Source organism: Penicillium angulare (genome assembly GCF_028827245.1).
Source record: "Penicillium angulare strain IBT 27051 chromosome Unknown utg000004l_segment0_segment0, whole genome shotgun sequence".
Classification (NCBI taxonomy): domain Eukaryota; kingdom Fungi; phylum Ascomycota; class Eurotiomycetes; order Eurotiales; family Aspergillaceae; genus Penicillium; species Penicillium angulare.
The window spans coordinates 7,509,879-8,423,009 of NW_026623163.1; the positions used below are offsets into that span (position 1 = coordinate 7,509,879).

At 46.9% G+C, this 913,131-nt stretch overlaps 355 protein-coding genes across 355 annotated transcripts; 177 read left to right on the plus strand and 178 right to left on the minus strand.

The window, feature by feature from the left end:
• Positions 1-5,939: 5,939 nt before the first annotated feature.
• N7478_006710 (C2H2-type zinc finger protein) lies at positions 5,940-6,782 on the plus strand (the record flags this gene model as incomplete). The annotated part of the gene is made up of 1 exon (XM_056922924.1): positions 5,940-6,782. One exon carries the CDS (start codon positions 5,940-5,942, stop codon positions 6,780-6,782), a length of 843 nt encoding a protein of 280 aa, XP_056780961.1.
• A 1,959-nt stretch (positions 6,783-8,741) lies between these two features.
• N7478_006711 (uncharacterized protein) lies at positions 8,742-10,779 on the plus strand (the record flags this gene model as incomplete). Its single annotated transcript, XM_056922925.1, has 2 exons — positions 8,742-9,054; positions 9,215-10,779. The coding sequence occupies 2 exons, from the start codon at positions 8,742-8,744 to the stop codon at positions 10,777-10,779; spliced, it is 1,878 nt and encodes a 625-aa protein (XP_056780962.1).
• Positions 10,780-11,728: 949 nt separating this feature from the next.
• On the plus strand, positions 11,729-13,233 carry N7478_006712 (adenosylhomocysteinase; the record flags this gene model as incomplete). Its single annotated transcript, XM_056922926.1, has 3 exons — positions 11,729-11,767; positions 11,840-11,972; positions 12,059-13,233. 3 exons carry the CDS (start codon positions 11,729-11,731, stop codon positions 13,231-13,233), a joined length of 1,347 nt encoding a protein of 448 aa, XP_056780963.1.
• A 2,159-nt stretch (positions 13,234-15,392) lies between these two features.
• On the minus strand, positions 15,393-16,462 carry N7478_006713 (carbon-nitrogen hydrolase family protein; the record flags this gene model as incomplete). The annotated part of the gene is made up of 2 exons (XM_056922927.1): positions 15,393-15,709; positions 15,772-16,462. 2 exons carry the CDS (start codon positions 16,460-16,462, stop codon positions 15,393-15,395), a joined length of 1,008 nt encoding a protein of 335 aa, XP_056780964.1.
• A 597-nt stretch (positions 16,463-17,059) lies between these two features.
• N7478_006714 (Tm-1-like ATP-binding domain-containing protein) lies at positions 17,060-18,358 on the plus strand (the record flags this gene model as incomplete). Its single annotated transcript, XM_056922928.1, has 1 exon — positions 17,060-18,358. The coding sequence occupies one exon, from the start codon at positions 17,060-17,062 to the stop codon at positions 18,356-18,358; it is 1,299 nt and encodes a 432-aa protein (XP_056780965.1).
• Positions 18,359-18,800: 442 nt separating this feature from the next.
• On the minus strand, positions 18,801-20,754 carry N7478_006715 (uncharacterized protein; the record flags this gene model as incomplete). The annotated part of the gene is made up of 6 exons (XM_056922929.1): positions 18,801-18,845; positions 18,897-19,325; positions 19,347-19,676; positions 19,729-20,126; positions 20,247-20,370; positions 20,635-20,754. 6 exons carry the CDS (start codon positions 20,752-20,754, stop codon positions 18,801-18,803), a joined length of 1,446 nt encoding a protein of 481 aa, XP_056780966.1.
• A 1,653-nt stretch (positions 20,755-22,407) lies between these two features.
• Positions 22,408-23,005, plus strand: N7478_006716 (uncharacterized protein; the record flags this gene model as incomplete). The annotated part of the gene is made up of 2 exons (XM_056922930.1): positions 22,408-22,517; positions 22,579-23,005. The coding sequence occupies 2 exons, from the start codon at positions 22,408-22,410 to the stop codon at positions 23,003-23,005; spliced, it is 537 nt and encodes a 178-aa protein (XP_056780967.1).
• Positions 23,006-24,832: 1,827 nt separating this feature from the next.
• Positions 24,833-25,262, plus strand: N7478_006717 (uncharacterized protein; the record flags this gene model as incomplete). Its single annotated transcript, XM_056922931.1, has 2 exons — positions 24,833-24,936; positions 25,010-25,262. The coding sequence occupies 2 exons, from the start codon at positions 24,833-24,835 to the stop codon at positions 25,260-25,262; spliced, it is 357 nt and encodes a 118-aa protein (XP_056780968.1).
• Positions 25,263-25,592: 330 nt separating this feature from the next.
• On the minus strand, positions 25,593-29,802 carry N7478_006718 (putative nuclear pore complex subunit Nup133; the record flags this gene model as incomplete). The annotated part of the gene is made up of 3 exons (XM_056922932.1): positions 25,593-25,903; positions 25,960-29,410; positions 29,521-29,802. 3 exons carry the CDS (start codon positions 29,800-29,802, stop codon positions 25,593-25,595), a joined length of 4,044 nt encoding a protein of 1,347 aa, XP_056780969.1.
• Positions 29,803-30,582: 780 nt separating this feature from the next.
• On the plus strand, positions 30,583-31,593 carry N7478_006719 (ACP S-malonyltransferase; the record flags this gene model as incomplete). Its single annotated transcript, XM_056922933.1, has 1 exon — positions 30,583-31,593. One exon carries the CDS (start codon positions 30,583-30,585, stop codon positions 31,591-31,593), a length of 1,011 nt encoding a protein of 336 aa, XP_056780970.1.
• Positions 31,594-31,986: 393 nt separating this feature from the next.
• N7478_006720 (uncharacterized protein) lies at positions 31,987-32,623 on the minus strand (the record flags this gene model as incomplete). Its single annotated transcript, XM_056922934.1, has 3 exons — positions 31,987-32,166; positions 32,219-32,509; positions 32,579-32,623. The coding sequence occupies 3 exons, from the start codon at positions 32,621-32,623 to the stop codon at positions 31,987-31,989; spliced, it is 516 nt and encodes a 171-aa protein (XP_056780971.1).
• A 457-nt stretch (positions 32,624-33,080) lies between these two features.
• N7478_006721 (NuoB/complex I 20 kDa subunit family protein) lies at positions 33,081-33,936 on the plus strand (the record flags this gene model as incomplete). The annotated part of the gene is made up of 4 exons (XM_056922935.1): positions 33,081-33,120; positions 33,179-33,368; positions 33,435-33,790; positions 33,842-33,936. 4 exons carry the CDS (start codon positions 33,081-33,083, stop codon positions 33,934-33,936), a joined length of 681 nt encoding a protein of 226 aa, XP_056780972.1.
• Positions 33,937-34,451: 515 nt separating this feature from the next.
• N7478_006722 (oxidoreductase, short-chain dehydrogenase/reductase family) lies at positions 34,452-35,579 on the minus strand (the record flags this gene model as incomplete). The annotated part of the gene is made up of 4 exons (XM_056922936.1): positions 34,452-34,639; positions 34,692-34,936; positions 35,004-35,442; positions 35,516-35,579. The coding sequence occupies 4 exons, from the start codon at positions 35,577-35,579 to the stop codon at positions 34,452-34,454; spliced, it is 936 nt and encodes a 311-aa protein (XP_056780973.1).
• A 2,189-nt stretch (positions 35,580-37,768) lies between these two features.
• Positions 37,769-38,084, plus strand: N7478_006723 (uncharacterized protein; the record flags this gene model as incomplete). The annotated part of the gene is made up of 2 exons (XM_056922937.1): positions 37,769-37,877; positions 37,975-38,084. The coding sequence occupies 2 exons, from the start codon at positions 37,769-37,771 to the stop codon at positions 38,082-38,084; spliced, it is 219 nt and encodes a 72-aa protein (XP_056780974.1).
• A 672-nt stretch (positions 38,085-38,756) lies between these two features.
• Positions 38,757-40,892, plus strand: N7478_006724 (rRNA-processing protein MPP10; the record flags this gene model as incomplete). Its single annotated transcript, XM_056922938.1, has 1 exon — positions 38,757-40,892. The coding sequence occupies one exon, from the start codon at positions 38,757-38,759 to the stop codon at positions 40,890-40,892; it is 2,136 nt and encodes a 711-aa protein (XP_056780975.1).
• A 292-nt stretch (positions 40,893-41,184) lies between these two features.
• Positions 41,185-42,002, minus strand: N7478_006725 (protein N-lysine methyltransferase family protein; the record flags this gene model as incomplete). The annotated part of the gene is made up of 2 exons (XM_056922939.1): positions 41,185-41,650; positions 41,755-42,002. The coding sequence occupies 2 exons, from the start codon at positions 42,000-42,002 to the stop codon at positions 41,185-41,187; spliced, it is 714 nt and encodes a 237-aa protein (XP_056780976.1).
• Positions 42,003-42,925: 923 nt separating this feature from the next.
• N7478_006726 (DUF1761 domain-containing protein) lies at positions 42,926-43,552 on the plus strand (the record flags this gene model as incomplete). Its single annotated transcript, XM_056922940.1, has 3 exons — positions 42,926-42,941; positions 43,038-43,342; positions 43,418-43,552. 3 exons carry the CDS (start codon positions 42,926-42,928, stop codon positions 43,550-43,552), a joined length of 456 nt encoding a protein of 151 aa, XP_056780977.1.
• Positions 43,553-44,572: 1,020 nt separating this feature from the next.
• Positions 44,573-45,289, minus strand: N7478_006727 (uncharacterized protein; the record flags this gene model as incomplete). Its single annotated transcript, XM_056922941.1, has 3 exons — positions 44,573-44,597; positions 44,668-45,176; positions 45,230-45,289. The coding sequence occupies 3 exons, from the start codon at positions 45,287-45,289 to the stop codon at positions 44,573-44,575; spliced, it is 594 nt and encodes a 197-aa protein (XP_056780978.1).
• Positions 45,290-45,796: 507 nt separating this feature from the next.
• Positions 45,797-46,553, minus strand: N7478_006728 (thioredoxin peroxidase DOT5; the record flags this gene model as incomplete). The annotated part of the gene is made up of 2 exons (XM_056922942.1): positions 45,797-46,149; positions 46,253-46,553. 2 exons carry the CDS (start codon positions 46,551-46,553, stop codon positions 45,797-45,799), a joined length of 654 nt encoding a protein of 217 aa, XP_056780979.1.
• Positions 46,554-47,357: 804 nt separating this feature from the next.
• N7478_006729 (putative mitochondrial protein sorting (Msf1)) lies at positions 47,358-47,989 on the plus strand (the record flags this gene model as incomplete). Its single annotated transcript, XM_056922943.1, has 2 exons — positions 47,358-47,510; positions 47,576-47,989. The coding sequence occupies 2 exons, from the start codon at positions 47,358-47,360 to the stop codon at positions 47,987-47,989; spliced, it is 567 nt and encodes a 188-aa protein (XP_056780980.1).
• Positions 47,990-48,522: 533 nt separating this feature from the next.
• Positions 48,523-49,567, minus strand: N7478_006730 (uncharacterized protein; the record flags this gene model as incomplete). Its single annotated transcript, XM_056922944.1, has 2 exons — positions 48,523-49,282; positions 49,365-49,567. The coding sequence occupies 2 exons, from the start codon at positions 49,565-49,567 to the stop codon at positions 48,523-48,525; spliced, it is 963 nt and encodes a 320-aa protein (XP_056780981.1).
• A 351-nt stretch (positions 49,568-49,918) lies between these two features.
• On the plus strand, positions 49,919-51,387 carry N7478_006731 (ethanolamine-phosphate cytidylyltransferase; the record flags this gene model as incomplete). The annotated part of the gene is made up of 3 exons (XM_056922945.1): positions 49,919-50,039; positions 50,110-50,227; positions 50,295-51,387. 3 exons carry the CDS (start codon positions 49,919-49,921, stop codon positions 51,385-51,387), a joined length of 1,332 nt encoding a protein of 443 aa, XP_056780982.1.
• Positions 51,388-51,858: 471 nt separating this feature from the next.
• N7478_006732 (monothiol glutaredoxin GRX5) lies at positions 51,859-52,516 on the minus strand (the record flags this gene model as incomplete). Its single annotated transcript, XM_056922946.1, has 3 exons — positions 51,859-52,013; positions 52,076-52,367; positions 52,493-52,516. The coding sequence occupies 3 exons, from the start codon at positions 52,514-52,516 to the stop codon at positions 51,859-51,861; spliced, it is 471 nt and encodes a 156-aa protein (XP_056780983.1).
• Positions 52,517-53,161: 645 nt separating this feature from the next.
• Positions 53,162-53,512, plus strand: N7478_006733 (putative flavoprotein; the record flags this gene model as incomplete). Its single annotated transcript, XM_056922947.1, has 1 exon — positions 53,162-53,512. One exon carries the CDS (start codon positions 53,162-53,164, stop codon positions 53,510-53,512), a length of 351 nt encoding a protein of 116 aa, XP_056780984.1.
• An 18-nt stretch (positions 53,513-53,530) lies between these two features.
• On the minus strand, positions 53,531-54,766 carry N7478_006734 (putative para-hydroxybenzoate-polyprenyltransferase Coq2; the record flags this gene model as incomplete). Its single annotated transcript, XM_056922948.1, has 1 exon — positions 53,531-54,766. The coding sequence occupies one exon, from the start codon at positions 54,764-54,766 to the stop codon at positions 53,531-53,533; it is 1,236 nt and encodes a 411-aa protein (XP_056780985.1).
• Positions 54,767-55,446: 680 nt separating this feature from the next.
• N7478_006735 (putative JmjC domain protein) lies at positions 55,447-57,777 on the plus strand (the record flags this gene model as incomplete). The annotated part of the gene is made up of 2 exons (XM_056922949.1): positions 55,447-55,702; positions 55,763-57,777. 2 exons carry the CDS (start codon positions 55,447-55,449, stop codon positions 57,775-57,777), a joined length of 2,271 nt encoding a protein of 756 aa, XP_056780986.1.
• Positions 57,778-57,998: 221 nt separating this feature from the next.
• On the minus strand, positions 57,999-58,685 carry N7478_006736 (uncharacterized protein; the record flags this gene model as incomplete). Its single annotated transcript, XM_056922950.1, has 3 exons — positions 57,999-58,114; positions 58,158-58,476; positions 58,545-58,685. The coding sequence occupies 3 exons, from the start codon at positions 58,683-58,685 to the stop codon at positions 57,999-58,001; spliced, it is 576 nt and encodes a 191-aa protein (XP_056780987.1).
• A 193-nt stretch (positions 58,686-58,878) lies between these two features.
• N7478_006737 (cytochrome c oxidase assembly factor 1 family protein) lies at positions 58,879-59,504 on the plus strand (the record flags this gene model as incomplete). The annotated part of the gene is made up of 2 exons (XM_056922951.1): positions 58,879-59,340; positions 59,415-59,504. 2 exons carry the CDS (start codon positions 58,879-58,881, stop codon positions 59,502-59,504), a joined length of 552 nt encoding a protein of 183 aa, XP_056780988.1.
• Positions 59,505-59,788: 284 nt separating this feature from the next.
• Positions 59,789-60,760, minus strand: N7478_006738 (mitochondrial 54S ribosomal protein uL3m; the record flags this gene model as incomplete). The annotated part of the gene is made up of 2 exons (XM_056922952.1): positions 59,789-59,910; positions 59,971-60,760. The coding sequence occupies 2 exons, from the start codon at positions 60,758-60,760 to the stop codon at positions 59,789-59,791; spliced, it is 912 nt and encodes a 303-aa protein (XP_056780989.1).
• An 802-nt stretch (positions 60,761-61,562) lies between these two features.
• N7478_006739 (uncharacterized protein) lies at positions 61,563-62,369 on the plus strand (the record flags this gene model as incomplete). The annotated part of the gene is made up of 2 exons (XM_056922953.1): positions 61,563-62,133; positions 62,215-62,369. The coding sequence occupies 2 exons, from the start codon at positions 61,563-61,565 to the stop codon at positions 62,367-62,369; spliced, it is 726 nt and encodes a 241-aa protein (XP_056780990.1).
• Positions 62,370-62,867: 498 nt separating this feature from the next.
• On the minus strand, positions 62,868-66,768 carry phoC (uncharacterized protein; the record flags this gene model as incomplete). Its single annotated transcript, XM_056922954.1, has 7 exons — positions 62,868-63,083; positions 63,168-63,337; positions 63,410-65,858; positions 65,919-65,969; positions 66,030-66,158; positions 66,257-66,341; positions 66,680-66,768. 7 exons carry the CDS (start codon positions 66,766-66,768, stop codon positions 62,868-62,870), a joined length of 3,189 nt encoding a protein of 1,062 aa, XP_056780991.1.
• Positions 66,769-68,056: 1,288 nt separating this feature from the next.
• N7478_006741 (uncharacterized protein) lies at positions 68,057-69,319 on the minus strand (the record flags this gene model as incomplete). Its single annotated transcript, XM_056922955.1, has 1 exon — positions 68,057-69,319. One exon carries the CDS (start codon positions 69,317-69,319, stop codon positions 68,057-68,059), a length of 1,263 nt encoding a protein of 420 aa, XP_056780992.1.
• A 2,156-nt stretch (positions 69,320-71,475) lies between these two features.
• N7478_006742 (uncharacterized protein) lies at positions 71,476-73,752 on the minus strand (the record flags this gene model as incomplete). Its single annotated transcript, XM_056922956.1, has 3 exons — positions 71,476-71,719; positions 71,801-73,441; positions 73,523-73,752. 3 exons carry the CDS (start codon positions 73,750-73,752, stop codon positions 71,476-71,478), a joined length of 2,115 nt encoding a protein of 704 aa, XP_056780993.1.
• A 1,833-nt stretch (positions 73,753-75,585) lies between these two features.
• Positions 75,586-76,362, minus strand: N7478_006743 (uncharacterized protein; the record flags this gene model as incomplete). The annotated part of the gene is made up of 1 exon (XM_056922957.1): positions 75,586-76,362. One exon carries the CDS (start codon positions 76,360-76,362, stop codon positions 75,586-75,588), a length of 777 nt encoding a protein of 258 aa, XP_056780994.1.
• An 81-nt stretch (positions 76,363-76,443) lies between these two features.
• On the minus strand, positions 76,444-77,139 carry N7478_006744 (uncharacterized protein; the record flags this gene model as incomplete). Its single annotated transcript, XM_056922958.1, has 3 exons — positions 76,444-76,449; positions 76,474-76,863; positions 77,026-77,139. 3 exons carry the CDS (start codon positions 77,137-77,139, stop codon positions 76,444-76,446), a joined length of 510 nt encoding a protein of 169 aa, XP_056780995.1.
• Positions 77,140-79,624: 2,485 nt separating this feature from the next.
• N7478_006745 (MFS transporter) lies at positions 79,625-81,541 on the plus strand (the record flags this gene model as incomplete). The annotated part of the gene is made up of 3 exons (XM_056922959.1): positions 79,625-81,156; positions 81,231-81,309; positions 81,368-81,541. The coding sequence occupies 3 exons, from the start codon at positions 79,625-79,627 to the stop codon at positions 81,539-81,541; spliced, it is 1,785 nt and encodes a 594-aa protein (XP_056780996.1).
• A 2,665-nt stretch (positions 81,542-84,206) lies between these two features.
• On the minus strand, positions 84,207-84,623 carry N7478_006746 (uncharacterized protein; the record flags this gene model as incomplete). Its single annotated transcript, XM_056922960.1, has 1 exon — positions 84,207-84,623. One exon carries the CDS (start codon positions 84,621-84,623, stop codon positions 84,207-84,209), a length of 417 nt encoding a protein of 138 aa, XP_056780997.1.
• Positions 84,624-85,224: 601 nt separating this feature from the next.
• N7478_006747 (uncharacterized protein) lies at positions 85,225-85,800 on the minus strand (the record flags this gene model as incomplete). The annotated part of the gene is made up of 1 exon (XM_056922961.1): positions 85,225-85,800. The coding sequence occupies one exon, from the start codon at positions 85,798-85,800 to the stop codon at positions 85,225-85,227; it is 576 nt and encodes a 191-aa protein (XP_056780998.1).
• Positions 85,801-86,137: 337 nt separating this feature from the next.
• On the minus strand, positions 86,138-86,698 carry N7478_006748 (uncharacterized protein; the record flags this gene model as incomplete). The annotated part of the gene is made up of 1 exon (XM_056922962.1): positions 86,138-86,698. The coding sequence occupies one exon, from the start codon at positions 86,696-86,698 to the stop codon at positions 86,138-86,140; it is 561 nt and encodes a 186-aa protein (XP_056780999.1).
• Positions 86,699-88,224: 1,526 nt separating this feature from the next.
• On the minus strand, positions 88,225-91,404 carry N7478_006749 (uncharacterized protein; the record flags this gene model as incomplete). The annotated part of the gene is made up of 2 exons (XM_056922963.1): positions 88,225-91,326; positions 91,387-91,404. 2 exons carry the CDS (start codon positions 91,402-91,404, stop codon positions 88,225-88,227), a joined length of 3,120 nt encoding a protein of 1,039 aa, XP_056781000.1.
• A 2,803-nt stretch (positions 91,405-94,207) lies between these two features.
• On the minus strand, positions 94,208-95,341 carry N7478_006750 (alpha/beta hydrolase; the record flags this gene model as incomplete). The annotated part of the gene is made up of 1 exon (XM_056922964.1): positions 94,208-95,341. One exon carries the CDS (start codon positions 95,339-95,341, stop codon positions 94,208-94,210), a length of 1,134 nt encoding a protein of 377 aa, XP_056781001.1.
• Positions 95,342-95,927: 586 nt separating this feature from the next.
• N7478_006751 (putative AAA family ATPase GCN20) lies at positions 95,928-98,597 on the plus strand (the record flags this gene model as incomplete). Its single annotated transcript, XM_056922965.1, has 8 exons — positions 95,928-95,990; positions 96,048-96,773; positions 96,850-96,930; positions 96,982-97,285; positions 97,345-97,518; positions 97,571-97,657; positions 97,715-98,183; positions 98,246-98,597. 8 exons carry the CDS (start codon positions 95,928-95,930, stop codon positions 98,595-98,597), a joined length of 2,256 nt encoding a protein of 751 aa, XP_056781002.1.
• A 520-nt stretch (positions 98,598-99,117) lies between these two features.
• On the plus strand, positions 99,118-100,856 carry N7478_006752 (putative MFS myo-inositol transporter; the record flags this gene model as incomplete). Its single annotated transcript, XM_056922966.1, has 3 exons — positions 99,118-99,299; positions 99,368-99,664; positions 99,731-100,856. 3 exons carry the CDS (start codon positions 99,118-99,120, stop codon positions 100,854-100,856), a joined length of 1,605 nt encoding a protein of 534 aa, XP_056781003.1.
• A 181-nt stretch (positions 100,857-101,037) lies between these two features.
• Positions 101,038-102,810, plus strand: N7478_006753 (uncharacterized protein; the record flags this gene model as incomplete). Its single annotated transcript, XM_056922967.1, has 5 exons — positions 101,038-101,337; positions 101,409-101,825; positions 101,893-102,196; positions 102,258-102,352; positions 102,418-102,810. The coding sequence occupies 5 exons, from the start codon at positions 101,038-101,040 to the stop codon at positions 102,808-102,810; spliced, it is 1,509 nt and encodes a 502-aa protein (XP_056781004.1).
• Positions 102,811-103,606: 796 nt separating this feature from the next.
• Positions 103,607-104,914, minus strand: sec13 (GTPase-activating protein SEC13; the record flags this gene model as incomplete). The annotated part of the gene is made up of 6 exons (XM_056922968.1): positions 103,607-103,931; positions 104,009-104,418; positions 104,487-104,517; positions 104,588-104,703; positions 104,805-104,849; positions 104,912-104,914. The coding sequence occupies 6 exons, from the start codon at positions 104,912-104,914 to the stop codon at positions 103,607-103,609; spliced, it is 930 nt and encodes a 309-aa protein (XP_056781005.1).
• Positions 104,915-105,258: 344 nt separating this feature from the next.
• pex20 lies at positions 105,259-106,234 on the plus strand (the record flags this gene model as incomplete). Its single annotated transcript, XM_056922969.1, has 2 exons — positions 105,259-105,372; positions 105,428-106,234. The coding sequence occupies 2 exons, from the start codon at positions 105,259-105,261 to the stop codon at positions 106,232-106,234; spliced, it is 921 nt and encodes a 306-aa protein (XP_056781006.1).
• A 1,206-nt stretch (positions 106,235-107,440) lies between these two features.
• On the minus strand, positions 107,441-109,437 carry N7478_006756 (putative RSC complex subunit Sfh1; the record flags this gene model as incomplete). Its single annotated transcript, XM_056922970.1, has 4 exons — positions 107,441-107,545; positions 107,609-107,693; positions 107,757-108,938; positions 109,097-109,437. The coding sequence occupies 4 exons, from the start codon at positions 109,435-109,437 to the stop codon at positions 107,441-107,443; spliced, it is 1,713 nt and encodes a 570-aa protein (XP_056781007.1).
• Positions 109,438-110,114: 677 nt separating this feature from the next.
• Positions 110,115-112,294, minus strand: N7478_006757 (putative general stress response protein Whi2; the record flags this gene model as incomplete). The annotated part of the gene is made up of 7 exons (XM_056922971.1): positions 110,115-110,135; positions 110,190-110,454; positions 110,510-110,859; positions 110,918-111,053; positions 111,110-111,146; positions 111,231-111,724; positions 112,290-112,294. The coding sequence occupies 7 exons, from the start codon at positions 112,292-112,294 to the stop codon at positions 110,115-110,117; spliced, it is 1,308 nt and encodes a 435-aa protein (XP_056781008.1).
• A 275-nt stretch (positions 112,295-112,569) lies between these two features.
• N7478_006758 (dipeptidyl-peptidase III) lies at positions 112,570-114,818 on the minus strand (the record flags this gene model as incomplete). The annotated part of the gene is made up of 3 exons (XM_056922972.1): positions 112,570-113,685; positions 113,742-114,621; positions 114,691-114,818. 3 exons carry the CDS (start codon positions 114,816-114,818, stop codon positions 112,570-112,572), a joined length of 2,124 nt encoding a protein of 707 aa, XP_056781009.1.
• A 525-nt stretch (positions 114,819-115,343) lies between these two features.
• Positions 115,344-118,102, minus strand: N7478_006759 (putative protein kinase Scy1; the record flags this gene model as incomplete). Its single annotated transcript, XM_056922973.1, has 2 exons — positions 115,344-116,602; positions 116,659-118,102. The coding sequence occupies 2 exons, from the start codon at positions 118,100-118,102 to the stop codon at positions 115,344-115,346; spliced, it is 2,703 nt and encodes a 900-aa protein (XP_056781010.1).
• A 732-nt stretch (positions 118,103-118,834) lies between these two features.
• Positions 118,835-120,260, plus strand: N7478_006760 (branched-chain amino acid aminotransferase, cytosolic; the record flags this gene model as incomplete). Its single annotated transcript, XM_056922974.1, has 4 exons — positions 118,835-119,069; positions 119,131-119,428; positions 119,485-120,183; positions 120,248-120,260. 4 exons carry the CDS (start codon positions 118,835-118,837, stop codon positions 120,258-120,260), a joined length of 1,245 nt encoding a protein of 414 aa, XP_056781011.1.
• Positions 120,261-121,264: 1,004 nt separating this feature from the next.
• On the plus strand, positions 121,265-123,193 carry N7478_006761 (sugar porter family MFS transporter; the record flags this gene model as incomplete). Its single annotated transcript, XM_056922975.1, has 6 exons — positions 121,265-121,628; positions 121,687-122,166; positions 122,235-122,359; positions 122,421-122,586; positions 122,647-122,753; positions 122,816-123,193. The coding sequence occupies 6 exons, from the start codon at positions 121,265-121,267 to the stop codon at positions 123,191-123,193; spliced, it is 1,620 nt and encodes a 539-aa protein (XP_056781012.1).
• Positions 123,194-128,548: 5,355 nt separating this feature from the next.
• On the plus strand, positions 128,549-129,602 carry N7478_006762 (bZIP transcription factor; the record flags this gene model as incomplete). The annotated part of the gene is made up of 3 exons (XM_056922976.1): positions 128,549-128,714; positions 128,821-129,377; positions 129,450-129,602. 3 exons carry the CDS (start codon positions 128,549-128,551, stop codon positions 129,600-129,602), a joined length of 876 nt encoding a protein of 291 aa, XP_056781013.1.
• Positions 129,603-136,176: 6,574 nt separating this feature from the next.
• On the minus strand, positions 136,177-137,292 carry N7478_006763 (casein kinase II subunit beta; the record flags this gene model as incomplete). The annotated part of the gene is made up of 1 exon (XM_056922977.1): positions 136,177-137,292. The coding sequence occupies one exon, from the start codon at positions 137,290-137,292 to the stop codon at positions 136,177-136,179; it is 1,116 nt and encodes a 371-aa protein (XP_056781014.1).
• Positions 137,293-138,221: 929 nt separating this feature from the next.
• Positions 138,222-140,931, minus strand: N7478_006764 (transcription factor domain-containing protein; the record flags this gene model as incomplete). The annotated part of the gene is made up of 4 exons (XM_056922978.1): positions 138,222-139,187; positions 139,249-139,500; positions 139,563-140,292; positions 140,774-140,931. The coding sequence occupies 4 exons, from the start codon at positions 140,929-140,931 to the stop codon at positions 138,222-138,224; spliced, it is 2,106 nt and encodes a 701-aa protein (XP_056781015.1).
• A 1,036-nt stretch (positions 140,932-141,967) lies between these two features.
• On the plus strand, positions 141,968-142,633 carry N7478_006765 (uncharacterized protein; the record flags this gene model as incomplete). Its single annotated transcript, XM_056922979.1, has 2 exons — positions 141,968-141,977; positions 142,317-142,633. 2 exons carry the CDS (start codon positions 141,968-141,970, stop codon positions 142,631-142,633), a joined length of 327 nt encoding a protein of 108 aa, XP_056781016.1.
• A 1,482-nt stretch (positions 142,634-144,115) lies between these two features.
• On the minus strand, positions 144,116-145,808 carry N7478_006766 (flavin-containing monooxygenase; the record flags this gene model as incomplete). Its single annotated transcript, XM_056922980.1, has 2 exons — positions 144,116-145,473; positions 145,652-145,808. 2 exons carry the CDS (start codon positions 145,806-145,808, stop codon positions 144,116-144,118), a joined length of 1,515 nt encoding a protein of 504 aa, XP_056781017.1.
• Positions 145,809-146,584: 776 nt separating this feature from the next.
• Positions 146,585-148,527, plus strand: N7478_006767 (putative JmjC domain protein; the record flags this gene model as incomplete). Its single annotated transcript, XM_056922981.1, has 2 exons — positions 146,585-147,562; positions 147,841-148,527. The coding sequence occupies 2 exons, from the start codon at positions 146,585-146,587 to the stop codon at positions 148,525-148,527; spliced, it is 1,665 nt and encodes a 554-aa protein (XP_056781018.1).
• A 256-nt stretch (positions 148,528-148,783) lies between these two features.
• On the minus strand, positions 148,784-149,032 carry N7478_006768 (uncharacterized protein; the record flags this gene model as incomplete). The annotated part of the gene is made up of 1 exon (XM_056922982.1): positions 148,784-149,032. One exon carries the CDS (start codon positions 149,030-149,032, stop codon positions 148,784-148,786), a length of 249 nt encoding a protein of 82 aa, XP_056781019.1.
• Positions 149,033-149,400: 368 nt separating this feature from the next.
• Positions 149,401-150,263, plus strand: N7478_006769 (uncharacterized protein; the record flags this gene model as incomplete). The annotated part of the gene is made up of 2 exons (XM_056922983.1): positions 149,401-149,835; positions 149,916-150,263. 2 exons carry the CDS (start codon positions 149,401-149,403, stop codon positions 150,261-150,263), a joined length of 783 nt encoding a protein of 260 aa, XP_056781020.1.
• A 546-nt stretch (positions 150,264-150,809) lies between these two features.
• On the plus strand, positions 150,810-151,378 carry N7478_006770 (putative progesterone binding protein; the record flags this gene model as incomplete). The annotated part of the gene is made up of 3 exons (XM_056922984.1): positions 150,810-150,918; positions 150,996-151,091; positions 151,200-151,378. The coding sequence occupies 3 exons, from the start codon at positions 150,810-150,812 to the stop codon at positions 151,376-151,378; spliced, it is 384 nt and encodes a 127-aa protein (XP_056781021.1).
• A 312-nt stretch (positions 151,379-151,690) lies between these two features.
• Positions 151,691-153,838, minus strand: N7478_006771 (mRNA-binding ribosome biosynthesis protein NOP4; the record flags this gene model as incomplete). Its single annotated transcript, XM_056922985.1, has 1 exon — positions 151,691-153,838. One exon carries the CDS (start codon positions 153,836-153,838, stop codon positions 151,691-151,693), a length of 2,148 nt encoding a protein of 715 aa, XP_056781022.1.
• A 270-nt stretch (positions 153,839-154,108) lies between these two features.
• Positions 154,109-155,116, plus strand: N7478_006772 (DNA repair protein RAD10; the record flags this gene model as incomplete). Its single annotated transcript, XM_056922986.1, has 1 exon — positions 154,109-155,116. The coding sequence occupies one exon, from the start codon at positions 154,109-154,111 to the stop codon at positions 155,114-155,116; it is 1,008 nt and encodes a 335-aa protein (XP_056781023.1).
• Positions 155,117-155,512: 396 nt separating this feature from the next.
• Positions 155,513-157,668, plus strand: N7478_006773 (uncharacterized protein; the record flags this gene model as incomplete). The annotated part of the gene is made up of 7 exons (XM_056922987.1): positions 155,513-155,621; positions 155,677-155,918; positions 155,976-156,086; positions 156,148-156,292; positions 156,366-156,520; positions 156,574-156,731; positions 156,795-157,668. The coding sequence occupies 7 exons, from the start codon at positions 155,513-155,515 to the stop codon at positions 157,666-157,668; spliced, it is 1,794 nt and encodes a 597-aa protein (XP_056781024.1).
• Positions 157,669-157,991: 323 nt separating this feature from the next.
• Positions 157,992-160,234, minus strand: N7478_006774 (fungal specific transcription factor domain-containing protein; the record flags this gene model as incomplete). Its single annotated transcript, XM_056922988.1, has 2 exons — positions 157,992-160,012; positions 160,180-160,234. The coding sequence occupies 2 exons, from the start codon at positions 160,232-160,234 to the stop codon at positions 157,992-157,994; spliced, it is 2,076 nt and encodes a 691-aa protein (XP_056781025.1).
• Positions 160,235-160,954: 720 nt separating this feature from the next.
• N7478_006775 (nuclear transport factor 2 family protein) lies at positions 160,955-161,440 on the plus strand (the record flags this gene model as incomplete). The annotated part of the gene is made up of 1 exon (XM_056922989.1): positions 160,955-161,440. The coding sequence occupies one exon, from the start codon at positions 160,955-160,957 to the stop codon at positions 161,438-161,440; it is 486 nt and encodes a 161-aa protein (XP_056781026.1).
• Positions 161,441-162,017: 577 nt separating this feature from the next.
• N7478_006776 (esterase/lipase family protein) lies at positions 162,018-163,382 on the plus strand (the record flags this gene model as incomplete). Its single annotated transcript, XM_056922990.1, has 1 exon — positions 162,018-163,382. One exon carries the CDS (start codon positions 162,018-162,020, stop codon positions 163,380-163,382), a length of 1,365 nt encoding a protein of 454 aa, XP_056781027.1.
• Positions 163,383-164,383: 1,001 nt separating this feature from the next.
• Positions 164,384-166,055, minus strand: N7478_006777 (uncharacterized protein; the record flags this gene model as incomplete). Its single annotated transcript, XM_056922991.1, has 4 exons — positions 164,384-165,010; positions 165,075-165,362; positions 165,428-165,738; positions 165,932-166,055. 4 exons carry the CDS (start codon positions 166,053-166,055, stop codon positions 164,384-164,386), a joined length of 1,350 nt encoding a protein of 449 aa, XP_056781028.1.
• A 577-nt stretch (positions 166,056-166,632) lies between these two features.
• N7478_006778 (uncharacterized protein) lies at positions 166,633-167,836 on the minus strand (the record flags this gene model as incomplete). Its single annotated transcript, XM_056922992.1, has 2 exons — positions 166,633-167,752; positions 167,808-167,836. The coding sequence occupies 2 exons, from the start codon at positions 167,834-167,836 to the stop codon at positions 166,633-166,635; spliced, it is 1,149 nt and encodes a 382-aa protein (XP_056781029.1).
• A 416-nt stretch (positions 167,837-168,252) lies between these two features.
• Positions 168,253-169,174, minus strand: N7478_006779 (uncharacterized protein; the record flags this gene model as incomplete). Its single annotated transcript, XM_056922993.1, has 3 exons — positions 168,253-168,606; positions 168,688-168,929; positions 168,988-169,174. 3 exons carry the CDS (start codon positions 169,172-169,174, stop codon positions 168,253-168,255), a joined length of 783 nt encoding a protein of 260 aa, XP_056781030.1.
• A 1,272-nt stretch (positions 169,175-170,446) lies between these two features.
• N7478_006780 (4F5 domain protein) lies at positions 170,447-170,794 on the plus strand (the record flags this gene model as incomplete). The annotated part of the gene is made up of 3 exons (XM_056922994.1): positions 170,447-170,509; positions 170,574-170,658; positions 170,748-170,794. The coding sequence occupies 3 exons, from the start codon at positions 170,447-170,449 to the stop codon at positions 170,792-170,794; spliced, it is 195 nt and encodes a 64-aa protein (XP_056781031.1).
• A 434-nt stretch (positions 170,795-171,228) lies between these two features.
• On the minus strand, positions 171,229-172,299 carry N7478_006781 (uncharacterized protein; the record flags this gene model as incomplete). Its single annotated transcript, XM_056922995.1, has 1 exon — positions 171,229-172,299. The coding sequence occupies one exon, from the start codon at positions 172,297-172,299 to the stop codon at positions 171,229-171,231; it is 1,071 nt and encodes a 356-aa protein (XP_056781032.1).
• Positions 172,300-172,696: 397 nt separating this feature from the next.
• Positions 172,697-173,472, plus strand: N7478_006782 (guided entry of tail-anchored proteins factor 1; the record flags this gene model as incomplete). Its single annotated transcript, XM_056922996.1, has 3 exons — positions 172,697-172,783; positions 172,872-173,058; positions 173,141-173,472. The coding sequence occupies 3 exons, from the start codon at positions 172,697-172,699 to the stop codon at positions 173,470-173,472; spliced, it is 606 nt and encodes a 201-aa protein (XP_056781033.1).
• A 1,223-nt stretch (positions 173,473-174,695) lies between these two features.
• N7478_006783 (RNA-binding protein) lies at positions 174,696-176,142 on the minus strand (the record flags this gene model as incomplete). The annotated part of the gene is made up of 3 exons (XM_056922997.1): positions 174,696-175,362; positions 175,422-176,037; positions 176,109-176,142. The coding sequence occupies 3 exons, from the start codon at positions 176,140-176,142 to the stop codon at positions 174,696-174,698; spliced, it is 1,317 nt and encodes a 438-aa protein (XP_056781034.1).
• A 165-nt stretch (positions 176,143-176,307) lies between these two features.
• On the plus strand, positions 176,308-177,001 carry N7478_006784 (uncharacterized protein; the record flags this gene model as incomplete). The annotated part of the gene is made up of 4 exons (XM_056922998.1): positions 176,308-176,406; positions 176,468-176,653; positions 176,710-176,833; positions 176,901-177,001. The coding sequence occupies 4 exons, from the start codon at positions 176,308-176,310 to the stop codon at positions 176,999-177,001; spliced, it is 510 nt and encodes a 169-aa protein (XP_056781035.1).
• A 689-nt stretch (positions 177,002-177,690) lies between these two features.
• Positions 177,691-178,191, minus strand: N7478_006785 (uncharacterized protein; the record flags this gene model as incomplete). Its single annotated transcript, XM_056922999.1, has 2 exons — positions 177,691-178,005; positions 178,057-178,191. 2 exons carry the CDS (start codon positions 178,189-178,191, stop codon positions 177,691-177,693), a joined length of 450 nt encoding a protein of 149 aa, XP_056781036.1.
• A 1,347-nt stretch (positions 178,192-179,538) lies between these two features.
• On the plus strand, positions 179,539-180,669 carry N7478_006786 (DUF3431 domain-containing protein; the record flags this gene model as incomplete). The annotated part of the gene is made up of 1 exon (XM_056923000.1): positions 179,539-180,669. The coding sequence occupies one exon, from the start codon at positions 179,539-179,541 to the stop codon at positions 180,667-180,669; it is 1,131 nt and encodes a 376-aa protein (XP_056781037.1).
• Positions 180,670-180,883: 214 nt separating this feature from the next.
• Positions 180,884-182,344, minus strand: N7478_006787 (putative sterol carrier protein; the record flags this gene model as incomplete). Its single annotated transcript, XM_056923001.1, has 2 exons — positions 180,884-181,766; positions 181,851-182,344. 2 exons carry the CDS (start codon positions 182,342-182,344, stop codon positions 180,884-180,886), a joined length of 1,377 nt encoding a protein of 458 aa, XP_056781038.1.
• A 2,399-nt stretch (positions 182,345-184,743) lies between these two features.
• On the plus strand, positions 184,744-186,090 carry N7478_006788 (putative mitochondrial carrier protein; the record flags this gene model as incomplete). The annotated part of the gene is made up of 6 exons (XM_056923002.1): positions 184,744-184,857; positions 184,978-185,012; positions 185,082-185,155; positions 185,215-185,433; positions 185,487-185,833; positions 185,887-186,090. 6 exons carry the CDS (start codon positions 184,744-184,746, stop codon positions 186,088-186,090), a joined length of 993 nt encoding a protein of 330 aa, XP_056781039.1.
• A 617-nt stretch (positions 186,091-186,707) lies between these two features.
• On the plus strand, positions 186,708-189,727 carry N7478_006789 (putative pH signal transduction protein PalA; the record flags this gene model as incomplete). Its single annotated transcript, XM_056923003.1, has 7 exons — positions 186,708-186,715; positions 186,789-187,026; positions 187,096-187,150; positions 187,250-188,144; positions 188,221-188,795; positions 188,864-189,266; positions 189,322-189,727. 7 exons carry the CDS (start codon positions 186,708-186,710, stop codon positions 189,725-189,727), a joined length of 2,580 nt encoding a protein of 859 aa, XP_056781040.1.
• Positions 189,728-190,432: 705 nt separating this feature from the next.
• N7478_006790 (uncharacterized protein) lies at positions 190,433-191,353 on the plus strand (the record flags this gene model as incomplete). The annotated part of the gene is made up of 1 exon (XM_056923004.1): positions 190,433-191,353. One exon carries the CDS (start codon positions 190,433-190,435, stop codon positions 191,351-191,353), a length of 921 nt encoding a protein of 306 aa, XP_056781041.1.
• A 2,436-nt stretch (positions 191,354-193,789) lies between these two features.
• Positions 193,790-196,091, plus strand: N7478_006791 (transient receptor potential ion channel family protein; the record flags this gene model as incomplete). Its single annotated transcript, XM_056923005.1, has 2 exons — positions 193,790-194,168; positions 194,362-196,091. The coding sequence occupies 2 exons, from the start codon at positions 193,790-193,792 to the stop codon at positions 196,089-196,091; spliced, it is 2,109 nt and encodes a 702-aa protein (XP_056781042.1).
• Positions 196,092-196,850: 759 nt separating this feature from the next.
• On the minus strand, positions 196,851-198,140 carry N7478_006792 (TRAM1-like protein; the record flags this gene model as incomplete). The annotated part of the gene is made up of 2 exons (XM_056923006.1): positions 196,851-197,213; positions 197,280-198,140. The coding sequence occupies 2 exons, from the start codon at positions 198,138-198,140 to the stop codon at positions 196,851-196,853; spliced, it is 1,224 nt and encodes a 407-aa protein (XP_056781043.1).
• Positions 198,141-199,235: 1,095 nt separating this feature from the next.
• On the minus strand, positions 199,236-199,541 carry N7478_006793 (uncharacterized protein; the record flags this gene model as incomplete). The annotated part of the gene is made up of 1 exon (XM_056923007.1): positions 199,236-199,541. The coding sequence occupies one exon, from the start codon at positions 199,539-199,541 to the stop codon at positions 199,236-199,238; it is 306 nt and encodes a 101-aa protein (XP_056781044.1).
• A 1,858-nt stretch (positions 199,542-201,399) lies between these two features.
• Positions 201,400-205,324, plus strand: N7478_006794 (uncharacterized protein; the record flags this gene model as incomplete). The annotated part of the gene is made up of 4 exons (XM_056923008.1): positions 201,400-202,858; positions 203,049-203,473; positions 203,515-203,626; positions 203,670-205,324. The coding sequence occupies 4 exons, from the start codon at positions 201,400-201,402 to the stop codon at positions 205,322-205,324; spliced, it is 3,651 nt and encodes a 1,216-aa protein (XP_056781045.1).
• A 452-nt stretch (positions 205,325-205,776) lies between these two features.
• N7478_006795 (Zn(II)2Cys6 transcription factor domain-containing protein) lies at positions 205,777-206,494 on the minus strand (the record flags this gene model as incomplete). The annotated part of the gene is made up of 2 exons (XM_056923009.1): positions 205,777-206,000; positions 206,155-206,494. 2 exons carry the CDS (start codon positions 206,492-206,494, stop codon positions 205,777-205,779), a joined length of 564 nt encoding a protein of 187 aa, XP_056781046.1.
• A 1,136-nt stretch (positions 206,495-207,630) lies between these two features.
• Positions 207,631-209,235, plus strand: N7478_006796 (uncharacterized protein; the record flags this gene model as incomplete). The annotated part of the gene is made up of 1 exon (XM_056923010.1): positions 207,631-209,235. One exon carries the CDS (start codon positions 207,631-207,633, stop codon positions 209,233-209,235), a length of 1,605 nt encoding a protein of 534 aa, XP_056781047.1.
• Positions 209,236-209,623: 388 nt separating this feature from the next.
• Positions 209,624-211,284, minus strand: N7478_006797 (uncharacterized protein; the record flags this gene model as incomplete). The annotated part of the gene is made up of 3 exons (XM_056923011.1): positions 209,624-210,635; positions 210,695-211,063; positions 211,160-211,284. The coding sequence occupies 3 exons, from the start codon at positions 211,282-211,284 to the stop codon at positions 209,624-209,626; spliced, it is 1,506 nt and encodes a 501-aa protein (XP_056781048.1).
• A 1,089-nt stretch (positions 211,285-212,373) lies between these two features.
• N7478_006798 (peroxisomal copper amine oxidase) lies at positions 212,374-214,571 on the plus strand (the record flags this gene model as incomplete). Its single annotated transcript, XM_056923012.1, has 2 exons — positions 212,374-212,488; positions 212,578-214,571. 2 exons carry the CDS (start codon positions 212,374-212,376, stop codon positions 214,569-214,571), a joined length of 2,109 nt encoding a protein of 702 aa, XP_056781049.1.
• A 1,349-nt stretch (positions 214,572-215,920) lies between these two features.
• Positions 215,921-218,903, minus strand: N7478_006799 (transcription factor domain-containing protein; the record flags this gene model as incomplete). The annotated part of the gene is made up of 5 exons (XM_056923013.1): positions 215,921-216,656; positions 216,728-217,775; positions 217,836-218,014; positions 218,073-218,582; positions 218,782-218,903. The coding sequence occupies 5 exons, from the start codon at positions 218,901-218,903 to the stop codon at positions 215,921-215,923; spliced, it is 2,595 nt and encodes an 864-aa protein (XP_056781050.1).
• A 1,368-nt stretch (positions 218,904-220,271) lies between these two features.
• Positions 220,272-222,440, minus strand: N7478_006800 (type I 3-dehydroquinate dehydratase; the record flags this gene model as incomplete). Its single annotated transcript, XM_056923014.1, has 1 exon — positions 220,272-222,440. One exon carries the CDS (start codon positions 222,438-222,440, stop codon positions 220,272-220,274), a length of 2,169 nt encoding a protein of 722 aa, XP_056781051.1.
• Positions 222,441-224,750: 2,310 nt separating this feature from the next.
• N7478_006801 (dDENN domain protein) lies at positions 224,751-228,322 on the minus strand (the record flags this gene model as incomplete). The annotated part of the gene is made up of 4 exons (XM_056923015.1): positions 224,751-224,893; positions 224,956-225,210; positions 225,270-227,585; positions 227,674-228,322. The coding sequence occupies 4 exons, from the start codon at positions 228,320-228,322 to the stop codon at positions 224,751-224,753; spliced, it is 3,363 nt and encodes a 1,120-aa protein (XP_056781052.1).
• A 3,783-nt stretch (positions 228,323-232,105) lies between these two features.
• Positions 232,106-233,388, minus strand: N7478_006802 (trafficking protein particle complex subunit 13; the record flags this gene model as incomplete). The annotated part of the gene is made up of 5 exons (XM_056923016.1): positions 232,106-232,393; positions 232,480-232,998; positions 233,057-233,180; positions 233,243-233,249; positions 233,319-233,388. 5 exons carry the CDS (start codon positions 233,386-233,388, stop codon positions 232,106-232,108), a joined length of 1,008 nt encoding a protein of 335 aa, XP_056781053.1.
• Positions 233,389-234,213: 825 nt separating this feature from the next.
• N7478_006803 (RING finger protein) lies at positions 234,214-235,608 on the plus strand (the record flags this gene model as incomplete). Its single annotated transcript, XM_056923017.1, has 6 exons — positions 234,214-234,309; positions 234,373-234,713; positions 234,766-234,947; positions 235,036-235,097; positions 235,177-235,418; positions 235,476-235,608. 6 exons carry the CDS (start codon positions 234,214-234,216, stop codon positions 235,606-235,608), a joined length of 1,056 nt encoding a protein of 351 aa, XP_056781054.1.
• Positions 235,609-236,162: 554 nt separating this feature from the next.
• Positions 236,163-237,641, minus strand: N7478_006804 (CENP-N/CHL4 family protein; the record flags this gene model as incomplete). Its single annotated transcript, XM_056923018.1, has 1 exon — positions 236,163-237,641. One exon carries the CDS (start codon positions 237,639-237,641, stop codon positions 236,163-236,165), a length of 1,479 nt encoding a protein of 492 aa, XP_056781055.1.
• A 586-nt stretch (positions 237,642-238,227) lies between these two features.
• On the minus strand, positions 238,228-238,554 carry N7478_006805 (uncharacterized protein; the record flags this gene model as incomplete). The annotated part of the gene is made up of 1 exon (XM_056923019.1): positions 238,228-238,554. One exon carries the CDS (start codon positions 238,552-238,554, stop codon positions 238,228-238,230), a length of 327 nt encoding a protein of 108 aa, XP_056781056.1.
• Positions 238,555-239,178: 624 nt separating this feature from the next.
• On the minus strand, positions 239,179-239,458 carry N7478_006806 (uncharacterized protein; the record flags this gene model as incomplete). The annotated part of the gene is made up of 2 exons (XM_056923020.1): positions 239,179-239,317; positions 239,394-239,458. The coding sequence occupies 2 exons, from the start codon at positions 239,456-239,458 to the stop codon at positions 239,179-239,181; spliced, it is 204 nt and encodes a 67-aa protein (XP_056781057.1).
• A 3,101-nt stretch (positions 239,459-242,559) lies between these two features.
• On the plus strand, positions 242,560-244,025 carry N7478_006807 (putative bZIP transcription factor (MetR); the record flags this gene model as incomplete). The annotated part of the gene is made up of 2 exons (XM_056923021.1): positions 242,560-242,845; positions 243,412-244,025. The coding sequence occupies 2 exons, from the start codon at positions 242,560-242,562 to the stop codon at positions 244,023-244,025; spliced, it is 900 nt and encodes a 299-aa protein (XP_056781058.1).
• An 830-nt stretch (positions 244,026-244,855) lies between these two features.
• On the plus strand, positions 244,856-245,122 carry N7478_006808 (uncharacterized protein; the record flags this gene model as incomplete). The annotated part of the gene is made up of 1 exon (XM_056923022.1): positions 244,856-245,122. One exon carries the CDS (start codon positions 244,856-244,858, stop codon positions 245,120-245,122), a length of 267 nt encoding a protein of 88 aa, XP_056781059.1.
• A 271-nt stretch (positions 245,123-245,393) lies between these two features.
• N7478_006809 (FAD-binding oxidoreductase) lies at positions 245,394-246,930 on the plus strand (the record flags this gene model as incomplete). Its single annotated transcript, XM_056923023.1, has 2 exons — positions 245,394-245,697; positions 245,771-246,930. 2 exons carry the CDS (start codon positions 245,394-245,396, stop codon positions 246,928-246,930), a joined length of 1,464 nt encoding a protein of 487 aa, XP_056781060.1.
• A 344-nt stretch (positions 246,931-247,274) lies between these two features.
• On the minus strand, positions 247,275-248,387 carry N7478_006810 (uncharacterized protein; the record flags this gene model as incomplete). The annotated part of the gene is made up of 2 exons (XM_056923024.1): positions 247,275-248,189; positions 248,268-248,387. 2 exons carry the CDS (start codon positions 248,385-248,387, stop codon positions 247,275-247,277), a joined length of 1,035 nt encoding a protein of 344 aa, XP_056781061.1.
• A 3,790-nt stretch (positions 248,388-252,177) lies between these two features.
• N7478_006811 (uncharacterized protein) lies at positions 252,178-253,630 on the plus strand (the record flags this gene model as incomplete). Its single annotated transcript, XM_056923025.1, has 2 exons — positions 252,178-252,309; positions 252,371-253,630. 2 exons carry the CDS (start codon positions 252,178-252,180, stop codon positions 253,628-253,630), a joined length of 1,392 nt encoding a protein of 463 aa, XP_056781062.1.
• A 1,543-nt stretch (positions 253,631-255,173) lies between these two features.
• N7478_006812 (uncharacterized protein) lies at positions 255,174-255,548 on the plus strand (the record flags this gene model as incomplete). The annotated part of the gene is made up of 3 exons (XM_056923026.1): positions 255,174-255,205; positions 255,291-255,380; positions 255,455-255,548. 3 exons carry the CDS (start codon positions 255,174-255,176, stop codon positions 255,546-255,548), a joined length of 216 nt encoding a protein of 71 aa, XP_056781063.1.
• A 2,668-nt stretch (positions 255,549-258,216) lies between these two features.
• N7478_006813 (nucleobase cation symporter-1 family protein) lies at positions 258,217-259,827 on the minus strand (the record flags this gene model as incomplete). The annotated part of the gene is made up of 1 exon (XM_056923027.1): positions 258,217-259,827. One exon carries the CDS (start codon positions 259,825-259,827, stop codon positions 258,217-258,219), a length of 1,611 nt encoding a protein of 536 aa, XP_056781064.1.
• A 619-nt stretch (positions 259,828-260,446) lies between these two features.
• N7478_006814 (nucleoside deaminase) lies at positions 260,447-260,980 on the plus strand (the record flags this gene model as incomplete). The annotated part of the gene is made up of 1 exon (XM_056923028.1): positions 260,447-260,980. The coding sequence occupies one exon, from the start codon at positions 260,447-260,449 to the stop codon at positions 260,978-260,980; it is 534 nt and encodes a 177-aa protein (XP_056781065.1).
• A 598-nt stretch (positions 260,981-261,578) lies between these two features.
• Positions 261,579-262,631, plus strand: N7478_006815 (adenosine deaminase; the record flags this gene model as incomplete). The annotated part of the gene is made up of 1 exon (XM_056923029.1): positions 261,579-262,631. One exon carries the CDS (start codon positions 261,579-261,581, stop codon positions 262,629-262,631), a length of 1,053 nt encoding a protein of 350 aa, XP_056781066.1.
• Positions 262,632-264,515: 1,884 nt separating this feature from the next.
• N7478_006816 (uncharacterized protein) lies at positions 264,516-265,868 on the minus strand (the record flags this gene model as incomplete). Its single annotated transcript, XM_056923030.1, has 5 exons — positions 264,516-264,865; positions 264,927-264,994; positions 265,064-265,181; positions 265,238-265,613; positions 265,695-265,868. 5 exons carry the CDS (start codon positions 265,866-265,868, stop codon positions 264,516-264,518), a joined length of 1,086 nt encoding a protein of 361 aa, XP_056781067.1.
• Positions 265,869-266,856: 988 nt separating this feature from the next.
• N7478_006817 (cytochrome P450) lies at positions 266,857-268,670 on the plus strand (the record flags this gene model as incomplete). The annotated part of the gene is made up of 5 exons (XM_056923031.1): positions 266,857-267,165; positions 267,325-267,508; positions 267,561-267,679; positions 267,737-268,507; positions 268,569-268,670. The coding sequence occupies 5 exons, from the start codon at positions 266,857-266,859 to the stop codon at positions 268,668-268,670; spliced, it is 1,485 nt and encodes a 494-aa protein (XP_056781068.1).
• Positions 268,671-269,107: 437 nt separating this feature from the next.
• N7478_006818 (uncharacterized protein) lies at positions 269,108-270,492 on the minus strand (the record flags this gene model as incomplete). The annotated part of the gene is made up of 2 exons (XM_056923032.1): positions 269,108-270,393; positions 270,459-270,492. 2 exons carry the CDS (start codon positions 270,490-270,492, stop codon positions 269,108-269,110), a joined length of 1,320 nt encoding a protein of 439 aa, XP_056781069.1.
• Positions 270,493-270,921: 429 nt separating this feature from the next.
• On the plus strand, positions 270,922-273,838 carry N7478_006819 (putative DNA mismatch repair protein (Mlh3); the record flags this gene model as incomplete). The annotated part of the gene is made up of 2 exons (XM_056923033.1): positions 270,922-271,168; positions 271,227-273,838. The coding sequence occupies 2 exons, from the start codon at positions 270,922-270,924 to the stop codon at positions 273,836-273,838; spliced, it is 2,859 nt and encodes a 952-aa protein (XP_056781070.1).
• A 1,734-nt stretch (positions 273,839-275,572) lies between these two features.
• N7478_006820 (uncharacterized protein) lies at positions 275,573-275,851 on the minus strand (the record flags this gene model as incomplete). Its single annotated transcript, XM_056923034.1, has 1 exon — positions 275,573-275,851. The coding sequence occupies one exon, from the start codon at positions 275,849-275,851 to the stop codon at positions 275,573-275,575; it is 279 nt and encodes a 92-aa protein (XP_056781071.1).
• A 1,429-nt stretch (positions 275,852-277,280) lies between these two features.
• On the plus strand, positions 277,281-278,354 carry N7478_006821 (uncharacterized protein; the record flags this gene model as incomplete). Its single annotated transcript, XM_056923035.1, has 3 exons — positions 277,281-277,582; positions 277,637-277,892; positions 277,968-278,354. 3 exons carry the CDS (start codon positions 277,281-277,283, stop codon positions 278,352-278,354), a joined length of 945 nt encoding a protein of 314 aa, XP_056781072.1.
• Positions 278,355-279,691: 1,337 nt separating this feature from the next.
• N7478_006822 (guanine nucleotide exchange factor) lies at positions 279,692-283,273 on the minus strand (the record flags this gene model as incomplete). The annotated part of the gene is made up of 2 exons (XM_056923036.1): positions 279,692-282,661; positions 282,722-283,273. 2 exons carry the CDS (start codon positions 283,271-283,273, stop codon positions 279,692-279,694), a joined length of 3,522 nt encoding a protein of 1,173 aa, XP_056781073.1.
• A 41-nt stretch (positions 283,274-283,314) lies between these two features.
• Positions 283,315-283,539, plus strand: N7478_006823 (uncharacterized protein; the record flags this gene model as incomplete). The annotated part of the gene is made up of 1 exon (XM_056923037.1): positions 283,315-283,539. The coding sequence occupies one exon, from the start codon at positions 283,315-283,317 to the stop codon at positions 283,537-283,539; it is 225 nt and encodes a 74-aa protein (XP_056781074.1).
• Positions 283,540-294,727: 11,188 nt separating this feature from the next.
• nut1 (putative RNA polymerase II mediator complex subunit Nut1) lies at positions 294,728-297,926 on the minus strand (the record flags this gene model as incomplete). The annotated part of the gene is made up of 3 exons (XM_056923038.1): positions 294,728-295,848; positions 295,909-296,440; positions 296,499-297,926. 3 exons carry the CDS (start codon positions 297,924-297,926, stop codon positions 294,728-294,730), a joined length of 3,081 nt encoding a protein of 1,026 aa, XP_056781075.1.
• A 529-nt stretch (positions 297,927-298,455) lies between these two features.
• Positions 298,456-298,931, plus strand: N7478_006825 (EthD domain-containing protein; the record flags this gene model as incomplete). Its single annotated transcript, XM_056923039.1, has 2 exons — positions 298,456-298,614; positions 298,668-298,931. 2 exons carry the CDS (start codon positions 298,456-298,458, stop codon positions 298,929-298,931), a joined length of 423 nt encoding a protein of 140 aa, XP_056781076.1.
• Positions 298,932-299,279: 348 nt separating this feature from the next.
• On the plus strand, positions 299,280-300,306 carry N7478_006826 (NmrA-like family protein; the record flags this gene model as incomplete). Its single annotated transcript, XM_056923040.1, has 2 exons — positions 299,280-299,327; positions 299,392-300,306. 2 exons carry the CDS (start codon positions 299,280-299,282, stop codon positions 300,304-300,306), a joined length of 963 nt encoding a protein of 320 aa, XP_056781077.1.
• A 363-nt stretch (positions 300,307-300,669) lies between these two features.
• On the minus strand, positions 300,670-302,347 carry N7478_006827 (glutamate dehydrogenase; the record flags this gene model as incomplete). Its single annotated transcript, XM_056923041.1, has 3 exons — positions 300,670-301,875; positions 301,940-302,070; positions 302,296-302,347. The coding sequence occupies 3 exons, from the start codon at positions 302,345-302,347 to the stop codon at positions 300,670-300,672; spliced, it is 1,389 nt and encodes a 462-aa protein (XP_056781078.1).
• Positions 302,348-309,927: 7,580 nt separating this feature from the next.
• Positions 309,928-310,587, plus strand: N7478_006828 (uncharacterized protein; the record flags this gene model as incomplete). Its single annotated transcript, XM_056923042.1, has 1 exon — positions 309,928-310,587. The coding sequence occupies one exon, from the start codon at positions 309,928-309,930 to the stop codon at positions 310,585-310,587; it is 660 nt and encodes a 219-aa protein (XP_056781079.1).
• A 2,618-nt stretch (positions 310,588-313,205) lies between these two features.
• On the minus strand, positions 313,206-314,847 carry N7478_006829 (uncharacterized protein; the record flags this gene model as incomplete). Its single annotated transcript, XM_056923043.1, has 2 exons — positions 313,206-314,787; positions 314,810-314,847. The coding sequence occupies 2 exons, from the start codon at positions 314,845-314,847 to the stop codon at positions 313,206-313,208; spliced, it is 1,620 nt and encodes a 539-aa protein (XP_056781080.1).
• Positions 314,848-314,979: 132 nt separating this feature from the next.
• N7478_006830 (ankyrin repeat domain-containing protein) lies at positions 314,980-316,194 on the minus strand (the record flags this gene model as incomplete). The annotated part of the gene is made up of 2 exons (XM_056923044.1): positions 314,980-315,912; positions 316,000-316,194. The coding sequence occupies 2 exons, from the start codon at positions 316,192-316,194 to the stop codon at positions 314,980-314,982; spliced, it is 1,128 nt and encodes a 375-aa protein (XP_056781081.1).
• A 1,145-nt stretch (positions 316,195-317,339) lies between these two features.
• On the plus strand, positions 317,340-317,732 carry N7478_006831 (uncharacterized protein; the record flags this gene model as incomplete). The annotated part of the gene is made up of 1 exon (XM_056923045.1): positions 317,340-317,732. The coding sequence occupies one exon, from the start codon at positions 317,340-317,342 to the stop codon at positions 317,730-317,732; it is 393 nt and encodes a 130-aa protein (XP_056781082.1).
• Positions 317,733-318,138: 406 nt separating this feature from the next.
• On the minus strand, positions 318,139-321,147 carry N7478_006832 (putative MFS monosaccharide transporter; the record flags this gene model as incomplete). Its single annotated transcript, XM_056923046.1, has 4 exons — positions 318,139-320,102; positions 320,169-320,637; positions 320,714-320,845; positions 320,905-321,147. 4 exons carry the CDS (start codon positions 321,145-321,147, stop codon positions 318,139-318,141), a joined length of 2,808 nt encoding a protein of 935 aa, XP_056781083.1.
• Positions 321,148-323,272: 2,125 nt separating this feature from the next.
• Positions 323,273-325,263, plus strand: N7478_006833 (sphingomyelin phosphodiesterase; the record flags this gene model as incomplete). The annotated part of the gene is made up of 3 exons (XM_056923047.1): positions 323,273-323,407; positions 323,476-323,562; positions 323,653-325,263. 3 exons carry the CDS (start codon positions 323,273-323,275, stop codon positions 325,261-325,263), a joined length of 1,833 nt encoding a protein of 610 aa, XP_056781084.1.
• Positions 325,264-325,491: 228 nt separating this feature from the next.
• On the minus strand, positions 325,492-327,197 carry N7478_006834 (pepsin-like aspartic protease; the record flags this gene model as incomplete). Its single annotated transcript, XM_056923048.1, has 3 exons — positions 325,492-326,495; positions 326,585-326,906; positions 327,024-327,197. The coding sequence occupies 3 exons, from the start codon at positions 327,195-327,197 to the stop codon at positions 325,492-325,494; spliced, it is 1,500 nt and encodes a 499-aa protein (XP_056781085.1).
• A 1,037-nt stretch (positions 327,198-328,234) lies between these two features.
• Positions 328,235-328,447, plus strand: N7478_006835 (uncharacterized protein; the record flags this gene model as incomplete). The annotated part of the gene is made up of 1 exon (XM_056923049.1): positions 328,235-328,447. The coding sequence occupies one exon, from the start codon at positions 328,235-328,237 to the stop codon at positions 328,445-328,447; it is 213 nt and encodes a 70-aa protein (XP_056781086.1).
• A 2,366-nt stretch (positions 328,448-330,813) lies between these two features.
• N7478_006836 (LysM peptidoglycan-binding domain-containing protein) lies at positions 330,814-332,191 on the minus strand (the record flags this gene model as incomplete). The annotated part of the gene is made up of 2 exons (XM_056923050.1): positions 330,814-332,061; positions 332,174-332,191. 2 exons carry the CDS (start codon positions 332,189-332,191, stop codon positions 330,814-330,816), a joined length of 1,266 nt encoding a protein of 421 aa, XP_056781087.1.
• Positions 332,192-334,251: 2,060 nt separating this feature from the next.
• N7478_006837 (class I SAM-dependent methyltransferase) lies at positions 334,252-335,357 on the minus strand (the record flags this gene model as incomplete). Its single annotated transcript, XM_056923051.1, has 5 exons — positions 334,252-334,531; positions 334,600-334,732; positions 334,812-335,059; positions 335,120-335,242; positions 335,293-335,357. The coding sequence occupies 5 exons, from the start codon at positions 335,355-335,357 to the stop codon at positions 334,252-334,254; spliced, it is 849 nt and encodes a 282-aa protein (XP_056781088.1).
• Positions 335,358-338,185: 2,828 nt separating this feature from the next.
• On the minus strand, positions 338,186-339,019 carry N7478_006838 (RlpA-like double-psi beta-barrel domain-containing protein; the record flags this gene model as incomplete). The annotated part of the gene is made up of 1 exon (XM_056923052.1): positions 338,186-339,019. The coding sequence occupies one exon, from the start codon at positions 339,017-339,019 to the stop codon at positions 338,186-338,188; it is 834 nt and encodes a 277-aa protein (XP_056781089.1).
• Positions 339,020-341,720: 2,701 nt separating this feature from the next.
• Positions 341,721-344,510, minus strand: N7478_006839 (ribonucleotide-diphosphate reductase subunit RNR1; the record flags this gene model as incomplete). The annotated part of the gene is made up of 3 exons (XM_056923053.1): positions 341,721-344,141; positions 344,204-344,361; positions 344,492-344,510. The coding sequence occupies 3 exons, from the start codon at positions 344,508-344,510 to the stop codon at positions 341,721-341,723; spliced, it is 2,598 nt and encodes an 865-aa protein (XP_056781090.1).
• Positions 344,511-345,770: 1,260 nt separating this feature from the next.
• Positions 345,771-346,433, minus strand: N7478_006840 (putative GPI anchored cell wall protein; the record flags this gene model as incomplete). The annotated part of the gene is made up of 3 exons (XM_056923054.1): positions 345,771-346,039; positions 346,144-346,283; positions 346,339-346,433. The coding sequence occupies 3 exons, from the start codon at positions 346,431-346,433 to the stop codon at positions 345,771-345,773; spliced, it is 504 nt and encodes a 167-aa protein (XP_056781091.1).
• A 1,106-nt stretch (positions 346,434-347,539) lies between these two features.
• N7478_006841 (kinase-related protein) lies at positions 347,540-348,398 on the minus strand (the record flags this gene model as incomplete). Its single annotated transcript, XM_056923055.1, has 2 exons — positions 347,540-348,213; positions 348,359-348,398. 2 exons carry the CDS (start codon positions 348,396-348,398, stop codon positions 347,540-347,542), a joined length of 714 nt encoding a protein of 237 aa, XP_056781092.1.
• A 930-nt stretch (positions 348,399-349,328) lies between these two features.
• Positions 349,329-350,635, minus strand: N7478_006842 (uncharacterized protein; the record flags this gene model as incomplete). The annotated part of the gene is made up of 2 exons (XM_056923056.1): positions 349,329-350,550; positions 350,625-350,635. 2 exons carry the CDS (start codon positions 350,633-350,635, stop codon positions 349,329-349,331), a joined length of 1,233 nt encoding a protein of 410 aa, XP_056781093.1.
• Positions 350,636-350,975: 340 nt separating this feature from the next.
• On the plus strand, positions 350,976-352,220 carry N7478_006843 (dihydrofolate synthase; the record flags this gene model as incomplete). Its single annotated transcript, XM_056923057.1, has 1 exon — positions 350,976-352,220. One exon carries the CDS (start codon positions 350,976-350,978, stop codon positions 352,218-352,220), a length of 1,245 nt encoding a protein of 414 aa, XP_056781094.1.
• Positions 352,221-352,949: 729 nt separating this feature from the next.
• N7478_006844 (serine/threonine-protein kinase) lies at positions 352,950-357,303 on the plus strand (the record flags this gene model as incomplete). Its single annotated transcript, XM_056923058.1, has 8 exons — positions 352,950-353,012; positions 353,063-353,189; positions 353,236-353,351; positions 353,411-353,440; positions 353,496-353,560; positions 353,622-354,054; positions 354,108-355,769; positions 355,828-357,303. 8 exons carry the CDS (start codon positions 352,950-352,952, stop codon positions 357,301-357,303), a joined length of 3,972 nt encoding a protein of 1,323 aa, XP_056781095.1.
• Positions 357,304-357,922: 619 nt separating this feature from the next.
• Positions 357,923-359,905, plus strand: N7478_006845 (ABC1 kinase family protein; the record flags this gene model as incomplete). Its single annotated transcript, XM_056923059.1, has 3 exons — positions 357,923-358,350; positions 358,426-359,030; positions 359,088-359,905. The coding sequence occupies 3 exons, from the start codon at positions 357,923-357,925 to the stop codon at positions 359,903-359,905; spliced, it is 1,851 nt and encodes a 616-aa protein (XP_056781096.1).
• Positions 359,906-361,097: 1,192 nt separating this feature from the next.
• N7478_006846 (iron-sulfur cluster assembly scaffold protein) lies at positions 361,098-361,779 on the minus strand (the record flags this gene model as incomplete). Its single annotated transcript, XM_056923060.1, has 2 exons — positions 361,098-361,267; positions 361,335-361,779. The coding sequence occupies 2 exons, from the start codon at positions 361,777-361,779 to the stop codon at positions 361,098-361,100; spliced, it is 615 nt and encodes a 204-aa protein (XP_056781097.1).
• Positions 361,780-363,385: 1,606 nt separating this feature from the next.
• N7478_006847 (uncharacterized protein) lies at positions 363,386-368,125 on the plus strand (the record flags this gene model as incomplete). The annotated part of the gene is made up of 1 exon (XM_056923061.1): positions 363,386-368,125. One exon carries the CDS (start codon positions 363,386-363,388, stop codon positions 368,123-368,125), a length of 4,740 nt encoding a protein of 1,579 aa, XP_056781098.1.
• Positions 368,126-368,925: 800 nt separating this feature from the next.
• Positions 368,926-370,590, minus strand: N7478_006848 (nucleoside phosphorylase domain-containing protein; the record flags this gene model as incomplete). The annotated part of the gene is made up of 1 exon (XM_056923062.1): positions 368,926-370,590. The coding sequence occupies one exon, from the start codon at positions 370,588-370,590 to the stop codon at positions 368,926-368,928; it is 1,665 nt and encodes a 554-aa protein (XP_056781099.1).
• A 699-nt stretch (positions 370,591-371,289) lies between these two features.
• Positions 371,290-371,664, plus strand: N7478_006849 (uncharacterized protein; the record flags this gene model as incomplete). The annotated part of the gene is made up of 2 exons (XM_056923063.1): positions 371,290-371,340; positions 371,449-371,664. The coding sequence occupies 2 exons, from the start codon at positions 371,290-371,292 to the stop codon at positions 371,662-371,664; spliced, it is 267 nt and encodes an 88-aa protein (XP_056781100.1).
• A 1,427-nt stretch (positions 371,665-373,091) lies between these two features.
• N7478_006850 (uncharacterized protein) lies at positions 373,092-374,405 on the minus strand (the record flags this gene model as incomplete). The annotated part of the gene is made up of 2 exons (XM_056923064.1): positions 373,092-373,885; positions 373,928-374,405. 2 exons carry the CDS (start codon positions 374,403-374,405, stop codon positions 373,092-373,094), a joined length of 1,272 nt encoding a protein of 423 aa, XP_056781101.1.
• Positions 374,406-375,098: 693 nt separating this feature from the next.
• Positions 375,099-375,891, plus strand: N7478_006851 (ubiquinol--cytochrome-c reductase subunit 7; the record flags this gene model as incomplete). The annotated part of the gene is made up of 4 exons (XM_056923065.1): positions 375,099-375,214; positions 375,424-375,532; positions 375,599-375,652; positions 375,802-375,891. The coding sequence occupies 4 exons, from the start codon at positions 375,099-375,101 to the stop codon at positions 375,889-375,891; spliced, it is 369 nt and encodes a 122-aa protein (XP_056781102.1).
• Positions 375,892-376,390: 499 nt separating this feature from the next.
• Positions 376,391-377,637, minus strand: alkA (DNA-3-methyladenine glycosylase II; the record flags this gene model as incomplete). The annotated part of the gene is made up of 2 exons (XM_056923066.1): positions 376,391-376,454; positions 376,697-377,637. The coding sequence occupies 2 exons, from the start codon at positions 377,635-377,637 to the stop codon at positions 376,391-376,393; spliced, it is 1,005 nt and encodes a 334-aa protein (XP_056781103.1).
• A 498-nt stretch (positions 377,638-378,135) lies between these two features.
• N7478_006853 (MFS transporter) lies at positions 378,136-379,924 on the minus strand (the record flags this gene model as incomplete). The annotated part of the gene is made up of 3 exons (XM_056923067.1): positions 378,136-378,433; positions 378,498-378,939; positions 379,000-379,924. The coding sequence occupies 3 exons, from the start codon at positions 379,922-379,924 to the stop codon at positions 378,136-378,138; spliced, it is 1,665 nt and encodes a 554-aa protein (XP_056781104.1).
• Positions 379,925-386,608: 6,684 nt separating this feature from the next.
• Positions 386,609-387,988, plus strand: ecm33 (GPI-anchored protein Ecm33; the record flags this gene model as incomplete). The annotated part of the gene is made up of 3 exons (XM_056923068.1): positions 386,609-386,675; positions 386,789-387,614; positions 387,688-387,988. The coding sequence occupies 3 exons, from the start codon at positions 386,609-386,611 to the stop codon at positions 387,986-387,988; spliced, it is 1,194 nt and encodes a 397-aa protein (XP_056781105.1).
• A 981-nt stretch (positions 387,989-388,969) lies between these two features.
• Positions 388,970-389,292, minus strand: N7478_006855 (uncharacterized protein; the record flags this gene model as incomplete). Its single annotated transcript, XM_056923069.1, has 2 exons — positions 388,970-389,025; positions 389,127-389,292. The coding sequence occupies 2 exons, from the start codon at positions 389,290-389,292 to the stop codon at positions 388,970-388,972; spliced, it is 222 nt and encodes a 73-aa protein (XP_056781106.1).
• A 127-nt stretch (positions 389,293-389,419) lies between these two features.
• Positions 389,420-390,390, minus strand: N7478_006856 (uncharacterized protein; the record flags this gene model as incomplete). Its single annotated transcript, XM_056923070.1, has 2 exons — positions 389,420-390,290; positions 390,344-390,390. The coding sequence occupies 2 exons, from the start codon at positions 390,388-390,390 to the stop codon at positions 389,420-389,422; spliced, it is 918 nt and encodes a 305-aa protein (XP_056781107.1).
• An 8,005-nt stretch (positions 390,391-398,395) lies between these two features.
• N7478_006857 (putative HLH DNA binding domain protein) lies at positions 398,396-399,645 on the plus strand (the record flags this gene model as incomplete). Its single annotated transcript, XM_056923071.1, has 2 exons — positions 398,396-398,454; positions 398,514-399,645. The coding sequence occupies 2 exons, from the start codon at positions 398,396-398,398 to the stop codon at positions 399,643-399,645; spliced, it is 1,191 nt and encodes a 396-aa protein (XP_056781108.1).
• A 1,987-nt stretch (positions 399,646-401,632) lies between these two features.
• N7478_006858 (cytochrome P450) lies at positions 401,633-403,362 on the plus strand (the record flags this gene model as incomplete). The annotated part of the gene is made up of 3 exons (XM_056923072.1): positions 401,633-401,840; positions 401,899-402,220; positions 402,549-403,362. 3 exons carry the CDS (start codon positions 401,633-401,635, stop codon positions 403,360-403,362), a joined length of 1,344 nt encoding a protein of 447 aa, XP_056781109.1.
• Positions 403,363-404,572: 1,210 nt separating this feature from the next.
• N7478_006859 (ANP1/MMN9/VAN1 family protein) lies at positions 404,573-406,049 on the plus strand (the record flags this gene model as incomplete). Its single annotated transcript, XM_056923073.1, has 5 exons — positions 404,573-404,745; positions 404,814-405,445; positions 405,509-405,556; positions 405,613-405,828; positions 405,883-406,049. The coding sequence occupies 5 exons, from the start codon at positions 404,573-404,575 to the stop codon at positions 406,047-406,049; spliced, it is 1,236 nt and encodes a 411-aa protein (XP_056781110.1).
• A 797-nt stretch (positions 406,050-406,846) lies between these two features.
• On the minus strand, positions 406,847-408,859 carry N7478_006860 (5'-methylthioadenosine/S-adenosylhomocysteine nucleosidase; the record flags this gene model as incomplete). Its single annotated transcript, XM_056923074.1, has 1 exon — positions 406,847-408,859. The coding sequence occupies one exon, from the start codon at positions 408,857-408,859 to the stop codon at positions 406,847-406,849; it is 2,013 nt and encodes a 670-aa protein (XP_056781111.1).
• Positions 408,860-410,486: 1,627 nt separating this feature from the next.
• Positions 410,487-411,212, minus strand: N7478_006861 (uncharacterized protein; the record flags this gene model as incomplete). The annotated part of the gene is made up of 1 exon (XM_056923075.1): positions 410,487-411,212. One exon carries the CDS (start codon positions 411,210-411,212, stop codon positions 410,487-410,489), a length of 726 nt encoding a protein of 241 aa, XP_056781112.1.
• Positions 411,213-411,890: 678 nt separating this feature from the next.
• Positions 411,891-412,487, minus strand: N7478_006862 (uncharacterized protein; the record flags this gene model as incomplete). The annotated part of the gene is made up of 4 exons (XM_056923076.1): positions 411,891-411,920; positions 411,986-412,149; positions 412,285-412,340; positions 412,402-412,487. The coding sequence occupies 4 exons, from the start codon at positions 412,485-412,487 to the stop codon at positions 411,891-411,893; spliced, it is 336 nt and encodes a 111-aa protein (XP_056781113.1).
• Positions 412,488-414,456: 1,969 nt separating this feature from the next.
• Positions 414,457-416,285, plus strand: N7478_006863 (uncharacterized protein; the record flags this gene model as incomplete). Its single annotated transcript, XM_056923077.1, has 5 exons — positions 414,457-414,643; positions 414,711-415,148; positions 415,213-415,970; positions 416,033-416,125; positions 416,187-416,285. The coding sequence occupies 5 exons, from the start codon at positions 414,457-414,459 to the stop codon at positions 416,283-416,285; spliced, it is 1,575 nt and encodes a 524-aa protein (XP_056781114.1).
• A 171-nt stretch (positions 416,286-416,456) lies between these two features.
• On the minus strand, positions 416,457-417,179 carry N7478_006864 (uncharacterized protein; the record flags this gene model as incomplete). The annotated part of the gene is made up of 1 exon (XM_056923078.1): positions 416,457-417,179. One exon carries the CDS (start codon positions 417,177-417,179, stop codon positions 416,457-416,459), a length of 723 nt encoding a protein of 240 aa, XP_056781115.1.
• An 844-nt stretch (positions 417,180-418,023) lies between these two features.
• On the minus strand, positions 418,024-418,742 carry N7478_006865 (E2 SUMO-conjugating protein UBC9; the record flags this gene model as incomplete). The annotated part of the gene is made up of 3 exons (XM_056923079.1): positions 418,024-418,277; positions 418,469-418,629; positions 418,708-418,742. The coding sequence occupies 3 exons, from the start codon at positions 418,740-418,742 to the stop codon at positions 418,024-418,026; spliced, it is 450 nt and encodes a 149-aa protein (XP_056781116.1).
• A 782-nt stretch (positions 418,743-419,524) lies between these two features.
• Positions 419,525-421,876, plus strand: N7478_006866 (asparagine synthetase B; the record flags this gene model as incomplete). Its single annotated transcript, XM_056923080.1, has 9 exons — positions 419,525-419,550; positions 419,670-419,720; positions 419,799-419,824; positions 419,905-419,931; positions 420,005-420,040; positions 420,116-420,264; positions 420,341-421,599; positions 421,668-421,772; positions 421,831-421,876. The coding sequence occupies 9 exons, from the start codon at positions 419,525-419,527 to the stop codon at positions 421,874-421,876; spliced, it is 1,725 nt and encodes a 574-aa protein (XP_056781117.1).
• Positions 421,877-422,460: 584 nt separating this feature from the next.
• On the plus strand, positions 422,461-422,907 carry N7478_006867 (uncharacterized protein; the record flags this gene model as incomplete). Its single annotated transcript, XM_056923081.1, has 1 exon — positions 422,461-422,907. One exon carries the CDS (start codon positions 422,461-422,463, stop codon positions 422,905-422,907), a length of 447 nt encoding a protein of 148 aa, XP_056781118.1.
• A 408-nt stretch (positions 422,908-423,315) lies between these two features.
• Positions 423,316-423,957, minus strand: N7478_006868 (uncharacterized protein; the record flags this gene model as incomplete). The annotated part of the gene is made up of 3 exons (XM_056923082.1): positions 423,316-423,367; positions 423,483-423,703; positions 423,781-423,957. 3 exons carry the CDS (start codon positions 423,955-423,957, stop codon positions 423,316-423,318), a joined length of 450 nt encoding a protein of 149 aa, XP_056781119.1.
• A 677-nt stretch (positions 423,958-424,634) lies between these two features.
• On the minus strand, positions 424,635-425,597 carry N7478_006869 (RTA1 domain-containing protein; the record flags this gene model as incomplete). Its single annotated transcript, XM_056923083.1, has 3 exons — positions 424,635-425,077; positions 425,140-425,388; positions 425,447-425,597. 3 exons carry the CDS (start codon positions 425,595-425,597, stop codon positions 424,635-424,637), a joined length of 843 nt encoding a protein of 280 aa, XP_056781120.1.
• A 1,494-nt stretch (positions 425,598-427,091) lies between these two features.
• N7478_006870 (glycosyltransferase) lies at positions 427,092-428,176 on the plus strand (the record flags this gene model as incomplete). The annotated part of the gene is made up of 4 exons (XM_056923084.1): positions 427,092-427,477; positions 427,506-427,660; positions 427,718-427,856; positions 427,945-428,176. 4 exons carry the CDS (start codon positions 427,092-427,094, stop codon positions 428,174-428,176), a joined length of 912 nt encoding a protein of 303 aa, XP_056781121.1.
• Positions 428,177-429,131: 955 nt separating this feature from the next.
• Positions 429,132-430,461, plus strand: N7478_006871 (porin; the record flags this gene model as incomplete). The annotated part of the gene is made up of 6 exons (XM_056923085.1): positions 429,132-429,179; positions 429,252-429,285; positions 429,343-429,431; positions 429,534-429,564; positions 429,736-430,238; positions 430,312-430,461. The coding sequence occupies 6 exons, from the start codon at positions 429,132-429,134 to the stop codon at positions 430,459-430,461; spliced, it is 855 nt and encodes a 284-aa protein (XP_056781122.1).
• Positions 430,462-430,889: 428 nt separating this feature from the next.
• On the minus strand, positions 430,890-431,601 carry N7478_006872 (uncharacterized protein; the record flags this gene model as incomplete). The annotated part of the gene is given in 2 exon segments (XM_056923086.1): positions 430,890-431,187; positions 431,201-431,601. The coding sequence occupies 2 exon segments, from the start codon at positions 431,599-431,601 to the stop codon at positions 430,890-430,892; spliced, it is 699 nt and encodes a 232-aa protein (XP_056781123.1).
• A 69-nt stretch (positions 431,602-431,670) lies between these two features.
• N7478_006873 (uncharacterized protein) lies at positions 431,671-431,970 on the minus strand (the record flags this gene model as incomplete). The annotated part of the gene is made up of 1 exon (XM_056923087.1): positions 431,671-431,970. The coding sequence occupies one exon, from the start codon at positions 431,968-431,970 to the stop codon at positions 431,671-431,673; it is 300 nt and encodes a 99-aa protein (XP_056781124.1).
• Positions 431,971-435,341: 3,371 nt separating this feature from the next.
• On the plus strand, positions 435,342-437,071 carry N7478_006874 (methionine aminopeptidase 2; the record flags this gene model as incomplete). Its single annotated transcript, XM_056923088.1, has 7 exons — positions 435,342-435,381; positions 435,435-435,560; positions 435,671-436,266; positions 436,322-436,585; positions 436,646-436,807; positions 436,868-436,954; positions 437,015-437,071. 7 exons carry the CDS (start codon positions 435,342-435,344, stop codon positions 437,069-437,071), a joined length of 1,332 nt encoding a protein of 443 aa, XP_056781125.1.
• Positions 437,072-437,365: 294 nt separating this feature from the next.
• N7478_006875 (sphingolipid delta(4)-desaturase family protein) lies at positions 437,366-438,878 on the plus strand (the record flags this gene model as incomplete). Its single annotated transcript, XM_056923089.1, has 3 exons — positions 437,366-437,563; positions 437,717-437,995; positions 438,075-438,878. 3 exons carry the CDS (start codon positions 437,366-437,368, stop codon positions 438,876-438,878), a joined length of 1,281 nt encoding a protein of 426 aa, XP_056781126.1.
• A 792-nt stretch (positions 438,879-439,670) lies between these two features.
• On the minus strand, positions 439,671-440,902 carry N7478_006876 (uncharacterized protein; the record flags this gene model as incomplete). Its single annotated transcript, XM_056923090.1, has 7 exons — positions 439,671-440,099; positions 440,155-440,241; positions 440,297-440,412; positions 440,472-440,530; positions 440,606-440,628; positions 440,712-440,782; positions 440,863-440,902. The coding sequence occupies 7 exons, from the start codon at positions 440,900-440,902 to the stop codon at positions 439,671-439,673; spliced, it is 825 nt and encodes a 274-aa protein (XP_056781127.1).
• A 1,212-nt stretch (positions 440,903-442,114) lies between these two features.
• N7478_006877 (UBA and UBX domain-containing protein) lies at positions 442,115-443,153 on the plus strand (the record flags this gene model as incomplete). Its single annotated transcript, XM_056923091.1, has 3 exons — positions 442,115-442,196; positions 442,253-442,596; positions 442,650-443,153. The coding sequence occupies 3 exons, from the start codon at positions 442,115-442,117 to the stop codon at positions 443,151-443,153; spliced, it is 930 nt and encodes a 309-aa protein (XP_056781128.1).
• Positions 443,154-443,720: 567 nt separating this feature from the next.
• On the plus strand, positions 443,721-445,753 carry N7478_006878 (RAD52 DNA repair protein RADC; the record flags this gene model as incomplete). Its single annotated transcript, XM_056923092.1, has 5 exons — positions 443,721-444,053; positions 444,126-444,212; positions 444,264-444,443; positions 444,501-444,681; positions 444,732-445,753. The coding sequence occupies 5 exons, from the start codon at positions 443,721-443,723 to the stop codon at positions 445,751-445,753; spliced, it is 1,803 nt and encodes a 600-aa protein (XP_056781129.1).
• Positions 445,754-446,812: 1,059 nt separating this feature from the next.
• Positions 446,813-448,930, minus strand: N7478_006879 (trypsin-like serine peptidase; the record flags this gene model as incomplete). The annotated part of the gene is made up of 3 exons (XM_056923093.1): positions 446,813-448,065; positions 448,159-448,692; positions 448,756-448,930. 3 exons carry the CDS (start codon positions 448,928-448,930, stop codon positions 446,813-446,815), a joined length of 1,962 nt encoding a protein of 653 aa, XP_056781130.1.
• A 9,310-nt stretch (positions 448,931-458,240) lies between these two features.
• Positions 458,241-458,543, plus strand: N7478_006880 (uncharacterized protein; the record flags this gene model as incomplete). Its single annotated transcript, XM_056923094.1, has 2 exons — positions 458,241-458,387; positions 458,415-458,543. The coding sequence occupies 2 exons, from the start codon at positions 458,241-458,243 to the stop codon at positions 458,541-458,543; spliced, it is 276 nt and encodes a 91-aa protein (XP_056781131.1).
• Positions 458,544-464,890: 6,347 nt separating this feature from the next.
• N7478_006881 (uncharacterized protein) lies at positions 464,891-465,457 on the minus strand (the record flags this gene model as incomplete). The annotated part of the gene is made up of 1 exon (XM_056923095.1): positions 464,891-465,457. One exon carries the CDS (start codon positions 465,455-465,457, stop codon positions 464,891-464,893), a length of 567 nt encoding a protein of 188 aa, XP_056781132.1.
• A 3,962-nt stretch (positions 465,458-469,419) lies between these two features.
• On the plus strand, positions 469,420-469,752 carry N7478_006882 (uncharacterized protein; the record flags this gene model as incomplete). Its single annotated transcript, XM_056923096.1, has 1 exon — positions 469,420-469,752. One exon carries the CDS (start codon positions 469,420-469,422, stop codon positions 469,750-469,752), a length of 333 nt encoding a protein of 110 aa, XP_056781133.1.
• A 764-nt stretch (positions 469,753-470,516) lies between these two features.
• N7478_006883 (uncharacterized protein) lies at positions 470,517-471,878 on the minus strand (the record flags this gene model as incomplete). The annotated part of the gene is made up of 1 exon (XM_056923097.1): positions 470,517-471,878. The coding sequence occupies one exon, from the start codon at positions 471,876-471,878 to the stop codon at positions 470,517-470,519; it is 1,362 nt and encodes a 453-aa protein (XP_056781134.1).
• Positions 471,879-472,865: 987 nt separating this feature from the next.
• N7478_006884 (uncharacterized protein) lies at positions 472,866-473,204 on the minus strand (the record flags this gene model as incomplete). Its single annotated transcript, XM_056923098.1, has 2 exons — positions 472,866-473,117; positions 473,157-473,204. The coding sequence occupies 2 exons, from the start codon at positions 473,202-473,204 to the stop codon at positions 472,866-472,868; spliced, it is 300 nt and encodes a 99-aa protein (XP_056781135.1).
• Positions 473,205-473,875: 671 nt separating this feature from the next.
• Positions 473,876-475,910, minus strand: N7478_006885 (putative amino acid transporter; the record flags this gene model as incomplete). Its single annotated transcript, XM_056923099.1, has 6 exons — positions 473,876-473,898; positions 473,987-474,345; positions 474,399-474,603; positions 474,658-474,669; positions 474,724-474,883; positions 474,942-475,910. 6 exons carry the CDS (start codon positions 475,908-475,910, stop codon positions 473,876-473,878), a joined length of 1,728 nt encoding a protein of 575 aa, XP_056781136.1.
• A 698-nt stretch (positions 475,911-476,608) lies between these two features.
• Positions 476,609-478,149, plus strand: N7478_006886 (uncharacterized protein; the record flags this gene model as incomplete). Its single annotated transcript, XM_056923100.1, has 3 exons — positions 476,609-476,881; positions 476,943-477,527; positions 477,577-478,149. 3 exons carry the CDS (start codon positions 476,609-476,611, stop codon positions 478,147-478,149), a joined length of 1,431 nt encoding a protein of 476 aa, XP_056781137.1.
• Positions 478,150-480,366: 2,217 nt separating this feature from the next.
• Positions 480,367-481,259, plus strand: N7478_006887 (SAP domain-containing protein; the record flags this gene model as incomplete). Its single annotated transcript, XM_056923101.1, has 3 exons — positions 480,367-480,588; positions 480,646-480,734; positions 480,815-481,259. 3 exons carry the CDS (start codon positions 480,367-480,369, stop codon positions 481,257-481,259), a joined length of 756 nt encoding a protein of 251 aa, XP_056781138.1.
• Positions 481,260-482,665: 1,406 nt separating this feature from the next.
• N7478_006888 (uncharacterized protein) lies at positions 482,666-482,925 on the minus strand (the record flags this gene model as incomplete). The annotated part of the gene is made up of 2 exons (XM_056923102.1): positions 482,666-482,750; positions 482,819-482,925. The coding sequence occupies 2 exons, from the start codon at positions 482,923-482,925 to the stop codon at positions 482,666-482,668; spliced, it is 192 nt and encodes a 63-aa protein (XP_056781139.1).
• Positions 482,926-482,934: 9 nt separating this feature from the next.
• On the minus strand, positions 482,935-483,415 carry N7478_006889 (FAD-dependent oxidoreductase; the record flags this gene model as incomplete). Its single annotated transcript, XM_056923103.1, has 2 exons — positions 482,935-483,256; positions 483,309-483,415. 2 exons carry the CDS (start codon positions 483,413-483,415, stop codon positions 482,935-482,937), a joined length of 429 nt encoding a protein of 142 aa, XP_056781140.1.
• A 586-nt stretch (positions 483,416-484,001) lies between these two features.
• N7478_006890 (uncharacterized protein) lies at positions 484,002-488,333 on the minus strand (the record flags this gene model as incomplete). The annotated part of the gene is made up of 1 exon (XM_056923104.1): positions 484,002-488,333. The coding sequence occupies one exon, from the start codon at positions 488,331-488,333 to the stop codon at positions 484,002-484,004; it is 4,332 nt and encodes a 1,443-aa protein (XP_056781141.1).
• Positions 488,334-489,040: 707 nt separating this feature from the next.
• N7478_006891 (uncharacterized protein) lies at positions 489,041-490,573 on the plus strand (the record flags this gene model as incomplete). The annotated part of the gene is made up of 5 exons (XM_056923105.1): positions 489,041-489,229; positions 489,338-489,541; positions 489,602-490,103; positions 490,151-490,293; positions 490,352-490,573. The coding sequence occupies 5 exons, from the start codon at positions 489,041-489,043 to the stop codon at positions 490,571-490,573; spliced, it is 1,260 nt and encodes a 419-aa protein (XP_056781142.1).
• Positions 490,574-491,433: 860 nt separating this feature from the next.
• On the minus strand, positions 491,434-492,444 carry N7478_006892 (4-hydroxybenzoate octaprenyltransferase; the record flags this gene model as incomplete). The annotated part of the gene is made up of 1 exon (XM_056923106.1): positions 491,434-492,444. One exon carries the CDS (start codon positions 492,442-492,444, stop codon positions 491,434-491,436), a length of 1,011 nt encoding a protein of 336 aa, XP_056781143.1.
• Positions 492,445-492,648: 204 nt separating this feature from the next.
• N7478_006893 (uncharacterized protein) lies at positions 492,649-492,897 on the plus strand (the record flags this gene model as incomplete). The annotated part of the gene is made up of 2 exons (XM_056923107.1): positions 492,649-492,661; positions 492,722-492,897. The coding sequence occupies 2 exons, from the start codon at positions 492,649-492,651 to the stop codon at positions 492,895-492,897; spliced, it is 189 nt and encodes a 62-aa protein (XP_056781144.1).
• A 699-nt stretch (positions 492,898-493,596) lies between these two features.
• Positions 493,597-494,968, minus strand: N7478_006894 (O-methyltransferase B; the record flags this gene model as incomplete). The annotated part of the gene is made up of 5 exons (XM_056923108.1): positions 493,597-493,925; positions 493,981-494,420; positions 494,470-494,593; positions 494,650-494,776; positions 494,828-494,968. 5 exons carry the CDS (start codon positions 494,966-494,968, stop codon positions 493,597-493,599), a joined length of 1,161 nt encoding a protein of 386 aa, XP_056781145.1.
• Positions 494,969-496,112: 1,144 nt separating this feature from the next.
• On the plus strand, positions 496,113-497,422 carry N7478_006895 (uncharacterized protein; the record flags this gene model as incomplete). Its single annotated transcript, XM_056923109.1, has 5 exons — positions 496,113-496,280; positions 496,343-496,718; positions 496,780-496,897; positions 496,962-497,029; positions 497,088-497,422. The coding sequence occupies 5 exons, from the start codon at positions 496,113-496,115 to the stop codon at positions 497,420-497,422; spliced, it is 1,065 nt and encodes a 354-aa protein (XP_056781146.1).
• Positions 497,423-497,796: 374 nt separating this feature from the next.
• Positions 497,797-499,448, minus strand: N7478_006896 (uncharacterized protein; the record flags this gene model as incomplete). The annotated part of the gene is made up of 2 exons (XM_056923110.1): positions 497,797-498,056; positions 498,224-499,448. 2 exons carry the CDS (start codon positions 499,446-499,448, stop codon positions 497,797-497,799), a joined length of 1,485 nt encoding a protein of 494 aa, XP_056781147.1.
• Positions 499,449-501,796: 2,348 nt separating this feature from the next.
• On the plus strand, positions 501,797-503,095 carry N7478_006897 (uncharacterized protein; the record flags this gene model as incomplete). Its single annotated transcript, XM_056923111.1, has 1 exon — positions 501,797-503,095. One exon carries the CDS (start codon positions 501,797-501,799, stop codon positions 503,093-503,095), a length of 1,299 nt encoding a protein of 432 aa, XP_056781148.1.
• A 296-nt stretch (positions 503,096-503,391) lies between these two features.
• Positions 503,392-503,712, minus strand: N7478_006898 (uncharacterized protein; the record flags this gene model as incomplete). The annotated part of the gene is made up of 1 exon (XM_056923112.1): positions 503,392-503,712. The coding sequence occupies one exon, from the start codon at positions 503,710-503,712 to the stop codon at positions 503,392-503,394; it is 321 nt and encodes a 106-aa protein (XP_056781149.1).
• Positions 503,713-504,331: 619 nt separating this feature from the next.
• N7478_006899 (uncharacterized protein) lies at positions 504,332-504,895 on the minus strand (the record flags this gene model as incomplete). The annotated part of the gene is made up of 3 exons (XM_056923113.1): positions 504,332-504,432; positions 504,504-504,607; positions 504,813-504,895. 3 exons carry the CDS (start codon positions 504,893-504,895, stop codon positions 504,332-504,334), a joined length of 288 nt encoding a protein of 95 aa, XP_056781150.1.
• Positions 504,896-505,668: 773 nt separating this feature from the next.
• N7478_006900 (nucleotide triphosphate diphosphatase NUDT15) lies at positions 505,669-506,285 on the plus strand (the record flags this gene model as incomplete). The annotated part of the gene is made up of 3 exons (XM_056923114.1): positions 505,669-505,756; positions 505,819-506,024; positions 506,088-506,285. The coding sequence occupies 3 exons, from the start codon at positions 505,669-505,671 to the stop codon at positions 506,283-506,285; spliced, it is 492 nt and encodes a 163-aa protein (XP_056781151.1).
• Positions 506,286-507,307: 1,022 nt separating this feature from the next.
• Positions 507,308-508,750, plus strand: N7478_006901 (pepsin-like aspartic protease; the record flags this gene model as incomplete). Its single annotated transcript, XM_056923115.1, has 1 exon — positions 507,308-508,750. The coding sequence occupies one exon, from the start codon at positions 507,308-507,310 to the stop codon at positions 508,748-508,750; it is 1,443 nt and encodes a 480-aa protein (XP_056781152.1).
• Positions 508,751-509,209: 459 nt separating this feature from the next.
• On the minus strand, positions 509,210-510,653 carry N7478_006902 (uncharacterized protein; the record flags this gene model as incomplete). Its single annotated transcript, XM_056923116.1, has 4 exons — positions 509,210-509,259; positions 509,321-510,372; positions 510,430-510,481; positions 510,539-510,653. 4 exons carry the CDS (start codon positions 510,651-510,653, stop codon positions 509,210-509,212), a joined length of 1,269 nt encoding a protein of 422 aa, XP_056781153.1.
• A 1,584-nt stretch (positions 510,654-512,237) lies between these two features.
• Positions 512,238-513,869, plus strand: N7478_006903 (putative acyl-CoA thioester hydrolase; the record flags this gene model as incomplete). Its single annotated transcript, XM_056923117.1, has 5 exons — positions 512,238-512,543; positions 512,602-512,666; positions 512,723-513,019; positions 513,080-513,261; positions 513,319-513,869. The coding sequence occupies 5 exons, from the start codon at positions 512,238-512,240 to the stop codon at positions 513,867-513,869; spliced, it is 1,401 nt and encodes a 466-aa protein (XP_056781154.1).
• Positions 513,870-514,110: 241 nt separating this feature from the next.
• N7478_006904 (uncharacterized protein) lies at positions 514,111-514,520 on the minus strand (the record flags this gene model as incomplete). Its single annotated transcript, XM_056923118.1, has 2 exons — positions 514,111-514,373; positions 514,427-514,520. 2 exons carry the CDS (start codon positions 514,518-514,520, stop codon positions 514,111-514,113), a joined length of 357 nt encoding a protein of 118 aa, XP_056781155.1.
• A 1,080-nt stretch (positions 514,521-515,600) lies between these two features.
• znfA (putative C2H2 finger domain protein) lies at positions 515,601-517,815 on the minus strand (the record flags this gene model as incomplete). Its single annotated transcript, XM_056923119.1, has 3 exons — positions 515,601-516,123; positions 516,184-517,326; positions 517,433-517,815. 3 exons carry the CDS (start codon positions 517,813-517,815, stop codon positions 515,601-515,603), a joined length of 2,049 nt encoding a protein of 682 aa, XP_056781156.1.
• A 4,008-nt stretch (positions 517,816-521,823) lies between these two features.
• N7478_006906 (uncharacterized protein) lies at positions 521,824-522,100 on the minus strand (the record flags this gene model as incomplete). The annotated part of the gene is made up of 2 exons (XM_056923120.1): positions 521,824-521,893; positions 521,961-522,100. 2 exons carry the CDS (start codon positions 522,098-522,100, stop codon positions 521,824-521,826), a joined length of 210 nt encoding a protein of 69 aa, XP_056781157.1.
• Positions 522,101-522,946: 846 nt separating this feature from the next.
• dspC (dual specificity phosphatase YVH1) lies at positions 522,947-524,383 on the plus strand (the record flags this gene model as incomplete). Its single annotated transcript, XM_056923121.1, has 4 exons — positions 522,947-522,990; positions 523,103-523,321; positions 523,517-523,879; positions 523,954-524,383. The coding sequence occupies 4 exons, from the start codon at positions 522,947-522,949 to the stop codon at positions 524,381-524,383; spliced, it is 1,056 nt and encodes a 351-aa protein (XP_056781158.1).
• A 4,042-nt stretch (positions 524,384-528,425) lies between these two features.
• N7478_006908 (AAA-ATPase Vps4-associated 1 family protein) lies at positions 528,426-529,209 on the minus strand (the record flags this gene model as incomplete). The annotated part of the gene is made up of 3 exons (XM_056923122.1): positions 528,426-528,449; positions 528,631-528,891; positions 528,994-529,209. 3 exons carry the CDS (start codon positions 529,207-529,209, stop codon positions 528,426-528,428), a joined length of 501 nt encoding a protein of 166 aa, XP_056781159.1.
• Positions 529,210-529,538: 329 nt separating this feature from the next.
• Positions 529,539-531,641, minus strand: N7478_006909 (nucleoporin NDC1; the record flags this gene model as incomplete). Its single annotated transcript, XM_056923123.1, has 3 exons — positions 529,539-531,117; positions 531,168-531,435; positions 531,509-531,641. 3 exons carry the CDS (start codon positions 531,639-531,641, stop codon positions 529,539-529,541), a joined length of 1,980 nt encoding a protein of 659 aa, XP_056781160.1.
• A 474-nt stretch (positions 531,642-532,115) lies between these two features.
• Positions 532,116-532,985, plus strand: N7478_006910 (SNAP receptor PEP12; the record flags this gene model as incomplete). Its single annotated transcript, XM_056923124.1, has 2 exons — positions 532,116-532,412; positions 532,470-532,985. The coding sequence occupies 2 exons, from the start codon at positions 532,116-532,118 to the stop codon at positions 532,983-532,985; spliced, it is 813 nt and encodes a 270-aa protein (XP_056781161.1).
• A 350-nt stretch (positions 532,986-533,335) lies between these two features.
• N7478_006911 (cytochrome c1 heme lyase CYT2) lies at positions 533,336-534,208 on the minus strand (the record flags this gene model as incomplete). Its single annotated transcript, XM_056923125.1, has 1 exon — positions 533,336-534,208. The coding sequence occupies one exon, from the start codon at positions 534,206-534,208 to the stop codon at positions 533,336-533,338; it is 873 nt and encodes a 290-aa protein (XP_056781162.1).
• A 238-nt stretch (positions 534,209-534,446) lies between these two features.
• Positions 534,447-535,734, plus strand: mvd1 (diphosphomevalonate decarboxylase MVD1; the record flags this gene model as incomplete). The annotated part of the gene is made up of 2 exons (XM_056923126.1): positions 534,447-534,517; positions 534,591-535,734. 2 exons carry the CDS (start codon positions 534,447-534,449, stop codon positions 535,732-535,734), a joined length of 1,215 nt encoding a protein of 404 aa, XP_056781163.1.
• Positions 535,735-536,759: 1,025 nt separating this feature from the next.
• On the minus strand, positions 536,760-537,364 carry N7478_006913 (anthrone oxygenase family protein; the record flags this gene model as incomplete). Its single annotated transcript, XM_056923127.1, has 2 exons — positions 536,760-537,208; positions 537,295-537,364. 2 exons carry the CDS (start codon positions 537,362-537,364, stop codon positions 536,760-536,762), a joined length of 519 nt encoding a protein of 172 aa, XP_056781164.1.
• Positions 537,365-537,806: 442 nt separating this feature from the next.
• N7478_006914 (cytochrome b5 reductase family protein) lies at positions 537,807-538,797 on the plus strand (the record flags this gene model as incomplete). The annotated part of the gene is made up of 3 exons (XM_056923128.1): positions 537,807-538,062; positions 538,121-538,198; positions 538,250-538,797. 3 exons carry the CDS (start codon positions 537,807-537,809, stop codon positions 538,795-538,797), a joined length of 882 nt encoding a protein of 293 aa, XP_056781165.1.
• Positions 538,798-539,510: 713 nt separating this feature from the next.
• Positions 539,511-541,841, minus strand: N7478_006915 (S53 family peptidase; the record flags this gene model as incomplete). The annotated part of the gene is made up of 7 exons (XM_056923129.1): positions 539,511-539,583; positions 539,644-539,786; positions 539,841-540,563; positions 540,610-540,727; positions 540,782-541,252; positions 541,312-541,575; positions 541,630-541,841. 7 exons carry the CDS (start codon positions 541,839-541,841, stop codon positions 539,511-539,513), a joined length of 2,004 nt encoding a protein of 667 aa, XP_056781166.1.
• A 900-nt stretch (positions 541,842-542,741) lies between these two features.
• On the minus strand, positions 542,742-546,939 carry N7478_006916 (Elongator subunit IKI3; the record flags this gene model as incomplete). The annotated part of the gene is made up of 5 exons (XM_056923130.1): positions 542,742-544,428; positions 544,484-544,826; positions 544,890-545,043; positions 545,098-545,750; positions 545,802-546,939. 5 exons carry the CDS (start codon positions 546,937-546,939, stop codon positions 542,742-542,744), a joined length of 3,975 nt encoding a protein of 1,324 aa, XP_056781167.1.
• Positions 546,940-547,404: 465 nt separating this feature from the next.
• Positions 547,405-547,753, minus strand: N7478_006917 (cytochrome c oxidase VIIc family protein; the record flags this gene model as incomplete). The annotated part of the gene is made up of 3 exons (XM_056923131.1): positions 547,405-547,430; positions 547,491-547,523; positions 547,582-547,753. 3 exons carry the CDS (start codon positions 547,751-547,753, stop codon positions 547,405-547,407), a joined length of 231 nt encoding a protein of 76 aa, XP_056781168.1.
• Positions 547,754-548,477: 724 nt separating this feature from the next.
• On the plus strand, positions 548,478-549,740 carry N7478_006918 (uncharacterized protein; the record flags this gene model as incomplete). Its single annotated transcript, XM_056923132.1, has 5 exons — positions 548,478-548,744; positions 548,804-548,981; positions 549,043-549,215; positions 549,287-549,386; positions 549,439-549,740. 5 exons carry the CDS (start codon positions 548,478-548,480, stop codon positions 549,738-549,740), a joined length of 1,020 nt encoding a protein of 339 aa, XP_056781169.1.
• A 563-nt stretch (positions 549,741-550,303) lies between these two features.
• On the plus strand, positions 550,304-553,633 carry N7478_006919 (ATP-dependent RNA helicase MTR4; the record flags this gene model as incomplete). The annotated part of the gene is made up of 2 exons (XM_056923133.1): positions 550,304-553,383; positions 553,453-553,633. The coding sequence occupies 2 exons, from the start codon at positions 550,304-550,306 to the stop codon at positions 553,631-553,633; spliced, it is 3,261 nt and encodes a 1,086-aa protein (XP_056781170.1).
• Positions 553,634-554,283: 650 nt separating this feature from the next.
• On the plus strand, positions 554,284-555,304 carry N7478_006920 (cut8/STS1 family protein; the record flags this gene model as incomplete). The annotated part of the gene is made up of 2 exons (XM_056923134.1): positions 554,284-554,359; positions 554,442-555,304. 2 exons carry the CDS (start codon positions 554,284-554,286, stop codon positions 555,302-555,304), a joined length of 939 nt encoding a protein of 312 aa, XP_056781171.1.
• A 1,087-nt stretch (positions 555,305-556,391) lies between these two features.
• Positions 556,392-557,764, minus strand: N7478_006921 (DUF3984 domain-containing protein; the record flags this gene model as incomplete). Its single annotated transcript, XM_056923135.1, has 2 exons — positions 556,392-557,699; positions 557,759-557,764. 2 exons carry the CDS (start codon positions 557,762-557,764, stop codon positions 556,392-556,394), a joined length of 1,314 nt encoding a protein of 437 aa, XP_056781172.1.
• Positions 557,765-558,450: 686 nt separating this feature from the next.
• On the minus strand, positions 558,451-559,799 carry N7478_006922 (uncharacterized protein; the record flags this gene model as incomplete). The annotated part of the gene is made up of 2 exons (XM_056923136.1): positions 558,451-558,761; positions 558,827-559,799. 2 exons carry the CDS (start codon positions 559,797-559,799, stop codon positions 558,451-558,453), a joined length of 1,284 nt encoding a protein of 427 aa, XP_056781173.1.
• Positions 559,800-560,781: 982 nt separating this feature from the next.
• On the minus strand, positions 560,782-561,915 carry argB (ornithine carbamoyltransferase; the record flags this gene model as incomplete). Its single annotated transcript, XM_056923137.1, has 1 exon — positions 560,782-561,915. One exon carries the CDS (start codon positions 561,913-561,915, stop codon positions 560,782-560,784), a length of 1,134 nt encoding a protein of 377 aa, XP_056781174.1.
• An 884-nt stretch (positions 561,916-562,799) lies between these two features.
• Positions 562,800-565,975, plus strand: N7478_006924 (uncharacterized protein; the record flags this gene model as incomplete). The annotated part of the gene is made up of 4 exons (XM_056923138.1): positions 562,800-564,939; positions 565,011-565,328; positions 565,387-565,565; positions 565,634-565,975. The coding sequence occupies 4 exons, from the start codon at positions 562,800-562,802 to the stop codon at positions 565,973-565,975; spliced, it is 2,979 nt and encodes a 992-aa protein (XP_056781175.1).
• A 421-nt stretch (positions 565,976-566,396) lies between these two features.
• On the minus strand, positions 566,397-567,417 carry N7478_006925 (acetolactate synthase regulatory subunit; the record flags this gene model as incomplete). Its single annotated transcript, XM_056923139.1, has 2 exons — positions 566,397-566,574; positions 566,633-567,417. The coding sequence occupies 2 exons, from the start codon at positions 567,415-567,417 to the stop codon at positions 566,397-566,399; spliced, it is 963 nt and encodes a 320-aa protein (XP_056781176.1).
• Positions 567,418-567,872: 455 nt separating this feature from the next.
• N7478_006926 (KH domain-containing protein) lies at positions 567,873-569,998 on the plus strand (the record flags this gene model as incomplete). The annotated part of the gene is made up of 9 exons (XM_056923140.1): positions 567,873-568,083; positions 568,163-568,242; positions 568,299-568,448; positions 568,658-568,679; positions 568,743-568,795; positions 568,852-569,019; positions 569,076-569,284; positions 569,338-569,905; positions 569,975-569,998. 9 exons carry the CDS (start codon positions 567,873-567,875, stop codon positions 569,996-569,998), a joined length of 1,485 nt encoding a protein of 494 aa, XP_056781177.1.
• Positions 569,999-570,539: 541 nt separating this feature from the next.
• On the minus strand, positions 570,540-572,266 carry N7478_006927 (putative RecQ family helicase RecQ; the record flags this gene model as incomplete). The annotated part of the gene is made up of 4 exons (XM_056923141.1): positions 570,540-571,856; positions 571,916-571,950; positions 572,011-572,129; positions 572,184-572,266. 4 exons carry the CDS (start codon positions 572,264-572,266, stop codon positions 570,540-570,542), a joined length of 1,554 nt encoding a protein of 517 aa, XP_056781178.1.
• Positions 572,267-572,799: 533 nt separating this feature from the next.
• N7478_006928 (pentatricopeptide repeat protein) lies at positions 572,800-575,265 on the minus strand (the record flags this gene model as incomplete). The annotated part of the gene is made up of 1 exon (XM_056923142.1): positions 572,800-575,265. The coding sequence occupies one exon, from the start codon at positions 575,263-575,265 to the stop codon at positions 572,800-572,802; it is 2,466 nt and encodes an 821-aa protein (XP_056781179.1).
• Positions 575,266-575,672: 407 nt separating this feature from the next.
• Positions 575,673-576,525, plus strand: rsm25 (mitochondrial 37S ribosomal protein mS23; the record flags this gene model as incomplete). The annotated part of the gene is made up of 2 exons (XM_056923143.1): positions 575,673-576,103; positions 576,171-576,525. The coding sequence occupies 2 exons, from the start codon at positions 575,673-575,675 to the stop codon at positions 576,523-576,525; spliced, it is 786 nt and encodes a 261-aa protein (XP_056781180.1).
• Positions 576,526-577,494: 969 nt separating this feature from the next.
• Positions 577,495-580,726, plus strand: N7478_006930 (uncharacterized protein; the record flags this gene model as incomplete). Its single annotated transcript, XM_056923144.1, has 4 exons — positions 577,495-577,916; positions 578,021-578,132; positions 578,194-578,546; positions 578,620-580,726. 4 exons carry the CDS (start codon positions 577,495-577,497, stop codon positions 580,724-580,726), a joined length of 2,994 nt encoding a protein of 997 aa, XP_056781181.1.
• A 1,930-nt stretch (positions 580,727-582,656) lies between these two features.
• Positions 582,657-584,377, minus strand: cp9 (putative serine carboxypeptidase; the record flags this gene model as incomplete). The annotated part of the gene is made up of 2 exons (XM_056923145.1): positions 582,657-584,017; positions 584,140-584,377. 2 exons carry the CDS (start codon positions 584,375-584,377, stop codon positions 582,657-582,659), a joined length of 1,599 nt encoding a protein of 532 aa, XP_056781182.1.
• Positions 584,378-586,160: 1,783 nt separating this feature from the next.
• On the plus strand, positions 586,161-588,184 carry N7478_006932 (TCP11 family protein; the record flags this gene model as incomplete). The annotated part of the gene is made up of 2 exons (XM_056923146.1): positions 586,161-587,063; positions 587,147-588,184. The coding sequence occupies 2 exons, from the start codon at positions 586,161-586,163 to the stop codon at positions 588,182-588,184; spliced, it is 1,941 nt and encodes a 646-aa protein (XP_056781183.1).
• A 1,415-nt stretch (positions 588,185-589,599) lies between these two features.
• On the plus strand, positions 589,600-592,356 carry N7478_006933 (uncharacterized protein; the record flags this gene model as incomplete). Its single annotated transcript, XM_056923147.1, has 3 exons — positions 589,600-589,716; positions 589,778-590,279; positions 590,333-592,356. The coding sequence occupies 3 exons, from the start codon at positions 589,600-589,602 to the stop codon at positions 592,354-592,356; spliced, it is 2,643 nt and encodes an 880-aa protein (XP_056781184.1).
• A 730-nt stretch (positions 592,357-593,086) lies between these two features.
• Positions 593,087-593,494, plus strand: N7478_006934 (uncharacterized protein; the record flags this gene model as incomplete). Its single annotated transcript, XM_056923148.1, has 1 exon — positions 593,087-593,494. One exon carries the CDS (start codon positions 593,087-593,089, stop codon positions 593,492-593,494), a length of 408 nt encoding a protein of 135 aa, XP_056781185.1.
• A 408-nt stretch (positions 593,495-593,902) lies between these two features.
• Positions 593,903-594,669, plus strand: N7478_006935 (uncharacterized protein; the record flags this gene model as incomplete). The annotated part of the gene is made up of 2 exons (XM_056923149.1): positions 593,903-594,434; positions 594,515-594,669. 2 exons carry the CDS (start codon positions 593,903-593,905, stop codon positions 594,667-594,669), a joined length of 687 nt encoding a protein of 228 aa, XP_056781186.1.
• Positions 594,670-597,427: 2,758 nt separating this feature from the next.
• Positions 597,428-598,225, plus strand: N7478_006936 (uncharacterized protein; the record flags this gene model as incomplete). Its single annotated transcript, XM_056923150.1, has 1 exon — positions 597,428-598,225. The coding sequence occupies one exon, from the start codon at positions 597,428-597,430 to the stop codon at positions 598,223-598,225; it is 798 nt and encodes a 265-aa protein (XP_056781187.1).
• A 1,046-nt stretch (positions 598,226-599,271) lies between these two features.
• On the plus strand, positions 599,272-600,372 carry N7478_006937 (uncharacterized protein; the record flags this gene model as incomplete). Its single annotated transcript, XM_056923151.1, has 1 exon — positions 599,272-600,372. The coding sequence occupies one exon, from the start codon at positions 599,272-599,274 to the stop codon at positions 600,370-600,372; it is 1,101 nt and encodes a 366-aa protein (XP_056781188.1).
• Positions 600,373-601,358: 986 nt separating this feature from the next.
• N7478_006938 (uncharacterized protein) lies at positions 601,359-602,533 on the minus strand (the record flags this gene model as incomplete). The annotated part of the gene is made up of 3 exons (XM_056923152.1): positions 601,359-601,727; positions 601,809-602,012; positions 602,084-602,533. 3 exons carry the CDS (start codon positions 602,531-602,533, stop codon positions 601,359-601,361), a joined length of 1,023 nt encoding a protein of 340 aa, XP_056781189.1.
• A 3,034-nt stretch (positions 602,534-605,567) lies between these two features.
• On the plus strand, positions 605,568-607,402 carry N7478_006939 (uncharacterized protein; the record flags this gene model as incomplete). The annotated part of the gene is made up of 5 exons (XM_056923153.1): positions 605,568-605,995; positions 606,073-606,183; positions 606,255-606,546; positions 606,621-606,704; positions 606,818-607,402. 5 exons carry the CDS (start codon positions 605,568-605,570, stop codon positions 607,400-607,402), a joined length of 1,500 nt encoding a protein of 499 aa, XP_056781190.1.
• Positions 607,403-607,884: 482 nt separating this feature from the next.
• N7478_006940 (fungal specific transcription factor domain-containing protein) lies at positions 607,885-609,778 on the plus strand (the record flags this gene model as incomplete). Its single annotated transcript, XM_056923154.1, has 4 exons — positions 607,885-607,910; positions 608,025-608,353; positions 608,415-609,319; positions 609,374-609,778. The coding sequence occupies 4 exons, from the start codon at positions 607,885-607,887 to the stop codon at positions 609,776-609,778; spliced, it is 1,665 nt and encodes a 554-aa protein (XP_056781191.1).
• A 175-nt stretch (positions 609,779-609,953) lies between these two features.
• N7478_006941 (3-oxo-5-alpha-steroid 4-dehydrogenase family protein) lies at positions 609,954-610,814 on the minus strand (the record flags this gene model as incomplete). The annotated part of the gene is made up of 1 exon (XM_056923155.1): positions 609,954-610,814. The coding sequence occupies one exon, from the start codon at positions 610,812-610,814 to the stop codon at positions 609,954-609,956; it is 861 nt and encodes a 286-aa protein (XP_056781192.1).
• A 691-nt stretch (positions 610,815-611,505) lies between these two features.
• Positions 611,506-615,028, minus strand: N7478_006942 (ubiquitin-ubiquitin ligase UFD2; the record flags this gene model as incomplete). The annotated part of the gene is made up of 6 exons (XM_056923156.1): positions 611,506-611,597; positions 611,659-611,808; positions 611,869-613,912; positions 613,970-614,180; positions 614,249-614,913; positions 614,999-615,028. The coding sequence occupies 6 exons, from the start codon at positions 615,026-615,028 to the stop codon at positions 611,506-611,508; spliced, it is 3,192 nt and encodes a 1,063-aa protein (XP_056781193.1).
• Positions 615,029-615,740: 712 nt separating this feature from the next.
• Positions 615,741-616,938, minus strand: N7478_006943 (J domain-containing protein; the record flags this gene model as incomplete). Its single annotated transcript, XM_056923157.1, has 3 exons — positions 615,741-616,276; positions 616,346-616,609; positions 616,668-616,938. 3 exons carry the CDS (start codon positions 616,936-616,938, stop codon positions 615,741-615,743), a joined length of 1,071 nt encoding a protein of 356 aa, XP_056781194.1.
• Positions 616,939-617,384: 446 nt separating this feature from the next.
• N7478_006944 (uncharacterized protein) lies at positions 617,385-617,885 on the plus strand (the record flags this gene model as incomplete). Its single annotated transcript, XM_056923158.1, has 2 exons — positions 617,385-617,451; positions 617,554-617,885. The coding sequence occupies 2 exons, from the start codon at positions 617,385-617,387 to the stop codon at positions 617,883-617,885; spliced, it is 399 nt and encodes a 132-aa protein (XP_056781195.1).
• A 278-nt stretch (positions 617,886-618,163) lies between these two features.
• On the plus strand, positions 618,164-619,387 carry N7478_006945 (uncharacterized protein; the record flags this gene model as incomplete). The annotated part of the gene is made up of 1 exon (XM_056923159.1): positions 618,164-619,387. One exon carries the CDS (start codon positions 618,164-618,166, stop codon positions 619,385-619,387), a length of 1,224 nt encoding a protein of 407 aa, XP_056781196.1.
• A 548-nt stretch (positions 619,388-619,935) lies between these two features.
• N7478_006946 (uncharacterized protein) lies at positions 619,936-620,271 on the minus strand (the record flags this gene model as incomplete). The annotated part of the gene is made up of 1 exon (XM_056923160.1): positions 619,936-620,271. One exon carries the CDS (start codon positions 620,269-620,271, stop codon positions 619,936-619,938), a length of 336 nt encoding a protein of 111 aa, XP_056781197.1.
• Positions 620,272-621,199: 928 nt separating this feature from the next.
• On the plus strand, positions 621,200-622,906 carry N7478_006947 (metallophosphoesterase family protein; the record flags this gene model as incomplete). Its single annotated transcript, XM_056923161.1, has 4 exons — positions 621,200-621,596; positions 621,657-622,147; positions 622,200-622,480; positions 622,534-622,906. 4 exons carry the CDS (start codon positions 621,200-621,202, stop codon positions 622,904-622,906), a joined length of 1,542 nt encoding a protein of 513 aa, XP_056781198.1.
• Positions 622,907-624,189: 1,283 nt separating this feature from the next.
• Positions 624,190-626,816, minus strand: N7478_006948 (5-methyltetrahydropteroyltriglutamate--homocysteine S-methyltransferase; the record flags this gene model as incomplete). Its single annotated transcript, XM_056923162.1, has 6 exons — positions 624,190-624,959; positions 625,024-625,044; positions 625,116-626,004; positions 626,061-626,351; positions 626,409-626,739; positions 626,806-626,816. 6 exons carry the CDS (start codon positions 626,814-626,816, stop codon positions 624,190-624,192), a joined length of 2,313 nt encoding a protein of 770 aa, XP_056781199.1.
• A 1,319-nt stretch (positions 626,817-628,135) lies between these two features.
• Positions 628,136-628,441, plus strand: N7478_006949 (uncharacterized protein; the record flags this gene model as incomplete). Its single annotated transcript, XM_056923163.1, has 1 exon — positions 628,136-628,441. One exon carries the CDS (start codon positions 628,136-628,138, stop codon positions 628,439-628,441), a length of 306 nt encoding a protein of 101 aa, XP_056781200.1.
• A 1,222-nt stretch (positions 628,442-629,663) lies between these two features.
• N7478_006950 (uncharacterized protein) lies at positions 629,664-631,733 on the plus strand (the record flags this gene model as incomplete). The annotated part of the gene is made up of 1 exon (XM_056923164.1): positions 629,664-631,733. The coding sequence occupies one exon, from the start codon at positions 629,664-629,666 to the stop codon at positions 631,731-631,733; it is 2,070 nt and encodes a 689-aa protein (XP_056781201.1).
• A 329-nt stretch (positions 631,734-632,062) lies between these two features.
• Positions 632,063-633,928, minus strand: N7478_006951 (SANT/Myb-like DNA-binding domain-containing protein; the record flags this gene model as incomplete). The annotated part of the gene is made up of 3 exons (XM_056923165.1): positions 632,063-633,599; positions 633,661-633,778; positions 633,832-633,928. 3 exons carry the CDS (start codon positions 633,926-633,928, stop codon positions 632,063-632,065), a joined length of 1,752 nt encoding a protein of 583 aa, XP_056781202.1.
• Positions 633,929-634,204: 276 nt separating this feature from the next.
• Positions 634,205-635,091, plus strand: N7478_006952 (p24 family protein; the record flags this gene model as incomplete). Its single annotated transcript, XM_056923166.1, has 3 exons — positions 634,205-634,361; positions 634,462-634,841; positions 634,942-635,091. 3 exons carry the CDS (start codon positions 634,205-634,207, stop codon positions 635,089-635,091), a joined length of 687 nt encoding a protein of 228 aa, XP_056781203.1.
• A 916-nt stretch (positions 635,092-636,007) lies between these two features.
• Positions 636,008-638,890, minus strand: N7478_006953 (ATP-binding response regulator; the record flags this gene model as incomplete). Its single annotated transcript, XM_056923167.1, has 1 exon — positions 636,008-638,890. One exon carries the CDS (start codon positions 638,888-638,890, stop codon positions 636,008-636,010), a length of 2,883 nt encoding a protein of 960 aa, XP_056781204.1.
• A 2,874-nt stretch (positions 638,891-641,764) lies between these two features.
• N7478_006954 (uncharacterized protein) lies at positions 641,765-643,579 on the minus strand (the record flags this gene model as incomplete). The annotated part of the gene is made up of 1 exon (XM_056923168.1): positions 641,765-643,579. The coding sequence occupies one exon, from the start codon at positions 643,577-643,579 to the stop codon at positions 641,765-641,767; it is 1,815 nt and encodes a 604-aa protein (XP_056781205.1).
• Positions 643,580-645,447: 1,868 nt separating this feature from the next.
• N7478_006955 (uncharacterized protein) lies at positions 645,448-645,880 on the plus strand (the record flags this gene model as incomplete). The annotated part of the gene is made up of 2 exons (XM_056923169.1): positions 645,448-645,741; positions 645,839-645,880. 2 exons carry the CDS (start codon positions 645,448-645,450, stop codon positions 645,878-645,880), a joined length of 336 nt encoding a protein of 111 aa, XP_056781206.1.
• A 753-nt stretch (positions 645,881-646,633) lies between these two features.
• N7478_006956 (uncharacterized protein) lies at positions 646,634-648,145 on the plus strand (the record flags this gene model as incomplete). The annotated part of the gene is made up of 1 exon (XM_056923170.1): positions 646,634-648,145. The coding sequence occupies one exon, from the start codon at positions 646,634-646,636 to the stop codon at positions 648,143-648,145; it is 1,512 nt and encodes a 503-aa protein (XP_056781207.1).
• A 600-nt stretch (positions 648,146-648,745) lies between these two features.
• On the plus strand, positions 648,746-650,199 carry N7478_006957 (epoxide hydrolase; the record flags this gene model as incomplete). Its single annotated transcript, XM_056923171.1, has 4 exons — positions 648,746-649,067; positions 649,123-649,247; positions 649,320-649,392; positions 649,451-650,199. 4 exons carry the CDS (start codon positions 648,746-648,748, stop codon positions 650,197-650,199), a joined length of 1,269 nt encoding a protein of 422 aa, XP_056781208.1.
• A 326-nt stretch (positions 650,200-650,525) lies between these two features.
• pup3 (proteasome core particle subunit beta 3) lies at positions 650,526-651,339 on the minus strand (the record flags this gene model as incomplete). The annotated part of the gene is made up of 4 exons (XM_056923172.1): positions 650,526-650,669; positions 650,730-651,184; positions 651,243-651,261; positions 651,337-651,339. 4 exons carry the CDS (start codon positions 651,337-651,339, stop codon positions 650,526-650,528), a joined length of 621 nt encoding a protein of 206 aa, XP_056781209.1.
• Positions 651,340-651,730: 391 nt separating this feature from the next.
• On the plus strand, positions 651,731-653,286 carry N7478_006959 (putative UBX domain protein; the record flags this gene model as incomplete). The annotated part of the gene is made up of 2 exons (XM_056923173.1): positions 651,731-651,867; positions 651,927-653,286. The coding sequence occupies 2 exons, from the start codon at positions 651,731-651,733 to the stop codon at positions 653,284-653,286; spliced, it is 1,497 nt and encodes a 498-aa protein (XP_056781210.1).
• A 641-nt stretch (positions 653,287-653,927) lies between these two features.
• On the minus strand, positions 653,928-654,915 carry N7478_006960 (60S ribosomal protein eL36; the record flags this gene model as incomplete). The annotated part of the gene is made up of 3 exons (XM_056923174.1): positions 653,928-654,011; positions 654,306-654,491; positions 654,868-654,915. The coding sequence occupies 3 exons, from the start codon at positions 654,913-654,915 to the stop codon at positions 653,928-653,930; spliced, it is 318 nt and encodes a 105-aa protein (XP_056781211.1).
• A 388-nt stretch (positions 654,916-655,303) lies between these two features.
• N7478_006961 (MDM20/NAA25 family protein) lies at positions 655,304-658,351 on the minus strand (the record flags this gene model as incomplete). Its single annotated transcript, XM_056923175.1, has 7 exons — positions 655,304-656,053; positions 656,112-656,224; positions 656,290-657,043; positions 657,101-657,380; positions 657,434-657,774; positions 657,859-658,035; positions 658,103-658,351. The coding sequence occupies 7 exons, from the start codon at positions 658,349-658,351 to the stop codon at positions 655,304-655,306; spliced, it is 2,664 nt and encodes an 887-aa protein (XP_056781212.1).
• Positions 658,352-658,393: 42 nt separating this feature from the next.
• N7478_006962 (uncharacterized protein) lies at positions 658,394-658,612 on the minus strand (the record flags this gene model as incomplete). Its single annotated transcript, XM_056923176.1, has 1 exon — positions 658,394-658,612. One exon carries the CDS (start codon positions 658,610-658,612, stop codon positions 658,394-658,396), a length of 219 nt encoding a protein of 72 aa, XP_056781213.1.
• Positions 658,613-659,535: 923 nt separating this feature from the next.
• N7478_006963 (Cytochrome c oxidase-assembly factor cox23) lies at positions 659,536-660,307 on the minus strand (the record flags this gene model as incomplete). The annotated part of the gene is made up of 4 exons (XM_056923177.1): positions 659,536-659,571; positions 659,694-659,721; positions 659,875-659,970; positions 660,237-660,307. The coding sequence occupies 4 exons, from the start codon at positions 660,305-660,307 to the stop codon at positions 659,536-659,538; spliced, it is 231 nt and encodes a 76-aa protein (XP_056781214.1).
• A 2,094-nt stretch (positions 660,308-662,401) lies between these two features.
• N7478_006964 (uncharacterized protein) lies at positions 662,402-664,089 on the plus strand (the record flags this gene model as incomplete). Its single annotated transcript, XM_056923178.1, has 4 exons — positions 662,402-662,440; positions 662,498-662,617; positions 662,673-662,765; positions 662,842-664,089. The coding sequence occupies 4 exons, from the start codon at positions 662,402-662,404 to the stop codon at positions 664,087-664,089; spliced, it is 1,500 nt and encodes a 499-aa protein (XP_056781215.1).
• Positions 664,090-664,766: 677 nt separating this feature from the next.
• On the plus strand, positions 664,767-666,831 carry N7478_006965 (S9 family peptidase; the record flags this gene model as incomplete). The annotated part of the gene is made up of 3 exons (XM_056923179.1): positions 664,767-664,865; positions 664,915-665,681; positions 665,733-666,831. The coding sequence occupies 3 exons, from the start codon at positions 664,767-664,769 to the stop codon at positions 666,829-666,831; spliced, it is 1,965 nt and encodes a 654-aa protein (XP_056781216.1).
• A 1,135-nt stretch (positions 666,832-667,966) lies between these two features.
• On the plus strand, positions 667,967-670,021 carry N7478_006966 (ankyrin repeat domain-containing protein; the record flags this gene model as incomplete). The annotated part of the gene is made up of 1 exon (XM_056923180.1): positions 667,967-670,021. One exon carries the CDS (start codon positions 667,967-667,969, stop codon positions 670,019-670,021), a length of 2,055 nt encoding a protein of 684 aa, XP_056781217.1.
• Positions 670,022-670,602: 581 nt separating this feature from the next.
• On the minus strand, positions 670,603-672,527 carry N7478_006967 (ribosomal RNA-processing protein RRP9; the record flags this gene model as incomplete). Its single annotated transcript, XM_056923181.1, has 3 exons — positions 670,603-671,475; positions 671,530-672,114; positions 672,171-672,527. The coding sequence occupies 3 exons, from the start codon at positions 672,525-672,527 to the stop codon at positions 670,603-670,605; spliced, it is 1,815 nt and encodes a 604-aa protein (XP_056781218.1).
• A 406-nt stretch (positions 672,528-672,933) lies between these two features.
• Positions 672,934-673,673, plus strand: pre1 (proteasome core particle subunit beta 4; the record flags this gene model as incomplete). Its single annotated transcript, XM_056923182.1, has 4 exons — positions 672,934-673,030; positions 673,092-673,341; positions 673,416-673,539; positions 673,596-673,673. The coding sequence occupies 4 exons, from the start codon at positions 672,934-672,936 to the stop codon at positions 673,671-673,673; spliced, it is 549 nt and encodes a 182-aa protein (XP_056781219.1).
• A 347-nt stretch (positions 673,674-674,020) lies between these two features.
• N7478_006969 (ubiquitin carboxyl-terminal hydrolase family protein) lies at positions 674,021-675,889 on the plus strand (the record flags this gene model as incomplete). The annotated part of the gene is made up of 1 exon (XM_056923183.1): positions 674,021-675,889. The coding sequence occupies one exon, from the start codon at positions 674,021-674,023 to the stop codon at positions 675,887-675,889; it is 1,869 nt and encodes a 622-aa protein (XP_056781220.1).
• Positions 675,890-676,367: 478 nt separating this feature from the next.
• On the minus strand, positions 676,368-679,042 carry N7478_006970 (uncharacterized protein; the record flags this gene model as incomplete). The annotated part of the gene is made up of 3 exons (XM_056923184.1): positions 676,368-678,318; positions 678,374-678,618; positions 678,674-679,042. 3 exons carry the CDS (start codon positions 679,040-679,042, stop codon positions 676,368-676,370), a joined length of 2,565 nt encoding a protein of 854 aa, XP_056781221.1.
• A 1,048-nt stretch (positions 679,043-680,090) lies between these two features.
• Positions 680,091-683,106, plus strand: N7478_006971 (U3 snoRNA-associated protein UTP13; the record flags this gene model as incomplete). The annotated part of the gene is made up of 3 exons (XM_056923185.1): positions 680,091-680,264; positions 680,324-680,351; positions 680,405-683,106. 3 exons carry the CDS (start codon positions 680,091-680,093, stop codon positions 683,104-683,106), a joined length of 2,904 nt encoding a protein of 967 aa, XP_056781222.1.
• A 276-nt stretch (positions 683,107-683,382) lies between these two features.
• On the minus strand, positions 683,383-684,960 carry spp2 (spliceosome ATPase-activating subunit SPP2; the record flags this gene model as incomplete). The annotated part of the gene is made up of 1 exon (XM_056923186.1): positions 683,383-684,960. The coding sequence occupies one exon, from the start codon at positions 684,958-684,960 to the stop codon at positions 683,383-683,385; it is 1,578 nt and encodes a 525-aa protein (XP_056781223.1).
• A 3,498-nt stretch (positions 684,961-688,458) lies between these two features.
• Positions 688,459-692,900, minus strand: eaf1 (MYB and HSA domain protein; the record flags this gene model as incomplete). Its single annotated transcript, XM_056923187.1, has 3 exons — positions 688,459-692,533; positions 692,647-692,778; positions 692,857-692,900. The coding sequence occupies 3 exons, from the start codon at positions 692,898-692,900 to the stop codon at positions 688,459-688,461; spliced, it is 4,251 nt and encodes a 1,416-aa protein (XP_056781224.1).
• Positions 692,901-696,902: 4,002 nt separating this feature from the next.
• On the plus strand, positions 696,903-698,393 carry N7478_006974 (putative 60S ribosome biogenesis protein Mak11; the record flags this gene model as incomplete). Its single annotated transcript, XM_056923188.1, has 1 exon — positions 696,903-698,393. One exon carries the CDS (start codon positions 696,903-696,905, stop codon positions 698,391-698,393), a length of 1,491 nt encoding a protein of 496 aa, XP_056781225.1.
• An 848-nt stretch (positions 698,394-699,241) lies between these two features.
• N7478_006975 (translation initiation factor eIF2 subunit gamma) lies at positions 699,242-701,089 on the plus strand (the record flags this gene model as incomplete). The annotated part of the gene is made up of 6 exons (XM_056923189.1): positions 699,242-699,796; positions 699,861-699,869; positions 699,922-700,248; positions 700,313-700,785; positions 700,856-700,990; positions 701,059-701,089. 6 exons carry the CDS (start codon positions 699,242-699,244, stop codon positions 701,087-701,089), a joined length of 1,530 nt encoding a protein of 509 aa, XP_056781226.1.
• A 782-nt stretch (positions 701,090-701,871) lies between these two features.
• Positions 701,872-703,431, minus strand: zpr1 (zinc finger-containing protein ZPR1; the record flags this gene model as incomplete). Its single annotated transcript, XM_056923190.1, has 4 exons — positions 701,872-702,260; positions 702,319-702,495; positions 702,553-703,243; positions 703,312-703,431. The coding sequence occupies 4 exons, from the start codon at positions 703,429-703,431 to the stop codon at positions 701,872-701,874; spliced, it is 1,377 nt and encodes a 458-aa protein (XP_056781227.1).
• Positions 703,432-704,465: 1,034 nt separating this feature from the next.
• Positions 704,466-706,051, plus strand: N7478_006977 (zinc metalloprotease; the record flags this gene model as incomplete). The annotated part of the gene is made up of 4 exons (XM_056923191.1): positions 704,466-704,480; positions 704,576-704,758; positions 704,823-705,762; positions 705,819-706,051. 4 exons carry the CDS (start codon positions 704,466-704,468, stop codon positions 706,049-706,051), a joined length of 1,371 nt encoding a protein of 456 aa, XP_056781228.1.
• Positions 706,052-706,431: 380 nt separating this feature from the next.
• Positions 706,432-706,938, minus strand: N7478_006978 (uncharacterized protein; the record flags this gene model as incomplete). Its single annotated transcript, XM_056923192.1, has 1 exon — positions 706,432-706,938. One exon carries the CDS (start codon positions 706,936-706,938, stop codon positions 706,432-706,434), a length of 507 nt encoding a protein of 168 aa, XP_056781229.1.
• Positions 706,939-707,714: 776 nt separating this feature from the next.
• N7478_006979 (mitochondrial 54S ribosomal protein bL34m) lies at positions 707,715-707,996 on the plus strand (the record flags this gene model as incomplete). Its single annotated transcript, XM_056923193.1, has 1 exon — positions 707,715-707,996. One exon carries the CDS (start codon positions 707,715-707,717, stop codon positions 707,994-707,996), a length of 282 nt encoding a protein of 93 aa, XP_056781230.1.
• A 415-nt stretch (positions 707,997-708,411) lies between these two features.
• On the minus strand, positions 708,412-711,702 carry N7478_006980 (putative zinc metalloprotease; the record flags this gene model as incomplete). The annotated part of the gene is made up of 3 exons (XM_056923194.1): positions 708,412-708,603; positions 708,692-710,769; positions 710,826-711,702. The coding sequence occupies 3 exons, from the start codon at positions 711,700-711,702 to the stop codon at positions 708,412-708,414; spliced, it is 3,147 nt and encodes a 1,048-aa protein (XP_056781231.1).
• Positions 711,703-712,596: 894 nt separating this feature from the next.
• Positions 712,597-717,244, plus strand: N7478_006981 (uncharacterized protein; the record flags this gene model as incomplete). Its single annotated transcript, XM_056923195.1, has 6 exons — positions 712,597-712,755; positions 712,821-714,334; positions 714,393-715,203; positions 715,503-715,507; positions 715,566-715,828; positions 715,902-717,244. The coding sequence occupies 6 exons, from the start codon at positions 712,597-712,599 to the stop codon at positions 717,242-717,244; spliced, it is 4,095 nt and encodes a 1,364-aa protein (XP_056781232.1).
• Positions 717,245-717,631: 387 nt separating this feature from the next.
• Positions 717,632-718,277, minus strand: N7478_006982 (mitochondrial 37S ribosomal protein uS13m; the record flags this gene model as incomplete). The annotated part of the gene is made up of 3 exons (XM_056923196.1): positions 717,632-717,676; positions 717,830-718,096; positions 718,275-718,277. 3 exons carry the CDS (start codon positions 718,275-718,277, stop codon positions 717,632-717,634), a joined length of 315 nt encoding a protein of 104 aa, XP_056781233.1.
• A 339-nt stretch (positions 718,278-718,616) lies between these two features.
• N7478_006983 (uncharacterized protein) lies at positions 718,617-719,502 on the plus strand (the record flags this gene model as incomplete). Its single annotated transcript, XM_056923197.1, has 5 exons — positions 718,617-718,730; positions 718,788-718,865; positions 718,931-718,947; positions 719,014-719,198; positions 719,255-719,502. The coding sequence occupies 5 exons, from the start codon at positions 718,617-718,619 to the stop codon at positions 719,500-719,502; spliced, it is 642 nt and encodes a 213-aa protein (XP_056781234.1).
• A 1,237-nt stretch (positions 719,503-720,739) lies between these two features.
• Positions 720,740-722,847, plus strand: N7478_006984 (DEAD/DEAH box helicase; the record flags this gene model as incomplete). Its single annotated transcript, XM_056923198.1, has 2 exons — positions 720,740-720,915; positions 720,978-722,847. 2 exons carry the CDS (start codon positions 720,740-720,742, stop codon positions 722,845-722,847), a joined length of 2,046 nt encoding a protein of 681 aa, XP_056781235.1.
• A 1,839-nt stretch (positions 722,848-724,686) lies between these two features.
• N7478_006985 (uncharacterized protein) lies at positions 724,687-727,067 on the plus strand (the record flags this gene model as incomplete). Its single annotated transcript, XM_056923199.1, has 4 exons — positions 724,687-725,119; positions 725,193-725,729; positions 725,789-725,842; positions 725,914-727,067. The coding sequence occupies 4 exons, from the start codon at positions 724,687-724,689 to the stop codon at positions 727,065-727,067; spliced, it is 2,178 nt and encodes a 725-aa protein (XP_056781236.1).
• Positions 727,068-728,848: 1,781 nt separating this feature from the next.
• Positions 728,849-730,049, plus strand: N7478_006986 (INSIG family protein; the record flags this gene model as incomplete). The annotated part of the gene is made up of 2 exons (XM_056923200.1): positions 728,849-729,589; positions 729,681-730,049. 2 exons carry the CDS (start codon positions 728,849-728,851, stop codon positions 730,047-730,049), a joined length of 1,110 nt encoding a protein of 369 aa, XP_056781237.1.
• Positions 730,050-730,943: 894 nt separating this feature from the next.
• On the plus strand, positions 730,944-732,970 carry N7478_006987 (phosphoribosylaminoimidazolecarboxamide formyltransferase/IMP cyclohydrolase; the record flags this gene model as incomplete). Its single annotated transcript, XM_056923201.1, has 4 exons — positions 730,944-730,959; positions 731,049-731,175; positions 731,250-732,741; positions 732,815-732,970. The coding sequence occupies 4 exons, from the start codon at positions 730,944-730,946 to the stop codon at positions 732,968-732,970; spliced, it is 1,791 nt and encodes a 596-aa protein (XP_056781238.1).
• Positions 732,971-733,132: 162 nt separating this feature from the next.
• Positions 733,133-733,620, minus strand: N7478_006988 (uncharacterized protein; the record flags this gene model as incomplete). The annotated part of the gene is made up of 3 exons (XM_056923202.1): positions 733,133-733,303; positions 733,401-733,548; positions 733,613-733,620. 3 exons carry the CDS (start codon positions 733,618-733,620, stop codon positions 733,133-733,135), a joined length of 327 nt encoding a protein of 108 aa, XP_056781239.1.
• Positions 733,621-733,711: 91 nt separating this feature from the next.
• On the minus strand, positions 733,712-734,098 carry N7478_006989 (uncharacterized protein; the record flags this gene model as incomplete). Its single annotated transcript, XM_056923203.1, has 1 exon — positions 733,712-734,098. One exon carries the CDS (start codon positions 734,096-734,098, stop codon positions 733,712-733,714), a length of 387 nt encoding a protein of 128 aa, XP_056781240.1.
• Positions 734,099-735,630: 1,532 nt separating this feature from the next.
• N7478_006990 (uncharacterized protein) lies at positions 735,631-736,833 on the minus strand (the record flags this gene model as incomplete). Its single annotated transcript, XM_056923204.1, has 1 exon — positions 735,631-736,833. The coding sequence occupies one exon, from the start codon at positions 736,831-736,833 to the stop codon at positions 735,631-735,633; it is 1,203 nt and encodes a 400-aa protein (XP_056781241.1).
• A 553-nt stretch (positions 736,834-737,386) lies between these two features.
• N7478_006991 (Phospho-2-dehydro-3-deoxyheptonate aldolase) lies at positions 737,387-737,936 on the minus strand (the record flags this gene model as incomplete). The annotated part of the gene is made up of 2 exons (XM_056923205.1): positions 737,387-737,673; positions 737,696-737,936. The coding sequence occupies 2 exons, from the start codon at positions 737,934-737,936 to the stop codon at positions 737,387-737,389; spliced, it is 528 nt and encodes a 175-aa protein (XP_056781242.1).
• Positions 737,937-739,564: 1,628 nt separating this feature from the next.
• N7478_006992 (FAD-dependent oxidoreductase) lies at positions 739,565-740,937 on the plus strand (the record flags this gene model as incomplete). Its single annotated transcript, XM_056923206.1, has 2 exons — positions 739,565-740,110; positions 740,182-740,937. 2 exons carry the CDS (start codon positions 739,565-739,567, stop codon positions 740,935-740,937), a joined length of 1,302 nt encoding a protein of 433 aa, XP_056781243.1.
• A 373-nt stretch (positions 740,938-741,310) lies between these two features.
• N7478_006993 (uncharacterized protein) lies at positions 741,311-742,102 on the plus strand (the record flags this gene model as incomplete). The annotated part of the gene is made up of 1 exon (XM_056923207.1): positions 741,311-742,102. The coding sequence occupies one exon, from the start codon at positions 741,311-741,313 to the stop codon at positions 742,100-742,102; it is 792 nt and encodes a 263-aa protein (XP_056781244.1).
• A 6,024-nt stretch (positions 742,103-748,126) lies between these two features.
• Positions 748,127-748,936, plus strand: N7478_006994 (uncharacterized protein; the record flags this gene model as incomplete). Its single annotated transcript, XM_056923208.1, has 1 exon — positions 748,127-748,936. The coding sequence occupies one exon, from the start codon at positions 748,127-748,129 to the stop codon at positions 748,934-748,936; it is 810 nt and encodes a 269-aa protein (XP_056781245.1).
• Positions 748,937-752,279: 3,343 nt separating this feature from the next.
• N7478_006995 (uncharacterized protein) lies at positions 752,280-752,758 on the minus strand (the record flags this gene model as incomplete). Its single annotated transcript, XM_056923209.1, has 2 exons — positions 752,280-752,530; positions 752,584-752,758. 2 exons carry the CDS (start codon positions 752,756-752,758, stop codon positions 752,280-752,282), a joined length of 426 nt encoding a protein of 141 aa, XP_056781246.1.
• Positions 752,759-754,510: 1,752 nt separating this feature from the next.
• Positions 754,511-756,276, plus strand: N7478_006996 (universal stress protein; the record flags this gene model as incomplete). The annotated part of the gene is made up of 3 exons (XM_056923210.1): positions 754,511-754,851; positions 755,023-755,413; positions 755,479-756,276. The coding sequence occupies 3 exons, from the start codon at positions 754,511-754,513 to the stop codon at positions 756,274-756,276; spliced, it is 1,530 nt and encodes a 509-aa protein (XP_056781247.1).
• A 1,194-nt stretch (positions 756,277-757,470) lies between these two features.
• N7478_006997 (putative eukaryotic translation initiation factor subunit eIF-4F) lies at positions 757,471-762,482 on the minus strand (the record flags this gene model as incomplete). The annotated part of the gene is made up of 5 exons (XM_056923211.1): positions 757,471-757,618; positions 757,695-758,083; positions 758,152-758,235; positions 758,309-761,539; positions 761,838-762,482. The coding sequence occupies 5 exons, from the start codon at positions 762,480-762,482 to the stop codon at positions 757,471-757,473; spliced, it is 4,497 nt and encodes a 1,498-aa protein (XP_056781248.1).
• Positions 762,483-764,130: 1,648 nt separating this feature from the next.
• Positions 764,131-765,209, minus strand: N7478_006998 (HVA22/TB2/DP1 family protein; the record flags this gene model as incomplete). The annotated part of the gene is made up of 4 exons (XM_056923212.1): positions 764,131-764,688; positions 764,711-764,903; positions 764,960-765,109; positions 765,181-765,209. The coding sequence occupies 4 exons, from the start codon at positions 765,207-765,209 to the stop codon at positions 764,131-764,133; spliced, it is 930 nt and encodes a 309-aa protein (XP_056781249.1).
• A 725-nt stretch (positions 765,210-765,934) lies between these two features.
• On the plus strand, positions 765,935-766,955 carry N7478_006999 (NRDE family protein; the record flags this gene model as incomplete). Its single annotated transcript, XM_056923213.1, has 2 exons — positions 765,935-766,000; positions 766,056-766,955. 2 exons carry the CDS (start codon positions 765,935-765,937, stop codon positions 766,953-766,955), a joined length of 966 nt encoding a protein of 321 aa, XP_056781250.1.
• Positions 766,956-768,120: 1,165 nt separating this feature from the next.
• egl3 (putative extracellular endoglucanase/cellulase) lies at positions 768,121-769,870 on the plus strand (the record flags this gene model as incomplete). Its single annotated transcript, XM_056923214.1, has 5 exons — positions 768,121-768,250; positions 768,309-768,517; positions 768,583-768,647; positions 768,712-768,809; positions 768,867-769,870. The coding sequence occupies 5 exons, from the start codon at positions 768,121-768,123 to the stop codon at positions 769,868-769,870; spliced, it is 1,506 nt and encodes a 501-aa protein (XP_056781251.1).
• A 1,292-nt stretch (positions 769,871-771,162) lies between these two features.
• N7478_007001 (GNAT family N-acetyltransferase) lies at positions 771,163-771,696 on the minus strand (the record flags this gene model as incomplete). The annotated part of the gene is made up of 1 exon (XM_056923215.1): positions 771,163-771,696. One exon carries the CDS (start codon positions 771,694-771,696, stop codon positions 771,163-771,165), a length of 534 nt encoding a protein of 177 aa, XP_056781252.1.
• Positions 771,697-773,108: 1,412 nt separating this feature from the next.
• On the plus strand, positions 773,109-773,813 carry N7478_007002 (ribonuclease H-like domain-containing protein; the record flags this gene model as incomplete). Its single annotated transcript, XM_056923216.1, has 1 exon — positions 773,109-773,813. The coding sequence occupies one exon, from the start codon at positions 773,109-773,111 to the stop codon at positions 773,811-773,813; it is 705 nt and encodes a 234-aa protein (XP_056781253.1).
• Positions 773,814-774,307: 494 nt separating this feature from the next.
• N7478_007003 (endo-1,4-beta-xylanase) lies at positions 774,308-775,801 on the plus strand (the record flags this gene model as incomplete). Its single annotated transcript, XM_056923217.1, has 3 exons — positions 774,308-774,349; positions 774,544-775,174; positions 775,230-775,801. 3 exons carry the CDS (start codon positions 774,308-774,310, stop codon positions 775,799-775,801), a joined length of 1,245 nt encoding a protein of 414 aa, XP_056781254.1.
• Positions 775,802-776,101: 300 nt separating this feature from the next.
• Positions 776,102-777,733, minus strand: N7478_007004 (cytochrome P450; the record flags this gene model as incomplete). The annotated part of the gene is made up of 2 exons (XM_056923218.1): positions 776,102-777,259; positions 777,329-777,733. The coding sequence occupies 2 exons, from the start codon at positions 777,731-777,733 to the stop codon at positions 776,102-776,104; spliced, it is 1,563 nt and encodes a 520-aa protein (XP_056781255.1).
• Positions 777,734-778,676: 943 nt separating this feature from the next.
• N7478_007005 (bZIP transcription factor) lies at positions 778,677-780,268 on the plus strand (the record flags this gene model as incomplete). Its single annotated transcript, XM_056923219.1, has 3 exons — positions 778,677-779,033; positions 779,105-779,404; positions 779,462-780,268. The coding sequence occupies 3 exons, from the start codon at positions 778,677-778,679 to the stop codon at positions 780,266-780,268; spliced, it is 1,464 nt and encodes a 487-aa protein (XP_056781256.1).
• Positions 780,269-780,670: 402 nt separating this feature from the next.
• Positions 780,671-781,057, minus strand: N7478_007006 (uncharacterized protein; the record flags this gene model as incomplete). Its single annotated transcript, XM_056923220.1, has 3 exons — positions 780,671-780,716; positions 780,772-780,830; positions 780,911-781,057. The coding sequence occupies 3 exons, from the start codon at positions 781,055-781,057 to the stop codon at positions 780,671-780,673; spliced, it is 252 nt and encodes an 83-aa protein (XP_056781257.1).
• A 579-nt stretch (positions 781,058-781,636) lies between these two features.
• N7478_007007 (alpha-hydroxy acid oxidase) lies at positions 781,637-783,157 on the minus strand (the record flags this gene model as incomplete). The annotated part of the gene is made up of 6 exons (XM_056923221.1): positions 781,637-781,712; positions 781,788-781,852; positions 781,932-782,185; positions 782,370-782,522; positions 782,587-782,916; positions 783,064-783,157. 6 exons carry the CDS (start codon positions 783,155-783,157, stop codon positions 781,637-781,639), a joined length of 972 nt encoding a protein of 323 aa, XP_056781258.1.
• A 482-nt stretch (positions 783,158-783,639) lies between these two features.
• N7478_007008 (uncharacterized protein) lies at positions 783,640-784,779 on the plus strand (the record flags this gene model as incomplete). The annotated part of the gene is made up of 4 exons (XM_056923222.1): positions 783,640-783,805; positions 783,871-783,942; positions 783,996-784,450; positions 784,513-784,779. 4 exons carry the CDS (start codon positions 783,640-783,642, stop codon positions 784,777-784,779), a joined length of 960 nt encoding a protein of 319 aa, XP_056781259.1.
• Positions 784,780-785,025: 246 nt separating this feature from the next.
• On the plus strand, positions 785,026-787,372 carry N7478_007009 (Zn(II)2Cys6 transcription factor; the record flags this gene model as incomplete). Its single annotated transcript, XM_056923223.1, has 3 exons — positions 785,026-785,254; positions 785,318-786,261; positions 786,317-787,372. The coding sequence occupies 3 exons, from the start codon at positions 785,026-785,028 to the stop codon at positions 787,370-787,372; spliced, it is 2,229 nt and encodes a 742-aa protein (XP_056781260.1).
• A 387-nt stretch (positions 787,373-787,759) lies between these two features.
• N7478_007010 (dihydrodipicolinate synthase family protein) lies at positions 787,760-788,650 on the minus strand (the record flags this gene model as incomplete). The annotated part of the gene is made up of 1 exon (XM_056923224.1): positions 787,760-788,650. The coding sequence occupies one exon, from the start codon at positions 788,648-788,650 to the stop codon at positions 787,760-787,762; it is 891 nt and encodes a 296-aa protein (XP_056781261.1).
• A 717-nt stretch (positions 788,651-789,367) lies between these two features.
• On the minus strand, positions 789,368-790,994 carry N7478_007011 (uncharacterized protein; the record flags this gene model as incomplete). Its single annotated transcript, XM_056923225.1, is given in 3 exon segments — positions 789,368-790,661; positions 790,715-790,742; positions 790,754-790,994. 3 exon segments carry the CDS (start codon positions 790,992-790,994, stop codon positions 789,368-789,370), a joined length of 1,563 nt encoding a protein of 520 aa, XP_056781262.1.
• Positions 790,995-791,295: 301 nt separating this feature from the next.
• N7478_007012 (ankyrin repeat and protein kinase domain-containing protein) lies at positions 791,296-794,709 on the plus strand (the record flags this gene model as incomplete). Its single annotated transcript, XM_056923226.1, has 1 exon — positions 791,296-794,709. One exon carries the CDS (start codon positions 791,296-791,298, stop codon positions 794,707-794,709), a length of 3,414 nt encoding a protein of 1,137 aa, XP_056781263.1.
• A 2,477-nt stretch (positions 794,710-797,186) lies between these two features.
• N7478_007013 (uncharacterized protein) lies at positions 797,187-797,624 on the plus strand (the record flags this gene model as incomplete). The annotated part of the gene is made up of 1 exon (XM_056923227.1): positions 797,187-797,624. One exon carries the CDS (start codon positions 797,187-797,189, stop codon positions 797,622-797,624), a length of 438 nt encoding a protein of 145 aa, XP_056781264.1.
• Positions 797,625-799,875: 2,251 nt separating this feature from the next.
• Positions 799,876-803,310, plus strand: N7478_007014 (uncharacterized protein; the record flags this gene model as incomplete). The annotated part of the gene is made up of 4 exons (XM_056923228.1): positions 799,876-800,199; positions 800,265-800,526; positions 800,600-800,754; positions 800,845-803,310. The coding sequence occupies 4 exons, from the start codon at positions 799,876-799,878 to the stop codon at positions 803,308-803,310; spliced, it is 3,207 nt and encodes a 1,068-aa protein (XP_056781265.1).
• A 1,230-nt stretch (positions 803,311-804,540) lies between these two features.
• Positions 804,541-804,832, minus strand: N7478_007015 (uncharacterized protein; the record flags this gene model as incomplete). Its single annotated transcript, XM_056923229.1, has 2 exons — positions 804,541-804,746; positions 804,781-804,832. The coding sequence occupies 2 exons, from the start codon at positions 804,830-804,832 to the stop codon at positions 804,541-804,543; spliced, it is 258 nt and encodes an 85-aa protein (XP_056781266.1).
• A 943-nt stretch (positions 804,833-805,775) lies between these two features.
• Positions 805,776-806,283, minus strand: N7478_007016 (uncharacterized protein; the record flags this gene model as incomplete). The annotated part of the gene is made up of 2 exons (XM_056923230.1): positions 805,776-806,010; positions 806,063-806,283. 2 exons carry the CDS (start codon positions 806,281-806,283, stop codon positions 805,776-805,778), a joined length of 456 nt encoding a protein of 151 aa, XP_056781267.1.
• Positions 806,284-807,121: 838 nt separating this feature from the next.
• N7478_007017 (glycoside hydrolase family 16 protein) lies at positions 807,122-808,213 on the minus strand (the record flags this gene model as incomplete). The annotated part of the gene is made up of 2 exons (XM_056923231.1): positions 807,122-807,778; positions 807,842-808,213. 2 exons carry the CDS (start codon positions 808,211-808,213, stop codon positions 807,122-807,124), a joined length of 1,029 nt encoding a protein of 342 aa, XP_056781268.1.
• Positions 808,214-811,526: 3,313 nt separating this feature from the next.
• Positions 811,527-813,638, plus strand: N7478_007018 (uncharacterized protein; the record flags this gene model as incomplete). The annotated part of the gene is made up of 1 exon (XM_056923232.1): positions 811,527-813,638. One exon carries the CDS (start codon positions 811,527-811,529, stop codon positions 813,636-813,638), a length of 2,112 nt encoding a protein of 703 aa, XP_056781269.1.
• Positions 813,639-814,999: 1,361 nt separating this feature from the next.
• On the plus strand, positions 815,000-817,524 carry N7478_007019 (beta-glucosidase; the record flags this gene model as incomplete). The annotated part of the gene is made up of 2 exons (XM_056923233.1): positions 815,000-815,177; positions 815,243-817,524. The coding sequence occupies 2 exons, from the start codon at positions 815,000-815,002 to the stop codon at positions 817,522-817,524; spliced, it is 2,460 nt and encodes an 819-aa protein (XP_056781270.1).
• A 511-nt stretch (positions 817,525-818,035) lies between these two features.
• On the minus strand, positions 818,036-818,617 carry N7478_007020 (uncharacterized protein; the record flags this gene model as incomplete). Its single annotated transcript, XM_056923234.1, has 1 exon — positions 818,036-818,617. One exon carries the CDS (start codon positions 818,615-818,617, stop codon positions 818,036-818,038), a length of 582 nt encoding a protein of 193 aa, XP_056781271.1.
• A 2,053-nt stretch (positions 818,618-820,670) lies between these two features.
• On the plus strand, positions 820,671-821,008 carry N7478_007021 (uncharacterized protein; the record flags this gene model as incomplete). Its single annotated transcript, XM_056923235.1, has 2 exons — positions 820,671-820,892; positions 820,952-821,008. 2 exons carry the CDS (start codon positions 820,671-820,673, stop codon positions 821,006-821,008), a joined length of 279 nt encoding a protein of 92 aa, XP_056781272.1.
• A 533-nt stretch (positions 821,009-821,541) lies between these two features.
• On the minus strand, positions 821,542-822,330 carry N7478_007022 (uncharacterized protein; the record flags this gene model as incomplete). Its single annotated transcript, XM_056923236.1, has 2 exons — positions 821,542-822,043; positions 822,068-822,330. 2 exons carry the CDS (start codon positions 822,328-822,330, stop codon positions 821,542-821,544), a joined length of 765 nt encoding a protein of 254 aa, XP_056781273.1.
• A 1,229-nt stretch (positions 822,331-823,559) lies between these two features.
• N7478_007023 (uncharacterized protein) lies at positions 823,560-823,793 on the plus strand (the record flags this gene model as incomplete). Its single annotated transcript, XM_056923237.1, has 1 exon — positions 823,560-823,793. The coding sequence occupies one exon, from the start codon at positions 823,560-823,562 to the stop codon at positions 823,791-823,793; it is 234 nt and encodes a 77-aa protein (XP_056781274.1).
• Positions 823,794-825,681: 1,888 nt separating this feature from the next.
• N7478_007024 (uncharacterized protein) lies at positions 825,682-827,341 on the plus strand (the record flags this gene model as incomplete). Its single annotated transcript, XM_056923238.1, has 3 exons — positions 825,682-825,806; positions 825,863-826,062; positions 826,158-827,341. The coding sequence occupies 3 exons, from the start codon at positions 825,682-825,684 to the stop codon at positions 827,339-827,341; spliced, it is 1,509 nt and encodes a 502-aa protein (XP_056781275.1).
• Positions 827,342-829,106: 1,765 nt separating this feature from the next.
• Positions 829,107-830,100, plus strand: N7478_007025 (uncharacterized protein; the record flags this gene model as incomplete). Its single annotated transcript, XM_056923239.1, has 5 exons — positions 829,107-829,212; positions 829,266-829,444; positions 829,546-829,743; positions 829,811-829,954; positions 830,017-830,100. The coding sequence occupies 5 exons, from the start codon at positions 829,107-829,109 to the stop codon at positions 830,098-830,100; spliced, it is 711 nt and encodes a 236-aa protein (XP_056781276.1).
• A 959-nt stretch (positions 830,101-831,059) lies between these two features.
• Positions 831,060-831,305, plus strand: N7478_007026 (uncharacterized protein; the record flags this gene model as incomplete). Its single annotated transcript, XM_056923240.1, has 1 exon — positions 831,060-831,305. The coding sequence occupies one exon, from the start codon at positions 831,060-831,062 to the stop codon at positions 831,303-831,305; it is 246 nt and encodes an 81-aa protein (XP_056781277.1).
• A 350-nt stretch (positions 831,306-831,655) lies between these two features.
• On the minus strand, positions 831,656-833,973 carry N7478_007027 (biotin--[acetyl-CoA-carboxylase] ligase BPL1; the record flags this gene model as incomplete). The annotated part of the gene is made up of 4 exons (XM_056923241.1): positions 831,656-832,164; positions 832,226-832,497; positions 832,584-833,150; positions 833,204-833,973. The coding sequence occupies 4 exons, from the start codon at positions 833,971-833,973 to the stop codon at positions 831,656-831,658; spliced, it is 2,118 nt and encodes a 705-aa protein (XP_056781278.1).
• A 163-nt stretch (positions 833,974-834,136) lies between these two features.
• N7478_007028 (uncharacterized protein) lies at positions 834,137-834,635 on the plus strand (the record flags this gene model as incomplete). The annotated part of the gene is made up of 4 exons (XM_056923242.1): positions 834,137-834,198; positions 834,264-834,295; positions 834,350-834,414; positions 834,567-834,635. The coding sequence occupies 4 exons, from the start codon at positions 834,137-834,139 to the stop codon at positions 834,633-834,635; spliced, it is 228 nt and encodes a 75-aa protein (XP_056781279.1).
• Positions 834,636-834,867: 232 nt separating this feature from the next.
• On the plus strand, positions 834,868-835,769 carry N7478_007029 (putative mitochondrial genome maintenance protein Mgm101; the record flags this gene model as incomplete). Its single annotated transcript, XM_056923243.1, has 2 exons — positions 834,868-835,424; positions 835,502-835,769. The coding sequence occupies 2 exons, from the start codon at positions 834,868-834,870 to the stop codon at positions 835,767-835,769; spliced, it is 825 nt and encodes a 274-aa protein (XP_056781280.1).
• Positions 835,770-836,311: 542 nt separating this feature from the next.
• Positions 836,312-839,346, minus strand: N7478_007030 (serine/threonine protein kinase; the record flags this gene model as incomplete). The annotated part of the gene is made up of 2 exons (XM_056923244.1): positions 836,312-838,621; positions 838,699-839,346. 2 exons carry the CDS (start codon positions 839,344-839,346, stop codon positions 836,312-836,314), a joined length of 2,958 nt encoding a protein of 985 aa, XP_056781281.1.
• A 1,216-nt stretch (positions 839,347-840,562) lies between these two features.
• On the minus strand, positions 840,563-841,813 carry N7478_007031 (phytanoyl-CoA dioxygenase family protein; the record flags this gene model as incomplete). Its single annotated transcript, XM_056923245.1, has 1 exon — positions 840,563-841,813. One exon carries the CDS (start codon positions 841,811-841,813, stop codon positions 840,563-840,565), a length of 1,251 nt encoding a protein of 416 aa, XP_056781282.1.
• Positions 841,814-842,646: 833 nt separating this feature from the next.
• Positions 842,647-844,746, minus strand: N7478_007032 (uncharacterized protein; the record flags this gene model as incomplete). Its single annotated transcript, XM_056923246.1, has 4 exons — positions 842,647-843,485; positions 843,578-844,154; positions 844,279-844,588; positions 844,682-844,746. 4 exons carry the CDS (start codon positions 844,744-844,746, stop codon positions 842,647-842,649), a joined length of 1,791 nt encoding a protein of 596 aa, XP_056781283.1.
• Positions 844,747-846,648: 1,902 nt separating this feature from the next.
• Positions 846,649-848,586, plus strand: N7478_007033 (RING-H2 finger protein; the record flags this gene model as incomplete). The annotated part of the gene is made up of 4 exons (XM_056923247.1): positions 846,649-846,846; positions 846,952-847,351; positions 847,494-848,043; positions 848,112-848,586. The coding sequence occupies 4 exons, from the start codon at positions 846,649-846,651 to the stop codon at positions 848,584-848,586; spliced, it is 1,623 nt and encodes a 540-aa protein (XP_056781284.1).
• Positions 848,587-850,958: 2,372 nt separating this feature from the next.
• N7478_007034 (aspartate aminotransferase) lies at positions 850,959-852,571 on the plus strand (the record flags this gene model as incomplete). The annotated part of the gene is made up of 4 exons (XM_056923248.1): positions 850,959-851,138; positions 851,235-851,366; positions 851,473-852,312; positions 852,476-852,571. The coding sequence occupies 4 exons, from the start codon at positions 850,959-850,961 to the stop codon at positions 852,569-852,571; spliced, it is 1,248 nt and encodes a 415-aa protein (XP_056781285.1).
• Positions 852,572-853,027: 456 nt separating this feature from the next.
• On the minus strand, positions 853,028-854,304 carry N7478_007035 (uncharacterized protein; the record flags this gene model as incomplete). Its single annotated transcript, XM_056923249.1, has 3 exons — positions 853,028-853,268; positions 853,358-854,118; positions 854,194-854,304. The coding sequence occupies 3 exons, from the start codon at positions 854,302-854,304 to the stop codon at positions 853,028-853,030; spliced, it is 1,113 nt and encodes a 370-aa protein (XP_056781286.1).
• A 1,737-nt stretch (positions 854,305-856,041) lies between these two features.
• Positions 856,042-856,491, minus strand: N7478_007036 (uncharacterized protein; the record flags this gene model as incomplete). The annotated part of the gene is made up of 1 exon (XM_056923250.1): positions 856,042-856,491. One exon carries the CDS (start codon positions 856,489-856,491, stop codon positions 856,042-856,044), a length of 450 nt encoding a protein of 149 aa, XP_056781287.1.
• Positions 856,492-856,990: 499 nt separating this feature from the next.
• Positions 856,991-857,584, minus strand: N7478_007037 (GFA family protein; the record flags this gene model as incomplete). Its single annotated transcript, XM_056923251.1, has 2 exons — positions 856,991-857,401; positions 857,462-857,584. 2 exons carry the CDS (start codon positions 857,582-857,584, stop codon positions 856,991-856,993), a joined length of 534 nt encoding a protein of 177 aa, XP_056781288.1.
• Positions 857,585-857,965: 381 nt separating this feature from the next.
• N7478_007038 (uncharacterized protein) lies at positions 857,966-859,297 on the minus strand (the record flags this gene model as incomplete). The annotated part of the gene is made up of 1 exon (XM_056923252.1): positions 857,966-859,297. The coding sequence occupies one exon, from the start codon at positions 859,295-859,297 to the stop codon at positions 857,966-857,968; it is 1,332 nt and encodes a 443-aa protein (XP_056781289.1).
• A 902-nt stretch (positions 859,298-860,199) lies between these two features.
• Positions 860,200-861,103, plus strand: N7478_007039 (uncharacterized protein; the record flags this gene model as incomplete). The annotated part of the gene is made up of 3 exons (XM_056923253.1): positions 860,200-860,447; positions 860,549-860,673; positions 860,778-861,103. 3 exons carry the CDS (start codon positions 860,200-860,202, stop codon positions 861,101-861,103), a joined length of 699 nt encoding a protein of 232 aa, XP_056781290.1.
• A 115-nt stretch (positions 861,104-861,218) lies between these two features.
• Positions 861,219-862,144, minus strand: N7478_007040 (uncharacterized protein; the record flags this gene model as incomplete). The annotated part of the gene is made up of 2 exons (XM_056923254.1): positions 861,219-861,833; positions 861,932-862,144. The coding sequence occupies 2 exons, from the start codon at positions 862,142-862,144 to the stop codon at positions 861,219-861,221; spliced, it is 828 nt and encodes a 275-aa protein (XP_056781291.1).
• A 2,322-nt stretch (positions 862,145-864,466) lies between these two features.
• On the plus strand, positions 864,467-864,826 carry N7478_007041 (uncharacterized protein; the record flags this gene model as incomplete). The annotated part of the gene is made up of 1 exon (XM_056923255.1): positions 864,467-864,826. One exon carries the CDS (start codon positions 864,467-864,469, stop codon positions 864,824-864,826), a length of 360 nt encoding a protein of 119 aa, XP_056781292.1.
• Positions 864,827-865,241: 415 nt separating this feature from the next.
• N7478_007042 (copper chaperone CCS1) lies at positions 865,242-866,209 on the minus strand (the record flags this gene model as incomplete). The annotated part of the gene is made up of 4 exons (XM_056923256.1): positions 865,242-865,765; positions 865,848-865,982; positions 866,062-866,134; positions 866,192-866,209. The coding sequence occupies 4 exons, from the start codon at positions 866,207-866,209 to the stop codon at positions 865,242-865,244; spliced, it is 750 nt and encodes a 249-aa protein (XP_056781293.1).
• Positions 866,210-866,557: 348 nt separating this feature from the next.
• On the plus strand, positions 866,558-868,043 carry N7478_007043 (CDC2/CDK family serine/threonine-protein kinase; the record flags this gene model as incomplete). The annotated part of the gene is made up of 2 exons (XM_056923257.1): positions 866,558-867,117; positions 867,182-868,043. 2 exons carry the CDS (start codon positions 866,558-866,560, stop codon positions 868,041-868,043), a joined length of 1,422 nt encoding a protein of 473 aa, XP_056781294.1.
• A 347-nt stretch (positions 868,044-868,390) lies between these two features.
• Positions 868,391-870,476, minus strand: N7478_007044 (uncharacterized protein; the record flags this gene model as incomplete). Its single annotated transcript, XM_056923258.1, has 2 exons — positions 868,391-868,930; positions 868,992-870,476. 2 exons carry the CDS (start codon positions 870,474-870,476, stop codon positions 868,391-868,393), a joined length of 2,025 nt encoding a protein of 674 aa, XP_056781295.1.
• Positions 870,477-871,370: 894 nt separating this feature from the next.
• N7478_007045 (uncharacterized protein) lies at positions 871,371-872,471 on the plus strand (the record flags this gene model as incomplete). The annotated part of the gene is made up of 4 exons (XM_056923259.1): positions 871,371-871,431; positions 871,508-871,656; positions 871,741-872,139; positions 872,205-872,471. The coding sequence occupies 4 exons, from the start codon at positions 871,371-871,373 to the stop codon at positions 872,469-872,471; spliced, it is 876 nt and encodes a 291-aa protein (XP_056781296.1).
• An 880-nt stretch (positions 872,472-873,351) lies between these two features.
• On the plus strand, positions 873,352-875,051 carry N7478_007046 (S-adenosyl-L-methionine-dependent methyltransferase MidA; the record flags this gene model as incomplete). The annotated part of the gene is made up of 4 exons (XM_056923260.1): positions 873,352-873,498; positions 873,561-873,827; positions 873,883-874,084; positions 874,159-875,051. 4 exons carry the CDS (start codon positions 873,352-873,354, stop codon positions 875,049-875,051), a joined length of 1,509 nt encoding a protein of 502 aa, XP_056781297.1.
• Positions 875,052-875,424: 373 nt separating this feature from the next.
• N7478_007047 (phosphatase YCH1) lies at positions 875,425-875,903 on the minus strand (the record flags this gene model as incomplete). Its single annotated transcript, XM_056923261.1, has 2 exons — positions 875,425-875,735; positions 875,789-875,903. The coding sequence occupies 2 exons, from the start codon at positions 875,901-875,903 to the stop codon at positions 875,425-875,427; spliced, it is 426 nt and encodes a 141-aa protein (XP_056781298.1).
• A 309-nt stretch (positions 875,904-876,212) lies between these two features.
• Positions 876,213-876,851, plus strand: N7478_007048 (mitochondrial 37S ribosomal protein bS21m; the record flags this gene model as incomplete). Its single annotated transcript, XM_056923262.1, has 1 exon — positions 876,213-876,851. One exon carries the CDS (start codon positions 876,213-876,215, stop codon positions 876,849-876,851), a length of 639 nt encoding a protein of 212 aa, XP_056781299.1.
• Positions 876,852-877,231: 380 nt separating this feature from the next.
• Positions 877,232-878,539, minus strand: N7478_007049 (uncharacterized protein; the record flags this gene model as incomplete). Its single annotated transcript, XM_056923263.1, has 3 exons — positions 877,232-878,218; positions 878,288-878,300; positions 878,376-878,539. 3 exons carry the CDS (start codon positions 878,537-878,539, stop codon positions 877,232-877,234), a joined length of 1,164 nt encoding a protein of 387 aa, XP_056781300.1.
• Positions 878,540-878,897: 358 nt separating this feature from the next.
• N7478_007050 (glucose-6-phosphate isomerase) lies at positions 878,898-880,636 on the minus strand (the record flags this gene model as incomplete). The annotated part of the gene is made up of 2 exons (XM_056923264.1): positions 878,898-880,059; positions 880,137-880,636. 2 exons carry the CDS (start codon positions 880,634-880,636, stop codon positions 878,898-878,900), a joined length of 1,662 nt encoding a protein of 553 aa, XP_056781301.1.
• Positions 880,637-881,731: 1,095 nt separating this feature from the next.
• Positions 881,732-882,040, minus strand: N7478_007051 (uncharacterized protein; the record flags this gene model as incomplete). The annotated part of the gene is made up of 2 exons (XM_056923265.1): positions 881,732-881,880; positions 881,986-882,040. The coding sequence occupies 2 exons, from the start codon at positions 882,038-882,040 to the stop codon at positions 881,732-881,734; spliced, it is 204 nt and encodes a 67-aa protein (XP_056781302.1).
• An 899-nt stretch (positions 882,041-882,939) lies between these two features.
• Positions 882,940-885,540, plus strand: N7478_007052 (uncharacterized protein; the record flags this gene model as incomplete). The annotated part of the gene is made up of 5 exons (XM_056923266.1): positions 882,940-882,958; positions 883,048-883,119; positions 883,173-883,786; positions 883,866-885,377; positions 885,448-885,540. The coding sequence occupies 5 exons, from the start codon at positions 882,940-882,942 to the stop codon at positions 885,538-885,540; spliced, it is 2,310 nt and encodes a 769-aa protein (XP_056781303.1).
• A 625-nt stretch (positions 885,541-886,165) lies between these two features.
• Positions 886,166-887,698, plus strand: N7478_007053 (L-fuconate dehydratase; the record flags this gene model as incomplete). Its single annotated transcript, XM_056923267.1, has 4 exons — positions 886,166-886,210; positions 886,272-886,376; positions 886,434-887,039; positions 887,096-887,698. The coding sequence occupies 4 exons, from the start codon at positions 886,166-886,168 to the stop codon at positions 887,696-887,698; spliced, it is 1,359 nt and encodes a 452-aa protein (XP_056781304.1).
• A 370-nt stretch (positions 887,699-888,068) lies between these two features.
• Positions 888,069-889,025, minus strand: tim21 (the record flags this gene model as incomplete). Its single annotated transcript, XM_056923268.1, has 4 exons — positions 888,069-888,254; positions 888,308-888,362; positions 888,416-888,600; positions 888,675-889,025. 4 exons carry the CDS (start codon positions 889,023-889,025, stop codon positions 888,069-888,071), a joined length of 777 nt encoding a protein of 258 aa, XP_056781305.1.
• Positions 889,026-889,428: 403 nt separating this feature from the next.
• On the plus strand, positions 889,429-891,221 carry N7478_007055 (ADP-ribosylation factor GTPase-activating protein; the record flags this gene model as incomplete). The annotated part of the gene is made up of 6 exons (XM_056923269.1): positions 889,429-889,494; positions 889,578-889,713; positions 889,792-889,975; positions 890,047-890,753; positions 890,813-891,130; positions 891,193-891,221. 6 exons carry the CDS (start codon positions 889,429-889,431, stop codon positions 891,219-891,221), a joined length of 1,440 nt encoding a protein of 479 aa, XP_056781306.1.
• A 1,793-nt stretch (positions 891,222-893,014) lies between these two features.
• N7478_007056 (folic acid synthesis protein) lies at positions 893,015-894,361 on the minus strand (the record flags this gene model as incomplete). Its single annotated transcript, XM_056923270.1, has 3 exons — positions 893,015-893,996; positions 894,053-894,261; positions 894,317-894,361. The coding sequence occupies 3 exons, from the start codon at positions 894,359-894,361 to the stop codon at positions 893,015-893,017; spliced, it is 1,236 nt and encodes a 411-aa protein (XP_056781307.1).
• A 1,047-nt stretch (positions 894,362-895,408) lies between these two features.
• Positions 895,409-896,725, plus strand: N7478_007057 (NAD(P)H-dependent flavin oxidoreductase; the record flags this gene model as incomplete). The annotated part of the gene is made up of 4 exons (XM_056923271.1): positions 895,409-895,421; positions 895,545-895,806; positions 895,874-896,375; positions 896,435-896,725. The coding sequence occupies 4 exons, from the start codon at positions 895,409-895,411 to the stop codon at positions 896,723-896,725; spliced, it is 1,068 nt and encodes a 355-aa protein (XP_056781308.1).
• A 1,318-nt stretch (positions 896,726-898,043) lies between these two features.
• Positions 898,044-898,725, plus strand: N7478_007058 (uncharacterized protein; the record flags this gene model as incomplete). The annotated part of the gene is made up of 3 exons (XM_056923272.1): positions 898,044-898,166; positions 898,195-898,519; positions 898,571-898,725. 3 exons carry the CDS (start codon positions 898,044-898,046, stop codon positions 898,723-898,725), a joined length of 603 nt encoding a protein of 200 aa, XP_056781309.1.
• A 316-nt stretch (positions 898,726-899,041) lies between these two features.
• Positions 899,042-899,230, minus strand: N7478_007059 (uncharacterized protein; the record flags this gene model as incomplete). The annotated part of the gene is made up of 1 exon (XM_056923273.1): positions 899,042-899,230. The coding sequence occupies one exon, from the start codon at positions 899,228-899,230 to the stop codon at positions 899,042-899,044; it is 189 nt and encodes a 62-aa protein (XP_056781310.1).
• A 2,079-nt stretch (positions 899,231-901,309) lies between these two features.
• N7478_007060 (uncharacterized protein) lies at positions 901,310-901,575 on the plus strand (the record flags this gene model as incomplete). The annotated part of the gene is made up of 2 exons (XM_056923274.1): positions 901,310-901,471; positions 901,549-901,575. 2 exons carry the CDS (start codon positions 901,310-901,312, stop codon positions 901,573-901,575), a joined length of 189 nt encoding a protein of 62 aa, XP_056781311.1.
• A 1,927-nt stretch (positions 901,576-903,502) lies between these two features.
• On the plus strand, positions 903,503-905,196 carry N7478_007061 (cytosine permease; the record flags this gene model as incomplete). Its single annotated transcript, XM_056923275.1, has 3 exons — positions 903,503-903,748; positions 903,804-904,020; positions 904,097-905,196. The coding sequence occupies 3 exons, from the start codon at positions 903,503-903,505 to the stop codon at positions 905,194-905,196; spliced, it is 1,563 nt and encodes a 520-aa protein (XP_056781312.1).
• A 2,532-nt stretch (positions 905,197-907,728) lies between these two features.
• Positions 907,729-908,124, minus strand: N7478_007062 (uncharacterized protein; the record flags this gene model as incomplete). Its single annotated transcript, XM_056923276.1, has 1 exon — positions 907,729-908,124. One exon carries the CDS (start codon positions 908,122-908,124, stop codon positions 907,729-907,731), a length of 396 nt encoding a protein of 131 aa, XP_056781313.1.
• A 1,158-nt stretch (positions 908,125-909,282) lies between these two features.
• N7478_007063 (uncharacterized protein) lies at positions 909,283-909,591 on the plus strand (the record flags this gene model as incomplete). The annotated part of the gene is made up of 1 exon (XM_056923277.1): positions 909,283-909,591. The coding sequence occupies one exon, from the start codon at positions 909,283-909,285 to the stop codon at positions 909,589-909,591; it is 309 nt and encodes a 102-aa protein (XP_056781314.1).
• A 1,045-nt stretch (positions 909,592-910,636) lies between these two features.
• tif35 (translation initiation factor eIF3 core subunit g) lies at positions 910,637-911,767 on the plus strand (the record flags this gene model as incomplete). The annotated part of the gene is made up of 4 exons (XM_056923278.1): positions 910,637-910,653; positions 910,719-911,343; positions 911,445-911,616; positions 911,715-911,767. 4 exons carry the CDS (start codon positions 910,637-910,639, stop codon positions 911,765-911,767), a joined length of 867 nt encoding a protein of 288 aa, XP_056781315.1.
• Between the last annotated feature and the right edge of the window lie 1,364 nt (positions 911,768-913,131).

Below are 913,131 nucleotides of genomic sequence, written 5' to 3' on the forward strand. Positions count from 1 at the left end.
ACTGTTGATTGCTAGTGTTTCTTACTGGTTACTAGATATGGAATAATGCTATGCACAGTGGGTTGGTGGATTAAAGGCCTTGCATAATAAAAAATATTTGCGTTGACATGGATGGTTGCAGATTAATAGTTGAGGGGTCATGCTACGACGGAGAGTCCGTTGAGTACACCGAGCATGTAATAGCATCCATGTATATGGCGAACTCTAATTTTAGACAGCAAAGATCAATATACAAGGAAGGAAACCCCGTTAAATTAAAGACACTATTCGTATACATGAATAACATCTCTAGAATCAGAAACCATTACGAACTCCAAGTTCTCACAAACCCCTCGCTTCAATGAATAGGGAAAGGTAAAGTACGTACAACCCGATCCACAGATTAATACAGTACAAGCAGCTAGTATAGAAAAAACAGATCTTAGAAGTTCGCCCCAAAATATTAATTAATTTATCTCCACATCTATGGCGTTGTATTGTGGCTTGACCACTCGCTGCACAGTACCAAGCCCCCTGCATATGCAATTCGTTGGAAGTTTCAAAAAGACCGGATTGCGTTATTTGACAATATGGTTAGAAATCAAAGTACCCTGCATGAGGGCTTTGACAAGGCGTTTGAAATCCGGAGAACATATTCGTTCATGTTTCATGGATGTGTTGCGCGAGTGGAATTTTGTATTTTTTTTAACGATTTATTAAACTATTTGATGGGTCGTACGTGGACAGGACCCCGTGTGATGGGGTTTGTCGATCTGAGCCCAAGCGAGAAGGAACCGAGGATCAGGGATGGAGACGTTGCTCAGTCAGCGGAGAATTGGTCGTACCCGCCCGGAGATAAGTATGGTTTACGTCCTTGATTGGAGATGACACAGGGGTTCGGGTGCGTTGATACCCGGCATAATCTTGAATCTGGATCGTATCGGGTACGATATGCATTTCGAAGGTTGTGTTATGGTCACTGGCCTCAATATGAGTACAATGGTATACATAATTAAGGATTTTGAGTACAAAATTAGAGATAAAAATAGAATAGAAATAGTGAACAGATAAAATCCTAGTTTTAGGAGGGAATAGAAATAGTAATAGTAATCTCGTATCTCAATCAACTCCTGGGGATACTTGTTAGTCCGAGTCAGTAGTCCATCGCACCATGTAAAAGCTTTGGCCACATAGTGCATCTTGTATGTGCAGTATGATGCCGGAATAACGTTTGGGATCGGCTGGATAAAGACACGGCAGTCTTTGTGCCGGATCGTCCATGGAGTCCGAATAAAGTGCCGATGGTGGCTAGAACGAATGGGCATCAACAGTTCATGGGGCAGCAGTCTGTTTATGGAGTTCTGGAAGCCAGGCAGCAGCCGTGAAGAATGAAGATGGGGCTGTGGCTGTGGCTGTGTGTGGGCAAAGCAGGGCAATTATCGTGGAGGCCTAGAGACTAAGGACTGAAAAGTGGGAGAACGAGCTTTAGCGAAGCGGAGAGCTTCTTGGCCACGTGTTTTTTTGTACCCAGATAAGCTATTGTTTATTTATTTGTTTGTGGCTTGTAGTATTCGTATGCTTGGGGCATTTCATTTCATTATTTTATTTTATCTGAGATTTGAACTGTATTACGGAGTTTTTGTGCAAATTCTACGTACCAAGAGATCGATTTCATTCATTTGGGAGAATTGTTTTTCTCCGGTCAATAAGATCGATAAAATCAATAATTATCTTAGCGATGATAGGGTGTGGCAAACTGATGTCAAAAGTAATTTGGGGTCCAATTCCTGCCAGAGCTTCTTTGGACAGCACCCTGAACCCACATCATTAAATTACACAAGCCACCTCGATCCTGCGGATGGCGTAAATGGTGCAGTAAAAGGCCGCGTGGGCAGGCATGACCAGTCCACGGATGTAAATTAACAACTCCATAACACTAGTCATCATGAGGAAAAGTTGGGAGAGATGGGGACCAGTTGACGCCAAGCTAAGCTCGACCTGGTATAGAGGGAGGGGACTGGCCACGAGTCCCTGCATAAAGAGGCATGACAAAAGAAGTAGTAATCACGAGATGGGAAAGTTAAAAATAAATAAACAAGATAAAATAAAATAATTCACAATTCATGAATAGAGAGTAAATAATAGGAACAAAAGAGCAGATTCTAAATGGAGAAATGCAGAAATGTATGGAGAACGGCGTGTAAGCAGCGTAGCTCGGAGAAAAAAAATCCCCACAAAAACGCAAATGAAAATTCACGAAAGCGATTCTAAGGGGTTCAAGAGCGAAAAAAATTAAGGGTCCGCTTCTCATGACGGAACCACACTAAAAGTCAAAAAGTCAAAAAGTCAAAAAATAAATAAGTTTTCTGAAGTCCCTGAAGTCAAACCTGTGGCGTAATTTCCCAAGGCTGGAGAACGTACGAATCATGGCCATGATGCGAGCACTAGTCCGACTAGTCAGGATAAGCACAGAAGCATCATGGCTGTATCGGGGCTAGGTCAGCCCAGCGGGAGGTAGATACACGTAGACTGCATACGTACACCCCAACATCTATGCCGAACAAATCATCGCTCGGCTAGTTACGCCCAATACCCTCAATAACTCACGAGTCGAGAGTCAAGAATTGAAAGCAATGGCCTTTCCAGTCCTTGAACCCCTTCTTCCCCTTTCTGATGCGTGTCCGCCCGCACTAGATGCTTCTTCCAGGGTCGAGATCGGGAGATGTAGAAGCTTGGCTGATCGGCACACTATCTGTGGCTTGTGCCACTGGGGGGCCGGGAGGCGTAATCGGCCTTAATACTGATTGAGTTGGCTCGTAACAGAATACTATTTGCAGGTGATGGTGAAAGTGGTGTAAGAAAGAGAAAGAAAGACCCATAAAGGGCCCATACTAGTAATATTTGAATCATATCTCCATCTGACAGTGGTGCTTTAGGTTAGCTTCCTACTAGGGACTAGTATTCATGACTGTCATTTTTTAACCATTTATTCTCCAACCATGGACGAATAGTACATCCACGGATGTAATATATACCCGGGTTTCCTCCCTATGATCGTCGAATAGTATGAACGGGCCTTAACAACAAGATTAAGAAAGTGATTTCTGCCGCTCATACGTCGCTGACTTACGTATGTTGGGCGGAGAGTCCGCGCGCATCAAGCATGAATTATTCGGGGCGGGGCGGCAGACGCGTACGAGTACGAAAGTAGCACGGGCCAAAAGTGGCTCCCCCAGAGGCCAGGATCTGTAATATACATACTGTACATACAGCCGCTTTGTGTTCCGTACTCTTTAGATTGAAGGCTACGCAAGTGGGTGATTAGAAAACGAACCTCCACTGGTTTAGCCTAATCGCACGCATTACGTGGATTACGGATATATCTACCAGAATGGTTCTAGTGTGTTAAGCGAAAAGGAGTTTCGATCATTACGGCCATACATACACTGACTGATTTAGAACGGATACGGATAAAGGAACGGATAGCTGATAACAGCAGCATTGACGATCAAGCCAAGCTGAGAAAAATTCCAAGGCACAGTGGCAGTTAGATGTGGGTATCTAAAGAGCTCAAAGGGGTAACAGGGTTTTTCTTCCCACCTTAGTAAAGGGTTAAAATAAAATAAAATAAACCTTGGCATCTCCCCAGCCCTGCAGAGTACCGAAGGGAGGAAGAAAAAGAAAAAGAAAAAAACCATTACAATGGGCGATAGGGCTGCGCAAGCGCCCATTCCTTGGAGAAAGACCCTCTCCACCGCCTAGGACTCGGAACCGGAGCTTAGTACCAAAAGGGGATAAGTGACAAGCGCAACATCATCACTTACGTATGTCCCCAGACTCAAGCGGCTCGCCCCCAATTACGTTCGCAGTTGTTCCTGAATGGATTCAGAGGGTAAGCGAGAAAGTATTATTGATTGATATGAGGAAATTAAAAAGAGAAAGAACAACTTTCATACCTCATTATCGTGAGAGAAAGATAATCAAGAAAACGAAAAGGAAATTAAAAGTCCGAAAAAAAAAGTCAAAAGTCGAACAAAAGTCTGGTTAAAGTATAGTCCGACCCAAACTAAAATGGCTCAGGTTCAGGGACGGAGTCCCTGCGCCGATTATCATTCCCAGGGTCCATGGAACAGAAGGGGGGAAATCCTGTGTTGGCGACTCCATTGTTCGTTTTCTTGTCTCATTTCCTTCCCATGATTACTGTTTTGCCCGTAGTTCACCCGACACGCCCATTTCCTTTACAGTCCAGTGGAGAACAAGGTCGCTTGGACCAACCGAAGCCCTAGTCGTATTGGCAATCTAGACGGCGGAATGTGTCAGCTAGTACAGCGGAAGGTGGTGTCAGAGTACGTAGAGAACGAGATATAAAACAAAATAGTACATACATAAGTAAATAAATACAAGCTAAAAAGAAAAGAAAAGACGATCACGGCCTGCTAGATCTTGCTGACGAGTCCATCCCCGCCAGGGTCGTGATGGGGCGGGCCGGAAGAAACGGAGACCAGAAAACGGGTCTGCACAGAAACCGTAGTGGCCCCTGGTCTTAGGGGTCTTGTACGTGTCGATAGTGGATAATTTGGGTCTTGTTTTTATTTTCCTATTTTCCTATTTTCTTATTTTCCCATTTTCTTGCTCGGTATTCTATTTTCCACCTTTGATTTTATTTGATTTATTTGGTTTTTTCGCTGTTTCGCTTTTTTCCACCCCATCTAACCAATCCGCCTCGGTCTTTTGATCCGCAACGGTCAGTACGAATCTCTCTTGCTGGTATTGTCAATACGATGGAGCTGGAGAGCCTCGCCGAACAGACCCTGGAAGCTTGGCTTTCTCTCTGAGTGGCATATTTAGTATGTTTAGTTCCTGAAATGGGCCATGCTTGTTTGAAAAAAAAATATTCATTAAAAAAAGACTAAATTCCGAGTTTACTTGCCACCGTCTTCTTTCCTTTCCCTTTCCTTCATCTTCAAATCTTGTCGTCTTTCCTGATTTTCTTGAACTGCATGCTTCTTCCTCTTCGTTGCTCTCGGCCTTATCTTCTCTCCCCGATCTTTCGCACCGTCATTAAAGCCCCGAGCACCAACCTCCTAGCTCACCACTAACCAACCGGGCCTTGATATCATTCCAAATTATTTGCTACTTCTGATAAGACGCCGACTGATTTCTTTGGAACACGTTGGTTTTATTGTTAGCTTTCTGTTTCTTTTATTGTGATTTTTATTTTCCCACCACTCTGGTCAATTATCCCAGTCCGGTTTGCAACTGCCGTTGAGGATTTGTGTTCCCTACATCGACGTTTGAAGGTGTTGAAAACATAGAAGAAGAAGCAGGAGAAAGAAAACAAATCCCCCCCCCCCAAGTCTTCTTTATCTTCCAAATTATAAATTACTCCTTTCGGAAGTTTTGGAGGGATACTTCGATCCAGAAACTCCCGATCTATTGACGTTGGTTTCCCCTTTGCGACAACCCCAACCATCACCAGAAGGAAGAACCTTCGCTATCTGCGGACTGTCTGCAACGCACTGCAATTTCGCTTCGTCCCAACTTTGAACTCCCATTTTCGCCTTTTTGATTAGCTTGTTTGACCGATCAAACTACTTTATCATTCAGACCCGGAGGAAAGCTTTGAGTCTTTCGGGATTCTGACCATCTCCGAAGGCCAAAGGTGCCTACTACGAGGGCCTAATGTTGTCGACGTGTTACACGACACAAAGGCCAAACATCTTTCGAGAACCACCGGTGCGTTTGCAGTGTCTTTTTTTAGGGGGTGGAACGGGTCAAGGCACAGAGAGCCCCTCTCATCTCTTCTCTCTACCCTACCACATTCTTCCCCTCTACCTTGTCCTCCGTTGAATCAGCACGAGATTCAAGATTCAAGACCCCGGCCCTCATGGGGAAAACCGAGAACCACAAATACTGACTGGTATCTCATCGTTTAGTATAGCTTTCCAGCCCCGGTGACCATGTATCGGGGCAAAGAGGAGATGTCTGGCAGCAGGGCGAACATTGTGTCCATCCTCAACAATGACAACAATCCATCATTTGCTGTCCGGTCCAACTCCAACAAAACTAGTGGGAATTCTTTTGATTCCTCAAAATCCGAGCAGCAACATCTCCCACCCGTCAGCGACCTGCAGTATTCACGTCCCTTTGCTTCTTCCGAGTCCCCCACTGCATCACCCCGAGGGCTTGGACATCTTTTCGACCCCGTGAGCGAAGTAGCGCAGCCCACTTCACCAAATTCTTCTGAGGGTTCCGCTTATGAATACCTACTAAGCCAACCTTCATCAATCGGCTACCACCCGTACGCGCGGCAGGACCTGCGACGGGACCCATATCAATATTCATCACGGGGCCCCGCTCCACCTCGAACACCACCAGAGATTCATTCCTCCACCCCATCAGAGAAACAATCATCTTCCCAGTCTAGTGGTAGTACTCGCGGCACGGGGAGAAAGAACAAGTACCCATGCCCATACGCAGCGAGTCATGGCTGCTCAGCTACCTTCACTACATCAGGCCACGCAGCTCGACATGGTAAAAAGCACACAGGCGAGAAGAGTGTGCATTGTCCCATTTGCAACAAGGCATTTACCCGCAAAGACAACATGAAACAACATATCCGTACCCATCGCACACACTCCGACGACATGCGCTCTACTACCTCTGAACCAGACTCCGAGACTCGATGGGCCTTAACCCGACCCGACTCTGGCTATGCGACTACTTCTCACCATCGTACCATCAGTCAAACTACCGATGCCTCCATGCCTCCGCCCAGTGGTGGACCGCGTCCACCATCATGACTCATGAGATTAAAAATAAAGAGTAAAAGGCAGGAACAACAGCCTTATAACTCTTATATACTTCGTCATGTCCAACATATCCGCCCTATCTTGATCTCATGACGACACCGGAAGGACAAAAGCGAACCATCAATTACCCCTCCCGCCTATACTGCAGCGCAGTGTAAATACCATTTTCATCATTTTTTATCTGTTCTTTTGTAGCGCATTTCCGACCAGGAGTTGGTTCGGTTCATCGTTATGACTAATCATCCGAAATTACAAAGTCAAGCGAACGAATTTCTATTTCATGATCTCTTTACACATTCATGATTAGTCTCTTCAAAGCCCAAGAGCTTGCCTAAAGAAAGGAAGAGACAGAGACAAAGACACAAAAACATGACTTTTGCCCGAAGTCAGGTCTAATTGAACAAACCCTTTCTTCTTCTACCATTCTCGCCACCTTCTTCCTTGTCATTATTGTCTCTTTCTTTTTTCTAGGTCGTCGCATTTTTTTTTTCTGTTTTCCATGCTGTATATCCCATGTATCATTGCATTTGTTTTCAAATTGTGTGAAGGAGAGCGAGATCAGGCTGAAAGGTTGATATATTGAACTATCTCATCTTCCGAATCCAATCTCTGTGTGTGTGGAAGTTAGGGCCCACGAATCGAGACGTCCGTCTGTATAGTATTGAACAAGGATTCACCATGAATGGAATGACCAAGTGTGCAACCCAGTTCGGCCACACGATACATAAGTTTGTGCATCGCAAAAACCCCAAGTTCAAAAACCTAGTAGCATCACATCACGTAAAACAAGTCCACCAATTCCTGCTCTTGGAAAAAGCGCGGGGCTATCCGAGGCTTGATCCGTGGAACGCTACTTGACAAGCATCATCACATAACAACACACACCTATCAACCTTCATTGTCATTGTTAACTAGATCAAACCCATTACTTAAAATATACCTACCACCCACTAAAAAAAAAAGAAAGCAAAATCTCAAAGGATCAGCGGTCAAATGGGTAAGCGCTGAACCCTGATTTTTGCTTAGGGTGGATACAAAGACATAGTTCTAGAAAGCACGGGGGGAGTACTGCTAGGGAAGGCTTAGCCACTGTCTAGGGCGGATGGATATTAAATTGGCTGCAAGATGACGTCGAGTGCCACGAGTCTGGCAATTTTAGACCTGTCATGGCCGTGACAGGTTGAGAATTCTCCACGACAGCATTCGCTGATTTGATGGTTTAATATATCCCTGCAATGGGCAGATTTCTAGCTCATGGTGATTTCCAGGTAAATGGACCGGATCGACGTCATTAAGGCGCCATGAGTTGGAAATGCGACCGAGCACTGCATTTCTGAGCCCTAGAGTTACTTATATTAAAGAATGGAGGGTGGGAAACTTTGTTTGATTCGAGTTTGAAATTGTTCTTTCTTCTACTTCGTGCTTTGTTTCTTTTCATTTCTTTTTTTTGTACACGCATGTATACCGTGACTGTGATTCCAGTATTTGATTGCATCAATTGACGATATACACCCAGACCAAGAAATCGGCATGAATACATAAAGGGGAAAAACGAAGAGAAGGAAAAGAAAACAAGATCAATTATGATCTACTAGGGTTATACAAGGAAACTCCCACTCACATCTAATCGCAGCCTCTATCTAGTCCTCTCTGTTATCTCTGTTCTGTCTCTCTGTCTCTCTGTCCTCAGCCACGCCAAGTCTCCCAGCCTCACTCAATTTGATCCCAGCTACAACTCATAACGTCACACCACCTCATTTTGCCCCGCTGATCCCAAATCGAAACCCCAAACTTCCAAAATCCAAAAAATCAATTTCATTCCTTTCCTTCCTTTGACCATCGTCCCCGAAACGGTAGCAAGTTTCACTTTTCGACTATTGTGTTTTCAATTTAATTTTCATAACATCTACCCCACCCCCACCTTGGACCCAAGGGTTTCCGCGGTGAACCATGGCATACTACGAGCGCCGCTCTTATGCCCCGCGCGACCGCCGCCAGGGTCAGGGGCACGAGGTGGAATACTACGAGGATCCTCGCTATCGCTATGAAAGAGACATGTACCCCGTTGACTCGGTCGAGGAAATCCCGCGGGATTTCCCGCCCGGCGAGCGATATGTCTATGAACGTGGTTATGATTCGAGGCGACCGAGGCGCCCTGCTTATGAGGGGATGCGCCGCTCTTCATCGGTTAGTGGTCATGATCCATACTATGATGGGTATTATCGCTCCTCGCGACCTCGACGTTCTCGTCCCGATGATCGCAGTAAGTTCTTTCTTTTACCTTTTACCTTTCATCTTGATTTTATTTTCATCAATCAGAATCTTGAAATAAGCGCTTTCTATTCCGGATTTAGCGGATTTGATTCGTTGTTCCGGTTATTTGTTGATTTCACGGCGAACTTCTTATTAATTATTACATTTAGGTGCACCTCGTCGCTCCAAATATGATTCTCCATCTCCCAGCCCATCGCCAGTCCGACACAGACGCCGCAAGTCATTAAGTGAACATGGCTCATCTCGCTACAGCAGCGACCGTGGTCGAGGCCGCGGCTCATCCCGTCACCGTCGCCGCTCTTCTTCATCCCGATCTCGATCCCGCAGCCGCGATCGCGGCGGCAAAAAACGTGAACGCAGCGAACAACGTATCGCTCAAGCTGCCCGTGCCGCGTTAACAGCCGGTGCTGTCGAAGCATTCCGCTCCCGCAAAGATCCAGGCGAATGGACCGGCGCCAAGGGCAAGCGAGTTCTCACAGCTGCCGTCACTGCCGCCGGAACAGATGGGCTTGTTGATCGTGATCCCAATAAGCATAGCAAGCGTCATGTAGTTGAATCCACGCTAGCAGGTCTGGCAGCCAACCACTTCATGAACGGTAGCCGATCTCGATCTCAGAGCAGAAACGGTCGTGGTCGTAAGTCTAGCAGTGGTGGTGGTATCAAAGACCTTGCTGCGTCGGGTGCACTCGCGGCGGCGGGTAAAGAGATCTATGATCGCATTTCGAGGTCTCGATCTCGCCCTGGTGCACGGGGACGAGATGATTCCCGTGATCGGGATAGCGATGATGATCGGCGTGGAACAAAGAAGCGCAGCAAGAGCGTCTCCGAATATCTCAGTAAGGGGATGGCTGCGCTGGGCATTGGTGCCGAAGGAGAAAAATCATCAAGAGATTCACGCGAGCGAGGTGACCGGGGTGACAGGCGACGTTCACCTCGGGATCGAGACTCACGATATGACAACCACTCCGATTCATATTCCGACTCCGACGGATACAGCGATTCCCACCGAGGCAGCAGCAGCAGAGACATGAAACCAAGCCGAGACAGCCGAGACGGCAGAGACAGAAACAGAGACAGAGAGCGAGGCTCGAGAGATGTAGGTCGATACCGTTCACTGAACGGAAGGAATCCCAATCCCCAATCCCCCTATATGAATAGAAGATCAGTCAGCAGCGTACCGCGCGATGACCCAAGATCCAAAAATGGCAACCAAAGCCATTCCAGCTCGGAGAGTGATTCTGACCTCGGCGATAGTTCTGATGAAAAGGAGAAGCACAAGAAGATGAGGCGTGAAATGCTGATAACCGGTGGCTTGGCTACGGTTGCTACGATCCATGCAGCACATAATGTGCATGGCGGCATTGAGAAGCGAAAGAAGCGACAGGAACTGTTGAAGGAAGGTGAGATTACAACGGAAGAGGCGCATAAGCGCAAGATCAAGGCCAATACTTTGGATGCGGTTAGTGTTGGGTTGGCGGCGCTGGGAATTAAGGGTGCCTATGGGGAGTGGAAGGAGGTGAATGAGAAGCGTAAGGAACATCAGCATTTCCAGAAGGAATGTGAAGAGCGAGCGAGAAAGAGGATGTTGAAGAGATCGCGCAGTCAGGGTCCTTCGCCGAGACATCGGTGGCCTGATGAGATTGAGTATGCGCCCTCTAGGAATGAGTCTTTTGCGCATGGTGCTACGAGTCGACCGGCACAGATCTCGTATTAGTGTTGTTTCTCCATGGTTGATGTTAATCTCCCTCCTATCTTACGGCCTACCTTGTGTTATTTCCTTGTCTTCGCTGTTTGGATATGAAGGGAGGAATGACATGACTTTTATGATTTGATGATGAGACAGACGGATTCATGATGAAATTGTTTTCGTCGGAGGATACTTTTTTCCCGATTGTTTTTGTTGATTTTTTTCTGATCTATTTGTTATTTATGATGTATCCCAAAATAATGCCTGTTGAAATCAATTCTACCCTGATTTCCAGTAGGCGTGTTGTGCTCTACTTATACAGAGTGTCGGGTTGTTTTACAAAGCCTCATAACTACGACTTAAAGTTCCCGTCATGTCAAGATTAGGGCAATTGATCATCCTTAGTCCGTCGGGCGTTCAACAGCTCGTATTCAATGTTTTTCATGGAACCCGTGGGTATTCCAAGGTCAAGTTTGTACTCTACTATGTAGTAGTAATCACCACACACTATTTCTTTCCCATTCTACAGAACATCTACATAAAAATCCACCAACCCCCCTCCATCTCCAAGGTACTCTAAACTCCATAAAACTGCCAGCTGTTTATCGGCAGGTTTCAAGTCCGCCGGCTACCGAAAACTGACTAAGTCAATCAACCCCACCATTAGCTTCAAAGTGGGCTGACCGATAAAAAGCGTCCGAGGTATAGGGTACTTCTACCACCATACAAATTACTATGTAACTCTAAGTACCAGAACAACAGGCACTGGACCCACCCGAGAAGTTTTCCCCTCCCTCTTGGATCTGCAGTCCCCTCCTTTTCTTCTCTTCGCTTTTTTCTCTTTGCTTCTTTCTTCCATCCCCCTATTAATTCCTGTTAGTTCCCCCCGTTTCTTACTTTCTTTTCTTCTTTTTCTCTTCAATTCTAACTGATCTTTCTTCAGTTTCTTTTCTCCTAATTTCTCTCTTCACACAAAATGGCTGCCCCCGCCCAGAAGTTCAAGGTCGCTGACATCGTACGTCTTTCTTCCCATTCCGACTGTCGTCGATTTCAATTCCGTTCAATACCTAACGACTTTTATTCTTAGTCCCTGGCCGCCTTCGGTCGCCGGGAGATCGAGCTCTCCGAGATTGAGATGCCCGGTCTCATGGCCATCCGTGAGAAGTACGGTGCTGACCAGCCTCTTGCCGGTGCCCGTATTGCCGGTTGTCTCCACATGAGTATGTTTTGACATTTTATCCGTTCCTGAATTAAAGCAGGAGAAAAAGAATGAAAGAAAGAAATGGAGTCTAACATTGCCTTATAGCCATCCAGACCGCGGTCCTCATCGAGACCCTCACTCACCTCGGTGCTGAGGTTACCTGGACTTCCTGCAACATCTTCTCCACCCAGGACCACGCCGCTGCCGCTATTGCTGCCGCCGGTGTCCCCGTCTTCGCCTGGAAGGGTGAGACCGAGGAGGAGTACGAGTGGTGTCTCGAGCAGCAGCTCCACGCCTTCAAGGATGGCAAGAAGCTTAACCTCATCCTCGATGACGGTGGTGACCTGACCTCCCTCGTTCACAAGAAGTTCCCCGAGATGCTCGATGACTGCTTCGGTGTCTCCGAGGAGACCACCACCGGTGTTCACCACCTGTACCGCATGCTGAAGGAGGGTGCCCTTAAGGTCCCTGCCATCAACGTCAACGACTGTGTCACCAAGTCCAAGTTCGACAACCTGTACGGTTGCCGTGAGTCCCTCATCGACGGTATCAAGCGTGCCACTGATGTCATGATTGCCGGTAAGATCGGTGTCGTTGCCGGTTACGGTGATGTCGGTAAGGGTTGTGCCCAGGCCCTGCACTCCATGGGTGCTCGCGTTCTCGTCACTGAGATCGACCCCATCAACGCTCTCCAGGCTGCTGTCCAGGGTTACGAGGTCGTCACCATGGACGAGGCTGCCAAGATCGGTCAGATCTTCGTTACCACCACCGGTTGCCGTGACATCCTGGTTGGCCGTCACTTCGAGGCCATGCGCAACGACGCCATCGTTTGCAACATCGGTCACTTCGACATTGAGATTGACGTTGCCTGGTTGAAGGCCAACTCTCAGTCCGTCCAGAACATCAAGCCCCAGGTTGACCGTTTCCTCCTGAACGGCAAGCACATCATTCTCCTTGCTGAGGGTCGTCTTGTCAACCTTGGCTGTGCTACTGGTCACTCCTCCTTCGTCATGTCCTGCTCTTTCTCCAACCAGGTCCTTGCCCAGATTGCTCTGTTCAGGGCTGAGGACGCCGCTTTCGGCAAGAAGTACATTGAGTTCGGTGCCAGCGGCAAGAAGGCCGTCGGTGTCTACGTTCTCCCCAAGCAGCTGGACGAGCAGGTCGCTCGCTGCCACTTGGACCACGTCAATGCCAAGCTCACCGAGCTTACCACCGTCCAGGCCGATTACCTCGGTCTCCCCCTTGCCGGTCCCTACAAGGCCGACATCTACCGCTACTAAGCGAAAAAACGCAACCACCAAACCCTTTCCGGGATTCCTCCGTCTTTACCTTTCTTTTTTCTAAACTAAGGCCAGAGGAATCAGAAACGGAAAGGAATTTTTCCCAATTGCGTCCGACATTTTCATTGAATTTTTTCTTTAATTCTTCTTGAGAAATAGACTTTCAACATGATTCGACGATGTTACGATTGGCATTCGGGGTTCTTTATCAACTTTGAACTCAAAAGTGGTTGTCCTTCAACGGCATAAAAAGTGGTTTCCACAAATCCTGGGGGGTGTGTCTTTTATCTTTTTAACTGGCGTGGATTGACCGGGATGGTCTTGCATTCAACACTGCGTACGGATGGGCTTTTATTCTTGATACCTGAAATGTGAAACTAGCTACAGGCTAGGGCACACTATTTGAAATGAAATATAATTATATTGTGTGCAAATAAATCTTTTCCTTCGACGTAGTAATACTGCTTGCCTAGGTCTGTCCTATTTGAGTTCGTATTAGGGAATGGCCATGATGCTTCACGCTCAATTCCTTCAAAAGTGATATTAGCCAGTTATTTACATGCGTTCGGGAGTCCTACCGAGAGCGGTACAAGCTTAGGGAGCGGGCAGTTGTTACCGTGTGTTATATGATCCCTGTTTCTTCCTTGTTCCTCGTTAGATAGCCTAGTTAGAATATTAGAGACTTCCCCATATTTCTTATTTCTCCGTAACAAACCGCATACGACTTCTCATCCTCCGAGTCCGACATCTTCAGTGGTATAAGGCCAAATCCACTTTATAAGCCTAATTACACTGGCACCGACACTGGCATCCACATACCACACCCGTACATTATATGCACTAACAACTCTAAAACCTTAACACCTGCCAGATACTACGCATTACATCCTCCCACTAGAGGAGAACGAATATCTAAAAGTTGTAGCCAAATTCCCAGACATGGGCTACGGCCAACAAGCTCTGAATAATTTACACGCGTGGAATCCACAGGTAGATCGCAATTGTCAGAATTTGCAGGTTGGACAGCAGTACCGTGTGGGCATTGTGTTTCTGGGTGTTATTTGTCGTCGTGACCGAGATCGTCGGTATTAGGATTTGATATATGTACCAGTGTAAGCGGCGGATTATTGTATCGGCCGCTGACTTGGTAGTTTCGTTTGAGTTCAAACTGAAATTCAAATTCAAGCACTAGTCTTCAAATTCATGCATATTTGCGTTTCAGAGATAGTAAATTTGATGTTTGCATGGTTTTAGTCTTGGGACTCGAAGACCTGTTCGATTTTCATCTGCTAGTTCTCTTATATTAAAACCGAGTTGCTTCAGATTGGTTTATTGTATTAAAATGTTATTATGAACATCTTAGTGGGATTTGCATTGCTAGGAGCCCCTTGCTTGATTTTCAGATCAGATCAGATGAGCGGTACGACACATATTCCCCGCATGGGCAGGGCTAGTTTGCATCATGATGTCATTCAATGGGGTCCGATTTGTGTTACTCTGACATGATTGATCGCCGCATACTTTCTATAAAATGCTTGTATCTCAGTATAACCCCTCCTCCAGTCATAATACGAAGTTCGTGACGAAATAAATGCTATAGCTCAAAGGAAGCATGATACCCGCCGCAAGAGTGACGATTCCCAAATGCATTGAGAAGGCAGCCCGTTGCACCAGAAATTTCCCAAGAGATAAGTACTCCTCCATAGTTGTAGGCAAATTGTGATGTCGGGTTACTCTTAGCTTTTACAAGCCTTAGCATTCTACTGAACACAGCACCATGTGCTAAAGGTATAGTCAAGAAGATGAAATAAATAATTATAGGCTGTTTAAAAGAATAAGACATATTTCTCGAACTATAAACAGAAGTTGAAGTGGTTTGAACGCCTTTGCTGGTGGATTTCGATTTATCAAGTATGAAGGCGGATCCCCACTTCACGACGTCTCAAAACATGTTGCTGGATCACCGCGCAACAATTCGAACGACAATATTATGCAGTTAGTTCATGATTTGGATTATCTAACCTTGGAAATAACGAATAATCTCGTATGGTTGATTTTACTCAAGTAATAAACTGTAGTAACATAGGACAAGTAAAGATTCTAATAAAAGCTCAAAGTCCAGTCACAAGTCTAGGTGCCGAATTAAAGCGAGCGTACTTTCATTCTTCAACATCGCGGCTTTCTGTAAAGTTAACATGGTTCTTTCTCGATCTATTGACCTTCAATTCAAACACATCCAATCGTTGATATTCTCCAACAACATCGTGATATTGCTTTCCCTCAATACAGCGACTCAATTCAAGGTCGGCATATATAATCCCCTCCTCGTTCTGTAAGAACTCTGTTGGTCGTTGCTCTCCAATCTCTTCGTCGATTCTAAAACTTGGCGATGGGGCACCACTTGAATCCAAAAACATGCTCACTCCCTTAGACGATGTCAACAATGCATTACGAATGACATCTGGTGTACTAGAGCCTGAAACAATAGTCTCCACAGCTTCAGAATCCAGTAGAGCGCTACACATCACACCAAAATACTTTGCTTCGAAACAGTGTGCTGCCGCACGGACACGATTCGCAAGAACATTATCATAGATCGGCGCAGCCTTTGCTGCATTTCCATCATCATTAGATGGCGGTGGAAGACGTGTAGGCCAGATAGGCGGCCAAGAAGAAATATGATTTTTTCTTCTCTCTGCGCAATAAGTGAGAACCGCGCTAAGGGATTCGTATTCTCGCCACAGATCAAACCATCAATACGACCATATGGCGTATCAGCCACACGGAGACCATACCCATCTCCAGGACTCCAAATTAACTTCTCGAAGAACGTCGGCATAAGCTTTCGGTGATGAACCAAGATTTCTCCCGTATGGCCGATTATCAGGTTCAAGTTATAAAGGCAAGCATGATTTGAATTAGCCTTTTCAGATATACCAATACTAATTACGGAATTGGTGTCGCAGGCAATATCGCGAAGGGCCTGGACTTCCTTGCCATCTGCGTATATGGATTGCTGGACCATTCGCCGGAATAGATCGTGGTTCTCGGTGGGTGGTCTTAGTGCGCTCCAAATTGGAAATGCTGAAATATAGGTCTCTGGGAGGACTATGAGGTTTGCTGAGTTTTTGGCTGCTGTTTGGACGAAGGAGGTTGCTTTGTCGACTGTTTTTCGTGCAGAGAGGAAATGAGGGGAAACGTGGCAAGCGGCCACACGGGTCAGGGCCATTTCTTGTAAAGAGTAAGTTTATATGTGAGATATTGTATTGGAGGCTTTTGTGAAGGAAAATTAACAATTATTTACTCTTGGTATAGTAATCAATTTCCCCTTATTGAGGGCTGAACCTCGAAGTTCAATTATCCTACGTCGGGGCCGTGATGCGTGTTAGGTGTGGAGCCAATATACTTGGTTCTGCCAATAGGATTTCATTATTCTCACTATCTTCAGCTTGGGTGGTCCGCCCAATAGAAATGACCTCTCTTTGCCTTCTGTATCCGCCCTTGGCTACGCCTTTGGCCATATCTGTTGCGTCTGTATAAGCAACAATGGATTGCTCAACTAATTTCGTGTGTAGCGCAGCTTTCGAAGTCTTATATGGCATACAAGGCATTGTTCATACCGATACATTTGGACCTGCAGACGGAGTTGATAAGTTAATATGACGTACAAGCTTGCCCCTCACCAAAGCATGCACCACATCGGGCATCGAATCGCACGGCCCCTCTTACCATACCACCATTCCAACTGCCATAATAAATGGCCCTTAACAGCGACAGCATCACTCAATCAATTGTCAATTATCAATACTAACTACTCATATTCACTATGTCATCTCAAACCAACCCCACAATCCTCCTCCTAGGAACATGCGATACCAAAATCGCCGAACTTCTCTATACAAAATCAAGCATAGAGGATCAAAAAGTCACTGTCCTCCTAATGGACATAGGCCGGGTTCAATCTTCAGATCCCAATATAATGATAACCCAAGAGACGATCCTACAACATGCCCCTTCACAGAAGGTCGACATGAGCTCTCTCCCCCGAGATGAGTACATCAATTTCCTCACTCAGCCAGCTATTGATACCGTTCAATTCCTGGTCAAATCAGGAAATATCCACGGTATTCTAGGTATAGGTGGCTCATGCGGCACGGCTCTCGCAACGGCCATCATGCAGAGTATGCCGCTTGGCTTTCCAAAGTTAATGGTCTCCACCATGGCGTCGGGAGATATATCGCCGTACATTGGTTCAACGGACATCGCAATGATGTATTCTGTCGTCGATATTGCTGGTCGAAACAGCGTGTTGGACATGGTGCTTCGTAACGCTGCGGGAGCCGTCGTGGGAATCAGCCGAGGATATCTCGAGCGGTTACAGGAAAAGAAAGAACCTATAAGATCCGCTCCCAAGGTTCGCGTTGGAATCAGTATGTTTGGGGTAACGACACCAGGCGTGACAAAGGCCAGGGAGCATCTTGAGGAGTTCTTCGGGAAACAAGGATGCGAGATATATGTCTTTCATGCGACGGGGTCTGGAGGACGAGCGATGGAGCGACTTATTGAAGAGGTTCAGTTGGATGCTGTGCTTGATATGACGACCACCGAAATTGCGGATGAGGTTGTGGGTGGAGTTCTAAGTGCTGGTGATAAAAGGCTCTGTGCCGCGACTTCGAAGGACATTCCGAGAGTCGTCAGCGTTGGAGCATGTGATATGGTGAATTTTGGGCCTTTTGAGACTGTTCCTGAAACTTGGAGGGGACGCATGCTTCATCGACATAATCCTACTGTGACTGTCATGAGGACTACAGCGGAAGAGTGTAAGAAAATTGCCAAAGTAATTGCGAAAAACCTTCGGGGGGTGGGTGACAATACAGAAGGGCAAAGATCAATCGCGAAAACAAAGGTGTTTCTTCCAGTCGGTGGGCTGAGTATGCTCGACGTTCCTGGTCAGCTATTTTGGAACCCCGATGCGGACGAAGTTCTGTTTTCAACCCTTGAGAAAGAACTGGAAGGAAGTGGGATTGAAGTTATTCGAGACGAGCGTGATGTTAACGATCCGGGATTCGCAAAGCGGTTAGCTGATGAGCTGTGTTCTTTGATTCTCACAGAGAGGAAGTACTAGAAGTTCTTTTACCTTTGTTTATAAAGGAGTTCATTTGCATTGTCTGTCGACATTCAAAAAACGAAAATGGCTCCATATAACAGCCTGCATTCCTTGTTATTCTATATCATCTCAAAATTTAAGGAAGTGGATCTCTAAACTGAACATAGTAAGATCAAAGAGGGATACTATCGTAAAAAAAAGAAAATGTAGAAGTACAATCGCCACTGCATGCGAACCGATTCGGCGACCTTGTGTTGTTGAAGTAAAAAGAATACATATAGGGTTCTAAATTACATGGTGGAGCCCAGGGAGACGGGGGTCTTTTATGAAGAAAGACACTGGGTTATTTTTGTTAAAGTCCAGCTCTGTTGATTCAGTTCTCCACCTTGAAAACAACGAAAATGGAAAGCACCTTATTGGCTTGGATCAAAACTCTTCATAGAAACGGTTATAGAAACGTTCAAAGAACTGTTTCTAGAACAGGGCCTTGGTATATATGACGTGCCTGTAGAAAGTAATATATAATTGCCAGGAAAATTGTCCCCACAGTTCCTACCACACTGTAGTTCATCTCCGATACTTCAGGGTGCATTGTGCTTGGCCAAAAGCTGAAGAAGATGACAATAAGGCTGTAAATGACAGCATAGCCATTGACCAAAATCCCCCAGATTCCAGGGATACGGAATGGGCCCCACACTAGCTTTGCTCCGGGGATATTGATTGCCATATCATCGTTTTCGTTGGATAGGGAAATATCACCTCTGCAACGACGGTATAACAGTAGAGATCCAACTAGTAAGTAGGAAAGGTAGAGAGCGGACACAGCCATAGAGACGACATCATTTAAGGCCACCGCAGAGCCAATGTTGATGAGTGCCAATAAGAACGAAATCGTCATCGTAAGGTAGATGGCATAATGAGGTAGGCTTTGGGAGGAGACCTTTTCGATGTCAGAATGGAACCTCGGAATCGAGACTAAGGAGAACTTGGAGAGATAAAAACATACTTGGCTCCATAAGCGCCATCCCGGGACCCCCTTGTCCCGAGCAAAAGACCAGAACTGACGAGACGTCGCTGCTAGCATACCCACCCCCGAGGCCACTGCAATGATCAAGATAATCGAGCACATTCCCACTGTCCCTGAAACAGAGCCAGTGCCTTGATAAAAGATTTCGATGAAAGGGTAACCCGTTTTTGTTGACAAGACTTGCTCAAGGCTTCCCATACAGAAAAGTGCGGCAATTAACATCGCGAACCCAAGGATTCCATTTATGACAACGGATAAGAGTATGGCGTGTGGAATTGCAGTAGCGGCATTACCTACTTCCTCAGCCATCTATAACATATTATCAGTATCTTTTTAATGTAACTTGAATGTTGATACATACGTGGACTGCAGCATCGCCACCAGCGAAAGAAAACACACAACCAGTCATCCCCACAAACCAGGAAAGACTATCCGTGGCAAACTCTCCACCATTCGTAAACTCGGTGAACACTTCGTTTGTGCTCTTGTGGTTTGACATATAGACCAAGGGAATCAAAATTCCAAAGAATCCAAGGATGTGAACCACCAAGATGAGACTTTCTGCGCGTGGGAGAAATTTACCTCCAATCATGTTTGCCCCGAATGCAACGAGAAGAGAGCACCACACGATCATTGTCCCGTGCCATGCCTTAGGATCATAGTTTTCCCAAGCGAGAATAACAACACCTTGGATCTCTGTTCCGCACATATAACTTGCTGAAGCGAATGCTGCTTGCCAGCCAATTGTAGTAAGCCACCCTATTCAAGTTCTGGATATTAGTATGTGGCAAATTATAAATGATCACATTGCATGAGTTCATGTTACCGGTGATATAGCTAAGAAATCTCATCCAATTGAGTGGAGCAAGCATAGCACACCAGTGGTATTGACCACCTGATGTAGGTGCCCTGGGACGATGGTAAGTTTTACATTCTCGAGAACAGCAGAGGACAACGAACATGGATGATAGCTCCGATAAGACAATGAAACAGCATGCAGTGCCTGTCCAAGCAAAGATATAGGCGTACACAGCTCCAGCTGAGCCGCCACTATATTTGTTAACTTCGTATGCTCCAAGACTCGGAGTTCACGTAGAGACAAACTTCGTTAGAGGTTCCGTGAATGTACTTAGTAAACCTTCCCATGTAGCAAGAATAGTACAGCTGAATCCAAGAAGAGAGAGGATCCCAAAATTTCTCTAGATATTCAATGATTTAGTCTTGGAAATTTCTCATCGAAACACCGCACAATGTCTGCACGACTCACCTTTAGCACAGGCTTTTTGCCAAGTCGTTGAAGTTGCAAATCATCACGGTCGCTCTTGGACATATCATCCACCTCTCGACTGCTTTGAATTGTTTGATCTTTCATCTCGTAGGACGCCATTTTCAATTGCAAATGAGTGACTTAAAGTCCAGGGACTAATGTTGAAAGCAAGGGAAAACTTGGATATTTCAAGTTTCCAGAAAAAAGAAAAAAAGAAAAAAAGGAGCGAGAACAAAATCACAGACACAGATAGATATTCCCCTCTAAATGCAGGGTCTATGCTTGAATTAGGATCAACGTGGTAAAACTCAACCCCCTGTTCGTTCAGCTTATACATCAACTGTGAGTCTGTGACAGTCAGATAGCGCGCTTCTATGGACGGACAGGCCGCCAGTGCACGGTCCACAAAGCACAATTACCGACGATCATGGAGGATTGCCCCTGCGCCCGAGCAGTATAGGCCAATCATCCGGGCACCAAGCATCGCCAGTGGGGCCAACATCACACAAGGTTGGAGGCGGGGCTTCCAAGTGGTGGGGATGTCATCGCGATACAAAGCTAGAAAATTGGGCATTCGGCCACGCACATGTGGTTTCTTTATCGCCGTTTGTTCTATTGTGAAAGAAGGTTTATCTAGCATTTTCAGGCACAGAGTCACGCCTGATAATTATATATGATTGGTTCATGTAAACTGACCTATTATCGCCAATAAGAGCGAGAAATGGAAATCACAGCTGAGACTGCGATATCGGGCTTGGAACAACTCGATGTATGTTTGGTGGATTCTTAGGTCTTGTTGTCTGTCTTAATTTTGTTTATCTTTTTCTAGCGTGATAAGAGGATTAATCCATAGAAGCTAAGGAGATACGTGTAAATTAGATTTATCCAAGACTTGGACACAGGTCCGCCCTCGGGCCTTGTGGCGGGGTGAAAAATTGCCCGTGAACTCTGATATACATAAGGAGGGTCCATCATGTCAAGCACCTGGGAGATTTTCTGGGATTTCTTGTTTCACTTACGGCGGCTGAAACTAAATTTTGCTATATTTTTCGCTATACGCGCCATGAATACACGGTTCAGCGGGGACACCAAAGACCCGGCAGTCAATGTGACTAACTGGGTCTTATTGAGTACAGTTATATTGGGTGTTTTTGCTCGGCTTGGAACAAAGTTCCGATTATTTAAAAAATTTACAACAGATGATCTTTACATAATTGCATCACTGGTATGACATTTGAAAATATCTATACCCTGAGATCGATGCTAATGAAACCTTCAAATTCTATAGGTGTTTTGCGCGATCCAAAGTGCCTGTGTCTCTATGGCTGTAAGCTTTGGATATGGATATCATCTAAAAGAAGTACCGAGTGATAGATTTAATTCTGTCATGAAAGTAAGTTAATCATACATCTTTAATCAGGAACGCCAAGTCTAACCACGCGTCTGAGCAATTCAGTACCTCTACGCAAGCACAATACTATACATCGCGAGCCTTTGCTTCTCGAAGTTATCTTTGGTTGAGTTCATTCGAAGGCTCAATCCGTCGAAAACCGACCGCTTCCTCGCTTTGGCAGTAGAGATCATAACTGGTATCTGGGCTGTTGTGAGTATTTGTGGAAGTGCATTCCAATGTTCACTGCCGAGCCCTTGGAACTTTTGGATTGGAAAATGCTTCGACATGGTATGGTTAAATCTCACTGCATCTGTTTTTATTGGTGCTAATGCCTTTTCCATGTCCAGGCTGCATGGCACTATTTTGTCTGTATTTCGAATATGGTCACCGATTTTTTTATCCTCGCCCAAGGCTTTCTGTTGTTATACCGTGTCCAAGCGGCAGTTAAAAAACGACTACTTATAGCCAGTCTCTTTTTACCACGATTTCTGTATGATAGGCTCATCCATTCTTTGTACTTGACTTCGGCTAACAGCTCATCTTCTTTCTAGTGTCATTGGTGCAGTCCTTGCTGAACTCATCCTCACACATAAGACAGCCGGCACAACCGACCCTACCTATGCCTACTGCAATGTGACAATATTACAGGAAGTTGCCCAATGTCTGAGCATTATCACGGCCTGTTGGGGACAGCTCAAACCATTTCTCTCCTGGTTGAAATCCAGTGGTCTACGAATTCAAGACCTTGAATACACGTCTTATGCGTTTGGGAGGTCAAACATCCAGTCGCAGACACAGTCAAGGTCTAGATTGACCAGAAATGATACCGTTGAGCATTCGTTCCCATTCAATAAAAAGAATCAAATTCTCGTTACCCAGAACTGGGAAGTCGATAGCCAATCCAGTCAAGCGGATATCATCCAGGAGCCTCGAACATGGGCCGAGAGTACGAGTGCTAGACAGAGTCCTGTCAACTAATGATACATACTTTACTTCCTTACATGTCGATCTAATTTCTGGTTTTTTTTTTCAGTTTTCCAATAGATCCCTAATCACCCTGACCCTCTTTTCCAACCGGCAAAGAGGGAGAATCGAATTGAACATTTGAATTATTTGATCAAGTATCTTTGGGTGCTGTTTCATTGGACATTGAAATAAATTTGATTCATTTTCATTGGTTTTTCTTTGTTTAATTTCATTTCCTGAAAAGTTCTTCTCGCTACCGGAGAACCCCGAGTAGATACTATTAGATCACTGATAAATATCTACATAAGAGCATTTCGAACCCATCCAATAAGAAGTTTTCCTCCTTTCTTTCATCACCCAGCTTCTCTGGATATCATTATCCTCTTACTTCATCATGCCCCTTGAAAACTATTTTGGAGTCGAAGGGTTTCTATGGACTCTTAGAGCTTTCCTCCAACTTTATCTAGTTTATTTGCAAAATATGCTCCTTGTCGTGATTCTAGTTATTGCTATTCTCGTTCTAGTTCTCTCCGCTCTCCTAAATGGTTGCATTTACTCTTGTGCCTTCTTACAACGGTATATATGAATTATGCCCTCAGAATCCCATTCAGTCATACGTCTTGCTATTTCAACACTGGTATTAGCTACATACTGCGCCGGCTACTTGAGCTCTGGGAATTTCAATCCCCCGGTTTTCATTGGTGGTATTACCTATCTCACTTCACATTACCAGCACATGTAACACTGCGACGCAGAGCTCGAGGTCAGTGGATAGTCTTATCAGAGGAAGGAGATGGATGATTTAATTAATTTTTTTTGGAAATCAGGGTGCTCGGTTGGATTGAACTAGGTATCTATCTTTTCACTGCAGTATATACTCAGTCTGTTCGGCCGCTAATAAACCAAGTCGGCTATAGAGAGTAGTCATAACTCACAGTAGATCTCCTCTACTCATCAAAACACTACATAGATGCAGCAACTGTCTATCTGAATCAATCTGTGTCCGAAAGGAGAATGATCCAAAAACCTGGATACTACTACATATATCTTTGACAAGGTTATGAAATGAATCATATTCTTGTAGACAGTAGTGGTGTAAGCCATGTCACTCAATGAGAGAACCTTTACTTATATCTATATATATTTGTATTTGCCCTTTCAGACCAAGTTACAGAGGAAATTCCGAAATACTTGCTTTTTACCCGTAGTATAGTCTATAGCCTATTGTAAACCGAATTCGTGACTAATACTTCAATAGGAGCCAACATGGTGAAATAGTATAGGTATGTCGGAATTCCCTGCGGAAGAAGAAATACTGGCGCATGCACATTCTACTATCACACAAATCATGTAAATATTCATCCTTTCGGGCACGTTTTTATCTGCTAGAGACATGCGTATACAAATGCATGGAAGAGAGGAGGAAGCCCATAGCAGAGAATGAGGTCTTTTATATAGTAAGAGACCCGGTCATGCGGCATCACATGACCCATCAGGACACCTATATAGGCGTCTCTGATATTATCCTGAATATGCTATCTCGCCTCCTTAACAGTTTCCGAGCTCCATGATGCATTAAGGTTGGTGGGGCCGGGCTTAGTACAACCCCCGCATTTCCGCCTGGGTATGAGGTCACGAGTCACGCGAAGCCAACCAAACACTACTTGTACCCTGCCACCTGGAAACTCTCCCCCTTTCATCTCCCCCTCATCTACTAAATATCATCAAACCTGAAAAGAAAGCCAGTAAGTCATTCCGAATCAAATGAAGATCTAAACTCACCATTCAGTGACTCGTTCCCACAAACTCAATGACAGAGAGCACCAAGCTGCCGATGGCATGATCGCCCCCCGTGATAACTTGCCACGCTTCTTTGGAAAGTCCGGTCCCACTGACGCAGACCCTCGCAAGACCAAAAAGGATGGCGGTGGTAAGGGCAATTGGTAAGTTATACTCGTTGTGTATATCATGGGATGCTGTGGGATATAGATTGACAGATCTATGCTACCTATATAGGGGTCGTGATGGCGATGAATCCCAAGACTACGGTTATACTTTCAACAATGCCCGACGTCGCTCGAACAGCAGCACTCAAGGTTTGACTGATTTTAGAACCAAGTTTGAGACTGTCGACCCTGAGCCTGTCTTTGAGGAAGGGGTGCATGGTGCTTCTGAGGACGCGATGGATGAAGCTGCCATGACCAAAGTTGAGTCTACTAGCAGCAGCAGCCACGACAGCGAGACTGATCAGGGAGGTGTCAAGCTTTAAGTGAACTCAACATTATGATTTTATTGTGACTTTAGATCTATTCACGATTGTATTACGAAACTGTGTGATGAAATAGGGATGGATATGTGCCTGTCAAGATTGAGTTTGGATGATTGTACATCCTTTATTTAGGTAGCCAATACATCCCAGAACAAAGGAATGATACTTTCAAATTACAGAATGGTTCCAATAAGAAAGACAATTATTGAATTCAGTTGGTTCTTACATAATACATGGGTTTCATATCATAATACTCCAAGGGATAACCGCCCAACTCCTTTCAGTACTTCCCTGGTCCTTGACCTCTTGACATATGGCACTAAAGTTGACTCATACCCATGTCAATCGTACCTTTGAGTCCAATGACATATCAATAGAGCCTTGATTATCGGGTTGAGCAGTGTTCTTGGCAGATGTCTGAGACTCAATGGTCGACAACAGATTTTGGAACCAGAAGTCAAGCTTCCCTGCCTCGATGTAATCACGCAGCAAATCATCCTCGCGTTTCAAATCAACGGCGACTCGCGCCCTTTGTTCAGGGCGGAAGCGTGAGACCAGAATGTCTGACTCTGACTCTGCCATCAAACTCTCTGTGGGGGATAGGGGTTTGTAGATAGATGGGGAAACTGTTTCAGCATGCTCTAAAGGGGGCGTCAGAGAGGTAACGAACAAATAAAAAAGGGTGTGGGTTACTTACCTGTTAGACAGGTTGTCAGGGTGGTATAGAGAGCAGTTGAATCAGCAGCACTATCGACATCCCCATTTGATTTTTCAGCTGCTTTCCCGCGCGCTTTCCAATCGTCCTTAATCATGCACCGTCGCCAAATCAGTTTTCGTAAGGCTGAAAGGTATGACTGATCTTGCTGGGCATATTGACTATGGTCTAAAACCCGGAGGGCGTGATAGAACTCCCGTTCGCGGAGCTCATTGTCAATCTCATCAGAGACCGGCACCGAGCCCATCAGTGTCAGTAAATCAATTAATCCATCGACACCAACAATTTTTCCACCAATCAGGGCGGAGAAAGTTTCGCCCAGTATCTCATGCAACGAAGGGCGATCTCCGCGAAGCTGGCTTCCAAAGTAATCCAGTACCAGCTCAGTTTCAGCCTTTTGATCAATCGCACCTTCCAACACTGGCTGAACATACACCTGGAGAAGCTCCTGTACTGCATCGACCTCGCTGTAGCTATCTAAACGTTTGACGTTATCTTGCAACGCACTCCCGTTTCCCAGAGCTGGCTGGTTCTCGCTTGAAGCCAGTAGACCCAGCTTTGCTAGTGAGACCTGGACACGATGGCACCAAAGCTGTTTCTCACTATCAATGGCCAGATTCTCCAGGCAGACTGCTGCAGTCTCGTAGTCATCCTCGCCATTGACATCATTGATCCAACTGAGCTTAGAGTATGCTGGGTTGGTTCGTAGGAAGCGAGTAACAGAGGATTGGTATTTTCGCATAGAGAGTAAGGCCCCTGGATGTCCCATCGAGATTTGTCGTGAAAAGTAGGCATCCGCCCATGAATCACCAAATTTTTCGAAATATTGAGAGATTCGGTGTGCAACATCGGCTTCAGTTTCCACTGTAGCTGAGTCTCCTGAAGTATTCTGAGATGATCCATTCTTCACCTGGTCTTGTAGTTCAATTATGAGTTCGACCAAAGCACCCATATCCCGGAATCGCTCCGCGAGACTCAATGCGTCTTGTAGATGGCCGATTCCTGCCAATTTGAATAGTTGCCATTTGCGTTCCTTCATGTGCGACTGCTCAATAGAAACACCTTCGTCTACCAGTTTGGGGTCATTCTGAGAAGCAAGCCAGCGAGTTCGCTCTTGATGCATTTGACCAAGAACTCGAAGGTGACGGGCACTGTTAATGGCGATTTTTTTTAGAGTTTGGCCATCAGGCGCATCCGCGCTCGACGACTGTTGAATCCAAGCCCGACAACTATCTAGTTCCCAGTCAAGGAGGTGGCCTGTCTCAGCATAACCCACTGCTCTAGACGTCCAGAACTCAGGAAGATCCTCATATCCGTCGGCGACAACACCGTCTTCCAGGAAATCATCTCCAAGACCGTAGGACGCGGCATGCCTGTCGCGAAATTGGTAGGCCGTCTCCATGATCGCAAGCAGAAGTTCGCTTGCCTGGAGTATCTGTTCGGATAGCTTCCGCGCCTGCTTAGAAGAGTTTCCACGACGAGGCTTAATTGCGTTCTTGATCCAAGGAATAATATGTTCCATCTGATAGGAGTCGCGGAGGAACCAAGTGCGTTGATGATCTGCTGGGTCTTGCTGATTGGTTGAGCGAGTCTTGAACTTGTCGTTCATAGACTCAATGACGTGACTGATGAAGTGGCCATCCTCTCCCGATTGAAACTTCTGGTCCAATGTACACATGGCTCTCTGAGCAGCAAGCTTCTCTGCTCCCCATAATAACTCCCACTTCGCAGGACGACTCAAGGGATAGCCCTTTTTTCCCAATAAGAGGGCAAGGTCGTCCAGTGCTTTCGCTCTCAATCTCAAGTTTTCTTCAATTGATATTGATGTGTTGGGAATAAATCTTGATTCTGAACGGAGAAGATCACTGCAGATTTCAAGGGAGGCTTGTTCGATTTCAGCAGCAGCAAAGTCCAAGCCACCTTCACCAATCAAGTCTAACGGATTCTTTGCCATGGTTCCGAAAAAGATTGCCTGTTCGAGCTTGTGCTTTGCACTCAGCTGACCCTCATCCACCTCAATTTCCGCTGGGTAGTGAGGTGCCACATTCACGCGAACGACGCCAAAATTTCGAATCATAAGCACGCAAGAATCGCAGTCCTCCCCATCAGACACATCTTCTACGCCGTATCCAAGGACTTCGTATTCTTTGCCAGTGCGAAGATGGATGGAGTCCTGGAATGACAACGGCAGTTCATTTGAACTTGAGAGGAGCTGTGAAGTTGGAGTTTCCTCCACTGTACTTGTGAGTGATAAGATGACGAGGGATTGTTTGATGAGGATGAATGCAGTTTTTTCGGACTTTGGCACAAGGATTCTCGGTTTCGAATCTTCCTGGATCGCTGGAATATTACTGAGATCCACGGGGCGTGTGGACAGTACCTGCGAGCCCTTGCCACTCAAGCTTAATTCAATGACAAAGATCTTTCTAGATTCCAGCCAGGGTGTTGAGCTTGCAACCAGGTATAAACGCCATGATTCATCTGTATCATGGGATTCCGAATCGTCAGAAGAGGGTTGGCTGACATATGCGAAATCCATAATTTTCAAGTCTGGCTCCCCAGTTGGTTTTCCAGGCTCTTGGGCAGCAATGGGAAGCGCGGCGATGATGTCCTCCTTCACATCGAACTTTTTCTTCAATGCATTCCCGTGGTTCCAGTGAGTATCCCAAATCTCCACCAGTCCCGTCGAAGTTGCGATAATCACGTCACGTTGACCCCGTTGGCGCGACTCGCCAGCGCGCACAGCACTAACCTCCTTTCTCCAATAACCTCCTCCCAGCACACTCTTAATACCTCCAAGAAATCCGCCTGCTCCAGAGCTCGAGCCGCTCCTCAAGAAATTCACAAGAACAGAGGGCTTTCCTTGAGAATCTCTGAGGGTGATATGTGCTGTACGTCCGGACGAAAATATTGCCACAGTTCCTGAAGGTTCGCAATTCATAATCTCGGTAGCATACTCACCGGACAAGAGACCCGGTGTGAAGCCCTGAATTCCATTCTGCTTTTGTCGAGATAATCCGAGTGTCGCAGCACTAGACACTGTTTCCCAGTAGATAATCTTTCCTGTCGACGGAATGATCACCAAGAGACCGGGGTATTCACCTGTAGCAGTGGAGAGTAGGATACCAAGTGGCACAGGCCCATGAGGATCTCGACAAGATTCGGGAATTGAGACTGTGAATGTTTGCGAGGGTGGTGGTGCGGAGTTTGGAGCATTGTAAGGCCATACAATTGCATGAGAGTGTGTTAAGGCGAGAGCATAATCTTGGCTAGCTGAAAAGAAACTCTTAAGCGGCTCTGCGTTATGTCGCAATAGGTTAGTTTGATACACCAATTCAATAGTACGACAAATATAAGTCTTACCTGTTGCTAACCCCCGTATTTGGTCAGGCAGTGCCGGAAGTTGATCTGCTGTGTAGTAATCTGTGCTCGACTAGTTTGATCGACAGGAGAATGGTTAGCAGGTAACCCTGATGAATGTTTCGGCGATTCAAAAACAATATCTCGCCAAGAGCATAAATGGGAGAAATAAAGCTTGCTTACCAGAACAATTGCTCCATCAAGATCGCCGCTGGGCTCTTCGGTTGGCTTTACGGCTCGAATCGGGAGGTGTGCATCTTCGCCCGCCTGCTCATTAGGAGTGAGCGATGTAGCCAAATCCACTGTTTCTTGTCCATTCTCATAGTCCAGACTGACAGAGGGCGGTCCTTCTGCCTGTCGCAACACAGAGCGTTGTCTCTTTGCTTTGGGTGGCTTTACCGATTCATCGGAGCTCGTACGCGGGCGTCTGCGAGGGTTTCGTGGGTTTGCCTTAGGTACAAACATCGTGAGATATTTCAGCGCACAATTTACACATTCAATGAAGTGGCCAAAAGCCAGATGAAAGAACGTTGAATGCGCCGAAGTGATGCGTGGAAAACCGAAGGAGCAATAACAAAAGCTAGATGTAGGAAGGCGGTGAGAGAGACCGCGCGCGCAAGTATCTTGTAGCAACTGTGAGGCAAGTTTAACGTTCGACTTCGTCAAGCAATCTCACTTAATTGGATATTTTATATTGTAAAACATTAATTAATTTCACATTAAGCAGTCAATACTTGGTTTTTTTGTCTTTTTCATATTCTTAAATTAAAATATCTTGAATGTTTGGTAGAAAAGCAAAGCAAAGTATCTATTAAAAGCCTCGGGTCCGCTTATCCCGATCCAGTTGGGCTAGGGGAGGAGGCGCGGGATCTCATCTCTCACGTGAACCATCTCCCCCTCCAGACACGCTCAAACAACTACTCCAGGTATCAGCATATTCTAGATTTTGCAAAGTCCACCGAGCAACATGCTCAAAGGCTGTCTCAGCCAGATCATGACGAAGCTCGGGGTTGTTATGTTAGTAGTCTAGCAGAATGGCCTCCCTTGTGACACGACCCATGCATCAGGCCGCCCTGGTGAGGGCTTCCGTGATGCCAATGAGATGGAAACATGCGATTGAGTCTCCCCACCTTAAGCGAGATCTCCATACGGCTTTATTCTTTCCAGGTTTGTCGATTATCTCTTTATTCTGATCTTTAGCTTGGTCTAACTACTTCCATAGGACATGGAGTACAACGAGTTGGCATGGCCAATAGTTGGATGGATCATTTCCCGCGGACGACTTCTAAGCTCTTAGATGAGATGGACTCTATTTTGGGCTACAGTCTCTCCTCCATCATCCGGAATGGCCCTAATTCAAGCCTCAACCAAACACAGAATGCACAGCCCGCGATTATGGCAGTCTCCCTTCTGATCCTCCGCATCTTAGAGCAGGAGTTCGGATTTAATATTGGCTCGCGTGTCGATTACACTTTGGGTCATAGTCTCGGGGAATTCACAGCCTTGGTTGCCTCCAAGCACCTCGAATTTTCCGACGCCCTTCGGTTGGTTCATCGCCGTGCCTTGGTGATGGCTCAGTGCACGCGGCAAGTTGTTCAAGAATCTGGAGATAGCCATGGCATGGTGGCACTCATTTGCGAAGATGATCATATTGAGAGCTTGCTCAGGACTGTCAATGAGTTCCTGGATCCAGAGGCTTTTTACCCTGACGACAACGGCCATCCGCCCTGCCCCCAAGTTAGGGTCGCCAACATCAATTCTCCCAATCAAATTGTTCTTAGTGGCAGTTTAAAAAAGATCCGAGCCCTTCTTGTGCAGCTTCGCCAATTTGGAGGGCATGACCCGCGCGCAGTAAGATTGAAGAGCGACAGTCCATTTCACAGCCCGGTCATGCGCCCCGCTGCTGAAGATATGAAGCTTGCCATGGAAGAGATAAATATCACATTTCCGGGGGCGATTCCATGCATTTCAAATGTGTCAGCACTGCCTTATAAATCAAAGGATGATCTCAAACACCTCTTATCGCGTCAATGCGTTGATACAGTGCATTGGTGGGAAAGTATCCGCTATCTTCACCAGAATCAAGGCATTCAGCGCTGGATTGGTATTGGGCCCGGAAAGGTAGGCCGAAATCTGGTGGGCAAGGAGGTTGGGAGAGTCGATGCCAAAGGAGGTGGCGTGTGGGCCATTTGCAATCCCAAGGAAATGGAGGAAACATTGCTAGCACTGGAGCAGACGGAGCCCAAAGTACAGTGATCTTAGCCTTGAAAAATAGGCATTCCCTTCACATTAAATCTACAAATACCTACATTCATAAGGTACGGGATAAGTAAGTACCTACATCATATTATTCCGCAGAACAATATACAATATGACCTCAAGACAAAACCTTGCATCCTGACCTTCAAGTTGCCAATCTAGCGGGACCAACATGATCCGCCGACATATTCATCTAGAGCGCATGAGATTTATGGTAGCTTTTTAAATCCAAAACCTCCTTCTCGGGGGCCCATTGAAGCAATTCTATGATCTAGTTCGAACGTCTTCGCTAGTTGCGGGGCGGGTCAGAGTTGCGAGCTAAGTAAATGCCACCTGGGCCATCGTATTGACATTGTCTCTAAGCGACGAATATTTCTGGTAGAAATTCCATTACAGAGTCGCCCCGGGCGCCCACGTTTCGCCAATGCGCTTCACATCCGCTATGAATTTCGGGTTGGAAATGGGTTGACAAGCCCCATCCACCGTTCCTAGAGCAGGCGTATGGAGATCTGGAGAGTAGAATGGGTTTTGGAGAAGCTGGATATAAGCCGTTTGTAAAGCCCGGAATGCCTAAACAAAATAATCAGCAGGTGTAGCAAACAGGGTACACACTACAACATACAGTCTTCAAGTCCGCATCTCTAAGGCCGCTGACTGCAGGGCCTGCCAGCCTTGTACTTGTCGTCTCTTCACCGAAAAGATCAACAATCACCAAAAACTTCACTCCTGTAGTTGTGAGCCAACCATAAGCAGCCAGCCTTTCGTCGATAGCCTGGAGGAGCCCAAGGTCCTGATCGATGGAGGTTTGCTTGCGCCGAATCTCAAAAATATCTAAGCAGGAGTTGAGGAGGAAGGAGAATTCAACCGTGGCATCTGAATAGGGAGGAAAGAGAGAAATGTGAAGCGGGTTGTCCTGTTTCAATAAAGCGACATATATTAGCAACAGATTCCGGAGACCCATCGGGAGTAATTCGACACTTACAGCTTTGCCAATTATGCCGATGCAGGCTATTCTTGGACCCGCCATTCTGTAGATTAAATATCCATTCGACACCCCAGGGTTTTATATCTTTGTTATCGAAGATCGCCTTGTAAAGGCGTGGCCTGTTGCTGCTGTAGATTGGAAACGACTCTCTGTACGGGGGGCACCCGCGCATCCAGTCGCCCGCTTTGAGGTCATTGTTGACACCTAAATATTTAGGCTATATTAAGGCATCAATTCCTATCAGCCAATCGTAGTGTAGTCAAATCGCTTTACTATCCATTCACCGCCTTGACAATACTGTAGCAGTCATTTTACCAACAACCAATAATCTGCTCCACAGTCGCTTATGTCAAAATACCAAACCGTACCAATACCCAGTCTTTCCAGGTGTTCGCCCTCTCAAACACGGCAAAAGTCCTCCCTGACAACCTCGACAGTGACTACCGCCACCTTTGAAGCTCCTGGGCCCTGATAACGTCCTCGACTCTGTACAGGCACAATGCTTCCCATGGCGCGACCTGTTATCGCCGGCGCACTGGGTAAGAGATATCTCCCAATCGTCGGAACAATTCGGACAGACACTAACCTCACTACCAGCCCGGCCTCAATTGGCTCTATGCCTTCGCCCACAGTCCATTGCCGCCTTGTCCACCTCAACCGTTAAATCTGCAACTGCTCTTGAGCGTCAAACACCATCAGGGCAATCAATGAGTGCCTCCGGCAAGCTACGCACCGAGGTGCCTCTCGGTAGCCAAGAGAAGAAGGAGGGTGCTATGCAATATGTCTTGTACGCGCGATCTGCCCATGCATGCCCTGTGAACTCATACTAACTTGAATATCTCTTCCTCTCCAGGACTACGCTCGATCAAGTTGCCAACTGGGCTCGTCAAAGCTCTCTGTGGCCCATGACCTTCGGTCTTGCCTGCTGCGCCGTCGAGATGATGCATCTTTCCACCCCCCGCTACGATCAAGATCGTCTGGGAATTATTTTCCGTGCCTCCCCCCGTCAATCCGATGTTATGATTGTTGCCGGTACTTTGACCAACAAGATGGCTCCTGCTCTGCGACAAGTCTACGATCAGATGCCCGATCCCCGCTGGGTCGTCAGCATGGGTAGCTGCGCCAACGGCGGTGGCTACTACCACTACAGTTACTCAGTTGTTCGTGGGTGCGATCGTATCGTACCTGTCGATGTCTACGTTCCCGGATGTGAGTATCTTTCTCGGTTGTCTTCGTCCGGACTTTTCTGACCAGTATTAGGCCCTCCTACCTCCGAGGCTCTTATGTATGGCATCTTCCAGCTGCAGAAGAAGATGAGACATACTCGCATCACTCGCATGTGGTACCGTCGTTAAATTCTTGATTCCTTGTTTTTTTGCTTGAACCATCATGAATGTTGGACTCAAAATCTATTCAACCATCGCGGAGTCTGTGTCTCTTTGTTACTGTGTATATCACTTCAGGTCTCGGGTTGTTTTACCCTCCCAACCCCAGCTTTTCTTTTTTTTTCTTTGTTCGTTCAAAATAACTACCATTCGAAGCATCTACGTGTGTTCTAAATAAAATTGGATCAAAACATGACCCATCATGGTCTAATCTGATATTGAGTAGTACTCTTCCTTGCAGACTAGGACACGCCCAAGGGCTGAGCATGTCGACTGCTCCAAGATTATCCTCCGACGTTCTATCATGCTAGCATCCGTAGCTATACTACACAGTTACACACGAGTCTCTCATTCCGTTGAAGATGAATATTATTTTCTCGAATTTTTATGGCTTCTAATACTTCAGCTTGTTGTCTTTTCCTTCTTTTTCCTCTTTTACTCATTTTGCGCGAGAGCGCGCTAACGTGTTAGGGATTGAAATTCGTTTAACCATTCACCATGATGCCACCGTTAGGATGGAGACACTGTCCAGAAATGTAACTACTGTCCTGGCTTGCTAGGAAGACAAAGCAGGTTCCGACCTCACTGGGTTGTCCAGGGCGACCAATGGGCACAGAATGGAATTGCTCCATTGCAGATGTCTGCATGGTGGATGGAATCAATGGAGTCCAGACTAAGACGCCGTTAGCAATAAGAACTAATTGTCACGAATCGCGGGCACTTACTGGGACCCGGGCAAACACAGTTGACCCGAATTCCCTTCTTGACTTGCTGGTTGGACAGAGCCCTGGTGAATGCAACAATCGCACCCTTGGTAGATGTATAATCCAACAGATCACCACGACCGATATACGGATTTACGGAGGAACAATTGATAATAGTTGATCCCTGCTTCATATGGGGCAAAGAATACTTTGAGAGGTAAAAGAATGAGTGAATATTGGTGTCGAAAGTTTTCTCCCATTGCTCTCTGGGTATAAGTATGTTAGCACCAAGAAGGGGATTCACATAGTAATAGACCCGGGGCTGGACTTTACTCGTCTAGTTCGCTGATATCGCTCAGCATATCTTGGAATGCGGCATTATTGACCAAAATATCCACGCCACCCATCTTTTGAAGAGCCGTGTCAACAATCTTTTTGCAATTCTCCTTCTTACGGATGTCAATTGCCATCAGATGACACTGCTGTCCAGCCTCTTCGACTCTCTTCTTAGTTTCCTGTGCATCGCTTTCTTCCGATGGCAGGTAAACGATTAGACTTGATGCACCTTCCATGGCGAAAAGGATTGCTGTAGCCCGTCCGATGCCCGAGTCTCCGCCAGTAATGATGGCTCTCTTTCCTTCAAGCTTGCCAGCTGCCTTATAAGTCTGATAGCCTCCATCTTCAGTTGGAATATGCGTTGAGCAGGGCTTCGGGTCATCCATATCGGACTGCAATCCTGGCTTTTCCAGGTGCTGGATAGGAATTTTGTGACCTAAAAAACCCCAGTCAGATTCTTCACTCCTTAAATTCTCAGTAATTCACGGTAAGCAGCCTTCTTATCTTACCTGCCTGGAACTGGGACTTCGACCCGCTGGCAGGTCTCTCTGTATACTGAGCGATTGGTGCCATTTTGGCGTTGGAGAAAAACCACAACGGTGGGTTGAACTTGTTACTTTGAAATGATATAATTATGTTATTGATTCATTAGTATGTTATAAACGAGATCGCCTTGCAGTAGACTGCTATTTAAGTCTAGGCTGGAGCCATCTCGCCACTGCGGCGCAACCATGCCTTGGCTTAGCATTCTCATTGAAGAAGAGGCAAGTGAAGAGATTCCTTCATTGAATGCAACAATTGATGCACATGGCCATTGGAGTCCTGTATATCTTGAACCGCACCTATTCGCTTCTAAGGCCTAGAGCTGATTTGAGATCGATCTGACGTCAACTCCACCATTTCATTGAGTCTAATTGGCTAACACTTAGTTCGCCCAACATAGCGGCAACTTGATTTCATTATGATCATACTTCATAGTCATTGTGGCTGTAGGTTTGTATTACAAGGGGAAAGTCGTTGATACTGCGCAGTACTCCCCGTCTGGGGTTGTGCGGTTGTTGGTCCAATTTACCATGGATTGCATGAGGCGCATTGTATCCAGACTTCCTCCTGACTCGTGCCAAAATATTCTTGAATTGGTACCTACGATCAGGATGCTGCGTCTCATGTGACTCTATCTAGTCCGCCGACGTATTAATTCATATGAAAGCAAGATTAAAGCCCTGTTGTTTAAAAGCACGAACTATGAACTTCCAGTTTGAAATCAGTACTACATAAATATAACAGCCAAATGCCATCTCGCAGGTGATAACTTGAGAGAAAAACTGTATTATCTGGAAATCAATCGACTATTTCTGCCAATGAAAAAAAAACTGAACATAAGAAGAAAAATAAATAACAAACTCCGGTAGGGGGAATCGAACCCCCGGCTGCTGTGTGAGAGACAGCGATGTTAGCCACTACACCATACCGGATTTGGATATATGCAGGTCCAAAAGTGGAGTACATAACTGGAACCTTAATTTCAATCCAAAAATTATGCTCGCATAAACCTGTAAATGTCAAGAATGGGCCTTCAACCATACATAGTAGGACGGGCAGACCCTCCATATAGCTCTGCATCAACCGTAGTTTGGACAGTGATATCATGATATCACTTTGCTAAGGATACATTTAATTATAAACCATTTCATTATTTCCACAATATCAGCCAGCAAGGATACCATCTCTTTCTTTGAAACTTTAAGCATGATACAGTGCCCATGTAATGCGCAACTGGCTTATGGGAATAAGACAGACAGTCTCGGGATAATTATCTATTTTTTATGCTCACAGCATGCTGGAACTGCGCCCCGACGAATCTTGTGTCTCTTACTCCATTTTTCACTACCGAGAAACCATTGACTAATAAATCTTATTTATAGCCTTCGTTAAATCTCAACTTGCCCAGGTAACTTTTTGACACCACAAATTGTCAACCTCCTGGAACTACCAGCACAGTATTTCCCCTTGATCTTTCTCACATACTATATACAAAAACTCAGCCCCAGTGGATCTAATAATATGGGGCCCTATACTTGACACCATAGGAAATTCGTTATGCTTCCTGGCGACTACACTTATGATTCTCCATGTATACAATTGGTTCTTCATACTCAGGAAAAAGGAATATATGGCCCCTCCTATGGGCGCTGATATCATGAGTAAGTGAGTTTCTACAGGCTCCTCTGCTGTCTATCTAATACATCCTAGGCTTTGGGGGTTATCGGTACTGCGCTTTATAGTATTGGGGTCACGCATCCGAGTCGCTACGCGAGATCAAGAAACAACATAATTTTCCCTCGGCTTTAATATGCTTTGCTATTTCTTCTGCCAAGATTGGAATGGTAGTGTATATTATTTAAGTACAAGACCGCACCGGCAAGAATATTGGCAAGTGGGTCATGCTTTTTACCGCGGGGCTGAACGTATGCTATCGACAGGTTTTAAATTCATACCCGCATAGCATCTGCTTACTTGAGTCTGTGCAGTTTATCAGTCGTATTATTTTGGTCATAGTAAAAATATCCCATCTCAAAACTCAAAGACGAGGGCACACGGGACTCAAGCTGGCGGATTGGTGGTTTGTCGGCGCTGGAGGTACGTATTCCAATATCAAGATGTTGCACATCAGCTAAGGAATTCGGTCACCATTAGTTTGGAGTGTTGTCACTGATATATTCCTCGCAATATACACTACCTTCATGATTTGGAAATTGAAAATGTGCAAAAAGGACAAAATCGCTATATGCGGCTTGATGGGCCTCGGTATACTTGCCGGCGGCCTGGGAACGGGAAAATTGATTGAGTTTGTTCGCAATGAAAACAGCCGTAAGTCGAGACATCTATCGAATTTTGGTGTATAAAGCTACTTGCCCAAATTTACTAACACGTGACAGACAAGGTAATAACTTTACACGTTTCCGAGGCGTGGATATTGTTAATTGCTTCGTGTGCCCCTTCGTCGCCGTCATTGTTGAGATCTCACGCGGCAGACCGGGACGTGATTTGACTAAGGGAGGATCCGAATTATTTTAAGAGGGCATTTAAAACTTTAGTCGGGAGAACTTCATGCGCCATGGATAAGGGAAATTGTTTGTGGCCTCGGGAAGTACTGGACTTCGGTCCTCAAGTAGACATTCCAATACACTAAGTATTACCCATTAGTAGAAACACCCCACTTGCACTGGCAGTGCTCCTGTGATTTCAAGTTCTACCATTTTGAAGTCAGCTCACATGTATTATCATTATTGAATCTTTCTAGACTCCCCACTCAGATTCGGATATGGACACTTTCAAGTTTAAGTTAGGGTAACATATGTGACAACCTTTATTTCGTTCTATTATATATGTAGCCCTGGAGCCCTGGAGGTACTAAAAGTCAACCTTTCATGTTTCCAAGGTTACTACTAGCAAAACCCTCTACACACATGTACTTGTGATTTAAGGGAGTAAAGGTAGTTTCACTTCGAAATCTGTTGCTTTTATCCTAGAATTTCATAATACAAATAAATTAACTATTCACCCTGTTGTATAGTATATAGCACTCCGTACTTCAATAGGTAAGGTGCAAGTGGGGCCCCTTATCTTATCGGACCCAGACATGATTGGCCGCCGACCCATGCTCCGTGCGACATTTTTTCTTCTTCGATTTTGACTTCTCTGCGAAAGTCATTTACACCAAATTTATTCACTCTATCCTTCACCAACATGGGTAGACGAAAGTCGGGGAACAAGCCCCAAGCGTCAACGACGCCAGCTCTGCCATCAATCTTATCCACCCCCTGGACTTTCCTTCAGCCCACCGACGACCTACACACCCTCATTGCGGACTCCACCAAACAGATCCTCGACCCGCTCGCTGCCTCTGTCATAGAGGAGCAATCCCTTCGTCGCCAAGCCAACAAAAAGCGCAAACGATCCGATGACGACGACGCACTCCCTCCACTTCAACTGAAGAATCTGTATGTGGATGGGTTCACTTCCAACCAAGTCTGGGAACAGGCGACAAGGATTCTCGAAGCCGCTGGGAGTGAGATCGAAAGAGATGTCAACTTGATGATCCAACATGACGAACAACTTTCAAGCGAAGATGATTCAGATTCGCTGGATGCCTCTGATCTCGAGGGTCTGGAGTCTGGAAGTGACGACGATGATATGTCAAACGACGACTTGGAGGACGGAAGCGTTGATGTCGATGGAATGAAAGAACTGGAGGATAGCGAGCTGGATGAAGACGAGCCAGAAGATGTTGAGGCCATGGACGAAGATCTGGACGAAGACATTGAAGATATTGAAGACATTGAAAAAGACGACGACGAGGAAGCATCTCAAGCGTCCGAAGAGGACCCGGGAGTCTACGTTGAAGACCGCTTCGGACTGAACGATGGATTCTTTTCTATCGATGATTTCAATAAACAGACCGAGGCGTGGGAGAGAGAAGACGCCAATGGTAACAATGTCGATGATGACAGTGACGACGATCTTGACTGGCACGCAAACCCATTGTCAGCTGGAGCTGCCAAATCCGACACTAAGAAAGATCGATCCAGCAAGACAAAGGAAACAAAGGAAGAAAGTGATGACATGGAGATCGACGATAGCGAAGAGGAAGGACCAACCTTTGGAGACGCCGATTTATACGGAGACTCTGACTCTGACGAAGGTGCTGCCGACGAAGATGAGGAAGAAGGCCCCGCCTGGCAAGACACAAGTGATATCAAGTACGCCGACTTTTTCGCACCTCCACCACGCAAAGCTTCATCCAAGAACAAATTCCGCCCTCTTCCCAAAACACAAGCCCCAGAGCCCATTGAAGATGACGATGTTGATCGCGCCATGGCTGATGTCCGACGTGATATATTCGACGACGAGTCCGATATTGAAGCGGAAGAAGACGTAGATGAGACTGGCAACGCACAAGGCCCTAAATCATCACATGAAAAAGAGCGAGCCCGCATTGCGGACGAAATCCGTAAACTGGAAAACGCAAATGTCGCGAAGAAGGAATGGATGCTTACCGGAGAGGCGCGTGCAGTCGAAAGACCAATCAACTCCCTCATCGAAGAGGACATGGACTTTGAGAGAATTGGCAAGCCCGTCCCTGTCGTGACAAACGAGACAAGCGAAGATATCGAAGAGCTGATAAAACGCCGTATTCTCGCACAAGAGTTTGATGAAGTCATCCGCCGTCGCCCCGGAGCTGTCGATACCAAGGGCCCCCGAAGCAGCCGATTCGAATTGGAAGATACCAAGCCGCAACAGAGTCTGGCTGAGATGTACGAGGCTGACCATCTCCGCGCTAATGATCCAAACTATGTCGATACCAAAGACAAGAAGTTGGCGCGGGACCACGCTGAGGTCAATAATCTCTGGAAGGAAATTAGTTCTTCACTTGATACTCTCTCTAACTGGCACTACAAGCCTCAAGCGCCACAGGCTAACATCAATGTTGTCACTGATGCGCCAACTATTATGATGGAAGATGCACGCCCCACAGCTGGCAGTGCCGCTGATGGACCATCCGCACTCGCGCCCCAAGAGGTTTATGCTCCTGGTGATGATGGCAAGGTTGCCGGTGAGGTGGTGCGCAAGAGCGGTGCCGCTGTTTCTAAGGAGGAGATGAGTCGTGAAGAGAAGGCTCGCTCCCGACGACAGAGGAAGAAGCAGGGCGCGAACTCTGAGGCTACCGTCAAGAAGGGCAAGGCTGGTGAGAAGCAGCAACTTGTTTCGGATCTGAAGAAGGGTGGTGTCAGGCTTGTCAACAAGGAGGGCAAGGTCACTGATATGGAAGGTGCCAGGGTTGGCGAAGCTACGAAGAACAGCGGAGATTTCTTGAAGCTGTAAGATTCCAAAAAGACATTGTGATATCAACATTATTTGGCCCATGTATAGATTTTAAGGTTCATTTTCTTTTTTTGGGAGGGTAATATCATTGATGCATTATTCATTCTAAAACCATTGCTTTCCCCATTCTATCTAATATCCCCCATAATGTCAAGTTGGAGTTGTAGTCGATTTGCTCATCCTTGGAAATTCCAAAGAGATATGAATAGTCCAGTCATAACATGTCGCTTTTGGAAGACTGAAGACCGAAGACAAGATAATTTCGAGGTAAGTGTCGCATTCGGAAGAAGTTTCAAAGTTTCTTAGAAGATTTGAGTCGGATCTCGAGCAGGAAAATATTTTCTCGATCGTAAGATGGCGCATTGGGATCATCCTTAATCTCTACCATATCGAAGGCTTTCTTCGCCATCTTCATGAATCTCGCATCCGCTCTTCTCCGCTTCTTGTAACAAAAGTAACAGACCGAATTTGGGCCTAGCAGATCTTGAAGTGTAGAAACGAGGAGCGGAAAAGCCGGTTCGAAATAAACACAATCAGCAGCGAGTATAATGTCCGGTTTCGAGGGTATTTGTTTAGGAATTGGTTCTCCCCAGTTCAGTATCGAGGCCGAGACAGCGGTGTCAAGGTCGTTTAATTGGATATTATCTTTCATCAGGTCGAACATAGGTTGTTGATCTGTGATGTAGAGGGGTCCTTTAGTCTTGCAACCGCGAGCGACTGCAAGTCCGACTAGCCCCACGCCAGAACCAAGTTCCACACTTGGGTTTATCATTAGTATGGGAGTCTCATGTTTGAGTGAAAGGAAGAGGGGCAAGAGATAAGAGGAGAAAAAAAAAAGAAAGAATGGAGAGACTGATTTTACATCGATTTGTTAGCCAGATCTTCGGGGTGGCGATCCAGAAGATAGTTGGCTAGAACCATTCCAGCAGGCCATAATTGACCTCCACATCCATTTTTGAGATCTTCTTTGAGCAAAAGCGGTTCTGTCAAACGTCCGTCAAAATCGAGACTCGTTGTCTCTGCAGTTTTGTTGAGTCGTGGCGGAGCTAATGATATGCTCACTCGGAGGCCATCTGAGTCGGATGATTCTGGGCTGACTGACCGGTCCATTGGTTCTGCGTATTGTTTACTTGCCTTGTTTTCGTTCGTAATGAGCCGCGATGGATAGATGAGAAGGTAAATGCGAAATTCGAAATAGGAGACGGTAAATATGAGATTGGAATTGAGGCGAGAAACGATCCACAATCACAATTTTTCCTCTTTGATTTCGTTATCGATGATCACATGATACGTCCCGATGAGGAAACGCGCGTTTCTATTCCAAGATCAAGGATCGTGAAGTTGTGAATGGCAGGATTGATGGAGAAAACTGGAGTGTTTACCCTTGGAAGGGGATGAGTGGAGGGTCATGTTTACAACTCTTTCCCCTCCGATGAGGTAAGAATGAGTGTATGGGCAACCCACACATATATTAAAACATGCCAATTTTGCCCCGATCACATCAACTATCTCCTATCTCATCTTGATTCTCTATGCATAGCAATTTACATTGAAGTAAACATAAATAACCAGAACCCGCCCCACATAGATGTGCAAAAAGCCCAGGACAAGCTTGCGCCCGTGCGCAACCCCTAGAGTCACGTCAAATCAAGTCTCGGCGGCATCCTGCGCGTCTCCCATTTATGATGACTGATCAGCTCTGATGGAGGGTAGATACCATATCCTGATACAACCAGGTCTAGCTAGGAAATAAAGTTGCAGAGATGCATTGAGCTGGATATGCACGCCATCGAAACCCAGATTTCTGCCCGGTTTTCCCTTCTGTGCCCACTTTCCCACTTGGTCTTGGTCCCCGGATTTGCAAATTGATGGGGTTTCTAGCCAAGGACTTGACGTCATGCTTCACTCCCGCATACTACATACCTCTGAATCATGACGACGTCACCGTAGCAAAGAAGTATATAGTATCTTGAACAGCTCCCCCTGTAATTCGTTTTAGTCCATCTTAACCTTTTGTATCTCTATCTCCAATCATGACAACCTTGCACTGTGAGTAATAATCCATCTACTCCATCCAATTCAACCACCATCACCATCACCATCACCATCACCACTAGCACTTCATACTAATACTTAGTTCACCAGACTTGCCTCCCGTGAAGCCATCGGCTATCGCCCTGGGAACGTTCTTCACCCACACTGCCTCCCTGGGCATTCTTGCACCTCTCTTCGGAGACACCTACCACCGCGCCCAGGCCGCCAACTCCAAGGAGGAGTTCATCAAGTCAAAGGAAGCTGCCGGCGCCGCTGCAGCATGGGGTAGTTCCCTGGCCGGCAGTGCCGTCCAGACCTACGGTGTTGCCGCATTGATCAACGCCACTGGCACACTCAGCTACAAGGGTGCCGCCTACCTTGGAACGTTGATCTTCTTCGCTAGCTCTGCTCCTGGTGTATGTGTTCAATCCTCCCTGTGGCGTTCAGACCCATTTGCCCCTCACATTCGATATACTAACAATTTTATACAGGTTGTCTCTCAAGTCTTTGCTGAGAAGAGACCCCTTGACACAGTGGCAGTTGGTGCCGTGTCTCGGGTCTTCGAGACTGTCGGACTCAGCTTGTTCTTGACCTGGTGGGGTACTCGTACCAACCCCTTTGATTAGAATGGATCTACGATAAGTTATGAAGTATTTAGCTAGAGTCGGTACTTTGAGTTCCAAGACTGCAATACAGGGAAGGAAAGCCTGTATATGTTGGACTTGTCTTCCTATTTAATTAGTGTAAATGGAAATCAAATCAGTCAATGTTCTTCTTTTATACCAAGATACTGTAGTACGTCCGGTTTAACATCCTATCCTTATAAAAAATCAGTTGGCAGAATTTTTGTATATAGAATGAATATGTGAAATCTCCAGGGCTCTCTCTTGAAAGTCTGAGATTTCCGGGCTTCCGATTGGTTTTGGCATATCGTCAGAGCTTCTGTAAACCAGGATCTCTGTTCAAGTTCTCAACAACCCATTTTCCTATGCGGTTTTCAACACGTTAATGTACATACTCGTTTACGCATAATAGATTGTACCTGCTCACTGCATGTTATTATATGGAATGTATCGTAATGTAGATTGGAATCTAAAATTGGCCGCCTTTAGTAAAGGATGGGGTTTCTCACTGTATTCCAAGATTGACTATTGGACCGTAGACGAAATATCAATAACTCGAAGGTCCGTGTAAAAATAACTCCCTTCAGACACCTGAATACAAGAGGAACGTCCTCCTTCTCTCAAAGCATAATGTTTGCAGGTTGGATGCTGTGGATATCTTGGGGTATACTGGTTAAAGTTTTTCGGATGATGAAGTCACATCGTCAGAAAACCACATTTCTAAGAGACTGTACTGGGTATGATGTGACATCAATTCAAGGTATCGAAGAGCTAGGTGCCATCTAAGCTGGGTGCCATCTCGTCTGGTATCATATAGTCGTCAATGGCCTGAATTTGGTCTATAAGCGAAGTTAAGAAGCACGCAGCATCCAAACCAGACACAGTCCCACCTGAGAGTGTCCAGATAAATGATCAAGTATTCGAAGAAAAAAGAAACAACTGTGTTTATTTATGACAGAACTACCGGGTTCCTATCTGCAGGATATTGAGGCAACCCAGACCATGGAGAACAAAAGAATCTATTTAAACAAAATTGCGGCAAGGGTACCTATTCAAACAAACAAATTAGTCAAGTCCAACAAAGTATCCACGCAAAAACACAAGACAAAAACACTTACTTTCCATCATAGCTCTGCTCCTCAGTAAGCTCATACTTTGACTGCTCAGCAACAGGAATCGTGTTTAATCCAGCAGGAGTAGGTGGCAAGCCGTTTGCGCCCAGCACACCCTGAATGCTCTTCTTGTCCTGCTCAAAGAGCGCAGCCAATCCACGCTCCTCAGCCTGCTCCTTAACAGAGACTAATTGCTTCGCTCCAGCCTCTCCAAGTTGCAGGACATCATCCTTAGGCGCTTCCTGGCTTCCAACAGTAAGAAGACCCACAGAGTCGGCCTGGGTGAATGTGCTCAGCTGAGGATAGTTTCGGCGCACATCACGCTTCCAGTAAGGGTTGTCGGCGAGGTCACCGGCCGGAACGGTGACGGGGTCATCGTAGGAAAGCGGAGGGAGAGATCCGGGGGTGGGAAGACGGAACTGTGAGTTCAATGGGATACCGGTGGAGCGCTCGGGGTCCACGGCTAGTACGCGGCGGATTCGCTCCCAAATTCCAACGGATTGCACGGTGTATTTCTATCGGATGATTAATTTTGGTTTGTTGGTGGAATTGTTGGTGCTTCTCATACCTTCTGAACTGGGATTACATGTGAAGCGGCCTTGACGGCGGACTGGACGTTGCGAGCCATGATGAAGACTCTGACTTGGACCTGTTAGCGAGACTATTCGGAAGCCAAATCTCACAATTGAGGCGAGGGGGGGAAAGAATATATGGGTCTGATCATCTTACCTTAAGTCTTCAACAGCCGGTAAGTCTGTGTGGAGATTCGCTCTAAATGGGGAGTGGGATCAGAATGCGGCCGGATGGAGGTGCATTGCGTGCCGGATTTATTGTATTTCCGGGCGGTTGATATGGACTGAGCATCTCCCATCCACGCACTATTCGGGCATTACTAATACATAGTCTGGAGTAACATTTAAACATTCTGAACTAAATACATGTATTCACCTGGACATGTTTACGATATTAGAATCAAAACAATAGTAGTTAATATTGGATAATTGAAAAGGTGTGAAGACTTTGAAAATTAGCGTTCGAGGATATTATCCTCTTCCCCTCTCATCCTTATTGTTATGATGAATAGTTAGCTAGCTTCACAGCCGCGATTAAACATACATGCGTCTTCTACAGCCAATTACTTGGCTTCATCAGTACCGTCTTCCTCTGCACCGTCCACCTTAGGAACAGATGCAATCAGCTTCTGAACAGCATCAACAGTAGCATCAGGACCACCAGACTCGCTAAGCAAAACCTTGCCCTTCTTATCAACAGCAAACACACCACGAGTAGTACCCTTAGGAGCCTTCTTAAGTCCCACAGCCGCAATCAAGGTCGCGCTGGGATCACAAAGCAATGGATAAGGCAGCTTCTGCTTAGTTTGAAATGTAGTGTTTGCCTTTGGCGAATCGGCCGAAAGACCATAAATTGTCAGACCAGTGGAGGTAAGATGTTTGTAGTTGTCGCGAAACAAACACGCTTGCTTGGTGCCTGGACGCGTTCAAAAGTTAGGGTTAAGAAGCGGGAACATGGCTGAGAAACGCGCCTCACAGCGGGTGAATCTAGCGGGGGGCAAAAAAAAAAAAGTACGTACAACCAGGAGTTGAGGCCTTGGGGTAGGTAAATAAAACAACACCCGCGGTGCTCTCTTCGACAAGCTTCTTCAAGGTGGTCTTGGTACCATCGTTGGTCTCAATTTCTCCACCGAATCCCTCGAGATCGATGGTTTCATCAACCTTGGGCAGCTTTACTGTTGCTGCTGGTTCTTCGGCATTTTTGGTGACGGTGGCGGCTTCCTTAGGCTCCTTGGTCTCCTTGGGCTTGGGAGCTGATTTAGTTTTCTTCTGCACGACGGGAGGTGGTGCGGGAGCTTTGCGTTTGCGGAGTTCAACCATTTTGAAGCAAATTGATGAAGAGGGGAAAGGGGTGAATAGGAGTGTAAGATTTGGAGGGGGAAAGGTGAAGGAAGAGAAAAGGAAAAGGAAAAGAAAAGGGAAAGGAAAAGGAAAAGGGAAAATAAGAAGAGGGGATATTATAAGCTTGGAGGATTGGGGGTAGTAATAATTATAATTATAGGGGACCTAGCTCATAACAACTGGGGGAAACGATGGAATGTTCAGTGTCTACGGGTACCTACCTCTAGGGCTAGATCCACGGGAATCTCTAAGTAATTCTAAGTATACTTCGTACTTAGCATTGCATGCACTGCAAGCACTGCGGTGAAAGCCTTTCTGAAGTAAGGTTAGCGGAGTTGGGGACACAATGGTGGGAAACTAGAACTAGAACAGATGAAGAAATTAGAAACTCGGAGAGAACTCCAGAGATCATCTAGATTTAGCCTAGACTTTTCTAAGCCTTTGTCTCTTCTTTCAGAGAAGATGTGCACAATTGCACCCTTATATAAGCCAACCGGGCTTCCCCCGAGCCACGGCTCCGGTCGGGCTGTCCTGACCCGTGAATTTCCCCCTCAAAAAACTCGATCTGTCACAGGATCGCCACAGCAGAAAACCCACATCTTCTCCATCTCCGACCCTGACTCACCTAGATTTTCTAGATTGATCTTTTTGCCACCTTCTGTCTTCTCAATAAAACATCTTTCTTTTCCTTTCTTTTTACTTTTAGCCACTTCCTCTTTCTCAACACAATATTTGAGTCCTTCCACAACATCTTACACAGCGACTCGATTGGGGGCGCGAGCTATGAAGGTTTTTTCCTCAACGTGCACCTTTGACTACTCCTGGGATGAGGTGTCCACGGCAAACTGGCGCAAATATTGCCCCTGGAACGATAAGGCGACTCATGTCGTCGGCGTAGACACTGTCTCCCGGACAGTCGACCCAAAGACTGGAATTGTGAGTTGTGTCCGATAAGTTTTGGTCTGAAAGGGAGTGGAGTGCTAATATTTTTCCTTCTAAAGCTACGAACTGAGCGTCTCATCACATGCGACCAGTCCGTCCCAGCATGGCTCCTCTCGCTCTTTGGAGGAAGTACAACATCCCACGTTTACGAAGTCTCTTACGTCGACCCGATCTCTAAGAAAGTGACCATGTGCTCCACCAACCTTACATGGTCTAATGTTCTGAACGTCCGCGAGACTGTCACCTATAGCCAGTCGTCTGCCTCTCCCACATCACACACGGAGTTTACACAAGAAGCCAAGATCACTGCTCTCTGTGGCGGTTGGCAAAAAATTAAGAATAAAGTGGAGGAAGCGAGCGTCGAGAGATTCCGCGAGAATGCCAGCCGTGGCCGAGAAGGATTTGAAACCGTCCTTGAGATGAGCCGACGCGTCTTCGGCGAACAACGAGAACTCGAGAAGGCTTTACTGTGATCCCGTTCTCGCGTTTTATATATGGACTTTCGACCCATATTTCATCCATTCTTTTCGTCTAGCGATTGCATCATTCGGCGTTTAAATTTCCTTGTCTCGTTTTACACGCCATCATCAGCATTTTAAGCACGCGGCGCTTCCCGGAGTTCTTTTCATTGTTGGCCATTTGATCATTTTACAACATCTCGATTTTTCTTGCACCCTCTCATATATGGAGGTCCTTCATGGCGCGTTACGGCCATAAAAAAGTTCTCATGATTGTTTTCAGCGGTTTTAATGTTTTTTGATACACTAGTGATACATTCCGCTCACCCTATCATCAGAACATAGATACACACAAGAGTTTTGAACATAGAATTGAGTACTCTTCTCACTATACTTCTCATTCCATCGTTTCAATATACGCAGCTCAAAAAAGTAGTCCAAATATAATTCATCAAAGACCCCCATAAACGCCTTTCGTAGATCATATACATCATTCTTGCACACACAAGCGCGTGATTGCACGCAATCTTCATGCAGGGTGACAAATCCTACCCCAACAAACCACCGAGTACAACGCGGTTGACGCCAGAGATCTCAGTCTTGACACCATTACGGCTAGCATCCTCAAATTCTCGCACTGCTCCTGCAACCATGATCTTGCGTATCTTGGCATCTGCCTTGGAGAAAGTTTCTCCTAAGGCCACCGTACAGACAGATGGCGAGGATACAAGAGTCGTGATTCGGGTGTAACAGTCAATGAGGACATCGCAAAGAGTGGCGAAGGTTTCAAAGAAGTCCGGCTCAAAGGGTAACGAAGGCGTAACGAGGTATGTATATTCTTCGCCGGGGAGGAGATCGGCGGATTCAGTGAGGGGGAACGAAACGACAGAGGAAGCCGCGTTCGCCGGCGAACTCATATTACCAGCTGCACTTTTCAGATCGGTCGGATCACTCGATTGCATCGGTAGGCCGATCTCGGTGGCCGAGCTAGCCCGTCGTGTCTTGGTGCCTGCATGGGCTGCCCGCTTGAACATCTGAGGGATACGTGCTCGCGCAAGACTAGAGGAGGAGCTGCCATCTGGCGGGTGTACTTGCTGGTATGCTTCGAATTCGAGGAGTAAGGCGTTAAGAGTTCGTAAGTATTCAGATGGTGTGGAATTGATGTCTGTGATCGATGGAAGCGATAGACCTAGCAGTAGGTAATTGACTGCTCTCCTAGAAAGTTTGCGGGATTCGAAATATGGTAGACGACCGATATCTGCTCGGGAGAAATGAACTGTATTGAACCAATAGGCTTTGCCCTCGAGACTATAGTATTTCACCACCATGTCAGTCCTGTGCGGGTAGAACGAACACCCCCCCCCCCGTACATATCGAATTGTGCACTTACGCCTTTCGCAAGTAATCCAGAGTCGCGATTCGTTTTGTAGCCATATCATGAATCTGCTGGTAAATCGCACTTGCGCTCTGTGGCCCGAAGGTCCCCCCACCACTAGTCGCCGGGGGCAAAGCGCTGTGAAGACCATCGGTACCAGCCGCAGATTTCGCGGTGTCCCTTCGCGACAGGGTTGGGGCGAAATTAGATGAGATCATTGCCCCGGCGGTAACGAATGTCTTGAAAGAAAAGAAGGTACCAAAATTCAGAGGTAAGACGGTGACAATAGACGGTGAAGGGTCCCAACGAAAGAGGGTCCAAGGCTCTGTTAGAAGGGTAAGTTAGTTGGAAAGATGAGAAACATGCCGAATCTCAGGAGATCTAGAGTTCCCCACAACGGGCCCCTCTCTGTCCTTTCCCCTCCCTTTTTTTTTGGGAGCATTAAGGCTGCATCTTTTATTTTATTTTTTATTTTTTCCGCGGAATGCTTTCTCTGATTTAATTAATAACATCTGGCCTTTTCTACCATTTTGTCTTTTTCTCTCACAACACCGGATATCTTTTCTTCAATGGCTACTCCAGACGAGCAAGTCCCTCTGCCAGGTCAATGGCCTGTAGATCCTCAAGAAGATATTCCCATTACCGAGGACAACATTTGGGTTGATGGTTGCTTCGACTTCAGCCACCACGGTAAGCAAGGAGACCCCACGAAACAGTGACGGAAAGCGACTAATTATTCTGGATACTTGATCGCAATTAGGCCATGCTGGTGCTATGCTGCAAGCTCGCCAACTCGGCAAAGCTCTATATGTTGGAATCCACTCTGACGAAGCAATCCTGGAGAATAAGGGTCCAACGGTCATGTCCCTGGATGAGCGGTGAGTTTTTCCTGTCCTCCCCTTACTGGCGCTGCCATTTACTGACGTTATTATCTTCAATTGACAGAGTTGCCGCCGTTGATGCCTGTCGCTGGGCTACCCAGAGCGTCCCCCATGCACCCTACGTAACCTACCTACCCTGGGTTTCCCACTACGGCTGCAAATACGTTGTTCACGGCGATGATATCACCTCCGATAGCGACGGAAACGACTGCTACCGATTCGTTAAAGCGGCAGGTCGCTTCAAGGTTGTCAAGCGCACCCCAGGCATTTCCACAACCGATCTGGTTGGTCGCATGCTTCTATGCACAAGAAACCACTTCGTCAAGTCCGTGAGAGGTGCTCTCTCAGGAGAGGATGGAGAGGGAAGCCCTGAAGCGCGCAAGGCAGCGGCGGAAGACCTCGTAGGAAGAATCCGCCAATATGCGACTGATGAGAGCGGTCTTCAGCCAGGCCCTCAGGTCTGGACATGGGCTGGAGCTGGAGCATCAAAGTTCGACCCCGTGGTCAAGGAGCCTGGAAATTTCGAGAAATTGATTGACGGAAAGGGACCCCGACCAGGCCAGCGTATCGTCTACGTCGATGGAGGATTTGACCTCTTCTCATCCGGCCATATCGAATTCCTCCGCAAGGTCATGGAGCTTGAGGAGGCAGAGGGCCAGAAGCGTGGCTGGTACGAGCCTGAACAGAAGGAGAAGCGTCTCAAGGAGTACAACGAAGACTATCCCCCTGCTTACATCGTTGCCGGTATTCACGATGACGATGTGATCAACAACGCGAAGGGACTCAACTACCCTATCATGAACATCTTTGAGCGTGGTCTCTGTGTGCTCCAGTGCCGCTATATTCATGCAACAATCTTCTCGGCACCTTTCACTGGCAGCCGACCCTATCTGGAGGCTCTTCCATTGGGCACTCCTGATGTTGTTTACCATGGGCCTACCACTTTTATGCCGCTGAATTACGATCCCTATGCCGGTCCTAAGGAGATGGGTATCTTCCAAGAGGTCGATAACCATGCTTTCCAGCACGTGAACGCCGGAGAGATTGTTGGTCGTATCTTGAAGAGCCGAGAGGCTTATGAGGCCCGTCAACGGGCTAAGTTGGAGAAGGCCGTTGCCGAAGACCTGGTTAAGGCCCAGGAGGCAGCTTCAGCTTAAGCTGGATTTAATAGACACGACCCGGGGCCCGATGCCCTGTAATTTAACTCAGATCAACTGTATATAGGATATTTCTAAATCAAAAGATCCCAAGAATTTCAACATTCTTATTTTAAGAAAACAATGTTTCTTGATTGGCCATGATGGGAGTATTCAAGCACTTCTACCTACTATGTACAAGTATATCGACTTCAGTATTCCATTTTCTCGACGACTTACCGTCGAAAGAATTCTCCAGCATTTTAGTAGATTCGATATGTACCTCCAAGTTCTCTTTCGAAGTATAAGTGTAACTAAGACCGGAATTTAGAACTACGTTCGAGTGATTCGACTCGAGTTTATTCAACATCAATCGCCACAAGCGTACAACATCAGGCTTAAATATTTAGTAGCATGCGAAGAGGAGTATGGTTAGAATAAAGTTATATTACAATACATTTTGGGAAACGCCCAAGGCCAAGATCATGCCATTTATTGATCAGCCGCGACGAGAACCTCCTTGGTCTCAAGGAGCTTAGCAAGCTCTCCATTCTGATGCATAGACATCAGAATGTCACATCCTCCAACGAACTCCTTATCCAAGTACAACTGGGGAATAGTAGGCCAGTCCGAGTACTCCTTAACGCCTGCACCGGAAACCCAATTAGTACCATCCCAAAAGACCAAGATATAAGAAGACAAAACGAACCTTGACGCAACTCCGCATCCTCCAGAACGTTGAACGCAACGAACTTCTTAGGATCAACACCCTGCAGACCCAGAATCTGAATAGAAGCGCGAGAGAATCCGCATTGAGGAGTCTCGGGAGTACCCTTCATGAAGAGCACGACGGGCGCAGAGCCAACGGCTTTATCGATGGCCGCCTTTGTCTCTGTGGAAAGAAGGCGAGCATGAAGGATGGAAGGGAGAGGGTAAGCCGGGGCGCGAATGGGTCGCAGAGGCAGGCGCAGAGGCGCCGGCCTGGAGATAGGGCGGAGGGCCTGGAATACTAGTGAGTTTCCCGCTTACAGCGATGGGGTGGTTCTAGCGTTGTTATGACCGAACCAAACTCTTTGCCGGAGGTTGAAAAACGGTAGGAACAACTTTAGAAGATGAGGAGACGTACCGAAAAGACTGTCCTTGAGAACATGATGGGTGTTTTGAAGATTTGAGGATTGATCGGAAGAGCGAAGAAGAGCGGGCCTGTTATGCGGTAGGAAACCGGGCCAATTGATATTCGCTATTATCTAATCATTTGCAGCTCTCTCAGAGCCCCACTACGTCAACCCGCTGTGATTACAATAGGGCAATGTGAGTGGCAATCTTCCATTAACATGACTCTTGGTTTACGCGGGATTTGGTTAATATGGACAAACCCAATTTATTTGTACCGTTCGCTGCGCAAGAATGTCGGAATGACGGTAAAATCCATTGTTTGATTGCAGCGTCAGGTTCAGTGGCATCAATCAAACTACCCCAAATTGCCGAGGCCCTTTGCCAGCATCCATCCGTGTCGGTGCGGATTATAGTCACTCAATCTGCCGAAAGATTTTTAAAGGGGCAGAGTGATGAGCAGCCTGTTTTGGAAAGTCTTCGACAGATTAAGGGCGTTGAAGCTATTTACCGAGACGAAGATGAATGGGTCAAACCTTGGATTCGCGGTGATAATATACTGCATATTGAATTGAGGAAGGTAAAAATTAACCCTATCTGTTGAATATAATGACAAATTTCTAATGATTAATAATACAAGTGGGCGCATATGTTGCTGATAGCCCCACTGTCAGCTAATACAATGGCGAAGATGAGTGTGGGTATCGCAGACAATCTTATATTGTCAGTGATACGGGCTTGGGATACAACGGGCCTCGTCGATGGAGATTTCAAGCCAGAGAGACCGCGCATTTTCGTGGCTCCTGCCATGAATAGCGCCATGTGGCATCAACCCGTCACCCGTCAGAATCTGGGCATCCTACGAGACCAGTGGGGTTGGAGTCCAGCCAATCCCGAGGGATGGGTGACTGTACTCCCTCCCATCGAGAAGTCACTGGCATGTGGAGATGTCGGGAGTGGTGGAATGATGGACTGGAGAGACATCGTCCGTCATATCGAAGAGCATTTGAGCCTTTCAAAGAATCAAGCTTGAAGGAACATCTCGTCACCCTCACTTTGTCGGTTCAGAATCAGGCAGTTCAGTGCTTTCGTACAAGCCGAAGTATTGCGCGGAATACTCACCCAGCAGACCCAAGCTGATCCCCCCACCGGTCAGCAAGCATCCGTTCTTAAACCACCACCAGCAATTTGAGACATTCTTGAGCTGAACCTTCCAGATCATAATGCCCAGGGAAGCGATGGCACTGCCACAACTTCCAATGAAGAAGATGGGGCCACAGCCTGCGGCGACTCCGGCAGCTCCAAGGAGACCCACCTGAGTGACGGCTAGGCCTGACAAGACGGCCTTGGTGTTATGTTCATGGCGCAGGGCGATTGATTTAATTCCCGCGGCCACATCATCTTTAATATCCATATGCGCATATATCATATCGTACAGAACTGTCCACGCAATGCAACTTGTATACAAGGCTCCCGCGGCCATGAGAGCATCATGATTGACCATTAGATCTACCCCCAATGCTGGGAAGCCCATCATTGCACCCCATGAGAAGGCAAATCCCAAGACTAGCTGAGGATAATTTGTAACCCGCTTGGCTAGAGGGTAGGCTAGCACAAGGGGTACACTCGGAACCCCATACCAGAGACACTGAATAGGGAATTGTAGTAGTATCCCCAACCCAGCAAAGAATTGTGTGGCTGTAAAGGCCAAAGCCTTGGATGGGGAGATCGCCCCTCGAGCAATTGGACGGAATTTGGTGCGTGCCACATGCGGGTCGAAGTTTCTATCCCACAGGTCGTTAATGGCACATCCTGCACCACGCATGATCAAGGCTCCGGTGAAGAAAAGGCCGACGGTGCCCAGGACTTGCAATGGAGTGGTATCGGTGGCCATGGGAGCAGCGAGGAGTGTGGAGAAAAGGGTTGGGAAGAATAGATAATATGTGCCCGTAGGCTTATCCAGACGGACTAATTCGGCATAGGGAATCCATGAGGAGGGCAACGAAGCAACTAAGCCCGTTTGTGGCGGCGTGTAATGTGTCGCAGGGTTGGGGGTTTTTATATCTAGCGCGACCGATCGTTCTGCTGAGGAGTGAATGTGCGAAGTAGTAGGAATTGGTAGCTTTCGAGCCGAGACAGGCGACGGACGGGGTTTGCGACATAGAGTTGACAATGACTCCAGACGTTCCGGGGTGAAGCGTTGGTCATGATAGCGACGGATTGAACTTCTGCAGCAAGGCAGCTGAGAGCGCTGTGCCAGCAATTGACGAATAGTAGATTGCCGCATTGCTCTCATGCATCGAGGTGCTCTCCAGGCTTGAATTGTTGTATATTTTTATTTTTATTTTGGAGAAAGAACAATTGGGACCCAAGAAAAGAATTGCTGCACGGAACAATATTAGGTTATTAGTAAGTTGGCGTCTGTTGTTACCCCGAATCACGCGCTAGGCTCAAAATAGTATTTCCCCCCATCAATTAAGTCCGGAAGCTGTCAAGCTCTCACATTCAGTTGCTGAATTTCATTTTGTTTCCCAATTCATTTCTTTCCCTTCGAGTTTCTTGATTCACCCCACTACCATCTGCTTATTGTATTTCTTCAGCCGCTAGCTTTTTCACATTTCTCCCCCTTTAGTCCGAAATCTTTTTACCCCGCAGAGCTGTGCAGCTTTCCGTCGCGCGTCTATCAGAAACGCGAAACACACCAAGAAAATTTGGAAGGAGATGTCATGGTATTGAAAAGGAACTGGCGTCACTTGATAGCCGAAGTAGGATCCTCATAATTTCTTGACCGTCCCGTCTTTGCTCAAATTTTGTTGGACTAGGATCGCTGACCAAAATCCTTCGTGCAGCAAAGTGGCTGTTCTGATCTCAAGCATGCAACTCCCTCACCATAACCACTGATTCTGCTTCAACAAACTCGAATAAAACACCTCAAACCCTTCAAGTTGCCTACTGAAAATTGACGCCATGCCGCCAACGCCCGCTCCATTCGTGCCCTTCCCCACTAGCTTTAGTGTTAGTGAGTTGGTGGAAAACAACCCTTCCTTCGAGTTCGCCCCACGGATTTCATGTCAGATGCTTAATTCACAATCCCGAGAAGACTTTGAAAGTCTTATTCGCTTGCAGCTGGCTAATCTCGGGATCCCTATGGTGATCGAGGGCTTTGATGAATACATAGACAAGCAACTTTTCTCCCGTGCCTGGTTGCAAAAAAGTGACCGGAGTAAGTATCTTCTTTCACCAGACACAGGTGGCCTATGAGTCGGGTTTGACTTTTTACTAGGAGAATGTGCACGGGATTTGATCACAGGAAAGGACGTGCCCATGACTGTGGCACATTATGTGAGAAACTTGCCAAAACTCGCTAGGCAATATTTCTCAGCGACACATCACAGCCAACAAAGGCTCTATCTAAAGGACATTGATTGTCCGCCAGAATGGCAAAAATCATTAGAGAATCTCATACCACCGTCACTATTCTACATGAATGAAAAGCCGAAACCATACAACGGCCCAGGATGCCGCTCACTTCATCATGACCCTGAATATCATACCACGAAGGACGGAAAGTTAATTGCCAAATCAGGCGACTTGATGAGTTGCCTTCCCGAAGAGATGCGGGCACAGAATCTCATGTGCTACATTGGCCATGAAGGCACCTACACACCGGCCCACCAAGAGATGTGTGCTAGCCTGGGCCAGAATCTTATGGTGGAAGCATCTACTGGATCGGTAGAGAACGGAGAACGAAGTCATCCAGGCTCGTCCATCTGGTTCATGACTAAAACAAAAGACCGCCAGGCCGTGGCTGAGTATTGGACCTCGGTGCTCGGGCACGATATTGATCTCGAAGACCATTTTGCGCAAATCAATGCCTGGAAGGGTGCTCCATTCAAAACGTACATCGTAGAGCAAAAACCAGGCGATCTTATTCTCGTGCCACCACTTGCAGCCCATCAGGTGTGGAACCGTGGCACAAGGACTGTCAAGGTGGCTTGGAACCGAATTACTGTGGAGACTTTAAAGCTGGCTATGAGTGAAGCGCTTCCCAAAGCACGCATCGTTTGTCGTGACGAACAATACAAGAACAAGGCTATCGTTTACCACGCCCTCGAATACTACTCGGAGTTGCTCAGAGGTCTTCTTACCACTGAGCATCCTGCCACTCGGACACTATGGAGGGATTTCGAAAATTTGTTATCGCTCTACACGGATATCTTAGTATCGGAAAGTGTCTCGCGGTCACACGTTACCGCGCGGAACATCGCTACTATTCCCTTTGAGGGCAACGTTACTTGCTCATACTGCCGTTGCAATATTTTCAATCGATTCCTTACCTGTCCCAATTGTGTGTCGGATGCAGATGATAAATACGATATTTGCATGGACTGTTATGTGTTGGGCCGAAGCTGCCAGTGTATCTCAAAGCTTACCTTTGTACAACAATTCAAATGGGAGCACCTTCGATCACGACATGATCGTTGGCGGCGCCAGGTCATAGATTTGAAGAAGGACGATACAGAAGGCAAGAGCGAATTTCCTGCCTTGCACGTCGCACGCGCTCAGGTCAATCGGAAGCCTATTGCGGAGATCTGCCAAGAGCAGCTGAAAAACCGACCCTGGGTGGACATCCAGAAGCTCACTCCGCCGAGCTCTAAATCTGGATCCATGACACCCAGTGATGACGACAATCCGCAACCAAGAAAGCGACGAAAGTCCAAACAAAGCAAGAAAGCAAACAAGCAACTGGGAACTTGCCACATGTGTCAAAATAAACAACCCGATTGGAAATTGGCAACGTGCTCCCGTTGTCAATCAAATTATTGCTACGCAAGCCTTTTTGCGGCATTTGATGTAACACCAGAAGAAGCCATGGGCGAGACAGCATGGCTTTGTCCACGATGTCACAAGGTTTGCAATTGTACGCCATGCCAACGAGACCCGACCATGAAGCCACACGAGCCGAATCGCATTTCTCTCGAGCTTGACACGATCAAGGTGGCTGATCCTCGAAGTGTCGAGTCGTTGGTGAACATGCGTGTTTCCAACGAGAAATGGCTTCCGAACTTGGGGGCCAAGATTGGAGAACGTCTCAACCAAAGACGTAATGAAGAAGATCAGAGACGTGAGGAGGTGTGGAGAACAAATGGGATCATTACAGGCCCCGAGCTTCAGACTCCGCAAAGAGAAAATGGCTTTCTCGACTGCATTGATCCGTCCCTGTCTCTGGACAACTCTCTTATGGGCCCAGTATCAGAATCAAGTTACCTTGAGCTTTCTGGAGCAACTTTCACCTAGCGAGCTTTTTCCCTGCCTTGCCTTTCATTCCTAAGACATGTATAGCTATGGAAATCACTCTGTTGTCTTGGTCTCTTCTTTCTTTTCTTTTTCCTGTTTTTTTTTCTCACCAAAGGCAACAATTCCCAAGGCCTCGCATGTCTCCATGTTTACAACAGATATCCCAGCTCTATGATAATGACATTAATGAACAATCCATTCTTTCCTATCTATCCATCTACCTATGCACCTTTGTACTCGTACTGTAGGTCTTGTAGCGCTGTAAGATCCACTGAAAGCATAACTTGTCGAGCGAGCATAATTGCCCCAAGCATAGCTGTAGTCATCATGGTAAGCACTCAAGCAGGAAATGGGAAATTTAGACGCATAATATGACCTACCACCAGGTATAAGATAGATCGTTGGCGATGACACAGATGAATCAGTACCCACCAAGAAGTAAAGCGCCAATAATCCACAGATCGTGCCGTTCGCTGGAATCAAAGCGGTGCGAATCAAATCTAGGCGCTCATTCTCAATTGAGAGGGGTTTTTTGCCCTTGATATCTGGACGAAGAGGAACATTTCGCATGGTATAGCCAGTTGCCAGCAGCGAAACAACGCTAATGAGAGAGCAAAAGCGTTCCGAGAAACTGGCCGCACTCCAGAGTGATGGGAAAAAAGCAAGCACCGAGACCAGTGGAATTCCAGTGAAAATCATCTAGAAAAGGTTAGAAACACAATCTTAGACTGGAAGCATGTCTCAAGTCAATATCAGCTTATATTTACATTATACTGTTCGTTGCGTGTATCATTCTGACGCTTGAGCTGCTCAATCACCTGTTCCTGCTCGACCTCATCGAGCCCTTCTCGCTCACTTTCATCTGAATCTTCCGGATAGCGAAACGCTTTACGCAATCTCGCCGCCATAATCCAGAAAAAAAAAGCGTTGGAAGAAAAGAAAAGAAAGGTAGTAAGATGCTAGTTTCTCCGCGCCGTAGCCCGAATAAAGTACAGTATAGCAGCCTAGCGTGACGTCTGATGTTTGTCCTGTTTGATTTCCCTCCGGGAAATTCAACATTCAATCCTCAATCTCTCCAACACCATCAGGTCCAATCCAACAATGTTTGCCGCTCGCCCCCTCACCCGCCGGGCACTGGGACTCCGATCTCCTATTCGAAATGTCGTCTCCCGCCGTACTATGATTCCACCCCCCGGCCCAAATACAGGCCCCATAATGGAACGCCGCGCAGACCGGGAGCTCCCCAACATCAACACCAGCAATAAACGGTGGCTCATGACGTTCCCATTGTTCGCAATTGCAGTCGGCGCAGGGATGTTTGGAATCTTCAACTATCAAAAGTCTTCCTCCAGTATTGTTAGCAGTACGCTTTATGCTTTGCGGACATCACCAGCTGCGCGGGAGATTCTGGGCGATGAGATTTATTTTGCGCAGCAAATTCCTTGGATTAGTGGGGAGATGAACCAATTGCATGGACGGATTGATATCTCTTTCTGGGTTAAGGGGACTAAGACCCAGGGCAAGATGAGGTTTAAGAGTATTCGGCCGGACCGGATGAGTTATGTGAGTGGCATGATTTAGATTCTATACGTTTGTTATAGTTGATGGTAAATATCTTGCTAATTTCTTTTTTATAGTTCCGTACCGAACTGTGGAGTCTGGAGACGGAGGATGGAACTGTCGTGCAATTGCTGGACAAGGATACCGATCCATTCAGACAGGATTGAAGTGCAGAATTGTTGGAGAGAGACCTTTGTACCAATACATAGCCTCGTGCATTTGGAATCGGCGTTAAGGAACATTATATCTCATGGTCAATTGTATGCTGTTCAAATGGGAGGAACTGCAGGCCCTCTCAAAGAGAACGAAAAAAAAAGAAAAAAAGAAAAGGAAATAAGGATATCATTTGATGTATCATATACAGACGCCGCTCAAATAAAGAAGTATTGCGCGAATGGTTTAATAGTACATATTTCTCCCCCACCAACGAATGCAAATCCTGCCCAGGTGCTTAAGCAGTAGCAGCAGCCTCAACCTCAGCCACGGCCTCGGCTTCAGCCTTAACCTCAGGCCAAGGCTTCTTGATAGCATCCTGAATGCGAACACTGCATCCCTTAGGACCACTGATAGAGCCTATACTCGATGATTAGCACATGCAACAATACCAAAGTCAAGAAAAAGGGTAAAACCAACCAGCAACAACAACAATACCAGCCTCAGCATCAACCTGCAAAACCTTCAAATTCTGCACAGTATTCTGCTCATTACCCATATTACCCGCCATCTTCTTCCCAGGATAAACACGCGAACCACCACCCTGACTAGGACCCGCCGATCCCATTGACCGATGCGTCAAAGAAACACCATGACTCCGATCCTGACCATGGAACCCATGTCTCTTCATAACACCCGCAAACCCCTTACCCTTAGTATTAGATCTAGCATCAACAAACTGTCCCAACTGAAACCAGTTTGCTCCAATACTAGATCCAACAGGCGGCAAACCCTCCTCATCCTTGACCCTGAACTCAAAAAGATGCCTCTTAGGCGAAACCCCATTAACCGAGAAATGACCAAGCATAGGCTTCGTAACGTTCTTAGGATGTTTCCAGCCCGCACCAACCTGCACAGCGAAGTATCCGTGCTTCTGTCGAGTCTTGTGCGAGATAACCTCCACGCGATCCAATTGGAGGACGGTACAGGGGATGCGCTTGCCGGATTCAGCATCAAAGATAGCGGTCATGCCCTTTTTCGTGGCAATTGCTCCGCTGCGCAGGGGGAGAGTGTATGCTTTGCGGCGAAGGGCTGCTGTGGAGGTCGATTCGAGGACGGGGAGGCCGGGGCCGATGGAGAAACGACTTGGTTTAGGTGTGGTGAGGGCTTTGATGCCGAATTGACGGGATTGGACGCGAGGAAGGAGTGATTGAGACTCCCATAGTGAGGAGGAGAGCTGGGACAGCCCCCCTGGTAGACGTAGTGGCATTGTGGGTGGTTTGATGGAGACGTAGGGAAGCAGATTGGATCTGCGGAACTTGAAGTTTTTGGCTGGAGGATGACTAAGCGGTTGATAGGAGCCATTTGGAACTTTGAAGTATACTGCGGTCTACATGTTCATGCGTGCATGCATATACTGCAGATGCGAATTGTAATGGGGGTACAGTAGAATCAGGTTGATTTTGTCAATTTACTGCATTGATTTAATGACATCGAGATGGAATAGCACAATCAAGGAAATTGCCGTTTGAGTTTAAGCATATAAGACAGCAGCTCCAAACGAACTATGCAACAAAGCATAGGTATTTTAGTCCTAAACACAAACTAACCAAAATGTTTTTTTGCTAAAAAAGATATAGTTCCTCTGATCTTCCAAATGACAAACTAAAGAAAACACATAGGACCAGAACCCGTTGCTCCCATATACACGCACCTAGGGATACTAAGACCAAAAGCCCGATTACTATCTACTACAAACCCATAAAACCCATAAAATCCATAAGACACAATTACCAACATATCACACTCAAATAAAACAAAATAAAGTAATAAGAACAAATAAAAAACGTCACCGTAGAAGCCCAAAGAACAATCCAAAATGACTCCCTTATACCCGCAACCAATAACATACTTAACTCCGATCATGCACGATCGGACCGGAGCCGCCGAAAAAGCCGGCAGGATCGCCCGATTCGACTTTCCCTAAAAAAAGATCCCGAATAAAAACACCTTCCCTTCTCTTCCCCAACCACAATCACCACTCAGTCAGCTTGAGCAAAGACTCTATAGCAATGGCGCTCCGCCCATCTCTCCTGTCTCGACTCGGGCACTTGAGCATAAACTCATCCCTCCTATCTCAGATGAAAGCTTCGACTTCCACAGCCTCAACCCTTCGCAGCGCGCAAAACTCCCTCACAAAGCGCTCCATAACAACCTCTCCGTTCCAGCGAAGCGGTACCAAGAACCAATTCCAAGTCCCAAGCCGACCATTCGCGCGCTCTCCCTTCTCAAAACAAAACGCAAACCCCGCTCGGCGCTTCAACTCAACCAAAAATAATGGTAGCAGTAACAGTAACAAAACCGGTGGCAACGCAGAAAAAGAAGACGGGTCAATCTCTCAACGACTTCGCAAGTTATCACGGGAATACGGCTGGGCCGCACTAGGAGTGTACCTTGTGCTTTCGGCAGCGGACTTTCCTATTTGTTTTGCTGCGGTGCGATTACTTGGTCCTGAGCGCATAGGACATTACGAGCATGTTGTTGTTCAGTATATGAAGGAGACTTTTAAGTCTGTTTGGCCTGTTAAGGTTAATGAGGATGGGGAGGTGGAGGAATCTTTGCCGAGGAATCTTGAGGAAGCTAGTATGTTTTTTTTCCCTTTCTTTTCTTACCTCGCGCATCCTTTATGCGAAAATGGAATTGATACTAATGTTGTTATTTTAGGCATTTGGACACAGCTTGCATTGGCTTATGCGATTCACAAGAGCGTTTTTATATTTGTTCGAGTTCCGCTCACGGCTGCTGTGACGCCGAAGGTTGTTAAGGTGTTGCGAGGATGGGGCTGGAATATTGGGAAGCGGACGCCTAAGTCTCCTTGATTTCACTAGAAGAGGCTAGGGTTGTTTCTGTAAGCATAGCGAATATTCGCACGGTGTTGGTTTATTTATTTTCTCATTGGGAGAACGTTGTACATTAGCCATTTTAGATCTAATCCGGCGCATGCCCATGTGCGCCACTCCCCACTCAATCTACAAGATATGATACAGCATCTGAGCGAGCCATAGGCCATCTATCCCAACGCCACATCATGAGAACAAAAAGAGAAGAAAGGGGTGAATAGGATAAGAAGTGGGAAAAGAGAAAAAAAAAAAAAAAAAGATTTCGAATTATGACTCGCTGGAAATGATCCGCCGTCCTGATAGCTGGCCAAGTAAATAAGGAAATGAAAGCAAGTCGTGATACATCAGACAATGACAGAAGCTACTCGAATCTCGTGGTCTTCGTCTCAAAAAAGAAAATATCTTGAAAAAGGCAGAGGAGTGATGTGACGGATTTGAAGGGAAATGGACATGAAATGCAGGCAGAGGAGAGGGTTATCACATGTCGACCATGTCGTTGAATCTTAAGACGCCATTAGCTTTCATGGCACCATTCACGCCCTCGGGCATACGGTAAGCCCATTCTGCGACGCCTATAGAGTTGGCTGTGGTTACGGAACCCCTTCGCTCAGGCTCGGTATTCTCATCGGATGTATCAGCCACCAAGACGAGACCAAGCTCTTTGATAGTCTCCACGAGGGCGGGGACAACATTCTTTAGTAGACAATATCGGTCAGTGAAAATGTTCCAAAAAATTATCCAGTGAATCAAACGATGGATAGGGTTGACAAAACATACAAGAAGACTTGAGCGGCAAATCAGGCCCATGAAGTTATTGCTCTGAGCAATACGCGCAGATTCCTTAATCGACATGGAAGCTCTTCCACTGCTGTTCACATGTGGAAGAATATCCACATTGCTAGCCAGATCACGAATCTGGCCAAGATCATTGCAGAGAAGAACAGGGTCTGGAAGAGAAAAGAGGGAGCAAGTTAGTGGTTGAATTTCTCAAATTTTATCCGCGTTGGAGCAAAACTTACAATTGGGTTGTTTCCAGTTCAGAGCGGTGCAAATATTAGGATTATAGGAGGTGAACACCACCGAGCGCATGAAGTCTGGGTTCTTATCACGAGATTCCCGAGCGTGATGGAAAACATCGGTCAAAATGGCATCAGCAAAGGTATTCACATCAGCCAGAGAAGTCATATCAAGGGATTTCTCCTCGGCACTAGATGGATAGATAACCGAGATGTTGACGTTCAGACCGATTGGCAATACATGCAGAACATCTTGGAGTGACAGGAATGACTCCGCAAGAATGCGGTGGGCTTTAGGCATCTCGTAGAGTGCCTGGGCCTCCAAGAATTGTAGAGCCTGGGCTTTATTGGCACCTCGTTCCGCACCAATGGTCTGAAATTGTTTGTGTGTCAATTGGCAGATGGGAATATCGATTCCATGATGGTTGATGAGGAACTGAGGGTAAAGAACAGGGACCCGATCCCGAGTCAATTGCACGAACAATTGGATATAATCGCCCGATAAACTAGAGCCAGTAATTAATCCATTGTGCTCTGAGTCGATAGCGCCGGTCGCCTTCCAGTATGTTGCAAAATGTGTGATCTCCAGTGGGTCTCCGTGGTAAGGTTTGATAACCTGGAAATTGAATCGTAGCTGGCCTATAGCCCGAAGACGAGGATCGAATAGAGGAAGACAACATGTACCCGCGCTAGATCTTTCTGCACGGAAGACCACTGGTAAGGCCACACTCTTCGCGATAACCTTAGATCCAAAAGTAGGGAAGATCTCGAAGTCCACAGCGAAAGTGTCCAAATTATCAACATGGAAGGATATTGTGCGGGAGTCATCTTGAATAGGTAGCATTACTGTGCGAGGAATCAAATCGGAAACCTTCGATGAGATTGTTAGCCGCGCGGCCGGATGTCTGCCAGCTTGGTCGAAGGCGATAGAGTTGACGTTTGATTGGTCAAATAGTAGTTGCACGAAGGCCCTCTTATCGAGGAAATTGTGGCCATATCGTCGCATGGGGATGAAAGGAGGGGGAAGAGAAAGATCAGGAATTCCATCGGCAATCTCCATCTCAGAAGAACTTGCTCGTCGGTCAGATGTGTCCATAAAGCTAGGCTCTTGAAATTTTAATCCGTTCAAGACATCAAGCGGCCGCTGTGGTGGTTGATTATCTATCGGTTGGGCCCAGAGCAGCAGCATGCACTCAAGATGCCCTTCCCAAGCAGCGTAATACATGGCCGAAAGGCCCTTCTCATCTGAAACCTGTGCATCAACACCAATTTCCAAAAGCGTCCGTAGACATGGTACACAGCCCTCACTTGCTGCGTGGAAAAGCGGTGTCCATTGGTATAACTTGTCCCTCTGGTTCAGGTCCACACCATGCTGTCTCAACAATAGGAACAAATCCGGAGATTGTGATGCGCGAGCTACCATATGCTGGGGGTAAAGTCCCTCGGCGTCGGGAAGCACCTTAGCCTTTCGCTCCAAAAGCATCTGCACAATCTCTAATGAACCATGCTGGCAGGCGAGGTTCAGTGGAATGTGGTCTGTATCGGAGGCTGGGTCTATACGTGCATTGCTGATCAAAACCTGCCTGGCACATTCAAGTTGACGCTTCACGATGCTGTGGATCAAGGGAGTGAAGTTGTCATGGTCCATAACATCTACCGTCTGTGGGCCTACCTCTAAAAGCTCCCGCACCATGTCTACGCGGCCGTGCATGCAAGCATAATGAAGAGGTATGCGGCCATAGACATCAGATAAAGAAATATCCACAGATGCCTTGATCCCAGCAGAAAGAACAAAGTCTCGACCGGAAATCGCAGCTTCGTGAAGGCAATTCCGTTCGTTGATATCATCCTCCGCATGAATGTCAACCAATCCACTCTCCAGAAGAAGAGCGATGATCTCGTCAGAACATCCATTGATCGCAGTTAAAAATGTTCGCGTCGCGCGGTCACGGGCATCAGGGAATGATTGCAGCTTGACCAGCCATTCACGCAGAGTCTGTAAATTCCCAGTTGAGGCGGATTGTAAGATCTGAAGATCTAACTCTTCTTCTTCAGTGCCAAATCCAGGGATAGTGGTGCGTTCCGCAGGCCTTGATGAGTCAAACTGCATATTTTCGCCTTCAGCCCAAGCTTCCAACTCTAAGCGGGCTGCCGTTGCTCGATCCGCCAAATCGCGAAGAACCTCCCGGTTGAAACAAGGTTGAACCTCCACTGCACGTTGCAAATAGAGCTCTTTCATGCGAGATTTCGACGTTTTATCCCACTTCTTTAAAATCTTGGACATGGCGGTTTCGTTGATCTCCACAAATTGCTGTAGTTTATTTAAATCACCGTCGAACTGCTGTAGGCCTTCAAATAGTGCCATAAAGTTTGATGGAGCTTTCGAATTTGACGTAGTCCGGGACTGAACGACGCGCTTCTTATCAACTAATGTTTTGAGACGTAAGGAGAACTAGATATAACTTGTGAGTAACCGTTCTTCCTCCTCGTAGCAGCTCTGGGCGATAATTACTTCTGATTCTTTCTGTAGGTAAAAAGCATTGACTTTTTCAATCTCCCGTTCCTGTTCAGCCTTATTAGAATCGCTCACCCCAGTATACTCCAGGACAGATCACCAACTTACCAAGCGGAAGAAGAACACTTCTTTATTCGCCCGGAGCGACGCTTGCGGATCCAAAAGGCCATCTTGGGCGATCTCTTCGGCCGTCCTTTGAGCAGGGATTGTAGGCGTAGCACTTAATTGCTTGATGAGCTATAGAGAAAGAGGCAATTAGCTACAACCGCCGGACCTCGGGGGATAAAAGAAAAGAAAAGAAAAGAAAAGAAAAGGAAAGAAAAAAGTTGTGGTACCTTCTTGAGAGCTTTGTAATTGACAAAGCTAGCCGCATATTCGGGGAGATCAAGCTGCCGGCGCTGGATCTGCTTGCCGAACTTCCTGTAAAATTGTCAGGACCAGAACCAGACACACAATCCTTTCCCTGGTGGATAGACCAAATAAAACAACTCACATCTTCGCGGACTCTCAGCTTGAGAGCTTAGCTCAGTATAGATATCACAGCGTATAGCACAAGGAACCAGGAAAGAGAAACAGGGATGTAGGTGGATAGAAGAGAAAAGAAGAGAGGAAAATAAAAGAAGAGAACAGCGAAGAGGGGGGAGTGCGAGGGCGAGAGCAAGTCCGGACCCTGGGCCTCAAGTCGAGGGGTGGAGGGGCGGGCAACAGCGTAATGAGTGGGGAAGAAGATAGTGAGTGGGACAAGTGTTCAGTGTCACCAGGAGTAGGACAGGGAATGCGACTGCGACAGAGATATCGCGTTTTGGGGGAAGTGGGAGTAGTATATCAAGCAGAGATGCGGGGACATCAAGAGCAGTGAGGCTTGATAGTGTCGATGAAGGGAATGGGTTGAGAGTTTTCTAGCAGGAGAGTCCAGTGGCGAGGCAGTTCATAGACGTGAAGGTGTCAGGTACAGAGAGTAGGCAGATTCGAGGGGCACGAGGATAGGGCCAATCAAGCCGAGTCATGGAAGGCGCGATCCCGCGATTTCCAAAAAGTAGAAGGAGCGAAGTTCACGAGGTTAAAGCTGGTGGGGAGCTTGGACCGCCAATCACCGCGAACAGCGGGCGCACGTTTCGGGTCGACAGGATATGAGTTTGGGGTTGTGGGTACGAGAGGGATACTTATAATTTATATGGTAGCTACATATTAAATATATGTACCTTTCAGGTACATATGTCTTGCGGCTTCATCCCCCCATATTAAGTATAGCTCGAAGTGGCCCAAGATCGACAGCAAATCAATGCGCTTCAATGATTGGATACAGTCCAGATGTCACGACTTGACACGCCTACAGCTCGGGTGATCTATAGCCTTCATGCTGCATATACACTGACTAGGTACTTGGTGGGATGGAGGTCTACCTATGCATGATCTCATAGATATTCCCTTATCATGACACATACCTATTACACACATACTACAAAAAACACTTCCATCAATCAATCAAATGACTCCATTTCTTCGGTTCCGAATAACCTATACTCAAGAAATTGAAAACAGGAACAAATCAAAGAAAAGACACTACAGTTCTCTCACACACCTACTACCCATTCTGAGCAGCAGTGCGAAATGTACATGAGACATGAAGTAACAGGTTCGGCGAAGACGAAGACAAAAACGAAAAAAAGAGAAAAAGAGAAAACAAATGACGGGTATGGTAAGAGACCAGATGCGAAGGATATATCAAACATATTGGACCTGGAGAGAGCAGAAAGTAAAAAAAGAAGAGAGGAAAAAAAAGGGAAAAGGGAAAGTAGTCGGTGGGATGGTCATGTCTCGAAAGGAAATAAGGTCGAAACATACATATCCTCAAGCCAATTATCAGGTAGAGGGTAGGGGAAACAAACAAAAGAGGCAGAGTTACAAGAGTCAATAAACACATGAAGAAAGTTCCATCACACCGGGAAAAACAAGGGCGCCGGGCCAAGATTACAATGGAGCCCCATAGAAGGAATGAATTCGGTGGGTGGTCGAGAGATATGTTTGAAGTAGAACGGAAGATAGACCGAACTTTTTTGTGATATAGTGGAAGTTGTTGGGTTGGGAGGGGATGAATGAGAATGACATGATTCAAGATACGCTTCTATCGTATCTTAGAAATTTTGAGCAATTCCAGCGTTCCCTGATCGAGGGTATACACCTGGGTTCTCAATACGGGTGTTGCGACGAGCTGTCACATCCCGAATCACGGGCTGATACGAATCATCGCCGTATGCACCGTGTCCAGTCATCTCTCCATAGTAAGGGTTTTCCCCATAGTATCCGCCAGATGGGTGAGCAGCAGACATGTGGCTTTCCTCAGACGCTTCTGAGTGGTTCGCAGCAGAGTAAGCGGACGAAGCATTCGATGGTCCACGGTGAATGTCTCCATTACGGTTATTGGCTGAAACAGGAACCGCACCAAGGACACCAACAGGTTCAACGATCTCTCCGGAGTCAGGTCTAACGCCATCGGAGTATTGAACAGTGCCCTCGCTGGGTGTGGCACCGTGGTGGTAACCGCCACTGCCTTCGGACATAGCCATGCCCCCCATTCCGCTGGAGAGGTTGGTGGAGGCCTTGCGGCCCGCTGATGTTGTTCCCCAGCCACGGTAACCAGACGAGGTATCATCCTTAGCTGCGACACTGCCGCCTGCAATACCAGGGAATGTAGGATCGTTGTTGGGATTATAACCATATTCTTCCACTTCCTTGCGACGCTCCTCCTCAGCTGCCTTCTTGGCATTACGCTTACGCCAGAAGAAGATTGCCGCGAGGGCGATCAGAGCCACGGAAACCACTGGCACAACTACTGCAACGGCAATAGTGCCGCTAGCGGATAGACCATGGCTGCCACCTCCACTGCCAGCTGCACCAGTTGAAGTCGATAATCCCGCGCCATCGGGGCTGATTGTAGAAGATGCAGTCGTCACAGCTCCACCGGATGCTGTCGAAGTCATATAGACGACGGTTGTTTGGACGGCCTCAGAAGTAGTCGATGACTCGCTGCTGGTAGAAGATTCACTAGTTGTACTTGTCGGGGTAGTCGAAGTGGTGGAATCGGGCGTACTAGTCGTAGAGGTTGAGCTTGGGGTGGTCGATGTACTGGATTCAGATGAAGTAGATGGGGTCGAAGTAGTTGCTGGTTCTGAACTTGTGCTCGAGGTCGACGAAGTAGTGGAAGAAGATGTTTCACTAGTAGATGTTGGGGTCGCAGAGGTTTCGGCTGGGGTCGCGCTCGTCTCTGTTGCAGCAGCCGTGCTCGCAGCAGCAGAAGCCGCAGTCGCCGCAGAATCAGCGGCAGTAGCAGCATTTGTAACGGCAGCGCTGGCTGCATTGGACCCATCGCCAGCCCTCTTATTGGCGATTGTAGACATATTGACAACGGGGTTTCTTTCTTTGGTTTATATTGGGAGAGTTGTGTTGTTATTTCGTTCGGCGTATGTTGTGCGGGATGCCGACCGGTAAACCGAAGTGCCAAAGACGAAACACAGCCCCAAATGTTCAAATCAAGATTCGTCGTATGGGAATTAAAGAGAGACGGATCCGAATCACCAAATAACGAGCGATGGCGATTCGATCAGGAACGGATTGGAAAGAGGAGGGATCGGAAGTCGAGAATCGAAGCGGAGCGAAACGAAGTCCAGCGGTAGCCTCAGGGGTCGTAGATTCGCTAGTTGGCGTTAAAAGGGGGGAGAAAGATGCAGGATATTGGCGATTAAAAAAATTGGAAAAAAAAAGAGGAATCGAGAGAAGAAAAAAGCGACACAATCAACTCGCCGAATCTAGTCGGGAGCCATGGGAGGATGGGAACAGAGGGAAAATGGGAAAACGGGGCAGTGAACCAAAGACAAAGTTGGAAGAGAGAGTGAGAGAGAGAGAGACTGGAGGGAAGTGGAGACAATGTTACGCTCCCGGCGATGGGTGTCTCCCAATGGTGTATTGACATTCCTAGCGGTATCTATTAATGCACTGCTTGCATCCACCGTATAATGGATTGTTACAATAGGCTTAGGGGCCTCGTGATTATAGTCATAACAGTTAAAGCATCATGATGCAAATGTTGCATATGGTGTATACATGGTGGATATGCATCAATCATAACAATATCCCTAGATCTGCCATGCGACAGTCTATTCACCCTTACGCTGGAATTGGCCAGGCAATACACTTGTGTACGGCCAGGCTCGGTTTCCCGCTTACTCATCCTGTCTAGCCCCCAAAATTAAAATTAAACAATGAAATAACATAGTCAACAGGAGAACAATCAGAATGGAATCATAATCATAAAAATGATAATGATAACCTTGGATTCAGAAACCAGATCGTACCGCAAAAATACACCCATGGATCTTAGCACAAATCAAAATCAAAATCAAAATCAGATCTAAAAACACGCGACATCATGGATTCAGTTGCCACTGGGGAAATTTCCCCTTATTGGAGGATGCGGGTATTTGGCTCAACGGTTTCCAGGTTTTTGCTCACTTTGTTTGGTGCGGTTTCAAGTGGGTTCCAAGGCTCGAATCCGTGTTTTTTTCTTTTTTTTTACTTTTTACTTTTTACTTTTTAGTCTCGGTAAACACACACACACAGACACGAATACACAAGTCGTCATGATTTTACAATAGGGAAATCAGATCAATTCAATTGGTTCTTTTTAGGTAGCGTTGTAACCATACTTCAGATGTTAATACCTATACTTAGTGAAGTACTCCGTATACCTGTACTTATAGTACATAATGTAAGGCCACCAGGCCTCCCATCTCCAATCATACTCGGCTAGATCTCAATCCTGCCAATCCGACCGGTCCGGACCTGGTTGCGTAACGGAAAAAACACTACGGGCGTCACTCTATTGCGATGCAATATGACGTTGCCTATGGTATGGAAAACTGGAGTCAATATAAGTCGTGTCTAGTCCTCTCTAGTCCTTAGGGTGGAGTCTTGAAGCTTGAGATACCCCTGGGCACGCGAGCTGGTGACGACTCGATTGGGTCTAGAAGCATTCCAACGCTTCTAGAACTGGAACTTGACCTTGAACCACCACATATAATATGGAACACTCTGTCCATCCATAAATAATAACCTTGAATCAAGTGAAAACCATGAGTCAACAAATAAAGAACGTGTTCATTCGGATTCGGATTCTGGATGGATCCAGCCGGCCGAAATAGATTGAAATGCATATATACAACATTTGAATCAGACCACCAAATCAGTGTCCAATAAAGAGTAAGAAGGTTAAAAAAAAAATTCAAATGAAACCCAGTTAAGACAATAAAAGAGGTTCCAACCATCATCTATATACGCCGGGTAGATTTCCAGAACATGAGATCAAAACAAATAAAAAAGATGTATCAGCGAGGGAAGGCCAGAGAGAAAGCATGATCATCCTTCGCCGCACAAAGCACCAAGAGATGCCATGAGAAACGCAAGTCATCACAGGTTTTACAGAAGTGAGTCCAAATATATGAAGGAAAAAATAATTGACACCTAAACAGCAAGATCATCAAAGGTCCGCGGCGAGGATCTATCGCTTCATGTCCCAAGCCGGACGCAAACTAGACATCATGTCGTCCTTTGTACCAACCATATCCCCTGGCAGGCGGCTGACCCGATAGTTACCCATGCGGATATTATTCATATGGGTGTTATTGATACCGGTGCGATTGCTGCGGATACTACCCGCATCGCTGCCAGAGTCTTGGTTCTTAAACCGTGGTGGTGGAGCAAAGTCCAGACTGGTGTATGTCCCGGATTTACGCAGAGCATGACTAGAAAGGAAGAATGTCAGTAAATGATTATCTAGGTAAGAGCCTGTATTGTTTCGGCAGGGTGATGGGGTGATAACTTACGCGCTAGGGATGACGGCAAGATCATCGAATGACGACATCAAAGGCGTGTGAGCGCGGATCGCAGGACTGTAAGGTCGAGAGCCGCCAGTAGGCGTCTCAGGACGACCAGATTGTTGATCACGGAAGTTCTTGCCGGGGGCAAACTCCGCCGCCATCAAGAACGAGTCATCCTTCAACATGTGAGGAGTTGGGAGAACTTGAAGTGGTGCAGGGGGAGGCATTGGCCGACGGGGGCCATTGGACGCCGAGGAGAAGGCACGGGGACCTGGACCACCGTAGCCGCTGAACCCAGCGGAGTTGGTCGCCATATGACGGGCAGCTCCTTGGAAGCGGGGAGGAGCTCGAGGAGGAGGCGTCATAGCACGGCGGCCCATGGGCTCAGCAAATGGCATCGGAGGAGGAGCAGCATCGAAGTATTCTCCGGTGGCGGGGTCATAGGCGTAACCACCGCCGCCGCCCTCGTAGAACTCAGGGCCATAATCTTCATAATAGGTAGTTTCACGCTTGCTTTCGTCGAAGTATTCCTTATAGAAAGAACGGATACGGTTGGCGCGCTGCTCGGGGTTGTCTGCTGGGTCCTCGGGGGGCAGAGGGCGAACACCGAGAGTCAATCGGCGGGTGTCGCGGTGGCTATCATATGGCTTTTCTAGAGCTGGAGGCTCCTCTGGTAGTTCTGGTAGCTTTTCTTGGTGATGGTCTGCCTCCTCGGCGTTGTGAACATTCACTTCTGGGATCGTAAACTCGGACTTGCGGTGGTCATCGCCGTAGTCACTTGATGTGATATCGGAAGCTGGAAGAGAGATGCGAGGAAGCTGCATTGTGGAAGTTTGAGCGACCTCAGACTCATGGTGAGATGACACTGCGTTCGGCAGTGGGAAATTGAGATGATCTATGTCATGCAGCTCCGCGTCATTGCTGTGAGAGTGTGATGGAGAATCGAAATGGAGATCCGGTGATGAGCTGAAGTTAAACTGGGGTTCCGGCATTTCAATATGATGTTGCGGCTCTTGAGGCGAAGCAGCTCGTTCGTGGGCAGCAACACCCATAGCCGCGTCGTGCCTTTGCTCATCATGTTCAGAGAAAGAAGTAGAAGGCAACCCAGGAAGAGGCCCGAGATAATCACGGTGTGTCTCTTGTTGAGCAAGAGGATGATGAGTTGGCTCTGGCGCTTCGATAGGGCTGTGGTGACGAGGAGGCGATGAGCGAGACATCCTTGAAGCATTTCGCAGAAGTCCAGAGTTGGGCTCTTCGGATTGACCAAAGCGGGTTGATCCTGCCACACTAGATGCATCATCTCGAGTTCTTGGATATGAGCGGATAGACATATTGTCCTGTGGAATAAATGTCGCCGGGCGGTACTTGTCATCGTCGATTGATCGGGAGATGGAGTGCAAGGAGTCTCGAGAGCCATGAAGACCAGGAGGCACCAGATATGGGTGCACATCAAGAGATAGTCCTTTAGTATGGGTAGGCTCCACCATTTGAGGCATTCCAGGGTGCTGCTTCCGCCGCGTGGTATTCACCGGATCTAAACCGAAATCCAGAGATCTATGCTTATCATCGGCATCCTCACGCATCAATTTCTTTACATGTCTTCGGTGAAGAACAATCAAAATCACAATGGCACACAAAACAGGAACACTATTTAGTGAAGTGTTAGTCCGGGGCAAGGCTTTCTACAATCGACCCATCTCAACGGGTGGGGGGAGAGAATAAGCTTACCCAGCACCGAGTACTACAGGCAAGACCGTCGTTTCCAAATTACTTGTTGATTTTTCACCTGAAGAGCCAGTGGAAGTCGAGTCGGCTCGGGCGATTAGAGACGGAAGGCCGAATTCTGTGGGAGTAGGGACTGGGAGTGGGAAGAGATCGGAAGGGAATGCGTTCCCTTCGACGGGGAACTCGATCACCGGATCGGCATGGCGATGGTGGAGGTGGTGGTGATGAGGCATGTTGAGGAGGGGGTTATCGACAGGCTCCGCTTCCAGCACGTCGGCCAGTCGACACACACGCACACGCGTAGGCGAAATTCGAGACGGTTGATATTCAAGTTGAAGTCATTTAAATTCGCAATGGATGATCGTCGAAAAAGGAGATCTGGATACAAAAAGGGGGTCGTGGGATCGAAAAAAGCCGGCAAAAAATGAAGGTCAAAGAGTGAACAGGACAAATACAGTCCCTAAAATCAAAAGAATGGCGGCCAGCAGCCTCAAGGGAATGTATGAGGGTCAGAGTAACGAGAGATGAGTTGAAGGAGAGAAAAAGGAAAAAGAGGAGAAAGGGCGAGACTGGCTCAGACTGGCTTAGACTGGGCTTGAGGGCTCCAGTGGGCTTGTATCTGCCGTTACGGGGGCTATACAGTCTGCGTACACAGGTACAAGTGGTGGGAGCTAACTCAGGGGGGACGCATAATCTCCGCTTTAATCTTATTCTTGTACCTGCCCAGACTCCCAGAACTCTGTACCTCTGTACCTGTGGGCCTCCGTACTCGTACTGAGAGGTCTGACCTGCTTGGGTTTCTCTGTAATTACACTCGTTTACAGTTCTTCTTTCCCCAGGGTCAGACCATGAACCTGTTCATTTTCCCCTGACAATTAACACGCTATACCCGTGGGCGTCAATCAAGCTATTCCCCAACACAAAATCCAGTACCTGCCCTTGATCCGTACAGATTTCCTCATTACTGCCGAATCCATTTTGCGTTGTTTATTATTGTCTTGCTCTTATCTCGCCTGTCTCAAGAATCGCTCAAGTGCTGCAAGGCTTGCTGTGTGCCCGGGTGGGGTCCATGCGGGTAGTGTCAGGTACCAAACCAATCATAAGCTGGCTGCCCCTGAACTCTCTCTCCACGATTGTCATTGGCCAAACAAAGTCTTGGAGAGAAAACATTGAAATGTATGGAAAGTGGCAGCCCGAGAGAGATTCCTTTTATTTGGGCCTAGTCCAAAGCTGTTAGCTTCAGTCTACTATTCATAGATAACAGCTCCACTATCGACGAATCCACAATGGAGGATTTTATCATTGAATCAGTAGAAAACTATGGAGAAAGAATTGCAAAATTTACCCCTGAGTACTCCGTGCGGAAACTCCGTAGATGAATTGCTCTATGGTAAGCCACAATAAACAAGAAGTGAAAAAAGAAGATGCAAATATATGAGTCGAGGATCCATTTTAATTCCTGCTTTTAACCTGAGACTCTAGGCCTTCCCAGGCTCAAGTTCCCCTCACGCTGAAGCTTGGCAGAGCGCCGACGATCGTTGATCGTTTTCGGATAATCTTCGGAATTGCGCAACCGAGCCATTTTTTTCGATGATCACCGCCAGCGAGGCTGATTGAAGAGCTTTGGTATAGTCGGATATTGCATGATTAAACTGACGACAATAGTATATGTTGATGTGCTTTGTGCAAATCTGATATAATTTACAAATTTTGATAACTTAAACTATGCGAGCGAGTGCAGTGCATTGTATGTGTATATGGTGAACACCCTCAACCTTCAACTTGAACTTCAAGTTGGAAAAGCCACACTCAAACTTGAATCTTCCAAGGTTGGAAATATTCGCTAAATATTAGTCGATATTATTCCAAGGTTGGAATCTATATACAGGTAATATACGCATAAACCTTGCCGCATGATACTATTTGATACAAATATGCACCTAGGTTAGTACTTGACAAACACCTGATCCCTCAGGTTTTCAATCGTGGTACCAGTGTCCAACTTGAATATCCGATTCCCAGATTACACAATATTTTACTTCAAGTTCTTTCCAATATCTACCTACCTAGCCAGTAGAATACGGGCTAGCATTTCGTAGCTTCTCGCCATACATGCAGAGAGAAATGGGCGCCGGAATCCCCATCCCCAACGAGATAAATGCTAGCACACTAAATATGCAAATCCCAATGTTGGGAGCTATCCAATGTTGATGAGTCTGGGCTGTCCAGCCATAAATAAAGAGACCGACCGGGATACAAGTCGTAGTGATAGTGAGTAAGGGTAATCGAAACTCAGGCTTTCCGGTATTGTTCAAGTTACGGGCTTTGAAACGTTGATAGATCCGGTCGTTCAAAAACGCACATTGATATGTACCTAGCATATTCCCTAAACCAAGAGAAATGTAATTCAATCCTCCAATACCCGTCGACTCATTGTAAACATCAGTCCATAGATCCGGAAAAGTTGACATCAAAAGGTAATAAACGCCATAGATATAAGCCATATATAAGGCCAGAGCTTGAATAAGAAGCTGTGTGAAGAGAAGACGGAAGGGCCGCAGAAGAGATATGTGCATCAACTGGATCAACGTCTTGCCCTCTCGTTCCTCTACTGTCCGATACGAAGAATCGCCGGTCGCTGTACGAAGCTTTTTCGCACGCACCTTGAGAATTCGAGGACCGTACGTTTCACGAAGAAAAAACACACCTGCGACTTGTACAATACCAGTCGCAATCGACGTAGCGTAGAAAACCCATCGCCAAGTAGTATACTCAGCAATAAAGCCATCCATAACCGGACCAACAGACGGACCAAGCAACGGCGCCAGACTAAAAAAAGCCATTGCCGTACCACGCTCTTCAGCCCGAAAGCTATCTCCAATAACCCCTCTACCAACGTTTAAAACAGGATGTCAGTTTGTTCATCACAGCTATATATATCCGTTAAAACTTACAACCGTAGGGACACTACCGCCTAGACCAGATAGAAATCGAAAGGCGATAAGTTGCCCTGTCGACTGGGATACACCACAGCCAATATTGAAGGCAAGATAAATCAAGTTGGCCAGCTGCAAGACGATAACTCTGCCGTATGTCTTGGAGAGCGGTCCAATAAATAGCGGGCCGATAGCATAGTCCAGGATAAAGATAAAAACGGTAAGTTGAAGAATGAACTCTTCTTTGATGTTGAATTCGGCTCCGATAGATTCTAGGGCGGACGCTACCATTGTCGAAGACACGGAAGAGATGAAAGTGTACATAGAGACAATCCCCATGGTAATCCACTTTGTCTTCATGGACCAGTTCTTTGGGTTTTCTGGGTCATCAGGTCCATCCCACGTTACCTGTGCAGAGGGGTTGTTAGTCTCCAGTATGAAAAAAACAGTAGGCAGGCAACATGAACATACCAATTTGGGATCCGCCTGAGAAGTATCGGATTCAGCGGTTTCTTAAATATCCTGTGGCCGTTGAGCTGTCTTTTCTGGGTCCAAGTCTTGTCTGTTCACAGAATTTGTTGTTATCTCATTCGCTTTCATATCTTCATGGTTAGAAGCTGAATTCGCCCCATTAAGGCCCTGGGGACCTGTATCGTTAGGTACAGATTGAGCATTTTCACCCATAATCAAGTATTATCTGATCTGTACAGCTAGGCGCACATCGAAGACATGAAAATGATCATAAATGAAAAGGAGAAAGCCTGATATTTATGAGTTATGACAGTCCAATAGAACGGGGATAGGGCTGGAGGAAAACGGAGTTAATGCTTGACTTCCTTTAATTCCGATTCAAAACAGACAAACGAGCACCGAACTCGGGCCACATCAAAAGATCTGCACCCGCACTCTCGATTTATACAGGGATCAACGCATTATTGCGAAATATGTGCGTGTGCTGGTGATAACTGGGTAAAATCGTGGCATCATAATATTGTGGCGGGCCCGGGTCCAAGCATTTCGTTGAAAAAATATAGATACATTACATATATAGTTAGACAAGGCATGGGTATCAACAACTTGAACCCGGATGACAGAGATTATGATGTACTGATTCAAGTTCTCTAGAGCTACAAATAATATGGCTCTAATATTCCAGTAGGAATCCACTCATACTGAGAGAGGATTTAGTCCATATTGAAGCTAAAAAGAAAAACACCGACAAGAGTCCTGTGATGATATCCGACTCGGAGTCATTCAAGTTGTGAGGAACTCCGAGTCCAGACTGAGGGCTAGTAGTATCGGACATATACGTATCCGGAGCGTCGTTATACCATGCATATTCCGCGATAGTAACTACCCTGTCCGGAGAAGCACACTCGGAGTGGAAATTGACTCCGTGTCCTTGACAGAAATAGAGAGTCCATATCCGTAGCGAGAGAGCCTCCTTGTCCATAGCTAGGATGTTTTATACTTGTAGTAAAAAAATAATGTGTGCCTGGGATACATGGTAGGTACCGTCGAATTAGGCTCTCCATCTGATATGTGCCGAAGGTGGGGCCAGCACCAGTCAGCTTCACTTCATAGATAGACTTTGATCTACGCCCGCATACATAGTAGATTTGCGTAATACTACGGCTCTCAATGTTACATAGTAATGAGTTTTATCAGGACAATAACCAAGAATTGGTCAATGGTATCCAGCTACGTCCCGTCTCAGCTTGCAAAGGCCATGCTGAATACGTATGGATCATAACACATAACTAGGTAGCCAATGTTGTACTTTACCTTAATTTCTCCAGAGCAGAGAGATGTCGCATCGACGACACTCTTGTTGGCCAGCAATGCCAGTATTTATAACGACATCGATATGCCATCAATGAGTGTGCACTGGACAGGGTGCTAGTGGGCTATCGCGAGTCAAGGCCTGGTGAAGAAAAATTTCTCTGTTTCACCAGATACTAGAGTTATTTAACAAGAATCTGAAAGGTCTAAATGGTACTGAGTAATTCCGCGGTGTAGATACAAACCATCTCCCTGCTTTACAAGCGGCAGCTGCTGAAAGGGTTGCATTCCAGAGGGAAATCGGGTTTGACGGTGTACCACCTTCATCTGTTTCAAAACAGAACAAGTTAGAACTTACCATAAGAGTGTGCAGATTAATTATAGGCCATGCATGAATGTAGTAGAAAGATCCGGTGTTCGTGGTCTATACGTTGGGTTACCGAATGACCAAAAGTCCTCCCATTTTGATCTCTGCATATATTGTATGATCGGGGAAACAATCGCGGCTATATGCGGAAGCCATTGAGATAATTGATAGTCAATAGATTGACTCCAATCTATGAATTCTAAAAAGAAGAGCAACGGAGAACGCTCCGGGTGTGGTGGTGGTGGTGGTGGTGGTTTTTTTTTTCGTGTTTATCGATCGAAGATAAATATCACGTAAATGCCTTGAATAACCGAGAATGGCCGCCCGCCGAGGGTAACCTTTGTGATAGCTGTGATAAGACTTCATCTCAAGGAAAAAATAAAATGAAATTTGATAAAGAAGTGGATACTCAAAGGAATGACAGCCGAGATTTCGGTACATAGAGTGACATTGAACGATAATGGGTGAATCGAGATGCATAGATCAAAGACAACGTGGCGATACATGGGATCTCTGCTCGCAAGCCGCCGTTGCCGTAAAGACCGAGGGCAACCCCCAAGAGAAGAACATACTTAGAAGAACCCAAACACACAACATCAATTGGATTTTACATTGCTCTTAGGGCGGATATACTGACAGTAAACAGATAGGTCTGTAGGTGCTGGGTAACTCGGGCCGATATCTCGGCGACATGATAGAAAGAATGGCGTCGGAAATCAGTCCGATGGAATCCACATCTTAGTTCCCTTCTGGGATGCTTTTGGTGTCTCCATATTTTGCCGCTGGGAAGCTACCAAGCGTCCAAGTGGTATTGCTAGGCCCATTGTGGTCATGCGAAGGCGAAGAAAAAAGAGAGAGAAAAAATGAAGTAAAAATATAATAATGGTGGCAGGAGATGGACCGGTTTATTCTTGCTAGTACATCAACTTATACAATAATTCTTGTCCTAGTACCTTTCCTACTATCTCGAGACACACCAAGTAATACCTCAAAGAATTTCCGTTGCCGGGCATTGGTATCATGGAGACGCTATCCACAGACCCCGAAAAAGTCGAACACAACCGAAGTCGTGAAGAAAACCCAAGTCTTGGTAGTACCATCTACGAGTCTGATTCTATCACCTCACAAGAACTTTCATCCACATCCTCTCAAGATGCGCAGGAATACATGTCCCGTGTACAGACCGCATACTCCCAATATGAACCTAGCCTCGAACGCCATCCCACAGCACTAAGCAGGATCGCAACACATCGAAGTCAACACACAGCAACAGTGGGAGCATCAACGAAGTCCCGAGAAACATACAAACCTTTACCTGAATTTGGAGCCGGAAAACCATACCCAGAGCAGTTACCAGAAAAGGAAGAGTATGTAGTGGAGTTTGCAGGCCCAAATGATCCCCTTCACCCTCAAAACTGGTCTATGGGCAAGAAGATAGCAACCGCAATGATGCTATCATGGACGACATTCAACGCGACATTTACCAGCAGCATATACTCCACTGCAATCTCAGTTATATCCCCGGAGTTTAAGATTTCTACAGAGGTAGCTACCCTGGGCCTATCATTATACGTGCTTGGATTTGCAACAGGGCCAATTATATGGGCACCACTGTCCGAGCTACATGGTCGACGTCTACCTATATTAATCTCCATGTTCGGTTTCACCATATTTCAATTCGCCGTTGCAACAGCCAAAGACCTTCAGACTATTATGCTATGTCGCTTTTTCGGGGGATTCTTCGGCGCATGTCCGCTTGCCGTTGTGGCGGCTGTTTTCTCGGATATTTTCGACAATCGCATTCGCGGACTTGCAATCACAGTCTTTGCAATGACAGTCTTCACAGGCCCACTATTCGCTTCCACCCTCGGAGGCTTTATTGTACAAAGCCCCCTAGGTTGGCGATGGACCGAATATCTTACCGGGATAACGGGTGCTTCGGCCTTGATTCTCGATATCCTTTTCTTAAACGAGACATACCCACCCGTTGTTCTCGTGAAAAAGGCCGCTGAGCTACGCCGACGCACGAAGAACTGGGGAATCCACGCGAAACAAGAAGAGATAGAGATTGACTTTCGCGAACTTCTACAGAAGAACTTTAGCCGGCCGATCAAGATTCTTTTCACAGAGCCGATTGTCCTATTACTCAGTATATACATGGCCTTTCTATATGGTCTTCTCTACCTCTTCCTCACAGCTTATCCGATCGTCTTTCAAAAGATCCACGGATTTGAGAAAGGTGTCAGCGGACTTCCTTATATAGGATTAATCATCGGCGAGTTCCTTGGTGGACTGTTCATCATCCTCACTCAGCCTTGGTATAACCGGAAGCTCAAGGCTAATAATGACATTCCAATTCCGGAATGGCGCCTACCCCCAGCAATTGTGGGGAGCGTTGCTTTTTCTGGCGGCCTATTCTGGTTCGGGTGGTCTGGATTTAGGGCTGAGACCCACTGGATTGTTCCTACTTTGTCCGGCCTGCTGATAGGCTTCGGGTTGCTGTGCATTTTCTTGCAGGCATTTAACTATATTGTCGATGCTTACCTTCTCTTGTAAGTGGTCTTGTTTTTGATCTTATAGAACTCCATTCCGGACTTCCTGCTAATACTGATTTCTGATTTCTTAGTGCTGCGTCTGCATTGGCTGCTAATAGTATCCTACGATCTACGGCTGGAGCAGTATTCCCTCTCTTTGCTACGTACATGGTATGTAGAAACCTGCGCTCGAATTCGTTGAATTTTGCTGATATAAATATACTATCAGTTCGATTCGCTTGGTGTTAACTGGGCTAGTACATTGCTCGGTTGCGTCGCTGCTTTGTTGATACCTCTTCCAATTTTGTTTTATCTTTATGGACGCAGGATTCGGGCGAAGAGCAAATATTCGACAGACTACGTGACAGCTACAAAGGTCCATGCCCTGGAAGAAGACGAGTAAAGCTGCTATGGCCAACAGTAACAAAGCATTATCTTTTTCTTTAAAAATTATTTGATACCCCTGAAGCCCTAAAGAATGAACCCGAAATACTTGATTTTGCTATCGTCTACTTTGCAAAAACTTGCCAAAGTAATTTCTCAAGTTTTATTAGCCTTTAAAGGATCTTAAAGCTACGATAGGAATGTGAATAATTTTTATTTTATGATGCCATTGCGTAGCTCAATGTACCATTTAGAGAGAAAAAAAAGAGATGAGCTTTGTGTTTAAATAAAGTTCGAGGCTAGCTACTTTACTATTTCGGAGCGTCATATTTTAAGTTCTCGAATAGCGTCTTCCAATGTCGATTACATAGCCATGACTGTTCAAATATGAGAAAATTGACTCATGCAATCCGATGGATCTATCACCCCGACTTCTGTTTCAATGTTTCTTTCTCTTCAAGAGAGAAACAAAGAGAGATAGACACATTCACCAAGGATCATCCACATCATGCAGGTATATAAGTGGGATCTTTGTGTATTATGCCTTTGGGAAGATCCCAGAGAAAGCTTGCAAGACCGTCAGTTTGACACCGCTCCTTTAAAATATCCTAGCCCTGGAGGCAGGACTCCCGTAAATTATAGGTGATTGACATTAATTTCGGACTTGGTCAAAACCTTTCGAGCCTCTAAAATGCCAACATATGTTAATCCAGACAGGCCAGCTTCACCGTATTATCCCTTTCAACTTAACAAGCCCAGGTGGTTAGCTCATGATCTTTGTTGGCAAAGATTGATGAATCATTTTGATACAATGCCCGATTTTGATAAGCTGATGAAGGCACTACTACAGGCATCGGGCCCAGGATATGGACCATTATCAGGTATGTTTCATCCATAGGGGCTTTTCTGTAATGATAGAGCGTTGGACCGTAGTTCAAAAGCTATAGGCTACTCTGAGCCTTCAGAAGACAAAAGATTGAACTGGAGAAATTGGAGGCAAGTTCTGAGGGCCAACGAGGCCCAGGAAACTTTACTAAGGCTTCGAAGATTCGAAGCTCGCTTTGTCCATAATACAAGTTCTAATTCGATCCTTTCTTGTTGCTTCCGGTGGAGCTTCGATTTGAAGTTGTTAACAACATCTCGACTGCCGATTTCTTTTCACTCAGACTTTCATCAAAGGCCATGGCTCCATTATTTGAAAGCCAGCAGTTTTGGAAAACGAGATTTGAAGTTTATGGAGGGCGAGGCTCTCTGAAATTCGTGAAATTCGTGAAAGGATGAATATTATAGACTTTTGTTTTCCTGCACCAGTTATGCTATGAGAAGGAGCTTGGTGAGTGACTTGAGAAGGCAGTGGGTCAACAATGAGATGATCAGAAATCTATACCTAATTACTGGTGCGGCGGGCCTTGTTTCATCATATGACCACATCCATCCAGATCACAACCTATGCTGGATATCCTCGGGTTTCCAAACGAATTACAGATGCTGTGGCTACCCAACACGCAGAAACGCCCTGCGCCATCTCTTTGCATCATCGGAAGACTCGTGTGGTTTATGCTTTAGTCTGAGCCACATGAGACTATCTCACACAATTATTCTGCCTCGCCGAGTTCAGAAAATTGCTGTTTCTGTTCTTGACGAACTTCTGTATACATTTATAACAGGACTGGATTTTATTTACAGATTAGATGAACAGGAAATGCCATTTGGATATCGAATCCCTGGAAAGCGAACCATAGTCGACCTTTGTGGTGGTATTTTAACAGGGCTTGATGTATGGGTTGGAGACTATGGAATTCATGCTATACGGGCGGTTACAACGAAGTCCGATTGTATAAGCTACAACAGGGTAGGCGAACGGAAGCCATTTTCCATATCCCAGCCAAGACTTGTGCACCTAGATGCAAAATCACAACTCATAGCCTTTTCTGGAGACTTTCAGGTGAGTATTTCTTCGAGTCAATTCAAAAATTGTATCGATTCACATCATCAGTGGCACTGACATCAAACAGGATTACAGGATGATGACCCTTGGGCTGGGATCAACTATTTCCACCCCATGTTCCGAGTCACTGTCCAAAACAAAGCAATGTTGATACGGAACGATGAGCGTGGATGGAGAGGTGTATGAGAGAGAGAGAGATAGGAGAGGGATCATGGCTACTATATCCATGTAGTGTAACGTCCGAGTGAAAAGTGATCCCTGATTCGGCGTATGCACCATTCTATTCTGCCCTATACTTTGCTTTGCTTGTTTATGAGGAGCTTGTCTGCGAGGATCCAATCTAAATTGACCCCTTAGTATGTACGGGGGACTATAGCGCGCAGAGAAGAACCCCCATTTTAGCCTATTCAAGTTTTAACTCGGCGGAAAACTACGATACAGGCCGTAGTATGTACAGTAGGTGGTAACACTGAGCACTCCTACAAGCCCTGGATATCGCCAAATTGCGCTTTAAACCCACATTCGTCAAATATCTCTCCAAGATTGAGGTATAACATTTCTTCATTCTTGAATGAGCTTATCAGTATAATCCGCAGTATCTCCAAGAGATATTTCTCTATTTGTCCTTACATTTGATTCATTGTATTTGAACTTGAGAAATAATGCTAGATGGACCCCGTAAAGACGTAAGGAAACTTTTAAAGTAATTAGAATAGTAACGGAATCCACATGATTTTCAGCTTGACAGCTTTTCTTCAAGTTGAACCTGATCAATTTCGACCTTCATTGCCAACAACTTGCTTTCAAGAACTTGAGCACTCTCGTCATCTGATATGCTGTAAGCTCCGTCGTCCAATTCGAAGGCTTCGAGTTCGTTCATTTCGTTTTTCAGTAGAAAAAACTTGGCATACAAGCCAATACCAGCCACACCGAACAGACCGAAGGGAAGTTCTCCCTGCCCCTCACGGACGCTAATCATGGTTTTTATCAAGTGTTCCATTGATGAATTCCACTGCCTTGGTGGTGGGTCATGTGTTCCGTTTCCGTACGGCTTCTTGTTCTCTACGACGATGGCTTTGCATCGTTGTTGTCTGCGGAGAATACCAGCACTAACATTTGCCTGGGCCTTTTCGTTTTCGTAGTCCTCGCGCATATGTAGGAATATTTGACGAGGTGGGAAAAGGATCGTAAGGATACGAAGCCAGAGATTATCAATCGTAATCTCCCGGCATCTGGAGTCTCTACTTATCTCTTCGAGATAATATTGGATTCCGACGTCGCTTACAAACTATTGAATATAGGTATTAGTCTCATATAGTCATGATCCGGAAATTTGGGCAAAGACTTGCCGCCATGATTGTGTGTGATGGGCTTCGAGAATTGATGAGTGAGGTATTTGAGCTTGATAGCATGGATTTCGAAGACAGACGGTGATGGAAAGAAGAAGGAAGTCAGGTCTGCCCACGTGAGGGAACGAAACCTTGGAACCAATGTCCAAGGCAGTCACGTTCACGAATCCAGTCCGTAAATATAAACCCTTACCTAGTACACCACTGTCCATACCGTAAGCTTTACATAGAAAACAAGTGGAAAGACAAATGGAAGAAAAGACAGGTAAATTTCTCTTTTAATTAAAGATACATGACGTAACGGTGAACAAATGGGCCTTCTGGTGTTTCTTTATACTGCGCAGACGTAGAATTCGCATTTATAAAGTAAACAAGGACAAATATGCTTCAAACCAAATCTATTCTCTATGATGAGGAATCCGATTTCTGCGCTTCCAAATCAATCGACCGTGCCGTGAAACTAGTATCTTTCTTCCCTTCGACCGTAGCCGACGACAAGACAATATGACTGTCTACAGACTGTTCCACAGCAGCACTCATTTCGAATTTCTGAGAAGCTACCTGGCCAGACGTACTCCGGGTATACTTTGTGGCGCTCGACAAAGATGACTGTAAAGATGCAAACATTGGCGTATAGTTAAGCCAACGACCCATAGTCTTTTGTGGTTCCGTAGTCTCTGATATTATAGAAAGGTTCGCCCCAACAGTTCTGTTATAGTGAGGCGATGGGACCGTGGCGCTAGGCATTTGAATTGAAACAGCGGGGAAAGTCGCCCCAGCGACTCTGTTATAGTGAGGCGATGGACCGCTAGGTCTTTGGATCGCAACAACAGGACCTCGCTGTCCGAGGGGAATTTGGAACATAGACGTGGCTTTTTTCCAAGGGCTCTTGGTATCAGTACTATATGCTTGGTCATCGTCGTTGTCCTTGCGGATTTCCACGGCATTGCTACCTTTGAAGCTTGGGGCTAGTTTGTCCATGGATGCAGGTCTCATCCAGCGCGGAGCCACATGTCCCAGTACATAGCGATAGAAGCCATGTACAGGAAAAGCCAAAGGAAGCGAGACAACGAATATAAGAACAACGAAGGCGCATAATGGATACCAGACTGCGGATAGCGAGAATTGTGTCATTCCAAATATGCTCTAGTTGTTTTGATTACCGATTAGCTCACAGGCTGGACTATGATGGGAGACATCACAAAATCAAACTTACCGCAACCCAAGATATAGGAAGAAATGCAAAGGCAAGGACATTCAATCTGGCCACAGCCTGACCTTGTGTCATCGTTTCAATATTAAATGCCTAGAGCCTTCATCAGCAATATCCTAGGATACTATCATACACACGGTTATCAAGTACCAGACTAGTCATATTTTCCAATTGCCGCAAAATGACCTGAGAAGTCTCTTCATGATATTGAATATCCTCAAAATGTTCCTGAGCTCTTTCAGCAAGGCCATGATCCTCATTCACCTCACGAAGACGAAGAAAGCGTGCTACAGCACTAGAATGCACCCGTAACTGCTCACTCACAGAGAGTATCTTAGCAGCTTCATCATGAAGTGCTCTTGTCAGCTGGAGTAACGGGGTCGTGCGAGTAACTTCATGAATCTGATGACGATACTGAACAAGATTGCTTTTAGTGGTATTCCAGACTTGATTCCAGTCACCAAAGATATGAAGTAGATCTGCAAACATCCAAAGAGGAGTCTTTTGCAACCGTGTCCATCGAGTCTCATACGCAGCGCTATAGTGAGAGGCTATGAGATCACCGACGACAGAATCAGTGCAGATGATAAATACTTTGGAGTCGCTATGTAAAGGCTTTATTGTTGGTAATTGGCCAATCCAGGTAGCGATTGGGAGAAAGCCCATATGAGTGACTTCAACTTGAGTTTGGGAGTTAGAATCTAGGCGGTAAAAAACTGGGCGGTTTATTAAACAAGAAAAATCTTATAAATGTTACATATGGTTAGTTAGGATTTCTTGGTTGGAAGTAATGTTTATTGGAGAGACGAACCGTCGGAGTGCTTGTAGGAACGTGGTATGACGGAGACACTTTGACCAGTAGATGCATTGCTAACTACTTTTTCGAGGAGTGTATGAGGAAATCCGGGGAAGATGGCGTCAAGAATTTTTGTAACTGGGGCTGCATAGTTGTCAATCTGTATGATGCTGATATCAGGTTAAATCAAAAGATTCCCTAGCAATGGTAACGTTACGAACTTCACGATTGAATCCTTCAAAGCGTCTGAATTATCTATAGTATAATCTATAGTATAATCTATAGAAAACTCATTGACATCTCCATTAAGTCTTTGAGTTGAAAATGTCTTTGGCGTTTGCTGGGGAGCCGCTGTAGATGGTGGAGCTGGCAGGCTACTCCAGATAGTGAAGTCGTAGGCGGGACGCGTCCAGGCTGCCATGGTTTGCCGTGATGTTGAATTTTAATCCAATGTAGAAAACTTGGAGACGTGTTGCTATCAATTTTTGAACATCTCTGGATGTTGACGATTAAATACTGGAAAAAGGAGCCCAGGGCTCAGCCCCCTCAGATGAGGCTCCGCCACATGTGATGAAGCCAAGTACAAGTTACAGATGCCGCTAGGCGCTCAGACACATGTGCAGTGCAGATGTGGTAAACCTGATTTTGATTGGCAGCTCTGATCAGCCATCCAAGCTATATAAAGGTAACCGACCGTAGGATTTTACATTTAGTGATAGGCATTGAAACTACTATAATCAAGCGGTCTTTCTAAAGGAGTAGATTATGAAGAATATATAAATGTTTTTGTTTCTGGGATCGAGCCCAGACAAACAATATGTCTGACATTGGACCTCATTGATTTTCATGGTTAGGTCTTCGTTCACAAAACATCATCACTATGCAGATCATTTCGACCAAAAGCCTCCGTACTTATTACAGCGCAATTATAATATGAGTCGCGCAGGTATGCCATGAAAAGGAAAGGAAAGAAGCGGCGACGCTGAAAATAAAAACAAAAGAAATTGAAATAGTCCTTGGTATGCAAAATGGCGTGGTACCTGCACAATGGCAAAGGAACAAGCGTGTTTGAGCAATGTACAGAAAAGAAAAAAGTTGTACAAAGATGAGAAGGCTTTTGAGGGAAGGGCAGGGTGTTCCTGGATGAGAAGGAAATAGATCATGTACTCAAGGAGTATTGTAGAAGATAGGTAGAAGAGAAGAAGGGAGGGAGAGAAAGCATGATGGAAAGAAGCAGGGAGAGATATCGAGGGAGAGGGGCTCATTAAAATATGGAAACAGCCAAAATAGAAAGGGTATCTTTTTTGTCCAAGTCAGGGCCAGCAACTCCATTGGACTTTAAACGGGTATAAGTAGAGACATCGCGAGGCCCGCACTGGGCCAGTATGGGGACCAACTAATGCATCTCAGCCAATGCAGCTTCAAAGCTTGCAAAATCATCATGAGAAGGCTTTTCAAAGATTTGGCGAAAAGGAGGATCGGCCGGGAATACATCTTGCGGATTTGGGTCGACGCCTTCCGCCTTGCGAATCACTTCCTTTAGGGCACGAGTGACCACTCCCGCACGAACCACAAGATCTCGGAGAGACGAAGTGTCGAACGGAAGCTTTTGAGGGCGAGATGTAGTAGTAGTAATGCGCGGTAAAGTCGAGGGCTCAGGTCGCTCATTAGGTTGTATGAATTCAACCACGGATTCGGACTTGGGCGAATCTTTAGAAAGTCTTCCAAGTGGTGAGGTATAAAGTTGGGTGTTCGATGACAGAGAATTATTATTGCTTGTATTCGACGCCCTGATTGCTGAAGGTGGCTGTAACCCGTTTTGTGGAGGGCTCCCCTGCCATGACGCGGCACTATTCTGCTTCGATGAAGCAGCTAGACCTTCCTCATCCGATTCGTCAAAGCTGAATGTGAGTGAGGACGGAGAGCCAGGAGGTGAATGGTGGTCATCATCATCGTCAATAGTAGCCAGGTTGATGATCCCTTCGGCTTCCTTCCAAAGTTCACTTGATGGTCCACCTAGAATGTCAAGGACGCTTGCTTGGTGCCTCAACCGCTTCAGCTCCTCCACCAGCAATGTAAGCTCCTGAACTTGACCAAATTGACCTCGCAGACTGGCTTGACGCTCCAAAATTGCCTGGGGAACAGCCATACTCTGAGAAGGACCTTCCGACTCGGTTGTCTTTGTGTCTTGGCTCAGAGTTGCCTCTTCCATGTCATCGTCAAAGTCGAAATCACTGTCCCAATCCTCACTCACGCCCTTGCTGCCCAAACCCCAGGTGCCAAACTTACCTGATGTTTGACGGGATTCACTGGTTGCTGGGTCTCGCGCCACGGGCACACTTTGACTTCGAAGGTGAACAGCGGAGGGAACTTTGCGACAGGCCGCTCGGCTTCCCCTGTCGATACCATTTTGTTTACCATGTACAGTTCTTGGACGTGCTTCGGAGTCGGACATGTCTCGGTCATTGCGTGACTGCTCGGACCAGTCGAAGATATTCATCTTTTGGTTCACATTTGATGCTTCAGTTGATGAACCATAACCAATCATGGTGGAAGGAAGGTCTGAACTGGACTGCCCTGGCTGATTCGTTATCGACATGACTGAAGAGTTTTGTATGGACATGGTGTGTTCTTTCCCAGGCAATTCCCCAATCATGCTGAGCGTTTCATCCTCATCCCCAGACAAGGTTGCGGTATCATTAATGTTGACATGAAGAGGGACGGCGGGGAGAAGAGAATCAGGGAACAAGGGCGGGTCTCTTTCCATACGTGACGCAAATGAACCCCGCGGCAGAAGTTGCTCTAGGGTGGTGACTTCCTCGTTCAAGAATCGCGTTCCTGCCCTGTCAAACATCGTCTCTATCCTCAACCCCTTCAATTCGCTTACGTTGGTCTCACGTGTGCGTATTGAGTCCCAGCAATCCGTCATCATATCGGTCTCGTATTCATCGCTTGATGTGAAGACGCGGGTGTCATCGGATCCGATCACAGTGGAGGACGGGTCTGATGCAGCGATCGAATGCCTCTTGGGACGACGACGCAGAGACGAGTAAGTGCCGCTCTTTGGTTGGCAGGAATGTTGCCAAGCTGATACAGCAATGGCATCTGAGGTCAACGGACGATGACGGCGTAAACCAATGTTGTAATCTTGTGATACTGATCGAGGTCCAACTTGATAATTCCCCGCGAAGGGGTTGAGAGACGAGCCGGGTGACGAGAGCTCTTGCGGCCGGCGGAAGATGCTGGGGTCGGTAATATTACGCCGTTGCGGTTGGACAGGCGAGCTTGGGATTGCATTCTCTAGCTTTGAAAGCTCTGATCGAGGAATAGAGAATGTTCTGCCCTTTACGCGTTTGAGAGAGCCACCTCGAGGTCGTCCAAGAACTGGGTTTCCAGACGCTGAGACGGTATTCACAATCATTTTCTTAGGCTCCGCATCATTCATGGAGTAGGAGTGCTTGTGAATTGGTTTCTCTGGTGGGGGTGTTGGAAGAGGGGTGATCCGATCAGCTGCATCGGTCTGGAATGGATTCCGGAATTCGATCGGGGTTTCAGGTTCCGTATGCTTGCAGGTATGGAAAAGAGGTCTATTCATTGCTGTGGTTGCGAGGACCAAGGCCGGAAGGCTGTCCTGATCGGAGGTTATTCGCCGCACACCTGGAAACATGGGAGTCCCAGTAGCGGGTAGTTTTCGAGCAAGCTTGTCTGAAAATCCTTCCGACTTTGGTAGAAAGTAAGGCTTCCAGTCATCTTGGGAATGAAGCTCGAAATCCTCAATTGTCGGAGAATCAAATGAATAACAATCTGAGAACCGGGATTCGAAATCTGTGACAAGTGGGGACTGTAATCGTGCGGAATCTGAGCGCTGATGGCTGGTGGCCGGTCTCCGTAAAGCAGAAGCAGGCGACACAGAAGTATTAACAAAAAGGGGGTGAACATTTGAATGTTGTGATGAAGTCCGCTTGATAAGTTTGTTGGGAGACCTCCGTTGGCTTGCTGGACGGGGGAGAATGGGACTGGCAGATCCATTAAAGGACGGGGTTACCGGGCTATTAGTCGACGGGCTTTCGGTTTGAAAAGATACTATAGAAAGGCGTCGGAGCCAGCCGGTAGAAGGCCTTCGAGAATGCGACTCGGTGGGTTCGTTCTCGGGGATGCGTAGGGGCGGGCTGGTGAGTGTTTGACCGCGACGACGACGTCTGGCTGCGCCGAAGGATAGAGACGCTCTTCTACTCTCCAACCCATTTGATTTCAGACCGCGCGAACTGTCACTTCCATCGGTGTCATTCCCACTCAGGGTCCAACTCGCCCGCGCGGTGTTCGGTCGTATCGATCGCGATGTTTTGGGGCGCACATCGACGGGGGTTGCTTCGCTAAGCTTGGGTAGTGGTTGATCATGGGATAAAGTCTTGCGTCGCAAGATGCTTGGTTTGCTCCGTTCGACGCGGCCAAGCGCGAGACCAGTGGGAGCAATCCCGACAGTGCTCAAGGCACAGAGCTGAACGGGCGATGTTAGTTCCCAGCCACATGAGATTGGGGGCGAACGAGACAACTATACCGTGGATATGTGATCCATCCTCAGAGGCGGCCGAGAACAGTGTCAAGCACCCTCCAGCTTAGCTCCGCAGGGTCGAAAGTCTTTGCGAATGACATCCCATATGGTGTTTGGCGAGCGGAAGTGGGAGCCGGAGGGGGTAGAGTTCACAGCGACGCGCGATTGTCGATCATGGGCCAGGGGGCAACTCAAACCAGAAACGAACGTGGAGGTGAAATATCAAACGTATTAACACCCTACCGTGCCCTTCATAGGGGCGCCTTGACTCAGAGAAAGAAGGGGAGAAAAGTCGATGACGGAGAGGGAGAGGAAGTGGAGTGTGCAATCAACAACAACAACGACTCGGGGATTTACTACGCTAAACTCAGCTGGGGATTGGGCCACGCTAGGAGCAAGTCAATAATATTGTCCGCAGGGGAGGGAAAGAAAGAGAGATCATAATTTAGATTAAATTTGATTTATTAATATCTTGGATCTACGATATAAATGATAAATCTTGTTTTTGGTGATGTGTTTACCCTGTTTATCCTCTTCACCCTCAACTACACTTCTCTTCGTCTTCCAACTTATTTTCCTCATCTCTGACCCAAACACCACCCACCCCCGAACAAGAAAAGACAAAATAAATCGAGAATTGAAAATGACAGAATCTGACGGAAATGAAGATGCGGGCCCCTTGCGGCTCACATTGCAGCTTCTGCTCGTGTCCAGACCGAAACTAACTGGGCTTACAGATACGGAGAAGTCCGCGAGTGGATGCGAGTGGCTGTGGATGACCCAAGGGAAAGCCAGAAGCGGAGACATGAAAGAGGGCAGCAAAGCAGAAACGCAGGACAGAAAAAGCCATGCGATCCAAGAATTCCCCACATCCAGCTCATTACGGCTGGGATCGCGTCTTTAGCTGGCCCCCTCACCTTCCCAGGATCGTTAGTCGCCCGATCGCAAGGGCCCCAGTTCGGCCGATCTGTGTCCACCGGTTGGACGAACGGCTTCCAGGAAAGCCACTGAGGGGAAAAAACAAAATAAAGGCCAACAAAAACAGTAAAACAGGGCTCTGTTCAAACCGGGCGTGCTGAGCGTTTACTTGGTCTGGCGCTGTCACCATCTGAAACAGCCCCTCCCCCAATTCTTCTTTCTCCCCCCCCCCCAGGACACTTGAATATGCCTAGGGCATTCATTCCTGTGGACGTCGTGGGGTAGTTTTACTTATTTTCCAACCCAGAACAACCTGATCCAGTTTCAGGATGATTCTATTTCTTCTCGAAGTCTGACATCCACTCGATCCAATTTGTGTTTCGCTGATCCCTCCTCCATCGTTCCTCGCTTCTATTCCGTGCCGGATCTCCCTTGGAAACAAGCGGGGCCATTATGAAATCTCGGGATAACATGTGGGATCTGGAAAGAGAAGCCTGGCATGGGTGGGAATTCCGATCCATATCGTCATACCCTCCTCCACTTTGTAAATGAAAGGGGAATTTGCCGTGGATCAAACGCGATAGTCGGTTCGGACTGCCGAGTTTTACGGTCGCCAGGCTCAAATGAATGAAGGATGTAGCTATGGAAAAGTCAATTCGAAGTCAATTTTGAGTCTTTCAAAATTCCAAAGAACAGCCAAGCGATGATTAGAATTTTTGTTAATCTATTTTTCCCATTTTATTTTATCTTCTATTATCTATATTTGCTTTGTATCTCCCTGTCCTATAACTTTCCCCCTGAGACAAATTGGCTCCTGCACCTGCGATCGACAACGCACTTAAATGAATCATGAAAACCCCTGTTTGAACCTGCTGGTCAGGATTGACAGCCGGGAAAGTCGATGTGTCTATCGTCCAGGATCCATTGGAAGCTTTGAACTTGGTTGTTAGCTAGATTCTAGGTTTATTGGCTGATAAGCTCCCGATAGCTTTGTTGACGTGTTTTTTCCAAGCCAACGTGATACAGTCACTTGCAGGTGATGGCTTTTCCTTCAAGGGTCCGAGCCAATTGAGCTTTCGATCTGAAATCTGTCAATGCACGTTCGGTTGGTCGACATCATGCAGCCAGGAACCAGGTGGCCCCGGGGATCATTGGTTGTCGTTTGTTTACGTTTTGCTGAAAACAGAATCTCCTCAATAACACTGGGGCACTTTCTTACAACGTCGCTATTATACACCGCCGCTCTCTTTCATCCATTATACTTTCTTCAAATTAAATAATAAATTGATAGAGAGAAAAAAAGAAAGCAGTATAGAAACTTTCCGCTTCAACCATGTACCAATCATGGCGCAATATCCCGTGCCTAAGAATCTGCCCGTCTCTTTACTTGGGACTTAGACCGTCATACTGTCACCTTAGAAACTTTAACTAAATTCTTCGCGTATGTTGTAAACCAGAATGCTTGCAACTTGAAACTTGAACTAATGCGATCGGCGCATCAAGAAATATGATCTCTCTCTTCCAGAGCTAGCAGTGTGATAGTGTGACAAATTGAACATTGTTTCCAGGGCAATGTATGTTCAACCCCAGCAAGATATTGACTTTCGAGCGCCTTCAAGTTCAAAGGAAAGCTGCAGCAATCTATCTTTGGAACCCAATAGCCGTGACGCCGACGTGTGAATTATCACTATCATTTTCCGATAGTTTCATAAGCGGCGGATCGGTTATTTGATATTCTTATTTCTAAAATTAAATATGTGCTGGTTCGATTGAGGATTGATCCGACTCCACAAACCTTCACGCCATATGTCATTCAAATTTTGGCCGCTACCCGAACAGGAAATTCCAGGAAACTTTGAACTCATATATACATTCCAAAGCTCCGATATAAACACAATGGTCAAAACGATCAACGCAGACCAGCGACCTCACTCTCACTGGTGGGTCCTGTCCTCTCAATAAATCTTGTTGCCCGCGCATGACCATCAATAGCAACATCCTCCATTCCAAGGCCCTTTCCCGCCGAAAAGATAGCATGAGGAGCATTAGGAGCTTCGTGCAATTCGACATCGGTACCCTTCTCCTTCATATTTCGCGCAAACTGCATAATATCATCATAAAGGACCTCTGACGTACCGACGTGAACGAAAAGAGGCACACTCAATTTATACTCGCTTCCAAGCGGAGTGAAATAGGGGCTGGTTTCTTCCCAGCCAGGAGGAATATAACTAGTTGCACCCCAATGACCCAAGTCATATCCAATATAATCGACTCTTGCATTTTGGTGCATCTTCGTTTTATTCATACCCTCATCAGTTAAATCAACCCACGGTGAGAGCAAAAGTGCCGAACGAGGTAAAGGCAATGCTTGATTGTCTGTGAGAATGTATCGCAGCATGGCAAGAACGAGATTTCCCCCCGCTGACTCGCCCGCAAGCACAATATGAGATGGATGAATCTTCAACGTTCCCAGCGCATAGGCATACGCGGTAAATGCATCTTGAAGAGCTGCGGGGAAAGTCTTGTCCGCATCTAGGGAGAGTCGATATTGGATTGACAGAACTGGCCATCCGGATAGTTCACTGAAATGGTCAAGGCCCCAGCCGTGTGCGGTATCGTCGCTGGGTCGAGCACCCAAAATTACGAAGGCACTCGGGTGGAAATGAATAACCAACTTTTTGGGGGGTTGGACCGGAGCAGCCGGGTACCAGACAGCACCAGTTGGTACTGGTTTGATGTCTGGGACGGAGTTGAGTATCCCTTTATAGACCGGTGAGTCTGTGTTAGAAAGGGTATTTTGCGGATTAAGGATAATGAATCTGTCTCCATCTGGGCCTGGCTCTAATGACTTGGGGGTGCGATAGCGAATAGCCGTATGATGTCGTATAAACGATCTAGCAGCCTGCACAGAAACCGATGTTTTCCATGACCATGCGGGGTTCTGACGGTTGGACTTAGGTATGAAGTAAAGCCACCATATCACCAGTCGCGTAGGAAGAATGAGGAAGAATAGCGCGTTGCGCAGAGTCGAATAGACGGACATTTTAATATTAGGAGTCGATGAGGAAAGGGCCAGTTCTGGGCCTTTGTATTTGGTAAATACTGGGCAGGATATCAATCAACTGCGATGGAACTTGGGTATTTAGGAGCCTTATATAAAAAAGTCTTTCCTCCACTCGATTGATCTTGCGCTTGCTTAATTTTATTTATTTAGCCTCGGAACCGGAGTATTGCTCAAAAGCCAGACCGAGTAGCTTATTCCTTTAAGGAACGATCTACAACCGTTTCTATTAAAGATTGGACACAAGAAAAATTGATAGGTGAAAAATTGTATGCAAAATATTTGGAGCGGATCCTCCAAGGCTTTACGGAGTAGAAGGTACATAAGGAGCAAAAGTATTCAACCAAAAGTAGTATACTGTGCGATAGAAGCATGGGGGCCAAAAATAGCACTTGATATAGTTGACGGGAGAATAGATAAGGACTGCGATAATATCATGTGACCTTATCGATAACGCACAAAACATGCCACTTCCTCTGCAGCTTTACCCCAGATCTATCGGACCTCGTGAGAGTGGGCAATTTATTCAATCTACTTGGTTCAATCTCAAGACTGGAGAAAGCGCATAATGGAGGCTCAACTACAGGCCCACATACCTGGCCTGGACCACGTCATTTCAGAGTACTCCGTGGTATGTCCCCAGTGTGACACCCTCATTATCTTGAAGGAATGCTAATAGCTTTCATAGGGATACTTGACCCACGCCTCTCATCTCTATGTCGAAGACGCCAATGCCCCATCTCCTCTGGTCGAAGCCGCTGAGACGGTGACGCAACTCCTGATATCAGCTTCCGGAGACTTCTCTCCGCAGAACTGCAATGCGATTGGAAACCTGGTGGAAAAATTTATTACGTCGTTGAGCTCCGCAAATGGCCCCGATGGTGAGCAGCGACAGATGCCCTTTGCAGCAAAGAAGCTGGACCAGACTATCAATGTCGGTTCGCAACGCAACATGTCCTCAACTCTTGGCTTGACCGGTACAAATGTAGACCTTGAGTCTGCCAATGCCCGTAAGGTGGAATCTCGCGTGGACAAGAAGAAGCTGGAGAAGGCTGAGCGCAAGATTCGCGCTAAGCAAGAGAAGAAGCAAATGAAGACAGTTACCTACGAGGCTTCTCGTCTGATCAACCAACCGGACGAGACGATGACGTACGAAGAATTCTTCATGGCTGTTAACCCGCTCCAGCTGGGCTCGGATTCACAGTCAAAGAGCAAGGATGTCAAGCTGGACAGAATCGATATTACGATCGGAGGCCAGCGTATTTTGACCGATGCCGACCTTACCTTGGCCTACGGTCGTCGCTATGGTCTTGTTGGTCAGAACGGTATCGGAAAGTCTACTCTGTTGCGAGCCTTGAGTCGCAGAGAAGTCGCCATTCCTAGCCATATTTCCATTCTTCACGTCGAACAAGAGGTAGGCATTCAATTTCTCCCGCCTAGAAATCGGCAATGGTCGTCTATTTTTGATACTTACCTATTCAATCTCGAAGATTACCGGTGACGATACACCGGCCTTGCAAGCAGTTCTGGATGCCGATGTGTGGCGCAAGCACCTTCTTGGTGAACAAGAAGTAAGTTCCCTCCAAGTTATATGTCGGAGTCTTTGTCTAATGACTGCCTAGAAAATTTCAAAACAACTAGCGGCCATCGAAGAAGAGCGATCGACTTTAGCAGATACATCAAAGGATGCTGCTAGGTTAGATCAAGAACGAGAGGGCCTGGACGTCACCTTGAGTGATATTTACTCCAAACTTAATGAGATGGAATCCGACAAAGCAGAGTCTCGAGCAGCCAGTATCTTGGCTGGTCTTGGTTTCTCACAAGAAAGACAGCAATTTGCCACAAGGACGTTCTCAGGAGGTTGGAGAATGCGTCTTGCTCTCGCCCGAGCCCTGTTCTGCGAGCCCGATCTCTTGCTTCTTGACGGTAGGCTCTTTAGGACAGCAATCAGAGGAGAAATTTATGTTGCTAACGAAATGATACAGAACCGTCGAACATGTTGGATGTTCCGTCCATTACTTTCTTGGCTAATTACCTTTCGGGATACCCTAGTACAGTATTGGTGGTTTCTCACGATCGTGCATTCTTGAATGAAGTTGCTACCGATATTGTCCACCAACACTCTGAGAGATTGGATTACTACAAGGGAGCTAACTTCGGTAAGTTTTACCTACCAGAAATTATAATTGACTTGACTAATGAAACATTTAGAATCTTTCTATGCCACTAAGGAGGAGCGACGCAAGAACGCCAAGCGTGAATATGAGAAACAAATGGCCGAGAGAGCTCACTTGCAAGGTAAGGAAAAAAACTTCTCTTCTTTATACCAGATTATTTACTAACCTATCCAATCAGCTTTCATTGACAAGTTCCGATACAATGCCGCCAAGTCTTCCGAGGCTCAATCGAGAATCAAGAAGCTCGAGCGTATGCCTGTTCTCGAAGCACCCGAGGCCGAATATACTGTGCACTTTCAGTTCCCCGAGGTCGAGAAGTTGTCTCCCCCCATTGTCCAAATGGCGGATGTTTGCTTCGGATACACCCCAGAAAGACCCCTCCTCAAGGATGTCGAGCTTTCTGTCCAACTCGATTCACGTATTGGTATTGTTGGGCCTAATGGTGCTGGTAAAACTACCGTGCTCAAGCTGCTCATTAACCAACTCGCCCCGACGAAGGGTCTCATCTCTGCTCACTCCAGACTGCGCATTGGATTCTTCGCTCAACACCACGTTGATGCTCTCGATATGAACACAAGTGCCGTCAGTTTCATGGCAAAGACATACCCCGGAAAATCTGACGAGGAATACCGAAGACATCTGGGCGCGTAAGTTTAACCCGAACCTCACAATTCTGACACTTTATACTAACATTTCTTTCCCATCATAGTTTTGGTATCACTGGTATGACCGGTCTTCAAAAAATGGAGTTCCTTTCCGGAGGTCAAAAGTCTCGTGTCGCTTTTGCTTGTCTGTCTCTTACCAATCCTCATATTCTTGTTCTTGACGAGCCTTCCAATCACTTGGATATTGAAGGTATGGATGCGCTTTCCTCGGCGCTCCAGCGTTTCGAGGGTGGTGTCGTTATGGTTTCTCACGATGTGACTATGTTGCAAAACGTCTGTACTAGTCTCTGGGTTTGTGACCAGGGTACAGTACACAAGTTCGATGGTGATGTAAAGGCGTACAAGAAGATGATTACTGCACAGGCCGATGCAGCTGGTGTTGTGGCTAAGCACTAGATCTAGATCCCAGTGTGTATAGGAGAACAAAATAATTGAGACTTTGCAGAAAGCCCTCGAGTAATTACATGAACTATGGATATAGTTAACTTTGGTTATTGTGTTAAAGCAGACAAATGGAAAGTCAAATAGTCAATTGTATGCTCTGAAATCGATGCACCCGGCGCTCTTGTGGGACGCTGCAATTAGAATAATGGAAAGACTTTCCCGTTATCTTTCTACATGTGTATGTCTCTGTAGAGCTTACAGTACACTGAGTGCAGATAGCGGTGTGCTAGGCGGTAAAAGCTATACTAGTATATGGCAAGGGCTATCCATACTAATTCAATACTAGTTTCATCACGGAAAATGCTTCCCGAGTTCTCCACAGTCTCCTTATCGCCCTTATCGCATAAGACGACCTCCAGACATTCGCTCTCTCACACTCCTCATCTTCCGCCCCATTTACCTGCCTCTGATGCTCGCAAGTGCTCCGTGGTCCATCTCATCTCGATGAAAAATCCTCGAAGCTCTCCAGAATATGGATTTGAGAGAGGATATAGATCATTCAGGCCCGAGCGAGCCATTGCTTAATACCGTGGACGCCCCCCGAGATGAGCATAACGGAGACAATCCTCCCTTTGCTTCCAGCAAATCCGATGGTTGGTTCATATGGGTTTTGACATTTTCAGCTGGCATAAGCGGCCTCCTTTTTGGCTATGAGTATGCACCTTCTCACCTTATCCCGAGGCAAAGTATCGCGAATGCTAACCTTGTTTAACCATCTATAGCACTGGTGTGATATCATCTACCCTTGTCACCATTGGTACTGATCTCTCCAATCGACCCTTGAACACCCTCGATGAAAGCCTTATAACATCATCCACCAGTTTATTTGCTTTGATAGCGAGTCCATTCACAGGTATATTGGCCGACAAATATGGTCGTCGGAAGGTCATACTTGCTGCAGATATCCTGTTTGCGCTGGGGGCGCTGATTCAGTGCTCTACGAGTCAGATCTGGTGTATGATTCTGGGTCGCAGTGTTGTCGGTCTTGCGGTTGGCAGCGCGAGTGCTGTAACGCCTTTGTAAGAAAGACAATATCCACATGATAGTTACTGAAGGCAGCAGAAAGCTAATCTCTTGTGCTTTAGATATATTGCCGAGGTGGCACCATCGCATGCTAGAGGCCGTCTTGTTACAATCTTGTCGCTCTTGATTACTGGCGGTCAAGTAGTGGCTTACATTGTGGGATGGATATTTTCTCACGTCAATGGTGGCTGGCGTTGGATTGTTGGGCTCGGGGCAGCCCCAGCCTTCTTTCAGTTCGCAATCCTGTTGACTCTATCCGAGTCTCCTCGCTGGCTTGTACAAGCTGGGTATGATCCACAGGCCACGTTGGTTTTGACGCGGATCTATCAAAACTCCCACGACAGAGATGAAGTTGTACAACAAGTATTGCGCGACATTCGAGGGGAAATTACCCAGGAAGCACTAGAAATGGATCAAACGAAAGCTCCAGGCACAAATCCACAATGGCTTCATGATACCTTGGAAAGGTTGCAAGCTCTCTTCCACAATGGAGGTAATAGGAGGGCCCTGATCATTGCAATGATGCTGCAAGGCTTTCAACAGCTATGTGGTTTTAATAGCTTGATGTACTTCTCAGGGATCATTTTTCAATCCCTCTCCTTCTCTTCACCAACACTGACATCTTTATCAATCGCAATGACGAATTTCCTCTTCACCCTTCTTGCATTTATATACATTGATAAGATCGGAAGACGCCGCATTCTACTATATTCAATACCTATAATGATCCTCGCACTATGCTGCTGTTCCCTTTCATTCTCCTCGATGGATATTCCGTGGGGCTCGCAATCACCGCCAGAAAGTCAAAGTGGGACCGACGGCAGAAACGCCCTGTATCCCTTACTGATACTTGCCTGTTTAACGGTATACACGGCAGCGTACGCTTTTGGACTGGGTAATGTGCCATGGCAACAGTCAGAGCTATTTCCATTGAACGTGCGATCTCTAGGATCTGGTCTCGCCACTGCCACCAACTGGGGATCTAATTTCATTGTTGGACTGACTTTCCTCCCTATGATGGAATGGTTGTCACCGACTTGGACTTTTGTCATTTATGCTGGCATATGTGTTGTTGGATGGGGAGCAACATACAAGATATATCCCGAGATGAGTGGCATGGGTCTTGAGGAAGTGAAAGGATTATTGGCCAGTGGCTGGGGTGTGGCGGAAAGCATGCAGCGAAGATAAGATTGGTTTTTCGAACTCACGTCATATAGAAACTATCAGAGCATTCCAATTTCATCTTTTCCCAACATTTCAAATCAAGCACGAATCGGTAAATGATCAAGCACATGCGCGTATGTGAAAAGTCCCGACAAACGGGCTCTTTTCTTCAGTTGCCTTCTTTCACTTTCACCAACCTCTTGCAATGATGAGCATACATCAGTCCTTATCCGACTTGATTATCCAAGCATACGCCAATTCCCAAGAGATCACGAAGAACATGGAGGGGGACGAAGAATATGAATGGCTTTGGCCTCAAAATCCCTCGACTTTCCAAGTGACCACGAAGAATATGGAGGACGACAAAGAAGATGAATCGCTTTGTCCTCAACATCCATCGACTCTCCAAGAGACCACGAAGAATATGGAGGACGACAAGGAGGGAGAAGAGCTTCAAAATCCCTCGACTGCCCAAGAGAGTCCTCTAATCCGTCTCCCGAACGAGGTAAGATGATACTGTCCTAGTATGAGATGAGTACCAGCTGGCTAACGAAAGATCAACCTTGATGAAACCAGATCCTCCAAGAAATTGCCATCATTCTTCAGCATGACATAGATGTGGTTCGGCTTGGATTATCCTGTAAAGAAGCGTATGAAAGGATACTCAGTCCAAATGCACCAATCTGGAAGATTCGATACAAACAAAAGTACGACTTGACACGAAACCGAGATTCAGACGCACTCTTCGTGGAGTACATAACGCGTTCCATCGTTCTTCGTCATAAGCTCGACATCGAGAAAAATAATTTATTTCAGATACAAACATGGATTGAGGAGATCGAGACGATGCTATCAGAGGTTCTGTATACCTCACTGCCAGTGGGAGCTGTATCCAAGACATACGAGCAGATTAGAAAGGCTGTGAAGTCTGTGAATTTCTTGAGCCGGCCTCTGAATGATCATCCTTCAGAAAACTTCTATGCGGTTCATCTGGTAAGTTTTTACTTGGACACGTCTGAAAGAAGGGAGTCGGGTGCTAACTATACTTTCTCATACACAGTGCTTGACTGCTCTCGCTCTTGACCCCGAAGTTTGCACAAGCTGCTACCGTGACGATTACAACATCCAGATCGTATACTCTGTCCCCGAACCGATCTCAGGAAAGCCTTTCATCGATCACGACATACCCTATCTCGCCATATTGTTGGACTTTCGAAACTTCTGGCAGAGACATCTGCTGAATTCCACTGAGGGAACCTTTTACGAATCTTTCTCCCGACTGTCCAAGGATCTCAAACCCAAAGCCCGAAAGACCGATGGTTCTCATCCCATGGATTTGAGCAAGTCTTGGATCGGATATTACTGTCAGTCTCATTATTCAGAACTTAATATGTGGGTGTGCTTTTCCTCTAATATTAGCAACAGCATGTATTCATCCCACCCCATCTGATATCGCAGAGCTTGCACGTCGTCAGTCATGCGCGGACTTGGACTCACACTGGGATCAGGTGGAAATAATGGTAAGGATTTTGGACAGCCATCACTGGAACAATTTCAAGGGGTATTGGATCTAATAGGAATACAGACTCTGGAGATCGAAACTCGGTCACGCGAACCTTTCTGGCCCGACGAATGCAACTCGGTCATTCCTCTAGCTAATTTCCACGGTTGGAGACGCTTGTTCTTCAAAGGTCACCAGAATATACTCGGTGCGACAAGTGATGCAGCTAACCCAATTTTTGGCTTCATTGAACCAATAGAGCTGGCCTTTGGGGGAATCGTTGGATGGATCCGCATTTGCTTCGCTATCTGCGAGAGAGTCGACAAGGGAGAGGATCCAGCCTGGACAAGAAGTTCTTCTGGCTGGGTTCATGGCTATGAAGCAATGATTATCCCTGGTGGACGAATCATGCTGGGCCGATGGGTGGACATGAAGGACGAGAGTGGCAGGGGCCCTTTTATTTTCTGGGACGTCTAATGGCTCGAACATGCATAAGGAAAGTTGCATTACGGTTCGTGCCATTTTGATTCCCGTTTTTGCTTTTTGATCTGTTTTGGTATGTTTTGACCGATTTATTCTCGCATTCTTACTGCATTTTGCATCTTGCATACTCTTGTTGCGAAATCAGTTGAATTCTTTCCACTATTTCAAGGGCATTCATTCATTCATGGTTTTTAAAGGCACTCTAGTCAGCCAATTTAATATTTCGATTTACTTCACAATACAAATTTTATCTGATGCCTACCTATCTATTGAGTATTACTTCTTCCTAGTAAGTAAATTCCGAAATCCGGTCTCCTCTTACAATCCCAGTTGAAGTATGGATCATGATGCCCAAGAACAACGAGGCCTAAATTTTTGTTACTCATGTTAAGTCTAACAACCTTATTCGCCAACATGACTTCTTATTACCATCGGCATCACAAACACCAACTAGAAGATGAAATATGCCACTTCGCAGTGTACAGGGCAAGCCAGGCAGTCCTTAGGGACAGATGAGTTGATTGTGTTAATACCAAGTGGGATATGATTGTTATTATTATATCTTTCTTGCTTTTCGCTTCTTCGCGCGGTATGCGCCAGATAATAAGGACAATGAGAATGAATATCCAAACACAAGACCGCATTTCTCAAGTTCGTGGCACGATTTTTTTTAAGATCATTCATGGTTTTTGCAAGTGGTTTGATCTAGGCAAACGGAAGGATATAGCCATAAAATTCTCAGAACAGTTTATGTAGTCAAGGAAATAGATGTAACGAGGCAAGAAATTAACTACTCTTCAATATCCTTCACTTTTTCCCACTGGCCCTTGAGGTTCTCCTTCCACAAGCTAACCTTGTTATCACCACCGCTAACCGCCAGAATGTTGCCGCTAAGGCTCCAGCTGACACGCCACAAAACGGTATCGAATTCGAGCGTTTGACTGGTCCACTGACCAGGGTTGGATGCATCGGATGTCCAGATGCGAACGGTCTTATCTTGCGAGGCTGAAGCGATGTAGGACTTGGATAGAATGCTAGGAGACCAGGCGACATCACGGACCCAGTCCGAGTGACCCTCCAGGGTTTCGATGAGATTGTAGGTTTTGGACTCGGAGCTAGAAGGATGAAAGTAAGCATAAATCATCGGCTGAGCCTGTCGAGGCCTAAAGAGGAGCGAAGAATGTAGACATACCTGTAGTCCCAGATCTTGACCAGATTGTCACTTCCTCCAGTCACAAATCGCCTCTGCTGGCCAGGTCCTGGGTTGGAGCTAATCAAGCTTCCAGCGAAAGCTGCAGGGGCCCAGCTGATCGAGTTCACGCCCATCCCGTGGGCATGGAAAGTCTGGTGAGTCCAGTTGTTGTCGCGGAATTCAAGAACGCTCACATGGCCGTCTGAGGAGGCACAGGCAAGAAGACATCCGCTCTCGTGAGGAGCCCAAGATACCATGTTCACAGAAGCGGTGTGTAGGGAGAAATCAAAGACCTTGGTCCATGTGCTGCCACCGACGGGAGAAGTGGCATTCTGGGGCTGCTCTCGCCAGATCAGGACCTTGCCGTCGTAGGAGGAGGAAGCTAGGATTGTGCCAAATTTAGGGTGCGCCTGAACAAAACAGCGCTATTAGCTGGATTGCGCAAATAACGGAATAAGGAGTTGTCTAGTATACTCACCCATGCGACACACCATACCGCGCCTTCATGGCTAATCGTATCAAAATACGTAAGCAGTTGCGCTTTTGATATAATTCAAATCACAAAGAGAACAAGCTTACCCTTTGAGAGTCTCGACCAAGCGGTGTGATTCCCCCTCGATCTCAAAGATCTTTATAGTTTTGTCCGAGGAGCAAGTCGCCAACCTGCGACCATAGTAGTCCAGTCCGGCATCGTGCTACAATTCAAACGAAATCGGTGAGTTCAACAATCAAATGTGGTCGATTAAGAGCTTAAAGACGGGCAATTGGCCCCCCTCGTGCTAGACACAGTACGTACAATCATGTCTTCATGCCCCGAATTCGAGATCACCTGGGCGGCCGCCTAATTCACAGGAACGTTAAAAATTGCGTAAGGCGCGGTATTTTGATACAAATGGAGCTCACCATTGTGTCAGAGATTGGGGGAGAAATTAGGGATAAAGCGTCGTTTGGATGTGAGGGAGCTTGCGGATTCGAGGCCACAACAACCTCCTGCTTATCGGTGCTTATCTGAAATCCTGACTCAGCAAGGTCACGTTTAATCTATCTACACGTGCCTCGGTCTGTTCGGCAACCCCGCGCCTTCTCCGTGTCTGCTTTCTCTCCTATTCACCGATTCAAGACCCTTGATATTGATATTTTTTTTTATATATTATTGATTGCGAGCAGTCTCGGGATACCCCCGAGCTACATAAACCCGACGCGTCCATATTTTTGAGACCTATACGGCCATCTCAAATTCCGAAGCCACGATGAGCGATACGCTGTGTGGACCATCCAACGCGCTGCAAAACTTCCAGAAGCATGCATCGGTCGATCGCACCTTACAGCAAGATCGTTTAGCCTCGCGGCAGTCATCTACACAAGTGAGATCGCAATCCCAAGCGCTGATATCTCCCATACTAATCTCACCTGTCTAAGGGATTCCGATCGCAAAGCCCGCGGGACGGTATACTTGACCCGGAGTTCGCCGCATTCGAGGCCAACCTCGCAGGCCCTGCCCTCCCAAATCTCCAGCACCCTGCCCACTTTGGTGGGCCAGTACAGCGACCAGTAAATGCCCACCCGAGCGCGAACTGGGCTTCGGATTTCCAAACCCTTCAAATCTCAGCGCCAGCTCCATCGCAATTACAAGGACCGTCGATCTCACAAGCCCAAGGAGGGTGGCAAAATGAATTTATCGCACACCAACAGCGTTCTCAACAAGGCCCGGCGCATCTTGCACAAAATAACAGTACAGCAAACCGTGCATATCAACCTGCCTTCGCCCCCAGCTACCCAATGTACAATAACAACCTCGACAGCACATTCCAAGCTCCTCAGCAGGCTCACGCGGAGCACGTTGCTCCCACAGAACAATTTGATGAATCCGCTTTTGAGGCGGCATTTGAGCAGGCTCGAGCAGATATGGAGCACCAGGAAGCTCAGATTACACCAAATATTGAAGAACATATGCAAGAGACAAACCCCGTTGAGTCTATCGAGCCGCAAGAAGAAATCAGAATAGGATCCGACACTATCCTTCAAACCGATCAACAAGACCCGCAAAATCGCACTCGAGATGCAGATGCCCTCGCACAAACAGCAGGGGAACTCCTCGACAGCGTTCGTCATGATCAAAACCAGAAATTCCAGCAGAGTAACTTTCTTGCTCTCATGCGCCGAATCCGTGACCGTGAAGTTGAGGTGGAGGGAGATGATTTTCGCGAAGTCAGTAGCAACCCGTGAAAAGTTTCGCTGTCATGCGCGACGAACATGCCGGTATACTTTAATCGATCTATGCTGGCTCTTGTTCCCGCTAACACGATATCCAGACGGCACAATCCCTCCATCCCGGCGGGCGATACTACCCAGGTCAATCTCCCGCTCCTCAGGACTCCACTACCGTACTGGACAGTACTAGTAAGGAGCCTTCCCTTTCTGTCAATGGAATTTAATTCCTTGCCAAAACAGAAAATAAGCATACCAGCATAAAACCTGACCCACACCTTGTTTCGGGCAGATGACATGCCACATATGACCAATTACACCGAAGCAATGGATGAAGAAGAGTCTCCTCGTCTAGGAACCAATCCCTATCATCCTGGGGATAGCAACGCTCTCTACGAAGGCATGATGTATAGCCAGGGCTTAGTTGATCGGCGTATACCGACCTTTTGTTTTCGAGGCGAGCATGAGATGTGGCCCTAGATGGATTGCAAGAATCTGATATATGTTCAGAGCCTTGGAACGAGTTGTTTGACCCACATTGCCCCGTTGAAGTACTCATCGCAATTCTTCCGTTTGGTCATTCCTTTTAATATCTCGCTTGTTGTACATAGATCTACTGGTTAGGCCTTTTCATGGACCTTTCATTGATACCCAGCTGCAATCTTTTTGTTTTGAACTTTCCCAGCCATTTGCATCCGGGGTTTGTTTGATTCTTATATTTAGTTTCAAAGAACCTCAAGAATCTAACGCTGCGCTGCGCTGATATTCTCCAAATCGGTTAGGCTTGACTGCTAGGAAAATTTCCTTCGAACAAATAAATGCTTTTAATCGTCCCAACTGACCTAGAGCTTGGGTCGTATCTATCTCATAATACAATTATGGTATTTAGTCACAGTGTACTCGAAAAGCTGCACTGGCTTGACCTGTCGTAATGTCGATATAGATTTAAGAATGTGATCTCGATACCCTACGGGTGATTATACCCGAAAGTACCATCAACATCCGGGCTATTATCAATCTTCCATAGCTTCTGCTGCATTCAACATTCAAGTTGGATGCTTCTTAATAATCGGATTTGCAATTGAGAAAAGCTTATATTCATATTCATACATTAACTAGGAATAAAAAAGCACCATTGCCGCGCCCACCCATGTACTCTTTCAATAGAGTAGTTAAAAAGTAAAGAGAAACAAAGTACAACTCAATCCCTACATAGCAAAAGATCTAGCCAAAACGACCCACAGGAACATCATGGCGATGAAGATCTTTCGACCATTGAGGTGTAAGTTTGTCTCGCTCATATAAGAAGCCACAATTGTGGCAGAGAGTCTGAGAGAAAAAGAATTTAGAGTCAGATATAGTTAAAAACCATCATGTGCGAATTCGACTTACCCTTGGCCCAATCGGTCCATCCCGAACCGCCCAGACAGCAGTTCCCCATACTTGACAGTTATCGCAGCGCCAATTTTGTCGTTCCCTAAATAGCAAAGAATAATTTGTAAGCAGACATTTCAAAGATTTGTGGAACAGGTCAATTTACCATTCAGAAAGTGTACCACCACCTCCACCATAACCAGCACCCGAGCCAGTATCGGGTGTGCCTCGACCACCAGGAGTACCTCCTCGGCCCAAGGGGCTGAGACTACGGAACCGGCGCTTGCGCTTATTTCGTTCTCCTCTGCCCAGTGGCGCTTCACCCTCGGCATCAAAGTACCCACTGCTTTGTCGGGAGGCGTCTGGGGTGATACCTGCAGTGGAAGAGAAGCGAGCAGTTTCTCGTCGTAGACGTCGAATCTGACGTTCCCGATCTCCTTCTCGTCGCTCGATTTCTTCCTTGGACAAGGTCTCGACCTTAGGATCCCACTCATCACCCAGAGTCTCGGGGTCATATCGCCAACCAGCTTCAGCACCGTTGGCTGCTTGGTTGTCAATCTCGTTTCCGTATCCATTGATGCCACTTACGAGGCCGCCGCTTTCGCAGACCTCTTTCTTTAGCCTCAAAACTGCTTCGTAGATACCGTGCGAAATTGCACTAACCCATTCACCGTTAAGATGAAGATCCGCACAAGTGACCTTTGCAAACTCCTCTGCCATGCCTGGAGGATGGAGCAGTGACCATTCGAATTTATCGGTATAAAGCTTGTTCTGGAGGTTGATGTTGAGAGTGATCAAGCAACGGTACGCATCATCAGGATTCAGTAGGCTGTCATTGACTAGGGCCTCCTTTGTCACGGAGACTTGTGCGGTCCCGTTGACTCGACTATCAGGAGTTGCAATGCTTGTTATAGCAGGTGTCATGGATGTATCTCTTGAAGCCTCGGTTCGGGGAGGTCCACTTAGTGTCTGGTTTTGAGAGCTCGAGAACAAAGGGTGCAACGCTACACCAGCGTACTCCTCTAATTGTTGTCTGATTTGATTACTGATGGTCATTGTCGTTGCTTGGGGGTTGGGAAGGTCCAGATCGCGCACAAAGCCGATCGCAAAGTCTTCTGGGGTAGACAATGCTTCGTGAAGATTCCAAAGGAAAGTGTCCTTAATTCGAAACGGGGGCATTGGTTCAGGTCGCCGGTAAGCAGGGAGTGCTGGATTAATACTTGGGTCCATGACACCTCGAGGGAGAGGGAAGGGTTCGAGGGGTTGGTGTGCGGGTACTTCGACATCGATACGAATCGGAACCAGCGTCAAAGGAAGCTGGGCTTGAATCTGAAGCTGCTCGGCACATCTGTAATAGTACGCATAACTGTCAGTGGGGATGGCAAAAAAATATGGGAGAGTTGCGATCCGTGATGCACAGGAGGAAAGCCTAGAAAAGGCACGTCCCGCATAATCGACAAGGATTCCAAATTGAAGGAGAATAAAGAAGGGCACTGGCAAACTTACGCAGGTCTGAGCATCCGCTTGATCATCCATTCACGAAACACACCCTGGACTTCCACCGGCGCTTTCGTTTCCTTCCCTAGCTTCTCGGACATAGGCATACCCCCCGTAGAAGACTCCTCCCGCCGCAAGCTCCTTAGCCCCGTTGGTCGCCGAGGCCCATCACTCTCTTCGAAATCTTCTTCGTCAAACCCATCTTCCGCGTAGTTGATTGCGGTGGTGCCGCGCTTGGTTGTTCGAGGTGTTGGACCAGTTTGTACGGGATAGACAGGCGTTAGCAGTGCATTTCCATACTGGCGTAGCCGTGGTGGATATGATGTGATATATCCTCGAAGAGGCGACATATTGGCGATCTATTTCAGCAAATCTGCCCCTTCGCGGGGGATTCAATCGCAAGACTTCGCGTCGGCGGATGAGGCCTGGAAGGGCTGATCACGATCGAATCGTGGCAAACCGAGAATTCGGAACAGGGCGGTACTATCAGATCGGATATTATAACATGAAAATGATTTAAGTGCCGTCAGATTCGTCGGCTGTGGAATTGAGATAAAATAATGTAAAGCAACTGGGATTCTTTTGCGCTGTCGCGTTTTCCCCAATCGAGCGAAGCCCATTCCTTGATCACGTGATTCAATTTACCGCCTTCTTATTATGGCATCTACAACAAAGCCTAACTAACTAACTAACTAGTTACCATAGTAAATAATTATTTATCGTCATGGAGAAACACTTCATATTGCAATAAGAAACGATCTGTTGTATATTCATTGTCGGTCTGAAGAAGGGCTGTGTCTTGGGGCATGTCCAACTAATATAGAGAATATACCAGGAGTAGGTGCAAAAAAGACGCCAAACTGCAAATTACGCCAATCCTGCTGTAGAAAAGAAAGAAGAGATAGAAAGTAGGCAGGGGAATAAACAAGAATCCAAAAATGTAGCAAAGGCGACAACAAAGATCCACGTAGGAGCCTAGGAATATCTGGGTATAGGTACAGATGCAGATAACAAGAATTGGGAAGAATCAACGGAGTCCAATGACACTCTGCGATCTCAAATCAGCTTAAAGGCACCTTCTCAAGGAGTGAATCACTCTTACCATTTCTAGGGTCCAGACTCGTCGAATCCAAACTTTCACTTCTCCTTCGACACCTTCAACATCGTCAAGCTCAACACCTTCCCACCAGCATCGTCGGGCGGGTTTCCTCCAGAAGAGCAGAAGTTTTTGGGCCATTCCAACGGCATTGTTGTTTGATAGATCTCCTCGAATGTCGGTGCGGAGCTTGGCCAATGCGAGACTGCAGATTACGGCCTTGTTAGGCTCTGGGGCTCGGTGGCCCCATTGATCTTCTCTATCAAAACCACTGTTTGGGAAAGTTAGTCGAGTTGTGACAGAGAAGTCTACATGAGTTAGCTTACCCAGCAGTCAACATTTCAATCAGATGTTGCTCGGTGGAGCCGACTTCCTCGCTTTTGCGCAAGCCAGAGAAAATGCCATCCTGTTTTAATAATGCTCGACCAGCTGCCCGCTTGACCTCGAGCATTTCTTCATGCCCAATGTCGGGCCGTGGAGGAATTACATAGAAATCAAGATCCTCACGAAGAACAATAATTCCAGCGCGATCTTGAAGCATATCACGAGCGGAGTTTTGCATCACGTCTGGTACGTCTAGTTCCGGAGATGTCGAGCCGGAAGGCAGAGAGGATGGAATTGATTGAGCAACGGATCGGAAGAAATCAAGCATGTATTGAAGTGATGCAGGATCATACTAGAACATGTTAGGCTTTGCGATCTATGCTTATGAAGCAAAAAGAATTGATACTCACATCGACAGGGTAGACATCCCCCTCGTGAAAACCGCCCATGTGGCCGTCTGGCAGAAGACCATTTGGAAAGAGAGAGAGAAGTACGAATTCCGGCAAGGTTAATAGCTCATCGCGGGACAATGTAAAGCGGGTGCCCCTTGAAAACGTGTCAGAAATGCGATATTGCAGTCGAGGGGGAAAGGGCTATCCTACCGGAGATCAAGAGTGATGTGCTCATCTCCTCCGATGTCTATATAGAAGGCGAATATTAGCGCAATGCTCTTTGCTCCTGATCTGCACCCTATTCTTTGTTGCAAACACTATGCGCCCTTACCTCCCAGAGTATTGATTGGTGGCCCTCCAGTCTGTTGGACCTGGGTAATGATGCTCGAAGCACCTCCAGCTGCAGCCATTACGTAGCTAAATGACTCGAGTGGGCTATAGCCTTCAGTATAAGGTGGCGGCGGCTCTCCGTCGTCTGAAATTTTCCCAAGCCCGTCTCCCTTGGAATCCGAGAAACTCGCTTTAGTGTCTGCAACAACGGTTGCCGAAGGAGCTGGTTCGATATGGTCCTCGACGGGCGGCGGCGGCGCAAATACGGAGAGGAAAGCAGGCCCGGACTCGGTAACCTTGGGCCGATTGTCGTCGTCGAAGACGAAGTCGAGGGAGGAGAAAGGTGGCGGGCCTCCGGAGGAGCTAGCAGACGCTTCCGATGGCGAGTGCGGCGGGGGTGCGGTGTAATAGTCGTCCTCCACGAGGGAGTCGATCGAGGTGGGCGTAGGCGCCGTGGTTACTGAGCGTCGAGGGGGTGTTTCTTCCGACACGGTGCTAGTGCAGAGAGATCAGATCCAATCGCAGTGAAGCGGTTGATCTGATGGGCTCCAGACTTGCTACCCCAATGGGTTTGTTTGTATGTCGATCAGGAGGCGGGATGGAAGGATCCACCGAGAATTCCAGCTCACTACTGGGTATGCTTTGGTATGCGAACAAGGAAACGATCCAAATTATTTTAGCCGAATAAAACGGGGGACATGAAGTGTTTTGAGGAGGGGAAAGAGGAGGCGAGAAACGGGGGCGCTTAAGAGATGCACGTTGATCCCAGGCTAGCCTGGCGGTAAGGTAAGTCCACGGGTCGAGCCCGCACGATTTGGCAGTAAGACTTGGTACGTCGCTATTATGATCTCGGATGTATACAGACATGGTCCGTCACAATGCACATCTCTATTGTCATCTCAGCTCGTATATTGAAAAATGAAAGCTTTAAATTTTCAGGATTGAATAATTCCTACCTATACCCGGACAATTACCATCATTCAAAGCTCAATAAGGCAGAGCAATTAAACAGAATTGGCAACAGATAATTAGAAAATGCAAACTTATCTACATGTCAAACCCCATCTGCTAGATAGATCAACTTGAATATACTTGAGTATTGGAACCTAACCCTGTGGAACATGAAAATCGACGAGAAAGATTTAGACTGGCAGAATATGTTAAATACTGGACAATATGAGGACTACAACCTTCTACCATACGAGACTTGGCTTCTCAAGTTCACCTTACCACCTTCAAATTTTCGTATGGAGTTTATGGGACTAGAGAGAATAGAAGAAAATCGATATTTATTGATGAGAACGTAGTCAACATCTGCAGCTTATATTCGCTATTCAGACTCAAACATTACGCTCCACGTAACTTTGGATAATACCCTCCAATGTAGGTTCATACTCCTTGAGGGTCACCTTATCCCCATCCAGAACAGTATTGGCTTGCACAAAGACCTTTCGAGGCACCTTGTTCTTCATAACAACCTCACGCAGCTGTGTTCCCCACCAGCTGTCGACCGACGTGATCTCGTCATACATGGCCTTACCAGCTTGAACATCAGCAGTGCTCTTATAAACATGCAGCTTCTGCAAGTATTTCTCCACGGCAGGTCGTCCGTGGGTCAGAATCTTCGACCGATCCAATTTGATCTCAAGATCTGACAGGTCATCCTTGGTGTATGAGAGCTTGACGAAGTCATCGCCAGCACTGAGGAAAGTGCGCAGAATACTGTACCGGGCCTGCATGTGAGCCTGGCCCCATTTCTTAGTCTTGGGGTCCCAGAACTCTAACGCGACTAGACCTGCACGAGCCATCTGCAGGTACGCGGCAAATAGAACGTCACCAGCCTCGCCAGCCATATCTTGGGTACCATCACCGAATCCAAAGATCTTCAGGATCTCAAAATCGCATCCCAGTGCCATTGCAACACATTCAGCGCGGCATTCTTCATAAGAGCCGGCAATGGCACCGAATACTGAGCTCCAGGTCTGTCCGGGCTTGTACCAGCTTGTTACGGGCTTATTTGTCACCGGGCTGATTGGTGGATTGGAGATATCAAAGTTGTATTTGCCGGGCTCAGTTTCCTGCAGCAGTTTGCCAGTTCCGTGTCCGAGAAGCTCGTGAATACCAACCTGGACTTCAAAGGCGGGATCACGGCATCGACGATAAACTTCTTGGTCTTCTTCGCTGATGAAAGGGATGGGCTCATTGGGCGCCTTCGCGCTAAGAACATTACCAAGTGATACGTTCTTGAAGCCAAGGTTTTGGCGGATATCGTCGTAATTGGGCAAATTGATACCAGCGGGGATTCCTGAACCTGCGAAGCTGAGAACCTCCAGCGAGGTAAAGTCAGGGCTCAAAAATTTGTCCTTTTCGAAATCTGTGCCCCAGGGAAGTTTGGGAATCATGCTCTCGGCACTGTCTACCAGTGCACCAAATGCTCGGGTTCGTTCCATGTTAACCTATTCGTTGTTAGAAAGATAATCCAATCATAAAATAATAACCTATTCAGACATACCAAAGCAATCAGACCTTCCCATTCTCCACGAACACCATGGGGATCACGATAGGTTTCAACAAATCCCAAGTTTGTCTCCAAGACAGGCTTCTGGTCCTTAACCCAAACGCGCTGGCTTTCCTTGAAAGCCTCAATGGAACCCGCACCGAATGAACGAGCATACGCCTCCAGCATCCGCTTTTGGTTGTCGTTCGCTGCGTTAAGCTCTGCTTGCTTAATAGAGTGCGCAATCTTGGCCATTTCCTCTTTATAATCTCCAAACACAAGGTGCAGTGACTTTCCCTTCAAACTTCCTTCAAGGGCAAATGTGCTTTCCTCGCCGAGGTCACGATCTCTCGCCGGAGGATTTGAGACACCAGAAGCAATCAGAAGTTCGAAGTCACCCGATGCTGTCTTGCGAATTCTTGTGTTCTCCAATGCCAGTCCTTTCTTCTCCATCAGGTCACCAATGGCGGTGATCTCATCCTTAGTGATAGTAGGCGAGTCTGGATAATACGTGGTCATATGTCCCTCCACTGGGTATCCAAGATGCATCATGGACTGCTCCTTAGTCTCGTAGAATCCACCGCCGGTACTATTCGCCTTTTGGAAAGCTGCCTTGGTCTCTGAGGTGATAGATGCCAAAGACTCTAGAGCAGAGGCTGGGATACGCGGGATGAATTTGGAGTCACCGAATCCCTTATAGTTTCCGCAGTTGCCCAGGAATTGTGCCGCGTATTCCAGGAAGAATCGGAGATGCTCATCGCTGACTTGAGTCTTTTGGGCCAAGCTATTCCAGTCGCCATCGCAAGCTCGGTGAAGGGAGATAATCAGATCATAGATAGGCTCAGATTCTGGGGAGACTTGACGTAAGGTGACTCGGGTTCCTTCGAATGCCGCTCTATAAAGTTCAAGCTTGAGGTTAATTGAGATCTGTCATTGAAGGGTTGGCGCGTTGGCGGGAACATACTTGCTCATGTAGTGAGCATATCTTCGCAGAGATTCATCCTTGAGGGAATCGAAGTGTGGCTTAATTTCCAGTCTGACTACCGTGGGAGGTGAGTCGGCCAGATAGTGCTGCTTAACGTTTTCATCCATGTTGAGGGCTCGGTAGGTGGGAGAGGATGCGAAATGTCGAGAGTGGAGAAGAAATCGGTGACAACTATGAGTGAGGGGTAGCGGAGGTAAACCGGGGCTCCGGGTAAGCGACCAACGCGGCGCAATGCCACGCAGTAAATACATATGGTGGGTTTTGAAAGGTCGAGGTAGCTATGACATACGGTAAAGGCTTGGTGTACCAATCACGGATAGCTCCACATTTCCACTCAGCTGTATGGGTTTGCACGCAACTTTGGGTCTTGATAAAGTACCCGCTCCCAACTTTAAGCATAGTACATTGTGGATGGTACGAGAGACGTTTAGAATTATGATCTTAAATATAGATATGGAATGATTGAGTCCAAAGTTCATGGCCAGAATAATTTTCGTACATTTTGCATGGTGATCAGCGACGCATTTGTGGGTATTCTAATTACATTGTGATATATTCCATGCAGTTGTGTCATTCTTCACACACTCGGAAAGTAGAATAGAGCAGGGTATAAGCAATCATACTATGAACAACTATATTAAACTCTCATACTTGTCCAGCCCTTTTTTTGGTTGTGGTTGTTGGGGCAGGGACAGAGGTTGAGACTGGATCCGAGTCTGAGCGGGGAATGCTGTTGACATCGTGCTCAGGTTCGACGGAGGAGATCTCATGGCATTGTGCTGATTCATTCCTGCCGGTGGAGGCGGAATAGAGAAAGAAGAGTAATTTGGCGCTGGGGAGTTAACAGCCCGGGGATTAGCTGCCATACTTGAAAGAGATGCCATTGAAGGACTTGGTTGACTCGCTCCTTGGGATTGAGCGCCCCAAGTCGGCGATGTTGGCTGCGATGGCTGCATGGCTGGAAAAGCAGGTGTCGTGAATGACGATTGCCTTGAAGGCTGAAGCGACGGAATTGAGTTCAGCTTTTGATCTGGAGTGATCGAACGGAAGCCAAACTGGCCAGACGAGTTAGCGGACTTCGATGCTGCACCATTGTTTGTAGACCAAGAAAATGCAGCTGACGCGCTGGGTTGTTTTGACGCAGGTGCTTCTGATTCCGCATTTCCCCATAGATCCAAGTCTTTTCCGGGTGAAGGGCCTGCATTCTTTCCAAGCACAAGGCGTTCGAAGGTATCCCTTGCATTGTCTGTGCTCGATGCGGTGAGATCCGTTGCCGATTGAGAGAAACCGCCATTACCATTTTGAAATCCACCTGAATCACCACCAGAAGAAAGTTCCTGTAGTTTTCTGGTTTGTTCCTTTTCGATCTTAGTAGACAGAGTCTTGATCAAGGCCATGAATTCATTGAACTGCTTTAGGTTCAAAAGAGGACCCAGGCTAAAGCTCCAGAGAATAGGAAGCACTTCGAGAGCAACGAAGTCGGCACCTGCAATCTTGCCAACCTCGCGGAACACTTTCAACGCTGCCATCATGACGGACGGTTCTTTAGTTTTGATCGCCTTCAGGGATGGCATAAGCTTCTCTTGAATGGTGTATTTGTCCAATATAGAGGATTTGCTTGGCTTATTTGATTCCACTGTACCAGACAGGTCATCCTCAATAGTGGGTTCGTTGGTAGATCCACCACAGAGCACAGTAAATGCTTCCAAGCTACGAACCTTGATAGCAAGGCTACTAGTCCGACTGAATGTGGTGGCAATTGGAGGAAAGACTTCGTTTTTCACAGTACTGAAATCGAGAACTGGAAGAAACACGGGCAGGCATTTAATAGAGGCATCTACCAACGAATGTGTTGGTGAGTCAAGCCCAAGCCTTATCAGAGGCAGGATGTCTAGAAATTGATAATTAGCGATGTGTTTAGCCTGGTAAGAAAGGTTCTAGACGTACCATCTTTGAATTCCATGCCCGAGCAATTTTCTGCAACAAGCTTCATATTCTCCAGCACAATCATCAGACCGGCATCTTTTTTGGAATCGCGTTCTTGGGATGCCGGCTTGCCTGGCGCTGTTCCAAACACCTCTTTCAAACATGGAATGACTTTTTCAGGAAATGTGCGGCGCCCGTTGGGTATCCGCTGAAGGATGCCAAATACATTTTGCAAAATGAGAGGAAGAAGGTCACGATCCTTCGTTTCATCCAAAAGGGCGCCTAGCAACTTCCTCTCTAAAACAGAGACCGGGAAGTCAGGGAGCACTCGTTGAAGCCCTCGCAAGAATTGTGACTTTTCGTTCGCATTCTTTGTGGGCAGGGATTCCAAGAATCGAATAGTGGATACGAGAACATTATCAAAATACTGAGACTGCTGAAACTCCCGCGCATTCATACGCTGCGCAGGCCTTCGGGTGATCAGTCTAGGCAGCACATGGGATAGCACATCTCGAGGAATAGGGTTCGAGCAAAGGAAGTTGTTGTTTTGGGAGGGGGTTGTAGACGGGGTGCTCAAAAGCTTCTTGTATGTCGACACATTGGCATGTGACTGTATCGGCGAGACATGGGGTGAGTTATATAGGGCAATTATTATTAAGCCCAGTGAGAACAGATCGGCGGATGAGGAAACATTGGAGTCCATGGCAAAGTCGGGCGATGTATAGTCTATATTCAGTTGTACTGAAGGTGGGAGTCTTGGGTCTTGGTAAAGAGCCTCGGACACGGCCAAAGGCGGCAGAGAGGACTTGGCCTCGGACGAGTCTGGGGGTCCAGCAAAGCCCAGGCCGGAGATTTTCCAGTCTGATTTAGCATTGATATAAATGGCGTCTGGATTTAGGTTGCCATGTACCAAGCCTGCAGATTCATGGAGGAACTCGAGGCCTTTCGCAACTTGCAACAGACCCTTTTGAATCTCTAGCTCGTCAATCTCCAGGTCTCGTCTTCTCCGGCTCCCATTGGCCTCCTCCACCATATAACGACTAGAGTGTGAGCCACCCCCCGCCCCGCTTTCTTGGCTACTCTTCTCCGACAGTAGGCCTGACAGCGATGCCGTGAGAGCTTCAGTTGCAAACATCAGGCCGCCACTGCGCGTTTCTTCCACCGGTTCCAATACTTGAAGAATAGATGGGTGTCGCAACCGGGCTAGGCTGCTAGCCTCGCGCTTCAGTCGCTCAATCACATCCTCGTGTACCTTCTTCGCGGAAGAACCCGACCGAGATCCAAATCCACCGGATCGAGGCTCTAGAGTTTTGCGATCAAAGATAAAGACCGAAGCGGCATTTCCGGTTGATTTCTGTTTGGCATCGTGCACTTTCCAGGGGCCGGAGTAGATCGTGGGGTTGGGTGCGATTTGGTAATTGGCAGAGATATTGGAGCTGAACGATTTAAGCGCGGACGAAAACATATTGGGCCTGGCTATGTTAAAAGAAAACCAATGGTAAGGATCGAGACGTTATGCGACGACAAGGCAGTTGTTTGTTTCACAAGACGTTCAATGTGTTCGAGGCGGGCATGACTCGGACAAAACGATTCGAGGTCAATCGGTAGTTGAGGAATGAACAGCCTACTGTTCATCCAAGCACGGATTAGCCTTTTTGTGCTTGGGGTCCAGCGCTTTAGATTGAATTGACACGAACCGATTAACGGAGCGCCTCCACTCTTGATAACATGTAACAATGTTCCTATCGCGCAGGGGTCACGTGGCGGGTAGCTACTTGGTGTTGAACCCTGAGGCATCGGGGTTTCCAAATCAGGTGATTCCCCGCGCTTTGCATCGGAAAGTCGGGAACTGAAGCTTTGAAAAAGGCAGAGAGAAGAATAAAGTGGTGTCTTATCAGCCAATCAGTACACACTTGAGGGCCCCATGTCCTTCCGAAGTCGGCGGGTCTCTCTATGCAATTAGGACGTGATGATTGGCGAGATCGGCCCGTTCCTGACTCATCGAGTAATCGGCCGCTATCATTCTCAGGCGGTGAACATGTTCGATAGCTTTGATTGGGCGGGAACGGAGTTTGTCTAGAGCTCCGAAGGGAATTCCAAAGTTGTTGCGTGCGGAGTCATATTGGTTATTTAAAACCCCCGTTGGAACAACTTCGACCTTCTCCCATACTCCCATCTGGTGATCATATATTTCGCCATGAAGTCCTTTCAACAATTGACTCGCCAAAAGGCCCTATATGGCCTCCCAATGGCCCGCCTCCGCCCGTCTCAAGTCACACCCGCCAGTCGGTTATGGCAGAGGAATTTCAGTGCCACCACATCGGCAGCACAATTGGCTGGCTTGGATGCCTCCAAGCTAACCGTGGCGAAGACAGAGACTCCTAAGGAGCTTATTCCCAACAAGGATCTGGTTTTTGGAAAGACTTTCACCGGTATGAGGCTAGGTATCGTCTGTCGCATGCCGCACAACGGCTAATTCGGATTCCATTTTAGACCATATGCTCTCGATTGAGTGGACTGCCACTGAAGGCTGGCAAACTCCCCGCATCGTCCCCTATCAAAACCTGAGCCTGGACCCTTCTACCTGTGTGTTACATTATGCATTTGAATGTTTCGAGGGAATGAAGGCCTACAAGGATCACACCGGAGGCACCCGCCTTTTCCGTCCTAACAAGAACATGGCTCGTTTGAACAAGTCTTCTGCCCGTATTGCTCTGCCCACATTCGACGGTGAAGAGCTTACAAAGTTGATCGGGGAGTTTGTCAAGCTGGACAACCGATTCATCCCAGAGTCAGTAACAATCCTATAGTACCGATATTATGAATATTTTGCCTAACTATCCACAGTGCCCGTGGTTACTCTCTGTACCTCCGACCCACTATGATCGGTACCCAAAAGACCCTGGGTGTTGGTCCTCCTGGATCCGCCCTCCTGTTCGTTATTGCCAGTCCCGTGGGACCTTACTACCCCACCGGTTTCAAGGCCGTCTCCCTGGAAGCCACCGACTACGCCGTCCGTGCCTGGCCTGGCGGTGTGGGTGACAAGAAGCTCGGTGCCAACTACGCTCCCTGCATTGTTCCCCAGCTCGAGGCTGCTTCCCGTGGCTTCCAGCAAAATCTGTGGCTCTTCGGCGAAGAGGAGTACATCACTGAGGCTGGTACTATGAACCTCTTCGTTGCTATGAAGAACAAGGAAACCGGCCAGAAGGAGCTGATTACCGCTCCTCTTGACGGTACCATTCTGGAGGGTGTCACAAGAGATTCCGTGCTCGAGCTCGCTCGCGAGAGGCTACAGCCCCAAGGCTGGGGTATCTCTGAGCGCAAGGTCCGCATGCCCGAGCTTGTACAGGCTGCCGAGGAAGGCCGCTTGATTGAGGTCTTCGGTGCTGGTACTGCCGCTATTGTCAGCCCCGTGCGATATATCAGTTACCGTGGCAATTTGGTGGACTGCGGCCTCAAGAAGGAAGAGGAGGCTGGTGAAATCACCCTCCAAATGAAGAACTGGATCGAGGCCATTCAGTACGGAGATGAGTCGCACCCATGGAGGTAAGTTAATCTTTCTAATGAAGTGTATGCAGGGGGTGAGATCAAATACTAATAATTTATGCAGTTATGAGATTTAATTATGAACGGATATATAGAGCGAGATCCGGCATCTAGAGATTTTGTCGCGTATATTGGTTGTGGATTTCTTTTCTAGAACAGTTTACCTGTCATGTGCATTTTCGGCATAATTTTTATTTTTTTTGCATCAATGCTTTTTGAAATAACTTGGTTTGGTCCCAATGTTAAGATTCCCTAGGTCCTCTGTGGAGCATCAAACTCGTACTTATCCAACAATAGTAGCTGCATCTATATGATCTGTAGCTATATCATCATATCCCCAGGTATATCATGATAAATTCGTATCCAGATACGGTTCTCTGAATAGAAGACTTTGCCTCAGACATGCAGAACTTCGAGACTTTCAGGCCTCAAACTCCAAACCTTGGGAAGGACAAGGCAGAACACAAACCAGCGTCATTGGACCCGAGTGAGCTGATCCCGGCCTGTCCTGGGACACCCTCCACAAAACCTCGGACACCAAGCTGAACAATACCAACCATTCAACTTCCACCATTTTCACACTCAAGATGATGCAATAATCCACCTGGTATCGGTCCATGTCCGAACGCGGGGGTACGGATCAGCTTAGTCCTGTTATTCCCCGAAAAAACAAGCAATTTGAACGAAGCTTCGATCGACACACGCGGGGAAACCTCAAAAAGGAAACAAAACGGTATGATCTCTTCGGGCTCCACTTCCAAACTCCATTTTCAAGTCGTGTGCACTCGCTCTCATGGCCCGAGAACGACTAAATAAAGTGCTGAGTGGGTGTATATTTACGTCGTGTGTAGTTGATTCCCCCCCACGAATCCACATTCCCCAGGTCCACCCCCACGCATTTCGGCCTCACCATAGATACGGGCCGGCAGCAAGGGAAAACACGGGCACATATAAAGGCATACTCGGTCGCTTTGATGCATAGCCATGCTTTTCTTCCCGAGAAGCCCTTTCGAGAAAACTAGCCTTGTCGGGTAGTGTCAGCCCTATAGCTATTTTGCGCATTTGTTTTCAAGTTGTCAATATGGTCGATAGGACTGGTATTAGTGGCCTTAAGGGGCCACTGCTTGTGGCGGCTATCACTTCAGTATGTTCTTCATCGTTTTTACTCTTTGGATATGATCAGGGTGTCATGTCGGGAGTTGTCATATCGGAATACTGGCTGGATGCAATGGGAAATCCCAGTACAATAATGACGAGCACCATCACGGCTATATACGATATTGGCGCGCTTTTCGGCGCAATTATAGCTGCATTTACAGTGGAGCGACTTGGTCGGAAACGCAGCTTGATGGTTGGCGCAGCTCTTGTTGTTATTGGTTCTGCTTTAATGGGAGGATGTGTCGAAAGAGTTCTTATGATGGTGGGTAGAACTATTACTGGCCTAGGTATGCTCTCTCATCAAACTTACTCCTGCTAGCCACTAATAAACTCTTGATACTCTAGGAATTGGGTTCCTTACCTCGGTTGCACCTGTTTACCAGAGCGAGATATGTCTACCAAGTCAACGAGGATGGCATGTATCTTGCCAGTTAACGATGATGCTTTTTGGGCTAATGCTGGCCTATTGGATCAACTATGCCTTTTATTTTCAGCCTGGGCAGGTCCAGTGGCGATTTCCATTGACATTTCAAGCTCTATTTGCCATTTATGTTTTGATTGTCACGCCCTTCTTACCCGATACTCCACGTTGGCTTATGCTTCATGAGCCCTCTTCTGAAAGAGGAACTATCGTCCTTGCCAAATTGCGCAATAAGCCAGAACATGACCCAGTTGTCCAAAGTGAAAGGTCTGATATTATGACCGCTATCAACATTGAAGCAGAAGAAGAAGGTTCTTGGAAGTCTCTTTTCACGGACGGAGGCTGCGCTGTGAATAAGCGGTTTTTCCTAGCTCTTGGAATTCAGTTCATGCAACAAACCTCCGGTAAGCATTTTGAAAATCCAGATTTGGAATTTCCGTGTTATTTTATTTACTTATAATCCACCCTCTAGGTATCAACATTGTCAGTTACTATGCACCAACCCTATTCAAGGAAAGCCTGGGCATGTCCCAGGAGAGAGCCTTGTTTGTTGGATGCTTTCTCCAGGTCTGGTATATAATAGCATCTTTATTGACAGTATGTCAATCACCTTTTTCTCATACCTCATGGATATTCTTCCAATACTAACAGACAACAGTGGTTCATGATCGACTACATTGGTAGAAGACGACTCTTCATAAGCATGGCCATCGGCATGGGCGTAGTGTTGATTTGTGAGGCCATCACAGTATCAATTGGAACCCAAAAATCCGGAATCGCTGCTGTATTTTTTGTGTTTGCATTTGAAGCCTGCTTCACATGGGGTGAGTACCAGATCTGCTACCCACCTGAAAGGTAGTACCAGCTAACACTATATTCTTCAGGTTGGATGGCTACAGTATGGGTATACCCCGCTGAAATTCTCCCTCTCAAGATTCGATCCAAAGGAGCCGCACTGGCTGCCGCCGCAGACTTCCTGGGTAACTTCTTGGTACGTGTTACTTCATGAACACTATATCATGATATTGAATAATCTAATCCCTATCGCTATAGGTCGTTGAAATCACCCCACCAGCCCTTGAGAACATTGGCTACAAGACCTACATTATTTTCGCAGTGTTCAATCTCGTTGCCGCAGTTATTGTCTATTGCTTCTATCCTGAAACCTCATACCTGAATTTGGAGTCAGTGGATCTTCTTTTCCTGCCGGGTGAAGATATAGACCAGGAGATTGAGTCGAAGCGGAAGTTTTACCACAAAGCAATTCAGTGGTCTGTGGTTCCTAGGGCACGAATCGCTGTCAAAGAGGCTAAAGCGAAGCAAAAAGCTGGTCTTGCTGAAACTATCGGTGATGTCGAACAGACAAAAGCCCATAGTCACTCTGTTGTTAAGGATAATGTGGGGACATACCATGTTGAGCTCCAGGAGTAATTCAGTATCGTCTAATGAAATTGGACTTTGTACATTAACTTCAAGTTGCTTACATGCATACATAACATTGACGACCTTGGAAGAACTTCAAGTTGAAAATGTGAAGCACAGCTTCGAGTTATATATCGTAATAAACTACTACTAGCTACTAGTAGATGACAACCTTTTGAACATTTAAACCCTATCAAAGATGAAGTTTTGCACTAGATATACTACGTAGTATTAGCGAGCTACGAGTGTATTTAAGATGATTGCAGAATTTAATCCAAACAAGCTGCTTCCAACTTGGCTTCATGAGGCACTCACATGAATACTACCACTGTCGGCGCTTGGCACTGGTAGACAAAGACAATATCTGAACCTTCAATCTTGGAAGTGGCGGAAACCTTTTAGATCACGCAAAGGCTAAGCTATACCTAAAATTGAAGCACATATCAATCTAGATCGATCTATTGAGAGTTTTCCGTTTTCAGATGCCCAAATCTATAACCATGTGGTCACGTTCGAATTAGGGTCATTTGCCGGAACCATGCCCTATCTAGATATTCCAATCTGACAGTTTCTCCTCAAACCCATGCATGAACACCGTGCATACATATGCAAGGTCAGATCCACTGACGTATATATTTGCAACTACTATCTTGAAGTTCTATTTCCCGTCCAGGCCCCTCGATTCAAGGAAAAGGCTCGCAGTGGCTGTCCTCGATGCTCAAACAGGCAATACAATCGGCCATGGCGGCTCACCCGTTCAGGGGCCAGCAGCACGACATCTGCTGACCATATATCTTAAAGACCAAACAATGCACAATGACGTGCCCTCTTAGTCAATAAAACTGCCCCCATCTCCAAAAAATGGATACTAGATGCGCCACAAGGATCATGAATCAAGCTTTACCCCTCAGATACCGGGGCATAAGCATTATCAACAAGCTTATAATCGAGACATACTATAAAAGCCGATTTGGACCCATAATGAAATAGGGTCCCCGACTTTCCTTGGCATAATCAACGATATGCACACTTATACATATCCAGGAAAGACTAGTGAAGATATGTGGCTTCTGTATAGGTCCTATTTGGAGGAATTGACCAATCCGGGGACTATGTTCGGTCCTCCCCTGTGCATATCCTTAGTCAGACGAGGACCTAGTACGATCATAGTGCTGACGAACATGCGACACCGCTTCACGCCATGAAATACAGAGGTGAAGCTTGAGGATTGCTCCAACTTGGGAAAGTTTGTCGGTACAACGTCGCCATTATCTCTGGGCGTGATGGGAAAGATTGGGTGCTGAAGTCATTTGTCCCGTCCCGTCCCTCGGGGCATATAGAGAGTTGTACGGCCGATGAGGCTGTTCCGCAAACGAGACAGGATAGGCGAGTTGCAGCACGTGTGGGCCACGTGGAGGGTATTAGAAACAGTAAACCCAAGCCCAAATCTAAATGCAGAATGTAAATCTCCAAATCTAAATTAATAAAAAGATCAACTATAGCCTCTATCTCAATGATGAATAATAAGTAAGGAATAAATCAAATCAAATCAAGGAAAGCCCTTAAGGCCGAAAACATGAGCCAAGACAGCCCTTGTTTCAGCCTGAGTCTGTACACCTGCAAAGTGGCATCTGCAAGTTCTAGAAAGCAGGCAGCGACTAGGATAGATGATCTGCATTAGCGAGGCAGTCAGAATGGCCTTAAATTAGTTTAGTTTTAATTCTAATTCTAAAAAATATGTGGCATTGTACTCTATCCTGCAGATTAATTCCCTCGTGCGGACCGGCAGGTCCAAGGGGCGTTTCTCAGCTGGTGCGACGCAGAGACTCAGTATCCAATAACAGGCATGACGTGTTGCCTGTCAACTTTCGAAGGTCAAACTCAAGGTAGTCGGGATTAAACTTACAGACGCTAGTGGTTTGTGACTCGGACTGTTAAACCATGTTGCTCTCGCAGGTGGTATTGACAGATGATCCTCCGCCCGACGCCGCCTACGCGATGGAATTCATCGGAGATAGACCTTATTCTGGATACGATGCTGTTGTTCGTTGGGCGCCTTGTCCAACGTGCAAGGCTATTGGGCGGTTACCATGCCTGAGTTTTGAAGAGTATGCGAGGAGCTTTTCCCCGATTCAGTTCGTACTCGGTCTATATCGCAGTTGCTGTGTAACTTGGGGGTGGGTTGGGGCAACCAGTATGAAGGGAATGGTTTCGGAGATTGCCGTATAGACATCTACTTTTTCAGTGTATAGAAACTGGCCAGGTGGACCAGATGGTGAATCAATAAAATAATTCAAAGTACAATAAAATAAAATATTGCATTATTATTATCTTTTTGGGGATTTTCACAAGAGACCCGGGGAAAGGGACCGCGATGAAAAAATGGCGTTGTTTTGATTGAGATCCGTGACACAAAAGCACCAAAATAGACCAAAGCCGATGCAATGGAAGGCGAAAAGACTGCAGAGTGCGTGTCATGGAGTGCAGCACACCGCCAGGAACCTTTTTCTAGACGGTTACTAGAAGGGCCGAACTCGAATCCCACCCAAGCATCCGGGACCTAGACGAGCTGTGAGTGGTTCACATCCCTGCTGTCAGAGAGGAGATGTTCCCAGGGATCAAGGTGTGAGGCTTGACAACCGAGCCGCGAAGGGGATGAGGAGCGGTGAAAGGGAAAGACAGTCATGCGCTGTGGCACCGAATGAGAAAGCCTCAGCTCCACCGGGAACGTTCAGTGCTCTGCTTTGTCGGGACCAGCTGCTCAGCCCTACAGTTTGGTAAGTTCAAGCATGGTAGAATTGGGGTAGGTCTATTGCCACGCTCCTTGGAGAGGGTGATGAGTTGAAGCCCTTCATGCATACAGTACACACCTCCTGTACTCTCTTTGCCCAGGTGTGTGTTCCTTCGCCTAGATTGGTCGTAACTACATTGCGCTCCTTGGCTGCCAACACCGGTAGTCCTGACACCCGGATTGGTTGGGGTGATACAGTCCCCGCTGAGCCTCTCGGTGTCCATTGTCTATGGTTGACCCCGCCCTGAGAATTAGTTTCTTCCAACCTAGAGAAGAATGGCCAGCACCTTGGGAAAATGTGCCGCATCCCAGCTAACTTGCAGATTACACCAATCAGGCAAACCCTAACCTACGACGCCCGGCATCCTACGGAGCACTAGATTGTGAAATGGGGAGGGGTTCCCTTTTTGTTTTAACTCTACTCCATACCATTTTGTATTTTTAATTCCATGGCAGTTAAGAACCCGCGAAAAAAAAAAGAAAAAGAAAAAGAAAAACAAAAAGAGAACCACAGCTTCCCAAACAATCCTCTCAGTGATGCACGTTACATTAGCGGGGGATAGGAAATATAGTAATTTGGCGACAAGCCACCAACTTCATCCCAAGACTGTATGGAGGTGGGTACACTAACTTGTGCCCATACGAACGGACCAGCCAAATGATTAGAATTCAAGCTGAGGAATTGTTAAGCGATTACGGAGTTCCCCCGTGAAGGCCCATTCTGGTAGTTTTTTTGGGCCCCCCGAAGTACTAAATTCCGCCCCCTCCTTAGTTCAGGCTAGTAGCCTTGGTAAGTGTCTTGTATGCATCCCCAAGAATGTATTATTGTTCATTAATCAATTATTTATTTATTCATTCTTTTTATTTTTTGTCTATTTTTCCATTTTACAATTTATTTTTGGCCCCCTCTTTTTTTGCACTTTCCCCCGCCCAGAGACTCGGCCTCCGGGTAAAAAACATAGCTCGAGGGTTTGTTTGATCAGCGATCAGCACCACCCTTCGGGTGAGATCTTTATCCCCCTAGTCTGTTGCCAAGACAAAAAAACGACCTACCCAAATGCCAAATCGGTTTGATGTGTATAGGGTAATCGAGCCAGGAGGTTACAAATCTTAAAATAAGATGGTAATCATAGCCAATCGAGCATGAAGAACCAACATGGCAGCAGAGATTCTAAAACGTGGCCCCCTTTCCAACTGCCCATCTCCACGTGAGAAAAAGGAGAAGAAATAGACGAATGAATAAAATAAAATCATAAAAATCATAAAATCAAAGAATGTTAGTGTAACCCCCTCTGAACAACGCACATTTTCCCCGTTTCATCCCCTGGAGTATCGTGTCGCCGCCTGGTCAGAATATCGAATGAGGTTCGAACGTTGTTCCGGTCCAGATGCAATGCCAGTGATATCCTTCTTTTCGGTTTTTGGTTTTTTGTTTGGTTCTATTATTTCCCAGGGTTATTGGGTATTATTTCTTTTCTTTTCTTTTATCGCCCCCCTCTCGGTAGGTGTTTCTCGCACTCATGCATAATACTAGTATGTGAAGCAATCAAATACATTCCACTATGCCGTAGTAAAGAGACCAGGAAGGTGTTCTGCAGGATCTAGAGATTCCTTTGCTTCCTGTAAATCCACCGGAGCCCACATCGGGACCAAGAGAAATAGACGAGTAGTGACCGCGCCATAATGCCAAATGAGGAATTTCTGTGATTTCTAATTATCTATTTTTTCTTATTTTTTTTTTCTACTGTATTAATTTTCTGGGCATCGCTGGGTTCGGCGAGCATGGTACGCGAAAACGTGGCCCAGATTGGTGGGTTGACGTACTTGGGCCAGGACCAGGTCGAGGCTGAACAGCACGGAATCATCCCTGTCTATCCATGCGTATCCATGCGGTGCAAAAGGATTCCATTCCTGTCTGGTATTTTTGGCATTGGGGATTTGAATTTGGGGGAGGGAGGAGGAAGAGGAGCGCTTGCTGAATAGCATGATTATTCTATCATTTCAAATATTCTTGTCATTTATAATTCTAATAATTCTAATAATTATTATTCTACTGTAGAATTAATTGAATTATGCTTCAGGATTTAAGGATTTGTCCCCTTCTTTAAACCCCCCTAAGTCTCTCAAGTGCTTAGTGACATGCACGGAGTGAAAAAACCCCCAAATTTTTAAAATTAAATTAAAATTCATGGAATCTCGTAGTCATCAAATCCTTGTCAATCGCTACCCCCCAAAATAATACACATGGCACTCGAGTCTAATGTGGGCACGGACTGCATGGTTATCGGGACGGAGCACTCGGGGGGGCTTAGCATGTCTGCAAGGCCCAATACGCAGAATTACCCAGCTGATCGACGGGATTAGGAGCCCCATTCTCCGTCCTCCGAGTATATAATTCAATTGGCCCCTCCCCAGGCTTTCGGCCTTATCGCTGTGGATCTAAACCTTTCTTCCTTTCTTCCTTCTCTACTCTATTCATAAGACTTGCCTTGTCTCTATATATTAGTTCCTTGTTCCTTCCTCCAAGTTTCACACTCGTACACTGATTGTTCCATCCCATCCACACTTGAACCATGCATCAATCTACAAGTTACGATGCCCGTTCGGGTTCTCGTTCCTCCAGTCACAGCAATAGCAGCGCCTTCAGTCCCAACGCAAACCCAAATGAAGACTGGACCAAGATCTCTGATCTAGCAGAGCGTCGCCGCATCCAAAATCGTATCGCGCAAAGAAATTATCGTGAGTATACATCTATACACAGCATGGAGTGGGACTCGAAACAAAGAGAGAGAAAACGCAGAATGCAAAGCAAATGCCTCGAACCATCAACTGACACCCCTCACAGGCAAGAAGCTTAAGCGCCGCCTAGAAGATCTAGAAAGACGAGCTGCATCTTCAGCCTCACCAGAACAATCCCATGCAGAGGTCGTCCAACAGCCAAAAGCAACAAACAAAGGCCGCTCCAAGCACCGCGCCTCCAAATCAGTTGACTCCAAACAACAACTCCCCCACCATCATCAACAGGTAGACCGGGCCGGATCTTATGAATTCTACAATGGTGAAGAGCGATCAATGTTCGCCCAACAATGTACTCGCCAATTAACCGCCTCGCCACCCCCGGCCTTCTCTCCATACCCCCAAATGCCCGCATATGAAGCCTACCGCCAGACATACAACCAAGTACCAGTCTACCAAACTATCCCAACAGGATACGGCAACATGTCATTCCCCGAATACAACGACGCAATCCCCTCAGTGGTTCCCATGGTTCCCACAGCAGCAATGGGAGCACCCCGCAAAGCCTACGATGAAGACATCATGAGTCCGTTTAGCATGAGTTATGCCTCGATGGCAGGCATCGATTTATGTCCTCAACCGACACACGCAGAACCCAGTCTTTCGGTACATTTTGCCCGATAATTTAAACGCATTTTTTTCCTACGCCGCGGAAGCTAATCTCTGTGATGAATGCAGATGCCTTCGCTTTCCTACGGGTACCCGGATAGCCAGCGTGGAGTATCGACGTCCCCCGGGGCTTCGATCTTTACGTTTCCGTTAACTCCGGAGTCGACTCCCTGTTCCCCCCGGTCTATGCCAGGGCTGTACGAATATGATCTGCGGTCATAAAGCGCACCGGAGATTATTCTGTGATTATTTTTGGTCTTGGTCTTGTTTTGGGTTTATTTCATTTTTCCTTTGGGTTTTTGGGAGTGTCTCAGAAGGGAATGGGAACGAGGGGGCGGACACGGAACACGCATGGACCGAACTGTAAAGCCTTGCGGACACTACCGTTATGTTGGGTCCAAAAAACCTCATGGTTGATCGAGCGATGATCATTTTTATGGTCCCACTATGATTCTCTGGCTGGATCTGGAATCTCCACTTGTGTCTTTATTTATTTACTGGTTTTTTCTTTTTTGTTTTATTCCCTTTGTTTAATGACCGGAACCTATTTCATTGGGACATGTGTTGACGAGCGAGCATTATCTGAGGCGTTCATATCTATATCTATATCTCTATCTTTATATATTATATTTTTTCACTTCTCTGATATGTGGCATTTATTTCCTCACTCCACTTCTCTATTGTGATTTTATCTTATCTTGTGATGGGTTTGTTTTACTCAATTCTTCTGCTGATACTTTAGGGCTATGGCAAGCTCAGCTATGATAGGCGTATGGTATGGGGAACTTGAAATGGACAGTGCGTTTTCAAATATTCCGAAAGATTAACCATGGAGTCGGGAACATTACACCAAAGCACTCAACGATTACTCCATAAAGCGAAGTGTCTTTCCATCCCGTCGTAGCTCCATTCAATTACCTTTTAATCGGTGATAGCGATTGGCCAGCCTTCCCAGGACACGAAGTCCGTGGCCCCCAAACCTGGAACTTCCACTGTAATTTTACCGTTTTCTATTTTTCAGGCCTCCCAGCTGGAAAAAAGGCGAAAATCAAATAAATGAATCATACGAAGTCCCGAAAGGTCCTTTGCGGCCCCCAGACGCTAAACCCGCATTCGATTCCGCATTTGGAATGTCCGTAGCCTGCCCGTTTACTCTTTTCAGCGGGTCCAACGGTATATGAAACAAGTTACTGCTAGTTCATTTTCCCACTTCGGTCTCCTGAGTGGACCTCCCGATTAGCGTGGTCTATTCTGTTGCTGCGCGTGGTCCATACATGACTTTATTCAGCACGTCACTTCTTCTCGTTGGTATGTAGAACAAACTACTGTACTAGTACCAGTGGAGACAGTGGGTCTTCTGGTTACCAGATACCAGAAACCGATTTGTGATTTCCCCTCTCAAGACCCCGACATGACTCAAGGATCAGAACGGAAGGTAAAAAGGATAAAATCAAATTAATAAAAAAAATAAAAAAAATAAAAATTAAAAACCATGTGGTTCAATCTAACCACTCTGCTGGATTTGTGATCGCTGCAGAAACCCATTGTCTTCCACCACCCCCCCAGACCAGACGCCAATCACATGTAGAGAGCGTTCTGCTGCCTAGTGGCTTTGTAGGGTCTCGGCCACAATGGTCTAAAACCCGAAAGCCGATTTTAAGTAAAATGATGCAATAATGCGAGCTCTCTCATCTCTCCTATTTCCCCGGTTCTGCCAATGTTTATTTTGCCTCTGTAATGAAACAAGGCAGAGTCTATTTAGATAGGAAAATCCGGATACAGCAAGCCTAACTAATATATTAATAAAAAAGCAACTTGAAGCGTTCAACCGTTTACTACATCATAATTATACAATCGACAAAGATCAACGGAGAAAATAAATACCTAAAAAAAAGAACCAAGGAACCAAGAAAACTTTTTTGTTCTTCCCAACCGAGACCGAGCCAAGTTACAAAGTACTGTCTTTACGGATCAACTTGAACAAATTAACACAGCTGCATGTCGCTATCTATTTCCTCCCCGGGAGCCAAGTGCATCCTCCCCCTCTCCCTACACCCCATCTGCTGGGATTGGTGAAGTTCCGGTAGGGCCACCCTTGGCTACCCCGTATACGCGCTGTAGATAGAGCCGCTCCTATTTTAAGATACCAAAAAGAATTGCGTGGGCGTTATGCCGCCTTTCTGTTCGTTACCGACAACTTGGTTCTCACGGGGTCTTTAGGTAGCGCCCAGTGGACAGGGGGGAAGGTTCATAATGGAGAATGGGGAGGAGAGGAGACACTCCGCGAATTGTAGCAAAGACAGCACAAAGACAATCGGGTGGCCCAAGCACCCGGGTTGGGATTGGCATGTAGCTCAGGCTTCGGCCGTATTGCACCGGGCCCAAGGAGGAAAGGCGTGGAAGGGCTGAGGCTAGGCTAAGGTCGTGTCCGTATAGGGGCTGATTCACGTTGTAGCTAAAGGCTTAAAGTGGGCAAGTCAGTGGGGCTTGGACGAGTGTCTTCATTTTCCGTTCGCGGTTAGCGTGCATAGTTTTGATTTTAGGGTCAAGACGGAGGAGATCTTGGCTTGTGTTGTGGAGTTGATCACCACATGTACGGATGCGGCAGGGATGTTTACTACGGCCATGCACAGTTATGGAGTATGGGGTGGGTTTTTAGTAATTCAAAGGAGGATCATGATGAAATAATCCGGAGTGGACTTGCTCAGTTTGTACAAGGTATAGAGTTAGTTAGTACTTAGGTAGGATCAGTTTCTATTAGGTACATTAGTGTGTGAGAGAGTCCGGGGCCAAAAGGTTATAGCAGGCGCAGCAGGCGCAAGGAGTGACCCAGATCCCCTGACTTGAAGAGTATGCAGAAAGGGTAGAATCCATCGGCTAACCTTAATGCAGACCAGAAAAAATAACCAAAGAGAGGGATAAATAAACTCAACTAAGCCTAGATGGATGGAGTTGGGGCCGTTTCTACCGAGATGGCTTGATGCCAGCCTTGCCTATCGGACAACCACCGAGTTTGACATGAGGATGGAATTAAAAAAGAATCCACTAAGGCCAGCGACTATTGGCGATGATCTAATTCGGGTTTAAGACGATCAAGTCCATCAATTACACATGGTTGTGAGAGGAAGTAATATCCCCGCTAACGTGGTAGTTGCAGAACTACAATGTAATTTGCAATATGCATGTATCACATGTACGCGCAAAGACTACATTAGTGTGGATATTAGTGTTAGTGCAGTGGCCTATATAGTTAGCAATTCGCATCCTGAAACATCTTAAACATTCCACTGTCATCATCCCGTCATCATCTCTCTAACAATAGAGCATGTTTAGACTTCAGATCATCATATCCATAGAGTGGGGGGACACAAGCCTCACTTCAGCTTCAAGGTTGTTCAGCCCAGTGCTTAGTACAAAAAATATTGAAAAAATAAAATAAAATTGAAAACCACCATCCAAAGACTCGGGGCCACTAAGTCCCCCGAATCCCCGATTCCCGACTTGCTTCGCCAAATCCACACTAACGCATATATCCTCTAGCGTAGAATTAGCGCTCGAAACCTGGCAAAGCCACGAGGGAATCCGGAGGGGGGCCGAAACGTTGGAAGTATTCCTTCAAATCAGATTAAGCACTGCGTAGGTTTACCGAGTCAATTAAGTTGCCCCACCATTCTGATGATTCATGGGGTCTGATCGGCAATTGTAGTAAAGTTGGCCCCCAATATAGAACGGTCCTCGGGAATGTAGATGGAATGCACCAAAAAAAGCCCCCCCCCCCAGCACACCAGAATGAAGCATTGAAACAAGCATGCCTGTTTCATGGGTCAATGCAGATCATGTTTGGGGGGAAGTCTGCAGAATTGATCAATTTGTCAATATGTTGGAATTTGGCCCCGACTTTTACATCAGAACAGTGGAGTCGGCGGGATCCTCCGCTATGTGCCTTCTTTATCGCGTAAGGATTGAAAAGAATTCATGGATACTCTATGGTGATTTGCATTGTTCTACTTTTTGAGTCTTTTTTTTTAAAAAAAAATGAAAATAATTAAAAATAATTCTTCTTCAGCTTTGACTATGGAGTTTCCAGCTGTGTTTCGAAATAGGGCCGTAAAAAAACCGAGTTTAAGGCGGTTTGACAGACGCTTAGTTCTGAGTCATCAATTAGTATTCTAAACTTATAGTTAACAAAGTTCAACCTTAATCAATCATCGAGACATTTCTATCTTTGGAATCATAACATCTAGTGTATCTATCAAAGTGCCTGGGTAAGGCGTGCTGTACCAACCTAGTACGGGATATTTCAACAACTAGACCCACCGACAATGAATTGCACACCACAGAGGCAAATCCCTGCAATATGTCCATGTGATTTACAATGTTACACTTACGATTGCGATCCCGGGTATTTCCAACTTAACCAATCAGGGAAATGCCCCCAGGGAGTTTATTGAGATAGCACCTTCGCCTACGTAGTCTGGTGACGTGGGTGTTTTGCCTAGTAGTAAATGAGTTGATTTGTCGGGAACATTCCCCAGGCGTCTATGATATGCAAGGAAGGGAACGAAGGCCCTCTATTCGGACTAAAGGGACAAGGGCCAGGGGTCCAGCCACAACATTAGCAAGCCATTAGACATCCGAGCAGACCAATCACGGCACAAGAAATCCACTAGCAAACACGAGTCAGTGACAGGTGGGACAGATGCATAAAGTGCGTCGCGTTTGGAGATCACACCCGTCCCGTCTCGGCTCCAGTCCGTAAGTATATTCGGCCTCTGTGGAAATTGATGGACTTGGATTTGTAAACCTTCTTCAGCTGCACACGTGGATACATAGATACCAACCTACAACGCCTACCTAAGACATACCCCCCCCTCAAATCCAGATCTATATTGAATATATATAATAACTTTATCAATAGTTACTGGTCTATAGCTCTGATAGGCAGATGAATTAGGACCACCACCTACGTCATGACGCATGTGTGGTGAGTCAATAAAGTGCACATGGGCTTTTTACGCGAGCAAAGAGAGGAGGAGATGCAAACAAAGCTGCATAATGAACCTAAACCTGGTACAACATTCCCAGAGTGGCAAGACCTACATACAAATTCCAGACTATCTATAATAACAACCAGAATTATACCCATCGCAGCTACTCCGTAGGTACTATTGATTGAACGAAAACGAAACTCCGGTTCGCTTTGTTTACCTCAACTACCTGCCTAGCTAGGTTCGGTACATTATTTAAAATAGAACCGCAACTACGACGTGGCTAACGCCCTATTCCGTCCAGTAATCGCGTCCCTACGTAGCTCCATGCTACGGTAGCTATGGATATCGCCTTTACGGCCGAGTTGATACCAAACCACAATGTCGGTTAAATAATGCATCGCGCCTTTTTACATTTCTATAGTGATGTACATATACATATCCTTGCCATATGACATGCGCTTGGATCTGGATCTGGCATCGCATTGACCTCGGGTAGGTACGTGGGCGTCGGCTGTTTTGGAATATTGTAGATTGTGATAGAAGAGATTTGTCAAGTTGAAGCCACCATGTATATCGTGCTCCTTTTATTAAATGAGTTGATTCTAGGATGGTTCTAGTTCATTGCCTAATGGGATTTGTAACGAAGGCGATATTGTTGAATCTCTTGACCAATGGTCTTTGCATGGAGAGGTGCATGGGTATACCTTGAAATATATGATATCACATTTTGAGCCATATTAGTCTCTCATATAGTAGATAAGAATCATATGATTCGATAATCTCAAATGTTGTTACGATCTTTCATTTTTGTGCCTTCTGAATACGTGGAGCTGATACTAGAGGAGCGATTTCTTGAAAGCTTCTGAGCTCCAAGCTCATCATTGTAACTCAGGCTGCACATATATATCGGTTGAATATCTTCTTTGTAGTCTAGCCTAGCGTCCCTCTGGTCGGGCGCTATGCGAGAAGTGCTTCGGTAAGACGATACCAACTTGAACATCTACATAATACTACCCAGGTAGACAGCCTGAGAGTGACTAGTAGTACATATGTATATGCTAGATACAGGCAGCATTACCTACTACTACATGTGTAGGTACACATGTACCAGCACTGGCATTCTGTGTACTACTTGTATGCTATAGGCCGCCCACCTAGATCACGATAATTTATACATACTAGTACATACCTATGGGATGGGTAAAGACAACTTGAAGGGAATAAGGCCGTCTATACCGTGACATCCTACTAGGGTGAATCCTGTCAGTAGAGATAGCCTCCGGGGTCTCTTTTAATAGTGAGAGTAGTACCTAGGGATTCTCCAGGTAAACAGCTGGTATCTAGGTACTACATACATTGCTTACAACTTTAAATCAAGATAGAATGTGCTCACATGCCTATAGGATGTGAACTTTGCTTCTAAAAAACTTTGAGGTATAGATAGGTATTGAAAAATCGATGCTTAAATTTGCGCCACGAAATGACCCTGGAAAGACTCGGGAGAATGAAGATGCACAGAGACATATACCAAAAATCATAGTTTAAAAAGCATAGAATATCCCATTCAAAAGAACAATCAGACAAAAGCAAGGAAAGGCCAAGCTCATTGTGTCGTCGTCATCAACTCCCTGCATCTTCGTACTTCCCCGACGGAAAATCATTTAATCTTCGCTGCTTGGAGCGGTACTGAGATCTTGTATCCAGGGTGTAGACTTGATCAAATGGCACTTCGATGCAGGTCGCGTGTTGTTTTGCCTGGCCTAGGGCGACGTTTGCTTTGAGATGAATATGTACTTGTACGTCACTTAAAGCTCCGCTTGTGCGTTTTGACCTGAGGCAGGGTCGCCCAGTCGCCTCCGGCGCATAGGTGCCTTTTTCCGATTTGCAATCGACGCGTCCTGGTTTTGCGTAGGGTTCATTTCTGTGTCTCCATCCTTGTCTCCACCACGAGATTTCTCGGTGCGAGTGTTTGCGTTTCCACCTTCTTGGAGGGCAAGGACTTGTTCGTGCTGCCCAGCCTCGTCAAGTTCGTAGATGTTTTTAGGTTTCAATCGAAGCCACTTCATACGGGGACCCACGCGCGAAGCCTCAGAAACCTTGAATCCATAAATTTTCGGGTCGTAGAGTTTTCCGCGCCCAAGTCCTGGGCAAAAGTTGCTTGTGTGCACCCCGTTGATCTCAAGGGGCTGGTCTTCGGGGGTAGCTGGCTCGTATTCGGAAGTCGTAGCTCGGCTTCCAGACTGTGGAGCGTTTCGTGACATGTTGGAAAGTGAGGAATCTAAGCGTGGTCCTATGTCAAGATCTGGGAAAGTCATGAAGAACAGGCATCCAAATGTTGTTCCAAAGAATGCTCCATCAACGGAATGAAAACGGCTGTTTGGCGGGGTATAGATATCCATGCAGCCAGGGCAGAATAGCTTCACAGTTTCTTGGCCGGGGGTATCAGATCGGCCGACAGGTAGAACCTTGCATCCATTACAATTGACGCGCGGGCATACTCCAAAGTGCTGCATTTCGTACTTTTCGAGCATTTGTTGAATACCGGGTCGCGAAGTAATATAACGCTGGTGGATAAGACCGTACAGAAGTTCCGCAGAGCTCTCGATGACACTCAAATCACTGGCCACGCGCGCGTGTCGGCGATCGCCAGCCCTCCGGTATCCCAATGGTCGGTCATCACCCAGAACATCATCCTCGTCTTCCTCCTCCTCTTCCTCTTCTTCCTCATCTTCATCATCTTCAGGTTCGACATCGAGAATCATCTCCAACGCCTCCTTGTACATGGGCACCTGCGACTGCAGACCCGTCAGGTTGAAGTCATCCTCAATGAAATCCTCCGATACCTCCGCAAAGAATTCATGACCCATAAGTGAGCAGAATGAGGAGATCCATGACTCCGGGGCACCCTCCGACGACGACATATCGAAAGAAGCGGACACGGATGAGGAAAGGGTTGATTCAGACAGTTGACTCAAATCCAGCCTGTCCAGGCCGTCGGCCAACGCCGAACCTGTCTCTCTCGACACGTTGCCGAGATTGTGGGAGGAACACGAAAGAAAGGCGACGACAGCGCAGCAACCCCGTCACTCGAATTTGCGAGGGGGTTGGGTAGAGCAGCCGTGGGCGGGAGGGATCAACGTTTGATATGTGGAGACAGGCGGGAGAGGGGTTCGCTCGAGGGGGATAAAAAAGGTGCAGGGTTCCCTAGTAGTCGAGGGAGTAAAGTCGGCGAATGTGGTAGAGTGGCCTGTCTTCAGATTGAAGACAGTTAGGTGGAGTCTTGGTGGAAATGCCGAAGGTTCATAGCACTGTGCGGGAGGGGAGGTTGTGCGATCCAAGTCAAGAACGTCGTATCTTAGCTGGCCCCACCAAAATCTTATCAGTCCCGAATCAATTCAAAGAAGCAAGGACAATTTTTTAACTATATCACATACCAGGGGAAAGAGATGGTCATCCAGATATCGGGCCACAGCACATAAATGTTTATGACCCACCTGTTTTAAGGTGGTACTTTGTTGAACTGAGATCAAGTCCTGGGAACGTTAGGCTGGGGCGGTGGGAGAAGCCGCTTGTTGCAAAAAGACGCAGATTCTAGCACTGCAATCGTGATGGTTCATATGACCCTATGTAGCACCAGGCAACTTCGACGAGGAGGGGTTAAACGATATGATGAAAGCTCAGTTGAGGTGGGATGTTGAAGTCACGTGCAGGAGTCTAATTCTTCGAGACCGAGGGACATATCTATTCTGCCACCCAGATTTATATGTGTAGTATATACAGTCTACATGTCATTTTTTACCGATATTTTTGTCCTGACTCTTCCTAGATCTAAAATTTCAGGTTCTCTTCATTAAAATAATTCTCGAATGATGCGAGAAAAATCCTCTTCGCCTCCGAGGATTCCAGAGAGTCCTTCGCCAGTATTTTGGATTTCTCCGTCCGCGCCAAATCCATTCATCCCTTCAACTCCATGGCCGGTTGAAACGAAGTTACCAAATGAGCCGACAGCCTCAAACAAGTTTGTCAACTCGTGACTCATTTGAAGACCATTTAGTGGACTGTTACCTAGCTCGTCAACCCCGTTCATTGCCCCATATACACCCAAGTCATCGATTGAATGCCCGGCTAGACCTGCCATAGCTACCGCAGCACTAGAGTGTGGATCGCTGGAATCAGTACCAAATGGACGAGCAAAAACGCCCAGTCTTTCCCCAATCTTTCGAAGACCCTTAATGGTCTTCCACAAGCGCTTCGAAACATAGGACTTGGTGCTAAAGCCGTTGATTAGATCCAAGGCCATATAAAACTCGTCTCGTACTTGGCGATTAAAATCAGAAGGCGTATGGCACACAGCGAGAAATAGTACTGCCAAAGCAGCAACAAGAAAGTAGTTAAAAGTGATTTGCTGGGTGCGGTAGATATCAGACATCTGATTGAGTCGCGTGAGCACTCGAACCGTGTCTTTGGCGATGTCTACCACAGTCTGAGCATGGGCGCGGTCCTCTAAAATGCTTGCCGCTGAGTGAAGGACTGGACGATAGATTAAAATTCGGAGTTGGTTCATTCGCAGGTACAAGAGAACTCTGAGACGCCGCATGCCTCGGCTTGCTGATTCTCCATTTTTAGGAGATTCAACTGGATAGAACTTCAGTTCATCGGGTACCTGCTTGTACCACTGCAGGACTTGATAGTCCAGGTAGCCGATTTCATCTCGTCGAATATCAGTTGTCCCTTCTGAGCCAAGGCCAGAATACCAGATTTTGGAACTGATCCGATTGTATGAAATCATGCAGCGCAGGTATAACAAAGAAGTGTCCTGATAGCCCCAAAAGTTAGTCAAATGAAATCCAGGTCATCAATAGACTAGTGTTCCTTACAGGTTCCGGCAGGGTCGGATCGATATCTTCATCTTGAATCACAAATGGTAACCCGGTGCCAAAACTCCACCGCCGATCCAAGCTGTACACAGTCCAGAAGACTCTAGTAACTTCTTCCCACTGATTTTCGTTCGGGAACAATTTCATTAAAGCATCGCGGCGATGGAGACCCATCTCTAAACACATGCGCGCAGCTAAGCCGATCAGTCGGTAGGCCATGGCGTCGTCGTCGGTATGAAAATGATATGTTGCCTATTATCGACTCAAGGTTAAAGCAGTCCTCATAAGAGACACATAACTTTGTCCAGACTTACCACAATTGCAAAGAGTTGGATATTCTTGATGCCGTGGGGCTCCCATAGTTTAGACTCGATCACGGGCTTGATACTCAAGTATAATCGCTGACCGAGTTCACTCTCCCCACCTCCTTCAACGATCAACGTTGTCGCGAGAATAAGCTTGAGCAGAAGTGAACTGTCGTCATGAAGGCTGTCGGGCCCAGGAAGACCACGCTGGGCAAATCCTGTACGCGTGGCAGCCTCCATGAATGTGTATAGAAGAGTAGCCTGATTGGTTACCATACTGATCTCCACCAGAGGATACATTATGCCAATCTCTTCCTCATAAACTTTGCATAAACGTATAGCCTCATCCCGACTGATTGACCAGATAGGATCTTTGGTTGGGTGGATAGTAGGGACAAGCGGAGGTGGAGAACCAGCGGGTGTGACATGTGCGGTTGTCAAGTCGTCGGGTATTCCATCTTCAACTGGATTAATTCCCATACTCTGAAGGCTTGATTTGGCAACATCAAAGTTGAAAGCTGAGCTTGTTGGACCATGGAAGCGCGGATGCCGGGACCGAGCTTTCGGTATGCCCTGAGGCATTGGGGTGAATACAGGCTGGGAGCCATCTCGAGACAAGTGATCAAAGATAGGTGACTCGAAAGTTGACTTTGATGTGCGCAGTTCATTGAGGTTGGTAAACAGATTGTTAACTTGTTCCTGTAGCGTTGTTATTTGGGAGGTCATCGACCGGAACTCGCTGCAAAGAGTTTAGTATTGGAGGGCATCGGCTTGTCAGTGGACACGGCAACATACTCAGAGTCCTTGAAATTATTATTGCAGCAGTTCGGTGCATATCGACCTTCAGGTCAAGTCAGCAAAAGAATCGGGATCCAAAAGTGAAAGCTAAGCTGCGGACTGCGGACTGCGGAACGCATCACACGCACTCGGCAATCGTCTCGGAGATGAAGGAGTTCATACATTCCAGATTGAGATGTCCGCATCGTTGACACGGCACTTGGCCATTGCATTTAATCTTGCGCCGCTTGCATTCATTACTATAATGAAAGACTTGTCAGCCGATTGCGGGAAACCTATTTTCCATCGCGGAAAGCAAAGGGAAGAAAGACAAAGTGGCATGATGCATCTGTGCTTGTATGCATGCCTCTCGGAACCCCGGAATGAGTTAAATGCCGGGGAAGTGAAGAGTCAGATCATGCAGAAATCAGGCCATTGCATACCAAGCGATTGAGATATAACGATTCCGCTTTGCGCGCGTCTGAGTTCCGTTGCCCTGTTCCGCCTTTCTCTTTGCCGATTCTGGACCCGGAGTAGTCTCCTGATCGCCGGAGCCTGTCTGCGGCGGTGTCCGTTCAATTTGAGGTGACTCTGAAGCCATATCAGGCAGAAACAAAGCCACTGGGGACAAGAACTGAAGGATAATGGTAGCGACAAAGTGCGGAGAAATTCCTCGCGGGGTTTGCCGCTTTCCCCAGATTCGTGGATTACTCATCTCATTTCTCGGCCTCTGGTTGGAACATACCCACTATTATCTACATCGGTCGTGTGGAGATTACAGAACTCTTTCTTTGATGAGAGTTTTAGTTTTATGCAGCCTTGACTGTTATTGTTATTATTAACTAAGGATAGGTTGAGATAAATGATGAAGTCAACTAAGTTACATACGAGGAGGTATAGTAATGGAGTTGGATCGGACTCAAGTCTTATCTACTGTTAAGGTTGACGTCAAAGGGTTAGGCAGGTAAAGAGTGATGATATTGGATAGAGTTCTTCTTGATGAAATCCGTACAGAAACTAATCCTTGGAAGACTACTACTTCCAAGCATCCATACATTTTATATCAACCACGGTTCGTGTGCCTCACTTGAGGGATCCAGGACTGGAACCCTCGGTAATTCATTTGTCCGTTCTTCGATCATTCCTTTGGAATATCAATATACATATATGCCGTAACAATTATTCCCCTTCTTTTCAAAGAGCTGTCCGCAGCTCATGAAAGAGACACATACCGAATAGGCATGTAAAAGACAACGGAAAGATGTGTAAACAAAGGTGCACACAAAGAGTATGAGTCACCCGGAAAACGATATCCATAGGAGGCATTCAAAGGCAAGATGGATGATGTTTGACAGGGAGTGTTTTTTTTTGCTGATAAATAAGATGCGCGCAGCCTTCTTCTTGTTCTCGCACATATTTTTTCAATTCATTAAGGTTTCAGCAACTTTAGCCTTCTTTCAAATGCCTCGTATTATCCGGCCAATCATACAGCTAATACACTATGAATGGTGTATGACTTGCTTGCGGGTGGACGTAAAGGATTTTGATTCTACACAGGGAGAGCCTTTCCAGGTCACCTGTGTTTGGGATGCCGCAGGCGCCCTATCTTGTCAACATTGCGCCGGCGGGAATTCAATATGCTGCCAAGTAGGTGGCCCTAGGAGATATGCTTCAATAGCCTTTCACTAACGAATCGTTGCAGGTTGCGAATGGTATGCAGGGAGATCGCGATGATCTTAACGAAATCATTAACACCGTCCGCGATGTATTCTATGTTCCTCACTCTGGCTCTGAGTATAAGTTGAATTGGGAGGACGATATTTTTCGCAGAGAAGTGGGTGAAGCTGTGGCTCGTTTGGCCAATATGTTCGACTAGGTGGAGAAAGCCCACCGTACCGCGTGGCACCTGACAGGGGCGATCAAAAGACATGCGGTAATCAGTTCTAGGACGAGGTTTCCAACCACATTTCACTAACGTTTCGGTAGGGTGCCTTAGGTCGATACAACGAGTTCCTCGAGCGCCGACGTGCGAGCCAGATCTCTCTTCTTCTCACGGATGGCAGGCTACGCCTACAGGTTATCCGGCAGCTTCGCGTGAGCTTGCTCAGCATTTAGATCTTTGTGACTCTGGTTATGTCGCGTGGTCCGTTGCCAAAAAGGCCTTCATTGGCGAGTTGATTGATGCGTGTGAGACTGCTTGGGTGCCTCCTCTTTTCATAGGGGATATGGGCAATCAGACGGAAGAGGCTAAACGCATTGATTTCATTGTGTGTCTCTTTAAGTCTTTAGACGTATTAATGTGATCACAAGGGTGATTTCAAGAGTAAATGGGTATTCTTCGATGATTTATTTTTATCCATACAGTTAAAGTTTTTAATTTTTCTTCTTCTTTTCCCGGTAGTCTTTAATAGCCAATCTTGCGGCAAACATTTCCGATTCAAGGACCCATTGATTATATTCTGATGGCCAGTTTTTCTATTTGATTAGGAAGTATATTTCTCCTTCGAAAGTTTCTTCATCATTAACTTCTTCAATCTCGTAATCTTCATTATGATTATTCCTTTGGAATATCAACATGCATATATGCCGTAACATCTACTCTATAATAGATTGAGATTCAGATCTGAGCAGCTAATTTTGAGTTGAGGCTTATGTACGCACAAATCACGTTAACTACTTATATACACTAGTTCGGTATGGTGTAGTGACTAACATCGCTCTCTCACATAGCAGCCGGGGGTTCGATTTTCCCTGTCAAGGACATGTCAAATGGGGATCATTCCAAGTAGCAGCCTCTGCAACTAGGGCAAAAGACTTAGAAACTAGATTGAAAGACCTAGTATTTGATCGCGCTTTATATAGTAAGGCTTGATTCGTAACACCCCCTACTGGATCTTCTTTTTTCAAATTTCTTCTCTTATAAAACTTCTGTTTAAGTTTTGTATTTTCAAATATTTATATAATTTTCTCTTCTTAAACTAAACAATACCTTTATCGCTTTCCCTATTTTCTTCTTCTTCTGATTATATTTAGAAGTGAGATATAAGGGCCACTGATCATAAGAGAAGCGCTATCTAGTAGGTGTGCATGTAGTACTTGCTACGTAATTCCATATTCTATCATTTACCCAATTTGGCCTTCTCCTTCTCCTTCTCCTTCTCCTTCTCCTTCGTCTACTCCTGCGCCTACCTCTGTAGCCGTGATATCTTCTTTCAAGACTGGCTAGGTATATAATCGTGTGTGAAGCCAATAATTAACTGGGTTGTTAGGCTCTATATGTTTTATTGTAGTACGGCAATGTATCAAAATTAATAAGATGATAAGAAAGCTCCTATCGATTTGTAGTGACGAAAGCCTGAGTCTAGTGGTTCGTAGCTTAAGATAGACAGTTTCGGTCTTCTTCAGAAGAAGAGAGACTGACTCGAAAACTTTCAAATATTACCATTCTCGATTTTGGACTTTGGTGGTTCAGAGGAACTGAACAGGTGGGCGCTACCCACGTCACAGAGTATATACTAGTGAAACCCTATCTCTGGCTGTGAAGAAAAACTGCACAACTTGAGCCACACGCTCTGGGCTCCTCCTTAGCCAAGCAAATCCACCTAAAATCCCCAGAAGTACAGATAGCCGGGTCAGCTTGCGAGCTCGCCCTGCCACCAATCCTCTCCGAGTCAGCTTTGCCGACCAATCCCGCCACACCGGGAAAGTACACCGATACCAATAATGGAGTTGGGAGTAACTAAACAATGTATCAGTAATAGGTAGAAGGAAGATAAATATTATACTTACGGGTATGTGGATGAGTTCCATCCATTTTCGGTAATATACCAACTTGAACAACCTCCACGTTTGAAGACAGTTTTCTGGAGCTGATCCTGCACTTGCTGTGCCCATGTTCTTTCGGCGTCCTCTTTGATCTCGTACGAGCTGACCTCTCCACTTAAGATATTCTTAATGAACTTCAAGGAATAGTTCACCGCATTCTCCGATGCGAAAATCACACTCGAATGGCCTGTTGCTGTGTTGGGACCATGGACCATGAAGAAGTTGGGACAGTGGTCCATTGCAATTCCAAGATATGCTTGTGCACCTCCCCGTTCATCCCAGATATCCTGTAAACTCTTGTTTTCCCTCCCAAGGACCTTGAGTGGGTGTAGCCATTTATTGGTTTCGAATCCGTTGCCGAGGACAATCACGTCTACGGGAAGATCCCTAGCCTCGCCACCCGAATCGTCTTTGCTAGATTTAAGATAACTTCCAGGTCCTAAAGTAACACTCCTGGAATGCACTCGGGTCAAAGGTTGTGTTGTAAGCTCCACATTTGGTGCATTAAGACTCCGGTACCAAACGCCCTCGACGATGCGACGCTTGCACCCAAGATTGTAATTTGGAGTAAGTATCTCATGATACTCCTCAGGTGCACAGGTGAGCATCCCGTCCAGAAATCGCTTCTGGATCCGCGGTCGCCATTTTCGGCTGTAGTCTGTGTCGGTGAACATGGAGAACCAGTTTCCCTCGGCTCGCCAAAACACGTAGTTGCGAGCAAACCAGCCTAGACCAGGAATATTACGCATCAATTTTGGCATCTTTGTCTCCCAGAAGCGAAGTTGATCGGGGGTTAAAAGATCTGGCTGCACCCAGGGGGCAGTCCGCATAAGTTGGGTGATAGAGCGAACGTTGGCTTCCTTCTTGGCTAATTCCGGGACGACTTGTGCTGCACTGCAGCCCGAGCCAAGGACAATGACATTCTTATCCTTGAAATCAATGTCGCTGTTCCATCGAGCCGTATGTGTGATCTCGCCCTCAAATTCATCAATTCCAGGGATGTCATTTGGCCAAACTCTGGGCTCTACTAGGCCCCCGACACCACTGACAACAACCTTGGCCCGTACCATCTCGTTTTTGATGTATACGTGATGAGAGCCCTCCTTTTCAGCAAGCTCATCACGTTCATGTTGTGCGAGATCCCCAGTACCAGGAACCAAATGAGATAAAATAACTTCCCATTCCTCATCTTCTTCCACCCACCGGATTTGCTTGACGTCGGTGTGGAATTGAATCTTGTCGACAATCTCATACTTCTCACAGACATCTGCGAGGTATTGTGAGATTTCTTGAGCTGGTGGATGTATAGTTGACCAGTCTGCTTTGGGAGCAAAAGAAAAACAGTACAATACTGCGGGGCTAGAGTATAGTCGTGTCAGTTGCAACATGGTCTTTCAATTCGTGATAATAGCCACGTGGGAGTATAGATACCTACATATCGCATGCAGCGCCTGGATATCTGTTTATCCACCAAGTTCCCCCAATACCTGACTGACGATCAAAAATTCGAAATTGATCTGTACCAAGGACCTCTTTCAAACGGCAGCCCATTGCTACCCCTGATTCTCCAGCGCCAACAATGAGCACTGGATAATAGGTATGCGCATCTTTACCATAGCCATGGCGCCTATGGATCTTCGCGAAGGAAGGCATTGTTCCCAAAAGCCAAGGAGTACGAAATTAATTGGATGAGTAGCTGTTATAGAGCTTTCTACGGATTGTGAAATCCGCCGAAGACCGAGGTCGTCAAGTCCTGAGATATAATAAGACGAATTAAGGTATCATTCGCTGTAGATTAGGGGTCACACCAAAATGATTCATGCAGTACAACCACAGAAATGACAGGATCGAACTGCTCAAAAATAACAGAAGGAAAGGAACCACATGTTTTATAACTCAACATGCTTCCAAGGTTTGCAAGGTGGAGTTTATGAAATGTACGCGACCTCGGTAAAAAGTCGTATAACCAAGGGATCGGCCCCGGGGTCTTCAGCAAAAAAGAGGGGGCGATCAAGATCATAGCGTGGTTCTCATAAAGTTTCCACTTGTGAATATTGATACAATCGATAATTAATTTATCCCCGAATAATACACAAAGCATAATCTATGGGCCCATGTACAACTTACTATACACACCATCATTGAACAGGTTTGGTCAGCAAAAGAAGGATCGAACATCCTGCGGATTTAGATCCACTGCCGTTCCTCTAAAATAATGGCAGATACTTTATAGCTGTTTAGCTCGTAGACAAGCACATAGATTGGACGAGAGCTGCAGGGATTGAGAATCCTGTCACACATGCCCGTGCCAGCGCCTGGGAGTGGGTCCCTGCGACCCGATATCCGATATCCACTCGCGACATCATATTCTGTCATCCCTGAACTTTCAAGCCCATTATTTTTCATCTCTACTTCTCCCGGGAGTCTGAATGAAGTTCCAGTCATGGCCAGCTCATATCACCAAGTGGATACACAAATCTCACAATCCTATTCCCCTTAACGCCATCCACAAGAGCTATAGCGCGCGCCCGTTCTCCGTGTCGACAACCTCTCCATACCGAACCCTCGAACCCCTCGAAGATGGCCAAGTCGACACTTTCCGCAAGCAGTGCTTCAATCCCGAACAGCCCGGCTTACTCCCGCGATCCCAATTCCGCGACCTACCCGCGCTGAAGAACTGGTTCGAGAATGACAACTCTCCGACGGTCGCAACTCGCTTGAACGTGAAATATCTGCAGGCCCACGCCGCCGACGCGTTTGTCCCGCTCGAACTCACGGAAAAGGACAGACAAGTCCCCAGTTCCAGCGGTGCAGGATCACCCCCAGACACAACAGACGCTCTGACCTTCCGACAGTTCCATGCGCCGCTCACCCTGTTCTTGGACTGGATGCTCCTTGCAGAAACTACTCCTCAATCGAGCCGACTTTATTTAGCACAATGTCAGCTCGTTGACCTTCCTATAACTCTACGGGAAGACTTTTCAACACCGGATATTGTTTCCAAAGGCGGAAAGGGAGATGTTTACGATACAAATGTATGGATCGGTCACCCGCCTACCTATACACCGCTCCATCGCGATCCCAACCCCAATCTGTTTGTGCAATTGGCAGGAAGAAAGGTGGTAAGGCTCTTGGAACCTTCGAAAGGCCAGGCACTATTTTCCGCTGTGCGAGCAGAACTGGGTAAAAGTGGTGGACGAGAGGCAGCGGCATTTCGAGGTGAAGAGATGATGCAAGGTCGAGAGCGAGCCTTGTTGGATGAGATGGTGTGGGGAGCTCCGGCGTCTAGTGGCTCAACAGGCGAGTGTCATCGCTATGAAGCGCATTTGGAAGCTGGCGACGGATTGTTTATACCCAAGGGCTGGTGGCATAGTATCAAGGGAGTCGGGGAGGGTGTTACTGCCTCGGTAAGTTTGAAGCGTATAGCTTCGAAGACTCGTCACTAACAAATTCGATCAGGTTAATTGGTGGTTTCGATAAATTTTCGCTAACATTTCATAACTCAGTATATGATACTGGCATGTGAACTGTATAGAAATTAAGCTTGTTGCGCATCATATATAAAATACTGGTTGATGTAGGTTCCAAAGATGATCTACTAGATTCCATATCAAGATATTACTGGGTGTTTTGTAACCGAGACTTTAAAAAACACAATCTTATAGCTGAATAAATAGTTGTGAAGGCTGTTGAAATGGTGATGCCCCATAGTAAGCGTTCGCGTAGATCCGCACGTTCCAGAATCATCCTGGCTCCACCCGATTTTCTTTATTTCATGAACTCCACCTCCCGCATCGCAGCCCATTCTCCTACCCTCGCCATGCAGCTCTCGCGCCCTGTCTACCGCGCCGCTCTCCTCCACTTGACATTCAACCCAATTTTCGCCCGTGCTGCTGTCTCAAGCACCAGCGTTCTGAACACCGCTTCGTACATCTCCCAAGCTCATAACGCCAATACCCGACTGCACAGTGTCCTCTTCCCCCAGTGCGCATCTCCCTTCAAACCCCTCGACCAAACTCGTCAAGCACACACAATGTCCTCATCAGACCCTTCAAAAGAGAAACAGGGCTCCACAGAGTCCCAGCCCCAAGACGAGGCCTCTAAACAGCCCTCCGAGCAGCTCTACCTTCCTTCCCGCGAGACCGCAGACCAGTCACACCAGCTGGATCTTAGTGCCGAAGGCGGCTCGACAGTTACGTTGGATCATTTGGGACCGATGGTCGTTAATAAGGATGGGTCGCTCTCGCGGATCTCAAATTGGGAGAATATGGCGGAAATTGAACGCAAGAATACTCTGCGGATATTAGGGAAGCGGAACAAGCAGCGCCTTGAGGCGGTTAAGGCTGCTAGGGCTGCGGAAGAGCAGAAATAATGGAAGCGGTGTTTTAAGTACCGGTGGAGATGTATGTATATATAATTTAAGATCAATCTAGCATGTTGGCATTGCCTGGACATCTACTAAACATTCAAGTTGGCGTAGCGTTTCATTATTGGAATAAATAGCCGGTTAAAGAAATACAACAGTGCACGTAGATAAACTTTGAACGAGTCATGATAATACACCGGACAACGGATAACGGACAAATCAAAGCCCCTTCCTCTCCCCGGGGTGTCTTTGATATTGACGCTTAACCGGCATGCTCGGGGCTCGCTGTAGTGTTGGGTTCAGCTTTGGGTTCTTGACTCGTTACACTGTCAGTTGACGGACGTCGTTCGCCCTCCTTCCCTACCCAGCTTGGTGGAAAGAAGCTATCGTTGTCTTCGAAGTAGAGGTGGTGGATCACTTCGGGATCTGTGGAGTCTCGTCGGGCACCAGAATGTCCAGGAGCATAGCTGTCATGGGAGATGGGCTGTGTAGTGCTTTGAGAAGAAGACATATTCACGAATGTATGATCAGAGATCATGTACCGAAAGATTTCAGGAAGTGTTGTAGTGTTGTAGTGTTGAAAAAGTGGTGTGGTGCTTTAGGCAGATAAAAAAGCGGACTACGTCACCTAAGGATCCTACCAGGCTATGTACAGTATGAAGTGCGAGGCCCTGACCCATTCCCAATCTTGAACTCCACTAGATCATTATACAAAGGCACAGGCGCTAAAACGCCCATGTCTGTCAGGGGTGTAGATGGGGTTAGAAATATCCATACAAGGCTCCCCTCTTCTTAGATAAAAACTCTCCATATCCCCTCTTCATTCCATCTATCACTGTCATTATTATTTCATCGCTTCATTCCGTGCAAAAGGCCATAATGTCAGCCTCTACCGAAAAGAAAAAGCCCGCCTTCGTCCTCGTGCCCGGTGGCTCTCAGAACCCGGCACAATATGGCTACCTTCTCCATCTCATCCAGTCGGCTGGCTACGCAGCTTCTACCGGCATACTCCCCAGCATTGGTGCTCAAGAAGCCGTGACCGCTCAAGATGATGCTGATTACGTCCGTAATAGGCTACTATTGCCTATGCTGGATGTTGGCAATCACGATGTGATTATAATCAGTCATTCATACAGTGGTATGCCCGCGAGCGCAGCTGCTCGAGGCCTTGGTCCGGCTGACCGAGCCGCTGAGGGTAAAAGTACCTCAGTTCTAGGGCAAATCTTTCTTGCATCCATTCTGCCTAAAGGCGGAGATGGTTTGAGTGTCATTGATGGATTTGGGGGCCATATACCTCCTCATATGTACATCGATGTATGTATATTACCCTTATATGACCTTTATCTTTGGGAATATGAAACCTTCGAACTAACCACCGTTTTCGATATCTATAGGAGAAGGAAAATCTTCTTAAATGCGACGATCCAACACCCCATCTCTTCTACGACCTGGAGCCTATACTTGCCGAGGCTGTAACCAAAGGCTCCCTTAGTCAGGGTTTGACTTCATTTTCAAGCCCCTGCCCCGAGGCCAGCTGGCACACTGATGCTTTCCGTGGCCGCGTCGCCTATATATATACGCTTAATGATCATGCTGTTCCCTACGAGGCGCAGGTTGCTATGGTTCAGGCTACTGGAGTAGAGTGGATCACCCGCGAGATAGCTAGTGGTCATAGCGCGCAGCTATCCAACCCCGAGGACCTAACCAAAATTATTTTGGAGTTGGGGCAGCAGTGGGAATAGGTTTTGAGAAGAATGTTTTAATGGAGATAGTTGGGTTGGATTTCGTCTAGCCTATCTAGCGTGCAAGATACGTATATGGAGGATTAAAGAAATTATAGACTCTATTTCATTGTCTATTTGACTTTTGCTTCCATCTCTCAGAGGTAGGAATACTTTCTTATAAATTCAAGGTTGCTTTCTATCGTCAAGCTAAGACAAGACCAAAACTTGAACCAGTTTACATATTCACATGTAACGGAGAAAGCTCTACTATACCTGAATCCGAGTCTTCCAATGAATAAATTGTAGCCTCACCTTCGTAGAGATTGACATTATGACGGCTTAAAGACATTAAGTATCATTATCAAACTTGAGATAATCTATGTAAAAATCGTCCCATATGCTTTATTTGCTGAATCTAAGTTGGACTTAATCTTAATGCCATCTGTGCAATCAGAGTGCCGCCTTCGTAAGCAATCGGTTATGCCCCGAACCCCGCTTGCCCCACGGCCCTTATAATTCCTCGGCTTGCATCTTAATCTTAACAAACCCCCCAACAACCACAAAATGACCGAAGAGGCCGCCCAATCCAAGGGCTTTACTCCCAAGGTTCCAGTCGAGCTGGACCCTCCAAAAGATGACCCAATCTCTCAAGAGGAATTGGCCAAATGCGACGGTAATAAAGCTCCCCACCTACTTCCGAGGTTCGCTATTTCCCGCATGCGCTCCGAAACTCACGCTACATCGTTACAGGTACCGATCCCAATCGCCCAACTTTAGTTGCTATCAAGGGGATCGTTTTCGATGTGTCCCGTAATGCAGCCTACGGGTCTTCTGGTCAATATCGCGGTAAGTATTGGTTCTGAATGCTTCAGTCGCAAAGGGTCCTGCGCGGATGTGGGGTATCCTGTTTGCGTGCGCCGAGGTAGCGGTACTGACATGATTGTGACATTTTAGTTTTCGTTGGCAAGGATTCCTCGCGCGCTCTCGCTAAATCCTCCCTGAAGGCTGAAGATTGTGTACCTGAATGGCATGACTTGGATGACAAGGAGAAGACTGTTTTGGATGAATGGTTCACCTTCTTCAGTAAGCGGTATAACATCGTTGGAAAGGTGGAGGGCGCTACGAACTTCTGAGTAAGGGGGGGATTTTTCTTCAAAAGTTGCTTATGACGATTTCTTTACGAATTGGAAGGAGACAGATACCACTTAGCAGGACTTGTAATAGCCTCACGTTATCAATTGTATGGGATATACCCGAAGTATCGAGGATCGGAATCTTAAACCAATAGTCAATTTCATAAAAATGCTTTTATTTCCAAAATGTTTGGTATCCAACAATGAGACATGAAAAGATAGAGTGCGCCATCGAAGACAGGAATAATATATGGGGCATTTGCCTGCTCTGTACATGATTTAACAAAGAAAGAAAGACATCATCTTCACACTTTAACCCCGGCGACCCTTGCGCTGTGCTCGCTTTTTAGCAATAATGCGGTTGCGCTTCGCAAGCTTGTTCTCCTCCTCTGCCTCCTCAGCGTCGTCCTTGGCTCCAGACTCAGGACGCTTCCTCTTTTCACCCTTCGCCTCATTCTCCTTCTCTTCCTTTTGCTTCAATTTCTCCTCCTTCTCCTTCTCCTTCTTCTCTTGCAATTCCTGGCGGCGCTTAATGACCTGAGCGTTCTCAATGGCGAACTCAACCACCAATCGCTTCTTCTTGTCCTTCTCACCATCTGTTTGAGCGCTGACAGGAATCTCAATAGGGTGACAGTTGAGCCATCGCAGACCCATAAGAGCATGACGATGAGTATAGTACTCGATGAAACCGTAACCACGGCTACGACCACCACCGCCCTTCTCTGGGACCTTGGTACCCTCACGGGTTTCGTAGACAATCATGGCTTGTCGTACAATACCAACTTGCTTTGTCTTTCTCAACTGCTCCAGTTCCTTCATGGTATCGGCGGATCGAAGAACCTCCTCCTTGGACAAGGGTTGACGCAGTTCCTTCTTGACTTCGGTAGCGAATCCAACAACAGCTTCACGAGCAAGCTGCTTCAAGTCCTTTGATGTGATGTGTCGGGGAATGTTACGGATAGAAAGACGGCAAAGACTGAGATGAAGTGCAGGGTTCTTCTTGATGAAACCCTCTCGCTGCTTGTAGCTCTCCTCGCGCAACTTGATCTCCGAAGGAGATAATTTCTTGTACAGGGGAGAATCCTTGGAGATGGTACCCTCCGACAGAAGGTAAAGACGTCTCTTATCCTTGTCACGCACAAGACGGTGTGACACACCTTCTTCCTCCAATCGTGTAGCTTCCCGCTTGTTCACAGCACGGGCAACCTGCAACACACGTCCGTCCAATGTGTATCGTCCAGTTGGGTCCGAGTTTTCGTTTTGCAGGACAGAGTGCTTCATTGCTGGGTTCTTGCGTTCTTTGGGGTCGGGCTGGGGCTCGTGGGTTCGGGGAGCACCGCGTACACAGTTTGCTGCATCTTCCGCCTTCCAGAAACAAACGAATCCAGTTCCACGAGGCCGCTCTGTCTCGTGGTCTACCACAATTCGAGCATATCTTAAATTTCCGAATTGTTTGAAGTGCTCGTAGAGTGCCTCGTCGTCACAAGTGAAGGGCAGGTTGCGCAGGAAAATGGTAGAAGCATTGCGGTCGTCTTCCTTCTCTTCTTCATCGTCATCTCCCATTTCCACATCTTCGTCCTCCAGATCTTCAAGGTCATCCTCATCGTCATCCTCATTGGAGGAATCTTCGTCTCCGGAGGCATCTACGGAAATTTCCTCATCGTTCTTCACATCGGCATCACCAGATTCCTCTTCTTTCTCCTCCTCATCCTCCTCCTTCTTCTCCTCTTCCTGTTTTGTGTTTTCCCATTCTTCCTTCTCGACGGCCCAATCGACAGCCAAAGTTCGACCATCCACTTCCTTGCCGTTCACTGTCGCAAGGGCCTTCTCAGCGTTCTTTTTACCACGGATAACAACGAAACCGAAACCAGCAAGTGTAGTTCCGCGCTTGGGGAGAGTCGCAAACTTGACCTTTCCGAAACTACGGAAAAGGAGGGCCAAGTCACTCGGCTCTTTGATGCTCCAAGGCAGATTTCGTACGATCAATTTCGGAGGCTGGTTCTGCGCTCTTTCATCTTCTCGGTCTTGCTTCGACTTGATAGCAGCAGCGGACGGAATGCTCTTGCCGAGTTTTTCGTCGATTTCACGGTGACGTGCCTGGGCGTAGTCGACTCGAATCTTTTTTCCACCAAAGTCGGATCCGTTCAACTCTTTCAAGGCACTTTCGGCGTCCTCGAGATCGGCGAATGTCACGAAACCAAAACCTTTCGACTTCTTGGTCTGCGGGTCAGTGATAACAGTGGCATGCTTGATCACGTATGATTGGGAGAAGTGTTCAGCCAAGCTCTCAGTAGTGGCCGAGAGAGGTAAAGATCGAACGAAGAGGGTTCGCTTTGGCGCCTTCGGGTCCGCGTTGGCATCGATCTTGGAGACCTTCGGTTTCCTATCGGTAGTTTTCGTATCGGCGACCGGAGAGGAGGCCTCCTCTGAGAGAGGTCGTTCCGTATTTAACTCCGCCATGTTGTGGTTATGGATGAGAGTTGCAGAACTCATCACCTTTTTTTTTTCTGGATTCAAAAATCCGCGGCAGAAAAAATACGGCGGTGAAGGCGGTGAAGCGGTGAGTTCAGATAAGTGGAAAAAAAGAAACGCCCAGAGGGGGATTTGAACACCCGTCTCCATGTGGAGCTAATACTAGACTAGTATTAGCCCTGGCCCCCGATAAGAAGCTCCCATCTTTATCACCTCTACTTATCGAAAAGGCACATGCATCACATCCCAGTTTCCATCATGGATTCTCGATCTGCTTCAGAATCGCGGGCGCAGTCCCAAAATGAGGGTGGTGTCAATTCTAACCCCTCCGACCAAAATGCATCATCTTCGACATCCCAGCAACCCAAGGTTCAGCAACCAAAACCACAAGCACTCCCTCAGCGATCTGGCCCGTCATCGATCCTAGTGTCCACACGACAGAAGGGCAATCCTATTCTGAACCACATCAAACTCCTGCCCTGGGAATATGCAGACATACCCGCCGACTATGTAATTGGAACGACGACATGCGCCCTATTCCTATCATTAAAATACCACCGCCTACATCCTGAGTACATTTATTCACGAGTTCGACTCCTCGCTGGTAAATACCAGCTGCGCATTGTCCTAGTAATGGTCGACATCCCCAATCACGAAGACCCACTCAAAGAACTCTCGAAAACATCCATAATAAACAACCTCACACTATTCCTGTGTTGGTCCGCACCCGAAGCCGCCCACTACCTCGAACTCTTCAAGTCATCCGAATACGCACAGCCCACAGCAATCCGCACTCAACAACCACAATCCTACAAAGATTTACTAGTAGAATTTGTGACAACACCACGAAGTATCAATAAATCAGATACTGCAAGCTTGATATCTACATTTGGAAGTTTACAGAACGCTGTCAATGCACAGCCAGAACAGATCAGTTCTGTTCCTGGGTGGGGCGAGAGGAAAGTCCAACAATGGTGCAATGCTGTCAGGGAAGATTTCAGGGTCCAATCCACTAAGAGGGCTGGTATATCTAAACCTGTGCGGGTGAAAAAACCACTAAAGCCACCAAACCCTATAACTCGGCCGCGGAATGCCGAGATGGACGAAGATGAGGCGATTTTACGCGCCGTTATGGAAGAAAGCCGTATGACAGCAGCTATGGAGGCAGCGGCGAATGAACCTCCTTCTAAGCCTAGTGAGCCGGCTGAGGAGCTGAGTGATGGTATTACGGCTGCTCTAGCGAGATTACGCGATACGGGCGGATAAGTCTTCAAATATTGTATCTATAATAAAACTTATGTGTTCCCTTGGTCTCGCGATTTTTTGAGCTTCAATTGGTAGCATTTTATTCAAAAAAACAACCTCATCTCGTAAATTTTGACTGAGGCTGCACCAAAAGTTCCCATTGAGTAGGGTCTTCCTATCATATTTATACAGACAATAATCTAGTAAATGATCATGGCTGCCATTCCTCCCGCTCCCCCATATTCCCCACCTTTCCCACTTCAAAGGTGGGAAAGCGTGTGTCACGCATGACTACTATCACATAAAGGGCTAAACTTGCAGGACAAGTTACGTGACCTTTAAAAGGCTCCAGCCTTGCCCATAAATGAGCCCCTGAGGGTATCCACCCAACGGTAAAGCCAACTATACACTTCCAATATGTCCCCTCATTTCCAAACAACGCTCTTGCACGAGGAGGCGCCAATTCTTCTTGTTGGCGGGGGAGCATCTGGGCTTCTGCTCGCCTATCTGCTCGCCCAGTTAAACAGTGGGTCACTTCTTTCCCTGATTATGCACTTCATCATCAAACTGACACAAGTAAGTTCGATCCTTGGTGGTGGAACGCTATGCGTCCAGACTAGCAGCACCAAAGGCACATGCGCTTTCTCCTCGATCCCTTGAGATCTGCCGTCAAGCGGGGTTAGACGTGAATGAGATTCGGAAGATTGGTAGTCCTCGCGAAGAGGCGTACTGGGTCAATTTTATTACCAGTCTGTCTGGTAAACATGTTGGTCGTTTGCCCTACGAGCGAATGGATCCGGGGGTTCTAAATGATACACCTGCGGTAGGTTATAAGCTATTTTTTTCTCAATAATGAGTAGATTGCTCATAAACTGGCCAGATGATTCATAATATTGCTCAACCGGCATTTGAGGAGCTGATTGCCAAGAAACTATCGACGAATAAGCTTGTTGAGATTCGTAAGAATCATTCTTTTGTGAGCTTAGAACAGGTAAGCTATGCAATATCAGATCTCATTCCCGATTCATGAAATAATAATCGTTCAACTCCAGGGCGATGGGTTCGTGATGACGACGATCGAGGATCGTGCTACTCAAACGACATACAATGTCACATCACAGCATGTAGTTGCATGCGATGGTGCCAAAAGTGCCGTCCGAAAATACCTTGGTATTGCAAGTGAAGGAGAAGAAACCTGTTAGTGACTACAATTTCACACGGATCATTCATAATACATTAAATGGAGATAGTACTAACGAGAATATTCAAGGCGAAACCATGATGACCATTCACTTCAACGCTGACTTGAAGCCTGTGATAAAGGAGCAAGTTGGAATGCTGCACTGGGTAATGGACCCAATGGTCGCCGGCTTCATCATTGGATATGACTTGTCTGGGAACCAGGTTCTCATATGTAACTTTGATGTGAGTATTTGAATTTTTCAAATGTCAATAAGTACTAATCAGCGTGACCAAAGACTGAGAAACATCCCGTGGAGTCTTGGAACGAAGAACACTGTCGTAGGGTTGTCGACGCAGCCATTGGAATGAAAGTGCCATATGATATACTAAGTTACCGTCCATGGGTTCTCAGTCGGAAGGTAGCTTATTCGTATCGCGAAGGCCAGGTTTTCCTGTAAATCAAGAACTGATCCAATTCCCAGTTCACATGATGGCTAACATGAAACCCTTATTTCAGTTGCGGAGATGCTGCTCACTCCTTCCCACCCACCGGTGGCCTTGGTTTGAATTCTGGACTAGCTGACGCCCATAATTTGGCATACAAGCTTGCAGCAGTTCACCACGGGTGGGGTGGAAGCAGTCTTCTCGATACCTACCAGTTTGACCGGCGCCAAGTTGCACTTGTCAATTCCAATCAAAGTGTCGAGAACGGGAAACAAATCTTTGGGCTACTCAAAGCGCTTGGTACGACAGATCCCGACGTCAATGTTGCAAGGCAGAATCTCTATCATAATATCCAAGACACCGATGCAATGGTTGAGATTAATAGAGGGATCGAGGGTCAGCGCCAACATTTTGATAATCTCGGCCTACACATTGGATACATTTATGGAGACAAGACAATTCCTGCGAATGTCTCGGTGTTTGAGCCTATGTGTGTACCTGGTGCTCGAATCCCGCATACATGGATCAAAGTCTCGTCGGAGCAATTGCAGCTTCCACCAATTGACTCCAGCTATGTACATGAACTATCCCAGGAGGAGGTCTCAAAAAAGAAATACTCTACCTTGGATCTATGCCCTCTCAATACTTTCACTTTGTTTGTCGATGACAGAAATGCATCTATCTTCTCAAATATGGTGAAAGATGCATTAGATCTTGTGACTCGAAATACGCAGTTTGTTTTGCCCCTAAAGACCGTTATACACGGTGTTGATTTCAGGCTTCAACCGGGGGCAGAGGGTGAATCTTGGATGAATCTTATGGGTTTGAAAGATCGGGCAGTGTTAGTCCGTCCAGATCAGCATATTTTGACTTGCGTCGCGCCCCAAGATAAAGCAGATGAGTTGGTGCATGCACTGAAAGAACACCTAGGTTTGCATGCCAATTGAGACGAGATAGATGGCATGATTTGTTAGATGATATGATTTGCTAAATATCGATAGGTAAATTTTTACTATATAGATCGTTTCCTTCTTGGGTAAAATTCAAGCTTGATTATTTTACCTCAATTGCATCTGAATGTGACACTATTTTGATTCTGACGCTGAATCATAATGTAGCCCAGCAGTTATTTTAACCTTAGAAGTAAATACGCGTGTCAACTTGAAAGACCTAGAATTGCTGCTACTTTTGGGAAGTTCAGAATTGAGGCAATCTATCTGATAGTAAGCACAACCGATCTGACGGCTTTTACGGGATTTGAAACCTTGCGTTATATATTAGAAAAGTTAGCATGATTATGCTTTTCGCGTGCAATGATGACCAGTCTTCCAATTATATCACCCATTTGGGCTGAAGTGCCCCATCTCGATGCAACAGTCGTGAGAATAACGTGGAGAGAGTTCATCAACTCTAAAAGATTGGCAGTCATTGATTTAGTTTGATTGATATGGTCTGGATATCCAAACATATCTTCAGGTTCTGAAGTGTCGGTTGACGACGTCTGTCCTGTTCTTGGAATGGTGTGCTTTTTCCAAATATCGATCCAGATATTTTTCTCGGGTATCTCAATCACATTACGATTCAAAATACAGATAATAGCGAGAACCATAGCCGATGCAAATATTGCCGTGGGTACATGTATCATGTAGACCTGACTAAGAGGCAGATGCTCAAGGAGGCGAGTAATCGAAATGGCATGAAGAACTGCCTTGTATGCATCCTTTTTCATGACCCATTGATTCAAATCAATGTCGTCGAGTCGGCTTTTTGCATGAATTCCGCCCAAGACTTGTGGAAGTTGATACCGATTGCACAAACAACGATAAATTAGGATTGAAGGTGCAGTGATTTCGATGAACACGGAGTGCCATCTTAACAAAGTTGGAAGGTCTTGCCCTTCTGATTGAGCTGTTGTTGACGCTATATTTCCTTGGTATAGATTAAGCATTGCTTGGATGATTTGCTCTTGGGAAACAGTGCCAAATACTGGACCTTGAACTTCATGAAGATCAGATACTAGAGACTGCAATCCTTCGATAATGACAAAGGTTGAGAATCGAGAAAGTCGTAAAGGATTGACGCCGTAGTCAATTGCAAAAATGCGCACGAAGGCCTCAGAGACCGGAAGTTGAGACTGTTCTGAGCGGTTTATCTCAACTATCCATTCATCCGCAGTCTCGGCAGAAAATGCAGCGTCTGAGCAGGCTGTGCCGAGACTGTTAATGAGATGACTTGCGCTGGCGGGCGATCCAGATGCCTGCGATATCAATCCATCGAGGATATAGTGACCTAATATCGCTCTGCGTTGAACTTCTGATGCAGCCCATGTTTTCCATAAAATGTCTTTCTCCCTTTCAGGCATATCAATGCGTGGAGGATTTTTGGATAAAACATCTTGCACGGAGTACATCCCCGAGCTTCTAGCCCAGTAGAATCCCAATCCATGAAATACTGACGCAGTAGTACGAAAATCGGGGTTTTTTGATACTAGTGCGTACGTCTGGCCGAGAAGAGCAGTGAGTACTAGCTGGATTCCGTCACAAGAATCCCATGGCCCTTTAATTTCAACCAAAGTTTGCCATGATGTAGCAGCGGTTGTGTGTCCAAGCCGCCAAAGCATCTCGCCTTTTTCAACGGAGTCTTTCTCGCAGACAAAAAGAGACCCCAGGGCAACCATGTTTAACAGGAGAGGCGGTATGGTCTTTTGCGGGGAGAATGTTTGCTTATGTATCACTGGAAAATTCGGCAATATCCGTGTGAAGAATTCCTGTAAACAAGAGTCCAAGAAAGTAGATGTGAATCCAGAGCTGTGTATGTCTGAGTTAAGCCTTTTGGATAGATCATCAACCATTCTATAGATTTGGTTCAGCGCTGTATTTCCCGGAGCTTCGTATGCCTCTGTCTCGAGATCACTATGGGGATATGCAAAGATATCTATTCGTGTTGAGCTGCCAGGTGGGACATCCAGAAGAGGAAGAGGCACAACTGAAGCCCGGTCAATATCTGACATCAGCCATTCGAGGAGATTTCCGGATTCAAGTAATGCATTCGATTCCGCAAAGTTGTGCTGCCTCAAGGGATCAGTTGGCGGAGGGAAAGTAGCTCGCTCAGTTGAGATAGAGGACAATGTGGCTTGCGCAGAGGTTGGATCATTAGAGGAGCCCTCCAAGTTTAGTTGTTGAGCTTCTGATCTGTCATTGCGAGTATGCAATCTGAGATGTCTCCCAAGGACATCTTGACGTCCATAATGTCGGCCGCATTTTGGACATTGGAAAGGTCTTAGATCCGAATCTATTCATCATTTAATACAGCCATCAGAAATTCCGGTATGGGAGCCTCTTACGCGTTCTTTCATGCCTCTTTGGTGATGGTTAGTGGTCTGTGGTATGACGATGTAGAAAGATTCAACATTACCGTGAGGTGTTCCAATTTCGTGTATCTTTTGTTGCATTGTCGACAGATAAATCGCTTAGGCGAAGAAGCGTCTGGCCCACCAGAGGACTGAAGATTCATAATGTCTTATATCAGTATCTGGGGTCTTTCTTTCTGCCTTTGCATGCGGCAACATGAAGGTGGGGAAATGGTGGGGAAATGGGAAGTGGGGGTGGGTTACCCCACGGCATAGCTGGACATGGGTCACCCGCTTGAGGCGCCACATGCCCCTGCACACTGTCATTTCGATATGCCGTACCTCGATAAGCTACTTAAGTGTCACATCTTTGCCATATCTCAAAGCAAGTTATGCTTTAGATGGATACTTTGGTCCATGCAATTTGTGGGCAGCTCTTCTTGTCTTCAGAGTCAGGCTTTGTATCTTCCATATCAGATCCATATTGTTAGTTTTACGGCGGGGGCCACGCAGCCGTGCCCGAAATTAACATAAATGTGGTCCCGATGTGATCGACAAATACATACATATGTGGAGGCCCTACACTGCGAGTTTAACTTACTAATGCCAAGGGTAGTAGGATATTGACGCGTACCTTGTCGCGGCACCAATAAGCTATGTTTCTCAATCCAAAGATTGAATATGGAAGAAGAAGTACAATGGGACAAATTTCGGAAGCAAAAGCGTCTCCACCTCACAGCTTTGTATAAGAGATATCTTTGACTTCTACTTTAGGTACTTTGAAGTATAGTGTTTTGAATCATCTTGAAACTCACATCACCAAAATCGCAAGCACCCTACAAATTCATTTATAAAAGCATATACCGTCACTATCCTGCAAAGAAATGTCTCTCAACCACTTTCTTGACTACGTTAAAGCCTTCAATGCAAGGGATTACAAGCTCCAACACAGTTTCTATCACAAAGATGTTACCCTTACCATTCCCGATCCTGAAATTGGCACTCTCGCCGGCTCGGATGGTATCATGAGCCATTATGCTACGGTACATGCAAATGCGAAAGAGACAGTTGTCCCGATGTTCGTCTTAATGAATGAAAAAAGAATTTTCTTCAGTATGGAGACCTATTTCGATTACACCAAAGCCATCGACAATGCTGTACATAGCCACAAAGTCAACCCTGGAGACGTCATTCGAGTCAAAGTCTGGGCTGTTTATGAGATGCGAGAAGGGAAGATGGCACAGATCACTTGCAGTGCTTTGAGTGATGAACTATTGGGACAGGTCAATGTAGACATTCTGATTAAGGAAAGTTGGGATCGGGCGGATGATAATGTGAAGGCTTACTGGAAGCCTGCATCTTCGCTGTAGGCATATGTTGATCAATCATTTTCACGCTTCGAATTATCAGACCGATTTGAAAGATCAACTAGTCCATATACGGAACTTCGAGAAAATGGATAGACCGATTATTCGTGCATATTCTCTTTTTCAAGGTCATTTGTAACTCACTCTATCGAGGGAAATAGCTGGAAGGCTTTAAAATTTGTATCGCGAATTACACGTAGTGATTTATTCAATTTGAGGAATCGACTTTGCGTTTCGGTGCGGAATGCTGGATCGTAGATATGGCCTTTCGCCCTTCGCACGGAAATTCAAGCTTGCAGGGACACATTCTTCGACCCTAAAATAGATTTGATCATCGGTCGCGTCTAAATTATCACAGAAAGAATATCTGCCATCTCGTTATGTTGATGTACAATTCTCTTGTCCAAACTCAACTGCAATAGCGCGGTTCTCTTGCTGGCACGCGCCCTAATGCGAATTGATACACCGAGAGTCGTTTAATACAGTTGAACCATATAGATCCAGCATCATCAGTCCCAAGGCCAATGCGCCCTCGTTTTTCTGAATTCGAACTATTCCAATAAATGCGCAACGCACCGCGATGATGAACCTCAAAACAATCCTACTGGTCTCCTACCAGATAGTATCAACATTTGGCAGACCAATACCACTCGTCCCTTCACAAAGTCAAGATTCCCCCGAAACTCTCCACAACCTCCAAGACAACGCAGAAGGTCTCCTCTATCTCAGCAAAGGAATCATACAAGAAACATTCTTGCTCGAAACAACACTCACAGGTCTCCGAAATGGGAAATACAAACCAGTATCCACACTCAAAGAAGCAATGGCCTCACTCGCTTCAATGCCAAATGCAAGCGACCACACGACAATAGAGTTAGCAACAGAACTCATAACTCGCGGCCTAGCACCAACAAACATTCTCGATATCATCAACGGTCTTACTGATTCACAAATAAACTCCATATATAACGATAATCCCAGAAATCCCGAACAATTAATATACCCGAAAAGAAACCCCGAAGACGCACCATACGATAAAACAGAAGATGAACTTCGATCAGCAATTCGCATTCCTCATAACTTTCAATACGGGTCAAATGGCAAGCGTCCAGTCCTTCTTGTCCCAGGGACATCCGACCCAACCGGAACAACATACTACTTCAGTTATGAAAAATTACTTGCGGATACGGACTTCGCCGATCCAATCTGGGTAAATATCCCAGACCATTCACTTGGTGATATCCAAGTTGTTTCAGAATATGTCGCATACGCCATAAACTATGTTTCTGCGATCTCGAAAACAAAAATAGGAGTAATATCCTGGTCACAGGGTGGTATCGATGTACAATGGGCACTAAGATACTGGCCCTCAACCCGGGATGCAGTTGAAGATTTTATGCCTATTAGTCCTGACTTTCACGGGACTCTCTTCGAATATGCTTGTGTGTTTCCGAATAGACTTTGCACACCATCTATCAGGCAACAAGGATATGAGTCTAATTTGATTCATGCCTTGAGGAACGAGGATGGTGATTCGGCATATGTACCGACGACAAGTGTTTATTCTGGTGTTGATGAGATTGTTCAGCCTCAGAGTGATCCGAACGCTTCGGGGACTTTGAAAGATGTTCGTAGAGTGGGTGTTACGAATACGCAGATCCAACTTGCCTGTCCTGGGAAGCCGGCTGGGGGGTTCTATACGCACGAGGCTATGTTGGTGAATCCAATTGCTTATGCACTGTTCGTCGATGCTCTTACACATGACGGGCCTGGGGAATTGTCGCGTATTGATCTTGACACGGTTTGTGACCAAATAGTTCCTCTTGGACTTGGGTTAGATGATTTGTTGGGGACAGAGGCAATGGCGGTCATATACGGAATCGTGGACACTTTGTCATATGGGGAGAGCGAACCTCAGGAGCCTCCTCTTAAATATTACGTTTGAGTCTTTCTTTTTGTTATAGTGAGAAATTATAGTCTTATTGATACCCATTTCAAGTCATTCATCGATGTGTGTGCATTGTCTAGTTCATTCTCGGAAATAATTCAAGTTCGTGACAATCTTTTTTAACTGCTGTTATGCTCATACATATGCTATATCATACTCTTCAAGTATTGCTAGCAAATTCTTATCCATTTGATGGACCCCAATCTTATTATTTAAGATGTGAACTGTTCTATCGATGCTACAAAACTCTGCCCACTGTGGCTGTGGATGGACATCATGACATCTCAGGCTATGCAATGGCCCATTTCCCTCAACAGGGACCATAAGCATGTCGGAGGCAAGTGAAACAGGGTCCAACGCTAAAGCTGCAGGATTTTTTATCCCTGGGCTATGAATGGCTATTCAAGCATTGAGCCTTCAGCGAGACGTCATTCGGGCTCCACAGGGAATTGGCCCCAAATATTGGCCAAAGCTGGGAGTTACATAAGTACAGAATCATGAGAATAATCTTGTGCAGTCTAGATACTGAAAGAATCCATTGGGTATTATTGTTCGGATCTCTAGAAACATTGAAAAGCAGAAACAGTAAAACGCAATTTTAAAAGGAACCCCGAGACCTCCAACCAGGTCAATAGCGACATGAGGATGTGAGTTAAAGAGAAGAAAATGCAACAACAAAACACTCTGGGATATAAATGACCTGATCAGGGGTCGTAGAGCTGAACACCAGGACTATCTTTTTAGTAGCCGCTCGCACATAATCATTAGTCGAGCACTTCGTTTCATAAGCAGACCTGCCCTGAATCTCGCTGGATGACCATAACCCAGGGAGGAATACACAAGGCAAGTAGATAATAGAATAGAGAAACGTAACGGGCGTGTGCACTGGCTAACAAGGCTCGATTGTGTCTGTCGAAGTGGACTAGGATAAGCGAGAAGAGAGATGGGAAATAGAGAACAAAGAAAGAAAGAGAAAAAGAAAGGGATCAAGAGTATGCCTATGTGGGCTTCTCGCATCCAATTCGACCCAGAAGAGCTTTCCGATCGCTCTGATCAAAGGGAATACGACCATGGCCTCGAGCGCGCACGGGAACAGCACCATTTGACCGACGGCGATCCAATCCGGGGGCACTTTCATTGACGACAGGGGCAGGAATAGCACCCTCCTTGGCGGCCAGCCGAACATTATCGTTGGATGCAGATTCGTCACTGATCTCGATATCTTCCTCGTCATCGCTGCGAGTGTCCTCTGCATTGCCCTTTGCAACAACGAGATAGGCAACGCGAACAATCATGGTGAACCAGACGATAGACAGTGCTTGTATAGACAAGAGGAAAGAGAGGAAAATCCACTTGATGCTGCGGTTCATGCAGATCGGGTTTTCCAAGCTGCGGAACGGAGCAAACAGATATGCGAATGTGTCGGGGTAGGCATTTGTACTGGTCATCTCACCAGTCGCGCTGGAGTAACACCCATATGGCATTGCGGCGGGAATGTTCTTGTGGATAGACCACCAGAGAACGTTGTACAAGTAGTGCCGAGTGACGACCCAGGTTCCCATGAAAACCGCAAATGCAACATTGCATGCGTTTTCGAACCCTAAATACTTCAGGATCTTGGCCGACTATTGGTCCAATTTTTAGCATGCGCATATTCCACAGATGATCGGGGAAGAATCAACAACATACCGGAAGTAGAAAATCCACAATATCCATCAAGCACAGCACAACGTTCGACACATTGTAGAAACCGTAGGCATATGCGGAGCTCAACAAAGTGCTTGTAATGACATGATGCGTGAGCATTTGATAGTGATCCTTGCGCCTTTCTTCCACGTGGATCACGAAGATCTGCTGCACGAGAAAAGCAAGCTCCACGAGCAAGTACCACTTCATCAAACCCGAAAGCGGGCGTGCAGGCCACTCGCGCCAGAGAGCAGAGAAGTCACCCCAGTAATAGGAGTTCTTCCACAAATACTGCGCAATATAATTGTTAACCTCCTATGTTCTTTTCTTTCTCTCCCTGTAGAATCCAAACATACCAATCCAAGCGCCCAAACAGAGCTGTAGTACATAACCTGCCAGCCCTGCTCAGCAAATCGCACCGATCCCTTTCTCTTCAGTCCCACACTCCGAGCCAGCGGCCGCAGGATCCATTCAATTGCAAAGGCGCGGACGGCCGTCAGAGCGAGCGCAGCGCTAATAACGAAGTACACATCGTCCCAGCCTTGAACGTAATAGTCGCCGGACTGGTTGTAGTACGACAATTGGAAAAACGGTTGGGTATATGGGCGCAACGACGGGTAGAGGTTATGAAGAGCCAGCAACATAGCCAGGATGGTCAAGGAGATACCTAAAGTGCCGTGTCAAGAGTTAGCTAAATGGGATTTCTCGCAATGCCGAGGCTAATGTGACAATGCAGTAGCACAAAGGGGAACTGCAAGAAAGAAAGAAAAGACCCATGGTACGAATTGACCATGAAAACATTGTATTGGGGACACAGGGAGTCGTGGTCCTGTCGGGGGAACAGGATGTTGACTTCGTACCGATTTGGTTGTTGACCACCCATTCCCGGAACGTGGTCTCCTTGGCTGCCCGCGGGCCATTGGGGCTTGAGACGTAGACATTGAGTTCCGCCGACTGTGACGAGGTCGAAATCTCTTTGGTCATGGCGGATGCAGAGCTGACAACCGCAGGAAGGTTGAGGAATTGACAGCAGGAGAAGTCGTGGCTAGTGCAGAAAAGAAACGAGGGTCGCCACTAATTAATCTGAGAAGCGGGATAGGATGGGTCTGGATGCCTCAGCGGATCCGCCGCGCGGTCACTGGTTGGAAGCCAACAAAAATAGGGTCGAGAACTAGTAGGGATTCCTAGTCTTCTCCTGTCTTGGATAATTTTTTTCCTCTTATGTTTTCCTCTCTTGTTTTGTTGTTTTTCTCTGTTTTTGTGTTCTAACGAATGAAAGGCACAAAGAATAAGCTTCTGAGGATTTCTAGAACCCCGAGTTTGTGTGTGGAACAAAAGAATTGAGGGGGAGAAAATGATGAGCTCGTTTCAAGTCTCTTTGAAGCCGATGATCGACGCTCCACACCGCCTCGAATTTGGTGGGATTTGTTGAATCTGTGACGTACAGGAGGATATGAGAGGAGGCAAGGGAAGGAGGGGGGAAAAGGGAGAAATAAAAAAATGTTCTCCTATAGAAATGTCTTGAATTTTATGTTTATTGATCTATACATGTATGTACTAATTAGTCCAAACCTTCCGTCACCCCACGAACAAACTCATTCGCCTGAGTCCCCAGCTGTGCCAAATCCACCCCTCCTTGACCAGCCATTGCTCGAGACATGGCGCGAGCAACTTCTTCTTCTTCCCAGATATTATTCACAACTCTACCAGTTTCGCCCGCGGAGGAATTGTCCTCAATCTGGCGACCCGGATTCTCTGCAGCCACCACCGTTTGCCAGTAGACATCGTCCCGCGATTTCAGCGCTTTGTCCCGCACGACCGCATTTCGAGCCACATTGGCCGCGTGAAGCTTTGTATTAGCACCTTGGGCTGCGGTCAAAGCGGCCGATACCGCCTGGTCGAGCTGGTCAATCGGAGATGGCGGTTTAAAGAAGAATCGGTTGGTGGACGCTAAGTAAATGATCAGGGCACATGCGGTGTCGCAGATTGTAAATGCTAGTGGCCGTATGAGGGCCATGAAGTTGTAGAGACTGCTCGGAGGGACCTGGCCTGCTCGCACAGCGGGAGATGCAGACTGAACCACATCGTAGGAAAAAACGACCCAGAGATCCAGGGCAGTCAATGCCAGACCAGCGAGTGTGAACTTGGTGCGCCAACGGCCGGATTCTTGTCCTCCGAATGGTGCGGATGTAGCGACTCCGAGGATCAACAGATGGACAAGATGTGGGAGGAGTATGTTGGAGGGGAGGTAGTATAAGAAGTAGGTGTTGAGATTATCGTATGAGCAGAATTGGCATGAGGTCAAAGCATCAGGGCCATAGGTGAGGTAGACCTTGCGAGCACCTAGAGAGGTGAGCTTGTCTCGAAGCAGTTCATCGGCGTCCGATAGCAAGTTGCTGGATCGAACCCTCGATAGTCGGTGAAAGATCACATCGGCCGGGGTGTTGAGGCGTGAGCGAGTAAGACTGAAGATGTTTGCTTCGGGTGCGTGAGGGTTGAAAGGCAAGCTTAGGATGAGGAAGAGGACGATGCTTCCAAACAACAGGTTCAGCACTCGATTCGCGGCGATAGGGACAGGGCGCGGTGGAGGGCGAGTTGCGATGGAAACTCGCAGCGCACGGTAAGCGCCAATTACTCGTGGGAGAAGGATTGGACCAAAGAAAATCAGGAGGGATTTGATGCTGTTCACGATTAGATTCGGCGCATGCGGAGTTACGTTGCGGAGAATAAACTTACGTTCCCCAAGAGACCCCGACAACCGCCATGTCTATGAGAACAAAAGGAATGTTTTATCTCATTGATATGACAGGATGGTCAATGAATAGAGGTGAACAATAAAGACGAAGGATACGAAACAAAGAAGTATGTAGTAGAGACCTGAAAGTCATCAACACGTTACCTCAAGTCCAAATGGAAAGCGGTCAATCGCCGCGATCTCTCTACTTGTCCACATCTACCACATCTACCACACCTAACAACTCAACATTATTGAATTCTATAATGTAATTCATTTCATAGGAATACAAAAGAATTGGCTAATCAATACTAAAATTAAATGAAAGGAAGCAAGAAAATTGTTCATATGAAGAATAAAAACGCGCTTAATGTTCGTTTCCAAAGCAAAATCCCCGATAACACCACGCTCCCAGTGCCCTTTTAACGCTGATACAGTGACCCAAGTTTACATATGAGCTGGGTGAAGTGCAGGATCAGGGGCTCGAATTTCTGTTGAACTCCGAGAGTATTTGGACGACTTGTATGATGCCGCGTCATTGCCATTGCCATTGTCGGCACTGAGGTTGTTGGGATTAAGAGGAGAGGAAATCTTCAACGGGAAACGCGATGTTAAGCGCCGAGATGCCCGTTTGAAAGCTGGTTCTCGCGTGTACGTTGGGAGGACAGAATCCTCACGCTTCAAGCTGAGCTGAAATGAGCGACGGCTGCTGGTCCGACTCATTTGTTGCGGAGCGGCTGCCCCAAAAGCACGGATATGACGTGCGCTGATGCCGGCATCTGAATTGGTGAAAATGATCGTCTACACATTGAGAAAGAAAGTTGATCAGCGATGTTCATGTTGATTTGGGAATTTGCAAAGAAAACAAAATGGGAGACTCACAGCTAAGAGGTTGACGAGACTCATTACCATGGCCAGGACGCCAGCTGAAATGACGATCCGCCAGAATGCTAGTCCAAGTTTATCCTGGCTCATTATAGGGGCGTTGAGATTGCCCAGTGTGGATACTCCAAGAATCATCATGATTCCTGCCAGTGTGAAGAAACCTGAATCCTCTCCAAACAAAGGCCAGTTCCGATTAAAATAGCCCCGGAGTATTGGCAGCTCAGAGATGATCAGGAAAACTTTTTGCATTTTCGTTAGCGATGATTCTAAACATGCATAAAGGAAAGCGCAACTTACTGCTAATCAAGGCAACCAGGGCATGTGTAACAGCTTCGAAAAAGAAGAAGCCGTTACTTGTGTTGATTTTGACGAGCATGACCACACAACCGGCGATCAAGTCGAGAAAGACGATGATATTGATTGCGCGAATGACGTTCAGGATCACATAACCTGGACCAGCCAAGGTTTCCCGTAGTTTACCCATCATGATAAAGAGATAAGACACTTGTTTCAATTCGGAGAATTGAAAAAGAGGACTGGGGCCTCGCAGTGGCTTTATAGCAGCGATAAATGGGAGAAGAGGCAGGTGTCAGGCGTAGAAATAGATTAATAAAGAGCAGGAAGGAAGCAACTGGCCAGCAGAAAGCTTGAAGCAACAAAGGAAACAAAGGCGAGATCAACTCGATATCTGGAGAAGAAGAAATTCAGAAGGAAGAAATTTGGTGAAATGAGACGGGCGATGGCCCAAAATATCTACTTCACTGTCTTCTCCCCCTTCGTCATTCACTACAGCCTGAGAGAAGTCCCGGAGCCGCTTGAGCCTAGTTTCCTGACAAAGGGCGTAAAAGGAATGGCGCCTATGGTTAGAAACTGAAACAGATCGGGGTCTGGGAGATGAATCATCGCAGAAGGTAGATATTCTGGGATTTTTCTTCTATTTAGGGTGTCTGGGTGGTTTCATCCCTGCTATTTTCAGCCTTCTTGTAGCCCTTTCCCAGCCATTTAGCGCAGGGAATCTGTACTAGCGGCCTGATTTCCCATGTTGGATGCTAGGAGGCTCCATTCGATTCTGAACTAGTCTGCAGAGATATAGAAGGACTGGCTGGGAGTAGCCTAGTTGTTCAATTGCTGAAACAAGTTCTATAGATCGGGTTTAGATTGGGCGGGTAATGGAGCTGTGGATGGTTTTAGGTTCCAGGGCTTAGTGCCTAGTGCTCCGGTCTATGCGGCCAAGATTCCCTTTCACTTCTCTTCTTCGTTTACTGACTACAGGGTATAGAACTGCATATTTGTGTCCTTGATGCTGGGTATTTTATTTGAAAAGATGAGCTTCTTTTTGTTACAAATATTAGATTAACAGGGTCCAGAAAGTGTACAGATATCGTGCCGCCACGGCAAGTATGAAACGATGCGGTTTATTTACGCGCCCAATCACCCAGGCTCTCCAAGCGCCAGGAGTTGACCTGCAGATTATTTATTGGATACGATTTTGAAAATATGAAATTTCTTTGTTTACTATTCTTCCCGAAATAACACACTAATTCTTGGGTGAACCATTCCCAACTGTAGCCTGTACCAAGTACTAGTAGATGTTCCGAGCCTAAGTAGGTTTGGTCTTAACGCCGGGAACCCAAAGAACCAATAACTTGCGATAGAAAAAAAAATTCTTCCGCTTTCCCTCCGCTTTCTTCCAAGGTTCCCCTTCAATCTTACCTATCTTATTCCTCTCTTTAACAAACTCCGACTCTCATTCATCATGACACGTGGTAACCAGCGTGATTCCGATCGGGCCAAGGCCCAGAAGAAGCTCCAGGGCACGGTTCGATACCCCTCTGATTCCCCCCGCTATCATGATCGTCGATGGTGGCTGACATCTAGTCTAGAAATCAAAGAACAATATGTCTGGCACTGAGTTCCAGAAGCAGAAGGAGGATGCTGCTACTATCATGCGAGAGAAGCAGCGCAAAGGTGCGTCACCTAATTGTTTTGTCTTCCTCTTTTTTTTTCTTATCGCAAGCGCAGAGATCAGCCACGTTTCTAACACTTCCCTGTAACAGCGGATGAGAAAAAGGCTACAGAGGCTGCAGGCGGGAAAAAGAAATGATAAGAACAGCTTCTCTCCTCTCATCCATCTCCTTTAGCTATCCTACCCTCCGATCTTGGCGATTCAATACCCCGTGCGACTTTGGCTTCAACCTCCCATGAAATTTATACATGCCCAAGTCGGCAGCAGCACGAATCATGATTGGAAAGATAACTTTGGGTCTATTGAACGAATATATTGGACGAATATATTGGGCGAATCGACACTGAGGAGATGGTCATACCATACGTCTTTCTATTTCATATGTTTTGCCACTTCATGCCAGCGACTAGCGAGGCGTTTACTTCTAACTCCCAATTTGGCGTTCATAACATACCTTACCCGTTAGCGAGAACTACATACAAGAGATCTGAGCGTCCATTATTCTATTCTTATCCTCTTGTTTTTTGAACATGACACTCCGAAATAGCGGGGTACCCCATCTGCATCCATTGTTATTGCTTCTTTCTATTCATAGCCCAATATGTCTTTGCCCTATCTAGTCGGGCCTGCCACGGCAGAGGTTTCAGGGTGCCCTGGTCTTCTACGAGCGCAGAGGATCCAGATTCACTAATACCAGATGAAAGAAGACGATCAAGGATACTTTCCAAATCAAACTCCCGGACAGTTTGATCCACGAAAGTCCACAGGCTCTCACCTTCCCACCCGATATCTCGGGCGAAGAGAACAACTTTTCGAACGACTTCTGTTTGGATATGTTGCTCTGGAACACGCTCGAGCAAATATACCACGAATATCCAGCCTGATATATCCCTCGGGTGGGCAAGACACCAATCACGCATCGGGTCTATCAAGCACTTAGCCAACCGGATCGCCCAGTCCGAACGCTCTGCAACATCACCCGTTTCAACAAGAAGGGTATAAAGCTTTCGCATATAGCTAAACGCGTAGTAGTTTTTAGGATGTAGTTCCGCAGCACGGAGAACAACAGTGAGCTCTTCCTGTTGCAAGTCCAGAAGATCCTGTACGCTCCAAGGTTGTATCTGGAACATCTGCTTCAGAACCCACAGTCGATGCATCCATAGAGTAGGAGATTTAGTATGCCGGTGTAATGGAGAGCACTGATAGGTCTTCAAGAGCGTCAGCTCAGTTTCTAAAACCTGTCTCGTTGTCGCGATTTGATCGGGGGTATTTGTCTTTGCGCATCGAGTCACTGCAGCCAGCAGCCAGCGTTTACGCCAGTTACATGCGTTCAGATGCTCACAATCGAATAGCAGCATTGTTTCTGTGATGACTCGATTTGACACAGCAGTGCATTGTGCTTCTGTTTGAGAAGAGTCCATGAGGAAGTCATCGTCGGACATTGGTAGAAGACGTTCAATGAAGAGCTTCCGCGCGACCGTATAAGCCAGTACTAGCATTTTCTTTGTGACTCCGACGAACAGGCCATCTTGGAGAAAGGGTGAGCCCAGTGTTGAAGAAATCGTCTCAATCTCAAGGATCTGGTTCCCTCGAGATGAGAAGACGCTGGCGAGCTCCTGGTATGCATTTTCGGGGGTAGTCATGGAGAGTCATGAATGAATAAAATTATAAATAATTTCTCTTGAGTTACCAGATTGGCCTCGAACAGATATCGACGTTAATAAATCAAAGTTGATGTCCAGAATCTCGTTCAAATCGTACACAGGAAGCTGTTGTGTAGAAAGGTAGCCGCATGACAAAGGCGGAGACTCGCGGTGATTTCCACACCCAGTCCGCAAGATCGCCCGGACGTCATCTTACCCTCGACCTACAGAGCCCAGAGTTCAGAAGTCCCGCGATCCTCCAGCTCCTTCTCGAAACCAAGCTCATCGCCGACAAAGCAAGTAGCTTGTACTTCGCCTTTCCTTCCGAATCCCCCGTGGGTCAACACATTCTCCGACTCGCACACGCTGGCTAGGAAGCCAGCCCCTCCCCGCCATCATGTTGTCGCTCGTTTTGATGATTGTGTTCGTGCATATCGCAATTTACCTAGTCAACACAGTCGGCGCATCGACAATCGACCTACTAGTATGTCTTCTCATTATTCTGATTCCTCTCGACTATATGTCCCAATCCAAGCTATGGTCCCAGCTAACCATCCTCCCCGAACGCATAGGTATGGCACCTGTACCTGAAACTGCCTTCTTCCACCTCCAGAAATGCCTGCGAGCAACAGCGCCTTAAGAAGAATGTGGTCGAATTGAAGCGCGAGATGAACAGCACCAGCTCACAAGATGAGTTCGCGAAATGGGCAAAGCTACGCAGACGACACGATAAGGCTTTGGAGGAATTCGAGGCAATGAGTACGTGTCATTTGATTCTTCCAATTCTTATCATTTAACAAAACTAAGACAAGACTAACATAACATGCTTGCTTCTTTTCAGACAAGATTATCTCGACCCAGAAAAGCTCGTTCGACTGGACCGTTAAGACCGCCCGCTGGCTCAGCACCAACGGACTGAAGATGTTCCTACAATTCTGGTACTCCAAGACGCCTGTTTTTGCCCTCCCACACGGCTGGCTCCCTTACTACGTCGAATGGATTCTTTCGTTCCCTCGTGCGCCATTGGGTTCTGTGAGTATTCAAGTATGGAATAATGTGTGTGCGTCGGCTGTCGCTGTTTTTGCTGAAATGCTGGGTGCACTGTTGGTGCAGATTATTGGCCAGAAGGGAAGTGCTGTACCCGCTGAGCAGGAGGCCAAAAAGGCACAATGAGCGAAGAAGTCAAATACAAGAAAGAACTCATGGGCCTTTATGTACTAGATTGGGAGGCTTGGGAGTATGATGGGATGATTATAGCATAGCCATTGCATATCAAACAACTTGAAATAAGACAATCACGGTCGGCTTCAGAACTTATAAGATAGAAAGTGTAATGTAGGAGAAGTGATTTCTTTTTCTAATTGTTTTTTTCATTTTCGCTAATAATAATATTTATATAATTGTTCATCAGATTAGAAGATAATCGTTATCGTCAACGGTCCCTGCCTTAGCTAGGGACTCTCTGTGCTTGACTCTATGATTTTTATATCATCACGCGAACAAATAATGGAAGCTCATGGCTAAAGGCAAAGAGTTCAGAAGTAAAAAGAGAGTCCGACCCCTTCGACAGGGTATCTGTGATAAAAAATCACCGCTTTGCCATAAGCTACAGACTCGAAAAATAAAGAACTCCTCGCCTCAAGAATGAGCCCCATTGAGTTACCCTCTTAAAGAGAGCAATCGCATGACTATCCAAACACGACGAAAAGCAACCCAATACAAGAGAGACCGAGGTCCCCCTTCCCCTCTCCAGCAAAAGACACACACCCCATTGTATCCAGTAACACGCGGGATGAGACCGTTGGATGGCGCACTTAGGCTGGGAGGGAATAGGGCAGTAAGCCGCTATCGAATTGCTTCTATGGCGGCGCGTTTCCGCAATACCTGACTTTACTTTGGAGAACCAAAGCGCAGGGTGTCCGGGGACTTTCTCCCAAAGCGAGAGTGAGAAAGAAGAGAATCTTCTTGTGTGTAAGCTTTGAATGCGATTCTTTGAGCGAGGAGTTGAAGAGAAGAAGGGAGATTGAGAAGAAATTTTGTTGCGTTTTTCTTATCCACTGCGTGTCATGTGATCGGGCTAGGTTGGATTGGGGTTAGCGTAACCTGCTAGTAGCAACCGAGCTTTTGCTTCGGGATACAGGGTAGCGGCTCAAGGACTGAAAGCTCTAGTGTGTGCTTATATCTAAGGGTACCCATTGAATCTTCAAATTTGACATATAACGAAATTGATAATCTATCTCTGGTGAAGTGACTTCATACTACCATGGCACCAATTTAATCACAGTAAAATAATTCGTTAAATATATTTCATTCGATGACAGTAAGGAGATAAGAACATGCACCAAAGGGCTATGTAAGATTGAAAAACAATACAAAACATCAATTTTATACACCGTTTACGCCTTGCTCTTGGTCTTCTTGCCCTTCTTCTTGGCCGCAGGTGACTCTGTTGTCACCTTTTCCTTGGGAGTATCTTGCTCAGTCTTCTTTCCCTTCTTAGCCTTCTTGGGGGTATCTTCTTTGGCAGCAGGAGCCTCAACGGCCTTCACAGGCTCTTCAACTGGGGCCTCAACTGCCTCGGTAGTCTCGGCATCTTCAACAGCCTTAGGGGCCTCCTGGATAGGCACGTCTGCAACAGCCTTGAGCTGGGGCAGGTCAATGGAGTAGCCGAGCTCCTTAAGCTGATCGATCTTAGCCTGTCTCCTCTTCTGCTCCTGCTCAATACGTTTAGACCACTGGTCACGGGTCTTGCCCTTCTCCAGACGCTTCTTCTCAATGCGGTTCCAGGGGGTGCGCTTGAAGCGACGGTTGGCACCCTTCCAGACCTCGGGGTGGAGCTGCTCCTTAGGAACAAACTTGCACTTGAGGATATGGCCGTACATCAGATAGTTATCCATAGTCTCAGCGACAATCTTGGCAACGGTAGTTGAGATGAATTCCACAAAGGCGTAGTGCTTTGAGCTACCGGTGATACGGTTACGGGAGAGACGCAGTTTAGTAATTTCACCGAATTGGGAGAAATAGGCGCGCATCTGGTGCTCGTAGAAACCGTGGGGAATACGTCTGAAGAACAAAATGTTAGAGAATTATTATATCAAGAATGGGCTGGAATGATCACTTACCCAATATAGACAGTGCCAGGCTCTTCTGAAGCACCTTGTTTTTGGTTCTTGGCAATCTTCTTCTGGGCCTTCTTGGTGTCTGGGATCTTGGGAACGGGCTTGTCGGCGTCGAAACCCTCGTCTTCGGAGTCGTCCTCATCACCACTGCTTTCGAAGCCCTTAATGAGAGCGGCAGTGTGGTCATCCAGGATATCAATCTCCTCTTCGGATTCAGATTCTTCACCCTCGACCTTCTCCTCAGACTCTGCAGACTCCTCATCCTCAGACTCAACAGCAACCTCAACCTTCTTAGCCTTGGGTGAAGCCTTGACCTTCTTCTCAGCAGGTGCGCTATCGTCCTTCTTTGTCTTCTTGCTACCAGCCTTGGAGATGCTGGTAGGAACAGGCTCCTCGGTCTCCTCATTATCGATGAAGTCGGCGGCACGCTTGCGAGGCTTAACCTGGCGAGTAGGCTTGCCATTGGCCTTCACAGGCTCAGCCTTGGTCTCCTTAGTCTTCGCAGCAGCATTATCCTTCTTCTTCAGAATTGACTTGGGAGCAGCTTCCTTAGGAGCAGGAGCAGCCTTGACTTCGACCTTTTTAGTCTTTTTGGCGGGCGGGTCGCTGACGGCCGGGGCTGTTTTCTCGAGTTAATAACATTCTCACAACAAATGAATTCAAAACTATTTGAAAAGGCTCAGTACATACCCTTGCGCTTATTTCCCTTCTTGTCAGGGGCCATTTTTGTCTGGTTCTTTTGTGAATTGAATATTGAGACAAGCACGACTCGTTTTTTTGCGCCGAAACTTTTTTTTTCACTGATTTGCCCCGGAAGGCGGTGAGGCTCCACTACCAACGCCTATCACCCGCCTTATCTCAGCACTTCTTTTTGGAGTATTGGGCGGCCATGGGGAAGTCAAAACAAGAGAAGCCACTATCCCACGAGGAAATCTGGGATGACTCTGCTTTGGTGAGATCTTGGGAAGATGCGGTTGAAGAGTATCAAGTACGTGCTTATGACTCCCTTCTATAAATTCACGTGACCAAAACTGACATTGTTGACGCAGCTCTATCATAGCATTCATGCTAAGGGTGAAAATGTCGAAGATGTCCTGAGAGAAGCTGAAGAATCAGGAATTCTCGATAAGGACCCTGAGGCTGTTGGTGATCACGAAGAAGCATATGATGAAGATGTGACCATGGAAGGCGACACCGCGGACTCTAACATACAAGTGACAGACCCCAAAGACTCGGTAGGTTGTGATAAATCATAGCCATGAATTATAGAATGTTACTAACCAGGTGATAGGTCGCTCAATCTATTCCAGAGGATATCCAGCATCCTACTAAGGAAGAGTCAAAACCTGCTGTCGCACAAGGCTCCGAAATTCCGCCTCGTATTATGCCGATGCCAGAGCCTATCATGGCCCAAGGTCAGTTCCCTCGAGCTTCATAGTTTCCCACGCAATAATTTAAGAGGACGAGCTAACAAAGTCGCAGTTCAAGATGAAAATTTGAAGCGACTTATGATGGGCTGGTACTATGCAGGGTACTATACAGGCCTCTACGATGGACAGCAACAGGGCAACCAGTCGAAGTGAGCTATCGACATGAGGTTGTCTATCTATGCAATCAATATGTACTCTTGTCCGGCGGTCGCAACAGACCAATCTGGCTCGCATGAAAGTTGGCAGGCTCAAAGCACATGGCCGAAATCTAATCCCCCCGATTTTCCAAAGTCATCTATTTTGTGTCTGATCTGTTTACCTACCGTAGGGCTTGCTCATGTCCAATATGATACCCAATTCAAACAACTTTACCTTCCCGAGTACGGCTTTCTCCCTCAAATACCGAAACGAAAATCTTCATTCATCCATCCGTTACGCACTCGATGATGTGTAATTGCTGATTCAAGGTGGTCAATAGAAGATTGATTAAACATCCAGTGAACTTGGCTTTCTATGGGCAGTAACTTTTAGACTTAGTGTCTTGGGGTTCATGAGCTCTAGGTCGATGTTCGATGAGGAGGACTCCGCTCATTCTGTCTACAGATACATCAAGGCGACATGAAGCTGATAGTACGAGAACATCGAAACAGAGACATGGATATTGATTTGAAACCCTCCTAGATACATTCCCCGAACCCTGACACGCCGAGCGCCCACTAGCCAGATAAAAGTCCAATAAGAAAACGAACATTTATTAAAATCTTTCGAGCTTGATAGCCACACTCCTCTTCGCATCTCACATCGAGCATTATATATGCTCATAGCGTCGAACGCAAGATTGCTTACAGGCCACTGCCAGTACCGCCAAGGAGACCACCGATGATGGGGATCTTTCCAAGAGAATTAGCCTTGGAACTAGGCTTGGCTGTGTGGGTAGCAGTGGGAGTGACGAAGTTGCCCGAGGTAGGCTTCTTGGTCTTAGTAGCCTTGGGCTTCTTGTCCTCTGGATCGTCCTCACCACCAGCATTCTCCTTAGCCTCGTCATCATCATCACCATCATCACCACCATCCTGAGTGGAAGAGGGAGAAGTCTCAATATCGTTCTTCTGGTTGTTGGTATCTTTGTCATCGAGGCCATTCATCATCTTGGTAGCAGCCTATGTTAATTTAGTATACTCATAGACATCCTCATGAACAACATTGCATACCTGAAGGTTATCGATGGTGTTGTCGAGCCCCATTTTCTCGGTTGGGGTCAAGTCATCGGTCTTGGTGGGCAGCGACAAGGCAAGAGCCGCGAAGACGACGAAGATGGCAAGGAAAGAAAGACTGAAACGAGCCATTGTGAATTGTCTGTATTGATGAAATTATAAAATGAATGGAAGTATTTTCAATGTTCAAACGAATGGAAAGCCGTATGGTTTAGCGGAACGAAATGAATGATTCTTATCCGGGTTGAAAGAAGGAAAAGGTGTGGAATTGAACTCGGCCAAGAGGGAAATTATGTGAGACTTATATTTTGTATCCCTTTGGATAATTCGCGATAGGGCGAGAATGGAGCCCAAAGGGGGTCAAGGTAGTAAAGCGGGCTACGACGACCCATACATTGGTTCGCGTTTTTCTGTGGTATTTCGTTAATGAGAATACTAGCATATTGCTGATTTTCTTATCAGTTTAATTAAAATTTAGCATGCTATGTATGGCTAGAGGATCTCATGTTTCTGTAAATGGATGTTAAGGCCAAAGCATCACAGGTTGTTTATCCCTAGACAGAGACATGATCGACATTGAAACACGCAAGGGAAAGAAATGATCACGTTACAGAGATGGCAGGGGAATAATGAGAAGCCAATAGAAAATTCTCCTTATGAATTATTGTCCAGGGCGCTTCACATTCCAATCTACTCGGTCTGACACTTCGACGTGCAACCCACGGGTATCCTCGCTGACCCTTGATCTACCTCAATTTACCCCTTCCAAAACCCATCGACATATGTATAGCACATTGCTCAATGGATAAATAGCTTGCGTCATGCTATGTGCAAAAGACGAATTTGATCAGATTTGGGTGTCCAAGTCAAGGTTGCTGTATACTACATTTGACTTTGTGGTTCGATGGTTCTGGAAAACCTTATGAAGCCAAACAATGGATCGCCCTCCAAATTGAGGTCTTCTAATCACTCCAAGGCTAAGTTGATACAAACTATCGCACCGAAAAGGACTCCCCTGGGGTGCTTGGTGAAGTTGTACGCTGAGGATGGTAGGAAAAGTGTATGCCTCGGTGTCAAGTGCCACATAAGGGCCGATCGCACCCCTGTGGAGACGTCCCAATGCCAAGATGACTGCCAAGATAACTAACAACAGTTTAATTTCAATGCTATACCAAACTCGAAGACAGATGACGATATGTTCATTTTATTTGTATACATGACAGATTTAATCCATCCACCATCCAAGTTGCCAATGGCTCTTAGCACTGGTATTCAATGCCAATTACTTGGCCTTCGGTTTTAGTAATCGGACTTAATGTGATACCAAGCCTCAGGCCAGAATATGGATCCCCACACGAGAAGCCGTCACACCCGGCCGCGCAATCGGCCTGACAAAGGATCAAAGCAAATAATGCGTCGCAAATTTCATGCTCCAAAGTCCCAGAATAGGTACCTACCCAGGTACCGGGAAGATTCAATATGAGCCGCAAAGCCCAAAGATCCGTAAATCAATTCGTGATCTTCCTTATCGCCTTTCTATTCATTCTATACCTCAATCGGCCCCAATCTCAAGTGAAAACTTTCACATGGACAAAAGTCCGGTATAAGACTACGGCCTCGTCAACACCCGAAACCCACGGCATATGTCCGGGACTCACCAAGTACAATAATCCCGCATTGGTGGTATCACGCGTCGCAGCTGACGGGGACCAGAAATGGCTCGATAAACTAGAGGATCGCTACCATCTCTGTGTTTATAATGTTGGCGCTCCGTTGGATAAGAAATCAAAGTTCCTTCAGGTACCCGCGAACCGCGGTCATGAAGCAATGACCTACCTGACATTTATTATCGACAACTATGCTGAGTTTCCTGCTGCAGGTGCTGTGTTTGTTCATGGCTCTCGCTGGGCATGGCATAATGACGAGCCAGAATATGATAATGCCAAATTACTTGCGACGCTTGATGTGTCGCGTGCTCTGGAGCCGAGGGGTTACTATAATCTCCGCTGTGACTGGAGCAGCAGCACTTGTCCTCGCAGTGTGCCGGCGCAGGGAAGTCTGGAAATGAGAATGCAGTCTACTGTTGAGCCGTGGAGTGCGCGCGCTGCGTCAGATATTGCGTTACCGCGAGCACTGGCGTCTATCTTTGGTGGGGATGAGTTTACGCCGGCTGAGGCGAATGCGCGACTTCAGCTGAGACGATCAGATGCGGTCCGGTCACAGTGTTGTGCGCAGTTTGTTGTGTCGCGTGAGCGTGTGTGGCAGCATTCTCGCGGGGAGTATATTGCTTTGCGGCAGTGGTTGCTTGATGGGATGGGGGGTGAGGGTGATTTTCGGTTTCGGAATGATAAAGCTGCGCCTTCGGATGATCGCGTTGCTGGGCGAATCTTGTCGTACATGTGGCATATTTTATTTGCTGAACCTGATACGGATGGGGAGTTAGAGCTGAGCAAGCTTAACAGGGATGCTTGTCCTAGTGCGGCTGATTGTTACTGTCGACTGTATGGTCGTTGTGATCTTCAATGCTCTAACCCCGGGGCATGTAAAGATCAGTATAAAGTGCCGCCGAATTACAAGCTACCGGATGATTGGGCAGAAACGCATTCATAGGGCTATACGGTCTATTGAGGTACCGCGGCCTTGTATATAGCATATAGCATACAGCTTATAGATTGTATATTGGAGATTACTAGTATGTATTTTTTGATATCTATAGTGCATATGTACAATCGAAATATCGCAACGAAGAAATAAGTTTGGAATGTATCGTTATCATGCTACAAAAAGTATATACAGAGTTTGAAGAGTAACCTAAGTTTTGACTCTAGAAACGGGCAAGGACCTTTTCTTGGACATCGGAAAGAGCAAACTCACTAGTGCGCTTCTTGCTGCTTACCGACTTGGCTTGCTCAGCAGTGAACCCACGAGCTTCTACAGCCGGGTTATAGCCCAATCCGTTGATTTTGCCCACATCCTCCGATGAAACAGCAGCGGCAGTCTTGCCATCAGCACGCTTGTACACAGTGACAACAACAGCACCACCAAGACCAAGGTTATGCTGCAAAGTAGCGACTGTACCGGGCACAAGACGATTATTGGCCCATCCACGCAAGTGCCAAACCAACTCAGCACACTGAGCAATACCAGTAGCGCCGAGAGGATGACCCTTCGAAATAAGACCACCAGAAGGATTGATGACCATCTTACCGCCGTAGGTAATGTCACCACGACGAACCATCTCATGCGCCTTACCAGGCTCAGAAAGCTCAAGCGCATCAATTGTGATCATCTCATTGGCAGAGAAACAATCGTGCAGTTCGCAGACTTTGATATCCTTGGCATTCACGCCAGCCTCGGCGATGGCAGTACGCGCTGCATGTCGTGACATACCGAACCCCATTAGATCAATAGAGCTGCCGCTGAATAGTGTCTCGTTGTCGGTAGCGATGTTTTGGCCGGCGATTAAGATAGCTTGGTCTTTCAGGTGGGGACGAGCATCAAGGAATTCCTGGGAAACGATGACAGCGGCTGCACCGCCGTCTGACGTTGGGCAGCATTGTAGCTTGGTGAGTGGCTCGAAGATCATGGGGGCCTTCATCACTTGCTCAAGGGAGTATTCGTCCTGGAACTGCGAGTAGGGGTTGCGCTTGGAGTGCTCGTGGTTGATGCGGGCGATTTCGGCAAAGTCCTCATTCTTTGCGCCGTACCTAGAAAGAAGAAAACCGCGACCGGTTAGTTTCGTTTTTTTCTTTCTTTTTTAAGATCCAGCGAGGGGTATAGATTCTCCATACTTCTCGATGTATTCTCGACCAGCATTTCCGAACATCTGGGCAGCACCGGGCGCGTTGGTGACTCCCCGTGTCTCGGCCATCATCATCCCAAACCGTTCAGTTGGACCAGTGCGATCGTTATATACGGATTGCAAGCTTCCGGGGTTCATTTTCTCGAATCCAACAACCAAAACACAGTCGGCAGCGCCATGAGAGACCATGGTGCGACCCATAGCCAAACCAGTTGATCCAGTCGAGCAGTTGTTATTCACATTGTAGATAGGGATATTGGTAAGGCCGAACTGGTAGAAAACGCGCTGACCACAGGTGCTATCGCCGTAGACGTAGCATGCAACACCCTGGTCTACATCATCATAGGTAATGTGGGCGTCGAGCATGGCCTTGATACCAGCTTCATAACCCAGCTCATTGTAATCGACTTTGCCACGAGGCTTGATGAACTTGGTCATACCCACGCCCAAGATGTAGGCGGGGCCTGCTTGTTTTTTGCCCATTGTGTTGGAGAAAGAATAGTCCAAAGTTTCAAGGTTGTTTAATGCTAGTGTTTAGCTATGTCGTGGGTAAAATGAAGCTACATATATGTACATGCAGACAAAATGATGTTTATGTCACGGGTTGTTGGGGAAGCTATTTTGCGGGGGGAACTCTGCGACCGAGGTCCCGAGGACCCGAGGAAGCATGATACTGTTGATGAGATTAACCTTGGAACGCTTAGCTTTGGAGGTGTTGCACAAATCTCTTTTGCATAAATTTCCGAAAATTGGGAAGATCTTTGCTTTTTGATTCATATAGGCTATATAAAATTTCGTCAAGAAAGTTGGGCGTAGAGTGTTCGGTATGACAAGACCATGCTACGCCTCTATCACGTGTGATTGAGCAACAGTATGAATAACCCAGATGGAGTATGCTTGACGTGGATCTGCCGATGGGCTACTTTTATGTATGTATAATAGTATGTACAGAGTAGTAGATGATGAATCCAAATCAAGGACATCCCCCATTCTTTGATACGTTGTAAAAATGATCAAGAAATGTTCCATCTTCAACGCCCCCGCACATTCCTGACATCAGGAGAGACACTTTCTTTCAGCAGGTACTAAGTACTTTTTATTACTCTCATGCAGCTAATCACCTCTTGCGCCATTGGCAGGCTTCCTCATCACCCCAGATTATGATCAAACCCCATTTCCCAGATTCTCGTTAGAGCGACCAATCCAGATGCAGCGTTGATGGTACTAAATATACTAAAGAGCAGACAAAACTGGTTACAGAAGTTAGGCCTCTTGATGATCTGCAGACCCCCGCCCAATCAGCGAGTTCCCGTCTTTGTCGAACCAAGTCTGGAATTCGCTTCGAACAAACAAAAAGTGTGTCATTCCAGTCTATTCCCAAGGTTTGGGGTTATCATGATGGCAAATATTCTATGCTCTTTCAATCATTACTAGCACTGGCTTTCGCACGACCGGAAGACTGCACTCCACCCCGGAAAAGGTTGTATAAGGAACCTTGGAACCATGGGACTCTATTCGACCTTATTGCTAGGTGCGATCCTTTGAAACATTCATGTGCGTCTACGGCTTCCATGTTGAGCTAGTTGCGCGATGAGATGGTCCTTTCAGTACCCATCGGATATATTAATTGGCGCTCTATAATACATAGCTTTCCAATTAATGAGGGATTGCGACCGAGGAAAAGACTTTATCCAAGCAGTTTTGGCGTTTCTGTGCCCCACAATGGATCTCATATGATCTTATAGGATCTCGTAATATCTCACAGTGCGGTGTTGAAGATACCCTCAAGGCTTCCCAGATGCAACGAATGGAGATACGATACTTTGAACTCCAACTGGGCACCACAGTGATTTAGAGTCCGTGACTCCCTGCTACAAGCGGGTTGAAACATAAACAGCATACCTCCCAATTGTACTGTACTGTGCGTAGCTAGAATGTTCACGTCACTCGGCCTCGCCCTAAACCGCTTCGAGTAGCAAAAGTCAAGCTCGGTCCACTTTATCTATTTCCCTTTCTCCCTCTTCTTTCCCCTCAATCTGAACTTGGGTTGACAGGGCCGGTCCTTTTGCTTCATGATCCCGCTGGACACTCATGCTGGTAAGTCCAACTTATCAGCTCTTTTGTATCCGCGGTTCGGGGGGCCTGCCCTCGCCTGCAGCAAAGTGGGTCGGGATCAACGCTAATCCCACCCGTCTTCAGCTTCCGCATCACCTTCCAAACCCATTGCGACCGATACATCTTTCCTAAATAAATCATTCACGGCTTGACCTCTTTATACTTCATATTCTTGGATCTCCAGTTCATCGGGAAATATCCCCCAATCCGCCGTCTCCTCCAGACCCCCGCTGCTCTTCCCCGGTCGCCACTATCGCGGGGTGCTTTTCCGATCTTCCATTATCTTCGTCCGTCTTGGGCCTTAACCTCGGGCCACCACTGCTCGATACGATATAGACACCAGATAACCTTGTATATTAGATCCAGTTAGATTACCTTCGATTGTCGCAATCGAGGAAAGGGACAGGATCACAGGGACTTCCAGCCAATGGATAATTGTGGGACGCCAAACGGTTCTCTCGAGTATTGAGGAACCGCTTTGCGTTCCATAGGGTTCCCCAGCCTACCTACTGTCCTTGATTAGTCTCTATAACTCTCAGAGCTTCCTGCATGATCTGAATCTATAGTCATACTTGAATTCTGACTTGGAGAAGCCGATTCTTTCAGCCCAGTGAACACTTGAGCTCACCGGACTTGACAAGCCGATCATTGACCTTCCCTGTGAATAAAACTTTCTCGATGGAACCTTTTCAGTGATGCCGATCCCACTTCGACCTGAACATGCACCCTTTCCTTCTCCAAACTCAACTGCCAATACAACTGCCAACATGTCTTCCCGACGCTCCTGGTTCATGGATGAAGACACCCGAAACAGCCTTTTGAAGAGGTATCAGACACAAGTTGCCTCCGGGGCATCGACCATATGTGCCACCCTATCTTTGGTATGTTGGGTCTCGGTTCTTTTTAATTTTCTCGTCGCGTTTTGATTCTTCATCGTGATTCCCGCAAGGCAACAATCGAATTGAACACTGCATGGTTTCCTCAGAACTAATTGAAGTCAGACTCCCTTGGAGAATGTCAAAACCCGCATGCAAACGTGAGTACCGGTATTTGCGGGAAGTTCCAAACCCCGAAGTATATTGACTGACAATACGGGATCATTCAGACACAACTTCAAAAATGTCGGAGAATGTATGAAATACTTATGGCGTACCGAAGGTCCTCGGGGTTATGTGGCAGGTATGTGGCATGGCATTATCGTGGCTGCTCTAGTATTAAATGTTAATTCGGGCTGTTAGGTGCATTACCACCACTAATCAGCGTTACCGTTGTTCGAGTTGTCAATTTCACTGCCTATAACTGGACCAAGGTCAAGATTTCGGACCAGATGAAGCGTATGACGGGAACTTCACCATTGGAGGAATACTACAAACGAGGCAGCTTGCCGACTTTCAGCCAATTTTTGACATTCTCGCTGGCTGGTGGATTTGCGGGGCTCATTGCTTCGCCATTGGCTTGTATGTTGTCTTCCATTCTTCAATGCATGGGTGTGGCTAACCTTGACATGAAGGTCCCTTTGAGCTAGCAAAGAACGTCGTCCAGACTTCAGTTCTGGTCTCCAACCGTGATCAAGCGGCACCTGGTGCTGCTCATGATTCATCACTGCGACACAAACCTCGCCTGGGTACGATTGGAGCCATTCAACAAATCGTCCGGCGATATGGAGTTCGAGGCCTATACACAGGCTTCCGCCTCCATGTGATGCGTGATACCCTCGGATCGGGCTTTTATTTCAGCATCTATGAGCATGCGAAGCAGCTGGTGGCGTACCAAATGGGTCCACGCCAAAATGGTGATTCGCGTATGGGAGCTCCCCTAGTTGCCGGTGCTGTCTGCAGCACCATTCCTTGGTTTTTGGTAAGTGTTAAGTCGCCAATTTTCCTCACTTCAGAGACTAACAAACCCCATAGACATATCCCCTTGATACTCGAAAGACTCGTGCACAGAGTATTTTACTTGGCAAATCCAAGGAGGTCGGCGAGGCCTCTGTTGCAGCTGCAAAGTCGAGCATGTACAAGGGAATCTCAATCATCCTCCTCCGCACTAGCATCAACAACATGATCTTGCTGAGCCTTTATGAGACGATTATGGCCAAAATCCACAAACTCCCTTGAAGCTCTCACGCAAACCGTCTTTGATCTCTCTCTCTCTCTCTCTCTCTCTCCCCCCCCCCCCTCTCTCTCTCTTCATCATGATAACGTTAATTTGCATTTGCACACGTGCCTATTGTGATATTCTCAAATCACTAGGACCCTCTCAGCTGAGGATGGCCGGCCATTTCTCTTTTCTCGTTCTTGCATTCTGCCTATTCTGGAATGAGCTTCTTCACGTATGTAACATGAATAGGCTAAATCCTCATGATCAGCAAATATGAGAATGATGCTCGAATCTCACTATCCAGTCGCTGTATAGTAGTATGTCAATAGGGGCGGTGAATTGATTGTCATTCATAAGAAGGGTACCATCCATATATGTCGGAAATAGTAGGCCATATGAGAAATGTGGTGGGTTGTGTGAGAAGCTCTGAATCATAAAGGGGGTGAGAGATTAGATGAAACACTTAAGCTGTTATGTACTCAACACCCATGGACCTGAGCATCGAACAATTTGATGCCTCAGGCTTCGGACCCACGTCATCCCCGTTGCCCAGTGGGGTTTTTTGGGCGTCGGAGCAACCTCGTCAACAAACGTTCTTTCTTTTCTACCCCGCGCTGTAAATTACACTCCAACGATGGCATCGTAAGATCTCAACAATTCCATTATACCAAATCAAATCAGGACATCTCTGCTCACTGCCCGTTCGACTCCATAGCAATATCGTACAGCTCCCATTCCGGCGCTCCCACGCCGCCTCGTTGTCGGATGCAATCACGCAGTACATTTCCTCCAAATATGACCAACGACCGGATATGTTCGCAGAAGATCTGCTGAGCATTGATCGCTTACGCTCCGAAGCTGTTAATGTGCAGGAGCCACATTTTAGCGGTGTCATCCGCTTAATAATGTATGCAGCGCAGTTGAAATGGCTCGGCGGGAAGTTTCCAGTTGATGTGCGCGGTCCTCTTACTTCGTCAGATATTGTGTTTGCAGCTAGTGGTTGACAATTTACATCTTAATAGGTGGGTGTTGATTTCGCATGGTATCCGGCGTTCGGTTTCAATACTACAAGACCTGGTATGTACTCGGATAGGCCCTGGAGGCCGACCCGTGAATCAGCGAGAAGTGAGACCCATGAATGATGAAAGGATGTACTAATTGATTTTACTATCGCAGTTTCCCAGAATAACCTCCGTTTTGAACTGGCGAATGTTCTTTTTAACCTAGCGGCCCTGTACTCCCAACTTGCATATTCGGCGAACCGAACAACCGGAGATGGATTGAAACAAGCGTGCAATTACTCTTGCCAGGCGGCCGGTGTCTTGAATCATCTTCGTGTCGATATTCTCCCCGATCTCCGCACATCACCCCCGGAAGATATGGATGACATGACATTGCAGAGCTTGGAGCAGTTGCTACTCGCACAAGGCCAAGAATGTTTCTGGCAGAAAGCCGTGAAAGATGGACTTAAGGATGTCTCTATTGCGAGACTTGCGGCCAAGGTTTCTGATCTCTACGGAGATGCAGGTGACTTAGCCGTCAAGTCTAACGCTATTAGCACGGAATGGATTCATCATATGACCGCTAAAAACCATCATTTTGCTGCTGCTGCCCAGTTCCGCCAGTCTCTCGATTGTCTGGAGAAGCGGAAGTACGGCGAAGAAGTGGCGAGATTACGGGATGCCATCCATTGTGTCAATGAAGGTCTGAAGGAATCGCGATGGATCAACCGCACCGTGCTTGGAGATCTGAATGGACTTAAAAGCCGTGTACAGGAGGATCTGAAGCGGGCCGAAAAGGATAATGATCTTATTTATCTCAGTCCGGTTCCGCCCAAATCCGAACTCAGGTCTATCGATCGGGCGAGCATGGTTGCTGCTAAGGCACCTTCGCAAGTCACAGATGCTATTTCTATGCTGGGAGCTAATGGCCAGCTTGGCCAGCCGCTATTCGCCAAGCTGGTTCCTTATGCTGTGCATATTGCTGCCAGCATATACTCCGATCGCCGAGATCGACTGGTGAACGAAAGTCTTATTGGAGAATTAGAGTCTATGACCGACAAACTAAGGGAGTATGTATTGCCCAGGTCATGTTTTTGTTTCATACTTTCCCTTTTTGAAGAACTGGGGACTAATTTGAATATCTAGCTTATTATCTTCCCTGAACTTACCAGGCTCTCTGCAGGCTATGGAGAAGCCGCTGGGCCTTCCACCAACCCTTGTTTCCCATGCTGAAGAGATGCGCCAGCAAGATGGGTTAAATCGTCTCCGGCGTTCTGTCGAAGATACAGCGAAGGTGAAGGGATATGACAGGGCTATTTACCATGAAGGTTTCGAGCTCTTGGCCGCAGAAAAGGCCGAGGATGATGCTGCTCGTCGTAAGTATGGTACAGACCGGTGGAATCGTGAACTATCGGAGAAGGCTTCAGCCAAAATTTACAATACTTCCAAGGAGATCAACGGCTACTTCACATCTGCACAAAGCAGTGATGAGCTTGTCGATCGGAAGCTTCGAGATTCCGAGTCTGTGTTCCTAGTACTCACAGGAACGAACCGAGACCTAGAGTCTTATGTACCCAGCAGCCGCAGAGCTACCATACCTCCTGAGTTGGAACGAGAATCTATCAAATTGCGAAGCTGTTTGAGTGATGTGAGTCGGATGGAGAGTCGCCGGCGGCGACGGATTCAAGGCTTGAAAGACAAGGCCCGCGCTGATGATATCCGTGAGTATCTGATTCTCTCGCACTGGAAAATTAAAAATATGATTTCAAATTGCTGATCAAGTGAACAGACCCAGCTCTTTTAAATGAGACCGCTCGATTGGAGCGTGAGTTTCCCATGCAGGCTATCCAAGCAAGCCAGTTCGAGGATTTGTTTGAAGAGCATTTGAAGTACTACAACTCGGATCAAGAAATGCTTGCCCAGGAAGACAAGGATCAAGAACAACTCGCGAGACAAGTGCGCGAGACCAACCAAGCTTTTATCCGAGCACAGAAAGGCGATACCTCAACGAAGGAGCGGGAGACCGCCTTGCAGGACCTGGAGAACGGATATCTGAAGTACAAGGAGATTATCTCCAATCTCGAAGTCGGGCGCAAATTCTATAACGACCTAGCTAAAATCGTGAGTCGATTCCGCGACGATGCAAAAGCATTTGTACACCAGCGACGGATGGAGGCCAGTCAATTGGAATCGTAAGTTCTGCATTCCCTCCTTTACAATTAGCATATTATACTGACCCGACACCAGCGACATATCCAATGTCACCGCCATGTCATCTTTGCACATATCACAACCGCATTTGCGCCAACCTGCAGCTCAGCCTACGCACACACATCATACCCCCACATACGCGGCACAACCTCCACCCCAGCCGCCAGTCCAGCCGCCTCCACTGCATGCACCGCGACCTACAGAAACGGCAGCTCCGCTCACCGCACCCCAGCCAGTGCGTGCCGCGGTGCCTCCACCTGCTGGTACCACGCCTGGGATGTGGTCTCCTGATATGGGAATCCGATTCAACTCTGCCGGGGCACCGCCAGGAGCAACTCCAGTTACAGGGGCAGGAATGGCACCGGCACCGGTACCTGGGCCGGCTGGACGAGGAGGCCCAGCAGGAACCTGGGATCCTAGCCAGGGATTGCGGTTCTCCTAGTAGATAGAGTAGTGAAAGAGAGCGAGAGGGGAAGTGAAAGATACGGGGATATTCCCAGCACGAGGGAAATGACGACGATGATGCAATAGCACAAACTATTGCATACATTTGTGGATCTGCATATAAAGATGCTGTACAATAACTTGAAGCAAGGTGAAGCAAAATGCATATAGAAAATAGCGGCGAACGGCCCTTGGGTCGGCATGAGATGTGTCAAATACTAGCATTGGATTGAAGTCCACGGGTAGTGAAAGGCGATGACTACCACAAGTTACTCTTACCTCCAAGGTTCCAATGTCGTAATCTTTATTTATTTAGAAGTAGAATTGCGTTTTCAATGATAATATTAACTTCTGGGGCTCTTTGATTCGATAAAATTGAACATCTTGCGCTTTTAGTATGAAGTCGATCCATTTTATGGAAATATATCATTTTCAATCCATGTCGTACTAGTATTTCCTATTATTCATACCCACCTGGGCACACAATTTGACTGTGACAGAAAACTTGAAATAATATGGTATGTAATTCCTGGGCCTGTGAGTTGCTATATCCGGTTAGCTCCCCATTACCCTGTCTTGACATCTCCACCTTCATACTAAGCCTTGGCAAACAACTTTGCCGCCTTCATCAGTCGTGATTGCCTACTTTACCTGCCTGCCTTCTCATTTCTTTCTCACTTCTCACCCTACCTTCTCATCCGCCATGGACTTCTCGAACGTCCCTCAGTCTTCATCTCCTGAGCTCTCGTCCGTTGAATCCGAATCTGCGGATACTCTTGTGCAACTGGCGAAGGAAACGAAGCAACAGCCGTTCACCACTAATGGGAGCTTACAGAAGACTTTGGAACACCTTCAACGAGCGCTTCAGCAAGATCAAACTTCGGATCAGTACCTCGTTTTCACATCTGTCCCCCCCGCGCAACATTCTAAACTGAGTGATGATCGGTCGCGAACAAGCAAGTACAGCCGATTATCGTACAATGCAGAAACACGAATCTTGATTGCGAAAGTTATGCCAAATCCCGCACACGAACTTGCAATACGATTATTTGATGAGCTGATCTCTTTCGAACTACGTGCGATAAACGTCCGTCGTGAAGTAAAGCCTTTAGGTTCAACTACAGTTACGGTTGGAAATTGGAAAAAGGAGGCTGACTGCTGCTGGGCTCCAGATTTGACAAATCCAAGACGACTGAGTTTTGTGATGGAAGTCGGACTATCGGAGTCCGCGCGACGACTTGCTCTTGATGCACGAGGCTGGCTTGAGACCTATTCCTCATCTGTGAAACTTGTGGTTACGATCGGTATCAAACGCGAAACCCCTGAGATCGTCTTTCACCGGTGGGAACTTATTTCCCGAGAATATGGCGTCCAAACAAGATCATCCCCTCCTCAAGCGCATCGCACTGCATTCCTCAAATTATCTCGAACGAATAATGCAACGATTATTACTGGAGAGTCCTACCTGAATGGCACAATTACGGCAACTACACAGCTAGATCTATCCTTCGACAAGATTGTTAACCGTCCTCCTCATCAACCCTTGGAGAGAGATTTAGTAGTATCCGAGCAAGAGCTGAGAAGTTTTGCCGAGGATATCTGGATTGGGCAGGGTCTCCTTTAAGTCATCTCTCACGGAGTCTCACGGTCCGAAGTCACGGGTGGAAAGGGAGCCGTTTCTGGCGCTAGGGGCTGTCATTTTCGGCGTCTATTTCACAGGTCCTCATATTCTATGTGTAAAATGATTAACCCCCAATAGAGGAATACAGACAACCTTGGAATTAACATCATATATTAACTATATTAACTATATATTAAAGCCGATGACTTCCAAGGTTTGATCATGGCATCCACATCTGTGACAGTTTCACAGCTTCTCCACATGGGCCGAAGAATGTACGTGTAGCTAATTCATCTGGAGGGGTACAGTATAAGGATGAAACACCCCACATTCTTCTATTTAAAGCCGAGCTCAAGTTCAGTTACCATACAGTAACAAAGTAGGTCCAGTAATATCTTCATTGACGTTAAACAGTGGACAGACTGAACGCGATCACCGCTCAGACCATGCGTAATGCGCAAAGTGCCAAGCGCCAATAGAAAAATCAAACTAAACTCAAATTGTTCCCATCAATGATCCGATCATCAAAACAAATCCAAATAACACCGACGGCTGAAAGTGAATGATCAACCATCTACGAGGCTGTGCTGTACATATCCACTGCGTACTCCGTGTTGTCCTTGCCCTTTAATCCTCGTACATACCATGTCAATCACTACCTGCAACATAAGGAAGCGCAGGTTCAAGTTCATTAGTCCAGACCATGCGGATTCCACGGTTCGCCGAGGTTGGCCCCACCGTGACCGTGACCCGGCGCGACCAGGATTTCGTCCTTAAATGCATTACGCACTCGCCCCAGCAAGAGTGGGTGCTTCCGCACGTTCGCCTGACTTACTGCGTTCATGATACAGTAGTTGAGCGAGATGTACGCCATCAATGATGTATACCGCACTTTCATGAATACATGAATACATGAATAATGGACAACTTGAAATCTCTGCGTACATGATACATGGATACTGTAGGTAAAACTAGCGGTAGTATTTATTCATGGGATACATTCTCCTGGAGACATCCATTTGACTGAATTACATACCCAAAAGAGCAAAGAACCAGAACCCTGTGGATCAGATATGGATAATCCATCTAAAATCTAAAATGACATATCGACTGGCACGATACATGTACATATAAAATCTCTCAGCCAACAGCACCGACGTCAGTAATTATCCTCCTACTGTAAGATCCAGCAGTTTCCCTCATCCCCTATTCACTATGGGGACGACGCATCATCGGCGCCACTTTTCGCAGGGTCTTCCCGTCTGAACGACGCGTTGGGCCCAGTTTTCGATCGCCCCTACGTGATAAGGAGCCAGTGAGACGCTTCTGTCTTGAGAAGGGTGGGGCTTAACAATGAAATTAAAATTGGACTGTTCTGTTCCAGCCCAATGGACGGTATTCATTTCATTTCATTTCAGTTTTTTTTGCGTTTCCGGGGCTGGGAGAGTGCACATGTGGGGAGTTGGTTCCCCTTGTTGTCTTACTACTCGCTGCGCTGCAAGGAAGTGATCATACTAGTATTTTATCATTGTATTATGTGCATACTGGATATGTACTCCGTGCTCTACCTAAACTGTATGTTGGGCAGGGTCACGGTGAGCATATAATGTATAATGTAGAGGGTGACAGGGCAGGGCGTATCGATGTATTTTCTGTACTCTGGTGACTTCATGGGGCGAATTCCTTTGGTGGAGTCTGAGTCTACCATTATACTGATGATCCCGGATCATCGGAGATCAACAGGAGGGTAGAATCAGTACTGTGCTTGGGTACATAAAGGAATCCTGGAAAGACTGGAAGGAAAGAGGCTGGATAGAAGCTGGATATCCTGTATACGCAGACTGAAGTCATCGGACATAATTACTTAGGCTAGTCCAGTGCCACTGTAGGATATTATGGCTTCTTCGGCTGTTCTAACACAAGAATAAGAATACAATGTAACAGTGTTAAGCCATGGTACCGCCAGTGTAAAACGGGTGTAATTTCAGTTGGACACAGTCATTTTGGATCCACTTGATCACGCTATTTATACTTTGAATAGGATAATGCAGCGAAACAGAAGCCATATATGTCCAGAGTCATCCACTTTGATCCACCTTTCAAAGGTGGCTGAGTTCTTTTTTTAATTCTCTGTCTCAGTCTTTCTGTTGTAATCCGTATTAAAATTGTAATTGTTATTCATTATTCGTCTGCCTTGGTTTCTGGCCCTTTCGAACCTTTTACCCCTGCTTTTCCTCCCATTGAAATCCTGCTAAGCGCTGTCACAAACTCAACTCTCCCCTGGGGCTTAAGCATGGGGTTCACTTTGACCGTCGACCTTGCACAATAAGACTTTCCATCTCTCTCTCTTTTCATTCTTTTGTTCTTTGATTCCTTCCCACCCCAGTCCACTCGTTAATTTCCCGGATTTCTCAGGGAGAAATCTCCAACCAAAAGATCATGAAGTTCCCCTCCTGGACCGCCGGGCTGGTCGGGGCTGCTCTCTTATCCCCAGTCGTCCACGCGATCGATGTCTTGAAGGCCACATCCTTAACACCATGCTCTGATGATAATGTTGTCGGCGTCAACTTTTTCGAACTCGTCTTTACGCCCGGAAATTCAAGTGCTTTAGTTGAGTTCGAAGGAACAATCGAATACCAGGGTAAAATTAAGATCGAGGTCGAGCTGCTGGTTTACGGTTACAGCGCCATTAAGAAGGAGCTCGACCCATGTACCTTATCCTCAAGTGGATTGGGATTATGTCCCATCGAACAAGCAAAAATGACCATTCCACGAAGTGACATTACCGTTGCTAAATCGTTTCTTAGCGATATTCCCAGTGAGTCTTGTTCCCGCTGTTCCGGCCCATCCGCACCCCCTCCGCAAAGGAAAAAAAAAATGAAGAGAGCAATAGAAAGAGGGGAGAGGGAAAGACGATAAGGAAGAGAAGAATGTGGAGGGGAAAGGAATGGGACATTCTGAATAAAAAAGAGCGCACTCGGTTTTCTAACATGATACGTTCATCTGTATAGGTATTGCGTATACCGTCCCCGATCTCGATGCTATCGTGCAACTCACCTTTAAAAATTACACCTCCGGCGAAACAATTACTTGCATTGAAACGCGAATCTCGAATGATAAAACAGTCGACCAAATCGCTGTCTCATGGATCGTCGCAGTCGTCACGGGGCTGGGCCTCATCACAACAGTGGTTATCTCGATTTTGGGTCATACTCTCGTCGCTACTCACCTCAACTTCCGTACCATGCTGTTCCTAGGATTCATGCAGAGCCAGGCTATCGCGGGTATGGCTGCCGTCGAATTTCCCCCGATTGTCCAATCGTGGACCCAAACATTCCAATGGACCCTGGGTATTTTACACACCTCCGCCTTGCAGTCGATCGCAACATGGTTTCAGCGTGCCACCGGTGGCTCGCCCGCCGATCTCTTGGGCTTGTTGGACGATGAATCAGTTTTTCTGGCGAAGCGATCGGAAACCACCACGGTCGACGGAACAGAACAAACCGTGCGCGGTATCGAGCGTGTTGGATTCAGGGCGGATATCGAATCGTCGAACATTTTTATGACCGGATATCTGTTCTTCTACTTTGTCGCAGTTTTGATCATCCTGGCTATCCTTTTCCTGCGAGCCGTCCTCCCACCTCTCTCCCGCAAGTTCAACAACCCCCGTTTGGCACAGGCTGCCAATGCCACCTCGGAATGGCAGACTTTCATGCGCGGAAGTCTCTACAGAGTTGTGTCGCTGGGATACCCTCAGATGTGTGTGATTTGCATGTGGGAGCTTATTCAGAGAGATTCTCCCGCCGAGATTGTCCTCGCCATTTCCATGTGGTTGATCATGAGTCTTGTCTTGCTTTACGCTGGATTCCGCGTCTTCCAGCGTGCCAAGGCATCTAAGGCTTTGAATGAACACCCAGCCTACACACTTTACTCAGACCCCGTTACTCTCACCAAATGGGGTTTCTTGTATATCAACTACCGCGCTCAGGCATACTACTTCATTATCCCTGTTCTAGCCTCAATTGTCATCAGAGGTATGGTGACTGCCTTCTGCCAAGCCGCTTGGATCCCGCAGTCCATCATTCTTCTGGTTCTCGAAGCCGCCGTCATGGTAATCACCATCGTCGTCCGACCATACATGGACCGAGCTGCCAACGGCTTCGCCATCACCGCGACCGTGCTCAACTTCCTCAACGCACTCTTCATGCTCATCTTCTCTAACGTCTTCAACCAACCACAAATGATGACCAGCATCCTGGGCGTAATCTGGTTCCTCTTCAACGCAGTCTTCACCTTGGCGCTCCTCATCTGGCTCTTCATCGGATTCTACTACGCCTTCACCCTCAAAGAGCCCGATGGAAAATACAAACGCCTCTCCGAGAACCGCGAGTCCTTCCGCATGTCCGGCGTCGAAAACAGAATGACAACCGAGCTTCTTCCTCTCGAGAAGACAGCCCGCGGTGATGGAACAGACAGCCGTCTCGGATCTCGCTGGAACGTCGATGAAACCGGCCATGCCGAGTCAAATCACGATCTCAACATGTCCCTCAGTCACCAGGGATCCCGATATAATCTCGATGACCGATCACCAACTCACACCAATGAAAAGATTGGCGGACTCCCTAGATCGCCTGTCCAAGATGTATTGGAACCTACTCTCCCTTTGATCCCCACCAGTTCAGATAACTCTGGAAGGCGATCGCCTCTCTCGCCGGCTTTTAGCCATCCATCAAGGCGATAATGAACCCGCTTTCCAACGTTCCTTCCTTTTTTTTTTAAGACATTTCTCATATCCACAACACAATTTCATTCTCCTTCTCCTTCTCAGTCACCTTCTCATTCTCACAATTTTCTTTTCATGTGACGTTGTTTACCAACTTTTTGTCCATCACATTTCCCATTTCCTTACCTTGTGTACATTTTTGAGGGGCTGGCGTGGCTTTTGTACATTGCAAACCTGGCGTTTGGTCATACTCGGTTGTTCTTAGTGTGTAAATAATGAACTCACTTTGAAAATGTTTAAAAGATATTCAAGACTCAATCGTGCTCTCTTTCCTAAACTAGAATAGTATTCGAATTCGGTTTCAAATGTACTAAGACATTTGAAGCTAAATCCGACTATAAGTATCTATCTAGCTACCTAGCTCAAGCAGTAAAGCTTTCGTTTCTCAATCAGGTTGAAATTAACTCGGGCATTTCCCCATTATTCATTAAATTAATAGACTTCAATAAACCACTATGATACATGAATGCACGGCCATATCACCAATTAAACGTGGTAGATCATAATCACCAATAATAAACCTCATCCCGTATATGCAAAGAGACCAGAGACCATCAAGAATAATCCGATCATCTGTGAAATCCGAAAGGCCAAACTTGGAATAAATCCAGCTTCCCCATTCACCTCACCCTTTGTAAAATCATGATATCGGAACTTGAAATGGCTTTAACCACTCCAATACCATAATCATGAAAATGCAACATCTACAACTTGCAATCACTCCTTCTCAGTCTCGATCTGCTCCGGCTCCAGCTCCTCCTCAGAGTCATCAGACCGATCATCCTTCTTCTCACCATAAGCCAAGAACTTCCACGAGCTGCGTCCAAGACAATATAACCAGAAGAGATTGAGACCCTGAAGCATAGCCAGGAGCGAGAAAGTGATAATACACGAGATCCAGCACTTATACTGCTGAGTCTCCCAATTAAGTTCATAAGGACCCACGGTCCTGAACTCCGTAAGGATAGAGTACATAACGCGCAGATTGATATAATGGCGTAGATAGACCCAAGCGAAGACATTGATGGTGAGAGCGGGAATAATCAAATCCGAACCGGTATAATGGAAGGATTTCGAGATCTGAATAGTTAACCATAAGCAAAGGTCCCATAGAGAACTCGGACAAAGAGGAAGTAACAAACTCACAGCCAAAAAGAAATCACTAATATCGTGAGTAATATAAATCACAATACCCATATAAGTAAAATGAAACCGATAACTCAACACAATCAACGCAAGCGTAACGATATGATGCCCAACCAGTTCCTTAAAATCCTTCCTCTTCTCCTCCTGTCCCAAAATCATGACAATAGCCTGCTGAGCCCAATAAGCCGCCTCAAAAAGATAATAAAACTTAAACGCAGCCTCATGCGTCCTATGCGGGAACCCCTCATACATAGCAGTTGTATTAAAATACCAAACCGGCGACCTAGACATAACATATACACCCGCCGCACCGGTAACCGCAAAGTAAATAACCGTGTACATCTGTTCCATGAAGCGGGCCTGCTTGCGCTCCGACTTGATGTATGCTTTTGCGAGTGGGAAGAGGAGCTCTTGCATGATGAATTCGCGGGTGAATGTTAGGATTAGGGTGTAGAATGAGACGAAGGCGATGTCCCAGAGTCCCTTGCCATATTGGATGGGGGTTGAGGGGTTTGTTTGTGGTTGTTCGTAGGAGAGGAAGATGAATCGGTGGAGGATGTTGGTCTGGGTTGGGTTAAGGGCGTATATGGACCCGATTGTTAGGATGAGGATCAAGGGGATGAACCACGTATGCGATGTTGCGAAGTTCTTGGGTTGAGGTTGAGGTTGCGATTGCGATCGTGGAGCAGAGCCGGAGCGCTGTATTTTTCCATGTGCATTTGCATTTGCATTTCCGTTTGTCTTCGCAGTTTTATTTCCATTCCCATTGACGTGCCCATTAGTGTATCCATTGCTCTCTTTCTGAGGTTTCACACGTTGACGCGACGCGCCATTAGCGGAGTATGCGGAAGTGGCCATCATTGATTTTCCCCTGAACTTTTTTTAGACTCAACCGAGGTACCTTTTCTGCCCTCCTTCCAAGGTTGCTTGGGTGTGTATCGTATTGTGGAAGTTGTAGGAGATAGGTGTCCAGATGATTTATTTACTTTATTTTCCGCTCACTCCTTTTTCTTCCAAATGTTGAGCTGACACTTTTGGAGTAATGCAGATCCGATTTTTCCCCATTGAGGTTAGATTGAGGGTCGGGAATCACAGATGCCGCGGACTCCGTGTCCGTTATTTAGTTGATCCACATCGGAGGAATACGAATACTTGGCAGGCTTGTTCTGATTATTTGTTAATTTTAATTTTAACTTGGCTATCGAGTCAGGCTCGAGTCTTACAGAGACACGATCGTACGCGTTTCCTTTCCTTTCTTTGCGGGTTGTAGTTATGCATGTGTCTGCATGTGTCTGCATTGCTAGTTCATTCTTTGTTTAATGTGCGTGTTTCATTCAAGGCTTTACATAGAGACTCATTGGAGCCATAGGATATGATAAGAATCTTGAAAATTACTGAATAAGGATTGTGAAGCATGCATACTCTATTACCAGTTGTTTAAGCGTTTCTATGTAAGTTCCAAACTAAAGTGGATAAAAGATTGTACCTGGGAAAGTTCATCTTTTTAGACCAAACAAGATATGATATTACGGCTGATATAACTATTCTCGGATGCACTTTATTTTCCAAGGTATCTCCTATACAGGAGTTTGCCGTTGAAAGTCGCATGGTGGATTTCCGAGATATTCTTCGATGGATGGTTGACGATCACAATGCTGCGCACGATGCTGATGTTCTCTGGCTGAATACCGAGGCCCTTTAAATATCCCCTCTTTTGCTAAGACTTCTTAATACAGAGACCCCCCCCCCCCAAGCTCCGGGCCCGACTATAGTTAGGGTAGTCTATATCACCGGGATGGGGATTACTACTAAAATATTTCCAGAAGTATAATAGAACGGTTTACTTAAGTACTCTTGTATATTTACAGTTTTAAACTCAGTCTTTAACCAAATTATTCTGATTTGATACAGCTCGAAATTGAAAGACGCAAAAAAAGTATCAAATAGAGATTTCAGCTACAAAATATTGCTTTCGAGTGTTGTAACCAAGTTCCACCCTAAACCCTGAATAGACCCGACTGAGAATTTAAAAGATTCTGTACCAGGGCTTCGAATACAGATATCACCTCCAGGGGTGCCAATAGGAATAACCCATTCCTGTCCGTCGCATTCTCTCTGAGAATATACGATCACTCTAGCATTGTCGAGGTAGGTGACACGAACAGAATTAATACCGCTTTGTGTAATACAGCCATCAGTACCGAAGGTACCTGAATCAACTGTAATCAATTCCTCACAATTTGAATCAGCATACAGCTCCATGCTGTAGGAGGAAGCGGTGGTAGTAAAAACGTGCTCCAAGAGCAAGTAGGCGAAGAAGGGTATTCGATCGAACGGAAAACATAATATATATATTTTCGAGCAACGACTGTTGGGATTGGGCTGGTTTTGATATATTATTAAATTGTGATCAACAAAATCGTGGTATATACTCCTCTATACTATATAACAGTGGCATCTGATACAATAGATATTGTTATTGGTTTTTGCAACTTACTTATTATCAGGTATGACAGTACTGAATTGAGAGCGTATTAGAGAAAGAATTGGGCGATGATAGAGCAGTGTCTTTATTTTTGTAGGTTGCAGCAGATCTTATAAGTTTATTCCTTAGTCTATTACCTATCAGCTTTAGCTATAAGCCTTGCATAGCAACTTTGACCCTAGATTGCTCGATCGAGTCAGAAGGAATACCAAGATATTTAGGTCACATAATATTCCAATAGTCCCACAGCTTGAGCTATAAGCCTTACATAACTTAGCATTTAAAGAACCTCATCGGAGAATCGTAATATTAAAACATCATGCTCCATGTATAGAGCGGTGCCAGCATCCAAGACATACTGAGAGTGAGGTCGCAACGGATTTGCTACAGATTTGCGGGGGCAGGTATGCTGGGATAGTGCGAATGTTATAGCGTGGGCTTCGGGACATACCCATTTCAATTATTATTTTACAGATGGTGGGAAGTTTATCTTGGGCAATCAGAAGGGGCATCACTTATTTCTGACAGAGGGTTTAAGGCGGATCGAGTCTTTATTTTTGGACAAAATTCGAGTACTTCATTGGCTTGATCTCAATCTACTTCGATTAAATGTGAGTTTACGTATATTGTATAGTTCATGCAAGCTGATTGATTTTTATTTGTCAATTATGCGAACAAAGGCGGGTGCGAGATGCTCTTTGTGAAATAAAGTGTAGTATGCTTTATTATTATATTCTCGATTATGCAGGTCTGAAATTCAAACCTGGGACTTATCGCTGATGATTTATTTTACATTCTAACGTTTTCCACATTGTATCTTGGTTTATGCTTTTTTGATCCAAGATTTGTATTCACATTAAAATAGGTACTGCAATGCTACTTTGTATTGGTTTGTCAGTAAACAAGAGAGCATTCATTGCCCGTTTCAGTCTAAGAGGGGTAAGTATTGTAACAAAGGTGGTTAAAAGAAAATACATTGATAAGACTCAAGGTTATATCTTTATTACTCCAAGATGTTACTTCTCATCGGTAGGTCTGATCCGAGGCTCCTCCCTTAGCCGTGATAGGTCTCTACAATTTTAACTACACTTCAACTACTCCGAGTCTTACCAGCTTCTACAAAAGCATTACAACGATAAATTCAAGGGAAGATTTATTGAATAAAGGTCATAATAACCCGATCACAGGCGTAGAGTAGAAAAACAATAAATCTTTGATAATTGGAATAAAGAGAACTAGGGTTCCAAAGACGCCGACTGCCTTCTGCAGGACAAAGCCTGTGGCCATGATCCATCTTTTATAATCAAAACAGCCCACCCACCCAGGAACACTTCCATGGTTCTCTTTATGTGAGACGAAGTTTTGCTGCATTTGAAATGCGGCCCTTTCAATCTACATTCTTTCACCTGTGTATTTTTCTCTTTCAAAAATGTGAATGATTCAAACTATAATCCATCGAGTCTACATCATCATTCTATATATAAATGGCTCCATTTCTTATGTAACAAAGGAGCCTCGAGGTTAAAACATCGAAAAAGCCCTCGCGAAATAAGATATCTACAAATCTTTTAAACATTTTTAATTTCAACCTTCGAATTTCTCTACTTTCATTGTACAGAGGTACTGTCCTTCAATATGCCTCCGGCTAAGAAAAAGGCAAAGTTAGATCCCAAAAGGGATGGATTGGCAAGTCCCAAAGGCGGGAAAAAAGGGGGATGGGGAAAAAAAAAGGAGACTGAAGTCAATTATAAAGGTCCTATGGAAATCGACCCCAGAGGACTTGAAGAAGTCTACAAGAATTTTGCTATCGAGGGACATGACAAGAATCTCAGAAAAGCCCAGACAAAACTACGCCACTACGTTCGCGATGTCTACAAAAAGTACGTTACTAGACCGATGAAATTCAGCTCACCAAGAAATCGAGCAAACCTTCGACGATTAGTTGTAGAAAAGCTACGCGAGGCGCCAGATTGGGTCCAGAAAAGATATGACCAAGAGAAGACGATCGAGGGGAAAAATGTCCTGCGTCAAACTCTGTACAGAATTGCTCAGTTCAAACATCAGCACTGGGACCATGAAGATGAGCTTGAAAAAACACCGAGAACCAAACGTTTTGCGTCGGAAGCACCAGAGACACCAACTTCTTTAGATCGAGAATTTTTAGACGACGGGTCAGCACCAGCAGACGACGATGACGTGGAGGAGGAGAGAAATTACAAACCCTCTCATCGGGCGTCTTATAGGTCCCCTTCTGATAGATCGCTATCGCCATCGCCATCGCCATCAGCCGGAACTGGCCGTAACACAAGTGTTACTGACGATGATGAACCTGAAGTTCCACGTAGTCCTGGAAGCGAGTCCACAACAAGCTCTGAGGGTAGTTGTAACACGGGATCGAAAGGGGATTTAACAGACGATTCTGAGCGAGAGTATCCAGAAAAAGACGGTTCAGAAATAGAGGACTCTGAGCGAGAGAATCCAGAAAGAGACGGTTCTGAAACAGATGACGCTGGGCGAGAGGATCCAGAAAACGGTTCTGAAACAGAGGATTATCCGGATAATGGATATGAGAGCGACGATGAGCCCTCAGATGAATCTGAAGACGATAGCCCAAAGAATCGACCGCGTGACAAACGACCAATCTTTGATCATAACCGGCCTTCAATGACCCCAAATGCCGATCTCGACATCATTCGAGCCTCGCACCCACGAAGACCAATTTCAATTAGACTCAATGATCTTCTGCCCGATCCAAATAATCCAGAACATCAAAGTAGTGATGGTGATTGGGTTGATATATCTAAAATAGACCTCAACGCATTCAAACGACGATTGGAAGAAGAGGATGATATGTATTTTCCAGAAGAGGACGAGATCTGGTGTAGCTCTACCGCATTGAAAGACATCAATATTACCAAAATTGAAGACCCACAAGAGCATGAAAGTAGAGTTACCAATATATCTAAGTTCACGGCAATCAAGCGCTCCATTGAGGCGCACTATCATAGTATGCGCGAACAGTTGCCTGAGGCAGACGTATCGGAGCTCCGCCGACCTGATTTGACAATTATTATCCGACAGAAAAATGCCCAAGGTGAGCGAATCTGTTCTTCATGGCACCATTTACCTGGGATCTATGCTGACGAAGTGTCTTGTTTAAGGTGGTTTACCAGATCGATCAAAGCAGCCTCATCTGTCTCCTTCCCCGTCTTCTTGGAATAGTCGTTTCAAACGTTCCCCATCTGGAGAAAGCAGTACTCCGAAAGCAACTTTGACCGAACCAGGACTGCGTAAGCCTCTAACGCTATCGGAAAATGGGAGTTCTGATGAGGAACCTGATCACGAGACCGACCCTGACACCAGCTCCAACGATGGATCAAAGCCCGAACACTCAGGGCTCAAATCAGAGGCAGAGGACTCACAGTCAGAAGATTCACAGCCAGGCTCAGACTCAGATGATCCAAGCTCAGACCCAGAGGTAGAAAAACTCCCGGACATAAGCTCAGTCAGAAGCTCAGACCTAGACTCCGACCTAGACTCAGAGCCAGAGGATCCAAGCCCAAACTCAGAGGTACAAAAAGACTTGGACACAAGCTCTAACACAAGCTCAGCCGGAAGCTCAGACATAAACTCAGAGCCAGGGGATCCAAACTCAGATCTAGACTCAGATCTAGGCTCAGAGCCAGAGGATCTAAACTCAGAACTAGAGGTAGGAAATGACTTGGACACAAGCTCTGACATAAGCTCAAGAAGAAGTTCCGACCTAGGCTCAGAGTTAGAGCCACAGGTAGAAAAAGACTCAGACAAGAGCTCAAGAAGAAGCTCAAGAAGAAGTTCAGACACAAGCTCAAGAAGAAGTTCGGTCAGAAGCCCAGACGGAAGCTCCGATCTAGGCTCAGACTTAGAGTCAGAGGTAGAGGAAGACTCAGACAAGAGCTCAGAACTCAGCGGCGATGAGCATACCCACTCACCGAAAAATAGTCCAATACAAGAACGTAATGGTGAATGGGTAGATGGTAGTAAATCAGAGTCAGAGACAGAGTCAGAGTCAGAACCCTATTGGCAGAAGGGGCTTATTCCAGGACCACAACCAGCGTTAAATAATGAATTGTCTGATATTGAAACAGATGATGGTGACAGAGAGGGTTCCGACGAGGCTAGAACCCCCCAGACGGATAGGTTAGGCAGTATGTCTGATACTGATAATGATAATGACCCTGGTTCTGATAGTAAATCAGAGTATAGTGACGAGGAAGACCACGAGAAAACCGGGCCAGATAATGAGAAAGAGAACAGTCAAGGCACAAAACGAAAACTTTATGGCTCAGAAATCCACGATGCGCTACAAAATCGAGACGGATTACTGTCTGGAGACGAGTATGAGCTCGACACGTCAGTGGACTGGGGCAAAATGGAAGCTTCCCCCAAAGACACTCACCTAGACAAGCGCCGGAGACTACAGAAAAAACAGCTCCATGATATAATTGATAATGAAGCAACTTTTATGCCGACTCTGTTTCAACATGAAAACCCTGAGCCACTCGAAGGACATAATTTTCCTGACTGGACTCGTCCTGAGGGCTTCTCTCCTAATAATACTGCCAATCCAAGCCCAACAAGCGGCAAGCCTGCCAATCTTAGAGCTGTCGATGTGACTCATGTCGGCAAAGTCCAGACACATTTACCTCAAGGACGACTAGATAAGATTCTTCATAGGCATACACTTCGGTCCCGCAGGGATGAAACGACGGAAAAGGAAGAGGAGGGAACAGAGGAGATCAGACAGTTGCAAAAACAGCAAAATTGGGAAGATAAACTGGCATTTGAAATCTTTCAGGAATTGGAAAACTTGTTAAAACATATCGACAGCGTTGAATCAGAGATTAAAGACCACACGCAATCAGATACGGATGAAGCGAGAGACTCGTTAGAAACACTGGAAACAGAGCTCGGTACAATCCAAGACAGCTGGAGGGCAACAGAGAATAAACTATATGAGCAACTGGAGGCTATCCGGCGAACAGATGATCAGATTAGGGAGAAGGGAATGAACCCTGACAAGGACCTCGAGGTAGAGAAGGAAGAAACAGAGGACGAAAGTGAGGACGGTGAAGATGATCAAGATCAAGATACTTCAGACGGCGATACCAAAAGCTCGAAAAGCTCAGACAGCGGCTCATCAGACAGCAGCTCATCAGACGGCAGCTCATCAGACGGCAGCTCATCAGACGGCAGCTCATCAGACGGCAGCTCATCAGACGGCAGCTCATCTAACGACAGCTCATCAGACGACAGCTCATCAGACGACAGCTCATTAGACGACAGATCATCAGACGACAGATCATCAGACGGCGAATCATCAGACGATGATTTTCAGACATCGCTACATAAGCGCCGTCGATCGGAATCTGACAGTGACTCATCAGACGATAAGTCTAAGGCATCTATGTCTAAATGCCGTCGATTGGGATCAGACCATGGCTCATCGGATAGCGGCTCATTAGGTGGCGGCTCGTCAGATGGTGAAACCTCAGATGGCTGCTCATCAGAAGATGAGTAAGGCATCTCCATCTAAGCGTCGTCGATTGGAATCAGACAGTTATTCGGGGCCTTATGTTGTTAGGGGTCCCAGATAGCCCACATCATAGCTTTTCGAACAGCAGCTTATCGGACAGTGAGAGTGAGCTGCCTCAATATAAGAGCCCTTAAATGGAGGATGGCCATTGGAAGTTTATCAGCTAACTCCTCGACGATCCGTATTCCTCATTCGGCCTTCGTTTCAAGGAAAGCGGCCCAAGCAGAAGGGCTTTCACAAAGGCATGGGAGACAGAAGGAATACCTGGGAATTTTGGCTTAGCGTTTATTATCTTGTTCATTTATTTGCAATTTTTCATTTCATAGAGTTACTTTCTACTTTTTGTTTGCTATTGAACAAGATATTTGGGCATTATCTGAATATTATTTGATTTCTTCATAAAACCTTCCTGAGAGTAATACCCCAATAATCGAGATCTAAGCTATGAGAGCTGATCTACTTGAAATGTTGCCTATATATCCCGTATCCAGCGCCTGCACTTCGCTATATAACAGTCTTTCTCCATTTCTCATGTTTTCCGTTGACGCAGGCAGCTCGAAATGTTTGTTAATATCGATATAGTCTTGCGGGTCCTGCCCGGTGGGTACATTAAGGATATTAACTGTTGCTCGTGCAGCAACGTCTTGGTTTAAGGATGAAACTGTATCAAGGTTAGTGAAATCATCCCATCCTCTTCAAATCTTTCGTACATCATGCCAAGAACTTATAGATTTATGGCCATTTACAAGAACACGAAAAAGAATGATACAAACAACATAGAGTGAAAAGAAGCCTGACACTTGATAAATTCGTACCTTGAGTGAAGCTTTTCTCGAGAAGAAGAACCGGCTGGCCTTGTTTATCTCCATCATCCCTTTCCTCGCCCTTGCCTCGAAGATCCCACCTTCGCTTTGAATGGGGTGGTATAGACTCTTTGACTGGTTTCTCGGCGCCATTAAAGCGCCCTCTAGAAGCAATACCGGCACCCCATCGTAGTCTTATTTCGTATCCTTCGCAAGTGATGCCCCGCTTGGAGCATTGCTGACAGGAAGGTCTCATTTCGTCACATTGTATTCGCTTCCGCTTGCATGTCCAACAACCTTTATGAGACCGATGGCGATGACTCAGAGAGTCCTTTCTTTTGTCTGACGGCATGATGATAGATAAGAAGGAAGAAGGAAAAAGCAAAATATGAAGCAAGAAAAGAATTGCACCCCAGGGCCCTCTTTCGAGATCATATATGGTGGTGTCCCTATGGTTGAACGGGCTCTGATTGGCTAGACAATCTACTCACTCGAAATAAAATAGCGCGCTCTAATCCTGTATAGGGAGGTGCTTTCTAGTCTACATAATAAAGATCGAGCATATATTTGGTCCTCAAATTCCCTCGCAATCAGCCCGTATTTTGCTCATGTTGGACACCTTGCCAGGTGCTACTCTACCCCGTTAAACTATATACTCGGTCTCTACGGAAGATCCCGAGCTCGGCACAGGGAAGAAGCGTGTCCGTTTTAGGAAAGTACAACCAGGCGTTATCGGCCACCAGTCGGTCCCACATCGCCCATGATATCGGCTTCGTATCATTTGCTCGGCCCTGTTGTTACCCTTAGTGACATCGGCAAATTGGGTAAATTCAATCTTCAGAAGAAGTCTAGGTCACTACCCGCCTAAACCAACGGGTAGTCCTTCTCATTATATCAATCGCGTGGGGAACTCGCCACCTAACATCCCCCCGACACTGGACCAACGATGCAATGGTGTGTCATAAAATCGGCTCGGAGAGTCACCATGCTCCACGATCCTAAATTTTCCATGCTAGAGATTCAAGCTATACGATGATCGCCATGTCCGAATGATTTCATGTTCGAAAATGTCGCCAACAGGCCGCATCCACCTACCCGACCAGGAAGTTTTGGGCTATGAAGAATTTCTAGTGGAGTTCTGACGACCAGGCATCAGTAGCAGGGTAATATCTCGTTTAATCCCCAGGGCCTCCCAAGGTTTGGTAGCCACAATGTGGGCCAGTCTCGGTGTAAAGCAGGTCTTTCCCCCCTCCAAAGCCCACACAGACCCGATACCCGTGGGGAACCCCAGGAAAAATAAGAAAAAACCCCGGCTGGGGATGGATTTGATAATTTCGGCTCAATCCAATCTCATTCATACAAGGAGTCATATCCATCCGTCTCCTCATCGAAGCCAAGACCATCATACGATTTCAGAGAATGAGCCCACAGTCTGCAGCGTGAGACAATTCGCCCTGAATACTATATAAGAAGAAAATAATTCAAGTTATGGACTTGGAACACACCACTTCGAAGCCTACCGATCAAAACATCCTCGATGCATGCGACTTGGCGGATTTCGGCCATGGACAGGCCCTTGAACGGAAGTTCAACATCTGGAGCATGTTAGCTATGGCTTTCTGTGTTTTAGGAACATGGTCCACTTTTGCTCAAGATCTGTCTGACGGTCTTGTTAATGGAGGCCCAGTCTCGATTCTCTGGGGTCTCGCCTTGGTGACATTCTGCAATACATGTGTGGCATTTTCTCTAGGAGAAATCTGCAGTAGTATGCCTACAGCCTTGGGCCAAGCATATTGGATCTATCGTCTTTGGGATACACCGTTAGGACGCTTTGTGTCCTACATTTGTGCTTGGATTAATGTTTTTGGCTGGTGGACTCTTGCTGCGTCGCAGGTTGCCTTTATGACTAACTTCATGCTGGGCATGAAAGTTATGTTTTACCCGAATTGGACGGGCGCGTCAACCGGCTGGTTAGAATTTGTCGTTTATATGGGCTGTGTTTTCTGCCTAACACTGATTAATGTTCTTGGGTGTCGTCGAGAACAATTCCTTCCTTGGTTAAACAATGTGGTCGGAGTTTGGTTTTTTGCCTTGTTCTTCGTGTTCTCGCTCGCTCTTCTTATTTCCGTGGGAATGAAATCAGAGCTTTCCTACCAGCCTGCTTCATTTGTCTTTGGCAAATGGATCAATCAGACCGGATGGCCTGATGGTGTTGTTTGGTTTATTGGTTTAGTTCAAGCCGCCTATGGATTAACTGCCTTTGATGCTGTGATCCACATGGTCGAGGAAATTCCTGCACCTCGCAAGAATGCACCAAAGGTTATATACTTTGCTGTTCTCTCGGGCGCTGTCAGCGGTTTCATTCTGATGATGGTCTGTCTCTTCTGTATTCAAGAGGTCAACTCCGTCGTCAACTCTGCTAGTGGTTTACCCTTCCTGGACCTCGTCCAACAAACCGTAGGCACAAACGGTGCCGCCGTTCTCATCGCTCTCTTCGTCGCCAACGGCCTCGGACAGAGTGTCAGTATCGTTACCACCGCATCTCGCCTAACCTGGGGCTTTGCTCGTGACGGCGGTCTGCCATTCGGTCGATACCTGTCTCACGTCGATGAATACTGGAAAGCCCCCGTCAGAGCCCTCTGGTTCCAGGGCTGTCTCATTGCCTTGGTCGGAGTACTTTTCCTCTTCGCCGAGACAGTTTTGAACGCTATTCTCAGCGTTAGCACCATTGCCCTTACAATCTCCTACGGGCTGCCCATTAGCACTGTGCTCATGGTTGGTCGCGATAAGCTGCCTCCAGGAGGACAGTTTAATCTTGGAAGGCTGGGTGCGCCAGCCAACTGGGTCAGTATCGTCTACTGCGCCATAACGACTGTGTTCTTCTTCTTTCCCAGCTCGCCCAACCCGTCGGGTGGAGATATGAATTACGCTATCGGAGTATTTGGCGTTATGCTTGTTATTGCCATCTCTTTCTGGTTTATTCAAGGAAGTCGAACCTACTTGAACACAGAAGAGGCATTCACGCATGTGATTCAAGCTCAGGAGACGGTTGCTAATGATGGCCAGTCATCTGCTGCGAGAAAGAAGGATTGATCTGGTTATCATTCCTGGGAATCTTGAAGGTCAACTTCATGATTTGAGAGACTTGCGACGATTCACAGTGGAGGACATGGGAAAGGAACTGTACAAAGAGTTGTTGAGAAATGGTTAACGTTAGACTGGGTTGTTGGAAGACGAAAATTGGCAAGTTATCGATTCATTGTAAATAGACTGGGTGAATAGATAGGTAGTACTGCACATAGAAGGAAATGAGTACATATACACACATACACGTCAAACAATACTGTCTACGATAAAAAAATTCAAAAAATCATCCCAAATCAAAATTTTCATCAAAATCAGAAGCAATCTTTTGGCAAATCATTCAATCTCATTTTATGTACAAAAGCCTTTCAAGGCCAAAAACCCGAAATTTATAACTTTACAACTTGGACTTCATGTTAACATGCACAGCCTTGACACTGGAGTAGGCATCCAATCCAGCCTCTCCCAGTTCCCGACCGATACCACTCTGCTTAACTCCACCGAAAGGAATACGCCAATCACTGTCATTGCTAGAGTTGATCCAGACCATACCGGCCTCAATCCTCTTCGCAACACGGTGAGCACGAGTAAGATTAGTAGTGAAAAGAGCACTACCTAGACCATACTCAGAATCATTGGCCATCTGCACTGCTTCCTCTTCAGTCTTGAAGCGAGCAATAACAGCAAAGGGACCGAAGACCTCTTCCTGATAGATGCGCATCTTAGGAGATACATCAGTGAAAACAGTAGGCTCAATGAAGAAACCCTTGCCATCGCCAACGCCCTTGAATGGCTTACCACCACAGGTAAGGGTAGCCTTCTCAGATTTTCCGACATCAACATAAGACAAGATACGCTCGTATTGTGCCTGAGTCACCTGGGGACCCTGGAAAGTCTCCTCATCAAATGGATCGCCGACCTTAGAAACATTCTTAATCTGGGCTTTGAAAGCTTCAATGAAGCGGTCGTAGATCTTATCGTGGACCAGAATACGGGAGGTAGCAGTACAGATTTGACCCTGGTTGTACATAATACCGATATGAGCCCATTCGACAGCTTGTTCGAGATCAGCGTCATCGAAAACAATGAGAGGGCTCTTTCCGCCTGTCTCAAGTGTAATGTTCTTCAGGTTGACGCTGGCCATCTTCATGATTTGTTTAGCTGTAGCTGTGCTGCCTGTGAAGGCGATCTTGTCCACGTCCATATGGGATGCGAGAGCGGCACCAGCAACGGCACCGTGGCCGTTGACAATGTTCACGACACCAGGAGGGAAGCCGGCTTCCTTGATCAGGTTGGCGAGGAAAAGGATCGAGAGAGGGGTTTGCTCGGCAGGCTTCAGGACCACGGCGTTACCGCAGGCGAGGGCAGGGCCAAGCTTCCAAGCAGCCATGGAGAGGGGGAAGTTCCATCTAGAAAAAAAGAAAATGTCAGTTTATCTTCTTTGCTGCTGCCGTCGTGATTAACTTACGGAATGATCTGACCGCAAACACCCACGGGCTGGCGCACGGTATAGGCGAACTTGTCGGTGGTGGTATCGATAACCTGTCCGAAGATCTTGTCGGCGAAACCACTGTAGTAGCGGATAGTCTCGGCGGTCTCGGTCATATCATCGTTCAGCGATACGAGGTATGGTTTTCCATTATCGCAGGTCTCGATCACGGCCAGAGTCTCCTTGTTGTCTTCGATCAGCTGAGCGAGACGATTCATCATCTTGCCACGGTCGAGACCGGACAAGTCTCGCCAGCTGGGATCATTCAGAGCGGCGCGCGCGGCCTTAACGGCGGTATCGACATCTTTTTCTGTACCGGCGTAAACAGAGGTGATCTCCTTCGCAGTTCTATATACCAGAACAAAAATGTTAGAACTTCAATTGCAATTCCAATCCAGGCATCAATTGGCCTTGGCTTCTCAAAGGAATAGTTCTTGCACGTACGCAGGGTTGATACTGGCAATCTTAGCGCCATCCGACGACTTCACCCACTGGTTGTTAATAAACAGACCTGTAGGCTGAGTCCACTTGCGACCGTTAGGCGCAACACATTGCACATTTAAAGACATGGTGATCAATATTTCACACTGTATCAAACAAGATGAAAGGTTGAGAGCACCAAGTCAAGTACAGCCGATGGAAGCTCTTAAAGTCCAAGTGGAACTAGAGCTACATCACCGGTGTTAGCGTGCATATTGGCATTAACCAGATCTCGGCACGACATGCCCGAAGAAGAAGGCAGACGACATGCGGAATTCTGGAGAAGAAGACCCACACGGCATCTCCAGATGATCTCGGGGTCGGGGGGGGGGGGTTGAACGGTGATTGTTGAGTTCCGGTGTGGAGAAGTATGGACCGATAAGACGCTAGTCCTAATGAGGTAGGTCCACGCAACTAGATGAAAAGGGATTTTGATTGCCACCGATTGTTAATAGAGGTAGCAGGCTTTGAGATACAGTTGAGATAGAATTATTCACGGCGATAGATATTATGAGTGCAGTAGTAAGTTTTTGATAGTATCTTCCTTATTGCATACATGTATTATATACTGGGGTAGCACAAGATGCAAGGTTATCTACAGAGATAAAAGATATGATCGAGATGTTCTGATAACGATAACATCTGCATATTGTAAATGCAGCTTATACGCAGCGATAAACTGATAAGAATGTTACCCCTCCATCAAATTGATCTTCCCCAGAATTAACCATAAGCTTGTCGTCAAAGCCCATTGGCGTATCGGTGAGAGCGTGACCAAGCCTAGGTTCAACCTGCCCTATCAGTGCATCTGTGCATTTTGACACGGGACGCCTGATTGGCCACTCTGCCCGCATCTTTAAAAAACGTTTACGCAAAAGAAATGATTGAAGAAAAATGTCAAACACCAAAGACCAAAGCTCGGACGTTCTCCAGGCTTTGGCCAGAAAAGGCCAACCCATGGTAAAACCCACTTAGTCACGTTGTCGGGAAGAGTCGCGAGCCCCGACTGAACCAGAAGATATCATCCCAGCTGCCTGTTTGGGAATGTCCATGCGGGCTCTATCGATCTGATACAAATTCGGATAACCCACTATATAAGGGCCATGGCCTTGGAGACTTTCTCTTTTTTTTCGTTACAGCTTCATCAAGTTTCTTTTTTTTGTGCTTAATCTTTCACAATGGCGTCTGCCCCTGATACCACGTCCATCCCGGGTTACACCATCTTCCGGGAGGGAGACTATGACAGTGTTGCTGCCGCTGCCATGCTCCCGCAGGGAACTCCCCACCCATTAGGTACGTGTGTTCCTTGCAGATTATCAATTTTCCCTGCATAATCAATGCACGAATTCCTCCCAAAAAATCAAACTAACAATTTACTCTAGATCAGCTGTCCATTAAGGAAATCCCAGAGGCTGCTAAGCTTATCCGCGCATATGCCAGCCCCAAGACTATCAAGTTCAACTGTCTCACATTGCGGGAGCCCCGCAAGGCCGAGTACCAAGCTTTCCGCGCAGGCAAGATCCCTGCCCCCGATCGTCGTGCTTTCGCCATCATCATCGAGCGCGAGACTCAGCAAGTCGCCGAGGTTGTGCTCAACCTGGCCACCGGCAAGGTCGAAGAATGGAAGGAAGTCCACGAGGCCATGCCCACTCTGACTCTGGAGGATCTGGATGTGATGGAGCGCATTGCCCGCAAGGACTCCCGCGTTATCCGCGCTTGCAAGGAACTCGGCATTGACGACATGGACAAGGTCTTCCTCGACGCCTGGGCCATTGGTATCGACGAGCGCTGGGGTTTCGACCGCCGCCTCCAACAAGGTCTAGCCTACTACCGTGCCTCGGAGTTCGACAACCAATACGCCCACCCTCTCGATTTCACCGTGGTAGCTGATACCGAGACCGAGGAGGTTCTCAGCGTTGACATCCGCCTCGTTAACGGTGAGCGCACCGCCGTTCCTCTGAAGGAACACAACTACCTCCCCGAATTCATTGGAGACAAGTACAACCACGACCGCCTCAAGCCCATTGATATCACCCAGCCTCAGGGCGTTTCTTTCAAGGTCCGCGGCAACGAGCTCACATGGGCCAACTTCAAGATGCACATTGGCTTCAACTACCGCGAGGGTATTGTTATTTCCGACGTCCGCACACACGACATGTACGAAGACCGCGAGCGAACTCTCTTCAACCGTATCAGTGTCGTCGAGATGGTCGTTCCCTACGGTTGCCCTGAAGGACCCCACCACAAGAAGCATGCCTTCGACGTCGGCGAGTATGGTTCCGGCCTGATGACCAACTCCCTCAAGCTGGGCTGTGACTGCAAGGGTGAAATCCACTACATGGACGGAGTTATGTCCACATCCAACGGTGAAGCAGCCGTGATCAAGAACGCCATCTGCATTCACGAAGAAGACAACGGTCTCCTCTACAAGCACACCGATTACCGTGATGGAACTGTGATCTCAGCCCGTGATCGCAAGCTCATCGTTTCCCAAATCATCACCGCCGCAAACTACGAGTACGGCTTCTACCACACCTTCACTCTTGACGGAACCTACAAGCTCGAAATGAAACTCACCGGAATGCTCAACACATACTGCTTGCACCCAACTGAGGAAGCCGCCCCATACGGTACCCAGGTTGCTCCCCAGATCACAGCACACAACCACCAACATCTCTTCTCTCTGCGTATTGATCCCGAAATCGACGGCCCCAACAACTCCGTCGTGCAGAACGATGCCGTCTCCGCAGATGCCCCCGTTGGATCTCCCGAGAACCCTTACGGAAACGCCTTCCTGAGCAAGAAGACTCCTCTCCGTACCGCCCTCGCCGGCGCAGCAGACTACTGCTACGAGACAAATCGTACTTGGGACATCATCAACCCCAACAGAATGAACACAATTGCCAAGAAGCCCGTTGGATACAAGATCCTCAACACCTCTTGTCCTCCTCTCCTCGCCAAGCCAGGAAGCACAGTCTACAACCGCGCTGCATTCGCTCGCAAGCCTCTCTGGGTTACTCCCTACAAGGATTACGAGCTGTTCCCTGCTGGTGACTATGTTTGCCAGTCTGATGGACGCGAGAACCACCCTCACAACTCTACAATTCTGGACTGGGCCAAGCGTAACGAGAGCATTGATAACACCGATATTGTCTGCTATCTTCAATTTGGTCTTACGCATTTCCCTCGCACAGAGGATTTCCCTATTATGCCTGCTGAGCCTGTTAGTATTATGCTTCGGGCTTCGAACTTCCATGAGAAGAACCCTGGTCTTTGGGTTCCTCCTTCTGCTGTTTGTGTTGATACACAGTCTAAGAATGCTTTCTCCACTTCCTGCTGTGCGGGTAATGCCCCTGCTAATGGGTCAAGACTGTAAGGGTTGTTCGAGTTCGAGTTTGATGGGATTCTTTTTACGGTGTTTTATTAAAAAGATTCATGGGGTTATGTGATTGTTGAACATATCTTGTAAATAGGAAGCTTTTTTTCGTTTTGTTTTATACTTCAAACCTTGGAATATACATATGCATATACATACTTCACCAACCTTAGTATTTCCGTAGGGATGCTCCATTAAGATTCGAAATACATATACAACTCCATGGGGAAGATGGTTCAGCGGCTGTGTGGTATCTGAAGTCCTGGAGGCCTTGATGGAAATATTCCTTACTGCGTGAATGGATTAAATTTATCACTGATCGGTGCTCTCTCTTGAGTCCGAGAAACAACTCAAGGCTATATAGCTAATCTTTAAGTTAATAGTATACCTATTAGATAAGAAGGATCTTTAATATATTTACATAGTTATCCTTCCCGAAGATATTTAGGGAGGAGAATCATAGCTTATCCCGTTATTTATCTCAGCTGGAGAGTGAAGGTGTGGAACTACTAGGTAGCGGAGATTCCGGATAGTGGACACTTTCGAGTCTCCGATGTGTTCGAACCCGGTGGAGATATATCGTCGCATCACGGGATTTCTGTGGGGGACCACCGTAGTAATCTTGGAAATCCCTAGTCTACGATAGGATATGCTGGTAGTTTCTTCGCTATGCCTAGGTGCTATACTAGTAGAAACTTTGAAATGACGATGATCTATGGCATAGGGTGAAGTAGTCATTTTTATAGAGAATCAAACACTATACTCCTTGACCATTCTCTCTTTCTCATGTCTCATACATCCTCATTTAGGCGGGGAACAGGCTTATTAACCATCTTAAAGACTTCCAATCATGGTGCTCCTTGCGGCTCCTCTGTTCTGCTGATTCATGCTCTCCCTTATGGGCTGCTCCATGGACTCCAGCTTACGACTCCTGGGTCCTACATTAGGTTTCCCGAATTGATCATAACAAATGGAGCGACTCGATATAATCGTTTAGGATGCTAAAGCATTTAAGTAACTGTTAAAAAGATAAGTTAGATATGGCGTTTCCAGAGAATTTATACCGGAATTTTGACTTGATCTCTTAATCATAGAAAGATTGTCCTTATTTTCCTACTCAATTCATTCACTCCACGCATAATATACCTTTTTATCCTTGCATTTCCCATAACGTAGTCATCTGAATGGGGCGCATATCCTGGGAAGAAATCGAACGTTTGTTTGGGTATACAGATCGCTGAACCAATAAATACAAGCCTATATCAAGGCTAGCCAGCTCATATATCAACAAGAAGACCAAACCCGGCAAAAGGTCAAAAAACTAAACTACAGTAGAAAAATAAAAGAATCTAATCATGTCCCATCTCCGTATTCTCTTCCCCGGGTGCATCAACAATATCCGGCTCCGGATCAGCACCACCTGCTAAAAAGAAGTCCAATTCACTAGGTCCACCCTGTGAGTGTTCGTTTTCAGCTAACTGCTCCAGCAAGCTGAGGAATGGATCTTTTTCTAGATTTCCCGTTTCACTACCTCCCGTGTGGGAACCGCTTGTTTGTGACTGGGCACCCGGTGTCAGGGCGGTGGCACCAGTACCGGATGCGCCTGCGCCATTGGTTGCGTTGACAGTATCAAAGGGGAAGGTAGCGTATTGTGGGTTTGATGGCGGTGTTGGGGCGATGCTTAGAGATGAATCGGTTAAGAAGGAGGGGGGTGAGAGGCCGAAAGCTGAGGGGGAGAAGGGGTTTGGAAGAGATAGGTGGTTTGTATCTGTTTGAGCACCGGATGGTGTTGAGGGTAGGTCTGTGGTGCCTTGGACGGGGAAGATGGATGAGAGAGATGGGGACGCATCAGATTGGTTGGGTGTTTGGTGGAACTGGATGGTTGGGGAGAGAGCGGACTGGTGGTTTGGTTTACCAGGTAATGAATGCGAGGCGGATGGATGTCGCTCGAAGTCGGGAGTCTGGGTAGACTGGAAGGGAGGTGGCGTGGGCCTTGTGTTGGAGTAGAAGTTCTGGCTTTGGTAAGATGGGGGCGCCATGGGCCGGTGGTAGTAATGATCTTGACGGTCAACCATGTTTGATGCACTGTTGGCAGGGGTTAGTTTCTGTGGTAGGCAAACAAGCGTCGATGTATCACGAAAGGGGTCATTACTTACCTTGGGTGTATTTCATCGCCTGTATCTAGTAGTCGGACATGTGCCCCATCTACTGTGAGACCAGGATATCTATCCAAAAAGTCCTCGAGATGAAAGACCGGAGAGAACCTCATGGGACTGCTTGCAAGATTGCGAACCAGCTCCGCGTGGGATGTATAAATAGTTTGAAGTAACTCGCGCTGATGCTGTACACCAGCCCAAGCAGTTCGTAGCCAGGTCAATTGATGCATCTCACGGGTCAAAAACTCGGCACTAGATGAGAAGACCTCGCCTTCATGGCCTTTGTAATGTACACCATGAACGTGGACAGTGCCTGCTGTACACACGCAGTAACCTACAAAGGCAGGCCACTCGATAAGTGGAGAATTGCGACCTAACTCGACGAGTTCTGCAATAGCATTCGAGTGTGAGAAGCATAGGTTTGTCGCTTCGATTTGCCATGACTGATGCTGGCCAGTTCCTCTTAATTCAACGAGGTCGATAGGTAGAAACGGACGGTAGATCAGACAATGGACCAGATGATAGATCAATTTGCTGAGCAATAGAGTCGTACTCTCAGGGTGACCAAACAATGCCGCGATGGAAGCAAAGACATCCTGAGTACCCGCGGCCCAGATATCTAATTCTTGTCGAATTTTGGAGAGATTGGAAAGCGCATGCCAGGGGAAATGAGAGTCACCCTTCACTCCACCAGCAGCCAGGTACCGATTTGTGACACCCAGAATTCGCGTAATGTCAATGAGCAATGATGCCGCACTGGGGGATTTCCGACGAGAATCTGCGGAATATTGAATATTTGGTCCAACATGGAACAATTCTCCTTCCATATTGAGACCTGCTGCATGCGGTGACCACGAAGGAAGACGCAAAACAATGGAATGATCTGATATGAGGCATGGGCGGCGGGACCCGCAGGTCATGAAGCGATCCATGAGGTAAACTGACCAAAACAGCCGTCGCCTCATTTCACGCTCAGGAAGCGAAAGGTTGGATTTTGATGGCACCTCTCGGAAAAGGTCCAAAGCGACCACCATTGCTACACAGTTTGCTATATTGTTTTGTTAGCAAAAAGTAAACCGCGCAGAAAAGAGCTAAATTGCAGTCATACCAAATGTCATATACGCTTTCTTCCCTAGTCCATAGGCAAAGAAAGCTTGCGACAGCAGAAGCAGGGTCTGCAGTCCCTCTGCGGTAGGATTGTCGATATCCACCATACGTCGCGCTTGCAAAGCTGCATCTAGACCCATATGTATAGATTGTTCTGGCTGACCGACCGCATAGGTATACCTAAAAGCAAGTTAGTACGTAGACTTCCCACGACAACAAATTCAATGGCACCGCATACCTGAGTGTCATAGCCGATATAGCCATAGACAAGTGTGTGGGTAACTGGTTCAACTGATGACGCTGTCGTACAACCGACTCATCTAAAATAAAATACGGCTTCCCATGCAATCGTGTAAAATAAGCATCCAGGAGCGCTTCCGATAAATGCCCATTTTGCTGCGGCGAAGGCTGAGATAAACCCAGCGCTGAGCCATGGGCGCTCGGTCGCGAAAAGGTGTTATCATTATGTTGAAACCGGGGTGTTGATATCGACGGTCGCGAGTCTGTGGGGTACGTATTGAAAGAAGACGAGGCGGGGTCTATACTGTCGCGACGACCATTTGACTGGGTTATCGGGAGGTCTTCCGATTTTTTATCCGGGGAAGTAGGTGAAATGGGATCCTTTTCATCCTGTAATCTTCTTTCTAGACCATCTACCCTTTTTAAAAGGGCTTCGAGGACATCTGTCTTGGGACCACGTTTTTTGGGGACGGCATCTTCAAATGTTGAAGCGGAGATGATCAGACCACTGTATCGGCGGGGATAGATTTGACAGGGCTCCACGACTCACCATAAACGCAGGCACATTGAAAGACCTTGCAGGCTTCACAACTTGGTCGCAAACGATTACATTTAATCTGATGAGGAAGGGAAATTTTGAATTAGCGCATTGAGAGAGGTAGTGAGGTTGGGGTTGTTGAAAAAGCAAACAAAAGGCCCAAAAAAACACCAGGAATGGCGGGACAAGTACCTTTCGTTTGCGACAGGACTTGCAGTTCATGGCCTCGCGTTGTTCGAGAGTGGCGCGACGAGGAGTGAGGCGATCGATGCTGACCTGGGGACGAGACATGGTCACATTGAGCAAGACATGGACTATGAGGAATGATTATAAAGATAAGGTCCAATCTCTCCCAGATCTGGGGAGCAGGGGGCCTTTGAGGAGAGAAAAGTTGTGGAGAAGGGGAAAATGCGGAGAAAGTGCCACCGGAGTTTTGACTGTTTGCTCACTGCATACACAGTACAGACTACACCAGGACTATGATAGTCAATGCTAGACTGCTTCTCTGCTTCTTATTCTTATCCTTATCCTTATTTTTATTCTTATTCTTCTTCATTAATATCCATTCATTCCCACTATATCCATATTTACCATCCCATCCCATCCCCTCCATCTCTACTATCCCGAGACAGAACCTCGGAGCAGATTACTATTTCCCTCCATTCCCCCGCGCCGTTAGGGTCCTGGGACTCCGAACCGAACCCCAATCATCCCCATGCAGGCTACACCCCTGCACGAGATTCCTACTTTTCATCACGGGAATAAAACCCAAACCAACCTGCATATGTATAATCCCAATGCACAAAGAAAACCCCGCATTTTCTCCTTTCATCATCACCAGCCACTGGAAGCAATCCCTGCAAAAACCACGCAAACTTGGAACTTGGGGGTTTTAATTTTCTCTTTTTCACTTTACTTTAACCCGATCGACAAGCCCTTTACTGTTTTAGAAACGGAAGCTATTCCAAACTTTGTATAGTGTGCATCGTAGCACTCGGTTCTATAGGGACTAGCAGGTTTGGAAATAGCCCAGCCCAATCAGACTAGACCACACTAATCCAGACTAATCCAGACTAATCATCCCCCTCTGTACGGAGTACTGACTTGAACTCTACTGCCGTAGTCTCGGCTATTAGGAGAACAGGTACCCCGTCTTCCCTGTAGATTTGTGCCTTGTTCCTTGTTCCTTGATCGGGGGATTTGATTCTTCAGGGAAACCTTGGTTGTATTACTTGCAGCCAGGATGGAATAAGCCTTTACCCAGCCGAGGGTCTGCACGGGCATTTCTCGGCACTGTTGACCTTGGAAATCAGCCACGTTTGGGATCAAGTGGTTATGTACTTTTTCTGTGCTGGTGGAAATTGTGCCAGTTTCATCGCATTCTGGATTTTGTATTTCCTTGGTTCTCACTGGATCACATCATAATACGATAGGTTCGTGTATATATATATCAAGGAACAGTTAAAATATTGAAATATAATATCATAATGTATGTTTGATACATATCAAGTTCAAGTTCAGTTCCAACCAGAGACTCCCATACTCAAGAAACATGAACCCCAATGCCAGCATCTATCGCATTGCCAGAGCCGACATAAAGAACACGATAAATAGCAAAACAACCATGGAAAACATTTGCCCCCACAGATAGTCTTAATGCTAGAATAAAGGACGCCCAGACGCCATGCGAACAAAGTCAAACGGCACATTCTGCCCAACAAGCAACCGAAGCGTCTCAACCGTAGTCCACGCACTAACATCCTCCGACCCATACGCCATCCACCCAGCACTACTCGCGACTCCTAGGGGATCACCCTTGCGCGGTCCAGTAGTTAAATCCAAATAAACCTTTCCGCGCGTCGAAGGCGGCGAAGACCGACCGTTACTACGATAGTGACGCAGAAGCGGCTGGACCAAGAGAGATTTCTCAGGTGGAAGCGCTGAAACAATCACAAACGGCTGCTCAACCAATTTAACAGATTGAATCGATGTAAATGGTTCCAGGCCCGGAGCAAGGGGTCCAGCAGCCTTAAACCCGACCGTATAAATTGGTCCAACTTCTAAACTGCGCAGGGCAAAGATTGCGGCGGAGGCGTCAGTTTCTGATCCGGCGAGGATAATCGCTGCGCGGCCGCGGTATGCGGAGGGGACATAGTCCCGTGTTAGGGTTGATCGAATGCCTTTCCAGGCGGTGTTTTCGCCGATGAAATGCGCTGTGGCGGTGGCGGTGCCGTTTGGTGTTCCTTCTCTTGATCCGGAGGGGCGGAGGGCGATTGTATCTACGAGACCGATGGCACGGGCTGCGTCGCTTATAGCGGGGATATATGTTGTAGAGCTTGGGATGGGAGGGTTGATTGATGCGCCGCCAAATTGGGGTTGCGTGATGACTGATTCCATGGCACCTTTTGGTCCACGGTCAATAGAGCTGAATGTGTGGGGTAATCCTAGCTCATTGAGACATTTCTCTATGAACATTGAATGTGGCGTTGATCGGAACGAACCGATCGCATATAGATCGCGTTTGGGTAGTTGGCCCATGATGTGGAGTGCTGAGTTGATCTCTGCAGCGGTCAACTGACCTGGAGCTGCGATCATGGGAAGAAGAGGATGTGTGATGGGGGAAAAGACGGTATTGAGTGCACGAGATAATTGGCCCATTTGGCCCATGTTGACGGCAGATAGTAATGGGCCCGGACCACGGCTCTTAACTGTTGAACGGAAATACTCCAGCTCGTAGTTTTCTTCGATGGTAGATACCATGGCGATCATTTTGACAATGTCCGCGTATTTGGTACTCTCAGTGTAGATGCGCTGGGCCTCAGGCGCTATCCACTTCCATGTTCCTGAAAAGTCATGAAAAGCCGACATAATAATACTGTTTCCTTTGGCGTCGGATAGCCGGCGTCGAATATCCTCAGGAAGCCACAGTTCGACATCAACATACTCGACACCCCACCGGATTGCACGTCGCAGGTACTTGTAAAACAAAGCGGGGTCGTCCATTGGGAATTTTCCATTTTCCTTGATACATCTTGTTGTGAATATGATGGGTAACTCCGTATGTTGACGCAGCAGCATTAATTGTCGGCCCACATACTTCAAACTAGGCACTGAGCCAGCCGGCGATCCATCCGATGCAGGCTCAACCAGCAAATCCACACGAATCTCCACTGCATCTGAACCGACCGACAAAATATCCAAATTAGGCAGAGCAGCATGAACATCCGGAAAAGTCGTAGATATGAAATTGGTTCGGGATTTCGTCCGTAGGTCTTCGTGAGGTCTCGTCTGGCCCAAGATAAACGATAAGAAGCGGGTCAAATAGCGTCGCAAAAATGGACTATGAGAGTATAAAAACTCATAATCGCAAGCTTCAGATAATTGATCCTCCGGCGCAGACCCATCCTCCACACAGTGCATATTGATAACCGCAAGACCTGATCGATCGCAACCCTCCAAGCTCCGACCCAATTCTTGCGCCAACACTCCAGCCACGACCGCATTCCCAGCATTTGTAAGTGTCGCCAAGGGCGTTTCTGTTGTCCATGGTTTCCCAAGCACCTCCGCCACCATATGTACTATATGCTCTTGGGTAGGACCGAAGACAACCACAACGGTACGAGTCGGATCGGCAGACGAGGTCGTAAGTCCATTTTTCGAAGCTGAAAATACAGGCGGGGGAGATTCAACGATCGGATCAATATGTCGCATAGAGGAACTTGAAGCATTACTAGCAGCCGCAGAGTCGGGAACCGGTATCGCCGCCGCAGAGACAGCAGTCTCGTCAATCAACGGCGTCGCCATAGGCGGAAGAGCAGAGGGCATCATCGTATAGCCGATCTCAATATTTTCATACTTAATCAAAAAAATCCACCACAAAGCCTGATGGCCGGAAGAGGAAGAAGAGGAAGAAGAGGAAGTAGAAAGGAACCAAGAATAAAAAAAGTCCCAAGCTAGAAGAGATAGAGATGGAGATAGAGTAGTTTTCAAATCAAGAAATCGGAATCGGGGTTCAACCTTCCCCACGCGACGAATTACTCCAACCCCACGTTACGGAGGAGAGAAAAGGGGGGCGCTCGGAAATGAATGGCCCACGGATATCAAAGAGAAAGTGGTATCCGCGTATTCGCGTCGCATAGGCCAAGTGGGTTTTTGAGCCAGGGCTAGGTCTAGGTAGGAGCTGAGGGGGTAGAGTAAAGCGCTGAAAATCGACTGGTGACTGAATCAATTGAAAGGCATTCGGCCGCACAGTAGGTGGGTATAGAGTTTAAGACGGGGAACCATGCGGCAAGAAAGGCCAAGTATCCATGGCGTTGAAACGAGTGCGACATTGGAAGCTGGAAGAAATCGTATCCTCAATGCACGAGAGGATCCATCCGGGGGCGCGGGGGAGAATTGGACGGGGATGCATTTCTCCGCCAATCACAGTGAAGAGAGCCCCTTACTGGGGCAACCTCGGAGAGCTTACCGCTTCAATGTGGGCAAAGAGGATGGTAGAAGGGTGTGAATAGGTTGGAAAATTGATTGATGACTTTTTAGAGAATTAGTTTTTAATATACTCATTCTAATAATTCCATCTAAGGGTCTCTCTTACGGATATGGCCGCTTTAGTCCACCGCCATTCTTGTCTAGCACAACTACCCCAGGTTAATGTAGATCGAAGTACACAATGGAACTCTTCCGTTATGGGTCTTGGCATAACTCTCCAATATGGATGATGGATCCAACATGGCACAGTAACACTCATACAATACTATATGAACCTCGGAATCATATAAAGTCTCTGCAAGCTGATACGGGGAAAATCTCCGATCTAGTGAAAAATCGCATCTAGGCGAGACCAATGAGCAGGCCCGGGTGATCCATTGACTGAATTAGATATAATTGCAGCTCTATGCTGAGTGGCCCATCAACTACGCCCCGAAATTGGACGGCTCCTGATAGGACAAGCACCAGCCTGAGGGCAACAGCGGAGCCAGACTGTGTTCCGTCTTATCTACTACCTACTAATAGTACATAAAGAGAATCTAGCCCTGAACCTCGTATGGCCTGGGCTCGCCACTGGAACCTAAAAGGTGACAGGATAGTAAATCCATAATAGATATCATGATATACACACAGCTTCAAAATATCCTTATATAACTGGAAGTAGGATTGAGTCCATATTCACAGGTCAAATACATCATTAAAGCATCCAAATACAAAGTTTCTATCCTTCCAGCCGTGTAGGATTCCACCCGATGACAATGATCCGAAATGACAAGGGTCGTTGTATCATAACACAATGCTGAGAAGAGAAAGGGAAAAGGAAATAAGAGATAAGAAATAAGAATCAACTAGAAGGTTCGCCGCCCACTGTACGTCAAACATATCATTGGCAAGAAACGAGAGAAAAAATACCAGCCGAATCAAGGGGGTATTGGGTAGTAAAGATCATGACAAAAATAACAAAATCTGCAGGAGCTCTGCCCACTAAATCAAACAATGTATCACGCAATATGAAGAAATCAGCCCATATTCCGCTTTTTGGCTTTGTTCTATCCATCGGGCATCAAGCCGGAGGTAACACTATGTACGAGAAAAAGAAAGCCCAGAGGTGGAGGGGAAGAAGTCATATCGACGAGGCGAGATGACGATGATCCCCATGAATATGTGGAATGGTATCTGCACCATTCCACGAAAGGGGAAAAGGCCTGATGGGAGAGTAAAGAGTAGAAGGGGTGGCATGCGTTATCAGGCCTACCAATTGTGGAAAATCATCAACAGTGGCATCCCAAGTGATGCAGTTGGCCCCGCAAAGGGCATGCATCAGGAGCAATAAAGTAGGAAGACGCGGATAGCAAAGAACTCAAAACGAAATTTGAGAGGATCGGGAGGGGGGAAGTTGCAGCCCAACCAGCGGACTGTCTTTCGGGCTGCATGATTGTTCATCTCAGATGAACATGACCGGCATCATCCAGGGATAGATTATCCGTCAAGACGGAACATGAGCATCGTATCAGCTTTCGGGAGAGTCGATTCCGAGCCTAAGAACAAGCATGGGAGTTTCGAATGGACTGGAGTTGATGAAGGGGTGGCCCACACGGTCACAGCAAGCAGGGAGTATGTCCGGATGATCTCTCGAGAAATTCACACCAATTAGCTTGGCGGAGAGATCGCCAGGCCATTCATAAGCTTAGGTAAAGGCTTTCGGCGGGCAGTGTTTGCTGCCTTTGAAACCCGAGGAGCTCCGTGTATCATGCGGGGTTCTTTCATCAGACTTGTATCCAATTTAGACGGGGCTATATCTTTGTTGTTAGTTGATGCAAGGGATTGAAGCGAAGAACATGTTATCGTATCTTACCTCGGGTGCTAATGCGGCTGTAATCCTGAGAGAGATTCTGCTGACTACGGCTGTTGGGGGCAAAGAATGTCGCGTTCGCAGTCCGCCATAGGTGGTTGGATGTGTCGGACAAGAAATCGGTTGTAGACCGACCAGAAAAGATTGATGTCCGCCCACGATTGCGTTTAGACAGAACAATTTCATCGAAGAGTGCCATCTTAGAGTCCTTGGCCTTGGGGCTTGTTCTCTCACGCTCAGCGATAAATTCATTGAAGCCTGAAGAGGTCAGTGTCAGCTGATGTCAGAGTGAAATTGTGAATCAATCCGGGACTTACCTTGAGTCTGCTGCATGATTGCAATATACTCAGCATGTTCATGTGGAAGGCTCTTCATGAAGGATTCCATGCTAAAAGTGTAATACAACCCAGCCTTCTTCTTCTCCCCAGTCGCGGGCACAAGATGCTTCTTGTATGTATAGAATAAACTGGCAAAACATCTGACAAATGCAGCCCGAATCTGATCTGGGTGGAACGCAGCCTCACACACGAGACAGACCTGAGAGGCACAGCGGTTGTGAATAGTCATCTTACAAGCAGAACATTTGTACATTCCCTCATCGGCTCGCTCGTCGCAGATAGCACAAATAACCTTGTCGTCCATTGGCTGGATCTGGAAAAGATGTCCCTCGACCCAGCAGGTGCCTTCTGAATTGCCGACTGGCTGAATTGATGCCTGTGGGACAATTGTGGATGCAGCAATAGTGGATTGAGCATATACAGATGGCGCATAAGTAGAGCCGGCACCATAGTCCGTGTTCAATGTTGTGACTGACAGGTTTGATGTATGTCCCAGGAATGGTGCACTTGGACGTCGGTTCATACCAAACGACGAGCTTCTCCTAGATGCAGCATCGAAATGTCCAGAGCGTTTTTCTCGCAACGAAGCTTGCAAAGCCATACCCGAATCATTCCGCGATGAAGGCGTAGGAGGAGGCGGAGGGAAATGTCCTGAAGTCGGCGAACTCTCCCTTGGAGATGGCGGAGAGGCCCCAGCTCTGGATCCCGTACTCGTTCCAGGGCGCTCGTGACTCTTTGACGAATAACCTCTGGATGAAGCTTGTTCATGGCGTGCGTGAAGGAAAGCATTAAAGATTGGAGGCTGATAGGAGTTCGGAACCACCGCAGCTGAGCCAAACGCGCTGGAGTTGAGGCCCACATACTTGGCTAGGTTCGTTGCCGGTGCTTTGGAGTTATAAGTAGCCGGTGTCTCAGTTAGGAAGGAATCCCAAGGATACGTCTCAATGGCATACGCAGGTGGCCCAGTCGGAACACCGCAGCGGCTATGATGAGGGGCAGCTAATTGCAAGAGCGACAGCAGCTTTTTGCGCTGGTGACGAGGAAGTGGAGTGGGGCGCAAAGTACTCTCAATCATGTCGTTGTCGAGGTCAACCAAGACGAAGTCGTCGGACGGAAGTTCAACTTTCTCATACCGACGTTCAATTCCAACAATATAGGGACAAGGCGCTTCAATGGCCTGAACCAGGCGAGCAGGGAGGACTGGAATCAATACACCAGCCCATTGTAAGGGGAAAAGAAGATCCACCAAAGCCCTCGTTGCAAGATAAAGCATAGAAGTGTGCGAAGACAAGAAAATTATACGAGATTCCGTGAGAGCGTACTCGAACAAGATGATAATATTTGCAACGGAAAGTGTTCGGAACAATGCGTAAAGGTCGGTGTTGCGAGACCCAGGAAGCTCATTGGATGCTTCTTTCCGGGCGAACAGTCGTAACTCTCTGATCGAAAGTTCGACTTGAGTCTTTGATGAGATAGGGCAGAATGCCTCTGTACAAAGATTCATCACATAACGTTCCAGTGGCTGCCAGACACCCATCCGCGGGGAACTAGGTGGCACACGTTGAACAGCGTTTTCAGTCATTGGCACAACGATACCCTTCAGCCACTCTTTCCAGAAGCTTGTCATTGTGCTCTCCCGGCCCATGACACCGTAGGCTCGAGGGATCCAAAATCCAGTATCACCATCTGTAAGGCCCTCGATCTTCGAAGCCGCGCCATGTCGAACGGGGCGCAGTAGGTCAGTCATGAGACCAATTTTCTCTTCAACTGCGCTGATTTCGTCTTCGAGCTGTTCACGAGATTCAGAGCCCGAGGGCACGTTTGGCAGCTGTGCAAGAAGTTGTGATAGCTTGGCACGCTCGGAGGCCAATCTTTCACCCAGGCTCGCGGCTAGCTCACGCTCCTCGTCCGTCATGTTGTCCTTGCGCCATTCTTCGCAACGTTTCTCTAGTTCATCTGCGGCTTGGGAATTCAGAGGAATCCAAATTATGACACAAATTGCATGAAGTTTGGATCCATTTTCGGTTGTCATAGCAAATCCGTGCCAAGTAGATCGAGGTCGCTCATCGGAGGATACGATATTGATATCATTCGGGAACGCAAACATAGGAACATAGTCTGGGAAGTTTCCACGCTGCTTCAGCTCATCGGACATATCGCGGGTCGGGTATCGATCTAACAGGACGGGTTCGAATCGTCGTTTTAACGGATGCATCGACGGTGAAAATTCGAGCGGTTGTGGTACTGGAATAACAGAGTTATAGTTGCTGAGTCGTCGTGACGTTCGTACCGAAGCTGAAGACATTGACTGTTAGCGTTATCAAACCACGGATGTCGATGATAGCAGGCACCGATAGAACCCTATGAAAACAGATCTACTTACCATGGCGAGCAATTGACGGCTGTCTCTTCATACTATTCATATCCCGGAATGCCATGTGTCGACGAACACTCCCGATACCGGACCTGAGAAGACCCGGCGATCCTTGGGAAGCTGGATCCTCAGAAACAATCTTCTGAGTTCGAACGCGCGATCGCGGACGAGAATTCTGAGTGATAGCGCCGGCGCTCACATTCAAATCTGTCAAGAAAGTATCTCTCTCCGACGCGAACTTAACCAGAGCTTGGTCAAAATCGAAATCGTCGGAGAATAACGCGGAGGCGCGCAGCGGTGACGACGCGCCCTTAACGGTAACACTGCTTCGATTACTACTGGCACCATTGGTCTGGCCCGAATCTCTCGACAGCGTTGACAATCGTTGTTGGGAAGCGCGCCGAGTGGCACTAGCACCCGTGAATAGCGTCGAGGTGGGCCGGGAAGCACCATCCGCGGGTTCCTCCTGTTCAGCATCTGCATCTTCCTGGATAGCATCGGTGAGAGCGGGCCCAGGAGAAGCAGCACCGTTTATCCGATACTCATCACCGAGTCGCCTATAAGTATCCAGAACCTCGGATCCATCTAGACCGGCGATCCAAAAGTAATCGGCCAGAGGAGCACCCTCTAAGGAGCTGGTGGAACTTGAAGAAGGCATCGTAAACTCGTCACAGGTGGTCAATTACCCTGAATGGTCGATGTTCCACCGGAAACCCCTCTCTTGTCACCACATGGACTGCAGAATCTCCAAGTTTTTATCAATCAGGGATAGATAGAGAGATTGGCGGTAGGAAACGTGCGCGCGCGGGGAAAACGACGGAACGGCGGGGGGGGGGACGGCAGAGACCAAGCGAAGTCGGTTATTTTTCTTGCCCACAAGAATTGATTGACCTAGGACAGACTCTTTGCAAGGGTTTTTTTCGATTGAGGGATTTGGTAAACGGGGGGGGGGGGGTAGGGGGGGGGAAAGGAGAAATTCGGGAGGGGCGAGGGGTTTAGTGAGCGAAGATCAAATTTGGGGTGGGTTTTTCGATGTATGGATGTGGTATTATTGGTGACGAAGGTTGACGAAGGGGGTGAAAAACGAGAGATGAATGATAAACGTTGAGGACAAAGTCAGAAAGAATTAGAAAATAGGAAAAAAGAAATAGAAAAATTTAAAATAAAATAAAATAAATAAAAAAGACCAGAAAAGCAAAAATAAAGAAAACAGAAAGAAAAATGGAATCAAAAAAAGCACCGGAAGCACCTGGGCACCTAAGCACTGTACGAATGTGGGGATTCTTACGAGGATTGTAGTATAGCTTGAACTATATACTATATAGTACTTTATTATTCTTTACTCTGGCGAGTCAGATGTCTCAATAGAATCATCCTTCAGTTCCCAGCCTTTTGTCTACTTCTATCAACTCTCTATTTTCTACAGAAGTCAATCCTTCATGAAGTTACATGGCGGATGCTTTGCGTACTGGTAATGCGGTTACTAGTGGGTAAAGGAGCTTTAGTCTCGCGGCACAGACCAAGTCCTTTGTAGCTCCTGCACACGCACGCCCCGAACATGTTTCTCCACTGAGTACGGAGTACATGTGCGGAATGTGCTTACAATTAGAATTGGAGGGGACTTACTGTGGAAACCTCTGGTCTATATCCATATTCAATACCATATCTCATTATGATCATTGTCCCCATTGGCAGATCATACAAGGTCTGATACGGGAGAGCATCCTGCAGACCATTTAAGGAGATTCCACACGGGAGACAACCCAATCCGCGTTGAACAGGCTCTACATTATAATGATAAGCATATTTCAAGGTTTGAATAGAAAATTATAAAAATAAAACAAAAATTAAAATAAAATAATTTCTTCTGATCATCCTCGGTACGGGGTACGGGGTACAAATCCTGAGATTGACAGTGGTTCAAGGTTTGATATCACATATTATCACACAATTAAAATCTGTATAAATGCAACCTCCTCGGTTGTCTCCACCAACAACCATTGATTCAGCTGGCAAGCTGATCGGTTCGGTGGAGCTGAAATCAACTCATATGAACCGTCGCGACTTAATTTCTTTATCAGCCAGCTAGCTACTCGGGCCCCAAAGAACCCGAAACACCCGGGCTGGAGACCCAGTAGGGTTCCATGGTTGAAAAGTTCATCAACGCCCACAAACTCATGCTCAGTTAGGTACTTGCCGAGCGAGATTTGCCATAGCGAACTTAATGCAACCCCTGGAAATCCTTCAACGGCCCAAGCAATTAATAGTATGGGTTTTCTTAGGGCCTCGGGACGTACTTCACATATATTTGGGGGCGAAATTGCTAGCATTTTGTATCGTGTGCTTTTCTTTTTCTGTTTGTTTTTCTACTTTCTATGGCGTGAGACATGGCGTTCTTAGAGTCGCTGATCTTATTGGTGTGGGTTTTACTTATAAAGCCATTATGACATCTTTCAAAGGTTTTATTCTTGCGTTTGCGGAAACTATCCACCGGGCTGCTGTCGCCTATTTTTCAGATTTATTGACTTCGCGGGACAGGGGGTTAGTTCCTAGAGGCAAAAGGGAGACTGGTCGGGGACTCCCGAAGTTAAGAAGTTGCATATCGGTGGCTGTCTTTTTACTGCGAACCCTGGTCTACATGCCGATAGTTCGTCCGGGGATAGTGGTTCCCTATATTCGCATATCGTATAGCCCCATTGTAACACGAGACGTTTCTTATAACCCCAAAGTCCCTTTATACTTCGTTTTATGTCTCTCACTACTTCGCTTCTATCACTCTGCTGGACCTTTTGAGTCAGGAGTCAACCAAGCGGAGGCCTGTGCCTCTGGGGGAGCCGATCCCTACTCAACCCGGTGGGATGTGGAGCACTGAGGGGTGCGAAATTCTCAAAGTGATTACCAGATTACCAGAATTATGCATCTTGAATACATATGCTATACAGACACTGATAACCATGGTAGGATGTAGCTCATACTCTGAGCCCCGTTCTCGTCTGGAGTGTTCCTCGCCTTCCCTTACCTACTCTTTTTCTGTGCTGTCTGTATTTTGTATCTGTACAGCTACACTGCTATGTATGCCGTACATTATGCCCGTCTCCTCTCCGTCTCCCGATTGGCGGTGACTTTTCAAACGCCCACAGCCCCCCGTCACACAGACTGAGGGGCTGCAGGAGAACCTTACGTGGAGGCGTATCGGGTGTCGATGCACCGGTAGCCCTTTTAGACCATCTGCAGGCGACAAAGGCTACGGCAAGGTTATCCCAACCTGCGTCTAGGATACTTAATCTTACATAGAACGTACATGTAAAACAGCGGTGGGCGATGCATCCTTCCAAGATTGCTAATGCCCAAAATACTGTAAAGATCGAGTTCTTTTTGGAAGAGCGGGATATTTGATTTAATTCCCTCCCACGCATGTTCAGCCATGTCTTTGGCTTGCGCAAGACATTGGATATTCAATAATGATAAAAAAAATGGATTGGGCAGAGAAAAAGCATGTATCGATTTCCTATTTTCTATTTTCTCCATGGCTCCATCGCAACATCTAGATTGTTCTTCTTCCCTGTTTTGTGGTCTAGACAAAGTCGGAGCTGAAAATCCCAGCGGGCTAGATCCGTGCCTGGTTTATCAGGTGATGCGCTCTACTGGGTCTAGAACTCGCCATTTTACACTGTGGGATTTAGTCGTCGATTCTGAGGTTCTAAATCCTTGTCTTTGAAACTTCTCATGTATTATGTATCTACTCATATTAATTACACTACTGTATGTATACCCAAGCTGTTCTTTATCTATCCTACGGAATTTTGCAGACCGGGTGTCAGGCATCTTGAAAGGAATCCATCTCCGAGCCTGCTGCTGTCGTGGAACCTTTACTTGCCTAGACAAGCACGAGCTGCATGGCAAAGCCGTCTTCCGATCCCCCCTTCCCATGTTGGTAGCGCTGGGGCGCGGCTCGGTAGATACGACACCCAAGGGGCTGAAGACCCAATGCCTGGTGTTTAGCTGGCCCACTAACCTCGTGCCTCACTACCGAATGCTTACTTGACTATTCTATTTACAGCATTAGTCTAATCCATCAAGCGCAGTTTAGTTGGCTCTACTCCGTGCAATGTATGCCCTATGATAATACAATAATAGATCATCTACGTGGCAAGGCACCATTGGTACATTGCAAGTTGGATACATCAGACCACCTCAAACAAATATGATACCCATCATAGTAATGAAATGAGATGTGAAATCTGGCAGAAATCTCTTTTCGTTCTGACCAATTAGTGTATGTACCTAGTGTTATCATTTCAAGTAATCTCATCCTTCGTCCCTTCTCCCACCAACAGCACGCTTGTGTCCTGCATCCAAAACGGCTATCTGCACGGGGACTCGGCTGGTATAACGTCACACTGCGGGGCAAGCAATTCTATCAGGTTCCCAGTGCTCACCTTTATGTACGTTTCCGGCTCATCAAGTTCCCGGTAGTCAGGAACCCCTTGTCCCCCATGGCGCCTCGCCATTCAATCGACAATTGGCCCAGGGTGGCGCGGCCTTCTTTCCGGAGATCCTTCTGAAGAGCTTCCAGGCCCTCTTGATGCCCATCCTCCTGTTCCACCAAAAATGCAATCTGCAACACGTCGCGCGGATTTAACGTTGGAGATACCGAGGCGCCCTCATCCAAGGCATCCCAATTCAACGATTGAGATTTGAACGGTGGCTTGGGTGCTAATCTAGTTTGCTGTTGAATGCGTCAGCCAAGAATCCTTGGTGTTTGAAATTTGGGCGACCCAGTCGAAACAGTTATGCCCAACGATATTAACGTACCTTGACCACGACAGCGCCATCCCCTACATTTTCCAGTTGTGCTTCCAAGGCAAAACGAAGCAAACGTGTTTTTCCATACGGGCCCAGCGACTTGTTATCCACTTCCAATGGCGGAAGTTCCGATGCCTTCGTCCGAACGCTAAGGCATGGCTGCGCAACAAACTGGTACAGCTTACGGAATGTCCGTACTCGACCACTAGCAGCTTGCGATCCCTGACCAATCCTAGTCTCTGAATAACTGACACTAACGGCAAGAATATGATTTCCCTCTTCTTTCAGGTCATATCGAACGATCTTTTGTAATGATTCACCGATCTTTAGTCCCTCAGTTTGCGCCGAATCGGTCGCTGGATCGAGCTCCAGAGAGGCCACAGATGAGGGTGTTTGCATCTCAGCCACAATGCGGACTGATGTCACAGACCGCCCGGTATCATCTTCGCTCATTTCATTATTTGCGCTAAGTGTGCAGGCGAAGGTTTCGCCCACGTAGACCGATCCAAAGGCCGGGGGAAGTGTAAGCTGTGTCCGGTATCAGCCAAATAATCCTTACATGTATAATTTGTAAGGACCAACCCACAATAGGTGTGATTATAAATTGATCATCGAACTCCGCTGATGAGTGGGCTAACGAGGCTTTGGGAGAGATCTTCGTATTGGCGGCGGGGAGGGGGGATTGGTGGGATAACGAAGGTCGAGAAAGACTGTAATCTGTCAGTATTCTTATTTCTCCTCCTATATCATATGTAGAGTCGAATAAGCACACCGTAGTACTGGATATTGGCAACATTGTTAGTTTCTTGTCCACCTGCGACGTCACTTGCCTGATTAGAGTTACCTACCTTTCAGGGACACTGCGTGGGGCTCCTTTTGAGCATCAGCGCCCGATAGAGCTCGTGGGCGTGCCATCATTGCGATGCTATAAGCTTAAAATCAAATGTTTGAAGCAGGCCCAGCATCCTTAGCGGATCATCTTGATCAACAGGTTGAGCGATTGCATATGCCCGGACTGATAGCGATAACGCTTGACAAACAGTGCAAACACATTATCCCCAAAGTGGGGGGCGTTGGCGCCTTCCAGTATACAATGTGTTGTTTTCTCTGCTCATTTGAGAACTTGAACATCATGGTCAATGAAAGAAAGAAATAAATAAATAAAAGAACCCTTTAAAAAAAACTACCGTCTCAGATAGACTCAGACATCACATTCTCTTGTGGACGCAAAATGATTAGGCCACTTTGTCTCGGAGATCTACCATTGTCTGGGGAAGAAGTGGGAACAAAGCACTTACTCCCTCCTCAACCCCCAGATGTAGTATCACTTTGGATTCTTTGCTTGAACTTATAAATTGGCTTTAAGTACTTAAACTAGCTAGAGTAGTAGGTAGTTTGATAGTTTGATTGTAATTGGTCCTTTCGTCTTGTATTCCTGCCTAGATTAATCTTCTAGGTTGCAACTGTGACCGTTGTTGTGAATATCGTACTAACCAAATTTGGAAATCGGAGCTATCCTTCACTCTAGGTGTTAACCATCTTCAAATTTGCATCGTTCATTCCCTCCAAGTTCTTCAAATTCTTCTCTTTCCTTGCCCAATTGCAAATTGCAATATCTTGAGATACACACTGGCAGGTAAGCACAGATTCCCACTCATTGACTTCTTTTCGGCGACGTCACCGCTGAATCTCAATATCCTTTACTAAAGTATGAAATCAAGCATGTCAGAAAACAGCCAAAGTATGGCTGCACAAGACTCGGAGATGATTCCCTCCGTTCAACTACCAGAGATCAAACCGCAGGCAGCTCGACGGCGCCAACAAGCTCGCAAGGCCAAGGTAAACTTGAAAACCCCAAGTCTCTCTGATACAGCCTCGTGAACCTTGCCAACCCAGTCACAGAATGAGATAAAGGCGAGTCTGCATGCTGGCGTGGCCAAACCTCCAGCTCAGTGCAAGAGGGCAGCTCGAAAAGCTGTCACAAAGACCCCTAGCCCCTCACATGCAGCCTCAACAGGCCTCTTGACTCCCCCACCGAGCAAAAGAAAAGCGACTGTCGAAGCTGACGCTACCGAGGGGGATCAATCAAATGGCGAAGTCGAAACGTCTTCCAAGAAAACCACAGTCCAAGGCACGAAGCAGAAAAAGCTATCATGGACTCCAAAGGAGAATCGTGCAAAACCCTTCATTGAAGTGCCCCCGAAAAAAGTCCTGGACAAACTACGCTTTGCCGACATGGAGAGGTAGTAAAAAGCCTAAATTTGTTCGTATTTGCATTCGCTTACGAGAACCTAGAACGTACGTTGTGGGGTACCAAGCAAAGGGCTTAAAGGAAGGTGAGAATCCAGAGATAACCTTTGACTTTGTCGGTTCCACTGGAAACCTGTACAAGACCGTTATTCGGAAGGTGCCATCGTGCAATTGTCCGGACAAACGGTTCAGACCTCAAAACCCACAATGCAAGCACATAATCTATGGTAAGTACAACAATCCCTATGACTTCTGACTCGTTTTTATTATTATCCAATTATTCTTACCGTGCCTTTTTGTTGATCGCATGTTCAGCTCTTGTTCATACCTTGAAAGCCCCGGCACACCTTCAGTACCAAGCGGCTTTGTTGGCCTCGGTAAGTGACTAGAAAACTGACCCTTTCCGAATTGAACCCTCGAGGTATAACGAACTCATTTCTAATCAATTTGATGCAGGAAATTAATGAAATGTGGCAAGAGTGTTCTCTGAGCCAAGTGAAGTCGACCTCTACAGAGGACAACGACGGCAAGCGGAAGCCAATTGAAGGGGACTGTCCTATCTGCTTCATGGAGTTAAAGACAGGAGAAAATACTGTTTGGTGTCAATCATCCTGTGGTAATAACGTCCACAAGGCCTGCTTTGATCAATGGGCGATTCGAAGCAGATTGACTTCTTCCGGTGTTCGATGTGTTTACTGGTAAGTGTTCGACGGGAAGGTCTCGAGACGACCATGAACTGACTCTAGGCTGTTTAGTCGTGCCGAGTGGGGAAACGAAAACGAAAAGCGCGTTGATGCCCTTCGAAAAAACGCTGTCATAGGGCCAGGTGGATACCGCAATGTCGGGTTCGGGCTCGATCTCCAACGTGGTATGAATACAACCCTGTAATATGCCCCTCTAGTATATTTCAAGTTGTCATCGTCCACTAATATTCATCGGCTCAAAATAGACTATTCGATGTACTCGCGTTCCTCAACTTTCCAACAATAGTCCTGCTCTGGGCGGCAAGTTGATCCTGATCCTGTTATCTAAAGGAGCTGGATTTCACACTTGACAATTAAGAGGGAAGCGAAGTTCCAGGTTGCGCGAAGGGTGAGTCGGCCAAAGAAGAGCAATTTTAATCAGCATGATATCTCTTTTTCTTATTTCGTCGAGGGGTTGGGAGTTATGATAGCGTAATGAGGGAGGGCATCATTGATACTACCAAAGGTTTAATATCCTAGAAGAAGAATGTATTTCTCTTGCCATTTTTCTCTTTCTCTTAGATCTGAGCGAACTAACCTAAAGAGTGCCAAATTATCAATAATAACAATAGATTCCACAACGCCATACAAATCACTACGGGTATCATTTAAAAGCAAGTTCCAATCCAGCCATAATGATGCCAGCAAATCCCAAATGCGCCACAGGCAATATAAATATGAGACAAAAATCAAATCTCCTCAATCATTCTTCTTGATGCGCCGACCCTCGCGAACAACAGCCATGCTCACAGCCTCTTCACCTGTCAACCAGCTGGGCATTCGTTCCGGGTTAATAACGCCCAGCTCAGCGAGCTTGCGAATTCCGCCAATGACATCACTCCCAGAGAAAGTGAGAGATACAGGTGGCATACCTCCAACAAGGCGACTCCCCTCTCCACCACCAGAAGGGCCATCCAAAAGACGAACATCCAGACGATCCAACGGCGCCGGAGTAAGAGATACGGCCGCCGTCCCAAAACGCGAGTCAACAGCCAGACGACGCTTTTTAGACGTCGGTGACAAAGCAGCAGACTCATCCACGCCGGATACCCGTCTCCCAGATTTCCGTGAAGACTTCTCAGCATTCTGTGCGGGGTTCATATTCTCCTTATCGTCGTACTTGACAGGTCTGTGTCCACTACGCATGTGTTCCTGTGCAGAAACAGTATTTGAGGGACGAGGATCCAATGGACTTCCTTCGAGAGCGGAATCGGCAAAAATACTGAAACTGCCATTTGCTGCGGTTGATCGACCAGCACCACGCAGAGCTAATAAGGTTGGGAGGTTTTTCGCCGCCAACGCGGTGGCTTTCAGGGTATACCGCTCATGCGGTCGGGAGAGGGCTTTCGGAACTGCGTCGCGGACTAGTCGCTGCAGACTGCGCGGATCAGTTGCAATGGAGCTTGTTATGGGTGTGGGCGTCTTGGATCCATTCGATGCTGTGACGGAGGTATAAATGAAGGGGCAACTATCAGGGAAAGCAACGTATATGACGCGGGAAGAGTCTGCGAAGATCTCCGGCGTTTGACGAGGAGATTGGTAGGGAGAATCGACGATGAAGATGCGCAGAATGGTGAGAGGTAGAGCTGATGATCGGGCGAGATGGTAATGTGCCTTGACGAGTGGGGAGATTTCACGCTGAAGAGCCTTGACAAAGCTGGCTGCTTGTATGCGCGGTACATTGCTAGACCAGTCTTCCGGTGCTGTCTTGTTACTAGACTTGTTCCGTTTAGGATCGATGCGACCGAGTTCCAGAGCTGTCCAGCGCAAACTTGCTGGATGATCGTCCATGTGGCGGATATCCGCCATCGCAAGTTGTCGCAGTGTGATACCTTGTCGCCAGTCGCCTTCTAAGATCCTCTCGAGAACTTCTCGCTTGCCACCTTTTCGTTCTTGGAAGTCCTCGTATACTTGGCGGACTTCTTCAATGGTATCTGCCGCGGGGTATGGTAATGCTTCTTCATCTTCGTTGTTGTTGTTTTGTTCATGTTGGAGATGTGGTGGGAATGATTGAATGTTTTTTTCATCGAGCCAATCAAGGGCAAGGTCAAGTAATGCTTGCCGGGATAGTTTGCCCAAGGTCTTGATTAGGGAGTGTGCTGTTGATGGAATACGGAGGTTGTTTGGCAGGCTCGCTGTTGTTGGAGCTCGGATTCGAGCTTTCTTAGGACCCGCCATGGCCAGCGAAAATACCAAACAAGCTGGCGATAGAGGGCGCAGTTATATGCCGGATCAAACTAATCGCATAGTGGATTATGAAGAGAATTAGTTTGTTTTCATTGTTTTTCTTCAGTCCGAATTCCACGCGTCTCCACTCGGGGCATCAACAACATCACGTGTAGATAAGATTAGTAGATAAGTCATGTGATCGTATATCTACATAGTACAACTCCAGGATGAATGGATATACAGTCGTTCTCAAAATCGGCTTGACAGATACACTCTTCGTTATTCTTTTCTGCCCCTACCTCCAAGGCCTTAGCGCAGATTAATTATTGAGCAGCCCGCCTCAAATTGGGGAGCGTGGTGAAATACGCCTCGGTCATTACAGTATCCCGAGGCGTAATTTATACTACGCATACAAAAATGTAGAATTCCATGAAACTCCACGGTGGATTTCAATAAATTTGACTTGGATGAATCTGCATACACATACAGTATTTGTGACCCGAAATATCAACTTGAAAGTTCTTCAAACAAAAAGAACCCGAGGTAAGAGAAGCACAATCCCTCTATGTGAACAAAGTGTACACCCCTCCGCTTCCTACCCCTTTGTATAAAGAGCCTCTATCTCCTTGTTGTATTCTTCAACGAGTTCATCCTTGTCGTCAGGAAGCTTCTTGACTGCGTACCATTGCTTGTTGGCCAGAACCAATTCGAGGGCAGTTTCCCTGAATTCGGCTGAATCTGAATCCATGCAGGCTTTAGCAGCCAATGCTTTTGATTCGGCTGCATGTGAATCCTTGTCGGCTTTAGCAGCCAGTTTTTGAATTGTTCCTGTGATACTGCCTTGTGTGATGGTATCACGGCATGAATCGTAGTTGACACTGCGGAGTCGACGGCTGGCTCTGGCAGTGTGAAATAGATACATTCCACGGATCGTACTCCCCCATGACAGAATCCTCGAAAGATCCTGCTGCCGTCAATATCATTGATATAAGGGTACCGTTATCAGTGGGTCAGACCGTGTTGAAAGACACATCTCCAGGCCAGCTGATGTTCTTCCAGATGGAGGTAGAGTTGTCTTTGATATAGGATCGTAGTTCTTGATCGGTAGGATTATAGAGGTATATATGATTCAAGAAGGTCAAAAAATCAAAGATCCAGTCGGCGTGGTCAACGGCATGGAAGATCGCATAATTCAAAGTGGCACTATCAAATGTTTGATGTTGCCCCTCGATATTAGGAAGAGTATATGTTCTATTGGGATACACCAAAAAGGCGGGCTGAATGTAAAAATCCAGGCTCAAGAGATCGGCCTCTCCGCAAGCGCCAGAGGATGCACACATCCAGCCAAACGCCCCCCCCGTATCCGGCATTTAAAGGTCTTAAACTTGTGGAGCCAGTTCGGGAAATATTGTTCTGGTCGGCGACCATGTAAGCGACTACAGTGCTCCCTGCAGTATTGTGATCCACTGCATATCTTTCTAGGCACTGTTTTGCCGTCAGAGTTTCGAAGCTGCCGTTGAACATAGCTTTGTGTATGTCGGATGCATTAGAACCCAACAAAATCCCGAAATGCATCTTCTGAGAGGACATCATTAACTAAGGAGTCATTCTCGGAGTAGTTTTTTGGAACAACGATAACTCCATAGTCTTGTGTGGACATAGAGGTAAAGACGGCCGAGTTGTAACTATAGTATAATATTAATAATACGAATTAGTATAAAGACAAAAATGTTGGGCCAAATAGAGTACATTTCAACTTACATTAAATGGATAGGAGTGCTGGTTAGCAAGAGTAAAACCCAGAGAATCTTTCGTTTCCAATCCATGATCTGAAAGTTTCGAAACGCAGTAGAAGTCCCAACCTCAAGCCATCTTCAACTAGCATGAGCAGCATCAACATCTACCCGTGATGGGGCGCTAAGACACTGCATGGTGAAGTTGCTGCACATCAGCAGTCCCGTACTGAGGATGCTGATTAGAAGGTGGATTACTGTAGATAAATGACTGGATGTTGAACAATCTCCCTGGTAAATAGCCGGAGAAAGTGCATCCAAGTAGGCACAGTCACTGAATCTGGCTTTTCCTTTAGACGCAATAATGCCTGCGGCCATTACTAGGATCAGGTTGATAGCTAGAATGGCAGTGGAACCCTTTGCTCGAAGGAGGATTGCCGTAATCCATTCTTCCTCCCCCTCATTCGAATTCTGACCGAATTTGAGCCAGCTATACTGTTTCTTTACATCTCCCTTGAGGTATGAAAATGCCTGCTGCCACCACCGTGGTGAGATTTCAGTTCCCCGGGTTGGTCCCGTTATTGCCGAACCGTTCTCATGGCATATTAGTGCATCTTGTGGGCGAAGGTATGGGATATTTATTGAGCGGCGAACGCTAGTAGGTGGCTAGTAGGTGCACGGAAGACTTGCAACGACACTCCGTGGCTGAAGGGGAATAGGTTATCAGCATAGTGTAGACCTCGCGATGACCCACATTTTGGACTCTCTTTGGCGCTACGGAAGCGCGCTTCCTGATGAGGTAGTCACAAATACATAGTATGATCGGAGAACATCATCTTTTACAGTAGATTTCGAGAGCAGTTTACCCTCAGACACTTGCGCTTCTTACCGGACGGAGACTTAGATAATATTAGTGTTTTCACGTGCTGTGACGACAGTAATTATTAGTGATCATTAGTTAAGGCCTATACTATCGACTATCGAAAGGATGTTGTCTGTCTACAAACAACAGGACCCTAGTTAAGACAGTAGTTTACCGATAGATTTTATCTATTTGGATACTCCCTAAGGCAAAAATAATACTTATTAGAAGTAATAGCTGGAAAACGATATAAATACCTAGTGAACTAAGAAGCGTTGGAATTAGACCACGAATTGATTTATAGAGATCCACTTTGCGCTTCTATAAGATTCCACCCAAGTCTCGTATATATACTATAATATTATAATTCAGATACGGTACTTCACAAATGCATTTTTCTGCGGCCTTTAATTTAATGAGTCCCGCTAAATGTTTGATGTGTGCTAAGTCCTTGGCGAAAGGGCTAGGAAATAGTGATTAATGTGATGAGGTGCCTATGATCTACTAGAATAGAGAAAAGTGCGAAGAACAACGAATAAAAACGTTGAGGAAAAGGAAAGAAGAGAGAGAGTTATGCTATATATAGGTAGGCGGATGCCACTCTCCAGACCAATCAGATGATTGGTCTGCATCCGAGAGTGGGTCAAATCGCACAAACATGCAAACAGTGCAAACATACCCGTCTCGAGTCTTCCTCCGTGTAGTTATACTACAATTAAGTTTGTTTGTGTCAAGCCAATTTCGAGAACGACTGTATCTATGTGCTCTGTTACATCCTATATGCTCGATTAAAAATCTAAAACGAATAATTGAAGACAAAGAAATTTGAAGCCAGCAAAGAGGATCATTCTGTTTCACCACTAAATTATTTTCCTCTTCATGTTACCTATGTTAAACTCGGATTAAACTTCAGGCGGTGACCTAATGATATTGTCGGAACTCTTTAGCTGTGCTAATTCATTGAGTGACTCCAATGGAAGGATAGTCACTCTTGTAAGACTACAAATTGAGTTCCATGCATAGATGGCTGTGTGGTGGCGCCGTAGCTCCCATTGAAGTGTCTAGGCGAGCGCGGAGGGAATGTTCTGGAGACTTTGAAGATGTTAAATATGCAGCCTTAGTACCATTCTCCGCACGAGGCACCTAGGCACGCAGAGCGGGGGACTCCGCGGCCAAGCTGAATTGTTACAACCCAAATCCTACACTTCAATCGAGGAGTCTACAGTATGGAACAACGTTTTCCACAAACCTGATTAATAATGTTTCGCGATGACATCGGGAGATTCAGGATGACTGCACTGTGACTTCAGCCAACCAAATCCACTTCCTGGTTCACAGTGTAGAGCATGTGGGCTGACAAATGGGCGAGGAACTCTATTCCTGCCTATCACCGGTGCCGGAGCCCGGTTCCCGTACATTTTCTGTTCCCGGCCGTCAGCTCCGTAAAGTTCAATGCCCGATCTGGAGATTTGGTAGCCGCGCTTGTCGCTAGATTTTACAGTCCCTGGCATTATTGTCTAATCGAATGCGATCCAGAAGGTGTAATAGGCATGGGTGAAGACGAGATGTTAAAGCAGTAAGACCGTTATCCTAGTCGTGGAGTAATCTCATCTAGTAATTATCAGTCGGGGTTAGCGATTTTGGGGTTTGGTTCCACGGTGGCACTGTGGAAACAGTGGAGTCGCCTCCGATCTTCGGCGGAGATTTGTGCGATCGTTGCATAGTGTATCACACATTCCCCTATTCGAGGAAGCAGGGGAAATTGAGGACACAACTGGTTTGTCGTAAATCAACGTAGTTGACTCTTGAAATACGAGGTGTAAATGTTAATGAGATCATGAATAGATTCAGGTCTGGAAACATAGAAGCCATGGAACTAGAATACCATGCATCTGGTGTGCGTAGATTCAAGTAATACTTGGGGCGAAGTGCGGCTTAATAATCTTCCCTCGCACCCCTCTTTGCCTTGGACTCCCTCCCCACTTCCCAAACTCAAACTCATAGAAAGGGCAAAAATCCACTTTAGCCCCCCGTTGCCCTCCGCTAGGTCTTGATTCTTCCCACTTTCAACTCTCGACTCATCGCCGTCGACACCAACGCAAAAGTTATTATCGAGATATCAAAGCGCATCCCCCTCGACCGAAAATATATCACCGACCGATACTGGTGAATTCCGAATTCGATCTTTGAGCCGCATCCGGCGCGTTCGAGTCACACTCGCTCCCGACCGGAACTATAGTACGAGTCTTTGTTCAACGGAACAAGACACCCTCCAAACCTACATTTAAAAAGTCGCGATCAATTTCATCGACTCAAAGTCGACGCATACACCATGGCCGGATACAATGGGCGTCGCGCGCCTAACTTTTCTCAATACTTGGATGATCTGAACGCCATTCCATCAGCTTACGATCAAGCTCTCCAGCAGCAGCAGCAGAACGCGTTCAACGGGGATGATGAGCTGGCACTATTCACCAATGCCGAGTTCTTCGATTTTGACAACTTCCCTAGCCTGGATCTGCCGGCCTTCGATTCTTTGGACGATAAAACTACACATGGCGAGGTGTCTGAACAGCCTACACAAAATGATGATATGAAGTTTTTGGACTTCCTTAATGGTAAGTCGGGTGTTACGTTGCGTTTTTCATTGCTTTCTACTGCTTTCTCCTGGTCGGCTCGATTGTGGTTGAACAAAGGACCGGTGAATGGGTATCCATGGTGCATTCATTCTTCGAATATCATGATCACGGATGCTGCCCATTATTGATGTGATCATGGGTCATACATTGGAGCACTCAATACATGCATGACTGAAGCCCACTTCACTGGTTGCTACTGGTCATGCAGGTGGCATGGTTCGTTTCACGAGGACTTGGCCCTATATGGCGCCTTTTCAGCGTGTAATGATCTTATATGCTATGCAGCCGGCAGTTGTTACCCTGCAAACTTTCTCAGGACCCCTGCAGGTCATATGTGCTGTGGCGCTTGATGAAATTTTCGTTCAACCGCGATCTGCGCATGCCAATCCATTTGTATCAGACGCGAGTATTCTCCGCTCTTGCGCCATACCACGTGATCGGAGCGAATCTTAGTCGGTTGGCAGCAGTTTAACCACATCGAGTCACCGAAGATCGGGCAATTGTTTTTATGTGTGTCATTATTCGATGCTAATTTTTTGATACAGATGGAGGCCTTGACAACATCACCGATTTCCAAACCCCTCTGAATGGTGTGAACACACAACAGGCCCACATCCAGAATGCGCCTTTCTCGGCTGTATCTTCCGTTCCCAATGTCCCTGTGGCCCCTCACTCGGCGGCGGCTCCGGCCGTGCCTATGAACGCTCCTCAGAGTGTGGCACCAGCCCAGGTCCCAACTCCGGCTCAAAGCCTCAGCCCCACGACACCTATCACATCTGGCCCTAAGCGCAAGAACACCCAGAAGGTGCCTCAGCCTACCCCCGAGGAGGACGCACGTGGTGTTGCTGATGAGGACAAGCGCCGTCGTAACACAGCTGCCAGTGCTCGTTTCCGTGTGAAGAAGAAGATGCGCGAGGCAGCCTTGGAACACACAGTCAAGGAAACCAATGATAAGAATGACGCTCTTGAGGCTCGTGTCTCCCAGCTCGAGCTAGAGAACCACTGGTTGCGTGGATTGATCATGGAGAAGAACGGCAGCGAAGAGCGCAATGAGGCCTCTGAGAAGGCGATCTCCGACATGTTCAAGACCTTCCTTGCATCACGCGGCGAGACCACAAGTCCTTCCACAGCCAAGCACGGTGTTGGAACCACTGTATAAAGCAGTGAAATTAAAGAAAAAAACATTTAAGAAAACAACAACTCAAAATTCTGCGAAAGGGAACAACAATACGCCCTAGTCTATTCCTAACACTGTTTCGATATTATTGCCTGCTGCCTCATGTGCCACTAGTTTCTTTTGGCATTTATTGTTGAATTTTCCTTCTTGTTTATAATGTTTCCAGCGATGAAATTTATTTTGTCAATTTAGCAGTCAAGGCCATTTTATATAGCCTCTGCAAGTTCTGGGGTAGCAGAAGCCCACGAATGATGATTATTCTTACAGTGCACTTTGCTTCAATAGACATAATTCACCTTACTACTCCACTTTTATAATGGCCTTTTGGTATGAATATGAGCATGTATCTATTCCAAAAAAACTTTAGCCTGAGCTCTCCGAAAGTCTTAGGGTGCTGTTGATTATGCTCATACCATTATAGCCTGAGGTGGTTATTTGAATACAAGGACATACATAATATTTACCATATGTTCAACTTGAACTTGAACTTGAACATGAACATGACAGGGGTTCGGGGAAACAATACCAACAAGGTGCGGGATCACGCGGAACAAAGAAAGGACCTCATCCCAAGTCCGCTGTACTATCCTATTCGCTCAACCTTGTGTCTAACAGAGCTCATTCATAGTTTCAACGACTCGACCGTGAAACAAGGTGGCTTTCCCAAACCGCATTGCCGTTTTATTTGCACATGTTAGTCCTGAAATGCCGTACAGTAGCGTCTGAACGTGCACCTCGGCAGGTCAATCCCACGCGAAGCTATCGTCTAAACTGTTGAGCAATGACCCTTGTAGGCAAGAACCCTGTCAATCATGCCCGAGCGCAATGCGATCGTCGCCCGGACAAATTATCCACACGCTTCGCATGAATCAGAATCCTTAGCTCGAATTCTGGGCGCTGTCACTTACACGATGTGGACACTGCACAGTCAAAAAACACACTACTATGTCTATCAAATTCCTACTCGGTTTGTTGCTGCGAAGAGCTTGGACATGTCTTCAGTGGTATTGACCGGGGCGTTTTGCTTCGAAAAGGAGATCGGCGAGCCCGGATCGCCCTCCATTGTTGCTAGATCCTGAATCATCTCCACAACATGTACCTTTTATTGACCCGTCTGGGGATTTGTGGCTTACGTTCCATTCAACTGTCGGGATCATCTCGCTTCGAGATTTGATGTGCCGTTCATGAGACCCCTGGATCAACCCGAAATAATGGATCTGGACATGATTCTGCCCTACTTAATTCTTGGCTTGGCCCGCAGAAATACCATGGAGCTGAGACGGGCGGTTTACTTGTGAAGTATTGCATTATACATCTACGCGTGATTTTGGCTTGCATATTGCATCAGCCATGGCATCTCTTCGAGCTTTGTTGTGGACTATAAGTGTGGCTTCGGTGGCTGTTGCGAGTTCCGACGACAATCTCAAGTCCTGTTTGCAGTATGCATTGACCGATAGTGGACGAGTTGCGTTTTCTGGTGATTTTCTTTATCAGTCTACGGCTGTCAATGCGTATAATCTGAATATCCCAATCACACCCGCGGCCGTTACTTTCCCAACCTCTTCCCAGCAGGTTTCAGCAATTGTCAAATGTGCCGCCGACGATGGATACCATGTACAGCCTAAGAGTGGTGGACATAGCTATGGGAATTATGGTATGAGGAACATACAGTCCATGAAATTTCAACCCTCAACAAAACCGAAGCTGATTATTCCAAATTATTGCAGGACTTGGCGGAGTTGACGGTGCCGTCGTCGTTGATCTGAAGAACCTAAATCAATTCTCCATGGACAGCACAGACTGGGAAGCGACAATTGGCAGTGGCACACTCCTAGGCGATGTCACGCAGCGTCTCCATGATGCCGGTGGAAGAGCAATGTCGCATGGAACATGTCCACAAGTTGGCTCAGGTGGCCACTTCACAATTGGAGGACTTGGTCCAACCTCACGGCAGTTCGGAGCTGCATTGGACCATATCTTGGAAGTGGAAGTTGTCCTAGCAAATTCCAGCATTGTGCGAGCATCTGATACCCAGAACCAGGATATTTTCTGGGCAATCAAAGGCGCAGCATCCGGCTTCGGTATTGTGACCGAGTACAAGGTTCGCACGGAACCTGAGCCAGGAACTGCAGTGAAATACGAATATAGTTTGAAAGTCGGCACGACCGAGGAGCGGGCTACTCTTTTCAAACAATGGCAAGCCTATGTCTCTGATCCCGATCTCACATGGAAGATGGCATCAACTCTTACCTTAGCTGAGGATAGCCTGATTATCACAGGCACCTTTTTTGGGACAGAGGAAGAATATAAAACTCTGGATATTGGTAGCCAGTTCCCTGGTGCTAATGGCAGTGCGGTTGTTTTCGAAGATTGGCTCGGTCTAGTGGCTGACTGGGCTGAAGAAGCGTTTTTGGAGCTGGGAGGTGGAGTGCCGGCTCATTTCTATTCCAAGTCTAATTCCTGGACGGCTAAGAATCTGATGAGCGAGGCTACTATTGATAAGCTTTTTGAATATATTGACTCAACTGACCAGGGGACATTGATATGGTTCTTGCTTTTCGACTTCCAAGGTGGATATACCAACACTATTGCATCTGATGCTACTTCGTACGCGCACCGTGATGTTCTCATTTGGTTGCAGCTGTACACGATCAATTTGCTTGGTCCTGTTTCTGAAACTGAGATTGATTTCCTGGAAGGTGTCAATAAGATCGTCACGAACTATGAAGTGCCATATGCAGCTTATCCTGGCTATGTGGACCCGCGCATGTCTAATAGTGCTGAGGCATACTGGGGCTCTAATTTGCCGCGACTCCGGCAGATTAAAGAGGAAATTGACCCAGATAATGTTTTCCGCAATCCACAAAGCCCCACGCCTGCCGAGTAACTGGACACCTTACTTCTAGCAGTTGAACATGGCCAGTCAAACTTTTGTACATAGTTTGGGCTGTACATATTGTACATATGATCGGCTGGGCATAGCTCAAGCCTAGTATAATGATGGGATTAATCAAAGGGTAATCAAATTTGAGTCCGTTTACGTTTTATTAAATTATAGTTTATAGTACACATACACACTCAAGATGTCCTGCGCATTGCGTACATATGCACGGATACTATACGTAGTACTTTAAACCAAGGATGCGTCATCCTGTTCGAAATTGAAACTAAGAGGGTATCACTCGGTTAAGATTGCAATATCTTGATCATCCAAAAAATAGAAAGAAAGACTCAAGATTTCCTCGCAACAACCACAAATCCTTTTATGACTCCAGTTCTAGCCCACCAGTCGAAAACTTTCTTCGCAACACGATACTTCCCCATTTTCAATCCAAACGGCGACGCTTCTTCAACTCTTCTCTCCAAAAATTTACCCAGTCCACCAAAAACATGTCGCGAGATATCCTTCATTTCAATTCTGCCAGGTTCATATCCAGCCTTAACCAATAGACCCTTGAGTTCATCCTTCGTCACGATATTCCCAAACGGAGCGCCAAGCGCATAACAAACTATCCGTAGAATAAAGCGCTGAAACCAAGATACATCATCCCCAAGGGCGAGGTCAAAGGCCATATAAGAGGCTTGAAGACTATTGCATGCGAATTGAAGAATGGGCAAACGCGACGGACGGAAATGATAAATAGTATCCAAGGCAAGAAGCCACGTTGTTTGATCCAATAACTCAGAAGTCGCTGTCAACTTTTCAATTGAGTACTGAAGATCTCCAGACCAGCTTGCGGGGTTAGCGGCATCTGCGCAGAATATATCCACTGCTGTGTTTGAGGGAATGTTCCCAGCGCGGCGAGACTCTTGAACTCGTTGTATTGCCATTGATGATTGGGAAGGCTCCAAGGTAATCCCTATGTAGGTAGTTAACAATGAGGAGGAGGCAATTTTAGAAATACTGCCAGTGCCGGTGGGGGAGGAATGCATATTGATCGATGAGGAAATGGCTTGGGAATCCGATCTTGACTCGTTATTTGTAGAGGTGTATTTTTGTAGACTGGCCAAGTAGACTGACTGGTCACCACAGCCACATCCAACATCGAGAAGTCTGATAGACTGTGGGCTGTGTGCTTTCAGTGGACCAGCTTCTAATACTTGGTCGAGCAAAGCTTGGCAAGCCTCGGGAAATGCAGTTGTACACTTCTAACATGTCAGTAAATTTCAAAACAATTCGGGTTGATGCATCGGTAATTCAGATAATAGGTATTCCTGACACACCTTCCAGTAACCCATGTTCATCCACATTGTTTGTGGTGGCAGTTGGATGTTAAGAACCGCATGGTCTAGGCCGTACAGCTCGATGCGGGGCTTTTTGAATAGCCATTTGAAGAATCCCATGGTCTTTGCTGTATCTTTAAAGACTTTCAATTAAGACTGAATGCTACCAAGCACCTCTTCTTTGTATTGGTGATTGTGTTAGAAGAGACGCCCGGTAGATCTAGTTGATGAAGGAAAGGTTCGTTTGTTTATGGTGGCCCCATACAAGCAACGCTAACAGTTGAAACAAACAGAACAAACAGCACCCACGTGAGATTTGTTTACTCGCGTCCACACTCCGTACTCCATTCCCCATTCGAGATTGCCATTCTGACATTCTATGATCACGCTCTTCTACAAAATCAGAATGTGTAAAATATTGCTGTGATATTGTCGGCAAAAGCTCATAGACCATTGCTAACCTTTTGGCTGTATAGTGCCGGTCCTGTATGTGCATCTAATTCGACGGGTGGCTGATTCGAGGTAGGTAATTGCGGGGATTCACCATTCCCAAATAACTCCCGAGGCTCTTTGTTCAATATCCTTGGCTCACTTGGCTCACTTGGCGATCTACCTGGGGTCTCCATCTCAGCCGGTTGGATGTGATCGGGACGAGAGCGCGGACGCGAACGCATGAACCAAAATGCCGCCGCCACAATCAAAGCTACACCTACTACTGTACCGATAAGAATTCCTGCTATAGCTCCTGCACTCAAGCTTGAGCTTTTGCCCGATGTAACCGCCGCAGTTGACGTACTATCGTTCAGACTTGTCGTCGTCGTTGCACGATGAAGCTGGGAGAGAATTGGGCTCTGTTTGAGTTGTAAAGTCGCAAAAGCAGTAATGCCCGCCTCCAATACCACACCACTCAAATTTTGTGTTCACATTCCGACATAGGTTGCAGCAGAATTCTGGCTCGAGCCGCTCGAAGTGAGTATGAGTTCCGTTCAGAGGTGAATACTGATTTCAATAGCAGCCCAAGTAGGAATAACCTGATATGGACTGTGTTGAGACGTCGGGAGGTATAGTGAGTGATCAAGTGAAGGACCGTTAGTTGGCTCGAGGGGTAATTGCGTGCTGTCCACCGTTGGCTTTGAAGTAAAGGGTATCATGATATTCCGAGGTCAAGGTGAATATACAACAGTCTGTGTCTCAATTGTTTTAAAAAGGCATGAAGATGATGATAGTCGTTACTAGGTATCGCTGCGCGTTTGCTATCTGAATGGAGAGGAGCATAGGAGAGGAGATTAGGTAGTATATGAGCACTACAGTATCATTCTCAATCCAAGTGTTTATTTTTGTAAAGAAAAACTAACAACAATTGCGCGCAAGCAACACTAAGTTCTCTGGGGCCCAGCTGAAGGCCGGAGGGGTTGGGACCCTTCTTGGCACTTGGCACCCCGGCGATGTCCTGAGATCGCCAAGATAAGACCTCCAGTAAGTGTTGGTAGTATCATCGAGCCACCAGTTATGTAGCCTGCGGCTTCCCGTGTATTAATGTCGTTGCCTTTTTTTCAATGCCGTTAGGTACAAGTGTTGAATCCGACTCCAGTCTCCTTGGCTTGTCGCCTGAACTGCGAAATAGCTTGATATTATTGTCGATATCCATATATTTGAGTGTTTGATTCTCTGGGGAAGGAGCTACTATATACTGGGTGATCGGTACGAAAGTTGGAAAGTTGGATTAGGTTGTGGGGTAGCTAGTGGTTCGTTCGAGCTTCAAGTTAGTACCTGATGACGGCGGTGGCTCTGACATTCAGAGTGAATAGTGGGGCACCCCTGGCGTTGTAGTGAAATTTAGAGAAGCTGATCGCCGATGTCAGTTCAGTAAACAAGATCTTTGCGAAAGCAGGCGGCTATAGTTCCACTGTTGTCTTGTGTAGCTATATTCACACCCGCTTTTGACTAGTAGCAGTGCTTTAACAGTCATATTGAACATTTTGGTCTGAATTCGAGACTTGAATACAGTTGAATAAGAAGAATCGTTCGATTAGACTCAGACATAGGGTTCCTCTGGCCCCGGGGGCGAAGGTGATGTGCGAACGGCCGCGTGCCTCGTGCCGCCTTCTGGATTCTGGACTGGCCCGAGCTCAAGGATAGATATAACCTTAAGTGCAGAAATCTGGGGCTCAATATTCATGCAGGTAGATTGATGGATTGATTAGTTTTCTGTAGAGTGCTAGTGTGTTGCTGCACTCTCTGTTCCGATGTCACAAGTACCATAATGAGGAACATCCTATCTTGTGATATTTTCTCAACCAAAGTCAACCTGACTATGCCAGTGGCGCCCTTTTGAGCAAAATGAGGATCACATTCCGGGCGATGAGTTGATGGCTGCATTAAATGAGACCTTGGAGGCCGAGCGTGTTCGTTAAAAATGCTTGGAGGCTTTTCCGGTGGTATCTACGGAGTAAGCGGCGTTGATATACCAAATCCGACCTCAAGAGCATCCTCAAAGGGATAGATTGGTGGAAGTCTATAGTTCGGAAAATTTGGTAAAAGTCTTCGTAAGTCGAAAAAAGAAAATTAAGCGAAAGCTTTTTGAACCGGTCATTTCAATAAAATGCTCACAGGGTATGCGGCAAGTAGGCTTCAAAATAAAGAAAATCAAAGAATCAAAGAGGCCCGAACAGATATATGATTTTTGGAGTAGTTGAAGCAGCCCACCATTTCAATTTGTTATGGTTGGGGTTATACATCATTAAAGAGTTAGCTTATGCATAAAAAAGAAGGGTGAGGCACCTGGGCACAATGAAATTTGATTAGTGGGGATAAAGGTCGCGTTTGATTCTTCGCTTTTTCACTCCGTACTCCGGATACGACAATTTCCCCTGAGCTGATGCCAAGTCTTTAGTTTCGTTTTCGAAATCCATTCTTTATATGTAGTCCGCGGGATACGGAATATCGAAGTACGGAGTGCGCTACAACACAGCCTTGAGAAATCGATAGTGGGGTCTAGTTGATTGAATTCGATGTTCGCGCTTATTACTCGTTTGTCACTAGATCAGTTGGCCTCCGTTGGACTGTATAACGCCAAGCCTTTGGTTTGCATACCCGGAATCCTTCGGGATCCATTTCTTATACCACAAAGTACTGGACTCCGCGGTGCACGGAGGGCGGAATTGAGCTGGACTCCAGCCTTGGGGAGTCCGCGGTCTGTTATAGTGCTTACGATTCATGTTTGGCTACAACGCTGCCCTGTCAATCTCCACTTGTTTTTGTTCCTCCAACGCCTGCGGGTATACCTCCATGACCCCTTTAGCGTACGTCATTCTATGATTTCTGCCCCTCGTCATACCTTAAATGTGATAGATCGTCGGGACAACATCCTAGCTGACAGGGGGAATGTTAAGATTCGAAACATTTTGGCCCTGTGCATGACGTAACTAAATGATTAGCACGCTGCGGTCAGTTGGAGACCGGTCGCATCGGTTTCCAAAAGCTGCCCGGGAGTAAATCGACATTTGAATTAGTAAAAGGGGTTGAGAACAGGAAGGAGATCAAGGTCCCTCGCCACGTGATAGTGAACGTGGCAGAAGTTCGTCCCACACTGGAACCTTGGGTATTTTCAAGAAGGGAAGAATTTGCGAGAAGCATGGACCAACTTTGATTGGAGCTTTCAAACCGTAAACAACAAATGAGGTCACATGGGGGCGATAAGTTCGCGATAACCGAGGATTTGGAGGATTTGGTGGGCGTGACTGACTGTGCAGAACCCTTGCAAGATCGCGGGAACATGGGATCTTATTGGCTAGCGGAGCCACCTGCTGTGGGTTTTCTGTTGGGCCTCGCCATTTCTTAAGAGCAAAACACGATCCTCTTTCATTCTCAAATTCATACCAGGTATCAGGGAGGGTAAAGACCACGACCGATGGCACCCAAGGCTTCGGTTGAATCACGCCAGTCGGTCGCCATAGTTGGCACTGGCATGGCTGGTTTGATCACGGCATACATGTTAAGAAATGACTCGCGAGGGAGGTTCGATGTGGAAGCCTTTGAAAAGGTGCGCTGCTTTCTTTTCCCTATTTTTCCCAACGTGCATAAAAATTCTGACACGGTTGCAGCAAAATCACTTGTCGCTTGATTCTGCATCGCTCACCGTCTCCAACAAATCTGGGACAAAACAGCGAGTGGATCTACCCATGCGGGCCTTTGCAAGTGGCTTTTACGATAATTTAAAACGCATGTATGACTATTTCGGTGTTGAGTATGGTTCACAAAGATTTGTATATCCGTTTTCCACGGTATCAGAGTCAGTATGTGAGAAGAAACGCAACATACGCACCCACTATATTCACTCCTCTCACATGCACCAATTCCCCCCACTTAAACCCGAGGGCTGTTCTTGGTTTTCATGGCTCATCGAGGCACTATATCTCGGGATCTGCTACCTCTGGATCGTGGCCTGCTCGACTTTCGTCAAGCCGATAGAGGCCAATGATTCGCGATCTTCAGAAACCTTTCGACAGTATGCGGCGCGAATCCGATTACCTCAGTACTTCCTGAAGCATTATTATTTACCCATTATGTCTGCGGTGACAACATGTCCTCACAATGCGCTGTTGAACTTCCCCGCAGTCGACATTGTTGATTACCAGGCAAAAACTTTCCGAAAGCCGCATTACACTGTAATGGGCGGCGTCAACAAAGTTCAAGATAGACTTTCAAAAGATCTAAAAGTCCACTTTTCATCAGCTGCCACAAGAATTGAAAATGTCGGGACAAGAGTCCGACTGACTTGGAAAAACGACCGGACTGGTGTAATTGAATCGAAACTGTTCGATCATGTCATTATGGCCGTCAGTCCCGATGTTGTTCGCGCAATTTTTCCTCCTCTGCGAAGTGTTTTGGCAATAATACCCACAGAGTCCGTGCCCGCCTATGTGCACCGCGATTTTGATCGCTTACCAGAGTGCAGCAAGGTTGTGGATGGGAAATTTGAATCAAAACCTGGTCTTCCGCCATCCGAACGCATTCATCTCTGCTCCAACTCTTCCTCAACGGAGTTCACACACGAGCATCTTTCTTCGGTTATCATCACGACTTCACCTATTCTTCCTATTGATCCTTCAAAGATAGAGCATAGTGTCTTTTTTACCCGGACTCTGCGAACTCCTATCAGTCGAAAAGTCACAAACGAAATTTTTGATTCCCCGAAGTCTCACAGCGATGCTGTAGATTTAAAGCAATGGCGAAATGGAGATGGCAATGTCTGGCTTGTAGGCAGTTGGTGCTGGGATGGAATGGTCCTGCTCGAAGGATGCATTGCTTCCGCACTGCGGATCGCTGACAAGCTGGATGTTGAGGTTCCATGGGCTTCGTGATAAATCATTAACCTTATTTGTTTAGAGCATTTTGACTTTCGGAACTATTATTATATAATGAATGTATGATACCAAATGATTCCAGCGGTGATCTGAGGGTACGCTTTTGTGATACCGACAAATGACAGTAATGCATATCTGAAAATATCAAGTATTTCTTGCCTAAAATCCAATTCAATGACGACTACGTATGTATCTCGCCTGCTTGACACTTCAGCCTGAGCTCGGTCAAGTATGAGGCAACTTTTGTCTAGTTTAAGTGTAAAACCCAGAAAATGGGTTATCCGGGGGCCCAGAACCGGGATACCATCAATCCAATTTCATGTGTTCCACTTGATGTTATGTGTTAGAGAAGAATAGGTATTCAAGTGCCAAGGCTCCATTCAGGAAATATTCAGAGACCCATCATTGATATTATTTGAGTACGCACAGTGTTGCTATTTATCACCTCCTTTCAATCCTCTCTATCGGCTTTCTGAGGTGACACTGCCGTTAGCACTAGTTACAGTGGGATGACAGCGTTGAAGGTAGCACATGACTCTCGATTTCAACGGTTCAGTTGGCCTTTCTTCAAAAATAGACTATGTGATTGAAACGATTGTTTCTATTCAAGCAAGTCTTACTTTGATTGTAAATACTGAAACCTTGGGATTATATCATACGGCAAACTCGGCAAGAATCAATACCTCATTATTAATTTGCTACCTAATTTCGGCAATTTATTTACCTTAAAAACGTAAAGTTACATGAAGAATAACAAGAAGTGAAACATTTAAGCTTTGTTTGTACCACATCTCAATCGAAAATCAAAAGGTAATAGTCCTTGCAGGTTAGAGTTACATCATACTAGCTAAAGCTCGGGCCTCGACTACGCTTTGAGAGTAACACTAAACCAGAGTCCATAGCACTTGAAAGAGAAGAATGGGGTAGCGAACGATCCCTATACGATTTGATCGGCCAACCCGGCAAATGGCGGACACCTGCAGATATGTCACACAACTAGAGGACAAGATAGGCCATACCAACCTGCGATGCTCGACCGAGGCTTTCATGTGGAAAGCAACTGTGCGATATATGCACCACCTAAGCTCAAAACTTCTCAAAATACTCTGGATATTAAGAAGGCTTTTATTCAATTTGCGTTAAAAAAATCTGGCGTGCCTTCAATATCGTCATCTTTCTGGCATAGTCGAATATGGCCAGGACCAGAATGACTCTTCTTCAGACACTTGGTAGGTTGAAGAGAAAATATATTATTTGATTTTTCTGGTAACATCATGCTCACTTCGATCTAGGAATTGTGATAGCGGGATTAATTTGGTGTGATGCTAAACCTTTCGATGCAACTCCCTCCGTCGTCGCAACCGTAAGGGCGACTCCTTTATCTGTAGCCGACCCTGGCTGGCTATGCGCCCCTTTCTTCCCATGGAAACCAGTAAGCTGAGTTCATGTTGCTATAGGAGATACTCTAGGCTAAAAAGATTCTTCAAGTGCCCAACGAATGAAACATGCTGCAACTTTAACTGTGTGAATCCTACATCTGATGTCAATAACTGTGGAGGCTGCAACGCACCTGTATGTATCCATATTCTACGATCCATTTGACTTTACAGTTATATTTCAACAAGTTCTTTACTTTCACCTCTGACAAAGTTTATAGTGTGCAGGTCAGCAAGTTCCTGGCTGCTGTTCAGGGAACTGCACGGATTTTGGTTCAAGCCTTACAAATTGCGGATCATGCAATAATACGGTAAGATTAACCATGAAGCCACATAGTATAATCAATTACTTCGGACTAATTACCAATTTTTTTTATCTACGAAGTGCAAAGGAACAAATCCTGCTTGCTGTTTTGGAAGTTGTGCAGATCTCGCCACATCACTCAACAAATGCGGCAGTTGCTCTGCCCTACCCGTGAATCATTTCTCTCTCTTCTGAATGTGTTTTAAATCTAATTATCATCTAGTGTTTTGGAACCAAACCTGCATGTTGCAATGGTACATGTCAAGATTTAGCCTTAAGTACTCAACACTGCGGATCATGCAGCACACCACCAGTGAGCTCTAGCATCTAAACCAGACTTGCTTGGGAAGATCTAATAAGTAACCTTTATAGTGCAATGGTACGCTACCAGCCTGCTGCTCTGGAGCTTGTGCAGATCTAAGCGCATCTAGCGCGAATTGTGGTGTCTGTGGTGTGAATGTAAGTCTGCATCCCTCATGGACTTAAAAACCGACTATTAACCTGAGAACCTTTGATAGTGCAGTGGCACGGATCCGGCATGTTGCTCCGGTACATGTGCTGACTTGGATACGAACATTTTTCATTGTGGAGCTTGTAACGGGACACCTTGTTTTGGTGTAATACCTGCGTGTTGCAGTGGAGAATGCACTGATATCGCAACCGACGCTAATCACTGTGGAAATTGCAGTACAACAGTTAGCAGATACCAATCTTCAGTATCCTTCCGAGTAACTAATGAGATATTCTGATAGTGTACCGGGATTCAACCAGCTTGTTGTTTAGGAGGCTGCGTTGACTTGTTCTCTGATCCCAATCATTGTGGGGCTTGTCTTACGACTCCATGTCTTGGAGTCAAACCAGGATGTTGCTCGGGGGCATGTACCGATCTTAGTTCCACCTCTAGTCACTGCGGTACATGCAGCACAGTCGTGAGTTTATCTTTATCTTTATTTTCCCCAACATCGTCGTGAGGTCTCGAACTGATCAAAAGCTCCCTCATTGTTTTCTCAACCACAGTGTCCACCAACGGCTTCCACTTGTTGTTCTGGCAACTGTACTGATACCACTTCAAATGTGAATCATTGTGGTGCTTGTCTTGCTCTGCCTTGTCTCGGCCAAAATCCGGCTTGTTGTAACAGCACCTGTACCGATCTGAGCACCAATGTCAATCAATGTGGATCCTGTACAGCTGCACCATGTACAGGTACACTCCCTGCTTGTTGTAATGGAACATGCGCAGACCTGTTCTCAAGCACTACTCATTGTGGAAACTGCATTTCTTCTCCATGTACTGGAGTCAAGCCCGGCTGCTGCTCTGGTATCTGCACAGATCTGAATAGTGATTTCCTGCACTGTGGATCCTGCACAGCGGCTCCATGCCTAGGTCTCTCACCCGCCTGCTGCAATGGTACTTGTACCGACTTATCTTCCAGTGTCAGCCACTGCGGTGCCTGTAATGCGACAGCTTGTACTGGTGGCAACCCTGCATGCTGCTTAGGAACATGTACCGATTTAAGCTCCGATCCAAATCACTGCGGAGCTTGTCTAGCAATTTCATGTCTTGGAGTCAAGCCAGCTTGCTGCAATGGTACTTGTACAGATCTGGCCAGTAATATAGCTCATTGTGGATCTTGTATGGGACCTGCCTGTACTGGTGCGACACCAGGTTGTTGCAGTGGAAACTGTACAGACCTGAGCACTGATATCAATCACTGTGGCTCTTGTATCGCACTACCATGTCAGGGTCTACAACCTGCATGTTGCAATGGAACATGTACCGACCTTAGCTCTAGCATTCAACACTGTGGATCTTGCAGTACACCCACATGCAATGGCACATTACCGGCTTGTTGTAATGGAGTCTGTGCTGATTTGACAACCAATTTGGCTAATTGTGGACAATGCAATAAATCGGTACGTCTATTTTTTGGAAATCCATTGATTGAGGATTCAATAATTGTCTGAATGATTTGGAACTAACAATTTCTCAGTGCCCTCCCGGCCCAGGAGGAGGCGCTTGCGTCAATGGTATATGTATCAGTTGCCCAGCGGCTACGCCATTCTGTCCATCAGCAGGAATATGCGTAAGTATCCTACACATCCATAATCTCCATATTTTGTATCAGAAGTAACCCATAACAGTGTCCTACTGGAACAAATTGCATATCTGGCGGCCCACTTCCAGGCTGCTGTCTCAGTACAAACACTTGTCCACCTGCTTCGAACCCCAGTGGTGCAAATATATGTGTAAGTAGGATACTGAATCTCAGTTTCCCATCTCTCCCTATATCGTACTTGCTGATAATCCGAAATATAGTGTCCATTACCTTGTAGCTTGATTATAACCAATACAGTTTGTCTGGGCCTCTAGTCCTATGGATCCGACCGCAAGTCATTGCTCCCCCTTCCGAGTCATTTTCGAGAATAGTATTGGGGGTAGTATATCGCAAACTTGAAGCTCTTTCTCTTCAAAGCTTTGCGTGGGGTTTGTTAGTTTCTCCCAGCTGCGCTGCCACTGAATTTGTTGTAGGATTTGTGCTTGTGTCCATTGTATTCCATGATTGTACATCTGGCAGACTGTCTGAGCTAGATCAAAATATATATTTCCAACAGCATAATAGCAAGGGATGCTCTGATAAATTATGGTTAAGCCAATGTATGTTGTCAAATTGTTGGTGGCACCGCGTTTGGAGTGCCAAGTCGTTTGAATCTTGATACGTAGGCTGCGACTGATGGGTGAGGAGGCTGAGTGCCAGGACCCGGGGCCGTGGACTACTAGTAGTACTAGTACATATATGTAGATAAGAACGTGAAGAGGAACACAGCCTGAGTGACTGTTTTAATCATGAGCCTATCTCCTTGCCCTTCCATTCACTATCTAAGACCACAACGCTCTCATCTAGCACAATTTCTTCCAGGTTTTCATCCGGAAGGATGGCCATAGCTATATTTGCATCGACGTATGGGAAGCATATGTTCAGACCAACATAAACCAACCCACTGCCGACAAAACCCAGAAGCCAGCCAAATTCATACGGATGGATCCCAACTCCGATCTCGATGCTTGCATTCACGGAATGCATCAAACCAGGAAGACTTGGAACTGTGCCAATCACAAAAGCTACCAGAGCATGGCAGTTAAATCCATGGAAGTACCGATAAATACCCGTCGGTCGATACAAAGCGACACAGTCGTATTTCCGGTGCTTAACAATCCAATAATCACAAAGCATAATGGCAGCAATGGGCCCAAGAAAGATCGCATAGGCTGACATAAAATTGAGAAAATTGCCAGCGGAGGCAAGAATCTTCCAAGGAACTAGTGCCCAGGCAAACAGAGCACAAATTAGTTGCCTACGTCGAATGTTGATGAACTTCGGTGCAATGGCAGAGAGGTCATTTGCTGCCGCCAACGAATTCGCAGAGATATTAGATCCAAGCGCGGCAAGAGCAAAAGAAAACGCGGCGAAGAATCGACAAGCCCGATTGCTCCAGAGTGATACGAGAACGTTCGGGTCCCACGGAATAGACTCGGTGTTGAATTTGGCCTGTCCAGCGGAGGAAACGGCGATGCCAATGAATGCAATGAAGGTGAAGAATGCCGGGAGCAGGACGACGTATAGCATGTGCCACCGAGGGTTGACGCAAGAATATCGCGAAAAATCCGCTTGGTTGACACTGAGAGTGGCATAATTTCCAATAACCGATGTGAGAGCCGACATCATGGCCCAGGAGTAAGATGATCCAGTGAGTTGACTGCTCTGTGAAAAGATATCACCTGCGTTCGAGGTGCCGACAAAGGCCCAGATGAGCATAGCAATCCATGCAATTGGCACGACAATAGATTTGAAGAGAAATAGCCAGCGAAGCTTATTTGGGTGGAAAAGAAGAAATGGGATCTGAAATAGCCAGAATATGAAGAATCCCACCATCCCCTGCGTCGTTATATCTGCGCTATCCGGGAGCGCATTTGGGATATCCAAGAAGCTTGGCCAGATGGCTCCAATCATGACCACCACGGAATTTCCTCCATTCACAACCTGGGTGGCAAACCAGAAGACGGCGAGAATCAATCTTGAAACGATTGGAATATATGAGCCCCAGAATCCCCAACTTGCGCGTGCAATGACAGGAAATGGAATGTGGTAGATTGCTCCAATGGCTCCGTTCATGGATATGACAATGGACAGGATAAAGAACCCGAGAGCAACCATCCCTAAAGATTCTTTCCAGGAGAGCCCGATGGCGACGATGCTGCTCGCCAATTGCCAATTTGCAACAGAGAAGCAATCGGACACCCAGTAACCAACGAAATTGAGGACTGTCCATTTTCGCATATTTATGGGGACCGGATCGAGATCTTTGTTTGACCATTGTCCATCTCCGCATACGAAACTAGACTCCGTCTGCTCGACCTGCAGCCGGGGCAAGCGAGATGATATAAAACTCTTCATATTCGTAAAACAAGTATGGGCTATGCATGAAGCTAATAATGTTCGCGTTGAATGCGCTGAACTACATCTTATTAGACCTTCAATGTGTTTTCAATATAAGTACTACAATATACTACGTTCAGGAATCCCCATCTGTTTGCAAATGCTTGATAATCTTCGCTGATAAGATAAAGGAACATTACGGTATCAAGATTTAAGGATAAGGGTGAAACAGTCGTGTTAGCCGATATCTGACAAAAAGACCCATGCGAGGTTTCTTCTAGTGGACCAGTAAAGACCACCGCTCCGCTGCATGTGCCGACGGGGAAGAGTATGACATGCGGGGTTCTGCTTATCATCCGACGGCAGCGGCCTGTGCACAATCATCACCCTGCAGAAGCAAACCAATATGGAATGTCACTCCTAGACTAGCTTCAATTATCTTTTCATTCTATGCTGCATCGGCGGATGCCGCCGCTGTTAGTCTTATAGAATACTAACTCAAGTATGTCTAAACTTAATGTTGTAGATAGTTTGCCTGCTACTTGAACGTTTCTCTTCTCACTAGAATATCCAAATGTCCATTGCACCTACACATAATCACGTTTCGATCTTGACTCATAATCTTCTTCATTGGGCCATGGCATCCAATTCCACCGCGGATCTTCTGGCGCTTCTACCCTTGACAGAGCAACAAATTGTTTCTGGAGCAGCCAAATGCCTCGCTCTCCAGAAATCAGGACGAGAAATCCATTCCAAGCGACCATTCGCAGCGCTTTTGCTAGGTCCTGATAACGAGACCGTGTTGATGTCATCCCTCTCGCTCTCACATGTCCGACATGCGGAATGTGAATTGGCTCGCAATGCCGCGGATAATTACGATTGGAACTACTTGTCGAAATGTACCATGGTCTCAACGTGGGAGCCGTGTGCCATGTGTGCCGGGACCATTTACTGGGCTCATATTGGACGGTTGATCTACCTGGCCTCGGAGAAAGCATTGCAAAAGCTCACAGGGAGCGGAAATGTGGAGAATTTGACTCTCGATATGCCCTGCCGGGAAGTCTTTGCGGCTGGGCAAACGGCTGTGGAAGTTTTAGGGCCATTGAAGGCCGAGGGCTGGGAGGGAAAGGTAGTGGATGATGCTGCATTATATTGGTCGAAGCATACCTAGAACAGGGGCGACCATTATTTTTTTAAGCACATCACCACCCATTTATGAAGGAATATACTGGATTTGGAATGCCCCAAGAATTATGCTCATAAATGAAGTCAGATTCCTAGACATATCTTGTCAGGTAATAGGAACCATCAGACTCGCAAATTCCTTATTGTACTTCCCCGCCTAAGTTTGTTTAACGTTTGCCCCATAGTTCGGGGAAATTAGGGTCCCAGCACGCCCCATCAACAAAGGAATTTAGTCAGAGTCAACGATAAGCCGTGAAATGTCATACCAATGCCTAGTTTTGTCATGGCGGGGTTTGCTTGCGCGTATGTACGCTTAGACCGTCCCGCGATGGGGGCTCCATTTGATCTGCGGGCGAGTTAAGAACCGAAAGTCCTCCTCCAAAAGCATTGGCAGTCAGATAAGAGATAGAGGCCCACGGGGAAACTCTGAAGATATGGAAGTATGGAAAAGCTCTTGCTAAGGAGGATCCGTATATGCCGCGGGCTCGGCAATTGTCATCGAGGGAAGAATAAGTAGTGTAGGTATAGAATGTTTCCTATGTCTCCTAGAAAGTGGCGAAGTAATCGAAATCGACATTCAATCTATGTGTCAATCACCACTTCACCCATTCCTTCTCAATCTCCCCAAGTGTGAACACCACATTCATCTCGAGGGTGCTCTGACTCCCGAGCTGGTCTTTTCTCTTGCTAAGAAGAACAATGTTACTCTTCCCGATTTGCCACACTACAAAAGCTCGACCTCGCTGACAGCGAGATATGAACAATTCGACAATCTTGACGACTTTCTCAACATTCACTACGCTAATATGTCGGTCCTGATCACCGGGAATGACTTTTACGAATTGGCGTGGTCCTATATCCTCGCGGCCCATGCTGATGGTGTCCACCATGCGGAAGTGTTCTTCGATCCACAATCGCACACCTCACGGGGTATTCCTGTAGAATCAGTTACCAGAGGCTATAAGCGCGCCCTGGACCGTGCTGAATCCGAGTTGGGGGTGACATTTCATCTCATCATGTGTTTTCTCCGTCACCTGCCGGTAGCATCTGCCGAAACTACCTTTGACTCTGCGAATGAGCTGATCCGTGATGGTTTGATCCACGGAGTCGGATTAGACTCTTCTGAAGTCGGCTTCCCTCCAGAGTTGTTCACGGGGGTATTCCAGAAGGCCAGAGAGGTTGGACTACGGCGTACGGCTCATGGTGGCGAAGAAGGCGACGTTTCCTATATCAAGGGAGCGCTCGACTCTTTACATGCGGAGCGAATTGATCATGGCATTCGCCTGGTTGAAGATGAAGAGCTTTTAAGACAGGTCGCTATAAAAGGCATCTTACTTACTATCTGCCCGCTGTCGAATGTTTACTTGCACACTGCCAAGTCCATCGCTTCTCTACCGCTTCGAAAATTCCTAGATTTCGGGGTCCAATTCTCGTTGAACAGCGATGACCCTGCTTATTTTGGCGGTGGCATCTTGAACAATTACTGCGCCGTACAGGAGGCATTCAACTTCAGCATTGACGAATGGAAGACCATAGCGATCTCAGGGGTGCGTGGAAGTTGGATAAGCGATGAAAGAAAGAGGGTTCTGATAGGGAAAATAGACGACACTGTTAGTAGTTTCAGATCGCTGGCCTAGTTGCCTTGCGTATACATCATAAATTCACAACTCTTTCTTAAGATGAATTCCAAGGTTTCGGATTGGTGGAGCATTATTTAATGTTATTTAGGCGGTCATGAATATTTTTCTGCTGATGAGTTGACAGCGGTGCAAAAGGAATATGGTAAACGCTGGGACATTCGATGCTCGCACAGTCCGGATGGCAAAGGTTGCCAGTATCTAGTCGTAGAACAATGACTCAATCAATTTAGATTAATTCCTCTAATTCCTACAATAGTCCATTTGGTTTTCATTTTCCAATTTTCATTATACCCCCCTCAAGAATTTGCTAGACCGCCAGAAACACCCTGGTATCGCCTTCATCCCCGCCCAATATTAAGAGTGGAGTGGCGTGCAAATTCTCCCCTCCAAAACTTCTGTTTCCTTGTGATCTACCACTTATTTCCCCCTCAATCCACCCCTCCCTATCAGCCTACAATGTCTGTTGTCGGTATTGATCTCGGTGCGCAGAGCACCAAGATTGGTGTTGCCAGAAAAAGGGTATTGATATCGTGAGTGTTTGCCCCGCTTATCGTTGCGGGACTTACTCACTAAGCCGGAGCCTGATCGCCCTCATTAAAGCGGCGGCAGCCCAGACAGGAAAGCTCCACCCGGCGGACAAAATCCTGTGTATATACATACATACTAACCATAACTCGGATTAGTTTCCCCCTCGTATAAATTCACACGGAAGTAAAAAGACCTCATAATCGTTAGGGTGATGCTTGCAAGGGAGGGCCCGCCTACTTTTCTTACTCCAGTAATGCCCAGATTTTGTTCGCCGTCTGTGCTTGGGTTTGTATGGAAGTATCTGTCGACCGCTTCGAGGGCTTCATCCCATTCGAACAGCACCAACTACAATCGCTCGAGTATCTTCCTCGTTCGAAGAGTTCGACTTGAAAAAAAACCAGTAAATAAAAACTTCAAAAGTAAAAAAGAAACTCTCCCTCGGGGAATCGAACCCCGGTCTCCCGCGCTTGACGGTGTTAATGACAAGCGGAAATCATGACCACTAGACCAAGGAAGATAAGACAGCCGAGTTCGACTCGGCCACTTGGGGTGGTTGATGTCACAGTAGCATTTTTTGGATATACAAAGGTATATTTTTATCTTTCACAAATAAGGCATAAGGCCGAATCCAAATAGCAAAGCTATTGCGTTGTAGAGATTCATCAGATGGTTCATGGCTTTTTCTTTGCAGTTGAAAAAAATATCAGAGCCTACAAAGTTTCATGCGCAGCATCGGCCAACAGCCGTAAAGTTTCCATGTAGAAGAAGTCTTAGACAGACTTCTGCAGTTGCCCCCAGATTTGTGGGCAAACGTCCTACTACCACATGGGAATTTAGGCGTGTCTAAATACGCCTTTGCCTTATGTAGACACAATCTGGGCTCTCTCTCATCCAATGGCAGTTTGGCCGAGTGGTCTAAGGCGATTGACTAGAAATCAATTCTCTTCGGAGGCGGCGGTTCAAATCCGCCAGCTGTCGATTTACTTTTTTTTCGTTTTGCAATTTTTCAACCTTTGCCATTATTATTCTTTTTGGCATTTTTCAATCATTCCCGCGTATTCTTGCAGTATGTTACTGGGGGAAAATAAGCATTCATAATTTATGAGGTCTCGAAAATACGACAAACATGGAAGTCCAATTAAATGCCCGAGCATGCACAGCTGGAGATCTTCGAGGGTCTTGAGAAAATCAACTTTCTTATCAGTAATATATATATATATTCATTTTGGTACGTTATCGTTAGGTATAGCATAGGGTCTCCCCCTTATGTTTGCTATCCACCATAGTCGTTGGCTTGAACAAAACTTCCTTTCAGTAAAGAAGACCAGACATGAGAAACCCTGTAAAATATCTTCACGGAGAACGTGTATACGTCACTGAGAGTTCTGTTGTAAGGTTTATACTCTCAGTCCTTTTCGTAGGTGACTGGGGCTGCAGAATGGCTGTTTGACTTTCTTTGTTGTGAAGTCCTGGATGTGCAATGTCGATCTCTACCTTGTGCTCCCCCTGGGAACTGTCAAAGATCTTGTCAAAGATTTTCCCCTTACCAGGCTTCGGTGGATATGAAATCATGTTGTAGTTTTCGTTTGCGGAGGGGCTGGGGAATATCCGCATCAGCAAGGGCTTCAATGCTGGGATTGAAGCTGCGGTTATGGCTAGACCATCTTCAACCCCAGCCCAGTAGAGCAATGGAGCAAGTTCCCCTGTATTAGACGGAATTGTTAGCAATTGAAACATTCATTTCCAGACGTTTCTGCGACTCACAGGTAAAATCTGCTTTAGCCGAAAGGGCCACCAAGTAAATTGTTTTGACAATGGAAGCCGCACCCGCGCTGAAAAAAAAAATTGAGTAGTCAGTTAATGAGATCCTTAGATTAGTTGCTGCTGGGCTTTTCACTTACAAGATACCCAAACTCATAGCAAGTGCTACTCCGATCTTTTCCTTCTTTCTCATTTGAAGATTCCAAACGATTGCCCAGGGAAGAAGGGCGAGAACAAAATCCTGGGCACCAGAGTAGGCTATACCACTGTCAGAAATAAAATAGTAAACAAAGCAGAACAAGCCGGCAACTAACCTCCCACAAACAAAGAATAATCTGTGAAGACATGCGAAGGCCAGCATTTGGATGGTATAGCAGGGTTCCACAAATGTCGAGGGTCTTTGCATTGAAGAAAGACGAAGAACGCGGTTAAGATATTGACAACGTTCATGGTGATAATAACAAACCATAGTAGTACTATCATCCATCTCTTTACTACGATTCGCAAGAGCGTCACCGCAAATGATGTTTTCCCCAGAGCACAGGCCATAATTGCCAAAGCTTCGCCAATATCGCAAAGCAAAGCTACTGCTATAAGATCATCTGGGTTCTCCTCGACGACTAAAAGATGTTTTCCAAGGCCCCGGTTGGTAGCGACTTGGCATACGGCAGCATACGCAATGAGGAGAGCCTAAACAGTGATGTAGATTTATAATTAGTCTTCCATGTACGAGAAAGAAGCATAAAATCTCAGATGAGAGTTTTCACTCACTGTTGCGACGATAATAATAAAATCATCCCATCCAAAAACACGCCTCAAGCAAACTCGCACATAAATACGCATGGTCACGAAAATCAGAGGCACTATCGCCATAACCCACATCACACCCTGCAGGGTAGGGGCCCGGGTCTCCTCCATATTGTGCATCTCTTGGGTGGATCCCATTTTGAACAAGTTCAACTTCTCACAATCACTGTCCTCAAGGTAGTCCCCACAGAATATAAATGGTATTCAAGACAGACATACTGAACTCTCAGGGATCTTGAAACGACTTAAGCATCAAGGTCGAGCTGTCGAATGGCTTCAATAGCCTAACTATTTTAAGAAATATGACAGGAGTCAACTGTGGTTTGGATGGGTCCTTTACCAATCATGGTGGGTCTTCGTATAAACTAGAGCGAATGGTTGTCTGGTTTTGGAAGAGGTGACATCTGATCTATCTCATTTACTCCACGTCGAAATAGTTAAAGTTTCGCGCCTGGAATGAAAACATGAACTTTTGTCAAAACTCAAAATGGTCTCAACTAAAAATCAAAGGCCATTGTTCAATATGCCCATCTTATACCGAAATGGTCCTCGTGTTCGATTTTTCGAGCTCACAATAATGCACTGACAAAGTTCTGCTAGCTGTATCTCATGCAGCCACAATTCTACAAACTTGGAAAGAATCTACCTTAAGCGACGCTACAGATGCCCAGAGGGCTCCGCTGTCAAAATCAGCTTTCACTACTCCACTTAGGGGTGGCTGCATATTAACAGGCCATTCGGCGCTTCGATGATATTATCCACGGGATCCACATCCCGCCCTTCCCCCGTGCCAAAGGACCCATTCCCTCATTATAGGACGGAGGTCACATCCCAAACGCCGGAAAGCAAAAGAATCAAGGTTCCCAGAGGGTCGAAAAAGCCACCCGCATTGACCCCCTGTTCCGTATGATGGGGCATATTATCATGGAGCATTGACTTTTCTCAATGCCTGAGCCCTAACGGTCTAGTCCCTTCAATAATATCTAAAAGCAGGGTTCGAGGACTTTGCTTGTTTACTCCTGAAACATATCCTTAGAACACATAATTTATTCGCCACGAGGCCCGCTCTTGACCACCCATGTACTTTTGTAGTTTCTGACCTGTTCCGACGGTACATGTGCATACAATGTCTGTATTCGCTTCACTTTGTTCGAACCTGTGGGCACAGGGTCTTGCTGCACTTGGACTGTTATGTCTCACAAAATTGGTCTGGGATATTTTTCTATCACCATTGAGGAGCATTCCAGGTCCGTTCTTGGCGAAGGTGACCGATTTCTGGCGTTCCATTCATACCTACCGTGGTCGTGTGGATCTCAAGCACCTGGAGCTGCATCGGAGATATGGCACTGCTGTACAAATTGGTCCGAATTGCGTGAGCATTTCTGATCCAGCGCTGATTCGAATCATTTACTCAACTCGCAATCCATGGAAGAAGGTATTTCTTTAATTCGTTCATTCCATCCCATTGCCCTGTTTTCGATCCACCGCAACATATCGATACTGACACTGTAATGGCCCCTTGAAGAGTGATATGTATAGGCCAAATGACGTGCTCATTGAAGGTCATCGCTTGTCAAATCTCTTTAACTCTCAGGATGAGGATTGGCATAACCAGAATATCAAACCCATTCGTGGCCTCTGGAGTATGACCAAGGTTCTGGAGTACGAGCCACTCATAGACGAGACTATCAGCAAGTTTGTGGATAAACTCTCGTTGAGATTTGTTGACGGTGTGAATGCCAACAAGATCTGCCCAGCAGATGAATGGATCGGATTTTGTAAGAGAGCCTGCTTGAGCTTGCTAAGCGGGAATTTTGCTGACCTGTGTAGTTGCTTGGGATGTCACTGCCAATTTTAGCTTCGGTCGCCACTATGGCTTTATTGACCAGGAAAAGGATGTCGACAACTTGATCACTGATTCAACGGCTGGTTTAATCTATTTCGCACCGGTAGGATTTGATTAATTGGTTTTCAGCAGCGCGAAAAGCTAATTCGTTCATGAACAGGTATCTCAAATCCCTTGGATTGACAATCTTCTCGACAAGAACCCCATCAAGCGGATTGGCCCGAAGCCAACGCTAACCGGAGTTTTGTATGCATTCAAGGTTGTAGCTGAATACCAAGCACAGCTAGCCGACAAAAAGGTCAAGGCCGGCTCAGTCGACCATACTCTAGACAAATATGTCCAACTGAAGGAAGCACATCCCGACATGGTTAATGACCAGCAGATCGTTAACTGGCTGATGTTAAGCATCTTAGCCGGTGGTGACACAAGCTCCGCTACCATGCGCGCAGTCCTGTATTATCTGGCTAAAGTACCTCATGCATCTGCAAAGCTTGCCGCTGAGCTTTCAGCCGCTTCTCTCCCCGTCCCTGCTCCCTGGAAGTCAATCCGAGAGTTACCCTATCTCGATGCTGTGATTACCGAGGCTTTGCGCATCAATCCCGGAATCGCTATGCTGTTCGAACGTGTAGTTCCAGAAGCTGGATTCACTCTCCCAGATGGCCGGTATCTCCCTGCAGGGACCAAAGTTGGCATCAATCCCTTTGTCACGAATCGGGACCACGAGGTATTTGGTAATGACGCAGACGATTTTAATCCCGACCGCTGGCTTCCAGGCGATAACGAGAACACCGAGCAGTTTGAACTTCGTCGGCGACGAATGAAGGATACCGTTGATTTCGTATTTGGTGGAGGTGGTCGCGTCTGCATGGGCCGCTATCTAGCCGTATTGGAAATCAAGAAACTGATCGCTACGCTTTATAGCTTGTTTGATGTAAGCGGTGCCTTCCCCTGGTTATATACTCTCTTCATAACAGCTGATATCCCATATCCAGATTCAATTGGTCGACTCCAAGCATGAATGGAAGTATCGGGATGCTTGGTTTGTGTATCAGTACGATATGCCTATGATCATTCGGCGTCGGGCTGCAGCTTAAAGAGCTTGAATGTAAACAGTCTAAAAAGGGTCGAAGAGAATGCATGCCATGTGAAAAAGTAATTATGATCTGATTCGATCTTTGTGGATACACACCAATCTGAAAATTTATGTACGCCACAAGTTGAAAAGAGAAGAAAAATAAGAACTCATACCGCAGAGAGTATCAGAAGGCCATCCCCAAAACACCAGAGCATAAGAACGCCGCAAAATCTGCCCACAAGTGTTCCTGGTCCAAGGCCCATGCATCGTATCATTAGTGTGAAGTAAACCAGAGTAATAAAAACAAGGAAAAATAAGTAAAAACAGAGAACGAAAATTGAGACGAAGACTTCATATTAGGTCAATTACTTCGCCCACGCTTGCATAACTTCATTGGGGGTCTTTATTGCAGCCCCCTTCAAAATAACTTCAGCCGTAGAATAACCCATTTTGCGTTTATGTTTGGTCTTCGGGCTTTTCTGGAAAACTGAACTCGGGTTTCATCATCGGCTTCTCATCAGTCCGATCCCCTGTCTTTCCATCGTCTTCTTCGTCACCAGTGATTTCGCCCCAGCCAGAGCTTCTACGGCTGACGCGACCAGATGCCATAGCAAGTGGACTACCCACACCGGTAATGCTTGCAGCAGTGCTATCATTGCGACTATGCGACGGCGCAACACTCCGGATGCTAGCTCCATCGCCCGTTGTAGCATTTTGCTTTGCTGTGTAAAAGCTTCCTCGTTCTCCGGTAGCATTGCCTATGGGTGTGACCCCGGAAGAGGAGTAGACGCTGATACGCTCGGCACTAGCAAGTCCCACGATACTAGGACGGCTCAAAACACCCTGGGCATTGAAGGCAGATGTGTTGGACGGCTCGACGACATTGCCGCTCAGCACACTTAATGGCAGGCTCTCGCGACTTCCGCCGAAAATGGAGGACGGTGCAAGAGCACGCACTGATGCATTGGTATCCAGTGAGTTTCTGCGGCGGCGTTTGGATGAACTGGCTAAAGTGAGGATCGATGCGTTATCGTTGAGGGCATTGTTTGCGGTAGCTGAGCTGTATGTCATGGAATGGCTGTGGGGTATGAGGTGCGGGGGTACTGCCGTAGCGGGGGAAGACGCAGTGGTTGGGTATTGGTGTGAAAATTGAACCTGTTGGTTCCCAGAGCTCTGTGTCGAGTGCCCATGGCTGATACCATTCTGTGCGTTCTGTGTAGGATACAATTGTGTTGACGGTGCCGCTGACTGCACAGTTGTCAAGGTAGTGGTCAAGGACCGAACCGAGGTCGCGGGCGACGAGAATGTGCTACCTTCACCTCCTCCATGGGTACTGATACCCCCGCCAACGGTGGCCATTGTTCCTGCCTTGGAGTATGCTGCATCGGAAATCGCGGTGTCTCCATTCGTGGATATTGTAGGTGCGGTTGACTTTGCGCCCGGTTCAGGAGTGGTGTTGTCGTATGCCGAGTACACCAGAGATGGATCGCTCCGTGAGCGAGACTCTCGTCCATTGCGCTCGCTTTCTTCATAAGAGCCACTTGGGTTTGCATGTCGGTTCATCGTCCCAGATAGCGGGTAAGGGTTATTGTTATGATTGTTGTTGCCTTGGCCATTCTTCTTCGCTTTGGCAGCCGCCTGTCGTTTATGGGACCACCGATTCGATCCGGCGTCGGAGGAGCCCTTGAAGCTTGCGAGGCGCTTCATCCAGCTAGAAAATGGGTGGCGGCGACCGTTGCGATCTGATTGTATACGAAGTCATTAATGGGGTGTTTCACAAAGGCCAGATCTTCTCCTGGGTACGTACCATGCGCCCGTGTGGGCCCTTCAGTTGTAGCCATACTGAAATCAAAAAGATGAGTCAAAACAAAACCCTTACCAGGTCTCGTCAACTCGAGAGCAGGAGCAAAGTGTGGGACTTGAAGGAAGCTCGCGCCGAGGCAAACAGAGAACAGTGCGGCAGGACTATTTATCCGCGTAGGTCATGTGCCCCCTTGATGTCACTGTCTGATCTGTAAACTCCTTGCCACTTCAACTTCGATTTTGAACTTCAACTGCTGAACGCAGAATTTATTTTTTCGATTGACCGTCGTGTTCTCTCTTCTGAAATATTCACGAATTAGAGAATTTGGATTGAGCCGAACCCAATGCGACAACTATGACAAACAAAGTGGCAACGTTCTTGCCGTTCTTGGTACCGAAGCATCATTGCAATGGACAGCATATTTTCTTAATCGACTTCGTGTTTTAGGCCCACTGGTGCTTCTACCATGGCTTCTTCAAGAGCAGAAGTTCAACCTCTTCCTTCTGATGTTGCTACTAAGATTAAATCTTCAACCTCAATCACTCATCTAAACGGAGTCATCTTGGAGCTGGCGAAGAATTCTTTAGATGCAGGTGCCAAGGCGATTCACATAACGGTGGATTTCAAGCGTGGTGGTTGTATTGTCGAAGATGATGGCGATGGTATTCCTCCGGCCGAGTTTGAGTCTACTGGAGGCCTTGGCAAGGCACATCGTAAGCATTCTGTATAAGACTTGACTCTATATACAACAACGGCTAACCTCTGTTCCAGACACGTCCAGGTTTCAAAAACCTGGGAAATATGGACATCGTGGGCTTTTCATATGTTCTCTGGGTGCTTTATCCTTGCTTACTGTCACATCTCGACACGTTCAACACCAGGCCACAAACTCCCTTATTGTTCATCATTCAAGGCCAGTGGCACGATTGGTTCCTGCGCCAGAGCACCAAAAGCTTCAACATAGTGAGCATGGCACTTGTGTTACAGTAAACGATCTTTTTGGCAATATGCCAGTCCGTGTCAAGAGTCGAGCTCTTGCGTTCCAAAAACCAGATGAGTTAGATCGCGAGTGGAATCGCCTAAGACACTCGCTCATTTCTCTCGCGTTGGCCAATATTCAACTTCGAAGGTTGGTTGTTTTTGATGAAGGAAAAAACAAAAGAATATTCGTCCGCTCAGACAGCTCCCCGCCTGGTTTGAATCTGAATGTTCCTGGACATGAGGTTGATCTCGATCGAATTGGGTCTATTCTTTCACAATCCGGGATGATCAATTCACGGAGTATGGATTCATGGCATGTTTTATCAGCGAAAATTCCTGACTTTACTATCTCCGCCGCAATGTCAACACTTGCCAGCCCTTCAAAGAAAATACAATTTATATCCCTGGGTCAAGATCCCGTGCTCTCACAGGGAGGATCTAATATTCTCTTCAATGAGATCAATTGTTTAATATCTTCTTCTGACTTTGGATTATCGGGATTCGCATCTCGAAGCACTACTGCTACAAGCCTATCACATGCACTGGAACCCTTTGACGCACCCAGGAGTGCAAGCAGCAAAGCGTGGGCGAAGCCGATAAACAAGTGGCCGATGTTTTATATACGTATCGACACAAGCACCGTCATCCCCATGGATGAAGATACCAAAGAGATGTCTCCGAACTCGGAAAAGTCCCTTCAACGGATAATAGATGTCCTAGAGGCCATGGTTACGGAATTTTTAAAGCAGCAAGATCTGCATCCTCGCATTTCCAGGGGAAAAGGGAGGCCCTTAGAGCGTGACCAACAGGCAACTACCGAACAAAGCCGCTCTAGATCATTCTCTAGGCCACGCAGTGTACGGCCGAGCACGGAAGAGAGCTTTGCGAGTGGTGTCAAGCTTCCTTCATTTCAACGACCTCGAGCAGTTAATTCCAGTCAAAATCTTAATAGTTGGTCCAGAGTGAAGATTGCGAAGGATTTCAATAACCGGGTTTCGCTTAGTCGGAATAATTTGAACACACCAGACGTGGAGGCTCCGTCTTTGGTTAGTCGACAAAATAGCCGGCCTATTTCTGACGAACATGCTACAATCATTTCATCTGAAGTATCTTCAATTCGACCATCTCACAGACTGGAGCAGGAGAGAGAAGTACATCAGGATGAAATTGCCCCCTACCACCAGCAAACGGTCGATGGGATGATCCCTTGGGTTGACCGACTTACTGGAAAGGTTCATATGATCAATTCACGAACTGGTCAAACAGCCAAGCCCCCTAGACCCGATAACTCAAGGCCGAGCGCCGACAGAGGAAAAGAGTCTGATCACAAGGTCTGGGTAGAGAATTTGCTGAAGGTGTGGAACAATCCGACTTTCACGCGCACTGAGCGGCCCCTGCCAAGCTTCGATCTCGAGACAAGCTACTTGGACATTGCAACTTCCGCCGGTAGCGGTTTTCATGATACCAGTGACTTGGCTACTGCTCAGATCACTAAGTTCAAGGGCAAACTTCAGCGCCCAAGCCTAGCAACTGCCACTATCATAGCACAGGTGGATCATAAGTACATTCTTGCCAGACTCAATGCAGAAAACATGCAAGCTATTGACAATCCGGAAACAGTTTTAGTCTTGATTGATCAACACGCAGCAGATGAAAGATGTCGGATTGAGCAGCTATTCAATGAGATGTTTCTTCCAACGGAGTCGGAGTACGAAATCCAAGTACGCACTGTTGAAATCGACCCAACCACCTTCAAAATATCTTCGACGGAAGCTGTACTTTTTCAAAGATACCTGAGCTTTTTTGGAAACTGGGGGATTCAATATGAAGTGAAAGAAAAACCTGGCGCCGAGGGGACTGTTTTGGTTAAGTCTTTACCAGCTCTCATTGCCGAAAGATGTCGACTTGAGCCTGGTCTGGTCGTCGAACTTCTTCGCCGAGAAATTTGGACAAACGAGGAAGACAATAGGAAGTCATCGGGTTCAGCAATGACATCCACTATGAGAAAGCTATACGGTGATGATATTACATCTATGGACGCTGTGAAAGAGGATTCTGCACCCCATTCCTGGGTACAGAAAATGAGTGGCTGTCCCCAGTCCATTTTTGATCTACTCAATTCCCGTGCATGTCGAGGTGCAATTATGTTCAATGACCCATTGAGCATTGATGATTGCAGAGCTTTGGTCTCCCGGCTATCCAAATGTGCATTCCCATTTCAGTGCGCCCATGGGCGACCATCCATGATTCCTATCCTAGATCTTCGACCACAGCCTGACCATAAGTCCGAGGCCTTATACGAAAGCACCCCTGCATTCGATTGCGACGAAACCGAGAACTCGGCGCTGGATTTTAAAGAGGCTTTCCAAGCGCAATATGACAATGAGGCGATTGGGCACTAAGAAACTGGTCAAGGCACATTCCCAAATTTGTATATACAAAAAATAGAACATCAAAGCTATCTCCTGCCAGCGGTCAACGTGCTATCTTCATGTATAGATGAACATTCATTGCTAATCCAATATTTCCATTTCCTGGACTTCAAACCATTGTGCACCTCCAAGGTCAACTTCAAAGTTAGGCATCACTAATTGCTACAATCTTGGCAGGGAGTTGGATTAATCTGATCGTATTAAAGTTGATATATCACAAATCCCCATCCGCGTCCGAGGACCATCCCCTCCTTCAGACTTCGGTAGCAAGAATACCACTTTCAATACCCTTTCTTTCAAGGTATATGGGAATACAATTACAGTCTTTTCAACCCAGGTTTCCAAATTCAGCTTCAGATATTCCAAGATTTACTTTGTAAGACATGATTCTCAGCTAGCCACATAGCCATCATCGAAGGATCAAGCCCACGTGAACCACAACGAACCAGATCGACAATGCAAGACATGACACTACAGAGACCATGCATTACTTGAATTCATTGCAGTCATTCTTATCTGCAGATTCTATAGTCCCAGAATCCGTGCAACATTCGGCGCCCATGGTCCCTCCACACAATAGCCCTGTCGTCGCCACGGAACTTTGAGTTTTTGACTTATCCTCTACATAAATACCTCGTGCAGCCCTTCCGTCTGATGTGGCTTGAAGATTGTCAGAGATAAAAGAGGGGTAATATGCATGAAATATTCTTGAGAGTGTAAACGAGATGCATCACTTACCTAGCCCTCATTTGGAAAATTTGTATAGTTACACATTTCCGGGTGAAACTGACCATGCGGTTACATATTAAAAAAGCCCGGCTTGGTGTAATTGATCAGAAGACAGTCTTGTACACCACAATAATTTGATAAATTAGGGTTCAAAAGCACACACGAACCGATATTAAAGATACAAGCTGAAAAATGACCTATCTTCCGCAGATTAAAGACTTTATTTTGCATTAAAACACCCTAGTAAGTTATCTGCATCAATAAATAAAAGTAAAATAATAATTAATCTCTTCAAAAGTGATGGAAATCTACAAAACTTCTACGAGGACTGAAAACCCCAAGACTAGCTTCATGCAACCCTCCTTATGCATGAGATGACGTGCAGTACGAAGTATCAGAATTGGGATGAAAACAGGTAATCCATCTAATCTAGATCCATTAGTAGATTTATTATTCACGCTGATATTATGCCCGTACCAATTAATGAGTAGTCGGCTCTTGAGCCGCCCAATCTGTCAATGGTTTCATTATCGCCGCGGCGACCCGACTGTTCCTACAATTCACATAACCTTGGCTTGTGAGAAGTTGATTGATTCATTCGCTAACTTGTAATTTATCATTCAAATTTGAACTATTTGGCATTTTTTTGCTGGTTAAATTAGCCCTTGTATGGGGCGAATTTGAAGAGGATACCAATGCGACCGCGGCCATTCTATATTTAGGTCATAATTCGGTCATTGACTTTGCAGCACAAAGCCAGTGGCTATTAAGACGAGTAATTTGTATTTGATATCTCGAACGTAATTCAAGGGTAGGAACCCCTGCTATAACCTAGCTCGGTCCGCCGCCATAGACCCTATTGCTCGGGGTGTTCTGGATTTCTCCAAGCGGCATTCCTAGCAGTCAAATCGAGTTAGATAATGTCACCATTCATATCAGTGTAAATTGAAATGAAAGACTATCAGACTTGATCTCTTACATTACGTAGTCTTGGGCTAGTTTGCCCACTAGGCTCCGACCAGGGCTGCGCTTTGATGCCCATTCCTCGGGGGTAAAAAGATCAAACAGACCGACTTGGCATAGGGTAGGAATAGCCGCTTGAATCGAGGGCTTGATCTCAACTCGTTGCGCCTCGTTTGCTTCATCGTATGTTTTGATGTTCATCAGCAAGGCGCCGACAGTGCCGGTGGGGACTTTTTGGCCGTTTGAAAGTGTGATGACTGGGAGTGCTCCGGCTGCCACCCCGAGGGTCATGACGTTGAGCTGTTGAAGGGTTTTGAATGACATGACTCGAATAAAAAAAGGGCCTGTGGCTTTTTGGATGATCTAACGGCCGTAGTAATTTTCCCGAGTGGTTCGAGATGCTCAGCGACCAAGGCGTTTTTATACTCTACACAAGCGTAAGAGCCTCCGGCCCCACTTCATGCGGGGCCTCGGACACTCCGCGGGCCATCAAGAACCCCATCTACTAGTGCACATGTGGGATTTAACACTCGACATTACAATTCAAGGCTTATGTCGAGTCCTGTCGGCCTTCCAGTGCTTTACTAGACTACTCGTTAACTTCAGAGACAAGTACCTTCCCCCGATGCCTCAACACCTGTAAACCCCGCGTCTCTGCTCCAGTCGCTCTAGCCTATTTTCACTGCCTTGAATTTCTCTCTAGTTTCCTACAAATTACCTGAATTAGCTCAGATACATGCCACTCATCTTACACTATTGTCTCTTTCTATTAGGGTCGACGTTGGAGTTACGATGCCGTCATCATTCTCTCATCAGCAACTACAGGCTGCGAAAATAATCGCAGCGTCCTCTGAATTATTTTCAAGTTATCGATATGATCGTGCACCTGCTTCTCGTCGATTCTACTGTGATATTCGACTGGAAGGTACCAGAAATACTGGCAAGCTCCAGCAATGAAGGATTTGTTGCTACGGCCATATAATTTTGCAGCCGGCCGAAAGTCGAGTCGGCGTCTCTAATTATGATATCGGAGCTCGAACAAATGCACCAGGATGCGCAACCCCAGCGAATTCCTGGGCACTACCCCAACCGATCCAAGTTAAGTCAATACACGGAAATGAGATTTAACCAGAGAGGGAATCGGCGCTGGATTTTGACAGACCGAAAGTCGAGTCGGAGCCTCTATTTTGATATCGGAACTCGAGACCAGATGCCCCAGAATGTTCACCTCGGCGAATTTCTGGGAACTTCCCCAGCCGATCTCAACTAAGTTAGTACAGAGCAGCGAGACTAACCGGAGAGGGTGTCGGCACTTTATTTTTGACAGGCTCGACGACTATAACGTGGTCGGCGCTTCCCGACCCGCCGAGTCTAACCCCATACTACAGCGATTCATGAGAAGTCCCCCGATCCTAAAGGACGCCCGACTCTGAAGAAGGCTGCGGAGCTGCTCGAAGGATGGGGTTATAAAATCCCCTTTCCCCCGTCTCCCCCTCTTTCTCCCTTTTTTTTTCTTTTTCTTTTTTCTTCATCACAAACCAACATGGCCCTGCAACATAAACCCCACGATCCAGCTTTCCCCTGGGGAAAGCAATCGAAACTTCCTATACCACGGTGGCTTAGGCTTTATCGTTCTCGACACGATCTGTTATATGCATTATCTCATGGACTACGCCCCGCTGCCAAAGAATCCACAGGTCTCGAAAGCCTCCTAGCCGAAATGCGAAGAGAAAACAAACTTCACATTGGAGGACTCAACATTCAAGACGGCACTATCATTGACTCCGATAGCAAACAATGGTTCCGACCAAATTACACCGTTGAGTCGATCAATTTTATCGATCCCAATTCTTACGAAAATGCATTCATCAGAGCTTGCAACAAAGTTCAAGCTCGTCGCAAGATGGCTCAATTCAAAAAGGATGAACTACTTGGACATGCACTTGCTCAGGATTTGCAAAGCCGTTCTATTGATATACAAGGAATGACCAAGCCACTCGACACCAAGTTTGAGCATTGTCAGTAAGTAGATTCTATCCATTCTCTGTGCCAACTACAACCTGACTAGCTCTACAGCTTCACCCCACGTTTGCAGTCTCACACAAAATCAATGCTTGGTGATGTTTACGACCGGAGTCAAACTACGAAGCGCCGAGCTTGCCACCGCGTCGTCATTTTGGAAACAAAAGAATACCCTAAAGTCAACTCTCTCACATGGCGCGAGACTCTCTATCTCACTTTGGTCATTCAAGACCAGTACACTGATCAAGGTCTCTACAAGGAAAAGAGCAAAAGAATCCAACGACACGAATTTTTACATCAAGCCGCTCCTGTAAGTCACGGCCTCGGCGATGCTGTATGAAAAAAAAAATGAAAAAAAAAGAAACAGTCGCCAACAAGAACATAGGTTCTCATGATCTCCACCTACAGTGGTGGCCAAGCACGTATCATTGTTGGATACGTTGGCGACAAGATACAATACAACTTCTCCGAAGTTATTCAATTCACCAAGCTCGATTTCTCCTTCCAACTTCCCTATCTTCTTGCTTGGACCAGGCCTCATTGCCTTGGTGACACAACACTCTTGGATCCCGCATTCTTGGATTCTCGAATTACTACTATTGAAGATTCGGAGGAGAGTGATGATTCTGATGTACCGGTTGATGGTGGTCTTACTGTGGAGGAACCTCGATTGCTTCAACCAGAAGTTTTGGTGGATAGCAGTGATTCGGCTTGGGATTGGGATGCCGCTTTTGAAGATGGTTCTTTCGATCCTGACGACATTCTCGTTTGAAACGACAGATCTGGATGCTTGTTCACTGGTGGTTTGAGGGTGGTTGTCCGGAGACTACTCGAACGATAACACACACACCAAAAAGAAAGAAAAAAAAAGAAAAAAAAGGAGGTGCTTACGATGACATGATCACAATGAATTGATTCGGCGCAGCTCGGGGCTTCAGGCAAAAAGAAAAAATAAAAAAGGAAAAAAAGGTGTTGACGTGTTTGGAAGCAACACTGAGGAAAAACTTCCGACCTACAACCACAAACAACAAAAAAATAACCCAAAACAAAGCAAATACAAAAAGACAAAAACGGAAAGAAAAAAAAACCGGAGAAGAAAGAACTGAAGTTGTTGTTTTTTCAATCATCAACGTCAAAAAAAGAAGAAAAAAACTCGAAACCAAGAAAAAACCACACAGGGCTTCAAAAAACAAAAGAAAAAAAAACACACACAAAATCCACAAAATGAAGGACGACTCGAAGCTTGTTCATGATGAACCATGACTCATGAATGGGTGGAGGGAACTCTGGACTTGACACTTCTATCTACATGACTCTCTGGTGGTTTGACTTGGAATCGGGGAAAACAGTTTTCTTTTTTGATTTTTGCCTAGTTGCATGGGCCCTGTGTGCAACACCCTTCGGGGTCCTGGGCATGACTTGCACCTTTTCGTGGTGCTCAGGATAAGTAGCTATGACTCTTCATGGTGAAACCAAGCAAGTCACTGCGCATTATTCCATTGGCATGTTTGGTTTGAAGGGCATCATGTGTTAGAGCTAGAGTTAGACTTCAATACTACATGTTACTGACTACTGACTACTGACTACTGACTACTGACTATTGATTACTGAGATTAAGACTGGATAGAATAGAATGGACTTGAATCAGATAAAAGCTTTGTTGCATTCCAGAGGCAGCTTTTAATAGTGCACTTGTACAGAAGCCGTGAGGCTTAACCTTTCTAAAGGATTAGACAGAAAATAATAAATCCCTTTTCCGGTCCCATTCCCCAGAAAGATAGAAAAAATATATCAAACGAAATAAGGCCCTTGTGGTAACTCCGTTTGCCAACCTGGACCCATTTCCGTCGCCGCTTTTTCTGATGCCAATCCGCGCAGGGATGAATAAAACAAAAAAGACACGAGCGCCGCCCGGATAATAAAAAAGATATTCACAGAACATTGAACAGACTGAAAGGAAAAGATATGCAGTAGCATGGTTGAAATGAGGTCGGGAAAAATGGAATAAAACAACAGTGAATCAAAGCACGCAGAGAAATGATATGGCGCAGGTCATAAGTCATGAATGATAGAGATGGCAGGGAGAGAAGTATGATGTCAAGATAAAGATTAGCCATTGGTCGCGACGGACTTGGGCTTAGAAGGATGTGTCCAGGAGAACAAGTCAAGCTTGTCCTTGGCATTTTCAAGCATAGTAGGAGGGTTGGAGGAAGTGGGCTCGCATGGAGTTGGAGGTGGCACGTTGCTGCGACATTCTCGTGGCTCGAGAACCAGAGACCGACGGTAGAAGGTCTGGGCGGTGGTTTCTCCGTTGGAGCGGACGCGCACAAGCTCATTTTGCATCCAAGTCTGGAGCTCAGGGATCTCAGTGAGGCGGTAGGGGATCTGAAAGCGCTGGAGCTCACTGATGATTCGAGCAGTTTTCATATGCTTGTCAAAGTTGATCACAGCTGTCTCGCCCTCGTCGGTCGGAAGCGACCGGAGAGACTGGTTACCGTGATCCACAAAAGTAAGATCAGTCAGGTAGGTTCCAACAAAAGGCAAACACGGTGGGACGTGGTTCTGCAGACGCTGTCGAAGCACCGCGTAATTACGAGAAACATCGACAATAGTACGAAGATTCTCCAGAGTGGTCTTTGTCTTCTGAGATACGATGTCCCAGGTGCGCTTCAGTCGGGAGATCATTGACAAGTTCAAAGAGCAGATGATGGCCATAAGTGAATCATAGTTGTTCAGCTCCAGGCACTTGTTAGCGATCTTAACCCAGTGCTTGATGGTGACAGCACGCTTCTTGGGCTCTTCGAGGCAGAGGATAGAGTCAGCCACCAAGTGAGCAAGGTCTGTTGACAGAGTTGACATAGCGCGAACGTTGACAGCCAATGAGCCTGACTTCCGAGTCCATTCGGTGTCAAGGAGTTCCTCGGGGAGAATAGAGCAGAAGATGCGCGACTCCTTGATAGTGAGTTGTCGAGCTAGCTCCAACGGGTCAAAGTCCAGAATAGTAATCGAGGACTCGCCATTTTTCCATTGCTTGAGCAAGTTGATTTCTTTCTTGCCAAGGACAGGAGGAGGCAGAGGAGTATCGGGGTGGATGTATTGAGCAACGGACGTGTTGGTCTTGCCCATCGAGGAGACGAGGCGAGGAACAACGGGGCCGTGCACAGCAGAAACCTTTTCAGCTAAGTCGAGAAGACGCTTTCCTGCGGTCGGCAATACGGAAGCCAGGCGGGTCTTGGCGAAGTCCACAATAAACTCCAAGGCGGTGTTGTCTCGGTCATGTCGCCAGTGAGATTCGAGCCAACCCTTGTACACATTGTAAACACGTAAGCGAACTGGACCCGATGCATGCGGGGTATCTCCGATGTACTCGAAACGTTCAGCAAGTGCCTCAGCAAACTCGATAGGTGTGGCAAAGAGGCGGAATGTGAGGTAGAAGGTCGAAACGAACATGGCGTCGGGGGTTGATTGATGAGCTGTGAGCTTCTCAATCAATGCACGAAGGCTGCCACCCATAACTTGACCCTCCTTGTAGACCAGCTCATGAGCATAGGTCTTTTCGAGGATATGAGCCTCAGTTTCCTCATTCTCCTCGGCCAAGGTCGAGTGGCTGACACTCTCCTTGAGGGATGGAACTTGGAAGCTGCTACCAATGTCAGGTGAGGTGGCCCTAGTCGAAGTCTGAGAGACACCGCTCATTTCGGAGTCGCGAGTGTGGCTGTTGTAGGTAAAGCTGCTACCCGTACTTGTGACACCGCGGCCGAAGGATTCACTCACGTCGGACTTGGGTTGACTTTCGAGGTAGCTGCTGTCGTATGAAGAAAAGGAGGACATTTGTTCGAAGCTGGAGGCGGGGGTTGCGGATGTTGAGGTAGAAGAAATGAAAGAAGGATGGGCGGAATTGTTGGAAGAGGCAAGGTGGGATTGAAAAGATGAAGGAGTGGTGGAATCAGTGAGGCCAGGGGTGGAAGGAGAGTAAGTCGAGTTTGGAATTGTGAGTGGTGGGGGAGGAAGTCGCAGTGAGAGCTCTTGCGGTTTCTCCGACTCCGCGGGGGTATCAGGTTGGGAAGTCACAATACCAGGCACGTCGGAGTTGGAGTTGCTTTCTTCCGTTAAGGGCTCAAGCTCAATGTCTCCAATTTGCTCCAGCACCATACGAGCCTTAGCCAGGCAGTTGCCTGCAGCCCGTACACAATCGGTGGCAGCATCTACCAGACGCTTGCCCTGATCAGGCATGAAAACCAAATCATCGTCCTGGCAACTAGCTGGTCGGAAAACATCGCGAGCAGCATGAACCAACTCCGATAATTTTTCACACATTGAGTCACGGGCATCCTCAAGTAAGACACTACGTTGAGTGTCATGCTCACAGACAGCCTCAACTACATCCAACAAAGAGCGACAAGATTGTACTGCTTGCTGAGTAGTTACAACCAATTCGGTGGAGGATCGGGATTGCATATGCAGGCCAATAAAAGATCCAAGTACTCCGAGGAAGGCATCGTATGTGGTTCCCAATCTCTCTGACGCGAGGTTCTGGTTATGCATAGCTGCCGAAGCACACGAATATGATACTCGGTGAGAGACAGAGATACGCTTAGTAGAAACAGATACAGGGCGAGGTGGTTGATCGAGCATCTCGGTGCGCGTCGATGTGCGACTGGCGTTCATTCGACTGCGCGTCATCTGTCGAGACTCGTTCCTTTCGGTGCAAGTCTCGGAAATCGGGGCAGTTTCAGCCTCAGTGAAGGTCTCTGATGATGGTGTGGGTGGCATTTCGTATTGGCTGCTGTTATCGCCAGCAGATTCCAGCTCAGCGATGGTGCGGCTCAATCCAACCTCCTCATTCCATACATCGAGAAAACGAACACCGCGAGTCACGATCTTGAAAGCCTTGAGTAACATATCATCCAATATACCCTCTACCTCATCGTCCGAGGGGATACCATTAGCAACTTCTTGGAAGCGTTTCGCAGACTTTACGAGTGATGAAAGGTCCGATAGCAAAGCTTTACGAATTCTTCGCAGGCCATCATATTTCTTTACAAGCGGGGATTCCCGGGTCAAGCACTCGGACTTCTCCTGTATAGTGAGTTAGATGGCGTACACAGCGGCCATATTTCTTGTTCAACCTGGACTTACCAGAAGGAACCGAACACCAGCAATGGGGCCTCGCATCAAATCCTGATTTCCAAAATCCTTTAACGATGACCCGCATCCTCCTCGAATGATATCCCAAAAATCTGTAAGCGCCTTCAACAGAGGACGCATCGGTAGTTGATCATATGCTTCGCAGTAATTTGTCGGTAGCCAGCCTCGATTTCCAGAATCCAATAAGGTACCGTCGGCCCAGCCATTAGTGTGAACGGAGTGAACCAGGATGATGTCTCCCTGGTCCAAGGGAAGGGTAACGGTCGATGGCGAGACATTGCCGGCCGGATGAAAAGGGTAGAAAGCGCGTAGATAGTTGTGAAAAACCGCCCGAGGAGCTTCGGCGGGGGGTTCGGATTGTTCCATATTTGTTGACTGAGTTCCTTGAGGCGTTAATGGCGGAGTTATTTCAGTCAGGCCGTTATTCGAATAAAAACGACCCGTCGTATAATTGTCGTAGTCCGTTACTGTGGTCGACACAGATAGATTCGGATTCGACTTGGCGATCTTTAATGGTGGGATGTTCGGCTTCATTGGTTCCATATCTTTTCCCACTCTTGATGGTGTATTTTCCGATAGCCGTAATGGTCACTGACCGAGGCGTTCATGCGATGATAGATGCAGTTGACATGCTTCAATGGGTGAGATCTAGCGAGAACAAGTGGCGAGTCGATAACCAGGGAGGCACCGCGGGGAAAGGATTGGATCGCCGGAAGGCTGGGGATGATCCTACAACATTCAATCGTCAATTGAGGGGGGTCACTAGACCAGCTTGGTATGGATTCGAAAATAGTGTGGTAGAACTATAGGGTTCCAAAGGTGTTTGTGTTGGAATGTGCAATTCCAGGGAGGCTTTCGAGGGGAGAATGCTGGGGGGGGGTAGGAGGCAAAAGGGTTCAACAAGGTCTCGGACTTTTTTAGATGCAACACACCCTTTTTTTTAAACAATAACAATCAAGTAATCAAACTATAAACAGAAGCAGACTTCCTGCATAGGAGACCGGAACATTGAAGGACCCAGCCGAAGGGGGAATGACCAGTCGCAATTCAATTTTCTAAGACCCTATGCATACAGCGTAGGGAGAGAGTCAATGCGTGGATAGAGTAATGCACCACCACTATGAAGGGGAGACACAGTAGTCCAGCCTTTTGGAGATCGCAGCAAGGACCAAAGCCGCAAAGCCAGAGGCTTGGAGAAGCAACGGCGGGATGACGAAAGAGTAATAATAAAAAAAGAAAAGCGGGTTATTTTTTTGGATTCTGGGTACTTGATCGCGCACGCAAGGGCGAAGAATAACCAACGGAAGGGATGAATGAATGTTATAATGCCACCGGCGGCAATGAAGTTCAACTTTGGCAAACCTGAACCAAAAGGAGGGTCAAAAGAAGGACTAGGACCGCAAAACGAAAAGAAAAGGGAGGATGGAGGATGGTGCGAGGGAACTACAGGGAATAAGAGCTCCTCTGGAGTTTCTCGAGGACCCAGTTGATTCTTTTCTGGGGCTCGATCGGGACGATCCATGTGGGCTCCACTACGTATTGGCCCCGTATTACTAGCTGATATTGGGCGAGCGTGACGGCGGGATACAGTACAAAAAAGGATTTACAGAATAATACAGAATAATTACTGAATTTAAAGTGTTAATGTTAATTGATTGGCGGCCATATGGGACCTGCCCCATGCACACTCCGTATTTCCGGGAGGCAATAGTCTGTCGTTTTTTTGTTTCTTTTTAACTCTTTCATTTTTATTTAATTATTATTTTACTTTCCTGAAATAAAGAAAATCCTGTAATAACCATAAAAAATAGATAATATTGATTTAATCTAAAAGAAAAAGAATATACATCCACTCCATAAAGAGGGGGGAATGAATACTGGGGCAAGTCCTCTTCCCGCGTTTCTAACACCAGGAAAGAAAAGAAAAAAAAAATTACTAGAAATGTGACTTCTACAGTGCCTAGGTACATGAATAACTATATACTTACAAGGCACACTGATATGTAAGAAAGTAGTGATCATAACGCATAAATCCCACCTTGCATCTCTCAAAGTACCGCTCCAGACCTCTCAAAATCCCTAAATCCCAATAATCCCCCCTCGCCAAACCCACTTTCTGAATTTTGATTCGTTCAGAACCAGAAAACCTCAAAGCCTTCCCGTGCTACCGGACCAATCATACCCAGGGTTGAAAATATTCCATGTTGGTTATGCTGGTTTATGTTGGTTAATAGCGGGCCATGTCTTGAAAATGAAATGCACTGGCCCTGTGCTGCAGCCCGCAGCAAACACGGACTCGATCCATCACTCCCGAGTACCTTGGTGCTCGCCTGTCAACCAGGGATCGACCGCGCAGCGGCCTCCATGACAGCAGTTGAGAAACTCTTTTTTCTATAAGCATATACAACGAACATGAGAAACAGACGATGGAGGTTTTTGAACCTTTAAGTCAATAAAAATGAGTAATTCCAACGTGAAATTGGGAATTCGCCTCGGGTATTTCTTAGTATCGAGATTTTATTTTCATCCCTGTCGTTGTGGCTCAATTGTTGCCACTACAGAGATACATACATCATTACATGTACAATTACTCCGTGTATCTTTCCTGCTTATAATTCATTTTCTTTATTTGCGCATACTTAGTGTCCTCTTTTCTCTCTCTTTCTCTTTGTTCCCCTCTTCCCGCGTGGGGCAGTGGACGATTGCGATGGGAACCAATGTACGCCCAAGGCAGGTTCGCGTTGGCAGCTCTGGGTCGCGGGTCCACCAAACGCGACACCAAATTGGAGCTATCATCACGCGAAGATCAGAACGGTCCCAGGCTAAAGGTTAATGTCACAGTCTATTGCAGTGCCACCCGCCTCGTACATATATAGTATGGTATAGTTAGATGCAACTGCTGGGGGTTACTCTGTATACGAAGTGCATAAGGCGACGGTATTTAGTTTTTGTTTTGACGTGGATCCACTATAGACACCGATCACGGAAGGACGAGAGAGAAAAGAAAACCCATACACATATCCTGCAAGGCTCTAGACTAATTGCAAGGCGGGATTTGGTTTTATGGTGGATTCGAAGTGTACTTTTGTACACAGCCAAGAGGACGGAAGTGCGAGAAAGTCAGAGACAGAACCAAACGCCTCCAGGGCTCGGAATAGCGGATCGAGGTCCCCCGAATGGATCAAAATCAAAATCAAAAATACGACTGGGTCAGCTCTATTCCAGAGCTTGCGAACGGATGGGGAAGTTGTCTGGTCCCAGCTCCCAGACAGATGTCTTTGGAATAGGAAATCAAGGACCTAAAATTGGTACCAACGCCTGAAAAAGAAGACTTGAAAATAGAGAAATTAAATCAAAGAATAAAAATCCAACATTGGAGTAAGCTTGACGACCCATTTTCCAACGGTCTAGACTTGAGGGCAAAGATACCTAGGTCCATCTTGTAACCGAAACTACTAAAAGCGACCGTGACAATACAAACTGTTCTCATTTCTCCCTCAGGCTCCAATGCTTCAAGTTCCCCATAGATACACCTTCGACCTGCATATTATATGGCGATTTCTGCAGTTGCCAGTCCACTTTAAAATTTTCACACGCATCGCGCTCTTCCAAGAATAAACATCCTTCACCAGTCACATGGTGAATGGCCCCCGAATGGCGATGTCAACATGAGGAAAAAATCCTCCGACTCGTCGTGGGGGAACCAATAAGCTATCCCAGCCTTAAGATAATGCAAGCCCCCTCCACACTATCACAATGGTCGCTCGTGGGCAGAGAGATCCTTCCTCTCCTAAGAGTGCGATCTGCGGTCCACAGCTTGAATTGGGAGCAACCTCCGTGCACTGGGGCGGGATTGATCCGTGGAACTGCGTGTGGGATCATGATGTCTTGGGTGCTCGGGCCAGGCGTAACCAATCTTTACCGGCTCGGAGTATAGAAATTCTATGTATATTAATGAATCTATACACTAAATTAGAATAAAAGAACTGTTTAACTCTTGATTTAATCGGGGTTTGCTCTTTATCTGAACTTGTTAACCCCTTAACAAACTCTATCCAAAGCGCGTAACGTGCGCAATGTAGTCGAGGGTAACACAAGGCGGGACCATCCGCGAGTCAATCCGTTCGAGGTCTCAGAATCGTTTGCTGCGTACATGTCTCACGGCGCATTGCCACTCTCTAGTAGCGCTGACGAAGCCAAGTTTGCTCGATCGTCAATATGCATTGCATGCAGTGGACGCGACACACCCCCAATACAGGCAAAAACACACGAGAGTGATGCCCAATCGGTGGGGCGTTGCCTTTTTTATCTCCGCTGTCATGTACGTACCTTTTGGATAGAATCAACTAGACTATGAATTTGCCGTACTACTATGCCAACTATGGAATTACTTTCTCTTCGCGGCAATTCAGAGGGACTATCAATGTGTTTGTCTTCTTGAAACGAGGCCAAGCGCGTTGGGCTTCAGGCATTGCTTGTTACATGCATCAAAACACGGGAGTGATTGTTATTTCGAGGCGTACGCGATGGTCTTGAATTGGGTTTTAATGTATTTCAACTACAGTATTAATGTCTGTTCCTGAATGTGCTCATTTGATGCGAACATTGCATTTGTCCGACCTGACATGGTTAAATCAATCTCCTTGTGCATTGTTGGGAGGGTGAAATAACCCGCGTGATATATGAAGATCTTCATGTCTATCACCGCGTTTTGACCACCATATGCTTTTAAATGTTGTGAAACGGATCTCTCGAGTTTTTAAATGGAATCTTATTGGAGCTAGATGCTTCAGTTCCGCGAACTCGAAACTCGAAATATAGATCCGCATTTTAGGTTCGAAGGTCGCATACAAATCAAAGTGAGTTCACGGGAATTTGAACCCGAGGTTCAACAGAAACGTGACAAATATCATGATACTCCCTATGTTTGGGATATTGGCCAAATCTAGCGACGTCGCCACTGAGTCTCTGCGCACTTGTTACAGTGTTATCAATTCAAAATTTCATGCGTTGTGCATTCAAAGTTGACACGTTCCATGGTGCAACTTCGAAAATATATCGGGTCATTCGGGCCGAGGAGGCTCGTAGTATAATTTACAATACATGCCTCATTAGTATTCTCTAAAGAATGAGATATCTAGGCCCCAAAGGATTAATTTCAAAAGAAAAGGGCTTTCGTGACTAGTGAAGCCACAAATTGAATCATTTGATGAGCAAAGATTGATAGATAACATTGATCCAGGACAATTCAAACTCGCATGCGAACGTGGGAACATTTCACAACGAAGTTAAACCCTCCGTGCTACAATTTGGGAATATTCGTTGCAGATCAACTGATTGCCCTCATTCATATTCTTCAAATATATGTTGTGTAACCTCGTGGCTATTCTGCAGATGAATATGCAGCTCGTGGCGAGGCTGAAGGAAAGTAGCGGTATGTAGACGCAATGCGATCTTAGTCCGGATGGTACCTGCATCTGCACCAAAACCTGGAAAGCATAGTTAAGTCTTGAATACAATCAATCTATTTAGTTGTGTAACTAACTCAGAATTACTGTCCAGTCACCTCTGTTCATATATATCCAAATTCTCTAGTTTGTGGATCTTGTTCCTGGACTGCCCTTGAATCTTTTGCTTCTTTCGATCTCCCCGCCATTTCAGCTAAGCCACATCAGCCAGCCGTTACACGACATCAATCCCCATATATCACCAGCCAGCGGGGTTCAAGAAAAGAAGCCCATGGACCCCAATAGATCTCTGCGTCATATGCGGACGGGACTGAAAGTATTATGAGGCATGATGTCCATCAATTCTCCACATATGCTTACATTGTGATGTCATCGTAGTCAGCACGGTGGACAGTGGTGGGCATTTTTACATTGATTTCATTCTGTAACTGACAATTGAAAACAGCAGTACAATTGAACAACCGAGATACATGAAATGCCCGTGATATTGATATCTTGACTGAAATATTGGACGTTGCATTTAAACATAGGTGGTGCCATGGAACAAAGGTGGATCATTGGGGTAAATGTCAATAGTCGCCAGGTTTGTTTCCACAATCACAACAACCTTTCTGCTAATGCTCTATCAATGCCCTGAATTTCATCAAATACTCCGCGGATTTCCTCATATCAATGAAGTGTGTTCCAGTCCTGGGGAAATGAGCACATCATCGCACCGAACTAGTCAAGCCCAGAGCATTGGTTCTTGGAAAGATAGTTCAGGTAGTATGTACAGCAAAGCGTATATTAACACAACCCAGGTATCGGTATTGAATACATACAGCGTCTTCGAAATACATACCTTTCCCGTTCACCCGCGCGTATACAGAAACGGCATGAGAATACACTCCGAAGTCTGCCAAGGACCCAAGATAGAAGAAAACCAACACAACTCCACTACAAACTCCACCAAAACTTAAGATTGTGTAATCCTGAGCAGTCTAAGCATCCGGGAAGTCATCCGCGAGACGCTTAGAAAATCCGCTAAGAAAGCATCGCCTCCAGCACCAGACTACATTGGTCAGCACGTTCCTAGACAACGGTTCACCCGGTACTTCAGGCGAAGGAATCACGACGCATCAACTCCCCTGTCCCTAATCCATGTCAACGGAGCCACTAGCTCTGAACGATTGAATCAGCGATGTTCCCCACCAGGAACACGGCTACTTTATCCATAATATGGATGCGCCCTCCGTGAGTCTCCGTCGCCAGACCCCGAACCGGGGGCCAAGCCACACAGGACTTTCTTTGTCTGCTCCGTCCAGGATTGGAGAGGTCCAATTTTCATTTTGATGCTCATTTTTTAACTCGCCCTTTTATGGTAATTATACAAATTAATTTAAAAAATGCCTCGGCGGGCCCTTGCCGTCAATTAGGCATATTTTTGCCTGGTGGAACACGGAAGGGCTTCCCCGATCCATGACAAAAAAATGGGGATCTAATGGTGGATTCCTTCGCCTGTCATGGAGCCCCGAAGGTCTTCCTAGGTACATATTGCGATGGAGCATTCGATGTAAGATGCGATCATAAGTCCACCGAATCTGTCACCATATACTCTATGCGGTGTGATGTTCATTGTACATGCATACATCAAAGAATGTTTCTATATACAGCGCTGTACGAAATACTCCGTATGAATAATAATATACCGTACAATGATCAGCATTTCGACCCCGGTCTCGGTGAACTATTGAATAGGAACCGGGATTCCGACCGTTACCACGGGTTTATATAGAACAATAGAGCGATCAATATTGCATAACTGCTCTACATATTATTGCTTGACGATCAATAGTTCCAACGTCCAGATTCTTTTAAATTGCCGAGAGATCCGGCACGCCACAAGACCTGTACAAAGGCAAACTTTTGAGTCCAGAGCACCCAGAACATCTCGGCGATCATCCTGTCGGTTCTAAATGTAAAGGGGCAACTAACTGGTCTAGCAAGGTTCGCATAGAAATTACCCTAGGCATTTTCGCTCACACGTGTTCGAACTGCAATGCGGGACCACAATCCGGTTTCCCTGCAATTTCCCCTGAGTCGTAAGGATATTCGTCCGTGTGGGGGAGACTAAACCATCTCGGCCTATAGGAGGGGACGCTAGGAAGAAACGAGTCTTTCGCCTCGTGGACTAGAACGTTCTCACAGACAAAGAAAAAATTTAGAAGGAATCAAAGTGGCGACAGATAAGCTAGCGAAATCGTACATGCAGGAGTCAAGCTTAATGCTGGAATTTTAGTTATCATATGGAAGATGCGGACGGCTGGGTAGATGACAGCGCTTTTTTTCGAATCCTAATAAACACAAACATCCCCTGGCCATGGCTTACCCCCCACTCTTTCCGCGCCACGGTTCATGGGACGGGATAACATGGGCTTAATAGATGATAGGTCTCGCGTCATTGTTCTTATCATGATACTGAGCACCCTAGCAATTTGACGGGAGGTTAAAAAGAAAGAAAAGAAAACACGAGATCATCGGTCGCATTCACTGGATCGCATGACGTGATAAAGCACTTCATATTCTCATTTAGAAAGATTTCCGAATGATTGCCCAGGGCGCTGGGAAGCAGCTGTTTAATGGGGTGTTCGGTGTGAAGCATGGCATGATCATGATGGTATTGTATTCCCATAGTTTGGTTGTGAACCCCCTGGTGTGGGAGAAGTTAATATACTGTGCCGCTCGAGGGCTCGGCAACGGTCGTCTTCATGGGTGGATAGTGGGTATAATATTCCAAGGTGAACGTACGTAGTACAGTACCAATACGATTTCTTGGTTACTGAGGTTTTGAAAGTGTTTACCAAATTTACATACAAGTTTTTGGAACTTGGGATCTTACAATTGCACTCATAAATCTGGATCGATTTCCCACCATCACCAGCTGACGGGCTTCTCCACGAATCGCGATCTGCTCCTCCACTGTAAAGCACAGATTCGCGGTTCGCGACTCTACGCCCCAGAGATCGGTTACTTGTTCCTAGGTGGGTGGCGAGGTGATCAGCTGTGGCCTGCGTAAGTGGGTGAAATGGGTGGATAAACCTGAACTTTCGGTCCTGCTCCGTTGCCTTACCCCATACAAATGCATGGGTGCAAAGTGCACGAGTCTTCAATCTCTTCAAAACCTTTCAGTTCTCAACTTTCCTTACACCTCAGAGCCACTTCTCGTCAAGAGAATCCGCTTATCAACCCCATCCACTCTTCTTTGTCTTTTTCATTCTAGTTTACCGAACTACGAACCTGTTGTTCGAGCAACCGCTCTTACTCTGGGTCCAAAGTGGATGCGCAATAACATCACTAACCAAGTCCTTTCTGTGGGGCTACTGCATCGACGATCAAGTGGACACTCTCACTCAGCCATCCCAACTCCATTCGCCAGCCAAAAAAGGAGATGGCCGCGGGACTTTTCTTTTTTGCCCCCTATCATGACTGCAGAACGTGTTCCCCCTCCACTTCGACATGTTCATCTTACCTTGGCTGGGATCGGGGACTTCCCTGGCTCGTTCTCACCGGTTAGCATTACCGTGACGAACCCCAAAACCCTGCAGAAGCGTAACGCTCAGCTCTCGTAGACTTCCGTGATATGTGATTTGAAATCTCATCCGATTCCTCTTCAACAGTTGATGCAACTCCAGGCACAAAATTAATTTTCCGGGCCTTTAGTACCGAGAAGGGTTAAGGTCCGGCAGTTCAGCGTCCGGGATTTCTTCCGCGACCCCAACTTACTATACTAATTATTCTTCGGCATCCTCCATGAAAAGGACCATCTTCCCCATAGGGTATGGTATCTCCCGACACCACCCCCTCCAAACCATCTGGATTGTGATACTAAACACGAAAGCGGCCAATCTCCAAGCCAGGAAACCAGTAGCGAGGAGAAAGGTGGTCTGTCAGCAAATCAAAAGATGAGCAGATCTGCACCCGTGTTCCTGCATGGGAAACCAGAACGTGCCCGAGCGCGCCCATGCATTTCTTCACCGACCCCAAAAAGCATGGTTCAGCTCCTGTCAAATCATGCAAAAGACCCTAGCGGGCAGCACAAAAGTTCCCACTTTGTGCGCTTTGTGGCAGAGACTCCAGGCCAGACTCGTCCTTGTGGCTACACGAAGGAATAGTGGACTCCGACCGCATAGAGAAAACAGAAAAAGAAAAAAGCACGCATGATACGGAGTAAATACCCCCATTTTCAGAAAATCAGCGCCCCTCGCGGGAAGATTGAGTTCATTACGGAGAACGTCAGGGGGCGTCTCCATCATTTAGATGATCCAGAGTACCGGTGTCATCTAAATGATGATGTACAATGAAGGCGCTCATGGAAGGTCTAGAAAAAGACATCGGCAGGCGCCGTCTCATTCTAGAGCGAACAGCGCGAACTCTTAATGGAGAAAAATCTAGTTTTTCTTTCCCTTTTCGATAGACGTGGGAAATGAGCAGGAAATATCTTCCAAGTCCAATCGCATTGGTCATGAACTAGATTGCCGTTCACCTTGAATTTCTCCTCGGGCTGGTCATGTCCATGCCTGATCGGGAAGGAGAAATTAGATGTCACTTGGTGCGGCCCGTTTCTTGGATGGGTTTGGTTTCATGGTGACAGGCACGGCAGCTTATGGGCCGCAGCATTGATCTCATGGAGTACTCCGATGGAACACTGCATTAGGAATTGTATATGAAATGCCAAGTGGATTTTACCATCATTCAGGGAATTGGATCCCGATGCTTTGGTCCTTATCCACTTAGACGGAGAGAGAGATATGGCAAACTCAAGATGAACACCAGAACGAGTTAACTCCTGTGGATAGCCTTGAGTTCCTACTAATTAAGACCCATAATAGGGGCGTGCCGCATAGTGTATATTTATTGTTGGTCAATTAAATTGTATAGTTAAATCGAAAAAAGAATGCGATCTAGCCAGAGTGGATATAAGATTTACAATGCCTTAGTTCGATGATGGAAATGGATGTTGAGTGCGAGCGTTTAATAAAAGTGTATTTTTGATCCTTCAGACATTTGACTTGTTCAAGCTAATATGGATAGTATTTGATTGAATGATTGATCAATAACAATTGAGTCTCCTATTTGAAGCGCATTGATTGTCATTATGCTAGTTGAATTGAATTGGATACTAATCTATATGCAATTCCTCGTTCCGGTGGCCTTTGAACTGATACTATAGAGTTTGCTCAAAATTTTCACATTTTCTATTGATATACCATGACGATGCTATTATTGAAATTGACTATATACATTGTTCTCCCAAGGGTTTGGTTGATAGTACCAATTTACTCCCACATAGTATTAAGTTAGTTATTTGGATTAGTGACATTTCCGAAGAATTGACATATCTCAGGGTACCTTGGACTGCCTCAATAAACATAAGTACAGTTACTTGTAACAGAATAATCGATCAAATATCTGATAGATAGAAAAACTTAAAGTTGACGTGTCCAGGTTATCATCCCTTGCATTGATCGCCTCCAACGGTATGCAGATGAACACGCCACAACAAACACGACAAAAGTACCCAGATTCTAGATCAAAAGAATTCCATAATTTGAATGAGAGCAAACAATGCAGGTGAAAGAATAGTATTGTAAGTCCAAATTTAGTGGGGCGCGAAGAAATAACGATTCGTGACGATATCTGTACATACAACCCGGGAGCAAGGGAACGCGTCTCCTCGAAGATTCCTCACGTCGGAGGGTAAACAGATTAATAACCCTGCATCCCATTGGAATGAGCCCTGAGGTATCCCTGTTGAGTGTCTTATCTGTCACTCCGGCTTCAATCAATTGCAATTGACTCTTTCTTTGCTAACGCACAATCGTTCCTACTATATCGATTAGACTGCTCGCTTCATTTAAAAAGGTACGAGATTATATGGCTATATCAAGGGTCACTTAACGAACTACTGACTTCTTAGATCTTTCAAGGCATCACATAGCCGACACGATGAACCTGACTCCCATCCTCGCCGCCCTCTCCATCTCCAGCATCGTGGCTGCTGCGCCCATGTCGAATATAGCCCCTCGGAAGAATATCCTTCCATCGGCGAGTTGGGTTATGGAGAAGATGCTCCCAAACTCTGGAATTCCAAAACTAGTCGGGAAGGTTGATAAAGTGACTGGGATCTGTAAGTTCTATCGCTTAATGAGAAGGCGGCTTGGAGCTATGTGTATCAAGGGCTGACGATGCATACTGCAGGATTGGAATTCATGAACTTATGCTCATGAACTTGAAGTGAATCAACTCGATAGACGAGGACGTAATTTCAAAGTCTTCATGCATAGACTTAATTTGAAGCCTACTACGTGCCCAGTTGTTCAGAGAAGTGTCGTGCCAATATTCAGTATTGATATGCGGGAGTTTTAATAATGATACCTAATGATGATATTCAAGTTATCGCAAGAAACACGCTTGAGTCCAACATTCAAGTTTGAACTTGAATGAATCGAATATATATGTATTTTCACAATGCCATCATGCCTCAAAGAAGTTAGAACATTCCTTCCATATCCAAATCCAAGAATTCGGGGTTCCCAACTGCCATATCTGCAGCATTAAGCACATCGTCAATAGCATCCATTCCGGCAGTCCCAGCATCCAGACCCATGTCCTGCCCCAGATCTTGTCCTACTCCGACATTGCCCTCCATTCCTGCAGCTGCAGCCGCAGCCGCGGCGTTATCAAGCATTTGATTGATATTATCCGAGTCATCGTCTACCATACCAGTACCACCAACCCCACTAGAAGGTTCGAGATCCATACGGTCTTGACCATCAACGCCGAGATCCATGTTTTGAATGATGTTACTGACATCAATATTAGAGACCTGGGATGGAGGAGCCATCAACACGCTAACGCGGCGCCAGAGACGAACAATAATCTCTGCGCGGAGTGAGTCCTTCTCCGAGACCCTAGGAACATTCTCATGCTGAACAGCTAGAGAATCTCTCAAGGTGAGAACCGAGCAACGAGGCGGGGATTCTTTTGTGAGATCCATGGGATGGCAAATACTTTGGTCCACAGCAAAAGACTCTGGCATCGGGGCAGATATAATTGCTGCTGCAATGTCGAGAGCTAAGTCTCCGCTGCCGGCTTCGGTTTGGGACTTTAATTCATCGAGTAAGATATCCAGGACACGCGAAGCGCCAAGAATACGAATCCCCGCTAGAATTTGACGATGAGAGTAGGACTGCGGCGCCATGTTTATATCGGAATTGGTACTCCAAATTACCATTGACTGTAAGGTATTTCGGATGCTCCCTGCCAAGCCACCTGCTGTTTGTGCTGCCCAGCCGTCGAGTTCTGTGCGATGACATGCGCCAACTCGTCGGAATGAGAGGTATGGATCGATCGCGTCTAGGACCGGTTTTATGTCGGAGCGAGACTGGTGCCTTGTTCGTACATCCTTCAGGCGTTCTTCGAGAGGACGAGCGGTTATGCTGAGAACGGTTTGATGAATTGCTTGCGCTTCACCGGAGATGGAATTTGGCTTGACCAAGGAGAGAAGTGTTTTCAAAGGAATTGTGGGTTCGTTCTCTGATTCCCAAATGTGGTTGCCGAGCCAAGTCAGGGCGATCACCAGTGACGGGAGTAAGAAAGGTTCAAGCAGATCTGGAGAAATGTTAGTCGATATTTTGCCTTGAGATTGGAGTGGCTATATCGTGATCTTACATTCAAGTCCCCCCTTTAATGTATCGAAATCCATCTTCTCCGACTCACAAGCCCCAAGACTTTGGTCGAAGAGCGTCGTCACAAGTAGGTAGAATTCCTGCGGGCTGCAAGAAGACATGGTTTCTTCGTTAATACCCTCTGCTATAAATAGAGCTCCAATCCATGCTCCGAGATCCTTATTTTGCTTGTCAGTGAGCTCGTGAAGCTTCTGACTGGAAGTGCCTCGGTCCAACAACTTCAATACGAAGGAATCGTTATTCGAAATCCCTAGGTCAGATGCGCTCAGATCGTAGCGATATTTAAAGGCAAGTACAAGTAATAAAATACTGCCGAATTCGTCGTAGACTGGCTGGTTCTCACTTTGCTCTTCGTCCCACCGCCAGGAGTCGAGGAGCATGCAGAGAGGCTGCAAGACCTGCTTTGTAGTCCGGAAGAGTAAAATTACATCCAAAGTTTGCGGGCGCCGGGAAAGAGCGTTGCAAATATTCTTCAATGCAATTGTTTCCCTCCCATTGCAAAGGTGAAACATAACCTACTGGAGTTAGTAAATAATTATTTGATGAGAATGTTTTCTATTTGACGACACATACCTCAGTTATCGCACCGACGATGGCCCCTGCATCTCCTTTCATGAACTCAATTTCACCAATCAATTGATCTACACGTTCAGGGGTATTGTTGATTTGAGAGATGAGCTCGTCCTTTTGGTACGGACCTCCCACAGGCAAGGTTTGCATCGGGTTTTCTCCCAGGAGTCGCTCGATGCTGGATTCCTGAACCAACCTATGAGATGCACAGGCAAATAGGAAATCCTGTCGAGCATCTGAAAGAATGCTACTGCCTTGCATCGAGAACATCTGGGACAAGGATGGAAACGAATTTGGGTCTAAACGGCTCAGCACTTGTGAGACACACATTTCCATATTAATCGGGACCATAGATGCGGCCGTCATAGCTGCGAAAAATGCAGGAAGCTTGTTGACCAAGAATGAGCGGAAGAGAAACATTGTCCGATTAGACTCATTGCGGTGCAGACCATTGCACAAGACATCGAAGGCAGCTGTGGTTAACTCTATGACAAGAACTTCTTGGTGACCCTCGTATCTGTTTGAGAGGAAGTTGATGAGCATAGAGTCATCGACCAACGGCCGACCCACTAGCATAGAGTTCAAGTAAATATAGAGACCAGCTCTGGTGTTAATGACTGGACCATTCATCACGGATGCTTCAAATTGAAGCGAATTGACGTTCATGCCTTCAATAGAATGATCCAATGTTTTGGAGGATTGTTCGCCATAAAGATTAAATTCTTTCTGGAGTGCATCAAGTCGCTGTCGAAGAGGCAATGAGACATCGACAGAGAGAGGAATATAGGCAGAGAGAGCCTGACCGAGCTTTTGCTTCAATCCCTTCAAAGCACCCCTTTGAGAGTCACTGGAAAGAGTTTCCAGCCCCTTTGTCGTACCCGACAGCGCAGCTAGTAGAATGCCAAGCGACTCAATCAACGAAATGGCATCGGGGGAACTCATCAGGTTTCCTTCTTGTTGTGACATATCTGGATTGTTGTTGTGCCACGAAACAACAGCAAATATCCATTCCACGGTAGCAGAATAAAGCTCAGCGGCTTCATTAACAGTCTGCGGCATAGCCCCAGTGGAGATAGAGAGCATAACATCTTGAATGACTTTGACATCGGTCATCAAAGTAGAAGTTTTGCTCCCGGGTTCATTTTTGTTGCGGATTGACGAATGTTTGAGAAGACTTGTTAATGCTGAAGACGATTTAACTTGTCCCGCCTTACAGAGGCCATCGACATAAACAGGGAGAAGTGGATCCCAATTGATGGATGATGTTCCGCGCGCTTCCAAAAGTAGATCAAGTAGCTCGCTTTCGCTAACATGAGAGCGGACGAGCATCAACTTCGACAATTCTCTGAACTCGTCCACGTCTATGCGATGCGCTAAACATTGGTGAAGGAAGTTCCTCCACTTTTCGGATGGTGCCACGTCCGGCAGCATTATGAGGGCATACACATAACAAGTACCCAATATAGACTATGCAGACGCGTATCTATAGCATCGGATTTATGCCGGGCATTCTTGCATCTGGCAGTGAATCAGGTCAAGATCAAGAACTTGCAAGACCAATGATTGGGCCGAGGGATGGCGTCCGGCTGTTTGGTAGTCACGTGGTACATTCTTTATCAAAAGATCACGTGGATTGAAAATTATCTATGTCCAGTTGGCGGTATCACTTATCGATAGAACTTATCGATAATGTTCTTATGCATCAGCGATATCCCTGTTTTTGTGAATTAAAATAATTGCAAAAGAAACCGACCATGCAAAGTTCTAGGCCTAGGGAGCCTTACAGTCCACATTCAAAATCTGGAATGCCCCTCTTTGGGCTCACGTCATACAAAGTACATAATGGGTTAGGCCGGCCATCAGCTTACCATTTAGCAATCAAGGACATCTCCCCCTCCATAGCAAGCCAAATAATAACTTCTAGTCATAAATTCGTGATAACGACCATCGATATTCCAAAATGACTGAGCTACAAGAAAGTCAACCAGTGAAACTCACAATCACCCATTATCGCAAGCCAGAACACACCCACGAAGCCTTCATCAAATGGATAACTGATGAACATGTCCCGCTCGCTATACCCATCTTCCAAAAGCACGGAGTGATCGAGTACACACTGGTTTGTACCTCTACCAAGAAATTCTATCTTCTCACAAACTAAACCCCACATAGTTCGTTACCCCACCACCTCTCAACGACTCAATGAGAGAGAGCCTTGCCGAGTATCAACCAAATTGGCAAATCGCGGACTTTGACTGCTTCATCGAGTATCAATTCCCCAGCATGGATGCTATTGGTGCGTTCATGACAGATCCTGAGTGGGCGGAAGTATTGAAAGACCAGGTGGACTGGGTTGATATTCCAAAGGCATTAGTATCTTTTGGACATTCTACTTCCTACATATTAAATGGAAGGCCCGTGAATGTGCCAAAATGACGATGAAAATACTATACAAATAGTCTGCATAATTTTTCTCTTTTCTCCACTTAATTCCAATTAGTATTTGAAGGACCCAACTCAAAGTGCTTCAAATCGGTATTTGCGGCCCCCAAACTGCGAAACGTAAGCAAAATGCCGGACACGCTGGAAATTGCCTAGATAAGGGGAACCATAATGTGGAGTGCACAGTTGTTACCAATTATTACACAGCTCTACAAGGATTAGGCGCTTTCCCTAGACAGGCAGGAAACGCGAATCCTGTTCATTGATATAAAATGAGCCTCGAAATCGCTTCATATCCCAGAAATTTCCTCTCATCTAATTATCAACATTCAAATCTCACCAATGATTATGCCTGACACCGTCGTTATCCAGAAAGTCGTCCTAGCAGGCGTAAGTCGTTCAATTCATTAAATCACAACCTGTAAATTGTCGCAGCTAATGAGAAATTGAACAGAAAGGCCGACTTGGCTCTATCGTTCTCGAAGAATTGCTAGAAGCCGGCTTCGATGTTAAAATCCTCACTCGGTCGGCCGCATCCCTCAAAGACGTACCAGAGGGAATAGCAGTGTCAGAAGTAGACTACAGCTCCGTCGGATCTCTTCTACAGGCTATAAACGGCTACGACGCAGTAGTATCAACTGTATCAGGACCAGCTTTATCGCTTCAAAAGCCCCTGATAGATGCATCCATCGCAGCGGGTATCAAACACTTCATCCCAGCAGAGTACGCCGTGAGCACAAAGACGAAGAACGGACCTAAGCTGCGAACCCTACCACCCTATGTGGCAGTCACTGAGATATACAAGTATCTCGAAGGAAGATCCGACAAGCTCCAATGGACAGTCGTTGCGCCCGGCGGATTCCTAGAATACAGCTTTGATTTGCCGTTTATCGTTGATTTCAAAAATCGGAAGATGGACATAATTGATGGAGGGGAGATCGAAACGAGTATCTCCTCGTTCCGAACTACGGCTAAGGCTATTGTGGGGGTCTTCAAGCAGCCTGGGCGGGTAGTCAATCGTTGTGTGCAGGTTCACGATACGGTTATTACGCAGAAGAAGATTTGGGATATCATTATGAAATCTGACCCGAAGCCTGAGACGTGGACCGTTGTTCAGCTTGATAGTGCTTCTCGGTTGGCGGAGGGTCGGGAGAGGATCATGGCCGGGGATTATAGTATGGAGGCCATTAGTTTTATGATGGCGGGTGCGTACTTTAGTCGTGATTATCAGAATTATTTTGCGGAGAATGATAATGACTGGCTTGGGATCGAGATGGCGCCGAAGGAAACACTGGAGGAGTTGGTGAAATTAAAGACGATTGATGGGATTAGTGGCATTGCGAGTGAGCAGATTGTTGATCATGCATGAGGTTCGCAGTGGTTTTATAGTCATTTGTTATTGGAGTCGAGCATTATCTTATCGTTTGTTTATAAAACTATTGTTTGTTTACAAAAGAAATCGAATAGATTTCAGGAGCTCAAAATTACAAATGCAAGTATTACGAGGGAAAGAAAAGGAGTTATTGAACAATTATCGTTCGATTCATTATCATCATGACGTTCCAAAAAGCAGACCAAACCCAGTAGTGATGCTTGAATGGGAATATCATCAAATGCAGAGAAACAGCCAGCGCCTCTACCCAAAAAAAAGTACCCGCTCAACAAAATTTGTAACAAAGAAAATGCGTTAAAGGACAATTTTGGTTTATCTTCAAGAGATAATTGTCAGGATTTACCACCAGTCACCGTGGTCCTTCATGGCCTCAGCGACCTTGGTGAAACCAGCAATGTTGGAGCCAGCAACCAGGGAAGGCAGGGAGCCCTCAGCGGTGGGAACGTACTCCTTAGCGGTGGCAAGACCGTTGTTGAAGCAGTCCTCCATGATGTGCTTGAGGCGGGTGTCCACCTCCTCGGAGGTCCAGGTGACACGGGAAGAGTTCTGGGCCATCTCAAGACCGGAGACAGCGACACCACCAGCGTTGGCGGCCTTACCGGGAGCGTACCAGATAGCAGTGGCACCCTGGTTACCCTCACGGTGAGCCTCGAAGACATCGATAGCCTCCTGGGTAGAACCCATGTTGGAACCCTCAGCAATGAACTTGCAGCCAGAGGCGATCAGGGCCTTAGCCTCCTCGCCGGAAACCTCGTTCTGGGTAGCGGAGGGAAGAGCGACATCGACACGGCCGGTGATGTTGGTCCAGGGACGGGCACCAGCAATGTACTTGAACTTGGAGCTGAAAGCAGCGGTGGAGGCGAGCTCGGAGATCTGCTTACGCTCAACCTTGATGGCAGCGATCTGGTTGATCTCCTCGGGGGTGAAGCTACCCTCCTCACCGCTGAGGATGAGAGCACCCTGGGAGTCGGAGAGGGAGATAACGGAACCGCCGAGCTCGATGACCTTCAGGGCGGCGTACTGGGCGACGTTACCGGAACCAGAGATGGCGACGCGCTTGCCGGCGAAGGACTCCTTGCCGCCGGAGGCGTACTTGATCATGTGGTCGACGTAGTAGACAACACCGTAACCGGTGGCCTCGGGACGGATGAGAGAACCACCCCAGCTCTGGCCCTTACCGGTGAGAACACCGACCCACTCGTTGCGGATCTTCTTGTACTGGCCGAACATGAAACCGACCTCACGACCGGTGACACCAATGTCACCAGCGGGGACGTCAGTGTCCTGACCGATGTGCTTGCAGAGCTCGGTCATGAAGGAAACACAGAAGCGACGGATCTCGTTGTCAGACTTGCCCTTGGGGTCGAAGTCGGAACCACCCTTACCACCACCCATGTTGAGGCCGGTCAGGGCATTCTTGAAGATCTGCTCGAAGCCGAGGAACTTCAGGATGGACAGGTTGACGGAGGGGTGGAAACGGAGACCACCCTTGTAAGGACCAAGAGCGGAGTTGAACTGGACACGGAAACCGCGGTTGATTTGGACCTGAACATTGATTGTCAGCAACAAAGCCAAGAAGAAAAAAACAGTAAAAAAGGGTTGGACATACATTGCCCTTGTCATCCTCCCAGACAACACGGAACTGAACAACGCGCTCAGGGACGGAGACAACCTGCAGAGCCTTGCGGAACTCAGGCTTCTTCTGGAAGAGAGTGGAGTTCTCGAGGGTGGAAGCGAGCTCTGTTTGCGAAGTGGATATGATTAGCTGAGAACTTGCCGAAGGACCACTTGCCGAGAATGCCGAATGGATAAAAGATTAAATCGGACAGAACCCGATCAAAGCTTTTTTTTGGAGGGGAGGAGGGGCATGCATAATTTGCCATTGGAAGACAAAAATCTCAAAAAAAAAAAGAGGGCTGGGCATTCGAAAGAAAGTGTATACGCTGGGAGAAATAAGAAACATACCCTTGTAGGCCTGCTCGAACTCGGGCTCGGAGGGGAGGTTCTGGGCAGTCATTATGGCTGATAAGGACTTTTTGATTTTTATATTCTTCTTCCGGGTATAGGACAAATAATTATTCGCACTTGGGCGATATTCAGATATTAAGTGGAAGAAGAAGAAGAGAGTAGTTGAAAGGATAAAAACGAAGAAGAGGGAATGTACAATTATATAGACCCGATGCGGAAGAGAGGGGGGGGCAGGAGGAGCAAGCCGGAGTCGGACGATAGAATGCGGCCAACGTGGAGTGGGAAGCAAAGACGGGAGTTGATCCTAGCAGTCCATCAACCGCGAAACTACGAGGGATGTTGCACAGAGGCGTGAAAAGGCCGTGTGGACATGGACAAAGCATGAAACCCAATGGTTTCCGTGGGAAGAACGTCCGAAATTCGGGGCCCACATAACAGATTTATCTTATGGTTTAAGGTCACAGAATTGGGGCTTATCAGGGTGGCGGCAGACTACGGCCTACTCTATTAGTGCCATCTCGGATCCACCATTCTTCCACTCTACTCGTTCCGTGTCAAATTCGTGAACCTCTTACTATGCTTCTCTCGGATCGGTCCTCTCCGACCATACAATTCACTATTGAGAACCCGAGTTTTTCCTTGTTTTCCTTCTGAATTTGTACAAAATCTTCAGGATGTGGAGGCTTGGGTCTAATTTATTTTTTCTACATACTGTACACAGTATATCTAGTACTCCCGTGATATTTTCCGGAATGTAACCTAGACACACAGAATAAACCCCTAGGTAGGGATTTAGATGATACAAAAAAATGCGGAGAGCGGGAAATTATAAATATGCATGACGCAGTGATATTCAATGCAGGATCTTCGTCTTTACTGTACATATTGGATTCGAGGATAATTCAGGACTAGGATGGAGGGAGCAATGCACACAGTCCAATTAGAATCCAGATGATTCCGCCACCAACTGCCTTGTTCGGTGTGATTTGCACTGTTTGTCTTGTTTGGCTGTGTTTGTCATGGAGGGGGATTTGCGCACGTGACCTCTGTACTGCAAGCGGCGAATCACATCGCAGATCCCCGACCCTTTTTCCCGGGAACCCCACAGACCTTATCTGTCCAGCCGCGGGTTTTCATGCAATTCTTTTTCATAACCGTTTGACTCACAGTAATCATGCACACTGGTCAATTCTTTATCTTTCTGGATGTTCACACCGGAAAAAAGCAACTACACAAAAGCAATTAAAATGACCACCCCCATCCTTAATATCCACCCCCTCATATTCGGTACATATGATTCCCCAACCTCCCGGGATGTTGGAGGGGTACATATGGAGGGGTAAATGGAGGGGGCTGAGCAGTGGCAACTCCGGACCTGAACAGGCAATGTCTGTGGAAAAGTCCAATAATTGAATATATCGATTGATATTTTACTTTGCACTAAATATTCTATATCATACTACCACTTAATAAAAAACCAAAGTATTGCCTCCCCTGCCATTATTTCCTGTACTATTAAGCCATGCCGCGCTCAGCGACATTATCCGGTCGCCAGTGATAGCCTTCAGAGGAAGCCCGGGGCCAGTCCAAGCTTCTCCGGGGCTTGAGTCGTCAGGCACAGAGAGCCACATCGTGTGATGCCAAGGGCTCAAACTAACCCTATTTGCTGCAGTTGCGCGATCGTTGGTACGGTACCTACTCCCCGGTGAGTGGGTTTGGCACAAGTGTTCTGTGGGACGGCTCATCACAATCCCGGCGGCACCCAATAATTCCTCTTGCCACGGTGGTCCTTCATGTTTGGTTCCATGTGTCCTCCGACAATCGCCTTATAATATTCAATGACTGATCAAACACTGATAATCCAATATTGACTTCTTCCCCTCACTGTCGATCAAGAACCAAAATTGAGGCTGAGCCTCCCTCCACGTCGACGGTCGACATTCCCGAGCCCATCAATTCGCGCCGGAATTTGTAGGTGCCCTCTCGGCCGTGAGAGTTTACCAATGAACGATAATTTCCGTTGGGTGTGTTAGAGCAATCATAGTCACGATCCACCTATACACTTTGTCAGCAATGCACACTCAAACAAGCATCATCAGCTATACCTATATGCACATGCACTATCCTCGCTACTGAATGGAGAAGAGCCGAGAGCGGGGCCTTACAGTACATAGAGTACGAATTACTGCAACGGTCAAGCTGCTGTAGACGAAAGGCGGGGTCCACATGCCTTCAAGTCAGGGACCAGTTCCGATTCAATGCGGAGCAAACTAAGTCTCCAAGTCCGGAGTAGTGTCTTCTTAGTTAAAGACACTAATCCCCTTAATGCGTGCTACTGCATGTGTGTTAATCTTATCAATCTATGAGGTGATTTGTAGTCTCTATGTGTCAAAGTTTCCACTTGGCACGCACTGAGGGACGGTAGTATAAGTACAGGTATCAGTCCTCAGGGTCCTCGGGGTCGGTAGTGCTAGCAACGGCGTACATATGTAGAGTATGAGACGACTTTGAAGTCGATCCGGAGTATCCGGGACTGTGATACTCTCCTGAAAACCCCATTCAAGTTCTTGAAAGAAATTCAACCATCTCCGAGTAATGCCGAATTCTTCCTCTCCAGTTGGATATTCATACTAGGTGGCGAGCAACTCAGTTCTACCATCCTGCTCCGAGTGCACAACACTATTTACATAGAAAAGCAGCACGAAGACTCAAATTTCACACTACAATCCTGATACTTGAGCCCCAAAATAAGTGGCAATTGATCTCGTTTCTCGTATGATGAAGTTAATAGCACAATGACTAGATTTGGCCAACTTGACGATTCATTTGTACCTTGAAAATTCCAGTGCATCTAGAGATAGAAGCGATTTAACGTTATTTCTTTCATACTATTAGTTAAAACAACGATTAGAAATTAGAAAATAGCTATAAATAAGTTCGACGAGGAAAGATTGCTTGATTTGAAAGAACTATCAACCATCACTAAAATCCACCAACAACCATGGTATAACCCTACAGACCGTGGGCGTACCTAGCGCCCGCAGGAGCCCACAGGACTACCCCGGATTCTCAACATGATACAGCCCGTAAGTATCATTCCATGTCCCCCTCAGCTGAATGTTATTTTTAATCGATTGAAGCCACTACACTCATGCTTCTATTTACAAAGTAAATGCTATACTGCCAATCCCACTCAGCCACAGTGGCTGGTGCATACGCTTGAATACAACCTTGGAATCATGCAGGGTATCGGCGGTCTCCGCAACAAGCGTGCATCCCGACCCATCGAAAACTGATAGGAGGGGTATTATTTGACGGGTTTCCCTATCAAGAGAAAAGACGGGGTAAGACGAAAACAGGCGTCATATATTGACACATACTCTTACTCGAGATCTTCGTTTATGCCTTTGCATCTTCCGGCCGAGAGGTGGAGGTAGCCGCATCCAACTCGTTGAGTGTTATTGATGCATATCGATATGTCCTATCTTCCCTATCGGAAATTCTCGTTTCTCGTACTCCGTACAAAGTAAATCAATCGGCCATATTTTTATTTTCGAGCTAATAGTGATTCTATGGGTCGGGAGTGATTTGTTCCTGTTTGGGGCCGTCCGCGGTTCAAAGTTGATAGATCACTTTTGATCCTCACCTGGGGAAGCCTCGGTTAATTCTAGTCGCATTTGGTGGAACTTGGAATTTGGAATTATCCGCATACATATCTAAGGCACGTGTGCAATTTTGTTGTAATATGACTATGGACACCGAATTAAGAGCGACGGCCCGGCATGCATGCAGTAAGGGTATACAACTTGAACTTAATGAAGAAGCGCATGAGCGGTCAACCCCTCAGTGCATTGCTTTTGAAATTACGAATGCACCTCCATTCAAGCTGAAGGAATGTAAAGTCAACCAAGCGCTTGTGATGACTGTAACAGGCATGCATAGACTATCATGTATATGCTCATATCTGACCATATGTTCTCACCGCAAACTTGTTTCAAACCAAGATTGTCGCTCAGACCTTCTTTAATCGCTACATAATAATAAATCCAATGAAATACAATTTGACTAAAGTCAGAAAATCAATACAGACTTTGATATTATGAAACCCAGCCTCGTTCATCAGGTAGCAGTGCAGAAGGAATGGCTATATACTCCAATATGTAGCTTTTTGCTCATGCACGATGACCTCGGGACCATCGCATTTGTAGAACGCCGCCAAGGCCCACATGGTTTACTAGTAGCTATTACTAGGTAGATATATTATTTAGATCACCGATATAAGGGCTCAAAAGCAGTCAAAAATCGACTATTTGAGTAGTATCTGGTCTTTGGTTGATACCCAACAGCGATATTTTAACATGAGATTGATGGCACCGCGTATGGTGCAGGAGCAGGAGCCTGCTCCACGCCCCTGGCGCCAAAGGATCTGCCCCAAACCCCAAATGTCTTCGTGCATATCCTGGGACACGGCCCGCAGAATCTTGCAGAGCAGATGGCCAGCTTAACTCTTTTTTCAAAGATAGAGATTGGAGAGATCAACATGGCTGAAATTTCGTGATTGTTGACATTTCGTTCCATTTTGCCCAATTCCACTTTTTTCATATTTTTTCTCCTTTTTCTTCTCTTTCTTTTTCATTTCTTGTTGAGGTAACCAGGCCGATCGGTGGATACAGTTTCCGCGTGTTGACTAAGTTGGGCATCTCTCCTATTCATTACCCCTGAAACTAAACTGCGATTGAAAAAATGTTCATAGTTAATAAATAATTATATTAATTAATTCAAGTGCGAGTGACACGCGATCGCAAAGCGAGGCCCGACAAATGCCCATAGTGACCTGTCATGGCTGTGAAAGTGGATCTTAGAGCCTCCGCATGTGGCAAATTAGAGGGGAATCCGGAGTCAAGCAGGAACCAGGGGATCGTTAGTTCGAATCCAAGAAGGCAGCGGCAGAAAGGAAGCACAGATAGAGACAATCTTGATAGAAGCAGAAATAAGAAATAATGATATGATGAGGCAACTAACTAGTAAAGCAAATGTTATTGTTGTTCGTAGAAGCCGCACGTCCGTGCCAAAGAGCTGAATATCCATATCCCTGGGTAAAACCTCGGATTTCATGCAGCTGACAGGACCCCGCCACATCTCAATGTCTCCAGAAAAGGGGAAGCTTCCATTCACCCTAAATGTATTAGTTTAGAACCGCTTCCTCCATGACCATCCAATTCGTAATAAATGTGGAACACAGCCGCCCCAGTGATCGTCTCTGTCACTTTCTCATCTTGGAGTCCCTACGATTGGGTCACAGCTTGGGCTCCGCTAAGGGGTAAACCGGGCTCACTGCTCGGTGGGTGGTCCCAGCTCGCGCCTGACTCGCGGCCCTTACGAGATTCACGATCGTGTGCTATGCAGTGACGCCATGTCTAAGATTTCAGCGCGATTGTTTCTCGACATTGGTTAATTTTTTCTCTTCTTATCTGGGAGGGCGCCTAATGATTCGCTGCTAGGAATCTTGCAGGGGATGCCAGGATGCGGCAGGCTTGATTTGACAGAACGTCCCTTTCCACTGGATAGTCAACTTGTGGAGAGATCAATCCTTTAGTTCTTCCATTTCCCGAGCAAGTTGGGTCCAAATGCCGCCACACGCGATCGCAAACCAAACTATCGGTTGTTAGGGGGTCAATCAGCAGCGCCTCCTTCGCCCTTAGCTTCCTTTTTTTCTGACTCGCTCTGTTTCGATGATTCTCTCTTGTGACTTTATCACATTTAATATCAGGGGGTAAAATATGATGAACCTCGTATAGGATCTGCATGTCGTAGATAGTAAGCATCCTTGCCCAGTCAGCATCTGATTCTATAGTAACCGGGTGTTGTTTCGCCAGCTACAAGAGCATATGATGAGATTGATGTGCAGATCAGAGCACATGGTGATCAATATATGGAGTGGGGAGACCGCCATCTGACCAGTCTCCTCTTATGCAGGCAACATTACGTACAATGGCAGTGCACAGGCAAGTGTCCTCGTGGACGCTTAATTCCAATCATGACTAGGCACCTTGCAGCGGCATCCTAGCTCAGGATCTGGATGGCACATCATTGCTCACCGAACAGGTAGGACCCATTTGAAGACAGTTGCCCCCTTTCTCGGGTATCGCTTTGAACTCGGATTTGCACATATGATAATTTGACCGCTGAATTTTGAATTTTGAATGAATTTTTATGAATTATTATTTATTTAAATCTTTTTTTTCGGTCTAGCAAAACAATAAACAAGATATTAGAGGTGCCTGACGGTGTCAACATTCGGGCAGCCAAACGGAGCAAAAAAAGGAGAAACTTGTGGGTAAGATAGTTATTAGAATCGACACCGTCTTGATTTTGTTGGCCAATAAGGTTTGGTAACTGGGGTATGAGATCTCTCTAATATATGCAGAGTTACCCGGCGCAAGGATACAGCCTTTACCTATCTGGAATATTCAGGTACCGAGAGTCTCAAGGGGATTACAAGGGGAGGAAAAATCGAACCTTGGATCCTGGAACCGGTACCGGGAAGAAACTCCCACTTTTAATCGTACCGGATGGCTGGGGGATTGGAGGATTCTTGAGAACCGTCGAGGGAATCAGAAGGGATTCAGACCACTCTTCTGCATATAATTTTCTGTTGCGATAACGCCTCCAGAATCTAAATAAGCCCCAATGACCCCAATTATCCGGAAATAATATGAATAATCCCAACCAGTTAGTTCCCTTGTAATGTGCCCTTGTCTAGATCGATCCCAGTATCCACCCTCGACCCGTGGGCAGTACCTGAGTAAGATCTGAGAATGGAACTTCGTTCCAATGATTGGCTTAGCCGGATAGACCCGTTCTGATGGATCCGATTCAAAACCAAAAATACTCCGTATACATCGAATCCACTCTCCGCACGATTTTCTTCTCTCTCCCACTCGTCCGGTTTTCTATGAACCTTCCAGAATAACTTGGTTTTCTTTGGACCTAATCCATATCTCCTGTTCCTCCTTTCCACCTTCCTATCGTTTTTGGGGTTTTCTTTTTGGTTTCTTCTCATGGTGTATGTCTGTTGTTCTTTTACCTCATAAGCCTGATGTCACTTCAGTCTCCATTACCTTACCCCCTCCTATACAATCCCTATTCTAGTGAAGCTTCTGTCATGAGCTGTCTCTAGCTGTCTTCCTTGATGGTCCTTACTTGACCGATGTCCATGAACAAACCCCAATCTGGTCGAGGACTCGGGGTCTTCAAAGACTTGTTCCGCTCTGCTCCCCCGCCTTCCCCTGCTTCTCCTTCCCCCCGGCGCAGAGTGTCATTACTTGCTCGTCGAGGGAGGGATTTGTTTACAAACAAGTATCATTGCCCTTTATCCATTCCATGGCTATCTACCTATCATATCACTTGTCAATCCTTTGATCCCGCACCTTGGATTGGGGGCTGTTTGCTGAAACAGCCGACTTTTGGGAGCCGAGATCGACCCCACTGGGACCCAATTCCGAGGAGGCGCAGTCATAAATCAATCCCCAGTGACATGAACAAAAGAACGCTAGCTAAAAGCATAACTTCAATAGCAAACCTCCAGTAGAGCCACCCAAACGACCTTCTCATTCTTCACCGTCCCGCATGAACTCGCACACACATTTTGATCCGGCCACCATGATCGGTTTGGCCGGCGCCTCTCCCGGGAGAACAGAAGATAATTTCGACATCTTCGAATGGTACCCACGTTATCAGAGTTGTCAACGATACTTTTTGGATCATGCCCAGCATAGCGTGCCTGTCCAGGCTTTATCTGCCTTCCTTAATATCCGACTACCCTTTCAGCGCCAACTCAACCCTGTCTTGAACTCGAACCCTACATCCGATCCATCAGCAGCACAAGCCGGCCAGAACCCAGCCGGACCTCCCTCCATCTCATTAATTCCTTACATCCGCCGACTGGTTGCGACAGGGATGGACTTCCCGGGAGTACTCCATGGATTTTTTGGAGATGATTGGGGCAATGGGGTTGGACCATTACACGAGCAAGAACGCCGCAACTACCTGTTCGCTGCGAAGAGTGGAGGTTGGGCTTCAGTGAAGAAAGACTACGACATGTCACCATTAGAAACGATCCCATTCCTTCGCCCACTACAAGGACCATTGGACGCCGAGATTGAAGCCGCCGAACGCAGCTGGAGCGAATGGCTTGCGATGGAAGACTGGATGGTTGGACCACGCGCGCCAGATATTCTTCAGGACTCATCGTCTCAAAACTCACGGCCTCGAAGTTCACGAGGCTGATAATACCACCACCTATCCTTGCGCCTCTATGACCTTTCCTCACTTTTTTCCTATTTTAATATCTTCTTTCCTCCTGTTCGAGGTATCGAATCTACAGGGTCAGCGACGAGGCGTTCATCGAGCCCATTGAGCCGTTTCGGTCTTGTCTAGCGATCGTGTGTCTTTATTTCTTTATCTTTTCTCGACCCTCTGAAGCCTCTCGTTTATACGGCGTCCACGGGTCACTACGAAGAAGACTCATGTTGGGATAGAAATTATCGGCACGCCGATACCCATCTTTCCCAGCGTTCAGTGCATTTACAGGGAACTAATCTGGGGCTTGTCATATTGCAAAATTAGACTTGATGGATACACACCGATGTCTCAGTTTTCTCATTTATCATATTCCCAATCCATACAAAAATTTATACCCTATTTACGATGGGATTCTACCTTTGAGCTACAGTCCAAGGTTATCTTCACATGTCCGTGGCCCAAAGCCGATCACAGCAATTGGGCATGTAAAGGGGGGTCGAGCAGGAAAAAAAAAATCAATTGAAAATCAAAATTACGGTGTAAATTGATTTCACCCCTTCGGATCCAGGGAGTCGGGTCCAGGAAAAAGATATACGAGATTCTGATTCTTGTCCCTCGAGTTCACGCCGATGGAGAAGCACCAAATCCGTGGGGGTTTAACGTCATTTCGGCCGGGAGTTGAATTAAGTCGGCGCCGGAGTGGAGGCAATAGAGTGACCTTGCGTGCAAATCAATGCCGATAACTGTGGATTTGACTGGCGGAAAGATGCCTTACACATTAAAGAGGGGAATGGATATCGGTGAACCACAATAATTTTTTTTCTCTCTCGTTATAACCCCACTAGTTTGTCCTTTTCCCGCTGTGGACACCCCAGATCCAATCCTAGGCCCGGCCACAAAGGTTTAACCCTTGGACGGGTTGGACTGAACCCCCTATATGTACTCCATAACTCGGTATATTTCTGAAACATTATAATATTATGTATAGAGCTTTGGCAATTATGCCATTTCATGAGTTTGGGTAGCAATTGAAGCAGTATCTGGTTCACGAATCGAGATTGTACCAAACTTGACGAATCTCTGGAACCGCGTAATCGCACATAACCCTGTATTTCCCCTGGAAAGCAAAAAGAAATAGAAAAAATAACTATTAAATTCAATTCTGCCCAACCGGAAGACAGGCCTAAAATAGACAAGCCAATCCACAAAGAAATCCACGAGAAATCCGGCTTAAAAGAGCAATCATGTCAAAATCAAGTTAAATAGAAAGAGCTAACATACTAGATTCCTATACTAGTCGCAACCAATTGCCCCGGAAGAGCCCCGAGGCCAATTAGAGTGTTCTGGAGTTTTCGAGCAGACACAAGGTTTCACGCTGCTGAAATTCTGGAGTCCGTGCCGCTGTGAAAGTTGTGGCGTTGCTGAAACAAAAGCCTAGCTTGCGCTAAAGCACCCGTGGAGACGGGGACCTCCAATATCATTGGATGCTTATAAGAAAATCTCCGAGATCATCCTTTTTAGTTACGAGCATCAACTATGCCTCCTTTGATGAACTTGTCGCGATTTACAGATCGTCGCGAGGCTCAATGCCGATTTTTGGTTCCAGGGTCCCCCCCCTGGTGTGGTGGAATTGCATTTGGTTTTTTTTTTTTTTTTACATTTGTACCCCTGGCTTGTGCTGCAGTTCTTGTCTGGGTAATGTGGGGGCGTAGGTTACGGTGAATATTTCCGAACAGAATCATTTGTGCATCTCGTTATTTATTGTTTGGCCTGTCAGCATCTGAAACAAGGTCATCATCAAGTTCCAAGACTAGAGTTCAAGCATGCTGTGTTAACCTTGGGTGCATAAATTGGAACCTCCTTGCATATCACCTGATCTATGTAGATCATTATTTGCAGGTCAAATTGCATGGCCGATTACGAGTGCGAGGATTTGCTATTCCCACTGCGTACTAGTATAATCAAACTTCAGAGAAGATGGAGCTCCTTTTTTTTCTACAAGACGTTTACAGTATTTTAATATGGAGTACGGAGGACTCATATTCGAAAATGGGATATCCATCAGTCTCCCACATGCAAGACTGGATATGGGCACCATTTCATTCTCAAGTGGATCACGGGAGACATTGCCCCTTATGAAGAGTAGCCCCGTGGTTGAAATCTTGGTTCGACGTTCCGTCGACTCCATCTAACGCCTGTTCGAGGGATCATCCGCATGCAGAGTTTGGCTCGGAAAATGAACAGAGCCCTAAGTGGATTATTTCAGCTAGGATGGCTTTCAACCGTTTTAGGGCTCAGCTGACCTGCGCCTGGATGACGTGCACGGGGAGTTGTCCTGGGATCGATTTGGTATTTCAATCTGCGACGCTGCGAATTTCAATTGTGTGGTTCGGGTAAACGGGTTCAGATGAAAGTGGACCGATTTCTCAGGTTCCAAAGTTGGTATTTCCTTGAACGTATGTATGTACATAAATTTGTTAATTCATAAGCTGAATAGATCTGAAGAACGCTTTGTCTTTCTTGGGTTTTACAATATGAAGAGTACTCGGAATCCTTGAGACATTTCCGGATAAGGGGAATTGTGGCTCAACAGGCGTCAAGAATCAAAAATCCATCTCCATCCTTGGGAACGCATGATCCAGTGTTGGATTATGCTCCATACCAACTTGAACTTCCCCTGTAGGTATATCATCGTTCGTAACTGTTTGCGATTGATACATCCCAGAAAATAGTAGAGACGTCTCTCGTTTTCTAGATTTCACCGGCTCCCCGAAGACCAAGGCGCCATTGATATATTCCGTCAAAGGGCGTTCTCTACTACTTGAGGGGTGATTTCGCCGGCCATCTATCTCCTGTAGACATCCAGGTTGCTGCCAACAGGACTCATGACCTTTGACGTGCTTACACCTTTCAAACGGATCCCCAGTCAAATTCCAAAAGCGATTGGCCGATATTCGACGGGTTTTGCCTTCGTGTGCCCCACCGGACTTTGCTGACAGTCCTTCTATACTATGCATAGAGGCTGCAAGGAAATCATAACCGCCGGGAATACTGTTACAAGGGGAAGATAGCACAAGCGCTCGAGCACCGACAATTACTTCACCGAGATTTGAGCAGAATAGGCATTTAACTTCGTTCAGAAAAGAGGACCAAGACAGACCATTTCTTTCAAGCTTTTGTTTCTTGAGCTCGGATTGAGGAGAGTCCATCACAATATCCATGAACTCATATCCGTAGATCTGAGCTCCTTTAGGTTTGTGAAGAGACGCCCTGGATAGGTTCACCGAGAAACCCATAATGAGTTCTCGAACCGTTAGAGAGTCTTCTTTTGTGCCCTGTATGATGAGACCACCCGCGTTACTCAAAACATCAAGTGAGGCAGAGACTCCATTCAGAGGCTCCGTGGCTCTAGGAGGAAGGTTTGCTCGGAATTCCTCATTGATGGAGTCACAATACACAAGGAGCATATGATGTAGTACCGCAAGTAATGATACAAGCCACGCTCTCTTTGCGCTAACATCGTAGAGAACAATTTGCTCAGCTGCACTGCTCTGTAAACACTTCAGGTAGTTCCGAGATGGATTATACCGAACAGTGTTGATAGTTCGATCAAACGACATACCTGCCTGACACCCTATCTGTAAGGGGGAGGCAGACTGAGCTACTAGTTGGAGATTGGCACCTTTCCAATGCCATGACGTAGGCTTGTTTTGTGCTCCAGACCAATTCACATGGGGATCGATGTGGTCTGTACCAAGAAGGACCCTTGCTTTGGTGCACCACCCCAAGAGGGCCGTTTTTGACTGAAGATATTCAAGGTCCTGGGTTTTAAGCCAATCGTTCTGGTGCATGACCACAAGATCAGCAACTTGCAGTTGGAAATCATCATCAGATACCTCCAAGTGCCATAATATCATGCCATCATTCGTTTCTTGAATAGGAACTAAGGCAGTTGAGTAACCCATAAGAACTAGGCCGTAACCAACGCTGACTGGATATTCGACCGCTGCTAGTTGAACTAAGGTATTGAAATCCACTTCCAATCCTCGGCATGGCTGTTGGCCGTGATTCTCTGCAACGACTGCTGAGTCAAAAAGTTTTTGCCAACAATTGTGGTCATCCGCGTGCTGAGGAAAGGGTTTGAGCTCGGCCAGATCATATACTGTTCGCGGATGAACTGTACGCCTGTCGGTAATTTTTGAAATACTTATTGAGTCCGGCAATGCTTGTCTGACTGTTAGGCATATCCACTCCAATGCATCAAAAAGCCCTCTATTTATCCCAGTGGTCTGCATTATAAGACGAGAGCCAATAAATTGAAGGTAGAAGTCTCCATTGACTTGTTGTTTAAGTTCGTTAGCATTGCTTCTCTAGGAATCAAGAAATAAGGATGAGCTCACTATAGAACTGATCACGTTCATATTTTAAGGCCCTTCTGATCCCATTCAGCAAACGCAATCCAAGCGACGGGGATACGAAACGATTCAACCAGTCCCACAATGTTGTGAGCTTTATGGTATCATCTTGCCAAATCAAAGCCACGGTACTTGAGAGCCACAATTCTTCTTTCCCTTCTTGAAAATCAACAGAATGCATGTCAGCACCCCAGGATTCTGTGCCAAAAATAATTAGTTCGCTGGTCCCAGAAGATAGCCCAGTCGAATACTCCTCGCCCCAACCAGGTATTTGACTCAATAGATTATCCGAAAAACGCTCAAGAAAGGCATTATATGTTAAAAGGGATTTGGCGGCACTTCTGCTTTTATTTCTGATTGCAGATGATATAGCATTGCCATAGTTCCCGTAAAGAAGTGGAAGGTTAGGATCTGCTCCAGCTTCTAGTAGAAGAGGAACGAGAGTCGTGGCAGTCAAATAACAACAAGCTGCCGCGAGTGCACTCCCAAAAGTACCATTTTTTACCTGGAAATTAGGATTAGCTCCAGCATCTAGCAGGATCTCTGCTGATTTTGTTGTTTCAGAACAGCAGGCCGCAACAAGAGCGGTGCCGTAGTCCCCGTGCAGAACTTGCATGTCGACAGTCGCGCCTGCCTCTAACAAGAGTTCAACGGACTTGTGATTGCCATGGTAGCAAGCCGCAACGAGAACACTACCAAAGTGACCGTGCTCTAGAGGCAGGTTCACATCTGCGCCTGCGTTGAGCAGAAGTTGGATCAATTCCAAATTGTCAACCTCGACAGCCGCAACGAGCGGGTTCAAAGTCTTCCCAATTTGGATATTAGGGTTAATCCCCGAGTTCAGACTTTTCGTGACAGCAGATATATCTTCGTTTATGATAGCTTCACGTAGTTTCTATAGTGAATCGCAATTACTGTTAGAAGATCATGCTTGGATCGGAAAGAGCAATGTGCCCTGGTGAGTATGGGGCATCATATTTACCATGAGAGCTAAGAGTGATCGAGCCCATGACTTCAAGGTGAAACTGGTCTGTCTCCTTCCAGAGCTGACACCAAAAGGTGATTTACCCAGGGCCGCTGTTTCTGCATTTTTTAAAGCGGATGCCTTCGCTGGGTGCCTGGTTCTGTTGATGCGCAGGTCTTTGGAATGGGGTATCTTGGGCTGTGTACGGTCCATGGTATACGAAATAGAATTCCAAGACCGATATAGATAGCTTTGTGGTAATTATGGCTTGTGCTACAAGAAATTGTCTTAAAATGAACCATCATTACTTAGGTGGGAGCGCAGCTCAAGCCTTATAAAGATGCGGGGTTGACCTCAGCCACAACGCGTTCTTCTGTTGAGTCCAAGAGTGTTTTATTACCCGGGTTATGCCACGTCATTCCTGCATGAGAAAGGGGCTAGTTTTAGAATATTATACGGAGTACAGAGAAGAATATGAAGACCATCAGCCAGAGAGCTCGGGGCCTGACTTCTAAAAAATTCACTTATAGCCAGACAAACCACTGGTTGGTACTTAGGTACTAGTAAAGCTGCTACTTTTTACTTTCCATTTCAAGGTTTGCTTAGACACCTCCACTTATGTACCTAGATGCTTAATTAAATCTCAAAAGTTTATCGTCGTAGCCCTACTCAGAACTCCGACAAGTTGGTCAGTGGTAAGAATAACCTTATAGAGAAGAATTTTGTATCTATGCACCACCCTAAAAGTCCCTGCTGGAAGCTGTAAACAGCATCCGGGAATTACGCTATAAAGCTCCGAGACCCTTTTCTCGACCGTTATCCTGATCCAGCTACGGCCGTACCTTTCTTCATCACTAAAGACTATGTGGAATTTGGCTTCTACCTGACAAAAATAACCCCACATTCAATGTTTTCACCTCTACTCTAATCCTGAACTCTAGTTCAGCCGCAAAAGACCCCTTTCCAGGAACAACCGCCCCGCTACGGCCGTAATCTTTCTTCGCCAGCTAATGGCTCTGAGATCGGCATTCAGGAGTATCAAAGTGTATTCTGAGAACATTTTCTATCATATAATAAGGGTCAATTACGAAGTGAAAAACTTAAAATATAAACTTATATCCGAATGGCTTCAGCATATAAAGCATCGCGTTTCCCTCTAGGATCAATATCTTCATCCATTACAGCTAAAGCTCAAGACATCGAGATATCAAGACAACTGGATCCATACCAACTTCTACCTTCGTGAAGAATACAGGTTAGATGTCTCCTAAAAGCCAGTATGAGAGTAACTTATTGATTGCCAAGTATATAGGATCGTTCTCTCAACACTATCCACCACCACCTCAACAACCACCAAAATGACAATCTCTCACTTCGGACTATTGGAAACTCTCACTGCCCTTCTATCCTTCAGCAATGGTGTTCTAGGTGGTGGTTTTATCAGCTGTACCTCCCAGGGCATTCCGTTCTCTAGCGGGCAGTACGCCGGAAACATCCCTGCACATATTGCGCAATTTGACGCTGGTGATGGACGAGGTGATTACTACGGACAGGAGCTCATTGGTGACTGCGTTGAAGAGATCAATCACAGTGATGGAGGGCAAAGTTTTCACTGCGACAATGGTGAATGGATATCTGCTACTTTCTGGATCACACCAGACCAGTGCTTAAATATTGAGGTTGATGATAACCACTACTGGTGCTGTGGAGAGACACCCAATACTGGTGGTGATGCGGGATGTGGTTTCTAAAGGAAGCATAGCTACGGCTCAACGTTTGTGAAGAGGTTGAGCGTTGATTACAATTATTGGGAATCGAAGATTGTTTGGTTCTTTTATGTTTGAAGATATGTGGATTCAAGAGTATTAGTATTAGTAGCCAAGAAGCTAATTTTGATCTCTTTATGTGCCCAGGCGCCGTCGCTCAAATGCTAAATCAAATCTCAAAAGATCTCTTTAAATGTACAGGTATATCATCGTAGCCTCATTTAGAAATCGAAGACAAGGTACTAGATATGTGTCCAAGCAAATCGGCCAATCGTCCAAGAATGCGGGCATAAAATAGCAAAGGGGTATTGATAAAGTGTTGTGTGCATTAGAGAAAAGAAGTGTTCGTGAGTCATGTCAATAGATCATAGCAAGATTGAAAAGAGATTCATCACTCAGGGATTGGGGAATGTCGGTGTTTTGAGGAATCGTGGGAGTATTGAGAATTGACGTGAGAGCTTGAGCTGGACTTGGAAGTGGTGATATTATGAGGCATGGGTGGATGGCATGTTTCCCCTGGAATTTGGAAATCAGGTAGATCATCCGGGTTGGTGACTACACTCCGTCGGCGTGACAAGACACCTCCAACAGAGCGATTCTCCTTCTCGCGTCGCATTTCGATTGGTGCGCGACTGCGGCGGCGATGACGGCGTAGGTATTCGTTCGGTACTGGATCGACTTGCTTCTTTACTGCGGGTACCATATTGAGATACAACGGGAAAATGGAACCAGCGGCAAAGAGAGCGACGATGACGCAGAATGAGTATGGCATGCTGTGTGCTTTGTATGCGGCATACTCTGCGAATGGGAAATAGACGCCACCGCTAATGCCGACCGTGAGCAAAGTGGCAGCTGTCTTGGTATGCCGCGCGGTACCACGGAGAGAAATAGCAAAGATAATGCTGAAAGCGCCACTCTCAAATAGGTAGATCATATTCAAGAAGACGATGGCGGTAGATCCGGTAGTATTCATGCAAAGGACTGAAAAGACAATCATGCCAATGTAGGAAACCATGAGGATCCAGCGCGGCTTCAAGAACCACTGAGCAAAGGCAGCAAGAAAACGACCCACTGCAAACACAGTGTGAGCAATGGTAAGGATATCGAAAGCGTCGAGTGATGAATTGGTATTGACAGCACTGACATAGCGTCCGAGGCTGGTCGCAACGACTTCTTGGCCTGCCACATAGAAGAATTGAGACCAAATTCCCAAGCCAAGAGTTAGCCAGACAACTGGAATACCCATGACCTTGGTCATATTATCCTCGAGACGGCGGTTTGCCAACTCTTCCAGGTCGTCGTCGGAGGCCTCTGGGATGGGCATGTAATAAAAAGCTACTGCGAGAAGCACATCGAACAAAGCAATACCAAGATATGTCCACTGAACGTCCACCAAAGATGCAACGTCTTGGACGTCCTTGAAGAGCACCTTCTTTGCTAGAAGAGGGGACAGAACGCTTCCAACAGCTTGCACACCTTGTGAGATATTCAAGCGAATCTCGGAGTTTTCCAGTGGACCACACAATGCGATGAACGGATTCGCAGCAGTCTCCAGGACGGCGAGACCGAAACCGACGATAAAATTGGAGACCGTAAACGCGGCCGTGGAAGTAAGAACCGCAGAGGGCCAAAATATTAGGCTTCCGCAGGCATAGATGCACAACCCGGTGATAAACGTAGATTTGAATCCCCATATCTTCAAGACCGGACGACCAACAAGTAACGGTCCAACAACATATCCACCAAAATATGCGCCGTGCAATCCAAGAGAATGCCAAGAGTCCAGATTGACGATGGTCTGGAATTGAGTATTCAAAATATCGAGCAAGCCATATGCGAAACCCCACAGGAAGAAAAGAAGCGTGGTGAGCGCAATGGGTGTGATCGATTCTTTATTGTTTAGCTTGAGCATGCTGTGGGGATTCTTCATGTTGACAAAGTCAAAAAAGGTAATGTTTGGATAAGACGAGCCGGTCTGGGTGTGGGATTCTGTATCATTCGGACCTGTTTCAGGATGACCCAGCATGTCCATCAAAGTGATCGGTACATTGGAGTTTCGGCGGTGGGTGGAATTACTCTCCCTCCTCCCTGGGGAGGCTTTGCTTCCATTGCTATCATGTGGACTTGAGTTTGGAGAAGGCATCCCGGAGTCTGGCATGGCAATCGGAGCAGGTAGAGGGATAGTGGCATCTCCGTTCGCGTAACGAATTGTTGTAGGGTCCGATGGGTCGTCGGAATCTTTGATCAACTTTGGCAAGAGGCGAGTGACAAGAGGCTTGAGACTGGGGACACAGGCACAGATAATGGATACATTGACTTCGACCACAGACCACATGAATGAAAGCGATGCATACCCTAGATAGAATTAGCTTGATACCACAGCGGGGATAATATTTGATTGTAATAAATGGGTAATCGTACAGCTGAAGTCTTCAGCCCCAACATTCTGGATGTGAATGGACTTTACAGCTAGTTTGCGAGAGATAGCGGCTTCTTGAAGAAACGCAATTCGAATAACATCAACGATTGCCACGAAAAAACCAAAACTGAATGTAATGACCAAAATGATTTTCTGCTTCTTTGGTAGGCGCATTTGTGTGAGGATCGGCATTGGGAGGAAAAGGATCGCCAAATCGGTAATAATGTTGACGGGGGATGAAGACAGGTATAGCGTGACGATGTCGGTACAATGCGCATAGGATGGAAGGCTGGTGAGTAATGCGGCAGATATTGGTCGACATTGAAACACATTGATCATGGTCAACGCAAAGCCAGCCGCATTGACGACTCCGAGAGTGACGTAGTTTGCCCATCGGTACACCTTTTGATTGCGTGTCAAGGTCAAATAAAAAACAAGGATTGATGTCTTGACAGCCATGAGCGCCGGATTCTAACCAGAAAATAGAAAATCGGATCAGTATATTGTACAACAGCGCGTCGCGAATATTAACTCATGCGAAACTCACGTAGAGAACGGTGAAGACATAATTGGCCTTGTTGAGGGCGGCCTCATTCTCGGGAAGGATGTCGCGTGAGTGTAAACCGAGTCCGTTGCGGGTCGCGTAGAATAATGCGAACGAGAAACCAAAGTCGATGAGCTGGACATTTGAGGTTAGTCTAGACACTTGCGATGGAAAGGGCAAGAGCAGAAAGCCACATGACCGGTGGATGACAGGACGTCCTTGCGCATCCAACCCGGGTCCATGGGCGCTGCAGCTTTCCGATGAGCATATGTGGGCGCCCCGGGGCCACTCACCCATGCTAGCAGTATCAAATAATCGTGTAACGCGACCCTCCTCACCACGAAGATACGTGAGATAAATCGTAGGGCCACGAAAACACTCGCGATCACGAAGAAGGTGATAGAGACGCCGAGTGTAGTGGGTTGGCGACCGGTCATCTTGCACGCGTATGCGGGCCTTGTCAGGCCAGCGCAGTCGCAAAGCTTGAGAATAAGTCAAATCGGAAGATCCACAGATTAATGCATTGTCTTCGAGCTGGTGGTGTTGAGAGAAGGAGGTCGAGCATCGGGATCTGTTAAAGACTGCATTTCATGCCGAATCCGGGGTAAAGGGATATATGTGGCCAAGAGGATAACAGGGATAGGAAGAGAATAAGGGTAAAGGAATCGTTTAAGGAAAAAAGAGAGAGAAGATCGTAAGCAATATTAGGCCCCCACACGGATGAAGAAGGAAAGGGTAAAATTAGAGGAAAATCCCCAGTTGAAAATAAGCGGGGGAAGAGAAAATTGAAGGTGAAGCTGGGTTGATCATGGCTAAAGCCCTGGCGTCATTGGTTCCCGCATTTGGAGGAAAAACCGTTGGTTCCTGTTTACCGCTTTTCTTACTTTACCATCGATACTGGGGTTTTAGAGATTTGAGTGCTCTGAAGCTCTAAATGTCTTACTCTGCACAATGTCATACACTCTCGGATCTGTGCGTTGACCATCCCCTCTCCCCCTTCCCCTTCCGGGCTCCATGAGACTTTCAATATTCCCACATCTCCACTCGCGTGTGCTGGGTCTGGTTCAACCAATAAACCCCTCAATCCTTCAACAGTTGGCGCCACCCATCCGAACGAAAAAAAACTTTGTTTGGGAATTCCCCAACTCATGAGGCCTTATTCCCCTGGGAAGACCCAGTGGGCGGCAAGAGGACTCGTGTCACGACAAAAACTCAGAGTAGAACGCTGGAAGACCCAGTCAAAAATGGAAATTTACTGGCAGATCACTGTTCCTCCGCTGGACCGCCATTTTCGAACCCTAGTCGCGTACTTTGCAGAGCACATTCCCCTACGCGGTGAACTCAGCTGCCAACACATCAACCCTCATACCATTATGCCGAGGTGCATTGCAGAGGTGCTGGTTAAACGAGAATACGATAGCTCGGGATTTATCCGAGATGTTCAGATGGACTTGCGGCCTATCCAAGAGAGATCCAAGAGAGATATTTACATCTCCGAACTATACAGTTGAGCTTCGGTCGCTTGGCCGCGCCTATAAACCTTGTAATAGCTCCCATCGATTATACAGATGGTTCGGACCAATTATCAAGATCCCATTAATCTCCACATTTTTTTATCACTTGCAGTTCCGATGAGCTTGGCGTATTAGCCAAACAGGGATGAAGGGCCGACCGATGACTGATGCTGATCTTATCCATCGCAGTTTCTATGAACTGATCGGTCCTCGGTGATCACAAACACTCTTCATGTCTACGCATGAATATATTATATTATGCAATATTTTGGCCGAATCTCCCAAGAAGTCTCGAAATGTTACAATTTATATGCCTGCGATGCGTCCTTTTCCCTACAATGTTCGCATTTCTCTATTCTCATGACTAAGGATACACGGAAACGGCGAAGAACACCAGATGACGGGTTAAGTATACACAACATTGGCTATGGAATCAGAAATATTGATTTTCTTTTGGTCTAAACTTCGACATGCTATGTTCTTCATGCGACCCGTGCATTATATACCCCTCTCTAACCGTGCAGCGTTGCAGGTTAGTCTCCTTGGCTATCTCGTTCAAGTATCCGGTCGCGAGAACCCCTCTCCGTCGGCCTCGATTAAACTCCGTCCATGAGTTCTACCTAGACAGGTCAAGATCATAAAATCTATCGCCCGACGAGATAACGCTGCAGTTCTCAAGCTTGCTACGAGACATTCGAATGCTCTTTCTCTAAACAATTCTCTTTGCTGAACCATGCTCGCATAGTTAGTGTTAACAACAACTTGAATGGACTGTGTTGAATATCGTTCCAACTCCCATCGATCTGAAGATCGTCATCGCTTAATCCTTAGCTGCAGGAACCAATCCGGTCCTAAGCGAACTGTAGCATTGTCTTTCTAGGCAGATTCACATGCATGTGTTTTGGCCGAATCGAAAGCATATAAATCATACTTTCCTTCAGCTACTACCTCAGAATCGGACCCAACTCATGAACCTCAATTGCTTTTTATCTATCTAATTATAACTCCTCATAGAGCCGAGGACCCTTGACGGTCATCGCTGGACAAAATGAAAGGGCGTATCCTAGTGGCGGCGCTCGTCTATTGGATATCACTTGTTGGTGCTCACACTCAATCTGCAAATAGCTGGATATCCACCATCTGGGATGACTTCAAAGAAGCAGTTGACTGTGCGAGCTGTCAGGTATGCTTGTGGAAGTGATTTAAACTCTGTCTTTCAAGTTCCAATGGCTAAACTCTTCGTATACACAGGCCTTGCTAGGTGGTCTGAAGCTAGTAGCAGATTTTGGCGAGTCTTTCATGGAAGATGTCTTAATTGGAGTCTGTGATATTAGCGGTGTGAGTAGATCTGGGCATCCAATACTGAAATTAAATGACCTTTTCCAGCATCAACACGGATTGTTATTCAGTAACTAACATGATAACCAGGCCGAGGATTCTGATGTTTGTGCTGGCGTTATTGCTAATGAAGGACCCTCTGTCCATTATTCCCTGTCGAATCTGAAAATTGGCTCTCACACTGCCAAAACATTCTGCGCCAGTCTTGTAGGACTATGTGACTATCCAGCAGTCCGGCCATACAATTTGACTTTCCCTTCACCCAAACCACCAACTACTCGACCTCCACCCAGCGGCAAGCCCCCAATTAAAGTTGGCCATTTCAGCGACACACATGTTGATTTATCCTACGAGACTGGATCCAATTATAACTGCACCAAGCCCATCTGCTGCAGATCATACACAGAAGGCGATGCACCAGGAAATACCTCCGCCCCGTGTGGTCCCTGGGGAAATTCCAACTGTGACCCTCCGCACCAACTCCAAGAAAACATGAACGAGGCTATTGCAGACTTAAACCCGGCCTTCTCAATCTACACCGGAGATGTTGTAGCCCATGACGTCTGGCTAGTGGACAAAGACGAAGCCCTACAAGACTTTAACGCGACCTACAGCGCGATGGAGACTCTCGGTCGCGTATACGCCGCACTCGGCAACCACGACGCCGCACCGCTTAATCTCTTTCCATCAAATCAGCTACCCAGTGAGTATAATCCTCAATGGGCATACGATACCCTCGCTTCAGACTGGGTGGGTCTAACAGGTGTACAATCTGTTGAAAGTGCAAACGAGCATGGCTCGTACTCGGCCATCCACCCAAACAGCAACCTACGCGTTATCTCATACAACAGCATCTTCTACTATAAATACAACTTCTTTTCCTACACCGAGCCAATGGAATATGATCCGAATTCTCAGCTAGAATGGCTAATCAACGAGCTCCATGAAGCTGAATCAGCCGGCCAGCGCGCATGGCTGATCTCACATATCCCATCTGGTGATCCGGATCACTTCCACGATCATTCGCATTACTTCGATGAGATTATTCAACGATACGAGGCAACTATCGCAGCTCTCTTCTTTGGTCATACGCATACAGACGAGTTCCAAATCTCGTACTCAAATTATAAAAACCGAAACTGGGACACGGCCACAGCAATGGGCTATGTTGCGCCATCAATGACGCCCACGTCCGGCCCGCCTTCTTTCCGAGTCTACGACATTGATCCCGTCACCTTCGGCGTCCTAGATTTCACACAGTACACCGCTGATATCAGCGACCCACAGAAAAAACCAGAGTGGGTGCCGTATTACTCCGCCAAGAAAGATTATGGATCTCTGCTCAATCCCCCAGTGACTGATGCACATGTTGAACTCACGCCTGCCTTTTGGCACAATGTTACTGTTGCCATGGAAGGGGATGCGAGTGTTTTCCAGGATTACTGGGCAAGACGGACACGCGGGTTCCAGGTACCTGATTGTACTGGGGCCTGTGCTAGTAATGAAATTTGTGCTCTTAGGGGAGCCGATGCACAGTATAATTGTTTTGTGGAGCAGCCTGGGTTCAGCTTTGAGAAGCGGGATGGACGTGAGAATAGTGAGGCACTGTGGAAGAAGAAGTTTCAACCCGAATGTAATCATGCTGGTATGGCGCCGTTGCTAGCAAAGATTGCTTATCGAGCAAGTCTTGAGCGAGAGTAGAAGAACAATCATTGCTGGGGCATGTTGGAAGATATAGTGGCCTCAATCTATGAGATATCTATTTGACATTGAGCTCGAATTTCTCTTCCCAATTATGAAGCTTTTATAAGCCAAAGATAAGTATTAAAACAATCGGATGATCAACCGAAGTTTCCAGGTATATTAAATATAAAAAAATATGCTAAATTATATGCAAAAGTACTCAACCACTATTTATCGACAGAAAAACTACAGAGCCAGCAGCAAGCCAGCGCCCAAAACACCAGACAGTAAATTGTTTGGCATGCTAGTGGCCAAAGCTCCCAAAGCCGAAGAGCTAGTGCTAGTAGCACCACCACTCTCAGCGGACCCAGTGGCCGATCCAGTCGCAGATCCAGTCTCATAACCAGTAGCAGATGCCGGAACAGTCTTAGTCTCAGCTCCAGAAGAGTAAACGGCCGTAGTCTGAACAGCTCCATTACCCGTCGCCGAGCTGACAGCAGAAGCCACCGCAGTAGCACCCGGCACAGCAGCAGTTCCGGTACCAATCTCAACAATATCATCGTCGCCACCATCATAGTTCGTTTGAGCAATTGAGATCTCATTGTTGTCAAGGTCATAGACCACATAGGCGCTACGCAAGAACGAATCACCCAGCAGATTCTCTCCGGGCTCACTGTAGACAAGTCCGAAGATACAGTCGCCCTTGGCGAAATCAGGCTCGGCATAGTTCAAGTAAACAAGTTCGCTCATTGGGACTGAGACTGTGGCACCCGAGAAACTAAAGGTAAGGTTGTAGTCGGCCGAGTGCATATCGCAAGAGATAGAGCCGGCGCCGTATTTCGAATCATAAGTGGCGCCGACTATCTTGTAAATGGGATCCACCAGGGCCTTGGGCAGCATGGTAAGGCTGGTTCCGCTGTCCAGAGTAACAGCCAATGGCAGACCGGTGGTGTAACTCTTCGTCTCGGAGGAGTTTTTCAGAGAAAGCTCGGTCAACGCAACGGTCAGAGAAGTATACTTGCCCTCATTCGGTACGACAGGCAAGGTCTGCAGCTCGCCTTGGTATTTCGCTTTGTTGACACCTCCAAAGAGAATGTTGCCCGTGCCATCGAATTTATTCAACCACAAGCTATAGGCGGCTGACTTGATAGCACCGCTCTTTGCTAGTGCCACCGGGAGATTGTCGTAGTCCTCTCCCAGGGCCGCAGCAGCATCAGTAGATGCCGAGTATCCGATTCCAACAATGCCAACTGCAGATGATCGCCAAATGTATTAGCCCGGTGCAGCTATTTTTGAGATAGAGGAACAGATTCTTTTTCTTTAACAAAAAGAGACTTACCATCATTGTAACTCTGTTCGGCCACTGCAAACTCGAAGTCCTTCACGGTAACTCCTCCAATCTCCAATGTGTCGGTCACGTAAGGACCAGCAGCCAAGAAACCACTGACATATGTAGCGTTCATATCATAGTCCAGCAATTTGAAAGTGGAGGATTTCTTGATATCGAAAGTACCGCCCGATGCACAGAGATCATCATCTCCAGAGCAGTATGTTGAATTAGGAACATTGACCCAGAGATCACTGCTACCGGTGTCGATAGCGACCGAGACATTCTGACCAGGAGTGCCGATGGTGAGATTCACCAAATAATACGTATTAAGCTATCGGAGAAATTAGTAAAACCATTCATCTGAGTCGACTTCCAAGGTTTTTCCCAAGTACAACTTGGTCTCCAACCCAAAGCCTGAAACAACCAAATAGATTCACAAGATACATACATTATTGTATAGCGATGTGCTAACGATATCAGAACTGCGCTTTTGCAGCGCACGAGTCGCTTCACTACGAGCAATCGGCAATCCGAGAACAGCCGGATCGTCACGTCTGTGCAGCGTAATAGCACTAACACACGGCAAAGCCAATGTGAGCGGCAAGATTGAGGCTCCCCACATGACTCAGGTAGACAACTGATACCCACAGATCTCTAAAATTCTCCGTACAGTATACAAGCCAAGATAAAACGGACGGAAAAGTACGCCTCAAGAGCAAAAGAAAAGCGAGCGATAAATAACACCAAACCTCAAAGGCCAGAAAGTAGGGAATGGGGCCTAGGCACCCTTTGTACCCTGTTTCTTATGCACAATCTCGCACAAGCTCGCTACACTACTATGCTTAACTAGCCATACTGATCCAACTGAGACATATTAGGGGCGTTGCGGGAGCCAGTCATCGCACTTTTTTGTTGCTAGTTTGAATGACGGACCCCCAATTTGGGCCCTTTTTCCACGCTAAGCTCGGGGTTCGACGGATGTTGAGGCTCGATGTAGTTTGGTTCCGGATTCTGGGGGCGGTTTTTCCGAGCTAAAGATAAAAGATCAGGAACGGGCTTCCTGTAGCCGAATTCAATTCATGTTATTGGTCCACTGGGTTGCCACATGTGTTTTGGACTGGCCAATTATGGGAAGGTGGTCAAGCGCCTCAAAATTAATACTACATTACCTTGCGAGTGTACCGTAGTCACGCCACTGCACTGGGAAGGAAAACTACAGTAGAAGGAGTTGCGAGTTGCGAGTCGTGAATTTCTGTCACTCTGGTTCCTGATTCTAAATTTGGAACTGGCCAGTGATCAAATTCAGACTGATAAGTTCAATTTATCTGTGAATATCTAAAGTGCAACCATACTGTCATGCGAACAGCGTCCCCACCAAGGCTTCAGGGTTTATTGCAGTCTTCTATCTACTTCTCTCCATGCTGTAAGGCCACCAACGGCATTGACCCCAGGCCTCGTAAGATGGCATGCAAATTTGAACAAATCAAATCAACTGAAATATCAGCCACAAGATATCTTACCAATCGGACATAATTCCCCCATGAAAATAAAAGTGTGTCAGGATATGCATCGGCTACACATCCGACCCACCACACCCATCCCATGTTCGCAAGCGCCCGAGAACAAAGAATCTCAAAATGAAACCTCTAGAAAAACACAATGCATAATACCCGATACAAGAAAAGCTTGTCTCAGCCCTTCAACGTCATCTTCTGCAATGTTGTGATGCAGGACGTGAAAGCGAATAGGATCTTTGGTCTACGCGCCGGCTCGGCCCCCGCGGGGTATCTCCGCGGTATCCCTCGATACCTTACTGGTAGCCTTGCTGAGATGCAGAATGACCGCATGACACACTGCAGAAGAAAAATGTGAAGAGGTAACATTCAGGTGAGATTTACCAAGGGCCTTTATGGGTTTTCTGAGTAAGATGAGAAGAATGACGTTGTTTAGCGCCTGCAAGGATTGTCACGGCGTTTATACTTGCACCGACCGTTATCACATCCAGATGCAGAAGGTTTCTATATCGAGAATATCATCCCACTATACATACTGTTTTGTATATACCATGTTTTGATACACGGTTTTGTCCACGGTCCATTGGTACATCTATACTTCGAAATAATCGGTGGCTCAAGTCAAGGCGTTATGGTCGTCGAGAAGGCCTTGCAGGAGTAAAATATAGAATCAAAGCTCGCCATAGCATGGTGAAAGTTCTCACACATCACAGAGAAATGATATAAAAAGGAATACACACCAGGAACCAAGACTTTCTGCATCGGCGCATAAATAGGGGTATTCCCTTGTCCATCATACCAAGGTATAATAGTACAGTTCCAGGAGACTGAAAATCGAGAGAAAACAAATTTCGATTTCTCAAAGTTTCCACGGCGTAGACGGCCAAAGTACCTATGAGCCTGATCCCACCTCTCAGTCCGAAGAACAGTAATGTATATGATGCATACGGCCCATTTGCCATCTTCTAGGACAAAGGGGCTTTAGCATAGGATTAGGATTCAGCTCAACAAAATGTTCTCCCTGTCTTAGATATGAGATGGAAAGAGATTCCAGATGCAGGAGGTCTGTATGAACGGAGCTGAGAACGGGCTCACATCTCTCGTCTTCAGTGACAGCAAGCCCCTCAATGTAAAGTGAAACGATCTGTTCATGTTTCTCAAGAAAGGTAAGAAAGGCATTGATTGTGACTGGAAAATCGATCAAACAAAGATGCTTGAGGTGGGGCAAGTAGATGTCGTTCGAGATGCTTGTAAAGGTATGTAGCAGCAGTTCACAGGCATAGGAAGTGATGTATAGCCATGGATTTTGGTACGTAATGGATGGTCATAACGGGCACGATCGAAGGCGAGACTTAACTCTCGAAGATTAGTCGTGCACTGCAGTACCTGTGTTAGGCCTGAAAGATCAGATTCCTGGGCATTATGTGGAAGACTCGAATTCCAGATAGGCTTGAAAGAGTTCAGGTCTTTGCAGGAGATATGCATTCCAAGATTTTCAAGTGGTAAGGAAACATCCTTTAAGCTTTTCTCGATCCGTTGAGAGAAGCACTAATTCTCTTTATGGGGATACTACAGCATCGATCTAAGGATCTATTAATTCCACATGCTTTGTACATGGATAATTGTCGTAAAGTCGTAGATCTCGCAATCACGGCAGCTAATACAAGACCAGTCGCATGAGATGTCCACGGAGATCTGTCCCCGTGGGTGGACGACACAATTTTGTCCGGGCTAACTGCCTTACAAAGCTCCAATTTGATCTCATCGAGGCTTGGAAAACGGTCCAGCACATACACCAGAGATTCGATGATGACTTCATCTGATAGGCTTTTCCGCTCGCTCCGTGGAGTTTTTAGCCATTCAATTGTCGGCGCGCCTCCAGGTGGTGTGTGGCATTTGGTCTGTTCGAAGAATTCCGGGTATGTGTCTGCATGGTCCTGGAATCTTAATTGAATTATCAGGCGACGCAGGGCCTTTCGAAAGGCAAGATGTGAAGCTCGTTCTTTAATTGCCTGGAGACTGTTTGTTCTGATATCTAATTTTGTCTTTGATGTGTAGGAAAGGAATTTGGGGCCGAGACAATACTGTGCAGTCTGTTTGGTTATCAGTCGAAGGTTTTTGATATTGTTCAGATCGAGATATTCAATTGTGTCCTCGAATATTTCGGGGGGTATGCGATGCCACTGAGATATGGATTCGTCACCTATCAATCAAATTGGCAATGGACTAGAGAGAGCGGAGGAAGATTTAGCTGCCCCGGGGGCCATACTCAATGGGGCACTGGGGCACTGGGGCCTGGAGCCTTGCTTATTAGCTTGATCCTTGTCGCGCCCCGTTGCTCCATACATAGGGCCCCCTGCACATGTAACCTGCAGTGGATGGTCGGTTTTACAGTACAATTACGAAGGGAATATCTAAATGAATGATCTTTTGTTGTATTTTCTTGTCTGCAGCGCGCAGTGGTATCAAGTGTAAATGAGAAAAAATGGAAAAAAGCTATCGTCAAGTCATGTTGGCTAGCAAACAAGGGCCAAGACCGGCCTGACCCTCGCTGCGAAATAACCAACTGTCTTCTTCAAGACATCTTTTTTAAGAAATGTTCACCCGTCGTAGATCAAGATGGCACAGCCTCAAGTTCAAAAACAAGGGTTGAAAAAAGGTTGAATCAAAAAAATGTAAAAGTGAAGTGAAGTGAAAGTTTGAAAAAAAGAGGAAAACAAAAATCTATGCCTTGACACAATATTTGTATCCTTTCCAGAGATTGGAGCATTTTTCGTCCAAGCCCGAGTTCCAACCTCGGAATTGAGACGCAGTAATACCGTATAGGCTCTCGACCTTCTCGCAGTAGTCACCGTCAACGACGGAGTAGTACTCGGAGCATGATGAGGTAGCGTATGGGTAGGTAGGGACTGACGATGCCGACGCACTAGGCGTGGCGCTGGGGATGGTGGTGCTGGATGCAGCTGGTGTGGGAACCACGGGGCTCGACGTTGTTGTTGGCTGCGCAGGGCTAGGCTCTGGCGTTTGAGTAGGAACGGAGCTAGAGGTGGTTGTTGGCTCAGGGACGGCGCTGGATGTGATCGTTGGCTCGGGGACAGTGCTGGAGACGGGAGTAGACTCGGGTGTAGCGCTGGAGGTAGAGGTCGAGGTAGACGAAGATGCAGAAGAGCTACCAGAGCCACTGCTTGAGCTACCTGTCCAGTTGCTACTCTCCAGGTCACCGACGGTGTTGGTCTCACAGCTGCTAGTACCGGAGGTCCAGCCCAGAAGACGGTTGGCGACATCAGAGACATAGCAGTGAGTGGCGATGCCCTGGCCGAGGTTACCATCGGAGGCGATGGAACCGGAGTTGTAGCAGCGGGCGGCCTTGTAGTAGGAAGTAGCATCGTCGGAACCACCCTCTTGGGCGATGAGCTGCTTGAGACCATCACCATCGGTGGTACCTTCGACACCATCAACGATCATCTGCTTGATTTCGGAGTAGGGACACGGGTTCTGGACAGTGCCGTCGATATTGCAGGAGCCTTTGCCGTTGTGGCTTTGCATGAGACCAGGGTTGTTGACACCGTTATCGGTGGTTTGGACACGGACACATCCGACGGATTCTTGCATAACGATGGAGAGAATGTAGCGAGCGTCAACGCCGCTAGACTCGGCAACTTCGTTGATGGCCTTCTTGAGGTTGGCGTTCTCCTCGTCGGAGTTGTTAGCCACGTCCCATTGAGCGCAGCTGGAGGACATGAGGTCCTCGTTGGCCTCGAAGAGTTCATCGAAGGAGGAGAACCACTCGGAGATGGAAGGCCAGCCATCGGAAACTAAACCATCACCACCGAAAACCGCAGCATAGATACCAATAAGACTAGTACTGCGTTCATTGAGAGAAGGACTGGACTCTGCGCGTGCAGACTTGGTGTAGAGAGAGGATGCTATCGGCGCCCCGGAAATGAGGGGGAGGCTGCCGGCAGCCAAAAGCTAATTGATGAGGCTCGTTAGTATCCTTATCCTTATCGCATCGATCGGGTCTCACAGTGTGGGGGGGGGGAGTATAGTATAAGTGAATACTATACAAAGGAACAATACGTACGAATGGAAGGGTGAACATGTTTGCTGAAAGAGAGTGCCCAGCACGGTTAAAAAAGAGGGAAGAAGAAGACTTGCTTGCTTGATTTTCAGGAGACAGGCATCCCTCGGGGTTATATGTACCCTTGAACAACGGTGGAGAACAAACTACTTCCGCTCTCCGTGTGAGTGTGTAGACTTCGGACGGCTCAGGAACATAATGGAGAGGGACCACATATTGGGCCAATGAAAGGCAACCGGGAACCTTGCGGCGCAGGAGGTGAAACAAACTAAAAGCCCCATTGGGGGGGAACAGGGAGGCCTGTTCATACCCTAGAAAGTAACGATGAACAAACCATCGCTCAAGTTTCAGGTGAGGGATCAATTAAGGCGGGGACACTGACCTTGCATCAATGGCGCCGTTGCTGCCTTTGCTGATTGGTGGTGATCATTGGATCTGCCCTCAGCCTTCAGCTGGGGACTTCGCCAATGATGCTGCGCCTTTCAAGTTTTTGTGTGATTTTTATTTTATTCTATTTTTTCAATTGAAAATTTTCTTTATTCTCTGTATGGCAGTTGTCTCGTATTCACTGTTTCTAGTGTTCCTTGTTTGATCGGATAATTTAAGCTGAAGGTACATTGACCCCTTAGAGATCTATAGACTGCATGTGGTAATAAAAGAAATAGATTAACCCGATGGAATAGATTAAGGGGATGCTCCCTTTTCATTTGCCCTTATTACTTATAATCACTTATACGGGGTATCTCACACGGAGTAACCGATGCTACTAATTAACAGACGAACCCTGTATCCCTAAATCCAACAGGTAGACCCCGAGAGATCATCCTCTCTCCCCCTCTAAGTGGCTTTTCCCTTGGTAGTGGGTCAAGTCCCCTCCCCTCCCAAGCCACCCAAGTGAGACGTGTTGACCATGTGGAATATCTATCTCAGGCTGGGACCCCTGTTAAATCTGCCTAGTGACACAATGTCTGATGGATATGAAAATACTCATCCAAAAAGGAAAACAAAAAATATAATACCATACCATACACATGTATAGACCCTTGGAAGCCTGGCAGTAGATAGACACCCAACAATACCAAACGGAAATCCTTCACTGCGAAGATGACGAGTCTCGCCCTCGGCAATGTAGCATTGAAGTGAAAAACGCCTCAAACCTGTCTCCATGTTGGCTGATCCTTCGGGCTCCGCCGTAGATTGGTCCAATAGCTCGGGACGTATCTCGGAGATCGCGCGCGTATGCGACCCAGTCACAATTTTCAATGGGTTTATACTCCAACTTCCAAGACTTTTCACCTTTCACCGTAAGAAAATCACGTCTTTTTTTCCCTCTGTCTCTCAGGGTCTCCTCTTTCTATCCATTATGACGTGAAAGGTGGCCAAGATGGATAATAATTCTCTCTCCCTTCTCGTGCGTTGGTCCCGGCGTCTAAATGTGGGGCCCATAGGCCCAAGCGAGCAGGCGAACTGCGAGTATCTCCGTTAAACAAACAAAATGGTTCACGTTGGTCTTGGTATGACTGATATAGTTTATGTTCTCTTGTTCGAGGAGTAGACACGTACACATACCTCGTGAATACAACTGTCTTGATAGTCGTCACCTTCCCAGGTGGTACTAGATGATCATGAATCTTGCATATACATCCAAACGACCCACTTGAATAGAATTTACGACATACTTGTGACGCGGAATACGCTGAAGATCAAAGCAATCGTCAAATACCAGTGTTTGTAATCGCATTAAAGTCTGCAAACCATATATAACTACTCTTCAGGGGAAAGAGCCCGCGTTTGCCGCTCAGCCTAGATAGATGCCTGCAGCACATCGTCTCGAAACAAACTAGAACCCTAGAGAATAATCGACTGTGGGTCCAACATTCCACAGTGAGGCATTCATCGAAGCCAAAAACCAACGAGAGAATCTTGCAAAAGTCAATGATCACTTTAGAAAGAGCGTAATTTCGACCGAGTCATTACGGAATGACAATGTCCAGGCAGACATGAGCATAGACGTTGAATATTGAACTTGAAAGTCACTGGTACCAATATTGACTGACAGCGGGTCATAAACCTCAAATTATCTAAAGAGGCTTCCGCGCAACAATAAAAAACCACGGCGTATCCAAAGAAGCTCCCTGCTCACACTCCGCTGCCCACCCTTTCAATTGCTTCCTCAGAGCCTCACGCTTAGTAACAACAGCCTCGTCCGTGCTTTGTGCCAAATTCTCAATGATCTCTGCTAGGCACATAAATGAACACTGATTCCAAATCGGACGATGGAAATCCTCAAAATGAAGTTCCTCCCAGGCAACAGGTTCGTATCCATCGGCCTTCACCATATCGCCATTCAAGGTGATCCACCTTGGTAAGGTTAGCATTCACTTCAGAATGTTGCAAAGTGCTAGACTCCAGAAGATGAGAAAGCTTACTCGGCACTGTCGGGTGGGGTCTTGGTCCACATCGCCGCAGTTGTAGAAGTAAAAGGTGTATCCATTCCCTCGGGAGCGATGGCTTTCACATTGAAGGGAATGGGATCAAGCCACTGAAGGATACCGCCAGGTTCTAATATTTGTTAATTTGAATCTAGCTTTAAGCAAGGAATATTCATGATAGATTGATCATGATATGGAACTGTACGTACTGAGTAACGCTTTCACATTCTGTAGAAGGAGATGGTATTTCTCTTTATTGAGCAGGGTCATCATGAATCGGATGTTGATGATGTCGTACTTCCCGTGATACTCGTCCGGGTATGGCTGAAAAGTGTCATGCTCATAAAGATTGACATTGCTTGGTACCCAACCAGCAAATGGATACTGGTCTCCGGAGATATCGAAGCCATCGACCTGCCAATGAGGTAAGGCACGAGCCAAGGTCAGTGGCCATATGCTGTTTCATGTGAGTTCACTGAGTTCATATACTAGTTCAGCGGTGTCAGATCAAACTCACGCTGTGCCAGTCCCGACGTCTGCGACTCGGTGAGGAGTTGAGACATCAATAAGCTCCTTAGTTGACTTATGCAAGACATCATTCTCGGTGAGCTGGGTAATCAAGTAGTGTTGATAGTTGAGGCTATTGGAGTTTAGTGACATGATCAACGCACGAAGAGCCCAGCTACTTACCGGACACTAGATTGAGCATTTCTGTTGAAAATGTAGTCACGGTCTTTGTAAACGTCCAGAGACATAGTTGAAGATAGTCAAAATTTATTCTTCAATTTGATTTCCAAGTCTACCTGCATTTACGGGAGTGTTGAGTACTAGACCACCCCCCTACTTATAGTAGTATATCCATATACCTTCGCGTTTCCTGCCCTTTTGGGTATAGTCCCTTTTGGGATATATTCCTAAAGTTGCCCGGGCTAGTGTGTGGGGGCTATTCAAGACGAGAGGTAGATATGGAATTGAGTGGGTCAAGAACAATGATTTACACTGTAGACTGTCTATCTCAAGGCTTGGAGAGTTCAAAGAGCACAAGGCTACCATTCAAGGCTTATGTGATCGACACCCAGGTTATCCAATAAGTTACATTGTATCTATGCCAAGGTCTGTCTATTTCCATCAAAGGATCCGGCGTATATCATGGTACCCGAGCACTGGCATTGGATGATATCAATCTTCGGACTTTCCGCTACATTCCAAAATTCCAACCCCCGCACTTAATCAAGCGTGCATCCATTCAGGGCATATTGCGAGGCTACCGTGTTTAAATCCTGGGCCAACTCAGTGCGATTGACTCCGGAGGTAGCAGGACGGTACTTGTGTACTTTGCAAATATTTCATAAATGAGTTCAAACATTGAATTAAAAATTTTCCACTGACAGCACAGCTGGGTCTTTTGGTGCGCCAGTGTAACGCCGAGATATCAATCCCAAGGCCCAAACAGCATCCCGTCATCAAGTGAAGTGCCCAAGAGATATCAAGCCACACGTCGGAAATTACACATGTCCAGAATTTTAGCCTTTGTTACCCATTATTGGGCTTATTACAAAGTGTACTGAGTGCATGGACTCTAGACGGCTGGTCCTGACTGTGATTGGTATCTTACGGTTGACGCCTGAGCGAGACTGTGAAGCCTAACGCTCGGGCTGATAATGAATGCAAGCTAAGAGGAAATGTGACTTTTTGGTTCATATGTCAACATTTAAGCTGCGTAGCAAAAAGCCTGCTGCAATTCGAAAACGACAGCAATACTAGTAGTTAGTGGTATTGTCAAAGACGTGATGTTGTTCAGAAACTAATATCCATTCCCTACTACTAGTACTATATAAACCGCTTTCAAGGCGAATGCAGCTTCAAAGGTTATAGAGTCATCGCCTATGTCGAGCGTACGTAAGATACTATCGTTACTAATGTATTGACTATAATCGTTGGATATTTTATAACGTGCTTATCTTGTTTCTTTTAAGGTTCAAAGGTTTAACTTCATATTGCTTTTATAAAGAACTTGTTAAGTGAGTCTCGATATCGTAATTCCACCCGACAAAAAACTCATCATAATCGTCCATATTTAGCGAGTCTTTAAGCTATACGGAAGACAATATCATAATCTTAGCCGATACTGTTCCCATGATACTACCGTACAGGTCATAAAGTGAGATGAATAACTACGAAGCTTCATTCTTGGATAACTGACACCAGGCGCAGGAATGGCTGTCGAAAACAAAGTCTTGCTAGCACGATCACCAGAGCGAATTAAAGTTCTACGAATAGTCCAAGGACTCTTCTTATACAGGAATACAACAAATACCTAGCATATTTGGGCAGTTTATTATACTAGGACAACGCGTAATATGCAGAAAGCAAGCTTGTTGAATGGATTTCTTGATGATTTACTCCAGAAACCTAGCGATAACATAGTATATTAGAACAAGCATGGGACGCGGAATGAACCGTTCGCTCATAGCTCGAACCAGTGGAGCGATAATTACGCAACTGTGGACCACTGCTAAGGGTACATTTGATGTGGAGGTGGAGTTTGACCGAGTGTGGGCTCGTCTTTAGCTGCATTATGAACTGCCAAATATGTACATAATTTCAACCTGTATACACGAACTGGAGAATTCCTACGGGGAACTCCGTGGAGACCTTCCATTCATAGATCAGAAAGTCAATTTAGTTGCTTTGGTGGCTGTGTCGCATGGGATATTCAGGGGTGATTTCACGAGGCTATGCAAACAGGCATCAACAAAGCGTAGATCAGCTTCGATGGTGGCCGAGCGTTCAAAATAAAGAACTATTATTGGCTCATACCACTTTTGTTTCAGGTACCTGCGTCATTTCCTTTTTATAGCTGCACTAAATCCAAGCTAAGTAGGGAGTGCTTACGAGGATAGTGGGAACTGCCTACTTAATATTGAGATGTCTCAAAGCTAAGACCATAACAAAGAGAGAGAGGTAGGTAAAGAACGAGACTTGATTCAAGCTATTGAAATTCAAACTCAGGAAATCGAATGCGAATCTAGCATACAGTACGTAGATGCCAAACTCCTATTCCTATTTCAGTCATGCAAGCCAGCTTTTCTTTTTTGTTCGTTTCAGACATGATCATCGTAGATATCATCATGACACACTCCGTTTGCAGATTGAATCAGATTCTTTTGAATGGCTGGATACCAAAGAACCAAATGGTGGCAGGCTCAGCATGCAAGGGAGGCAGACAGTTGCAGTTGAGTTCTTTGAAATGGGCCATCACGGTAGTATTGTCACAAGAAAAAGCGAGTCTATCAACATGTAGGTGTAAAGCGGCTCACTGAGCGCACATAAAAAGGGGAACTCATAAAGAATGTAAGAAATGAATATGAAAAGACAAAAAGAGGACCCAGCCTGAAATCACTAAGAACGAATCAATGGAAAAATTGGAGCTGAAACCATCCCGTAATTTCAGATGAGGACGAAGATATAAAAAAAAAAAAAAAAAGATCATCAAGACCGTTGATAAAAAATATGCTTGGTGAACAAAGAATCTACCAGAGATTTCCCATTCGGAATTTTTTTATCGACGCAAGTCGTGAATTTAGTCGATGTACCACTTGGCGTCGTGGATGCGACCGGCAGAAAGAGAGTCGAAGACCTCGAAGAGAGCGCGAGAAAGGTCAATGGAGGTGGAGTCACAGCCCATACACTTGTCAACGACCTTAGCCTTCTGGGTGACACCGCCGTACTCGATGGTCACGGTCTTGCCGCAGTAGGCGTTGTTGTCGGTCATGACTTCATAGGGCAGGGCGAGGACCATCTCAGTCAGACCGTCGTTGGTGGTATCACAGGCGCTGGGGGCGCTGGCAGAGGTAGCAGTGTCGTAAAAGGTCATCTGTCCCGTGCAGGGAGAGCCCTCGTCGCAGGAGCCAGTGTAGCCGGAGCCACCGCTGCTGCCGCTGGAGGAGCTGGAGGTAGCAGCGGGGGCGGCGGCGGAAGTAGAAGTAGTAGGCTCGGCAGTGGTGGTGGGCTCAACGGGCGCGGGGGCAGCTTCGGTAGTCTGAGGAGCCTGGGTAGTTGCAGGAGCAGGGGCGACATATGTGGTGGACGGCTCGGTAGGCTCAGGAGCGGGAGCGGGAGTTGATGTAGTGCTGGTGGTTGAAGAAGAGCTAGTGGTCGCGGGCTGTCGGTGCTCCTCAGGCTTGGGAGCAGTAGTAGACTCTACGGTAGCCTCAGATGAAGTGGTGGTCACTGGGACGACAGTTGCAGTCGCGATGAATTCCTGGGGTTGGACGGTGGTGGTGACATCGACGGTCTTCCAAACGATGTCAGTGACAGTCTCCCAGACGACGGCGCGCTTCTCAATGGGAGCAGAAACGCCAGAAATGGCAAAGAGAGCGCCAACAAGGGCAAGAGTCTTGGTGATGGGAGCCATGATTTCGAGTTGGTTGTGTTTAGGAAGGAATGAAGCTTCAAACAGGGAAGGTTGAAGGTTGGATAAATGATTGGTCACTGCACAGCAGTTCGGCGTCAAGAACACTCAAAAGAACGAGAGGTCGAGACGAAAAGGATGGGAAAAGGATGGGAAGTCGAAAAAGCAAAGGAATGGGCTTGTTCGTTGTGAAGATGGGAGGAAGAAAAGAGAGGAAGAGAGAGAAGGTGGAAGGGGAGATCTAGATGCTTTTAATTAAAAAGAGGGAATCCCGCTTTGTACATGCCCAGTCAACAGTCAGACCCTCGACTCCACTTTTATTTCTTGTTCGAACCCATGGATCTTCCATAAGCCACAATCCATGTATTTCGAGATGAAGATGGTCTTGAAATTAGGGGTTTCATTTCCGTTGACCTATTCACCATTCAGGCCACATTTACGACAGGATACAAAGATTCATATTCTTTGTTGATACCAGGTACCAGCATCGGACGCACCGGATATTCAGGCCTCCAACCTGATTGGATTGGATTGAATTGAGTTGTGCCTACGCAAGCCAGGGGGCAGACGATGATCCATAATGGGTGGCACCGTTCAAATGTTGTCTTCCCCTTTAATTATGGGTCCCAGCGGTTGAAGCTGCCGATCTCATCACACCAATGGGAATATTCCCCACGCTATACACAAGATTTTGATCCCTGCCAATTCCGGTTCCTGAAATCTCTTAAACGGCAACTTACTTGAGATCTGAAAGATTGGGAAACAAAAATTGAGCAACAAACGAGTGGGAAACAACTTCCAACTGTCCAGCTTGCAAACACCCAGCCTCGGCCGCCCAATAGACCCCTGACAGGTCGTATTGGGTATGTGTGCGCTGCGGGTCCCTGCGTCGCATTTCAATTGGCGCACAATGAGACAAGACGATGTTGAACACGCTCAACAGCCTCAGCTGAGTGATCTGACTGGACTATCCATGCTGATGCCCTACGAATTGCATACAAGGAATGTGTACAGCATGAGAGGCCTTTTGTGCCCCCATCAGTGCGCTGGTTTCCCACCCCTGTTCAACCCTCAATCTCCTGTACTCACAGTTATACCCGATATACCTGCCATATAGACAAATATCCATCTGTGACCCCTGTGGGGCTTGAAAAAGAGTGGCTTACGGTGGCGACTCCCACAAAAAGGCGAGACCTTCAAAGAAATATGACAGCATTCAGGTACAAGGTTCACGCTCAGGTACCGGGGCCAGCATCAGGCAATCCGCTCGTCTTCATCTTACAGTACTTCGTAGATTGTATCTGTATCTGTATCTGTATCTGCAGCTGTTGTGACCTCCGACACTGTACCGTCGACCCCGCTCTACAGGCACAATGCTACCAGAAACTTGTACCAGTAATTAAATGGATGTATGAAATATAATCGCTGTCCCGTGTAAACGCTCGCGCCCTGGGACGTCCCACCATGCCAGTAGGTACCAGGTTTCCCAGATCCGTGGCTGACAACATGAAACCAAGCCGATCGCGAAAAAAGATTCTAGACTCAACGGGACCTTCGCTTTCCCGACCAATTAAGGCCAATCGGGAAGGTGAGTGACATCCATTCTTGAATTTTCTGCGCGGCAGCCCCTCTCTCGCTAGACCAGTCGCTGTTGCTCCACTTCGCCGACGATCACCCCAGAATGAGAAGATGCATTATGGCTAGACACTGTACTGTATCTACTCTGTACTCTGTACAATGGGCGAAATTGAATTGGCCTGGACTGGACTAGATGTAGAGTGTAGGTTAGACTTGTCCTTTCGTGAGGTTGAGTGACGTTGCAAGATTGAGGGCATTTGTGTGCGATACAGAGCCTTGTGAAGAGGGGAATGTGGACAGAATATTGTAGGTTACTATGGCAGCTGGGAAAGGTAACGAACGATGTATGAGTACATAGGGGGCTTCAATTATTGATAGGTACCATGCACGATCCACAGATCGGAATGTGAGATCTTGACAAGATGAGGAATGTGTCCATCTCGTGGCGTCGAGATTATCCCGGTTGTTCCGGAGGGGCATCTTCACCCAGATCCAAAATCAAAGGGACACCAGCGCATTAATTGCATCTGCTCAACTCACTGCGCATCAACTTATGAGAACAGGAACTCGACTGGTGGATTCAACTTCACGGATAACCTACTTCATGGGGTAAATCAAAGTCTGGATCGCATCTATCGCATCTATGGTTCGGCTCTTTGGATGAACCCATCGATCCATTCTTTCGCTCTCAGAGTTTGTATCGTGCCAGATATTGGTATCGCCGGATATGGAAATGGAGAACACTGGTTCCAATGGGCACCGGATAGCTAGTATTCGAGTTGTAGAATATGAATACCAGTCCTCGTACTAAGGAACAAGATACAGCTATAGAATGTGATCGGCAAAATCTTACGCGATCGGATTTACGAGGGAAAAGAATTTGTCAAGTAGCGTGAGATGTCATTGAACTAGAAACTAGTAGGAAATGTAAAACAAAATTCTTGATTCGCGCCTGGAAGAAACCCACCAAAAGAAAACAAAGGAAATAATCGAAGCATCAATCTCATAATATAGATACATAAATCACACGGCGTGTGGCATTGCAAAAGCAGATCCAACCAGAACAAAACGGGGGAAATGGCAAAATGGAAAGAAGAAACGTCAAAGTCATCGATAAGGGAAACATTTAACCCTGGCACATGAGGCAGGCCTCCTTGTTCTCGATGCTGCACTGCAGCACTGCGTCGGAGAAGATATCGCCAGAAGACTTCTCACCCTCGGCGGCCTCTCCTTCAGCGGGGGCAGCAGCAGCCTCGGATGCAGCCTCAACGATAGGGACGACATTGGCTGGGGCAACGACGGTAGGCTCGACGACAGTACGGGGACTTTCCTGGACGGGGGCAGCAATAACGGCCTCAGCACCGTTGGCACGGGGTACAGCGGAGTAGGAAGAAGCACCACCACCTCCGACGCGCTTCTTGCTACGAGCGACGTTGGTGTCCTCGACCAACAAGGCCTCCTGGTCGACAGTGAACTGGATAGGCGCCGAGGCGGCCATAGTACGCAGGTAGTACATGCCGGTCTTCAGACCCATCTTCCAGCCAGCGAAGTGCATACTGGTAATCTTACCCATGGTAGGCTCCTTCATGTGGATGTTAAGAGATTGGGACTGATCAATGAAGGCACCACGGTCAGCAGCCATCTGCAAGATGTTACGCTGGGAGATCTCCCAAACAGTCTTGTACAGGGCCTTGATGTCGGCGGGGATGTTAGGGATGTTCTGGACGGAACCACCATCGGCGATGATACGGTTCTTCATGTTGTCGGACCACAGACCAAGATCGACCAGGTCCTTCAGGAGCCAAGGGTTGACAACTTGGAATTCACCAGCCAACACACGACGGGAGTAGATGTTGGAGGTGTAGGGCTCGAAGCACTCGTTGAAGCCGAGAATCTGACTGGTACTGGCAGTGGGCATGGGGGCAACCAGCAGACTGTTGCGCACACCAGTCTCGGCAATCTTGGCCTTGAGTGAAGCCCAATCCCAAAGGTCGGTAGGAGTACGGTCCCACATGTCGTACTGCAGGATACCCTGGGAGACGGGGGAGCCCTCGTAAGTCTCGTAAGTTCCGAGCTGCTTGGCCAGGTCGGAGGAGGCAGTCAGAGCACCGTGGTAGATAGTCTCGAAGATTTGGATGTTCAGCTGTTTGGCCTCGGGAGAGTCGAAAGGCAGACGCAAGGCAAGGAAGGCATCAGCGAGACCGTTGACACCGAGGGCAATGGGACGGTGACGGAAGTTGCTCTTCTTAGCCTCGGGGACAGGGTAGTAGTTGATATCAATAATCTTGTTCAGGTTGCGAACCAGGACCTGGACGACCTCGTGCAGTTTGCCGAAGTCATACTCGCCACGAGCAGCATCGACAAAGGTAGGCAGAGCCAGAGAAGCCAAGTTGCAAACAGCGACCTCATCAGGAGCACTGTACTCGATAATCTCAGTGCACAGGTTGGAGCTGCGAATGGTACCCAGGTTCTTCTGGTTGCTCTTCCTGTTGCAAGCATCCTTGTAGAGCATGAAGGGGTTACCAGTCTCGGTCTGGGCCTCGAGAATAGCATACCACAGCTTCTGGGCCTTGATAGTACGGCGGCCACGGCCCTCCCTCTCGTACTTCTCGAAGAGGGCTTCGAACTCGTCACCGTAGACATCAGCAAGACCGGGGGCCTCGTTGGGGCAGAACAGGGTCCAGTCGGCGTTGGCCTCAACTCGCTTCATGAAAAGATCGGGGGTCCACAGAGCGTAGAACAAGTCACGAGCACGAACCTCCTCCTTACCGTGGTTCTTACGCAGATCCAGGAATTCGAAGACATCGGCGTGCCAGGGCTCAAGGTAGATAGCAAAAGCACCAGGACGCTTGTTACCACCCTGGTCGACATAACGAGCGGTGTTGTTGTACACACGCAGCATGGGAACAATACCGTTGGAAGAGCCGTTGGTTCCGCCAATGTAAGAGTTGGTGGCACGGATGTTGTGAACGTTCAAGCCAATACCACCAGCGGTCTTAGAGATCATGGCACAGGTCTTCAGAGTATCGTAGATACCCTCGATACTGTCCTCCTTCATATCAACGAGGAAACAAGAGGCCAATTGGGGCTGGGGAGTACCAGCGTTGAACAGAGTGGGGGAAGCGTGAGTGAAAAACTTCTGGGACATCAAATGGTAGGTCTCAATGGCCTTCTCAATATCCTCACCGTGAATACCAACAGAAACACGCATGAGCAGGTGCTGAGGACGCTCGGCAACCTTTCCGTTAATGCGGAGCAGGTATGATCGCTCCAGAGTCTTGAAGCCAAAGTAGTTGTAGTTGAAATCACGGTCATAGACGATGGCAGAGTTAAGCTCATCGGCATGCTTTTGAACAATTTCGTTTATGTGTTCGGAAATCATGGGTGCGGCCTTATTGTTCTTGGGGTTGACATAGTGGAAGAGATCTTGGATAACCATAGAGAATTGCTTCTTGGTCTGCTTGTGGAGGTTGGAAACGGCGATACGAGCGGCCAGGATGGCATAGTCGGGATGTGTGACGGTCATGTATGCCGCAGTCTCGGCAGCCTGGTGGATAAGAGGTTAGCAAATTTTGTTCCATAGTCATAGCGAGGGGTAGGATGCAGTACCAAGTTGTCCAGCTCAATAGTGTTCACACCCTGGTAGACACCAGAGATAACTCGTTGGGTGATAGCAGCAGCATCAACGTGCTCTGCGTCAAGGCCGTAACACAGCCTGGAGACACGGGCAGTGATCTTGTCGAACTGCACGCGTTCCTTGCGTCCATCTGTGGCAAACGATGTCAGTTCTGTGTTCACGAGGTGGTGGCAACGCCAGCTGTCAACCTCCTCTGCAATGGAGGAAGCTGCCCCGCGTGTCGAGGGCTAGGAATCTTGGTTAGGAAGAATTGCACGTACCTCTCTTGTAAACGAACATTTTGGCGGGAAAAAGGAGGATGTGGTGGGAAAATAAGAAAGATTAAAACACAGGGGGTATTAATGAAGAGATGAAGGCAATAGGAAGGTATTAGAGATTTGGGGGGCAGGGAGGAGAGTGTATGAGGAGGCTCCAAAGTAGAGGAGGGGATGGGAAGAAAGGAAGATGGATTGGAGGGGTGAGGATATTTGATGTCGCCGGGGCAGACGCGTTTTTTCGCGCTGGCGTGTTTCCTAAGCAGCAGCTTCTGAGTAATTATTGCACCAAGTGGGGCTTGATTGAAAAAGGTTTGGATTGGTAAGCGTTGATACACTGGATTTCTGACCGCAACTTGTAGATATGGAGCTGGAAGCAAGAAAGTGTACTTGAAAAAGGCAGGGGAAACTCTGGATTAAAAGTCTTCTTGAGACCTTTCACTTTAGCCATGCTTGGGCCTTTTTTTTTGGCTGAGATCGACGCTGCATGGCCTGTCTAGTGGGCTGTAGGTTGGGGTATATTTCCCAGCAAGCAGCTCCATGATCCTAGGCTCTCTAAATGGCCATTTTGACTTTATTTAAGGCACTAGCAAATTGCTTGACACGTTCCCTGATAGCCTGCTGTATATATATCTTTTTTATAAGAGACAATCTCTCTAACAACCCTAATAGCAGGTTCAATTGTAGATGGAGTTGTAACTTTCAATGTACCATCTTTACGAAGCTAATCGATTTAGGAAATCCGAACTTTGGATCGTGCAGGTCATGTGACTACGTGTCTGAGCTTGTCCGATGCTCGGAAGGACGTGGCACGCATGGCATCGGTACTGCCTTGACCGAGCGGAGCCTAACATTCCGGGCTCAGACAACTCCGACGTCAATCGCACTTCATCTACTAGAAGGCCCCGCATTGTTGATCAAAAAGTGACGGTTTCGCGCATACAAATACACACCGACCCTTAGTTCTAGCCTCCTTACTGCACTCAACCCAGCAACCCGATGCAGCCATGACTCAATGGCTAAGAAAGGGGTAGAGGGGGGAAAGCCATAATGGGAACACCAAAAAGCAATTGCATTTGCCTTTCTAAAATAACAAGCGGTGTGGACGTTGAAACAAAGTCACATGTACTAGCAAGACATTCAACATGCTCAATATCGCCCTTCCTCGAAACATAAGGTAGATGGAAACAGATTCAACGCAGCATATCCAAACCAATTAACTATCAATACATCCGAAAGAGGTACCTTGCGGAAAGAGATCAAGTCGTATTCTGTTGCTGCTCTCTTACAGAAGCGCGGCAGCTCCGAAGAACAGCGCAGCAACGAAGGTGGTGCCAGAGAGCTGGTGTCCAGTGATGGCACCGGCAGTAGAGGGTGTAGGCGAGGCTGAAGCAGAACCAGAGGCACCGCTGCCAGAGGTAGAGCCGGTGCTGGTGCCGGTGGTAGCGCCGGAGGTACCAGTTGCCTTAGATCCTCCGGTGGCAGTGGCAGTGACGAAGCCAGTACCAGTAGAGGTAGCACTGCTGGTGGTGTTGGAGGATGATGAGGAGTAATCTTTAAATCAAGGTTAGCCTTACACAGTGCTTGGCATATATGCGACGGAGATATCCGATCGCAAAAACTTGGATCTAGTATTTCCCAGTTTCTGATATCCTTACCAAAGTCGTAACCGTAGCTCTTGCAAATGTTGGAGACAAATTTCAGGGAGGACTGCACATTGTCGCACTTCTTCTCAATGGCAGACTGCAGGGAGTCGGAGGCACAGATAGCTGGGACGTTATCGGGGTTGTTTGTGTCGCTGTGAATCATCAGCATTGTGGTCGAAATTACGCGATAGACTAGCTAAATCTTACCCGACAACAGACAGAACACAGGCCGGGGTCACAGTAGCGGAAGCGATGTTGGCGAGGGCCACAAAGGCCAGGGCGAAGGTCGACTTGAACAACATGATGATGAGAAATAATTCACAGATCGGAATGGTAAGCGAGAGTTGGTTGGAAAGATCGCGCAGGTAATCAATTGTAGTGAGTAGTAAGCTTGGGTAGTAAGGACTGTAGTGATCGAAAGAGCGACTGGTTGCGAAAAAAAATGAGTGTAGACAAATAGAGGACAAAGAGTGACGAAGGGGAGATAGCGGACCTCGAAATGGAAGGGACTCAGGGTCAGGGTCCTAAGATGTGGGCAACTTTCGCAGTTTCGTCGTGCCCAATGGGGCAGTTGATTGACATGACCCTGGTGGTATTGTTCTGTAAAGAACCCTGAGGAGAGGGTCTGTTTACTATGGAGCTGCTCCATGAATTAATTTATCAATACCGTATTACTGTTACTAGTGTCTCACTACTTCCCCACGCTCGAGCACCCCGCTATACCTAGATTCGCCTAGCGTCAGGGACAACTGGTGTCGGGCGGCTTCTGTTGTCACATTGATTGTCTACATCATCGGCCGCACGAGGAGGGATCGAATTAATGTTCGATGATCAATTTTACTATACAGCAAGCGAGGAGTATTCCACTCTCAAAAAATTACGGGTTTCCATAGATTAGAATTTTCCAAAGAACAGAGTCGTGTTGTCAATGTCTTACCCGCCGATTCCAAAGGGAGACTAGCCAATGGTTCTGCCAAGTGTGTCTATATCTAATCCGAAAGACTCAACACTCTCGCGATCAATGTTCAGGGCAAGTATCTTTCAAGTTGCATCATATAAGTACAATTAAATGTAAGTCATGGCCTGGGCTATCGTGATTGGTGTAGTATTCAGCCCCGACGCAGATATACCGGTGCTATGCATCACGGTCCCTAATGATAAGTAGGGGCAATGGACTGGTGTACTATATACTACATGTCACAGCCAGCCACTGCAGTGGTAGATTAATTTAACCTTCCAAGTACGACTCGTGCAACAAGACGAGATAATCATAGGCAGGGTATGGTGTAAAATAATTCTGTACTTGAAGTCATGATTTATCATCTATATGCCCTCAAATCTATTGCGCTAACAAAATGCTTTTCCATCATCTCCATCCATCTAAATAACCTATCGCCAACCAAAAAGGCTATGACTTCTCCCAAGTAGGATCATAAATACTCGAAACAAGCTCCTGAAGAGGCAACCGATTCTCCAATATCTCCCTCCCATTAACCAAATCATTCTCCCTCGCCCTTTTATCCGCCTCGGCCTCATCCTTCGCAATACCCGCCTTAACATGTCTCTTCACCAACCTCGTCCTCGCAATCTCGAAATCCACATCCACAAACCATAAATCATCCATCAGACCAGCAGCCAAACTCCACGGCTCCTTATTAAGACTCAAATAATTGCCTTCAAAAAAGATAACCCGACAGGTAGCCGGAATGGCAATATCATCATCAACAGGATCCTTAATAGCATGGTCGAAGCTAGGAGCATAGACTGAAGCTGAATCTGGTGTGAGTGGTTTCCGAAGAGCGTGAACTAGATCAAGGAACTTCTGTGCGTCGAAAGTGAAGGCTGCGCCGCGACGCGCGAAGGCATGGGCTGGATCGGGCATTGCGGAGAGCTGGGCTCGGGTTAGGTGGTAGCCGTCCATTGGGATGGCGGCGGCGATAGGTGGGGAGGAGGGGTTCTCAGATGCGTGGATATTGTTGATGTCTTGGGTCATCATGTTGGCTAGGGCTGTTTTGCCGGAGCCTGGGATGCCGCTGACGGCAATCATTAAGCGGGTGTCATCGGGGGTGGAACAGAACTTGGCTAGAAAAATTCGATTAGTAAATGAGAATATTGAGGATATATGGATGACACGGGGATGTCAGTGCTTGAGGAATAGGCCAAAGGTCCAGGTTGCACTTCCATGATAAGGGGGGATGTCAGATTTGGAGATAGGAAATCCACTTACCCCAGGTCTTCCTGACCAGGTGCTCCACCTGGGGATTCATGATATACAGTATAATGAGAGTATCGATAAGACTGAACAGGGTAGTCGTAGCCTTCTATTCAAGACGGGCTCTTGGGATATGCTTGCTGAGTTAGACTGCTTGGCTCGGCGCAATCTCAGGTTTGGTCGTGTCGCGTGCGAATGTAACGTGGAAGCTTTCTATGGATGAACGCTTTGTAGAATATCCGGAAGATGCAAGGATCGCAAAATGAGCCTGTTCAGTAGCAGCAGAGACTGGTATCTTGTTTATATGTATGGGTTGTGTAGAGTCATTGTCAAGATTTGTTCGTGAATCCCGCGATAATGGATTGGCGGGGCGCCCGTCTATGACTGATCCCGGTGGGGACTGCTGTGCTCCGAAGCGTGGAAACATACGTCACAGATCATTGGCTCGCCATCGTGCCGGTTGGAGTCGACCCTTTGTCTAAAAAGATAACATATAAAAATGAAGAGACCCGGGGCCATCCATGTACGGTAGATCTGATAGTTCACTAGCGCTTTAAGGTGCTGAGCATGACATCATGCACATGGGCAATATGTGAGGGACTGTGCGCTTTTGATTGGATAACAGGAAAATGGTCACCATGAGGGACATGACAAGCGACAAATGCACGATCATCAAGTGGTATTTGCATACATGAGAGGGTTTCGAAAGCCAGAAACAAGAAATCGAATATTTGGGGGAACCTGTGCATCCCAGCCCGAAAAAGAAGATAAGAATTGGCTAAGACAAAATCAGAACACCCTAGAACCATTGGAACAGCATAAGGCCTCTGTCAACGCCCTTAAAAATCGAACCATGTCATAGAAAATAAACACCCCCAAAAAGACAAAGACACCATAGAAACATGAAGAGGGAAACACCATTATCGTAACAAGTAGTATAGTTGTGACATGCATTATGTAGAAAGACGGGGCGCCAATAAATCCATCATTCGGCGCGCTCATGGTTGTTTGTACGGGCGTTGGTGCCAGTGTTCAGGCCACGGCCCAGGTTACGGGAGAGACCAGCGCCCGCCCACCAATCATCGGGGATATCTTGACGGCGAGCAAGACGGTCCAGAATGGCCTGCATTTGCTGGAGGTCTGTTTCGCTCGAAGAATCCGAGAAGGCAAAGGAAATTGTAGGAATAGTAGGTTGGCTGCCCATGGTCGAAGGAAGCCCTGGTGGCCGACGTAGCGCAATAGGCAGACCAGATGGGCCAATGACACGGTGGTAATTGACGGGGGTATCCTCGTCATCCGACGAGCTCAGGTCGCAAGGATTGAGGTGGTCGGGGTAAGGGTCTAATGCCATATGAACAGGGGGTAATGTTTGAGATGAAGTAGCAGAGTATCGACGTAGGCCATTGCGAGAGGCGCCGGTAGTAGTGGGGGCGGTAGTCGACGAAGAGAAAGAGTTATCGTTAGAAGGAAGGCTAGCATCCGGGGTAATAGTAGTGAGCAATGTTTCCCATGCGTCGTTCTCATGGTCTCCATCTGGGCTCACGCTTCGTTGCCGATCACCAAGTCCATCGATGGCAGACGCGCGAGTAGGTCTGTTGACAGATCCGTTACGGAGAACGTTGGGGAATCCAAGTAGAATATCGGACGTCAGATCAGGGATATCGGGGATCCGCAAGCGGGGAGGGGGAGGGAGTGTAGGGTGTCGGATAGACTCCGAGGGAGGGTGAGGTGGAACTGAGGTATGGTACGCGATTGCAGGGGCAAAGTTGGGAGTTAATGAGGGACTATCGACGCGCGCCTCAGGTCGGGATTGAGAGTGAGATTCCGAGCGACTGAGTAGATCAGACAAAGCCATCTCCCGATTCATTCGAGGACGTCGACTCGAAGTGTCTCCCCGGCGAGGTGCTATTGGGCGCGTGGGAGGTCGGCCTAAAGCTTCGCGACGACTGGAGTCTAGATCTAGTCCGTCTTCACTGACTCCCAGGTTCAGCACAGGAGAGCGCACACCCGTTTGGGTCTCACCCAAACCACGCTGGATCTCATCAAGGATCTGTGTATGGAAATAGGATAAGCCACCAGCACCACGTCTGTGGCGCGAGGGACGTCGAATCGAACCCTGGCGCCGAATGGCAGATCGTGCAGCAGCCGTAGCATCTTTTACCGCGGCCGATCTGAGAGCATCTGACTCGGACGGCTCGCGCCACAGTCTGTAATCATCGTCAGTTGACTGGGCGACCGGGCGCATGCGATCAATTTGAATCGCGGGATCATTTCAACTTACGGGATACCCATACTGATGGTGTGATATGTAAATCAAAAAAAAAAACAGAAAAAAGTGGATGCGATAAAAGAAACTTCAAGAAACACAAAGTGACGCGACTCCGGGGGATACAGTAGTTAGTGGGGATGGATGGAGTCTCCGATCGGAAGGGGGAAGATTAGGATTTTTGCCGTGTGGCTGGATTCTGCACGTGACTCTTATCGTTCTGCATTAAGGCGGTGATCTCCGCTTTCCCGTTCGGTCTCCATAATTTGAAGCTGTCGCTGTCGGCGTGCCATTGAAGCCCCGCTCTTTTTATTGCTTGATCATGCTCCTTGACTATATCTGATAAACATACAGATTCTCGCAGGAATGATTGAGTTAGGTCTGAGCCGCGTTTCGCGTCTCCTACAACAAACTCCGTTCAACTGGAAAGCCATCCATATTGCGGGGACAAACGGCAAAGGCTCCATCAGCGCCTATCTTTCCCACCTTCTCTCGTCTGACGGTGTTCGATGCGGTCGCTTTACATCTCCACACTTGATCGATCGCTGGGATTGTATTACAATTGGGGAACGGGTTGTTCAAGAATCTCTCTTTCGCCAAATCGAAGACCAAGTCAAGCTCCGAGACCAGAAGTTGGGGATTGGAGCATCCGAGTTCGAGCTCCTGACGGCAACCGCTTTTGAGATATTCAATCATGAACAAGTCGAAATTGGCGTGGTTGAGGTAGGCATGGGTGGCCGCTTAGACGCCACAAATATACTGAGCAATGTGCTGGTCTCTGTGATCGCCAAGATCGGAATGGATCACCAGGCATTTTTGGGTTCAACACTTGAAGAGATTGCACAAGAAAAGGGCGGGATTATGAAGCCAGGAGTACCTTGCGTGGTTGATAATACCAATGAGGCGGCTGCGTTGAGGACCTTGTCTAGCCAGATTCAAGAGCTTGGTATTGACGCAACATTTGTCTCTCCAGACAAGGTGCAGGAACAATTACCGCCACTCGCACAATTATTTGAAAGATTAGACCTCGAGCCTCATCAAAAAGAGAACATGTGCTGTGCCGTGTCAGCATTGCGTCTCGCTTTACGCACAATTCGCCCAGAAAAAGACGCCTTTTCATTGCTTCCACAACTTGCTAACGTCAAGTGGCCTGGTCGCTTGGAGGATATCAGTATTCAGTCTCTCGTTGGCCGCGAAGAACCTGTCCTTCTTGATGGTGCTCATAATCCCCAATCGGCCGATGTCCTCGGCAAATATGTTGATCGCAAATTGCGATCCCAATCCCAAAATGTGACTTGGGTGGTCGCCGCTTCAAGTGGAAAGGACTTGGCTGGCGTCTTCCGTTCCATCATTCGACCCGGAGATAATATCGCCACAGCTGAATTTGGGCCTGTGGATGGAATGCCTTGGGTTATGCCTACCAATGCAACAGAACTTAAGGGGGCTATCGAATCTATGCCAGATGTTGGTAAAGTGCAGAGTTTTGAAGGCGATCTTACTCCCGCCCTTAAATGGGCCAGCGAGGTGGCTCAAGGTAGTCCCCTTGTTATTGCTGGTAGTCTGTATTTGATTTCTGATGTGCATCGCTTGCTACGAGATGCACAGAAATGATACCCCCAATGTTTGGTTTGAGCGGCTGTATATCCATGGGTCCAGTGCCCACCTTTGTACATGTATAAATAAATAAATCGGAGAATAGAAGAATAGAATAGCTTTGGCCAAAACCATTGACTTGGGTCAAATGATCATGGTTTATTTAATGCAATAATTAACCTAGAGACGTTTGAACAGAGGAGATCATAAATCCAGATCAAAGAGTGGCGTAGGGCTGATCGGCGGGCAGTCAGCACAGCCGCTGCATGATGCGGTGGAGAAAGGAAAGTTCCAAAACAATCACAAACCTGCACCCTTAGGTCTCCGAACGCCTTTGTCTGACCTGATTCGTGTCGCTTGGTCTAACGCAGGCCTGTATTTTGAGATCGGTATCTTGAATACACAGCGGCGCCCCGAAAGTCCTTCTGGCCATAGAGCATCAAGAGAAACTGCCTCACTCCTTGTGATGTTCGCTTGGTGAGACCCTCCTCCCCAACGCCTGCATGCAAAGCACACTCTCCATCCCACGTTACGACTGGTGAATTCTGTTTCGTTCCGATAAATTAACAATCCGAGTTTTTTTCACAGAATCTGATGACATGAACCCTGACCCTGCTGTCCTCGGCACCTGCCTTCTTCCTTGACTTTCACCCCACCCCGTTTACCTGAATCCGAATTCTGAGACCGTCGATCGGATCTTATCAAACCCTCCATATTGAGACCCTACGAACCCTGATCAGCTCTGTGATGGTTTCATGCTTCGGCGAAGGGAATGAGGGGCCGCGCCCCCTCACCCCCTCAGGACGCCCGGTACGCCGATTAAGCCGCGATTGGCCCGAGTCGGCACCAGCCCAACGAAGCGGGACGAGAAACCGAAGGATGAAAAGGTCTTGAAGTCGTCGGCTATGGATGTTGCAGAACTCAAGGATTACGTACGATCCCCTCCTTACAACATTCGCTATACCCCCTCGAGCATCATGGGGCTGAGTAGGTGCTGACGTTGGAGTTATATAGCAATTGGGTGACTGCTTAGGGAGAGGAGCGTTCGGATCTGTTTATCGTGCGCTGAATTGGAATACTGGAGAGACGGTCGCGGTGAAGCAAATTAAGCTCACGGACCTTCCTAAGAGCGAATTGCGTGTTATCATGGTATGCGGTCGCTTGCTGCTCGTCATATTAGAAACTTTTGCTAATACGAGGTGTCTCAGCTGGAAATTGATCTCCTGAAAAACCTCGATGTATGTGTACTCTTGCGCCCATGCGAGGGATTTTTTTTATTGACCATATCTACAGCACGCCAATATTGTCAAGTATCAGGGATTTGTGAAATCCGCTGAAACATTAAATATCATCCTCGAGTACGGCCTTGAACGACAAATGAAGCATTCCCCGAAATTATGAAGCTAACTCCATATTTAGATATTGCGAAAATGGATCCCTACACTCCATCGCCAAGAACTTTGGTCGCTTCCCAGAGAATCTGGTTGGCCTGTACATGTCCCAAGTGCTGCATGGACTTCTGTACCTGCACGAACAAGGTGTCATCCATCGGGATATCAAGGGTGCCAATATTCTTACGACGAAAGAAGGTCTTGTTAAACTGGCAGATTTCGGTGTAGCAAGCAAAACGACTGGCTTGAGCGAGTCGAGTGTGGTCGGAACTCCATATTGGATGGCACCAGAAGTCATTGAGCTGTCGGGTGCGACTACTGCGTCAGATATCTGGAGCTTGGGATGTACAGTAATCGAGCTTCTCGAGGGTAGACCCCCTTACCACAACTTGCAACCCATGCCTGCCCTGTTTCGCATCGTTAATGATGACCACCCTCCACTTCCCCAGGGCGCCTCGCCAGTATGTTGTTTGCTCGGGACTCAATCGCGAGAGAAAAGCTGACAATATCACAGGCCGTTAAAGACTTTTTGATGCAATGCTTCCAGAAAGACCCGAATCTGCGAGTTTCGGCAAAGAAATTACTAAAACACCCTTGGATTATGAATGCCAGGAGAACTGATTCTGTGGTCCCAAAGAAATCCACAGAATATGAAGAAGCCGTGAAGAGTGTACAGGAATGGAACGAGGCTCTACGATCTCCTGGTGCAGGCACTTCGAGGAAGACAAACAAATTCGACCACGGAGCTGGTCCACTTCCTACTCAACGCAATTCCCTTGTGGATACTATGCCCTCTCCAACTTCTTTCAAAGCCACGGACCGATTTCGATCTCCAGAATCTGCGGAGGATGATAATTGGGACAATGATTTCGCGACTGCGATCTCACCTAGCGCATTGCAGCTTCCTCACCTCCGGCCCCATGATAACTTTGGGGGTATGCTCTCTTCTGAACGACTCAAGGCATTTGCATCGCTTGATGGAACAATCTTGAGATCGGATGACAGCTTCGACGAGTTTGAGGACTCGATGCAGGCCCTGGAAAACGATCCTTTGCAGACAATACGACCATATCCTGCTAGAGCCTCAGCAGCCGAGCCATCCAAATCTCAAAGCCCCACTCGACGACAAACGAGCAGGCCTCAAGCATCTGCCATACAAAATGTCCCGGTTCTGACACAGAATCCTGTCCCTCCGATGAGGCGTCGACCGGCTGTCCTCTACAAAGAAAATTCAGTGGAGGACTACACAGATCTCATCATGGCGAATGAAGATGTTCTCGACCGGAAACTAGGACTAATTGAAGAGGATGACGACCCTGCGTCTCCAGTTCGTGAAAATGGATACAACGCATTTGATGACGACCGAAGTGGCCAGCACCCCCAGTTGCGCAAGCAGCTCTCTGTCAAGCGCGACCGGTCGACTATTGAGATACAGAGGTTTGCCGAAAACGAGACTGACGAAGATTTCTCCGATATTCTTGGAGCAAGCCAAGTGGGATTCGACGCCACGGAAAGCGACGATAGTTCGGACCGCAGCACTTTAATGCTTAACTCTAAACTGTCTAACAATTCATGGTTGGGCGATCAAGACGACGATGACGATCCCTTTGCCCAATTAGAAGAAGGCTTTGATGAGATGGACTTAGAAGCCAATATAGCCCGTGACAAATATGCACGTCTACGAAACCAAGTTGAAAGTCTTGTCGGCTCGCTGAAGACTTCCCAAGATGAGGATGTTCTTGCAGATATATCCGAGCAGCTCCTCGCGGTTTTCTACGACCTTCCCGAAACCAAGAATATCATTATCAGCGCACATGGAATGCTGCCAATCCTGGAAATTCTTGACACATCGCGGCGACGAGACATTGTCATTTGTTTGCTTCGAGTTGTAAATGCCATAATCTTCAATGACTACGAGGTTCAAGAGAATCTATGCTTTGTTGGTGGTATTCCTATTGTGAATGAGTTTGCATCAAAGAAATATCCCCGCGAGATCAGACTGGAAGCTGCTGCTTTTGTGCAGCAGATGTATCAAACCTCCACTCTCACACTTCAGATGTTCGTTAGCGCAGGAGGTCTCAATGTTTTGGTTGAGTTCTTAGAAGATGACTATGAGGACGAACGTGATCTTGTTTTGATTGGTGTTAACGGAATTTGGAGTGTCTTCGAATTACAGGTAATTCCAAGTGGACTCTACGAAATGTATTACCAGATGGCTAACAACTCATCCGCAGGGCTCAACTCCGAAGAATGATTTCTGCAGAATCCTGTCCCGCAACTCCGTCCTCGACCCTCTTTCGCTCGTTCTAAGTCGTGTCCTAGACGAGGAGGGTGAATTAGCAGAACTAATTGAGGGCCGCATCGCCAACATCTTCTTCATATTCTCGCAGGCCGAGAATCACGTCAAGGAAATGGTGGCAGAGCGAACAGTGCTTCACAGAGTTCTCAAAGAACTACGAAGAATGTCGCCTATTCATCAGGTCACAATGTTGAAATTCATCAAGAATCTTTCTATGCTTTCAACTACCCTGGACTCCCTCCAAAATTCAAATGCAATCGATGTTCTGACCGATCTACTACGGTCAACCATGAAAAAAGGGCATTTCCGCGAAGTTTCAAACCAAATCCTCAACACCATTTACAATATGTGTCGCTTGAACAAATCACGACAAGAAGACGCAGCTCTCAACGGTATCGTGCCATTGCTTCAGAAGATCGTCAAAACGGAGAGACCATTGAAAGAATTTGCTTTGCCTATCCTTTGCGATATGGCACAGTCAGGTAAGGTTGGCCGTCGAGAGTTGTGGCGTAATAAAGGCCTTGCATTTTACATCTCTTTGCTTGCGGATCCATACTGGCAGGTGACTGCTTTGGATGCTATCTTCACTTGGCTACAGGAAGAGACTGCCAAGGTTGAGGAGCATCTCTTGGACAGCCGTCCAGATAAGACCTCTTTTACAGACGCTATTGTGCGCTGCTTGGCACTTTCCAAGGCCAATGCATTTGAGAACATCCTTGAACCTCTACAGAAGCTTCTTCGACTGAGTCCTCCAGTGGCATCGACATTTGCTCACCCGGATCTCTTCATGAGACTAGGACAGAAGCTCCACCATAACAAGGCTGCAGTGCGACTGAACATATTGCGTATCATATCCAGCATATGCGATTCCAGTGAACAACAAGATGGTTTACTTGCTACCTACGGCTTGTTGGATGCCATTCGCGAGCTGGAGAATGATCCCGCAATTCTCGTTAGAGATATGGCAGGAAAATTAATACGGTCCAATGAAGTAACCGACACGTATAGTGTCGGCAAACGCAGACCAGTCAGTCGCAGGAAAAGCACATCTACATCACCCAACCCATTCTCCAGTTCTACCCCATCTACCCCCCAAACCAACCGCACAAGTCAGTCCAGGGCATTATTTGACGGGCGAGAAACCCCACGGCATCCGCGTAATGCTTTGAGTGGCTCTTCCCTGGCGCTACGACCTGGCAGTCGAGACGGTAATTTATCAGCTCTCAGCTCTGCTGTTAATGGCAGTGCAGCCGCAGCACGGCCTCGCGTGGCGCGCGGCCTGTCTAACCGGTTATCACAGATTGAAATGTTGCACAATGACGATGGCAGTGCGCCCAACTCCCTCAGTCGTCGTCCTTCAATCATTCCACGACGCCGGCGTCCCACAACTGCTGATTCTGAATGGACATAAAATAGGCAGTTAAAGACCTGACTACCTTCTATATCACCACCGATGCTTCTTTTCTTCTGTATCCTGCTTTAACGGCCATGGCGCTCTTGAAATAGACTAGGACCTGGATCACAGGACCATCTATCTGTGTTTTAAATAGCTTCTTCTTTCCCCTGTTGCACTATGGCTAGCGCTGGATGCTACACATAGAGCCCGCATACTTTTCAATCAGACATAATCATTATTATCTAAATGCCAAGAGCACTTCAAATGTTAATTTATGTGTTTATGTATTTATTACTACTCAGGACCGATGCTTCCATGGCGAATGATATTTCGAATGTCTGAAAGGCTCTGCGGCTGATAGTTACTACAGTAAGATTATCCCTACCATTACTGTAGTTCGTTGAAGAATAATATGACGTCAGACGCATATCAGCCTGCAAAATCACGTGAAACGCCCCCACGGCCCGAGATCGGGCGAGAACACCTGAGCCGATTGGCGGCGAAGGCCGCCCCCAAAAATCTCCCTGGTCATACAATTCTAGTTTCTAAGCATGATCGAATCCAAATAAAGTGCGCCGTTCATATTTTCTGTCTGACCTTGCTTTCCTTGCCGTCAGGACTGCGCCTGGTTGGAATGAGGGCCACGTTCTGCTCATCACTGCGGGCCCTGGCCAATCCCGCCCTGGTGGTCCGACAAACACCTAAAGCCTCAATCGTCAATACCTCGTTCGGTCTAGCTCGAAGCGCCGCCTTTCACACTTCATATCCGTCGCGCACAGCCTTTACGAAGCCATGTACTTCACGATTGCCTAAACGGAACATCTTTGCTGCGCCACCATGTCGCAGCTTTGCCACGACAGCGAGGAGTCTGTTGTCCGAGGAGGAAAAACAGGCAGCGCACAAGCTCTCCCGAACCCCCCGTCGGAGAGTATTCAGACTATTCCTTAATCTCGGTATTGGTGCTCTGGCCGTCTGGGTGTGGTGGGATTATCTCGAGCATCCGTACGAAGCTGCCAAACGAAGTGGTCGCGTGGTAGGCACATTAGCAGTCTGCATTAATGAGTGAGTATAGAAACTTATTATCTAGCCGCGCGAATGAAAACCGGATAAAATTGCTAATTTAAAACTTTACTATAGTTATCGTGTTACTCTCAAACAAGAATTCCCCACCCCCGAAGACCGCAATGCCAGCATTCGCGCCTGCCACAAGCGCTGCGCAGAGCGCACCCTTCGTGTACTCGAAAAAAACGGATCGATCTTCATCAAGTTGGGTCAGCATCTCAGCAGCATGGGCTACCTTCTCCCAGTTGAATGGACCACGACCTTCATCCCGCTCCAAGACAAGTGCCCGGTGTCTTCTATCGAGTCGATTCGCAAGATGTTCATTAAGGATACCGGCCAAACAATCGATGAGCTGTTTAGCTCATTCGACCCGGAGCCAATTGGCGCCGCTTCGCTCGCCCAGGTGCATCTCGCTACGCTGAAAGAAACAGGTCAAAAGGTTGCAGTCAAGGTCCAACACCCTGCGCTCGCCGAATGGGTACCACTTGACCTTGGATTAACACGGTTCACTTTCTCAATGCTTAAATGGTTCTTCCCGGAATACGATCTGGAGTGGTTGTCTCGTGAAATGGATCTGTCTCTACCAGTGGAATTGGATTTCCGGATGGAAGCTCAAAACGCGACCGAAGCCAGCGAGTATTTCAAGAAGCACTCCGATGCTCCTTTGGTAATCCCAGAAGGTAAAAGGAGACCACTGCAGTTCATATACAGAACCGAATTCTAACAACATTGTATAGTTATGTGGTCGCAAAGGCGCATCCTTGTAATGGAATGCATCTCCGGCAGCCGACCCGACGACCTCGCATTCCTAGATGCGAATAACATCGACCGCGACGAAGTTTCCGCAGCTTTCGCGCATATCTTTAACGAAATGATCTTTGGCGACGAGGCTCCTCTACACTGTGACCCGCACGGTGGTAACATTGCCATTCGTCCCAACCCCGACCGCCGTCACCCGAACTTCGACATTATCTTATATGACCATGGACTGTATCGTAACATTCCGCGCGAGTTGCGCCGGAACTACGCTAAGCTTTGGCTCGCTGTCATGGATGCCGATGTTCCCCGGATGCGCGAATATGCTTATAAAGTAGCCGGTGTTACAGATGAGCAGTTCCCACTCTTCGCTAGTGCCATCACCGGTCGCGACTATCGTGTTTTGACGAAGAACATTGTTTCTTCTCGCAATGAAGGTGAGAAGAAGCACATGTCTCAAGCTTTAGGCGAGGGTATGCTTCAGCAGCTTGTGGTGTTGTTGGGTCAGGTACCGCGAATCATTCTTCTCATTCTCAAGACGAATGATCTTACCCGCAGCCTTGATGAGAACCTGCACACTCGCCAGGGCCCCATGCGCACATTCCTGATCCTGGCACGCTATGCTACGCGCACTGTCTTCGAGGAGCAGATGGAGAAAATCAAGGAATCTGGTGGTATCTTCCTCAACTTCTTCCGCTATCTTTCGGCTTGGGTTGGATTCTTGCGTGTGGAGGTGAAGCTCTCTGTTTATGAGAGCGTGTTGAGCTTGAAGAGTCGATTTGGTTTGCAATCCGCTTGAAACAGCGGTTAACCAGTACTCATGCATGAATCTTGCTCATAATGTTTTCGTTTAGTAGATATATCCCCATTTCTTTTTGCCGCTTTGTTCCAGACATGGATGTCTGGATCAGACTATTTGTCCATTCAGCAATGGCGTTTCTTTTGTCTCTTCTCTCGCAAATCTCTGGTGAAGAGCATGAAGTGTGCATATTTTTTGTTTTATCTTTCTCCAGTTTCGTTTCTCATTTGTGTTAGTCACTGTTATCCCGCACCTTGGCGATCTGTACAGATAGATTTGTCGATAGAGCAAAAAATAGACAACTGTTTCCTTTATTGAAGAATAGTTCTGACTACTACAGTCACCCCGATAAATAATCCTACTCTTTGATAGAAGCGGTAGAAGCGGTAGTTTTGCATGCGTTCAACATCATATTACACGAAACGTCGTTCTAATGGGTTTTCCAAATATCAGTCTAATTGTCTCTCATAATACCTTTGCTAAGGTAATTCTAGAGGCTTAGATGATATTATACCTAAGCTGGGAGGTGTATACTTAGCATTACTACATATTACAAGGCTTTAATTAAAGCTGATCAGGGTGTGAGTCTGGTATAATAGGGAGATGGTAAAAGTGTAAGATTTCATGTGGTGGGATTGGAGTGATATATGATTCTTTTGTAGTTTTACATGAGCAAAAAAATTGATTCTGCTCTTCTCTTTACAAAGGAGTGGGACTATTTATCGGATTAAATGTAGCACAAAGATAAACGATCGAACCTTACACTACGTATTCAAAGAAAAACAATTCTGGTTTCATGTTTCATTGAAACTATCAAGGCACCGCCGCTTTTGAAGAAGAGAGTATCGATCGAGGATCCCAGATACCAAGGCGCCACCACAGAAAAAAAGAAAAGAAAAAAAAGAAGCAGTCAAACATGCATAGAAGAGAAAAAGGAAAATCTGTACAGCAAACAAATGACGCATTTGTTTGAATATTCTGCCTATCGCCGAGAACATTTCCAGTCTCTCAAAACGATTGCCATTCTTATTTCAGAATCCGAAGATCCATCGATCAAAACGAGTGTTTCGCAACGCTCGCGGGGAATCACATCTCAAAAACGAGTCAAGTCAAATAAGAAAGAAAAGAACGTTGTTGTCATCATAGGTGTATCTCAACCCCGACACAGAATCCGTCCATATTAATAACGATTTTAGATGGCGGCAGCGGGGCTACCGGTAGCAGTCTGCTCAATCTCGACCTTCATGTCGGGAATGGCAGCGCCTGTGCCGGAGAGATCCGTAGACTTGGACTTGGGGTTCTTGGTGTAGTAATCAGAGATGGCGGACTTGATAGCATCCTCAGCAAGCATGGAGCAGTGCACTGAAAACGAGAAAAATGTCAGCAAATTAATTCACACATTCGAATATTCTACTAGGATAAGACATACGCTTAACAGGTGGGAGGCAGAGCTCCTTTGCCACATCAGTGTTCTTAACCAGACCTGCCTCATCAAGGGTCATGCCGCGGACAAGCTCGGTCAGATAGCTAGAGGAGGCAATAGCACTACCACAGCCGAAGGTCTTGAAGACAACGTCATCGATACGGCCGGAGTCTTTGTTCACACGGATCTGAAGTTTCATGACATCGCCGCAAGCGGGGGCACCGACGAGACCAGTGCCAACGTCCTGGTCACCCTTCTTCATGGAGCCAACATTGCGGGGGTTGTTGTAGTGATCGAGGACCTTCTCGTGGTATCCTCTTCGCTGAACGGGAGCAGGAGCCGGGGTACGGCGCTGGAGAGGCTGAATAGACTGCAAGCCTGAGAGGGGTGCAAGGGTACGGGGCGCGACAGAGCCGACGCGGGGGGCGACGGTGACGAGACGCTTGAACATGGTGAAGATTTGGTTGATTTAAGTAAGATTAATTTTTAGGAGATGGGTGATTGTGAAGTGAAGATGAAGTTGGGTAGATGGCGAAACCAGATCTGATACGGAAAAAGAGGAGAGTGATGAATTCATTGCTAAATAATCTGATTCTTATTCAGCAATGCGCTAGGCCTAATGGGGAAAGACATGTTGAGTCCGAACCGCCGGGCATCGGAGCTGACTAAGTATCTCATTACCCCATGAGCTTTCCTTTTTAATCTACGAAAATCTACGACTTCAGACTTTAGTTTCACGACGAAATTATGAGGTGGGTGAGGGGTGGTCCAGTGCTCCAACCTGAATCCACCAAGATGATATCAGTGTTGAGGGGCGACGGTGGCGAGCTTGGCCGAGGAGCCATTAACGTTATCCGCGGTGGACTCTGCAACGAACTTGTTTCCCGAAGGAACATTCCTTGGCCAATGGAATGTAAATGATATCAAATGGTGGATTAGACCACCAAGGCAATGATAGACAGGATAGGCAGGGTGATGGGGTCGACTTGAAATCAGCCTATGATTTCATTTTGTTTCTAATTTCAATTGAGAATGCCCAGGTGCTAATGGTAGTTTTACAATTAGAATATCATAGAACTATAGGAATACGAGCATCGGAGAGCTTTGACCCAATATCTTCCGTCGTCATCCGCGAAATTTCCGAGAAAGCTCGGAGATAACAGCAACTCGGACAAGAGAAAGAAAATCCCGCGGTGTTAGTGCTTAAATCGGTGTCCAAACAAGAACAGCAGAGAATAAAGAGAAACAAAGGGTTAGCAATACCCAAGCATCTAGACCGACCAACCGACATGTTCAAGTTTGCTTGAAAAGGGTCAGTAACTGGTCTGTGTGAGTGCCCCGTTATCGGTTATCGGATACCCTCCCGATCACTGACCGGGATGTCCAAATGGGATTCATGAGGGGCTATAACGGTCCTTGCATATAGTAGAAGTTCAACCTGTGAAACCGTGAATTGTAACGATAGGCCACGATTTCATTGTCTCTTTGGATGGATCCTTATTGAACTCGAAGCGTTGGAGGCGGCTAAGAATAATGAAGTACAAAAATTCAATTTACTATGAAAGTTCAAAATAATTGATTGCATCATGATGTTGATATTGATGCACCTGTTCTCTGTACTCTGACTTTTGAGTATTCCTAATGAGCCTAAGATCAGCCTACAACTGTCACGGCGGAGTGCTATAACCATCATGACATGATTGATTGGGCAGCATGCAGCACAGCCTGCTAGGCCGTAGTGGGGTTAGATTATGCTTGCTGACAGCGGGACTTCAACCCGACTTCCATGAAACAACGAGAGGCTATCCACGGAGCTGCATAGATCTGATATCCTAATAGCTGTCCAGTATACGTTAATGGTATGTTGCTTAACCATGATTAGTGGCAATGATTTCATTTTTCTTTATGGCTTTCTGGCATTCACTAATCCGTTGACCAGCAAAGAAGACCAGCCACTGTGTGAGGGGCGAGGAAGCGATCATATCGTCCAGCCGGAGCCATACAGTCTTGGACTGATTGAAGTTCCAATTGAGCATCGCCAATGTGATCAAGCAAAAATGTCGGGGAGTAATGTTGTTCATATCGACAAATTGAGCCTGCATGACACGACAGCACTAAACGACAATGAACAATCACTGCATTTGTCGGACCTGGAGTCCATATACAAGCTAGGAATGAGCCATCATGAAAATGGAAACATCAAAGCTGCAGAAGATCTTCTATTCCGTGCTGCAGAAGGCTACGAAAAAGCTTGCGGACTCCAAGATACGAAAACTCTTGACGCCCTCGAATACCTTGGTATCACATATCGAAAACTGGTCAAGCTTCAAGAAGCCGAAGTCACACATACACGTGTCGTTGAAGCCCGAACATTACTTGCGGGTCCCGAGCACCAAACAACACTTGTGGCATGGAATAGACTGGCGATGGTATATCGCGCCCAAGGCAGACTTGATGAAGCCGAAAGTGTCTACCAAAGAGTTTGGAAAACACTCGATAAAACCCTAGGACCAGATGATGAAGCAACGCTCAGAGCAGCTGTATCCCTCGGGAATTTGGCCTATGGCAGGAGGAAGTACATTGAAGCAGCAGAAATCTACACATCCACATTGGGTCACTATGAGATCGTTCTCGGAGCTGATCATTCATCTACGCAGCAGGTAGCTAGTAACCTAGCTGCTGTCTTTATTCAACAGGGAAAACATCCAGAAGCCGAGCTTATACTTGTTGCACTTGTGAATAAAATTCGAGAGAGCCAAGGATCGAATAGCGTCCGGCTCTTGCCGCCGCTTCTCAACTTATCTTACGCCTACGGTGGTCAGGAGAAACATGACGAGGCATTGAAAGTCCTGGCATCAGTTCTCGACTCATATGAAGGGGTTTATGGACGGAATCATCCTAAAACATTGGGAATCATGAAGCGACGGGCAGATGCGTTGGCAAAACAAGCCCATCTCACTGAAGCCATTGAGATGATCCAGAAAGGAATATCGCTGTCCTCTGATTCAGAAGAGTCCAAGACCCAATTGATGATCTCTCTAGCAAATATATTCATTCAACAGTCCAAGTTTTCTGAAGCCCGTGAAATCTATCGTCAATTGTCAGAAGAATCTGAAAAGAGCTTTGGCAAGGATCATGACTCAACAATCCGACATCTCATAAGCGAAGCAGAGGTGCTCTTCATGCAGCGGGAGTTTTTGGAAGCCGAGTCAATATTCAAATATGCCACAGAGCGATATACAAAAACGATTGGTGCCGAAGCAGAACAAACTTTGTGGAGTCTGATGGGTCAGTGCCATGCTGCTTGTGGGGCAGGAAAGATCTCCGAAGTTGAATCGTCAATTTGGTTGTTATTTGAAACGTGTGAGGTGCATAAATCTCTTCGAAATGGTCGAGCAATTCTTGTTTTCCAAGACCTGAGCAAACACTGCGTACAAAACAAAAAGTTCAAAGAAGCAGACGCCCTGATGACCAAAGGATACGAAATATGCCAAAAACTTTTTGATCGTGGGCACCCAGTTACAATATTCTACGGATTGAAAGCGGACAAAGTGCGACGACAGCAGAGGCGACATCAACAAGGTCTTCCTGTTGATATCGCAGTAGTACCACAAGGAGGTGATCAGACACCTGACTCCCTAATTGACATGTTCGAATTTGTGGTTTCGCTCACTACAAAGCCTAATGACCCATCGGCGCCACTGCCATCTGGATTAATCGCAAATCTGGCCATGTCATACGGAGAAAAGTGGGTTGAGAGTAAAGACATCTTCTACTTGAATAATGCCATTGACAAGCTTGAGACTGCCATTCTGGTCGGAAAAGAGGACGAACCGGACAGATCTAAATGGCTTGACAGGCTGGGAAAATACTACAAGGCTAGATTTCAGGCAACAAATGGCCTTGATGACCTCCGGAAATCTATAGATGCCACCCAAGCGGCCATTGACCTCCAGAAACAGGCCAATGAGGTCAGTCCCGACGATCTTAGTTATTTAGCAGAGAGTCTGATTGATCTACATGAGCGTGACTCGACGATGGAACCGCTGAATAAGGCAATTGAGCTCGGCCAAACGGTAATATCATCAACGGATTTGAATGATGTGGATCGGGCAAAGTATTTAGGCCGCCTTGGTATGGCGTTCATGTTACGCTATGAAATGAGCGGGATTATTGAAGACCTAAATAATTCATTTGACTTTATTGGGGAAGCGATGAGTATGACGCCCAAGTCTGAATCTCGTTGGAAAAGGTTATGTGCCTCATACGCAGATCTGCTAAGGCATCGATTCAAGCACAACGGGGAAATTCAAGATCTTGAAGAGGCAGTTAATTCCATTGCAACAGCCATCAATGCTGGATCTGAAGAAGACCCCTCGTTACTTGAGTCACTGGCAAGGCAGTTAGGTTATCGATATGATGCCTTGGGCAAGATGGAAGATCTCGATAAGTCCATTGTTGCAGCCGAGAGGGCTGTAGAGCTTTGGGACAAGTCCAGCAAATATTTAGCGGATGGTCTAATGAGATTGGGCTATCTTTTGATGGATCGATTTGAAGCAACAGGTCACCAAGAGGATCTTGACCGTAGCATCGTGTATCTAGCGGAAGCTAGTAAAACACCAAAGACAAACTCAACCGCAGAAGCCAGATGTCTTAGTGGACTAGCCAACGCATTTTGGCTGCGTTGGATGCGCACAAGAGCGTCAGATGATCTCGAAGAAGCTATTAACAAGGAAAGACTTGCTCTCGAGGTTGTTTCAGATAGTGATTTGGGAAAGGTGGATGTCATGAATAATCTTGCCAACATCTTGATTGACAGGTTCAAAGAAACCAAAGATTTGAGCGATATCGAAGAGGCTATTCAATTTATTGAAAAGGTGTTGTCGTCTCGGCCGTCCACTCACATGCATTACCCGGGAAATCTGAACAATCTTGCCAATGCCATTGAAGCAAGATACAAGGAGCAAGCCAATATCGTCGACTTGAATATGGCGATTGAGAAATCAGAAGAAGCGCTCTCTTTAATGCGTGAAGATCACCCAAGCCGTGCTGGATACTCATTCAATCTCGGTGCCAGATACTACGCCCGCTACCAGAAAGAAGATAATAGCCAAGACATGCAGAATGCTATCGATCGATTTTTGGAGGGTTGGAAAGCCCCCAGTGGACGCCCATTTGATAGAGTGCTAGCTGGTTCACAGGCAATCTACAAACTGAGAGATACGGGAAGACTGGAAGAAGCTACCACCATCGCGATGGAAGTCGTCGACTTGCTTCCTCAGGTTACGACAAGATCACTCAACGTCACCGATCAGCAGTACGTTGTTCGCGAGTTTTCTGGGATTGCAGGCAATGCATGTTCTCTCCTCTTGAGCCTGGGGAGATTGAATGATGCATTGGAATATCTCGAGAAAGGAAGAACAGTCATTCTAGACTTGTTGATGAGCAATCGGATGAATCTTGGAGACCTTGAAGCGATATCACCGGAATACGCAGCAAAGTTCCGACAGCTACAAGATCAAATTAATAAAACATTTGACTCTGCAAGGATCGACAGCGTCGGAGCGGAGACGCTGCTTCAAAAGCGTCTCTCATCTGTTTCTCAATTCAATGAATGTGTTGAAGAAATACGGAAACTACCGGGACAGTCTCGATTTCTTCTTGGACCCGAATTGAATGAGATTAGGGCAGGAGCAAAGAATGGGTGTATCGTCATTATGAATATCACAAATCTCCGAAGCGATGCCATAATTATATCCCCTGAGAAGATTGATAGTATCGAGCTTCCTAATCTATCACGTCAACGGGGGTTGGAATGGCTCAACAAAGACCTCACTCGGAAAGCGAAGAACGCAGCAGAGCGCAAAAGAAAAAATGCGGAATACAGGGACCTTCTTCACTGGCTGTGGACTTCAGGCGTGAAGCCCATATTTGATCGAATTGGATTGAAGCCGCAGTCTTTGACGCAGAAGCTGCCCAGGGTATGCTGGATAGCAAGCGGTATTGCAAGCATGCTACCATTTCATGCGGCCTGTGACCAAACAGCCAGTGATACGGAGAACACATTCGAATATGCAATCTCGTCTTATTCGCCCTCAATTAAGACAATGTTTCAAGTTCGCGCAAAGTTGAGCAATGACGCAAAAGTCGCTCAGCCAAGTCTATTAATGGTTGGAATGCCGACAACAAAGGGCCATGCATCACTTCCCGGCGTTGAAGACGAGATAGATGATATCCAAGAAGCAGTTGAGGATTCATTTTCTATTAAAAGCCTCATCCAACCACAGCCTGGACGGGTCTTGTCCGATTTATCATCCCATGATATAGTGCACTTCGCATGCCATGCCGTATCTGACAGTAGAAACCCACTGAATGGCCACTTGTTACTTCAGGCAGAAGAATCTGAACTCCCGGGGACTGCTGAACGCGGCGCGTTGACTGTAGAGTCGATTATGAAAATGGATCTCAAGAGAGCTCGTATCGCGTATCTCTCTGCGTGCTCGACTGCGGAAAATAAAGCAACCAAGCTTCTAGATGAAGCTATTCATCTTGTTAGTGGTTTCCAGGTTGCTGGTTTTGCCCACGTTTTGGGGACTATGTGGCCTGCGCCAGATTTAGTCAGTCATAGTGTTGCGGTGGGCTTTTACGAGAATCTCACGTCACTGTTGTCACCAGCGTCTGCTGCTGACGATGGAAGAGCTGTTGCTGAGGCCTTCCATTCATCGGTTAAAGAAGTTCGATCTGACTTTGAAGAGCAGCCGCTTAGATGGGCTCAGTTTGTTCATTTCGGTGGCTAGAAGTTGAAGTTACTGTTGATCGATATCGATAGCAATATCGAGATAATGAATATCGTCTTACTTATTTGCTTGATTCGCTTTTTACAGCTTCACACCTCATACAACAACATCGTATTACTCGATAACTTCTACATCCTACTTTCTTCCACAAATATTACCCACTGAAGATACGACTCGTCATGTCACCTTCGTCTCCTTCGCCTCACCCCAACACGGCAGTCTAATAATACAGAGCGCGAATCATAGAGAGACCCGCGATGGAGGCAATATTTTGAGCTCGAGGTGCCAAGGTCCCCACACTCACTGTATGCTCTTACTCAATGGGACGAGGAGTTGTCGCATTGCCATCATCCGAGATATGATCAACCGTGGTGAGATTTATCTGGCTGACTTAGACGCAGACTCAAGCGCTGCTGTACACGACCTGAGCCCGTCTCAACACTTCCTGAGGGAGTCGATAATCAACTCAATAATCGAAGCCTTACGGGCTAGATTACGGGAAAGCAGCGATCATCGGGGAAAAATGCATTTCTCCATTGACTTTTCCACTTGTTTTTGCATTTGTCTTTGCATTTGTCTTTCTATCTATGTAGAACTTACAGTATAAGTAGCTGTATATAGCAAATTTTATCTATGGCCAAAGGCTTTCTTCCCCCCGTGATCGTTATTGTCTCCCGTAGCTAGATAGTTGAAATTCAGGAGAGGGCAATGCTGAATCTATAATGAATCACATTTCTTTGGAAACAGCTCTTTGTTCTAGCAACTACCACTGGATATCGCTGGTCCACATTTCAAGCCTGCTAATTTCCAGCAGTGGATGCCTCCGTAACATCATCATCCAACGTAACTTCCAAGTAGTCCTCCGCCTCGTCTGCATCTTCATCGTCATCATCACCACGATCGGTGTAGAGACTTTGCCAGCAATTTCCCTTTTGTAAGCTTGCAGAATCTATGTCTTTCCTGCGGTACCACTTGAATTTAAGCAGGCGATATTGCACCGCATAGACTGCCTCACCGATACAAGACTGAATACTCGAATTATCAGAGTTATCAGCTGTGAGGGTGATATCAATATCACGGTGCCACATGCTTCTGAATCCAACAATCAGATAGATTTTCTCATTTGAGCGACCCATCTGTCTCTCAATCCATTGTCTTGCTTTCCTCTGTTTGCTCATTGCTTCGAACCAATCGCTTGAGTTATTAAGCGTGCAGGAGCTGGATCGATCAACGGTAATCGTATCATCAGTATCCGAAGCATTCTGCCCTTTGCTAGATCCACCCGAGAAGAGTGAAGTGTAGCCCGGGGCATCAAGACGGATGGAGTGTGGAATCGACTGGTGTATGATAGCCAATTGACCGGGCGCGGGCGATTTTGGCAAGGCATGGAAATTTTGTCGTGGAAACAGAGTGTCCGTCGTGAGACTTCCCACAAAGTTCTTCTCGACTGGGAAGACTTGGTTCACAAATCCGGGCGGTAGAGAAGAAGAAGATTGTAGGGTAGATGATGTTTCTGTTGAGGGAGCTATACTTTCGGCTTTCTCAGCGTGGCTCTTGGGGGTGATCCCCAGTAATTCCTTTGCATATGCGGCGGCACCTATGGCAGCAAAAGGTTGCCATTCTTTAGCCTTGAACTCATCGGCATAATCGGAGATTCCTCGAATAGCCAAAACCGGAAAGTAATCAAGATCCATAATTCCGGCAGCTTCCATCTCAAAACAGTAGATATCATGCTGGACAGCCAATTGATCTCGGGTCTTTCCGTGCTTAATGAGACGATTTCCAGATGCGATCGTACCATAATGCAGCTGCGGAGTAGTGGAGGACCTTTGAGGTCTGCTCACAACTGGGGCAGAATCCACAGGAATATCAGGGTCAGTACAAGTGTCATGAAGGATATCGTGATCTGGCCCAGGACATTGAAACTGGGGATACTGAGCGATGGCCTTGTCTAAGATCTCTCCTAGCTGACCCTTGCCCACAAGATATGTTGATCGAAGATTGCTCACAGCTGTTAGAAGACTAGTAGGAGGGTGGTTGAGTGATCCAGTTGGTAAAAAGGTTCCATTCTCCAGAGTCTTTCCGTAGTCGTACGCAACAACACCTCCGAACGAGCCGCTGGGGATACCAATAACGACATCACCAAGGCGAATATCGGGTGACGGCCGTGAGACGGCCGGGACACCACCTCCAATGCCTACCATCAATCCGAATGATAGACTGGGAAAGGTGGTCATCATTTGCTTAGCGACGACGGCAGCAGAAGTGGTACCATAGATACCGGAAGGAAGACAGGCAATGACAACATTATGGGAAGCAACGCTCCCCAGCGCATAGCTATTTGTATCGGTGCGGGGTTGATCGAGGTCAGGGTGAGATTCATCTAACATGCATTTTGCCGCAGCCATTTCAATGGGCAAGGCACATATCCAGCCAATATGGTAGCTGTTGTGGTTGAAGGCCATCTTGACTGAACATGTAATTGGCGATTTTGCAAGGGAGATGGCTGGGGAATTTTATGAATAACTTGCAATCTACAGTCTGAGAGTCAAGAGGCTCAATTCGCTTTTTTCGCTATCTGATTGGTAACAAATGGCCCAATCAGTGCCTGACACTTTACGCTACCCTGAAGCGTCCCTAGAGCCCCACTAGCGCTGACATTGAAGACGTTGAGTCGTGGGGGCGTTATGAGAAACATGGTCTCGTTTGAAGAGCAAATTGACTAGAATGTCAATCAATTTAACGAATTTTCAGCGTTTGAATGACGAAGGCTTGACATGATAATACAGTTCACTTTTCGAGGTTCGGCATGTTGAAAAGAGAGAATGGGGTTCTTGTACAGCCGCCCACAGTCATCAACTCATCGGGCCGGAGCTGATCCAGAACTTTAATTCTTGGCACCACCTTTCATTCTAACTACAACCACCTTCAACGCGTTCATAACAAGAAAATAGACCACTTCGCCTATTCTGTCGCAATTGAATCGAAATTGCAGTCATAATATCACTGTCTCTCTACTCTGTGGGCTGCCTGGACATTGCGAAGTCCATTTCCACAAGCTTGACAATCAGACCATCCCCGCAGGTACGCGGTTGCTACAACTTTGCTAGCTAGAAATCGACCGACCAAGCATTGAGAGCTTGACAGGGCTGGTACACACCTTGATGGCACAGAACAAGGCATCTACCAATAAGACCCTCGGTCGCCCTTCAGGGGTATGTTTTTAACCCAAGGGCAAATCACAAGGCTCTCAACCCACAACTATTCCCGAATATCAAGACTCAAGGTGCTACATTGTTCAGAAGCTAACCAGAGTCTCAAAGTCTTTAAATGCGCCCATCGCAGCGTTTACTATGGCTGTCATATTATTCGGCTACTGCATCAGTTCCATCCGTACAGCCAGACGTGATGCACAGGACAAGACGTTGATCGGGTCTAATTCACAGCAGCGAGCTACACAGGCTGATAAGGACTCGTCATGGGTTCAGCAGGCGCTCCAGGAGAGTCAAGCAGAAAGGAATGGGAAATCGAGTAGATGATCTTGACGTTAAGCTTCAAGTGGTTCAATCCAATGCCAACCTCAAAATATTTATATTAATTTGATACCCGGTGAGTACGTGTGTAAAAATTTCAGGCAAGGAGATTTCGATTACGAAAGCTAATGGGGTTTAATATATTACTAGATTGATCGAAGTTATCAAAAGTATTCAATTGATGGTATGCATTAAGTAAATATTGTAAATGATATCTTCGTCTTCGTGATAGATCAGAATTTTCAGTGTATGAATGATCATTCCCCAGGAGTTCAAGTGTATTAACAACCTGGTTCAACAATTGTAAAGTTCATCATATGAATCGTGAAGAGAAGTTGCCCGTAGAGCTGCAGACGTGCTGTAGGAATAGTCATCAAGCAAGATGATGACAGGACTTATTTCATAAAAGTGCTATCAAATGCGAAGTTCCGGCGCAGATATCCAACAATCAGAATTCCTGCCGAGGGGCTGTCAAGTTTGTTGTACAAGTCCTGCTGATATCTGGTTAGTCAGATTGCGTACGCATAATCCTGGCATCACATTAGACGTGGATATGCATCGCTGAGAATTCAATCATTCAGATCTCGCTGTAGTGTATCGATATGTGTCGATGTAGACATGAGTGAGAGAGGAAAAAGAATGGCTAAGCGAGAAAGAAAATAAAAATATGATCCGGCCCGTAGGCACGTGACATTGGTGCTTGACAGCTCGGAAGAACAACTAATCCGATGGGCGTCTTGACCTACTATACTCACTACAACAGACAAGCCCATTTTAAATAAGATATCGAAATTGCTTATATTAATATGCACAATCATAGATTCCCTTTAGGTTGTGTGATGTGTAGGGCTGTTCAAGATACGATGTCGCAATTTTGAATTATCATTGTCTTACTCTTCTTGATGTTGAGCTATACCTGAGTAAGAAGTGGTGATGTGCTGTTGAATGAAAGGAAATAAATCTGGGTAGTATATACAAATAGACATGCAATAGCCATGCAAATACAATAACAGTAAAATCAATGAAACGATGAGGAAGCGCGCTTCAAAATTTGAGAGAAATCTTGGATGCCGACGTGCAAGCCCCCTGGGCATGTGATCATCGTAGAGGCCGTAGAGGCTTCACGTGCAAAAGACAACCCGCGAGCGAAAAAGGATAAATCACTGCCATCTATTTCCAGAGTCCTAGCCTAGGACTTGCGAGGTATTTTAATAATGCAGGGCAAAAGCCGAGGCGCTGAGAAATCCACCAATTGGAAGTAGTGGTCCAACTTTCATTTCTGTACAGATCGGTTAAGAGGAAGGAGGAGTAGGGGTCGGTGGCGGTAGAAAAGGAGGTATTATGTTCATGTGTGAGAGTGTCGAGGTTCGGGTGTCGAGGTTCGAGGATGGTGGGAGATATGTTCTCTTTTAGATTGTTTCGACGGGTGGCATTCAACAAATCATAATTGATCCGTCGCCCCCATTCGCCCTCCTGATCTCATCCCGGCCCTCTTGTTGAATTTTATGCATGTACTTTCGGAGATACTCATAAGTGAGCATCGTTGTCATTGCAGCAGGGACGGCCCGGATAAGGTTGGTGCCTATCCCAGAATAAAATGCACGCCACCCTTCTTCATGTAAAATGGTCTTGCATGTCTGAATGACGCCATTGTAGCGAGGGCCAAGATACATTCCGTCTGAGGATGATGCTACAGGCCGACCGCGATCATGAGGATGATTCAGGCCACCGCGGAAAGCAATTTCTTCATGTGATGGAGCTGGTGCGTTGCGTTGCTGGGTTTGTAGTCGGGTCCGTAACACCTCGTGAGGGTAGGTGAGCGTGCTTGCGCATACTTTGCTGATGAAGGTAGCGAGGGAGATACCCAGCCAGTGGGAGCTCCCATTATCTGGGTGCTCTCCAATTGAATAGCCAGTGAAAGCCAACTTCAGATGTTCGTAGAGGGGAAATTGAATGGCCACGTGAGTGAGGCCCAAAAGAGCAGGCAACATCCCGGAATAAAATGAACGAATGCCTTCCACTCGATACATTTTCGTCACGGCATCAATTGTCCCTGAGTACTGCCATGGGGCTCTTGCCCCCTCGTGATTCTGTTTGAGGCTTTGTGACATGAGCCTTGTCTTGATGACCCAAATGGGATTTGTAGCAATTGTCGAACAGGCTCCAGCAGTTAGGGAAGCCAATCCACGAGACATCCACCAATTTTCTGTAATGATAGTCAGGATATCTATCTAATTAAATAATGAAATAAGAATAAGAGCTGTCCTACCTGTCTTTTCGAAATAGTAGTCGCGCGTTGTGTCGTAGAGAGCCAGATAGATTGCCCATGTAGGAAGATATCCCATCAACATCGGTCCGAGCCCCTGATACAAGCCACGGATTCCGTCCTCTCGAAATATCACCCTCCCAGTGCCCATCATGCCACGATACAACGCCTTCGTCTCCATTTGAGCTCCGTTTCGTCGCGCAAAGCCACCCTGAGCCTGCAACTTGGTTTTGATGACATCGAGGGGACAAGTCACGATTCCGGAGGCCACACCTGCCGCACCACCACATAGAGGAGCCACCCAGCTATCGGGAATTTTTGTGGATAGAATCTTTAAACAACTCGTGGGACCGGAGTGTGACGGTCCTTTGCCGGAGGGCTTGCCGGGAGCATAAGGAGCAGCGTTATCGTCATGGGGATTCTGCGAGGCCCCAAGGAGGTTCTGGGCAGGGCCAGTGTTGTCCTTGCCGTCGGATTTCATCGTGGAGACGGTTGAGAGACTCTCTCGCACACTTATCTATCCGTCTTGATCACCGAGGGCTCCCGGCCTCGAGCATATCGGTTGCTCGATCCGGAACCCAAAATCCCAACTTTAAAACCGTGGTGGAAAGAAGATGAGAAGATGAGTTGTATGAGGTCCTATATAGCGCTTAAGGTAGGAGGGGGTGGTTCGGGAAAGGAGAGTTTTCTGAAGCCGTTGGTCTCCGAACGGGTTTCTGAATGCGATGCCCTATGATGTCGGAGCACGGACTCGGCCGGGGTGGGGGTTGCAGTTTCGTCCTATCTAGGAAGCTGCCGGGTTCAAGAGATAAAAATTTGAGTCAAGATACCACACCCAACATGCGCGGAGAGCTAGAGAGGGTTGGAAATGTGAGATGAGAGAAACGAGAGGGTAGAATCCAAGATTATGACATGGGGAATTGAGTGGTGCGAGGTGGAGTCACTGATTACCATTCTCCTCCGCTATGGCCTGAGGCACACTGCATATCATACACGTGATGTTCAATCACATGACATTTATTATTGCCTCAGGTGTTAATATTACCTTAATAGGACTAGTTTCTCAAGCTTCCGTTTTGCACAACCTCGCAACATCGGGTCATCTCGTGTTCAGCCGGACCGCCCTTTCTATCTTCCCTCACTCACCAGAGCCTCTGGATAACCGGGAATCAAAATGTCTGCCCCCTCCGTTGCCAACTACATTGTCAAGCGCCCATGGCTCAAGCGCTGGATGACACCCATTGCCAACTGGTACACCGACGCCGCCGGTTACCGACGTCTCGGGTTGAAGTAATTATCGCCCTCCCCCTCCACGCCAATGCCTGTTCACTGCGAATTGCGAACTACTGGGAGCATCATAGCCTCTGCAATGACAAGAATACTCACACTTCTTGGGTGCGATCGTCAATGTCATGTTGTCGCATTCGCTCATGCCTGGCTACCCGGAGATCACTAATCCCGACACTTTTCGTCCATCACAGTTACTAACATATCTCTAGGTTCGACGACCTCATTCCTGAGGAGAGCGAGACCGTCCAGCAGGCGATCAAGCGTCTTCCTCCTAAGGAGGCCTACGACCGTGTCTTCCGTATCCGCCGCGCATTCCAGGTTCGTCCCTGACCCCCCTTCACAAGTCTACGGCCGTCGAAATACTTACAGATATCTCAATTGCAGTGCTCTATCTCCCACACTCTCCTTCCCGCCAACGAGCAGATCAAGCCCAGCGAGGTTAGTTTTCCCCGTCCAAAATTTGTCCTCCCCGCATCCAACCCCATATCGGCCAATCCCGTTGCAAGGATTTGTCACATATGACCCTGAAATCACAATATCCTTCAATGGTCTCATTTGAACATATACTAATTGTATTATCCATCTAGGACGTCGAATACCTAAGCCCCATCATCCGCGAGATCGAGAAGGAGGCTAAGGAGCGTGATGACCTCGACAACCTCGTCGTCCGCAAGTAAGCGTGCTCTTGTGTCGCGATTGGCTACGAAAAACCGGTGCAATTATAAGGGCGATGGGTTCTTTTCAATATTGCGTGTGATAGACATTCAAGGATTTTATTTTGCGATGGATACGGACCAGCCGTAGATGGTGGTGCCTAGATAATCCTCAGGTGTACTGATACTGTACAAATCGATTTTCTTTGTTCTTGGTTAATGCTTGTGCACGCCTTCCAGCCTTTCGCCTACCCCAGTAGTCCACATAGACTTGAGGCCAAGTCGAATCGGTTCCCTCCGATTCCAGCTCCGTACCTGGTGTCTATCCAATTGGTTCATTTCATTGCAATCCCAGCATACTACAGCTGATCAATCGAGACATTCCGAAGTCGATACTCATCAACTGATCATACACTGGCAGTCATAGTCAATGGAGTTTAGCCATACTTCCAAGGTTATTAGTATCTATATACTATATATGGATACATTACATCTTGTACACCCGCGGGGTTCAAATGTTGGTTCACCCTGTAAGAACCGCTATATCAACATTCTCGATGCGCCACATGTACCACATAAACAAGCTCCTGTTTTAATATCAGTGATATAACTCTGGCAGTGAAAAGAAGCAACCATACCTATATGGTGCAAACTTGGCAGCCAACTCCAACATATCTTTTTCCGCCATATACTTGAACTTACCACCACCCTTCCCTTTCAATTTACTTACATCACGACCAATGAATGCCGCACATCCTCGCCTTGGATCTGTCAGCCAAGGTATCCCAAGTGGCATCGAGAATAAGAAAGCAAAGAGTTAAGGACTTACTGTACACCCAAATCTCCAGTTGAAAAAACATCAATGCGCTTCAGAGCAAAGCAAGCAAACATCTCAACAGACCACTTACCCAATCCCCGCACAGCTATAAGCTTCTCAACAAGCTCCTCATCAGTAGCACGAGCAAGCATCTGCGCACTAAGCTCGCCAGCAGCAAACTTCTCCGCTAATCCCTGTATATATTCCGCTTTACGCTGCGACAATCCAGCCGTCCGCAGCGTCGCAATATCACATCGCGCGACTTCCTCAGGTAAAGGGAACTTCGAACGTTCCCCGTCTACCCCAGTATTTTCCAAATTAAAAAGAGTCAAAAACTTGTTCCGGATGGACTTGGCCGCGGCGCCGGAAACCTGTTGTCCGATGATACTGCTTGTCAAGCTGTTGAAGGGATCGACTTTCTCGGCTAGGCCTTCGGGAGAGAATAATGGACACGGGTGCTGCTCGATTACGGATTTGAGACGGGGATCTGTGGCGATCAGATGCGCGAGACCTTGTTCGAGTAATGTTCCTGTTGTAGCGGTGGGACGGGGTAGGCCGGTCTTGGAGGGTGAAGCATCTTGTAGATGGGCTGGATAGGCGACCACCGAGGAACCGTGAGGTGTGAGGAGCGTTACGTTTGTTCGATGCGGGTCGACTGGACGGTCGAGGGGAGGCGGGGTGACAGGTCTGTTGCTTCGGGGATCAGTAGCATGGTTATCGTCTGATTTTTGAGTCGTGTCGTTTGCAGCCGGCGGTTCTGGGGACCAGTAAGAGCTTCCTGAATTTGTAGGTGCTTTGACTGGTGCTTTTTGCACCGCTTTCTTTGTTGTGGGAGGTTTGCGAGGCTTAGTGACCGAGCTGTTCTGTACCCTTGACACTTTGAGCGGGGAGCTCTGGACTGGAGGTTTGAGAGTTGCGATAGAACCCAATCGAGCTGACCGCCTTAATGACATAGTGTAGTTCTTTTCTTGGGGTTTAAAAATATCTGGTTGGGATGATTTTTATGGATGGTATCGAGGAATATGATTAGAAATCCCTAGTTAGTAAAGGTCGCTAGTCCCCCGGATTCCAGGCTGCCACCCTCGGGACCCGCCAAGCCCGTATCGTCTTCAGCTCCAGTCTTGGATCTTCATCTCCACATTAATATAGTACATTACTCAAGTTTATTTACAGATCTTAATTATCTATATGTACCCCATTCAAAGATTAAAAGTATGAATATCTTGCAATGCATTAAAATTGTTTTTTTATGTAATACTAGCTGTTTATATCCCGGGGAAGGTTTAAGAACCATCGCTCTTCCGTAACTTTCTAACCTTATACAGCTGGTCAAGGACTTCAGGAACAATCAAACAAAATTCCACATCAATCCAGTTGTTTCGCCTTGTTCGTGTCAGAAATCTATCCAACCAAAGCCTAGCCAAGAATTCCGACTCCCCACCACTCTATTCTCATGGCTCTGCGACCTCCTTGCTAGCGGGCAGATCGCTCGAGCTGCGCACAACATCCGTCTCATTTTCAGGTTTCATTTCGCTAGAAACGGCAATATCAGCCTGCACACGTATTCTCTCCGCCGCAGCATCCAATTGTCTAGCGGATTCAACAGCATATTGGCAGTGCCGACGAATAGCCGGTCCAAACTTGTAAAAGATCCAGGGAAATGGCAAGCAAGCAACAGCAAGGAAAGCCGATACGGAGGAAGCCCAATGAACACCAAGATTTTCATACATCGGAGTCGTAAACAGCGGGCTATACAGTCACTTGGTCAGCTGCCTATACTTCACAATTCTGCAAAGAAACCATCATAACTTACAATGCTGCACCAAAAAGAGCCCGTATAACAGCGTTGCCTGCCAACGCAGATGCAGCGTAAACGGTATATGCATCGACCAAATAGTTGACAACACTCAAAAATATTGACACGTGAGAAAATCCGAAGAGAACAGTACCTATCTCACATACGATCCAATGAATATGTGGGAAATTAGTCCAAGCAAACCAGAATAGTCCAATTGGCAGAGTGACTGCGCCAACTATAGCTGGAATTAATCGGGCTTCTGGAGGAGGGCGACCAGAAGGAGCTTTGTCGGCAACTTTTTTGAAGCGAGCATCATCAATAGCAGAATAGATACATCCAAATATCTGTCCGATCATCATTCCCAGGAACGACAAGCCTGAGGTTCTTTGTGGCCATTCAAGTGTATCCTCGAAGATGATGGGGAATGCAGCAAATTCCATGTACATAGTTCCATAGACTGTTCACATTTAGTGACTTTCCATGTGATTAAATCAAATAAACAGACCCAGTAACTCACCGATTGCCATATAGATAGATAGTGATAGGACAATTGGCTTGAAGAATACTAAAATCCACGGTCGAACCATAGTCTTAGCAAAGACCTGACCAGCCGTTCTATGGGCGTCACCCGTATCAAGCCGACTTTTGTATACAGCACCTGTCAATTTGCTAAGCGTTGAAGCACGCTTCCGTAGCAAAACAGGCGTGTAAGTCTCAGGAATACAGACAATTCCAACCAAGAACACTACCCCATTGAAGATTGTAATAACGCCCTGTACCCATTTCCAGCCTTTAGATACAGCCAAAAAGTCACAAGTAATCGGACCAAGACTAGGGCCTAGAAACGGAGCCCCAATGAAGGCAATAGTAGCCAAGCCTCTGTTTCGAGCCGAATAAATATCCGAAACCACCCCGCCAGCATTAGAGATTGCTGACGAGCCAAATGCACCTGAGAAGAATCGAAGGACAAGCAGTGTGGCGATATTCGGACTAGCGATCGTTGCGCCGGCAAACAGTGTGGTCAAGCCGTGGGTGATGAGGAAGATAATCTGACGACCGAAGAGTTCGGAAAGAGGTGCCCAAATTGCAGGTCCAATTGCAAAAGCAAGAACAAAGAGCGCCGTGTCTGCAATGACCAGCTCCTCACTTGCTCCGAATTTCTCTTGGATTTGAGGGTTGGCTGCTGAGAGTGCGGATGAGGCGAATGTGATCGATAGGAAGGAGGCAGCTTGGAGCGTTCTAATCGACCACTTTAGCCAGGTTTGCATTTGATGTGGATCTCGAACATCTACAGAGAGCCAGTCAACCAAGTATGGATCTTCTTCAGTCCCAGCTCCCTCCCAATGGTGGTGGAGAACATTGTCGGCGATTGTGTCTTGCGAGAGAACGAGTTGGTATAAAGATAATTGGCTGCTAGGAATGCTTTTTCCGGTCGTTGACATCTTCTTATCTATCTTCCGCCTTTACGTGTCTGTAATCGCGAAGGCTGCTCCAGGGGATTGAGCTAGTAAAAAGGGACTGTCAAACCCAAGAGGGAATGTGTGACGGCGACAAAAGCTCAAATTACCAGGTGATCTATCAATAAAATGAAAATCAAGCCGAAGGGGGGATCAAAATTATAAGTAAATTGCATGTGCAACCTTGGAAGTATACTGCCAATGGGTGACAAATTGACTTGGAAAACTTAGGGGGAACCAATAGTTCCATTATTAATGAATAACAATTGCATGAAAAGAGATTAGAAATAAACTTCAGACAAACTCGGAATGCGTAGAAATCCCTGGTTTTGACTTCTTTTGAAGCTGTAAAAGTTGTATAAATAACGATGCCCTGCATGTTAGGCTATGCCAAGCTTTGAGGTTGAGTGCAGCTCTTGGGAAATAGCCCAATCACAGGGTTGAGGGACAGGCCCACATCCTTGTTCCCGCTAGTATCCGTCCAGCCTGAGCAACTAGGCTTACTTTGGCTGTGATTTCATATCATTGGCAGAGGTGATTTGCTGGACGCGGAAGGAAGAGGAGCGGGAAAGTGCATGCGTCGTATATTGTATGAACAGTGTGGACTTGATGGAATGCAAAACTTACACCACATCCAAAGCTTGATCGAGCCTTCGATTGGCGTTATAAGTGGAGGGCGACTGGCCATGAAGAAAGAGAGTTCCGGGGTTAAACGACGAAGTCGGTTTCCCAACAGAAAATTTAAATTTAATAAATGCTGATCATACATCACTATCTTCTTTCAAGGTAAATGTAGATGCTATTCGCTTTGAGGTAAAGTATTACACGCTTAACGAAAGATAAGACACAATCATGATCTTCTCAAAAACTTTATCCTGTCTTCTATCTCGGAACTCTACTTTAGATAAATAATGAGATGCTTCATCTACTATTAAGCGTATATCGCGGGGTGGTTTAGGATTAGTTATAGCCTACGAACATAACTTTATTTTGGATTATGAAGATACAACACTCACCTTATTTATCGCCTGTCAAATGTCTTTTAACTCAGATGAAAGCATATTATTTTTTGACTCATGAGGGCTCTGATCTTTTTTAGAGTTGATGTGTGTTGAGCAAAGGGGATATACCGTATCACCTATACTTGTGGTCTCTGAAATTATTTTGACAGATTTGATTGCTTATTCGCAAAGGGATTCAAGGTTTATGATAACACAAAATATTATGATGAGAAACAGCGAGGTGCGTAAGGCACTATGCTCAAGAATTAAGCCGATGACTAAATCTTGAAGCAGCTGCTCCAGACTTGCAAGAAGGATTCTATATCAATTGCCAATCAATCGCTAGTTTTTAGACTAAATTGTACATATTGAGAAATCGAATAAGTCCAGTGGCTTATGTGAAGTCAAAAGAGAGTGTATTTTCCATTGAATGAAAGACATTTATTTGATGGCTCAAGCCCGAGCGACATGACGGGTTGACCACGACCCAATCAGCCTCAACACCAAGCGACCGTTATCATTCGGTCTAAATATAACAGACTTTCAACAAAAGATACAGTGTGCTCATTGGCGAAAAGCGACGTGGTATTTTTCAATCCATGGCCAGCCATGTAAAAGTGTATGCGATCAAGTCATACGATTGGACCGAATCTACTCCGCTCCGCATATGTTCCAAGGAAATCCTTTCAAGAACGCATGATTTCGAACCAAATCCAAGGTTTTTTAACTATGAACAGGCACACTCATGAACCGGGTACCAATTAACGTCTCACAATATTATTGTATAATCAAACCTACCTACGTACCGGATTTCCACTCCCAACTCTTGACTTTTCACTTCCGGATTAGTGCTCAGTCCTTGCCGCTTTTTGCTCACTGGGTAAAACTGAGCACGCCTCTGAGCGCCCTGATGAGTGAGCATTACATAAGCACACTGGTCTGCTCACTGAGCATCACCTCATACTCCGGGTTACAGTTGTTCGTAGGCACAATTTTAGTGTCCGTAGGCACGGAATCGGCAAAACATTTCTTCCGGATTCCTGCCTACGCACAACATCCATTCTTTCCCGTAGACACGATTTGTGCTATGCATCTTACTAATTTCATGCATCTTTTCACTATTCTGCCAAGCCACTATGTCTGAAATAGGGGTTTATTTCCCGAGCTGAGCCCCCTTTGAACCCCCTTTGAACCCCCAATATGGGGGTTCAATAAAGACTTTACCTTTAAAAATAATTACTAGAGGAAGAGCCTACCCTAATGTGTCTATATACTTGATAGTAGTTACCCACTTATAATTTCTAGATTATAAAAGTAATCTCCGACTGTAGTATTCTAATCTTATAATGATTTTTACAATTGTAATTAACCCTATCACAAAACTAGTCTCATCAAAGTTATAGATATTGTCTAAATCAATTCCGTTTTCGAGAATAGTTTTTTAAACAAGATTAAACCATTCATAAATGATTTTGGGTCTTCATTTTTCGCATGTTTATAATTATAACGTCTTAAGAACCAAGTAGCGAGTTCAGGGTGTCTTTTCATATAATTATAGACCTATTTTTTACCAACAATCAAGGGTGGTATAGTTCCATAAGCCGTAAGAAGAAGATTTGCAGTTTCACATACAATTAAGGGCCTTAGGGCAGCTCCACATATATCTAAAGAGATAATCCATTTTTGAAGCAAGTCTTCTTTAATTTCAGTCAATTTGTGTGAATTTGCGCGTGTTTCAGCACGGTTTGTGTGGCCTTTCAAGCGTCGGCGTAATGAGGTTTCTGGTATACCAAAACAACGTACAGCTTCGCGAATAGTAGTGATTTCTATATTTTTGATAGCCTGGATAGCTAGTACTATTCTACCCTCTTGTTTGATCGAATTTCGAGAGGATTGCGTGCGAATTGGTGGCATGTTGGGTGGTTGAAGATAGAAGAATAATTAATCAACGCGTTTTCGCGTTATCTGCGCCGCTCGCTTACCGATTACGTTAGATGCCTTTAATCGATCTCTGAGTAATCATTGACAGAACGGTGAGCAGCCAACCACACTCACTGAGCACTCAGTGAGTGCTCAGTGAGTGCTTATTGGACCGCACTGCTGTGTCACGTGATGAAGCTAAGTCGCTCACTGAGCCTCAGCCCGGACTGAGATTTACTCAGGGAGCCTGACTCTGAGCGCCCTCATAAAAGCGGCGGTAGCTAAAATAGGAAAGCCCTACCCGGGAGTGAAAAGATGGTACGTATAGTGACCTAGGTAACATTGGGGGCAGTTTATAATGCCAACAAAGGACCAAAAGGACCCGGCTAGCCATCAGTGATGTCTTAGCGTACAGGCCGCCTGGACAACAAAGGCCAGGTTCCGGCTAGTGCACATGGGCTTGCGTCAGCAGCCAACGGATACCAAATGAACTTGGCACTTGAAACTTTCACCAGTATCAAAAAAAAAGTCCAAGGAACCAAGAAAAAAAAAATAACCAGCATGAAAGTGGGTTTCAAATTCAATGGTCCACGTTTTTGTAAAAACTGATCCGCCAACCAGAGGTGTCGGTTCAGAATCAGGCTAGGGAGATCTCCAACGGGTGTCGTGTACTCCTTATCCAAGTTCGAACCAAGATGCAAAACTGTCGGTGCGACCGAATGAAAACTAAGTTAACGTCCAACGGTGTGTAGTCTACATGATCAATAACTCATTCTAGCTAAAACCGGTATAGTTTTCTACAGTATTCGGAACTTGCCCAACCTCAGAGGAATATGCTCAATTCTAGTATGTCTGTTGGGCTTGTTTCATTCGGTCGCGTGTTGAGAATGTATCCCAGCCTCCCCCTTATTTACGTTCTCACCACTCCGCACGGTAGATGAAATGATCCGCGCAAGTGCCAGACTGCCATTCCTGACGACGGAAAATAGAAACCGATCTGTCAGGTTGCAGGGTGGAATGCGAGGCGAAATGCGCATGATAGCCGACGATAGTTTAAACAGCCAGAGCTGGATCACAAAGAAAGACTAGTCTTGTCGTTAGGGCCGCGCGGTACCCATATTTGTGGCGTTAGGTTTTTGAGAAAGCAGGACTTTTGTCCCCCGGACTGAGTTGAGTTGTTGTTGGTGCTGGGAGGTTCCCAGTCCCGAATCAGGTAATGAACAACAAATAGCTCGATCTGATTGGCGTTCTTGGTAATTTTCGCCGTGCCAATGCGACCGGGGTTAATTCTGTCAAGTAAAAACTCTTCAAGTCGATATCAGAACCGAAGTTCTAGCGATATTAGCGGATCCTTTTTCATGGTTGTCAGAGTGGAGCGATGGCGCCTCCAAGCGGAGGAAGTTGGCTCCGTCCAGCGATCTGAAACACCCGTTACGTGTAATGACAGGCCGGGCCATACTGGAAAAATACCGATGTATTGTGCGTATTATTGGAAATGCGCGATGTGACCATCCTGCTTGATTAACTTCATAGGCTCCCATTTTGATATCACGCCAAGTGGTCTATGGCTGATGACATGCTTGGCAGGGTCTTTTAGAGAGACAGGGCTCCATAAATAATATCACGATGGTTCTTCCAGCTCAATTGGGCTGGGAGACGACTTTCATGAGCTCCATACCTACGATGCAGATCACGAGCCTTGGGAGCTTGAGTCTGGGCGGGCGATCGTCGCAACTACTGTACAGTATTCAATGAAAGGGGAATGGAGTGGACCTGGACTCAATCAATAGTCGTAAACAGATTGATTCGTTTTTCTTCATCTCTTATTTGGTGTACGTATCCAAAACAAAAAACACATTGGACTTCAGTCTCCACGATGAAACGAAACAATCATGTTGTTTCTCCAGCGCACATGCACATGTGTGCCGATGAATGTATCATATCTGCGACCGGGACAACCAGCCCTGGTTGGCTATTACAATGCAGGGTCTCAATCAGTCAAATGGAAAGATCCTTCTTGGCTATTAGTCTTCCCGTAACACAGCGATCCTAATGTCCTTTTTTGCCACGGTATAGAGACATCTGCAATCTGTACAGAGTAAGACGAACTCCTTGTGTTGCTAGGGAGATTGATTGTTGTGCGTCAGGGAAAATCAAATTAATGTGTCGGCTGGTTGTTTTCTCCATGATACAAAACCACATACGATTTGCATGTCAACTCGGATATGTACCTTTTGCTTCAGATAGAAATTCATATTTCGGACCGCAACGAGGATTAACATTAATCGAGGGTAAATCATTCCAGCGTGCCAATCAGAGACTCGCACATGCCGGGGCCATGGATGATAGCGGCAGGGGGGGGTGAGCAGCGGGTCCGTTGATGCTTGACTTTTCTTCTTTTTTTCTTCTTTGTTTTTTATTTTTGAAATTTAGATCGACCATCCAAGCGCAAGATCATTATCATGATTGAGCAGGTAAGCTCCATAGGCGGAGCTATGAAAGTGAGGAAGAAAAATTGGGATTACAATAGATCAGATCAGAGTGTAGAATTGCCAATGATAGCCATAAATCGATTCAGTCTGGTCAATTCAATGTTGATCAGGGGAATTTTCGAGCTTGAGTACAGAGATGACGACAACTTTTGATAGATACGGCTTATGGGGCCATGAAACTTAGCCTCTTAGAGAATCGAGGTAAAATTGCAGTAAATTAAAGGCAGTATTTAATTAATCTATTTACACAACAGCTAGCATTGACTTCAAAGCTCAATCTCGGTTGGGGTTTATTAATCTTATAATGCTATGCTTATGTAGCTAGATACTACCTATACATAAGCATCACATTTTGCCTTCATTATCGCAGGTATTCAAGAGTATACGAATAAGTATACGTATATAGTAATTGCTGCTACATGAACAGAGGCTAGCTCCGAAAAGGTACATACACCAGCACAATAGGCAGGTTAGGTTGTACAACTATTTAATGCAGAGTGGCAATTTCCTGCACGAACGCAAGTCCTGGCCACCCAATGCTGGCATAGTTCTAGAAGTTCACACAACAACATTCCAAGATTGTCAGTCATGGGGTTCGACGGCTAGATCCAGTACATAGTTCATAGTTCCGGGTACTAGTATGTAGAATAAGACTCATTATCTCGCATCTCCTATCCCTAGATAGTGCTTGCAGAACGATGACCCAAAATCCAGCAGCCGATTAGTGTGGGATCCACTGGATGGAGAAAGGGGGCCATGCATGGACAAATGGCAAGTTGACGATGTGTGACGAAAGCAGCACTAAAACAGCGAAAACCCGCCCAAAACGGCGAAATCCGGCTTTTGGGGGATTTTGACTGCATGGAAAAAGCCGGATGCGGTATTGTGTTGTACGCTCCCCCTTGGGTATCTTGTTTTGCGGTACCCGTATTTATACTCTGTATGTGGCCGTACACACGGTCTCCACTCAAGACGCCTCCTTTCCTTCTCCTCCCCAAACTTCTTATTCTTCTTCTCTTTCCCCTCTCTCTCAAACCTGTCCACTCGTTCTTTCTCTCTGTGAAGTCTCTCTCCCCCATTGCCTCTCGTTCGTTCCGAGGCCTTTTTCTTCCACTCGTTCTTCACCTGTTTTATTAATTTGCATCCTTTCTGGTACGTTCTTCATTCTCTTTGAGATTCTGAATTCCCCTGAATTCATTATCCGAACAGCGAGCGCAATTATCTAACACGGTCGCGTCCACAGAGTAATCATCATCATGGTTTTCATCAAGTACATTCTGCCTGCTCTGGCTGCGTCCCAGCTTGCTTTCGCCAGCAGCGACTGTGAGTACACCTTGATTTCGCGTCCTGGAGGAAAATAAGCAAATCGCAAAATGAACAAAAAGAGATAGAAAACATGGGTCTTGGTTACCAATGCTGACTGAATCTTGACATAGGCGGTGACACCACCATCGAGACCCAGACGGATGCCAGCGGCATCTCCAGCTGCACCAGCATTGACGGTGATATCACCATCAAGGAGTCCTACTCCGGCAGCCTGGACCTCGGCAGCATCGAGAAGATTGACGGTACTCTGACCTGTGTCGGCGGTGCCAACGTCACTGGAATCACTGCTGCTTCCCTGGAGACCATCACTGGTAACTTCACCCTGAAGCGCCTGACTACCCTCACCACCCTCTCCTTCGCCAAGCTGAGCTCCGTTGGTGCCATCGACTGGGAGGTTCTTCCCGGTGTTAACTCTCTGGATTTCACTACCGGTATCACCGATGTCGGCGATGTCAACATCATCGACACCCACCTGACCTCCCTGGACGGTATCACCCTGAAGAAGGTCGGCCAGCTCGACATCACCGAGAACTCTTACCTGAAGTCCTGCAACATCAGCAACCTCGAGTATGCCACCGGCCAGATCAACTTCCAGGGTAACTACGACAGCCTTGAGATTGACCTGCCCAACCTGACCAACGGTACCTCCATGACCTTCCGCAACATCAGCAGCATCAACATCCCCAAGCTCAAGACCCTCACTGGTCAGCTTGGTTTCTGGAACACCGACTTCGATGTTCTGTACGCCCCTGACCTGACTGAGACTGGTGACGTTGTCTTCACTGGCAACACCAAGCTCACCAACGTCTCTCTGCCCGCTCTCAAGACCGTCGACGGTGGTATCTCCATCAGCCGCAACGACAAGCTGCAGGAGATCGACTTGCCCAAGCTCTCCACTGTTTCCGGTGCCATTGACCTCACTGGTAACTTCTACATGTAAGTATTCTCACGGCGGAGATGCACCCTTCCCGAAAAGATAGACTAGCATGCTAACATGAATTGTCTCTAGGCTCAAGTTCGGCTCCCTGACCCGTGTCGATGGTGCTTTCAACGTCGAGTCCTCCAACGGTACCTTCTCTTGCAGCGACCTCAAGTCTGAGTACAAGAGCGATGTCCGTGGATCCTGGACTTGCAAGACCAACGACACCAACCCCACCACCTCCAACGGCAAGTCTGGCACTGAGAGCGGCTCCAGCAGCTCTGGCGGCAGCTCCGATTCCACCAGCTCTTCCGCCGCTATGGCCAACGGTCTTGCCGCCCCTGTCGCTGGTATCGCCGCTGTCTTCTACGCTCTTGCTCAGCTCGTCTAAGCTAAGGCTATCTTGTGAGGAGGAAGGAATGTTTTTGGAAAGATTGTAGATGCAAAGTTCCCAAGCAACGGTTTTTTCAACTTGTATTGCTGTTCTTATGATAATAATTCTGTCTTTGTGAGGAAAATTCGCAATATGGATTCTGTCCTCGAAAGACACCCCCCCCCCCCTGTCCCCGTTTCATCGGAAAGGAGTTTACATTTTATTACCCCCTGCCCTGTGCTCGTTTTTTTTTGCTCGGTTTAGTGGAACACAATTTGTGTTCTAATGTATTCGGCTGCATTTCTTAGACCATAACTCCCTTGCTGCATCCCTGTAAAACAGTAAACATAGATGCCACACCCTTCGTATTTGTCTCCTAGGTCATCATCAGAGATGTATGGCCCTTCGCATGTTCAATCTGGTTTCCTCTTCATCCAGTGTACTTATTTCTACTCTTATATTTGTCTATTGCCTGTTTTTCATGCAATACACTATCTCGCCTGTCCTTTTACAGGTGAGATACCGACTCGCATCTTTCCAAGGTTTACCTGCGAATACTTTAAATTATTAACATGTTGCATATTTGGGTATATACCACGAAGTATTCTCTGTCCACGTTCCATGCGCACAGGGTGGATCTATTGGGGTTAAGTACGAAGTAGTACTCTTGATTAAATGAAAATTTGAATGTGGCAACATATTCTAGTATAATGTGAAGGTACCCGTGACGTCAAATCTTTGGCATCGAGAGACTCAACTCAGGGGTTTGGAAAAAACATTTCTAGTATCCAATTTTCCGCCAGTGGATGTCTCAATTCCCAGACCTTCCAGTTTTTTTTCACCCGGAACATGCGCTTTATGGAAAGATATGAGCTCCTTGACACTTTTATCTTAGTGCCAAGGGGTTCAATAGATGTAAGGTTCACTATTTCAGAGATTGGGAGAGTCTCCCCAAAGACTTGCAGGAGGATATCCAAAATCCGAATCCACCAAATCCTGTTATGCATCGTTGATACCACGACCACCCTTTCGGATATTGGCAGGCTTTTCCCCCGCTTAAGTAAAAGCATCAATATCACGTGAAGGGAATTAGTATGTAAATAATGATTAATTGCCGCCTCGAGGATTTCCTCGGAAATTGGAATCTTTTGCCCACCATACTCCAAAAGCAAGTCCATAACTCTGAATGCTTGAGACTTATTCCTGACTGCTGCTTGGTCGACTTCTTCGGGAATTTCGATTCCATCTCCTCGTCGTTGGAAGATGGTTTTCATAGCAGTAATTCCGTGAGGCTCGCTATAACTGGCTAGTGCCATGAGCATTTCAATGTTTGAGACATATTTTCCACTTTGCTCAGCGATGCGCTCTATTGCCTTGCTTTTAGGCAAATTTTCCTGAACGGTTTGACTCCTGCACCTGCCTAAATATATCTGCCATGATCGACGCTATTTAGTTCAGTCTTGACTGTGTTTTGGCATCCGATTCTTGAAAATCGGGTGTCATCTGTATTAGACACAATGAGTCCTCCAGCTCTGTCCTCACTTCGGAGGTGGGTATTTTCCATCGTAGAAGAATATCTTGCGGGTCAGCTGTGTCGTTCTCTTCCGAGGACAGGATACAATTGCTTTTCTTGGGCGTCACGGCAGGTTCACTTACTGCGAAGTGATCATGGCACAATCGGACAATGCTTGGTTGAGACTGCCCCTGCATTAGGCAGATGATATGACCATCTTGAATCAACTCCGCACAAGCTCGAAGAACCCATACAGACTCCCATTTCTCATCATATTGCACTGTCTTGGCCGTTTCACTGAAATCAATTGTAATTATTTGATGCCCATATCTCTCTTTATCATTTGTGACATTGCGGACATTGCCCAGTATCCATCCTTTGCCTTCAATGATAGCAGATTCTATGCCATTCCACGTATTTATAGAGCTTTCTGGGAAGTTATACCTGGCGACATTCTTCAAAATATCATGCCATGGGGTTTCATAGTTTGGTTGCAGGGATGGCGCTCTTGGATCGGTGCTAAGACCGAGCAATGCGTATATCTTATCATATTGTTCTGTAGCCTGGCGATTGCAATATAAACCGATTAATTCTCCTATAGATAGGGAGCCAGCTGAATCAGTTTTGTATTTGGGCCGGAATGGAGTAACATTGATGAGATATGCCACAGAGCCGATTCTGGTTAAAAAGTTCAGTGGAAGTTTCGATTTACCAAAACCTTCACAGAGAGCTTGTCCGCTTATTTGAACAGAGTCACATATGACCCAGACAGATCGTGCAACGCCGACTTCTCGAAGTACCTGTATTCTGTGATTAGTATTTTATATAATCGACCGTTACGTGGTAGAATGTTTTCTTACCCAGATCCGATGAAACTAATCTCGCTGTAGCAGCTTAAGACAAGCATCACGGTATTCTGTAATAGATCCTTCTGTATGTCTTTGATCTTTCTCTGGTTCAGCTAAGGAATAAATCCCCACAAGGGCTTTCTCTCCTTCTTGGCTATTTTCCCCAAGCTAAACATTTACCTGAGTAGCTTGAGCATGTATCGCCCGCATGACCTCGGAAGCGAGATCTGCTTAACCTTCTCGCTCATATCAGATTGATTGATACATATCGCATCAATCCATAGCGTTCTTTCAAGCTGATTGTCTCGGAGGTAGATTAGAGCAGCGTGAAGGTTCTTCGTAAAATTAAATGAACATTCACCCAATGCCATTTCTTCGGGCTTGGCCCTACTTCTCCAACAATAGGAAAGTGCCTCATAGGTATGAGCTCGACCTCCTTCGATAAATCAAAGTCGAATATATCGCATTCGATAGGAGTATATTTGTTTTTGTTTGGCAAAAGACGGACCATGCGAGTGATACTATCATTGGGCTTCCTCGACAGACTCTGGTAAGTGAAAGAAACCATTTTCCGTGAGTTGCTAGGAATCAGAAGATAAAACCTGGAACCTTGGAAGTTGAGATGATGTGGGGTCGGATGGGAAAATGGTTTAGGGTCTTCACTAGCCGTGCCGTAGGACAATAATTCGGACAGCTACCTATGTATTTTGAAGCATTTGAAGGGCCCAGGATCAAATAGCCCCCATGTTTATGCCCATAATACGGATGAATTGACATTCCGTATTTCTTTCCATAAACAGCATCATGATGGGAGAAGACTTATTCGAGGCGGAGACTTTTTACTGTAGACTGTTGTTTTAAGCGTAGAGACTGGCAACGATGCTTTAGATGTTTACGGTTTATGGACGAATTTAAGATAGTAGCACCCGTGAATTGTGTGACATAGTGATAAACTACACATGGAGGTTGAAGTATGGCAGATTCTTTTTCTAAATTTTCCAAATTTTTATTTTAAAAAAACACTTAACTCATTATAATGTATGTACGTACAAAGATGTTGGATAATCCCATTCGACTAAAAAGCCTACCTAGTTAGTAACTTTAGATCATTACTGGATTTATATCAACAAAAGATATGTTTACTACTTGTATATCATCAAGGCCATAGGTATTCAATCAGGGCCTTTGCGCAGCCTTCAGCTTGAAGTTGGGATCGCATGTGCATGATTGAATATCAATGAAAGACAAGAAATCAGGTCCAACTTGGAAAATCTCGTGATTATGAACCTATCAACTGCGAGGGAACTGTAATCCGGTCAACTTCTAAGAATTTGAAGTTTAGTGAAATCATCGATCTGATGGAAATGTATTCCGAGCCGAAAACAAGGAACCAAGCCAGACTAGACAACCAACACTCGAAGCATTGAGCAGTCAAAAACCGAGATATGCACCTTGTTTCAAAATGAGAAAAAGCCCCGAGCCTAGAAGCAAAATTTGACGCAAGATTCTAAGCGAAAGAAGTAAAAAAAAGGTGAAGAACCACACCTCACCGGGGAACCACTCCAATGGATCCCGATCACGATCGCAGATCCAGATCCCATACTACCTTCCCAACCTACGCACAGCTAATCCAAGAAAATCAATTTCAAGCTAAAAGTGATCTCTTGTGCATCATCATGCATCATGCATCCGCGGGAAACCCCCAAAAATGAAAGTAGAGTGAAAAAGTTGGAGTCAGAACTCGACCACCCGAAAATACGTTAACTAAGTAACTCGCTACGAAGACGAAAAGACGAAACGGGCCCTCAACAAACTCAGGAATTTTCTCCCATCCATACAAAGGCATACGATTGCGATCATAGGATCATTGGGGACCGTTAAAGCATTAGGAGCTCCATCAAGTTGCGACGCTAAAGAGATGGGGAAGAGGGGATCGAGGAGGGGCTACCCTAAGCCCGTAATCACGATCATCATCATCGATGGCCATTTAAAAAACGGGAAAAAGAAAGAAAAGAGGAGTGAAGAAAAAGAAAGAAGAGAAAACGAGACGTATATTCTCCGCTTTCTGGACCCCTCCTCACCAGTGTCTCGTTTACGTCCATGTGCGTCTCAAGTTTCGGTGTCATGCAGCAAAACGAACCATAAAGTGGATGTGTCGAATCCACTGCGCTGGGACCTAGGATCATTGTTCCCGTCATCCGATTCGAGGCTCAGATGGGGGTCGTTGATCGAGCTAGGGCGGGTGGTTTGGGCGGGATACCGAGGAACAACGGGAAATGCTCGAACTTTTTTAAAGACAATAGATTGACCTGACGAGATATTTACACACGGAAATGAGGATTAAGCTATTTAATTCGTTGATCTACAACAAAAGACAATTTAATCCAAGATCCAGTAGTGAAATTTCATGGGAATCGACCGTTTTGATTGGGTTCGGTTAGGTGATGCCCCGTAGTGATCTACACTAAGGGTGAGTTTTGGTGGCTGGGGAGAAAGAGAAAAATGGAAGAAAACTTATGACTTAACATTCCGATTGTGAATCTTGATACAAGTTCATGACCAAAGTAGAGGGTGTTTGATCGGGATGTCATCTTATCTTGCATGCTTAGTAGAAACTCAGGGTAAAATCAAGGAACAAAAACACACTTGCTCGACCTGTGGAGCAGCGGGATTCATTTCGCCCGCTAACATGCGTAGTGTGCATGAGAGCGCAGAAAGCATGAATCCCACTTCACCAAAATAAGTACTGATTCTACTCATTTTGCCATCATCCATACCCACGTACGTGGCTTAAGACCGTGGCTGCACAACGAAAAGGGTTCATTTTCATGTAGGTACCAGAGAGGAGGAGTGACAGGTCGGGTGTTTTTTTTATTGTTCCCCGGCGGATTTGGGTTTTTCTAGGCGCGATCTGTCCACATGAATGGAACCCTTCCCGTGTGGTTGACGAGGTCATCATGTATTTTCCAGAGGAGATTAGAGTATCTGATTGCTTGGATGATTGAGCCGAATTTAGGGCCATTGACGTTACCTTTCTGGTGGGATTTATGGGGCCTTTTAGAGAAGGGATTTACCTCCAGCCTTCTTGTTTTTGGCCCGCGGAGAGGAAATAGACTTTCTGGATTTAACTTAGTTCTGCGAAGCCGAATAGGGCCGAATCGATACTCAGTTAGGGGAGAATAAATAGAAACTCAACACTTCTTCAGTGTTTGTTCATATTAAGGGAAAGTGAATCGGGATCTGATCGGGTGGTGGACGAACAGCGGGGTTTGGGGATCTAGATGGGCCATACGGTGGGTAAGAGTAAGACCACGACATCTATGGGTCAAGGATTTGGGGCAAAGTTTTTCTCGCAGTAGTCTGTGAGCTGGCATATAAAGTACGAGGTACGAGAGAAGCCACATGTGGGTTGACGAAAAGGACGATGAAGGCTCCTCTCTCGTGGAGGAAGTATGCATGTTATGAGGAATTGGTGGCAATGAGCTCCCACGCCTTTCGTGCATTATTCGTGCCTCTTACGATCTGTAAGTACAGCCTACAAAGGGGGTCTATTTGCATATCGTGGAAAGGGTACCTGAATGAAGACGCAAGTCGACCCATAGGAGATACGTCCGCCTTGCATTGGAGGCAACTTGATATCCTGGAAATCGGGAATCTCGAGTCCCTGAGCGTATATGAATCGATCGCGACGTGCAGTAGATAGAAAATCAAAAACCTTCATTCACTACCAAGTAAAGTAGGATTGAAGCACCATGCACGGTCTAGGAGAGAGTCTCTCAGGGAAGGGCAAAATGAGAGATGTATCAGATGCGGCAAATTTGAGTTCCAAGGTTCCAAGCAGAGAGCCTAGAGTAGAGACTGATTATGCGTCGCGGCGCGCTACTAGATCTGTATGGTACCTGTGGTCCTTGCAGTTCCCCGAGGCTAATAGTGGCCACTCGGGGAATAAATTGTGTTTTTTTGTCGACTCAGAAAAGTCATTTGCATGCCCCGGATGGGCTCCCTATAGTCTGTGCAACGGTAGTGATATTTCTTTTCTCGGAAGCTCATTTCCAGTACTTTGGTTCAAGAAACCTAGAATATGTCATAAAGTTGAATCATGATGATCCACTCTGGCTGTGATGCTCAAAATATGATCTCTTTACCCTTGCTGCGATTGCTCCAATCGATAATATGTACGGACTACAATTATTTGTGCACATCATCAATCTTAAACGATGTTGATAGTGGCTTGTTAGAATTTGTATTATCCTTCGGAGATGCAATAGTTTTGAGTCTAAGAATGACGAATGATTTCATCTTTCCATGATGGTTCAATAATTAAACTGAGCAAGGAAAAAAGTACCGCTCTCTTTTTATGGCTCATGCAGTTTGGTCCATTATTGGATTAGGACGAGAGTGGAATACGTGGTTGCCACTTCGCTGGGATGAGGAGGCGGATCTGGCTTCCCCTCTCTACGAGACTCTATGAACTCCGCAGCGGGATAATCAACACGTATGTACGGATTGCCGAGTACGTGGTATCCTGGGGTGCAATAGATCCAATAAGTGGGCAAAGAGCAAATCCCGGAGAGGGGAAACGAATGCACAAGTACATCGATCTCAGACTGAAGAAACCGATCGAAATACACGTAATAGTTATCGCCTCCACACCAGAGACTATGCAGCTGGAAAAATTGTCCTGGTGGATTATGGTACAGTAGCTTGCTGTAGCAATCCGTTTACAGTGGCGGATCCGAGGTGAAAAAGGGAATTGATCTTGCAGCAGCGTGGTGAGATGCATGAACCGGTACTTTTGAACGCTCCTTGGCGATCTAGCCCCAGTCCTGAGTGGAGATCAAATGTAGGAGCAGGGTTTGCCCAGAGGAAAGGGAAGCTTTCAGATTGAAAACAATGAATTGCATTGTCCTGCATCTTGAAGTTACTCATTCGAGTATTTGCCTCTCGTTATATTAGGTACAATGCCCCGCCATGTCATCTTCCGACGGTTGAAACTTGACAGGTCACGGGCGGGTCTCAGCCGAGTCACTACTGGATACTATTGGGAATAACTTGGCGTGAGGAGGGTAGCTGAGAGAGGTTATTGAGCTATGATTCGTAGAGAGAAGTGTGGAGGCGAAAACGTAGAACAGGGCTAGTCCTTGCACCTGGAGCCGCAGCGGATGAACCCGTTCAATGCTGTGTAATGTAGATATTCTTGGAAACTGACGCCTTCAGCCACACAAATCGCATCGACCAGGATGCTGATTTTACGGACAAACGACTCATCTATCTGTTCCTGAGATCAGAAACAGGGGAGGCACGAACGAGATCCCAGATCCGGAAACCAGGTTCCAAGTCTTGACCTCTGATCTTTGAACTCAAAACTGACCAACCGATAGGCAGTCTATGCCTGTGTCGGCTTATCCGGAGTACACTTTGTGAACAAAGTACGTCTGCAAGTCACTCAAAATGGCAAGTAGGGAGAGGCAAAGTTCCGACGATCCGTGGATTGAATGAGCTGGAGGAAGTTTCGGAGCAGCAGAGTTTGTCTGATCTCAAATGGTTCGTGCCTGGAAGTCATTCTCATCCAGTCAACATGCAGCCGCTGCTGCGTGCCGTCTGCACAGTCGTGCTAGGCGCAGCCGCGGGACCCTCATCCAGGTTCCGGTGGTATGTAAGTATTGAGTATTGGTTCCAAAGGATGGGTCAAGGTCTAATGTTGTTGAATTTGAGGGGAAAGGGGATGGAGATGGAAGGGACGAAGCATTTACCCAATCTAAATTTCTGGGGTTTGAAACAACCACTGTTTCCTATATGTGCGTTGATCCCCTATTCTTCCATGGAATATTCCACCCTGTAATTAAGAGATCTTTAATTACCCAATCCTTTTTCCAGCAGATCAAATTTGCCAGTGCTCGAGAACGTGGGGACTTAGGGCGTCCCCTAAATGGAGCCTGGGCTGAGGCGGGACCGGAAATATGACAGCTCTAATAAACTAACAGGCCCCGGCCATTGAGTAGACCCACATTAGTGATTTAGCGAACCCAGCAGCACGGGATAAAATCGAAAAGGTCATATATTTCCGTAAATGTTAATGATTCTCAAGAGATCATAAAGGAACGTGCAACTATTAGGGTTGACCCCATCAGGGCATTGTTTTGCGCTCTGACTCGTTGTAGAACTAACGACGCCAACGTCTGTGTGTTCATTTCTCGAATTCCAAATCAAATCCGTGCCTCCTATTCGACGACTGACAGGCAATGCTTCCTGGTCGCTGGGACTTGGTTGACCCAAATCAGTGGTTTTCCTCGAGCGATCTCTTCATTTTGGGGTTGATCTTGGGACCCTACACTTGTGATTCGTTTGCCCTAGCAATTCGACCCCTAATTTACCTACAATAATACTCATGCTCTGTGATGATCTAGATCCTGACGCAGTTTGACTCCCTGATCTATTTAATCTCGGCTACGTAGTATATCAAGACCGTAACACTAAGCAGTAGCCCGTATAGGCGAGAATGATAGTTTATGATTTACCCTTAATTCCATTGTAGGCCTCCTCGCATGTCACACCATTGGACTTTCTATTATCCTTGCTTGATTCGATTTAGTTGAAATTGACTTTACCTAATAGGACTTTCTAGATTTGATCTCCCCAGGGGTTCGATCTGGGGAATGGAATTGCCCCTTGATGTGCCTGGCACGCCCACGGTAGGTTCTCCTGAATATCGATGCAGGAAACCTCGAGGAATTTCACATCCAGCATGTTACAATGGTTGTTTCATGATTCATCCAAAGTGAAGTGGGGGTTTATGTACAAAATCAGATCTAGAATATGCAAGTAAAAGATCCCCGGACTCGATTGGGAAATCTCTTCTTTTTCTGCATTTTCTGCATTTTCTGTATTTTCTTAATATTTTTTATTCTATTAATTTTTTGGAGAGGAGAATTAACTTCACACTTATGTGACCATGCATTGACCATGCATTGGTTTATTTTTCGCCGCATTTAGAAGCAAAAGCTACTAGAGATCTTCCCCTGGCTGCTCTGTAAACAATCACATCCCACATGGACAAGCCGGAGGATTATTTTTTGAAACCAAGAGAGTTAAACCGTTTCCAGGCTAACTATGCACGGGGAAACCTCCAGATAGTGTCATTAATGCCATTAATTGATTACTATTGATGTAAGGGCAACGCCGCACTGCCACTAAAAGCCTTCCCCGTGTCGATCGCGATACCACCAGGCCGGTGACAAATCAAGGGCCATGGATCCTCGCCATGAACCTTTCTCTCGGGGCACGATCGTGTTCCACTGATTCGCCAATCTCATAAATTATTACATGAGCTTTGTCCGTGCATGATGTGACAGATAATCGACGTCTTCGTTCTCTCCTCGATCATTTTGTGACGCTTCTCTCCAAGCGGGTCTGCGGGTGGCCCAGAGCCCACCCGGGAGGCGAGCCTGGCTTCCCCGTCTGACCGTGGGTCTACAGCCGACGCCATGTACTATGCACAGTATCTGTCTGTATGACATCCCAAAGTTCCGCGCTTGGGGTCTTTTGAGGATCGGCCCTGATCGTTGACGGTTCCCCCTCCTTGGGTCTGGAGGTACGAGGCCCGGGCTTCAGGGTTTCGATGTGAGATAGATTCGATCTAGAGCCAAAAGTACTACAATGCCCCCTCTCTCACAATTGTCTTCTACATATAAACCACGCTTCGAACCCCGTATCCCTGGGATTAAATTGTCTCACTCATTGTCTTCGCCTCGTGTGGATCTCGATCCTTTCGCCTTCTTTGTCTATACCTGCCATCTTTTTGTATATCCACACGTTTATTGTGCATATACAACGTTGCCATTGTGTTTTGCAGCCTATCCACCTTCGACCTCATTATCTTCCAACCCCGTGTGAATATCTCGTGTTGCTTTGAAGTACAAACCCAGTGTCCTTGTTCTTCTTGTGTTCTTCAGTATATAAATTATTACGCCATTGACTCGACGACGACACCGACCTTCGCTTCAAGTTCTGCACATATACCAATTATTCACGCCTTATCTATTCAAGTTTACGATATATACCACGATGTATGGACAAATGGGCTCTATGATGACTGACGATATCCCGCGACGCTGTTCGCTTCCGTGAGTGCCTCAAGCTATAGCCTTTATGGAATATCTCTCATACTAATCGACATATTCAGCTCTCTGAAGTCTGCCACCTCCGGCATGACTGACTCTGCTCTGGGCGATGAGCGGCGCCTTCCCCCTCTTCCTCGTGTGGAGCCAGCACCCCGAGGTCCTTTCAATCCCTTCCATGTCAAGGAGGCATACCCTCCCAGCACCCCAGGTGCCCAGGACACCTTCCAGTTCAAATCTCCATGGTCCGGTAGTGATCACCACATCACGGCTCCTCCTTCGCCGGCCAATTCCGCTGAGAGCTCTTGGCAAGAGTCCTTCGCCGCTCAAAAGGCTACAACTGCTGAGTGGCCCAACGATCTCTCCCAGAACGAGATCATGACCTTGATTGCCCCAACAAACAACAACCGCAAGCAGCCTCTGCAGCAACTCTGCGGGCGTAAGCGCAAGGGTAGCGCCGACTCGACTGATCCTGATGACCAGCGTGAGAAGCACCGTATTGCTGAGGGAAACCGTCGCAAGAACCTCAGCCAGTTGCACCGCGAGCTAGACAGCCGCATTCATGACTTCTTCCTCGAGCGCGCTGGCTGGAACCCATCCAAGAGCTTGCCTCAGTCTAAGGAACACATCGTCCAGGGAGCAGTCTACCTCATCGACTTCATGCTGGCTATCATCGTTCACTTGATCCGACAGGAGCAGATGACTCCCCAGCTGTCTGAGAAGCTGCAGCCTCAGGTTCGGTGCATGCAACTGCAGCAACTGGTCACATCACTCCAGCAGCAGAATCAAGCCACCCAACAACAACTTCGTGCCGCCAAAGCAGAGAATGATATGTTGGCTGACCGCAACCGTGCCCTCGAATTCCAGCTCAAGTCCTACGAGCAAATGTTCCGTTCTCCCAAGCCCGAGACCTCTAGCCCGCGCACTCTAATTGATGTTCGCGAACACAAGCGCCAAAAGAAGGGGCTTCCAGGCCTCCGCGTCTTCTGTGACGAGATTGGTGCCACCAACACTGCCCCCGAAACACCCTTATACCGCGACGGCTTGCATAGCTCCACATCTCAAAGTTTTGGCTCCTCCTATCTCACAGCCTCTCCACCTGTCACAGGGCCTTCCTCTCCGGCCTTCACACTGTCACAATCTTCCTCTTTCCACTTTCCGGCTTCTCGCCGGCAATCCTTGATTCCGTCGCCATAAAGAATTGAGCTGACGATGATGATACATGCCTACATTGAACCTGATGTGTTGATGATTTGCCCCTTTCTTTCCCCGCGCCAAATTTCCTCCCCCTTGCAGACAGCGGTCGTACCTCCCCCTTCGCCACTTTTGTGGCTTGGTGATAATTTTGCGTTTTGAATTCCCCGCCGTCCTTCTCGCTGCATTGTGCCCCCTTTAGCGTGTCTGCATTGTAACACTAGTTGAATTTGTCTCTCTGGGAGACGCGAGGCTTTACCTTTTCTTTGCTCGGTGTTTTTATCCCTTCTTCCCTTCGTTTGTTCTTTTGTTTATTTTTTCTTCAACATATAAAAAATGGGCGGATATATTTTGTTTCTTCCAACTTGAAGGTTTCTTTCTTTTGTTCATGTTCAATGGCGCTGTGACGATATGGATATATATGACTGGGTTGGGTGTTTTGATTTTGTTCTTTTCCTTTGTCTATAGTTTTGACTGTCAATGACTACATAAATATTTCAGCAAAAATCTCTGCAACCCCTGAAAATTATCCTAAGATGCCAATCAAGTAGTTGCGCCCATGCCCGTAGAAATCGGCGATATGACGCCAAATGAGTTCGCTTGCAGACAAGCCTGTTTCTGATCAACAGGCGATACATAGCGGCTAAAACCAGATATCTAGTGCTCCACGATAAAGATCAAAAATTCCAGTGTACAAACTAAAGTATCAAATACAGAAGATAAAGGAGCAAAAAGTAAAAATCGCGTTTTAAAAAAGCCGCGCCGGGTTCGACGACGACCTTTCGGAGGGGAACACGTAGAGTAATTCAAAACCGAACGTAATTCCACTATGCAGGCCAGCGGACCTAACACAGCTTCGTCGGCACAATATTTTGTGATACAGCCATAATCAACTGAGCTATAATTCGAGTCATAAGACTAATAATGCCAGAGGTTACAGGACAAAAACTACAGAGCTCTTTGTTCAAGTTCTAACTATTAGTCGGTATTTTTTGTGTAGCTCGTGGACCTATTCCTTACTTCATCACAATTCCAACCTTGGAAGATTTTAGAGTTCCTAAGATTGAACTTAAAGCTATCCAGCAATGAGGAACGCCATCTACATCATGGATATCTGGGGTCACTGGCACCTGGCAGTATCCCTAAATGCGAGTTGGGTAGGTGTATGGGAGTACCCTACAAATCTGAATAAATATGATGATATTCAGCACCAAATGGTCAATATAGTGCGAAAATATTGTCAAAATCAACTATAATCATGTACGGGTGCAGATTGAAGGCAGTAGTCTTGCCCAGGTGCGAGAACCACAGATTCAAGTTTTAAAAGTACCGCCAAATATACAGGCGCAATGTATATCATATATTCAGAACAAGTAATCATATGTTGAACGATCTTTATAAACATTTATCACTGAGTAGAATCGCCCATTAATCGAGAGTTCCCTATTTTTTGCTTACTTAGTTTAGTTGATCCGAATGCGAGAACGGTGCGTGTCGATAAAGTGTTGAATCTCTTCAAAGTCAACACGATATATCGACAATAGAAGAGTAAAGATACATAGTTTGCTGCCATATTTGTTGATCAGAATTCGTATAAAAAGTAGTAGCCACCAGTACTAGTAGGTCCCGGTATAAGCGATGTTAAGGGGAGGTTCGCGCCCTGGATCTAGAGTACGGCTAGTATGTATTATGGACTCTACTGTACCTAGCAGCTATTGGAAGTAATTATTCTGTTGTGATTAGTCACACATATTCACAAGGCTCGCAGTTCCCTGCTGCATTCGACCATGTATTGCTCGTCCTTGGCCCCGACCGGCTCACCGGAATCATGATTAGGTTCAAGTTGATAGCAGGCTCCATGAAACTCTCTTCTTGGTTGGTATTTATATTTCCAACTACCTTTCCCCGCCCTTAGAGATATCCCAGCTAGAATCTAATTGTCTGCACTTCACCCATTGCCCGCGTTCAAAATATTTTGCGCCACGAATTTATGGCGGTTCTTCAGGTCCTCACGACCAGCGTTGCCGTGGCCCTCCTCTGGGTGGTAGTCGAATCAATCCGTCGTCTTTTTTTCCACCCTATATCTCACATTCCGGGTCCCCGCTTGGCCGCTCTGACCTGGTGGTACGAATTCTACTATGATGTCGTTCTTCCGGGCAAGTATATTTTCAAGATCCAAGAACTGCACCTTGAATATGGTATCTTTTCTGTCCTTAAGCTAGCGGGCGCCAGACTACGAAGCTAACAATCATTTAGGACCGATACTCCGTATCACCCCGGACGAAATTCACATCAACGACGTTGGCTTCTTGGACACAGTCTATACTGGATTGAGAGACAAATACGAGTATCCATTGCGGGCCTTGCGAGTTCCTGGAGGAGTAGGGGCCACAGCAGATGCCAAACTCCACAAGTTGCGCCGTGAAGCTCTAGTACCATTCTTCAGCAAACGGAATGTTCTATCTCTACAGCATCTGGTTACAGAAAAGGTCAACCAACTATCTGAGATCGTCGCAAGTCATGCCAAAGAAGAGTCGCAGATCAATCTATCGGATCTCTTTTTCGCATTTTCTAACGAGTAAGCGGCGCTCTATTCTATTACCAAAACCGGGCTAATCGAATCGAAACCAGTGTCGTAACCAATTTTTTGTTCGCTCACAAGACGAACGGCCTAGTAGACGAAAAACAGGCAGGCATATCTCGGAATAACAGCAAACAGCTCCTTTTGGGGGTCCATATCAATAAACATCTCCCCTGGATCCCGGACTTCCTTGAGGCACTTCCAACCTCTGTCAGTAGACCCTTGATGCCACCAGGTCTTATTGATATGTTCAACCTATTTGATATAAGTGTCCATATATCAATCCAAATTTAATATGCTTATCATTTCCTGACATAAAGCACAGAGTTCGCGGAGAAATTTCTGGAATCATGAAAGTGCAGTCATCTGGGACTGATGGAAAAAGCGACCGAAATCCGACAGAAAAAGAAGCTGTCTACGAGTCCGTCTTGCTAAATGAGTCCCTTCCACCCCAGGAAAGAACCTTGACCCGGTTGGAGCAAGAAGGTGCCCTCCTTGCCCTGGCTGGAACCGAATCACCATCCCTATCTCTCAGCATAATTTTCTATCACTTGCTTGCCAACCCGTCAATTCTGGATAGGCTCCGCACCCAGCTGGAAACAGTCCCAGTTGACGCCTCATGGACCCAACTGGAAAAGCTCCCTTACCTTATGGCAGTCATCGAAGAAGGAAACCGTCTTTCATTTGGTGTAACAGCACGTATTGGACGTCGTGCATACGAGGAGCTCATTTTTACTCCGTCATCTTATGCCAATACTCCTGGTACCGGAACACCTAATACTGAGAAATCCTATAAAATCCCGGCGCGTACGCCATTGAGCATCTCCACGCTTAGCGCACATACCGCAGAATCCGTCTTTCCGGATCCATTTACCTTCGACCCTGAACGCTGGCTAGGTGAGAGTGGTCGGGAGCGCAAACGATTCCAAATGGCGTTTACTAAAGGAAGCCGTAAATGCTTGGGGATCGAGCTTTCCAATGCCGAGCTCTGTTTGGTCATTGCGGCTTTGGTTCGCTCATTTGAAATGACCCTTTATGAGACCGATGCCAGAGATGTCTCTTTCGAACACGACTATCAAATCGCGATGCCGAAGATGGGATCTCAAGGTGTCAGGGCAACTGTCAAGTTCAGAGTTTAGAATAGCTTTTAGAGAGGGTTCTCGACAATTTGACTTAATCTGCATTAAAGGCAGATACACTGTGTGACTCTACTATCTAATCCAAAATATAAACTTAGATTGAGAGCCGCCTTTATCGACAAAATGGATCCAAAGTTGTCGAATAGATCATATACAAACTTGACTCAAATCTAACATAAATACCGATTTAGTAGATAAAATATCATTGAAACTTACCACGACAACCCCAGACCCCAGGTATGACCTATAATAGGGTTAGACCGTTAGGAGACCCAGTTATGGCTGAAAATGCGGAGCTCAACAGGTTTTTGCTCCGCATGTCTTAGATGACCCTTGTCTGTTTTCAAGACGAGTGGATCTTGTGACAGGCCTAGTCTATGAACCCTTTACAATTATTATCTTTGATCACCAACGCGGGAATTTTCATCATACAGTAGTGGTATCCCTGTTGTAAGACGCGCGACTAAGGGGCAACGCCACACCCGGGCGAGACCCCGGACGTCAGTGCCACGCAATGAGCAGGGATTTCAGCTTGAAGCATTAAGGGGTTGGAGCTTGCAGATTTGAAGACAATTCATAGTAACAAAGTATTATAGTATTTTCCTGAATTTTCTTACATGGATTTATGACTTGATAGAGGACATTATGGTCTCTTGCTGCTATAAATAAATGCAGGGTCCGCACTGTCACATAAAAATGGGTTTGCCGTTTTTAGGGAAAAAAATAAGTGAAAAAAAATTAAAAAATCATATAAAAACAATCACAGATCTTTAATGGGTGAAATAGGACGGTAGAGATCAATGAACCATTAGAAACTAAAATGCAACCTCAATCAGCTATATTACTGCTTCTATTTAGATTAAAAAAGCCATGTAGATCATATTTCATGAAGCGTGGAGAGAGGCTGAAGTGTCTCGACTGCTAATTTTACCCGCTCCCGCCTGGCAATTCCCCCGACGATCCCGTCCTCCTCATTTTCCTCCTCCCTATCTGTCCACTTCCTCGACAAAACACGCTATATCCAATCCTCCATCTCGCCGAATACTGTGGCCCTGTGCGCGTCCTCTGAGGCCTCACTCGTTTGGTCCGCAAGGGGTTTCCGACGGGCCTACCCAACGATCGAGACCCGGGATCGTCGCCGTTCCGGCTCCTGAAAGCCCAGAATCTCAAATACACACCCAACACCCATCTCCTATTCACCACCCACACGATGTTGATGCCAAAAGGCGGAGTTAATTGGAAGGCTACCCAGGCCCGGCTACCACCATGGAGGGCTGTCCTTGTCCTGTTAACCCGGACTCGGTTTTTGGTCTCCGTGGCCGTGACTGGCCTGGTTATTTTGTTGTGGCGTGGCGTCAGCAGATCTGCCTCTGAGATGCAAAAGTATGCAGCTTTCGCTTCCTTGCTCGGTATCCGTATCGATATTCCCGTACTGACCATGTATGAATTAGTTTCTACTGCTATGGCTCAAACAAGTCGCCGATGGAGATGTCCCTTAACGAGATGGTCGCGTGGAACGCCCACGCCCAGACCCCTGTCCTTTTCAACCACCACGAACCCTACGAAGTCAACAACACCTCTATCGCCGAAGTTGATTTGAACCCAATCTACTCATCCAGCCAGGCCGTTGCTAATCGTGAGCGCGTGCTTATCCTGACCCCTCTCCGTGACGCCGCCCCCTACCTTGCGAAATACTTCGACCTTCTATATAAGTTGACATATCCCCACGAACTGATCGATCTGGCTTTCTTGGTCGGAGACACCAAGGATGACACACTGGCTACTCTCGCATCCGAGCTCGACCGTATCCAGAACCACGCCGACGAAAAAGTTCGTTTCCGCAGCGCGACCGTTGTCCGCAAGGATTTTGGCGCCGATGTTGAAATGAGTGTGGAGGAGCGCCACGGATTTGCTGCTCAGGGTCCTCGCCGAAAGGCCATCGCTCGTGCACGTAACTACCTGTTGTACTCGGCGCTTAAACCAGATCACTCATGGGTTTACTGGCGTGACGTTGACATTTGGGACTGCCCCGAGCGTATTCTGGAGGACTTCATGGCCCATGACAAGGACATTCTTGTTCCAAGTATGTCTAGCTACCTATATACGCACTTACTACAACAATTTGGTGCTAACTAGTAATTTCTAGATATCTGGTTCCATCGCTACCAGGATGGCCATGACATCGAGGGTCGCTGTATGTCAATTTTTGCTCTTGCACCTGCTTTCATTCGCTTTACTAACCTTTCGCAGTCGACTATAACTCTTGGATCGAATCAGACAAGGCCATGCGTTTGAAGAAGAACCTGGACCCGGATACCGTTTTGGCTGAGGGATATAAGGAGTACGATACCGGCCGCACATACCTGGTCAGCATGGGTGACTGGCGGAAGAACAAGGACGAGGAAATTGAGCTCGATGGAATTGGTGGTGTCAACATCCTGGTTAAGGCTGATGTTCACCGATCCGGTATGTATACAATGAAAGGTGGATGATTGTGTTCGTTTCTAACAGTCTCATTAGGCATCAATTTCCCCTCATACGCTTTCGAGAACCAGGCCGAAACCGAAGGCTTTGCTAAGATGGCCAAGCGCGCCGGTTACAAGGTCGTCGGTCTGCCCAACTACGTCGTCTGGCACATCGACACAGACGAGAAGCCCGGCAACCTGGGAGGTCGCAAGGCCTACTAAACTATTATAACCGCCTTTGCATACCCAGGAAGCTAGCCCGGGGCTACAAAGTTGATCTTTGAACCCGGTCCGTCTCCGATTCACCCTCCATTTTTTCTCGACCGCAAGAAGGAGCCCACGGTATTCCGTGGTGTTCAGACACGGTGCCTTCGCATACCCATACTGTCTTTATCTTTCTTTCCTTTTCCTTTTCACATTGGAGGGTTGCTTCGTGACGGAAACCTAATGATTTCCCATAATCCACTTATCTTCGTGTCGCGTTCTAGGGAGTGTATGTGTATTTGTTACCTTGGCGCTACGGTGGAAAACGTTGTTTGGCAGGATTGCAGGTCTATAGAGTTCGCCAGTCCTTCAGACCCTCATACTGAATTTGTCGATGACACTCTCCCCCTTCACGGAGGGGAATGTCTATGGTGATAGACACCTTTTCCCTTCCCCCTTGTTCTCTTTGCGTTTTATTTGGCAACTCAGACAGGGACCGAGAGGACTGTTATTATCATGTCATGCTGTTTGTTTTCTTATAAAGCCTTTTTTTATTGTTGTGCAAATACAGGATTCGTCCAACTTGTTTCATTGTGCATCTCCTCCCCGAATTGACACAGAACATCCCAGAGGCTAGCCCTGGAATCAAGGTAGCGTTATGCTGCACTAGGGTAAACTTGAAGATACCATCGAGCCATACATGCACCGGGGCACCTAGGAACTGTACACGACATTACATCCCTTCGATCTTGTATATATTTTAAATTGCACGACCTCATATTCGAGACTGACGAACTGCTCCACACTTTCCATATCTATCTCATCATCTCCGGAGAATACATGTTTTTGTTCGAATAAAGCGCAGGCTGAACCTGAATCGCCCGATGACTCGGAGTCTCAAGGTTATCAATATTCGAAAGGAAAAGCTTCGTATACGCAGCTGCGACTGCAGCTGCATAATTATGCCATTTATCGGTTTTTTCCGAGTCCGCGTAATCAGAAATGCCGCGAATAACAAGACATTGTCCAGTCGTCATAACACCTGCACTCTCCATTTCGAAACACAATATGTCCAAATCCTTCGCAATATGATCTCGTACGAGCGCGTCCTTGATGACCTGATTTCCTGATGCAATGAGTCCGTAATGGACGCGTGGACCTCGCGGCGCCCAAGGCGCTTCAAAATAACTGCATTTCTCGCATGTGTATACACCCTCTGCGTGCAAGTGGCCACTTTGGATAGATTCGCGGGTCGCCACCTCTTTGGGCCGTTGATATTCTGGTCGTAGTTTCACTATCTCAGCGATATGCATCTCTAAGGAAGTATATCCTATCCTCGGATCTGATCTAATAGAGTTGATTGCGGTTCGCAGAGATCTGGCGGGGAGCTGGATCGTCCCTGTTCGATTGAGAGGTGAGCTTCTTGAAGTCACTTTTCCCATGTCATGTTGAAAGATAGCTGTGCTGACTACCACATCTCCTAGGCGAATGTCATGCTTTGATGAAGGTACACCTCCGCCGATTCCAACCACAAAAATAAATTTCACGGCAGGAAAACTTCTTTGCAAGTCTGATGCGACCTTGGACGCTGCGTTGGTTCCGTATTCGCCTGATGGAAGACACGCAGTGACTACATTGTGACCAGCCATTCGACCGAAGATGTAAGAATTACTATCATTCTCGTCTTTGGGTATGTCTTTTGGATGCAAGTCGTCGAATAGAGCGCGGACTGCCATCATCTCTTGAGGCAAGGCGCATATTATGGCTACCCTGTACTGATAAGACGCAATGACGGAAGAAGAGGCACCAACCATTGGTGCATTCAGTATTGGAATATCAATTATTGAAGTTCTGGTTTGACCGTGGTCGTCGCTATCATACTGGTCGTCGGATGTAGAGGGTACTCCTTGCTCTGGATCTCCAATGTCACCCCATAACCATCCATCATTTTGATTGTAGCCGAAAATAGCAGCCCCAGTAGCCGATAATGAGAATGAACTGCACATAGGGAGTTTTCGCTCTAGATGAGATGGTAATAGGGTATGTGCAAGCTCCGAGTGAACCTGTGGCGTTCTTTCACAAGGACATCTTTCCGTCAAAGACGAGCTCCCAGGATACCATGAAATAGAACCCACGAGCCTTGGAGGTGTTGATTTAGGATTCCCCAAGCGGTCCATCATGTTGATTAGATCCTCCATGCTGGCCGCCATATAATACTTTTTTGAAGGGAGAGTTCCCCAGTACTGGCATATCTCATTTTTCTCAGCGGGTTCGATGATTTCTCCAAACCCACGGCCAAAGAGGAAAACCGCTTGGAGCACCCTCGTGAAGTCAACCCATGTTTTGCCTACCGTTTTGAGCCTTTCCACCTGGGGGTAAATGCAATCATTCGCTGTCCCGGAATTTGTCGCAATGTCTTTGAAATCCCACCCTTCAAGATACTTGCGTGGGGTTGTCTTGATTTTCTCTCCGTTTTGTCCTGTGATCAATGCCTGATAGTCAACCATCTTCTCAAGAATGGCATACAGAATCTCGACACGATCACGTATTCGAAAAAAAATGTCTGTCTCGTTCTCTCTTTCGCAATCTTGGTATAGCTTGATGTTGAGATTCTTAGGATTTATTAGCACCTCGAGTGCGCTAGATCTGCTATGTGGTTTGTGAGACTCTTGAAATTGTTGTGGTTCGAACAGGAAGGCGAATGAAAAATCGTCTGTCTTGTTAGACTCCAAAGAAGCACGGAGAAGGTGTAATAATATACTGGGTACGTTGACCAGCCATCCTCGTTTTGTTTCGACATCCCAAAGAACGACATACTTCTTTAACATGGCACTCAGTCTGACTCGGAGAGTGCCACGGAGAATTTCGTCTGATCGGTCTCTTTTCCCCAGTACTGCATTGTCATCACTTGTGACCACAAAGCCTGCGGATACTGAAGCACCTTTGAAATGACTATTTACGCTGGGTGGTTGCAGCCATGACCGATCAATCGTGTAGCTTGCATCCGCAGTCCCTAGGCTACATTAAAGAATGAACATGTATGAGCCCATAGATCGAATGACTTACCAGCTAAATACCTGATCTTTGAACACCAGCCAAGTATATGACGACTTGTCTCTAGCTTAGAAGGCGTGATATTCCTTGCAACATTGTTAGGGGCGTCTAGATATGTGATCCTTTCTCCATTGTTACTCGTGATCATATGCCAGATGATTAAATTGTCATCGCAATGAGTTGGAAACAACATCACAGAGAACCCTTTAATGAAGAACTGGTTGTCAAAAGTCTCAACACGCTTTGTTCCGACCAAGTTTGCCATGGCATCAAGGCTGATCTCAAGTCCTGGGTAATGACTTGGTCTTCTGGGGATTGAAAAGCCATTGACTATTACCTGGCTCTCGAAAAGTTGATGCCAACACTGACCATCGGATTTCTCCACTCCAGGGTCATTGGAAACGGGGGTAAATCGAAAGTTGAGATCAAAGAAAGTCCGTGATATGCCCCGCTTAATGCTTTCAGATCTTCGAATTAAAACTGATTTGCACATGTCAACACGGTGACCGGGTGATTTAAATGAGCGGAGAGCTGATCCCATCCAAGCCAACTGTTCACCGAGCTCTGCAATCATATATGGAATTCCCGCTACACAGAATACAAATTCCGACCCACTATAACAAGCGCTCAGATTGGTTCCATCAACAAAAGAGCCTAACATCAGGATTAGTTAAGCTAGAAGAAGCAGAGCAATTGTTTCTTACAGGTTTGTCTCTCGAAGAGCTCTTTCAGAGTGCGTTGTACAAGATGCAGAACCTCAACTCCAAAGAATGGCCACGCCTGGCGTACATATTGAGATACCGTAGTGGCCTGAGCATCTGTTTCGGATCCAGTAATAACAAGCGCCTGTTCGAGTGGTCCTTTGAGGCCCCATGAATATTCCTGCTCTCGTAAAAAAGAAGACAGATCCCAATTTAAAGTAAAGTCTGCTTGAATTCTTTCTGCGGATTTTGTCCTGCTTATCTGTCGAGGTCGAGAGAAACGTGACAAAATTGCTTCTCTAATCCCTATGTGAGAACTTTGTACAGGGGCAAGATGAATTTCTTTCCAAATACTCTGAACAAGCCATTCATATGCAGGAAGTTTCGAAACCAATCTCTTATACGAGCCGAGTTCTGGAAAGTTGTTCTCCACGGCTTCATTGTCTTGACCGAGTTCGTCATCTGAATCTGAATCTAGCAAGTCGCTCGGACGATGGGGTTGAATATTCGGATCTTCAAAAATTTCGCTTTGCTGTAACCAGGTCCAGACTAGATCGTCAAGGTCGATGTCTGGATTTTGGTCCCTGGGTGCTCCGGAAAGCAACTTTTTCTCAACGATTTTCGTAATGTGACTGGAATAAGAGCAAACGATCAGTTATGTTCCTGGTACTCAGGTAAATTGACATTGTTTTTTGACTCACTAACGATGCTTTCGAATGAATACCATTAGTTCTCGATGTATCTGTTTTGTATCAGCAGCGCCCACCATGGTCGCGAATATCTTCAGAAGTTTTGGCAAAGCTGCACAGAGACTTCCGATAAGATCTTCGTCTATTTCCTCTGGTAAAGCTCTGCTCAGCAGTTCATCAGCGAATACGACAATATAAGCCTCGCGCCTTTGAGGATGTATGTCAGGACCCGCAGTATAAACAGACTCTGCATCACGATCAGATCGGTCATCAGTTTCATATTGTCGTTCTTTCAAGCGCGCTCTATTTGATGTCTCCGATGCATATTTTTCTTTTGCACCTGTATCATTTAAACGAGATAGGCCAGATATTCGAGTCTTGCTCTCGGCACTTCTGGTTGCTCTCGATGCGTATCCAGAGTCATCGTGGGAGGAGGTCATCCGAGAAGTTGCAGAAGGCAATGGTCTTTCCTCGGGAGCAGAAGTCCTCATATGAGGCTTTGAGTAATCGCGTGCTAGAATCGCATTGATTTCCTCATCTGATTCGTCGGGCAAGTCCCCGCCTCCCGTGGGGTCACATAAGATGCAATTGCCAGCCACGACGATAAATCTATCGTGAGGAGAAGAGCTGCACTCTTTACTTTTGGCTCCGTCATTATCCAAAGAAGTCTTTATAACATGCGCGCTTGGATTTGAGCAACGACTATAGATATAATAGTTTTTGAAATAGTTGCACATTGAGGCGGTGTTTTGGGAAGACACTCCACAGCCGCCTTTTTGTGGCGCTTGAGAAACTATGGAGTATAAGGTCGAAAGCAGTTGAAGAGCATCCTGTAAATAGTTAGGCGAGAAAAGAAATAGGGAACGTATATTTCGGTATCCACCTTTGTATTTTCAACAACATCACAGGTAAACCTTGGAATGTCGAGGAGTTTTGATCGCTAGGCGTAGCGCCGTGCCCAGGTGCGGGGCATACCTACGCGCCATGTTATGACTGGATAATTGTCTATGCATTCCTTCGAGATTTTATTGGGCGAAAAGGTCTCCGCGAATGCCACCGAAAGTTGGGTATGAGCTACCTAACATGGTATGTAGGTTGAAAGATTGCATCGTGTTCATACCCCAATATACGAACAGCCGCCTTCCAAGCCGCTCATGATCATGATAGCCCAAACGATCCAGAGCGTATGAAACAGGTATCCATGTGGAAATAGATAAGCTGGATATTTGAAGGTGCGAATTTGAAATTCTGAAACGGTACCTTTATATGACTGGAAACGAAAGTAGTCTAAAGTAGGGAAGATACAAGCTATGAATCTACATCAACGGACACATGGATGAATTTAATAAATTTCATAAGAAGTTTCATTACTGAGTCCGACTACACTGTAGTTTCCCCCTTGTCTTCTACGTCCTTCAAAGCGACTGACGAATAGCAGACTTGAACTATTTTCGGAGGTATTAGTACACAGAACGAAGAAGGGAGATCATGGACATATGTTTTGACATACTGGGATAATCTGGGCGTTCTCCAGATCCCAAACACCACTCTTAGAGTAGATGTCGTTCTCCAAAATAGTGCGAACCTCAGCCTCATTCTCAGCTAAAACAAGCATCGAGCTACCCTTGAAGGTGGGGACCTCGCCCTCAGCAGGGTGCGCCGCAAGCATTGCACCTAAAAATGGTCAGCACCAATCAAACATACTGATGCCTAACTCTAAATAGGGGAGAAATATCAAGATCGCGCGAGGGATCAAATATCCTCACCCTCCCCTCAATTGAATCGCAGGAAAAACAATACAAAACTTACCACCAAAGGCAAGACGGCCAGAAGCCGCAGCAGTTTTGGCGCCCACAAGATGCTCACTGAAGGTAACACAACCATATCAATTCCTGTTCATTTGGTGGGGCACAGGGGTCAACTTACGGGCGGACTTCGAGGCGCTTTGCCTGAGCACCGGGCTTGTCAGGCAGGATGCAAAGGAACTCTTTCTTAGCAGGTGCGGAAGACATGGTGCGTTTCTGGAAGTGGTGAAATTGACGATTGAACGGGAAAGTGACAGGTTTGCAAAGGGATGAGGATGAGCTCGGAGATATTCTGGGCGAGGTGAGGCGGAACAATTGCCGAGTGTGGGGGGAAGCGGGGGTTGATTGAAGGGCGATGGTGAGACGAGCGTACATATTGCTCCGATAGTGCTCCGGTGACAGATGTATGAAAGGATGGAATTAGGAACCTTGGAAGAGAAGTGTTACGCGTTTGACCAATGATAATTTCGCAGCTACGGTCTCGGGCGGAGAAGGTTAAATTAAGCTGCGATTGGCAGGCGCTTTAACTATGGAGATACAAATGTTGGCGTCGGCTTGATCGGCCTATTTCCGGGTATAGCCGTAGCCGAGCTACGGCCGTATTCCGGATATATGATTAAACTAGAGTTAATCTCTTTACCATCGCCCTACAGAATCACACCTCTATCGGCTTCAATTAAAATCTTGAAAGATGTAATAATACTAAGTATACATCTAGAGCTTAGGTATAATATCATCTAAGCCTTTCGAATTACCTTGGTAAAGTATTACGAGAGACAACTAGACCGATTTTTGGTAAAACTATTGGAAAGACGTGTACATATCAATTGATGTGTAATATGATATTAAACGCGTATTCAAAACTCACCGCTTTTACTACTAGTATGTAGCAAGGACTAGGATTATTTATCGGGGTGACTGTAGTAAGTAAGGGCTGGGTCGTGTTCAGAGCCCGAAGGGTCGTCCGAGTCTGAGGCTCGATTTTCATTCGAGTCGTGGAATAGCGATGGTCAAGGGGAGATGAAGTTGTGCTCGTCCATTCCCACCAATCTTCCTGAAAGTGACGGTAGCTATAGCTCAGTTTGGGCCTTACCGTAATTATACCCATGACTACAGCAAGGAATACCTTTATGCAAATTGCTAAGAAGATATGATAGGAAAGAGAAAGTAGAAGAATTAGAGGATTTGAATGTAATGAACTCACTATGTACCTATTTATACAACTAAAGAGCTTCAAATGTTTCTCCTTCGCCGATTTTAAAGCCTAGTGGCATTCATGTAACTCCCTCTTGAAAAAAATCCTTAAATTCCCTGAACTTTGTTGAGTCCTTGTCCATACAAATCTTGACCTCGCTCTTGGAAATTCTCTCCGCCATAACGATGTTGGTCCAACCTTGGAATTATTTGCCCTTCACGTGGATCATAGCAGGTCCCGAAGTGCGAAAATTGTGGGCTCAACACCGGAGGGTGGGAAGTTTCACTCGCAACCGTATATTTCATTTGGATTTGAACCCTTACAGGTCCTGGCCTCGAGGCTCGATGCGGCGAGTTCCCATGGACCTCAGGATATTGCTGTCAGGCTGACAGGGTCTAGTGCACTCGGTTAGCAGGGGGCTTGCATAAGTTGACGATCAACCTTATCATTAAAGCAACCTGTTGTGTGTCTATCCGGGCATTGTGATCCCTCCTGGTAAAGTGATGATCATGTCCATAGGTTATTATGAACAAAGCCGGAAGGGAAAGGGGAATTTGCCGGCTCTGAAAGTAAGCCCTTCCAATCTCACTATTCACATTGGCCCGGAACTCTACTGGCGACAAACAAACACTCTGCCAGGAAGAAGGTCACTGGTTGTTGAGCCCTTCTGAAGAGAGCCAGTCTCTCACGTATGAAAAATCAAAAGGGGCTGTTGCCCAGGAAACGAAAGTTGTCTTTGTGGGAAAATCATGTATATATAAATATACAGTAATTAAATATTGAGTATGTTAACTTTTTTCTTGTACATGAGATAAAAAATGAATCCTCAAGCGCGAAGGTATAGAACGGCCAATTAAATACCACACTGCCAGAGGGCCTGTGCATTAATTAGTCATTCAAAGCCAATCGCGCCCCGGCTTATCAGAACTCAGAGCAGCTCCACTTGCAACCACTACCAGACACCAAATCACTACTGGCACGATGGCTCCAGAGTCCAACCCCGCGAAAGGCGGAAGAATGATGTCGTTGTATGCAAATCTGCTAGACTCACCAGCCGAACCCACAGCTGGAACTATCTCCCGCGCCCCCGTCGTCTTTAAGCAAAGCTCCGAGAACGATGCGCAAACCGACGAGTCCGCTGCAAAGAAGCAGCAGCAACTCAATGCTGGTACTTGTGAATTTCTTTGAATGATTTACACCGAGTCAAAATTAACTCTCTTACCCCCCACGGACAGCGTCTCTTCGATTTCAACCTACCAAGCGACCGCAGCTTTCAGCTCAAAAACCCAAGCCCAAGCCATCACTACCCAAAGCTACACTACCGCCTGGTACAGGCCAGGCCTCGGCTCCTACTGCGGCTCCAATGAAGAGCACCTTAGCTGACTGGGCTGCTACGGAGGACGATGACTTTGGGAACTACATGGGCGAGAAACGACAACGAGGAGGGAGAAAAAAGCGAAAGAAGAACGACAATAATCGCGAATCACACACGGCTCCGCAGAACTGGGATGACATCTATGATCCCTCGCGACCGAATAACTACGAAGAATACCGCCATAGTGATGAGAAGATTATCGAAGTTCGCGAATGGAAGGATCGCCTGTACGCGCATAAGATGAGACGCTCACCGAGCATAGACTCTGATAGCGATGATTATGACCGGCCCATGAATCGTATGATGCCCTTCGACTTGTCTAGGCCAATTTGCCGAATGCAGATACTGACAGTCATTTCTAGGCCAATTTGCACCACCAAGTAGCTTCGCACCACCGCCAAATCTAAACGCCGTACCACCCCCTCCTCCCGCTCCAGTCTCGGAAGATGCATCTGGAGAAGATGCGTTTACTCGCCGCGCACTCATGAGCCAGCCAAGCAATGCCAATGTAAATATGCATGATCCCGACACATCAATACCACCTCCCCCATCAGACGATATTCCCCCGCCACCACCTTCACGCCCCCTCGACTCCTTCCAGCCTAGCTCTGCCACAATATCCCGCGCACCTGTTCGCTACACCCTCCCACCAGCCCCAGCAGATATACCAGCATCCGAAGCAGAGCTTGAAGAGGTATTTGCCAAAGAACAAGCCGGGGAGGGCGAGGGCGATATGGGGGATGAAACCGGTGAAGATACATCGCGTTCCCTTCGCCCTGGGCAGAAAGGATTTGCGGAGCGTTTACTATCAAAGTACGGTTGGACCAAGGGATCCGGACTTGGTGCTACGGGGTCAGGTATCGCAAAGCCTTTACAGGTTAAAGTTGAGAAACGAAAGAAGCGGCCTGATGCCGAGGGAGGAGGCTTTGTCACTCCTGCTGGGCTAGGCAAGATCATTGGAGGAAAGAGGAAGGGTGCAAATGATACTGGTAAATTTGGACCCATGAGCGAAGTGATTATTCTTCGTGGAATGTTGGATGGTATGGATCTCCAAGCCGAGTTGGAAAACGGCGAGGGTGGGGGTTTAATGCAGGAGATTGGAGAAGAATGCTCTGAGAAGGTATGTCTCAATTCTGCTTTTCAATCTAATGATGGTGCAAGTATGATACTAATAGCTTCTAGTACGGGAGTGTGGAACGAGTTTACATTGCCCGCGATGCGGGCACTCCGATACCTGTCTTTGTCAAATTTACAAGCCCCCTATCTGCTCTCCGAGTGAGTTCCATCTTTTGATCTTATTTATATGCAGACTACTAATGAACGACATGTCATTTAGGCCGTAAACGCTCTTGAAGGACGAGTATTCAATGGAAATACCATCACAGCACGATTCTTTGAAACCGAAAAGTTCGAAGAGGGAATCTACGTTGATTAATGTACTTATGATCACCATTTACTAGGAGAAATTAATGTCATTGCTTGGCCTGCAAGCACAATAAGTTTCATTCGAAGATGCTAAATCATGCAATCTATCAATTCGAAACCCCAAAAACCAGCAAGAGCATCACGTAATTGCTGAAATGCCTCATAATACAAGAGCTATAAATTAAAAGGTAAGCTGCTTAAATAATTCCAGCCCATCAACATCCCAAACCCTTTCAGCCTCTGTCTGCGCCTTCGTTTCCATTTTGGGGACAAAAACAGGAATCCTAGACTGCCATGTTTTCTCCTCGTAGGGATTGGATGCAATGCCCCACTGCGTAGAGACATCATATAAAGAAATATCACAATTCAATGTAGGTGAATCCGGGAAGCCACATTCCTGACTAGACCAGCTCTGGTCTGAATCCAGCTTAGAGTATATAGAAGAACCCCCGGTTGAAAAACACGGAGATGGGAATAGATCATCATCATAATCATCATAACCAGAGATATCCACCTCTTCTTTCATATCCCAGCGGATATCTTTCTCGAAATTACTACTCATTGGAGAATACAGGTGTGTATGATATCCTGGAACTGGCATGGGAGATTTCAACGCGCACAAAACACTGTTTTCCTCACTTAGAGAGCTCTCTTTGTTTAGTTCCTCATCAATGTCAAATAACACTTCAATGCCAATATCTACATCGATGCTTTCGTCTTCGCTTTGTTGCTGTTCGTCAAGACATGTATGGCATGATCCTGAAAGGGGGAGTAGCAATATTAACTGGTAATAGGGGAGACATTCGTATCCTGTTACTGTGGCATGTTCGCATTGAATCATAGATGATTGGAACTCATCGAGGTGTTGGCAGAAGACATAGTACCAGACAATAGAGTGACACATGATGAAGTGAGAAGAGACGTTATGCTATCCAGTAGCTTTTGGGTTGGGTTGTAGTAGTAACGATACCTGACGAGGCTGAGAATCACAGTGGATATAATGTATAGTGATGATTAGAAGGATGCTTGACCATAGGCTGCACGGGCTTTATAAGGTGTTTACCATTGCAAGCTCAATGGGATCTATTTAGAGCCGCAATTGTCTCCTGGTTATTCTTTTCTATAGACTGGGATTTAACAGAGGATCCCCAGCTGAATAGAGACTTTGTTTGATCCTCTTTTTAGTATAGGGGCATTGTTCAAGGGTTATTTTGGTGCATGTTACATTTGAATGGCTTTATGTTCTTGGATATAAGCAAATGATAGGCAAGAAAGATGGGTTTCATAAGTTTTTCATGCGTTTTATACACATAGCACGCTTTGTCCCATTTCAAGTACCTCATCTTTTCTTAGAATAAAGACACTTCATAAAAAACCTTGGCTCTTTTTAAAAGGACAAACCTGCTTCAAAGATCATCCGCGCCCTCCGTTTCTGCGTAGACAAAGAATCCTTGTGTTTGTGTTGGGTGTAACGCATCTTACTTTTGTGATCTACAACAAAACATGATCAAATTGGAATATTGAAATCTGTAAACGCCAATACATTTGATAAGAAACGCCACGCTGGTGATCGGTCGCTGAGTAAAGCAGATATGCTCCCTTTGCCGAACTAGACAATGTTATGCATACGAGTTCTTTTCCACCTCTCCAGGTGCCGGTAAAAAAAAATCGAAAGAAGAAAGAAACAGAAGGGGTCATGAGATAGAATCAACACAAGAAGTGGAGATGCATGTAGCTCTTCCAATGAACTACATTGGCGGGTTCTCCTTGACAACCTGGCGAACCCTTCGCTCATAAGCAGGACGATCCTTTTTGAATAGATTATAGGCATCAGCTTGGGCGGGTGACTCCGGATTGGGCTCGTTCAAAAGGTCCTGAATACCGAGCAGGATCTGACGGATTGTAATAGCTGGGCGCCATGCCTCTTCTTCATTCAAAATCGAAAGGCAAACCGTGCCGGAGGGATAGACATTGGGGTGGAAGAGTGGGGGAGTAAATTTGCCTACAATAGCCATGTGTCAGCTCGGTTGGGGGTCCAAGAGGTCCAAATTATCATGAGAACATGATCTCAAGATAGGTTGGTGGGTGGCTGTGCATACACTTGGGAGGCTTGGTAGGATATTCTGGAAGCACGAAAGAAGGATCGTCAGCATTATTGGCATGGGTGTGCTTGGAATGCACAAAGCCACTTACCATCTGGGAAGATTACATCCAGCTTGTAGACACCTCCTTCCCAGAGGGTGTCCTTCTTCCCGGGCACAGCGCATTGCCACGTCTTAAGATCCAGAGTTCCTTGCGGTGTGCGGATAGGTTTTGCGACAAACCCAAAGGGGTGGTCACGACGCCATTGCTTCCTTTATAACGCAGGGTCATCAGTACCATTCTGCGAGGTGTATTGGCCTAGTGCGGTTTTTCTCGGATTTGTTACATACCGCTCTTCTTGGAGACGATTCAGGCACAGAGTCATTTTTGGTGTTGGGTGATTTTACGAGAACACGAAGAAGGCAGTGCCCTGAGTATGTGGTAGAAGGATGATGATCCGGATTAAGAGAAAATTAAAAGAAAGGGAACCAAGACGGGGAGAAGTCAAACAGGCGAGCAACTCTGAAAGAGCTAGAGGTGAGAGCTGTTTGCGCCGCGCAGATTGACTTCAATGCGATCTGAATCGCCCCGCCAATCAGATTATGTAATCGTACTATAGGCTGATCCTGGCGCATATACATACTTCTCTTGGATTGTTGGTCATGTGTACTTCTAAGCTAAGCATCTATAGACCAATATAATAGACCCATATACGAGTTGTAATGATGTTTGATCCAGGTCAAGCTTTCACCTTGGCAGGAATAGCTATATTGTAATAGAATTATTCATGGCCTCACACTACCATGCCGGGGAACCTGTCTCCACCCGGGTCACGAAAGGCCCTTGCTCAGCGTTTTCCCTGCCAGCGCAACGGCATTTTAATAAGGATACCCAGTGTAGCCTAGACTCTAATGATCGGACTGGATCAGAATATAGATCAACCCCTATAAAGTAAAGAAAATGCCGAGTAATGCTCCGGGTGTTAGTGGACGGTGTTATCTTATCGGTGACTCAACGACTGGCCGACATCGCCCCTCTCCGAGAAACGAAAAAAAATCGCCTTGGCCGCTTGACTCCCCCATATATCTGCGATTAGTCAATCCTCCCCCCCATCTCTCCATCCTTGAAACCAATTGACATTATATTCACACAAGTCATCTGCCTGTCATGTGTGGAATCTTCGCGTGCCACCAGTATGTGCTCAATTGCCTTCCATCCCACTTCCTCCCACTACCCCACTATATTCTTTCTTCCCCGGGAAGACACGCTCCACGATGGTGGGTTGAGTCAATGCTAACCCAGGTCGCAATAGTCACCCCGATGTGCAAAAATTCAAGCCCACGGCCCTGCGCATGGCCAAGGCGTAAGTTTATCTACCTTCTTGAACAATGGTTTCTCAATTGGCGCGAGTTCCTCGAGCTAATGGTAAATTCTTTGACAGTTGCCGTCACCGCGGTCCCGATTGGAGTGAGTCACCACGCAAACTATAGCTCAAAAGGTCATGAATCGTGGGGATATGGAATATTAACATGCGCATTTGTTAACAGGCGGTAACTTCATCGGAGATAACACCAGTGAGTCAATTGCTCCTAGAGCGAACCATGTGGTTGGTTGGTGGTCCCAGTCGCTAATGATGCTGTCTTCTAGTCCTTGCCCACGAGCGTCTGAGTATTGTCGGTGTCGGTATGTCATATCTCCACTGCTGAATATCAATCCATTAAACCCGAAGGACAATCGCTGACGTGGTATACTCCCCAGACTCCGGTGCCCAGCCACTTGTCAACGATGATGAGACCCTCGCTCTTGCCGTCAACGGCGAGATCTACAACCACCGTATCTTGCGCAAGAGCCTGACAACCAAGTACAAGTTCAAGACCCACTCAGATTGCGAGGTCATCATTCCCTTGGTACGTCGTCACGGAAGACAATGGAATACCCCCATTCATATGCAAGTAATATTCGCTGATTACCTCCATTCTTCAGTATATGGAGCATGGCCTTGATGCCCCCAAGCACCTCGATGGCATGTTCTCCTGGGTCCTCTGGGACAAGAAGCAGGACCGTGTTGTTGCCGCCCGTGACCCCATCGGTGTCACCAGCTTCTACCTCGGCCGTTCTTCCACTACCCCCGGCGCTGTCTACTTCGCCTCTGAGCTTAAGTCTCTGCACCCGGTTTGCGACGACATCATTGCTTTCCCTCCCGGCCATGTTTACGATTCCAAGACCGACAAAATGACTCGCTACTTCGAGCCCAAGTGGTGGGACCCCACCAACGTCCCCTCCAACCCTGTCAACTATAAAGAGCTCCGTCACACCCTGGAGAAGGCCGTCCGCAAGCGTCTGATGGCTGAGGTTCCTTACGGTGTTCTGCTCTCTGGTGGTCTCGACTCTAGTCTGGTCGCTTCCATTGCCCAGCGCGAAACTCTGCGCATGCACGAGGCTACCCGCATTGCGATGCAGAATGATGGTGCCTCCACAGAGCTCGTCGGCATTGACGATGAGAATGAGCTGTCAACTGTCACCACCTTCCAACAGCTGCACTCTTTCTCCATTGGCCTGCCCGGTGCCCCCGATACCGAGGCCGCCCTCAGCGTTGCCCGCTACCTGGGTACCAAGCACCACGCTTTCACCTTCACTATTGAGGATGGTTTGGACGCCCTCTCCGACGTTATCTACCACCTCGAGACCTACGATGTCACCACTATCCGTGCCTCTACCCCTATGTACCTGCTTTCTCGCAAGATCAAGGCTATGGGTGTCAAGATGGTTCTCAGTGGTGAGGGTAGTGACGAGATTTTCGGTGGTTACCTTTACTTCCACGCCGCTCCTAACCGCGAGGAGTTCCACAAGGAGACCGTTCGCCGCGTGAAGGACCTGCACTTGGCCGACTGCCTGCGTGCTAACAAGTCTACCTCCGCCTGGGGTCTGGAGGCCCGTGTCCCCTTCCTGGACAAGGAGTTCTTGGCCACCTGTATGGGCTACGACCCCAAGGATAAGATGATCACCGAGGGTCACATTGAGAAGTACATTCTGCGCAAGGCCTTCGACACCACTGATGAGCCTGAGACCGAGCAATACCTGCCCGATAAGATCCTCTGGCGCCAGAAGGAGCAGTTCAGTGACGGTGTTGGATACGGGTGGATTGATGGCCTGAAGGACACCGCCGAGAAGCAAGTTACTGACGAGATGATGAAGAACCCCAAGCCCGAGTGGGGTACTGATATTCCCGATACCAAGGAGGCGTATGTTCCGATCTACCCCGCGCATCATTTTGTAACAATTTACTAACTTGATCTCTTTTCCTTCCTAGCTACTGGTACCGCACAATGTTTGACGAGCACTTCCCCCCTTACTGTGCGGGCACCGTTGAGCGGTGGACCCCGACTTGGTCTAAGCAGAGCGACCCTAGTGGCCGGTAAGTGTTGATTCCCAGGAGAAGTTTCATGGCAGAGAACTAACTTTGACACCTACAGCGCTATTGCCACCCACAACGCCAAGTATACCAACGTGGACGCGTAAAATTGGGTTTCCTTTTTATATCCCAAAAGTCACAATTTCAATGTTTAGTTAGAAATGGATCTATATAGAATTGGATGTAAATAAACTCCAGATCTATTTTCACTTCATCGACAGACCTAACGGCCGGTCTCAACCTGAACTATATTTTTAAGGAGCTTGAAATCCGAAATATGTATCCTGCTAATACCATGAAGTTGAAAGAATCTGTGGCCGAAGATTGAGTCTTCGAATGGGGGCCATGTCCACCGGTAGATTGATAAGGTCCCTGAAACAGGCACTAGGCAACAATAATTGCCTGGTAAACAACTCACAATAGGTATCATCTGACAATGCCAGACAAGTATTCCAGCTCTCAGTTCATCCAACAACCTTCCAACCTGAACTTTCTCTCACTCCATCCCACTGCGTTCCCAAACTGAAGCATAGCCCCGATTCCAGACAGAAGGCAGAAATATTTTGCCCCTCCAAGGTTTGAAAGCTCCCTCCAACTTCCTTCTCCAATTGAGAATCTGAATCCCTTCAAACACCCAAAAATGAAGCTCCCTTCTCATATTTCCTGGATCCTCATCTCAATATTTCTCAACATGAGTTTCGCCACTCTTCTCACTACCACGCGGTACATATCGCCTATTCCCCATAACATCAGAATCGCCAACACAAAGTCTGACATTGTCCAAATCGAGATGGAGACACCCTCAACCGCCTCCGCTGAAAATGGTGGATACTATATGAGAAATAAAGAAGGGGAGGTTGTGGCCGTCGCTTCCGATCGATTATGTTCAGTTCTGGACGATTCCCACGTGTCGCTCAATTTTCATCTGAAACGGGATGGCGAGCACGAAGAGGCCAAGGGAGTTTTGGAGGCTGGAATTGATGCGGATAAGCTTGTTAGGGAGGCGAATGATGATATTCGTGCTGGATCGTGTGTTATGGATCCCGAGAATGGTGAGGATTGTGAAGACGATGAGGACGATGATGAGGAGAATGGTTATCTCATGGATGAGGCGGAGATTGAGCAGCATGAGCTTTAGAGGATACTTGATATTCCTTTAGGGATTGTGAAAAGATCGGTTAATTATGAGCCGTCGTTTGTATGGGATTATTCTTTATTTACCCACACATTTATCCGTACCATTGCATCACTTTTCATGACATGATAAAGAACAGAGATGGATCTTCACAGGTTTGTATCATTTTACAAGACATATCCCTTGATTAGAAATGCCCAATGCCAGTGGCTATTCGAACAATCTATTGCAAAGAAAAGACGGAAACCAAATACTTATTTTACACAAAGGAAACACCATACACTCCATACACTCCAATAATTGAGCCTAGTCATGAATCTTGCAATATTGTGACATAAGCAGCCTACAGAGCCCCAGACTATCATTCTATGATATTAGTACTCTGTGCCATCTCACCCACAGCCTCAGCCTTCATCTCTCCGAGTCCCGGAAGGCTCCCATGAACCTTGAAATAGCGATAGTCCTGTACACATATGAATGATAATAAGCCAACAGTGCCACTGCAAATATTCATTAGCATCAATACCTGTAGTCTATACAATATGGATAATCTCGATTCGAGCTCGGGATAAACTCACCACAATAACAATGAAAGGATGGCGACGATCGCGCCGAGGGCCTTGCTAGCAGTGTTGTGTCCGCCGCCTGCTCCAATGATACTGATAATAAACAATGCAAACCAAAACACAGCGTCAATCATATCAAGAATCATATTGACTTTGAGACTAGCCCATTGCTTAAAGCGTGCCTTACTGGTGGTAAGGGCCTGGTAGCCGAGAAAGACAGCCGCTTTGATGCACTATTCAACATTTGACAGTTAGGATAATTCTGCTAGAGAGCGTTGGCAAACAAGTGAGTATAGAATGGTAATCATACAACTGCAATTCCCCATATGTTAACGCGAGTCACTGGTGTGCCTGGGATTGCCAGCCGTGCGATAATAAGAACAAAGGTTAAAGAGATGAGAGACGCGATAATGATATGTAGGCGACACTTTAAGCGCGAACGGTCGGTGAAGTTGATATAGCTGATGAATTCTTTGCAGTAGTTCATCTTGTCTATTGTGTATAGTTCGAAAGAAAAAACAGAGGAGAATCGAGAAATATCAGATGGTGAGACGGGGTTTTGAGCAGGGTGTGAATGTGAATTATTTCAAGTTGGCAAGCGCCATGGTACTTATACTTCTATCTTTGAAAGTTTTTGCCTCAAACTCGAAATTTGAATATTTAGGCAGATACAAACCAAAATAACTATTCGCCATTGAACTTCCACTTGAGGCGGCGTTGGCCAGCGATATTCATGCCCAGGTGTTGTGATATAGATACTGATAATGGACTTCGTATCCGCTTCCCGTTCAAGTAAAAGTTACTATGGGCTCCTTAGTGGTTACTCATCGATTGGCTCGTATCAGACTTGACCCACCGCTGATCATTTCCTATTAGTTGATGTATATACGAAGTGGATTTTACACGTTGTAAGATTTCAAGATTTTTCTCCTTTTGCTCCGCGTGATTTTTTATTTATTTTCAATTTCAATCTAGGCGCCAGATATGTTTTACTAATTCTAATTGAGAAACATCCTGCCAGCAATGATTGTACAGCGTAAGGACTTATAAGAAATATGATCACATACAACCTTCCTCCAGATAACGCTCCAAATTGCAATACTTCCCCACAAAGAGCGAAAATATTCCACCAAGACAACATCATGATAAAGAGCATAAGGGGCTTTACAAGTTTCTATATCCCGACTCATTCATCATTTCCAAGTCTTCCTCGTAGCTCTGAGGCTTCTTCGAGAGAAGCTTGCTCGGATGAAACATATTGAAAAGAATACAGCACAGAAGCATCAAGGTTGCATCAAAGATGTAAACAAATGCTTCTTTGCTCTGAAGATATCCAGTACTTCCTTGCACGTACTCCGCAACTCGATACGCAGATCGGACCAGAATAAGGGCACTGCCAGTATAGAGAATCATCATGTAGCGCGACCACGGGATTTGAGTCTTCACCATCATATGCATCGGAGAGTTCAGCATGCGGCGATGGAAGATGACGGAAACTACAATGAAGACACTGAAAGAGATGACTTGGACGATGAGACCTCCAATAATCACGTTGTTACCCATGTTCATGCTTGAATCTGATTTTGCAGTCGCAAGAATACCACCGCCTGCAATTGATCAATTAGCTCGTTCCAGGTCCTAGTGTATGTGAGGTTTGTAGATATCATACCGCCACTCTGCATGAAGAAAGAAATAACATCGCCCGCCACGAAGATTTTGGTCAACCAGGATGGTCTAATTGGCGAGTTCGAATCGCCATTTAATAGTCGAATGATACGTCCAAGGACCATATAGATTGAAGCAGCAAAGAGCGATGGTGCTACCAGTAGGAGAAGCTCTTGAATAACGTAGGGCATGGTCGTCCAGTTGGGGCTTTGTTTGGCACTGATGTATCGGGCTATATAGCCAACGAGCTCAACTGTTTGAAGAAACATGGTAAGAATTATTCTATGGAGGGTGCATAACGAGATACATACAGCATCCACCTATAACGAAAGATGTGAAGAACCAACTTCTATTGCAGCCGGTCTGCCAGAGGTGGCCCATTGTGGAAAGGGCAAACATCACCGCAAATGCGACTGCTGCGGTTGTTGAAGGGTCATAATTATAAAGTTCGTATGCCGCCATTGTGGAGTAGTGGTTGAAATCAAGATAGCATACGAAAAATAACGAGAATAAGGGAATCGAAGGAATTGAACAAGCAAGAATCGTGAAAATGGAAACAAAATAAGTGAAAACAATGACAAAGAAAGACTTGGGCGAGAGCAATGGTGCCAGGTTATGTGTCCAATTTCCAACTTAAGTATTTGAGAGTGGGGGATCTTTTGTTTTGATTTAACTGATAATAATGGATCCATTCAGGCAACGAGGAATCTTGCATTAAAGACTAGTTTCAAAAATCATCCACCGAGGAGTTGAGAATCATAGTAATTGGAAGCTAGGCGCATGGCAACGCGTGGGTAAAAGCCGAGAACAGTTTGGTTTCACGCTATACACGGAAAGAATTACGAGTACGAGTACGAAATTAGACTTCACCAACGCCAGACTTTATTGAGCTAGTGGCATTTGAGACACACTATTCCTATAGGATAAGTCCATGTATCCACAATAATAGAGTGTTACTTGGTACGCTACTGATGGTCGCCAGGGGCCCTACTCCATTATCTGCAAGATATATAATTTTGAAAGTAAACTAAGCCTCTCTGTTGTTATTTAGGAACGGTCGTCTCAATATCAACCTCGAATCCAGGGTCGAAAATCCGCCTCCTGGCTATTACTATAATGATACCATTCAAGAAGACAACTATGATTTTCCACTCCGACTGAACATCGCAATTCAAATAGCGGGAAGTCGCGGCGATGTGCAATCATTTATCGCACTGGGAACTGCATTGAAGCGATACGGCCATCGAGTTCGAATTGCGACCCACGATATCTTTGCAAACTTCGTACGTGAACATGGACTAGAGTTCTACCCGATAGGAGGGGACCCAGCCGAGCCCATGGCATATATGGTGAAGAATCCAGGTCCAATACCTCAAATGGAGACATTACGCGGAGGTGAATTAAAGAAGATGCAGGCCATGCTCCATGGCTGTTGGCGTTCATGTATCAAAGATGATCCAGTGACAGATGAACCCTTCGTAGCTGATGAAATCATCGCTAATCCGCCTAGCTTTGTGCACATTCACTGCGCACAGGCATTGGGCATTCCTGTTCATATTATGTTTACCATGCCTTGGAGCAGTACGAAAGCATTCCCGTACCCTCTAGCTAACCTCAGCTCCGCATCTATGAGTCCGCTAACGGCAAATTGGGTTTCATATGGAGTTAAAGAGCGGCTTACATGGCAGGGGTAGGTTGACCCGTTGAAGTATACGATCGGATCACTAACCTCGAAACTCAGATTGGGAGCTGTGATTAATCAATGGTGAGCCTCGATTTATCTAGATCCTGTCCTTAATATGGAGGGCCCTCGCATAGCAGAAGTTCTGAAGGTACCATTTACATATTGCTGGTCTCCGGTGTTAATACCAAAGCCCCAAGATTGGGGGTCGCACATCGGTATATAAACACGAGGGAATCATTAGGTCAAAGCTTGATTAACCATGTTACTGAGATATGTGCGGCTTCTTGTTTCACGATACTCCTACCTACAGTCCACCTGCCAAATTGGAAAAGTTTCTACAATCTGGTGAACCGCCAGTGTACATCGGCTTTGGCAGTATTGTCGTCTCGAATCCAGAAGAGGTGATTCACACAATCATGTCAGCAGTTGCAAAGCTCGGGGTTCGAGCTATTATCTCCAAGGGCTGGAGTAAAATCAGTGGACCACTAAGCTCTCATGTCTACTATATTGAAGACTGTCCACATGAATGGCTTTTCCAACATGTAGCCGCGATTGTTCACCATGGAGGCTCCGGTACTACTGCTTGTGGTCTGTCAAACTGTCGACCCAGGGCAATTGTGCCATTCTTTAGCAAGCAAGTATTATTTTTGACACGAAGGTTTGAATCATCATTGACATAACCACAGTCAACCGTTCTGGGGGAATATGGTTGCGCGAGCTGGGGCAGGACCAAGACCAATTCCATACGCCTCACTCAACATTGAGAACCCAACGACGGCCATCACATATTGCTTTACGGCGGAAGCAAAGGCGGCAGCAGAAGCCATATCTATCAAGATGGGTACGGAGTCCGGGGTCTAGACTGCGGTTGATTCATTCCATCGTCATATTCTTTCAGATCGGATGGCATGCGATTTGATGCGTAGTCAGACGGCGGTATTGAGATTTAAGAAAGGAAAGCGGATTTTGAAACTTTCTGCGCCTGCAGCGCAGATATTGATTGAGCACGGCAAGATTGAGGCGAAACATATGCGATGGTATGCTGAAACTTTCTAAATTTGGAATTCTTCATGGATTTTTATTGCGGCGGTATAATGCCTGACCACAATATCTTGTTTCATACAGCTACGAGTCAAATTCTGTAATTATTGAGAACCGACGCTGGAATCCAGTGACTGGTGTATTCTCTGCGACCATTAGCACCGGACCGCACATGGCTCAATCGACTACTAAAATGTTCACAAAACCATATAAAGAATACGCTCGTGCTAATCCACCCAACTCATCTGAATCTTCAAATTCTCCATCACAAACAGACCTAGCGGTGCAGATCAACAATAGTGAAAACCAGAATTGAATAGTCACTGCCAGTAAAATGGTGGGGGCAACACTGAAAGGCTTTGGAAAGTTCACGGGCAGTTACTTCAGCGGTTGATATTCCTTACGCAGCTGCCGAAGGATTTCGACAATTACCCTAGATGTACGGTGAAAAGCCTAAGGAGTATGGGTCAGTCAAAGACTGGAAGAGTGGCATGATAGTCGGTGGCAGAAACGTTGTGGATGGCATGACCGAAGGTTTCTCGGGAATTATCACACAGCCAATTGAAGGTGCAAAGAAAGACGGAGCTTTGGGGCCGTAAAGGCCTTCGCTACGGGTATAATCGGACTGGCTACCAAGATTCTTTCATGTAAGAACTATGGACCAACCTCTTTGTTTGATGATGATAGTCTAATTTGGTTTTATGCCAGCCGGACTTGGATTGGTGGCTTACCCTTTTCATTAAATCAGCAAGAGCATTGAGATGTTGTTTCAATAGAATGACTATGAAGCCATAATAGCTGCTCGACTTCTTGATGGGTGCAATCAGATCGAAACATTACAGTTGACTCGAGATGAACAGGAGGATTTACAATGCTCATTTGATAAATTTTTGAGGGTGGAGAATGTATAAGGTCAAAAAGGTGGCCTATTATGAGAACACGAAAGTTATGAGAAGACCTGACACTATCGTATATAGTGGCATTTTCACAATATACTATCCACAGGTGTACTATAGTAGATGATGTTGTAGACAAAGTTCACCAGTTTGCTTTGCTTTTCCCAGTCTAACCCGATTAGTGCTGCCTCGGAGCTGAACGTTTATGTAAGCCTCACCGCCGGCGGATTTGCCCGGCAACCGAGCACCAACCAATCAATCACGGGATTGCCTTGCGGCCCGTGGCTCCCCCTTCTCCCAACACATCACAACCCGCCAAACCTCCTTTCTCTTCCCACATCCTTGAGTATTCTTCTCTCGTCACACACATTCACCATGTCTGCCCCCGCTGCTTTCTCTGACATCGCCAAGGCGGCCAATGATGTACGATGCTCTTTGAGGAAAATTTAAAGCCTCTTCCCGCGATATACGGATAGCTGATAGAACCTCCAATAGCTCCTGAACAAGGACTTCTACCACGCCAGCCCGGGTTCGTTCGACTTATTTTCCCTCGGGAAACCACGAAGTGATGCTAATTAGCTTCTAGCCAACCTTGAGGTTAAGTCCAAGGCTCCCAACGGTGTTACCTTCACCGTTAAGGGCAAGTCTGCCCACGAGGGTTCCATCGCTGGCCAGGTGAGTTTTTTTCCATCCCGCTTTCTCTTCCCCGGGGAGAAGCGCGGTATCCCAAAAAACATCATAGTCAATCCAGATTGCTAATATCAACCCAATTTATAGCTCGAGGCCAAGTATGTCGATGCGCCTACTGGTAATAACTACCCCACCCAGCGCAAACCACCCGATCCCGGCGTGCGCGAGGGACGACCGATGACGTTTTATTTCACATCATCGGGCAACCTCGCATCACGTCGGGTGTTCTTTTTTGTTTTAACCAATACTGCCAAGCACACAATCAAGCTAATGATTCGTCCCTGCCCAGGCCTTACCCTCACCCAGGCTTGGACCACCGCCAATGCTCTCGACACCAAGCTCGAGCTGGACAACAACATCGCCAAGGGCCTCAAGGCTGAGATCCTGACCCAGTACCAGCCCGCTAAGCAGTCCAAGGGTGCCAAGCTCAACCTGTACTTCAAGCAGCCCAACCTGCACGCCCGTGCCTTCTTCGACCTGCTGAACGGCCCCACTGCCAACCTTGACGCTGTCCTCGGCCACGAGGGCTTCCTCGTCGGTGCTGAGGGTGGCTACGACGTCAACAAGGCCGCCATCACCAAGTACTCCGCTGCCGTCGGTTACAGCGTTCCCCAGTACTCCGCTGCCATCACCGCCAGCAACAACCTGTCCCTCTTCTCCGCCAGCTACTACCACCGTGTCAACGCTCAGGTTGAGGCCGGTGCCAAGGCTTCCTGGGACTCCAACTCCGGCAACGCCGTCGGTCTTGAGGTCGCCAGCAAGTACCGCCTGGACCCTTCTTCTTTCGCCAAGGTGCGTTTTTATATATAATATCCCCTATGCTAACGTAGAAACACAAGCTCACATCCTTCTTTTTCCCTTTTAGGCCAAGATCAACGACCGTGGTGTTGCCGCTCTGGCTTACAACGTTCTCCTCCGCCCCGGTGTCACTCTCGGCCTGGGTGCCTCTTTCGATACCCAGAACCTGAACCAGGCTGCCCACAAGGTCGGCGCCAGCTTCACCTTCGAGGCTTAAATGTGTTCTATACCTCAATTTACCCGGAAGTAGCCATGCTTCTCTGACAAGTTTGTAATTCCTTCGTCCTCGCGAATCCCGCTCCTGTCGCAATGGAATGGTGGAGGAACTAAGGCTTTATCTACTTTTGGTTTCAATTTTTTAAAACCCCAGATAATCTGTGTTTCTTGGTCTAGCGCTAGGTCACACGTTGTATATCAAATCTAAATTCCCTTTGTTTGATGGATTCTGTGCTATGCCAGTAGAATCGCTTGGGTATTAAAGCTCCACAACCAGTGAAGCTAAGTAAATGCCTCAATGCAGTAAATCCTTCATATCCTATCTGTACCTAGTTATATTCAACCAACGGCCGACACGGGTGACTGGAATACAAGGTCTATAAGCCTAGGCATTGGAACTATCTTGGTAATATACAGTAAGTATTCACACTAGGAGGCAGCAACACCATTCTCCTTCTTCCTCTTGGCCTCGGCGGCATCCAAAGCCCCTGCCGCGCCTCCAGAAGGCATCGAATCCCGCGGCAACCTCGTCACAAGCCCTCCAATACAACAAGCTCCAACCAAAATTCCAAGCACACTCACCAACATTCCCATATCAATATGCCCCCCACTCCTCGCGATAGCCTCCTCATCCCGAACAGCTGCTCTCCTCGCCGCTCTCCTCCTTTCAATTCGCCTCCGATCCTCCGCACTCTGTGTCTTAAAATGCGCCTGCGCATTAAAATGCCTCAATGGATTACGATATATGAATCCCATCGGATCTTCCCGGATCCTCCGCCTTCCCAGTACTCTTTCCACCAAACTCTTCTCCGCTATAGCTATAACCTCCTTCTCTCCCTGTACGTCCCGTTCTCCCGTATCCGCCCTGTTCGTAAAAACTGGGCGGAGGACCTTGGAACGTTCCCCGACGTTTACTTAGGCCGCTGGCGGGTCTTGAGCCTGCGAAGCTTCCATTTCCAGCGCTGTGGCTGCTATGGCTTCCCGATGGGTATGAGGGTTGTTGTGTTCTGTTCAGGCCGTGGTCACGATCATAGGCTGCGCGTTTTTGGGCGTTGCGGAGCGTGTTGTAGGCTGTTGAGATGCGGGTGAATTTGTGGTGCGCCTTTGGGTCTTTACGGTTTCGGTCTGGGTGGTGGCGCATGGAAAGGGTGTAAAATTGTCTTGAATATTATTAGCTTTGTTCTTTTCTAACTTTGAGGTTGGTGTGGGGTTACTTTTTGATTTCCTGAGCTGTTGCGGTGGGAGGGAGCTCAAGTGTCTTGTAGAAGTTTGGTTCTTGAGCTTTAGAGGCATTTGTTGTTGAGAAGTGGAATTTTAATTGTCGAGGATAACGCAGTTGGCAGCGTGAATGTTGGGACTTTTGTGCGAGGTATTGTGGTTGGGGTTGTGGTCGCTTCCATGTCGTATGCGTTGACAGGCATCGCGTGTGGCGTGTGCGGAGAGTTGAGGTGGCCCGGGTAGATTTATTGGGTGGATGTAGAGATAAGGTAGTTATACGAGGAGGGTGCATTGTGAGACGAATGTACAGGTGCTTGTTGGGAATATAGGAGAGGGGTTAAGAATGTGAAAAGGTGTAGGAGGGTCGAAGTGTGGAGAAGCGAGAAGGATGGGAGGTCCGGAGCAAAGTGGCGGCATTGGACGATAAGTGAAGCCGAAAGGGGTGCTGAACTGCTACAAGGTACGTTGCCATATGATGATACAAGAAGAAATATGGGCTATGACTGCTCGAATGAAATTCTATTTCGAAATATCCGTTCTTTCTTTTTGTTGATTTATTTTCTCTAATACAGCTCTGAGCCAAGCCCAGCCCCCAATTACTTGGTCTTGAAACTGCATACCTAGGGGCACGAGATGATCAGATTAGATAACAGGACTGCTACTGTACTGTGCCCCCACAAATTCACCCCTCCTTTCCAAACATCTGTCCAATGAAAGGCAAATTCCATGATTGGATTGCGCACAAGGCTAGGCATGACGCCAGAGAGTGTCTCAACAGTCATTTTGTATCGTGGTCATCTGTGTGACTGTGTCTATGCCGTTGAAGATCTGGAGCTGAATTTCTTTGAATAGGATATTCTTTCTGTTGCACCATTCGTGTAGACATTGGAGGATTGCTCATTCGAAAAAAACCTTGGAGCCCAGTTAGTCCACCGATACCTAATGAACTCTCACTAAAATGATTGACCAAAATATGACCCGCACCACTCTCCAGAAGAAGAGGGGATCTCCATCCTACATTCATCTGAAACGGAACCTCCAGGCCCGTAAAACCCAATAAAAGCATTCAAGTAAGTCATGCGTGTATTCGTGGTTTGCTTCAATCAAGCTTTATGTCAGTTATACATGAGAGTCAAACGATATCTCTTCAAAATAGACCAAATTTTGAAGTAAAGGAGACACTATAGTATCGAAGACACGCTCTTGGAAAGAATTTTCATCAAAGCAGAGAGAACCGTCATCTGACCAGAGCAAGCAGCCACGAACAGCTTTTGCATAACTCGAGCCACTCTCAGATAACGCGGTTTTGATAAGCTTTAAGGCAGTCTCAACTTTTACGACGTCTTTGTCGTCGTTATCTCTACCGAGCAGATGCATAGCATCCATTGACTTTCCAGTGAAAAGCTCCACTAAGGCATACCCAAGTGGTACTAATATGTCATTTCTGAATGTTGCAGGACGCGAAGTAATTCTGTCTTGTGGGTTCGAGACAGCCAAAGACCACGAGAGAATAAAGAAAATCTAGTGAGACCCTATCATGATTATTGACAATGAGATGAATATCAGAACTGTTCCAACGCGGCTTCAACCAACTGCCAAATAGTTGTAATACACCACATGCAAGGCTAGCAGCAATACGGATTCGCTCTCGTCGAGAAAGATGGGACAAGACCTGATGAAGTGATTGTTTTGAGACTGGAGCCTGAAAGCCTTCTACTTTATGAATGGTATATTGAGTTGTCGAATAAGGTTCGCACGATAATATGCCAACGAACTGTCCTGTCCCGGTCTGTCTCTCATTGATAAGAAGAGAGGAGCATAAATCTTCATGACCGGAAACGGGGGCGCCCCGCCAGTTTGCCAAGGTTCAAATTCTAATTCTCCCCATTCCCACGAGCTAGTAGTAGCTCCATTGTTCGAAAACCCCATTCGCAATTTGGACTTCTCGTGTGATGATTGACTATCAACGGCCTTGAGAGGATGTGACTGTAACATGAACTGCACACAATGATCACCTTTGCAGCCACAAATCCAACATGTGCCTTTAACAATTCCCTTGAAAAGTTCCGCAGAATGCTTTCGTGCGGTCTTATATCTTGGCTGCAAATAGTCCCAAGCGCGGGGAGGTGATTGCGTCCGCTCATGATGACTTGGTCGTTCAAATAATGTTTCAGTATCGCATTAGTATCGTCAATCCTTGTTAGTAAATCTTTATAAGCCGTCTCTCTGAGTAGGAATTTCCACCAAACTCTCGCGCCTGATGGAGCGCAAATCTGTTGCGATTTGTCAACGTAAAGCCGAATAATTAATCCAAAGAGCTCTTACTGTCATTTCTGGTATACTAATCCCCAGCTTTGCAGCTGTTTTATTGATCAAATCAAACAGACTAAGAGTGATACCAATAAAAGGCTCATAGCTTCGCCCTAGCCTGTGGCGAAGTCGACTGTGCAAAACCGGTCCTTCCAGCCATTGTCATTTGGGTCGCAGATAAGTTGAGATATTGTTTTTTCATCTAGGTCCACTCCTCGCAGAACCTCTTCCAAGGTACTGAGTAGGATCGCATGCTGTGCCCAAAAAATGGTCGAATAATGAAGCACCTCTCTTCGATAGCGCCTCAGCCACGAAACCTTCTCTATGCCCTGTCCATATGTGTCGATTTGTTTGGCTGCCAGGGGAAGAACGGCGAGAACCAGTCCCACTGTTTCTATTCTGGTGACCATACTAGGGTTAGTCTCAACCCGAGCTGAGGCTCTTGAGTTGCTAACTGCAGATCGCGTTCCCTGCCACGTCTATGTCGATAGCTCCACCTATTAACGATGCCTATTTTCTTGTCACCACCTATAACTATACAGGAGGTTATGAAACCAGACGTGGAATGCAACCTTGGAAGGAGACAGGTTGGTACACCTGGAGCCTTCAAGAAGATATTTGCTGATGAATTCTAGACCTTTCTATATACTCTGGATGGATACATACACTACAGAACAAGAATGAACAGCATGAAAATACTTATTTCACAACCACTTTTAGAGGTATACTATCTAAGAACAGTAGGTATGATTAAAATCTAAATTAGTAAATCTACCTACTTTATCTTCCAAATTGGAATATTGGAACTATAGAATGTACAGGGCAATATTATAAGTATTGTAGTTTTCTACTGGTTTACAATAAGTGAAATGGAGAGCTTTCCCGCTGGACGCTAGTCCCTTGTATGTGACTGTAGTAAGATAATGGTAGTATCTGAATAATATTCCAAATTTCTATTAAGAAGGTCACATAATCAGAGGATATAGAATCATCATGGCGCCTTAGAAGCTATATGCAATTTTTAAGCATTTGAATATTCAGGATTTGGAGCTTTGGTAGCAAGATATAACCTTGAACTTGAAGTAGGATATACTATTACTAGTATCAGATTATTAAAGGCCTTAGCAAGAAACCGAGACTTAAGCTTTTATTTAAACAGACATCTTTATCACGTCATAAATCGCAAACTGTAGTCATGAAAGAAGATCAAACCTTTTCTAGTTGGGGCAGGTTGAGGATCGCCACTTGTATACAAAGCGGCGCTATCTTATCAGCAAAAATCTTTCCCCGACCACCCCGGACCGGGTTCCCCTCTCTTCCTCTCCTCTTCCACCACAAACCTCCATAAATACCATGGCGGCTGAAGCAACGGAGAAGCTACAAGAGCTCAATTGTTGGTACACTCTTTTATCCATCCCTGAATCTGGAAATCTGACAAGTTTGCAGTGAGCGGCCAAAATGGCGCACACGCGGATACCCCCGCAGCTGGTCAGGCCAACGGTGAAGCGGAAGACGACTCTGACGACGATGGAGAAGAGGGAGATGGAGCCCCTGAAGCCGGCGCAGCTGGTGGTAAGTGTTCATTTACTATTGGGATTGGCCACAGATCCCCATTGTCACCCTAGTTTAACCGATATACTCGAAACCATTGCGCGGGGTCGCTAATGACTTTTGTGCCACAGCCGCCAAAAAGAAGAAGAAGCGCAAGTCCAAGAAGAAGAAGAAGGGCGGTGCTAAGGTCCAGAGCGCTCCTCCACGTGTCCCCGTTTCCAATCTCTTCCCCAATGGCCAATACCCCGAAGGTGAGATCGTTGAATACAAGAACGACAACGCCTATCGCACTACCAACGAAGAGAAGCGTTACCTCGATCGCATGAACAACGACTTTCTCCAAGAATACCGCCAAGGTGCCGAGGTCCACCGCCAAGTTCGCCAATATGCCCAGAAGAACATCAGGCCTGGCCAGACTCTGACGGAGATCGCTGAGGGCATTGAGGACTCGGTGCGGGCTCTGACTGGTCACTCGGGCCTTGAGGAGGGTGATAATATCAAGGGTGGCATGGGTTTCCCCTGCGGTTTGAGTATCAATCACTGTGCCGCGCATTACACACCAAATGCTGGAAACAAGATGGTCCTCAACCAGGGTGATGTCATGAAGGTTGACTTCGGTGCTCAGCTCAATGGCCGCATTGTTGACAGCGCTTTCACCATGTCCTTCGACCCCGTATACGACCCACTCCTTGAGGCCGTCAAGGATGCCACCAACACTGGTATCAGGGTTGGTCACATATACTCCGGAAACTCTTTTTATCTGATACTAATGCAGCTTTTAGGAAGCTGGAATTGACGTTCGCATGAGCGATATCGGTGCCGCCATCCAGGAAGCTATGGAAAGTTACGAGGTTGAGCTCAATGGCACCATGTACCCAGTCAAGTGTATCCGTAACCTGAACGGACACAACATTGACCAGCACGTTATCCACGGCGGTAAGAGTGTGCCCATTGTCAAGGGCTCTGACCAAACAAAGATGGAGGAAGGTGAAGTGTTCGCCATTGAAACTTTCGGCAGTACCGGTAAAGGCTACGTTCACGAAGATGTAGGTCTAATTTTTCCATTCTTTCGCATGGCGGAGGACAACAATACTGACTTTGGGTAGATGGAAACCTCTCATTACGCTCTTGCAGGCGACGCACCTAATGTCCCTCTCCGTCTCTCATCCGCTAAGAACCTCCTTGGTGTGATCAAAAAGAACTTTGGAACCCTGCCTTTCTGTCGACGATACCTGGACCGATTGGGTCAGGATAAATATCTGCTCGGTGTATGTATTTGACCGTTTTATGAGAAGTATGAGATATACCCGTAACTGACCGTTGTCTAGTTGAACAACTTGGTGTCATCTGGCATTGTTTCAGATTACCCACCTCTTTGCGACATCAAGGGATCCTACACAGCCCAATATGAACATGTGAGATTTTTCATTCATTTTTCGTTCTCAATTGGAGTTCCGCGACTAACCACATCATAGACCATTCTGCTCCGACCCAACGTCAAGGAGGTCATTAGCCGTGGAGACGACTACTGATTTGATATCATAAACTCAAACAAAACAACCAATTCAAAATAAATCAATCAATCAACGACAATTACACTCAAATCAAACAAAAACAATATCGTAATACCATAAAACAGTAGGATGTGTAATGTCTCAATCCTCAGCAATCTTAGTGTGCAGTGTAGATCACGCCAAGCCCCATACCAATCAATCAGACCATCCACGTCTCCCGTGTCGCCCCACGTGAAAACGAGCCACTTCCGCCTTCTCTCCGTTCGTCTGTTCCTCCATGTAGACACTTCTCGACCTACACAACTTTTCACAATGGCATCGGTCGTTGAAACTACATCGCCTCACCTCCGGGTGTCCGCGGCGAAAGCGTCTGCCACACCCAACTCCGAACCAACCTCCACAAGAATCACACCGCCAGAGGCCTCCGCAGTCGAGGATAAGTTCTTCTGGACCTACACTGAAGAACCACACCGGTCAAGACGACAGGCAATTATCAAGGCCCATCCAGAGGTATGTTTCTCTTCAATTGCATGCCATTGTGCGTTGTGCCTGGTTCCTGGATTTCACGAGATCGGACCACGGTTGAAGCTACATCTCCCTTTCCGGCCAGGCCATTGCACGCCATGTCTTGATATTGGTTATTAACTTCTCCCTTTGGTATAGGTGACCAAACTATGTGGTCCCGAACCCCTGACGAAATATGTTGTCTTCGGCGTTGTGGCTCTCCAAGTCACCTGTGCCTATCTACTCCGCAATACTCCCATACTCAACTGGAAGTTCCTTGCCACAGCCTACTTTATCGGAGCCACCTCAAACCAGAACCTATTCCTTGCCATTCATGAGATCTCTCACAATTTGGCATTCCGCTCCCCACTCGGAAACCGTCTGCTGGCAATCTTCGCCAACCTTCCCATCGGTTTACCCTATAGTGCTGCATTCAGGGTACGTCTCAACCTAGCTTCACGGAATGGACAGATCACCGTAAGAAGGCCAATTGAGCGCTAACATCGATTCTTCACAGCCATACCACCTAACTCACCACAAATCTCTCGGTGTAGCAGGCCTCGACACCGACCTTCCCACCGCAGTCGAGGCCTTCTTCCTCAACTCCCTCCTGGGCAAGACATTCTTCTGCACCTTCCAGATCCTCTTCTACGCCGTCCGCCCTATGTTCATCTACAGTCCTCCATTCACCTCGATTCATCTTCTCAACCTCTTCGTCCAACTATCCTTCGACTTCTTCCTCGTTCGCTTCAGCGGCTCTTTAAACCCATTCTACTACTTTATCGCCTCCTCCTTCCTGGCCGGTTCCCTCCACCCCTGCGCCGGTCACTTCATCGCCGAACACTACTTCTTCTCCAAAGTCAAGACAGGTGGCACAGAGTCTCTAGCGGACTTGAAGACCAAGCCCGCCTCCAAGACCCCGCCTACCCACCCGCTTAACTCAATCGCTCCACCGGAGACGTACTCGTACTATGGTCCCCTCAATATTCTCACCTACAACGTGGGCTTGCACAATGAGCACCATGATTTCCCCGCTATCCCCTGGACCAAGCTCCATAAGTTGCATGATATTGCGGCGGAGTTCTACGAGCCATTGCCCTGCCACCGCAGTTGGGTCTGGGTTATCTGGACCTTTATCTTGGACGAGAATGTTGGACCTTGGTGCCGTGTGAAGCGGGAACAGGGTGGACGCATTGTTGGCGGTGGTGGCTCGGAGAAAAAGAAGTCTACTGGCCGTGGTGGTGAAGGGATTTCAGCTGCGTCGGCGGGTCCGGCAGGTGAAGAAGGTGATGGGTGGAAAGAGAGTGAGATTCAATGTTAAAAAGCATTCCCTCATTTTTATGGGGTTCTTTTCGTTGGTTCCAAATGTTATTATGAGATGGTGTTTGTGATTATGATGGCGTAAATAGAATGCACGGATTGGTGCTTGGCAAGTGTCAAAATAGCTATTTTTAGAAATTTGATATTGAGATATCGCCACCAAGTTCAATCTAGAATCGTTGTATATAGCATACATATATCTAGATACTTATACTATGTACTAGCGCCGAGGAGATGTTACAGGTCAATGCATTTATCTACAATTCAGGCTAGATATTCTTGGATAAATTCTAAGAAACCGCAAACTCAAGACATGGAAACCAATCCCAAATGGTCTCCGGTTGAAGGTATACAGTTTTTTAATATGAGCTGACAGCAAGAACACTCATTGATTTATCTTGCAGCAATTCGATTATCATTTATCACACAAAGAGAATCGAGCCGCTCAGTCCGTTGATCGTAACGTGATATTAGACAAGACAGGAAAAATAAGAGAAGCAAAAGGAGAATGAATGGAACCAGAGCCACGGACTGGAAAGTTTCACAGCTATCCAGAACCGAGATACAAGACAGGGTTGTCAAATAAAAGAAATATGGATAAAGAAAAGGGAAGAAGGGAAGACACAAGAAAAAGGCTGATGCTAGAGTGAAAACAGCGGACTCCTCAAGAGACACTCAAAAAAGGAAAAGGGAGCAAAGAAAGAAGGAGGACAAGGGTCGGACAAAATATGGGAAACTCGGATAAACGGGTCATCGAGTCGTGATTGGATACGTAAACACGACGCAGGCAAGACTAGAAGAAAAAGTAGGCAATCAAGAAACTTAGCAGGCAAAGTCCGGCAACGATCTGAAGAGGCACACCGCCAGCGCTCTGTGCATGTGTTTGCTGCATTGTAGCCGGAGCAGCCTTTGCCTCGCCGCCTGTCTTTCGCTGCCGCAAACCCTGGTCTGCCAGACGGTCCTTCAGTCGTTGGATTTGCGCATTTGCATCGGCCAGCTGGTACTTCAAATCATCGCTCGAGGGAAGTGCGTTGGTAACTGCTGCCTTGGCGGAACTGAACGCAGAGGGCTCGTTGGGAGGCGGAGATGATTCAGACTTGGGCTTTTCGGAAAATTCGGGGGGAGGAATAGGAGATCCTGGCTCGGCAGCGCTCTTCTTGGGGGCGGGAGTCTCGTAAGTTGCGCCGGGAGAGGGATATGATGGAGGATCTTCGCCAATGTACTGAGAAAGGTGTTAAATTAATGCGCAAATCTGACGATATATCGAATAGCCCTACCGGCTCGTGCTTGATGTCGGCATCGGGGGCCAACCAAGTCACTCGGATCTTGCGCTCCACCACAGCAGATTTCGAAGCCTTCTCAAACTGTCATATAGGTTAACAGGCTGAATCCCACCGTTTCTGGGGTTGGACGACAAACAATGGATGTCACATTCGCGAACTCCATGTCCTTGGTAACCGCGACGGATTGAACCAAGAACTTATCTTTACACTTAGCATCGACGGCAGGTTGGTCCTTCAAAGCTTGCAACAGAACTATATCAAGCTAGTTAGCTTGGTTTATTTCCTCTTAACGCCACCAAGGCTACTCGTACCTTGAACTTCAACCTGCTTGCCAGGTTCAATGCGGCCGGAATTTGGACGAACGCAGTAGCTGCATAAACGATTAGAAGGACTGCGCATCGAACTTCAAGAAGAATAGTCGTAAACGAAGGCTTGAGGCACATACTGTTTTGGGGCGGTTGTTTTAACCTATCGCACACAAAACGAGATCCCGTTAGTTTAATCCATGCCTGACAAATGCCCGAGGGGAACGGGAAAACGCGAGCGCATACCTTGAACACTACTGCCTCTTCGTTTGCATTGCGCAGACGCAGGACTTGGCATACCTCGTGGTCGAAAGGACCTGTGTATCATACCGACAAGGTTGAGAATCAGCGCTTGTTGTCCTCTGAAATCCGGTTTGTTTGGGGCTCGGGAACTCACGCTTGAAGGAAAGCTCTGGGGGGTCGATCTCAACGGACATGGCGATGGTGGGGTAAAAAGCGCAGTGGAGGTCAGAGTTTGAGGATGGCAGTAGCTTAGACCGCGAGAAAAAAGGTGCGCCTTTAGTTGTACAATTATGAGGAGGTTATCAAGACAAGGGAGTCGGTGCCTTCAGGAGTTGATGATTGTCTCATTCGGGATACGCTGAGTAATCGGTCAGGTGATGGCTCTTGCATCTAGATCGTGGAACAGCAATTTGGAGATGGGATTTACTCTAGTAGAATATGAATTTATTTGTCTTAAAATCCAAGGGATAATTTTTGAAAGAATATAGAACGATTGATACCCACGACCAATCGCTTTGTTTATTGTGAAGCGCTTGTCTTTGAGGTGGTGGGGTTGCTTGCCCTGATTATTTAGAGTAGAAACTATTGGATCTGATATCCACTCTGTCTTGTTCACTGGGATCATTACACAGTATTCAAATTTATTCTAAACTCATATCCAACAATCTAGATATGCCCAATTGAAATACTTCTCTTGAACGTAGCAAACTTTCATTTTGCGAAAAAATAAAGAGGCACACCGGCTCGTCCTTTCTTCCTCGGTATTCGGTCTACAACGAGCATGTGTTACATGTGCATATCAAACAGACTAATCGCTCGTCTAAAAGCTCATGATCGAGCCTTATCATTACTCAGATGTCTAGTTCGTACTTAAGCCGCATCAAAATGTTCTTCATGCTGTGCTATGAGCTGATAATACTCAAATATAACGCCATTTGTGGATCTATACCTGGCAAAGACTGTGAAACGATACCTTCCTGCCTGGAAAACAAGGCATACAACAGTGATAAGTTTTGATCAGGAGAGCAGCACAGATTGAGCTGTTATAAGCGAGATATTGTGTCTTGTCGCCCATAAGTCTTTCATGTCCTATGGTGCCAATGAAAGAATTCGTTCGCTTCGCTGATACAACGTTGCTCCTTGCTTGTCTAAACAAACAAAGATAGAGCTGGGTCCGGATCTCACCAACTGGAGTGGGGCACTTATCCCTCGCCGCCTTCACGATACGTCACCCGAAAGCTCAAATGCCCCATCCCCCTCACCAATTGCCTGTTCCTATCACCTTCTTGATTCATTATAAAATTTCCAGAACACTTTATCTTAATTACAACGCACCGAAAATATCCACCAATCACAAATATACATATCCTCAACCCTACCGTGCTTGATCGTCAACACCGCCAATCATGGCTTCCGACCTTGATCAGCTCATTGAGATGGGCTTTGACAAAGAGCGGGCTGAGTTAGCTGTTGCCAAGGCTGGTGGATGTAAGCTATGAACAATTTTAGCCTTTCAGTATCGATAAATCTGACGCAGCGGGTAGTGCAAGGAGCACTGGAATGGCTCGAAACAAACCAGGATAAATCGCTAGAAGAGATCAAGGCCGAACATGCGGGAGAAGAAGACGAGGAAGCTCCGGCTTTGAAGCCAGGCGAGGAAGCTCGAAGCTTAGTTTGCAACGACTGTGGCAAGCAATTCCGAAGCCAGGCACAAGCCGAATTCCACGCGTCCAAGTCCCAGCATGTCGACTTCTCCGAGTCGACCGAAGACATCGCTCCGTTGACCGAAGAGCAGAAGAAAGAAAGGCTCAATGATCTGAGGGAGAAGCTCGCAGCAAAGCGAGCGGTGCAATCGGAACAGGATAAGGTGGACCAGAAGAAAAACGAAGTGCGTATTGATGTTCATTCTTACGTTGAACAATTACTTACCCGAATTCCCAGGAAATCCGCAGAAAGAGCAATAAGGAAAACCAGGATGCGAAGGAAGAGCTGGAGCGAAAGCAGCAGGCGAAGGAAACGGCAGCTAAGAAGAAGGAGAAGCAGGATGAGATTGACGCTAAAAAGCGCATCAGGGCTAAAATCGAGGCGGACAAAGAAGAGCGCCGCCGGAAGGCTGAGCTTGAGCGTGCGGCGCGTGCTGGCGTGGCCCCTCCAGCGCCTGCTGCTGCCCCAGCCCCTATCACCTCTGGCCCGGTTGCATCGAAGCCTGCATCCGCATATACTGAGACTCGTCTGCGATTCCAAACAGCCAATGGAAACGTCATGAAAACACTCCCTGTGGAGACTACTTTGTTCGAAGTTGCTGCAGCACTGAAATCAGAGGATGGGATCGAGGTTCAGAGCTTCACACAGAACTTCCCAAGAAAGGTCTTCGGTGCTGAATTCTTTGGGGAAACGCTGAAGGAGCTGGGACTGACCCCAAGTGCCAGTTTAGTTGTTCAATGATCTGGGTCTCACAAGACCCGCTGAGCACCGTTCGGCCCAAATGGCTAGCTGTATGTATGACAGAAGGGGGATGGCATGACTTCTTATATCATACGTAGAATAGTATGCATGAACAAGCGATGACTTTACCATGATATTCACCAATCAAGACGATCACGTGAACAAGCCTCTTTTCTCCAAATATATTCATCCACTACTACATACCGAGAATCGCCCATTGTTAGTTCTATAGAGACACCCGTTCAGTGTTTACCTCTCTACTGGTAGCCAATTCCACACCCACAAGTGATTTAATATACCGCAGTCTAAGCTAATAATTGCTCTTTTACAATTTTAAACTAAAATACTAAATTTTATAATGTAGTAATCAAAAATTAGCGATTCAGTCCTATTAACCAACTCAAGGTATTTAGGTGTTAGGCCGGTGGGTTATCACCACGTGACTTCGTGAGGGTCCGCGTGCAAGTGGAGACGCGCTCGACACGCTTTCATCATACACGCCAAATAACAAACCACAACATCCCTAAATTATGCCAGCGTGAGATTGAATCGGACCTGCGATTACCCATGGATACGATAACTGATCGCATTTCTTCCAGTGTTGGCGACCAGCATCGTGGAGGACCCAGGGCCATTGGGATGCCCAATGGCCCAGCTGCTTCAACGGCAAACCCCTTCGAGGAGCCCCAGCGCCGAATAAACGAGTATACCGCACAGGAAATCGCTACGCTACAGTCTCGACTTGATAAGAAATTGGGACCGGAATATATCTCATCCCGACCGGGTGCTGGAGGAGCGAAAGTACACTATCTCTCAGCAGACAAATGCATTAGTCTTGCGAATGAAGTGTTTGGGTTCAATGGCTGGTCCAGCTCAATCCAAAAAATCGACATCGACTTTGTATGTTGCTATTTGATGCATTTGTGGTGCTAAATGAGGGAATTTTAACATCAAACTAATCATATGATTTAGATTGAAGAAAGCCAAACCACAGGCAAAACCAACCTTGGCTTATCAGTCATAGTTCGCGTGACACTGAGGGATGGCACTTTTCATGAGGTAACATACGCTGTTCTTCTATCATCCAACTCGAGATTCTGACCCATATAGGACATTGGCTACGGTCACATCGAAAATTGCAAAGGAAAGGCGGCAGCATTTGAAAAGGCGAAAAAGGAGGGGACCACCGACGCGCTGAAGCGAACATTAAGGACATTTGGCAATGTTCTCGGCAATTGTGTTTATGATAAGGACTACCTCGCCAAAGTGACTAAAGTGAAGGCCACACCGGTAAGCATTGCTCTTAATTCATGATGTGCTCGCATTTGATGCTCAACGTCTGTCCAGGCAAAATGGGATGTCGATGAACTTCACCGCCATCGTGACCACGCTCCTATTAAGAAAGAACCTATTATTCCAAAACCAACCATAGAAGATGATGACTTACCGCCACGTCGTCCAGCTGAGCTAGCGAGAAGTAGCATCCCACAGAACAACGCTATTCCTGAGGATGGTGGAGAATTCGGAAGTATGTTGAAATCGATATGCAAAAGTGATCCATCTAACAGTTCGATATAGGTGACGTCTTTGATGAGGCTGATTTTGTGGTTTCTGCCTCTGCTGGAAATCCCGATGAAATCGCAATAGAGGAGCCTACACGGCAACAACCGCCAACACCTATGAACCGGCCGATTCCTCCACGAGGACCGCCTACAGGGCGATTTGATCCCAGCGTAGTGACGCCTTCAAAACCAGACAGATGGAATGCAGGGAATCAACCTACACGACAATCATTACCACCAAATGGCCGACCGAATCCAAATGCCATTCCAGACCCCAGACGTCCAATGCCGGGGCCCGGTCAAGTCAATAATATGCCCAATGCTAGAGCCACTGTGCCACCTCAAGCGCGCCCTGGTCCCGATGTGAACATGCAAAATAATAACATGCCGCCTGTTAAGCGAGAGCCTGCTCCTGGCTTTAACCCAGATCAAAACCAAGTACCCGCTGGTTCTCAAACTGTTGGCTTTTTCTCTGCAAGAGTAGCAGACTCTCTCCGCGATAACCCTAATGGCGCTCCTATTCCAGGGTCTCAATTCGATCCGCATGCAGAGAGCCCATCCATTCGCAAGACCGCGGGAGTTGATCATAGCAAAAGTGTCCCTATCAAGAGACCAATGCTTTCAACTGCTTCGCCAGCGGCAAATAACTCACGCGATTATGCCAATCCCGCAACTGACCTCCAACGTAGGGTCGGTGCACCTGGTGCACCTGGTGGTGGTGGAGGAGGAGGAGGAGGAGGAGCAGGAGTGGGTAGCCCATTATCCAGAGGTCCATCAACATCATCATACCGCCCGTTGACCCGTCTAAATATCGATGCTAGAGCCGCACCTAACCCTGCAGCCATTAATCGAGGTAGCGTGCCTCCACAACATAACCCAAACGGCAAGCGTCCACCTTTGAGTGATGTCACCAATGCCACCACATCGCCCGGGCCGAACCCCGTCCCTACTACCACCGGACAAAATGAGCCCAAGCGGCCCCGAGTGTCTGATGTTGCTGTCGAACAACCCCAGCAACCACCCCAACCTGCGGCATAATGAGTCTGACACGAACTATCCCGCAATTCAACAAGTGCACGCATCGTGATACATTTAGCGGATTTTACTATCGTTTTTGATAAGGGATTATCTTTGAGTCTTTTTTTAGGGCGTCATTGCATGTTTACCATGCCGGAAAGGGAAGGTGGTGCTTAGGTGTCTGGAGATCAATTTGAAACTTCGAAGCAGGTCCACGGTCAGCTAGGAATTCATTTGGCCGTGTGGTTCTGATTTGCATCATAAAGGACGACACATCAACTGGTTAAGCTGTAGTTGAAGCTAGATAGAATTTCGGTAATCCAAAGGCAATTCTGTGCATATATTCTACTTTATACTTGTCACTGCTAAATTTATCAGCTTTTTGATCCCCAGGCCTTACTATTCTTCAAGTTCATGTCACTTTTACTTATGCACATAATATGCATGTCGTGTGAGCAGAAGCTAAGATAGTCTTCACTTCTTAAGGAATGAGAGAGCTTATCTATTCAAGTTCTTGCGCGATGCGGTTTAGCGCCACCATCGACAAATGGAATACAAAGATATAATATCAGCCAGAATAGAAAGCTATAGCCTTTTCTAATCATTTGTTATTCCTCCAGATGCCCCCTTACAGGGGCAGGGATAGAGAACCAAAAAAAAATAAAAAAAATAAAAAAAGGCAATGGAGACAGGTATGAACTGGATAAATGAAAGACCCGGAACTTGAATTCAATACAAACACGAACCTTGGAATGAGACAAGGATTTTAATCAAGATTGGAAGTAAACCATAGAGTTTTATATTCTCACAGGTTCCTTCAAGTACGAGCTCAGGGATCCAAACCGTATCAGTATGTCTGTGCCAATCTCCCATAAGATTATCACCACCTTGTATTAGGACCTGGGCCTCTTTTAGAGAGCAGGATTGGGTGCAAATATCAACGTATCCCAATTGGGATCTTTAACCTCATCCGCTGGAAAGTTGGCGGAGACCTCCCCAGCAGGGGCACTATTTTCAACGGAACTCACTTCCACGGCAACACCGGCATCATCAGCCTCATGTAAGTCGGAAAACGACAATTTAACTTTTGTTGTTGACTGGTGGAGAGGAAAGAAAATTTCCGTTTGAAGACCCAGGACCTTTCTTTCCCAAGGCACCTGCCGCGATTGGCAAAAGAGTGCCAATGACCTTTGGCGCAGCCTTGGATACAGCGCTCCCAATGACCTGAACAGTAGACTTGATGTCGCCAAAGAACCCTCCAGGGCCGTACATCGACTCAACTTCAGTGTCAGAAGCTCGGGCGAGGTCAGTCTTGTCCAATTTCATGACCGCACGAAGGGCAGCTTCTGCCATGATGGCTCGTTTGAAGAGCAGCGTAGTAGCTAGGATATCGTTCTTGTCATCATGGGATGTTTGGGATACACTGTTGTCCCCAGAGGGTGCCAGAGCGTTGTCCAAACAATGCAACCCAATCTTGGCGCCTTGGAGACCATATGGTGCTTCTTTTGCAACAGCCTTGTTGAGGAAAGATCCGAGTCCGTCAAAGAAGCCTTCCTCGCCAACGACTGGTCTGGTTGCTTCCATCAAACCATCCACAAATGGAGGCGATCTAAATGATGTATTGACAAAATCTGTTGAATATGGAATTTCTGTAGGAGAACCAAGCTTCACATTATCGCTCTTACGAAGGTAATCTTGACTCACAGCAAGTCGCAGCGCGGAGTCCTTCAGCAAGGGAGTCATCTTGGGAACCAGATTGGTAATATCGGGTGTCAACTTGGAGTAAGCTACTTTCATGTCTTGAAAGAGTTTCTGGGCCACATCCTGATCAGTAATTCTTATCACAGACTGCAGAGTTGCCTCGGCGAGAACAGCCCGCTCTGTTGCATTCTGTGCCACTTGTTGGGGACTTAGGATCACCGGCTCAGAACCAGCAGCAGTGGCATTAGTGACAACAGACAGAGCACTGCCGGCCACGGCAGAGAGAGGTCCGCCGAGAGGTCCAAGAAGCGGAGACGGAAGTGGAAACGTGACTTTTCCAACTTGAGCAACAATACCAACAATAGATTTGAGATCATCAAAGAAAACCTCCTCATTCCCAGGATTGTTATCTGGGTCTGGGACATCAGAAGGGCTTGGATTAACAAAATCCACCCCAGCGACAGACTTGACACTTGGGTAGGAGGTACTGAAGGCTGAAATATAGGTGTTGTAGTCATTTCCAGACTGTCCTCCAATAGGGCTGGCCGAATTCTTGTCTACTCCACCGTAGGAGTGAGCTCCCATGGAAACCTGGGGTGTCTTTTTACGGAGAACCGGAGATCCAGACTGGCCTATACTTGTGTAAGAACTTATGATTACTCACAATTCTCTTTTAAAGTGTGGGCAAAGGGGGAGGGAATGGGCATTAAAAGTCATCGACTTACCCCCAAACGTAGACACACGGTATTGCAACATCTTCAGGGCGTTGTCATTTAGATCGTACCGGGTTTCTTGAAACAGCTCATACATCTGAGCGCCTATCTCATCAATCCCTTCACTATCCTCTAGGTGCATATCACCTGGATATCCAACGACACCAATCATGTCAACTCCCTTCGTCGGCGTGTCTATATATGAGAACAGGCGAAGTTCCCCCGTGAATGGCTTTTCAAGCTGTATGAATGCAACATCACGATGACGGTTGTCACGACTTTCAATCCACTCGCCAGTAGTTACGACCTTCTTAGCAAATCGAGTCTGCACAGAGCGACCTTTCAAAGAATCGCGACCATTATAACCAATATGACACTGCATGACACGTACTCGACCAAAGCCTTGACCGTCATTTCCAAAGTGATCATACACGCACTGTCCAGCGGTCACGAGGAGATCTGGACGGATCAACCAACCGGTACCCATGGAAGCCATTTCACTTCCAGAGGGCATACCCTCGTAAGACATCTCCAGCTTCACGATTGCTAATAATTGAAAGTCAGTCCATGGTACACTGGTTGTTCTTCATGACATTTTATAATACTCACAACGATACTTTCCGCCATCCCTGTAATCATTCTGATCAACCCTGGACCGGAAATCAGGTTCAAAGACCGAATCGAGACTTCCAGCAGGAATTACAATCATGCCCTCGATAGGAGGCACTGTTCCCGTTTCTAGAGTCCAGGTAGCAGCAAGACCGGCATACTGAGAAGCTGCCATCGTATTGAGTCAAGGTGAATTAAGTATCCTTCAATTTGAAATGTTGTAAAGCTTGAAGAAAAGAAGTCTAGAGGTGTTAGTTCCTGAATAGCTTGAACTTTTGAGTCCTGCAATGAGTCCTGATACTAAAGATAGAGCGTTCCTGGCACATGGAACGAATCTTATATATAGTATGCGTTTTCTTTCAGGTCATCCTCTAAGGTGGCTGATACTACTATGCTATCGGCTAAACTATCCGGATTTCCATGGAATGGATACACTGCTCTTTACAGGTGTGATGGCCAAGGTTTACTACAGAAGCAAGGAACATTCGGCTCAGTCGCTTACCTGAAGCTCAGCTTGTCACATACGGCCACGAGTTACGCTATTCCTAGAGTGGCTTCAATGGTAGGAAATCGTTCCAGTGATACCTATTCGTGATTGGAAAGTGGGGCGGGTGTACAGTACGTTCGGAATTCGGCGACTCCGTATGGCTTGCCCCATATCAGCCTTGAAGAAAACCAAGTTGACCGTGCTAGATCTGTAATGAAGCTGCCTGAGAAGAGACAAGAGGGGCGACGGCGCTATTTTTATTTGTGTAAGTGTAAACTGACGTATACGAAGTACAAGAAGAGAAAAAGAGAAAACGAGCCAGCTTGCTGCGTATTTGCGAAATCATAAATAGGACACCCTGAAATTTGAAATATTACTTATCATATTTTAAGTTCAATTATAACGTGCCATGGGACATGAAAAGGCCTCTTAAATAATACAAATGTTCTGTACGGTATGTTGAATGGTGGCGCCGATGCGCTCAGCGCATAGCTTCCGGTTCCTGTACCAGCCATGTCAGATATCAGGGTTGAAGAAAACGCCATGCATACTACATAATTTGCTTTGAAAAATATTTTGGTCATCTCTATTGGGGTGAGCGGAGATGGATAGACTCGAACACTTTTCTTTGAGCATTTTCATCAGCTCGAAGAACAGAAGAGTGTTGATGATCGAGTACATCCTAGAGGATGACATCAAATGCATGAGCACAATACAGGCTATTATTGCCGGTGAAAGTCCAAATATTTTCAAAAACGTGTGTGCTCCATTATGGGGTCTTGATATGCGATGGGTTTCTATCCAAGTTTATCTAGAAGCCGAGTGTCTTCACATGTGGGCCAGCTGACCAACTCCCAGACAGATCGGGCCGTTCTAAGCCTATTATAGCTTCGGCAAGGATTACCAGATGATGTAGAATAGCCGAATGCAGGAACTATACTTCGCACTAGGCTTTGCTCAGCCCAATGTTGAGCACACGACGCGGGCAGCACAATTATCAGCAGCACTTCACGATCAACGACGTCTGGGCCGCGACGGAACGGGAGGATGGGACGGTATGACTTCCGGTCGCTCTAGTAGTGAATAGACCTGGGGTTATAGGGACATGCTAAGCTAAGAACTTGAATTACCATGTATATGTGCAGGCATGTGCGGGATCTGAAAGAAAACCAAGTAAAAGTGCGTAGTTCCAACCAGTTGAATGTGTTGATTTCCACGTGTCGTGCGGGGACTTGGCGGGGATACTGTTTCTAGTCAGCGTTCGGTGCTTTGTGGCAGTGCTAGGAGAGGTCGGTGTCTGAGAGTTTGGTGACGAGCCGGGATAGAATTGTAGAAAGGAAACATATCAAAGGTTGGTATTGATATTAAAGGAATGTGACAATATTATTATGTATGAAGTTATTCGGCTTTCGCGAGTGCAGGTCTTCGCGTAGAAACCTGTTGTGCGGAGACTCGGGATCAGCGAAGTCGGGGGGCGCTAGGCCTTTGAGGCAACCGAGCGTCTTGCCAGAGTTTCCGGTCGTTCTGGACCACGAGAATTATGAAACTTACTTAGAGCTAGATCAATCCACCCATTGTTGACACCCAGGCAAGAGTGGGCAACCGTGGGCCCTTCCAGTTCCTCCGAGACTTCGATAAACACCTGAAAAGGGCAAAGATATTCCATCTTCTGTGGCAGAAAGAAGGAGCATTGCGGTGAAGAGTAGCCCGGAATCATCTAAGCGAATGCCGGCTTATGATCGCCGATGGTAGGTTTCTAGGTAGGAGACACTTGACCATGTGATGACTCCGTTCTCACTTACCAGGCTTAAATGTTGAGTTGGTTTGAGAGGGATATTTCTGGATTGAATAAAGGGAAAGCTGCCGAGAAGGCCAGTCGATCGAAATTGTCAAGAAGCTTCCAAGCTTGAGTGGTTTTTGAAAGTGGGATAATTGCAGGTGGCTTTCGGTCACCTGGGCAACTACTAGTAGTAGTACTACTATATCACGACTTGGGACTAATGAAGAGATGTAAACATATAGACTAGTAGTAAACATGGAGGACTGACCTCGGGAAGCGTGCAGCGAAAGAAAACCTACCTCATTCAACAGTTTGGTCCTATCTATATATTCAAGCTAATCTTTATGTCATTCCTAATAGTCTACTAGTATCTGTCCATACAGTAGAATGAGAAGTAAGAAAACGAGTAGAAAAACAAGTAGAAGGCTATTAGTACTAGTATCTTTTTAAAAATCTTCAAAATACTATATCTTAGAACACTATGTGGTGGAATTCAAGTTCTAACTTGAAGATTAAAGCTCAACCTGACAAAGCTACCTACTACTCAATTTTGCAAGGCTGGAATCTTCAAATATTCGAACATTGAAGTATCGAGTGTCTATGATTGTTACTTCTCTACCGTTGTAATTGTGATTCCCTTATTGTGCGGCGCTAACATGGAGCAAAAGTAAAAAGAAGTGTTGTCTTTTTCGGGGTTCTTCGTCTTCATCTTCTTTTTTAATGATAAACAAACCCCCAAAGAGGACTTATTTGTCAAAATGGATATATCAACTCACCATCTCGAGGCTCTGCATGCGCAACTGGTCCATCCAACGGCGCGAGCCGCGGGCCACGAGTCCGACACAAAGTACATGTATAGAATCTTTTAAGAAGAAACGCACAGAAAATTCCTACAAATTACACATTAAATTTACTGACCATTTTACATGTCACATTGGCTCCAACGTGCAAGTAGGCAGGGCTCGGATTTGCACTGCCTCTTTGCACTTGACACGTACGTTTTTGTCCCGGGGACGAGTGGTCCCTTGACCAGGGTCTGGCCAAGTCCTTTTTTCTCCTCTGGCGGCTGGACAGATAAAGCAAATTATTTTAAATTGGGGCAAGCCGAATGGGACTTTTGCAATAGATCATTTTTAGTACGGTCGGCTACCACGCAGATCAGATCGAGGGACTGTCCCCGGAACCAAGCCCCCGGGCTACATATGAGAGAAAAGAAATTACAGAAGAGAAAAATAGAAAGTAACCTTCCGCTGTGGTGCGTCTTGCTTCTTATTTCTTGTTCTTCTGACGCGTCTCGAATGCACCCAAGATGTGAGAGCATTGCACGGCCGGGGCGGTTTACTGCATGAGTCTTTGATAGATCAAGGGAACTGATACTATGCAATGGCACTATTAATTTTCTAACATTCTTATTATACTGATGAATATATAAGATGACTGTTATCCTCTAATGTCTTGTAGGTGTGCTATTCGATTATTTTTTCTACATACTCGCCATATACTATACAACAAACCTCGGCATGTTTGAGTTCACCGCACATCTTCGTGAAATCAAAAAGTGGCTCTTAAAGACCACCGAAGAAGAGACCAAAAAACAATTACAGCGTCCCTCAAAAGAAAATGAACTTGAAGTGGGTAATTACTACGGCTCAGCATATATACCTGCAGCTCTTATACAAATATTGAATCGCTCCAGCGAGACCTCGTGGTAGATTCTAGTTGCTCGGGTTATGAAGCTACTGGGACAAGCTCGTCCTCCCAGATCAGAAAGCGAAAGGCCTACAGTGTCTATTCTGGTAAGCCCCAACCCAGCTCGCAAGTGCAAAAAAAGGGTGGGAAAAGATACCGGGGCTAAATAAAAAAACAGATTCAGATGCATGAACCTTGGAAGAAAACCGGGATTTAAATACAAGAATCATTAAACAATGTATATCCATGTGTTTGATGTAGTGAGCCGATAACCAAACAAGGTATTAGTTCGAATAAAAGTTTTTGAGGCGCTGGAACCATCCATGATTCTTGGTAGCTACAATACTCCGCACTGGGCTTGCAAATACCTCTATAACAATACTTCAGCCCAAAGAACGGCATCGTACTTTGGGTTGCCTGCTGTTCCGACTTCCCCGAGCCGCTATGAACGCCAGAGAGACAACCTCAGCCTAAAACTCGCATAATCTGAGCGGTCTGGGCACTCGACATATACACCAAAGCCAATCATGATTGCGCGTGGATGGATAAAGATCAGTTCCGGGACCAGTAGCCTATTCGCATCCACGCGTTATACCGGCACTTGACGGGGAGAAAACGTCACAGCCTTCGGGTGTGACAAATTGTAAGAATCGGAGATGGGTAAATTTGAAAATTTCAAGATTTTGAATTTGGAAACTAAGATGAAATATGGGGAAATAGCGGCAAGCTACCGGCAAAGAAATTTCTGGCAAAGGGTGAAGGAGAAAAGAGATACTCATTTATTTCTGAATGAATGGTTTTTTTATGGATTATTAGAATGACGCAACTTCAGTACTTTGGGCCAAAAGCTTGAAATATATTAGTTCGGCATATAATTCGTATATGCATTTAACCAAAAATGTTTGTGCAAAGTCAAATTCTGAGATAAATGGACCCGACTGGATGCAATCAATTTCCTGCTTCCATGGGGATGGAAGATCTTAAGAGGATCCTGATTCGGACTGACGGCAGATAGATCCGATACTTTGTTTACTACCAGACATATCTTTCTCGGCGTGACTAGTCAAATTTTCAACATGGATTATGCCAAGCTAAAAACAAATAAAGAGAAAAAGCAAACCCAGCCACGTCGCTACTACATGTAGTAACCCCTACGTTTTTCGGACTTTCAGCCCTGTATGTTTGTTTTATTTTGCATGGTCATTCAAATGCAGCCGATCTCGAGGTTTCGATCGGACGAATGAGGAGCTAGGGAGTATTCAGGAATCAATCGGGGGGGGGTTGATCTAGTAGGCGAATCGGATGAAAGTAGATACATGCACAAAAAATAGATAAATATAAAATAAAAAAACCTTGGAAACGAGACAATCACCAAGAAGTAGCATGCAAAAGTACCAGTACCTTTGCTCTGAGTGCGACTCGTACTCTTGTATCATATCAGGGAACAATAAGTCAGCAGCCAGGGTTGTCCAACGTTGAGGTGGCAGCTGACATTGCATGCCCTAAGTGAAGCTAAAGTACACCCGAGGGATCAGATGCAAACGATGTCTTTAATCCAATCCCACAGAAGAGTTATTACAGAGAACTGCAACAAAGAGATTGCTGGAATTAAGAATCAAGACTTGGGATTGAACTCGTAGTACTCAAAAGGGGGCTGGAGTGCTTAATCAACTGAGCCATATAGGCAGGGAAACTGCGACACGCAGCTCGGGTTATTTTGTTATTGGGGACACGAGATACAATGGAGATAAAGCAAGGTTAATTCATTGTGATTGGGATTCTTTAGAGAAAAGGAAAGTGAATTTCATTATGAAGATATAATTTAAATAGAGAAATTCATTGATAATGGCACCCGTGAACTTCCATCCGAGTTAGTAAGTAGCATCGTTGTAAGTAGTAGTGTTAGTGTTAGTGTGCTAGTTTTGATACATACTAGTATATGCTTGTATTGCTCACTCGAGATCTGCCTCAAATACACCTGCACCAGTCTCCATGAGATGATTCTGAAATCCGATATTGTCCGATCGGCTCAATTAAAAGATATACCCATTCTGAAATGTATGCCTCTGGATCTGTACGAAAAACATGTTGAGGTTAGTGCGAGGCAAGGATTTTGGCGTCGCGTGTAAGTAACTGCGAGGCACCGCAGACCACTGCGAATAGCTTCAAGTCAGTCCATAGCAACACTACGACATGAAATCAATATTTACAGCCCAGCGCGGCGTCAGTAAATTTGAAGACCCATAAAATAAGATCGATCCACCTCTACCCGATTGAATCGGCTGAGAAAATTGTGGAGTCATATTTTGCCCCACATCGACTCCATCGCGTCTCGATCGTGCAACTTGGGGTGATCTGGGGATGGTCAAATTTTAAAAAAGGGTCCCAAGAGGTGCCAACAGGATGAGTGGCGTAGTGGAAACTACAGCATTCAAGCGAGCCCTGAGCCCATTCACGTGATGGGGAAGCGTCGCACCTGCCTTGTCCGGGAGGGAACGGGAAAAACTGATTTAGTATACCAACGATCAGCAGCGCCTTCCGTAAAACCTTCGGGTTTTGTAGCCTCAGGGTATCCATCCCCTGGGGTGTGTTTTTGCTGGCGGGTGGTCGCGACCACAGGGTGCGGGTATGAGCCCCAGCCGGGAACACAATCTGAACACGAACAGACGGTGTGACTGTGAACTTGAACAGAACTGCAATCCATATATCCCCAGAAATAGAACGCGATGGTCTTTTGAGTTTTTTCACATCATTGACTCAGTATATGCGAGAAGGATATACGTCCGTTTAGCTGGGCGTAGACCCGTCAACCATGCCATTATCCATGCCCAAAAACACGGAAGCAAAGATTCCAGCTTTTAGCATACCGAAGATCAAGAGTCGGTTCCCCGCAAAATCTTTGATTGCGATAGGGCAATGGCCGTTCGAGTCTGACTTCGCAGCGCCTTCAAGAATGAGCGAAATGATATAAATCGGGCATCTCATCCACGGAGGCTCGACTGGTCTTGCATTCCACTCTTTTGATACCCCAATATGACTTTTCAGCTATCAATTCATCGTCCTTCATTCCCAGGGCAGCATTTGTGATCGAATGTCTTCCTTCAACGGTAGTCTCGAAGTATAATCCAGAGGACCGAAGGCGGAAGTTGCGTGGACGAAGAGAGGCTGGTACGACAGGGGGTGGTATTGCGGACCTTTTTCCCGTGGGCGTGGTAAATATTACCAGAAGAAATATGAAGTGCGAGGCTAGAGGGCCATGCGGTCAATTTAGAGTCGCGGCTCGGAACGGATCGTGAAGCTTTGTGTGGGACGGAGCTCCTTCGCACGTGTAACCCAAGGACGAAGTCAACCTCACAGCGGATCCGTACCCCAAATGACCAAGTGGCAGATCCTCTTCTATAGCTGAGGAATATGATCATAATTTTCCGCCTCTTAGAACTGGATGGGAAGAACTTTCTGCCCCGGTAAGATTTACGATTGGAAAGATATGGAATAGGGGTTGAGATGGGGTCTAAAGGGAGCGTGCGCTGTTGGCTTAGCGACAGGGAGATTAAATTATGCCATAGGGCTGCCAGCGCATCAATACTCGGGGTTTCCTTCCTTTCCCCAAAAAACAAAAGTAAAAAAAATAAAAAAATCCGAGTTTGAAAGTCTTGTTTCCCGACCACTGATATTGAGTCTGGAAGACCCACGAATCAAACTTCCAGTACACCTCGACAGATGTACAGGGGCCCCTCTTGGGAACAAACATAATGAAATAAGATTGCTAGTACATGACTCGAACAGCTTTTGTGATTTCTTGGCCCTCGAGCAGAGCCCGGGTGGAGCTCGAGGGTCGGGTTGGAGCTCGAGGGTCGGAAAACTTCAGACATGATCTCTTTTTTATTATTATTTACGGAATGGGGCAGCTAAACCGAAATGAGAAAAGAAACTCCGCTAGTAAGTCTCAAGCCGCCGATCAGGTATGTACCTAGTAGTACGTACCCATGACTGCCAGTGTGGTCAATGATAGCACAGTGACCTCGGATTTAATCATGATACAAGTATATTTTATAATATACGTACTAGGGCAACTTGAATGTGACTACTAATATTGTAGCGCGGCTTAGCTTTGGAACCTGTGTCATGAATAAACTTGAAGATTGCATGCGACTGGTGATAGCAATGACTACTGATAGGTCACAAGAATAACGGACAGACGCGTCCAAGTTGCTGATCCACAAGGACCTTTGAAACAGGCGCCTCCCTGGAGTACATGGGAAAGGTCATCATGATCTGCCGGCCACTGTATCTGTCAAGTGGGGTCATCCCACAGTAGGCAGACACAACCACCAGGAACAGTGGCCCATTTTTAATTATTTGTACCAAAAGTCGTGATAGAACAAAACGAACGAGTAAAAAATTCCAATGATATACTGTGGATCCTTTTGCAAGTGGCAAAAGATAGTGGTAAAATAAAAATAAAATAAATGAATTACAACAAAAGTCAAAGCATGCGAGAAGCAACCAGGCGATCCCAGAAACGGATCCAGACCGACAAACAAGCATTCAACGACATGAGCAGCAGTCCTGGGGACTCCGGAACTGATAAATTCGATGGTGATAGTTCTGATTTAATTGATCGTGCGATTCCAAATACAAATAACTTGAACTCCGAGTCCCCGATTCCACACGTTCGGGGGCTCATCGCAGCTATCCCGCTACGCCATTAATATTATATCATTTATTTTCTTATTCTATTTTATTTATTTATTTATTTATTTTTGAAAAAAATCAAACTAGTATCTTGCGTTCTTTCCACGTGTACTATGCGCTCTACAGCGAACGACAAGAATAATAGGAAGCCATCAACATTCAAAATAGTCTTGATATAAAGTTGAATCTAAAACCACTGGAGGGCCTAGGATATTTACTTTATGTGAATGGTAGGATACGATGCCGCTTTGTCACGGATTTTGAGAGAACATTTGAAGAAAAACAATCATTTAGAGCCAAAAGAAAAACACAAAAGGAAAAAAAGCTAAAGGGGAAGAAGACGGGCGAAGGCGGAGGAAGTAAGGTCAAGACCATAGTAGGATCTATGGTAAGATCGACTGAATATATCCTTTACAAGCTGAAGAATACCCCGTACAACACCGTAAAGGCTGAATCACTCGTTCCGATGAGTCTAAGCCGCGGCAGTGGGTCTTTCGAATGCAACAAAGAGTGGACAGCAAGATTGGTCCAATCGACCGCGTCAGTGCGTCTCTCGCCGGATTTACAGGACAGCGAAGGGGGATCCAGAGTGGGAAAGAGCGAGGCCTGGTGCCAATCTGCGTTTACCTGGCCAACCGGTCGGTATTCTATCGCCTACTCCAAAGTTATGGTAATCGCATAACATGACAGATCTCTGGAAATCTATCATCTCCTCTATTAGCTACTGAATTGTTTTCCTATAAATCTCCTTCCATATCCTCCATAAGATAGCCCAAACAACTCTTCAGATCTAAAAGTTTCTCTTCATCTGGCTTTGCCGGCAACTCTCCACCGATGCTCGAGGCATTCATTCAACTTTATCAAATCCACCTCAAAGTCGGCAATGCCGTCTTTGTGACAGGCATTATCAGTATCATTACTCTAGTCTGGCTGTTGTGGAAGTATCTACGTCCACCAGAAGGCCCAGAGGAAGCCATCCAAGTACGTATAATTAAAGCAATCTCATAGGGTAGTGTGAGTAAGACTGCTGATGCTTTTTATTATCCTTACAAGCCTATTCGTATCCGACCAAAACATCTTGACGAGCGATTATCCTCCCTGAGACGACGTAACGCATTTAAGGCAGAGCTCGACTGATGGCCAAACATGCTGGTACCGAGACTACGAGCAATAAGACAGATTCTCAGCATACAGACCTGCCCCCTGTAGTCTGATGGTACAGTATGAAAACTTAAGAATATACTATGTAGTATGTTGTTAACCATCATTTCATTTCTAGGACACGTCAGTCGTTCATGAAGGTTTGGGTGCTACTCTGTAGCACAGAAACCTCATGCTATAATTTGAAGATGCGCAAAAGTGTAGATTAGTAAACAGAGCAGTCAAAAAAAGTCTTTTCCTCTGTTTTTTTTGTTCCTTTCATTCAATACTGATACTTTGAGTGTTGCTTACCGGTTGCTGCGCATACGAAGTTTGAAGTTGAAGCTCTGTATTAAAAATCCAAAATTATCTGTGTGAAGAAAACGAACCCTGCTCTAGCCTCCCCTGGTTTAGCGTGAGTTTGTCCACAACCCCTTAGCTTTGACCCGTTCAATACTTGAAGCCGGTCTTTGAAGCAGGCGTATCCGTTGGTCTGGGAAGTAGTGTCATCATAGGAGACAAAAAATAGTAATAAAACAATAAAAAGAAAGGGACAGATTCGGAGATCACCCCGAAAGCGGGGCATACTTAATCAGGTCTACTTATTAAACCCAATAATCTTGACTCTACACCATGGGCCGTGTGTAATCTCACGAGTATGAACAAAACAAAAATTACAACGAGAGACTACCAAAAAAGACCTTGAGTACCCATACAGAGAAGCCGACTCGGACTTTTGGCGTCGATTAGCTTGGTCGGTTCGGAAACTCCGACATCTGGAAGTCCGAGGGTTGGACGGATCCACCAATATCAGTCTAACATGGGTAGATACTAGCAAGCCAATCATCTGCAATAGAATCACCCCTGGGGGTGAATACACAATACCGAGAAACTTAAACAAGGAGGGCTGAATCCTTCAGTCCCGACAGCTATCCGACATTTGATCTTACGGTTTATGCCGAGTGTCAGCCTTTGCGTGGAAATAAAAGGGAGGATGATCATTAACATTAATGCTGATGCTCTACTACCAATTTTGGAAAGGATAGCGGCCAACGCCCCAACAAGCAAAGAACTTCGCACAGACTCATGGATTCCACAGATGCAATCGGGAGCAAACAGGACCTGCCCCCCAACTGGGTATCATGGCTTAACATCACGTTTACTATTCCTTACATGTAAAATGAAATTTTCAATAATAGGTCGCATTTTTACCACCACTGAGTATAGGTGCCCTAACGTCGCTCTATAATTTAATCAGTATTGGCTAAAAATACGTCAAATGTTCCTTGGCCAACTTTGGAGGATATCTCGGGCCCCCGGGGTCTCTCTCCTCCTAATCTCTGTGGCCGATGGTGCGGGTTTTTTTTTTTTTTTTTTTTTCATTTATTCATTTCATTTTTGTGTCATATATTTTTATTACGTGTGAAAGATGTAATTTACACCGTTTGAAGATCATAGGTTTGATCTACGAAGATCAATGCAGGCAAGACTGGTGAACAAGTCTCAGCTTTCGGGCTCGGAAGGATGTTTCCATTAGCACTAGATGAATCTTATTGAATGATCTATCCCGTTTTTAGTAAACGGTACAGATAATACGGCCTTGCGGTAGATCAATTTACCTAGGCCGAAGCGGTTTGGTGTGGAGCTCAAATGCGGTAGGTGGTATCAGGATCCAGCAGCTGGGACTAAGAGATGACGGGCCCTCGAGCTGTTGAAATGGCTTTATTTACGGAGTTATGATTGGTCTTGAAATAGATCCAAAGACGGAATAAAATAATAATTTAATCAGGGCTCAAGACCAAGAGATTCGTGAGTCTTGATTTACGCGAGGTTTACATCGGGGTATTTCCGAGACGATCTGGGCTAAGTTCGTCTAATGGAATGGCTAGGGTCCCACGGCGGAAATCCTCCCGCAGCTAAATCTCTCGGGATGTCCAGATACAGACGGAAAGAATGTTTGAGAGGGGAGCAGAGGATGTTGAGTCACAGGCCTGTGGGGTCCACTTTTGGTGAGTGATTGCCGTACTGGGTTTTTGATTCCCGGGGTTTCAGGATCCAGGCGAGGCTGCATCTACTTTGGGCCCACGGGGCCCTTCCAGAATCCGCATTACAATACGGGTGAAGGAACCAATGTGGGGCTTAGCGTCAAGGTGGGCGATCTTTGGGAAGAATAGGCCTGTTCCTGAATCATAGTTGCTTGGCCGGATGTACAACATGTTTGCCCCGAGCAGTTCCTGCTTTCTGCGCGGTAATATAAGGCGAAGGAAAACTTTCGCGGTCCCATCATTAACGGTAACCTCCGAGACTAGTGACCTTTCTGGAGCAATCCATTTTCAGCCACAGGGATCATGTGAAACGGGTTTGCATATGCCGGGGGTGGGGAGCGGAGCCCACGCTGCTTTTGTGCAATAGCGTGCTATCTTGCCCAAGGAAAAAAAAAAAGGTTTTTGCTAAGAAATGTTGAATAAAATAAGATGAGACTAGTGGATATCTGAGATCCTCGCAAAATTCTTGGACGAAGCGAAGAACGAACCTTGGAAATGGTGGATGACGAAAGCAGAATTGGGTGTGGTTTCTGGCCCCTCGGCATGAAGCCTTAATTCATGCAGAGTGATGCAACAATTTAAACTGCCCACAGGGCCAAGCACGAGGCAGATTTTCATATTATCCAAGAGCTAGTGCAGGACTTGAATTAAAATTTAACGAAAGTAATGGATTGATCACATCTTGGGTGTTCTCCAGACGAACTGCTAGAGATTGCTGGTCCGGCGTAAGGCACATAAACGCACTGAGCGGTTTGCAGCTCACCGCGGCTGGGATGTTTCTCAGGGAAGCGCCTGGCTGAAACACTAGTGTCAAGATGTGTTGTCAACTCCCAGCCCCTGGGCTGCACCCTATTGATTTCCGTTCCCCATGACCACCGTGTGGGCATCCGGACATAGCGTATACACCACATACTCGCTGATTATGATTGGCCGTGAAAATTCCGGCACTGTCCAAGTCCACGGCGAACGGATCACTTTCATGGTTCCTATCAATGACCACCCTATCAATGACCACTATATGTCCGGGACTAACCGCTTTTTTTCGGTCTACACTATGTGTACTAGTACTAGTAGGCAATCGCTCCAAAATTGTAATTCCGTACGAGATAGAAGCTCTCCATGCGTGTATTTTTGGTGACACTGCCTATATAACTCTATTTGGTATAGGATTTTGCATGATTGGAAAATCTAAAATGATTAAAATCAACCTCTCTCTTTCCATTTTGAAATTATATGAATAAACAGATCCAACAAAGCTATTTTGTTTTATATGGGCCGTTTTATGAGGATCGGCAGTCCTTTTTACATGCTATCTCTTTCTCATTTCAAACCGTACTTTGTCGTCGATTTGCATTTATGTACCAATCTTCAATTTAATGGCTCTGCTGGTGGATCCGTATTCACGTGTCTACATGCAGCCCCCGAAGGCTCCAGCTCGGTGTCATATCTATGCGGATCTATTTCACCCGGGCAAAATAATAAAAGGAAATAGACAGTGGGAGATTGCATCTCATTTCACATTACGTATGATGCTCGCCCGGAATCTGGATGGCTGTGCATACCGTGGCTGGGCGCTGCAGCTTCGGCCGGTATTTACCCAGGGCAAGAAAATCGAAAACGAACAATAAGTATACAGTCTTACCGGAAGGCGCGACTAATTCCTAGGTATCACGTCATTTAAATTGACTAGGACCAGTGGGAAGCCTCGCTAACATTGACAACGTTGTTCAGAGACTTCGTACATGTCCCAATTTCCATCGTTGCCGTGGATTTATTCTTAGCGACTGCATCAGGGGACATCAGGAAATGTGAACCGGGCTTGAGTTGAAAAATTCCAGCTAGGAAAAGTTTTTACCTGCGTCCATAAGCGACTACGTCTGCATAAATCAGTTGATTGAAGATCTTGGATTTTGAATATCCTCTCTTCTATTTCTAGCCACTCCTTTGCATTCGTTCTCCGTGTTTCTTTGTGCTCATGATGCCCCAGGGGGGTTATGACTTAACGATTTCGGTAAGCCAGGTCTCAATCCCGACATTATCCCTCGGTGCAGTAAGCCTTCATTGAAAAATACTCAAGAACCCCCAAAGCATTAGATATCACCCAGAGCGCAAGGGCATGGCCTTGTCGAATAATAACAATGCTCAACATAATGGTCCAGTTATGAGTCATGTCAAGGAAAGTAGCACAGTGATCTGACAATTTTCTACCGCAGGGACTTCGATGCAAGATAATTACGAATGAGATAACATGTGTAGCACATTTCCTATACTGCATTCAATTTCGCCCGGATCCTCACGATGCCAACCTTCCGCACTTCGTACACCCCCAGTGTATCAACTCCTTCGCTGGACAAACGTGTACCAAAACCAAAGTCTTCTTCATCCCAAAATAGCATATACCGCAATGCCTTCCGCTTCAGCGACCGGTTATACATGACGATCCCGTGGGTTTAGATCACGCCGTATGACCTAGGGTATGAAAGAACCGGACTCAAACAAGCCATTCCGTCACTGCCATACGGTTGGGCCCACAAAGCCTCCTATCCGGATATAGCGAACTCTCACTCGTTACTGGCACAAGAAATGGAAAGGTTCGCGTCGTCTCAGGAAAGGGAAATTATCATCAGGGTGAATTGGGTGAATGCGGATGTGCTCCTAAGGAGGAGAATGAAAACCATTAGTCTTTCCTATCATGCAATACACACGAGTCACTGTGTTTATACCTGGTTGAACTCTTCATCCTCCTCTCCTATATCATCAGATCTTTGATCTTGATGGAAAAGCCAGATGCTCGTGATGGAAATGACAAGAATGGTATTGCCCTCTTGGGGATAGCCTTCGTACAATTGGACAAAATATTCAAACATTCTTGAGATGAATATTTATACAGGAGAATTTAACTTGAAGACATTCAATGGAATATTTAACTGAAGCTGCGAGAATGCAGCTGCGAGAATTAGGTGATATTGCAACTATTTATATTGAAGAAAAATGTAATCCCAAGAGCTAAAAGCAGAATAGACCTAGAAAAAACTTCTCACAAAGGTTCATAATGTCTACGAGTGGATTTGCTTAGTCTGAATCCCTTTCGTGGTGCTCCATGATTTTGTGTTGATGATCCATCATTTTGTTTGATCATCATTTTGTGTTGATCAAGATGATTTTACCTGCGAGTATGATGGATCAGGCATCTAGACCGCTTGGTTTGGATCCTGGAAACTGTGGTTAGAATTTGTTCCGAAATAACAACTTCTACGAAAGTTGAACTCTACGCCGAAATATTCATTGTTAAATCAAATAAATGGCCACTCTCGCCTACTACACGTGTATGACTATTCTTTTTAGATATGATCGGCTTTTTATTACCTACTTTGGACCAAGACTATGACACTTAGAATGGGGGTGCACTATTCCCTTTCCAGCGTGTATCTCTGACTGAATCATAGTTATACGCCAGAATAGGTCAGTCGCTTCCAAGGTTTTGTTGCTGGCGTCTCCCGAGGCCACGCATGAAGTATCACGCCAAGCACCATTTCGATTGTGACCTTCTCACGGCGAGTCTGAGAACAGTAGCGAGTCTATGACCTCTAAATCGGAAGCTCAGGGGGAACGACTAAGTGCAAGAGCGGCAATCGGCCACGTTTAGTGGGAAAGATATAATATCGTATTGGGATAGATCTGGTGCCGAATAGTGTCTGTCTCTGGTCGGAGCCATAATATTCGGTCAATGGTTGATTAGATGTCATATACTACCTGGGACCGCCATGGTCACTCTGAAGTTATGAAAAATATTGAAATTAGAGAAAATCGTCGAAAGGGAAGGGTGGTAAACCGGAAGTAATACATCGCTGTGGACGCGAGGCTAGGGATCACGAGTTTCAAATGTCGACAGAGCCTAAGAGACGTATTTAGATGATTTAGTCAGATGGCTATATAGCATTCGCGTAATTTTTTCGCTCCTCCTTGAGAGGAGATCGACTCTGCTGCGACGTGGCATCGCAGAAATGCTCTCAGCGGAAGCTACGACATTGTGGTCACTTTTGCCTGAACTTTTATGGTCGAAGGCTCTAAACAAGTATCGCGGGACATCTGCAAAATGATGACTTGCTTGCTGGTAGACTTTCTGGCGAATAGAATAGGGTGGGCCTGTCGGGGCATTGGCTCAGCGCTTGAACCCAAAATCTAATCCATTCTTCCCTTTCCTGTCGTTCCTTCTTAGATCTGCGTTCGCATTGCACACGAAAGGCTTCAGCATAGTGGTCGTCCATGACTAAGCAATCTACATGCTCATAGTAGTCTTCACTCTCGAAGTTCGGGGTCGTAGGGCCATTCAAGATTGGCTTCGCCCAGGGGAACAAAGTATTTATCAGAGTGCAGCCTCCCAGAGGTATGAAGACCCTGACCATAGCATATTTCTAAAGTCTCCCGCAGAACATTGCTGTCATCACCGGTGCTATTAAGAACATCGCGTGCGATGTTCCTCAATTCGGCAGTATAATGCGATAGCATTTTCTGCACCAGTGTCCCTGAATTAGCAAGGGATGTGATGTAAGCTAAGATATAGCATTCTGTTGCGTCGCCGATTGTATCTGTGATCCTCACAAGAGCGGCGGCTCTTCTGCTCAAAGAGCTTAATTTCAAAATGCCCTGGCTGCTCGGAGTATGCGTGCCTTCGACCAAAGTCTTGGCCTGTTGTGCGTGTACTGAAGTATCCTTGCAAGATTGTATCAATGTCCGAATGGCCTCCACGAGACCTGGCTGAGCCGAACTTGGACATTCAGAGACTGATCCCGTCAGTCCAAATGCCCTATCAGCAAGGCTCAATCCATCGATGGAATCAATAAGGCTGGTAAACTGTTCAGCCATGCTTTTGGAACAAAGAGCGACCTCAAATGATACCAGACAGTAGGCTACTCCTGTTGGAGTCGGGGGCCAAAAATGTTCGCAGAGGAGGTTGCGGGGTAAAGTAGAAGGGTAAGCTCGTCCAATGTGGATGGGTGAGCTATACTTAGGTTACTCAGACCAAGGCAGAAAGCATCTCCAGCTATCTGTAAATCGAGAGCTCGTGATCGACTTGCGATTATCTTGCAGGGACTAGGGAGCGCCGATTCCATCCTCTAGCAGAAATCCTTTACGTTACGGCAAGAGCTCGTGAAAGCCTTCTACGTCAGCCAGAAACATCACTCATCACGTCTTAGCTTTTGAAACTCCTTGGAACAACCTACCGACAATTCAACTGCGAGGGCGGGAAACGACCAGTGTATTGAGAGATACTCGCATCTCTACTGTCCTAATATATTGATAATTATGGCATAGGAGGTTCTGAAATAGATCTGATATGCCGAACAGCTGCATGTTCTTCTACGTATTCGTGACAGGACGCTGACTAAATTTTATCATCTCGACTCCCTAAGCTGTGGTGTCTTTTGCTATTGTTTATCATAGGAAAACATATTTATTTTTTGCCAGGGGTCAAATAATTAGGCTATCATGCAATGGGTTAGTGCCTATGTGCTTGAGTTGCTATGACGTATTGGCGATTTACTATCCTTGGAGGTGTAACAACGTATAGAAAGGTACCTTGCCAAGACTTTGGTTGTTTTGTATTATACCATTCATCCCTGCCTTGAAACGAACGAAGTGAGAGTAAGGGTATTAATCAACGTGGATGTACGTGTGCGCGAGAACGTCGCAAAAAAAGGTTTACGATTCATATATATCTGTCTTGCCACGCGCTTCTCTGATTTACCCGTTGTGATGACTCCACATTACCCTTTACGTACTGGCTTCTGGTGGCTTTAGAGCTCTAAAGTTATTCCTGTAGATATCTTCAAGTTCTCTATCTATCATTGTATCCTACTCTACAGGTTTTCTGCATCTTTATCGGGAGATTATTTTGCCTATTGCCACATGTACTATTTTCTAGGCGTAGTTTCTCCTCGCTTCCTGCCCAATCCCACATTTACCCCAGCTAATTTTCACGATATAATAGTATTCATACTTTCAAAACACTAACCCAACGGCGTTGTGATGGCTGTGGTCGAAAAGTATATTTATCGTTAGAGATTTACCCTCCAAAATGCCCTGCTTATCGATTGTCTAGCTTTGCACCTATAATTGAAACACACCCTTACCTACACTATCGAGTTCTAATTCCTTTTTCAACAGCAAATCTAAATTATACAAAATATCAAATCGCTGAGGCCGCTATTCCTCAATATATTATTCCCTGTTTGGAATGTACAAATAATTTCCTCGCCTATCCGGGTGTCACCTATTACTTCACCTGCACATCAAGAGATTCGAGAATAGTGTTGTCTCTAATAAACTTTAGTCCTATCTTTTCGTCGGCCTTTAACCTATCTGCCAACTTATTTGAGCCTCTACATAACTCTTATAGAAAGCACTAGAGGACTAGTTCTCTATTATTACAAACCATATCTTCTTACTCGAAATAGTCCCATAATTATTCCTCTATAATCAAGCAGAGTCTGGGGTTTCTAGGCTAAGGATATAAAGCCCGGGCACAGGCTTTGTACACTTTTCCATTAGAAGTAACCGATTCCTACGTTCGACAATCTATAACTCGTTTTAAGGATAATATAGCGATTGCTGCCCGACATACAGTTTGTTCTTCGTACAGAAGACTCATTAATAGTATTGATATTCAGCGACTCTTAGCCAATAATCCCTTACTCTAGCAGTTAGAAGACAGTCTTGATATATGCGGATGGTGGGACAGCTACTAGAATCTATATTCGATATACCACACTGCTCTTCTATACGAGACGATCCTAAAATTCTCGATGAGGAATAAGATCAATATTACACTGTGCCAGCATTACCCTAAGCTTTTGAAAGACCTCACCTTAACAGAAGAATTCCTTATAGCTAAATCACACCCTGTAGGAGTGATTGTGAAGCTATATCCTAGAAGTCGATCATCGGTGGCAAAGTATCATGCATCACATAGTTATTTTATTATTATACCGCAGGATCCCAACCCTCTTCTTCAAATTCTACCTAGCCCAGATCTGAGATTCACTGAACGTATCAAAGTTTTTTAGATAGGACATAGCTCTCCAACTGAGACTGAGCAGCGACCTTTCCTGGTAGTACACAAGATCAGGATACTGGCTGCTCTACATTATCTTTTTCAACACAATACTCTCAACCGAGACGTCACTATTGCTTGTTCTACCGTGGAAAACTGGCCTGACGAGTTTGTTCCGTCAAGTCTACAGCAAGATATTATATGCTTGGATAAGAGTGATATTAATAAACAAGGTGGTTATAGCGTGTACAGCGTCAGTTTGGAAGATCGCAATTGTAAGAACAACCGGCAAGCCGCCGAGTTCGATCCCAGTCATTCTACCGAAAGTTCCATTCCGATCACTACTTCGGTCACTATCAATTTAAATGGGGATCGCCAAAGCCCTAACTTACGTTTGCTCAGTACAATTAAATCCCTTAGAGCTAATCTGTCGTGCTCTACACAACCACAGTCGAATTCAGCTTGTACCAGGGGTAAGGCAATATCATTACAAGATACCGCCCCTCGCCTCCCGTGATTCAATACAGCATTCGAGGACAGGCTTTGCTATTAAACCATTAGCAGGATCCCCATTACTTTATGTCTACATTTCCTACTCTCTTCCCAAACGGAGCCAGGAGTCATCTTGATAAGCGAGGTATTCCTGTGTCGCTCCCTACTTTTGCCAACTGGGCACTATACCATCACAGCCGAAGATAGGTCTGTCTTCCACATTTTATAAGTAATTTCGCTGATATATTCAGAAATTCCCAACACAGGACAGTCATATATCTACAAAACGGAGTGGCACATTGGGGATTTATCTTTAGGAGATGCTGTGGGCTTACTAGTAGGGGACGGTCCCCAATTTCTTGTAAACCGTATTGATTCGTAGAATTCATTAAATTATAGAGAGTCTACTAGTCCTACTCGGGGCTACTGTAAAGCATTGCTACTAATGTAGTAGCTGAATATTCCAAGTCGTGTTTGAAGGACTTCAAATTAGGGAGAAATCGACATATCTCCGGAAAGAATTTCAGGAATAGATCAGTTCTAAATGAACATCAACCAGAGCCTTATAGAATCATTAAGACTAACAGCCGCTTGTTTTTGTTTAATCTGCGTAAATCAGAACGCCGATGAAAGTGCTGTATACTAGAGTATGTACTTTGTAGGGTGCATTGATCCCCAGCCCCCCAGCCCCCCGGCCCCTCTAACCTGGCCCCTCCACCCCGGCCCGATAACCTGACTTCGCTTTCCGTTTTCACTTGCGCTCTCTCTTGTTTATTTGCGCGCTGGACTTTTCACTTGCACGAACCATTTTCACATACTACGTTTAATATCCCGAAGTTATCGTTTTCTTTATCTCCTCGGTCTAATAAGTAGCTATGCCAACTTCGCAGCTGATGGTATTTACCACATTTTACGTACCTGAGACCGCAAGTCTAGAGGACGAATACTGGGGAGATTTCGCACGAAACCTGAAAAATTGTCCCGGGCATTATGTTTCCAAATGGGGCCGAATCGAGGAACATTTAAATTATGTTCTTCTGATCACATGTAATATACCTTCCCTTAACGAGTGACAAAGGTACTAAATTCTCTAGTGTGGACATCCCAAGAGGAATTAAATCAATTCAGAGCCTCATCATCATACGAGACCTACTTGTCAGCATTATGTCGATACTCATCGATTCTACCAGAGGTCTATGAGTTTGATTATAACTTTCCAACCCCGTGGTTGAGGAATCCAAGCTATCGTATCTCTTTTATATGTGCGCACTTCTCAGCTACAATGGGCCTGGAGGAAAGCCACGGGATGCCTAGAGTCAAAGCCCTCGAATCTAAAGACGCTCTTGGGCCTATCGCACGCAGACTTGTGAGGGTTGCACATAGAGGCACCCCTTTAGGACTTTGGGATAAAAGGAAAGCAGACGATGGGGAAAAACCGAAGACGTGTGTGATATTCTACTTCTGGACGAACGCTGAGATGGAGCAGGATTTCAAACAGACGGAGCGGCGTCATGGACAAACAAATTATCAATTAGCCAAGCAAGAGTTGAGGGATGCTGGGGCTGAGAGCTGGGCAGAAGAGCACTGGGTTCCACGAGGGCTTCCGAATATTTGAAGTGAAGGGATAAATCAGTGCTCGCAACCCTAGTGCCCTTTGCAAATGTAGGAATAAATTGAAGAAAGATCGACGCTCAGTGAAAATCCACTGCGAAAGGGGATGCGAATTCTTCTGTTTGAAGACTTATCACATAGCTATTGACTACAATATGAGATGTTCTCCTTATTTGAGAAAACCCCCAAAGACTACTTACATGAAACTTCAAGTTATTCCTAGCGTCTTTATAATGTCAAAAATGACTATCAATACTAGTAGAGCACAGCTACATGACTAGGCAAAGGGACCCCGGAGATACGGGAATAACCACATGAGGATTAGCTTAGCATATGATTAGGGTTCGAGAAAAGCTTCTTTGTGTTGTCTAGCCTGGAAGGCGATAGCGGTCGCCACTGTAGCTCTACAGTGTAGCTATTCCGGAAGCTATTGGGCTTGGGTCTCCAGAAATGCCAGTAGGCTCATTAATTGTGAGATGATTCACGATACAAAGTGGAGGACATGGACATGGCTAATTTTTGCTATTGAAAGATCCACCGCCCCTGCCCATGAAACAATCAATAACCTCTTGGATATTTATCCATTTCATCATATTCCCATATCCATGAATCGTTCCTCCGGGAAATTGACCACGCTAACGAAAGGGATAAAATGGTGAACCGGTCAAGATAAAACAGAACAGCGGATCGAGAATTCGAACAACAATACCGTGAAGGACGGTTAAAATACACTAAACTTTTCAAGCATTGTGATAGAGGCGAGAACTTTCAACGAGGCTGGCTGGGTTTTCGAGACTGGAATGGTTGGTTTCCAAGTACTCGGGGCATGGAGGGACGGAGGTTCTCATCGGTGCCTTGAAAATGTGATGTTGGAGAGTATAATTGGGAAAGGGGAGGGGAGTCCTCACTTGGCTTGATTGGAGTTGTCTTGCTCTCTTTCTGAGTATTATCGGTAGCTTTTTTTGCCCGACCTTGAAATGGTGCGGGGTCAATTGTGTGGGGACCACAGATCCCCGCAAGGACAGTGTTAGCGCTGTCCTGTTTGAGTCCAAGTGTAGGCTGTCGAAGCTCGTAAGACAATGGTAGCTCAGAAAGTTGAGAAGAGCATTCGGAGACGTTTGGTGCGAGCTTTGTTGGAAGGTAGGGCTGCACACCAATCGTCTTTGCTTTATTGAACTGGCGAAAGGCGTTAGGTAGTGCGGGGCGTTGTTGTGCGAAGAACAAGGGAGCAGGGGGTGATTGTGCAAATACCGTGGGAGCGTTGAATAGTTCCATTGGAGGTGGTGGTGCATGAATTGATTCTGCCAGCACATTGTGAAATTGCGTAGGTGCAGCCACGGCAAAAACTTTAGTGGGTCGCTTGGGGGACTTCGGCGCTTTGAGAAAGACATTTTCCTCCGCAGTTTCCTTCTTGAGGGCTTGACGTTGTGCTTGTTTAAGAAACATTGAAGTGATAGTGTTCTGAGGCTTTTCCTTTTTGCTGGGCGTGACCTGTTCGGGGGCATCGACGTACTCTTTCGATTCCTCGGACGTGGGCTCCTTTGAATCCGGGGAAAAGGGCGAATAGGGTTGCTCTCGATATCCTTTGAAGCTGTCTCCAAAGACAGGCTTTGATGGCGTAGCGGGGGCTGCCTTGATTGCTTTGAGAGTGGGTTCCTGGGGAGGCGCAGTGGGGTCATTCGTGGGCTTCGAAGTAACTTCATTCTTCATCGCTTCTTTGGTGGTGGACAGCTCTGGGGAAGATGAGGGCTTTGAGTTATCGTGGAAGTTGTAAAGAACTGCCTCCGGGTGTTTCTGGCACGCGGTTAGATCATTCATAAGTTCCTGAAGAAGTCTTGCAGCGCGTACAAATTTCATGAGCCCATCATCACCTTCCTTCTTCTCAACAGATAAAGCTGCTGGAGTATTTGCTTTTCCCTTGAATTTGAAATCAATAACCCCTCCCCCTGAAGAGTTTGTATTGTCAGTCTCAAAGCAAAAGTCTAGCCCTTTAAGGTCTGCAAGAGCAGGGCTCATAAACTGGGGAGCCTGGGGAATCATTGTTTCACGTGAACCTCCACTGTCAAGGAGAATACCACTCAATTCCTGTGATGCTACTGTACCTTTCTGGGTGTTTTCTTTTACTCTCATCGGTAATGGTAGAGACAGGCAGATGTTGGGCAGCAGTTTCCCGGGTTTTTTGTTTGTCTGTGGAGTTTTGTTTGTCGCTATCAGTGAGGAAATTACTGTTTCACTGGGTACCTTTGTCTGGGCTGAAACGGCTCTGGGTTGAGCCAAGGCCTTCGTAGAGTTGGTGGTGGTTCGAATAGGTTGACTTGGCTTGACACATCTTCCAGTAGGTGGTGTTGGCGTTTCAGGGATTGGCAATGCTTTGCTTTTTGATTGAGACGGACTACTGGTTGCAATCTCTGGACCATGCTTCAAGGACGGCTCTGAAGAGCTCTGCGTCGTAGCCGTGGTCAGTCGATGATGCGCTGCCAAAAAATCATGAGGCGTAGAAATTTTGGGAGGGGTGCTTCTTCTGTGAATTAGTTCAGTATATGAAGCCCAAAGACAAGGGATCTATTGCATACTCAGGACGTGATGATCCTGTGCGCCTCACATTTGGGGTTCTTGTACCTTTAAGAACTCCGTTAGTGATTGCGCCAATTTCTGTCAACAACGTCTAGTCCTTACCGTAACTACCACTGACGCTTCTTCCTCTGCTTCTCCTAGAGCCTCTGCTACCACTTGATGAAACAGAGCCGGCATTGCTTTCTAGTGCTGGGTCCATCCTGCGTGGCATCAAGTTCGGAAGAGATGGAACGCGAACTTTCGGTGCCGCCACAAACCTAAGCATAAGTATTGATCAGTGACGGTTTCAATAAAAGATGGAAGGGTATGACCAACGACGGTGGAGATAATGCGCGTCGAACTCTCTTGCCTATCACCCCCCTTCCCCGGCCCGGGGGCATAGGAGGTAATGGGTGGTTATGTTTGAAAGTAGAGGCTGTATTGCCAAAATTGAATGCCTGTCCTTCATCATGATGAAATGTCAGGTTGAGCTGGGCACGATGACTCTGGCCATGCATCAAACTGTCCAGCTGGGAGTCCGAGTTGGTCGTATCGCCGACAGTCCTATGCAAGCCTAGAAATCAAGTCAGTCAATGTGTCGACTTTAAAAGCCCTTCGTCGATAAGTACTTGTCCATTCACTGAGAATTCTCTTATTCCGCTGTGCCTCCCCATGGGCAGTTGTTCCAGGAATGTTTGACTGTCGAGCGGCCTCGAGATCCTCCATTCGAACGTGTGGGATATTCTTGCGATCGTCTCGAGCTGAAATGTAATCTCGACGGTGTATACCCAAATCAGCCTTTTGAGAGCATTTAGTCTGTGAATTAGGTGATATTGGGCCTGTAAGAATTCGTACCATCTGCATTCTCTTCAAGCGCTCCGCTTGAGCGTCCTTTGAATCCATGTTGACGACTCGGCCCTTGCAGGAATCCAACTGAGAGGAAAAATGGGAAAATAAGATTGAGGATAATGAAAGACACGCGTCGGTATGATTTCAGATAATGGTGTACATAGCAATTAGCGAAGTGTCCAAGTTACCATGAAGCGTGAGCTGTGGGAAAAGGTGTGGGCTGAAAGAGTGGACACGACGAAGAGGGTGAAGAAAGTGAAGAACCCCGCGTGAGTGAAAATAAAAGGTGAGGGTAGCCCAGTTGGTAAACAAACAACGGTAAATTCGAATGTAAATAGTTTAAACTCAGTTGCTGCCTCTAGCCTTTAAGTTACCAGGTACTCTAACTCTCACTCTGACCTTCGGCATTCTAATCAGCCTGTGTAAGCCGGGAAAAATAGGCCACAGTGGCAGACTATTCTTCAAGATTTACTTACTGGTCATTTCTATTGAAAGGTTTACGTGGCCATCTTCAGAGAACATTTGAAGAATCTTTGCACAAACTCATGAGATATGAATATAGATTTATGTACAGAAATGATGTATGTGCAGTGGCAAAAGCAAGGGCCGGAATTACTGCTTATGCCTTTCGGCTTAACTGTCAGCCTAAAAATGCATGGAAGTAGCATTTATCCTCATCTGGTAAGGGTTTAGTAGTAAACAATGCATTTGGACGTGCGGGGTAGCTAAGAATCGCTGCTGCCTTTATCTGGAAGAATTTTAGTAATTGACTTGATAAAATTATACGCGAATAGTTCAGTGAACATGCAACAAAAACATGAATAGGCAAGACGTACGCTGAATACTTTTTGTGACCGCTAAGATACCACTGACGAGCATCACAACAACCCCGAAGGTAAGACAGAGGTAGGCAGGGATCTTTTCCCAGCGAGGAGCACTGCTAAGTTTGAGGTAACAAAGAGGAGGGAATATAAATGCAAGCGCAGCAGCGCTGGTTGCTCCGATCAGTTCAAATACAGTACCGAGATCGCTTGTCAACAATGCCACAGCCATGGATGCAATGACTAGAACGGTGGTGAAGATCAGGTGTCGGTTGGGGTTGAAGGGTTCGTCGGGGAAGTAATATGTGGTCATGACCGATCGGCAGACAAAAGCCTCCAAGGGCAAGGTGGTCAACATGTTCAATCCGAAGCAACTGGGTGATGTTAGCCTAGAGATCATTTTGGTCACCATTGGATCTGGCCTTACAATCGGGCAATGTTAACCATGATGTTGTCTGATGGGAAGTTGTTGAGTACGTTGCCTTGGGTCTTCGACCCAAATGAAAGGAATCCTGCTATGGCCATGGCAAGACACATAACCAACGATACTGTGGTGGAGTAGTGTGTAACGGTGGCAAATCGGTCGAGGGTAGGCCTCTTCAGGGATCCATAGATCAAAAGACTGTTGTGGTCTGGGGCATGTTAATACGGTCATCACCAAAGTTCTGCGGGGCGATTTCACATACGGCAAACAAATGCTAGAATGGATTAGCTAACAGATCTTAACAGAGAAGGCCAAAGGGATCACATACCAAAAGATATCACACCAACTGCTTGGAAGAACCCGGAGTTGACAAACAGATGACTCCTGATTTCTCCTCGTGACTCCGCTGGGACGCGAAAGCCTTGTGTTATAACGGTAACTACAATTATGATCATACTGACCAGCGCTAAAGCGGATGCTTTGGCCAGCTTCGGTTGCGCATTAGCTTCAGGAAAGACACCGTAATAAAAGCGATCATGCACTCACCTTCGCAATATCTCTGTAAAGGGACAGAGGAAAAGAGACGCACACAATGAACAAGACGATCACAGCTTGTCGATCAGTTAACAGCCATAAGAACGGCATTTCGGATAATGATGGGAATATAGCGCCGAACACTTGGGGAATCGTATCGCCGACGATGATACAAAAGGCAATCATGCCACCAAAAGCAAATAGCCATTGTGCGAAGGAGATCGCTATAAGGCCAGTCTTTCCAAAACAGTACTCCATGGTCGCCTGGAACGAGTCTGCACCACTCATTTTCGAATTCACCACGATCAGCCGGATAGTCCAGTCCACCGTGACAGTCAGTACTGTCAAAAGCACAATCCCCATTGTCATTCCCGCTTGACGAAAGGCGTATGGTTGGCCAATGATACCTGCACCGATAATACTATTGGCCATATTCATGAAGGCCATTTTCATTCCGCTTCGGGGACGCGCGTTCTCTAGGTGGTCCTCAGGGAAGAAGTCGTCGGAAGTTGCAAGGGTCACGCTGGGGGCTTCGATATCGGTAAGAAGGGGAACAGTATGCCTTCCATGTCGCGACCCAGACTCCATCCAGTCTTCTAATTCGAAATCAACGTCTTCATCCAGCCACGGCGCATCGTCAGAGCTACCAGCCGGCCGATTCCGATGATCATCATCTTCGTCTGAGGGGCGACTACCGAGTTCCGATTCCTCGTCTAGATCGAAACGAACTCTGTTCAAAGTGCGTGGTGTACGGCGTTGTCCATCGGGCGCTGGCTGGGATATTGAGGATTGGCGGTTTGCTTGCGGTCGTTTGGATCCTTGTGAGTGTCCTTGCGATTCGGACGCCGGATTGGGAGGCCCATGGTGAACGATAAGGTCTTCAGGTTCCTCGTCGGAGAGAGATAGAAGGGATTGAGTATCCTTCTCATGTTGGTCATCATGACCTATGAGACGGGCATTTTCTCCCTCATCCCCGGGCATTGTTATTCCACAATTGATCGAGGAATGAAGATTGGGGTCCACCTTCAAGGCCAGCTTATGCGGCTGCACGTGACGTTTATCGATAAGAGGTCTTTGTCCCTTTCACGTGATAGATAGTACCTGTCATTGGTGATTGTGGAGTTCTCGGTGGAGCGATGTGGAGCGATTGTCACTTTTAAATCCGATCGATGCATGCATGCTAAGGATCAAAATGAATGAGTAATGTTTTCACAAGATCTTCGGATTCTGGAAAGGTGGATATATATTTGCCTAAACCTCGAAAAGCTAATTGCAGTACAGGACCCATGATCGTTCAGATCACCAGTAGATGCCTTTGTTGTACCCAGACAAGATCATGTAAATAGCGAATGAATTAGGTATACTTCACGATATAACGTGGGGGAATCTGATAACGAACAAACTTTTTCTTCTTCCAGGCAACAATGTGGCTAATTTAGGTAATTGGAGTAAATTTGTAAGTCGCAGAGCAAAAGTCATGTGCTTTGCTGCCTGTGAGCTCCTTGTCCCTAGAGGGCTAGAACCATCCAGATCATTTTCTTCCCGCCACAGACACATACTTCTCGGGTTATAGGCATATCTTCAACGCCTCTGAGTAGGTATTTATGCTGAGGAATATCACAATGTCGAGTTCTGGATACGAATCACTTTGACTGGTTTTCAAATTATATACACCCTCAATGGCGTGCACAATTGATCTGGGACAATGCCTTTTACAAGACACGCCATCGCAACTACACCTTTACTTTACAGCAAAAGCCAATCTGGGCCAGTCAGGAGCCTTCACGTGCTCAACAATCCAGTCAACACCACAATGGCCAGATCCCGAGACAACTTGGATCAAAGAGGCCCCAAGCATTGAGCTGCGTTTGTCGGTCCATTTTGGCCTCGAGTTAGAGTTCCTTTCATCACACTTCATTCCGGAATTGGAGAGTCGGTTGTGCAATGCAGATGTATGATTTCTTGCATGGACTCGGTCCAACAAGCCTTAACTCACTGACACCCTCATACCAGGTTTGGCCGGAGCTCGGGTTTACGGTGTCATGCAAAAGCCGCAACACTATCCATACAAATCCCGGCTACCCAGAACAACACTGCGTGACATTGAGTCTGTGCAGACTACGCTCTCCCCTTTTTTCTGACCAAACTAGATCCGTGCCCGTTGCCCTCCAAAATTCACCCGAAATTCCACCCCCACCAGGCGTACCTACCATGATTATGAGTGTCATCGAGATCTCTCTCGAGTATGCCTACTTGTTTCGAGAAACTTACAAGCCTCCTGATCTGAGTATTAGGTCTGACCCCGAAAAAATCCCCCAAATCGCAACATCGCTTTTTACACCGCATCCTGGCCCAGTGACAGATCCCGAATTGAGCCGATGGATGCCTTTGGACACTTTCGCGGAGGATGACTGCCTACATTGGGAAAAGAATACTGCCTATGATCTTGAACCATGTCTTGACTTGATCGACTTCGGCTTACAGAAACTAATCATTTCCCCTGCGCCAAAGATGCCCCGGATTCGAGTACTCGGAGAAGACAGCCTCCAAAGCCTACGCAAGTGGGCACCTGGTATTTTCAACAGAGATTACCGCGGGGTAAGATTAAATATTGACTGGATTAGAGATTTACAGCTGATCAAGACAGACATTGAATCAACGTGCAGCCTCAATTCCCGTCATTGCAGGAGCGGTGGCCACAATGTTCAAAAAAACTTCGCATCCAAGACTGCAGGAGCATATTTCCAGCTTGCAGGAAGATCTAAAGGAATGGGTCGCTAGTAGTCTGTGGCGGAAGGCTCAGGCTCAACTCCCCAAACCAAGGGCCCGAAACAACGGAAGTCGCTTTTTCCCTTCGAACCATTCAATTGATAGCCTGTCGTATACTAACACTTCCTATGAAGCTACCACGAGGTCATGGAACGAGATGGATCTCAGTGGAGAATTTCTTTTTGATGCGAACGAACACTGGGACACAGATATCGGTGATGAAGATGAGGAGTTTGATGAGTTCCCGGAATGTATGCATTCAGAAGGAAAGGAGGGGTCTGATGGACAACTTTTCAGTGATAACACCGAGTCCAGTTTTCAAGATCTGTACGAGTCAACTCAGACAACGCAAGCAACCCAAACAATCTTGGATAGCCTCCACGCATCCCGTGAAGGAATCTCGTCCCCACTTACAGAGGATATGCTATTGAGTGATTGTGGACCGGAATGATGGGAACCACGCCTCCAAAAGATAACCCAAAAATCAGAAAAAAGAATTTGAACTCTTCCATGAATTGATCAGACTGATGGTTATAGGATTTCGACCATACATATACTAAATAGTTTGCACGGAAATATACTAGTATTATGCATAAATCAAAACTTCAATTCATTCGCTTTACTTCATCCTAGTTAAATACAGTTACCTTTAACACTAGACTTAGGCCTCACAGTAGTAAATAAGTGTTGTTGAATATTCTCCATTCGGTCTAAAAGGCTGGTGCTGTTATTGGGCATGTCAGCCACTGGCATGGAGCTAGTATTGTGGGGAAGATCCAGGGAGATCTTGATGGTGGAGCCCGCCACAAAAATGAATTTGGCTTGAACAAGCTTAGTCTAGCAGATCTTGTTACTAAAGCGAGACTCGTGGATATTCATTCTGCATCATTATTGCGAGCGCGATCAATGGGCATTTCTCTACGATCTCTCCGATCGACATTAGGGGGCAGGTATCTAGCATCACTTAAGAATGTTTCTCTACTGCATCTACGAATTGTTTGGAACTTTCCGATCGTTGACACACTTGGTCGGCCCAGGTTTCCAACGATACTCACAACTCCATACTCCAAACTCCAAACATCGCCATAATCTAGAAGAATTTCATCTTTGACCTCCTGCAGCCACGGATATGGACCGACTCCCGCTCCCGTAAAGCTTGGACCATAGTTTATGGCAAAGATAAAGGCCCAGGGGTTTCACAGCATCTCAACCCTGGAAGGCCACGGCCCCTATTAGATGGCGACATAAGATTGCGTCAATATGCAGTGCATGCGGTGATTGTTATCAGAATCCACCCAATTTGCCGTCGCCGGAGAGAAGATTCGGAAATTTTGTTATCTAGGGGGTCAGCAAAGAATCTCACGATGGAGTGAAGAATCCCCGCCAAGCCGACGATGACACCTGCCCAGACCGACCCTTACAGCTAGCTATCTACGCCCCCTGGCCCAACACAGATTCTACCTACAGTATGCAGAAAATAATGCGCCACCATATCGGGGTCTGCTGATCATGTATTTGGGGTGGTTTTGAGATTCCGACGCATCCGCCACAGCCCACCGGGACCGAAGATGGTAATTGTGTTAATTCCGAGGGGCCGTTACAGAAGTAGAAGTAGATACATCATCACGATCGTGATTCCTTTCGCGGTAGATCGAGGCACACGTGTGTCTCACCGCTCCTGGGGAGTCATGGTCATGGGATAGTAGGAATTAGTTGTCTCTCAACACTTCGGGACGGGGCAGATCCTTTTTTTGGATCAATTGTGGGGCGTATGATTCGTTCTTCGAAGTTCTCGAATTGCTTACGCGGTGCGGGTGCAGGGGTGGTGAGGAGTTTCCGGCGGGGAAGAGCCATTGAGCTTACGCTGATTGAGGATCATGGTCCCCCCTTTTCCGGGCTTGCAGTTGGTGGAGGGGGGGGTTAATTAGGAGTTAACCGGGCATCTGGAGGGGGGACGGGAAACGATCCAATAATGGCAGTGGCGGAGAAGGACGAAGTATCCCCGGGGAATTGGGGGCAAAGATCATCACCACAAGTCGACAGAGGGGAATGGCATCATTAGGTACCGCGATGTACCGGGTACATTGAGTCACCTGGCTTTGTGTGGCTTTGTGATGGTGGATACGGGGTAAACTGTAGTACCGGGTACATACCCAGGTGACCGGCGTAGATCTCCGACCAGCATACTGTTGAGTTGTTCGGGTTGTACTGCCATATGTACTCTCCGTCATGAATGAAACCTTCTTTCCCCGCTCGATGAATTCGTTTTTTTCTTCTTCTCATTAATCAAAGAAAAGAAAGATAGCAGGAGATCACTTATCTGTCCTATCAACCCCTGAAGAGTAGAGTACGTCAAGACTCACAATTATTGGAACGTGGATCCTCGAACTATCGATAACGGGTCCAGACCGCCAAGAGAGTGGATTCATAGCTTTCCCCAACGATTTACATCCCGTGAGCAGGTCTACACTGTACACTGTATAAAGCGCTCTTGTTGACCTTCTTCCTGTTCCGCCATTGATTCGATTTCTTTTTCACCCTATTTATCTGACTGCTCCCTCTCCCCTTCCTACTTCTCTCTACTTTTCTCCATTTCCCTCCCACATATACCACCTCAAATCCCATTACCCTCTATACATCTGTATACAATCAGATCATACCATACACAATGGCCGCTCCCCGCTCTACTTCCCTGCGTGCTCTGCGCCAGATTTCTCACCAACATTCCATCACCCCTGCTGCCCGTCGTGGCCTTCACATCACCGGCGTCCATGCAGCTCAACCTGCTAGTTCCGCTGACAAGGCCTCCCTCTACGCTGCTCGCAGCCTCCCAGAGCTGAAGAGCGAATGCCAACAACGTTCTCTCCGTGCTGTTGGCAGCAAGTCCGAGGTATGTGCCACCACCTATCGATACGTCATGGTGAAATAGCTAACCACAGTTTTACAGCTGATCGAGCGTCTCTCCAACCACGATGTCCTTCAATCCCGAGCATTCAGCATTGCCATGCGCCGTATCAACAGCAACGCTTTCTCTGAGTATGTTCAAATCCCCCACCAAACTCGCCCTAAGACAATTCAACATCACAATCGAACCCGGAGCTAACATACACCTTCAGACCCGCATCCCGCCAATTCAACACTTCCCGCTCCTCCAAGGCCGTCGGCGACTCCTCCACCGTTGACCTGGTCTACATGCCATCCATGGCCGACTTCGAAGCGGGTCCCTTCCGCACTTCACCCCAAGTCCCGGTCCTTCCCGATCTAACCTCCCACCATGAAGCTCAATCTTCATCCGCCCCACCCATGAAGCCCCAGATCTACACTGTCGCCGGTGCCGGCGCTGACGTCGCTGCCAGCGCGATGAGTGAGGTCGTCGACAACCACGCTGTGGACCTTGATCCCTTCTCCTTAACCGAGGCTGTAGGTCGCTCAAGAGTTGGCGAGGAACTGCAGCGCAAGACCAATGGCTCGGGCTCCAGTGCCCCGGGTGTTGTTAAAGAGCTGTGGGCCGGATTCCTAGATGACGTCCTCGGCCCGAAACAGGCTGCTGCTCGGAAGTAACTCACGGACACTTTACTCTCCTAACTCGGGAGTAAAAAGATGATGTCTGCTGATTACTTTGAGGTATCTGGTGATGCCATTGCCATTGCCTTCTCTACGAATTTCCTTGGTGCTCCGCTTCAAGTCTAATTTGTTGTCTTACTTATTTTTTCACTTGTATATGAGATGGACCACATTCCCATCTCATTGTTTGAAACTAGCGTTGTGGTGTAATATTGTTTGTCTATGGGGAAGTGCTCTCCTTGGCTTTTTGTCTTTTCATATGAGATCGGGATTATTTCCATACTTTTTTTTCTTGTGAATTGTGCGTGACCTCATCACAAGCCACAGAATCAACTCAATTGGATATATTGATTGATAAATGAGTCATCTAAATCTAAAGTTTTCTCTTAAGTTTTCCCTACAGTAGGTAATCTTAGCCGCAGGTATGGGTCCATTGTTCCGATTTTCGTGTTGCCGAGGTCCAAACACACCCGCCTGATCGACAAACACGACAATCGAGGGTCTACACTTACCCGGGCTGTTTCCGACTACTTTCGACCAATTCTCCTGTTGCCGAGCAATGGTCACAGGGTTTATGGTAATGATCCGATTTCGTCTTGTCGGAGCAGAGATTTACCTCGCATGGGTTTACCCGAGGGTTCCTGGATGCGCTGCGTAGTATAGATAACCTAGTATAGTACCTATCATATCCTCTCAGATATACCCAGCAAGGTAGTAGCACTAGGTACCTTCCTCCTAAATTTAATTTTTATACGAAAAACTGCCTAAAAATACCAAGAACGATACCTTTTCAAACAGAAGCTAATTCTTTAGCATACTAGTATATATAAGCCCTAGTATTCTTATAAACTAACTAAAATCTTCTATAGAAAGGGTTTTAGTCAGACTATTTCTTATCTAACTACTAGTTATTTTTCCTACAGAGGTAGAACTGGTATCTTTTATAGCCTAAGTAAGTTTCTAAAACCTCCCCTCAGAACTTTTTTACTGAAAGTGAAGATCCTTGATATTATCTGTTATTTAAGTGCATCCGACGGATTGACCTATCCAACTTTTGTATGCGCGAACATTCTGCTCGGTATAAACGGAGTTGTGAAAAAAGGTGAAGCTCAATATTTCCCTTTCCAATTTAGTGCTCACCCCTTGCCATTTTTCCCACTGAGTAAAACTGAGCACGCCGATCGAAAGCAGTGCATAAAGCGGATGTTTTCAACGATCTATTCAAACCATATGATCCGAGGCAGACAAAGTTCAATAAGGAGACCCTTTGGTGAGTACCACGAACGTCGAAATTGTCAGGTACCAAGCTGGCAAGGGTTTAGTTCTGGATTGAACCAGATACACTTGGAATAAACATGAGGCATCCAAATCTGAATTAAAAGATTGAAACTTGTAAATCTGGTCTAAATTGCAGATACGGCTTGGCTACTTGCCCATTTCTTCGCTCCCGTATATGTACAATTGTAATCCAAAAACTCAGCTGGGCTCCTATTCATAATAGAGAATCAATTAGTACTTTAACCAGTGACAATATGGTTAGTTCTGGGGCCACATACATAGTAACAGTCTTCTCCCCTTTAATAGTACCGGGCTTGGCAGCTTGTCGACTACCTGCCTGAATAAGGCTGACTCTCTCATAGCGGGACCGGAAAACGTGCTTCATATTCCAAGGTTATTTAGCAAGAGTAATTGGAATCGGGGAAGAATAATTCACCCCGAAGATATCGTTTAGCTGCCCCCGAGATGGAGCCTCTTGGACGTCCTTGAAGAAAGCACCCAAAGCCTCTGCGTCTTCGATACCCTGGTTCGCGCCTTGGCCTTGGGTGGGTAGCATGGGATGGGCAGCATCTCCAATAATAATGACGCGACCCTGGCTCCAGGTTTCTAGGGGATCATATATACTGTCAGGCCTGTACCATGCAAGGTCGAGTTTCAATGATGCGCACCATGTCACGCAGTTGCCAAGTTGCCAAAGGCCGATGTTGGGCGAGTGTCTGAGAATAAACCATTATTGTTTGTGACCACAAAATTGGCAAGCCAACTCACTTGGAAATACTGGTCAGCCAGCTAAGGAACTCTGAAAATGTCTTAAGCAACTTGTCCATACTTCCTTCCGAGACCCATGATTGCCCAAGAGTCGGATTCTCGTCCATTCTCTCTGCTTTTATCAGTGGACTGTCATGACGGGCTGTAGGAAGTGCTTCATACTATCCAGAACCATGGCCGTAACACCGTATACATCACCCTTTCTGCCTGGGCCCATGACGAGTCAACAATCATGAGCAACAATAATCGACGTGAATGAATCCCTAGGGTCGATTCTGCTACAGAATTGGGGTTCCTTTTATTCGAATACTGTGGAGGGTATCTAGATGTGATGATCAGTTTCCTTGCATCTTCAAATGGGCATGGTTATAAGTTCTAACTGTTGTTAATCAAAGGAAGATTGATTGTTATTGTCATCTAGAGGGAAATATGAGGCTATATATACAACGAGAAGAACAAGTTGATTGGAAATCAACTTGATTCTGTATATAGATATTTCGGCATTAATTCCGATGGGACGGCTTGGTTCCTGATCTGCACCAGCCTTATATCACAACATTCCCCCTCAGAATCGTCCTGCTAGCAGGGCGATACTGGAATTGAGCAGAGCAGTCAGGCCTCGGTAAAACCACTCAAAAAACCTTCGTGGGAAAAGAAAGTGGAAAGAGCACCTGCGCTGTCATGCTTGTTGCCTTAGGTTTTGGATACGTCGATTCCCAAAAGACTACAGAACTTGGCAAAGGACGTTGGCCCTAATGGCTTGGTGAGACCATCCGCGGCCTGCTCCTCAGTGGGAACATACTGCAGGTCAATTTCTCCTGCATTCAGCACCGACCGCTGATAATGGAACTTGACATTGAAGTGTTTGGTCCGTTTGTGAAATTCGGGATTGCGGGAGAGCGCAATAGCGGATTGATTGTCAGCCATGATATTAGTGACCGGAGACCGATACAGATTTGTTTCTCCTAGAAAGGTGCGGAGCCACTGTAGATGTAAAATGGCATTGTATTGGCCAATGTATTCGGCATGAGTCGTGGACGTGGCCACTTCCCCCTGACGTTTGGACGACCAGGAAACCGGCGCTCCCGCCAGTTGGAACACGTAGCCAGACGTGGAGTATGCTCCATCCGTGACGACGGAGCCACCGAAGTCGGCGTCAGTGTATCCGATCAATTGACCATTTCGGTAGGTGATACGGTGAGATTGCGTGGCTTTGATGTAGCGAAGCAGTCGCTGAAGTGCGGCCTGGTGATGCGATTGCGGCCGGGATGTGAAGCGACTCAACATTCCGAGCGCAAACGCAATATCCGGTCGCGTGCCAACCATCAAATACATGAGCGAGCCGATAGCAGTTGCATAGCGAGCTTTTGCTTCTTCATCCGGAGGTTCCTCCTCTGGGCGAGTATTCAGGCTTTGCTTAGGATTCATCGGCGTAGACTTCGGCTGACAACTCTCCATGCCAAAGTCGGAGAGCACCTTCTGGATGTACTGATGTTGGTGAATAGACACGGACCCATCAACGTGATAGTCAAACTCGATCCCGAGGAACGAACGAGGGATGCCCAGATCGTTCAATCGGAACTCGGTTTGTAAGGCTCGTTGTACTTGTTCAATTTCGTGCGTATTTGCCGCAGCAACTAGAAAGTCATCGACATAAACGCAAACGACGCAGTCCGCTTTCCAGAAAACACAGTTGTCCGATTGGGCCATAGTGAAGCCCTGAGAAGCCAGGACGCGGTGGACGCATTGGTACCAAATCCGCGGGGCCTGCTTCAGCCCATACAGTGAACGGCGCAGCCGACACACGTACCCTGGTTCTTCAAAGCCTTCGGGCAACTCCATATAGATAGACGAATCGACGTCTCCATGGAGAAATGCGGTAACCGCATCGAATTGGTGGAGTTTCCATCCGCGCAACACGGCGCTGGCGACGATGCAGCGGACCGAGTCCATGCGCGACACAGCCGCAAACGTTTCGTGATAATCGATGCCATGTTTCTGCCGGTAGCCTTTGATGACCAGTCGCGCTTTGCGCGTTCCGTTGGTTTTGGTCTTGAAGACCCATTTGCACCCAATCACATGATCCCCAGCGGGGATGTCCTCCCGCCGAACCTTTTCCCATGTTCCGTGTTCGAGAAGCGACGCATATTCTTTCTGGATGGCGGCCCACCAGATTAGCTGGTCTGGGCCTGACACAGCTTCGCGGAAGGTTGCCGGGTCGGCTTGTCTGGCCGGTGCAGTATTCAATGCGCCTGCCGAGTACACCTTCCCCAGCGATTCCAGGAGACGCCGTGATGGTCTTCGTCTGCGACCATACATCGAATACCCAAGATCCGATGTCAAGTCGGTTTCCTGTTGGCTTGGATTGATCACTGGAGGTGTCTCATCCTCGCGCTCAGATGGCGGCTTCTCTCGTTCATTCGACCGAGGTAATGGCGACGCAGGAGGTGTTGGCAGCTCGCTGGCTGAACTTGGCATTGGTGGAAAGACAGATGATGGAGGAGCGTTGTCCGGGAGGTCGTTGCCTGTTTCCCCCTCGATGAGTGGCGCCACGGGGGTCCTCTCATCGAACTCGACATCACGGGAGAATATTGTCTTTCCTGAGTGGATTTCGTACAGCTTGTACTGGTTGGGTTCACAATAACCTAGCAGTCGGCACTCGGACGACCTCGGTCCGAGTTTGGCTCGATGCTCTTTTGGGATCAACACCCAGGCACGAGAGCCGATCCGGCGTAGATGCAAGAGCGAGGGCGGCTTCCCATAAATCACTTCATACGGTGTCCTTTTTCGCAGAATTGATGCTGGCGCGCGCAGCTTCAGATAGACTACCGTATCTATAAGTTCGACCCACCAGGAAGGAGGAAGGTTTGCATCGGACAGGAGCGTGTTGATCCGCTCCCGGATAGTGCGGTTCGTTCGTTCGGCCAGCCCATTCTGCCCTTTGCAGTATGGCGGCGAGGTGTCAAACTCAACTCCCTGGCGTTCGAGGTGTGTTCCGACCGGCAGATATTCTCTTCCATTGTCGGTAAGAAATCTTCTAATCTGGGCCCCAAATTGTCGGTGCACCCAGGCCTCAAACTGTCGGAACTTCTGCAGCGCTTCATGTTTCCATCTCATGGCATAGGCCCATGAGCCCCGAGAATAATCGTCAGTAAAGGTGATCACGTACCTGCTGCCATCTTTGGCAATCGGCATCTCCATGATGTCCGAGTGGATCAATTCAAAAATTCTCGTTGAATGCAGACGTGGCCGCCTTGCACGGGAGTTCCTCTTCTGATGCTGCTTACCCGACATGCACGCCGGGCAACGCGGCGTTGCCTGCAGTTGCGCCTGCGTCAGCGGTCGGTACGGAGTGCCGGTCTGCCGGAGGACCACCCTCAAGTCGCCCCGGTTCAGATGTCCCATCCGAGCGTGCCATAGCGCTTCGGAGGCCTGGTCCACTCCTTTGCCCGCATCTGCTTCGAGTATCACAGCTTCACCACCGAGTTCAGAGGTTGGCGATGCGCATCCTACGCCACTTGACTCTTCACGGCTGTCGACGTCCATGGCCACCGCCTGCGGTTCCAGGGAATCTGCATGGCCATAGGTCGTCGGCGCCCTCGCCAGTTGGACTCGTTCTCGAGATCTCTTGCTCACATGGCACCGCAGGATCAACAGATCCTCCTCCGCATGGTAGGCGGTCCCCACCGTTCGTCCTCGGCGTTGCACAAAGACGTTCTGCGGGTGCGCTACCACCGAGTAGCGGTCTCTTAGCAACTTCGGCACACTGATCAGGTTCATCCCGACGCGTGGCGCGAAGTATACGTTCTTGAGCACCAGGGGTTGGTTGAACTTCCCCCGGAGCGTGAGCTTCACCGTCCCAATCCCTTCGGCTTCCACTGGATCGCCCGCCGTGTCCAACATCTCGCGATGGGGCCGCAGACTGCTGAAGCAGCTCCGGTCCCAGCAGATGTGGCTGGTGGCAGCCGAGTCCAGGATCCACCGGGGTGACGGTGCGTGGGTATAGAGAGTCGTCACCCTCGCCCTCACAACATTGATCCGCGGTCTCTTGGAAGTCGGCGGGCCCTGCCGTTCTTCCACCTGGCTTGATGGTATACTTCGCAAATTGCTTCTTGGTGAGCCGGAAACACTCCGTTCGGCCTTCAGGGCATGGTCCCTGGACGGCTGTTCTTCTCGCTGTTTCTTCCAGCACTGCGCGACCACATGGCCGCGCTTCTTGCAGTAGTTACACTTTTTGGTATTCTTCTGCACGGTATTGATTGAAGGGCTATTCGATGCGCCAGACGCTCCATGCGGGAGCGTTGCGGCGTCCTTCCGCTGCACCGTCTGTTCTGCATTTGCCAGACGGTTTCCGATCGTGGTCGGGTTGACTGGATCTTTGTCATTTTGGATCGCATCTACAATCAAGATGTATTCTGGTCCGATCTGAGTCAACAGAATCGCAATGTGCGTCCGGTCGCCGATTGATCCGGGGACGATAGCATTCAACCGGTGTACTAACATCCGTACACGATCGACAAACTCGCGTGCACTGCCACAGCGCTCGCCTGTGGTCTCACGCAACTGGGCGAACAGCTCGCAGAACGTGGCGAGTTCCATCCGCCGATACCGTTCTTCAAGTTCATTCCAGAGGTCGCGAGATGTTTCGAGTCCCGCGACATGAATGCTGATGTGGGGGGACAAGTAACGGAAGATAGTATGGTAGGCCTCGGCTTCGCGGCGCGACCATTCACGGTGGCGCTCGAACGCCTGGACCTCCACTTCGAGGCGCGCGTCGATGGCGCGCTGCCTCACCGCCCCGCTGAGGTGGGGCTCCACCAAGGGGTGGATGTCCGCCGTAATAGGTTTGGCGTACTTGAACAGGCAGTCAGGACGCTGGAGGTCGCCCGACACCACGTCCCAGACCTGTCTCGCTTTGAGGTAGGAGGTCATGAGACGTTTCCAGGTAGCGAAGTTGTCGCTTCCTGTCAGAGGCTCGATGGCCGTGACGGCTCGGTCTGGGGAGTCATGGACCAGAGCCGACATGATGATAAGTTGATGAGTTGAAAGCGGGGTAGATATATAATCAAGATGGATAGATAAGATGTTTCTCAGATGAGTAGAGACGGCACCCGAGAGATTGCTCCCGGGCTCATAACCTGTTGTTAATCAAAGGAAGATTGATTGTTATTGTCATCTAGAGGGAAATATGAGGCTATATATACAACGAGAAGAACAAGTTGATTGGAAATCAACTTGATTCTGTATATAGATATTTCGGCATTAATTCCGATGGGACGGCTTGGTTCCTGATCTGCACCAGCCTTATATCACAACACTAACCATGAGATGATAAGCTAGTTTGACAGTCACAAAAGCCTTCAATATAAAGCACTAAGAAACGTACCAGAAGTACCTATCGGCATAGCTGTAGGCTCCTCGTTGTTGAGCGACAGAGCCATGACCCCCGCGGGTTAGCTATATACAAAGCTGGGTGGGCCAAAGATCCCACTACCCCAAAAATTTTCTTACCCACATGGTAGATCCTATCCACATTTCCTGGGGAAAGGGAATCGGATATGTGGAGGTGGAACCAAATTGACAGCGTAATCGAACCTTCCCGATTGGCCCTTTTGCCGAACTTACCAACAGATAAATGCGCATAGGAGGAAAGTGGGCAGGCATCACCAACATTTGAACAGATATTCACGACAATCCTCAATTACAGTCGAGAATTCAACTTCGTCGCAACAATGTCTGGTTCGAACTCAAGTCCGTTTTCTCTCGACAACATCCCCTTTGGGGTTATTTCGACAGCCGATAACCCCGCCCCAAGATGTGCAACCGCACTTGACCACGAGGCGATTGATCTTTGCGCATTGGAAAGCGATGGGTTTTTTGACTCCATTCAAGGATTTGGCAAAGCGTCAATTTTCTCCAAGGTACTTGTAATTCGTTGTTTTTAACCCCCACATATTTCGATATGTTTATTTTCTTTGCCTTTTGTTTTCGATTTTCCGGTTACAGCTTTACTGACTAGGCAAGTGTAGCCTTATTTAAATGATTTTGCGTCCCTTCACATAGAGATTCGTCGAGAAGCACGTCAACACCTACGCGATGGCCTGTTACAGCTCCGAGAAGATAAATCCAAGGCCAATCGATACTTCATTCCGCTGGATCTTATTCGAAACCACTATCCCATGCAAACCGCCAATTTCTCGGATTTCTATTGTTCGCTAGAGCATGCTCAAAATGTGCGTCAATCAATTCCCTCCACGACTATGCCCGACAAGGGCAACTAACAGTCGCCATAGTGCTCTGCAATTTTCAGTCTTTCCGAGTCCCCCAATTGGCGTGTCATTCCGAGCGTTTATAATGGTCGCACATCCAGCTTGACTGTGGAAAGTACTTTGACCCGCCCCCATGGTGTTTTCAAGGCCGAGACCGGAGAATACTCATTCATGCCGACCAAAAAACTGGATATGGAACTCGAGATGGGAGTTTTCATCTCCAAGTCCCTGAAGCCTGGCAAGATCCTCAATATCAAGGATGCCAAAGAACATATTTTTGGATTCGTGATTCTCAATGATTGGTCGGCGCGCGATATTCAAGGATTTGAAATGGCTCCTCTTGGTCCATTCCACAGCAAGGGCTTCGGGACCTCTATATCTCCATGGATCGTTACTATGGATGCTCTTGACTCTGTAAAGAGCTCGGTTATGGTTCAACAGGATCATGCTCCATTGCCCCATTTAACATGGAAAGGGGATGTCCAAGATGCGACTTTTGACATCAATCTCTCCGCCGGTGTGATTCGTGAGATAACACTATTCGCGAGCGAAGATATGGGCTAACAAGAATAGGAAATGGGAAGTCATATGAGCTTACGGACACCAACCTCAATGAGCTTTATTGGACTCCGTATCAACAGCTTACCCACCTTGCAAGTGCAGGCGAAGGCCTGACCACGGGTGATATCTTCGGAACAGGGACCATTTCCAGTGCCGTATGTTAGAGCCCCTATACTCGATTAAGAGCTCGCTGATATGCATTGATAACTCTAGCGTACCAATCAAAAGGGAGAAAAGACTGGTCTGGCATGCCTGGTCGAGCGCTCACTTCCGCATACTGGCCTATCAGCTTTGAATAATGACGGCTTCGTGTGGTTCGAAGATGGCGATGAGATTATTATGGAAGGATGGTGTATCAACAAGGCAACCGGGGCTAAGTTTGGATTTGGGCAATGCCGGTCAACCATTACCCCAGCCGTTCGACTGGATCTCTAACGCTTACTTGGCTAAAACAATGCATTGCGTAAGCTATAGATAGTCTAAATCAACATTTTCATCATCACAGAATATATATTTATACATACTCGTGGCTCTAAAACTAAAACATGGTCTCTATTCAATAAATTCCTATGATGTCCCCTATTCCTTTTGAGCAACAACATCCTCAAATACCCAAACTCATACAAAAGCGAGGGCCTCAACTGCGAAAGTTTCCAACACTCGTTGATTTTGGTATACCTCTGCTCCATATAAGACTTTCCATCACTCGTCCTATCCACCTGCTTCTTCAAAGAGTGAGAGCCCTCTATGTATCTTCCATGACCGGAAATCTGCTGCCACTTGACCACGATCTCATCACCCGAGACAAACTTGAAATAACCCTGACCCAGCAGATGCTGCGTGAGCAACTTCTCATTGCTCAGTAATTGGGGCGATATAAATTCAGCGATGAAATCTTCCGATTTATAGGGTTTTTTCGGGATTGTTTCAGAAACGAGTCGGTAGTCGACTTCGATTTTTGGGCCGTAGATTAGCTGCGGGGACTATCTTGATTCAAATGAATTCAATACTGGGGATGAACCGCCCCATGGAGCCAAAGTCCAAACTGGTTAGTGCTTGAGAGTGGGGCCTTATCTCCGCTATACATTAAACCTTATTGGGAGGGCTATGTTTTATTCCATAGCGCATGTAGTATCTTGAGAACGAGAATTTGAGGACTTTCCAAATTGAATGATGTATTTGAGATTTGAATATAATAAACTCTTCTAATGACTGAAGTCAATTCTATAGATAAATAGATGAGCACTAAGCACCATCCACAATCAAAGCGATCCAACTGTCTTCTTTTGATACTCTTAAGCTAAAAGAGAAACCAAATAATCGGCAGCGAATCCACCCACCTTACTTCCGCCCACAATGTAGAAACCTGTCCGGAACCAATACAGACAACTCTCAGGCTTCGTCAAATCGACAGAGGAGATAATAATAGCCAACGAAATTGCTGTTCCAACACAGCTCACTAGAAAATAAGGCGCCGACATCTCACAAACAACTCCGATAGCAACCAGGAATCCAACCATGACAACACTCAAGCACGAGGCCAAAGTCTTTGTAGAGTCCTTGAACCTAACAGCCATAGACTTAACCCCGGCCTGTACATCATGTTGGACATCCTGATGAGCGTAGATAGTCTCATAAATCACAGTCCACGTGAACTCCGCTCCAAATAGTAATCCTGCAGGCAGAGAAAATGGATCCAGGCCGAGACCGACAGCGGGAAGCATCATAGAAGCTGAGAACGGCAGACCCAGAAAGACAGGAGTGAAATCCATGAAGCGTTTACAGAGTGGGTAAATAGTGTGGGTGACTATCAGGGTAATGGTCCAAGGAAAGCATTGTGGGGGTAGATGTGAGAGGCTCCAGCAGGTAATAGCTAACTGGACAAGGGTGAAGATATGCGCTTGGGTAGTTGAGACGGCACCTCGCGCGATGGGCCGAGTGCGGGTCCGTGGAACCTGACGGTCAAAGTCTTGGTCTACATTGTCGTTCCAGGTGCAAGATGTGCCACGGATGAGGTTGGTGACTAGCCACCAGAATGCGAACTCTTTCAGTAGAGTGGTGGGGGATGTCAAGGGCTTGGATAAACCAGCCCCAGCAGTAAGGCCTGTGAGGGTTGGCATGAAGAAACCAAGGAAGCCTGGGCGGTCAAGTCGCATCAATTGGACATAAGGAACCCATGATGATGGGGCTAGTTTGGCAACGCCTTGGATGGGCATCTCATTAGGGAATGTGCTAGCATCTTGAGGCTTTCCCCCTCCTAGTTTAAGGTTTGTTTTGGTGGTTTGGCGTTGAGTGAGTGTCGACATTTTGGGTGGATTATTAAATTGAAGGATTCAAGAGCTTGGACGATACTTGAAGATGACCGTGCGCTGTGGAGGGAGAGTCTTTATCAAAAGACTCGGAAAACAGGATTTGCAGGATAATGGCTAGTGTCGTGATATCTTCACGAATATTCGATCCATCTTATATACCACTGATAGACACCGTCATGCTCAAGTTTGTACATATCCATGTACCCTCACGGTAAGTACCCCATTGCCGAGTCAAACTGAGGTTTTTTCTTTCCGGCAATTCATGCTCCAGTCAAATGTGAGCTGGGCGCTTACCACCACATGCCAACCGATGTCATATTTGGGGGACAAACTTTAATGGATGAGGCTACTAGCACTTCATCTGGGGCTAAAACTTCGGAAAGAGGGGCTGATGAGGAGGAGACATTCCTGCAACAAACCAACGCAAGACCTGTTGGAAAATTGTAGACGCCTCAAGTGCTCACATGCATGGCTAGAACGGAATATGTCAAATCAGGGTACGTATGCGCACATACATGATGCCATGATGCAAGTGGGAATCCGCCAGGGACACTAGTTTTTACGCCTATGTACGCCGTAATCAATTGGCTAGTCCCACACTGGTTCAAATCAAGTACGTGCAGCAATCCTGTTCTATCCAGTGGCAAATAACTCTAAATTTAATCTACGAGTGGAGATTGCGCTTCCTGCTAAATATATGGGGGCCGAAAAGTGGACTTGAAGGTGCTTCTGTTCAGCAGCGCGCTGTTAGAGTGGGGCTCTGGCCTATAGCCGAGGACTATATTTGCCTTACCTATGCCTGGGTGGGTCTATCATAGTCGTCAAGTTTGGCACTCTTGGGGCCAAACTTTTTGAACCACCCGCGTTGAAAGCAATGTCAGACCTTAGAAATCACGCCAAGGAATAGCTGAATCCTTTGATTACCTGTTCTGCAGGCTCTTTTAAGGGCAAGTGTATCTTATCAATGTTTAATTGGGGGTGACAAGTTTGGTAAGAGTGTTCGGGACTTTTCAGAATCGCTGCCATCCAATTGGGCAGCTGAACTAGTGGTATTCGTTTTTGTGGTAGATTATAGTTCGAATGTTGGATCTCAGCGTGCTTCTCAGGTGGCTTTGCCTCATTTGTTACATGTATTTCTATAGACTCCTAGTTTGTAGTAGATAAGGCTGCGCCAACTTCGATAATACTGTCCTTCAGGCTCGCAGTGTAAGTGTGCACGCCGTTAACCTTCAGCCCCGCACTCTTGACGAGTTGGTCCCACTGCTCATGAGTTCGCTCTCGAGCACCTAGAGCAGCCATCATCAACATGTCTAATTGTGCTTGTTGCCAGTGTACACCAACGTTCGGGAGAACCATGTCGTCAATGAGGATATAGGAGTCTGGTGCCATAGCATCGACAATATTCTTCAAAATCTCCCGACATTTGTGGTCAGGCCAGTCATGGAAGATATTCCGCAGATAGTAGAATTTGGCTCCTGCGAGATGTTCAAGTTAACAGCCATGTGGCGAATTCCAAAAATAGTGTCATACCTTTGATAGGCTGTGGGGTAAAGAAGTCGTATGCAATAGCCCCCACACCAGGGTGTTGTATCGCGTGTTCTGTTGTTTGAGGAAGATCCTGGACAATCACTCGACCTTCAAGCTGGGGATATCTTTCCCTAAAGGCAATTGCCTGTTGGCCTATTCCGCCTCCAATGTCTACAAACAAGGTGCGCTCGGGGCTCAAGCCGGTGGCTCTTTTGAGAACGGGGTACACCTCCAGAAAGATGGGCATACCTTCCCGGTTAGCGTTCATGTGCAAATTGAAGAAATCCCGATTTTTGGGGTGCTGTTGGAGCCACAAGAATGCAGGTAAGTCTGTTTTCATAGACTTTTGAAAGGCTGTTTTGACGTTGTCTTGTACATCGGGATAGTCGTTCTCTTTCATGAAGGTGGGGAATTCTTGGATAGACGGGCCGGCATTGTCGAAGCTGTAGATTCGTTAGTGTTATTCAAGCAGCAGATACAGAATAAACTAACAGATGACCAACACCAGCCTGAAATCCGGGCTGGGAAAATGTTTTTGAGATATTTGATGAAGTGAACAAGTCCTTGTCCACTTCCTGGACTGCGTGGTATGAAGCCAGATAACGAAGAATGCGGCCTAATCTGTTAAAAAAAGACACATCCTAGTTCTGTGTTATTGAGAATCAATCATACCGAGGAACACTGGATTTGCACCAGTCTTCTCACTGATCTGGGCTACAGTGAGGGGTATTTTATTTTCAGATAGCAGCTCGAACAGCTTTAGGTCGATAGCAGTGCGAATGGCAGCAAGCTGCATGTTCTGTTCAAATCATCAGCATATGTCGGGGTTATTCCAACGATGTTTTGATACATAAAATGTAAAGCGCTGGACCGTGTCATCGGGAGACTCGATTGAGGTGCTGAGGGCACTCAATTCATCCAATATATTTTTCCGTGTCTTCTCATCGCCAGACTTGGCCAGTCTTCGGACTTCTTCAATGAGGGCTTCCATTTCTTTGGTTCAAATGTTTGATAGTGAATAGTTCAATTAAGATGTGCAGGGGCAAATGAGAATAGAATAGAGACTGGATGAGAGTATTCTGAGGTTTAAATTGAATATGTACCACCGCGATCGTATCTGATCGCGTGGGATATGTAAGTGCAAGCAATGCCCCCACACATATCGAAAACAAAGAAGCGGCTAATATCATTGCCGGTGCGAGTGATATGAAATCACACTGCCCAGGTGAGTAGCATTTGGAGATTTTCAAGCTCCAAACTTTACAGGATATGCACAAGGAAGTTTCCATAGCATGCCATACACCTGGGTATGGGTAACCCCTCATGGCGCAACCCACGGAGTACGCTAGGCCTCACTTATTCGAAGCCCGGTTTGGCCCCCACCCCCAGCGCGCAAGTGGAGTGACGAGGCGGGCCGCACGTCCATAGTCAGCACTTTCATTTTAACCTAGGTTGGCAATTATTTCTTGATAAGAAGAAATTCGTCATAAGCCGCACGGGATTGAAATGTTTATGCGGAAGAAAGTGCGAGCTTCGCTTACGAATCGCTTATGAAGTCTGAATGCGAGCATAGCAGCCCCATGACCGCCCCCAAATACACGCCCTGGCTCCAGTGGCTACTAACCAGCCATGGGAAGCTGGCAAGGTCAATATCCCGTGCCTGCATGGTGCTAATTTCGGATATATTTGTGTGAAACTCAGACTTAGTGCCCGTGCGAAGTCTGGTGATCTATGAATGGCTGAGCGATCATGTTGCAATGATATCACAACGAAGCGAAGTGCAGAAAGGTGGATAAAATCCTTCTGCCGTAGTCACGGTGCTACCAATTAAATTTGTTCCATGAAGCCCTGGAGGTCACCCTAGCCACCTCAGACACTTTTCTCAGTTAGCCCCAGATATAGGACCCAATACAGCGGGGCCACTGACATCAATGGATGTCTGCCGTTCTGCACAACCGGCAAATATAGGTATCTCATCTTCTCGCTGAACACCGATCATTTGAACTCCCCACTATTCCTGGAGCTTTTTTCACACATCCTTGTTTACATGGCGTAAGGTTTCCCACGCATGCCGCTTGTAAACTGCTCCTTATCCTATACCCAGCCCCCCGGTTAGGGAATTGGTATCATTCAATATGAGTGCTGCTGCACCACCCGGTGGTGACCAAAACCGTGGCCCGGCTCTGGTGGCTATATACTGGACTGAGTCTGCATTTGCCACTATTGCAGTCCTTCTTCGTCTCTATGGCAGGAGACTGATTCGCAATTTTGGCGCTGATGACTACGTTATGGTCTTTGCGCTGGTATGTTTGATAAACAATACCCGCCGAGTCATCGAGGTTTCCCATTTACTCATATCATTTAGGCCTTATTCCTCACACTAGCCGCTTTCGTCACCTATCTTGCTTCTATTGGAGGCTGTCGTCATCTGTACTATCTCTCAACGGCGCAACAACTGCAGGCTGTAAAGTATAACTGGATCACCCAAACCTGGGGAATTGCTGGGTTTGCAGTTGGCAAGAGCTCGGTCGCCTTGCAAATCATACGTATTTTAGGCCCGAACGACCACTGGATAAAATGGACATGCTGGGTTCTCATCGGTTCTACATCGCTCTTCTGCGGGCTGGACTGCCTCTTTGGCTTCGTACAGTGTAATCCTCCCCGCGCACTGTGGGATCCCTCGGTAGCACAAAACTGCTGGGACACAAGTGTACAGGCAGATTTTGCTATATTTATCTCAGGTGGGTCTGGTGCTGTTCAAATGTATAAACTTCTGATCATCGACTTATAATATATTTATAGCCTGGAATGTAATGGCCGACTTAATCCTGGCCGCACTCCCCATCCCCATCATCTGGCGAACGTCTCTCACCCTCAAGCAACGCATTGCCACATGTACTCTCCTTGGCCTTGGTCCAGTGTAAGTATCTCCTCAGCTCGCATTGCCTCCTTCTCAAAGATCAGAGACTAAACCAATCTCACAGAGCCGCAGCCTGTGGCCTTGTCAAAATCCAATTCCTTGCCGGTCTTACGGATCGCTCCGACCTAACCTGTAAGCTGCTCTGCTCTTGTGTCTTGGGGGCTCAAACACTAACATCTCCCCTTGACAGGGCAAACATATAACCTTTATGTCTGGTCTGGCTCCGAACTCTTCGTCATTATAATCTGCGGCTGCATCCCTCCTATGCGTCCTATTTTCACACATTTCTTTGGGCGGGAAAAGACATTGTTCACAGGATACTATGACTCCAACTTCAGTGGCCGTCGCAAGAATAAGCATAATATATTGGGGTCTACTGACCTAGACCAAAGTCAAAATCAGGATGATGATACTGAAGCATTACGCTCTGATATTCAGCAGGGCTTGCCTACCAACCGAAGCTCGAACGATGATGCCATTTATCTCGAAACTCGAACACCCGTGGGTGTTGAACGAAATTTATAACGATTTACTATATTGGGGTTGCACAAAATAAATGCCTCTCTTCCTCATTAATTTACTACACATAATATTGGTAGTATCTATATAATCAAAGAAGTACCCTCAAGGTTTTGTGCTTTATGTTTTACATCATCCTTTCCTTCTCGGGTAATAGTAACTAGGCAGTGTCATAACACAGCCGGTGGGTAACATACCACATAAAATGACAAGAGAGAAGAACTTGAAGCTATGTATTTTTTCTTTCTTTTCAGTTTGTAGATACTAGTAGACTTCAGAGTAAGAAATGGACCGATTTGCAGGATTACCAGTACCAGTAATATAAGTTTGATAGAACGTCATGATCCTTATTTATATAAAATCGAATATTCGAAGTAAGCTCATGATCGTTCTTGTCTTGCTTGGAGTTTTGCTTTCCTCTTATCGCGCCATTCAGTGCCGAATCGGTATTCAGCTAATACTAACGGAGAGGTCACTAAGCAGATAAGACCAAGGATAGTGAACGCCCATCCGGTACCAACTGCTTGGATCATAGGCTCAATGGCCGATGTCCCGGCTGTAGCGAGGAGACAACGCGCCAGGTTCATACTCGCCGTTGCACCGAAGGATTTCTTTTCAAACAGATCCACGACGAGAGTTGCTAAAATAAAAAGAATAATTAGTCCCAGCCCCTAACTTGGAGAGTAATACAGAGTTTTAGAAGCCGTACGCAGCGCAGCATCGGTTGAGCAGTTCGTCACTGCTTATACCAGGATACAGATATAACCAAGGGAATATGCAAAGTGAGGCAGTTCAAGAAAAACTTACAGAATGCAGCAAGAATGCAAGTATCGAATCCACCGACGAAGAATGATAAAGTAATTGGTGCTGCGATGTGGACATGGTATCGAACGGTCCATCCAAATGCAATGGTAGTAGCAATAAAAATAATGATAGGAATTCGAACTGCACGAATGCGAGCATGCTCAATCTTTCTCACTTCTTTTGGGGGTGCCTTGACCCCCTCGGACTCTCTCCGAAGTTGCTTCTGGTAGTCGATATCAAGCATCTTTCCAACCAGCAAGGAACCGCATAAGGATCCAATACCATTTGCAATATAAGTGAGACCAATATGAAGCTCGCTGAGTCCATAGTCACGAGCGTAAATGGTAGATGCAGCGACAATGCTCATTTGCCAAACAGTATAGCAAATGCCAGGGTACAAGATACAGCACATAACATCAAGTTCCTTCATGATAAGGAATGGCCCGATAATATCAATTTTGAACTTCGGCTTCTGCAAAGGGTGGTCCTTTCGCATGCCGGATGGTTCAAGGAAAGGAAGGGGTGGTCGGAGATAACGTGGAAGAAGAACGCTGCCGTCTTCTACATGGGATCGATGGGTTTCGGGGATGAAGAGCAAAATAATAAGTAGCATGGTAGCTGACAATGCAAGTAGAAAAAGGAAGATATTGTGCCACCCGGTATACTGAGCCATAATACCACCTATAACTGGACCGAATGCTGTCCCAAAGCCTGCAAGGGCACTGTATGTACCCATGAAGCCACCCCGTTTGCTGACATGAATAAGATCACTGATCATCCCTGCGCCGAGGGCGCTGGTTGATGCAGAGCCAGTCGATTGTAGCGCTCGTAAAATAAGCACAGCCGTGTAATTATTGCTCAATTTGAGACCAATACATGATCCCACGTAAATTGACAAGATCATCAAATATAATCGTCGCCGGCCTAGACTATCTCCGATAGAGGCCCATATAATTGGAGTGACCGCCTGAAATAGTAGATACGACGTGATAGTGTAGTTGATTGCTGAAACGGAGACATTGAGGTCCTTTGATATTTCAGGTATCGCAGGAACATAAACAGATGAGCTAAGTGGACTTAGGAGACCTGTAATGCTTGCAACGAAGAATATAATGAGGCGTTGCGAGTAGGCAAATCTACTATATGACGCTGCTGGGTCGCCTTCTGCAGGTGAGACAGCGATGATCTCTTTTTCAACGACCGGTTCGGGTTGTTCCGCTACGGGCATGATCTTTTTATCCGCTATGGGATTTGATATCGACATGGTTGGGGTTGGAGAAGGTATCCAAAGGTAAAAAGAGCGGGGAGGGAATAATTGACTTGAAGGAAAGTTATGATTGAAAGTGTGCCACAGAGTGGGCAGTGGAAGTAGCGACAAGTAGATGCATTCAAAATGAGAGGTTAATGTTGAAGAGAAGGAGGGAAGAGGTCCATAGGGACAGTTTCCCAGCAATTAGTGTTCAAAATTAAACTAAAATTGGGAAAATAGACATTCCGCTAAATTTTCCCTCATGAAGAATGCTTTTATTTTACTTCCATTTTTTTCAGACCAGGCATGCATGTCTAGCCTTGCAAGCACAGTAAGTTGCGACTCCTCCGCTAGGGTCATTTAGGTAGTGGGGCGGACGGTCCGAGTCCGTAGATCCCCTTAGCCGACGACTGTAGATCAGTAGATCATTCTAGATCGCGGCTCCCCTACGATAGAAAAACAAAGTGAGAAGCTAAGATGAATGAGGTATGAAGAAACACGAATTTTAACCTCAATTAAACTAGTCGATGCCGAGTTTGCTCCGCGTCGTCATAACAAATACTGTGAGATGGTAGTGATTTGGGGGAAAATCACATCAGCACTGCAGTATGCCGAGGTCCACTTATAATGTATTAGTTCCATCCCTACATGCATGGAGGAAAAATGCACGCGTTTTCCCCGGTTTTACTAGGATATATTCTACTTGGGGAAAGTAGAAGATCTTCTTTATTGTGCGGGGGATAGAGTTACATTGGGTTTGCTTTTTTCCCCTTTGGTGAACCCTCGCCTATCCCAGCCCCTGGATCCCCTTAGTGCTTACTATATCTCGTAAATGTAGTAATTGTGGCGCCATTTGAAATTCGAGTGTCAACTTCATGGTGTTAAAATCTTATTATAAGTAGATAAAATAAGCATAGAGTATGAACCCTTCGGCTAAAATTTCACTTCCTTCAGTTTTGTATATAGATTTTACTTCAAAAATCAGCACATACATGCATGTGATTTTACCCGTGGACCTATTCATGGATCCCACTGTTAGTATGTGCATACCTTGTAGATTTTCATGTAGTTTTAATTACATGAATTACTAGTCAACAAAATGAATTTGGCAGGGCATACTACCGAAGGGTTCGGCACGAGATGTCTCTTCCATTCCTCATGCCACGCGTCTACGCGTACTCTGCGGCTATGAGGAATTTTAAGCTCCTTATGTATTGTAAAACAATGTGTCACGAAATATGCAAGTTTGGCGTAGTCGCAACCAAACGTAAACCACTCAGGCAGCCTACGATTAGGTAGTAGTAGGGAAAATCCGATCATTTGCCAACTCGCCAAGGGAAAAGGATTCCCCCTTGGCCATTGTTCTGGATTTTCTTTGTCATACCCCACAAGCATTGGCCAATAGAGGCACTTAGACACGCAGTCAGTATGAGGTTTCAGATGCGTACATGAATTATTCAATGCTTCTGTTCCCTTCTAACCATTCCTCTGGATTGTATCCCTTGCCTAGCTAAAGATCAATGTGATATACGTTCGTCATTTGAGTCCTTACCACTCAATCATTAACTTCTCCTACGCGATGTACCCACTGACTAAATTTATATATCATCTAAATTGGGAAATGATCATTGTCACACGGTACAGATGGGGTGACGTGGATCCACCGCTATAGACTTTCTTCGCTTCGCTCCGTTGCCCGCCTTCCAAGGCTGACACGGGAAGTCTAAGTTGCAAATGGCAAGTGTGGATATGGAGAGACATTCCGCCTACGAGGCTCTGTAATTGGTGTCTTATTGCGAGTCTTCTGATGGTTACATTGCCTAGCTGGCAAGTCTACTCAGCTTCCAAGGTTCACTGTAGGTTTGAGTTTTGTCCGTTTCGATTTGTGAGGCGCGATGCTCGGCCGGGCGACCTAGTTCAAGTTACTACTACCGACATATAGTAGCATCTAGATGCGGCATATTGTTTATTCTCCAACTAACTGAGTATTTGAGAAACATATTATGCAAGATTCATCATACATGAGATCATCATGCCAAAATGTAAAGGTGTTGAAAATTTACATCGATCTACATTCTGCGGCATGCGAACAACCGTGATGGTATGTGCATGGTGTACGCAACTAAACCCTTTTTTCGCGACGTCAGGAGAGTAAGTCAGGTATCCACATCTCTTGGCGTCTGGTCAATCAGATTAAGTGCATCATGTAGGTTATGAGATCTGGTCAATTGGAACGAGTCGTCAATCCAGGAAAATTGATATAAAATGCGTGTCGTCCTGCCAATGTAGGATCACAACTATAAAGAATTTTCTCTCTCAATCTCACCATGAAGCATATCTTTGATGTCATCATCGTCGGCATGGGCCCTGCTGGCCTTGCCGCTGCCGCTAAACTCGAGGAGTCGGGTCTTGACTTTGCCATTCTCGATTCAGGAAAGCCCGCCTCCAAGCGAGACCGATACGATGCCACAGACGCCACGAGCGGTCACGGCGGTGCTGGACTATTCTCCGACGGAAAATTCTCTTTCTTTCCCTCTGCAACTGAGTTGTGGACACTTGAAGATCAAAAGGCCTTGAAAGAAGCCTATACATGGACCTGTAACAGGCTCGGTGCTGCGGGCCTCGATACACCACCATTCCCTGAAAGCCCAAAGGATTACTCGTACAAAGGTCCTGATGGCTTGAAAGACTTGGACTTCGTCTTGAAGGCATATCCATCCGATTATCTTTCTTTGGAGGCACGGATGAATTTGATCGATGACATGGTTGGCCGTATTCGAGGCCAGATTTTCAATGAGTGTCTCGTTCAGGACGTCCAATACGATTCTAAAGCAGACGAATTCACATTGAAGGTGGCCGATCTTGGCAAAAACAACAGCCGCGCTTTATCTGAACTTTGCGCTCGTCGAATCATCATTACAACAGGTCGCTTCGGACCGCTAGGCAACGGCCTAATGAACCTCACAGAGCACGCCAACTTCCGTCGCCTGGAAGTTGGCTTCCGCATTGAACAATCCAGTGATCGGGCTTTCTTCCGTGATATGAAGCAGCTTGATCCTAAGCTTCGTTTCCAGGAGACCGAAAAGGGCATGGAGTGGCGTACTTTCTGTGTTTGTCGACAGGGAGAAACAGTTCTGACTGAGACAAAGGGTCTGTACACTGTTTCTGGACGTTCGGACTGTCCCCCAACCGGTCGGTCGAATTCTGGATTCAACACATTGATCCTTGACGAAAACACAGCCAAGGACTTAACCTTACCTGCTATCAAGGCTATGATGAAGCCTGATTCTCACTTTGAACTTCCTATGACTGGTCTTCTACAAGAAGATGAGTGTGTCACTGGGCAGTTTGACAAGATCTACGGTCGTGAGCTGCGTCTCGCCATGACCAAAGGATTGTCGCGTCTTGCTAAGAAGTTCCCCGATCTTGGCACGGATGAGAATGCTAAGTTGATCGGTCCTACCTTGGAGGGAGTTGGATGGTACCCTAAAGTATCTGGTCATTTGAAGTTGTTGGATACCCCTGCTTATGTTTCTGGAGATGCTTGTGGTTTGTTCCGTGGTATTGTTGCTGCTATGATTAGTGGACATTATTCTGCCGCTTCTCTTATGGAGGAGATGGTTTGAAATCATGAATGGAGTTAATTTCTTATTGGACAAAAGTCCAAATAAGCTATGCATTGTCAATCTGAACCCAGTTGGGAACATCTTCCTTTCAACAATATGGTAAAGAGATATGGCACATTTATGTAGACAGAATATACTATTCGTCGCGCTGATAAAGCCCTGGAGGTATAAGAGAATTTCGCCTCGCAAAAATTCGGATATCTGTGAGTTGGGATGTATGATGATGGTGATCGTGGACAGACAGCATGGTCAATATTCTATCCTTCATCACGAAGTTTGTGGCCGGGGCGACTGGGCTAGCTGGGGCAGCTCTGGTAAGACTTGGCATAGCCTGAGCGGGCCTTCGGCTTCTTAGCTGCAGCGTGTCGGAGAGGACCGACCGGGTACTCCAGGTAGCACCTAACGTCAGTCGACGCGACGAGGTTCAGGCAGTTCATAGTGGGAATACTCGAGTCGTACAGGTTCATCAGGCAAACTGTCTTGGGCGAGCTAAGCTTGGTTTTCGACTTGCAAGTGGTTTTAGTATGCAGGCCTGCGTAGAAGTTGTAGCCAACGAACGGTGCTGTGGTTATCTTTGGAAATCCGGGGATGAAGATTGAAAGGAAGGAGAAAGCCATCTCCAAAGAACCGTGGTGGCTTGTTCATCTTTCGGATCTCTCTGCAATCCTGGATGTGCTGAACGGTGGAAGTGAACTTGGAGGGGCGCTTGATAGCATCCGTAATGCATTTTACACAGGGAGCGGATGGACCAAAGCGCGATCGTTAGGCACCAGATGAATCGTTCACCTAAGGTTGAACAACAGACATTTACTAAAGTAGATCCCTCCAAGATCTTTGCTGCCACGTGAAAAGATAACCAGGGCTTCTATTTGTTGGGAAGCCACAGAGGAGACATCAGGTGTGAAGGCACTGTTGATGTGAGAGAAAGAGATAGAAATAGAGAAAGAAATTTGAAGAGATGAAGATAGTAGAGGTTTGTTCACCCCGACACCAGAACAGAATCAAACTAAACAAAAACAAAAATAAACTAAAAAATAAAAATGACAAGCCCCCGCCATCCACAGCCGGGTTCCAGCAGGCGGGCTTGATGACAAAAACAATCCACCATCCAGGGAGGACAGCCTGTATGAGAAGATGATGAGGGCGAATCCACCATCCAGTCATACCCGGGGCAGGTGGGAGAAACAGAGGAGATTCAGTACATGCAAAAACCACCAACACAAACACAACACATCCCTATCTCCGAAGGCGGCTGGCAACGAAAGCAGCATCCGCGAGGGCGGTGGCAGCAAGAGGACCAGCCACGCCGAGGGCACCGATACCGACCCCGAGCCGTTCTAAAAACACATATCGATGTTAGTATATATGCCTGCCTAACTTGTGGTTATCTCAAGCCACGTACACTTACCCTTGGGAAAGCTCCCACAGCAAGCACCGAACCCACCGAGCAGCACGGGGAGGTAGAAGTATAAATAGAGGTAGAGACAGAGTTTGAGGTAAGAGCAAAGGTAGCTATAATATAGCAAGGTTGTAAATCGAGAGAAACTTTAAGAGATGCAGATAGAGGTAGAGGTAGAAATAGAGGTAGAAATAGAGGTAGATGTAAGAGGAAAGGGAGCTATAATATAGCAAGGTTGTAAATCGACATATACAACTTGAATTGACTGCCTGGGTAAGGAATACTAGGATCTCTGACTAGGTTGACTATACGTGGTACTAGTTGCTCATGGAATTGGCCATGTGTGAAGCGATCACTTTACAATATTTCACCTCCAAACCCTTCACAGTGCCCTGTTTCATCATCAATAGTCCTGTAAGTAAATATAAATAGATTAAATAATTTTCTATCTTCACGCATGGGGGAAGCCAGGGTATTGGTAAACTCACGTGGATTCAATGGCCAAGCAAAGATGTAAAACATGCATCTCAACACCTGCAGGAGAGTGGCGAAAAATCAGGTTTTCCACGGTCGCTTCGGTTACATTCAAAGATTCAATGGATCTAGAAGCTTGGATATTTTTACTTTGGGAGCTCTAAGCACCTTAAAACACCCCGGAAGTCAATTGAGCACACAAAAGGTTCGGATATACTCCGATTTAAGCTTCAGAACGGCAATGTGAAGCAACACGCATAATATAGTTTCATGTGGCGTATATATAGCAGGGAATTGGAGGAACTTTTTACAACACTGTGTCCCAAGGTTGTTGGTTTAAGGCAATTTCATGTACGTGCATGGCCGGGTAACAATGCAGCCACGACGGCATGGGTCAAATCCTGGAGAGGTACTGAGATGCAAGTCCATATGTAAGTAGTGCTAACCAACAGGCCTTACATCTAAGGCCTAGTTTTGTTTACCAGGATATTGGTGCTTCAGACCAGCATAATGCATGAGTGCCCTGGTGCTGTACAATGTACGATTTACATAGTTGTTCGAGAGCCCCCTAACATAGAACCTTGGGAAGTCACATGGTGTAATCGACCTTCGTATATAAAGCCTTCTCACCCTTTAAATAATTTCATTCCTCTTTCAATCATTCGGACAGAGGAAGAACACGTATCCTCGAACTTCCAATATGAATCCCAGGGTCGGTGTTGGTGTTTTTGTCTTTAATAAGAAGGGTGAAGTCGTTCTTGGCAGGAGAAAGAATAGCCACGGTGCCGGTAAGTTTCCACAGATCTGTGTGATCTTTGTGTCATATGAAGATGGCTAAGCTTTTTTGTAGGTACCTGGGCTTTCCCTGGAGGTCATCTTGAATTCGGCGAATCTTTTGAAGAATGCGCGGCGCGGGAGGTCCTCGAAGAGACCGGTCTGAAGGTTTCGGGCGCTCATTTTCTTACGACGACGAATGATGTCATGGTTGATGATGGAAAACATTATATTACTGTTTTCGTGGGATGTCATGTTTCTGGCAACAATCAAGAACCCCAGGTGAGTGGATGTTTTGTTTTGTTGGATTCTGGGCGTATCCGAGGTCTGACAGATACTTTTTAGTTGCTGGAACCTGAAAAGTGCGATCGGTGGGAATGGGTGACTTGGGATGAGATCCGCTCGTATCTGAGTCCTATCCATGGCGATGGACCAAAGGCACATCGCAAGCTATTTTTGCCGCTTGTGAATCTCGTTAAGCAGCGACCGGGGTTTGATCCGACCTGTGTTCTAACTAGTGAGAAAGAGGGTGGAATCAGCTGATGTTAGGCTGTTTATCTGGTTGGAATGGATTGATTTTTCTCCAAATAAATCAATTTTGAATTTTCAACAACGGACTCAGTATTGGATCCAAGTATAGAACTTGAAGTATGTGCTGGGTGTGGTTGGTTTGAGTGAAGTTGAGGCTGGTCCATGCACTAAATAACCTGGTATGGAGGTGGAGGTGGCTAGGTCCGACGGTAGTGAAAGCACTTCATCATACTTAAATTATACATTCAATTACCTACTATGTATGCTTGTATTATAATAGTCCAGGGTATTGCCAGGTAATAACCCTGTCCCTTAACTATATTGATCCCTGAAGAATAATCTCAAATCAAGTCTAAATCAAGCGTTCAATTGATTCCTTGTTTTTTTAAACGCTACCAAGGATTGCAATCTTACTTACGGACTCGGTATCCGCTTCACGTAGCAGAAAGCTTGGACTAGCGCCCGTCTAGTTACTCTAGCTTCGACTGATAAGGACGATCCTCCCCCTAAACAGGGAACAGGTGGAGCTGTAAATCCCCAAAACTAAACCCAGTCTGGTATAGACAGGCTTGTCAGGGGAGAGAGTTCTCCTCACTGGAGTTAACTGGACTGCTTTTTGGTGCTTGGTGGTTCCCGTAGTTCTTGGGTGGAACCTGTGCGCCACTTCCCCCTCGCAGGTCAAACTTCCCTCCAACCTCCTGTTCAACCTTCTTTTTTTGAACTCTTCTCATCCTTCATTATATCTCCTTTAATTGTCGCTTGTTCTTTCGTTTTTCAGTTGCTTATTATCTTTTCTTCAGCACTTTATCTCGTCAATAGTCAAATCGTGTTTCATCCTGGACCCCTGACCAGTTCCTCCCGAGCATTCGTCGATCACGCCTCCACCACTCCGCATCTTGAAGAAATTCCAGATTGTTACTTATTATCTACGAGATACATGATTGTGGTCAACAATTAAACGCACCACGGCCTGCTTGATCGGTTTCAACAAATGACGACTTCATTCACTTATTATTAGATCCCTTTGCCGGATCATGCGTCTCTCATCATGCCTGGTCGTTACAGGCCTTTCAACAGGCGCGCTTGCTTTCTATCCATGGGAGATCAAGGTGGACTCATCACCAACCGGTACTTCAACCATTGAGGGCCTGCGAAGACGTTTCATGCCCTGGACGCTTCAACCGGAGGATGCGGGAAATAAAATCTCAAACGCCAAGCCACTCACGCTCGACATTAGAAAACTCCCGGTCCGCCGCGATGATACCTACAGCATTGTGGAGGCCAACACCCCGACCCTGCCCAACAGCGCAGCACTTGATCAAAATGGCAATGATTACTCGTATTTCTCCGTCGTTGAAGTTGGGTCGCAGAAGGAACAAATGTGGCTGGTCCTAGATACTGGATCACCAAGCAGCTGGGTGTTCGGTTCATCTTGCACGGATAGCGTTTGCACCAGTCACCACACGTTCGATACGGATAATTCAACCAGCTACATATCGAACAGCTCCACAATCACGGTCGGATATGGAAGTGGTACCATCAAAGGAGACCTGGGTCAGGATACCATGTCCATTGCTGATCTAGACGTGACTTTTACATTTGGACAGGCCACCTCCGCATCCTCGGCCTTTGCGAGCTACCCCCTCGACGGAATTCTAGGTTTGGGTCGCTCAGGAACTGCAGGATGGACTATTCCCTCCTTCATGGATGCTGTCGCAGAGGAGGGCTCCCTTTCGTCGAACATTGTGGGATTCAGCCTATCGCGTGCTGTAGATGACCCGAAGACTGGGGAGGTGAATTTCGGTGGTGTTGACACAACAAAATTCGATGGTAATATCACCTACACTAGTATTAACTCGGATACTTGGTCAATTCCACTCGATGACGCCTACGTGGATGGCACAGCTTGTGGCTTCTCAAGCACCTCCGCTACCATTGACACGGGCACAACCTACATTTTGATCCCACCAGATGATGCCGCTACCCTGTTCGCCATGGTCCCTGGATCCTCCAAGTCGGGCGATAATTACATTATCCCGTGCGACTCTACCGCTACAATTGAATTCGAATTTTCGAATGTTAAGTATTCCATTTCTCCGGAGGATTACATTGGTTCCCAGAGCGGAGACAACTGTGTATCGACCCTTGTGGCCTACCAAGCTTCTGGGGTGGATGGTTGGCTCGTCGGTGATGTGTTCTTGAAGAATGTCTACTCCGTTTTTGACTTCGACAATGATCAAATCGGATTTGGTTCACGGAACAGCACCTCGGTTCCTGGAAATGGAACCTATACGGCCCCGACCACCACTGCTACCACTGCTACCACTGCGAGTCCAGAGTCCACCGCGAGTGGCACAGCAACTTCAGCCTCTGCAGCATCAGCTACCACCTCAGAAATCTCTACAAACTCAGGATCGCGCGTTGCTTTTACCGTCATTCCCTCCTTCGTTGCAATTTTTGCCGCTTTCCTAGTCTAAAAGTGTGCTTCTTTTAACTTCACCCACATTGGACCTCCCGAATTGTCTCATAATCACTCAACCACTCGCCTTCCTCTTCTATCCTTGCATCTCCTTGCATCTCTTTCCCTGTCAACAGCCTCGAAATTCTCCCGGCGTTATCCTGTTTATATCCTGGGTCTTGCGCACATGTTTTACCGGCCTATTTGCTCATATTTACGGATTTTGTTTTTACCCACTGATATCCCCTAGTCGCACATACCATCTCATTCGTTCTTTATCTGGGAGGCTCTTGCACCATTTTTGTACATAGAGCTGCTTCCTATTTTCCTCGTCTGTCGAGACACTGAAAAACAGTCTCAACCGCGACTTTAATTGTCTTTAATGTACTATAGAACCCAAACACAAACAATATAAAGATGGACAATCCCATCATATTCATCACCATGAAACAATCATTTCTCTTCACCTCTTCTCTCATCAGAGTTTTCTCTTCTCAGGAATCAAATTATAAGCCTTCGGTCCCGACTCTGTGAATCAACGTCAGTTCAACACCCAGAATGAAAGCCGCCATCCTAAATAACAACTTACCAAGAATTGACTTCTCAAAATCCTCAATACTATTAAACCCCGCAATGCCCATCAAGATATCCAAATCCGCCAACAAAGACTTCATAACATGTCTCACCCCATCCTCCCCCATAATACTCAACCCCCAGATCCACAAACGACCCACAAACACGAACTTCGCCCCAATAGCCAAAGCCTTAACAACATCACTAGCACCCCTAACCCCAGAATCAAACATAATATAAATCTTCTCTCCAACAGCCTCAACAATCTTCTCCAACGCATCCAAACTCGCAACAGCCCCATCAACCTGCCTCCCAGCATGGTTACTAACCACGATCCCATCCACATCCATCTCAACACACTTCTTCGCATCCTTCACCGACTGAATCCCCTTAATAGCGAAAGGCCTCCCACCCGAAATCCTCTTCCACTCCCTCATTAACCAAGGAATCTTCTCCCAACTCCACGCCCGTCCATGCCAAACGGAATCAATCCACTTACTCGAAGCACGCACAACATCAGTGTCCGGATCGATTCCATCCTCAGCACACCGTTTCCGAAAGACTGGATCCGACAGTCCGAGATCAGCTCCAAATCCACGATAAAATGCATAATTCGAATGCGCAACATCATCATGTCTCCATCCAAGTTGCCATGTATCTGTCGTTAAAATCAATGCATCGAATCCTGACTCCCAAGCACGTGTAATAAGTGACAGCGTCAACTCGTCATCATGGGGCATATACAGTTGATAGAACCGGGGAGATCCTTCTCCGTTTGCGGCTCCGACATCTTCTATCGATGTACTTCCTGCTGTGCTAAGACAGTAGGGCAGGTTAAGTTCGCCAGCTACTTTTGCGACTGCTGATTCGCCGGATGGGTGATAGATCTTGTTTATTCCTATTGGGGCGAAGCCGATTGGAGCCGAGACCTTGTGGTTGAAGATTGTTGTTGTTGTGTCTCGGGTGTTGGTGTCGACTAGTTGGTTTGGGATTATACGGTGTCGGTAGAATGCTTGACGGTTTGCTAGGTGGGTTGTGGACATTCCTGCATTTGAGGAGGCGTAGTACCTGATTTTTGTTAGGAATATTCATCCATTGTAGTATCAAAATGGATCAGGAACGTACCAGCCGCCTTCGCTGAGGCGTTCTTTGGCTCGTTCTTCGAGTTTTGCGGGATCTGGACTTGTTACTTATTATTTCTGAGTGCATCGGCTAAGGCTTAAGGTATGGTTACCTGTATTAAATGGTGCTGTTTTGCCATCATTTGGCTTCCAGAAGTTCTCGCGTTGGTAGAGCCCCCACTGGGGAGTAGTGCGCTCTTTGATATGGGGGTTGGTTGGGTCGCTCATTCTGAATTCGAAATCAAAAAAATATTCTTGAACTTGGTGCAGAATATAATCAGTGTATTTGAATAATTCAATTCGAAATAAGTATTCTACAGTGTCTTCTTTTATAGATCAAGTTCAAGCTGATCTTATCAATGACTTCATCTTGACACACCTCTCGGGCGAGAACCTTGGAAACATAGGCTTAATCGAAACTCAACCAGTCAGTTAAAGAACCATAATTTGACGTATCTGGGGTTGCGATGTAATTTTGAAATCAAGATCAGAAAATGTTTAAATATTCACATCTTGAGGTACTCGGGCTACCTGATGTTCTCTACATCTGTTTTCTTATCGCCCAGGTGCACACTGGCATGTGCCGCCGCTCAAGCAGCGTCACGGTGGTAGTGGTGGGGCTTAAATGTACACGAACCTCAAAGCTACGGTTTCTCGAAAATTAGCGATGGAGAAAGCGAAGATTTCGTGAGAATGATATTTTGAATTTATCATACTGCTATATGCGCCCTAGCTAAATCTTGTGGCTTCGTACAGGCTCAATACTTAGAACAAATAATACATACCGCCGATCTAATCTTCCCGGAATCACAGAGCCCCGAGATCGCGTGAGGTCAGTATGTGGACAACGTGTATCGAGTAATCCTATGCATGTACAAGGTCGCACGAGTATTATTCTGTCGGCCGAGAAGAAGAAGGAACTTGTTATAAATTGTGTTATATCTACTCGTGACAGACCTCCCTCTGCCTGGCTGCCTATGTTTCTTGTTTCTTTCTGCCTCTCTCGAGAGAGACCAACAGGGCTTCGTCGCCATTTAATGATGAATCAACTCCATTATCTGGATCTCGGATATTGAACTATATTTGGCTTTTGGACATAGTGTTGAGGATTGCTGTTTTGTAGACCCGCATGATGGTCCTCAAGCTTCTTTGGTAAGTTGAACGTGGACTATATACAGAGATGTTAGAGGTTCACTTAATATGCAATGATGGACGTTATAATAGTCTTTGAAAATAATAAACAATGCTAATAACAATCATGTGAGGGGAGAACCTCCAGTATGGTTGAATAATCATTGTGAGTAAACTTGAAATTTGGATATAGAACGAAATAACTGCTACGAGTGACTTACTTAGGTAGTTCACCTGGGCGCAAGATCGCTGTCAACAAATAGTCTTGGAGTTAAATATTAGAGCACTACTAATGTGCAAACGCCATAATCAGATGAACCTCAATAATCTCGTTGAGATAAATGATAGAAAGTGTTAAGCCCAAGCTTGAGATAGCTTTAGAACACCATGCCCCACCAGCTCGAGACCCCGAAGGCTCTTTAGAATAGCTGCAGAGTGACTAATAGAATGAACTCTTTAGTGCCAAACGTCCTAGATCGACCGATCTACCATACATGAACTCGGCGTCTCTCGCCGAGCCGGCACTTTGTCAGTCACGAATCCCGAATCTCCCCGGTTTCTTTGCCGGCTGGTAGCCGGGCGCTATACCCGATCTGGCTCGCGACCTGGGCCAACAGCGTCATCGCCGATACTAATACATATTTTCTACTCATTACACTCTCCTTCAAATAATCATAAACCATGTTCAGTCTTGCAGGAAGAAGAAGCGCTCTCGCGCGATCAAAATGTCTCGCTCCTACAGCGCTTCCGGTACGCGCTGTTGCCATCGCACAGCAATCTGCCAACTGCACAAGGGAATTTCACTCAACGCCGACAAATGCCGCGTTTCGACCGACTTGGATGCCAATGCGTGTCAAGACCCCTTGGATTGATGCATTGACTCAGAGCCGTGAGGCTGCTCGCGATTCTCAGGAGGGCAAGGAGGCAGCGCCTATCGTCAAGCCAGATCTGACACCGAAAAAGATGTCCGATAGCCAATATAGTGCTGTATGCTTACGACTTATTTCGAATTTTCGAGTTCAAGTGACTAATTTTCATCGCTCAGATTCTCCCATTGGCGCAAGATAAATGGCTGTTGGACACGTATCTCAATGCCTCTGGGCATATTCGGTATGCTTTTTGTCTGACTTTTATGATGTTTCCTGTCGGTGCTAATGTTGCTTTAGACTTGGGTCGCTTCTGATGGACCTTGACGCATTGGCTGGTGTTATTGCCTACCGTCACACCGGTGATGGAGTCACTACCGTCACTGCTGCTGTGGATCGTATTACAATTGAGAACCCGCTGATGGAGATTGGTGATCTCGAGCTCAGTGGCCAGGTCACCTATGCTACTGGCCGATCCAGTATGGAGATTTCGTGTCAGGTTCTCAAGGTCCGCCCTGAAGGCCAGGAGCCTAGACCTGAAGATGTTCTGATCACCTGTGCCTTCACCATGGTCTCTTTAGATCCTGTAACCAAAAAGTGCGTGCACCTGTCTTATGGTTGAACGTTCATAAATCGCTAATCTTTCTTTTTAAACAGGCCTGCCTCTGTGGCGCCACTAATTATTGAAACCGAAGAAGAGAAGCGTCTTTATCAAAAAGGCGAAGAGAACTCAAAAAACAAGAAGGCTCTCAGAACTCGTAGTCTGCTCGAGAAAGCACCCGATGACGAGGAGAGTAATCTCATCCACTCCATGTGGACAAAAGAGATGTCCTACCTGAGTGCGCAATCAATTCAAACCCAGCAATGAACAATGACAGTAACTTACAAGTTTCTAGATCCCGAGAAACCAGTCATCCGCCCCCAAAATCAAGTCTTCATGAGTGACACCGTTCTCAAATCAGCCATGATCATGCAACCCCAAGATCGCAACAGACACAACTTCATGATCTTCGGTGGTTTCCTCCTAAAGCAATCCTTCGAGCTCGCTTTCTGTTGCGCAGCATCCTTTGCCCACGCAAGACCTAATTTCTTGGCACTCGACCCCAGTACCTTCGAGAACCCCGTCCCAGTAGGAAGTGTACTGTACCTCCGTGCTACAGTAGCTTACACAGAGCCCGAGGAGCGTGAAGGTGACAGCAGCAAGTACACAAAGGTTCAGGTACGCGTTGACACCAAGGTTCGAGATGTCGAGCACGGCACCAAGAAGTCAACCGGCATGTTCAACTATACATTCTTGGTTGAGAAGGATATCAATGTCATGCCTAAGAGCTATGGAGAGTTTATGCTCTGGACTGATGCTCGTCGTCGCGCGCAGAATGCTGCGGCTATTGATCCCGGTCACAAGACGAGTGCTCTGCGTGTAATCAAGGACAGTGTGACGGAGTAGATATTTATTTATTTGTGAGCGTTGATTCACGAAAGCTGAGATATATCCTGGCGCGTTTCGTTCATCCCAAACTCCCTCTCTGTCCCCTTTTCATCACCGGTCTTCTCTTCTGTTGACCCTAACTCAATGGCCATTTTCCGGTCCCCGATAACACATTAATTCCCCATTTTGTGCTTCATATCCCCTTCTCGCCATTTCAGTTATGCTCAGACCATCTAAAATAAGAAAGAGTCAGTCAGCTTCAATCTCCCTCTTCGTCTTGAATAAGACGACACCAGTACCTGTGCCTACACTGCAGACAACGATAAAATATCGTAGTGCCCTCATCCGCATTCCGCAGCTGTGCCTCGAACCAAGTAGCCTTATCATTAGAGCACGCCATTTCCATAACAGGGCGTTCGAGTTGCTTTTGAGTAATAGCTTGAGTCTGGGAGAGGAGCCTGGTACGTAAGCGAGATGGGAAATTAGATGAAGTCGAGACGTTGTTATAGGTGAGGTGCTCATCTAGAAAAAGGTAGATGTTAGAAGAAGCTTGACAGGAAGTGATTCGAGCTCACTCGTCGCGATCTTTCCGCACAAGATACACTCGATCTCTTCTGAGGCTGATATTGATAATATATTGCCACATCCTTTGCAGAATTGGACTGCCATATTTGAGATGTGGATCTGGTTACTGATCTTTTGGATTAATGGTGGAAAGGGATGGTTGGGGAACAAAAGTTTGATTCCCCGCTGGTGAGGTGACAGGGATTGTTAGGCCGTATTTAGATGGTTTGGGGCTCAAGCGCTGGGAGGTGTCTCTGATGAGATTCTAGGTAGAAAAATGCAAGTTCTCAATTGGTGCCTGTTACTGACTTTTGTCAAGTATACTTGATTGTGTTCTTCATGAGGCTCGTCGCATGATTCCGTAGTGATTAGTCGACTTTGCCTGTTTATGACAATCCAGCTAGCAAGACCTCAATTTGCTACTCATGGCTATTATCTGCTTACAGTAAATTCAGCAGGAATTTCAGGCAGAGAACCTCAAATAAAATTATATTGGTGCTGTAAAACGTCACTTGATGAGGTATACGGTAAATATGGAATATGAAGATCTCCACTTAGACCCAATGCCATTCTCCACCTTCAACGGGCAAGAGTAGATCTTCCACGTCTCCAATAGTCCTAGCATGCAGCAAGCCTTATATGTACACATAATTACGATAATAACTAACTTTGAAACCTTCAAAAGGCTGTATGTTTTCCCGGTACATATAACTACGAATTAGAACTACACTTGGAGAGGTTTAAATCCACAGGAACGGTCTAAATTCCGAACGTATATACAAGGGGAATATATGCAAGAGACATGGCTCACCAGAACAAGCAAAACTCCACCGATGACAAAAACGAAAATACTCCGACTCATGGCGAAAAAGTAAAACCACCCAGGTGATGCACCAGTATAGACATAATGGCTGTACCTTAAGCCCCCAGGAAACTCCCACCATCCACCGGGAACAGTCGCCGAAACTAAAACAAAGATCGTATCACGTCGTAATATCCAGTGCCTTCATGAACTTTTGAAGAACTTCACTTTTATATTTGCATATGCGTTTTCGGGAGCTTCGGGTAAACCGAACATAACAGGTATGTGGAAGATGCAAGAAGACGAGCACAAGTATTGAAAAGTGCACTTTTTGTGCAAAGAGAAAGACCGGTGAACCACCAAGAGGCGGGGTAAACTGGTTGTCATTGTTCTGTGAGAACCTCATCGATTGTGTTCGATGTCAAGGAGCCGGAGGGCCCGTGTGAAGGGGCGTGTAAAGTGGGATTCTTATCTCGAGGCTCAGGAGGGATTTCCTCTTTCATGCATGCGTTCTCGAGAATATTTGTCCATTTGCCACTTGCACCGGCATGGCTGTGCTTAAGGTGTTGTCGGAAATGATCTGCGCGGAAGAACTTCTTTGCGTTGTTACACTCGCCGAACTTATGCACGTTTGTCAAGTGCTCGAACCGAGCATCCCAGTCTGGTCGAGGGTAATTTGGGAACTCCTCCCCACAGTAACCGCATGTGTCGTGTGAGGGGCCCGCATTTGTTTGATAAGACGGGGCTACTGAGCCGTGGAAGGCTGCCTGGAAGCTTGGGAGGGCGGCACAAGACCACGAATGGCGTCGAAGATGAAGAGAGTTTTGATGGCGTTCCGCTTCGTTCTTGTTCTTGAAGCGGTTGTTGCAATACTGACAGGAGTATTGCTTCTCCATTTCATGTGCGCTGGATTTGATGTTAGCTGGGGAGAATTCTTTTTTGCAGAAGAAATTGCTTCTGGCTTACCGTAGATCATCCGGGTTGTCGAATTTCTTCGGCTTCTTTGGACAACAATCGCAGATGAACAGTCCGCTCATCTTTGAGGCAGGCTTAGGAATACTCAATACTGGAACTTTGCCTGTGGCATCTGTAGGGGGTGGCTCAAGCGAATTCGAACCAGTCACGACTCTTGGGATTTGTTGAACAAAACCAACAGGGGAACTGGGATTGAGAATCGACTTCTCATGGAAAGTGTCGAGATCTGAGCTGGGAGATAGACCGCCTGGTGATGGACGATCATATGGCGAGAGACTGGTCATGCTGCTACCTCCAATAGAGAGGGCGGATGAGTAGGATTCTGAAGTTCTGATACTCAAAGACGATGCCGCGGACAAAGTCCGCTGGCTTGGCGCATAGGTGCTGTTAACCGTCAAGTTATTTGTGAACGGTTGTCCACTAGTTCTTCGTTGTGACAGATCTCCGTTGCTAGTAGCCACATGCAAAGTATGGCGGTCGTCAGTCATTGGTTCCCGTGGAGGAGACGAAGCTCTCCGCTTCATTCCCTGCCTTGAGCCTTCAGGATAAGGCGGCGTTGGCTCTCGAAGAATAAACTGTCGCGGCGGCATAGGCTCGTCCAGGTACGGCCGGGGTAGCATGGGATCATCCGATCCAAATTCTCCTTCAATATCTGAAAAGACGCCCTGGTCATAACTTCCTCGGTTAGATCGGCTTGGTAAACTGATACTATCCTCTCGAGAGGGAGTTTTTCCGTGGTGGCGTCTTCTGCCCACGTCTCGCATATAGTCGTAGTCCAGGGCTGCAGATGGTGCGTTGCTTTCCACACTTGGACTGCGGCCAGGGCTACGGCCCTCAATGTATTCCCTCCATCCAATGCTTGATCTAGGTGATCTTGGTGATACACCTCCTGACTGAGGGCTATATGCCCATTTCACATCAAGAGTAGAGCCTTCTGATGGGCCAGGCGAGGGTAAGTTGCTAGGCGATCGAGATGGAACTGTAAGTGCTGAAATCGAACCACGAGGATCAGATCCATGACTTATAGAACCTCGAGGTGATAATGAGTTTCCAATTTTGGAAAGTAAATGTTGGTCATATGCATTTGAAGAATCCTTCACGCTCCTTAAAGAGAAATCCCGCTCTCCTTTCAATCTATAGAACGTGTTAGTGCATCTGCTAGTCAATTTGACAGCGAACCCCAAATTGCAGAGATGTGGACATGCAATATGCCGTCGCGTAGTCTGACAATATAACTCACATTGGGCCAGAGGGAGAAGTAACGGACATTGAATTGGGAAATCCGTCGTCTGTCGGAGGCGGAGGTTCAATTTTGATTTGTGCTTCCGGACTGCGAGACAAGGGAAATACACTTTGCCTTCCTTCTATTTCGTCCACCACCATTGGATCACTTCGCGGGGCAGAATCAGGTCGACGATGTCCACCAAATAGACTCGAATTCGGATTTATCGGCGGCAAAGCAGCAGTTGATTTTTCAGAATTGGCATGGAGCCAGCCAACATCATAACCATTTTCCAAGTCCCGGATTCTCGGCGGTGGAGGCAGCGGAGGGGGCGCAGTATGCATTGCGGGTCGAGAGGGTATAGGTCGCGGGCCGTATGATGAGAATGGCAAGTCGGGCATTGTGTGTGGGGTTCGTTCAGGTGGATATCGGTAATCGTGGTCGTTGAAGTCATAAAAGTTCGGTGCAGACGTATGCCTTGGGTCCATTCTAGAACGTATGCAAGAGATGCCTAGCGCGCTCCCATAAATGAACTAAAAGACCGAGGCGGCGAATATTTCGTTTCCCTGCTTCTTTCCTCCTCAAACTTCCTAACCAAGAAGATAGAGAAAAAATAAATAGAATAAGAGATAATAACCTTCGAATCTTTAAGGAGGGAGCAATAAGCGGATCGAATCAAGATCCGGTGTCGCAGCAGTAACCCAATCCAGTTGAGCGCAAACGTCGGTCGTGAAACCAGTTCAGATTCCTATGTGGACTGTTGACTAGCCTCACCCCGCCTCCGATGAGAAAGTCCAGCTTCCAAATGGGTCAGCAAGCGCGAGCGAAGCGAGGCGATTATTCGAAGGTGGCGACGGGGATGTTAGCAGTCGCAAGATACCATGCGGCTGGCTGTGATACTAAGTCGGAGAGTTAGACTAGTGGAACCGAAAAGCAAGACATGACCTGGTAATAGCGCAAAAAGAATAGGGCTGACAGGAAAAGCCTACCTTCGAGACCCTGGTTCAGCGATTCGCCTCATGAGATATATGATACGTTCGCCGCAGTAGTGACACACAGCCCTGTGGAAAAAGCCGTCTGTTTCCCATAGAAACCAATCAATGGCAAGTTGCGGGACTGGTTCCACGCATGCTTTTTTGGATCAATGGGTATTTGGCTTTAATGAAAATGTAAACCGTTTAGAAAACAAGGGAAAGCTGGGCTTTTTTGCTTTCGCTTTTGTTCTTCTTCTGCGGTCACTTGTTTGTACTCAAGGGCAAAAAATCGGGGGAAATAAAATAAAATGAGAAACAAGGCTGAGACCAAGTTCATGCGATTAGATGCCAAAAGAAGAAGAAAAAGAAAAAGAAGGAATTGGGGCGAGTATAAAGGTCGCTTCTAATCCTTGGAGAGACACCCCGCCACTAGCTGAACAATTGGAATTCGGGTTGAACAACAAACTGGCTAAAAGGAGAGTGTATGCAAAGAAAATTCCATGCGACACTAGTGATAGAATGGGAAAGGGAAGAGGAAGTAATGCGCCCCCAGTAGACGGGAAATCGGGCAGTAGAAAAAAGTCGGGGCGATGGCGGTGCAGGATGTAGATGATTGGATCGCACGGTTCGAGGGGGAGAAAAAAGAGTTAAAATCAATTTGGGGACAATAGCGGTGATCTCATCCTCTCCGAGCTGAGCCAAGAGTAGGGTGGAAGGGGGGAAAATGAGGAACTCGAAGAAATAGAGGAGACCAAGCTGGAGATTCTGGAACCTACAAGCCGCAAGAGGCAAATAACGAGGAATCATAGACGAATGAATGGACTTGAATCTTTTGGGTCGGACTTAACCTGCCGGGGGGGTTCTGACGTGTTTAAAGAGGCAAAATGGGGAGTGTCTGGTACATATACCTGTATATGTATGTACTTGGTAAGCCACTTACATACCAGTACCAACGTTATGGAACAACTTGAATCAGCCTTTCGGAAATGGGTGGGGAACGGGGAATGGCATTTGGAATGGGATCATCAGATCTTGATTACACACTGTCCAACCCGCGTGGGAAGGGTGTGATGGCCACGTTGGAATGACATCCTCTAAGCCCTAGACACAAGGCTGGCGCCAAACAAATTAAACTATCTCGTCAGCCTTAGGAGGCACCGAATTTGGGAGTCTCCGGGTTCCTGTAATTTTACTCCGTTCGTCTCGAATCAGATACTGCAACACTGATTATCCGTGGTTCAACCTTCTTGCAAACCTTGGGAACTACCAAGTCTTCCAGAAAATATAGAAGTCTTAGATAGAACACAGCGCCTATAGTGGTCACCGAAGAGGTTCCCATTAAATACAATTTTCTACTCCATACTCCGTACATCCGTGGACCTCCACAGGGTATTAAGGGGGACGAACAAAACCTGGGCATTGAACACGGGAGGCAAAAAAAATTTAAAGAAAAAAGAAAAGAGAAAAAAGAAAAAAGAAAAGAGTACTTCGTCCAAGCAAAAAAGAAAGCAAGAAGCCCGAGCTTTTTCTATACACCTTCCCTATCTATGCGGTGAGGTTGACGCCAGAGTGGGGAGGGTGCCTTGAAATCTCTCGTATACAGGACGCCTCACGTTGATCTGATGCCGCGTGGAAAGTGATTTAATATGTGCGCAATGAAAGACAAATAAATTGTCTTTATAACATTCTGCCACGCACGATATAGTCCTTCTACCGTTTGTATGGTATAGGATGACTGTTGACAACAGCCAAATTAATCAGACATGTACAGTAGCAGCAGATTTCTATGATGGAGTTAAGGACTCAACAAACCATGGTTATGTCAGAGAACCACTCTGCTGACGCTTTACACATTTACTACAATACATAATCGGAGGGCAGCGGCCACGACAACGGAGATCTCCACAAGAGAAGAAACATGATTGGTAAAATCATTGAGAAAATGTTGATGGCCGGTGACAATATGCACCGGAGAGTCTTGGGAAGTCTTGGCAACAGGCTTATATTTGCCGGGATCGCCGTTTGGGAGGATAATAACAGGATCTTTCACCATGACCAGCACTGTCATACCTGATCTAGTATGCAAAATGGATACACAACGAAGCAAGCTAGAATTGACCATTTTTTGGGGGGCAGAGGACGATGCATCAAAGGATTCGGGCTCCGGGCAAGAATCTTTGTCTCCTCCAGGACGACTGGACCAGGAGTCTTCAAAAGCAGAGAGAACATTCTTTTTCGCTGCCCCCACATGAAAGGGACAGACGTGAGTCGTTGTTGCAGATCCACTGATTTCCTAGCGTGACCCACTTAGGGCCCAGTCATGCATGCACTGCCACACTGATGGTCCGCTGTCATTTGGGATCATGAGCAAGGGGAGTTTTTTTGCGCATCCACTAGCTACTGTATCCACACGCACAATTAATATGTCATACTCTTCGATGACTGGGACACTAAAAGTAAGACATTGTTGGACGAGGAGAACCGAACAACACCAGCAACATTCAGTTACTGTAGACTTGACGTGAGCGGTGCTGAGTCATCTTGTGCTCCACACCAGCTCTGGCTGAGCTTAACATCGTCAAAGGTTGGATCTGCTGCTGTTTTTTTCCAAGGATCCAAGGATTATATGTTCGCTAAAAAAGAAAGTATCGGAACATTACCTCGGGTGCAGTCCGCCAATGTTGGAATTTTGTCTCGTCAATATAACACAAAATACATATAATTTGAATTTATAAACCACAATATAATACTGTAAAATACCCCTGAGGAACTACCAATTTTCGAGGTCGCCTTTGTTACCTCGGCCTAGTATAACAGACTAAGTGCTTAGCAATAAATATGGAGACCTTATCATGAATGGAGTCATTAGAACATTGCCCTTTTGCGTAAAAACATAAAAACATTTTAACTCGAACACTATGGAGCACTACGGAACTGCGGAGTCAGGAAAGGCTGAAATATCAGATCGTCCTAAATTGTTAGTTTCGCCAATAAATCCAGAGGTATTTGCTCCAAAACAAGTTTCCCGTACAACCAGGGAGGGTCTTGCGCCGGATCGGGATTGTTGCGGTCTGGCTTGCCGATACTTTGATGCTGTGCAGTGTGTCTTGTGGTCGAACAGTTCCCATCTTCAAAAGTGAAACTAATGTAGTCGGTAATAGGTCCCACAATGATAACTGGATGGTCGCGGTCAATTTGGGTAGATCATAGAGTCGACAGTCAAGCTCCTTGGCCATGTGTGGCTCTGTGCTACGGTTTAGGAAGTGATTGTCGCTCCACTGGCAAACGTCAACAGGGAATTTCCATGTCGTCAGAAAGTTAACTTTCCAGCTCCGTGTGAACTCTACGGGGTGTAGGGCGTGGGTGTGAGCCTAAGCCCTAGAAGGCTGCAGCTTGGTGGCAAATGCGCGTACTTTGCGCCAGGGCGCCTCTTTTTTAGGGAGTATTTTCGCTGTTCTTCGGGGCTTCGGGGAGGCAAAATGATGCGACACCCGCGTCAGCCTCACTATAAAGCGTGTTAGTTCTTTACTCCGTACGTACACCCATTGTGTTGTTCCTGCGCCCGCAGTTACCCGCGGTAAGTCGCATTTTGAACCCACCCCTTGCAGTGCGCAAAGCGAATCGGCTCTTTGAGCATCCGTGTGTAGACTTGAGGTCTTGTTAGGCCCCACCCACGCGGCGTGGACCGCACAGCTGGACTCGGTGGAAGCATTGTGGCATTGTTAGCAGACTGCTTTCCATTGGATGTACCGTTATTTTGCCTGTGGAAATGGGCTGAATGTATTACGACGCCAGGGACGATTATTGTGGCAATCTGTTTGAGGCTGTGGGTTGACCAAGACCAGCTAGATTGACAGATCCTGTCCTTGGGAAGTCGATGCGTGGATTCGCTTGTTCCTGTATGGAGACATTATGGTCGGCTACGGAGCACTTAGTGCGGTCGATGGAAATGAACAGAGCCAATGGAAACCCGTAACCGAGAACCCTCTCTTGTCTCAAGCGGCAGTGCTCGCGGCGTGGACTGGGTCCGGCAAGTCTTATTCAATTCTTTGGGAATGCGGAGTGAGTTGCGGGTGGGTAAATCCAGCTTAATGGGTCAAATCCACATCACCCTCGTGTTAAGGATGTTAGGACCATCAACCAGGATTGGTTAGACGAAAGGGATCGTGCGCATTTCATTTTAATGACCCCGCTCATGGGTAATGAGATTCCCAGAACGGAGTACGTAGAGTACCAAGGATGTGGTCGTGGTTAATCTGAAGATTTATGGTCCTGATCGCGCGGGGGATAATGTTTCCTGTAGAAAAGCGCGTTCTCCATACTCCTTAGATAACAGATAACAGATACGTTAATCAATTTTATGTAGCCTGAGGCATCAATGTCACCTGCCACTACATTACCCTTGCCCTAACGTCCGTTTCGGGTTAACCCGTGAGGCTTAAACCTCGGTCCATCGCGATACGGCGTTGGGAAGAGCAAAACGCCGAGATTTGAATAATCAAAACAGACTGGGCACTTTATTCATTCACAACTGGGCATCGCACAGCCCTTCGCTACCATGGCAGTGAATCGCATCCCCGGTCATAATATCTTCGTTGGAGGGTCAGTTCCCTCTCATTCCCGCTTGATTCGACTAGATTTCTCTTGCCGAGTGGGCCTCCAAAGCGCGTATCTCGATCTAGTTACAGACTGCTGACACCTTCACCGCTTATAGTATATTATCTCTGAAGAACAAAGCTGCTCTCGAAAGGGAAAACATTACTCATGTTCTATCTGTGCTACGTCTCGGTTCTGATGAAATATTCTCATCTTATCAACATCATAAAATTGATGTCGATGATGTCGACTATGAAAATCTCCTGGAGCATTTCCCAGCTGCCATCAAATTCATTCAGTCGGGTCTAGATGGCGGTGGCGGTGTTTTCGTACATTGGTAAGTGATTTTCCTCGACTCTATTTTTGCTATTTTCTCCTAGCTCGTTACGATTGAGTGTTTATTGGCGCGTGCGTCATATTGCTTTTGCTATATTATCTGATCGCCTTTATGTCTCTTGGTTTGCGAACCGCTCCAACGTGTCGAGTTTGCCTATTTGAGAAAGGATAAATAAATGCTAATCAAAATATCTAGTGCGATGGGCAAGTCCCGATCTGCAACAATTTGCATTGCCTATTTGCTCCACCAGCAGCGCGATGAAGCTTCATTTACACCGCATGCCGCACTGGAACTTGTCCGAGAAGGACGACCACTTTGTGAGCCTAATGATGGTTTCATGCAACAGTTAGAACTTTACCATGAGATGGGATGTCCAGACGACGTCACAGAGCACCCAATCTACCAAAGATGGTTATACCGTCGAGAGGTCGAGGAAAGTGTAGCATGTGGCCGTGCCCCAGAAATGGAGTCTGTGCGTTTTGAAGACGATCAACCTTCAATCCAGCAAGCTCAACCAACTCCTGAACGTGAAGTGGAGCTTAAGTGTCGCAAATGCCGGTTCGTATAATCCCCCGAAAGAAGAATTGATTTACCCGTCCGAAGAAGGGAGAGAGAAGCTAATTTCCCAATAGACGAGGAATAGCATCGAGCAAGTACATCATTTCACATGAAGAGGAAAAGCGTGAGAACGCCAAGGCAAGATCCAACGTAGAATGCGCGCACATCTTTTTACATCCTATGAAATGGATGCGCTCAAGCCTGTACCCATCCGCTTCTGATTCGAACCCGAACGCACAATTTACCGGAGATGCACCTTTGTCCGGGCGCTTAGCCTGCCCAAATCCTACTTGTGGAGCTAATATCGGAAAATTTGCATGGCAAGGTATGCAGTGCAGCTGCAATAGCTGGGTCGTGCCCGCCATCGGCCTGGCGAAAGCTCGTGTTGATATCAAACCCCTGGCATCAGGCAACCTCCCCCCGGCCGCACTTGGTATCCGTCTTCCCCCGGCGATGCGGTCTACTGAACCTAATCAGCCCGGTTCAGGGCGTGGAAACCTCTGAAATGATGTTTCGAACATATATGAAGATGTAAATGCACATAAAAATTACGAGTCATGAAGCTGCAAGACGAAATCCGCCCATCTATTTTGATTCTCTACTATTTTTGGCTGTAGTTCTATTCTCCGTATAGTCGGGTTTCCAGGGCTGCATAAGTGCAATGATCAGCAGACCCCACAATGTAACTACCAGATCCGATTGATCCATATGTCAAGCCACTCAAGGTTCTCGTTCTCTATACACCGTTCCTTCAACCTCTTTCTACTCCATTTGCGCGGGCCACTTGCGTCATGGGGAGGCAAAACCTCGCTAGACGGTGTACAACATACAGGGTCTCATATTCAGCCAGCCAGGTGTCTAAACCAGGCTACAAACAAGGAACTCCGTAAGCTTAGATCTCCGCCACAGGTCCGCTTCCAGGATTCTAGAGCTAAAGATCGGGATCTTGTTCTAGCCCTACCTAGTGGCCCGAGGGCTAAATCCTCCGACGAGCCCATCCAGCTGAGACCTACGAATCACCATTTTATTCGCAAGACAGAAGCCACTTAAGACACGCTAGACTATACGCTAGCGGCTCTGCCGTCCCTTCAACAACGAACTAAAAAGCCACGATCATGGTTTCCATGAAAGGATCTGATGGAGTCAACAGGGCTGGCTGGACTCCGTTTTCCGTGGTCCCTTACTCGCCATGCCATATTCTTGCATTTCTACGATGATCAAGAGCTAAAAAATGGTCAGAATACTCCGGATTGCCACCATCCAACCAGCCTATGACTGAGCAATGACCTGGTACAAGCTTGCTGGAAGAAAGTGATACAGAGTCGGCGATGTGTGACAGCCAAGCCTGGCACCAGCCCAATGGCGCCGTAATCCTGAACACCAATTGAGTGCCTAGCCAGACGAGCTTAGGGCTGCATGAAGCATACCTAAAAAAAGCTCGTGGCCAACTGCGCATGTGTTGCTTACCCGGGTGTGATTCTGCTCCTTGCCACGGTGACCGAGACATTCTCACGGGAGCAACACACGTACATAGTCGCGCGTCAAGCGAGACATGACTCGGGGCTGGGGGCACTAAAGCACACCACACCAGGGTGACGCTTGAATAATATCGGCGCGACGCTGCTCGTCAGCTGGGTCCACTTGCTTCCTTTTCCATTTGTACCCCTTCTTTTTTTCCCTTTGTCCCCACGAGACGGTTTGTTCACTCTATCGCCCCACATCCTCAGACAGAGATGCGCGCAATATCGAGGGGTTGCGCTCTCCATGCAGTGATGTTTCATTCTTAAGGGATCAGCATCGTCAGACGCCAATGACGCTGGACCTGACCGAGGCGGTGATGAATTCCCCCTTCTGGGTGGATGAATTGCCAAGGTTGCTGAAGGTGAAGGAGGCTGTGCAATTTGAAGTGGGTCTTCTTCCTGGGCCTCCCTATTGGCCCCACCGACTGCAACGCATGTATTCGTAATACGGGTTTTGAGCCCGTCATTACATACTTGCGCTCTTCAGGTGCTGGGGTTTATGTCTAGAGTCTCTTGCTCTTGAAGAGATCTACTATTAAGATATGTTCTCCAGCAGTTACAACGATATAAAAACACAGATAAGACTACATTTGGAATAACATTTTGAATAAGAAACAGCCAATAAATTACCCAAGTTACCCTCTATCTAACTTTACATTCCATCCGCTCTTCCGGCTTAATCAGGCACTCAATACGGAATCAAAGGCTCCTCCAATGTCCGTTAGGTAGCCTTGAGAATGTCGCCTGTGGCCAACAAGCTACAACATACCCGCCCAACGGGGCTGGCTTATTGGTAGGGACCAGCAGCCTGGTGGGGGTGGGGCAGGGGCAGTGCACCGCCTTGCAAGGGGAGCTCGCAGCTTCCAGTGGAGTCACATTCATATTCGATAAAAAGCATCTCACTCTGATATCATAGTTCCCGATTTGTGCCAACACTACTGGATAGACTTCCGCAGTTCTGGACCCTCCTTTTCCCACTAAGGACTCCAGATCGGCTTGCACCTCGCTCTGACAATTTCAAGCTGACGCTGAGTCGCAGTCTTTACCTTGTTTTGCGGCCATGTGGACGCACCGCGGTAGGCCTACGATGTGACTCCCCAATTCGACGGGATCACAGGGCTATGCATGTCAGTTTTACCGTACAAGCCTTAGGTCAGGGGAGCCTGAAACTGAAGCTGACACGGGCATTTGCTTGGCGGTGAACAGCTTGGTGGTTACTACGAAGTATATACCTTTGTAGGCGCTGCCAAGATATCATCATTACGCGTCTGTTGCTCGATTGAGATAATGAGCTGTTTCATTTGGATCAGACTCATCAAAAGGAATAGGTAGATCATTCTGATAATAAGTTTGACTCTGTGCCGTTTACGTATGCTGGCTAGTAGAACGCTAGACTGATTGTAGTAAATTGGTTCTTACATCGGCTATAAACAAAGTACAAGGAAACCTAGCTTGACTTACGACATCTCGAGGTCTAGATCATCAGCACACAGTATCATAATGCCATAAGGCTATAGTTCGGCCAGAAAGCGGGCTTCCAAGCCGAGACAAACAAAGCTAAGAGGGAGGCATTGCCAGGCTGCCGCTTGTCTTCGATGTCTTGTGACTAGTAATAGATCGCAAGTTGATCAAGGTCCACCTGGGCACCCCAGAATACTATACGCAACCTTTGAATATTGGAACTATATTTGGATGTCATGCATACATTAATCGGCATGACGCAAATGATGAAATGAGTGTTGGCCTGAATAATCGGGACCAATGATGTGTATACAACACATAGTGCATATCGTAGCGTATAGGCCTTATACTAGGGATTGCACGGTAGCCATATCAAGACCTTTACTACACCCACCCCTGTTCAAGTCTGAGGGGCGATTCTCATGTTGAAAGAGCCTTGGAAGTGTAACTTGATTCCTCCAATACAAGGCTTCATATTTATGCAGCAAACCGAGATAGGATTCGACAAGAAAGCCCAACAAGGCGTCCTACACCAACTTCTCCATTCGCAAACTATAACCCCTCCTACTCAACAACCCGATTACCTCCAAGAGGAGGGGGTCGACTCAAAAACGAGTAATAACCCAGGTGATAGCCCTCTAGGGCTGATGGGGGCCAGTTTCTAGAAGAGGGGTTCTCGGGCTTCGCCTCAACGGGAGTGCTCTTCTAGTGCTTATTCTTCCCTCCAATCCACCCGTGCACACGCAGTGCCAGGGTGCCGACGGCACGGAAGTCACGTTTTCTGTTTCCGATCTGCCTGGTAAGGCTTACAGAGACGATCATGCTTCTGGTCGTGTGGTATTGCCTAAGGTAGCTAGGCGTTTTGTTAATCTTGATGGGAGGCCTTGCTTTGAGAATATCTACTATATATTAAGTTACATATGTATGTGCACTAAAAAGGGCAAGAAGTGTGGTAAATCCGAACGGAAAGGCTGTCTAGAATAACGAAAACCATCCTGCAGGATTCAAACCCCCAGAGAGTGACTTGTCACTTGGGCTGTGCATCATCCAATGTGCGTATTTGCGGAACGTGCGTGCTGGGTCTGCGCGATAGTATGGCGTTTCCCGCTCCGAGGCACCCGCTCAAGCTTCATAAGGCATAATTACAAGTATGCCCCGCTGCGAGGGCGTTTACATGACGAGATTTGATGATTAGGTTGGGAGCCTTAGTGGGGGATTGGTGCGATCCATGCGTCATACGGTTTTGTAGATGAGGGGTTCCTTGTAAGGGTGGCATGCATCATTTTGAGATTCGGCCTTGCCGACAAAATGGGACATGGGAGCCTTGAAGTAAACTTTGCTAAGTTGCCCTGGTCCCTCACAAAGAGCAACCCACGGAGTTCTTTGGACATCACGAGAGTAGACTTTCAAACTTTCCACTGCAAGTTGGCTCTTCAAGCTGTGTCGATGACCAACTTGGATGCGTCGGTGACATTTAGAGCTCACGAGTAGGGACAGAGGGGAACAGAGAGGGACTCTTCATTCTCTCTTGGTTTCTTTTGGCCATCTCAATCCCACGTAAGCGATCAATCCGCATTTGATAAAAAGTCCTACGAAAGATATCAGTAGGAGTTCAGGCATGTTTATACAGAAGAAACAAACTTATGCAATTCAAAAATCCGAGGTGAGTCGGCTGTTTTTGTCTCGGTGCCGGCGATTTTTATTGAATCAATCTGGCGAGAAGCGATTAACAGCCATGGCTTTTGTAAATGCCACATTTTAAGATCTTACCTTGTCATCTCTTTCCTTCTCATCAGATTTGGAGTTCGAAGTATCTTTGTCTTTTTCCTTCGAGTCATCCTTCTCCTTATCGTTCTCATCTTTGGCTTTTTCTTTCTTTCGTCGTTGTTTTTCTTCATATTCTTTTTTGACATTTTCGATTTCTTTCGCCATTGCTTCTTCCTTTTGCCGCTTTGCCTCGCCCTCCGTGTCAATTATGGGTGTGCAGAAGTGGCGGTCTTGCAGATGTGCGGGGCACACATAGAAGAAATCCTGAATGGACGGTCAGTAGCTGTGTAAAAAGAAAGCCAATATCGACATTGAAGTAGCATGTAGCTCGTATAAAGGCTACTGCAGGGGTTCTGCAGGCTCTACCTTATTTTCGGGTGTGATCAACACACTGGTGGATGGCTTGTAGCAGATTAGGCATGATTTGGCAGCCGTATCTGCGACTCGGCGAAGGTGATACACGTTGGTCAAGGACATGATCTCAGTAGCGTGGGATGAGCTTCGAGAAACTGGAATCTTCAAATGTTGAGAGATGTTAATCGTGCCGGTGTCGAGGTCAAACTCCGGTTTCGAAGATAACATGTTGCAAATGCAAGTTGTTGAGATAGTCATGTGACTAGGATGAAGCCATGAGTCTACATGGAGGCCGATATTCCGCGGGAAAAGAACAACTTTATAATCCTAATTAAAGAGCGTGGGTAGACTCTAGATTTTGCAACTGGCATACACATTCGTTGAAACTTGGAAAAGAAATAAAGAAAAACAATAACGCCTGACCATGCATTTGTCCACTCGAAGCCAACTACCATAGGAGTACAAAACATAACTTGAGCAACCAGTCTTCATGATGGATGCTTTTAATACACGTGAAAACGTCAAATTCCATCGGACTAGGAGGATTTGAGCATAAGTTACGGCTCTTCCTCCTCATCGGTGCCCGTGGCTTCCTTAGCTAACCTCAGGTCCTTGCCTCCGAGTCCAATATCTCGAAAGTAGGGCTTGAAGGATGACAGCAACTCAATTAAACCACTCTTCAATGTTTCTAAAACGAGGTCCACACCGGGAACTTGGCGAGCCTTTGCTTGTGCATCTGTGTTACTCGAAGGAGGAAAGTTAACATCGGTCCAGTGTGCATCCAGCCCACCCTGGTGGATAAACGCCTCCAGGGAGACGATTGTCTCGGTGAAAAGGCGCACAACAGATGGCACATCAGCTTGGACTTTTCCGTACTGATCTTCTGCCAGACTGGCAATCAAGAGCCGAGTTAAGGAATCCACAGCATCAACAATTGAACTTAGAGAAGAATCAGGTGATCCAAGAACGATGCTCGAGGCACGCTGAGCATAAGATTGGCGGAAAGGGAGACCAATGGGTGATCGAAGGAGCTGGACGAGCATGGGATGGACATTCTCAGGCTTAAATGTGGCAGAAGATCCTCCGGTAAGTAGTTTCAGTTCTTCAGATGATGCTAAAAGCTTCTTTTTACGCTCAGGGCTCAACATAGCCGACGAGGCTTGGTCAAACACCTTGCGGGCGCGAGCTCGTGCTTGAGGCGTCCAGTCTGGCGAGTTTCCATAGGACTTAGCAGTGGAGCTAAAGGCCTCGCCGAACTTCTCCTGGCGAGAACTGGCCTTGGGGGAAGCGGCAAAGACGTTTTCGGTTTTCGGGGCTTCCGTCAATCGAGGGAGAGTATGTAGGGTAGGTTGAAAGGATGCAGCTTGTGCCGATGGTTTGGGGCCAGGGCCAGAGATAGGGGCCTTGCTAGCATCAATCCGTACAGTGATGCCTTTGATGACCTCCGTCAAGCACGTTAGAACCTGGGACCAAGTTGTGCTGTTGTCGCGGTCGATCTCATTGAAGATAGCCTTTCGGCGCTCGGGTAACCGTTGGCTAATAAGACCAAGCTCCCATAGGGCAAATGACTTCACAACTGGCTTTTGAGCCTTCAAACCGTTCAGAAGACTGCCATTGGGATCTTTGGCTTCGCTTGTGAGCGGCTGCCCACGCTTGAGGGGCTCTTTCCCAATGAAAACGGAGAAAAAGAGGTTGGTCGTCTGCCAGCATAAGACAAGCATAGAGCCCGAAAATAAAGAACGTAAAATCAATTGAATAAAGCTCGGGGGCAAGAACGATTCAGGCTGTGAAGCCGAGCGGGGGATAGGCCAAATGAGCTTGGCTAACCACAATGACCAGCTCCAAGCGGTATGGCGAAGGAATAATTGATATATCAATGGGGTAGCACCTGCCACGATGGCCGTTCGTGTGAAATCAGCGAAGATCATTGGCAGAAGCAGGCTTTGGATATGTTTCAAAGTTTGCGGCACGGGATGTGTTCGCTGGTCATTGCCCTTCGGCGAGCGTTTAACAACCGGGACCGGAATACTGTCGTAATCGTAGTAGAGATGGAAGACGGCCTGAACACATGCCAAGATGATGTGATATGTGTGAATGTAGATGGGCCGCTCGTTTAGATGCGAGCGCTCGTGTAGCCTAGATTTTGTCAGTTCGTGCTGAATTTCTGGTCGGGGTATGCCACGCACCTGCCCATTTTCACAAATTCCAATTCGGCGCTAGGAGGAGAAGACCACCTGTAAACCTCAGTAAATAACCAGGCCGAGAAGATGTACCAGCCAAAGGTTTGCGCGATCTGCAGAGGGAAAAGACATCGAAACGTGCTAAGCGAGGATGGTGTAGTTCTTGAACCAAGGTGCATTTGGCCGACGCGAAGAACAAAGACGGAAAGAGAAGATACAAAGATCATGACGGTGCGGATACCGCATGAGCCGATAGGGAACCATGACCAAAAAACTGAACCAATTACAAGTGTCAGGTACAATCAAGTGGAATTGAAAACAAAGCCTTGGGGATTCGATCGACTTACATGATGACTTGTCACCGATTGCAATTGCTATGCCATAGCAGACTAGAAGAGCAAGCGCAGATGCATGAACAAAGCGCCGGTGTAGCGCCGAGGTCAATATGCGCCTATACGGCCGAGGTTGAGCGACCGCCATAATGTGCAAGCTGGCGTCGGATGGGGAAAGTGATGGTGGGACGTGGATGGAACAACACTTATAACATGGTCTGAATAACCATCCCAGAGACTGATGAAGCTGAGGATAAAGGTTTCCAAGCCAGCGGTTAAGCTGGTGGTCAAGACAAACAGTAAGGTGAGCGCGGAGAGCGATAGGATTGAAAGTTGCTGATTTCGGATCATTGAATATTTTGAGGCATCAAAACACATCAGCCACAAAATAGGTCAGGTGATATTGTGGCGTACCAATGCTGTTCCTAGGAACATTGAAAGTGGTCTTGTGGCGGAGAGTCACGCGATAGCAAGCTAACCTCTTATGGCCTAGTACAAGTATGTACGTCATGTGAGGAGTAACCTGCACTCCTCAAGCAACAGGCAGAATAGCCAACCACGCTTCCTCGGTGTGCTTCATCTCGTCTCCAGTCGAAAGTTTCAGCTCTTTAACACCACGGCAATGACTTACCAAGACCTGGACTCGCTGGAGTCGCAACCTACAACGATGCGCCGAGATGAAGATCCGTATTACCGTGATGACCCAGCATTTGACCAACTGGCCAAATCCCTCGGCGAGCAGTTACAACACTTGAGTAGCAAGACCTCTCGTTTAGATGATGATATTGCTCGCCTGGGTACAAAACTGGACGGCCCAAGAGTACACGAACGCATACGCAACGTTCTCCAGGAATCAGTGGTAGAACTCAAGAAAGCTGGAGAAGGGTTTGACAAGATCAATAAATGGGAATATGTCAACGTAAGTCTCAGATCATATTATGGATTATTTCTTGCCTGTTAATATCATTCATTATAGCGCACGCAGCGAATGACTCAGAATAAGCTAGTGACCGAATACAAAAGCCTCCGAGCTCAATTCGACACCCTGAATCGTCGAGGAGAAGAAAAACTCCGCGAAATATCCCAGGCCGCGCAGCGAGACTCAGAGGCCGGTAGACAACCATATGGCGATGCCGAACCCCAATTTCAAGAGCAACAGCTTCTAGAGCCCCAGTTGGCCAACCAGAGCGAGGTGGATTTCCAGGCCTCACTGATCGAACACCGAGAGACAGGAATACAGGCTATTGAGCGAGATACGCTTCATTTGGGAGAGCTCTTCGAGTCATTGGCCGAGATGGTGGCAGGACAAGGCGAAACAATTGACAGCCTAGACCACCGTCTGGAAGAGGTGACTAGTGACACACGAGGCGCCAATACGGAACTGCGAAGTGCCAATCGATACCAAAAAAACGCGCGCAGCAAGGCATGTTGTTTGTTCATCATACTCGCCATAATACTGGCTATAATCGTGCTCGCAGTTGTCCTTGGATAGGAGGTCCTCGATGTTGAGTTTTGCTCGTTACCTGGTTCCCCTTTTATCCCTCATTTCTGCTTGCGCACGATATCCCTCATGCATAATACGATTTTAGCCCCACGGGAGCCACTGCCCTGATACAATGTTTCGTTTGTTTGTTCCTCTGATTTATGGCGTTTCCAGAATTGAGAATATCATTTCCCTCATGCTGTTTGCTTTTTTAATGCAATATTGTACATAGTGTGGTTATACATGAGTTATACATCTGATTCTTTTTGGAACCAGTCCATTCCATAGTCCATTCTCACCTTGTAATATTCGTAAGGAGGATTCGAGTCAGCTTTACTTATTCAAACAGGTGAGTAGGCTCAAAGGCCTACAAATCGATTGAACCGTAGCCTCCAACCTTCATATGTATTCAGCTTGGGCCGAACGTCCAGGTAAAAGCTAAGCTTGCCTGGACTAGCATTTCCAGTCAGACCTGGCTGGCCCGTAGTGCCCGAAGACTTCCCTTGGTAGAAGTCAATTACATACTCAACTTGTTCTCCACCACACCGCTCGACTACCCAGTCGTGTCGATCAAATGGCCGTTGATAGCCAAGCCACCCGTTGACTCGCGCACGAGGGCTCAGAAACTGGGGCTCGACTCCGAGCCCCCGAAAGGAATATAATTTGGGTCCACCACACTTCTGACTTCCAGGATCTGTTGATGGGGCTTTTTGTTCCCAATCTAAGATTTGTTGCCATGCACGCTCGTTAACGGCATTGTGAATAGGGATGATCGAGGCGACTGAGGTTGCGAGTTCAGAGGCGGAGGAAGTAGAGCCAGGTGTATTGCCTTTGCGCATTAAGGCTTCAAAGAATTGCTTTTCAGATGGATAAATCCAGTTTCCCGTGGCCTCATCGCGGCCAGTTTCGGATTCCGCGTTCGAGGGACAACCGTGTGATGCGGCCTGTTCGGATGAGGCATACGCGGACGGGGCTTGCCTTTGGCCTTCAGGGCAGACCCTCCCAGAAGCTGCTTCACCAGCACGGGGTATAGTGCTGACTTCTCGGTCTGTTGACAGTGGTCGTTGCATCTTGGCTGGTGTTTGGCCTTGCTCCAGGGATGACCCAGGTGTTGAAGGATGAGATGAGTTTCCGTGTTGTTGTAACCAGACCTCCCGAGTTTTATGGTCAACAGGGCAACTTGCCGCTGGTGGCTCTGCAGATGCAGAGGGTGTACTTGCACCAGCAGCCATAGTAAATTGTTGGGTTGGTAATTGAAGATATTATGTTATGAGGTGGAATGATTGGAAATGCGATTAATGATCGGCGCAGCAGAAAATCGGCGCGCAATAATTTTGCCCTCACCGCCTCGTGCATACTAAACATCTGCCCAAGTAAATCCCCCGCCTTAAACCCCCCTTTATTTTCTTTGTTTTGCAATCGCAGGGAATTTTGTCCGATTTAATTTATTTGATCTAATACGAGGCTCAAATGGCTGCTCCATCTAACCAGCCCGTTTACCGGGCCACCACCACTGCCCCTGTCAATATTGCTGTCATAAAGTAAGTCAAATTGGGCGAGTCTCAGTTGGCTTCGAAATGTGAAGACATTTGAATTAAATTTCTAACCTTTCAGGTACTGGGGCAAGCGTGACACCACTCTTAACCTTCCAACAAACTCGTCTCTCTCGGTGACTTTGTCGCAACGATCTCTTCGCACCCTGACCACCGCCTCCTGCTCTCCCTCCTACCCCGCTGAGGACACTTTGAACCTGAACGGCAAGCCGCAGGAAATTCAGTCATCCAAGCGCACTCTTGCCTGTCTCTTCAATCTTCGTGCTCTGCGCAAGTCTCTAGAAGATGCCGACTCTTCGCTTCCCAAGCTTTCGACCTTCCATCTCCGAATTGTCTCCGAAAACAACTTCCCCACCGCAGCAGGTCTGGCCAGTTCTGCCGCTGGCTTTGCTGCTCTCGTTCGCGCTGTAGCTGATCTGTATCAGCTACCTCAGTCTCCTCAAGAGCTGAGCCGCATCGCACGCCAGGGCTCAGGCTCTGCTTGCCGGTCCCTTATGGGTGGTTATGTCGCATGGCGCTCAGGTGAACTTGCCGATGGAAGTGACAGCTTGGCCGAGGAGGTTGCTCCTGCATCCCATTGGCCCGAGATGCGAGCTTTGGTTCTTGTCGTCAGCGCTGAAAAGAAGGACGTGCCCAGCACAGAGGGTATGCAGACCACTGTCGCAACATCCGAGCTTTTTGCCCAGAGGGTGTCGTCCGTTGTTCCTGAGCGTATGGCCGCCATTGAGGATGCCATTCGTGTCCGCGATTTCCCCAAGTTTGCTGAAATCACTATGCGTGACTCCAACACTTTCCATGCTACATGTCTGGACTCATGGCCCCCTATCTTTTATATGAACGATGTCTCGCGCGCTGCTGTCCGCCTGGTGCATGATATCAACCGCGCTGTTGGCCGAACCGTTGCTGCTTATACCTACGATGCTGGTCCCAATTCTGTCATCTACTACGAAGAGAAGGACTCGGAACTGGTTGCCGGCACCGTTAAGGCGATCTTGGGCACAAACGTTACCGGTTGGGACGGTCCGTTCTATGAGCCCTTGGCTAATCTCACCGCTCCCGGTGTTGCCTTGGAAAATATTGACACTCGTGTCCTTGACGTCCTTAAGAGTGGCATTAGTCGTGTCATTCTGACTGGTGTTGGAGAGGGACCTATCTCCGTTGAAGACCATCTTGTATCTGAGACCGGCGAGATGGTTAACCAGTAAAAAAACTGGGACGACATTTATGATCCCAGATGCCAGTGGATTTGCTAAACGACTTGGACGATACCCCATTTCCTTCTGCGAAGGAATCCTTACTCCAGTTATTGCAAAAGATGATGCAGGTGGCTTTCGTCGTCTCCTTTAATTTCGGGTTGTCGGATAATTTTAGAACATAGTTTACAACCAATTATCATATTATGGACATTTGCAATCAATCACCGGCTCATATTAATTTGGATAATACCTCACGGAGAGGACGCCATAAACATGACTTCCCATTGAACCGTTTAGAGCTCTCAGCATGTGTCGCAATCATCACATTGTTTGAATCCGTATCCCAAGAAATGGCATTTCTTGATGAAGTTCTGTTGCTGTGCTCCAGCTCTAACACAGCAACCATCAAATCCATATGACGTGGGGTCGTAATGAGCTCCAACCTGTTGACAGGCGTGACAGGACCACAGCGGCCAGCGGGCAATAATCCCCTTGACCCTATATTAATCTGTACCGCCTAATGCACCGCTATCTGTAATGTAGGCTCTACATAGACACATGTGCAGACTTGAAAAACAAGTCGAAAGACCAGTAGAAAGACCAGTAGAAAGATTAATAAAGAAATATCTTTTACAAACATTTTATATTATACTAATTAGCTCGTTTGAAACGAAAAAAATATATTATTGTTAGAGATATACCTCCAGAAAGTAGATTTGAAGCTTAGTCCGTGATATCGAGGGCCTCCAGGGCCGCAGGGATGTTCAACTGTATTACAGGTATCACAAAGTACTAGTTATCTGCCGGTCTAAAATAGGCCCAAACGGGGATTTTCCCCATTACCGCTATGATTACCCGTAAACGCGGGCAATATTTTGATAATATACACTTGTTAGGCTAAGCTTGGGAATTTCCGCCTTCAATTGATAGGTATATATATACATTGACAATTGTATAGCCGTGGCTCTCTTCTTAAATCCTTCACCCTGTAGTCCCATTACTAGTATTTTCTGACTTTTTATTCAAACCCCATCTCAAATGATCGTTGCAACGACTCCACAAACAGCCGCCGCTAGAGGCAATAAACTCCTCCCGAAATTAAGTCGAGTCCACCTCTCAATCAATTCCGATACTTCGGGGTCGGAATCAGACGTCGATCGCGCTTTTTCTATAAGCACATCATTTGTCGGGCCCATAAAGACAAATGTGAATGGGACAATTCCGACTGTCAGAATCGCAGCGGCGATATAAAGCCCACTGCGGCTATAGGCTGCACTTTTGTATAGAGGGGATCCCTGCCGAACAGCCCAGGCGAGGTATATCAAGGAAGAAGCGGTCCCCGCAGCGACAGGAGGGTTTGTTGAGCGGCCTTTCTCAAAGAGGCCTTTCCATTGTTTTGCGAGTAGGTTTGATGATATGTTGTCTTCTTTGTGTGATTGGAGAAGTACAGGTGTGACGATTGTGCTGAGACTAGCTACGTTTCCTGTTAATTGCGATGGGGTTAGCTTGCATATTTGAGATGGGGGATTTTTGCCAATTTGCAGGATTCCTTCTGGAGATTGCACGTACCAGCTAGCCATGCTGCACCCGATATACCCACTATCTGTGCAAGGCGGAAACCGAACATATTTGAGGCCATATTCGAGACTTAAGCGTTTGTTCTTAATTGGTTGGCGGGCTGTAATATTTGAATGATAATGAAGTTTTATAGTAGTTAGAAATACTACAGAAAGAATCGTTGCTTTATAACGAGTTGAGATTTACTTGTGGTTGTTGAATCATAGACCAAGTCGGTGTTCGGAAACCAACGCGACCAAAGGGCACCGACCCAGACCCCGATGCGGCACTGGGCATTAACCTTCGGTCTTTGAGTCGCGCTCTGACTGGTCTGTTGATCGTCGGGTTTAGTCGGCTTTTACCGGGGGTTCGCACTAGTCCGGAAATGGAAACGTATTGGCCCCCATCTATGAACTAATAGAAAAAGTTGTCGCATTCCTATATTAATCGCTGCTCCCTTTTTTCTTTAGACAAGGTTGAAATTTCTCTGATTTTGTTGTATTATATCATACAGTCTATACATCATGGCAGCATCACGACTCACCCTACAAGGACTCCGAGCTAGACCGGCAGTCTTATCCGCATTTGTAGTTGTTGGTGTTGGAGCATACCTTGGCACGCGCTCAGTTTATGCGGAGTCGAATGAGCCTAAGAAGATTTTTGGAGGATTTGGATTTACTACATTGCGATTGAAGAGCTCTGAAGCTGTGAATCACAACACAAAACGATTGGTTTTTGAGTTTCCCGATGAGAACGCAAAGAGTGGACTTTCATTAACATGTACGTTTGCCGAACCTACTGAATGTGACCTCGAGCTTTGTTAACAAGTATATCCCAGCTTCTCTCCTCACAATTTCTCGACCTGGTGGCCGATGGTTACCCGTGTTGAGGCCATACACCCCTATCAGTGCTCTGGGTATGTCACTTGATGATCTATAAGCAAGCATTGAACTAACACCATGCCTAGATCAACCCGGATCCATTGAGTTCATGGTAAAGCAATATCCAAATGGCAAAGCCAGTACACATCTGCATTCCCTTCAACCCGGTGACACCTTAACATTTGCCGCGGCACTGAAAGGGTTCTCATGGGTTCCCAATCAATTTAAACAAGTACACCTTATCGCCGGTGGTGCTGGAATTACACCCATTTATCAGCTTCTTCAGGGCATTTTGAATAATCCGGAAGAAAAAACTAAGGTCAATTTGGTTTTCGGTGTCAACACAGAACAAGATTTACTCCTTAAGGAAGAGCTGGAGCAGTATAAGGAGCGATTCCCCGATCGGTTCAACTATTCATTTGCGGTTAGCAGCTTGACTGAGGACACAAAGTCTTTGCATAAGGGCTATGTTAATGAAGAATTACTCCGTGGTGTTATTTCTCAAACGAGCAAGGATACGAAAGTATTCGTTTGTGGACCGCCAGCTATGGAGAGTTCACTGGTTGGATCAAGGTCAACACCAGGAATTTTAGCTCACCTGGGATTCACAAAGGATCAAATATACCAATTTTGAGGGGATTTTCAGCGTTCTGCTCTTGGCGAAGAATTTGGTGTATACTACGGGGTGAAAATTTGGCGCAAGGAATGTATTTATCTCTTTCCGATTGAGGCGGCAAATTTCAATATCGATTGTTTTTTTTTCGCCAGCGGAGAGGGGAGTCCACAGAATATCTTTGATCCATAAAATTATGATACCCACCTTCATGGCCTTGAATCGTCTAATCGCAATATTGTTGAAAGTTGTTAAACTACTAATTAGTATGTACTTGGATTCCAGAGACATGATACCAACAGACGACTTGACCACCAGTTTCGAACATAGCGTTGATTAAAGTTCATTTAATGAGCCATTAAGCAATTACAACTCTAAATTCAAAATCCTCAAGTCTGTCTTTCATAATGGGTACCGAATCTGCTCAGCTAAGAACATCTGCCACAGACTCGAAGCCGGATACGATCCCGCCCTTTTTTAAACTCATCTATCCCTGGACAATCTAAGTGGGACTACGCCTAATTTGCGGCTCCTGTTAGTTCTGAAATGAAAATATTATTCTCAGAGTTACGTTTTAGAATCAACAGCCTGGAATCCTCTGATAAACCTATAACAATCTTGCATTCAAGTTATCAGCCGTGAAGTATCCCCTATACATAGAATGCTTCTGAGATATATTAAAGTTCAAGTTCGTGAAATGAGTTCCTAGCCTATCCATACTAGTACTAGATCTTTCAAGGCAGGTTGAGGAAAAGCTTCTTCATTTTGGGGAAGTTCGGTGTTCCCAGGCCAGTTGCTGGATCCCATCTGTGAAGGTTTAGCATGCGAGACTTCATCTAAAAGAATATCAGATTGTTGGGTACTTACCCTTCAATGGCTGCAAATCCATTAGTATCACATCCGGCACTTGTTCCGTTGGTGATATCATTGAGAACTTCGGGGAAAGCATAGAGAACTGGGTTAATGAAGCCAACAGTGCCCTTGCCCTTCAAGAGACGCTCTTCGTTGATCTAGTTCAATTGTCAGCTATATTCTATAAGCAGATAACTGAAAACTTGACTTACCAAAGTAAGGACCGAAGCAAACAAAGGTGACGCCAAACTTGCTCCATACCAATGGTAGTTCTCGCCAGCAGTGTACGCACGAAACTGGGCCCCATTGGCCGAGACATCCGGGTAAGCACGACCAATGCGGTTATAAAGTCCCTTGGTAGTATTGACATCGACCTCAAATTCAGAATAGTACGGATAACTTAGCTCAGCCTTCCTGAAGTACTTCTCAATAGTGGCCTTTTGATATGCAGGCTGAGGAAAGTAGTTCGAGAAACCGCCAGAGCTAGAGAAGTTTGTTGCAGTGCCTCCTAGATTTACGTGCATGACGCTCTCCCCATCCTCCACAGTTTGATAATCATAGAGCATGGTACCTCCAACTGAGGTTACGTAGGGGCAGTTTGAGGGATATTGTGGGTTGAAGATCTTGCCTTCTGGGCCTAGACATCCGTTGGCAGCTCCATCATTTGCGAATGAGGCTACACCATAATCGCCAGATGCGAAAAGAATGGAATGACCTTGTAGGCCTAGTTTCATGAACTCATTGCACTGACGCTTGGTGTAGCCAATTGGAAGATCTGCTTCCGATTGGCCATAGGACGCACTGATGACATTTGTGGGTTTGTAGATGCCGCATTGGAGTTTTCCTTTGTAGCCACCAGCAGATGGGTTAGGGTAGACAGGGTCGATGCTTGGGTCGTCACCTGTCTCGCCGTAGGCGGAGTATGTGCAGTAGGACTAATATCATTAGCTATGGTATCAGAGGTGAGAAGATAGAACGTACGCCATCGAGAGCATCGAGGAATGTATTGAAGAGGTTCGTAGTTGCAACCTCCTCTGGCTCATAAATTTGATCATCAACTTGGTACAAAGTCACTGACTGAGGGTAAAGCAGAGCAAATCTTTGAAGAAATTAGTATACATTGTCAAGCAAAGGAAGAAATTTTAATACTCACGCCATGTCAATATCAATATCAGACTCGCCAGTATTTAATGAGCTGGAAGCTGGAACAGAATAGTTCGCTCCATCAATCATAGCTGGGATTGGGTAAGTACCCTGGGGAACCCAAGGGGCATATTCCTTGTAGAATTTGTCAAGATCAGACTTGGCAAAGTAATCACCCTGCTCATAAAGACCAAGAGAATTGCCCTTGACAGCAGTCTTGGAGTCGGGAATCTTGTACATGGCCTTGATGCAAGTAGGAGTCATGTTATATCCACAAGCCTGGAGATCCTCCGGGAGAGATTTAGCTTTAGCAGGAATGGAGTAGTGGTCTTCAGCAGAAGATGCAGCCTTGGAATTAGGCTTAGAATGGGCAATCTGAGAAGCCCTCTTCGCCTTAGTTTGCTTCTTGACAATTGGCGACAACTTAACACCTGGTGTGATATAGTCGATGTGGCCCTGGATATGCTCTGGGACATGGTATCTGTAATGAAATGTTATTAAAATCTCCGCACTAGTCAATATCAATATTGAAAGGCTTACTGGTCGCATCCAATCTTCATACTTGAACTTGATGCATGCTTGTGCTCATAGAACTCGGCCAGAAACAGCCGTTCAGCTTCATGTGCATAAGCATCAAATGCGATCCAGCCCTTGTTGTCAGAGTGGACAACACGAGACGGGTCGATTCCACTTGATTCAAGCCATTGTCGAACAGAATCTACGGCTTCTTTCGATGGTGCAAACATGTCATGCACATCATCCGCAGACCAATACTTCCCATAACGACCAGAGTTCGGATCAGACCTATATTGGATAATGAGCAAAGCACAAATGAAAAAATTCCAGTCAATCACTTACACTTCCATAAGGTAGTCATATCCTTTTTCGAGGTTATTTTGACTCAGACCGATGCGAACGGGCAAAACGGCATCACCCTCGACCCGATCCCCCTTTACCCAGTCATAACCGTGCTTTTCCCGCTTCTCATGCAAGACATGCTTAACGGAAGCAGGAGCAGCCTCAGTTAAAGCCACGATGGCCAAAGCAACAGACAATTGACGTACAAGCATCGTGAAACCGAAAATAGCGCGCCTGCACGAGAAACTACCCCGAAGGAATTAGGGCCCTTCAAATACATAACGAATGTACCAGCACCATTTCCTAGCGATAAACAGACGCCCCCACCTCCCACGAGCGGGATAAACAAATTCAACTGCATTTCATACTCTGATTGGATGAGAGGTGCACGGCCTCTGCATGGGGCTTGAGACAACGCCTCGCCTACGGAAATGAAGCTAAGCATTTGTCAGTGGGTTCGGCAATTACTCAACTAACACGGTTAGATTGCTTGGTTTGGCATGGTGCTATCTTCACCAACCCCCTTCTGGAAAGGATCTGCTCCTTGAAATGGCTTGTTGGGTCAGATTGTTGTTACAGAGCAACGACGCTAATTCGCGTAGTGTAATCTACTGATCCTTTGGGCTTATGCAAGGGCGGAGCTCCGACGGGTGATCCCATCGAGATACCCGGTTTATAGACACGTTCACCCCCCTGTAAATCATCTTCAGGGACCATGTACGGTTATTTAACGCCCAATTAGTTAATTTTCATCGATTATAGTATTCAGTTGTATGTGAAGAAGAATAAGTTTGGGATTTTACGTTTTTGTGAAGAGGTTGAAGTGATGGATCTCAAAGGTCTAATCTGCAACCGAACGCAAAATCCTTGTTTCTCCGCTTCTACTAGCAAGTTCCCGGAATATAGTAACTGTACGGAGTAAATATCCGAAGGGACTTAGTCTTGAGATGGGATGGCACAGAGGATACTGCCAAGATTGGTTTCTTCTACTATCTTCATACCTTAGGTAGACGCGAAGTGGAATTGATTTATTGAGCTTAATAATTCAAGAAATTTTTGTATATTCAATGTTCCATGTACGACATAAAATGCATAACGAATCACCCCACGTACTAAGCAAGCAGGGAAGACTTTTTAATCTCCTTCACAACGGGTGCCTCTTTACGGCCGGCGGCACCTCCGGAGATTGCGGCAATACTCTCTTCAAGCACACGAGCGCCACTACTGACCTGGATCTCTGGCTCATCATCATCCTCATCCTTAACTGGCTCGGCAGCCGGGATTTCAAAAATTTCGTCACGGCAGTCTGCGCACATCTTAAGTACATCCTCCAGAGCCTTCTCAATGGCAGCTGCACGCTCGCGCATGTTACGTCGCAACAGCGCATCCACAAGAACCTCCGCGTCTGGAACAGCGGAATTGACTCGCTCCATAAGTCGCCTAATACTGTTGACCAGATACTCCTCTTCGTAGACGGTACCCTTCTTACCCTTCGCTCGCTTGCGTTCCTCGCGACGACGAGTCTTTGAGGTGTGGCGGGAGGACGAGGTCTTTCCGGTCTTTCCGGTGTACCGAGTAAACATAGTACGTCCAGCAAGAGTGCTTGCTTCTGTAGGAGCCAGTGATACATTGTCGGGAATGTCGACACCACCCTCGCCTCCTGTAGGATCACCTCCAAAGAATGCAAGGGGATCTGCGGCACGAAGTTGGCGCAGTTCGCTGACTCGGGGTACTTGGGCGTTGAGTTGATTTTTGCAGTCGGCAAGAAGATCAGTCATTGAACCCATTGCCTCTGCAAGGCCGGAGTCGACAATTTCTGTAACCAGGTTCTGTTTGCCGTGCAATGCGAGAAGGCGAGCTGCGTCGGCAAATTTCGAACCCCGGCACAAAAGCTGTGCAGCTGTGGGGATATCATGCAAGTGCTCTGCATAAACGGTCGCGGCTGAAACAAAGTCGCGGCCTTCGTCAATCAGAGTCGAGGCGAGAGCATTGATATGCACGTTAAGGTCCTCCTCGGATAGGGAAGCCATCATAGCACAGTATACAGATTCGCGCCACAGATGAGCAAGGTGGTAGCACTTGTACGCCTCATCGTAAATTGCAAGAGATTCGTAAGCAACGGCGGCGTCTTTGTGCTTGGATTCGCCTTGGAGATAGTTGGCGTAGAGATGTAGAATCTCATTTTGCTGCTCGGGGTGATACTTGTAAATTTCGAGGGCCTCCTTGTATAGAACATGCTTAGCCACATAGCCAAGGATTTCTTCATGCGCATTCAAAGTAAAAAGATGACCCAGAGCGTTGGTAAAGCGAGTGAGGTGATTATCGATCTCAAACTGACGGCGAATCTCGGGTAATGTTTGCAGTTGGCGAAGGAATGGAAGGTATTCTCTGGGATCCAGCTGGGCCTGTTGAGCCACAAGAAGAGTGAGTTCAAGGTCGTAGAGTCCCAGTGCATGGGAGTAGAGACGATTGGCATCCGTCAAGAAACACATATGCTCAATGGCATCGTCTGCTTGCTCGGGGGCTTGGGTCCTCAAATGCGCAACAAGTTTCAATCCAGCTTCCAGATCAGGTGGCGATTTACACACATGTGCAGTGATCAAATTTTGCAAATTTGTGTCCAGTCGGTTTTGCAGAACGGTTAAGAATCCATTGCAGATAGTGTTGATCTTGCCTTCTTTACTGGGAGATGCGGAAATCTTAGAAGCAACAGGTGCATCTGGCTGAGCAACCACCGCAGACTCATTCTTGGAAATCTTGAGAGTATCTTTGTACAATGTCTGTGAAACATCATCCTCACTAATAATCGGTTAGACCAGATCGCTTCTTCATGGGACCGGGAGCGGCTACTTACCTCAGGCGAGACAGGAAGTCATCAATATGGTCGACTCTTTTAACTTGCTCAATGAAAAGAAGAATGTTTTCCATAAATTGCTGGGGGGCATAGTCATGAAGAATGTTGTAATCGACCATCTGGCTACGACAGGCCAGGAATGCTGAGCGGTATTTCTTCAGGTCGATGAACGTACGGATACCGGCTAACACTAGCGCTCGGGGATAGATAGTCTCAATGTTACCTCGAGGCGCCTGGAGAACGACGCCGAAAACTGATGGCATCACACACACCAGCTTTGATCCACGCTCAATGCTTCGACATCGCTCATCTGTTTCTGGTGTATCTTCAGGTACTTCCATTTCTGTGGGCGATTTGTGAGTTGAGCAGTCAAGAAAACCGGTACTATTGGAGATTTTGTATATACCTTCTGCATGGTTCAGATGAACAAACTTTAGCAAGTGTTGGGAAGTGGTGAATAGAAGATGTGCTGGGGTCAGCAAGAAAGAAGTACAATTCTTTGCAAGAACCCGCTTGTTAGCGTACAGACCACCGGACCGAGTCATGGTTATTAAGATTCGCTAAGAAGAAGAGTTAGCATGTCATCTTAATCGTTGAGTTGCAGGAAGAAGTACCTCGGTATCTGAGATTGAAACGACACGGGCCCAGTGGGTATCGACACTGGGGCTTTCATCCCAAGGAGAGATGACAGCTTCACCGCTGCCAGCTGTGTCGATACTCGAGTATGTGACAGATCTGGCAGGTTGTTTTGCGTGCGAGAACCACAAAGCTTGGTGCCCAATGCCAGTGAAAATTGACGCTAACTGCTCGGAGTCGGCTGTCTGGTACACGGTGCGAGATTCGCGAGTCTCCAGATTCGTTTGTTCAATATGACTGGCGTTAGGTCCACTGTTCATCAGAACATAGACTTCGTTGTCATTCACGAAGGAAATCTGTCGTGGTCTGCTGTCCGGTGCTTCCGACAAAGGATAGCTAGATTCGAGAATTGGGATGGGTACGGGGCGACTCTTGAGTGACCACAGAAAGATTGAAAGCCTTGAGCTCATCAGCACTGCGATTCGATTACCCAATTTGCTGAACGAGACGTCAATAACATTGGAGTCCACTTTCAACTCGTTATGAGCCATAGGTGGTGGCACACCAGCCAGTCTCAGTGGAGTGAGCTTCAAGTTCTTGCCATCGATAACGGCAACGGCACCAACATCATCGGGTATCACAGTAGAGCCATGATGCATATCAAATACGTAATCCATTTCAAGTATGGTACCTAAGTATTGTTAATTATGCTTCCCAGTCAGGATTTTGAGATAAAACATACCCGATGACCCAGCAACAACTCGCAAAGCCTTCTCCTGGTGCCACTCAAAGGAGAACGGGACTGTGGAATTCGGCTCGACCATGATTGGAATCTCTTGCTTTAAATAGTAGTGATAGTTACCTGTCGTCCAGAGCTGAACGCGGTCTTTGAACCGAACTGCCAGCACAGTGGAATCGATGTTCCATGACAAGAGGATTCGCGACGCCCAGGTTTGACGATCTTCCTCTGTCAAACGAAGAGTAAATTGACCGTGGCGAAGACCGTTTCTTTCAAAAAACACAACATCAATTCTGTCATCCAATCTCTGGATTCCAGCAATGAGGTTTCCGGATGGCCTCCAGCTAAGAGCGGCTTCCAGCCCATCCACTGGCTCACTCACGCTATCCAAAGTACCTTCTCTTGAGTACACTCGTACAACTCGACGGGTACCTTCGTCAACAGTATTCACCGCAACATAAGCTCCATCACCTCGCCAAGTAATTGTTGTGCTATCATCATCGAGGCTGCTTAGCTTGCCCTCGTCGACTTTTTCTGGCACAGTAGGGTCCCGAAGGGCTTTGGCTCTTTTGCCCTGGAACTGTGTCTCCCTTTTACCCCAACCCACAGACACTTGCTGGGAAGCCTGGACATCAGCTTGGGAGAAAGTGATTTCAGCCACATTTTCAAATTCCCGAGTCATGTACAGGAATGTTCGGGCTCTTGTCGTGATAGCCAACAGTTCCTCATCAGGAGACCAGGCGGCGGCTGTAATTCCAACATCAACTGATCCCAGAATTTCGATCTTGTCCTCTCCTGGGAGGGGCTCTTCGCGGACAATGACAATATCACCACCCTCCAGCACTAGGATGGCGGTCAAGTTGTCCGCGAAGTAGTGCAATGAAAGAACTCGATCACATGACAGATCTGGTAAGGGAGATGGTGCATCCCAAGATGCGAGGCATTCGAACTCACTGGATCTCAGTGGATCAGCGGAAACGACCTCTGGGCGCTTTCTTCTGAGCTCGATGACAGGGCTGTGCTCAGATGGGCCAAAGGTGCACACAACAGAATCAGAAGCGGTGTCCCATGCAGTCGCAGTCAATGGCAGTTCACCTAGTATCTTCGTCTCTTGGAGACGCACGTTTTTGAGGTTGCGCATTTTGGATGGCGGGTATCAACTTTTTTTTTTTGGTATCAGGTCCCGACTCTCTACCCCGCCATGGGACTGTCAGATCTCAAGTTTATAAGGCCCGATCAGTAAAAAAAAGAAGATAGGGCCGAAGCTACTGGTCTAAGGTGCTTGATCTGAGCGATCAAAATGTTCAAGGCGGAATTTGTGGTGAGGAGGTTGTGGCTCCGCAACTGATACAAAATCAACGCCGAGCCAAAGATTTTTGATTTTCCACATCCGCTCAGCCAATGACTTCATTCAGATTTCAACGTCGTTCCAGCCACGCACTACAGCTTCTACACAACTACAATTGAGGTAATTCCGTGTGTAATCAAAATTCCAGCTTATTCTCTAACTTTATACAAGATTTCCAGTTCCTTCGATACCAATTTCCGGAACTTCCATCACGATGCTCTCCGCACAGCCGTCACAGAGGAGGTACAGAACAAGACCTTAGCGGGTCTTGTATGTTTGCCAGACTAGTAGATATATCTCATTAGTATTGCGCTGGATTATTGTCGGAACAACTTGAAGCTTACCGGCAATGGCGAAGGGAGAACCGAATCCAGCGACTAGAGAAGACCCTGAGTTAGTCGTGCCGTCTGCGGTCGGGATACCGGGGGTACAAACTCATGAAAGCCCAGTACTTGTAGAAGAAGGACTTGGTGAGAGGGTTGAAGGGGATGTTGGTGCGAGGACCCTCAGCGTAGTGGTAGGGGCTGCCGAACTGGGTACGGGTGGTAGAGAAGCCACGGCGGGCGACGGTGGCCATACGGGCCCGGGCAGCGGAGGAGGCGTACATCTAGAATGTTGTCAATTCGTTGATTCAACGGCAGCTTGATCGTGGGGCACTGGCACCGACCTTGTTTTGCAAAGAGGGGGGAGTGAATGGCACAAGGAGTAGGAAGTGAGCGATCGACTAGACAGGCGGATAAAGTCGCGGAATGGCACGATGGAGTCACATGACCTCCTTTCAAAATCGGTGGATCCCGGCTTAAGCTCAGTCCCGAGTAGCCAATCAGGAGCCATGCTTCAACAATATAAATTCAAATGTTCAAATGTTGATGTTCAAATGTTGAGATGCGCCAGGCAATGTCCATGTATGTAATGCGCCCCTCTTTGCAACTTTACCGAGCTGCCAATAGTAGCTAAGCCTATGTAAGTGATATGTAGGAAGAGCTCTCATGATAATGTCCATCGCATGAACACCCATTCCGAGAGCTGATCCAAGCCGCTTTCGTCAAAATTCCAACCCCATTCTTTGTCGGGTGCAGGGGTATGCAGTAGCCCTTTTCTTCTACCTGTTTGGATATCGTAATTTAAACCAAGTGGTTTCCCTAAACTCCGAAAAAGATGCTCACTAAATATCATGATTCTACGGGCTCAAATCACTGGATACATTTTCCATTAACTCATCCATCACTTCAACCTTCGATGTTCTACTCCTCCGAGTCTTCAAAGCCGTTGCTACCTAAACTACTACTTTCCTCTCAACTCGGGTGGTTATATGGGTAGGTAGTAGAATCATGATGAATTCTAAGTGGGCAATATCTCCTCCGTCCTGGATTCTAGTAACTGGTGCAAACGGTTATATCGGCTCGCATATCGTTGACCAACTGCTTACTCTTGGGCTTCGCGTTCGAGGGACTGTACGAAACGACAAACCATGGTTAGACCACTTTTTCCAGTCGAAATACGGCCCAGGGAAATTCGAGAGCGTCGTTGTGCCAAGGCTAGACGATGACGATGTCCTTCTTCGTATCCTGGATGGAATCAGTGGCGTGATTCATGTGGTAAGCTCATATATAATACGTCTTTCAACCACTGAGTGGGCGGTTCCTCATGGTTATAGGCCTCCGATCTTTCATTCAGACCAGATGCACACGAGGTGATACCTCCAATGGTAACGGCAATGAGAATGCTCCTCCGTGCTTCTTCGAGGACGTCTGTTGAGAGGTTCGTTCTGACATCTTCGTCGAGCGCAGCTCTGCTGCCAAATCCTGGAGTAGAAGGGATAAAGGTGACAGAAGGTACATGCTGGTCTCATACTTACGGAGAGCATAGCTAAATTATCTTCTCTTCCCTTATTAGAGACTTGGAATTACGGAGCAGTCAACGCGGCTTGGGAAATCCACACCCCAGTTGAAAACAAGCACTGGATGGTCTATGCGGCCTCGAAGACAGAAGTTGAACGAGCAGCTTGGAAATGGATGAAGGAGTACAGCCCCTCTTTCGTGCTTAATTCAGTGTTGCCAGATACAAATGTTTGTGTCTATCCATATACATACCACAGGATGGATATAATTTGAATGCTCACTTTACCACATGATTGCAGATCGGCCCAATTCTCCACCAAAATATTGGTGGATCGACGATGAAGATTACGGCAAATTTACTGGAAGGAAATGAAAGTGCGATCAAGAACGTTCCTCCTCGTAAGTTTCCGAACCCCCCCCCCGATAATCAGCTCTTCTAATTTGCTGTCAGAGTGGTTCGTCGATGTCCAAGACAACGCGAAAATGCACGTCATCGCTCTTCTGAGCCCCGAGCTGGAATCTGAGCGCCTATTTGCTTTCAGCTCGCCATTTAACTGGACCCAGGTTACCAACATTTTGCGTAATTTACGCCCCCATGCCCCTGTACCAAGAGTTCCAGAAGGTGAGCAGGAAGATCTCATGGATATCATACCAGCAAAAAGGGCCGAGGAACTTCTCATGTCATTTTATGGTCATGGATGGACAAATTTAGAAACTTCTCTGAAAAGAGGAATTGAGAGTCTTAACAAGTAGTAAGACATGGATATTGATGGATATTGGCTGAGGTACTTTATGAAGAAGTGAAGTCGTGAAACCCCCCACCCAAGCTACACAGCTTCAGTTAATTTACAACGAATCCAGTCTCATATTTGTACCGAGATGAGCCACTTTTGGCTATCAAGAATCCATGATACTATAATAATAGACCCTTGAAGTATTGCCATGAAGAGCTATAGTTGATAGCAGGCGGCGCCGGGGTCGTGGTTGTAGGCGAAAAGACCGGGCAGTTCACAAGACAGCTATTATCTGGTAGATCAGGATAATCGGAAAATCGAGACATTGAAATATACCAGGCATAAAATCTAGATAGGCACTTAGTACGGAGTAGAGGGGTTCGGGGCGGGAGGCTTCACATTATTCAGTAAATAGACCCGCCGAGAATCACGTGCTACGCGGAACAAGATTAGCGCCAGCCACTGGTGATTGATTCTTTTTTATCCGCATCTCACCGCCTTTCGTTTTCTCCAAAAAAAAAAAGCAAGCCCAGACGCTTTTCTTCTGCGCCTCTGGTTTTTTGCACCGAGTAATCACTGGAGATGGATGAGCTCTTCGACGTCTTCGATGCTGAGCCATCAGCGCCAGCACAAAATGCGGCCATTCCGCGGCGCTCTAAGAAGGAAAAGAAAGACAAGAGCAAGAAGCGTCAAGTGAACGGAAATGTCAAGGAAAATGGGTCTCCAACAAATGCGAAGAAGGAGGACAGCCCGGAAGACGAGGTCATGGAGGACTCTAAACCAGCAGATGAGGAACAGCCTGTTACCAAAATCGAGCAGCCAGAGACAAAGCGACAACGCATTGATGAAGCACCAACGCCTCTGGTTGCCGATGCCTTCGAAACTGAACAACAGGTCGAGATAGCCGGCCGCGCTGGACTTCAAGAAATTGTGGACGCCTCGTCATTAGTCGTGTCACATCAAGTTCGCCACGAAGTTTCAGTTCCTCCCGGGTATCCCTATGTGCCAATCTCCCAGCATAAGCCGCCAGCAGACCCCGCCAAAACATATTCTTTTACCCTTGATCCTTTCCAGCAAATTGCCGTTAATTCGATTCAAAGGGATGAGAGTGTCCTGGTTTCGGCGCATACCAGTGCGGGTAAAACAGTTGTCGCAGAATACGCCATTGCGCAAAGTTTGAAACAAAACCAGAGAGTCATCTATACCAGTCCAATCAAAGCCCTATCCAATCAGAAATACCGTGAGTTTGCAGCAGAGTTTGGCGACGTTGGCTTGATGACTGGCGATGTGACCATCAATCCCACCGCATCATGTCTTGTTATGACTACCGAAATTCTTCGGTCTATGCTGTACCGCGGCTCCGAGATCATGCGCGAAGTTCAATGGGTTGTATTTGACGAAATTCATTACATGCGTGACCAAAATCGCGGTGTAGTATGGGAAGAGACACTTATTCTGTTACCTGATAAGGTTCGATACGTTTTCCTGTCTGCAACCATTCCCAATGCCATGCAATTTGCCGAATGGGTCACAAAGATGCATAATCAACCCTGCCACGTTGTCTACACCAATTATCGCCCAACGCCTCTCCAACATTACTTTTTTCCCAACGGCTCCGAAGGCATGCATCTCATTGTAGATGAGAAGGGTGATTTCCGAGAAGACAATTTCGACAAAGCAATGAGTACGATTGCAGACAAGAAGGGCGCTGACTCAAATGACCCGAATGCTAAAATGAAAGGAAAGGGCAAGGATAAGAAAATAAACAAAGGTGGTAACGAGGAGGTCTCTGATATTTACAAAATCGTCAGAATGGTTATGGTGAAGAGCATGAACCCGGTTATTATCTTCAGTTTCAGCAAGCGAGAGTGCGAAGCAGGCGCCCTCCAGCTAAAGAAACTCGCTTTCAACGACGATTCTGAGAAGGAAATGGTGTCTAAGGTTTTCAACAGCGCCATTGAAATGCTCTCACCTGAAGATCGTGGCTTGGAGCAGATCCAAAACATTCTACCTCTTCTTCGAAAAGGTGTCGGTGTTCACCATTCTGGTCTGCTGCCTATCCTCAAAGAGGTTATTGAGATTTTGTTCCAGGAAGGTCTTATCAAGGTTCTGTTTGCCACCGAAACTTTCTCCATCGGTCTTAACATGCCTGCAAAGACTGTGGTCTTTACTAGTGTTCGAAAATTTGACGGCACAAGTCAGCGTTGGATCACTCCTTCCGAATTCATCCAGATGTCTGGTCGAGCTGGTCGAAGAGGTCTCGATGACCGCGGAATTGTTATCATGATGATTGGCGAAGAAATGGACCCAGCAGTTGCCAAGGAGATTGTGCGTGGTGAACAGGACCGACTCAACTCAGCATTCCACTTGGGGTACAACATGATCCTCAATCTGATGCGTGTAGAGGGCATCTCCCCGAACTACATGCTTGAGCAATGTTTTAAGCAATTTCAAAACCAAGGAAATGCTGCAATTTTCGAAGAACAGTTAAAGCAACTGGAAGAGAAGAAGGCAGAAATGGTCATATCTGATGAAGGAACCATTCGTGAATACTACGACATCCGAAAACAATTAGATCAATTTGCTGAAGACGTTCGCTTTGTTATTTCTCATCCTAATCACGCTCGCGCCTATCTTCCGAGCGGTCGATTGGTGCATGTCAAGTTTCAAGATCTGGATTTTGGTTGGGGTGTTGTGGTTAGGGTCTATCCACGAAAGTCTGCCAAGGACTCGAAGTCACCTAAGGACTCTTCAGAGAGGCATTCTGAGCACCAAGAATGGATGCTTGATGTGGTGCTCAATCTTGCTGAGGGACCTCACATTGGAACTAAAACATTCCAAGATCTTCCCACTGGTCTGCAGCCGGCTAAAAAAGGGGAATCAATTCGCACCGTCGTTGTCCCTATGATGTTCACCTGTCTCAATTCTATCTCCCATGTTAGGATTAACTTGCCTAAAGACATTCAACAGCCTTCAACGCGTAATAATGTGAGGAGGTCTATCGATGAGGTCCACAGGCGATTCCCCGATGGTGTTCCTGTCTTTGATCCTATTGAAGACATGGAGATCACCGACGACAGTTTCAAAAAGCTTCTGCGGAAGATTGAGGTTCTGGAGTCTCGACTTGTGGCTAATCCCTTACACAATTCCCCACGACTGGAAGAGCTTTACAGCGAGTATGCCGAAAAGGTGGAGATCGGCAACCAAATAAAAGCGACCAAGAAGAAAAAGAGTGATGCTGAAAATGTCATACAACTTGATGAATTGCATTGTCGCCAGCGTGTGCTTCGTCGTTTGGATTTCATTCAAGGCGATGTCGTCCAGTTGAAAGCTCGTGTTGCTTGTGAGATTAGCACTGGTGACGAGTTGGTCCTTACTCAATTGCTGTTTGACGGTTTCTTCAATGATCTTACGCCTGAACAAGTTGCCGCCCTGATGAGTGTCTTTGTGTTCGAGGAGAAGGTCAAAGAGGCGCCTCCACTGCAAAAGAAGGAGCTAGCCGAACCCCTCAAGAAGATTCAAGAACAGGCTCGGACCGTCGCCAAGATTTCCCAAGAAAGCAAAATCGCTTTGAACGAGGACGAGTATGTACAAAGTTTCCACTGGGAATTGATAGAGGTGATGTACGAATGGGCACATGGCAAGTCTTTTGCAGAAATCTGGTAAGTTCAATCGCCATTCACGTATTATTGATAAACATCTTTTTGAACTATAACTAACCATCTTCACAGTAAAATGACCGATGTCTACGAAGGTAGCTTAATCCGTGTCTTCCGGCGGTTGGAGGAGTGTTTGCGACAGATGGCACAGGCTGCCAAAGTCATGGGCAGTGAGGACCTGGAATCCAAGTTTGAGGCTGCGCTCTCCAAGATTCGTCGTGACATCGTGGCTGCCCAGTCCCTGTACTTGTAGATATGATATCCCCGGGCGGTTCATGTTTCTTTATTTATTGTTCCTCACATACGTGATTTCCTAAAAGAAATGAAAGACCAATTTTTATGGGAGCTGCTTGCTATTTCCATGATATATAGGTGCTAGTTCTAGTTCGATGTACTAGTATTATTGTAGACTGTGCAGTGACTAACTACTTGTAGTATCCCGAGGTCCATATATACATACATTCAAGCTGAGCACGCCTTGACTCTCAATGTGGCTTAGGTCACCCGATAACATGGAATTCGTCATGCTTTGCCAGATGCGATATTATGTCTCGACTTTTTAGCATTTTCTTTGCTGACAAGCTGCACTTTGGTCTTACTATTGTCTTAATCATATTTTACATAATTTTCTTTAAAAATTTTCTAGCTGCAGAAAGCTACTAGACCTCTGCAACGTTGAGAAGTTACCTTGAAACCTGCACAGGAGGACTGCGTTGCCGCCCGCAACGCCTTAATCTTTTCTCCACCGCTTCTCTACCTTCTTTGCACTTCTACTCCCCACCTCACCCTTTTTGGGCACCTTTTTTCCCCAAGGTTCCCCCTTAGTTTCTCACCTTCGTTCAATTTTTTCCATCGTTACCTTTGACTTGCTCGACTTATTTTTGCTGCCATCCGGCTGTCATCATGAACAGTCTGGTGGCCACGCCTCCTGTTCCTCCTCACTTCTACGAAAACGCTCGGCTCTCTCCCTCCCGAATAAGTACGATCCCTCGTCTCTGCTCATGTTTTATGACTTGAGAGGTGTTTTTCAGATATCAACAAAATACTAATTGACTTATCAGTGTCCACCCCCTCTTCTTACACCAGCCGAAAGCGGAAAGCCGATGATGATGGCAACGACCATGATGGACGGATGTCTGCCTCTCCCACCAACTCGCCTGCTTTTACTCCTCGCCAGCTCCCTGCCTTCCGAAATTACAAACGCACCCGCCCGAACGTCTCAGGCAGACCTCTTTCCCTTCCTCGTTTGCTAGAGACCCTGGACACCGATGCCTTACGGTCGGTGGTGCGGACCATGTGTGAGCGCCACCCCCAGCTTGCCGACGAAGTTGCCCAAACCTCTCCCCGACCCAGCGTCTCTAGCACCCTCCAGGTGCTTCGAAACTACCAGGCTACTCTGCAGTCCTCGTTCCCGTTGGGTGGCAGTACAGAATCCGACTACGCATATAACCGAGTTCGACAGCCACTCACCAACCTCCTCGAGGCTCTAAGCGACTTCACCCCTAACTTCCTTCCTCCCAACGAGCCTCAGCCTTCCGTCTCTTTGAGCTATCTGGACGGAGCAACCGATATTATTCACGCCTTGCCTCGTTGGAGCACACCACAGAACAATATCGAGCGGGACTCGGCATACGATGAAATCTGCAAGGCCTGGGTCCTGGTGATCCGAGAAGCAGCTAAGCGTGGAGGAGGTATTCAACTTCAATATGGAGGTTGGGACCAGAAACTGGCCAAGCACAACCAAACCTCGGGAGGAAAACTGCAAGGAGCAATTAATGAACTCGGGTCCAACCTGGGATGGATGAACGGACCAGATTCTCAGATTCATAATAGCCCTGGCGGTAATGATCTTGGTTCCATACGGGACCAGCTTCTTTCCGGCACTTATGGCTTGGGAACTCCAGTCAAAGTTGGACCCTGGTGAAAATGGTGACTCATAAAGATCACGACTATCCAACCCTCGGTCACCAACGATTGAGGACCCTTTTACGCAACGACAACATCGCGCTCATCGAGCTGCAACTCAAAAACATCGCATTGACTCCACCGTGAGCCTCCCCAGCGGTTCGTCCGCTATCAACTACGAACCGCACAATACCACGCATGCCACGATCACGATACCTACTGCATGACCTTTAGAGAATCCCACATGGTCTCAGATTGGCGTTTATACTATGCAAAGGCGAATTACCGACAATTACTGTTTCCCTTATTTTTTTTTTCTTCTTCTTTTTTCTCCGTAAATTTGATTTATTGGACAATGATCTCGTCTCAACCTCGGCTTTTTCTCCAATATCTAATGAACGCACTCACCCGCATTCCTTTACATCCAAACTTTCTTTCATCGTCTTCCCCCACGGGGTATTCCTGTGGCTTGGCTCGATCTTTCTACCCACTTCGTTCTTTTCCTTTGTGCTTTTTCATTGCAATGTCCAATGGCGTGCCTCCCTTCTTGTCTTAAGTTTCTATTTTCCGGCGCTACCTGGAGTCCTGTACACCCGTCTTTGTTCTTTTCCCTCGTGTTCTTCTTTTCTTGTCAATTTTCGTCTCCTGCCAACTTGCTTTTACGCCTCTTCTATCTCAGCATGGCTCTTGCATTTGTTCTGTCCTGCTTCTGTTCCAGGCACAACGTTCAATACGCGGGCGACTATTTTCTTTCCCTTCTTCGTGTTGGCGCCATTCCAATGCTCGTTTTATAGATTAACTGGATACTTTGTCGAAAATATCTTGTGCTATGCGGGCGGAGTGCTCTTCACATACAGCTGGGGTGTTCTTAGAGAACTGTCGTCTACATACATATGTAGCTTATTCGAAATACGAAAATATTTCAACCCGTTAAATATATTCAAAACTCATAATTAAAGAGAAACTCAAACTGGATAATCCGAAACTTGACTTATGACGTGAATTCATGATATTAGAGACTTGTGAACCTTCAAATGATATGCAGGTTTATACGTGTATAAAGAAAGAAAGTAAAGAAAACATAGCAACGCTCTTTTCTCGCTGAATCAAACTAATGCTCGCTTCACAACCCGAAACAACCAGCTCGCATCTTCCCACCCACCCTTTCCACCAGGTTTCTCAAGACCAACAACAGACTCACCATCCGTATAGGAAAGTGAATCAGCATCATCAGATAAAGAATATCGATCTCCTTCAGAATGCAACGACAAGGAATCATGTCTCTCGTCGCCCTGATCTTCCCGAGACACGGGTTCCTCAAAGGTAACCGTCGTAGTGGTAGCAGTAGCACCAATCCTATTCCCAGTCGACAAAGGCACAACAGGTAACTCATCCACCCCGAACAAAGTCCACTCGACCAGCCTATCAATCCATCCTCCAAGCCCAAATCCGCGCTCCCGCGTAAGAAGCTGCAAATCCGCTTCATCAAACTCCTCCTGCGTCTCATCCGAGAAATAATCATACTCCGACTCGCTTTCTTCCTCATCCCATGCACCCTCACCACCGACAGCTAATCCCTCCCGATCCCGCTCCTGTAACGACTCCATCTCAGCACGGATCTTCTCATCCACGAAATCTGGAACCAGTCCCGTTCCACTCCCGCTACTTCGGCCCCGAACTTCGGGTGTCACTACGCCCGTAGCGCTGGGACTGTGGATTCTCCCCGCAGCAGAAGATGATACAGGCGGGATAGTAGTCATTGATAACCCGACACGACTTCCACGACGACTATTAGCGCGGGACCATGCAGGTGTTGAAGCACCGGAACGGGATTTCCGCGATGATGCACCGGATTTAGTGCGCTGGTGGTGTCGGTGATGTGGAGCATTATTGTCTTCGCTTGGTATTTCAGAAACGAGATTTGTCGAGCTCTCACGTTTAGATAGCCAGCTTTGACCTTTTTCTTCGCGGGTGGACGAGGCAAGTGCTATCCCAGCGCGGAGCATCCATTCTGCATCGGATTTAGCTGAGTGGGTGGTTGTTGCTGCGTTGGATCGCTTCTTAGGTCCTGCATGATGAAGTGGGAAGGAAACATGCTGGTTCAATAGATTTGTATCGCTTGCTGGGACCGCGCGAGTTGAGCTCTTGCTTCGGGTGTGGTGACGCGCTCGTGATGTGCTTCGTGAGTGGGAGAGAATAGGTGGTGTGCTCGGGACTGAGATGCTGGAAAGATAGGACGATCGCGTTGGTGTTCTGTTGCCGGCTGCTGAATTTGGTTCGTCAGCGTGGTAGTTGAAATAGTCTGCTTGATCTATATCATCGTCGATGGGGAATCGTGGAGTAAGTGGAGCGAGGGAGATATGGCGGAGGTTGGGGTAGGAGCGGCGCTTTGGAAAGCTGCCTGTGTTGTGGAACTGGGGGGTCCTATTGGTAAGATGAAATCTTTTTTGGGATGGGTCGAGAAGAAACTTACCTCCATTACGGCTTAGACCTTCAGATGGTTGGAATCTTGGGAATTGGTCGATGAGTAGAAGTTGAAGGTTCAACTTGAAGATGCGGAGGCGTTGCACGTGCGGCTGGCATGTGAAAATGACCGTGCACTTTCAATTGACCGAGCATCTAGATGGGGGCCCGGTGGATATGTGAATATAAATAAAAGGCTAATTCATGAATACTCTAGGTTCTTAATCTGGCTGTATGAGTGTTGGGGGGGTTGAAACAACGATTTGGGCTTTAGATTGAGCTGGACTTCAATATGTAGAGCCTAGTCGTGTTCAAATAGCCGAACTATATCCATATCCCGCCCGTCCTGCCAACTTGTATGGATGGCACCACCAAGAAACTCAGATTGAAGATCATATCATGATCGTGATGTAATGTTAAAACAAATGATTCAAATACCCATTTATTAATTGTTGGTCACAGTGGCCAAAAATCTCCTGATATAAACTTGAATCACTTGCGCTCGTTGGCAGCAATCCCCTCCTATAGTACTACTGTAGTCATACCCACAGCAGTGTTGGAAATGCCATGTGCAGATCCATTGGAAGCTCAATGTTTGAGTTTATTTTATCTCCTATGGGTCATTTTATAAGAGAAATATTTGATTTATACACAAAAGGTTATATTATCTACGTTTGAAAAATAATCTTCATCCGTCACTATTCACAGTCGAGAGTCATGAAAGTCCAGGACTTCGGCGCCCTTGATCTTCAGATCTTCCAGCACATTATACTCCATGATCCACTTCATACGTTCTCCAAGAACTTCGGAGTTGAAGTTTTGAGTCATCTGATCCGGCGAGTCTGAGCTAGCCAGCTTTCCCGCTTCAGAGCTGGTCTGTGTGACCTTGTCTGTGCGAGGCTTGCGCAGATTTTGATAGAAAGCGAAGGCCTCTTGCAGATTATCATTCTTCCAGTGACGAAGAATGGTTGCAAGTGCAATACCAGATTCAATAGCCATGCAAGTTCCCTGGCCTATTTCCAAGATATCAGCGGAGTTCTTCAAACAAAATAAAACACAATATACAAGAGAATCATACCTTGGTGGGGAAGAGTCGAGTGAGCGGAATCACCCAGAAGAATGATACCAGCGTCCTTTTGGTTCTTCTTCATCTCGTACCAATGATCCAACGGATCACGGACATATAGTGCCTGCTTCAACATCTTTCCATCGGGCGAGCCCTTGCGCAAACCAGCAATAATATCCTGAACCTGGGGACACCAGTCACGAACATGCTCCTGGAGACTATCAATATCAGAGCGCGACATCCAGCTCTCTGAGTCCCAGGCCTCAAGGGGCTCCGACATAAATCCAATGACAGCCGCACGGTCTGTTTGAGTCTCCTTGTTACCAATAGGCAAGACCAGAACATGGCGTTTCGGACCACGGAAGTTAACAGTCTTTCGAAGGAGCTGAGCAGTCTCCTCCGGCAAGTCCTTATAATCAACAAAGCCGCGGTATACAACCTGGCCAGAGTAATTTGGAGAGTCAGAAAAGCCCATATCACGACGAACATTGGACTTAATGCCATCGCATCCAATAACAATATCAGCATCTGCGGTACTACCATCCTCAAAGTGCAAAGTGTAAGGAGCAGCACTATTGCCTTCATTGCGATCAACAGAGGCAAGATGCTTGCCCAAGTTCAGGCTGGATTGGGGCACACGCTCCTTGAGAGAGTCGAGTAGATGAGCGCGGTGCAGGAGACGAGCTGGCGGATAAGAAAACTCTTCAATGTGGCCCAGATATTCACCGTCCTTGTAGCTGTGATATTCCATGTAGCAAGGGAGCTGTCGGGAAGACTTGGCTGTCATGCTCTCTTGCAGACCGAATGCATCAAGAACGCGGTTGGCGTTGGATGTGATGTTGACGCCGGCGCCGACCTCGCCAAATTGAGGGGCTTGCTCGTAGAGCTGCACATTCTTTAATCCTGCGTAGAGAGAGGCGTTCAGGAAGGACATGCCTCCCAGACCACCGCCGACAATGGCGATTCGCTTGTTTTCGAAACCCATATTGGAGGAGATTATAAATGCTTATAGACAGACTTGGTTCAAAGCTGGATATAAAGTAGAAGAAACACTATAAGACAATGACTATGCAATGATAGAAATATGAATGAAGAGACTTGATGATGCTCAGAGGTGAGTTATATGTAGTTGGAGGGATTCCAAGGATGTCGGCATCTCCCCGCTGTGACGAATCCAGATCCGATCAAGCACTTGGTGGAAGTGGCCTTCGGAGGTGGAGAGAGTGTGGGGTTATGCCATGACTAGCTCTTCCGAGTTTCATTGTAGTTTGGAGGGAGCGGATTTCCCGGTCGATCTTGAGAAATCATTAAACCTTCGGTTCTGAGATGCCGGATGTCAGGGAATATCGTATATGTGTGTCTCTGTACTATACCTTATGCATTGATCGCTGCACAAGAAGAGGCTCAAGTGCCACCGGAGAATTTTTGTATTCAGTTTCCCAATCATGCGCTAATGTCTATTAACTCCAGCATACTAGATGAGATTTATATGCTCTATAGGCAATGATCATTAAAATAGATGCGGAAACCCCACAATTTCCGTTTCAATTTAATATTAACATGAGTTAGAACCTGTTCAACACCTGAAGTTCCTTGATGCGATCGGAAGCCCCGCTATGTAGCCCATACACAAGCTTCCGAAAGCCCCACCATATTTCGGATGGACACTATCTACTAGCATAGAGACCGGATATCGATTTTAAAGATAAGAAATGCCGAGCCTGCCGAACTTTGAACCAATCAGCAGGCTCGTAATTCGCTTACTTTATATAGTTTGCCCTGCAACGGAAGGGACGGCGACAGATGTCTTTGTGGTCATAGATCGTAAGTTTTTTTTAAGCTTCATAGAATAATTACAGTCCGAAGAATGAAAAGTCATAGATCCCGAAAACGTCATTGCTCTTCCGTGACGAACCAAGGAACCATGGGTAATTTTGACCTCCATTTGGTCATCGCATTCCCATTTTTTACTCAACAATCTTGCCCTTCTTCACGACGAAGCCTTCAAGAGCCGAGATAGCAGCCCACAGACGGTTCTCCGCCTCGGGGAAAACAAGGGAGCGCGGGCTGTAGAAGACCTCATCGTCAACTTCCTCAGGGTGTCGGGGCAGGCAGTGCATGAACTTCCAGCCTTCCTTGGCACCTCCACGCTTAGCCAAATCGGCGGTGATTTGGAAACCCTCGAAGGCCTTCATGCGCTTCTTTGATTCCTCCTCCTGGCCCATGGAGACCCAGGTATCAGTAACCAGGATATCGGCATCCTTAACAGCCTCCTCGGGAACATTGGTTTGAGTAAGCTTGCCTGCAGAAGGAACACCCTCACCAGCGGTCTGGATGACCTTGAGCATATCCGAGGGGATCTCGTAGCCCTTGGGAGTAGCAACGGCCACATCGACACCCATCTTAGTAGCGCCAATGGCCAGATCGAAGAGAACGTTGTTTGCGTCACCAACCCAAGCAATCTTAAGACCTTCAAGGCCCAAGCTGGAAAGGCCGTGCGCCTTGGGTGTGAAAGACTCGTAGATAGTTAAGAAGTCGGCGATAATCTGAAGAGGGTGGTACGAATCGCAGAGGGCATTGATCACGGGGACAGTAGAGTGCTTAGCCAGATCGGCAACGTCAGAGTGCTTGGCGACACGTGCGACAATGCAGGAAACCATTGAAGAAATAACAACGGAGGTATCGTATAGTGACTCATTCACGCCGAGCTGAATGTCTTCCTTGCCGAGGAACATGGGGTGTCCGCCCATCTGAACGGCGGCAGCTTCAGTAGAAACACGAGTACGGGTGCTGCGCTTGTTGAACATCATGGCAACGGTTTTGCCGGACAAAGAGCCCAAGAGGCTCTGGGGAATAGCCCCAGACTTGATAGCTTGTTTGTGGGAAGAAGCATTGCGAACCAGAGTTGCGAACTCGGTCGGGGTCAAGTCTGCAATGGAGAGGAGGTGACGAGGAGCGAAGGGAGAGGTAGCAGGAGAAGTTTGTGTCTGGTGGGCAAATCGTCGGAGTCCATTAGCCTGGAATGTTCGCAGGGAAGAGGTAGAGCCGGCCAATACACTTTGGGTGCCATAACGGGCAGCAGCCTTGAGACCGCTAGCCATGATGGGCAATGTTATGAGGGGGATATTATGATGCGAAGGGTATATGCAGATGCAATTGGGAAGAGCGGGAAGAGGGAAATGGCACCCAGGGACTGTGGAGAGAATGGCCAATGACTCAACAGGTCAAAATCCGGAGGCAGATGTGCGCCAGAGTTTGGCCAGTTTTAGACCGGCAGAAACCACACTACCTGTAATACAGTGACAACCTTTAGCCTCGATATCTCAAGATATAAACGTTCTCTAAGGTCTTCTGGAGTTCTCTGTTAGTTGCATTCTTATAATTCTGAAAGAAATTTATTCATTTACAGATGCTACTATTTTAAAAGCTTTGATTTTGATACCCACTTCCAAGACTATCTATCTATCTATCTTTCCACTTGTCTTTCTACAGTGGCGTAACAATCGTCCATGTACAGATCTTACAGTACATGTAGCGGTGTAAAGGCGGTAAAGCTTAAATATGACCAGGATCTTTTCCCGTAGCCAGACTGGGCGGTAAAGGCGGCAGAATAAGCATTTAAAGAGTGGAGTCACGGCAATTGAGTAGAAGCTCAAACTGGATGGGCAATAGGTATAAATGACCGAAATTTCTTGATTTGTTCTGTGATCACAGTATCTTCGGTAGCTCGCGTAGAGGGTTTTCTAGATGCTAAATATACGTAAATTCCCATGACAAGCGGAATTTAGTTAAGACCTGCAGCCTGAATGCCTGTTCTATAAGGCAGCAAAGCGGCATCTTCATCGGATGCTTATCGTCATTCCCGCTATCCACCCTCAGCCGAGTTACATCACTCATCGCCCCAACACCGCACGAGAGGGCTGGACATAAACCATACCTATACCTACATCTACGCCTGAAATCTACTTGAATTTCCTCGGCCAGGATGGCTGACGAGGCAAGTCGGCCTTTGCTGGATGAAGAGGGCAGGTCCTCTTCCGACCTGACCCCAGGTGCTCATCAACAACATCGGTCTTTTGTGCTGTCCTCTGAATCCACACCCCTGCTGCGTCGTGATGATCACTTCACCCTTTCTAGTCGGTCCGAATCCACCCAATCTCAATCTCATACCACGTTTCACGGAACAGAATCAAGACAATCTGTAGCATTTGGGACAGAGGCAAGATCATCTAGATCGGGACAGAGATCTTATAGATCAGGAGAAAGATCTTCTGGGACAGATGGAATAGCTTTTGGGGCAGATGGAATAGTTTCTGAGACAGGAGAAGCGTCAAACAGCACCGAAGAAAGATCCCATGGAATACAAGAACAATCTTTTGGGTCACAAGAGCAGTCCTATGGGTCTCAAGATAGATCATATGGCACGCTAGAAGGAACATACGAGACCGGGGAAACATCGCGTGGAGCAGGAGAAAGATCTTACGAGACAGAAGACAGGCAATCTATATCGCCATCTATTGTGTCTCATGAGGGAGGGTTCTCGAATGCGCCCGTTAAGAAGAGCCGGGTACGATGGCCAACAATAATCTCACTTGCACTATTAACTACTGGGGTCTTGGCTATTCTGGTCTGTGCATTCGCCGCGCCGGCCGTGATGAAAGAGTATGGACAGGGGGCTGCTGTCTTTAAGCCTGGTACACTTTCCATTGACTCGACGACTCCTGATGGGGTTCGTGCCCGAGTTCAAGGTGAATTTGTCATGGATTCGAGCCGCATTCAGAGTGCATCGATTAGAAACATCGGCCGCTTCATGACATGGATCGCAAAAGAGGTCGAGACAGGCGAGTCCGAACTCGAGGTTTACCTACCGGAGTATGGAAACGTGTTGATTGGCAACGCAACGATACCGAACATCAAACTGAACATTCGGAACGGTCATCACAATAAGATTGACGTTTTGACGGACTTGACGGCTGGAGACGTTAAGGGAATTCACGCGATTGCCATGGACTGGGTAGAAGGTAGATTAGATCGTCTTCGAGTAAGGGGAAAGGCAACACTCCACTTGAAGTCGGGCCTGATCGGGCTGGGAACTCAAGTTATAACAGATACAGTCACATTTGAAGGTGGGTACATTCTTCAATTATCAATTATCAGGTTGACTAATTTGGAAGTAGAACAAGACTTTCCACCGTTGCCAGACATCAAGGTTGTTCAACTAAACGTCCACGATGGCGAGAACAGGACCATGGAAGTCGATGCTTCATTAAATGCAATGCTCCACTCGCCGGTTTCCCTGACAATTCCTGCTCTTGGATTCGAAATACTCGTACCCAATTGCTCGCCGGGAGACCCTTATATTTTGGCGGCCAATGCAGAGACGGGTGCAATCAATATAGAGCGCAATGAAGTCACCAATGTGAACTTTACAGGCGTTGTAAAGAGACTTCCTGATGAGCTGGTTACCGCCTGTCCTGGCGAGGAAGCCTCTCCACTGGACTTCTTGGTCTCCAGCTACATCAAAGGACTGGAAACAACACTATATATCCGTGGAGCAGATGCGCCATCATCATCTGAAGCTCCAGACTGGATGGTGGACCTTCTTCGCAGCGTCACCATTCCTCTACCTTTCACTAATACTGCGTTGGACAATCTGGTGAAGAATTTCACTATGTCCGATACGCATTTCTCTCTTCCAAACCCATTCGCTGAACCCGGCAGCCCAGATGCGCAGCCCACTGTTTCTGGGGTCGTGAATGTTCTCATTTCACTTCCAGAGGAAATGAACCTTTCTGTGGAAGTTCCTCGTGTCCGAGCCTTGACAGATGTCTATTACTTGGGCGAACAGCTCGGTAACCTGAACATTGACAAATGGCAAGATGCTAACTCCACTATAGTGGAAGATATAGATGGTGACTCGGCGCTACTTGTAAAATTTGATATTGAGGATGCACCACTACAGGTGACTGATAATGACTTGTTGTCGAAATTGGTCCAAGACATGCTTTTTGGTAGCAAGGCGATTATTTTGCATGTCGCTGCGAATGTAGATGCAAAGGTCTCAACTGGATTGGGCCGATTTGCCATTCGTGGGATCCCTGCAGATGGGGATGTTCCTGTGAACAGTATGTTTTCGTGAATTAGATAGTACAAATTCTACAATGTTTTCGGGTTTTTGTCGTTGACTTTTTAATAGTCCCGTCGGGCAATTCTATTGAGCATTTGAACCCCCAAATTGTCTCTTTAGAAGTAGGCGAGACCAATCAATCCTCGCTCTCTATGTTGACTGTTGTCAACTTTACAAACCCCACGGAATATTCAGCAACTGTTCCATTTGCTGATGCCCGAGTCTTATACAATGGCACAGCTGTCGGCCATGTCGTTGCGCGGAATCTTTCTCTCGTCCCTGGCAATAACACCAATGCTTCCATAGAAGTGTGGTGGAACCCACTAGGAAATGGTGGTTTTAACGGGATAGAAGCTGGAAGAGCCCTCATATCATCCTTCATTTCAGGTAGCTCTCAAACTGGACATCGCGCGTCGAACCCTCATGACCTAACGTGTTTTAATAGGCGACAACACCAGCGTCACAATTGAAACATACAAAGGAAGTATTCCTGCTCTCCCAGAACTTGGAAAAGCATTGTCCTCTATTCAATTTGAGGTCCCACTTCCTAAAATATCAACACCGGATGACGATGACGGTGACAGTAGCGACTCTAGCCACCCGCACTTCATCCAAGATGCAACGGTATAGCCCCGCTATAAAAGCACACGCCTTTGAACATCGTCTTATGCTAATATTTTGATACTCTCAAGGTCCATATCTGGTCTTCAACAGCCGACTTCACCCTCTTCTCCCCATTGACTTCGACTACCATTGGGATTACTTCCATCCACGCGATTGCTTTCTATGATGAAAACAAACCAGTCGGCCGAATCAACTACAACGAAACATTCAACGTATTGCCAGGTCTATCACAGTCGCCGCACCTTCCAGTTGATCTGGTCCTCGGAGGAGGTGCATATGATGCTCTGCGTCGAGCTTTGGGCCAGTCATTGGCGATGGATACGGTGGCCAAGGTCGGAATTAAAGTAGGCGATTATGAGGATCACGTCGTTTACCGGGGCAAAGGAATCGAGGCGAAGGTCAGATTCTAAGATGCTGGCTTATTTCGGGAATTTCGGGTTTTTATTGTACAAAAACAAAACAAAATTATAATAGATATGCATATATGACCGGCGGCATTTTGCTTATTGCCGTGGTCATTGCGGGTTAAATGATTGCTTGCCTTGTCTCAACTGCATAGATAGAGTTCGATATCTTGGATAAGCTTATCAGTAAATTTGACCTAGAATCAGAGTGAACATTTGTTTCAGCAGCACGTATATCTATCTCTAGGTACCAAGTGTATCTATGTCAAAGAGGGAAAGACTCGGTGAAAGATATGATTCGTTTTACATGTTGATAATAAACCTCGAAATAATTAAAGACAGAAGCCAGGGGAAGCTAGCAGTGCACAACGGAGAACCATCATATTGGGTATGTATGTTTTTAGATTGGAAGATGGAAACAATCGATTTAACCGGGAGGCAGGGTGCTGGCGTCGACGACATCGGCGGCGTCCTTCTCGATCTCCTCGCTCTGCTCAGAAAGAGGAGAGCGGGGCAAGGCCATGAGACCGGTACGAGTAGACTCGAGGATACCGAAGGGGCCAACCAGCTTGAGGAAAGAGTCAATACGGCTGGGCTTGGCAGACCTAAACAGAATTCAAATTAGTAAAATGCTAGCAAGCCATAGAAATTCGATTTACTTACACCTCAACAATGCAGTTGTTGTTAGAGATATCCAGAACCTTACCACCGAACTGGTGAGTCAGGCGGGTGATAGCATCCAAGTGCTCGTGCTTGTGGCGGAGAGCCTGGCTGAGAGGCAGGTTGCGAGGGTGGTACTCAACCTCGGAGGAGACTTGGTTCTTGCCTAGTTCTTCACCAGGAGTGATGATCTCACGGTGGTGCTGGAGAAGCTCCTCGAAGAACTCAGGACCCAGGATAGAGACCTTGGCGAGCAGCAACTCACGCTGCACAAGAGCGGAGTCGGTGTAGTCCAGAACAGCCCAGACGGGGACAAGGTCATCAAGCTGGCGACGAGCCTGCTCGACGACACCATTTTGGCCCTGCAGGACAATGGTCATACGGGAGAGATCCTCAACCTCAGTGTTACAGACGACCAGACTGTCAATGTTGAAGCCACGGGCGGCCAGAATTCCAGAGACACGGGACAGAACACCGGGCTCGTTCTGGACCAAGCAGTTCAGGACATGACGCTTAGGGGGGTTGGAAGGAGGCACGGGGGTCTCGTAGAGAATCGACGAGACGGCAGTAGGAGCATCCCACTGGGAAGAAGTCTCATTGACTGGCAAGGGGAGAGGAGAACGACGGTGCAATGCCTTGTAGGCCAGAGCAGACGTCGAGCTGGATGAGGCACGGATGGTGGTGAATCGGGGCAGAGCGGTAGCGGTGCGAGACCGGGCAGCAGCTGCAGTTGAAGAAAGGGTCGACGCTGCTGTCGCAGACAGCGCCAATGGGTGCCTGAAAGCCATCTTAGGAGTTCAGTAACACCAAAGAATAGTACGATGAATCACCTCCAGACTCTCCGGATTCTTTTTGATTTAGTTCCGACCTCGGCCAGTGCTGAGTCATTTTACACTAGTCTTCAATAGTATTAGCCTAATAGCCCTGCACGGTCACATGACCTAGAGCGGCCTAGTCTCGAGGCGCTTTGTATCAGATGCAGACTTGGGAAAATCCAACAAGAAGTGCTAGGGTTCTTCTCTTTTCTTTGTTGGCATTTTCACGGGCCGACCTTTGGAATCTACCTTCAGCCAGGAATTGGGGCTTTCACTTGATCCTTTTTCTTGTTTTGGTTTCACCTCACATTCTATCTCCTTTAAACGATATCACCTTCCCGAGATTGATCTGGACTTTTTTATGGGGGGAGACTTATTCGCATTTCTCACCTCCATCACTTACCGCTAGGCTATTCGCATACTCCACCATGGCCGATGACGACCGCCGCGCCAAGCGCTCCCGCTTTGACCAAACCGAAGCTGAACCCCGTCGTTCACGATTCGATCGTCGTTCGCGATCTCCCTCCGCGAAACAGTCGGAATCCACCCGCACTCGAAGCCCTTTGAGTCGTGAGGCTCGCAGCCCGGCAGAAGATGGACCGTCGAAACCAGCTGTCTCAGATCCAGCAGCAGCCGCAGGTAGGTGGCTCCATACACATTCGTTACTGAGTTCTTTCATCTCTTCAGATCGCTGACAATTTGTTACCATTCTGAACAGCTGCTGCCGCCGCCAAAATCAATGCTCAGCTGCAGGCAAAGAAGGGCATCCAGCATGTTGATGTTCCCCCTATTCGCACGGTAAATACCCTCTCTTGTTCGAATCTACTTGAATAAATTCTCATGTGCCTTCATAGACCGAGAGCCCTGGTATGAAATCCGATGAGGCCGGCGCAGACGGCTCCAGCAAGGACGTTTATGTCACAGATGGAGACTATATCAAGGATGTCGAAATCAATGATTTACGCAACCGCTACACCCTAACCAAGGGTTCTACTCAACAAATGGTAAATTTCTCCTGTTGCCATTCCGCTGATCTTCCAGACTTGTTTCTTTATGGACGAGAAAGACACCTTGGAATATCTCCCCTTGAACCTGCCCCTTTTATCTAAATGTCTCCTGTCTGGTTGGATAAAGCTTACTCAAGACCAACTAAACGCATAGCATCCAAAACTCCCTCTGCTGCATCTGCTAACCTCCACTGCGTGATTTATAGATTAAAGATGAAACCGGCGCTGGTACGCCTCCTTGCCTATTTCTTATTTCTTATTAAAGAGGCATATTGCTCACTTTTCTACAAGATGTCACGACTCGAGGAAGTTATTACCCCGATAAAAATATGTCGACTGCCGCGGTAAGTCATGCTCTTTCAATTCACAGAAATATGAAACTGAATGCTGATCGTTTTAGAACCCACCTCTCTTTCTTCACATCACCAGCACTACAAAGGAGGGTCTTGAGAAAGCCGTCCAAATCATTGATGACCTTATTCAAAAGGAACTCCCAAATCTGGTTGATGAGCGTAGATTCCGCCGTCGAGAGCCTGAGACTCCCGTTGAGCGGGATGAGTACGGCCGTGTAAGTGTCTGCTCTGACCAGAAACAATAATGAAAGACTCAACTAATGTGGTACAGCGCAAATGGCCTGATGAGCGTATTCCAATTGACCTTGAACCTATTCCTGGGTTCAACCTTCGTGCCCAGGTTGTCGGTCAAGGTGGTGCTTACGTCAAACATATCCAGCAGAAGACCCGTTGTCGTGTCCAGATAAAGGGTCGTGGTTCTGGTTTCATTGAATCTAGCACTGGAAGAGAAAGCGACGAAGCCATGTTTTTGCATGTCGCGTAAGTATCAATACTGCACTTTGTGATGAAACAATTTTAACTTACTATAACAGGGGACCGGACGCGAACGATGTCCAGGCTGCTAAGGAGCTTTGCCTCGACCTCCTTGGTAACGTCAAGGAGCAGTATCAGAATTTCAAAGATAACCCACCCCAGCATAACTATGGAGGATATCGCGGTGACCGTGGTGACCGTGGCGACCGCGGTGACCGGTATCACGGTGGTGGTGATCGTGGTGACCGTAGTGGTGGCGGTGGCTATAACCGCCGTAATGACTACCAGCAACAGCAACAGCACCAGCACCATTCTCCTGCTGCGGCTGCTAGTCCCACCACTCCGGGCGCAGCAGGCGCTACCGCAGCTAGCATGGCTGACTACAGTGCTCAGTACGCTCAGCAGTATTACGGAGCTACTGACCCCTACGCTGCTTATGGTGGGTATCAGAATTATGTGGCATACTACCAGTATTACCAGCAAGCTGCTGCCGCCCAGCAGCAGCAACAACAACAGACGGAGGCGGCAGCTCCCCCTCCTCCCCCGCCAGCTAGCGAAGCTCCTCCACCTCCTCCCCCAGGTTCTGGATCACCTCCTCCTCCGCCCGGCGGAGGCAGCTATACTGCGGTATGAAGTCACAACTCTTCACTGGATTGAATAGCGTTTGGGATGAGATAGCTGATTTGATTTACTCAGGTTCCTCCCCCACCTGGTCTTTAGTTCTGGGGCAGGACAAAAAATGCGCCTCTTTGGCAGCTCGAAAAATAAATGGCAAGTTTCGTCTTGATCATTCAAATGTGAAGAAAGGATAAAGCGATTCTTGATTTTTAGTGCAAGTTCTATGGGTTGTGATTTCTATGCTAAATAGCAGTTTCTATCTTTCTCTCCTTCTTGTAATTTGATCGGTGTCTCTTCAGGTTTGTTCAAAAGGCAAGTCCGGCGGCATATACCTCAGTTGAGAGGGCCTGGGAACAGGTTTCCCTCACGAGGTCTTGTTTTATCCTTTTTCATTCCATGAAACCTGAACTGGACATACTCATATTATAGGATCACAGGAAAGATTTTCACTTAATTGTTAATATACACTCATTTCAGATGCCAGTGGGTTATATACATGGATGGCCCCTAAGTGAGTAATAATCAAAAACCATACTATACAGTAAAACCATGCAAGCTTGTTAGGTTCATGCAGGATGCAAAAAGGGCGAAAAAAGGCCTGGACACGATGATCGTCCGGCGTAAATAACATCACTCCTTACTGTTAAACATATCCCTCGTCAATCATATAATCAGATGCATACATCGTCCTTTTGCGCTTTCCCAAAGACACGCGACCCTCTTTGCAAAAATCACAAGCATAGTTGCAAGGCGTAGAACATGGTCCTCCAAAACCATCCATTCTGGCTGCCTGTGAGGAAGGTGGCTGCTGTGAACCCATTTCCTCCAGCTCAAAGTCTCCAAATAGATCCTTAATAAGATCATGTCGGCACCTAGTCACGCTCTCGCAATATCGCACGACCTTCTTAAAGCTATCCATGCGTGCCTCTTGATTCTTCATCAGACTCGCAATAACGTCCTTCGGTCCTCCGCGATTTCGCATATTCTCCGTATCCCGATTCATACGATCGATGATACGATCACGCTCATTCAAATTATAGTAGACAAGAGAGGCAGCTGCGCGCCCGTCTCGACCAGCTCGACCCGATTCTTGAACGAATCCCTCAAAGCTTCGCGGCGGTGTCCAGTGCACTACAAAGCGAACATGAGGGTTATCGATTCCCATACCAAAAGCATTTGTAGCGACGATGATCGAGAACATTGGTCTTGGCTTGTCACCTGTTTGTGGCGCTTGTTTGGGCTCTGTCCACAATGCTTGAATTCGAGTTCGATCCTGTGGCGCAAGACCTGCATGATAAGCTACCGCAGAGATACTCTTGTCTTGCGATAACCGGTATGCAAGCTGCTCAGATACAGTTCGTAGGCCAACATAGACGATTCCCGACATTGGTGGTTGGCGGGCGGCTTCCTGAACGCCGAGACGGGCTTCTCGTCTTTTTTTGATGGTTCTGATGTATGCTAGGAGATTATCGACTTGGGCGCTTTCATCCCCTTCGTAATTTTCGAGATATCTGACCTCGTAGTGAATGTTAGGGCGGGCAGATGGGGTATTGAAGAGTTTGAGGTTTGTTGGATCTAAACCTAGCATGTTAATGATATCTGTGCGAACTCGAGGAGTTGCCGTTGCCGTTAGAGCTGTTATTGGGACTGGTGGGTTGAGAAGACTCTTTTTGAACCATCCTAGCTCTTGGTAGGCTGGACGGAAGTCATGGCCCCATTCACTCATGCAGTGGGCCTCATCGATGGCCACACGAGCAAGTTGTCCTTGACGATGTACGAGTTGAAGATTCCTTCGGAAGCTGTCTGTTTGACACAACTCTGGAGTTACGTACAAAAGACGTGTCCGTGGATGCCCTGAGCGCATATCGTCTAGAATAAGACGTCGCTCTGCTATGGTTGTGTTGGAGTTTATTGTTGAGACTTCCACTCCTATATTTTTGAGAGCATTGACTTGGTCCATCTGTTTCTTATTAGAAAATATTCCATGGCTGGGTTCATATTCAACATTGAATCTCTTACCATTAACGCGAGGAGAGGACAAATCACAACTGTCACTGTAGAAGAAACGTTAACCCTCCGCTACAGAAAGTAGCAACTGGGAAGAAGATCCATACACCCATTGCTAATTACGGCTGGCAACTGAAAGCACAAGCTTTTGCCAAAGGATGTAGATGCTTGGAGGAAGACATCATGACCTTCAACGACTGCCTTGATGACTTCTCGCTGGAGAGGACTAGTGGGGCGTTAGCCTCAAGCTACGTATCTCAAGATGAATTGCATCACTTACCGGAATGATTTTTTGCGAAAGACACGGTGCAGGTAAAATTCCAAATCTGGCCTGCGCCGTGTAAATGATCCTTTATCAGCCATTGGGCAGCATAGCAGAGACTTGGACGTGGATTCTCCTAGCCAAAAAAAGACGTGAAAGTGACCTGTCGATTACACTTGAGCAAGCATTGCGCCGTACGCGTCTTTAGGTGGGAAAGGCCGACGCGAATTCACGTGACGAGGTACGATCCCCTACATCAAGGTGAAAATTGATTGCATTATTTTATAGAAAATATTATTCAATAATCAATTAATTAATCTGCCCAATGTATCTATCGTGAAATCTGAGTTCGATATTGTAACCATGCAGCTAGATATGCACGTCTAACTCATTGTAGCACATTCTTCGTATTCAGTTCTGATCCATCATAAAGCTTCCATGTTGTCGTCTACTCCGTACTGATTAAGCATGTTGGGACACCCGATAGGAGTCTAAAGATACTAGTATCAAAAGCCTACTTAGATGAAGACTGAAGACCTTGTAAAATATATTAATCGCTGAATTGAATCGGTATATAATGGGTAGTAATGTACAAATATAAAATCACAATCGTCCACAGGCTCTCCATCATATCTTACATGCGTCGTGGAGGTCGAGACATTTCTTGGTCAAGCACATCCTTCACAGCAGCTGTATCGCTTTCTTTGCGATTCTCAGAGTTCCACATTGGCTCAAGTTGTGACCAGACTTCCGTGACCGCTCGAGGACCACAGCAGCAGCCAAATGCCCGCAGAATGGCGATGGCCATCTGTCGTCCCACAAAAACGCCATTTTGAAGCCGCTTGGCTGCGTGGTCAATATCCTGGCGGTTGAGAGAACTATCTGGATCATCCATGTCGTACTCGAAGGCATGTTCTTTCGGGTGACTGTCTTCTTCATTGGCGCTATCTTGGGAATCTTGACCCCTCTCGGAGTTTCCAAGTGTTTCAAGGGAGTCGCCGGAAACTGCTGAGCTTTGTCCAGGTGCATTGTGGTGGGCTTCCGTACTCGTTGATGGCAACTGGATATAAAACGAGCTGCGGTCGTCGGATGTTTCTTTGGCAGAGTTCTCAGTTACAGGGTCTTCTTTGTCCAACGGGTTTTCCCAAGTCATATAAGGGTTCTTGAGGTCAAATGCGAAAACTCTGGCCCTCGAGTCACGGACGGCATCTATGAAACCAAGCCAGGTTCTTCGAAGTCTCTCCACCGACCATGCTTTCTTTCGGCGTCCATGAGCAGCAAACCCTTCAAAAAGAAAGAGGTATACTACATGGCGGGGTGGAACCTCAAATGTCCTTTCCATGTCGCGTAAAATGCTCATGAACATGTCAAGGTCACCGGCTTCCCGCGCATAATAACGAAGCAAGATATAGAAAGTCCGCGTGTCGGGTGTCATGGGTAGAGAGTTTTGAAGAGCACTGTGGTCCGCAGGAAAATCTTTTTTGAGTCGCGTGGACATTCTCAATAGACGACCAAGAGTCTTAGTCTCTGCTCGATATGACGAGAAGTCCGTGCGGAGACTAGGCTGGTTTGTAAAACGAGCATTTGATTTCAGAGAGCCTCCGTACCTCGAGGTTTGCACATGCATCATTCGCTTGTACAAATGCTCTGCAGTTTCAACGTCGCCGGCTCGAAGGAAAGATCCTATCAGAGCGTTCAACACAACAGTATCAACGAGCTCCCCTGACTGTGTAAATGCCTCGAAAGTGGCACTGATCCCATCCGAATCTTTCTGTATTCCGTAGTAGAGGATTTTCGATACAAGCCCTTCGCGTCCAAACTGAATACCTCGCTTGTGCATCTCGTCTTCTAGACGGCTGGCAACAACAAATTGACCGGCTTTTATGGCAGTATCAAATAGAGTGGTGAATACAACGTTGTCAGCACGAATTCCAGCGAAATGCTCCATGTGTTGCCAAAGTCCAATAGCTTGAACCAGCCGACGCTTCGAAACTTTTCCATTGTTGCTCTGACCAGCCAAGTGGATTGCAGATGTCCACATAGAGAGCGACATTGGATGGCCTGCTGCAATCATATCATTCACCAATGCGAGATAGCGACGTGAGTCTGACCAGCGTTGATTGGGAGGCATCGCAAGTCGTCTCAAAAGTGTGCCACGCGAACGTTTGGACAAATAAGCGACTCCGGGGGTTGGCATTTGCCTGTATAAATTAAAAAGCTGCTGTGCGCTGAACTGTTTCCGACTAGGCAATGCTTCAACAAGCGCAGCAACCGACGCAATCTCTATTGCATCACGAGTTTCATCTTCATTTCGAACAAACGTTGGTTTGGGCACCAATGCATCGAAAACTTTCTTCCAGTTGTAGTTCCAACCCAAATGTCGCATTAGTAGGCTGGATATAGCTTTTTGTACTCGTTCGTCTCGACGGGGGGACGGTTTCTCTGGCATGTCTGGTTCTGTTGTGTCGTCTTGATTTATCAAATAATGTAAATTTTCTTTCGGAGGGATTATCAATCGAAGGTTGCTCGGTATTGTATCGAAATAATGGTCTTCAGAGAATTGTTGCGTTTTGCTGTCCGGGATTTCTGGTAATCTTGGAAGCATATGGGAACTATCCTCCTCCTCCTCTTTCCCCTCTATATTCGTGAATTCAGCAACGGGCCCCTCCGAGCGAACTTCCTCCACCTGTGCTAAACCGTGACCGAGCCGCGATTGAGGTTGCGACGGGTGGACCGAGAACGCCGAGAACTGCCAGCGCCTCCGACACGGGATTTCATTATGGTTTTTCCTGTCTTTCCTCCTGAACCCCCGGCGATCGATTTCTGATGCCGCCAAAGATATTGTTGACAAGCCTCGGCCTCGTGGTGAATGCTCGTGGCAGAAACCGGCCAGGACAAGCGAGCCAACAAAAACGTCTGCTATTGACGCGACACTAGGGCGAGACCGGCGGGTAGAGAGGGTTCGAATAGAGGGAGGGCGGGACAGAGGGAGTCTCTGATGAGACATTGAATTGGGTTTAGAGACGAGGGGATCATCCAGAGCCGGTTTGTAGGGATCTCGCAGGCTCGGCGAGCTGGGGGACCTAATGGAATGAGGCATGAGATGGCAGACATTGTGGCACCAAATCAGCGCTGCATGTCCCCAGAAAAGGCTTGGTAACCGAACCGAGAATCTAGTGAGACTCCTTCGCGGCCCTTGGAAGCAAAGAAATGTGAATTAGAAAGTGAGAGTTGGATTGAAGTAGAGGAAGGTGTTTTTTTGATGAACGGACCTTCTGGCTTTGCGGCGGAGTCGTGCTGGCCAATCGGCGCGCAGTATTGCCAATCGTATCTTTTTCGACTCCCGCACCGCTCAACCTCTGCTTCTTCACGATCAGAAACGCGCGCCATCCCCTTCAATTGCCCCACGGGCCGGATTACTGATTCTTTAATTTTGTATTTTTTACGCATCGCGTCTACACAGGCATTCTAGGCTGTGTGTAGATATCCCCCGATCACCAGGTCATCATGGGCAAAATCAACCTCACAGCCCTTCGGGTACGACAGACCGCGATCAACCAATTCGCCAGCGGAAAGATCAACAAGCTGCCACAATGGGTCAATGTCGTCGGTGATATTCCTCCTTCAGAAGCTCTTGTTCGCAACCGCCCCCCGCAGCACCAGCTGCTCCGACAGCGGGTGAAGACACTCCCCGGATCCTCGCAGCCGCAGGTCGTGCTCGAGGTCGAAGAAAAACGCCGCAAATCTAAGAAGCCCAGTCGCCTATTTCAGCCCGTCCATGTCAGATATGAGGAGGACGAGCTGCGAACACAATTCTTCAAGGATCATCCTTGGGAACTTGCTCGCCCTCGCGTCCTTGTTGAGAGCACAGGAAAAGACCACGAGAATTACGATTGGAGCCGCCTCCGACAGCCTGGAAAAAGATTAGATGGTGAAAGGTCAGCTTCAGGTCTCATCTAAGCTCGTAGGTTGTGTACAGTAGCTGATTTTCTTTTTTCTATTTAGTGTCGTTCAACGGCAACTCTGGCTCCTGAACAACGTTCCCGACATGACCAAGGAAAGCGCCTACGATGTTGCCCGTCGAGAATTCTATCGACTCCGCCTGCAGGAGGATATTGAGCGACGAGTTGCAGCGGAGGAAGCCGAGGCGACCGGAGCTCAATTCGGACCCAAGTACCTGGACATTGGTATGGAATTGGAGAACAAAGAATACGAGAAATGGAAGGAATGGGCCAAGTTACAGTCACAGATTTTTGGACAACGAGCCGCAGCTCTATCTGGTGCCCCGGAGCTTGCGTCAGAGGGTGACAAGGAGGACACTGCAAGCCTCGATGTTCCAGAGTCTGAGGCTGAACAGTAGATGTTCACCCAGAATTAACCAAAGCCCTTTGCATGTCTGGCATACGTTGCGCGTTGATTCGCTTGTTATATCTAGTCCCTCGATACTCTGCCTCATATGGTCATGTACATTATATTATTCATCTATTCATCCTTCTGTATTATTGAAACCGTTGAAGGAGACAACATGGTTTCCACTCCTCTACATGATAACACAGCAAAGACCGTAGTCCACCGCCCTATCTAAAGAGATATTAATTGAATCTTCAAATACTAATGTTATAAGGGATATTAATTTAGAGAACGTTATCATGTTTCTATTTTCCTGATTTGTACTGATTATTTGTTTCTCGTTTCTAGTTGAACAGTCAAACCGGTGGGCCGTGCCAGATAGGTGAAACACTTACAATTAAGTCGAAGCCGTTAATCCCAAAAGCTCGGGGTTTGGGTGTCACCCAATCACAGCACTTCCGGCCTCTCCAACTTCCCTTCATTCCAGCCTGGACTGCGTTGTCTTCTAAATACCACCGAGCAAAGAGGTTGTACACATACTGTATAGTATACATTTTCCTTCGATTAGCTCCGACTTACTTCCGCGATTACAACATTCTTCCTACCGATCCCCTCCTATCCTGTCGCTGCTGATCCTCTGCCTCGAGCGTTTTACCCGTCCGATCTTCGAGGCACCATTCGTGATACACGGACAGCCTTGCTACTTTCGTCTGGATAATTACAAGTCTTCAACTTTCGTCCCGACCGGAAGACCTACGTACCTTTGATCGCTCGCTCTCCTGTTTTACGTCCTACGCTACCGCGTTGCCCTGAATCGCGCGACAACGTAATCAGATCCACCCATTGGAATCACCTACCCCAATGAGGATGCTTGGACTGAAAGTACTGGTCACCTGCTGGTAGTGGTCGAATACTGGAGGATTTTGGTCTTGGGCGCCCTTTCAAAACCGAGTGCGCATAACCATAGCGCTGACGAGCAATGATGTCCACAATGAATCGCCCCGAAGACACCATTCGCGGTCCCCGGTCATACCCAAGTCCAGCCGAGGATGAAGACAACGAAAAAGGGCCACACGACTCCCTTGTACCGCCACCACTGTCATACAATGAAGGATTCCCAAGTTTCGATGGAGAAGGGTCCAGGCCTGGTACAGCCATGGGCGACACACCTAAGAGTACTGGCAAACGAGGGTCCGGTCCGAAACCATTGACACAAGATGAAACAATCGAGCTTGCCAAGCGTGCTGTCGAGAGTGGGATCCAAGACACAAAACGATCGTTGGCGGGAAGCGAGGCAGTCACTGATGTAGTGAAGCCCAAATTGACGATTGATCTGGGCCATTCACATATCGTTCGCATACCGGAGCCTGTTGTGGATATTATAAAAGATGAAGTGGAACGGTATGTCTGATCTGCGCCCTGGCTCTCTTTGTTGCTCAGGATCTCTTATGATCTCATGCGAGGCGATCAACTAAACCAACACGATGATTGACTCTGCGATATAGGCTCTCTCTTTCGAACAACCACCTGTTTCATATTCCATACCGCTTTGCTGAATGTTCTCATCTCCGATACCTCAATATTCGAGCTAATAATTTCCGTGAATTCCCCAAAGGGGTACGTTTGAAATTGCCCATTTCCCCCAAAGTCAAAAATGTTATTTGCTAATGGTGCCTAGGTGTACAAATTACTCCTGCTAGAAATCCTTGACCTCAGTAGAAATAAAATCAGCATATTGCCTGATGAAATTAGCAGGCTGAAATCATTGCGAGTGCTTTCTGTTATGCAGAACAGACTCGATGAACTTCCTGTCGGTTTATCTGACATGAATAAGCTGCAGATTCTCAAAGTTGCTGGAAATCCTCTGCGATCCCCACTCCGACGTGTCTTGGAGACATCGGAGACAGACATGGCACCATCGGCAATGACAGACAACGAGAAGGAGGTCGCGGTTACTGCAGAATTGAAGAGGTTTCTAAAGACTCGGCAACAAGCAACAACTCCAGAACCTGAGCTTAGTACAGATGCAAGGTAAGGTTACCTCTTATTTCAGGTAACCGCGAAGAACAAAAAAGCTTACCTCTCTTACCTCTCTCCCCATTAGTGAAAGCTCGTCATTTGAAACACCTCGGCCGGCGCCAGTGAAGCGGAAACTGAGCAGTCGCTTTCCCGTCATACCTAGTACTGGCGATAGCTCAGCAGCGTCTTCTCGATCACCGTCTCTTTCCCGAGGGGCAGGAATGCCGGCGGCAACAAAAACTCACTACCGCATGGCTTCCGGTCAACAAAGCGGTAGCTATCAACTGGAAAGCCTTCGACGACCCAGCGCGACACCACTTATCAATGAACGCAACCGAAGCAATAGTGAAGGCATAATCCAAGCATCATTTGCTGCTCGAAGCAAGCGCATGGGAGTAATCACCCGCAAGAACACAGATCTAGGGACACTTGATGAAACTCGGGCCTATCGCAACAGTCATTTACGAGGTCTTAGCCATGGTTCCGTACTTCGACCACGACCAGCGGGGCCGGCTCCAGCCAGTGGCAGTAGTTCATCAAGTCCTAGCAGCCCTCGAGACCGTCGACGACCGCGAGATGGCTGGGTCAATCGAATGTCCAGTCTTCCAGAACACAAGGGGGAAAGAGGCTCAGACGGACCAGTCATCGAGAGCGCCAAGGGGATTTTATTCGCTCTCTTCCAGGTCCATTCTCATATTTCCACCTTAATAAATGTGATCAAGCGTGATGACACCAGACGTCATAGTCTGGAGCTCGTGTTCTACAACGCCTCGACTCATGTTGACCGGCTCAACGAGGCTCTTGAGAATGCAGAGACGTTTCTACCCGACGATCAAGACTCGACGCGGGGAATGAACGAGACCGTGAAACGAGAATGTGAAACATGCATTGCAGCTTACTCGCATGTTGGAACTCAGCTCCGTAACAGTGCTGCAAAGATTGTTTCCAATGCCGACTCACGGTATGTTCGTTCATTGATGCTTATGATGTATGGAAGTTTGGTGGAGCTACGAAATGCTTGCGCTGGGCTCAACGTTTCCCTTCAACCAGCCAAGAAAACCCTTCTGGAGTCCAAGCCAATCATTCCTGAAATACAAAAGGGTCCTTCGGCGCCAGCAGAACGGCCTTTGAGGCCATTGGTCACGCCTACCCGGGAAACAACTGCACCTACCCGGCGATTACGCAGCGACACAACCATTAGACATCCCCAAGTACCCTTGACACTTCCAAATTCGCAAGTCAATGGCTCGCCCGGATTCATCACGCCATCATCATTCAACTACTCACGCAGTAGGTCCAGCAGCCGGACAAATTTGATCAACACATCTGTGCCTACATCTATGGCCACACCTCGCTCTGGCGAGTCATTCCCTCCCATGCCTGTTGGCATCGCTCCTCGAATCAATCCATTGACTGGATTAGATGAAATTGAAGAAGAGCGTATCTTTGAAAGAATCTTCTACCAACTTACTTCTGCGTACAGCGCAGCGCTACAAGCACTACCGTTAGCCCGTCGGCAATTATTACGGTGTCTTGAGGCTGCCGAAAAGTCTCGCGAGTCTGAAGGGATCCAGATGCTATGGAACAACCTCATCCGTCGATGCCAGTCATGCATAGAGGTATCGGAGGCACTTGGCATACGTCTGTCAACGATGAAAGTCAAGGAACCAAACGGTGGACTCCGCAATCAGCGTGAGTTCTGGCAACTATGCAAGGCATTTATGCAATCCTTTGTAGATCTCGTGACAGACATGCGAGAGGTGCGCAGTATGCAACGTCTACCCCAGGATATCGTTATTATCCTTCGCCCTGTCCAAAAAGCTAGCAGGGAAGCTGGCCGCCTGATCGAAGCATCCCCCTGGTCTTTCCTAGCAGACATGGCCAGTAATGCACCAGCAAGTCACCTCTACGGCCCTCCACTACAACCGCCACATATTCAACATCAAACCTCATCATCTACATCCGCAATCGCCTCCCACTCCCTTCCATACCTGACGACTGGCATGTCCCCTCAATCCATTACTGTCCCGAGTACCCCGCTCAGCGCTGCGCTCGGTCCCGCGGCACAGGCTACTGTTCCCTCAACCCCGGCCAGTGCTTACAGCGACAAATTCTTCGAGGGTGATGTGTTTCAACGCGCTGATTCACTCCTGTCAATGCAACAACAAACACCATACTTTCGTCGAGTCTAGCTCGTTCCCATTGCTATGCCCCCCTCATGATGATGATTTGCGCCCGTTACATGCATTGACTACCCGGCATAGACAGAATTCATTGTACAAGTTTTTATCTGTCTTGCCTCGATATTCGTTTTTTTATTTATTTAGCGAAAATGCGATATGGCTTTTATTTTGGGTTGGTGGAGGAAATATTTGATCATATGGCGCGGTTTTAATGCGTGAAATAGTCTATATAGGACAATCATACTCATGAATATTACCGTCCCTTGCGATTTCCTCGGATGCTTCTTCAGATATTATTTGGCCTAATTAGTGCTGACGTTTGTAAGCCCTTCCTTTAGATATAGTAGATATAGAGGTCTGAGGCCTGATCTGCACAGGTGGGAACGTAGTCATCGTGACTCATGGTGGGTCATCGTTGGTATTTTTTGACAGCGTATGAAAATGCCCATTATCCGGGGGACTAAAGAAGCTAACGTACAGTATTTAAACCTAACTGGAACACTCTGCTTCTCAAATCGGCTTTGTTTATTTTCCTTTTTGGAACTATATGCGGTGCCGACCTCACAAGCTACATCATGTAGAAGAAACCACTCACACGAACTTGAAGTAAAATAGATATATGCACAATGTACTACTTTGATCCTTTACAGTTATTTGGGTGAAATTTAGCTAGAAGCCTATATGCTACGTACTACTAGTGGGAAAGACAAGTTGAGAAAATTGCGAGAGGTCCACAAGTTTTGACCGACTTGCCCCCAAGATAGTAGACTCGGATGTCATCCCTAACCAGACACCTGGAGAAATGTATGAGAAATACCTATTCAAGGGAACATTCGAGTAATTACTCACGTATTAAGACTCGTTCAACGGTCAACGAGAGAGACTCGTCGTAAAACTCAAAATGATTATGATGTCTAATGTTCTACGAGTCGCTACATATGGATGTTTGTTTGAGTGGCCTTCTTGGACTTCTAGCAGTACCCCTGCAATAACCATTCTTCTTCTGATCCCTAAAACAAGATAGAAAGAATAATTCATCGAATAAATATATCAAACTCATTCAGAACTTCTTCTCCTTACTCCACGCTTGGTATCGTCATAATACACCCCGGAGTTTAAAACCCCAAAACCAACCAGCCCGGATCTTGACAGTCCACGCTGACCTGGCAAATATTAGTATATAATCAATTGCCCCACATACTATGAGAACGATAATGTTTATTACAGTGTTTATGTTTGTAACCCTGACTCATGGTGAGCAGTGATGAGTAAAGGGGGCCAATTGACAACAAATGACGGTGCGAGGTGTAATACTGAGTAATGGTTACATTGATTGATGCATAATGTGTGTTAATGGGTCATTATTTCTCATGGTGATTCTTTTTGCTAATGTTCTGTTGTTTTGGGTGTGGCTCTTCTTGGCTTCGAGTTGAGTGTTGGATCGATATAGGGGTGGAATAGTACCAGTTTACAGTTACTATCGGATAGCTTATATAGTGCGAATAAGTATACAGTCAATAGAATAGAAAAAGTATCTGCTACAACTCAAGAATGATAGAAGTCAATGACTTCAGAAATTATACATTCAAGTTGGTAAGTGGTGGATCATCCAAACTGAAACTACCTATACAATCAATCCCCTGGCACATGACGAAGACCTTGCTCTGAACCAGACATACTCTGGGATTTACGCTTTCAATGATGTATTGATATTGTCGACATCGTCCGAAGCCTTTTCTCCTTCTAATACAGCTAAATGATTTGTCAATTTGGATCCTTACTAACACCTGAAATGCGAAACGCCATCTAGTCTCCTTTCCATTTTTCAGTATTGTACATGCACATCACCATAATGTCTCTCCGGTCCGGATCCCACCGAAGGATTAAAAAATCTAATAACCTGAACCCTGAACCCGAACCTTGAAAAGATAAAATACCCCTAACCTGTCCTCCCGTCAATCACAACATCCCGTACGAAAGAGAACATATCCTGCGGCTTCGTCGCAAACACGCTATGCCCAGCCCCTTCAAACAGATGATAAGACACCCCCCTCTCCACAGTCCAGATCCCAGTCCTAGCACTACTATTAGTCGAAAGAGTATCATTTTCCATACCAGCAATTGGCGCCGCATCGTCAACATAAAAGGATCTGCTGGGCTTGCTTTGGAACCCCTGTGCACCTCTCCATGTCATATTCTGGATTGAAAGTTGTGTTCCGATATGATTGATCAGCATATCCAGTTCCCCATTATAAATATGAAGAGAGATATTATGCTTCGTGACCAATGAAGGGAGAAGAGAATACTCCGGCGGCTCGACAAAGTCGTTATCCTCGAGTGTGGAGAGAATAGTCCCGTTGCAAGCCGTGTATACTCCACTTTCCCCAACATGTAGAGCAGATTGCACATCCGGTCGACTGAAATAGTCCTCTAATAGCGGGATCGGGTTAACAGTTGAACAGTCGTAAGTTAGATCGTAAATGCTGAAGCATGAAGGACCCGAGCCATTCGCCGAGGACGCATACATATAGTTCTCTGCTGTTGAAAAAGATGCACAGGGACCGTAGCATGTTGAGTTCAAAATAGAATAAAACACCTCTTCCGGAGTAGAAGGCGCTTCATCACAAGTTCCACCCAGAATACCCAGATCAGAATTGTCTCGAGATGAAAGACCTAAGCTTCGCCGCCGACGATAATTGATATACTCCGGATTTCCAGGAATATGTATCTTCCCCTTAGGTGGATAAATATTTGCCTGGTTCAGCACTGTATCAAACCCACAAACCTCATCCGCAGAACTAAACGCCGAAAGAATATCATTCGGAACCCCAAGAAGACTATTCTGTGAATGCATATATGTCCCCATTGCAACGGATGACATTGCCGCAGCATTTCCCCAGGACCCATCACCAAGCGACATTGAGTGAAGCTTGATAGAGAATGAATTTGAATGGTTTCCGGTTCCCTCCATCAATGCATTAGCGAAATAGGGCACGAAGATACCCGCATATGACTCGCCGATTAAATGGACGTTCTTCGATTGGAGATGAGGGAATTTCTCGAAGAATGCATGCAGCCATAATGCAAAGTCTCTTGTCACTTGACTATTGGACCGGACGAGTGAGCTGGCGGTTGAGAAGCCCGTACCGACGGGTTGGTCCACGTAGAGGACATTGCCTAGTTTTGTCCAGGAGTATGGATTTTCGATGAGGCGGGTGGAGTTGTCGGTGAAGGATATTGGACCGTTTCCTGTTGTTAGGCCTATGAGGGAGGAGCAGCCGGGACCGCCATTTAGCCAAACTATGTTTAGTATAGTTGGTTAGTAAGTGTGTTTTCCCCCCCATTTCCCCCCCCCCTTTTTTGTGAGGTGCGGTGGTAGCTGAATCTATTTTTGGAGATAATTAGGGCATAGGTGGACTTACCGATTAATTGATCGTCATATGCAGGATTCTCTGCATTGAAAAGCCAGAAGAAGATCTCGTTGCCCTGTCTTCCCGGAACCGGTAGTCGACCGGCCCAACTAGATGGTAGGGCGGGGCTATCGGGGAGGGAGTGGACCTGAAATTGTGAGGTATCGAAAGGTGAAGAATTGCGGGATAATAGAATGGTTCGAATAGCCCAGAAGATTGAAAAAAAGTAGAAGATCGTCGTCAGCCCCATGGTGGTATCGGTATCGGTATCCGCTTATGTAGTATTGTCGCGATCGCGAATCACGCCGAATAATAAATGAAATGCTGAAAATACTGGGATATCTGAAGCTGGAGATGGAATCCTTGCAACTTCATGATAAAAATATATAGGAAAAAAGAAATAAGATCATGATGGTGAAGGGGAACTCATCCAGTTTCCTGATTTGGGTGTCTATAGAGCTTCCCGGTTGGGGAAAGTCTATAGAGAACCCGATTCGGACGGAGCTGAATAACATGGTTGAGACTGATTAATTAATCCTCGTCATGTCTGATGATGTCTGTTTGAATGTGACCTGATGTTTTTTTTTTTTTTTTTTTCTGATTTTTCCCGTAATACTTCTGTGATTTCTGTGTTCTGTTTGGTGATGAGTATCCAGTCTATGCAGAGTATTGTCCACTCAAGTGCTGCAGAGTCCATAGTAGTTCCCGAGTGGATAAACATGTTGATAGTGAGTGACGATCATTACCGGAAAAGAGATAGACTGTGATGCCTGAATCCCCAGGCACAAACAACTTTAAACCGAACGCGCATCCACCTCAATTAGGTCAATTCGATCTGTTCAATACTATTCAGTGAGATGCTTTTCAACATTACACCAGATCCCGAATGATTGTTAACCTGACCAAGCTGGTCAAGTTACCAGAGTGGTTCCCCGATCAATGCCAATCTCCCAGCGTTCACGTGGCCAGTGCGTCAGGAAAAGTGAGGCGTTGGAAATCCGGCATCCGGAACCCCTTGAACCCTCTCTCCCCTTTCCATAGAGTTTAAAATTATTATGGGTCTTGGATATCTCTTTTTTTTATTCTATTTTCCCCTATCGTCGTTTCTTGTCTCGTCATGCAGAATAGGGGGCATGATCCGATCTGAGGAGTCTTGCTGGGTTCATCCGGGTAGCAGCAGTGGAATGTGATGGTTGCGTCCACCCGAATCCGTCATTGGTTTTCTTGAAAACGTTCGGTGCTCGACTATATCAATGCCAACCCGGTCTCTTGCCCAATTATTGCCTTTTCTTTTTTGGTCTTTTTTGGCTCCTTTGGCTCTTGAACTCTGCAGGTGCTTTTACCACCCTCCCTCCTCTACGTTTCTTGCCCAGTGCTAGTTCTAGCCCCATTGGTTGTTCCGGATCTACTGAAGAAACATCTTCAAACCGTCGATCAGGAACATCGTTCCACATTGTGAATCAACACCTTTTCTTGATTTTCTTTCTTTGCTTTTGGAGACAGGCTCAGATCCTTCGTTTCACCATCTCAGAATTCTCTATCCGCCAATTTATTTTTTTCCAATCAAAAGAAGTCTGGACCACGAGGACCGATCGTCGGCAGATCCAAGCTTCCTCGGTGGCTCCACAGCGAATTGACAGCTCACTTGCATCACTTTGTCGGCAACGCGGATTGGCTGCCTGTCTGAGGCAAACAAAGCGATCAAAACAAGAGGTGAGTGGGAACAAATTAAAATCAGGGGGAAAAAAAAGAAAAGAAAGAAAATAAATCCAGTTGCATAAGGCAGTGGTTGAGAGACAGCCGAGAAAGCTGTTTCCTGATTCCCTTGCAAGTTGGGGGGAGTTCGTGATGGCGCAGGGCGCGTTGCCACAAGGAAAAAGAAAAGAAAAAGAAAAAGTTAAAAAAAAATTGGGAAAAAACTTGAAATGATCAAAATGTTACCTTATCTAACAATTTCATAGGATTTAGGGCAGAGATCGTCTTGTATTTCTTATCACCTTGTTCGGTTCTTTTGTCTTTTTTGACCTTTCCCCATGGATCTTCAGGGGACAAAAGAGGCCCGGACCCAGGAGGAGGGTGCCGACGGTCCATTAGACGCCTATGGAGCTGGGAGCAGTCGCTCAAATGATTATCGCAAGAACGAGAGGCGCGACTCTCATAGCCATGACAAACCGTCCAACGTGCGCCCGCTTCGTCGTCGGCAATCACCCTTCACATACCCGCCAGGAACCCGCCAACCTGCCTCCTCGTCCTCCACAACTTCGCGAAGAGAATCCTCACCATCCCCAGAAGCGACTGCAATTCCAAAGGCCCTAGGGTTAAGTTCTCGAGAGCAGCGAATAATATGCAAAGCGCGTCGGAACCCCCCAGTGACAAAGAAAACACTCAGCGAACTCGATCTGCCCTGTATAATGAGCAACATCAATCTCCGCATGGACGCCAATTTCGATCGTGATCTACATTTCAAACCCGATCTGGAAGGTGAAAAGGGGCATCGCAAACGGAAAGAATCAACCGATTATTGGGATTCAATGGCCACGGAAATTGCGATCTATGCGTATCATGCTGCTAACCCCGGCGATGCAGAGGATCAATCCGGTCAGAGTCCCCAGCGCACATTTGAGCCTCGTCTACCAGCTATGTTTGAGACCCTACAGGAAGTGATTAAAACTCTGGTTCCTGAACGAGATCACCCGAGCGTTATGCAGAATTTGGAGGTGCCCTTGCTCATGCAGCAAATCCGCAAGGGTGTTCTCGATATGGTCGCGCTAGCGACTTGGATGGCGGCTTTACTCAAGACGCACTGTGCTCCGATGCGCGATGAATGGGCAGATCGAATGCTCGAACAAATCACAGAGGGATCTCAATCGCAGCAACCCAAGGAAATCGTCAATGGACTACGGACACTCTTCGGCGTACTAGAGGCAATGAAATTGGTAAGGCGGATCCCCACATGCTCCACAATTATTTTCTTCTTCACCCAAAGAACATTCAAGCTAATTATAACCTTATTTTCTAGGATGTTGCCAATCACCAAATACGGACTTTTCGCGTTCTTCTCATCGAGGATACAGTACCCTTTCTGCAAGAATATTTCGAAGACAAAATCAGCCGCGGGAGTTTCCATGTAGAATCCGCACGTGTATGGTATCTCGGCGCAAAAGATCGCGCTCAACAAGAAGACGAGCAAAAGAGCCCTGTAACAATTTCATCTCCCCAACAAGAGGATATCAGACCCCTCGAGGTTTTCTTCCGCGGAATATCCGATCAGCTTCTTCAATTTACCCCTCCCGCTGAATTCCCTGAAACCTTCCTCTTCGACTCAGATCGACTCTGGCAACTTCGCTCCACGATTCAAAGCCTCATCAACCTCGAAATCGCCTGGTATATCTTCGAATCATACGTATATACCCGAAACCGATACCTCTCCGCCCGCGAAGAAACATACTCTACCTTCCGCTCACGTATCTGGTCCCTAATGGAAGATGGCCAAGACACGGAGAGCCGAGTCATGAATTCGATGGACGAAGAGGACCCCGATTTCCGCGGCAGTGCACGCTGGATACAGAACATGCGCAGTATCGCGCTTGAAATTGCACGCTTTGCCTGCGCAGCCTGTAGTCTTGATTCCATCGTTGCCGATGAAGTCATTTCACCTATCGAAGCAGCTCTCGAATGGCATCTCTCCAATGAGACCGATCTCTTCCATTACTTCCAAAATGCCATGCGCGAGAAGATCCTAGAAGCTACCATTTCTTCTGCCCGCAAATATCTTCCTCTATCACCACTCGCCATTTGTGAATCTCAGCGTGTTGCACCCGCTTCTTCAAATACCGGTCCCCTGGTATCTACCGGACCTTCCACACATCCTAACTCTCACTCGCATCCTGCCTCCAATAATAACATGCAGCCCGCGCCACCTCAACAACACGATATAGAGCGCATTGGTATGCGTCTCGCTCACCTGGGTGTTCTACACTGGCGCGTATGGGCTCCGCTCTTGTATCTGCGAGACGAACTCGCAGACCTCGACTTGGGCACTGGCGCCTTCGTATAATATGCTTTGTACTAGGCATATTCTACAAACACCAATACGCAAGCCGAAATTTATCAGCATGGCATTGGTATCCTAATTTCCTGATTTCTGTTTATTTCCTGTTTTGATATACACTTCAGCGTCTGCATTTATTCTTTGGCGTTACTTCCTCCCGCGGAATCATGGTTGCAATAACTGGCGCTGGTCAATATGGGGTGTTTATTTTGGACTTCACTTGTTTGTTTGTTTTTTGAATGTCTTGATCAATCTTCGAGATCTATCATTGCATGGACTTGGAAAATAGAAAGATGGCGTTATTGGGTTCAATTTTGTTTTTCTTTTTTTCATCTACAATCAACTTTGGAAGCTTAACTAGATTTGAATATCAAGACTAATTACTCTTGTCAAACAAAGTACTGAGAATCGTTCTGGAATTCTTCCTCGTATATGCAAGCAATGATCAGAATAAGGATAAGGATAAAAATAGCCATAACAATGTATGCAGATTAAGTGCCGAATCGTATGTCCAGATCGATCTTGACGCGTGCAGATATGGTCCGTGCCCCTGTCGATCACCAACCACATTGAGACCCTTTGTGCCTCGCTCGGTATTTTGAATATCTCCACAATCACAGGGGTCTCAATCGGCAATGAATCCAAAGCACCACAAGAAATACTGTATTAGTATGATAATACTGCTTGGCTGATTCTGCAACGCAGACATTCAAATATCACCGAAGATCTCACTCAATGCGAAATCCCGCAAACCGATCGATGACGCGAAGTCCGGAGATGAGGATGAGAATTTTCATCCTTGGCGGGCCCACGATGCCCTCAATGCCGGAATAATGGAAGAAGGTCTTATTCGTCAAGCCAAGCCTTCCGTGGCGCAGTCACAATAAAATACTGATCTGACAGGGTCATCAGAATCAGAAATGGTACTCCATATCCTGGGACTTGCAAGTCTCTACATATCAATTACGTTCAGCAACGCCAGCTACTATTAGACATATCAGTCTACACTTCTATATGGAATCGAATGTTCCATAAGAACTTCAAAATGACGCGCTGATCGATCGAGATTTTAATCTTCCGAGAACCATTCACACCCGGACCCTTTTTTTCCCGGGGCGCGATGCGCTAGCCGTAATAGAGGCTGATCGGCCACTATCTACGCCGATCACAAACAATACGAGAGTCGGTTCCCACTTCAAAATCTGGATAAGCTCGTGGTTAGGGCAGATACAGACGGGACAATAGGGGCTAGCAAAAGCAGAGCAGAGCAGAGCACAATGGGTGATCCGATCTCAGGCTCGTGTTGATTTTTTGACGATGCAGTAGAGTACATTCTTTCCTTTTCAACCTCGTCGTCGCTCTTTGGATTTTGGTTCAAGTCACTCTTTTCGGATTCTTCGGACCCAATCCATTCATTTAATATGGCCCCTCTTTGGTCTTGGTTGGGTGCTTTTTTGGCTGCTGTCCCTGTGGCTTTGGCGGCGCATGGAGATCCAATTGCTCAGAAGTACATTGTTGAGTTTGTTGATTCTAAGACTGTTCGTTTACATTGATCCGGTGTTATCTTGAGTCTTTTAATTGACTAATCGGTCTATATAGTCGTCTGCAAGCTTTCTCTCTACACTGAATAAGAAGGGTATTCCGGCTAGCCTTAACCACGACCTGTCATTCGCTCTTTTCAATGGTGGTTCCTTCACACTGCTCAATGATAGCAAGAACGAAGCTGCGGTCGTCAAGCAGATTGCCTCATGGCCCACTGTGAAGAAGGTCTCCCCCGTTCGAGAGCTGCAACAACCCAAGCAAAAGGTTTCTAGCGTGGCCCACGGCGCACCTACTCGCCACAACGTTCCTTCTCATGGCCTCCGACGCCGTGATACAGCGGATCATGATGGAAATGACTATCCCCACGTCATGACTGGAGTTGACAAGCTGCGCGCGGAGGGTTACCTGGGAACTGGAATTCGCGTTGCTGTCGTGGACTCCGGGGTTGACTATACACACCCTGCTCTTGGAGGCTGCTTTGGAAAGGGTTGCTTGGTTGAATTCGGCTTCAACTTCTTGGACAACACTACTGACCCTTATGAAGCTCATGCTGGCCACGGTATGTCTATGGGAATTTTAGTCAAGTTGAATAATTTCGCTAATCATGTGTAGGAACTCATGTCTCTGGACTGATCGCCGCCCAGCCAAACCCATATAACTTCACTGGTGTCGCTCCGAATGTGACTCTGGGTCATTATAAGATCATTGGCAAGCAAACTGTCAGTTATGGCACTGATATTATCACTGCGGCTTTCAAGAGGGCCTATGAGGACAAAGCAGATATCATCTCCGCTTCTTTCGGCTCGTACAAGGGCTGGAGTGATGAGCCGTGGGGAGAATTGGTTCAGAAGCTGGCAGCCCATGGTCTTCCCACGTTCATTGCTAGTGGAAATGACGGAAGCTTCGGTTTGTTCCTAGGTTCTAACGGTGTTGACAACGCTGCCGCCATTGGTGTTGGAGCCTTCAACAACAAGTATAGCCCTTTGCTACTTACAGGCGCTAGCTACTCTACCCAAAACTCCACCAAGGAATTTGGCTGGCAGATTGCAGGTGACTCGGACTTCAAGAATGGTTCTTATGCCTTGTATCCAAGCAGTATTAACGCCTCCATTGTTGGCGATTCCTGTGAACCGTGGACAGGAAGTCACCCGGATCTGTCTAACAAGATTGTCTTGATACGCTATGGTGGCTGCCGCGGTAGTGAACAGCAAGCTAATGCGGTCAATGCCGGTGCTAAGAACATCCTATTCTACAATAATGAGCCTGGCACTTATGAGTTTTCTACGATAAACCCCAATCTCACAGCGTTGGCAATGGTTTCTGCCCAAACTGGCGAGAACTGGGTTAAGCTTGCTGCATCTGGTGCTAACATCACACTGCACATGACCAGTGAAAAACATGCCAAGACCATATTCATCAACGAGACTAACCCTCAGTCTGGAGGTCAGATCGGCGAATACACCCAGTGGGGTCCTAGTAACCAGATCCTCCCCGCAACAGCCGTTGGGGGAGTCGGTGGATTCATGCTGTCAACCTGGCCCGTTCCAGAGGGCAGTTACGCTATTGAGACTGGTACCTCGATGGCAACTCCATACGTCGCTGGTTGTGTTGCTCTTCTGATGGAGGCTCGCGGTAAGGGCAACGTGACCCCTGCCGAGATCAAGGCTCTGCTATCTACCACTGCCAACCCCAACGTCTTCCACGACGGCGTGACTGCATCACCATTCCTCGGATCAGTAGCTCAACAAGGTGGCGGTCTCATTGATGCCTACAAGTTCCTCCACACCACCACCGAGTTCAACGTCAGCGTCATCTCGTTCAACGACACTCAGCACATCGCCCCGGCCTATATCCGCATCAGAAACACCGGTTCCACACCTCGTGTCTACTCTGTCGGCCACGTCGGCGCTGCTACTGTCTACACGCTCCCCGAAAACAGCACCATTCCCCAGGAGAACAAACTCGGCGACTTTGTTGACCGTACCACCATTGGTGCTTCGCTCAACTTCAGCTCCACCCGTATTTCCATCGCTGCCGGTAGCTCAACTGTCCTAAAAGTCACCCCTCACCTTCCTAAGGGCCTTTATCCCCACCGCATTCCAGTATACAGTGGATACATTACTCTGAATGGAACCAGCTCCGCAGACTCTTTCTCCGTTCCTTATCTAGGCGTTGCCACCGATATGCGCAACGTGACTATCCTCGACACAACACAAGGCAACTACATCGTCGATAGCGCCACCGAGGAACGCATCGAAGAAAACCACCACTTTACCCTTCCTAACCCCAAGTCTTCTGACAATGGCGACAGTGGAAACACCAGCTACCCCATTTTCAAGACAATCCTTTCCATGGGTACGGATCTGCTCCTCGTCGGCGTCAAGTCAGCCAACGGTAGCACTGTTCTCCCTGTTTCTGCGCCCCAGACGGCCCTTGCACGGACTGTCGATGGTGTCAGTGGCCCAGCAAGCTCTTCCTTTACTGGTGAACTGGCGAATGGTACTTATGTTCCGGAGGGTGACTACGTCATGGTTGTGCGTGCTCTGAAGATCTTCGGTAATCGTCATGATCCTAGAGATTATGAGACTGTGCGGACTGTTCCTTTTGGAATTAAGTATGCTCCTACTTCTAACTAGAGGCTGGGATATCTTCTGTAGATAAACTTTTTGTTTTCCTATAGATTCTTTGCACTTTAGGCAGGCTGTTGGGGCTTCCTTGCGGAATTTGAGGAGGAAAATTTCAATCAAGCTTGCATCTACTTTAATAACTTTGGAGGTAATCTTTCTTCACATAATGTACAATTTTGAATACCCTTGTCGATATTATCGTTTATTCCATTTATGTAGTATAGGTTATATCGACAGCTCCTTTGATATCGATGAGGCCCTAATACTATAAGTTTTATATAATAAAGAGATTTATTCCCCTGCAATAGTCATTCCCAACAAAGTGACTAGTGACCCAACTCATGGAAGATTCCAGGATTGTATCAACCCATGCGGAGGAGGCCCGAGTGAACACTGAATATGCCCCTGTGCCGACTTACCCGTGGGCCCAAACCCCCTAACCTATTTTCCCTAAACCTGCATTTCCCTGATATTTTGCACTCTAGTCTGTTAGTTGAGTGAGAACGACCTACCGCAGTATCGGCACGAGAAAGTCAATACGCGTTGAGATAGTTAGGAGTAGGAGAAAATGGAATAATATCGAACTGGATTGAAGAAGGACGAAAGTACAATATAGTGGGAGACATATCAATGTCCACTGCAGTGTGGCCTGATCTGCCACGCAAATACTGTCTACAACAACCCCAGTAAGGAAACACTGCGAAATACTCAACTGCGCCTCTTGGGTTTTTCTCTCAACATGTCTTTGCAAAATCTTCCGACCGAACTGTTAGATCAGATCTGCAGCCATCTAGAGACGCGCGATTTGAACTCACTTCGACTTACATGCGAGGAATTATTACAAGAATTTCAAAAGTTTTATGGTGATCATCACCACGGGACAATATACATGATTGTCACAAGTGACGCACTCCGGCAGCTGCAACAGATTGCCTATCATGAAATTTTCAGGACTTGCGTTAAGAAACTTATCATTCTACCAATTCTCTTCGATGATCACAAGCGATTATCAGAAGCCCGGTTGTTAGCCGAGTTCTCTGCGCGTATTTCATGCCGACCTGAAGAGCGAGATGATCTTCTCAGGAACCTGTACGAGGTACACGAAGCCATAATAACAGATCACGAACTTGCTCTTAACTCGCTGTGAAGTATTTTAGAAGCTTGTATGCTTCGATTCGTCAACCTAGATACCTTCAGACTGCGGGATATGTCTACAAAAGTCCTCGCCCGAGGAAATGTGCTCTTCACACCTGCTTGTCTAGGTTTGAAATTGTTCAGAAAACAGATATCAAGTATTTTTAGGGAATCAGGGGGTTTCAGTTTGCCTGGTAAATCAGACACTTGCGATGTCACTGCAAGGGTCTTGTCGGCACTTTTTCAAGCCATCATTGGCAGCAACCGATACGTCAAAGAGCTTGATACATGTGCACGTGAGTTATGGTGCCAAAGTGCATTGACAAGCCTCGCATTGACGTCGGATGAATGGAAAGAATTGATCCCGCTCATGAAGAGTACAGAGAGTCTACATCCCTGTACTTTGAGGAGAGTAGAAGAAATGACTTCCTATGAGGGTTTCATTGAGCTTGTATTGGCGTGTGCACCGAATCTGCATACGCTCAATATCTCTGGTTGTCTTCAATATATTCCCAAGCTTACAGAGTCTTTCTCTTTTACGCGGCTTCAACACCTTCGGATTTCGGACACTAAAATATATCTCAGCGAATTGATTAACTTCTTACGAACAACAGCACCCACACTCAAGTCTCTTGCGTACAAATTCGTGACGCTGAATGATGAAATCGAGACCGGCGCAGTGGAAGATAAGAAAAAGGAAGCTGAAAGGCTCTGGCGAATCGCTTGGGACTTCTTACGGGATGAAATTTCTGTCAAGTCACTTTATATGACACGTCTCCAATACCAGGACATTGAAGTTCGCGTCACTGATCGTCTACGCCGTGTCTGTGGGTATCCAAAAATCAGTTCAACTGATCCTCGGGCCGTCGCGTATAATGACCAATCGGCTCATATATCTTTTGGCGAATGGATTGATTCACTCAGAATCCGGCCTTTCATCAGAACAGGAACTCGTGAGTCAATGTCTTATGTGTTTCACATTTGTCGGAATGCTAATTACCGGTGGGATTGTCTTGGAAAGAAAATCGTTCAGGGCCTGTAATATGCGCTGGACTAACCCGAGGTATTAATCCTAATATTCGGGGCCGTGGGCCTGTGGGAAAGCCACTCCAACGGAGAATCCAGGACACACTGAGAGCCATGAGAGAAGTGCAGGCGAATGAAGATGAGAGCGGTGATAGGGAATAAATACAGGGTGATCTGTGAACAACTGATTTTTCGGTGGCAGAAGCCGACATCATAACCTTATATTGAAGCTCCAGCTTGAGGAGCTCAATTATTCAAGAATACACTCCAGCAAAAGGGAAAACAAGCCCCAGGGCGCCTAGACAACTTTCAACTTGTCCTCTATTTGGCAAGAGATGACATGACAACTCAAGTCACCTCCACTGGCGATCGAATCCTTGCTCTCGGTACAGTCCTTCGTCAAAAGTTTCCGACCGAAAAAAGATATTGATTTCAAATATATCTTACACCATCGATTCTTGGTTAATGAATCCAAAATTATACTATATTATAGAAGAATTCTAAGAGTGATTTTGAAGAATAAATTTTTTTTTTTTCACTTTGATAAATCTCGAAAATATAAAGAGAAAAAGGACAGGACTTTTAGATATTTTAGCTCTTAAAGAAACATCTATATCTTTTGATTGAATTATTAGTTAAAAAAATATTTTAAGATGGCTTAAAAAGACTTTGATATTTCTTCTATAATATTGTATAATTTCAGATGCAGTAATAAAGAATTTGTGGTGTAAGATGTATTTGAAATTAACAGCTTTTTATCGGTCGCATTTTTCATGCCCGGAAATTTTTGATCGACTACAATGGATGCAGTCTTTCATGATCAGGCATTCATGATTTTATATACCGTGAATACCTCACTAACATTTTTTCTCTACTATCCAGCCGATGCAATTCTCTCCAATAACATTACTCTCTTCTTGCAAAGCCTCGCAAGTCCCTCCGAAGCCACCAAAGACATCGAAACTTCTTTCCTTGGAATGACCATCGAACGCTTCATTCTTTACCCTCCCCGCAATTTCAGAGAAGATGTCAAGGCGAAGCTGGTCCATGCAATTAAAAGTTCAGCGACAAAGCTACTGAATACGACTCCAAAATTCGGCTCTATTGTGCCGATCCAACCAGCTCCAAGTCCATCGGTCTGCAAATATCAAAGACGAAAATGGCACCTGTACGACATGTCAACAACAAACCCATATTCCATGTCGCTCAATAGCTCATCCTAACACCGATTATTCAAACGATACCGGTATCCAACAACTTTTGGAAACTGCAGAGACAGAGGGTTGGAAGCGATGCTCAAACTGCAGAAGAATGGTAAAGCTTTCCACAGGCTGCAACCACATGACTTGCCAGTGAGTATAACAAATTCAATCTGCCTTTATTTACTTTGAGCCAAATAAAGAGTAACACAGTATTGGTTGCGGTCACGAGTTCTGCTATATTTGTGGATTGGAATGGCGGACCTGCCAGTGTCCACTGTGGCATGAGCAAAGACTCATTCAAAGAGCAGCCCAAACTATTGATAATGAAGTTGCATCCGATGCAGACAACGCCCACCGTCAAGAGGCCTTTAATCATATGTACAATGCGTTTCTGCACCACGAAGAGGTTGGATGTCAGCACGATAGAAAGTGGCAGTGGAAATACAGAGAGCACGGGGACTTACAATGTAAGGTTTGTGATCGTGTTCTATCCCAGCACATTTTTGTATGCACGACCTGCCAAATACAGGCTTGTTATCGGTGTCGAAGACATAGACTCGGATGATGATGATGATGATGGTTTTCCGCTTGCATGACTTCCGGTGTGAATCTGCTGGGTGAAAGCTTCAAGCTGTCGGTGATGAATACATAGATGGAGACAATGCTGGGTTAGCGTTCGGCCGTATGACCCCAAATAATGCTAATATTCTGATGTCAATTTCTCGGGGCAAAGCGTAGTCTGGACTATTGTTCCTGAAACTCAATCAAGCTTAATTAATTCATCATTATCCATCGTAATAGAAAATCTAGCGGAATAATAAGGTACATCCATATAAGAGCGCACAAAAACTTGGGAATTAACTATATGTTATCTTAAGGAGATCATGAGAACCTTCGAAGCCTTAGAAGGCCGAAAAGCGGCCATACATTAGACACCGAAAAGAGTCGCTCTACCCACTCCGCTGTTATAATCATATACTACCGCAAAGGATTATTCCCTCATTGCTCAACTGGAAGGAAATGGAAGAGTTCAGCACCCAAGCTATTCAATACGACATCGCCACTCACCCGCACTCGTCAAGCTTTGCGTATGAGTATGAGTGGCCCATTACCAATCGCCCAAAGATCCCGGAAGCGAGATAGCAGAGCTTGGAATCTTCGCAAAATTCCATTATCGTAGTCATGACAAGTCTCCCAGTGATTAGCCCGCGAACCTTCAATGTCGATCGCTCTAAAATGCATAGAGACTGCCCGAGCAATATATGACGCTCACTTGGCCATAGCTCCAGGCGAATCCTCGGCTTTTCAGGTGATGAGGTGGTCCATAAAATAGAGTTTGAAGAAGTTATTTTGTCTTCTACCTCATTTGGTTAGAATAAACTATAGTAAATTTTAGGAAAGTTTTGGCCAGGCGTCCCCCGACTACCAGATGAGCTGCCGCGTCCGAATCCTATCAAAAACCACCTGATTATACTTTGGCCCAATGGAAAATGGAACTACTTGACGTAGTAATACTGACCTTTACACGCATGACCAAAAACATGATATTGAGCCGGAGATTTCCTGTTTGTCCTCCTACCATTCCCACCGCTCTCTCTACGACCTTTCCATTTTGTAATTTCCTCTCTTCGATCCACCTACATAGCCAATACTTTTGATACCAGATATTTTCGCTACATACTTGAATCGCATGTTGATATATCCCATCAAATTCAGACATGGACAACGACGACAAGGATCTCAACCTCGCTATGAGGCTTCAACTCCGGGATATTGATGTGTTTGAAGCTGCACAGAGGGGCAGAAAGGGGAAAGGGTGTCCCACCGACTATGAAGTTGCCCTTGGCCTAATGAGAGAAGATATAGCCGCCGAACTCAACTGGACTGATTATCGAAGTCGTAATCTACGCAACATGGACGCAGTTTCGGAAGATCACCTAGCTATCTCGGAAACAAAGAGTGAAGATTCGGAGTCTTTTCAAAACCTGGGCTCCGTCTCCATGACCGGAGGAAAACTAAGCTGCGATTCATGCTACGAAAACGTTGATAAACTTGCGTGTACATCACCATGTGAACATGGGTTCTGCCGTGACTGTGCCCGAAAACTAATTCTTGGAGCCATTCAAGAAGAGATTCTCTACCCACCCCGCTGCTGCAACCATGTTATATCACGCCAGGTTATTTCTTCAGTACTTAGCTACGAACAGCTTCAAGAATTCAACAACAAAGCGGTTGAATACGAGTCAAAGCAGAAGCTCTATTGTGCTGACCCAGTATGTTCCTCATTCATTTCGTCTACTGATATCAAGGATGAGCATGGTACCTGCACGAGATGTCATCGAGAAACCCATATTCCATGTCGTTCCCTCGCTCATCCCAAGAATATGGATTGCCCGAAGGATACCGGCATCCAACAACTTTTGAAAACAGCAGAGAAGGAGCGTTGGAAGCGATGCTCGAAATGTAGAAGAGTGGTAGAGCTTGCCCAGGGATGCAACCATATCACTTGCCTGTGAGTCTTAGAAATCACCGACATCTCTACATATGCTAGAAAAACAGTTAGATCCACTAACATGGTATTAGCTGCGGTCACCATTTTTGCTATGTTTGTGGGTTGAGATGGGGTACTTGCCAGTGTCGAGTATGGGACGAGCAAAGAGTTCAATTTATTGAAAGAAGAATTGCTGAAAGAGCAAATAGGGCATTTGAAAATAGAGTTGCACCAGTTCCCCAAGCTCCACAGGCTGCACGAGCTGCTGCAATAGCCCCGGCCGTTGGAAAGGGGCCAGCTCCACGAGTTGCACCAGTTAGACCTGTTGAACGTGCTAGAAGAGCCCCAATATCCGGGTCTTTATTTGGACCAGATGCAACAGTTATACCAGTTGAACGGGCTAGATTATATGGACCAGTTGCACCGGTTAGACCAGTTGCGCTAGATCTGCCAGTTACAAACGCGCCAATTACAAACTTTGCACACTTGTTTCGGGGCCCTTTTCACAGGTCCAAGAATCGATGAGCTTCTGCACCATTGATGTGATCTGTTGGGCGAAAGCTTAGTCTAGACTGTTATTTCTGAAATTCAATCAAGCTTTCAATGTTAATTACCATTCATAATTACCCAATCAGATAGACAATTTAGCAGAACAATAACGTGTGGTGCATTCATATAAGAGCACACGAAAAGCACGGGTGTCAGAAAACAAGATTTCAAGGCTTATCTTTATAATGAAATTAATTGTAGGTTATTATCTGCAGGAGATTATGAGGGTCGTCGAAAGCCCTAGAAGGCCAAAAAGCGGCTGTAGATACAGCCAAAGTAGGAGTACTTGAGCCCCACAGTTCAATCAGCCAATCAACATCCAACATTCTCAGCCTCTAACCGGCGCGCGACTCAACCAAAACATCACAACCAACACCTTCAGGACAAATTCCTGAGGACCACGATAATTGAAAGAAAACAAAAAGTGACCCAAACCATCCACAAGAACCAGAAAAAGAAACTAGAACATCCAAGAAGATAATCTCGGGAAATCCGCACAAAGTCAACAATCCACCGACCAAAATGCGTCTCTCAAGACCCCTGCACACATCAATACGCATCTACAATACTTTGATATCATTTCCACGATACAAGTCCACTTCAAGCACCCCAGAATCAGCATTTGCATCGCCAACATGGCTATCAGCTCGCAAAGCAAGCGAACTCCAGCAACTAGCACGCGCAACAGGAATCCAATCATCAGGCACAAAAAGCGTCCTAACTCAACGCATCTCAAGCTCATTCTTGAATCAACATCACCAAACAAATAATCCTAATGATCCCTGGCGAGTCTTAAGCATAGACATGGGGATCCAAAATCTTGCATTTGCACATCTTGTCGTGCCATGTCCTTTCTCTATGGATATTCATACCAGAACTACATCTCCCGTTACGCCTCCTGCATTAACTGCATGGCGACGTGTTGCTGTTTCAGAATTTACAAAAGAATCAGACTTGTCTTCAAAAATAGGTTCTGAAATACAACAAACACAAACAGAATCTACGTCAGCACTTGAATTCACCCCAGCTCTTTACGCGGAGACAGCATATAAACTAATAACGACACTATTATCAACATACAACCCCACCCATATCATTATCGAACGCCAACGTTTCCGATCTGGAGGCGGAAGTGCGGTGCAAGAGTGGACGATACGAGTCGGTGTATTTGAGGGGATGCTGTATGCTGTTTTGCGTGCTTTAAAGGCCGAACGGGGATACGGGCCTTTTGTAGAGGGTGTTGAGCCAAAGAGGGTTGTGGGTTATCTTGGAGAGAGAGAAAGGGAGGGAAGGGAGGCGAAAACAGCGAGGGAGGTTAAGAAGATGAAGATTGATGTTGTGGGAAGGTGGTTGGATAGGGAGGCGAATGCGGATGCGAATCGAGTGCAGCGGGTGCTTGTTGGGGAGGAGCTGGATGCGGATATGGTAGATGGGTATTTGAGGAGGTGGAAGGGGGTTCGGACGAAGGGTGGAGCTGGAGCTGGGTCTAAGATTGGGAAGCTGGATGATCTTGCGGATTGTTTGTTGCAGGGTGTTACTTGGTTGGAGTGGCAGGTTATGCGGGAGAGGCTTGTTCGGGAGGGGATGGGAGCTTTGGATTCGTTAGAGCCTGAGGGGGTTTGAATGAGTGTGTATAACTATGTAGATGTATATTATTTGAGGGCTTGAGGGGACTTGTATATTATTATCTTGAATTGTAAATAAACATGATAAGTTGTACTTTCGGGGTTAGCGCAGCCTCTTAGTATCTCTCTTCAGTCTTCACATGAAGATCCGCAATGATCAACAGGTCCACACTAGGGGTAGCCCCAAGCCAGAACTACAAGAGATCTAGAATGCTCGGAGACCAGTAGAGCTAACTCTACAAGGAGCACTACGTCTACAGATTGGATCTGATTAAAAACAAAAGGCTCAATTGAGATACCTAATGCGATAATAAATAAAAGGCAAAGCATGTTCTCCATGTAAAGGGATCAACTCAAAAGCAAATTTTGTACAGAAAGGTGGATGCACCAGAACGAAACGCTTCGCTGCGTTACAAATTCATCCTAAGAATATAAAGCAAAAAAATCCCATGAAGAACACGAACGCGCACCATTCCATTAAACCTCCCATCTCAGCAGTGAAAGCTGGTTCTGTCGAATTGACCGAGGAAAAAAAAATCATATCTCCAAAGAATATCAATATTAAAGAGTATTGAAGTCACATTGGAGGAAGAAGAAGCAAAATAAAGAGGCACTGATGTTCCAAACTGAGATACCAAAATCGTCAATTCATTAATCCTTGAGGACAAGAAAGGAAAAGACAACATTAACTCGTAGAAAGAAACATCGGCACAAAGAAAGAAAGAAAGTACAAAAAGGGGGGTCTTCACACTTGGTAACGATAAGAATTGAAATCAATAAGCTCGAATCATGTTCATGTACGGAGAGGAGATTCCAACAGAACGTAATTAAGCGGATTGATGCTGTCAAATAATCCCAGCGCGCAGCCGCACGAAAAAGAAGATAAATTGAAAAAGCAGATAACGAAAAGATCAACTCTCAGGACTCTCGATCAGCCCAAGTCTCAACCGCAGGACACGAGGTCTCTATAACGAGAGATCACGCTTAGATGAAGCGACGGCGGAAAGAGTGAGGGTAGCTGCCGCCGGGGGTACCGGAGGGGCTGGGAGCACCGCTAGGGGTGGGCTTGACGCTGGGAGTTCCCGAAGGGATAGCGCTGGAGCTAGTGCGGAAGCCGGAAGGTGTAGCAGTGGTTGAGGGGTAAGGAGCAGTTCCGTTGCTGTAAGGGGCACGGCTGGTGGTGAGAGTGGCGCTGGGGACCGGCACAACAGGCTCAGTGGAGGTGTTGGTTGGCTCGGGGCTCTCTCCAGATCCAGTGGACTCGCCTCCGCCATTACCGTTGCCGTTGCCATTTCCGTGACCGTGTCCATCATGGCCGTTGTTACCACCAGCACCAGAAGTGGGAGCAGCGCCCTGAGAAAATGTTAGTCTTGTTTCTTGTGATGTCTGATATTGTATGCTTGAGAAGAGGAGCGGATATTTGAAAACACTTACCACAGTAACGGTCTCGGTCTCAGTGGCAGTCACGGTGACAGTGGCTTGGTTGCAAGCAGTGGCACCAGCACCATTGCCCTCGGTAACGTAGCTGGTTGGGGTCTCGACCAGAGTCAAGGTCTTGGTCTTGGTACCCTCGACAACAGTGGTCTCCTGGGGCTGTTGGCCATGGCCTCCCTCGTTGGGGGCAGTGTAGCTGCCAGTCTGTGTAAACAATTAGTAAAATGTACATATCAAATGGATTGGGAAGAGCAAAAGGAAGGATGTAAACAAACCGGGTAAACAGTGTGGACATCGGTCTTGGTCTTCTGGATCGTGGTGGTCACGACACTGGTAGAGGTACCGGATCCCAGAGTGTAAGTGACAACGATATCAGAGGTCGAGTAGTCCGTGGTGTAGACGGCACCAGGGGTCTCAGAAGCAGCACTGGTCACAACGCTCGAGGCAGCACCAGAGCCAGCAGGTCCAGTACCCAAGGGAGCGGGGACAGAGCGAGAGGATGGGGTGTAGTGAGGCTTTCCAGAGGGCGAGTGGGGAGTCTGCAGAGGAGTGGCAGAAGAAGAGACGGTGCTGTAGATGGTGGGCAGAGATCCAGAAGGAGGAGGAGTGCCATTGATACCACGAGCACGGTTGATATGGCGCGCATGGAGAGCGTTGTTCTCCGCGTTGGCCACAAGGGCCAGGGACGCGACCAAGGGGTAAACAAAGGTGTTGACAGCCCGCATTTTGAATATGAGGCTTAAAGATAATCAATATCTGGTAAAGTTGGAAATGTTGAAGATGTGAGAAGAGAGTCAGTGACAGTGGTGGGTAAAAAGCGAAGGTAAATGCTGTGAAATCAATTCACAGGCTGGGGGAAAGATGAAGAAAGAATGGAAGATCTCTAAACCAGAGAGTGTGAAAAAGAAAGTGAGCCACGGAGTTTGGAAGAAAGACGAAGGGAAGTGAGAGATAGATATGGATGGGTGGCTACATAGTACTACGCTACTACACAGGTGTGACTACATGTTTTAGTATTACGGAGGCTAAGTGGGGCTGATTCAGTATAAAAAATAATCATGGAAAGTGTAATCTAGGCCAATTTTCACGGATAATTAATGATATTAATGATTGATCGGGTTTTAATATGGGATAATCTGCAGCAATATCAGTATGTCCACTATAGCGTGGATAGTACTGGCGTGTATACTAAATTTGCCCCACTTGGTTTCAGGCACCAGCCCGTTATTGGTGGAACCAGTGGAATATGTCTGTTCTACCGATAGAGAAGGAGAAGAGAGTGGTAGTTGTCATGCTGGAATCAGCTGGTCAACAAATGTCGCACTACAGTGGCAACCGACTTGAAAAAGTAATCAGCCAGAACAATCAATCTACTCAAGCGGAGGGAACTGGTGCGACACTCTACAGGGGGAAATTGAGGGATTCGGGGTTTTTTTTTCTCGTCTATCAAGAGAGATCCAAACCAGGATTCAGGATTTTTCCCAGTAGAAATTAAATCCGGCATGGACACTTAATGGCCTCTTCTGATAAGCAGATCGACTGCGCCCGAGCCCGCGCCGAGTGTTTCAGGCCCGGTGTAATTCACCCGTCACATACAGGTAAAATACAGAACACACCTTAATCTTGAGCTGGTGTGTTTCACATAGACATCCCGCCACTCCAATGTCTGGATATACCCACCACACACCACTCCAGGGTCCGCTATCCAGTCTACCAATTAATACCTGTCCCGTGCCGGATTATAAGGATGCGCACAGTCTACCGTTCTCGGGATTCTGGACGTGTCTGGAACAACGGAATAAATGAAGCTTATTTGAGTTGTCAAAATGTGCCGCAATGGTTAATATCGACTTTCCTAACCTGTGAATGGAACGACATTTGAATCCCAAATGGCGTCGGGAAAGCCCATTTTAGATGTGATTCGATTCGGAATATCATTGCGGAAGAAGGTTACTACTGGTCGTGCAAGGCTGGAACAAATGCCACCTGCATTGCATCTTAGGACCTCGAAGCGAACCGAGATGACGGCATCTGGGGGGTGGCCCAGCCACACATCGACTCGCTTTTTGGAACATGTCCTGATAACCATTTTAATTTCCTTGAACACATTATCGGTGATGTTCTGTTTTTCTTTCCCCTAATGTATTGGATCTGTCAGATCGGAACACGAGCTTGCTTCCTAGGGTCCTTTCGTCATCTAAGGGTCTCTATCCCCCACTCGGAGAAGCTTTCCATTTGAAACATACAGGAATTTCATCTGGTGCAGCCAGGGGTTGCACCACCCCGCTAGTTTGAAGATTTGAAGAGAATCTTGCTGCAAAATGTCTTTAACATGAATGCAGAGTTATCATGCTAGGATCAGTTCGAGCAATTGTTATGACTATCTTGACCAGGGTCTCTCGCAGATCGTTCTGAGACCGCCGACCACCGAACCCTGACGCGGAGTCCCGATTGACTATTCTTGCGAACGAATTTTATCATATAAACTCAAGTGTTGTTTTTATGGCTATCGACCTGCTATACTTGCTATACGTACAACTACATACTGCAAATTATCTTTCGACCGGAGTTGGATGATCGGCATATCGACATATCAACATGAGATATTGTATAATATGAGAAACTCCCCGGATTGAAAGATATTTCCGGAATAATAAACCATCAAGCTCTATCTAGTGCTATCTAGTGCATGTCTAATCCTTGCCCGTTGAGATGTTCGCATATACATTCCCGAGTCTCTATTCTTTCGCCGCATTCCGAATTTACCCCGCCGTGTATCACAATCTTGACTGCAGACGTCAAACGCTCCCCAGTCAAACTCAAGCTCGATCGCGAACAAAGCATACATATAGTCGTAATCTAGTCACATTGAATATCACAATTGAAAGACCCGATGGATAAATTGTCATGCTAACCCTGGTGGCGCAAAGCAACGATGGTACCGAGTGCGAAAATTAGAGTGGTTCTGGGTCATAGCGAGATCAATTACCGTTCGATGCACCGAATGACTGAGAATATGCAAGCTACTCCGAGTCTCTTCTTCCTTCTTCCATACTTTGAGTTATTTTAAGCATCTGCAACAATGTAATCCAAAAGATGCATGTTCCCTTCTTTGAAAGTGTAGTTCCTTTGTAAAGTTGAGGCTTCTTAATCAACCCATTTCCTTAGATCCTGAAACAAAAAGAAGAAATAGAACCAAGCCTTTGCATAAGCCTACTTCTTCATCAGATTGTGAAGAATTTCAATAGACATCAATGCCTCTTTGTTGTAGTCTGCCCAAATATTTCAATGTTTCCATTGCAGCTCCCGCGTCCTGTCCTGCCAACCCGCCCTGACAAAAGAAAGATAACCCCAAGTCTATGATATCCTCAAAAACGTGTTGCTTGAGTATATTGGGAGATTTCAGTATTTTCGCTAGCTTGATAGAACGGAACTCTCGTTCTCTACATCTATTTCTGGAAGTGCATCGCATCCATCTCAAGTGGCTTACGCAGAACCACGTGAGAATGATACCAACCTCCCTCTTTCACTCGAACTCAGTCTGATGAATCCTTTGTATCAATTTTATAATTTTAGCTATTAGCATAATCGAGTATCCTTTGTCAATCTCATTTCGTTGTTTGATGTTCTTTGATACGATCATACTCCCTCGGGAACTGCCTGTTGATAAAAGGACGGCCCTTGCACTTGGGAATATTCACCATCATCTCGATATATCTCTACGCTTATAAACAACAGTATTTTCTCACAAATTTCAAAATGGGCAGCAAGCGTAAGAAGTCTGACAGCCAGGAGCATGAAAAGACTGCCTCTAAGCAAAAGGCTGCGGGAAAGCGCCGACGGGAGTCCAAGTCACCAGAGAGAGACTTTGAAATACTAGAAATGAAGAGAAAGAAGAAGAACGAGAAGCGTCAAAAATATTCTGAACTCGAGATCGAAGCTATCACGATTATTCCGACGGCAACGGAGGTCCCACGTGTAGTCGAAGTAGAATTTGATAAACATGGCGAATTGATTTGGGACCCTGAGAAGACTTATATCGGAGAGAGAAAAGCCCCAAAGGGACGACGAAAAAGACCAGCCAGACGAGAAAGATATAAAGCGCCGGAAGGCAAGCCTATTCTGAGTAGACGAAATATACCTACAGAATGGAAATGGAATGAGTGGGATCTTGATCTTGATCGCAAGTGAGTTTTAGCGTTTTGGTGTTTTGAAATTTTCATTGATTAACTGGTACCTATACTTACTAACATGTCTTCTATAGTGACATTGAGGGCCAAATTCAACGATGCAAAGAAAGAATTGAAGATGGAATTCTACCATTCATTTTCAAGGACAGATTAAGCGAATTTGAGGTAAAGAAACACGCAAAAGAGTAAGATCCCGAAAATATAACCCATTTTAAATTTTATTGAAATGATCTTTTCCAACTAACCAATTCTGCAGCCAAATTATGGCGAAGCACCCTGGTCATACCTTTGAAGTGGCGCAGTGCCTGGAGAATCTGCTCTTCATAGAGGAGTCACTACAGAAGAAAGACTCGGATGAGTACAAGCAGCTTCCAAATGTACGAGCTCTCATAAAGGCCTACAAGTCAAAAGCCCTGGATTGGAATCAGGGACTAGTCACGTACTGGTCCCACGGAAGGCAACTTTGTCAGCCACGACCCCTTAGTTGGAAGGAATTTTACGCGGTAAACAGAATGCATGACGGATGGGAGAGCTTCTGGGTCGAAGGGGTGAGTCAATACACGTTATCCAATGTTCAAACTTGATATGAGAAGATTTGTTAATTCGTGATGATCAAAAATAGCTCAATGGGCCGGGTCCATCAAAGAAATTCGTCAAGATGAAGACAGAATTGGCGAATGCCAATCTAAGCGATTTCAATCGTTTTGTATGTAATCGCAGTATTTAAACTACTACTACCTACATACATTATGATCGACATATCATATTCATGTAGTATCTAAACAAGTTCACGACTAACATATTTTTTCTAATACTTAGGTAAGCATCAGCTTGAGAATACCTCTATGCGAGGGAGCCGAGATTCCATACGATTTTATAGACGACACGGGCAGTGATATGGCGTGTGTATTCAGAAATAACGTTTTATCTTTAGCTCAAGCTGCTCTCGCAGTCCCAAATTCTGGATATGCCGGCGGCGTGCATACGGCGACTCGGAGTTCAGCACGTGTTCCTCTGCCTCCAATTGTAGGAGTAGTAACAATTTTATGTGCTTTGGGAACGCAAACAGTTGAAAATGTAATCCTGCTAGAGGCTAATGCGAAGGATGATAATGATGAATATATCATGCCTCATTGGAGTCCTATACAAGTTGGAGTTATGCCTGATCGTGGTCCTGGAGATCCTGAATTACACAGGCTTTCTGGTCCGTGGTGTAGGTCCCAGCTGTTTATGACTACAATTCCGGATAATTCCAATACGACGTATTATTTTGATCATAAGACGGCCTTTGGGGATATAGATATGGATCATATTAAAGATCCTAGTTTTCGAGAGCATCTTCAGGAATTGCCTTTGGCATCTCCGCCGGCGGATCCATGGAATTCATTACAACTTGAACGTTGACTTTTGTTGTTGGGGTTGAATTTATTTCTGTTTTTTGAGTATGAATCGAGTGTTTTGTCTTGAGAATTCTTTGTTTTTGGTTGGTATGTATGCGGTGTGTCGGTTTTTTTTTAGTTCATATAAGTATACCTGTATTTCAGGGAGAAATTTAATATCTCCATCTCTCAATTATTCTTCCAATGTACGTAAACCCGCTTAAAAGAAAAATCAGACTTGATAGCGCGGTTAGAGACGGGGAAACATGGACAATGCGGGGACGGAGACCAAAGGAGACCGATTCCTCCCTGCTCCACTTCCCGGTCTACCGGCCCAGGTTCAATGCATGTAGTAATAGAATCCTACCTCGTGATGATCTGTGGGGAATCAGTCAACAAGATCTTTAAACTTTCTTTTTAGACCCCTCCAAGTCTTGATTTCCCACAAAAAAACCCAAACCCCAACGTCCTCCCTGGCATCAGACATACATCTTCCACCTAGATCCCATGGACCCATCTAAGAAATCACCAAGGTATGCAGTGACGGTCAGGTCTGACTAGTTCGAATTTCCTTCTTCAAAATCATATGAGAATATGAATAAAAGCGAAAAGGTTTGGAACCTTGGAAGTTGACATTCATATCTTAGCCCATCCTCCCCAGACAAAGTCTTTCTCGAAGCATGCGACATATACTTCCGCCACTGCCATAACAAGCCTTACGGCTTCTTCAATGCTACTCTCTTCCACCAAAAGGTCCAAAACGGCCTCGTCCCTCTCCACCTACGACTCGCCCTAATCGCCTCCGCAACCCGGTACTCCTTGCGCTCAGAATGGATGGAAAGAAAACAAACCACAATCGACAGCTATGCCCGGTGCTCATGGGAAATAATCACAACATCAACACCACCGCTAGATGAAAACGAGGACGTCGATATAATTCAATCACTAGCTATCCTTGCTGTAATCGATGCAACGGGTGAGTTATATCATACCTGAATATGTGGTAGTAAACTCACTGAATCAATCAATCGCAACAGCTGGCCGGCGCCGAACAGCATGGGTGAAAATCGGAATGGCAGTTCGAATCGCTCAGGATCTGAACATGATGCTTGAACCGGCTTCTCATCTCCCCGAGTTGGAACGAGATGAACGTCGCAATCTCTTCTGGTCTCTATATCTTCTTGATCGATTTGTTTGCTGCTCGTTTCAACGTCCACCCGCTATTAACGATGACTACTGTCTTCTTAATCTGCCGACGCATTATCGCGGTGGGAAGAAACTCCCGTCTATCTCTTTGAGTGAGCTGTTTAATGAGAAGATTCGAGGTATATCGCCTCGTTCAGGTATGTTTGGTATTAGTGTCGGGTTGGCATCGTGTCTTGGACGAACGACAAAGTACATGATGGCCAAGTCGGAGAGTAGTCCTCCGTGGAGCTCGCATTCGGAATACTGCATGATCCATCGAGATTTGGAGTATTTGAAAGAGCTCGCAGTTAGGAATGGTCCTATCCTCGCTGCGCCGGGTCAACCACGGGTACAGAGTGATATGCCGAATCCGGATCGTGAACAGATCGCGCATATGGTGCTTTCGCATACTCTTTATCATCTTGCGCATTGTATTCTCAGTCATCCTTTTCTGATCGGACTTAAAGTTGAGGCGTCCCGAATCTATGACATGCCCTCATCATGGCTTGAGGAGACACGGACGAGAAGCTTGGTTCATGCTGGTTCTTTAATCACTGTTCTTGTTGAAGCAAAGGCAGCGGGGTATATGCCAATTCCTTCAGTCTACAGTTACTGCATCCTAGTTGCGAGTACTATTCATGCGCTGTTTCTGTATAGTTCCGACCCATCTACTAGTCAGAGCTCAGCGGAGTATTTGAGAATGTCTCTCGAGTATCTTGCTGAGATGTCCGAGCTGTGGGACAATGCACAGATTATGGTGAGTCGCCTCGGATTGATTAATTTGGCCTGGCTAACATTTGGCTATGATTAGTCCGATTCTTTGAAATCTTTTATAATCCAGTGCCCACAATACAGCGACATATTACTTCGAAGTGAACCGCGGATGAAGGATTTTACACAGACCGAACTAAGCATATTGAGATCTGTTCTGGATTATTGGTCTATGATGGATCCGCGGAATCCGGTCTTTGGCGGCGTTTCAAAGACAATCAAACCTATAGATCTCCAATCGGCTCTTTCGGGGTATTCTACTCCCCTATCACCGATGTCTGGAGAGGGCATCTTGGAGATGAACGTGGATGAACGAAAAGAGCATGGAATGGATCCCGATATTCTAGTTTCGTATCCGCTCCCAGCCATGTCCCCTATAGTATCCGACAACGAAGGATCTCCCAAATGGGATTGGGATAATGAGCTGGATGCCATAAAGAGCTAACATAATTCAAAAAAGAAGAAAGGAGCAGCCCACTAATGCAAATATTAAATATCCAATATTTAGAGATTAATTTCTCACACCCCTAGGTCATAGATCGTATAATAATGTACTTTTGTATTAATAATTACCAAATAGTATATCAAACGCACCAAAAAGTCTAGAAACAATGTTTGTCTCACATCAAAGCGCACCCAGGCACCACAGCCCCCCGCCCAGCAACAACTTTCTCCCCAAACTTCTCAGCGTACCACTTCCTCCCCCATCGGGCATGAGGCAACATATTCGTAACAGCATTAATCACAAACAGCACAGCAGGAAGGGGGAGAGGAATGCCCAAAGCATGCGCTATCCAAGCCGCAGGGGTAATCCATGGCGCTGGATGAAGAGGCGGTGGCGTACTCTTCCCAGCTGTAGGGAGAGGGAAAACAGCCGTGCCAGCAAGAGCAAATCCAACCCATTCAAGCCATTCGAAGACATAGTGCGGGTACAAGATTCTTTGGAAAACGCCCTCAGCAGGAGGGATGACGTAGACCTTATGGAACTTGTTGCCAGTGTTCTTGTCTGAGTCAGTGATTGAAATAGAATTCTCATCGGATTTCTTGGAGGCGCTTTGCTCGGCCGATTCTCTTCGAAGCCGGAAGAGAGTAGTCTCAGAGTAAATGTTGCCTGCCATACCAAGAGAGAAAAGAATAGTTCCGAAGAAGGGCAAGATCTGAACAAGTAGAAAACTGAATGAGTATGGATCCAGCGCTTGGGCGCCGTTAGTCTCATATCCAATGATTGGACTTTCAAATCCGCGCAGCCAGCCTGATATGCACGAGGAATTGAACCAGTTGAAGGTCATGGCGCTCGCCATGATAAAGAAGTGAATTGGGGACATGCTTGGGGCCGAAAAGAAGGGCGATATGATTGCACGATTTAAATAATGTGTACAGTATAAAGCGGCAACGAGCTGGTTCTGAATAGGGAGCTCAGTGAAGCTGGGGGATGCTTGTGAGAGGTTATAGATCAGGTTGATTGGGCCGATGATTTCCATGGCGCACCAGGCTAGTCGGCCTGGGAGGTTGAATATGGAGCTTCTCATAGAAGTTTTTCCGGCTGGATGCCATGATAGAAGCCACTGGAGGACCGTAAACTGGATGCGGTTAGTTCGGAGATCCGCCGGAGAGCATGAAGTAGTGTTTGGCAAGTTTGTTTACTTACTATAGGGAAGTACTGGAAAATGGCAATCAGGCCGGTATAAGCTGCTGGGGTTGGTGGGAAAAAATCTTGCACGGGCGGCATAGCGCCCCAGCTGGTGGAGAGGGTGGCACCCATTGTAATGCTATCGGAAAGCTGGTGGACAATAGTAGTTGGAGAGGAAAGCATGAAGGGGGAGTTGATACCGGGGATGACCGCTTTCCAGGGCAGAAACGGGCTGCATTTTCCTGACTTTGGATGTCCGGCGCCGCCCCTTGACCGCCTACTACCCTTAGCTCCGCATGCCTGTTCTGCACTGCGCCCTTCAAGTTTTAGTAGCCATGGATTGTTAGTGCCATCCATGTCTCTCAGTCCGTTGACTACAGAAGTCATGGAATATAGTAATTCACAGGCCCGCCATTTACAGCTACAGCAGGGATTAGCAAGCAGGTACAGAAGCAGTGATGTGAATGTCCAAAATAGGAAAGCGGTCATGATAATTTGAAGCTACGCTCTATCTTCCTGGGTTTCTATAAATCACGGAGAATTTAACCGGCCGAGGTATCCATTGACTCCGTTGGGGCCTTACGCCCAGTTCGTTCGGCTTTGAAGGCTTCGATCTTGGCCTTGAGCTCAGTGTCTATAGCAATCAGGCGTTAGTCAAGGATTGGAAAAGATGCCATGTGTGATTAGTGGCTTACCGGGTATCACGTCATCTATTGTCAATGGGACACGATTGAAAGGATCATGGGGATCACTCAGCAGATGTGAGCGAATAGTGGCACGATCAATCGATATCCGCGAGTTTGGAAGGATGACGGGGTCTTCCATCAATGTGTACATGAGAGGATCTATGGAAAAATGGTTATTAGTGACGATCGTGTAGAGAAAGGAACTTTCCATGAACATACCCAAGAAGTCATCAGGAACCTCGCCGAGATCCTCCTCTTCTTGGTCATCTGCTGCCTTGGCTTCCACCACCTTCTTGGTAAATTTGCTCCAGCTACGAAACTCTTCCGTAGACTTCAAAGACCATTTGCGGAGAATTTCTGCTGCCTTTTCGAAATTTGCAGGCTTATAGGATCGACCATCCCGAGCAACAGCTGTGATGAAGTTTGGCTTGGACATGAGGTTCAGATAAACGTCGGTCACGTCACTGAGTAGAGCACGGGGGTTGAATCCATATTCTTGCAGGTTATCAATCTTAAGATTGGCACTCTTGGGACCAACCATAGCATCAAGATTGTAATCCAGCATGTCAGCCAGACGCTGGACAATTTCAGGCATGGTGAATGAATCAGCCAGGGCATCTGTGAAGAGCTTCAGCATGGCAACGGTCTCATTTGTCAATTGCATGTATGACTTGGCGCTTCTTTGGGCTGACGACAGGTGCTCCTCTCGTTGCTGTCGTGTGGTCGGGTCCATCGAGTGGCCCTCCCGAGCCAACTCCGTCTGAGTGGTATTGATGGTTTTGAAGGCACCGAAAGATTCGTCGAGCACGTAGGTCACATCGTTAAGAAGCAAATTGACGAACTGAACGAAGAAATCCAAATTTTGGCTTGCTTGAATAGAGAGCTTCTCTCGGTACAGCGGGTTAGGCCAGATGCATTTTATAATCTGGAAAATCTCATAACGAATATTGAACTTGTCATAGAACTGAGTGTGAGTTCCCGTGTGCTCGGCCTCGATATAAAACTTCATGACTGCATGCAAAATATACTCATTGGCAAACTTCATGGAGTTGAGTAGGTCAACCAAAACACCACGAGCGCCACCAGGGCGATCCCATGTACCTCGGAATAGGATTGAAACAAGGCCAGCCTTTAGGTATGGGTTTTTGATGTAGCTAGAGCTCTCCAGAAATGTAATGCACAGCATCACCAGCTCGTCGCCCTGAGTAGCGGTGATGATCTGCGGCATACACCACATGATGAATTTGAAATTACTGACAATATCCTCGAGGAAGTACTCCGGAAGACACTTGAATACCTCGGGCTGTTGTTCGGGGAGAGGCAATGTGATGTTTTGCTTGGGGAAGTTCACGCCTGAAACTAGCCTTAAGAGCCAAACAGTCACATAGCGCATGAAAAGCATTGAACGAGCTTGCCATTGATCGTCAAACAGCACACCCTGGAGACTATACTTCAAGGCTAGTCCTAGATCAAGTTTGTCCTTGTACTTCTTCAAGGCTTGCTCGTATACTCGCAGCTGCATGGGATTTCCAGTCCACCGGTGTCGCTCCAGTTCAAACTTAGTTATGGTAGATTCCATGTGGCGCAAATCCTTCTCGAGCTGTTCAAGTTTGGATGTCAGGGACTCACTGCCGTAGTGATGTGCGGCAACTGTCAAGAAAAAGATCTCAGTGATGAAGTTTGATGTGCCCTCAGCTTTTTTAGAATAAAATGCATCCGATGCATGTTGATCGGCATTGATCTTTGTTTCATCCCGCATATCGACTCGGGAATCACGGTGAAGATACTCTGCATCAATACGATCAATCTTAGTAAAAGAAGCATCCATAAATGGTTCGCAAAGATGGTCAAGACATGTTGTAATGTTGAACATGAACCCGTCTGATGAAACTTGCTCAGGATCAACTTGCATTGCCCGCCGTTTGTGGTTAATGTTCAATGCAGTCGCAAACCAATCGAGAACTCGATCGCGGGCTTCTTTGGAGGCACGAATCATGTGGTTGATGATGAAGAGCAGGTCTGAGCTGACCATTTGCTGCATCATGCGGAGAGACCCCTGGGCATTCGAAATATACCCTTGGTCTCGCGTCTTTGGGCTAGAGAAATATGACATTGTTACGTTGGCTTGCAGAGGGGATAGGCGGAACCAAGGTCCCAACAGAGTAGCCTTTTCAAACTGTGCAGGGTCCTTGGAAGCGTTGAAAACATCCGACTCTGTAATTGCAGCCGCAATAACGGGATTTTGGACGAGGTTTCGTAGCGCCTGCAAATTTTGTTAGTGCCAAATAAAAGCCACAGGCCGCTATAACCGTAGACGAACCAGGGCATAAGGTTTGAAATCATCGATAATATCCAACTTCGAAAGATCCGAGCTGAGCTCCTCCACCGCAGCAATAAAGACAGGCTTGAGACTATCATCCTCCTCAAATCGCTTAACCGCCTCGCTAATGAAGCCAGGATCCACGCTCTTATCACTGTCTAAGTCAAGTAATAGGTGTGGTACCAATGTAGAGCGTTCCGGGGAATCGAGTCTGAAGACGTTAGTTGGTTCATTGTAATTGACGATATTCAGATTACAACCTGAGTAAATTTGACCTACCCAAACATCTCCGGCATGGTAATTCCAAATATGCAATAACTCATGCACAGCCGTCGGGCCTCACAAAGCACCTGGAATTTCGGGTCATCGTCTCTCGTCCGTCGGAACCCATTATGTAACTTTGTTATACGTTTCCAACATGGTAGCAGATAATCCAGTGGGCGCCCGCGGTCAGCTTTGGAAGCGGCCTCAAGGAGCGCCTGGTCTAAAATTGCTGTTTGGATACGCAGCTCTTTGCTTTCATCCTGTAGCTCGCCCCGCAAGCCGGGCAGGTAAATTCTTTGGCCATTTATATCCTTTTGTCCCTCTTCTTTCAAGGTAAGTCTGAATACAGCACTCAAGGTCCGGTCCTCAAAGGTCTCGATCGTTTCTTGCTTTGCCGGAGGCGGGGTACTCGGAGTAGACGGCGCGGTTGAACGTGGTCGTTCCGGAACTGAATCAACTGAATCGGCTGTGCCTATCTTGATCCGCTTCCCCTCCGGATGTTGAGGTGTCTGCGCTGAAGATGGTGGGGCGGTTCTATTCTCACTGGGTGGCTCTCGAGCAATGGGCGACCGTGAGGGGGAGGAGGGGTTGGCCGAGTTTGGAGGCGAATCAGATAAGCCGCCCACAGATGGCGATGATGGCGATGGATTGGAAAGCTTTGCCAGGCGCTTGTTGCGGATCTGAAATTGGGTATAAGATTTCTGGTCAGTCACTTCAACGTGTATTTTAAGAGATCGTTGAAATGGGAAGATCTGTTGAACCAACCTTATCCGCGTCAGAAAGCGAGTCTGACATGTTCGCCGTTGGTGAGATTTAAGCCTACTTGCACAGAAGGGAAGTTGACTGCGCAGTTGAGCTTGGCCGGATGAGGTCAGGTACAAACCGAAGTCCTTGTGGTTCGAGGTGGATGTGCGGCGAGAAGGGTCCTTTGAGGGGGGTTTCCCGGCGTAGTGGTCGCCGCGGGCAATCAAAAAGGACGAAGCACGTGTGCGGGCGTGATGAGATATGTTTAACTGGCTATGGACAATAAAAGATGAAGAGGAGAGCGGGTTGGGGAGCTTGAGGTTCTCTCATAGTCGCCGAGATTCGCTCGCATGTTCTTCGCTGTTGGGGGTTGCTGATGTGCTTTGACTAAGCATACTATGGTGCATGGAGGATGTACACCATAAGCTTAATACTGTCGAAATGTCTTGAAATTCCCTTGGTCTGCTATCTTTTTAAGTATAGAATTGTTTAATTTCTTTTAGAACAAATGTATTTACTTAAAGAGACAGACGCTATTCCTGCGAAGACAATCTTTCAATGACTGAACAACTCGGCCCCGACGCCAGTGAAGCAAAGCCGAACATGAGACCGGATGCATTTCCAAGGGATATACAGAGACAGAATTAAGAGGTGAAATAAAACAGTATTGTACCATTAAGCGCCGTCTGTCACGCATGTGCTATGCGCATTTCCAGATCAAAGTCTTGAAATGCAGATTCCACAGATCCGACTTCCCAACATCTTAGTACCTGCCCTTCAAGGACTCCAGCTTGCGGCAGCTCTTTAGCTCCATGGCCCGCGCTTCCTTCATCTTCTCCACATCAGGGAAGAACCAACCCTGCGCTTCCTGAATCTTTCGGTCTCGCAAATGTACTTCACCCTCGCAATCAAAGCGAAGCGATGTCACATAGTCCACCTCCACTCGTTGGTCTAATTGCCGGAGTTTGCGAGGACTTAAATCTTCCACGTCGAGTGGATTAACGAAATAGTTGATATTAAGCTTGGGGGTAGTACGCCCCATGGTGTGAGGGGGCTTGGCCGTATCAAAGCGATAAGAGGGGCCAGCGGGAGCAGAGGATCCGGAGAAAAGTGAGGAGAGGAGAGGAAGAATGAAGAGAATGATGAGAGGCAAAAGTTGACGCAGAATACCCCAAGCATCCGGGGTAGGCTCCGGTCCGTTATTAGTTGTGCGAGGACGTCGGCGGGGCGTAGCTCCTCCGAACTGATGCACACGGAACCCTGGACCACCACCCATGTTGAATACAAATTGCGGGCCGCCTATAAGATTGATATTAGCTCAAAAAGCCCTTTGTTCAGTGATGCAGTAGCGCATATCCAAGAACGTACCGAACGGGCTGCCACCGCCCATCCCACCAAACCCACCCCCTCCAAAAAATCGATTGAATAGTTCTTCTGGCGATATTTCCTCGTCGAAACCGCCGCTACGTGGGAATCCGCCGCCGCCAAACCCGCCGCCGCCAAACGGCGAACCACCTGCACTCGCAGAAGCGCCTGGGCTGGGTTGGAATCGACTATCTGGATCTCCTCCAAATTTGTCGTAGCGAGACTTTTTATCCGAGTCTGAAAGAATTTGAAATGCCCGCGAAACCACTACCACGTGTAAGTCAAAGCCGAAATCGAAGGATCCGTCGACTATATCTCCACTCACTTTTAAACGCCTCGTCCGCACCATCATAGCCGTTCTTATCCGGATGTGTCAACAAACTTTGTTTGCGATAGGCCTTCTTAATCTCGCTGTCTGTCGCTGTGCGTTCAATCGAAAGAATCTCATAGAATGCGGTTGTTGTACATTTTCGGATCCGAAGCACTGCGGCTTTCTGTTCAGGTGTGTATTTGCGGTCTTGGTTTCCCTGGTTATGGTCGCGCGACCTGGCACTGTCACCTTTGGCGTCTGAGCCGGATGCTGTAGCGGCCGGCATTGTGAATGGTCGAAAGGGAATGTCTCGGTAACCTGCGTATCAACACTCCGAGGGGTGTGCACAGGGCGCGGGTGTGTGGCGTAGAACGTGGAGGGGGGAAGGCACCCAGTTCCCCAATAAGCAGACAAAGAAGTCAAGCCTGTATCGACAAAATCGGGGTCGTATATTATAGCGCTCGTAGCGATAGATCGAAATGCAGGCGATGAAGGTGGGAGACTCGGGGGCGAGGCGGAAAAAGTATAGTCTTAGGTGTCTTCGCCAAGCGGGAGCGCCAACGCGCTTATCGTTTGATAGATAACCACGCCAAACCTTCAGTCCCCATTCGCATCTTCATTTTTCTTGCATGGGAGCGATTGAGACTCTGCCAAAGAGAATTGAAGGGAAATAATAACATTCACGTTTAATTACATCCGGCTCTTTTCAAACTTTTCAACCCTTTCAAGATCATGTCAGACAAATCAACTGCGGAGGAAACCAAGCGGACGCTCGTGCAGCGCTTCCGAGCATGGGGTGGTAAGTACCGACTCGGCTCTAGGCAGTCTCAGACTTCTACAATATACAGGATTATATGGATTCTAAAATTGGGTCTTACTAACCATTGCATTTGCCTATTAGAACACTCGATGCCTCCGACCCTGCTCGCTTCACTCATCTTTGCGCAACATGCACGCCCGTACCAGTTCTTCCCCATGCTCTTTCCGCCCGCCCTTCTTTTCACAAGCTATGCCAATATTTCGGGGTTTAAAACAGACTCAGCTGGTATAAGTGCCGCATGGTCAGGCTTATATCTACTCTTGGCAAGCCGTCGGCGACAGCCTTTTACAAAGAAATTCGGAGTTCGTGGAGCGGTTCGTGGAGGAACAATGGCTCTTTGCTTGGTGAACATGATCGGCGGCGGACTTGCATATACACTTGGAAAGCGTGAGAAGGAAGAGAAGGAAGAATAATAATTGGATAATATTGGACTGCTTTGCCTACTCTTGCGATTGTTAGTCGAAGCTATCTCGACGCTCGGACTTTCACGGCTCGCACTTCCTTCCATACCAGATGGGGTAATCGCGGAGTGGGCCAGCTCACACGCCGAGCCTCGTTACTCGCCTGGGACTGCGGGATGCCGGGGCTTGTTTGGATTTGCATAGAAGACATAAAACATGAGAAATCCCCAAAAAACAAATTAAACATCTTCCCTACGTTTCCATTACTAAGGCTTCAAGTCACGCCCCAAATGGCTTCTCCGCAAGGCTTCTGGTCATTACGGCTTCTTTTCTGGGCCGCACTGGTGCTTGTATTTTCTATTTGCTACAACCAATTTCTACATACTATCTTGTTCGTCACATTTGGGATAGGTCGTCAAATCCAGCCAATCGAGGATTTTCCCTGGGCATGTTCTCGAGTATACCACCCTCTCCTAGAAGCATGTGAGGATATGTGGTTAGATCATCATGACCGAAAGCTTTACGCCGCATGCACGACTGTCGAGTCCCGTCAGGGATGGGTACCGGGGGCAAACAAGTACAATGTTTCTGCACGATCTTTGACTGATCATATCGCGGTTTTCGATATCGACGATCTGGACCCTGAATCCGGTCTACTGAGCCCACGTCAGCTGAAAATCAGTGACTATCCGGGTTCATTGGATCTTCATGGCTTTGACGTGCGCCATCTGGATTCTACAACGCGATTCTGGCTGATCAATCATAAGCCTCCTGTGGATCCTGCAACGGGCGAATTATTAGATGCATGGACCTTTGGGGCGAATTCAACTATTGAGGTATTTGACCTAGATAAGGCCACTGAGACGCTCCAGTATGTGAAGACCATCGCCAGTGATGCGCTCGTCTCGCCTAATAACTTGGCCGTCGACGCCGACGGAGTTGGACTTGTAATCACCAACGACCACAGCGGCAAAACGGGTACCTTCCGTGACTTTGAGCTTCTTTATGGCTTAGGGAGTCTCGCTTACTGCCGCACTGATGTGGGCGAATGTCACATTGCTGATACAAAAGGGCGGAGCCCCAATGGTATTGCAAGAAGCCGTGACGGTCTCTATTATGTCTCACAGGCTTCAGCGGGCCTGCTGACTATCCACCAGCTCCAAAATGGGCAACTGAAACAAGTGGATACCATTCCAGTTGGATATGGAATCGACAATCTTTCATTCGATGAGGATGGAAATCTCATTGCTGCTGCTGTTCCTGATGCGATAGCCATTTTGAAGAATTTCGAACATCCTCACGACGTCGTCGCACCATCGACAATTCTCAGTATCTCACCCAAGAGGGTTGATGGAAAATGGGAGATTTCAAAGGCCATCGAAGACTCACAGGGAGAGAAACTGCCCTTTTCAACAATTGCGATTCATGACACGCAGAAAGGTCTTATGTTTGCTGCGGGATTATTTGCGCCGTTCATTACGATTTGTGAGAAGCAAGATATCCCCCAAGTCTAAATAGATGAGATTAACTGGACTATGATACAAATTGGACTATAATACAAAATCGGCCAAACCCAATATCACTTTTATTGAGCCTGCCTTGATTCCATTCTTGGACGACCATTTAAGATCGACTGGACCCCGTTCGCGAAAAGCAACCTAGCATAGATTGAATGGAACCATTTTCCAATCTTAGGCATTGAGACATGATTATGTTGTGGATTACAATGAAATCCCTCTACGCTGATCTGGACTTGTGGTTTTGCGTGTTCCTCCGTAGATTGCAGTCTCATTATACGGAACCGATGACATCCCGCAAAGGAGTAGTTATCAGACCCAAAGGCATAATCGACATGGCTACCAGTATTGCCCGGCAAACAAGTCGATAGATCAGAAATTTGCCTTTCAAATAATTGGAAAATGCCAAAAAGTCGAGTTCCAGTCGGAAAGAGGCTATTTTGCCACAATTGAGAGGCTTTCCAAACCTCAGGCTGTTGAGATGTATGTGGAAAGGCTGATTCTCCCCGTTAGTTCTGCTTCTTCCATATCGCAGGGCAAAGGTATCAGAGGGTAATGGTAGACACACTTGTAAAACCCACAGGAAGCAATCTCCAAGCGCCAGCTTTCAGAAACAGCCTCTCGATGCTGAGTACAAATCCACCGAAGAACCCAAGCGTAAACAGAGACAGCACCTTCCGGTCGTCCAAACCTGCCAATATCTCGGCATCGAAAGTCTGGGAGACCTTGTCTGATGCGACCAAATGGCTTCTCGGATTGACGAACTTAGCAGATGCAGAGTTCAGGAACTCAGCAGTTGCATATTCCTTAAAATTAGAGTTATAGAGAGAGCGGAAGAAGGTCTGTTGTGGGACTATCAGCTGCCGATATTTTAATAACATCGTGACACGAGATTGTCAATTTCGCTTTTTGGACGAGGACTAGGAATCTTATCCTGATCAGAGTATAAGCAGAAAATGAATATCCAATGCTCAACAGGAATACTAAGTTGAACAAATCTTGTGCTTACATTTGCTTGCAAATTTTTGAATGTGAGTCAGTGCATCGGAGGCCTTGGATGTAAGGCAGAAAGCCTTGTCGAATCCATGAATAATATGAAGTGGAAGCTCTAGAGGGGAAAATTACAACTTTTTGGGCAAATGTTGACGCTTGAAGTCGGGCCAGAAGAGCTTCAAGTTGTTTGTCTACATAATAATCACTTGGGTTTTAGAGTAAGACTTGATCAAGGCTCCCCGCATACATGGGCTCCCAGATGTACCTACTTGGGTAGGGAATACTATACGGTGTTCGTTTGGACAACTAGGTACCGTAGACAGTCCTGCATTGCAAAGTCATAGACTAGAAATCTTTTGAATAAATCGTTAGCGCTGAAGTTAAGAGTATAGTATTTTGGTAGTTGTTCGTGCCAAGCTGTAACTCGTCATAATATGAGTCGGGATCTTCCTCTTATATCCTATATAGGTAACTCCTAGGTGCAGCCCTAAGCATGCATCAAGGATACATGCATTAATCTGCAGTTGAGATAACAACAGCTTTATTATGTAGCCTTGGAACAAAGTGGCTTAGACAACGCGTGGCGTCGAATCCACGATGCATCAACAATGTGTTCTCAATGGCTTATGGTGGCCCCACATTCCCCATCCATGGGAGACCCTTTCGGAGGAGGAAGCGGGGATGCACGCGCCAAGCTTGGATGATGCCTCGACTGTCATCTTCCTGTCTCGACCTTGATCGATTTCCGCTGTTTATCACCGATATCTCCAGTCATCAGTCTGGGCTTACAGCAAAATTTAGCGGAAACCGGTCGCCATGAATGAGAAATCATACCATAACGATCCACTCTCCGCTTGGCACTCGGGGCGTGCTGTTGGTTCATTGCCGGAAACGGGAGCTTCCATTGCATCCAAGGATGGATTTTGGGAGAACATGGACACCGGAAGCACGCGCAAGCAAGATGGTGCTGGGCTTGTAGCCCCGTTGACTGCGACTTGGCGCCGGCGACGCGGCGAAATAAAAGGTCTTGCTTGCCTCTGCATTTGTTTGGCTTTGTGGATGGGTGACATTCCGAACTTGCTGGCTCAAACGATCGGTCGGGCTGGTAAATCTATGCAAAGACCTATGGCTCCGACTCCGGATCGTACATTACGATTTACAGAGGATGGAAATTTTCAAATAAGTATCTTTGAAGACCTACATTTTGCTGAAAGTAAGATCCATTTAGCCCATTGACCATGGAAAACATCGTCAATTCTAACTTAATATTTAGATTCGCATAAAGATGTCCTTACGCAGAAAGTAATTTCACATGTTCTCTCTAAGGAGAAGCCACAACTTGTGGTGATAAATGGAGACTTGGTCTCGGGCGAACAAACCAAAAGCTCCGATTCAAACAAATATGTTCACCAAGTTGTCTCTCCATTGGTCAAGAAGGGTTATGTATGGGCTTCTACCTACGGAAACCATGATAGCAACCCAAATCTAGATCCATGGCAAGATGTGTATGACCAGGAAAGAAAGTACCCAAATAGCTTGACGCAAAGCATGGTCTCGGACCCAGATGCTGGGGTTACAAACTATTACTTGCCGGTTTATCCTTCTGATGAATCTGAGAGCGAGATTCCCGCTCTGATACTATGGTTCTTTGATTCAAAGGGTGGGCGTGTAGCTTCCAATCGAATTTCCAAACGTGAAGAAGATGAAGATGACGACGATGTCGATGCTGATTCAAGCAATAGGCCCGACTGGGTACACCAATCGGTATGGGCTCGTGAAAAATGCTTTATACGGGGATTTTGCTGACTTGTCCCAGGTAACCGACTGGTTTACCAAGACAAATGCCAATCTGCACGACAAATACGGCAAGGTCGTTCCATCTTTGGCTTTCTACCATATCCCTGCGGATGCGATGCGCGCATACCAAGACGATGGAGTAGATCCAAACAGGGCTCCTGGTATCAATGGTGAGACAGTGGTTCAGCAAGGATCCGGTGATACACCTTATGTAGGCCAGGATACAGAGTTCATGCGTGCTCTTCTGAATACATCCGGCCTTATGGCTACATTCAGCGGCCACGATCATGAGAACGATTGGTAAGTTTGCTAAGATTAGCCAGTAATTCCATAGTACTTACCATTTTAATTAGGTGTTTCAAGTGGGATGGCAGCACTGTTGCCCAAAACCTGTCTGGAAATGGACTCAATATGTGCTACGGCCGCCATACCGGTTATGGAGGGTATGGTGATGCTGCACGTGGTGGAAGACAAATCGTCATCAATGAGGAAACCGTGGAAGATGAAGTTGAGACGTGGATTCTATTGGAAGATGATACAATCACAGGGCATGTTACATTGAATGGAACATATGGGCAGGACAAATACTCACCTGGTATCCGGCGACTCGGGGAATCAATAGAGATGGAAAGTAGTGGAATTTCTAATCTCCATCCCTCAGAGTCTCTGTCATCCATGGTATATCTTTGGTTTCCAGTTATTATGTTCCTATTCTGGAAACACTGATATTTCTAATATTCTTAGCAGATATATGATCTTGAATATACACATCTTTCTATGCAGGAGCTACTACCGTAAAATTATCTATCCTCGGAAGAATCTACCAAGAAAATGTCTTTCCAAAAGCGAACCGAGTCATCTTTATCGATTACTAGGATCCTGTCGGGTGTATCTCACTATTACTAAGGGAGGTACATAGGCTACATGTATAGGCTTAACGATAACTAATTGTGTCTGAGTCTCCCGACGAGGAAGCTTTGACAAACCCAGACAAAGAATGGTGCAGATATCATCAACATCATGATGGGGAATTTTGAATAGATGAAGATGATTACGGAACTGGGGACAAGGCCATGGGACAGGACATTGGGGAAGAACTTCATAGCTTCTACAGTTTTGATATCCACCTGATTCTGTCTCCTTTTTCATATTGAGCGATATGCTCTTCAGGTTTTGAATGCAATTATGCAAACGTCGCTGTCTGCGAAGACCTCTGGGATTGACACCTCGTGAACATAATAATTTTCTTACAACTACTACGTACAAAAATAGATATAAAAAGGGGGCTATAGTGAAGCGTGAGCCCTGTTATTTCTAAAAAGCAACCAAGGCACTACCTTCAAAGAATTTTTATCTCAGAAACAGATGGTTATTATAGTACTCTACTAAACCTATGATGATTCTGGATTACCTGCAATGAAGCCATGGACCATGGTGCGAAACCATTCCCTCAACCCCCTAGGCATTATGTGTCTATATAGATGCAAGTGGGCTGCCGATATTATTCGGAGCCGGGGTCTGAAACCTCAGCCAATCAAGTTACAAGATTCTTACATCGCCACCCTCTAGGTCCATTAAGAAAGGTCTGGGATATCAAATTACAATAAGGTTCACAGCAAAATAGTAGTGTTCGGTATAAAAAAAGCAGTATATTCACAGCTAGTTCTACACAGGTAAAAAAAGGTTCTTGTTCTCCAGGTCCAAGCGACAGCAACTGCTTCGCAAGGACGAGAGAACAAGCAATTGTTGAAATGATTGGCACCTGCATTGGCAGCACCCATGTTGAAATCGTTAGTCATGTTGAAACTCCGTAAACCCGCTTTTGGTGCCCTCTAAACCACAAAACCGTTGAAACCCGTATGTTGAACTTTTGGTATCATCTTCATAACTCATGCATAAAAAAACAAAGCTCCCGTGCTAGAGACGGCAGGTTGATTGCCGCCTCCTTCAATTAACACATTATAGGAATTGAAACAAAGGAAATCAAATCAGGCACTATGTGCACAGATTTATTTGGCGTACTTGGCACGGAAGACCTTAGCTGCGGCCACCATGGACTGGAGCTGTCCCTTAGCCTCAACCTCCTTACGGGTCTTGAGACCGCAGTCAGGGTTGATCCAGAGCTGCTCGGGACGGAGGTAAGCCAGCATCTCCTCGATGCGGCCCTTGATCTCCTCCTCGGTGGGAACACGAGGGGAGTGGATATCGTACACACCAGGGCCAATCTCTCTTGGGTATTGGCTGTCAACGAAAACCTTGAGCAATTTGGCATCAGACTTGCTGTTCTCGATAGACAGAACGTCGGCATCCAAGGCGGCGATAGCGTGGAAAAAGTCTTGAAATTCACTGTAACAGAAATGAGAGTGAATCTGGGTTGAGTCTGTCACACCAGCAGATGAAAGCTTGAAAGCATCGACAGCCCACTTGAGGTACTTCTCACGCTCGGTACCGGTGCGAAGGGGAAGACCCTCACGAAGAGCAGGCTCATCGATCTGGATAACCTTAACACCAGCGGTCTCAAGGTCAACAACCTCATCGCGGAGAGCAAGGGCAAGTTGCTGAGCCTGGATGGACTGGTGCACATCATCACGAGGGAAAGACCAACGCAAGCAGGTGATGGGACCAGTAAGCATACCCTTCATGGGCTTGTTGGTGATGGAGGCAGCGAACTTGCTCTCCTTCACGGTCATAGGAGCAGGGCGGCTGATGTCACCGACGATGATCGGAGGGCGAACGCAACGCGAGCCATACGATTGAACCCACGCATGTGTAGTGAAAACTGTTTTTCGTCTGAATTAGCAAGTGGTCCAAATATGAGATGAAGACAAGTATAGGATTCATACCATAACCAGTTAACCTTTCTCCTATAAAATCGGATCTGTATTAGCAAGTAGTCCAAGGATATCCATGAAAGGCAATTATAGGGTTATCATACCAAAGTACTGAACCATATCGTTACGTTCAGGTTCGCCGTGGACCAGAACGTCGAGATCAAGGTCTTCCTGGAGCTTGACAACCTTGCGGATCTCCTCCTCAATGAACTTCTCGTACTGCTCAGCAGTGATCTCGCCCTTGGTGAACTTGTTACGGGTCACACGGATCTCAGGGGTCTGGGGGAAACTTCCAATGGTGGTAGTAGGGAAGAGAGGAAGCTTGATGTGCTCAGTCTGGGCAGCAATACGGGTAGGGAAGGGAGACTGGCGGTTGTGCTGCTCAGGGGTGACAGCAGCCTGGCGGGCCTTGACAGCAGGGTCGTTGGTGCGCTTGGAGGTAGCACGGGATTGCATAGAGGCGGCGTTGGCCTCGAGCTGAGCAGCAACGGCGGAGGGGCCGTCAGTAACAGCCTTGGCAATAACAACAACCTCGGAAAGCTTCTGGACAGCGAAGCTGAACCAGTCGCGAACCTCAGCATCAAGCTTCTTCTCAGAGTCCAGGGTGTGGGGGACGTGGAGGAGGGAGCTGGAGGTGGCGACAATGACACGGTCCTTGCCAAGCTTCTGGACAGCAGCCTCAACCTTCTCAATGGCAGCCTTGAAGTTGGTCTTCCAGATGTTACGTCCATCGACGACACCGGCAGAGAGGGTCTGCTTGGGACCGAGGGCAGCGATGATGGTGTCGAGCTGCTCAGGGTTGCGAACCAGATCCACGTGGATGGCGTGGAGGCTCTGGAGATGAGAAAGAACCTCAACATTGTGAACGATGTCACCAAAGTAGGTGGCCAGGGTCAGGCGGGGAGCGGCAGCACCCAGGTTGCCCAGCTTCTCATAAGCAACCTTAAAGCTGCTCTTCACATCAGCAGCCAGATCAAAGACCAGAGTTGGTTCCTATTAGAATTAGCAATTGCATTTATCAAGTTTTCGTTGTTTTAGCATGTTCTTACATCAATCTGAACATCCTCGGCACCGGCAGCCTTCAGCTGAGCCAGAAGGTCAACGTAGACGGGCAGGAGATCAGCCAGCTTGGTGATGGGGTTGATGCTAGAGCCACGGTCGGCCTTACCAAGGGCAAGGAAGGAGACAGGACCCAGGATAACAGGGCGGGTGACAATGCCGGCCTCCTTGGCCTCGAGGAACTCACGGACGGGCTTAGGGTCAGCAGCGAGCTTGAACTCCTGGTTGTCGGAGAGAGCGGGCTTGACGTAGTGGTAGTTAGAGTCGAACCATTTGACCATCTATATAAACTGTTAGTTTCACTCTAGTCCATAAACTAGTTTAACGGGGATTTTTACCTCGAGCGCAGGCACATCGATCTGCTCCTCTGGCTTCTGGAGTCCACGACCCATGGCGAAGTATGTGTCAAGGGGGTCGAGGTTGTACTTGCTGTAACGCTCAGGGATGACATTGAACAGCTGGATGTGGTCGAGGACCTGATCGTAGAAAGCGAAGTCGTTGGAGGGGATGACATCGACACCGGCCTCCTTCTGGATCTGCCAGTGCTCCAGACGGAGACGCTTACCCTCAGCAAGGAGAGCCTCGCGGGTAGACTTTCCACCCCAGTAAGACTCAGTGGCCTTCTTCAGGTCACGGAGCTTACCCATACGGGGGAAACCTAGAACAGATCTAGCAAACACATGTTAGCACGAAGTCCAGCAGTCGATGCAGCGAGGGGTAGTATATAGAACATACGATTGAACCATTCTGACGGTTGTGTGTGATGAATGAGGAAAAGAAAGGAAGGGTATAAACGGGATCTCAAAGATGAAAAATATAAGAGCCCGAGACCTTGAGGAAAAGAAAAAGAAGAGAAGGGAAAGAGGGAAAAAGCGAGAAGAAAAATGGAGGGGGAGCAGAGCGGGGCTAACCCCAACAGGATAGAGGGGCACGGCGGTTTTTTTGCCCGTACACGGAGCAAAACAGCTAGCAGCCGGGGATCTGCGGACGGTGGACGGTGCTCACCACGGTCTGGGGAGGGATTCGTCGTCAGAGACCAATGAGGTACGGTAATGGCTTTGTATGTTCGGTGTTACTTAACTCAATTGACTCAATTTATTTTAATTTACTTAATTTACTTATTTTGACCCTCTCGGGTGCTCCACCTACAAAAAATATGCACCTCCGGGATCGGCGTGGGATCACGCCATTTTGACACGGGGCGATAAGCTACTTTCTGGGTCAATAGAGGGGTTGTATCTTTGTGTCTGGTGTACGGGATTTATACGGGATTTATTACGAGAATTCAGGATTAGTTGCGAAAGTTGTAGAAATTGATGGATTCTATGTGAATACTAAACAGTGCTCCTACAGTCTGACATTAAAGAAGAAGTTTAATGAACCTATCCATCTCTTTGTGCTCCTTACCGTTCTCACCTGAGCTTGTAAAACTTAAAAGCCCCGTCTGTATCAGTCGCCGACATCTGTGACATCTGGAGGGGACACTCCTTGGTTCGGTCACCGATTGGCTGTATTAGGGACACCCTTCCGCTTTCCGCTGGTGAATCCCATACTCAGGCTGGACATGCTCTCGACAACTAAAAGAAAAAAAGAAGTATGCATTCTCATTGTCCAATATCACTTTTCAATAATACTATGCAGGTCTCTACGGTCTAGCAAACGATAACATGTTTCATTGAAATAAATATCACATAACAACATAACGGCGGTGTGACGCCCCAGATCTGCGCCTTGCTGCAGGCGGTATATAGATAGTCCCAAGCTCTACGTCAACCCAGCTCCCTGCGTAGACTATACAGAGCGATCTTATACCCCAATAGACTCGGTTTAGATACAGTACACAATTTAATTCTGACGAAATCAAGCAACATAGTATCAAACTAAAGAAAACGAACTGAACGAGAAATCTTAAATTTTCAAGCCCGAAAAAAAAGTCACTAAGTTACAGAATTCAATCATCCCATAAAACCCGTATCAGCTGGATCAGAATTTTCTGGCGAATCGCATCTGATCCTTTCCGAAATCAAACACAGCAACGACATTTTTCAACAGCGGGACTCCGATAATGTTGAAATTCCGGCCATCAACGGTAAAATCTTCAGAAGAGCCCATGGTCGATACACAAACCCTCGGTGGTCTTATGAATAATATCGGAGCCATTGTGAAAGAATGTCTGATCACCAATTGTCGCCCCCCAGAGTTCTTAGTTGCTGGTGGACCGAAGCATGCATTGATAGAATTGGCAAGTTCGACAGGAAGATACGATTTATCATTTCCCGAGTCGACGAATGCCTGGAAAGATGTCGAATTGGTAGTCAATTTGTTCGAGGATGAGCCTTGTGTAACATCTTTAACTGTCAAACTCCAGTAGGATAGTGTTTTCTTTCCGGGTGTATACCACAATGGAAGTTGAGTAGTGATTTCCACTGGGACAGTTGAAAACTATGAACTATGCCTGACTGGCGGAAGGCCACCCAGAGTCATATAGCCCCCAAAGGATGTAATGGTGTTCTGTGGTGTATGTGCCAGTGCCAGCGAAAAGTAAGGGTCGATTTGACCTTGGTCCGCCATAGTGTTCAAGAGAGGGTTGTAAACAATGCAGTCTCGCCAGTAGGTTGTGCCATTTCCTGTATGGTGGGAGGGATATGTTGGAACCTAGGCAAATTAAACCGCCGGTTTATGAAAAGGCTAGAAAACAGAAGATCAGTTGTAAGGTTTAGTATTTACTCACTTTGACGAGCCCCATTCCTCATTCCCCCATTTTTCGAGGAAATATAGCTTTGGCGTCTGCCATTATGACTGGCATCAATAGGGAAGTAAAGACTCCAGAGCGTAAAGAGTTCGATTCTCGTATACAAAAGGCCAAAATACAGTTTCTAAAATCTAGTCAGACATGTACATACGGAACGGTCAAATTTTCTTTTCTCAATTTGAAGTGAACTAGGGTGTTAACATGTACAATCGAATAATAGCCTGTAGAAGTGACTATCATGGACCTTGTCTAGTAAGGTGGGGAAGGTTTAAGGTTGACCCTGGTTAAGCTTAATCCAGGCATTGATCTGGTGTGGTGCGGGTTTAGGAAGGAGCAGCCAAGGAGCACCTTCTGTACATAACTGTAAAGATCATGAGCCTATTTCTCTCACAAATGGTATTGGCCATTTTTCTTCCCTTGAAGTTCGCTTCTCAGTTGAAATGACGTTTCTCATCTGTCCTCGTTGGCGAAAAGAGCGACCTGCATCGCCGTCGCAAGTTCGCGATGCCTATCAAGGTCCACGACCTGATGGAAATGGAATCCCCCAAAGCCAGAATGGTAAACTGATCACTAATGTTGTATTTTATTTGAGGTCTACTTAAAGTTCTAATTCAGAAATCTAGGCTCAACAGCTTACCGCAAGACAAGTCACCCAGAGAAAGGGCAAACAGAGAGTCTCACTCGTATACTTCGCCGGCATTTTTCTCGAGAATCCAGAGCGTCAAGCTGCTCCCGGGAGCATGGCAAATTCGTCTTTCCTTTTTCTTTCAAACCATCGAGAACCGTCCCGTCAAGACCGAAACCCGATCTCAAAATACTGGAGAACTATAGAAGTAGTCTGATGAGTGAGAGAGGATATGACAGTGATGCACAGTGCATTGCAACGCCGACTTATGCCGACTTCTTGGGAAGGTCTCCCGCTAGCCGTGCACTTCGGCGAATGGAGCTTAGTGATCTAATTGAGCAAAGTCAAGAGCGTTCAGAAGCTGAACGGTGGGCGCAGGCAAATAATCGAAATGCGTCAGAGTCACAGGAGTCTGCCTTTGGTCTGCATTTCATCCCAACACCTCCCAGTACTCTTCGAGGGCCACCGACAGGATTCCATACTGCTCTCAATTTCGATGAATCCAGAGTACAGCAAGCAGCTTCACCCAAAGATGAACGGCCACAAGCCGACCCTGTCACGAACCCAAATTTCGTGAGGTCACTGCCATCCTTATGTCCAACCCACCCAGAGCCTAGTGTTTCTCATTCAGAACACTCGCCCGTCCTTAATGTCTCCGAAACCAACAATGGGCGAGATCTGATGACTGACTGGAAACAATTCTTGAAAACTAGTCGCGAGCGGTATGGCTTAGGGTACTTAGGATCGTCGGGATCACTTCCTGGCCCATCAACAAACATTGTGGTTTCCAAAACCAGGCAGCCCTCGAATTCAGCCAGATCTTTTACCGATCCTCGCACAGTACATCTGAGTGAAATGGGTATTTCTAATCGACTTGCTTCTCACTCCCAGTCGTCCCAGGTCATGTCATGCAGCCCGTCGATGGTCGACCTACTCCGAAAAAACAAACGTAGACTGTCGATGGGCTCTTCGCAGGAGAATATTCAATTTCGACCGAAGACCGATCCTTCAACGCTTTCTGGGAGTCAAACACCAAACCAAGGAATGGATCAACGAGATGCATCCTCATGTTACTCACAACGAAATCCATCTTCAGGGAGCGTGTCGCTTGGGGTCCACTCAGTTAATAAACTCCCCAGTATAGTTATCAATAAACCCTCCGATATGAAAATGACGTTCTCATCTGAAAGTGCAAGCGTCGATATTCCAGCTCCTCGGAACACAATCATGAGCAGATTTCAAGAACATTGTGATTCTGACGATTCTGGTACCCCACAATTCCAAAGCCCACCCACTGGCCATGTTCCTGCACGAAAAGTGAGCGTTGGTTGGATGTCTGGAGGCCGCCGTGTAGGATATGGCTATAATATGGTACCAGGTAAAGAGGCAAATTCTCCGAAAAAGCATGAGCAAAGTACTTCGCCTCCTCAAGTGAGCCAGGCACCCGCCGTGAAGGCGGAGTCCACAAAACTAAATGACCCCCAGGGATTATCTGAAAGTCATGTGCGCCTCGAAAAGGTTCGACAAACATCAGCTCGGCAATATCAGGCTTCTCCAGCTATCGAGCACTCGAATAATCTTGGGAATGAGGCAGCCACGGTTCCAATGTCCATTCAATCTGGAAAATCCAACAACGGCTACTCAGTTCCGGCGTATATCAGGGCTATTCTGAATCATTCCAGCCAGGAACAAAGCAGTATTAATGGCGTGGTCGAAGAAAGCGAGAGAAACTTTCGCGCCCTCGGGTTGGCAGCCACAGTACAACAAGAATATTGTCAGATCCCGCAAAGCTCTCACTATACAACCCAGGGACAAGACATTGACAGCTTCGCCCGTCAATGGGCAAGTCTTAGTCGAGCTGCTAACGCACAAGCAAAGGCACGGAAACAGAAGGCGGATCTCGAGGCTATTTCCCATCAAGAGGCTTTGCAAGATGGCGTTTTCTCAATCCCTCGTTCATATGAAGCGGAGTTAGAATATTTCGGCACAAATTACCACGGTGAATACGAAGACCAAGCTCATGAGCTACAACCTAATCGCTCTCGCGCTGCACGGTGGGCACGCAGATTCTCGCGGTTTAGAGAAACCAGAAGAGTCTCCAATGTTCATCAAAAAGAGCAGTCACAGGGTTCTTCCGGTCCGTATCAGGATTGTGATTCGACGAGTATCAGTGTCAAGCGGGCTGTATCAACGAAGAGTAATACGACGGATGATCCGGATTGTCTTGAGATGCCCGGCTCTTTTGAAGGAAGTCGTTGGGCAAGTCGAATTAGTCGAATGCTATGATGCACGTATACGTGTTGTGGCGAGGATATTGAGCCCAAGGTGCATGGCAGCAAGTTCGGTGATACCCCATTTATATCCAGAAGAGCAACCTTGGAACGCATGTATTATTATCAACTGGTAGAAACGCGTTCGGAATCGAATTATAGATATGGTTTGCAGTAGTACTTTTCCGCAGGAAGGTGTCATTAATCGTACAAGAGGTATCAGACCAAGCGCCAGGTGTATTGTACAGTAGCAGTAGCAAGTTGCAGAGATCCCCAATCATGCCCCCCTTGAAAACCCAATGATATAAAAAGACAAGATTGAAGAAATAGAACGCGCGCAAAAATCTACCGCCTCTGCCGCTTGGAGCTCTTATTACTTCCACCGCTAAGCACACTAGCAGATCGCTTGTGATTACCTTCGCCCTCCTTCGAAGCCTCCTCACCATCACCTTGTCCGTCACCATCAGCAGGATTCTCCTTTGCATCCGCATCCGCATCCGCATCCGCAGCAGTAGACTCCAACACGCCTGTCCCCTCTTCCGCCTCAGTCTTCACCTCCGGATGCCCAGATCCATCAGTAGGAGCAGACTTCTTCTCTCGTTCTGCCTTCGAAGCCTCCAAAACACGAATTTCACTTTCAACTTTCTCAGCAACTTTACGCGCGTCCAGAAGAAGATTTACGGATTGAATAAGGCGCTCGAACTCCTTACACACACGCTCCGTTGGCATAAACAACCGCACAGGAATCTCAAGTTCAGCAAGCGCACCGGCAAGTTTCAAAGTTTGAACATTCGACTTCGCCTGCGTCAGTTTCTGAGCACGATCACTACGGAACTGAACGCCCGCCGAAACGCGCTCGTGATGCTGCACGCCATATCGAGACTCTTCAGCCGGCGTAAGTGTACGAATTGGTTGTTGGATTTCACGCGCAGAAGGCACAGCAGCAGCTGCACCACCCTTCTTATTCGCCGCCGCCGCAGCAGCAGTACCAGGTGTATCGCCACGACTCATCTGGGAAGCTTGCGTAGGAGTTTGCCCAGCCGGACTAGCTACAGCGCCTTCAGGACCAAGGATCGAGCGACGTTTCTTGCTCTTATCAGCTTGTAGAAGAGTCTGAAGAAGCTGTGAGAGCCCTTGGCTGGACTGGTAGATAGTTGTGTTTCCGACGCTAATAGGTACTTCAAGACGTGAGTAGAGCTCGCGGCGTTCTGTGACGAAGTTCTGCTCGTTACTTGTGATGCGCTTGAGTTCTTCGAGGAGCATTGCTTCTTCACGGACTTCATCGGCTGTACGGTTTAATTGGAGAGCGGCGAGTTCTTTACGATCTCGTTCGCGATCCGGGTCAAATTTGAGCATCTTTTCGTGGAGATCGAATTCGGCTTCGGACATTTCGGACGGTGGATGTTCGATTGCGAGCATTGTCGCTGCGACGAAGTAGTAGCGCGATTTCATCTGTTCCATTGTTCTGTAGTGTTTTGCTGGAACTAGGGCGTTTGAGTCGCCTTCCGCTTCTGTGTTGACTCGTGGTTGGTAATCGTAGCGGTCGGCGATTATTACCCAGCGCAAATCGTATTCGTGGGCTAGGTCCATTAGGTAGTCTGTTTCTTCGCGGGTCCAGTCGTTGTTTTGTATGTGGCGGGTGTATTCTTCCTCGGAGTATGATCTTGGTACTCGGGCTTTGATGTTGTATTTGGCGAAGTTGTATTCTTGTTCGAGGGGTTTAGGCGGTTCGTCTTCTTTTCCTTCTTCTTTCTCCTTCTTTTCGTCTACGTCCATCTCGGTTCCCTCGGGAGCGGGTGGTCGTGTGGATTCGTGTTTCCGTTGCCAGTGGTTTAGGACTAGTCCGTCAGATCGAGCGCCGTTCGTGAATGGTGACATGCGCCTAGTAAGATGCCGTAAGAATGAATCCCATAATTGCTCCTCGAAGTATTCATGATACATACCATGGTCGCACCCGCAGCTTGTTCATCCACTTCGGACGCCCCTTGTACTTGTTCTCATTGATAGCGATAGGCGGCGCTCGTTCACCCAATAACGCGTATAATTCACGGGTAATACCCTCTGAAACCAACTATTAGCAATAACTCCTCAAGTCTGAATAAAAAGTCACGAACCTGGTCGCTTCTCAACCACCTTCTGCTTCTTATGCGGTCTGGGCTGGCTCTCAGCGGGCAAGTCCAGCATATCGCGCACATCCGCAGCGGCAGCCATGATGATTTCGGAGATTCAATATGAGACAGAACACGAAAACCACTTTTCCTAAAATCTCACTCGATAAAATAAAAGAAGCAGAAGAACAAATTACCCCTGTGCCGATAAAAAGATGATGAAAGACCCGTGTTGAAGATGAAAATCGCGACGGAACAGGGAAGACGAAACCAGCAGGCGGTGTAGATCAAGCGCGAAGCCAGATTGTTGATTGTCCAGAACAATTAGGGAGGTCCGAATACCATCGCTGGGCATCATACCTTGAATACTTTCTACGACATGGCTCTCACGGCTCCCTTGTCATGGGCAACAGCCACACTGGCTTTGTTTTCTTTTCTCTCTTTCCTCGTCCCGGCTAATGCACTATACTTCTATGCTGATGGTCGTCAACCTAAGTGCTTCTACGAGGACTTGCCAAAGGACACCCTGGTAGCAGGTATGAATCAATTCAGATAGAAATTGATAGACTTGCATTTCAATTCTACACATTGCTGGTCTTATCGCAATGACATTGTTAACATTGCTTCGTTAAATAGGAAATTTCGCGAGCTATGTTGTCAATCCCTCAACCGGTGTCTACGCCATCGACCACAGCGTCCGAATCATGATCACCGTCGACGAGACCTTCGATAATGACCACCGCGTCGTCTCTAAGCGCGAGCACCACTCCGGCCGCTTCACTTTCACCGCTGCCGATGCCGGTCAGCACAAGATTTGTTTCACGGCTGAAACCGACGCCTCGACTGGGTGGCTCGCTACTACCCCCGGCGCGGTTAAGATATCCCTTGACATTGCGATTGGAGAGACTTCTAAGATTGAGACGGAAGACAAGGATAAGATGAAGGATATCGTGCAGCGTGTGAAGGATCTAAATGGTCGTTTACATGATATTCGAAGGGAGCAGGTCTACCAGCGTGTAAGTTGCTTCTGTTCTTGGATACTCTTCTTTCTACCCAAAGCCCAGTGAAAGGGCCCGAGTTTTTGTCAGTGCAATGCTAATTATCTTATTTTATTAGGAACGTGAGGCCGAGTTCCGTGATCAGTCCGAGACTACTAACTCCCGTGTTGTCCGCTGGACCCTGATCCAATTGGCTATTCTGTCTGTTGCTTGTGCATGGCAACTCTCGCATCTGCGGTCATTCTTCATTAAGCAGAAGTTGACTTAGTGTGGTGGGGATTATCTGATTGAAAACCAAAACCAAAAACGAACATGCCATTCTGAATGTGTTTTAAAGCCCTGATTTGTTTTGTGGTTTATTATACCAAACTTACACCTTGCATCTTGTTTCAGCTCTTGTTGTATCATGTCCGATTCAATCGAGGATTCGTTGATTAGTCGTTTTAAATAGGGTGTTTGGGTTCTCTTCGTTGCTGGAAATATATTCTCTGGTATTTTAACAGGTTATCTACCTCGGATGTTGCTGTATTCAAAGAGCATATGTTCGAAGTATGGATCTGTTATGATAGGGAAGGAAGCATTTGGTCTATATCTACGAGAAAAGATGGGGCGTGGAGTGTTTGGATCCGCATGATTAGCGCGATGTCGATTTTGATAATGGATGTAATGACAGCTTTATTCTTTCATGTTGGTCTTTTTGCTACCTAAGTAATGTACTAAGTAACTTGAAGGGTTGCTTTAGACATGGACTCTGAGAGTGCATGTAACAAGACAAGATTGGATCCATCACAGTGAAAACGAAGGCAGAGACACATTTTCCTTAAAGGATAGGATAGTTGATTGAGGGTTCATCATTCATTATGTCCAGGGCAAAGAGTAAAGGGTAATAAACAGGTGTATAGAAATGTAAATGCCAAATATGCTGGTATATGGCAGGAAGAGAAAAGAAGAATGGCCTAAGAACAAATGACGCCAGATGAACAATGGCAAGATAGATAATCTTCGCCAAACAGCGACATGCACTGTATGAAGATGCAAACGGAGCACTATGGCAACGTTAAATGTAAATGTAAGAGGAACGCTGAAGTTCCATGGGTATATATTGGCTGCTGAATGCTGGGCCAGAAGGAAGTGAAAAGAGGATGGAAGAATGCTTGGATAGATGGGTGGATGCGTGAAGGTTTTTACGTTGTCACCATCGGGACTGTGTCTCCAAGACTACCACAGAACCCGAGGATCAATCGTTCAAGATCGGATAATTTGTATGGCTTTGTCATATAGCCCTTTATTCCCACTCTGGAGGCGCGGTTCAATGCCTCGTCAGTGACGTCTGCACTCACGGCAAGAACAGTAGGAGGCTGCGGCAGGCGTAATAAACTCGGCTTTGGGTCCATGTCCATTGGATCTGGGTTGGGGGCATCTGGGGATGCGTTACTAGAACCAGAGGACTGGCTGTGGTGGTCATCAACCATTTGAAGAATGCGAGAAGTGGCCTCGTAACCGTCCATTTTGGGCATCCAGAGATCCATAAGCACAATATCAATGGGTTTAATATCTGCGGCGGGTGATGGGTTGGTCTTGGTTGGTGCTTCTAGGGTGCTGGGGAACTCGGCCAAGTCGGTGGGCGAGGTGGACGCGGAGAGGATCTCTTCAACAATTTGCACAGCCTCTCTACCATCAGCCGCTTCAAGAACATCACGATACCCCAGTTTGCGTAGCATGTTGACCAGCACACGTCGGTTGATACGGTTGTCTTCTGCGACGAGGAAACGCAATGGGTATTTTTCTCCGAGTCGCTTGTCGTATGCGTCTTGGGAGATAGCACTTGGGTTGAGTTGAGGGCGAGTTACTACTAGGGGCGGAGACGGACTCTCAGATGACTTTTCATCGGCAGTACTGGGCGTTGGCTGCTGAAGCTGTTGGTGCTGTAACTGAGAAGGTGAGCTCGATAATGTAGGCTCCCAAACAAAGCTGCTGCCACTACCGGTCCTGACGTGTTCGTTGAAAATCGGTGGAGTCATTATTCTTTCAAGTGGAGTGCCAGGACGACTGTAAGCATCATGCTGGTTCACGGGAACTCGAATTTGAAACTCAGAGCCATGATCGGGTCCTGTGGTTGATGAACGAACACAGATCAAATCGCCGCCCATCTTCCTTGAAAGTCCCTTGGCCACAAGAAGACCAAGACCCAATCCATCTTTGCTTCGAGTTGTAGACGCATCTTCCCGGGCAAAGGGCTTGAAAAGATTCGGAATGAACGCAGCTGGGATGCCTGGGCCCGTGTCTCGCACAAGAATCAAGACATCGTTGCTCTTGGCGTCCATCGTTGCACAAACAGTGATAGTGCCATTGTTGGTGAATTTAATGGCGTTCAAAAAGACGCAGGATATCAGTTTAGCAAGATCCCGATCGTCGGCCAGAAGTGTATCAGGTAATGCCGGATCAACAGACCAATCCACGGTCTTGGTGTAAATCTCGCCATTGGAGGATCTCGATCGAATCTCAATCTTCTCGCCGAAATCGGTAGCATTGCTCTCGGCAGAATCAGGGCGACCGCCAACGTGAAGCGACTCATTAATCACCAATCGAAGCAAATCCCGCAATTTGGTGAAACGTAAAGCCGGGCCTCTTAAGTTCATGTTGATACCCTCCAGAAGGAGGTGAGGTGCAGAACGTCGGACGGCAATCGACGGACGCGGATCTACCATGTGTGCCATGACTTCTTCGATCTGCCGGGCTGGAGTGGCGTGAACGATCTGGTCGCTCTCGTGTACTGCGATTTTGACTTCTTCACTGCGGGGTGACAGTTCTTGCCGCGATGATGCCGCACGGACTCTTTGTTTACGGGCGGGGCGTGTTGAGCATGAAGCCATGTCTAGAGGAAGACTTCGCCGCCTCTTGTATGGATTCACTGCGATATTGTTGCCTTCGATAAAGATGCTTGGTCGACTTTCGTCAGATTCGGGCGGTGGATTTGGACCAGGGAAAAAGTTATTCTCTTCCTCCTGTTGCGGGGTGGGTGTTTTGGGAACCTGCATGTTTAGGTCGTACGCATGAACAACATTATCGGCTGCTTCGACGGCACGTCTTGCGCTGTCCTGTACCATCTCAATACCTTCCTTGAGCGCCTGAAAAATCCCACCTGATTTGACGGGTGTCTTGCTCTCCATAGCCTCCCGCACTGTTGCATGCATTACATCAAGCATGCCTACCACCCCTTGCATGGGGGTCCGCAACTCATGAGACAAACTGCGGGCATAAGGTTTCAGTGGCTGCGAATTGAAATCGGAGGTATGTTGAGAGTCTGCTGTTTGTGGTTGTTGAGGAACTGGAGGGACAGGTGGAAATTCGCAGGTCTCCTGCTCTGGAAAAACTTTATCCTGCAGTAGCCGCTGAACAATCATATCCTCCAGGGAATGCAAGACCATTTCTAGGAACGACCAGGACAAATTTCGATTCCGCGTACCTTCGGCTGACCACATCAAACCAAGATATGCAAGACATTTGCCCTCTGAGAAAAGTGGAATGGCCAGGTATGCCTCGGCAGGAAAAGGTAACTGATCATCTCCGAAGGACACCAAGGACTTCAGATTTTCGGGGATCAAGCACGGTCGCTCGTGGTCCATGTGCAAAAGAGGATTCCCACCTGCGAAATACCGGTTTCGTTGTAGGCCGAAATTTTGATAGCCGTCATTGTAGTAAAAAACTGCTCCGAAGAGGGACGGCCGGCGCCCGCCCAGTTCCGCTATGGCTTCCCCGCCGTGTACTCGGCGGGCAACAAAGCCATATTGTGCTTTACTGATCGATGTGATATCCTCCATGAGCCGTTTCCAGAACAGCTCGGTATCTGACGTTCTCAAGCCCTGCTTCAACGAGACCAGGTGTTCAATGGCGGCGGACTGGGCGCCGTCTTGCCAGGATCGGCCAGACGCGTCAAACTGCATATCCCCATCCTCCGGTACTGTAGCGAGACCTTCAGTAAGGCATTCGGATTTGCAGGAGGGAAATGTCATGGCGGAACGAGAATGAAGGGAGTTGGGGGCATCGGGTTCGGGCGAGTCGGTCATGATCCATGTGGGATTTTGGGGGGGGTTGTAATGTTCTTAGTTTCTCTTTGGGTGATTGCTGTCTTGAATTTCTCTTTTCTTTTTTGATTTTGGTCGTAATTTGAAGGTTTATGCCGGGGTAGCACACACCATGGCTCACTCCCAGGACACAAGTTGTAGAGGTCAATTCAAGGTGTTCACAGACAGAGAGATTGGGATTGGTGCAAGAGGGGGACAGGAGGGGATTTTCCGAGTCTCTGGGGCGGTCTAGACACTTTCAGGTCGCTCAGGCTGAAACAGGGACAAAGGAACTTGACCTCGAACTTCAATGCTGTCTCCTCCAGCTGTCAAAATAATACAAAAGCAATAAAAAATCACCATTAAATTTCTCGATGTTCAATGGCCCAATTCATACAGTAAAAATTCCAAGCCACAAAAAAAAGTACTATGGGTTCATAACACTGTGCCCTCTGCGGAGACGGACAACCGCACGATCGGCGGATCTAGACCGAGTTGTGTCTGGTGTGACTGAAGATAAAGGGGTGGAAAACAGCCACACCTAAGCTCATACCACCACCACAACATTGAAGTTTATACCTCAATACTCATACAAGTCCGACCACAACAACAAATCTTGCGGGGGAGATCAATCAGATCTGTTAATCACAAAAAATTTTAAAAATGTTTAAACCATAACCGATTTCGTACTCGTGTCGCGGAAAGTACCAAGACCTACTAAATGCACCTAAAAGTACCTAAATACACTAAAAGATGACTAGGCCCGCTCACTGAAGGGGCCAATCCTCCCACCTCGTCAGACCAGGCCCATAATGATGATCTTTACGTTATAGAATCTGGCTCCGTACGTGGGCACGTTAAATTAAGACAAAGACAAAAAAATTAAAATTTTGTACATGCATATCATGGGCTTAGAAGCCCGGCTTATCAACCAGGATACCCCTGCACTTTCCATTCACTTGCGACAATGCGGGGCTTTTGGATCTGGTCCGGTCAAAATCTAAATCCTGCTGTGCTAGGTGATAGATCACCTATTGGTTGGATTCTCTGCCACCGAGCATTTAGTTGATTGATCTCGCATATTTCCCCCACTATTAGGAGCGCCCCTAACTCCAGCATTCAGTATCCATAGGCTACGGTCGGATGTCTTTTGCTACCGAATTATGGATCTGTGTACTGTATGCGATGCAGCTCCAAATTGGAATGGTATCATGACTTGAAGAGTGGATTGGTGGGGTTTTCCAATCGCGTTCAAGGTTTGTGAGTTCGTCCAACATTGATGCATGAAAAAAATTGTACAATACCTCCTTTTCTTTGCCTCGGGGTTTTGAAGTTTTGGATTGCCTAGAAATCATGCATTCTAAAGGTCCATTCGGTAATTTCCTACAAGAATCATTCATCATGCACAGCATGTCTTTACTGGTGTCTACTAAGCATGTACCTGCGAGAAGTCTGCATGCGGATAGCCCTGGAAGTAAATATTAGTTTAGAAGAGTATATATGCCTTTCAAAATGTTGGATGTTGCTTTAGAAGTCAAAGTAAGCACCAAAATTCGCTTAGTCTCACTCCTATACTTTCTATTGGATAGGTTATTGGCCCCAGTAATATTCCACAAAGCATATTGGCCGGCTACCAGTAGTTCCCTCGCATACTTAAAAGTCTGAAATCAAGGTACTCTCAGCAAACTAGAGCTTTAGTATGGATTGCAATATTTCGTTCGTAGCATTGAAATTTTTCAATTACTGCGATTTGAGAGATCGTATAGGTATGTACTACTAGTATATCGAAATGTAGAGGTCCGGCGCACTTGAGCACTGGTATGACATCCATTGATAGTAGGCCCATAGTTATACTGTATACACTCGGGCTGACTGCCAGTGTTCATGGGCGGGCACCTGCGAACATAGATAAACAGATTAATACATAATATGCCATGATTTTATGTGGCCTGGTACTAGTAAAGGTAGCTTCAAGTTACTAGACACTCAACCGATATTTTACTAAATTATCTTGAGGCCAATGGGGGTTGAGACTACAATATTCAAGATAGAAGAATAAGTAGACCGAGAGGTGGTAAAGCGACAACATACCGAGAAAGGCAGCGAAAACAAAAACCTTACTCGATACCAACTATTCTTCTGCGCGGCATCATTTTATCCGCGCAAAATGGTATTCCACAGCAAGACCATGCTATTCAAAATTAAAGGTCAAGATCATGAAGCGAGTGCTGAAGGTCGATAAATCCTTCCGGACTCCTCTGGCCAAAAAAGGAAACCCCTGACAAACGATTTGTATATTTAATACCCCAGAAGTCGACATCCAATCCGAAGGAAGGAAATCATAAAGATGAATCCTTCAAGGTATACCGCGCAGGAGCTAACGCTGAGAGTAGGGAGTTGGATCCTAAACCAAAATCAGACGAAGTCAAACAGCATATTAAATATGTGGCCGATCGCCATAACGAGCCTTAGTTGTTTATAGCTGGGAGGTAGGCATGGAGAGGGATGCGTGTAACAAATGTTGCTTGTGTTCAGCAGAAAACACAATGAGCGACTACTAGTACACTGAGAATCAACTTGAATCGACGACAGTGTATTTCTTAGGCTTAATATAAGATCATGTCAGTTCTATTTGAAATTTGCAAATGTGTGGACAATGCTTTGCAACCTTAGAATTTTGGCGCGAAGAGAGTCATAGAACTGAACTAACTATACTAACTATCTAGGCATGTTGACTAACTCCATAACAAAGTCGCTATTTGAAAGGAAAAGTCTCTCTGTTCATGATTATGTATCCACTGGCATATGAAGAATCGGCAAACCCACTAAGATGCACACCATTCGTTCTAATTTCCTTAAAAGTACAAGAATGCAACATCAAAAAAGTTCATAACGTTCACTGGTGCCTCTTTCACCACCCTCGGATCTCCCAGTAGAGCTATGTGGATCTGTGGTTGTGCTCCTGTGCCCCGAGCTATGTTTTTCATAATAGCCGGCAAATCCAGGATCATAGCCCAGCTCGTGCCGGCTATCGGGGCGGCGGGTAGCAATTTCTACTGGGACGCCTTGTGGCTGGACAAGCCGAGGCCCAGTACACTCTTGGATTGGGGGCCCTTCGGAGGCCTTGGCTCTTTGCCGGCGGCGGCGTATTAGAAGCCAGGCGACAGCGCCAATTATCGCGATGGCTGCACAACCACATCCAACGCCAATGCCTATCTTGGCACCCGTGGATAGACCTTCAGCTGAGGTGGAAGTTGATGAAGAGCTGGTTGAGCTGGTTGAGTTGGAAGTTGTTGCAGAATTGTTACCAGCGCTATTAGAAGTCAGGGGAGTCCAGTAGGATGTCCAGGTGCTTTCCCAACTATCGTCGGCCCCCTTAATGGTAGTGGTAGTTGGATCTATACTGACAACGTTCGAGATAAAATTATCATCTGGACCCGGAGCCTGAGATAGAAACCAATATTTCTGTGACCAATGTACACCGTAAAAGGCTGCCTGTAGGAAAGCTCTACCCAACACTAGAGTATCATCCGTAGGCATGAGTGGAAGGTATGGTGTGTCAACTTTGGTTAGAGGAGGTGAGAGGGTGAGGTTCAGCAGAGCGAAAGGAACCTTTATCGTAATCCTCTCCGTATTGATATCATCCTTGACGAACGTAAAGCCCAAATAGGCAGGGGAAGTGATTATTTTGGAGTAGTTCTCGTTGGTTGTGTCCCACGTGTATAGGCCGAGCTCGGAGTTATAGGACACGGGCAGATTGGCGGTTATTGCATCGCATGTACTCTGAGGTAGATAAATATATGGATTTGTTGCGTCAATTGCAACGTTCATCCCAGATGATAAAGATGTGTTGGATCGTGCCATCAGGCCGGTAACGTTGGAGGATCCCCAAATCGACCCGCCTTCCACAACTCCGATGCTTATGTCAAGCAGTTCAATTGGCAGCTCTCCACTATCAATTGGTTGTATGGAAATGTCCCCAATCACTCGATTCTGATCATATCCTCCCAGGTAGAGAGAACCAGAGATTCCGAATTGGACAGAGCCAATATGCATTCCATATGAATATGATGGGATCACGTTGTGCTCAGAAAGCCAACTGGTAACAAATGTGCCGTTCAGCGGAGGGCCATCATTTTCAGCAAAGGTTTGATTGACGTCTGGCCCACCTAACGCAAGGACGCCCACGTCTAGAGGGTATATCCCACCACCAGGGTAGGTTCGATACCCCTGTTCAACGGCAATTAAATTCGAATCTGCCGTTCCGGTTCCTTCAACATCTATGGAGTCAAGTGCCCGGTAGGCAAGGGTTTGCATAGCGACTGCATCCGTATAACCCCACTTCCTGTCTGTCCACGCATTGTCGGGGGATAGAGAGATAGAATCACCATTCCAGGTGTCAGAGCTGTCAGGATCAAAAAGACCAGCTTGGTCTCCGTAGCAGTATGATGAGATATCCGTTGTGTTTTTACAAAGTGTGTTCAAAAGAACCCAGGTTGTCCATGATGCCCCAGGATACATCGCTATTACTGTGTCATCGGCGCCTATCTTGACTTTAACAGCGTGCCAGGGACCATCAGATCCAAATGTATCGTCAGACCAAGTCATGCCCCACGGGGCCGAAGCAGAGACATTATTCAAGAGTAGTAACTCCCAAAGGAAGATAATCGAACAGGTGAAGGACCTTTGCATTTCTGAGAAGGAGTCAATACTTGCCAAACATATACAAGTGTGAATCGTATTTGGATGCTTGGTAGGATGCAGGGATGTTATAATGAGCCGAAATGCAAACTCAACATACCGTGACGCGAGAATTTACATGAGATAATGAGTGAGAGGTGTGTGTATTTGGATGAAGGTTGATAATTGACGATCGTACCTGGGCGAGCAAGGCTTCCCTTCTAAGATCAAGGCTCTTGGGGGCGGCAGGCGGTACAAGTAGTGTTTAACTTTGACGGAGGATAATCAAGGAATAGACTTAGCCCGCGCCTAACGCTCATACCAACTGATTGCCTTTTAGACCAGGAACCGCTATAGAAACGAAATTATTCAGGGAGAAATTTTCGGGGGGAGGGTGAGGGGGACAATGTGACTAGCTGAGCAGTCCTGCACCATATTTCACAGAGTAACGTTTTCGGTTTAGTTATATGGGGCCCTTGATCAAGCCCATTTGTCCAGGAATACGCTAATGCATTAAACAAGCAGGGATTAAAGCAGGAAAAGCCTGGTATTCTGTAAGTGTTCACTCGCAGGATTCAAGATACGTCTTATGAAACATTGCTTAGTCCATATGGAAATGTCGTTGAATTTGATAAAGAATCTTCCAAACCGTGAGGTCTAATTATTGCTACTATAGTATAAGTTATAGAGCTCGCCGGGCCACTTACTAACCAGGCAACATCATGATCATCACAATACCGACGATTTTACAATATGCTTATTCACCTAGGCACTTTTAATCCAGGCACCGGGTCACACAACTTGAACTCTAGGAACCAGCAGAGCGAACTTGAATGCGCATCAAATTACATTCAAATGGTACCTATACACGCCTTTTGCGCATATCACTTCGGCATATACAATTATATAGAAGATAGCCGGGCGTTTATCTATATTTAGGCTGTAATTTAATAAAATTGGGCACATATAGGTCTCATATAATTAGTGAGGGTGGATGACAGTTAAGGGTGTTTGTTATCACAGAAATGTACAGGGATGAGGGCTATAGATAGATACGAAGTGTACACATAGGCACATGGGCATCGGGTAGATACCTCCTTTACGGGTGAGCCCCTCAAGCGAATGCTGGGTGCGGCGGGATTCTCGGAAGTCTATTGGCCGCAAAAAGAAGTCTGGCCGTGCGGCCTTCCGCCTAATCACGCTCCAGTGGCCTGAGTGGGGTTTGGTTGCCCTATAGAAACGGCTCGTTTCAACAGGGATCTTCCCGCCCGGCCGCAAATCTAACCTGCTTTTACGGCGTAGTCCGTACTCGCATGGAGTACCTTGGCCTATTTGATCCACACTGGGCGACAACTATTATAATTGGTCTCTCAGCCTACGTTAGCGCCAGCCCATGACGTGATCTGTCTCAGGGTTTGCCTTAACAAGTATCTTTTCAACCGCTCCGCCAGTTAGCCGATGTGATAGGGGTGCAGATATTGTGGGGCGCTATCACTAGCATCGCCAATTGCACGTTCCCTCAAGATGTGAGAATCGCGCTATCCGTTGGGGCCAGCGCTAAGGCAAAGGTCTCCCTCAGTCGACGGCTACGAGCCACCTGGGCATTCTCTACACTCCCCATTCCCCTGCAGAATTTGATCTCATTTCGCTGGCCTCGGCCCAGTACCTGATCATTCATGAGATGAGTTGATCTGTCTTATCGTTCGTCTTATCATTCTCTTTCTTTCTTCGCTCCACCCTAGCACGCAGTTGGTATCGCCGGCAAGGAAAACCCAGGAGCATTCTCATGCTGTGATTAAATGAGGTAGATGGACCAGCTAGTGGGTATCGCATTACTTAACTCCAAAATCTGAAATTTTACTAACAAATATACTCAAGCCATGGATTATAGCACTACATACGCTATCGCCGCCGCTATCGCGCTCACAATCGAGTACTCGCAACACATACTAAAATACAACCTCGACATTCGTGTTGAGTGTTTGTGCTGGATATTCTTGTATGTCGCGATTAAATTGCATCACAAATTTATACGACAGCCGACAGCGGCGCTCGACAATGGTATATTGTCGCAGGACCAGATATACGCCTTCAACTGGATAACATGGAGCACTTCAATTTGCATTGCTGGGGCGCGTGTCTTAATGGTGCATCATGATACAGTATTGGCAATGGTATGTCTGCTTTCTAATTTGACGACCGGTATTTAATATTGGCTAACTCGATGTAGCCACTCGCCGCGGCATTTATATCCATTGCACTGTCATATAGAACTTCACAATCGCCTACTTTGCCGAAGCCAGGAGGCCATAACGAATTATTACGATCAACCTCACGACTCCGGTACTACCTACAACTATCAGCTCTGTGCTTACTATGCCTACTCTTCCTATACCACTTTAGCGACCCTTTAACTGGTTCTTCGGCCTTGGTTCTGGTTCTTTTTGTCATGGCGAGATCATCCGCATTTGTTTTATTGGATACGTGCCGGGAGAATAGCCTACAGCTCCCGTCCTTAAAGATGCTCGAGGTTATAGTTTTTCGCGTATCTGTCATTCTCATAGGAGCTTTGCTGGTATTTCCCCCGTCGTCTATGTTAGCATGGCCGATGGTACTACTGGCGCTTTTCACTGCAGCAGGACTGGCAGCTACTGGCTATTTGGTGCGTGTTTACAGAATATTTCAATCAATACACTCAATAAAATCAATCTCAGCTAACACTATGTTTTTACTCATGGAAAGGTTATGGGTGGTCAAACTTTTGCAGCTGCAACTATCGATTCATACTCCACAACCGCGATGCAAAGCCTTCTGGCAGAATCAGTTCAAGTGTCCCTCTTATCCCCTTTGATTTCTGTTCTATCACTGGTATGGGGTGTCATTCATCTTCCTCCATCGACAACACGGCGAAGAGTTATTGCTATGGCAGTTTTCCCCATACTGCCCATTCTCATGGGACATTCAGTATTATGGCATTTGGAATCTTATCAATTACGAACTGAACTACATTCATCCACACATCCAATTCACCACCTTGCTGCAAAGGCCGACTTTGAGTTTAATGCGATGGTCAATAGACAATCTCGAACGCTAGGTGCTTGCTGTGCAGAGTACGAGCGCCGATATGGCCGGAAACCTCCTCCAAATTTTGATAAGTGGTTTCAAGCTGCTCAGAGAGACAATTTCTTGTTAGTGGACGAGTTTGACTCTATGATGTCAGTTTTGAAGCCCTTGTGGGGTGTTGCTCCATCTGATATTCGCGCTCGTATTGAAAACGTGATTGATGCTAGCCGAGGGGAAGGCATGTATCGGTTCACTGTTAACCAGCGTACAAGGCCCTCCTTTGACGATCCTGCCACCTGGATGCCGCAGATTTTCAATCCTTGGTTTAACTCGGAGGTCCTTGAAACCCTACCCAATCTGACTCTTGCGATGAACACCATGGACGAGGCTAAGGTTGTTGTACCTCACGATATCCTGTCTCATGCCTTAAATGCTGCCAGTAATAGGGACAAAACTCCAGTTTCCCCAGGAGTAAATCCAGAAATTGCCCAACATGTCGACTTCTTGAATATTGGAAAGCAGGATACTTGGGATGCTTTGTCATTATCATGTGCTCCTGACACGATGGCGCGTGACTTTTCTTTAAAGGCCAAGCATTCTCCTTTCCTGACCGAGATGGGCTTTCTCTCCAATGTAACATTGGGAAAGGACGTTTGTCAATTTCCCGAGCTTCATAAAATTCATGCTGGTCTTCGTCATCCAGAGTCAATGACAATCACCCATTCCCTCGTCCCAATCTTTTCTCAAGCAAAAGCTTCCTGTTTCAATGATATGCTTTACCCAAGTCCATTTTATGCCGAGAAACTGCGAACGGGAGAATACAAAGAAAGGGAAGATATGGACTGGGAAGAAAAAGACAATATTGTTTATTGGACGGGGTCAAATACAGGAGGCCACTCCACCTCCGAGAATTGGCGGTCACTACAGCGTCAACGTTTAGCACTGATGATGATGGACGAAAGCTATCCAATTGATTTGCTGCTTCGACCCCAGCAACCGGCTAAACGAAAGCCAGATTGGGTTCCAGTGACCTCCACTATTGCGGCTATCTCGAACTCTACCCGGGTGCGGATTTCGGCCGCCATTCAATGTGACGATCTAGCATGCATGGAACAGAATGACGTTTTGCACATTTTGGATGGGGAAAGAGACGGTATAGATGATGGATATAGAGCACGATATAATCTCGACCTGGATGGAAATGGTCTCAGTGGGCGCTTCTATCGCCTGCTGATGTCTAAATCGGCCGTGATGAAGCAAACTCTTTACCAAGAGTGGCATGATGACTGGCTAATTCCATGGGTTCATTATATACCGATCAGCATGGACCTTCGGGACTTCCCGGAAATTGTTCGTTACTTCACGCAAGAGGAGGAGGGGCTGGCACTGGGCAAGAAGATTGCTGAAAGCAGCTACCAGTGGTCGCGCCGTGTACTCCGCAGTGAAGATATGAGACTTTTCTGGTGGCGCCTCATGTTGGAGTATGGAAGATTGGTGAACGATAACCGTGAATGAACGTTTCAGCATTCAATGCATTGTATATAGACAGATTGAAGAATAGTTTTCTGTAAAATACCCTGATACCATCACATTTTTGCGTCCTGGTCTTCTTAGCAATGAGGATTAATCTTCACCTCATTCTTAATGTCTTACAGCAACTTTGGGTAGTGAATAGCTAGCGATATTGTTTTGCCAGCTAGGATATGATTTCTCAATGCAGCTGATGCTTGTGGGTCTCCTGTTTGTAATGCAAATGGGTCTGAGCCACTTTTTCTGTGTTTATAACTGAGCATATGAGCAAGAGACTCGTCCTGCTTGGAAATATTCCCTCCAGTGCCTCAATCCTGTCAAGCTTTATAATGAATGGGGTTTTCAATTAAGTTTACTATAGTAGGGAGGCACTGGGTGTGATGCCGAGGCTTGATCGGCGGAACAACGTAGGCGGGGGTTAACAACGATCAACATCGGAAGAACTTCAATCCCTCGGTCTAGACATAGATGTAGAGTATACATTTCCACAGTTCCACATATGTGCAAAATTTGTCGAAATTCTACATTACTGTCTGCAATTGGTTAATTGCCCCAAGCAGAAGGTGAAACGTCTCGACCAAAAGAATGACAAAAGCCACTCCGTTCGCTATAAACGTCCCCGATGACAAAATCAAGGAACTACACCAGAAGCTCAAGCTCGCGACCTTTCCCGATGAACTTGATGATGTAGGCTGGAGCATGGGTGTCCCACTCAACGACATGAAACGATTAGTCACTACATGGCGCGAGAGCTTCGATTGGCGTGCCCAGGAAAAGAAATTAAATGAGCAGCTCAAGCAATTCACCGTTCCTGTCTGGGTTGATGGATTTGGCGAATTGGATATCCATGTTGTGCATCATCGATCTGAGAATCCTCGCTCAATTCCCTTGTTATTCATTCATGGCTGTAATGTACACCCCAAGAGCGTTCAGTCCATCCAACATACTAATATGTTATTCAGGGCCAGGAAACTTCCTCGAAGCTACCAAGCTGATCCCATTGCTCACTAAGGGGGACGATGTCGCATCATTTGATGTTATAGCGCCATCTCTTCCTAACTTTGGATTCTCACAAGGAGCTAAAAAGGTAGATATACTCTGAACTGCGGTGGAATTTGGTCTATATTAAAGTTAAATGGCTAACAAGCGACCGCTTTAGCGAGGCTTTGGACTGGCCCAGTACGCTGAAACTCTTCACAAGGTGATGATTGCCTTAGGATACGATGAATACGGTAAATACCCCCACATCCCATTTCCCCCAAACCAAAGCCGCCAAGCTAACTTCACCAGTGATCCAAGGAGGAGACTGGGGCGCCATCCTTGCCCGTACAATGACAATATACTACTCGCAGCACATTAAAGCTATCCATGTCAACTTCATTCCCTGTCCTCCACCGTATCCCTGGCGCAATCCGTTGCGTTTCCTATCATCTCTCATTAGCGTCCCGTTCTCCGCAAAGGATCGCGCCTCCATCGCAAGGACACTGGGATACATTACCATCGACAACGCCTATTCCAAGCAGCAATCTTCCCGACCACAGACATTGGGCTATGGTACTCACGATAGTCCTGTTGCATTGCTGGCGTGGATATACGACAAGTTGCATTCTTGGTCGGAGGGCTATGCCTGGACAGATGAAGAGATTTTGACTTGGGTGAGTATTTACTATTTCTCGAGAGCTGGGCCATCGGCTTCGATGAGAATCTATTACGAAGCTGCAGTGGAGAAGCCAGAGGTCAATGAGGCGGATTCGAATGTGGGAGTGGAAGTGACGAATTGGACTTCGCTTTCACAGGTTCTTGCGTCTGTTGCGCCTGCAAGTGTTCGAATTGCGGTGGCCCAGTTTAAGGAAGAGCTGGTTATGTGGCCTATGGCTTGGTATAGAGTTATTGGCAATGTTGTGAAGGAGAATGAGTTTGATCGTGGTGGACATTTTGCAGCTTGGGAGGTTCCAGAGTTACTTGCACAGGATCTAAAGGAGTTTCATGGTAAAGATGGGGCGGCGTATGCTTTGGTAGAGGGAAGAGACGGTTACTAGATATTAGTATAGAGGACAAGAAATGAGGACTGAAGTTTTCTTTCAAGAATTGAGTTTATCATAAGGAATATGCAACAAAGCTGTGACATTGACATTGATGACGGGGTGTATTATCGTGATAGGGGGGATAAATAAAAGAGTCGTGTGATGAGCACATCTTGTACTCCGAAAGCTCGACTGTCTTCATGTCACTGCTGTAACATTTCCATCCTGGCCGTCCATGGCACCCCGTCACTTAGTGAAAACCTCAGACGCCAAAATCTGCCTCGAAAGCCGACAGAAAGCCCAAAATAACCAGCTCGAACATCCATGACCGCTCCGTTTCTTTAATCCTGTCGTCCCTTCAGCAGACGCTGGGTAACCTTATCTTTCTCGATGATGTACACTTGGGCTCCCCAGCCACTAAGTGCGTCACGGTCCACCGCGGCCAATAGAGCTTGGGAGATGGTCTCGAAAAGATCCTCGGGTGACTTAGGAGCACAAATTAGCTTTTATGTCGATAAATAGAGACAAGAAACTCAATGACATACCAGATCTGGCTCCCACAGACCCTCACAGGTACCGAACAGCTGATCGCTGGCGGTTCCGCTCACAATGAAGTCCTTGGCAAGATCGATACAGCCAATGCTGTCAAACCCACAGATGAATGGCTTCCCAGATGTTTGGTTGATACCAGCAATCACAGGGCTGACGAAGAAAGGACCAAACCGCTTCTCATACAACGATGAACTGACTAGGTTGGCCAGGGTCTGGGGTGCGATATTACGTTCCTCGCGCAGACGGTACATGTTGACCTTGTAACGGAAGAGATCGGAGACGGTATTGACATCGGTGGCGAGACCTGTCAGGCCAAGGTAGGTGGATGGGGCATAGTTGAAGATCTTAGGGAAGTTGTTGGAGATGGTCAGGGCTTGCATGCCCAAGCGGAGATCGCAGGCAATGGCGACGCAGTCCTTGCCCACCATGGCGACACAGGCACCACCATCTAGAACATTGTTAGCGCCTTGATGAATATGTTTTCGTCTGGGGAGAAGTGGGCGTACTGATGTCGAAGGGAGAGCCCTGGTGATGGGGACAAGGAGGTTAGCTTTCAAGGTCTCGCGGCTAACAAACAGGACAAGGGACCTATCTCCATACCATTATTGCGGTATTTTTTTATTCAATATAGACCGGGACAGAATTGCTGAAGCTCTGTAGAAAGTCGCGGGTTGAAAATAGAGGGCTGGGAAGGGATGATGGAGGTGATTGATGGGGCAGAGGTGTTGATGACGGGGAGCTGTGAGGTGCGCGAGCTCGGATGGATGACGCCGCACCACCGCTGCCTGTTTAGTCGGTGGCTCTATCTGCCCGCAACTCTTCGATTGCTTTCTCATCATTCCACCACCTTACAAATTTCCCCCGCTTTTGTATGCAGTTTTTGTATACCTAAAGATAGGCTCGAACTACCGGACTCGACTTTTGATTGTTGAATTTTCTAGACCAACCTTTCAGAGCTCTTTTTGCAACAAATTCATTCCCCGCCCGCGCAACAATGAGCGCCCACGTCGTGGTAATCGACTCCACGGCCAGGCGGGCAACTGTGAAGACAACCCCAGCCAAACACCTTACGGATATTTTGCAAGAAGCTTGTACAAAGTTTGGTTACAACTCCAATCAGTATGCTCTTAAGTACGTGTTTCTGAACCCCCGCATTGAATGATATCATGCTAAATGAGTATAACTTCCAGGCACAATCGCAAACAGCTGGATATGTCCCTTTCTTTCCGTTTGTCAGGCCTTACCACTGGAGCAAAGCTAGAACTGGTTCAACTATCCCGATCTCCCTCCGTCGTCACTGTAGCCCTTCAACTACCAGAGTCCGAAGCTCGCGGTGCTCCGAACGGACGCATACTAGACAAGTTTCCAAGTACAACTACACTTTGGCTGGTGTTACGCAACTTTGAAGCGGGAGTTGCAGGCAGCACAGTTGCACGCAATCTTACAGCGCGTGGAGTGCCCGCTGCAGATGGTGGTGATTCTGGTGCCGGGCGATTGTACTATGAGGTTCCGGTTCTTCGGGTTTTGGAGCGCGAGCTATCAAGCTTCACAGATTTGCAGAAGTCTCTTGCACAGCTGGGCTTTAATAGTGGGAATATTCTTATTCGCCTCAGCTTTCGACGAACGGAAGAGCCTCTTGAAGAAGCGATGGTGAAGATCGGCGAGTACTTCAAATTGAGCGGAGATGATACGCCAATGCAACAACCAACTCAAACAACTGCAGCTCCTCCGGCCATTCAAAACAATGAGAATACAGCTCCGCAACATCAGGATAGCACCACACAACCTGAACCAGAACAATCTACATTTGAGCCAGCTACTGCACCCGAAGCAGCCCCCGAGCAAACTGGCTCGGCATCTAACCGATCAGTTACTGTTTTTTCCCCTCCATCTGAAAATATACCATTATCAGCACAATTATCATACAACGAAGCAGACTACATCCCCTCTGTCGAACATGCCAAAGCCCATCAACGCCAACTGAACGAAGCTTCCCGTCCCCAGCGCCTACCAACAGACGCCGAGATAGCTGCTAAGACGGCCGCAGAGGATAAGCGCCGCGCAGACATCCGCGAGATCGACGTGAAGATCCGCTTCCCAGATCAGAGCCAAGTAGTTGCCAAATTCGGGACATCAGACTCAGGCCAGTCATTGCATGGCTTTGTACGAAGCTGTCTGTCCCCAACATACGGAGAGATTAATTTCGCCCTGAACGCTTTCGCCGCCGCCGCACCAGGCCGTGCTGGACATGCGAATGTCATTCCTGACACTGAATTCCTTTTAATCAAAGACCTCCGACTGCAAGGTCGGGTTTTAGTAAATTTCACCTGGGCTGATAATGCAAGCTCGGCTACACACCAACAACGATCTGAGATATTGCGCCCGGAACTCCGCAGCCAAGCACAGCAATTGAAGATTGAGCAACCACCGGAGATTATTGAGGAAGCCGCTACGTCAAAACCCGAGCCAGGCCCCAGTGGTAGCTCGGATACAGGAAAGCCTGGAGCGAAGAAGGGAATGCCTAAGTGGCTGAAATTGGGGAAGAAATGAAGAAAGAAGAAATCAAGTAGAGCAATGACTTTGATGTTACAAATGATGTGACTCGAACGAACATGTCATGATGAGATAGAAAGGTCGATGGACTTTGCATTTATTGTTTCGAAAGCTAGGTAGATGTTTTAGCTTCCCTAAGACCAGGCCAATATATTGCATAAATATTCATTTCCCAAACAAGTTGCCATGGCGGAGAGTGATCAACGATCCATCTGAAATCCACAGGCGTCCAAGATCTTTTGGCTTGAAATACTGCTACCAAAAATGCATAACGATCATTCATAGAACAGCCGAGAAATAGACTTTTTAGACAGGATACCCCAGGCCATACAGTCTACGAGAGTTACAAAGGCACATAATGTAATGAATTGAAACAATGTTTTCATTATGGTTTCTCTTCCATTAGGGAAGGGATCCCACTTTTGCCATCCCCATCATCCACCGGTAGTCACAAATCAAACTCCCATTCCCCTTCCGCAAGCCATACGCTATAGGCCCAAAAAGATAAAGCAGTCTTAGTAGACCTGCCAGCGTGGAGGTGAGAGAAGACTCCGGAAGTCCATTTTTTCGTTCGTTGCGCGCGCCAGGTATTCAAGTCGTTAAACGAAAGAGAAAAGAGGTTCACGGTATTGAGACATTTAGTGACCCTGGACACGACGGGCCTCAGCGATGACGCGCTGCATGTCCTCGACCTTTCGCTTTCCGCGGGTGAATGTACCGAGCTAAAAAGAATATTGTTAGTCGTCGTTTGACATAAAGATGGAATTTATGCGATTGCCGGTTAGATTGGTAGATATAGATATAAATGTGAATGTCGAGAGATCAGTCTCCAGTAGATAGACGTGAGTATGCACTTTGTTGTAACTGGGTTGAATAAAATCTTCTCAGGTGGCAAATATGCAAAATTGCTCCGCACTACCTCCGAAACTCAAGACATATCTCATTCATTCAAATCACACCAAATCGAACACGGACACTCATATAATATGTGCGAGGATGGTGGCGGGAAAACGTACGCGCTTCTTAGCGAGCTTACGGGCACGCTTGTCCTGAGCGTTTCTCAACAGCTCAATGACACGGCGCTCGTAGGGAGCGAGACCGACAACCTCACGGGCAATCTCACGGACGAACTGGGTGCGGCGAGAAGACTGGCCCTTGGAACGGCTGATCTTGGACTTGGGGGTGTTCAAGGGGGTGGTTTTCTGTGTAGATCATTAGCTCGTCTGTTTTGATGCAACGTTAATCTCCCATGCAAATAGCTCCTTCCAAATGAACTGTCCCGTGTATCGGTTTTCTCATTCGATTCGGTTTTAGGCAAGTCTGGGTTCAGATGCCAGCCAAAGATCTTTTTCCATGTCCATGTCGCAAATCTGAAAATTTTCCACCACACATTGTTTGGTCATTCAAGACTCTTTTCAAATGATTCCTCCAGTAGATCCTTGCCGTTCTGACATGCCCTTATCTTTCCATTGACTAACTGAGACCCAAGACCGACTCGTGAAAAAAACTGATAAGGGAACAGGATATCCGGATTGATGCTTCGGGGATTTGCAGGCAGGGAGTTTGGAGAACACGTACGCGGCCGTGGTTGGTGCCGGCAATGATACCGGTGCGTTCCTGCGCCATCTCGACGGTTGGTGACTGAAGGGGTTGGCGGTGGTTGTCGAAGAAGGGAATGAAGAGAGTCGTGTGAAAGTCCCCTAGTGTCGTCGGGAACCGCACAATTGCGGGTCTTGGCACGGGACTCTATGCATAGGCGAAGGGCTAGGGCTAGGGCTATTATCTAATCAAGATTCACGTTTGATGACTAAGGTTGTTTTTTTTACTTCGACTTTCTGCCTGAGGCAATAAGTTATTTCAATGAATACAAAAGTGATAACATGCCTCAAAGACATTATGGCCAATCAAAGAAATAGTTAACGTCGTGATCGTTTAGCTCTATTTCCATCTAAATGAACATTTTTGGTATTGAATTTCCACAATATCTCATGATACTCGTGAATTGTTACACTCATCACAGCTTCACCCTCATGACACCATCCAGAGCCTCCTCCCAGCTTTCCATCAAAGAACCACAGAATAGTTCGAGCTCAGAAGTTCCCAAAGATGACTCTAGTACTTCCTGTAAGTCCTTCGAATGAAGGTCAGACTCACTTCCTTGAATCATTAGATCGACCATCGAGCTCAGAACACCCGGCGCAGAGATGCGCTGCTTCAAAGCACGAGTGTTAGACCGGCTGAGCTCAAATACCTCGGACATCAACCCAGTCAGTCGGTCCACACGTTCTTTTGACAACTTGGCGGATTTGGAACTTTTTCGCGAAGCTGAAGCAACCAACAGTGACAGAGCCTTGAGGGTCTCGAGGAGGGTGAAAACAGCATGAAGATATTCCCACGTTGCGGCCGTTGGGGTGCCGTCATGCAGACAGATTGCAGTAGAGATCATGAGAGGGGAAACCTCAGTCTCATTCAGAGTAAGACTCCTCTTCTTCGCGTTCAACCAGTCCTCAACTTCACTCAGGGCCTTGTCAGCTTGCTCAGTAGTGGTGCTCTTGGACCCAGCCATGAAAGTCGCCACTCTGAGCAGCTCGGAATGGATTTTCGAAGTTTCCTTCTCGACCTCGGTCTGGTCGGTAGGCTCTGAAACGTACAGCTTACTCAAGTCCGGTAGGTCCATTTCAGGAGTTAATGGTTTTTGGATGGCAATGCCCTTCAGCACGTCGAAGAGTTGGTCTGTAATTCTGGCCGAGGAGAGCCAGTTTTCCTATAGAAATTATTAGTACTTTTTACCATCGGAGAGTAATTTGGGAAATAAGACTTACACTTGGAGCTGGCCCTGGGCGGAGGTACCGCTCAAAATCAGGTTGACCAGGGAACTCGCAACTCATAAATGCTGAGTATTCACGTCCATCCACGATAGGGGCGTCATTTCGGGCTGTGTTGGACATCAGTAAGCAAACGCAAATGTGTTAGACACGAAAGAAAGGCTGGAATCCTTACCGATTTCATCAAATCGTCCTAATGGATCTCCACCAACCAGTCTTTGTGCTCGGCGGGCATCCAGAGCATATAGTCTTCGACAAATACTGTTCGACAGACGCTTTCGTAGCTCAACAATTTCCTCCACGTTGATATAGCTTCCCTCTTCAAGACCACGAGTTCGGAAACTCATGGTGGTCAGGTCAGCAGTGCGGAAAAAGTTGAGACACTGAATGAATGCTGCTTGAGGGTCGAACTCCTTACGTTCAATACCCTCGGTTGGGGGTGCTGAGTGAGGATGAATAGTAGCGAGACGGGTAAAGAAATTGTGGGCCACACTCTCATACTGCATCTGCTTCACAGACAATTTGTTGAAGGTACCGAAGGCAAGAGATCCCGCTCCAAATAGAAGGTAAATACGAACCAGCATCAGGAGAGCCTGGTAGTTGTGTGGTGAATCGATGATGAGACGCTCAAGGACTGCGGCAGCACGGACGAAAGAAGCATGCGATGCGGCATCAGATTGGTCATTGTTTCCACTCAGTATGGCCATGGCTGCAAGGATGCATAGATCATCTCTCGGTTGGCTTTCGATAGTGGATGATTCCTCTTTACTGTTCTTCTCAGTCTTCGCAATTTCGTTCGTAGCAGAACTTTGATACAGGCTCATGCAGCGCGTGACTAACTCTTCCAGCTTTTGCTTGGAGGGGTTATCCACAGCGGAAACATTCAGGCAGTAATCCAACTTAAGAGAATTGATAGTAGGTACGACGGCCTATGTCGAAGTTAGTAAGAATGGTCCAGGAGTAGCATTTGGAAATTGGAAACTTACATCCTTGCCTTCGCCGACATTTTCAGACAGGTATTTTAGCATTTGTGCCATAACCTCTTTATCGCCATCCAAAATCCTTCGAAGATCATTGAAAGCGTAAAGCTTGCCTTTGTGTTGGTCAATATATTGTTGACAAATAGGAAGCAAATCGTCTTCAATGGTCATCTCGCCCTTCTTGATGGCGATTTTGATTATTTCAAGGCGTGCCAGAGTTGCGTTACGTGACTTAGGGTTGAACTCAATGAAACTCTCGACAAACTTTCGCATGTCAGCAGCGGTTCTAGATACGCAGTTAGCTCCCAATCAAAACCCAGGTGACGTTGAAAGACAAACCCAGGGGTTTCAAGATGTTTCACAGCTTCGACCAAAAGGTTCCAGATAACCCAATCATCGAGATCTCGGACTTGCTTTTGCTTTTGTTCGTCTTCGGGTACTGTGTAGTATTCTTTCACAAAAGAAATAGCCTCTTCCCACATATGAGACGCGCCCAAGTTTTCCGCCTTGAGTGCGATGAAGTGCGTGTCATTTTGACAGATACGAGACTTGATACCCAGGTTCTCACTATCCAAAATTTTCACAACTTCGTCAAAACGCTTCTGTGACTCAAAGATCTTGACCAGCAACAGCAATTCCTCTGACTTTTGAATGGCACGGGGTTGGCTCAATAATTGGGCCTAGCTCATTTCATTAGCCTCTCTCAAAGTTCCAAATTTTTACTCATCAATCATATTCAAAGACCGAAATAACTACAAACATACCGGGTCGGAGGGAACATCAGCGGCGGCTTTAGAGGCCATACGATACGCCAAGGTGCCGAACAGCTTGCGGTCCATTTCCGAGCTTCTATCATCAGTAGCAAGCATATGACTGCAGAAAATGGCCCAGAAATAATATTTGCGCTCCCTCGGGAAGTTTTTTTGAAGACTCATAGTGGCCTATGAGAAGAGCGGAGGTAATTAGCATATGCACCTCGATTCTTGCTGGAGATGGCCTCGCACTGACCTTCTGCGCCGACTTCCAATCATTGTCATCAAAAGCGAAGGTGAACCATCGCATCTGAAGTTCATGGTCCTGGGGCTTCGCTTTCGCCGCTTTCTCCCACAGCATGCTGCGTTCCTCCGCATGTCCACCCATCTTCTGCAGTGTCTTAAGTAGGATATCGAGGGTATCGATATCTGTCGTGGGAGGCTCAGCCTTGCAAATATCGAGTGTTTCCGCCATACCGCGCTTTTGGTGAGTTTCATCTGCCATCCGGAAGAGAACGTGCGCCCTCCATGCCTGTTGCGATTGTTGTTAGCAGGGTGTCGTCTGACGGGCATTGGAGCTTCCCAGTGAGCACCAGGGTGCTAATGAGGATATATCACGGGCACTTGCCTTCAGGAAACGTCCCTCTTCGCCTTTCTTTATGCGCTTCTCAATCAGCTGGAGGGCTTGCTTCAAATTCTGCCCGTCAATAGCATCTTGGATCTGGTTGTTGCGCCGAAGAAACACGGCATCGTTGGCAGGCGCCATGCTGATGAGCTCTCCGTATGAGCTTTGTTCAAGCCACTCGGCTTACAGAATAATCTGTTTCCTGCAAAAAGGACGATTTACAAACAATTGAAGCAGAAATGTGCGACAGTTGCTGGTACTTTTTTGGCGGGGAAGCAATTTGAAGGCGGTGTGTCGGGGAGAAATAGAGATGCCCAGCGGAGACAAAACATGCGATCCGGGTCATCGGAGACGCCAACTTGAATTATTTTTATACAATCAGTTTGTCGTGTTGACTTAGCAAGCACACGGTATATACCGCCTGTAGGCCACTGTAGGTACTACACCGTTTGTCCATAGATAAATGACCATACCAGCCTAAGTACGAGAACAATGACATCCATCACGCGGCGGCGGATGTAGTATATACATACTACTATATGTGGAGCTTCTCTGTCTAAAAGAATCCCAAATCAAGTTCTACATATGTACTAGTAAACCTCCGAAGGCCCGATTGATCCATTCGATAACATTGGAGGACTTATCATACATACATATAACACAGACAGAGTCACAGTATTTGGTGTAGATCTCATTGGCCATCAACCTTGGCATTAATGAAAGTGATTTGTCAAAAATGCTACTATGCTTCAAATTGCGCAACCTGCCAAGGATATGGATATCCCAAAATAACTGAAAATGATATTTAGTATACATATTTCAAAGCATATTCGCAATATCATGATAAAATCATCTCAATCCTGAGAGAAATAACAAAAAACCAAATTAGAGTACAGCACAATATATTACAGTATGAAGAGACCGAGCACGGAGCCCTCTTGCCCCCGGGAGGCATCTTAAATGTCTTTCAGATCAGCCATCGGCATGATCTTACAAGATTCCGCGCCTTCATCATTAAAAGTTCCTTGAATTCTGGGGTAAGATGTTGGTAAGGACTGAAGAAGCTACTTGGATTCGGCAACGGCTTTCTTATGGTTCAACTATTGCCATCGTTAGTCATGTAAAATTTTGTTGTTGAGATGCGGAACTTTCGGGGTCGTTTGAAGTTTCCCCAGTGATAAAAAGCTCGATATAAATCGATAAAGCGAGCTATAAAACTCACCCAGTTCTTTTTGCAGTCCCGGTAGGCCCTATAAAAGCAAAATAGGTCAGCAAGGTTATCTTCAGACATGGCCAGTCATATGGGTAGCATGTATAGTCTGGCACAGACAAAGTTCGAGCGGACAGTGCCAAGCTGAGTATCCATGAGCCCATAGAGGAGAAGTTCGTAGATTCCAACTTACTGGAAATAGTCACCACACATCTCGCGATCAAATCCATTGCGCTTCAAGCACTTTAAACTCCGATCTGCAAAGTCTTGGCAAGGATCATAGAACTCGCTGGGGTTTTTACTTAAAAAAAGCTCATTAGATAAATTCGGTCATCCAAATTAAGTTGACGTGGTGTCATGATTTCAAAGTTGGCGGTGCAAGTCATCTCCTGCTCGTTGTTCTCGCTGCGGTCACCCGTGTAGATAACCGCATGGCGTCGATGTGCAAGGCCTGTAAGTCCAAGCCAGCCCAGTAAAAAGCCATGTAGGTATAAAGCGGGAAACAGGCTCACGGTTTGTTTTAGTGGATGGGATATAGGGACACTTTTAACTTACTGTGAGGATTTGCGATCGGTCTTCTGCCACGCCTCACCTTCGGTCTTGGGCTGTGATGATTCGGACGTCATGTGTGCAATATGTTCTGGGGCTCACTTTTAGCAGTAAATGGACGAAACGAGAATCCAATTAGCTGGTTGTTGAAGGGTGAATGTTGGAGTGGGTGTCGGATCAATTGATATGAGCTTGGAAAGAGCTGGAGGATGATTGGAGATCGGATGGTTAGTGTTTATCCGGCAGAATTGCGGATCCAGGCTTGGCGTGGAGAGTACATCAATACAATGACCCGGGGAAGTATGTAGACAGGCAACCCTGAAGACGCCGGGGTAAATTTGAATAATATAATACAATCGGGAATTTAATCTCATATCCAGTAACCATGTAGGGTAGAATTTAGTGTGCTTGTTATGGATCAGAGCTTAATTTTGCATCGAAGCTTCATTCTACATTCTAGATGTTCCAGGGTTCATTAAATGGGATCTATGTCTATGATAGGCGGATAACAGACTGTTGGTATAATGTCCCCAAAGGACTTTAAAGCTGCCAATAACTGCCAGTGCTTAGGTGTAGACTTTGCGTCTTTATTGACGTGGGCGTCCTTATGAAAAGCCCATGTGTACTTTTGCATCAGCACCGTGACGCATGGACCTCCTTTACTTGAAGAATATAGTATTAGGGAATATAATCGACCGACTTAAACTGGTCGTACTTGAAATTCCAAAAGTTGAAGCAAAAGTTGCTATCCCTAAACATTATTTGAGATCATAGCAATGCCATGCAGAATATACCAACATCTATAAGTGTTTCTTTTGCTTAGTGAAACATGGGGGCGAACTTGCAAGCTTTGTTAGAAGAAGGAAATAAAATCCTAGAGGAAGATGAAGAAAATAGCCCGAGTTTGCTTATAGGCGCCGGCCCCGTGTGTCCAATCTTCTTATTACGATTGGGGGCGGTTGGGTTCAATAGGCGCCAGGACAAGTGGAATTCCGAGGCGGGTCAAAAACAAACAAGGAAGGGAATTGATTGGCCCAGCTAGGAACCCTTCATGCTTTCAACATTTGAATGAAGCACAGACCCTCAAGTGCTTGAACTCTCGAGTTGTGGAAAAGAGCTTCCCTTATCAGGAGTGACCTTAATTCACGATGAAAGCAGATCGATACGCACAGGCTAAATGTATCAAAGAGAAATGAGTAAACACGATTCTCTATCATCGAATTTCACTTTTTCATCTTTGCTTTTTCCCCCGGTCTGATCAAATTTGGATGAATTTAAATGGTAAAACCCGCTGTTCTTTAACAATACCTGACGAAGCAGTGGGAGTGGTACCACTCCGTCGGCCGAAATAGGAGCTAGGAAGCTTGTAAGCCAAAATGATCTCCGGGATATATTGGCAAAATGCTAAGCTACTAGGGGAGTCGGCCCGTCGTCTCCTCATATTTCCACGGCATATCATTGCGATGCGCCATCTATCAGCCATGGAGGCAGGGCTGGAGTGGATATATCACACTATCACTGCCGTTAGTGTGGGTTAGGGTGGTTCAGGCCCCCTTCCTATTGGACCCCTCAAACCAACGGCGCAACGGAGCCCGCGGCGGGATTTTAAGGAAGTTGGTAGTCAGAGCATGTCATAGAGGAAGAAGAGCGGGTAACGAGGATTTTTTTTTAGGGCTGGAAATTATTTACATGGTATTCAATAAAGAACCGGGGAAACATAAATGGCATAAGAAAAGAGAGAAGTAAATCAAGGGAAAGAAAGTCATGATTGCACCCTTAGAAACTGGCACCAAATTGCATGATAAAGCACGTGATTTCAGCTAGGGAGCGCATTATATAATATCATGCCTGAGGCCGCAAATGACCACGATTGTTCTTGAGATCCTTCCATATCACTTCAAAGTGCCACAGTTTGCCCGGGCTTGGAAAATCGTGGCTTCTGACCGTCCTATTTAAGTCACTCACCATTTCAACTGAGTGGTGGCCTAAAACTTACTTCTGCATCCAAACGTGGACTTTTCACCTGAACTTTTTCCCCGACCCCCACCGGACCGTGACCGACTTCGCGCCCCCGCTCGACAACGTCGAAATAGCCTCGAAACACGATCCTATCGATGCCGGAGCTGCCGCGCTAGGGTCAGAAAATATCTAAACCCCTCCCCACGGCCGATATGACGGGTGAAGCTCGCACTGAGGCGGAGCCCTCCGGAGTAAGTTCCCGCCCTACTTGCGCGAAGCCTGAAAACATTGGACTGACGCGTTTGCAGCTTGTGAACACCCTTCAAGGCCACGTGGATGATGTTCGCGGCTTGATACAGTGTGGGATATGCATACGACCTCTGTATGAGCCATTTACCATTGCCTGTGGGCATACCTTTTGTTACTCAGTAAGTACTTCCTATGTATACTTGCTTTTGGGATTTACAGCTAACCATTTCGCAGTGTCTCGCATCATGGTTTGCTGGAGGCAAATCGAAAAGGACATGTCCAGATTGCCGAGCGCCTGTCAAAACTCAGCCTGCGCCCGCCTATTTGGTAAGTTTTGTTCAATATGCATTTTGTTGACTTTTATCTCATTCTTGAACTATCTCGCTAATCGATTTTATCTTAGGTCCGAGCCATCGTCCAAATGTTCACTAGTCGCCCAGAGCTTCTAGATAGGGAAGATACTACAGCAGATCACTCGAAAAATCACCGCGAAGAATCGGACAGGCTTGACAGGGATAAAGCAAACACAGACCCAGTCAGCGGAGGCTTATTTGGCGGACTTTTTAAACCTCCGCAACCCAAACCAATCGTTGACATCGAAGACGGTGTAACGCGATGTCCGTTATGCTCTTTCGAGCTCGAAGATGGCATAAATTGCGGAGGATGTGGCTACATATACCAGCCAGATCCCGAGGGTACAGATTACAGTGGATCAGATATCAGCGACAGCGATCTTGGATCGATGATCGAGGGAGATACTGATTCTGAAGAGGATTATGAAGGTGAACAACAGCACCACCATCACCACCACCACCAGCCACCGATGAACCCTTTTGCACCCTCATATCGACCGCCAGGGTCTTTTGACCCACCCATGGATTACGGCCGATTTTTCATGAACGCGTTCCCTCACGGCATACCTGGTGTCCGAATGAATTGGCAACCTCAACGTGTCAACCACAGTACGCATTATTGGCCATCTGGTCGCCCTTTGCCTGACAGTGACGCGGGGGAGGAAGAGGAAGAGGAAGAGGAGGACGATGAGTACGGTGGATCATTCATCGATGATGGAGAGGAGGGCGAGGAAGACATCGAGGCGGAAGAATCTCAATCCGATCGTTCGACCGTTGTCGGGACCACTCACACTTACAGCCATTCTTTCTCTCGCATTCCCCCTCTTGTACGATACCCACCTGTGTACGGCCCTACTTCTGCACCCGAGGTGGATTACGACTGGGAAAGCGAAGATGACGATGCAATTGCGAGACTAAGAGGACCCTGGCAGCCTGATGACAATTACGAGGTCCTCTCCGAAGGTGACAGCCATGAGGTTCAATCTTCATCCGTATATGGCGCCGATGAGATTGAAGAAGAGGATGAGGATGAGGACGAGGATGATGAAGTTCCACACAGGGGTATTAGTTGCCGGCAGTACCTACCGACTTCTATGGACGTGGCAGAGAATGACCCGAGTGAGGACGAATGCTCTAGTTCACCCCCGAGGGCGCGACAACCCATACCTCAACCTCCAAGAGATATAGGGCTATCAGCTCGCACCGCCATAACCATTGATGACTCGGATGAAGAACCTGTCGGCCCCGTTCGACGAACAGCTCACCGACGACAACAAGTTCGATTCTCCCCGTATTGATTACTGTGAAAGTAATTAATGGCCTCGTTAATACCTCTCATACGTTTGCCTTTTCCACCTGCAAACACACCTTGATCATTTTCAAATAGCGCGGCGCTTCGGATTGGATAGAAAATGGACTCAGCGCTGTGCATGATCTTTGCGGACCTTCGACTCGAGATGAATGAAGGCTGTCAACCTTGACTGACGCGATCGCTTTAACGTCATGCAATGCTACCCCCCTACACCTATGCATATTTCAATTTTTGAGTTTCAACATAATGCGCGAATACCCCCAACTACGGACACTGGGCACCATTTCTACATCTTTTTACCTGATATCTAAGTTTATTCTAGCGCATTGGCAGTTACTGGGAGGGAGTCTTAGAAGAACAACGGCTTTTTCTGACTAAAAATTCCAATGAAAAATCTCTGGCTTAACGTCTTTAGTCCAATCAGCAAGTAGCATCTAAGAAAAAAAAATCGTATCTCGGTCATTATAGGTCTCAGCCTCTTGTGTGGGTCATGAAGTAGAAGATCATGAGTCATCAAGATGACATCCGAAGGCTTTATTTACGATCGTAAATTGATAAATAGCTAGTAATGCAGGTGCCTAGGTACTCGGTCGAAACTTAATATCCTGCACTCACCCCAGTAAATGTTTCATCAATCAATTCATCCTGAAGTTCATTATTAGGATGTCGCATCAAATTGCACCTTACGGCCACTGGATGAGCCCGCTTACTGCGGACCGTTTAGCCAAAGACAGCATCACACTCCACGAATTGGCCGTCGATGTAAGCAAACATTCTTCTATACCAATGGACTTATGTTAACAGCGAATAGGAACCAACCAGGACCATCTACTCTGTTGAGTGTCGTCCAACAGAAGACGGCCGCTATGCTATTGTCCAGCATCGCGATGGTAAAACCCAAGATATCTTACCCACAAACCTGAGCGCACACGCAAGTGTACAAGAGCTCGGAGGTGGCTCCATTGCCATGCACCACGATGGACAAGTCATTGTTGAAGACGAAGACTCATGCAATGTATACATATTGAATCCAGCAACAGGCGAAGCAAAACTTGTTCATTCCGCGATTGAGGGGATCCGGTATGCTGATTTCTCTAGCCACCCCGCTGATCCGGAGTGGATCCTGGCTATCAAGGAGGACCATCGAGAAGCTACACCAGAAACACAGGCAACGCTTGTGCATAACAAATTGGTAAGTATTAATATTGAAGCGGGGACAGAGAGCATTATTGCTGAGGGAGACGATTTCTACTCCCATCCGAAGTTTGACCCCTCGGGCCAGTATGTATCGTGGATTCAATGGTCGCATCCAGATATGCCTTGGACAGGAACAGTTCTTTACTATGCCCAATGGAAGAATGGATCTCTGGAGAATGTTACTCGCATTGCTGGAAAGGGACAGCAGGAGAGTATTGCTCAGCCAAAATGGAGCCCAGATGGGCTCTTGTATTATGCTAGTGATCGCACTGGCTTCTGGCAGTTGTATTTCTTTGACCCGAAGCATCAGAAAGAAAGCAGTTTATCATTGAAGACTTTGGAAAACGCCGATTTTGCAAATGATGAGTGGGAGCTTGGCAGGTATGTTCGAATACTTTTAGATGGTTGTGCTTCTTACTGATGTTCATTTAGTTCGACATACATCTTTCTCGATGCCAAAACGATAGTGGCAACGGTCATCACCCACGCAACCGGCAAACTTGTACTGATCGATACTGAAGCCTCGTCTTTCCACGATCTGGAGCTCCCATATGTGATGGTCTACGACATCCGTAAAGTATCACAGAACTCCTTTGCGATCGTGGGCACTGCAACCGCCTTCCCCGAGGAGCTCGCCTTGATTTCAATCACTGCAAATTTCAAAGCTGAGAGAAAGGTCTTGACCTCAACCGCAACATTTTATCTTCCACCTGAATACATATCCGTCGCGAAAGAACTCACGGCTCCTCAGATCCACGGTCCATTGACTGATGGGCACGTCCACATGTTCTACTTTCCACCCTGCAACCCCAAATTCAAAGCAGACGACAATAGCCCTCCCCCTCCTCTACTAGCATATGTCCACGGGGGTCCCAATGGATCTACCACACCAGCCCTAGACTTAGAAATCCAATCATGGACCACCCGCGGCTTCGCAGTATGTGCCGTGAACTACACCGGTTCTACAGGATTCGGACGAGAGTACCGTGAGCGACTTTCCGGGTACTGGGGCTTAGTAGATGTTGCCGATGCGGTCAGCGCGGTCGAATACCTCGTCAAGGAGGGGTTAGCAGACAAAGCACATGTTGGAATCTATGGAGGCAGTGCAGGCGGATACTTGACCCTACGCGCTCTGCACATGTACCCGGATGTCTGGTCCGCAGGCATTAGTTCTTACGGAATTAGCGATGTACGAGCTTTGCAGGCTGACTCGTACAAGTTTGAGAGTCAGGATGTCGATCGATTACTACTGAGCAAGACGGAAGCGGCTGATCGGGAGGCAGAGCTCACGCAGCGTAGTCCGTGCAATTTTGCGGACCAAATCAAGGGCGCATTGCTACTGTTACAGGGTACTACTGATATGGTGGTTCCAGTTGCACAAGCAAGAATGATGGCTGATGCGATGCGGGCGCATGGACGAGTGGCGGAAGTTGTTGAATTCGAGGGTGAGGGACATGGATGGGTGAGCGAGGATGCGATTTACGAATCGTTAACTCGCAAGGAAGAATGGTGGAAGCGACATCTTACATGATCAATGCACCGTATATTTACGATGCCAGGAAGATGAAGTGTTCAACGTACAACGCCTAGTTAATTCTTATTCTAAGAGTCTATAGAAAACCGAAGACGTGCTAAGTTTGATTTACTTCGGATACTTCAAGTACGAAATACGATACATGCATTTTGCATCGTACTTCGGATTAAGTGGATCTTGAAACTCCCCCCGCACAGCTTTTCATGGTTAGTGTTGGTTAGCGCTGGGTCTCATGACGTTGCATTGGATGAAAATCCATCCCAATTAGGTATAAACATCGCCCCCTATCTGAACCTAGTATAGCGTTGTTTTGGTAATTCGCAATATCGTTTCCAATACTCACCATGCCTCGATGTTCACATGTTGGAGAATTGAGAACGCTCCTTAATTTAGCTCATATGCTAGCTTGTTTATGGAGGATCATTAAGATACACACGCATTGTTCTCTTTATTTGAAACCCTTGGGGTTTTATTTCTGGGGACCCTGCAGCATACAGAGAGTCTAGCGTCGGATAGACAAAGTTGGGGCCTTATAGAGAGCTCTACAGTTCCCCAATAGTGGTATAGCCTCTACACAACTTATAGAAGATCATTACTTCAAATCCCTCATTCTCTTTAGAATTACCTCAGAGACCATTTACTAATATTGGCTAAGAAATTGGGCGCTTCGCGTCTCGCATTTTGCGGCATCTATACCCTGTCGGCGTCTCCAAATGTACTTCGGTATTGTAAATAGAACACCGTATTAGGAGCTCACTAAACCACAATAGGAAAGGATGTCAATCTTACTTGATCCGGATTTCCCATGACTTAACTCCTTTCGTCGTATAATATCGTTTTATTTTTCCATTAGAAGGAATGTCTCGTTGGATGTTGCTGATCCCATGCAAGTCCAGCGCTAATTAGGTGCAAGAAGTCAAGTGGATATTAATCGCCAAATACGACAGACAACCAAGTTGGTAATTAGGTAGCAATAACTCATCATATTACAGTGGGAGGCAAACTGCTGAAATGCTTGATATTCAGCCTACCTGCATGTTTCAAGTCGCATGGTTAAAAGCTACTTTAATTTAATCCTCATCCTCATACTCTTCCAAGGGCAAACTCTCTTTCGCCCAACCCCACCATCCTAATGTCCTTGAATCGTCTCCCCAATGAGCTTATCTACATCATCGCCAATAATCTCGATTATGTGAGCAATTTGAACGCTCTAGCACAAACCTCTCGTCGGTTTTGCCATCTACTCAACGACACCCTCTACGGGAAGAACTCCTGGTCTATCGCTGGTCCTGCATTGCAATGGGCTGCTGAGCGTGGAGATGTTGCCAAGGCCAGCCGATTATTAGAGCATGGGGCACATCCTGATCTTTTAACAGATGAAGAAGTCGACGGACTTCAAGCACTGGCGATGCTTGATGAGAGATATGCGCCGAAAGAATTCGAAAAACGACCACCACTATCAACAGCCGCCTTGCACGGACATCTTGCTGTTGTAAACCTCCTCCTCGAGAAAGGTGCTGATCCCGAGCGCCATGATCTATCGACAAAATGGACACCGATAAACTGGGCTATAGAAGGTGGTCATGCTTCTGTGGTACAGGTGTTATTAGTACACGGTGCCAAAGTCACGATCTCATCAGTCAACCTGGCAATGGAGAAGGGAAATGTTGAGCTCGTGAAGATTTTACTAGAAGCGAATCCCAAATTGCTCCAAAGCGAATCATCATATCGCACAACACTCTTGACAAAAGCAGCTGAGAAGAAGGGAAATCTCGAAATGCTTCGCTTTTTGGTAAATCAAGGCTTGGACCCAACTCTAACTGATGGTCTTCAATTCAGCCCACTATGTCAGGCCGCATGCAGTGGCGACCTGGATATGGTCCAATATCTTCTTACTCAAGGCTTTACCACAGAAAACCTCGCACAAAGCTTAGATGGTATGCGATTATGGCCTGTCCAATGGGCTGCGATTGCAGGACATAAAAATGTCGTCGAGTTTTCACTAAGCGTTGTCAACCTCAAGAGAAGTGACTATGTCTCTTACCTTCGAATCCTAGCATCTGCAGCCGCAGTGGGACTCGAGGATACTGTTCAAGAGCTCATCAGCACAGGAGGCTTCAGTGGTGCCAAGCTGGACGGCATAACTCTCCCGGTTCACGCATGCTTTCATCCCCTTGATATCGCCATCCAAAGGGGTCAAACAGGAGTTGTTCGCATCCTTCTAAACAATGGTGCTGATCCCACATTGGGAGAACATGGTCGAAGAAACACCCCTCTCTTCGTGGCCATCAAGAGAGGTCATCTGGATGTGGTCAGATTACTTCTTGATAGGGGAGCCGATCTCCACAGGGTCGAAGAGTACCAAGACGAGTCACTCCTAGCACATGCGCAGCCATTCCCTGCCATTTTCAAACTACTTCTCGACCGGGGCGCAAATGTTCACCACAGTGCTTGGAACCCCGGCGATCTGAGTATCCCCATGATAGCAGCGATGGAAGGAGGAAATATGGCTCAGGTAAACATGCTACGAGAACGTGGCGTGCAGCTTGAGCCTCAAAACTCCCCTCATGCCAAAGACTCATTACTCAGAGCAGTACAAGGGGGACTGCCAATGATGAAACTCTGGGCTGAGCGATACGAGCTACCTCACGGTGGACGACTAGAAGCTGAGATCACCAATGCTGCCTTCCATTTGGCGGTATCTCATGGTAATCATGAAGTCGTTGAATACTTCTTTGAACTAGGATACCGTCTCACCATGGAAGACCACAACCAATTACGTATCACCATCAATCGAATGAAGAGCCTAGAGACCTTCCCAGAGACTCTAGAAGTCCTGATGAATCATGGTCTGGAACTGGGAAGACTGAGCGGTTGTTGGATCGCTATGTCTGATAACACCGATGACAAATTGCGAGTACTCCGATTTCTTCTGGACAAGGGCATGGATCCTCTTCCTGCGAGCCATTGGGGACACGAAATACTGCGATGGTCAATACATTGCCACATGGAGACTTTCTTTGTACCCGTTCTCCTGGAAGCCATCACTGCAAAAGGTGCCACTGTTGAAGAGATTCATCGCAATTTGCTCCGTGTTGATGCAGACTTTAGTCTTCGACAGAGCCCTGTTGCTGTGAGATTATGGCGTAACTTCTATTGGCGAAGTCGATACCCCGTGCCGGCTTGAAGGAACCGTGTTTTTTGAGTGTTTTTATTTTGATATCCCTTTTCGTTTGATTTTTTTTTAAGGGGTTGGGGGTCTCATTTAGACTGCTACTAGGCAGTTAATGAAGATATTAGGGAATTTGAAGACCTAAGATCCGTTCAGTCTTTGGAGCTTATCTAGGCATATATCGATGCCCAGATGTACACGCATGTATTTCTTTTTCTTCATAGGATAACCCGAGCATATAGGCCCTAGGGTCACGATTTATGAATTTATGTCTGCATCATCACCGCTTAACACCCTCGAGAACTTTGTCATCCTAGTTACCTGGCCGTAAACTTAATGGCCATTAAGTCACCTGGCACGAGTTACTATAACATATACAAAGGATACATGAAAGAAACCTATACTAAGTATACTAGTACATACTTTGAGGCCAGCCAGTATTGCCGTTAGTTGCAGTTGCTCATATTGAATATGTAAAATCTATAGGTACATTTACTCCAAGACACCTAAGCACCACACCCCGAATAACATGCTGTGGTTTGCCCCAATCCTTCTATAAAGTAGAAGTTCAAGGTCAAATAAAAACGTGTAGACTTTTATACATCGGCCTCTGTATCATCGAGAGATGTGAAAGGAACTTCGAAGACGACGGCACCGTTGCGACCACCTGCTGAAGGAGCTTCACTGTAGTTATTGGCGTAACAATGCCACCTGCCTAGTCGATGCTCCTTGCCCATTGCTGCAACGATACATAGGCCACGCGGCTCATTAATCGACTGGGCCTTGGCTGATGCTTTGGAGTCGGGCATGTCTGACTCTGGACGGCGCTCGAAAACGGCGATGTCATTAATTATGCCCTTCACAAGTGGTTCTGGCTCACTCTTCTTCTCTTGCGTATCCATTTCGTCAGCGTCAGCGTGGGCGAGAGATTGGTTGAGTTGTTGCGAAGGTGTGTCAGGTGAGAATTGGCCAGGGGTCCCTGCACCGATTGGGCCTAGAGGAATGATGATTCTCTTATCCTCTGAAATGCGCCATGCGCGAATCCAACCATCCCAGCTACCACTGAGAACGACATCGGTACCAGGAAGAGTGGTTAAAGCTGTAATCCAGCGGGGCCTGGGACGCAAGTGGCGGGAATTGTGAGCAGCAGTCTCTGCACTTACTTCTGGAGACAGTTCGTCCAGAGGAGGAATGGGATCCGTGCCATGTGCTAAGGCGATAGTGTAAAGAGGCTTTTTCTTGTGAACGGACCACAATGAAATGGATCCAGAGTCGGAACCAGTGACAAAATGAGCGGGTGGGAGTGCTGCAATACAATCGATGTTGCTCTCCCGGTATGGAGCGTTCCTTGATGCACCACCTCGGAAGACGAGTTGAGATTCATCAACGACCTTCCACAATCTTGCTGTTCTATCTCTCGCACCAACGCTAAGGGCTTGGTCAATCGTCATCGCGGCAACTCCAGTCACCTAAAGATGGTTGTTAGATCTCACATTTTTACTCAAAGTTTCGTTAGAACTTACGTGATCTTGATGACCGAACAAAGTCTCCACATATGCATGACCGGCTGAGCTAATAGACCAAGTTTTGATTGTACGGTCGTGGCTGCCAGAGAATAATTGCTCTCCAGAGCTCATAGCCGAAATATGTCTGGCAAAAGCAAGACTGCTGACAGAATCACGGTGCTGGGGGAAAGTCTGAGCAGGAGTCAAGGTATCGGCATTCCAAATAATAAGCTTGTTGTCTGCACCTCCTGTTGCCAAAAACTTTCCGGACGGGCTGACAGCGACAGACAAGATCTGAGCTGTGTGGCCATGTTCTTGACCTGTTTCAGCCACCTTGCGCATGCCCCGGGCATACTTTACCCGCTTGGGTTTCTTGCGTTGTGGTTTGGAAGGCCTTTGCGAAGAGCCATCTTGAGTGCTTGTCTCTGGGGTGGCCAATTCCCATTTGGTCAAAACTTTGTCTTTTGAAACAGTATAAACGTATGGGGCATGCACAGCGATAGAAGTAGTAGTTTGGGTATCTGAGCGGAAGAATGAGTGGCCAGCCGTGGGAAATGCGAGTTTGGCAGCGATTTGTCGAAAAGTTCGTCCTTTGAATTCATCCTGTTATTGCGATTAATTGCATATCCAAACAGCACACGGAGAGCAACTGAACATACCACATCCTCCTTCAATCTCTCTGCAATTAAGTCTCGATCAATGTCTTCCGCATTGAATCCAACTTCATCGACCTCTTCGCGAACGTTATCCAGATAACGTTCAGCCAATTTCAATCTTCGGTCTGCCGCTGTTTCGCCATCATCTGAGTCCGACTCGGAATCGTCCCCAGAAATTCCCGAGGCAATTTCATCATCTTCGTCCAAGTCACTTCCAGAGATTGATTCCTCTCGTTCACGGGGTCGCTGGGTCTTTGAACCGTCGCCATCGCCGCCTCGTTTCTTGGTTGCTGTAGTCGCAGGGCGGTCGTCTCTCTTGCGCTTGCGCTGCGAAGCAGGTACGGTGAAAAAGGAAGACATCGTGATCTATCCAGCCGCAATCACCACTGCAAACCTGCAAATTCGAAATTTGCGGGTGGGGGCAATCAACAAAGTATTCGCGCTAGTCGATGCTGCTTGGATTCAACTTTTTTTTCGGGGAAAAAAAAAGGCGGACAAGCGGCGGCTGAGTCAGCCAGATAGCTGAGAGCTCCAGGCGTCAAGCTCACCGCGCGGTCATCACCCCAACCACATTCCATTTCATCGCCTTTTTTCATATTCCTCTTGATTTATTTCTCTTATTCTTGAATAACCGCAAAAATGTAAGAACCGAGTGGTTACTCTATCTCAAAACCTGATGTTGTTCTAACTGATCACGCTTGCTAGGGAGGTTCTCTTGGGTATTACTGGCAAGGACTTCGTCATTATTGCTGCTTCAAAGGCTATAATGCGAGGCCCAACCATCATCAAGGCCGAGGATGATAAGACAAGAGCCTTGAACAACCACACGCTCATGGCATTCTCGGGAGAGGCAGGTGACACCGGTTAGTACCTTTTCAATATGGAACGAGACTCGATAAGGTGCTGATGGGTTGTTACAACCAGTGCAATTCGCCGAATACATCCAAGCAAACATCCAACTGTATACCATGCGCAATGATAGCGAACTGAGCACACCCGCCGTCGGTAATTTCATCCGAGGAGAGCTGGCCCGCAGCTTGCGATCACGAAGCCCGTACACGGTCAACCTCTTGCTGGGAGGTGTAGATCCAGCCACCGAACAACCTCATTTGTATTGGATCGACTACTTGGCCTCCCTGGCCCCCGTACCATATGCCGCCCACGGTTATGCCCAGTATGTTTCCTTTCGGCCCTTGAGCAACAGCGGATGGAGAGTAGGAACCTGATCGATCATGCTAACTTATCCAGATACTACTGCCTCTCCCTCCTCGACAAACATCACAACCCCAACATTAACCTTGAAGAAGGCATGAAACTTCTTGAGATGTGCACAGATGAGCTGAAGCGTCGACTACCGATCGACTACAAGGGCGTATGTTGACCTATCACCATTCATGTCACGTCAATTTACTAACGACATATCTATAGGTTTTGGTCAAGGTGGTGACAAAGGATGGTGTGACAGAGGTACCTTTTGAAAACGATAAGGTTGTGCGAGCTGCCTAAAGGTCGACATGCTTGGGTGTTGTATCATATCCTATGACGTTTAACATTGCTTTACGGGATACCAACGAGAAACTTCTTTTTCCAACCATGTAAAGCCATGTAAATTGCAAGTAGCTCAGGAATCTCAGTAGGCGTAGTTTACAAAAGTGTATTGAAGAATCTTCTTAATTTTATATCATTGGAACATGTAATCTTGGCTATATAATGTACGTGAAAAGAGCTCCACAGCTGGGGACAGCGACATGACGATGTTGGGTGTTTGACGTGTTTGCACCACCTTCAAGCTCGCGGAACTGAAGAACTTCTGCATTTTGGTCATTCTCCGCAACCTCCAGTTCACTGTCGCAATGTCAAAGAGACACGCAGAGCTCCCCTTAGGGGAGAATTTCCAAAATTCACCAGCCTCGAAAAAGGCGCGCGTCGAGAATGAGGATGAAGATGACCCCCGAAACGGCGCAGTACCCGCGCAACGAGCCAGCGGCCAGCAACTAGAGCAAGATGATCGCAATGGAGCTAACATCTTAGCTGCCGCCGACAAGGAAGGGGAGGAACTGCAGGAAGCTGCCCAGGATGATTCAGGATTGTCGGATATCGACGAAGAAGCCTCCGCCCTCAGCGCGCCCAAACGTCAAAATCAGCCGATGGAAGGCTACGGCGATCTCTATCTCGACACGGTCAATCGTGGGGTTCTGGATTTCGATTTCGAGAAGTTGTGCTCCATCAGTCTCTCGAATATCAATGTATATGCCTGTCTCGTCTGTGGCAAATATTTTCAGGGTCGTGGCCCCAAGTCTCATGCGTATTTTCATGCGCTTGAAATCGGGCACCATGTTTTCGTCAACATGGGCACAAAAAAGGTCTATGTGCTACCGGAGGGATATGAAGTCAAGAGCAAGAGTTTGGACGATATTAAATACGTGGTAGATCCACACTACTCCAAGGATCAAGTGGTTAAGTTGGACAAAGAGGTTCACGATGCGTGGGACCTTCATGGTGCCAAATACAGACCAGGTAAGACATTCTGTCAAAAAAGGAAGTTCAAAGCAATAATTGTTAACCTTCTCGTAGGCTTTGTCGGCATGAACAACATCAAGGCCAATGATTATATGAACGTCGTGGTTCAGCTTCTAGCTCACGTCCTCCCTATCCGCAACTTCTTCCTCCTACACGAATTCCCCGAACTAGGCACTCCTCAGCTCGCCTATCGCTTCAGCACTCTTGTGCGCAAGCTCTGGAATCCAAAAGCATTCCGATCACACGTATCACCCCAGGAGTTGTTGCAAGAGATCGCGCTGCGATCGTCTAAGCGCTTCTCACTCAGCCAACAATCTGATCCCGTGGAATTCCTCTCCTGGTTCCTTAACAACCTCCACTTGTCCCTCGGCGGCTCCAAGAAGCCCTCCCCGACACCCACCAGTGTGGTTCATGCCGCTTTCCAAGGTCGCGTACGGATTGAATCACAAGCCATCACAGCTTCCTCCGACACCCAGAACGCACGTCTAGTGTTCACAGAATCTGGCGATATTAGCAGCCAAATTACCCCATTCCTTATTCTCACATTGGATCTCCCACCAACACCACTCTTCCAATCCTCAAACAGGGAATCCATCATCCCACAAGTACCTCTCACAACACTTCTGAACAAGTATAATGGCACCAGTGCCTCCGAAAAAATGGCCCATCGTGTTCGGCACCGCCTTCTCCACCCCCTCCCTCCTTATCTCCTCTTCCACATCAAGCGTTTCAGCAAGAACCGCTTTGTCTCAGAACGAAACCCTACTATTGTCACACATCCTAGTCCCCGTTCCCTTGACATGTCACCATATGTCGAGCCCAATCCTGATGCAGGGGCCCCAGGCGAGCCAATTTTGTACGACCTAGTTGCGAACATTATTCTGGACCCATCAATCGCCGCCCCCGGAGCTACTGAAGATGCCGCCGAAAAGGGTGTGAACGCAGCATCAGGTGGTGGTTCATCATCCGGAGCTGGTGGTGGTAGCGAGAAGGTTTCCTGGCTGGTTCAGCTTCATGACAAGGCCATGTCCGCACAGAACGCACGTCAACAAGGTGGAGGTCCGGAATGGCTCGAGGTCCAGGATCTTTTTGTCAAGGGCGCAGAGAGTGAGACTCTGTTCACGCGAGAAGGATACCTTATGGTTTGGGAGCGCAGAAAAGTTCCAGGTCCAAAAGGTAAGGGCCGGGCTGGTGCCAAGTAAAATATGAACGAGAACATAGCAATTGTATCATCTACGGCTGCAATTTGGGGGAGTTGGTTTGGTAATGCTTAAACTTTATACATCAGAATATTTTTATGACCCCAATATGGTTTTACTTCTGTATTTTATCCCAACTCTGTTGGATCAAACCAATGAGTACCTGTCTCAGGCTCATGCACCGCCTATTATGTGACATATTTACTTATATGGTGCTATCTAGTAGTAGAGGTATTAATAGCTGCAATAGCTGGTCAGATTATCGACAGATATGCCTCTAGCAAGAGAGTGGCCATTTTTACTAGTTATGTTATTGTGAATGAGCCATTCCAGGGTTTGCAAAAGCTACTATTGCAAAGCGAATGAAAATGAAAGGCTTAGAGTCTACCGTGACGGCAGCTCATTTGATAAGTATAAATATTCATTAATACAAAAATCAAGAAATGAATCACTTTGAGTCATGGGTAAAATATCAACCATTCTATAAAGTTCCCCAACCACAGAATTTCCTTCCAATTCTCATTGTCGAACCCACTAGGAAGCCCCAAACACCAGCCCTCAATGCAGTTTGCATAGCTCTCATAAGCACCAGTCTTCCACAGTAAGCAAATGCATCAGACCAAGTTCGACCGCCAAACCACAGGTGCATGGGGTGAAGATCTGAGACCTGAGCCGCAGCAGAAGGGTGCGATGCAAGGAAAGAATGAGCTAATGATCGAACATAAAGCGATTCGAGGGGAGAGAGGATGATGGTACTGATGACTGCTGCAAGGTGCGATGCAAGAGAGTCCACCGGATGTGCTGATAGAAGAGTCACTCTATGAGCGACAGAGGGTTTATTTGCCGGTGGCGGAGCCTGCGGAGTATGGGACGGGGGTAGTACTTCAGTGTTAGGAAGAAGGTCATCAACCTCAGTTGTCTCCATGAGTGGCGGTAGACTGGTTGCATCGTCGTCATTTGGTTCTTCAACGCCGTCAGGGAGAATGTTAGGCATGTTAGGCATGTCTGGAACTGGGGGTTCTTCAAGTGTGGCGGGATGCGGCTCCGAGTAGCTGTTCACCACTTCTTGCGCCCAGGTTTGAGATTGATTTGGAACGGCAGGAATATCCAGTCCTGAATTCTCGCCTTCTTCTGACTCCAGCCTGGGCAGACCTTCAGGGTTCTCTAAAGATTGGCCTTGTGTGGCCTGCTGTTGAGCCTGGCTAAGAATCAGCGCCTCGAGAAAGTCGGCTATCGATCTGCGGTCTCCAGCCGTCGATGATTGACGTAGGGCTGGATGACCTCGTCCAAAGGGCCGGAGTGTTGTCTGTCCAGGGGTCTGCGGTTGATGCTGGGGATTGCGAGTGCGATTACCCAACAGCTCCAGTTGCATGGTAATGATGTCGGAGCTCTGATGAATTAATGAGGCTCGAACACGAGGTGAAGTTGGAGGAGAGGTTTCCGGAGAAGATGGGCGGGAAAACAAGGTATTAGATCGCGAGTTTTGGCGGTTTCCTAGTGGACTTTCGCCTCTTTGCGTAATACTCGGTTGACTCTGGGAGCGGGAGGTATTTGAAGGCGCACTTGTCCGCCCAACAGTAGCCATCTCTGAAAAAAAGTCATTACTCATCTCCCCGGGGGACTGAGACAGGCGATTCTCATTTGTGAGTACTTGAGTCATGCCGAGATCTAGTTCAGTGTCGGGAGAACCGGCAGATTCTGCAATGGGTGGTAAATAAGAAGATGCAGCATCATTGGCTTCAGTGCGAGGAATGGTTGCGGGTGGTTCTTCAAGAGCATCACCGATATAGTCGTCAATCGGGGCATCATTAGCCTCTATGCGGGCATTATTAGTGTCAATGAGGGCATCATTGGCGTTAATACGACGTTGGTTTTCTTCGACTCGTTGCTCCAACGATTCAAGCCGCTTCTTGAGGTTTTCTATCTTTTCCACTTCATTCTCCCTACTCGAGAAAAGCCCGAAGAAAGAGAACACCCATCCTCGAAAAGCTACTAGTTCTTCTTTGATATCTTGCATGAGTGTGAGCTTCGCACGACGAGCTTCTTCTTCTGATCTTCGGCCGAGAGTGGGTACTACCCATTCAACGAGATTCTCATCAATAGCAACCCGGATCGAAAGCTCATCGGCTAGCGTAGGCTTTGGCAACTGTCGCCGAATGAGTCGATATATCCTTTCCTCGAGCTCTGGGCGTAAATAAAAGGCATAAACAAATGTCAAGACGGCGGGAGAGGTCATGAACTGTAAAAGAAAGCCACCAATGGATGGCAGAGAAAGATCATTGGGAAGATGCGGCAGTCGGAATAAAGATGCTTCGCCAAATGGTATCAAGAGTTCGAGACTTGGGATGGCGTTAGATGGTATCAGTGAGAGTGTTTGAAGCATAGAATACATGTATGCCTCAAGAGACAGGATAAGAACGGAGCTTCGTGCTCTAGGTGATCGTTAGTATCAGTGGGTATGAGCCATGGCCAATGTTGACGACATACACAGAATAGGTGAGCCCGAATAAAGCACGAAGGCTTAGTGTTATATTCCCAGTCCCAGTTAAGCCCAACACAGAATCCCTAATGATGACAAAAACCCGTTTTAATGGGTTGTCGCGAGAGATGGCCAAAGTGCTAGAGGCCGCCCAGGCAGGAATACCGGCGCAGTAGAAACCGAAAACGCCGGTTGCTCCACGTTCGGAGCGAATGACATCCAGTAACGGAGCATGCGTGTAATGCTTGAATGCCTGTCGCTAATGTTAGATCTTGGTAGAAATATAGTTAGATGTGTGATTGTCATACCAGAATACGCCCTGTCAGGGAAGATGACCACCAGGTACTAAAAAACACGAACAGCTGATCCAAGGTAGTAATAACTAAACCAAAGTCATTTTCTGCGGCGATTTGATCGATCTTTTGCTGCTCATTAGAAGTGTTGGTGTTTCGGTCTTCGCCACTGACGACGATTCCCATAGTCGACAGGATATCATTTTTGGCTCTGCGTAAATTCCGACCCAGTGTTTTGGATTCAGGGTTGACTGGATGACCTCGTGCATCATACTGCTGCATGTAACTATCAGAGTGGATATGAGAGACTCTCCTCACTGGTTGCGAGGGATCAACAGTCCCTGTCTCTGGAGGCTCGTATGGCGACCGGCCCTTGAAATCCATTAATACGAAAAAGCCAAGAAGAGAAGAAAAGAGCGAAAAGAATGTGACGAAAAGAGGAAGCAATGGGCTTGTGAAGGGCAATGGTACGCATCACATAACAGCATTCAAGGCATAAAAGTGTGGACACCGAGGAAGCTGAAGTTCAAGCACAAGCACAAATACAAACACTCCAAATCAATGGCATTACAGCTGACGAGAGACAACATAATGTGACGTATTATTTATAGAGCCCAGGGGTATAATTTAAGGTAAAGAGCGATCAACAATCATGAAGGGGTGGGGAGGCTTACCAGGGCGAGCCGGTTCAAATAAGCCCGTCGGCCCATCTGGAGCTAAGAACACAGCACCGAGGGAGTTAATCACATTGCCTCACACTTTCAAGTGCAAGTTTATGTTTTGGTCCTGAATTTGAAATAACTCAGAGGAAAGTAAGACGAGACGAGACGAGACACTCTTGAATGAAGTGATGCTGGACTCTGCAGCTCCACGTGTGACGGCGGCGGCTGGGGCGCTTTGTGCACGGACCATCTTGATATGTAAGTACCTTCGATCTCGAGAGTATACAATTAACTTGAACTGCCTTGGGGAGTTCGCAAGTCTGGCGACACGAACTCGAAAGAACTATACGACTGAACCATTCCTATATTTTACGTGGCACATTGCATAATGCTGAAGCAAATTGTGTCTGTATAGATAGAAAATTGGGAATAAAATGCACCGTATATGCCGATTTTGGATAGGCGATCTGTCAAAAATGTCTCTAAGTAGTAAATGCCTAGGTTAGTTCTTGTTTAGGTCTAAAATCTTCAAAAACAACTTCAAGATTATATACAACGTGCTAAAATAATGTTAGCACAGGAGTCATTTCAGCAAGGCAGTGAGGAAAGTGCCATCTGGGCCGCTATACCTACCCCTGCGTAAAGGTATTATCTTATCAGCAGTGCAAACACGGCAAACATCCCAAAAAAAAGTTGCCCGAGCTTTTTGCGATTCTCGACTCTCAGAGAAAGCGCATGGCGTGAATTGCCAACAGGCGCAAATTTGAATCATGTCTAAAGCTATCGTCAAAACGACATTTGAGGCGTCTCGAACTATTCGCCCAATTTATACCGGTGGCAGTACCGCGCTTGATGCTAGTGGCCGCATCTTGCTGTCTTGTGTGGGCGAGGATGCCTTGGTCGTGGACTTGGAGACTGGTGATCAGCTCGCCAGTTTAGAAGGAGTAAGTGCAGTGGTTAGAAAATGAGTTGGACAGTTTACTGACGGCAACGTCTTTTCCAGGATGGGGAAATTATCACAAGTTTAGCCAGTATGTTCAGTCTCTATTTTCGGATCGAAATGAAGTACTTACACAGTTTCTAGTAACACCGTCCGCGTCGCATGCCGTTGTCTGCTCCCGGTCTATGTCTATGCAAATCTACTCTCTTTCTGGAGTTGGAGAAGGCTCACAGTCCATTGAAGCGGAGCTTGTTCGAACCCTTAAACCCCACCCCACCCCGGTAGTCACGACTGCGATTGATCAAACTGGCACTCTGTTGGCAACAGGTGGTGCTGATGGCTCCATTAAGGTCTGGGATATTCGTGGTGGCTATATCACACATACTTTCAATGACCGTGGTGTCATTTCGGCTCTTTGTTTTTTCGAGATTTCCGGAGATTACGAAGCCAGGTCCTCGTCTAAAAAGAAGTCTAAGCGGAATGATGATGATGAGGATATGGAGGATGCTGGTTCCGCGGAAACTACAGCTGGCTTTAGACTTGCCTGTGGAAGTGACGAGGGCAAGGTTCGGGTATTCGATTTGCATAAGAGGAAGGCCATTGCGACACTCGATTCGCATGTCTCGCTGGTTCGCAGCTTGTCCTTTTCCCCGTCAGAGAACGCACTGTTATCCGCCAGCCGAGACAAGACCGTCATTATTTGGGATGCCCGTACCTGGAAAACCCGCAGAATTATTCCGGTTCTTGAGAGCGTGGAGGCCGCATCTTTCATCGCTGGCAGTGGGCTATGCGTAATTGGTGGCGAGAATGCTAAATTGCGTGTATGGGATTGCAACCGTGGCAGCGAAATTACTGAAGAGCAAGAAGCAGGTGAAGAGTTTGAGAGTATCATTTCTATTCAATATTCACCTGGTCTGCCTTACGTGATGACCGTTCATGCTGACCAGACTATTCGTCTGCATTCAATTGAAGCACTGTCAGCCTATAAGCCAGGCTCAACCCTGCCCCCTCTGGCAATCACTCGCCGCATTTCTGGAAATGACGACGAAATCATTGATCTGGCTTTTGTTGGTCCAGATCGCTCAATGCTCGCTTTAGCGACCAACACTGAAAGCATTCGTGTGGTCTCTGTCGCTCCATCCGAGGATCGACCATCAGCCGAGGGCGAAGAGTTTTTCGGTGCCGACATTGCTCATCTTGAGGGTCATGAAGACATCATCATTGCCCTTGATGTTGACTGGTCCGGCCACTGGCTTGCGACAGCTGCTAAAGATAATACTGCTAGGCTTTGGCGCCTGGACCCCAAAAACTCGTCTTATACATGCTTTGCCATCTTTACTGGTCACGCTGAATCCTTGGGCGCAGTTGCCCTACCCCGAGCACCGCCCCCAGTTGGCAGTGCTGCATACAACGACCCTGTAAACCATCCGCCTGCATTTATGGTCACTGGCTCTCAGGATCGCACTATCAAGCGCTGGGATACCGGCAAGCTCACCCCGCTTAAGGGAGACAAGACACACTCCCCCAAGGCAATCTTTACACGGAAGGCACACGAGAAGGACATCAACGCTCTCGACATCGATAGCTCATCCACTTTGTTTGCATCTGCTTCTCAGGATCGAACTGTGAAGATCTGGGACGCTGACGAGGGCTCACCAATTGGTGTTCTCCGTGGTCACAAACGAGGTGTGTGGTCTGTAAGATTTGCTCCTCGCGACACCCCTATCATCAACTCAGATGCCGGGACCAGCACATCTCGAGGATTGATTGCGACAGCCTCCGGCGATAAGACTGTAAAACTTTGGTCTTTGGCCGATTACAGCTGTCTCCTCACATTCGAAGGCCACACTGGCAGTGTGTTGAAAACTATCTGGTTGCCGCCTCCTCAGATTACCAAGGGCCAAAATGACGATGACGACGATGATGAAGAAGCAGATGCCAAGGCCACTAAAAACGCTCTTCAGACACGGCCTCTCATTGCCTCAGCAGCCGCTGATGGTCTGGTAAAGATATGGAGTCCCTACACTGGCGAACAAGAGACCGTTCTGGACAACCACACAGACAGAGTCTGGTCTCTTGCTAGCCCTGCCCCATCTGGCTCGCGCTCAGACGTCAAGCCCTCCTCTAAGTCTACCGCAGCCCCCTACGCCCTCGCTTCTGGTGCCGCAGATGCCACCGTCACCATGTGGACCGACACAACCTCCGCCACCTACACAGCAGCCGTGAACGCCAGCTCCGAGCGTATCGAGCAAGACCAGCAGCTACAGAACTACATCCGTGCTGGATCTTATCGTGAAGCTATTACACTGGCACTCCAGTTGAACCACCCTGGTCGTCTGCTCTCCCTCTTCACAGCCGCTATCAATGCTAGTGACGACCCCACCCTTTCCGCTGAAGAACGCGCGCGTGCAGCAAACAGCTTGACTGGTAACCCCTCTATCGACCAGGTTCTTCAATCGCTCGATGCCGCAAACCTCCGCACTCTACTCCTTCGCCTGCGTGACTGGAACACCAATGCTCGCACCTCGCGTGTTTCGCAGCGTATTCTTTATGCTCTGTTCCGCTCATACCCTGCTTCCACATTCGTTGACCTCGCATCGCAGTCTGTCCGTGGCAAGAATGGTCGTGCTGCGGCTGGATTAAAGGATATCTTAGGTGCCCTGGCTGCGTACACCGAGAGACATTACAAGCGTGTCGAGGAGCTTACAGATGACTCTTACTTGGTGGAGTGGGTACTTGGAGAGATGGATGGCGGTGTTGGACTCGGTGGTCTGAGGAGTTTAGATGAACCCGCAGCCAAGGGAGATCTGGAGCATGAACAGGAAGTAGTTATGTTGGAGGGTTAGATGTGATTGTGTACCTATTTTGTATATGAATGGCGTCTCTGTTTTATGGGAGTACCGCAGGAGTGGGATTGGATAAAAGCCATGTCTACTTTCTCTTAGAATTCAAATCATTGTTCGTTATAATATTTCATTCCTTGATCTTGAGTCTTGTCTACATAGTGGGATCCAGGGTATCTGTATGTTTTGGAGGATTCACGGGTATTTGGTTCGTAAAAAAGGGTATTCCGAACAATTGATGCTCAAATTCATCATGTACAAGGGCTTTGTAAGATCAAACTAATCATCACGTCGGTTTCGGTGAGTGTCACGGTCTCGATCGCGGTCCCGGTCATGACGAGAAGAATGAGAAGAAGATTGTCGTGAACTGCTGCTATATCTATCATCTCGCGATCGACGGACTCGGTCACGATCTCTGCGAGAATCTTTGTCGTCATCACGCTCTCGTCGGCGATCTCGATCACGGCTAGACCGGTCGTCTCTCCGGCGGTCATCATCATCGTCATACCGCGAGCGTCTAGAAGAAGACTGGCGACCACTTGAACGACTTCTATCACGACGTGAAGACCCAGTCCTCCGATCAGAGCGATCATCATCACCATAATCGCGTTTGCGGTACTCGCGATCACGATCACGATCGTTATCTCGCCCGCTCTTTTCCAGATTCCGGTCTCGTCTTTCGCGCCAGTCGTCCTTTTCCGGTTGAGATGCAGCTTTCTTCTTCAGCTCTGCGAGCTCTTCCTCCGTCATGTATTCGCCAGTCTTCTTGTTTCGCATCGTGACAGGCATATATACACCCTCGGTTTTTCCATCAGAGTTGTCCTCGCCTGCCTTCCTGGAAGCTTTGCGCATAGCGGACTTTCCCCAGGCTCCAAGCTCAGCTTCTGCGCCCTTTCCACCCGATGAATCCTTAGCCCCAATTCCAAGGTATCCAGGTCGTCTCGGTGGGACAGGAGGTTTGTTCGATTTTTCAACAGGAGCAGAAGAACCATAGTTGCCTCGTCCAACAGATTGTCCGTCTTTCCATCCCATTCCTCGTAGTAGCGCTGCGCCAAATTCTTCCACGGGAATAGCGTTGTATTGGTCTAGCGTTGCGGGTTCAGGACGAGACAGAACGTCTGTTCGGAAAGAGCTCGTTTCGTCGTATCCTGAGAGCGCTTGTTCCTCTTCATCTCTAGCATTCGAGGCCTCAATCACCAGGTCTGATCTGCGTTCGACATCTCCCTTGCTCTCTCGGATCAAAGCTTGCAAAGCGACCTGATCCTCCGTAAGAGGCTTGCTATCTTCGGTAGCTGTAGACGCCTGAGGTTTTGCACCTGTCATAGGTTGATCTTCGCCGGTGGTAACGGGCTTCTGCTCGTTTATTTGGGCAAAGCTAAGTCCATAGGCCACGCTGGGACCCTCCGTTTCAGCCTTCCCTCCCGCAGGAGCCTTCCCGGTCTTTTCGGCCTCCTGCATAGCCTGAACCTCAGCAGGCAGTAAATTCTTTTTGCCCTTCTTTGTATTGACACCGGCTCGGTCGCGCCAGTTGTTCTTGCTCGTGACTGGGATCACCAACGGCCCTTCTTTTTTAACTGCCTCGCCGTCGGCTGTAATAGCTCCACCAGTAAGTGTGTCGAAGCCTGATACTTCCTCGTGCACGGGTGCACGCTCTTCTTCGTCCGAGTCGTCATCGTGTCCAAGTTGTTGGGGTCGGCGAGGAAGAGAGCGGTTTTTATATGTTGGGGCAGCTTGGTTGCGACTTGACTGGAAGTTGAAGCCGGTGTTCTTTGGTGCACCGTTCGAGTTCGAGGAAAATGAGAATGGTTTAGACGGACCGCCGCCATTGCGACTCCCTGGAGCCCCTGATGAAGACATTGCGATGGGGTCACTGTATGCTGTAATAGCGAGAGTCGAGGGGGAAGCCTAAGTTGAAGACTTGATATGGGAGCCTCGACTTGGGCGGTGGCAAAAGCGGAATTATGCGCGCGCTAAAATGGGGCGGCGATCGTGTGGCTCAACTAATCGTAGCGGATATTTACATACACATCTATGTCATTCAAAATATATAGTACACGGCATTCAAACCAGACATAAATATGGATATGTACGTTTTTGCGTAATTTTGTTGATAAATCGGTGAGTAAATGTAGAGATACTCCTATCTCTTTCTAATGACTATGTACGAAAGTTGTGAAGTCCTCCTACTCAGAATTTGCGTATTCACAGACATACTAAAAGCTCGTTCTGTTACGCGGTCGGTAAGATGATTGGATCAAATAATTCAGTAGTATTCAACGAAAACAACGAAGCTGAGGGAAGGAAGTGAGGTAGTAAGGCAATACCTAGTGAAATAGCTCCACGTCGCAATATCGCAGCCTCAGGCCCATCTAGATCTAGATACAGATAGCGATACATCCTTAACACATTCAATCAAAACGTCATTATTCACTTTAAAGCACCGTTACTTGATATATCTATGATGAAAATCACCTGATCATCTTGAACATGCTGCAGATAAATTGATTGCGATAGAACCTGGGCGGTACATCGAGTTATGCTAGAGACCTATCTATCAAGGTCGATGGGGCGGCATCGTCGATTACCAAAATCGAAGAGTTTGAAAAAGACTGTCCTGTTTTGTTCTTTGTTATATATATGTTGAAATTGGTGAATAATTTAGCTTTCTACTGAGAATAAAGGAAAGAAGAATTCGAAATCAAATATAATCCATTGTCCGCTCTAAATTGATAGAAATGATCATGGTCTATGAAACTTGGCAATGCTTTCGCAATCAATCAATCACGGCAGAAAGAACAATCGCTCGCTATCGTCGAAACCGTCCCAAGGAGCTGATCCAACCCAGTCGGATCGCTCATTTGAACAACGGGGCATCACTGGGTCCAGCCAATGTGCTAATTGTTGTGGCCGTTGTTATTTACCGGGGAACACAGGTGCCGGAGTAGTAGTCATTGTAGCCAGCACAGAAGGCAGAGGCGTCATCGCAAGAGCCGCCGCTGCAGCAAGGGTGGTAGTCTAAAATGAAGATGCGAGATTAGCAAGCTTGTTTCTGAATGCTTCATAGTATGGAGGAAGCCTTACTGGATCCGCAGGAAGCAGTGGCAAGGGCGCCGAAGGCAGCAACGAGGATAACAGTGAACTTCATTTTGTTGGTTGGTAGTTTTGAGTCTTAAAGACGAAAAGGTTTGAAAGTTGGATTGTTTTGTTGGTTGGAAGGTTGTTTGGATGATTGGAAGCTGTTGTTGATGATTTTGAATTGGACGAGGAATTGACCTGCTATTTATGCATTTTCGAATCTATAATCGAGTCTCTAAGTTGCCCAGCTTTACTACCTCTAGTCCCCTATGCTTACGGTTGAATGATACTGTGTTTCAAAGTCTCTATACACTTTGTTGTTCGGGTATACTGCATGATCGCCCAGCCCCGGATTATGACGCTATCCCGCCAGCCCCCACTTACCACGAGTAGTAAAGCCAAGGAATTAACCATCAGGGACCTTCTGCATAAAGGACCCAATCGAGTAACCTCGGGCCTCTTTCCAGGTCGAGCGGGGCGCCGATTCACAGAATGTGCCTTTTTTCACTGTCGAGTATGGTCGCCATGCGTGACATCGGGTTCAACATGATACACATTGCCACGACCGCCCTCTTTATTTGACATCATACCAAGTGATTTCAGGAGATAAGCTGCATTTTGACCTCCATATTAATAGAAGTGAAGTCATAGGCAAGATGTTCGCGTCTAGATTGCTGTGTAATGTTGGCCTAGAAGCGCAGGAAGTACTACATCTACTTTGTTGACAATATTGATCTATACAATCCAAGTCGTGCTATCTGAAAACCATCTATAAACTGTGCAGTGTAGAAGCTCAAGTTTAATTTAAAGTAAACACAAGTATCTACAGGTCTTATGGTGATGATCTGCCTATAGACACTATGGATTCGATCTAATCATCAAACCTGAGGGTTTAGATCTTAGGAAGCCGATGAATCCTTCGGGTGTATCGCAGCCACTTCCAAATCAGGTACGCAATACGGCGTGCCAAGATAGATTGGCCCGTCAGCTTATGACCAACTGCGAACTATTGTGGGGCTTCATTAGATCCTGAATAACTCCGAACTCCGTAGACCGTAGCTAATGAGATGGATGTGACAATATGAATCTGACGGGTATGATCATTTATTGCAGAGAATCCACAGTACAGCCACAGGAAGCGGCCCGCCGTCTTTGCCTTCCGCCCCATCCATTCGGCGTCCTATGTCTACAACGAGGACTAATCTACAATTAAAGTGTCATTTGTGTTTCAAATGCGAAGATAGACATTAGCTAAATATGGACTTGAGTATCAGGTGTTTCGCCTCCAGCTGTATGTAGGTATTCGCGATGGTTGGTTTTGCCAATTAAACATCTACTTACCGCATCTGGAAGTCCTAGATTGCCTCTGGTGAAATCTTCAATGGGGTCTATTCTAACAAGGCTGTGGATTATGTAAAGAAGATAGATTATTAAGATCAAGTCCTTCATTTGGCCCCGTCGCCCAGCCAAAATGTCGGTTGCCTGACTTTCTTTCTCCCTCCCAACTTGTCTCCAGACATCTAGTAGGATGGCACCTGACCAGGCTTGATGAAGATTATATGATAAACACTAGATCTAGTCAGCTTTTATGAGCCTACTCTATTTAATAATAGATCAAGTTCTCTTATCCATGCAATATTGTTTAAGTAATTCAAATGATGATTGACTTGTAGTTCATCTAGTGGATCCACATGGCTCGTCAGCCTGATCCGAAGTGGATCAGCCGGAGCTAGTACACGTAGAATTGGGGGCAACGCACTATTCTCCAGGCATAAGGGTGCTACATCAAAACGTCATCTAGTAATGCTGAGATTTCACTCTCAAAGGAAAAAAGTATGGAGTTCGAAACTAATCATACATTTCATGTTCATCAATTCCTGGGTTCTAACCCTAAGCCCAGGATTTTCGCTATCCCAGAATAATACATGCCCAAATCCTTAAGGGATTTGTCACTGGTAGAAGGGGAGCCAGTGTCGTATCTGGTCCATTAATTAATGAACACGCTGGAGGGTGGACATAGAGTAAAGCGCAAGCGGTAACGGAATCAAAAGGGGGTGTAAAGAGGCTGAGAAAAGAGATAATCAAGATGCGCCATACCCTGGACCACCAGCGCAGAAGTAGAAAACAAACAAAAAGAAACAAAGACCTGTCAATAAATCAAAGTAAGGGGGTGAAGAGTCAAATATTTACAGTTGAAGAAAGTAGGAGGTAGAGATGATAGGATAGGATAGGGTAATGGAGGGAAGTGATAAGAGGGGTAGGAAGTGTTGAGTGATATGATTAGCTCGTAGTCGTCTGAGCAGGTGGTGGATGGGGGCTTTTGCTAGAGCCTTGCACGGGACCAGCTTGAGCGCTTCCACTGCGCTGAGTTTGAGGTGTTGCGCTTCGGCTTGCCTGGGGAACGGCGCCGTTCATTGCCGGTGAACTGGTAGGAGCAACCCGGTTTTGCTGATTAGCTTGAGGCACCCGCATCATCGGAGAAAATCCTTGATTTTGGGGTACCTGCATTGCCGGGTTTCCAGTGGGCATGCCAGGCTGTTGAGGGGTTTGGAAGCCTCCATCGTGCGGTACTTGATAGTTGGCTTGAACCTGGTTCATACCTCCAGCAGCAGCATTCATTGCAGCTTGTTGAGACATGCGCTGTTGTTGATACTGGTTGAGTCGGTCTGTGGCCAATTTGTTCACTTGCTCAGCAGGAAGGTTGGGATTGGCTCGCTGAATCTGATTTTGGAAAGTGCTGATGGTAGGGACCACGCCACTAGAGAGGGGATTAGGCTGAGCCATACGAGGAGACGGTGTTGAAACGCCCTGAGGAGTGGCGCCATGGAAAGAGGGACTCTGCATTCCTCCTTGGGCTTGAAGAGCCGCTATCATTGCCGGGTTGTTCGCACCGCCATTGACATTCGGCATGTTCAAACTAGGCGAGTGTGACCCCTGAGGCGCGAACTGTTGGTTGTGAAATTGCTGCTGCGCTTGTTGGGGCTGGCCTTGTTGCGGGACTTGTTGAGATTGCTGTCGAGACTGCAAAAGGCGCTGTTGCTCCTGTAGGCGGGTGGCTTCTCGAATGACACGTGCATTATCTGGAGATGTTTGCATTTGCATGCCAGGTCTGGCCCCCACGCCTTGAGGAATCTGACCTTGAGGCATCATCTTCATAGCCATGGCATTGGCTGGCAGCTGGCCATTGGGCGGAGCTACCCCTGATGACATTCCCTGTATCGCCTGTGGGCGAGTTTGGTTTACGCCAGCGCCAGCCTGCATATTAGGAGGTACACCATTCGGTGTTCCATTAGGCATAGCGGCATTGGCGGAGTGCGGTGGTAGATTGTTGGGGGCTCGGCCTTGCGCGTTCAGTGCGCCCTGTTGTTGCTGATTTGGCAACTGACCAGCACGTTGAGCGGCGAGATTTGCTCTCTGCTGAGCAATCATCTGCTGACGATACTGTTCTTGTCTTTCTTGCAACTTCATTTCGCGGTCATATTTGAGGCGGCTGAACTCGGCAGGGGTTGTGATTGGCGGCTTGGGTTTATTAGCTTCATTGTCCTTTCTCAGCGAGGCGAGATGAGTAGCGTGTTGTTGTTTTTGTAGAATTGTCTCTCTCTTCTTCGCCAATTTACGCATCCCATCCAACAATGCAAGGTGTCGAGAAGACCTTCTCCTGTCCACGCGCAAAGGCTGGGTTGTCCGACGACGAACAGGGGGTATCGCCTGGCCGCCACCATTAGCCTGCTGCTGTTGCTGTTGCTGTTGTTGGGCCGCCTGTTGCTGAGCTAGCACGGTTCGCTGGGCAGTCTCGAGCCTCTGGTGATAAGCCCGGAAGTACTGTGTCTTGGACATATCAGCAGGAAGACCTTCGAGCCCAACCCAGCGCTCAAAGCATTCCCATGGGGTCCGTCTTTCGGCTCCCGAGGTAAATAATGATGGCGAGCTCAGGCAACTTGAGATCAAAGACCAGTTGTACGAATATTCCTTAACTAATCGACGAAGTTCATCATCTTCAGGTAAGGTCCACTGTGAAGATTGTCGCGACTCGAAGAACCCAACCGATGGCATCGGATGTTCAGTTGGTGGTCTAAACGAGTGTCCAGGATGAATACGATCACGGATGGGTTTGTTTTCGGGTCGGAACAGAGCGACATTGGTCTGCTCTGGAGGGATGTCAGTGATGTTAGCCTCTAAATCGGAACCATATTGAGAATAGTCGTATCGGCTTCGTTTGCGAGGGGGTTGGCCATTGTGGAAGGTGATCCTGGTGCTTGCATATTTAGAAACCGGCAGTAACTCCGTTTTCCAGACTGAATCTGGCAGTTGCTTGAAAATCGGGTTTTTGGGATCCGATGGAATCCGCAGTGGTTCGTATAAAGGCAATTCATCCAGCAGCTTCTCGGCGGCAGGGGTCATATCAATGGAGAAGTTGAACTCATCAGAGCCAAGAGAAAAGATAGCTGCGGGAGCAACGGTATCATGAATGTCATGTCGAGATTCTTCATTGTAACCATCGCTAACCGATTCCTCTTCAGCAGAGGGAACGAGATCTGGCGTGGGGTGTGAGATAGCCGCTTCATCACTTGTATCCTCAGGAGAAGGCACGTCCATCTTCGTCGCATCTTGTGTCCCAGATGTCGGCGTAGGAACCTTCGCATTAACCCGAAGTAAAGTCTGGTGCTCCTCGTCGCAATTCACATACTCAGCACACCAGTCCGCACAACTCTTAGCAGCTGCAATTTTCCATTTTCGCTCCTCGCGGAAATCCGTGCGCATCCACTTCATATGATCCAAAACAACATCCCAGTGAGCACCTTGGCGTGGAGGTTCGGGTGATCGCTTCATTTGTCGCAATGGCCATCTATTGGCATTCTGGAGGGCGTATATACGGCGCAATGTTCGACAATCCATCTGTTCCTGGTATTCTAGTAGGTGATTTCCAGTATTCAGAGTCTTATGAGCAGATGCTAGGAGAGTATTCATATTCATTCCCCGTGGGGGCGCATAGGCCCTATTCAGGAACAAAGTGAATAGATAATCCTGCTCTTCGTTCATTTTGACAATAGCCTCCCCCGAGTCTCGGTGAATAAGTTCCTGTGAATCCGCTTTATCTTGCTGTGGGGTCTTATTAGGGAAGACAACGGTGGCGAGGCGAGTTCTCTCCTTCTCACGATCCTTGCGATCTTTTAATCGCATTCGCGAAACACTATCAGGCGTGTCATGTTCACTAGCTGCGTGAGGTGTGCGCGGCGTTTCTCCCAGAATTTCCGAGACGGATTTATGGCGAATGGCGCCTGATGATACGCGAGTCGTCATTCTTTCAGGTTGCGAAGTCTCGGGTTGGGTAGGTGGAATCACTACCTGTTCCTTATCCGCTAATACATTGTCGCCGTTTTCAACGGGTTCTGTTGTTTCAGCAGGGCGCTCGGTGGGTGAGAGATCGTCTGCAACAGATGGGATGGCTGTATCTTGGATTTTTTCCTCCACGTCGTCCGTTGAAGGTGGTTGGTCGACTTCCATTGCGTCCTCATTCGAAACTGTGCCCACGTCATTTTCGTTCACATCCGCCTTAGAAAGCAAAGCAGCCTGAGCTTCCTCCGCATTCTGCATTGACTGTGCTTCCTCCATCCGCAACTGCTCATCGGGAGTCGAGGGTATTAAACTTCGACGAGGATGCAGAGATCGATCATGCCTGGGACTCGGGCGGCCAATCTTCCCAGCCTCTGTCGCTTCCTCGCCTGGACTGGTGACGGGAGATGCAGTGACGGGAGCCGGCGTATTATTAGAGTATGGATCGATAGATGAGGCGGGTGAGAGTGGCTGGTCGGTGGTTGAAGGGCCTATTGTGAGGGTGGGTCGTGGGTCGGTTTTCTTTCGCAGCAGAGAGTCAGAGATACCACCCGACTCCGCTGAGGATGTGGTGATTGCCGTAGCCGGTTTGACTGCCTTCGGGGAGATCTTAACGTCTGCTCCATCCTGTCCTTGGGAGCTGATTGGAATTTCCGGCACTGATATATTTGGTTGTTCAACGCTTGGTTTGAATGGTGCGGCGTCGACCGGAACGCCCTGTCCCAGGAATGCTTGCGGGCTACTAATAGGATCTGGTGAATCGACAATGTCCTTCGTATCTTTTAAAGTTGATGCTATAGACTTCGAAGTTTCTGGCAAGGTCGGATGAGGCTTTTCGCGCTGGGTGGATTTGGTCGGGCTTGAGGGAGCTTCGCCATCTGTGATCGGCGCCGGGGCGGTATCAAGAGGTGGCTGGGGCTTTGTCGCACTTGTTGATGTCGATGCGATCGCTTTCTTAGCGGTGTCTCGCGCGCGCGCGTGGGCAGGCGATGGTAATGTAGATTCGTCAAAGTAACGACCTCTGCGCTAGTGGTAAGTAACGCGCCATTTGGGTAGATGACCAAACAATTAAAATATTGAAAAATATCTATAATCAAATAGGGGGCGGGGGAATGATTTCATGATGGGACTCACCTAGAGAGGTCGTTGGCGTCGAGAAACGCCTGTTCCTTTTGATTATAGAGCGAATCGGCGGTCGCACCCTCAAAACCCACGGTCGCATAATACAATTCGGTCAGTTTTCGCTTACGCGACAACAAACAGTTTCTATCCAGGTATCAGTTCCCAGCCACATTTCAGACATCGCAGAACACATCGACAATAATTTTTCGAATTAATACTTACGCGATCTCATCCTTCTTAGACCGGAGAAGCTCGTCGCGGAGCATGAGGTCTAACTTGGGAACACAGCATCCGATTAACGCGGGGAAAAAAGAAATGGATTGACCGTGGTCATTCAGAACGAAAAGATCGCTGCTTAAGATGGAAATGGATGTGGTTGTCGCGTAAAGCGATGGAGGGCAGGGAAGGGAGGACTTTTCAGTACGGGTTGGCGCGGGAAAAAAGGGAAGTCGTCGGCGAGTGCGGGTTCAGTGTGGTTGGAAGTGTACGGGTACGGTAACATGGTTACTTGGTTTGCCCGCTTGTTCTTTTTAAAAAAGTATGATGAAATAGGGTCTTGGGAATGTATCTGGAGAGTAGGGCAATTATCTTGTTCAATAACAACAAACTGGGAAAATTACATGTTTATTCTAAGATCTTGGATGTTTGAGGTATCTCAGTATCCTTTCTTAAGCAACTTGTAGTGATATGGTCATTAGCTCCGATGTGTTGGCAAAACTGCAACATCCACTTGGTAACTGTGTCAGACACGTATTATGTATTGATACACATTCCATACGCGGAGTCCCGTTTGCAGCTCAGGCATTAAGGCATCAACAAAGAAAGTCAGGCATAAACCTGAATAGTTAACTAAGGGGCAATGTATAAGGCACCAAGGCCACAAGGCCACAAGGCAACATCGAAAGTCTGGAGACCTGCTGGATACACCCTAACTTTGCTACTTACACCTAGGCTAATCCATTTTGGGAATTCTGCTGTATTTGTATTATCGGTTGGTATTAAGGCGGTGTAATTTAAAATGGCGGTCAGGTGAGGCGGTGGACGCCGGACATACTAAACCTCACTAAAACATATCAAAAAAGACGTCTATTGCGGAGTGCCTGGATAATTCTATTTTTTGATTAATTTCAATTATATCTTAACATGTGATTGATAAATGGCATATATTTACTAATCCAAAAATATTTTAAAAAATGAGCTAAAATAGTATTGTTGTGGTGAATCAAACTAGGGGTAAAAATATGTAAAGTTACTATATAAAGGTAAATAACGGGGAAATGGCAAAGTATGGCGAGGTGTAGTGAGTATGTGACCTGCCGTTTACGGAAATATTAAGAGAAGCTGATTGGCTGTTGAGGCCCTATAGTATCCTCAGGAATGTGCATTTTTATTACTCCTGTTACTATATTAATATTTTAAGTAATAATACTATTTTAAACATATATTTGGACACCTCCTCCTCGCTAAAATAAATTTCTTTTTAGAGTATTGTTATTTCCTATCTTCTCTACTATACCCGGAAGTTTAAAGTGATTTGGATATTATTATGTCGCTTGAAACTGATGAATCTCTTGTAACTAATCCTAGGCCCTCTGTTACCCCTTCTCCTATATTCTATGATGATTTTCCTACTACTACTGATACAATTCCTGACGAGGAAGCTCAATTTCTTGAAGGAGTATTGGTTAATACCTCCTTAGATATTGAGCTAAGTTTCTCTCTATTTTAGCTACTTCCGCCCTGGAAACTTAAGTATTCTTCACTAGATGAAGCTCAAACGGAGATGAATCGATTCGCAGCTACCTAAGGCTATGCTATTGTATTAAAACGGTTAAATATCTATCGGGGGGTGAAAGTTTGAGTTACCTATCAATGCTGACTAGGTGGCGAATATTGTGATAACTAGGAACCGGGAATTGATGTAGAAAAACGCAGGAAATACCGTATATGGAAATATGATTGCCCTTTCTAAGTTGTCCTTCGTTTAGATGGAGATATATGGATATTGGATATTTAAAATAGTGGCTATAATTATCTACTATTATTAGCAATTAATATTCCCTACCTTTGTTAAATAGTAGTAAAAAAAGATGTTTAGCTATTGAATAAGCTATCCAGGATGGTCTTTGGTCTTGCTAGATTATAGATTGACTTCGGTAGGAAGGTAACAACGTTATTGTAAAGGATATCTATAATATTAAGCTAGTGCTTAATAAAGAATAACTTGGCGGCTGCTCTTCTATTTAAGTACTTCTCTAAGATCTCCTAAACTTAGGGGATTGGTGTATCCGTTATAGATGTGATGAAGATTATATCTTACTTGCTTTATTTGCTATTTACTGGACTTCTATTGGATTCTTATGTCTTTATCTATATATTCTTTGGATGGATATAATATTTAAAACTAATAAGTTTAAAATGCTATTACTTGATATTACGGGAATAATATTAACAAATCAGATATTTTCTGCTGGTTTCTGCTTTATGGCAGACTCTACTACTGAATCATTTTGTTGGGTATTATAGCAATTATAATTGGTTTTAGCGGTGGAATCAATACCGGAGCCGTTAACTGTGTTTATAGATAAGGAGCTTGTAATTCTTAGTGCGATGGAAATGGTTTTTACACTTAACTATATGCTATGTCTGTGGTATATTAATAAGTGTTTCCTTGCCTATGTATGTACTCCTATTTGGTAGTATCTTGAATGGGAGATCAAAGAAGTTGCAAAAAAACAGGAAATTCTGCCTTTAACAAATGGTTGTATATGGTAGGAGAAGCTTTGTTGATGGGGTAAAATGAAGTAGCTCTGGCATAAAGTTGTTACTGCTTTAACTCCTTAAGATTATGAACAAAAATGGCTGGAATTTCAGTAAACTTACTGTTATGAGATCTTTGCTAAGCTAATTTGTTATATCTAGAAGGAATGGCTTAATCCTATAAATACAAAGATGTTCTTACACTATTATATATGTAATTATCTTTATCTCGGTGAGGTTGCAATATCTCAGAATAAGTCGGTACACTGGGCATTTAAGTGTGATTAATAGGTAATTCTCCTATAATTATTAAGGAATTCTCTACTAATATTTAGATAGGGAACCTTAACTACGCTCCTTGGAGCTTTTGAGATCTTTGAACGGATAATTTAGCGTTAATATATTGATATTTAATATTAATTATATGATTAGATATTTGGATGATTTATAGATTATAGATTCCATACATTTTTACTACCAAATATTATATAGAAAGTTTTAATTCTAGCCATTTGTCGTCTAGAGAAAGAAATTAAAAAATATCTTCCTCTCTATACCGAAAAACCTTAAATTCCTATATTTTGTATATGTGGTAAAGGTAGCGGTATTCTATGTATCTACTAAATAAACTAATATTATACTGAGTGAAAATCACTATCTCTTTATCTCTTCTATCTATAGTGGCAGCTTTAGGCCATTGGGTTATCGCAATTCTACCTAGATCTTCTTCTTGTACAGGAATTAAGAATACGGGATGATCGGAGAAAATGGATATTGCTAGGGTTATATACAGCACCATATAGCTTACAGGGCTTATAGCCACTATCATAGGCTTCGGATTCGCTCCGGTAAGCCCCCCGAGCCCCCGGAGCCTTAGGGGGGTTATAGGGGTGAATCCTAAGCCTATGGGAGTAGTTGGATACCGTTGAAGATGTTGTAGATCGTGAGTTTTATAAGCAATGGTTACAACAAGGCTTATAATAGCCACTAACTCAGCAATCTTAGAGGAGGCTGCTAATATGTGGAAATTGCGGTGTGGAGGGGTATAAAAGGCCTGGGTGTCCGTAGATCAACAGATTTGCTAGTTAATTCGGCTGAAAATGTATTTGCTGGTGTTTTTAAAATTAGTCTCTGTTTCCTCTTTGGGTTAGCTTGGAATGAGTCAACTTGCTAGTATAATAAATGTTGTTAAATCATTAATAAAATGGATGCATTTTACATGGAGATTTTAAGTGTGTGTGTTTGATTCCGGACCGTACTTATGCTGCCGGCAGAATTATGGATGCCTTCGTGCCTTAGGTTGTATTACAAATACGGCGGTGAGGGATATTGGGGTGTAAGTAGTAAAGTTAGGGTGTATCCAGCAGGTCTTAAAGTCTGGGCCACTTCAGGTGTCAAGGCAACAACTTCCTATCGATAACCAGCAGAAAAAAAAAATCCCGTTAAGCTCCAGCTTTCTATCATTGACATACAATCCATCTGTCAACCCACACCGAACAAAATAAAAAATGGCCAAGCGGAAGAGAAACGATCCTCCCAAGGAGGCAGTCCCCGCTCAATCCCCTGCTAAGACTGTCAAGTCCGCACCTACACCATCAGCAACCCCAGATGCAGCTTTGACCGTCCAAGTGATCACCGGTTCTTATGAACGGGTGTTGCACGGTTTCACTGCGGGCATCCCCGCATCTGCCCTCCAGTCGAAGAAGGAAACCTCGAAAGAATCCAAATCTGAGATCCAATGCGTTGATACCTTTTTGTTCGAAGCACATGGTTCTGCCATTCGCTGTCTTGCCCTCTCACCACTTCCCAAGGCTACCGACAAAGCCGCAGCGCAAAATGTTATCCTGGCCAGCGGTTCTACCGACGAGCGTATTAATCTTTACTCCGTCTCTGCCGCTCCACCTGCCGTGAACGAAGACTATCCTACAGTGCCGACTTTAGCCGGAAATAAGATTCTTGAAAACCCGAGAAACCGCGAGTTGGGAGCTCTCCTGCACCATTCCGCCAGCATTTCGGCCTTGAACTTCCCCTCAAGAAGCAAGCTGCTTGCTGCTGGTGAAGATAACAATATCTCCGTATCAAAGACACGTGATTGGAGTGTCGTCTCAACCATTAAAGCGCCGCGGCCTAAGGTCTATGGTCGACCCAGTGGTGACACAGCACCGGAAGGTGGCGCTCCGGCTGGAGTGAATCATTTCGCAGTGCACCCAAGTATGAAGCTTATGTTGAGTGTTGGAAAAGGAGAGAAATGTATGAGACTCTGGAATTTGGTGACAGGAAAGAAAGCCGGTGTGCTGAACTTTGATCGAGAGCTATTGCAGAGTGTCAAGGAAGGCAAATGGAGCAAGGGAGAAGGTCAACGCATCGCATGGAATGCTGCTGGTGAGGAGTTTGCTGTGGCTTTTGAATGGGGTGTCGTGGTGTTTGGAATTGATTCGACTCCCAAATGCCGAGTTGTCCCCAATCCACGAAGCAAGGTTCATCAGATGAAGTATGTTTCGCGGCCTACACAAGGAGATGAGAAGGAAGATCTACTGGCTGTTTCCACTGAAGATGGCCGAGTCATTTTCTATTCGACTGGCGATTTACAGGAAGTCGAGGAGGACGCTGATTCAACCATTCCTCATGCCACCGCAGTCGCTCAAGTCGGTGGAAAGCAAGCCGGCCTCCCGGGCCGTATCAAGGACTTTGAAGTCCTGAGTCTCCAAGATCAACCTAAACAACTTCGCGATGGAATCTTGGTTGTGACTGCCAACAGTGATGGAGTGGTCCGCATTTGGAGAGTCTCCAGCAAAGAACTCGCTTCAGCCAAAAAGGCCAAGGAGAGCACTCCCCAAGTGGGCGCTCTGTTGACCACATATGAGACCGGAAACCGCGTCACCTGTCTGGCATCGTTTGTTATGCTGCCGGCGGAGGATCCAGATACGCTGATCGACTCTGAGGATGACGATGAAGCGGAGGGAGATAGTGACGATAGTGATGAGAGTGATGACGAGTAAATACTCGTGTCCGTATTTGCCCTTTATACCCTTTGTACTGTTAGACCAAAATATATCTTGAGGACAGCGAACATGATCATAATGAGCGTAAAAAAAGAAAATTTCCTAAGCAGCAAGTCATTGTCCTGGCTAGTTTGATCCGTGTAGTCTAAATCTGCCAGTGATTCCATGTTAGCTGAAAACGACTTAGAGCCGTTGCTAGATAAATAAGCTACTAATAGGGTTTGGTGGGCATATCTACCTAGGTCACGGTACTACTCTACATACGGAGGTACATATCTAGGTATAGTTATTGGGCCATATATCTACCTATATGGGTAGATAAAATTTTCATAGATACTACTAGTACTTAATGTTGGCTGAATGTATAAGAATATAGCAAAAACCTTGGATGTCATCTGATGCACCTGGCTAATGTATACAGAGGTGAAGTGTGGCTTCAATAAAAAGATTTTCTCGGCCCAAATGAGTCATGCAGAGAACATCAATCCAGATGTCCACAAACTCAACACCCTTAGAAAAGGCCTGATAGTAGATTCTACCACAATCATACCAAGAACTAATAGTAGATAAATAGTTTTAAGTATGTAAAACTTGAAAAATTGTCGTGTGTGCCATACACGGACTTGATTGTAGAGGCGACACCCAGTCACCGCCCGCTCGCTCTCCACTGCACAAAGCCCCCACCATTACATTCTTCCATTATCATATCGCCCACCCTGCAATTTTCATCCGGCTCACACTCTATCCTCCGCCACTTTCAACCACCCCCTCCTCCTCCTACGCTTCGCGCCGAGACGAAGACCGGCCGTTTTTAACGTGTGCGATACCAATTCTCATTTGCAAATATGGCTGCGAATGGAGATTTCTCCGACGAGAGCCAGCCCGGCTCGCCTATCTTGGACGGCAACAATGCCCAAGAGTTCGACGACCAAGAGCCCCTCGACAAGCCCGTTAAGTCCGCCATGAAGAAGTCCATCCCCCCACCCCAGAAGCAGCGCCCTGAGCTGCCCGAGCAGCCGGAGCCCAGCAGCCTCGACCTGTCAAAATTGACTCCTTTGTCGCCCGAGATCATTGCTCGCCAAGCTACCATCAACATCGGTACCATCGGTCACGTCGCTCACGGAAAGAGTACAGTCGTCAAGGCTCTGTCTACTGTGCAGACTGTCAGATTCAAGAACGAGTTGGAGCGAAACATTACCATCAAGCTCGGTTATGCCAACGCCAAGGTCTACAAGTGTGACAACCCTGCTTGCCCTCGACCAACCTGCTACAGAAGTTACGGTAGTGAGAAGGAAGTTGACCCGCCTTGCGAGCGGGAGGGTTGTGAGGGTCGTTACAGACTGGAGCGCCATGTGTCTTTCGTTGACTGCCCTGGTCACGATATTCTCATGTCTACTATGGTAAGTTTACAGTTAACCCTACACCTTTTTCTGTGCGATACATAATTCTAACTTCTCGAAATAGTTGTCCGGCGTAAGTTCATATATCCTAATCTAAACAGACTTTCCCCTAAATTTTCATCTAGGCCGCTGTCATGGACGCAGCTCTCCTGTTGATTTCCTCAAACGAAACCTGCCCCCAGCCACAAACTTCCGAGCATTTGGCTGCCATCGAGATTATGAAACTCAACCACATCGTTATCCTGCAAAACAAGGTCGATTTGATGCGCGAGGAGGGTGCCATGCAACACTACCAGTCTATCCTCAAATTCATTCGCGGTACCGTGGCCGACGGCTCGCCTATTATCCCTATCTCCGCTCAGTTGAAGTACAACGTCGACGCTGTTTGCGAGGCTCTGATTTCCCGCATTCCCGTTCCTATTCGCGACTTCACTGCTCAGCCTCACATGATGGTAAGGACCAATTCCGGATAAATTAAATGACTGTTCATAGCTGATTCATGGTTCCTTTTACTAGGTCATTCGTTCCTTCGATGTCAACAAGCCCGGTGCTGAGATTGACGAGCTCAAGGGTGGTGTTGCTGGTGGTTCCATTCTGAACGGTGTCATTAAGCTCCATGATGAGATTGAGATTCGTCCCGGTCTCGTCACTAAGGACTCGGACGGAAAGGTGCAATGCCGTCCCATTTTCTCCCGCATTGAGAGTTTGTTCGCCGAGCAAAATCCTCTCAAGCTCGCCGTTCCTGGTGGTCTTATTGGTGTTGGAACTCTCATTGATCCCACTCTTTGCCGTGCTGATCGTCTGGTCGGTTTTGTTCTGGGCCACCGCGGCCAATTGCCTTCCATCTACACCGAGATTGAGGTCAACTACTTCCTGCTCCGTCGCCTGCTGGGTGTTAAGACTGCCGATGGCAAGCAAGCCAAGGTTGCCAAGCTTGCTAAGAACGAGGTTCTCATGGTCAACATTGGTTCCTCCGCTGCTGGCGCTCGGTAAGATACCCTTCAATTTTCCTGACATCTATTTGATGAACTTACGTGAGCTAACCATTTTATCAAATAGTGTCATCGGTGTCAAGGCTGATGCTGCTAAGCTTGCCCTGACCAGCCCTGCCTGCACAGAAATTGGCGAGAAGATCGCCATCAGCCGAAGAGTCGAGAAGCACTGGCGTCTGATTGGTTGGGCCAACGTTGTTGCGTAAGTCATAACTCTTATATTGGGCTGATATCTACTTTCCGAGGGCAATGAGCTAACTGTCTTTTTAGCGGTAACATTCTGGAGCCTGTTCAGCAGTAAAGCTGTTCATCTAGATAAACATCCAGTTCTAAGGATCCTATCAATGGCAGGAGTCTGCCACCATGTCTGAAGAGTTCAACAAAGGAAACTTTGTGTCCTTCGCGGTGGATAAGATTTCGGCTTGATGGATCCAAGGATTTTGCTTCGCGGTGTATCTCAGCGCAGAAAAGTTTTTAACGGTCACGACGAGTCGGAAAAGTGAAGTATGACATTTACAGATATCCCCGGCTAAATAGAGAGGAGGTTTTTTATTATAATCCTGCTCCATCTCCTTGGTCCGGATAACACCCTCGCCACCCTTTGAGATGCTGTCGGTCAGTATCTCTCTGAGGCTGCAGGGGTGGGCCAGATCTGGAGAATGCATGGAGTATCAGGAAATGAGTCACGATGAAGAAGATATGCTTCTTTTTTATCTTGTTGTGTGTTCTAGGGAGTTGTGTTTGAAGAGGTTTCTTTTCTTTTTTCTTTTTTTCATTGATTTTGCGTCTGCATGGACAAGTCATATGTAAATCGGTATAGGTCTTATGCTCGAAAAATGTAGAGTGGAAAGAGTATCTATCTATTCAATTTATGCATGAACATTGAAACGATCAACACGTTAAAAATATACTGGTCTCTAAAACTATTTTACCTTGGGCCTTGCGATCACAACGCAGAAAAGGGCAGGATTTAGTTTAGGCTGTTCAAGTATCTCATTGGATGTGACATGGTAATTAAATGGCGTAAATAGTCATATGCATTCATATCAAACAAAACATCCTACTTTTGTCAAATGTAATCATCTATTCCTTGTTCTCCTCTGCCTTCTCTGCGTCATTTTCATAACCCTCAGTCTTCATATCCTTGAGACCGAGGTCATCTTCCTCCTCTTCAGTACGCTCATACTCTTCAACTGTGAGCTGGGTATCAGGGGCGGGGGCAAATAGATCCTGCACATAGCTGTTTGCCAGAGGGTCCACCAAAGCGAGTGTAAATTTGAGTTCTCCACTGATGGCCTTGTCAAGTCGAGCAAAGAAAGCCTCCCACTTTCCTTTTTCGTTGGTAGACATACTATCACCACCCTTGCGGGCTGTATCCTCAATATCAAAGATAGTAGAGGTTAATTGATCCCGGATCTCGGTCAAAAGACCTTCAACGGTGGTAAATCGGGATCCCAGGGTACCGCATTGCACTAAAATACCTGAGTTAGTACTGTAAACTGCATCCGGGAATTATGAAGAGATTCTTACCTTCAAGCTCGAGCTCTTCACTGTACATGGAGCAAGTATTGGACTTAAGAACGTCTCGGCTTAAGTCAACCTCGTTTTCAATGGACAAAGTAATACGCTTGCCCTTATCGGGAATTGCGCCACCAGTCTTGACTTCATTGCTCTTATATCCACAGTGAGTGCAGACAGTCGCCCAAACTAGAATACCGGGTTACTATCGTGGCATAAACGCTAGAGGAATAAAGATGGTCTTACTGAAAACTTCCTTGAAATGAGGGATAGAAATCTTCTTCATGTTAACCTCACAGTCCTTCGCACAGCCTGGGCAATCCGAAGGCAGACTGTAGACTCCATCGACGAGATCCAGGTCCTCAGGATCACCGAAGTGGGTGAGCGGCTTAGGCGCGGGCTGATTCTCGCCGCTAAGGCCAAGCTCCTCATTCTGTTCGTGGGTACGGGGGTATTCGGTTCTCTTGTACTTATTTCCCTTGTCGGTAGTACTGGGGGCGATCCAAGAGTTACCGGTAATATCATCCAGAGAGATGGTGAAGGGGAAGCCCGTTCCATCCAGGATATCTTTTAACTTTTGAATGATTGGCACCAATGCATCGTACATCTCGGGAGCTTGAGCTTTGCGTAACTCTTGTTCAGAATCGAGACTCTCATGCATCTTTTGTACGAGGCCTTCAATGTTTGTAAGTTGGCCCTCCTTGGGCATCTCAATACCCAGAGACTCAAGCTTGAAGACAGCTACGTCACTGCGGACAACCTGGCGCTGCATATCATCGATGTTCTCAACTTCAAGGACATATTTGCTTCCGAGCTCTTGAATCTGGCCGGCGGATTTGATGGAGTTGTTCTTGAAGTGGCAGTGCGGGCACTCGAAAGACTCAAGAATGATATCACGGAAGAATGGTACACGGAGGAGGAGGAGGCGAGTAGTTCCCTAATAGCCGGTTAGATGTTTTCTTTTCCATTTCAAAATGCGCACTTTTGTAGATTGACAGGGCATACATTCTCATGACAGTTCATGCAGAGACTCTCAACCGACATAAGACCGGTATCATCGTCGCGCTCCACCAGATCTCCCACGTTCTGGAACTGCGACTGTGTAGGCTCGGCGTCGGCGGACATTATGGATGGTCTGTAGTGGCTGCACGGGGTATATGAGGTGAACAAAACCTTGACTGTATCTTCAAGATAGGTACTGCCTTCTGTGATTATTTTCAGATGCAAGTTTCACCAAGGCGAAAAGATGTCGATTCCAGCCCAAGTCTAAAGCCCTAGGAAAAAACCGCTGACCGCCCGGATATTAGAACTTTCTATGACATTCTGCCGTTCGAACTCTGACAAATTTTGAATGAGGAAGGCGGGGCAGCTTGTGCAGGAGGGGCAGATGCAGCTGACTAATGATGTGCATTTCTCCGCCTTTATGCATATACATACAGAAGCTACCTGTCTGTGTACATGGTTCAAATTCTCAAAGAAAAAGCGGCCCTACTCCAGAAAAATGAGGAGTCCTAGCCCTGGAGACAAATGAAAGTATCATTTTCAGTTCACTTTCAAATCTTGATTCAGACCATTGAGCACGTCATATCATTTTTTAAGTTCAAAGTCGTCGGGCATTGTAATAGATGATATATATAGTATTCAACAAGGTCCAGAGAACTTGAATATATCAAGATAAAAATCATAAAATTTCCCCCAAATACACACCCCCACTTCTCCGAGTCTGTAAATGAATGATAAATGGTCTCTGTAGCCATCTATTCTTCGTAGGAATGCCCAGGTTTACCTATGCATTTATCTAGTAGCCCTTTGAACCACTAGTACCCTGGGTCTATCTGATTCAAGTTGATAAAGGCACCTTCTGATGCAGCTTCCGGTTAAGCGTCATAGAGAGCATACAGAAAAAAAAAAACCAAAGGTAAGTAGGTATTTGCATATATTTAGCTCGTAAGTGATGAAGCGCATCGGGAAAATTTCTACTTGTACAGACCTGTAGGTACTGAGTTAACTAAAAAAACTAGATCAGCAAGTAAGAATGGTCAAGGCGCCCCCTGCATCATCGTCGATCCGGCCCCGGATCTGACTAAGGCGCCCGGACAACAATAACACCTAGCCCTCTTTGACATTTCTCTCCCTTGACACTATCGCGCGTTGACAAAATGTGGATTCTCGAGGTAAGTACCTGATGGAATTAATTTCTATATACTCCTCCTTCAATACTCTTTGAAAGGTACCAGCTTGAGAGCTCCTTTGCTAATATTTGTGTCAGCAACTCGCGCGTATCCTCGACCGTCCGCTCTTCCCATGGAAGAACGTGCTCGTGGGGTTCTCCCTGGGCCAGTTCCTCCTGGAAGGTGTCTTGTCATTCCGTCAATATAAGGTCTTGCAAAAGACGGCCCCTCCCAAGGTTCTCGCTGGAGAGGTTTCTCAAAATGTCTATGATAAAAGTCAGGTACGTCGTGGAACTCTCAAGCTCTACATGCAGGTTGGCCTCAAGCTGATACTTATTTGTTTAGGCGTACGGTCGCGCCAAGTCTAAGTTCGGTCTAATCTCGGGTCTCTACGGTCAACTGCAAAATGTCGCTTTCGTCTACGGTGATGTCCTTCCCAAGCTCTGGAGTATCAGCGGCTTGTTGCTGGCACGGTACCTTCCCGGCCAGTTTCAGGGCGAGATCTCTCAAACGCTAGTCTTCATCTTCGGTTTCAACATTCTGTCCACTATTCTGTCGCTTCCCATTTCGTATTACAACACCTTTGTGCTCGAGGAGAAGTTCGGATTCAACAAGCAGACACTCGGTCTCTGGGTCACTGATATGCTTAAGGGTCAGATGCTAGGAATTGTTCTCGGAGCTCCTATCATCAGTGCTCTCCTCAAGATCGTGCAGAAAACCGGCAACTCGTTCTTCTACTACCTGTGGCTCTTCGGTGTCTTCGTTCAGGTTTTCGCGATCACCATCTACCCCATTGTTATCCTCCCGCTCTTCAACAAGCTATCCCCCCTGGAGCCTGGTGATATCAAGACCGGCGTTGAGAACCTGGCAAAGAAGCTGAAGTTCCCCCTGTCCGAGCTTCACGTTATCGATGGCAGCAAGCGCAGCGCCCACAGCAACGCTTACTTCTACGGTCTGCCTTGGAAGAAGCACATCGTTATCTACGACACCCTGCTTGAGAAGAGCGAGCCACAAGAGGTTGTTGCTGTTCTGAGCCACGAACTTGGACACTGGAGCTTGAGCCACACCACCAAGCTTTTCGGCATCGCGCAATTCCACATGTTCTACATCTTCGCCCTGTTCTCTGTTTTCGTCAACAACAAGTCCCTGTACCAGTCCTTCGGCTTCATCAAGGAGCAGCCCATCATGATTGGATTCCTCCTGTTCTCTGACGCCCTGGCGCCTATGGACGCTGTTGTCAAGCTTTTAATGAACATCCTGAGCCGCAAGTTTGAGTTTGAAGCTGGTGAGTTATCTTCTAATCCCCTGTGACCCGCGCCGAAAATACTTACTATCTACTAGATACTTTCGCCCAAGGCCTTGGATTCTCTGACGAGCTTGCTTCATCGCTGCTTAAGTTGCAGATCCAGAACCTGAGCACCATGGAGGCTGACTGGATGTATGCCAGCTACCACTACTCACACCCAATTTTGACCGAGCGTCTTGCTGCATTGGGCTGGAAGGGTGGTAAGGTCACTGACCTCAAGGCTGAGGACAGCGAGAAGCCTGTGAAGGCCGCTGATCGTGAACTGTAAATGGGTATTAGCTTACTCGTTGCTCAAATTCTTACTTTGAAGTATTGATCTTGATTTATTCTAAATTCATGATGGGATTTCTGAAATCTTCATGTCTATGAAATATAAGAGCGGGGAAAAAGAAAGAAGGAAAAGCAGGGCTGGACAAGGCTCACGCTTTTCAGAAGATTTTAAACCAGATATAGTCTATTGATAGCAGTAATGTCACTTTTGTCTAGACATGAAATAAATATGGACAAACGTTTGAGGTCCTTATATGTACCAAAAAGCGTATGGTAGAAAAAATAGAAAAGAAAAGAAACAACTCCGACCCAATGCACAGCTTGAAGTACACAAAAAGCGAATTCCCACCTTCCCATTCATCAAAGGAAAGAAGTCAATCAATCCGACTCATCCACCTTCTGCGCCTTAGCCTTCTTCTCCGCAACTCGTCTCTGTTTCTTCAACTTCTTCCTCTCTTCCTTATCAACAGCGGCCGACGAGTATTCTTGCTGTTCAAAAGCTTCCGCCTCCGTCTCAAACCCGGGCTCCTTCATCTCAAGATCGTTATCTCCTTCGCCTTCTGCGGTCTGACCGCCACTGGCAGCAGGAACGTCCAAGTACTCCTCACCAGGGTTCGACTTCGCGACAGTCAAATCTTGACCCAGGACTTCACCAGCCAGACCAGCTTGCACACGCTTCAGATTGTGGAGAATGAGGTTAGGTGCTGCGGCGGTGGTACGGGAGATGGGGCCATGCTCGTTAATGCTGGCATTAGGTTGCAGAGCTGGGTCTGTGGCTGCACGAGTAAGGTATGCAGCGAGGAAGTCATGCGCAGCAGATTGGCTAATGCTTTGAGAGCTGTGGATGGTTGTTGGTGGGAGAGAGGTGGGGCCTGGATTGTTCATTTTGGGCGGTGGTTGAGATTCTTTTTTGGTAGGATGGTAATTCAGAGAAATAGAAAGGCTCTAAGGCCGGAAGTGCCTTGTAGAGTATATGGGGCCGAACTGGCGTGAACTTTGGAAGTCTGGAGGAGTAGAAAGTCCGTAACTTTTTTTCGAATCGCGAAAGAATTTCGGCGGCACTAGTCCCGAAATGGTAGTCTTGAGAATCATCAATTTCTTAAGATCGAATATAGATCACCCAATTCTGGGAATTAAGTCTATATTGAAGAATGAGTAACTCTTAAATCTCTGAACGATTTAACCATTAAGCCGGATTTGTTCAAAACTACCTTTATATTGAACTGTTGTTCTTCTATTGACTCCTCCAGGCGGGTCCATCCCTGCGGCTCCGCGCTTAATTTTCTTTCGACTTCCGAACACCGCGCCAGCACCAATATCTCAACTCCGAGCCCGCAACAGCCACTCTCAGCAAGTCCAAACCTCCCACCGACACCAAAACCCAAAATGCTCTGTCTCCGCTGCAGGGCCTTACCCTCCTTCCGGGCATCAAGCTCCAGCGCCCGAGCTCCAATGAACATGTAATGCAACCCAAGTCCTCCAGCATCAACACAGACGAAACGCAACCAATCTATCTCAAATCAAAATCAACCGGAAGCAACGTCCACTCTGAACATAACTGACAATTCTTTTCCAGACTCTCTCAATTTACATCACAACCAGCTGCCTCCAGGCAATTCTCCTCTCTCCTCTCCTCGCCAGCACTCCGTCAACCAACCCAAATGCAGACCTCTTTCTCCAAGCTGCAAACTACTCCTACCATTTCCCCGTCTATCACTTCGCTTCTTGCCCAGACTCAACTGGGCCAGGCTAGCAGCCAGGGCCAGGGTCAGACCCGCGCTTTCTCTGCTTCCGCCTCTCTTGGCGTGCGTCGCGTGACTTTCCGACCCTCACGATTGGTGCAGAAGCGCCGTCATGGTTTCCTTGCGCGCAATAAGTCGAAGAAGGGCCGCCAGACTCTTACACGGCGCCGCGTTAAAGGCCGAAGGAATATGAGCTGGTAGATTGCATTGCATGAGATGTATGGGGCCTCAATTGGAAATGTTTTGTGGATTGGGGAGTTCCAGGAGAGAACTACTTTCTGGTTCGCATTTTATACTGGTTGAGAGGAATACGATTACTATCGGATGGGCATAGAGGTGGTAAGCCACTTGCGTTTGGCCTTGTATCATAACTACTATACATTTTCTCCTAGTTGTTATCTAGGAAGTGTGAGATTATTTGTCAATTCAGCCGTTTATTTTTGCTATTTGATTCGTTTACTTTTGTCTTCAAGGTCATGGATCCGCCAATGTACATGTAGAGTCGGTCAATTACTCTGTGGATGTTTTGATACTTTGTAGTAACTTCATGCAGCACGACTCCATTGCCATTTTATATTCTATGCTGCTCTGAGTTCTACGTGATCATTAAGCAAGCTCATTCATCATCTTCCTCGTCACTGTCATATTCGGATCCGGACTCGTCATCTTCATCTTCATCTTCATCGTCATCATCATCCTCTTCCTCCTCCTCGTTGGCACCAAGCTTGAAGCCATAGTCATCCTCGAATTCCTTCAGGGGTTGAACCTTGGGGGCGAATCCAAAGGCTTCGAAGCCTTGCCTGATGGGCTGAATACAAGAGTTAGCACAAACAGTTCAATTTCTTTTGATATTGATACCTCAAGTATCTGGTATAACAAGATTAGAGAAAGCTTACCTCTTCGAGAACAGTGCCACAGGTGACGACAAGGTTGGCCGTCTTCGAGTCAAACAGCGGCAGGATAATTCCACGCAGAGCATCCTTGACCTGGTCCACGCTAATATCGCGAACCCTCTTCAGCATCTTCTCCTTGTAGTCTGCAGGTAGGTTGCGGACGACTTGGCGGATGAAACTGCCCTGTGCGGCACTGGCAGCGGTCATCTGCTCGTTGGCGAAGCTGACGACAATGCTACTGATAGCACCCTCTAGCATCAGTGGGTCAAAGGGTGTCGCACCAGACAGGTGGTCCTCAACAATCTGCTTGCTAGACTCGAAAGCTTTGTGAGCATTGGGAGATCTATAGACATCGAAGTTGACAAAGCCTGTGTCGATGTTGTGGCTGAAATTAGTGCCGTAAGCAAGACCCTTTCCACGGACAGCCACCCAAAGGGGACCCTCGACGGCGTTCATGTACGATGTAGCTACCAACAGAGAAGGCAACTTAGGATCGTCGTAGGAATCGAGACCACGGGCGGTGGCGTAGGCGAATGAAGAGTCAACAGTAGGCATGGGGACAATGTAGGATTGTCCACCAATGTTCTTTCCAGCGTCACTGAGCAGATCACGGCGTTTAGTGATAGGCTTCAACTCAGCACTGGTTCCAAGGCGCTCGGCGAAAGGCTTCCATGCGGAGACAGGGTTAGGAAGCTTCTCCAGGTCTGCAATAACCACAACGCGAACGTTCTCAGGCTGGAAGAGAGACTTTCGAATCTCCTCCATGCGGTTCACGATTTCTTGAGGCTGGTCTGCGAGAAGCTTTTTGACGCGCTTGAGGTAACGAGCCTTGACGAGGGTGTTTCGAGCACGAACAATAGATTCTTCTGCGTAGTGAATCATCACATGGACGGCAGCAAGCATGTCATCACCGCTACGCTTGGCATCGGGGACGTCGGCGAGAAGTCGGGTAGTGATGGCCCGCAGTCTCTCTACGTCGAATATGGTGTTCCAAGAAAGCTCTTGGAGCCAGGCGATGGCGGTCTCGTACTTCTCAAGCTCGACCTGGAATGAAACACGAAGCATCTCGGAGTTTCCAAGAGCCCGGGCAGCCTCCAGGCCATAGCCAACGGTGTCTTTCTCCAGCTCAACAACGACTTGCTCGAAATCAATGGTCTGGCCATCGCGCTGGAGTGGGATGTTGAAAAGTGCCTCAGTAAAGATGGAAAGGAGAGGGCGCAGCTGAATAGGAACAGACTGAGCGGAGAGAAGAACAGAAAACTGCACAAAGCTGCTAGGAATATGCTCAAAGTGAATCCAAAGAGGTAGGTCTGCCTTGTTGGCATCGCTATCAATGATCTTTTGAAGAGCATGCTCAGGGCGTCCAGCCTTCAAGGCAGCGCCCGAGCGAGCTGTGACAGTCTCCGTAAAGTGGATAGACTCGGTAGCAGGGATTTCGAAATCAGCCAACATTTTAGTTGGAATCTCCTTGTCATTTTCAGCCTTAGCTTTTTCAAGCTTGTCTGCAAGATCCTTCAATCCCTTCTCGCCAAGGCGCTCTTTCTGAGCAGCGACACGGGCTTCCTCATCGGCCTTCACCTTATCGGACAGCTTTTGCGATGGGATACCCAGGACTGTTACATGATTAGCGTCCGAGATCCACTTCTTGATGAAATCTCGCCACTGGTCCTGCGTCCAATTCTCAAGAACGTCGTATTCCTTCAGAGAAGCAACGTCCCGCATGGTCGAGCCGTCACGTTTACCGAACAAGAAGTCGGTGATGACATACTCGGCAAAGGAAGAAGCAGAGCTCTCGGTGGCAAACTTCCAGGTACGTCGCTGACGCTCAATGCATTCCTTCAGATACTTCAGGTCGAGGTCCTTTTCCATTGCTTCCTTCAAAATCTCGAAGAATCTCTTCTCGACCTGTTCAAGCTTCTCTGTCTCAACACTGGTCAGAGTGAAGCGGATTTCGATGCTAGGGTGGTCTTCTGTCGCGTAGTAGACGGCACTGGCAATCTGCTCTTTCTCGACAATGGTATTTTCTAGCAAAGAAGCAGATGACCCGGCCAAGTATAGGAGAGCCACATTAAGAGCACCGGCTGCAAATATGTTAGTTTAATTCATCTTCTCACACAAGTCTACTTTTTCAACATACACTGAACAGAATCGTTACAATCCGGTCCAAGGAATCGGATCTCAATCTCGCCAAAAGACTCATCCTCCTCAGGGAATTCAACCTTCTCAATGACAGACTTCTCCAAGGATGGTGTCTGCTTGGAGTCCACCCAGGGTCTCTTGAATGGGGCCGTTGGGCTTGGAATCACGTCTAAGATCGTGTCTTCAAACTTATCCAAAATGTCCAACATGTTCTTCTGGTCCACTTCACCAGTGATGACGAGGCAAAGATTTTTGGGCTGGTACATCTCACGGTGGAATTCTCGAATACGCTCCGCACTCAAGACACGAAGCTGCTCCATCATACCGCCAGTCTCATATCGGAAACCAACATCAGTAGGGTATGTCAAACGTCTGGCCGCCAGGTCAATCAGCTCGGCCGCATTGTTCTGCACTCCCTGCATCTCAGAGTAAACAACACCTGCATCATTTCCGGTGCCATCAATATGGTGAACTTCAGTGTAGCAACCTTCATCAGTCAAAGTCGGAGCAATGACATGCTCAAGGTAAACAGGCAAAATCCGGGCAAATCCTTCCCAACCTGCTGTATCGAGGGTATATGCGGTGTGATCAGTAGCTGTCCAAGCATTTGTACTAGAGTATACACGAGTAGCGAGTTTGTCTAGGAAACCCTTGTAACGGTAGTTGCGGGATCCCATAAAGCAAAGATGCTCTAGAGTATGAGGGGCGCCCGAGTCATCATGAATTTCGGTAGCAAGCACAAAGTAACCATTTACTTTAGGGCCTTGCTGGTCGATGACAACCACGCGCATTCCAGTACGTTGGGACTCATATTCAGTGAACTCGCTCGGCGAGTAGTCCGGTTTGAACTGCTGCAGCAGCTTAAAGTGAGACATCTTGATCAATGGGGCTAGCCCAGTGTAAATATCTCGCCGAAGGCTTAAAGATCTGCTTCATAGTTAGTAATTTCTTTCTTCTTTCTTCATGCGTACATAGTATGGTATATATCATAACGCCGCGGCGACAGCTGTCCCACCCACAGCTCCTGAATAGCCCCGCCGTCTAGTGTGATTTGGGACAAAAAAGCGCCAAATAGTTACCAGAATGAGGAATCAAGCCAATATGCAACAAGCCAACAGCAGAAAAGGCTACAGAAAGCAGCACAAATAGCCAAAGAGATCCCAATCAGGGAGTTTCTAAGACACACGCTTTAAAAGTTGCCGCGGCGGGCATGTGTGACGTGGGCGGGGCAGACAAATTTTGAGCTCTGGAGGGGTTGACACCATAGAAGCAAGGACCAGGAGCAACTCACAGGGACCGAGTAGTTTGCACCCGACTCAATCCAAGTAGACAAAACCGAGACACGGTGGATTTTGAAGCTTTGTTCTGTGTGCTGGGCCTAGGTGGAGTTTGGATCCCGTTTCCTTACAAAGCGGTTGCGGGTGTCTGCCAGGTGGATGACTGGGGCATATATATCAGGATGTTTGGGTTATTTTATCGATAGCCAGTCATTACGGCCGAATTAGCTAATTTTGATTTTGAGTTATTATGGAGTTTTTAATACTTTGGGCAACTTTCGGTCATTTTTTGGGATTTTTTTAAGTTTCGATCCCAGATTTGACTCCACGAACAACACAGATGCAGCTACGTGGGCGGTGACGCCCAAAGTCACGCGGTTGTTGACAGCTCGCCGCTTTCTCCGATCATCGTCTTGATTCGACATCAAAGACAAGCACCAACTCTTTGTTTTCTGTGAGTCTTGCCAATTCGGAGCTTGGAACTTTAGCATTATGCCGCAGAAAGCTTCCGCAGGTGACATTTGCCAGGCTGTGCTGGGATTTGTCACGGATGGCGCATATCCAGAGGAGAACATTGTGGTAGCCAAGTTCCCAGCTGCAGGCTTAGCAAAGGAATTGGAGTTAATATCAAAGGCGCGAGAACAGGTGGAGGTAAGCTTAAGTCATTCCATATGTCTTGTCGATTCTTTCCTAACAAACATGCCCCAAAACTATAGAATGAGATCAGCTCCCTCAGCCGAGAGAACCACACCTTCGATGCCGACCAGTGGATCGTCCAAGCGAAACAACTCCATGCAGACATAGAGCGCTCCAGAGTGACTGCGCGGGAAATCGTGTCCCAGCATGAACAAACCAAACCACTTCAAGCAAAGGTGGAAGACGCCGATGCGAAAGTTGGGTTGATCGAGACGGAAATCGCATTCAACCAGGCCGTGACAGAAACCTTGGAAGAGGTGCAGCGGTTATGGCAACAGCTGGAGTCCGGTCGGATTGCCTTGGGGGCTGGTCAAATCACCGTGGCCATTGAGCAGTTAGAGTCTACAACAGCAGCAATCGGCCAGGATACTCCTTTCTCAAACACCAATGTCATGGGAATACTTACAAGTGAGGTGGCCCGACTACGAGATGAGATCGAGGTAGCCGTACTTCAACGTTGGGACGAACAGCTCAATGTTGATCGCGCAAAGAGCCAATTCCGAGCTGTCACTGTTGCGGGGGCCGATTCATTAGATGACACAATTTCGTCCATCTCACGCCTGAACATTCTTAATCCTGCCACTGAAAAATTACAGAAGGATCTTATTTCAACAATCATTGATCCGATTCTACTACCTCGAGCAGACAGCAACAGTCGTGCTGTGGACGTAACGGAAACAGCCATTCGCATTGAGCCTGAACTTTCCGAGACAACTATAGCCGACACATTCAATCGCGTCATAGATATTCTCAACAATCTCCGACAAAATCTTCCCTCGTCAATTTTGGATAGTCTTTCTCAATCATTGATACAAACTATCTCTTCGAAAGCGATATCAGGCTGGCTCTCTTCTGCAATTCCAACCACTCTCGATGGCCTTGAGGACTTTGAACATACTTTGAATAGTGTTTTGCAATTTACCCAAAAGATCGAGTCCTGGGGCTGGAGCGGACAAGAAGAGCTTGTTTCGTGGGTTAATCAAGCTCCCCGACTCTGGTTGACTCGGCGCCGAGTTGATTCTCTTGACAGCGTACGAAAGGCAATCGCTGCTAGCAAAGGATCGACCAAGCAAGTTGAAAGGATCGAAAAGGAGCAAATATCCCAAGAGGAGAATGATCTTCTTGACAATGCACTTGTCGATGATTGGGATGCAGACTGGGATGATGACAAGGAAGAAGCCCCAGCGCCCGACGCCCCGACTGCTAATCATGAAGATGAAGAAGATGTCAGTGCATGGGGTCTCGACGATGAGGACACTGAAGAAACAACCAAACCGGATGAGCCCAACCCCACAGCAGAGGACGGTGCAGATGATGCTTGGGGCTGGGGCGATGATGACGATGAACAAGAAAGCAAGGCAAATGAGGCAAAGCCTCCAGCCGAAGCAAACAAAAACCATAAACCTACTGGAGACCCGGCCAAGCCTAAGGAAGTCGTTCTCAAGGAAGTCTATACGGTTACCGACATTCCAGACTCCATCCTCGAAATTGTTCTCCGGCAAATATTCGATTCCAAAGATATTACTCAACCTCGGTGAATGACTAGACCATATAACTCCTTTCGAAAGTCGATAACACTAACCAATATATAGGCACTCAAAATCTCGCGTCGCTTCTTCTGGTGCTGGTCTACTCGCACTCCCAACCTTGATCTTGGCGATGTTCAAAGCCATATCCTCCTCGTCTTATGCATTCAAGCTCAATTCGGGTCAAATTTATCTTTACAATGATTGTCTATACCTCGCTGGTCGTGTTCAGGGGCTGATCGAAGAACACAACCTTGCTAGACTCAGTCCCGATGTGCAAGCATTGGAAAGATTCGGAAAGTTTGCGTACAGCAAAGAGATGCAAACCCAAAGCACTATTGTTACCGACTTGCTCGATGGCGCGCAAGCATTCGGAAATTGCTCTGAAAATCCGTACAAGTCAGAGTGTGAGAATGCCGTCAGTGCAAGTGTTGACCGAATTCGCGATGTGTACAAGGAATGGCAGCCCATCCTATCTCATTCCGCACTGCTTCAGTCCATTGGATCTCTCTTATCTACGGTTATCGGCAAGATAATCATGGATATTGAAGATCTCGGCGACATCTCCGAGGAGCAATCTAAACAACTAGTGTCCTTCTGCAACCAGGTTTCTAAGTTGGAGGATCTCTTCCTACCTGAACAAACCGGAGATTCTGAAGCTGTGCCAGTCACTGCTGTCTATGTTCCAAACTGGCTTCGCTTCCAATATCTAATCAACATTCTAGAGAGTTCATTGGCCGATATAAAGTTTCTGTGGATTGAGGGTGAATTAGGTCTGGAGTTTGCCATGGACGAAGTGATCGACTTGATTGTCGCTCTATTTGCAGAGTCGGACCATCGCCGACGTGCTATTGCAGAGATTCGGCGAGCGCCACGGGTATGAAGCGTTTAGTCTTACTTTTACAACTCATAAACAAACCAGCCACTTATACTTTAGAATCATATTTGAAATTTGCTTAGTTATCCATAATTCTGATCTATACCTTTGATTTCTCCCAATGTCTGACCTTCTTAACCTTTGGGTAAATGAGATCCGATAGGTGTATGACATTGTTGATTTCAATATTAGCCTTAGACTACGTATCGAGAGTATTTCTGACTTTATTCTGAGATTTCAAACTAAACCATTGGTTTGTATTGTCATCATACTTTGAGGATAGGGACCTGACGCTTTAGAAAAGGTATTACGACAAGTCCAGACAGATATAAGAAGTTGACTGCGTCCTTTTAACTAGATAGTGGGGCTGATCTCCGCGCTCTGCGCTACTGTGCCGCACCGGTCACCGTATTTTTTCCTCACCCAGTGCAGACTTGTTCAAGCGACAGCCACACCAGAACAGAGTCCACGACCCCCATTCTGGACAAATTTTCATCCATCATGAGTGACGAACTTAACTCAACCGTTGAGGAAGCTGCGCAAAGACAGGTCCGTGTGCAGCTGACCAGCAAGCAGGAGGATGTTGCTCTTCCTGAAAGCACTGGCCCAATTCTCGTCCCTACTGGTAAGAATACTCTGCACCACTTATCCAAAATAGACTCAATGGTTTAAGAATTGTCTTACTGATAATATTAAAGGTCTACGACGTTATGCGCTGTCAACCCTGGTGAACAACCTGCTCGGAAGTGAAAAGCCGGTCCCGTTTGAATTTTTGATCAATGGAACATTTCTACGCACCTCGATTGACGAATACCTTACGGCGAATGGAATCTCCGCCGAAACAACTCTCGAGATTGAATACGTCCGCGCTCTGATTCCTCCACTGCACATCGCTTCTTTTGAACATGATGATTGGGTTAGCGCTACCGACGTGCTCTCCGAGGCTTCGCCTGCCGCCTCTTGGGCCTCAGGTGCTAAGTTCTCCAAGGGCCAAGAAAGAATTTTGTCTGGAAGCTACGATGGGTTACTTCGTATTTGGAACATGTCATCTGAGATCATTGCGACATCGCCTGGTCCCAGTGAAGGTGGACACACTGCGTCTATCAAGGCCGCCAAATTTGTGTCGCCAAACCAGATCGCCACAGCCGGTCTGGACCGCACCGTTCGACTATGGAAGTATACTGAAGATGCGAGCGATTTCACCGGCAAATTAACTCCTCAACTGGAGCTATACGGACACAAATCCGCCGTTGATTCTTTGGCTGTGCATGCTCCATCCAATCGCCTTATGAGCGGTTCTTCTGACCATACTGTTGGATTCTGGTCCACAAAGAAGGCCGATGCCCCCGCAGCACCGGAGAACCTACTTTCATCAAGCCATGGCCGTAACTCGAAGCGACGAAAGATGAACACCTCTGTCAGCGCAGCGCAGCGCGGACCCTTGGCTCTCTTGTCCGGCCACACAGGCCCCGTGTCTGCTGCTATTTTCGATGCGAAGGATTCAACTGTTGGATACTCTGCTTCTTGGGACCATTCCCTGCGCACTTGGGATCTGGTCACTGCTTCTTTGGTCGATACCCGCACTACCTCCCACTCGCTTCTCTCCCTCGAGCATCTGCCCGAGCACAACCTGTTGGCAGCCGGTACTTCCGCTCGCCATATTACTCTTATTGATCCCCGTGCTTCTGCCACTACTGTGGCCGCTATGACACTCCGTGGACACACCAATGCCGTCGTGAGCTTGGCTCGTGACCCCCATAGCGCATACGGCCTCATCAGTGGTAGTCATGACGGCACATGCCGAATCTGGGATATTCGCTCTACTAAGACTGATAAGGATGGCGTGGTAGGAGAGAGTGTGTACTCGATTGCTCGTAAGAGTCTCGAGGAGGAGGGTAAGGCCGATAGCAAGCGTGTTGGCGGTGAAGGTATTAAGGTCTTTAGCGTGTGCTGGGATCCTGCAATTGGTATTGTAAGCGCAGGTGAGGATAAGCGGATCCAGATCAACCGTGGTGAAGGTGTTCTTTCCTCAACACAGTAGTAGATTGCACATATGGGATTGGCGTTCTAGATGTGGTGTCGTTCAAAAGTTTTCATGTACTAGTTTTGTGCTTTCCTTTTTAGCCATGTTCTATATTTGACTCGTACGAATGTGGATATCTATACCTTTTCAATTGTCTACCATAATATATTCACTAAGAATTCATGATTTGCATAGAGTGGAAAGCTTTAGTTATGTTGCTTTTACTCATGTCAGACCTATAATACATTCGTAGAGTGGTACATTCACAAAGATCCATGCTGGCTTGGAAAAAAGTATATCAAGAGCCAGCAATCAAGAACAAAACGCCGATCCCATGCCTCTCACAGAAGACGCGAGACTATCCAATTCAAATCAATACAACAATAATAGCGATGTCTGGCGAATTTACAGACGACGTTCCATCCGGTTGAGCCTGACGGGAGTTTTGATCTAATATAGCTTGTTAGCCTAGAGCCCTTAAATACCAGAGAAACGCAGTTTTTGCAGAGCCTCCTATCTAAAAAGCTTTCTACCGTATCCCGTAGCGAGAATCCAGGGAAAGAATCAAATATGTAAAGAATGGAGAGAATGGAGTAAACCCACCTGGGTGCGCGTCCGCTGTCCTCGCACAGGCAAGCCCAACGCATGGCGACGACCGCGATATGTACCCGTCTCTTTCAAGCGCTTGATATCGTTCAGGACCTCACGGCGGAGATCGTTCTCAATCTTCATATCAGACAGTACGGCGGTCAGATCAAGAACCTGCTTGTTGGCCAATTCGCCGACGCGGCATGTCGGGTGGATGTTGAAGCGGGCAAGAAGACGGGAGGAGGTGTCGCCTCCGACTCCGAAGAAAGTCTGGAGGGATTTCTGTTCGGCCGTAGGTTAGTTAATTGCTTTGGGCGATATCATGATTGACCGGAGGTGCGTTGCGATCGAGGGTTGCTTGCCTTCAAAAGGTTCCGCTCAGGGAAGTTCACGCCGAGAATGAAAACCTGGGCAAGAAAGTTAGTAGTTGATAAATGAGAGGATGATAAGAAAGACGTACCATCTTGACGGGGGCTGAATTGGTGTCAATTGAGAGATACCTGGATATTTGCTTGCCTCTCCGATCGGTCAATGCGGGAGAAATCTTTGGAAATAGTGTTTCTCCGGGGTGATATTTGCAGAACGTAGCCGGTATTTGTAACTCAAATTTGTGTAATTATGGTAATTTATCTGCATTTCCGGGAATTTACTCGCGAACTGTTTTACAAATATTACCACATGTGCCAAAGCTTTGTATGGAATCTCCGCACGCCATTGCAAGCTGGCCTCCCCTCTCTTCTACTTAATCCCTTTCTCCATCTTTGCTATTCCACTCCACCCCGTGAAGTGGTAATTTGCAACCATGCAGTTCCGCAACCTTTTTTTGTCTATTTTCTTGGTCCTGGCCGTCGGCTTTGCGCTGGTGCAAGCTGATGATGCTAAGCGGGAGCCCCGTGGCCCCAAGATCACTAGCAAGGTAGATTGCCTGTCGTCTGAACGGGCTCGTACAGCCGATGCTAACTGACATTGTTAGGTCTACTTCGATATCCAGCATGGCGATGAGACTCTTGGCCGTGTTGTGATGGGTCTGTATGGCAAGACTGTTCCTGAGGTGAGTTGAAACTGAAGCTCTGTTGAACAATTGGAGTTCATAGCTGACTTGTCTCAACTTCATAGACCGCGGAGAACTTCCGGTATGATCATATTTATTCGATTATTTCTATACCTCGACCCTTGTACTAATCTAATCCACCACCCAGTGCTCTTGCCACCGGCGAGAAGGGCTTCGGTTATGAAGGCTCCTCTTTCCACCGTGTCATCAAAGACTTCATGATCCAGGGTGGTGACTTCACCAACCATGACGGCACTGGTGGCAAGTCCATCTACGGCAACAAGTTCAAGGATGAGAACTTCAAGTTGCGCCACACCCGCCCCGGCCTTCTGAGTACGCTATTGATACCGTCGTTGTCTTCTCGTATATTTTATACTGATTTCTTTTAGGCATGGCCAACGCTGGCAAGGACACCAACGGCTCCCAGTTTTTCATTACCACCGTGATCACCTCTTGGCTCGATGGCAAGCATGTTGTATTCGGTGAAGTTCTTGAGGGCTTCGACATTGTCGACAAGATCCAGAATGTTGCCGTTGGTGGTGGCTCCAAGCCCCAGAAGATCGTGAAGATCCTCAAGAGTGGAGAGATCGAGTTTGAGCCGGAATCCGAGGACAAAGGTAGCCGCGATGAGCTGTAAACCCGCAGCACGCTCTGGTTGAACAATTGTTTGTTTTCACTGCTCGGCGACGGTAGGCTGATGCGTGCTTTCTCCTTCTAAGAATACGATGACGACTACCCAACCGATACCGAATCTGTGGCCGACTCCCGATCTTTTTCGATGCAACCCGTACTGATTTTCCTTGTGCTGGTGGCAATTGTCGGGTTTTACATTCATCGCCGCCACAGCAAGCGCGCAGCTGTTGATGACGATTATAAAGAGTATGTGTAGATATATTCTACACGTTGATGGCCTGTAGTGAAGAAAATTGAATGTCTGAATATCATTATAACTCAACGAGCGTTCTACGTGTATAGACATAGAGAGCCCTGGAGGCATCCATGAATGGTACCATCATAGTGCTGGTGTGCTGTGCCATAGCCCGGCGGGTCTCCCCTTCCCAGGGACTCTATAGCCTAGCCAGTCAAGGTACAGGTCTCTACTCTTAGTCAGATAATCCAGACCGCCGTCATCAACTGGTCAGAATTTCCAGGAAAAAAAAGAAAATTTCAAACTTTTCGGTGGCTTGTGTGACTGTAATATTACTGAAAAAAGACCCTCCTCTCACTGGGATTTAGCGGTAGCCACTGCTAGCTATAGTGGGCCCTTCGTTGCATATGACAATACCAAACGTCGCTACCTACTGGCTACCTGCCCGCACAGGCACTTTAAGCAGTCAAGGCCTGTACCTAAGAGGTAGATGATTTGCCTCCTTCCCACAGAAGGCCAAAACTTGCAAACCTTCAAACTGCACTTTCTTCATCTCCCTTTTTCATTTCTTCAACTCCACTCCATCCCTCTTTTTTTCATTTCTCGGTGCTCATAGAGTTCTTAGAAGTGGGAGATTTGCATTTTTCTTTTTTTCCCAGTGTGGCCATTTGTCGTTAAACACTTGATCTTTTTTTTTCGCTATCAAGTGAAAAGAAAAAAAACCTGAGAACGACAGTTCTACATCTTCACGTCCCTCACTTAATTTTTTAAAGGTAAATTCAAATTTCAACTTTGTTACAAACAACCGTCTTCTCTTCAATTTCTTTACGCCTTGCCTACGACTCAAGAACCTTTTTTTGTGAATCCCGGGAGAAAAACTCCATTCGCATGCTGTCCTCCCTGCTCGGAATCTCCAATTCAAAAACTTGCCTCTCGCGGGAACCCAGTCCACTGACTGATGTGATTTTTCACACTCCATAGAATTTTTTCGAACCAAATCGCAATCATGGCCGACGGTCTTCAAATGGGAAACCTTTCCATCAACGAGTCCCAGCACGCGCCCCAAGGCAACAACCCCCCTCAGGGACGCGCTGCCTATATCCCTCCTCACCTCCGTTCCCGTGGTGGAGGTGGTGGCGACAGTGCTCCTCCTGCTCCCGGTCCCGGCTTCGGTGGCCCTCGGTACAGTGCCCACAGTTTTACCCCTCGGCCGGTCTTCCACTAACCTCATGCTACTTGTATAGTAACGGTCCTCGCGGTGGAGACTGGGCTAACGCTAACGCCCCCGACTTCAGCCCTCGCGGTCCCTCAAACGGTAATTTTGGCTGGAACCCCCAGGAACAAATCCGGCCTTTCGATCCCCTTGCTTACGGACATCCAGGACACAGCGGTGGCTCCTCTTACAGCGGCGGCGGTGGTGGCGGCGGTTCTGCCCGTGGATCAGGAGATGGACAGTGGCGCGACGGAAAGCACATCGCCGGCCCTGCCAACGCCCGCGTCGAGCGCGAACTTTTCGGTGTCCCCAACGACCCCTCGAAGCAGCAGACCGGAATCAACTTCTCCAACTACGACGATATCCCTGTCGAGGCTTCTGGTAATGACGTTCCCGAGCCCGTCAACACCTTCACCAACCCCCCTCTGGACGATCATCTTATCTCTAACATCAAGCTCGCGAGCTATGTCACTCCTACCCCTGTGCAAAAGTACTCTGTTCCTATTGTCATGAACGGCCGCGATCTGATGGCTTGTGCCCAGACCGGTTCCGGAAAGACTGGTGGTTTCCTCTTCCCCATTCTCTCCCAAGCCTTCCAGAACGGGCCTTCTTCTGTTCCTGCCCAGGCCTCTGGCCAGTTCAGCTATGGTCGCCAGCGCAAGGCCTACCCCACTTCCCTCATCTTAGCCCCCACTCGTGAGCTGGTTTCTCAGATCTTCGACGAGTCCCGCAAGTTCGCTTACCGCTCATGGGTTCGCCCATGTGTCGTCTACGGTGGTGCCGACATTGGCTCCCAGCTGCGCCAGATTGAGCGTGGTTGCGATCTGCTCGTCGCTACTCCCGGTCGTCTTGTTGACTTGATTGAGCGTGGCCGTATCTCGCTCATGAACATCAAGTATCTGGTCCTGGATGAGGCTGATCGTATGTTGGACATGGGTTTCGAGCCCCAAATTCGCCGCATTGTTGAGGGTGAGGATATGCCCCGTGTTGAAGACCGCCAGACTCTCATGTTTTCGGCCACCTTCCCCCGTGACATCCAGATGCTTGCCCGTGATTTCCTGAAGGACTACATCTTCTTGTCCGTCGGTCGTGTGGGTTCCACTTCTGAGAACATTACTCAAAAGGTTGAGTACGTTGAGGACGCCGACAAGCGCTCTGTCCTTCTGGACATCCTTCACACCCACGGCACCAGTGGTCTTACTCTGATCTTCGTCGAGACCAAGCGTATGGCCGACTCCCTCTCCGACTTCCTTATCAACCAGCGATTCCCCGCAACCGCCATTCACGGTGATCGTACCCAACGTGAGCGTGAGCGTGCTCTGGAAATGTTCCGTAACGCACGTTGCCCCATTTTGGTTGCTACCGCTGTTGCTGCTCGTGGTCTTGATATTCCTAATGTCACCCACGTCATCAACTACGATCTGCCCACCGACATTGACGACTACGTTCACCGTATCGGTCGTACTGGTCGTGCTGGTAACACTGGTATTGCCACTGCTTTCTTCAACCGTGGAAACCGTGGTGTTGTCCGCGACTTGCTCGACCTTCTTAAGGAGGCTCACCAGGAAGTTCCTGCCTTCTTGGAGAGCATTGCTCGTGAGGGCTCTGGCTTCGGCGGTCGTGGTGGCCGCGGTGGTGGTCGCGGTCGTGGCGCCAGCAACGCCACTCGTGACGTGCGTCGCTTCGGCGGTGGTCCTGGTGGTGGCCCCGGCTTCGGTGGAAGCTTTGGCGGCGCTCCCTCATACGGTGGAAGTGGCGGCTACGGCGGCTCTGGTGGTGCCGCCCCCTCTTACGGCGGCGCTGGTGGTGGTAGCTATGGCGGTGCTGGTGGTGGTGGTGGCTACGGTGGTGGTAGCTACGGAAACCCCTCCGGCCCTACTGGTCCTTCTTCCTGGTGGTAAACCAATCGTGGTCTGATGACGAGGCCGTCGGGTCTGATTGGCTCCACGATTTTCTTATTTCCTTACTGTCTCTCGTTGCCGGATACGATCAGAACGAACCCTGAGGTGTTTTCTTCCTAGCTGTTTCTCAGGGACGGCTTTGTCATGACTTCCACGAACTCGCTATGCGTGACTCTGTTTATTTTAGATCTTATGCCTTGGTTTTTTTTTCCTTTTCTTCTCCGATGCTCTCGCGTGCGCTATGTTTCGATTTCCTTTTTACGGCTTATCTCCTTTTTTATTTCTGTATCTGTTTTATCTGCTCCAACTTCTTCCTGGCCCTCAATATGGCCTTGTTTAGACACGGGGCGTTCGAGCAGTCTGATCTCTGTTGCTCTGGGTTTTCTTGACATTTTTTTCTATTTTCAAAACTCTGAGCAACCGGTGGTCTGCATTGCATGAACATGATAGAATGCGTTGTCTTTTCTGTGTCCGCTCTCATCAGATACCCCTATTTTGTTCGAGCGTTCCCAAATTTCGGGGACCACGTTCGAATGACGCGTGTGCGCCGAGCGAAGAGTTACCGGCTTTTTTACCTCAGTCTCTTCGAAAAAGTGCTTTTCCTATACTTGCATCACCTCGGCGCTGTTATGGCTGCATCGGTCGGATCTTGCAGCATAGACTTCTGTCAGCGTCGGTATCTTATGGCGGACAACTCCTTGCGTGTCTTTTCTTTGCTACCAATTCATGTGTTTTCGCGGTTCGAATTTGTCTTTTCGGAAATCAAAGCCTCTTGCTTTTCTCTTTCTCCGGGCTAATGGAATGGGTGTGCGCCGTGGCCGGACTGGTGTTTTTTTTAGTGTTGCTTTCTTGCGTTTGCTGGGTCTCATCGCCAGGTGCGTGGCTTAGGGATTCTTTGCATTCTGTATGGCGTTGGCTTGACCTGCAAGCGCATGTCCTCCGGGGTCTGTGGAGGAACCTGATCCCCTTGAACCAAAAAAAAAAAAAGCTATTTTTTTTTCTTTCAAATTCCCCTTGCATCATTTTTCTCGGATCTGTGGAGAGGATGAGATGCCCGGCGCTTTTTGAATGGTTCTCGCATGGTTTCACGTTAGGAGAACGGAAAAGCAGAAAGGGCCTGATTATTTTCAACGCTACAAGAAGGAGAATCTTCTTAGTTAATGCTATTTGAAAAGTGTTCCCTATATATATCACCTTGGAGTAGACTGTAGTATCCTCGGGCCTGTATTCCACTATGCACGGATATATATGTATTGTTATAGAGCTTTGCATGGATTGCATGTGGGCTAATATAGCTATAAGTATTTACGGCTTCTATCATCCCAGAACCTCTAGTGACTGCCTTGGATCTCACATCCTTGAAACATGAGACGGCAAGTGATCGGAATATTTTTATTCAAGGTATCGAAAAAATAAATTCTTTAGCACCTGTAAATCGAAAAATCTTTACAAAGGCATGAACCGTGCCCAGGTGGCTATATACAATACGGGCAGTTACGCGGATCCTGGATATGCGGGTAGTTATCACTCACTCACCACTAATGGAGACTTCAATCATCTGTTTCCTTCCCGCTTCCTTCCTTTCCTCCTTGTCCACACCTTCATTACGCTTTTCCTTTGTTTCTTTTATCTCCTTCCCCCCATCTTCCGAATTACACCTGCCTCTTGATTATCTTCGCATCTCCACTCGAGTTTCCATCATCTCCGCATCTTCTTCAGAATCCACTCGCGCCTCCTAGGGGGGGACCACCCACCCCCAGAAACCTTCGATTCTCGCCTCGGTCGCAGGAAGGTTCATTTCAAACCATCTGTTCTTCTTAATCGCAATCGTCATTCAAGATGGCCGAAGTCGAAAACACCCCAATGGACGAATCATACGTTGGGGACGAAGCTGGAGACGACCAGGGCCAGGGCATGACCGCTAGCGCAACGGTCGGCACCAGACGCCAGGCAAATGGCACAATCGGCTCGGTATACTCGGGTAATAAGATTCGACATCTCAAGAAAGAAGATGGAATCCCGCTTTGGCGCAAAGATATCCAGTACCAGTTCCTCAAGCTCGTCTTCGAGGACAAGACACCCGCATTCACGCGATACCCTGACGGCGAGAAGAACCTGGACTTCGCCGACATCTACATCGATGCCATGGCGCGGAGTAGCAAGACGAGCAAAGTGCTCAAGGACAAGCTGCAAAATGACAAGCCGGCCGCGATTAGTATGGCAATGGTCTGCTTGCTCGTCAACTTTGGTCGCATGAACACCACCCTCAACTGTGAGCTCTTATTCTCAAATCACACTCACTGTATTTGCCTTGTCACGATGATACTGACAGTTCCGTTTCTCAGTTTTCCCTGAAATGCGTGCCCAGCTACGAACCTATCATTCCATCCCTTCGCTGCAAGCGCACCAAGACTCCAATGCCTATAAACAGTTGCAGGACGCTCCACGCCTGAAATCCATCCTGAAGGGTGCGTCCGAGGATGTGGATCAACCGAATACTCTGGATAAGATCAAGCAGATTTCTGTACCCCGGACGAACCCCGTGAACCTCATATTTGTTCTGGCACAATACGCACCAAAAGTCTCTGAAACGCATTTCTTCCCGCCCCGTGACTTCTTTGATCTAGTTATGCGATCCACTTTGAGCAGCAAAAGCCGAGCTAATGCGTTCCTGTGGCTAATGTGGTGGTATTTGGAGAGTGACTTCACCCGCGAAGCTGCTCTGAACAATCCATTTGGTCCCGGCCTGGAAGGAGAAGGACTTGACTTACCTCTGAAGGTACCTGTCTTTGAGAGCCTAACAGAGGAGCAAGCGAATGAAGAGAATGTGGATACAGCAGAGGAGCTTGAATATGGGGAAACAAAAAGACTCGAGCGCAAGCGTAAGTGCTAGTGCAATACTGTTTTTTTTTTTGGCCTGGTTCATTAACAGCAATTTCAGGTATCCTCGAAGAAGATGAACCACTTCCCCGTGTTCCAAAACGCCCAAAGAAAGGTGACTGACGATTGTTACCCTTGTACTACACCACAGCAATGCATTCTAACCTTTGGTGACATCTTCTACAGAATATGGATTCGACGAAGATCCCTTCGCAGGAGATTACTCTGGCTTAGGAGGACGAGGCTCTGCGATGTCTACACCCCTTCACCCGTCTGCTAAACGAAGCTTGGATGAGGACGACGATGAAATGACTCCTGGGTCATCTCGACCGCGCAACAAACAAATCAAACGAGATTCATCTCTCAACCGAGCTGTGGGCCAACAGCGACTTATTTTGAAAACGAAGATGGACCACACTCCGAATGCATCTCCTGCTCCTTCTGGGTCTGGACTCATGGACCGCTTCATCCCAGAGCCATCCCTCACACAATCCTCCAGCCGTCGACCACGCCCTCTAACACAACACCAGATTGCTGTGGAGCAGAATCGCCGACAGCGTATCGAATACTTGCTCGCCAAGCGACGGAGCAATGCATACCGCGTACTCCGTGCCAAGCGAAATAATGAGATCCCATTTGCCCGATATGCTCGTCTAGTCCAGAGCTTGCCAGATAGTTATGACACAGAGGACGAAGAGAGCTCATGGGGCATTGGTGGCCTAATTCCAAACCCCGAGGAAGAAGATGATTTTGGCGAATGCGCAAATCATTTCCTTTCTGTTGTTCGCAAGGCAAGCCGACGTCTTGATCGATGGGATTATGAAGATGCGAACGGCCCGAAGGTGGACCGACAGAAGGAACGCGAAGAACGCCAGAGAGCCAAAGCCGCACTTCAGGCCGATCTTCGAGCGGCCAGCAATCGATCTCGTCCTCGTGCTCGTGGTGGTGCTGCGAAGCGTAAGACAGCTGGTCCCACGTCTACTCCAGGAACTGCGAAGAAATCCGCTGCACGCCTCAAGAGTGGCCACAGTCGCCCTGCGGGTGCCGAGGTCGGAAGTGCAGCCGGAGGTGATGAGGACATAGAAGGCGAATTGGACGATCTAGATCGTGAGTTGCTTGGAGAGGGTTCCGGTGAAGAAGATGGAGCCCCACGAGCTGGCTCTCCTGCTGATGGAGATTCTTCGGACGATTCAGGGGATGATGACGACGCCGTTGATGGAGATGAGGTTCTGTCTACCTACGATGGACCTAATGGCTACGCCCGACATGAGAGCTCGTCTCCCGTACCTGAAGGAGCTGCTGAGCAACGGGAAGGCGGGGACGACGCTATGGAAGATTAAAGGATGACACAAACTTAACCCATATCTGTGATGACATTTTAGTGCTTTTCTTTCTTTCTTTTCTTCTGGTTTTTAATTTCTTATTCGGGGATATTATAGGATCAACTGTGATTATTCTGGTTAATATGGGGTTTCGTCTTTTGTTGCGCTGTACTTCATCAACTGCACTGTACACTTGGGCCTCAGAGCTCCGATACATTCAAAGAATCTTGTTCACTTGCTCTCGTGGTAATTCTCTATATATGTTATTCTTCCTGGTCCAAATATGGGTTTCCAATGTCTAGGTTCGACTATCTAATACTCATGTTAGACTGCATGTTGCTCCGTACGATGCATGTATGCATAATCCCCGTAACCATGCATATACCTAGTCAACTTCCTTGGACGGGTCGGCCTGAAATTTGAAGCCATGATGCATGTGGGCCTCAGCTAGCACGGAGGATACACCCCGCAAGACCCAAATTGATACTTTTGGCAGACTGGAGAGTAACATTGAGTGTACATGTGGCCTGCTACCAGGTATGACGAAGTTGTCTCCAGTTTCACTTAAGCCCCACCACTGGAGGAGAGTGATTGGGCCCCAATGGCTGTAGCTCAATGTCTCAATTCAATTGTCTCTATTCAGGTGCCCGCACGCTGCATCCACACACGGCTGGTGTGGTCATGATGCATTAGCAACCTGTTACATGTACATGTTTGGCGAAGCGCCCCGCACGAGCTGCATCGGAGCACGAGGGTCCGTGGACATAAACTGTAGCTTTGAGAACCTGGGCGTGAGGGTCTTTGGGGTGCTCGTCTCGTATTGCAGCTCAGCGGGCCTTATTGTGGAGTTTCGATGGAGCTTGCCACAGTGCCACCGTAGAAAACAGTATATGATGAACTTCCCATGTGATCCATGGTCCCCCCTCTTTTCTGTACAGAATCCCCTCTCTTTCTATGTTTCTCTTTCTTCATCTCTCTTCTCTTTATCTCCTCTAACCCTTTTCTTTGTTATTACATCTTCATTCGAAGATCATTGTATAGCTTCTTCACTTTCCCCAATCAACGTCATCACCTTCGGGATCATCGCGGGATTCAGCCGAAGCCCGATTCCCCACCCATTGGCGGGATAATTACATCAAATCAGCATAAACGCAGAAGCCCGTCGTGATTCATTCTAGCCAACGGCATCGAGTGGATTCCTAAGGCTATACAGCACATCAATAATCGGGCCCGAAGAAACTAGAAGACACCTCCGATATTTTCGCCTGCACTGCCGGAGACCCTGCAGCCGCGGTTTGACTGACGTATTACCCCAACGCTTTTTTATTATACGATTACGATCATTCGATATTCGAAATCTTTTTCGCTACCCAACGGAGTTCATTCATTTCGAAGGGAGAAATCCAAAAAGAGACTTCAAGCTATAGTTAATTATTGATTTGCGAGGCAAATTGAGTTGTGCCTTGGTAAGAATGTCATCCTTGCATTAAATTTGTCCTTTTGTTACGGTGGAGTTGACCCGAGATTTTTGGTGCTAACACATGCACTTCAGACGCGTTGCACCATTCCGATTTTCTCTGTCTCATCATATATACCTGAAGAAAAGGCCAGTTGTCTCAAAGTGGGAATAACAAGCCGCCCCAACTTGATTAGTGTGGTCCCGACAATCGGAGGCTCTGAAGTCCACCCCCCAAAGGGAACTTAAGAGTTTACTACGCAGTCCGCCTTCATCTTCAATTCCAACCCCTGTACTACCCGCCGTGTCAAGAACCCTCTCGCAAGAAGTTCACACGCACACGATGGTGGATTCGCCTAGGATTCTGCGGCCACGCCCGCGCCGCCCCTTTGAGATCTCTCCATCTGCCGATTCATCTGGACCCCCTACACCCGCCGAGACTTCCACTCCTGACCTCCTCAGCCCCAACGCCCATAATCAGGATGCTGGCTCAGCTTCCACGAGCGTGAGCCGAACGGGATCGATCCTGAATCTGACCTCTTCAACCCTTTACGGTATCTACAAACCCACCGCCTTCGATGGTCTCCGCGACGAATCGAGCCCCTGGGGTACAGAAGCCAATTCTCCAGCCTCGGAGTATCCTCCCGAGCCGTCGCAGCGTGCCGCATTGAAATCAGCGATTGAACCGCGACCATTTGCATTGCGACGGACACGCTCAAGACTCAGCCATGGACTGTTTCGAGGTGTGATCCTACCACAGGCGCTGAGCAGTGCGTTGCTGTTCGGATTTGGAATTGTGTATGGAGTGATCACCGTCCACCTGCATGATAACCATTGGATTACGCCGGTCAAGCTTGAAAACATCCATTACTACGATTCATGGCAGTACTTGGGCTTCTGGGGGTTGACGGGTATTGCGCTAGGCAATGTGCTTCCCTGGTTAGATCGCTGGCGCGATTCTGAGTCTGTACGGGAGGAGGAACAGAAACATGCGAGGGATGACGAGGACAACGAGGAACGAACTCCTTCATGGGTTGCAGTTGCTCGCAGTGTGGGCGCATTTGTCGGCATTGCTTTTGCTATGGTAAGTCAGCCAGTACAGGATTTGTCTTGTTTATTTTTTTTCTCCTCTATCCAGCCGCGTGGATACTGATATTTTTTCCCTCCCAATTTAGCGCCGACTCCCCTGGCAATCTACAACACAGGCTTCCCTCACTCTCGCCCTCGCCAATCCTGTTCTGTGGTACTTGATCGACCGCACCCAGACTGGTTTCCTTCTGGCTACAACTGTCGGCATCGCTGGTATGAGCGCAATCCTGGGCTTAAAGCCCGATTTGATCCCAGCATCTACTGGCCCGTCCGTGGGAACCGCTTTCCTCAACGGCACTGGATGGGAGAATGCCATGGGAGCAGATATCACCCAGGAGAGCATCGCCGTTCGCACCTGGGTTGCTAGTGTGATTTTCTGCGCTTGCGTGTGTTTTGGAAATGTTGGCCGCCAGCTCGCATTCGGAGCCAGTGGCAGAGATACCCTGAAGTCTTGAAACAAAACGAGACTGATCTCAATCTTGGCACAAAGGAGCTTGAGTTACTGCGAGGGTTTAAACTCTGCTGTATTCTTCTTATGTGAGGCTCGATGCTATGTAAATGGCTTTATACAGAAAAATTTCTTCACTGGCAAAGTCAAGATAGAATTGTAATAGAAAATAGCTTAGGTTTATATTATATATTATATATATTAAATAAATAATTCCACTCAAACAACGATCAAATTTACACTAAACTCAGATTTTTACAACCCTAAGTCTCATGTTTGGAAAGTTTGTAGAGTCAATCATTGCAATTCCTTCCACTGGGCCCGAAGGTCCGGCAGGTACTGCACCCAAGATCGACACTGTGCATGCACTCGATCTCCGTTCTTTATACGATTTCCATACTTCATGAGACGAGTCTTCGTTGGAACGCTTTTTGAAAGAACGTGTTATTTTGCGTTGTTCATGAAGAAGAAAGAAAAAAGAAGAGGAAAGATGCCCGCGCAAAAGTTCCTTTTGAGCTCGCCCGGTGGTCATGTGACTTAGGACACTTCTAACCTCCACTTACTCAGCCATGGCTATCATTGGTTTATTCTCTATAAGTGGAGACTTGGGCATTTGCACATGAGTTTGTCCATTTTGTCTGGTTTTTTTAGTTGCGTATATTACGTATTCATACGCGGGTACTGTAATTGGTGTCCGATTGCGGCATGCAAAAAAGACCCCGCGGCGGGACAGACTTGTTCCTTTTTTCACTCTCGTTCAGGCTAATATACTCCATTATTGCTTGGATTCAGGTATGTGATATGTGTTCTAAATAATTGATCTTTGGAAGTCTTCAATTGGAGTCTCCTCGAGCTGGACGTGGTTTTGTTAACGTATATCCATTCTTCCAGTGTCGACATAATGTCTCAAAAGTCCGGTAGGCAATCTTGGCCTTGATATCATTCCCCGGATAGAGGGTATGGATTGAATTCAATGCTGATAGCTATTTGATTTATTTCTATACAGCTATCATCTCCGTCTATGACAAGACTGGACTGCTGGACCTGGCCAAGGGTCTGAACCAGCAGAATGTCCGTCTTCTCGCCTCTGGTGGTACTGCTAAGATGATCCGTGAGGCTGGATTCCCCGTTGAGTGAGTTGATACCTGAATTGGACAGACTCCAGCTATGAACTTGAAGATTGTTCAATGCTAACGGGAACACATAGGGATGTCTCTGCTATCACCAACGCCCCCGAGATGCTTGGTGGCCGTGTCAAGACCCTCCACCCTGCCGTCCACGGTGGTATCCTTGCCCGTGACATCGAATCCGACGAGAAGGACCTCGCCGAGCAGAAGATTTCCAAGGTTGACTTCGTCGTCTGCAACCTGTACCCCTTCAAGGAGACCGTCGCCAAGGTCAACGTGACCATCGACGAGGCCGTTGAGGAAATTGATATCGGTGGTGTGACTCTGCTCCGCGCCGCGGCCAAGAACCACAAGCGCGTGACCATTCTGTCTGACCCTACAGACTACCCCGAGTTCCTGAAAGAGCTCGAGGCCGGCCAGATCACCGAGGCCAGCCGCAAGCAGTACGCCCTCAAGGCCTTCGAGCAGACTGCCGACTACGACACTGCCATCTCAGCCTTCTTCCGCAAGGAGTACGCTGGTAACGGTCTTCAGCAGCTCTCTCTGCGCTACGGCACCAACCCCCACCAGAAGCCCGCTGCCGCCTGCATGCCCCAAGGCAAGCTGCCCTTCAAGGTCCTCAATGGCTCCCCCGGCTACGTCAACCTTCTGGATGCCCTCAACGCCTGGCCTCTGGTTAAGGAGCTGAAGCAAGCTCTTGGCTTCCCCGCCGCTGCCAGCTTCAAGCACGTGTCCCCCGCCGGTGCTGCTATCGGTGTTCCTCTCACCGAGAAGGAGCGCAAGGTCTACATGGTCGACGACATCAAGGGCATTGAGAGCTCCGGTCTGGCCCAGGCCTACGCCCGTGCCCGTGGTGCTGACCGTATGTCCAGCTTCGGCGATATCCTCGCCCTGAGCGACATTGTCGACACCCCCACTGCCAAGATTATCTCCCGTGAGGTCTCAGACGGTGTTATCGCCGCTGGCTACGAGCCTGAGGCCCTGGCCATCCTCTCCAAGAAGAAGGGCGGCAAGTACCTTGTTCTCCAGATGGACGAGAACTACACTCCCGCCGCGGAGGAAACCCGCACTCTGTACGGCGTTCAGCTCAGCCAGCACCGCAACGACGTCGTCATCTCTCCTAGCAAGACCTTCAACACCATTATCACCCCCAAGAACCTCTCCGGTCTTCCTGAGGCCGCTCTCCGCGATCTGACCGTCGCCACTATCGCCCTCAAGTACACACAGTCTAACTCTGTCTGCTACGCCCTGAACGGCCAGATCATTGGTCTCGGTGCTGGTCAGCAGAGCCGTATCCACTGCACCCGTCTGGCTGGTGACAAGGCCGATAACTGGTGGATGCGTTTCCACGACCGTGTCATCGGTATCAAGTGGAAGCAGGGCACCAAGCGTGCTGACAAGAGTAACGCCATTGACCTGCTGTGCTCAGGCCAGACTCCCCGCGAAGGAAACGACGCCGAGAAGGCCGAGTACGAGCGTGTCTTTGAGGAGGTTCCTGCTCCTTTCACCCAGGAGGAGCGTGAGGCTTGGTTGCAGAAGCTCGGCGAGGTCGCTGTTTCCTCTGACGCCTTCGTAAGTTTCATAGCTCACTTTTTTTTCTATTGTGTTCTTCTGCTATTACAGTAATGCTAACCGTTCACTTCAGTTCCCCTTCATCGACAACGTTTTCCGTGCTGCCCGCTCCGGTGTCAAGTACATCGCTGCACCTACAGGTAGCCAGAACGATACCCCTGTTTTCGAGACTGCCGAGGAGCTTGGAATTACTTTTGTTCAGCAGGGTACTCGTCTGTTCCACCACTAGAGCTGTTTAGGGTGGAAGTAGGTGTTAGGTCTTCAATATAGTATTTCGGAATCTTGATGACACAAAAGAGACATGGTTTGATGATGGCTTATTATGATATAAAAATTTCACATATATTCAGTTTACACTACCAAGGAGCATGGATAGTAGTGTTAAAATTCTTCATTGTCTTAGCACATGCTGCCTGGCATAAGCCCGGTGCACACAGCTGATACTAAGACCACCGACTAAGACTAGGAAGCCAGATTGGTTGACAGGAGTTGCTGCTCCTAGATAGGGGTGGGGGTTGCTAGCTGCCCTCAGCTCTCGCCCCACATCACTCAGTGTTGATGACTTGATGATTGTCAATAATGTTAACTCAAAAGACACCCAGTCCAACCCAGTCCAACCCAGTCCAACCGAAAATCTCTCTAGGAGCACATCGACATACCTCCAACACTGCCCATGCATCGGCATCGAAAATGATCACACGCTCTCTTTCTAACTTGTTGAGAAATAGGATGTTTTGCTCTTGGCAGTCGGAGTCGTTAGGTGGGTTTTCATACCACCTTTTCACGATTTTTTTTCGAAGTCCTGAGCTGCAAGAGTAGTATCAGATTCAAAAACTTCGGGTTATCGGCGGTCTGGAATAGCCTCGCTTACCTAGACATGGAGGTATCCCTAGGCACCTCGAGACGCCTCCAACTGTACCCAAGTACCAACGTCGAAGAAAACCAGGCTCTTGACCTCCAACTGATTTAGTCAGTGGGTGACCCATATTTGGCGATCAGCTGCATCAGTGGGGTGAGAGGCGGCATTTTCAATGATTCTATTGTAGTTCTCGTTCGGATACATGAGAAAGTCCACTTCCCAATACTGGCAGCCCCTCACTGAATAGGATGGGTATCCTTCAGTTATTCTGAGTATTTCCCAGTAATCCGAGTCTAGGAACTCCCCAGCCGGTATTGTGCGCTCCATCAGTGAGCTAATGCCAGGATTCTCACCTTGACCATCCTCGATACTGAACGAAGACGCTAGGCTATTGGGCTGTTCGACAATGTTGACCTGCTGGCAAACGTCGCAGGATGATCGAAGCGATACTGCCCAGTGTCGTCTGCCACCAGGGTGTTCATTCGATGGCGCATACATGATGACATCGACTTGCCCCATGATAAGACCTGTACCTATAATAGAAGAAAGTAAGAAGGTTAGGGTTTTAGGGTGAAGAAAAGGGAAAGAAATGATGAAGATGAAGAGGATAAAGGGGAGGAAAAAGCTGTGGCCTAAAATGATTCATTCACTTCGCATCATGTCGCATCCCTTCACTTCACTTCCCCATAAGGCAGCAGAAAGTCAGTTCTTCGTGAGGATTTCATGGGAGCGGCATGAGGGGCGGCTAAGCGTCCAGGTGATCGCCTGGTTTTGGAAAGATGAGATTCTCCAAGGCTAATAGGGAAGTTTCTGCTACAGGATTGAATTTCCGGCATCGACGTAGACTTTGCGCTTTGTCGATAATTTTGAATAGAAAGAAGCGAGAAGACGCAACTTGAAAACAAAGATAGCAAGTTGGTATAATCAATAAGATGATATCTTACCTCAGGCGCGAGGTTGCAATTCAAAGTAAATAGTAGAGGAAAGTTAAGTGATAAGGACGATTGAATAATCAAATATGGTTATGATGAGAGTGAATGCTGTCGTAGAATAAGAAAGAATTGAATTCCGGGACTAATGAAAATGGTTGAAGACCCAGAGTCTAACTGATACTATAGACTGGTGATATAAGAAAGTAATAAATTAGATAAGAGGATGTCACCTTTATTGAGAGTCAATACTTACTACAACACCTATTTAAACGAATGTATTCTTGAAGGGGGTATCAATTGATAAATAAATAAGGCACTATTAATGTTTGATTAACTAAAATATCATAGAAATACATATATGTAGTCTATTTGGAAGGTCAACTTGGTCACTACCTAGCTGCCTGTTCTGTCTTGGGTGGCCTATTAGGTCGCTATTGGCAGGATCCCATATAACAATAGTATATATTATGTATCAATTATACGAATTGTTTGTGGCCTTATATTAGATAATAGATACTGCCAAGTACTTCAATTGTGGTGTTAAATACCTAGGTAGTCATGTAATGGCCAGATTGCATGAGGGGAGCCCCGGAAAGACAAGCATAGGAAAGTCACTCGGTTTGGCAGAGCGTTGGGCTTGTCTGGCGCTTTATAGAATTAAGAATATACCGCAACTCAAAATCATCAGACGTAGCAGCGAGATTGAATGAATCTTGATCTAGTGTGGATATCAGCCGGCCTATACCTGAGACTATCGATCGAATGCGAGTAGATACACTAAGGCCCTTTGCGCCAACCGAGACGAAGGATGTATGTATCGGACTGGATAGTGGATACCCCGTCGACAAATGTCTTCGGAATTAGAAGTAAAATTTATCCCCATATAGATATGGAAATTGACGGAAATTGGAATTCCCTTACCCAGAAATGCATCTGGAGGTTTTACTTGTGAAAAGTTTGTATATGCTGGTTTTTCGCGTCTTGTGGGAGATCCGATTAGATTAGGAGTTAAGTAGTGTATGTACCATATATAACTAATTATATATAGCACAAGTGGCCATGCGATATGCCAATAATAATTCCATCGATAACTTTTCTTCAACCAGCCTTGGTGTAGACGGAGGTGTTGGTGACAGCTTCAGCTGGGAGCCACTGTCCAGCGACGGTGTTCTTGTAAGTGAGCTGGGCAAGGGTGAAAGTGTGGAGTTCAGAAACGAGAACAGTGTTGTCCAGAGGAACAACACGGTGCACCTTAGCATTCTGAGTAAGCATGGAGATGTACTCCTCCTCGGCAAGGGCGGAAAGGGAGTCGTCAAAGGTGACGCGGACCAGCGCATCGGGAGAATCGTTGCTAAGTAGAGAGGTGGACAGGAGCCACAGGGCTGGGCCACCGTCGGTGGTCGAAGCATCGGCGATGTGCAGGAGACCAGCATTGACACCGAGCATGGGGTGCTTAAGGGTGAAGAAGTTCATCTCGCCAGAGGCTCCGATGTGGCCGAAAGTGCCGGTACCACCAGTGGCGTTTCCAGCAAGAGTGAACCAGACACCGCTCAGGGGACCGGTGGCACTGATCATTCCGACGGCGGTGTTGCCAACGCTGGCAGGGACGTGCATCTGCTTAGTCTCGCTGCTGGTGACATTGATGCGCATGATGGACGAGTCGGTGTCCTGGGTGACGTAGATCAAGCCGGTGGTGGGCTCCTCCTTGATGAAGACGGGGCTGTTGAGGGCCTCGTACAGCTTGTAGTCGGTAGAGTTGCGGATGCTGGCAGAGAAGACGTAGTACTTGCCAGTCTGCTCAGAGGCAACCTTCAGACCAGCCCAGATGCGGTTACCAATCTCGAAGACGCAGTGGGGGCCGTTGCCAGGCTGGGGGATATCGATGGTCTTCAGGATGTGAGGAACAGACGAGAGGTTCTTGCCGGGGTCGACGAGGAGCAGCTTGTTTTCTCTTTGCAGAGAAAGCCACATCTTGCCGGGGTAGACGGTGGATGGCCACACACCGTGCAGCTGGGAGCTACTGTTCATTCCCATAGGGAAGGAGTGGAAAGCAATGGGCTCCTCGGTCTTGGGGTCGAGCTGGATCTTGATGAGCTCGCTGTCGGACATCTGCGTCAGCAGGACGAAGCTGGAGTTTGGCACGCGTGCGAACTCGTGTGTCTCAGTAGCGACCGGCATCTGATACTCAGTGAGGCGACGGCTCATGAGCGCTCTGGAAGAGTTCTGGTAGCTTGACGCCATGGTGGTGCTGGCGCCGAGTGCCAGCGCGACAACAAATGACTTGCACGTATTGAACAACATCTTGGAAGCTTCCGAGCTATTAAGCTTTTTACCTTTCGGCTGGACTCGAGATTCGGCACATGGGCGACAGACAGGGCCCTTTTAATAGACTCCCGCTCGATCATTCTTCAGCTCCATACCTGGCGCTAGTAGGTTTACATTCCAAATCGCATTATTACGGCTGAAAATGCTGAAAACCCCTAGTATCTTGGCAGTAAGATTTTCGATACAACTTCCGCATTACCAGACCACTAGGGCCTAAAAGCCTAGACTAAAGAAGGCGTTCGCTGAATCGTGGTACAGATTCAGGGTCCCTGCACTGAAGCTGACGATCTGCACTACACTAAGTGGAGAAGGGCTTCGCTGTGTACTGATCTAGCTGTAATATATTTACAATAGTGGTAATAATCCCCAAATCGCCCAACAAGTCTGTGTTACACTCTGTAATATTTCAATATTACCAGTCTAGTGGCTTGAGACCAAATGGAAAAAGAAAATAATCGGCGAAGCTCTTTTGACAAACAAGCCACCATATAATTATAGGCTTTTCTCATTTGAGGGTCCAGAACTGGGCCTAGATCCCAGTTGTACTTTCCATGCATTTGTCGGACTGGGCTGTAGATCGCATATAGTTCAACGTACAGCCAGAAGAGAAATAAGCTTCGAGCAGACGCTTCGGGTCCGGATCGCGCCGTGTCTCGTTAATAGAGTTTATCACATCACCCTGGAACTTCTGGACATCGCATCCCTTGACTCTCTCCATTAGTCCATTTCGCGGTTTGCCGTATTGGCCAGCCATCCGTCCAATCAAGAGTGTGGGGATGTCGGTAAGCCGTGTGAATAAGAGACAGCTGAACTCGTCTTTAAATTGAGCGAGATTCACAGTATTCGAAGAGCTCTGCACAGTCGCCGCATTGCCAGATGAAGCGCTGGCCTAGGGCCACCTCCCTCAGTTGATCTCGGAGTTCAGACGCCTCAGATGAAGTAACGAGAGGTGGAAGTAGACTGAGACGGCGTAGTATAGTGTGAACATCCTTATCCTTGCCGTTTGGGTACTCGATAGCATATGGGTTGACTGTTTTGTCTCTCCAGGATGATGGTGTCCAAGTGTGCTGGGAGGACATAGTGGGTGAACTGCGTTTATTGCCCTTGTCCATTGTTTCGACGGGGTGATAGAAAATAATGCCTTTGTAGAGCCTGCTCCAGATTTTTACCAAGGCAGAGGTCGAAATTTTAGCCTGCGTTATGCGTTATGTCGTATAAAGCCTAATGATCCTTGACCGCGTAGAAGGTAACCCTGGTTATTTAAGGTAGGTCAGTGGAATGGGTAACGCAGGCAACCCGTACTATTCGTTGATCCGTGTCATCTCGGGACATGTTTTTCAAGATACATTCTACTAGTCGACAAAGACTTTTGTCGATGAATAACTAGATATTCGCTTCTCGGAATTCACCCCAAGAGAGAAACTTGAATTTATATATGCACTACATGCATTTATCGGTCGGTAGTTGTACTGCGGAGTTGCCATATCCCTAGTTGGCATGATGATGCGCTCAAACATTCCGGGTAGCATCTCAACTCGGCTTTCCTGAGACCCGCAGTGGCAGCGTCGATTTGCGCACAATGGTATTGGCGGTGTTGTTACTTGTGCCTGTTTGAGTGGGGAAAACGCTAGCCTGGGTTGTAGCCGCCTGAGCGATAAGAGATTGAAGGCCGAATGTTTGCGCACTGATTATATCTATCTTTTTGGACGGGCCAGGAAGAGTGCTTGAGGTAGGAGTCACGTTCAAGGCAAGAGGCGCGGGAGGCGGATCGATGAGTTACGAGTAGACCTGTGCATGGAATCAAAATCCCATGGGGCCCAAATGCACAGGTCTAGTTACGAGGCTAAAGGGTATCTCTCTAAGTGCAAGTCCTGATAGCTCCCTGTACTGAAGAAACATGGAGACTCATAACCTTATGGGACCTAGCACCTTTCTAATAAGTCCAATACCTGGGATACTGGGGGATTTGTTCGTTATCGCTGTTAATATACACAAAGGTTATACTTCAACCCATTTTATTAATTCGGTCAATATTCATAAACATCGACCTACCCTTGATCAGCGCACGCATGGTTCAGATAATAGCTTGTTTCAATAGGCCGGATATTATATTCTTTCCATCAAAACGATTCCCGGACCCCTCTCAACTAACATTATGGATTTAAACATGCCCTGTGCGAGACTGGAGGTCAATATCGGCCTCTTAACGTCTCATAACCCTGAATCCTGCAGTTGAAAACGGATTTCGGCTTCTGCGCGATACCCCGGACATCCCCTGAACTGTCGGTCAAACCAACCAAATAGTGAGCAATAACTTATCAAACAACAATAAGTCATTCTACAGGCAGTAGAATTTTACGAGAAACAATTGAACTTTTGGAAGCCATGGAACCATCAGAAATAGGCGCTAGCATTTTTCCAGGTGTTACTATGGGGCGTTGGCGGGAATTAGAAAAGCCCGAGGGGAATTCTAAGTCCCGAACGGACATGTCTAGTCTCCCCAGAACTTGAACCTTGGGGTATATAATCTGTACGCAACGACTCCCAGAATTTTGTATTATCTTTAAATTTCACATTGATCAGCTTTTCTTTTCGTCAAGCAATGTTCCGTCAAGCAAATAAGAACTTATTTTGTACAATCAGCCGCTTTAGTCAACGAACTATTCATACCTCCCTCAACGCCGCCCCCAAAAGGTTAACCTCGTCAATGTCTTCATCAAAACCCGCCCCAATTGCCATCGTCGGGGGTGGACCTTGTGGCCTTACATTAGCACGTCTTCTAGAGCGAGCCGGAATAGACTACGTCGTTTTCGAACGCGATGTATCGCCACAGGGGACGGCCAGGTTCCAGGGCGGGACACTAGATCTCTCTGCTGAGGGTGGGCAAGCGGCACTAAATGCCGCAGGCTTATCAGCTGAATTCGAAAAGTTGGCACGATACGAGTCATCAACCATCTTTATACAAGACTGGCAAGGGAAGAATCAACTATCCGAGGGCGGCGGGGAAAGCGATAGACCTGAGATTGATCGCTTGCAGCTGCGTCAGATTTTGCTAGATTCTATTCCTGCGCATCGTGTTCGATGGAACAAGTCCCTGAGCAGTGTTGAGCGTATAAACGCGAAGAAAACCCAAACCCAAAGCAAATCCTCGTCTCCTGCAGATTGGTTGCTGCACTTCAACGATGGTTCTACTGAAAGTGGGTTCCGGCTTATCGTGGGCTCTGACGGAGGATGGAGCAAGCTGCGACAGTTGGTAAGTTTCTAGAACATAATATTATACCTGCTGTGTGTACTTTTAGAGAGAGATTGCTAATTTCTTTTTAGATCACTTCTGCAAAGCCGCAGTACTCAGGTAAAATGTTCATCGAAGGTTGTATCTCTCTGGATAACCCAGAATGGGACGCGGCGTTCAAGATGGTCGGTGCCGGAAACTCGATCGCTATGGGAAATGGCCTATCACTCGCCGTTCAACAAATGTCAGATCGCTCGTACCGTGTGTACATGGGCGTTGAGGCTTCTCCAGAATTCACACGACCTGGCGGAGATGCGGACGTGAATGATATGCCGAAAGCTCGGGAGACGATCAACAGACTATACTCAAACTGGGCTCCGCATCTCCGTGGCTTTGTCGCAGGTGCCGAGGGACCCTGGAGACCCTGGCTTCTTCACCGAATGAATCAGGAGATCTACTTGCCCGACGCTCTTCGAAATGATGGCAAGGTAGATGAGAAGTCTTGGACACGTACACCGGGTGTTGTGCTGCTTGGAGATGCGGCACATGTGACGACACCTAATGGCGAGGGCGTCAACGATGCTATGAATGATGCTAAGTTGTTATTTGAGCATATTACTGCCGAGTTAGCCAACGATGCTGGTCAGGTATATGATGCGGAGATTGATTCCGCTACCTTGGAGCGAGCTATTGTTGCATACGAGGGGCAAATGCGACCTCACGCATACGAGATGATTCAAGACAGTATCAATTTTGAAGATATGATGTACAAAGAGGATGGTCCCCAAAGGATGCAGGTTTTGTTCCATTCGAAGGAGGAACAAAATGAGGCTTCAAAGAAGCATTGATCACCAGATTCTTGTTGCTGAATCTAAAATTTTCAAATGCGAAGTTTTGTATTATATCATAATAGATAGTACCTTGAAGTTTATATAAAAACTACTCTAGATTTCACTAAATTTTGCTTTGTGATATTATTCTACTTTCAAAGATTTTGTAGACACCTCCGTATCAGGTATAGTATTTCAGTCTTTCTGAATAATGATTCTCAAAATTGCTGAATCATGATGTTAGTAATTGCACAAACAATTTCTTGGTCTATATAAGCACTTCATAAGCCTCTCTCCCTCTTAGTATTTTACATCCTTCCACAGAATACATATCATCCATCCTGGGCAAATCCCAACTATCATTTTTCATCAACCATTTGTATTAGACACCATGGCCCGACCAGACTTCAAACCCAATGACTCCCCCGAGCACCAAATCGATAAAAGAGACATCGATGATGAAGTTGACCGACTTCAGGATTCTATCGAGCGTCTAAATATCAAAGTTCTTCGCACAAAACGAGATCTGGAACGCATGCGCATCAGCAAGAAGCGTAAGATCGAAACATGTAACTCAAGGATCGCCATACTGCAGAACTATCTCACCAACCTATCGGAGCAACAGAACCCGCCTCCCCGAACAGAGCAACCTGCTACCTCCGAGCAAGTCAACAGAGTCAAGAAAGATGAAGATGATGATGCGGAGGAAGACGAAGAAGGACAACTTCTGGTCCACCCCAATCGGAATGTCCAGGACGACCAAAAACCAGTAGATTGGCAAATGGAAAGACATCGCCAATGGGCAAACAAAAACATTGTGTGGGGGGATCTCTATAGGATACTCGATGTTCGTACTGCTGCTCAGATGAATGCTGGTGATCCACGCGGTCAGGGTAATTTGAAACTCAATCCGATCTACTGTCGCGTGGATCCAGGTAGTTACAGATGGGGACAACCTGCTGAAGCCCTCCTCCATCATGCTAGGGCAGCATACAAAGATCCAAATAGCTGGATTCTGCTTGATAAGTCAAGAAATCTACTCATTGCCATGGAGAATTGGTTTTTTAGTCTTTCGAAGGAAGAGAGGGAACAACTTCCGGAAAGTGCAAACGACTGGGATGGGATGGCGGATGAAACTATTAGGAAGTGGAACGAGGCCCTGCAGACTGGTGAATTGAAGTGAGACTTATTATTGTTGGTGTCGAAATTGTTTTTATAAAAGGCTACCTGCTAACAAGTTTTGAATAGTGCATCCTGCTCGTCGAGCACCCTTCGTGATCCAGTTTGGGACCCCGTGATTTGGGAATCGGCCGAGGATTGGGAGAACTTTTTAGAGGATCCTCCCTTGGATTCCACTCTTTTTGAGTCGGGTTAGTTGGTTTGTTGATTATTATTATTATTATTTTTTTTTTGCTTGGCGGCTGTGCCGAGTGTAGGTCTGAGTGTAGGTCTGTAGTCGGTCCATCTTGAGATGATGATTGCTCTTTGATGTTCGTTGTCCTGAACCAATTGAATGTGCTTGATTCGAAAATTGGAACTAGCTTTCGTTACCTTTTGAGGAGCTTCTGCTTAAAGTCTATTGCTTCGAAAACAGCACTTGACCCCATAACTCGTCAATCATTCTCAAATATAAATTGGATTCAGTCCATCTAGTACCTACCGCCAAAAGAAGGGCCCTCGATATAGCCTAAACCTCTTTAGGCTGCCTTATACAACCTTGGAGGTGCATAGATATATAACGTAATCCACTACCGAGCCGCCAGAACCACCGAGCCGCCAGGCTAACACGAAACGCGTTAATTAATTAGACCTTCCTTCTTCAACCACCTACTATACCACCAATTCGCACCCAAAATAGTCAAAAATTAACAGAACAAGAGGGACGGATATTACTAGCTATTCAGGCTATTAAGAAACAAGAACAGCTCTCTATTAGTGTAGTAGCACACTATTTCAACATACCTTATACAACTCTCTGCGATCGACTATACAGCCACCAAAACCGACGCAAAACACATACAAACGGTTATAAATTGACTGAAATTGAGGAAGAATCGCTTCAAAAATAGATACTTTCTATAGATAATTGTAGAGCAGCCCCTTAGTCTACTACTATACAAGAAATAGTAAATCTACTACTATTAATATATAGATCAACCCCAGTTCAAACAGTTAACGAAAATTAGATTAATAAATATATAAAAAGACACCTATAGCTTTCAACCCGATTCTCTAGATACTATAATTATAAGCGTATGAAATATAAAGATACAAAGATTATTTAAGAATAGTTTAATCTTATTCAAAAATCAATCCTTAAAAATAGTATTAACCTAGATAATATCTATAACTTCAATAAGATTAGTTTTATAATAAGCTTAATTATAATTATAAGGATTATAATAAAAGCCGAATACTATAGTTAGAGAGTACTTTTATAACCTAGAAATCACTAATAAATAACTATAATTAAGTATATAAATACATCGGGATAGGTACTTTCTCTATATATTATTTTTAAGAGTAAAGTCTATATTAAAGATTAGAATAATAGTCTTCTAAGGGATTAGTAACTTAAAGTTAGTCTAAATAGATAGACCTCTAATAAAATTAGACTTCACTAGCTTAAAAAAGTCTTTATTCCTTTAACTTTTCTTTATATAAAAGGGAAATATTAATTTTTAATCCTTAATAGTCACAGAAGTTATTTAACTCTAAAGTTTAATAAACTTTATAGTAAAAATAATATAATTCTAATTTGTATACTAGCATATTCCTTATACCTTTTATAACCTCTTGATGTTGGATATTTTATAGTTTTAAAATATTCGTACAGTCGACTTATCGAGAATCAAATATAGATTAGGATTAATTATATCAATAAATTTGATTTTCTCGAAGTTTATCCTTCTACTTAAGATAAAGTATTTAAATTGGAGATAATTAAAAATAGCTTTATAGTAGCTAGTTTAGTCCTATTTAACCCTAATTAAGTTATTTTAAAGCTTAATATTTAACTTTGAACACCTACTCCCCCCTTAAGCCAAGGTAGTAAGTAAAAGCCAAAAATACCTTTAAACTATATCTAATTACAAAAGTAAGCATCTTCGATTAAAGTACTACTAAAACAACGCTCACAGAGCCCACCAAGTCCACTAAATTCTATACTCAACCAGATCTTAAAAGCTTACTAAATTAATATACAATCAAATACTTTTCTCAAGAAAGAAATAAGCGATTTACACGCTAGAATAGAGAAGAAGAAGTAAAAAAGGACTAGATCTAGGCAGCAGATACCACGTGAAACAAGCCTATCAGTTGCAGAGCTTCAAGACTTTATTGATCTATTGACTATACCCCCAGTAGTACAAGGAGTAAGGCGGGCCCAGAGGCCACAACTACCTTTGCAACCACGTACAAGAGCCTTACCAAAGTGTGGATTATATAGGAATAAGGGACATAAAAGAAACGCATGTCCAAATAGAGCTATATAGGTTATAATATCAATGAATTAATATTTTAGTTGATATAATTGCGTTTAAATCTATTAGGTATAGATTGCCTAGCGGCTCGGTGGTTCTGGCGGCTCAGTAGTGGATTACGTTACATAGAGGGCACAACGAACCAGCTTAGTCAAGCATAAGAAATGCATAAAATTTGCTTCCACGGGTCCCGGATCGACACAGAGTCCCTTAAGGCTGAGCATAAATCAGCAAATTTTTTTGGATCTACAATCGGAGTCGGATTGCCGTGCTGCCGTTTGCCCCACATTAAAAGGTTTTGTATGTGAGTCACCGGACTTCTTCCTCGGCGATTTTTCAATGCCCGAAAGTCGGCAGAAGCTTGACGATTTCGCAGCTTGTTTTGCACGGACGCGGGGCCATGGAGATAGGCGCGAAGGGAAAAGTCCGCGAGAATAAGGTTGTTTGACTCACGGGCAAGCACATGAGATTACGAACTGGAACGACAGATCTGGGAGACGGAATCGGAATGGGTCGGATATAATGGCGTTGCCGTTCTTCCGCTTATCTAATCGGTATTTTCCGCCCAGTGCCGCTCCACACTATGGTGCATGAACGCCTGGAATTTGTCGACGCTCATATGAGGATGAATAGTTTGCCTATTTACTAAGAAATTCACTTCAGTCCGGGTCCAGAATATTCTAAATAGTTCGATCTGCAATAAATAGACCTTCGGAGAGCGCAATTGCGTGCATAGGCAGGTTTTCCTATAGAACCAGACGTTGCAATGCGTGAACGACTATAAAGTTTGTGAAACGCTTTTGCAGTTTTTGTAAGTCAACTGGATCAAGATGTGCGATACAATACTAATTTCATGCGTGATGGTAAGAAAGCAATCACTTGATGCAGTCTGGCGACTGCTAGGAGAAGCGTGATCAGTTCATTAGCTACATCTGAATGCGTGGCGGGTAGACTTGCTCATGCAAACCAGGGATATGATAAAGCATGCAAGATCCAGCGTCATGCTCCTTCTTGAATGTATAGATAGAACGTTTTGATGTGGTTGGGAGCAAGTGATGTTATCTCAAATGGCAGAAACTAAAGATACCCGAATTGATGACCCAACCCGATGGGTATCTCGAAGTGTATCTACTTGTATGTCTACTGGACATTGAACCTTTCTACCGCATATGGTTCTAGATTGTTGAATAAACAGAAAATATACATCAGTTACCAATTAAAATTAAAGACGCGTCCGTCTGTACACTACGCTCCCAATCGGAGAACTCAATTGACAATCTCAATGATGACATTACTTTATACACAAGCCCTAGACTACAATGCCTATGTCCAATAAGAAGTAGATTCAACCGCAATCCAGCCACATGTAAACTATCGTCTTGGCCATGAACCCCGTTGGCTGAGCGAAAGTACTCTTGATGTCATCGACGTTAAATAGTGGGTCGGGGTTCGGCCACATTGACAGGAAAGGCCGAGCGCCACGGAGCCTCACAAGGAGATTGATCTCTGACTAACATGACTAACTCCGGGCATCCGAGATCACCCTCAGGAATCTACTTGAACGTGGCTTTAGATCTAAGGTCTCGATGCCTCAAATCTTTGGTTTTGGGATTTGGCCAGAACAGACTATCGGCTGATCCTGTTCAAATTGTGTTTCTGACCCTTGGCTAATTTAAATCTTCTCATCATTTCACGATTGTGGTAAGGGGGTTTGGTTTCATGCGTCTGTTACAAATGGTTTGACGATGATTATGCATGAGACTTAATGTTGCTTGGCGTATGGATGGATATAAGGCAAACTATGATTGTCAGAGTGGGGTTACGAGAATTCCCGAGCAAGACCCATCGTATTCGGTTGCTGACTACCAAATTCAGCATTAGTTACGGTTGGCGTAAATTTTGCCAAATTCTGCCAAATTATGCTTTTTTAATTTTTTAAATAATTCTTCTACCCGCCCAACTATGGATACAGTGGAGTATTTTGCTGGGAAAAATTAAGTCAAGCTTGTGCCTAATAGGAAAAAGCGCTTACAAAATTGGAATCCACTGCGAGACATAACCCACTTGAACCATGATTTTTGATGACCGTTTAGTACTAAGAAGATAAATATATCTTGTTATGGATCTTGTTATGGACATATTGGGCCAAGTCTTGGAGAATTCCAAGAGGCTTGGCTGAGCAAGTGATTGCGAAGGAGAGGGAATATTGGGCGAGGATCCATGTTCAACAGATAATCCAGGTGTCATTTTGCGACACCAGGCATCTCCTTATTTGGTAGCTTCTGCGTGCTGCAAGGACGACGTGGCTCTTGGGGGGGAAACAAGGCAGATAAGTAGGGTCGGTCAAGGTAGCCAAGATTGCAGGGGATTGGCCCCCGCGTAGCTCCTGTTGAACACAGCCCCTAACTGTAAATTCATGGCTATGAGACATTACGGAGATAACCTCCTGCAGTCATCATGTTTCCTGGGGAATGTTGCTGCCCTTCGCAGCCGCAATGGGTCACCCAGATTATGGAGGCATGGCCCGTGAGTATTTCTGACACCTGGGCAGCATATGTATCGAACACCGATTCCTTGGATTAAACTATGGTCAAAGTATGTATATATTATAAATGAAATGATTTATAAGGCATTTAGGCGTGTAATATTGGGGAAATTAACCTTCTGGAGTAATCTAGGCAATGTGATGCGACCATTAAAAATTAATGAGGTGATTCATTCTGATTGGAAATCAGTGGCTGAGAAATGACAATGCAAAGATTACCTAGATGAGCATAGTATCCCATGGAAAGACCATGGGATCTCCGCTGGCTCACTGTGAGTAATCGGCGAAATAGGGCGAAAGCTACCCGTCGGTGCTTGGGAATTTTTGCTCCGTCCACGGAGCTGGAGCATTGGTTATCCGTTGGGATAAGTGGGGCCAGGGTCTCTTCTGTCTACTAAGAAAAAAGCGGCTCGGAGGAAAAGAAAAAAAATTATGATACTAAAGTGGACATACAACGGAGTTAACCGATCAGGCTATTGGAATGAACTCCCTGGATTGACAACCTCTCACTCTTTCTCTATCTCTTCAATTTGGATAGATATGTCTAGGAGAAGATATATTGAATATTGAATATTAATCTCAATTGACGCATGGACATAATGCATGGCGCACAGATGGTAGCGGTGTAGCGAAATCCGGAGATACGTTGCGGTTAGCAACAAAGGGCAGCTGAATAATTCTCGGGCTTAGGATCCACAATGCATAATAATTAACTCCCAGGGATTTACGATCTCTCGGGCTACGGACTTTAAGCGGATACACGGATACGGCTTATGGAGCAAAGAAAAAAAAGAAAAAAAGAAAAATATCAATAATCATAATTCAGGTCAGGCGTCAGTATTTTAAAAAGTAGATATCCCTCTTGTTGTCCGAGATCTTATTTTTTCTTCCTATACACAAAAAACACATCTCTCCCAATTGACAACATCGATCTGATCTGATACATCATTTAATTCAGACAAACTGGGGTTCCACATTATCTACATACAACACGTCTTTCCCCCTCCCTGGATTTACGTGATTACCGTGACGTGATTTACGTGTTGCAGCCCATATCTGTATTTTGCACACCGCCTCGTGCCATCACCGCCTGTGACTGGATGAACACAAGATTGAGTCACTACCTTGGCAGAACGAGTCATACCTGCCCATAGTACATAATCTTTTTATTTCGCCCAACATGGTTTCCTCAGCTATCAACCCTACTACCAAGGACTCTTCCCTCGCCTCCGCCGCCTCCACCTCCCCATACTTCACTTCCCTCTTCCGTCGCCGCCAACAAAAGAAGATGAGCATTACTCAAACATACTACCTCGCCCATACCGCTCGCAAGAAGCTTACCCGGGAAGCTTCGCGAGCGGATCATGATCTACGATTGCTCGTTGGCCACGCCAATCTTCTCGATTCTCTAATGCTTGATCTTGCCGATGCCGAGCGGGAACAAGAACGCTGGTTCAACCAAACTGTTAGCGGTGCCACAAAAGCTCAAGAAGAGCCTCGACACATTCAATGGGCCTCGACCGTGGTCGAAGAGCCTGAGGACTGGGACCCGGAAGATGCCTCCGATCTGGACTCGGATGTTAGCGATAGTGATGAGGAGGACGATTCTGATTTCGAGGATTCCGGCTTTGCCATCAATGCTCCTATCCGCCGTGCCCCATCGCCAGTGGCGCCGGCCCCAGAGCCCATCCTTATGGAGGATGAGGACGACGACACAGACAGCGATTTTGAATACGATGATGTGGAGGACCTTGATGATCTGAGCTTGACTCGATCGCCTTCACGACAATCTCCACCTGAGCTCCTCGCTGACTCGGATGATGAGTCCGAGGACGATGCTCTTCCTCCTTCGCCGCCTCAACCGGCGCTTGAGGCCTTCGACGAGAAGGAAACCTCATCAACTGCCATCCCGTTGGGTGACTCTTCACCCCATCTGTTCGAGCCTGGGTATTACGTTTCACAGGAGCAGACCATCATCGAGGCGTACTAATATCTACGCTTCCCTCGATATACCTGCATTCATGTATAGCTTATTTTTATCTTGATTTCTTGTGATACCCTGATGCTTGATTACGACGACTTACCGGACTGGCATTTGAAGCGACCATTTATTTATTTATTTACGTTTTTTTTTCTCATCTCATCTCCACATTTCCTACATCATGGCGTTTTGGATTTCACACGGTCGCATACATACACCCATCTCATGTTTTTCGTCTCTTTGTTTTTCATTTATTTATTTACGTGCTGGGTTCTGGAAACACCATGAACAAATTAATTGGGCAGCTCTCCCTCCCGGCAGGGTCGGATAGGTTGAGACTACCCAAGAAGTGGAATGAAACCACAAAAGGACACAGATTGTGATCCCAACTGGGACTGTACATAAAGATACATTCAAAACACCCATCCAAATCTACAAAACAGTTTAAACCTGGACTTGAATTTCCTGTTTCAGTAGTATTATCCTTAAAATCTAACGTAATGGACAGTAACAAGTAAATACATTACCGACAACTAATATGTACATTAATAGCGTAGACTGAGGCTACCTACATATTCATCTACTGTATCCGCCTAACATGCCCAGGTATGCGTGTACTGCCAACCACACCGGTTGCACGGCACATGTGACCTATCGCTCGGTCTGAGCGCAGCATTAGGAAAAAGTTAATGGGCCTCACCGCTGATGGTAGATCCACGCCAAGGGGCGATAGTCTACGATCAGCGCGGCTAAGTCGGCATAGCCCCTCCGCTATACCTACTAGTGTGGTGAAGGCTCTATCTAGGGCAATAATTGGGTGGAGATTGAACCTGGTTCAGGTACGGTCTTTGACACATATTCCCTGTTCATTTTGAATAAAGGGGTTGGGGGAATACAGTATACAACCAGGGTAGGTAGTATGCAGTAGGATCAAGTTAGAGATACAGTATGTCAAATGAGCACAGACACCTTGTTAGGCCATCTCAAACCTGTATTAGTAGGCACCTGGAATCCTATCGGGATTATTAGGGCTCCAGTTCCCCGCACCAAAAACCTGAGATAACGTACGGAGTACATAAGGACCCGGGATCTGCAGACTTATTTTTCGGGCTTTAATGGCGTTAGGGCTATTCGTTATCTCGCATTTTACTCTTACCACTCAACGAGGCCCGTGGCCTGTACGGAGCCCTAGAGTACACAGTGTACACAGTTTCTTTGTGCGGAGTAGAACTGTAGTTACTGATTACTGATTCAAAGAGGTACCTTGTGTTAGTCAATGGATGTACATACCAATGCCGGTGGCTTCCAAGGTTGTTTCGAATCGGGTAAGTATAACGGGTGCGAAATTGCCCAGGTGTTATTGCGCACATCACCTGGACAGCTTTCGTTTCCGCTGTACCCGATGCCTCCAACGTTGGTGTTAGATCTGATTTGTCCTTTTTTGCTCTTGCGGGATGATCTAGTCCTGTTCAAGTTTTCTGGGGTGTATTTGGCCCCAGTCCAGATGAGGTGCCCGCCCGCCCGCACGCGGGGATAGATGTCGTGATTATTTTACTCATATCTGCATTACGAATGGGTACACATGCACATGTGCAGTTGATATAATTTGTTTTTATTTCAAGTCTTAGATATCAAGCACTTGAAATTTAGAGTCCTGAATTCCACAATATGCCCTTGCATATATCATCGGTCCGACAAATCTCGCATTTTAGTAGAATGCGAAGATGGTTTGTATACATACTTCTCGGGAGTTGATACTTAGTGCCTTGCAGGTATTAGTCCTCTTAATTTCATACATATCCAATGCTCTCCAACCAGGTTCACAACACAACCGGACCGTAAGCATCTGGGCACTGCTCTTGAAGCTATGTCAATCCTTTCAACCTGGGGTTACTAAAAAACCTGGACCGTAAGCATCATGTCAATCCTTTTTATCCCGTGTTAACGCCTTTGATGCTATGTTAATAGTCTCTACCCGGGGTTCCTATCAAACCCGGACCGTAAGCTTTTCGTCAATGCTTTTTCTGTACTGTCATTGCTTTTGAAGCCATACAAATTGGCTGTAAGATGCATCAGTCTCTTGAATTACGGCCCAGGTTCCGGTTAGGAAAAAGGTAGGCGGGAGACGCAGTCTTATATAAGGCAAGATACGATATAATGCACACTAAAGATTGTATTTATGGAGATCCAATTCTCAATTTGAGAATCAATCCAAAAGATCCAAAATCATCGAATAAAATTCACCGATGAAAAGACTGGTTATGCTTCTCCAGCAGGAGTGATGAAGGGCAATATTTGGAGTGTACGACCGATAAATGGATTTGCTAACTCTATGCTCGCCAAAAGACCTGCATAGTACGCTATTGGTATCATATTTTCCAAAAATTTCTTCTTCTTTTGGTTGAGTGATGATAACTCAAGCTAAATTCTCTGATTTGACTTTCCTTGGCCAATTTTGGCCGCAAGCTCACACGCCTCACCAATCTTATTGGGCATACTCAAAAACGGTGAATGAGAACTTGAGCATCTATATTCGCTATAGTCGCCGAGCAGAGTAGCCATGGACTCTTGAACGGCCAATGGAAGTGCCTGATCGTTCTCGCAGAATATATACATGCAAGGTAGATCATGCCAAGGCTCGTGCGCGACAGGGTCTTCGAACACGAAGCGCGAAGTGTGCGTAATCTTTGAGCCCCATTTCTTCTGATCATCTACAGAGAGATCATTATAACAAATTTCTGCTGCATCTTCGGCGTTGAAATAGTCACCCTGGGTGCTGTCAGTACCGAGTGTAATAAATCACCAGTGGGAGGAAAAGGAAAAAGAGTTACTGACATCAACTTCATTCAGGGCAACCAATTTCCTCCAAGCATATCCAAAAGGCTGGTACCTAATTTGGCAACAAAAGCGGCCATGTACACTAACATGATCACTCCGCCACCCTTGCCGACTTTCTGTCTTTCTGTGTAGCCTAGGCCCTTGACGGCGCCGGCTCCAACCATACCTCCGTAGGAATGAGCTACTACCACAACCTCCTTTCCCTCTTCACATAATCTTTCAATCTCGTCACCAGCTCCGATACTGCCTTCTCAATGAATCTTTTGATATCGTCCTGACTGTGATCCGCCTGTACTCCAATGTTCGGCCCAGCACGAAAATGACATCGAATGTCTTCATCAGGACGACTGGATATGAAAACCTTCACAGGTTTTGTCGCCTCACTTGAGATACCGTTAAGAAATTTGAGAAGCTTCTCGCGCAAAGTAGAGTCACATTCATCCAAGGCATCAATGACCAATGTGGTCCGTGGGGCCAAATTGAAGGATTTAAGTATTAGATCTCTGCATTTGACCTAGTCAAATTGCTCTCCGTCTCTCCGATTGTTGATATCAGCCTCAATCACACTCTTTTGGATAGCATCCGAGTTGCTTGAAGTGGAAGCGAGTTGCCGCAGGATGCTCTGAAGAACGCAAAGTGGCTGTCTGCGAATTTCCTCCCTTCGGTTGCAATAGAAAATGGCAAATTCTTCATGATTCTGATTTTCCAGAGTCTCTTTCAGGCGGTCGATCACTTTGGATATCAATAATGTTTTCCCAGTTCCGGCTAGAAAGGTCAGTACAGCTCTAAATGTTCTATTTGAGGAAGAGGATACGTACGGGGACCCCATAGATACAGTAGATCAGGTGAGCTACTTTTCTCCCATGAACGAAACTGGTCAGTTTCGAGAATCCAGTTACAGGTGTTCTCAGTGCGATTCCTCTGGATGGCCGCATGATGTACATTGTATGGGATAGAAGATATTCTCCCCAGGAGTTCCAAAGATCTATCCATATCTACTTGGCTGAGGTGTTCCTCTATTCGGGCATCAATTCTTGCCAATGGGGTGTTGATTTCCCTCAACGCACTCATCAACAAGTTATCGGCCTCAGCGCTGCGGCTGATCTCACATGCGAAGACGACCCGGTCAAGATCGTCTTGTCGACCTTGTAGATCTTTGAGTAGACCAGAGGCTTGATTGGGATCGAGGATCTCTCCAACAATTTGATGCAGTAAACCCTTGGATAGCTGGTCATTTGCATGTGCTAATAGCTCCAGTGCGGCTGTGTAGACCTTGACGAGCGCATTGCGAGAGCGAGATTAAAGGTATAAACTAATTCATAGATTTGACCGCGGCAGATAATCTGAGCCAAAATCTCAAATGTGCCAAGTACTGCGAGTATTTGTTCTTTGTGGTTGATTGGGAGCTGCAAAAGGCCCCCTGACGACGCCCCAAGGCGGGGATGCCTCTTTGGGGGCGAACGGTATCACCAAGTCTCCAATTTTCTGCAGCCGGGTTGCAATTTTTGCTGCATAGTCTTGGATAATGATATCGTGATCATTGATCTGAACTTCCAAGCATTCTTCTCACATTGATCCTGCTTTTGTTGGACATCTTCTTGTAACTTATCGAGTTCAGGTTGTAGAAAGACAGAATTCTCGGCATCAGAAGAAATGGGTTTTAGTTGACCCTGTGAATCTTTAGACAACGATTGAAATGCTTCGTTCTATAGGTCATGAGAATTCGATTTCCCGGAGTCTGACGAGACCACATCGCCGCCCTCCTGTTTTGTATCTGTCGAAATATTGCTCACAACTGTTGGTCGGGCTTCTGTGACTCGATTTTCAGGAACGAAGCCGCTGGATTAGATACAGTGTTCTTATGGCGTGACTTTGGGTGGAAGCCATGAGTTTTTGATTTGAACCAGGCGATTGTAGATTTTTTTCCTTGGTTCTTGGTCCGCCATATCTAGCCAGATGTTTTGTGGGCATCGACGTGAACGAAGAGGAACACTCCTCAATTAATAGTGGGCTTGGGCGCTGAGTTGGCAGTTTGGAAGCGCCAACGTTGGACGCTATTTATAGCTAAGTGCATAGCTAGATGCATACCTACATCCAATGAGATCTTGCATGTCATTCAAGTCACGGTTGAGTATGAAAATATAGCACACGCATACTACTATTTGAGACCGCCAGACTCTGGTGGCAGGGTAAGGTACCGAAGCTAGACAGGACTATACTGCTCAATATCTATACAGATGTACTTGCCTAATTCCAGTTACAGTACGATCGTGCTTTCCCTCGCCATTGTTTACTTTCATGTTCTGCCTGAGGCATACACGCATCCATGCTAGTTATCGATAAGTGCATACCGCCTTCCATTTCAAGGTGCAGCCCCTCGCTGCAAGCGTCACTGCCCCGTGCTGCTTTCCATCCCAAGTAGCTCATCCGAAACATTCCAAGGTTCTGTACCTGGATACCAGCAACTACCCCGAGGCTGAAATGCATGACCTTACCCCTCGCATTTAAAGCCAATGACAGGCATACGCACGCCATCACAAGACGCCCGACTTGTCAATCACCCCACCATAATCCAAGACATATTCCAGTCCAAACTCAATAGCACTACCCAAAGCGAACTAGCCGATCAATACCTTATTCACCCAAAGAGGAAAAGAAAAGACTTCAAAAGGATCCCCTAAACCCTTCACCGGACCGATTCCTAACTCGTCCATCATCGGGACCACCCGACCAAACCCCCGCACCATGTCGGCCCCTCCATCCCCCAAACCATCTTTTGAGTCCGAGGATCGTCCCGAGTCGAGGGCAAGTATGTCACAGCCGGCGGGATCCAACCAGAGTCCCGGAGGAATCACGTTCGAGGATGAGCCGAGAGCACGCAGCCCGCGCAGGAAGTCTATTCAGTTCAATGTTGGTTCGGCGGAGGCGCAGCTGCCCACTCGTTCGCTGAGTTTCAAAGATAAGCGGAGGTCTCAGGGTGAGAGTGGGTTGGCTAAAGATTTGGATGCTGTGGAGAGAGAGAAAGAACAGGAGAAGGAGCAAAGGCCTTTGTCTGTTAGTCGGGGGTTATCTCCCCCACCACCTCAGTGAGTTCTTTCAAGCTTACATTCTTTATTCCAGCCACCCCCTGCAGGCCATTATTTATTGTCTTTTTTTGAACTATCCCATGATAGTTGCTCCTGTTACTATCCTGCTATCTTCACACAAGACTTGTTTATCTACTCCAAAGAATAGGGAACTAATCTATTCATGAATAGGACTTACGAGCGCGGTGTCTCGTTCGATACCTTTGACAATCGTGATGCGGCGGATTTCTCCTTAACTCTCAATTACAAGCATAAGGGGTACCAGAGTACACGACGGAGCAGGACCTTCTTGTGTGGGACAGACCAGAATGACTACTCGGAGTTTGCGCTGGAGTGGTTGCTGGATGAACTAGTCGACGACGGGGATGAGATTGTTTGTCTTCGTGCGGTTGAGAAGGATTCGCGTATGGCCAGCGATGCTGCCATTGAAGAGGGAAAATACCGCAAAGAGGCAGAGAGACTATTTGAATCGGTTATTCAAAAGAACAGCCAAGATGAGAAAGCAATCAGCTTGGTCCTGGAGCTGGCCGTTGGCAAAGTGGAAGACATTATCCAACGCATGGTGAGTTGTGGCCATTGGACACACATATCTCTCTTCTTGGATATCGAAGTCTAACTTTCACATAGATTCGCATCTACGAACCTGCCATGCTGGTCGTTGGTACGCGTGGTCGTAATTTGAAAGGAGTCCACAGTTTACTTCCTGGATCAGTGTCCAAGTACTGTCTACAACAATCACCTATTCCAGTCATCGTTGTCCGCCCATCCCCCAAGCGCGAGAAGAAAAAGAAGAAGCGCCGCGCAGACCCCACGCGACGAAGCTATAATCATATATTGGAATTAAGTGAAAAGCGTGGCGGCCGCATCTTTGACGCTAGCTCCAGCACGGAGAGCTCCATCTCCAAATTACCCGATGAGGAAGCCAAGGTTGCGGAGGCACTCGGATTACCTGCCTCATATTCCCATGGTAACTCGCGAAGCTCTCTCTCCGTCTCTGAACGTAGTAGTATGAGCCATGAGGATTCAGATCACTCACCGCTTCCATACTCTCTCGACTCCGTCCTGATGAAGAGTCCAATGAACGGCAGCCCGGCTAGCTCAGAAGAGAGCATTGTTGCAACAGAGGAAGCAACGAGAGCGCCATCTCCTTATCCTCGAGATGAAGCCGCGTCCCCAGCTCCAGCTTCAGAACCTGAATCGAATTACTCAGATGAATCAACTCCCACAGAGAAAGAAAGGGAAAATGCAATGGAAACGACCATATCTAGCCCAGAGTCGGCTGCAGAGGATCAACCAATTAACTCGCCAAATGCCAAAGTCTCAATTCCTGTCATTGAAGTCTCTGGCGATGGCGACAATGACGATCACAATGACAACGAGGGAGACAATAGCGATCAAGAAAAGAAAACCGGCGACGGCCAATAACCAACCCATGAACGAAACGCAATGACCTAGCATAGCATATTCATCTCCACATTTCCACATCTTCTGTTGGAGTCAGTGGTATTCAGTACTCTTCTCCACTCACGACATACACCATACCATAACGAGCACAACAAAACACAAGCACACAAATACAGCATTCCGTAAATTGTGTCCGGTCTTCATTTCTATCCCCGACCTGATTATACCCAAGCGTGCAAATTACCCCTCCGGACTTTGTTCTGGTTTGATCATTTTCATGTCACCATACCCATTCCAGCTCCTGTCTTCCGTTAGGTAGAACATGCATATATTATATTTTGCCTTTCAAAAATCATCCTTAGCAGTTCGAAGTATTTAAGCCATAATGAAGTGCAAATTGCTCTCTAAACGAGGAGTCCAGTCCCGTCCAGTCTATATATCGAAATTCAATTGACTGGGTACCAGAGGGGTAGAAAAGAAGAAAAAGAATCAACTTGAAGAATGGGTATTGGAAAACGGCCAGACACTAGATAGAAAGCAGAAAAAAGGAATCCAAGCAATTATTTCCATTAATTTTCATCTCGTCTCCATCATCATATCCGCGAACAACACCAACTACACTAACTCATGCCCTTCCTGCAGCTACTACATGCCATACCACCAGCAAGCAAGAAGACATCTCACATCATCGCACCCTAACCAGAACGAACTGGACACCGCACATCCCTACAACCAACCAAACCAACCATAACATAAACATACCGTATCCATTTCTGACCGGCTTCTCTGACCCAAGAGACTAAAATGAACTAAATAGCAAGAAGAGTAGAGTAAAGTAAAGTAGAGGAGAGAAAAAGACAAGTAAGAAGGTAAGGAATCAAGTTAAGAAAGATGTGAAAATTGTACACTATGAAGGTTTCGAGTCGCAGTCCCGTGAAAAAGAAACCGACCCAGTCGGGACATGCAAAGAGACCGCGTTGAATAACGCAGGTGATGAGGAGCAAGAGCGGAGCAAGATGGAAAGGGGAAAGGAGGAAGAAGCATGAACAGGAACAGATAAGTAAAATGGATTCACTCAAAAGTTAACGTCAGATAAAAGAAACTTTCTGAACTTTCACGAGTTCGAAGAGGCAAAGGAAAAGGAGAATAAAAAAAGGAAATCTTTTGTTGGAACCAAGAGAGAAAAGGAAACGTTGATCATTACTCCTAAGGAATCTATGCTGCGTTCTCGCCATCCTTAGATGGGGTTTTTGAGGGCCGGCGCTCGGCAGCGGCGGGCTGCGACTTGGTGAGCACGGGAGAGGTGTGTGTAGAGGGAGGGGAGGTGGCCATGTTATCCTTGTCTTCCAATGCGGCGAGAGCACTAGGGAGGGTGATGGTTAGTTTCTTTATACTAGATCGAACGGGATGGGAATGTAGTAAAGGGGGTGTTAGCTTACCTGAAAGCGTTCATGGATGAAGCGGCCTCCTTGTCCTCCTTCTTGCCGGCAGGAGGAGTACCAGTACGGCTGCTGGCAGCACTGTCATCGCTGCCACGAACCAGGTTGCCACCCGGGCCTAGGTTCTTACGGCCGCTGCTGCTCCGTGAGCCGAGAAGGCTCGAGGGACCGAACGACATGGGTTGGTTGGTGTTGCGAGTAGCACGCAGACGACGCAGATCGTCGCTACCAACCTTGCTAGAAGCGTAGTCGGGAGGAGGAGCCTGGTTATAGCCGCCGTACCCACTACGGGCATCGCCGCGACCCATGGGGGGACGGCCACCACCACCGCCACGGTTGGCTTGTTGGCGCTGTCGCTCCATCTCAGTTGCTTGCTGTGCGCGAGCAGCCTGTGTCAAAGTTAGAAAAAAGGGACTTCAGATAGATAAGGTCGGGCGTTGAAGTTATATGAACGTACCTCTTCACGGATTTGCTGAATGGTCTTGGGACCCTTGTCAGAATCCTTGGAGTTCCAGCGTGAAGAACGCAGGTCAATGATATCCTAGTAACTTTTTGTTAGATTGAATTCTTGCAAGCAGATAGATGGCCACGAGGCACAATAAGGGGATATTTACCATCAGCATGAAGCGCAAACGGCTGGGCAGGTTAGGGGTCTCAACCATGAGGCTGATACGAGCGAAGTAGGCGTCCATCATAGCAGGACCCTTCTCAGAAGCATCCAGACTGGCACCAATGGTGCGCAGGAGACTAGTCAAACTCTCGACCTCAGCCTCATCGGGCATACCCTCGTAATCGACAAGCTTCTTCACACACTCGTGCATGATACGCTCAGTCAACATGGTAAGCTTGTACAGCTCACCAATGAACTTGACGAGACCAAGACCACGACGCTTGGCAGCAGCGGCGACATAGTACTCGTCACTGAGGATTTGAGCCTCCTCAGTAGTTCCATCGGGCTTCTCGGGCAGGTTGACCTTCCAACCACGCTCGAACTCCTCTTGACAACGGTTAAGCAAGTACTTGCGGAAGAGACTTCCACCAGCAACGACATTGCCGTTCTTGTCACGGATGTTCTCGTCCTTGATCTCAGCGCTCATACTTTCAAGCATGGCCTTGCAGAACTTGGCGTACATAGGAGCCCAGTGGGCTTCATCAGTAGCCTTCTCGAAAGTAAGCTGAATGACCTGGCGAAGAGTACGTCCATCAGACTCGTCCTTGGATTGTGAAACAATGTCCAAGATCTGAGCGGCGATACGGTCGAACTTCTCAGGGGTCATCTTGTTGAGAGCAGCCTTGACCTTACGCTGCACAACATCGGGAGGCATGTGGCCCTCGCCACCAGGAGCGGGACCAGCAGCAGGTTGACCAATGCTGCGAGGCTTCCAGCCAGAAGTGGAGACCTGGAGAGCCTCCAGCTTGAGACCAGCAGTAAGAGGCATAGAGGAATCCTCCTTCTTGGGGTTCTTGCGGCTGCCGCCCTTGCTGTCATTGCGGGGGCCCTTGCTAGAACCGGGACGGCCAGGCATGCCCATAGAGTTGTTGCGAATCATACCAGGACCACCCATACCACTGCCCATACGGGGAGGGAAAGCAGCAGGGAAACCTCCGCGGGAACTCATGGATGGACCAGAAGTCATGCTGCGAGGGCCGCCGACGGCAGCACCGCCAGTGCCAAAGTTCATCGGGAAACCACCAGGTGTGTTGCCGTTTCGCGAGCCAGTGCGAGGAGTGCCTGGCCCAGGGGTACGAAGACCGGAGCGGGCCTCGGGGTCACCGAGAGTGTCACGAATGCGAGCATCCCAGTCAACGGAGATCTTGTCCTTGAAAGCAGTTTGGAACTGCAGCAAGAAGTCGCGGTCGTAATGGAATTGGCGACCGGTAGGAGCAGTGGTGTTCAGTGCAGCATTGGGAGCAGTGATAGCAGAGGGGTAAATGACCTTAGCCAAATCTTCCAGGAACTTGGCATTTTTCAAGGAATTCATAGCAGCGCTGGGACGAGGTGGCTCGGTAGGCTTGGGAGTATCCAACTTCAAGCCGCTCTTCTTGGGAAGTGCGCTGGCAGGCTTAGCAGGAGGACCCATCTCGGACGAAACCGGGGTATCATCAGGAGTTTCACTTGTAGTTTCACTTGCGCCATAACCACCCTTCTTGAGGGAATCGAACAAGTCATGGCTTTCCTTGCTGCTGGCGCCGTCTCCAGCGGTAGCGCTCTCACCCTTGGCGCGAGCAGCCTCCTTGGCGAGTTCACGCTCTTCAGCCTCACGCTCGGCCTTCTTCATGTTGGCCTCATAGTTCTCACGCTCCTCGCGTTCCTTGCGCTCCTCGGCCTCCTTCTTTTCCTTCTTGACGCGGTAGTAATCTTCCTCGGCGGCCTTCTCCTTGGCCTCGATCTCAGCCATCTCACGCTCAATGGCGTCGAAGTCGATTTCATCGTCATCAGCGGGAGGGGTAGGGGCAGGGGCTTCAGTCTTCTTGGGCTCCTCGACAGGGGCGGCCGGGGCCGGGGCGGGGGTGGGAGCAGGAGCCTCAGCGGGCTTATCATCCTTCAATTTCAGATCCTCCATAGCAGCAGTGGCGGCATCAGTATCAGCAACATTCTTCTTGGACTCCTGAGCAACCTTGCGAGCCTCTTCGGCCTCATCTTCCTGGATCTTCTGGCGAACAGCATCCTTCAATGCCTGCTTCTTCTCCTCGTCGGTCTTAGCGGCGGTAGCCTTGCTGTCAGAGCGGGAGTGTTCGCTGGCACTGGCGGTGCGAGGAGGAGGGGTGGAAGTAGGTGTGGCAATCTTCACGGGAGAAGGAGTGGCACGAGCAGGAGAGGCGGGGGAACCGAAAGTCTTCACAACACCGCTACCAGGATCCTTAATGACGATAGGGCTTCTTTTAGCAGAAGGAATGATGAAATGTGGCTTAGCTGGTGCAGGGCTGTTAGAAGATCTGCTAGCAGAGTGACCATGGCTAGAAGCGGGAGCACCAGCAGGTACAGCAGTTTGGCCGAGACTCGAGCCTGGACGGTCAGTGGAAACTTGGGAAGGTGTACGGGAAAGAGGAGTCGACTGCGGGGGAGGCTGAACAGGGTACTGGCCCTGCATGTATCCAGGTGCCTGGGGGTTGTAAGGCATTCCGGGGCGGGGTTGAGGCGACGGGGGAGTCATGTATTGAACTCCCTGCATGCCGTATCCGGGGTTGTAATAGGGGTAGTTGGGATCGTAAGGGTAACCCTGGTTTTTAATCATTGTTAGAACTTGTTCAAATTGGCCGCTTTCCGGTGCAAAGTCCAGACGCCGTGGGAGGGAAACGGGCTGCTGCAAAGGGTCTTCTCGTTTTCCTCTGGGTTTAGAATAACCATTTTTGGTATAGCCACGTCGGGCGGGCTTCCCAGAATGGTGGTGCGAAGGGGGTGGATTATTTCTCACAGTTTGGGGACCCATGTGCTGCCCATAGCCATATTGGGGAGGCATCTGGGGGTGGGCCATCGGAACAGAGTTCATCTGGGGAGTAGTCGGATGAGCGTTGGCCAAAGCAGGGCTGCGGTTGGCTTGGTGCGGCGAGTTAGGGAATGGAGCTGCCAGAGGACGACCCTGGTTAGGGCCGTGGAACTGAGGACCCATGTTGGGACCGCCACGGGGTTGGTTGGGCTGTCGGAAGTTGGGGCCAGGCGAGTATTGCATTTGTCCCTGGTAACCGGACTGAGAGAATCCACGACCGCGGCCACCCTGGTGGGGGTAGCCACCGCGTCCTGGAGCACTGCCCATGTGGTTACTCATGTCGCTGTGGGTGGACTGTGAGGACTCGCGACGCAAGTGTGTACCGGGACCGAGAGGTGCCTGCGGGGTTGGTCGCAACTATGTGAGCAAACTGGTTAAAACGTGGGGCACACTCCAAGGGGAAGAAGCCATCATGCGCGATCATGTCCCACGTTTCAAGAGAAACGTATGCGCCTTGTACACACTTTTTCCTTTGGTCCTTTTTTCACAGCGCAAGTTTTTTTTTTTTTTTTGCGCCCTCTCTCTCTTTCCTTCACTTAAGTCGCTTGAGATTGCAAAAGAAGTGAAGGATAGAAAGGTCGGAACGACAACGCGTAGAGTAAAAGATCAAAGGGTGTGTAAAACAATCAGAACAGGAAGGGGGTCGATAACTTACGTTGTTATCACCAGTCTCACCGAAGCTTCCAAAGTTCGGAACATTCCCTTGTGCCTGGTATGTCGATGGTGGACGACCACCACTCGAAGCGGGTTGTGGAATGGGCGAGGGCGAGGTCTGAGGCGAGGTCACACGTGGGTTTGTCGATGGAGCACCTAGGCCAGATTGCGACTGGTTGGAAGCCGGGACAGCAGGATTGCCCATGTTAGGAGAACTCTGTTGGTTGGCGAAGCCAAACTGAATGCTGTTGGGTCGACTCGCAGGACCGCCATTAGGTATATAACCGGAAGTACCAGCGGAGGTGATAGTCACGGAAGGCTTCCTGGAGTGGTCGCCTGAAGCAGCAGGAGCTGTCGGGGCACCATTCACAATGGTCACACCCGAAGAAGCAGCCTGCTGGGAGGATTGGTTCTGCATGGGTTTGCCGTTCACGGGTGCGTTGGGAGTCGACTTCCCATGTTGCGCTGAGCCGCCCACGGTGACGGGAGAGGATGAGGAGTCCGTCGCGGACTTCTTCGTGGCAGCGTTGGCGTAGGACTTAGCTGGTGCCGGGGCAGTCGCAGCCAGGGGGGCAGATGAAGCGGGCTTTGGAGAAGTGGTGCTCTGTCCTTGTTGAACGCCCGACTGAGAAGGGATCGAGCTCATTAGACAGGTTGGTGTTCACGTCAAACACGAAACAGGTCGAGAGCAGGAGAGGAGGGAAAAAAAACTTTCGGAGGGAATTTAAGAGGTGATGTCAGGGTATCAACGAGGCGGTTCAAGGCCACATTCAAACCTGGAATCTGCGGGAAGAGAGAGATTAGGGATTTTTTTAATAATTTTTTTAAAAAAAAAAAAAAAAAAAAAAAAGTCAAATCAACTAAGAAATGACAACCACAGCAACGCGACTTGAAAAAGCGGCGAGTGGTCCACAGGAAAGTGATAAGAGGTTCAACACAAAGGTTGTGTGGGTGTGCGGAAGGAGAAAAAAATCCCCAAGGAAAAAAGTTGTTTCGGTGGGAAAAAAAAAATGTTCGGGTGTGAAAAAAAAGAAACGCGACACTGTGCCTTTCAAGCCTAACGTACCTTTCGAAGAGACAGAAAGATTCCCAATAATGACAGTATGTAAATTGATCAAATGGGATTTTGAGGATATTATGGAATATTATCCTGTGTAGGATGGGGAAAAATTGAAAAGTCGCAGAGACTAAAGAGGATATCTACAAAGTCCGCCACCATGACATCGTTAGTACTGTATGGATAATGTATGGATAAAGTATGAGATGTACCAACACACTATAACATTTGGTATTAATAGTCAGGCACCACTCTCTATTACTGTCATCTTACCATTCTATTTATCTAGTCATTCAAATCTTGCATTGATTCATTTAATTTACTCATAATTCAATCTTCTCTAGTCTATCTCGCCCCAAATTCATCATACTGGGGCACAAAGGGCGAGAACCATCCTGTGTAAAGTGGGTATCCCCCCCCCCAGCCGCAATCGCCCAATCGCCCAATCGCCCCCGGTTAATTCCCTGTTAACTCCTATATCCTATAACAGTGGGCTGATCCACGCAGTACATACTACCTACAATACCTGGGTATATGCCGTGCCTAGCCTATGCTGGTCACTAACAGATGAGGCTTAACTCGTGAAACTAAGACTCTTCTGACACATGCTGACCATGGTACTTTGAGTCATAGTCATAGATGGGGGTTGGGTCATAGCGCCCCATGACGAGGGATAAACAAATCGTGTTAAAGGGATATACAGGATAGCCCTGACAACATCTGGGCATAGCCAGTATGTACAATACGTAAGATACCTTCACTAGTGTAAGTTATGTAGGATGCATTCCTACGATCGTCTTCCTTCCGATTCCCGCCTTGCAGCTGCGTGAACGCACTTTGGCCACATTTTTTCTGCCCGGCTTGATTCGGCTCTCCACTCTCGGCTGTCAGATCACCGTGATACATGCATAGAATACATGTAGAACTTGCGAGGTTTTCTTCTTAAGCCTACATTCCTAGTGGAACTGAGACTGTAAAAACGGGGTAGGGAGGATCTATGGATTCCTCTCCAGCTTTTATTCAAAGCAAGCAAGCCCTAGTATAAGAGGGGAAGAACACCGTTTCCAATCTGCGTGATGGTTCACAGAAGAAGAAAAAAAAATACCAATGAAAAATAAACAAAAAGATGAACCAGAAAAGGAATGAAAAACACATTTCCCTTCTCTATAAGCAGTTTCAGTCCTGACTTTTGCGTCTAGTCCACTTCCTTCCTTCCTCCCTTGCCCCCGATCGATCTTCAATTGTATCGATCATACCCAGTAGTCCGAGATGCATAGTCCGAAGATCCAGAAGAATCCTGATCTGTACCTAACCACCCAGAAGTCCACTTCCCACTAGTCCGGCGAGTAGCCCTAGATCCCAAATCCTCATCATCCACCACATCAAACGAGTTATCACTCTTATTCTTCCTCAACGGCGCCCCATACGCTAAATCATCATTCTCCGGCTCATCACGACCAATCTTGGACTCCTCATTAGTCAGATCCGACCGGAGCCGATCAAGCAGTTCGCGCTGCTGAGAAATATATCTCGCCTTATCAAGACCAGTCATCGATTGAATCTGTCGTTGAAGCAGTGTACTACTAGCTGACATTCCTTCCTCGTGAGCCTCTGGAGACCGCCCAGCAGAGCTAACCGCACCAAACGCGGAGCTCAGAGCAGAATACCAATCGCCTGTACTGGTTGAAGCGGCCGCGGCGGTGGGGATATTGAATCGTGACAGTAGACTCTGGGCGTAACCGGCTGGTCCGGCGGGGGGGAGAGGGTGCAACTTGTTGTGGGGGGAGGCCGAGGGCTTTGGTGCGGATGAGATCGACGGCTTGGTAGAAGTATTGGAGACCGAGTGCTTTTGCGCGTTCGTGAGAGCGACCGATCATTTCTTCGATTTCGTGTTCATGGTGGGCCAGGAATGGATCAACGTAATCTTGGTATAGGAGTCGGGCGCCTTGGGTCTGGGGTAGAACCAGATAGCACATGAAGAATAGACGGATCCAGCTGTAGAACGGGAACCTGGAGGACAATTTGTGAGTGGGGAGATTATGGGAGAATTGTGAGCTATAGCTTACCATCCGATAATGAAGACTGTCCATGACTCTGCCAGCAGAATCACGGATAGTATTACCCAGTACATCAGCCATGGGGCCAGTTGTGAAGGATCGGAGGAGCGGAGGGCCTTGTACGATGCGAAGACGGGGAAGAGGATGGTGATGACGGAGCTATTCAGCACGATCAGTACGATAGATTCTTATCCGGAAACTCGTCAGAGTTGTTTTATATTCCCACTCACGACAAGAAGTCCGCAAATATTCCAAACATGGTGGGGGTGTTGAAAACGTCGGGGAAGAGCAAAATATCACGAGGGGTTGATAAGCAAGGTGTTCAAGGTCCAGCTTCCCCTCCAACCCCAGGCTGAAGGGCTAATAGAAGCAAGGGTTTTCCAGCTGATCAAAGAGAATCTCCTGGATTTAAGGAGAAGAAAGTCTTCTGGGGCGTTGAAGAGTGGAAGTGAAAGAAAGAGCGAAAAGGGTAAAAATCAAAGTGTCCACAATGTAGGCATCCATATCAGGTGAAGCATGACCCGCAACGGCTGAAAACCAAAAAAAGTCAACGGTTCGTCTTGACGTCACGGAGGGAAAACATGGGACTTGAGAAGCTTTGCTTTCCTAGCTTGAGTTAGCTGCACCTTTTTTGTTTAAAGGTTACCAGCCTTGGAGTGTTTCTATCCTTTTAGTGTTATCTCTCTTATCATTGCCCCTGGTCAGGTCCGACTAAAGCAGGGCTACGTGGTGAGCTCTAGATCTACAACCAGACTGCCTGTGGAGATCGGATCGGCCCAATCATCCGGTGCCCAAGGTTTCTGTATGACTACCGAGCAGCGAGCTTTCTTCTCTCTACCCGCTTGCACAGTTCCACCTTTTCTTCTCGCATCTTGTCCGTGAACTTGTCCCGGTAAAGCTATCTGTGGTCGTGATTGTACCCTGAAACCCGCATTTCTCCAACCCCGGATTCTCCAACTCCCGCACCTCGGGTATTCGAGCACCATGTGTATCGCGTTGATCTCAACCGCACACCCTGCCTATTCCTTGATTGTAGTCGACAATAGAGATGTATGTGCCCACCGACCTGTCCCATACCGGAAACAGTATATACTGACCGACGCAGGAATTTCTCTCTCGACCAACTTCAGAGCCAGACTGGTGGCCTGAGCCACATTCCAATGTCCTCGGCTCACGCGACCTCGCACGATCGACCCACGGAACTTGGATGGGAGTCACAAAGCAGGGAAAACTCGCGGTGCTCACCAATTATCGAGAGGACAAGGCTTGTCAAGCGATCGGACAATATAGTCGCGGCGTCATAGTGAACGGCTGGTTGACAACTCCGAAAGAGCAACAGAGCACCCACGGCTTCGTGCAGTCGATGGTTGCGAGCGAAGAAGCCAAACAAGTCGGCGGCTTTAGTCTAGTATGTGGTCTCATCAACGAGCCACTAGCCATTGTCTCCAATCGTTCCTCGGATATGGACCAAATCACCTGGGTCGCTACAGAGAAGAATCAAACAAAAGGTCTCAGCAATACGACCGTGGATGACAGATCATGGCCGAAGATCCTGAATGGGGAGAAACTCATGCAATCGGCGATTGAAGCCCATGTGGAAGCGGAAGAGGACGAAGAGAAATTAATCGAGCGTCTGCTCCAGGTGCTCAGTACTGATACTTTACCTCGGCTATCTGAAGGAGAAGGTGACGATCTGGATACTTACATCAAGGAACTGCGCAAGAGTATTTTTGTTCCTGTGATCGGGACAAAAGAGGATGTTCACCGAGAAGCGGAACAAATTGCGGCAGCCCGAATCGAAGATGAAGGAAATAAGCCCCCGCCGAACGGACCCGCAGGTCCGGACTATAGCAGTGGTCCTTATGGGACGCAGAGGCAGACTATCCTGCTCGCTACCCCTGATGGACGAGTGAGGTACTTTGAGCGAACCCTTTATGATAACAATGCGCATGCTGTTCCTAGCGGACAAGGCGACCGCTCGTTCGAGTTTCAAATCGAGCAATAGTCGGCACAATACCTGAAATGATCTCAATATACCTCTTTTCTATTTAATATGTTGAATTAATGTGCTATGATGTGACGACATTGCATGAAATCCCTGACGAAGACAAGGAACGCGCGGGCCATACTGAATGGCTCCTCTACTCTCTACTGAACGAACTCAGCATCATTTTTCATTTTTTCATTATCCATTTTCAAATTACCCATTGTTTATATCCTTGAAACAAAATCAAATATACCAATCGACAAGTTTCTCCGAAGTTATCCAACTTGTATGTAAATGAATTTAGGCTAAGGCGATCCGCCGTTATATCCGTGGCCTAAAAGTCTCCGCCCTGTTTCATCTTGACGCGCCGCTCATCTACTCGGCGCACTTCCTTCGGCCACAATCCCAACACGGAATGGCCCAATCCCTCTCTGAATCAAAGTAATTTCAATTCCCCTTCTAGCCAGATTTTCCACCTATACCGCTCACGCACGCTCGCGCCGTGGAGCTCCTCGAAATGACCCTGAACCCCTGTGGACCCCACGTCAATCCCAACTCCACTCCGGAACCCAGCACTATCTCTTCCGAATTGTATTTTCCCTGCTGGAAGATGAATTTAGATTAAACTATGGTCTGAACGGGATCAATTATTCGTTCGTGCTGATTGCCCTCCTTTATAGAGGGTTCCAGCAATCCTCTAGTTCCAATATTGCCTTGAACATCGGCCCCGCATCAATCTGTTTGGCAATCAGGTAGCTTTTAACGGAAATCTTGCCGTGACGCGTGGGTGAATTGGTTCGGTGATCATGTATCATATTAGTGTTCCAAGGTGAGGTCTGGAATGCCGAATCCACTATGTATCAGATGTTGTGTGGCCGAATCCAGCAGGCTGACGCCTGGAAAACTATCTGGCTCTAGGTGGCTCTACACAGCAAGCCCCTATTGGAACTAGGCATTAGCGAGACAGGTAAGTAGATTGCTATATAATAAATAGCCATGGATATCAGCACATCTAGTTTGAAATTGAATTTAACCTTCGTTCGAGTTTCAATCCATTCCTTCCTTTCTTAACGATCAAGACTGGTTTCTTGATCCTTTCATTCTTTACTTCCATTTACACTATCATTCTTTCGCTCGACAAGCTCGACAGTCTTTCTCTACATTATTTTCTTCTTTCGCCAAAATGAGACTTACAAACTTCGTTCTGGCTGCTAGTGCCGCTACATTGGCCGCTGCCTCCCCCTACCCCAGGGAAGTTATTCCCGGAAAGCGAAGCGTTTCTACCAAGAAGCGTGCTACCTCCGGCTTCACTTGTATGTTTGGGTTACGAAAGATATATGACGGGAAAGAATGGTTACTGATATCTTTTAGGGGTTGGCGTCAGTGAGTCTGGTGCAGAGTTTGGTACTGCTATTCCTGGAATCTTGGGTACGGACTATACATGGCCCACTACATCCAAGATTCAGGTTCTGCGGGATGCGGGGATGAACATCTTCCGTGTGCCTTTCTTGATGGAGCGTCTTGTTCCGGATAGTTTGACTGGTACTCCTGATTCGACATACCTGGGTGATCTCAAGACCGTGAGTGAATTTCATGCTTTATGCAATTGGCTTTATCGTTGTCGCTAATGTGATTGTCGGTATAGACTGTCAACTTCATCACTGACAGCGGTGCCTATGCGGTCCTTGACCCCCACAACTATGGAAGATAGTAAGTAGGCCCAATCAGTATCAGATTTGACTTAAGTGATGTCACATACTAACTTCATTTACAGCTCTGGTTCCATCATCAGCTCTACCTCCGACTTCAAGACCTTCTGGAATACAGTTGCTTCTGAATTCGCCGACAACGATCTGGTCATCTTCGATACCAGTAAGCCACCATAGTTACACACTATAACACCATGACTCAATACTAATATCAACCTAGACAACGAGTACCACGACATGGACCAAACACTAGTTCTAGACCTGAACCAAGCAGCCATCAACGGTATTCGTGCCGCCGGCGCCACAACCCAATACATTTTCGTCGAAGGTAACGCCTACAGCGGTGCCTGGTCCTGGACCGACAACAACGACAACCTCTCCGGTCTCACAGACACAGAAGACAAGATCATCTACGAGATGCACCAGTACCTCGACTCCGACAGCTCCGGTACCTCCGAGACCTGCGTCAGCAGCACAATCGGACAAGAGCGCCTCGAGTCCGCTACCGAGTGGCTGAAGACCAACGGCAAGAAGGGTTTCATTGGAGAGTTCGCTGGAGGCGTTAACTCTGTTTGTGAGACTGCTGTTGAGGGTATGCTCTCTTATATGAATGAGAACAGCGATGTCTGGACTGGTGCTGAGTGGTGGTCTGCTGGTCCTTGGTGGGGAACTTACATGTACAGTTTGGAGCCTACTGATGGTCCTGCTTACTCGACTTATCTTCCTATTTTGGAGAAGTATTTCGTTTCCGGCACTTCTTCTACCTCGACCTCGACTTCTGTTGCTGTTGCTTCCTCGTCTTCGTCTTCGTCCACTTCGTCCACTTCAACCTCTACCACCGCCGCCGCTAAGACAGAGGCCACCACTTCCACCACCGCTGCAGAAGTTACCGTTACTTCCGCTCCAAACACCCAGGCAAAGGCACCTAACCCCTCCACCGAGACCGCAACCACCTCATCAACCCCCGTTGCACCTGCCAGTGAGCCTACCTCTCTGACCTCCATCTCGGTCTACGTTCCACAGGCTACATCAACTACCTTTGCTGTTGTCCCATCCGCCAAGTCTTCATCCTCTTCTACTGCGCCCTCTGCTACTGCTTCTGCAAGTGGAAGCCTTGTTCCTCAGTACTACCAGTGTGGTGGTATTAACTGGACCGGTGGTACTACTTGCGAGCCTGGATATACCTGCAAGCACCAGAACCCTTACTACTACCAGTGCGTTTAAGTGACTGTTGACTGTTGATGCTTGAAGATGCTTCAAGTTGAGGGGTATAAATGGGGAAGAATCTGTTTCAATTTTTATAGAGCAGAGGTGATGGATTGGTGATTATTTTCTTCTTTGGAGGCTTGTCCTTCTTGTATCTATATCTTTGAATTTTATTTCACTTTCGCTTTGAGGTGATTCTATTTTGGTATTTTCCGTGAGGTTAGGGTACTATTTAAATCCATAATCGCCTCGTATCTTGAAATCAATTTTCCACCCCTCGTTCCAGATACAACTCTAGCACCTTTAGGGGAACAGACAAGATACATCCCTCCACAAATTTGTTCCATGAGCGTCAAAATGCATCGGCTAAAAGCCAGGTATTAAGTCTCAATAGTACCATCTTGCGATCCTGATCCGATCTGGGATCGATTGAGGCTTAGTCCTCATCCATCTGGTTTTCGTCTTGGAAGATGATGCTGGCAAGAAGTTCACTTTGACTATGAGAAAGGGCCGATGAATAGATGTGTAGTGGGTATGTCTTTCTTGATGATATATGATGGGAGATGAAAATAGATGCAGCTTCCACAAATTCACTGAATGCAGATTCAACCTGTTCTTATTCCTGAAATGCAATCATCAGTATTCTGTGTCTGAATATTGGATTTATAGCGGAATCCAAACCTTGAGAACATCCGGGAGCTTTTGCATGATGACTAGTAGCCCTTTTGGGAACTGACCCATAAGACTCAGCGCCTCCAGTCAATAGAGAAAATTTCGTGATAAGAATTAATACACCTCTTCCAAATCATTGTGTCCGTTTTTTCGAGGTTGCTTTTCTTCTCGAATGACCAGCAATTAAGTGATCACCCAGTAGAGACAGGAGTACCGGAAGCAACTTGAACATTGTGAGCAATTTCCAAGGCTTCAAGTATTTGAATGTTACCTATTTATTGAGGCAACTATATAGATAGGCACCATTGAATTAGAAAGGAAATATAACAAGAACATTCCTTTAGTAAAACGATAGGGATCAATTCATTAACGAAATAAATGAAGACGTGTGGAAAAGAGAGGGGAAACAAACGAATAGTTAGTTAACTACTCAGTATCTCTTATATCCCCTAAATCCCAGCATAAATCAAAAACGAACCTTGGCCGTTATGGCCTCCAGTCTTCCATACTCCTCAGTATTCTGCTTGTATTGTCTTCCATCAACATACTCTCAGATATAATGCTCCTTGAAGCCCCGAGCCTAAACTTGACATATAGTATACAACATGATTTGAGTATGCGAAGAACTCAAATGACATCTACAACTTGAAGTCCATAGACATCATAACATCCCCATCTTCATCCGCTGGCGCAGTCTCTCTGAAACCAAGCCTTTCATAAAACCTATAAGGTGAATCTTCAGGTTTCACACTTCTTGACGGATTCTCTTCATTCGTCTTCCCTTCCAAGGGCGTCGACATGACCCCCAACTTCTTCGCTTGAGGATTGTGCTGTCGTATATGTGCAATCGCGAATTCTACACTACGACGACCATACCCGAGACCCTGATACCGGCCATCAATCATGAATCGCCAAATATAGTAGGCTTCATCAGGATCCCAGATAGCCATCATGAGCATACCGACAAGCGTTTCGTTGGCGTAGATGGCTCGGACCCATGCGTCTTCGGAGTAATGGGCCTCGGCGAGAGACCAAACGTTTGGCGCGAGGTTTCCTATTTGGCCGTCTTTAGGTGTCAGGTTTGCTACTGCGCGCCAGTTGTCTTCGGTGACTTCGCGGAATGTGAGGGTTGAGTCTTTGCTGGAAGGTGTCAAGTTGGGTGCTTTTTCCATGATGTTGATGAGGTTGTAACTGGTCAAGCAAGTCCACCGTATAGAATGCAATGATTATTCTGAACTACGGAAGAGGGAATGATACTAGTAGTAGGAGAGCCCTAAGAAACTGGCAACAGGGTTGTATATGTATATGTAGACGATGAGAGATGAAGCTATCTATGGCTTTGAAGAAAGGAGTGGAAGCTTAGAAGGATGAAAAGGTGACTCAGTCCGAGTCAGTCGTATCAACGGGTGACCACTTGAAGAATGAAGGCGCCTAGTCTCTTGTCGTATAGATCACCGTAAATCACTGGAAATTTATTATTTCTTTGGGTACAAGCTCCAGGCCTTCAACGAATGAAGCGTTCTCATGTGGTGGCCAATTGAAATGGAGACTAAGTGCTAAGGTAGCTACTAAATATGACTCATTTTTGGTAAGCTCGAAAATGCCAGTGAAGAGCAACAGCTGCATTCAAGTGCATTGGAGGCCTGATATAATATGCGCCAACACCTTTCAATCCTAGTACCGCAATGCCGTATAGATGAATGATTTCTTCTCTCAAGATCCCAAGTTTATTGCAGTAGAAAAATAAGTCACTATCTAGAATTTTGGCATTTCACTTTTGTCCGTGCTTCGCCGCGAATTGAATAAACTGTATCATTTCTAGGGTTTTTAGTCTTAACTACCGCCTTTCTCAAACTTAAGGGGATAGGCAGATCACCAAGTAAACCTTGGAAGTTGAATCGGGCGATTATGATTATACAGCTGTATGTTGCATCGATATTCCAGCACTTGAGATATTAGAGCCACGCAGGTATACTCGAATGTAATAACCAATATTTTTAAGCTGTGAATAACCATGCCGTTGCTCAACACGTGGTCCCCACCAGTGACGGTGAAGACACTCAAGTGCTAAATACATCAATATATGCTTGGAATTAATAAGCGGCTTCGGCAATTTTCAAATGTTGTATACCATGCAGATGCTTTATTCTCAGTTGTAGTCAGTTGCAGCTTCCATGCCAATGTTTGACATTACGTACAGCAAGCCTTCCGATTGATGATACAGCTTCAAATTATGTATAGACAAGTTTGTTGTTTTGGTATCATGGACCATTAACCCCATGTCTGATTCTGAATTTCAAATTCCTCTGCTGCACGGAAAAACGAGAACTCTGCAGAATGGATTCAAGTCTCTTCGAATAGGGCCAGATCATTCACCGCCGCCACATTCACTTCTCTTCGAGGTCCTTCCTATTGAGTATTTAAGCAAGGCTCCTTCCTCTTCGAAATGAAACTCTTTTCTCTTCAACCTGCCCCTCGACCACCTGAGCAGACTTCCCTTTTGTCAACTCATACCCTTCATTACCAGCATCGGAAGTGTTTCAAACAAATCGTATAACGAATTCAGACAGCCAAGCAATTCCACATGGTTTTTCCAGGAAATCTTCGAGAAGGCGTGGGCACAGTGATCCCAGGTCGATTCGACAACCCAAACCAGCAGGAGCCACTGGCCCCAGATGTCCTGTTCCCCCCAAGCATCTCAACTCGAGCCACACCCATGGTCCATCGTTTTATCCACCGACAAGATAACCGATGCTTTCTGGTTTACACCGCGGGATCAGACCGAGGTCGCTTTCGACGACACCCGAGAGCAGGATGCGGGTTCGTTTTCGCGCCTACTTTCACCGGCAACCCCATTGGCGGAGCAGGTTCCTTCCTCGTCGAAGAGAGAGGACCGACCGGGTCATTGATCTTACCTTCATATGAGCGGGCATGCATTCGGGCTGTGATTGGGGTTTTACGGGCAAAGGATTGGGTGGCTGAGGGATGCAATCGTCTTGTCGTCGCTACCAACTCGCCTTTCATTGTTAATGGTGCGACTCGTTTCATTACCAACTGGATACGCTTCAACTGGATTAACCAAGCCGGTGATGTTGTCAAGAACCGTGACCTATGGCTGTGTCTTCAGGGGGAAATCGAGAAGCTGTATGCTCGGGGTCTGACGATTCAATTTTGGTTGATTTCTCGGCAGTGCAATAATGATGCGGAAAATCTAGCTCTTCAGGCTGTTGAGATGGATGATTGGATTACCCCTCAGGACTTTACAGATAGGATTTACATGTCTGGTTGATGTGATAATTGTTCCAAAGGTGGCTTTTTTTTTGTTTTCTTCATGTTTTTTGTGTTGCTTATATTGTTTTATTCGGAGATTCTGAGTGAATTGGTGAATGGAATTAATGTGGTGAATGTGATGTGACGTGAATTCAAGATTATTTTTTTATTTCATACCAAAGTCTAGTCCTCAATAGATCCATCCCTTGATGTGGCTAGTGAGACGCCCTAAGATAGAAAATAAGCCAATAAAGCTTGAATCAACGACACTGTGGGGTTGCGGATAAGTCTAGCACTTGAGATCTATACTGACTCAAAGGTATACATCCATGCTTTGGAATCTTGAGTTGACCCAACTTTAAGTACTCTTCAGCGTAAATTCTTTCAATAGATCAAAATGTGAGTGATCCACACTCAAATGTCAATAAAACAAGGAGCCTATTAAGGAAGTGTCCGCGTTTCACTTCTGACAGTCTAAATAGCCTTAGTCCTGCAGATCTCCGGAAAAATCAAATGAAAGAGCAACTACGGATTCAAGGAGACTACAAAGCCCGGGTATGGAACGCGTATACCCACCTCCTTCACTAGCGATCGAACATTTTTGGGCACGGCATTTTATTCCGATCTCAGCAGAGAGACGAAATGTGCACTTGACTCGAAATTACACTGAAATGGAATAATTCAAAGGGATGAGATACCTACCCCACCCGGAGATCACCCCATACCTACGCGTCTTGATACGGACCTAGCGCCGAGCTCCAAACGGCACCAGCGAAAATGAAGGACCATATTACAACGGCAACAGCATGAAGATACGCTCTTCATCCTTCTTCAATCTTGCCAATATCAGCGTTTCGCCCTCTATGTCTTCAATCAAACACACCCTCCTAGCTGCTCTCATAGCAGCATTGGGTTCAAATCCAGCTCAAGCCCAGAATACATCAGCGCCTTATCTTAACACCCTTGCCCAATCAGCTGGCAAATTATGGTTCGGTACAGCGATGGATACTACTACCGGGGAAGTCAGCGACAGCGCCTACATGACTGTTTTTAACGAGACGCAGATATTCGGCCAGACGACGCCAGGTAATACAATGAAATGGGAGTTCACGGAGCCTAGTCAGGGTGTCTTCACCTTCGCTGAGGGCGAGGAGACGATCGCACTGGCGAAAGCAACGGGGAAGAAGGTAAGATGCCATAATCTTGTTTGGTCATCTGAGTTACCGTCGTGGGTTACTGGTGGGACTTGGACGAATGAGACACTTCTCGCTGCTATGGAGACACATATTAAGACTGAGGTTGAGTATTATGGGGATGGGTGTTGGTCGTGGGATGTTGTGAACGAGGCACTTGATAGCGATGGAGGCTTCACTTCCAACGGTATGTGTAGCTCTTGACTTTCCAAATATCGGTTCAACTAACATAACATGAACAGTCTTCTATGAAACGATCGGAGCCGCGTATGTCCCGTTAGCATTCCGATATGCTTATGAGGCAGTACAGTCTCTTGGAGTAGATATCAAGCTGTTCTACAATGACTACGGAATCGAGTACTCGGGAACAAAGCATACCGCGGCATTGGCACTTATTCAAACTATTCAGGGGTGGAATAACGCGTATATTGACGGCGTTGGCTTTGAGTCACACTACAGTACATCGTGGGGAGCTAGCAAGGCAAGCCAGCTAGAGGGCATGTCAGACTTCGCAGAGCTCGGTGTACAGATCCAAGTTACTGAGTTGGATGTGGGATGCTCTGCTGTCCCTTGTTCTACGAGTGACTTGGCTACGCAGGCTCAGATATACTATGATACGGTTTCGGCGTGTATGGATACTGAGGAATGTACTGGGATGACGGTTTGGGATTTCGATGATGAATATAGTTGGATTCAACCTGCTGATTATGATGGGGAGGGTGATCCGTGTTTGTACTATTCAGATTTATCGAGGCATCCAGCTTATACGGCTGTTGCGGAGGCTATCCAGGGTATTGATTGTAGTGTTTGTTAAGAGGATTGTTAAATAGGGAAAGAGGCAATGTAAATGTGTGAATAGGTACATTCAGAATGTTGTGTAAGCTATTCATATTTGTGCAAGTATTTCGTTTCATCATAAAATTGACCCATATGTGGGTCATGTTGCATGCCGCAATCGAACCAAGTCGAACCAAAGCTAGGAAATCGTTCAAAGTCATATACATGGGACCAAGACCAAGACCAAGACGCCAAGAGGGGTGATATGAGAAGAGACATTATAAAGTAATAATGAGTAGAGAAATCATTCATGATTCAAACAATCTTCTTTCTCTTTTTAAGCATTGTCGGCCTCGTGCATGCGCACTGTCAACAAATCTCCCGGTGCCATAGTCAAGGTCAGACCATAGCGAACAGGACGATCAATGTTCACATCCTCGATGTGATCGAAGCGCTGCAAGAGACGGACAAGCACGTAACCAGCCTCAGTAAGGGCGAACTGCTGACCAATACAGATGCGAGGACCACCATTGAATGGAAGATACTCCCAGCCAGACTTGCGGTTTGTCCAGCGTTCAGGCTTGAATTCCTCAACATCCTCACCCCAGATATCCTTACGGTGCTGCATGACGAAAGTGCTGTACATGACTGAGCCACCCTTGGGAACGAAAACAGGGGACAATCCATCAGGACCACCACCGCGGGGGATGGTAGTGTCACGAACGGCGACGCGACGGTTGAAAGGAACCACGGGGTAAAGGCGAAGAACCTCGTTCATGGTGTACTGGAGGTACTGGCAGGATTTGAGAGCAGTGAAAGTGAGATCATGGGGGTTCGAGTATGTGCCGAAGGTTTCAATGATGACTTGGCGGAGCTTTTTGAATTGTTCAGGGTGGCGGGCAAGCAGGAGAATGGTCCAGCTGAGAAGCGAAGCAGTGGTATCGCGACCGGCCAGGAGGATGTTCAGAAGTTGAGAGCGCAGTTCGAGTGGATCACGGGTTTGCGAAGCAATGGACTCGAGGAAGACGTATCCTTTCTCCTCATCAGAAACCTTCTTTTCACTGTCAATCTCACGAAGTTGCTCTTGAATAATTTTGTCGACGTATTCGTAGACCATTTTCTCCGCATGGCGGGTCTCCTTGTTGTTTGCCATGAAAGAAAAAGATTCGAATTGGGCTCGACGAAGGCAAGTCCACTGAGCTTTATCGAAATAGGCGGCAAAGTTGTCGCCGGCAGCTTCAAGACCATTCATAGCAGCTGCCTGGCTCTCCACACTTTTACCAAAGAGGAACTCGGTCGCGGAATCCATTGTGAGGCGGAAGAAAATTGACTGAATATCAGTGGCTGCGGTCCATCCATTTCCACCAGCAGGAATGGCGACAAAAGCTTTTTGCACATGTTTCTCCTCTAGATCCAGTTGACTGATCTGATCACGGGTGAATTGCGGCCGCAGCATACTACGGGAATGAGACCATTCCTGTCCATCAGAGGTGAACTATAATCGAGTTAGCATCAGTTACTGCTTCTAAGAATTTCAATCCAGTCTATGAATCAGGTGACTTACGACTCCGCTGCCTAAGAAAGGGCGTATACTTTGTCGACGAGGAGCACCGAGTTCAAAGTCTTTGAACTGAGTAGCCAGCACGGCCTGAACATTTTTGGGATCCACGGTATGAGTGTGCTTTTTTCCCAAGCTGCGGAAACTCATGGTTGTCACAAAGCGACCTTCTTGCTTGCTAACTTTCTGGTAACGACTCGTAATCAAGCTGGGGATCATCTGCTCCTTGGCCACCCGGATCATTTCCAACGCAGTGCTAATTCCGATCGGATCTTTCATAGGAAGTTGAGGCGGGTTGGCACAGCCAAGGCTTCGAGCCTTTCGTGAAGCTTGCCATGAGTTGATGACATAGCGAATGACCTGTAGGACCACCGCGGAAGCGAGGAAGCCCAACACAAAATTAACAGCCATGGTAGCAAGCTTTAAAATATTACCATTTGAAGGCTTGAGTGGAAGAAAGAGAAAGTGTAGCGAATATCGAATTAATTCAGAAAGAGGGGGGTTGCGTTTGCATTTTAATACAGTTTAACAATTTCGACCTCGGCACTGGACCGCCACTAGGGGGGGACGGTCAAAGTCAGTACGGCGTGAAGATCCATGCGTTGACCCAATGAGAGCTACGGTGGAGGTCAAGATCGATTCATCCGTCGGACTTCAGAGGGCCTTTCAGTCCTGCTCCGTTCTAGCTTACACGGACCATTTACCAAGGTGGACTAGATGTACTGATCATCAAGGTTTTTTTTCCTGTTGCAGAGCATCCCGGAGCTTGGCTACCATTCGGGAGTGGTGTATCCACATTCTTTCATGTCGGCAAACTCTACAAATGTAGACACGAATCGTGGAAGATGAAAGAGAAAATAATGAGAAATTTAGAATAAAAGTTTAAGCAAGGAATTGAAAGGATTCGATAATAAAGTAAAAATAGTTTTGAGTGCGAGATGACGGCGCAGACGTCCCCGGACTTCACCGCAGAAGGCAGAGTTCCAGAAGGCCGATTAAGATGCTTTTGACTGCACCGAGAATGTGCGCCAACAAGCCAAACAACGCCAATTATGCAGAGAATGCAAACTGCACAAACTGGGTAAGACCTGGTTAGTGCAACGTTGATTAAGTCACCTAATATTGCATAGCTGACGGTATACTATGCACAACATTACACCACGTGACTTATACAAATGGCAAACACGGCATGGCCGCAATGTGAAACACTGGAAAGCCGAGGTCAAACATTAATGTGATTATTGATCCTTGGATCGTCTTACGTGCTTGGCATAATTCAACCAACCTTCCATAGGATCTTGTCTTACTTTACAATAGAAACATATCTCTTCAGAAGCATCATCAATTAATTAGAATGCGAAAATCCAACTCACCAACGGATTTCATGACATCCGAAACTCTGTCCGCGAGATCCTATCTGGAACTCAGCCACGAAGCGGTCGAACTAGAAGATCGAAACGCCCAAAGCACTCAAGATATCTGGATACAGGATTCCTTTCCTGGCACATCCCCGAACACCGCACAGGGCAAGTTACGCCCGTCAGAACGGACAGAGAGGCAAAAGTTGCCCCGAGGGGCTGCGGAGCAGGCGAAGTCCGAGTCGTCGAAGACCGAAACGGAGCCCGAAACAAAGGACCCACTGCTCGATCGCCCCGTGCGTAAACGAGGCCGACCGAGATTAGAGACACCAAAAGATGCTGCTGCGATCGAGGTAATATCCACTCTACACTTAATCAAGCCAGGAACAGAGCTTTGAGGAGCATGTGTTGATTCAATTATTAGGAACGACGCATGCAAATTCGCCGCGCTCAGCGTACATACAGGCAGAAAAAAGAAACAACTATTCAAACACTAGAGACACGCGTCAACGTACTTGAGCAGACATTACAAAATGTTTCCGATATACTGAATGCGACCAATGATGAGACTCACGAACTTTCTTTAAATCCTTCACAAGATCTAGCGCGAACAAAGCAGTTGATCCTAGCAGAGATTCACAAAACAATAATACCCGCAGGGAGATTAAGCCAACGCCCAGTTCAAGATGCAAAAACCCTTCGCGATATGTTTGGATACCAGGTGGTACGCCAAGACGAGATAAATGCAGCGCCCAATACCAGCAATAATGACTATAAACAGCATCAAGCACACCAATACCTAACCCCCAGATCACCCTCACCACTTCTCAACCGTCTCTTCCCAACAACAACAATCTATACCTACAGCAATCAAGAATCAAATCTATCGCGCCGTCTCCATCGCTTCTGCTTAGAGCATACGTACCGCTGGATCAATAGCCCACATTCCGATCCAGCCCTACTGACCCGTGTATTCGGCCTTTTCCCATGCATTCATGACATGCCCGGCGTGCGCCGCGCTTTCCGACGCGTGCTCCAATCCGAAATAGGTAGCCCATTAGAAGGCAACAAACTACCATTTTATACGCTCGGAGACGCGGGTAGACATTTCCCACGCTGGAAAGACGATGGCGAGCCCATTTATCCAGAGAACACGCGGAGACCGGGAAAAATTCTCCGAAGACTAGTACGGATCCTGCGACGAGGTGGGATCCAGGACTGGGATGAAGATTGGAGTGGAGATAAGGAACCTGGAATCCAGATGCTGGATGATGTGGATAGATTAATGAGTAAAGAGGACCGGTTGCATGCGCTTGATCTGGATGGTGACTGGTTCGACTGCCATGATGTACAGGGATACTTGACGCAACTGGGTATCGTGCTAGATGGCTCATCTTTGTGGCTCCAGGTACCTGCTATCACGGTAACGACCCTCTATGGCTATTCGCCTGCAGCATCCGTATCTCAATGGTATGGTTCTTCTTGCGACACATCGCCGAGCGAGTTGAGTATATCGCATGACTTGAGTGGGTCGACGTATACTTTGGATGCGGAGTGCTTTTTTGACTGTGAGTATTCCGATGCGTGAGTCTAGCCATTGAACTCTTACTTATTTTATCTCTCATAGCTCTTCTGGCCAATATGAGGGTTCTGGGTCGTGCCCCTGGATTTCGGGTGCGGGATGTGGATGCTGCATTGCGGGGAGCCATACATCAGCGACCACTTATTTGAATATGCGACAAAGAAAAATTGGTTATTTGGTTATGAAAGGAAATGTGTTTATAATTTATGAGGAATACGATTGCAAGCACAGCTTATTGTGATATTGAAATATTCATTGCATATATGTTCGGGTATATCGCATAGATCGTCTAACATGCTGGGAATAGGTCCACAGGTTTTGAATTCAATAGGCTTAGTTTGAACCAAGCTTAGCCATCGACCCTATGTCCTTTCCAAGCCTCTGGATTGTTTGTTTCCGGGTAATTGCTTAACAGCAAATCTCGCAGCACTCGAAGCAGGCAAGACCGGCGCAACTAAAGATTGTTAGATTTGCGATTGATAAATGTCACGCGATGAGGATGAACTTACATTCCACAGCACAGACCGCCACCGCCACCACCACGGAGCTCCATTCCCTCCTGGGTAGACTGCGAAGAGTAGATGTTAGTATCGATTGCATTATTTATGATCGCTTTTTCGCGAAATTTCGGACTAGAACTCAACATACGGGCTGCTCAGAGACAACGTTCTGGTTGGTAGAAGGGGCAGCAGGGCTGGTGGGCTGCTGCATAGCGACGGTGTCAGGGTTCCAGCGGTTCTCGGTGGCCTCAGCCTCAGTGGCAGGAGAAGACTTGAAGAAGTTGAAGTTGAACATGGCGACGGTGATTGAAATGTCGGATAGGAAGATAGATAGATGGAATAGAAAGAAAGATTGAAAAAGTCAAACAGTGGTAACTCTACTATTTTTTTGTGTTTTAGGGGGGATCGACTTTAATTAAGTACTGACTCGGCTAGTGCGCCAACCAGTTCCGTGGGGAAGGGTTCTCCCTGCTGGGCTGAAGAAACATACCAATGACCATTTGCCATGCAGGACGAGCGGCTTCGTGACACCTGTGGACAGTGCTGCTAAGTATAGCGTCGGACTAATCAGAATGGTGTTGCCTACTGAAAATGCCTGCCGCGAGGGATACACCGCCACAAAGGTGTTTGGAATAGCCTCAATATATTCGTACGCACGTCTATAAACGATTTACACAGCATTATTCTAGGACGAAACGAGCATGTTACAGCCACACAACCATTCTCTTTTCGATGCCGAATAGCCGTCGTTGGGGAATGTGCGCACACGCGCGTCGACGACACGCCAGCACTTGTGCCAGCCCTAGAAGGCTGGCGGAGCGCCAAGGGTCTTGGCAGCCCACTTGATCCAATGTTTGGGTCACTTGAAAGAAAATCACAGCTTGGCGAGGATGCCATCGGGCTGCAGGATGGAGAGATAACTTTTTTGAATATCGCTGATGGTACGGCATCTACACAACGAAAATGAATAAGGTGATTAGTTATAGGTGTTCAGGATGGATGCGGAGAACAGAACATGTACTCACCCCGCCAGCGCCATGGTGATTCTTAGTTCTTGGCGAAGGATCTTGATCGCTAGCTCCACTCCTTCCTGGCCATTATACTGCTGTTGTTAGTACATTATACAGGTACTTTGTTTCAAGCAATTTGGCTTAGTTGATGCAACTTACGGCTAATCCCCAGACAGGGATTCGGCCTAGGAAACAGTGGCTGGCCCCTAGCGCTAAGGCTTTGAAGATGTCTGATCCACGCCGAATTCCTCCATCGAGTGTTATGGGAATTCGTCCCTTCGCGACAGGGGCGCATACTCTCAAAGCGTCAAGTGTAGATGGGACACCGTCTAGTTGTCGGCCTCCGTGGTTGGAAATCACAATTCCGTCGACACCGTACTTGATGGCCAGCTCCACATCTTCAGGGGAACATACTAATGTTTCATTAATATTTCGGTTTCAGGAACAAAGACAAAGCGCTAACTTACCTCCTTTCAGCCAAATTGGAAGCGATGTGTGTTCCCTGAGCCATGGGATCGCAGTCTCCCAGTCCAGAGTCGCATCTATCACAATCAGCCTTGCAATTCGGGATGCCTGTCAGCTTTAAAGGGGGCTTACCATAATCTGTACGGTCGGATGTATCGGCCCCACTGCTGAGAATGTTGGGGTAAGCCATATCTTCTGGAATACGGAACTCGTTTCGATATTCATTGATGCGCTTTCCTAAAACTGGCACATCGACGGATAAAAACAAGGCTTTGTATCCCGCCTCTAATAATAGGGGTTGATTAGTACAAGTCTGAAAAAACATCAGAATACAATGAGCGATGCATACTCTTGGCTCTATCCAATAGTTGGATTGTGAGTGATCGGTCCTTCAGCACACACATCTGCATGAAATATGGATTTCCGAGTCCCTGCTGAGCAACCTCCTCACATCCGTAGGTGGCATAGGATGATAATCCCATACCCATATTGTATTTTGCGGCCGCGCGAGAGGTTGCAAGCTCTCCATCTTTATGTGCGAGCTTATGAGACGCAGCAGGACCGAAACTGAAAGGAAGGGACACCTTGCTGCCGAGGAAATCTGTACTTGTGTCGATGTTGTCGACATTAACTAGAATTCGAGGTCGGATCTTGTAGCGATCAAATGCCGTTTCGTTTTCTTGGAGACTTCAAAAATGTTAGCTTCATTGATCCTGCCAGATAATGGAGGAATTCTATATACGTGATTAAGTCCATTGCACCCCCATTGTAATAATCTATTCAATTAGCATATAGGCACAAGAAGCTTGAGCTTGTCAAAACTTACCTCGGTACATTGGAGATAGCTTCTTGCCGCCCATCTCCTTCAAGTCGGCGATGCAGCACACATCCTTGTGCAGAGTCTCACCGCGGTGCGACATATTGATCGTTATTGTAATGCGTATTAAGTGTCTGTGTAGTGTGTAGTGAAGACAAGTATTAAATAAAGCGGATTGAGTTGACTGTAAATATTTCTACGATCACAAGAGCAGATAAGGAAGATCCCCAAAGCCCGCAATACCTATAGCTATACCTCCTCATTTGGAAGCAGAGTCCAATTGCCTTCCAAAAATATAGTTGCTCTTTACCTTCCTAACGCGGAGCATATCGGGGACCTATCACGACATTCGGAAACGCCTTCCTATTCCAAAACCGCCCCGCATTCATTGTGTATTAAAAGATTCCCGTGCAAGCAAGCAATTGAATACGATTCAACGCCCCTCGCGCTTATAATATCATCAGAAAATCACAATGGCACGCATTTTTCTGTAAGAACCGTGTTTATGCAAGCCAGGCTCATCCACGTGCTGATTTTCGCTGTAGGACAGGAGCCACAGGCTATATTGGTGGAGAGGTTCTCCACATGTTGACATCAACACATCCTGAATATGTGATTAGTGTCTTGGTGCGCGATGCTGAGAAGGCTGCTACTGTGTCACAAAAGTATCCTGAGGTTCGAGTTGCCTTGGGGGATCTTGACTCCACATCTTTGATTGAGAATGAGGCCAAGGAGGCTGATGTGGTTGTTAGTAAGTTGGTCTCTTATTAGAACACGAAGTTTCATTAACAAAACTATACTAATTGTTAAAAAAAGATGCCGCTTCTAACAAGCACATTCCTAGCATTGAGGCTATTGTACGGGGCCTCGGTAGCCGCCCAAAGCCTGGTGAGTGGTTGCAATGTCTAGGTGGAAAGGACGGCGCTAACACAGTGGTACAGGCCATTTGATCCAGGTCTCTGGCGCAAGCATTTTATCCATCCCGGATATTGTTAACAAGAAATTTGGCGAAGGACCTGGTAAATCATATGATGATCTTAATGATGCCGACGAGATTCGCGAGATCATTAAGCAAAACGCAGCTACACGAGTCGTGGATAATCACGTTATCAACGTTAGCGGCGTGAAGACTGCACTTGTCTTCCCTCCCATCATCTATGGAAAGGGAAATGGCCCCGTGAACCAGCGCAGTATCCAGGTTCCAGAGCTTTCCAGGGTGGCAATTCAAACTAAACAGACGGTGCAGGTGGGTAAAGGCGAAAGCACCTGGAGCAACATCCACGTTACCGACTTGAGTAATGTATTTGCCAAGCTGGCTGAGAAGGCAATTGAGAGTGCCCAGGGCGCTCTTTGGAACCAAGATGGCCTCTATCTTGTTGGTAATTCTGATGTGCTGGTAAGCTATATTCGAACTGTTCTACTTGCATTTGGTTTTCTTTCGACTAATTATTTCAACAGTCATTTGGCAAAATCTCAGAATATGTGGCTCAAGCAGCCCATGGTCTTGGCTTGATTGACTCCGCTTCCGTGAAAAGCGTCAGTGCCAGTGAGGCTGATGAGTTGACTGCCAAGGGTAGTGTCTTTTGGGGTACCAACGCTCGACAGCAGTCCCAGAGAGCTACTACGCTGCTGGGCTGGACCCAAAAGGCCCACACCTTGGAACAAGAGATCCCATTGACCGTGAAGGCTGAAGCGGATCGACTTGCTCGAAGTGCATCCCTGTAGATTTAGATTATCAAATTAAGTTGATCATGAAAATTGGAAAGGAATCTTCGAGGCGGGGTATGGGGAAGATCAACGATAAGATAAGGGAGGGGTGGTGGCGAAATGAAAAGGGAAAGAGACTCCGGGTTGATTTCTCCGGATTCCTATGCCATTTGCCTCCCTGCTTGAATTAAATTGAATCCAAAGGAATGAACATACCGATTTGAACGATAAACTACTACCATTTGCAAGTAATGCCATAAGGAAATGGCTAGAGCGACGCGACCGCGTGTCCGCCGATCCCATATCCTGGGTGGATGCACCACTTGCAGGCGCCGACACGTCAAATGCGATCAGACACGGCCCGCTTGCCGAACTTGTCGGGATGTCGGGATCAAATGTGAAGGGTTCTCCGACCGCATTCATTGGATGCATGGTGATGGCAGTGAGGAGGCGGAAGATGGGCCTCGCGCAGCTCGTCGGCATCTCTACACAGGTATGCAAGGGGGAAAGAAGGTTGGAATTGCCAATCGATAGCGGTGGCTAATCATTTCTCAAGAACAATCGCGCCTCTCTATGAGCACTGCTCTTAAAGCAGATCTACTCTCGGGTTCAATTGATGCGTCGTTATCAGAAATTGACTTGAGATCGCGAGACGCCGACAATGCGACAAAAGATGATGTGGTTATCGGTCCATTTGGAGTATTGAAATTTACATCAGCTGCAGAGCCACAAGTTGAAGCGGGTGAGGTGGTGAAAAGAGCTGAAACATACGAAGATAATACTATTCCAAGTGATACCGCCACTAGTGCTGATTCAACTGCTGCCGTCATTCCGGATGTCCTGCAAGATACCAGCCCTGTTTCTATTTTTGACTCCTTATCGCAGATGGACGATTTTCTTCATTGGTCTGATCTTCTGAGCTTTGACCTTGGACAGTCGAGATCAATAACCCATCCTACTTTAAGCATGCCTAATGGCATATCATTTGACCTCGACGAAGACGCAGGCCTGCTACCACTTGCTTCGAATATTACCGATGATCCGATCCAAGCTTCGAATCAAGATCAGATACCCATGGAGATACATTCAGCCGGGATTGATCTTCTCCAGCATGCACAGTTTCTCTTGAAACATTTTCAAGATGTAGTTATTCCCCAAATAATGGCAATTCCGGGTGGGATGAAATCACCATGGAAGATATTAAACCTACCAGCTGCAGTGGTCGCTTTTGGGGACTCGACCTTCCTTGGAACGAATGGGGTCAGTCATGCGCGGCTTGCGAATCTTTACGGACTGCTTGCTTGTTCTGCACTTGATCTCGCGTTGAAGCCTCATCAAGAAATGATGGAATCTAATGACCATTGGCCTAGTGTTGTGAACCAGTTGTATCAAAATGCCAAGGATCATATGCAGATCTCCTTACAGCATGAAACTCAAGGGCCTAAAAAGGCCAAATACAAAGATCAGCTGATGGCTGCAAATATTTTAACACAATATGCTGTGAGTTACGTTGTTGTTTGTTAATGAAGATGACAAATCTGACTTATTCTTCCAGATTTTATCAGGGCAGCAAGAACATGCACGCTACTATCTTATTGACGCAGAGCGTCTGCTGCGCCTACGAGGTCTTTCTAAAAGTCGAATTTCCAAGAAAGCTCGACTTTTACATCACGTCTATACTTGGCTACGTATTCTTGGCGAAAGCACATTCGTTTTACACGATTATGGACTTTCTTATTCGTGTCTTGAGAACCTCGGGTCCTCAGGTCGAGCTCCAATAGCCAATACAATAACAACAACAACAACTTCAAACACAACGACAGCAAACGAGGCTAATCCTCGGCTTGACGATTTTCTCCGCCTGGAAAACCAGAGTTCCGATAACGATCTAAATATTGACGAGCCCAAAGACACCGCAACTGGATACAATGACATTCATCTCCACGACTCACGCAGTTTCTCCGAACACCTCTATAAACAAATTTATGGAATCCCAGAGACATGGCTCAGTCTACTATCACAAACCACTAGATTGGCAAATGTTTTGGAAGCCTTCCGCGTCGCAAGAAGCTCAGGAAGAATCGTGAGCATGGATGCCTGGGAAAAGCTTCAACGCCGAAGCATGCGCTTAGAGAACATGATTTGCTCTCTGCACCTTCGAGGCGCAAGGGGCCGTGCCGCAGAGCCTTTACCTACCTCAAGACCTCAGGCATGTATGCTAGAGGCATTGAACGAGGCCCTCATGGTATTCTTCTATCGTCGCATCCGTGAGGTCCACCCTGCCGTGCTCCAGGGCCATGTTGATAATGTGATTAACGCGCTTGAGTGTGGTAGCTCACTCTCAGATGATGATCAAATGGGCCCTGGAACCGCTTGGCCTGTATTTATTGCTGGATCGGAAGCTCTTACCTCGCCGAGGCGAGAAGCTATCATGCAGTGGTTGAATAATGCGAGCTCTAAGTGTGGGTTCACAAATTTTGCGATTGCAAGAGACCTCTTGATGAAAGTGTGGTATAAGCAAGATGAGCATTTAGTCACGAACAAAGCTGATCCAATTTTATCCTGGATTGAAGTTGCGAAAGAGGAGCGCATATGGCCTTTATTTTGTTGATTCATTAACGTGCAACGAGTTTCCTTATTACATTTTATGTATACTATTTTTGCATGACCAACCAGAAAGAATGAGGATATCACCACTAGCAGCTTTCGTCAAGTCGCTGCATACGTGAATGTTGTCTGGCAACTGGAGCCTTCGCTAAATTCCTGGAAAGTTCAACTATTCTACGCCATCAAGGATTTTGAAGGGGTTTAATAACTCCAATAAGAACCCTGTATATTTTAAGAAATTTTTATATACGAAGGAGGCGAGGGGAAAGTTTTGTCTAGATACTAGTAGTGAAAGGTAAGTTCAAGAAATCATCTTGTTATGCAATTTTCATGGTATCATTCTATCTTTGTTCATCAACCCTATAATTCACAGAATCCAAAAACTAAATATTTAAACAGTCTTCACGCCAGCATTGGCAATAAGCTGCTTGAACTCAGCCTGCAACTCAGGCTTCATCAAAGAAAACGGCTTTCGCAAACCACCAGTAGATTGACCCGTCAACTCAACACCAGTCTTCACAGCCGCAGCATAGTTATGAGACTCTAAAAACTTGCAAATAGACCAAGCCTTAGCCCAAAGCTCTCTTCCCAGCTTCAAATCACCCTTAACAGAAACAGCATCATAAAGCTGAACAGCCAACTCAGGGATGATGTTCGCAGCACCCCACACTCCACCCGGTGCGCCAGCAGCCAATCCGAAAAAGGTAAGTGTATCCCATCCATTGAACGAAGTAATCTTATCACTGTGGGCAACCAACATCTCTGTCAGAGCGGGAGCATCGCCAGACGTATCCTTCATATACTTCACGCCAGACTTAGACAGACCGGCCAGCTCTTCGGGGCTAAGCTTTAAGCCTGACGCAGCGGGGATGTTATAGTACATAATGGGTAGTTTGGAGGCTTCATGGATTGTAGAGAGGTGCTCGTGCAGCTCTTCAAGGCTGAGAGCATCGTAGAAGGGAGGAACAACCATAACGGATGCGGCGCCGGCCTGCTTAGCGTGCACGGAGAGCTCCACGGCCTCTGCGGTCGAGGTACTACCTGTACCTGCAACGACGGGGATGCGTCCGGCAGCGAATTTAACACAGAGCTCGGTGAGTTGCTTGCGCTCTGTGGTTGTCATTGTTGTGAATTCTCCGGTGCTGCCGCCTGGGACGAGACCGTGGACACCGGCTTTGATGAGATGCTCAATGTGTGCTTGGAGACGGCCTTCGTCGATCTTAGTCTGGTCGTCTGTCCAGGGGGTGATCAAAGCCACCATGATACCGCCGAGTTCAGCCATTGTGTTGTATTGAAGGTGTGAAGGTTTAGAAGGATTTTGGATTGAATAAAAGGTAGATTTTAAAAGTTGAAATCAGTTGTAGATTCCATTCATGCTATTTAAGTACAACAGTCTGATTTCTGTATACCTCGATGAGCCGGAGTCGCTTTCTGTCTGTGTGTCGCCCATCTGAACATGGCGGAAAGTCTTTCCCGTTTTGCGATGCTGCCACTGTCCTGAATCGCTTTCCCTTCAACGCTCAATCGAGTATTGGAAACAGCTTCTTCTATGGAAACCCCCACTGGTCGGAAGAACACCGGAATTCAATTATTTCCGTTATCAATCGCTAGGTTTCCTTGAAATGTCGTAGTCTTTTGAAATAGGAAAGTGTAAGATCGATGTACATCATCTATCTCCGTTACGAACCGTGCGCTGGGGAGAGAGTGCCTGGATGCCTAGATACGGCTACACCGCTTAAGAAAGCCTTTTCTGCCACTCCACTTCTCTGTCTCCATCTCCGCCAATCAGATAACGCGCACCTGTCGCTTCTGAACATCTAGATCAATTGATCAATGCCTCCGACGCGGATATTGGTATACGAGAGCTTTCTTTGTAATTTACTTCTACAGAAATGCATCGTGAATGATGCGCTTCATGATTTCTGGCGAGTTCCGCCTCTACTTTCTTACTCGAGAGGAGTAAATCCCATGCTTCGTTTCATATTTTGTTACCAATATGTTAGTGCAGATTCTGAATGTCAAGCTGTGAGACAATATTTCGCGAAAATGCGATAAGTTGTTCGCCTTCCACTTTCGAGTCTCCATACGCCTTGCCTGTCAACAGTAGCTTGGCGGCCTGCTCGAAATGCTGACCCATTCGATGCGCAAGATGGCCCGTGAGCTGGTACTCCAACAAGCGACGATGGTTCCTGTTCGCACTGTAATCCAGCTTTCGAAACTTGAAGATAGGACGCCAGAATCCAATTTCAGTTAAAATGATACCCAGGCTATAGGCATCGTAATCTCGTCGGTATCCAACTCGTGGGTCATCGGTCAGATCAGGGTGCTGGTATGCCATTTCCTCATCCTCGGGCCGAACCGGCAGCGAGACTACCTTGGGATTGTTTAATCGCGAATATCCAAAGCCAGAGAGATATGGATATTGAAGCCAGTCCATGCTCTTTCCAGATTTCACAAACAGAATGTGGGAACTGCGCAAGTTTCGATGAAGCCAACATGTGGTATGGAGCTGCAGTAGACTGTTGGCTAGGATTCGCGAGAGTAGAAATCGATCATTCAGGCTTGGAAAAACCTTGTCAGCGTCAGCCTGAGAATGGATCAAGTCATAAAGGGATACAATCTCCGGTGGTTCGTCGGCCTCCAAAACTGGAAGATTATAGACTAATCCAAATCGTTGTTTAGGCTCGTCGTGGCAGTAGCCTATGCAGTTCATCACCTGAAACCCCTCGGGCTTTGGCTTCCGACCGAGCAGAACTGACAGTTCAGCTATTCTCTGCTCCAGAACTGTGAGCACTAGTTGGCCATCGTAGTTTTCATCGGCATATCCTCTCCATTCCACGAGGACCATTTCGTCCTCAAAGTGAGCAATACCTCTCAGAGATTCAGATCGCACCCAATCCAGTTGATCGACGGGTATCAAAGTGCCTAGCTGGGGAACTTCAATTGATGACTGTTCCAACTTGAAGAAGTGCATGCGCTGGTCGACAGTGCGAGATAGGCCCTCGTATGATGTACTCGAGGCGTCTCTGATGACAGCAAGCCTGTTTACATCATCACTGGCCGAGGATAATAAGCATATCTCATTGAATCTACTCAAAGAAGACAGTCTTTGTGCTCCCTCTAGCAGCGCATATAAACCGTTGTTCAATTCACGCAAGTCGACAACTAACTTCTCAAAGTTCTTCCGATCGAACACCCAACGCAGCCCATTTTTAAGTGACTGCCCTGGCGATCGAAGTTTTTTCGTCGATTCGACGGCGAATATCCAAGTAGACTGGAGAGCTTTGGATATACTCAACAGATATATTGTTGGCGACGATGCTATTTGATGGCTCTGGACTTGCACCGTATCTCTTCTTCATCACTGCTGCGTCCTGTGTGATACTGTTGATCTCCGCCAAAACAGTAACAATCATATCGATATCTTGAATAGGAATGCGACATGTTTCTTCAGCAAGCCCGACTGTCTTTCCCCAGATCATAAGCCTCTTTTCCTCAATCTGCAGTCGACAGAGCAGAATTGCTGAATCATGCTCACCACTCTTCACATCAGAGACGAGCTGGTATCCCTTCAGGCAAGAGCTAAACAAGGCGACTACACTTAGAACAAGACCTGCCACTTCCATTTTGTGATTTCCTGCAAGTTGATTTTCTAGGTTGCTGTCACGAAAGAAGTTGAAGTCCGACTCGATCAATGTAAGCCGCTAGGTGCCCCGTGCATCCAATCTCACTGTGCGCCACTCCCGCTTGGCGACCCTGCCTTGCGATTAGCGGCTCGCTTTTTATTTCTCTCTCTGGACAAACCTTCAGCTTCCATGATTATATTTCTGGCGTTTGCCAAGGCTAAGATGGCATTCCCATCAAAACTTGGAATTTGTGGTGGTGCAACTTCGTATCATCAACTACCTCTCACCTGATATCATCGAAATGGACTTCTCCAAATCTTCATTCGATCCCGATTCAAGCTCGCGCCGCTTGTCAGCCTCATGGATTCGCGAGAGCTCAGCTCAGACGGTTAATAATGAAGTTTTACCCTCCTCAGACATAGCTGTAGCTCAGCTGGCAGTCATGGGTTTATGGATTGGTCGAAATTGTCGAGAAATTACAAACAATACTGATGCTATATTCCGACTGGATACACAGGCCGATAGCGGCGGATTTGTTGGCCAAGGCTACTCGGCGTCGATCATCAACGCGACTAATACTATTATGGTCAATAATGTGTCCCGGAATGGAGCTCATGTTGTCCGAAAACACGTGCGATCCTGGGGCCTGGAGGGACACGATACGGCGATGGATTTTCTGCGCGAGGTTCGTGTCTTGACACATGAGCCGATTCGCAAACACCTGAATATCATCTCGCTCATTTCGTTTGAGTGGATGTTTTGGCCTGGAGAGGAGCCTAGTCTTTCGCCTCAGTTGTGCCTTGAGCGATCGGACCTGGGCGACCTGGCTAGCTTTCAAAGCGCGAACAGCTTGTCCTATCATGAGAAGAGAAACATATTCCTTGATATTGCCCATGGCCTTGTCGCGTTGCATGATTCGGGGGTTGTCCATGGAGATATTAAATCTGAGAACGTGCTAATTTTCGAGCACGAGGGTGTATACCAAGCGAAGATCTGCGACTTTGGTTTTGCAGTATTTTTAGCCGATATCAAAGACGACAAAGCTTGTCTGCTTGGGGGAACAATTCCGTGGATAGCACCTGAGTTCAGAAGAGAACTTCCCTACCCGCATTATTTTCTCAAATTGACCGATGTCTATTCGTTAGGTCTTCTTTTCTGGAGAGTCCTTCTGGAAGGGAAAAATCCATTCGAGAATGTCTTGCTAAAAGACATCAGAGGTGTCGAGCAGGCAAAGGTTGCCAACCCGCCGCTGCTTCACTATGCACAGGCTTCCATAGTTTTGCGTCCTGAATACGGCCCTTTTATTGAGGAGATATGGACTCTTCTCGCGTACACGATTCAGAAAAATCCTCTAAAGCGGAAGCTTCGTGCTGCAATTCGAGGGTTGAGTAGCGAGTGGCGCCCCATTTCAAAAGCCTTACCGCAGTTATCCAGCAACGCCCTGGCCTCCGCTGGAGACCTTTTCAACATAAGAAACATATGTCTCCCTGTTCGCTTGCGAATGATGAAACATATCAGGAGTAGCGCCATGCAAATGAGCAATTCGTCTGAGTATAAGTTTGCCAATCAAGACCAGATTCCACTTGCTCTCGGAGTCATTGATGTCGCTATAGGCGACGGGGGCTTGGACTTGGACGATGATCCAACCGAAGCACTGAAATGGATTACATCGCTTGCCAATAGCTCATACATTCCGATGCAAGCAGTAATTCTTCGGACGTACGACTATTTTGACAAAGATTGGCCTTCAGAATTAAAACAGAAGGCAAACGAGTACCTCGCCAACGGAGTCGTCAATGGATCCGTTACTGCGGCCTTGGACTATGCAAAGTATTGGCCAAACCTAGAATTCCAAACTCGGAGCGAACCGGAGAGTCTCTTCCTCAGCAGCAGAACATTCTACGGAAACGGTACAGGTCTTCATCTCAGCGAGAAAGCTTTTGACATCCAAGATATCCCTAGCCTCTATCAAAACATGATATCACTAGGAGGCGAATCTCCCATATTGTGGAATATGTATGGCTTGAAAAGTGGAAACACTCTTCTCCATGCCTGTGCAATGCTTGGACTTCCGGAAGTAGCAGAAATTCTCATTTCAGAATTCCCTGTTGATATCAACGCACGCAACGACAACGGAGATACGCCCCTGCTCGCTGCTTGCCGGAATGGGAAATTCCCAATGGCCTTCAAATTGGTGGCAAAGGGAGCACGTGCTAATATATCAAACATCAACGACGAGACACCTCTACATTGGGTTCTTAATATCCCAGACGAGGATTTTCATTTCAATGGACAGACTGTTAATAAACTGAGCATAGTTATTGACAGTTTGCTATACGCGGGAGGAGATCTCGAGGCTCAGGCTGGGGCTTGGGCATCACGGGCTGACAAATTTCCCTCGTTATTCTGGACAAGCGGAACTCCTCTTCATCGCGCTGTTGCGAGACGAAATCTCCCGGCAGCAAGGATTTTGATTCAGAAAGGCGCAAACCCGACAAGCATCAGTGAGGATGGCCAAGTATCTCCTCTCGATCTAGCCATGCTTCACCACAATACGCCCATGATCCGACTTATATTAGATAATTGCTGGTTCAATTTGAACAAACAGAGTGTGACTGGACATACCGTGTATAGCAGAGCTTTGTCCCTGGGCTCAACCTTCGAGATGATCATAATTCACGGTAAAGATTACCCAAGAGCAGTGAACGATACATTGGATCTCTTAATCGCCCGCGGATTCGACGTCACATGTGCGGAAGTCGATACTACTGGTGGCCATGTATACGAGCTAGATGCTTTATTCGTTGCAGTATTCTATGAGAGGCTTGCTTGGGTACAATACTTCCTCTCGTCCAAGCAGTGTATGCAAATCCTCGACATCAACAGACGCCAAGGGGAATACAGCATGACAGTCCTCCACCAATCCATCCACACTCACCGAAAGTCTATCTTCATCTCCCTACTAGATGCAGGAGCCGATCCGAAGCTGAAGTGTTCAACGTGGTCGATCAAACAAACAAATATAGACATGGAAACAACAAGTTTACACCTCGTGGCCCAACAAGGTGATCCCGATCTTTTCTTCACAACCCGCCTCTTAGAATATGACCTTGACATTGATGCCGCGGACTTCTACGGCATTACACCGTTTACATGTGCCGTTATTGAAGGTAACCTGCACATAGCGAATGCATTGTTAAACCGCGGCGCAGACATAAACAAGAGGACGGGACCGAGGGGAGGAAATCCCGAGCACCAACAGACCACTCTTGCGAGGATACTTACCAGGGACTGTACCCTTGTCATAAATAGACTGAAGTATTTAATTTCTGGTCCTAAGGACGTCGAATCTGCACTTTTTCGCCATGGTCCCGCTGCAGAATTTATGGTGAGAGAATCCGGAAGCGCACTCCACGTATTTTTGAACGCACATAAAGGCAGAGAGGATTCACCGTTTCGAACATGCCTTGAAGTTCTGCTAAAAGCATTTTCGCAGCAGTCGCAATTGGATTATCAGGATGACAATCATAAGACGCCGCTGCATATCGCTGCTTCCCATGGGAACGCAGCTGCTGTGGCAGCGCTATTGACTGCCGGAGCGACAGTGAACGTTCTAGATGGGGAAGGTCGAAGTCCGACAGACCTTGTTCTACTCTCTAGCTGTGGAAAGGAGAAAATGAAACGGATAATTGACAGACTGGCGTCCCCAATGTGACCATTTTCGACATTGAATTCCATAGGGTTTGAGCAAAGACACACGTCAACTTCAAGTTCGTAATAAAGCGATTATTCTTTCGTAAATGTATGAATTTCAGAGGAACTCTCAATGGGTGGTTTCAAGTAAAAGGCCGTATTCGATACATTGAAAAGGGTATGATTGATATACGTATACTAAAAACTGTCAAAGCTAGACTGAACTGAAATGCTCTCAAAGGGAAATAAACAGCGCCAACGATACAGTAACCCCAGCTGTCATCAAACCCCCACTAACTCTCTCCGCTGCACTTCCACTATCGTCATAACTCCCGGTTCCATCAGTCTGCCCAGCATAAGAGATTGGAGCCAATTGTACGAGATATCAAACGCGCTATTTCTATTAAAGTGGTAGATTGGCAGGTGATAAGGTTTGTTCTACTGTCAAAGTTTTGAACTGCTTTCCAAGGTTGTTTCTGCAGTCAAATCGAAAGACCAGGTACTATTGAAGTCCCTCTGCAAACTAAATTATGAAGAACTTGAATATGTCGGTGAAGGACTCCCAGAAAGAGACATACTTTTCAATTTCGAAGTGTGGCCGTGACGTGGCTCAAATATTTGAATTCCAAGTCCTCGTACACTGAATGACCTGAGGGGCTACTAGTACTAGTATTTTATGGAGGATTCAATACTGAGAAAATGAAGCAGAGCTAGTAATATAGCATTTCCCCTCTATAGCTCGGCGAGGCTAAGTTTAAATATATGTATGATTGCTTTATGTACCGTCTCAAGCTATTGGGTGATTTCATACCCCCTCGAACGTGCAGACAGCTGGATTTTGAGTTCTTCTCTATTGAATAGAGGCATGTCAAGTGATCCGAGTAGCTTCAAGGTAGACAACAAACAGCAAATAGCCTAAGCGGGTATGTGAATCTTTGACCAGTAAAATCCTTTCCAGAATATGGCCCGCTTTGCCCAGGGCTACCACTTTCACTGCCCTGATGTGGTCAGACATTCGTTAATTGCCCCGCTACTTATCTTGTTTTCGGTGATCATACCCGAAATGTATCTTGGCGACCACAGTAAATTCTGATCGACCTAGCAATATCCATAATCATGGAATCGTAGCACCTAAATCCTTATGAATTCGTAGTTCGACAGATTATCGATCTGAAGACCTCGCCAAATATTTCTACCGTCAAGCAAATCTTGAAAGAGACCGTGAATAATGATCAGGTGTGGTGAATGATGGAGTAATTTTAGATTCGCAAAGTTCCTATGGATCCAAAGTCATCTCGCCCGCATCCGCTAGCATGCGGGGACGCCTGACCCATGATTGCCTGATGATCTCGGGGTCTTGAAGAAAACCAGTTAGCCACTGATTTACTCTTGAGATCATGTGCATCTCGTATCGATGACTTAGGCTGGTGAGGGTAGCCGATGCCATATGATGTAAGCCAAGTGTGGAATCGAGCGTGGCTCGTACCGACGGACGTCGAATGCCGTGGCACGCCCAATTCTGGGGTAAAATCTAAGACACAGTTACATCGCACAGAGGATATGCAGATCAAAAGCCTAAATGGGCGCCACTGGGCCCGATTCTTAATCACGTCTAACCTACTTGGTCGATGGATTCTTGCTTTTGGGAGGGAAAGACTAGTCATCACTAGCGCGGGCTGTGGTTAGCGATGTCTTACTCACGGTGTCTCCGGCCTCTGAACAAGTTCCCTTGGTTATTGGCCTTTCTTGGAATGCAGGGTAGTTATGCTCGGGTTTCTTCATGGGGACCTTGTGAATATTCCAAAAATAGAATGGGGCAGAGCCAACACCGCCAGGTTTACCAGTATTTTCCATTTCTTGGAAACTTGATCGGTGTGGGGCGATCGAACCGGACGCTAGACCTGAACCGGTGATAAGCTATGGCCACAAAAAAGGGTATAAGCGACATCTTTGGCTCGTTCACGCGGGTGGTCCTGCAGGGAAAGAGTTGTTAATTGGGTGGGTGTCGAAGATGTCTTACAACATGCATTGCTTATCCAAGCTACATGGGCCGAAGGAAATAAGAATCAAGTCTCAATGGAAGTTTATGTGTATTTGGTGAGAGATTTTACTCGAATGTCTCACCTATACATAACTTTGACACAATATAGCGTGAAGTGGCGGAGAATTATCCAAGTACTCCACATGTACAGTTAGTTCTTCAAGCCCAACATAGTACCTATCTCGGGTGGTGAGATCCCGGAATCTATTTTCAGAGACTTCCCCGAGACAACAGTGAGGATCTCCAAAGTTTACCATGATCTGCTCGGGCTTTGCTCGTTGCTACTAAAGTTCACGACCGGGGCTCTATAGAGAAGAAAACACTTAAATAGCAGCCAAATCCTCCCCGTAAAAACTTCATTCTCTCATCCACAAAGCAAACAATCATCTACATCTCCCAACTTCAAACTTCAAACTTCAAACCACACTTCCTTTCTTCCAATCCACAAAGTCGCAAACATGCAGTTCTCTCAGCTTCTTCTCGCCACCATCTTCGCCGCCCCAGCCGTCCTGGCTGCTCCCGTGGCTGGTGTCTCCATGATGGCTACTGCCTCCACCTGGACCATCGACAACATGAAGCGTGTCTGCAACGCCGCCGACACCTCCTGCACCTGGACCTTCGGCATTGCCACTGGCTCCGGTACTGCTCAGTCTTGCACCTACGTCGTGAAGGGCGCTGATGCCTCCGAGCTCAACGGCGGCCCCACCACCTGCGGTGACTTCACCATCACCTCTGGCTGGAGCGGTCAATTCGGTGCTGGTGCCGGTTTCACCACCCTGTCTGTTGTTGACAACAAGACCCGCCAGATTGTCTGGCCTGCTTACACCGACAAGCAGCTTGCTGCTGGTAAGGTTGTCAAGCCCGACCAGAGCTACACCCCCGCCAACCTTCCTTAAATGATTCGACTTTTAAGAGATGGTGGTGATAAGTGATATGGGGACCATCGAGATCGAAAATGGCTCTGTTACTTCTGCAAATGATAATGAAACAAGCGAATTAATAGCATTCTCCTGTTATTTAATATACAATACATACAATTTACATGATGATATTCCTTTTCTCGCATTCATACAAGTATTCAAAGGGCTGCATATCTCTACAATTTTCTGATCGTAATTCATTCAACACAGCTGGTAGTTGCTATAATAGGTAACTCTTGTGTAAAATTTAGAATTTCATGCGCAGTATGAACCTTGTTAAGCTATTGCACACTTCTCATTGTATGCGGAGCAAGTAGGATCCTGCCATCATATGTACTGATATTTCCTTGGTCGTAGTCTGCAGGAAACTGTTGAAATTTGCTATTCTCGAGCATTTGAATCAAGTAGCCCCTCAGTAGCAGACCATAACATGTCTTTTCGGATTTTCCGATCGTAAGGCTTGAAAGACCTTGCTGAGTGTAGGATAGAGACTGTATAGAGAAAGACATTATTATCGATGGTGCGCAAGTATCAATGGCTAGGTGTTCAAGAGGGGATAAGCTGTTGCTTCCCGCATGCTATCCATCTTATGTTGCTCTTTATTCTATATCATCGCTTTAAATTTCAGATCAATGGACAGTCAAGTGAGCACAGATAATGTTTAATGACAGTGCAATTATTTTTAGGCTTACTTTGTAGCACCTTCTCTTCTTACAAGGTTGATATCATGTAGGACGCAATAAACATTCGTATATTTCTCAAGTTGTATCCCTGCCAAAGAAAGCTTATGGGTGTCAGATAAAACTACACATCGTTATTACCAAAGTGAGTGCTATAAGTTAAATAGGGCACTGCCAATACAATACGACTTTCTAAGAAATTCCAACAAGATTGACGGCAATTCCGAAGCATTGAGACGGAGTGAAGTAATGACAAGAAGTATGAAGCATTGACATCCTGGTTTTAGCAATGTAGCTAATCTGATTTTAAGCGAGAATTGGGCCCACAAGTAGAGTTCAACGCGGCTATTCTATTGAAAACTTTGAATTGAAAAAAGCTGTTTTATGTCAATCCCAAAAGGATCAATATACTTAAAGCGGAATTTTAGCTTCTCAATAGTACACGAATATTGATAGTTGCCCCACATTGTATACCTATAAACCTTGGAAGCTATACCCTATTACGTACTTCACAGAAATGTTTAATCAACTTCGGAATTTGAACTTTGGAACTAGGTAGGGCACGTATGTAATTTTGAAGCTAGAACCGGATGGTTCGTGTTCATATGCTAAACACACAACTTACCCTTTTTGCAAGAAGATGGATAAAGAGTTTGCCAACATATCCACCAGTATTCATTACAGTGCTGTGAACTATGCTGCTTTCGGCAAAGATCCGCGGTGATAGCCCGAATACTGCAGCCGAGACAGTGATAGTGACAATTAGGGGCATGGATGGGTTCTCTCCACACCGGAACCCCACTCCAGCTGCCAGATCTGCTCCGCTGGGACTTTTTTTCTGTTCTGTGTAGTGCACCTGGTATTTTGCACCTAGTGTATAGACCGTACAATTGAAATAAAACAATGGTACTGCCCATGAGTCTTGGCGCCTTATGTAGTTGAAGGGTAGTTGCATAAGGTTTCTGGCCACGTTGGTTGAAGCAAGGGGTAAGGAGGGGGCAGATTTCGTGATTGAACATGCAAAAACAAACCTCGGGACAGTCAGTTAACAAGAAAAGAGCCAACCAGTGTTGGACAGAAAGCAACATCGTGGGGCGGCCCTCGGCTGTCTGGCTAGTGCTGGGGGCCAGAACTTGAATGAGTTGGTGGGGAAGAATCCTTCCGCTTCACAACAACATGGTTTCTCACGAGGGACATTCCCAAAGGAGATTCTCCACCCAGGTATTCTGATATATTTAAGATTATGAGAAGCGAAGATCTTCAATCGCAAAAAAGACCCATCAGTGGCATTTTCAGCACCCAAATTTATTGGGGATGGTGATCTTTAATGAGGGGCAATAAGAAGCGACACGCCCGCGCATTAGCGTCTTTCCGAAAGGTTACAGTGCCTCCCCACCTTCGTGGGCTCCAGTCGCAGCTCCTGACCATTTCTCTTCAAAACTTCCTTGCAAGTGCATCCTTCAAGGGACCATGAAGTGAAGCTGCAGACGCATAATTTACTTTCGCCTGGAAAGTGAACGTGATCTCGTAACCACCCAATACCAAACATGGCGATCACCAACAACAAAGAAGATACATGGGCCGAAGGCGCCGAGAAATACAGGGGTCAGCGATTGTTGCCCCACGTTATTGATTATTATGCCCACCACGAGCCCGATCGGGTGTTTGCTTCCATCTTCAAGACTGATGGCGTCGACAATGGATTCGAAGATGTTACGGTGCAAGCTGTGGCTAATGCAGTGAACCACATGGCATGGTGGTTAAGTAAAAACTTGAAAGCCACGAGCAAACGACGAACTCTCGCGTATATTGGCCCAAGTGATCTGCGGTATACGATCTTGTTTTTGGCGGCGATCAAATGCCGGTGGAAAGTATGTTGGCATAAAAAAAACCAAAGGTCGCGTGAATTTGCTCTAACATATCATTTTAATTAAAGACATTTTTCTTCAGTTCGAGGAATCCAATCATATTGAATCTTGGCCTCCTGCAACAGGCCGATGTATCCGCACTTCTCTTCTCAGATACTTTACGGTCGCTCGCCAAAAGCTTCCAGAAATTCGATCCATCTATATCTTGCAAACAGGTACCAACACTTTGGGAAATATTGAAGTCGCAATCCAAGTCGTATCCCTTTGAGGCGTCGTGGCAAGATATCAAAGATGAAAAATGCCTGCTCTTACATTCATCTGGGTCTACCGGTTCGTGGTCAACTTTTGTGCCAGTGAAAAGTTGGTAAATCCATGGCTGTTAGGCTGACTCTTAATTACTCAGGACCCCCTAAGCTCATCAACTATACACATGCGGCCATATCATGCACAGATAATGACCCTAACGTCCCTGTTCCAGATGGAAGACGCGCGCAAAACGCGTCAATGTTTAAGTTTGATTCCTCGAGTCGCTACTATTCATGTTTCCCAGCTTTCCATGTGAGTCTATGCTATTCCCGACCAGTTGATACGCGTTGATATATCATTTCTCCCTTAAACCTTGCTATTGGAAAGCTGACAAGATGATAGCTGGCTGGTATTCAAGCGTTTATTCTTATTCCGTCTTTCTATCCAACTTCCACCGTTGTAATGGGCCCGCCATATGGAGCACCTAGTGGTACTCTATTAGATGCCATTATGGAACAGCAAAATGTTCGAGCACTCTGGTTGCCGCCAACAGTACTTGAGCAATGGCTTGGCGAGCCGTCCTCCTTGAGAAAGGCAGAATCTCTCGATTTTGTGATATACGGTGGAGGCATCATGCCCAAGGCTGTCGGCGACAGACTAAATAAAGTGACAGACGTTTGTCAAGTCTACGGCTCCCTTGAAATGAGTCAAATTCAAATGCTGCTTCCTTATCGAGGTGAGTGGCAGTACTTAGAACCCAACCCCGCAGAGGAATGTGACATGCAGGAGGTGGACGAAGGCATCTACGAAATGGTTTTGCACAACGATGAAAAATTTCGTGGACGGCGAACACTCTCACATACATTTCCCGACGTGAAGACATGGCGATCCAGAGATCTTTTTGTCCCTCATCCAACGAAACCTGGTCTTTGGAGCTTCCACTCTCGCACAGACGATATTATCGTACTTGCGAATGATCAGAAGGTTTGGCCTATCCCCATGGAAAATATTATTTCCAGTAATCCATTAGTTGCTGGAGCCCTCATTGTTGGAAATGATCGTCCAGAGGTAATGCTTCTCGTTGAACCAAGGGCTGCCCCCGAAGTGGACCGCATGAGCAAGAAAGAGTTCCTTGACGCCATCTGGCCACACATTGCAAAGGCCAACAGTATTGCGCCTGCTCATGGCAAAGTTAGACGGTCGCGAATTGCTTTTAGCCAACCGAATCTAGGATTTTTCCGATCGCCTAAGGGTACAATATCACGGAAACCGACGGAATCGCTGTACGCTGAATATATCACCTCCGCTTTCGTAGACGGCACGACTGATGAACAGAGTGAACTCGGAATACTGGAAAACTACTGGACCGACGAAGCGAAGAGATTTATCGGATCTGTTGTTCATGATATTCGGCCCGATGTGAGACTCAGAGAAACAGACGATTTCTTCATTGCTAGTTCGATGGATTCTCTGGCAGTACTAGAGCTTGGACAAAAGCTAAAGCTTGGCCTTTCCCGTCGCATGGATAAGGAAAAGAATACCATCGACTTCTGGATGCGAACCATTTTTGACAATCCCACCATAGAGGACCTAGCGACCGCGACACTTGATGCGGTTTTTGAAAAGAGCGGGACAGGGGAATCTCAAATTCCCCATGGAGTGGACGGTTACGTGGAAGAAATGATATCTCAGCTTCCGGAGCCTAGATGGACCGACCCACCCAAGCCACTCAAAACGGAAGATCTCAAGGTGGTGGTGATAGGATGCCGGGGACGCCTTGGCCCTTACATGGTGCAAAGCTTGCTGAACGATGACCGAGTGACAGAGATCAAATGCCTGGATCGCGGATCAAACGGTCAAAAGCTTTTCGAGGCTTGTGTGGATGAAATGAAAATGGATATTGACTCCAGGGATCCGCGGCTACAATTCGTCTCTATTGATCTTTCCAAGCCGAATCTCGGCATACCCGACAGAGATCTAGAAGACATCTATCAACACGCCGACGTTCTAATCCACAGTGCATGGTCAGTACATTACGGCTTATCATTAGCAACGTTTGCGCCCCAAATCCTGAGAAGTGTGGCATCGACCATTGAAATTGCAAATTGCGCAGACTCTCGTCCGCGCGTAGTCTTCATCTCAAGCATCACTAGTGTCCATAGGTGGGGCAAGGCCATCTCGCCGATTGTCCCTGTCCCCGAGGAAGTTATCAACTGCTCTGGAGTTTCAATGGCAACAGGCTATGGACAATCAAAACAAGTCGCGGAAAGATACCTCGCTACTGCAGGTGCCAAGCTTCAAGTCCCTATCTCAATACTACGAATTGGTCAACTCACAGGCCCCACTGAGCTCCCAGAAGGTGGAAAATGGGAGAGTCACGACTGGCTGCACTCGCTATCCATTCTTTCAAAGGCTAGTGGGCTTGTTCCCACGCATCCAGGTCCATTCAACTGGATACCGGTAGACCAAGTAGCGGACGTCATCCAAGAAATTTCGCTTCGCGAGGCCCACGACGACTACCAAACAGGCACGCCCAACGTGCAGCTATACAATATTGTTCATCCCCAACCAAGCCCGACATCGAAGTTCTCGGATGTACTACAGATGTACATTTCCTCGCCACGAGTGGTGCAATACTCAGAATGGGTGGAGTATATGTTAAATCTTCTTCCGAACAAATTATCCAAGGAAGCTGAGGATGAGAAGAACCGCGTCCTCCCTTGGTTCAGAACTATTATCGATGAGGGTTTTGCTCGATTTGCTATTGAAAAGACCAAGGCTGCCAGCCCAACCTTTGCTACAATGAAGCCTATTGAGGCTGAGTCGATTGAGAAATGGTGTCGACAATGGACAGAGAGTAAAGTCTAAGAATTTTGGGCGCGAGGGGCGAGAAATAAATGGGCTTGCTTTGTAAATACCAATGTTCACTACAATTTATGATTAATACCACAACGAATTATAGGGATCTTTATGGCGTCCTTCAACATTCAGATATCACTGTTCTTAGATAGCTATAATGCAATGTAACTTTCTATTTCAGTCTTTCCATTTCACATTTTTTCTAGCCGTCGTTGGAAATTGCGCCTTTAGGAATTTTCCCATCTCCGGGGCTATCTTAGTTGTAAGAAAACCCCCGGCCGCTTGGCTGGTCTGGTCTAGTATGCGATTGAATGAATGTAGATCAATGGCTTCTTTTTGGGAGGTGGTTTTGATTGCCTGTCAAGTCTTTTGGGTCCGCTAGGTAATTGGATATAATCATCTTCAAAGACCGCCTGTCAAAGCTCTACATTTCTGATTATACTTTTCCTACGCCCTATCTCATAGGGCTAGTCATCACCTCACCCGGATGGATGGTTAACTACATAATTTGTGCATGTCGTCTACAAGTTGAAGCCTGGTATCTAATGGTAGGTATTCAAATGTTCTTACTACCTTATTACTGCTATTCGTATGTTATGTGTTGAGCCATATGAGAGAAAACAGGGAAACCAGGGATAAACTTACAAATAATATGAAATTATAATGTAGAAACTTGAGGATAATATCTAATATGTGCAAAATAATCTTCAGATAGCTGTTCATAGGACAAGAGACAGATGACACGATGAGATTTAATCCTTTACCTCAAAGATGATTGCAGAGATACCCATAGCCGAGAATTTTGAAGCAGACATACGTACAGCGCACTACCTAATACAGACTTGCTGTTTTAAAACTTCGTTGAAATCACCCTTCACCATTGGCACGACAAGTAAAGTTCTTCCTCTTCGAAAAATTCTTCTTGTCTTTCTATCTTCTTCATTAAACTGACAACGTGGCCATTGCCCCGGTATATTAGCAACCCATTCTTGTATCAGTCGTAGAGACGGATTCGAACAAAAAACTCTTGTGAAAGAATTGTGACAGTTAGCAGACGACCTACTATCTATCAGGTTAGAAAGACCGCAGGCGATTTCAAAGGTTTAGTTCACATCAAATTTGTAGGGCTAGTTTCACAAGACAAAGCTTCCGTTCTTCACGCAAAGAGCAAATCGTGGTATGTATCTTTCTTCCAACTAAGAAGAGAGGATCTCAAACAACCTATATAGATAGTTGAATTTATTCTTCGGTCATTTCAGGACTAGCAGGGCACCCAACTTCCTGGACAGGTATATCCGGGGCCATCTCTGCGTCTTTCTTGGGTCCTTGCACAAAGAGCTTCTCGCGGTCCATGAATAAAGATAGCACAATGGTCAGAGAACTGCTGCCACTAGCATAGAATATAGATCGCCGATAGTACTGACCAATGCCTCCTGGACCGCGGTCTGCTGTGATGTGGTGATAGTGCTAAAAACGGACCACCGGCCCCACTGATGGCTTGCTGAATCTCAGCTTGTGAGTCGTCAGACATTGTGTGAGAGATCTTCGAGGTTGCTTGATTGAGAAATATACTGTTTGGAATGGATAGACTGAGTGCAATGCCTGTGATTTGACCGCAGCTGATAAAAGACGTAGGCTGGGTGACCTGTGATACGGATACCTTGGCCTGTGAGACAGGGAAGGAAGCCTGGGAAAAAAGACCAGTACCCAGAGCGAAAATAACGCTATAACCGTAGATTCGGGAGGTGCTCGTTTCCAGATCAACAGTCTGCATTAGCGCAGCCCCAATGACCACCAAGATACCTCCAAATAGATACCATGGCAGGTAGTAGCCTAATATCCCCATAAGAATACCGTTAGAAATTATGGCAAATACCATTATACAGACTAATGGCAGCAACCAAACACCAGCTGAGATAGCAGACTCCAAAGACGAATTGGAAGTATAATGGAATGAAATATACTGGGACAAAGGCACAAGTGACTGCTGCGGCGATTAACGAGAAAAATATCACTTGTTCGTAAGATCGAAGAAACTCGCGAGGAAAAAGGCGTGTCTCTGGTGACTTCAAGAAGACCTGCTGTACGATGAACAGCATCCACAGAGAGCCAGAGCAGACAAAGAGACCGATAATCTGACTGCTTTCCCAGCTGTATACTCATCCGCCAAAGCAAAAAGCCATAATTCCAGAAGCGGATGCACCGGCGTTCAACACAGCACCAGGTATATCTAATATGCGGAGTTTCTCTGAAGGAGAAACTCCGCATATTAGATATGGCTCAATCAACCACAGGTAGATAGGGGCCGCTGCACCGCCCACGCAGAGGTTTATATAGAAGCTCCATCGCCAGGTTGCGCTAGAGCCTGCGAACGCACCACCGATAATGGGTCCAAGGCTAAGAGTTGTCAGAAATGCATTTCATGAATTATTGGTATCATTGGAATGTCTGAGCGCTTACACAGTACCGAGTCCTTAGGTTAGACCAACGAGTCCGAGATAACCTGGTCGCTCAGCTTCAGTGGTGCTAAGTGAGATGATGTTCATAGCACCGATGTAGATACCCACGCCGCCAACGCCGCACAATGCGCGACCGACAATAAGTGTATCCATGGTCGGAGTGGCACCACAAACCGCAGATCCAACCTCAAAGAGAAGGACGCCAACTAAAAAGAACAGCTTGATGTTCATTTGGGTGTATATCTTACCCCTAGTCAGGCATTAGCATGTATGAGTGGAACCGAAACTTGGAAGAAACCTACCAAAGCAATTGGACTTCCACGGCGCTCAAAGCAAATCTCACGGAGATCCATGTCAATTTTTCGATTTCTCCTAGATCGTTAATGATCTTAGGCTGTACATCAGCAACAATGGTGTTGTCGAGGGCAAAGAGGAATATGGACGAGAGGGCAGCGACAAGGAGTAGTGCCCATTTGATGCCGGTAGCCTTCCGCGGTAGGCCATGCACAGTTGCAGGATCCATGCTTTGATAAGATGCTCAATGGATAAAGTGAAGGCCGGGTGGTGTAAAAGAAATATCCATCAGGTGGATTGGAGTGGGATTACTGGCCCATTTATGTGTGTGAAAAGAAGAGACTAGAGAGCGCAAATTTGGTCTCGGATTCGACCTGTGCAAGCAGAAAAGGGGCAATGCGAACAAAGCCAACCTACGGCCTGGTACATAAAAAATGTGTCGCATTCTGGGTTGACTTCTATAGATCTCCAGGGATGAGGGAGAAAATGGCCCCATCAGAGTTGGGCCAATTAGAGTCGACAGTGGTATAACCGAATCGGGCAGTGATCGTCTCGACTTTGAGTAGCTTTGTCGCCTGAGTGCCTGAGTGTCTACGACATTCAGATAATCTTATTGCCCTCGTGGAAATTTCCTGGACTAGATCGGAGCTTGGCACTGTGTTTCGTTTTTGGGGTCAGGGGAGCATGATTGTTGGGGAAGCAGTGATTGATATGACGCAATAAATGATTAAATGGCAATAATAAAAGTGAAGGTCATCCTGTCTAAAGCTTTTCGGCCTCGGCGAATAGGGGGGCCAGTTACTATTCATTTGTCCATTACCTGTGCTCCTTTTAAATGAATTTTCTGTCTTTTTTCCAGCATCACTGGACTCTTAAGAGCCCAGCCTAAAGATTATGGCAATATTTATGTAAAAACAAATCACTTAATTCAATCATAATCATAAAGTACATAATATCTCAATGACTGTTTTATCGTGCCACTGTGGTTAATTTACATTTCAAACATTCAAGATTCCTCATTCCAACATGCACGCTAAAATCAAAATTTCATAAACGAATTCATATCCTCAAAGCCAGATCATCACCATGAAAAAGGTGACGAAGATGGACAAGGCGCCGAGACCATCGAGAGAGAAAGTAAAACTGCTGGCAGGTCTTGGTGAAGCGCCTGACGGGTGGGAGCGCCAAAGTGAACCCGAAGCAGCGGCCACAGAAGCTGGAGCTGTCCCGGTAGATGTGAGATAGTATCCAGTAGTGGAAGCACTGGCGCCTGTGCTTGTACCTCCAATGACCTCGATACTATCCATTGAACCTGACTTGTCCTTCCAGCGATATGACTCGGCTGGGTTATAGTTCACGATGGAGACTGACTTCACGTACATACTGAATGGACCGTCAGAGTAGTCTGTGTCGCCTCCAGCCCACGAAATAGTACCCGCGTTGTTGCTAGAGTCGCCGCCTGCCCATATTCCAATGCGGACGCTCATGGGTGTTTGGGGGTACCGCGAGGCGCCGTTGTGTACTGCCTCGTCGTAGGTTAGAGTTCGGACGACGATGCCATCGATCGACCAGGTTAGCTGTTTCTCGGTCCAGACCCATTTATAAGTATGGAAAGTGGACTGGGGTGTTGTGGCTTCGACCCAAGTCCAGCGGTCGTAGGAACCACTGTCACCCTTTCCGTAGTAATCGGTTTGAAGCTTGGAAGTGTAGCTTCCTAAGATTTCCTACATGGAACCAACACATTAGTATGTATGAAGGAATTGAAATCTTTCAAAGTGACCACTTACCCAATCAATTTCGTCGAGGTCATCTGACTCGAGAATAGCAGAGCTGACAATACCAGTGCCCGGGGCGCCTTGCATGGTAATTGTGACCTCTCCAAAAAAGATGTAGAAGTCGGTCTCAATAGTCGGGGCATCCCCTGATTCGTTAATCGTAAATTTTGCTCCATCGTCAGTGGAAGTCACTGTTCCAGCGGTTGTATTCCATTTCGAGAGATCTGAGCTTTGTGTGAAGTCGTAGTGTAGCTCCGAGCTTGTGGTTCCCTGATCAGCGGCGCAGGTCTTCTCCATAGGGTCACAGCTTGTATATGATTGGGCAGCGGCCTGTGAGAATATAGCAGCCCAGAATACGGCCGACAGTGCAAAATTTGAGTGCATGTCGATTTTTGAAGCGCCGATCTGAAGCGCTGAGTTTCTTGGCAGAATCTTAAAAGCTGCCGGGAACCGAAAGAATAAATACTCGATCTGGATCAGGCATCACATTGCTTCATCTTCCCAGCCTCCTCAATAGATTGATAGAGGTGGCTGATGGATCCACTGCAGCTAGAAATTAATGATTTATCCATCGGTGATAACTTGGCAACACATTTAGACGATGTGGATCCGGGTCGCTCCATATCTCAGTCCACTCTAGATCATCTGACCAATAGCACTGCACGATCAAACCGCTTGCTAGCATGATTCGTTATAGCCTAAACCCCTTTAGGCCACACTAAAAGGGGCCTCGTCATTCATGGAGATCCACTCTGCCCGCTTGTGGTCACCGTGGTGGCACACCGAGAAGACTTGATCTTGATTGTCAAATGAGGGGAGAAGAGGGGACTCGATATGATCATCAACAATGGGATGTATGAAGCCATGAAGACCCTGCATGTACCCGATCTACATAATAGCATCGCTTTCCTCTCAGTATGCCAACCTACTCCCTTCCAGAACCGACGTCGGGGTCCTTTCCTGGTTGCAGGTGCTAGGCCACGGTCGCATGGCTAGGTAGCCTCGCCAGTAGACTTCTATGATTGTAGAAGGGTAGGAGCCAAAAAAAGGGAAAGTTTTATCTTCCGGGTGCTTTCTATAGAAGTATACCTTCAATATAAGAGCAACACTCACCCCCATAAGAGGTAAACACTAATAGTATCGTGAGATATTTTCCCCAGTTTCTATGGTGGCCTCGTATGTTGTTGCATAATCAAAACAAGTTATCCAGTTTGCGACCAAGGGCAGTTGTTTTATTGGGAGTTCTGACAACGTCCAATTGTTCGCGAGATCTGCGGTACAATTCGCAGATATTACCTCGTTTGGAAGTGAGGGCATTTGACGTAGATGGCTTTAAATTGTTATCCGCTCTGGAGGTAGCATGCGTGCCACGAATACTATAAATAAAGCGGATCATTTTATTCTATGGTCTTTGGTCTTTGGTCTCTTTTGTTTCAACTCCCAACATTGTCGTCGAAATGGCTAATCCCCTCCTCTTCATAACTAACTGGCGCAACCGGATTTATCGCTTCAGAACTTATACCCGCCGCTCTGGAAGCGTGCTACCGTGTACGATTAAGTATTTGCAAAGCCGAGCAGGAGGCTGTCCTTAGTCCTGAAGTAACCAGCAATATTGAAGCTGTTGTGATTCCCGACTTGAGTAACGCCGACCATGTTCTTCACATTGCCTCCCCCATGCCGGGCCACGGTGTTGATTTTCTTGCCTACTACGTCAACCCAAGCGTTGAAGGAACTTTGTCTATCTTGAATGCTGCTTTGCCAATTGAACAAATTAAGAAAGTTATCATCATATCGTCTGGAGTGGCATTGGCACCTATAACGGCGATTGTAAGCCAAGGGACCACCTTGAAAGGTTGGATAACTATCACTTGAACACCATTAGTAAAGAAAAATAACCGATCAGATATAGAAAATACAGGAGAAGTGATCCCGGTAGACCTTTCAATGGATTTACCTGAAGGGCCTCCCGCGCACGCCATCATGTACGCTGGCTCCAAGATCCTAGCGCATCAAGCTACGCGGGATTCATTAAAACCCAGTCCCCCCATTACTCAATTATATCCTTCCATCCAGCATTTGTTATGGGACGGAGTAGAATGTAGCAGACTGCGGAAGATGTTGCGGGAATGAACTCCTTTTTATAGACATCGTTGAATGAAAAAATCCCCATTCTCGGTAATGCTTGGGTACATGTTCGCGATATCGCTGACGCCCATATAAAGATACTTGAGACGGACCTCGACACCGGTACAGAGATCATCCTTTCTTATCTCCTATATCTTGGGTAGAAGTCGTTGACTATGTGAGGGAGAAATATCCCGACTTCGAATGCAAGCTTCAGCCTCCATTTGGAGAATGCTGGACTGCGAATAACACAACGGCCGATAAGATCCTTGGTATCAAGTGGCGCTCGCACCATATGATCAGCAACTAGCCTTTCAAGAGAAGAAAAGTGTGGCTTGAGGTGCGAGGAGGCGACTGTGCATGTGGCTAATATACAGACTTCAAGTTCCGGACGCTTTGTTTTACCCCGTAACGCTAAAATATCCATCTTTATTTATGTAGGCCTTATGAGAATCCGGGGTTTTATTTTTATTTAGCCAACAGAAATTTACGGCAACCTCATTTTGATTTGTTAAACTGTCAACCAATCCGCTGCTGTTCGGCTCCTTTGTTTTCCAGTTGGCCCTATTGGTTCTAGCATGTCGGTCGGGAAATTTCCCCTGTTTACGCCCGCGAACGTCTGGCCACCTTCCAAAAATTTAAGATTGCCACGTTTAAAAGCATAGAATCCTGGCCGTTCGCTATCAATTACCATATCAGGCCTTTCGGACAACGCAGCAAACCCTATGCTTTCTTGCTCAGAATAGGCCTTTGGGCCTTTTGGGGGAAAGGACAAAGAAATCGCGTCGCGTACATCGAGGTATTGCTTTACGGGGAACAAGACGGTCAATATTGATTCTGTAGAAATAGACAAGTATACTCTTGATCACACATAATTAATTTCCCCGGGCGTGAAGATCTGCTAATATGGTAAAAATAGACTGGAAGTGACAGAACCTCGCGTAGAGCAAGCGAAGGGTCCAAGCTAAGTAGCGGAAATGTCCGATAACAAAGTCAGAAAGCTTGCAAAATACCAAGTACCTACCGAGAATTCTAGACTTAACATGCGAGATAACGATATAATTCCCTGTTCTTGGTTTCTTGCCTCTTGTTTATGCTTCAACTGTTCCTGAATTTATGTGGGTCTGTAGCTCATTTCGCCCAATCGAAGGGTGGTATCGAGCTCGATTGGCCGTATATGGTTAGATAATTTCAATAGCGTCAATTGAGATGCCTCGATCCGCCAACCACATGGTTCTTTATGCCGACGATCCGCCAACTGCTTGGCTCTTTATGCCGACGATCCATAAGATGGCATTAAAATCAAGAGATCTCGACCAAGTTGGTCTCGGGGGCTCCGAATTTCGACGACGAGGCTTTTCTAGCCTGTTTATTCACGGGTCCTTATTAAGTCCTCGTTGCACTCTGTCAGAGTGTTCAGAATTGCATCCTCGTCTTGCAGGGATCACCAGTTCTTTGAAGTCACTCGTTATCGCTACTCGCCATAGCCGATCGCTCGATAATATTGACTCTCCCCGAAGAACCTTATTCACTCGCCTTCCTGCTTTGCCTCGTCTCTTGATAACAGATCAAGATGTGGAAGCTCCAAACATTGATCGGGACCCTGGGTATCCTCTTCTCCCAGTCCATAATAACCTCCGCAGAGGAGATTGTCACCTGTACCGCCTTGGCATCGATCGAGAATGGATCTTTTGAGGATGGACTGACGAGTTGGGGATTCGCCTCAGGGACCTCGGGCTCCGTAGTGAGTGGAGATGCAGCAGATGGCAGCATGTATCTACAGGCATCAAACGTCCGAAGCTCTACGATTCTACTGTATCAACGCCTGTCTAATCTTTTACCCGGAACCACCTATGCCGTTTCATTTGAATACCGCATTTCCCATGCTTATAGCGATCCAATTTTGACCTGTTACTTCTCAATGTACATGGACTCCTTCAGTACATCTGGGCTTCTTGGTTCTACCGGCGGCATTGTGATTGACACCACCACCAACTGGGCTACTCTATCTGGCTCATTCACGCCAACGAGCGCTGGTACTCATACTTTTGAGATTTATGGTTACTGTAATGCTAATCCCTCATATACTGGCGATGCAATCGAGATCGACAACGTTGTGCTTCAAGGTGCAACCGAGAGTATATGCACCACAGTTACCGTCATTCCAACTTCCACGGCTACACCTACTCACACTCCTACCCTGACTCCTACTACAACTCCCACTCTCACCCCGACACTATCGCCATCCCATTCGTCGAGTCTTTCAAGTTCATCCATTGTTTCGTCCTCGTCTGCACTGCAGTCCTCATCGAGTATTCGGGCCAGCTCTTCCGCCTCATTGCCAGTCACTCATCCAACATCCCCTGTTGTCTCACCAAGCTCATCGATTCCCCACGTCTCAAACTCTGGTAGCTCGACACCTGTGAGAAGCCCCACAGTCTCTCCATCATCTAGCCACAGAGCCACGACTACAGCCATTCCTACTTCTACGCCGCTGACTCACCAAACCTCTCCTTGCTCTACGCAGTCAACTCAGTCATCATCTACCACTGGCGTATATACCTCCCAATCCAGCCATGTTTTTTCATCAGCTAGTACCACTGCAACAACCGGGACCGGCTCTGGACAAACCTCTGAGTCTCTCTCCAGCTCTTCCACTACATGTGATACTTCCGCTGTTTCTTCCTCCACTGGTTCTTCCTCCACTGGAACTACATCCACTGGTTCTGCCTCCACTGGCCATGGCTCTACCTCTACTTGCTCTACTGACTCTACCTCCACCGACTCTACATCTGCTCCACCTGGTACCGAGACGACGATTATCACCGCTAGCTCGGGATCCACCTCGAATACCAACCAGTTCACCACCTCCACAATCCTGAGCACCCGCACAGCTACCATCACAGCTTGTCCGTCCAGTGTTACCGACTGTCCTGCCCGACAAAAGACTACTTACACGATAACGGACACGATTGTTGTCTCAACAACCATCTGCCCAGTAACAGCCACTGAGACTGCTCAAACAGCTGCCAGTGTCCCTGTTGTAACTGGTACTGGAACTGTACCTGCTTCTATTACCAGCACAGGTGATGAGGGATATACTACTTCGACCATTTTCAGCACACGTACCTCTACTATCACTGCCTGTCCATCTAGTGTCATTAACTGCCCTGCTCGTGAGAAGACTACATACTTTACTACGGAGACTATTGCCGTGTCCACCACCGTCTGCCCTGTTACTGCAGCGGAAGCTACTCAGACCACCTCCAGTGTTATCGCTGGCTCCAGTTCTGACTCTATATCTACCGCAGGCAGCGGCTCTGGAGGCACTGGCCCCGAATCCACTACCATTATTGCATCTGGCTCAACGCCATTGCCAACTTCAGGAGGCGGTTCTCAAGGGTCCGGCAGTGTTGGAACAACTGGAAGCCTAATTTCTACTTCTGTGCTGCCAGTCGCCCCAGCTTCCTCCCCTGACTCAACTATGGTCACGGTTGTAAGCTCGTCTGGCAGTTCCGCCTTGGCATCCTCTTCTGCAGGCGCTTCCCAAAGTGGAACCAGTTCTTCCACGACAGCCACCAGCGCTCCTCTGTTCAATGGCGCTTCTGCGTCATCATCTGGCCTTGCCACAACAAAGCTGGCTTTGGCTTTCTCGCTCCTCGTGACATTGGCATTCTTTGTCTAGAATAGACATCCATTTCCATGAAAGGAAAACATCGAGTCCGGGGGACTCCGTCACGAAATTCCCTCCTGTGGATATACATGATAGCCCAACTTGGCTTAATCTTTCATTTTTGATGTCCTTCAAGTCGAAATATCTTAATGTAAACAGATCCTTTTTTCCTGCGTCAAAATAATTTTGTTCCTTACATATATGATACAAAGTTTCTCCGCGAACAATATTCAACTTTACAGCAGTTTCAAGTTCTAACCTTGGAAGTCTTCACCAGCAATAATGTCGTAAGAACTACCCAAAGCTCGTATATCTGCATATTAAAAGCGTTTCACTCGAGATCACGTCAATCATCGACCTGCGAGGCATTTTGGAGTGAACTTACTAATTGGACAACAGACTGAATTGTGGTGGAGACATGCGGGGAATTGTCGGGAAAGATGGCGATTTTCCACTGTCAATGCGTCAAGTCGGCTGTATCCCGGATGTATAATCTTTCCGGGACCCAGAATGCCAGGTAAAAGCCGGTCTCCGTGGGGTTCTGTGGGGAAGTAAGGCTTCTCTAGGTTAAGCCTCGGGGTCTCTCCGACTTGCCCTCATGAGGAAGGTGAGTGATTTCTTCAGTTATACAAACGTTTGAATTGACTTACCATCGATATTTACAGAACGAAGGATCAAAATCAACAAATCATATTGACTCTGTCTCGCATATGAGGCCAATCTGGAAATGTACCTGAAAAGACGGAATGCCGAAGAGTGCCAGTGGGACGTGGGGGTTTAGCCGAAGTTGATCCGGGTCGATTCTGAGGAGAAGTCATCCCACGTCATTTCAAGGAGCGCGGCACACCGCGACGTCACATTACTACGAACTCCACTCACTGTGTCTTTTAGTGTGAATTCACTTCCAGGGTTCTCCATACTTTCCCCACGGGCACGAACAAACTCGAGGTTTTGCTATAACATACACACAATAGAATATGCACCGAATGCTGCGACCAGGGGCAATCTCGGGATGCCGAAATCTTGATGAGACGGCCAAATATTTTGTTTTTCAGATCGGTAACCCGCGTTTCCCGTTGCGAAGCTTTTTGACTTCGTCCCAAGAGGAAGTCCGGGCTTGGCCTGCCGATCACTTACCAGCAAATTTCCTGTCCTGTTTTGATTGGGGTTCTGGTCGGCACGAGGCCTTTTCTCCGGATCATAGTGGGCCTGTAAGCCATCCGGGGTGGTAGATGAGGGATTTCCATCTACCCTGGTAGAGGGTATGGCCGAAAAATATATTTAAGTCGCGTCGGCCTCTCTGTCTTCAAGTCCGAATTGAAGAAACTCGGGTCTCAAGCGTAATTTGAAGAATTGAAGCAGCTTATACCACGATGCTGTCAACACCAAGCTTTCTAGGGGCTTTGCTGCTCCTAGTAGCTCCATCTCTGGGATCGGATGTTTGCCAGGCTCCGCCCATTGACCATACTGGCACAGCTTTCAGCTATGTCCAGCCAGAGAACACTACCATCTTAAGCACTTATGGTCACTCTCCAGCGGTATATCCTTCACGTAAGTACTCAGAAACTCATTTTGTAGATGGTATTATCACAAGGCGATTGTCTAACATGTTGCAGCCAAGATGAATGGCACTGGCGGCTGGAAAACTGCTCTGCACAAGGCTAAGCAATTTGTGAACAAACTCACATCTGAAGAGAAGACATGGATGGCCACGGGGCAGCCTGGTCCCTGCGTTGGAAATGTCCTGCCCATTCCTCGTCTCAACTTCAGTGGACTTTGTCTCCAAAATGGCCCACAATGTATTGAAGAAGGCAGTTATTCCAGTGTTTTCGTGAGTGGCGTCTCAGCAGCTGCTAGCTGGGATCGCAAGCTATTGTACGAAAGAGCCCATGCTCTCGCTGAGGAGCACAAGGCAAAGGGATCCCATGTCATTCTCGGTCCCATCGGTGGACCATTAGGCCGCAGTCCTTACAATGGTCGTACCTGGGAAGGTTTTGCAGCCGATCCTTACCTGACCGGTGTTTGCATGGAGGAAACCATCCTCGGAATGCAGGATGCTGGAGTCCAAGCCAACGCTAAGCATTTTATTGCCTATGAGCAAGAGACGCAGCGCAACCCCACATATGCCGCTGATGCCAATGCAACAACATATATCCAAGATTCAGTTTCCTCCAACCTGGATGACCGAACTATGCACGAGATTTATATGTGGCCGTTTGCAAATGCGGTCCGTGCTCGCGTTGCCAGCGCTATGTGTTCTTACAACCGTGTCAACGGCTCCCACTCTTGCCAAAACTCATATGTGCTCAACCACCTGCTTAAGACCGAGCTCGGCTTCCAGGGATATGTCATGTCGGACTGGGGTGCTACCCATAGTGGCGTGGCATCGATTGAGAGCGGTATGGATATGACCATGCCCGGCGGCTTTACAGTCTACGGGGAGCTGTGGACCGAGGGTTCTTTCTTTGGAAAGAATCTGACCGAAGCAATCCACAATGGAACTGTTAGCATGGACCGTTTGGATGATATGGCTCTTCGTATCATGACGCCTTACTTCTTGCTTGGACAGGAAAAGAACTACCCGAGTGTGGACGCCTCGGTCGGTCCCCTCAACGTTGACTCTCCAGTGGATACCTGGCAGTACAAGTGGAACTTCACTGGACCAACCAACCGTGATGTCCGTGGTAACCACAGCATTATGATCCGCGAGCACGGTTCCGCATCTACTGTTTTGTTGAAAAATGAGAAGAATGCCTTGCCCCTGCGCAAGCCTCGCAACATCATTATTGCTGGAAATGATGCCGGTCCCTTGACTCAAGGCCAAGACACACTGGGTGACTTTGAGTACGGTGTGCTCGCCAACTCAGGAAGCTCTGGTGCTTGCCGATTCTCCTACTTGTCCAACCCGCTAGAGGCTATTTCTGCCCGCGCCCGCAAGGACGGAACTCTGGTTCAGTCATACCTGAACAACACTCAAATTGTCGAGACTGGACTGTCATCTCTGGCTATCCCCCAACATCCAGATGCCTGTCTTGTCTTCCTCAAGTCCTATTCCGCTGAAGGTGAAGACCGAAGCTTTTTGGAGCTGGACTGGAATGCCAATGCTGTCGTTGAAACAGTGGCCAAATTCTGCAACAACACAATTGTCATCACAAACTCCGGTGGTATCAACACCATGCCATTCGCCGACAATGAAAACGTTACTGCCATTCTTGCCCAGCACTATGCTGGTGAAGAAACCGGAAACGCCATCGCAGACGTACTCTACGGCGACGTCAACCCATCTGCGAAGTTGCCATACGTTATTGCCTACAATGAGTCCGACTACAATGCACCATTGACCACAGACGTGAAGACCAATGGTACCTGGGACTGGCAGAGCTGGTTTGACGAGGAGCTTGAGGTCGGCTACCGATACTTTGACGCGCACAACATCCCCGTGCGTTACGAATTTGGTTACGGGCTCAGCTACACCACCTATGGTTTGAAGAGCCTCAAGTCCAAGACTGCGGTCTCGAAGAACATCACTGCTCTCCCTAAAAAGCAGCCCGTTCAGCCTGGTGGAAACCCTGCTCTCTGGGAGACTGTCTACACTGTTGAGGCCGAGGTTTCAAACACCGGACATATCTCTGGATATGCTGTTCCCCAACTTTACGTTGAATTCCCTTCATCGACCCCAGCTGGCACTCCACCTAACCAACTTCGTGGTTTCGATAAAGTGTGGCTTCGACCTGGTCAGAAAAAGACTGTCGCTTTTGAGTTGATGCGCCGGGATGTGAGTTACTGGGATGTTGTTGCTCAGGACTGGCGTATTCCTACTGGAAAGTTCACTTTCAAAGCTGGCTTTAGTAGTCGTGATTTCCGATCAACACTTAACACTACTTTGATTGCCACATAAAACTGAACTTCGGTGGAAAGTTTGAAGTCGAAGTTCTCTCGTTCGAAAATCATTGACGTCTTCATGAATTAATTCAGAACAAGCACCCTTTTTTTGCAGTGCGAACGTACGTGAAATATTTCTATATAATTCAACTACAACATCATAATTCCCTATTAATTTACGTTGTCATCCATATACTACATACCTTTAGATCTCGAGAAGTGGAAAGAAGTCAAAAAGTCACTCATCAAGCCGCTTCACTAAAACTCAGACATACATGTAATATGTGAATTGAGAAAGCTTGTCTATAGAAGAGAAATGTGTGTATCATCAGCCTACCCTAAACAATTCCCTTCGAGAACAGCGTTTCAAGTTGTTGCCGGGATCTGGAAAATTTGGAAATTCAGGTCTGAACGGGGGATCTGGCACGAGAGTTCGCTGATTTGGCCAGTCAGGTCGGATAGAATGACTGCCCTCATCACCTCCCCGACCCATCTGGTCAATATTTCGTTGACCAGAGTCAAGATCCTCAGTTGCAATATGGGCTTTTTCTGCGGGAATCCGAATATATCGGAATTCTCTCAGAGTGGGTGCAATCATGCCTCGCAGTTGTGTAGTTTTTTTCGGAGAGATAGAAGTCGGCCTGGACTAGAAGCAGACATCCATCTGTAGGAGAATCCCGGTCAATATAAAAGCTGTTAAGACATTGGCGGCCCATTTCTAGATAATTGTAGACATCGACAAGAATATTGAAAATATCATCTAGGCTTGCATCATCATCGTCCTCCCATGGCACAAACCGAGAGTCTTTTCGTTTCCTATTGCCTATATCTCCCCAGTCACCCTCATACTCATCATCAAAGTCTGAATATTCCGATTCGCCAAATCCATTCCCATAGCCCGGGTCCTCTTTGTAAATAGCGGCTTTGACTGCAATATCTTTCTCGGGAGTCAATTCTTTCGTGAGGTAGAAAACAGGAGTGCACTCGGTGAATGGGTCATATCTGCCACTGTTATGTGCCATTATCGGCGCACATGGTGGAGCATTCGAATAGAATGGCTGCTCTGGATCGAAAGCAGCTTCAGCTTCCCACACATGATATGACCCCATCTCCTGTCCTTTTGCCCTGATCATCAACTTTCGATTCTCTTCCTCCCATATTGCCGCTTTAGATGCGTCTCAGGCTATTTAAGTATCGTTGTGCTGAGTCAACTGTTGCCAAATTACTACACGCACCACACACTACGGAAGAGCAGAGCGGCCATAAGTCATTCTCAGTTGATGCCTGATTTCAAAGTAATGGCAGCTAAGTAAAATACTGGAATCACTATAGCAAGTGCTACCTACATTGTTAAATAAAACCAATCAACAAATAGTAGGTAATATTATAGCTTGCCTGAAGTATATAGCTATAGAACAGTCCTTGGGACATCGCACTATGCCTACTTTAGATTAGCGTGGTAGATTTAAAGAATTTCCACGCTATACCTAGTTAGTTGATGTGGTTAGATCATATGACTAAGCCAGATGGAATGTCATTTTAGGTTTAGCGCAAAGTTGACATTGCTTCAACTCCAGAGACTGCCAAGGCTACGATCTGTGTGCTGGAGTTATATTTTTAAGAATGTGGGCGAAATCAATAGAAATGTTGCAAAAGCCCCCCTTGCGATAATGGCAACTTGATTTGAAGGTATGATTTGAACCAATATGTATTTTCTCTCTCCATTACAGTTCGGTCCTTACGTGTGGTACCTTCCAATTTCAACTTGGACATAGTATTTCTATAGAATCATATTCATTCCTGCTTCCCAGGGTAGCGAATGCATCTCAAAGAGTCCAGATGATCAACAAAAAAAAACATTGGGAGAAGAGGTGGAACTACCCTAGGTACCCAGTAATGTTATTGTATGCTCCTTGTCACTGGGGGAAACCCGGCGACTCCCGAGTCAGTAAAATTCCTACGTCGATATATTATCGACTTTGTGTGAAAACCGGAAAGCAGCTGAGACATAGCCTAGCTTAGACCTAGACCAGGTTTTCGCATAATAGAATGTTGTCAAGAAATGAGTGATCTTGAAGATAATCATTGTTTTCTCCGCAGCAATCAATGCCATTTGACGCACCAGAGAAGCTAATCGAGTGGTCGATGTGCATTGCCACGAACTAGATTTCTGCGACTGGTGTTTAAGGGCTTTGTTCAGATATTGGAACGCCCGTAATTGTGGGGAAGCGGAAGCAAGGCCCATCCATAGCGTGTGGTGGTTTGGAGTTGTGAAGAGGGTTTCCATTGGCTACCGGGATTATCGTCAGCTATAGCCGTCATCGATCGAGTGTAACGCACCTTCTTAGAATAGCAACATAACACTGCAAGATAACTATAACGGGTAAAAAGTCTCGCATTATTCCGCAGATTCTACCATTTAATAATTGCAAGATACATCAAAGTTGAATTCTATGGACCTTGAAGTAACATCGTATAAAAAGAGCCAAGACATAATCTTGGAATCATGATCTCACGGCGAGTATCTAGCAAGAACTTGCTTCCCAATGCCAGCACCACCTGAAAACGTCCAGATCACCCATTCATTAGCTGTAAAATTATCTGGTTTCACGAACAATGACCCTTCCTAACTTGGTGGCAAAGTATCGTGAAGGATGAGAGTCAGCGAGAGCGAGAGCGAACGCAAGGTAACCAAATCCGGAGCCGCCAAGATCCCCAACCATACTCTTGCAGAACTATGGTTCACCACGCCACTACCGCACCTTGTAGGAGATTAAGTTTTCATCTACTGATTCTCGATCAAGAATTGACTTTCAAAACCTACACTTTGGCGGCTGGCTTGAATCAATTCCAAGTTTTATTTTGCCAACCTCCACTAAAACTACAAAGCTATTTTCCAATCAGATGGTTCTCCTTCACAAAATATCCGCGTCATGCAAGAAAGCGACCACAAAATAGAACTATACGGGTCAAGCTATAGACCAAGCTGGAAATCCGTGATTGATTGATTCTTCTATGAAGAATTCAACAGCACATCTCTGATCCTGAAAGATATTTAAACTCGCGAATTCCATTGTAGATTCAATTCTTTCCTTATCATCCATCCATCCTCTAAACATTCTTCTATCCCTATAAATCTACTCTTTCTTCACCACCGCTACTATGAAGTTCACCATCACTCTGCTCACTATCGCGGCAGCGGTCATTGCTAGATCCTCCTCTGACAAAGGTTCTAGCACCACCTGCTCCAGCGACCAGGTAGTTGTTTGCAGCGGCAACGGCAATGCTGGTCTCATCTCTCTGGGCAACATTGCTCCAGGTCTTCTCGGTGACAACTGTTCTGGTGGAGATGTCTACTGCTGCTCCCAGGACGATGTCGAACAGGTAAAGTCTCAGTCTTCTCAGTATTGATGTATTACCAGAAGCTAATCAACAATCGGTAGGTTGGTCTCATCAACCTTGACCTGAATGCGCAATGCAGCCTCAACCATCTCCTGTAAATCTCGTCAAGCGACTAGTGTAGATTATTCCCTAGTTTCATACAGGGAAAGTCTTTTGACTGTCAGATAATTTTGGTTTAAAAGCTTCCATAATAATAATAATGAAAAGGCGTTTTGAGAAATTGATTATTGATTTTTATCTTTAATTATGGTTTGGTTTCTTTCCCATGTTGTAGGTTTTTATCGTGGTGGTATCATAGCATAGAGGATGCAAGCTTCAAGTTTATTATATCCCTTGGATACACCATTCGAAACTAAGAGTAAAATGGAAAGAAAATTTCACTTTCACGCTTGAGTAGAAAAGAATGCATCGCAATTATGGATACCAATAAAATATGGAGTTGAAAGTTGAAGCATGCTCCAACGAAGGGGAATGGCTATCACAAAGACTATAAATAATAGAAAGTGTAAAAGGAACAAAACAAAAGACTTCACGCTCATCTACCCGCACCAGTAGTGATTGTGCAGGAAGCACCACCTCACGTAACATCCTTGAGACTTTAATCTTAATAACCCTCCAGTCGCAATTTTCATCACAGTCTTTTCCTCGCAGCAATCTTGGCGTGTCTATCCGCAATTTCATTCAATTTTCGCGAGATATGCCAATACTCGACACTTATGCCCATTTTTGCCAATCGATCCATCTCTCGAAGTAGCCACTCCCACAGATCCCGATCCTCAACAGGATTTCCTGGTGATCTCCACCAGCCGTTTTTGATCCAGTCATGAATCCACTCCGTAGCACCCTTGACAACATACTCAGAGTCGGTTGCAATTACCATGGTGTCAAATCCTTCTCTGGTCCATTCTGGAACCTGACATGCGTGAATAGCAGCCCGAAGCTCGGCCCGATTGCTTGTGCGTCGGTGCATCTGGTTATTCAAATCCCTATCCTCAAGCAGGAATCGCACAACATTGAAATAAGGCCATTTTGAGGGACGCGCAAAAACAAATGCACAACCCGCGTTCGCGTCGTGAGCGCCGTTCCTCAGGCAGGCACCGTCTGTGCAAACCAGGAACTTGTTTAGAGAGGATCTATGGATTTATCGCCGTGCAGACGATGTCCATTCAGATGGAAGCAATTTGGGCTCTTCCTCCATACTAGGTCGAAAGAGAGATCGTGGCGTATCTTCAGAGTCTGGAGATATGAAAGCTTTAGGGAAGATTTGCCCACTCTTGGCCTTGAAAACATTCATTGGATTTGAATTGGTGTAATCTCTCATCGGAGAAACGCTCGTGCCGCCCGCATGGATAGTTTTGACATTGCTATCCGTATCTCCTGCCCAGCGGAGCTCGCCAATGCTGTAAGAGAATACACACATCTCCAGGATCCTTCACTGAGTGGGCATGAAGGGCCATGGTTTGAGTCGCAATTGACGTAAATGATGTTTCCAGGCAATGAGAATTGAAAGAAAAAGATGGCGCTATGGTCTCTCACTTTGACGATAACACTCCTCGCACTCAGATCACAGGAATTTCACTTCTCGAATAGGGCGGTAGGTGGTTATGCTGCATATATGCTCTGCTGAGTGACGCACGTATGTAAGATCATACAATCTCTCTGGGACACTTGTGAGCCCGGATCAAATGGAAGCAAAAGTATGAGGGGAAGACCGAAGGTCAAGGTGAGCGAATAAGGCCTACCCGCCCTTTAGCGCCCATGCGGCTCCACCGAAGGACCATCCCATGCATAAATTCTTAATTGGTACGATGTGCCTTGCTCGGCGTTTCAAACTTGAAACTATGAGATATCCTTGGGTTTCCGCCCCAGATAACATGTAATCTAGGTTCAATGAAGGGAGCGCATCCATCAACGCGGCCTTTCAGAGCGCTTTCCAAATGCATAACCTCGATATTGGATAATAGCGTATCGCCAATGCAGTAGATCGCCCATGCAAATCAAATCACGGCCGCCTGTCAAAACAGACTAGCAGGCCGCTTAGAGCCATACCTAATAGAGATCCTTCATGATCTCGCTAGTCGTCTCACTATTTGCCTCACTATATCAAGATTTAACCATGGCCAATCGGTTTCTGAAGGGTTGCAGGCAGACAAAAATAGTTTGCAGGAAGGCAGAGATAAACCAACGAGCTACTTTAAGAATTAAATCGCCGAGTCCTACAGGGGGTTCCGGACTAACGCCGGGTTGTCTTTAAATTGAAAGATATAGCCTTCAATCTTAACAGCTGGTAATATCAAACTAGATTTGCTTCACAGAAATCACTCGGTGGACCAATGCCTCCATTCAACAATTTTCCATGTAAGTGGTTTCCGAGAGGTCTCTGCATAAAAAGCTAACTTGAGTTTAGTACATGCAGTTAGAGCTTGCCCAAGCCTCCTATGATCGTATCAAAGACCGCAGCTCCTTGGATTGGACAGTTGACAGCTTCTGAATACTTTACCAGTTCCTTCAACTTCGGCATCACCCCGCAAATTCAACCAAACGATGCGGTAGGTCTGCGTGCCGATCTTACTATCGAGTATTTCAGAAGTTCACCGGCGAGGTTTCGAAGTTTCGAACCATCATGGCGTTTGAACTATGAGACACGCAATGCCGAATGGTTCGAGGCTTTTGAGCAGCTTCGAGGCTTTTGAGCAGCTTCGAGAGTATTTGAATTTTATAGCCTCGAAGAAGCACACAGACTCTACTCTCTATGGTGCAGTGGCTATTGGAATATATGTCCGTTTCTACCAGATGGAAGAAGGTGATACCCAGCCCTACGATTTGTTCGGTAGAGCCGATAAGCAGCCCTATGGTCAAAAAAGCCGAGGAGAAAATTCATGAGATCCTCCAATGGCTTGTCTCCGAGTCGCAGCCATTTTAGCACAATGGAAGTGGGGGGCCAACCAAAATCCATTGCCAATATGAAGCTCCTACACTCCATCTGGAACTTCGAAGCTTGCTGAAGATTGAGCATTCGGGCTTTTTCCACTGTTCCTGATTTGGAAAACATACGAAAATAAAGAAATTTGAACCACAAAGTACGATCGTGATTGATAATGGGGAATTCAAGCTACTGTGGCTTCAAGTTATCAATGGGGAGTTAAGCGTGTTCTATACCTACACTGGCATCGTTATGAAACATGCTTCAAATCTCGGGGGGCTGCATACCTCCATCACTTCCATCATGTTTCTTTTTTCTTTCCTTGTCTTTCCTTTTTTTCCTTTTTTTCCTTTTTCGCACTGTATTCTGAACTTCTTGTCTCTATTTGCTGTTCATATCTTTTGAATCTTTCAGTTTCCAGTATTTTGTTTCATGTGTCGTATGTGAATTTTGTGAGGACTTTCATTTTGTTTGTACTGTTTGGATATGATTCAATTCGATTGTTAGTATATATGGATTCATATCAGCTTTTATACTCATTTAGTGTCAACTTGAAGATCACTTCCTCTTTTTCTTGGTATATTTGAAGTCTGTCAAAGACTTCAAGTTGATTGATCATATATATCATTCCAATATCCATTTACATTATGTACTAGTATCAATCACAATTTTGCCCTTGAGACAACTCTCCAGGTCTTTGACGGACTTATCATGTGAGACTCTCGCTATCCCGAGGTTCCCAAAATGCTGATTTTTAGAATGACAAAATCATCAGCTTGATATTTTTTACATATTTAGATTACATACCTTCGCCTCAAAAAGGATTTTATTTGAATGCACTCCATGGCTCTATCGCAACTCTAAGGCCGCAGCATAAGTGCAACTTGAATGCCGCTGATGCATAACCTCTGAATTATTGCTACGAATACAGCATGACACACAAGCCCACTTCGGCCACTCAAAACTCAATCATAGCATTTTTATGCATGACCTTATGATGAATTTTCATGCAACCATGGTCCAGAGTCATTTAGGCTTATGTATGGACATTCCGGTGTTTCTCGTCAAGTAAATCGTATTCGTCCTCGTATATCGAATGCTGGGGATAAACAACCCCAAACTTTGTGCCACCATGAGTACTGCCCAGGTGGAGGCATCCAATCAGACACATACGCCACCCACTTCAGGCTTATACCACCTAGTAGTATACTATACTATCCACACAAGGGAACTATATTCAATTTGAATCTTCTAATGTTTGTGTGAAGAGAGTCGGACTTGATCAGCTTGAATAATTAGAGATTTCACTCATAGGTCTCTTCCCCACCATACCTTCCTGGCGCGGTTTTGCCCTTGTAGGCCTTGACATTCCAATCCGGACCAAGTATTTGGCTTCATCTAGGATTACATACCACTGAGCACTGCACAACATTTCCTTTTCCTCCTGGCCATGGTTTGAGAGTCCAATTAAATGAAGAATCACAGGTCCCCTGGCCAAGTTTGAATGCAACTTTATTGCGTAAGGTGAGATGACAAAAATTTCAAAACAGCCGGAATCAACTGACGGAGCGTGATCATGATTTGCACTACTGATTTTATGCCTACCGCCATTATAGGCATGTTTATGCGGGGTTCTAAATTTAATTACCACTATCTATGCTTCGCTGATGTTCCGTCTTTCATCCCCACTTCGCTCTTCCCCACGGAAAAACCTGCCTGGAACGGACTAGACCCACACAAAGCTTTGGAATTAACCCCTCCATATATATCGCGGGAGTCGACGGCCTATCTGTGATAGAACTACTTCAACGTTGAATCATTGTTGTCTGTTCCTGTTATATCGCAAATATGGGTCTTTCGGTGGATATTGTCACGCCTAATGGGCACCACTACTCGCAGCCAACCGGGCTTTTCATCAACAACGAGTTTGTTTCAGCGACCTCCGGACAAACCATCACCTCTATTGATCCTGCGTGAGCTTGATACGTGCATCGTGTATGATATGTTCCCTAACTGACATATTCTTCAGTACCGATAAGCCAATTGCCAGCGTCGACGCAGCTAGTGCCGATGATGTTGACCGCGCTGTGAAGGCCGCAAAGGCGGCACTGGTGCACCCATCATGGAAGCTTCTTCCGGCCACCGAGCGAGGCGAGTTGATGGGCCGACTTGCCGACTTAATGTGGGAAAACAGAGAACTTCTTGCCTCCATCGACGCATGGGATAATGGTACGTGATGCTCATGCCAGACGCCGATCCACTCCACATGCACTGCGCATATTTTTTATGCTCTGCCGTTCCGCAGCCCCGCTAAGTCTAATCAGGCAAGCCCTACCATGTTACCTTTGATGAGGATCTTGTCGAGGCAACATCAACCATCCGCTACTACAGTGGCTGGGCTGATAAGACATTCGGTCAGACTATCAACACCACTCCTCAAAAATTCGCTTATACCCTCCGCCAGCCAATTGGTGTTGTTGCCCAAATCATCCCATGGAATTATCCCTTGGCTATGGCAGCCTGGAAGCTGGGTCCTGCATTGGCATGTGGAAATACTGTTGTTCTAAAGCCTGCTGAGCAAACACCTCTTAGCATTTTGGTTTTCGCTACACTGGTTGTCAAGGCTGGCTTCCCACCTGGTGTTATCAACATCGTTAACGGTTATGGCCGTGAGGCGGGCTCCGCTCTTACCTCGCATCCCTTGGTTGATAAGGTCGCTTTCACTGGATCGACAGCTACAGGCCGCGAAATTATGAAGATTGCTGCCGGTTCTCTGAAAAATATCACTCTCGAGACAGGTGGCAAGTCACCGCTGCTGGTCTTCCCCGACGCGGATATGGACCAAGCTGTTAAGTGGTCGCACTTCGGTATTATGTCAAACCAGGGCCAGATTTGCACTGCTACATCTCGAATCTTCGTGCACCGTGATATTCTACCTTCTTTCCTAGCGGAGTTCAAGAAGGCCGTGGAGGCCGTATCGATCGGCGACCAATGGGATACTGCAACATTCCAGGGCCCACAGGTCACCCGTGCGCAATATGAGCGTATTCTGTCTTATTTTGAAATTGCTAAGAGCGAAGGCGCAACATTACTGACTGGTGGTGCCGCCCATGTCCCTGCTAAGGCAGAAAACAAGAACGGATACTTTGTCCAGCCCACTGTGTACACTGATGTGAAGGACTCTATGCGCATTGTTCGCGAAGAGGTGTTCGGTCCTGTTGCTGTGATCCTGCCTTTCGATACTGAGGAGGAAGCTATTCAACGCGCTAACGATACCTCTTACGGTCTGGGTGCCTCTGTTTTCACAACGGATTTGGAGCGTGCGCACCGTGTCGCTTCTGAGCTTGAGTCCGGTATGGTCTGGGTGAACAGCAGCCAGGATTGCGATCCTCGCGTACCATTTGGAGGTGTCAAGCAGAGTGGCATTGGTCGTGAGCTTGGAGAGGCTGGATTGGAGGCGTATAGTCAAATCAAGGCTGTCCATGTTAACATGGGTAACAAGCTGTAAATCTTAAGTTGGAACTTTGTCTTATATTTTATAGAGTTAGACTCACTTGCAATGAATACTACACGATCATGATTTAATTGAATCTCCAATGGCCAATGGTGTCAATTCCAGTTTACGCTTAGCTCTTAGGCGACGAGACCGCCTCAACATAACCACAGTTCTGTACAGATCTTATTCACACAACTAGCATTAAACATATGATGGAAATTTTTAAATACCTTTTTTTAGGGCAATTATGCTTGCATAAACTATGTAGTTTTGTCTCTTTTCCCCCATTCAAGCACACTCTGTCCCTTTGCGTGAGGGTGAAAGTTGCTTACACAATTTGGGCAAGAGACTCCGATAACAGCAAGTCATTCCGACCATAACATCATGAGAAGGTAGAAATACCCCAGAATTTACGCAATAGCATCCGATGTTGATATGGGGTCATCTGGGGAACATTTCTGGGGTAGCATTAAACAGCCTTTAATGAAAGGGAAATGATCCCAAGTTTTGTTTCAATTCCTAGCTTATCGTCGGTGATTCCTCGGCTTCAACAGCACTGTTACTATGCCCTAATAGAAACATCAAATGCCACTAATAAATAATTAGATAAGCAAAGATAAGTGTTTTTATATCTCGATAAAATGTACCCATTAGGCATGCTTTTCCTTCAAAATGATAAACATAACTTTCTAGCTGTTACGTACGGCATAGCATGCTTGATCTTCCCTGTAGAATTTGAAGGTTTCACTGGGTGATATCTTATATTCAGGTCCACTGGCCCCGTTTCTCCAGCTTATATGCCCCATAGATATAATCTCGAAATCGAAATTGGAAGGTGAATTACATTTCCCCGCAAGGTTGGGTGTGGCAAAGTCGGCTGTTATGGATGTGTCCGCATATGGATCCTGCGTCATGTTCTCCTTTTAGATCCCCAGTTAGAAGCGACAATTGATTACTTTCCTTTTCTCAACGATCTGTTCAATATATACTATTCAATTCAAAATGGGAGCAACAACCACTCACCCGTCTTAAATTGTCGATATTCGACCTGCTAACACGGATATTCGCAATGAGATACCTCCTCATGACGAAGACGAGATAGAGAAGCCAGATCTCACACCCCAGCGGCAGGATGCCTTTGGAGACGAAGAAAACGCGGAGGTCAAATATAAGATTCTAAAACGGTGGTATGTACTTCGATACTACTAGCGCAGTTAACTAGTGCCTAGAGTCTCACAGAATATTTTCTCATTAGGCAAGGCGGACTTCTTATGGTAGCAGAGACAATTTCATTGGGTATTCTATCTCTACCAGCAGCTGTTGCTGGCTTGGGACTTGTCCCGGCCCTCATTGTCCTCATTGGCCTGGGTCTTCTGGCAACCTATACAGGCTATATCATCGGACAATTCAAATGGAGACACCCACATATTTGAAGCATGGCTGATGCAGGCGAAGTGCTAATGGGTCGATTCGGTCGGGAGTTATTTGGAACAGCACAACTACTCTTTCTTATCTTCATTATGGCAAGTCATATTTTGACTTTTACTGTGGCAATGAATGTAATCACTAAGCATGGAACTTGTACACTTGTCTTTGGTGTCGTCGGGGTGATCCTCTCCTGTTTCTTGTCGCTGCCGCGGACTCTGGCAAACGTGTCTTGGCTTTCACTTGTTTGTGAGTTTGATAATTGCGCAATCAAAGCTTAACATAATTTCATGAGCTAACATTACCCTTCTTCATAGCTTTCATCAGCATGTTGTCTGCAGTTATTATCACCATGGTTGCGCTTGGTATTGAAAATCCCGGTGCCGTTGTCCATCCACTTGTTGAAACAAACTTGGTAACTGGCTTCATGTCAGCGGCAAACATTGCCTTCTCATACGGTTTGTCAGTCTTGTCATCTTCAGTAGAACAAACTCTGACTTGATAACTCTAGTCAGCCACAATACCTTCTTTACCTTCATGGCCGAGCTCGAAAACCCTAGGGACTTCCCTAAGGCCCTCGCCCTCCTTCAAACAGTCGACATGACCTTGTATATTATTGCATCGGTAGTTATCTACCGCTATGCAGGAGCGAGTGTCGAGCCCCCGGCTCTGGGATCAGCTAGCCCATTAGTATCGAGGATAGTCTAGGGGTAGCTCTGCCAACAGTAATATTTTCATTCAGCACAGCCGTATATTCCAAAGAATTTTGGTTCTAATCTCAAACAATCTAGATTGTCACTGCAGGAGTCATCAACAGCCATGTCGCTGCGAAATCGATAAAGATCCATGCGTTCGCCGGCACAGATCGCATGCACAAGCGGGATTGGGTTGCTGTCAGCTCGTGGGTAGGTATCGCTGTTGCGCCGTGGATTATCGCATGGATCATTGCAATGGCCATTCCAAATTTCAGCTCCATGCTCACGTTGATTGTATGGAAATCCTCTCAAATATCCCCGATACATCTTGAATTATGTGCAAAGCTAATAAATTTCCTAGACTGCTCTTTTTGGAAGCTGGTTCACATTCATCTTCACGTTTATTTTTGGATTCCATCTGAATCAGATCATGTGGTTTTCGTCACCCCGGAAGATACTTCTCACTTTCTTGAATACACTCGCTATCTGTGTCGGACTCATTTTGGTGAGTAGGCGCGTTGGTATAGATATTTTGTTGATGAGAAACTTTGGTAATGTTTCATATAGTGTGGTCTTGGTCTTTACAGTGCTGGGAAGTCAACATATGACAATCCCAGCAGCTCGAGCTTCTCTTGCGCCAATAATTCTTGATTTTGACGGTCGATTCAATGTACATCACATTCCCGAGTGGGGATCATTAAACTTAGTGGAGCTGAGGGACCTTTTTAATGGTTAGCTTACATTGATAGGATAGAATATTTCTTTCATCAGAGGCATCAAACTTTTACTAGCGGATTAGATGTAAATGAACATTGAAATACGATGTCAATTGTTCGAATTTCATTTCGCAGAAGCGGGGTAAAATCAAATTTCATTCCTGAATCATAAAATATAACCTCATAATTAATTCTTTAGATGTTAATTAACCTCGAGATACTCGTTTGAAATGCTGTGCAATGCTGTCTTAAATTCAGGGGGTGAAACAGCTCTTCCATCTGCCTTGAAAACTCTTTCCATATCTCATGCCTATTAATGCTCAGCACTTTGCGTGCCTCGAAAACCCAACCTCCCATGCATGCAGGGCGACATGCCATGTCTAAGACATAAGTCCACCCCGGGCCCCTGCATCGTGCATCAAATGGCGCCTTAGCAAGCTTTGTTTGACAGCTGCGTTTGGAATATTCCCTTTTCACTGTGCCACCTGGAAAATGGAATATTCGAGATTATTCACTATCAGCGGAATAAAATTAACTCTCTTCGATTTCGAATGTTAATTCAACTTGTGATATCTATAAAGCTGCACAGTTCTCCCAGGCCCTCGGAACTAAAAATACACAATCCTCAATTTGCCGTTCTCAAATGAACTTCATTCGTCTTGTCATATATACTACATTACAATCCTCATCAGGCCTCAGCTTTTATCCAACGGCCACCCAAACACCCGCCCGTAAACGCAAATACATGCTAATGCACTATCGTACTATTTCGTCCACCGCGCTCCTTAGTGCTCAAGATGTCTGTATCCAGTGAAGACAGTCATACCTTTGGTAGCCCTAAAGCCATTCGTCAACAGCCTGGCGCAGAGTACGAATGGAACCCCCCCTCCAATTATGTTGGCCATGGAAGACATCTTCGAAATAAAGAACTCTGCCGCAATTCGAGCTCAGTTGTTGCGACGAGTTCCTCCACTCGTCGAGGTGGAAATTCGGCTTCACGAGGCTCCAGACCCAAGTGTTAACACTGCGGAAAGTTGGGCCATACCAAGGCAAAATGTTGGAAACTTGGTAACTAAGGGTAAAATGATGACCCTGGGATATCTCCAAGAAGAGGCCCATGTGCGGGTTTCAGGTCGTTGAACTTGACTCCACTGGAGAAACTGGGCTATCTGGACGGCTTTTCATTTTTGTATCTTAGTCTTTAGTAGAATCCTCCTAAATGCACGATTTTGGAATGTTTGCCCGTTGGTATTATTCGAGTACTCGCACAGTCGGCAGCACGCCAGTATGAGATCCGAGAAATTACCAACACACGAACAGGTCATAGTCGTGTTTTAGGGCACCTGGGGCTTTTTGTGAGCTTTATATGTTGTCGTGTTGGATCACAATTTTGTATCTTGTGCGTGAAGCATTTTTCAATGTTCATTTGCATTCATTTTATTTTAAAATAGTATCTGTTTCCAAGCAAATTGATGTAATGCGAAATAAAACTAGACCTTTCGCTTGACTAATCCCTTGAAGAAATCAAAACTGTTACTGTCACTTTGGAGCTGCCATACGCGGCCGGTAGGTCTGTCACCCCAGCTTAGCTCTTCTGCAAGCAACAATCCATAATCCCGAGTGATGCCCTGAATCCGCGCCCGAGCGCCACCTTCTTCCTCCAGTGTCACGATCTGGTGCATATGAAGCCAGTCCTGGTAATACATAGCCTCAAAGCCACGGTCAAAACCAGCGCGCAAGAAACGGATGTAAAGGTCCTCGAATGTAGTCAGAATGCTTGCGAGGAGTTTCTCAAGTGTGACGGGGGCAGCTGCCGCGGCACCAGGGGAGGCGTATCGCTCAGCGAGAGCTGTTAATGCGGTGGTGGGAGAGGCGTTTGTGGCGTTGACGCCGATTCCGACGACAGAGATGTATTCATTGGACATGAAGTGGGAGTTGATGAGGATACCGCAAATCTTAGTGTATCGTTTTTGTTCTGGGTCGGTGGGGTCAAGTGCATCTGGCATTTGGTGTTAGTGATTGTGAATTAAGTATTCGTGGAATGAAGAAGAGCTGCGTACAAATATCATTGGGCCATTTCATCTTCACTGGGATCTTCTCATATCCCTTAGCATAGGTCTTGATTCCTCTTACAACGGCCATAGCTGCTATGTACTGGAGGAACACAACAGGTGCTGACTGCATCTTCTCCATTGGGTGTCGCACAATTGTTGAGAAGATGAGAGAGCCTGCCGGTGAAAGCCAAACGTTAGATCCTCGTCCACGTCCAGCAACCTGCACGGTTGCTGTGGCTGTAAATCCAGTTGGAAGACGGCGTAGAAGTTTAGTATTCCTATAATGTGTCAGATACTGCATGCCAACAATAGAATACGTCAAGTCTTGTCGGTGAGAGAAATGCAAAACATGAAAAGGACTCACTTTTCCAAAATAGTGTTGGTACTTGTTACCACCTCGCCATACATGAGATTAGATCCAAATTGAGAAGCTCCTTCTCGCGACTCCGATTGGTATTGTTTAAGATTGGAGTGAAACGCGTGATGATTGAAATATGGTGTGAGCTTGGACGACGGGAGATCATCATGGAAAACAAGTCTCTTGACAATAGCCTGATAATCAACAATGCCCTCGGTGGGTTTTGATTCGTCATCAGGCAATGCCTCCTCCAAATCGCTCAGGTTCCAAGTACCCGGTCGCTCAATCCGGAATGTATCATTCTCATCTTTCAAATATTCGTTCTTGTTTTCATTTGTCAAGTCGGGAGCAAGCAGCGACAAAATGTCTATCGACTTCTCGGGGTCTTGACCAGAGATATGCAGAGAGGACAACGAAGGAACTGTCGTGGTATCTCGCGTAACTTGTAATCCAAGTTTCAATAAGCAGGCCTTGAGGAATTCCGTACGTTCCTTATCGTCTTTAGTCAGTGCATTGACAACATCTGCAAATTCGGGACCCCCAGCCTTGGGATCGAGGTTGGCCGCTGCAAATCTAAAGAAACTGCGTCAGCGATCTTTCATCCATAGTGCAAATCATATACATACTCCGGGTGCGGTCCTGTGAGAACAGCTGCGCCATTGCCAACCTTACAGTGGATAACAGCCGCAGCACCACCCTCACCAGGGTCAACATTAAGTTCCTCCGTATAGTTCGCCAACACTTCCACGCCCTTATCCTTGTAAAGCGCCGCGTCCACAAACACTCCACCACCATTATAATAAGACCGAAATGTCGACGGCACCGTCCCAACATTCAATTCCTCCTTCGAAACACCGATCTCCGAAGCACGAGCCCCATCCTCACTATGATAGACGAATCCCGGAAACGCACCACCACGACAAATGCCCGGGAAAAACGCCAGTTCGCGATCCCCCACAACCTCCATAGTCTTATCTCCTACCTCGAACTCGCACCTCTTTGATCCATAATACCCTCCCGCACAAAATCCCAAGTACTTTCCACCTCTTTGAACGAATTGCTTAATGCGCCTGTTCCCCGCGCCGTTCAGCGTGCGGCCATATCCCAAATCCGCCCCACCAGGAATCACCAGTAATGCGCAGGTAGCGGTCCACGGCTCGTTGAGGAGCATCTCACCTGTAACTGGCGTGACGGCATAATTGGCAGCGAGTAAACGGCGTAATGTGTAAAGACAGTGGCGGACTGAGTCAACGGTCGTGCCGGATCCTGTGTCGAAATTGTTGGTCAGAAAGCGGCTTAGTTGCCATGCTGAAGATTGGGTGAGCCCACCGGAGTAGACTAGGACATTGAGTCTTTTTGCTGTGAGATTGGCATCGTTGCCAGTTGGCGTTGCCATTTTTTTGAGCTTTTGCGTGACTGTTTTTGTTGGGGTTTGCACTTGCTTGTTTTGTTGGTTTGCGAGTGGTGACGCTGATCGATCGGCGATAAGACAAATGCTGGCTTTATCTCTGCCGAGGCCAGCCGTGGTTCTCCGATTCTTCCTCTAGCATACTTCGAAAATGTCGAACAACGAGGAAAAGCCTCGTGTTGAGGCTGAGGATGATGATGGACCTGATGAATGGTAAATGGAACTCCGCGAATTGTTATCAAGGTGTTGAAGTCGTTGAATACTGATCATAGATATAGGGACAAGCGCATTTTCAGCACGGGATGCCATTGTAAGCATACTACGCAGATTTACTCACGACGAGCTCATTTCTGACATAATTCAGCTGAGCAAGACAAGATGAATGACTGCTATTTCGCAAAGAAGGATTGGCGCGCCTGCAAAGATGAAGTGAGTGACACCAATGGGCGTACGACCTCTTGTCCGTTGCTCGAGTGTAACATTGCTTCTACTTGACAAAACTCGAGGATTTTCATTACAAATACCCTCCAAATACTCTCCTTGCATCTTCTTACTCGTCGAGACCACTAACAACCATCCAGATGGAGGCGTTCCGCGAATGCTGGAAGCGACAGGGCAACGACCAGCGCACCGAAACGAAGGACGCATAAACCAAACACGACTGTATTTCTACTCTCAACAACACAATTGAAGAACTCTCCAATCATGCATCAATCCTTAATATCTCTAAATAACTTTACCGGTCCATAGTTCAATATTTACAGATCCCATTCACGTAGACCAATTTTCATCACGTGATGTCATCCCTATAGCTAGGATTCAGCTTCACCCGTAAACCCATAGCTCCCACCCCCATACTAACCAACCAACCAACTTGCTATCATGTCTACCCTCCGCGCCCGTCCCTGGAGTGCCCTCAAGGCCCTCCAAACAACCCCAATCCGCCAAGCCCCTCTCCAATCCCTGGGCAAGCGCACCCTATCCAGCACAACACGCTTCAACCAGCAAAACAGCACAAGCTCCAACCAACCAACAAACTCCAAGCCCCCAGCTCCATCCGCACAATCTACACCCTCCCAACGTATCTCAACACAAACCCCCAACCGAGCAACAACAGATAATATCTCCAAGAGCGGATTATCAGATAAACCCCTCGATCTCGATAAACCCTCCGAGGAAAAGATCGACTGGACCCGCTCCTTCCACGGTCTCTCTGCGCAACCATTTGCGAAGGAAGCTGCTGATATCCTTCTTGCTGAGATTGATTCGAATGAGGTGGAAATCAAGCCTGATGGAATCGTTTATCTGCCTGAGATCAAGTATAGACGGGTTCTGAATAGGGCTTTTGGTCCTGGTGGGTGGGGTCTTGCGCCGAGAGGCGAGAGTATTGTTACACCTAAGACTGTGACGAGGGAGTATGCGCTTGTTTGCCATGGACGGTGAGTTGATTTAATTGGATTTTTTAGCTGTGCTTAGCTTTGTTTGAGGTGGTTTACTGATTACGAAATGTTTTTAGACTTGTTTCTGTTGCACGTGGTGAACAGGATTATTTCTCGCCTGATGGAATTCCTACTGCTACGGAGGGATGTAGGTCTAATGCGCTTGTGAGATGTTGTAAGGATTTGGGAATTGCGAGTGAGCTTTGGGATCCAAGGTGGATCCGCAAGTATAAGGCGCAGTATACCCGGGAAGTGTTTGTTGAGCATGTGGTGAACAAGCGGAAGTCGAAGATCTGGGTGCGAAAGGATGATGTGGTTGGGTATCCGTGGAAGGAGACTAGATAGATGCTAGTTGTTCATGTGGGTGTTTTGTAAACAGGTGTTGGTGACTAGCTACATGTACTTTAGGCATTGGACTGTACGATATTGTGATACTATGGTTGAAGCTTGAGATAACGTTCTCATCGAAATATGGCGGATTCTGTTTACCTGCTGTTGCTGTTGATATTGATAGAATATGAATGTTGAAAATCCCCTCTTCTACAATGATTTCTTACTGGAGAATGGGAATGGAGGATTGAAGAATGGGATCAGTTAAAAGACCAGTTAATAAGAGAAATGGAAAAAATTTATAAGTTTTGAAGATCCAAGTCCCACAGACATACATCGGCATATCATCGATGTTCTAAATCTCACAAATACATGGCTGAAGTATCATACAATCAAAGACACAATGCGTAATAAGAAAATTTTCCGAGGGCGAAGGAAAAGAAGAAGAAAATTGACGCCATTTATGAAAATCCCTTTTGGTTTCCCGGAGGAAAGAAGAAATAAAGGAAAAGAGAGGGAAATGAAGGAAAGAAAAATGAGAAGGGAATGGAGTACGTTTAAGCATCTTGCTCACCATATGGTGATCGGTTCTTGTCACGCTTCAATGTACGCGAAATGAAAGAAGGTCGGCGTCCCTCAGGGCCTTCGGCAGTTGTTGTAGTCTCTGCCGGAATTTGGTGAGGAGGAGAGTACACGGAGGGTGGGGAGACTGGGTCGTAACGCTCTGTCTCGTAGTGGCCGGCGGTATTGCTACCGAATCCGCCGAGAGGAACAGTCTCGTAGTTGCCGTGGTCGGCGTGTTGAGACTGGTAGTAGGATGTGTTGTAAGTTCCAGACTCAGGGGATCCAATGATAGGGTGAGCTGGGACTTGGCCTTGCATGTGCTGTTGCTGTCCAATATGGGGTGGTGGCTCGTAGCGGGTGCTTCCGCGAGAGCCTGGGGGTGCTGGGGCCTGGAGAATAGGCACGTTGCTGGTGGATGGGGTGAGACCTGCAGGCACTGGAGAGAGAGGTGCAGGCATTGGCTCCTGGCCGCCGTAGGACATGCGGGTGCCGGCCTTACGGTGACCCTTGGATGGCTCACGAGCGACGGAAGCGCCACCGGGGGCACCGTTGTTCATGCTTTGGCGGGCGCCCTGGCTGGAGGATCCGGTGGTGGTGCGCTGGAGAGGGTTGTCCTGCTCGTCCAGACCAGGGCTGACACTGACAGCGGGAGGGCGGGCGTTCAATCGGTCGGCGATAGCAGCTTCATCAACGGCAGCGTGGGAAGAGCCACGGTGGGAAACCGTGCCGGATGAACGCTTCTGGTCGAAACCAGAGGCCTGGGCGGTGTTGGGAGCTAAGGAGGAATCGGTGGCAACGGCAGTAGCGGCACCAGTGCGCATCTTGTTGTCACCATCATCGTCGTTGTCATTGTCGTCACCGCCATCCTTGGATTCTTCCTCGGGAGCAGCAACTCCAGGAGCACGGATCTTCAGTTTGCGCATAGCCAGGACCAGAGCACACATGAACTTAGAGCGGCGAGCGGCACGAACGGTCTCGTTGGACCAGTTGGACTTGTGACGGATATCAACTTGCAGCTGCAGCTTGTCGAGATCGCCGACACCAATGACCTCAATGTTGAAGTCGGGCTGGAAGTCGCGAGAGTTATCCTTTTCACGAACGAAAATCTCCATCTCATCGCGGAGAGCCTCGATATCAGCGAAAGTGGTGTCGTAGGCCACGGGAACAGTAAGACGCTCGTGCATGGCAGTAGCACGGGTAAGATTGTCAACCCACAGACTGTTGAGGATGTTGTTGGGGACCTGAGTCATGCGGTGGTCTTGAACAGAACGGAAAACGGTAAACAGAAGAGAGATACGCTCGACGATGTAATCTTTGTCACTGACGTCGACACGGTCACCAATGTCGAAGGGATGCTTGACAAACAAGAAGATGCAAGAGCCCAGGACTTCCTGGCAAGTAGTCGAGAAGACGAAACTCAGGGAGAGCAAAGAGGTAGCGCCAGCCGCAATGACTGTACCGAAACCAGTGGTGACGAACGAGATAAAGACGAGAATTCCAATGATGAAAGCGACACAGAGCAAGAGGTTATCCAGGACACCGATAGCCTGGTCGACGTCGTGCATGCTGTGGTTCAAAGCCTTGCGCTGACGTGCCAAATCGGTAACGACCAAAATCATTTCATCCAAGCTGATGTCGCCGTTTCCATCCTTGTCCAGCATGGCAAATGCCTCTTCCGCTTCATGCTCATGGCCACTTCCCAGAACTTCCATAATATCGTCGATGAAGAGGGAATCACGGCCCTCGACAACAAAAGACATCCAAATACGGCGAGCCATAGCAGCAGCGCAACGCTTACGCTCAAGGACCGTGACCACAACGCTGTGGGTGTTGCTGTTGTCAAACACTCGCTTACCAGTAAGCTCTGAGGTAACATTGCCAACGGCTGCTTGGACTTTATCACCGATCTTATTAGCCTGCTGGCCGACTTGGCGACCGACCTCCTTGACCATGCGCAAAGGCATGATTGAAGAGCGCTTGTTGTTCTTCTTGGTAGCTTGACCAAGGATTGGATCCATGATAGTGCTGTCCTCGTCGGCGAACTCCGGGCAGTACATGGGGAACATGTTACGCGAGGCATCGAAGAGAAGACCAACCAGATAGACATTGCGCTTCGTTTCCTTGATCCTGGTATCGAACTGCTTGCGATGGTAGCTGATAGAGATCAACTGGACAATAGCCTTCTCTCCTAAGAAGATAAGACTGCAAACGAGTAAACCGAACAAGATATTTTTAATACTCTTCTCCCAAGATTTAACAGTGGTGTCGCTGCCAGCTTCCTTATCAGGATTCTCAGTCATGATCTGCAAACACACACAATCAAGATTAGCAACGAATTCAATACCACCAACGGATCAGAAATAAAAGGGAACAATCATACCGGAATAAAAGTAACCAGCGAAACAATACACCACAAGACAAGCGTGATAGGGAACTCCAAAGCCTTGAGAATAAGAGCATACTTGCGAGTACCAGAGCTCACAATACCACACAAAGTCATAAAGATAAATGGAATCAACTTAGCCAACAGCTTGCAAATCCACAAACTAACCCAAACGACTTCAATCCAAGTAAAGAACCAATAAATATGCACACCACCGATCTTCGCATCGGGAGAAGCAGTCGCGCCCACAATTATGGGAATCGCAATAATCGCTCCAACAGGAATAACATAGATCATGTACCGAGTCACAATACTGAAATTGTAAATAGCCTGATAAATCCGTCCAACATAATTAATACTGCCATCATCAGGAGCCTCCGCAGCCTTCCCCCGAATCTCATTGATATCTGTATCCGTTCTGCGTCGTCTCCCCGGTGCAATGGTATGCTTCTCACCAGCACCCTCCGTCAACCCAACCGTGGAGCCAGAACCCCATCCGGAACCCTGAGACGGCCCCTCCGTCAAGGGAATATCAATCGTTGCGTCGTTGGGATTATGCATCCCGTCATTTGCTGGGTAATCGGGTATTTGTTCAAAACGATGTGTAACGAGGTGCTTGGGTGCAATGCCCAGCTTATTTCGCATGGCGGGAAAGAAAGAAGGAAAAGGGAAGGAAAAAGATCCAACCCTTAAAATTAGATAAAGTGTTGGAGTGGACGATCTGAGCTAAAGCTGGTTGGTGCGTGTCTAGTCGCGGTGGAGAAGGGAGGAGAAAAAATCATAGGCCGGTGCTTGTCTTAGGCTTCTTGCCCCCTCACAAGTTGCATTGGACCCAGAAAAATGTGCTGGGTCTTCTTGGCTGGATTGCGCGGTGCGTGTTCTGTTTGGTGTGCTTTGTCTCTTCTTGTCTGACTTAGTGTGTCGGTTTTCCCGTCTAAGGGCCTGGAGGCGCGTCGATCTTTGCACTTGACACGACGCTATAGTTGAGGATTGGACCGAGGATTTGGTGGAGATAGGATCGGCGGTTTGAATGTTGAAGTGTAATACTTGTCTTTTACAAGGTAGGGGATGGGTCTAGAAAGATTGGAAATTAAAAGTGAGAGATCTAATCGAAGAGTTACTTGATGAAGGAAAATATCGACCTGTACGTGTTTCACCATTGTTGGGGGGAAAGCCACAAAAATGTGAGACACGCTTTTTTCGCATTCCTCGCAGCCATGGTGATCCACCGTGACAGCGGTTGCATTCCTGATTACACTGGTCATTTTGTTCATTTCACTATGAATTATGCAAGAACTGCTATTTTGTTACGATGCACGTTAGGATTCATCCTCACGACTTATGTACACACACGCACCCCCTGTACCTGTTTGCACAAGGTTTCCCCTCTTCAAATCGCCACTCCGAAGCCTTGAACTTTGGGATGCAGGTCCACCCGGGCCCACAGGGCGTTAGACGCGACGGCCAATGATCGGTCGTCATCTCCGAAGGCTTTTCCGATCTTACAACATATTATACACGCTTAGGGGTCCAACGGAGTTTGTCCAGACCGCGCGTCTTAATTGGGACTTGATACTATAAAATATAGCCCTAGACTACAAATCAATATGTGAACAGTGATTGCCAGTGCAGCTGATAGATCCACTAACAGTTTATGGTAATATGTATATTTCAAGTTCCAACGACCATATATAAGGCGTACTAGGAAAATGTACTTCACATGCAATATTCAAAATGCTATCGACAATCTCAAGAATCCACAACTATACACTTCAATGTTCCAACCAGGATTTAACTATAGATCTAACTCCACAATCTAACATCATGATGATAACGTACTAATTACTTCCTCCCAATCCAATTAAAAAGCCTTCTCATCCCTCCGTATCTGCTCCAAAACCTTCAAAACATCCTTACAACTCCACCCCCCCTCTAACGCCCTCAACAAAACATCCTGCTCACTCTCCGGCGCCATCCCACTAGGCGCAGGAGGCCTTCTATCCAAATTAGTCGGAAAAGCATACCCCTCCCCAACAGCTTGAACAAAAGCCCTAACCTCCCTCTCCTTAATCCCAAACTTCTCCGTCTCCATCCCCAATCCCGCAATACCACCTGCATCCTTATATTTCCCCAAAAGCAAATCCCAAGTCTTCTCCACAATGGGTAGAGAATCCACAGTTTCCATAGGTTTTCCAAACGGGCTACTAACCTGTAACAGATTCGCAACGCGTCTGAACCCATTTTCGGGACTCATTACATTTGCGCCTGCGGCGTGGAACAGGGCCGGATTAAAGAAGACTCCATCGCCTAGATCAAGAGGGAGAGCAACGTAGTTCTCTTGGAAGAAGGCTCGAAAGTCTTCGAGGCGCCAGGCTAGGTAGCCGGGTGCGTATGTTTGGGAGAATGGTAAGAAGCGCGTGGGGCCACTATCTAATGGCATAGCTGTGTGTGCGACTGCGCCTTGTAATGTCAGGAATTGCGAGGCGAGCTGTGTAGCTGCTGGAAAGCTAGATGCGGCATCTACTTCTTGGAAGCCCAGATGGAAGTCTCGGTGTGCTTGTTGGGCCGCGCCACCGGGATGAACGGCATTAACTTGAGCTGTAACTTTATATCCGGGTCCGAGCCATGCTGAGCAGACGGATTCAAGCCACGGATTAGAGTAGTAATCTGTGAAGGAGACTGGATCTTCGTCGGCGTGTTTGTTGAATGAGTTCCAGATTCTGTCGTTGGAGCCTGAGGCAGCGAAGTGGTCGCCTTTCTTTTGGGAGGATTGTTTTTCCTTGGCGATTATGCGGTTGAAGGCTTCGTTTGAGGCGGAGAGGGTTTCTTTGTAGCGCGATTCGGGGTACATGTTTTTAAGCACGAAGACGCCTGGTCCGCTGTGGAGGATGTGGTGCCATTCATCTTGGAGGGAGGAGATTGTTTGGGTTGGGACTGTGCTTTGGTTTATGCATGAGGGTGATAGGTCGTAGATTGGGATGTTTGAATCTACTGCGCTTGAGAGTGGGTAGGTGGATTTCTCGACTTTGCGCGAGCAGATGGTTTTGAAATCATCTAGTTGGATGGAGTTTAGACTGAAGTGTCTCGAGGGGATTGATGTGTGGCCGTTCATTGCACTTTTGGGTTGGGGTGGGTTTTAAATTCTTTAAGTTTGGGGCTTTTCAAGATTCGGGTTCTTGCTGCACTTTGTCTGGGGTCTGATTTTGCATGTCGGAGTGGGCTTGAAGTACGAAATTAGCGGAATTCAATCTCCAGTGATTCCATGTTGTTCCCCACATTACCATCTACTATCCACTTGTACCCGCATTTTGATGTTGACCAACAGCTGGTTCGCTTGGAAATCTATTCGTTTTTCGGAATATGGTTTCCGATGATACTTGTAGGAATATAATAACCTTGGAATGAAAAAAGAGTATGTTTCTAGATATGGGTATCACAGCCATCACGCAGTAAAGTACAGGGTCTACCACAGGTGAAGCAAGATGCGCAGAAGAATGTCAAAACGGATGATTCCAATATCCAGTGCCGAATTTTACCAGACGCCAAATAGACAGGAATCGATGAAAGCGATTAAAACAGATTATCAAGCAGATAGAAATCCACACATAAGGTATCACCTGAGCAAATATTCCGATACATATAGCAAAAAGACAGTGTAAGAAAAGCAGAAAAAAGATCAAAAGAATAAAAACCAAAAGAGTACCAGACAGAGAAAAAATGGAGAAAGAAAACAAAGCCCAAAACAAGCATTGCCGAAGTCATCACCGTTGCTTCATGCTTCATGCAGTCATTATGAACCTCAGGCCCAGATTAACCCCAAATGTGCAAATCTATGAGTCAAAAGTGCGTCTTTATATTAATCTCCACAGGGTTAGACAAGACGGGAGAAAATAAAAAGGAAAAATATAAGGAGATTCGTAAGTGTCTCATCGGATCGTGATGAGATCATGCATTCGTCATGACAGCACCAAGGTCGGGATTAGGGACGCTGTCAGATGTCCCTGGCTCATCGGATAGGGTAGCTTCACTGAGAACCAATTCATTCTCAGACATAGTTTCAACCAGCGCACTAGGACGCCCGGCAACTGTAAATAGAACTTTGAAGAGGAAAGTTGGTCCTGGGCTATCTCCGCTTGGAGGCTGATGACGGGTGTGGGTGAGGAGCACGCGAAGTAAGCCACGTAGCGCGACGTCTGTAGACTCATCGTGTATTATGTCAATGCCGTCGATTATGCAGACTAGTAAAGGCGGTGCGAAATGGAGAAGAGTGTCCACAAGCGCCAATGCAGCGACCCAGCTGCCTAGGGTGCCGTCAATCGGCCGGAAACGTTCTGTCGTCAAATCAATCAACGAGTCGCTGTCAACTACTGTCGGCAAGGTGTCGATCATTTGTCGAATCAAGCTATAGGTCAAGGCGATGAGTCCCTGCTGGTGAAGAGTTTGTCCCGAGACCTCTTTGGCGGGAAGTTTGCAGAAGTGGGAGAGTGTCGGCAGTCGGGCCTCCCGAGCACAGAGAGCATAAGATGCCGAGATGAGAGAAACCGGGCTCAAGTGCTCATTTGATGGGGATCCACCGACGGCTAGGGCCTGTGAGCGGGGACTAGTGACCCATTTCTGTAGGGAAGCGATCACACTCCCTTCTGTCACAATCTTGGCGTTAGGGTCTAGATTCGCAATCTGGTCTTCAACGTCGAAATATGGTTGGAGGTGCTTGGATTCGCTCTGGAGTTCGAGGCGGGCAAGGCGACGCTTGGACCCTCGTGACCATTCAAAATGGGGGGTAACTGGCGAGGGGTTAGTCACGACGAAATACGGGACACGACAACCGGAAAAGGAGGGGGGTTAGGCAGGGTAGGGGGTCGATATGTCTTCATACCAAGGTCTGGAGCGGCGGTTGTCAAACAAACGATGTCGTGGGTTTGTTCACTTGCAGGACAAAGTTGTTCATTTGTGTCGTGTAGCATTTGTCTTAAAAACTGGTCTCGGGTCTCTCTCAAACGGTCTCGCTGATCTGCATCTTGTTGAATATCCCAAATCAAGCGTCGAGTCATGGTATTTTGGGCTGCATGTCGGCGGGGTTCTCCTTCCCTCCCAACTTGACTAAGTTGAGACTCTTCCCATAGAGCGCGAGGGGTATAAGCGTAATCGTATACATCGTCAACGTCCATCGCTTCGGGGGATGCTGAAATCTCTTGTGCCTCTCGTTGAATACATGTGACTAAGGGGTGAAAATCGGCGTGGGCATCCTGGCTGTGACTTCTCAATAGGTGACAGGTCGATCTCCGCACGAACCAGTCCATAAACTCATTAAAGAACAAGAAGATGAGAGCGTAGATTTTGGCGATGGGCTCCCTATGGGATGTGTTGAGTTCTTTGGGGACCTCGATGGCACTGTGTATATTGGTTAAGGCGGCTAGGAGTCCCTCGAGAACGCGGGGGTAATTCGACGAAGCCTATGAAAGCCGAGTAAGAACTGTTAGTCGGGATGATTTTATTTGATCGCGGTGATTCTGATGGGGAGAAGAGGGATCGTGTGCTTTGTCTGGCTGTGTGTTTTTTTTTTGTTTCCCAACCCACCTTGATTATAGACTGCAGGACTCCGTACAGGAGCGGGGCATAATAGGAAGGCCCATCGGGTAAGACGGCGAGGAGGTGACCATGAGTCTCGATGGTAGGGAGGAATCGATCACAGAAGCTGCTGACCCGTTGGCGAGGCCGGGACATCCAAAAGGTTTGTAGATTGCGCACCAGTTCCTCGACATCGGCGGCAGTCTGTGGCCGTTCCTCCCATGCCACCTGATCCTCGGCCGGAACGTGCTTAATGAAGGCTTTCCATGACTGAGCCAATTCACTGTATTCGATATCGAGGTGTGCGATCGGACGATTTCTGGATAGGTTAGTTGGGGCAAGAGGTGTGTTTTTTTGGGGGGTCTATGTATTTATATTCTTTAATTAGAGGATTGTGATGGGGCCAACCTACGAAGACACGGGTTTTCGGTCGAAGCGAGATTCCCAGGCCGAGGGGGTATCTTCCTGGGCAGGCATGGTGCGACGCATCACACGCGCAGCCCGGAATGAAGGGAATATTTGATTCAAGCTGTCATCAGTGGATCATCTGTCGATCGAAGGAGAGAGGGGAAAGAAGAAAATGGACTTTGAAGAGTTGTGACCAGAGGGGCGGGTGCAGCCGCGATTTTTTTTTCCTTCGGGCAAAAACCTAAATCGCCAAAAAAGCGAAGGAAAAAAAACCACGAAAAATTCAGGAAAATGAATAAAATCAAAAATAGGGAAATGACTAGCAGTGGTTCAAGTGTAGGATAAGAGAAGAAGAAAATAAGAAAAATAAGAAAAGAGACTAGAAAGGTTCAGGCTAATGACCATTTCGTACTAAGTCCTCTCAAGTGTTCTTGCTCAGTCTATCATGGTCTACAAGATATGGCCATTCTAAGCACAGACTATTAAATTGGACTGGCTATTCTTGTTCTTTTGCTTCTTTTGGTTCTTTTTTGGGGCTTCAATGTTCTGGTTGCACCGGTCGATGAGAGCCTCGACCTCTCTCCGCTCTGGTTCTCCGCAAATCAGATCCGAACATCCGGGGATTGATGCACGGGTTATAGAGACTATGATATAGGGAATATATAGTAATGACTATATTCTATAATACTGTAATAATATAAAGAAACACATATGAATAATATGAAGTGGTAAAGTAGATAGTTAGGAATGAATATGGTGGATTAGCTCATTATCTGGTTATGAGATCATCTTGGGGTCCCGACCACAGCGATCATCACCATCCCACAGTGATCACCAATCTGCCAATATGCCAATAAGCCAATATGTATTATGTATGCATGAGGGGTTGGAAAATGAGAAACTGGCAGTTAAAGTTTTGGCAAGTCGGCGAGTTGGAGGGGGGGGGGGTTTCTTTTTATCTTGTGTCATTGCGACTAGAACTGCAGATCGATTGGGTGTGAGCTCACTTTTCGCTGCCGCGCTGCGGGGGGGAAACAATCCTCTGGGATCAGCACGGGCGAGAGAAAAGGGAAAGAAAAGCGAGTTGTGTGAAGGACGATCCATTTCACCAGATCTGCAGGCGGGGTTAGATCAACTATGTAGAATACTAGAATACTAGAATACTGGGTAAGTAGATATGGATAGAGTAGTATAGAGTAGTGTGTGGGAGAATGGCGTGAAAAAGTTTCCTATATAACCTAGGGTCATCTAACCTCGGATACTGATCACAGCCTCAGGGGGTTAAATTCAGATGCAACACATCATCTTACCTGAATGGAGAAAGCAAATCGGGATTCGATTCATCTGGTTTTCCGTGAACAAAGCGGATTACAGGTGCGTGACATAGATTACGGAAATTACCACTGCTGGGTCATTTCATCACCAATCGTTATCGTCTCTGGTACGAATACGTTGTACGACGCCCCGATGTTTCAACCCCCGCCATCCACCACATCCACACCAGCCTCCACCGAGCGTATAACTGATACACTGCCCTGATGGACCTGAACACCGGTGCATCCGGCTTAGAATCATAAAAATAATCAAAACAACTGAATGGGGAAATTCCATTATTTTCATTACAAAGAAAAGTCGAACACCCTCCATAGATCTATCTAGACTCCTAGTACTCGTATTCAATGAACATCTGATCATCTTCTCGTCTCAACCATCCATGGAACCCCCGAACTTCCAGCATCCGTTATCGTCATAATCAGTTGGATCTGCTTTCTCCACGGGGATCCATGCTATGATCGGCCTTAGCTCTCCCCTCTTTTTGTCTTTCCCTGTTTTCCCGCTCGTTCTTATGGAGGCTCCACTCCCTCTGACTTCTCAATTCTTTTGATTTTTTCCCACTTTTTGTGGCCCTGACTAATGCCACTGCGTCAATCCCCCCCACGCATCCGCTGAGTCCCGCGTACATCAGCGGCAATGGGTCCCCTTATTATCCTCTGTCTCTTCGCTGTTTCGGTACTGGCGACCGTCACTGTTTCGCCATCCAACAATTCTCAGGATCTGTCCGCCTTCGACGCTACTCACTTCCGCCTCCACGCTGATGGTCCCCTAAACGGCCAGACTATCGCTCCACTCACCCAGCATCTGCTCAATCTCACCGAAGCAGACCTCAAGGTAAGGCTTTCGCTACTGCCATTCCTCGCCCCCATTAATCGAACCACCCAGACTCCCTCTCTCTGCCTCTTGTTACGCTTGTTACGGAGTACTGACCTCATCTAGTCTTTCGCAATCACTGGGAACTTAACTAAAGTAGTAGCATCGGACTCCGTGGACTTGAATTCCTCTTCAATCGCCTGTATTCCTTGCGATTCTGAAGATTACCCCGGTCCACTGAAGGTAGCGAATACTATCAGCAACGTTGACTCTGCCGATAATCCGCCCGGTGCTATCATCCTTTACAGTGCTTCGGCATCACATTGTAACTTTACATCGGATGACGCCGCCGAGAGCTACCGTTATATCTTTACCGTTCTCAATCTAAACTCATCTACCGATCTACAAGGCATCTTTGGCTCCAGCAATACTACAGCCACCATAAATAGTATGTCTTCATATCAGGGGGAGATCGGCGGCGGTGATCCTTCAGGGAGCACTGGCAGTGGGGGCGGCCCGAATACTGGTAAGGTCTTTCAATATCATAAAGAAATCTCCCATTTGGGAAATCTTTCTTTCTTTCTCCTACGTTTCCCACATTCCTTGCATACATATATGCATATACACATGCACATGGGCGAACCTTTATACTGACATGGCCGACCTAGCAATGATCATCCTGTACAGCATTACAGGTATCATTACAGCTTTATTCCTGGGTATCATCGTCACAGGTGCCGTGCGAGCGCACCGACACCCAGAACGATATGGGCCACGCCGTGTCGCAGGAAGGCCCAGGCAAAGTAGGGCGAGGGGCATAGCAAGAGCCATGCTCGAAGGTATACCGATCGTCAAATTTGGCGACGAGCCTCATGCGGACACTGTAGATGCCGCCAAGAGAGACATCGAAATGGCCAGCACTGAGCAGGATGGTCGGGAACATTCTCTGCCTCGTTCGGAGAATGATTCCGAGGTCGGCGAGACGACACCCCGTGAAACCGAAACTCCCGCCATCGAACAAGAAGCCAATCGACCGAAGAGCACAGTACTTGAGCCCAGACCCGACGCAGCACCAGATGCAGGCAACTTCTCCTGTCCTATCTGTACGGATGACTTCATTAAGGGCCAGGATCTACGTGTCCTACCCTGCTACCATCAATTCCATCCAGAATGCGTTGACCCATGGCTGGTGAATGTCTCGGGCACATGCCCTCTCTGGTACGTTTATATAAACTCTCCTATTGATTATTCGACAAAAGTAGTATACAATACTAATTATTATCCAGTCGTATCGATCTGAACCCACCTAAGGCTGAAGATGCTGAAGATGGCGAGAACGGCGAGAACGCAGAGGGTACCAACGCCGAAGGTACTGCGACCGCAACACCCGAAACACCCGCACCCCGTCACTCTCACAACCCTTTAACAAACTACCTGAACGTTCGACGTATGCGCAACGCAACAGTTGAAGAGCGTATTGCCGCGCTCCGCCACGTCCGCGAGGCCAACCAAGACGACGTCACGCAGGATTCAGCCCCCACCCCCAACCGGAGTCGCCTGAGCACCCGGTTTCGTGAACGATTCCGTATCCGTACCCGCGCCCACGGCGTCGATGGATCCAGTCCCATTGACAGTGGCGCGAGCACACCCGCAGCAGTAGCTTCACCAACTGTTCCTCCTCCAGCTCATACCACCGAGACCGATACTGAAACTGGCACTGGAACGGCTAGCACCGAAAACCCGCCCCATTCCAGTACATGAATACCACGACATGAATCCCGACTTTATTCCCTCCTTCCATGATTTGATGACGATGATATTTATCTTCCTGTCCTGATACATTCTCACCTTGGGTATTGATTCCCCCTGCACAAATTTTGAAATTAGTATGGCGTTTCCGTTGGCGTTGATTCAAGAGGGATCTACAGAGTATTTTATTCCCGGCACAACAGGCGTTCGAGACGGGCAGAAAAGATTGCTTCTATTTCAATTTTTCAAGCTTGATCTTTTATTTATTTTCTGTGGATATTTCTTCTTCTCTTTCTCTTTCTCTTTCTCTTTCTGCATATTTGTCTTGCATACATACTTGTATATTTGAGCTATAGCGAGGTGTACTGTAGATCCCGTTGCAAATTACAATCAATACATAGCAATTTGTCAGATGAATTGAATTAGTGTTTTTCTATTATGATCCAAATGTATAGTTGTACTAGTCCAGACTAGACTATAGACTCAAATAGACTACGATAAAGTCTATGGGAAATGCCGAATTTATATATGACAGTGTACATTAAACTAATTTAAGTGCGGGACTAATCACCCAATGCCGAGAATAATAGGGCAATTCACCCCGCGTAACCCCAACCCCAATGATCAAAGAGGAGTCTCCGCGCCTTGGCAAGCGTGGGGAGAGGGGAATTCGACCAAAAGAAAAGAGAATAGAAATAAAGTTCCGTTCTCTATGCGACAATTCTGCCCGGTTCAAGTGGAGAAACCAGGAGAAAGAATCCAACCCTACCTAATACTCAGCCCTGTGTGTCTCTATATATTCAAAGCCCTCATAGTATTCCAAGAGACACAAATAACCCCCTTCTAACTCCAATAACAAGAAAAGAAAAAGTACCCAAGACTCCGCCTACGTATCAGCCAAGGACATGAAGATCCTCATTTACCCTGTTCGATTTGAACTGATGTCATAATTTGAACTCGGCCATCAATTCCGACCCCGACTTCAACCCCAACTTCTTTGTGGTGGTCCATGGCCCATATACAAGATAGCGGCAATAGTCGGAGCAAGTCCGTTCAGGCTCCGGGGCGGCACCGGGTGGACTGTTTTGGCTTTGTGCGGAGGGCCCGGGACGAGATCGCCCGGGGTAATTTTGTCGGAGGAATTTGGGGATATTTCACTACTGTATGGTAAGAGGTGTTTGTGTTCTCCTCACGTTCGAATGGATCTATGATGAGAAAGAATGATAAATAGAATAGAATACTGTATAGTAGAATGGAAAACCCGGGTTTATTAGGAGGAATGTATGAAGTTGGTTGTGTTTATCGGTTATTAGGGACCTTGGGATTTAACAAAATTATCAACAATTAACCATTGATACGAAACGAAGGATAGATACGAAGTGAATGAGTACTAGGTACGGGGCCATATTTCCTACCGTAGTAATAAATGCTAAATGGTAAGATAGGGGTAAAGCAGGGGAATAAAATGACTCCGCACGGAGACTTACTACTACATATCTAGCCTGGAGTATTAGGTAGTATACTAGAAGCACTATTTACCCGTTTGGTTATCCAAACCCCCAGTAAGTTCACGTCTGCTCCAATATCGAAGACTATTATTAATGTTCTACAGTGACATTCTGGTTCTAGAAGGGGCTCCACTGCGTCTTTTTTTTTGTCTCGGCGGTAGATGACACACAGTTTTAGTGGGCGGCGGGATGAGCCTGTCGGAGAGAAGATCAGTCCATCGGGTAAAATATGAGGAAAAGGTGGTTTTTGGTTGTTTTCGTGATGCATGCCAATATTACAGGGTACATACCTGCTGTAGTATCTGTATTGAGAGGCAAGTTGTGAATAAATTCAATATATCTATATTTACATAGATACTTATGTTACTTCACTATAGTAATTGATTATATCTACATCTACTAGTATTCTTGCACATGTCAGTGTCAGTTGATTCTTCATGTGAACTCCACACGGTTTAGTGCTGCGTCATGCGACGAAGAAGACACGGAAACATCCCTCGGCCCATCCATTCCTCGGCGATAGCTTCAGTCCAGCTGTCTATATAACTAGGGATGTTGACTTTTACCTTAAACAAAAGAGAAGTGAATAAAAACTCCCTTGAACCTGTATATCATCCGATACCTGTACAGTATATACACGCTGACCGTCAAGCCAACCGTGATTCCACCCGCCCTTCTCCACCCCCTCATTCCTCCTCATCCGGTGAACGCAAGCAGCAAGTTTACCAAGGTTTTTTCGGTCGCATTATTCCGGGGAAAACGTTGTCGCGGTAATCTATACTTGCAGCAATCATGGCTCATCAAAAACCCCTTACTTCCCCTTCATCTTCTTCTTCTTCCGCGCAAAATCGTCTTTCTTCTCTCTCCGCACACATCATGGGCTCCTCTAACCCCTCCGTTTTCACCGCGTCCACGGTGGCTGCTGCCCCCGAAGACCCTCTCTTTGGTCTTATGAAGGCTTATCGTGAGGACCCCTCCGATAAAAAAGTTGATTTGGGCATTGGTGCCTACCGCGATAACAACGCAAAGCCATGGGTTTTGCCTGTTGTCAAGAAGGTAAGATACATTTGCCCCTCCATACTATCTATCCAATCCAATCCTTTTCTTTTCCTTTTCATTCTCGCAATTCCACTAACAAATTAATACCTCCAGGCTGATGACGCCATTCACAATGACCCCAACCTCAACCACGAATATCTTTCCATTGGCGGTCTCCCCGACCTCACAGCAGCTGCACAGAAACTCATCGTCGGCGCCGACAGCCCCGCCATCAAAGAGAAACGGGTATGTCGACCCGAAACAGAATCCCTCCAGATCGCCCACCCCTCCCAAACAAATTAACAACTTACACTGCATGAAACAACGCTAATCTTGTACCTCCCCCATCTAGATCTGCACCCTGCAAACCATCTCGGGAACCGGCGCAGTCCACCTAGGCGGCCTCTTCCTATCCAAATTCCACCCCCAAAAACCAACCATCTACCTCTCAAACCCAACATGGGCTAACCACAACCAAATCTTCTCCAACGTCGGGCTCAAAATCGCCCAATACCCCTACTTCTCCGCCAAGACCAAGGGCCTCGACTTCGATGGCATGCTGTCAGCGCTGCGGGCAGCGCCGAACGGATCTATCATCCTCCTCCACGCCTGCGCTCACAACCCCACCGGCGTAGACCCCACAGAAGACCAATGGCGCCAAATCGCAACTCTTATGCGCGAGCGCGCACACTTCCCCTTCTTCGACACAGCATACCAAGGCTTTGCATCAGGTGACCTTACCCGTGACGCGTGGGCTATTCGGTACTTTATCGAGCAGGGCTTTGAGCTTTGTGTTGCGCAGTCCTTTGCAAAGAATTTCGGCCTCTACGGAGAGCGAACTGGTGCTTTCCATTTTGTTTCTGCTGGTGCTGAGGCGGGGACTGCTAATGCAAATGTTGCGAGTCAGTTAGCTATTTTGCAGCGATCGGAGATTTCTAATCCCCCTGCTTATGGGGCTAGGATTGCTGCGAAGGTTCTTAATGATCCTCAGCTGTTTAAGGAGTGGGAGGATGATTTGAGGACTATGAGCGGGCGTATTTTGGAGATGAGGAGTGGACTTCGTGAGCGTCTTGAGAAGCGTGGTACGCCTGGTTCTTGGGAGCATATTACTTCGCAGATTGGTATGTTCAGTTTTACTGGATTGACTGAGACGCAAGTTAAGGTGTTGCGTGATAAGTGGCATGTTTACATGGTAAGTCTTGATCACCACTTTTCTCCTCTTTTACCTTTTCTTTATCGCTTGTCAAGCAAGTACTCATGAGTATCTTGTTTTGCGATGCTTCATCCCCAACCTATCCTGCATGATTACTATGTTGATTATGGTGAACCCGATTGGCTAATATCTTTTCTTATAGACTAAGAACGGCCGCATTTCAATGGCTGGTCTGAACACAAATAACATCGACTACTTCGCTGAGGCAGTCGATAGTGTCGTGCGTGAGACTTCTTAGATATTGCTGTAGAGACACACATTTTTAGCACTGGATAACAAAGCCAGTTGAACCGGCGTCTTGATTCGTATTTTCATTGGATTACCCATCAACTCAATTTTGATATCGCCGCTATATCAATTTCGGCTCTTTTTTTGCATTTCTTCTCATCTTGATTCCTTTGTGTTGATAGCCATGAAGGTCTGGCATTCATCACATGTAGATTTGGCCTTAATTATATGTGTGTCTTTGATAGGAACTGCAAATGTGCAGTATCATGTTGAACTTGAAACTTGATCGTCAAATCAAGAAAATCATCCATGTATTGATCGGGTATGAGGCAAGATAGAACACTATCCCGAAACTCAGGCTACAATGCCAATGCCAGAAACAGAAAAAAGAAACAAAAGCAGCAACGCCCATAATGCATGCTCGACCTCATAACACCACCCATCGCATAGATACTAGGATCAGGATCTAAAACACCAAATCCCAAACAACCAACCAAGTACACAGCCCCACCGTCCCCCAAAACACAGCTTGCGCCGTACTCTTCCGCTCAGTAGCGCGTTTCAGTTCCTTATTTCCCCTCCCAACATTGCTAGTAGTAGCATCCGCATCACTAACAAGCTGCGAGACGTATTCCTCCTGCGTCGCAAGATGCGAAACGAGCGTATTCTGAAGCGACGAGATCTCAACAAGAGACTTTTCCGCATTCCTGTACAACAAGTTAGCTTACTGATACTGTTTATCCATCCAGTCGCGCGCGGCGAAAAGGAAATAAAAGTAATGAAAAGAAATACATACTGCACTTTGCCCAGCGTATCTTCATAATGCCGTAACATTGTATCGTTCTCCTCTGCGAAAAGCTGCAGCTGCTCAGGCGATAACTCAGCTTCTATTCGTGCCGTATCAGCTTCACTAAGATGCACAGCATCAGGTGCTGACATCGAAGACCCAGCCCATTTCTCTGAATCGCCCGCATTCATATTCATATTCGCATTCGTGTTCGCATTCCCACCACCACCAGTAGTATTCGTTGTCGTCGTCGCCCCCCTCCCCTTATTCGCATTCGCATTCGAACTCTTATACAAAACACTCTTCTCCTTCTCCCTAATCCTCTCAATCCTCTTCTCAACCATACTTCTCTGCAAACTCGCCGCCCCCTCAAGCCCCCGTCTCAAAAACCAAAGCACACTCTCCCTCACACTTCGAATCCCACTCGCGCTCTCCTCAGCCTTAACCTGCTCAATCGGTTTTCCCGCATTATCATTCTGCGTATCTGCGCCGCCTGCCCAGCGGAAAAGAAGCGCGCCGGCTGCGCTGTGGCCGTATTTTTTGCGGAGGATAGAAGCTTCTGTTTCTTGGCGGAGGGTTTCTGCAGATGAAAGGTTGGTTATGCTGCTTGCTAGGTCGCGGAGGAGGAGGGCGGTTGAGCTGTCTATTGAGTCGCGTTCTAGGTCTGTGAGGTTTTGGGCCTGTGATGGTTGGGTGTGTCGGTTGTTTGTTGTTAGGTATGCGGGGCGGATTGTGGAGAGGTATTTTTTTAGGGAGACTATGTGGGAATTCTATGGTTGTTAGTTGGGTGAAGGTGACGGTAGGGTGAAGCTGAGTGGTGGGTGTGGTGGTTGTGGTGGACTTACGATTCTGTATGCTTCTTTTAGGAATTCGTCGGTGGGTGCTGGGGGATTTTTGGAGGTTGGTGCATTTTTGGATGAGAGGAGTTTCTTTAGGTTGGGCGTTAGGTCTGTCATTGTGGTGGTAGTGTGTTGTGGTGGTGTGTTGTGTCTTGGTGGGTGTGAGGTGTACAGATGGTGCTTCCAGGTAGAGTGGAGCCGTTGATTATGGGGCTGTCATTGGCCAACTTTCTTCCCGGGGTACAGACGGAGCTTTCAAATGTTGGTCTATTTACTACCTACAGTTTCTCTTATACGGAATGCGATAATGGTCTAATATAGCCTTGTGTGGTTTGTGGACGTTTGTTAGAGTTCTATTTGAGTATCTACTTGCGTGAATAAAGGGCAGAGGTTTAACTAGAAAAGATCAACAAAAACTGAAGCTTCACTTTCTTGCAGCATATCATGATGTATTGATATTTGTATATTTAATGGACAATTACTCCACATGTCTCTTTCAAATTACAAGAAGAAATCAGAGTATCTTGAGCCTCTCGAGGACTCAACTACTAGGTGTGACAATAGGTAATAGCGACCGTCGGATCAACTCATTTTTGCCTAAAGTTTTTATGTTCGACTGGCAGAAGTTCACGATATCGCCAACCTTGAAAGTTGAGCTTCAATCCTAGTATCCTACTATGTATCTTAAGATAGATGTAACCTTTCTTTCTTTTTTGATGAACCCACCAGCATAATGTAAAGCATTTGGAAAAAAAGAAGTTTCTCCATTTGCCTTTCTACTTGTCTTTCTAGGTCACACTGGAAAATCTGGAGCCCGGTGATCGTTCTTCAACAACTCTAGGGGGGGAAGAGTTGACTCAAAAATCTGGAAACAAACCGCCAGGCAGGTTCGGTCTTGGATTTCAAGTTCTCCTAGACATCCGACTGAGCCTGAAAGGCCCCTAAGGGAGTTTTCATCCGATTTAGTCCGCCGTAACATCGAGACATTCTGCGATGAGGTTTCTCGGTCCCACAGATACTGCAAGCTCTCTGCGAGCGCTTTTGTGCTTCTCTCGATATCCCCGTTCCTGATCGCACGATTTAATTGCCTGTATTAACGTTGAAAGCCGTTATAAAGGCTGGCTGTCCATCAAGAAAGTCTTTATAACTACCCCAGCCAACTAAATAGGGCGTTCTATCTGGTGGTATAACTTCTGGTAACCTTGCGGAATGCGAGATCAATGACAAATCATGCGTAAACCTGTACTTTCTTTTCTTCTCAAGAAAGTCAGAAAATGACCGCGTTGATTGTGAAATTGATCTCTGTCGCAAAGTTTGTATTTTTTGCTTGTGTGCATCAGCCATGTGGCTAGCAGCATGTGATAGGGTCTCAGGTAGTCCCACCATTCTGTCGATATAGTATGTATGTAGTCAGAGAGGGAATGATGGGTACGAGTGTTCATGGTCCAAGGAGATGTAAATAGTGAGTGCAGGATAAATGAGCAGAAATAGGATAGGAAAGGGGAGAGGAAAGGGACTTGGAAAGAGGCTTGGAAAGAGAACTTTCAAGGAATCAAGCATTCCAAGGTCCCTAGGAAGGAATAATCCAAAATATTGTATCCATGGATGGTTCATTGCACGGTTGTTTACTATACAGCAGATTCTGAAGCTAAATATGGCTCCAATTCCATAGTGGCACAAATTATTAGCTCTATTTTCCTCTCATTACCAAATGTAAATACTGTAGTTTCAAACAAGATTAAAATAATCATCACTATGACCGCTTTCTCAACTCCGACAAAATCCCGACAACCAAGACATGGGAATGTACTCTTTCTCGTATTGGGGTGGAAAGATGCGGACGAGGTAGTCTGGTCAGTCGGGCATTGGTAACAGATTGCGATAGGCTTTGTAATATTGCCAGTACTCTGGGTACCATCCAGCCCATTCCCAGTCAAGGATAGCCGTGACCTGGCAGTTTTCATCAACAAGGATGTTGCGAGTAGCGAAGTCGGAATGCGTGAAGACGATTTCATGACCATCTGTCAGTGCGTTTTCCGCCAAATGTTGATAAATCACAGGTAGACCCGGGGGTAAATCTTCAAGAATCGATTTGTTAAATTCCTGCTCGGAATCGAATGGTCCCCCCTCGATTGAAACATATTTGCCTGTGATGGCTGTCCTACCATCAACATCTCCAATGTAAGTACCTTCAGGCTGCGTAGCTGGATCATGGCCACGGAGCTGCTCAGCGATCGATATTTTTTGAGGAGATATTAGTATCTTCCAGACTTCGTCCAGCCGATTTCCAGGCATATAGTCCATTAATATGGATGTGACCTTGCCATCTTCATATTGAACATCATGCACTCCCGGCACTGGAATTGTTGTATTTGCAGCATTAAATCGAAGGTCCGACACTTCATGTGATCGGAGATCTGGGCCTTTTTTTCCCCACCAGATTCCCAGCTATTCGAACAATATTGCGAGCAAAAAGTGAATGAAGGATTTATCCTTCCTCGGTTGTCTTCATAACCTATTAAGTTCAGTATCTACAAGTTCAGATTTGGATACTTCAAAATGAGCTTCTTCTGCGAATGGGCTAATGCTTTCTGCTGTGATATACCTCAATGAAAATATTAAGAAGACCTCCCGGCCCCTCCACGATAAAGTATGATAAAGCCCAACAACAACCTAGATACGCAGAAAAAAGCAATCGTTGTGGGCCATCTTTCTTGTCTCTTGCGCCAGCTGAAAAAAGGTCTTAGCTCTTCATGATCCAACCTATGGGCCCAAATTCATCATCTAACAGAATCGCCCGGGGCTACAGGTTGATTCGTGGTTTAAAGGCCGAACCCTGCACCTGTTTGATACCATCTGCATCATGTAACCACTCCACACGATCTTTCGTATATTGCTCGACCCTCGGCTTCAACTTTGTCTCATGTAATTTGAAATCATCCACAGTTCCAAGACGCAAAATACTGCTTCCTGGATATGCTTCGCCAACCCGGTACATAAGGGATCCGCATTTTGAACAGAAATAATTCGTCATGGCCTTCCCGGAAGCTATTGTTTTCGACTGACTAAATGTGCTCAATTTCTCCTGGCCTCGTACATGCACGAGATGAGAGTTTGTGACAATGAAGTTGGATGCAAACATCGATGCTGTGATTTTTCGGCAGTCTGTGCAATGGCAAACGAATGTGTCGACTAATCCAGGACCCTCGGTTGGCTAGATATACAGGAGTTAGTGAAGTACCCAGCAAGTAGATCTTGAAATATTTGCACTAACAAATGATAACTGTACAGCGCCGCAATAGCAAGTGGCTGTCGCTTTATCTCCTTCGGACCAGCCATCTTCGGCTAGGCCAGCAAGTGGGATATATGGTTTATCGGAGTCGTTGGAGGTAGTCATATTCGAACATAAAAGATGGTATTAAAACAGTAGTTCCTTGAATCAATAAATGTGAAAATGAAAGAGGAAGTAAGATGTTTGGAATACTTTGAAATTGGCAAGGATGACAAATTGCGACCCCGTCTCACATATACATGGATACGGATACTTATCCGCCATTTACTGAAAATAGCTTAGTGCCTCGCACTTGTTGCTTAATCGTTATTGATTCTAGTGATCATTTAGCAAGCTCATGAAGCAAGTAGCAAAGAATAAAAAAAAAGAAACCCACTCCTGACTCTTGAACGCTCTTGGCCATGAACCAGATAGGCTACACTGGTAAACAAAATAAGTGGAGCAATACACATCCTAAAACTTATGGTATTTCTCTATAAATCATTCCTAGTCCTCTAGCCATGCTGACTTTCTGAGGCGAAAGTCTATCCCAGATTGATTACAGATTTCCGTAAGTGTAGCGAAAGCCTGGTGCGTAGATACAGGAATCTCAAACGACCACCAGTTTATGGGCCTGGGAATCTTTTCCAGATTTAACAGCCTGATGTAGAGTTTTGTCAGGTTCGGAAACCTCTCTGTCCGCTGTGCGACTACTCGTTTCAGATCTGCCATGACCACATCAAAGTCTTTGTCTAGACATTGATACAGATCTAGATATTCCAAGTTTGGCGGGAGGATGTCTGGGAGAGAGACTCTGGGGGTATCACCGAGACCGAACTGAAGGAGGGTGCGCACGGGTATACAAAGCTCACGGAGCTGGTGGAACTCGGTGAGCGATCCAAATAGGTTGAAGTGCTCGTTTCCCTCGTCGTAGTCGTCGTAGTCGTCGCAGTTCTCTGGCTCAGTTTCTCCATGGTCACTCAGCCGGAGCTCCCGTAGGCTGTGTTTCTGGGTGACGAGCGCGGCATAGAATGCTCCAGGATGAAAGATGAGGTAGATCTCGCCCCAAACAGCCTTGTTGTCGTGATCATAATCGAAGATCTCCAGGTTAGCACAGGAAGTGATGTAGTCAGCCATGCCTTTGCTTCCATTGCCCATAATTCGGAGCTCCCTGATTCCCGATGTTCCGGGGTCCGGCTTCGGATAGATCGAATCTGACTCGTGAGCCTCGTACACTGCGTCAGCCTCGAGCATCCGCATTGCCGGTAGCCGGAAGAGCTGGAGGAAACTTGACGATTCATATGCTGTTTTAATATCTTCGACTCGCACTGTCACACGTTCAAGATGCTGCAGCACTGGCTTTTCATTGAATGGCGGGTCGCGGTTGGCCATTCGGCTCAGCATGGGGATGAAATAATCAGAGTAGGAATATTGTAGAGTTAGGCTGGTGACGGCTTCGAGTGACTGTACTAGTACAGCGAACCAAGCGTCTGGGTTCCCTTGTCGCAGCTCGCCTTTCCATTCTTTGCGATCGGCTGGAGAATCGCAGACTCGTCGGACTGCATCATTGACCATTTCCACGTCGCATCCGTCATTGGACCCGGATGCCCACCAGACGTCCAGATCGCGAATCGCAGCGCCGATATTGGGGTTTTCATATACGCAACGGACAAGAGGGTAGATTTGGTCATGACCGATCGAGATACGATTGTAGGCCCTAGGTGAAAGGAACGCGTGCCAACTGCGACATACGCGAAGCATCCGAAAATAATCTCTCTGGTTGACATGCCGAACATGTTCTGCGATAAGAAGCAGGAGCTCATTACTGATGGATTCCATGGTTGACTAGCTGCGGTTTGAAAGACAGTATTTGAAGTCGTCGAGACCAGCAAAAACGCGGTATTCTTTTAGCTGAAGAGTATAGGAATTAGAGCATCAGGGTAGATATTTGTTGGGAAAACAGGTGTCCAGCTCTTTGTTTGAGCATCATTCTCTGCCCCTCTTTCACAAGGCCACAGCAAGCGACCGTAGGTAGGCAGCCTTGCAAGCTAGGCAACGTCCCGAAAGGCTTTCCCTGTGTGAGAAGGTAGTCAGTCTCCATTGAGTTCCTTAGTGGGTCAATCGGGGATTTGATTAAGGCTTGTCCGCGCGGCTAATACAAACCTCTCCATGGCTAATTTCATGGCCATGTTTCTTTATTTAGCATCAGGGCGTTTTTAGCAAATGCACGAGGGACGGAAGGGATTGTTTGATGCTTACGCTCCCCGCTTGGTCCTCGTCCACTCAATTTGGAATTCTATATGTATAGGTACCGGTTAGAGCAGCTGGATTCAGTACACCTCCCAGCTTCAAACTCCTTGAAATATAGATAAAACTTCATAAAAAGGGTATGAAGGAACTCTTGCATAGGATAAGATAGACTCAAGAAGCAAAATCCCTTCAAGATGCGCCATCACCTGGTCAATTTAATTTCCACGTCACGTGTGGGCTGACGCTCGCGGCTCTCACGATTCGCGAATCCTTAAATTAAGTAACACTAACTCACACACTAGCACCCATCTTGCACTGGAACGGACGAGGATTTGGTTTTCGCCGGGGGCCAATTTCACCGGTGAATAGCGTGGTCGCATCCCTTCCCCCCTCCCTTCGCTCTTGCGAACCGACGATGGCAGTCCGGATGCTTGGGTATCAGCAGATCTTCTTTCTCACAACCCACAAAGCTCCTGATCTTCTCGCCCAACATGGCTGAGATCTATAACACGGACCGATTCGCAGAGCTCTATTATCCATCGAACACAGCCGATCTTCTGCATCTAGGGCTTGCGGCGAGGTTCGTGGCAGCGCTGTTCGAATCAAATCAGGTCACGTATGCCTTTATCGGGGGATGGGCCGTCTATTTGCGGGGTGGTCGCCGCCGCACCCAGGATATCGATATTACAGTTGCCACTTCGATGGACCATTTAAAACAGATTTTGACTGTTCAGCCCCGGTATTAAGTGACCTACTTTTCGTTTTCGTCATCTTGTGAAAAAAAAAAGCATTGATTGCGACTGTTGGGTGTTGGGTACTTTTGTTGTTAACCGTTGATAGTATTCATTTCCCAGCTATCCATGGCCGGACCTCCGTCCAAATATTTATAGACACGGGCCGCAGTGTCGATGGGGAGTTTCCCCATGTTCCCGATTTGGCAGTCAGTATGGATATTGTTATTAGTGGTGAGTGCTTCTTGTCTTGGAGGATTTTGATGAAATCGCTCTCTTCCGGCTTCTGCCGATATTATAATTGAGGGAACATACGATTAATAAAGTACAATGTACAGGAAATCTAGGCACGCCGGAGGATCTCCAATCCTCGCGCGAGCCGATCAATCCTCATAGACCCACTCCATTAGGGTCTCCTGTTTTGGTTCTAGGATTGGTCTTCCAGATATATGCAAAGCTTGATGCATTCTCAAGACGTGGAGAACAAGATAGCAAAGATTTTCAGGACTTGGAATTCCTGCTTACCCAATATGCGCTGCAAATACCGGCATTCCGAGATTGCTTCGATCTTGAGCAGCGGCAGTACTTCTGGGTCCAATATGCCTCCAAATATGCGACCTTTCCAGACCAAGTCGAAACCATGAGGGTTCTTCTTGGTATTTGATTTTTGATTTTGATTTGAGATTCCCTCCCTAGCTAGCTATGCGTCATGACCATATCCTTATGCACGATAATTATAATTATTTTTATTATTTGATAATTATTTTTTTCTTTATAGATTAACTTGATATAAGCTTCTGTGTCCATGGATCTGGAGATCCCTTCAATCGAAAACGGGTATCAAATAAACCCTGCGGTGTCGTCCATCCCAACCTTTCTTTCTTATTCCGTACTCGCGACTCCCACTTTTCTCGTCTGCTTATCGTTGATGTGGGGAAATAATGCACGAACATCCACCCTCTCCCCCTTGAAGCTTCCGCTGCCGCTATGTTCATCTTTCGTGTCCATTCTAAATCATTTGTCCCGTCTAATTTCAGGTGTTGAATCCCCCACTCTTCTGACATGTTTGATCCATCAATACAATCGCACAGCGATACATCGTCATTCGTATCCAAGAAACTTTGCATCAACACAGGTAATGTCGGATATGGTACACCATTTAAGCTGCGTTGTATGCGGAAAGGCCCACTGGGTATATGGGCATCGTATGCGGGCACAATAAGGAAGTAGAAGTGGACGCCCCTCCCTTTGAACCGGTGATAGGTATGGCTTAGCGACGAAGGTTGTGGGATAGGTATGGGAGGTATAGCGTGAATCCTGGAGGCCATGGAATCAGCCGTGAGGAGAGAGACGGCTTCATTAACTTTATCGTTAGGGACACAAAGTTCCCATTCCTAGAAAGCCAGTCAGCTACATGGGGCTTTTTCTCTATTTTTTCTTCTTCCTCTGATGGGACTAGAACATTATAGGAAGAGGGGAAAGATCTGCATACATCTCGAGCGCGGCCAGCACCGTAGAACATCAGCGCTGATATTCCAACAACACAGCACTCCACGCCATGGTTTTCGAGGTATCGAGTCACCTCTAGAATCTCGAGGGTGCCATGGCCGCCACACGACGGAACCTCGTCTGGGGAGTAAGTTGGGGCCTTCTCTACGGGATCTGGAGGAACGGGCGCGTTGACGTGAAAATTCGGAGCTAGCATTGTTGTTTGTTACTAGGAGAAGGCCTGCATCATGGCAGTCTGGAGTCATGGAGTTCGCGGGGAACGGGGCACCATCCATTTTCATAGCACGTGATTGACTTAGTCACTTTGGGCCGTTGGGGCCTGGATTGATCGATTTTATGCATAATTTGGGGGTGTGGAATGCCAAATCGGGGGTCTCGATGATCAATAGCTAGGGTTTAATAGATCTGGTCTGGATTTGAGTGATAAGAAAAATATCGCAAACAAAAGCACCAGTTTCGATATCCATAATTGGCATACTTCTTCGGATTTGGCCGCCTAAACACGGGCAAGGAATAATCCATACATAAAACGTCTTTTCCCTTCAGCCCGGAGATCTTGGTGGGGCGAAGTCCGATTCGTCATCCCCCTGTGTCGATCATCAGTTCGTGCTACTTTGCCACGCTATAGAGCCAGGACAAGTCTAATATGGTGATATGTATCGGAATTTGGGAAACGTCAAGAATTCACTTCAATGATACTCACATGTGTGCTAATACTAGTAATAATACAGTCATTCGAGGCATTCTTCAAGAAGTACTAAGTATTTGACGAACTTCCTCTATGTACCTGGGCCAAGCTCGAGATCTATGACTATGTTTGATGCAGCGCAAAAATGATATTTAAATTTAAACCCAAAAATTTATCATTAATATCATGATATGGGTCTTAGTCATATTAAATATAGTTAACGACTGACCGAAATCTTACATCACCGAGGTTTTGACCCTGTTTCCGAGGTTGTTGCTTCTTTTCAGATAACGTAATTCCCGGTCGAGTCGTACACCCCAAACACCATAGTAAGTGCGATATTTTAGATTGTGATGTTTCAACCTATAAGAGTTTGTATAAGTTTGTATAAGTTTACAGGCTATTCAAGTGTCAAATATAGCACTCTAAGCATATTAATTGGGGCAAAATCTATTTTGAGGTAACGTGGTTAGCTATATAGAAATGCATCACCCTGTCGGCGTGTATTTTTGGTAATGTATGTAAATAACTATTTGTTCTTTTTATTGAGAGACCTATACAAATTTGTACATTGTCAGGAAATATTCTACCAAAGCTCAAGTAGCAATGTGTTCTCATTGTTGATATATAGCCACTTAAAAAATCGCATTTACTATGGTGTTTGGGGTGTACGGCTCGATCGGGAATTACGTTATTTACTGCTATTACGTATCGATGCATTTTATTTAGCTTGAAGAACTGATTAAGTCAAGTAACGTTCTACTTCGTATGGTAGTAGGATCGCTAGATGATCGCTTTGTCCACGTTCCTCACAGCACATAGGGAATTCCTAGCACCATGAAACAAAAAGCCTACGAATGTTCCGCATCGATATCAGCTGCGAGCTTTATTTGGCAAACCAGAAGCTCAACAGGCTTTGCAGGCGTTCTTTTTCTACTGATGAAGAGCCTTTGAATCCAGCCATGAAACTAGACTGAATCTCGGATTTCCAAGTTAAGCTTCCTTAGCCTGCAAATGAAGATTTATAAAAGGTCTTGAGTAATGTGTCTATCACGTCGAAGCTAGTGCTCCCACTGGCAGTAGATGAATAGCTTCATAAATTCTGAAGTTCGAGTGGTCAATAATGAAGATACATATGTATCTGCTCATTCCGTGCTGCAATATTTTCATCCAATTGGTGCCATTGGACTTGGATATACCCTCTCATCTGCTCCTAGGCTGGCCCTCGAATCGAAGCTCACAAGGTATCTTGGAATATGGAGAATCACTTCTCTAATAGTGTGAATAGCAAGACTTTATCCACTGGTCAATTCCGTTGGCTCTAAGGTTGACATATATTCATCTAGGACTTTTCCCCAGATAATTAGTCAGATAGCTCTATATTCTGCGAATATAAGGCCTGAAAATTGTTGAGATTTCTTCAAATATCCAGGAAATATCCGGCAGGGATAATCTTTGGAGGCGTGCGGTATGTATCCGTGCTGGGCTCGTTGACGCTTTCCTTACTTTTGTATACAGAGCTCCTACTGAATCCAAGAGAAGCCTCAAAGTTACCCTTTTGGGACCAACGCCACCCCATAACCATCAATTGAGAGCTCACATCTCATCCAAGTCTTCTTTTCCAAATGTTCTCCAAGCTGAAATCCTTTGCTCTGTCTTCCACCCCCATACAATATTACATTTGCTTCAGTCTCTTCTCGAACGCCGCGACTTCAGGGACAATTGAAGTCACCCACCACGTCAACGGTGTGTCGTCACATTCAATTGCAAAAGCTGGCCAATATCATTCACTCATATCCAAATATCGTTGCAGAATTGTAAAATATCATTATGGGCCCACGGCGACAATCTGCTCGCTTACGTGGAGCCCCTCCTACAACCCAAAACTCTACACCAGATCCACCGATGGCACACACTCACACTGCGCCATCTGAAGCATCCCGAACTACCAAAAGGTCTATAACTCCCATAGATCAGTCGCCTGATGAAGACCGACCACCAGCTTCTGCCAGAAACCCCGAGCACGACGAGACACCCAGAAATGTCGACGGCTGGACAAACATAGAGTTTACCAATCTAGAGTTTGCGGACATCGTCTACAAAGTGGATGAGAAGAGGAGGCTTCTAGTCAACTCGATACAGCAACTTCCCACTCCAGAAGTGGACTACATCCTCGCATCCTCGCCCTAGATCGTTATGTGGCATTCAAAAAGTGGGAACTGGCGAGCAAGCTACACCAGGCTAAAGTTGAGTTCGATAGGTACCACAGACCACGAAATGATCCGCAAGCCAGGCTGAGGTACGTTGTTGCACAGGTGGCGTTGCAATACATTGCAGACATTTGATGCATGCAATACTGTCTTTTTGATTCCGAACATACGCCAAAACACCGCTACTCAAGTTCTTTATCCTGATGTCTGGACGCGCGCGCAACGACTCATTTGCTTTCTCACATACACATACGCAAATACACATTTGCCTTCTTTCCTTGGTGATTGGTCATACAGAGATTCGGTTCGTCAATTCAATGCGTTTGCTTTCTCAATACAGTTCCAATGTTCTTATAGTCGTAATTCATCACCTCCACATCTACATGTATATACACTTACGCCATACCCTGGCCAACCTGCTCCTGTCTTTCCTGCCACACATTCTTACCAGAGCAAGAGCAAACCATCTTATCATTATCCCACACGCCCGCGCTGCGCGCAATAACTCCAACAAGGGTATTCTCATCCTCCCTTCGGAATGGTCCTTCCTTGTTCGACGACACAACCATGCTCCGTCCGATCAACTCCCAAATTGCTACCGGTCGATCAAGGAAAACATTTCCACGACCCTTATCGTCAACCTCGACGGACCCAAATATTCCTCGAGGCTCCTTCTCCGGCACAGCATCGTTACCAATGACCTTAGCCTTGAGAGATTCCCAAATACCACCAGTAGAGACGGCGCCTTGGGAGATATCACCTGCTTCCCGGATTGTAGCCCAGTATTTTCCGGGTGCGATACCATTGATAGTGAGGTCGACCAGGGTTATATTCGGGGAGACCTGGACCATGCGGGCTAGGCCTCGGATCTTATTGGAGACGGCGTTGGAGTGTGTTTCGAGGATGCAGACGGCCGAACCTGGAATAATTACTCGAGTTAGATCGTTGCTGACAGCGAAAGAGATAGCAGATACCCTGTAGGTATTGGTGATGATACGTACTATTTGTTGTGCCACTTCCGCGCAGAATCGCATCACGGCCTGTATCCTGGATCACGGATACAATAGAGCTTGGGGGCGCGGTGCCTTCGATAAAGACAAGCTGGTCCTTAAGATTCGCATCCACTTTGTTGATCCCTATAGAAAAGAAAGTTGACCGTTAGCTTGTGCTAAAGGCCTCGGATTGTCGATAGAGGGGTGGCAAGTGGCACCATACCATCGAGCTTGTACAATGATGTGGAAATATCTTTGACACAGCTTTCGCAGGTCATAGGGACCGAAAAGGTCGTCTAGATCATAATAAATATCAGTATATCGGCTATCGTAGTATGTGCGACAAAACTGACCTGGAAAGGCTCAATCATGGCGGGGAAGTAGATCCGATGCCGGCGACAAAAAGGCTTTAAGAAGCGCAAGATTTTAGACCGATGAAGACAATAGCCAAAGGAGATTCAGACTGCGGACTTCAAAAGGCGCAGTATTCGTTGATTCCCAAGACAATTAACGAAGGAGCAATTAGTCAAGAAAGAAAAAAAGTGGCGGCGTCGCGGAATCCAGGGACATTTTAGTAGGCGGGGACAAATTGGATTTCAAATCGGAGCTGCAACTCGGCCCGTGTCCAAACCCAAGGTTCCCCAGAGAAACGTCATTCCGTCCTTTCAACCGAAAAATCTCTCCCAGATCAATTCGCCAACGGCCAGGCATCAGAGAAAATGTCTGCCTCCAAATCGCGATGGGCAGACGAAGACCCAGAAACCGAGGCGCTTATCGCGCAACAGAAGCGCGAAAAGGAAGAAAAGAAACGCGCTAAAGCTGAGAAACAACGCCAGCTCGACGAGGCTAAAAGAGCTCAAACCACCCAAACGGTTAATGGCGCCCAAGCACCCAATGGAGATTCTGAACCGCCGAAGAAGCGAAGGAGGCTGTCTAATGACCCCGATGCGACTGCGGATGAAGAGGTTCCGGGAAACGAGGAACAGGCTCAGAAGAAACTGTCGACACTGTTACGGTTCCCAGTGCGGGAGTGGGGGACATGTCGACATGTGGATAATTTCGAGAGGTTGAATCATATCGAAGAGGGTTCTTATGGATGGGTTTCGCGGGCAAGGGATATCACCACTGGGGAAGTCGTTGCGTTGAAGAAGTTGAAGATCGAGAACTCGCCGGACGGGTTCCCTGTGACCGGGCTACGGGAGATCCAGACACTCTTGGAAGCTCGACACCAGAACGTGGTATATCTGAGAGAAGTGGTTATGGGAAACAAAATGGATGAGTGAGTCTTTGATTCCCAGCGACCTGCCCACGCATTCAAACAGCACAAGCTGACTGGATAACAGTGTATTCCTGGTAATGGATTTCCTCGAACACGACCTGAAAGCCCTCCTCGACGAAATGCGCGAACCCTTCCTACCATCAGAAATCAAGACTCTTCTTCTCCAAGTCGTCGGCGGCCTTGACTTCCTCCACGCCCAATGGATCATGCATCGAGACCTCAAAACATCAAACCTCCTCATGAACAACCGCGGCGAGGTCAAAATCGCAGACTTCGGCATGGCCCGCTACTACGGTGACCCTCCCCCAAAAATGACTCAACTCGTCGTAACACTCTGGTACCGAGCTCCGGAGCTGCTCCTCGGCGCAGACAATTACGGTACAGAAATCGATATGTGGAGTATCGGCTGTATATTCGGTGAACTACTCACCAAAGAGCCTCTACTGCAAGGCAAAAACGAAGTTGATCAGGTGTCGAAGATCTTCGATCTTACTGGTCCCCCGAATTCACAGATTTGGCCTGGCTTCAGGTCTTTACCAAATGCCAAATCCTTAAAAATACCGTCCAACTCGAGTTCATCGTCGGGCAATCTACCTCTTTTGCCTCGGTCTCGATTCCCGTATTTGACTAATGCGGGACTGAACTTGATCTCTGAGTTGCTGGCGCTTAATCCGGCTTCAAGGCCAACGACTAAGCAGTGTCTTGCTCATCCATACTTCCGGGAGGATCCACGCCCAAAGCCGAAGGAGATGTTCCCGACTTTTCCTTCTAAGGCTGGGATGGAGAAGCGGAGACGTCATCATACGCCTGAAGCGCCGAAGAGGGGCCAAGAAGCACCTGAATTGGATTTTGCTGGGGTATTTGGTGGTGCTCCTGGGGGAGATTCAGGTGAAGCTGGTGCTGGATTTACTCTTCGCCTGGGTTAAGTAAATACTTTACAAAACATAATCTGTCTTGGCCAAGTGAAATTCAATGTCACCATTAGCTGCCGATAAACATATTGGTTCGTTTTTGATAAATGAATCACGCAAAACATAATTACTTTGAAGTAGCTAATTTAAAAGGATACAAGGACTAGCTCTGAATAACAAGAATAGGCAAGAGAAGATAACTTGGGAACGGCGAAAGAAGCCCATCCATCATGCCTTGGAGTCCAACGTTTAACGAATCATTCTTGCAAACTCCAATCATCGCAATATGAATCCTCCCTAATCAGCATGATATGCACAAAGACAAATTAACCTTTTTAATCCTGGTCTATTCTTTGAAGAATTCATCCAGGATAGAAATCATCGGTAGAATCGCTTCCCCCTCTTGCTATCATAGCATGCACCGCGCTGTGGGACGAATAGGAAGTGGCCCACGGAATTCCGTGGTCTTCATCGGCCAAAGGAGCCGCAATTGAGTAACGGCCATTTCTATTGCAGGTCATTCCGTTACCGCGAGCCCTTCCGGCTTTCACTGGCTCATCGCCTCCATCGGGATAAAGACTGCTTGTCTTGCCAGCAGCGGTCCAGTATTCATTCCGGGTAACTGGTGGGAAAAACACCTCTTCATCAATCGGTGAGTGAAGCGGAGACCACATGAGACTGGACATGGATGTCGCTGATGTTTCATCCTGTGACGTCGTGCTGCCTGGTGTGAAAATTGCCGAAAAATTATTCGAATAATCTGAATCATCACACGGTGTTCCCGCGATATCCCATCTCCAGTAGGGGCCGGCGTAGTGGGTATCAGCAAAAAGTTGCTGCTCAAAAAATTGGTGCAAATCTCGTTGACGCCTTCTGTTCGCTTCCGATATCTCTCCCGGTTCCTATATCAATTTGATTAAGATTCAGACCATAGACCCTCTTTGACACGGTTGATAAACTCACATTTGGCAGAGAGATGTGTAGGCCAAACGAATGACGGGTGTCAGCACGTTGGTTTTGAGACTGGCTCCTGGGATCCGATACTGCTTCCGTTTGTTGAGCTTGTATGGAGCCTAACAGGAACGCCGAGTCAAAGTCCATAGATGGGCTTGATCTAGCATTTTGTTGACTCGTTTCCTGGCTATTTCTCAGGACATCTCGTTCTGGCCTTGGATATAAGTACTGCGCTTGAATTTCTTCCCATTGGTTGCTATTGTAGCGAGGAAATTCCGTACAAGTTGCGTTTTCATCAATAAGATATGGTAAATCACGGCGATCATAGTCTGGATCCGACGCTCTGGGGAATGTAGTCACAACGGCAAATTGACCTTGGCTCACGATTGTCTTCCTCTCGGCGTCGAAGATATTCCCCACATCCTCCACTTGTTCCTCATCCATTGACTCACTTCTCCACTGATCTAGTAGCTCATGATGGATACCAGGAAAAGCAATGATCGCTTCAACAGAACCTTCTGTCAAGCTTGAAGTAGAGCATGTACCAGCTGTAACTGTAGGCGGTTCTTCGTCGGGAATCAGCCTTTCCTGTGTAACGAAGGCTTCGGATTGCAGGAAGCCAATGCTTCCTCTGTGTGGGGTATTTGAGCTAATAGTACTCCACATACTCGATGATGTTCGCATGATAGAGGGGTCTCTTCTAAATTTTGGCCTCTCCCTTTCCCTCGATGGCCCAGCATTCTCTTGCTCGTCACCGCTGCTTGTCCCTTTGACGCAGTGTGTGGACCATTCTGTCGTCATATCTGACCTTTGGCTTGACCGATTGGGTGAATTTGCCTTGTCCAAGACCTTGTGTCGCACGTCTGTGAGGTCTTGCAACCGTTTTCCGTCATCGTCATCAACAGAGCCAGTCGAAGCAGTTCCCAGTGTCTCCCAATCTGTTGATGCCGTCAAAGATACCTTGCGTAATGTGCCCTTAATCAGTGCTGAATCGGTAGCTGTTCCATCAATCTTACTTGCCCTTGTATCTGTAGAGCGATGAGAGTAAAAGGCTTGCTCATTGTTGGACTGTGTTGCGGGTGGTAGATGCACAGGCGCATTCGTACTGCCAACAAATCCGGTACCGAAGTCATCAAGGGATCCATCAAAGCTTTGTAGGACTACCGGGGCTGAAATGATGTTGGTCAAAGGATGGAATGGCTCTGCTCTCATCAGTGCATCGATACTGAGCTGATTTTCTGGTGAAGACCATGAAATGGCCGTCCGATAAAGATCACAGCCAAAACTCAGATCCTCTTGAGTGGTAATACTTGAGACCCCTTGCCCATGACGAAGCGCCATATCTTCGACGCTAATACTTGGCTGAGGACGGCGAGCAAACCCTGCTCTGAAGGCTAAGATACCAGACTGAGCTTTGCGGAGTGACTTTTTGGGAAGGCCATGGACCCAGTTTGCATGCTTCTGCGAGTCTGAGGAGGAGGTTTGGCTTTCCATGCGGCGGTACAATCTACTATACGGTGGATTGTGTTCTTGGTTATTGGGGTCGAATACAGGGTAGTGATTTCTTTCTGCGCATGTTGGAAGTGGCAGCTCAGGCGGGTCTATGATACTGGAGACATCTTTCATTCAGCATCCCTATTTCGAGTTTCAACATTTGATGCTTACCTAGGCCTTCGTTTATATGTCCGGAAGATATTGAAAGGAAGGGAAAAAGTTGAGCGGCGAGTTTTAGGTTGACTTTCTGATCCTTGACCAGACCAGTATCTCTTCACCGGCTCCATATTGCTCAGCAATATTGCATTCAAAGCCTTTGCAGACAGAGATGAATGTATAGGCAATGATGATTTCGTGCGTGGAAGATAGTTCATAGAAGTTATAAGGCAATCTTTTCCTTTTAAAAGAAACTTGGAACAACATTGGATGTTTGGCGGTGATTGCAGCCCTGATCTGGTTTGTCCTGAATAGGAAGGCGCGCTGCACCATACTTATATGTTGAGTTTAAAGCTTCTACATAATAACATGTTTTTTTATTCTAAGTTGTGAATAACCACTTATTAATTAATTTAGGGAGGAAGAAAATAATCATATTTGATTTAGTTGAAGATATTAGACCTACCACACTCTACACTAATGGATATTATTATGGAAATCGAACTTGTTGTATATTGTAGTGGATGCGGGAGTGGGTAATGTGAAGGGGATAAAGTGGAGCCGATCATAGCCCCAGCCCAGAGCTTGTCGCGCTTTTTTTGTCTCCAATCTCCGATCCAGCTCCTTCTCTTTGAACTCCGCCCTCCCCTCCCCTCCCCCAAAGCCATTCGCCTGTGGTTACGATCTCATATACAAAGTCTATTTCAAATCCCCTCCCAACTTCCCATCCCTCGAAATATGGCGAAGACGCAGGAGAAGAAACCTGCACCTGTCTCATTCGACGACATCATCCGGACAGGTAAGCAAGCATCTTGCTACCTCCCTTTCAATACTTCTAACTACGTGGGAATCTGACAAACTCTCCCTCGAGTCAGGTCGCCAAAAGAAACAAAATGAACAATTAGCGAATCAAATTCTCGGCAAGGGCCGCAGAGATCGCCGCGCCAGTGCGCCCGGCGCAGGTATCCAGAAATCGCAAGCTGCGAAGCCGGGGAGCTTAGCTAGCCGCATTACTATGCCCAAGGTCAGACAAGAATTATGATCGCATATTGCTTCAAACAAAGCCAATTCGTTCTCATTCTAATATGGTACCGATATCATCGTGTAGCGCTCTGCTTCTACCGCGAATCTCCGTCCCAACAAGCCAAACCCAGCCTCCGTTGCTATCCCCACCGGACCCAGAAGCATGAAGAATGGAAACCGGAACCGTGTCGCCAATCCTCAGAGATTACAGAATGTAATCGAGTCCGGTTCTAGTCAAATGACGGTTCACGCTCCGAAGAGGGGCGGTCTGTCCATCAAGGGCGCATCCGGGCCCTTCATAGTGATCGGCAGCAATTTTGCGCCAGGTACCACCGCTGCTGATATCGAGTCCGCCTTAGAATCTACCTGCGGTCCCATGATCAGCTGTCGTGTCATCTCTCACAACCCGACTGTCACGGCCGAGATCGCATTTGAAAACAAATTCTCAGCTCAGAATTTGGTCGCCAATTTCCACAACCAACGGGTATGCGATGACACTAGAACTTGAATGAGAACCGTGGAATACGAATCGCTAACAATTAATCTTAGGCTGATGGACGCCTGCTATCCATGACTCTTCAACCGGGTGGGTCTCCTCTCAGCACGACTCACAACCCCTACAACGACCTGCGCGCAAAGGCCGATCGCGAGCGACAGAAACGTCGAGCAGACCCTGATGTGCAAAATGGTAACTACGGGTTCGGAAATGACGGTTCTCCTCGTTCTCATAAGTCTTCGTCGGGATTGTACAGTGACGAAATGATGATGGACGATGCGCCAGCTTCACGCAAGACTCAAGGTCGACGATATCATTAATTAGGTGGTGTGTGAACGTCTATCAAGATGAAGTCTTTTCTTGATCCTTTTGCTGATGCGAGTGTTTTTGTATTCTTTTTAGCCTTTTTGATCCAATATCATGATATGTATGAATACTTAGAAGTGGCCAGAGTAATATCAAGCCAGTTGATTTTGACCTGTCGAATCTTGAGTAGACAAGCTCCACTCATGGCTTTACCAAAAGCTTGGATCATTAATCATCCATATCCAACTCATCGTCCATTTAAGCTCCGACCTAGCTGCTGATACAAGGACACTGGCCATGTTCCCTTGTTTTCCAACATGCTATCTTGCGGGGCGGCATTCAAACATTCAAAGGCAATCTCCAGTCATCAGTTTGGTAGGCTGTCCAAGAAAAGCCCTAGCCAGTATGATTAAGATAGGTACCTGCACATTTAGCAGCATCGTATTTAGAAGGCGGGATATCTGTATGACCCACACATGGCATTGTACTATCTATCATGTCACAAATCTTGGAAGTTTCCTAGGTTATCATTCACCTTCCCTCCTGTACTGTCGATTATAGCTCAATTGCTCCCTTTCTTCTTTCGTTTCTTACCCTTAACTTGAAATCAAAAACTTTATAGTACAGTAGGTCTATTAATTGTAAACGATCAAACGGTCTCATGCTTCTTATAGAGACACGTGATGATATCTTATCGCGGACCGCGGAGCTTCTGCGGAGGTTTGCAGAACCCGTAGAGAGCCAAATTTCAAGTACCTCAGCTTTCGTCTGATCTCGAGCTGTTTCACTGCTTTCTTGGCCTAAGCCTCCTAATATACAAATTATAACCATCCTTATAAGAAATTGGTGACCACCGTTGGAAGTGAACCGAACCCACCAGAGACTCCGCCCAAAATGAATTCGGCGCGGCGCGCAGCGGCGCATACTCTCAGAAGATCCCGCAACCCAATTTTCTCGACATATTCGCGAAGATGGAACTCTACATTCGAGACTAGAGAATGGTCAACGCCACTGGCCCGTACATTGGCCCAGGCAATGAAGGTCTGTCCGCACAACTCCTACCTTAATGACCTACAGACCTAATCATCGTCGTAAACATACAGGTTACGGGCCCTATTCCCATCGCAGCTTTCATGCGCCAAGTCCTCACCTCGCCCGAGGGTGGATACTACACATCACGACCTGAGACGGGTGAAGTATTCGGAAAGCATGGTGACTTTGTTACGTCTCCTGAGATATCCCAGGTTTTTGGCGAGTTGATTGGAATCTGGACAATTGCAGAATGGATGTCGCAAGGCCGGAAAAGAAGCGGCGTTCAATTGATGGAGGTGGGACCTGGAAAGGGCACATTAATGGATGATATGCTGCGGGTAGGTGGTTCCGATGGAAGCTCGAAGTTGCAAGTTTACTGACAGGATGCTTTAGACTTATCGAAACTTCAAGAGCTTTTCGTCTAGTGTTGAAGCGATTTATCTAGTTGAAGCGAGTGCCACTCTCCGAGAAGTGCAGAGGAAGCTTCTGTGCGGGGATGCTGCTATGGAAGAAACAGATATTGGACACCGCAGCACTTGCAAATACTTTGATGTCCCTGTTATCTGGGTGGAGGATATCCGTCTCTTACCACATGGTTAGTCGGCTCGTTACACTTATATTTGAAGCTGGGAAAATAATAATGCTAATTTTTTTATATGACGATTGCAGAGGAAGGAAAAACTCCTTTCATTTTCGCGCATGAATTCTTTGATGCGCTTCCTATTCATGCATTCGAGTCTGTTCCTCCATTGCCGGAGAATGAAATCACCGAGCAAAAAGAGATCATGACCCCTACCGGTCCACAAAAGCTACACACGCCCCTCAGGCCCAAAAACACACCGCAATGGCGTGAATTGCTTGTCACCCTGAACCCCAAGGCCGTTGAGGAAAACATCGAAGGAGAGCCCGAGTTTCAGTTAAGCAAAGCAAAGGCCTCTACGCCCTCATCTCTCGTCATTCCCGAAATCTCCGAACGCTTCCGCGCACTTAAGTCACAGCCCGGTTCCACTATCGAAGTCAGCCCCGAAAGCAGAATCTATGCTGCTGACTTTGCGCGCCGTATCGGTGGCGATTCTGCCTCCGCGCTTTCTACAAAGAAAGGAAATGTTGATCCCAAGGCACCGCAGAAGAAGACCCCTTCTGGTGCTGCTCTGATCATGGACTATGGCACTATGTCGACTGTTCCTATCAACTCGCTGCGTGGAATCCAGCACCACCGCATTGTTCCTGCCCTCTCGTCTCCAGGACAGGTTGATGTAAGTGCTGATGTTGACTTCACTTCTCTAGCTGAGGCTGCTATCGCAGGAAGTGATGGTGTTGAAGTCCATGGTCCTGTTGAGCAGGGTGATTTCCTCAATGCAATGGGCATCACAGAGCGCATGGAGCAACTTATTCGCAAGGCTGGAGATGATGAGCATAAGAAGACGCTGGAGACAGGATGGAAACGGTTGGTTGAGAAGGGTGGTGGCTCTATGGGTCAGATCTACAAGGTCCTGACCATTGTGCCTGAGAATGAGGGCAAAAGACGCCCCGTTGGATTTGGAGGAAGCGTCTCGATGTAGAAGACTCGTGTATATTGTAATAAAAACTGTAACATTATCTTTTCAACGTTGGACAGCGGAAGACGAACCAGTGCCGACCTAGGTATGGAACACTACTACGCCATCGACCTCCGGATGGCTTACTCTAGTACGTTCTTCACTATGTACCATTAATCGAGGTAAAAAATTTCAAAGAATCTTGGGGTTCAGATATCTAGATTATTCAATCATCCCGTATATCCGACTTATCGGCTCGGTGGTATCTCTCTAATCTGGTCATGTCACATAATAGGCAGAGAAAAGCAAGGGAAGCATCGCTAATAAAAGACACCTCTATCCATTCCAATGCATAGTTGAAAGGCTCTCAAGTACCAGCGCTTGACACTCTTGAAGCTTAGTACTCTTGCCAGATATCTTCGACATAGGCCAAAGTCAAAGCGTCGTCCTTGCCATATTTTTCTTGCCATTTCACGAAGCCACCTTCAAGGATGCAGACCTCTTGCTTACGGCCCTCATCTGCACCAAAAGTACGCTCACGCTCTCGCGCATATTGTAAGGCAGCCGAAGGACCGCGTTGTTGGCTAAGAGCACAGTGGAAGACGACCTTCTCGGTGTCTTTCAGGGTCCGCACGAGCTCTGGCATCCGGACATCAAGGGAGGAGCTGGGTACCCAAGTAGATACACTAATGTGGCCACCAATATGATCTGGACATGTTAGGATTTAGTTATTCAACCTTAATCGATTCCTGTTATCGTACCTGAATCGCGAACATCAATAATCGCCAACTTAGCGGGGGTGGTACCAGCTTGCAGGGTTGCGGCTAGGGCATCACGATTAATCCGCGGCAGGGTTGTAATATTGATGGATGACATTTTCAAACTATAAAACAGAGATCAGTATAAGAATTCAACTTTATAAAGCTCTTGGGATTACTGAAATGTGTACCTCAATATGTATAAAAAGTAGCTACATAGTTGGGACGTTTCTTCATTGACAACGATGATTATGCGGAGATGCACGTGATCTCGAATTTGGCCGGGTTTTCTTTTACTGCACCAAATGTTTGTCGCGACGTCAGGAACTCCCAATCCAACAACCACCCACCTTTGTCCTCAGAGCAGCTTAAAGTCCCTGTCAATTGAACTGCCTGTTCAATTCAGGTGCTCTGCACATCCTTCAAAATGGAATTCCGCCTCATGGCCCGCGGCCTCCGCGCCAAACCAACCCCATGGCTCCTCAACACGCCTCGCATCCAACAACCCATCCTCAGCACCCTACGCTACAATTCCTCCTCCTCGACACCTAAACCTGACACAAAACAAGCCAAGCCCACAGAAACCCCCACCGAGGCTTCCACAACCACAACATCACCCAAAGCACAGGATTCCAAATCCGCCGCCTCAGACTTCAACGAGATCCTCAACAAGCTCGATCTAGGTGCTCGCACTCAACCCGCCGAGCCAAACCGGGGCCTTCAGACTCGCCGCATTGCTGATGTTATTGCGGGCACAACCTGGTCTTCATCTTCGCGGGAATCCGGCCTGGCTGGTCGGAAGACAGATATGAAGCTCGGACCTAGTCTCGGAAGACAGATTCATGTTGAGCCGGAGCGTGGCATTGATCTTGCGTCTGCTATTCGGATGTTGGAGGCGACTTGTTCTCGGAATGGAGTTAAGCACCAGGCTAATGCTCAGAGATTTCATGTTAGGAAGGGAATGGAGCGCAAGATTAAGAGGCGGATGAGGTGGCGCAAGCTGTTTAAGTTTTCGTTTAATGAGACTGTGAAGAAGATTCAGAGAATGCAGGCGCAGGGTTGGTAGACTTTGTCTAGATTCTTTGTTTGGTGCTCTGTCTGACCAATCTGCTGTTTTGTATATATGAGACTTGACTCTTGGGTTGGACTGGCTATTATGGGCTTGATGATATCGGCCTTGTCTGGGGATTATTTTGGGTCCCTGGTTTGTGTTTTAACATGTATAACTAGCTATTTGTGAATTTCTTTTCTTTTACCTTGTTTACTGGCATTAGATATATCATAAATACATCTGATACTACTATAAACAAATCTGTTTGAAGCATTCAACCTTCGCAATTGTCTGAGCGTTTTTTGTTCAATTGACACTACAATTCTAATATAGTATTATGTTCACAATACATGCGAGGATATATAACTGCAGTCTCCCCCACGCTTTCTTATCCATCAGTCCCTCTTACCAGTAGGGAACCCTCCATACCCACCACCATTCCCATTTGCTCCGTTGGCAGCAGCAGCAGAATATCCTCCATAACCATTGATGCGACCCCCATTTCCAAATGTGACAGAAGATCCCTTACCCCTCGAAGGCGGTGCACCCAGAATCCCATCCCCTTTCCACCCGGTTCGACCTCGGAAGCTCTGTCCATTCCGCTCCCAATAAAGCGCAATTAACGCACCAACAGAAGCGGCCATGATAAAAAAGAACATGCTGGAGAAGAAATGGCCCGACGAATGGCCCTTCCCGGCGCTAGGGTCATCTAAGAAAGATCCCTCGGACCGGTCAGGCCACCCAATTCCTGCGCCACCCTCCAACCACGCAACATGGAATGAGAATGTGAACGGCTCGCCGCGAATAACTTTTGTCCCATGGCCCAGTGTCCAGGGCTCCCGCGCAGCTTGCGAGACAGCAACTACCTCTTCGTCGTCGTCCAGCTCGATATTCTTCACTGCGGCTTCGAACTCTGGTGTCGAGTACGCTGTTCCCGCAACGACGTGACCTGGTTGTCCGCTTGCCTTGGAAGAGCCCTGTTGCAGGGCAGCTGCATCCGAGGCAATGTCGTGCATGAGCATATTCATATCAGACCAAATGTGCAGGTGGCTGAGCTGCAGGGTACCTTGTAAAGCGATCGTGAGGGGTGTGAAGGGGGGACCGTTCTCGCTGAGCAAAGCGGAGTCTCCGACGGCCGACTCTGAGTCTTTCTTTTCTGTGGGTGTGTCTGGGGATGAGACGAGAGGGGAGGTAGGTACGCGGCAGGTCATTGGGACATCGGAATGCACGTAGAATTCGAAGAGGTGGTAGAGGTTGTCGGAGAGGGAGGGGATGGTGCAGGTAATTGTTTCAGAGATGCCATAGCGGAGGGCTAGAGGGCGAGATGTTTCGTTGCATGTTACGAAGGGGACATATTGGAGTTTGCCCAGGCTATCTGTGATCTGAACAGCGTGTTAGTAGGTGAAATTGTATAGGAGCGTTTCTGTTCTTCAGGAGTATAAGGCGCATACATGTTCTCCCTCCCTGTGGACATTTCAATTCGCGTTAGTATACCGGATCAATAGATTGGAGATTGGATTGAATGTTTACTACACTTACAGGGTCCGATTCAAGCAGGATACTGGGACTTCGTCCCCAATTCTGTATCCTTCGCGGCCACTGTTGCTCGTGCTCCCCGCGACTGACCCTGCGGGCAGTAGTGCTGTCGCAAGCGAAAGAGCGACGGTGGTCGGAAACCGACTCAAAAGGTTTCTAGGTGACATTTTCGAGGTTTTAATCGTTGTAAAAAAAGAGCCGCCCCCGCTGTGGCGTTGTGGGAGAATGGGGGAGTCGGCGCGCGGAGAAGCAACGGAGCAAGTTTGGCCACCGTTGGCGGAGACTACTTGTCCATATCAACACCGGCTATCAGTTTGGGGATTGATCCACCACCACTACTCTTCAATCGCCATACGCTTCAAGATGATTTCTTCTATCATACATTGTGTTATGTTAGATTATTACAGAAAACTCTAATCAAGTTGAAAATGTTCAAGTTTTTAGGAATTTGGAAAGAAATAGGTCGAGATATCAATATCAATCATTGCTCATCATAGCCGCCTGGTCTGTCGACTTAAACTGTTTTCATGCCAGCTTGGCCTTCTGCTTGAAAGCAGAAAGCAGTCCGCTGGTAGAAGCGTCGTGCTTGCCACTGGTACCGCTAGTCTCCAGCTCTTGCTGAATGTTCTTGGCAAGGACCTTGCCCAACTCAACACCCCACTGGTCGAAGGAGTTGATGTTCCAGATAGCACCCTCGGTGAAGGTAACGTGCTCGTAGTAGGTGATCAGGGCACCCAGAGTCGAAGGAGTGATCTTCTGAGCGAGGATAGAGGTGGTAGGACGGTTACCCAGGAAAGTCTTGTGGGAAACCAAGTGGTCGGGAGCACCCTCGGCGCGAACCTGCTCGGGGGTCTTACCGACCATCAGGGCCTCTGACTGAGCAAGGAAGTTGGAAGCCAGCATGCGCTGGTGCTTGCCGCCCTCAACGGGGTTGTGGGATTCAGCGGCCATGATGAAGTCGGCAGGAATGAGCTTAGTGCCCTGGTGCAGCAGCTGGAAGAAACTGTGCTGAGCGTTGGTGGCGGGCTCACCGAACAAAATTGGGCCGGTGGTATACTTGACGTAGTCGCCGCTGCGGGTGATGGCCTTGCCGTTACTCTCCATGGACAGTTGCTGCAGGTAAGCAGGGAATCGGTGGAGGTACTGGTCGAAGGGAGCAACCAGGTGAGTCTGAGCACCGAAAAAGTCACTGTACCACACGCTCAGAAGACCACCAATGGCGGGGATGTTCTGCTCCAGAGGAGTCTCGCGGAAGTGCTTGTCCATGGCATGGGCACCAGCCAGGAACTGGTGGAAGTTGTCATAACCAATGTACAGAGCAACGGAGAGACCAATGGCGCTCCACACGGAGTAACGACCTCCAACCCATGACTCGAAGCCGAACATGTTCTTGCTGTCAATGCCGAACTTGGTCACCTCGGCCTCGTTGGTGGAGAGAGCAACGAAGTGCTTGGCGATGTGAGCGGGATCCTTGGCTGTCTCGAGGAACCAAGACTTGGCTGTGTTGGCGTTGGTGCAGGTCTCGGCAGTAGTGAAAGTCTTGGAAGCGATCAGGAAGAGGGTAGTTTCGGGGTCAGAGCCCTTAAGGGCCTCGGCGACGTGGGTTCCGTCAATGTTAGAGACGAAGTGAAGCTTGAGGTCGGGGTGACCGTAGGGCTTAAGAGCCTCAGTAACCATAACAGGGCCACTATTAAACAAAGTGAGTCTATAGTTCAACCTCGCGGATAAAAGCATCCGATCGTGACAAACTAGGGCAAAACTTACAGGTCTGAGCCACCAATACCAATGTTGACAATGGTGTTAATCTTCTTGCCACTGTAACCCTTCCACTCACCACTGCGCACCTGCTCAGAGAACTCCTTCATGTGCTCGAGAACACTGTTGACATCCTCGACAACGCTCTTGCCATCGACCTGCATAGGCTCGTTGGAGGTGTTGCGAAGAGCAGCATGGTAGACAGCGCGGTCCTCAGTGAAGTTGATGTGGTCACCACGGAACATAGCATCACGCAGCTCTTCAACACCGGCCTCCTTAGCCAGCTTAACCAGCAGAGAGAGCGTCTCCTCGGTGAGGAAGTTCTTAGAGAAATCGAATAGGACCTCTGAGTTGTCTACAGTGTTGTTGAACGTACGGCTGAACTTCTGGAAACGCTGGGGGTCTTTCTCGAAGTACTCCTTCAGGACAATGTTGCGACCCAGGGTGGTGTGGTGCTCCTGGAGCTCCTTCCAGGCGCCCAATTCAGTGGCTTGCGCGAAAGCAGACATTATGGACGATGCTATTTAGATACTTCCGGGTTAGGGCGGGGCAAATGGAAACGAGAAAACAAATACTCGAGGGAGCGAATATCAATGCTGAGGAGGCTAACTTACCAGTGTAGGACAGATAGGAAACAGGGTATCACGGAATCGACGAAAAGAAGTGAAGGACTCGGGTAAAGAAATGGGAAAAGAAGAAAGTCATAAACCGGCGCGTTGGGGTCCGGTGGAGGGGCTCCGTGGGGCAAGCATCATCATTGCCGCATTCGGCCCTGGTCTGGAGCAGGTTGGTTTGCTAATCCCCATGGTCATTAGCCGACATATGTTACTCATTATGTATCTTTCTTTTTCTTTTCCGACAAGTTTTAATGCCTGGTGTATTCAGGCTATTCAGGATTACTTTTATTTTGGTCGATACTAGACTGCCGTGGGCAGCCGGAGCTCTCAATGGTGTTTTTTTATACTAAGTAATAGGTACTTCTCTGTATACATACTTCTTCAGCCCAGTCTTGATTTACTAGAATCTATCACCGTGACTACGGGGATATGGGAAGTTTGAGTTCAAAGGAACTAAATTCTTCCAGGCATTGCTTGCTTATTACTACGCCATTCAGGATCTCGGGAGTTATGGCGTAACGGTTGTCCCGGTGAGACGTTGTAGCCCTGCTAGCCGCCAGTACTGTCTCTCCGGATATTTGTAGTCCGGTGCGGAAAACACATGAGAATCTTGGAAATATAGACTTTTCTAGAATTCAATCAGGAACTCGGGCACTAATACTAACTTTGATAATATCCCTTCCAAGGTTCATTTTGCATATGTATGTATTTACTCCTTCTAGAAGCTAATGATGACTTTATTCTAAATAAGTTGTGATTTGTTACTATCTAGTAGGTATATCTAGTAGGTATATTCTATACTAGTAGTATGTACCTGTCAATCACTCAGGTATTACTGGGTAGGTATGGATAGTACAATGTACTAATTATCAATGATAGAGATCTAATATGTAGTATCTATCTAGCACATTTCCTGAGCTCTCGCAATGCTGATAGATATCAATTAGCATCGATCAGTGTCAATGAACTGTATATTTTATTCAATTCTCAGTACTTTGCCTGGTCCTGCTCATGTGCCACGGCTTTGTTGTTCACCGGCGCGAGCACCCAGGCGTGGTCAACCTTGCGGCTGACGTACAAGAGTTCCATGGGGTCCATATTCCTTGTATTGACGCCAAATTCAGCCGTACTACCATCTGGATTAATCTTTTCAAATGGCCAATGATAACAGCTTATTTCACAGAAAGCAATTTAGCCAAACCATTAAGATTTATACCTCGAAATAATAAACGATAACTTACACGCATCCGCAATTCTCACAGAAGTTGAAGGATTTCTCTTTGTCTCCCCAGACATACTGAGAAAGTTTGGCGCCATCTCGTATATCGAATTTGACTTCATCTACTTTGTAGTACGCCCAAGCGGCTGCATACCGCCGACAGATTGTACACTGGCATTCGTTTATTTCCGCTGGTCGCCGAGGCACGATCACGGTGATAGCGCCACAGTGGCAGGTGGATTTGAGGGACTTGTCTGCCATCTCAATGGAAATATAGATCAATTCAATTCACAATGGAACAAAAAGAGTTGCTTCGCGCACAGGGACTTGACTGGGGCTCTAGTGATTGTCATGAAGAGGACATGGCTAGCTTTTATGTGGCAGATAAGCGGAATTTATGACCTGTACCAAACCCACTTATAAAGTTAAAACGGCAAAATTGGCCGGACTCCGGATTTGAAGAACGTATAGATAGGCCTTTGTGTAGGCAGCAGTAGGCAGCATCAGTAGCTTTGGGTTCAATTGCCTGAAATAGCTTCTAAACGTATAATCGACATTTGGAGATGCACACTTCAAAGTTCTGCAAATGTAGTAGTAGCCTTTCCCATACTTATCAATACTATATAAATGAGTATCGGGCAATGATTAAAAACAGCATCGAGTTGCAATTTTAAATGCGAAAATAATTTCAGTTGATTACTGCATGATAGCTGTGCAATAACTAGGAATTAACTAGGATTGATCAATGATGAACAAGGAGAAGTAAGTACTGCAAAGGGAGCCGCCAAGATCAGCGCACGGACCCACTTCAAGTCCGCAACTTTCTCTCTTTTCGCGCTTCATCCAATTTAAGGTCTGAGATTGGACTGGATGCTGCACCTGTAACATCGACAGCCTGGTGGAGTCATCTGCAGCTCACTCTTCAATTCTACTTTCAACTTCAAGCATTGCCACGCCACACGCGCGTGCCTCCACAATGTATAATCCTTACCAACGTAAGTGCTGTCAAAGAGCAATCATGTCAATCGGCAGGCCACGATATATGGAGCGAACAATGAGCTACGAATACTGACGTTCACAACAGCTCCTGGCGCCTACGGTCGCCCACCAGACTATGGCGCATACCCTGGCGCACCCGGCGCAGCCCCGGGCATGGGTAAGTTCCCTAGTTATTCCATTCGCAGTTTGATCAAAGCTAACTTACTCTAGCGCCTCCTCCAGGGATGGCTGCACCCGGAACAGCCCCTCCAGCGAACATGCAACAGGCGAACAGTCAACAATCTGGCCGCCCAGGCGGCTTCCCTGCGAACTTCCAGCCCCCAGCGAACATGCCTAACATCAACTTCAACGCGCCGGTGATTCGGTTGGGAACATCGGGTCCGGCAAAGCCTGCAGGCCCGGAGATGGGTCGTGAGCGGGGGTCAGAAGGACAAGGAAGACGTGCTGGCCTTGGATCTTCTAACATGGAGGGATCACGCCACCATGCGCGTGATGCGATGATGCAGCTCCAGCCGCCTACACGGGATGAGATCGTGCGCACACTGTTTGTTGGTGGTGTTACGGAGGGCCTGGGTGGAGATGACGGAATTGAGCGCATCCTGCAATCTGCAGGTCGTCTGCGACGGTGGATTCGTGCCACAGATGCCGACGAGAAACCATGTCGGTTTGGCTTTGCCGAGTTCGATGACGCAGAAAGTCTTGAGACGGCGGTTGAGGTGCTCCAAGATATCGAGGTTCCAGTGAAGCGTCAGTTGCCACGCACCGAAGGCGAAGTAAAGAAGGAGGAGGAGGAAGAGAAAGAAGTGGAGAAAAGTACTCTTCTTGTAAGACTGCCCTGATACGTTGATTTTGTCGATCCATTTTTCTATAGTGGCGAATTTCTAATACTGACTCTAATCTCAGGTTGTGGTGGATGAAAGCACAACTAAATACTTGGAAGGATTCAAGGAGAGCCGCGGCGAACGGGACCCCGAAGAGCTTCAAGCACGCTTCGAAGCAGCCCGCGGTGAGCTCAAGAAGGTCCTACATGAGTTGTTCCACCCAGAAAGTACCACCCAAAAGGTGGACACCGTTGCGTTTGACCGGGATAGTGATATTGATATGAAGGATGTCGAGACTACCAAGGACGGAGAAGTTGTCACTATTCCAATCACCGTCGAAGATGAATTGGCCGATATTCCTCCCGAGATGCGTGAGAATGTAGCCAAGGAAATTGCTGCTTTCCGCGAGCGTAGCAACCGGAGGGACATTGAGCGTTTGAAGCGTGAGGAGGAAATTGAGTCTATGGAACGTGCTCGCAATGCTGGATCGCGATACAATCGACTTGCGTCCCCTCCTGCATCGGCTCCAAGTGGCCCTAGTGGAGGTACAAACGGCATTCCCCTTGGTCCTCGTGATCGTGGTGTGCCTAATGCTCCATCTGGCCCCAAGGGATTTGGCGTCCAAATACCCAAGGATTACCAAAAGGGTGTCTCTTTTGTGAATGGTGGATCTGTCAATGGGTCTCAAGTTTATATTGACCGCGAAGAAGAAGATTCAGATGCAAGCGATGAAGAGCTTGAGCGTCGCCGCCAGGCCAAACGTGATGCGGAGCAGGAGAAGCAATTCCTCGACCAAGAGCGCCGATGGCTGAACCGTGAGCGAAGCCGAACTGCTGCTTTGGAACGTGAGATGAAGCGTGATAAAGAAGAAGATGGCAAGTTGCTGGCTGCTCATGATGAGATGGATGAGCGACTTAAGGAATGGAACGACGATACTGAGGCAAATCGGAAAACTACCGAATACTATGCAGACCGCGGTGCCTGGCTCCGCAGCCGTGCCGCTTTCCGTGCTCGCGAAGCCAACTTGGATGAAGCTGATCGTGCGGCCGAGGAGCGTGAGCGTGTCCAATCTGCCAAGAAGCAGGAGCAGGCCCGTGGTGCTGCCGATGACTTCCTTGCTCGCCAAGCTCAGGAGCTGGAGACTCGCGCGGAGGCGCCTCGCGAACCTCAACGCTTCAAGTTGTCCCTCGGTGCAGCAGCACAGAAAGCCCAAGCCGCAACCACCCGCCGCACCGCCGCTGAGGTCGAAGGTCTGCTGGAAGACGAGGAGGAACCCGCCAGCACCACCCGTCGCCCTCTCATTCCCATCAAATTCGACACTGCTGCAGAGGCTGCAGGTCTTTCAGATGAGGAACGGGCCCAGGCTGCTCGCCAATTGGCACAAGAAATCCCCAACGACAAAGAGGGTCTATGGAAGTGGGAGATCAAGTGGGAGTTTGTAGACGAAGCTGTTCTCGGCGACCAGATCAAGCCTTTCGTGGAAAAGAAGATCGTCGAGTATCTGGGTGTGCAAGAGCAGATGTTGGTCGATGTTGTGGAAGAGCATGTGCGCAAGCATGGATCGCCACAGGAACTGGCCGATCAACTTGCAGAGGTTAGTTTCCCCCCTTCCCCTACTATTTATGCCATTACAAATTTACAATATGCTAATCTGAAACGTACAGGCACTGGACGAAGAAGCCGAAGTGCTGGTTCGCAAGCTTTGGCGAATGCTCATCTTCTTTTCCGAGAGCGAGAAGCGTGGATTATCAGCATAAGAAGCACGATGCAGACGCATGCATCATGTCGATAAACCTTAGTTTAACCTTAAAAGCGCAAATTCACACATTGCATCTTTAATGGAAATCCATACCCATCCAAATCAAACCAACTCTGAATCTATAGTTTAGCTGGAATCCTTTGCCCCAAGCAAATCTGTCCCAATGTCACCTAACGCTATTAGGGCGATGTCAACCCCAGACAACCGGAGGTGCTCCGATATTCCTTCTCATGCGTTTATTGGTGGAAAAATACATTTCCCCGTCTCCGGGAATTATCCTCCAATGAAACCCCCGCATTTGCGGAAACGGGCCCCGGAGATGAGGGGCGAAGGCAAAGGTGCTAACAACGCGGGGGTTACAGAGACTATATACGGGCCCAGCGTCGCAATTTCTCCCGTTTTCTTTTTTGAATCTTTTGCCGCATTCTCTAATATATTATACCCCTTTTATCGTCTTTCCCCTGGTGAAATATCACCCATTAAGTATACATTTGCTTCTTGCAAGCGCCTATACCCGGATCTTTTGGATATTGTCACTAGTATCTCACCGGACTAAGCATTCGTGTCCAATTGACTCGTTCAATCATTCATAATTGTTTATTCTCAATCAATTAACCGACGCCATGGTTAAGATCACTGGCTTCACAACGCGGGACGTGAGGTTTCCGGTATGTCATTACGTCTAGTGATCTTGAAACGACCACACCGGCATCTCTAACCGATATCCAGACCTCCCTCGACAAGACCGGCTCCGATGCCATGAACGCTGCCGGCGACTACTCCTCCGCCTACTGCATTATCCACACTGACTCTGACTTCAGCGGTCACGGCATGGTATGTAAAAACCAACTAATCAAGCACAATCAATGCATTATCTAACACGATAAATAGACATTCACAATTGGTCGTGGCAATGAGATTGTCTGCTCCGCCATTGAGCTCATCACACCCCTTATCGTTGGAAAAGACCTGGACGAGTTGACCGCCGACTGGGGCAAGACCTGGCGCTACCTCGTCTCCGACAGCCAGCTCCGCTGGATTGGTCCCGAGAAGGGAGTCATCCACCTTGCTATGGGTGCAGTCGTTAATGCCCTTTGGGATCTATGGGCTAAGACCCTCGGCAAGCCTGTCTGGCGCATTGTTGCGGATATGACTCCCGAGGAGTTCGTTCGCTGCATTGACTTCCGATACATCACTGATGCTATTACTCCCGAAGAGGCTCTGTCTATGCTGAAGGAGATCGAAGCTGGCAAGCAGGAGAGAATTAAGGAGGCTGAGGCTAGCAAGGCCGTGCCGGCATATACTACTAGTGCCGGATGGTTGGGATACCCCGAGGATAAGTTGAAGAGACTTCTGAAGGAGAGTGTGGAGCAGGGATATAAGCACTTCAAGTTGAAGGTTGGTGGAAGCTTGGAGGATGATAAGACTCGCTTGAGAATTGCCCGTGAAGCTATTGGTTATGACAAGGGAAACATCTTGATGGTGGATGCTAACCAGGTAAGTTTATGGAAGCTGATAAGCTATTGTTATCTTACTAATTTGTCTTTAATTAGGTCTGGTCCGTCCCTGAGGCTATTGAGTGGATGCAGGAGTTGGCTGAGTTCAAGCCTTGGTTCATTGAGGAGCCTACCTCCCCCGATGACATTCTCGGCCATGCCGCTATTAAGAAGGCTCTTGAGAACACTCCTCACGGGACCGTTGGTGTTGCTACTGGTGAGATGTGCCAGAACCGCGTTATCTTCAAGCAGCTACTGCAAGCTGGTGCTTTGACTGTTCTCCAGCCTGATGCCTGCCGTGTTGGTGGAGTTAACGAGGTCTTGGCTATCCTGCTCTTGGCTCGCAAGTTCGGCGTTCCTATTGTTCCCCACTCCGGTGGTGTTGGTCTGCCAGAGTACACCCAGCACTTGAGTACCATTGACTACGTGGTTGTTACTGGCAAGCGAAGTGTGTTGGAGTATGTTGACCATCTGCATGAGCATTTCGTTCACCCATCCAGCGTTAAGGATGGATACTATGTTACTCCTATGGAGCCTGGATACAGTGTGGAGATGAAGGCCGAGAGCATGGATGCCTTTGCTTTCCCTGGTGAGGAAGGAAAGAGTTGGTGGCGCTCCGAGGAGGCTAAGACTATCATCGATGGTCCTCGTGTGGTATAAACACCCTAAAAAATGTAGATGTCGTTATGTGTATTTATGTCAATAACTTTGCCAAAATCTGTCAATATTTTCAGTTGAAACTTTGTCTGGCTGTTCCAAAGGGTAATTTGTTTATTGTGCTGAGAACAACGCACTGCAATCGTCCATGGTTGTTAAATTCGGCTGCAGTAGAAGATATAGTACATCGATCTGGGTAGTGCTTAGACCATCCCTAAAAATACAATAAATGGAAAGACATTTGGCGACAGTAGGCCAAGCATCGGGATGGTGCTAAATCCAATCCCATATTTGAGGGTTTCACGATATCAACTTCGAAGAACTATCCGAGCAGATAGAATATAGAGGGATATCGTATGCATCTGAAAACAAATTACCGCCACTGAATGCCGAAAAGCTTCAACGAGCTAGCCACACTAGGCTTCTCCACGGCCTTCTCCAGTACAACCCGGGAGTGACCCTTTACATCCAAGGCAAGGAGTTGGTATTCGAAATCACTTTTATCCAAAGGCTTCATCATGTGCACGAAGACAGTGCCTGAGTTTAGGGGACCCTCAACCTAAAGAGAAAATGAGTACAGCTATTAAGACATAAAGAATGAGGGTATCTTACGTGAAAGTTCATGCGGAGATGGTCACGACCCAGGCGATCCTTCTCGACAGATGTCCTGTACAGCCATTAGCTTATGATTCGAGAAAATGCCATGCGACGCAAACTCACGCAATGGGACGGTGCCGCGCCCACTTGCTTGAAGTATTCTCTCCAAACGCTTTGATTTCTCGTCGATCACCGAGGAGCTTTGTGCACCGCGCATCATCCTTGATGCGATCAACAGCCTTCTCAAATTGCCATGTCCGACTGTTTGGCGAAAAGACGTCTTGCCATAAAAGTGTGAAAACACCACCCTAGAACCATCCAATGTCAGAACCAGAAGCCTTACTATCGTTGATGCGCCCGAGCGGGAAAGACTGCGTCATACCGTCAACACAACACCAGCTATCACGACAAGAAAATTGAAGGACTGCTGTGTAGCTCGCGAGACCTTTTCTCCTCCGCTCAACTCGCCCCACTCATATCGTCCATCGTCGGACAATACTGTGATGTTCCTCCGTTTCTTCGTTGTGCTACCCGAGTTGCTCTGTGTGGCGTATAGTCGACTTATTTCGGATCGCGGAAAGGGGCGTAGTGCTAAAGAAGCGCTCGTAGAGGCCCTTGGTAGAGCTCGCAGGTGTTGGAGATTCATCTTGCCCAGTAGTGGTCGACTGAATCGACCCTGAAGATGAAGATGAACGAGTCCGCGATAACGATAGGCGGACTCACGTGCTCCCATTGAAAATTACAGTATTGTAAATTTGCAATGAGGGTGGCGGTGCCCACAGTCTGCGATATTTTTTTCTGTTGTTTCAGCCAGATCAAAACGTAAAAAAGAAATTTATCCCCCTGAATAGACTTCTTTATATGATATACAATAAGATCCGTCTATTTTGTACAAATTTATAGTAACAGAGCCAGTAAGAATACAATGTTTATATTATTTCGAACTCCCAATTTCCCCATAGTTAAAGGACCCATGCCCCACCGCCAAACGTCTGCAGAACTGCAAAATTACACCAGGCACAGGCATTCCCGAGTCCGACCACGTTCGCCGTTCCCAATACATCATTTTCGGCCTCTTCTCTCTACTACTCTTCACACTGTCCTCTACTCGAATTCCATAATCTATTTCGTCAAAAATGAGTGCCTCCAAGGCGCAGTCTCAAAAGATCTTTGAGAAGTTGAAGTTGAAGCCGGCAAACAAGGTGCGCTCTCGCCCCGCGCCCCCCGATCCCGCCGTTCTCGGTGCATTTTGGCCATTGTTCGCTAACAAGTTTACAACGATTAGCTATGCTTCGACTGCAGCTCCAAGAATCCTACCTGGTCATCGGTTCCCTTTGGTATCTACCTGTGCCTTGATTGCTCGTCCAACCATCGCAATCTCGGTGTCCACATCTCCTTTGTTCGATCCACAAATCTCGACCGTATGTACTCCCTTGCGAGGCACGATTTATTTACTTCCTTCCTTCTACGATTCGAATGAGACTGATATATGTGATTAGAATGGCAATGGGAGCAGCTGCGTGTGATGAAGGTTGGTGGAAATGAGTCTGCGACCAAATACTTCCAGACACACGGTGGATCTGCTGCGCTGGCAAGCAAAGATGCAAAGGTTAAGTATACCTCCAATGCAGCGGTCAAGTACAAGGAAGAATTGAAGAGACGAGCTGCAGTGGATGCGCAACAGTGAGTGCACCATTACCTGCCTAGGTAACTTCTCAACATCGCCACCCCAGATACTAATCCACTCACTGTAGATACCCCGAGGAGGTTGTTATCACTGATCTCCCCGCTGGCACCCCATCCGACGGCTCTGCTACCCCTGCCGGCGAAGACGACGACTTCTTCTCGTCATGGGACAAGCCATCTATCAAGCGCCCAAGTAACCCACCTTCCCGCACCGGCACGCCACCTGTTGTCAGCCGCACTGGTTCCCCTTTCTTGACCGCCAATTCGAACGGCTCTCGCTCCAAGTCTCCCCTGGCTGGCTCCGAAGAGAAGGCCTCCCCTGCTGCCCCGGCCGCTATCCGCGCCAATTCCGCTGCTAAGAAGACCACCGCCGCTGGTGGTGCGAAGAAGGGAAGCGTGCTGGGTGCTAAGAAGGCCCCCAAGCTTGGAGCCAAGAAGGTTGTTGCTCATGATATCGATTTCGAGGAAGCTGAGCGAAAGGCCAGGGAAGAGGCCGAGCGTATCGAGAAGCTTGGATATGACCCTGAAGCTGAGCAGGCCGAGGTCGACGCAAAGGCCAAGGCTTCCACTGCTGCTACTCCGATTGCTGCCCCTACCCCCGTCAGCCCCAACCGTGGTGGATTCGGTGCTACTGGCAAGGGCCACGAACGTAACTCCAGCGATGTCGAGCGACTAGGTATGGGTATGAACAGACTCGGCTTCGGTCAGGTGGCGAAGCCTCCTGCCCCCAAGAAGCTTGGATTCGGTGCTGTTGCCCCCAGGTCCGCTGCCGATGGTGAGTTGATTCACGATTTCCTGCTGCAGAGAATAGAAACCCGCTAATACCACAAATAGAGGAAGAACTCGCTCAATCCAAGTCACGATTTGGCACTCAGAAGGGTATCTCTTCTGACGAATTCTTTGGACGGGAGCGCTTCGACCCTAACGCTCAGGCCGAGGCTAAGCAACGGCTCAACCAATTTGATGGCGCTACCGCTATATCCAGCAATGCTTACTTCGGCCGGCCCGAGGATGATCTTCCTCCTGTCGATGATGGCTACGGAGACCTGGAGAACGCTGCTAAGGACTTTGTCCGTCGATTCGGTATCACAGCTGGAGATGATATCGAGAACTTGTCTCACCTTGTTGGCGAAGGAGCCACCAAGCTTCAAGGTATGTTTTTCTTTCTTTCATGATTCCCACGCAAAGCAATCTCTGACTCGCTGAATCACCAGGTGCCATCCGCAACTATCTGAACTCTTAGACTTACCTTTGATTTTGTTTTTAATCCCTGGATATGACGCGTTTTGTTACATTCAATACTTAGCAAGCCCCATTGATCCCCCTCCTACAAATTCCCATGATGCGTGACGTATATCTTGTGTCCGAGCGCCCTTCCCATCATCATTTCCAATCTCTTTCCTTTGTTCCATCATCTGAAAATTCGGTTATGAACGGTACGTGGTCTAGGAAGAATCGCTGGAAAGCGTAGTACGATATGTTTGATGGTTGATGGTTGACGATATTTCGACCTTTCCCCTTTTTATCGCACATTTCGCAGCAACGCTGGGATGAGTTAAGGACCTTTTATTACATTATTTATTTTTGTTACTTTCTGATACGTTTTCTTCCTGTTTCTGATAGGACTTTGAGTCAATGCAAAAGATATATGGTGTTGATAGTTCTGTGATCATAGAGAAAAACGTCCGTTTGGATAGATATACGACGATTTTGATTTCATGGAAAGGACCACTACCTACATTCATACAACAATAGAGGCAATGGTCAAACTTGTAGCTCTAAAGGTTCTGCTCAATATCCCCATTCATCTGCCATCTCGTGGGTACTATCATTGTACCTTGCGGTTGCATGTAGGTAGTACTAGATAGTGTAGGCTGCAGCGCTGGGTACTAGTAACTTCAAGAAAGTGAAGTGTGAGCTCCGAAAGCGCGACATATCATTCCATATATATTAGATTCTCTCATTTCTTAATCACTAGTCCATATTTTTAAAAAAAAGGTTCCATTCATCCATTCTTTTCTTCTTTTCTTCTTTTCTTCCTTCCTTCCATCCCACATATTCACAATCTCGACCACTCCACCTTTCAAAAACTCGCTGCAATGGCCACCCTCGATCCATTTTGCTCTAAGTACTTGGAGTTTTGTGCATTTGAGTCTACTGAGGATGAACCTTCTTTCATCAACCCCAAAATAACCGATCATACATTGACCCCCGCGCTTCATTCCCTCGGTCCATGAGTCCTAAATAAAGCGATGATTTGCGAAAGCATCTGGCTGACAACACGAGCCTATTTGTTGTTATCTGGAGAAAGGAAATCAAAGTCCATGGAGGCGCTATTGAAGGTATTACTATCAGTGCAGATGGGAAACTATCTGAGAAAACCAAGGCTAGCCTGCTCCGCACTTTTACTAGATTGGAAACGTGTGGGGGCTTTATTCTTGAAATCACAAGGCGAAGCCATGTCCTATCACCTCTGTACGGAACTGGATTTTGATATTCTCAGTGACTATGAAGGATATGGGGCTGAGGCTATTGAATGGGCCCTTGAATGAGCATTTCTGCGTGCTGGACGGCATCGGGTGGAGATGAGAGTTTTGGGGTGGAATCCTTCTGTGTGGCAGATCTGTGTGCAGGTTGTGTTTCAAAAAGAGGGGAAAAGGAGACGATGTCACTACAGGGGTGGGAGGTGGTGGAGTGAGATGCTGATGGGGATTTTGAAGGAGTGGATTGAGCTCAGGGTTGAACAGGAAGTTAGGCTGAGCCGGAGCCTGGGGAGAGATGTCTTGGCTTTTATGAATTGATGTTAGGGATTTAAATTTCGGTGATTAGAATATTGAATAGGTTATGCGAGTACATCAAAATCAAACTCCATGTGCAATGTGTCCGTGCCTCTATGTAAACTTCCATGATGAATGAAGGAACGCGATGTGAGTATCTTGTACAATGTTGAAAATGAAGATATGCAATCCCCGATTGGGGCTCCCTGGGTTGACGGGGAATTTGGTTTATGGGGCTTATTACTGCCATCCATGAAAATTACACACGGTAGATAGCATCGGCAACCTTTGCAACGTGTGACATCTCCTGCACATCATGTACGCGGACAATGTCTGCTCCTCCAGAAACACTGGCGGACACAGTCGCAGCGGTGCCCCAGACACGGTCTTTGGCAGTCTTTACACCCGTTATATTGCCAATGAACCTTTTTCGACTGGGTCCCATCAACCAAGGGAGGCACTCAAGACCTTCAGTCACCCGTAGCGTGGACAATTCACGCAAGATTTCGAGATCATGTGGCTGATGTTTGGCGAATCCAAGGCCAGGGTCAAGGATGATGCGCCAGCGACGGATGCCTGCACTCTCAGCAGCCGCCACACGGTTCCGTAGTTCAGCGGCGACTTCTGGGATGACACCATTGGGGTAATCGGTGAGCTGGGTCATTGTCTGCGGTGTACCTCGCATATGCATGAGGATGATTGATTTGCCGAGACGAGCTGCTGTGGGAAGCATTTCTGGATCCAAGAGACCAGCGGAGACATCGTTGATGATGTCTGCACCGGCGTTACAGGCTGCTTCGGCTACTGAAGCACGGTAGGTATCAATGCTAATGGCGATATTCGAGGCTTCAGGAATGTTCTGGCGGATGTGTTGAATTGCCGGGACGACTCGTGAAATTTCCTCGTCTGCGCCGACGGGGGTTGATCCAGGACGAGTACTTTCGCCACCAACATCGATAATTGTCGCTCCCTTGGCGATGAATGAGCGGACTGTTTCGGTGAGTTGGGTGAAGTCAGTTGGAGAGTGAGTCCCGCCGTCAGAGAAAGAGTCTGGAGTTAGGTTGAGGATTGCCATGACATGTGTTGGGCGTTTGGGATCAGTGGCGTAGAGGGATGGGAAATGCGGCGAGATGGGCGTTGTTGAGTATGGGGTTGGCTCTGGTGGTGGAAGAGCTTTCAAATACTCGCTATATGTGTTTGAATTTTTGCCAGCTTTGGGTGGGCTTTCATGAGGTATTAATCTATGAGTAATTAGCTGGGTTGTATCTAGGCGACTTGGATTTGAGTTGCCACATACTGGCAAAGAGGTCGTAGCACAAAATCTCGCTCCAGCATTAGGTTGTGTGGCACGTTGAGACGTTCATGAGAAAATATCTCTTGATCATATAATAGAATGTCCAGATCGATTGATCGTGGGCCTTTATCAATCAATTTCATACGGCCGAGCTCATTTTCAATTGCTTGGAGCTTGTCCAAAAGTTCCATTGGCGAGAGGTTTGTTTCAACCTGGATGTGCGTTAGTTGTAAATGATTCAAAAAGAGAAACAAATGGTAAACAGACCTCGCAGACTCCATTAATAAAAGTGCCTTGATCAAGCACATACATCGGCGTTGTCTCAAAGAGTGAACTTGTTCTTTTGACTTTTATATTGGCTTTATCCAGCTCAAGACAAGCTTTTTCTATCATCTCAACACGGTCTCCTACATTGCTTCCCAATGCAATGAATGCTCTATGGACCCGTAGGGTCTCGGATGTGGAGTTCATATTGGAGTTTTGAAGTGGCGAATGCCCGCTGGAAAATCGCCTCGCGTAAGACTTAAAATACGATAATGCACTCGAGCGCCTGGGTTGTCCATTTTCAAAGCGCAAAGGCGCAGCCACTGGATTTCCCATAGGAGACACTCCTTAAAGGCGTTAGTTTAATGGCTGCAAAATGGGTGGGCAGCGAAGTAATAGAGTGAGAAAAGAATGCGTGCATGGTGTCCCGCTTTTTTTTCTCTCTTGCGCCATTGATAAACCGATAAGGCCGGAAGAGGCAATAAGTATTGGAGAGGTACATACTTGAGCTTGCATAGAAACTTATACTATCAATTCATGTTAGATATCACATACAAACACTTGGCAATGATGATATAATCATTAAAATAGAATTACCTTCTCACCCGACATCCGTGCAGAGGTCGATCACCCTGTCGCGTCACATTCGGGGTTGTCGGCAATGACGGGAACCGAGGGGTGTGCAATAACCGTAAACATGAAGTGCTACGAATGCCCCCAGCCAAAAGCTTTCTGTTTCGAGGAGCTTGTAAGCTCATGATTGTGATGAAACACGTTCTTTTGGGGGCGGTGGCTGCTCCTTTAGAAAGTATGGTTTAGATCATTCGATCCTTTGGATGTTCCAGTGGAAGTGACCTCGGAGATGGAGTTTCATGATTCCTGCCTGAACTACGAGGTGTCAAGGTGTCAAGGTGTCACCCCCGCCCCCAAGTTGAACCAAGTTGAACCTAGGGTATGATTGTTACAGTTGTGTCTTCAAATGGGCCGAGGCTCATTCCTGCGCTCACGCCTCGGTTGCTTCCCTTTTATAGGTCCACCTTCCCCAGATTATTCTTTTCTTTCTTTTCTCACTATTATCCACATACCTTCACAAAAATGGCATCTCCCCGTACGTATTTCCTTTTGCCTTTTTTCCTTTTGTTTGTTTGTTGTGTAACCTGGCGGTTCTCACATCCAAGCTTACTATGACCTCATACTCTTTGATCATGCGACTGACATGTGGCCCCCGCAGAGGTAATTCGCACCCCGATCACTGATCTGCTCAAGATCAACCACCCAGTTCTGCTGGCTGGTATGAACGTGGCTGCCGGCCCCAAGCTGGCAGCTGCTGTCACAAATGCTGGCGGTTTGGGTGTTATTGGTGGTGTTGGATACACTCCTGACATGCTGCGCGAGCAAGTCGCCGAGCTCAAGTCATACCTAAACGACAAGAACGCCCCATTCGGTGTCGACCTTCTTCTGCCCCAGGTCGGTGGCAGCGCCCGTAAGACCAAGTACGTGTATTCCCACTCATCGCAAAAGCAATGGAACCGTCCGGCTAATGTACGCACTATCGTATAGCTACGACTACACAAAGGGCAAGCTTAACGAGCTCGTGGATATCATCATTGAGAGTGGGGCCAAGCTCTTCGTCTCTGCCGTCGGTGTTCCCCCCAAGGCTGTTGTCGACAGACTCCACGGTGCTGGAATCCTTACCATGAACATGATCGGTCACCCCAAGCACGTCGCCAAGGCTTTGGATGTCGGTATTGATATCATTTGCGCCCAGGGTGGTGAGGGTGGTGGTCACACCGGTGATGTTCCTACCACCGTTCTGATCCCTACTGTTGCCAAGTTGGTCAAGGGCAAGAAGAGCCCCTTGACTGGCCAAGACGTTCAGGTCATTGCTGCTGGTGGTCTGTACAACGGTAACTCGGTTGCTGCCGCTCTCATGCTGGGCGCCTCGGCTGTCTGGATCGGCACCCGCTTCATCCTGTCTGAAGAGGCTGGTGCCCCCAAGGCTCACCAGGAGGCCGTCCGCACTGCCGGTTTCGAGGACAACATCCGCACAATCATCTTCACAGTTCGTATCCCTGCTTCACAATGCTGAAAACAAGATTGGTATATTGACAAATAATCTAGGGTCGCCCTCTGCGTGTTCGCAAGAACCCTTACATCATGAACTGGGAGGAAAACCGCGCCGAGGAAATCAAGCAGCTCACTGCTAAGGGTGTCATCCCTGTTGAGCACGACTTCGAGAACCTGCCCGATGATGTTGATGATGATACCCTCGACAATGCCCGCCCCTTCTTGATGGGCAAGGTCGCTGCTGTTGTTGATGAGAAGAAGCCCGCTAAGGCTATCGTGGACGAGCTCGTCAACGATGCTGCTGCTTTGATGAAGAAGGGCAACCAGATGATTGCTAAGCTGTAATTTTTGACCGTTTTTTTGTAGATTCCCTGAGTTTCATTCCCATAGCGTGATCTGAAGATGAATCGAGGCCCTAGTTGCCTGCTTTCTTTGGTTAGCAAAATATATCCATGGAAATTTGAAAATAACTTCTTTTTTTTACTATCATTTCTCTTCCAATATCTTTTTTTCCTTCATGACTTCCCGGTGATGATCAATATTCAAAACTCAAGAGGCCCAGCTAAGGCCCCCAGCCCTGGAGAGCTCCAGTAAATAACTCCAAGTCATAGTCCCAAGGTTGCGCCCTGCGAGATTTTGTTCCAGAGTTGTTCAAACTGGTTACTCAGCTTTGATTATGAAGATCGGATTGATTACTCCAGTTTATAGGACAAGGCAGCTGAAACCCAATCAATGACAACACGTATTTCAGTATACGTGTGAGATTTGATGAGATTGGAAGGCCGTGAGAGGTATACGTCATACCACCTCGTGTCATCTAAATAGATATGATAGCTCTGATAGGCAAGAGGAAGATCAAAATCAACGAAGTATCAGTTATGATCGAATAGACAAGTAATCGAAGCTTCCCCCCCACACACTATTTCCCTATAGTTCACATCGTTGTAGTGTCAGAGTTGGAACTACATCTGAGGCCCTGGTATACGATTCTTGGCAATTATCTTTTTAAAGAGATGAGATTGTAAACCAAAACTAAATCTCACTCCGTCTAAAGCACCCGCCAAATATCCAAGCCCAGCGAGGTATATTCATTGCTTACTTGTAGTATATAAGTCTGAGGGCTTGGTTATGGTGGCCTAATATCTTTACCATAGGACAGCGTTGAAGTGTGGGGCAGGCGTTGGCGAATTGCGGCGAATATCAAGTTGCAGAGCCAACCGAGCCCTTGGGTCATAATATCCCGCGTGACTGTATAGCTGGCTGGCACCCTGTATTTAGTATTTAGTATATGTCAGTAGGAATGCCAAGATCTTGGAGGTGCCATGGGTCCCCTGTGTGAATTGAAGGTCTGTATAGGATTACGAGAGGCTCAGCCTCTCGGGTTGTGTCTTTGTGATTACGGTAGGATGAGTGAGCCTTGAGATTGTCTCAATTTGCGTAATGTCTTCACGTCATTGCTCATATGCTGATGCAAGGCCACCGGCTTGAGATACTATTCTTATCAACAGACTCATGGAAGTACCGAAGTTCAAAATGAACATGAGAGCAAAGAATATGTATAAAAGGGCCCATCATGATCGTGTCTGGCAAATCTGCTCTATCATCAACACAAGAACATTTCAATAACCAGAATACCCATTATTCAAATATAAATTTTTTTAAAATGAAGTTCTCAGAGATCTTGACTCTCTCAGCTGCCCTTGCTATTGCGAGCGCTGCTCCTATGAAGCGAGCAGATGATGTTGAAATCACCTTCCATGGCGCCGCAGGAGCTCAATTCACCCAGGTCTTTTTGACAAACAATGCCCCAACAGATATCAGCGAGTAACCTTAATATACTAGCAATCCTTGCAACAAAGCAGAAACTGACTTTCCCAGCCAACCCTCTCAGTATTTCGAAGATCTCATCTAACACCGCCAATATCGAATGCACCTTCACTGGCATTAACAACAGCCATACCACCGTGTATGGTATTGCCGAGGTTGACGTCGGCCCTCCTCAGGCCCAGGTGACCGGAACTTGTCGTCAATTGCCCTCACATCGTCGCCGAAGCGATAATATCCTGGTTACCTTTATTGGTGCTGGTGATGCTGATTTCATCCAAGAGTTGCCCACTGATAGATCTTATCAACTCATTAGTATGTCCTTTGAAACTGAGATCGTAAAGGGCAAAGTACTAACTATAATAGATAATGTCTTCAGTGTCTCCCATATCGAGGTTGATGATGATGTTTCTTGCCGATTTGATGGCGTTGATGGCTCGGTTACGACAATAACTGGTCCCAGTACTGTTGATGTTGGTCCTCCCCAGACACAGAAGGGTGGTTCTTGCTGGATCAATTAGTGTGGTTTATGGAAAGTCAGCCCTTGGGAGGTGGAGATCATGGACAACAGTTATTGAGTTTGCAAGAAGATTGTTTGAAGGCTGATAGATATTTGGACTCTCCTTAATGACGTTGCTATAGATTGATAATTTCATATTTGATTTATATTTCGTTCCTATGTTATTCAAAGGAACCCCGAAAATAGCTGAAGCTATCTTGTAATCCTTCTCTCGAACAAGAAAGACGTAAAATCCTCTAAGGTGAGTTGTGCGTCTACCTATACTGATAAATTTCTCTCCTCTTGCCTTCGCCCGTGCGGTTCCCAAAGACACCAAATTAAGAAAAGGCATGCTTATATCTCAACAACGTCTCTTGGAACGAAAGTGGTTTACGTCCAGTAAGAATCTCAACGTCATTGCTAGTCTCAGCCATGTAGCCTCGTGCAACCAGGACAATTTCTAAAGCATACGATGCTGCGGTAGTGCCGATGTTTCCACCAACACTTGTTAGGGCGTACTTGGGCATCCTCGGTTTATGGGATTATTCTTTTCAAAAGAAAATGTCAGTCATATACACCCATGAGGGTCATTAATTGTCGGTATGGTGGAGCGGATTCATTCCAACTTGGAGCTTTGGAATAAGAAAATATGTGCAAATGGTAAACACTCCCGTCTGATATATGCTATCTACATGGTTTGAATAGGAGGAGGGTACTGAATGGAAACACAGCAGTCTCAAATTAGAAATGATGGACCGGTTGCTACATCAGTGAGAAGTAGCGAGTGACAGAGACCGAGGAAGATCTCCTTTGACGAACGGCTATTTCTACTCGTCATTTGCTGAGAACAGGTGCCGATCGTACGGGCCCAATGGGTCAATTGTAGATTGAATGTAGCCAATAAGGTCTTTTAAAACAGAGGCCGCGTTGGAAGTGGGGCATTTTGTAGATTTTGTCCCACCGCGCTAACGTTATAGGTGATTATTAGGGCATATTGAGAACTGCCCTTTTCATATAGTATAGGGGTGCAGTAGAGGTGCACTTGTATTTACAAAGGATATCTGCGTCTTTATCTCTTGGCTGGATATCTCAAAGTCGAAATATGTACTTCGATGATTTGAGAAGTAACAATATGATTTGGTTGGTCCTCTCTGGCATTCAAAGGAGAAAGCATAGAGAAGCATTCTGCGTCGGTCTAAGTGGAGAAGGTGGTAGAGAGGGAAAGCTTTAAGTGGCGATGAGCAGGTACTTAGCCCTCCATGAGATTGGTGTCCAGTCGAAGTAGAGAATGCATCCATCGAGGGACTTCAATGCTTGTCTCAAGGAGGCTTGGCAAATGGTTTGGTCCTATCCAGTAGACTGTTCCATGATTATTTCTGACTCCAACTCCAACTCCAACAATCCCTTCAATATTCTTCTTTGAATATTATCAGACTTATAAACGGAGGCTGAAGGGCCGGATTGAACAGCCCGTGTCGCGTTGCCAATTTGGCGGCGGAGCTCTCGAATGAGAGAAGCGCGAATCTCTGATGAGAGACTCGCCCTCAAACACCATCTCTTCGGCTAGGGGAGCCAATTCATTGGGAGCCCGTGTCAATGTGTTAAAATATGCGAAGAAGTCCGGTGCACCCTTAGAATAGAATTTAGTTAATATGCTGATACGACGGAATAAATGCGGAAGACCATTCGACCAGGGCACATACCGTGGGTCACTAGTAGGCCGAAGCTGATGAACACAGCTCAAATGGTACTGAATCCATTCCGAAGGATGTGTATCTTCGCGAGGAAGACGTACCTCCCAAAGAGGTCACAATGACACGATCCGATTATACTATTATATAGGACTTCCTGGAAAAAACAAGAAAAATAGAGGGAAATCGTTCAAAGCAACTATGATACAAGAAAGAAACGTACCCGATGCGGCTTCGTGCTGACGGTCAGCCCCAGATGTATATGATGCGGTATGATAAGTGGCTAGTCGATTATGGAGACAGGGATAGTATGTCTGCTGAAAACAAGCAAGTCCCAGTTTCCCCCAGCTCACAAGATCTCGTCCACTTGTAACGAGGCAAGACAAGCCTCGACGCCTTTAGGTATGTAAGAAATCACTAGAATCAGTTCGATGTAAAACATCGCGGTCGTACAGCATACTTCATGCGCTGAGTGGACTACCTGCAGGTTCAGGATTCTGGGCATATTCAGCCTTGCCTTCAATTTGAGTTGAGTGACAGCCATGACAAAGTATTGATAGGGCAGCGCTCACGATGAGAGGGGCATAATTTCGATCTCCACTCATCACTTATCATTCTTCGAAGGCAATGAGAACACGGACTGGGCGTCAAATGCAAGAGACTCGTTTTCCAAACGCTTAAACCAGGATGGGATCAATGCAAGAGACTCGTTTTCCAAACGCTTAAACCAGGATGGGATCAATGCAAGAGACTCGTTTTCCAAACGCTTAAACCAGGATGGGATCAATGCTAGAAGCTCGAGTGAGCTGTCAGCCAAATATAGTTTTCCGTCAAGCCGGCACCGATTCTCATATCAACTGTTAACTTGGGAATGGCATCGTTGGATACGAAGTCAGCCGACAAATTCGGGCATTCATGTTCGGCCACATTATTTCTGGTATTTACTTTCAGTCCGGCAATCCCAACTCCAAGGACAAGTTTCTTGTCGAGACAGAGGAGAAGACGGCAGACCAGATTGAGCAATATTCGGAATGGACGGTATCAGCCTTCATAACGGATCCAGTTATCAGCGTTCATGTAAGTGGCCAGCGCTATTGACACACTTCGAACTCGTGTTTTGATGATAGTTCCGTTCGTTCTAAGATTTGTTCAAGGTTGGTAAAGTCGGTCGGCAGCTTTGAGCCCTGTACGAAGGTCGAATGGGGGTGGATATGTGTGTCGTTAAAACTTTCTGAGGAGACCGTTCAAGGTAGGCAGGATTTTTTTGACAGGGTTCAATGTTTTGGGTTTGCGCGTCTTGCATCTAAATAATCTATGGTGATAGTTTAGTTCCAAAAGGGGCACCGAGGCATGTGTATCGCCGCAGTCATTATGAATGCTAGATACTGACAATACTCATCATGTAGAGCGGGATGTCTCAAATCAGGACCTTGGAAATTGAATATGCCGGAGACTTGGTAGAATGAAACGACGAGAATGATAATCTAGAGAATGCGTACTCCTTTGCTACTCCCGAACTAGGAACCAGGTTCCTACACCCCCGCTTCGCATGACCTTCCCTTAACGCACGGGCGCACATCTCATCGAATCATCGAATTGACCGCGAGCCGAAGATGTCCGAGATCTATGTGGCATATTTTACCTTTCTGATGGCCTTGGAAGCGATATATCGGAGACCTCCGATACATCTAGATGAGGAACTAGAGCGGATGGGATAGAGACACAAGGAGAAGATAGAAGATGTAGTGAAGCAAAAACAAGCAATATGAAGCCAAGACGGCGAATTCGGGTGAACCTACGGAGTACAGAATGGGATCGGGGCCTTGCATAATCGGCATCATGGCCGAGTTTAGGAGACGAGCCAATGGACAACTGAACTGTGTCATAGAATTTAATTATATCTAGGATATCTGTAGATCCGGGGTTTGATCCCGATCGTCCCAATGATGTTGGTAACGGGGATCTCCGCTATCAATAATATATGGAGAAAGCTGAGAGCTCTGCGGGTAGGGTTGCCAGACTGGTCCGTTGATAAACTATCATAGGGGCGCGATCCTGTATGACATGCTGCTGTCTATCTGAACGAGGGCCAATTCGGCTCAACCTTCTGGATCAAGATGCGATGCCTATGTCTCCGTTTTCTGTAGATGCTGCAGGCGATCTTGTATGCTTGATGATGCATATACCCCGATCGCACGGATGTCGAGGGGGAAATTCGAGCTTCAACCGCGAATCGTTACCTCAAATTGGTGTGTAGGCAATCTAAGTTTAGCAAGAGGATCCTGTTCCCCCGCACGAACTGTTCTGGAATGCCACAGCATTTGGCATGGTCGCCATGTGAGCATCAGACGCACATCGGCGTCTCCCGTTACACATTGGGGATAGAAAGCTTAGATTTCGATGACTGGATATGCAAGTGAAACCTGATATCTGGCATATCATGTCAGGGGCATTATTATTGTTTTGGGTAATTGGTGGTTGGATCGTCAATGGCTCAAACGTTGATAGCTGACATTGCGACGCGGAAAAAGGCTGTCAGAGCGTATCAGTGCGCGTTATCAATGGAGACTGGCCAATCCCCGACTGGTGCCGACACAAGCGAGGGCAATGAAACCTCGGGCTGCTGATAAGCTAGGATCCACACATTGCACGGTTATTGGCCGTCGGGAGTACCAAGAAGGACTACGGGGCTCCTCATTTGCTTCTGTTCTGGAAATTTTCTGACGGGGGCCCACGCGACAACCCGGACCTATCTTTTCCCTTGCCACTGTGCTCTAATCGCGGTGGGGCGACGCGCACTGGAAGAATTTTGTTCGTGACTATATTAATACGGTATTCCTTGCAGTGGATCGAAGAAGAAAAAAAAAGATCTACTTTGAACAATGTGGATTTGGACCGGTTCGCACGCGCCTTTTATCTCTTGAGAATTGAGTCGCTTGAGCTGCAGATTGCAGAGCTCTAGGATTCTGATTTCTACTTCTATTACGGTCTTTCGCACCTGAATACTTTGTGCCCCGACGTCACAATCATTGGACCCCGGAAAAACGAAGCTATATTACACTATATACGATCACTTCCATACAAACCATGCATTCCGAATTTAACACTATGCCCCACGGGGCCATGGACGTCGAGAAGGCTCCCGCCGTCGACAATGCCTACGAAAGCCGCAGCGCCCAGACAAGCGACCATGTGAGCGATAACGCTGTACCGGGCGAAAGCTTCGAGTATGGTAACTCGCTCTACGCGAAGGTCCAGCGAGTCGCGGGTAAATTTAGCGTCGAGCAGCGTGGTGTGGAACGTGTACCGGATAATGAGCGGACGGATATTTCCTACTTGAATATCGGCAGCATGGTGTGTTATGCAACTCTTGCGATGAGCCCATGGGCTTCCCACTGACCAAACCTAGTGGCTGGCCGCCAACATGGTCTCGAGCTCCTTCGCCATCGGTGTTCTTGGTATGACCACCTTCTACCTGGGATTCGTTGATGCGATCCTCGTATCTCTATTCTTCAACTTGCTGGGAGTCATGTCCGTTTGCTTCTTCTCCTGCTTTGGACCTCCCTTCGGTTTGCGCCAGATGGTTCTCTCCCGTTTCTGGTTTGGATGGTGGCCTGTGAAATTCAGTAAGTCATATTCAGCCCTACGGGTATATCGGGTTACATCGCGACAATGGTGGCTAACGCGGACATTCTTCAATAGTCGCCATCCTTAACGTCATCGCTTGTGTCGGCTGGTCAGCTGCCAATGCTATTGTCGGCGCGCAACTCCTTAACGCAGTCAATGGCACTGTTCCCGGTTTCGCTGGTATTCTCATCGTTACTTTCTGCACTCTCTTCATCACATTTGCCGGATACAAGGTCGTTCACATCTATGAGTACTGGAGTTGGATCCCTACTTGCATCGTGTTCATCATTGTGCTCGGAACATTCGCCCACTCCGGCGCCTTTAGCAACATCCCTATGGGTACCGGTACTTCTGAGCTCGGTAACTGTCTGTCCTTTGGTTCGACCGTATACGGTTTCGCAACTGGCTGGACTAGTTACGCCGCAGACTACACCGTCTACCAACCGGCTGACCGCAGCCGCCGCAAGGTCTTCCTCTCAACCTGGATCGGACTGATTGTCCCCCTCATCTTTACTGAATTCCTCGGAATTGCCGTTATCTCCGCAGCCTACGCATCCGACAGCAACAAGTACATGGCCGGTTATAAAGCATCTGGCAATGGCGGCTTGATTGCCGCTGTCCTCGAGCCTCTCGGTGGATTTGGTAAATTCTGCCTCGTCATTCTCGCCCTTTCCATAATTGCCAACAACTGCCCCAACATCTACTCCGTCTCTCTGACTCTGCAAGTCCTGAGCCGTTACACCCAGATGGTTCCCCGTTTCATTTGGACTTTCCTCGCCTCTTGTGTTTCCTTGGCAATTGCCATTCCTGGCTACTCGCACTTCGAAACTGTCTTGGAGAACTTCATGAACCTCATCGCCTATTGGTTGGCTATCTACACTGGTATCGCGGTCTCAGATCATTTCTTCTTCAAGCGTGGCTTTGGCGGATATCGACCTGAAGACTATGATAAGCGCGAGAAACTTCCATACGGTATCGCCGCGTCTTTCGCCTTCTGCTTTGGTATCGCCGGTGTTGTCACTGGTATGAGTCAAACCTGGTGGGTTGGACCCATCGCAAAGCACGCCGGTGCTCTTCCTTACGGTGGTGATGTCGGCTTTGAATTGGGCTTTGCTTTCGCGTTCACAACATATTGTGCTCTGCGTCCTCTTGAACTCCATTATTTCGGCCGTTAATTGTTAGTTGACTCTCCTCGATTGTTATTGTGTTGTATATATGTTAGGAATGGTAGGAATGGTGGATTTAATTTCTTGTATTGAGCATGTTGCCTAGCCTGAAGCATTGTTATTTATCATAGCCAAAATATATTGACTCGCATTTATATTGATATTGAAATAATTGAAACTCTTGGCATAGATTGGCAAGTTTGATCTGCCGTATATAGTAAAGCTCTACTTTATTCGGAGCTAAGCATATTATGCGTCTTGGCTTCTCCGTCACATTGGGACAACCGATCTTGCTGCTTCTCTAGGCTCTTCTAGAGCTGTTTCCTTTCTTCTTCACTCTAATTATTTTACTCCATGTCTTCCTCTGCTAACTATCCTCTTATATAAGAAATCTCAATGTTGCTCTCTATATATCTCTTTTGTGACCTGTTGTGGCATTTGGGGGAAATGTGCCAAGACCAAGGTCGCCGATGCGCCATTTTTGCGTTTCCTATAGACCCACCCATATAAGACCGGTCAGCCAGACGCAAAGAACTTGAATAACATAACTCTCCCAACCTATTCAAAATGTATCACATATTCCAATTACCAAAGCCCTATCTAAACAGGCCTCATGCCTTTTTAATCCCCAAAAGATGTTTCTCCAGCATACCCCCTATCCGAGCCTGCCACAAATCCCCCAATCAAAAACAGCCAAACCCACCAGCCCAAACAACATCTACTTCCATTCTTAATCTCCCCTTTTGGACATGTCGCTCGACATGGAAAAGAGCACGAATCAACACACTCCGCTGTCTAATTGGGTGCACAGCAGGCGACTTCTCGGCAATGTGGACTCTCCAATCATTCTATCCCGAACTAGGGATGAGTACCATCATGCTGGCTTCTAGTTCGTTCTTTAACCCCTTATGTATACAATTGCCAAGTCATTTACTAATAATATTATGTGTAGTGGCATCCGGTATAACCTCGTCAATCATTCTCGAAACAATCCTGCTTAAGCGCGGTGCTGATCGGTTATCGTGGACTATGGCTGCACGTACGGCTATGGGAATGAGCACAGTCTCTATGGTGGCGATGGAGATTGCGGAGAATGCAGTTGATTATCATCTTACGAGAGGTGTTGTGGCGTTTGATGATCCGAGTTTTTGGGGTGCTGCTATCCTTTCTGTTGGGGTGGGTTTTCTGGCACCGTTGCCGTATAATTATGTGCGGTTGAGGAAGTATGGGAAGGCTTGTCATTAAGATTGATGGTTTGAAGAGCAGGATTTACTGTAAGTTATGGTTGCAATTTTAGTGAATTTGTAGATTACAAGAATAATGTCCAAGATTAAATCTTTAGTTCTCCGTAAAAAAGCCGCCTTTTTTATTATTATGAATCTCGATGAAGGACCTAGCCTTGACACTTGATCATATGAAAACTAGAGAATATCCAAGGGATAAGAGAAAGAAATGGTGCCTATTTGAATGACTTTGAACCATTATCGGGCATAAATCGAAGGCACATCAGTACGAGATCACTCCTTTTGACTGCTCATGCTTGAAGACAACTAGGCAAAAGAATGCACGAGAAAAGAAAACAACAAATCTGCAGTTGATAACAGGGGGGAAGAAAAACGAAACTGGGGAAAATCACCAAGAGCGCACACATAAAATTTGTTCATGTCTCCTGAGTCCTTCCACTTTCTTTTCCATGCCTCATTCTAGCCCTCTGTTTTCGCATCTTGGGATATGACGAAATTACCCTTTCAAGTCTCCATTTCCTTTTTCACTTCAGAAGAAAATCGGGTCGAATTTTCTGCCTCTTGTTTGACCTGTGTTCCTTTGGATTCATCATTCATAACCACATCTTTTCAAGGCTTCTTCCAAACCGCTGAAACTTGACGGTGAATTTGGACGAGAAGCCGGCCCTTCACGATAGGGGATCTCTCTCCATGTCTGTCCCCTTTTCGATAGAGGGGTGAGAATATCATCATGATAAACTCTCCAATGGCGGCTGTATCCGGTAAACCGCTGAAGTTATAGATTGGAATCTTGTAGTGGGTATTGAAATCGACTATGTCGTAAGTTTCGAGATGATAGACTCGCACTGTCTTTGAGATCGTGTCGTTAGGACCCCAGGCAAATTGCTCGGTTGAGCATCGCAGCTTGGTAGCGAGCTGTGCTCCAGGGGTCAAGATTTGCCTCTGTAGCCCAATCAACCTTTCTCCGGTGCCCAAAAACAGATATTCCCAGCGATCGAAGGAACGTTGAATCTCCTTGCAGATTCTTCCGCATTCGGTTTCTAGCATCTCTTGATATCCATGAGACGTTGCCCAAATTCGGACAAGATCAAGTCTCCAGGCGGCAATCTCTTGCGGGGCTGTTGGGATAAGATTTACAAGTTAATACATGACAGATTTGTAAGCGTACAATTTTCCAGATTATCAGACTTACTTTTTTGGGATCTAGGGTCGAAATACCCTCGGTAAGATTTTTGGAAAACTGCTAGCTCGCTCGGAGGCAGTCCAACCAGTTTTTGTTTAAACAACAATTTCCAGATCAAAACAAACCGGCTGCTACTAGCTCTGGTTCGATCCATAAAGCTTCATATTCATCATTGGACAAATCCAGATCGTTGTTGGCGGATCCGTAGGCCCTCAAGAAAGCTTGAATTGATTCTTTGTACGATGGGTGATCGAAGGGATCGGGTAAATCAATTGCCCAACTGAACAAACCATCGTAGAGAAGGGAGTACTCATGGGATATGTATTCTTCGGTGACGTCGAAGCTTGTCACAGGCTGGAGAGCTTTGAGTTGAAAATCTTCAACTGTTACTTCCAGATCTCTGGCTCGGGCTTGAGCCGACTCAAGTTCTCCTTGCTGCAACAGATGTGCCTTTTCGATTTGCTGTTGAGTTCGTTTCATGAAAATCATCAGCCGACACCAATTCCCCATGTTTTCCTCGAAGGAAGGCGTCGATGGCTATGGTTCGTCTTCCTGACGGGCCTCCTGCTGTGAAGTAAAGCCATCCATGTTCATGATATACGGCAATTTGTCGTCCTAACTAGATGCTGTGTGAAATGGTGGTCAGATGAAGAGAAAACATAACACTCTAGTCAAATTGTGTGAAGCTTGAAAAGGGAATTCAGATCTTCACAGTTGTGGGATGAAGGGGGGGGAGGTTTAAGTTTCTCAATTAGATGGTTCTTCTCTCACTCAATTAGACAAGCAGAGAAAATTCCACAGCGTGACTAGTTTTGCTACCCAGTCACCTTCTCGTCGACTTTTACAAACATCGCTCATATCTCTTGTCACATGTCCAATGTCCACTTGAACCTCTCTTTATCCCAGAATTTCTCCTTTCATATCAACCAATCATACTTGATCAGTTTGACACGTTCACATCGAGAAAACATCTCCCCTGCTGTTGATTCCAAATCTCAACATCTGCCCGATCCAAAGATCAAGACCATTTTATCTTGCAAAGTCACGAGCAATCATGCCTTCTAAGAGAGAGATTGTTGTTGCTATTGATTTCGGGACGACATTCTCGGCGATAGCCTGGGCTCAGGTCTCAAATGCAAGTGATCCCTTTTTGTGTCGAAACAGACGAACAAATCACTGACATTCTTCCAGCCCGAGTCGCACTACACCATTAAGCAATGGCCCACCATAGTGACTGAGAGTTCTGGTGGTAAAACGGCCGAGAATGTCCCAACGGAAGTAGCATATTCCTACGATGGGACCACCCCGCGACTTCTCTGGGGGTTCCAAATTCCGTCCACGATGCCACGTCTTCGACGACATTCTCGGCGATAGCCTGGGCTCAGGTCTCAAATGCAAGTGATCCCTTTTTGTGTCGAAACAGACGAACAAATCACTGACATTCTTCCAGCCCGAGTCGCACTACACCATTAAGCAATGGCCCACCATAGTGACTGAGAGTTCTGGTGGTAAAACGGCCGAGAATGTCCCAACGGAAGTAGCATATTCCTACGATGGGACCACCCCGCGACTTCTCTGGGGGTTCCAAATTCCGTCCACGATGCCACGTCTTCAATGATTATAACCTCTCTCTCGGTTCTCAAAACGACAAATTCAATTCTCTCTACCATGGAGAAAATGAAGATTGTCTGGGAGGTTCCTCATCATGCAACAGTGCAGAGTGTCACCACGGATTATCTTCGTGCGATTGTTGATCGTTTCGAGTCAGACCTGAAACGCCAGACCGGGGGGGCTTTCAAAAACATGAGCTTTACATACATCATCACGGCGCCCGCAATTTGGTCGGATAAAGCCAAGCTAGAAACTCTGAACTGCGCAGAGAAAGCTGGGTTTGAGTCTCGTGTTGCACGGAAACATTATGGGATGGTAAAAAACGTGAAATTCAACGCCCAATTTCACGACTCAGATCTCAAGTGAGTATTCTGCCATGGTTAATAACAATGCTCTCGCTAACCCATTCAGACATTGGAGTAAATTTTTCGGGAAGGAGAGAATTGATATCATGTACTGATTTATTAAAAAAGTAAAAAGTACTATCAAATTACTAGGGCAAAAATACGAAGCTAATAGTGGCAGGGTGACGAGATATCAGAGGAAACCCCCATAATCCAGGAGCGGTTTCGACATAAGCCTACATCGAAAGGGAAAATAAATCCACATACTTGGAGATTTGAAGATCTTCCACCCTTGTACTTTGACGAAATTAAGTTAAACCTTGCAAGAGGCGAGAGTTTTATTAGCATACAAATCAAACATACTAACTTGCTTTCAAGAGACCAGGCCCTACACGCTACCCTTCATCCGAAACTTGACAAAATTCTACGCAAAAGAATCCCTAAAAAGGTCGGGGCTGATGGGCAGCATTGGCACGAACTCTGGTACCGAATACATGCCAATTATTATTCGGTCCATTGTGAATATGCTCTATGGCTCAAGGGGAAAGACCACGGCTCAGTCAAGGTTGACTATGCCTAAGCAGTTTCATCTAGAGAGCAGTATCAGTTCGGGGAATTCACGGTGGGAATAGAATGAAAAGAGAACAGGAAGCAAAGCGCAGCTAGTGTGTTTATGGCTTATTTTTCATGGAACAATCGCACTTCGAAATTTCCCACTTGCGTTTTCGTCGGATTCAATGGTCTTGTGTGCATTTCAAATACTGAATGAGCAGACTGCCCCCAGTACCTTGAGATATTTAGAGTGATTTTTATAGAAGTTCACAAATTGATTTATTTATTTCGATTTTTTATTGATTTATACAATCGTGTAGAGTCACGGTAGAGTCAAGCCACGTCGTAGATCGTTGACCGTAGAGGCCCCTGTGTGGCTGCACGTGACCCATCCACCAGCCACAAACGCTGCGCCACAAGAAAATCGGTGCGAATAATGAAATCCACAACGGACTCGCCTGTGAAAGAAATCCTAGAAAATCAGCTTTCGCCGCAACAAAACACAACCACACACTATGTCTCGACTCGGGAAGTGAGTAAACAACTCCGAAACAATTCAAAAAATCATCCTCTAACCAGGTCTCAAAATTTTAACAGCCGTGCCGACTGGGCCGACGACGAGGAATTCGATGACCCCTCCGCTCTCCCCGCGCAACAAGTAATCGCCAACAAAGATGGCACCAAGACCGTCATCTCTTACCGTTTCAACGATGACAACAAGAAAGTGAAGGTTACCCGCCGCATCAAGAGCACCGTTGTTCGCGAACATGTCAACCCCCAGGTCGCTGAGCGCCGCTCCTGGGTGAAATTCGGTCTCGAGAAGGGCCACCCTCCCGGACCTACATTCGATACTACCTCCGTCGGCGAGAACATTGTTTTCCGTCCCAGCATCAACTGGAAGGCACAGGCTAAGGAGGCCGAGAAGGAGGGCGGAGAGAAGGGCAGCATGAAGGACCAGCTCAAGGACAAGAAGGTCAAGTGTCGTATTTGTTCCGGAGAGCATTTCACGGCTCGCTGTCCCTTCAAGGATACCATGGCTCCTGTCGAGGAGGCTTCCGGTGGTGCTGGTGGTGAGGCCGATGAGGATAAGGCTGGTGGCCTTGGTGCTGGTTCTTCCAGCTATGTGCCTCCTCACATGCGTGGAAAGGCTGGTGGTGCTGCTGGTGAGAAGATGGGTGGTCGCTTCGAGAAGGACGATCTTGCGACTCTGCGTGTTACAAACGTATGTGCTTCTATTCCATGTGGATTTCTGGATGTTTCGGAATCTGCTCTACGCGTCTTCGGTATTTTGGTTCTGACTTTATTTCTTCTTCTTCATAACAGGTCAGCGAGTTGGCAGAGGAACAAGAATTGCGGGATCTCTTCGAACGGTTCGGTCGTGTTACCAGAGTTTTCCTTGCCCGGGACAGAGAGACCCAGCGGGCCAAGGGCTTTGCTTTCATCAGTTATGCGGATCGGGGCGATGCTGCGAGTGCATGCGACAAACTGGACGGCTGTATGTTTTTTCTCCTACCCCTTTCTACTACCAAGGGCCCTGAAATGGGTTCTTGGGCTATGATGATATGGATGCTAATTATTTCTCTTCTCCTTTAGTCGGTTACCGCCATCTTATTCTGCGCGTCGAATTCGCCAAGCGAACTACTTAAAATCGTTTCTCGCTTTTCTGTTACGAAATTTCTAGTTTCCTTTACTTTTTTCTTTCAGGCGGGCCTAATTCTTGGCTGAGGCTCTTCTCCCTTGTACTGTATGATTGATAATGATGATTTTCGAAAAAGACATCCACATGTCATATATTTGCATTCGTCAGTCGATACAAAAAGCAATGGTTTAGAAGAGAATTTTACATGATCCGCTACGTTTAGACCTTGTGATCAATTGATCCACTCCATACAAATCTAGAACTCGCATGTAGTTCCCAGTATTTGTTTGCTTTAGCTGCAAAATTCCCATTCTGGACTTTATTCATCTTGCCAAATTACCTTCTCCCAGGTCATGGGCCCCATCCCCGAACCCCATCCGTATGAACTAACATTTTGATCCTGCCCAAACTTATTTCCCGACTGACCAGGATATTTTGATTATTTGCCATAATTTGCTCAAGACCAAGCCGGAAACCTGCTAGTGAGTATCAGAATGATTACTTAGGTACTCTTCAGCGGGGATCCGTCATCTGCCCAGGATGCTCGAAGTACATCGCAGCCAAAAAAGAAAATAACAAAAATCAATTAGCAAGGTAAAGTTAAAACAGACAAGGCATCTTCCTATACGCTGTCGCTGTAGCGTCAGATGGGCGTAGAGGCCCCAATTTTCATCAAACTCAAACCTCAAACCTCGACAAGGTACTTCACTCCCACAGCGCCTAACGGCGGAGATGAACGGTCCCCCGAGGGAAAAGAGAAGGTTGCGCCCCCGAATGCATTTCCGACACAATCGCACCCGGATGACAGATCCTGCACTCAATTGCAACAGCACACAGATCTAGATCTCTGCAAAGCATAGACTATAGACGCCATCTTGTCCTCTCATGACAGAGACACAGAAACCGTCCGTCTTAATTTCCCGCACACAAATTGGGTTGCATCACGTCGCATCGGTGATCTCTTTAGGAAAGAGACCTGGATAGAAAGAAAAAGCTTACTTCTTTTGGGATGTGTGTACTGGAACGTCAGTATCTAGCCTCTTTCTCACACCCCTGACAATAACCCTCTTGGCTAGGTCAGGGAATAGAAAAGCCTAAAAATACGAAGAAAACAAATAGTATATCGGTTAGTGGAGAGTAATTAAAGTTACCTAACTTTATTTGTGCTGCCTTTCGCGTCTATACCCGGCTTCTCTTCCCTGTAGCTCTTTCGAATCACTAGGCCATCGGAACCTGAGCTTCCGCCCCGCCACTCACAGGGGTTTCTTGGTATCACAATGCCCCGGTACATGTGAAAGGCGTTCGCGATGCTTCAGTATCCCAGTGGCTTTTGCTGCCGAGCCACGACCACAAACGTCATATTAGGCATCT